This window comes from Rhyacophila brunnea, unplaced genomic scaffold (genome assembly GCF_057557595.1).
Source record: "Rhyacophila brunnea isolate RB1 unplaced genomic scaffold, BYU_Rbru_1.0 scaffold_18, whole genome shotgun sequence".
In the NCBI taxonomy this organism is placed as follows: Eukaryota; Metazoa; Arthropoda; class Insecta; order Trichoptera; family Rhyacophilidae; genus Rhyacophila; species Rhyacophila brunnea.
In genome coordinates, this window is record NW_028232837.1 from 14364207 (window position 1) to 15517639 (window position 1153433).

The following is a 1153433-nucleotide window of genomic DNA, read 5'->3' on the forward strand; positions in this document are numbered from 1 at the left end:
AAAAATATAATGCCTTGATTTTCATTCAAATAGTGTTTTGCCCACAAGTTTCATGCAAATCGTGTTTTGTCCAAATTTCAAATCAAAAAATGAACCACTTCCGCGAATTTTGGATTATACAAAATACCAGGTTTAAAATTCTTTCCTTAAACAGTTTTATAATAAAAAAACAATTTTGAGTACAATATGTTTTTCTTGATTATCTCAGCTCAACATCTGTGTGACAAATCACGTTTTGAATGTTTGCTCCTCAAATATTATTTTCGATGTCTCATAACGCAGAGATACATCACAGCATATTTATTGAAGTTATACTTCTTTAGGCGCGTTTGGAAAATCAGATCTGAGTGTATTTTTGGCATGTAACACATAATTAATTTTTTTCACACAAAAATAAACGCTCTCGATTGGATTCGAAACATCGATTGTTCGGTTATCAGCCGAACGCACTACCATTACGCCACAGAATGATACTCCAATCGTGACGATTATATAGTATAATATTATAGTTTAGAATTTTTCCGTTGCCTAGGTAGCGAATTTATTATACAGTATAATATTATAGTTTAGAATTGTTCCGTTGCGTAGGCAGCGAATTTATTATTGTCGGCCATTTGCAATTCCTTACGTAAACAAACTGTTAAGCGTCATAGTGGCAGTTGTTACTTTAAAAATAAAAACAATGGTAAATAATTATATAATTTAGTAATATAAGTTAAAGTGTATATAAATAAACCAACGGCGTTCCAATAAGCGGTCCTTTTTTTTGAGTGTGTAATTTAATAAGATAATTAAGAGCTAGTCGAAGAATCTAGGTTATCACAAGTTTTGTTTTTGTTTTGTTACGCCAAAGAAGTATAACTTCTAACGCGCATACACAAGTCGACACACCGATTTTTATTTATGATTTCAGAGTTGTGTTATGTTGGAATAGATCCGCTGTTACAATATCAGCGATACCACGTTTTTAACTATATCACTTTCGTGCTGGCAATTGCTGCAAGAAATTAGCAATCTTGCTGTGTGTTATAGTTTCTTTGGTCGGGCACTTGCTTTGGACAAAAAGTAAACCACTCTGATCCTTCTGTTCAAAGGCAACCATGGCTGCTTCGTCATAGAATCTAGAAAGCAAAACAAACATTTAACAATAATACTAAAAACATAAGCATGAAGTTCGATAGTTTTGACAGAAAATATGACAAAGTTAGGACGACGCCGAGCAAGAGAAAACGATGCATTAGACTTCACGTAACAGCAGTTGGAAATAATAACGGGAACGATAATTAAATTTACTCTATGTAATTCGTGCACAGTAGAAGAAATAGCAATTCAAATTTAAGTTGTTCGACTACAGTGTAAACAACATTGGACAATAATATTGTAATTTAAAACTTCTCTTTCAACCGACATAACAACTGCTTAATCTACAAACCGGTTAACTGCACTTTTGACCAAAAATGAGATTTTGATGGCATTTTGTTATAAAGCATGTTTTTTACGCTCACACAAAATCTCAAACTCCTAAAACCATAAATGAATGCGTTATCGTTCTTCACACAAAACAGCCAACTGCAGGTGCCAAATTTCCAATGGAAGAACTCCGTTCTTTATATAAATTATCTTTATATATAAAAGGGAAGCTAAAATAGTGTATTATTTTATAGTGCAGCTTATTTGCAAAAGTGTATTTTGGAATTGTTAATTTCCGCTCGAAAGTTAAAGTATTAAGTTTTTCTCCTTCCTGAACAATTTGCCCAAACGGAGTTAGCTGGTTTGAAGATTAAGCAGTCGATATGGGGACACTTCCAAAGGATGTCGTAGAAATTCAGCAATATGCCACATAAGTGTGAGATTCTACTAGGATGACCAAACAGAGCTTGAAAGCGAGTTTTTTTTTTTTTTTCGACCACGTCCGATCCTGATAGGATCATATGGGCCTCCACAGAGTGGAAGTTTGTATTGACAGATTTTTGTTTTTTTACGAGAAATGGATGTCAGCCACTTGCTCAACCTATTAGGTCCATACCCTGACATACACAAATTGAAAAACAATATGTGTACTTGCCAGACCGAGGATTCGAACCTGGGACCTACGGATTTATAGTCCAACGCTTAAGCCGCGCGGCCACCGTGGGTGTAAACAGTAAAAATTGGTTTCCTATATAATTTAGATATGCTATATCTATTATAAATCCTTTTAAATTTAAATGGTTGATCCTGACGAACAAAATTTTTAGGTTATCACTGTGTGTTCTTCTTCCTTCTTGTTGTGGAGGCATTTCTCAGATGATAATGTATTGAAGTATACTGTTAGGTTTATGAATACAAACGCCGCTTTAGATGTATTAAGAAAGGCTCTGTTTAGCTTAAAGCAAATATCGGTTAGAGTTGCAAGCAATATTGGTTACAATATACTAATTTATAGCTGATCTCGTTTTCTATCTCTACTGTATTGAGGCAGCTGGTTGTTCTGCAAGTAACATAAATAATAACATACTTATTGGTTATAGGTATAAAACTCCAAAACTATAAATTGATTCGAAAATTTTGTCTAACACGTTATTAATGCCTAGTAAAATAGCTTTTTAGGCTTCCAAAGTACCACAGAGCATTTTCTATTGTTGAAATCGGACTGTAACATTCAAGCTGAAACGCAGAACGACAAATATTGTCAATCCCTAATTGGCTAAAATAAAAGATCACCCGCCAATCGTGTTCTTGTAACCTTGGCCTTGGGTACTACATGTATGTCTGTACCTTAATATTCATTTTAATGATTGCCATGCATCTACTAATGGAATTTTAAATATTTCAGATGTAAATTACGGGAAATAAAAACAGGTATTACTTAAATGTACTAAAATGAAGCATGTCTGCAGAGGTTACACGTAAATTGCGGGAAAACATGAATTCCAGGCATGTAAAATCATGATTCCACTGAATGTACATCGAAAGCAAGTACAAACTGTTTTATACAATGAAAAAAAACATCAATTATAAATCTAAATAATGTGGAATCTAATATTATTTTATATTATACTATTGTGAATTGAGATTCTAATAAAGTAAATACCATCTCAATAATTAATAATAACTATTTATTCAATGATCTTAGTCAAGTATTCTTTTTTGTAAGATATCTCTTTATCACATGAAAGAATATCAATATACGTCTGTTATCTATGAAGAATACTGTCTCCAACAAAAATCATTCAAAATTCAAATCAAAACAAGTGAACATCTGGAATAAAACTACTGTCAACATATGGTCAACATTTTCCTATAAGAAAAAGTGGTCTGTCATTACTTACCCTGCTTTTACGTAATATTTAACTTTGATGTCATCACGGCACCGTGACAGATATTTCTGAGCCTGCACTCCTTGCCCGTGCTTCAGGCAGATGTCCACAAACGGTTCATAGCCGATTGGAGATTTTTTGGCCTTGGAAAATTTATCCAGCTCCTCCCAATCCTTCAACTCAGCCAGAGTCATGATGCGCAGCCACCAGAATCTAAAGAAAATCCAGTATTAGACTATCAAGTATATTTTTATGAAGAATATTTTATAAAACAGGTCATTCATATCTTGGTAATGGTGCCGCAGATGACCATTATGACCTTTTATAATTTTTATTTTAGATTAAACCAAACCTAACCTTAGTGTGTGATAATGATGGATCGAAATGTATGAAACTATCAAACTTTTAACAATATTGGACCAAAAAGCATCTCCCCTGACAGAAAATAAAAGGTATTTAATATAATTGTCTACATGGAATAAACTGTTTCCGCCAAAAAAAAAAGTTGAATGGTCATGCGGTGATCTGCGGCACTATAACCCATATCTTTGATATATAGTAAAACGATGACATTATCTATGGCAGGCATGTCCAACTTCAAATTAAGTGGACTGTGATTACTGAACTCTCCCATTAAAATTTTTCAACATGAACAAACGTAGATACATATTACATTTAGCTAAGCACAATTAAACAACATCTTCCAAGATCACAAAGAAATATTTAATTTACAATTCGTAATGAAAATAATAAGTTCAGGTCTTCTTTTTGGCACTGTCATTGCACTCATCTCCTTCTATAAAATGAGCCTACTGCACGACGGCAAAGAGAACTACGCTTTAACTTGAAGTGTGGGAATTCTCATCTTCTTTTTCTCTCTCTCCTGCGATAGGCCGTCAATGATGCAATATGAATCAAGTGATACGACGAGGTCACCCGGGCTTCCTCACTGTTAATATTAATTTCTACGTACGCTGGTTAAGAAAATGAAAATGGTTTAATTCATTATAACTGAATGTATACTCTTTTCTACATTTTCACTACTCGATTCCTATCGGCGTATGGTGCGATTAACTAAAATTTATCCCACGATCGACGCGTTGGACATGCCTGATCTATGGTACATAGTATATTGCGATGCTGCTAGAATGCCGCAGGTTTCACACTGTCAAAGGCTCCAAGTGCTGAAGAATGCTGAGAGTGATGGAGCCAAGTCGTGGAGAATGCTGTCAGACAGTCAAATCATCTGGGTCACAATTCTCAGATGAGAGAACCAGAATCATGAAAAATGGAGATAAAACTACTGAAATACAAAAGGATTGTATGATTCTCTTTTACGTATATAGTCCAAACTATTTGGTATTAATATATTTTTCCTTTTGAAAAGCAAATTATTATTTAACACAATGTGAACTTGAGAGATTTAAAATGTCTCACCTCCTTTCGGGCACTTTGTATTCAGTCTTTAGTTTCTCCGCCAATTTCAATTGTCTTTTTATCAGCAGTTTATAAATGGTGTCTTGAAGAGAGGCACCGACGAAGCCATCTCCGTGAGATTCGCTCAGTGTTGCTTGCTGTCTTGCCAGCTTGCGGGTATCTTCGCAGATTGAAATGCCTATTGAGAAGTTATTATTTATAATTTTGAATTAATAGTCTTGTCATATTAGGAGATAAAAATACCTTTCCTGAAAATTATTCCCTCAAAAGGGAGGCTTTGCATATGCATAGTGCTAGTATCTAGTAGTAACATACCAAAACTCAACACTCATACATGCTATGCTACGGCTGCCATCTTATAAAGTGGTATACAATTTTTACTTTTTTAGCTAACAGATTTAAATAAGGGGAATAAAAATACACATTTATAATCAGAAAAAACAATTTGTGTTATATGAGATATAGAGTTACTAAACCCGCTCTAGAGACTTTTTTGAGTTTTGAGTACATACATACATATTACATACGGAAAAGTATAATAAAATGTCAAATCCAATGTATAAGCCGTATTTATTCAAATAAATGCATTTTAATTATCCCACGAGCGGTCTTTGTCAGTCGCCTGACACCTGACAGAGCGGCGTTCGACTCGGAAATTTAAAAAAAAGAGCGGTGTTTGATGTACAGTGGTACATTGTCGACAGGAGATAATAGTTCAGTAGCGGTCCGTATTTATTTTAATTATGTAATATATTTTCGAATTTACTTTGTATAGAAAATATTTTGTAGCCATTCTTACTTACTGGCGGCTGTATAATTTTCGCATTGCACCTACATACTTAACTGTTATATTGGTATGTAATATTTTTTAAAAATAGTGGTATGTACTTGTCTTGAAAATAAAATGCTTTTTGCTGGTACAAAGCATTAATATTTATTTATAATAACAATAACACATTTAATAATATCAATAGCATAAATGAAAAAACCCAGCGGAATTAAGTACTGGTCTTTACCTAACTAATCGCCCAATTACGTGTGACCCAAATTCCATGAATGTAGGAAACCCACCATCACCTACCAACCTATTTATTAAATGTAAAAATAAAATGATAATATTTCTAAGCAATATTATATATTATAATCTACTTAGGTATATTAGATATTTTATAGCATTAAATTCAGAAAACCAAATCCGACAAATAAAAGTCCACTTTTTATATACAAATGGGTAATAAGTAAACGTGGGATTTCTGAAATTTATTGCAAAAACGTATTATAAAAATAACGGTATTTCCACAAGATAGCACAGCATTGTTAACTATGTATCGTTATTAAAACTAATCTACAAGTACGATATATTAATAAACATAGGTAATTGAATTAAAATTCATTATCATTCATATTAACGAATGAGACAATTTTATAACGAAAACAAGAATATCATTTTTTGTCAGGGGGGATGCAAAAATATAACCTAACGTAACATAACCTACCTACTAAATCTATCATTTGTATAGTAAAAATTATCAAACAAAAAGCATTTCCCCGACAGAAAATAGTTATCCTTTAATTATATTTTTGACACAAACCAAATAATGTTATAAACGTGTACTTGAGATTCTTATGATAGTTTATTATACCACACAGAATACTAAATTTAAATGACAACAAAAAAAAAACACGTGAAACTACAAAATAATATGAGATACCACTGGATTATTCATAACAATACAGCAAAATACAGTCAATTTTTAAATACGTTTCTTGGCGTAACATGTTACATTTCCACACAGCTGGATTTCTCAAACGCTTTCTTGATTGTCCTAGTTGAGATTCCGTCACACTAACTATGGAAACATTCATTATTAAAAATAAAAAATACTAAAATAGAGCAAAATTACGACTTTCCTCACTTAACGTTTTGACGGTTTGTATGGAGATTAAAGCATTCGTGAAGAGTCATTATTTAAATCGCGGCGTCTGATTGGCCGGTTACGCAGAGCGGGTTTTAGCAGAACAAATTTATTTTCAGAGCGGATTTAGACCGTCACCTCGATATCTATTTTGATTTTTTGAAGAAACAGAGGAATTTAAAACTCTCACCTAGAACAGAAGATAGATCTTACGAAAGAGCTCCTGCGTACATTCATAACTATTTTTTTTGAAAAATCGCCCAGAGCGGATTTGTAGCTCTACGCCTCATATCTGCAACGGTTGCCGATTTTTAGGTCATGCAACAACAGGATACAAGTTTTTTTTAAAACACAGAACTGTGTCGTAACTTAGGCCATTACAGGGACAGATGCATTGATTTATGATTATAGGGTATAGACCTTTAGTTAAATTCATTTAGATTTGACGCATACATAATTTCTGAAAGTTCGTAAAGCATTTGGGGCATTCATTGGTTGGTATATTAGTATTAGACGGTATGCAGCTAATATGGAGTGGTTTTCAGTCAATGAAGATATTATGATGCAGTTAGCCCTAACTGAAGGTGGGCAATGTACAATTTTCGGTTGTAAAGGCGTCTCCATAAACACAGTGAACAAATCAAATCAAATCTTTGGTCGAGTCGAAAACTTGTCCGGTATTAAATGGCTACTCTAAGGTCATATTTCACATCTCTCGGGAAGGATAATGCAATCGAGCGATCATGAATGCTATGTTGGATGACGCACATACAGTTCTCATTAGTACGCCGAAGCAGAGACTGATATTGGTCGTTGAAGTAGTAACTTATTTTCTACAAATAGAAACTTAGTAATGACAGATTCAAATTAGAAAAAAATTACCTAATTCCATTTTTCCCTTTTTATACGCTTCTTGGGCTGAGTTCAAGAAAGGGTCGAATGATCCAGAATCCTGTAAAAATAATAGTTATTTTACAATTAATCAACAATGTTTTAATGTAAACACTACAGTAAAACGTCGTTAGTAAGAACACCGATAATTCGAAATTCGCCAAAAAGATTCGAAAAAAAGTCCCTTGAACATTATTTTCATTTAAAACCATACCTTTAATTCAAATTGCGTAATTTGAAATGATTTCAGAGTCCTGGCATATAAAAATATTCAATAAATCGTAATAAAGTACACTATTTCATGGGCCAATCATTGAAAATTGTGACAGACTTTTCTTAAAACATCAAAAATTACTTATTTTATGAAGTTAATAAAAATAATCCTAACATTTTATGACCCATTTCGGTAGGCACATCTATGATCGGAAACAAAATTAATGAAAATCAAAATTTTATTTTTTTCAGAATTTTAATATTTTTCCCCACACATTTCGTAATTCAAAATTCGATTTTTTTTTTCGATTTTCGGTCCCATGCAATTCGTATTAACGAAGTTTTACTGTATTCACTCATGAGTCACATAAATTTGAACATTATTCATTTGTATCTCGGTCATATGAGTCACAATAATTAACAAATGCACTCACGTAAAACGCTCGGACTTGCTTCTGTCTTCAGAGTGTTCAGTAAGTACTGTCTAACTGGCTACTATCTTTAGAGTATTGGTACGGTAATACAAAATATAATTAGAAATTTGTAAAAAAAGTAGTCTCATACATATTTGCTATTTATTTAGGATTCTGTGTCGTGAATGAAAAATATCCCACTATTCACACAGAGAATTAGCACATATACAAACTATTTGTAATGGCATCTTGCCGACTTTATCATTACAATCTAGTTGACATTCACAAAACACATGTAATTTAATGCATTGATGCACATAGGGTTGACTCAACATTGTTCGTTGGAAAAAAACAGCCACCTTGTTGTTTTTTATTATAATTCATACAGGTACTGCTGCCAGTCTGGCAAAACGCATTAAATATAGAATAGTGACACGAACTAAAACACCGACCTTCAGTTGGTGTTTGAAAAAGAGTATAGTTTAACGACATAACTATACAAATCTAGCCTTGTAGTCAATTCTGCCACTAAATACTGGTACGATAACCTCACGACTAAGTAGAAATGAAATGTGTACAAGTCCCATAGTTCTTGCTGACAAGTCAAAAACAACTTCTCAGTATAAACTATGGAAGAAGAAGAATTAAAGTCGGTCAAAAGACCATGAAGAAGCAGCACATAAGGATAATCGTTTAGTAGCTATGAATAAATATTTTAATGTTAACGATATTAATAAATGTAAAGGAAAATTTTATGTAAAATTTTCAGTTCAGAAATCGAGAGATCTCATATGAAATTGTAACGCTTTGATTACAGACCTTCATACATAATATGTATTATCATACGTAATATATATCATAATAATATATATCATATTATGATTTGGGAAATTTCTTCTCGGTCATTTTGAAATGTAAATTGCTTGGTTAATGACCATTAAAATAAGAAAATAAATGTTCGCCTGAAACTTGATAAGTACATGCGTAATTAAGCTTTGTACGAGTATTGGAAATGTATAAAAATAGAATTATTAATACTTATAAATTCCCGTAAAAATAAAGAATAAAAACTTATACCTATAAAATTAGGTTAAGGTAAAGTTAAGCTACTATTATAAAAATATAAATATTGTAAACGCGTATTCATGTTAATATATGCGTACTTTTAAAATACAGATTTCAAATGTTAACTCAGAAATTCTAATAAATATTACGAAAGCAATTAGCAGAATATCTCGAGATGTTAGCTTGGATGGGTTTTTACCTACAAGTAATGATAATTCTCGATCGCACTCAGAATAAATAAATAAACAAGATAAAAAAATTCAATACAACTCGTGACCTTGAAATTTTGAATATTGAAATGTAATATTATGCTAGTGTTATGGGAGAAAAATAAATTGAAGGTCACATTTAAATTGCAATATTAAACTCAATTAAATAGGCAGATAAATTAAAGGGTGCATACAACTGTCATCCCTTTTAATTTAGGACGTATACTACTGTCTAGATAAGCAGCAGGTATATCATGATACTATCATTTTCGTGTTAATTTTCAGCTCAAGGGGCAATATTGAATGAGAAAGTTGTACCACAACAGATTACTTTTCTTAAATCTAGATAAATTTTCATTGGTTTAGAATGGCTCAGGGTGGTGGTAAGACACCATGCACAAATTTAGGTGGGGGTGACGTCTTTTGCACAGTCATTTTAGAATAATGATCGCCATCCCCTTATTTCGCATACAAATACCTACTGCGATAGCTTGTTGGAAAGGTAAAAACTTTTCCTTTCATTTAGATGTATAAAAATATACAAAATCGACTGTTTTAAATTCGTCATCCCAACTCCGTAATTACGATGTTTGTTCCGGAGGTTATCGAAATAACTCCAATAGATACACAGTTTTGTGAAAATAATGTAAAGTAAATTCGGTTCGATTATAACGGAAGTTGTTCCCATAAGAAAGGTGTCATAGATAAAAGATATATCTAAGTTTATCTTTTGTGCGAAAGGGACAGATTTGCTATCCCTTACGGACTGTTTCCTACTGGACCTCGATCCAGAGGGTATAAAAAGAGGCGTCTTTTCTGTAGAAACAACAGTCCACCAGTTCAACGATTCTTCAGATCTTCTAGCAGCAGTAGCGGGACATGGTTCCCAGTAGCATTCGCGAAACGTCGCATAGCAAGTCCTCTACCGAGAGGCGATTAGTACCGCGAAAAACGGCTTGCTGAAAAAGTTGGGCGTGCTCACGTGCGATGCAGAAACTGTGAAAGTATATTCGTCTATGGGCGAAATACTGAAATCGGACTGTCTGACCCGCAGTACTGATTAAGCTTGCAGCTGCGAGCCCCGCTCCCCGCGCACCTCTTCGTCAACTCGAGCAAATTCTATCGGAAATAGTATTGTGAAAAATCAAGTACCTACCGCGGTGAATGATAATATTATTGGACATTGGATATATCGGTGCGCGGGCGAGCTTATTACATGCTTAAATAATATTGATATTTTCATATAATATACATAAATTATTTATGTAGGATTATAATATTACATTTTTCTCAATTTCCTTGGGGGTGCTGCAGTTCTGCAGTGCATATGGACGAGCCGCCACTGGTAATAACATCTTTTTCATACACGAGGTTGAGAAATATTCTTTCAATAATCAAATTATTGAACATCGATATATATCGATGTTTTCATTCTATCGAATCAATCGTGACTGTGTGTGCAATTAGGAAAGCAATTTTGTTTTCTGAGTTTAGATTATGTTGGTTTTGCATCGAATGTCTGTGTGCAATATGCCTTGTGCTTTATGTATTACTTTGTTACTACATTAATGAAATAGTAACGGCACCTACTGAAATAAATGTAAATCAATTTGATGTCATATTATATGAAAATATTGCATTACATACGTCATAATGGCCAAAAATGTTTCCGGGAGATCAAATTCAATCTAACTATTGTATCGTTACTTGTAGTGTGCATCAACCAGTAAACAAACTAAAATTTCATTCGAATAATCTTTTAATTCAATCCATGACAGCTCCATGATCTGATTCTGCCAGCCTTTATAGAAGTATGTATCAGAAACAAATGAAATCGGTGGATAGAAAATTACTATTTTGATCACCTTTCCCTCTAAAGCATCCTTAATGTAAGTGGCTGCCTGACCATGATGGTCATCTTCTTGTTTGTAGATATTCCGCAACGCGTCTCTGCTGTGTTCACCGCAATATTTTATGTACAAGTTTAGTGCTATGGGGAAGTTATGGATTTGCATCTAGAAAAAGAAATGCACACATTAACATAGAAATCAGTGGCAATTTTCAGATACAACAACTAAACAATAGAGTAGAATGAACTGTTCGGTACAATAATCAGAGCTTGTGATTTGTCGAGACATTTTGCGATTCTCAAATTCAAGAATATTTGATTCATAGAATTCGAGATTAGTTTATTAATTTCTCGAGATCTTGAGAGTAATTATTCTCAATAAATTTTATTATAATGTATTACATACATGAGAGTTTTTTCTGAATTCCCGGCAAAAAAAATTATCCACTAAAATTAGAAATTTCACCCAGCGACCTGCGAATTTAGGGAAATTTTCTGTTCAGAATCAAAATCGAGCGATTTTTTTTACGCGTCTTCCGAAAATAAACGAAATCCGTTTGACTGAGAGACTTCTTCTTTTGGCAATGCTGCTTCTGAATATAATTTTTAATTACTCTTATTGGTGATAACTCCTGAGAAATGAGAATCTCGAAATTCTTCTGGAGAAATGAGAATCAATTTTTCTCATTATTTCTCCAGATGATAAATCTCCATCACAAAGCTCTAGGTACAGCATAACTATTATATACAATAGAACTGTTAGGTACTGGCTACAACTGAGTGGTTCAGAACGGAATTTAGCCGTAACATCTTACCCACTTCCTACAGATACCGTTCATAGAAATGACAGAATCATAGAAATCTCGTCAGTAGTGTTTTGGTCTCAGCGGTGTTTTGGTGATACTAATAATAGCATGTATTCCTCACAGCAGCAAAGATGCAATGTCTCTGGTACATATTGCTTTGCAGCGTGCGAACATATAAATCATTTCATCTCCATGCCTGATGTCTGTGATAAGGGAAGCGTTGTATGTATGCTGCATTAAAATTTTCTTATCACCTTAAGAAAAAGGCCATTGAAGCATGTGAATCTATTAGTATGACCATGCATCGGCACATTCTAAAAAGATTCGAATGTTCGGCGGCCAAAGTGGACATTTTAGAAACCTGCTTCTGAATTCAATTGTAATAAATCTTTATTGCAATGAAACATACCATAAAATTTTTAGTGCCCATTTTCTCTTTCAAATGCAGCAGGACGATGTAGATTAAATCGGTGTCTCCACTTTGGATAGCTTTTAGTAACGCCGCCGTCTGCTCGCCAAGTTTCAATAGCAACGGAACTTGCTTCGATGCCAAAGGCTCGTACTCTAGAATCTGTAAAAAATTCATCAGGTCAATTAGATAACAACTATGGTCAAAATACAATTTTATACACCTTGGCTTCATCTATATACAACAGGCGCACACTTTTGGTGGGCCCATTTTGAAAAAAATATCCATAATTTTTTTATTAATCTTTAAGGCGGCAGGAGGGGGCGGGGCGGAGTTGAGAAAATCTAGCAGATGCGATTGGATTCCACATTTACTCCGCCTAGTACTTATAGTTTCTCGTCGTTTCAACCGCAGTACCGCAATTTTCTAGATACATTCCCCATACCCAGACACCATGCACTTTGAATCTAGCGATACACACCCGGGCTGCAGATATGGCTACGAGTTTTTGTAAGCTGCCGTATCCAAAAGTAGTTATTGAATGCGCGTGGCTCAACAGTCATAATAGGACTGTGAGTGTCCATATGCCGTATCGGAATATTAATTGGGTGCCCCAGATAGTTGCACTAATTTAAGAGTGACACAGATCTTCGAGTAGGCACAGTTCTTGCATGTCGTAGAATGCCGAGAGGAGTGGGCCAGCTGTTCGTAGACTGTTTGACAGTTAAATAATCCCGGTCACGATCGTTGAATGAAAAACAAGAAGTACCGTATATTCCATTTACCTAAATATTTTGTACTTTTTTCTGTTTCTGGGAGCGGTCCAGGGCTGCTATAGAAGAAAGTTTTTTCAACATACATATGTATTTGGTAGTAACCTTTTTTAGCTTCATTTTCATAATAATATTATAATTTAGACTTACATCATTTAGAGAATTTCTTTTACTTTTTCAGTTATAACCATATATATTTATACAGAGTTGCTTTAATTTAAATATCACTAAAGATTACCTTTATAGCTAGAGGTTCCCTTCCTTTATCGGCAGCCTTCAAAGCGATATCTGTATATGACACGCCGGGCACATTTCGAAGTTTATCGGCTATTTCTCTGGCTACACTTTCATTGTCTAGGTGGGGTTGGGTTACCTGCGAAAAAAGAAAATATGTAGAATTTATCTCACCATCGTTTTTAGGGGTAAGAATGTCTAATCCTCAACCCCCGTACCTGTTATTTCTGTGCAGTAATAATGGAATTAATTGTTAAAAAATAAACAATCCATCTGTGTACGTATGTGAGAGTTTTAATATCTCAGGAGAACAAAAATAATGGGAAGAGGGTTGTCTTTTGGGTGGAGCTGTAAAAAGGTTTATTAATCCTTTCTGTGCGGCAATTAGTTAATTAGTGTAATTAACATACAATTAGGGCGTGTAAGCGAGCTTGCGGTAGTTAAACGGATAAATATTAACGTATAACTTTCAATAGTTGCGTACATAACATAATGAGTTTATCATGTAAACGAAACGTGCATTCAATATCGGTAATATTTGAAAACATTCACGCGGACTTAGTTTTTTTTTGAGTTTTATGGTTTGGTCATTAAGTTGTAAACCGAAATGGGCTTTAAAACATTGTTCCATGGCGACTGGGTTTTACATATTATCTATCTTATTAATGTGTTGTGTGTAAATAATAATCATCATCAAAATCGAACACGCAAGGCAATGGCTTCTTACATCACGGGTATTAGGATCGATTCCCGGAGAGGTCACAATACATACGACTATAAAGAAGAGAGTAAAACATATGTACCTAACATAAGACTAAGACTAATGCAAGACATTTAGAAGGTCAATACACCTGTTAACATATTTTGATCCACATTTATGGATGATATATTTGCCATCGCAAAATACAGTGGCGGTTTCTCATACCGCAGATGACGTGGTCTTTTGACTTAATGGTATGTAGAAAATTAATAACAAATATATATGTATATATAACACACCCACGGTGGCCGTGCGGCTTAGGCGTTGGACTATAATGCTGTGGGTCTCAGGTTCGAATCCTGGGTCTGACAAGTACACATATTGCTTTTCAATTTGTGTATGAGTCAGAATATGGACCTAATAGGTTGAGCAAGTGGCTGACATTCATTTCTCGCAAAAAAATCTGTCAATACAAACCTTCACTCTGTGGAGGCCCATATGATCCTATTAGGATCGGACATGGTCGAAAGAATATATATATAGCATGAAAGTACGTATGTTGAACTAATATATTTTCTTAAAACCTGACATTTTGATGCCGTGATTGATGCATTTAGTTTACCAATAATTATGGATTATACCTTAACATTGTTTATTAATTGTTCTTTATTTAATAGGTTATATTTAGTGACATTTCTCATAATATGCTAATTTTATTAAACTCTCCAACACATTACCTAGTTCCATATTTACAGGTAATGACAATTTAATGCGATAACTCAGTGAGTATTTTTTATTGTATTTACAACACTTCAAATATTCAAAAATTGTTTTTATATTTTTACTTTATTTAGTAGGTAATAATATTATGACCCTATTTTATTGTATTAAATTATTATATAAATGAGAATTAACTGTATTTCTTGTGAGTGTGCATTTACCATTAGTGGGTGCGGATAGTACCTTAAAATTCCGAAAGGCGAAACCCTGGTCGCAAATAACGACTCAAACGGAATAGTACAAAACTTAAAAAAAATTTGGGCGTTTCTGTGATGTTTCACAACTATAATAATTGTGGACTTGCAGACTATTGCAATGTTAAAAGATTTAATATAATTTTTGGCACACCAATTCTTCGCTTCCTCCAGAAACTTAAAATATTAACCGAAAAGTAAACCAATTCACACTTTATCCTTTTAACTCTCACCTTTAACCAAGTTGATATCACATTACATGGCGTTCTCTGCCATGGAAACTGGAGTAAGCGAAATATGTAATGTTTACCTTGTAGCATGCCCAATGAGCCAAGACTCTGGTGTGTCCTTCGGTAAGTCGTAGATACGTGGCGATATGTTTGGCGAGGCAGTGAAGTCTTCTCCACACGAGTCTATCCAATAGAATTCTTTCACCTAAATGCTGAACTCTGAGTTGAAGAGTTAAGGCAAATAAACATTGTTGCAGGTGAGATTACTTCATAAAAGAAAAACATTATATTATGATCTATTGTCCGGCAACTTCATCTTGGCTACGTGGCAAATCTGTGAACTACGTACAGCTAATCGAACTTCCGGTTTCAAATTAGGAACGCCCCCAAATTTTTCATTACATTTTTGACATTTCGTATTGGACGCATCTATCAATTTACGTAATTTGAAGCTTTTTATATTCAAAAGATGTCTAACACAATACGAAATGATGTTCGAATTATTATCAGTAAACTTTTCATTTATTGCGAAGAAGAAAAAGAGTCGTATTTAAAAGGCGAGCCTATACAATACTTTCAACAAGCCCATTTTACGGGTTCCTGTCATGTCAGGTATGTCAAAATTCAGTGTTGTAATACTAGAAATATTTCCCCAAATACTGGAAATTATGTTTGTATATTATAAAGTATATTATTTAATTAATAAATACCTGCAGCAATATTATCAGTTAATGTGGGTTCAATGATACATATCCTTCCAAATTCAATAATTACGCTGTAATAATTAACCTAATATAATAGTAATAATTAAGAGGTGAAATTATTTGAAAAAAAAATTCTATTGATATTTATTGAACAATAATTAGACTTATAAATTAATGTACTTATAAACTTACTGAGAATAGAATTGATATAAACTTAAAACCTAATTTCGCGGGATATGTTTTCTCAAAAAATGACAACACTGTGAAATATTCTATACGCGATAAGAGCGACTTCCTGTTGTTGCCTAAATAATGTTGTCGTACAGTACTATAATCTACTTTGTGTAAAAGTATATGCAATCCAAAAGTCAGAAATACTATGATTTATTAAAAAAAAATATTGGGTATGGTGGAGACAACTTATTTCTGCTGTCGCTGTGACGTTTGTATTAGATTACAAACAAGATCAAACTTGCACATCAGTCTAGCATCGAGTGCAAATTTTGTAGAGAAGTATTCACGGTGAACTGCGTTTGCTGTTGTGCAAAGTTGCAATGGCATATTAAAATAATATGAAAAATGTACATACACTTTATATCATCTTTGTTATAAATCTTCATATTATATCACAGCTCTACCCCCCTTATCACATATGGATGGGCTCTTATTATAGATATAACGTAGAATTTAGATTGATTTTGGCTTGACTTTTCTACCTCTTTCAGGTGGAAATAGGCAGGGCAGCTTTACCTAGCTTGTTTCCAAGATTTTGGTACAATGTGTAGGTACTTATTAACAATCAACAGACTCACCCATCCCACTAATTTTTATTGTGCCATGAAATGCAAGAATTTGAAAATAAATTGTTGCATTCTAAATGCAAATCTTATTATGTACTTGATATTTTTTTCATTATCACATCGTAAGGACTACATTATTAAATCAAAGGATACTGTAGGTATGTGAGTGGCATTGCAACTTTGGGGTCCCGCACCGCGTTCAAGACTCTCAACCAGCGGCATGTGTGCACGTAGTGGTCAGGATTGTGGTCCGGCACAAAGCCCTTTCCAAATTGGGCAGCTCTTATGAGCATCTTCTGTATTTCAGGATCAAACTCGAAAGCGGCAGCGTCTATGCACTGCTGGACGGCGGTGGCCAATTGGGTCTTGACGAGACAGATGTATTCATCGGCTCTATGGCTGCGTTTCTGAAAGGTTATGAAAATTGTAAATGTGACAATAGTCGTGTTTGAGTTTCGAAAATTTCATAGTATCTTATGAATAGCAAGTACAGGTATTGCGAGTATTGCGAATTCGTTATATCACCATTTTTATAAAACATTTTTGCTTCAAACTTGTTTTAACATGTGCCACATACCAGGAATCGTCACAATGAGTGGAATCACGTGTGTACAATCTTTCTCGCTCGCTTACATATAATACAGAAATAAATAATTTTGCATCCTATGAAGAGCCAAGTATTATTATAGCAAAAAGATACATATTGATTGAGACTTTCACGGTTCGTTCTTATTGCATTTGGTTTTAGGACTGTCTCCAATTGCATCCTTTCAACAAATTTGAGCTTGTTGCAGAGGTCACTCTCAATAGATGCATGCGACCAATCATCATAATATATAAGGTGAAGATGCGGCAATGGACTTGGCTTGGTCACATACTGCAGATGCCTTAAGAGCCTCAACCTGGTAAACCTTTTCTTTAAACAGCCTGTATTCCCACCCCCTGGAAGGCCACTGAATACCATCCAAAAGCTGCATACTGCAGGGCTAAAGGTGGTATCCAAATGCTCCACCCAACGAGCAGACATGAACAAAAAAGAAAATAAATCCTGCCAACTGAAAACAAATCAGGCCATTGAACAAAAGAAATACAAACCTGAAATTGTTTGGAAGCTTCTAGCAAGTAAGATCCTGGTTCTGTACTGTTTATTCTAAATATCTTCTGCACAACGGCAGGGACCTTCTGAATAAGCTCGTGGTTCAATCCCGATATGACTCGGACACAGTCCATCTCGGGTATCAGATGGATCGGATAGTCATAGGAGTAGCGGATACTCTTTCCCGATTTGCTAAGAATCACCAAGACATTGTCCCAATGGCCTATCACGGCTTCGGTGCCACACCTGTAAAACATACGAAAAATATATTGTTTATTATGATAATTTAATCTGGAGAAAGTATAGGAAGAGCTTTATTAATTTAATTAAATAAAATGCAAATTTTTATAGTGCTTTGTCCACTTTAATTAATTATATCTGGACCAGTTTCGTCCGCCTCAGAGGGACATTTTCAACTAATAAATAAAAGTGGAAAAAGTACTATAAAAATTTGCATTTTATTAAATTAAATTAATAATACAATGCATTTCCACCATGAATTGACAGTTAACACGATAAAAGAAATTTAGGAAGAGCTTTCTTAAAGTGGGAATTAAGGAGATTGAACTACTATAATAGAGAGAGTAATACAAACTTTTTGCTTTATAGTGATTCCAGAATTATTTTAGTATGGTTGAATTGGTTACTAAAGAAAAAAATTATATCCTCTGCATTGAGCTATTTTGATGTTTATTAATGGTCAATGTATTGCATTTGGCTGTCTATATAAAATTGATGAAGAAGTGCATTTAAATAAGTATTTTAAGTTAAATTGTGTATTCGAATGTATGTTTGATAGATCAATATGTGAGATGCATGAAATACCAAATTGAAGTCGAATTTAATTGTATACTATCTAATCCTATGAATTTAAGCCGGCTCTCACATCAACATTCGCCGTATGTCGAATTCGTCGATCTGACGTCATCGTTATCTACGAAACAAAAGTTGTCAAATGGTCAAAACCTCCGCAGATTAGTCGAATGCGACTGAACAAATGCGACAGGTCGACTATCACTGTCGGGTTGCACTGTCGCGAGCGCCGAGAATATGCCAGCCCGCGCTTGCACAAAGCGTTCGATGCGGCCATTTGTAACTAGACATCAGTGCGCACGCGCCGGTCACAGGGTGCTGGATGAGATCTGCTGCGATAAATGATGCACTGTGCATGGATGTATGCCTAATTGACGGATGAATCCAATATTTTCTACTTAAAATTCTGCGGTACTAATACATATTAATCGCTGTTTCAGCATCCGATGACATATTTGTGTAATGGCGCTGGCCAGAGTATTTATTATTTTGACATTTTGAGACACGAGTGTCGCTAGTAGATGTGCCAGTTTGTCATATACAACACTGGTTCGCCGGTCTCAGTTCCTCGGTCGCGGCGCACGAGGCGAATTCTGATGTGAGAGCCGGCTAAATATTCAAGGCTTCTTTTGGCAACATCTGTATATATAATCAAGTAGGTATGTAATTAACTGATTGGGTGAAGCTAAAGTTATAGTGGAAGTGCGAAGTTCTCTTGTCGCTTGTAGACAACTTAATCAGTAGACCAGAGGTGTGTAGAATAAAGTTTTTTCTATGTTTTTTAAACATAGAAAGAATACTAACCATACAATCTGTTTTGGATGCTTCATGTATTCTGTATCGATTTCACAATATTTTGTTCGCAGGTCTGATGATCCCATCCAAAGGAAGCCAGAGTCTGTAAACAGCGCAACATGGCGGCCATTTTGTGATGCAACTATTTTCAAAATGGCTGTGTAAGGGTTTGTTATGTCAGCTTTCTGAAAAATAAATTTATTTCATTTAAACTAGTTATTCTAAAGTGGGTGATGCCGACAAGTAAACCTCTACCTTTGGCCCTGAATTGTGATAAAAAAAAATCTCAGAATGTATATAGTCAAACAATTTTAAACTTATTATTTTGGTATGAAGCGGGACTCAAACCTGCATCCATTGGAATCTGGCCACCCCATACTGGTATTTTAAAAATCTTACATTTTTAAATTTTGTGTATATCAGTATTGAATATTAATACAGTCGGACTCGGTTATTACGATCTCGGACATAGCGAGATCTTGGATGTAACGAGGAAACATTCGATGACATTTTGGTTTATGTTTTTCTCCATAGATTTATTCACTGTTACAACGAGCAACTTATCGGATATACCGAGCTAAAATACTGTTAATGTGTCAATCGTTTAAAAACATTTTGACCCTCAGCAATAAAATCCGATTGGACAGGATGCCGCCGGGGACGGATTACGTTTATGACACTAGTTAAGTGTCAAAGTACCTATCTAATTGTTGTTTTCGCCGACAATAATAAAAAAATATCCACGCATATGGTTGAAAAATCCCAGGTTTGTGAAGTCCGAAGGTACCTACCAGCGTTCATTTACAATAAACAATTTCTTTTGTAGTTTATGAAGGCCATGTTTGTTTCGGGGATTTTTACGATGGTTTTCAGATTTTTTTTTTCGAATTTTTTTGTTATGTGACCGCTATTTAAAAATACTTATTCTCTGATATAATGAGTACCGCTTATAACGAGCAAATTCAGTCGGTGCCATCTTTCTCGTAATAACCAAGTTCGACTGTATATTTTTAATTATATAAGAAAATGGAAGGTAAATAATGTATATATATATATATTACTAAAGGTGTAGCCTGCGCCTCTCCAAGTTGACAGCGGAAAACCTCTTTGTTTCGGCAAACCAATAAGCCGCTTACTTGTGAAGTACTGCTTAAAACACACCAGCATGCAGCAGGTTTATCCGATGGCCCTGGGATAAAAAAAAAAAACAATTGACTCCTTTCACAGTGACAATATTATATTGATTCAAAATGTTGTCTAAGAAATATGGATTGCTCACTTGGTAAGTCAGGCAAAAATCTGACTTTGGGTTCTGCTACATTTTGGACCAGGAACATTCTATTGGAAGCTGTCATTATGGCTATTCCAGTGCCGTGTGGACTTGGGAAGAGCTTGGCGCTATAAACCTGTGATAAATGAATGGCTCAGTACTTATATTAGAATACAATGAATACATAATAATATATAATTATATAAGGGTACAGAGTGCAGGCCGATACTGATTCTTAACGCCTTTGCATGTTGTATCAACATGAGATTGGTAGGTAATTGTCAGGGAGGAGGCAGTTTATGACAAGACTACTAGGTGACACGACATACAATCATGGAGTTGTCCAGTGATTAAATTGGTACATTTAGTATTCAATTCAAATTGGTACCTGAAAGCGTTTCGTTCCAAACTGAATCGGTAACAGAAAGGGAAAATCCATTCTGATAAAACGTGATAACTCACTGTGTGCGGTATCCGTTGCCTGCCGCCAATGAGATCACTCTCATTTCAGGTCAATTTTGAACTTCAGAATCTGAATCGATCTGCATTTTGTCCATATGTTTACAGGTGAAAAACAAAACTAACTAGGTAACCAGGGCACACAAAAAAATGGAAGGTGGGTTTTCATCTAGGTGAATTGTAACAAGTTTTAAATCTTGAGTGTATACATTACATTACATGAATGTTATTTTCAATAGTTGCATCTGTATGATGATATGCATTAAAGTTTGACATGTAAACAAAACGTTGCATTTAATATTGGAAGACACTTTGTACGCTGTGTTTCTTGCATTTTATGGCTTGACTGTCATAAAGTTATAAGCGAAGAATTCGGCTTCAAAACATTGGTCCATGGCGACTCTTTTTCACATTTCTATATTATTAATCCGTTCTGTGCAAGTAATGATTGATGAAAATAAGAGTTTGAAATAAGGAACCATTGTAAGTGAAATTAACCTGGGTCCCAAAAAAGGCCTGGACTTGTCAAATAGGTCTTTTTTTAGATTGCTACGAATTAAAAATCATTTAAGGAACACCATCATCATCATCGGTATTCATATAATTAATGTTTTTGAAGCCCCCAGATAATATATAATACAATAATCGAGGGCTTCTTTAAATGAAGAATTTTGGAATTTTTATTTAATTTGTAAATTGATGAGGGAAAAATTAATTTTAGATTATACTTACATACTTAATAATAATAGATATTAAACACTTCAAATCAAAATTATAAATTGATTATGTTAATAATTATCATTTACCTTGGTGTCTCTGGCTTCTTGACCCATACTGAATGTGCGATCATAGACACCAAACATATCATAGACTAGAACGTCTCCACTTTCCTGGATGCACAGCAATTGCTCACCATCCGACCATCCTAGGTGAACTATAACACCACTATTCCACTGGAATAAAACAGAGAATAATCAATGGACACAATAATGGCATGTCTAACAAATTGACCATAGTCATGTATATATAAGTAATTAATAATAATTATGAAATCCACCACTGCAAAATATATCATCATCAGCCGGGGTCACGCACTACTGGATGAAGGACTCTCCTACCTCCTTCCACTCATCTTGGTCGCTAGTCTTTGCCGAGTGGCTTGTCTGGCACATTACCATTTTACCAGTTTGACAAATTCTGTCACATCGTATACTTTTAACAGCCGCCTTATTCATTCTTGTATTTCTTGGTCTTCTACATTGTGCCCAACATGCATTTAGACTAAGGGTCTGTTTCACATGCATGTGTGAACTCTGGTAACACATATTAGTAAATTAGTTGAACACTATGCTTAAGGCACAATAGAGGGTCGCATTTAAAGAGGGCGCCCAATTGCGTTTTATGCCAGTTTGGAATACTACTGATTATTTCCCATGGAATATGTTTGCATGAAAGTGTTAGAAGAATTAAAAAGTTTCATATGTAGTCAAAATATTATTACTTACGACAATATTCGACATGTGAGTCCCAGCGCAATTGTAAATATGAATCACAGGCTTAGTTTGTCCAACAACCCGTACCAACTGTTTTCGGTCTCTAATTAGGGCTATAGAGCCGCCATACGGGGCCCCACTTATAAACATACCATCTAAGCCACTTTCTATGGACCAGTTCATACTGTACAGGTCGAATTTCCTATAAAAAATCACACATATCATAAAACATCTTATTCTGAATTATGTTCCTCTTTCATCTCTTCGTGATATAAACATCATGAATACACCTACCGATAGTACGTGTCTTTGTCCAAATAAAACCAATCAGCAATTATAATAGCCGACATTTTGGGATATTATTTTATTTCGTCTTCTTTAAAATGATAATATGAAACAGAACAACAACATTTCAGTGATGTCAGAAATGACAGATAAGTTTTTGGTCCATTTCCATTCTAAAGTATATTAGTCTATGGTCCATCCAGTCGGTAAAACAGTTGTCGGCGTGGAATAGGGATACCAGAAATAATAATTTATACCTATAGATTGTATTCAAATTGTAAATTAACATTGTATTAAAAAAATGAACCATTTTTCTGTAAATATCTACTAAATGAATTAAAATGGAATGTTAGAAATATTTAATTTCATAGACAAAAGGCACTAATTTAATACTGCCATCTGTGTTAATTATTATTAATTTAAATTGTAATAACATAATAGTATTATTATATTACTTTTCGGTTAGGGCGCGAGAGTTCCGGGTTCAAATCCATGAGATGTTGGTATTTTTTTTAGTTTGACGTAGTTGAATAAACACGACTTTTCCGCCTGGCAAGTAAACTCGGAAGGAAAATGATATGATAAAAAACATTATCAAATAGGTACGTAATGGCCGGAATACCGTAATCAGTTTTGACAACTTATTGTCATTCGCAAAAATAAGCCAGGTGACGATGGTATAACGTTTCATCGTTGTTCTACTGTGCGTTATACGCTAGAAACACGGCTTCATTTCGCCTAAAAATAGGTTCTCTCTATATAAATTATCATTACTCTGAGGTCAGATGGCATTTTTTATTTATTTTTTCATCTTTATAAATATCGAAAAAGGATGTAAGTAGTATTTTACAAGTTTTACAACTAATAGAATAGGTAGGTCATAAAATTTTAAATTAATGCAGGTAAAAAATTTAGTCGCCATTTTGTAAGTAGATAACATTTTAGAAACAGTAATCTAATCTCAAACTAGATGGCCAATAAATCAACACGACATAATATTGTTAACCAAAGTATTACCCACCCTAATAATCACAATACATTGATGATAAGATTGTTGAAATATACAGAGCGTTGGAGCGGAGTGCGGAACAGGTGCACGGAGCAGTGGAGCAATGGTGTTTTACCCGGAGCAGGAGCGGAGCCGAAGCACCGGATACTTGTAGTGCTCCCCCCCACTGCTCCGGATGTAGTTTCATTCACGAAATTGTTGAACTTTCGTCCTAAAATCCAATGAAAATATCATATTTGACACTTTGCATCGCTAGAATTATTTGAAATGTGGTACATGTACCCCTGATGGTAGTATGACCCCACTGGTGTTTACCCTTCAGATACTGGACCATGGTACCACATAAAAAATATGTTCAAGGATATATTATTATATAAAAGAATTATTGCAATCAAACAGCTTCCCGATTTTGATTTCATTTTGACAAAATTGAGATATTTTTTTTTCACGTTGTGCGTTCCAATGTTTTAATAGGAGAAGCTATGCTAAAATAATACAAATAAAATATTTAAAAAAAAATGACAACGAAAGACCCCAGCAAAATGCTGACATAAAATAAATTCCGATCAGTAAATTACAAGAGGCTGTAGGTACGGTAACACAACACACACGTCATGAAGCATCTTTGTACCCATCACATGTCTTGACTTAAAAATGTCATTATTTAACCCTTTCGATGGTATTTGTTTAAAAAATAATCTGATGATATTACTAGATTAAAATTTAAAACATAGATATGTACATAATAATATTATCTCCAGTGGCGCGTTTAGTGACGTAGAGACCAGATGCACTGACTAATTTGGAGGCCCCATACAATAAAAAATAACAATATATTCTAAATTTTCCAAATAATAAATGCAAGAATTTTATTATGCTATTACACTCGATTTGTGAGAAATGCGCATCTTTGTGACTGGTTTTAACACTCGGAGGACGCCCCCGTTTAAATTTTCTGATGAATCAGTTGTGTCATTTGCGTCAAAGAAACGCACCGCTGCAGATTTCATGAAACAAAAGATACAGTTAAAGCTAGTGGTTACAGTCTACTACTATGAATTATATATTAATAATTGATAATCATTTGAAATTTAAGTAAGTATATCTAGAAAAGAAAATGTAATATAACAAACCAACCAATACAAATTATTACTTACCTAGGTATCTATTCACTTTCAATATTATAAAAATGAAATAGGCAAGTGAGAAGAATCGGATTTTGGGACGGAGAGGCCCGACGCACCGACTGATTTTGTGACCACCCATGATAAAAAAAAACAGTAAAAAACCCAGTACAAATATAGCTAAAAATAATCATTATTGAAGATCACAGTTATGCCATAATATAACAAAATGAGTGGTATTTTTTATGTGCAAGTACCTACGTAGAGGTGAATTTAATATTTAAGACGGTCAATAACACCAACATAATATTTGTTATCCGATATTTGCTTTATATGGCTACCCATTGGCCGATATAAATAGTCAGTATTATCAGTTATTTTAATTAAATTTTATTGTATATAATTTTTTAGTTTAAACTATTATTTTTGAGAACAAAAAGCTACACAAAACCGTCTTTATGTCTACACAAAATTTGTACTGAGTCTACCACATTTTGTAGTTATTTTAGGGGGGCTCTTTAATGTTAGTCGCAGGGATTTTGTTAAACGTTAGGTAATATTAATTGATACTCACTTTGTGGTAAATACGCATACTCAGGGCTCGAAATGGATCGGAGCGCATCGGAGCGCTCGGGATCGCGATCGTTCCGGTTCGTTCGTTCGCATCGGATCGTTCCGGTTCATAAAATCCCCAAAATTATTGCTCCGCCTCGTGGAGATATTAATTTAAGCGCCTACGATAGAAATAATGTCATATAATAAAAAAAAATAACACGCTTATTTTTATAAAGTACTCATACAGTTAGATAATAATATTGAGCGCTCCGGTTAGTAAAATTTTCCATTTCGAGCGCTGCCGGCTCTAGATTTTGCTCTAATTTAAAAATTATTGTATGACGGTTTTATGTGTTTCGAAGCCCCCTTTAAAATATTCCTACGAATCAAATGGAAATATGTAGTCTTATAATATTATGTAAAATAAACTTTACTATAAATTAAATTACCTATCACGGAATGGAGATTACAATAATATATCCGAGATAACGAAGTGGACCATGTACTGTACGAAAACATCTTTTTGGCTACGTGTTAATACTGTGAACTAACATGCTTCGGCCATTTTTAACCGCATCTCCATTATAAACTAACAAGCTCCTCCCATTTAGTAAACAACAGCGCCTGGAAGCCAGTGACATCCCGTGGGGGTAGGCAGATTGAGCGTCGCTTGGGGGCGGCAGTTAATCGAAGGGCGTCAAATCGAAATTTGGTATACCTACTTATAGAAATAGCTAAAGATATTTTGTTTACATGTTGTACCTACCTACAATAATAGCTTTGTGGTGGTGTGGAAATAACAAATCTGTGTATTGATAAATGGTACAAACCAAATAATAACCAAATAGGACATCAGACTTTGATGATTTGTGTCTAACTTAATTATATTTATTCGCTTTTTATATCTAAATTAAATTTTGTATACTTTATTGGTGTATATTTTGTTAGTAATGTATCAATACAACACATTTCTTAGATACTGGAGTCATGAAAGGGTGATAAAAATACTGAATAAAAAATGGGGCGGCTTTTTGGCGCTGCCTAGGGGCGGAATTTTGCCTAGGGACGTCACTGCTGGAAGCATAGCCAAGAAGATGTTTTCGTACAGTAGGTACGCTTTCGACATATCGAATGTGAAGAATCGACGTTGGATTTGGTTAGACTACAGTATGTAGTATACAGTTGAGAGCAGTAACTGCTCTCAACTGGGCCAGAATTTTTCTCGTATTCCAGCATCCTGGAAGTCTACGAAATACCATTCACTCTACAAGTGTACACGATTGAGGTACAGGAAGTTAGAATAACCTGGAAAGATTAAAGAAGACTGGCCATGTTCTTGGAGGCACACAGTGGTTTCCATATACTTTTACTGATGAGCTGACATGAAAGAAGAAGGAAGAGACTACCACATACCTAGTATAAAAAAAGATTCGCCATATTGTGGTATGAGGTATCTTCTTCTTATTGTGCCATCCCCTAGCGGAGGTCGGCTACCATCAAGGCGATCTTATCTTTGTCGCCTGCGTCCCGGAACAGTTCGGTGGAGCTGCACTCGTCCCAATCACGGAAGTTCTTAAGCCACGAAATGCGGCGCCGTCCTCTGCTACGCTTCCCATTGATTTTTCCTTGAATGACGTGTTGGGAATGCTGCATTTTTGTCCTCTCATAACGTGGCCGAGGTATTGTAGTTTCCTGGTTTTGATACTACGTAGAATTTCTCGGTCCTTCTCCATTCGATTGAGAGCTTCAACATTTGTCACCCGGTCAGCCCAAGGAATTTCGAGGATGCGTCTATACAGCCACATCTCGAAAGCTTCAAGTCTCCGTGACATCTCTTGGTTTAGCGTCCATACTTCCATACCATAGAAAAGAATTGAGAGCACATAACAACGTACCATACGCAGTCTCAGACCTAGGTTAAGATCTCGATTGCTAAGGAGGCGTCTCATTTTGAGAAAGGCGCTCCTTGCGATCTCAATTATAATTTTTATTTCCTGAGACTGGTCCCATTTGTCATTGACCCATGTACCTAAATATTTATAATGTGTCACACGTTCGATTGGTATGAGGTATGAGGTATAAGGTAGATAATTCCAGAAAGAAAAAAATAAAATTAAGTATGCAGTGTTCTTGTTGTCAAGGCTGTAACATTTTGATGATATTATTAATACATGACCAGGGCTCGAAATGGACCGGAGCGCCGTTCCTGTTCATGAAATCGGTAAAATTATCGCTCCGTCTCGTGGAAAAAATAATTTGACCGTCTGAGCTAGATAGGCCATATAATAGAAAATCTAACACACTTATTTTTATGAAATTCACATAAAATTTAACACAAAAAAAAAACACTATGTCTTCTAACTATGATAACTATGTATTGTTCTTCAGAAAACTGTCGAGCGCTCGGGTTCGTAAGTTTTTCTATTTCGAACGCTGTACATGACTGGTCGATATTATAAACGTTATAGATATAGATAATCTAACAAGATTCTAACTTTTATAGTCATAGCTGGATTCTGATATGATTTATGATAATAAAATTACTATGGTGTTTTCGAGATGGAAAGTTTTAAAACAATGAAGGTATGTTTGTTAATTTTACATTTTTTAAATGTTTAACTAATTATTATCAAATTAGTTTTTATTTACGATTAGTTTGCGACTTTGTCCACATGAAATAATGAAATCAAATACCTCACATGATGTAACAATGAATAATTAATATAACTACCTTACTCATTTTTTTTTATTCAATGATAAATACAATGATTGGATCTAAGCAGGCGCCCGTTTACCCGACCGCTCAATTTATATGAAAATTCAATAGGTAAGTGGCTTTAGACATGTAGGCACGTCAATATCATAGGTATACGATAAAGAGCTTCACCTGAGCCCACGCAATCGAGAACGGTTGGATGTACCTCACCTCACCACTCCACTTCTGCTATCCGATTATTTACATATTCGTGATGAATTGTAGTTGGTGTGTTATTTTCGATAGGTGTTATCTTGTAATTTATAACGGAACAAACAAAAATTAAGAAAAGGCTATATTTTGTGCTTACAATATAATATCATGGAAATAGTCAAAAGGCAAATATTTTGAATTCACAGATAGACGTTTTAATTTTATTATAAGTACGTATTGATGAATTACCTGACAAAGAAATTAAAACTTAATATAGGTATAAAAAGGAGGTGTTTTTATATGACGTCACTGAATTTAAAAATTCTTTAATTTAAAAAAGTTTAAATTATGTTTAGAGTTAGGTTTTATCATTACTATTAGTAAGTAGCCTGGAAGAAGACATAATGTAAATATTAATTAACCCGTCATATTTTGTCTCTTGTCCTATAAATACCTTATGCGGGGGTTATTCAACTGTTCAAACATTCTATCGCCAGGTAAAGTGTTAAGCAGGTATTCAGTCATGAGAAGAAACACAGCACCTCAGTCCGTTACTAACAGGTCTGAGGGAAGGTATGCTTATGGCCGGTCGCCGCTTTGTTTATTAAATATGAATATTTAGTTATTTCGCTTAGAAATTAAAACAAAATGTTAAGAACTATATAAATATAACAACAGCTAATATTTACAGTGTTTTACGTTGTAAATCGGTGTGTTTTTAATATATAAATCACTGGTTTATTATTGAACTTTTTACAGTCTTTTTATAAAGTTACTGTCAGTGACCTAAGAACCCGCATTGTTTTCTTGAATGTCACATAAGTGTATGTGCTGTGAGAGTGTTTTGTAATATTATAATATATTTTTGAAAAAAGAATATTATCATGTTTTGAATAAAGAATCCATTTGGTGGTTTATTACATTCTGGTGGGAAATTGGTTTGTTTTATTAAAAGTGCACTGTGAAGTGTGAAAATATTGTGGGAACGAGTGGAATTTCTTGAATAAACATCAACGCGCAAGGTAAGACACAAACCTTTTCGAAGAAAGCATTTTATAATAAAATTATATTCAATACATTTTATTATTTATTACGTTTTAGAAAACAAACATATATAATTAATGAGTAAAAATTAAAAAAAGATTAGATTTAGACACATCTTATTAAAAAAAACCAATACTTACCTTACTTACTTTTTAAATCGAAAGATTAAAATAAATATATAATAACGTAGGTACATACTAAAGCTACAAAATAAATTTTATAACATAAGTAGGTATTATTATTTATCAAAATTTATTGTTCTCATTTCAAGATATATTCTAGTAAGTAGGTTCTAACTGATAATAATATAGGTAGGTACATTTTGCAATTTTATTAATTTCTTATCAAAAATTATGTGGCCAGAATATTTTTTCATCCGAAGCACATGAGATTTTTGAATTTAGAACTTGGTTTGATCATAGATAATAATTTGTTAAGTAAGTATATTCGATTAATTAAATGAACAGATGAATATCGGTTTTTAAATTTGGAATTTCCCCTGTAGCGATTGAGCTGCTATACCATATAATTGGACGTGTAATAATATTTTAAATATAATATTCTCTGCATTGGCAGCATTTTTTGTTAACAACAAATATATAACTGCGACATATTGTGTTGACGTTTTACTCAGATTACTTACTTACGTAGGTATTGTTTACGATTTTATGTATTTGTCCATTTCAAATATAAATAATGATGGAGAATTCGATAAAAAATGAAATACTTTTATGCTTATAACAAGTCGAATGTGAAGCTTGCTCTGAAATGTGAAATGAGTTTCAGGTTATTTAATGATGATAGTTTTACTTCTACATAATATTTGGACTCCAGATATATAGAATAAGGTTTTATTTTTTAATATCTTTGCTCTGTATACAATCAGTAATCACAAATAATTTTGTTCGATTATCTTATGAATGTGTCCGACGACTCCGTAATGGGTAGGTATCTAATAATCGCGTGGGGTTTTATCGATCTGTGAGTCATCACATAATGTCAACTTTACCATAATTTCTGGCAACCTTCAGATATCGATTTCAATAAGTATAGGTAAACAATCCATTATAATCTTTCGCTCGTAAAATTAAAATATCTAAAATTATTACGTTTTTATCATTGTTTCCGTTATGGGCATGTCTTTAAATGGATCTTTAACTGTCAGGCATGACAATAAAATTTAAAATATTATGAAGTACATACGAACCTAACATCAGTGAACCTAACATACATAATATTCATTACGTTTCTAAATGACATATTGCTATATCAGTTACAAAAAGAAAGCATTTGATACTTTTATTACTACGTATTAATGAAGTCAGAATCCTATTATATTCATATTTCCAGTAGGTAATCACTACAATGTAAAGCATTAATATTATTTTTGTTCATGGTTGCTGTTTAATGGACAATTATAAAAGTTTCAACAACTCTAATGTATTTTAATAATGATGTATTAATTATTACAATACTTAAACTTAAAGGATGCATTTCAGCTTTGTTATAGTGTGACGTTGATTGTTGAACGACTCTTAGATCTGATAGGTAATTGCGGAAGTTAGGTAGGTAATAATTATTATTATGACTGTCGAAGATTTGTCTATGATTACCGGAGACTGGAAAAAAAGTCAGCGCCATATCATGATAAAATTTGAAGTGAAAAAGCGTACCCACAGGAAACATTACCACGTAAGGCAAGATGAATACACGACATAATACTAATACTTGTTTGTGATTGACGTGAGAGGATGCTGGATTTTTAAGAGTATTAAAAAATAGGTGTTTAATTGCTATGTTTGACTTGTTTTCAATGATATTATATATTTGAACCGACGTGTTAAATTACTATAGGTTTCATAAAGCAGAAACAAAAAACTAAAGTTGAAAGCGATAACCGTGTACTTATATATATTTTTTACATATTTTCATTAAAAATAGTAATTTAAAAATGGTAAATACTTATTAAGTTTACCGATTTTGGTGGTAACTATTACATTATTTATGTAATATGCTAATGCTATATAATAATTTGACAGATTTGGGGTAACGTGTCATATTTTGTAGGTACGTAAAACCATTTTCTAAACCTCGACGAATTGGCTCTTATTTTCAAAACAATTAATGACTGAATACCGCAATAGAATGTTAGCATTTAGAACTAAGTTGTATCATAGACATATCCGAAAAACTAAATATATAGATTAAGTTAACTTTTTAAACTAAGTTTAACCATAGCTGATACTTCCGAAATAAATTTTATAATGATTTTTTAAAAAATGCTGAAGCAGACACTACACGGTCAGTTTAACTGACAGTAATACCGCATCAGTAATAATTGTGACAGTATTCATAAAAAGTGGCATTCATATTTGATCGATTTTACACGATCAGTATTAGGATTATATAACTATCATTATTTACTATTTAAAAAATATCACTTTTAACACGTTTTTACTGAATTAAAATTCTGAGATCGTAACCAATATACATTACATTAAAAAAATGATATTTTGTTTTAATAATGATAGCAATGATAGCACTATTAATAAAATATAGATATAAATATTCGTTATTATATGTTAAAATATATTATACATATTTTAAATAGCCTAGTTTATTGTAGAAATTGGATAAAAAACCAGATAAAAAACGATAAAAGATAATATTACTCTTAACAATTATGATATTAAGTATAAATGAATTCAATTTATGTGATATTATCTATGGTACTGACAATATTGATGGTCAACTATCAAAATATTCGAATATTCGTCCATCCATCCCTCACACCAGTGGCGAAGGGTGGAGTTAGGCTGTTAAGATCCGACATAAATAATGCATACTAAGCTTTGTCAGTAAAACGTAGCACTACCATGTGTAGAAAGTATTGATGTGAAGGTATTGTTTGTTAGTTTTTAAAATTCAATTAAGCCCAATCTAATCCAAACCATATTAGATAATAGTCAAAAAATATGCGTTTATCTATAAAATATCTTGTTGATCGGGCCAACCTTCTACCAACACCAAGTACACTCCAAAACCTCGAAACAGTCGACGAGTTTGTATATCTTGGATCGACCATCAGTGGAAAGGGCGGATGCGAAGCGGAAATAAGAAGGCGCACACAAATTGCAAAAAGTGCGATGACACGCCTTACCACTATATGGGAGGATCGGGGAATTTCGATTGCCACAAAAATGATGCTTGTGCAAACATTAGTGTTCTCGATATTCCTATACGGAGTCGAGTCGTGGATCCTGAAGGCAAGAGAACGGAAGGCAATTGATGCCTTTGAGATGTGGTGTTGGCGCAGAATGCTTCGCATTTATTGGACGGAGCACAGGACGAACCAGTCAATCACCCAGGGACTGAAGATAAAGGAACGGCTCTCGACGATATGTCTGAGAAGAATTCTGCAGTTTTTTGGACATATTGTCAGGCGCGGACCGGACAACCTGGAGAGACTGGTAGTTTTGGGTAGCCTCCAGGGAAGGCGAAGCAGAGGAAGAGCGTCTGCGCGATGGAGCGACCAAGTGAAAGAGCTGACTGGGGGCACCATCCATTCTGCCCTGAGAGAAACGGAAGATCGAGAAGGATGGAAAGTCTTGGTCGCTCAAAGGATGGCGAAATTTAAATGTGGTCACGTTCCTCAGCCATGAGTGCACGACCAAGAATGAGTACCTAGATATTTTAGAGATATAAGAATATATATATTTTATCAATTATGGTTTGGGATAGGCAGGTCTAAATGAATTTGAAAAAAACTAACTAGCACCATCTACAAATTGTATTCTTCAATGAAAACAAAATACGTTTTACTGACAAAGTTTAGTGTGCACTATTCATGTTAAATCTTAAGAGCCTACCTCCACCCTTCGCCACTGCCTTACGCGATCTATTAGGTACTGTCAATATTCTATGGTATTGATCACAGAATAGATAATAAATAGAATACCGATAGGTCATGTTCTATATAGGCTATGTTCAATACACCACAAGTTGATGCAGGGTTTTGAATGTGAGTGTCCTACGAAATTGAAACACGCATTATGCACGTGCAATAGTGTGTGTAATACACCAATATTAAATGAGCGTAAATGCATAAACCGAGAGCAGTTGTCAGTATTCGACGTATGACGTATTATTGACACGTGTTTAAATTTAACCCGTATTCTACCTTACTCGAGATCGGTTGCCTGCTTCTCCTTACCCATTTATTATTTCAGTTCCCATTATTTCTGAGTTCCCTGGTATTGATGTAATACCGACGGTGTAGGGTAGCTTAACAATGAAAAACTTTCCACTATTTCGCATAGTATGTAGGTATCTTCATTAATTATTATATTTTAAATAGTGACCTACGTTGGTTTTCTTCATTATTCTCTTTCGATTATAATCAATAAACGTCAATCAATATTGAGTTTAATGACATCAACTCAAAGAAAAGTTTCACCGGAAATGATGATAGGCCTAAGCATTATTAAATCTATTAATATTCTTCATATCATGGCTAATAGGTTGATTACGGTCAAATTTATTCTAGGAAGGTTATTAATCACCGTTCACATTATTTATTATTAGTCGTTAGGTAATAACAATTGAGTTCTCGCAGGATATTATAAATAATTAATATTAATAAGACACTAAACTTTATTATATTGTCATATTAAAATATAAATTATAATACATAATATCATAATAGAACAAAATGTAACTTTTGGTGAAGGTACATTACATGCTTACAAGACACTTGAAAAGCCAGTGCTCACCTACGCATCGGAAACCTGGACATTAACTCTGCGAAATGAAAGAGCCCTGAACATCTTTGAAAGAAAAATTCTCCGCCGTATATATGGACCCATCAGGGATGGCACCAATTGGAGGAGAAGATACAATGCTGAGCTCTACGGGCTGTACGAAGATTGCAGCGCAGTTCAATCAATTAAGATTGGGCGATGGCTAGGTCATGTGCACCGTATGAATGACAATGAACCGGCAAAGAGAGTGATGTCCAGCAATCCAATAGGACGTAGAAGAAGAGGGAGGCCAAAGATTCGCTGGTTAGATGGAGCTGTCAGTGACTGCCGTATTCTGAGGGTACCAAATTGGAAAGCGGCCACACTGGATAGGGACAGGTGGAGGGAGCTGTTGGAGGAGGCCAGGACCCACACCGGGTTGTCGCGCCCCTGATGATGATGATGACATTACATGCAGTGACGTCCCTAGATAAAATGCCGCCCCTAGGCAGCGCCAAATGTCGCCTTTTTATATCCATTATTTTTATCATCCTTTCATGAGTCCAATATCTAAGAAATGTATTACTATCAAAATATCAGACTAATTATTCGCAAACCTGCACGTGTCGTTTCTGGTCACCAAGGACGTCGAAGGGCAACGAAAGTAAACTAGATATCGCAAACCCGACAAAACCAGTCAGCTGAATTTTTTAATGGAAAGATATTTTCGTTATTACTAAGTTCATGTAGCTATTTCTATATATTCCAAATGACTTTCCTCGATTTGCCGCCCTTCGAGTAACTGCCGCCCCCAAGCGACGCTAAATCTGCCTACCCCCACGTGACGTCACTGATTACATGATGATCATTTTATTAACATTAGATGGTGAAAAGACTAATAAAAAAGAAAAATTATAGATCTACATATTGCATATTGTTGCCAACTGTCATTCACAAAAATATGCCAGACAGGGTAAGAAAATAAGTTAGATGACTAAATAAAATGGTAGATTTTTTTCAAAATTGATAAAAATGTCTAGAAATTAGCAGATACATATTTCCAAAAAATGTGTCACAATTATTAATTAACATTGTTTTTCAAGTTCAAAGATCGAAAAATAATTTAGTACCTTACAACTCTACTTGAAATGAAATGAAAAATTAATGCGGATAAGAAATCAATTTGTATGTAACATTTTATTAGTATAATATTAATAATTTAAAGATATAATAATATAATGTATAATATTATATGCCCGAAACTTAGCTCAGCACAGCAAACACACATCGCACACTCACTCTATATTTGTCGGCACATTGAACACATTGAGCGCATAGAAAAGAATGTTGGCAGGTGACACTGCCACCCGGTATTTTTTCACGGTACGATATATGGTACAAAAGACCAGCATGTTGATTTTCAAGCAAATTTGATATAATCATCATAATCATCAGCCTGAATCTATCCACTGCTGGATGAAGGCCTCTTCAAGCTGCTTCCACTTCTCTCGGTCCTGTGCATTGCGTTGCCACGTACTTCGGAAGAACTTTATCATTTCATCGATCCAGCGGCCTCTAGGTCTACCTTGCGGACGTTTTGTACTTCTTGGATACCACTGGATGACTAGATTTGTCCAACGATTGTCTCTTTTTCGAACTATGTGTCCAGCCCGTCTCCATTTAAGGCTTTTAATAAACTCTATTACATCGCAAACCCTTGTCTGCTTCCTTATCCACTCATTCCTTTTTTGTCCTTTCGAGTTATGCCCATCATGCACCTCTCCATACCACGTTGTGCTGATTGCTGACGTTTGTGTTGATTTGATTGGTTTGATATAATATTCTAGCTTTAATATGAGAAGTTTCTGTTTGCGGTGTCAAAAAATACTAGATTTAATACAATACGCCAGATGCGATTTTTGCAAGCTTGATACCTATTCAAAAATACTAGGTATGGCAAGAAAAACGCTAAGCTGACAACGCTGGTCACAATCCGTTTTGATCGCTTGGGTGGATATTTACAAAAGGAAATAAAAATAGAATTATCAAAAAACTTGAGTATGTAAGCATTTTAATTATTTAAAATTATGTTAATCCAAAAGAATCAAGAATGCGCCGTGCCGCAGATGATATATTTGTTGTTGTATATAAATATTATAAGTAAATTGAATGTGTTCGAAAGAAATTATGTTTGATTTTTCGGTAGTTTAATTTTCCCATAGTGCTCAAAAAAATCTAAATAATATGCAATTATAATAAAATCGTTAGAGGTTTTTTTTCTCGGTGACAAAAGCTTCTAAAAACAAACGAATGTAGCATTTTACGTCGTTCGCGGGTTCAGAGACTTGGAGGCTCTGACTAGTTTTGAGGCCATCCAAGATTACCATATATTAAAACTATCAAAGTACCTACCTAATAAAAATATCTAAAATCGTTTCTAAAACACAACTTGTAATCAACCTTTTTTTTTATTTTCAAAGATTATAGATATGACGCATAATAACATGGGTGGCTTATTTTTTGTCAAGTATGTACCTGTTAGTTATACCCCACCTTTTTAATTTAGGGTAGGTATTTTGTTGTTTTCGATAATATTTTATAATCATTTTGTAAGAAATGCGTATATTTTAAAAATGTGGTGTAATTTAATACATACTTGTACGACTGAATTTAACTGTTTCGAGGCCCCATTTTAAATATTTTGATAAATCAACCTACGTCAAAGAAAATTTTATTATATTATTACATCCATACTACTTGGATGTTTTTTGCAAAATTAAATAAGCTACCGCAACTTGCAAAAAAGATCCAAGCTATTTGGATCTATATAGCAAAATTAATTAAAGCCGAATAGTCCTATACACTAATATGCGAAAAAGATCCAAGCTATTTGGATCTATATTGCAAAATTAATTAAATTCAATTTTGGTCATTCTGTGGGTTGGGTCTTGTTTGCAGAAATACGTCCATATAATACTATAACAATAATATTTCAGTTTTGTATAATAGTAAATTTATACACCGCATAATATTTGGTAAAATAGGGAGCAGTATTGGGTAGTTGGTACTTTATGAAAACGTTACCATAGGTTCTAATTTATGCACTTTTGTCAAGGGAGCCTTCAAAGAGCTCGATGGCTACCAGGCGGTCTGCGAGCTATCGGTTTGGTATCAGTTTATTTCAGTTTCCCAAACAAGTTGTTTGATCTACAAATCTATGCCGTAGTTCAATTCAAATCCTCATCAACTATTTTTTTTGAAGTTTTTTTAAGTCCACCATTGTTATGATAGTAATGCTCAGTGGACAAACATTTTTTACAACGCTCAATTAAAATGTCAATTCTATTCAGACGTCCAATTTGAAAACATAATGTATGTTTCATAATAGCATCTAATAACTATGCTAATTCACGTTTAATCACGACCCGCCGTTTATTTGCTACTCTGTAACAGTCACGACTTTCAAAAGTCCACGATTCGGCTGTTGCCTGGTACTTATTGATAATATTTATTTTAACTTCCTGAATGGACACCAGGAGACCTTGGAACTCAAAGCGGGTATTTCAAGTAGGTACCCACTAAGTAAGAATATGATGGCATCCTCGAAACCAAGAAGTCAGATTCAGCCTAAAAATACTTTTTACAATTGAAGACAGGGACGCCGCATGCATATTTTAATATTAAAATAATTCAGCAATGCATACGGCCCACGCGGCAGCCTTTTGAAGTTGTCTCTCTCATTGATATATTATCTGCATACAGCATCTGAACAGAATAATGGTTAGGTACTCTTTTCAGAAAAAGTTATAGACATCTGATAAAAATCTGTAAGAATCACCCATATTGTAATGTAGGTAGAGTTAAGTTTTGAATAAATAACATTAATTATATTGTATTCGTAAGATACGGAATAGTATAGAATAATATATAGGTAATACTAGAATGCGTTAGGATACGAAAAAATACTAGGCGCGACAGGTTATATGAAAGTATGGTGAAGCAGGCAAGTATGGTGAAAAAGTATAGTGAAACAGGCTGGTAATCAATTTGCGGCAAAATTTCCACGTTAACATTATATTATATGGGTACGTTATAATGACCAAAGTAAATCCTCCGTGATGCCCTGCATTTTTTGTTATCGCATCGCCATTTCTCGTGAGTTATCGGCTGTTGTCGGCATGCTTCATTCAGTTGTATGAGGAAGCCAAATCGTTGCCTATCTTTACTTTTAATACATCTATGGAAAAATACAATGATGGCGCCTATTAAATAACACACTTTGGAAATTGACCCTAATTAGAATGAATATATAGTTAGTTTTAATCGGTGACCCCATATTTTGTCATTTTGAGATAATCGAAAAAAACAGTTAAGCATACTTATGACTGTATAGACAGTATAGAGAATATTCTCTTTTTGTAAACATATTGGTAAACATTAATTAGAAAAAAGCGAACAGGAAAACAAAGTGTCCTTAACGTGATAAAAATGATTAAAAAATGCTGTTTAAAGTAAGTAAAAAAAAAAAAAAATGGCGGCTGATTTTTCAAACAACCTCAGCTCTGGTTGAATTCTATTTAACTAACATATCGAACGGGATTTGATATTTTATGAATATACTTCGGAAAAGTACTTACGGCGATACATCAGTGAAACGGCAAATAATTTTCAACTATAGGCGCGACGAAATTTTGGACTCGCTGCCATTCGGAGAGAGAAGGTCGAGCTGGAAACACGTCAATTTGTTTCGTGATGGCGACGGAGGTATTAATTCCTAAATCGTGTAAAGATGACTAAACACGTTACCCATTTACTTTAAAACGAAAATATGTCAATGAATATATTATTATTGTTACTGATAGAACATTACGTTAAAGTGCCCACCACCACCCGTCATATATGCACAACCGTGGATATGCACGGCCGCTTTCTATGACGCTTTAAACGTGTCTGAAAGAAGTGATTTTAAGTGCTCATTCCGTCCCGAGACGGAGCCGCACGGGACTGATGCTGCAACCATGCACCGTAGTGCTTAAAGAAGAAAGTTAAGAAAGGAAATGTTTGTTTTTGGACTGGCTCTGCTGTCCGCTGACGTTAAGCGCTTTGTGTACCCGCATACTGAGTGTCACGAATTGAAATGGATGAGTCTACGGAAGAGTCGGGACTATCCCGCTCCCCATATGACGCTGCAAATTTCTCAAATGCCGCAAAGTTGGCCTCGGTTGCTACCAGATCTCCATGACCAATTGGGCCCGTGTGAGGACGGACCCTGGCAAACAGCTCCGCTCGTTCGAATTCCATAAGCGGGCAATCCCAGAGGATGTGTTCAACATCTTGGTGGTCATGCCCGCAGGTACAACCCGGCCCATCTACTATCAAGCCAAACTCGTGGAGTCTGGCGGCGAAGTTGCCATGGCCGGTGAGGAACTGGCTAATCCAGTGCGAAGGTTGGAGGCTTCTAGTTTGGTGACTGCAGAATACGTCTGGAAAAAAACGGTAAGTGTGCCGCCCCTTGGGGGAGGCGGTCCACCTCGCCTGCCATGCCGCAAATGCGGTCTTGTACACAATGTCACTTACAGTCTTCCTGTAAGGAACGTCCTCGGATCTCTGCGGTGGTGTCAGATGGACACCGGCGAGTGTTGTGCTGATCCCCCTCAAGAGGAGGGTGATCGATCCTCTGACTTGGACGTGCAGATCGAGGGGTAGCACCCCCGCGAGTACGGCAAGCGCGTCAGTAGAAGTTGTGCGGTAGGCTTTGGTAAGCGAGATCAGCGCAATTCGCTGCCCGCTTAATAGTGCGCGTCTCACGAGAGTTAAAGAGTTTACTCGGGAATGCCAAATGCTGGAGGCGTAACCGGCAATTCCCATGAAAATTGCGCCGTATGCAACCTTAAGGGCTCTAGGCTTAAGTCCCCAATTGCTGCCCGCCATTCGGGCCATTCTCTGATAGGCCAAATTGGCCTTAGAGACGGCCGTCTTGGCGTGGTGAACGAAAGACAGCTTGTCATCAAGAATTACTCCCAGATACCTAACCCTTTCGGAGAAACGCACTGAGGTCTGGCCAAAACGAACCGTGGGCGGCCGTCGAGTTATGTTGACCCGAGAACTACCCCTGAGGAGGACAGCTTCCGTCTTGCTCGGGGCAAAGGTCAGCTTGTTCAGCAACCCCCAATTAAGGATTCTGCCCAAAGCGTCCGTGGCTGCACGCTCAAGTATAAACAGAACATTAAATGGACGCAAGTTGGATTTATATGACAAATTATATTTCGTTTGGTATGCGTCATTTGCACCCGCGACCCGCAATCCGCGCATCGCCTAGCCACGATCTTTTTAGACCGTGCCTCAACTGAGGTATAGCCTTAACAGAATCAGAATCAATAAAATACATATAGAGGTTACTGATTTTGGAAACTAATAACCTAACTTCGCTCCGCATCTATAGCATATTATTATGGACAACACGTCACTGGTGAATAAATATCTATCGACACGAACGACATGGTGTTAGTTTTTGTATTCCTTGTGTACTCCGGAAGATTTTTGGTGAATAACAATGTTCGTTTTGGTAAGTACTAACCACTGCAACCTAACTTAACATAACCTAGCAACAATTATATTTGTCATCACGTCATCTAGATTCCACGGGATAGTTTTCTGAAATTAATGGAAATATATTCAAATAAAAGAATGTTCTAAGTATGTAGGCAGGTACCTACTCATAGTAATTAAGCCCACAACTAACCTATTAACCCATATCTAAATTCACGTATGTAGGTACCTGTGCTTAAGCTGTTGGTAGATACTCATTTCATTTTCCATTGTCGTTTGTATTGCAGTATATTTCCAAACAAAATTTGTCAGGCATAAAATTATTCAGGTCCCATAGCGGAAAATTGCAAGATTTTCCCACACAATGAGACATAATTATGATGGTCAGTAATTAATTGTAACAAAATATAATAGTAGATGCCCTAATATTCACGGTAAAATAAATTTCAAAGCCTAAAAGGCCATCCATGGACTGAAACCGTATGCGGTTTAGATCCATGTGCCATACTAAACTTATAATTTTTGTTCATGAAAATATTATATTTTCACTAAATTTGTAAGTGGAAGTGTATGGTATAAACGGATACGATCAGATGCTTATAATATACTTTGTGAAAATATATTTCCATGAACAGAAAAGATAAGCTAAGTATGGCACCACGGTTCGAAACCGCATACAGTTTCAGTCCATGGATGGCCTATAAGTTAAATTATTAACATAATGGTTTTTTTGTACTTAGCGAAACAAAACAAAACAGAATTACATTATTTAAGTAATTACGTACAAACCATTTTAGAAATAATGTTTTTATGTAAAATATCTAGTGTAAAATAATCATAGCTACCTATATATTATTTTGTTCTTTAAATACTTAAAACATCTACCGTACCGTCGTTTGCTGTAAATATTTGGAGGGACGCGCCAAGCGGGGGTATTGGGCAGTGGCGAAAGGTGGAGGTAGGCTGTTAAGATCCGTCATAAAAAGTGCACGCTAAAATTTGTCAGTCACACGTATTTGTTTTCATTGAACTAAGACTACAATGTGTAGATAGATTTTGTAAGTTTTATAAAATTCAATTAAGCCCTATCTAATACAAGCCATAGTAGATATTAGCCAAAGAATATTTTGTTTATCTATAAAAATATCTAAAATTATGCCATTAAAGCAAACATCATTAGAAATATTTTATAGATAGAAGAATATTTTTTATCGATTATGGTTTGGTTCCGGACAGAAAATTACTTTACATTATGGTTACAATACAATCTTCTATAATCCTTTATTTATCATATACTACTCGGAAAAAATCGGTAGAGCTGCACTCATACAGATAACGGAGATTATTAAACCTCGTAAAGCGGCGTCGTCCGTTGCAACGCTTGTCATTGATCTTTCCTTGGTTGATAAGTTGGGGAATGCTGTACCTTTTTCCTCTCATAATGTGACCAAGATACTGTAGGTTTTCTGATTTTTAAATGAACAATCACTCTCAAATAATCGTACATAACCAAAGCAAAACGTAGACTTTTTTTATTTATACCCAGAAACTATTATTATTACATTATTCTATAGGTACATTAAATTTGAATTTAGGATACTTGCACTCGCTGTCAAATGCTGTAATAAATACAACATGATCATACGGTTCCTCTAAGTTTATTAAAAAATATTAATAAAAAATAAAACTTTACAATACAGAAGTCAGTATCTATCTCCTTAGAATGCATTGGTTGTTTTTTCATGTGGTTAAATTCTGAGATTAGCCGTAAAAACAAGGTTAACTATATATCCTAATATCAGTACCAAATATGTAGATAATAAGTATATTATTTTTTAAATATGTTATTACTGAAATAACATTTATATAGAATAAACCAATTTTGAATATTATGTAGTGTTAACATCTAAATTTAATATTGACAATAGTCAAAGTAAATTACATTTACATAAAATAATTTTGATATTAATAGCTTTAATAACCTGTTAATAATTTGCTACATACGTAGCTACTAATAGGTACATAGCTACTAATAGTGCTTACTTTCGATAATGCTAATAAAAGCTTTCAAACAGAGTCGGCTTAAGTTAACTATTTTAGGGATTTTTATGGGTGCGATCCATGTTTAGTATTTTGATATTCAATAACTGTGTTTATAAGGAATCATTTTCCATACCAATCTAAGAACTTAATAGGTAGTTTTACCTTCGCAATAATACTTTGGCGACACGTGTGAACCAATCTATTATTATTACTATAATTTTTAATTGTAATTTGCAAGGTTGATTTTTGTTTAAAATAAGTGCATTTTTAGGAAGACATGCTGCTCACCCGCGAAAGCGGTAACATAATAAATGCCTCTCTAAATCTTATAAGTACCCAATAAGAGGTCAGTAAAATAAAATTGTCCTTTGTCCATGCTATACCTATAACACGAACAAGTATTCCATTACAAACGTAACTTCCCCAGGCTTGTATTTTTCTTGGGCGAGAGATAGTGATGTAATCTCGAGCCCCTTTTAATAATAATTGTCATATACATATTATGCTTTATGTAAATTAGAACTGAAATTATCTCTTATTAGACCATAAATGAAGTACCTACCTGTTATCAATCACTCACCCTTCGAGACAAAATCAAGTCGAGTTTTCTTCAAATCACAGTAAGTATGTATATAAGTCAATACCTATAATATAAATCCGAGCGATATTAAAAGCAAAAAAATAACTGGAATTATATACTTATGTACTAGTTTTTTTTGTTTTATTATATATAGCATTTAATTATAATATATTACCTACATCGTACAAAGGTACATTGCCTTTTCAATTTATAGATAATATTTCACGTACTCAATTCACAGCTAGGGGGCATGCAATACACCAACTGTGACAAAGTTAGTATTAATTTTCCAAATCGCCGCATCTCAATATGTAATTGTCGTCCTCTATCTCGCTCTTTAGCAAATAGCGCGGCCGTCCGGAACCGCGGTAAAAACTGTTACGCTTGACAGTTGGTATCCCGAGATAATTAACTGTCGGAATACGACACATTTTTTTTTATCAATTTTAGAGTTAATTAGTATGTTAGAATAGACCTGGTGGAATATGTAATCCAAAATAGAGACACATACTATTATATAATGTCCACTAACCACCTCGTACTACACAAAAGTTAGAGTTTAAATCTATTTTTATTATTACCACGTTTTTCTTAGCTCGTATTCTTATTTGTCCAGTGGTTGTTTATCCAGTACAAATCTTGCAATCGATTTTTAACTAACTTTCCGACTAGCTAGACATTTGAAACTTTTAGAATATATCAGAACACGATGCCAATGCATTCTTTTAATACTTTTAGCAATCTTTAAGCAGAATTGAATTCATTTTCAGTTAATTCTGTTTTGTATGAAAAGTTATTTCGACACCATTGTTGGTTGCTAAGGGTCTGGGGCCTAGCAACTAAATTATTAATATATACGTGCGTTACTATGGAAATCAAAATGACATTTCAGTATTCTATATTTGTTTGTTTGTTGCAAAATAGAAAAAAAATGATTTGTTCGTTATTTGTCCTAAATTATTAATACATAGAATTGTCAAGTTTATATGATTCAATAGAAAATTAAAGAACGTGGTATATAAAAAGTTCTTTTTATCTAGTAATTATCTTTAATACATTCCTAAATAGCCACGAAGGAAACAAGTATGTCTCAGTGATTCGTCTCTGATCAGTAAACACCTAAATTTGATTCTGTCCTTAAGGTGGACCGGCTGCAAAATGTCACGCGACATGTTTATATTGACGAAGTGTCACTTGATTTAAAGTAGCATTACTTAAATTGGCGCAATCGACCACGCATATTCGTAGTGGTCCATACATAATAATAGCGTTAATATGCGACATACCATTCTCTCAAGGCCGTAGCGAAAAGTTGAAACAGTATTTACCACATATATAGTATGCAAACCTGATTACATAAAATTACTTTAACGGCGTCGGTTTTCAAAAATGGTTACTTCGTAAGGGATACTTTCGTAGTCGTTATCCTCACTGCTGACGATCATAATCTCCAAGTGCCGAAGGGTGGACGTAGGCTGTAGAGATTCGACATAAATAGTACACACTAAAGTTTGTCACTCATATTAATTATTTGTATCCAGTGTACTAAGATTATGAAAATTGTAAATGGTATTGATTAGTTTTCAAAATTCAATTAAATATTGTCTAGACCAAATCATAATTACTAGTAGAGAGCTGTGGAGATCCGACTCAAATAATGCACACTTCTCAGTCATATTTATTTGTTTTTATTGAATTAAGAATATATTATATTGGAGATGGTTTTTAAAATTGCATTAGACCCCGCCTAAAACAAACCATAATAGGTAAAAAATATTATTACATCCATATGGTTTGGTATGGTTTCAAATATTATTATACTGTATGGTTTAATGGAATAATTTTAGATATTTTATAGATATAAGAATATTTGGTACTGTTCGGTTATCAGGAATACAGCGGAAAACACATTTTCAAAATACCCGATATACTGGATTATTTGTTAGTTTGGGTTAGTTTAGGTTAGGTTGGGTTAGGTTGGGTTAGGTTAGGTTAGGTTAGGTTTGGTTAGGTTAACCTAACGAATAATCCAGTTTATCGGCTATTTTCAAAATGTGTTTTCCGCTGTATTCCTGATAACCGAACAGTACCGAATATTTATATCTACTGTCTATTATGATTTGCTTTATGCAGGTTTTAATTGAATTTTAAAAACTTACCAATACCATCTGTGATTTGTATTATCAGTTCAATGAAAACAAATTAGTATGACAGATAAAATTTAGTTATATTTTTTATGTACTTGAAAAATAATGTTTTTTTTAAATATATCAAATAGCTGGTTTTGAAACTTGATGTAATTTTCGTCGAATGCATTTTTTCAGTATGACCAATTCAAGTACTCCACTCTCTGATACATGAATAACTGAATATCGATGAATTTTTAATTCCAGTTAAGTAAGTAGGAACGTGAGTTGGTTGTTTTCGTTCTTATTAACATAGTCAACACCTCTGTAAATATTTCGATTCAGACTAGATTGAAAAAGATGCTAATTTCATTACGCCTTTTTTTGCTATTTACCGCATTCGAACGTGAGAAATTGGATTTTTACGCTCTTGGCTCTAGAGTCTAGACATATTTTTCATTTTGTAAATTTAATATCTTTTCTGTCAGTAAATACAATGAACATCTCAAATATCACTTTTATAAAAAGTAGGGTTCAATTTCCGACAAGGTCACGGCATACATGTGCGATTTTTTCTAACTTGGGTGTTTCTGTGATTGCTTCACAGTACCAAAACGCGCCTTATTGCCTTAGGATGTATATGTATAAAAACGTTTTTAACCTTTAACAACCCATTCTGGATAATCCCTTCTGTAACCATGATGTAGACTGAGCTGATTTTTGGTTGGTCGGACGAAATTGATGGGAACTGGCTAACTCTGCCGGGTGTGATAGCAATTTCGAAGCAGGGGTTGACATATTATTTTAGAGATTTTTTTTACCATAAAACAGAGAAACTCAAAGCGTGCCGACTGTCTCCAAACATTGAATGCGCGTTATCTTTAACTCTATCTCAAAATTTGTACCCTGTTATACCATACAAGGTAGGGTAAGCCAGTTCCCATTAATATTGTGTTCCCTGCATGACCTATAACATTGCTATTTTTGACCATTATACCAAGTATTGATGGCCGGGCGGTAACGTGTCGATTTATAAAATCATAGGTCTTTTTCACATATAATTTATTTCTATTTTATGTTATCGCTGTCTTGTGGGGCTTTACTATATTATAAGTTATATATGGAAACTTTGTGGTTTGCAACATCTTGTCACTAATCTTTTTTTATACATATTTATAGTCAATGTAACTATTCTTAGTTCCTGTTCCTAAAAAATCAAGACGTCGGTGGTTTGATGGCATCCAGGAATACTTACAGATGTTGTGGTTGATAACTGCAGAAAAAAAACAGAAAGTTAAAGACAATAGTAAAATCCCCTTGAGGCGGCTAATGTTCATCATGAACTGCCTGTAACACCACCAATAAAGATGATTGTGTGATATTTTATCAAAAATTATGTGTGATTTTAACTTTTTCTTTACGATACTGATAAATTCCGTCCGTTCCAGTGATGTCATCTTGGGTTACCGTACGAGATTGACAATATTACAAATTGGTAAAAGGGAAATTCGCAATGTAAATAAGTCTAATACGGTTTCATCATTATTTACCAATCTATAAAATTATCAAAAAAACATCAATACTTAATTAAAATCATACGAGTTTCTCTATTATTCTCTCAGTTTACAAGTCATAATACATTTTTCAATGTGCATTATTTATAATGTATGATAGGTAAATGTAATCTTACTGGTATTGATTTTCAATTTCAATTTTCAATTTCAATTTATTTATTTTTACATATTGTGGACATTACAAATTATAAGTTTAAGACGCTCACAACATGACATAAAAAAGAGATAGATAATATGTTATTAAACAAATATGTACATACAAAAATATTAATTATATAGGTACATGGAAATACACCGGATGAGTTAAGCAGACCCTATTTTAAAAAATTATAAAATAACGTCCACCTATACTCATCCTCACGTAGGCGGAATATATCAACACCCGAAGCAATTTCGTTGAACATAGTTATCGCCCTCCCAATTGGCATTACCAGTGGCAGGTTGGTTCTGCACCTTGGGAGAATAAACAACTGATGTTCTCTATTTCTAAGATAGTTATCAGGGACACACAGGTCAACACTGCCCAGAATGGCAGAGTTCTCATTTATACCTCGTATAAGTCGAAAAAAATACATAGCTAAATAAAGATTTCTTCTAAATTGCAAACTGCAGTATGTAAGCATGCCTAAGAGAAAGTCAGTTGGATAAAGCCACGGATAGTATCCGTACAACCTCAAATAAAGGAGTCTCAAGAATTTCTTTTGAACCCTCTCCACCATAAGGCCATACTTCAACTGATGCGGTGCCCAAACAATAGACCCACTCTCAAGTCTGCTTCGAACTAAAGAATTAAATAAAAGTTTTAATACCGTAACATCCGAAAAGACCCGGGAAGTACGCATGACGAAGCCCAACATTTTAAGCGCCTTGTTACAAATGGTAACTATATGGCTAATAAATGTCAGTTTACTCTCAAACGTAATGCCAAGATCCCTTACAGATGATATTCGTGACAGAACTCTGCCATGCATCGAGTATTGGAAAAACAACACTTTTGAGGCTCTGGTAAACGACAAAAGATTGCATTTATCAATATTGAATTCTAGTTTGTTACGCCTGCCCCAATCTAATATATTATCTATATCAAGTTGGAGCTGACGACAATCGTCCAAGGTGACAACTTCCAAAAAGAGTTTCAAGTCATCAGCGAACAACAAAAATATAGCATTTTTTATTACCAATGCTATGTCATTTATAAAAATCGTGAACAGCAACGGCCCTAAGTTTGAGCCCTGAGGGACACCAGAAAATGTGTTAAAGGTCTGTGACTGATAAAGGCCGTACGATACGTATTGTTGACGGTTCCTAAAATAACTCCCGAATAGCTTCAAAAATCGATCAGACAATCCAATAAGTTGGAGTTTTTCCATCAGGACATCATGATCGACTTTGTCAAATGCTTTCGAGAAGTCATTGTAAGAACAGTCAACCTGGTGACCTCTATCCAGGGCCGATGACACATAATTGGTAAATACCATCAGGTTAGTTTCCGTTGATCGGCCTGCTCTAAATCCATGCTGTTCATTTATTATAAATGACTCAATTTTTGGAGAAATCATGTTGTGCATGATCATCTCAAGAACTTTTGCTGGTGCAGAGAGAACAGCTACCGGCCTGTAATTTTCCACTGATGACTCTGTACCACTCTTATGGATTGGAGTAACCTTCGACATCTTCCACGTTTCCGGAAAGATACCTGTCTCCATTGTAAGATTATAAATATATGCAAGTGGGCCTTTGACAAAATCAACACACCCCTTTAAAAAAAATGTAGGGACGTTATCAGGTCCCAAAGAGTGAGTATTTTTTAGTTTTTTAATAAATTTTAACACATCACTCTCATCAACTGGAAAAATATCAATGGACTGGGCACCGCATGATGGCTGTCTTGACGCAGAGGCAACATCCAAATAAGGAATACTACTTGCGTAGACAGACCTGAAGTGACCAGCAAATGCTTCTGCCACTCCATGTCCGGTCACCTTTTCGCCTTTCCAACTCATCGAATCGGCATACCCGCCATCCCTTCTTAATGATTTAATATAATCCCAAAACGATTTGGGATTTTCACGAATGCAATCTTCTACCGATTCCATATATGTTCGATAGGCCACTCGAACAGCTTGCCTCACTCTCAAGCGATAAAGGCTAAACATTTCATAGTCGCGTTGACCATGCTCAGCCTTCCAAGCTTTGTGATAGCAATGCTTGATCTGAATGTCCCCAATAATCTCTCGAGAAAACCACCTCGGGTATCGCCTTCCACCACGACATGGCGACTTCCTTGAAAAACATTCATCAAACACATTATATACAGTATTATAAAAGAATTGTACCGCCTCATTTACATCACAAATCCCGAGCAACTCACTCCAATCTACTTCACTCATTAATGAGTAAAGTAGCTCGAAGTTTCCACCTTCAAACTTCCATCCCCTGCACCGATCGGTTTCATGTGAGGGTATGTCAGTTCGCAGCGGGCGAATCGACCGAAACCTGAGCACAAAAACCAAAGTAGGATGATAGTCATCCTCCCGTACAAGAGGGGACATGCATCGGGAAACTGACAAATTGATGTTGCTGAATACCCTATCCAGAAGCCCATTACTAGAGTTAGAAATATCATTGTACTGAGAAAATCCAAAAACAGCGCACATAAATTCCAGGTCACTATTGACCCTTTCACCGTTGCGCGCTGAAGTTAAATTAAAGTCTCCCAACACAATAATACTTCTGTCTCCAATCAAGTTGACACTAGATAGCATATTCTCAACAAAACATTTATACACCTCCACGTCACTGGCTGGAGGAAAATATACAACACAAACGTAAATAGTGACTCCATCACAGGTTAGTTTCACCCAAAGGTCCTCATTTGGAGTCTCTAAAGCATGGACACGTTCGGCCTTCAACCCCTCCATGCTTCCTCCACCCTGCCTGTGGCCTGCGCCGGAATATAACTATATATATATATAAAATAATAACATTTTAATTATATGTTATGACGCTATGATTAATTATATATTATATAAAGATGACGAAGTGGATATTAACTGAAATATGTGCTGTATAATGGACTGGGTAACCTAAGGTAACATTACAGTAACGGGAGGGTTAGTAAAGAGAAGAAATATTGGTACAGTTCGGTTATGAGGAAAACAGCGGAAAACACATTTTGAAAATACCCGATATACTGGATTATTTGTTAGTTTGGGTTAGTTTAGGTTGGGTTAGGTTAGGTTAAGTTTGGTTAGGTTAACCTAACAAATAATCCAGTATATCGGCTATTTTCAAAATGTGTTTTCCGCTGTATTCCTCATAACCGAACTGTACCGAGTATTGTGTTTTAAAAACTACAAGGCAGTAACAATTTTCACCGGTCAATTTTAATCATGTGCCCTTTATCATTATCGTGGTGGTTGTCGGTAGAGTTTATTATAATATAAAGTTGATGTTACCTACTGAAAGTGAGAAACTATGGTCACGAACATCGAACTATATACGCTAAAATAATACATACATTTTAAATGGGTAAAAGTATTTCAAATATATTTATCTTCATAATATTTTTTTTACAACGATTTATGTTTTAATGAGTGGTATTCAATACAGTGTAGATGTGTAGGTATTGCTAAGATATTTTTTGTTAAAATGTTATCTCAAATTTCATGCATTTGTAATGTACCTACTTACACAATAACATCTTACAATATGTGGCAATAATGACGTACTCAATAAAATGCAATTCTAATGTTTATAAGAAAATAAGAAAAGAGTTATTTAAGACACTAACATTCATACAGGTGAGTTTAATGTCTTTTCACGATGGCAACATTGACTTACAGAATGCAGCTATTGAGTAGGTATACTTGAACCTATTAGATGTATTTCGAAATCGTTCGCCAAAACTAATTCGAAATTACAGAATAATGTCATTACCGACGTAATCAATTTTGCATGGAAACGCTCAATTAATATTGCATTACGAAAAACCATACTGAATTTTGTTTATAAACTTTAAATTGTCTTTTTTACTTTTGACAACTTGTGTTTACATTGAACGGTGGATTTGTTTTAGTTGTTTTATCTCTAAAGCTCTCTACAGATGCTCTGATTTGATCCGTCACAACATACATCTATCATGAAAACATATATCATGGGTCTCATTTTATTGAAACGTAAAGTATAATATTTCAGATAGCGCTGTCAGCGGTGTGAGGGTAAGTTAGGTAAATGAACGATTCACACCAAACCATTAAGTTTACAATCTGTAAAAATCTAAAACTCTAAAATGACGCCGCCAGCTGACATAATAATTTTCAAAGATACACCTACATAGGACCAGACCGCTTTGCAAAATCAGATTATCTGTAGGGGGCTTAATAATTATGACGTCAAATAAAGCCGTACATCGTCAGTGACGTAGGTAGATAAAACTTATTTCAGAGAGGATTTGTTAATATAAAAATCTATCAAAGATTTTACTTTGATATTATAATATGCTTTCCGTGGAACAGGGAATGTTGCGTTTTACTTCTAATTGGTAGACCACGAGTCCGAATTCGTTTGATTGTATTACTTTTCAATAAACACGTGTGTTTGAATTCAAGATAAACTAGCCAACGTCATATAAAAACATTAATCATGAATAATAGTTAAAATGTTGATACAATTGCTAAGTGATTTAAAATTTAATGCAATGGATCCGCAATAAGATAAGTTTAATGAATATTAATTATATCAGCATGACTTCGAAAAGAGACCCATAGATGGCGCGGCCCATTGACCGAACACCGTAAGCGCTATGTATACAGATTAGGATTTAACTCTATGTTTATCGGCGTGACTTCGAAAAGAGACCCATAGATTGCGCGGCCTATTGACTGGACGCCGCAAACACTATTTAGACGGACTGGGATTTAACTCTATGTTGACTCCGTAAGTCCGTAATTGATATCTCTCGCAGATCTCTCACAGTATTACAACCAGTCAGTTTAGTCTGATTAGCTTTGAACCTTTTGATCATACAGATCCTCTACTTTGAGACTAAGCACCGTACACTATCGAGATTCGTTTCTAGTGATAAGTGCGTTATCTAGTTTTCAAATATGACACACCTACCTGAACTGAACTAATCATTTGGCAAGTTCATTTGATTATTTGGTCGAGCGAGTCATCTTATCTTGTTAATCTGTTTTAGTTTACCGTTTAAAATATTCTTTGTTATTGTTGATTAATATCTGTGAACTCGGAATAGATTCTAAAACCGGAAGTGTTTCTATTTTATAAATAACTAATAACATACTATAACTGGCCACCACCGTGAGCCCAAAGTGTTTCTATGTTATAAATAAATAAAAACCACCCTATTATGTTTAAATATTTTTAAAATCAAAAAGGCAATATTGATTATTTTGATTTAGGTTAAGTACACATCTGCCTATTATTCGATTACTATAATGCATAATAAAATATTTTAGTAGAAGTTATTCAACATGACCCTGACATTTCATCGTAATCACAAGAACCGGCGAAAGCATTCTACGGTTGCCGAGCCCACATCATAACCAAGAATTACGCATTGAAACACATTTCAATAATATTCTTTGACCGTATTTTATAAAAACGATTTATTATTTTATAGCAGTAATAAACTCATAGCGCACAAAATTAGTACGAAGATGGAGTGACTAATAAGTATTTTTTTTGGGATTAAATTAGTACAAGTGGTATATAATTAAAAAGTGAGTTATACACATATGTTCTTTAGAGCAAAACTTCACTTTTTGAGGAGACCACTAAATTTGGCATACATCGTTACCACGCCCATTGTGGATTTTATACATTTAGCTACGTACTTTAACGACTTATACCGGGTGAAAACATTGATTGTTTTTTTGCCACGGTGCAAAACTAACCTTCCTTTGGCAATTCCAATTAGGTGAGCAATAACTGTGCCCAACCAATCACTTCAGATATTGATATATTCCACATACATTAGGATAAATTGAATCTAGGACGATTCGGCGCCGCGACAACTGGACGCCACGCAATCGAATAAAATTCCAAAATAAATAGACGTTCGTGAATTATAGGTACCTACTTTTAAAATATATATTTGATAATATTATTTAATTATTATTTAATACTCGGTGAGAATTGAAATATGTACACATAAATAATAATTTAATTGAGCATAATATGTTTAATTTACAACGAGAATAGAGTTCTTTTATTTTACCACGTTTTTATTAGCTCGTATTCTTGTTTGTCCAGTATAATTTTTTTCTTGTTTGTCCAAGATTTGTATTGGACGATTGAAGATTTTTAACTAACTTTTCGACTAGCTAGACATTTGAAACTTTTAGAATATATCAGAACATGATTAAAATGCATTCTTTTAATACTTTTAGCCATCTTTAAGCAGAATTGAATTCATTTTCAGTTAATTCTGTTTTGTATGGAAAGCTATTTTTTCGGAAAAAAAATCGTAAAAAGTAAAACACTAAGGGGGTCCTAGCAACTGAATAATTAATATATACGTGCGTTACTATGGAAATTAATATGAAATGTCAAAATGATATTTCAGTATTCTATATTTATTCAGTATTTCTATCAAGTACAAAAAAAGTATTTTTTAATACATACTCGTAGAATTGTCAAGTTTATATGATTCAACAGAAACTTTAAAAACGTGGTATATAAAAAAGTTCTTTTTATCTTGTAATTATTTATATAAAGCCTCAGGCATGATAATTTTCAAGCCGCAATAAAAACATTATGTTAAAAGCAAAATGAATTAAAACTTCTAAGTAATAGATAGAAACTGATTAAAATTCCTTGTCTACTTTCTGTATAAAATCGTAACGAACGTCTATTTATTTCGTTCGACAGTGCAGCGCCCAATTGTCCCATTCCCGATAAATTTTGGTAGACGTTGCTTTATAAATTCTTTAAATAGGGTCTACGAGTACTTAGCTCATTCGATGTACATAGGTAGGAATTTTAATTTACTTAATATTTGTTTACCTCCACCCTTCGCCACTGAATTGTATATTGTATAAACAATAAAAATATTGTTACGAAGTAGGCAATAGGTAGGTACGTAAGTAGAGATTTACCCCACTTACCCACTGACTAAAAGAATATTTTAGTAGGTAACTACTAAATTATTTTGCTATACCCGTACTTTGGCACATCATTATTTCATAGATAATCCGCTACTGTTAATCGCATCTGAACTTGGATGTTCTATATACATATATTTATGTTGTTATTATTCTACACTTACTTATGCCGAAACAATCCACTCTTGGAGCAACAATAGAGTAAAATATTTCACTGCCGACTATTATCGTGTGCTATGGATCGTGAGAATTAATCTAAGTGTGCCTTAATTCGGCCACCCAACTACGCGGTGTTTCGAGAATGTTTATACGACTATAAAATAATAAACAAAAACGTTAATGGAACTTGGGTTGCCTACTGGGCGAGACTATAACAAAGTTTATATCTCAAGTGTAGAGAAATATGGGATAAAATTAAACATATATTATTTTAAAGAATATATTATTTTCGCTAGTTACGTATGTATCTTAACACAATGCTTTCGGGCCCTTTTAATTAATTTTGTAATTAACGTGTTAATTTGCATTTGAAAAGTAATTAGCAAAAACACAATTTTGTGCGGCCCGTAAGCTATGGGTTTCAGTTTGTTACGTAAACGAAACTCGCGTTCATCGCGCAATATATGAGGACAGTTTTTGCTTAGCCGTCATACAATAATAAACTGAAACAGGCTTCAAAACTTTGATCCACGGCGACTGTTTCTCACGGTACTGTTCGGTTATCAGGAATACAGCGGAAAACACATTTTGAAAATAGCCGATAAACTGGATTATTTGTTAGGTTAACCTAACCAAACCTTACTTAACCTAACCTAACCTAAACTAACCCAAACTAACAAATAATCCAGTATATCGGGTATTTTCAAAATGTGTTTTCCGCTGTATTCCTCATAACCGAACAGTACCTTTCTCACATTTCTATTTTATTAATGTTTTCTGCGATCAGAACTTGGGCATTTTATGCAATCATATACAAAATATGTGACCTAACATTTTCACCCTTTGTTGAGTAGTGGCGAATCCAATAATCATTATCAACAACCTGGGTGGAGAGCTGCTTATTTTTTTTTTGAAATTAAGGCAATGTTAGTACAGTTTACAAAATTAATTCTATAAAAAGGGGTCGAGCTACTAACCAAAAATAATTAATAATTAATTAATAATAATAACAACAAATAATGATGATACTATTGAATCACCGCCCCCCTCCTGGTCCCAAGAAAAATAGTATCTTTCTCAGAAATGGCTCATAGGCAGAACATTTAGTCGGTAAAGGTATGTAAAAATCTTACAACTAATCAAATTTGTACACACAAAAAGTACAATTCAATACTATTACTATTACATCTTAAATTTAAACTAACTAATTATTAGATCGACATTAGTCAAATCCGGCCTAAGCCCCGAAGTGAAGTCAATATGATAGATACCAGAGGCTAACAGAGCCTGTCGAAATGATGGTTAACTGATGAGTAATCAAGAATTTTGCATTTTTGTACAGTCGTATTTACGGAACTTCGATACATTTTGTTTCATCTGCAGCATTTTTCTAAAAAAGAAAATTAAATTGGCAACGCTAATGGTGTATATCGATTAGATTATAATATAGAAGACAGCATTCACAATTAAGGAATCCAATCCCGGGATCCCGAGCTATTTTCGATACCTATGAATCCCGGGATTGATAAACATAATCCCGGGATTTCGGGATTGATTTTTTTATCAATTTTTATGGAAAATATAACAGAAAAAATACTTTTAATACAAAATAACTAATTAGAAATAAACTGAGTTTGAATGAAGTTTGATGTGTAGGTTGCCGATTCATTTTAATTTTTCACATAGATTATTAAAAATGAGAAAGATTGGTAAAAAAACAATGCTTCGCACTTTTAACAAAGTAATTCCACCATGATATCATACGTTTTACGGCAGTTTCATATTTGGCTGACTAATAAGATTTATGAAGCGGAAAGGCCATAAGTACGCCATGATTATTTGCTTTACTATTTTAAATCTCGCTGATCTATTCATTATGTCTTTACTATCAGAAATAGCAATCTCATATTAAATTCACATTATTATTTATATTACAATATTATTTACTCCATTAAACTTGTGTATTTCCAAGATTTAACGTATACAATATTAACAATAAATGTCTTAAATAGTATAAATTATACTAGATTTATTTTTGACCGATTTTATCAATGTTATTTGTAAATATAAAAATTTTATATTAACAATGGAAAAAAATCCCAATCCCGGGACCAGTCCCGGGATCCCGGGATTGTCAAATTGTAATCCCGAAATCCCGGGATCAGAATTTTGGCTCGGGATTGGATTCCCTATTCACAATGTATTCAATTATTCAGATAAGTTATATCCAGTGACATTAATATGGACGAAGCATCTGGATAAAAAATGACACTCACTTTTTTGTCGGTCTGCCGAATGCCATAATCTGTTCTAACGCCATTTTACAATAAAGGTGATATTGCTATAAATTCCCAATGCTTTTTGTTGGGTCTACCGAATGGCATAATTCATATTTTAATATCAATATCGCTCAGTCAAATGAACATCGACACTAGAAACACTGTTCTTACGCCATTACCATAAAGGTGATATTGCTATAAATTCCCGATGCGTGGTATCGTATAATGGAAATAGCGAAAATTTGTCACGTGACGTCTACCTATACATGTGCAAATGTCGCTATGCGCGAATTTACTTGCTAGCTACTATACTGAGTGCGTTGTCCATTAATAATGTCATTGGCCGAATGGCATAATCTGTTCTAACGCCATTACAATAAAGGTGACATTGCTATAAATTCCCAATGCTTTTTGTCGGATCTGCCGAATGGCATAATTCATATTTTAATATCAATATCGCTCGGTCAAATGAACATTGACACTAGAAACACTGTTATTAGGCCATTACAATAAAGGTGATATTGCTATAAATTCCAGATGCGTGGTATCGTATATTGGAAATTGCGAAATTTTGTCACGTGACGTCTACCTATACATGTGTGAATTTACTTGCTAGCTACTATACTGAGTGCGTTGTCCATTAATAATGTCATTGGTTATATCTATTATAATTACCTAATTATAGTTTTACTACTATTTTTTGAAAAGTAATAATAACAAATCACTTTCGGAATGCCCTGTAAAACAGAGGTATCTGATAAATAATTGTTGAGCGTAAGTTTCTTAATTCGATTGTGACTGAAAACGTTTGATAGAAACTTCTACTAGTGTTAATTATTTTAAATGTCGCTTAAATCTCATTTCGCTTCTTACCCATGGGTTCATAATATAGTTAATAAGTATTTTAATATGAAGCCGTTGCCTAGGTACGCATTAAACTTTTAAAGTAAAGTTATGTGATCATTACTGAATTGCAGATTGATTTAATTTTGGGTTTTAAAATGGCAAGTGTTTACAAGATTGTCAATTGAGCAATTATTGTCAAGCTACTACGATATATAGTAATCAAATATTATTTTAAAAAACCAGAGTGATATTATTTGCATCTCTTTTATCCTTGCTATCTTTGATAGAAACGATGTTATTTTCAATTTATTTATTTTTAACATATTGTGGACGTTACAAATTATAAGTTTAAGACGTTCACAACATGACATTTAGAAACAAAGAAATATAAAACAGTATTACATAAAAAAGAGATAGACAGTATGTTATTAAACAGTAGAAATGTGTAAATACAAAAAATATAAATTATTATCATAATGCCTAAATCCCCCGTCAAAAATCCTCCAATCGACAGAGTTGGGAATATAATGATATTATTGTAATTGTAAATGAGTCAATGCTAGATCATGATGCACAACGAAACAAAGAAAAAGAAAGTTACCGTTATCTGTTTCTGGGCGGATGGAGGGTCGACAGTAGATACAGTGAGTCGGCTACCTACCCTTGTTGAGCCCTTACGTCGCCTCGAAATACGATTCGCTACCTTTATCGCGCCAAAGCGCGCGTTTACAAATGTTGTTAGTAATTAATTGTTACTTGCCAAGCGAAATATACTTAATGTCCCTGAATCGGTGTTTTTAATAAGTGGAAAAGTGTAAATCAACACCCTCCGTAAACCCATACCTATCAATAGGTACAAGAAAGTACACCGGATAAGTTAAGCAGACCCAATTTTAAGAATTTATAAAACAACGTCCACCTATATATACCCATACTCACGTAGATAGAATATATCAACACCCGAAGCAATTCCGTTGAACATAGTTATCGCCCTCCCAATTGGCATTACCAGTGGCAGGTTGGTTCTGCACCTTGGGAGAATAAAAAACTGATGGTTTCTATTTCTAAGATAATTATCAGGGACACACAGGTCAATACTGCCCAGAATGGCAGAGTTCTCATTTATACTTCGTATAAGTCGAAATGTCTCGTTGATCGTTGTTATTATAAATCGTTATGTCTCTTACTGTCTCATAGAATTTTTTATAAACTACTAACCAACATTGTACGCGGGTAAATTTACTACATAATATTATAATGTATTATTCGATACCACAGTTCAATAGGGGGACAACTCAAAATTTAAAGGTTTTGAGTTAAGAATGCCATTCGATGTAGAAAGGTCTTCTCTTCATAATTCAGCATAAAAAATAGTCAAAAATTTCTTCAATGTGTCATAAAATCGAATAAACCTTTATTGAGATATTTCAGTAAGATTATTCAGTAATTCCGTTATATAATCAAATTCATTGGCTAATTCCTTATTCCAATGTATAATTTCATTGTGCATTGATGAATTCGACTAAATTAAATATAAAAAAAAAATATACACTTTCATCGAAATGAAGGCTTTAAAATTAAAATGAGAATTACTGCAAAAAAATTCAAACGCCATTATCTTGGAACAAGGTTTTATGAGTTGTTCACCTATTGAACTAGGGCAGTGGTCGGCAAACTCATTAGTCAAGAGAGCCAAATATCAACAGTACAACGATTGCGATTTCTTTGAAAAGCCAAATTTCTTCAACTTAAACTATAGATGAAGGTACACTGATTATTAACTTAATAAACTTTAATTAAAGTTTTAAGTCTTAATTAAACTATTGGCGGCTGCTCCCTTAGGTCAATTGGTCATTGACCCTTCAAAAATAAATATCTTACAATCTATGTAGGTTATAATCTAAGATGTAGGTACAATGTCTAATAATTATCAGCTAACTCGTCAACTCAGGACGCACGCTAACCGTGTGTATAAAATTTAAACATAAGGAATCACGATCGGTTGCTGTATAGTGTATACCTTGGGTCATTTCAGAATCTGCCGGGATAAAATATTTATAAATATTTCTCTTTCTCTCTCATTTTTCCTATGTCAGACGAAGAGAAGAACAAAACCTTTTTCTTTTTCTTCATATTATTTTGTCGCCGTATTAGGCGTCACTTAGGTCATTGCCAGAAATGAAAGAGATGTTAATTTTCAATGTGTTAAAATGAAACAGGTATAAAATGAGCGAGCGTGTTTTGTTTTGGTAAACCTTTTTATACTTATTTGTTATCGCTTCCTATTGTTTGAAATTTTCATATGCAATTTCAATGTTTGTATGCAGTTAAAGGGAAAAAAAATAATTTTGTTACCGTAGCATTAAGAGGTTTTTTTTAACAAAGACTAACGTCGCTTTGCTGTTTCTAAATTCCTGGAACCTGTTGAGGAAAGCTTCCCTCATATTTAAAATTGTTGTTTTGAAATAGCAAATGTCAAAATCAGAATTATTTTCGTAGCGATGTTTCAGCAGGCTTTGAATGAATCAAAGATTCTCTTTCTAAATCTTAAGCAAACAGGGATATTTTGTTTTCTAATGAAATAACTTCTTCTGACATTGAAAAAGTGTGTTTCCTCCCCCCTGCAGTTTACGATTAAGCTAATTTAGATGAGACGTAACGTCTCCCATGAAATAGAATTTTTGGATCAACTGATTGTCCGTTACCATATTTCTGGATAGTGAACAAACACCCTTCTCAAGGAGAAACGTTTTAAAACATTTTTCTCTTGATAACCAACGTACCCTGTTATGCACCAGAAGATCTGTGTACTAAACTAACTAAAAAAAATGGCGATAATTAAGAGCTAACTTTGCAAATTTCTTTTGGAAATGTCTGCCCACAAAGCGCTTTTTGACGAATGACGCAATATGCTTATTTTTTTCTTTCAAATAGTAACAGACCCTTTTTCTACACCGGTCATACTTTTCACCCTATCTGTTGAAATTGACACAATTTTATCGAGTGGAATATGACGTTTTTCCATGCACTCAATTACAGCATTTGCAATATCCTCTCCACGTGTTTGACATTTGAGGCAATAGTCCTAAAAGTTCTTCTTTATTACCTGTAGATGAAATAAATCGTACCAATTTGTCCGGTATCATTAATGTCGCAAAACTCGTTAACTACTATTAATAAAGTTGAAACCAATTTAAGATCTTCGATATGCTGATTGGTTATAATCGATGACATTTTGACTGATTTATCTTTCACTGTTTTAGTCCATACGTGGTCATTTGTGGTAGAGCCACACTCAAGGGGCCAAAGAGCCACGTGTGGCTCGCGAGCCGCGCTTTGCCGACCACTGAACTAGGGTATCGTATTGTACAAAATGGATTTATATATTTTGTTAAATACACAGTTAGTTGTTTAATACGTATATTATAACCTACATTTATTCGATGGCCGCGCGGATTAAGCGTCGGCCTATAACGTCGTAGCTTCCAGGTTCGAATCCTGGGTCTGGCAAGTACACATATTGTTTTTAAATTTGTGTATGAATCAGAGTAGGTATGGACCTAATAGGTTGAGCAAGTGGCTGACACCCATTTTTTGTAAAAATAAAATCTGTTAATACAAACTTCCACGCTGTGGCGGCCCATATGACCCTATTAAGATCGGATATGGTTGAAAGAAAAAAAAAGAATTATTTAAAAAAATTATATGTGTCCAATTTCTATTCTTCCAACATATTTACCATAGCGATCACCTATGACTTTGTATGTATGAAACACGAAAAGAAATATTGAAAATACAAAATGTAATTTATCCACCTATGACAACGTTTGGATCTAAGAATCGAGCATCCTCAACCCGATTGTTTTATTTGTATTAATATACAATATTAGTATCTTTATATATGTTACGCCGAATGTGCGAAATTGACTATTACATGAAATGGGCTAAATTTTGCCTAAATCATGAAAAATGCAAGCCCGTTGCCTTATTCATGAATTAGACAAAATATCTGGTGAGTGCATGAATTCGGCAGTAATTTTTCTGCCTTGTTCATGCATTGGACAAATTAGACAGTAGCGCTACTGTGGCATTTTTTGCAACTAAACTAAATGTGTGAAATGCTCGTGGATTGGTCAAAATGTACGTATATTATCTATGGTCAAAATAGGTGGTCGCGCTCCGGTGGTGTTTTTTGCAACTAATCAAACTAACCAAATGTGTCAAATTTCATTGATTATAATATAAAAATATACCAATCAATAACTACAATGACGTTCATATCCATTTACTATGCGCAAAAAAACTAGAACTATAATACGATAACGGATGAATTTTATTAAAAGGAATTTTCGCGATTTGATTCGTGCTTGGGCAATGGTGCTTGGGTATCGATCGTGCAATGGTCGGTTGTATGTTTTTGATAGTTTGTTGACACTTGTTAGCTAACCTCAAAATGGACATTCAGTTGAATAATTAAGAATTTCAAAACCTTACCTAACCTAACCTAACCTAATAATATTATATTATGTCCAATTATAACTAATAAAACCATCCGTATTAAAATTACTTTTTCTATTGTCATGTTGACAGTTTAAGAATTCCATGCCCTGGTGAATGCATGTACTCGGCAGACAATTTATCTAATTCAAGAATAAGGCAACAGGCTTGACTATTACATGAATTAGCCAAAATTTAGCCCATTTCATGTAATAGTCAATTTCGCACATTTGGCGTAACATATACACGTACGTCAGTATCACACTATTAAATCCACACGATTGACAACGGTTGGACGTAGGTGCCCGCTTCTAAGCTATCAGCTCATCTCACCACCTCACTATTAATTACTATCTTATAACTTTACCACGTCGTAATGAAATATTGCAAGTGGCTAGTTTATAAGAATTTTTGTTTTGTAACTTAGAAACCTTTAATCAAATCAAACATCAACTAAATTGAAAACAATAATAATATATTCTATAAGCTAAGTATCAATTTTATTACAGTAGTTTTTGAGTTATATGGAGCAAATATACATACAGTTCAATATTTTGTGGTTAGGTATCATATAATACACAAAGCGCCGATTGATCAAAAGAAAAATATCTCCAAATTGCAGACAGACACTTTTATTACTAGTATAGATGTAATAGATAAACCTTGCTGAATCAATATGCAATAGAGTGATTTTTGTCTGCAAATGTCTGACAAATAAATGTTAATTTAAATTGTAGGTATTATCAAGCTACGGCTTTAATATATATATATTTAATATTTGCTAACATGACCATGACAAATAATATCACTACCTGCTAATCTAAGTTAATATCATTTAACTATATAAATAATTTGAAATTTTATCCATTAATTATATATACATGTCGACATTTTTTAAGTTTGTAAAAGTTGTTTAAGTTGTGGTAAATGATTTTAATTATTTATATAATTATTAATTTAATTGCGTTATTTGTTATTTCTATCCTTTAAGGTTCTACAAATTTTCATATATATTTACTCTGAAGACTTTATTGTTTGATGTATAATATAAGAATGACATAGTGGAACCTGCTAAAGTGATTTTGATAGGGAAACTTTAGAAGGATTCATCTGGAAGAGAATGCCAATCACAGACCACATTAATACGATAGAGATGCAAATGCCAGTCGCCACAGATCAATACCTTGACTTAATGACGGTTGTTTCATAAAACATAGGAAATACTAGCTTGTTCGGTATATTCAACTGCATATCGAAATACAATCATTTAGTGACACCGCCTGTCCTTGACAGGTAGCTGGCTTCGTTACAAATATACTATGTTTCATGTCCGAAATGATCGATATAATAAAATATAGTACTTAATTTATAAAGCAGTAATATCCATTCATAACACATTACAGTTTACTCGGCAATATCTGTATATTTAATAATTATTAATGGTAGGTATTGACTGATGTCAAATGTGTTAAAATTGTTGCAGTTTTTATAAAAGATCAATAAAAAACAGTTTGGATTCAGTACCTAGACAATTTTTATAAAAAAAATACAACACTATAGAGCCCTGTGATGAGTGAGACTACCAAGTTTTGAGAAAATCGTGTAGTATATTATGTATTGTAACCTCAACGGGAATCGAACCCAGTACATACAGATCGGCTGTTCAAATTTAAATAACATTCTTTATACGTGTTTAAGTTTATCGTATATTTTTAAGAATTATACCTTCTTACGGCCACACGCAGAAGGTAATCTTTTATTGTTGTGTTGCCTTATGTCAATAGATTGATAATTAATATAAAATAGGATCACATGTGACCATTTGTGTTAGATAATCGGCCCTTTATGGTTTACTTCGGGAGATATGTCTGAATCATCTATCTTTGGTGAGCAATAACATTATTAACTATCAAATAGGTTTTCCATCGTAACCGATATCGTCTTTCTATTTCCATGGTATATTTTAAAGAAATGTAGCAAAATGAGAAACCCGTAGATAACAGAGAAAAGTTAATATAATATTCGTGATCAGAACACCCAAATTACTAAAAATTATATGAGATATATAAAACAACAGAGACCGTGACGACGTGTGTTAGCATTTATATGTCTTGGCAATGAAAACAAAATAAACAAAAACAATAATGATGTCAGTTATCACGATATTTTATTATACTTATACAATGTTTAATGTCAATCGTATATACCTGAAAGATGTAGAAATCTTTATTCTATAGATATATATGAAAATGAGACAAAAAAGACATCTGGTACTTCTAATTTTCATACAAACTATGCAATTTAAAATTATTCAAATTTTATTTTACATAATTAATGAACATGAAATAAAGGTAGGTACCTACCTACATAGAAGCACACCGAGTGAACTAGGTTGATGGAGCCTCTCTAAGATTTCAAAAACTTATAAAACAGCGTCCACCAAATATCCAAAGCGATTTGATTGAGCATAGTTATTGCCCTCCCAAATGGCATTACTAATAGCAGGCTAGTTCTGCATCTAAGTAGATCAAACAACGGATGTACCTGATTTCCAAGATAATTTATGAGAGACACACAATTCAATACTATCAAGCAGTGACGTCCCTAGATAAAATGCCGCCCCTAGGCAGCGCCAAAAGGCCGCCCCATTTTTTAACAATCCTTTCATGACTCCAATATCTTACTTTTAATCATAAATAGGTACACTATTTTAATAGTCTCAACACTCAACCATTCCTGGCCCTTTTTGTTGCACAGTCAGTAAATATGTCATTCAAATCTAATGTAACTGTCATCTTTGCTTCAATAGACAATATTCACGGTTTCAGATATATTTAAAAATACACCTGATAACTTTCAAAACTCACAAGTGATTGGCAAAAATATTTGGATACATTTTATATTAGTTAAGTACGTTCCTAGGTACCTATAATTCAAATATAATTCACAAATTTGTACGTGTCATTTTTGGTCACCAAGGACTTGACGTCGAAGGTAAACGGAAGTAAACTAGACATCGTGAACCCAACAAAAAATACAGTACTGTTAAACCTTTTATGTTAATTTATACATTTTGTTTCCAACCAGTGAGCTGTTTTTTTAATGGAAAGATATTTCCGTTATTACTAAGTTTAGGTAGCCATTTATATACATACCTAATGATTCTCCTCGATTTTCCACCCTTCGAGTAACAGCCGCCCCCAAACGACGCTCAATCTGCCTACCCCACGGAACGTCACTGTAATCAAGAATGATAGAATTTCCATTTACGCCACGTATAAGTCGAAAAAAATATGTAGCTAAATAAAGATCCTTTCTAAACTTTTAGTTACAGTTCGTAAGCATACCTAAGAGATAGTCAGTCAGATAGAGCTACGGATAATATTCATACAGCCGAAAGTAAAAGAGTCTCACAAATTTCTTACGGCCGTACTTCAACTGATGCTGGGCCCAGACAATGGACCCACTCAACTGATGAGATGAACGCAATGAGAGAGTTCTTTTATAATGTTTCTTATAGGAATTAATCTTCATCCATCTTGATGTATATTCGATATCTAAAAATTCTATGTTACTTACATAGTCACTTTCACTGTATTACTCTGTTATATTGTTCAATATTTATAAATATTAGTTATTACGTACTTTTGGACCGTCTCACGAAAAGGTTTCGTAAAAGATTTTTGTTTTATATGATATATTAGCCACTTGCTCAACATGTTAGGTTCACGTTCTGGGTTCAAATACACGTTGAGAAAAACAACATGTGATTTTGCAAGGCCTGGTATTCGAACCCAAGACTCACAACTTTAGAAGCCAACACGTTACCGCTTCTTTTATTTACTATTCATAATTATGGCGCATTTAGGTACCAATCGTTTTTATGTCATAATACTGTTTTTTGTGAATTTATAAATAAATAATTATTTGAAATAAGTATTTAACTACATATTTAATTATTACTAAGTGTTATTTTTATTATTACAAAAATCGTGTTAATAATCCAGGTGGACAGACTGAATCCGCATACATAATTAGAAGCGTCACATTTTGTTATTAGATGCCCATATTGGATTCATAATGAGTTATAACATTAAAGTACCAAGTTACGGAGGTGAGGAGTAAGAGCTATGACCATTTCCTGGCCTGCTGCTATAACTATGCGTGTATACCTACTATTGACTCGAGATGAATCACAAAAAAAAATTACAAGATAAAAAGAACTTTTTATATACCACGTTTTTAAATTTTCTGTTGAATCATATAAACTTGACAATTCTATGTATTAATAATTAAGGACAAATAAGGCAAATCATTTTTTTGCTATTTTGCAACAAACAAATAAATATAGAATACTGAAATGTCATTTTGATTTCCATAGTAATGCACGTAAATATTAATAATTTAGTTGCTAGGACAACCCCCTTAGCAACCAATAATAGTGGATTGGATTACGGATTTCTTCCGAAATAACTTTTCATACAAAACAGAATTAACCGAAAATGAATTCAATTCTACTTAAAGATGGCTAAAAGTATTAAAAAAATGCATTGGCATCGTGTTATGATATATTATAAATCAGATGTCTAGCTAGTCGGGAAGTTAGTTAAAAATCGATTGAAAGATTTGTACTGGATAAACAACCACCGGACAAACAAGAATACGAGCCTAAAAAAACGTGGTAATAAAGTGCGTCTCTCTAATTATGTATACGAAATCGATCCCAGCGCCCGGTCTATAAAAATCCGTGGCAATTTTGTGAAATAAGTACCTTACTAAATTATCACCCATTGCAATGTAATTATTTTTTAAGACATGTACTTAAGATCATCTTAAAAACACAATATTGCAAATGGAGTAATTCTGCGTGTTTAAAGGAAAACGAAAACAATGAATACGCCTACTTTGAAAAACATAACACGGTGTTTCATTCAGAAAAGCTCGTCCGAAATACGTAAAAAGTTAACAAGGTAATTTTAAAGTTGTAATAAGCTTTATTTTCTTGTTTCCCAACAAAAGCGCAGTCCAATTAAAAAAGTTTACCCGCTCACATTTACGAGAAGCCGCGCGGAATTTGTAAATGTAACATTCACTATTTTGTTTTTCTTTAGAAATACTAGATAAAAATTTAAAAATATAGATGCTTTTCATTCCTCACCCGTATCTACACCCACACACGAAAATTAACCTTCAAATAATTTACTACTTTGAAGAACTAGACATTGGCTTTTCTTTTGGACGGGAAAATAATGTAGGTATATGAAAAAACAAAGAAATATAAGCAGTAGGTATTAATAAACAGTACCTAGTACAAAAGTATAAACAATTAAAACAACAACATATTAAAAAGTATATGGAAGTACGCTGAATGAGCAAAGAAGACTATATTTGAGGAATTTATAAAACATCGTCAATATTATCCTCAAGTAAGTGGAATATATCAATATCTGAAACGATTTGGTTGAACACAGGTATTGCTTGTCCAATTGGCATTACCAATGGCAGGTTAGTTGTGCACCTTGGGAAAACAAATATATGATGTCTCCGATATCTAAGATAAACATCAGGGACACGCAGGTCTACTTTACCAAGTATTGCAGGGTTCGTATCTACATCCCGTATAATTCGAAAAAAATATTTAGACAAATATAGATCATCACTTCTGCAATATTTCGAATTCGTCGATGTGAGGTAATCGTTTTTCACAAAACACACGTTACCAAATGGAGCTCCGTACACTGGTGGAATGCGATTTTTTAGTTTGAAAAACACATCAGTGCTGTTAGTAACAAATCGCATGCATCTCGGGCTGCGAGTCGAAGCCGCCAGAATGGATACTCACACCTACGAATTGGTCATTTCTATGCTGGCTTGCCTGTCGCCGCATCCCAACAAATTCACGTTTCGAGAGGTTACGGGCAACTGTCAATAGGTCCCTATGTGCGCGGTCTTCATATACAACACGTTCCTAGAAGGTTTGATTCATGGCTGTGCGGCAAACGGGTGAGTTTAGATGTGCGAACCGGCTTATACTACTCATTAAAGTATGAAAAAAACATAAAAATAGTCCTAAAATACCGATATTATAGGACAAAGAAACCAATTGCAAACCCTAGTCAATAAGTAAATGAGTTACGAAAGTTTTCTATTAGATATATACCTTTGGATCTATTATAATATTAGACTATTAGAGAATTATACCGCCGTAATTGGCCGCAGTATCCCATTATAATCGAATACGGAAGTTATTTTATGGTAGTCGCTGCCTTTCGACGAAATTGTGCCAATCTTGTTTCATGAAATGTTCACAAATCAAGGCCTAAGGCGAAACAGCAAGGCGATATTTCGTCGCAGTGATGTCCTTAGCGAGAGAAAATGGGAAACCATGATAATGTCATTACCGAATCTTCCAACAATACGATATTATCACTCGTCTCAAAATCGTAAATTTTTAGTTATTCAAACATGAAAACATGTACTAAGAGTATCTATAAGTCAACATAACGGTTTTTTTAAATTTGATAATTTTTGGAATATTAAGGAAATAATATTCTGCAATCTTTATATGTGGTTAACGGCCCACATGCTTAGCGTAGGTCAAAATGGAGATTTTATGCTATTTTCAGAGCATAACCCTGGACATTCCTTAAACGTTGTAGATAATCTATTTATATAATTTTGAAGCCATATAATCCTTTATATTTATTTTTAAAAGTTTATGACACTATTTTACTATAATAATGTCGACATAAATTTTACTATTTTTTTATAAATGCTTTTAAAAATTAATAAATATAAAAAATCTTAACACCACTGCACATGGATGTACTGAAATATGACTATATTCTAAAACATTAGAGCGAGAGGTCTAAAAGAATACTATTTTATGTAATAAAAATACTTTATGCAGTCATCAAATGTTTAAAATAAATATAAAGTATAATAAGGCTTCAAAATTATATAAATAGATTATCTACAACGTTTAAGGAATGTCCGGGATCATGCTTTGAAAATAGCATAAAATCTCAATTTTGACCTACGCGTCGCACGTCCCCCCACTATTTCCATTGTATTTTATTATAAAAATAATTACAAGATAAAAAGAACTTTTTGTATACAACGTTTTTAAATTTTCTGTTGAATCATATGAACTTGACAATTCTATGTATTAGTAATTTAGGACAAATAAGGCAATTGTCAACAAATCATTTTTTTGCTATTTTGCAACAAACAAACAAATATAGAATACTGAAATGTCATTTTGGTTTCCATAGTAACGCACGTATATATTAATAATTTAGTTGCTAGGATCTCAGACCTCTAGCAACCAATAACGGTGTCGAAATAACTTTTCATACAAAACAGAATTAACTGAAAATGAATTTAATTCTACTTAAAGATGGCTAAAAGTATTAAAAAAATACATTGACATCGTGTTATGATATATTCTAAAAGTTTCAAATGTCTAGCTAGTCGGGAAGTTGGTTAAAAATTGATTGCAAGATTTGTACTGGATAAACAACCACCGGACAAACAAGAATACGAGCTAAGAAAAACGTGGTAAGATAACAATAATCTCTCGTTTTCCCCAGTTTATACAGAATGCGTTTAGTGACATAATATGAAAACTGCAATTTAATATAATAATATGTACATAATTATTATACTATAATTTACAGTAAAAATAATCAATATAGGTACATAATAATATAGGTATCTAAAAACATTAAAAAGTACATATATATTAGTTCAAAAATAAACTTAATAATAATAAAAAATGTAATTTGTCAGTAAAATGTAATATATTGCAGTTTTTGTATTTTATCGCTAGGGATATTACGTTTATTTTTAAGTAGATAGTAATTCTGTAGTTCTTGGGTAAAAGTTGTTATGTCACGTTTGAAAAAATTGGGATTTTAATTCCAGTGTGTGTAAAGAATGATGCTTTTGTGTGTATCTCAGATTTTATCACAATATGTTAAGAAACAAAAGATATTATAACTGGAAAAATCACTTCACTTGAAAACAACATTTAAAATTTCGAGTAAAATTATTTAAGTGTAATGTATTTATAATGATCCGAAAATGAGAGGAGAGAGGTTATGTCAGTTTGGTTACAGTTTTAAAAATGCTGTAACTTTGTTCATTCAAAAGTTCATTTATATTTTTTTAATTTCTTTTATATTCATTTTAAAGTGATTAAGTTAATTGGATTAGATTAAATAATTTTTACCAGTTATATGTTGCAGTGTTGTCGTTTTGTATTTTTAGAGCTTACCATTGGCAATCATTGATTTAATTTTTGGAAGTAAGTGGGTGATGGTGTGATGAGGAGATGAGTGAAGAACTGAAGTATGATTGTTGAGAGCGGTTGCGTGTTTATTTAACAGATTGACACAAAACAGTGATACAATGATAAAATATACCACCGAGATAGATATTTATACCCGAGGCATGATAATAGTCCTCTACCAAGATAAAATACGGAGTGAGATATTCATTCAATCGTGATAGCCTATTTATGAAACTCCGCATGATTGAATATTGCTAACACTGACTGTCCCATGCCTTCGATGGGAAAATTTAATTTAATATAAGAAATATTAATAAATACTACTGAAATAAAAATTATTATTTGCAATTGGTAATTAGATGTGTGGAATTTGTATGTACTAAACAATCTTATTTTTTTCCGTCAGCGTTTCTCATTGAGTAAACACTAACCAATATTGCTGACGGTTTGTGGAAAATGTATATAAAAATAATTAAATAATATTTCCGCGATCGATTCGTATGTCACGGATTTTGCTGACAATGCTTGTTCTCACAGGACTCGTTGATCGCCACAAATGCAAAAAAATAAAAATATATTTTCTGATTAGTTGAAAACACAAAAAGCACGTTCTGGTCGACTTTACGTACAATCGAACTTTTAAAAGATCTACATATAACATAGTCCGTATAACGAAGCTTTTATTAAAACGTATTTATACTATAGAATCCCAAATATTTAGGTATAAGGTATAATTTTGATTGTATTTTATATCATCGAACCTATTTGTAAATTGACGACGAATTTAGTTCTTATAATTAAAATATAAAAATACGTACGTCAATTATTATGATTTTGATTTATAAAAAAATATACGGGCTACACAAAATACAAAATAAAAACATAATTGAATCCAAACATACTTGATAAAAAAATCTTCAGCGAAGTTGTACATAATTTTTTTTTTAAATGTATCTAGCATAGTTTAAGTTTTTACCCGTATACTGATAATGCACCAGCACTTCAATGCATTCAGTAATGCATTCAAACCCGAACAATGTGCATCAATCAGAGTGTCCCCGGATCCGAGATGCAGCGCGAGTAATTGCATCCTAGACGTCGGATGCAAGGTACGAGTACCTCGATCCACTGAAATAGAAGTTCAAAGCCTAGGACACATGTAAATGATAATCTATTCAACATGTTTAATTTTAAAATAGTGACATAACACGATGAGAGATTCTCTAGGTCATGAGTTCGAGGAAAACTGGCCAGACTTCTAGCCTCAGTGAGATTTTTTTTGATTCATTAGGAATCCGAGTTTTTTTTCCTTCCAAATACGGCGTGGCTTGTTCATTCTTTTCCGACAGATTCAACACGCCGTTCTTATCTGATAATTAATAACCAAAATCTACATAATATAACATAGTTGATATAATCAAATGAAGTAGAATGCTTAATAAAAACCTGTTTTAGCCTTTTACATACATAATAATATATTTTTAAAATTATTAATGAATACCACACTGTTACGTAAGTACTTAGGTCCCTATATTTTTTCCAAAGTTTACAATCGTTATTATATTAAATTTTCATATAGGAATCCTAAAGCTAAAATTACATTGGTAGATTCTTATCTCAAACATTTGGCCCGACCGCTTGCCACGATCGCCCCCGATCGTGAACAGTCACTTTCGAGTCGTTCCCTGGAGTCTACTGGACCGAGTTGGAACAGTTTCTATTTTTTCTGGTACAATCGTGTCGTAGATTACCGAGAACGTACGACAATATCAAAATTAACCTCGGGCTTCGAAGAGTGGCCGCACGTTACACATTACAACACAGATTTGACGTTTACATAATGAAATGAAGGGTGTCTGACTTTATTCATAGTTTTAACATACAATAATAATATCTTAGTAAATACAATCAGGAAATGGTTACTTATCTTCAATTAATATATAAAATAGCAACATAATGAGAGAAGAATGTTTAGTGTTGCTACCAAACAGACTAATAGATTTTGTTTTTTTAACTTATTAACCAGTCAAATCTAACATCAACACGATCTAGTTGGTAACTGAATCGTTCCGTGTAATTGTTATTTAAAGTCGACGATTGCTCACGACGATCGTTGAATCTGGTTGGATTTGCGAGTCTGCTGGTGTAATACAGCATTAATAGAGGATGCTCGGGATTTCTTCATTATCGATTTTGAGTTGAGGGATGCCTGCAAAACATACAAAATTAATATGTTTATTTTTCAGTATAATAAAGAAAACACATGACTTGGTGATACATATTTATACAGAGCTGTCAAATAACTATGTTATACAGCTAGTATACACTTAAGAGATTATTACCAGGGCTGTAAGCCAACAGGGTAGTGACAACTCGATTTGTTTACCCGTCTGGCAATTTAAATCACTGTAATCGTTGGTTCACAGTATTATACGTTATTTATTGATTATTATTAGTACCCAGTTATTACAGTAATATAATAAACAATAACATATAATTAAAATAGCAATTTTAGGGGTTTGGGTCAAAATCCCGAACGCTGGAATCCCGAAGGCCGAAATCCCGAATGCTGAAATCCCGAATGCCCGAAATCCCGAAAGCCTAAATCCCGAATGGCCGAAATCCCGAAAGCCTAAATCCCGAAAGCCGAAATCCCGAAGGCCGAAATCCCGAATACCAAAATCTCGAACGCTAAAATCACGAATGGCCGGAATCCCGAAATCCCGAAAAATAAAAAATACGAACAGTAATAATTGCGCAATCTTTACACGTATCTTGAATTGCGCGAATTTTACAAGAGAGACCAAAAACATTTTTTTGTGGAAATGGGTTTTTTCTCTCTTGTAAAATTTGCGCAATTCAAGATACGTGTTAAGATTGCGCAATTATTACCGTTTGTATTTATTTTTTTATTTTTCGGGATTTTGGCCTTCGGGATTCCGGCCATTCGGGATTTCAGCATTCGGGATTTCGGCCTTCGGGATTCCGGCCTTCGGGGTTTTGTCCGACACCCCAATTTTAGGTGTGTTTGAGAAGCTATTCGGTGTTAGGTACTACTTATCTTAATGTATGTAAAATAGTAAATTACTATTCTCTCTCCAAAAATGAACATATTATAGGCTTCTACATACCTAGTGAGAATGTTAACATATTTTAAACAGATAAATGACGGATCGCCCAGCCCAACCCAAAAATATCATACTATTACACTTTTGGTCCAGCCGCGGATTGAACCCACGACCCACGGCTTCATATGCGGTTGATCTATAATAGCAGGCTTCACTCTTCATGTATACTAGAAGTTTCTTCTACTGTCTTCTACAATCGAGAGATATAAATTTGCGTCTAGGACGATTTGGCACCGGGACAACTGGACGCCACGCAATTCAAAAATAAATAAACGTTAGATACTTATACGTACTTTAAAAAAAATATTTAATATTATTATTTATATTTAAATTATTATGTTATGAATTAATAGTTGGTGTAAATTTCAATATGCACACGTAAATAATGATTTAATCGTGCATATGTTTAAGTTCCAACGAAAACAAGTTTTTTATTCCGCAATAAAAAAACATTATGTTAAGAGTAAAATGAATTAAAACGTATTATTAAACGAATTAAAAGTAGTAGATAGAAACTGATTAAAATCCATCGTCTACGTTCTGTTTACGTGTCTACGACAGTGCGGCGTCCAATTGTCCTGGCATCCAGTTGTCCCATTCCCATAAATTTTGGGTCTGCGTATTAAGGAGGAATCTTTAAAGCGGTTGGATGGTTTTCATCCTTGATCCACCCAACAGACTCGTTTCACGTTATGTATAACGATAAAAGCATTACGTACTATATGAATATAATAAATTATACATTATTATTACAGTTCTTACCCAAGTTTCAAAGCCGTGTTGAATATCGTCCTTTCAAAATTTCCCAATGGCCTCTCATCCAATTTTTTGTAAGGTCGAGCACTATAACCTATAGATCAAGATGAGAGTTTTATTTTCCAATCATCTGCGAATTAAATGAATAAAAAAATAAAATGAACATACCATTACATATTACAGTAAAGTACGCCGTGTCCGGAAATTTGTACGTATGCAGCTCGCCGTATCACACTTTACCGTGAAATATTGTATCGGAAATTTATATGGTCGTATATTAAAAACCGTCCAACCTCTTTGGGTCGTCTGTGATAAAATTCATATCCAAATAAAACACGGTTCTTGTCGGTTTGCAAGAAGCCAGCGGCAATTTTTTTTTGAAAATAGCCAATATACTAGATTATTTGTTAGGTTAGGTTAGGTTTTCATTCTTGAATTCATGAATATTACCAAAATCAGCCATGAAAATTGAATTAATGTTCATATTGAATCTAATAAAATTGGAGACCGTATAATACGTGTTACGGTGAAATATTTTACCAAAGTACCCTGGTATAGTAATGCGTAAAGCATTAGCTTATCCAACGCTCGAAACGGAACCGAACGTACTGAGGCGCAGCTCCGGTTCGTGAAATCCTCGGCAATACCGTTCCGTCTCGTGGAAAAAATAGAAATAGCGCTCCTGTTACGAAATTATTATGAAAATCATTACATTAATTCACATTTCTAATAAAGTTTAATGAGAAACACACATATACGTACACACATATTTCTAAAAATAGTGGGAAACTTAAAATCAATATACTTCGAGACAACGTGTCATAATAATTAAAATCATGATAATAAAATATGGTTGTTACTGATTGCACTCAAAGGTTCGTAAACAACTGACTGCCATGTTGTTGTAATCGCTGTCAGTGATTGGTCTAAATGGACATGGCTGAGTATGCTATAATTAGTTAAGTAGATGTGGGTGAATTTGAAAAAACCGTTCAACTTTGGATTTGATTTACTTGTTATATGTACAGACGGATTTGAATGGTTTCGATAATGTAAAAATGTTAGAAAGCATTAGTTCTTCAGCGATTCACAAAAAAGTCAAAAATACCTGAAGATGGACTTAGTTGATTTTGAAATCTAGCGACACTAATTAAATAATTTTAAATTGTTTGTAGCACCAAATGCATATTGTGGTTAATAAAATAAATCATTTCGTCTTTGATACTGATCATAGTCGAATATAAGATTCAATAATGTGATTATTGGCAGCAAAATTTATCACATAATGATGATAATTGTACAACGCTATGACTCAAGCCATTGTTAATAGATTAATCGTTTAAAATTGACCATAGAGTCAATGGTTTATTGATTGATTTAGTTCCCATTACACGAGACTGATTGTTCGTTTGATTGTCAGGCATGTCACGAATTCGAGCGTACAATGTCCTCGCTGGACCAGTTGTGATATAACCAGTTTTTTGGTCTTTACGTCATATCATTCTTTGTATCATAACCGTTACGATAAACTGCGAATCGTTTAAATCTAACAGTGTTTGCTATAAATAAACTGTAATCTTATATAACAAGTCGATAGAATTTCAATATTAGTTTTCTTTAAATGAAATCCTTTTTATTTATTTTTTTACAAACTCCGTATATTACAGATTCTCAAAATTGTATATACCTACCCTTATGAAAATGTAAACATAACAATGACATGCCTTCATTCTGTCATTCATACTCTCTATTTATTATAACAACGTTTTTCTGAGGTCATATTCTTATTTGTCCGGTGGTTGTTTATCCAGTACAAATCTTGCAATCGATTTTTAACTAACTTCCGGACTAGCTAGACATTTGAAACTTTTAGATTATATCAGAACACGATGCCAATACATTCTTTTAATACTTTTAGCCATCTTAAAGTAGAATTGAATTCATTTTCAGTTAATTCTGTTTTGTATGAAAAGTTATTTTGAAAGAAATCCGTAATCCAATCCACTATTATTGGTTGCTAATGGGGTGGTCCTAGCCTCTAGCTATCTAGTGTATATACGTGCGTTACTATGGAAATCAAAATGACATTTCAGTATTCTATATTTGTTTGTTTGTTGCAAAATAGCAAAAAATTGCCTTATTTGTTCTAAATTATTAATACATAGAATTGTTAAGTTTATATGATTCAACAGAAAATTTAAAAACGTGGTATATAAAAAGTTCTTTTTATCTTGTAATTATTATTTATTTTTTTACAAACTCCATATATTACAGATTCTCAAACTTTTATATACCTACCTACCCTTAGGCAAATGTGAACATAATAATGACATGCCTTCATTCTGTCTGTTTATTATTCTCTATTTATTCAGTAGAAGTATCTTGCTGATCTGTATCTGAGTAGGTTATATGGATTCATGGTATATTTATCCAAAAACCTTCTAGTCTTCAACGGTAAACGATTCTGACATAATTTTCAAATGTATCACAAGTTCCTTAACTATTTCACCATGTTAGATCCTAACAGGAATATATGGGCCTCTACAGAGCAGAAGCTATGTTAATAGATTTTTTACGATAAATGAAAGTTAGCCACTGCTCAACCTGTTAGGTCCATACTCTGGTTCCAAACATACGTTGAAAAACAACATGTAAATTTGCAGAACCGGGACCATCATGGGTGTAACTCAAACACAATATGACTTATGAATACGGAATTATCAATCATCTCTTCAAATTAAGGAAATTTGAGAGATTGTCTCTTTCAACCTATAATGCGTATGTTTATCTATTTTTATTTAATATTTGAGTATAATAACAAGCATGAGTAGTAAGAAAGGAATTGAATTAAAGTTTATCCACGTTACAAATAGCCGATAAAGTAATTGAACCCCCTGGGGGTGAGAGCATCCCTGCCTTACAATATAAGTAATATGGTGCTTACTGGATGCTTTGAATAATTGTAAATATTGATGCAATTCATATACGTATTACATCAAGGAATTGTAGTGTATCAATTAATTTGATATCAAAATGCTTGCTAGAGTTATACCTCATACCCTTGATCAAAAATAAAAAAACCTATGTCAATATTTGAAAGAAAGTTTAAACTATCTTCATCATAACATACATTGTCATAATTCTGAAAGCCAATAGAAAAATTATTTTTCGAAAAAAGTATGACATCCGGCTGGAAACGAACCAGCGTCTCTTGGGTTTCGCGCCCTGTGCATTACCACTATGCTACGACTGCCATGCTCAATTGCGAACAATTGGAGAGATCCGAGACGTCGATTATTAATTAAAGTAGGTAATAAGTACTTTAATTTAGAATACAAAAATCGATCGCCTACCGTGACTCAATTTGGAAAGCACTAATGAGCAGGTATTAATAAAAAGCCAATAGTTAAAGTTTGTCGCAATTAAGAATGGCAGTCGAAGCATAGTGGTAATGCACAGGATGCGAAACCCAAGAGACGCTGGTTCGATTCCAGCTGGGTGTCTTACTTTTTTCGAAAAAAGATTTTTTCCATTGACTATATAATTTTCTCATGAGTGTTTTCAGAATTATATATGTTAAATAGTTAGAATGGTACATTCTTAAATCATGTGAATTATTCGTTGAATAAAAGAAATAGCTTATTTTCATCATAACAATTGACTTTAATGATTATAATTGCCGGCAGGAAATCGTCTTTGATATATTTCGTTTCATAATTTAAAAAACAGTTAAAGCTGAAAATAGCCTAAAATCTGGAGTAGGTATTGAATTTGTCAAAATTTAGTATGCTTCTGCTGCAGAAAACCCCATTCTTCCACTATTCTGCACTCAGGTTGCAAACTCCGCTCCAAGTTTTGTTGCATGTGTGTTCTGGTAACTATCTAAGAAAATTCTGGAGCATCAGTTTTTGGTTCTCCCAGAGTGCAGAACTAACTTACGTAATCTAAATATCATGTTGTAAACATCTTGAATTAATAAGTAATTCACAAATCTTTTATATGATGAAAGCATTTGATAATAACTTAAAATTCAAACATATTGAAATGGAAATATTAAAGTCAAATATATTTTCTAAACATAAATTATAAATATACTAATTGGCAGTACCCGTAATCAGTAACGTCTCGTGGGGGTGGGTAGATTGAGCGTCGATTGGGGCCGGCAGTTACTCGAAAGGCGGCAAATCGAAGAAAATTATTTGGAATATATAGAAATAGCTACCTTAATTTAGTAATAACGAAAATATTTTTTCATTAAAAAAATCAGTTCACTGGTTTTGGCGGGTTCGCGATATCTAGTTTATTTCCGCTGCCTTTCGACGTCCTACATGACCAACAACGACACGTGCAGATTTGCGAATAATTAGTCTGATGTATTGTAAGTAATGTATCTAAACAACATATTTATTTGATATTGGACTCATGAAAGGATGATAAAAATAATGTATAAAAAATGAGGCGGCATTATGGAGCTGCCTAGGGCGGCATTTTATCTATGGACGTCATTGTCTGTAGGCAATGAAAATATCATGCATAATGATTTATTTCATAGTTTCTTGGTCAATGTATTGTATTTTACTTACATTATTGTATTGTCCATGACGTGTCAGAATTGTATGTACAAATCTTGCTAATAAAGACGCATACCGCATAAAGACCAAACAGGATATTGCAAATGTAAATGGTCATAAGTACTATTGTCTTAATGTTGACCTTAGTATAATATAGAATGTCAAAATCACAATGTGTGTCCTCGATTAATTTCGTGTATTATTAAATTTTGCCACTTCAAAATTTACTTATCCATTGAAACATATAACATACTCGTTTGTAGGTATAAACTTTTCGGACAATATCATTATTGCCAGAACTATATAGGTACACACGTTTGGTTAAATAAAATATAAATGTTTCAAATTTGGAATGCCAATATGTTATTATAAAAGTTCAGCGGTACGTCATAACTAGGCTTAGGATTTTTAGGTGCGAAAAAATGAATAAGAGGTACCTAAAATATGTAGATATAATTGGAAAATAATATATTATTAAAATTTCATGATTATGTGCTAAAAACCAAAAATAGGTGCTAAAAATTTAAGGAAGTATTATAATAAATCATATATAGGTATTTCAACAGTTTAATTTATTATTTATTCAAAAACAGACAACGCTTTATCACAATAAATAATAAAAGAATGCTTCAAATTTTGACAAATATGAAAAATTTAAACAAAACGTAAATTATTGAGAATTTGATTTTTTTTTAAAATATTGAAAAACTTCTTTCCACTTCTACAGATTTTATTATTGCGTATGTAAATGAAACTATTTCTGAAGTAGAAAAATTTAAACATCTGAGGCATCTAATAGATTTTCCAAAACAGCTTTAGTGTTCTGCAGCGTTTGAAGTATTTTTAATTAAAGCACTATTTAATTGTGTACTTACTTTTTCCAGAAACATTTTTTATTTTAGCAGCAGTATTGTTTTATTGTTTAAAATATTAATTTGATCCACTAGTGACTTTGTAGATGATTATAATATTTAAATTGTGTTTACCAGATGACCATAGTTTGAAGTGATGAATGCCAATTCATTTTTTATGGAACGGTTACCCATTATTTTTTTTGCAATAGAAATAGAGTTGGAATCTTCCTTATCAAGCGTATCCATAATTTATTGTAATTTTTCCAAATTCGCAGTATAGTAATTTACTGCACTAAGCCAAGTTACCCACTTAGTTATCACGGGTTGAGGGGGTAGTGATTGATGTTGAAATTTTGTTGTAAAAATATGTGCCTAAACATAGAATATGTAAAAATATGTAATTACCAAAAAATATTAAAAAATATGTGCTAACAAATAGAAAATTTAAATACCTAAGAATCCGAAGCCTAGTCATAACTAAATAATGCGATGAATGACGATAAGACTGCCATAGGTATTATTTTAATTTCTTTTTTTTCATAATATGCTATACGTAATATTGCCATGTGAAAAACAATCTATGTTAAATTACGAACATAGAAGAGATTGTCATTTTATGAAATAGAAAAAGTAAATAAACACTCTTAAATAATATTTATGTATGCAAATATTTAAGGTGTAACAGAGATTTTTTACGCTGACTCACTTAATAATTGCGCACCTCTCTACAATAATCAAAGATGGCAGGCCCCAAAAACCAGTTTGGCTTCTACTTGTCTTGTTTTTTTATTTGTCTTCTTCGTAATAATTGCATCTGGCTATGATGCATCCTGTTTGGCTACGTTTAGAATGTTTATCAATAAACCTACCGCATTTCTATTTTTTAAGCAATCTTTATAATATAAAACTAAAAAAATCTATAGTTTGTTTTAAAAACACATTATTATTGATCTTAGAACAGATAAAACCGATGTTGGTATTTGTGTGATAATTTAAATGGGCTGTAATGCTGTGTGGGTTGTTCAGAGGGATAGGGTGGACTTGGAAACTCCGGGCACTAACCTTGTTGATGGTGAGCAGAGGAAGTCCCGTACTCTTTACTCCCAAGTCACTCACTCACATATTATCACGGTTGTATCACTTGTGGCTTTGGAGTGCACGATTTTCATTGGCGCAGGCGGTCACCTTGTATTTTTAGTGTTTATTGGATATAATGAAATTGTGATTTTACGTTGAATTTTTAATAGTTGTAATGTAAACGGTATTAAATTATATGTGCCCAGGAGATACATGGATGGGTAAGACTTCGGATTGTTTGGAAGGGGTTTTAAAAGAAATTGGCTCAAACAGTGTTTACAAAATTATGTGGGTTATTAAAAGAAAAGATCTTTTTAATGTTATTTGTATAATGCAGTATTTTTATTACAAATTTAATAATAAACTTGTTTATATCTACATAAGTAGGTACATGGCCAGTAGCGGAAAAATCATATGTGAGATAGAAATATGAAGGGGCACAAAGACTACCAAAAATACGATATAATGTCTTATCCATCGCTTGAAATGATACATTTTACAAACCAGGGCGCTTGATAATTGTTAGAAACTATTAACATGTTTTATCTATTTATATGGAAGTAAACTTTCTCTTTAAACTTGTGACATGTGAAGTTATAGATGTTTTTTTAGCATGGCTCCGACAAGTTTTGTATTAAACTTATTATACAAATTGAATTTAATTGATTTTTAATAATTCACGACTCGGATTTCAATATTTAGTTTTTCCATGAGAGATTGATAGTATCGACAATTTCACGGACTGGAGCTACGGTCTGGTGCGTTCATTACAACGACATGAAGTGATCGAGGAATCTCAATTAACACAAAAATCAAGCCTGTCAAGAGTTTAGTGTTTTGCATATTGCTGTGCAGTGCTGAGTTGTAGACCCTGGGGGCAAAAAAGCGTGAGGTAATTATTAATATGGTGATGGTGCTGATTTTTCGAATTATTTGGACATACGAAAGAACAAACGATCAGTCATCCGGTTATGTACCTACTTTAAATAAAAGAATGGCCGTCAACAATATCTTTAAGGTGCATACCTACTACATTGTTTGGTAATTATCGCACGTCGTGAACAGGAGACCATGGATGGTGGTTAAGGGTAGCTTCCAGGGAACGGGAAGCAGTAGTCAACAATATAAATTATCACTACTATTCCAAGATAATTCGAGATTTGTTTATGGTCGCCACAAAGGTCGATTATCTTGCATTTAAAAAAATTGCGGCGTCTTATTCCGGGCGTGAAGATCTCTTCATATAATTTTTGCGGTCCATATAATTAGCTTCGTTTTTTTGTTATATTGATTAAATTTTTTTCATTTTTGTTAATTTCCTTGCGCCTTTTCTCTCCCTGGCACTTTGCAATATGTAGAGTAAAATCAGTAAACTTAGTCAAAGCTCACTTGAGAGCGTCGCGACCTCAGTCTCGGTTAACTTCTCCTGGCCAGGCGTAAACAATTGTACAGATGCTTCACATCACACGTAGTGCCTCGTGATACGCTCAATTAAGACCGAGTGCGGTGCGGGGTGGGCTTGGTTAGAATTGCGTGTTTGTGTTGTTGAATAAATTAATACATTTTATCCATACACTGAATCCATACAATCATAAGTGTCAACGCTATGATGTAAAATAAAATAGTTAGGAATAGTATGCATAGAATGATGAAAGTGGAATGACATTATCATAGCAAAACAGAGACTACGATGACAAAGTCACTTCCTGTTACCAGAAGTGTAGCCATACACAATCACTGCTGACCTGTTAATTAAATTTTAATTACCACATTTAAATATCACGTTAATTATATCTAAAGGCCAGGCAACGCAAACACGCCAGTCGCGGTGTCAGCACTAAATGAGTTAAAATTACGATTTTTCATTAAATTTATTATTAAAATATGTTTTAATTGCCATTCAATGGTTAAAGTAGTAAATAGTAAATTAATAGTATTGATAGATAGGTATGTATCAACTTTGATAATTTAAAAGCTGTTTTTATCTATGGTTAAAATATTCCTAGCAAATTTAAATGGTAAGTAATATAATTTACAAATCTTTCCACCCAACAATTCGTGAAATTTACAAAGTTTGTAATCCTCGAAAATGATTGTAAATTATTAATTACATTTTAATTACAGTTTGCGTAGATAATCGGTACTCAATACAATATTGATTCGTTTGAAATTACATAATAATATTCACCCGTTTGCTGTATATTTATTATTTGACAGCATGTCACTTTAGTTTCAATTTCGCCGATAGAGGCGCTACCTTTTTATGGTTGTGCGCTATTTTTTTATTATTAAAACTTTACTACGGATTAACCTAACAATAATTATTGATTTTTGATATTTTACTTAGCACTTGGATTTGATCGTTCTACCCACGTATAAAGAAGCCGTATAGTCTAAATAAATTTATTGATATTGTTGTGTATCCATGACATCCCTCTCTATCATATATTTCCAATGACAATAAATTGTATTTTGTTTAATTCATCGACACCTTAAGTTACTAATTATGTAACATTGTTAAGAATATGTGATCGGTATAATTTCGACTGTTGCAATATTATTGAATAAATAACTGAAGTAGACTGTTTCAAAAAACTCTCCTTTAAAATATTTTAAATGTGAGTTAGAATAGTTCTGCATTCAGCTGACGATGTGTAAATTGTAGTCTAAGTTCAATAAAAACGAAATACGAATGACTGACAAAGTTTAATGTGGACTATTTAGGTCGGATCTTAACAGCCTACCTCCACCCTTCACTACTGCTATCTGGCTGTGCTACTACACACATATATATACCCTCGTACATGAACTAAGCGTTACTAATATTACTTACTATTTCATATTATTTATACCATTGTAAATGAGTCTAATATTATTCAACTCAGACCATTTCAATTGTTCTTAACTCACCTCTACTCTCCGATTTGTTTCATTGTGGATAGAACTCTCCTGAGTTCGTTCCCTTTTATTTACAACATGTAACTGTACTTTGAGACCATGACGAATAAACATCACTGAAGATTGACATCCATCTGAGTATTATTACTGACATACACCTTCCACTAGACCACGTGAAAGATCGGGGCTCGTTGGTAAGGATTTCCGTTGCCGAAAACATAACAATATTATGACACATTAAATTTTACATACATTTTGAAATTATTGTGAACTATAATTATTGACATACACCTTCCACTAGACCACGTGAAAGATCGGGGCTCGTTGGTAAGGATTTCCGTTGCCGAAAACATAAAAATATTATGACACATTAAATTTTACATATATTTTGAAATTATTGTGAACTATAATTATTGACAAAACGGTTTATTATAAAAATAGTCCAATGAAAAAATACTTCAAGCGGATACCTGCGAATCTTTACTCCGCCCTTTCACTAGCTTTGTTCTCACGTATTTCCTCCATTTACCGTGATATAGCGATACAAAAGGAATCGGTGCTCTATCAAAATGTTTCTCTATTCAGGTCAAAGAATCAGACAAGTCACTTCTTTTCTAGCTATTTGATGGTATTTGAGCAGAATTTTTAACAAATCGCCTACAGACATGTAATATGAATTCTTGTTGACATAATATCATGGATAATGTATCACTATACTTAACATAATTTTTTCCTAACAAAAAAATTTAATTATTTATTTAATTAAAAAATACAAAATTTAAATTGACTATCAGTAAATAAATGTACATATTTTTTTAATATTTTAGATTCGAATTACTGAAAACTAGATATCTCAAATAAATTAATAATATTATGTCAAAGACAATACAAAAATTTTCAACAAACTCATTTTTACACTGTCTGACTGAATACAGTGTCATATGTATAGGTACTGTATACGGATGCCCTATTAGATCTAGACCAGACTAGAACATTATAAACCAGGAAATAATGACATATCATCCGTTCGGGATCCATCGTCAAACTGGGACAATCCCTGCCCAATCGAGACGTATGAATGGTAAACCTATGTATTACGGAAATACCGACTATGAAATGTAATAAAATACCAATTATGAATACTAGACCCACAGTCTGGCATTCGTATACTATTACCGGTGGTAAATTGGCTCGGCAGGACATTGGGAGAAATTCCGGTATTTTTGTTAAATATTTTTTAATTTAATTCGTGATGAGATTATATTACGTAATAATTTATTCCTGTATGTATCAATAATTCCCTCAATATTCGATAATTTGATTAATTTATGTCACTTTTGTTATATTTTAATTTTCTATGGTAAGTAAATGAAAGATTTCCCACACCAGTCTCAGGTCACATGTGAAAAAAGTAAATTAATAAAAATAAAAGTAAATTGTTCTGCTTTGATGTTTTAAGCTAAATAAATCTACATTGAAAACACTAATTAATAGACAAACTATAAGGTCAAATAAATTATTACAATGAAAATAGAGAATCTTTCTTATAAACACTACCTACTGATATCAAATAATAACGCAATGAATGCCTAGACCCCCTCCATCAATCATCCTATAATCGACAGAGTTAGGAAGAAAATAATACATAATACCTACTATTAAAATATTATTGTAACTTCAAATGAGATAATAGAGGAATGCTAGACCGGGATGCACAATAATACAAAGAATTACACGAATCATGGCGCAGTGAAGATAGAGTACCTTGCTTGACTCTGCGTGGCTGGAAGGATAAGGGTAGCCGGTCGGTATAAAGCCTTGAAAACGCCTAACCTAAATCACAACCTTTTATTTTGCACCGAAGTAAACGCACATACTTAATAATAATAACATATTGTAATTCAAACGTTTAGTTAGGTACTTCAATCAATATTTATGATTTGTCTTATTTATCTCATGTGAAAAATAAAGTAGTGCGTACTTACTTATAATTTTGTAATATTAATAATTATTATAGTTTGTTCAAGAAAATAATTTGTACAAGTCTGTTTACTGGAAGCCAAGTGGAAACAGCGGCAATTTTCATGTTCGATTTCGGCAAAATTCATTAATTCAAAAATAATCCAGTAGGTATATCGGTTATTTTCAAAATTTGTTTGCCGCTGACTTCCACTAAATAGACAAGAACCAACTAATGGTACCTATAAATAATACTTACTTATACTAATTTATAATAATGATGCCACTTATTTATAGTCTTAAATTGGTAAAAAGAAATATATCAATGTACGATAAGTATTAGATTATTCCAATAAATTTCCCGTTACATTTTACAACAATGCACCAGTCTGTTGAATCGTTCCATTACCATTTCGATTTGTATGTAATAATAATGACAAAGCTAATGATCTAAATTCAATAAAATGTTGCCTGCAGCAATATTTTGTGCAGTTAAATTGCCGCCGAATAGACCAACACGGAAACAAGATAATAGTCTAAAATTTATATCTAAGTTTATTATTCCGCATATTTATGTTATTAAAACTTCAATGAATGAATATAATAATATGTACATATTGTGTATGTATAAATGCAGTTGTCCTTGATGGCATAACAATTTTATAATACGAAGTTTCATTATTTTTAGAATTTATGCAACCAACTTTAAAATATTCAATGTTATTGTATTATTATAATTGAAACAATTAATTATTCTAAACATGTTTTGCGTCATGGCAGATGCATCGGATGTCCAATAATAAATAATACATTTGGGAAAACGCAATAAAGACAAATAGGGTTCTGTTATAAAAATAAGTAGGTACTCGAAATATGAATTGGTTCTGAAAAATAATTGATAAATTAGATAGAAAATCTGTACGTACTTCGGCAAAATCGGATTTAGGTAACACTGACTGTGAGGTACAGTTTTAATGAAGTGAAATAAATACGTGTACCAATCAGATATATAGTATAAAAGGAAGGAAGAAGAGTACTCACCACCAAAAAAATCATGAATTGTGCTGATATTGATATTGGGTACCTATTTGAATGGAGGTATTGAACATGTTGATGAACGAACTATTTTGTTCGTTATAATTTATATTATTATAAAAACGATAATCGTTCATGGGAAATTGACATTCTGTCTTTAAAATAAGATTTTTTTTATTAGATGAATAAATATCTGTTCGCACAATGCAACTTTTTGTTTATGCGATAGGTCGCAGGCTAAGTTGTCATTACACATACTGTCTGGATATAAGAATTGAATGCAAAGAAATGCGGAGGTCTTACTATGGAAGCAACGGGGCGCAGTAAGGTAATGCTCGAGGTAAAAACTGCGTTCATGCGCGGTACTCCAAATTAGCAAGTCTATTTTCACAATACCACAGCTAGCTGCTGAAGTACCACTAGTGCCTCGTTGTTTCCGCAGTGCGATACTTGTTATCATTCATCATGTCAAGACACTCCATATAATGAATGTGATGCAATCTGCCGAATCCATAAGTGGTAGCCGTCTGTGAGCAACGTAAAACGATAATATAAAAATTGACCGGTGGAGAGTTGTTAACATTTGACATTCGTGTAAAGAGATTGAGTGGTAAAATGGTGAAAGAAACTTTGCAACTTTTGAGATGAAGTAATAAAACAACTCGACGATGGTTCTGAATAAAAAGACAGTCACATAAGTGAGAAAAGTTTGACATCTACTGTGAAAGAAAGATTTAGCTGCTTATAAAATGAAGAAGCATGCAACTAGCACAGATGCTTCAACTTTTCTAAAAAAAAAATGCATTTTCTTATTTCTGTTAATAAATGGTCAACATACTTATGTATAATATGTTATTATAGAATATTTGTTTTACTTCTGGATAAAAAGCATATCTACCATTTTATTACAACGTTTTTATTAGGTCGTATTCTTATTTGTCCGGTACAAATATTGCAATCGATTTTTAATTAACTTCCCGACTAGCTTGACATTTGAAACTTTTAGAATATATCAGAACACGATGCCAATACATTTTTTTAATACTTTTAGCCATCTTTAAGTAGAATTATATTAATTTTCAGTTAATTCTGTTTTGTATGAAAAGTTATTTTGGAAGAAATCCGTAATCCAATCCACTATTATTGGTTGCTAGGAAATTATTAATATATACGTGCGTTACTATGGAAATCAATATGAGTGTCAACATGACATTTCAGTATTATTTCTATCAAATACATTTTTTTGTGATCGTTGAAGCTAGTCAAGTCAAGTTTATATGATTCAACAGAAAATTTAAAAACGTTGTATATAAAAAGTTCTTTTTATCTTGTAATTATTTATTTGTAGTACACAGAAAAAAATGATTTTATTCAAATTAGTATTCCCAACTCAAAAATAATGAATATTTTTAAAATATACCAGGTAGTTATTCCTCATATCCGTTGCATCATTACTGAGGATGGTGATCATTCAAATTACAGGCGTTGCCAATAATCTCTTTCCATCTGTAGTGATCATGTACTGACCTTGTTGATGTAGTTATTGTATTATTGAAAGCGCACGCTCTAGCAACCTCCTCTATTCAACGCCATCAGATATCACTTTTCTCTCGGATCCCTTATTACCACGTGATCGAATAATATGGCTGTCTATATATTATTATAAAAGTCAAAATATTATGTTCGCTTGATTTCCTCTTCCTATGTGGCCTCAACTGACGTTTACCTATAAAAAATACAACGTTTGTTTGTTCAAATAAATTACCTTTCCTGCAAATTCCAATTTTGAATTTTCACGACAGATATTTTAGATTCTTTTGTTTGACTTGGCTGTCAGAATTATTTTAATTTGAACATGTTGTATGCCTAAATATAAATATTTTAATATTGAAGAATAAAATTATTATTGAACATATATAATTTGAAAATTATGTAATCACTAAAAAAATAATTTTGAAAAAAATACGACACCCAGCAGGATACAAACCTGTGCCCCCCGGAATTCATGCCTATGTGTACTGACTACTAAGCTATATATGTCCTATCTAATTGCGACAGAGTTAATTAGTGACTTTTACAATACTTTTTGAGTGCAACATTTTTTTCTAGTGGTTATAATATTATATTTCTCAGAAGTGTTTTCAAATTATGTATGATCAATTGAAGAATGTTACATTCCTAATTCTTGTGAATTATTTGTTGAATAAAAAATTGTATTTTTCAAGTAAGATAAATGTATATCGATCAACGAAGCGACTTCGTGCGAAGCCGGGTACTTTGGCTAGTTATTATTAGGTATTAATGAAAATTTATTATAAAACATGTATATGATTAAATCAGGCGTACGCTCAAGTTGTTCTTTATTATTTTGTCATTAACGTCAAAAATAGCGTCGCAGGCGAAAAAAAAGAAGACCACGGCTACGCAGATCGATGGAGTCAAGTGACATGCAGGATTGGAAACCGAGAAGAATTAGTACTATTGGATGAGAAAGAATAACGCAATTTAGGCTTATGAATGCTATAATTATTATAAAGTGTTTAGTCAAAAATGTATTAAATTATAAGGGTAGTAGTAAAGTTGTTATTCGTGTAGTCAACTACCCCCGTTATTACATTATATTCAGACGGTTGCTTTTGTATCTGATATGTGATGTTGTATGGGCAGTGTTGAAGGAAAACACGCGTTGGTATTTTATATCGTTTATATGGGATAAATACATAAGTAACATTACACGACAGATAGCATGGAATTATATTAAACTATGTTTTTGAGTGTAAAGGTTTATCCTGGTTCTTTTACCTTGATAATTTGAAAAAAGGGCGGAGTGTCCTTGTAACCTCTTACACATATTGAAGGTTTCTAGAGAACTGTGATTTCCTAGTCGCCATGGTCTATGCTCTAAACATGATCATAGATAATAACGTGTCAGTAGTAGATTTGGGTAAAACTTCTACAAAGAGTGTTTTTTTCAAAGAGGAAGAATGTCATTTACGGCGTTTTCAATTTTTCTATGTTCCGGACTTGTATTTGACTGAGATCTTGTCCAAAATAAGAATGAAGGACTCGCTTAGAAGAAAAACTGTGACAAATAACATAATGATATAATAACAGAGTAGTAGTATGGCAACGGTCCGTCGCAGTGGTTTCTTAACGCGTCGTTGTAACGACGCTCTTCCGGCGCTGTCAATTGTTCACGTCAGAAGAAACCCCCCATTTCCCGGAAGGGGACAATTTATAACGAATCATTATGACGAAACTTTTTCACTGCGTTTGAAGCAGACTTATCCAGCGATCGATCACCGATCTGTCAACCGCCATATACCAAAAGGAAACAGATAGCATCGCCGTAATAACTCACACGCATTTTCTTGCACCAGACTGACAGGGAAAATGTCAATCGCAACTATTCTATTTTATTATGTCGATTTGACGCAGTGTTGCCATCATTTTAGCAAATCGGAATTTTTACCATGTGAAATTTAAAAAAAATCGGGACTTAAGAGCAAAAAGTGGGACAACTCAAAAACGCATAGTTCAATTAATTATTTCTGATGTATATTAAGGTGATGCCTTTACTGAGCCTTTTTTAAAGAGGCACCTAGCGGAAAAATATTAAGCTTGCAATTTGAGACATTTTTTTGATAATTTACAATTTCAACTGTATTAATTAATAAATATGTATCTGAAAACATTAAAAAGAAAAATATTTTTTTTATTTTAAGTCAAAGATAAACCTACAATTTACGAAAAATGTTATAAAATGTGAATTTGGTGTAGGGTCTTTATTATTACATATTATTTATAGTCATATTTATTATTAAATTTAGTTTATTAAGTTTTCTATTTTTAAGAGTAGAGATTTTTGACTAATTCATAGTTTTAATATTTTTTATTTTCATTGTAAAAAACATCGATTTTTATAAAAATATAAATGTGTATAACTTGACATCATTTTTATAAGCTAGGTGCCTCTTTAAAAAAGGCTCAGTAAAGGTTTCACCTTAATATATAATAAATTTCCGACCATGCCCGATCCTAATAAGATCATATTATGGGCCTCCATATAATGGAGGTTTGTATTAACAGATTTTGTTTTTACGAGAAATGGATGTCAGCTACTTGCTCAACCTATTAGGTCCATATTCTGACTCATCTCACTCAGATCACGTAAAATTCATCACATGCGTATAAATCGTGTTGCATTGAACAAGTAATTCCGATTTTATCAACTCAATAGAAAATAACGTTTTGTTTTTTCCATAGTAAGAAATGATGTAAAATGTTTTAGCCACTGGGAAAAAGACAGTGTTGTTGTAGTGATATCTTACATTTTTGTCTATAGATTACTAAAAATAATCTAAAAAAGTTAAATAAAAATGTAATTTGCATTAAGTATTTTTGCTTTATATATTTGTGTTATAAAAATAAACAAAAATAATTTAAATTCTAATGGATTCAAGCTCTGTACTATTCCATTTAAGTCGTTTTTTGTGACCCGGGTTTCGCCTTTCGGCATCTTCAGGCGCCGTGTAACGAATACTTTTTACTCTAGCTTATATAATAAATCAATACAATAAAGTAGGTAAAAACTCCATTACCTACCTATCAAGTCAAAGGTCACAAAAATACAACAAACAAATTATGAATAGTTGAAGTGTCAGTAAAAAACCTAGTTAGTAAAAACCCTATCTTATTAATAACAATACAATTGATAGCATATTATAATAAATCGTCAAAACCTAATAATGATCATTATTCTTTATAAACAATAAACATACTACACTGAAGAGGTGTAAATCGTCAATTCTAAGAAAAAATATTAATGGGGTTTACTAATGAGATATTAGTCTTAAATAATACTCTTACATGGTACTCGTACCTACTTTTTTATAACACTATGTAAAAAAATACAGATAAGCTCGCCTAGTATAATATATATAAACTCAGCTAATATACACCTATACATTCCTAAATCCTCATCCATACATACATATATAAATATTGTATCAATAACATTGGCCATAATATAGTCTCATATGTAAAACATTATATAGGATATAACAAAGGGCTATTAGGAAAGCTAAATTGATCATTCAATATAGGTAAGCTCTGTAACTGTGCTCTATTTATTTCTAATATTTCTTGGTAGAATAATTTATATTAAAAATGATTTTCTAATGCTTAAAAATGTTTTTTTCATTTTCCCAACATTTGCTAAAATCGATTTACAGTGTTGTTGCAGAGGAAGTCTCATAATTTGTTTCTTGCATCTGCACATTTTAAATTCACATGAGAAAATACCCGTTGGTATAGCAATTAGATATTAGTATGCTTACATTAAATTAAATTAGTGCGTAAACACGTGTGCGTGCATCCATCGCGTTCTTTTGTCTTAACCTAAACGTCTTATTTATATTTATCGTGCATTTAACTGTTTCGCGTGAGACAATCTGTAGATGCTGGCGACGCTGATTTTTTGACGAGTCATTGCATTGTCTAGTTCCATAGTTCATTGAATTCGTAAATTGTGTCTGACACTCAAACAAAAGTTGCAGGAAATATTCGCCAAGATGTATATTTCAGGGACAGTTTGAACACAGGATATTACGTAGGGGGGTGCGGAGATGTCAAACGATTAAGAGCATACTTCAGTGAAACGGAAAATAATTTTCAACTATAGGTGCGTCGAAATTTTGGACTCATGGCAATCGGAGAGCGAAAGTCGAGCTGTGAACACGTCAATTTGTTTCGTGATGGCGACGAGGGTATTAATTCTTAAATCGTGTACAGATGACTAACAAACGTTACCCATTTACTTGAAAAAGAAAACATGTCAATGAATATAAATTATTATTGTTACTAATAGAACAATAAATAGAACGTTAAATGGACGCAAGTTGAATTTTTATGACAAATTATATTTCGTTCGGCACGCGTCATTTACACAATCCGCGCATCGCCTAGTCACGATCTTTTTAGACCGTTTCCCAGCTGAAGTATAGGCTTAAAAGGACTGCGACTGTACGGTGTTGATTGTTAGGTGTGCGATACCTCCGCATTCTCACGCGTATTATTCCTATATCCGAACCATCCCAGAAATATTTACCTAGACTGCTGATTTACAGTTAAAGTCATGTAACTTGGGTAACTGGTTCTGTAACATTCCCAGTCATAAAAAATTCTGTTGCTTTACAGCTTTACACCCAAACGTAGGGTCCTGCGATACGTTCGATTAAGACTGGGTGTGGTGTGGTGTGGTGCGGGTGTGGTATGGTAGCTCCATTATCTACATGCTACTATCTAAATCTGTGATTTGTGTTTGAGTCTAGCCATCGTAATGTACGACTAGTCTAAGATTATAGACTTTTAAGATTTGTTAAAAATCTTCTTGAATGAAAACGTGCTATATATTCGTAGTTAAATATATGAAAGTAAAGCTAAATAAAACACCTACTACAATTAATATTTATACTAGCCGAAAATCGTTTTGTATTACAGATTAATTTGCCCGGAAAATGATAATTGTGTTGTGAAAAAAATGTAACTCGTAATTACCTACACAAATGTACATAGTATTGGTTGAACGCACAGAACAGATAATAAATAGAATACCGATAGGCAATATTCAATACGCCGCATGGTAAAGCAGGATTTTGAATGTGTGAGTGTCCTACGAAAATGAAGCACGCATTATGCATGTGCAATAGTGTGTGTAATACACCAACATTAAATGAGCGTAAATGCATAAACCGAGGCAGTTTTTAGTATTCGACGTAAACCGTATTCTTAACACGTGTGTAAGTTTAACCCGGATTCTTCCTTACTCGAGTCGGTTACCTGCTATCGCCTTACCCGTTGTGTATTTCAGTTCCCATTATTTCTGAGTTCCCTGGTTGAACGAATGATATTTTCTACAGTGTTTTGCAACTTTTAAAAATATTAAATCGTAAACAGCTGTGAAAACTAAAAATATCAAATATTTATATAAAAACATAATAATATACATTACATTAAATTCGACAGATCGTTTTTTTTAAGTCGACAGCTGTTTCGGTTTTAACACCATTATCAAGACTACACAAATAAACAACTCGGTAATACAACTCATAGAGTTAGACGGCACGATCTCTCTGTCTCACCTTAGGACCTTTCAAAAATAATTCCTACTCTTACTCTTGCTACTAATCTTGATAATGGTGTTATGAACGGAATAGCTATCGACTTAACATAAAGTATATGAATTTAATATAATTTATATTATCATTTTGTTAAAAAAAACTTCTTGTGGCGTGCCTTATCGGAGGTCGGACGCCATCATGTTGATTTACTCATTGTCGTCTGATACTAAGAACACGTATTTCTTTACTATGTACAATAGGTACTGTTGACCTTTCCTTCAATGATAATATGCTGAGGAAAGCTGTACTTTTTACAACGTTTTTATTAGCTCGTATTCTTGTTTGTCCGGTAATTGTTTGTCCAGTACAAATATTGCAAATGATTTTTAACTAACTTCCCGACTAGCTAGACATTTGAAACTTTTAGAATATATCAGAACACGATGCCAATGCATTTTTTTAATACTTTTAGCCATCTTTAAGCAGAATTGAATTAATTTTCAGTTAATTCTGTTTTGTATGGAAAGTTATTTCAGAGAAATCCCTAAAAAGTAAAAGACTATTATTGATTGCTAAGGGGGTGGTCCTAGTAACTCAGTGGCGAAGGGTGGAGGTAGGCTGTTAAGATTCGCTATAAATAGTGCACACTAAACTTTGTTAGTCATATGTATTTGTTTTTATTGAACTAAGACTACAATTTACAGATGGTATTAGTTAGTTTTTAAAAATCAATTAAGCCCTGCCTAAACGAAACCATAATAGATGTGGTCTAATTTGGGCAATACGACAAAATTGTGTACAATTTTTCATTCATAGTTATTTGTTTTCGTTGGATTAAAACTACATATTACACATATTTTTGGTTCATTTTTTTGATTCATTAAGCCCTGCGTAAACCAAACTATAATAAATAAAAAATATTATTCTATCTATAAAATACTCAAAGTTATGTATGATTTAATTGCATAATTTTAGATATTTTATAGATAGACATGTATTTTTTCACTAATATCTATTATGGCTTGGTTTCTCAGGGTTTAATTGAATTTTAAAATCTAATCTACACTATCTGTAAATTGTAGTCTTATTTCAATGAAAACAAATATGTATGTCTGAAAAAGTTCAATGTGCACTATTTATGGCGGATCTTAACAGCCTACCTCCACCCTTCGCCACTGTTAAGTAACTAAATTATTAATATATACGTGCGTTACTGTGGAAATCAAAATGAAATGTCAAAATGACATTTCAGTATTCTATATTTGTTTGTTTGTTTGTTTGTTTTTTATTTACTTCATATCAAGTACAAGTTTGAGCATATTGAGTATAATAATTCAACATAAAATTTAAAAACGTTGTATATAAAAAAATCTTTTTATTTTGTAATTATTTCGACTTATATTGTGACCAGATACCTACTACAGTAAAATAATTCATGTTTTAAAAACGAGTGTATAATATTTAGTATTTAGTGAAACATAATTAAATTTAAATGTTAATTAGGTAGGTAAGTATATTGAGTAATACGGAAAGTTTTTCTCTATTTATTGCAAAATAAATAGATTGTTCTTTTTTTAAATTAAAATTCATAAAACGGTAGTATCACATTGAGGTGTCGAGTTGCAAAGCTGCGGTCGGACTTAATCGTTTTTACAACTCTTGTTGCGAAATAATGCCATGTAATATAGCAAATCCGTACGAGTCTTGTACCGCAAAAGTGATGCAATAAAGAAGATTTTCTCTGCGCAGGCGCAACTTAGCGGCTCTTACGTCACCGGTGCCAATAGTAGCATTCTCATAACGGTACCCACCAACGTCTCCGCAATACCTGTTGTAGCTAAATAAAATTCTTGCCGATTTTTTCTACGCTACGAATGTGAATTCGATAATGTTATGGCATTGGTGCGAATGCCGCGGGCGTATTGCTAAATTTTCATGTAAAATGCGTCTATCGCCTTCGTAGGAGAGCAACATTGATTCATACAATCGTCGGTAAATCATGATTTTAATATATTGTAAACCTGAAACCACACTGTAGTGCCTATATAAAAAAATCATGAGATAATAATCGAATTCAAAAAATTTTACTTCACTAAACCAAATCACTAAATAAGGAATACAGCATTTGATATAGGTATAGATAATTTTTGGTAAAATAAAGAACCCTGCAGGGCTATTCTAACATATTATCACTTAACTCCAAATTCAATAAAATATGTGATATATATATATATATAATTAATTATGCCGGGAAGTAATCTGTCAGGCATGCTATTTTTTAATACGGCCAAACATAACCTCGTTAACCACTGTCAAATTAATGTCGTTGAGTAACACAGCAATTGAATATTCTAATGGGATGCATTTTGAATTAAATAGGACGTGTTAACTGTGCTAAAAATTATTGTAGATGACCTTCCTGTTTATAGAATTGCTCCGAGTGACATCCGTGCTATTTTTGGAGCAATACAGTTAACACGGAGACATGTTTCGTGTTAAGTATTTAGAATGGCCCTGCAATGATTACACTGAAAGAACTGGTACATATCTGATAAAACAGTGAAGATGTAGCAAATTAAAAGTAGTTAATATTTTAATACAGTCTACTCTAGTGTAATTTAATTGGAAGTAAGACTGTATTTTTATGAATATCTACAGATACTGCAGTTTGACTGTTGGACTTTTCATTGTTTATTTTTTTCTATAATATTTTTTCTACTTTAATTTGATAAATGCCTCAATACATTGAGCTTCTTTATGAGCTGTTTATTGGCGAATTTAAAAGCGGGCGATTCAGCTACTGCGATTTGATGATTACGCACAAAACTTTCCATTCGCTGAGAAGCCACAAGCCAGTAACTATTTTGACGGAACGTAGTTCGTTTTTTTACCGGGATGTTGGTACTGCGCTCTACTGCGCAGACGCAGTAGGCCCATACGCCGGCGTGTAGCGTGTAAAGTTGACCGGCTTTCAACTTTTCTCGGTAGAGTGTTTACAACCTGCTTATTAGCTTATTCGATGATTACACTGGGCGACTTTACAGGCAGATTGTAAATTCGCCAATAAACAGCTCGTAAAGAAGCTCAATGTAATTGAGGCTTTAAACGTTCTATTTATTCAAAATTTCATTATAAATATTATTTCGTATATCCTTGGATGGGCTGTTCACCTAGAATTTTCGGTACAAGTTGGTTATGGGGAAGCCAGCGGCAAACACTTTTAAAAAATAGCCGATATACTGGATTATTTGTTAGGTTTGGTTAATTTATGTTAGGTTAAGTTAGGTTAGGTTACGTTTTCATTATTGAATCCATGAATTTTGCCAAAATCGGCTATGCCAATTAGCGCGGTTCCCGTCTGGCGTCCCCATAACCGACTTGTACCGAATTTTCATATAGTAACAATTATTATTTATTCTTGTTCTAATGACTTAATCCCTACAATATAGGTATCAGTCAGGCAGAGATTTCCCGAGATTTTACTAACGACTTCAAGCGTTGCTACAAAGAAAAAAAGTTGAAAATCGCCAGTCCAAGAGATATAATGTTGAATGGTCCAATAGCGGTATGTACCCACTGTGTAGGTTTAAAAAATCTCCGTTATTATTAAGGTAGGTATGTAGCATAACACATCGCGTGTACGGTCCTCCGAGAGCCGGTCCACGAGGAATGCCGACGTAATTGCTTTACACGAATCCGATAGAATGATGTTCCTCCGACATTCAAGAAAGTTACCGCCTATCATACAAAAATGTCGGTTGCTCGGGCATAGTAATTCTTTACAATTATTTTGACAGTAGGTACACATTATGACGTATGTGCAAAATCAATGGAAATTTCATCGAATACGTTCACAAAAATTAGTTTAAAAATCCTTTTTATGAAGATGGTTTTTTTTAATATAACATATAAAAGAGAAGTTGATAAGGGTATTTTACAACGTTTTTATTAGTTCGTATTCTTATTTGTCCGGTACAAATCTTGCAATTGATTTTTAACTAACTTCCCGACTAGCTATACATTTGAAACTTTTAGAATATATCAGAACACGATGCCAATGCATTTTTTTATTACTTTTAGCCATCTTTAAGTAGAATTGAATTCATTTTCAGTTAAAACTGTTTTGTATGAAAAGTTATTTCGGAAGAAATCCGTAATCCAATCCACTATTATTAGTTGCTAGAAGGGTCTGGGGTCCTAGCAACTAAATTATTAATATATACGTGCGTTACTATGGAAATCAACATGAATGTCAAAATGACATTTCAGTATTATTTCTATCAAGTACAAATTTTTTTGATCGTTTAAGCTAGTCAAGTCAAGTTTATTTGATTCAACAAAAAATTTAAAAAGTTGTATATGAAAAGTTCCTTTTATATTGTAATTATTTTAAGCTACGTTTTATCCTAAGAAGATAATATGGGCTACCACAGAGTGGAGGTTGTACAGATTTTTACGAGAAATCGATTTCAACTTATTATACTCTGGGTCCACATAACAGATAATAAATATAATTCCGATATGCTATATTCAATACGCTACATTTGATGCAAGGTTTTGAATGTGTGAGTGTTCTACGAAAATGAAACACACATTATGCGAGTGCAATAGTGTGTGTAATACATCAATATTAAATGAGCGTCAATGCATAAGCCGAGAGCAGTTTTCGACGTATGACGTATTCTTGACACGTATTTTTGTTTATCTCGGATTCTTAATTGCTACTTACTCCTTACCCGTTAGGTATTTCAGTTCCCTGTCTGGGTCACACAACATTATAGGCTAACACCGCTCGGGTACCGTGGGCGTAAAAAGGTTACTAAGGGTAATACATACATTAATCGCACTCGTAAGTCATTTCGCATTGCAGATTTATTTATGGTCTGACTAATTTTTTTATACCCCGAGATTTATTTTCGAGGGCGGCACTGTGATAAAAAATGCCTTCAACTGGTTTTAAAACTTAAAATATGTTTATTATAAAATGATCCACCATTATTAAGATGAACAAACACGTTCAATCGTAATTAACAGTACGTCAGTATTATATTATTTTTCATTATATTATTTTACATACAACCAACGCAGCATCGTCTGCAACTCCGGTCGCAAAAAAATACTCAAATGGAGTAGTACAAAACTCAAATCCATTAGAATATAATATGTAATGTTTGTTAAATCTCAGTTTTTTATGTATATATAAATATATTTTAATTTATGTTTACTTGGAAGTTAAGGAGATATAAAAGTGAAAATAAAACTTATTCAAAATGTAATGCGTTTGAAAATTTTAAAGAAATTCACTGTTTTATTTTTATTAATTTTAGCATTATTTTGATCTATTTAAACATTTCATCTACAAAATTTATAATGCTAAATAATATTTATTATAATTTACACTTTACATAATTAGTTATCAACCGTTAATTGAATCTGTCTTGTATTAAGCATAAACATATGCCAATATTTTACAAGTGAACACCGTTATTACTTATTACTGAGGGTAATATATTATGATGATTTTGAGTTGTTTTAATCAGCGGACAATGGATAAATGCTGTATAGGTACACCATAAAGACTTTCTAATGATGCACGTATATAATTTATACGGAATAGAATGTTGAATACGAAGCGAGATGGCTTGACGCTAGCCAGAAACGCTAAAGCTCGCAGCCTTTCAAGCCCTTTATATTTATAATGTAAATGTTTAAAAACAAATATTTATTGCTTTTAAATAATATTGATATATCCTCAAGTAGAATATTAAGTAAAACCCTAGACGTATCTACAAGCTTTGCCAAGCTTAAAATATGTTATTTCTAAATGAACCGCAAATTTCACGTAAAACGACAAGTCGACAAGTTTTCTATTTCGACTTTTAAAGAGGGAAAGAAAGAGGTTGAATGAAGTACATATTTTATTTTTTGGCCCCTGTAAAGTATACCTTCCTTTGTACACTTGTGCTTTTGATAGCCTATTGACTTTTACAAATTATAAATTTAAAAGGTTTACATATGACATTTAAAAATCAAGAAAAGTATAGAAATATATTCAATGTTAGAGGTTTCTAAAAAGTATTTTTTTCGTTCACAACACTTCAATCTCAGTTAATCTCAGCTGTTTTTTAAGTATGTTTTGGTCACTACTCTAGTGATAGTCGAAGTAGGCGAGAACGAGAAGCACTCTCAAAAAACGTAAGTAATGCAAATTCTAATACCGCTAAGAGCTTGTCCAGATGACGCGTCGATGCAGCGTGAGTACCTACATGTGAACAGTTCAATGAAGTCACCTGTACCTCGACCGCACGCAAGAAATGACTCGCAGCGATTACATGTGGACGGCTCAATGAGGTCACATGTGCCTGGAATGCGCTCGAGTTTTTCATGCGATAGTCAAATTGCGCTATTTTACGTTTTACGTCAGAATAAATTGCCAACTGGGGTGCTTGATGGGAATATCATGCAACAAGAACTTCAATACCTTATAATAAAAATACTCGTAGTATTTTGTTTTTCCGCAGTGTCGGGGCTGTTATGTGCGCGTAGGGAGATATTTTGGATCTGTAGCCCCCCTGAGTGAGTATCACACCCTTTCATCTGTGTATTATAAATTACAAATGTCTTTGTGTTTACACGAGCACGATATTGAATAGTGGCCACTGCTCCCATAAGGACGAAATTTATTTCTTTAATATGGTAGAAGAACAGAAAAGACGCTAAATAATGATCCGGGGAAAAGTATAACCTTGGAAAAGTTTTTCTTCAACAAACCTTGAGTAGGGATGTCATACCAAAAGAAAAAGTAACGAAAGAATTAATCTGCGGTAACTTATTATTTTTTTGGTTCAAAACATTGGCATATTCTGTTGACGCAGTGTGTACATATTGAATTATTAGTTTGCTAGAATCCACACATACATTTTTAATTCTTCTGTAGGTGTCACCACTGTGGTGTTCGTTGTGTGGGTTGTTGTGTTGAGGATGATGATGAAGAAGTCGAAGATGTATGCAGGAGCGAGTTTTATTTGCAGCGTAACGATCGGTACAATAGTATAAATACAATGACAGTACATATTATCTACTGAGATAGTTACGAGCCAGGTACTTAGATTCGAGTGACATTTTAATAAATCATTCTTCGTTATTTATACAGTCAAAAGTAATACATAAACCTTATATTCCCGTACATAATTATATTGAATGAGTCAGCGGTTTAAATACGAGTAGCTTGTGAATTTTTTTTTATTATTACAGTCATAATATAATATGATACTATGGGAAAGGATTATTCGACTAATTTTCCATTGCGATACCATATTTCATATCGCCAATCAATCTGATGATCCAGCTAAACAGTAAATTTTTTTACCGTTATATGAGTCGCTGAGAAATTATTATTGCGGTCGAATAATTTGATACATTAAAAAATAGATATTTGATTACTAATATACTGACAGCTACGCTTCTTTAAACATAGATATATAGTCCTATATAGAATGTTACCATCGTGATAGTACCGCTTAATTACATAATTGGTTGATGTAAGCAGACCAAATCAAATTAAATTAATTCAAAATTCCCGCTCTTTCAGGACATAAATCAGTCAAAATATACGAGTAGAGGCGTCAGCCGTCCGGTCACTAGATTGCTAGTAAGGGCTTTTTGAAAAACAGTAGTTGGAGTAAAGCCGGATGTATACGGATTTACATATATTTGCCAAATACTAAATTAGTAGGTAGGTATGCCTAATACAGTATGCATGTATTGTGATTTTCAAAAAGGCGCGAATTTTTTTTAATAAACCATGCCTGGTTTGGTTTATACAAAAATTAAATAATACATCGTTTAAATGTACAGATTTATCTGGAAGATTAAAATTTGATTGTAGACAGTCTCAAAATCAGTCAGTCCGGCGGGCTATGTATGTCAATAAACGCTCCACAGCATATAGATTCAAGAGCTAATTTAAAGCTCGCTGAATCGACGAACTTATCGAGTTTTCTGGACGAGTGGCAGCGAAGATGTAGGGATTGAGAATAGTGGTAGAAGCTATGGTATGCCTATCTTCAGCGGTGGATTGACCCCAGCCTCCTCAAATCTACGTCAAGAGGTTAGTTTTGCAAAACGTAACATAAGTATCAATACTTGGTATCAAAAGTGTCGTAGAGTATTGATACTTTGTAAGACAACACTAGGCTTCAGGTCGAGACTATAGGAGACCTGCCCAACTGGCTTAGCAACATACAACAACATAACAATGGTTGAGAAAATGTGGTTCGTGAGATTATTCTTATTTAAAGCCGTCTTCCGACAATGATGATGACGATATTTTCAGCCCTGAATTATTAAAATTAAAAAATATATTTGCTAATTGAAAGGATTAATAACTGTCTATCTCCCGAAGATGACATTTATATAAACATTATGGCGGCGCTTTTTAGTGGACTGTAATTTGGGTAGTGGATTCCAGATCTGGGGAGGGAGGTTAAACGGGAATTAATTCAGGCACTAACCTTGGTGTTGTTCGGCTGTATTTCTGGAGCAGGTTCCGGGTCATGCACTCACACACTAGTATGCAAATGGTTCTGTTTATCACTCGCACGGTACACTGGAGTATGGGGTTAATGATGATACTCGGAAGGATACTCATTTTATGAGTAACCCCGTATGCGTTTACGGTTGTTAAATCACAACTGTCACACTGTATCAAGTTGACCCGGTCGTAGTCTACGAATAACTAACTTTATCAATTACGGCCGACTGATGATCCATGATTGCGTTGAGCGCCTGGACTAATTTGGATTAGAGGTAGGAGGAAAATATTGGTATGAGGACGACGATAAGTGGCCGAACCATATTACATTTTATTGCACCCCTATGATGCGACTGAGTAACGGCGCGAGCATCAATTTTTCAAACGGTGCGATCACTCAATCAAAATGCAATGTGATATAATATAAGGATGTCTCTTACCAAGCTTGTTTGGCTTTTTGTATTGGTCCTATCGATCTAAAACTGTCTCTAATCGATTATTCGTAGTCTAAAAATATCATAGATTTTTTTTCCGAGAAAATGAATTGAAAAATTGTACTACTGGGTTACTATCTCTTTTTGGGCAGTATTTGCTTTTTGTAAGTGTAGAGAAATCGTAAATGCCACACCTCCCTATGACGTGCATGAATCAACGAGTTGTACCTAAGTTGGAAGGAATTGATTGTTTATTCAGTTCGATTTCAAATTAATTTATTCAAAAGAAAGAATATTACAAATAGCAAGTCCATAATATGATTTGGAATATATTAAAAAAAACCGTGACAATGGAAACGCTGACATAAAAGGTAGGTTAGGTACATACATATAAATAAACAAATACGAGGATGTACACTATTTTAAAGGTTTACCACTTAAACCTAGCATCACGCAAGTGGAATATATCCATATCAGCCGCATTTGATTCATTACAGTTATTGCCTTTCCAATTGGCATAACTAATAGAAGGTTAGTTATATACAGGGCTCGAAATTGATAGAAGTGCATCTGAGCGGCGTTCCAGTTCATGAAATCGGCAAAATTATCGCTACATCTCGTGGAAAATTAATTTATCCGAACTAACGAAATCTAACACATTCATTTTTAGAAAATATACTTAAAATTAGATAACTATGTTAATATTTTTGGAAAATTATCGAGCGCTCCGTTAGCAAATTTTTTTATTTCGAGCACTGGTTATAGGTACATCATAAGCGAAAAAAATACCTCAAAAGGTGATCTTCATTGTCCAATGAGTAAGGAATTGAATACTCATACCGGGCTGGGGTCTTGCTGGGGTGAGATGAATCTGGGATTTTTGGAATAAAATAAATATTAAAGAAATCATGTTGATCAATAAAGTGCGGATAGTCACCTTAGTAGCTATTGGTGATTTTGCCTGCAAGTCTGGTTAGTTTAGCTTAAGGGCCCACAATATGCTCAGCGTAGGTCAAAATGGAGCATTTATGGTATTTTCAGAGCATAACCCTGGACATTCCTTAAACGTTGTAGATAATCTATTTCCTCCTATGTCCTTTCTCGTCTAAGATTGACTGCAATACGTTATATCAGAATAGGAATTCAGCACAAGTGCACGCTAACCAATATCTTGGGATGTTACTTCTGAGACACCCTCAGCACAAATTTGAAGAATGCCTAATGTTCTTTACGCCAGCATAACGGAAGTGGATATATGATAGGTCGATGAGAGAAAAATAAAGGTTGCCTTAGTTGTAATACTAAATTTAAAAGTTCCTACGACTCACTTATAGTTCAAACCCTTGGGTGTAAAAATCTTTTCGGAACCACTGCTCGACAGGTTCATAAACTTGTCAATGTTATTGCCCAAGTCTAACGCTGGAATTGCACGCGAGGGGACTTAGAGTCGCTTTCGTGTGGTCAAAGCCTTATTGTATAGGAAAAAAATGACTAAGAAAATGGATTACAATGGAAAATTCAATAAAAATTACCTGTGCGTAGAGATTTTCTGCGTAGACTATTTTCAGATTTCTTTGCCTCTGCAAGTAGCAGTTTTCCTACTAAAAAATACATGCCGAATGAATAGTACATTTACTTATATAAAACATCTCTCTGTATTGGATTATTTGTTTGCTTTTTTCTTCTGTTTCATAAGAGTGTGTCCTTGATATAACGAATATTATCCTACCCTCAAAGGGTCTTTTTAAATGGATGACCCACATTTAGTGGTTTTTACTAACCCTATATTAACTTCATTTGAAGCATTTATTTTCATAAAACCGACTCTACGTTTGATACAAATCTAATCAAAAAATACGTTTAAATATTATGTATTTACACAATATAATAATATTATGATTTTCAACCTTATGCCAAAACACGTCAGTAGTATACTAAAAATATAGGTAAATCTGTTTTGCCAAGGGTTCAAAAACAACCGCTGTACCAATTAGGGTACTTCTTTTAAATTAATGTCTGTAAGTTGAATACTTTGGACGCTGAAGACGCACCTGGCGCGTAATGACCAGGCGGCCGATCGATGTAATTAACGTGCATTTTAAAGGTGGTAATTAAAAAAATCATTATCTAGTCAGCAGTGAATGAGTAATTAAGTTAAAATCATTATCTAGTCAACAGTGAATGAGCAAATTGGTGTATTTTAAGTTAAATAAAAATACATTAAATATATGAATAATTCAAATATCTATCCAAAATATTTGAAATAAATTATCTAAGTGATTTCAGTGATACAAATAGTCATAAAAAATTGAATGATAAGAAGATAAACGCGTTTAATGAACAATGCATAAAATGTACAAATTAAATAAAAAAATTAATGTTATTCGATACATACCATACCAATTTTCGTTATGTACTACGCTCCCCTCTAATTGTACAATGATGCCTCTACTTATATATATTGTCTAGCCGAATTATCGAATAACTCACTTGCAACCATCATGAGTAGGTAAAGTAGTCGATTGCAGTGGTGGAATGGAGATGTGGGGTGAGGTGCTAGTAGAAGGGCATGCGCCTCATAGTCCGCTGGCCTTTCATCTGAGGACCCCACCCCGACTTAGATTCTCGGTGAGATCACAAAATATTTATGTGAGTTTCTCAAAGTTGTTTGTGATTGTTTATTTTACAACGTCTTTATTGGCTCGTATTCTTATTTGTCCGGGGGTTGTTTATCCAGTAAAAATCTTGCAATCGATTTTTAACTAACTTCCCGACTAGCTATACATTTGAAACTTTTAGAATATATCAGAACACGATGCCAATGCATTCTTTTAATACTTTTCGCCATCTTTAAGTAGAATTGAATTCATTTTCAGTTAATTCTGTTTTGTATCAAAAGTTATTTCGGAAGAAATCCGTAATCCAATCCACTATTATTGGTTGCTAAGTGGGTGGTACTAGCAAATGAATTATTAATATAAATACGTGCTTTACTATGGAAATCAAAATGACATTTCAGTGTTCTATATTTGTTTGTTTGTTTGTTTTTTATTTACTTCATATCAAGTACAAGTTTGAGCATATTTAGCATAATAATTGAACAGAAAATTTAAAAACGTTGTGTATAAAAAGTTCTTTTTATCTTGTAATTTATATTTTTAAATACACTTCTGTTTCACTAAACTACTGTCATTGGACATGGGTCGTAGTGTTAATAAAAAAAGGAGAAAAAAATAACTACGAGTAGGTAAAGTGTTTAGCTAGCAGTGGTGAAATGGGGTGGTGAGGTTAGGTGAGGTATGGGAAGAGGGGCACACGCCTAGATTTGACTCTTGTCCATCACATGGATTAACCAATTGTTTTCATTTGAAGCTGACTATGATTTTCATTAAAAATAAAACATGTTTCACTTTTAGTAGCATAAACTTTTTGAATGTTTTATTTTCCCTAAAAATCCGATGAGTATGTTACCTACAATACAGGTCTGTCTACCTACACGTTATTTAACGCGAAGTTAACTGTTTGTTACCTGCGTACAGAATGAGAAAGAATGTATGTACACCGTATAAGGCAAAGGTGAACTGGTAAGAACATAAATAAAGGGATTGATAGTCTTCATGTTTCAAATTTACTGAGGAAGCCTTGTATAATTATGCACGATACGATGACTATACTTAGATATATCTATACCAGCGTCTTCCAATTAAATTTAGTTATGGAACCCTTTTATATTTTGTAAAATATAAGGACACTCATTAAAACGTAGTACAGACCTACATAGAAAGTGTAATAATTGTATCAAGGTTAAATAACTTTAAAATAGAATATGACCTTTCCAGGAGAAAGGGAATTACACTTTTATCTTTTATCATGTCCTATGATTAAATGCGGTTGTCCTGTACACATAGTACTTGTCAGGAGTTATGATACAAATATGGAGTTAATCGTAAAAATGAAAATTATTTAAAGTGAATACTCTACCGACTAGAGGCACATAGTGGAAAAATACGAAGCTTGCATTTTAAGATATTAACATTTTAAAGTGTGATAGTGTAAGTGTAAAGAGACATATTTTTTATTCAAAATCAAAGATAAGACGTTCAATTAAAAACACGTTATAAAATGCGGATTAGTTATAGGGTCCCAACTTTTTATTACATAATAATATTTAATAGTCATGTTTATTAATACAATTTAGTTTAAGTTTTCCGTAATGTATAGTAAAAGATTTTTGATTAATTCATAGTTTTAATGTTTTTTATATTTATTTTATAACTGGTAGGTGGAGTATTCATCTGAAGAAGTAGGTAGTAATTAATTTTTAACCAATTTTATAAATGATCAGTAAACTCAAACCTCATTAAGTATATAAAATTTAAAGGTTGTATAATACATCATTAATTTTTTACTAAGTGGATAATTGAAATGCATTGAGACTAGTACCCTTTTATAATAACCTTTTTAACACGTAATTTATATTTGAATCCCAGGATTCAACGTAATTTCCCTTTGGGAAAGATTTAATAAAAATACTATATTATGAAATAGCTTGAGCAGCCTAATTTTATAATAATTTTATTGTTTTTGTGGATTTTATTTGTTTTTTAATAATTCATTATGTTAAAATTCGGTAAAATTCTAGTTTACAAAATGAGAATAAGTATATTTTTTATTAAATTCTACAGGTTGGTATATAAGTCGATAGTTATTTTGTTTATCACACATTTATCAAGACGATACTTAGTAGTCTGAAATATCTATCGACTAATAAGCCAATCTATTTAATTTAATATAATTTTTATGATCATTTTGTTACTTATTTTTCTTTATGATAAGTAAACATATTAATCTTACAATTTGTAATACTCACGCATATTACAAATAAACGGGTACATGAATTGAATCTATCATTCTCTCTGTTATTGAATCTGCGGTTTTAGATTGTTTTCTGTGTTTTGTAAAATAACAAGATAGCGTAAAATATAATATAATATCTAAATGAACTCTAGAATTTGATAAATTTAACCAATACCACATAACTCACTCTTGTCCGCCCAGTCTAACTAAACCACCGTAGACACTAGCAATTTTGACAATTTCCCCATTTTGACTAATGGCCCTGATGTGGTTTCCAAATTAGGGATGTCTGGTTGTCTGTCGCGGAGGACCACACGATTTACAGCTACCCTGCTTAAAATTAGATAGTCGGGCTTTCCGCCAGATTGAAATTTATTACTTTAGATATAGAAAACGTAGAATTAATATCACTGTAGCATGTGTAGTATTTGAAATATTGTAAATTTTTAGGTATGTATGGATAAAATTATGTTATAAAATATTTAATAAAAGATGTTTTGTTCAGTCAGAAGAAAATCCTCTTGGTTAAGTCTAACCGTTAGATCATTAATTCTAACTTTTTTTGTTTGACGGAACTCTTTGTTGAATTTAAAAAAGTGGCTGTAGAGTTTCATGTATAAGAAAATTCTGTATGCGAAAGGAAAAAACAATTAAAAATTAGTTGAATATTCCAAGTGAACCACAATATACATGTATGCATTTTTAAAATGAACTTTAACCCATGAAGGCTGAAGTGCCGCATTTAGATAAAAATAATTGGAATTTAGGATATCTTTGTTAGAGAGTATTAGTATGTTTTATATCTTTTCACTCAAGAGATCAATATTTCACTTCATATAAAATAAATTAATATCTTAAAATGGTTTTATTATAAATGTCATCGTTTTAAATTGACAATAAAGCCATATTTTGAGTACATAAGAAATCGTTCATCGTAATAGTACATTTTAAAATGAATATAATAATATCAATACATACATTTTATCTTTAAATATATTTAATAAATAATATTAGACTTTAAAATTATTGACTCTTGAGTTTTGGAGAAATTTTAACATTTTGTCATGATATATTATTATGTATTTTATGATGATATTGGAATGGCTGAAAATGGATCTACGGATTTTGAAGACACTTGATGGGGAAGTATTTTTTTTTGATTTTACCGAGGCTTTGCTTTGACTGCGATTTATCTTCTAGAAAGAGATCCGTTGCTCAGATCCTCACACATATTCTGCTAAAGAATTTTCCAATTTCATTCTTTTTTTTTGCTTCATACTTCTGGCATTCCGTTGCACAATCCTAATTTGATTTTTATTATCCATTTTATTGCAGAACCTGCCCTAGAATCTCTCCTAAATGTCCTTCTTTGAAGTGTTTGTATACCCAATCCATTTATTAGTTGCTTTATGATCTGCTTGGGCTGGGCTTCAATAGATAGACAAATATATGAATTAGGATCAAACAATACTCATCGAATTAATAGGTGCGATGATCAGTGTATTGAATACACATTAATATACATTTTAAATAAACACCAATAATTAACACCATGTAATTACACCATCGTCATAGATGAGAGTGTTTAGGCAATTTTACTACATTTGGAGTTAATCTATTTACTAAAATTGACACCCTTGTAGACGACTTAAATAATTATGGAAATATTATTTTATTAATAACGAAAATTGTCTCTAAAAGTATATCGATGACACCAATATTTTTAGATTTATATCTGGAATCTTTATGATCGATAATATCATACGCATTTACATAGATACTACTTATTAATAGCAGCGAGAAATATGACATGTTTGCAGCTTTTATCATAGGTATATTCCATTAACCTAGACTGTACCGAATCCGAGTGACTATCCTGTGCGCGCTTGTTTGTATACAACAGCATGAAAAATACAAATGCAACCTGAAAGGTTCTTTTTTAATTAACTGTAGAAAGAGACACATCATGAAACTAAGGCAATGGAGAGAGAAACGACCGAAAGAGAGAAGTGAAAACGTTTTCTGGATGACCATATCTACACGCCAATTGCGAAAGGTGAAAATCTGACATAAATTGTAAACATTAAACTTTGTCAGTCATACGCATTTGTTTTCATTGAACTAAGACTATTAATTATTTCAGATAGTGTTTCTTAGTTTTTAAAATTTAATTAAATCCCGCCTCAACAAAGTCTTAGTTATAGATAATAGTTAAAAAATATTCGTCTATCTATAAACTATCTAAGATTATGCCAATAAATTAAATATAATCTTAGATATTTTATATACTATAAATATAATATTTTTTATCTTTTATGTTTTGGTCATGCATGGCTTAATCAAATCAAAAAAGAACGTCTGCAATTTGTTTTGTTAGTTTAATTATAGTTCATTCTAGGAGCGGGTTTAAATGAATTTTAAATAATTACAAGATAAAAATAACTTTTTATATACAACGTTTTTAAATTCTGTTGAACCATATAAACTTGAATTGACTAGCTTAAACGATCAAAATGAAATTGCACTTGACATGTCATATTGATTTCCATAGTAACGCACGTATATATTAATAAATATTAATAATTTAGTTGCTAGGACCCCAACTAATAATGGTGTCGAAATAACTTTTTATACAAAACAGAATTAACTGAAAATGAATTCAATTCTACTTAAAGATGGCTAAAAGTATTAAAAAAATGTATTGGCATCGTGTTATGATATATTCTAAATGTCTAACTAGTCGGGAAGTTAGTTAAAATACGATTGCAAGATTTGTACCGGACAAATAAGAATACGAGCTAAGAAAAACGTTGTAAAATTAACAAATAAAATCCACAATTTGTATTCTTAGTTCAGTGAAAAAATAAGTAAGACTGACAAAATTTAGTGTGCATTATTTATGTCGAATCTCCACGCTTTAGATTCACCCTTCGCCACTGCTATATACGATTATAATGCCGATAATGATTATAATTTATATCTAAAATTTCAATCACAAATAATATTTTGACAGTATCCTATCTAAATGTAAAATATTGTAATCCTTTTAATTCGAATTACTGGTATGAAGTTATTTCGTATATCCTCATAATCGTATCATATAACGTAACTGCCCATTTCTTAATGAGAATATTATTATTATATATTATATTATAGTAATTAATTAAATCGATTGTTGTCGTTTGAAATGAACAGTTTAATAATAAATAATGCAGCTATTTCTATGCGCTGCACAAACCTGCATTTGATTGGTGATTACTGCACTAAAATTGGCCTATTTCCAGTTATGGTTATTATAAAGGCTTTAAATAGTAATGCATTCTATTATTAGCTAACATATTAAACCTTATTTATGCAATAATATATTTTATCAGCTTTGGTATTATTATTAATTTGCATGGAAAGAAAGTGTCGTCAATGATATTGTATCGGAAGACAGGTATCGATATATTTTGCGAAGTTCAGATTACATTGGGAGATTCTCACGACAATCACGACGCCACTGACCATGAATTGACAATTTGAATCGTTCCCCGGAGTCGTGAACAAAATTAAATAAGGGGTAAGTATTTCAATATTTCCAAACGCGTGAAAGTACGCTTGGGGTACAGCGTTGAAAAACGCCCGGCGGCCGACATCAGCTGTGACTGTTACATTCTGAATAAATGCGTACTGTACGCTGTCTGTATTCTTGATCATCAAATAAATATCGTTCTCCGTTCTGTAATTTCGTCAGAAAACATCAAAATCTTAGAAATGTGCATATAAATAATCAAAGCATTAAACATGCTATCCCTGTACTCTACACTCAGTGGTGTTTAAAAATTTCGTAATATGGACTTCAAAATATTCAGTATGCCAAGGGGGCCTCCAAACTTGCTAGAGATTTGTAGTGGCGACTAGATGACTTTTTAGTTGGTGGGGTTTAGTAATTAATTATTAAATATACACACCTACCCACTTGATCATGTAATACATTATGTGTCAAGCTACTTTTAATAATATGAGTTTATTAATGGGAAATGAGTATTTTTGCAGAATAAATAATATGATTGTCTGAGTCGTTAACTAATCACATCTAAAAACGTGTTTAGAAAAATTAACTTAATTACTTAATAATAATAATTAATATAGATTTACCATTATCGGTTTTGAAGAACGACATACAGTGAATTTTTTTTTTACTCACCTAGGGGTTATTTGAATCGCTCCCCAGTATGCATATACTTACGGCGTTTGCATCCTTTGTGGAAAGAGATTTGTACGGCGGCGATGGGATGGGATCGAGTCACCCCCGGTCAGCGAAAAATAGACGCCATAGGTTTCTTAATTTGTATATATGTATCAGTGAAATAGAGTGTATTTATTGTAATTAATTATTTTAATACCGCGTAATCATCATTATGTTATTACATAATTTACAATTATTGTTTTATTTATTTGTATAATAATAATAAAAATCTCTATAAAATAGCGACGAGTTTAGGACAGGATTAGGACAGGGAATAGGATGGATAAAATAAATATATAAAATCATGTAATGAAGTATGTATATTATGTCCAATAATAAAAATATCTGGCGTGTATTTTTGACATGATATGTATATGGGGATGATCTCTATGAATCCTTAAGGTAGAACCACCCCTGGAGATTTGGCTCTCCACGTGTCTTAGACCGCCACTGTTCTGCGTAATAAATTATTGATTATTGGACCCGTCCGCGTCATTATATCTATTTGTAATTTATGTATATTTACTAATAGAGCCACCTGCGTCCTACTAAATTACGACGAAATTAACTATTAGTCATACAAATGAAGCGCTTTTTAAGGTAACTCAATAGGTAAAGCACATTGACCGCAATCCGATGGATGGCGTCGTGTGTTTTTCAAAGAGTTTTCTAGTAAGATTCAAATCCCGGATCTGGCTAAATTAAAATGTTGCTTTTCAATTTGTGTTTGGACCCAATAGGTTGAGCAAGTGACTAACAGATATTTATCGTAAAAACAAATAGGTACAACCATGGCCCCCATCAAGGGGACCCCGCATGGCGGGTAGACCAAATAACTGAGATAAACATAGGTACATCACAAATTTGCTCTAATAGTAAAAAAAGTCGCCGACGGAGCTACTTTACTTCTTGACCATTAATTTTTTTTTTTTTTTAAATAACGTGACGGTGCGATATAATTTTTGATTATTGTGTATTGATCCTTGACAACTCCACAATTTAAGATGATGCATTAAAAATACAAAAATCGCTAATAATACACTGAATACCCTTAAGTTTAACTTAAACACCATTTAGAAAATACCACTGTAGAGCGTCGCACTGACTTGAACCATAGCGATAGGTAGGGGAAGATAGGGGGCCCACTAAAGAACCTAGCTTGAGGGCCTGCTTCAGGATATGAGGGCCATGGGTATAACCTCTCCTATATGTAGGCCCATATAAATCTCTTAATATCGGACATGAGGTGTTTCAAATTATGTTTGTACAATGAAGAATGTTACACTTTCAAATATTGTGACTTATTCGTTAAATTAAAAAAGGTTATAATTAATTAATTATATTATGTATGTATACTTAAAGTTATAACATTTTAAAAAAAAATTGTTATTTTCACCTTTCATTGTCAGCCGAATGCCATTATACTCGTATATACAGTTTCCAACGTTGTGGTTGAGTTGTTTATTTATTAAATGGCATAGTTTTTTTCGACTAGGCCACAGTTCCAAGTGGCTATTAATTATCGGTTGCATAGAAAACTGTGTATGGGAAAACGCAGTGCAATTAAATATAACCGAGAGGCGTGTGTCTTCACTATTGTTAACAAGACGGAGAAATTTTAGAATGCTGTCGTCGGTAAATAACTATTAATCAAGTCACTGCAGAACACAGGTATATTTAGTAATTGTCACTTGAATTTGAAGTCAACCGAGTAACTTATTAATTATTTACATGGCATGTGAATAATTTACATTTTAATGTATTCTTCATTGTATTATTAAGTTTACCTTTATGAATGAGGTCAGTTTTGTATCACTTACATGCAGTTGTAGTTTCAGTAGCGAATAAAGATTTTCGGATATAGATAGGCAGATTATGGAGATCATAGTGAATAGATAGCTACTTTTCAGTCATATTACTAATGCGCTGTTGTCAGGACCACCTTGGAATTTCAACGGACGTGCTCCCTGTCTTAGCTGGGGTTCTCTCTCTCGATCTGAATATACAGGTACGTGGCGCATCCACGATGCTCCTCAAAGGCGAGGAACGGATATCAGCGACTTTTGTCTTACGCTGCCTCCCCGCCTTGATAGTGAAAAACTATTTTGATGAAGCGGACTATCCGTCTAATGACGCTGGATGCGGCGTTAAAGACCTGGTAGAAAAATTGGGATGGGAGGCAGGCACACATATATAATGTTTTTTTTCCTAATATCAAATGGCGAGTGGAGATAACCGCTTTGACTCCAGATCATTACACCAGTCGATTCTTGACTGGACATGGTGGCTGGCAGCCTATTTAAGCTTGGTCTTGTTACTCGTTTAACGTGTCCATGTAGCGGAGAAATACAGGATGAAAACTACATCTTCTGGGAATATCCTAAAATATGTATGGAAAATGAGGAGCTGCTCAGTCGGTTCAACCAGCTGTTGAGCCCATCTGACCGTCCACCTTGATCGGCAGTTTTGTGTTAAATTTTGTTTCTTACTAAAATTTTTAATATTGCCTCTACGTGCTCATCTCTCCCATGGGCAATATTAAGTTAAACTCATGTAAATTCAGTCAAAGCAAATTGGACTGCATGTCAACCTTAGTCTTGGGTAACTACTCCTGTGACTTACCCACTCATTAAAAAATGATTCTTCACAACCAGACGTAGGGTTCTGGATGTGGGTTTGGTGGGGCTATTGACTTATATTGTACTACTTAACTCATGTCAACACATGAACGCAGAATAAAGAACATTATAATAGTTCAGGTGGGGAGACCGAATTCGTATACATAACAAGACAGACTCGCTTTCTTTTGAGATTCGTCTACTTGAGATGATAATATACACGACAAGTGGTACCAGGTCCTAGAAGTGATCGTGGATCCCATTTTCACTCTCCTAACTCACTTTCATAAGCTAACTATTCGACATTAATTAGGTACATATTGTTTGATAATATTATTATTTGTGTTCTTCTTCATCGAGTTCTCATGACTGGCGGTGATTATTTTACAGTAAGGTAACATACTTATCTGTGACTTGGTTCTACCCTTCTGACTTACCACCACATTTGGAACCTGTCAGTGGAAAACCAATATGACACTCTTGATTTGATTTATCCACAATATGGCTATTTCTTGCCAAGCCGGGAAGCGGTCATGACTCCCGCTTCTCACGTACTTGATACTTATTGAGAAATTACTTCTACATTTTTGATTTAATTAATATTCATATTTCAATCAATCTGGAAGAAAACTCAACATATTTGAATGTAATATTATATGATTATAATTTACAAATAAGTAGATGAAATATGCACAATAAGGAATGGGTGAATTGGGCACCAGGACAATTGGGCTCCGCACTGTCGAATGAAATAGATAGACGTTCGTTACAATGTTATACAGAAATTAGACGAGGAATTTTCATCAGTTTATATCTACTACTTAGTAGTTTTAATTCATTTTGCTCTTAACATAATGTTTTACATTGTGGATTGACAATTGTAATGTTTGAGGCTTTATATAAAAAATAAAAGAACTCTCTTCTCGTTTGAACTTAAACATATTATATAATATAATTAAATCATTTACGTGTGCATATTTAAATTCTCACCAAGTATTAAATAATATAATAATATATATTTTAAAAGTACCTATAATTTACGAACGTCTATTTATTTTCGAATTTCATTCGATTGCGTGTCGCCCAATTGTCCTGGCGCCGAATCGTTCTGGACCTGGCACCATACTAATTTAATATTTTATAAAGATGATATCCTTCAAGAAAAAGAGGAAGTAAAGTTTATTAATTGTTGGCCTGCAGGTATGTAAATAAAATCATCACATAATAAATTGTTTAATTATAAATAACAATTTATAATTGTTTAAGTATGTTTAAAATATTACTGGACATGCACACAAGATGTCTGCAGGCTATTTTCGAAAGAATGCTGTCTGCCGTGGTAGAAGAGTAAGTAAATAATAACATTTGTGTATGTATATATTATATAAAAAAAACAAGTGAAAATGTTCGCTTGCGAGATGTAAGTTTTAACTCCGAGTGTCCTCGACATTTTCAACTTAAAATACATGTATGGGATCAAGGTAGAATACCGGCATTAACCACTTAATAATAAAAATTATTAAACAAGATAAGGTTATTAAAATTGATCATAACTTCATAAGATAATCATCATGCACACAAACTTTATACCATCATTATATTCAGTAGGTAGGTAGAATATTTTTCGATTGTAAAATAGTAGTAACTGCAACTGAAATATTTATGGTATGACTTTTATTTTACACTCAAAATACTACAGGTAAGTTGATCGCGGGGGATATGTTTTGGGGATGGTCGCACATTTTGAAATCAATGTAGGATTTGAAAAATAAAACATTTAAAAATATATTGAAAACACTTTATTAATAAACTATTACTATATACCCATCTTCATCTGTCATGCTGCCGCGCTATTTTTTATACAGCAGGTCCTCACTTGATTAACATTCAAGGTCCACACTGAGGAGACAAAGATTAGACATATAATCACGATTCTAAACATTCACCCAGCTCACCACTCCACCGCTGCTATCTGACTACTTTACCTATTCGTACCTAATCAATTATTTTCGAGAAGGTTTGAGTAATCTTTTGAGATACCTATCTAAATGGAAATCTATGTAACAATTTAATGGTATTTACTATCACTATAGTCTACAAGCTGACGAGCGATTACCACGTCGGCGCATTTGGGTTCCAATCCCGCGTCTGGAAAATTCACATGTTGTTGCAAGTGGCTTGTATACATTTCTTGTAAAAAGAAACATAATTTGTTGTTACAACCTCCACTATGTGGAGGCCATGGAGCCCAGAGGTAATGGGAACTGAAAAACATAACGGGTGTGGAGTAACAGGCAACCGATCTCGAGTGTGTAATAATACTTATGGGATTAACTTAAATCAACTGCTCTCGGCTTATGCACTGACGCTCATTCAATATTGGTGAATTTGAATGTTGCAACACACACTTTTGCGCGTCTATAATGGGTGGTTCATTTTCGTAAGACACTCATACATTTAAAACCCTGCGTCAAAATATATTGTATTGGGTTATAGCCTTTCGGAATTATATGTATTAATCTGTTCTGTGGTGGAGGCCCATCGTATATATGACAACATAATAAAAAATGGCCATGTTGCCGGTATACGTTTCGTAAATATTGATACTATAGTTTTTGAGTTATAAATAAATAAGACGACTATCTTTGTACTTAGATATTAGAAAAATAACTAAAACTTTAATTAAATGGAAATTAATTAGAAATCACCGATATATATTTCCAAGTTGTTATTAGGATATTTTTAATTCATAAATTAATGCAATTACCAATATTTCATACATAAATTAGTAAATTTCACAGAGCTGTACTTACAGCCGTACATTATTGAAAACTGAGCAGTATTATAATAATTTAAAAAAAATATAGTTAATATTTGAATATTCAATTTGTAATAACATTTATAGGAATATCGTCAAAGTTTAATCCATTTTAGTGGTATCGCTCAGGCGAGACGTGAAAACAAAAAGTCTTATGAGATCGCTCCAGCGGAGTTGACAAGGCTTTCCACTTAGCATCGTCGCCGCTTCTCTGCATACAGTTTGAGGTCGTGATGATGGAAACGAGATAAATCGATTCCTGATACAGGATTATCGGCAATTAGCGTAGCAAAGCGTCGTGGGAAAGCGTCACGTGCTGTGAATCATAATCTCGGCTTAATGAACCACTTCATTAACGCCAGAAAGTGAAAAACGAAGAGGGGTTTGAAGTTTTCATTAAAAAAAAATACAGTTCAACATATTATTATCAATAAAACATCTGGGTTTGTATGCATAGTAGTATAATAAAATATTTAAACAAATCAACTCATGCACTTGTCACCTGATTTCTAATGTAGGCTACGAGTAGCTCCCCTGGCGGCATAATTAAAATTAAATGGACACCTGCCCAATGACGTCCCGTGGGGGTAAGCACGTCATGCGTTGCACAAAGATGGCGAATAAAGGCACGAATACAAATATTTTAAAATTTTCAGAGCATTTGGAATCAAGCAAGACCTGCGTAGACACGCCTTTAGCCGGCTCTCACATTTAAACTCGTCTCGTCTTCCGTACAGCCATAAATCAAACCTTCCAAGAACGTCGATCCAGTGTTGCATATGAAGACAGCGCACATCAACCTAGCGACAGTCGCACGTAACTTTGACGATATTTTGATGCGGCGATCGGCGAGCCGGTGTAGGAATAATCAATTCGTAGGTATTCGTATGCGTCCTAGCGTCTTCAACTCGCAGTCCGAAAAGCATGCAACTTGTCGATTGCAACAGTAGATGTTTTTTTCAAACTAAAAAGTCGCATTCGACGAATCTGCAGAGCTCCCTTTGGCAACGTATGTTTTGTGATTAACGATGACGTTACATCGACGTATTCTAAATGTTGCAGACGAGACGAGTTTTGAAGTGAGACTGGCTTAGGCTGCAAACACACGGCATTGCAGTAGACATGCGTCGACGCAGCGTCTTATTTTATTTCAATTGCATCCGATTAGAATCACCAATTGAATTTGTTTTATACAATTGGTGATTTTACGGAATTTGAATCAAAAGAGACTCTGCATCGGCGCACGTCCACTGCAATGCCGTGTATCTGCAGCCTAAGTGAACCTGCCAATGAAAGCACTCGCTCTATTACATACACCATTAATACATCATGGTATTAAGACATTATGTTAAGGTGTGGATGCAGCAAAAGATTGTGATTGGTAGGTTGCTATACATATTTCAGACAAAATGATTTGAATCATTTTTCATCCGATGAAACGATGTCACGGACGATACTATTATAAACATACTACATAAGAGTGAAGTTCGATAGTTTTTACTGAAAATATGCCGTAGATGAAGAGACGCTTCATGTAAGAGCAGCCGGAAATAATAACACTAACAATGATTAGACTTATTTGTGCGCAGTAGAAGAAATCGAAATCCGCGAAATTTCAAGGTTAAGTTCTTCCGATAAATATAGTTACTCTACCCAGGGTTAAATCTCTGGAAATAATAAACAAAAACACGAAATATTTATTTTTATTCGGATTTTACTAACATTCATCTTCATTTTAAGAAAAATATCCTATAGTGTCAAGTACAGAAAGGACTTTTTTTCCAGGAATATATTGTATATTACTATCTAGAAAAAACGCACCTTAATATAAACAGTTTTAAGAAAATCTTTATAAAATACTGCTGTTGGCTGTTTTCACCTCAACAAATACTCACAAAAAATGTTTTTTCTGTCTTCCTAGAATTTTTATGGACCGGTTATATTATATTATATTATATTTAAAAATTAGTCGTCAGCCGAAAAAGGTAACTAACAATTTAAAGTCGAATAGTTTTCTGTACTTAACCATTTTTTTAATTTATATTATAATAATTATAAATACATGGCATTACAGTTTAAGCCAAGGCGACGTATTCTATAATATTAAAATACATAATATAGGTACTACAGTGGAGAAGACTTCATACTAAGCGATTATTTAAAGCCCACCTTCTTATGATAACAATTGAATATTGACGTACTATGTAAATAATCACTTATATTCTATAAAATAATTTAATTTACGAACGTCATAATAATATGTCGTATATGTGAGAATATAATTTTATAAATATATACAGATTACAGAACTATCTATCAAAGTTTTAAAAAAATATGTCACAGCGCACCATTTATCTTTAATGTATTTATCGGAATATTTGCCGAAGATTGCTTATGTTTTTTTTTGTATGTACGTTATGTCGCGTGACCTTAGTAATATGTCTATCGCATTGTATGGAATGCGGTAGGTTCCGTTGGCTACGACTAAAATATTTGCTCATAATATTATTGTCTATGACTACAGCTTTGTTCAAAATAATTTCAGTAGAAACAATCACGGCTACCATTTGTCCATTACGAATAGAAAAGTTTCGCTTTTATAAGTTAAGTAAGTAACTGAAGTTTGTTAATATTTTTAATTTACCTTTTACAACAATTTAGTAGAGTTTTTTTTAATGTATGGCATTATTTTGGGCCCCCCTATGCTCCTGTAGCGCCTAGGTGTCCTGGGCGATCGCCCTATTTGCCAGCCTCTAGATACGGCCCTGATTTAGATTTGATATGGATTGATGGTGAATCAGTATTTACTATTTAGATGAAAAGTTAAGTATATTATCTTGTTTATTACCGTAACTTTTTAATGTGCTAACGTGCAGAAAATTATTTATTCTATGTCTATCAATTAAAACACACTAACACTTTTGAAATCGTTAGTATTGTAATAGCAAATAATAAATGAAGTTTGCACGAATCTCTAGATATTAATATAATAAAAGTTTATTTGTAATTTATTAGTACCATTTTGATTGAAATGAGTTATTTATGGGATTCAATCATTTAGAATGTTATCATCAGTGTCTTATAGTGACGAAAGATGTTTTGCTAAGGTTTTAGTTAAAAATTTAATGTGAAACTGATTAAAACTCGCTCTCTTGTAAATAAATAAATTATAACTTTCGCCCTTTTGACTAAAACTTGAAAATTCGTTAGAGTCCAAATTTTTAAATTAAGAAGCATTTAATAAATATCGAATAGTTTTCTCTAGTAGGTGTTAATTAACAATTTTACAGCGAACCAAAGTTTTTATTTCTAATTAAGTTTGTACTAAAATATTTCATATTAACACACTTCTAGGCTACTTAAGAAGATTTTTTTTTTATTTAAAATTCGGAATTCCCCGCCGTTGAAATATTTCTAGCCCGGAGCGCTCTTTAATATTTCATACTTATCCTCAAAAAAAGGCGGGATGTAGGTCAAATGGGATTGAAGTTTTTATGTATCTAATGAGAGAATTGAAACAAACGACTCGAAAAGGTTAGCCAATCTTGCCTACCAAGACTTTTAAATTTACTTATGTTTCGTATTTTTTTCCTTTTGCTGAAATACTTATACATTTTTTCTTTTTTTTTTCAGTTGATTCGGCCACTTTCAACGCGTGCGAAAAATTCAAGGTACATATGAAGAAAAAGCATTTCCTGTATTACTACAGCTTAAGATTTAAGATTATATGTTATAGGTATCGTTTATCAACTCTTATAATATAAAAAGTTTTGTGGTACCTAATACACAATTTAAATCCAACAATATTATTGTCAGTGTTGTCATTATTGACGGAGAAAAACCCCTATTGATAAAACCTAGTTTTTACTAATAATATTTTTATTATGACCTATTTAGTTGCAAGAAATTACTTACAAGATAATATATAATTAATAATAGTCACCAGAATATTAATAACTCTCAGATAGTCATTATAAATAATACAATCAGGAGTTTACTTTGCGATGTAAAAGACAATAATAAAATAATATATCATTGATTAAATTGATAATTTTTTTATTCAAAGAATAATTTACAAGATTTAAGAATGTACCTACCATTCTTTTTATTGAATATACATAATTTTGAAAACACTTCTGAGAGAATACATAACCAGTAGAAGAAAATCTATTTTATTTAGAAAATAGTAACTCAGTTTGGAAAGCGCTTCAGAGAGTATTGTAATAGCATTTAGTTAAAAATTGTCGCGATTAGATAGGATACCTATAGCATTTTAGTCGATGTGCATGAGAACGACACCCGAGAGACGCAGGTTTAATTCTCGCTGGGTGCCTGTATGTATCTAGAGTGTCTGGGGCGGATGTATGTTCAATATCATTAATTTAATTATTGTGTTTTCTCGAAAGTGTTCTTTTTGGATTTAAAATACACTCTCAAGTACAGAATTTTTTTACCACTATTTTTAATGATATTATCGTCACTGTTCTGGCAGAAGACACTAATTCGAAAAAATGACATATTGAGTTAGTTATACCAAAATGTTCCTTATTTCAAACTTTACCGTCTGGAAACCTTCTTAATAAATACACAGTCTTTATTTTAAAGTCATCCTTTTTACGATTACTTAATAAACTCACATGATAGACCATTTCACACATTTTAACAACTTCAAAGTCAAATTACTCGAAACTAGTATTCTCCAGTTAATGTGTTCTGCCAGAACAGAGACGTTATGGTATTTATAATATCTGCTTGGGTTGTTCATAAACAAATAAATTTACTGGAGTCTACGTATTTTGCTTATATAAGGTTACCACAGTAGCACTATAGATTTTTAAAACGTCATAGGGCCATTTTTTATAATTCTCACCAAAATTGACATTCGTATTCAGCATTGTTTCAATCATCATGGGAAGATACACAGTCGTATAGTGTATACAATTTGTTATAATTGATTACACCAATAATGAATCTATTCAAGCTAGTTTTCGTAAGATATGTGAAATTTGTGGTCAAAATAATCGACCTACAGAGCTTACTTACTATTCATAATTTATTTGAAAAGTTTGAGTCAGTTGGTAATGTTGGTGATGTTAAAAATCCAAGCCGTCAAAAACGAAAACGTAGCTACTGCTGAAAATATCGATTTTGTGAATGCAGAACAATCAGTTACACGTCGTTCTTAAGAACTTGGAATTTTTTATGGCATTACATGGATTATTCTTAATAAAGATTCACATTTGAATGCGTACATAATCCAGTTAACACAAAGACTTAACTCGGACGACCATTTGGTGTGTCGAAATTTTGCTGATTGGACTTTAGAGCAACTTGAAACAGTCCCATTATTTTAAGAAAAAACCATCTTCAGCAATGAAGCTCATTTTTTTGTGTTTAAGTGTCGCATCTTAAGTACTGAAAACGTACATTATATTCTTGAAACCCCTTAAAATTAAAAGTTTATGGTCTGAAGGTGTAATTGTGTTGTACTTTTTTGAAAACGAAAATTGCAATGCAGTTATTGTCAATGGCGAACATTACAGAAATATGTTTACCTACTGATTTTTTCGTGCATGAATTGGATAATTTTGATCTGGATGATATATGATTCCAAGAAGATGATGCAACATGCCATACAGTTTGTGACACAATAAACTTATTGAGAGAAAAGTTCAGTATATATATAATATTATAAATCTCTTATTTGATAACCCTATATATAAAAAAAACTCCGGTACTAAGATATAATTCCTATGGAATCTAAAATACATGCAAATGAAGGGTGGGTTACAAAAACAACATTTTATATTGTCAGAACTGAACAATTTTGCAGGAGAGCAAAAAAACGTAATAGAATGTCTTTCATTGTCATTGTGAATTATATATTTTTTCTTTCGATGTGACACTACACGATATGTGCTTATTTTTCAATGAGAAATAATAATCATTGGAATTTTTGAACTATATATCAGAAAAATATGTAATATACAGATGTCATTTGACTTAATTGTCACGTATTTGTAGAAACTCTTTTGTCAAATGATTTATTTTGCTGAATTAAAAAAAAAAAACATGAACACCTTTTAAGACGGTACTTCAGTGAAACGGCAAATAATTTTCAACTATAGGTGCGACAAAATTTTGGACTCGCTGGCAATCGGAGAGCAAACATCGAGCTGTGAACACGTAAATTTGTTTCGTGATGGCGACGGGGGTATTTTTTCTTAAATCGTATAAAGATGACTAAAAAATGTTATCCATTTACTTGAAAAAGAAAATATGTCAATGAATATATTATTATTGTTACTAATAGGACAATAAACAGAACATTAAAAGGACGCATGTTGGATTTATGTGACAAATTATATTTCGTTTGGCACGCGTCATTTGCACAATCCGCGCATCGCCAAACGATCTTTTTAGACCATGCCTCAACTGAGGTATAGCCTTAACTCGTGTTATGTGCTGTTTTTGAAAGAACGGTAAATGGGAGCATATAGACAACATTAAAAATAAAACAAAAATCTCAAATATGAAAAAAACTGACATACTATTTACTATTTAACCTGGAGAAACTAAAATAATTGTACAATCGGCGGCACCCTAATGTATTCATTTAATAGTACTTTAGCTGCATATAACAAATATTATTGAAATGCTTTATGATAGAATAGAATAACCACTTCCCCATCTCTATAAAATATTATCTTGGGAATTGAATGCCCTCTCGCATCATGCCAGACGACTCCACGTCTCGCTGCTTCATGCTGTACCGCGCCACTCAGAGTTATGGGAGGCTGTGGTTGGAGAGATGAAAATTGTACCTAAATTACTATTTGTGCAGTAAACCATGAGTAATAGAAAACGAATAATTTGCATACATATTAAAAATGTGTTTATATGCAGAAAACATCGTGAGAAAGCAACTTTAGTATTAATTAATGTTCTTTGCTGTAAGTAAAATAATGCATTTTGTGTAGTTGCAATGTTATGCAAGAATTGTATGCAGATCAGCAGGGCTATTTTAAATACTTGATAATATGGTAACACGTTTCCGTTATTTTTATTGCTCGAAAATTAGGGTTGTCAATACTGGATGTAGGTACCAATGTTCCCTGCAAGGTGTGCGCTCGTCAAATAAGTGTCCGCACACATGTTTTCATCCCTCGCACAGTCCTCACATAAAAATATTGTAAAAGAAAGTTTCCTTTGCCAGATTTTAGTTTTTCTCGAATGTACGAAACCATCACATGCACAATTCTTCGACTTGTCAAGTGCGACTAACGCGAGCACGCAAGTAAAATTTTACGTCGAGTGGGATCACTGCATTATTAAAATATAATGTTTTAATGAAAAATTGTATGTGTATGTTGTTTGTGGGGGGGGGGGGGGTATAAGTTTACCGCACCGGGTGACGGCCCGTCACTGACGGGTGATACCAACCCTAGTTACGCCACTGCTCAAATGCGTTGATGATCCGCACACACAATATTAATAATAGAGGGAACGTTGATAGGTACTTACTACATTAATTTACCTGTCAGGTAAAAAGTATTATTTTCGTACCTACGACAAAAATGAGATTTAATTTTATAAATAATGTCATATTGTAGATAAATTACAATAATTGCATTGGTAAAAAGAATTATTGTCTTTTGGCACTAAGTTGATGATAATTTTCTTATAATTGCGTGTAAATGACCTTTAAACTAGTCGTTGATGTTGAAGACAATGGACCGTTTTTTCAATACACTCATTATATTTCATGCATTTTAGAATTTATTAATATTAAAAAATGCAACATAATATTCCTGCTATAATGCAAACTCAACAATAGTTGTACTACTGACGCGTGTGATGCAGTGACTGTCAAACTGTGAGCCGCTTCACACTTTAGTGTGCTATCAGAGTTTCTGGGTGTGTCACGAAACAAATTTAAAATGTTGTCAAAAATGCAGAATTTAGTAGAAAACCTTTCTGTATAATTTTGTAAGTATTTGCTATCACTCGTTTATTAAATGTACGAGTGGATCGTCAATCCTTTCGTAAGATATGACCGTTCACATCTAACATTAAGATTTGAAAAATGATCCGCACACAGCCTCATTTTCTAAGCTGGAGCTAGAGTTATCACCATTTTATAATTTTGGTTTAGATTTAGAGTCAATATTCTCGATTATATACTAGTTACAGCTATTAATAAACCTTTATTGCCGTTTAGGTTGACGTTTTTTTTTGAATCAAGTTTCTCAGCCCTCATGGAAATTTAAAAAAAATGGTAACTATTACAACGGATGGTAGATGTGGAGTCGTGTTTGCTTATCTAATTTAGAGCTGCATTTTAACTTAATTGTTTCTAGAAATCAATTGCATCAATTTTATTTATAAAATTATAATTTATATTATCTTTATAACATAACATTGTATATTACACATAACACTATTTTATTGTTAGGTACACCAATTCTTTATTTTTTTATTCTTATAATATTAATAAATTATATTTACTAAAATAAAAAAGAAAGCATATTATTTGGACGGTAGTATGTAACAAGGAACCAACCAACATTCATCTATGGACTGTTTCAATTTTGCAACAAAGAACCAATCAACAATATTTGTTAAAAAATGCATTAATTTCCACAGATAATGCAAAAGCATTAGGTAGTCAGTAGGAAGGGAATTAAAATATCTATTAACAATACATAGTACCTATACATAGAAATAAATTATTACTGTCCTGTTACTATTGCGGTATTGTAAAAAAATTAAACGCTTTGATAGAAATAAAATTAACAGCGCATAGTAGGCGGTGATAATTATTAATGGTATCCCTTGATTTTTAAATTAAACTTTAAAATATGTACCTATTTTATTGTTTAAAAATTGATGCAGTTAAACCCCCATTTCCTCTATTACCAAATAAGTTTCAATTTGCAGCTTTAGCGAATTCTCGGTCGGCTCGCGGAACTTTAGTTGGGGATCACTGAGGTCGAGCATACTACGTAGGTGTAAAATAGAATAATAATAAATACAGCCCAATCAAAACTATGTATTACTTACAAATTAGCACGTACAGTCCATATACCTTGAGATAATTTCATCGGTGAAAATATTACGAAGCTACCTTGACAGTTCCTTTCAAATGCAGATTATTATATTAACATTAATTGCACGTCACGTGTCGCGTTTGAAGATGAGCAATCAGTATTAATATTCAAATAGATTAAATAATATATTCCATATATGTATATACATAGTTTACATATTCGGTACACCGCTCATTTCAAAATGCCGTTACATGCAACGGGATTGGCTTTGAGTGCAAATTGAAGGGTGTGTGGAGCGTCGTGGCGCTCCGTGGCCTCGCAAAGGCGTCGCAGGCAAACGTGACGCCGCCAGAGCCTTCACAGCCTCGCCTGACGCAATTCCTGCACTGCATAGCTCGCTTGAATTAGGCCGAACTTGCTAAAGCGTTCTTATCATGCGGCAAATTTACATCCGTTACACCATAACTTGGAAAGCTCTCTGTGTAAGACGTATTGAAATAAGCTCATATGAACATCCATGGTCTTATTGTATGTGTGTATCATAACGATATTTTATTACTTGGATTAACTTTTAGACAAATAAATAACTCTTTTAGGGACTGCAAGGTGAGTCATTTTTTTTCTTCAAAATCCTTTAATAAAGTTATGTTTTCAATGGCGTAAAAGTTTTTAACAGACATCATTTAAAAAAATAATCAATCTAGTCCGAAAAAAATAATAAAATGATTTGTTGCACAATCTTGATAATAAAAAAATGAAAATAAATTAAATAAGACGTTGAAATATTTTGGCCACCATCTTGGTATTTTATGAACTTCCAATTGAAAAATGTCATGTTTAAGTTTGAAATAGTATTTTTAACTTCAAAAAATACTCGACCAACCTAAAAATCAGTGAAATTACAATAATATGGTGTTATAGAAAATGTTTTTTTTTTGCTCGGTAAATCGGCTCAATTTCTTAAAAACAACTTTAAGTTTGAGAATATTATGCTTATTTATCATATCATATTATCAATATTCAGGCTTTTACATAAAACTGGACAATTAATTGAATTTTCCGACCTACGTCGCCAGAATACAGACTGTGCAACAATGTAGTGTAACATTAGGTCACAATCTATATGAGGCAGGGCTCACGTCGGTACTTCATCTCGAGAGGTGGTCTAGTAATTGGTAAGCAATATACGGTTAGGATCACACTAAACACATTTAATTTTATACTGATAGGTATACATATTTTATAAATCACATGGTTATACAGTTGATGTTTAAAACATCGAAATGGAAAAATAAGTATAATATGTGCTGCCCAAAAAGATTCACGCGTCTTTCGCTTAGACGTCATCTACAGGGTCTTGCACACTTTCAAATTGGCGATGAGAATGGCACGAACTGAAGAATTTATAAAAATAAAACAAACCTTTACATTTTCAATAATCTTTTTCATAATAATGTATTGACCTCACCAATGTATTATTACGATGGTCGCAAATATTTAAGTAGAATTGTGGACGAAGAATGTTCATAGACACAATAAATAATTATGTTGTTCTGGTAGTTCGTCACACTTCTTTCGATTGGATGCCATCTACATGGTCTTGCACACTTTTAAATTGATGATGAGAATGGCGCGAACTTTAGAATTTATAAAAATAAAACAAATCTTTTTATATCAACTAATCCTTTTCATAATAATGCATTGACCTCACCAATATATCATTATGATTATGGTGATTATATATATTTAGGTGGAATTGTGGACGAATAATGTTAATATACACAACATTATGTTATGTCTGGCAGTTCGTCTACCCCAGTATAAGTACACTTAAGATTTGTATACAAATACTTCATTTAAACTTAGTTCAGAGAGCAAATATGATGTTATTGATATCAACCAATTCATTAACTATAACATATATGTATAAACAACCAAATATACTTAATCACTTTGATGATGTAAGCTGCCAATTATTCTGTTTATTCCTTTATGTGAACAGTCTTTGCACAAGTACTTAGTTTGGTTTCCTTCGATCTATGGTTTTGTCATTTCAATATGTGGGCGTGGAATATAATATATTATACTCTACTAGATATTATTTGAATGGCACACACTGCTAAATAGAATTCTAAACAGTGGTATTTGCAATTAATAATATAGGGTAAACATCATAGCGTCATTAATTATAGTACAAATCTGACAATGTGCAACTTTATAGACATGTATCTAGTTTCTATACATAATCTAGATTATTTTTTTAAGGAAAACTTCTTTGGTGGCATTCGTGTAAAAGTGCATTTAGAAAAGGATCTAATCTCCAAATTGGTTACACAGTCTTGATGTTTGAATGACAGTGTTTTGAATACAATCGACATTTTTTTAAACAGAAATCCACATTTAGACTATATATAGGTATATGGTTGCGCTTTTTATAGTGGACTGTAAATTGTGACGGAATGATACGGATGTGGGGGGGAGAGGTTGTGTTAAGGATGCCAGGCATTGATATTTTATGATGTTGAGGCTGGCTCCGTGGTCTGGTTACCACTCCTGGTCGCACTATCACTCTCGTGCGGTATTCAATCATAATGAATTATATTATGTGATTGTAAGAAGTATAATATGTAGATGGTAGTATCGTAAGATGACAATTTTTGGTGATAGTCATATTTGAACCCGACAAAAATTTATATTTAATAGCGATGAGATGTCAGTTTTTACGTTTTTGTGGGTTCGACAAGTCTGGTTCTGATCCACACACATATATATATATATGATTGCGCTTTTTTAGTGTACTGTAAATTATGACGGAATGATTCGGATGCTGGAGAGGGGGGTTATGTTAAGGATGCCAGGCACTGACCTTTTATGCTGTTGAGGCTGGCTCTATGGTCAGGGAGTCACTCCTGGTCGCACTATCAATCTCGCGCGGTATTGTTTTTTGGGTCAACCGGTGCGCGTTACTTGAGAGTCAAAAATGGTTTAGGTTATAAGTGTTTATAAGCGCACGTTTAATGAATGCTTGACAGTTGATTGTCGGCCTGGCAAGGATCAGGATGTCAGGTGGCTAGGACTTTTTTTTGTAACCCTACAAATTTACGTACATATTTAAATTGAAGTTGAGTTTAAATTGAAGTGTTTCATACCAACACAAGTTTTAAAAAAAATCTTAAAATTTATCATATACTTACTATAAAAGTTGTAGCAGTTTTATTAAATTCTTGTAAAATTTAATAAAAAATTTAATCTGGTTGTTGCTTCACTTTTTTCTCCTTTTCTGACTGTCTACAATGGGTTAAACGTGGAAGTAAATAAACCCAGTGTGAAATTTTAATGTTTGTCAATAAACCAGTAAAGAGAAAAAGAATTTATTGATTGATAATTCGGCTTAAAAAATCAGCAAAAGAAAATGACGTGATGATTCCACTGATGACTTATAATACATGTCAAATTTAACTTACTAATTACTTTTGATGTATTTTTGGTTGAAAATTACTTTTTATGCTAATGTGGCGTGGGGTCATAGGTTACATGACAATTATAAAAAGACGGTTGCGACGCAAAGGTTGAGAGCCCGTGTTATAAAGGAAATATACAGTAATTAGAATGATATTGAACAAATAGTAATCATCGCTCATTGTATCATTAGGTACAATAATTATGCTCACAAAATAATATCCAATCGTAAATATGTCATCGCATATTATATGTGGGGTATTTTTGCGAATTGCGTCAGTGCTAAATTAATATTATTTATGAGGCTAGGAATTTTTCAAAAATGGTTTATAAATTACAATTCAGTAAGTAGGGTGAGATTTTTTAATATAAAAACTGTGAGACGTAATTAGGGTTGAAAGGGTTAGGCTTTTTTTATCTATTGATGCCACTATATCTATAAATGCACATCTATATAATATAAAGAACAAATTATTAGAAACAGATGCTACATGAAAATAAAAGCTCAGGGGCGGCTGATTTAAAAAAAAAAAACATTTAAAAAATATTTACGATAAAATTTATGAGACATTTTTAGAGAAAGTGGAAAAAAGACATAACTAACATTACTAATTTGAAACTGCAGTAACATCTTTTTTCCACGACTATCTCGTATTATCAACACGTTTATCAGGCCGAGTGACATTCAAAAGTCACGAGGAAGTTTTAAATGCATCATAATAGCGGACGATAGATATCCGCTAATCGCGATAATGATAGTTAATGCGGCATAGGAATTTCGAAAAGTAACCCATATCATCAGCAGCATCTACCGTGACATGGTAGATATTATCTCGTGTTGTGTCAGTCATGATTCTGTCACAGATGACGGGAACCTGTTTGGCGTAGAACGAAGGTCGTTCACATTAACTTGCGATTAGGGATGTCAAAATCTATCGATTCCTACTCTGAAGTATCGGTACCTTTTTAGTTGACTCTATTTTTTTTTAATTAAAAGGTCCCTGAGCTCGAGCAATTATTTTCTTTTTCTATAGGACTGGGGATGATAGGTTGATTTACAGTAGTATAACATAGTTTATAAAACAATAAAAAAACAACATTTTTTTTTATAAAATAATTACAATAAATTATCGAAAAACCTCTTTCTAAGATGCTTTCAGTCATAACCAGTACTATAATGGAGCTGAGCGTACCATGACGGTGCTCTGGCACATTTTCTAACAGTTTTCATCAATATTATATTACACACAATAATTTGTAAAGAAAATAATTTTGTTGTTATTTTTAACTTAGAGCAATTAGTCAGTCCATTTTCTAAGTAATTATGAGAAAATATGACAACATTTTACCGATTTTTTGGTAAGCAAATTAAACTTGAAATATTAAAGAAACTGATTTTGGGTTGAGGGTGGAGAAGGGGGGGGGTTGATTAGAATATTAATAACCAAGAAAACTGGCACTATTTTATCTGGCAATACAACAGTGCTCATAATACGTTTAAACTTTTCATATATAACGATGAACGATAGAATATTATATTACTTGCGTATCAATTGACATCTAGAAACAGCATAATACGAGAAATGGTTTAGAGAAATTTCGAGTATGTATAAATATTGGATAAACTTAAACATGTGTCAAAGAATATGTAATTGTCAATTGTTACATCTGTATCATAACAAGTTTATCGCGTTAACGATACGTGCATTAAATAAATTTCAAAATATTTAGGGACACTTTCTATTTCTTGTGTTTTAACGCCTGGCCGTCATCAAGTAATAAAACGAAACAGGCATCAAAGCCTTTCTTTCGCATTTCTATTTTATATATTATCTTTTCTGTGAGTAGGTATTTCAGATTGACGTGAAAAAAACTGGTAAGTGATACGCTCGCTGACAAATTCTTTTCTATTGCATGTACATAATAATAATATTTATAGCATCTGTTGATACTTCGATATTTAAATATCAATGATTTTCTATCGAAGTGGATTAGAATATTATCCTTCAATACAAATTGATACACTATAAAATAATAACATCGGATTGCTACGATACCTTTTTTCGTTAAGATATCAATTAGTACCTATCTATAGATTTTCATGTGATATGACATCCCTACTTGCGACGTTGTAACGCGCGTGCGCAGACACTGTACCCGATTAATAACATATAATATAATGCACTTGCTTACTAAATTATTGATAACATTACATCAGACGCTAGTGGAGTATGATTTGGAAATTCTCTGTAAACTCGTGTAGGCAATTTCTATATAAAAAAGCTTATCTCGCTCCGTCTACCTAAAAAATAAATAAATTATTTACTATAGATACCGTTTATTTCTCTATTCGTTCATTCACTTATTATTAACAATATTAAAATGTAGGTATCCATAGGTAAAACTAACTATCTCAGAGTTACTACATGTTAAAGCTAAATTAAAAAAATCATATCAGATTGTCATCGTCTACTGTGAAATAGAAATTAGTGAGCTGTGCTCAATGTCACAGTCACGTGTCGGTCACGGGTCGGTAAGTCACGGGTTCTAATCTCAATGTCGATTAAATTCACACGCTGTTTCTTTAACAGATATTTGTATTTTTTACCCAGGAAATAAACCAAATCGACTTAAATAAATGTTCCGGTTATTTTATCGAATTAGCCGGATTAGAATACGTGATTCACAAATTGATAAGTGCATATAGCAGTGGTGAAGGGTGGAGGTAGGCAGTTAAGATCCGCTAAACATAGTGCACAATAAACTTTGTCAGTCATACCTATTTGTTGTAATTGAAATAAGTCTACAATTTACAGATGGTGTTGGTTAGTTCTTTGGTACAAGTCGGTTATGTGGAATAAAGCGGCAAACACATTTTGAAAATACCCGATATACTGGATTATTTGGTAGTTTGGGTTAGTTTAGGTTATGTTAGGTTAGGTTTGGTTAGGTTAACCTAAAAAATAATCCAGTATATCGGCTATTTTCCAAATGTATTTGCCGCTGTATTCCACATCACCGACTTATACCAGTTCTTTTTTAAAATTCAATTAAACACTGCGAAAACTATGCCATAATACATAATTGTCTATGAAATATCTAAAATTAAGTCATTAAACCATACATGATTTTGGATATTTTATAGATAGAATAATATTTTCATCTACTATGGTTTGGTTTCGGCAGGTCTTAATGAATTAAAAAAAACTAACCAACAACATATTGTGTAGTATTATGTATTCTTAATTCAACGAAAAAAATAATTATGAATGAAAAAGTGTGCACTATTTTGACGAATCGTCCATAACATACCAAAACTCTTATGGTTTGGTTTAGGCAAGATTTAATTGATTTTTAAAAATAACTAACACCATCTGTAAATTATCGTCTTAGTCAAATAAAAGCAAATATAAATGACTGACAATGTTTAATATGTACTATTTATGTCGGATCTTAACAGCCTACCTCCACTCTTCGACACTGGCATATAGAGTACAACATATCTTTAAAAGTATCGAAATAGTGCAACATTGATTATAGGTATATACAGTGTATCAGTGCGCAATAAAATCAAACGTATGACGAACGTCCCGCTTTTTTCCGTTTTAATTTCATTTGTGAAACAAAGCTCGAGTTGATTGAATCCGTTTTCTAATTTTCTTCGTCGATCTGGATGACGTATGTACGTTCGTTCGAACTTGCATCAATGTTGTATCAGCTACAATCAGCTGTATAGCGGATGATAAACAGATCACGCCGGTAGAATATTGTGACGTATTGTTTGTGTGTACCAAAGTACAGAATCGCACCCAGGACTTATAAAGCCAATTTAAAATATTTGATAATTAGTAAATAGCATTTATTAGAATAATATTTAAGAGGGTTGCTTTCATTTCTTTACATTCCAATGATTATAACAAATTTATTACCATTACTTACTTATTTTTATATACCTAGTTATTTTATTACAACGTTTTTCTTAGCTCGTATTCTTATTTGTCCGGTACAAATTTTGCAATCGATTTTTAACTAACTTCCCGACTAGCTAGACATTTGAAACTTTTAGAAATATATCAGAACACGATTCCAATGCATTTTTTAATACTTTTAGCCATCTTTAAGAAGAAGAATTAAGAAAAGTAAAACTATTATTGGTTGCTAAGTGGGTCCTAGCAACTAAATTATTAATATTAATATATACGTACGTTACTATGGAAATCAATATGACATTTCAGTATTATTTCTATCAAGTACATTTTTTTTTGATCGTTTAAGCTAGTCAAGTCAAGTTTATATGATTCAACAGAAAATTTAAAAACGTTGTACCTGTATAAAAAGTTCTTTTTATCTTGTAATTATTTACTATTAACAATGTGTCACTAATCTGACGTTTTCAATAAATATACACTTATAATTATTAGTTTATAATATTTTGCAATAGAAATTTATTTAAGCATAGCAAAATAGTAGTTGTTTTTTTAAATTTATTTTCCAGTGCCAAACTGAGATAAAGTTTACATTATTGTTTAATTTCTAATAAATATTATACAGTGAACCACCATTATTTAGAATATTTGAATGAGCAATCATATTATAAAATCGAAAGTAATAGTACAGAAATACGTAATTAAAGTAATAAAACGTCAAGCTGCAGGTTGTCATTTTCTTTTTTAAACCCTATGACCAATAAAGCAATCAACTTTCCCAATGTGTTGTATATTAATTTTTCTATGGTTATCAATATTCAACCTTTTTACCATATTTCTGACATCGCTATCAAGTTGTAATACAAAAAGTAGCAAGATTCTTTTGTTATGTACGTATTCTATAAGCAGAACTTATTGCAAATTTATTTTCAGTATACTAAACACGGTTCTAATTGACCCTTTGTTGATTATTGTTACTGAATTATGAAAAAATATTATTTATTATTAAGGCATTTCGTGAATCAATTTCTGAATTCGACACTGTATAATTCCGTATGACATTTCAATAGGTACGTTTCCATTATTTTCGATTCCGTGGATATGAATCAAAGTTATAATTATTAGAAAATCGGTTCGACAAACAAGCGCTTTGACAGCATAACAGCATATGAGTTGCATTGCCATATTGATCATTCAAACAGTTTACCCACTACTATCCACATAGCGTATAGATTTGTTTTTGGTATGTACCTAATCCAGGGGCAGCGAACCATTTTATGCTTATGTATTTTGAAGTTTGAAGGCAATTTGTATTTGAATTTTGAATTATCTCCCATTTACTTGCAAAAAAATATTTTGGTATATTAAATTCATTTACAAGTGCGCCAAAATTACGAATAATAGTTTTGCTATGGCTATCAATTCAATTTGAAAAAAAACGTTTAACTAAATATTACATAAAATTTATTTTAAAAGCATTCTTTTTATAAAAACATTATACCTATTACACTAGATACCTATTATACCGGTACAAACGGTCGTGTAAATTCCCCATTAACAAAGGTGTCCGGCAAGGTGATACCATTTCAAAAGGTGTTCCAATTAACGGAGAGCACCTCAGTCACCTGCGCTTTGCAGATGATATTGTTATACTCTCACAAGACCCGAGAGACCTCCAAGGTAGAATGCAAGAACTCGCGGATGTCAGTCAAACGGTCGGTCTAAAGATAAATGTCTCAAAGAAAAAAGTGATGAGGAACTGTTTTTCGGACCCTGCGATTATCTGTATTTCTGGCACCCAACTCGAGCAAGTCAGCAGCTACATCTATCTCGGACAGCAGGTGTCCATAGACGGAAGCATGCACGATGAAATTGCTCGAAGAACAAAGCTGGGATGGAGTGCTTTCGGACGTCTGAATAGTATCTTCAAGAGTGACCTACCATTATGTCTTAAGTGTAGGGTGTTCAACCAATGTGTGATACCCGTGCTCACGTATGGCTGCGAGACGTGGACCCTCAACACGAGAGATGTCCAAAGGCTAAGAGTCACACAGCGAGGCATGGAGAGGTGCATGTTGGGCATCACGCGAAAGGACCGTAAGAGAAACGAATTGGTTAGGAAGCAGACAAAAGTACGCGATGTAATAGACGTTGCCAAACAGCTGAAATGGAGATGGGCGGGGCACATTGCTCGCCGAAAGGACGGCCGCTGGACAAATGCCGTCATCCAATGGTACCCAAGGGGTACGAAACGGCCACAGGGTCGCCCTAAAAGCTGCTGGATTGACGAACTGATAAAGTTCGGCGGAAATACGTGGCAGCGAACGACACAGGACCGGGAGAGTTGGAGAAAGCTTGGGGAGGCCTTCATCCAGCAGTGGATTGACCCCGGCTGATGATGATGATGACACTAGGTACCTACGTAACATAATTTTATTTTATCAAAGTTAAATATGTACCTACTTCTATTTTATGTTGGCTTGTACGTTGATGTTTGTAGTTTTTTTATTTCAATTTTTGCAATCTGGGTGGCGATTATAATATTATATTAATTTGTGTTCTACAATTAATTAAAGATTTTGTTGGTTAATTTATTGCTGTCTTCCGTTTCTGAGAGTTAGAGCTGTAATGCGTTTCTATATTTACTGGAATTTCAATTGATCTATGTGGTGAAATTTTATATTGTATTAAAGGTCACATTTATGTATTTTTTTAAAGGTATTAGCGAGATTCTACTATTTTTTTTATATTTTTTTTTGTAAATATTATGCCGAATTTTGAAAATGTGATCTAGCAACACTACAAAATACTCCTTAACTTTGATAAAAGGTAATGTTGTGCTATTAATTTTTACAGAAGATATATTTTAATATTGATATTTTGTGAAAGATATTTGATTATCTAATACCTACCGACCTAAATACTACCCTTTCAAGGAAGAAGGCAGTAACTGACTCTCACACACTTCCATGTGTGTTTTTTTTTTAAATTTTATTACTGTGAATTAATAAAAAACGGTGATATTTTTTATAAGTAAGATGTTAAAATACAAACAAAGTAATAATAAACAAGCAGTAACTGAAATAAATAGGTTAAATTACTACCTTTTTGCCAAGAAATTTGTCTTATTTACCATATTATGTCCAATTTTTCACTAAGGATTTTAACGGTATTTTAAAGTGAAAAGAATAAAGTAGTTTTCAAAATTACCTAACGGATGGCATTCATAACTCAATTTCACAAATTTTGTGAGTTACTGCTTTCTTCCTTGGAAGGGCAGAATACTATACTTAAGGCTATACCTCAGTTGAGGCACGGTCTAAAACAATCGTGGCTTGGCGATGCGCGGATTACGGGTATTCATCTTTACACGATTTAAGGATTAATACACCCGCCGCCATCACGAAACAAATTGACGTGTTCCCAGCTTGACGTTCTCTCTCCGAATGCCAGCGAGTCCAAAATTTCGTCGCGCCTATAGTTGAAAATTATTTGCCGTTTCACTGATGTATCGTCTTAATATGAATCCTATTAGTTTTGCACAAGATTGAGTATCACTGTTTTACGTCAATCATTATTTATTTTTTCGGTTATTGTGATATCGATTCTCAGCAGCGAAATTCGTAGAACAGTTTTGAAACGAAAGCAATCACGGCCGCGGATAAATTGACCGCACCCAAATGTTTATAATGTTATACCTTATAATAATATGTGGGAAACTAGATTTTGAATACGCAGATCGATAGTCGATAGCGGTAAATATATTAAATTACTATTGCTTCGGAATGCCGCCCGTAAAATGTCTATAAATCGTTTAAAAAGAACCGCAGAAGAATGAATCAACAAACCAGATTTGGCTTTACGATGCTGTGTGTTTATAGCGTTAAATGTAATTCGACGTACAGATTAGGTTTTAATAATAAAATGAGACTTTAAAATATAATTTAATTTTAAACAGCCATGTTTAGATTTTAATGAGCTGTTATGGATCTGTAACTCCCCTCTGTATAATATCTCCCCAATGACAATAAATTGTCTTTTATTTAATTCACCGACACCCTAAGTTACTAATAATGTACTATTGTTCAAAATATTCGATCGGTGTGATTTCGACTATTACAATGTACCTACTCAATATTATATTATTGATCAACCCTAATTTATCCACCCTATCTAGCTGTGTTACTACACACATATAAACCCTTGTATATGAACTAAGCGTCACTAATATTACCTACTTACTATTTATTTTCATATTACTACTATTGTAAATGATCCTTGGATTCATTCAACTCGGACCATTCAACTTGTTCAAACATAATTCAGCTCTGCTCAACGAGTTGTTTCACTGTGGATCGAACTCTATTGAGTTCTTTCCCTTTTATTTATACACCATGTAATTGTAAATTGAGTATTGACGAATAAACATCTCTGAAGATTAACATCCATCGATCTTATTACTGACATAAGCCTTCCACTGGATCACGTGAAGGATCGGGGCCCGTTGGTAAGGATTTCCGTTGCCGAAAACATAACAGAGCAATGCATACTTCATATCACCACGTAGGTAAATATTATTGCGTTCAGACGTGTATCAGACATTTTTAAAATATTTTTTACCCGATCCTAGTAAAATCATATGGGCCTCCAGAGGGTGGAGATTAGTATTAAAAGACTTTTGTTTTTACAAGAAATGGATGTAATCCACTTTCTCAATCTATTATGTCCATACGCTCAACACAAATTGAGAAGCAATATGTTTATTTGCCAGACCCAGGATGCGTAAGCCTTTCCGCCATCATTGGCATCATTTTTATGATATAAGCAGTTTATTCCCAATAATGAATTATTTTCCATGTTCAGGCGCGCAAACTGAAAAATATATATAATAATTTATTATTTATTTCTAAGGCAAGGGAGAGGGTGCAGTTAACAAAATCTAGCATGTGCCATTAACTTCCACATTTACCCCGTCTACTACTTATGGCTTTTCGTTGTTTCAACCACGGACTCCAACACTTTTACGGGTAAATTCTCCATATTCAGATTGTTATTGAATGCGCGTGGCCTAGTGGTCATAATTATTAGAATCATTGGTATCCGTTTGTATCTTCTGCACTGTTTTGTATTTTAGACATGCCGTATAGCAATATTGAAGCAAACATTGGATGTACCCATTATTCATCAGTGTCATGGGTCTTCCAGTGGTCAGAGGCCTTGCGTGTTGTAGAATGCCAAGAAGTATGTTGCCAAACCGATTGAAAACCAAATCATCCAGCTCACGATCCTCAGTCGTGATGTCTGACAAAGAAGAAGAAGAAGTAATATTTCTGAATTTAATTATTTTCACAAATAGTTAGTCTCCAAATTTTGCAGAAATCATTCTCGATATGAAGTTTTTTTCTGAAAAAAAAAATGGTAAATCTTCTTATTGGTCGTTCCTTGATGGCTGAGGATAGTGACCACCTTGGAATGTTAACATCTTTTGAGTGACAGAGACTTTCCAACCGTCACGATCATCAACTGCTTCTCACAGAGCAGAGTGAAGGCTACCCCCAGTGAGCTCCTTCGCACAAATTTGACAGAGCAAACTAAAAACTAACTAAATCCAACAGCAAATTCTTTGATATTTATAAGTTACTTTTATTATACCTACTGTTATAGTTATGGTTACATGTAAATTGTACGTATGCAGTTAATCGTGGGACACTTATTCGTGAGCCACAGTACGTGAAACATGAGTTCGTATAACATTTTATCATATGACGAGTTCTTCGTTGAATATTTCACCGTGGAATACATTTGTACATATCTTACAAAATGCGGCGACAGTTTGCAAATAGTACTGTTCCAATTAGATTAACCCTAATCTAACCTAACCTATTAAATACGTCTCCACATGTTGTAACATACGTACAAATATACTCCACGGTGAAATTTTCAACGAAGAACTCGTCATTTCATTAAATGTTACACGAACTCATGTTTCACGTACTGCGGCGCACGAATAAGTGTCCTGCGGTGAACTGTTTACGTACAAATTTCCGGATACGTTTAGTTACTACATATTATTAAGATTATTATATGATTAAAAAATGATTCCGTTATGTTATGGGTAAATATTTGTGAATTACATCATGGTGAAGAGCTGCTAATTAAATCTTCACATTATAAACCGGTAAATGTTTGATCTTGATAATGGCATTAATTAAAAAATATAAATTCGTCCAGTTTTTGACGGTCGCAAAATAGTTCAACGTATTTCGATGTGTGTGATGATTCTTTATCAGAGATCGCAAATAAACACGTTTGGGATTTAGCGGTAAATAATATTACATCAACGATGTTTTTATTACTTACTTCACTCAGTTATGCTCCAGCATCGGAGCATATGACAAGGTCAAGGTTGCGACATTTCTTCTTGGCCCAGTGGCACCTCTGTGGACCGTCGGACTTTGTCAGATGGTTGATACCTATTTCTACGGAGACGAAAAAATGGTCGGGTACACTCCTCATTCACTGTATGTCCTTCCTCTGTTTGTTTGGTGGCGGAGAAATACAGGTTGCAAATCACATCCTCTGTGAATATCCTGAAGAGATGCTGAAGTCGGTCCAAACAGCTGTTGGGATCATCGTGCCGTCCGATCTGATCGCCACAAAGGCCCAATTTTACTGAATTAAAAAAAATGCAAAAACATAAAAATCACCAGTTATGAATTACCTCTGTTTTGAATATTATGTATAATTTTTATTTTTGTTAGTACTTAATCCGTGCGCCTCTCTCCCATGTAGTCTATAGTATTTTTAAACTCAGTCCAATGTACACTTGAGTGCGTAGCGATATCAGTCTTGGGTTACTGCTCCTGATACATTCCCAGGCATAAAAAAAAAACATTACTTCACACCCAAACATAGGGCTTTGTGATACCTTCGATTAAAATGGTGCAAGGCGGTTTGGTTTGGTATGTATGCGATATTCGGACACCTAAATCATCCCTGTATTAAAAATTACACCTACCACTTGTGGTAATGTATATTACCACCCTAATATCTGGACAACCGTAGCCTTATGATTGTGTTACTACTATTACAACTATACTACTATGATTGGACTTCATGGGCTATTGCAGTGCTAAAAAGAATATATACATGTCTATATATTATAACGTTTTTGTTAGCTCATATTCTTGTTTGTCCGGTGGTTTTTTATCCAATACAAATCTTGCAATCATGTTTTAACTAACTTCCCGACTAGCTTAACATTTGAAACTTTTATAATACATCAGAACACGATGCCAATGCATTCTTTTAATACGTTTAGCCATCTTTAAGTAGAATTGAATTCATTTTCAGTTAATTCTGTTTTGTATGAAAAGTTATTTCGAAAGAAATCCGTAACCACTATTATTGGTTGCTAAGGGGGTGGTCCTAGCAACTAAATTACTATATATACGTGCGTTACTATGGAAATCAAAATGACATTTCAGTATTCTAAATTTTATTTGTTTTTTATTTACTTCAAGTCAAGTACAAGTTTGAGCATATTGAGCATAATAATTGAACAGAAAATGTTATATAAAAAAAGTACTTTTTATCTTGTAATTAATTTTTTTATTAATTTCCAATTTATAATTCTATTATTGACAAAGGTTCTTTTTTTAAACATTGACAAGCCTCTGGAGTCTGGACGATTGATTGGTTCTGTACTTTATCTAAGGAATTTGAACTGATAGGTTATGGGTGTTATTTTATCCCTACTTCACAGTGTATCGATGATTACATATTATGAGAGTTGGTTACATTGTTATGATATTTGATACAACAATCAAAAGATAATATAAAATACCAAAAAAAAAATAATAAATTACTTACTGTATCCGAATTTCCCATTTACTTTTCAATAACACATTCAAGTAGGCGTTTTATATTACATACATTTTTTTATAACGTATTCTATGTAACACATTGTCATAAAACGAATTTCCGAGAGATGGTATGGTACGGACAGGTAATTGAATGGTTTATTTCCATTATTACATATATCTCTACACAGCCACCGATGTAATATATATTTTAAGTGGTCTTTTGTACGCGAAATGGCAAACCGTAAGTTTAACGTGGCAGCACCTGCCATTTGAATTTTAATATTTTAATGCTAGCAGTGCCATATTGTTGTGTCCAATTAATTGCGTAATATTGTTTCATTGTTCGGAAAATGTACAGTGTGTGTGACCCCAGCTATATATTTCTCTCTATTTCGAATCTCGGTCGCTCAGATGTGAAACTAGCTACAGTCAGGCATGTAGTACAACACGTCGACCGGCCAATCGAGGGATAGATTTTATTCGATCACAGTAATTGAATTGTGGAAATGTAATAAATGTACACATTCAATTTTAGTATAATATATTTCATTGAGACTTTGAAGAGGAAGCATTAACCATTCTTATTTATACTTCCTTCTTGCTGTTATCAACTTCATATAAACAGCTTTTATATTTAAACTAGCTTTATTAGAATGTAATATATATAATTGATTATGGTATGGGCGATATCTTGTAAACAGTCTGATTTGATACAGCGATTGAATGCATTCCTTCTCATTTAGTGCTAACACCGCGACTGGCGCGTTTGGAGTCGTTGGCCATTAGATATAATTAACGTGTTATTTAAATGTGGTAATTAAAAGATAATTAAAAGGTTAGCAGTGAGTTAATACTAAAAGGTACTTTGATTCTATATAAAACAAACTTTATTAATATTACGCATGGCATTCTCAGACGTTTAATTTGATAAGAAAAGTGGATATAAAACAATAATCCGTTTGAATGAAGGTTTGAAACAATGAGCAATAAAGATGCATTGCATTCCAGACGTTTATATTGCTAAGAAATTATGTGTGATTAAGCAAATCTTTATCAAATGCATTGCAAGACATTCATTATGGAGCTTGATAAGAATTGGCGAGGCTCTAATAAAGTGAGGAAATAAAACGGAGAGTCATAACAGTGAGCTGGTGCTACTTTGGTTTACAATATACGCTAAAGTATAATAGATAGCATCATGTCACTAAGGCCGATGAACATGCGCTAGATCAATTCAAGAGGAAGATGTTGATTTGGAAATATGGGCCAATACTAGACGGAGAAAAATGATGTATTGGGACTTAGTAACATCTTCGAAGAAGAATGTATGTATTTCCACATTCGTTAAATTTGTTAGACTCTGATAGGCGGGCTATGGAGAAAGAACGGACAGTGCTCAACAGACGAGGGGAACCTGGATACCAAACCGGAAGGACGGAGGTCGATTGTCAGACGCCTGGAGGACACTGGCTCAGAATAGCAGAATAGGGGGAGATAAACAAAATTCTTCGAGGAAGCTAGGACCTACCCTGAGTTGTTGGGCCAGTTATTATGATGATAATTTTTATTTCCTTACCAACTTACGCCAAAGTTGTTTTTAAATATTTAATTGCTTTTACAGTTTTATTATAATATGTATTATAGAGAATTATTATGTAATTATTAACTTGAGCTTTTTTAATATAATAAGAAAATTAGTTTCAAAGTTGAACGATGCATTCTCCGATCAGCTTGAACTTTAGCTGAGCACTTCGACACATCGGTGCTCCGTAAGTCGAACTTTTACTTTATGACGAAATCGTTCTATTTTACTTCTCAGTATTGCTTAGTATTGTTCAATAATATTACATCAAACGACTGGTGTTGACCACTGGTTAAACTTCTATAAAAATCATCAATATTTCTCATATTTCATTACTAAGTAGATACTACTTATAATTGCTCGACTCTTGTCAATTTTGGAGTTAGTTAAAATAGTTAGAATTCGGGAATAAACGAACATAATATTAGGTATATATTTGATTTTCGAGAATGTAAGTTAGTTTTATGGTTTATCGATATCATCGAGAATAATTTTTGTTGAGTTAGTAATCAAAAATGAGTAGGTAATAGTTTTTGAAGATTTTTAGCGATATATTATGGTAAATTAACATCTGTATCTATAGCAGCATGTTATTCCAACCATAAGTAATGCAATTTTATTGGAAAAAACTAACGACACCAATAAATATTATGAAATTATTTAATCGGTAGTCATAATTATTATTCGTACAAAAATATCAGAAATATCGATTTTCTTACAAAAATAATATTTAAAATAAACTGAAAATAATCAGTTTATTCGGATGTCATAATAATGTCATAATATATATAGGAATATATATATTATGACATTCATGACAGAAAAAAACATGATAAAACAGAACATGAAAAAACAAAACAGCGTTAAATAGAACTATGACCTTTCAGGAAAAATATTAAATTTAATATTCAAATTGTCATGTCTCTATTATGTTGATAGATTTTTAATAGCAAACATTTTCAATATGCCGTAAAAAATCAAATTATATAATTTTTGCATTCCTAATGCCTGGAAAGTCTCAATTAAACGAGATTCAACTCGGTGTTGCCGGCAAGCTTAGGTATATTTCGTCTTAATCAATCTAATATAATCATGATTGGGTGACTAGTTAAAACGAAATAATTAGTTTATTAATTCTGTAGAGATAAAAATGGAAATTTAGCTATTTGAATATTGTAATCTATCTATTAGCATCATATTAATACTATTTATTTATTTGGCCAACGGTAGCCTTTTTTCATCACTCTTGAATACCTACGGTTGAATTGAACGTTCACATATAAAAAAGGATGGATAATTTAATCATAATAAGGTTTTGCGTTAAATATGGACAAAAAAGATAATTGTCGACAATTATACATAGTTTGTAGATACAAATTATTTAGTCCGTTGCATAACTTGTATTTTCCCAAATTGAATCATTTAAGTGGTTTTACTGTAAATGGTGATAACCTACGGTAAATCCAGCAGCTGCGTAATTGCCAAAATGTCGTTTTTGTAAAAAAAAATGTATAATATATACATAATAAACAGTTGACGATTTCACTTAAAAATTGAAAAATATTAAATATTTATATGGGTATAGTTTGTTTACAAACTTAAGTTTTACAAGTATTTAATTAATAAATAGATACGACAAAAATGAATGTTTTATTTTTCCCCTGGTTGTTCTGTTTTGTCACTGTTCTGTTTTGTTCGGTTACCATATTATTATATATTACACGCCTCGTATTTATTACAACATAACACAATATTAATTATTGTCTATATGTGTATTGATATTCTTTTCTTATAATCGTTTACCTCCATCCAACATGTGATCTTCGCCACTGGTAGGTATAACAAATATTATATTTATGCCTCTGGCTTGTTATATGTTATAACTTATAACACTTATCTTATAACATTGCAAATATTATCAAGTTATGATGAAAGTTCAATGAACTTGTATAATAAACGTGTTCTAACTTACATACTTCTAACGATGTTTAATTTTTTTCACTCAAACACCTATATAATAATAATATTATGTACTCTACACTTAGAACACCCGAGGAGATTTTTTCTCATGTAGTAAACAAGCAATTTTATGTGATTACAATTTGCTTTGCCAATAGCTAATGAGTCACATTTGATTACAGTGCACTTCATTACTTTCAAATTGGTTACAGATTCGAATACAAATTAAATTTCCTTTTATAACTGAGAAATAATACAATTTGAAACCAACTATATTTGTATGGTTTTATGATAAAACTCAACTAAACGTCAAGTTTGCATTTACCGTGACAGCATGGTTGGTAAATCTCCGAAACTAACATACTATTATAGCGTGCCAAGGGTCTTGAGTTCGATTCCCGACTGGATAATATAAAATTTTAAATATATTTTAGAGATATTATTAAATTCATATCTGAATTAGTTGTAATACTCTCTGATCTTGTCTCCATCTTTCCATTTCTAATTTATCTTCGAAAGATAAATTTTATTTATCCATAATAATATTTCGCCATTATACAAGATTTGTCAATTCTTGATAGGGAAATCCATTACGTTAAATTTTAAGTAGGTACTGTACCTATGGGCAAAAATGGTGCCCCCCCCTATTGACAGAAAGATGAGAACAAATTGGACATCTGGAAGAAAGATACACACTGAAAATGGTATATCAAGCCAATTGGAGATGGCGATGAAAGGTAAAAATATTCACGAAAGCGTAATGGCACGTGAATGTGAGGTTTCTCTGTTGGGCAGGCGATGACTATTAGATGGAAGACATCCAACCACTTAAGATTCTTTTTTTCAATATTATATCAGAGGAAACAGGTTGGTTGGTAGTTAACAATAAGTTTGAAAGAAACAGAGCATCTCTGAAGCGAAGGCAGTGGAGGGAGAAGGGTGCAGACAGATAGGAGTCAAGAAATTTCTATGAGATGGCTAAAGCCGCAATTTGACTAAGCGAGCGAATGTTTGTTCTTTCCCCACTCCAGCGAAATTCAGAGTTTTTGTTGAAGAATTTCGCTGGAGTGGGGGTAGAACAAATATTCGCTCGCTTGGTCAAAATGCGGTCTAAGACACCTACATTGGTTGTAGTATTGATAATGCTTAAAGCATGATACATTATTATAATATATTATATGTATAAACAAATATACATTTAAAAACTTCTGGAAAGATCGCGATAGTTATTAATACATTTAGGAAGAGATACAGCATCTGTTAGGCAAAAGCAGTGAAGGAAGCTTACGGCAGACATGACTGGCAGGCAGACTGAAGGGAATGGAAATACTTCTTGGAGACGGCCAAGACATTGGGCTGTAGTATGGATAATACCCAGTGCAAATCAAGATTCAAGATATATATAAATATGTATGAACAAATAATTAATATTGTTTAAAAACTGTTTACTCATTGAAAACGTTTTCATACAAATGTCCATAGTTATCGAAAAAAATACATGCGAAATATCAAAGACCGTGACACATACCCGTATCTGGCAGTAACTTCAAGCAAATATACAATACATGTATGTACCAAAACATCCTATATTTTCCGCGCGTTTTTCCTCGAAACAAAACGCCACCTCGCCATAACAAAGTAGTACCGTCGGTTAAACTTTGTATGGCAATTTAAATTTGTTGTGTGTCTCTGGTATCATACGGGGCGAGATTGAGCCAGTACATAATCAAACAGGGGAGCAGTATCACTAGTGTCTATGTATGGCAAGTGTTTCCCGGATTACATACCTACTTAGGTGGAGGCTGTTAAACTGCGCGCCTAGACGCTGGGGGCGCCACTATAGCGAACGTATTATTATTATTCCCGCGCTTTGCGACACAGGAAATGCAGTGTTGTCACAGTAAGGGTTCGCGGGAACTGTCTCTAGCTAGATCCTAACGTATTCATTTTTTTCATTCATGAATATTATCCTTCGTGTGAAACCAGCGACTAAAAGTTTTCCGGCTATATCTCACCATGGTTCTAGGTTAATTACCCTCTGTAACGAAACCCCCCGTATAAAAATATAAACTCTCTGAATATATTTCTATAGATAGAACAAAATATATATATATTTTTTAAATGATTTGGCACAGCTAAATATGTTTATAAATTTATAATTATATTAAAATCTAATATGCACATTTTAGAGTTAGAATTAAATTAAAATATTGAAATCTTAAAATGTACATACTTAGTTTAATATTAGTAAATTATACTAAGTCAAAAAAATATTTATGAAGCAAGACTCAAAATTTCACCAGCGCCACAAAAACGCGTAGCTGAATTTTACGGACATCCAAAATTTTATTTGATTATTAATTATTTTCAAGACATAATGAGTTGATGAAATATACTGTAAAGTATATTATTGCAAACGCTGCTCTAAGTGCACCAAAAGAGATCTAATAAGTCGAAAGTAAACGTTGCTCAGCGTGCTGTGTCAGTTATGACGACCGGAGATTCCAGATCGCATATTGGATTTTTCCGAAAGTGCCGGAAGCTATGACGTTTTTAACCGTAGCCCATCGTCACTATTAATATTGTCAGGGTTCCTATGGATTTTATAAGCCTCCTTTACCAATTCGAAATGAAACGAGCATGAAACGTCGAGGAAAGAAGGAGGAAAAATACACCATGGAAGTCCTAAAATCTATCACAAGTATTATTATATTAACGAGGGAGTAGTTAGTCACCTGGCGTTTTATATATGGAAGATTACTATTAGGGGAGCTATTTAGTATTTACATGGGGGAATATTATTGTCCAGGGGGTAATTGTCATGTTACGCCTACCATGTCTTATTGTTCCATACTGTCATGTATTGCTTTTTAAATTTTAAGGGCCACCAAGGCTACGTTCTTACCTCCTTCATGTGCTGAGTGATGAAGCTTGTAAGATAAATATATACCTATGCATATTGAAATATAAACTATCATTTTCTTCATTGTCCAGATTCAGACTAAACTGTAACAAACGGGTTTGGTTTTAGATCTTTGATTGCCACAAGCAGAACAATACAATACGCTCATGGATTATTTTATCTATTTTACATTGTGCCTTTTTACGTGTGGTTTATGGTATTGTATTATCTCCAAATAAAAGATTTAAACCCAAACTACTTCATTAATGTTATGTCATATCATTGATAATGTGCTTCTCACAAGATTTCTTCATAGTCATCCGTAACAGCTACATCTCGAAAGCATCCAGTTCAGAGCCATCTCAATCATACTCCGTCTTCTTATAAAGTCTCATTAAGACTTTTTCATATATTATATTATATACAGTAAATACTACACAAAAATACTTAAGGTCGTATATTCAGATATTTTCGCATATTTACAACTTATTATAGTGAACATTAGCTCATGTTGTTCTAGGTATCTTCGAAAAAATGGAATTACGGTGATCATCTGAATTCGTTGTAGGAAAGATCTTCGCCATTTTATATTTAAATCATGAACTTTGTTATCTTATCTGAAATAGGTAGCCACTTTACATAGTGAGTGACATATTGAAAGGCGCAAACGCTTTAAAAGTTCTAGAACCCCTTCAGATAGCACGCTATGGCGTTACGGATTTGCGTCGAGTTTATAATGGGATTACGGTGATACGCTTTCGACGGATCTTCTCCGACTGGTGCGGTACAGCCTCGTTGCATCATCACAGTCTGATGCACCTGCGAACATTCCTGCAAGTTTCTGATAATAATGGCGCGCGAAGAAATGAAATCTGATAACGCAGTACCCATGATGGGTCTCGTGGCGTGTTTGCAGCTTTTGATTTTATTATACCTGCACGCAAGGTGAGATTGAATTTATTGTAGATACTTATCACACAGGTGGTATTTTTTAAAATCAGTATTTTAAATGAAAATAATATCATTCTTCTTCTTCTAATAACCATGCTCTTGCTTTTTCGTACAAGGTCGTTGAGAGAATTAATTAAATTGTGTCATTTACATGTGATATTGAAAAAAATTCTTGACCACAATTTTTAGGTGGAGTGCACACTTAATATTCCTAATTTTTATATCCATAATATTCTTTATGGCCAGCATTAAATGTTTTGTGTAGTGCTTTTGTGTTCTTTATTATTTCGTGAGGTGTTTGGAGGTACGTGATTATGTTATGTACAAAGAGCTCTGAGAGCCCATCGCTCTTTTTCTAATATTGGGCAGTTGTTGATGACTTGCCACACAGTTTGAGATATGCAGTCGTCACATGATATTATGGACAGCAGTCATCGTTCCCGAATTCAAATATTTTTATAAAGACTCTCAATGGTCCTTGGCCTGTTAGTATATGTGTGAGTACGTGTGATATTTTTATGTTTCTGGCAAGCTTGATGATAGAGATTATGTTTGAATAATTGAATAATAATTTCATATTGAAAACTCTCAGAGATATACAATATGTTTTAAAATATCCTGAAAAAAAATTCAGAATTGAACATAAATAATTCACTTGCCAGCTGAGTTATCTCTTCTACTTCGGGATTTTATGACACGGGATTGCAATACAGATGATTTAGCCATCTGACAGCTTTCTTCTCTCTGTTTCATCTTTCTTGGCATTCAGCGATACGCAACACCTCGGTCAATGTCAAATCTATAGCACCCTTGATTTGGTCTGTCCAATTACAGAATTTTTTTTCTCGCCCTCTGTAACCTTCTACTTGACCCGAAATTACGAGTTTTTTCTTCTCTGAGGGCTATATGTAGTTGGGTTAGTAACTTAATTTATTAATTTGAATACTATCCAGGAATCTCTATCTCGACCTCTCTTTCTTCAGTCGGTCACACAGCCTATTTGCGTATCTCTTGAAGTTATGCGCCCAACTCCTCTTAGGGCAGCCCAGGGGTTCCTTATAAACTTCATGAAGAGCTCTAGATGTATCGCATCCAACAAAGTGACCGACCCATCCGAGTCTTCCGGCCTATATTGTGCATACTATAATATATTAGGCATATTATAATAATATATCGTCTTCAAATCCTATCCTATCCTTCAAAAACTCCAATATTTTTATGGATTTCTTGGATTTAATCATAAAAACAATGTATTTATTTAGAAAATATGGCATTACAGCGATTGGCCAATGCGACATAATACATAATAAATACGAATAATAAAAATAATTTAATTACAAATAACAACCAATATAACAAGAAAGTATGTGTTAATTGTAGATATTATAGTAAATTGATAAATACAATTATAAATATTACCTATTTAACACGTCCACAAACATTATATAGTTAATAAAAAATAAATCCACCTTTATGGTTCCATCAAATAAGTTAATCGCACGATACACAGCATCATGAAACAACACATCCGTCCTGCGACGGGGTATCATGAAGACGGTAGAGTTACGAGTGATATTGGTGGGAACATGAAAATTAATATTTGCCAGTATATACGGATTGTAAATGAACCCACGAAGAAGTAAAAAGAAATGCTTTAAAATAGCAATACTCTTCGGGTGGACAAGGGTTGCATTGATAACATGCCCAGAAGAAAACTAGTCGGAAAATTCATTTTATTATCATTATCATAATTACCGTATAATAGAATTAAATTGACGATTTTACCTGTGAAAGAAAACACCTTTGCTATAGACAAGTTTCAAATTACGTAAGCTACCTAGACACTGGAATCAAGTACCTAATATTTGTATGTTGGTATTTTCCATTTCTGCATCTGAAGTTTCTGTTATTTTTAGTATGTACTTTCGAAGAAATAGGAAAAAGTAAACATTTCTTCATATTGGGAAGCAATTTTGTTTTCTACCGAATGTTACTGCAACTCGAAGGCATCGTCTCGAGTAAAACTAAGCGAGAATTCTTTGATACATACCGTTGCTAAATATTTTATTTAAATATCTATTTACATAGTTAAGACTGTAATATCTACCAAACTTACTTATAAATTATTTTGTGGCGTCAAGTTGTTATATTATAATGTATTTTAAATTACTTTTTTGTGTTATGTTAACAGTTAGGGTATTTGGTTATAAATTTCCTATTAACGGTTCATTATGAAAAACTATTATTCAAATTTATAAATTACCTAAATGTGGTTGTAATAATATTGTCTGATAAGTGATAAGCTAGTTAAATGTATTTTGTGAATATGTTTTGTCACTCTTTATCTTTGCCAGTTCCTTCTGAGGCGGAAAAATTGATCCTGTTATATTTAAGTCAAATTGGTACGATAAAATGGGAAATGGAAAACTGGGCGCCGGGACAATTGGGCACCGCACTGTCAAATGAAATAAATAAATGTTCGTTACGATCTTACTCAGAAAGAAGGCGAGGAGTTTTAATCAGTTTCTATCTACTACTCAGTAGTTTTAATTCATTATGCTCTTAACATAGTGTTTTTTTTTTATTGTGGATTGAGAATTATCATGCCTGAGACTTTGTATAAAAATAAAAGAATTCTTTTTTCGTTGGAAGTTGAACATATACATAATTTAATCATTATTTCCATGTGCACGTTTAAATTGCCACGAATTTAATATAAATACAAATAATAATATTGAATATATGTTTTAAAGTACCTACTTATAATTCATAAACGTTTATTTATTGTCGAATTTTATTTGATTGCGTGACGCCCAACTGTACCGGCGCCAAATCGTCAGAGACCCTTGAGAAATTGTTTTTCTCTTGTGTTTAATGTCTAGACATTAGCTATTGAGGATGATTTTGTTATGCTTCGGGTAATATATTATACTTAATTTGTGAACATTTTATATTATAATTTGAATTAACTGGTGTAGACTGTTTCGAGACCACATTTTAAATTTTCTGATAAACAAATCGCGTTGTATGTGTCATAGAAAATTATATCTGCGCATCAAGGTATGACGTACCGAGTTGTTATTATCTAGGCAACAAATTGAATCGAATGTTGAACTGATAAAAGTAGAAATAACTTTTATTTTGTTCAATTAAACTTTCTAGTTGATCAAATTTGTTGAAATATGGTTTCCATTTACCAATAATTGACGTTCAACTATAATACAACACGCTGCTGAACGACAAAAGTTGTCTTATTAGAATGCCGCATATTAGACAATATAAGAAGTAATTGAAATGCTTTATAAAGCCCTTCGTTGTTATGGAAACCAAAACAACGCACCGAATATTAAAACGATACACAAGTCAATGTACTGTGAATTAAATTCATTCATAGTTTAATATTCAAACTTCATCCACCCCGTAATGACTTTCAGTTACCTTTTCAAGTCGAAATTTCACTCACACAGCGTTGTTACATCCGTAATCGAAAATGAAATTTGAACATGCGCGCGTATGCTTCCATAGTCATATCGCATAGTTGATAATGATATGATTCAAATATTAAACTAAGTTTTGAGAAGTATGACTTATTATTATAGTCAGGAAGACTGTGAAACAATGAGACACTTTTCGTTTCAGTGCGTATTTAGGTTGAATTAAACGCGAACTGAATATGAAATTTGTTAATGGTAATATTCTATTGTGACGCCTGACATGCAGAGAAGGTAATAATTACTATGGAACGACTCTTAAGAAAACATTTTTTCCATTGTAATAATAATAATATATTATGACGCCCACAATGGCCGAGCGGTAACGTGTTAGCTTATAATGCCATGGGTCTCGGGTGCGAATCCTCGGACTGGGAGATTTACATGATGTTTTTTCAATGTGTGTTTGGACTCAGAGTATGGACCTAATAGGTTGGGCAAGTGGCTTACATCAATTTCTCGTAAAAACAAAAATCTTTTAATACAACATCTTCTTAAGCGCCGGCTAGATGCTCATGCTTTACAACAAGCTTGCTGGCGCAAACCGGTTAGTATCGGGAAGCCCGTATGTATGGACGGTCAAACTGTAGCTCGCGCAAACCGAAAAACGCTGTAAAAGTAGTTTGCACAAACTATACCACGCAGGCAAGTCGCTGCCGTCTAGCCGGCGCATTGGGATCGAACATGGTGATGAAATAATGTAATACATTATATTATAAATGAACAAATTGACAAAAAAATAAGTATATATTATAAATATGACTAACACGCGCGGAAAAAAAAATTCAAGAAAGATTGTTTTGCCTCCATTATTGCATAATACCTATATGATTTTTGGAGAAAATTGATAGTAAAACTGTCTTCTTCTCTTGTAATATCCTCTCGGAAATCAGCGACCATCAGAGTTATCTTTGATATTGATAGTCTGCTATTCTGAACAGTTCAGTGTAGCCGCAATCGTACTGAATTCGGATATTCTTAACTCACGAGTGCAGTAAAATCTTTAAAAATCTTAAAATTGTGAAACACACCGTGGGAATAAATAGAAAAGAAACTTAGGTAGTTTGACCTAAGGATAATATATCCTATCATGGAATGTAATGTTTTGGAATAACATAATTGAATAGTGAGATTTCTTCATGAGATGAGATCAATGATAATCAAACCTCGATATGAGGTTTGATTATCATTCAAAAAACGTTAATATATCATAACAATTTACAGCAGTTGTCTACCAACTGTTAAACTACATTTTTTTTTTGAATTAAAACACAGCTCTGTGGTCAAATGAAATCTGATAAATTAATTAAATTTTAATGTGTCTCAGTGATGCACCGTCTACTCAGTAAACAATTTCTTCTCGACTGCAGTTTGATTTCAAATCATTTTTCGAACGTAGTTATGAAAGAAAGTAGACTTCCATGCGAGCGAACACTTCCATAAAGTATAATTAAAAACATTTGTACGTGAAATTATTATGTACATCCACTGACTTCATTAAAATAGCGCCGGATAATTCAAAAGAGAAGTGAAATTTACATTCCTGAGTGGAGATTTTATTTTATGAATCTGTTAATGGCCTGTGCACATTACAATATGGATGTTTCACTAAGCGTGTTAAACGTTTTCATGCTAGAATGGTTTTAATTGATTTCCAATGTAAGCCACTTTGTAGTAATTACAGATTTGTATAGTTTATAGTCTGCGGCATAGTAGGGGCAGATTGGGAGATCGTTCACCTCTTAAACCGTTGATGCCGGATTTAAATACCGCATCTGGCAATTTTGCATTCATGTCATTTTTGGTGTAGATATCCGGACCAGGCACGTAATTGGTTTAGCGAGCTCATGAGTAACGTCAAATGATTTTTTTAAACAAGTTTTTTATAATAATAGAAAAAATAGAAAGAACGTTGACCAGTCTCCCTTTCTCCGGTATAACGTCATATATATGGATAGCCCAAACCACTTTATAGCGAATACAATTAATACATGAGTTGCCTAAAGTCTTAACTCACGTATTTCAAAAATCGGGTTTTGAGATAATCGCAAAAAAACCACGAGTGCACTGTATTTTATGATTAGAAGAAAACTATTGACTCCCTTTATATTAATGGGTGAGTGAGTCGATTTACATTATATAAAACAAAAAAATAAGACACAGCACACTATAAGAAATATAGCTTCCTAATTAGTTAGAAAGGCATGGTGACAGAACTCACATTATTCATTTAAAAATGAGTCGTATAGTATCAAAAGTAGAACTGTCGAAAATATATCGAAATTTAACTAAGTATGCCAAATTATTCTTCTGACCATAATGTACGACTAGCAATATAATATTCGAATCAAAATCATATCTGTGTGGTATAAAATTGTGATGGAAAATAGGGCTTGGTATCAGAATTAGAACTGTTCAATACTTTGGAAACAAAAGTAAAACTGTTGATTTTGAATTGAATTTATAATTTTTAAATGTAGAAACCTATTTCATACTGTTATTACACTAAAAAACCCAACAACACGTTTTTCATTTTTTCAAAATGATGAATAACGCACAGATCTACTTTTGATACTATACGACTCAAGTGTGAGTTATGACACCAAAAGTCAACTTTGTCAACGATTGTCACATGATTTAAAGTGACCTTTAATGGTCAACTATTTTTCTTTATATATATATATTAATGCCTTTAGAATAACTTGGTATATTTAACTCAAAAATAACAAAAATGTAAAATATGAGTTATGAGCCTTGGCGACTCAAATACTCAATGACAAATAAAGAAGAAAAAAAAATAGATGCAAAATTAGAAAGTAAGTGGCGTTAAAGAGGTTCTGACAGGACAGCCTTATAGAATGGAAGATAGATATTGCATTTTGTTTTTGGGCTATCACCGTGTATTCCTTCTTCACATTATTTTGTAATGAGAACGAATAATGGTATACCATGGCAATCTGAGAACAACAAGAGAATCATGTCTGCGAATAAATGCTACTTTGGCCTGTTAAGACATTTTAAGTGCCGCGTACTATCTCGCCGAACTAAAAGCACTCTTTACAAGACACTTGTAAAGCCAGTGCTCACCTACGCATCGGAAACCTGGACATTAACTCTGCGAAATGAACGAGCCCTGAATATCTTTAAAAGAAAAATTCTCCGCCGTATATATAGACCGATCAGGGATGGCACCAATTGGAGAAGAAGATATAATGCTGAGCTCTACGGGCTGCACGAAGATTGCAGCGCAGTTCAATCAATTAAGATTGGGAGACTGCGATAGCTAGGTTATATACACCGTATGAATGACAATGAACCGGCAAAGAGAGTGATGTCCAGCAATCCAATAGGACGTAGAAGAAGAGGGAGGCCAAAGATTCGCTGGTTGGATGGAGCTGCCAGTGACTGCCGTATTCTGGGGGTACCAAATTGGAAAGCGGCCACACTGGATAGGGACAGGTGGAGGGAGCTGTTGGAGGAGGCCAGGACCCACACCGGGTTGTTGCGCCCCTGATGATGATGATGATGGCAATCTGAGCGTTAATTGAATTGTATTCTTGATTGTTTAAAAGATGTGGATTGAATCGTTCAGTTGCAACACAGTAATGCGGTCCAAGTGGATGCAATATTTGAAAGAAAACGTACGAATAATATTATTTTTTTCTACTTCAATAAATATATTTTTTTTAAATTTCACCAATAATGCAATTAAAAATGCCTGGGTTTAAATTAAAAAATACATACAATTTATTTATACTATAAATACAGTTAAAGTTTATTTGCATTCTAAATCAAATAGTAGATGGTGCTGATCGTCTGAAATAGTTATCCATCTACTACAATAATAAAGTTAAAGAGTGACATGTCAATATTCCTAGTAACTATCTAATTGTCATTTATGTAGATTATTTACCAAAGACGTTGAAAAAACCTAAAAAAATAATTGAATGTTAGCTACATGTATAATAATACATGTGCAAAGATACTCTTTTGTCAATTTTATGTCGGCAGCCAAAAGTAATACAGTATTAAAAATAATAAAAAAAAAAGAAAAAATCATATGGAACAACATACGTCAAACTAAGACGCAAGAGGCAAGGCATTTTAAGGACTGCCAATAGAAGAATGTAAAGAACTTGTTACCAAACAAACAAACTGCACATACAAGCATTCGATTTAAGGGGGGACATGCTCAGCGTAGGTCAACATGGAGCTTTTGTTCTATTTTCAAAGCATGGTCCTGGGCATACCTTAAACGTTGTAGATAACCTATTTATATAATTTTGAAGCCTTATTATCCTATATATTTATTTTAAACATTTGATGACTGCATAAAGTATTTTTATTACATAAAATAGTATTCTTTTAAACCTCTCGCTCTAATGTTTTAGAATATAGTCATATTTCAGTACATAAATGTGCAGTGGGCAAGAGCCAAAAAATGGGCAAGATTAACACATTTGAAGATAATTCTAAAGATACTCATTATAAGGTATGTCTTTGACCATTCAAGTGTGATAAAAATCATACGAATAATGATTGCTATATAATAATTATTGACCTAAGAATAAGGTAGTGTTTTTTTGAAATACGCCTTTTCTTTTGGCATTCCCCAGTGGTTAAGCTACAACATACGGCCGTAGCCATAAATTGGCAAACTATAATTGAAGTAGGGAATAAAATGATGTTAACGCGCGTGTTTGAACATGTACCGTATTCAAAATTTCTATTACGGAATAATATAAGAATCCTTCTATTTAGAGTCGAAATTCTTTGATATTATCTAAATTACATTAAAATTACCATGAGTTGGGGGCTGTCCGGTACCATGAGTGCGCGCCTGCACAGCAGTGCAAAGATGATAATCAAATTACATGACTGTCTTAGTTAAGTAATTAAGCAGAGATTTTACTAATTGATAGTCTCGCTTTTTGAACGCATGAAACTTTCCAATTAATGGACGATTATGAACACAGGTGATATCTGTACCGTCTTACTTACTTGCACCTATATAATATTGTAATGTTTACATAACATCATTGTGGCTACTTTCGTTAATTATGTATATCTTAATTAAAGGGGCTTAGCATATGATTACTTGAAACTTTCATTGGAAATAAATTAAGCATATTTTTGTAATTTTAATGGATTTAAGTTTTGTACTATTCTATTCCATAAACAAATGGAATAGTACAAATCTTAAATCCATTAAAATTTAAATTCAAATTCCATCAAGTCCTTCGGTCGATCGTATTAATAATATTTGGTTATTATTATTCAAAATTAAAAATTATTTAACAAAATATTTGTATCTATCTTAAATCATCATCAGCCAGGGTCAATCCACTATTGGATGAAGGTTTCTGTTAGATATAACTAATACAAAATATGTAAGTAGATTTTTAATTGTGTCTTAAAAAGAACAGGTTAGATATTGTACCAACATAATGTTATTATAGAATATTTATATGAACAATCGCATAATATGTCATAAATGTACCAATATAATGCTTAAGTAGCACAACAGCTATCAAAGATGGCGGTTATAAGCAATTGAATGCTACAGGTGAAGAACATGTTATGTCACATTTTTGATCTTTTAAAACTAAAAATGTAGTCTCGTAGATCAAACCGAGTACTACAAGAAGGTATTTTAATTTCGGCATTGACAGTATTAGTCAAAGCATTATAGAGCATTGAAAATTATCATACAGGCTAAAAACAAGAAATGTGCATGGTCTACATTTAAGTCAAGTAAAGACTGGACACTCTTGATTAGCATAGGAATCATAAACCAAAGCCCCCTGTGAAACGCCGGACGAACGGATGAATGCTATAAATAAACAATGCACGACAAAACCGACGCCTTTTAGAGTCATTGACTTTAAAGTTTTTAATCAACGATATCTCAGTTTGGCATATTATGTGTGACTAGAGTTTGGTATTTCCCGAGAAAATCTCAATCTCGAGATTCGGGATTTCCAGAAAAGAATTTTCGAGAATTCTCGAGATATCGGGAAATTAAAAAAACATGTAAAAATCGTAAAATTAGTGTAAAAACAGACGAATTCCAAAAAAATATGATTTTTTTTTATTTATGTAAGACAAACAAAATAGAAGTAGGAAAACAAAAATAGTTCAAAACTTCAGTTATTAAAATGGAATTTCAAAAAACAAGGACAATCGCGTAGGTACGCTTTTGAGACACAAAATTCCCTGATTGAAATTGCGCTCATTTTGAGTCGACGTTGAGTTAAATGCCCCGATCAGTCTTTGAACGTTTTGTGTTTTCTGTCCATTTTTTTCATATAGAAAATTGTTTTTTCAATTATTATTTGATAATAAAAAAAATCCTGAATCCCGAGAAACGATTCTCGAGATCCGGGATTTCCCGAAATGTTAACAATTTCAATTCTCGATATTCGGGATTGAAAATCTCGAAAATTTCTCGAGAATACCCGAAGCCCAACTCTATGTGTGACATAACACGTTCTTCTCCTGTGCCCTTCAATTGTTAATAGCCGACATGTTTCAATGCGCAAATGTAGTAAACCATTATTGCTTACCGATTCGACTCCACTCTCTGAAGTGTCGTTATTAGTGTTGCCACCTTTTTGATGTTTATTATACGAAGGTATAAACATTATAGATCACATATCTATTGAAAAAATCTATAGTATACGAAATATTTTACGTTTTAAATCCTTCAAAATTTTCGTGGAATCAAAATAATTATGGTAGGTATTATACTATAATTCGAGGTCTTAGTGTCAAACAACACTATCTACAAAAGTGCAACTTTACAGGAGAGCCAAAAATCGTTATTTTAGATTCTTGTAACTCAACAAGGGAAATGTTTATTTAAAACCTAATGTTAATATTTTATAATTTATTATGTATTGTACATTTATCTTGCTTATGATGATGTTAAAATTTATAGGGATAGTTTAAAAAAATATGAAACAAGGGTAACTTACGTAGTTAGCGTTAAACTTTACTGACGATTTAATAAGACATTAGAAAAGATTGACATAACGTTGTTTGACTATCATGTAGCCGTAAATGTAAAATAACGTTATCTAAAAAAAAAAAAAAAACTTTTTTGTAGATAACGTTGTCTGACTTTAAGCACTCGAATTATCGTTCCATTTTTGAAATTCACAACAGCCACTCTCTGAAATCTTCAGATTATACTAAATAATAAAGTTACTTTTAATAATATCATCAATGGTTTAAGTAGCTCAGTAGGTAGACTCTATTAATAGTATCTATATAGAACTTTTAATGTACATAAAAGCTTCTCAGAACTTTTTCATTATTTATATGCGCATTATATTACAGTGTAGGTATGTATAATATGTGCTTGAGAGAAGCCTTTTACTTTTAACCTACCTACTCAATTATAGTACGGTTGGAAATAGGTTCTGGTTGTATTATTAAAAAATAATAAGACGCTGTATAACATTGTAAGTCGAGATTTAACTTAATTTAAGTAGTGTTGCTTGAAATAATAATGAAATAATTACTTAAAAATTAAATAAAACATTGTCAATGTCAAACATCATTTTTCATTTGAGATTTAAATATTAAAACAAATAATTGGATTAAAAATGTATGAAGATTAAAATGTATGTGTTAAATAATATTAAAAAATCAATTTAATACCAGTTATGTAAATACTTGAATAACATTTATTAATTAATTTAAAACGTGCATTATAATATAGAGCTTTGACCTCATCTTAGGTTAACATAAAGTATTACTGACAGCATACACATACGAATATTATATAAAAATAACTATTTATTACTGAGTAATTTTTAATTAATGTCGGTATTGGTACTAACAGCTCGCAGATACACTCAGCGGAACTGGGGAAACAGAATGATCCGCTGCGTTTCCGCTGTGTTATAAACAACCCATACCTATTACTTCATCAACTATTTACCAACATAACGGCAAAATCAATAAAAACAGTGATAAAATGCTATGACGTATTCCAAAAGTTAACTATCTCGAGGTATGGAACTGTTAAATTTGTGATAAACATGTTAAAGTGGCATAATATAGTAAGGTACAAGACAGCAGTTTGAATTTGAGTCGTACCTCTAATTATTATAAATGGCAGTGAATCGTTGCACTGTGTACAATATACAATTAAATACATTCAAAGCTAACGTGACATTACTTTTATAAATGAGGTATTATGATGCAATAATATTAATGATACAATATTATAACGTATACAGGTATTTTTTTTAGGTTATTCAAATGTATGTGAAGACTGTAGAAAGGAAAATAGTGTTGACTCTCAGTTTTTTTTTAAATAGATTTTTATTGAATAATTGCATTAAACACGACTAAATACACGCTGTGTCCAAAAGATGTAAGTTGGAAATGGCTAATTATTATCTTAAAAAATGTGATAGAGACATTTCGTGTTATATTCATGCGACTATTTTGCTACATGGGGTAGCTAGTGAGTAGCGCGAAAATGCTTCGTTCTAACTGACGGGACTTATGCGTTTCTGTCCTTCCAGTAATTACGATAATCCACAGCTTTTCTGTAATGTAAAGATCGGCGGTCTACATAATAATATGCACTAAAAAGAGGTTAGATGTACGTAGTCATTGTAATAATAATATTATAATAGTGTGGATAGTAATTCGTGGAAGCGGGAAAGACATTGTGACTAGAGTTGGGTATTTCCCGAGAAAATCTCGAAAATTTCTCGAGAATTCCCGAAACCCAACTCTAATTGTGACTAAATTCTGAGACGCATATAATAATAATACCTTTAATTTTACCATAAGTTTGGTAAAAGCAGGACAATAATTTGTGCGGTGGATTAATAATTTCAATTGTCACCTATTTAGGTATTAACCGTATGGTTTTCTACAAGCAATGATACATCCTGTCTAAGGCGTAAAACCCACTTAACGCAGCAAGTGGGGCTCTCGCGCAAAATTTCACAAGTGGCGCGTAAATCATCGAAAATACAACGTAAACAAATACGCCAGCACACACTGGATTTGACGACGCATTGTGCCCGCCTGCCCCATGAGTCATCGTTTTTTGGCTTCTCAGCGATACGAATTAACAAAAATACAACGTAGTCCATTCATTGAACACGGCTAGCAAAATCACGCTCCTGGCAGCGTCGTCGATAGACGGGGGAAGCCAATAGTTAATAACAGTGAACTCTTTGTTTAGTTATTGCGTGTCCGATATTTCGATGGTATAATAATGTCATCGTGAATATTAATTACAAGCCCCGAGAAATTTAATAATATTTTTATTGCTTTGTTATGAGAGACGCTGATAATAATAATAATTTTTTGCTCCTTGAGCCCCTTTTTACATAGGTGAAGGGTAATGCGCGAGTGGGAGGGGGCCTACTTCATATAGAACGCACCGAGCGCCGCGTTGGTGGGCTTTATGCCAAACACTTGATAAATAATAATAATAATTCACCCGTCTCTCTTATACGAATCGTAGATTGGAAAAGTAGATACTTATATTAAATTATAAGCTCGAAATTGAATACACTATAATGTTCATAGTTCCATATAATTTTTTCGAGTGTCATCAAGTGGAGTAACAAAACATGTCCGGAAATAACCATAAATATAGACAAAACATACTCGCTACGTGTTATGTCACTTCATAAAATAATTTATAGCAGTTTTTATATGCTATTCGAATTATGTAATTCTTCATAAACCCTGCAATTTATCACGTGCAATCAAGCATTATAGTGTGTATAGGTATTCAATTTATATTTTTACTAGATTGTGTACCTATTTTCTAGAGTTTTACTCTTCTATAATATTATCCTCTTTGTCCAATATTACGATTTTTTGACGTGGTACAATGGGAATACCGAATTCCATTACAAGTTTTCTTGTCACGCAGAGAATGTTATCGGAGAATTTATCAATACTGGTCCTTGGTTATAGGTAATTTATTATCATCAGTAAATTCCATATTTAAAAAAAATATCCAAATGTATTCAGACAATTTTTAATGTTTAGGTACTTACCAATGTACATAATAAAAATAATAATTAAATACATTCAGGTATACGTCGGTTTACAGGAAGCCAGTCGGGAATAGTGCCAATTTTCATTGCCGTTTTTGGAAAAAATCATGAATTTAAGAATGAAAACCTAATATAACCTAACCTTATTTAAACTAAAATTACCTAACTTAACTTAACCCAACCTAACTTAACAAATCGAGGGCTTAGTGTTAAACAACACTATCTACAAAAGTGCAACTTTAGAGGAGAGCCAAAAATCGTTATTTTAGATTCTTGTAACTCAACAAGGGAAATGTTTATTTAAAACCTAATGTTAATATTTTATAATTTATTGTGTATTGTACATTTATATTGCTTATGATGATATTAAAATTTATAGGAATAGTTTTAAAAAAATATGAAAACAAGGGTAACTTATGTAGTTAGCGTTAAACTTTACTGACGATTTAATAAGAAATTAAAAAAGATTGACATAACGTTGTTTGACTATCATGTAGCCGTAAATGTAAAATAACGTTATCTAAAAAAAACACTTTTTTGTAAATAACGTTGTCTGACTTTAAGCACTCGAAATAATCCAGTATATCGGCTATTTTCAAAATTTGTTTGCCGCTGGCTTCATGTAAGCCGACAAGAACCTAAATTCAAAATTTCTATTTGAATTAAATTTAATTGTTATTTTTATTGTATTAAAATGATAAACATATTGTAAATTGAAATCTTCATACTTTATAAACAAAACTACATCATGTCCTTAAAATTATTGCGTTGATTTAAAATTTTCCAAATATTTTCAACTTGAATTCAAATCGCTCGAGTCTGATGAAGATCAGAATATTGTAAACACAACTAAGATATAATAGTTTATCAATCTCCGCTTTCTAGGAATGCAACATGCATTGTATAAGTATAAATTATCAAATACATCAGAAATATGTTTATATTTTATGTATACATACTTTAATGAATTAAAACTCTCAAAACATTCGTCAATGTATTACAAATATGAGGAAATACATTATACTACAATAATGTTTGATGGTTTTCAAAGTATAGCTAGAGGGTAATTGAGAAGATTTCAAATTCATTTTTTTCTCATTAACATTTTCACCGATGAGTTAACACACACGTGTTAACTGTTCAAGTTAATTTCTATAATCTCTCTATAAAAAATCCGTAATCTCTCCAACGTTATGTACGAAGACTCAATGTTTATAAATACAAAAAAAATATTCATCAAATATGTTAAAATTGGCCAATATGTTCTGCTTAAAATTGAATATGGTAATTTAAAAAAAAATAATGAAATTAATTTAACTATCAATCAAGAGTAATTGATTTAAATTTAATTTATAATCAAAACTTGTGTTACCCTCTATCCAGTGCCCCAATGGCTTGATTGCAAAAGATTTTTTTTTCAAGAGTGATTTTTGCAATCAAATCCTGATCATGATCTCATGGTTAGAGCTCCAGTCTTCATGTAGCCAATAACCGAGGAATTTTATATACTCTATCTTCGTCATATAATAATAATCATCAAAATAATTTAGTTCTATTCCATTTTATTTTATTTTATTCCAGTTAATATTTTTCAAACAGTTATGTATTTACACATGCGCATAACAATCTAAACTGGTTGAAATCGGTTTCAGATAATTTGCATTTAGGAACAAACTTAGCGTGTACCTAATACTATGTTTTCAAATTCTAAACGTAGACCACCCTCCGAGAAGTAATTTAGTAATGGATACCAAATAATAACTCATTATATTAATGTCGTATTATATAGGAAATAATATATTGTAAAATATTTACAGCAATTATAAAGATATTTATTAATCAATTTACTAAGCGAAAGAAGTGAAAAAGATAATTCCGTTGCTCATTTCATAATGTAGATAAAAAGCAACTGCTGCTATAATTATAATAAGAATTTTTAATGCTTGATATGTGGAAGTTTTTTCTCGCGATATATACATATTTTTTGTTAACGGATTAGACAGCGTTTCTTAGAAAATAACAATTAATGATAACCCAAAGAGCTCACCTGTTAACTAAAAATTTCAAATAAGGAACGTTCAAAGTATTAATATAATTTTAGATATTTATTTTATCATAAGGGGGGACATGCTCGTCGAAGGTCAAAATTGAGTTTTTATTGTATATTCAAACCATGATCCTGGACACTCCTTAAACGTTGTAGATGATCTATTTATATACTTTTGAAGCCTTATTATCCTTTATAGTTATTTTAAACATTTGATGACTGCATGAAGTATTTTTGTTACATAAAATAGTATTCTCTTAAACCTCTCGCTCTAATGTTTTAGAATATAGTCATATTTCGGTACATAACTGTGCAGTGGTGTTATGATTTTTTACATTTATTAATTTTTAAACGCATTTATAAAACCATTAGCATAATTTATTACGAGATAATTTTTGTAAAATATTCACGATAAAAAATTATATTGATAATCTCTGTGATCCCAAATTTGACAAGAATTAGGCATTTTATTATTCAAAAAATCGGCAAGATTAACACATTTTAAGATAATTCTAAAGATATTTATTATAAGCTATGTCTTTGACCATTCAAGTGTGATAAACATCTTATGAATAATGATTGCTTTATAATAATTATTGACCTAAGAATAAGGTAGTGTTTTTTTGAAATACGCCATTTCTTTTGTCATTCCCCAGTGGTTAAGCTACAACATACGGCCGTAGCCATAAATTGACAAACTATAATTGAAGTAAAGAGTAAAATGATATTAACGCGCGTGTTTGAACATGTACCGTTTTAAAAAAAATAAAAATAAATTCGGTTAGGTACATGTTCAAACACGCGCGTTAACATAATTTTACTCCCTACTTTAATTATAGTTTGTCATTTTATGGCTACGGCCGTATGTTGTAGCTTAATTACTAGGGAATGACAAAAGAAATGGCGTATTTCAAAAAAACACTACCTTATTCTTAGGTCAATAATTATTATAAAGCAATCATTATTCATAAGATTTTTATCACACTTGAATGGTGAAAGACATAGTTTATAATAAATATCTTTAGAATCATCTTCAAATGTGTTAATCTTGCCGATTTTTTGAATAATAAAATGCCTAATTCTTGTCAAATTTGGGATCACAGAGATTATCAAAATAATTTTTTATCGTGAATATTTTACAAAAATTATCTCAAAATAAATTATACTAATGGTTTTATAAATGCGTTTAAAAATTAATAAATGTAAAAAATCTTAACACCACTGCACAATTCTGTACCGAAATATGACTATATTCTAAAACATTAGAGCGAGAGGTTTAAAAGAATACTATTTTATGTAACAAAAATACTTCATGCAGTCATCAAATGTTTAAAATAACTATAAAGGATAATAAGGCTTCAAAATTATATAAATAGATTATCTACAACGTTTAAGGAGTGTCCAGGATCATGGTTTGAAAATACAATAAAAACTCAATTTTGACCTTCGACGAGCATGTCCCCCCATTTATCGGTAATGGTAACCTGAAAATAATATAAAGAAATTGTCAGTGCGTATGTAGATTTGACATTTTCGGGCTTTGTGCATAAAGCAATTAAGCAACACTGGGATAAGTCAAAATACTAGTTTCGACTTACTTGTTTCATACAAATCAATTAACTATAATATGTTAATTTTGTTTTTTATGCGTCTTATAATAATTATTAATAGATGACATTGGTAAGCTTTTTTTGTATATAAGTTTATTAACAGTGGATGATCTCAGTTATGCCACTGTTGCTTTGAAGTTACAGGACATTTTTAATAAATGCATACTTGGCATTGTTCTTTTAATTGGGTAGGTATTACATTTTCATTATGTAGCTACTGTTTTCACTTTATCTCACTAGTGCTATCCGATAGCGATATAGTGAATAACACATTAAATATTTTTTCGGTATATATAACTATTGTTATCAATTATCATTGTAATAATTTATCGATAGTAGAATAGGAATTAACTCACTGTGTTCGTTATCAAGCGATTTATCAAAGCAGTATCAGATTGATTTTATTTGAAATTGCCGCATTTCATGAATACGCGCGCTCCTTGTGACCAGTTGTAACATATTATTTTCTTGATTTAGTTGAAAAAACTTTGTTGTCAAAAAAACACCGTCAAAATCTGTGTAACGGTAAATTAATAAAAAAAACTATCTTAACGTTTTTTATAGGCTGATGAGTAAATCAACAAATCTCTCGTAAGTGCGTGCAAAGCTAACTTAAGAAAATTAACGCAGGAATTCCTAATATCTCGAAACCAAAGAATGTATTCTTCAAGTGTATCTACAAGCCTACTTACTATCAGAGCTGTAAACAGAACCGGAACTGAACCCTACTGTTTTGATAATCCCATAGTTATTCTGGAACTGGAACCTCTCAAAAATGTCAAAATTATTTTTGGTGTTCGTTTACTCATTCTAGAACTTAGTTAATTCACTGTAAAAAATGTATTACACATTACAATGTAGGTAATGTGTTACAAAAGTTTGGTTTCTGATATGATTGAATGTCTAAAAGTTGAGAATTGTCGATATGCTCTACATGGTATAGTTACGGTCTTTAAAATAAATTTAAATATTCATTATATACCTACAACTCGCTAAGTGTGTAGGTAAGTATTTATATTGGTTCATAAAAGATTATCGGAACCAGGGTTATAATTTTTAGATTGATGGAACCAAACCCCGGAATCCAATTACATTTTATTTTTTCACTAAAACCAAACCTAGATCCAAGGCCTGAACAAAAACGAATCATAAGTGTGGCATGCTCATATCGTTAGAGTATGCGTTAGAGTAAGATAGCATTTTTACGGCTGAATTAAATATTTTTGTACACCTCGCCGGTAAATATTGATTTGGATTACTGGTCATTTGAAAACTGCAAGCACGTGTTGCTGAAATTTATTATTTTTGTGCTACATATAAAGTTAGTGGTAATTATTTTTTTTATTATTTTTGTAGAAAACATGACAAACTATGTTGTGTTTAAATTTTGGTAGCCGTACTGAGAAGCAACATGATGGTATAACGATCCATAGCTAAGTTAATAATAACAGAATTTAGGTTATACTGTGCGTTATATGCAAGAAACACGGCTTCATTTTGCCGAACAATATCCACTCTATATTATTAGTATTATTACTAAGTTCCAAGACCAAGACATATTTAGAAAATGAGTGTTCTGCAGCTCTGCTTACTACCAGTTAAAACTAATAGGCAGATATACCTACTGTTTTATTATAACTAATTACTACTGTAAACTACTGTATCAAAATATACCCAAGGCACGTATGTATAATGATAATATTATATTAATCGGAGATGCTTACTTAGAAAACGTTAGGCGGTGAATCGACGCAACCTCAACTTAATCTGAGCTCGGAAAAGCCAACGTAATTGCTTTACACATTTCGAACACAGATGCGATAGGCACATTCCATAAATTTAAAACGTCAATATCGACAACACCATAAAACATACAAGAAGGCTAAATATTGTAACCTATAGATTTCCGTATCTGGAAATTTGTACGTATGCAGCACAATTCACCATAAAATTGTGTGTTGTGTTATGGATCCGTAACTCCTCTCTCTATGATTCCTACCCAATGAAAATAAATAAAATTGTCTTTTGTTTAATTCATCGATACCATAAGTTACTAATAATGTACTATTGTTAAGAATATTCGATCGGTGTGATTTCGACTATTACAATGTACCTACTCAATATTATATTATTGATCAACCCCAATTTATCCACACTATATAGCTGTGTTACTACACACATATAAACTCTTGTACATGAACTAAGTGTCACTAATGTCACTTACTTACTATTTTCATATTAATACTATTGTAAATGATCCTTGGATTCATTCAACTCGGACCATTCAACTTGTTCAAACATAATTCAGCTCTGCTCACCGAGTTGTTTCACTGCGGATCGAACTCTATTGAGTTCTTTCCCTTTTATTTATACACCATGTAATTGTAAATTGAGTGTTGACGAATAAACATCTCTGAAGATTAACATCCATCGAATCTTATTACTGGCATAAACCTTCCACTGGACCACGTGAAGGATCGGGGCCCGTTGGTAAGGATTTCCGTTGCCGAAAACATAACAGTTGGAAACAAATGGCTTTACGTCATTGAGATCAAAAATTCATTAAAAAAATAACTGAAAATAACGAATAAAAACCACCGGTATATAAGCGAAAGACAGAATAAATTAGGTAGGTAAGTAAATTATAAGTAAAATCATATCGCATAATTTATAATGACAATCTGGTATGTGCTTTTAAGTAGAGTTGGGTATTTCCCGAGAAAATCTCAATCTCGAGATTCGGGATTTCCCGAAATGATGAAATTTTGAATTGAAAAAAAACCTGTAAAAATCCTAAAATCAATGTAAAAACAGACAAATTCCAAAAAAATATGTTTTTTTTATTTATGTAAGAAGACAAAACAAATAGAAGTAGGAAAACAAAAATAATTCAAAATATTACTTATTAAAATAGAATTTCAAAAAACATACTGTTAATAGCTGCGTCTGACAATCGCGTACAGATCCAGATCGAGATCCAGGATTTCCCGAAATGTTAAAAATTTCAATTCTCGAGATTCGGGAACCCGAAATTCCGAAACCCAACTCTACTTGTAAGCATCAAGCAGTGGCGATGGTTGGAGATAGGCAGTTAAGATCAGCCACAAATAGTGCATACTAAGCTTTGTCAGTCATACGTATTTGTTATCATTTAAATAAGACTACAATTATTTACAGACGTTGTTGGTTAGTTTTAAAAATTCAATTAAACGCTGCAAAACCATGCCATAATAAATAGTAGTTAATATAATATGGTTTAAGCAGGGAATAATGAATTTGAGACAATGAACCAACAATATTGTGTAATGTGTAGTCTTAATCCAACGAAAACAAATACATATGAATGAAAAAGTGAGCACAAATCTGTCGTATCGTCCAAAGTATACCAAAACTGTTAAGGTTTGGTTTAGGCAGGGTTTATTTGATTTTTTAAAACTAACCAACACCATCTGTAAATTGTAGCATTAATTAAATTAAAACAAAATACCTTTGTATGACTAACAAAGTGTAATTTGCACTATTTATTGCGGATCTTAACAGCTTACTTCCACCCTTCGCTACTGGCATCAGGTCATACCTATCTGATAATAATGACAGCTTTATACCAACCAATGTCAAATCTAATAAAATTGGAACATTGCTGTCTTTTTTCTCAATGCTATACAGTCATCTCTTTCCGGTAAGAAAGCTCACGATGAATTACTGTACTACGGTGAAATGTAATTCTACAATTCATAATATGTAATCATAGTGTTGACTTAATTATATTATGTGCGTTAGTTGAAGTGTTACGGTTGCGATGAGTTTGATTTGAGTGTCTGATTATGAATATTTGTGATCATAACTATAAGGAACTTGATCGTTTTTCTGGTTCCATAACCTCTGGATTTAAAAATTATCAATTTGAATATCTATGAAAGAAGAGTGAAGAAGTAGGGCGATGGTTATAGGGATATTGTCGGATACCTTTGGGATTTAAAAAAGGTTAGAATCAAATCCAAATCGAATTGAATAAACACAAATTTACGACGATAGTTAGTTTCTATATTAGTATCGGTTTGATTGTAAAGGGAAATCTCCAAAGGGATTTATAATATGCAAATTAATACATGTTTTGTATTAGGATTTAGAATACAGCAATCAGTTACGATGAGTAGATAAGAAGCTAATACTACACTTCAGCAAGCATTGTTATTTAGTTGAAACATTATTATTTAATCATAATTATCAGCAGGCATTATTATTTAGTCATAGAAAAAAGTTTGACCAAGAGAACAAGGGTGTGGAAGTAACTGGCAACCGATCTCGAGTGTGGAAGAATATGAGATAAACTTAAACAAGTGTCAAGAATACATCATTGTAAGCTTGTTCTTCTTTCTGAGAACTGCTCTCGGTTTTTGCACTGACGCCTATTCAATATTGGTGTATTTAAAGATTGCAACATACTATTGCACGTCTATAATATTTATTTCATTTTTGTAGGACACCCACACATTCAAAATCCTGCTTTAAAATTGTATTGGAGTATAGCCTTTCTGAATTCTATTTATTAATCTGTTTTGTGATTCGATCCCATATTTTTCAGTGTCCGAGTGAATGCTCTTATCATTTGAATTATCGACCCGTCGATGATTCATGTAAATTATCACTAATAATTACGCTTATGTTATAAGGTGGGTAGGTACTTCAATTTCCGCCAGATGAAAAGCGACCAGCGGATATATTCTGTACCTGCCTGCTTTCGGTCCACTGCGGCAGCTAAATAGGGTAGGAAAGTATCGAATTATTAACACTTATTTTAACAATTACAATAAGTTAACCGTCTGAACTAAGTCTAAAATTCATAATAGTTCAATGGGTCTATTCTATACTTATCGAACACTAAATTGATAAATAGTATCAAACTTAGGGTAGGTTTGTATCAAAATATTAGCACTTATTGTAACAATTATACGAAGCTGGTTTTTATTGTTGCAATAAGTGCGATATTTTAACAGCAGCAAGATAGGTGCTGTTAAAATATAGCACTTATTGCAACAATAAAAACCAACATCGTGTAATTGTTACAATAAGTGCTAATATTTTGATACAAACCTACCCTAAGTTTGATAATATTTATCGCTTTATCACTTTAGCGGTCGATAAGCATAGAATAGACCCACAAGAGAGGTGTTGTTAAAACACAGCACTTATTGTAACAATTATAACTAAATTATTGTAATTGTTACAATAAGTGTTAACAATTCGATACTTCCCTACCCTATTTAGCTGTCATAGTGGACTGAAAGCAGCCTTGTGTATAGAATAGACCCACTGTAGTCCCAATTTCAGAGTTTGATAAATAAAAATATGTATTTTTAACAATATATAACAAATCAAACATTCCTTCCTGTGTAGGTACATTTTGTATTGAATAAAAAATAAATTGCATATAATTAATTTATTGTATTGATAGTTAATTGTTTGTTTGAATTATATAGTTTACAACAAACATAAACGAAATAATATACATGACGTATGTTTGTATAATAATGTTGTATAGAAAATCTGAACATTGTTTCAAGAGACTTCGGCATGCAGTATACATTAATATACAGCTCCAAACGGGCTAATAGAAACTATTGTTGATCTTGGAGCTTTTAGTAGTTGTATTGTAAACGTTGAGTTGGTTGCAATTTCCCTTTACCGCATTGCAGCATGTAAAAGCGATGATAGTAGTAAAGTTTTTATAAACATGCAGAGCTGTTTTCGAAATGGCATTACATAATTTATTACAACTACAATATTATGAAGCGTTGACTTTCAAAAATAATTAAAAATAAGAAAAGTCCAATTGGTGATTCAAATCGAATGCATTTGGAATCAAGTAAGATGAAGTGCCGTGACCATAGCCCCCACATTCTAAAGCGGGCTCCCAGGCCAGAATCTTTGGCACCCACCCTCCTACTTATCGCTAAGACAGTGACGCTCTAAAGTAGCGTTTTCCAAATGGGTAATTCAGTGTATTTTTAGCCACTTTAATTATGGAGTTGTAGATTATTTAATTTCAATAATAAAAAATTGCATCCCACATATTCATGAAATAACATAGCGCCGCAGGTAACTTTATTAGTATTAGAGCAAAATTTGGATATGTGTTTATCTCACATATCTGGTCGACCCACCACACCGGGCCTCCCTCTTAACCCAGGCCTCCTGTCACCCCCTTTTATGGGAGTCATGGCCGTGACAGTTATCTTAGATACCGCTTTGTTTATGAAATCGTTCCGACTGATATCCGTATTGTTATGTGAATAAACCAGCAATTGAAAATGACTTACAGATTACAAAATCATTAGCATTAGTAACATTTTTACAACTTCACTACCTACTATAATCTGAAATCCTATTAATATAAAAATTTCATTTGTAAAAGTTCGTAAAAGAGAGTTTTATTCAACATATTTGTAGTGTTCATAAAGTCAAAGAAAACTAGCAGTCATGTTATTACATTTTTATTAAAAGGTACCTTCATAAGTTATAAATTATACCTGTAATTTTAAGAAAAGCCACCTGCCCTCCAGGGGCAAATTGGTGGACCTGATACAGGGATGAAAATTTTCAATTGAATTGCTCCAAAATTAAAATGAACATAGTATGTCGGTACGTACTGTTACCAATACAATACAATAAAATGCGTGTGGGGCAATATAGTATTGTATTCAGAAAGTATTTTACTAAAATGGCTCGATTGATTTTTCATTTCATATTGCCGCTGTTGTGAGACAAGCAAGGTTCGACAAAATAACTAATATACACATTCCCGATCGCTAAGTGGCGAAAGAATTTTTATTCGACATTAAATTTAATGACCGCGGGTCATATGTACCTGCATTTGTGATCGCTAGTTAAAACTAAAATATACTCATAGATAGATATATTTTGATACTGAATAGTTATCTAAAACTACAACTTTTGATCCCATTCTGTAATTAAGTTCCTGATTAATGGCGGACATGCTCAGCGTTGGTCAAAAATGAACCGTTAAAAAAAATCGGTTAGGTACATGTTCAAAGACGCGCGTTAACATGATCTTACTCCCTACTTCAGTTTTAGTTTGTCAATTTATGGCTACGGCCGTATATTGTAGCTTAACCACTGAGGAATGCCAAAAGAAATGGCGTATTTAAAAAAAATACTACCTTATTCTTAGGTCAATAATTATTATAAAGCAATCATTATTCGTAGGATGTTAATCACACTTGAATGGTCAAAGACATAGCTTATAATTAGTATCTTTAGAATTATCTTCAAATGTGTTAATTTTGCCCATTTTTTGAATAATAAAATGCCTAATTCTTGTCAAATTTGGGATCACAGACATTATCAATATATTTTTTTATCGTAAATATTTCACTATAATAATGTCGACATAAATTATACTAATGGTTTTATAAATGCGTTTAAAAATTAATAAATGTAAAAAATCCTAACACCACTGCACAATATGTATGTACTGAAATATGACTATATTCTAAAACATTAGAGCGAGAGGTTTAAAAGAATACTATTTTATGTAATAAAAATATTTTATGCAGCGATCAAATGTTTAAAATAAATATAAAGGATAATAAGACTTCAAAATTATATAAATAGATTATCTACAACGTTTAAGGAATGTCCAGGATTATGCTTTTAAAATGCAATAAAAGCTCCATTTTGACCTACGCTGGGCATATTCTCCCTTAATGTAAAAAACTTCGAAATGAAACAAATACTTACGTTGAACATACATAACTTGAAAACACCTCAGATACATACCCACTAGAAAAAATCACATTTGAAAAAAAAATACGATGCTTGACGGGATTTGAACTCGTATATCCATCAGTATCGCACCAATATGCTTTAACTAGTAGGTCCTACATGAAATGTTTATTAAATTGCGTTATTATTGACAATCGGTTTTTGTGTTTTAAATAGAGGAATATTGAACGGATCGTAGGGTTATACAATGTAATAAAGAATACAATAAGGCACCGGAAATTATTGCGTACCATCTTATTCAACAATATCTAATTTATGTAATTGCAATAATAATGTCTATCGGGATTATTTACGTAGTCCCGCTGGGCCAATCCGCTTCTGTTGCTTTGTATGTAAGTTCTCTGCGATATTGTTTGTATGGAGCTAAAGTAATGGCCAAATATGCTCAATCATTTTATGGGAAGAATCCCCAAAGTACATTCTTGCTGCGATACTGGCCGTTACAAAATGTAAGGTAATGTTGATACGAGACGCTGAAAATTTCTAAACTGTTTATAGTGTCTGTTACGCCTTTACCTGCCCAGTATTATGGGAAGACCAAGTTTTCTAAAAAACAAAATAAGAGCGGAATGCAGAAACATTTGTCATAACTAAAATTTCCTTAGCAGAAAACACTATGCAGAAACATTGTCCTTAGTTAAGATCATTTCTATTGAAAATAAAACCATATTTAAAAATTTTCTTTCCTATAGTTTAGGTAAATTATTTTATAATTGTTAAACGATGACAAAAATATGACAACTGCATTTTATAAATGCAATAACTATAAATACATATTAATATTTAATTATAATACTCTTATGTTTCCGTTATAAGTCATTATACGTGATTCCACGGGCACCGCAAGATATTTTTTTAACATGGTAAAACTAGCGTCAAGTGTCATTCTTCACCTGGCATTTTGTATTTCTGCGGGCTGGCGTATAAAAGTAAAATAATATTCTGCAAGTACATGCCAAACGAATTAACACCATCAATATCCATATTGAGATACATCGTAAAATGAATTTGAGTGTATGGACTGTTTTATAGACATGCGAATTTATTTTGACAGCAGCTGTCAGTGGTAAATGGTAATACGGAAAGGGGCGTGTTCATAACAAAGGTAGTCTCTGGTTAAGAATTCCTTAACTCTATACTCAGGATTGTCTATGGTTAAGTCATACTTTTCGGCGACTTATCCTTAGGATCGAAATCTTAGATTGTGCATTCCGCTCTAAGATATGTACTTTAAAAATATGCTGTTTCTTTCTCTAACCCACGGAGAACGTTTCTATTTGTATTAATTTTAGAGTCAACAGTTTAAAATATAAATGTTGTGTTCCATCTGAATGAGTTTCCAATTTAACGTTATTTTCCAGATTATACCAGACAATTAATGTATCTGACATATGGCATTCAATCTAGCGTTTTTGACATCGCAAGTAGCTTAAAACTTCCCATAAAAGCGCTCGAATCTCACATCATATTTATTTGAAAATCATTATGCTGACGTTTTTATCCACTACGTCTTATTACTACTTATCGCCTAGATATTTTTTAATATGTCGCATTCTAGACTTTTTTCAAAAAGTAACAAAGAATTAAATTAAAAGTCGCATCTGTTTGATTTAAAATAAATGTAGATATTTACGACGTTAAGACGTAGCTTTAAATATTGGTGTCCACTTAAGGTCTACCGCAGACACGACGATTTGTTTCTGCCACTTTCCAAATCTTCAGGTCAGGTGTTCACCTCTAGTGCCACATCTACGAGTGTTTGGTCGTAGTGGGTATGTATATTGTCGTTACATACAGAAAATTTATAAAATGCAACTACAACCACTTTTGACTGATCCTGGTATTTAATATGCCACATATTTTTTCTCTTACATAACTGGCCCTCAAAAACCATTTTCTATAGGATCCCCAGAGCTAATTCTCAGGAATATGTTAAGAAAAATCCAGAAGAGAAGTCCAGCATTCTGATACAATGAACACGTTGGATAGGTACATAGAAACTGTTGTCAAGGTCGATCCGAAAAATTATTTAGTTGTAACAAAAAATCAGAGGGGGTAGGAGCGGAACCTATTTTGAGTTGCTTCGCTCCGGGACCTAATACTTGCTCTAGGTATTATATCTATACAAAATATGTTAAAAAATAAGTAGTTGTGAAATAAAGTTTATTATTCGTCCTTTTTATGACTTATTTATTAAAAATTAAGAGAACGAATCGTCTTTCATTATCTGTCTCTTCTGTTAAAAAAGTGGAGTTATTTATCACTCGGCAGTGTCAAATAATTTCAAAGTGTAAATATAATATTTTGATTGGATTTTATGACGAAAATTTAATAATAAAAAAACATCTGGAGCAATGAATGCTGCACTACAAATTTTAGGTGCTCCGGGTAAAACCTCATTGCTCTACTGTTCCATGCTCCTGCTTCGAGCTCCGCCGCAACACTGTGCAAAAAATAGCTTTTCAATTTTAAAATCATTGCCACCAATGATAAGGCTGCTATTATCATAATATATTAATTAACTGTGGAGAACTGGCATGTCTTTTTTATTTTCGATTTTTTGGTCCCATGTTTACAGCAGATTTTAGGGACCGACAAATGATATTAATATCTACATTATTTTTGGAATATTATCCATTGGTTTCACAATATGGTATAATCACCATATAAAATATATCAAAAGAAAATCTATAATTATGTAATCAGATAGATAAATACGTGGTATATATTATAATGTGTGTCTCAAATGTGTATCTAAGAATAAACGTTCTACAAATAATATATATGTAGCTTTGATAATAAAAGAACCTTGAAAAGATATCTCCCGCAAGATCAAACTTTACCAAATTTGATGGAAACGTCAAGTCGCATCAGTATAGAGAGGGATGAAATTCTTTTTCTGACTCGAAATAAACGATATTATGATACTTATATAAAAAGCCAAGAAATAGAGCAAAATATAATACATCGATGTGAGAAAGACCGTCACAATATCAAACTTTCAACAACTTTCCGAACAGAAAATGACAAAAATCAAATATGTCTCTATGTTTCTAAGTGTATAATTTCGACCAAAATGAAATGTCTTCATCTAAAAATACAGCTGTCACAATATAATAAAAAAGTCCTAAGAAAGAAATCTTTTAAAATAAAAAACAAAGTTGAAAAAGAATTTTATGAGACGCCACATTGTATGAGAAGATAAAAAAAACTCAAAAACGTTTGTCTGGTTTTCAACAAATGATATAAAAGAAATGTCTAAAAATATGACAATAAAATAGCCTTGAATACAATATTACTACAATATTAAACTTTTTTGAAGGATATAGTGGAAACGCCACGCACTCTGTATCAGAAGATGGCAAACTCGTGTCGCAAGTTACAAGTTTTATAATATATTCCCCGGGCTTTTGATACGAATCAAACTTTGCCCATTTGAGCGAATAAACTTTAGTCACCCAATCCGACACGCTGTTCGTTGGCTGTTTTAGGTTTTCCCGCCTTTATTGTCTCGAAATGGTAGCGACGCCGTTATTCGTTTATTACACACACGTCGGGAGCTTCGGAGTCGTTCGCCAGATGGCATTGGCGTGTATGGGGCCGCGGAAATGCGCGCGAGGAAAGCTCGTCGCCGCCGGAGCTTACCGCGACCGTCAAATTTAATTATGACAATCTTCCTAGATGGCGCCACAAACTGTGCCTACGCTCTACCCTACCGAACTGTTTTAATAAAGTCGTATCTTTTGACCTAACTCTCCCCCTTTTATTGCAACTACCATACTTCCAAAATGAGATGCGGATATTGTAAAAGATTCAAATTCAAATTTATTTATATTATATTATTATATTAATACTATCGACCGAAGGTACTTGATGGAATTTGAATTTAAATTCTAATGGAAAATAAGTCTAATCTAATCTAAATTAAATTAAGTTTTGTACTGTCAGTATTTATTTGCCTTTTGGCGAGTGTACACCGTGTCTGAAGATGCCGCAAGGTGAAACCTGGATCGCAAAAAACGACTCAAATAGAATAGTACAAAACTGAAATCCATTAGAATTCAAATTTATTTATTTACACATAGTGAACTTTACAAATTACAAATTCAAGAAATGGTATTGAAACAGTACCCATTAATAAATAAATAGAAGCAATATTATCTAGTAAAAGAGTAAATACAAAAATTAAAAAGTACCTACATGGAAGTACGCTGAATTAACTAAGTATCAAATTCAATTATTAAATGATTTAATTTAAAAAAAATTATCATCGCATTGAATGACTGTCACCTCTACTATTTTTAACATGTACTCGGAAGCTATTTTCACTGAATTACAAAGTGAATTCGCATTGGGTATTGAAGTAATAGGAAACCTTTTAACAATATACTGTATGCCGATCATACAGTGCTGTTTGCTGAGTTTCCTCAGTCTCAATATATCAAAATTATTAATAGCATAAAACATAGTGACACCAAACACAACTTTTGTTATAACGGGGAACCAATTGAACATGTGACCCACTATGAATATTTAGGAAAAAGGGTCAATGAGAAATGGGGACAGTTTCAGGCAAGTAATAAAAACCAGAATTATTGAGATCGCAAGGAGTGCCTTTCTCAAAATGAATAGCCTCCTTAACAATTTAGATCTTAGACTACGTATGGTTCGTTCTATCAATCCTTTCACATGGTATGGAAATATGAATGCTTAACCAAGAGATGTCATGGAGAGTTGAGGATTTTGAGTTGTGGCTCTACCTATTAGACGCATTCTCAAAATGTCTTGGACTGACATTGACGTTCTCAGTCGAATGGGAAAGGACCTTGACAAAAGTGAGGAGTTGACAAAACTACAACATTCCCCAAATTGTCACCCAAGGAAAGATCAACGGCAAGAATAGCAGAAAATGACGCCACATTTAGTGGTTTTAAAGCCTACGTGATTGGTACGAGAGTAGCAGTAGCGAGCGGTGGAGGTATTAGTGTACTGGCGTACTTTGTTAGTTATACGTATTTGTTTTTATTGAACTAAGACTACAATTTACAGATGGTGTTGGGTAGTTTTTAAAAATCGATTCAACCCTGCCTAACCGAACCATAAAAGCTTTGGTATACTTTGGGCAATATGACAAAATTGTGCTCACTTTTTCATTAATATTTATTTGTTTTCGTTGGGTTAAGAATACATATTATACATATTGTTGGTTCATTTTTTTTAAATTCATTAAGCCCTGCCTACACCAAACTACAACAGATAAAAATATGATTATATCTATAAAATATCCAAAGTTATGTATGATTTAATTGCATAATTTTAGATATTTTATAGATAGACGAGATTTTTTTTTACTATTATTTATTATGGGTTGGTTTTCATATGGTTTAATTGAATTTTAAAACCAAACCAATACCATCTGCAAATTGCAGTCTTATTTCAATGAAAACAAATACGTATGACTTACAAAGTTTAGTGTGCACTATTTATACCGTATCTTAACAGTCTACCTCCACACTTTGTTACTGGAGGGTAGCTCTACCGAATTATTTCAGGTAGCAGATGATAAAACATAGATCGTCCTGATGGTGGCCAACGATTCGGGGATGACACGACAAGTCGAAGAATTAAATTTTAAATAATAATATATGGGTACGAATTGTGTTGGTAGATTATGTAGAAATCGCTTCAAAGATAATACGGCTGTGTACACATTTTTGCAGGTGCTTTAAGAAAAGTGGCGCTACTTCCCAATGGCTTATCTTATTATCCTCATAAAACGTCCCACGGGATACATTCCCGCAGTATATTCTTTTTTGTATCGGGAGTTTTAGCGACCACGCCCTCAAAACTCTTTTATTTTTCTTAATTTTCTGAATTTTCCTTGAGATTCCGATAAACAAAGGGTAGGGTTTTATTCCACCCTTGGGATACGCTGTAGAATTTTTGAGAATCTACAGGGTGTCTGCAAGCTTGAATACATTTAATTAAACGTACTAAATTCTAATTGATTCAAGTTTTATTCTATTCCATTTAAGTCGTTTTTTGCGGTTACATGTAAATAATAGCTTTCTTATTGGAAAAATATGGCCGTATACTATACGGTCTTCAATTTTATAAGATTCAATATGAATTCAGTTTTCAAAGCTGATTTTGGCAAAATTCATGAATTCAAGAATGAAAACCTAACCTTACCTAACTTAACCTAACAAATAGTCCAGTATATCGGCTATTTTAAAAATTTGTTTACTGCATGCTTCCTGTTAAGTGTAAACCGACAAGAATCGTGTTTTATTGAGACATGAATTTTATGTCAGTACTATACGACCCAAGGAGGTTGGACGGATTTTAATATACGGCCATATAATATTTCCATTACAACATTTCACGGTGAAGTGTGATACGGCGAACTGTATACGTACAAGTTTCCGGACACGGTACTTAGTAAAGGGTCAATTATAAAAACATATTTAGAAAATTTGAAGTGAAAAATCCATTAGATACTAAACGTATTTATCATTAAGGTGACGCATCAGTGAAACGCCAAATAATGTTCAACTGTACGCGCGACGAAAATTTGTACTTGCTTCGCATTCATTGAGAGAACGTGGAGTCGGACGCACGTCACTTTGCTGCGTGATGGCGACGGGCCAATTAATTCTAAAATCGTGTAAAGATGACTAAAAACTTTACCCATTTACTTTAAAAAGAAAACATGTCAATGAATATATTATTATTGATACTAATAGAATAATAAACAGAACATAAAATGGACGTATGTTGGATTTATATGAGAAATAATATTTCGTTTGACAGGCGTCATTTTCACCCGCGACCCGCAATCCGCACATCGCCTAGCAACGATCTTTTTAGACCGTGCCTCAACTAATGCATGGCCTTAATAGATTCAGTTAGAGAATTACGTTGTGATCACTTGTAAACAATGGAATTGGGAAATGTGTTAGGAATTTAAATATACCTACCTACCTAGTTAACAAGAACTAAAAACAAATAACTCCATAATCGGTAAACTAAGTGTATTAATGGCAGCATCAATATATTATTATTTATTATTTTTAAATCATGACCATATCTAATATCCGTCAATTTAAACTTACTTGTTATTCTATTAAACTATTCAGAAGATATTTATGAGGTTATAAAACTTTTTTCCTTTCGATCTAATCTGCTTTTTCGCGTATTCCGTCCTAAATCAATGCCTTGAGAGCTTTTAGATTTCCTGAAAAACAAAATCCGTTCGAATTCATTTTAAATTATATTTTTGTGAACGTTATAATATCCGCTTTAAAATAGAATTTTTGGTAAGATGAAGAAACACCAGTAAAAACAGATATTTGAATTAATGGTTGATTTTTTTTTTTGAATTTAGAATTAATTCATATTTGTTATTTTTGGAAGACTGCGTTGACTATAGGCTTATTTGATTATTATTGTTAGGAAAACTACTAATATAAAAATATTTTGTCTGGTAAAATTCTTTCATTGTTTTAATCCATAAGACGTTGTAAATCATGCTGACTAACGGATTCCCGATTGAACTCGGAAGAAAAACATGTTTTCAAAACATTAATCTTATAAAATATAAAGTGTCTAAAACGTCAGAAAATTCGAAGATGTTGAACTAGAAAGTACACTTTGCCCAATAAATCAATTGATTCGATTATTTTGCATTTAAAACATAAATGCATTGTAACTACGGCATCGTCATAGATGTCAACTTTCGTTTGCGAATTGCATTAGTATCGAATTAACTCATTTAATGCTTTTAATTTAATGCATTTAACACCGCGACTGGCGCGTTTGGAGTCGTTATCCATTAGATATAATCAACGTGTTATTTAAATGTGGCAATTAAAAGTTAATTAAAAGGTTAGCAGTGATTGTGTTAATTATAATGAGGCTGTCCCATATTTTTTTTTAGAATTAATCAAAAATTGTCACACGATATTATAATCTTGTGTAAAGATTTAATGATAGTGTCATAAAATAAGGTTTTATTTTAAAGAAAATTGGGGAGCCATGTTTGAAGCACCGGACCGCCCGCAAATTTGAATACAATATAATATTTCCGGATGTATTATGGGAAAAAAAGTCACTGACAGTTTAAATGAAGCAGCGCTCGAAATGGAAAATTTTACGAACCGGAGCGCTCGATACGTTTACGAAAATATTAGCATAGTTAGCCAATTTTATGTGTATTTTATAAAAATAAGTGTGAAATATTTTACGAGACGGAGCAATAATTTTGGGGATTGTATGAACCGGAATGGCGCTCCGGTCCATTTCGAGCCCTGCAATGAAGAAATTATAATATAACCTCGAATAATAATTGTACCCACAATGTACAGTGCGCAGTATACAATGAGAAAAAAATACAGAGCTATTTACTGTCAGAATTTTCAGATTTGCTATTGTTAGATTAGTTTTAGGATTTATATAATCCGTGTCTTAAAATTTTTGCAAGTAATATAAGTAAATTGTGATAAATGAATCAGAAAGTGTCAGTACATTACCTACAATCAAAAAATAAATATAAATCAGAAAGTTGTCTCACAGAATTTTGTGTATCATGCTGTTATCATGATTCATGACGCTTTAGTACAAAAATAGCTCTCCGCGGAATCCGAATGAATATAAATTATTTTCGCATTACATCTTTGATAAAGAATTTAATATATAATATTCTTATCATTTTATTAGAATTTAATTTTAATAGACTTAAGTGTAACAGAACGTACTTAATATTATTATATAATTTATAAGAAAGCTATAATTATTACAGGAAATATGTCTTGAATTTTTAATGTCATATTGTATTGTGTTTTCCACAAAAGCAGCACTGCTAAGCAAGATTGATTCCGCTTTTCCATAGCACTAAAATAATTCTGAATTTTTCAGCCGCTACGTCGTCGGCCCATTAGCTCAGTTGGTTAGAGCGTCGTGCTAATAACGCGAAGGTCGCGGGTTCGATCCCCTCATGGGCCATATTTTTTAAATCAATTTTCGAAAAAAAAATACACAGAATTATTAGTTTATAGTGCTGTAAAACTATTATTATAATATATTTTCAATTTTTTACTACGAATGACAGCTTATTTTAAATTTATTAAAACGGCCGCCACCATCAATTCCTCGGTAGTATAGTGGTAAGTATCCCCGCCTGTCACGCGGGAGACCGGGGTTCGATTCCCCGCCGGGGAGAATTTTTTTATTACTCAATCGTGACTATTGTAATAAGAAAATGTTGGTTTTTCCGGGCAGAAGGAAAATATTTCATTTTTATAGAATCAACGAGACTTAACTTGGCGTTTCATCTCTTTCTATAAAATGCCTGTTACGATAACAATTTAGGCCCAAGGGATTCACAGTTTTCAGAAATATTCAATGGGGGACTTTAGCCTATCTATATGGATTCTTTAAATCTATTTTGTCATTTTATATTGGTAAATAAATGCAGTTAAGAAAGGGTTGTACATACGCATTATTTTTTATCTTGTTTTTAGTAGATTTACAAACACAAAATAAGTATGAACAATAAAAATTCATGTGCAGCTTTCTTGATGTACTGTGAAATATTACTTAGTGTGTGATAGTTTTCAATGATTATTATTAATTCCACTGTCCTCGAAGAAAACTTGCACCAATTTTCTAAAAATATAGTACAAGTTACAGTAAAATACAGTAAAAAGATTATTAATGTAGTTGCTGTTGTGGAAAATAATATATACATGCTGACTAAACTGTAAAAAATATACAGTTAATGTTTTTAGCTTTTGGTTTGTGTATGATAATCAGTATTGCACTAAAACCAAACATACTATATCAATATAATAGCAGTAAGTAATTAATTTTAATGTTTGTCGAACTCAACATGACCTTGCGATACAACACGCTCATATAAAATTATAATGCAATGCTGAATTTACAGATGATTTAGAAATACCTATACGTTTTTTTTATAAATGAAAATACACAATTTTGAAAAACTTCATAGACAAACTAATTGAGTGCAATTCGGACTCACCCAAGAATAATAAATTATTAATAGTATGTAAACGTAAAAGAAATTACATATAATATTTAAGTAACATACAACTTGTATGTGTTAATATGGTGTAAATACTGTAAATTATCTTTTTATCAAAATTATTTGTCAAATTTACTTCCACCAAAAAGACAAATAAAACCTATATGTAATTAATTAATTACGGATATCTGATTCCTATTTCTTTTGGCTTGTAGAAGTTCATGGAGAATTAAGAGAATCAATCAATCCATGGAGTCTTAGTTCCAGACATATCGGGAAACTTCCTCACTTAAATAATAGTTAGTTTCCTATTACATTTATACGAGATAGAATGCTCCATTTGATGTTAATGTAAAAGGTATTTAATTAATTACATTGCTAAGTGATTTCTTTTCCATATTAAGTGAGATGTACCTGATGAGAAGATGTACCTAATATCCCAAATGCGAATAGCATTTGGAACAATGACATTATTAATGGACAACTCACTCAATACAGTTGTTGGCAAATAAATTCACGCATAGCGACATTCGCACATGCATAGGTAGACGTCACGCAATTTCCATTATGCGACATCTCGCATCGGGAATTTATAGCAATATCACCTTTATTGTAATGGCATTAGAACAGTGTTTCTAGTGACAATCATCATTTGAGCGAACACGTTCGAACCGAACCATTCGGCAGACCCGACACAAAGCATCGGGAATTTATAGCAATATCACATTTATTGTAATGGCGTTAGAACAGATTATGCCATTCGGCAGACCCGACAAAAAAGTCAGTGTCATTTTTCTTTCCAGATGCGTCGTCCATATTAATGTCATTGATTTGGAAGCATATAATTTGATGAACTTTATAGGCATTTGGTTACCAGAGGAGAACTTTTTAACTTAATAATTGAAATAATCATTCAAAAGATTTGAGAGTGTAGCATTGCTTTATTGAACATAAATAATTTGAAAACACGTCTGAGAAAATAGTTAATTGAATTATTAGTAAGTGCAAGTACGTTATAACAAAAATTTGGAGTGATTCTGATGCCGGTTAGTATTTAGGATAATTGTAATACTTTGATATAAATACAAAAGCAATAATAATAAGTAACGCAATTTAGAAAGCGCTTCAGAGAATATTGAAAAAAAAACATTAGTTAACTTCATCGCAATCAGATAGGATATGTACCTATTGCTTAATAGTCAGTAAACATAGACGCGAATTCTGCTTGGCGTTCTATTTTTGGTGTTTTCAAATTATGTAGGTATTAAGTTTGTGATTTTTTTTCGATTTTTTCCCCGCTGATTATGTATTTCAAAATGAAATAAAATTTACGTGGTTATGGAAAACCATAGATTAAAAAATAATGGCACTGAAATATGTGTCGCTACTTTGGCGGAATTGCTCTGACTGTGTAATTACACCACCATTTCTTCAAATGAGAAAATATTGCGGTCATATTTTAATAATAATATCTTAACCATTTAAATTTTATTACAATCATTTGATATTACTTTAAAAAAAATCACTGAACATAACCGAAAAATCGAAAAAAAAAATATTTAACCTCTATTCACAGAAATATTATAATATACCCAATTATATTTTCTGAAATGATTCGTAGTTTGATTTATTCATTAGTAATTTACTATCCTTATAAGTATTTCGAAACACTGCGTTGACACTTAATATAAATTTTATAAATACAAAGTGAAAAATAAATATTATCATTTTGTCCCTAACCGATTATTTACTAACTAAACTATATTCATTTGTGTTATACTAATTGTACATTCAAACATACAAAAATATTCACCACATTGTTTTAAATTTTATATATTTTTTTGTAAATAATAATAAAAATGGATGCCCCACATAGCAACGACGTGCTTTCGATGTTTTCAATTAAACCCCAAATCATTTACACAGTAACATTATTATTTCATTGCTGTGGTTTGACAATTTAAATTTTAATTAATTTTCATGATATTTCACCGTAATTTGACATTCATTATTTCTGAGATAAAATCTTGACACGCGTAGATGCTATCTATCACCGAAATGTATGTTTTTGACACATTTAAAATTATTATCGTTTTATAAGATTTTTATTTATAAAAATTATTCATTTTTTAAATTTAGATACAAATCAATTACTCACTTTAATATTGCAGTACAAAATACATTGTAAGTATAACGAAATAATATATTGCGTTTTTTCATTTATTATAAAACATTCTTTTGATCCGATGGTTTTAGAGTCAAGTTTTTTTTATTGATTATAAATTTAAAATTGTTGATGCTGACAGCAGTTTTGGACGAGACTCTTTTTTATACAATCAATCATTCATTTCTGTCAGTGTCAACTATTTTGGTAGGTATTTCTAACTATTTAGCATTTCTTATTTGTATAGAGTTTTTATTATATTAATCGAAATATTTGTCACCAAACAATGTTTTGACTATTATAAATGATACCATTAGAAAGTGTTGTCTGCCCGACATTCTATTGTATACCTACTCTTATTTTATTTATTATTTTATTACTTATTGTATTATTAACTCACACTTCTCTGTATTTTTATTTTTAAAAATTATTAACACTTATTTTATGTCATGTCGTGAACGCTTTGAATTTATAATTTGTTATGTTCATTATATTTAAAATAAATAAATTTGATTTGATTTGATTTAAAAGATATCGATAAAACATCTCGAAAATAACGCACTCGATTACTTGAAGGTAATGTGGTTAGATAGCAGCGATGAAGTGTAGAGGTGAGGTGCGTCGATCACCCGGGCTCACACGAGTTCACAGTCGAGTTTGATACTGATGTACGTATTTAAATGCACTGGCTTGATATTACAGAAGTGTAATGACTGGGTAGAAAGACGCGTGCCTAGATCCAACTGTTGTACATATCATTGATTAAATCAGTCTAACTCTTCACGCTGTATATTACTTTTCATTTCTGTACTTTACGTGAACTATCACTTGTAATGTTTGCAAACTAGCGCCGCATGTTATAACATACGTACAAATATACTATACGGTGAAATGTTCAACGAAGAACAATCGGGCGTGTCGCTGAGTTTCAAAACCCACTTTTTCATTATGTTGAGAAAATCAACAAAAACTTTTTGAACTATAAAGGTTTTTGAATGTTTCAGTAGTGTTATAGCGGGATTTGATAGACACATTGATTTTGTCTCATAAATGACAGTTAATCGTAGCGGATTTTGAAAGAGGCGATAAAATTTTCATGTAGATGTTTTAATAACGAATCCAACGATATATTATATATCTTAATTATTTAAAAAAAGTGTTATGGCGGGTTTTGAAACTCAGCGACACCTTGTCATTTGATTAAATGTTATACGAACACATGTTTCACGTACTGCGGCTCACGAAGAATTATCCTGCTGGACTTTATACGTACAAATTTCCGGACACGTTACTATGGAAGAAGATTTGTTCAACTTCGTTGGGTTCACTGCATTTATTTAGTGTGTCATAATATATTATGCGCCTTCAAAATTTATCTCCAAAAGACTCGCGTTGTAGACTTCACGTCTTATACGAAACCCGATTTCTCGCCCTTCCGCGAAACGTCAAGAATATGAAGCAACCTATTTCCATAAAATGCTGAGTAGGGTAAACCGGAGTAAAGTGGCGGCAGACAACACGACCGTAGCGATGTGAAAAAATGGAACTGTCAGATGAAAATAATATTATTGCTCATATAACAGACACATTAAACACGTAGAAGTTTATGTTGTCTATTCTGTGACACTTTATTGGCATGTCTTATTTGTTTTTGTAATGTGCATGCGAAATGAGATTTTTTATTATACGTTTTAGTGTCAATGGCAGATGAGCGAATCGTGGCATTATTATTTTAATGGTATTAACTGTCAATTGTCTGAGGAAAGACAATGTATCAATTAAAATAAAACACTATATTATACGCAATACTTATTCCAAATAATTTAAGGATACGTCATGTCCTGTAAAGGCCGGAAATTAATAATTTGGGTATCTTTGGATATTATTCTGAACAATCTGTAGACTTTGTCTCGGAAAGATATGTCATTATTATTTGTCATAACCCTTCAAACTCTTGCGCTGAATTCCGAATTACGATGGTAGTGCTAGTTATTGATTATCTTCGTATGAGTTTGAATACAATGCGGTAACCCGTTCGTAAATAACCGAAGATTTTCGATTGTATATTTCGTTCAAATTATTACCACTTATTCAAGTTATACTTCTGTTTGGGCGTTTGGTAGAGAGTGAAATTGAGAGCTGCGCGCGCACACCGTTACGAAAGTGCGCGACAGTATGAAGTTAGCTGCGAATCAGTCAGCAAGTTTGATAGTAGAATTGTTCCATTACGTAGGCAACGAATTTATTATTGTCGGCCATTTGCAATTCCTTACGTAAACAAATGATTAAACGTCAGAGTGACAGTTGTTACTTTAAAAATAAAAACAACGAGAAATAATTATATAATTTAGTAATATAAGTTAAAGTGTATAGAAATGAACCAACGGCGTTCCAATAAGCGGCCCTTTTTCTTTAGTGTGTAATTTAACTACACAATTAAGAACTAGTCAAAGAATCTAGGTTATCACAAGTATTGTTTTTGTTTTGTTACGCCAAAGAAGTATAACTTCTAACGCGCGTACATAAGTACACGCACTTTTTTTTTTCAATATGCAACAATCATAATTTATTACAAACAGTGTACTATTTTGCAAGAAAAGTTTATAGTTCCGTGTCATGGCCCCTGACTATAGTGGGTTTTGCTTCAAACAATGGCGTAGTTATCTTATCGCAAGAGTAATTGAAGGGACTCTAAATCATAGCTTGATAGTTGCTAATGATTTTTTATTTTATATTATTATACCCACCGTTCACAAAAATATGGATTAAAAATAAATCGCATGAGATCTGATAAGATGTTTTTAAGGAATATTCAAAAATGCCCTTAACATTAATTTTTGACAGAAAAAAAAAATAATACAAGCCGACTAGATCAAAGAAAAATTTGGAAGAAATAGTTGAAAAAGCCACGATTTGGGCTATTTTTTTAAACGCTGTATATTTTTTGCAAAAGTATCCAATATATCCAGCTTTCACTAATAAATAAAACTAATAATATTAAAGAAAACATTTTAAAATAGCACCTGATTTACAGATTTTTTACCTATTTATAACAGTCCCACGATGGCCGCCCGTCTTAAACATCCGCTCATAGCGTCGTGGGTCCCATGTTCGAATCCTGGCGCTGGCAAGTACACGTCATATTGTTTTTCAATTTGTGTATGAGTAAGGAAAAGTGGCTGGCATCTATTTCTCGTAAAACCAAAATCTATCCACAAACCTCTACTCTGAGGAGACCCATATGATCTTATTAGGATCGAACATGGTCGGAAAAATTTAGAATTTACAAATATAATAATTATGCATTGAACTTGGAAGTTGAATTACTTAAATAAGTTATATATGAACTTCGACCTTTGTAATCAATAGCTAGATATTTCAACATAATGGATCGAAATTTAAATTAAAACACATGTGACGTACCTAATACTCCATTTGACATGTTATTTAACACGTTATCATTTTTGATAAATTAATACCAAATTTCAAATCACAACTATCCAACCCAAACATAATGGCTACACTGTACCCACACAAATTCCGCGCATAGCGCGAGACAAAATTTTGCGGTAGGCCACACTGCATTCGCATACCTGTGGAACACGACCAGAGTCTTTGTTCGGATCAAACATTGTTGTTTACGGGCCAAACTATGTCCTTGGGCCGTGGTTTAACTGCACTGCATGTACACGGTTCATGGCTCTTGGGTTGAAAGTTTATATCAAAGTTTATGGACTTAACTTCCCTGTCAAAGATTGAGTAGGCATGGCTGGAATAACAATGTTCGTCTATTTATACTCTATACACTCACCCTTAAATACAGGTGTATAATATGCAATAATGGTAATCATTATACAGTATATTATAATTAGCAATGAAAGATTTATTGAAATATATGGCGTAGGTAGTTTGCGAAATGTTAATCCATTTTTTAAATATTACTGTGAAAACAATTCTTATAGGTATATTTACTAACTTTGACCCATGTGGGTCTATTCTATACTTATTGACCGCTAAAGTGATAAAGTGATACATATAATCAAACTTAGGGTAGGTTTGTATCAAAATATTAGCACTTATTGTAACAATTACAATAAGTTGGTTTTTATTGGTGCAATAAGTGCTATGTTTTAACAGCAGCAAGATAGGTGCTGTTAAAATATAGTCATTATTGCAACAATAAAAACAAACTTATTGTAATTGTCACAATAAGTGCTAATAATTTGATACAAACCTACCCTAAGTTTGATACTATTTATCACTTTAGCGGTCGATAAGTGTAGAATAGACCCACTGGTCACCTTCAGTTCTCTATAATGATCCACAGAGTTCCTGTTATCCTTTTGCTACATGGCCAAAATGACGTTACGTACGTGACGTATGGAACTGACGTTTCAGTTCCATTATATCGAAAATACTTCGAATGCAGAATGGTAAACTGTTTGTAGAACATGATTGTTGCGTATTGACATAAATGGTAAAATTGTGTTAACACAATCACTGCTAACCTTTTAATTACCTTTTAATTACCACATTTAAATAACACGTTAATTATATCTAGTGGCCAAGTACTCCAAACGGGCCAGTTGCGGTGTTAGCACTAAATGAGTTATTAAACGAAATATGCAATCTAAAATTGTCATCGATTGTGAACAAATTAGTTGAATAACTTAATCACCTGCGTTTTGCAGACGACGTTGTTATCTTTGCCAACGACACAGAAGACCTTAAGGGCAGGATGCAGGAGTTTGAATGAAAGCCGCAAACTACGCATAAAGATAAGCGTTTTGAAGGCAAAAGTAATGATAAATTACTGCTTTGCTGAACCAAAAGCGACCTTTATCAATAGTACGCAAATCGAGTGGGTCAATAACTACGTCTATCTTGGACAACACAATATTTCAGTTCATGGTGGTATGTATGACAAGATTGCACGTATAACCAAACTGGCATTGAGTGTATTTTGGTGCTAGTATTATTCGTCTGGAAAAATGCCGATATACAGTGGTACCCAATGGACACTTAACGATAAGGGACGCCCTAAAACCCGCTGGATAGTCGAACTCATAAAGATCGATAGATGTATATAGCAGTGAATAACTAGGGACCGAGAAGAGCGAATGAAACTAGTGGTGGCCTTTATCCAGCAGTGGATTGATGCCAGCTAATAATGATGATGATGGTATTGAACATGTCAATACACGAACTATTAGAAAGAGAATAAATGGTCCATATTGAAGATATAATATGTGAGGCAGTCAAATATTAAATTAGTATACCTATATCAAAACTTCTTTCTTTCTTTTCTTCACGGCCCCAATACAGTACGATTGATAATTGACCCCGAACCAATTCCGTGCAGTGTTAAAATCAGTGTCTTACAATCAGTCAACGAGAAAGATACTAATGTCTAATTAGTGGGAAATTTGGATCGCCCACAAAACTTCAACATCGAGATTAGTAGAGATCACACACTACCACATTTGCTATCCACCCATCCATACAGTCCACTTAAATTGTAACCAAATAATTAATATTAATAATTATTACGATCGTCATCGCATATGACCATCTGTGGTTTTAATAAATGCACAATTTAAGTAAAATGTAAATTTAAAATTAAGAAATTTGGGGGTAAATAAAGAATTATTATTTTTAATCTACGCTGAGCCTTATATTGTTCAGATCATGACGTCTAGACGTCGTTAGAGTGTTCAGGCCTCGTAGAAATTACGAAACATATTCAAATTTGTATGTCAACACAAAGAAAAACTTAACAAAACAAAAATTATACAAGATAATAAAGGAATGAAAGGCCAGCACGCTATATTATACTTAACAAAAATAAGCTATCGTAACAAGAGGCAAAATTAGAGACTATAAAAATCTTTAAAAAAAAAATTACACAATTTTACAAAGATCAAAGTATTTCTATTAGCAGAAATTAAGTTTATTTTATTCTAAATTGATTAAAGTTCCATTTCATTCGAGTATATTTTGAGACCCATGATGACCGAACGGCTACCGTGTCGGCTTACACTGTCGTGGGTCTCGTGTTACAAATCCGGGTCTGGCAAATTCCCCCCCCTTTTTTTTAGTTTGTGTTTGGATCACAGTATGAATCTAAATTGGTTAACATCTATTTCTCGTAAAAAAAACAAAAATCTGTTTAACATACATAACTTGAAGACACCTCAGATAATATTTTATAGCTACCAAAAAAATCTTTTTTGAAATCTCTTCTGACGGGATTTGAACCTGTATTACCACTGGTATCTTTTCTGATAGGTATATTATCTGTGTTTTCAAGTCACGTCAAGTCATGTGAAGTCAAGTTTCATGTTCTATCTTAATCGTAATCTTGTGATTTTTTTCTTTTGAATAAAAGAAATGGTTTATAAAAAATCTGTTAGTACAGTCTGTATTCTGTGGAGGTTCATAATACATGATATTTTTAGGATCGGACAAAGTTTAAAAACGTGTTAAAACGATACATCCACCTCGTTCGAACCGTAGTAATTTCAGTTAATTAAAGTTTGTAATGCGTGATGAAGATGTATGCCGCTTACGCCGATACTGTAAATGTGACAAATAGAGAGATTGCAACGTGATGTTCTCACCGTGGTAATCCTCTCGATTTCAATAATAATTTACGGTGCATTTTGATTTGCATTAAACGAACTTACACCCTTGGCTAAAATAGTTTCACTGCAAAAATGCACGATACAGTCAAAAGAAAAGTTAGTATATTACAAAGCTATTATTCGTAAATAGAAATTTATTTTTGGATGTATTCTACTTATAGGCTTAATATCGATATATTTATCCATTTGCCGTTATATTATGTTCTTTGTCAAGCAACGTCATTATAGATTTTGTTCTGTTTATCGTGACAATGTACAGGTTGTCTCTTCAAATGCCTGGTCAATACTGAAAGCATGCCTACTATACGGATAACACTCTTAAAGGGTGTTGCAAATGTTTTTCTTTTAAAATCACCACCGTACTCACACGCCATTTTTCAAAAATTTTGAGAGAATTTTAAATGACTAGATAATTTTCATTTTTTTTTGTGACATACCACAAACAAGCCTGTTAATTTCTTTTTGTGAAAGACATTTGAACCGGATGATAGTTGAATCCTAATGTCCACTTTATATTAAGGCCGCGGCAAGAAACTTTGAGTTTCAATCATAGTGATAGCTTATGTTATGCTTCAAATGCAATATTTTAAATTATTTATAGAAAATGATTACTTCATATTGTAAAAAAATGTGCTACCAGTGAGCTAAATTTTTTAATGAAGAGATATTTCCGTTATTACTAAGTTTCGGTAGCTATTTCTAGCCTAATGATTCTCATCGATTTGCTGCTCTTCGAGAAACTGCCGCCACCAAGCGACACTCAATCTGCCTACCCCCACGGGACGTCACTGAAAGATAATAGTGATATAATCAGACCAGCAATTATAAGAACAGCCAATTGAATAGTCGACAAACAAATAATAAAGATTGATATTAAAAACAATACACAGCCGCCGGTAATATAGTAAAATATTGCATCGGCGCATACGCTGATGCTGTTTTTCGCGGTCAGTCATTCGTTTCAGCCAATGACATATTAAATGGACGACTCACTTCATACCCGGTGCGCACGAGAAATTGTGCATGAAAGTCATTCACAGATGTATAGGTAGATGTCACGTGACCATTGACGTATTCGTTTCCATTATGCGATACAAGCTTCGAGAATTTATAGTAATATAACCTTTATTGTAATGGCGTATTAGTGTCATGACTCATTGCGTTAGAAACAGATTCTCGGTTACTTACGACTTCTCGGAGATTAGACGCCAGTGAGTTCAGCGAATCACAGGCGACTGACTGTCCAATGGTTCCTGTCATTCAATTGCATTGAATAAACATTCATCAATATCTTAAAATGGCATTTTATAAATAATAAATAATACTAACACATGCAAAGTGATATCCCATCTTTATTGGAGTGCTTAGTAGATTTTTTTACAATTTTTAACTAGGCACATTGGCATTTTGTAACACAATAATAACGGTGGAGTCGAAACCTGACAGTCAGAAATTTTGTATGGGCAGACCCAGCGGTGTCGCCAGACCGCTTGCAAGCACAATGTTCATTTGAGCGTAGGATACCGATATTAAAATATGAATTTCGCCATCCGGTAGACCCGACACAAAGTGAGTGTCATTTTATTTTCTAGATGCTTCGTCCATATTAATGTCATTGGTTTCAGCTAACTGTGTGACATCACTTTTCTAGTACGCCCTCCTCGTATGCGCGGAAAAGAGTTGCAACAAATCCGACCGTTTTGATTTATGACTATATTGCAGTAGAGACAATTTTGTACGTACTACTAGTATATCCGCCCTTAACCCTTATTAACTTGCAAAGTTTGGTATGTATAACATACTTTGAAACTTGGGACGTCATATGACAGTATGTACACATGTTAGTAAAATATTAAAATTGACAATTTAAATTCGTCAAAGTGATCAAAATACGTTGCAGATAATAAGTGTGTGGTCTGTAAAAGAGGGTAGATATGTTAATTAATCGCTCATTATGCGAAACTTGTTTCATTTAATGTGATGGACATTATCAAAATGCACCCACTGTATATTGAAATGCAACACCATTTCGTTTTACTAAATAGCCCCCAGGTATCATATTCTATGGACGTTTTGCACAATATGCATAGCTTTCAACCGTTTCAATAGAGGAATGAAATTTAGCACACACGGTTCGTCCGATACATTATTTTACCTGCATGCCAAATTGTTCAAATATTCGCTTTTTGTTTGGATATCCGATACGTGGTTAAACTATATCTGATGGTTTCACAAGCTTTTTTATACTAGTGGATATTGCAGACTTATTTATGATAAGTTTAAGACCTTATCAAAGTGACATGGAAAAATAAATTATTAATATTATGTAAATAACTATAGGTAAGTAAGTACCTAATATCGAGACAAGTATTTATAATTTTGATATCCATAGGTTTTATAACATTATTTTTTTAAGAATTATTAATAACCATGTCCTTGCTTTTTCGTAAAAAGTGGTTGTTAGTAATTTTTAACGATCACAAACACCCAGGCTTTGAGAAAAATACATAAATATTGTCTTATCACCGGGAATCGAACGCAGAACTCTTGGGTGAAAGGCCAGCGCCTTACGCACTGTACCATGAGAGCCGCCTATTATGACATATTAAAATATAAGTGTCTGGAAACCTCACAATATGTTAGAAGACCCTATTAAGTTTGTAGTAAGCTATAAAATCATTTCATTCAAGAAACTTCAAATTGTATAATGTTTTAATTTAAAAAAATATGATAAAATATATCTTACCTATATGTAATATACATAATCTTATATACTATTCTTTCTAACACTACAATATACCTTGATGCCCAATGACAGTTGTGTATTGAAACAATAGTGTAGAAATATAAGTGTGCCGATCACATAAAGACGCCGTTGGGTAAACTATATACATGTATTGTGACCTGACCGAGATCGAATCCGGAGCCCCCAATTGAGAGCCCTGTACCTTGAATACCTACAGGATCACGAGGCCATTATTATATGTCTACCAAGCAACGTTTGATTCATTCGAATGGTCTCACTTGATGCCTTACAAAACCGCAGTTTTCTGACCCCTGACATAATATATACATGCAAAAGTTAATTTATTATGATGAATGAACTATAGTTTTTCGTTATTTGTTTGAGTTTGGATTATACCTAGATGGGTTTATATTCAATTCAATTCAATTCATTTATTTTTTAACATATTGTGGACATTACAAATTATAAGTTTAAGACGTTCACAACATGACATTTAGAAACAAAGATATATAAATATAACAGTATTACATAAAAAAAGAGATATATCAGTAGATGAATTAGATAGGTACAAGGAAGTACACCGGATGAGCTAAGCAGACCCTATTTTAAGATTTTATAAAACAACATCCACCTAAACTCATTCTCACGTAGGTGGAATATATCAACACCCGAAGCAATTTCGTTGAACATAGTTATCACTCTCCCAATTGGCATTACCAGTGGCAGGTTGGTTCTGCACCTTGGGAGAATAAACAACTGGTGGTCTCTATTTTGAGTCTTATTGAATTGCTAGCCGTAAAAAAATATTCGACAATTAAAACATCGCGGTATATTTTGACATTTTGTTATACCGTACCTATGTTTTTTTGGGAAATTTCGTGATTCTGGATAATAATAAATAATAAAATTATTTATTCTATAAAAATCATACTTACAATAATAATTCAATTTTTTTATATCTAAGTACAGTGTGAGCTTTCTATAAATTTTTTTATATCTAAGTACAGTGTGAGCTTTCTATAAATTAAATACTCATAATAATTTATGTTTCCATTAGACTTAGAATCCATTTTATAGATTCAGTTTTATTAAATAATATTTAAGCTTCCTCCTCATTGAAGATTGTTTTTATATGCCTTTGGTGATTTTTTTGTTAATGTTATTGGTTTTCCCCAGTAAATGCATTTGTCATCATAATAAATTGACATTGTTTATTGGTTATAAATTTGGTTTATATTAGTACAAGAAACTGGTACTAGTTGAGGAATAACTTACGTGAATCCAGTTTTATGATCATTCATTATGATACACACAAATTTTTGTAATACAGTGAAAAATAATCATGTCGGGTTGTTCATGAGTTTTCGTTAATACCATCATGGTCGAAACTGCGCATTAATAGGATAATATACCTGTAGTATATACCTACATATTATATATTTTTATTAGCTACACGAGATATACACCTAAATTTGATTTTAGAGTTTGACGTAAAAAAGCTTTGTGCTTTTTAAAAGTAACTTTTATTAAAGAACAATTTGACGTTTATGCTGATGGATTGTATGCCAATTTAGCCACGCCTATTGCCCGTATTATGAACTTTTATGCAAAACCGTGGATAACGCATATATTGTTTTGATTTTAAGGACATTACAGTTATAAAATGTCTTTGATTTTTACACTAAACAATTGGATAAAGTATTCATATTTTTAATTTAATGATTATAAAAATGTACAATTTACAGCCTTCAAATCTTTATTTAAGTACCTACTAGCTTTAAATGACTAGGTGACAGTGTAACACTGTAACATCATCAACATCCTTGTCGTTGCACTCAATAATACGTTTTTTAGATCATAAGAAAAGCTATATACAGTAATAATATCCATAGCTAAGAACGCGTCGATTTTAATACCAATGCGTTTATGTGAATAAGCGATTAAGTGCAGCGCACATAAAAGGGATGCAACGTGGGTTGCAATGCAATGTTTCATTTATGCGATCGCGTGACAAAGACGCAATAAACAAACAGATAGATAAATCAAGACAGCACGTCTTACCACTATATGGATAGATTGGTGAATTTACCCGAAAATGAAGATTGTGCACATATTAGTGTTCTCCTTATTTTTATACGGTATCGAGACATGAACCCTGAGGAAAAGGAAGCAATTAATGTCTTCAAAATGTGACATTGGCGTCAAGTGCTTCGTATTTCTTGGACAGAGCACAGGTCGAACCAGCTAATCATCCAGAGACTACAGATACAGAAACGGCTCCCCACAATATGTTTGAGATATATTCTGAGGTTTTTTGGCATATTTTTCACCGCGGACCAGATAACCTGGAGAGATTGATGGTTTTGGATAGCCTCCAAGGAGGGTGAAGCAGAGGATGAGCGATAACTTTCGAGAGGGGTGGAAAGTCTTGGTCACTCAGAAAATGACGGAATTTGAAGGTGGTCACGATCCTCAGTCATGAAGAAACGACTGAGAAAAGATAGATCTCTTCTAAACTTTAAACATACTTAAAAGAAAGTCAGTAGGATAGAGCCATAGATAGTATCAGTCTCAAAAAAAAAAATTGTGAACTCTTCACCATAAGGTCGTACTTTAACTGATGCGGGGCCCAGACACTAGACATACTATCAATTGTATTATGTCTAAAACATTTCCCTATTAAAATAATTATTTTAAAAGTCAATATATTAAGTTATAGTTGGGAATGTTATCTAATCGTTTGCAAAGTCTTCATTTTAGGTGTCCCACGTAATCTCGTGTATATTAAATTGTATGTAGAAATAAAACATATTATATTATATTTCTCATTTAAATTAACTATACGCCCGACTGTAGTTTCTTTCTGAATAAAAAATAATATAGAAAAAGAGTCAATTATCTTAACAGTTTTTCGAGAGACTAACGGAATGTCTAAGTAAGCATTGCTTTAATGGACTTGAGGTAGACTAACCAGTTCTGAATATTACTTAACTGTATTTTTTCTTCTAACTTAAGTTCAAGGTTTTGATCGGAACTCATGTATTAGCGGATTGTTTTTGCTACCATTAACTTATTATCGCAGATGTAGAATGGCTTTGTGGCTTAGTGATAAACGTTTTTCTTTATCACACGTTGGTATAGGGTTACCAAATAAGATACGAGTATACATATTATATACTCATACTGAATTTTTCTCTCAATAAGTTGATTCTTGTTGTAATTATATATCGTCCAGATCAAAATCATCTAAATTCACATTTCTGTAGCATTCTCCAGTAACTGCATTGCCGTTTAGTTTTCAAAAAATATGGTCAAATTATACCTTTTTTTTGTGGATATACTTAAAGGTGTTTCAAGAATAGTAGTCGTATGTTGTAGATTTTCATTACTCCAAATGCGACAGTTGTGCTTATTTACGAACCCATTTAACCAAAAATGAGCGTCATCGTTACAGATGATTAATTTGCCGTTAAACAGCAAATTGAAACAAATTGAAATAAATAAAAAAGATTTCAAGTTATACCCATTTATATATACTTATATATATTTTTTTAAATCGATGCATTATAACATAAATATAAAAAAATATTAAAACTCCGAATTGGTCGAAAATCTCTTCATTACAATATAGAAAACTTAATAAACTAAATTATAATATTAAATATGACCATGAAATAATATGTAATAATAAGTAATAACCCTTTAACATAAAATTTAACCATAAAATAATATGTAATAACCCTTTAACAAATTCACATTTTTTAACATTTTTTTTAGTTGTACGTTTATCTTTGACTTCAAATAAAAATTGTAAAATGTTTCTTTTTCATGTTTTAAGAGACATATTTACTAACTCATTCACTGCGGACCTGTTAATTACTAATTAATTACCACATTCAAATAACATGCTAATTATCTCTAATGAACATCTAATGGGCAACGCAATGAATGAGTTAATAAAGTTGAAATTGTAAATTATCAGTCTCAAATTGCGAGCTTCGTATTTTTCCGCTCGGTGCCTCTGGTAGGTAAAAACTTCGCCTTATTATAATTAGCAAAAAATATATTATGAAAAAGTCGATATTGAATATCAAAACCTATGTCTTACCTACGTATTGATTCGTTTGCTGGGAGCTACTGAACGTTGACAGGTAGTACCTACCTACTATATTCAATTTTCAATTCATTTCGCTTTTTATACGGGTTCAATCCGTCAAATAAAAGTAAATAATGCTTTATGACCTTTTCATCTTTGATTGATGTAAAAATTGGAAAATATAACGAGATGTATTATTCTTGGTATTCCATGCGTGAATACCGAATTCATTCAATATAATATCATGCATACATTTCGTATTTAGATGTACGAATTGAATGAAAATTGATATGAAACAGTGCGTTAAATTCTTTATTAATATTGGAAATTTTCCATTTTTAAAGTTTTGCAAGTAAAATAATAAATAACTTTTATATTGGTGAAAGCTTTGTTAATTTATTAGGGTATTATAATATTATATTCGCACAATTAGGTAGACTGTTTTTACAGCGTGTCGACAACATTTTAAAAGACGAAATTCACATTAGAAATGGATGGTTTCAGAAATAATTCACAATAACTTTACTGTCAAATGGTAGATTTTTAGTATGGAAAGAAATAGTGTTCTCACTTGTCAATAAATTATTGTAACATTAAAAAATGAATAGGTGTATCGACAGAAAATATATTTTGCTTTTCTTTGCGATTCAATAATTAATTAAAGGAATATTTTAACATGAGTTAACGTCATTATACCTACATATTATTTATTTATTTATTTCAGAAAACAAAACATTGTGAAAATAACAAAATCTATATTCAAGACGTACACAACATGAGATTTACATTATAACAAATATTACCCTCACAAGAGAGAAGAGAATATAGATAATAATAATAATACTACTAATAATAATACTAATAATATAATAATAATAACAAAAAAAAATCAAAACATACGTAAGTACAATATATAGAAAAATAAAATTTTGAAAACAAAAAACATACCTACACTTTTATATAAAAAAAAAAGTTTCAAAAACAAAATGCAAAGTACCTACATCATTGAAAATGTCTATGCTTTTGTTCCGTCTATGTCCCGTCTCGCTCTCAAAATTTACCAAAGATAAAAGAGGTGCTGTTAAAACATAGGACTTATTGTAACAATTACAACTAACTTATTGTAATAATACTTCGATACAAACCTACCCTAGATAGCTGCCATAGCGGCCGAAAGCAGTCTTGTGTGTAGAATAGATGCGCAGATATAGGTAGTAGGTAGTATAATACTTATAAGCTATTAACAAACTCATTAAAAAAAAAGGTTATAATTATAATTAATAGTTTTATAATTTATAAGGTTTGTATTTAAGACTCGTTATTATAGAACAGGTAATAATATATGGTTTGTTTTCTTGATGACATAATTAAATGCAATACGATAACGTCAGTGTCGTCCTGTGGGGGTAGGCAGATTGAGCGTCGCTTGGGGGCGGCTGTTACTCGAAGGGCGGCAAATTAAGGAAAATCATTTGGAATATATAGAAATAGCTACCTAAACTTAGTAATAACGAAAATATCTTTCCATTAAAAAAATCAGCTCATTGGTTTTGTCGGGTTTGCTATATCTAGTTTACTTCCGTTGACCTTCGACGTCCTTATTAGTCTGATATTTTGTTGGTAATGTATCCATACAACACGTTTCTTAGATATTGGATGGATGGAAGGATGATAAAAATAATGTATAAAAAAATGAGCCGGCATTTCGGCGCTGCTTAGGGGCGGCATTTTATCCAGGGACGTCACTGGATAACGTCGATATCTCTTATCACGCTATTTGCTTCACTCTTATTAGAATGTTCGAATATCTAATCGTAAGATGAAATAACTGTTTACGACACGTGATGACTTAAGATAATTCAATAGCTTAACAATGTACAATTTACATAGCAAGTCCGAAATCGTTTATAATTCTCACGGTGGTAAATCTCCGTTTTCAACAGCACGAAATCAATTGCCCTTTTACGGCCGCCATGATTGATTGCAATTTAAAATGGATGACATTTCACCATTTCAAAATGGCCGCTACTTTACCGCATTGTACATACATACTGACCGAACAAAAGATAATATTATATTTACCGTTAGTCCTTTTTAGAGCATTGTTAGTTATTACGCTTAGAATGTTGAGATAATAATATGTTATAAAAGTGAGATCAGAAGTAAAATTTACACTATACTGTTAGATATATTAAATTTATGTAAGTATACATATTTCTCGCGCGTGAGATATAAGATGATAGACTGATTTGCAGCCATTTTGATTGCGACAATCATATTATTGCAGCAATTTTAAATGGATTAGCAGAAACAATAAGTTACGTATCCAAGTAAAATAATTTAAAACTCATTTATAAATAAGGGAAAATATTATACATTATAAAACGTTTAAGACTTTCACAACGTGGCATAAAAAATATGTACCTACCTACCCACAAAGAAATATAAATATGAACAAGAATTTATTTATTTATATGTCGAGTGTGATAAATATACAATAGAATCTTGATTTTATAAAACAATGTTCAACAAAACGTCCTAAACTCACCTTAGCCGGCTTTCACGTCTAAACTCGCCTCGTCTGCCGCACAGCTATAAATCAAACCTTCCAAGAACGTCGATCTGGTGTTGTATATGAAAACCACGCGTATCTACCTAGCAACAGTCGAAACGTATAGATATTTGGATGTGGCGATCGGCGAACCGGTATAGGAATGACCGATTTGTAGATGTTTTACGCGTCCTGGCGTTTTCGACTCGCAGGCCAAAAGGCATGCAACTTGTCGATTGTAATATTAGATATTTTTTTCAAACTAAAAAGTCTCATTCGATCAATCTGCGGAGCTCCATTTGGCAACAGGTGTTTTGTGGATAAAAATGACGTCACATCGACGTACTCGACACGTTTCAGGCGAGACTAGTTTTGATGTGAGAGCCGGCTTAATCTACATTCTCACGTGGAAATTGTTGTCTTTCATGTGTATGATCAGTGACTTCCTTAGACAAAGTGCCACCTTTAAGCAGACTTAGAGTTTATTCCTCTTTTAGTTTAAGTTTCAAATTGTTTGAAAATATTTTAGATACTTACTTACCTATTATATTATTTAATTCCGGCTATCTTAAACAGACAAATAGGTACACCAAAAACCTTACATTGACAGATATACCATATACTGAAAGTTATAACATTTCTTCGAAACCTACTCTCAAACAGTGGTGGTGATAGGTACGTAGAGGTACATAGGTTGCCGTTTATATTTCGGGAATTTGCAACACTGGTGTTGCTAGGTGAAATTTGACTTCTGTATTTAACTGCAAAAGTACTCTGAACGTTTTAACAAACGGACGCTTTTTGTTTTTTTTTTTAAATTCATTTGAAAAATTTATCTCGGCCAAAAAATGGAATTAACTCGTGAAAATTTTCTTGCGATTATTTTTAACAACTTTCGACGTGGATTAATACGGGAACAGTGCATCGCTGAACTTAATGCTTTATATGGAAATAAAGCACTATTAAAAACTACGGTATATCGCTGATTTAGCGAATTTTATCGTGGCTATCGTTCACTCACAGACGAGCCGCGTGAAGGTCGTCCAAAATCAGTTGTTTCTCTAGAAAACATCGATGCTGTGCGTGAACTGATAATGCAATATCCTCATGTGACATACCGTGAGAATGAAGCATCTTTGGGCATTAGTAACATTAGCGTGTATATGATCTTGCATGAATATTTAGACGTAAGGAAGCTATGTTCGCGTTGGATCCCGCATAATTTGACAATCGCACAAAAAGAGGCGCGTGTCGATTGGTGCAATGAAATGCTCAAAAAATACGATAGAGGTGTTTCAAAAATCGTTAATAAGATTGTTACAGGTGACGAATCTTAGATCTATGCGTATGAGTCCGAAAGTAAACAGCAGTCGACCGTATGGGTCTTCCAAAATGAGTTTAAACCAACAAAAGTTGCTCGCGCTCGAAGCACTTCGAAGCAAATGGTCGCTTATTTATTCAGAAAAACGGGCCATGTCGCAACTGTACCTTTAGAAAATCATAGAACAGTCAATTCTAAATGGAACACAACCATTTGATTTCCAGAAGTTTTTGGTGAAATGAGGAAATGCAACTATCGGCGTCAAATCATCCTTTATCAAGACAATGCGAGCTCTCACACATCAGCTCAAACAAGCGCCTATTTGAGCACTCAAAACATCAAATTGATGAGTCATCCACCGTACAGACCCGACTTGGCACCAAATGATTTCTTTTTATTCCCGACAACCAAAGATAAATTGCGTGGTCAACGATTTTCTACACCAGAAGAGGTGGTTGATGCATTCAAAAACCATGTTTTGGAGTTACCTTCTACAAAGTGGCAAAAATGCTTTCCAGATTGGTTCAAACGCATGGAAAAGTGTATAAATTGTCGTGGAGAATATTTTGAAAAACAATAAAACTGTTTTTATTGTAAAAAAATTCGTTTTTGTTTGTTATTCCCGAAATATAAACGGCTACCCTCGTATGTAGCTCTCACATATTGAGAGGTTTTTTTTTCATAAAAATGATGTGAACAATCATTATCACAACTGGTATTACAATACAACAATACTATTTAGGTTGTCGCTATTTTTAAATTAAGATGTCAATATTTTTAAATGAATCGCATCGTCTGTATCATTGAAAACCGTCAAAAGTTGTAATATTTGTGTTTGTTCCTTCATTTGCTGCCCTTTGTAATATGACACGCCTATGTAACGCATGTCCTGCCTACCGCCACGGGACGCCACTGTGTATATCGAATGTCTTTTGAAAGTTGAGGTCCTTTGTACTTCTTTGTCAATTTAACAGTGAATAACCATCCGAGTCAACTGCTAGCTTATAAAGTTTTGTAGAGTTTGCATTTCAACACATTATCTCTTGAGAATGGCTTCTGCAACGAGCCCGAAAAATCAACAAACAACCGCGAAAGTCTCAAATGTATTTTATTCTCCATGTGGCCTGCTAGGTATAAAAGATCTACAGAATGCAGTCACAACGATTATCAACGTGCGTGTTTCAATTACCTGCTTATATTGTGTTAAAAACATGGCAACCTCTGAGCTCTGCTGACAATATTTATAGTGTTACTATCAATTTACAGTCATAATGTCTTATTCGTTGTTTTAATATTTTAATACGTCCTTACCTAATCTTGTTAATGCATTACTAGATCCAATATAAACGTAACATACTTTATTACTTATTAAACTCTTTTCACAATTGGACCAATATCAAAAGAAAGAAACTACTAATAGGTACGTCATGTTTCTTCTCTCTTGTCGATTTGTGGTTTTTGTTTCACTCTCATTAGGTAGACTAGCGCTTCATTTTCATCTTTTATTTCTTATCTTAACATTACCTAAGTAAAATAACATGACTGTAGTGCTTGAAATGTATATTTTTTATGAACCGGAATGCTCGACCGTTTAATTTTTTTGTTATTATTATATACTTACTTATATTTACTTTTGACGGACAAATTAATGCTATAACAATATTTCAACTTCTGACATGCAAATATATTGAATATAACGGTAGATAACATTTGTTAGAAAACATCTGATTTACTCACACGAAACACACTTATAAATTTTGTATTATAACTGTTTTTTTAACAACATAACTACAATATTTTCATAGATTCTGAAGATAAAACCGGGATGTTAAGTTCAAATTCGATGGAATCATACAAAACTCTCATAAATTAAAATGTATATTTTTAATTACCTGTAAAATTTACTATTAACGTGCATTCATCTTCATTTATATCATATTAATTGAACTGGCATTTATGTAATAGGTAAAAAAAGGTTAAATACCATGTCCGATCCTAATAAGATCATATGGGCCTACCCACGACGTTATAGGCCGACGCTTAAGCAGCGCGGCCATAGTGGGGTTACTAATAGAACTCCATTAGGTATAATGGTTTCGAAACAAAGTTAGTTTTCTTGATTCCATAACTAATAGGTACATATAGTATACTGTCCTAAAGATGTGTTTATAGTCCGAAACAGCTATCAACGTAAAAGGGTCGATTAAATTAAAATGAACAAAAATAGATTTGTTTCAAAACCATTAAATTTATATAGGAAAATAATAATTAATATTATTATGGCAGGTAATGGTAAAGTGTTTCAATTTTTAATAACTATGTACTTTTATTATTTCCCAATTTTGTATTACCGTAAATAAATTTAATTACGTTTTTAATGATTGAAACTGATGAATGATAATGTTTAATTTTTGTACGTATCTAACCAATAGTCTCGAGAATTCCATTAACTGGAGCTACGTTCCGATCCGATACATTTAATTTCGAGCCCTGCATTATAGTTTTGTTAAGTCATCCACATTAGGGAATCCAATACCGAGCCAAAATTCTGATCCCGGGATCTCGGGATTACAATTTGACAATCCCGGGATCCCGGGACTGGTCCCGGGATTGGCATTTTTAAATTTTCATATTTACAAATAATATTGATAAAATCGGTCAAAAATAAATCTAGTATAATTTATACTATTTAAAACATTAAATTTATTGTTAATATTGTATACGTTCAATCTTGGAAATACACAAGTTTAACGGAGTAAATAATATTGTAATTAAAATAATAATGTGAATTTAATAGGAGATTGCTGTTTCTGATAGTAAAGACATAATGAATGGATTAGCGACATACAATATAGTAAAGCAAATAATCATGGCGTACTTATGGCCTTTCCGCTTCATAAATCTAATTAGTCAGCCAAATATGAAACTGCCGTAAAACGTATGATATCATGGTGGAATTACTTTGTTAAAAGTGCGAAGCATTGTTTTTTCCAATCTTTCTCATTTTTATTGATTTATGTGAAAAAATAAAATGAATCGGCAACTTACATATGGGTATAAATCAATCTTCATTCAAACTCAGTTTATTTCTAATGTAGTTATTATTAAAAATATTATTATTAATTTTATTAAAAGTATGTTTTCTGTTATATTTTCGCTTTTATTTTATTTTCCATAAAGATTGATAAAAATCAATCCCGAAATCCCGGGATTATGTTTATCAATCCCGGGATTCATAGGTATCGAAAATAGCCCGGGATTGGAATCCCTAATCCACATATTACGATAACTGATAACACGAATATATTATTATCCTATCTCTAAACGAACCTATGTATAATAATTGAGTAATTCTCCATAATTATAGCTCACCAAGAGTCATCATAAGACACATATTAAATACGTGTTCTTTGTTATTATTTTTCTTTGATTTAATTGGTTGGCAAAGAGCGGTTATTATGATGATTGTATGGATAAGTAAATGATTACTCTATTGTATATCTATGAATGATATTTTTTTTAAAATATAAGATGTTCTGATATCAGTGATATATGAATGCAATTCAGTCACATCACGATTTTAGTCTATACAAAGAGAGAGAGAGAGTTAGAGCGGAATGCAGAAACATTTGTCATAACTAAAATTTTCTTAGCAGAAAACACTATGCAGAAACATTGTCCTTAGTTAAGATCATTTCTATTGAAAATAATACCATATTTAAAAATTCTCTTTCCTATAGTTTAGGTAAATTATTTTATAATTGTTAAACGATGACAAAAATATGACAACTGCATTTTATAAATGCAATAACTATAAATACATATTAATATTTAATTATAATACTCTTATGTTTCCATTATAAGTCATTATACGTGATTCCACAGGCACCGCAAGATATTTTTTTAACACGGTAACAATAGCGTTAAGTGTCATTCTATCACCTGGCATCTTGTATTTCTGCGGGCTGGCGTATAAAGTAAAATAATATTCTGCAAATACATGCCAAACGAATTAACACTATCAATATCCATATTGAGATACATTGTTAAATGAATTTGAGTGTATGGACTGTTTTATAGACATGCGAATTTATTTTGACAGCAGCTGTCAACGGTAAATGGTAATACGGAAGGGGGCATGTTCATAAAAAAGTAGTCTATGGTTAAGGATTCCTTAACTCTATACTCAGGATTGTCTATAGTTAAGTCATACTTTTCGGCGACTCATCCTTGGGATCAAAATTTTAGATTATGCATGCCGCTCTTATATTATATTATTTGTATTTTAATGCACGGATGTTGGATAGAAAAATGAGTTATTAGCGAAATATAATTATATTAGTTCACACACACCTGGTTGACTTTCAAATCTAGACATTTCTAACGTAAGTGCCATTCATAATGAGACATCTATTTCAGACTGAAATTCAGCCCATGACCTGAGCATATTACTGCCACTAGATGATTTATATCAAACATTTTTTTAATCCACCATTGCGGGCAAATAGAAGTACAGAAGAGTTCATTATAATACTTTTTTCATGATAAGGCTTGTGTATAGTGTAGTTGTTACTCACTTTACGTCGGAATCACCATTAATTATTGTAGTTATTTAGTATGATTTTCAAATACTAAGTTTAATTATATATGGATACATATTTGACCAATGTTTTATGGTTGTTTTACTGTATGCATTTGTACACTGTAGACATTACATTTTGAAGATGTATAAGTGTATATATATATATTTTTTTTGACCATGTCCAATCCTAATAGGATCATATGGGCCTCAACAGAGTAGAGGTTTGTATTAACAGATTTCGTTTTTTACGAGAAATGGATGTCAGCCACTTGCTCAACCTATTAGGTCCATACCCTGACTCACACAGAAATTGAAAAACAATATGTGTAAGTACTTGCCAGACCCAGGATTCGAAACTGAGACCCACAGCGTGATAGTCCAACGCTTATGCCGCGCGGCCACCGTGGGTGTCAGGTCATAAGTATATTAGGATCATATTAATTTAGTTACCTATGTGAATTTAGTATTTAATGGTTTTACGTCATTTTCAAACACTCACAGTATGCGAGGAACGATTATTTATTTGAGAAATTATTTCTAACCACTTGATTGAAAGGTTTGATATCGACTATTTAATATGATAAGTTCGAGTGACGAGTACTTAGTTAACGTATGAGATCGTTAGTTATAGTTTATGTTGATAGATGTTACTATAATAGTAAAACGATTTTCTAATTAATATCAATTTCTTTTTTTTCAGGACTAAAAATGTGGCGCTATCTAGCGGCCATATTGTGCGTCCTGATCCTCCAGCCATGCTTTGCTTCAGACTGGATGCCCTGCTCCGAGCTGGACCGCTCCCTTCGATACCCTTGCCTCTGCCGCAGTGAAGACGATGGTGATAGTTCGGGTGAAGACGCTGGAGTACCAACTGCAGTCAGCGTCGACTGCGATAGGGTAGTGTTTGCTGGAGACTTTCCTCCACTGCCGCTTGGAGCTCCAGTAGTGTCCTTCAGGCAGCGGTGGGCTGGACACCAGGCTCTGCCAACGCAGGTTAGTACATATATTTCTTTAAGCAACGATTGTATCTGTACACCCAATTGTATAGTTTATCACACTCCACTCTTGAGAATGGTCTCGAGACCGAAACGTTGATGGAAAAATAAAGAAATACTACACGGATTGAAACTATGTTAAAAGGGTACAATTTATTAATAATAGGAGTAAATTTGATGAGTAACAGCAACCGTCTGGCCCGAACGAGAAATGGTAATATTCCGTGCGGAGAAATATGGGATAAACTTAAACAAGCGTTAATGAATAAGTTATTTTTAATAGTACTACAAAAGACAATGCCATGATGACGTTGAATAATGATCCTATAGAGAACCATGTTATATCTGATGCATTTGCTAAGCATTTTGAATCACTTTATAGCTCAATAGAACCGCTACTTGACCCCGATTCTGCTGGTCCTTCGTCTGCAACGCAAGATATTCAAATCTCAGCTTTTGACGAGAAAGATATGGAATATGGGTTTTCAAATTTGTCTCCCAAAAGTTCATTTGGTCCAGATGGCTTGCCACCTTATGTGGTTAAGGGCTGTTACGAACATATATCCTTTCCGCTTAAACATATATTTAATTTAATCATAGCATCCAGCACTTTTCCTGATGCATGGAAAATAACCCGCCTAAGGCCGCTTCATAAAAAGGGATCTAGATCAGAGATCTCTAACTATAGGCCAATAGCAGTTCTTTCGGCTCCATGTAAATTATTTGAATCGATATTACATATAAACATCAACCGTCAAATAGACTCTCGCCTCTCCGATTCGCAGCATGGTTTTCGACTTAGGCGATCCACAGTAACAAATCTTATAGTGTATAATAATTTTATTTCAAATTCTATGGATAAGTCAATTCAAGTTGATTCTGTGTACACAGATATTTCCAAGGCATTTGATCGTGTTGATCACGATATTTTATTACAAAAGCTTTGTACATTTGGCGCGTCATATAATATAATATGTTTTTTTGCTTCTTATTTGAAAAATCGCCGTCAATTTGTTGATTACCATGGGAATGAATCGCGGATTTTTAGAACAAACTCTGGTGTTCCTCAAGGTTCAAATCTTGGCCCAATTTTGTTTTTAATATTTTTTGATGATATTGTCAAAGTTATAACCAATTCTTCTTGTTTGCTATTCGCAGATGATCTTAAACTTTTTCGAACTATTGAAACCCCATTATGCTGTGCGATGTTGCAGTCTGACCTAGATGCTATCTCGCAATGGTCTATCTTAAATAAACTTGAATTCGCTACCTCCAAATGTAATATTATTTCATTCAATCGTTCAAGGCACACCTTATTGTTCCCATACACATTGTCTGGTATAATATTGAGTAGGGTAACGGAGATAAAAGATTTGGGAGTATTGTATGATACAAAGTTCAATTTCAATCAGCATATTCTTAACATCAGTACTAGATCTAGCAAAATGCTTGGTTTTGTTATGAGGGTTTCAAAATCATTCGAAAACGTCCGAGTGCTACGTACATTATACGTATCATTTGTGTTGAGTATTCTTGAATATGCCAGCATTATTTGGAGTCCTAATAGGTTCATGCACACAATTAAGCTGGATCGAGTCCACAATAGATTTCTTAGATTTCTCTACTTAAGAACATACGGGTTCTTTCCTTATGATAATGACAATAAAATGAATTTCCCGACTCGTTTTCTTCTGGGTATGCTATCAATGCAATCCCTGTCTACCCGAAGAGTGATTGTTCTTTTAAAGCATTTCTTTTTACTTCTTCGTGGGTTCATTTACAATCCGCATATACTGGCAAATATTAATTTTCATGTTCCCACCAATATCACTCGCAGCTCCACGGTCTTCAAGATACCTCGTCGCAGGACAGATGTTATGTTTCATGATGCTGTGTATCGTGCAATTAGCTTATTTGATGGCACCATAAAGGTTGATTTGTTTTTTATTAATTATATAATGTTTGTAGACGTTTTAAATAGGATAAATTTATAATTGTATATATTATCATATTTCTTTAATATTTACACATGCTGTCTTTTCCACTTTCTTGTCATATTAGTTGTTATTTGTAATTAAGATATTTTTATATATTTGTATGTATTATGTATTATGGCGCATTGGCCAAAAGCTGTAATGCCGTAATACTCTTTTTTATAAATAAATAAATAAATAAATAAATATTAAATAGTGACGGCTGTATCATATACCTACTTAAACATTTTTTTCCCACTATGTACGATTCTAGCAAGGTCATATGGGCCTCCACAGAGTGGAGGTTTGTATTAACAGATTTTGTTTTTACGAGAAATTGATGTCAGCTACTTACTCAACCTATTAGGTCCATACTCTGAGTCATACATAAAATGAAAAACAATATGACGTGTACTAGCCAGACCCAGAATTCGAAACGTGGTAAAAGTTAATCATCATCATCAGCCTGAATCTATCCACTGCTGGATGAAGGCCTCTTCAAGCTGCTTCTACTTTTCTCGGTCCTGTGCACTGCGTTGCCACGTACTTCCGCAGAACTTTATCATTTCATCGATCCAGCGGCCTCTAGGTCTACCTTGCGGACGTTTTGTACTTCTTGGATACCACTGGATGACTAGATTTGTCCAACGATTGTCTCTTCTTTGAACTATGTGTCAGGCCAATCTTCATTTAAGGCTTTTAATAAACTCTATTACATCGCAAACCCTTGCCTGCTTCCTTATCCACTCATTCCTCTTTTTGTCCTTTCGCGTTATGCCCAGCATGCACCTCTCCATACCACATTGTGTTACTCTAAGTTTATGGATCTCTCTTTTACTTAGGGTCCATGTTTCACACGCATATATGTGATCACGGGAAGCACACACTGGTTGAACACTTTGCGCTTTAGGCACAGTGGAAGGTCACTTTTTAAGAAATTATTCAGGCGGCCAAAAGGATCATTTACACATGTAATAAATTGCTGTTAATGCCAAAAGAATATTTTTTACCTGAATTCTATGTGGTTTGCGTTAGGCAGGGCTTAATTGATTTTTAAAAATAGCCAATAGGTACCATCTGCAATTTGTATTCTTAATGAAAACAAATACGTATGACTGACAGAGTTTAGTGTAAATGATTTATGTCGGTTTTATACCGTCTCATTTGTCACTGTTGTAGATATTCTTAGTAAATACTCATAATTAAATTTATTATTTAATTATAGGTATTATATTATGTTATATCCGAAAACCCATAATAGTATGTATTTACATTTATAATTAAATGCCCCATATGTACATGATATTAAATAAAATAATATACTGAGAAGTGAATGATCGTCATAATACGAGGGTGGGTCAATAATTCCTTAGAAAAAAGCATTAAAACAGTTTTTATTTTTGTATTTTTTTTTTATTTCTCAACATAATCTCCTTGGAGCTCAATACACTTGGTTAGACGTTTCTCAATTTTTTTTAAACCGTCAGAAAAATAAGTTTTCGGAAGGTCCTCAAATAAGCATTTGTCCGATCGATGACTTCTTCATTTGCAAAAAAACCTTGTCCACTTAGCCATTTTTTTAAGTTTGGGAAAAGGAAAAAGTCACTGGGGGCTAAATCTGGCGAATACGGTGGGTGGTCGACCAATTCGAACTTCAATTTTTCAATTTTAGCCATTGATCGTAAACATGTGTGAACACGGGCATTGTCCTGATGAAAGAGGATTTTTTTCCTGTTTAAATGAGGCCATTTTTCTTCAATTTCGTTTTTTAGCTGGTCCAATAAAGATGCATAATAATCCCCTGTTATTGTTTTTCCTTTTTCCAAATAGTCAACGAAAATAATTTCACGTGCATCCCAAAATACAGTAGCTATAACCTTACCAGCTGATTTTACGGTTTTCGCCTTCTTTGGACATGGTTTGTCTTCGCAATCCACTGCTTTGACTGTTCTTTCGTCTCGGGAGTATAGTGGTGTATCCATGTTTTATCTACAGTCACAAAGCGACGAAAAAATTCATCCGGATTGCGTTGCATGAGCGACAACAGGGCTTTAGAGGCCACCACCCTATTGCGTTTATTGTCGACTATGAGCAAACGCGGCACCCATCTTGCAGAAATATTTTTCATGCCCAATTTGTCATGTAAAATAGAAATGACGCTACCTTTTGAGATCCCTGTAACCTCAATTATCTCACTCAACTTTAATCTTCGGTCACTTAACACCATATCGTGGATTTTATTGATCATTTCTGGTGTAGTCACCTCTACAGGACGTCCTGAGCGTGGTTCATCCTTTGTTGATGTACGACCACGTTTAAATTCATTTAACCAGTTATAAATAGTTGCAAGTGAAGGAGCAGATATGCCGTGAACTAAATCCAACTCATTTTTTATTTCCTTTGCTGTTAACCCTTTTATATTAAAATGTTTAATAACAGCTCTAAACTCAATTTTCTCCATTTTCCATTTTTCCATTTTCCACAAGCAATTTTTTTTTTTAAATGTACGAAAAACACACAACAACCCGACCAATCTGATTGAAACTTCGCAGCATACTGAATCGGTAGTGCCGCTGCATGAAAACAAACCGCTTACAGTACTAGTCGCGCCACTTGTCGGCTTTTCTAAGGACTTATTGACCCACCCTCGTATTTCGGCTGTAAAATTAACTTGTGCGTAAAATAAAGCATTATTTTAATACTTTCACTTAGAGAGCTTGCGAATTAGGGAAAATTAAAGTTTAAAAAAAACAATATTACAATGGAAGCATTAATTAAAAATGGGCATGCGTTTTTATTCTTAAAAAGACAAATTAATTGATTTAACCTAGAAAATGAAACAATAGACAAGACACGGGATTGCTGTCTGATTAATCTCTTTTTACCTCTTTAGCTTCAATTTGCCGGAAGAAAAACAATATTATTAACTGTTAAAAAATAACCTATTGTTATTATGACCATGAATTTTGTCTTTTGTTTAATATTAATACCTTTTAAATTACAAAAGAGGGATAACAGGAAAGGGTATCCGTTCTTTAAACGTATTTAATTTACAATTTGTATAATGTTATTTTCAGGTTACTTATACACTTTTTTACTCTTCATAAAAATCAATGTTTAATTATTATAATAAATATCTGTTTCCAAAAGGTAAGCCAAGGTAAATTCAAATTTAGTAAAAATTAGTTATTACCATGTTAAATTGTCGTCCTTTATAGATACAATAAAAAATACAGTAATTTATTATAGTGCCTATAAAGAAAAAAAATGAAATTTATTCAGATGTTATCTTAAAAAACCCATATGCATTAAAAAACTAAAATGACAAAATAACAGAAAACAGACAATATATTTAAAAGAATGTAGGTACTTTAAATCGTATCACTAAAATACCATATGTTTAACGCACGAAAAATCATTATTAATAAATTAATTGATATTTTGACGTAAACTTTTCATGTTTTGTTTGCGTTGAGTTAAAAATAACGTCGGAAAATTGGATAAATATATTATATCTTTTGAAATAATACGGGCCCTTTTAATTAATTTTGTAATTAACGTGTTTATTTGCATTTGAAAAGTAATTAGCAAAAACACAATTTTGTGCGGCCCGTAAACATTGAGTTAAAAACAAGTTCGCTATGAAAACAAATGTATTAAAAAGAGTACATTTTTTTTGTTTCACTCATGTAGAATCAGTACACTCTTAAACACAGTTATTGACTTTCGAATATTTTGCACTACCAATGGTAAGTTGCTTATAATAAGAAAAAAAAACGTATCATTGTGCTTTTGATTTTTGGATAATTATTAGGAACCAACATTTACTACAAATAATAGTTCTCATTTAAAGTTTTAAACCGTATTAAAGAAAAATACATGTAGCTAAAAAATCTCTGAATATGTCACAACAATCTCACCATTTAACCTTCTAATTGTTTATTTATTTTTCATTTGCAGATATTCTCCGACCTCTCTCTCCCATTGCGAAGCCTTGACTTCTCAGGTAACTCCGTTAGGAGACTGACAGAGAGATTAGTCACAGGCCTTCAGTCAACCTTAACTGACCTTATCCTCGCCGATAATCTCCTGGGAGACAACCTTAATCCGATCTTCTCTACGTCGGAGTTCCACGGCCTGACACACCTGTCACTGCTAGACCTCAGTGGAAACTCGATCAGAGGAATCGAGGAAGGCATACTGAAGGGTTGTGATAATTTGATTGTGAGTATTACTGTTGATTTTTTTTTGTTTAATATTAAATTGTATTATCATTAGCAGCCGGATGAATGAACGGTGGATGAAGGCCTCACCTAACCTAACTCCCTTCACTCTTCTCAGTCCTTCTTTTTTCGCTGCCATATACATCCATCGAACTTTATAAGTTCGTACATTCACCGGGTTTTATGGTGATCCTGTGGACGTTTAGTGCATCTTGGGTATCACTATAAGACAGCATTTCTCCAGCGGTTATCCACTCACCGAGTGACATGTCCAGCCCATTGGCATTTCATATGGTTAGCGACCTCTATGATCTCTATGACCCAGCGACCTCCATGACCTCTGTGATCTTTGTTATGGCCTTGACTTGTTACTAGTAATTTTTGAATTTGTCTTATATTACGAGTCCATGTTTTATACGCATACGTGAGCATTAGTATCACACATTAGTTGAACACTTGCGTTTTGAAGATATTATTCAGGCGATCAAATGCACCCCATGCTAGTTTGGTTCTGCAAGTAATCTTGCAAGTACCATGGTCAATTGACCATTATGGCAAAGATAGACGAAGTTGCTGACATTCTCGATTTGAGTGCCATTGAACCATTTTTGGTGAAGAAAAGAAGTTTATCATTACTTCTAAATCTACTTTAGGGCTTTCATTTGCAAGCTTTTGCAGCCTATTCCGAAAGTCTTCTGGGTCGTTTGCAAAGACAACGATGTCATCTGCAAAGTGCAGGTAAAACATATATAAAAAAAAGAATAAGGCCCGTTTCAGACGGGACACCTGTGTCACGCTCGATATAATATAGGAGGCCTTTGTATTCGAATAAATGGGCTTTTGTATTATGTTTATGAATGCCCCAGAGAATAATCAGTCAAGGCATAATTACACGTTATAAATTAGAACATAAAACTTGCTGCGGTAATAAAAACTAGTGTATCGGCGGCTTGAGAAAAGTGTACCGGACACGCATTGACTCATTAGCTCTGGGGCATTCATAAACATAATACAAAGGCCTCCTTATTATATACGAGCACGACACCGGTGTCCCGTCTGAAACGGGCCTAACATACATACTTAATTGAATTTTGTATATTTTAATTAACTAAGAGTATTATTAAATTGTTACGAAGATTTTCTACGTGATTCCATTAATATCAAAATATTATAGCGGGAAGTTAATCTCAAACTACAAAGAGAGTTTGCCTCCATGTTTTTTTTAACATTTGTGTATTTTCTTTACGAATTCTCCATTATTCAGGAATGGCCGTAAAGAAAAAAATCACAGCTTGTAACTCATTTAATTGGCTGCCAGTATGGTGGACGATGGTGGATCGTAGATACTAATTATTATTTTACAATGTCATCTTATTTATAAAAAAAATACTATCACAGTAAATAGTTGACAGTTTATTTAATATGTCTATTAATTTTTATATCCATGCAATCTCCATAGGGAATTGTCCGAATGTGCATTGAGTTATTACCCCTACGAATTTGGCTTAGATGGTTATTGTATAAGGTTTCATGTAAGTTGTACGTATGCAATTCATTGTGGGACACTTATTCGTGCCCCGCAGTACGTGAAACATGAGTTCGTATAACATTTTATCAAATGACGAGTTCTTCGTTGATCATTTCACCGTGGAATACATTTGTACGTATCTTACAAAATGTGACAATAGTTTGCAAATAGTACTGTTCCATTTAGAATAACCCTAATCTAACCTAACCTAGTAAAGACATCTCACAAAATTAACCACATATTGTAGCATACCTACAAATATATTCCACGGTGAAATGTTCAACGAAGAACTCATCATTTGATTAAATGTTACACGAACTCATGTTTCACGTAATGCGGTGCACGAATAAGTATCATGCGGTAAACTGTTTACGTACAGATTTCCGGATACGATTGTATAAATCGTATAATATTCCAGGAGAGAAGACTATGCAATTGAAGTAACGCTAAGCTAGACCAGTTCTTTTAATACATTATTTGCGTCTATCAATACAATTGTATACATCTTTTATATGTCATGAAATCCGTACTAGTTATGCAATGGGATACAATATGCTGCAGCTGATGATGGTGCAAATCAAAGCAGATAATATAAGTGGGTACTTAGGGCACGTTTAAGTTTTAAATTGGCACTTAGAAAACCGTTTTACTCGACTAATAAGAATAAGTCTTATGCGACCGCGGGTTTTAGATAAAATACTCTTAAGGTCGTTTATAGTCAATTTAATTTAGTTTTATGGCAACTCGACATTATGTATTTTCTAAGCGAGCACTCTAGAAATTACACGGCGGTGTTTTTCAAATATTTTTCTTTCATTCGCCGCCAAACTTTGCATTATCCATCGGGTTTAGGACGATTTTGGCGCCGGGACAACTGGACGTCACGCAATTCGAAAATAAATAGACGTTAGGTACTTATTGGTACTTAAAAAAAATAATATTGTTATTTATATTTAAATTATTATATTATGATTTAATAGTTGGTGAGAATTTAAATATGCACACGTAAATAATGATTTAATCATGCATTTGTTTAAGTTCCAACAAAAAAAGAGTTTTTTTATTTTTATATAAAGCCTTAGGTATGGTAATTCTCAATCCGCAATAAAAAATATTATGTTAAGAGTTAAGAGTAAAATAAATTAAAAATACTAAGTAGTAGATTGAAAAATTCCTCGTCTACGTTCTGTTTACGTGTATACGACAGTGCGGCGTCCAATTGTCCTGGCGTCCAGTTGTCCCATTCCTTATAAATCAACATATATAAGTAGATACTATTTTATTAATGCAACCAAACAGTTACATATTATTATATTGTATTACGAATTATATAAAGAAACAATAATAATAAAATAGTAAAACGAAATAAATGACAAAAGGTGTAAAATTTAACAATATACGTACATACTAAATATATATAAACCAAATAAACTACTTATTATAAAACTATTAATATATAAAATAGTTCCTTCAGTCCCCTGGATACCTCTAGAATACCTAAAACAGCGACTGCATTACCTCGTGGATTTTTATGGTTATTCGTTGTCTGGCAGTTGAATGGCACTCATCTGTTTTATCAGTCAAGCGACGACCAATCTCACCCACCGTCTTCAAAAGATAAGGTCCCGTGTATCAACAACAGTGGCATCCCAAAACATACGTTTCCCTTCCCTCCATGAAATTATTGTGATACTATCAGGTCGCTTGACATCTTGTCGACAGACACCAAGTCTTGCATTGATGGAACTCCCGACGAAGCCAAAGATTGACAGATCACGTCATTGATAGAAAACTGACGACTATGTCTCCCGGCACTCTTCTAGCAGCTCAATATATATCGACCCATACGGTCAACTGGTCTTTCGCAATTACATAACTGAATATGATTCAAATTCATATCTTTCATTGTCCAGATGAGTGCTCTTATCCTTTTAGCTACCGATACGTCTAGACGTCGATATTTTTCAGCCGCTAATGAGATATGGCAAAAAATAAAGCAAAAATCGTTTGCCATTTTCCAAAATGGCGACTCAAAGGATATTTCGTTCAAATTTACTGATATTTCCACTTTAATAACATTATAATTTTGTATTTAGAACGCATCATTGTGGAACAAAATATGTATAGCGAATCCAAGTATATATATATATATTTTAAAATTGTATCTACAATATAATATGTATAAAATCTGGATCCCCAAATAAAAAGGTTTCGTAACAGATTTTCCTATTATATTATAGGAAGTGATTTTATTCATTTACTTATTGACAATCAATTGTAAGGAAAACTTTTTATTTAGCTTAAAAATGTAAGAGTAACATGGGTGCCGTAGTTGTTTAAGAAGCACTGCTATAAGACATATTGCTATCCACTTATCAGGGTTGTCATACCCACTCGAATACCCTTATAATAAAATTAGAATGGAAACTTTTAAAGTTAATTTTGACAATTAAGATTCATGAATTTTCACCATTAACGATGGTTACGAAATTATTAAGAATTAATTTATGAGCTAGAAGTGTTTTATTAACTGGAGAAGTTTGAAAGGTGAAAAATCAATAACTTAATTGGTATTCTTTACAAAGTGTTCTATTGAATTGGAAAGTAGTAGTTTAATTTTATTATTCTATTGGCTTAATCAAATTAATACAAATATTAACAATCTAATCTAATATTTTTCTTTTAGACATCTTAATCGATTTTAGTATACATGAAAAGTACTTATTTTTTCATCAAATATCTTTAGTTAGATGATACTATTATTTTTTTTTGGTACAGTTCGGTTATGAGGAATAACAACGAAAAACACATTTTGAAAATAGCCGATATACTGAATTATTTGTTAGGTTAACCTAACTTAACCTAACCTAACCTAAGCTAACCCAAATTATCAAATAATCCAGTATATCGGGTATTTTCAAAATGTGTTTTCCGCTGTATTCATTATAACCGAACTGTACCATTTTTTTCTCTTTGTAGACGTCCATTTCTAGACATATTATGTTTATCCCATTTATCTCCGTTGGATCCTTAATCTTGTATTTTTTTTGATAGCATCTTCCATCTAGTTTCAGGTCTTTCAATACTTCAACGTGTTTTTTGAGGCCTCCGTTCTGAAACCTTTCATCCCTACTGTTATAATACTTCAGAGTACCGATGTAATTGGCCTAAGGACAACATATTAATAAAATGTGATTGTATTCCTAAATTTATCCGCGTCTGAAACTACCATTACTGTATAGTGTACACCCTCCTGAAGCAGGCCCCCAGTCTACGATATTTGGAGGGCCCCAAACATATCGCTAATGTTAAGAGCAGTGTAATGTTCTATAGTAGTTTTTCCTAAATGGTATTCCACGGAACTCTAAGGTTTCGTCTAAAATAAAGGGTATTCCGTCTATTTTTAGCAATTTTTGGTATTTTTAAATACATCCACTTGACTTACAAATAACATGCGACCCTCGCCGTATTGGATAAATAGTCATTTTTATTAGTCAGGAAATACACTAAAAATAATTATAAAATAAAATTCTGCTCGCGAAATAGCGCCGTAGCTTTTTTTTACTATTAGACCAAATTTGCGGTGTATTTATCTTACTTGACTTGTCGACCCACCACGCCAGACACCCGTAAGCCCTGGCTCCCAGGCTAAAGTTCTGTCAGTCCTCTTCTTGTGGGAGCCATGGTGTACATGCACAAACCGACTTCTCTGACTCGTTTGCTAGTTTTGTATAAACGTAATATGTAAATTATTCGATTAAATCTTTAAGGGATGATATTACTGCCAATTTCAGAAGTTGAACCAGGATATATATATATATATATATATATATATATATATATATATATATATATATATATATAATGTAATTAAGAGTTACTCACTATTATTATTTATTGACTTCTTTCAGGAATTCCGATTGGACAGAAATAATTTGGTGTCAGTTCCAAGTGCATCTTTGAATGGACCACGGGCTTTGAGAATATTTTCTTTAAAAGAAAACAGAATAAGTGAGTAACTATATTTTATTAATCGGTAGTAAAACTCTATTGTAATGTTTAACTCTATTAATTAAGTTTATTTGAGATGTCTGGAAAAATAAATGGTAGTTTTCATTCCCGTAAAATGTTAATTTATAATAAACAAAATCTAAAAATAGTTAAAATATTATTTTTTATTAGTTTACATACAGCATTTTACAATACTTTGTTTAGAATTTAAAAGATATACCTATACATAATATGAAAGAAATAAATTATTATATATTTTTGTTTACAAAATTTGACGAAAATAGAAACTGCCATTTTTGTTTCCAAAAACCTCAGTTGATTGATTGAGCCCTCATTTACATATTTATTTCTTCATTTATTTATTTTGTTGATAGGCTTATGATATGAAAATGCCATTGAATTTCTTAAAGTGAAGAGATTGTTCATAATAATAATATAATGTAACATCTTAAATTGAGATAGATAGTATGCATACATACCTCTATGATTAGTTTTCTTTTTTACAATAAATTAAATCACCTGTATTGAGAATGAAATTTTAATAAAGTTAACTAAATTAACTGATTTTTATATGAACATCGATCATTCTATCATTTGAAATTTTAGTGTGTAGCAATAAATAGAATTAATTAAGACGGTAATTCAGTGAAACGGCAAATAATTTTCAACTATAGGTGCGACGAAATTTTGGACTTGCTGGGAATCGGAGAGCGAACGTAGAGCTGTGAGCGCGTCAATTTTTTTCATCATGGCGACGGGGGTATTAATTCTTAAGTCGTCCAAAGATGACATTTACTTGAAAAAGAAAACATGTCAATGAATATATTATTATTGTTACTAATAGAGCAATAAACAGAACATTAAATGGACGCATATTGGATTTATATGAAAAATTATATTTCGTTCGGCACGCATCATTTGCACAATCCGCGCATCGCCTACCCACGACCATTTTAGACCATGCCTTAACTGAGGCATATATAGCCTTAATGTTATTTATCTTTGTTTATTATCATTAATTTCAGCCAAAATCCGTCAAGGCGCCTTCCTCTCACAGCGCTCATTAGAACACTTGGACCTTCAAGGAAATATGCTGTCAAACATAGACGGATCAGCGTTTGCTGGCCTCCAACGTCTCAGGTCGTTAGGACTAGGAAGAAACCGTCTGGCCAAGCTGAACAGTGACGTCTTCCAGGGAGCAGAAAGACTCGACAGGCTGGATTTATCAGAGAACTTCATCGCCGAGTTTCCGAGCGTCGCTCTGAAGACCTTCGCGGCTCTTAAGCATTTGAACCTTTCGACTAATATGCTAACGGTAAGAGAAATATTTAAACATTCTAAAAAATTTAAAGTACATCACCTCTTTTGCTTCTAGATAGGGAACATTTTATATAGATACTTCTACTTACCTCGGAATCTTTATATAACTTATAGCAAAGAAATTGTTTGTCCATCGACATGTTCAATACCTCCATTCAGGTAATCAAATAGTACAGTTGATTGTTTTTTGGTGCTGAGTACTCAGCTTATCCTGTGCTTGTTTACAATAATTATATCCAATTACAATATCTAATAATCACATTTCATTATATATCTGTACCTCAAATTCAATATATCTTACGTCAAATAGACAACATGTAATTCTTTTGCCAGACCCAGTATTCAAACCAGGAACCCAGGACATTACAGGTCGACACGTTATCGCTCGGCCATCGTGTGCGTATAAAATATAGTCGCTAATATTAACGGAATTTGACATAACACATCGGAGGCATAGTTTTAATTTTTTTTACGTGATTTGTATTGTACCGTTTATACAGTACATTTCCCGAAATACGACGATTATGGGTTTAAGTCGCATCGTGTGTATTTTACAACGTTTTTATTAGCTCGTATTCTTATTTGTCCGGTGGTTGTTTATCCAATACAAATCTTGCAATCGATTTTTAACTAACTTCCCGACAAGCTAGACATTTGAAACTTTTAGAATATATCAGAACACGATGCTAATGCATTCTTTTAATACTTTTAGTCATATTTAAGTAGAATTCAATTCATTTTCAGTTAATTCTATTTTGTATGAAAAGTTATTTCGGAGGAAATCCGTTATCCAATCCACTATTATTGGTTACTAAGTGGGTGGTCCTAGCAAAAAAATATTAAATTATTAATATATAGTGCGTTACTATGGAAATCAAAATGACATTTCAGTATTCTATATTTGTTTGTTTTTTATTTTCTTCATATCAAGTACAAGTTTGAGCATATTGAGCATAATAATTCAACAGAAAATTTAAAAACGTTATATATAAAAAGATATTGTTATCTTGTAATTATTTTGTTTGAGAATATTATGAAATAAACAGATATGTATTAACGGTAAATATTAAAAAAAAACCTTTTCCAAGAATAATAATATTTATAAATGTTCTTTTCCAGCATTTGGACAACGGTCACCTAGGCTCAATGGTTTCCCTGCAAGCGCTAGACCTCAGCAGAAACAATATTGCCAATTTAGCTCCAGGAACATTTCTGGGCTTAAAACAGCTGCGATATCTTGACATCGGAGTAAATGCCCTTAGAACCGTAAGTAAAATAATGATTGTATTTTAAACTATTAATAACAGACTTATTTAAATATATATTTGTAGTCTAGTGGTAATATAAATATTTATTGATACGACACAATCTACTAATATACATTTAAAGGTGTATAAATTATTCAATACGTACTACTTGCTTATCTAAAACATTAAAAATAAATATTTTTTTTTTCAATTATTATATTAAATTTGTATGTAAAAAATATGGTTTCGGTATTAAGAATAATATAAAAAAACTCGATATAATTTAACTCAATAGAACTTCAAGTTAAACACATTAATTGTATTTGCTAAATAAATAAAAAATACTGTGGATTTGAAACAAAGTTTTTTTAAGATAATTCTACAATATGTATCTGATTTATTTATATTAACACCTATTTGAATGGTTATTGAAAGTATTAGTTTACATTGTAAATAAGTCCAGAGATGACCTTATTTTTATAAATTATCTGTTTTTAAAGTCCTCTCTTTAAACTGTTTTAATAATCAAAAAGTATAAATACACAAAAATAGAATTGATCACTTTGTGAATGATAAGAGAAGCATATACTATGTACACTCTTCCTTTTTTATGACTGTCCAAAATTGGAAGACTGTTGTCTGAATCTCCAGTATCAATTTGTTCCAAATATGGGTTCATATCCCGTAACAGCTGTCAAAATAAATAACTCAGATATCACGGAATGAACAAAAAATATAGTTCTACTACGTAAATGCAAGTTCGTTTAATAAAACATATCGTCGTTAAAAGTATGAATTATTATTCAATTTATATACATTTTTCGAACTATTTTTTAATTATGACAATTATCAAAAAAAAAAAAATATAATTGTTTTTAATAAATTTGACAATAGGTATATGTATTAAATTTGAAATGAATTAAAAATATGTGTAGGAACTGTTCTTTTTAATGATTTGTATGTGATTAATTAAAATAGTTTTAAAAATTCATGGCAAATTGAATAAATAATATTCTTTGTTTCGTAATTCTGTCATTAAAAATGTTCATAGTAGCATCAAATACCCTTTTCAGTTCTCATTATCATCGGTATGTACAGTAGTATTGTGTACGTCATTCCTTATATTTTGAGAGCCTCAAAACTTATTTTCAATTATTAGAAAATACAACAAAGAAAGGTAAAAGTCCGGAACTATAAATATATTACCTACTGAAATGTTTTTTATTTATAGCTATAACCGCTGATATAATATTAATATGAATACATACGTCATACATACTACCTCTACATATGTGTTTGTATTTATATCCATTATGATTGTTTTCCAAAAAATGATTTGATTAAAGCCATACAGTTTTTATTGGAAAACTTTGGAAACGAAAATATTATATTTATCATAACTAAAATTAGAAATTTATTAATATTTTTATTCTTACATTTAACAGGTGGAAGACGATGCATTCGAGGGTTTAGACAATCTGGAGACACTTCTGTTACGCGACAACAATATTCTTCTAATCCCTGCATCAGCTCTTGGAAGATTACCACGTCTTTCATCCATCCACCTCGGCTACAACCGAGTGACTGCTGTATCCAGTGACATTCTCCGCTCAATGGCCGAACACGTCTCATCATTAGTTTTAGCCAGAAATGTTATCAGAGAACTCCCCGCAGCTGCCTTCCAACACTTTAAATTCCTGACTCATTTAGACTTGAATGGAAATTTATTGAATATTTTAAACGCTGATATCTTCCTTGGATTAGAAAATTCGTTAGAATATTTATCAGCGTCTCAAAATCGTATTTTAAATCTAGCTGGACCTCCTTTACAGTTTTTGAGATTATGGTATTTAGATTTGTCTGGGAATCAATTGAGCGAACTTTCTAGAAACGCTTTTACAATGATTCCGAATCTGTCATTTTTAAATATTAGTAGAAATCTTCATTTGAATAGTATACCACACACTGTTTTACACCATACGCCAGAGCTTGTGACTATTGATTTAAGCCATAACGGTTTAAAATCATTGCCAGCAGATTTATTTACCAATGCACCTAATTTGGAAAATATTTATTTGAGTGATAATGCCATACAAGAAATACCTGAAGGCGTGTTTGTTAATATGCGTAATTTGACGTTAGTTGATTTAAGTAATAATCACATAACAAATATCAGACAAGCAGCTTTTGTAAACGTTATGTCAATACAGCAGCTCTTACTACGTGGAAATCAACTTAACGCTTTCAAAGGTGAATTCTTTAATACCGGAACTAGTCTTGAAATTCTTGATCTTTCTGATAATCAACTAAGTTATCTATTCCCGTCATCGTTCAGAATTCATCCAAGACTAAAGAAGATAATGGCTTCAAATAATAAATTCAACTTCTTCCCTGCTGAGCTGATTGCTAGTTTACAATATCTAGAGCACGTTGATTTATCCAAAAACGGACTGAAGAGTATTGAAGAACTTGATTTTGCTAGACTTCCAAGGCTAAAATCTCTTCTTGTTGCAAATAATCAGATAGAATCTATAAGTGAAATGGCTTTCCATAATTCGACTCAATTACAAATATTAGATCTTAGTTTCAATAATTTGGACCGTCTCGGAGAACGCACTTTTGAAGGTTTAGCCAGATTAGAAATGCTGAATCTAGAACATAACCTTCTGACAGAATTACCAGATGCCTTGTTTGATAGATCTCGACTTCAAATGCTGGAAAATATTAATCTTGCTCACAATTTGTTTGAAGTTCCTCCACTAAAAGCATTGCAAAAACAATACTTCTTTATTTCTTCAGTTGATCTTTCTCATAATAAACTAGTTGATTTACCAGCTGATGACAGTATAATGGTGAATATCAAAGAGTTAGATCTTTCATTCAATCCACTCTCAAAAGAATCCATCAAAAATGTTCTTGGGGAACCGAAAACTGTACGAAATTTGAATCTGGCAGGAACTGGAATTACTGAAGTATCTCAACTTGAAACTCCTTTCTTGCATCATTTGAATTTATCACACAACAATATTACAAATCTAAATGAAAAAGTTTTTGAAAGAACGACTTTGTTAGAATCTTTGGACTTATCATATAATCAAATCTCAGATATGAGCACATCGATCCCAAAAATCTGGCCTGTTTTGAAAAGTATTCAATTTTTAAATCTATCAAATAATCCTATTACTACAATATCTCAAGGAGACTTAGACGGATTAGAATCTTTGAGATTACTAAGTATAGAAAATCTTGAAGAATGTTCAAAAATGGAGAGAAACGCATTCAAGCCTCTTATCAATTTGGCAGAACTAAAAGCTTACAATTATCCGAGGCTAGGTTATTTAGACGTACAAGGTATTCTTCAAAGTCTTCCTGTTTTGCAAAGGTTAGATATTGAAATCAAAGATGTATCTGTAGGAAGCGATCAACTTCAGTCAGCACTTCATCCTAGATTGCAAGAACTGGGAATTCGAGGACCAAGATTGAAGAGTATTTCTTCTGGAGCTCTCGCTGGACTCAAAAGCCAAACAATTGCGATAAGACTAAGAAATACTTCATTGACCACTCTTCCGCCAGCTTTATTGTTCCCATTGCCAAGATCATCTCGTGTTACTTTAGATGTCACTGGAAGTAAATTGACTTCTCTTCAGCCTCAACTTTTAGTTGCTCTTGATGACAGAAAAGCAGATTTATCTATGTTAGGGTTAGACACAAATCCAATACATTGCGATTGTGCTGCAAGAGCATTAAGAAGATGGCTCCCAAGTTCTCACATGTCAAACATAAAATGTTCAACTCCTGACTATTTATCAGGACAACTTTTGGTTGAAATTGGTGATGATGAACTGTCATGTGATCCAAGAAGGCCAACTACTCTTACAACACCGCCGTCTACGCTATCAACGAAACCTTCAAGAATAGTGCAAAAGACTACTATAGAGCCTGAAATAATTTGGTCAGTTGCACCATCATTAGAAGAAAAAACTAAACCAAAGAACACGAACATTAAAGGTGCTCCAATAACCAGCCAATCAGCTGTTAATAATGATGATACATTAATCATAGGAATTGTAGGAGGTGTTGTAGCATTTATTGCTATTTTAGTGATAATTATTTGTATTGTTAGATTGAGGATGACTTCTACGCAATATAGAGGAGGACCATTAGCAGGTGGTGGCCCAATGGGTCCTATGTCAGCGTTACCTCCGTTATATGCTGTACCTCCTTATGGAAATGCATATGCCGCAACGCTTCCTCCGAATGCTTCCATGAGTAATTCTACTCTTCCTCACAAGATGCATTCGGCTCCAGCCTCTGTGAGGCCAGCTTACGCCACAATGGGGAGGGTTCCTTATTACAGCCAAAATCCTCCAACGCCTCAACCGTACTTCGTGAGTTTGCCGCCGCACGATGAAAAAATATACCGATAGTGTTATCTTAGAATAGCTCTGTTTATTTAATGCCACCGTTAACCCTCGTTAAACCGCTCGAGTTTGTTCAGAGTAAACCGTTTTATAAAATTCACTGTGGGGTAGGATAATTATTTGGATTTTTAATAAATTAAAATGGTTTCAGCATAAATAAATATTTGTGTGATTTTTTTTAATTTGGTCAGAAAACAATGGTGGCGGTATAGATAAGAGGAGTTTAACAAGGGTTGACAGTATTAATTTATTTAAACGTACTAGGTTAATTATTAACACGTTAGCTAGGTATATTATTTTCATTTAAAATTAATTAGAAAATAAAAACATTCCCAAAATGTCTCGGATAATAAAAAATGATCATTAATAATTAATAATACACAAAAGTTTAATTGGTGAAAATGTTTATGAAGAAGATTTTAAACAATTTAAAATGTATTTTTTAAATATATAATTACGTACTTATAATATACTGTACTAATTTTATTGTGTTTAGAATTTGACATTTAAATACAGTTTGACTGATTATAATTTATACCATTTTTTTGTTTATTTTATAGTGATATGTATTTATAATTTATTTTTTACAATTTAGGTATGCATGTTTTAATTTTGAAGGTCATATTTTTATCAAATTTTTAATACAAATAATTTTAATACAATTTGATAATTGAATTATAAATATTAATTTTTCAGTATTTCTTAATATTACGATGAAAGTGGAAAATATAAAATTAATATTGTTTGTTGTTCGAATGCTGAATGTTTGGATGTGTGAAAATAAATTTAAAAATATCATTTTTTTAGTTTAAATGTTGTCTTAAATGCATGACCCGATCCTACAAATAAAAGTATTATAAAGGTACAGCGTCACCAGAGAAGTTTCATAATTTGCTACAGGAATCAAGAAAAAGTGGAAGGGTACCAAGATGAGACAAAGCGATACAAGAGGCGCTATATTAACAGAGATTATATTAATATCAACCATATACAAAAATACATTACCAAAATACAATACTTAATAAAAACATCGGAATACAAGGGAAACAAAGATGGAAATAGGTTGTTAAGGGTCCACATGCTCAGTGTAGGCCAAAATGGAGCTTTTGTGGTATTTTCAGAGCATAACCCTAGACATTCCTTAAACGCGCGTATTTGAACATGTACCGTTTTTAAAAAAATATTTTTTTTCAGTTAGGTACAAAATCTTAACACCACTGCACATGGGTGTCTTGAAATATGACTATATTCTAAAACATTAGAGCGAAAAGTTTAAAAGAATACTATTTTATGTAATAAAAATACTTTATGCAGTCATCAACTATTTAAAATAAATATAAAGGATAATAAGGCTTCAAATAGATTATCTACAACGTTTAAGGAATGTCCAGGGTTATGCTCTGAAAATTCCTTAAAAGCTCCATTTTGACCTACGCTGAGCATGTGGTCCGTTAAGTAAATTAAATCATCTTGAATATATTTACATAAAATTCTGAATGCTTCAAACGTCGGTTAGTAAGTAGGTGCTTGTAAGTATCAAGTCGGCACCTATCAATATCAAAGTAATATTCTTATTAAATAACATTATAACATTACTATCTACAATGATACACGAAGAACGCGTTATTTTTTTATTTCAATGCTATACGGCCACCTCTTTCCGGTACGACAGCTCACGGTGAGCTGTGATACCACAAAATTTAATACATACCAGTGGCGAAGGGTGACTTTTTAAAAGAGGTAGGCTGTGGGAGTAACCATGCTTGTCAGATATATTTGCGGGAAATAAGAAGATAACCCAATATTACTACTGATGAATAGGTACGCTAAAACGAAGAAATTTCCAAAGCTTAATTGGTTTGTTATAATTAGTTCATAAAAATAAGCAATTAGTTTGAATTACTTGTATGTATGTATTTTCCTAAACATTTATAAACGTAACATACGCTCAAAATATATTACCTATCATCTATGAAAATATCCGTTGTTGTATATGTATTATGTTCCATAACAATTTATAATTTAACCCGTAAAACTAGACATTTTAAAATACGTCTATATTTAAAACACAGACTTAGGTAGGTACAATATCAGATATTTAAATTGTCTTATGAGTGAACTAATAAATAAATAAAAATCATGAGATAAATTATTTTATATTTTTAACAACAATCAATACATATTTATGTGATTGAATCCCACAGAAATTATTTTTTAAATTATCTTCTTATTAATTATTTTGAATAAATGTGCTCTTGCGACGTAAGTGATAACGAAACAGCTTGTACATTTGTATGCGTGACGCCAGACATTTTGAAATAATGAGAAAAAACTTCATATTGAAAAACCCGTCGATTCACGCGAAAATAATCCTATACAATATGTGAAGCGAAACGCGATGTATTCTATTTTTTTAAACTTTCGAGAGATGCCATAGATAGTGGTTATTGAAATATGGGAAAAGATCGTAAAATTATGACAATTATACGATAGATGTCTTTGGGCATATTGAATATATTATTATTTGTGATTATATAAATACGTCAACATGAAAATAAAAATTATTTTTCTTAAGAAGGTAGGCTTTAAATAATCGCCTAGTATGGAGTCTTCGCCACTGATACATACGTATAATTTACATGTGATCGTCACAACTAACAAATTTCTCTCAGAATACATTCAAATTATCATCATAAACTTGGATTCATCCACTAGCATAAAAGCATAGTTATATTGACAAGTTCGTTCCATTTCACATAATTCTCCAAAACTTTAAAATTACAACGATGCAACGGTGTCTAGGTCCACCTTTAAGATGTGTTTCTTCTTGGGTAAAGGACGGAGGTGGGATGTTAAGATCCGACATAAATAGTGCACATTAAATTTTGTCAGTCAAACTTATTTGTTTTCATTATGAATAAGAATGAACATTGCAGATGATGTTGTTAGTTTTATTCAATTAAACTCTGCCTTTACCACAAACCATAATAGTTTAAGTATGCTATGGGCGGTCCAAAAAAAATAGGGCACACTTTTCAGTCATACCTATTTGATTTCGTTGAATAAAGAATACATATCACAGATGTTATTGGTTAGTTTTTTTTAAATTCATTAAACAATGCCTAAAACCAAACCATAATTATTGATAAAAAATATTATTCTCTCTATAAAATATCTAAAATTTTAGATATTTTAATGGTAAATTCAAGATATTTTTTAGATAGACGATTAATATTTTTTGATTATTATCAAAGTTTATTGTGCACATTTATGTTGGATCGTAACAGCCTACCTCCACCCTTCGCCATTGCCTCACATCCCTCGCTGCACCTAGCATCGGTGCTACAAAAGCGATCTACGCGCTGCTGTTTCACGTGAAGCGAACGACGTGATGATGCACCAAGGAAAGTGGCGTGACATTCTGTTTCTCCTATGCCCCAAAATTAGGGCGTGACAGGCTGACGTAAGTAAGTAGGTATGTATTTGATTAAGTGGTTATATTATATGCCACTGTAATGGTAGTTGCCGGGATTTTATTATGCTTTGGATAATATTTTATTTTAACACCCACGGTGGCCGCGCGGCTTAAGCGTTATACTATAATGCCGTGGGTCCCTGGTTCGAATCCTGGGTCTGGCAAGTACACATATTGTTTTCAATTTGTGTATGAGTCAAGGTATGGACCTAATAGGTTGAGCATGTGGCTGACATCCATTTCTCGTAAAAAACAAAATCTGTTCATACAAACCTCCACCCCGTGGAGGCCCATATGATCATTTATTAGGATCGGACATGGTCGGAAAAAAAATTATACTTAATTTTTCAGACGTTGATAAAATTGTATGACCTGTTTCAAGGCCCCTTTTAAATCTTCTTGCATATCCTCTGCCATAATATACTTGGCGAGCTATAGTTTTCCGACATGGTAGTTTAATAGTGGAAAACGCCTTAACGCAACTTATTACTAAAAGCTTTACATACAATGATACGCCTTTGTTTTGATTGAAAAACTTTTAATTTCATTTTAATTAAATGTCATATTGGGGTAACGAAACCCCAAAACACTCTGCCCCAATATGTTAATTTGGCACCTGTTATAACGGTGTTAACACATAGGTGTACTCGACGGCAAAAGTTGGATTCGCATCGAGGTAAAAACGGCGAAAAAAAACCTTGCTGTATTTTTGCTCACCTGGAGGGAGGCATTTCGCCTTTCAGCAAAAATATTTTAATGCTATGCGTACAAGTTTGTAATGATAATAAAAGCAAAATGGAAATAAACAAAAATGATAAAAGTTTTGCGAGTCTCGCTTTTGTCTTCGCAATCTTTCGCCGAAGTGAAATATTTGTTGGACTCATACAAATAATTATTGTTGTAATGGGGGAGATTTATTCAACACTTTGCTTATCTAAAAAAGTCGTTTTGTGCCGTTTTGTTTATGAAATGAAGGTTTTTAAAACTACACATAAACAACTTTTAAAATTATACACATTAATTTTATGCATAGTAAAATTATAACAGTTTTTTTTACATTACTTTACTTCCGCTTCCGAAAGACTAAAAAATAAAATGGTAATGGGACAACTGGGCGCCAGGACAATTAATTGGACGCCGCATTATTTGTCTAATGAAATAAATAGACTTCTAATGGATTTAAGTTTTGTATTATTCCATTTGAGTCGTTTTTTGCGACCCGGGTTTTGCCTTACTGCATCTTCAGGCCCTGCGTACACTCACCAAAAGATAAACACAAACTGACACCGAACACTATTAACTCTAACTTATATAATAAATCAATACAATAAAGTAGGTAAAAACTTCAGCTACGCAATCAGGGTCGCAAAAAACGACTCAAATAGAACATATATCAAAACTTAAATCCATTAGAATTTAAATTCAAATTCCATCAAGTACCTTCGGTTGATAGTATTAATATTACAAATAAATATACGTTCGTTACGATTTTATACAGAAAGTAGACGAAGGATTTTAATTAGTTTTTATCTACTACTACTTAGTAGTTTTTATTCATCTTGTTCTCAACATAATGTTCTTTTTGCGGATTGAGAATTATCATGCTTGAGGCTTTATAAAAAAATAAAATAACTCTCTTCTCATTGGGACTTAAACAATATAATATTATACATAATAATTTAAATATAAATAATATTAAATATATATTTGTGGAGGGTCATCACTGTAGGAGGCATGGATGGTGGATGATTAAGTCGAGGTTTAGTCCGATGGATGGAAGAGCGAGTTTCATTTGCAGCGTAAACAGTCAGTAAAATAGTATGTTACAATTCTTATGATACTGTTTCGAAGTCCGAATCTCGGTATAATGAGATATTGTGCGGAGCGATATAGAGACTGAGATACTAACAGGCCGGGAACTTATATTCGTGTGACACGTCCAATGAATTATGATCCGCTATTTATTGATATACTCACAATCAAAATAATATCTTGAAAAAAATATTTAGGAAATAATTATTATAATTGAGTCAGCTACTATATGGAGTTTGCGTCATCGGATAAAGCTGACTATGTGGGAAAATGTATATCGCGGAAACAATCATTGCAATCAGCTAACTACTGAGTTTGCCATAATTCGATACTACGGGGAAATGGATATTAGGAATTATTTGTAATTTAGGTCGGTTATTTAATATCAACGATCAATATGCTGACACGGATTGAGTTGTTTATCCCCATATATTTTTGAAGTACCTATTCACGAACGTTTATTTATTTTGGAATTTCATTCGATTGCGTGGCGCCCAGTTGTTTTGGCACCGAATCGTACTAGACCCAACAAAATAGGGTTATCAAATGAGAGATAATATATATTTGAATATCATTACGTTGATTCTGTCACGAGCTTTGTGGTATGTTGTACCATTTTGTTAGAACCACATATCGTCTAGGCTAGATCAAAATCATCAAATTTATGACAGGAAAAATCTGTTTCTGTAGCATTCTCCAGTGACAGTACTGCATGGGAATGGAACAACTGGACTCCGGACAATTGGAAGTCGCACTGTCGTAGACACGTATACAGAACCTAGACGAGGTATTTTAATCAGTTTCTATCTACTACTTAGTAGTTTTAATTCATTTTAATAGAATTACCATGCCTAAGGCTTTATATAAAATAAAAAACTCTTTTTTCATTAATTCATTTTTTTCAACATTATTTACGTCTGCATATTTATTTACATTCTCACCAACTATTAAATCATAATATTATAATCATTTAAATATAAATAATAATACGAAATATTATATATATATACGAAGTATTTAACGTCAATTTACGAGTATTTTCGAATTCCATGGCGTCCAGTTGTTCCGGCGTCAAATCGTCCTAGACCCTACTGCATTGTCATTTTCGTTTTCAAAAAAATACGGATACCAAACTGTTAATGTGTTTGTGTAAATGTGTTTCAAGAATAGCATGTGGGTTTTAACTACTTTAAATGTGACAATTTGTGGTTATTTGCGAAGCCATTTAACCAAAAATGTGCTTAATCGCTGAAAATGATTTTTTTTTCATAAAATAATGGGTCTATTTCAAATTACTGTAAAGCCCAATCAGCGAAATGTCTACTCACCAAATGGTTATTGCGTTGAAGTACTTGTATTAACTGTATTTTATTCGCCTAAATCTTTATGAAGAATATTCCCGTATCCGGAAATTTATACGTAAACAGTTCACCACAGGACACTAATGAATACGTGTATTAATTAAGGCGATAAGTACCAAAATAATAAAAACTGACATTTTTATAAAAAAATGTTCTACATACCAACACCTGCCTCAAGCAAGTCAAAAAAACACAGCAAAATAATTAAACCTGTCGACGTTGTAAGTCCGTTGGCGTGTTTTATTTATAATGGTGGAAGTAGCACTGCAGTGGTCAACGGCATTCAATATAAAATAGCTGACGATGGTGTGTTGACACTTGCGAGTTCTTAATACCTAAAATTATAGAAGCTGCCGTGATTGCTTCACACTGTAAAACTACATTTCTGCTTCATGAAATTTTACTGCAATGACTCAGTATTTTGTAACTACAGGCAATACTACTTTTTGGTACTAAGAGCTTTATTTAATACACGTATTCTTATTCGTGCGCCGTAGTACGTGAAACATGAGTTCGTGTAACATTTAATCAAATGACGAGTTCTTCGTTGAATATTTCACCGTGGAGTATATTTGTACGTATGCTACAAAATATGGAGATGTTTTTACTAGATTAGGTTAGGTTAGGTTAGGGTTAATCTAATTGGAACAGTACTATTTGCAAACTATCGCCGCATTTTGTAAGATACGTACAAATGTATTTCACGGTGAAATGTTCAACGAAGAATTCTTCATTTGATAAAATGTTATACCACAGAACAGATAATAAATAGAATACCGATCGACTATATTCAATACGCCGCACGTTGAAGCAGGGTTTTTGAGTGTGTGAGTGTCCTACAAAAATGAAGCACGCATTACGCACGTGCAATAGTGTGTGTAATACACCAACATTAAATGAGCGTAAATGCATAAACCGAGAGCAGTTTTCAGTATTAGACGTACAACGTATTTTTGACACGTGTGTAAGTTTAACACGGATTCTTTCTTACTCGAGACGGTTACCTGCTATCGCCTTACCCGTTGGGTATTTCAGTTTCCATTGTTTCTGAGTTCCCTGTGTTATACAAACTCATGTTTCACGTACTGAGGCGCACGGATAAGTGTTCCACGATGAACTGCATACGTACAACTTACATGGAACCGAATATTCCATGTAGTACAGTAGTTCAAGTTCTTGAGAATATTCTGGATTCTGGATTTTCATCCACACTTTGATTCACAACATCGATATTGTACGTTAGCAGTACGTTTACGTTTTTGAAAGATTGGATTCTTAATATCACAAACATTGCCATTTAACTCGAATTTTATAATTAAATTACTAATATTAAGCTCTGTAGGGCAAATATTTTGACCTTAAATTGCACGCAATTCCCGAAACGTAGTTCGACTAGTTGTTGAAATAATTTTTAAGCATTTGTATACACTTAACAACTGTGTATGTTTGCAGGATGATTTTCCAAACAATACTGAATACAATTGTCAATTTTGGTGGGAATCAGAAAAAAATGACGTTTTAAAAATATATATAACTAATTTGATAACCCTCTATATTGTTACCTCACCGAGAATCGAAAGTAGATGGAAAGCTAGTGATTTACGTACTGAATGTTATGTATCTATGGATCACGGATTCAATGCCTGTGTAGAAAATTATGGAGATTATATTCATTCTGCTAAATATACTAGAGGAAGCAAAGTCCCGCGCCGACTACTAGATATACATACTGATAGAAAGATAATTTTAGCATTGTCAAAAAGTTAATTTACCATTCTTCACCATAGGTGTGCAGAGCAGTTTATTTATTGAGGTTTCTCTCGACGAATAATGAGATTAGGACAATACCATTTATTAAGCTTATACCACAGACACGTAAGTAATCGTATCATCCAATATAATACGCCATTAACGTAAGTGGCGCTAGGCTGGCTACAATCTAAGATAAAATAAAGATGATTTCAAAAAGCTCACATCCCATTATTGTATACAGTATGTTCGCCAAGAAATAGAACCATCTGTGGACAAAAACAAAAAGTTAATAAATGATACTATAATGATATTTTAATTATTTTGATGTACCTAATTTACAAAATAAATGGTTGGGTATATTATTACTTTTAATAAGAACTACAATTTAATTACGAGAATTAATTGTCAAACACATAATCTCTATATATATAAAAATCTCGTGTCACGATGTTTGTGGTCGAACTCCTCCGAAACCGCTAGACCAATTTTTATGAATTTTTTTATGTATAATTGTTAGGTATGAGAATAGGTCAACAAGTATATTTCATACCGCTAGGTGATTTGGGTATCTCTATCCAGAAAAAAAATTCTTTAAAGCTCGACCGATTTTTATGATTTTTTTTATGTATATTTTTTAGCTATAAGAATAGATCATCAGGTATATTTCATACCGCTAGGTGATTTGGGTATCTCTATCCAGAAAAAAATTTCTTTTATTTTTTTGACAATTTTTTTTTTGTATTTTTTTTTTATTTGGCATCAAAAAATACTTATAACCCAAAATTGTCACCCTCCTACTTTTACCCTCCCATTTTTTAATCGCGATTTTAGTATTTTTGTATGAACAAATGAACCGTCGTTCGTATTTCAAACAGAACGAAATTATTTATGTTGTTGAATGACAGATGGCGCTACGTCCGAGAAGAATTCACGAGAAGCGTCGCGTTATTTTGACATTTCATTCGGCATATCACAAGGCAGTGTGTGCAAAATGTTGTACGATTTATTTTAATTTATCTATTTGTATGTGTGTGTGTATTGTGTTACAGTGTATAATGCCAGCAAGACGCAAGGGGGCCTATTTAAGCCGTCAAACGAATAAAGCAACAAACATGCGAAACATTAGAGCAGAAATCACAGACGAACAAATCCAACAAGATAACGAAAATGTTTGTGTGAGCATGTCGCGATTGCGTGAATCTCAATCACAAGAGGCACAAGCTGAACGAAATCAACAACAACAATTGGAACGGAGACAAGCGCGCCGGTTTGCAGTTAACACACGCAGAGCAAATGACCGACAACGTCAACAAGTACATCGAGCATTATCCGCTTCGTTCCTTCGTCTTGCATTCGAATACGAGCCAAATATTGAATATTCCGCTCATCCGAAAGTGCTGATTGGTGCTATGGACAAAGAATGTCCCCATTGTCATGCGCTAAAATTCAAACATGAGTCAGCCGGGATGTGTTGCGCATCAGGAAAAGTGCAACTACCAGAAATTGAGACACCACCAGAACCATTGAACGGCTTGCTCATCGGCACGGATCCAGATTCAAATCTGTTCCTGAAATCCATTCGCACATTCAATTCATGCTTCCAAATGACTTCGTTTGGAGCTACAGAAATAGTTCACAATACTGCGGCAAATGGTCAACAATTCCATTCAACGTTCAAAATCAAAGGCCAAGCGTACCACAAAGTAGGCTCATTGCTGCCAATGCCAAACGAACCACATAAATTTTTACAAATTTACTTCATGGGCGGTGAGGACATCAATCGCGTGGATGCACGTTGCAGCTATAATAACCTCAATTCGCCTAATGCTAGGCGCATCGTCGGCGAACTGGACACCCTATTGAATGAGCACAACGAATTATTGAAATTCTTCAAATCATATATGCACGATTTGCAAAGTGACAACCACGCTATTGTCATCAATCCTGATAAAACACCAGCTGGAGAGCACTTGCGTCGATTCAATGCGCCTGTTGTTGACGACGTTGATGGAATCATGGTTGGCGACCGCACATCGCCGCGAGAAATCGTGATTCGAAGAAGAAACAATAATTTGGAGTTCATCGCTGACACACACCGTTCATACGACGCTCTCCAATATCCGCTAATTTTCTGGAAGGGACAAGACGGATATTGCATTAACATTAAACAACGAGATCCCGCCACAGGTAATTCATTCATTATAAACATCATTATTAATTTTGAATTAATATTTATGAATGAATTAATATTTTTGAATATGTTGTTACAGGAGCCGAAACAAACAAGAAAGTGAGCTCGATGGATTTTTATGCGTATCGTATGATGATTCGACGTGGTCAGGACAACGTCATTCTGCGATGTCGTGAGCTGTGCCAACAATTCATGGTCGACATGTACGCGAAGGTAGAGAGCGAACGACTGCAATTCCTACGACACAATCAACAGAAGTTGCGTGCGGAAGAATACATTCACTTGCGAGACGCTATCATGAGCGACGCCAACACCACCGAAATTGGTAACTCTATCATTCTACCATCATCCTACGTAGGCAGTCCACGTCATATCCAAGAATACATACAGGATGCTAAGACTTTCGTGCGCGAGTACGGACGACCGTGTTTATTTATAACGTTTACATGTAATCCAAAGTGGCAGGAGATTACATCTTTGCTATTGCCAGGCCAAAATGCAATACATCGTCATGATATTACAGCACGTGTGTTCAAACAAAAATTGAAGTCTTTAATGAGCTTCATTACAAAATTACACGTATTCGGTCCCACACGTTGCTGGATGTATTCGGTAGAATGGCAAAAGCGAGGATTACCTCATGCACACATTTTGATTTGGTTAGTCGACAAAATACGCCCTGAAGAAATCGATAGTGTAATTTCCGCGGAAATTATAGATCCGTCTACTGACCAACTACTGTTCGATATTGTTACCACAAACATGATTCATGGCCCATGCGGTGATCTGAATCGTTTATCGCCTTGCATGGCAGATGGAAAACGTACAAAGCGTTTTCCTAAACATTTCACCAACGACACGATCACAAATGTCGACGGATATCCAATATATCGTCGAAGAAATACTGATAATGGCGGACAATCATTTACGCTAAATATCAACAACGCAGACATTGACATTGACAATCGTTGGGTGGTACCATATTCGCCTCTGCTGAGCAAAACATTCAATGCTCATATTAATGTTGAGTTCTGCAGTTCGGTGAAGAGCATCAAATACATTTGCAAGTATGTGAATAAAGGCAGCGATATGGCTGTATTTCAAATTCAAAATACCGATGTGAATGCTCCTCGATTGAATGACAACGACGAAATAATGCGCTACCAAATTGGCCGGTACATCAGCTCCAATGAAGCTGTCTGGCGTATCTTTGGTCCAGCTAAAAATAAACATGCGCGTGCAAATGCTACAAGATCCATCTACTGACACATTCTCGGACCAATTGTTAAATATCGGCGATGGAAAAGTTGCTGTCTATGAAAATACTGGATGCATAAAATTGCCCACTAATTTCTGCAGAATCGTTGATTCGCAAAATGCTCTCATTGACCGCATATTTCCCGATGTACGCACACAATACATAAATCATGCGTGGCTAGCAGAAAGAGCCATTTTGGCAGCAAAAAATGTGGACGTTGACGATTTAAACTTCAAGATACAGCAGTCGTTGCCAAGCGATTTGGTATCATACAAATCGATCGATACAGTTTGCGATGTCAACGAAGCTGTAAATTATCCAACAGAGTTTTTACCAGGCATGTCAACACACCTTCTACGACTGAAAGTTGGATCTCCGGTTATTTTACTTCGGAATTTGAACCCACCACGGCTGTGCAATGGCACGCGATTGGTCATTAAAAAATTGATGAAAAACATTATCAAAGCCACCATTTTGAATGGCAAATTCCGAGCCGAAAATGTTTTGCTGCCACGAATTCCAATGTTTCTTACAGACGTGCCAATTGAATTCAAACGCGTTTAATTTCCTATTAGATTGGCATTTACAATGACAATCAATAAGTCGCAAGGCCAAACGATGTCTGTTTGCGGCTTAGATCTGGGCACACCATGTTTTTCACACGGACAATTGTACGTGGCATGTTCTCGCGTGGGCAAACCATCGAGCTTATTCGTGTTGGCTAAAGACGGACTGACAAAAAATATTGTACACTCAATTGCTCTTCAAAATTAATATTGATTTTCTTTATTTCATTTTCCTACTTTAGGATAAAAAAAATATATTTTTTTTTCACTTTACATTTCACTTTTAAGAGATCAAACAATGAATATGTTATCGGCGGTCATCGTCTACAGTGCTCCATTCCTCTTTCTGTCATAGATCTCATCCCCACACACTCACAATACATTCGTTATTTTTTATTTAACAACCAAAATATTTACTAGAAATAATTTAGATGGCAGAACAACGTTTGCCGGGTCAGCTAGTAATATTATATTACTTATATACCTAATAGTACAATGTTATATTGTTGATTGTTACTTCCAATTGATTGTGTATGTAAATAATTATAAAAAGTTCATAAATTCTAACTTTAACATATGACAACATTTCATTTAGTAGCGTGCGGTGATTTTTGGTTGTAGGGATTATGTTAAAAAAATATATATATTTGTGTTAGGTATAATAATATAGTAAGTTTGGCGCATTGAACTAATTTTTCAATTTTTAAAACTTATTGCTCTTTTACTTTCGCAGACAAAATTATTCAACTGCTACTAAAAATTCAATCTTGGCTGATGAAGGCTTCACCTCACCCCCTCCACTCTTATCGATCCTTATTTCTTTGCTGTCACGACGTATTTATAGATATCCAAAAAACTTTATGAGTCCATCTATCCCGCGTGCTTTAGGGTATCCCTGTGTTCGTTTGATGCCGATTGGGTACCACTATATAACGGCATTGTCTACTCGCCGACTGACATGTGTAGCCCGTTGCCACTCCATCTATTTATTGACCTCTATCACATCGCGTAGTCTTATCTGATTCCTTATATATTGATTTATTTTATTATCTTTCTACGTTATGCCCGACGTGCACCTTTACGCCACTCATTTTTTTGATTTGTACATTATAATTCGATATTTCACACGCATACGTAAGCACTTGTAGCTATAAATACTATTCATGAGCCAAAATGCACTCCGTGTCAGTTTGATTTTGCGTGCAATCTCGTTATACATACCAATGTCCACTGACATTTATTGTCCGAAATAGACGTATTTGTTGACTCGTTTTATTTGACTGTCATTGATAAGGATCAATTTTGGTTCAACAAATCAGTTTTTAATAACCGTTGTCTTCGAGATATTTATCTTTAAACCCACTTTGAAATTGTATGTTGTGTCTGAGATACCTATTATTTTTTTTACGTTATATATACAATAAATACATAAATATGTGTTGTTGTTCCATAGTTACCTTTTCTGGATGTGCTTCATGTCATGTAATGTATAGACTGCACGCCACTGAACTCATCCCATTTTGGAAAAATATTAGAGGCATTCAAGAATTATTGCTCACTGTTATATATTTTATAACTTTAGTTATTTTTGGATTGTTATGAAGATGGGTCTATAAGTGTATATGAGTGGATGTAATTGATGAAATTGTTCGCAGAGTAAAGCTGGGTTGGAGTGCTTTTGGCCACCTGAATAATGTCTTCAAAAGTGACATCAAACTATGCCTAAAGCGCAAAGTGTTCAACTAGTGTGTGCTTCTCGTAATCACATATGCGTGTGAAACATGGACCATAAGTAAAAGAGAGATCCAGAAACTTAGAGTAGCACAGCTTGATATGAAGAGGCGCATGCTGGGCATAACGCAAAAGGACAAAAACAGGAATGAGTGATAATTGAACAGACAAGAGTTTGCGATGTAATAGAGTTCGTTAAGAGCCTAAAGTGGAAATGGCCCTGGCATATAGATCAAAGAAGGGACAATCGTTGGACAAATCGAGTTATCTAGTGGTACTCAAGAGGTACAAAACGTCCGCAAAGTAAACCTAGACGCCGCTGGATTGATGAAATGATTAAGTTCTGCGGAAGTACGTGGCAACGCAACGCACAGGACCGAGAGCAGTAGATTCAGTTTGGAAGGGCCTTCATCCAGCAGTTGATAGACTCAGGCTGATGATGATGAAGACGGATTTATAGCATGAAAGATCTGTGCATATCTTAGACTACACAGAACCATCTTTTCTACTTAATTAACTGAAAATATTTACCACTGACTTTATGTTTAACACAAAAAAATATCAATTTTAGCAACACGCGCTCGCAGGTTATCGACGCTTAGTTAAGCAAAAAACTAAGATTTGGCGGCTACGCTGACAACAAAATCTTCTAGACATCTGTAAACCTTACTTACTCTAGCGTGTGTCGTTGAGATTATTATTATTTTTGCTCGCACTTATGCATCGTTTTTGTTCAGGCCTTGGTGCACATACATTATTCAACAATAATTGTGGAAGTAATAACTTGGTTTCAAAATGATCCGTCAAATACTGAATTGTAATGAATGTGACACTTGGCAGATTACCTGCTTACTGACTAGACTTTTTTATAAAACTAAAAGTTTTCAGTCACCTTGTACTTTCAACGAATATCACTCGTTTTCTGCGCTCCGTTTAAAATACGCATTTCAGCTCTGTGGAAAAAAATCTTGAAGAAATTATAAGGTCATTTTTTTCTTATTCCAGATTTTTCCCCCTTTACAGGGATTGATAACACATTTTTTTATACGGAGCCACAAGGTAATTGCTTTATGTAACATTACGTTTGACCCGGTTACTACTGACTTTAATTGCCCATTAAAATTCTCACAATGGATTTAAGAAATTAGATAAGTGTACTTATACTAAAAGTAAGAGGTCGTCAGTGTAAAAGTATAAGTGGATATGATACTATTACATATTATATTATTATATCGTTATTACTGCCAAAAGTTGGTAAGTCTCATCCTCATCAGTCAGAGATATCGGTAAGTAAAATCAGTCCATAGCCTAAGCGTGAAGAATTTTAGGATTTTTAAAAATAGATTCAGTAAATGCCATATGAAATAACACAATCTAAGAATTGTATACGAAACGTTATTTAATAAGAAACTGACATACTTAACAACTTTTGGCAGGCAACATTTTATATAAAAGAATAGTTTATTATGCATTGTTATTGGAATCAAGGAAGGAAAGTTTTTAGTCATCTATTACAGTTAATTTTATTGATTTTCTTCTTTCATTGAAATAACAATAATTACTTTTTGTTTTATAAAAACGTCATCCTTATGCTACTTTTAATTTTGTGCTAGATTATAAATCAGAATATCTAATACTTATTCAAAAAAGTACCTATTCAGAGCACTAATGGTTATGGGTACAACATTATACAGTAAACATGACTTAATAAGCCTATACTGGCATTCAAAAACAAGTTTTATAATAAATATTTAACATGAAAATAATGAAAAAAAATATGAATAACTTTAAATCTATTACACAAATAATATAAAAAAATAAGAAATCACAATAAAATTATACCTTATATTAATAATTATTGATGGTAAACGATTAAGTTGGCGTGGAGGACTTTCGACGATTTCACGACTATTGCATGGCTTTAAAGAAAATAAATAGACAAATGTAATTTTATTAAGGCTATACCTCAGTTGAGGCATGGTCTAAAATGATCGTGGCTAAGCGATGCGCGAATTGTACAAATGACGCGTGCCGAACGAAATATAATTTGTCATATAAATCCAACATGCGTTTATTTAATGTTCTGTTTATTGTTCTATTAGTAACAATAATAATATATTCATTGACAAGTTTTCTTTTTCAAGTAAATGGGTAACGTTTTTAGTCATTTTTACATGATTTAAGAATTAATACCCGCGTCGCCATCACGAAACAAATTGACGTGTTCACAGCTCTACGTTCGCTGTCCGATTGCCAGCGAGTCCAAAATTTCTTCGCACCTATAGTTGAAAATTATTTGCCGTTTCACTGAAGTACCGTCTTAAAAACCCACAATGTTCATAAAAATATTATAGGCTATTTCCTACTTAGGATATTATCGATAATATTGCCGTGTGTCCCGGATAATTTTAATATTATTGATTATTGTTATATTTTTCCCCTGTTTTGAATTGTCATTGTTATGTTTATCACTGTTCTGTTTCTTCGTATTTTGTTTATATGAATATTTTTGTTTATATGAATTTCATCGCACCTATAGTTGAAAATTATTTGCCGTTTCACTGAAGTACCGTCTTAAAAACCCACAATGTTTATTAAAATATTTAAGGCTATTTCCTACTTAGGATATTATCAATAATATTGCCGTGTGTCCCGGATAATTTTAATATTATTGATTAATGTTATATTTTTCCCCTGTTTTAAATTGTCATTGTTATGTTTATCGCTGTTCTGTTTCTTCGTATTTTGTTTATTCATGCCCTATTATATCATGTTCTATTTTGTCCGGTTACTAATCTTAGCATTTAATATGAAGAGTACAGGAAAAGAACATATTATTATGTTACACTAATGTCAAACTGAGATATCGTTGATTGAAGACAAGTCAATGACTCTAAACGGCATCGGTTTTTCCCAAAATCTCGAAGGCCGAAATCCCGAATACTGAAATCCCGAATGGCCGTAATCCCGAAAGCCTAAATCCCGAAAGCCGAAATCTCGAAGGCCAAAATCCCGAATGCCGAAATCCCGAATGCTGAAATCCCGAATGGCTGAAATCCCGAATGGCTGGAATCCCGAAGGTCGAAATCCCGAAAAATAAAAATATACAAACATCAATAATTGCGCAATCTTAACACTTATGTTGAATTGCGTAAATTTTACAAGAGAGACAAAAAACCATTTTTTGTGGAAAAGTGGATTTTTGTCTCTTGTAAAATTTGCGCAATTCAAGATAAGTGTTAAGATAGCGCAAATTTTTACAGGAGAGTCAAAAACCCATCGGTATTCGGGATTTCGGCTTTCGGGATTTAGGCTTTCGGGATTTCGGCCATTTGGGATTTCAGCATTCGGGATTTCGGCCTTCGGGATTTCGACCCAAACCCGCTGATAGGACTCATCCGTTCGCGCGGCGTTTCACAGGGAAGATTTTTGGTTTATGATTCCAATGCACTATCAAAAGTGTAAAGTCTGACATGAATGTAGACCATAGATAGATGGGCATTTCTTGTTTTTAGCCTGTATGATAATTTTAAATACTCTATAATAATTTGACCATCACTGGTAATGCCACAATAAAATACCATCTAGTAGTAGGTAGTCGGTTCAATCTACGAGACTGCATTAGCAGTTTAAAAAATATGACATAATATGTTCTTCACCTGCAACCTTCAATTATGATAAGAAAAATCTTTTAACTGGTGCCGAGAAGTAAGAGTAAATAAAATAAATAATAATTATTTGTCATCGTTGGAGCTTTAATATTTCCTTTGTGAACTTCGAATCTAGTGTAAAGTTTTCAAATGTGATACGATTAATCATTTAAGAGTACCAGATTTAACTGAAAAAGAAAAGACGTTGGTTATGAAATGGAAGGCAAAGACTTAGTAATAGAAAAAAAATCGTGCATGAGATTTGTCTCGCGGGAGAAATATTGAGATTTCCATGAAAAAAAACCGCTTTTTTAAATTAACACACGTCGGCCTATATATACTTATACGTAATACGTAAACTGCGTAGATTTATTCATAATGATTTATTACTTATCGTAAATATTGTTTAGCATGTATTTTTTTTATAAATTGTTACTATTTTTAAAACTTGTGTATCTCTATATAGATTGCAATTTCATCTTTCAATCTTATAATTTGAATGACTACATACTAATACCAATTATCGTAACAAATATCTAAACCTCTCATCGAAAATTCCCTAAATGACATAATTAATGGAATAACTATTCAAATCATAATAATAATTCAGGAACGTGGTCGAAAAACTGGATAACCCACAAAGGTGTATTTTTGATATAATTAGTATCAAAGTATAAAACAATTATTTTCAATATACCTACTGAGTAAAAATTTTCTATAAATAAAGTACTATGGGGTTTTCATATAACACACATTTTGAAATTCACAAAAGCCACTTTTTGAAATGTTCAAAAATAATTTTAGTGGCTTAGTATACTATATTAATAATTTAATCTAATACAACTTATAACTCGGAATTGCAATTCCAGTATTTAAGAACCGGGATTCAGGTATTTTTCGATACTGAAATAAAGGTTTAAGAAGAAGATACTTTTATTTTTTTGTTATGTCTTCATTACTTAGTATTTTATTGCCTAGTAAATTGACTAAACGCTGCTCTGTGCTTTTTATTTAAAGAGTCAATCAATCAAAATTAGGGAATCCAATCCCGAGCCAAAATTCTGATCCCGGGATTTCGGGATTACAATTTGACAATCCCGGGATCCCGGGACTGGTCCCGGGATTGACATTTTTTTCCATTGTTAATATAAAATTTTTATATTTACAAATAACATTGATAAAATCGGTCAAAAATAAATCTAGTATAATTTATACCATTTAAGGACATTTATTGTTGATATTGTATACGTTCAATCTCGGACGTACATAAGTTTAATGGAGTAAATAATATTGTAATATAAATAATAATGTGAATTTAATATGAGATTGCTGTTTCTGATAGTAAAGACATAATGAATGGATTAGCGAGATTTAAAATAGTAAAGCAAATAATCATGGCGTACTTATGGCCTTTCCGCTTCATAAATCTAATTAGTCAGCCAAATATGAAACTGCCGTAAAACGTATGATATCATGGTGGAATTACTTTGTTGAAAGTGCGAAGCATTGTTTGGTTCAAATCTTTCTCATTATTAATAATTTATGTGAAAAAAATCAAATGAATCGGCAACCTACACATGGGTATAAATCAAACTTCATTCAAACTCAGTTTATTTCTAATGTAGTTATTTTTTATTAAAAGTATTTTTTCTGTTATATTTTCGCTTTTATTTTATTTTCCATAAAAATTGATAAAAAAATCAATCCCGAAATCCCGGGATTAGGTTTATCAATCCCAGGATTCATAGGTATCGAAAATAGCTCGGGATCCCTAATCAAAATACACCACTTTTCAACGCTGGTGGCACAGCTGTTGTGCCCTCATTAGTTGGTCATTCGATATAATTAGCATGTTAATTGAATGTGGTAATTAAATAGTAATTAAATGCTCCGCGGTGAAAGGGTATTTTAAAAATTAAAGTTTAGAGAGGTGGATTGATATTTTCAGATGTCTTTTAATACTTAAAAATACATACAGACTTCTACGTACTTTTAAAAATATTTAATCCGAATACTAAATCAAATTCAATGTATTTGCAAAAATCTGCGACTATCATATTAGTATACATACATATTTTTAAAGGTCAATAGAATTTTATGTAGTTACTTTTTATATAGATATTTTTGATATAAATATGATTGTTTTAAAAAGATTCGTATAGCGATATTAATTTTTCCGTTTTTCCTATATGTTTCAACGAATACTACCGGTAATAATATCGGTATTCAAAAAAATACTTAAATACCGGTATTGATATTTTTATTCGGTTTTATAATCCTTTCTTATAATGTACCTAAAAACCTCTCAGAACTATGTCATTATTGATAATATTATGAACATATCTCAAAGTGTACGTAAGTGATGGAAATAACTCCTTTTGATTTTAACCTTATTCAGTTATCACAATTATTCAGGTTTTGTTTTTGAGATATCGTGATGAAGTTCGACTAAATTGGTACCGACAATATACAATTCTCATCAATAGAGGCATAGTAGTTTTTGAATTAAAATAAAAGAGAAAAAAAACAAAGACGAAAAAATGCTGTTATTATAGAAATGCTTAGTCAAGACGCTGATAAACATAAAATATTTTTAAATCACAGACACTTAACCATTTTAGGTACAAATCGGTTATGGTGAATACAGCGGCAAACACATTTTGAATATAGCCCATATACTGGATTATTTGTTAGGTTAGGTTAGGTTAGGTTAGGTTAGGTTAAACTAATAAATAATCCAGTATATCGGCTATTTTCAAAATTTGTTTGTCGCTGTTTTCCCCATAACTGACTTGTACCCTATTTTATTATTAGTAGGTACGATTAATTCTTGAAATGTACTTCACTTCACTTACCTACAATAATTTAAATTTAAATTTAATTTAATTTCTGTCAAAAGCTGCATATAGAAATTGTGTAAAGCTTTGGCAATTTCGACATGACAATAACTTTTTTAATACTCCTATCAGAAAAACTTTTATCAGTAATGAAAACGTGAATGTTTTATTGATTTAACAAAATAATTTATTTGGCCGAAAGTTAGCCTAAAAAGCCTCGTAATGGCTGCCGCGCTGGTCCGCAATCCAGCGTAGGTCACAAATTTCCATAATGTCATTTGGAAACAAATACAAAACAAAGCTTTCAAATAATATTCTGTTTAGTGTAAATAATATATGTGTGAAACGGTCAGATAGGGATTCGCGATAAGGGGAATCGCGTCATATTTGTTTACATTACGCGGCCCAACAAAACAGCTCTATAAATTAACAGAGCAGGGTAAATTGGCACAAGACGAGGGTTCGCCGGTTCGACGTATCAAAAATGCTCGCATCATTTTCTTGGGGGAGGGTTTTCCAATGAAAAATTTTGGATGCAAAAAAGAAATGGAAAATTCGCGCTTGATTTTCCCCAGGCCTTTTTTTTCGCGCAATGTTTATACAACCAACTATTTTATGACTTCGATTTATTTATCGTCAATATATTTGAGAGTTTTGAAATTCTAGTTTTCTCTCGCCTATTTTGCTTGTAAATAATGTATAATATGTCATATATTGAAGTTAAAAAAACATTTATTACACTTTTATGATTATTTCATGTATTCAAAATTTACAGCAATTTGCAAATTGAATTATCAAATGTTGTATATAGTCATGTATGAGTGTAGCAATCACTCTAGAATACTACCGAATTCTGGAGAAACTTTCTTCTTCTTTTACTCTCCTTTATAATTATTATTTTTTTTAGCGATTTTTTTTTGGCGCAGATAATGCAATCAATTAGGCAAAAAGCGGTCTCAAAACAGCTTAAACCGGATTTAAAAGACCTAAAAACTATCCGTATTTATTAAAAATGTAGTATGAAATATTACCGTAATCACATCCCTAAAATAGCATACGTACTTGTATCTATGATCGACAATACTATATATATATACATAGCATACTATATACGTGTATTATTGATTAATCTAATAAAACACAATTATTTACTTTAGGTACTTATTCCACTATTATTATTTAATAAATCTGGACCGGTTTCGTCCACCTCAGAGGGACATTTTCAACTTCAAGGGTACTGTTCGGTTATACGGAATACAGCGGAAAACACATTTTGAAAATAGCCGATAAACTGGATTATTTGTTAGGTTAACCTAACTAAATCTAACCTAACCTAACCCAACCTAACCTAAACTAACCCAAACTAACAAATAATCCAGTATATCGGGTATTTTCAAAATGTGTTTTCCGCTGTATTCCGTATAACCGAACAGTACCAAAAAAAATAGCGGATGAATGTGACTTATGGTTTTTATTATTGTTTTATGTATTATCAGTCGATGTGTCGGGCCGCCATGTCTCTAAAACCACCACTTCACTTGACAGATGGCAAAATTAGAAGTACTTTAGATAATTAGCATGAATTACATACGGATCGATAGCTCAAAAACTAGAGCACTCACGGGAATGTGAAAGATATGATTTCGAGTGACAATATGTCTTAATTTATTTTCTATGATTGGTAGGTACGTTTCTGAGATTTTGCATTTTCTTTAAAAACATTTGAATTAAAACTGACTGAAAAAATCTCTATTAGTTATAATAATGACCAAAAACACAAAGACCAGCTTGTGCAATTTAAAAAAATCTGAAATCGCAAAAATCGGAGGCGTAATTTTATTAACAAAAAAAAGAAAGAGATTTATAAAAAAAACAAAAAGCGGCTCGACTTATTATGTCTCAATATTTTTTTAATATTGTGACACTAACACAGAAAGCGGCCTACCGCAATAAATGCGCGCTTAAAAAACAAACAAAACCTTTTGCCTCCCTTTTCTCTGATACACATTTTTTTCATTTTATTCCCTGCCTTTTTTGACAACCTTATTCCGAATGGACCAATAGAAAGCTACGACATTGCCTCGCGTTAAAAAAAGCTGCAGTATGAATATGAACGGGAGATTTTTGTTTTTGTATTTTATCATTGCGGGCTGAAAATTCTTATAAGTTATAAATGACAGCTGGTAAATAGCAAAAATAAAACTTTGAAGATATTTTGATGAATACCTTACATTTAAATAACTTATTTCAATTAATATTATTAACCCCGCCGAAAACATTACTATCATTTTGACGGAAACTTGAGTATCACTGGATGATTAAATTAATTTTGACGCCTCTCCACGAGCGATTTTCTCTGACGCAAATGAGGCAGTAGATTCATTAGAAAATTAAAAAAAAACTAATCATTGAGTTAAGTTTTACCAAAATCTAAAAAAAGATACGTATTTCTCACAAATTGAGTGTAATATATTATTGCTAACGTTGGGGTCAAAACTCCGGTAGTTGGAAGGTCTCAATAAATAGGGACACTGACCTAGGATAAAGGAGAGATGGAAAAAGTTCTAAGCATAAGCTAGGATCTATAAATAATATATAAAGAAGCCTACATTAAAAATATTATATACAGATAACGGAAAAATTGCTGTTTTTTGCAATATTTTCAAAGAGCAGCACATTGGTTCAACAACGTAGTTAGCGACAGTTATTTTGACAGATTTAAAGTAAACCAAAAGTGCTCGACTGTTAAGCCGTGGTTCGATTATTCGAATTTCGAATAAGTGATTGGCTTCAGACATACCAATGGCGGGCTGTCTATGGATGCTGTGAACGCAGAGCATGCTCAAAAATATTCGATAAAATAATATATTATATTTTTTGTGCAATTAGGTAAGAAAGTATGAAACTTGAACCTTGTTTGAAAATTGAATTTTACAAAACTCTAAGTGACCCAAGTAGATGATAATAATCGACTGTAAAAAGGAAAAGAGGCGTAACCCTCAGATATTTCTAAAATGGTTGAATTGCATAAAAACGTTTTACACGAGTAAACATACGTTGTGTCCAAAGGATATAAGCTAAAAATGCCAATTTATTATCTAAATTTACCTAGAAATTAAAGAAAAGAAAATGGCGTAGGAAAAACGACTTAACCATCATTTTCGTTGTTTTTTAATTAACTCAATGATTAATATCACATACAAGATATGAAAACTAAATTAATAATTATCATGCATCTCAATGTTATGTGTATTTTGTATTTTAACTTTGACCGAAACCATAACAAAAACGTTTTTGTGCCTCTTGTAAAATTTGATTTGTGTGGATTATGCCCTTTTTCCTATCCACCGTCGAACAGTCGGTAATGTACGTACATATATGTATATTATGTTATAATAAAATTTTAAATAAACTAATTTAAATTGTTGGTTCTAATAATATGTGCCAGCATTCATGTTATGCATCTTTAATGATTTTCAAAAATTATTTTGCAGCATCCATGGCAAAAGGTTGCCGACTTGTACCATGAAGTGTTTTCCGTAAGAGCATTATATAATATTATAAGTGATTAATCAATTTTCTGAGAGCACATTAAATTTGGCTGGAAACTTATGTGGGTTGTCTGCAGATATGTAGCCTGTGTTTTGTCAGAAAAACATGTTTAAATAAGAACATTAATCAAAAACAAAACTCTTTCTGAAGTAACAATACATATTCTTAATTTGAAAAAAAATATTGTATTTTTTCACTTTTATAATCATGTCAGTAGAGTTTGTCGGATATACAGTTACTGATTAAATAGCAATAGATTGTACATGTCGTTTGGCAAGTAGATGACCGCTGAATAAATACAGTCATACAATGGTACCAAAAGACCAAACGTACAGTGGTACCAAACGATCGAAAAACTCATCAAGCTCGGCAGATATGCATGGTAGCGAAGAATGAGAGACCGAAAACAGTGGAAGGAGCTAGGGTAGGCCATAATTCAGCAGTACATTCACCCCGGCTGACGATGAAGCAGTTATATAGTATTATTTTAACAAAGTTACTAAAAACATCTGTTAAGATAGTCACCATCTTTGGAGACCCTTTATAATATTTTAATTCATCCTTGTGCGGAAATATTAAATGATATTTTTATAAAGGGTTGAAAGACTTGGAACGTGAAGTAAAAAAAGACGATGCATTTTGTAATGTGGTATTCAATCCGCGTGCTAAGGATTTCATGGACAGCATAGAAAGAATAATTCCATTCTGAAATACTTTGTCTAAAACTATATATTAAGAGTATATAATATGTATATAAATGTATATAAAGAGTTCTGAAGTTATTCGGCTATATTATAGCCAGAAAAAAAATGAAACGCTCATTGTCAGCGAATACATATCAATATCGAAGAGGAATAATATAATGTATCTACTTGTAACTAGGGATTCCAATCCCGGGATTCCGGAATCCCAAGCTATTTTTGATACCTATGAATCCCGGGATTGATAAACATAATCCCGAAACTTTAGGGATTGACTATTTCATCAATTTTTAAGGAAAATAAAATAAAAACGAAAATATAACAGAAAAAATACTTTTAATAACAAATCACTACATTAAAAATAAACTGAGTTTGAATGAAGGTTGATTCGTACACATATTGTGTAAGTTGCTGATTAATTTAATTTTTTCACATAAATGAATAAAAATGAGAGAGATTGGAAAAAAACAATGCTTCGCACTTTTAACAAAGTAATTCCACCATGATCTCATACGTTTTACGGCAGTTTCATATTTGGCTGACTAATTGATTTATGAAGCGGAAAGGCCATAAGTACACCATGATTATTTGCTTTACTATTTTAAATCTCGCTGATCCATTCATTAAGTCTTTACTATCAGAAACAGCAACCTTATATTAAATTCACATTATTATTTATATTACAATATTATTTACTCCATTAAACTTATGTATTTCCAAGATTGAACGTAGATATACAATATTATCAATAAATGTCTTAAATAGTATTAATCATGCTAGATTTATTTTTGACCGATTTTATCAATGTTATTTGTAAATATAAAAAAAATATATTAACAATGGAAAAAATGCCAATCCCGAGATTGTCAAATTGTAATCCCAAAATCCCGGGATCAGAATTTTGGCTCGGGATTGGATTCTCTACTTGTAACTATATATCTCTTCTCGGTCGTGTCCTTATGGTTGAGGAATTTGACCACTGGAAAATTTTGAAATCTTGAAATGCAGTTTTATTCTCAGCGATCAAGAATCTCTAACCCTTATGGTTCTTTAATTCTCTCTGGGAAGACTGGACGTTACCACCAATAAACTCCTTCACATGATCGTTCCAACACGCCGATGCTCTTCTATATTTTGCCATCCCCGGGTGCTACCCATAATCACTAGTATCTTTAAGTTATCTGGTCTGCGCCGAAAATTGCATATTGTCGAGAGCTGTAGCTTGTGCAAGAAATACAAAGCATTTACCGTCAACACTACTAGTACATCTCGACGGCTTCAATAATTGTCTTCCGCTGTTATGTTCACAGGGTCTGTGACTCGACATCGCACAATAAAAGGAGAACACTAATATTTTCACAATTCATAATTTTTTTAGACAATTAATATTTCTCGACCCTTCTATAATATTACTTATAGTGGCTTAAGACGTGTCATCGCATTTTCAGCTATTCTTATTTCTGCTTCACATCCGATTTTTCCACTAATCGTCGATCTCAGATATACAAACTCGTCCAATGTTTTTAGATTTCTGAATATGCTTACTGTACCTATAAAAAAGTTAATTGGATCTTGGGAAATTACATTAATTAAAATAATGTAATATCTACAACCTCATGAATGTGCAGCGAATGGTTTTAATGTTCACCCTTTCAGCTTTCAATGAAAGTAACAGGCACAAAGCACCGTGGGAAAGTGGAAACAAGAGGTAAGAATCCCTGTGAGAGGATACAGAGCGATTCAATTGCCCCGGTTCGAATCCCGCGAGTGAAATTAAAACGGAACGTTTTAACGCGCTTTCCGCTGGAGAATAAGTTGTATACGGGAATATGAAAAGCTACGCGAGGAATTTTCTTTCAAACAAGTTTTAATACAATGGAAGGTACTCAAGTTTTTGTTAAAATATGTACCAAGATTTTTGCTGTTTAGCTACATGGTACGGATATATTGTATGTACGTAATATTGTATTTTAATATAAATAGGCACTTTAAAAAAATGGGCATTTTTACCACGTTTTTCTTAGCTCGTATTCTTGTTTGTCCGGTGGTTGTTAATCCAGTAAAAATCTTGTAATCGATTTTTAACTAACTTTCCAACTAGATAGACATTTGAAACTTTTAGAATATATCAGAACACGGTGCCAATGCATTCTTTTAATACTTTTAACCATCTTTAAGTGGAATTGAATTCATTTTCAGTTAATTCGGTTTTGTATGAAAAGTTATTTCGGAAAAAATCCGTAATCCAATCCACTATGATTGGTTGCTAAGGAGATGGTCCTAGCAACTAAATTATAATATATACGTACGTTACTATGGAAATCAAAATGACATTTCAGTTTTCTATATTTGTTTGTTTGTTGCAAAATAGCAAAAAAATGATTTGTTGACTATTGCCTTATTTGTCATAAATTATTAATACATAGAATTGTCAAGTTAATATGATTCAACAGAAAATTTAAAAACGTGGTAAGTATATAAAAAGTTTTTTTATCTTGTAATTATTTGTGATGAATTTCAAATATTTTTATTTTGCTGCATACAAGTATTATACTACCACAATATCGCTATTTTAATGAATAAGAAATTAGCCATCTATAAGGTTACATTATTTGAAGCAGTGTCTGCCAAACTATGTGCCGCGTAGCTTGTACATAAAGCCTTTACTCAGATTATCCTATTCATATTAAGTAGTATAGGGGGGTATTTAATTTTTAGGCGATTTTGATTTAGAACGAAATAAATTTACCTAAACGTGTATCGCCAGTTAAAAAAATGGGATAAATTGATTTGGAATACAGCCTTCCGATTATTTTGAATAGTTATCATCGAAGATTTTATTTTCATGTGTCCAGTTAAGACAGGTACACAGAGATAATAAAATGTTTAATAGAGTCTGGCAGACTACAAATGTACCTACATACAATTTATCAATAAAACCCATGAAACACAAAAATAAGGTGGGGCTGTAAAAGGGTACGATTATCGAGTGTGGTCGAAATATTAAGTTATTTTAAATATTTACCTTTGTATTATAATAATATGCATTAAAGTTTGTCACGTAAGCGACACGCGCATTCAATTTTATTAATATTTGAGGATACTTAGCAAATTTCTATATGACGTATTATTATGTATGGATACTGTAGGCGACGCAATCTACGTTGTCAATATTGGCCTCTTAAAGTTAGGCGCGTATCTTAAGCTTATCTTAAGCTTCACGTAAAAACTACTAGTCAAAATCGCCTTAATTAAGTAGGATGCCCGTAGTTTAATTGGGAAAGTACACTGGCGCGAATCCAGCTATTATAGGTTCAAGTCACGTTTGGTGTAGTATTTTTTTCTAATTTTTTTTTCTAGATGTTTTCAGATTTTATAAGTAAAATATAAAACTTCTAAAAGACGCAAAACCCATTACGGCGATAAGTAAAACCACCTTTTGAACAAATTGAAATACGCTTTTGAATATTATTTTTTAAATTTTTATTTATAGTCGTCTTGAGAAATGTAACCTTTAACACTGTACTGTCTCAACACTGACAGATTTTACTTCACTCAACTGATTGAAACCGGAATACTTTGTAGATACATTCTGAGAAAAAAAAAACTATATAAGAATCATAATATATATTTTTTAATTTACTTTGAGAATTGAAAAAAATGAGTCCAGTATTTTGATACGCCCACTTATCGAAAGAAAATCTACTAAAATATTATTGTAAAGTAACAATATTACAAAAAAATATAGCCCAAAATGTCGAGTTATATTAAATTGAAACAACGTCAGAATATTTTATAACATTGTCTCAATGGTAAAAGCATGGCCCCCACATCCTGAAGCAGGCCCCCATACCTATCGAAAAGGTTATGGCCAGTTTGATGCTGTTTAGTAGAGTTCTCCAAAATGGTATTCGTCGGAACCCCATGGTTCTGCGAGGCATAATTAAGGGTGTTCCATGTACTTTTAGTGACAGACTATTTTGATTTATGACTATGTCCCAGTCGAGATGAATAACGGAGAGCGAGAGAACGAGTATGAAAAAAGGACAATTGATAATGTTTCCAAGTTGAGTTATTTCCAATATTGAATGGAGGGAGTGGAAATTTTTAATTTAAAAATCGAGAGAAGAGGAAGAAATTGGGGTTAAAAATGTTAATAATTAACTGTTACTATGTTCAGCTGTTTATATTTTATCTCAGTTAATATCATAATATTATAGTTGCTTACCGAATAACAACAAGTCGAAATATTATTGAAGTATTTATTTACTTACAACATATCGTACCTTTCCACGATCTGTCAATAGATTAATTTAGTTTATATACAGTAAGTAGGTAACATTAATCTTCATCAGTTGTATTATAGCCATAGGTAAATGTAAACAGTGCCTGAAGGTGCCGACAGCTGAAACCCGGATCACTAAAAAATGATTCAAATGATAAGGTATAAAATTTAAATCAATTAGAGTCAAAATTTAAAATTCATTCCAGTTGTACCTTCAGTCAACAGTATTATCTTAAAAATAAATATAGAGGTAATTATTTTTAAATAAATAAAATCTAAATATAATATGTGTTCGCGATTCAACAAGTTAAATGCAAACGTCTTCTTTACATGCCAGTGGAAGTCTATGTTCTCTGGGCTGCAATATATTTCTCTTTCACCGAGAAGTTTAAGTATTTCATTGCAAGCTTTCTATGGGCAGCTTTAAATTATAAAGAATGCTTTGTGAATACTTTTCGGTGTACTGCAATATATTTCGAAGTATAGATAATCTATAGAAATGTAAGAGCTTTTTTATATGAACGTGCAAATAATATAATCTTACATAATTTTTCTGGGGTTGATTAATGTTTTTTTAATCTTCTTCACTGCCTCTATAACCTTTGAAAAATCATGGCTACCTCAAGCAGACTCCACACTCCACTCCACACCAAACTCCTTTTTCAGATCACTCATAGCGCTGGCAAATCTATTTGTAAGCGGACAAGCCATCTAAGTCGTGATCTTTCAGCAGTCCGTAAACCATTAGACGTGAGATGTTTTGTTAGTGCTTGTTGTCTAATACTTATTGTCATGTGGTTAGCTCATCACAAGCGTTGACTGGTGATGAATCTAACGATGTCACGCATGTGTAATAGTTTGTAGAGCTCATGATTATAAGGTATACATAGTTGCTATTGGGTCAAAGATTTTGTGCGCAAACACCTATAACTCTTGGAAATTACTGACGTTAGCCTAATGTCTACGTATCTGAATCGTAGCTAAAAATTGGCCTCAACAGTGTTTAAATAGTATGGATGGCTTATAGTAGTTATGAAGACCATAATAAAGTAGGCAGGATGAAGCCCAATATTTGTAGCGCTATTTTATAAATGATAAATATATGACGACTAAACGCCAGTTAGCTTTACTGTCAAACGTAATGCCAAGATCTTCCGCAAATGGTATTCGTGAAAGAACTCTGCCACGCAGGTGTGAGCCCTGTTCGATATAAAATATATATTTTTAAATATGTCATAAGTATTTTATGTATATTTGACAAAAATGAAATCATAAATTTAGTTATTTAAAACACATCGATACAATTTTTCAACAAAGAGTTATTTTAAAAAATATAAAAAATTTAATTTATTAAATTATTAGCAAGTGTAAGTACGTTATAACTAAAATTTGGAGTGATCCGAGCGTCAATTAATTATTTTGGCATACATTTGATTTCTTGATTTAAAACACAAAAATCTATAGCCAAACATAACGCAATTTTATAATAATTTCATGTAGACCTACTAGTTAATTTTATAGTAATTAGATATGATACCCGTAGCTTAATAATTGGTAAAACACATTGGTTAAAATCCAGTTACAGGTTCAAACCCATCGAAAATCGTATTTTTAAAAAAGATTTTTTCTAGTGCGTACATATTTGAGGTTTTTTGTAATTATGAATGTTTTATTACGATTCAATGAAATTACAGAAAAGAAATAAAAACGGTTTCCTATTACTTAATATTTAGACATAATTTTATATTACGAATGATTATTTAATTGAAGAAACCCTTACTTAAATTTATTTAAAAGCATGCAATGATACACTGAATTTCAAATAAATTATAAAGTTCCAAAATATTTTGTTTTTTATAGCTAACTAATATTTTTGGCAATAATAAAACATATTTTTCTTGTAGTGAGTATATTTCTGAGAGGTTTTTATATTATGTATGTTCAATAAATATTTTATTACATTTTCAAATCCTGTAAATTATTTGTTATTTAAAAGAAATTTGTATAAATGCAAACACTCTTTGGAAATAATCGTTATTATGTCTCTCCGTGCAATAATTTAAATCGCCTTTAATAAGGACGTGGCACTAAACCTCTGCGTGTATCTTCATTCGGCTTACTTTCCATTAAATAAAACGTGAAAAAAACAACAGCAGAATAACAATGAAAAACAAAAATCCACAATAGCCCCATTTTCCGGCGAATTTAGATTTCCATAATCCCGTCCTGGATCGCGAGCCATTTAAATCTCGCAGTGGGGCCTATTAAAACCAGTCATTGAAAGCACGAACTCGACAACTCGAGAACCCAAAGCACGAAACCGGCCCCTCGTCACTCTAAGCGCAGTGTACCAAAACCAGTTTTTTTTTTAATTTTCAAAATAATTAGTAATAATAATTAGTACCTGAAAATGAATAGTAAACTTTATTTTAATTTTATTAAAAGCTTTATTCTCTTTTTGTTAGCTGCACACAGTATGTATGCAACAGTGATAAAGTCTAATGTTTGTATATTACAACTTGTTTATTGTAGAAGGCCCCAGGTGCTGAATTATTACAAGCCCCCTCCTCCAAAATGTAAATTAAATTAACCCACTTTTATTAATAAACTAGACATTAAAAATATGTTACTTTATTAACAAAGTTAATGTTATCTCCTTTCGATATCTTCAGGCACTATGTACACTCACCAAAAAAGGCAAACACACACTGACAAAGAACACTATTAAATCTAATTAATATAACAAATCAATACAAAAAAGTAGGTAAAAACTTATCACCCATCTATTAAGTCAAAGGATCCAATAAAAAAATATAACAAACAAATTATGTTAGTTAACTCGATTAATTCCCAATACGTTACCATTGTTCCCAGAATGGACGATTTTACACCTCTTGAGGGTAGTATTTTTATTGTTTATTAATGATCTATTATTAGATTTCAACGATTTAATATACACTTATCGAGTGTATTATTATTGATAAGGTATGGGATTTTTTACAAACACTAGAGTAGTACAAAACTTAAATCCATTAGAATTTAAAAAAAAATAGTTGAAAGGTTATCCGCAGCTTCTCTAAACTCTCCCCTATATTCCTCGTCCTCATTATAGAGTAAGGCTCACTTCCCTAATTGGATTCTTGGCCCATTGTGTATTCTCACACTCGCGCCCCGAAATCAATTCCGATCGGATTGTTTTCCAACCCGAGTAATCCCTTATATTGTCTCCCACTGACGTGCGCCCGTTTCTATGCCCTGTATGCTACTGATTTTACGATCATATTTTGGGAATGCATTTCCGATATTGTTTTCAACGATTTTAAACAAAGATATAATTATGTGAAACAAAACTTCGATATTGTGAGATAAACTTTCATTATACTAAAGCCATCTAAATGAAAATTTAGTATTACATCACTCGGTAGCATTTCTAGAATATTCCATGCGTGGTGGAAGTGCTAGCAAAAGACAATAAATTGGTATATTGAAACATTATCGATGGGTAGTGCATTTGCTACTTTAAATTTGGAAAAAGAAGCATAACAGTTTCGTTATATATTTTTTTAAATGATGGTTTTGAAATTTACCTTAAAGTTTTCAATTAAATGAACAAAAAAATTGCCACGTCATATTACAATTTGTCATATTACCACGATAGCCGCGCGGCTTCAGCGTCGAACTATAGTGTGATGGGTCCCAGGTACGAATCCTGGGTCTGGCAAGTACACATATTTTTTTCAAATTGTGTACGGACCTTTGGTTGAGCAAGTGGCTGACATCCATTTCTCGTAAAAACAAAATCTATTAGTATAAACCTCTACTCTGTGGAGGCTCATTATGATCTTATTAGGATCGGACACGGTCTAAAAAAATATTATTCAATTAAAAATTTCACAGCGATTCAATTTCTAAATTATTCAAATTAGTCAAATAAATACTTAAATATACTAAAAAAGTATTATATTAAATTCTACATGTTATTTTTTTGTCGATAGCTATTTCGGTTGTATCACAAGTATGCAACTAAACGACTAGTCTACGCTTACAGCTTAAGAATAAAACTCAAAGAATTAGACGAATTATTTCTATTTGCCACCTTAGAAATATTCAAGAATAAGACCTACTTACTTGGAAACCGTATTATTTTAAAAGAATAAAGTAATTTTCAAGAGGTTATTTTTATACTATTTCTATGAATACGTACCTTTCCATGCATTTAGGTATTTCGATTATAAGTGATTCAATTAAATCTGTATTTAGTATATTTTTTGAGAGTCTGTCAAAAAACTTTTGATTACTAAATGAAGAATATTGTAAAACAAGTAAGGTTTTATTCACAGAAATATATTTATCTTTCAAAAGATTCATATTAGGTATTTTGTTTTATTCCTGTCTCGAAAGTCGGATAATTTTCACCAATATTTTCACTTAAGTTTGGCAAAAATAAAGAAAAACTAATTATAATAATATAAAGCATTTTCACTATTCGTGACACGTTTTTCAATAACGTTTTTCTTTTTTATTGTACACAGCAAAAAAAAAAGAAACACTACAGATACAGTTGAAATTGACTTTCTTTACAAAAAAAAATCTTATAAAAAACTAAACGAGAATTCTTAGTTGACAATAAAATTCAGTCGCTAAGTGAGAGGACTGATCGACAAAAGATATCCTCAAAGAACTATCTGCCAGTAGATAGAAAATAAACATTGACAGGATTTTATTGTTTGCCAACATTCAATCTTCTATTAGCTCTTAGCAATCGTGATGTTTTATCAGATTTTAATTGAAATGTTCGCTCAAGTGACACAAAGCAGTCGAGGTATCCACTAGTATTTGTAAATAAAAAAGAAATAAAACGATTCTAACAAATACTTAAAGGAAAAAAATAATGGACAAATAAAGTTTATTAATGTTTTATTCAGTAAAATTATTTTAAATACATTATGGGTAGAAATGTCGTTGAAAGCTCAAAATTAAGTATTTGAAGTTTATTAATATCAAAATCTGAGCAATCGTTAACTTTTTTTTTCGTATAAGACGGTTGTTAGTAATTTTGCACAATCACAAACACCCAGGCTTTGAGAAAATCACATACATATATTGTATCCATACCGGAATCGAACCCGGAGTTCCCGGATAGAGGGCCAGCGCCTTACGCACTGCACCACGAGAGCCGCCAATCTGTAAAAATGGTAGGAAACATATTTATGTAATTATATTCTTTTATGATGTTTATTAATTATTAGTGTAAATGCATTATATTAATGAAAATAAAACAAAATACGTAGTGCAAGTTTCATTTATTGTAATAGTCAGGACCGGTTTCATCTGCTTCAAAGGAACATTGTCAACTGTAAATAATAGACAATAAAACAGATATTTGCTGAAGACAAAGAATTTATTAAAGATAAAAATGATAATTAAATCAAATTCTAAGAAAGTTTCTGTTCAAAAATAAATCAATTAAAAATATACCTAGCTTTTCAGAAAATATATTGAGTACTAATTTATGTCATTATGTAGCTCTATCTTTTCTCACGAATGAGCCAATGATTTTATTTGAACACTTTATGGTATATCATCAAAAGGTTGTTTAAGAGAGTTTTAATTTCTATTAGAGTATTGGTAAGTTATTTTTTAAGGATTTTTGGAATACAACTTAAAGACTGTGAATGGAATATTTTTCAAAATTTAATAAGTTTTGACTTTACACGAAAATTATCTGTTCATTATCGAAGGATTAATTTTAATGTATAAAAAAACTCTCATGATCTTCTCGACAAGAGAAACAAAATGAAAGGCCGTTGGTGCTGTTGTGGATCGATCTACTGATAGCGCTATTCCGGTCATTGAGTAAAGGTAAATTTATATCTACATGATTTTCCTTAAACAATTAAATAAAAAGTAAATTTATTATAGTCACAGCCTAATAAATTATCGATTTTTCTAGTCTGAGATGGTATTAACAGATGGCGTTTTTAGGAAAATTATTTAGGAAAAAGCGCCGCCTACCAGAATCTTATTTTGGAAAAATTTAAAGCTTGCCATTTGACAAGTGTGAAGATATTTGAATTAATAAATACGTACCCATATAAAACATTAAAAATATATCATTTATGGTACCTTGGCGGGTCTCGACCTCTTTCATCCTAGATGATCCAGCGCCAACACTTTTCAGTTGCTTTGACCGAGCATTCTTAAATCTCCTATGGCGCATCTCAATTTCGGCCGACCAGATCTTTTCTTGCCCTCAGGGGTTGTTTACATGGGGCGGCACACTTACCGTTTTTTTCCAGACGTATTCTACAGGCACCAAACTAGAAGACTCCAACCTTCGCACTGGATTAGCCAGTTCCTCACCGGCCATGGCAACTTCGCCGCCAGACTCCACGAGTTTGGCTTGATAGTAGATGGGCCGGGTTGTACCTGCGGGCATGGCCACCAAGATGTTGAACACATCCTCTGGGATTTCCCGCTTATGGAACTTGAACGAGCGGAGCTGTTTGTCAGGGTCCATCCTCACACGGGCCCAATTGGACATAGAGATCTAGTAGCAACCGAGGCGAACTTTGCGGCATTCGAGAAATTCGCAGCGTCGTATGGGGAGCGGGATAGTCCGACTCCTCTGTAGACTCATCCATTTCAGTTCGTGACACTCAGTATGCGGGTACACAGGGCGCTTAACGTCAGCGGACAGCAGCGCCAGTCTAAAAACAAAAAAAGATCTTTCTGAACTTTCTTCTTTAAGCACTACGGTGCATGGTTGCAGCATCAGTCTCGTGCGGCTCCGTCTCGGGACAGAATGAGCACTTAAAATTATTTTTTTCAGGCACGTTTAAAGCGTCATGGAAAGCGGCCGTGCATATCCACGGCTGTGTATATATGACGGGTGGTGGTGGGAACTTTAACGTAGCCCGCCTTGCTAGTATATCCACAGGCATTTTACACACGTGCCCGATTCAGCGCAGTGTCTGCATTTTCATATGTCACGTGATCTTTTTGCCCCTATAAGTGTACATTGAACTCAAAATTCCACTTTCTTGAACAGCCCCAAAGATTCTTCTGAAAACTCTTCTCTCAAAGATATCCATATTTCTCTCATCCTGTTTTTCGAGTTTCCAGCACTAAAAATGTATATAACTTGAAATCCTACATGAAAAATCTAATTTATAATAACTGCTATTATTAATGGTCTATATGTCCGCGTATTTCACTACAAATACTTATATCTCTCATTCATTTTCATGTTAGTATGACATGCTTAAAACACCAAATAAATCAATTCAAAATTTATAAATACCTAATATAAAATTGTTTGGATGAAATATTGTGTTTACTCGTTTTACGTTTCCGCGTCTGTAAGTGTTTTTTCTATATTATTTTCATAATTCAGAAATAAATCGCATCTCAGACCTCAAACAAATTCTAGATTACGTATTCTGCGGTGAGCTCAGTAAATTATGAATGTCGAATATAAATTTGATTCGTCGACAGCGGATAAACAGTTTTAGCTGACTCTGTTTACACAATATTGACAGGGGCGAACTCTGGGTGCATCATTTGGGAAGTCACATTGTTTTATAATAATTACAGTAAGATTACTTAAATTTTAACAATGTTGGAAAATTGAATTTAAATCTATTACCAAGTGATACTTTTCAATCCTAGCACTGCTAAAGAAGATGAGAGAAAACGTAGTGGCAGTTGGAAAAAATTTTGTGATCACGAGTTATTATAGAGTAAAAACAGGATATTTGGCAGCATTGTCTTAGTTTATTGAGTCACTTGGTATAATAAAAGAAACAATTATTATTTTTCGTGGACTCAAAATGCGGTTTAAGTCCGAACTGGTCTGCAGAGGAAGAAATTTTGAAACATTTGTAAAAAATAAGTCAGATTCTTCAATATTATATAAAGAAGGCTGCGGATTCGTGAAGGGACGAAGATGAATAGAGGGAGAAAGCGTGTCAACAAGTACCTACGCATCGTTTTATAAACAACAAGTTACCACTGGTACATTGAAATACATTAAAATGTTCACTGTTTAAATTGGTAAAATTAAAATTGTACTGTTGCGACATCCTGATGTCTTTATCTGGTGATACTTATAGGTATAATGCGAAAACCAAGGCCAGATGCAGATACATGGCAATATAACCAGCGAGGATAACTAATTAGATAAAACCGACCTCGTCACATATTTGAGCTTCATCGTCACTGCTAATATAGCATAGTTAGAGATTGGTTGATTGATTTCTTGAGATCTGGAGAATTCTTGATAACAAAGTCTAGATCTGATGGTACTAAGTAAAAATACATTACAAAGGCTCATATAAACTGTATAATGAGCTTCGAGAATAAATTATTGGGGTGAAATGGTTTTAATAGTTAGTAACGAGAGGTTAATAGTAATTGGATGTGAAAAACGACGAGATCCTAACTGGGAGAGAACTAAAAGAGTTGCAACCTGCCCGGCCTTTTCTTCAACTCAATTGTATTTCGGCATCTTGGAAGGTTGCTAAATACTACCCTGAGGCGTACAAGAGGAGGATGCTGATATAACATAGGAAGACGCAAAAAGAGTGGGTGCTAAAAGCGCCACATGATGTCCATATGCTAGGTATAACTAAGTAGCATACCTTTATGGACTATGAATAAAAAGTTGAATAAATATAATATATTGAGTCCCTCACTGTTGTTGTCTGTTTACACTACTCCAGTTTATTTCATGGCAGCGGCTTTGAAGTAAATACAACTTGTTATAGCGTATTCCGCATCCGGTTATTTCAGCGCCGCGCAGTAAAATTTATTGACAAATCGTCTCGCGTATAAGAGACCCTTGTTCAAATATCTGCACTTTATTATTATTTAAAGTGTTTGAAATGTTTGCGCAAATGTCTGCGCAAACATTTAAAAAACATTCATCACAACGCAGAGCGAATATTGTAGGTATACAATTGTTTTACTGCCTTAATTAATGAAATTTTAGCGATAGCGTTTTTGATTCTCATCTACACTCGACGGAAGTAGTATTATTAGAATCAAAAATAGGAATTATGTGTATTTTACAGCACGCCTTATTGAAATGAAGAAAGAGATCATTTTTGAACACATTTGTGATTGTACTAGAAAAAAATATTAAAAACTAAATGTAACGCCCGTGGGACTTGTATCCAGTGATTTTGCGCAAATATAAACTTTACCAAGCTATCTATTTAAAATGAAATTCACTAGTATATACTAATTTTATGTCCAGTTTTCTACGACACAGCGCTGTGTGTGCTGACGCAATTGCAAAACGACGTGATTTTTGCACGCCGATAATATTACGTCACTTTTTGCATGTTGCGAGGAATTAAAAGATTTTTTTCTGTTTCTCTTCAAAATACTTATATATTTTGAAATAATGTTCTTCGTCTGATTCCGCAAAGGTTTATGAATTTTAATGCTAATAAAAATCTATCCGATATCGAACACACACTAAATTACGAGAGCGGGGAATGTATTTGTGGTGAAAGTAAATGCGGGGGAGGGTTTTAGTTCCAGAAACTACCGTGGTAACGTAGAAGACTCGATAGTATGAAAGTCGCAGTGTAGTATTTACATCTTGAAGCGCTAATAAATTGCGTTAACTTAAGTAAATGAAGGTATCAATGATACAATTGGTAATTACTTTAATTACTAGTCGACGTTGGGAGTTCCCAAAATATTATTTAAGTATAACTTACTTCTATTTGATAATAATTTCTAAAATTATTTTTATTAATTCAACAAATAGTTTACAAGATTTGATAATCTAACATTCTTTTTTGAACACACGTAAATAGAAAACACCTCTTATATTCAAATAATTAAGAATTTCACAAAATATTTTAACAGATTATTAGTACTGTGGGTACCAATGTTCTAACTAAAATTTGTCCATTAGTAAGTAATTTTATCTGTACAATAAGTATCATTACTTTAAAAGGCAATATCTACTAAATAAGCAAGTGATTTTCAAAGTGTTGAACATTTTCACACCTCCATTACTTTTGCAAGGGATTGTTAATGCAGTCCACGAGTTCGGTGATCCTCATTTTTGTTTCAGAGGCGTCTGTGAAATTTCAATTATTTTCAGAAGGCACTGGCCATTGTCTGCGTTACTATGCAAAGATTTTACGTGTAGCGTACTGGGTATTATTTTATTCAAAGGGGATACAGAGATATATATAAAAGGTTATCTAATTAGTGCAATATATTTTTTAAATTCCCACCAAAATTGACATTTATGTTTAATATTGTTTTTAAAATCATCATGAAAAGATACACAGTTATTATACAGCGTATACAAATTGTTAAAATGTATTACAATAACATACATCGTAATTTAATTGAAAAATTCTAGTTAAATGATAATGTTTGTGATATTAAGAATCCAATCCAAAAGTACCTTTTTTAGGAGATGAAATAGGGAACAGGAGGGTAGGTTTGTTTGACTCCAATAATAAGAAGAGTGATGCGTGAATGAAATGAACCCTGGTTTTATTATCTCCTTCCAAATAAATGTCAATTTAATTATTACAGGTAAGTTTACAGATTTATAATTTAGCTAAGTGGAAGCGCGTGTATGCGTTATAAGAAATTGCGAAGTCGATCGGGCGGAGCGGAACTATAACCTTATGGTTAAATCTTTGATAACTGACTGACCATATTGATTTCATGTAATTGAGTGTTTTATACAGATTCGATACAATAGAAAATGCTGATCACTATTTGGATATTTTGATAATCATGCTTTGCTGTGTAATGCATAGCTTGTTTGTAAATTATAAATAATTGATTTTAATTTTTAGACAATTAAGCACTTTTTAATTATTAGGCACGATTGATTTTCATAGAAACAATTTTGTGCATATCATGATGTTTTGTAAATTATAAATAATTGATTAATATAATTATTTTGCTAAATTAGCTTTTTGTTAAAAATTGATTGATTCACATAAATCGCTTGTTCTACTATTTTAACATTGCTATGTTGCAAGGTACATTGTAATTATAAATTAAATCATGCAGATGGTAGGGTATTGACCCCTACAGTACTGCTAAGAATATTGATGTTCTGAACCAAAGTGTGAATAAAAATCCAGAAAAAATAATTACATTTTGTTCTCAAGAACTTGGATTTTTTTGGAACTACATGGAATAGGCTTCATAAAGATTTGCATTTGAAGGCGTATAAAATACAGTTAACACAAGAACTGAAACGGATAACCATTTGTTGGGTCGAATTTTTGCTGATTGAGTAAATTGAAATAGACCCATTGTTTCACGATAAAATCATCTTCAGCGATGGGCCACATTTTTGTTTAAATGGCTTCGTAAATAAGCATAGTTGTCACACTTAAAGTAATAAAAACACACATACTATTTTTGAAACACTTTACATTAAAAAAAAAAAGTTAACAGATTGGTGTGGTTTATGATCTGGAGGTGTAATTGAACCGTATTTTTTTGAAAACGAAAATGAGAATGCAGTTATTTTCAATGGAAAATGCTAAAGAAACATGAATACTATTTTTTTTCTGGCATTAATTATATGATTTTGATCTGGAAGATATGTGGTTCCAACAAGATGGTGTAGCATGTCACACAGCTCGTGATAGTGATACAATCAGCTTATTGAGATAAGAGTTCAGTATATCTCTTATTTGATAACCCTTAACATTATTTGCAATAAAAAATAGGAAAATGCGGCATGTCTGCTGTAATGTATAATAAATATAATACTATAATATAAATTTAATACTTCTTAATTGTTCATTAAATGGCAGTGTCACATATTAAATATTTCATTATAATAAGAAGAAAAGTTATGTGACATAATATCTATGCCCTAACCAGATGTTGTATGATATTATCATAATATTGTCTTTTCCGCAGTCATTTGGTGTGCATCAGTAGTTTAGAGAGATTTTATGTAGTTGACTGAGTAATACACAAATTATAAAAAAATCTAGAAACAAAGGTAGACCATATCGTAGTAGATTTTTGGGTTTCCACTGTGTGTCCTTCTTCCTTCTTTACTCGACGTTTCGGGATCGTTGCAGAGACTATTATCAAGAGATGATATGTTTTATGGTAAAAATGTAGTGTAGGTATATGAATGTAAACGTTGCTCTAAGAATGTCAAAAGGAATCCGATTAGCTAAGAGCAAATGTTGCTTAGAGTAATGTGTCAATCGTTACGACCAGAGATACCGGCTCGAATATTGGATTTTGCTGATAGTGCCGGAAGCCATGACGTTTTTAACCGTAATTCATCATCCCTATTAATATTTTTAGGGTTTCTACGGATGTCAATGGCCTCCTTTACTAATCGTGGGAAATATCCTTGATTCCGACCCAATATCTTGGTTTCAAAGTCAAATTTGTGTCCTGTCTCCGTCGAGTACTCGGTAATTGCTGACATCGTGTATTGTTTAAGTCGGTATGCCCTCTCGTGTTCACTCACACGGTTCTTTACTTTTCTAGAAGTTTGGCCTATATACTTTTTTGGGCATCCGCAACAGCTTAACTGATATACACCTGCCGAGTCCAAAGGTTGCGAGTCCTTTACTGGTCTTAACATATTTCGGACCTTTGTCGATGTTGAAAATATTTTTTCGATTTCATGTTTCCGAAGTATCCTGGAAATGATAAAAAACAACCGTGAAAGCCTCAAGCATTATATAAAGATAGACAAAATGGAACTTATACCTCACAAACCTTTACTGTATCGGTGAGTGCTGTTGCCATTTCAGCTATTTATCTACTGATAACTCATGCAAATTATTTCTCATGCTAAATTTACACATTTAGAAGTATAACATTTCCAAAGTAAAGCGACCAGTTTAATGATTAAATTGAGATAAATGGTATTAGTAACACGACTTATAATTGTCAAATTTATTTATGATGTTCTTATATTCCTAAACAATTATTATGACGCAAAACGTGTAGATACATACTTTTTCACTCACTCGTTTGGACATCGCACACAGCACCGCTCAGGCGGATATTATTCACCCTTTCAGCTATATAAAGCACTGCTTGTGCTCAGTTATCAATGAGTTCAGTTCAGTTTAGTATCTAGCTTGCCTAGTTTACTACATAATAGGCGAATGCTCTCAAATATGATAGTATTGCAAATACTTCTGATTATTTGAATAGAGCACATTATCAATTACCAGACACTTGAAATAAAATAACGGTTATCGACAGTATCACTACGATACATTCAGATTTTTTAAAAACATATTGTTAGACTTAGGGTGGAAACTTTGGATAGACTAGCAGTTGTAAGTAGATTTTATAGAAGAACATGAGAATGCTGAATTCTTAAGTCTCTTGGGTGTAATTCCTAATTTGTGGATAAATTTGAACACACATTTCTCAGCTATGAAGTAATGTTCACAAAAGAATGAGGTGTGTCTATATTTTGCAGAAAGATATAACTCTTCAATAAGCATTTGATTCGGGAATAACATAACGTTTATTCTACATTTATGTTTTTTTAGTGAATGGGTAATGAATACGAACGCCACTGGTAATTCGGCGCCAAATCTAGCGGAGCGTTCTGAATTTTGAAAAGTTTACATTCAGCGTCGCGAGAGTGACACGATAGTGACATCAATATTAATATCATATTCCAAACTTTTCAAACTACAATGATAAATTGGAAATTTGTAATTTTTGGAATATTTAAGTCGGCTAAGTTTCTAAGCCGATATGTACCTTTTGAAGTTTTAGTATTAATGGCTTCGGGACTTATGTTGAGAGGATTTTTAACCACACAAAGGAATTAGTTGAAACACTTAATCTGTCATCGGCAGTCTTGCAGTGGATTACAAAGGATTACAATATTATAACATTTTATACACAATTACATACGCCAAAGAACAAAATAATAAAATTAACCATATTAAGTTTATTTATTTATTCAACAAAAAAAACATATATGGCATGCCACCATATTATAATGTAGTGACATTTGAGTACTAAATATGTTAATTTAAAGTAATATTTGAAATAACATAATACATGTAGATACACAATAATTAGTGATAATATAACTAATAATGAAAATTAGGATGGCGAAAGAATTTAAAGATGTCTTTTTAGTTAAAGCTTCAATTAAGAACATCAAAGTACATTTTATTTTTTTTTATTAAAAAACTATAGGTACTTAGTGAAAACTAGGTAAACTACAATTTTTGTTTTTTCCCCTGGTATTGGCCTCCTCCAAAGCTCTTTTTCACCAGTTTAGGATGCCCAAGATTTAAAAAGCCAATTCGACACTCTCCCTCTATATTATACCAGTTTGCCTCACAGCTCCGCTCTCTGCATGACTTGCCTATCATGTATACATGGCTCAGCCATCTAAGACGGTATATTTTGATAGACTGTACAATATGCAGCCCCCCGTACAAAGCGTACTTTTATTAGTATACTTATTGTATTTATTTGCGAATAACTAACTGGTCGATGAAAATTCCATTCACATTGAAACGGTCCATCATGAAAATTTTCCATCGAAAAATTGGTATTGTATTTAATAGTTTATTATAGCTAGATATGATATTTAAATAATAATGTGTACGAGAGCAATGCATTGTTTCTCTCACTTGCACAGTTTATTAAAAGAATGCATTAGCATGATATTACGAAAATGCTTCATTAAACTTTTAAATAGTTGGAAAATATTCTAGTAATATTATCGGATAGTTAGAGATCGATAAAAGTTTTAGCGTTGAGAGCAATTTGCATAATTTGCGTTCAGTGTTGAGGCCAACATTCAAAGTCAGATGTCGCCAATGATGCAATTGCGAGCGATTCCTGTTTATTATTTTCACGTAAAATTCAGCTTGTCATTGAGTGTTTTCAATTACAATTTCAGTTATATTGATGTGCTTCATGGCTCCCACAATTGAGGAGCTGATAGGGTCTAGCCTGGGGGCCAGGGCATAGAGGAGGGCCCGGTATGGCAGAATGACTAGTTATGTAAGATAGACACACACCAGAATTTTTCTCTGTTAGTAAAAAAGTCGTCTGCGACGCTATTTTACTTGAAGATGTTAACATTTGCATACATGTGGCTATGTGATGCAATTCGATGTGATATTGTGATTGATATAATTAAAAGATATTTCACATGTAGAAATTTATTTTAATTATTTTTAGTGTGTTTCCTTAAAAGGTTATTTATCAAATATATTGAAGGGTCTCATGTTACCTGACTACCACAAAATATGGTCGCGATGCATCATAATTGAATGCCGAGTGCACTGACAACTCAATAATTCAATTGGGTTTATATAAAAGTACGAAAAATCGCTAAAAAAAACACTGAACGACCTTTATTTTACTCTGGGGAACACTGGCATTCTATTAAGGATACAATTTAGGGAACACTTAAGTGTAGGTAGAGCTTCACACTGCCCTTATCCTTAACGATATGTATGGGGCCCCGCTTCAAGATGTGGGGCCATGATGTGCTTATATATTAACAAAACACTGAAAAATTTCAAATGTGTATCGTTTGAATCCTCACAGGTCCGTCCACATAATATTGATCCAGTCCACAATAGATTTCTTTAATGTTTATACTTAAGGCCCACGGATTCATTCTTTATGATAATAACAATCAAAAGAAAATTCCGACTCGTTTTCTTTTGAATATTCTACGAATATTAATGCAATCTATGTCCACTCGAAGCGTGATTGCTCTTTAAAGGCATTTTTTACTGCTTTGTGGGTTCATTTACAATCCATCTATATTGGCAAATATTGATATTCATGTTCTCGCAATATCACTAAGTAACCTTGTGGTATTCATAATATACACCAGCGTAGGACAGATGCAATGTTTTATGATGCTGTGTATCATGCGATTAACCTATTTGATAGCACCATACATATTGATTTTTACCACGTTTTTCTTAGCTCGTATTCTTGTTTGCCCGGTGGTTGTTTATCCAGTACAAATCTTGCAATCAATTTTAACTAACTTTCCGACTAGCTAGACATTTGAAACTTTTAGAATATATCAGAACACGATCCCAATGCATTTTTTTAAAATACTTTTAGCCATCTTTAAGTAAAATTAAATTCATTTGGAGTTAATTCTGTTTTGTATGAATAGTTATGTCAGAAGAAATTCGTAATCCAATCCACTATTATTGGTTGCTAAGGGGGTGGTCCTAGCAACTAAATTATTAATATATACGTGCGTTACTATGGAAATCAAAATGACATTTCAGTATTCTATATTTGTTTGTTTGTTGCGAAATAGCAAAAAAATGATTTCTTGACAATTGCCTTATTTGTCCTTAATTATTAATACATAGAATTGTCAAGTTTATATGATTCACAGAAAATTTAAATTATAAAAAGTTATTTTTATCTTGGAATTATTTGACCGTATAATGTTTGTGGTCATGTTAAATATGCCAATAATTTTATCGTTAAAAGTGTTTTTACATTATGTATTGTCATGTATTGAGCAATGAATCTAATGCCATAATACGCTTTTCTAAATAAATAAATAAATCCTAGAAAACATTCTAGAAACTAGTCTAGTTTGGCGAAAAGATTACAGTTCCTCGATTTAAATTCACAGCCGGCCACTTCATCGTTGATAGGATTATAATACCTTTAAGCAAGCCAGTAGTTCAGGATATGGAGCAGTCACCTGAATGGTCAAAGGATACGATCATGTCCCCCATATCCTGAAGCGGGCCCCCAGGCCAGGATCTTTGGCAGGCCTCCTACCTATCACTAAGATTAAAGGCAGTATGGTGCTCTACAGTAATGTTTTCCAAAATTGTAATATTATTATACAAATATACAAAAGTATTATAAAGTAGTATATATTATACTATAGTATACAAAATTAAGAGTATTTAGTGCATTTTTTTTAGCGATTTTTAGTATTTTTTAATACATCCAATTGAATTATTTTTTAATATTGCAGTCGATTTGTGAAGTGTGTTTATATCACTTATCTGGACGACCCGCCACGCCGGGCTCGTCTTGAACCTTGGCCTATGGGAAAGAGCCCTGTCAGCCCCCATCTTGTGGGGGTCATAGGTACGATTCCCCCTTGACCTACCCTTTTTTATGATTTTTTCAAATAAGTATGCTTTCTGATAATATATTCAAAATTATAATTTTCGAATATTTTTTTCTAACTATTAAGAATATAACACAATTTGGCCACAAATTATATCAAATTATTGATAGCAGCGAAGAGTGGTAGTAGGCTATGGTTTCCCGACATAAATAGTATACACCAAACTTCTTGAGTTTTAAAAACTAACTGACATCATCTGCAATTTGTATTCTTAGTTAAATAAAAACGAATAAGTATGTCTGACTAAATATAGTATGCACTATTTATATCAGATCTCTACAACCCACCTTCATCTTTCGCCTTTCTTTCTTTTTATGACAACATGTCATAATGTATATCGTTATTGTTATGTCACCTATATAAGGCAAGATTTAAATCGTATCGATACTTTCCTTTCTTTTTTCAAATCTTTTTTATTTATATCAAATCTTATTTAGATATGGTCACAATTAATAATGAAGGTCGATTTGATATAAATAAAAATAATTTCAAGTTAGATTATACACATTTAAATTTTTATATATTTTTTTTAATAAATATAAAAATATTAAAACTAGAAAATTAATCAAAAATATCTTCACCATATAAGTAAAAACTTAATTAAATAAAATTTAATAATAAATATAACCAAAAAAAAAAAGTAAGAGTAAGATGGGATCCTTTAACAAATTCAAATTTTAGAACATTTTTTTTTTTAATTGTAAGTTTATCTTTGACTTCAAATAAAAAATATTCTTCTTCGTAATGTTTTCACATACATATTTATTAATTAATTGTAAATTATAAAAAAAATGTCTCAAATCGCAAGCTTCGTATTTTTCTGCTAGGTGCCTCTGGTAGGTAGCAGTAGCGAAGGGTGGAAGTAGGCTGTTAAGATCCACCATAAGTAGTGCACACTACACTTTGTTAGTCATACGTATTTGTTTTTATTGAACTAAGACTAAAATTTGTAGATGGCATTGGTTAGTTTTTAAAAATAAATTAAACCCTGCCTAGACCATACCATAATAGTTTTAGTATATTTTGGGCGATGCAACAAAATTATGCACATTTTTTCATTCATATTTATTTGTTATCGTTGGATTAAGAATACATAATATTACACATATTGTTGGTTCATTTTTTTTTAAAATTATTTAGCCCTACCTAACCCAAACTATAATAGATAAAAAATATTATTCTATCTATAAAATATTTAAAGTTTTGTATGATTTAATTGTATAATTTTGGATATTTTATAGATAGACGAGTATATTTTGACTATTATCTATTATGGCTTGGTTTTCACAGGGATTAATTGAATTTTAAAAACTACCCAGCACCATCAGCTGTAAATAATTATTGTCTTATACGCTTGACTGACAAAATTTAGTGGACACCATTTATAGTGAATCTTAACAGGCTAACTCCAACCTTTGCCACTGGTAGGTAGAGGTATCGCCTTAATAGAGATTTGACATATGAAAAGAAGAGATAAAATAATTTCAAAATATATATTAAAATATCGATGGTTCTCTCTCTCTTTCCATACCCATAGAAGTGAAACGTTCGTTCACGATAGCACCGTTCTAAACTTTGAAGCGGCACGATAAAGTTTGTTGTAAGTGTAACTTTGGCTGCCTTCGAATAATAATTTGTTTCGTACATATTGCAATTAAAACCATACCATCTTTACGAGGATTCTTTGTAAACTCGCTCAAATTATTAATTGGCTGGTTTTAGATAATTAAATGCTACGATACGGTTAAAAGCTATTTGCTATACATCTCATAAATAATAAATTACTTGAATTATTTAAAATTATTACTAACAGGAATATGAAGTACCTATGTAATATTACCTATAACCTATAAATACAGGGGTGTCAACTATTTTACAACATTTTTCTTAGCTCGTATTCTTATTAAATAAGAATACGAGCTAAGAAAAACTTCCCGACTAGATAGACATTTGCAACTTTTAGAATATATCAGAACACGATGCCAATGCATTTTTTAATACTTTTAGCCATCTTTAAGTAAAATTGAATTCATTTTCAGTTAATTCTGTTTTGTATGAAAAGTTATTTCGGAAGAAATCCGTAATCCAATCTACTATCATTGGTTGCTAGGGTTCTGGGGTCCTAGCAACTAAATTAATAATATATACGAGCGTTACTATGGAAATCAATATGAATGTCAAAATTACATTTCAGTATTATTTCTATCAAGTACAAATTTCTTTGATCGTCAAGTCAAGTTTATACGATTCAACAGAAAATTTAAAAACATTGTATATAAAAAGTTCTTTTTATCTTGTAATTTTTTACATAAGATCTAATTTGGAGAAGAAAAATCCTCCACGATCTAATTAATAGATATATTTTTAAACAAAATAGTATATTACAAATAAAATTAATTAATGCGTTGTACAAAAAAAATTTTATTGACATAACTGCAGTTATTTTATTTTGAATACATAAATTTTATTTTGATCTTCCGGATGCTACATAGCTTGAATTACTTATGCTACATTGTAAATTCTCTGCAATTTTTATATAATTTTGGTGGCATTACTGCCATCTATTTTAAAGTGTTAGAATGGGATAATACAAAATTTCGATAATAGAAATATGTATCTTCTAATATATAAAAATCAATATTTGTTTGTTTGTTTGTTCGTATTTTATGCGCTGCCATACCGTTCATCCGATTGTAATAAAACTTTGTCAACTTATTGCTTAAACTTGCGCAAAGAGTATAGGCTATATCTTATATATAAAAATGAATGTCTGTCTGTCTGTCTGTCCCGTATGCGTTCCTATACCATTCATCCGATTGCGATGAAATTTTGGTAAGCGGTTGTATGCACACCCGCAAAGGTTTCTGAATTAGAAAAACCATCTTCTTTTTCGTCTTCATTATATCTTCTTTTATTCGTATGGTTTCTATACCATTCATCCGATTGCGATGAAACCTTCGTCAGTTGTTGTGGTAACACCCGCAAAGGTTTCTGAATTAGTACAACCATCTTCTTTTTCTATTCTGTATTCTTCTATTCGTATGCGTTCTTATTCCATTCATCCGATTGCAATACAATTTTGATCAATAGTGTTGTGCTCACGCCCGCAAAGGTTTCTGAATTGATACAACTATTTTCGTCTTCTTTTTCTTCTATTCGTATGCATTCTTATACCATTCATCGGATTGCGATGAAATTTTGACTAGTTATTGTGCGCATGCCCGCAAAGGTTTCTGAATTAGTATAACCATCTTCTTCTTCTTTTATTCGTATGCGTTCCTATATCATTCATCCGATTGCAATGAAATTTTAATGAGTTGTCTTGCGCATGCCCACGAAGATTTCTAAATTAGAAAATCATCTTCTTCTTCTATTCGTATGCGTTCCTATACCATCCATCCAATTGCAATGAAACTTTGGTGAGTTGTCGTGCGCACGCATGCGAAGGTTTCTGAATTAGTGTAACTATCTTCATCTTCTTCTATTCGTATGCGTTCCTATACCATTCATCCGATTGCGATAAAACTTTTGTCAGTTGTTGTGCATACACCTGCGAAGGTTTCTAAATTAGTATTATATAAAATACAAAGTTTGTTGTTTGTTTGTTCCATCCAATTTTGATTTTTTTTTACTACATATTAATAACATTAATAACGTTTTCATATTTTGGATTCGATTTTAATTTAGTGTTCTTTTGTTTGACCTTTACTCTTATTAGAATTATTTTCATATTGCCATATTGTATTACACAGGTATTTTAATATTAAAAAAATAATAACCTCTTATTATTTTTTAAATATATAAGATAAATATAACCACGAAGCGACCCTGTGCGAAGCCGGGAACTTCAGCTAGTAATAAATAAAATCCCATTATACTTCCAAATTATGAATAAATAAATTAAATATTTTTGGCTTTTGTCCAAAAATCATTTCGTAATCGACGTTATTGACACCCCCGCTATGCGTTAAAATGCTAATATTATCATAAACAATTTAAAAAACCTCATATTTATATATAACTACTAGAAAACATCTTTGTGAAAAAATACGACGCCTAGTGGGACTCGAACCGGTGATTCACGGCAATGTGCTCTACCAACTAAACACAATGTGCGTCCTATTTAATTATGACAGAGTTTGCTAGTTGTAAATTTTAACTAACTAATGGAATTAACCAGCACATTTTTAAAGGGCTTCACAGATTGCATTAATTTTGGCAGTCAGTATAATCAATTACCTTAATAACTAAGCGGCCTTGCAATTAATTTGTGACAGATTGACAGAAATGTATAAAGAAGTATGGTATTAAATAGGAAACACGATTTTGAAAATGATATACACCTGAAAATTAAAAAATATTAAGAATGCGTTCGATTTAAATCGAAGAGATTTCTGGAATGGATAAATCAAAGTGGACGTATTAAAAATCAACAAAGCGGCGTTTAGATAGGAAATGAGTATTATCTAATAAGCAATCAATCAAAAAATAGAGAAAAATATGGATGAGGAAGAACCACAGGCTAAGCCTTGCCGTAAATTGAATGAGTTCTAGCCACATCCAAAAATGTTGACAAGGGGCATCAATTGATATGTTAATGAATGATAATATGGATATCAACAGACCCTATTTTTAAATGTATTTGCTTCCTCCACATAAATCTATTCACGATATAGAAAAGAGATTTATATTCGTTTATTAAAATACTTGACAGCAAAGAATTCAAATAGCAGTAAATAAACAAAGCCAGTTAACTAGGCTTACTTTTCTATAAACTGGGTCATGGTTATAGACCCATCCGAGAAAGTTTAATAAAATATGATTCAATTTTGGTTATGCTTTGTGCAAGTGAATATACTCAACCGCCATGTTGTGTTACCGGAAACCCACACAGAAAAGTAAATCAGGGCAATTTTCACAAACGGAACCGCAATAAATTCGCACTGGAAAATTGAAAAAAAAATCCGAAGCGTAGACCGTAATTCATTAGGGCGTACAGGGTAGCCCTACGGATCCGTAGACGTGCTACGGTGCGATACATTCGTAGACGACAAGATAAGCTCTGTACAGTACGATTGGTATGGCTTGTTAGATGATTTAAAAATATTAATAAATTTTCCACCACTGTTTTTGAAATGAAACTTGTTGAAAACTATGAAAAACCGTCGTAGTCGATTATAAAATCGATGAATAACACCAAATAGCAGTCGATAAATTTAATATTAGTCGGCATTGACAGTCCTTTTGGTAGATGGGCAAGCGAGCTGCCAAGATTTTAATTTGATTTCAAATCGGCCGTCCAACCACGTAAATCGCTCGACTCTCTACATTTAATTTTCAACAATGTTGAAATAGAAATCGCTGATTGCTACTTAAACTTAAAGACATGTCATCAGCGATGCTTTTATTTCACGCGGATAACGCAAACAACCCGTCAGAAGATTTAAATGGGGCCTCGAAACAGTTAACACCAGTCATGCGGATTATGAAATAACACTGTAATTTAAAAAAATGCATATTTTCCACAATCAAACGGAGTAAAAATCTATTATTAAGTTTTCTTTAGTGTTTTATGTTAATATTAGCTTAAATAGTTGTAATTTTTTACCTTTCGCTATTGGGTACCTTACCTTGTAGGATTAGTAATAGTTATCGATACTTGGGTTTTTGGATTCAGCCTGTTGCCGACATCAGCTCGGTCGCTATCACTTGCCCACTTAAAATCTGCATACACTTTTTAGACGAAGCAGTCTCTCATTGCAATATACGTAAAGAGCGACGATGGAATTGGCTCGGCCACGTACTGCGGATGCCTTAAAATAATTTTATTTATCCATTCTTACCTATTATTCAAGCCAATTGGATTCCGGCATCTTGGAAGGCTATTAAATACCATTCATAGAGTGTCTTTGCTGGAGATATGGAATACTGGCGTGACCTGGGAAGATGTACCTAACAAGACTGACGAGCAACAGGGATTCTTGGAAGCGTCATATGGTGTCCATATACTCCAAATAAGTAAGGGGATATTACAGTCGAACATAAAGAAAATATTTTAACTGTAACATATTATAATTATCCAGAGCTGACAATAAAAACTATTTTTCTCCAAAACTTTATTTTATTGGGCTTTATTTAAACAATTATGGTTTGTAAAAAGTTCAATACAATTACTTTCTTTCTGTAATCTACTTATGTATAATGATTTTCTGCTAATTTAACGTTTTTAAGTTAAAATTTTTATGGTATTGGTAATTTGCTTAATTTAAATGTAACTACAGAAGTTATTTAGCAACATTTCAACATTTTATCATAAAGTACAAAATATAATTATACAACTGTTACTAGAAACATAATATCATAACTATTGTACCTATTTACTTAAATCAACTAGCACGATATAGCGGTCGACTTACAAATGACAAAATAAGCTCATTAGTCGTAGCGTTAGGCCCTAGAAAATATTCGGGTTTGGTCCCCAGCCCACGTGACCGACGCAACGCGACGTTTAAGCCTTAGACAGATTGGTGCCGGCCCGTTGGCGATGTGCCCTTTTACAAACCATTGACCTACTGTTTATTGACAGCATAAATCTTGGAAGAACTCAAGCTACCAATACACGATTGAATGTATATTGTATATATTTTAAAATGTTTTATAAAGTAAAATATTAAAATTGTTATAAAATATATATAAAAGTATAATTTTACATTCAAAATAGCTGCTTCACACAGTTGAAACTCTTAACAGATGGTTTTTTAAGAGATATCGTATGCTCTGAATTAAGATTCACATAATTATTTGTATGTCAGGAAAATAATAAGACTTAGTAAATAACCATGATAGCGGTTAGTTTGGTCAAAACATGACCAGACCTTATAATATTTTGATCACTGGTAGGTAATATTATTTTCCTAATTAGTGGAATAATTGAAAATCTAATTTATTTATATTGTATTCTCAATGTAAGACAAAAAGTTATCCGAAATTTATGGAGCCAAGTTAAAGTTTATAATTTATGTCTCCAGTAGATTCAACAAACTGCAGTTAATAGGATATTCCCAAACAATATAGAAGTATATCATAGCGATTTTACCAAATTGTTAAGTGAATTACATACCCCAATATACAGTTTTATTAAAGATATTTTACAGAGTAAAAAGTTTTGCCAAGTGCACAGTCACGGTAATGTACTTAAATCTTAAGGCAATACTTATGACTTAGTAATCCGCATCTTAGTGGAATTAAGAAAATATCAATGTATTATAATTATTGCTAGAATTTATTTCGAAGGCTAACTTAACTTTACTTAATTTTGCATTATACAAGATGTGAATAAGTTAAATTTAAGGACCTTAAATATTCAAGCAGTTATAAATAGAATACTCATATAGAGTTATAGCACCAGGAATATGATGAAGAAGAAGGTTTATTGGCAAGCATTTAGCTAAAATAATATTTATTTTGGCTACGGCTTAACAAAATGCTGAACGAACGTATAAGTTAATATATTTTTATCTAAACAATAAGTACATTTAGGTACCTCATACGATACTGACAAGAACTACGCTAAATTGTAGAACCAATAATAATAAACACTTACCAAAATAATTTATTCAAAGATTTTATTTACTATGTGAACACGTTAACAATGTGTTTCGCTTATTTATTTTGTAGTAAGACACGAGCTTTATATGGATAGATTTTACTTGGAATATCACCGACGGGTGAGTTAATTTGTTTATCGACTGAGAGAAAATTTTACCATGCCTAAATTACCTTCTCACCGAAGGTTAGGTACTGTTAAATTGGATTTGGTTGTATTGATTGATTAAATTAAGGTGTCTGTGTTGATATTTGCTTAGGGATATTTGATTTTCTGATTTAACTATCGAGTTATTCTACGAAAATATATAAAAAGGTATTCTAAAAAATATCTTTAGTATGTAATACTGATAATGGAGTTATTTTTATTTAAAACGAAAACTGAATAAATGAGCTAAATTATTTTTTGGTAAATAATCATTACGTATTCTCTTTCTCAATATTTTACCGCTGTTGCAGAGGTCATTCTCCAAAGAATAAAAGCACCGTCTTTTTTAATCATGATAAGATTCACATATTTACTGGGCTACATAAAAAATATCATGGGTTCCGGCTCTTTTAGTAAAATCCAATATCTGACCTGGTTTCTATGTTAGCAACTAACATAACAAATAACACCCATTACCAGTTAGAATATTCAATTTTTAGGTTATTTTCCAGCACAACTATAATACTATAATATGTAAAGAGAGCCACTAGATGACGACATAATTTTTTTTAATTCGTGTATTATATTATAATTCGATACCTCAGTTCCAAAGTATAACACGTCAAAATTTTTCAGTTTTGGGGTATGAGAAAATTCTTACGAATATCGATATCCACCAGCTAGAAAATGTAACAATTATTGATAATCTGTGATTATTTTAGAACGACAATGATTATTATTCTTTATAATTATACGTTTATCCTGCGGAGACCTCTGAAAACTTATGAATATTAAAAAAAAAACATAAAATTATCTTTATAATAATATTATATATATTATGTTTCAGATAATCATAGAATTTTAACTGCCCTAAATCCTGTTCCCTAATTATCTCAAAACGATGCTTTTGAGTCGAAACAGTTTGGAACTGAGGTATCGAATTTATATTATATATACTACATTAGCGAGGCCCAACGACAGTCGTGTGGTGAAACAGTAGTGTACTTAGTAATAGAGGTTATGCATTAGCGTATTCATTTATAATAAAATTTACCACGTGGTTAAGCTCTAAAGCACAAAATATTTTCCAGTTCGATAGTAACATTCTTTTTCCGAAAATGTGTTATGTACCTATAGATTTTTCACTTACGTCTTTTTACAACAGAAACCCGAAATTTTGAAAATAACAAGAGCATATAATTTCTTAAATTGCTTCTTGCCGAAAGAGTTTTTTTTAACATGAGGTGGTCTAGCTCTCGGGTAGAGATATTATTGACAGCATTAATTTAAAGAATTTAATTTTACACATCAAAAAACAGTATATACACGTTTGAATCATATTTTGTTAAATAGTGATCGGCAGAGCGACTTGCTTGGACAGAAGAAAACAGGGAAGAACAACACCGTTTATCTACAAAAAACTACTGTTTTGGATTTTTATCAGTTTTATAGAGTCGTCATTAATAAAAATCAATAACCAGATCAATCAATAATTAATGTTACGAAATATAAACTGAATTCCTCTGATTATAATAATATAATTGGTTCGATCCTTTAATACATATTATGTGTGTAAGTATGTTAGTGAAACTATTGTATACATCGTTAATATTTCCTTAAGCGTCGATGACATTCAGTTACTTTACAAGCTACAAACCAGCGAATTTAAAATCTTCTTGTAATCTCGCCCAGTGTCATCATCGAACTAGCTAACAAGGAAATCGTAACACAATCTACCGAGAGAATTTGAAAGCCGGGCTACTTTACTCGCTACTCGCTGGCATGTGGGCCGATCTGCGTCTACGCAGTAGAGCGATAGCGGTGAACCTGCCGGTAAAAAAAACGAACTACTCAATACGTCCTGTCAAATAGTACCAAAAATTATGGTTTCAACTTGTTGGCTTCTGAGCGAGTGGTAAGTTTTGTGTGTTATCATCACAGTCGCACTAGCTGACTCAATCGCTTTTAAACTCGCCGACTAGCAGCTTGTAAAGTAGCTCAATATCATCGACGCTCTAGAGCAGGGTTGGTGAACCTTTTTACGTACACGTACCAAAATATTCCAAATACCTATTATTTTTCAACTGTCTTAAATGCCGAGCAGTTTTTCATGGGTAAAAAATGATTTTTAAGAATACCATTAACAATGATAATGTTCTAGATACCACTCACAAAGAGCATAGCACAAATATAGTTTTATCACTTTTTTCAATTACGCCATACATTTCGGTCCACCAATTTTGAAACTGTCTGCCAGAATTACAGCTCCACCAAGTTTTTGTTTCTTATTTGGTACAGCCATTTTTGGGTATAAATGAAATTTTCTATTACTTTATTACATACTTAGTTTGGTTCTTTATGCACAAATTGACACCAGAATTGCTCCGATCTGATGAGGCATTCTTTCGCTACAGTGGTTTCAAGCATTGTAAATCGATCACAACCAGAGGTCCATGGTGCGGTTTCCCCCCACCGCCTGATGAGGTTAGTGCGATAATATTATATGTGACGCATAAAGCCTAAAGACCAACCGATGCAATTATATATTTACATCAAACGTAATGCTTGTTCTTGATGAGTATTTGCCTGCTATTTTTTATACATTGCGATCTGCCATTTATTATTATTATAGGTATTTTTTCTATTCAAACGCATGCAATGCCAAATCATCTCGCGTGCCATAAGTTCGCCACCACTGCTCTAGAGAATCTTGCCTTGCTAGCAATAGTATTACATACAATTATTCCGTAAAAGTACTTGGGTAAAAGAAATCTCACATTTTAATCGCTTCAAACGGCTTCATTCAGAAAAGGATTAATAAAAACTATGCCCGGGAGCAAAATAATCTACCAGTATTTCATGCTAACTAGATTTTGAATATGATAATTTAATATTATTACCCTACCTCCAATCGTGTATATGAATATAGTTATTAATTATTCTTTGTGTGTAGTAGACGTCCCGAATAAAGCTTTTGTAAGTGAGCTTCAACCAGTACAATAAACACTTTGCAAACCATTTTCTCCATTTAATGATACGGCGCTTACAAGATTCAAGTTGATTCGACCAACTGAATTCAGTGTATTATTGTCTGGTAATTGGCATGTTATAAATGGATTATTTCAATTGTTTTTATAACACATTGCTGTCATCTAAAAAAATATTTATTTAATATAATAGTAGCTCAATTTGGAAAGCGCTTCAGTGAATATTAAAGGCCATTAGTTAAAATTTGTCTCATTGAAGTATGATATCTTTAGTATAGTGTCCTATGTGCATGGGCGCAATACCCAAGAGATGCAGGTTTGATTGCTTTTTGAAAAATATTTTTTCTATTGGTTAAAATATATTTTCTCATAAGTGTTTTCAAAGACTAACGTTTCCATGACCTCGAGTGTGCTTTGACAGAATTTACATGACTTTAAGTTCAAAGTACCCATGGAAGAGAGGAGTAAATAGAGGTATAGTTAACAAAACTGTGATAAATTTAATAATAAAAGCTTATACAAAACTGCCGAACAATCTAAATAAAGAGGTCTTCACGTTGACAGTATGGCGACGAAAATGTTCTATATGGAAAAAAAAATGGCCTTTATGACTACCAAGTCAGATGGTCTGGTGGACCCAACAACTGTTGAAATCGTTTGAATGATTTGTATCCTGCATTTCTCCGCCACATAGAAATGTAGACCCAGTAACAAGACTAAACTCATAGAGCATGCCAGTGAAACCATCATAGATACTAGATAGTCAAATATTGAATGTTGTAATAGTCTGAAGTCAAAACGTTTATCCCCATTCTCCATTTGAAATTTAGAAGAAAAAAATATAGATGTGTGCCAAACATGATGATGAAAAATAATTTTCAGACCATAGTTCTTTGTGGTCACGTAAATTTTCTGACCTTGATGATTTCACTAATCCATAGATTTAGAGCAGTCGTTTTGTGCCTCTTAAGTACCAATATAAGACTGCATTTTTAAGCAGTTGTCTACTTGACAAGTGATATGTCGCGCTCATTTTATCAATTTGACGATCTGTATAACAATGCATACCTACTCATATCTACCTCATTATATATTAGTTTATCTTGTTGTCTTTCCACGTTACACCAAAAATGGAACTTTACATGCTGTCGAATTTGTCTTACATGAAGGGTCCAAGTCGAATACTTTGAAGTTGAATTTTAACGATAGATACTACATAGATGCCCAAATGCACTCCATACCAGTTTGACTCTACGAAAAATCACTTCATATCATTTCAAAAAAAAAAAACTAGGAATATCAATTAAATTATATACTTAAAGAGATCTCAATGAATATAATATAAGTTCTCGTAAAACTGAGGTTTATATTTCCTGGGATTTTTTTCCAGGAATTGTCCTGCAAACCATCGGTGATAAGTTAGAATCGTTGTTATATTGTAAATTAACTTATAATACTTCAAAACGTTTATTTCATCAAGTGAAGTTACTATACATTATTATATTATGTGAGTGTGTAAACTGTTCTCTATTGCTGTTTCTATGATTCTTTTACTATTAATACTTTAATTACTGTTTTACTAATTATTATATATGTATTAATTTTTGTATATTATAGTACTGTTATCAGACTCATGACTTGTTGTAGTTTACAAATGAAAAAAAAATATTTTGAATTCTATTTTTCACAAATAAAATCGGCTTATAATAATTAGGTTGGATCACTGGCGACCGGTGAGTTATTTTACTGGGAGTTCACTTTTTTTTAAAGTACCTCTGTTATTGTTCATGTGTATGAGAAATCCATTCTTCTGTTTTTCGTCGACAAAAATTTTTCAATCACACGTTTGTTCAAGTCAGGAATGTCTTGTATCATTCTTTTTCGGATACTGAGCATATATAATGCGTTTAATCTTGGTTGCGTGATGGTGTTTCTGCTAAAGCACTTGATCCGTTTGAGTGTGGAAAAATATCTTTCACTTTCCACTAATGTCATCGGAATAGTGCAAATTAACTTTAATAGAAAAACCGTTTTCGTAAATGTGTCAATAAGATTTTTTTCTTTTAAAATGTTTAATAATGCTGAGGCAACATCAGCACTATAAGGCAAATATCTAGGCTATAAATATCAGACAATTAATACGAATCCGCGTTCGGGAGGTTTGAACGGCGCTCCAAGAATTATTGCTATTTCACGCTACCAGCTACAGACGAACATTATCGCTGTCGCACTCATTCTCTTATTTTTATTTATTTATTTTTATCTACTACTAAAAAAATCTTTTCGCATAAATTGGGTGGGTGTTCAGCGCTCTAGCGCTCTCAAGGGCGTATCGCCACTGGGTTGGATTAATTTATATTTGATAATTGGTATAATAATGCATAAGTTGACAAAAAAATCAGATAACGCTATAAAAAGGGACATCAGTAAAGTTGATTTACCATACTATGGTTTTATTATCTATTTCAAATAACCACGTTTACGATAATTCCCTTTTATAGATTCAATATTATTATTATGGAATATTGATTTTTAAAATGAGAATATGAAGATATGTCATACCGACCATGTCCGCCCCTTAATTGGAGCAGGGAACACACGGCACCTCCGAGCAATCCTATCGCCTCCAGTTTTCTACCTCTCCTCAGGTCATGACAGCATCCACTTTATACACTTTGCGTAAATTAGTTAGCGGCCTTCCAGGACGCTTGAAGAACCGGCCAGCCAGATTAAAACTCTTTTGATGCACCCACAGCATATGGCCGAGCCATGTCCAATGTTGTCTTTAATTTCACTATCAATGTGCTAAGAGGCTGTTTGGTTGACTCTATTATATCCTCGTTACTCCTAAAGTTATTCCAGAGTACACTCAGTATTCGCAGCAAACATTGGTTCTCGAAGCTCAGTATAAGGTAGCTTTAAGCTTTCGTATGATGCCATAAAAACGATATACCTACATATTATTATTTTCAACAATACCAAAACATTGTTGAGATATAAATCCCGATTATTTAAGTTTTCACTACACAAAAAGCATTATCTATAACATCTTAGATAATAGCAGATTAGTTTATATATTATTTATTCCCACCTACTCAGTTGTAGTAGAATCTAAGTTGTTCGAGCAGCTTTCGATACAAAGCTTAAACGTAACTTGAAAGTATTCCGTATATTATTTTATAATAATTCCAGACTCTGAAGCTCCGGGCTATACTTTGTTGAAATTAAGCATTGAAACTTCAATCAATGTCTGGAACGTATTATACACACTGTCCTATTTAATATTCATCAAAAATAATATCGAAAATTTCTATAAAACAAACAAGTTTCTAACTTTTTTCATCATTTAGACCACATAATAATATCAATCATATATAAAAAAAATATAATGGTGAAAAACTGACTTATGAAGGGTGTATAAAGGAAAAAGATTTTCTGAAAGAGTTTTTTTTTATATGTATTCCAAAGGCTGACAGGTATCACTCCAAAGAGCACAACGCATTCTCAATGATACATTTAAAACATTTATAAACAGTTAAAGAAATATTGTTATAAAATTATCTAATCGACCTGTGTTTGGCACTATTGCAGATTATTGACAGAAAGAATTTTAACTATGACTAAAAGGTACAATACATTTTTTGTGTTACAACACTTGATATCGATTCAATATCCTTTTGAGAGTTGTTGATTTGGTAGCTATAATTATATATATGAAGGTTAACTTATTGAAAGCGTGCGGATAAAGACCGTTTTGAAAAAATAATTTCATACTTACTGTTTGCTGCATTGTTTAAATTTAACTGATATTTTATATACTGATGGTTTAAAGCGGAACGCAGAAACATTTGTCATAACTAAAATTTCCTTAGCAGAAAACACTATGCAGAAACATTGTCCTTAGTTAAGGGGGGACATGCTCAGCGTAGGTCAAAATGGAGCTTTTGTTCTATTTTCAAAGCATGATCCTGGACATACCTTAAAGGTTGTAGATAATCTATTTATATAATTTTGAAGCCTTGTTATCGTTTATATTTATTTTATACATTTGATGACTGCAAAAAGTATTTTTATTACATAAAATAGTGTTCTTTTAAACCTCTCGCTCTAATGTTTTAGAATATAGTCATATTTCGGTACATAACTGTGCAGTGGTGTTAAGATTTTTTACATTTATTAATTTTTAAACGCATTTATAAAACCATTAGTATAATTTATAACGAGATAATTTTAGTAAAATATTTACGATAAAAAATTATAGTGCTAATCTCTGTGATCCCAAATTTGACAAGAATTAGGCATTTTATTATTTAAAAAAATGAGCAAGATTTACACATTTGAAGATAATTCTAAAGATACTCATTATAAGCTATGTCTTTGACCATTCAAGTGTGATAAACATCCTACGAATAATGATTGCTTTATAATAATCACCTGGCATCTTGTATTTCTGCGAGCTGGCGTATAAAAGTAAAATAATATTCTGCAAGTACATGCCAAACGAATTAACACTATCAATATCCATATTGAGATACATTGTTTAATGAATTTGAGTGTATGGACTGTTTTATAGACATGCAAATTTATTTTGACATCAACTGTACAACAATACAGAAGGGGACGTGTTCATAACAAAAATAGTCTATGGTTAAGGATTCCTTAACTCTATACTCAGGATTGTCTATAGTTAAGTCATGCTTTTCGGCGACTTATCCTTAGGATCGAAATCTTAGATTGTACATTCCGCTCATAGTTATTAGTGCATGAGTTTCTAATACGTGTGCAATGTGTTTTTATCTCAGTGGATCTCTTGTGGATCCCTCAGTGGATCTCCTTTATCTTCCTGGCAAATAAATCTTGCGTTATATTTTCGTTGATTAAGGTTAATCTTTGACATGTAAGTCACTGTGAACAGGTTTGCCTTATTGGTGACTAGGTTTAAATACATAGTATGTGTCTCAGTTACTAACGATAGTAGTTTATTCAGTGAACTTAGAATCCACATGATCAAGGGTGAGGTCTGAATTCAGAAGACTAAATGCCGTTTGTTTAACGCATGCGTGTTACCTGCGCTTCTGTATGACTTACCTTTTGAACTTTGAGAATCGATGTTATGAGGGTTTCAAGATCATTTGAAAACATCCGAGTGCCACGTACATTATACGTATCATTTGTGTTGAGTATTCTTGAATATGCCAACATTATTTGGAGTCCTAATAGTTTCGTCCACATAATTAAGTTGAATCCAGTCCACAATAGATTTCTTAGATTTCTCTACTTAAAGTCATACCGATTCTTTCCTTATGATAATGATAATAAAATGAATTTTTTGACTTGTTTTCTTCTGGGTATGCTATCAATGCAATTCTTGTCCACCCGAAAAGTGATTGCTCTTTTAAAGCATTTTTTTCACTTCTTCGTGGGTTCATTTACAATTCGTATATACTGGCAAATATTAATTTTCATGTTCCCACCAATATTACTCGTAACTCTACCGTCTTCATCATACCTCGTAGCAGGAAGGATGTGATGTTTCATGATGAGATGTATCGTGCGATTAACTTAATAGATGGCATCATAAAGGTTGATTAATTTTTTATTAACTATATCATGTTTGTGGACGTGTTAAATAGGTTAAATTTATAATTGTATTTATTATTTTACTTTCATATCTACATAAGCACGTCATACTTTTTGTTATATTGGTTGTTATTTGTAGTTAAATTAAGTAATTTTTGTAATTTTTATTTATTATGTATTATGGCGCATTGGCCAATCTCGCTGTAATGCCATAATACTGTTTTCAAAATAAATAAATAAATAAATAATGTTTTTTGAGGTATACTCGTACAGCCGTGTTACAGATATTCAAGCTCATGAATAATTGTCACGTAGGTCCTCCATGATTGACATAATCACGTGATTGGTCGTGTCTTATAGATGCTGCTGGAGATTGCGATACTCAACACCCTTGTAGCATGGCCGACTCTCTTTCAGTCTGCATTGGTGCTAAAAAAGTAATCTTTGTACTTCAGGTATGGAAAAAGTTGGAAGACGAGACGACTGGTCCAGGGAAGGATCGCAAACGCGTGGTTACCATAAGTTTTGCTGCAGGAGCGTATCGTAGTACAGTAATATTTGCCTTATCTAAAATTTTCATGTCTTTTCTACTACCACGTATCTCAAAAAAACAGAACTTTTCAGGAGAGGAAAAAAACAGCTTTATTCTCTCAGTTTTTAGTTCAGATATAAATTTTCTTCTATGAAATATCCATTTAGTATAGTTTAACATATTTTCATGAAAAAAATGTTATGATGTATCTTCTATCTATCGCACTACACTTTCGAGCGATCAGTCATATTGTCGAAGATACGAGAATACGTTACAACTTTACTGTGAATTATTCCACAATATTACTGCAGTAAACACGTATCTTAACTTGCGACTTAACTATAATCATTGGTCGGAGTTCAGTATTCTGTTTACTTACAAACACGTATCTTAAGATACGAGTTTATAATATTTATAAAAGTCTTTTATTGTGATACGGTTTGTTTGTCATTGCTTAAATCTATTATGTTACAAAGTATATTTTGAGATACTGCTTGTTAGTGGAATATATGCGTATTCAAATTCTGAATTTATTACAACAAATAACTCAAAACTGACAAATTGAGATACGTGTTTTTAGTAAATTAATGACGGAATGGCCTATCTATAAACGCTATGTTTTAAATAAATAAATATATTTTACTTCTTCATTCTACTTATATCATCACCTGAATAAAACCGCATTTGCTATACATATTCCTAACGTAAATAACGTTAAATGGAATGATCTTCCATAAATCTGTAAAATTATAAAAAAGATATTGGTATAATATTTGACGTAAAATAGAAGAATAAAAAATGGTCTGATATTAGATTCTATTTTGGTTTGATTGTTCCAGATTTATTTTGACAACGTTTACCAAAGGATAAGAAATAATAAATTCAAATTTGACAGCGCATTGCCAACTTTAGATATTATGAAACACGAAATTTAAATATGCAAAATATTCCCACCGAGTAAAAAAAAAAAACGACGTGCATCGGCAGCGTCGCGGCGCTGGCTGTTAAGACGACGCCGACGCTCGAAAAGGCAATATTAAGCGTCTAACAGCGAAATTCTTTTTATGCTCGCGGTAAACTGGAAAATGTGGAACTTCTATAATGTTGTTCTTCAAAATGCCGGGCATGGCAAATGAAAGAAAGAAGGAATGAGATTATGAGACATTCTGCCAGAAAACTGTGTGCTCTTAAGATTTATTTTATTACAGTAACTGCGTTTTATTAATATGGAAGAATAAAACTATGCGAAAAATTTCATTATGAAATAGTTTAGTATATAAAATAAATTATACTTGCGATAGTTATCCCTTTAAGAGTTATTTATTTTAAACTAGCGAGTACCCGGCATGCGTTACAATACCACTAAAAGAAAGCGTTTGTGTTTTAATTCTGTTTATTGAAGTGCTTTCAGATACAAAATATGTTTTGTTTTTCCGTCTGGTGCATACACGAATTAATCATAAAGTTTTCCAACGCGTGAGCAGGCCACATCATACACCTGTCCTGTGAGAAGTATGGATTTTCAAAATTTGGTATAGGAAAGCATACGAATAGAAGATACGAGTAGAATAGAAGAAGATGGTTGTACTAATTCAGAAACCTTTGCGGGCGTGCGCACAACAACTTACCATAGATTCATTGCAATCGGATGAATGGTATAGGAACGCATACGGGACAGACAGACAAAAGAACAAACAAACATCCATTTAAATATATAGATATAATCTTCTTCTTATTGTAACATCAACTAATGGAGGTCAGCCACAATCAAGGAGATTTTTTTCATAATACGCAGTTGATCCTTTAGAATTCAACTGACAGCGTCAATATTTGTCACTTGGTCAGTCCAAAGAATTTTGAGGATGCGTCTATATCGTCACATTTCTAAAGTCTTAACTTTCTGTTACAACTCCGCTCTATAAAAAGATTGATCGAATATAACAACAAACCATTTAATAATATAGAGCCTCTCTCGCAGATGTATATTAAGGTCTTGATTTATAAAGAGACATCTTATTTTGAGAAAGGCACTCTTTGCTATTTCAATTCTTGTTTTATTTCCTTAAACTGGTCCTATTTTTCATTGACCCATGTTCTTAAATATGTATGGCAGGTCACACGTTCAATTCGCTATAATAAGAAAACTTGTGTTGGTGTTCGGCATCGTTATTTTTGATACTATCAATAATTTGGTTTTCTTGAGATTTTAATTGTTGTTCTCATTAACCATTTCTTTTATTTGATGTAAATCTTTTAAGCTATCAGAAATTAAAACTGTATCATCATCAACAGCATACAGTATATTGTTAATAGGTTTCCCATTAACTATAATATTTGCCAATTAATTATGCAAGTCTTTTTTAACACTTCTGTTACTCTAACGTCACCTTAGGTTACTCAGCACATTACACTGTAAATATTTCTGTTAATATGTACTTCATAATCCTTTTCTATTATACCTATTCTTAGAATCATCGATCATCTAATTAAAATGATTTAATTGTCTAAATCGATACCATTATCCAGTAAATACATGTAGCAATCATACCTCTCAGTATTAAATTAATGACACACTTTACTGTATGTTTTGTTGTCAGAACAAAACAATAGAGCATTAATAATAATTGTCAGCATTTTCTCAATCGTAACTAGATTAGTAGGGTTTATTATGACTTGTTAATTGCGACAATATCTCTTGTAATATATGTACTGTATTTGTATAAATTGGAAGGGCAATGCATGAATCCTCACTCACTTATCGAGTCTGTCACGAGACGCACTACTATCGTCACGAGTCCTTCACTCGACGTAGTTAATCATCACTCCACTCAAATTAAGTCTCTCATTTCATTAATATAATCAATCTATTGATCACATCAATCTTACCAGTACATCCGTATTTGCGATTATAATCTCACGTCGTCACCTCTATTAAAGTAATATTGTATTCTTGTATCGATCAGTAAACTCTCATACAAACATCCACGCAAAAACGACCTTATATATCCTCCATATCATATACGCCAAATACATAAATTATAATTGACAAATATCTGTCAGATTTTGTTTACATGTCGTTAATTATAAATGCAAATTGCAAACAGAGCGTCGCATTCCATTACAAACAAATGAGATAGAACTAAAAGTATATGCGACAAAGAGAAACATAATCAATTAAGAGAAAGAGATATGAAAGAAAGCGGTACGATCAAGGCAGTATTATGACATACAGTATTCACGCCGTGAGGCCCATTTCAGACGGAACACCAATGTTGCGCTCGATATAATACAGAAGGCTTTTGTATTCGAATAAATGGGCCTCTGTATTATGTTTATGAACGCCTCAGAGCTAATGAGTCAACGCGTTGTAAATTTGAACATAAAACTGGCTGCGGTAATAAAAACAAGTGTATCGGCAGCTTGAGAATGTAGCGGCCGCCGAAAAAGTGTACTGGACACGCGTTGACTGATTAGCTCTGAGGCGTTCATAAATATAATACAAAGGCCCTTTTATTCAAATACAAAGGCCTTCTATATTATATCGAGCGCGACACCGGTGTCCCGTCAGAAACGGACCTAAGAATGGATAGAAATACTCGTATTGTTGTGTACACTAATAGGACATCACACCTATTTAATTTACAATGCTATTTGATTATAGCATCATATAAACTTAAAGTTTTTAAAGTAAACAATATAATATAATATAAACATTTATGCACCCATTTAACTGTGTCAACTTAAGAAATGTTCAAAGGGACCTCACAGCATTCAGGTCACCATCTAAAAGCAGTAAATTAACTAAAATAACGTCTTTAACCGGATGCACACCTGTAGAAATAAATAAGATGATATATGCATCTTTTTATACAAATAGCACTTTACCCTCTTTTAAAATACTGACACGAGTTAAGAAATACATTTAAGTGATAATTATTAATATTATTTACGAGCTCAGGCAATCTGTTCTCACCCTTTTGGAGTGAACAGCTGTATTCACCCCTACTTTAACTATGTTGATTTAAAACAAGTACATCATTATGAAATTGCTCCCACGCTTTTGCGTGTTATAGAAATAAACCAGAAAAAGCACTTAACTGGTAAACATCAATATTATTTACGAGCTTATGTTCAATACTTGAAGTAAAACAATTTGTTATCTACATTAATTGCACAAATGTGCATCTTTTTGGATTAGTTTAGACACTTATGAATACCTGCATAGTCAAATAATGTTATAAATGTTATTCATTGTTAATGTAAATCATATATCATAACGGACACGTGCAGTCTGTTCAAGTCAAAAACCCATTAAAGAGAATAGTATAAAACCTCAGGAAATGTCACTCCTGTTGTCTTTCGTTTCCAACCATTGTACAGTACGTAACCTATGTCTGTCAAACACTTTGTACTTAAATTATTACTGAAATAAATATTAATGTTTTACTTACCGTAAAACACTATTGCTCTCGCCGTGTTCACAATCAATTACAAACGCCCACCGCTCAAGCATCCTAGAAGGTAAATCCCCTGACAAATTACCTTCAAAGACAAACAGTCTATAAATGTACAAGAAAACTGTGAAGAATTACATCAAGGAGATTCACAGAGTGTCCCAATTCTGGTAAGAAACTTAAGGAAGGTTAATATCATCAAACCATACAGGACCTGCCAACCCAGATCTCCTACTTCCTTAAGCTACTCATCACTAGGACATAACAGTATAATTATAATTTCGGTGGCTTTTTGCTTATTTTATAGATAAAACAAATATTAAATGATTTTAATGAAATTATTAGACATCTATGTTACCAAAATAGGTATCCTCTTTGTAAAATATTTATCCTTCATAACTTTTCACTTTTGACTACCTACACCAATGGCATTATTAATGGACGACGCACTCAGTACAGTAGCTATCAAGTAAATTCACTCCTAGCGACATTCGCACGTGCATAGGTAGACGTCACGCAATATCCATTATACGATATCACGCATCGGGAATTTATAGTAATATCACCCTTATTGTAATGGCGTTACAACAGTGTTTCTAGTATCAATGTTCGTTTGAGCGAACCCGTTCGAAGCGAACCATTCGGCAGACCCAACAAAAAGCATCGGGAATTTATAGCAATATCACCCTTATTGTAATGGCGTTAGAACAGATTATGCCATTCGGCAGACCCGACAAAAAAGTGAGTGTCATTTTTTTTCCAGATGTTTCGTCCATATTAATGTCATTGACCTACACAGATATGTCTCTTTGTCTGATTACCTCGCAAAAAATTAGATCAAATTTAATGATATTCACTTGTATTAATAAATAAATACATAGATAATATATTATGTTATATTATGTTATTGGCTTAAGCGTTGGACTATAACGCCGTGGGTCCCAGGTTCTAATCCTGGGTCTGGCAAGTACACATATTGTTTTTCAATTTGTTTAAATTAAACAATTAATAGTTATTAATTAAATTGTAGGTGCAAATTATATATTGTGGAGGTCCATAAAATATTAGGGAACATTTTGCAAAGCATGAATGAAATTTATTGGCAGGTCATAGAGGACATTCTGGCTGTTTAGATGGCTTAATTAATTATTAATTGTAGAAATAAAACTTTTAAATGTGCAAGAAATTTTGATTTGGTACTAAAATTATAGGCAGATTTAAGACAATATTTTTTTGTTATTTTACAGTGGAAAAAATACCAGGTGGCAGTTCCACCTGTCATCTTTTTTGTCGATACACTCAATGCGTTCAATATGTTCAATGAACGGACAGAGAAGGAGTATATGATTGTGTGCTCTGTTATGTTGCGCTGCGTTACAGACAGATGAATTAAGACAAATAATTATATAAAGTAATGAATGTGTTCTTAAATTATAGCATAAAGTTTCTAATAATTAATGAGAATTTAGATATTATCTCGTACTTCCTTGGATGGATTTTATAGTATGTAATAATTTAATAAAGTCAAATGATAGATTGTTTTTATTAGTTTCCTCCCGTCGTCAAAATATAAGAGTTCCCTTCTATATTATTACAAAAAAGGTAGAGGGAAGAAGAGCGAAAAAGTATGACCGTACAATTTTTCTCTCCAACGACCGAATCTTTTATATTTACGACTTTCATTTGTCATTTTTTAGAAAGTGACAATTCAAATTATATGCCCCAATGACAACTGAGCCATACGTCACGGATGGAAAAAATATCTTTCATTCCGTGACATATCGCTTTATTTTGATATTATGGCCGTAAAATAGGTATATATCTCTAAACGTATTCTGTGCAATCGTGATAACTTAACATGGAACGCTTTTACTTCACTGAATACTCAAGTTTTCGTAAAATAGTTTTTGAATTCTACAATATGGAGGATTTAATAGTTCGTTCAAAAACTTTCCAACCGCGAATCCACAATTATTTTCGGCGTAAAGTTAAACCTTACTGATGTAATAAATCTCGGTTTTTAGTTTTACAATATTCATTATTAATTTTCTTAAACTTTATTCTTCATACGCGCGCGGTGGCCGAGCAGTAACGTGTCGGCATGGAACGTCATGGGTCTCCGATTCAAATCCAAAATCTGTTTAATATTGAAATATTATACTGTCTATCGACATCCTCTGGGAATGTCTTAGAATGTGCTCCGAACGGGAGGAGATGCTTAGGTCGGTCCAACCAGCTGTTGGGCCCATCGGGCCGTCCGACTTGGTTGCTACTAAAGCCAATTATCTTGTATTTAAAAAAAATTGCGGCGTCTTACTGCGGGCGTGAAGATCTCTTCACATAATTTTTGATGTCCGTATGATTAGCTTCATTATTTTGTTTTATATACACTAGAATCATTTTTATTTTCATATTTTCCCTGTATTCTTCTCTCCCCGGCACTTTGCATTACAAAGTAACTTTAAACTCAGTCAGAGCTCACTTTGAGCATAGCAACCTTAGTCCTGGGTATCTCCTCCTAGGGTATTCTCGGCCTAAAACTTAACTAGATGCTTCACATCGCCAATGTAGAGCCACGTGATACGCTCGATTAAGACTGGGTGTGGTGCGTGGCGGGTTTGGGTTTGGAGGGATTGACTTCAATATGTTTATCGACATTCAATTTCAGTACTCGGTTAAAACTAAATGCCGCCTTTTTTACACTTGCATTCTGTCGGTGCTGCTTTACGGTAGCGAATCTTGATCCCTTACGAAGGATCAACCATATGCTGAGCTTCGAGAAAAGATGTTTACGATGGATAGTGGGTGTGCGGTGGAATAACTTTAGGAGTAACGAGGAGATACGAGAACGCACTGAGCAGCGTCTCATCACGTCGAGAGTGAAGAGGCGGCGTTGGGCCTGGCTCGGCCACATGGTGCGGATGACAGAAGAGAATCTCAACCTAGCTTGCCTGTTCTTCAACTTAATAGGATTCCGGCATCCTGGAAGGCTGCAACATACAATCTATATAATGTATATGATTTGGAACGATGCAAGAAGACTGACTAGTGACAAAAATTTTCTGAGGCGCTTTGTAGTATCCATATGCTCCAGCTAAGGTGCGGATATGGCCGAAGAAGATTTTTTAATGTGTATTTGCACCTAGACTATATACTTGGTAGGTTAAGCAAAAATTTAACACACATTTCTTGTTTAAATATAAATCTATCAATTCAAACTCCGCTCTGTATATGCTTATAATATTATGCTCCGTTTATGACAGAAAATCATAATTTACTTTTCGTATTCAAGCCAAAATTGACTATCTTCGTTTAATTTATTCCTTAATAATTATGGTGTCACTAACTCTGGGCTTCCGATCAGTTGTATTACAATACTTAGATCGTAAAGCCACGCCGGTCTATCGTTTTAACCGGTTTATAATTTTTATAGTACATAATTTCTGATCCACTATATTATAGAGTATAATATTATTTGATAATTATTTAGCCAAGCTCAGTAAAGTTAGAGTCTTCCCAAACATTTTCATACCACGCCCCCCAAATCTGAAAATAATAATCCTCCACCCCCCTCCGCTAAATTCCTCCTGCATTCCACAATCATATCAGTTGAAAATAATAATAATAATTATTCGCATGCGTATTACCATGATCTTTTCGGTCAATATAAATATTTAAATAAAAATAATAATATAATGACGTGATGTATCATCTAACATATTTAAATGTATACATGCCTATATAGTTGTAAAAAATCTTCATACATAATTATTTATAGTTCTACTAAAACATTCAGCAGCCCCCTGCAGAAGCCTTACGGCCTCCCAGTGGGTCGCGACCCATAAGTTTTGAAAGCACTGATTTAGACATTTTATAAATGACGTCACAACATTCCACAAAAATGATATGTATTTTGTCATTGTTATGTCAGTCATCACCAGACAGTGCAAAAACAGATACAGTGTGCAATTTTTTATAATTTAATAGTCGAAAAGGGTTGAGAAGCACTGTTCAAAATAGTGCATTATCCACCTGCCTATATGGGATGCCGCTATATACGTAGACATTATAACATATACTCACCTGGTTTTATTTATCTATATCACGTAAAACGTAGTGTTGAAAAATTGGTCTTTATAAATAATGGAAGGATGTCTCCATAAAATATGACAAAGTATTATTTCTGAGTGATTTCATTGAATTGAATGTCATCAAAATAGATGTTTACTTGGAACACTTTCAATCGTTGCTAGTCGATTATCTATGTGATTTATTATTCTTATTTTTCAGAGTAAGTAGTTTTTGGAATTACTTGTCACCTGTATTTTAATAAAATGTACTATTTGTTATGTAGGTATACATGTTTCATTAGCTAGCCCCACGAGAGGTAAAGTTTTTAACATTAACGTCAAATGTGTGGGAACCCAGTATAAGGTACCGGTTTACTCATAACGGTGGTCACCATATAGGATTTTTATTTATTTATTTATTTATGTAGGTCATCCAACAGGATCAATCACAGAAGAATACAATATGACATAAAATGATAGAGTAATAAAAAGCATAAATAAATCAAAAAATACAATACAGTTCTGAGAAATACATCAGACAGAGTTATTAGAAATGATTAAAATAGAAAAAAACATACTAGTAGTAATTATAAAAGAATGAAAAATAAAATATATAATCATAAAACATAAAAAGTATATTATATTATTAATACACGTAAGACCTACATAATTACACACACGATGGCCGGCCGGTTTAATGGTCGGCGTATAGCATCGTGGATCGCAGGTTCGAATCTTGGGTCTGGTAAGTACACGTTTTTTAAATTTGTGTATGAGTATGGACCCAATAGGTTGAGCATATGGCTGACATCGTTTTTCGTAAAAACAACCTCGACTCTGTGAAGGCCCATATGATCTTAATAGAATCGGGCATGGTCGACAATACCCTACACACCTAAGATAAAACACAGTGAGTGATAAATTTTGGAGGAACTCAATTTAAAAGATGAAGAGGAACAACAGTTCTACTAGATCACTGTGATGATCCTTAGTTCTGCAGAGTCGAGCCACCGGACAATAGTAACCTAGATTGGTTATATATGTTTGAATGACGTGTAGAAGTGAAAATGTGTGAGGATGAATATTTACTCTGGATGTTAAACTTAATGTTTGACAGATTATGGGCAATCTGCCTGTTTACGGGAGATGAAGTTATTAAATCAAGATACTGCCAATAAGTAAAAAATTTAGTTAGGTTCTATAAATTAATTGGAGGCAAACATTTATAATAAGAGGTAAGTAAAAGTATTGAAAATAGGAACGAGATGTGAATAATTGCTAGTATTGACCGAGAACTGTAAAGAAAACGATGCATTCTGGCATAAGCAATCGGCGCGAGCTCTTTCATAGTTGTCATATTATGTAAAAGTGATCGTGCGAATAATGACGATTTCAAACCTATGACATAAGCATAATATCAAATAATGACAACGATATATGCATAAATCAATCAATTATACTCATCTTATTAAAGTCCAATTTTCTCTAATACAGAGCACTGGTAATCATCAAAAGGCCATGACTCCCTGTAGTGCTTATATGGATGTTAAATTATAGAGGGTAGTTTTTTTTCAAAACGTTTCTAAAGTACAAGATGAATGTTCTATGTTATATCTTATATAATACTAAAATTATAATCTAATTAATTTAACGACCTATTGCATAAAATGTCCCGTTTTTAGTACATCGTGAGGTTAATGCCAAAATTTTGTAAATCTTTTCAATATTTAAATTCGTTAACACGCATTTTTTTATTAATAAAGTAGGCTTTAAATAATTGTATGAAATCTTTGCACAGCTACTACCTGTTATTTAGTGGTTTTTTTTAATCTTTATTGTAAAATTATAATATTGTTACATAAGAGGTTTATATTACAATGACGATATTAAATATCCAGAAAGAATTCAGAGCATGCCAGAATAAAATGATTCTTTTAATTAAAAAGCTAATTATTTTTTTATTTATTAGAGAGACTTGAGCTGATTATATAAAATTGAACCGTGTTTGTTATAAATATTATAAATGACACTTGGAATTTGAAAACATTCTTTATTAATATTTTGTAAAATATTTCACAAGTGGTAAGAAGTTTCTCGAGTGAGTTAGTTACTTTCACGTCGACTTGATCACGTATGAGACATTAGGGCGATCAATCAAGTAAAACCGCTGCTCTACAGAAGCGGAATTTTTGCGGCAATTAAAGCGAACTGTTTAAGCTTTCGGTATCAGAAGTTGTTGGAATTGCCCTAACTACAAAACATGAGTTAAATACTCGCAACAGAATAAGACGGATTATAATTTGGAATGTGTCAACTGTTGTCTTGTAAGATTGTAAAATATTCAACCGATAGTAATTAACACACATAATTTAGAAACACTTTAGAAATCGTCACTGTTCTGGCAGAAGACACTGATTCGATAAAATGACATATTGAGTTAGTTATACCAAAATGTTCCTTATTTCAAATTTTACCGTCTGGAAACCTTCTTAAGGGGGGACATGCTCGTCGAAGGTCAAAATTGAGTTTTTATTGTATTTTCAAACCATGATCCTGGACACTCCTTAAACGTTGTAGATAATCTATTTATATAATTTTGAAGCCTTATTATCTTTTATAGTTATTTTAAACATTTGATGACTGCATGAAGTATTTTTGTTACATAAAATAGTATTCTTTTAAGCCTCTCGCTCTAATGTTTTAGAATATAGTCATATTTCGGTACATAACTGTGCAGTGGTGTTAAGATTTTTTACATTTATTAATTTTTAAACGCATTTAGAAAACCATTAGTATAATTTATTACGAGATAATTTTTGTAAAATATTCACGATAAAAAATTATTTTGATAATCTCTGTGATCCCAAATTTGACAAGAATTAGGCATTTTATTATTCAAAAAATCGGCAAGATTAACGCATTTGAAGTTGATTCTAAAGATATTTATTATAAGCTATGTTTTTGACCATTCAAGTGTGATAAAAATCTTATGAATAATGATTGCTTTATAATAATTATTGACCTAAGAATAAGGTAGTGTTTTTTTGAAATACGCCATTTCTTTTGTCATTCCCTAGTAGTTAAGCTATAACATACGGCCGTAGCCATAAAATGGCAAACTATAATTAAAGTAGGGAGTAAAATTATGTTAACGCGCGTGTTTGAACATGTACCTAACAGAATTTTTTTTTATTTTTTTTTAAACGGTACATGTTCAAACACGCGCGTCAATATCATTTTACTCCCTACTTCAATTATAGTTTGTCAATTTATGGCTACGGCCGTATGTTGTAGCTTAACCACTGGGGAATGACAAAAGAAATGGCGTATTTCAAAAAAACACTACCTTATTCTTAGGTCAATAATGATTATAAAGCAATCATTATTCATAAGATGTTTATCACACTTGAATGGTCAAAGACATAGCTTATAATAAATATCTTTAGAGTCATCTTCAAATGTGTTAATCTTGCCGATTTTTTGAATAATAAAATGCCTAATTCTTGTCAAATTTGGGATCACAGAGATTATCAATATAATTTTTTATCGTGAATATTTTACAAAAATTATCTCGTAATAAATTATGCTAATGGTTTTATAAATGCGTTTAAAAATTAATAAATGTAAAAAATCTTAACATCACTGCACAGTTATGTACCGAAATATGACTATATTCTAAAACATTAGAGCGAGAGGTTTAAAAGAATACTATTTTATGTAACAAAAATACTTCATGCAGTCATCAAATGTTTAAAATAACTATAAAGGATAATAAGGCTTCAAAATTATATAAATAGATCATCTACAACGTTTAAGAAGTGTCCAAGATCATGGTTTGAAAATACAATAAAAACTCAATTTTGACCTTCGACGAGCATGTCCCCCCTTAATAAATAAACAGTCTTTATTTTAAAGTCATCCTTTTTACGATTACTTAATAAACTCACATGATAGATCATTTCAAACATTTTAACAATTTCAAAGTCAAATTACTCAAAACTAGTATTCTCCAGTTAGTGTGTTCTGCCAGAACAGAGACGAAATATGCCTACTAGAAAAAGCACTGGACAAGACTAAAACCTACATCCATAGGATTCAGGAGAATGTAGTATAACTAACTAATATCTAAATTAACTAATATTCCTTGCAACTTCAATACTACCGTTAAAATTGGCTACGAGCATTTGTGATTTGAATATTAAATATATGGATACTTATCTTGATTACCAGCCAGCACCAGGATTTCTCCAAATTTTAATTATAGCGTAATTTGCACTTCATAATTTTAACAATTTTTTAATCAACGAATATAATTTATAAGACTTGTAACATTTTTTTTATTAAACATACATACATCAAAAACACCCTAGATTTTTTGGCAGGACTCAAACCCGCATCCACTGGATTTGCGTCAATGTGCTTTATCATTTGATTCACGTACGTCATATCGAATTACAATGTGATTCTGAGAATTACGTGAAAATTTTGCAATCGGATTTTTAAAATTTTTCCAAAGTTAAATTATAACTTAGTTTTTATTTTTTTATTCTACGAATAATTCACAAGATTTGAGAATATAACATTATTTTATTGAACATGCGTAATTTCGTTAATAGAATTGGTTTGGCTACAATTTTGTGTATTCTGTCATAAAAACGATAGACTATAACGAAGATGGGTTTATAGCCCAAAAGACCTATCAACGCAAGTAATTAATCAAAGCAGAATTAACAAATATAACTTTATTTCAACATCATTATAATAGAGTTCTATCACATAAACGCCAGTTCAATTAAATAATTAACGTACTTTAATTTTTTTCACGTCCATTTTCTTCTTATTGTGCCATTCCCTAGCGGAGATCGGCCACCATCAAGGCGATCTTATCTTTGTCGTCTGCTACCCGGAACAGTTTGGTAGAGCTACACTCGTACCAATCACGGAGGTTCTTAAGCCACGAAATGCGGCGCCGTCATCTGCCACGCTTTCCATTGTTCTTTCCTTGAATGACGAGTTGGGGAATGCTGTATTTTTGTCCTCTCATAATGTGGCCGAGGTATTGTAGTTTCCTGGTTTTGATACTACGTAGAACTTCTCGGTTCACGTCCATGCCCGAACCTAATAACATCATATATGGGCCTCTACAGAGTGGAGGTTTGTATTAAAATATTTTTGTTTTTACGAGAAATTATTGATGTCAGCCACTTGCTCAACCTATTAGGCCCATACTCTGACTCATACATAAATTGAAATAAAATATGTGTACTTGCTAAACCCAGTTCTATAAAATTTCAAAAGAATATTAAAATACGTCATCGTTTCTCAAATAAAACGATAACCTAAGTAATAAACAAATTAAGACATTTGCCATATTACATTCACATAAATAATAATATCTAAATAAAATTTTCTTGCCTATCGCACAAAAAAAATAAATATACAACTTTATTACATAATTTTGGTTAATACGCCCACAAATACGATTCACAGCTCTTTTCATGTGAGTTTCTCTAATATTTTTTTGTGGTTTTGACTTTCAAAATATCAAAAGGTCACTTTCTTTTCAAAATAGTTTCGAAAATAGTGATTTTACATTTTGCAGTTGAAAGGAATTTCATCCTACCTAAGTAGTATTATTTTCATTTAATATGCATCGTTCGATTTTCTTCACAATATAGTCTATTACGGCTACAGAAAAAAGAAGATATATTTTTTATCACTTGAAAGTTAACATCTACAAATAGCTGTACAAAAAAATAAATTCAAGACTTTTTTTTTTTAATCTTTTAGTGTTCATTTAGTCAGGGTCGGCGCTAGGGGTACATTGTTTGCGATTGGAAATTCCATCGTAAATAATTAAAAATAGTCTACTAATAAAAAAATCTTACTTAAGAATTTATAAGCTATCTATGCGAGTTTAACACTCCCATTACTATAACGCAGTGACAAAAGGTGGAAGTAGACTGTTAAGAATTCTACATAAAATATGCACACTAAAATTCGTTAGTCGAACGTATAATATGTTTTTATTGAACGAATCATTCACAAGATATGAGAATGTAAGGAACATACATAACTTGAAAACATCTCAGATATATAAGTATTAATTACCCACTAAAAAAATCACATTTAAAAAAATATGAAAAGAAATGGTTTTATTAAAAAATGTTAGCAAGTTCAAGTAGACGTTATAACTAAATATTTGGCGAGAGCCAGGCGTCGGCAATAATTAACGATTCCTTGATTTAAAAAACAAAAACTAACAGTCAAAAATAACGCAATTTTGTAAGCATTTCATGTGAGACCTACTAGATTAAATCATCGTTATTAAGTAGGAAGCCCGTAGCTTAATTGGTTAAAGCATACGTGTGTGATACCAGTGGATATACGGGTTCAAATCCCGTCAGACATCGTTTTTTTTTTCTTTTCAAATGTGATTTTTTCTAGTCGGTAGGTATATATCTGAGGTGTTTTCAAGGTAAAGTAAGATCAATATTTTTTTTCAGATATAAGTAATCAACGCCATAATTTATACCACTACAACTCTTGAAGGGTCCTGACCTACCCTTTTTTTCCCCCTCGTTTTCCAGTTGTTTTAGTTGAGCGTCCTAAAATCCTATTCGGATTCCCAGATTTTATTTATCCCTCAGGGGTGCGTATATAGTCCGCATTACTGGCACTATTTGCACATGGCTAACTCGGTTTAGTATCTGTAAATATAAAGTATGTTATAATAATTATAAAAAGAGATACAATTATATGAACAAATGGGGTGTCATCTAAGTGTCGCTAAAAGTACTGCTTTTAATTCTAAGAGTGTTCATGATTACAAGATTTTTTTTTATTGTATTGCTTAAACCAGTTTTTCAATATTTTTAGAAAAGCGGCAGGATTAACTATTTATCAAATTTCCTATTCCCTATCATATCAACCATCAATATGATACTAATTAAAAAAAACACTTATTATAATGAATGAATTGCATCTAACGATAATTATAATGGTTTCGTCCGGCACATTTATTTTATTCCGAAATTTGGATCTCATTATTAAAATCAAATCAAGTTTATTTATTTGACATATTATAATGAACATAACAAATTATAAATTCAAAGCGTTCGAGACATGACATAAAATAAGTGTTACAGTTAAGTCACAGAGAAATGTGACTTAATAATACAATAAGTAATAAAATAAACAACAAAATAAGAAAATAAATAAAATAAAGCAACAAAGATAAAAGTAGATGGAAGCACACAGAGTGAACTATCGATAGATCTTATCTTAAAAACTTATAAAATAACGTCCACCTAAATTCACACTCACGTAAGTAGAATATATCAATATCTGAAGCGATTTCATTAAACATGGTTATTGCCCTCCCGATTAGCATCACTAATGGCAGGTAAGTTCTGCACCTTGGGAGAATAAACAACGGATCCCCTCGATTCCTAAGGTAATTATCAGAGACACACAAGCCAACACCATCAAGAAGTGCAGAGTTCACATTTACGCCGCGTATAAGTCGGAAAAAATATGTCGCTAAATAAAGATCCCTTCTAAATTTTAAGCTACGGTATGTAAGCATACCTAAGAGAACCTCAGTCAGATAGAGCCACGTATAATATCCATACAGCCGAAAGTAAAAAAAAAATTTGAACTTTCTCCACCATAAGGCCTTACTTCAACTGATGCGGGGCCCCAACGATAGAACCACTCTCAAGTCTGCTTCTAACTAAGGAGTTATAGAGAATTTTTAGTGCGCTTAGTTGCATATTTACCAATCGTTGCCATTATGGGTTGCAATACTGAATGAAAATACAAAAGGCTGGGCGCTTGATATTTAGGTGTGCGGTTACCAGGTGAAGGACTACGGTCATCCTATTCGCGTCCGAGTAACATTTTCTCAATCATCCATTCCAATCTGTCCACTCGGTCTTCAACAGATCTGCCTGTAATCTCTGGCTTGTGGTACTCTGCCTGCTGCCGTACTGCGCAAACTTCCGTCTGGCTGAGGATTTAACGTACTCAATCGGATAAGGTAGCCATCTTCTCGAAGGGTTCACCGTCTGTCGGAAACTTTTACATCTACAAACTTCGTATGGCCCGACTTTCCTGGTCCTCGCCTGCGATAGTATACTACGTAAAAGTTCAGATGGGTTTTGGTCACCCAACTCTACCTGTATGATCTTCCGTAATTGGGACTGCTCCAATTCAGTGAAATGGGCGGTCAACCACCTCGTAAGTTCGTGCATCGCATTGTGAAATCACTGCATAGAATTTCGTGGTCTCATCCGTGACCCGCACGATTTTAAATTGCGCTTCAATGCTCGCGAACCAATTTTTGCATGATTGGGGCAGAAAGGTGGAATTTTTAGTGATACTGTGCTCACTTTTGGCATGATAGGATTGGCCATTTTACTTTTCTTTTACTAACCGTTAGTCGTTCGGTAATCTTCGTATTCAGTATACTACGTTCAGTCTGTACCTCGTTTCATATTACTTTACTCACGTTGGGTTCACCACTTTAAAATAATCGTTATATTGCTCAATATATTTTTATTTCATTGTAAATAATATTAATAACATTAATAATTCGTTTTTTGTTCGTTGCGATCGGTCTTGTATATGGTTGTTGATTTTGGTTGCTATGGTTTTCTACTCTTATATTATTTTCTTCCTGTCGCCGGTGTTGCCGTATTTGCTGCCTCAACATTAATCGACTATTAAACTTACTGTTATCCTATTGAGACTCCTTATAAACAAAATATAAAAATAATTACAAGACAAAAAGATTTTTTTATATACAAAGTTTTTAAATTTTCTGTTAAATTACTATGCTCAATATGCTTCAAACTTGTACTTGATATGAAGTAAATAAAAAACAAACAAATATAGAATACTGAAATGTCATTTTGATTTCCATAGTAACGCACGTATATAATATTAATAATTTAGTTGCTAGGACCACCCACTTAGCAACCAAAATTAGTGCATTGGATTACGTATTTCTTCCGAAATAACTTTTCATATAAAACAGAATTAACTGAAAATGACTTCAATTCTACTTAAAGATGGCTAAAAGTATTAAAAAATGCATTGGCATCGTGTTCTGATATATTCTAAAAGTTTCAAATGTCTAGCTAGTCGGGAAGTTAGTTAAAAATCGATTTGTACCGAATATACAACCACCGGACAAATAAGAATACGAGCTAATAAAAATGTTGTAAAATGAGCCGGCCGTTTATTCATTTAATATAGCAATTATAGAGTCTAAGTGAAGTGAATTATGATATCAACTCAAATATAATATGTCAAATTCTATTTTCCAATAGTGTCTCTAGTGCAATTCAACTTGTAAACCCCGTTGCTAGATATCGTTGTTTTTCACTTCCGCAACATGTATTAGTTAGTACAAGGGCAGAACACAGGTAGCGCCACCTGACAGAATTCGCCATAAATCGTGCCTGCAAGTTTAATCCCCAGCGACCACACGGCTGAATACGCTATAGTGGGATTACGACTGTACGACGAATCTATATATTGTTATGCTATCGTAAATGCATTTAAGTGGGTATAGAGATAATATTGAACGTAAAGAAGTGATCATAGATAATGATCTTTTTCATTTTGAACACTTCTTAAACAATATTAAATGCAAGATTTTAATTCAGAGAGAAGGTTTTTGTAATGCAATTGTAGTTTTACTGAAATAAATATATTTATAACCCCCGAGAGAACTTATCAACCTAAATTTCAACGAAAACATAATCATGTTTTAATAAAAGCTTTCTTGATTTTAAAAACACTCTAAACTGTCAAGAACTATTTTAATGGTTAAATTGTCTAATATTGCATCTTTCGTATTCTGTTAAAAGATTCTCCTAGTAGTACTACACTCTTGGAGAAGAAAAACAAAGTATATTCAGAAGCAATTTTATTGAATACATGAAATAAAATGGGCACTAAGTACCAAAAACACTCAATCTGAGATATATGGGTTTTAATGAATAATAAATTCGTTTATTTTTCATAAAAGCACTGTTTATTAGCTTCTCAATAGATTGAACATATAATTTTAATGTCTCTAGAAGAAAAAAATATGATTTATAATTAAACATTGTAAAAAAAACGTTTGAACAACGATATTTTAGAAAAACACTATGTTGCAATACTAATTTCTTAAAAAAAGCCACAAGTGCCGCGTTTCATGACCTTTGTGTCTATTTTAAAAATAATCACGCTGGTTTTACACAAAAAGACATCATTGAATATCCATAGACGCTCTAATATGTATTTTATAGGACTTGATGTCGTGTATTTAGGATATTGGCGAAAGCACATTTTTTCACAAAGCACAAAAATTTCTGCATACTCACTTTTTTTCAATTTTCGGACACTTAGCGCTTATTTTATTTCATATATTTAATATTAATTGCAAATTCATTTGATAAATTTTACGCATAGCAAGCTTAGGACGTTCACAATATGAAATAAAAAAATAGGTGCAAAGAAATATAAGTGGGAGTTCTTCTTCTTCTTCGGCCATATCCGCCCCTTAGTTGGAGCATATGGACACCACGAGGCGCCTCCAAGGATCCCTGTCACTCGCCAGTCTTCTTGCATTGTTCAATGTCAAACCGGCATCCCGTAGCTCCGTATACACTCTATAGATAGTATTTAGCGGCCTTCCAAGACGCCGGAATCCGATTAGCTTGTAGAACAGGCAAGCCAGGTTAAAATTATTTTCTGGCATCTGCAGCACTTGGCATAGCCAATTTCAACGTCGCCCCTTCACTCTCAGCATGATGAAAGGCTGCTTGGTGCGCTCTCTTATCTCCTCATTGCTCCTAAAGTTATACCACCGCACACTCAGTATACGTCGCAAACATCTGTTTTTGAAGCTCAGTAAACGATTGCTCTGAGCCTTCGTAAGGTGCCATGATTCACTACCGTAAAGCAGCATCGTAAGAATGCGAGCGTCGAATAGGCGCGTATTAGCATGAACAAGTTGGTAGTTAATAATATAAAGTACTAGTTGAAGTACCTGGCACATTTATCTTACTTAACAAATCAATCATAATTACATTATTCAATTTTAAAATATCATTATTATTTTAGACTCCATAGTATGTCAAATTGAAATAATTTTGACACCTAAATCAAATAAAAGAATATCAAATTTGAATTCAAAATAATGCAAACTTTACCTTGATCTCTCGTGAAAATTCAAAATTAGAATTTTCAGGAAAGGTTATTTATATTTTGAACACACAATTTTAATACGGAAAGGAAAACAAAAATAATATTTTTACTTTATATTGGCCAATGGGTACTAATAGGTATACAATATAAATATATAAATTAAAAAAAAGTTTTACAAAAAACAAACAATGATGTTTTATAAGTATGGTAAGTACACATCAATGCGAAATATTTGTGATTTATGGCTGTACGCAGTTTAAATCAAATGCCGCATATTTTAACGATACTGCTTAACGGCAACGAGTCTTGGTACTGGCTCGAGCATATTATGATACGGGTGCTGTCCTTGCTTCGTGAAAGAACGCTGAATAACATTCATAGGATGTATAATTTACGAAAAAAATCTCCTTACTCTCTCCACCACAAGACCGTCCTTCAACTGATACTTGACCTACTTTTAAATACACTTTGAAATAATGAATTTAATTAAGAGGGAAATGGTTAGGACAATGCTTAAATAAGAGGAAAAGGATGGAAAAATCTAGTCATTTAGTAAGTTGTACTTACCTAAAAGTTTGTAAAAGTAGGCCTAGTAGCAGACAAATCGAAGTATTTGTTAAGTTCTTTGAAAGAAATTATGATCACAATGCATAACATCGACATTAGTTGAATCAGTTTTAAGAGACTTTTTTAATGGTGATAGCAACAATAAGCTATGTAAATTTTTATGAGATGTGTATTTGTAGCAATCATAATACTCAGCATTAAATGAATGACACACTTTAATATGTACATTTTGAAGTTAAAATACAACATTAGAGCAATAATAATTGTCAGCGTTTCCTCCATCATAATCAAATTATTACTGTTTATTTTGATTGGTAATTACAACAATATCTATTATAATATATTATGTACTGCATTCATATAAATAAGGACAATCTATGAATCCTCACTCAACTCATCGAGTCTTTCACTCGACATAGTAATCTCTTGATCATATCGATCTCACTAGTACATCTCACGTTATTATTCTAATTGTTGTATTCAGTGTTTTCTTGTATCAACCAATAAACTCTCATCTTAACCAAGCAACATCGACCTTCTATCACCCACCTTCATCAATATCAAAATATTAATTAATATGACCGATATTTAAAAAAAACATTTTTTATCAGTAATAAATAAATATTTTAAATGTGTCTAACTAAATAACAATATATACCTGAAATAAAGCAATGGTTTTAATTAAAACACAGAAACGTTGCTATCGTAAATAATGAAGTATTCCTTATACACATGAAAATGTTTTCAGACAAAAGATTATTTTTAGTTCTGTACAATTACCAAGTAATTCAATGTAAGCGCGTGTGTGATTCTTAAATTCCAAAAACCTTGGATTCGAGGTTGTTTAAAACGCCGTCAGTTTCCGGGAAAATTTGTCGGTACTACACGGTTTTTCCAGCCATCCGGATTAAATCTATTTTATATATGTATCTACCTTCCTACACATACATCTAGTGCGGTGTTTTCATCAATTTGGAAAGTTCGGAACACACGAAAACTTCTGCAATTAAGGTACGTATTACATTGAAACTGAATTTATTTTTAATTGACGGCGGATTACAATGATAATATGTATAGACAAAACCACGAACACGTGCTTGGTTATGCCAAATTACAAATTTAAAAGTTTCGGTTTAATATAATATGTGATACCTTTCATATTTATACTAATATTACAATTTAAAGCATACCTATGTATGTAATTTAAAAAACTTGCTATATGGTTAGCGATTTAACTATTTCCATGATACTGTTTTGTTCTCTTGCCTCTTTTAAATTAAATTTCTACAAAATTTACCATTCATTGTAACTAGACGACTGCATTTTTTTTCATTCTCTTATGTGTTTTTATTCTTTTAATCATTTTTAATAGATCTCTCAAATGTATTTCTCATAACTGTATGTATTGATTTAATTTTGGTTTCAATGTACACCTTTTATTTAGATCATCACTAATTATCCTTTTATTTTATATCTGTGATTGATCCTGTTCGTGGTCCTAAACAAATTTAAAAAAATGCGAAAATAACAAACACACAGTTTTTTAAACATTTTGTCTGTCTGTCTGTCTTATATTATGTGATGTCAGTGGTGTAACGGACACAACTGTTACTGGACGGCACCGCGGATCGATGAACATTCGACATCTTTATATCCTTCTGTCCGAACCGTCAATGAAATGTTCACCTTTTTGGTTGCATTTAGCCGTTGAATTGGACTCTACGTAATATATTCTATTCTGAATATTGCGTCACCCTATTATTTTATATTACAGTATTTAAAATTGATGTACCGGTTTTGGAAACTTTTACGGTTACAACGTGAATTGTCTTACCGAAAAGAGATGGCTGTATAGTATCGAGATAAAAAAATACGCGCTGTTCATGGATCATGACAGACAGTAATGTTCCAATTTTATTAGATTCAATAAGCAGATTATTTTAGTATTGATTGATAACGAATATCTGATAATAACTATATCATTATTACTATGTATTTTATTGGTAAGACTTGATATTTACGAGCACTTACCAGAATTTCTATCGTTCACTTTTGTATTTTGGTGGGTTTTATGATGTAATTTAAGTGTTATATTTTGATATTAATTTGATCTAAATACCATACCCGCCATATATTTCCGATATCACAATACAATATCTCACAATGAACTACGAGTACAATACGGCCAACTGCATACGTACAAATTTCCGAATACGACGTTTTACAGATCTATCTCCGTCATTATTTTCACACGAAGTGCATAATAATTGTATTATATAATATTGTTTACCAATTTATATAACTTGATTTAATATCACAGAACGAGCAAGACTATTTATTATTCCACGGTTGGATTATGAAGAAACGTATTGATTTAAAATTATGATAATAATATAATATATGGGGTACCGGAATAGTATCTTCAAAGGTTATTTCCCATTCTATCTAATTAAAATTTATATTTTTTAAGCCATGTCTGATCCTAATAGGATCATATTATGGGCCTCCACAGAGTAGAGGTTTGTATTAACGGATTTTGTTTTTTACGAGAAATGGCTGTCAGCCACTTGCTCAACCTATTAGGTCCATACCGTGACTCACACACAAATTGAAAAACAATATGTGTACTTGCCAGACCCAGGATTCGAATGGCCACCGGGTATAAGGGAAATCCAAAAATTATGAGTAGCGCAGCGTCGCATGAAAAGGTGCATGTTGGACATAACGTAGAAAGATTACAAAATTAACCAATATATAAGAAAGCAAACAAAAGTAGGCGGTGTGATAGAAATCGCCTAGTGGATGGTATGGCCAATGTTCTGGACAAATGCCGTCATAAAGTGGTACCGAAGAGGCACTAAACACTCAAATATACGACCGCTGGATAGATGAATTCAGTGGCAGCGAATAACTACTGACTGAACAGAGTGGAGCGAGCTAAGGGAGGTCTTCGTCCAGCAGCGGATTGACTCCGGCTGATGGTAATGATGAAATAAATATTGTTTAACTAAGTACGTGATGAATACCACTAAATATTGGATATGAAAAATAAAATATACAATGTTAAAGAACATATTATTATGCATGTATTTAAGGTGGGATAGGATGGGTTTTCTATCAAGTTTTGAGATATCCAATTTTATCAAGACTGTATATTTCTGAGTATGTGAAAATGCAATGGGTACTAACTCTATCCACGACTATATATCTTTTTTTATTAGGGATCCTGAATTTCAGAAGTAGACAACATTCTTGCAATGGAAAGTGTATCATGATTTATAGTAGATTAGCAATCAAGAAGATAAGGTATTATATTCTATAAAACTGTAAGACTAGTAGGTATATTTTTCTTTCAATTTACGAGTTATATATTTTTATTCACAGGTACCATACCTCTTCGTGTAATTTTATCCTTTCATTTTAACTGTCATCTAAATTGTACATATTTATAATGTTATGTTATTTATAATTAACTATTTCTTTTATTCAAACGAATAATTCACAAGATTTAAGAATATATCATTCTGATTATTGAGCATTATATAATTTAGAAAAAAACTTTCTGAGAGAGTATATTATAACCAATATAAAATTTTTTTTTTTGAAAAAAGTAAGCCACTCGGCCGGGAATCGAACCCTGCATCGCCACGGGTAAACGCCCCAATAGTCGCATTTATCCAATATGCTACGGTGTGACATACTAATAGTGACAAATTTTAGCTATTGGTCATTTTAATACCTACTCATCGGCGCTCTTCGAAATCAAGCTACGTTGGCAATCGATTTTTGTTTATTAAATCAAAGAAGGTAACTATTTACTTTTGATTACTAACCGACGTCGTGGAATTATTAGCAAGTGCAAGTACCTAGTTACTTCTAAAAAATATTGGACAAAGTTATTAATGTGCTTATATTTATGTAGGTATATTAAAAAGTGGTTGTCGTTATTGACCGATTCGTAGTTATTAGTAAGTTAATATTTGTGATTAATACTTGAGTCTATAGCCTAATTAGTGAACCAGTTTTCCGGTATGTAATTGAATTTAACACGATAGCAGATTTTTGTATGTTTAATAGGCTTTTGTAAGTTATGTATATAACAAAAAAAACATATGCAAATAATATTCTATAAAATCAGGATTTAAATAGTTGAAAAAATATATAACTTACAAAAAGTAAGTGTGAGTGATGGAACAATACTCATATACGACGATGAAAAAAATAGTGATAAAGCATGATTTTAAATTGTATATCCTAACTGCGTAAAAAAAGCTATATTTTATTATTAAAAATATTAAAATACAGTTTATTAAATTATTAGCAAGTGCAAGTACGTTATTACAAAAATTTGGAGTGACCCTGAAACCGGTTAGTAATTGAGGTAATTATAATTTAAAATACAAAAGCCGACTGCCAAATAATAACGAAATTTAGAAAGCGCTTCAGTGAGAATTATTGTAAAAACGCTTGTTAAATTCAACGCAATTATATAAGACGCGCATAGCTTAGTGGCTAAAATTGCGCAGGGTGTTGTATATGTTTTGAAAAGATTTTTTCTAGTGGTTATATATTTCTCCGAGGTGTTTTTAAATTATATATATATATTTTTTGTTTAACATAATCACTTTTTGCAATCAATGATTATTTATGTGAAATATAAAATATACCTAGTATGTAAGCATTTTTGTGTATCTCTGATACAGACAACCTTAAAATAAGAAAACAAGAAAATGAACCTTTTAATCTAAAAATTCAATTTCCCAACGGAACACCTGGTCGAAGATATCTCGAAAATATCTCATCGGAGAAAAATTTACTGCGATATAAGAAAGAAAATCACAAGGGTCTTGAAGTGAGTGGCAAACAAACCAGTTTTACAAAGAACACTTTATGAGCTAAGTGTTTTCTGCTATTTTTTTTATATTTTACCATTTATAATTTAAAAACGACTTAAAGCTTTCTTTTGAGTTTTTTAGATTTATCACATTTACGCAAAATTGACAAGACACAATATAGGCAGTAGTGGGTTTAGGAACTTGGAAGCCTAAAACACTGACAAATTTTGAGGTACCCCACGATCAGTAGCATGAGGTGCTTTGATACTGTGGATACAGGGGCGGCTCTACCTTAAAGGTTCATAGGGACCATCCCCACATCGTTATCATGTCGAAAATGTGTAAAAAACGTCCGATATTTTTATCATTGTCATAATATACCTACTTAATTAAATGAATTATTTAATTTATTTCATCTATCTAAATCTGTTGCAATTTTAGAGAGATATTTATTATTATTATACAAATAAAAAAAGCTATAATTGTAAATAACGTGATAAAATAATGATGATTACGCGGTATTAAAATAACTTATTAAATTAAATACGCCCTATTTCACGGTTACACCACACTTATGTTAAGAAAGCTATGGCGTCTATTTTTTGCTGATCGGGTTCATTCAGTCCCATCCCGTCGCTGCGATACAAATTTCTTTGTAAAAAGTAAATGAATGCATTAGCGTTACTATACGCATACTAGGGACCGAATCAAATGACCCCATAGGTTAGTAAAAATGCTCGTTGTATGTTGTTGTTCAAAACTGTTAATGTTAAATCTATAATAATTATTATTAATTAAGTTAATATTTTTAAGCACGATTTTTTAAGGTCATTAAGTAACGACTCACATATTCATAATATATATTCTGAAAAATTACTCATTTCCTCATTAATACAATCATTGTATTATAAGTTAGTGTATAATAATATGAGAATGTAGGTAGGTATTTATATTGATAATAATTAATGGCTAAACCCCACCACCTAGAAAGTCGTCGAGCCGCCACTGTGTGGATGCATGCATCAATTATTCCAACATATTTATAATATGAAGTTTTAGTAATTGCTTGGCACTTGGGTCTATCCACATGAGCCCAATTACACCACGCAGACTTGATATTAACCGAGACCCACTTTGAGACATTTGAGAAATTTGCAGCGTCGTATGGAGAGCATGATAATTGGGTTGGTCTCGATTCCTCCGTAGAGTCATCATCAAATTGAAATTATGACATTTAGTAAGCATACTCAGGACCCTTTCACAGATACTAACTGAGCCCGTCCAATACTTTTTTTTACTCTCTAAATTTTTTCTTTAAGCACCACGGTGCATCGTTGTTACATCAGTCCCATGCGGCTCCGTATCGGGACAACAGAGTGAGCACGGGAAATCTTTTCTTTTACACACGTTTTAAGCGTCATGGAAGGCGACTCAGCATATCCACGGCTGTACATACATGACAAGTGGAGATGAGGAACCTAAAATCATGCTCACTATGGGATAAAATGTGGTGAGGTATAGAACTTTGTTATTTGCTAAATTTTTTCCATCATTCCACATTATTTTAAGTCAGCATCGTGCGCGTATAATTTAATTAGAAACTAGTGACAATATTTTACTACATTTCTTTATTTTGGAAATTGAGTAAGTATTTAGTAACAATAATGTATTTAAAAACAATCCATTTAACGACAATGTTATAATATTTCAAAATACCCCTTTATAAGAATATGTTTTTGAGGACCACGCCATATCTCAAAGTATACCGCACACCATTGCCACTAGGGAATTCAATCCCGAGCCAAAATTCTGATCCCGGGATTGGCATTTTTTCCATTGTTAATATAAAATTTTTATATTTACAAATAACATTGATAAAATCGGTCAAAAAAATTTTTTGTATAATTTATACTATGCTAAGACATTTATTGTTAATATTGATACGTTCAATCTTGGAAATACACAAGTTTAACGGAGTAAATAATATTGTAATTTAAATAATAATGTGAATTTAATAGGAGATTGCTGGTTCTGATACTAAAGACTTAATGAATGGATTAGCGAGATTTAAAATAGTAAAGCAAATAATCATGGCGTACTTATGGCCTTTCCGCTTCATAAATCTAATTAATCAGACAAATATGAAACTGCCGTAAAACGTATGACATCATGGTGGAATTACTTTGTTAAAAGTGCGAAGCATTGTTTTTTTCCAAACTTTCCATTTTTAATAATTTATGTGAAAAAATAAAATGAATCGGCAACCTACACATGGGTATAAATCAAACTTAATTCAAACTCAGTTTATTTCTAATGTAGTTATTTTTTATTAAAAGTATTTTTTATATTTTCGCTTTTATTTTATTTTCCATAAAAATTGATAAAAAAAAGCAATCCCGGGATTCATAGGTATCGAAAATAGCTCGGGATCCCTAATTGCCACTGATAAACAATAAAACTCTAAATACCAACATATCTTATAAAAATAATACGGTTCCTTTCTCTTATACAACATTATTATTGAAGATGATAGAGATGGTTCATTTAAATAATAAGGATTTTTTTTTTTGGTTTTGATGAATTCAATTGTTGGTTATCGTTGATTTTGCTATTGATACAGCACTAAATTAAATATTTCCAATAGATACGTAGATGCGAATGATGTGTGATTGTTTGGAGGTGAAATTTTTTTTTTAATCAAAATTGAATATACCTACAGAAAATCTATATTACACCTACATACCTATAAAATTCAAACTGACATCTTTCACTATCCGGGTGGGCGTTTTTATCCATTATGCTATGGATATATTTATAATGGATTAATTTATAATAATTGTTGTTTTAATTTAATAAAACGCAATTTTTTTGTAGTACTTGTTCCACTTTTAATCAATAGATTAGGACCGGTTTCGTCCGCCTCAGAGGGACATTTTCAACTTGAGTTGGACATTGGACAGACAACTTGGACACTGAGTTGAAAATGTTCCTCTGAGGCAGACGAAACCGGTCCTAATCTATTGATTAAAAGTGGAATAAGTACCTACTACAAAAAAATGCGTTTTATTAAATTAAAACAACAATACAATGCAGTTCCACCATGAAATTGACAGTTAACAAAATAAAAGAAATTTATAATAATGCTAATATCTATTATCTATTTGAGATGTTTTGAATTCAAAAGTTACAAAAAGTTTTTTTTAATATTAAAGTAATACTTGGCAGACAAAATATAGCTATATGATAATTATATAAAATATATCTTAATATTTTACGCATACATATACCCCTATTTTATTAAACATTTAACCCTAATTAAGATTATCTTCTGGTCCTCCTTTTAATTGCTTTTCATGTTAACAAAATTGTTAATAATTAAAATAAGATTGCAGGCATTACAAAGATTATGTATCCCTTCTACATCCAAAATTAGTTTTACGGCTCGATTTTATTATTAAGTTGGTTTGTAATTGTTATACAAATAAAATTACATGGGTACCTACCAGCAGAATTGTTTCAATATAATTCAACTAGTTAAGTACAGAAAATTTGTAATGTAAATATCAAATTTAATTCTCTTCTTTTTTTGGTGCCGACTATGATCGAAGATCGACGATCAGGTTAAAGTGGCTATAGAATAATGCGCACATAGAAAATGACTCCCATTTAAATTACTCTAATTTACTGTGTCTAAAAAAGGTTTTAAAAAGAATATGAATTGTAAATATTATAATATTAATATTGTTTATTGTATTTTATTTACATTTTATTCTATTCAAATAAATTAAAAATATTTTTTACTGTATAATAAAGAAAAACAAATTGTTAAAATTACTGTGGCTAAATGTTATTTATATGATAAGTCTTTATTAATAATTGTAAACAATCCAGCTTCAAGCATCAAACCGAAACTGAACTGAAAAATCGTTTTTTTTTCGGTTTGGTACATGTTCAAACACGCGCGTTAACAATTAACTTACTCCCACTTCAGTTGACGTTCATCTGTCGTATGTGCAACACCTTTTTCATCTTGGGTCTTGACTCTTGGACTCTTAGCCTCTTGGGTCACTCATTATCACCCACTTGGAGATAAACCAAAAACCGGAAAAACCGTTATTTTTTCGGAATGGAACCGATATATTTTTGTATATTTGAACCGGAATGAAAACCGAAACGAAAAAAATAATGGTTCGAAGCCCTGATTAAAACGAAAAAATACAAGACAATATTAGATTATTTTTCTTTTTCAGCAACGTTAAACCTTTAAAAAATTACTGTATTAAAAACGACCAAAAATTATTTTTAATTACTTAAAAATTGATACCCTCGAATATTTATTTTCAAAATTCAAAACGAATTAATCAGGTCAGGACAAAACTGTTGGATAAGTGGTTGATTAGCTAAACATCACACTTTGTAGACATGTGTAGGTACTGTCGTGTTGTCCTGAAGTTCAATAAGCTACATGTAAGCTTTCCAAGAATTTTCCCATTTGATAAAGCCCCTAAAAAGCAGCCATTCTATTAGCGTAAGTTCCTCCAATTATAGTTGTTATGTGTTGGCATGAACTCCACGAGCAAACTTTCTTACATATATATATAATATATGCTATAATCTTGATTTGAACAGATTTTTCTACATTTAAAATGTTAGAGTGTTGTGGAAGTTAGGAAGGGAGTTTTAATTGAATATACTGAATACAGTTTTCCTGTTACCAAACGATATTTTAAAAAAAACGGTGTATGTACTTATGTACGCGCGTTAGAAGTTATACTTCTTTGACGTAACAAAATAAAATAATCGCACACCGCGTTAGTCAAAATTCACATCAACCAAAAATATTCAAACAGTTAAAAAATAGTTATCACATAAACTAAATATGTAATACCACACAAAAGTAACGTACCTATCACACGTATTAGGCTTAGTTTTGACAGCTAATCACATATAAAAAAGAGTAGGTACAATTCACAAAGCGAAAGAATATTTTTCACCAAGCAAAATAATCCATACTCCTTATTCTATGGTCACTATGGTCGGCTATGATCACATCATTGCGCGAGAAGTCGTGTTTCAGATCTGTCAAATAATAAAGTATGATATAAGATAGAATTGACGTTTTAATAGCCCCATATCAATAAAAACTAGAATACAGGAGGGCCGCTTATTGGAATGCCGCTGGTTTATTTCTAGACACTTTAACTTATATCACAAAATTTTCGTTGTTATTTTATTTTGGTCAACAATAATAAATTCGTTTCCTAGGCAACGGAACAATTCTTCGTATATATAATAATAAATTCGCTGCCTAGGTAACGGAACAATTTTAAGCTATAATATTATACTGTATAATCGCCACGATTGCATTATCATACTGTGGCGCAAAGGCGGTGCGTTCGGCTGATAACCGAACAATCGTTGTTCGAATCCAATCGAGTGCGATTTTTTACGTGTGAAAAAATGAATTACGTGTTACATGTCATATGCCAAAAATACACTCTGATCTGATTTCCCAAACGCGCCAAAACGTATTATTATACAAAAGTATAACCTCAAAATAACGTTCCTACCCAAGTACCCCATTCCATCCTATCCGTCCTAACCCAAATTACAGTCCACTAAATTATCACCATAACATAGTATTAAAAAACATTACTATCAACATTTTTCAACGATAAAAGAATTGAATATATATTATATACCTACATACTAATATATAATTAAATTAGAATTAATGGTTATTTTTACTGTGCATTACGTAGACCCTCTTGTAAGTGGTAGCCGAACAAGCAAAGTGGGAAAGTTTTACGGGTTACCAGATTGATTTTATAATGGAGTTTTCCCGGGAAAGCTTGAACAGAATTATTAATTATAAAAGCATAGACAAAGTCAAGGTCGATTAAAGAGATAGATTGAAAAAAAACTTTTTCCATTTTGAGTAAAAAAAAAACTCTTTGAAAAAATAAGTGTTCTCAAAGAAAAATTCTCAAAAAACCAAATTTCATTTAGTTAGAAACTAAGTGGTTTTGATTGTAATAAAAACTTTTTTTACATCTACCTACGATAACTATCCGCTTATTATTTTTGATGTTACTAAGTACCACAGATATATATATATTCAAATATTATATGTATAAAAAATTAATATGAGAGAAATATAGACGTATACGTTGTTAATAATATGTTGTTGATATGGAGCCAATTTATCGTTAGCTACAAAGTGCTTATGTCGAGTAGACACTATATGGTAGATAATGGTAATAACATTATTAACGCAAAACCCAGACAATTTACAACGTTAATTTTAAGTACTATTACCGTATATGAAAACAATTGAAGTGTTATACATACAATAATTAGAACCCGTACTCTATACCAGCGCTTACCAAAGTATGATACGCGTACCCTTGGCGGTACATAAAAGATATGAAGGCATTTAAGTTTTGAGAGACTTTTAGAGTAACTTCCACCATACATATTAAATATTTAATATTCAATTCGTGAAACCTACAGAATATACAATCGAGAAAAAAAAGCTTTGAACTTTAATTTTCAACAGAAATTATTTTTCTTTCAGAAAACTGCTAAGACGGAAAAAATGTAAGATAAAAAAATTGAATGTTTTCTTAATTTTTTAGAATTTTAATTCTCAAACATCGGGAGTATAGAAGCTTTATATAGTAATTATGAAGTCAAACTGTTTTTCGTTGACATATTATTCAAATAACGACACTTCATACACCATATATATAGCATATAATCCAATGATACGAATAAAATGGATATAGGCGGCTCTCGTGGTGCAGTGGGTAAGTCGCTGGCCTTCCGCCTGAGAGTTCTGGGTTCGATCCTGGTGAGGACACAATATTTATGTGTTTTTCTCAAAGCCTGGGTGTTTATGATTGTTCAAAATTACTAACAATCCCATTGTACGAAAAAGCAAGGACATGGTTATTAATAATTCTAAGAAAAAAAAAACCTTTCACAATAATCAATTAGGAACATGTACGATTTTTTTTAGAATTATTAATAACCATGTCCTTGCTTTTTCGTACAAGGTAGTTGTTAGTAACTTTGGATAATCACAAGCACCCAGGCTTTGAGAAAAACATATAATTATTGTGTCCTCTCCGGGAATCGAACCCAGATCTCATGGGCGGAAGGCCAGTACATATATGATTGAATAATATTCATTAATAAAGTATGTAAAAATGGCTTCTTTTTATAAAGTCTCTGCTGAGGCTTATTTAGCTGTACATTAAATTAATACACTGTTGTAACATTTATATAAGATAAATGATTATAAAAACAAACAAAAAACCAGTGGCGTGCAGTCCATACATGCTGTGAATGCGGCGCATGTCTTAATTATTTGAAAATATTGATATTATAATACTCGTAGTATACACAATAAATAAATTTAATAATATACAAAATAATCGTTTTAAAAAAAAAAAAAAAAATAATCATTACTGCTCCCTATATGAGCAAATATGGTATGGGGTGGGACTTGCTATTTGATAGAATCTCTTTCGCGTTTTACGAACATCCCATTACCCTATTCGCTGCGTCCAACGCAACTCAATCGAGGTGCCCATTAGATATGATTAGCATTTTATTTAAATGTGGTAATTATATATTAATTAAAAGGTTCGTAAGATAGTCAACGTCAATGTTTAGTTTATTTAGACGCCAATAACAGCAAAACCAAAATCATTTATTTTTTGTACAATCTTTCAGTGAATATTCAGTATATATAATGTATTTCAGAAGTGTTACGTCTGAAAATACTCTTTATGATTTTAATATATGATTAAAAAGAGCATGCTTAATCTCAAAAGATTACACCATTAATAGGCAGTAGTTACATAATTCTACATGCTACTCGTAGTTTCAACTGTCTGATATTATAATTTATACTTGCAGGTTACATTCTCTCAGAAACATCTGTATACACAAAAAAGTTTTGATAATTGTCTAAGCTATAAACATCTGAAGATTAATCATTTAGTGCTAGCACCGCTACTGGCGCGTTTGGAGTCGGTGGCCATTAGATATAATTAACGTGTTATTTAAATGTGGTAATTAAAAGGTTATTAAAAGGTAAGCATGGTAATTGATAATTTTGATTTCTTAATGAGCCTTCGTCTTTGACTAGCACAGAGCAGACATTGCTGCAACGTGATTTATATCTTTATTGTTGTTCTCGAATTATATATTATATAACTATAGGTATGTAATATTTGTTTTTTTAGGATTCTAACTCGTTGTATAATTATATATAATATATTACTTTGGCCTGTTTAACACTCAGTAGTTAACTTTGTAAATGCTTTAACGAGAAAATTGTATAGTACGTATTTGTTTGAGTTTAACGATATAATATATTTAATTATTAATATAAACACAAATATCATTCATGTTATTAATTTCAACTTGAAAATGTATTGTTATATTTCTTGATACTTTGTAAATTACTGTCAGAACTCAAACGGACCACAAGAGGGAGTCAGTTAGTTGGAGTATATACCCTCGTTTGCCGTCGAATTTTCTCAGTAAACCTCCGGCCTCCGAACGGGAAGCACGTGCTCGAGCGTTCGCGGATCCGCACAGAGAAAACGAACTCGCAATGAGAGCCTGTATAAAAATTTCTCGTACGGTTTTTTGACGTTAATCCAATTTCTAAAATTTCAAAGCCTGGATCTTTTCCCGTTGAATTGTGTTTTCCGCGCAGGTTTTCCTACTGCCACGTTTCAATTTCGCTTTCCTATTTGGTGAGACTTTTCTTTTTTTCCAAAGACGTTATGTTGATATACGTATGACTCTGTTGTAGCTCTGTAAATATCTGAGCAATTTATTTACAAGTGAGTTTTTTTTTATTTCTTCTTTACTTCGTGTGGTGGATTTTTTGATTCAAATTCATTGTATGTGAGACATTTCAGGTGAGTTGACTCATATCTTATGTAAACATAATATAATGACGTTATCATATTATATTGAATCATTCATCTTTTATCAATAATACATTATATAAATTTACCAATAAAATATTATACACATATATTATAGAGACATCAAATAATAGCAATATTTTTCAGTACTTTTGTCCATTTTTTGTATATTTTTATAACTGTGTTCTTTTATCAAATAAAAGAAAATTGCAAGTGTCATAAACTATAAATTAAAAAAAACAATCTAAGATTATTATTAATTATATTCATTTAATTTAAATTATGTAGAAACTTAATAAAACATTTCTATGTAATTTAAACAATGTTATTAAATTAATATGAATAAAATAATAATTGTACGTAAATCTATCAATATGTATAGCTATTTTAAGCAAACCCACATTATGTAAATAATTGATAGTATATTTTTTTCATTTGTCATTTTAATTTAAAAAATGCGAATTTCACTGTAAAAAGATTGATTTCAATTTACTGAGCACGTACGAATAAATATTGTAGAATTTGTGTATTTATTTAGATTCGCCGTTTACCTGTTTAAAAATATGCATAAATCAAAGATAAGTAGGTATATGACTTTAATAAATATTTTATAGAATTATTTCTACTTGTTTTATGAAGAAAATGTTCGGTCAATCTTTTTTTTGATTTTTTATACGTATACATGAATTATTTTTAAAATAATTGTAGGTACATTTTCTAGACCAATACAACTATATTTAATTAGAATAATGATATTCATGGAATGTGAATAAAAACATATTTTTATAATTTGGCTCTATAATTCTATGTGAATATTTGTCACATCTCAAAGATGTCTATTAACATATCGTCACTGTTCTGGCAGAAGACACTCATTCGAAAAAATGACATATTAAGCTAGTTATACCAAAATGTTCCTTATTTTAAACTTTACCGTCTGGAAACCTTCTTAATAAATAAACAGTCTTTATTTTAAAGTCATCCTTTTTATGATTACTTAATAAACTCACATGATAGACCATTTCAAACATTTTAATAACTTCAAAGTCAAATTACTCGAAACTAGTATTCTCCAGTTAGTGTATTTTGCCAGAACAGAGACGATATTTTGTGGTAATCATTGTCATTAATTATTCGCTTTACCGATTAGTTCCCATAAAAAAATAATTCTTATGTAATTTTTTTGGATGCAAAATAAAATTTATACCTGCAATTGAATATTTTTCTATTAATACATCTATCGTAGACGCATAGAGGGAAACGATGTTATTATGGTTTAAAAATAATGAAGATTAATCTGAAGAAAAATAAAATTTGAGCAAAGAAAAAAAAGCTTATCTTTATTGATAGCGTATTTTAGATTTATTAATAGTGACATATTACTCTATGTTTCACCGAAAATATTATGATCGTAATTATACGCATTAATTCAATGAGTAGTCAATTTTCGATTAAAATATTTTTTGCGCATGAACATAGAAATTTACAAAAAAATGAGCAAAACTCAAGTCTCTTGACTGTCTTGGAATGTGGTAATCTTTGATATATTTTTTATTTCACAGAATTCTACAGAATAATAATTATTATATATACAGCATTAAATAATTCACATTTTATTTTTCTATGTGTATTTGGAGTTAATAGGTTGAGCAAGTGGTTAAAATCAATTTATCGTAAAAACAAAAATCTGTAACAGAATCTCTACTTTATGGAGGTCCAATTATAAACCTTTTAAGATGGTGATGTAAGTGTGTATCTATGTACGAGTATTATTTACATAATAAACTTAAAACATTTTATTATTCGGAACATTATTTCAACTATCTATATTATAAGACTTTGACAAAAAGTCTATGTTCTAGGGATGGTTAACTTATGACAACATGCATATCACTGACTATTGTTGTGTGATAAGTAAGTATGCAAAGTTTTAATTTTGTATGCAACATTTTTACAGATATTTATACTGTATTTGTCTAAAATCTACTGATTTTAAAAATAATACAATATCTGCCATCACTGACTTATTTTATTGACATTTTAACAGATTATGCTATACTTTGAAATATATTTTTATCGATATATCCTTAGCAATAATATTATTATATTATGTCTTTAAAATAATAATAATAAAAAAAATTGCAGAACGTTAATTTGACTTCATTACCGGGTAAATTTAAATCAATGATAAAATTAGCAAACCACTATTTTCTAAGACCCCACGATGGCCGCGCGACTTCAGCGTCAGCCTATAACGTCGTGGGTCTTAGGTTCGAATCGTGGGTCTGGCAATTACACATATTGTTTTTAGGTTGAGCAAGTGGCTGGCATCCATTTCACGTTAAAACTAAATCCGTTAATACAAACCTGCACTCTGTGGAGGCCCATATTATGATCCTTTAAATCGGACATGACCAAAAAAAAATTATAAGCTCTGGGTTAATGGCTATAAATAACTATTTTCTTCAATAAATTATTTATAATTCAAAGTGAAATATTGCATTCGTAATCATTTTACTGAACCATTCGTAGAATTTTCTTATAGATCGCAAATAAATAAAAGTACGTAAGCTTAAAAAATATTGTGTTTATTATTTTTTTAAGCTGATACGTAATTATTTATTCAATGTGTTTGGGTAAAATTTGATACTATTGTAGAAGAAGGTTTACAATATTTGATTTAATATTATATCATAATTAATTTCATTAATTATTAACATCGTTTAAAATCGTAAAATCATAATTTATTCTACTATAATTATCTTATAAAGTGTTTTGAGAAAATAATACATGGGTGAATATGTTTTCATGAAAATACTTGTATGCTTTTACCGTCTCACCTTCAGAAGAGATAATAAGTGAGCACTTAAGAACCGATTCTCTGTACAAATAAATGGTAATTATGAAGTTAAAATACTAAAACTTAAATTGGGGAAGGTTAAAAAAATATTTTCAAAGAAATTATTATAAATTAGATATAAAATACTTTTTTTTAATTTTTTACAGTAAGTATTTTGAAAATATCGTCATCCACAATGGCATTGTTGATAGAGCGACCGTAATGATTGTATACATACGCAACGGTTTGAATCTTCGTAGGGTTTAAAAAAATTCAAACTGTTATTTATTTTTAATATACATCTTTATGTCTCGTTAGTGCGTGGTATTCTTGAATATGGGTCTATTATCTGCACATTTATTCTATACACAAGGCTTCTATCAGCGGTTATCTGCGGCTATCGAGGGTAGTTTATCATATTTATACACTGAGGTATTATAATTGTTGCAATAAGTCAGCCGTCTTAACTGTCAAAACTGTCTATCTCACTCTAAAAGTTAATACAGTCAAGAGAGGTGCTGTAGCTGTGCTACATAGCACTTTTTGACAGTTCAGACGATTAATTTATTGTAAAAATTAATATCCTCAATCCATAAATATGATAAAATACGCCGATAGCGTCCTTATGAAGTTTTATACAAGCTTATTTTAAAGCGCGTCCAGAAAAAAATCTTCGATGTCTTTATTTTTTAAGACGTCATTAATATTATTTTCCTTTCGTAAATTCATCAAACGATTATTTTCCGACTGGTTTTCTACAAGGTATGTTTGCTTTTCACTTTCTTGACTCTCGTAGGTCACTTCTACTCTTGAGAAATTTTTGCTTGTTATCACGAGGGATGGTTTCTAATCCTAGTGTCCTAAAGAATTTGAATTTATATGCAGATGTCGATTACCTACATGCTCGCAGATATGACTTATTCTGAGTCAGAACTGTTTCTTAGTATCAAGCCTAACATGCACCATTAACGAAGGGTGCAAGACTAGTCAATGCGCTCCCCAAACACATATACATCTTGATGTGCTATGTATTTTTTTATGAAATTGTATTTTATTGTATAACATTGTTTATGTTTTTATATTTTTTTTCTTCTCTCTTGTGAGGGTAATAATATTTGTCATAAATATTAAACAAGTAAAGTTTTTAAATAAATAAATGTATATAATCTACTGCAAGGCTATAAAGAGTTGATGAATGATACAAAAATAATATTATTCCTTGAAAAAATATGTATGATATTATACATCCAATCTGTGGAGGCTATATGCTTTGCTAATGAGTGGATATGGTAATTTACAAGTGGAAACATAGATCGGTTGAAAACGAAGAAACTTTTAGTATGATAATATTTACACATACTGACAGGGTTGTGTGACTAAGTTGTTCATTATGAATTCACCATGACGTGGATCATTTACGAGTCTCAGAATATAATATTATTATTCCTATATAGAAACATTATATATATTTACTAGCTGACCCGTCAAACGTTGTTCTGCCATATAAATTATTTCTAGTGAATATTTTGGTTGTTAAATAAAAAATAACGAATGTATCGTTAGTGTGTGGGGATGGGATCTATGACAGAAAGAGGAATAGAGCGCTGTAGAGGATGACTGTCGATAATAACAAAAAAACATCAACCATTCATTTTCTCAATTCAAAATGAGTAATGATGTTCATAATGAATGAATTATCTGTGACAGGATCTCGTTGTTTAATGTTTATGCAATATCCGTCTTGTCCCTTCCAGAAAATTAGCGGATATTGGAGAGCGTCCTATGAACGGTGTGTGTCAGCGATGAACTCCAGATTATTGTTTCTTCTTCGAATCACGATTTCTCGCGTCGATGTGCGGTCGCCAACCATGATTCCAGCAATGTCGTCAACAACAGTCGCATTGAATCGACGCACGTGCTCTCCAGCTGGTGTTTTATCAGGATTGATGACAATAGCGTGATTGTCACTTTGCAATTCGTGCATGTGTGCTTTGAAGAATTTCAATAATTCATTGTGCTCATTCAACAGGGCGTCTAGTTCGCCGACGATGCGCCTGGCATTAGGCGAATTGAGGCTATTGTAGCCGCAACGTGCATCCACATGATTGATGTCTTCACCATGAAGTAGATTTGTAAAAATGTATGTGGTTCGTTTGGCATTGGCAGCAATGAGCCAACTTTGTGGTATACTTGGCATTTGATTTTGAACGTAGAATGGAATTGTTGGCCATTTGCCGCAGTATTGTGAGCTATTTCTGTTGCTCCGGACGGAGTCATTTGAAAGCATGAATTGAATGTGCGAATAGATCTCAGGAACAGGTTTGAATCTGGAACCGTGCCGATGGGCAAGCCGTTCAATGGTTCTGGTGGTATCTCAATTTCTGGTAGTTGCACTTTTCCTGATGCGCAACACATCCCGGCTGACTCATGTTTGAATTTGAGCGCGTGACAATGGGGATATTCTTTGTCCATAGCACCAATCAGCACTTTCGGATGAGCGAAATATTCAATATCTGGCTCGTACTCGAATGCAAGACGAAGGAACGAAGTGGATTTAAATGTTCAATGTACTTGTTGGCGTTGTCGGTCTTTTGCTCTGCGTGTGTTAACTACGAACCGGCGCGCTTGGCTCCGTTACAATTGTCGTTGTTGATTTCGTTCAGCTCGTGCCTCTTGTGATTGAGATGCATGCAATTGCGACATGCTTACACGCACGTTTTCGTTATCTCTTTGGATTTGTTCTTCTGTTCTTTCTGCTCTACTATTTTGCATGTTTGTTGCTTTATTCGTTCGACGGCCCAAATGCCCCCCTTGCGTCTTGCTGGCATTGTGCACTATAATACACGCACATAAAAATAGATAAATTAAAATAAATCGTACAAAATTTTGCACGCACTGCGTTGTGATATGCCGAATGAAATGTCAAAATGACGCGACGCTTCTCTTGAATTCTTCTCGGACGTAGCGCCATCTGCCATTCAACAACATAAATAATTTCGTTCTGTTTGAAATACGAACGACGGTTAAATTTGTTCATACAAAAATAATAAAATCGCGATTAAAAAATGGGAGGGTGGGGGTAGGAGGGTAAAAATTTGGGGTAATAGGTATTTTTTATGCCAAATAATAAAAAAAATACAAAAAAAAAATTGTCAAAAAAATAAAAGAAAATTTTTCTGGATAGAGATACCCTAATCACCTAGCGGTATGAAATATACTTGTTGACCTATTCTCATACCTAAAAAATTTACATAAAAAAAATCATAAAAATCGGTCGAGCCATTTCGGAGGAGTTCGACCACAAACATCGTGACACGAGATTTTTATATATATAGAGATTAAACTCAATTTGAGTTTTTTTTATATAATATCTAAGGTATCTTTAATAAGTAGGATAAACATTTTTTCAACACCAACATAACATCAACACCATTATTTTTACAACGTTTTTCTTAGCTCGTATTCTTATTTGTCCCGTAGTTCTTTGTCCGGTAAAAATCTTGCAATCGATTTTTAACTAACGTCCCGACTAGCTAGACATTTGAAACTTTTAGAATATATCAGAACACGATGCCAATACATTTTTTAGCCATCTTTAAATAGAATTGAATTCATTTTCACTTAATTCTGTTTTAATTTAATTAATATGAAAAGTTATTTCGAAACCATTTCTGGTTTGTAGGGGTCTAGGGTCCTAGCAACTAAATTATTAATATATGCGTGCGTTCCTATGGAAATCAATATGACATGTCAAGTACAAATTTTTTTGATCGTTTAAGTTAGTCAAGTCAAGTTTATATGGTTCAACAGATAATTTAAAAACGTTGTATATAACAAGTTTTTTTTATCTTGTAATTAGTTGTTTATTCTACTCTTCGTTAAAAGGTCCAGTACCGACGTTTCCCTATATATTATAATAATTATAAAAAGATGTACGAATATTAAAAAAAAAAAATGATGACACCCTAAGTGTCCCTGAAAAGCATTAGTAGCATAAATTACAACTCATTTTGACGGTACTCAGATAACTTCAGCTTAGTACTGTTTTAAATTCTAAGAGTGTTACAAGATATATTTTTTTATTGTATTGCTTAAACCAGTTTTTTCAACCTTTTTAAAATAGCGGCAGGATTTACTAATTGTCAAATTCCTCCGCCATCTCAACCATCAATATGATACTAATTAAACAAAACACTTCTTATAATGAATGAACTGCACCTAACGATAATTATAATGGTTTCGTCCAGCACATTTATTATATTCAGAGATTTGGATCTCCTTATTGCGCTTAGTTTCATATTTACCAATCGTTGTCATTATGGATTGCAATACCGAATTAAAATATTTGTGAAAAAATACGTAAAAAAAAAACACTACCTATCTCCCAATATATAGTGGTTACTAATGACTATACAAATGAATGGTACTTTACTATAATTTCAGATACCTACTCTTATCTAAAAATACACCTGACAACTTCTAAAACCCGCATCGCATAAGCTGTCAAATAATTATACTCCTGTTAAATATTTATGTTAATTAATACATTGTCAACTTTCAATATGTACCGAATATATCGAATGTATTATCTTAATTTTAATACCGGTATTTAAAAATATTTTGATTTTAAAATACCGGTATTGCAATCGGATCTCCGACGATAGCCGCGTGGCTTAAGTACCGTTCTATAGTGTCGAGGGTCCCAGGTTCAAATCCTGGGTCTGGCAAGTACAGATATTGTTTTTCAATTTGTGTATGAGTCAGAGTATGGACCTAATAGGTTGAGCAAGTGGCTGACATCCATTTCTCGTAAAAATAAAATCTGTTAATACATACCTCCACTCTGTGGTGGCCCATATGACCATATTAGGGTCGGACATGGTAGAAAGAAAAGAAAAGAATTGCAATCTATAGTTGATATGGGTGTAAATTGTTAGGTTTAATGTTAGATTCAGTTATGATTGTAGTTATATGTGGGGATATGAATCTCGACTGTGTAAACATATGGGATAAAGTTTTCTTAAACATGTGTTCAATATTTATATATATATATTAAATTTTGTCACAAACGTAATGCACATTAAATATTGGTAATATTTGAAGGCATACAGGCGGCTTGGTATTTCTTGCGTTTAATAGATTGTCCTTTATTAAGTCATATACCATAACTGCAATCTAAATCTTGGTTTATGTGAAAATGGCGTTTGTATTTATATCGAATCAATCTGTTCTGTAGTGTAGATTAAATGGTAAACAAATAACCCTTAAAAATAAATCTCCGTAATATTATATATCTTCTAGTATATTGAATAAATGTGCTTCCTAGGACTGGATTTAAAAAAAGTATTACAAAGACATGTATTATTTATATTATGCATGATACAAACTTGGAAAGGTTAACGTGGGGGTTTTTGTTTTCCGAACAGCGGTGGGTAAGGTCCTAATTGGGTAAAAGTATTATGCGTTTACTTCCCTAACACCTCAATCCAAGTGAAAACAGTGGCGGACATGGATACCCTCAAATAAAAATATTTGCATATAGGTATATAACATACATAAGAAAGATACAATATAATATTGGGAGTACGGTGCATCTATAGGTACTATAATGAATTTAAGCCGAGTTTTAGTAAGCTATTTTTTAATTTTCGAGACTTTTACGGTTGCTTGATATCGTAATAGATTGTTGGGTAGTCACTGCGTATTATTACAACGTTTTTATTAGGTCATATTATTATTTTTCCGGTGGTTGTTTGTCCGGTATAAATCTTGCAATCGATTTTTAACTAACTTCCCGACTAGCTAGACATTTGAAACTTGAAGCCATTTTTAAGTAGAATTCATTTCATTATCAGTTAATTCTCTTTTGTATAAAAAGTTATTTCGGAAGAAATCCGTAAAAAGTAAAACTATTATTGGTTGCTAAGTCGGTCCTAGCAACTAAATTATTAATATACGTTACTATGGAAATCAATATAAAATTTCAGTAATATTTTTATCAAGTACAAATTTTTTTGATCGTTTAAGCTAGTCAAGTTTATATGTTTCAACAGAAAATTTAAAAACGTTGTATATAAAAAGGTCTTTTATCTTGTAATTATTCTTTCTTCATTCATCAACAATTAGATCTCGTTGCTCAAGAGGCAATTATTATTATATTGAAGTTTACTGAACATAATACATTTAAAAACACTTCTGAGAAAATATATAATAACCAATTTTAGTTTTGAAAAAAGTAAGACACCCAGCAGGAATCGAACCTGTAAACCTTAAAATTTTGTCGCAATTAAGTATGACGCCTATATCATAGAAATCTATGTGCATAGGCATGAAACCGAGAGATGCAGATTTGATTCCTGCTAGGTATCTTACTTAAAAAAAAGATTTTTTCTATTGGCTATAAATATTTTCTCAGAAGTATTTTCAAAATTATGTATGTTCAATAATTAGAATGTTACGTTCTTAAATCTTGTGAATTATTCGTTGAATAAAAAAAATAGTTATTTAAAGTTTACTGTACATGATCTATTTTTTTGTCAATAAATAATTCACAATATTTATGAATGTAACATTCTTTATTGAACACACATAATTTGATAAACATAACTGTCAGGTTTTTTTTTGAAAAATAAGTATAGGTACTCGTACCTTGTAGTACTCCAGGCAGCATACATCGGATTCACCAAAAGCAACAATGTGTACAATACTAATAACGATAAAATTTTCTAAGAACAAAGCATCCGAGGAGTTTTTGTGAGCTACAATATTATGTAGGTATTCATTTTTTCAATTTCGTTGTTCATGCAGACTTGGTCACTCAATTAACCATAAAATGTCCTGACATGTACTTTATCACGGTCATCAGTCTGTTAAGAACTTTCCGAGACTAGCTCCATGGATACATGGTCTGCTAGTCTTAACCATTATACGAGATACTAGGAGATTAGATTAGATTTTTACGTTGACAGTCACGTCGGGGTCACTATTTTGAAATGTTGGTTGTGAATCTGTGGAGATTCTGCACCGCCACATTTAATTTATTAATTGGGATATGACAAGTATTAATCGTGATTGGTTACATACATTTATGGGAAAGTATATAACTGGTTAGTTGTAGTATTGAGAAATATTATAATTAAAGTTGATTCTGAAATAACTGATTAATTAAATTCTATGTTATTTCTTTCGACCATGTCCGATCCTAGTAGGATCATATGGGCCTCCACAGAGTAGATGTTTGTATTGACAGATTCTGTTTTTTACGAGATATGGATGTCAGCCACTTGCTCAACCTATTAGGTCCATACCCTGACACACACAAATTGAAAAACAATATGTGTACTTGGCAGACCCAGGATTCAAACCTGGGACCCATGGCGTTATAGTCCAACGCTTAAGCCGCACGGCCACCGTTATTTTATTACAATGTTGTAAATGTAAATATGACATTTGACACATGTCATGTTGTCGAAGCAAACGTTTGTACTTAGAGAAAGATAATATTTACTAGTTGTATGTTAATTATTATACTTATATTATATTATATTGTACGCTCTATGAATGATTCTGTATACCAGATCTTTACAGGTATTCAGTCAAAGGTTTAATTTTTGCCATAAAGCAGGCATATCGGTCGATAGTTTTGGCCTTTGAATTTTGATCAATTGCACCATGGGTTAATACGAATTGAGTCATTAAAATGTTAAAAGCGTCTAAATTCAGTTGTAATATAATACGATTTCTTTAACATTTTGATAAAGATGTATTAACTATGTTTATGTAAAAGTAATTTTAAAATTAATGATGATTACTTGACTTGTATTGCATCACTCACTACTTACCAAATAAGTGACGTGTAAGGCCCGTTTCAGACGGGACACCGGTGTCGCGCTCGATATAATATAGAAGGCTTTTGTATTTGAATAAACGGGCCTTTGTATTATGTCCATGAACGCCCCAGAGCTAATGAGTCAACGCATAATTTCGCGTTATAAATTAGAACATAAAACTGGCTGCGGTAATAAAAACAAGTGTACCAGCGGCTTGATAATGTAGCGGCCGACGGAAAAGAGTACCGGACAAGCTTTGACTCATTAGCTCTGGGGCTTAGACGTTCATAAACATAATACAAAGGCCCATTTATTCGAATACAAAGGCCTCCTTATTATATACGAGCGCAACACCGGTGTCCCGTCTGAAACGGGCCTAAGATATGTAAATCCCTGTGCTTCACACTGATGCAGAGTTATTCTCTTACCGTCCCACAATAGGCTCTTTTAACAGTTGGAAAATAGTTTGACGATGAGTCTTATCCAAAATAAAAAATTGAGTATTTCTTTGTCCTCGTGAAATACTGTGTTATAAAATTTGTAGAATACCTCAGTGTCTTTATCCAAATATAATACCGATTATAGCTTACTTGAAGTTGGATATGCCTGCCGTAAAGTGCCTAATGGATGTGAGCATTATGTTTCTATTTATGATGAACATTGCTGGCATTCATTTATAATCTTAATGTTAATTACTAAGTGCGCCCTTTAATTCTGCATGTTACACAAGGTTGTTGTTTTTACGCACGAACAACGGAAATGAAAGCCTTAATAATTAAAAATTCAAAGTATTAGGAACAAAGAGTATAAACCACACCATTACAATATATACGTAAAACAGACGAAAATGGTAATTTCAGTACATTTTGTTTGTTGGTTTGGGATATAAGTGTAATTAATAATTTAGAACCAAGGGTTGTTGTATAATTGGTTTGACATTTATTTCATTAAATTATTCAAGATTATTGGTATAATATAATACTGAAATGCAAATAATATATTATATTACCTACTACTGCCAAATTTTCTTATTGAAACAGGTTACATATTATCAAAGCCATATTGACTAGGTACATATTTATTTAATTACTATGTATAAACCCAATTATTCAAGGATATGCTATTATAGTCATCCAAATGGCCAAAATAAATTGTACAATTCTTCTATAAATATTTTTCATGGTTTGCAAATTATTTCTTATTATTATTCCTACCACCAAAATATAATAAGGTACTAACGAACAATTTAATAAATATCTATGATCGAATATGACACTTTTCCATCTGTCACCGATTTCAAAATAATATTTTAAAAATTGGAACTGCACATTCGAATTTCTGGAATAATTTTTGGAAAAAATACATTACGGTGAATCTTAAATTAAATATTTTTTTCGAAGCTAATGATTTATTGACTGAAGTATTAAATCATTCATACGTTCACTTGTATGGCGGCAAGGTGTATGCGACAGAATTGAGATATTCGCTGAAATAATACCACAAGCATTAAATTAAGTCTTGAATAATTAAAAATTGAATAACGATTTGGATTACTTATAATTTCGATTTTAAATAAAAAGCTGATTGCTATTTCTTGACGGAATTTAAACGTAGTTTAATTATCATAAATTATCTGAAAGATGATTTGGATTTGTAAACTTATTGGTTAATAACCATGACCATTTCCGATCCTAATAGGATCATATGGGCCTCCACAGAGTAAAGGTTTATATTAACAGATTTTGTTTTTTTACGAGAAATGGGTATCAGCCACTTCTTCAACCTATTAGGTCCATACCCTGACTTACACACAAATTGAAAAAATAATATGTCTACTTGCCAGACCCAGGATTCGAACCTGGGACCCGCGGCAACACTCAGATATAAATGTTTAGATTTTTTTTCTAATTTTATTATTGGTATATATTTGAGGCTTTTAAAATTTGTATATAAAATTAATCACACCTTAAATATGGAATATAATATTAAATGGTTTTGTAACATACATATAACTTATTTCACGGTGAAATGCTTCACAAACAACGCGTCATTTTTTAATCTCAATGCTATATGGTCACATGTTTCCAACAGCTCACGATGAGCTGTGATACGGCGAATAGCATACGTAAAATTTTGCAATTTTATTTTGCAATAATATTTAACAATTGTCACAGGTTATTTTTGAAAGTTAAATTTGTCTCCACAGTGATATTATTTAAATTTAAATCATATTTCACCAAATCCATAATGTACATATCAATAAATAGAAAATAATTTGACCCAAATTTTTACACAAAAGGGATAATAAAATTAAAATCTATATGTATCGTTTGGAATTAGAAATTCTAAATTTGAAAATCGAAAACAAAAGCTTGTCAAAACATTGTCTGTCGAATTGTTCAAAAAGCATTCAATAAACATACATAACAAAGATATTCGCCAAAAACAAATCAAACGAAATAGTATTACTAATGCGGCTGCGTGTACGGTATTAAATTTCGAAATGCTTTTTAGCATGTCTCATGACAAAAGGGTTTAGAGGGTTACAGTAAGTTTTGGCAATCAGTTTTTTGTTAGAGGAGTTTGGGTGTGCAAAAAACTAACTTATTGCACTGAAATTTATAATAATTCGCTGAGAATGATTCTTTGAAAGAAGTTTTTGGTCTAAAAAGTCACAATAAATTTCAACTTGGAGATAAAAAACGGTAAAAATTATTAATGTTGCTTTTTTAAATACCTACGGCGTTATTTGTAAAAACTATGTATAAAATGAACTATTTTTAATTCAAGTACTTATATATTAGGTTATTTAAAAAAGTTTTTAATGCGGAGTGCATGCGTCTTTTCTGCTTGGTCGTTTCTTCATGGCTGAGGATCGGGACTACCCTTAAATTCTGTTACTTTTTGAGAGTGATCACTTTCCACCCTTCCAGTAAGCACTTTCACTTGATCGCTTCTGCATGCCGAAGCTGTTCTTTTGCTTTGCTCTCATTTGCTTGCATTCCACAGAATATACACAATATTATATTCCATAGAATTACACATAATACACGGACACAATGTCAAAACCTGCGGCTATTGGTATAACGTCTGATATGTTTACAATATACATTCATTATTTTTTTCACGGTGGACTTGGTGCGATACGATCCCTTCGATAAAATGCTGAACTACCAAAACAGTAAAATTTTCTAGCCCGAGTTTGAATCGCGGTTGAGCATTACTTTTTTAGTGCCTTTTTTTTTCGTGAAATAATCACTATAATAATTAGTTATTATATCGACCGTGGAAAGGAAAAAAGGCGTAATCCACACAAATAAAATTTTACAGGAGACTCAAAAAGTTTTTGGTCAAAGTGAAAATACAAAATAGACATAACCTGAAAGTGCATATTAATTAATAATTAATTTTTTATATCTTTAATATATAAATTATGGAGTTAACTCAAAAAACCCAAGAAGAATGATGGTTAAGTCGTTTTTTCCCACGTCATTTCATTATTTATTTTTATAATTTCTAACTAACTTTAGATAATAATTCGGCATTTTCAGCTTACGTCCTTTGTACACAACTTTTATTTAGTTGTGTTCAACGTTATTATGTAATAAAACCTATTTTGAAAAAATTGAGGGTTACGCCCTTTTTCCTTTATACTGTCGAATAATATTTTTTGTTCAAACACTGAGATAAAATTTAAGTCCTGTAAATATGGCTGTCCTACTATAGTCTATCTACATTCAACAGGCACGCTTCCTCACTATTATCAAATGTCACATCCATACTCCAATGAGCTAATTATTTGATGGCCACAAAGTTATACCACTTTCATACGTCAATACTAATTGAAGAAAAAAACCTTTGAAGGCAGTATGTAAGAAGGATAATTGGTAGCACATTATGAATATTCACAAAAGATACCGATCCGATCTCTTCGTAAACAAAGTACTGCCACGTAACACAACGTCTTAACCGCAGCGCAGAAACTTGCGAGTGAATATGTCGTTCCATGTTTTCCCCGAGGCCTTTCTTGGCTTTCACGGCTTCCCATCCATTAAGTACCCCCAAGCATCTCTCGGAGGGGGCATTAGGCTGACGTAGCTATCATTTCCAACACGCAAAACGCGCGAATCGCATCTAGATGCTCTTCAAACGACTCTGACATGTTGAAAGAGTTTTTAGATGACGTCGTTATTCTTTATGTGAATTCAAATTGTTTTAAAATTATCATCGAGGGGTTATAAAAATCAAAGAACCGATAAAATACACATGCCTGGCAGCAAAATCATCGTATTATTGCAATCAGGAATATATTAATAAGTGTGGTATCATCGATTTTGGTAGGCTTCCTTTATTAAACTGAAGGTTATATCGTCAAATGTGAGAGCTATTTCTAAATTATTGAAACTCACCCTGTTAAAGACCATATATGTAAATATATTTTCTTATTTTTTAATACTACAAGAGGTCAGCACTGTTAGTAATAGTATAAACCGTCACTGTTCTGGCAGAAGACACTAATTCGAAAAAATAACATATTGAGTTAGTTATAGCAAAATGTTCCTTATTTCAAACTTTACCGTCTGGAAACCTTCTTAATAAATAAACAGCATTTATTTTAAAGTCATCCTTTTTACGATTACTTGATAAACTCACATGATAGACCATTTCAAACATTTTAACAACTTCAAAGTTAAATTTCTCAATACTAGTATTCTCAAGTTAGTGTGTTCTGCCAGAACAGAGACGATATTTTTAATTATCAAATAAACTTAGTCTCTATATTTTATGTAATAATATATCATCACCAGTGACGTTCCTAGATAAAATGCCGCGCGTAAGCAGTGCCAAAATGCCGCCTCATTTTTTTATACATTACTTTTATCACCTTTCATGAGTCCAATATCTAAGAAATGGGTTGTATGGATACATTACTAACAAAATACCAGACTAATTATTCACAAATCTGCACGTGTCATTTCTGGTCACCAAGGACGTCGAAAGGCAACGGAAGTAAACTAGATATCGCGAACCCGACAAAACCAGTGAACTGATTTTTTTAATCGAAAGATATTTTCGTTATTATTAAATTTAGGTACCTAGCTATTTTTATATATACCAAATGATTTTCTTCGATTTGCCACCCTTTGAGTAACTGCCGCCCCCAAGCGATGATCAATCTGCCTACCCCTGCGGGACGTCACTGATCATCACCTTTAAAATCAATCAATCTACTACTGATTGAATTTTTTTCTAAAACTAATCCATTATTTTCAGTAAAAAAATAATAAGAACAATATTATTATATACCTAACATTAATTATTGTGACAGTAGTTATGATTGATTATTCTATTCAATATTTGAAGTGTTCGCCATCTTGGTTTGAAGAAATCATACATGCCATCTGACATGATTTCCTACCCAGAGAGCCATAATGATAATTTTTAAGGTAGCGGTTCAATTTCTTCATTCAAAATCCTTGCATGAGCCCCAAGAAGTAACTTAAAAGCAAGTTTTTCAATGTATAGGCGTTAAATATAAGTTTAATTTTAGGATGTAATATTGTATCTCTTGGTTATCACTGAATAGTTACATTTTGTCCAACTATTTTAGGAACTAAATCCTACCCATTTTCATTCAAGATTTGTAGCAAACTCCATCAAAATATATAATCCTTGTTTTTATATTATCTAATGATTTCATTAATTGTTTAGTTATTACGCGTCTAGCATACACCTTTCCACCTTCTCTTGTGCTAAGTTTCTGTATCTCTCTTTTTACTAAGGATCCATGTTACGAGTACTTATACATAATTACGAAAAGTACACACTAAGGTCATTTCTGAATAGATTATTTAAGCGGTTTAAAGCACACGATGCCTTTAATAAGAATCTATTTTGATGACAGCAAAGACGTTCAAGAAGTGCATTTAAACTAAACGTTTTTAAGCTGATAAATAATCTATTTTTAGTACACTTATACATTGGAGTTTGTTCAACGCATGTGTGCTACCTGTATTATGAAATATGGCATCTTACTAAGTTTTAAAGGTCTCAACATTTGTGGCTTGAAAATCGATGTCTCCACCGAACCTAAACGGCAGCGCTTCACGTGGTTGGGACACGTGTTCCGAATAACGTCAGGGAGTGCAATACTATGTACCTTTATGGCACAACCTCGAGGGTTCTGTCACCGTGGCCGACCCTCACTCACCTGCAGCTGTGATACAAAAGCGATCTACGTACTGCGTACTCCGTATGCCTGAACACTGGGGCGACGGGGTGAAGTATTAGTAGTAATGTGCATTGAAGTTAATGGCCCCACCGGACCACATCCGCTTTGTACCACTGACGGTATTAATTGGATGTATCACGGGACCCTACGTTTGGTGTGAAGCATCATTTTTTTAAAACTCTAAATGTCTCACGAGCAGTTACTACACTTATTTAGATACCCTTACAGTGTAGGGCTATAGATGTATGATCTTGAGTTGTTGATTGTAGGATCCAACATCTATTAATTGTTTGTAGAAGGTTGCGTTGTGTGTGATATTGTTCGGGCACAATAGAAATAAGACACAGTGATGTATTTTCTTGGGCTTAAATTGTGGCACTACATTTTAGATTGCGCACGGAATTAACGGAAACTGTCACATTGATATTGAAGGTTTTGTTACGTAAGATTTACATTATGATTTTATTGGCTTGGATATTCACGGAGTCGCGCGTGAATATTTGACTGTACAGATCAAGGCCGAATATGCGACTGATTTGTTGACTGTCATTTCCGCTTAGTATTATTGTCTATGTTATACAAATGAACATAGACAATAATACTTTGGTTGTAGAGTTGGGTAAACCTCTACAGGGCAAGTCTCCCCATAAAAAAGGCGTCATAAGCAATTTTAAGCGCACTTATTTTTAGACTTCATCCAACGCCAGTCAAATGACCGATTCTTTGGAAGACCGTCTCAGTTTTGTGGACCGCGGTTTTTACTTGATGATCGAATTTTTCAAATAGTTCGACGCCGAGATACCCAACATGCACAAATAATTTAAATTCCTTACACAGGTATGTATATAATAGATATCAAATTCTATCAAAATGTAAGTTTGTTAGGTACTTCAAACACGAGTCACCATACATTGTTCTTCCAAAAAACTAACTGTTTAGTTTTGTTAGTAGTAACTAAAAAATATACATTACTTTGTAAGAATTTAAATACAAAATACTTTAAAATTAATGCTTTATGTAATAATAATTGTGACTACATGAATATAATATATCAAGAAGGTATTAACTGCTAGCCCAACTTTCGGCATATATGAATAAATACGCGTGATATTAAAATATGCTAACCGTGTACATTTTATCTCCAGATACCACACTATTAATAATAGTGTAGCTTTAGACTTATATACATAATATATTGCTATCTAAAGTATTAACTGTACATTGTGAAAGCTTTACTTGGATGGATCGCTAAAAGTAAGAAAGCAAAAATTTAGGTTTATGTCATTTAAAATACTTTTAATGTTGTTTATTGTCACCGCGTGTTCTTCTTACTGCTTTTCTAAACATTTAAAGCTCATTCAAAGGCCATTCTCAAAAGATAATGTGTTGAAGTATATTGTAACTGTAAGTAAGTATAGATCCACCAGTACAAGTTGTCTGCTAAGTGACGGTGTTACATGCCAACATTTGACATATCATTCAATACTTTTTATATTGTGATGAGCTTAGTTCTAAATTCAAACACCAGACAATTTATGATGGTATTTTTATAAGTGTACGTATCGATACCTCTGTTAGTCTATTACTGATAATTATTACTATAGCAGACGCTATAGACCATTCAAATCCAAGGCCAACAGCGCAACTGTCTTTTAGGTACGAGGGTGGGTCAATAAGTCCTTAGAAAAGCCGACAGGTGGCGCGACTAGTACTGTAAGTGGTTTGTTTTCATGCAGCGGCACTACCGATTCAGTATGCTGCGAAGTTTCAATCAGATTGGTCGGGTTGTTGTTTTTTATTTTCGTACATTTAAAAAAAAATTTGCTTGTTTACGAAAATGGAGAAAATTGAGTTTAGAGCTGTTATTAAACATTTTAATATAAAAGGGTTAACAGCAAAGGAAATAAAAAATGAGTTGGATTTAGTTCACGGTATATCTGCTCCTTCACTTGCAACTATTTATAACTGGTTAAATGAATTTAAACGTGGTCGTACATCAACAAAGGATGAACCACGCTCAGGACGTCCTGTAGAGGTGACTACACCAGAAATGATCAATAAAATCCACGATATGGTGTTAAGTGACCGAAGATTAAAGTTGAGTGAGATAATTGAGGTTACAGGGATCTCAAAAGGTAGCGTCATTTCTATTTTACATGACAAATTGGGCATGAAAAAAGTTTCTGCAAGATGGGTGCCGCGTTTGCTCACAGTCGACAATAAACGCAATAGGGTGGTGGCCTCTAAAGCCCTGTTGTCGCTCATGCAACGCAATCCGGATGAATTTTTTCGTTGCTTTGTGAATGTAGATGAAACATGGATACACCACTATACTCCCGAGACGAAAGAACAGTCAAAGCAGTGGATTGCGAAAGGCGAACCATGTCCAAAGAAGGCGAAAACCGTAAAATCAGCTGGTAAGGTTATGGCTACTGTATTTTGGGATGCACGTAGAATTACTTTCGTTGACTATTTGGAAAAAGGAAAAACAATAACAGGGGATTATTATGCATCTTTATTGGATCAGCTAAAAAACGAAATTGAAGAAAAACGGCCTCATTTAAACAGGAAAAAAATCCTCTTTCATCAGGACAATGCCCGTGTTCACACATGTTTACGATCAATAGCTAAAATTGAAGAATTGAAGTTCGAATTGGTCGACCACCCACCGTATTCGTCAGATTTAGCCAGTGACTTTTTCCTTTTCCCAAACTTAAAAAAATGGCTAAGTGGACAACGTTTTTTTTCAAATGAAGAAGTCATCGATCGGACAAATGCTTATTTTGAGGACCTTCCGAAAACTTATTTTTCTGACGGCTTAAAAAAAATTGAGAAACGTCTAACCAAGTGTATTGAGCTCCAAGGAGATTATGTTGAGAAATAAAAAAAAAATACAAAAATAAAAACTGTTTTAATGCTTTTTTCTAAGGAATTATTGACCCATCCTCGTATCTCTACCCCAAGCTTTCTCTCTCCGGTTAGTTACACGTCCTTCTTTACGTTATTCACCCATCTCCTCTATGACCGGCCCCGCAGCTGAGTGTCTACTGGGGTTCCTTCATTTACTTTGTAGAAAGCTCTAGATTCAACGCATCTAACAACGTGATTGGCCTTTCCGAGTCTTTGCGCCTTCAATACATTGATTATATTAGGCTCATGTTGGAATAATACAATGTTATGCTAGTTTAACGTAGATACTAAAAAAAAGTCTAGAAAGGAGTCTTCACCACCAAAATAAATATAAAATATTATAATTATTATATACTTATACAAAAATCCATCACCTCCAAAGAAATACATCCTAATAAATTAGTAAATAAATGGTATTAAATTAGTACAATAGATATTTAAAACGTCATAGCAGACTCTCACTAAAATTGACATTTGTGTTCATTCTTGTTTGTTAAACCATTATTGAAAGATACACATTATACACAGTGTAGGTATACAAATTGTTAAAATGTACTACAACAATAATGAATCTATTCGAGCTACGTTTCAACCATTACGATAAATTTATGGTTAAAATATTAAACTTACAAAGCTTACTATTCGTGATTTGATTAGAAAATTCGAATAAAATAGTGATGTTAAGAATCTAATCGAACTGCTGAAAATATTGATGTTGTGAATCAATGTGGATGAAAATCCATTATACGTCATTCTCAAGAACTTGGATTTTATTATGGCACTACATGGAATATTCTTCATAAATATTTGCATTTGAAGGCGTATAAAATACAGTTAAACAGGAACATAAACTGAATGACATTTGGTGCACTATTTTATGAAAACGTCATCTTCAGTGATGAAGCTAATTTTTGGTAAAATGGCTTCGTTAATAAGCATGATTTCGATTTGGAGTAATGAAAACCCATACACTACTCTTGAAACACTTTTACATTTAAAAAAATTTAACAGTTTAGTGTGGTTTAATGGTCTGGAAGTGTAACTGGATAGTATTTTTTTGAAAACGAAAATAGCATGCAGTTACTGTCAATAGAGAAAGAACACTACAGAAACACGATTACTGATTTTTTCTGGCAAGAATTAGATGATATGTAGTTCAAACAATACGGTGCAAAACAGCGGTGAAGGGTGTAGGTAGGCTATTCAGATCCTCCATAAATAGTTAATACTAAACTTTGTCAGTCATACGTATTTGTTTTCGTTGAATTAGAAATCGCCTAAAATATATTAAAACTATTATAGTTCGATTTAGGTAGGGTTTAATTGATTTTTTTTAAACTAACTAACATCATCTACAAATTTTAAATAAAAACAAATATGTACAACTAACTCTTCGCCACTGTTGCAAAATGCCATGACACAATCAATTTATTGATCTTCTTCTTATTGTGCCATCCCCTAGCGGAGGTCGGCCACCATCAAGGCGATCTTATCTTTGTCACCTGCAACCCGGAACAGTTCGGTGGAGCTGCACTCGTACCAATCGCGGAGGTTTTTAAGCCACGAAATGCGGCGCCGTCCTCTAATTCAAAATTCAAATTAAAAATATATATTTCTTATTTGATAAACCTATATTTTGTATTCAAAGAATTATTGATATATTATTGTGTAGCTACGTAAAAGTCTATGTAATAATATTATTACGTTTTTCCTGTTTTTCTATCGCATCGTAAGTCAGTATGAGTTATGTGAACCGTCAACTCTAGACTAGCTTTAAAACCAATGTCTTGAAATATCTCGAAAGTACTCCACTTTATAGCTTTTAAAGATTGTTTAGTAAACTGAAGGCATTCGAGAACAAATGACTCATGATATATCGAGCCAATATCCCTGGAGACGATGTATCACTTTGTCTTAACATCCTGTCATTCTACCTAAAGGATAATGCGTCCTGCGGGAAGATAACATTATGAATTTCCCATAAGCGCGAGGAATTTAGAAGAGCCACTGCGACTGGGGAGACCTGAAATTTCGCGATAAAATTTCCTTCATAAAAGCGATATTAGGCGTAAATCTCCCGGAAAAACTTGAGTTTACAGAAAATGACTGCGTGAGACTTCGCTTTTGAGAATTTAAGATGGAGGAAATTTAGTTGAAAAGTCGTCAACAAAATCAATTTGCCGTACAAATAAGTTAGATACGTAATGGCAATGAATAATATATTATCCACGAGCATGTAGGACGGAAGATGTTTAACAAATAAATTTTGTATAGGTCATAATCATTATTATTATCAACAATTACCTTACATCATATATAATTCATGGGGTCGCTGCCAAAAGTCGATAATTTAGGTATTTAGAATTAATAAAGATCTTCCGATATAAATTATAGAACATGCACATAAACACAAATAAATTAGCATTATGCCTGATTTCAGAGAGCATGTCAAACTACAAATTTCAATTACTCCATAACATGATTTCGACCCTTAATAACTTTTGGTAGTAACAACACTATAATTGTCTTGATTTATCTGTAATTCATAAAAGAAAATATATTTAGATGTGTAGGAGAGAGCAAAACAGAGAAAAGACGTATTAAAAGAGAAACCACAAAATATGTTAACGCAAACTCTACATTTAAAAACAAATTATTAACACGAAAATAAATTTATTTTAATTGAGTCGTGAAAAAAAACAAATGATATAATACTCTCATAATAGTTTGACAGATACTTACAATGCATTACTAGCATATCGAGTATAGTAAGGTAAGGCAGTAAGTCTAAATGTTATTTTAATCAAAATTATTTATGTTGCAAAACTAAACCACATACAAGAACGTTGACAGGTGACACTGCCACGCATAATTTTGCAAACATCGAACATATGTTAATTAGAGAAAAAATCTGGAAAAAGTTGGTTGGGTTGTATTCGAACTCACATCATTTACTATTTGAATATTATATATAAAGTTATTAGTATTAAATGATCGATTTCAATGATAAAAACTTCAAAAAAATACAATGTGAATATGCCAGATCCCGAAACTGCCAAAACATTAAAAGCCAACACGTTACCATGAAGATGCCAAAATATGAAACCCCGATCGCAAAAAGATACACGTAATGAAAACGTACAACACCTACGTCAATATGAATTTAATAGTAAAATCGTTCTGGAATTACTGTCAAATAGTTTTTTTTATACTTATATATAAAAAAAGTTTAGTAGATACTCAGGAAAAACACACATAATGGAAAGTGTGTTTTTTATAGATGATGCTGTAACAACTTTAATTCTATAGTATGGAAAAATATGAGATGAACTTAAACATGCATTAAAGAAGGTTACATGACTAAACAGAACTATACTATGCTATGAGATTTCAGGAAATATATGCCATTTAATATTGAAATTGTCGTAAAACTTTATGTTGTATAGAATTTTGATAACACATGTTTTTAATACACAATATTAATCAAATTATAATAATATAATGTTTGCATTTCTAATCGCTGGAATTATCTTCTTAATCAATTTAATATATCCAAAATGCTTAAGTGACTAGGTAGAATGAAATCATGATAATCATGCAAATACATTGAAGTTTTTACGCCGAATTGCCAACATTCAGAGATTATAATATATTATTATGAAATATTTATGGTACTGTTCGGTTATACGGAATACAGCGGAAAACGCATTTTGAAAATACCCGATATACTGGATTATTTGTTAGTTTGGGTTAGTTTAGGTTAGGTTAGGTTGGGTTAGGTTAGGTCAGGTTAGGTTAACCTAACAAATAATCCAGTTTATCGGCTATTTTCAAAATGTATTTTCCGCTGTATTCCATATAACCGAACAGTACCATATTTATATATATTTATTTTATAAACTTAAGTTTTATTAGTACATATTCAATTAATAAATAGATACGATAAAAATGAACGTTTTATTTTCCCCCTGGCTGTTCTGTTTTATAACTGTTCTGTTTTGTTCAGTTACCGTAAAGAATATGATATATTCAATTTTTGTGTCTGTATCATAATATATATGTATTAAAGATTGTCATATAAATAAAAACCACATTCAATATTGGTGATATTTGACAACATTCCGGAGGCATTGTATTTTTGGATTTATAGCCTAACCGTTAGAAAGCACATTTGCTTCTAGTTCTTGGGCTAAAGTGACTTTCTTTACATTTAAATTTATTTGTTCTGTATATAATATGCTCCTTCGTTATATTATTTTCATAGCTATGAGTATTTTATATTACGTAGTCGAGTCTCTTTACATTCTACACATTTAATTTAATTAAAATATTCAAAATTAAATGACAAAAATCTTTATAATAATAGGTATGTCGGAGGTATTTATTTAATATTTTAAATTACCTTTTTTTCTAAAGGTTATTATTTTGGCGCATTATACAGGTCGTAAATAATTCACATTTCCTTTTCAAATAATTCTTTTCGAAGAATATTGAAGACGCGACGAGGGTGCAAATTAAAAACACCCTCAGATTTTGAGTACGTTTTCTTTTGCTAGAAACTCATTATATACATTTGAATAACACGCTATGTACATTTCACCTTTTTACAGGCCGCAATATTAAAAAAAAACGTCGCATAAAAAAGTTTTATTTCAAAGATTTACCTAGCTACGTATTTATATTATACATAATATTATTTTTTATCGTTTTATCTACGAGTATTTGCTTTCAATAACTCGTCAAAATATTTTCTAAAATATTTACCACAATTTTTATAGTTGACATAATATATTTTTTCTCTCAATTTCCACAGGCGTATAATTATATATTTATTTATAAAAAAATTATTACTTCGAACGGAATACAGAACTAAACATAAAAGCGTACGTAGAAAAGATATGCGTCTAACTTGTGATATTAAAATCAGCGACCACGTTAGTCAAAGAAAAATATAATATATAACTAGAAAAAAAAATGTCCACAATGGCCGAGCGGCTTAAGTGTTGGCTTATAATGTGGTGAGTCCCAGCTCGAAACCTGAGTCTGGTAAATACACATACAGTATAACCTCGTTTTTACGTGCCCGGAATTCACGTTTTCTCGGCAATTGCGTGTATTTTTTTCAGTCCCGATGTATTTCAGTACATTTAATACCCGCATTTACGTTTTTCTTTCCCGCGATTTACGTCGGAAATATTCAAAATATGCGAGTTACGCGCACTTGACAATGATTAAGTCGTGACATTCGAACGATTTTTCAATAAAAACTTTAATTGAATGTTGTTTTTTAATAAAACGTTCTTTTTTTACATTTTCCCTCCAATTAGGTTTTTTTTCTTCAGTCCCTTAAAAAACGTAAAATAGAGGTTATACTGTATTATTTTTTTTCAATTTGTGTTTGGAGTCAGAGTACTGACCTACTATGTTGAGCGAGTGGCTAACACACATTATTTATTGTAAAAGCAAAATCTAAAAGTAGAAAAAAATATAAGGATACAGTGCTCCAAATTTAATTTTATTACTATCGTTAATTTTTCCTTACCCTGCAGCGATGTATGTACTTACTCATACTACCATATTATGCATATATACTACACGCTAGTTTAGAGTCTGTAGCTACCGTCTAAACTCTAAAGTAGGAAGTTTAAAGTCAGCAAGGGTTTAATACTCAAACTACGTACTCATAGAAACCGTTTTAAGAGACGTTTTAAGGGTGGTAAAACTTATATACTCCACAGTTATCTACGTAGTTAATGAATGACTGTGGGTGCAAGTTCTATCATTCGTTTTACAAAAATAAATCTATTTTGAAACATCTGTTTGACTCAGAGCAAGAAGACATTCAATGGGTTGAGTGCAAGCGGGCGCATATATGATGTGGGGAGGGATCCATTTACAAAAATAACCATAATAATTTGCGAGCGAGAGAGAGTAGGGATCATTACAAAATAAAATTGATCTTACTGAGTAATACTTATTGTCGCTTCAATCATGGACACCTGGAGGGCGATTTCCAAATGAAGCACTGCAAAACACGTCACTGAACCGCTCGACTGAAGCACGTAAAGTTTTTAGTTTTACAGGAGATATTGTATGTATAGAGCTTCAAATGGAATGGATAAACGAACCATAAGTGCGAGTGAGTAAGCATTCGGCACGCTTATACCTCATGTCCATGCGTTAGAGTAAGATTGAAAGTAAACATGTCATGACGGAACTCTGCCAATTTCATGGAAATTAAATAACATTTTTATCCATTTTGGTAATGACTTCATATTTAATCAGTACTTACCCGTTAACGTTGCATTATTAAACCATTCATTGTTGAAGTATGGAGCCAATTAATTTTTAAATAAGTTAGTTACGTCTCCAATATAACAATATTAAAACACGGAATTTCCGTTGTATTTTGCAAACAAACATGTGTGTTTCTGTATTACAAACTCACAATAAATACTTAAATGAGGATTTAAACACAAAATAACACTTTCAACGGTAATAGTTATGTAAACGACAAAACACAATAGATGTACATACAACTTTCTATAATATTACGTTGATATTAGATCTGACGTTTACGCATGTAGCTCAATCTCACCCGCAGTTGACAGTGGCGGTTGACTTTTAGTATGCTACAGTGAAGTAGGTTTGCGTAATGTTTGTGCAACTGGTCACTTATGCTTCGTAGTGCTTTATTCAGAAATTGGGGTCCTGCACTTTTTCCGGCGCATTTTCTATACGTAGATACTCCCAAATTTATATACATCTAACCTGTAGCTATAATTATAGGCTACTGCAACATGTAGCATCCACGTATGGTTTTGAAATTCGCGTGGCTTAACGGTCATAATTTTTATCATCAATAGTCTTAGGTTCGTGTCATCCTTGCTGTCGTTTGTTTTAGAAATGACGTTTCAGAATCTTTAAGAAAACATTTGATGCCTCAGGTAGTTGCATTAGTTTATAAGTTCAACTGATACAGGCCTTGCATGTCGACTGCCAAATTATCCGAGTCACGATAATGAGGTCTTGATGAAAAAAAGAAAAAGTAATATATTAATATTAATAAACCGACACGATCTCACCTGAATTGTTCACAGCACTCTGGAAGATCTATTCAGGTGACTTGACAGGGAATCGTCATTAGCGGCGAATACCTCAGTCACATATGTTTTGTAGACGATATTGTTATCTTTATAAACGACCCAGAAGACCCCTGGAACAGGATGCAGTAGCAAAGTACGTTTAAAGATATATATCTCACCACCAACCAAAATCAATCCTCATCAAAGAAACTTAAATCGAGAAAGTCAATAACTACGTCTATCTTGGATAACACATATCAATTGACAGTAGTATGTATGACGAGATTGCTTGTAGAAACAAACTGACATGGAGTACATTTGGGCTCCTGAATAGTATCTTAAAAAGTAACCTTCCATTGTGTCTTAAGCATCAAGTGTTCAACCAATGTGTGTTACCAACGCTCACGTATGTATGTAAGCGAAATATGCACTCTTAATATAAAAGAAATAAAAATATTACGATTAGCGCAATGTGGCATGGAAAGATGCATGTTTGGCATAAAGTATAAAGATCACAAAAGAAACGAATGGATAAGGAAGCAGAAGCAGTACGCGATGTGATAGAAGTCGCTAAGCAGATGAAATGGCAATGGGCTATACATGTCGTTTGGCGCTTAAACAACCGTCATACAGTGATACGCAAGGGGCACTCAATGTCCACAGGGACGCCCTAAAACCCGTTGGATAGACGCGCTCACACAGTTCGGTGGATGTACATGGCACCAAAAAAAAAACTAGGGTTTGAGGAGAGCGGTTAAAGTTAGGGGAGGCCTTCATCCACCAGTGTATCGACCTCAGCTTAATGATGATGATGATATTAATAATCTCATATTTTGCTGTTCATAAAATCTTATGTAATTTGGGTTATAATTAACCTAGATCTCAATATTTTTACGATTTTATTAAGACATACAATTTTCTTTCAGATGAACTCATCTGCCATTTCCCTATAAAGATAATTTAAAAAGTTGAAATTTCATGTAAGTGCCAATTTTGTGTGAAAAAAATGTGGGGTAATTCTTGATTTTCATATGTTTAGCCTATATTTTACAACTTTTTTATTAGCTCGTATTCTTATTTGTCCGGTGGTTGTTTATCCAGTACAATCTTGCAATCGATTTTCAACTAACTTCCCGACTAGCTAGACATTAAAAACTTTTAGAATATATCAGAAGACGATGCCAATGCATTCTTTTAATACTTTTAGCCTTCTTTAAGTAGAATTGAATTCATTTTCAGTTAATTCTGTTTTGTATGAAAAGTTATTTCGAAACCATTATTGGTTGATAGAGGGGTCTGGGGTCCTAGCAACTTCATTATTAATATATACGTGCGTTACTATAAAAATCAAAACGACATGTCAAAATGACATTTGAGTATTATTTCTATCAAGTACAATTTTTTTTTGATCGTTTAAGCTAGTCAAAGTTTATATGATTCAACAGAAAATTTAAAAACGTTGTATATAAAAAGCTCTTTTTATCTTGTAATTATTTATATATATTGTTCAATTATTTCTCATTTTAGCACCTCATATTCGTAGAGTGAATACAATGAATCATCATTAATTATAGGAATTAGATTTAAAAAAAATACGTAAAATCGCATAATAGGTAATTAAATAAGTAGGTCACCAGAAAATATGTATCATTTATTTTCTGCGAACGTTGCATTTATAGCAAAACAGGTAAGTAATTTAATTTGTTGATACTTACCAATTCAATTATATTATAAACGTTACGGAATTGTAACGAATTGCTATAACAAAAAGAAATTCGTAATATTCTATTTATAGAAGCAATTCAATCTCTTTTGGATCGATCCATTTGTACGTATTGCAAGATAATCGTCTGTTAGCAAGGAGCCTGGAAGAATCGGTTGTAGAGCACGCGTATCTGAAAGCGCCCGAGGCTAGCTTTTGCCAGCGCTGGCAGCTTACGAGAAAGCTTTTACGCCACCTTATTATTTAGGCTGCGCGAAAAGGGCACACCTAACCTTTCGATGAAAGCTTGACACATTTAAACTAATCTCATGAATTTGACAGTGATTTGTTTTTCCTTGTTTAATACGAACGAATATGTCTGTGGTAGAGATATACATAGAAAATGTTATGTAATCGTCCGTCCATAAATTAATTATGTCACACGATTTTTGTTATTTTAATCGCCCCCTTCCCTCCCCCCAATTCGTTAAAAATTATCCATTCGGTAAGTACAATCTTCTCACGGTTGCAGAAAAGGTTACTATACAGTGATGTCTCTAGACAAAATGCCGCTCCTAGGCAGCACCAAAATGCCCCCCCATACAGTATTTTTTTTATCATCCTTTCATGACTAAAATATCTAAAAAATGTGTTGTATAGTTACTAATAAAATATATACCACTAAATCTAATTTAATATTTAAATGCCAAATACACCTGACAACTTCCAAGACTCGCGTTTGACTGGCAAAAATGTTTGATTAAATTTTAAAATAGGTAAGTATATTATGTTCCTACCTACCTATAATTCGAAAATTTGCACATGTCATTGCTGGTCATCAAGGACGCGACCTCCAAAGAAAACGGAAATAAACTAGAAATCGCGAATCCAACAAAAAATAAAGTCCTGTTAACCTTAAAGTGTTAATTAATATGTAGGTACATTTTGTTTCCAACCAGTGAGCTGATTTTTTTAATGGAAAGATCTTTCCGTTATTACTAATTTTAGGTAGCTATTTCTATGTAGATATTCCAAATGATTCTCCTCGATTGGCCGCCCTTCGAGTAACTGCCGCAACTGTTACTATATAGTATATTATAATACAGTCGAACTTGGTTATTACGAGGAAGATGGGACCGACTGAATTTGTTCGTTATAAGCATTACTCGTTAGATTGTTTTTTAAAATTTTTGGCGCTACGTTCTATTTAAGCATAGAACATAAAAAAATCTGAAAACCATCGTAAAAATACCCGAAAAAAGCATGGCATTCGTAAACTACAAAAGAAGTTGTTTATTGTAATGAAATGCTGAGCCGCCGGCGCTCGTAGGTATCTACCTACTGATTTCACAAAGCTTGGATTTTTTACATGCAATTTCAACCATATGCGTAGATACTTTTTCAATGTTGTCGGCAAAAATACCAATTAGGTACTTAGACATTTAACTAGTTTCATAAACGTAATCCGATCCCGGCGGCATCGGTCTAGTTAACTTCCTGATCGGATTTTATTGCTTAGGGTCGAAAATGTTATTTTTAAACGATCGACAAATTGACAGTTTTGCTCGGTATACCCGAGAAGTAGCTCGTTATGTATTGAGGAAATCATAAACTAAAATGTTAACGAATGTTTCCTCATTACATTCGAGGTCTCGCTATTTCCGTAATCGTAATAACCTAGTTCGACTGTATATTATGTGGTTGTCATTAGATTCCTGTAACCCAGATCTCAATCATAATGTTATTTATTAAATATTCATTTTTTACATACTCAGTGTCGTAATGTTATGAGATAGCGGATCTGCAATTTCATAACATTACGAATTAATATTATCTCATAATAATTTCAACATATTATTTCATAGTGCGCCGGTCAATAAATAGCGGGTCAGAATCGATTATACATCTCACTCAATTTTAAGTTTCCGTTAAAGACACATCGCACCGTATTACCGTTATATTTATTATATTGTATCGATTGTACCCTTGGAGTTATTTGAAGCAGTTAATAAATTTTCGCCTTCTCCATCATCACGAACAACTACTACCATCTTTCATCTACAATACGTTCGGTGGAGGACACCGAACCAGAATACTACATAATATTGTTGAAAAATAATAAGTACCAGCATTGCATATATACATTTTCTTGATTTTATAACGTCATATTTTGTACAACACCCCGATCTCCTTCATATTAAATCATCACATTATAGTAGACTCTTATATATACGAATCCTATGAGCAAAATCTTTTGTACCCTGTCAGTTAAAAATATCGACTTACTACATTGACGTTCATGTCTTTTTTTCAGCAAAAATTAGTATGAATTATTTTGATTTTATAACGTCACAATTTATACAACCCCTCTATACCCTTCATTAAAAATCATCACGTTATAGCGGACGTCTAAATATACAACTCCTATTAGTACTTATTTTACTTGCCGTCTCATCCAATATTGCAGGATGACCACTATCGGAGCTATCTTTGCCCTATCGTGTACTACTAGAAACAATTCATTCTAATCACGGAGTTTCTTGATCTACAAAATGCTGCATCTTCGATAAAGAATTGAAAAATGCTGTACCTTTTTCCTATCCAAATGTAACCGAGGTACTATAGTTTTATGGCTTTAATAGTACGTAGAATTTATTGATCCGTTCCCATTTATTTGAAAACTACGACATTAATTTGTTTCCCTTTCAGTCCAAAGAATTTTTTATATGTGTCTATACAGCCACAGCTCAAACATTACGTAATTATGGAAACATAATTATGAGAAAGACTTTTACTTAGTAGTGAACGTCTGGAGATTGTAAAAAAGAAGATTATTTCAATAGTTAATAATTAATATATACAATTTGACTAGCAAAAATAAAAAAATACTTTAACTTTTTTTTAAATACTTCTGTGTTTACTTTAATGCTGTTTATTATTCAGGAATTTAGGAGTAACTAACTCAATTAAATGTAAATAAGGCTTATTCAAATTTCTTAAAGAAGGCTACTTTAAAAAATGTTAATTTAACTTACGTTATAATATGAAGGGCTATATGCTTTGCTCATAAGCAAACATCGTAATTAACTTTCACATAACATTACAAATTCATTGTAATAAAGTTTTAATTAATCTGTATTAAATTTGATAACTGAATGCGATCCAAGAACCGTGCAGAAAGGAGAAGTTGGTCCAGCACAGCAAAAAAAAGAAAAGGTCAAACTGATCTCAATAATTATAAAAACGTCTTCCCCTAGATGAAATAGCACGCAGTATAGTTTGCATGGTTACCTCCTAAATCTGTTGATATGATTATATTATTTAATCTTACTATCTTAGAAATAGAGAGCATCAGTCGGTTATTTTGCCAAGGTGCAGCACCAATCTGCCACTGATGATGTCAATTGGGAGGGCGATAAATATGTTTAACCAGATTGTGTGTTGATATATTCCACTTGCGTGAGGGTGGGTTCAGGTGGACACATTTTATAAATTCTTAAAATAGGTTCTTCTGAGCAAACTCGGTGTACTTCTTTGAACTTCTATAGATGTATATTTGTATGTTCACTGCTTTTGTATTTTAAAATTATGTTCTCTTTTATATTTTCATTTTTATCGCTTTTATTACCTTTTCTTCTTTATAATATGGTTTCATGTCATGTTGTGAACGTCTTAAACTTATAATCTGTAATGTCACCAATATGTTAAAAAAATTTATTGAATTGAATATTCTAATTCAGATCAAAAATAGTGCATAAACCGAATTATTTCATTGATATACTTATATAGGTACTTGGATAAATATTTAGCTCAATTAACATAGATTTAATACATAGGTAGACATTTTTTGACAGTTCAAAAAGCATTCGAAGTCATTCATTGGTCTGTGTATTGGTATTAAATGGTATTTCAATCAATGAAATTTTATGTTGGGTTTGCCCAAACTGATGGTGGGCAATGTACGATTCTCGTTTGTAAGAATTCATTACAATGCATAAGGCCGATGTTAAAACATAAGTTCAATGTATCAATTTCAAATAAAAAGCTATCATACTGAGGTTTCTAAATTTAAAACTCTTTTTGCGTCATTCTAAAATATTACTACTTAGTATGTTTTACAGTAGTAATTGAAATTTAGTGGATATCATACTTATAATTTAAATTATTCTATCTCCGTTTCACCTAAATCCTTAAAAATTATGTATATTCATAAATTCTATTCAATATATTTATTAGACGTCTCCTTTCATTTTCTTTTACTGATTGAAAATTAATTCAGTTCGAACTGAGTGAAAAAAAAAACGTAAAAGATTTTTATATTAGTTTAAAAAGTCCTGTTAAGTCGGTCCCTTGTTATTCGTTTTACATATTTTAATTTTGAAAGATAATAGCTACTTCAAAATTAAGACGCCCTTTTCTCATCTATTTCACCCCCACCACCCACCCTTCAATTTCGCACCCCACTGCGAATAAATTAATTAACTAATTGAGCCAGGTCTGTTTTACATCTGCTCGATGAAGAAAAAAAAAATGAATTTGTCTACTCGTTTTGGATGAAACCTTTAACAAAATCTAGTTTCTATTTTTTTCCGTATATAAATTTATTATTTTTGAGCATCCACCTAATTTATTTTAATATTACTTACCATTTCGTTCACTTACATATTTACGAACGTAATACTAGTAAGAGACTTTGTATGCACGCATATTGACTTTTGATAAAGTCATAAACACATTTTATTTACATTAAGTGAACTTTACATATAGTGAAGTTACTGCCAAAAGTTAGTAAGTCTTGAAATTATGTTATGGAGTATTATTTCAATATGAAGTTTGATATGCCCTCTAAAATCAGGCATAATGCTAATTTATTTATGCTTTATATATCGGATGACCTTGATTTTTTCTAGTGTATATATTATTTACATAATATGTAGGTATATATAATATTATTATATACACAATATTAATATCAGATGCGACAGATGCGAAAATATATCGTCTCTGTTCTGGCAGAACACACTAACTGGAGAATACAAGTTTTGAGTAATATGACTTTGAAGTTGTTAAAATGTTTGAAATGGTCTATCATGTGAGTTTATTAGGTAATCGTAAAAAGGATGACTTTAAAATAAAGACTGTTTAGAGGGTTTCCAGACGGTAAAGTTTGAAATAATGAACATTTTGGTATAACTAACTCAATATGTCATTTTTTCGAATTAGTGTCTTCTGCCAGAATAGTGACGATATTATAGCAACACCAACGTTGAGAAAAAAGAAGTATTTTTAATATAAAATTAGTCGATATTAAACCTTTTAATTAAGCAGTTTACAAATAATCTGTCAATTATACACTTTTTCTTGGCATACTGTTTGTCCGCAATAGATTTAAAATATTTAAATATACAGCTATGTTATCATGTAATAATAAACTAGACATGAATCAATAAAAACATCTTATAGTGTTTTAATATCAATATTCTTGTCATAATCGCTATGAAGATGAACAACCATACAATTTAATAACGACTTAGACTCAATTTTGAAAAAAATCTAAATAAAACAAACAAAAATAATACCAAGTAGTTAAGTACAAGAAGGAAAATAACAAGCTGGTCTTGATTTTTTATTACGTTGATAGAAAACGTTCTCGGAAAATAGACATCATTATTTTAATTGTAGATTCGTGTGTCTCATTATTATAACTAATCCGTCTAGACTATAAATGTCGTGCCTAGTTAACCATTTTCTTTTATTTTAATAAAATATTACATGGTAAAAGGAGATAATCATAATACAATGATAAGTATTAAATAATAGACAGTTCACTACGCATTGAGCACGTATTATTATAATAATTTATATCAATTTGCTGGCGGCTACATCTACGCACTGGAGTAAAGACTATCGTGTATTTTTCTCAACTGGTCCGTTTCCTAAATAATTGTAGTTTGTTGCTATTTTTTGCTTTATATAGCGTCCTTTTCCTACCCTAAATCCTACGTACAGGACGATTTTGAAGAATCAAGCGCTGGGTAAAATATATTGTGTTAATACTTAATTTATCATGATATTACTAAAACCAAATTGTTTATTCGATCAAACATTAATTATTAAATGCTACCCATATTAATTTCTACAGTAATAGAGTATATTATTTTTATAACTTTGCATTTTGTTTGTACTTTTTACTACACTGATACGCCTCTTTGCCTGATTTTCCCCCCCGATCATATTCGATCAAGGCCTGAACATGAGTGCGAGTGAGAAAGTATTCGGCACCCTTACAATCTCTGCGACACGCGCTAGAGTAAGATAAAAGGTCTACATTTAGTTTGAGCTAGTTTCCAAAAGTATCGCCATCAAATTGGGGCGAAACGCTTCACATAGCGTCGATAACTTGCGAGCTCGTGTTGCTAAAATTGATATTTTTTGTGTTAAACATAAAGTCAGTGGTAAATATTTTTAGTTAACTAAGTAGAAAAGATGGTTCTGTGTGTTGTCTTAAAATGTGGTAGCCGTACTGATAAGCAAGAAGATGGTATTACGTTTCATAGGTAAGTTGATACATGTACGTGATAATTTATTTGTATATTATTATATTTTTTAATATCAGTGACCTAGTGTTTCTTTAAAATAACTTAAATTATGGATATCTTTATCTAATGGTTGCATTTTGACCGCTTAAAAATACTATATAACGTAAAAAAATAATAAATTATATTTTAAATCTGAGCGTCTAGTGCAAGCACTTTGGGCGAGCACTAGCGAAATGGTCTATGGTCGCGAACATTTGTAGACGATTGCGTTCACTCGCCCACAAACCAAATGCAAGGCACGCGGCTTCATTTAGCAATGAAACGGGTGGCGTCTAGATGTATCTATAGTCTAAGTATTCGATCCTAATAAGATCATATGGGCCTTCACAAAATAGAGGTTTGTATTAATAGATTTTGTTTTTACTAGAAATGAATGTCAGCCACTTGCTCAACCAATTAGGTCCACACTCTGACTCATACACAAATTGAAAAACTATATATTGTGTACTTGCCAGACCCAAGATTCGAACCTGAAACCCACGACGCTTAAACCGCGCAGCCTTTGTGGGTGTTTTTGCCTGATTACCTCGCATAAGATTAGATCAACATGATAATCACTTGTATTAATATAATATGTAGTCATAATTAAATAAATAGATAAAATATATAAAATGGGTTTTTTAGAATATATTACATAATTTTCATCCTAGAGCCGGCGAGCAAGGTTTTGAAGCATATACTTTATCCTGACTTACGCTACCCCAACTTACGTGAACTTATAGTTACGCGGTTATTTATCCGACACTTCAGACGCATTTCCACCGGAAAAGCACATGACAATTTCAAGCTTGACAGAAGGTCTCAGATCAATTAGAAAACATAGACTCCAACGAAAAACGTGTTTTAGCTAGGGTAAGAGGTACAATGATGGGCCAGTTAAGCAAATGGCTTGCTTTGATCGGTCAGAACCAGCTTATTAATGGGGTTTTATTGAATTGCAATTTTTTTCGTGTTTACAAAGCATGTTTATTGATATTTATGTGTACATATTTTATAATACCAAACATGGTTATTACAAAAAATATAAAAGACAAAAAATCGCAAAAAGTACAGTGATCGCATTGAGTTTTTATACGAATTTGTTAGATTTTATGTAGCCATCGACATTGAAATAACTTATTTACGTAACCCATTTTTTAAAAAAATATTTTGTACATATGTACAAAGAACTGCAATTTTATTTAAAAAAAACTCTTCTAAACTAGTGTTTTGTTTGTCCTTGGTCCCAATTAAATAAAATTTATATTATCTACTTATTTATATCCAAAGTTTTACCCTGACTTACGCGAATTCGACTAAAGTAATTTTCGTCGTTTCCAGCTATCGTGTAACTTTGCGGAATGAGTAACATGTAAGGAACCTCTACACTGGTGTCTCCTAGAAACTTTGGAAATCATTAGCGTCCCTGCAGTTGCAAGTGCACCTCCCACGATATTTACATGCGCCCGCAAGAAAATATTGAAAATGATCTTCAAAAATTTTATAAACGGTGCGTAGGACATGGCCTCACAATGGGGGGAGGAGGGGCTGACAAGGTTCTAGCCTGAGAGTCCGGACTCAGGAGGGACCTGGCGAGGCGAGTCAACCAGACAAGTGAGAGAAACACACATCACAAATTTGCTTAAATAGTTAAAAAAAAGTCACCTGAGCGCTATTTTCCTTCAATAATATTTTTATTTCAAATTATGGGCGTATATGATAGATACAATTTTTAATTATGCATCAATACTTGACAACTCCATAAAATAAATGGATGTAAAAAAGCACTAAAAATACGCATTAATTTTACCGAGTATACCATTTGGAAAACGCTACTGTAGAGCGTCATACTGACTTTATCTTTAGCCTGCGGGCCTGCTTCAGGATGTGGGGGCCATGGCATAGGTACTCTAAAATATATTTATTTTCAGCTTTTACATGTAAGAAAAATATTCACCAATATCCCGTATAAATTAGGTCAAAAACGTTCTTTAGTCGAAGATATTTAATAACAGTTTTAAAGACATGAATATTCTTAAAAGATAACAATACTTCTAACCGTTGAAATTGTGCACTTATTTAATTCGAGTAGTTAAGTACATACCTACTATAACCTAGCGACTTCAGGTTATCTTTTAAGGGGTATATTTATTTTGAAAATCGAATTTACCACGTCATCGCAATGTTTTTATTCAATCAATGAATTTAAATTTTACATCAAACACAACGGTTATAATCTTAAACATATTAACATGAAATATCACAATGAAATGGGTGGTAGATTGGCTAGCGTTAGGCCTTACCACCCGTCACAAAAATTGTCTTAATTACATTTTTTAATGTTACGGACAAATTATATTGCAAGCGCGTTGTTTGCCCTCCATTCTCGACTGGCGACCCTAAACGATCTTTTCAGGTAGGTACCCAAAAAAACAACGTCGCTCCGTGCAACTGGTAAGGCTTTTATTAATTTATTTTTTAATCATGCCTGTCCCAAAAGCGCGGGAATTTTAAATGTATATAAAATTTAACTTGGTCTGTTTACCGTCACCGTCAAATTAATTTGTTATATTTCGTGTTCGGCACTCTACTCACATGTTGAAAATTGTCACTTAGGTTCTAAATCCTGCGTATCCTTAATAAAACAAGGAAAGATTCTCTTTCGGAGAAAAGGTTATAGCCATTAAGAAAACTTTCCACGCCTCGCAAGAACCGCATTTTTTTTCTCTAGCCTTCGTAAATTATTTTTTATTTTGTGATGCCTGTTTACTTTTTTATGAGTAATATTTGCCAAAATGAGATATCGTGTTTTTCATCATTGCGGACATGTTGGGATAAGTTTTCCGAGAACTATTAAAAACGCCTCAAAACTGAAAACTTTCTTATTATGAAAAAAGAAATTATTAATATCCAGCGAAAGTTTCGGCTAAATATATTAGTATATAGTATAACCACATAAAGCATACATTTTGTTATTACGCAATTCAAGTGAAATTTATGTAATACTAATTGAGGTACCAATAAAGCATGATTGGTATTATAATTAATAAATTAGTTAGGTGCAGTTTTCACATAATAGTATACAGGTACCCTATATACCTAGTCTAGTCATTTTAGGGTTTTACCTGGAGATAATTCCTTCAAATATGAAACTGCATATTATTAAATAAAAGTGGAATAAAATTAAAAAAATCAATAAACTAAAATAAGAATTATTTTTATAACATCTACAACGGTGACCGTGGGTAGAAATAAATGTAATAATTACAAGATAAAAATAACTTTTTATATACAAGGTTTTTAAATTCTGTTGAACCAAATAAACTTGACTTGACTAGCTTAAACGATCAAAAAAAATTGTACTTGACATGTCATATTATTGATTTCCATAGTAACGCACGTATATATTAATAATTTTGTTGCTAGGACCCCAGACCCCTAGCAACCAATAATGGTGTCGAAATAACTTTTCCTACAAAATAGAATTAAATTCTACTTAAAGATGGCTAAAAGTATTAAAAAATGCATTGGCATCGTGTTCTGATATATTCTAAAAGTTTCAAATGTCTATCTAGTCGGAAAGTTAGTTAAAAATCGATTGCAAGATTTGTACTGGACAAAGAACCTCCGGACAAATAAGAATACGAGCTAAGAAAAACGTTGTAAAAAACAGATGTTGAATTTATTTACGTGACGATTATATTAATAAACTTAAAAAAAAAGTATTCACCTCATTCACCGTGACCGAAAAATTGTACGTTAGCAGTTGTCCGTATCACGGTTCATCCAGAGCCATCAGAATACGAAGAAAAGACAGTAAAAATTGGTAGATAAATAAATTAAAAATGCAATCATATTGTGTACATTTATATAAAACTATGGTAGGTGCTCGTAAGTAGGGATTCTAATCCCGGGATCCCGAGCTATTTTCGATACCTATGAATTCCGGGATTGATAAACATAATCCCGAAACTCTCGGGATTGTTTTTACTAGATTTATTTTTGACCGATTTTATCAATGTTATTTATTAATATAAAAATTTTATATTAACAATGGAAAAAATGCCAATCCCGGGATCAGAATTTTAATTTGTACCCACCAAATATCTGATAATAATGATAGCGTAATTATTAGAGATAAACCAATCAATATCAAACTAATGTTCTTATTGAATCTAATAAAATTGCTGTCTGCAATGCTCCACAAATAACGCGTTATTTTTTTATCTCAATGTTTTACTGCCTTCTTTTTCCAGTAAAATAGCTCACGGTGATCACTACTTACAGCGAAATTTATAAAAAAAATCTGAATTCAAAGGAATACTGCCTCAAGCAAACAATAGTAGTAAACATTATTATTCTATCTATTAAAATATCCAAAATGATGTATGATTTAATGGCATAATTTTAAATATTTTATAGACAGATGCGTATTATGGCTTGGTTTCTCAGGGTTTTATTTAATTTTAAAAACTAACCAACACCATCTGTAAATTGTAGTCTTAGTTCAATGTAAACAAATACGTAGAACTGACAAAGTTTAGTTTGTACTATCTATGGTGGATCCACCCTATCTCCACTCCATCATCACTGCAGGATAGTCTAATTTTTCATACATTTAGATTATTGCGTTATAAAACGTTTTATTTATTCAACGGGGGAAGATCCCATTAGATTGAAAAAAATGTAAAAACTATTTACTAAAAAAAGTCTTTTAAGATACTCGTAATTACCACCCTGAAGGGGTGTGTCCATATGCTTTCCTTAGGAGCAAAAGTGGTATTTTACTTAATAGGATTACTATACAAAATTTGTTTTTCCTGAGAGTTGGCGGTATTCCAGGTAAATTTAAATATATAGTTTTATATTAATTTATAACAAATGTTTTATAATAATTATTATGGTTAGTAATAATAAGTACGTAAAAACCTAAAAAAATATACCAAAAGAATAATAACCAAAAAAAAAATCATTGCTGGTAAGATATTGTCATCTTGAAATGTTCTTTTATTCTAGATGAGTGGGTAATTCTGTTAGATAAGGATAGATTAGATTCTTTCATCTGGTGTTCGCGTGAGGAAAGTACCTTAGTGGGTGGGGGTGTATTTTTGTAAATCTCGCTACTGGAGCACGATGTGGCGCCAGTCGAGTTGACAGGCAAGTGGCAGCGCACAGACGTGTGTGTATTGATGGCATATTGCTAATACCACGCTCCATAGAGCAGCGGCCATCAAGACTTCTACTCTGCGCGTCGCCGTTATTTTATACTATTCGCCAGAGATTCTTAAACGTTCCATCAAGATTTTTCATAAGTTTCTGTCTTTAATGCAAATTTTGTAGGTAATGGTAAAATAAAGATTCAATAAAAAAACACAAATCTAAAAAATCCGAAATTTAGCACATAAACTGTCTCAATATTCAGTCAAAACAATGGCTTTTTTAATTTTTTTTTAAATTTAAATTTTGACTATTTAATCTGCAAGCCAGCTAACTCTGTTTGGGCTAATTGTTTAGGAAGGAGAAAAAAACATAATAATTTAACTATAAAAGTTGCACTATGCATTAATACACTATACACCCGTTAGTAAATTGCAATTCAATTTCAATTTATTTAAATTTATTTATTTTTTAAGATATTGTGGACAAATTATAAGTTTAAGACGTTAACAACATGACATTTAGAAACAAAGAAATATAAAACAGTATTACATAAAAAAGAGGTAGATCAGTATAGAGATAGATAGTATGTTATTAAACAGTCGAAATGTGTAAATACAAAAATATAAATTAGATAAGTACAAGAAAGTACACCGGATGAGTTAAGCAGACCCTATTTTAAAAATTTATAAAACAACATCCACCTTAACTCATCCTCACGTAGGTGGAATATATCAACACCCGAAGCAATTTCGTTGAACATAGTTATCGCCCTCCCAATTGGCATTACCAGTGGCAGGTTGGTACTGCACCTTGGGAGAATAAACAACTGATGGTCTCTATTTCTAAGATAGTAATCTATCTATATTTTCTATTTTCTACTAATCGATTTATATTTTCTTTATAAATAACGGAGTTTTTTTCATTTACGATATTGGAAATATGACACCTGCAATTGGCTGTTTTATTTGAAAAATGATAATACATTTAGGTTTAGGAGTTTGAAATTTTGTGTGAGCATAGAAGACATGCTTTATAGCAAAATGCTACTAAAATCTAGCTAGCGCTTGCACAAGGGTGTGGTTCAGGTCCGGACTTCTCCCTGAAATGAAAAAAAAAATATGAATAGAACATTATTTTTTCTTTTTTTTTTTGTCAAAACCTGATGACTGAGGATTGTGACAGGGATTATTTGACTAATGAACAACATTCTCAATAGGTTGACCGACAACGACAACCTCAACGACACTAATAATTATGACCGTTAACCAGTAAGTCGTATATGAGTTAGTACCCGTAGTTATATCAAGGGATTCCAATCCCGGGATCCCGAGCTATTTTTGATACCGGGATTGATAACATAATCCCGAAACCTTCGGGATTGATTTTTTTATCAATTTTTATGTAAAATAAAATAAAAACGAAAATATAACAAAAAAATATATATACTTTTAATAACAAATAACTACATTAGAAATAAACTGAGTATGAATAAAGTTTGATTTATATCCATGTGTTAATTACCGATTCATTTAATTTTTTTCATATAAATTAATAAAAATGAGAAAGATTGGAAAAAAACAATGCTTCGCACTTTTAACAAAGTAATTCCACCATGATCTCATACGTTTTAAGGCAGTGTCATATTAGGCTGACTAATTAGATTTATGAAGCGGAAAGGCCATAAGTACACCATGATTATTTGCTTTACTATTTAAAATCTCGTTAATCCATTCATTAAGTCTTTACTATCAGAAACAGCAATCTCATATTAAATTCACATTATTATTTATATTGCAATATTATTTACTCCATTAAACTAATGTATTTCAATATTAACAATAAATGTCTTAAATAGTATAAATTATACCTACTAGATTTATTTTTTGACCGATGGAAAAAAATGCCAATCCCGGGATTGTCAAATTGTAATCCCGAAATCCCGGGATCAAAATTTTGGCTCGGGATTGGATTCCCTAGTTATATCTGCACGCCTGGTTATTATCATTAGACTCAAAGTGTGGAGTATCTGGGTTTGGCGAATACACCCGGAAAATTTCGAGAAACCGCTGTTGAAGAGACTAGAAATTATAATTAGTAAACGGGGTAAATTTGGAAATCAATAGAATCATAATATTATTTAAACTACTCCTCTCTCCTCCCACTACATTCAAATCAATAACAAATTATAATGGTTATTTTTTCAAAATGAACCCCTTACATATCATATTTCTGTATGTATGCCTGATAGGTAGGTATATATTTAAAAAAAATATAAGCAAGAATATTTCTTTTAAAACGTGCCACTCCGTAAGCTCTAGTGGAAAATATTGAGAAGCATTTGTATCAGGAAACGTAATTTATTTTTCGATAGACAAAAAAAAATCATAGAAATTTCTCATACGTGTATGGGAAATCCGGTTAAGGGGAGAGATTTCTTTTGATGGGCATTCCGTAATATTTATTTATGATACCCATTCACGGAAATCGAACGCCATATCCGTTTTAATCGTTCACGTTTGTTTACAAATTTCCTTGTATTGTCAATGTATTTAATATTAGAGAGGTAAAAAGGACAATATCGAATTGTGATCCTTTTTACCTTATAAAAACGAACGCGTTTAGTACATTATTGCGTTGTTTGTGAATTTTCTCAAGAAATATATTAATCTCTTTTCCTTTAAATTCAGTCAACTTCTAAATACCGATTTGCCTTCTCTAGAGGCTGCCAAAAACCACTAAGATTTCCAGGTTATCCGGTCAGCACCGAATAATATGTCCAAAAATGCGTTTCAGACAATATGTTGACGTTCCTTTATCAAGGATTAACTACTTCGTATTGTACTCTTCAAGAAATGCAAAGCATTCGGTGAAATGTCACATTTAAAAGACATAAATTTCTTTCCGTTCCCTTGCCCGCAGTGTCCATGACTCCGTACAACAGTATGTAAAACACTAATGTTGTTTTCATGAATGACTTCTTATCTCTGCTTCACATCCACATTTTCCGCTAATGGTCGATCCCTTATAGATTTTGGAGTGTACTTGCTACATGTAGAAGCTTAGTCCGTTCGATATATATATTACATAATCGTTAGTATTAGATTTTAACATTGTTTGATATATCTTTAAATTGCTTCCAAGAAGACCATTGAAAGTCATTGAACACAATCTCTAATCAAAACCATTGGACTGCATTAATCGAATATACATAAATTTTAGAAGGCTCAAAAACATCCATAGAAAAATCAGAAACTTAGTGATATTTTAATATTCTTTTGAATTATTTAAAATAAAACACAATAGGTACGGTAAATTTCACTCAGTTTAATAATAAACAGGACCAGTTGTGTCCACTTCAAAGGGTCGTTTTAAGCTGGTACACAATGTTAATATACAAGAATACAGATTAAAAAACCGGCTAACATAATGCATGTTGCCTTAGAAGCACTAAACAAAATACGCCTGAAAGAAAATTGCTGATTTGATCTCAAAAGACGTATCACAGTTAGTAAAGCCAGCCGACCCAGTTGCCTATTGTCCCGGTGTTCCCAGCTGTACTTGATTTACTCTGGCACAATTCATAATAAAATACTACACGCTAAGAGACCGTAAAAGCTATTATTTGTTTCTTATAACAGAAAAAGTGCTAAAAGTACTAAGCTTTGAGTAGATTTAAGGGGGTGCCGAGAAGTTTTAATCTCCCGGCGTGAGATCCTCGTTAAACTTTTACCTTTCAGCGAGGAGTATTTAAGAAAAGCTTTCAGGTATTCTTTTTTCAATTGTGAATCGGTAATAAGTACTTGTTCGCATTTTCTTTTCTAGTTTATGGGTGTAAAGAAAAGCGGCGAAAAACAATATTTATTAAGTCGAAGGGGACCCTAACAAAGTTACGGTTGTCTTCCTTTATGAAGAAAATTCGTTTTGTTTTGGACCATTAATTACATTATTTTATTATCATGTTTTCGAATTTACATTAATTAATTTTAACTGATTTTACAAAATACATGAATTTTCTTTTGACAGACGTATTATGATTCAGAAAATATTATGAATGACAGTGTATATATAATTATTTGAATATAATGACAAAAAAAAATGAAAACACAGTCAAAACTTATTGGAAAACTTGTGGATGACGAATTTTTTTCCAACAACATATTCAAACGTTTGCTTTTTAATATTAAAATAGTGAATACGAGGCTTAATAATAGAAATAGTAGTGTATTTATAATAGTATTAGTGAAACAATCAAAAACTCACAGACTTAACCAAAAAAATTATTGTGACATCACCGGGCATCGAACCCAGAGCCCCCCCGATGAAAGGCTAACGCCATACATACTGCACTACAAGGACCAGTTGCATTAAGTGACAGTGTGCATTTGCAAAAATTTAAAACGCCATTTTCTTGGAACAGGGTTTTTTGATTTGTTTTCCTATTGGATTATGGTATCAATATGTAAAATTATTATAACTTTCTTAAAAAAAGGCTTTATTAACTCATAAACATTGACAAAGACGTATTTTTCCACACATATTGAATTATAGATTTACCGGTTTTTTGAAAATAGATGGCGTGCCGAAACGCGAAATCCGAAATACCAAAAACGACTTAAACGGAATTGTGCAAAATTTAAATCAATTATAATTTAAATTTAAATTCAATCAACTACTCTCAGTCGATAGTATGCATATTATATTATATATTCAACCAGTGTATTTTATACAAGATATTAAGAATATATATTTTTTTAATTGACTTCATAATCCAATGTGATCTTGGTCGCCTAGTGAAGAGTTTTTTTTAACAATCCCTCAATGAATTTTAGCAAAATTTTTACTATGTTTTTCTTAGCTCGTATTCTTGTTTTTCCGGTGGTTGTTTACCAGTATAAATCTTGCAATCGATTTTTAGCTAACTTTCTGACTAGCTAGACATTTCAAACTTTTAGAATATATCAGAACACGATGTCAATGCATTTTTTTAATTTTTTTAGCCATATTTAAGCAGAATTGAATTCATTTTCAGTTAATTCTGTTTTATATGTAAAGTTATTTCAGAAAAATCCGTAAAAAGTAAAAGAATATAATTGGTTACTAAGGGGGTGGTCCTAGAAACTAAATTATTAATATATACGTGCGTTACTATGGAAATCAAAATGAAATTTCAGTATTCTATATTTATTTTGTTTGTTTGTTATTATTATTCAGTTAATTTATTCACTGGGTTTAAGCGTAATGTGAAATTGCCACGACTTTATAAGCAGAGACGTTACTACTCGTCAATTTTGGGCTCTTTATTTAATGCACTCAAATAAAATAGTATATACCTAATATATATAAAGAAGCCGAATATAGCCTGATCTGTTGATATATTAGGATAAATATATTGTTCTTTACACTATGTTAAAATTAAATATTAGATGTAGGCAGTAATCAATAATATACTCTTATTTAAAACCTACCTGGATGCCAAAATGTAATATACAATTGCGTTCGTGTTAGATATTGTTCTAGTGAATTAAATACACATGAAATTGAATACTTTAGTAGGCTGAAAGGTTCAATGAAATTTTATCCTTTACCCTTTTCCGCTAATATAACCTAACGTATCCATCTTTTACAGAAAACAAAGCCACAAATTTGTACATACAGCTTTCTGTCCGGCAACAGTTAGCTACTATAAATAAACGGTAGCCAAACTTTCAAAATACTTATGTTAGCTGCAGAAAAGTTGTCCGTAGAAGCTTCAGCTAGCAAAGCTGCTGGAAATACTGCAGCCAGGGTAAGAGTTGTAACATAATCCCGAAACACTGTTACAAAACTACTTACTTAACACCATATAATGACACGCCTAGGAATCAGTTGAAGGAAATACTTTTTTACACCTCGTTCAAGAGTGAACCTCGCTGATAGATGACGAAAAACCGTCATTAATTACTCTATAAAATAAAATCAAAATGAAAAGCAATAATTAATTGATCCACAGACTTTTGGCTTACAAACCGCGTACGCTGCCAGTTGTGCTATCCTGGGCTTTGGATAAGCGACAGTTTTTTGAAATCTAATATAAGACAACTGTTATTATAAAAGCAAACCAATAAATTACCATTTTCATTGATTTTATTAGTTTGTGTTAGTACTTACAGATAGCAAAATAAAATTGTTATTATTTATTCAAAAATTATCTTTCATGAATAAAAAAAAAGTGGACTGCATACTGGGCTTTTGAAAAATAATACAAAAAATGAGGTACCCTCTTTATTTTGAAAAAAAACTGCCAATTATATTTTTAAATATCTTTTTTAATTTGCAGAGGATCTTAGCAGCCTCACTAAAAGCTTTCTTAACAGATTTTTGTTTTATGAGGAATTCATGTTAACCATTTTAAGTCCATGCTCTGTTTTGATTGAAAAAAAAACAGCATATTATTATAAGTTGATTCGAAGCTGATATAAATGATTTTTTAAGTCGATACGTTATTGCTAGTATATATAGCTGGTACTTATGTATCCGAGAATATACAGAAAAACAAAAAGTTTCACTTCTGTTACATGCATTCTTTATTGTTATTGAAACTAAAGTAGTACATATTATATGTTACTGTTTCCAAAACATGTCATCAAAGATTGCACCCTTTTGGTTTTAACAGGTCCTGGTCGTTGCATTTGACCTTGGTTTATGAGGATATACTTGATTATAACTAGCGTCTTGCACCTAACAATACCCACATGATGATAATTAATTGAAATATTAGTGAATAGAGTTATCTTCTTAATAAGTGTAGGCAACCAGAGCCCACCCCACGTTGTTGCAGCACGAATAATGATGCGATGTATAATCAATAACTATCTGGAACTTCAGTATTTCACAACCCTGCCCACCCCTATCTGGAGAGTTAGAAAACGCATTACACAGATAGTCAAACTTTCTAGCGGGCACTGCGACCGAGTGAAGCGCGCTCCTAATCACTTTTGTGGATTTAGAGTAAGTAATAGGTATCGCCCGCCGTGAAGCAACGTCAGTTTTATTTTGTTAACAATGTCGCGAATCGAGTTTGAGAACTTCCGTTGTCAGTTAGTTTTGTTTCGTACGTAAAGTTTTACTAACCAAAAAGTGCAACAGAAAGATGTTTTTCATTTTTCTTTTTGCTAAAAAAATAAAAGCTTTTTGAATTGTATTTAAGTTTATGCTGCAATATTAAATTTCATAACGATGTCCGAATACTAAATTCTTTTAATTATTGCGCAAAAGTATTGGAGATTTACCTCTAAAAACATAGCCTAAATAATAAAGTGTAATAAAATGGATTAGAAAGCCCATTAAAATAAATGTATGATAATTATGTTTTTATTTATAACAAACATCACATAAATATTTCATCATAACTTAAGATTCACTCCAATAGTCGATTCTATAAATGTATTAATTTTGTCGAGCTGTTAAAACCTACAATGTAACAAAATTAAAATTTTACGATAGAGACAAAAAAACTTTGTAAGCACAAACATGAAGGTAGAATTTCCATTGCTCAGCAACTCGATTAATCTGAATAGCAATTAGTGAGGGCTCATATTGTCATCGAGAGTTTATAGGAGAGAGTTGCCATGATAAAACCACTTTTTCAAGATTAAATAAAGTATACTGACTAAAAAAATTATTTATTTGTTTACGTTATAAAATTTATAATGAGGGGTCTCCATGGATTGTAATCAAAGATTTGAATTCATTTTCAGACATATATACATATAATATAGTGTGTTGTTGTATTCCTCGATACGACAATAATTTATTGTAGTTGTTTAATAATATAATATGTTTAATAATAATAATATCATTATTAGTAAAATTGTCTAGTTTGATTACATATACTTTATTGAATCCATAATTCTCTGCATCAAGAAAATAATGTTAAAGCGAATGATACGCTTTACCAAAAATATCTAGGAAAAAGTTGAAGCTTGCAATTTGAGACAAATTATTGATAGATACTTATTTCAAATTTTTTTTTTTTAATTAAAAGATAAACTTACAATAAAAAAACATGTTTGAGGCTTTCACGGTTGTTTTTTATCGTAGTAGATTTTTGGGTTTCCACCGTGTCTCCTTCTTCCTTCCTTACTCGACGTTTCGGGCTCGTTGCAGATGCCATTATCAAGAGATGATAACATAATCTTATCATCTCTTGATAATGGCCTCTGCAACGAGCCCGAAACGTCGAGTAAAGAAGGAAGAAGGAGACACGGTGGAAACCCAAAAATCTACTACAATAAAAAACATTACAAAATGTGTTTTTGTTTCAAATAATTTCATATTATTATTACATATTATTTTATAATAATGTTTATCATAAAAATTTGTTTACTAAGTTTTTTTTTAATAATTCATAATGTTAATATATTTTATGTGTACATGAAATCCCATTTATAACAAATCGAGTTTCAACACTGTGATTATACCAAAATTTAATACTAAAGTCAATTTTTTAAATTATTTTACTTACCACTCTAGGTGTTTCTGGTAAAGTGGAGCAATCACATTAATAAAATAAATAAAATTTACCGAAAAAGGTAATGTTTAAAAAGTTTTTTATTTTACTTAAATATATTGCGGTATATACCGTACGAAGACTGCACAGTTTGCTTGGAATATTTTTATTGGACTTTTTCAGTGCTCGAGCTGGCGATGCCGGAACGTCGTCTCCGCCATCTGTCTCTAAGTAATTTAAATGCAAATTGCATGCATGCAACGTTTGCTGCGCCACTCCGTTGGAATCCCGCGACGCTGTCCCGCCTCGCATGTTGAGACGCGCTGGCGTATAAGATTTGTGCATATATGCAATAAATATATAAATCGATAAATTCACCGCTTTCAAAATAGGTACATTATAATGAGATTATCTCGTCTATAAAACAGTATAATCAAATTTGTTTACTTTAATCTTAAAAACACTTAAAAAATAATTACAAAATCAAGGTAAATAATTACTATTAACGGTCCAAATACATTTTTTGTAAATTATTTTTAGAATTGTGTAGAAAGAATTACAACTTGTAAATATTTTTAATTTAATTATTTTTTAACAAAGACTTACTTAAATAATATTACAATATTATATTTAACAATGTAGCTTATTTTTATTGAAATAACATTAATAAGAATATTTCAATTTGTCTGTGAAGTTAAATAATAATGTAATTAACTTATTTTTGAAATAAGAATTTCTGAGAGACATCTTCATATTATGTTTAATAATTAAACGTCTTCAATAAATAGCCCTTTCTTTAAATTTGTTAGTAAATATAATATTATTTACATATATGTATGATTGTGTAGTTTGTGTCTATTGAGAATCTCTCATTGAGCGGGTAAAATAAGTCCTGATGATTAATAAAGTATGTGGATTTGTATTTTATTTTGATTAATTTTATAGAAAATGGTACATAAGTAAGTATTCAGCAGTGGCGAAAACTCCTTATAGGGCTTTAAGAGTTAAACAATTATAGGAGACGAAAACAATAACAATAAATGGTCAGATGGCAACGGTGTAGTAGTCAGGTGGTTTCCAGGTATGAATGCAAGCACCTATATCCAACTGTTGTCTATCCCGTGGGTTTACTCGAACTCTCAAATCTGATACTGACCGTTTATAGATATTCATACATAAATGGTACAGTTAGGTAAAGAGAGGTGCACCTTGGTCCGACCATTGTGAAAAAATTCAAATATAATCATTCAACTCTTCAATTTTATATAGTTGTATACTTTTTATTTCCGTATTTTACGTGGATGTAATCGCGACTTGTGGCTAGTTGATTACAAGCGTAAATCGATTGATTTATTAATAATATAATATTGAGAGGCCAGAGGCTCACAGGTTTATAAATCTACACGTCGCTACCGCTTGGCATTCAATCATCAATAATGTAATACCAATTTCAATTCGATTACAATAACGTTACAAGTATTTACTTAGAATGTATTAAACAAAGAGAGTAATAGCTTTTATGTGCGCTTTGCAAATACGTGTTCAAATTAATATTGTTCTGTATAATAATATGATGTAAATGCTTTGTGTTACGATTGTTAGTTACGACGTGTTTCAGCGGATTCGTGATTGATTGACATGTGCCGCAATGAAAATATCTCATTCCCACCGACATAGCGTGGTAAAAGGGTGTATCTGTCGGTATAAAACATCGCTTGAGCGAGATAAAAACATCACATTTACTGAAATAATAAACACTCAACGCACTTTTCCGCCGGCCAATGAAATAAAAGGGAAAAGATTTGAAACAAAAAAACCGTTGAATAATAAAATTATTTGTCTCTCGCTAAATAGAGTCGGTATTTTTCGAGAGGTTACAAACGTTATTGAAACATGTTATAAATTTAAATGAATAATAATATTTTAATGTATGAAATAAATTCAGACTCTTTTTTACAAGAGATAGTAGTTAACTATTCGTCATAACAACACAGACACGTGATAAGACACATTATTTTTTTTTTTAAATTTAATTTTAATTAAAGTAATAAACATTTATATTTTTGAAATTATACTTCTTTTGGCGCGTTTTGGAAATCAGATCAGAGTGTATTTTGGGCGTGTGACATGTAAGACATAATTTATTTTTTCACACGAAAAAAAACGCACTCAATTGGATTCGAACCACCGATTGTTCGGTTATCAGCTGAACGCACTACCTTTACGCCACAGTATGATACTGCAATTGTGACGATTATACAGTATAATATTATATTTTAGAATTGTTCCGTTGCCTAGGCAGCGAATTTATTATTGTCGGCCATTTGCAATTCCTTACGTTAACAAACGATTAAACGTCAGACTGACAGTTGGTACTCTAAAAATAAAAACAACGAAAAACCATTATATAATTTAGTAATATAAGTTAAAGTGTATAGAAATAAGCCAACGGCGTTCTAATAAGCGATCCTTTTTCTTGAGTGTGTAATTTAACAAGATAATTAAGAGCTAGTCAAAGAATCTAGTTTATCACAAGTTTTGTTTTTGTTTTGTTACGCCAAAGAAGTATAACTTCTATCGTGCGTACATAAGTACACACATCGATTTTTATTATACAATCGATGTTTTTTTTTAAATTGAATATAAAAAATATTAAAACCATGAATTATTCAAAAATCTCTTAAATATAGCATAGTAAATTTAATAAACAAAATTTTAATAATAAATATGACCATGGAATATATGTAATATTATTAAGATGGAATCCTTTGACAAATTCATATTTAATAACATTTTTTTACAATAAAATTGTAAATATATCTTTGACTTAAAATAAAATATATATTTTTTTAATGTTTTCAGATACATATTAATTATTAATTATTACAGTTGAAATTGTAAATTATCAAAAACATGAGTGAAATTGCAAGCTCTCTGGTAGGTAAAGAAATCGCTTTAAACATCGCAATTTGCCTACATTTATGGGTAACGACATTTTGCAATAACATCTCGATCTTAAACTCCTCTTTCTCGTACATTGTTTGCGAAATTCAATATCGCATTGCTAAATAATTGCAATCCTAGAAAATAATCTCGCTTCAAAACAATAACGTTATAAAGATAAAACGAGCTAAAAAGCAAACAACGTCAGAAACGCGATACGTCTGTACTAAATATATAAATAACCTTTGACGTGGGAGCGTAGTAGGCTATATTTTTATGCAGCCTTATACAATATCGGAACAGGACTTACGAGGAAAAACACACAGAACATTGATACAATAAAAACGCAATAACTCTCTGTTGGAAAACGATGAAAATTCAATTTATTATTTATTTTTCCGCATACCTCGATCTCTTTTCCTATCCGGCCATGTTTTTTTTGGGAACTACAGTATGAGCGGAATGCAGAATTCAATATTTCGATATTAAGGATAAGTTGCATAAAAGGATGACTTAACTATAGACTATACCTGACTATAGAGTTAAGGAATCCTTAACCATAGACTACTTTTGTTATGAACACGCCCCCTTCTGTATTACCATTTACCACTGACAGCTGCTGTCAAAATTAATTCGCGTGTCTATAAAATAGTCCATACTCTCAAATTCATTCAACAATTTATCTCAATATGGATATTGATAGTGTTAATTCGTTTGGCATGTACTTGCAGAATATTATTTTACTTTTTATACGCCAGCCCGCAGAAATACAAGATGCCAGACAGAATGACACTTGACGCTAGTGTTACCATGTTAAAAAAAATATCTTACGGTGCCTGTGGAATCACGTATACTGACTGATAACGGAAACATAAGAGTAATATAATTAAATATTAATATGTATTTATAGTTATTGCATTTATAAAGTCATATTATTGTCATCGTTTAACAATTATAAAATAATTTACCTAAACTAAAGGAAAGAGAATTTTTAAATATGGTATTATTTTCAATAGCAAAAACGAACGAAGCTTTAAGACGAGGTGAACCATAGACAACATGATCCTAACTAAGGACAATGTTTCTGCATAGTGTTTTTTGCTAAGGAAATTTTAGTTATGACAAATTTTTCTGCATTCCGCTGTATGTTTATAATAAAACAATGACGTGTGAAAAATAATATAACAATAAAATTTTTGTCTGATCTTAAATATAGTCTGCCAGAACCATCCCACATTACCTACCAATTATTATATTATTTTTGTTTTTACGACAAATGGATGTTAACCCCTTGCTTAAAACCCAGCTTAAAACTCTAAACATAAACTGAAAAATAATATGTGTATTTTGTCAGACCCAGGAACCGAACATGAGACCCACGATATTTTAAGCTGACGCTATGTATAATACTGACGGAAAAATAAATTCTATCTGCATTGTAATGAAGATCGATTTCCAAACTGCGTTTATTTGTTTTTTCTCTCCAATGCCAATATAACGCCAGCTATTCATCTTATAAAAATATATTGCATGTATTAAAATTTAACTATATCTGCATTGCAATAAGGTTGCAATATTTTTCTAAAAAAAGTACCCATAGTCTGTTTAAATATTGTATGAAATGGTGTATATTATAGATATATTATGTTATTATAATAAAACTACTAAACCCTTGATAATAAATCAACCAAATATTTAAATTAAAAAAAAAACAAGTTTAGACCAATAGTCTAAATTCCCCCCTGATCAGCACTGGATATAACGTTTATAGTGTTTAAATAAATCACAAAGAAATAAGCATTATGCCTGATTTTAGAGAACAATAATATGTCAAACTTCAAATCTCAATTACTCCAAAACTTAATACTTACTAACTTTTGGCAGTAGCCCCACGATATATCGGATATCCTTATTTTTTTTTCTAGCATACATAATATTTATTTGTAGACACATAATCCGCTGTTAACTTTAAATACGTAAATTATCGACTTGACTTTTGACTCGAACAAAATCAAAAATATTAATTATATTTTACGTGTATTAATAAATGGAATTGAAGGTTCTGCGATCAGTGATTCTTAATGGATTTATAAAGCATTTTTTATGAATGATAAATTCATGCGGAACGTATAAAATGTTAAACGCGATATCTCATTTTTATTCAAATTGTAGACTGGCTGCTTTCTCTACAACTACACTCAATTTTATTCATGATTTAAATAAAAATTTAATTAGCACTACGAATACCCTGTAGTTATATTATTAGGTATCTGTTACAAAGCATGTTTTTTCAAAAGGTGTTTATACTCTCCGAAACGATTGCCTGTCCAATGATAAAAACTCAGCCCGCCTGTTAAATCATAAAACAACATTACCCTCCACGCCTTATCCGCCGCAGTGAAAAGTGAGGGTTTCATAACAACGCGTGAACATCCCAACTAGCTGGGGTGCAAGTATGAGTAACTGCCTACATCCTATAAACATCTACAATACATATTATTATCATCTATATTATACTGCATTAATACTTTGGAAGCTGAAGACGTACCTGGTGCGTAATGACCAGGCGGCCGATCGATGTAATTAACGTGCATTTAAAGGTGGTTATTAAAAAAATCATTATCTAGTCAGCAGCGAATGAGTTTGATAACCAAACTTTATTTAATGGTGTTTTTCTCTCCTACAGTGTTCACGTTTTGATTTTTGCATAAGTACACGCAATATTCCCCAAATTATTACAAAATACTTCAATGGTTCCAGCTACCAATAATGATCGTGAATCTCTCATATTGATTTTAAAAATTAAATGAAAGATTAATCTTTATAGTTGATCAACATCTTCGGTTGTAAATAAATATTATATAAGTACTAATAATATGGCTACGCATCCCGCTCGATCAACAAAGCCTTCACCTTACCCATCGCTATATACACAAACCACAACACGCGCATCTTAATTTCCAATATCTCAAAAAGTATATCGACAACATCCATGTTTTACATTTATATCTAGAAACCGTCCATGATGAATACAATAGATTACTTTCAGTATAGAGACTCCGTATTTGGAGAACCGGACCGCTCCTATTTTTTTTATTCATAAACTTCGTAAAATAACTTAGTGATTATTCCAATAAGACAGCGTTTATAATTATTTGAAAACACTTAAAACACAGAAAAATAATATAACTACTAGAAAAAAAAATTTGATGAAAAAATACGACACCCAGCAGGATTCGAACTTACGCCCGTGTTCCCTGACCGCAAAACTATACGTGTCCTATCCATCGATGTTCTAATTGCGACGAAATTAACTAGTAATTTTAACAATACTCTCTGAATCGTTTTGTAAATTGTGTGACTTTTTCGCAATCGGCTTTTGTATTTAAACTCAAAGTATTAATATCATCTCAATTACTAACTGGTGTCAGGATCTCTCCAAATGTTAGTTATAACGTACTTGTACTTAATATTGAATATCATCTGTAAGGGATCTTGGCATTACGTTTGAGAGTAAACTGACATGTATTAGCCACATAGTTACCATTTTTAACAAGGCGCTTAAAATGTTCGGGGTCTTTTCGGATTTTAATTCTTTAGTTCGAAGCAGACTTGAGAGTGGGTCTATTATTTGGAGACCGCATCAGTTGAAATATGACCTTATGGTGGAGAGGGTTCAGAAGAAATTCTTGAGACTCCTTTACTTGAGGTTGTATGGATACTATCCGTGGCTTTATCCAAATGACTTTCTCTTAGGATTGCTTACATACTGCAGTCTGCAATTTAGAAGAAATCTTTATTTAGCTACGTATTTTTTTCGACTTATACGAGGTATACATGAGAACTCTGATTAGTATTGACCTGTGTGTCCCTGATAACTATCTTAGAAACAGAGAACATCAGTTGTTTATTCTCCCAAAGTGCAGAACCAACCTGCCACTGGTAATGCCAATTGGGAGGGCGATAACTATGCTCAACGAAATTGCTTCGGGTGTTGATATATTCCACCTACGTGAGAATTAGTTTAGGTGGACGTTGTTTAAATTCTTAAAATAGGGTCTGCTTAATTCATCTGGTGTACTTCCTTGTACCTATCTAATTTATCTACTGATCTATCTCTTTTTTTTATGTAATACTGTTTTATATTTCTTTGTTTCTAAATGTCACGTTTTGAACGTCTTAAACTTATAATTTGTAATGTCCACAATATGTTGACAGATAAATACATTGAAAATTTGAAATAAAATTGAACATAATAATTTAATAAACTCATTGAATAACAAAAATAGTTTATTAATACACCACTAGTTCAAAATTATAATACAAATATTAAAAATCTATCATTATTATTAATAATAGTAGTAATAATATTATTTAGATAATATTCGTAACCTACAAGTTTTTTTTTTTCATTTCTTTCTAATGGGGATCTAATATCTATCTATGTGTGTCTGAGATAATCCAAATTATGAAATTTTATAAATTCAATTTTTTTTTATAGATGGCACCTCTAGATACATTAAATAACAATTTTAAATAAGTTTTACGTATATGATGATATTACCCTAATATCTACTCCATGCTATAAGATTAACTAATATTATATTATGCCATACATAATTTATGTCTACTCTTCATATATACAGAGACTTTAAATTGGGTACACATGTCCTAATGCTGAGACAATACAATACAACACTATTAAAAATTGGCAATGGTTCGGAACTACAAATATGAAATCGACAAACAATGTTATAATCTGAAGCTAGTCTAATATATTATTATTCCTTATTGACTGTTTCTAGATATACATATTAACACATGGGTGTTATCGATCAAGTGATCTAATGATACAAAATCCTACTGGTAAAATATAAACTTGTATAATATAATATTATATAGCTTATTTTATATACACAACTGAGTTTATGTATATATTGTGTATTATGTAACTCATATTTCACACACATTATTATAGCAAAGTTATACACAAATATTATGACAATATAACAATAAGTTACCTATGTTACTTACCTTACTATTATGTATACAGTCTTACCGTTTATATATTATTTATACGACTTACCCCACGACTCGACTATCGTAAAGCATCTTTACCCCTCCATTTTGAAAGTAAACTTTCCGCCCCTAGAGAAGGTTCACCTTTATTAGCTGCAAGCTATTTATTATAGCAAACAGATAAGATATCCAAAGTCTTGTAACAAAATGTAAGAAGAAAATATCTACCAAAGGCGTATCTAAGTCAGTGACGTATAACCTTTTTGACAATAGGGTCGTTCATACATTTTCTTATTTTTCACGAGTCACACAGAGTACAAGTGTCGGTTACATGTAAGTTGTACGTATTCAGTTCATCGTGGGATACTTATTCGTGCGCCGCAGTACGTGAAACATGAGTTCGTATAACATTTTATCAAATGACGAGTTCTTCGTTGAACATTTCACCGTGGAATATATTTGTACGTATCTTACAAAATGCAGCGATAGTTTGCAAATAGTACTGTTAACCATAACCTAACCTAACCTAACCTAGTAAAGACATCTCCACATGTTGTAGCATACGTACAAATATACTCCACGGTGAAATATTCAACGAAGAACTCGTCATTTGATTAAATGTTACACGAACTCATGTTTCACGCACTGCGGCGCACGAATAAAAGTGTTTTGCGGTGAATTGTATACGTACAAATTTCCGGATACGACAAGACAGTGTCTCGGTTAATGACATATTATATTTTTTCTAAGTGTAGCATTATTAATTTCATGGAATTTTTATTATTTACTTTTTTTTTGTGATTTTACCGAGGCTTTGACTGCGACTCGCTGTCATATCGCCTCTTCTCTTCTAGAAGGGGATCCGTCGATCAGGTCCTCACTCCTATTCTGTTAAATAACTTTACAATTTTGCCTAGCTCTTCCGTCTTACCCACCGCCAGGACACCCTTCAATTCGTCGACATTCTCATAGATATCCGCAATTCGCAGCTGTACTTTCATATTTGGGGCATTGCAGTGCTATATGTACAATGTCCTCTAAAACATGACATTCATCGCAGAGCTGCGATTTGCTTCTTCCCACGAGGACATCAAATCTTTTGCCCATGGTGTGCCCTGTTCTTAGCCTCAGTATTAACTTAAGCTCATTCCTCGTCTAATATTTACTTTACAATCTATTTCTATACTCGATAATCGTTCCTTCTTACACTCACACCCAAACTGACTTCTATTATTTTTGCTTTCCCAGTTTTCCCTGTTGAACAATCTTTGTATAAGTCAATTTTTGACGCTGTTTTGTATATAATATCTTGGTTTATCTGGTATACAAGATTACAGTAAAGTTCTTTCAGTTTCCAAGCTGCGATTATTATCATTATTATTAATATTGCCAAGAACTGCCTCTAACATTACTTTCCACAATATTTTCTTCCTTTCTTTGTAGGTAATTTTTTACTCTGTACTACCACCGGCATCGTTGTTCCAGCATTGTCAAAGTTAAATCCTCCAACACTGACGCATTTATACTTCATAATATACGTGTCTCATCTAGCAGCGTTTTTATTTATTCCACAATATATTATAGATTATTCCAGGCACTGTACAGTTAATGCTTTTTTTCCAACCATGTCCGATCTTAATATGATCATATGGGCCTGCACAGAGTAGAAGTTTGTATTAACAGATTTTATTTTTACGAGAAATGAATTTCAGCCACTTGCTCAACCTATTAGGTCCATACCCTGACTCACGCACAAATTGAATAGGTTTAATCTTTTTTCAAACCCGCGTTTGAGGAATATCTGTTTTTAACAATCCATTGAGCACATACTCTATGCCCATATGAGAGCGTCGGTCTCGGGTCTACGACGATTCGGCGCCGTGACAACTGGGCGCCACACAATACAATTAAATTAAAAAATAAATAGACGTTCATGAATTATAGGTAGTACTTTAAATACATATTAAATATCAATATTTATATTTACATTATTACATTAGTATTCTGGTGAGAATTTAAATAATATGCACACGTAAATAATGACTTAATTGTGCATATGTTTAATTTCCAACGAGAAAAGAGTTCTTTTATTTTTATATAAAGCCACATACACAATAATTCTCAATCCGCAATAAAAAAACATTATGTTAAGAGTGAAATGAATTAAAACTATCTAAATTTCTGTATAAACTCGTAACGGTCGTAACTTGCTAATAATTCAAAATATTAGTTATAATGTATTTTCTCAGAAGTGTTTTTCAAAATAATGTGTGTTCAATAATTAGAATGGTACATTCTTAAATCTTATGAATTATTCGTTTAATAAAAGAAATAGTCAATTATAAATTTTTAGCAAGTTCAAGTAAGTTACATCATAAAAATATCGGAAAAATCCGTGACGTCGGTTAGTAATTGAAGTAGCAGGTATCTACTTTGATTTAATAAACAAAAACCGATTGCCAAAGTAGCTAGATTTGTAGATTTGCTGATGAATAGGTATTAAAAAGGCCAATAGTTAAAATTTGTCGCAATTAGTAGGTCACTTTGTAGCATACAGGATATTTTTCTATTGGTTATGATATATTTTCTCAGAAATTATTTATGTTCAATAATTAGAATGATACATTCTTAAATCTTGTGAATTATTTGTTGAATAAAAGAAATAGTTAATTATAATAAATATATTATAAAACTTTTGTTATACTGTTATATTATGTATAAATGAATCAAATTGTTTTGTATTTATTACCTACAGTTTCTTTTCATCTTTTGAAAATACTAATTAACGTACTTATAAATATTTAAATAAAGATATTCACGAATAGAATATAGCTACCGGGTGACGCAAATCTCATTCCTGTATTTGAAAATAATATTTTTTTGTTGTTTCAACAGAACGATGTCATATTATTACACAAATTCAGACAAAAAATAGAGATTTTAGAAATATAACACGAAAATATTTTGTAAATATCACAGAAATACCACTTGGCAATACTACACGGCATAATACTTTATCTACCGCCCACCAAATCAATAAGTATATATTTTTTCTACAACATCACTACAAGTAAAAGTTACCGCACGCAATTATTTGTATTATGCTAATAAATATCTTTCAGAGAATATAGGTGAAAAATTCTTTAATTCTTACATTTCTAAAAACTACATAAAAACTCAAGTATGGCTGCGAGACGTGGACCCTCAACACTAGAGATGTCCAAAGGCTACGAGTCTCACAGCGAGGCATGGAGAGGTGTATGTTGGGCATCACGCGAAAGGACCGTAAGAGAAATGAATGGGCTAGGAAGCAGACAGGAGTACGCGATGAAATAGACGTTGCCAAACAGCTGAAATGGAGATGGGTGGGGCACATTGCTCGCCGGAAGGACGGCCGCTGGACAAATGCCGTCATCCAGTGGTACCCAAGGGGCACGAAAGGGTCGCTCTAAAAGCCGCTGGATTGACGAACTGGTAAAGTTTAGCGGAAATACGTGGCAGCAAACGATACAGGGCCGAGAGAGTTGGAAGAAGCTTGGAGACGCTTTTGTCCAGCAAAGGATTGACCCCGGCTGATAATGATGATGACATAAAAAAAGGTTTTGCGGAGATTATTTTTCAATTATATAATTTCCCTGTGATCTTCCATATGCGAGATACTTTCTTTTGGATGTTCTTAAAAATAATCATACTTTTAATCAAATTCAGAGCTTTCGGATAGAAGAAGAATTTTTCAAAAGTTTTTGTATCCAATCAACTTGTGTATTTACTTTTTGTGTTGACAGGGGATGTACCTAGCTCTTTGATAAAAAGAAGTAATAACATGATAATAAATTTACCGTACAAGAATACACTCAAGTTGGTAACCTTAAAAATAAGTAGGTATTAAGAATATTTTATAAAGCATCGACTATTGTACAATCTACATCTATGAATATATTTGAAATAATTTAATCGTAAATAAATTATTAGTTAATGGTTATTAAATTGTAAAATAAATAATACAAGTATCTACTTACAATAAATTTACTTTGTAAACTTTTATATTACAAAATAAACATTTGGTTTGTAAACAGCTACTTTCATTATTTACAATACACCTGAGAAATTCACAAAAATACATAGTACTTAATTATATTTTCTCTTGTAATAAAACACACTTTTACCACGGAGGTAAGCATTGTACCACCCACACTAGGATTTGAAAACATGATTCAATTTGTTTAAAATTCTATTTCATCTTTTAAAATTAATTCCCCTCCTTCTCAGACCGTATTCTTTGTACACCGCGGCACGCTACCCTGTGGAACACTAAACCTTTTTATTAGTCCGTGTTTAGATAAATCTTCCTTTTTTTTATTCTTTACGTAAATTATTTATGTTCCTCTGTAGCGCGCGTCTCTTTTTAAAACCGATAAATTTTCCAGTTTTTCAATAGGGATTTTTTCTGACATAGGCCACCGTTTACAGGTATTGTATAATATGTGTAATTCGATTAAATATTAAAAAAAAAAAATTCCTGTCTTTTCTACTTCCTGGTACGTTCATAATAATTTATCGGGAACCACAGTAGTTCTATGCCAGAGACTAAGACTTAAACGTTTACGAGATGACATGATATTACTGATTCAATTGAAATATCTATCTGTGAACTTATTCCGCTTAATTGGGACATTTTGGCTCAATTAAGCGGCTGCCCATTTTACATAAAATCAAACAATTTTATTACATAATTGAAAAACACAGTAGATACACCTACACTACTAGAAAAAATATGACGAACTTCAAATTCAATTTTTTTTTTTTATTTTACATATGAAATTATAAATTCAAGGCATTCATGATATAACATAACGTAAGTTTAGTGTTAACAATGTTAAAATAAAATAAAATAATAACAATAAAAGCAAATGGAAGCACACAGAGTAAACTATGTTGATAAAGGTACCTTATCTTAAAAATTTATAAAACAGCGTCCACCTAAACTCGCCCTAACATAAGTGGAATATATCAATATCGGAAGCAATTTGATTAAACATAGTTATTACCCTCCCAATTGGCATTACTAACGCCACTTGAACCTGTAACCACTGGATCCTCGCCAATGTAATGCTCAAATTAATTATAAAATTAATGTTATTTTGTTTATTTATAACTTAGAAATGCTTTGGGCCCATGTTGGTTGCCAGTTATAGTATGTTATAGTTATAATATAGAAACACTTCTGGCTTTAATATTTATTTAGAGTTTACAGAGATTAAATAACAATAACAGAGGATACTTCATACGGTACACGGAAATAGATTAACAAGATAAGATGACTCGCTCGACCAAATAACCAGATGAACTTGCCAAAGGATTAGTTTAGTTTGGGAAATCTCGATAGTGTAAGGTGCTTAGTTTCAAAATAAAGGCACCATATGATTAAAAGGCTCAGAGCTAATAAGACTAAGCTGACTGGCTGTAAGACTGTGAGAGATCTGTGAGAGATATCAATTATGGAGTCAACATAGAGTTAAATCTTCTTAATCTGTATACATCGTGCTTGCGGTGTCCAGTCAATGGGTAGCGCCATCTATGGGTTTCTTTTCGAAGTCACGCCGCTATATCTAGAGTTAAATCCTAATCTGTCTACATAGCGCTTGCGGCGTCCAGTCAATGGGCCGCGCCATCTATGGGTCTTTTTTCGAAGTCACGCCGCTATAATGTTACATTCTCAAATTTAATCTTGCGGATCGCATGGGCTCACTCCCACTCCCGTTTCAGAGATATTCCCAGACGTAAACAAATGCACATTACATTTTTCGCCTCTGAATACGCCAGATTAAAAGCGTGTTAAGTATGGGTATTAAATTTAATAATAATAGTATTTTCATTGACTTAAGGATCGATCCACTATAATAAGGGTTGTATTTTGAATACTAGATAAGTGACTCGTAACTATGTAATGTTACTAATAAAAATTGGTATACATGTAATTTACCGCACATATTGAATTGTAGTTTTATCTGTTTTTGAAAATAGATTGCGCGTAGAATATAAATATAATATAATTTATATTATACATCTTTTCTAATATTATTTTATTTATTGCTGCTCATCTCTTAATTACAAAATATGTAGTACTCGAATGTTGTTCATTTTAAGAGGGCAGTATCATTATGTATTATCTTTGTAACGTAGCATCGCTCTACGTTTTTGTCTTTTTTCTCAAGGTCTACGTTTCTACGTAGCACACAAAAAATAGCTCCACTAGTATTCGCCACCTACAGTAAATTTCGTTCCTTTAAAAACAACAAAGTGTTGCGGAGTTTACATCTTTCATTACACTACCTAAACAATCTCCTGCGAAATAAATTGTATCTCTTAACAAACATATCTTGAAGCTTCAATGCTAATTTTAAACAAAGGGTCTGGGCTTCCAGATTTATTAATTCTGACTCGTGGAAGAAGGCGAAACTTTCACCAGCGTGTGATTTACGGCAGTATCAGTGGCGTGTTTGCAAACTATCTCCAAGAGGCTAACAACAATAAAATGTTTTACGCTTTAAAGGCAGAATCCTACGACTGGTATATTCTTGACAAATTTCACAATAATAGAATTATACATTCGTTGAGTTAGTAAATTTATTGTTTCTACGATTCTGTCTAATGTTGCTAAATACCAATCATTTGTAAACGACATTATACTTATCATCGTCAGTCAGGATCGATCCACAGTTGGATAAAGGAAGCCGCTATTATATCCTTCAACTGTTATCAGTACTAAATTCTTCACTGTCCTGTATTGTTGATGGTGCCACGTGCTGTATGACATCATACATTCTTAATACTGCAGGCGAACTACCCTTAATAACAGCTCTCGTGGTGCAGTGCGTAAGGTGCTGGCCTTTCATCTGAGAGTTTCGGGTTCGATTCCCGGTGACGTCACAATATAGTTATGCGATTTTCTCAAAGCCTGGGTGTTTGTGATTGTTTTCACTACTGGTTCACTACACTACGTTTATCGGGCCTATAGACCTGTTGTAGTGTTATAAAGAATATTTTTTAATTTCTGGAGATTTTTACATTTTTTTGTTTAGTTCGTGGATGCTTCATTTTTCTGGAAGAGATTAAAAGAAAAATCAACTGGTAGTATCGACTTATATCGACTGTCTATTTTATCAAGCTTGCATTTTTCGATAATTTATTGATAAATTACATTTTTAATTATTTTCGTTCATCAATAAATATCTAAAATATATGTTTTATTTAAATATTTGAAGAAAATATATTAAATATGAAGTCTTTAATGGGATCCCATCTTAATATGTTATGTATTAATTTTTCTTAAATGCAGAGAAAATGTTTTTAAATATTTCATCGTTCTATTATATTTTTTGTTAAAAAAAAACATCGATATTTATGGAAAAAAAAATGTGTATTTTGAACTTGAAATCCTTTGATTATTGCAAGTCCTTGTGATTATTTAGTACTCTGCCATTACTAACTTATACAATTCGTTCAATATGAAAGCGCAACTTTGCATCGTGCGATAATATTATCTGCGTATGAACCGAGGGTAACTCTTTAAAATATACAACCGAGTCATCAGTAACAGTATTAGTTATGAACAGGAAACACAGGAGTTAAAGTCGACCGTTCTGAAGATAGGTTTATAGCCCGAAACTGCATAATCAACGTAAATAACTCAGTTAAAGTAGAAAAACAAAAGTTCAATGTTCAAAACTATCAACAAAAGTAGGTTACAATAATTATAGTAAGTTTAAAAAATTTGAAATACTGTCTTTGTCATAGAATGAATAAAAAATTGTCACGCAAACACAACATGCATTCAATATTTGTAATATTTGATAAAACATTAAAAGGGCTCTGTATTTATTACGTTGAATGTTTTCTACTTGATTAAGTCATTAACCAAAACTTCAGTCGAATTCTTAATCTAAGGCTCAATTTCGTAATTCTATTTTATTAAGTGCTGTCTCTAAAACAAAAAGACTTCGGTACTACCCTATAATTATTTGTGTTTTTTTCGTTCTCAATAAACATGGAAAATATTATGGGAAAGATCATTAATCTTTCATTTATTATCAATTAAATTATAATACTCTAGAGCAGTGGTCTCCAACCTTTATGTTACTACGCCTCCCTTTAAAAAAAATCTAATCTTGGCGCCTCCCCCCCTTTATTTCATTAAATAATACAGACACTTTTTTAACACACAAGTTTTTACTACTTACTTATATCAAATTCATTTTTTAATTAATTTTTTTTTCATGCGACGAATGAGCTTGTTTATTACCACAATCAATTTTAAAAGAAGTCAACCAAATTCATCATCGTTCATTGACAAAAATTAATGGATTCTATCATGAGCTCCACATAGTGAATAGGGCCTACAGGCCAGGATCTTTCACCCATATATTAAAAATATTTAATAGTCCTGAAACAAAGCAGCGCCGCAGGCAACTTTTTTTACTATTAATAAAATTATATGAAAAATGCATTAGCAAACTAACCAAGAACTCAGGAAATAGATTTTTGTTTGCTTCAATATATCTGGCGTAGAAATCATTTAAAAGTGGAGACATGTATTATTGTTATATTATATTAAAGATATCACGTCAAAAACAATTTAAAAAAAAAATATCACACCCTGCCTACACGCTTCAGTTGACACTTTAGCTACGAGTGACATTTAAATTTGAGGTTATTGTTTTCATGCAACCAGCGGTCGTTTTGTGCATTACCGAAACAGAGCGTTTGCAAAAGCGCCATTTTTAAATTTCTCCGCTCCAAAATTTTTTTAATAGGATTTAAATATATGTATTATATATTAAAATAAACATTCATGCACTGAATTTTTACTGTTACGTTAAGATATGAACTTTTATTTATTTGTAGATATTATGGTATAAAAAATAATTTATTCAAAATTTTTGGCGCCTCCCCTGGCAATAGATCGCGCCTCCCCTGGGAGGCGCGCCTCCCAGGTTGGAAACCGCTGCAGTCTAGAGTCTAGATGACAGCTGTTAATATATGTTACGCCGAATGTGCGAAATTGAATATTACATGAAATGGGCAAAATTTTTCCTAAATCATGAAAAATGCAAGCCAGTTGCCTTATTCATGAATTAGACAAAATATCTGAAGAGTGCGTGAATTCGGCAGTAATTTTTCTGCCTAGTTCATGTATTGGACAAATTAGATAGTAGCGCTACGGTGGTATTTTTTGCAACTAAACTAAATGTATCAAATGCACATGCATTGGTCAAAATGTACATATATTATCTATGGTCAAAATAGATGATCGCGCTCCGGTGGCGTTTTTTGCAACTAATCAAACTAAACAAATTTGTCAAATGTCATTGATTATAATATAAAAATATACCAATCAATAACTACAATGACATTCATATCCATTTACTATGCGCAAAAAAAAACTAGAACTATAATATTATGATAACGGAAGAAATTTATTGAAAAGTATTTTCGCGATTTGATTCGTGCTTGGGTATCAAACGTGCAATGGTCGATTGAATGTTTGTGATAGTTTGTTGACACTTGATAGCTAACCTCAAAATGGACATTTTCAGTTGAATATTTTAATTCAGAATTACAAAACCTAACCTAACCTAACCTAATAATAATAATATTATATTATGTCCAATTATAACTAATAAAACAATCCGTATTAAATTTACTTTTTCTTCTGTCATGTTGACAGTTCAAGAATTTCATACCCTGGCGAATTCATGTACTCAGCAGAAAATTTACCTACTTCATGAATAAGGCAACAGGCTTGACTATTACATGAATTAGCCAAAATTTTGCCCATTTCATGTAATAGTCAATTTCGCACATTCGATGTAACATATATATATATACGATTTAATTTTAACAGTTCAAAAATGGGGATGAATAATACAACTTATGTTAGGCCACCCCAAGTATGGATGTCATGTCACTGCACTTGTTGTTCCTCTACAGTTAATTTTGAGGCACTCTTTCGTAAATTAGTAGAGAGATTGCACCATTAAGATAGTCAACTACAAAATAACAAATAAACAACGGCCGCTATAGGGCAACACTAGTCTGTGCTTGATTAAAACGAAATTTCCAAATTGCCTCTTTTATATGTAGATTTTATCGCCACGCAAAACTGGTTCAGTTAATATAAGCATCACGCAATTTATTAAAAGTGTAAATAAAATTAAATTCATTCGCTCAGAACTAATTTTAATTTTAAAATCCATATTATACTTGTGATTTTTCAAAGAGGATGCTGTTACTCGGCAATAATTCATTATTTATACAACCGAGAAACAGGGGCGTATAAGTGTCCCGGGCAATAACTAAAATATTGCACCCAGCATTCTCAACCTTTTTTTCTTACCAGATCCAGCATTTTTAAATATGGATCTAGCATACAAAATTCGCATGTGATGTAAGTCGTTAAATCTAGCGTTTTTCTATACCGCTAACTACAATAACAGCTTAAAACTTCTCTTAATAAAACTAAAATATTATACAAGATTTCCTTGAAAATTAATAAATAATACGTACAAAAATATGAGTTTTTTTAACCTGCAATAATTTCATGACTTTAGTTGAAATTATTTTTCAATATTTGGTTCATGTAAAAACAATGTTCATGATATATATTTATTTTGAAATGCTAGTTCTTAGACTTTTTTGAATTTTGAGAAAATCTAGCATTTTTTGTTCCAATTAGCATATTTTCCAACGCTATCTGGCACATTATTGATAATGACAGTTGGCAAAACTGAACGCGCCATTACGTAATACAGTTGTTATACCTGTGAAAAGAGTTGGGTTTCGGGTATTTCCCGACGGGAATTCTCGAGAAATTTTCGACATTTCCCATCCCGATTCTCGAGAACTGAAATTTTTAACATTTCGTGAAATCCCGGATCTCGAGAATCTTTTCTCGGGATTCGGAATTTCTTTATTATCAAATATTAATTGAAAAGAGTTTTCTATATGAAAAAAGTAGATATAAAACACGAAACGTTCAAAGATTGATCGGGGCATTTAATTCAATTTTTACAACATCACGGAATTCTGTCTTTCAAAGCGTAGGTACGCGATTGTCAGATGCAGCGATTGATAGTCTGTGTTTTTTGAAATACTATTTTAATAAGTAATGTTTTTAATTATTATTGTTTTCCTACTTCTATTCTGTTTGTCTTCTTACATAAATGAAAAAAAAATAATTTTGGAATTTGTCTGTTTTTGCACTGATTTTAGGATTTTTACAGGTTTTTTTTAAATTTCCCGATATCTCGAAAATTCTCGAGAATTCTTTTCTGGAAATCCCGAATCTCGAGATTGAGATTTTCTCGGGAAATACCCAACTCTACTTGTGAACACTAAAAAAAACCGTCTATATATATAGTCATTAGTCAGACCACAGCTCCAAATGGCATTTTCCAATGACAGTGCTAGTTTTTGCGTAACTTCGAATGTAATGCGGTTACCTGTTTGCAGTAAATGAAGATTTTTGATTGCATCTTAATTTTGTTTGTATTAATAACTATTTCCAACAAATAATTTATCATACCTATTTCTTACGAAGCAATAACTAGAACTGCGATCAAAATTCACAGCCTCGTATGCACACGAACACCTATAATTTCGACCATGTCCGATCCTAATAGGATCAAAATATGGGCCTCCACAGAGTGGAGGTTTGTATTGACAGATTTTTGTTTTTACGAGAAATGGATGTCAGCCACTTGCTCAACCTATTAGGTCTATACTCTGACTCATACACAAATTGAAAAAACAATATGTGTACTTATCAGATCCAGGATTCGAACCTGGGACCCACGCCACAATAGGCCAACGCATAAGCCCCGCGGCTATATTACTTATGTATATTTAATTAACTCGTATATTTAATTAACTCGTGTTGAGTTACCATTAACAAATTTAATTAATTACAGACAAATGTGCTACATAACCAATCAATAAATTTTATAATTTACTTACCTACTAATTTTCTTCTATCATTCCCTTGTATTCCGGTGGTTGTTATTCCGTTTATTTAAGTCTTTTATTTAGACATGAATTTCATCTCAATACTATACCGACATCTATTTTAGTTACAGTATCTCACTGTGAACGGTCAAGTGCATACGTCCAAATTTTCAGGCACGCATAATAGCATCTCGTAAATACATCAAATACAACTTGTAAGTAGAAGTTAGCTTAAATTTCATGACGAAATATTTCGTAGCATTTCTGTATATAGATAGTACCTACATCTGTTTATTTAACTTAATCTTAACTCACATCACTGTGTGTATGTGTTTCATCCTGTGATTTGAATTATTACAAAAATACATTTTGCATGGCATAGAAAATGTTGTAAATCACTGATCTAAGCTATATTGTATCTTGTCATCAAAAAGTAAATTTAACTATTTGCAATAAACTATTTCTTTTATTCAACGAATGATTCACAAGATTTTTATAATGTTACATTCCATATATCGAACATACATAACTTGAAAACACTTCAGATATAATAATATACCCACTAGAAAAAAATATCCCGGAAAAAGGGATTCGGTCGAGATTCGTATTTTTTTCAAATATATTTTTTTCTAGTAGATATATATCTATATATATGTGTTTTCAAGTTATGTATGTTAACTATTTGCGTTGGATAGGTGTTAAAAATAGTTTCAGTATTCCAAATAAAAGTTTTAAGTATATTTGTTTTCAAACCGGATTCATAGATGTATCTTTTTTGCTTATATTTAAAATGAATCCAAGAAGGTTGTAGTATCACGCAAAAGCGTTGTTTATTTTGGGAATGTCTATTCATAGAAACGCTTTGAAACTTTTTTTTATACTTTGCGAGTACAAAAAAGCAGTCGAGGTCGTGGGTCGACAGATTACACTGTACATGGATGGATGGTCATTAAAATACGTAGGTGCTTATATTTTAGTAGTTAGGTACAACGTTTTTACAATTCTATATACTTTTTAAAAAACGTAACAAGTACGTGAGCAAGAGAAACGTGATAAGAGTGTTTTTTGGAAAGAAAGGGACAAAGATGGAAAACTCAGCTGAGCTGTGCATTAATATTAAAATGGACTGTGAAAAATATAAGGCATTACTCAACTCTGGGTCCCGTGTCAAGAAGGAGAGGGAAAATTGTAATGAAAATGTATTCACTGAAAAGCTTCCAGACTTTTGAAGATTACTCTGAGGTTTTCCGATTTAAATAAAGTACCTTATCGGAAAACTGGTTAGGATCGAATGAATGTCGAATAAAAGCTCGGTTTAATTTTTCACGCGGCCTCGATGTGGACACAATTAATATCTGTATTAAGCCTTCATTGTTATCTCGTACATAAAATACCTTGTATTATTATATCAAACTGGTACATAGTTTTAATGTCAGCTTCCAATTTGATTTTATATTAATATCAACATTTAAAATCTTCAGTAACATATTATTATTTTCAGAAATTCTTATCTGAAATATTGTTTTGATAGTAGGTTATAAATTTATCCCCAAATATACACCCACGGTGGCCGCGCGGCTTAAGCGTTGGACTATCACGCCGTGGGTCTCAGGTTCGAATCCTGGGTCTGGCAAGTACACATATTGTTTTTCAATTTGTGTCTGTGAGGTATGGATCTAATAGGTTGAGCAAGTGGCTGACATCCATTTCTCGTAAAAAACAAAATCTGTTAATACAAACCTTTACCCTGTGGAAGCTCATATGATCCTATTAGGATCGGACATGGTAGAAAAAAAAATATAGGGCGTGATACAGAAACATCTGGATTAAATCTGGTGACACTTGGCAATAAACACCCTGTAGAGTTGCTAATTTAGTTAAACTTGGTGAGTCTTGTCTAAACAATGTGACTAAATGATTTCGTTCTATACCACTGCCGATTTCCATAGATTAACTACATGTAAAATAACATGTGTATGGGTACTGTAGATGATGCCATTAAAGTTACCAATAGTGGCCTCTTAAAGATAGGTGCATATCTTAGGGACTCTTTTTAGTATGACTCTGGACGACCTTTACAAATACTATGACCACAATGTTGGTTTATATGTAAATTAGGAATGATTTAACATACTTAGTAACATCCCCTAAATTTACCCCTTCATTTGCTTCCACAATGTGGAGGTTTGTATTAACAAATTTTTGTTTTTTTATGAGAAATGCGCGTTAGCCACTTGCTCAACCTATTAGGTCTATACACTGATTCCAAACACATATTTAAAAACAATATATTATGTATTTGCCTGGCCCACGACATTATAAACCGTCGCGTAAACCGCTCGGCTATTGTGAGCGTTATAACTAGGAGTTGAGATTCCGCTAATATTAATATAATTGTATTGCTCATACGTATATACATACACATTGGGCCATACTACCCAATCCAGTGGTATCGGATAATGGGATAGATTCCTAGGCGATTAGATCTGGCCTTAGGCCGGAGACATCATAATAACGTTAATGCTTTTCTAATTAAATTATAGTTTTCTGATTAGTCAATAAGATTTTGTTCAATTTTTAATTTTCTATTCCTGATCTAAAAAAATATACTATTAAATAGATACATAAACATAAAAATAAAAGTTAATAATTTAAAATTTTTCAAATTAATAATATATTAACCGATTTGGCTTTTATCGAGCTATAATTATTCTGTCAAGTGTCTAAATATTATCTGAATTAAATATAGTAATACAAATATTATATGAAATTAAGGTTGTAAAACCTACAATGGTATTAAAACTGTTATCACTCAACTATCTTTAATAAATGATTTATATTTAAACAAATGATTAAAATATTATTATGTACCTACATTATTAACCAAAGGGTGGAGTGACTAGTTGGGGAAGCATCGACTTTCTTCCTATCGTACCACCCCCTAAGGGAGGTCGACCAACATCAGGGCGATTATTTCTCAATCATCTATGATATGAAACAGTTCGGTGGGGCTGCACTCGTACCAATCACTGAAGTTCTAAAGCCACAAAATACGACATCGTCCTTATATTACTGCTACGTCTGCTACTTTAACCATTTATCTTTCTTTGGATAACAGGTTAGAAAGACTGTCTTGCCAATATGTGGCCAAGTCTTTTGATTTTGATAATACGCAGAATTTTTCAGTCCTTTCCCATTCATTCAAGAACATTGATGTTAGTTACTTGGTAATTCGAGAGAATTTTGAGGATGTGTATAAATAGCAGTGATGAATTGTAGGCCGTTAAGATTCGACATAAATAGTGCACATTAAACTTTGTAAATCATAAATATTTGTTTTTATTCAGCTAAGACATGTCGTGTTGATTAGTTATTAAAAATCAAAGAAACCCTGCATAAACCAAACCAAAAAAATGTTGGTACGCTTTGGGCGAAATTGTGCACACTTATTCGTTGAATTATGAATACATAATAATATTATGTATTCATAATTCAACGAATAAGTGTGCATATAACAACATATTATGTTGTTGGTTAGGTTTTTAAAACTAAAAGCCCTGCCTAAACTAAACCATAATAGATACAAATATTACTCTATCTATCAAATATCTAAACATATGTATGATTTAATGGCAGTATTTTTAGGGATTTCTATTAAGGGTTGGTTTAACAGGGTTAAATCGAATTCTAAACACTAACCAACACCATCTTAAATAATTATTGTAGTCTTAGTTCAATGAAGAAAACAAACACACACGACTGACAAAGTATAGTGTGCATTATTTATTCCGAAACTTAATAGCCTACCTCCACCATTCGCTACTGATAGACAGCCACATCTTCAGAAAGCATCAATTCTCTATGATATCTGCTGGTTTAGTGTCCATACTTTCATTCCATAGAAAAGGATTAAGAGAGCTAAGGAAGCGTCTTATTTAAAATCAAAAAAAAGGTAATAGGTACTTAGCGTATATCTGTGTGGGTTCAAACCCCATATCTGGTAGAAATAACAAGTGTATTTAGTTAACAATTTCCCATAAAATATGTTATTACGCACTATTCAATTTCAATTTCAATTTCAATTTATTTTTTTAAACATATTGTGGACATTACAAATTATAAGTTTAGGACGTTCACAACATGACATATAGAAACAAAGAAGTATACTTAAAACAGTAAGTGTTACATAAAAAAGAGATATATAGTATGTTATTAAACCGTAGAAATATGTACATACAAAAATATTAATTAGATAGGTACAAGGGAGTACACCGGATGGGTTAAGCAAACCCTATTTTAAGAATTTATAAAACAACGTCCACCTATACTCATCCTCACGTAGGTGGAATATATCAACACCCGAAGCAATTTCGTTGAACATAGTTATCGCCCTCCCAATTGGCATCACCAGTGGCAGGTTGGTTCTGCACCTTGGGAGAATAAACAACTGATGTTCTGTATTTCTAAGATAGTTATCAGGGACACACAGGTCAACACTGCCCAGAATGGCAGAGTTCTCATTTATACCTCGTATAAGTCGAAAAAAATACGTAGCCAAATAAAGATTTCTTCTAAATTGCAAACTGCAGTATGTAAGCATGCCTAAGAGAAAGTCAGTTGAAGGCCCTGGGCTTAAAAGCGAAAATGGTGATTTACTTTTTTTATATTAATAAATCCGATGTTACTCACTGATGTTTTCCAGAATATGTTTAGTAAAACATTTTAGATAATAATGGATCAAACATCTGTTTTTCGAAATCCTTACTAAACAAACAATTTTTTTACTCACCCCGTTACAGGTTTAATATTTACTATACAATCTGCTGCCTACCAAATATTTATTGTTATTTATTTACAATATTTTTCCGGGTAGGTAATGTTTACATAATAATATAATACAACACTTAAAATATTTTCGGTACGTATATTTATTATGTAGAAAACATTATTGAATATTTAAAATATATTAAACATAAACCAATATAAATATATATTATTGAATTGTTTATGTAGGAGTATGTTTGTTATTGTTTACGACAGGCATGTACAACTTCAAGTAGGTTGTAACCAATAATCCAGTATCAAAACTGGCAGTAATCTTCTTTTAAAACTACTACAGATCATGAGGCCCAATGACAGTAGTGTAGAGAAACAATGATGTAATTAGTAAAAAAGTGGGATAAAATCTTAAATATATTGTTACTTCACCGGGTCGAACCCGGAGCTCTCTGAAAAAGGTCAGCTCCTTACTTACTTAGACTATGAGAGCCGACTTCTATTATAATTCCTAAACTTGAATAAACGTATTGTATTTGAACGAAGACACGTAGTTATTATAAATTACACTATGTCTTTATCTTTCACCAAAACTTATGCAAAGAGCCTACTACTCGACAGTGAAAGTAAAATACACGTTTAAAGTAAGAAAATTTACATGTTCTCTTTTTGTCACTCGTGAGGCAAGCCGTGAATGATGTAATACGAATCAAGTGATATGACGAGAACTCGCTGGCTTTTTCATAGTTAATCTGAAAATGTCTTTCACGTAAGCTGATCAAGGAAAAAACAATAGGTATGGGTAATGCTTTCACAAGATCCATTTTGATCATATTTTACAACGTGTCATTTTGTGGATGTCTTGAATTTATACTTATATAATTTTGTATCAGATTAACATTTAATCTTAAGCGTCAATTACATTGAGTTACTTTACGAGCTATTTGTTGGCGAATTTACAATCTGCCTGTAAAGTCGCCCAGTGTAATCATTGAACAAGCTAACAAGCAGATTGTAAACACTCTACCGAGAAAAGTTGAAAGCCGGTCAACTTTACACGCTACACGCCGGCGTGTGGGCCTACTGCGTCTGCGCAGTAGAGCGTAGTAGCAACCTCCCGGTAAAAAAACTAACTACGTTCTGTCAAAATAGTCGCTGGCTTGTGGCTTCTCAGCGAATGGAAAGTTTTGTGTGTCATCATCATAATCGCAGTAGCTGAATCGCCCGCTATTCAATTCTCCAACAAACAGGTCATAAAGTAGCTCAAAGTAATTGACGCTTTAGTGATATGCTAATGAAGAATTCAACAACTTTTCTCTAAAACAGCTTCACATCAGAGCGCCGCAATTTTACGTACCTTGGTACTTAGTCACCTTGTCTAATTTGTAATTTTGCCTCCTGCTTGAGCAATGGCAATAGTATTAGAAGACGGGGGGATATAATATTGCAAGCAATTCATTTTCACCTGGAATTGTTAAGAACCACTTTTACTGTAAACCACAATGTCACTTTTCGATAATTAATTTTAATGTATCTTGGTTTTCGGCGACAGGCATTGAAATTTATGTAACCGACCTCCATTTTGTTCGACGTAAAACATTTTCATCGTTTAGACAATAATTATTCATTACCCTTTTGAAGTTTCATATTTCGTAGTACAATTTGTTTTTGAAAATTTAGAGTAAAATGCCAGTGGCGTGGGGCCAGAGCAGGTCAGTAATATTTTCAATACTGAAACGTGATCTGGCGCCACTATTACCCTTCAAATATAATTACTACAACGTTCACCAATTACGCACTAAACTAATACAAAGTATCAGATTCAAATGTGAACGATATTATTATTGTATCATATTTAATAATAAACTACTGCGCGTGTAACAATTGTTTGCATAGGACCCATTGTCTCCCACGTACAGCATCAATTTTGATACTAATATTTTACATGGTTATTTTATTAATAGCTTTGCAACATTTTTTCTTTATCTACTTAGTTCACCCTGTCACTCTTCAACATTGAAGCATAATTCAAGCACATAGTTGCGCCACTTCCCACGACCTATCGCCAAGTCTCATGCCTCCCGCTATGTGAGATCTAGATCGCTTTTGTAGCACCACTGCAGGGATAGGGAGGGTCGGTTATGGCAACTATGGAATCCAATTACGAGCCAAAATCTTGATCCCGAGATTTCGGGATTATAATTTGACGATCCCGGGATCCCGGTATATCTAGTATAATTTATACTATTTGAGACATTTATTGTTAATATTGTGTAAGTTTAATCTATGTGTACATACTTGCCAGACCCAGGATTCGAACCTGGGACCCACGGCGTTATAAATAGTCCAAGTGGTTGACATCCATTTCTCGTAAAAAACAAAATCTGTCAATACAAACCTATACTCTGTGGAGGCCCATATGATCCAATTAGGATTGGACATGGTCGAAAGAAGAAAATAAGTTCAATCTATGAAATACATAGGTTTAATATAAACAATATTGTTATATACATAGGTTTAATGGAGTAGATAATATTTTTATATAAATAATAATGTGAAATTAAAACAGTTTTATTTATTTATGAAAAGATAATATAATAAGATTATTTCTAATGTATTTATATGCTATTAAAAATATTTTTACTGTTATATTTTCGTTTTTATTTTATTTTCCATAAAAATTGATAAAAAAAATCAACCCCAAAAGTTTCGAGATTATGTTTACCAATCCCGGGATTCATAGGTATCGAAAATAGTTCGGGATATTGGGATTGGAATCGTTAATGGCAACGGAACCCCTGAGGTTTTGTTATAAGGATATGGAGAGTTTTAGGGGTACATTGGTGATTGAAGTAATCACGCAATGACACAAGTAATAAAACCTCTTTGACGTATAATTAACATATCGATTAGAAGTCAATACTCGCGTAGGTTATAGATATATAGATATATTGGCTGTATATTTTGCCGTAATAATATTATACTTGCAATATATTAATAGGAGAATTTCTTATTTGGAAGCTATGAGAGCGGGTTTGACTTAATTTACATTTATTCCGGTATTTTGAAGGCCGAGAAAATCACCCGCAGTCTGAGATGACATTCCCTTCCCCCGTGAGTTAGTAAATTATTTTTTTACTTTTTTTAAAATTGATTTAAGTATTTCTGAAAAAGTTATTTTCTAGATAATATTATTATTCTATCTCATTACTTTTAAAAATCTACATGTTTTATATAATCTTAATATCAACTTATTGTCTATCACGATATTGTCTTTTTTTGCTTCGTAGTCAACCCTGCTTATATTTCTATGAGTCATCTCAAGAACGATTCCGATCTCTTTAGGGTTCTGGAGTAGATTTACCTAAGGGATGACACTTTTGGTGGTGTTAATATATAAAATTTTCCGGACACGCATAACAGCATTATAATTATTGTAGAGTTTTCCATTTATATTAGATTTAACATCAATTGTAAAGTATTTTTAAAATTTCTCTATTTAAAATTATTGACTGTGCTCCACTGACAAAAAGTCCTACAAGTATTTTTGAATTCGCGCCGCGTCATTATAGAATGACAGCGTTTCCGTAAAATGCTCATAATTTATTTGTTGGTACTGAAATTCTCGCTTTTAAATTTGAGAGAGCTTGCGAATCACGTTTCCGTCAAACTTTTAAACGCTAAAGCTTGCGTTGTTCATAGCGTTATGACGACAATACAAAATGGCTAACGGTATTACAGATTTTCATCAAAGTCCATGGAATATAACGGGAAAGGGTTATCATAGATTTTTAAAACATCATTGCAGCCATTTTTTCTGATTCCCACAAAAATTAACATTTGTGTTCAGTATTGTTTGGCAAATCATCATAGAAAGATACACAGTTGTACAGCGTATACAAATTGTTAAAAATTATTACAACAACAATGAATCTATTCGAGCTACGTTTTGGGCATAACATGAAATTTATGCTCAAAATAATCGATCGACAGAGCTTACTATTCGTAATTTAATCAAATAATTCAAGTCAGATAGTAATTATTCTGATGTTAATAATCTAACCCGTTACAAACGTAAACTTACAGCTAAAAATATCAATGTTATGAATCAAATTGTTGATAAAAATCCAGAACAATCAATAATTATTTATTACTCGTCGTTCTCAATAACTAGGAATTTCTTATTACACTACAAGAATTATTATTCATATAGATTTGCATTCAAATGCATATAAAATACATTTAATATAAGATTGTAAACGAATCTGGTGCGTCAAAATTTTGTTGATTGGGCTTTTTTGGAACAAACCTATTATTTCATGAAAAAATCATCTTTAGCGATGTAGCTCATTATTAGTTAAATAGCTTTGTAAATAAGCACAATCATTGCATTTAGAGTAAGCAATGAAAACCCACATGCAGGGAACTCAGAAATATTGAGAGCTGAAATACATAATGGGTAAGGCGATGGCAGGTAACCGACTCGAGTAAGGAAGAATCCGTGTTAAACTTACACACGTGTCAAGAATACGTTTTACGTCGAATATTGAAAACTGCTCTCGGTTTATGCATTTACACTCATTTAATATTGGTGTATTACACACACTATTACACGTGCATAATGCGTGCTTCATTTTCGTAGGACACTCACACATTCAAAACCCTGCACCAAGATGCGGTGTATTGAATATAGCCTATCGGTATTCTATGTATTATCTGTTCTGTACCCACATGCTATTTAAACACTTTTACATTCACGAAAATTAACAATTTGGTGTAGTGATGGTCTTAGAGTGTAATTGGACCGTATTTTTTTGAAAACGAAAATGACAATGCAGTTACTATCAATAGAGAATCTACAGAATCATGATTACTGATTTTTTCTGGTATGAATTGGATGATCTGGACGATATGTGGTTTTAACAAGATAGTAAAACATATCACACAGCTTGTGATATAATCAACTAATTCAGAATTAAATTAAAAATATATATCTCTTATTTGATAATCCTTCAGATCTAAAATTATTCCACTAGAAATATTACTTTCTCATGTGAACTATTAACTTAACTGATAGAATATCTTTTTCAAACATTTCATTAGTATTGAGTGAACAAATACATAGTGGAATTCTGTTTTACAAATATTACCTTTATTAAAATAAACAGATTTATTAATTAAAGTAAAACACAATAGGACTAGCTCCGTTAAATTTATTATAATCAGGACTAGCTTCGTCGGCTTCAAAGGGATATTTTCTATTATTGGTAAAGAATATACAAGATTATAAAGTAAAGTATTTATTAAAGGTATGAATAATAATTAAATCAAAATCTCTGTTCAAAAATAAATCAAATTTACTTAGTTTATCAGAAAACATTATTATAAATGCATTAATGGTACCTACTTAATCTTTGTAAAGCTGAGTGAATATTATTATTTAATCAATGAAAAGTGACTACGAATACCTACAATAAATCATGAAGAATTCGGAGGCAATTAACGGTTATCAACAACAGAAACTCTTGATTGTTGACAAAAATTAAATTAATAAATTAAAATGAAGCTACTTTCCAATATGCCAATATAATAACAATACAGCTATTTATATTACTTAATTGAGTTGATTACTGAAACGGCAAATAATTTTCAACTATAGGTGCAATGAAATTTTGGACTCGCTGCCAATCGGAGAGCTGTCAACATGTCAATTTGTTTTGTGATAGCATCGGGGGAATTAATTCTTAAATCGTGTAAAGATGACTAAAAAACGTTACCAATTTACTTGAAAAAGAAATCATGGCAATGAATATATTATTATTATTACTAATAGAACAATAAACATAACATTAAATGGACGCAAGTTGAATTTTTATTATAGTATAGCCTTAATAAATTTGAAAAATAAAATAATTATTACAGATAATATGGAGAATAATAAATACTTAGATGTAATATTGGATATTATGTTGTATTAGTTTACAATGGTCATATTGTATCTTAAATTATGTGGAATAAGTACTACGTACCAATGGCAAAGGGTGGAGGCAGGCTACTAAGATCCGACATAAATAGTGCATAGTAAATATTGTCAGTCAAATCTATTTGTTTTCATTGGACTAATACTACAGTGTGTAGATAGTGTTTGTTAGTTTTTAAAATTCATTAAACCCTGCCTAATCCAAGCCATAATATATATTATTTAAAAAATTATCGTTTATCTACAAAATATCTAAAAGTATGCCATTAAATCATACATAATTTTAGATAATTTATAGATAAAACAATATTTTTTTATTGATTATGATTAGGCTTAGGCAGGGATTAATGATTAAAAAAAAAACTAACCAACACCATCTGTAATATGTATTTAGAATTAAATGAAAACAAATAAGTATGACTGAAAAAGTGTGTATTATTTTGTAAGATTGCCCATAGCATACATAAACTATTATGGTTTGGTTTAAGCAGGGTTTATTTGAATTTTAAAAACTAACAAGCACCATCTTCAAATTGTATTCTTAGTTCAATGAAAACCAATAAATTTTGACAAAGTTTAATGTACACCATTTATGTCGAATCTTAACAGCCTACCTCCACCCCACCCCACTGCTGAATACTTACGTATTTATTTTATTTAATTTCTTTTAAACAAAAATAACGTAATGACGCACGGACATGTCTGTTTGATAAAAGTTTAAAATGCGTAAAAAGTCATGTGAATGTTGAAGTTTGTACATCAACGAATTCATTTGTAAGCTTATAGCCGGTCAGTGAAGTTCGTAAAATTAGATATTTAGTTGGTAGCTTATGCTCCTTGCGTCAGTGGTTGTCATTTATTTACTGTCAAACAAAAATGATATGGGTCATCCGAACGTCCGCCGCCTTATCATACTAGTGTGGCGGTAGCCAACCGTTTAAATGGGAGCCAAGATTAACAATATAAATTCAATATAAACATTTAATTGTTAAATAATATAATATTTTACTTGTATAAACTGTTGCAGATCTATCCAAGTTACATAACATACACTAACATGATTTCGTTATGTTTCCGGGATATGCGATAACTGTTATGTGTTACAAAAATATTCTGTATTTAAAACGGTTATCTGTGGGTATCTAAAAAGCAGTTGGTACCAGTATTTCCAACTTAGCGTTTTTTTCCAGATCTAGTCTTTTTTAATAGGCTTGAAGAATTGTCATCTGGCGTATGGCGTTAAATCTAGCGTTTTTCGACACCGCGAACAGCTTAAAACTTATCATAGTAAAACTAGAATATTATACAATATTTTTGCTTTAAAATGGACACTGCTCTTTTCTACTTTATAACTTTATAAGTAAGTAAAAGAAATAATACAAAATATTGCCTATTTTAACCTGGATTAGTTTTTAAATGTATTACCTATTTCATGGTTTATATAATAATACGATATACGTAAAAACAGTGTTTATAATTATGACATATTTTATCGAAATGTTAGTTTTTAGACACTTGAAAAATCTTTATTTTTTCTGCCATTTAGCTTTTTTCGTACTCTATCTGACATATTTTTGTGAATAACAATTAATAATATTGGTTGGTACGCGTGTTTTGCTTAAAATTTAAAATCGTTGTACTTTGAGAAAGGTCATACTTACTCAGTGCGATGCCAAACTTGTACTAAAACAGATGCTCTAGCGATTAACTATATACTTAACATATCTAACTATCGTTAAATGTGTTCTTTCAAACTAAATGCACAGAATATATCAGAGCATTTTCACCATAATTTTGCATTGTGTTATGTTGACATACACTCATATTTAAGTAGTGAAAGAAAGATGCTACTCAAATTATTAGTACTACTGAATGTCTTTGTATACTTTACTAAATATAAATGTATGCTAATAATACTAGGGTCTATAAAATATCTTCTTGGGCCATTTCCAGGACAAATTTGAAAACTGCCTCTCTTTCCTCATGCCACAGCATTCGTCCCAGAATGTGTGCACATATTATAGTTTATAATTGATGAAAAAAACGAGAAAATGACATGAAAAAATCTGCATCTGACCGGACAATTATTGAACTCCCCAAAGACGTTCACCAAAAAATTTCATAGATATTTTCAGATAAAGCTTTTATGTAATATGAATGTAAGGTTAAAACGAATGTTCCTAAGGTTACTAACATTTTATGATACTAATTGTTACTAGCTATTTCACATTATAGATTCATTTGTCGTAAGTTCCAAACATCATTTATAAGATATTGCATATTTTTACACGCATAGTCAGAAAAAAACGTCTTGTAGTAGTATTGCAAATCTAAGATAAGCTTTTTCATAGAGTTAAACGTCACTTTTTAAATAAAAATTCTAAAGCACTACACAATATTTCTTTATAATATGACTTCAGAAATAGTGTACCTATCTTAGTTTAAAAAACGCATTCGGAAAATGTCACATAAGATTTTTCATGTATTTAATAAAAGAGTACTTAATGCTTTATGGTATAAATAACTTTATGTTCCTATTAAGAATGGACTTAAAAATACAATAATCTAGGTACGAAATCAATATATAAATAATAATTATTACTTAAGCAATTTTCAACAATATCTGATTTAAAGCACATTGAACGAATAGCTATTTTTAATTTATTGTTGTTACCTATACATTTAAATATCTAACATAAATAATTAAGTCTAATTATTTAACGTCAGAGATATACCTATTTTAAAAATCTTGAAATTAATATGGTGCTGAGCGGGACTCCAACCCGAGTGTATCGAATTCCGGCCAATGTTCTCTATCAATTTTTCCATCTGACCTAAACTAATTAGGTACGACAAAATTGTCATGATTCTGAATTATGTATATTCAATAAAAAATATTTAATTTTTTCAAGATTTATCTTGTGAATTATTCATTAAATAAAAAAACTAGTTATAAAAATGTCGAATAAAAAGTTCTATAATTAATTTATTATCTCATTTCTCCTTTTTAAAAAGGTTTCTTACCTGTTCGCCGTGTGGAACGTAATTTTATTCGATTGTCGGGTCCGGCAAAGTCTGCAAACACTCCAGGCTTTAGATGTCAACTAAATAATAAGGTTCTCCGAGAAGGTTGGATTGTCTGCCCAGTTGTTATGTCACAAATCATCTCCAAACTTTGAAGGGTTTTTGACCATCAATTGTGTTTCTGCGTACCGTACCCTTGTTTCATAATTTACAGTTTACGGTATCCATCGACTGTTTATTAATTTTGTATCGTAATTTTCCATTTGAGCGAATTTGGGCCATTTTAACCTTTCCCCTTGTGTCATGTCAAGTTACGTTACACAGCTTCTTAAATATTTTCTATTTCACTTAATATGCACTCCAGTCATTTTATATTTAAACTATTTATATATACATAACAAATATTTATAAATCTATATAATATTATGTTGACACATTTATACTTACGTTAAATTACTACCTTATAGAAAAACTAGTTTGCGAATACTAACTAAGTGATGGCACAAGACATAATAGAATTTATTAGTGTATTTGAATATACTATGCTCGTAAGTATCCAAGTGCATAAGGTAATTACTCACTAATGTCTTCGTCAAAGAAGATGCTCCATGCTTTGCATTTCACCGCACTCACAGGTTTTGGTCATCGGAGACTCCCCAATTCACCATGTAGTTTCGAGTGCGCCCTACCATGGTTCTCAGTCGGTTTAGGGCTTTTCATGTACGGTTCCCGAGATTGGCTCCAGGTGGGAGATGCTCTGCTGGCTTTACCCAATCTTCGAGACCTTCAGAGGCTAGGCTCACCTCCCATGTGGATAGTCTATCTTCTTCGGGTGGGACGGTCAGAGGTATGGTGAAGGGGGGTGTAAAGAACCTCCACGCTGGCGCTGGTGCTCCCTGGAAACAGTGACAATTACTACCACCGGCCAATATATACTATACGGGAACTTAAAAAACTCACTATTGTATTTGGTACATATTCGTGCTCAAGTCATGAAATATATATTTGCATATTCATAATTAATGCATTCATAAAATATTCTCTTTTGACACAATATTACTGATGCAGTAGCAATAATAATTGAGTCTGAAACACCTGAACAAAGATAGTAAGATAAAACATAGACGTAAATGTATAAGAGAGAGGGAGACAGGAAGATTATGTATGCAATTTTTGACAGGTGGCACTGCTTTCTGTTTATATTTGTTAGTATTATAAATGCTGACTAGTAAATAAATGCTGAATCTTCGACCCGGGCAATACAGTGTACTAGTGAATAGACAAAAAGATTATAAATTCTTATTTAAGTGCATAGTGTCGTGAGTAGGTACTACGTACCTGTTATAATATTACGAAAGGTTCTTTGAATGCTATGCTTACATAAAAATGAAAAGCTATATTTAGATGGCGTGGCAAATTACACAAAAGATTAAGTGGCGTGGAGGAAAAGCTTAAAAACGAAAGTACTAACTTTAAGCTGTCATTTTTAAATTTATAAATAAAATAGTTTTTAATACGGGGTCACAATGGCTGTTATGACAAAAATAATCTTAGAATTTGATTTTAAGATACTAAAATGAGCTTGAAGAGAATTATTTTCAGCGTATTAATTTACTATTTTCGTTTGTGAATTAATATAGTTTTGGTAATTTTTATTTTTTGTAGTAAAAATTGCCGGTAGACCGAACCCCGTGATCTTTAAGAAAGAACCGTCGTTGATAATAAATAAAATCAAAAGCAATTAATTAGTCGATTCATATTTTATCGAATAGCGTACACTTCCGATTGTGCTATTCCTGGCCATCGGATTACTGACAATCATTACCTATATGATTTTCTTTGTTATTAATAATATTTTAATCTCACGCAAAAATTCTGACGTATCATAACATTAAATATTACATAATATGACTATACAATAATTTATAAGACCATTACATTATATGTTTTATTGTTAATCTTAAAATTAGATAACTTATTATACTATTTGCAAATAAGTATTATAGTCCAACGACATAGCTAAAGACACAATTTACTTATGCATAAAAACATGAACTTTGGTCTGATGAATAGATTTTTTTTAAATATTTACCAGCTACAAAATTTACCCAACCCTTAAATTCAAAAATGGTAGAGAACAATATTTTTTTTATAAATTATACCTAGTATCACTTCCCTCCATTTTCGAAAGTGAATAGCAAGCTGTCACTTTTATTTTTAGAATGGTTTTTCGTCTGGATTGTAGGACTTGAAGGTGGATAATTAACACACCGGAATTATGATGGAAACGACGAGTTTTATTTAAGTTAATTATTTATAATAGTTACATTTTGAATAATTTATTTTACGGAGGACGAAATGTGCGTGTTCACTGTTTGGCTGTTTACAGCGTATTATCCGCCATCTTGTGTTTCGCTTTCAACGAGAGCGTTGTCGAAAAACGGTGACGTTGCAAATATTTTTCAACGATCATAATCTACGGCATTGCCGGCTCTATTATTATTATTTATTTTCGTAATCAGCGCTCACTATTTGTTGGATTTGATACCGACTCGGGCCTCTCCAGATACATAGAGACATCCCCAAATGGGGACCATACGGGGGTGTAACACTGGTCCAATTCTATTGTTTTTTAATTTATACATTATGTATTTTATGGTGCTGAATACAATGTTGAAGTGAACTTTAATATTTGCAGTTAAATACCCAAATGGTGATAATATTATCATGTAATCACCATTATTATGATTTAACTGATTTTTAGTGTAATTTTTTTCATAGTTTTGAATAAGTACCTATTAATTTAAAGTTGATATTTTATTAACGAAAGCCTATAAAATACCAAGATGGCGGAAATTATATTAGGTAAACTCTTATGCACTCACCAATGATAAATGCACATTCGTGAGTGCGCATAATGTCTGGAGATGCCGAAAGGCGATAATCAGATGGAATAGTACAAAACTTAAATCCATTAGAATTTAAAAATAAATTTCATTAAGTCAGAGCCCTTGGTCGACAGTATTCATATTATATATTAGACAATAATATATAACATTAGAAGCTACGTCTATTTGTTTTAAATTAAATCGGAATAATGTTTTTGAAATTAGAATATCCGGTGTGGCGGAAGCGGTTACATATATCTGAAAATACCCTTTATGATGGGTCTAAGACGATTCGGCGCCATATTTAATATTATTATTTATATTTAAATTATTATATCATTATGTAATACTTGATGGGAATTTAATTATGCACACGGAAATAATAATTTAATTGTACATATGCTTAAGTTCCAACGAGGAGATAGTTCTTTTATATTTATATAAAACCTCAGGCATAATAATTCTCAATACGCAATAAAAAAACATTATTTAAAGACCAAAATGCAATAAAACTACTAAGTAGTAGATACATTCCTCGTCTACTTTCTGTATAAAATCGTAACGAACGTCTATTTATTTCATTTGACAGAGCGGCACTCAATTGTCTTGGCGCCCAGTTGTCCCATTCCCCTCATGATTACAATATATACATTTATTTATGATAAACCATTATTTAATTTAAATATATATCGTCTTCTTGCCAAATCAGTATAAAGTAGGTACAGAAGAGGTTAATTACTTTTACAAAATTTTCTGTCGTATTATTATGTAAAATTAAATTTGTGCCTATTTATTTAAAAAAGATTATTTTCAAACTTTGTCTCTTTTCTTCCGTCAGGATTAATATTTAATGTAATCAAAAACATTGTTTTGTTAATAAAAGATACATATTTAGGTATTTAAAATACTATTTTGTTTTATTCAAAATAAACTTCAAATATAACCGGAAGTGTCATATTTAAAATTCGACTTAAGTCAAAGCTCCCAAAAGTTTTATTTAAGTAACTAACGCCGTAATACGAGGCGTAAGTAACTCTGCATAACTGCGAAAAGTTTCCATCTTATTTACCCACTTCAGCCTTATTTATGGCATAATTATATAACCATCCGAGTAGTAATTATATCTGGCATATAATTTGAGGTAATAAAAAATTATTACTCTCATAAAAGCTCCCGTTTCAAAAGCTACGAGTAATCAAAACAAATCACCAATTCTTACAAATTGAGGGTACATTTTGTAAAATATGAAATGTGCTTAGCTGCAAATTAAATTGCCCGAAACAAATTTTGTTATTAGTATTATACTGTCTTTATTTCCGTCTCATGTTGACGTATCATGATTTGTTTTGACAGTAAATAAAGAAAATTCAGAGAATTTTCATATCTCAAAGATATTATCAACATTTGACAGCACTTTCCTTTTGCCTTATTAAACTTATATTATTAGTATAATATCTTTTGAAATGAAAAACCACAAACACGCAATGTTGTTTTCTTTGTGTTTATATCAAAACTTTCGTTATGATATTGAATAATTAAGGTGCTCTAAGAATTAAACGATTACAAGTGATATAATATTTAAAATTAGTAAAGGAAGAGCAGTTTTAACATTGCTATATACCTATATTATATTTCTGCGTAAGACAGGATTGAAATATATAACTCCATTATATTATGAAAAGTTATAGGTAGGTACTTAAATATTTTAGCCTTATAATTATTGGATCTGACGTCTGTACCTACATATATAAAATTAAATTATTATTTTAATGGTTACGTATACAATTTAAATGTTTTGACTTTTTTCCTTATCCTTCAAATACTAAAATATTAATATCATAGAACTAGTAAAAGCACATCAGTGGATTTATTCTATACACAAGGCGGCTGGATTTATTCTATACATCATATTTATGTATTTATGGGGTTAATTATTACAATTAGTTAACCGTATAAACTCTAAACAGTCTAAAGTGCTATGTTTTAACAGCCCCTCTCTTAACTGTGTTAACTTTTAGAGCGAGATAGACAGTTTTAACAGCTTAAATCAGGTTTAAAACAGGTTTTAATCTAAAATAAATTTTCTTATATACAAACAAATGGATTATTTTTTACAACCCCTGTAGACTCATATGAAGCATAAATTATTACTGTACAATGAAAAGAAGAATATTTATATCTGTTAAGGGGATAATTATATAGATTGCAAAATACGTTAATTGTGAAAACAGTACATTACAATATGGTAAAACGTTTACGACTTGTAACACAGTTAAATGCAACAACTGCTATGATTGTGTTTGATTTGCGAAATCGTTTATTGTCAGTAATAATACTATATTCGGTGCAACACAACTGACTAACAGAGTAAAGGACGCATGCGAGAATGGAGGTAGGTAGCGAACGTGCCGAGCGACTGTAAAAACAACAAAGTTGATACTGCATAACGCGGAAGAGTATCTCTTAGCACTGAATAATACCACGGTACTGGGTGTCTAAATATTAAATATTTACATCCTTTTAATTTTATTGTTAAAGATAAAACAATTTTAGACGCGTAGAACCATCCGAAAAAAATCATTTAAGACCAATAAATCCTCACAAACTATCGTAAAGTATCCGAGCAACATGGAACGCGAGGAGGTAATCGATTCAATTCAAATAAAGTATACATTTAAAATAATATAAGACATTCGAAACAAATGAAATGAATTTTCCTGTCAGATTATTAAATTGACTATATTACACTTCTCAACCAATTTCATCACCAATATTAGTTATTGGTTTCCGTGTCTATGTTAAATTAAACTTGTTAACACTCACTTGCTATTCTACTATGGCAATAACAATATTTATTGACAATAGACATTTTTACAATCTTCATCATAGCTAGATTCAATAGAGTTAAATCTGACAAGATCAGAGCCGCAGACTAGACAACTCAAACCAATCATCACGAGCAACCCTCAATATTAAATGACAATTACACGTTCTGATTCAGTTACTAATTTGTTCGTCTCAACTTTTATTGCGATCAGTTCATATCATACGTTGCATTTCCAGTATAATATATTAAAATTTATAATTAAACCAAAACAATATCTACCTAACCAAAACACAACCTTCATCATACTTTCTTTATTTTAATGTCACTACCAACTATTGGAGATTTAAAAAAATAAAATATTGAATAATGTATAAAATTCGGTGACTATGATTGTAAAAGCAAACGATACATTACATTATTGATAGACATAAAATGTTTATATTTTTCTCACAACTAAAGCTTAAGAGCTTGTTTACACCGGGTTAGTACTAACCATTAGTACGTGCTACTTGCATTAATACCGACAAGTTTTAACATGCCGAATACTATTAAGCAAACGCATCCTATTTACTAATCGTTAGTATGCACCTTCACCATAACACCACTTGCACTGGCAACTTCTCGCAACGTATAAACATAAGAATACAAACATAAGTTAACATTTATTATAACCATTATAGTGCTATTAATACACTTCTCGTACTTGCAAAATCTTCTCGGTGTTTGAAGTAACTTGGTGGCTCTCAACTAGCAAGCACTAATAATTAAAACTAAGCCCGTGTAAACAAGCCTTAAAGGTGTGTAAAAATTTCAGTGATGACTCTCGATAAAAGTCATCGAATCGGTGAATTTTTCTATGTAATTTGGGCATGCTAATTGGCAAACATGGTTATGTAATTTGAATATTAGAGTGCTTGGTATTAACCCTGTTTTTCACCGGAAATATGGTGTGCGCACCCAGAAACGCTGATGCCTTGTTAATTTGCCATCGCAGTTGATACGTTTTCATGTTATTTCTGCGACTGTGCATTAACATTACATTTTATCGTCCGCTTTAAAACAAACTCCTCCTGTACAGCACAGTGCCACTGTTTTAAATAAACGTTCACTTGCAGCTATTAAAATAATAAATGGAATATTTTCAAACGAGCCATGAAACAAAGAAACGGAACGTGTACTAGATACACAAAACTGAGAGAAACATTGTGATAATAATATTATCCAAAACTGAAGCTCGAAGTAAAATAGTTAGTCACAATTTTTAATTTAGACATAGATGTTACATCAGTGTTACCAACTGTTGTTTTACAAAAATATGACAGAAAAGGTATGATAATAATATACGTTGGTGTTTTGTAAAAAGGGCGAATCAACCATTTTGACGAAATCGATATTTTAATGAAAATACAATATGTGCCCCACTAGCTTTGTTGTGTAAAAACGGTGAATTTGTATCTCTACAGGAAAGTACCTAAAAACGATAATCGACTAAAATTAAATTAATTAAAATTACGAATAAAAAGCGAATGTGAGATATTAGGCCTTTTAAAATATTATATAATAATGCCTATTATAATGTCAGTATTCTTTCTAAGCTTTATTATAAACTTGCTAGATATTTATAATCATCCACAGGTCATAAACAAATAAATGTCAACAGTTAAAAATCCTCCTCCTGTAAAATAGCATTTTGGTTAATTCGCCCTTTTTACAAAACACCGACGATAAGGTCTAGTCTAAAAATTAGCATTTCAAAAAAAAAAATATAATAATAAAGTTATAAAAATCGTTTTTACAATAACAAAGATCGAAAAAGAGTTTAAGAAGTATTTTACTGCTAATTTGTTAATTTGAAATTTATTCATTATTTTGTATTTAACATGTACCTAGTGTATTATTTATTATAAGATGTAGCTGCAACGCAGCGCAAGGCACACACAGACGCACATACAATATATTATTCTGTCTGTCTACGCATTGAACATACTGAACGCATTGAGCGCATAGATAAGAATGTTGACAGGACGTGGCACTGCCACTTTGTATTTTTCCTAGTAAGATATAGAGTACGTAAAACCAGCATGTTGATTTTCAATCACATCTGGTATAATCTAGCTTTATTATGAAGAGTTTTAAGCTGTTTGCGATGTCGAAAAACGCTAGATGCCATACGCCAGATGTAAATTTTGCAAGCTATATGCCTATACAAAGTGTTAGATCTGACAAGAAAAACGCTAAGTTGGCAACGCTGGTTAGAAATGAAAGTTAAATTCGAAAATAAAGAGTCATGGAGTAGATTATATATATACCTATACAATGTAATGAAATAATAAAATATTAATGTTTTCAGATACATAATTACATACATACATACTACATTTTAAATTGTAAATTATCAAAAAAATGTCTCAAATTGCAAGCTTCGTGTTTTTCCGCTAGGTGCCTCTGATATGTAGTGGCATAGCCCCCACAAATAGGTGGCTCACAGGGCTTTAGCCTGAAGACCCGGGCTCAGGAAGGAGCCGGCGCGACGAGTCGACCAGATAAGTGATATATACACACATCACAAATAAAATTCTCTCTAATAGTAAAAAAAATTCGCCTGCGAGGCTATTTTTCTTCAATAATGTTATTATTTAAAATTACCTGGTTCTACGATGCAATTTTTAATTGTGTTTCATTACTCGACAACTCTATAATTCAAATAGATTTATTAAAATTTACAAAAAAAAACACTAAATATAGGCACGTATTAACTTTACCGCGTACACGATTTGGAAAACGCTACTCTAGAGCGTCACACTGCCTTTATCTAGGGGGGCCGCTAAAGATCTTAGCCTGGGGCCCCGTTTCAGGATGTGGGGCGCATGAGTAAAGGTATCGCCTTAACGTTAAATTGAAAATGAATTTATAGTTTAAATATCTAAAATATCCTAAAATAAATTTAAATACTTATATTATTAATTGAACATACTTAATTTTGAAAAACACTTTCTGAGAAAATATATTATAACCAATAGAAAAAATCTTTTTGAAAAAAGTAAGGCACCCCGGCAGGGAATCGAACCCTTTTTATTCAAAAAGATTTTTTCTATTGGTTATAATATATTTTCTCAGAAAGTGTTTTTCAAAATGATGTAGGATGTTCAATAATCAGAACGGTACATACTTAAATCTTGTGAATTATTCGTTGAATAAAAGAAAAAGTTAATTATAAATTATTAGCAAGTTCAAGTAAGTTACATCATAAAAAATATTGGAGAAATCCACGACGTCGGTTAGTAATTGAAGTAATAGGTATCTACTTTGATTTAATAAAACAAAAACCGATTGCCAAAAAAGCTTGATTTAGAAGAACGCTGATGAGTAGGTATTAAAAAGGCCAATAGTTAAAATTTGTAGCAACTAGTATGTCACTGCGTAGCATAGAGGTAAATGCGACGGACGGAGCGTAAACCCAGGAGATGCAGGGTTCAATAATCAGAATGGTACATTCTTAAATCTTGTGAATTATTCGTTGAATAAAAAAATAGTTAATTATAAATTATTAATTGAATATTAATTACGAAATACCAGTATTTTAACATGAAATACGTTTTATATTGCTTTTTAAATCGGTGAAATAAACTCTTGTCGAGATATATTTCTAAAGTATTATTACAAAGTTAAATAAAAATACAATATCTCGTCCTCGTCATCGTGAAAAGGCGCGTAAAACTCGGAACAGGCAAAAGCGCGGTCGAAAAATTACAGCCGCTTTTAAAATGAAATGAAACTATTAACTATGGAGTGGTTAAGAATGTTAGAGGACAAAGAGATGCGGCACTGAGTTGATTACGCGTGTCACTTCACATTTTTGGAGCAGGGTTTTCTAAATTAAATTTAGTCACAGCATCCTCCTATATTTTGTACAAAATATTGGAAAAAATATCTTATTTCAAGTATAAATATTTATATACTACCAAATAATACCACCTGTCAACATTATCATTTGACTGTGGAAAGGGAAAAGAGCGTTATTCACACAAATCAACTTTTACAGGAGGCACAAAAACGTTTTTATTATGGTTTTCGGTCAAAGTTAAAATACAAAATAGACATCACCTTAAAATGCATGATAATTAATAATTTCGTTTTTATATTCCGAATCAGATATTAATTATTGAGTTACTTATAAAACAACAACAAAAATGAAGGCTTAGTAGTTTTTCCCATGTCACTTCCTTATTTTTTTGTCTTCTTCTTTTTAAATTGTTAGCTAAACTAACATAATAAATCGGCATTTGCAGTTTATATCCTTTGTATACAACTTGTATATTTAGTCGTCTAACAATGTTATTATGTTGTTGTTTTTATTTAATAAAACGCATTTTTTTGTAGTACTTATTCCACTTTTAATCAATAAATTAGGACCGGTATCGTCCGCCTCAGTGGGACATTTTCAACTGAATACATTTTTTTTTAAAACAATATTTATCAAATCAAATATCAAATATTTATCAAAGAATGGACGCTAAACCAAGAGATGTCACGGAGACTTAAAGCTTTCGAGATGGGGCTGTATAGACGCATCGTCAAAATTTTTTGGACTGACCGGGTGACAAATGTTGAAGTCCTCAATCGAATGGGGAAGGACCGAGAAGTTCTACGTAGTATCAAAACCAGGAAACTACAATACCTCGGCCGCATTATGAGAGGACAAAAATACAGCATTCCTCAACTTGTCATTCAAGAAAAGATCAATAGGAAGCGTAGCAGAGGACGGCGCCGCATTTCGTGGCTTAAGAACCTCCGTGATTGGTACGAGTGCAGCTCTACCGAACTGTTCCGCGTAGCAGATGACAAAGATAAGATCGCCTTGATGGTAGCCGACCTCCGCTAGGGGATGGCACAATAAGAAGAAGATCAAACAAAATCCAAAGCGATAGAAATAATATAACAATAGGTACATAAATAATTATCCGTCCAATAATACCTTCCCAATACTAGATTAATTTAAAACTAATGAGGTTGGACATTAATATTTCATACTACGTCAGGGGCATTAAACAAATTATTTTAAATATTAATAACAATAAAACGCCACCAACTACAAAGTTTGCACATCGTTTTGGGTAGCTAGGCTATGGGGTAAATGCAACCTGACTCAAATATTGTATTTTTCGCTATGTCCGATAATACCCATAATATATTATAAACTATTATCGTGTATTTTTTCAGAATCCTAATTTGACCCTGCAGAACCCAACTATTGTAGATCTATCAAAAGATTTCTTCAAATCTAGAGACGTTTTAAATTCCTATTTGAGTGGTGAAACTACGAATACTAATAAAACATTCATTTTTTAACACCATAACAGTCCAACGACAGTAGTGTAGTGAAAAGTGTGGTGAGAATCACAGCATTAGAAGTGAAACAATCACATAAACACACAGCATTGAGAACATTACATAAATTTATTGTGACGTCACCGTGAATCGAACCCGGAGCCCCGGGAAGAAAATGACTACGAGGGTTTTGACCGGTATACCGTAACACACTAGTACGCAGCAAGAGATTAGCACGAGTCACCATTAAAAAATCATGAACAGTTTTTTCACAATATAATATCACGAGTAGTTCTAACAAGCATCGAGATATAAAAAAAAACATATTCTTTCTTATCAGACCAAACTTTTTTGATCATCACCAATTCTATAAATAATTTATACTTTACATATTAATTTCTTTAAATAATAATTATATATGTACATATATATTAATACTATCGACCGAAGGTACTTGATGGAATTTGAATTTAAATTTTAATAGATGTATGTTTTGTATTATTCCATTTGATTCGTTTTTTGCGACCCAAGTTTCGCCTTTCGGTATCTTCAGGCGCTGTGTACACTCACCAAAGGCAAACGCACACTGACAACGAATACTCTTAACTCGAAGATGCCGAAAGGCGAAACCCGTGTCGCAAAAAACGACTCAAGTGAAATAGTACAAATCTTAAATCCATTATAATATGTACATATATTTTATATATTTATTATGTATATTTGATATTATTAAGTATTATCTTTAAATAAACTTTATGTGAGTGTCCACTAAGCCCTTAGGTCTTACTCCGAACCAATTTTATCATGATGCTGCGAAGGATTTTTGAGTTTATAAACCTCAAGCATTTCGCCGTATCCCCCACTTAACAAAACCGACAAAATAATACATACACTCCAAGAAGGGAAGAGCATTGCTGAAATTCTCTCCACGTGAAATAACGAATAGGCTTTTGTGGGTCTATGGGAATGTTTTATGTCGAACATAAAACGAACAACAGATGTCAGAAACTGGGGATAGGGGGGCTACAGCCCCCGGAACACTTGCAAAACCGCTTCGTACGGCATTTTTCAAATGACTGCCAACGTAAAATGTTGGGACGCGCTTATTGTGGGTTCGTGTATTCATTCCTTAGGAGCTTTGCGCTCCACGTAAGTGGATGCCAAAGTTTCTGCACGTAGGGGGATGCGTCGTTATTTCTTTCGCGTTATTTGAAAATCCCCGTTAAGTTTCTTGGTTTATTCGATAGGGAAACTTGGATTCCCTGCTTGGCTACCTTGCGTATCACTTAGAGAGCAGAAGTCGAAAAAATATATTTAAAAAAAAAAAACACTAAATCTTCTTCCAAAGCCGATGCAGCTTTAATACTCCACCATCCCTTTACTCTATCTGCAGTAGACTAATCCTACACTCCAAGAAGCTTCTGTCAAGTCGTGATTAAACGCAACTGGTGCGTTGCCCACCAGGTGGCCATTAGATATAATTAGCATGTCATTTAAATGTAGTAATTAAATATTAACTAAAAGGTCCGCAGGGAATGGGTTGTAAGGATTATCTTTGCAAGTCTTAATTCTATTGTACCCCCCTCGAGTAGAATGTACCGCACCTCAATTATTGAGTTGTTATTACCTGATACATACCCGTAAATTTGTACAAATGAAGTTACCTATGAGTTGTTGTATCGGAAATAATTAGCTGTATAGTATTGAGATCAAATTCGTGTTTAAATAAAATACATAATAAAATCAAAACTTATCATTTCTAAGTGATCATAAAAAGTAATTTTGTTTTGTATTTTGTTACATAAGTTAAATATAATACGTTTGCTTTGGCTGAAAAATAATCAGTGGCTTCCCATCGGGGTAGGCAGGTCATGCGTTGCTTATGAGCGTCACATTAAAAAACGATTACAATCATTTCAAAATTTGAAAATTTTCAAACAGCGAACGTACTGAAACCTTTATTTTTTTTAAAAGAAATCACAAGTAGGCCTTCAAACCTTTAGTGTCTGAAACCTCAACATACATAAAACCACCGCTGTCTGAGTGGAGTTTTCGTAGAAATGCTCTTAGTATACATGGTATGTACGTATTTTTTTTTTAATTGTTGTATTTGTTTTTTAAGATAATAAAATGGAAAGTTTTGCACCTAACAGTATTGCTTACAATTTAAGAGTTAAAGGTAAAGAAGATGGCATTTTAAGTTTGCATAGCGGCAGCACTTTGTCTTGGACTGTCACTGACAATAATAATGCGAAAGTATGGTAGATCATTGCTAGTTTTGATAGGGGATATTAGATCACAGCCAACTTAAAGTTGGACACGCCTACTATTAGTTATGAGACAACCATAATAAGCATAAAAATGATCCAATTGGTTTCAGGATCGATTTGTGTAGGTACTTGCAGTAGCAATCATACCACTCAGCATTAAGAAACAAAACAATAGAGCGATAATATTTGTCAGCATTTCCTCAATCATAACTAGATCAGTGGTGTCTGTTTTCATTAGTCAAGCAACAATATCTCTTGTAATATATGTCCGGGATCTGTATAAATTGGAAGCACAATGCATGAATCCTTACTAAACTCATTGAATCAAAAACGAGTTTTTCACTCAACATAGTTAACCATCATTCCACTCGAATCAAGTCTCTCAGTTCATTATTATAATCAATCCCTTGATTACACCAATCTCACCAGTACACAATTGCCCGCGATTATAATCTCACGTTATCATCCGTACTATTGTATTCAGTGTATTCTTGTAACGACCAATAAACACAATTTCAAGCAAGATAAGCTTTATCTCGACTTCATAATCCACTTCCAAAGTGGTGACCCCGACGTGATTATGGCGTGAAACGGCGACGAAAAGCCAAATAATTAATCTGTATGTACATACATAATTTTGAAAGACACTTTCTGAGAAAATATATTAAAACCAAAAGAAAAAACCTTTTAAAAAAAGAAACCCACCCCTGCAGGGAATCGAACCCTGCATCTCCTGTGTTTACGCTCCGTCCATTGCATTTACCTCTATGCTACGAGGCAACGTATTAATTGCGACAAATTTTAACTATTGGCCTTTTTAATACCTACTCATCAGCGTTCTTCTAAATCAAAAGGCCAATAGTTAAAATTTGTCGCAATTAGTACGTCGCCTTGTAGCATAGAGGTAAATGCAACGGATGGGGCGTAAACCCAGGAGATGCAGGGCTCGATTTCCTGCCGGGGTGGCTTACTTTTTTCAAAAAGATTTTTTCTATTGGTTATAATATATTTTCTCAGAAAGTGTTTTTTTAAATTATGTATGTTCAATAATCAGAATGGTGCAGTCTTAAATCTTGTGAGTTATTCGTTGAATAAAAGAAATAGTTAATTATAAATTATTAGCAAGTTCATCATAAAAAATATTGCAGAAATCCACGAAGTTGGTTAGTAATTGAAGTAATAGGTATCTACTTTGATTTAATAAAACAAAAACCGATTGCCAAAGTAGCTTGATTTAGAAGAACGCTGATGAGCAGGTATTAAAAAGGCCAATAGTTAAAATTTGTCACAATTAGTACGTTGCCTTATAGCATAGAGGTAAATGCAACGGACGGGGCGTAAGCCCAGGAGATGCAGGGTTCGATCCCTGCCGGGGTGGCTTACTTTTTTCAAAAAGATTTTTTCTATTGGTTATAATATATTTTCTCAGAAAGTGTTTTTCAAAATTATGTATGTTCAATAATCGGAATGGTACATTCTTAAATCTTGTGAATTATTCGTTGAATAAAAGAAATAGTTAATTATAATCTGTATGTATTTATCGAATCTACTAGACTTCGTGTAATCAAGTATTAAAACGGCACTTATGGCGTTCGTTATAGACAGGGTGTAACAATTTAGAACCGTTGATCGTAATGATGCTAATCATATGGGCTTGGCATCCAAGATCAAATCACATAATATATTTTTGATTGCTTCGATTTTATAGCTGCCAGCCTACTGTGAGCAATATACCTCGGACAGGCTTTGAAATACGTTTTATGACAATCCAAGATATTATCTCGAGTTTTCGTTTATAGCGGGGCTATGCCTCTCTTTGAAAACCTCATATTAAAGATTTTATGCGTGCTTGTCAAAATTATACGACTTTTTAATAACACTAGAAAACCATTCACATTTTCTTGGACATGAAATAAGATAGCATATCGCAGACATTCTGGCAATATGTCCAGGGGCGGATTTACCAATGTTCTGAATACGCGTTAGTGTAAGCTCTTGTGTCGTCAAGAGCCCCCAAATAAAAAACTAGAAAAAATCTTTTAAAAATACGAAAAACTATTACAATATTATAGTACTCTTTATTTCAAAGAATAAACGCAGTATAAAATCATTGGGTACTGTTCGGTTATGAGGAATACAGCGAAAAACACATTTTTAAAATAGCCGATATACTGGATTATTTGTTAGGTTAACTTAACCAAACCTAACCTAAGCTAACCCAAACTAACAAATAATCCAGTATATCGGGTATTTTCAAAATGTGTTATTCGCTGTATTCCTCATAACCGAACAGTACCAATCATTGTTTTCAGGAAATGGTTATGTATTAATGCAGTTAGAATTAGCTTCTTCTCCCAAAACATTTTGTTAATGAAAATGGTTTTTCCAAGTATTAAAAAAAATGCACTGTATTTAGACTAAGAGGGATGATTATACCAACAGAGGCACCTAGCGGAAAAATACGAAGCTTAGAATTTGTGATTTTTTTTTGATAATTCACAATTTCAACTTACTGTATTAATTAATAAATATGTATCTGAAAACATTAAAAAGATTTTTTTTTTAAGTTAAAGATGAACTTACAATTGTAAAAAAATCTGAATTTGTTATATATTTATGTCAACAGTTACGTTATGGTCATATTTATTATTAAAATTTAGTTTATTAAGATTTCAATTTTTCCTCGTACAGATTTTTGACTAATTCATAGTTTTAATATTTTTTATATTTATTTAAAAAAACATCGATTTTTATAAAAATATAAATATGTATAACTTGAAATCCTTTTTATTTATATCAAATCGAGCTTCAATATTGGGACCATTCCTAAATAAGATTTATTTGTCTTTATCATTTATTTTTATTTATCTTGCATTTTAATGAGATATATCTTTTTGCCATATCAACTTTTTTCACATTTGGTCAGATGCAGATATCTTTTAACGTTACTTTGTGACCAATTAAATTACAGCTGTATTATTTTACTACATCAAAGAATGAACAATTAAATTAAAAAAAACTGCAGTTATAACCGTCTGCCATCTCAGTGCCTACCGACCTATCCATCGTGCAACTGATTTTTTTTAATAGCAAAATTAAAGTAATGTTAACAACCACTTCTTGAAAAAAAAGTGTCAATATAACCCCTACTCTGTGGTAGATCATGTAGAATAAATGATGTTTCTGCATCGCCGATTAAACTCTAGGATAACTGGTTGACGGAAATGACTGTGACCTAACCTTACCTAACCTAACCTTACCGTAAATGTCGTACGTAAATATAATAATACGATACATTTAACAAGGAAAACTGCCAACGTTAATTATTATTATTTGTATAATAGTATAATAATATGATTAATTAATTGAAGGTAATTTAGTTACAAATAATTGAATAAATAAGTTTTAGTTAAAAGGAAAATGATAAATTTTCCTTTAAAACTTGGGAAATTTCGCAACTCTGGTACCGAACATAGATAAATTCTTTTATTTCTTACTTGTCATAAGAGATCTCTGAAACTATTGATAAGAATTAAGTTCTCCTCTTTGTTTCTTCACTTGCTTTTCATCTGCTTCCGCAACGCAAAGGTTTAGATATTTAAATATTAATAAAACTCCACGCGATATCGAACACACACTGAATATCGGGTACGGGAAATGTAAAAGATGTAGAAATAAATGCGGGAGGCGGATTTTAGTTCCAGAAACGGCCGTGGTGACGTAGAGATTTTTTGGTTTAAACGAATATGTAAGTCATTTTTACTTCCGAGAATAATGTTACTAAAGTATGTGTTTTTTTTTTAAGAATTATTAATAACCATGTCCTTGATTTTTCGTACTAGGTAGTTGTAAGTAATTTTGAACAATCACAAATACCCAGGCTTTGAGAAAAACACATAAATGTTTTTGTCATGACCGGGAATCGAACCCAGAACTCTCGGGTGGAAGGCCAGCGCCTTACCCACTGCACCACGAGAGCCGCCTACTAAAGTATGGTTACATTATTCAGTCATGAGAGCCATCCCCTTCCCTAAACTGTCTTATGATAGAAATAAAAATTAAGGGATAACCTACGTGAACTAGACATTTTACATGTTCATGAATACATTATTAAAAAATCATAAGCATTTTTGATATTAAGAGTTGATCTTTAAATGCCACCACGTAAAATATGTAATGGGCTTGCAATAGGAGATAGGTAAGCATCGCCATTTTCCTGCGAATGAAAAAAAACAGTGAGTCAGAAGAAAATATTCAATTCAAGAGTATTTTAGTATGAACTGGTTACTCTTTTCCATGAATTGGACCGCCATAGAAAATAGACTCGTTTGTATGGTTATTTGATATTTTATTGAACGATATATAACTATAATATATTATATAATATTGTGGTAGCATTGGCCAATAAAATGGTAAGCTTTGATATTATTCTGAATAAATAAATAAAAGCAAAATAAAGCAAAGAATATTTTTCAATAGGGCAGTCGCTCATGCAGTAGAGCATAAATGAAAGAAATCACATAACAAAAATAGAGATGTTATTATTTGACCATCTTTTTCTTTGCCTCGTGTCGGTTTTATGATCCGGTACTAATGCTACACAGTCACTTATTTCTTCCGCCGTACATTTTATCATTCCGCTGTTCAATACGGAAGAAAAGTTATTGGAAATATAATAAATAATTCATTTTGAATTATCTGAATTATTCAACGTCGGCAGTCTGCGGCATGTCACTTTATTATAGCTACACAGACTTACAGTCCATACGGTTATATGCGACTTGTGATTTTCTTCGATATACAGGGTGGTGAATATGTCATCGCTTTGTTGGAAGTTACCGCAATGTCGATTTTAAACATCGTATTTACTACATTAATTAATCTACCGCTGCAGAAACAGTGGATGAGTTTGTATATCTGGAATCGATCAATAGTGGAAAAAGTGAATGTGAAGCAGGAATAAAAAGACAGATTGTCTAAAATGGAATAACATGGTTTCAATTTCAATTGTCACGAAAATTATGCTTGTGTAACCATTAGAAATATAGGATGAAAATAAACCATATCCTCTGGGAATATTCTTAAATGAGTACGGAAAGAAAATAGCTCCTGAAGTTATTTCAACTACATCTTAGGCGCCAGCTAGACGCTCATGCTTTACCACAAGTTTACATGCGCAAACCGGTTTGTATCGGGAAGTCCGAGTGTATGGACGGGAAAACTGTAGCTCGCGCAAACCGAAAAGCGCTGTAAGTGTTCCGTATTTTTTGCACAAACTATACCACGCGGGCAAGTCGCTGGCACTTTAGGCACATCAGACCGTCAGTACTGGTTGCCACAAAAATACCAATTTTATTGCATTTATTAAATTTGTGGCTTCATCTTTTTACTTAGACTGTTCGGCAGTTTTTTATTGCTTTTGATATTTATAATTTTCAATTTCGCTTCTATGTGATCCTCTTTTCTATGACAATTTTAACTTCACGTCATATAAATTCAGTCAAAGTATACTTAACTACATGTTGACCCCAGTCTTAGATGATTGCTTATCATGATTAGATGATTATCAGGCAATAATGCTTCGATTAACGAACCAGTTAATCATCCAGAGAAGATTCTATCTGAAGAGAGAGTTTATCCAGAGGGATATATCTAAGGCATAAAGCCCACCAAAAAAGCGCTCGATGCGCTCACTACTGAGTAAGCCCCCTCCCACCCGCGCATTATCCTTCACCTATGTAATAAGGGGCCCAAGAAGCACAAAATAATTATTATTATCAGCGTCTCTCATAACAAAGCAATAAAAATATTATATTATTTCGGGGCTTGTAATTAATATTCACGATGACATTATTCTACCAGCGAAATATTGGACACGCAATAAAATTAAACAATGAGTTCTCTAAATAATGGCTTCTCGCCAGTCAATCGACGACGCTTCCAGAGCGTGATTTTGCTCGCCGCGTTCAATGAATGGACTACGTTGTATTTTCGTTCATTCGTATCGCCGAGAAGCCAAAAAACGATGACTCATGGGGCGGGCGCGCATAATGCGTCGTCAAATCCAGTGTGCGCTGGCGTATTTGATTACGCTGTATTTTCGATGATTAATGCGCCACTTGTGAAATTTTGCGCGAGAGCCCCACTTGCTGCGTTAAGTGGGCTTTTCGCCTAAGACGCATTCTGCAGTGCTTTGGCCATAGTATTTAGCGCAAACCAGATAGCCTGGAGAGATCGGTGGTTTTGGATAGCATACAAGAAAATTGAAGAGGAAAAGCGTCTGCGCACTGGAGGAATCACTAAGTGAAGATGCTTACTGGGGCAGCCTCAACTCAAAAAGCCCTAACTCTGAAGTATAGAGAGTCATAGTCGCTCAGAAGACGACTGCATTTTTAAAAATCTAATTAATACTTAGATAGGTTTTTCTTATTTCTCCGTTAGACTCTTCTTTTCACACACATACATAACTATTGGCTTTACGGTCACGTTATAGGTACATTTGTTAATTGGTAACGGAAGTGGAAAATGGTGTTTAAAATATAATCTTTTTTTTATTATTTGAAGAGTAAAGTTATGAAGCACAGTAGTGTAAAATTTATTATCATAATATCGTGCGGAAATTTTCACAATTTTAATTCAAATGAATTCATATAGTGAGGAAAGAAGCAATAAAATAACATTCATTAATTTATTTATTCAAAAAACCACACATTGAGCACATAATAAAGTCTTAATTTAAGACGGTCACAATATGACATTTAGAATAAAAGGTACAGGTAAATAAACTTAGTAGAGAAAAAACAAAGCAAAACATAATATTATAGCAAAAGAAACAAAATTAAAAAAAAAAAAAACAACAATAGTTCAAGAAAAATACAAATTGAACTGTAGTGTTGGATGTGTGGATTATCACTTTGGGAGTCGTCGATGTGTCGTAGGTTATGGTGTTGAGGATGATGATGATGGAGAAGTCGAAGATGTAAGCAGGACCGAGTTTTATTAGGCGTAACGGTTAGCGCAATAGTATGTTATAGCAGTTATGTTACAATACTAAACTTATGATAGGTACGGATCCAAGGTCCGCATCTCGGTACAATCAGATGTTGGGCGAAGCGATATAGAGACTGCGATGGTAACAGACTAGAAACGTATATTCGAGTGACATTTTGATAAATCATTGTTCGTAATTTATACAGTCGAAAGTAATATCTAAACATTATATTCTAGTATATAATTATATTGAACGAGTCAGCGGTTTAAATACGAGTAGCTGTGAATTTTATTTATTATTACAGTCATAATATAATATGATACTATGGGAATGGATATTAGACTAATTTTCCACTGCGATACCGTATTTAATATCGCCAATCAATCTGCTGACACAAGTAAATAGTTGTTTACCGAAATATAAGTTGCTGGAAATTTATTATTGCAGTCGAATAATTTGATACATTAGAAATAGACATTTGATCAATAATATACTGACAGCTACAAAACTATTAAATAGAATTTTAAAAACAAAGCACATATTGTATCGCTAAAAATGTCTACATCTCTATGGAGTGTATTGACTAGCCGCACAGCCCTCGCTTGGTGCCTGGTGAGCCTGACATGAGGAAAAAGTTTTCACCCCAAATAGGTCATGCTGTGACCACACATGTAATTGGCGGGTGCATAAAAATTCAAATTTTTCCAGAATATCTGGATTGAAAACTATACCACGTGAGAGCAGGGAAAAATTCTTTAAGAGTATAAGTGATACGAGCTTCAAGAGAATGAAAGGTGGCATGCCCTGAAGAAAGTTAGTCAGAAAATACTTTTGTTTGAGAGACTGCCAAAATAAAAAAAATCTACATACATTAAAATAAAGATGTCGAAGTAATTTCTTCTGAACACGCTCTAAAAAAAGCTTACAGAAAACCACATAAGTATGTAATGGGTATGTCATTAAGCAAACACCTAATATTTAGATATTGAAAATCCAAGAAGAAAAATTCATGAGACACAGTTACATCCCACATTTGCACCACCCTATATATACTCTGCACTCTGGTCTTACTTTATGACACTTTTATTATATTACTTATGTTATTATACTCTTGAAAATTGTTATGAGTACTTTCAAAATGTTTTAGGTATAAAATAAAACAAAAGAAACATAAAGACACGCATTTGGAGCTGTATTACACTTCGATGTATGCTTTTTTAGATTCTACTACGTCTGGGTACGAAGAAACATAGTATTCCCTTATCTAAGTGATTGATATTCACACAACGTGTTTGTGACGGTATAATATGCCACCATCATTTTTTCTCAGGTTGTCTTTGACTCCTTCTACGTATCAGATTATTATTATCGACTGTCTTTTAAGTCTAAAAATATTCACGAATATTATGAGTAGGGATTGCAATACCGGTATATTCATATAGGAAAACCTGATAACTGGAGAAGTGTGGCGAGAGACCGGAGTGAGTGCAGAGCGGTTATGGAGGAGGCCAAATTCCACCCCGGGATGTAGCGCCGTGAAAGATTGCAATACCGGTATCCCAGTATTTTTCGACACAATACCGATTTTAAAAATCAGATGATGCTGTTATATTCCGTATTGAAAGTGGACATACAATGTATTAATTAACGTAAAATGTTAACCACGACGGTTTTTTTGTCGGGTTACGCGATGTCTGGTTTACTTCCGTTACCCTTCAATACCCTTGGAGACTAGCAATGGTACGTGCTATAAAATATTAATATGTTAAAAAGATTTATATATATATTGAACATACATAATTTTGAAAACACTTCTGAGAAAATGTATTATAACCAATAGAAAAACTTTTTGAAAAAATTAAGACACTTCGCAAGAATCGAACCTACATCTCTTGGGTTTCGCGCCCGTGCATATTGTACACAATACTAAATGCGCCGTACCTAATTGCAACAATTTTTAGCTAATTGCTCTTATAATACTCTCTAAAGCGATTTCTAATACTTCTGTTTTTTCCATATATTTCACGAATACCGGTATTCAATATTATAAAATACCTAAATACCGGTATTAGTATTTTTATTCGGTATTCAATTCCCTAATTATAAGTGAGAGACTTGCTCAGCTCATACCACTCTAAGTATTGTCAAGACGTGTTTCTGCTAAATATAAAAATAACTGTTGACATAAAGATTGCTATAGGGCTATTCTAACATATTTTAAAAATTCATACGAGTATTGTGGAGATAATTTTCAAAAGAGATTAACTCAAACAGAACTCGCCAAATTAAACATCATAATATCGTTTTAAAAAAACTCTAAATGTGGAACTAATTTTCGATAGCAGACAAATCCAGCCGGCTTATTATCAAACACTATCAACTCCATTTCAGTCAACTCACAGTATTGCAAATTGAAATTCTATCTTACTAAATATCAACGTTTTAGGAAGGAGGAACGAAAATATCTCATTTTCTCACTTTGCCAAAAAGGGGAATTGACCAAATTTAAAAATTTCCTCTTGATATAATATGCTATGACATATTCTGAGAGTTAATTATGCCGGAATATATCAGGTACGACGTTCTTTAATGCGTTTCCGGATGACCATGCTACCTGCATACAGAAATTTTGGAAATAATACTAATATTATGACACCAGCTGTACCACACAGTGCATCAAACCAGAGTTGGCATATTAAATGCCCACTACTTGTAAAATGTCACTGATTACTGAAAATATTTTTTTTGCAAAGGCAATGCATTTTTGTGCAATGTAAAATATGGTAAAAAGTAATATACGAGTATTATAAGCGCCATATATAATACAACAACAAAACTAATCGATATAAATAATGTATACATAATTTTATTCTTGTTCTTTTTTAAGGGGGGACATGCTCGTCGAAGGTCAAAATTGAGTTTTTATTGTATATTCAAACCATGATCCTGGACACTCCTTAAACGTTGTAGATGATCTATTTATATAATTTTGAAGCCTTATTATCATTTATAGTTATTTTAAACATTTGATGACTGCATGAAGTTTGTCATTTTATGGCTACGGCCGTATGTTGTAGCTTAACCACTAGGGAATGACAAAAGAAATGGCGTATTTCAAAAAAACACTACCTTATTCTTAGGTCAATAATTCTTATAAAGCAATCATTATTCATAAGATTTTTATCACACTTGAATGGTCAAAGACATAGTTTATAATAAATATCTTTAGAATCATCTTCAAATGTGTTAATCTTGCCGATTTTTTGAATAATAAAATGCCTAATTCTTGTCAAATTTGGGATCACAGAGATTATCAAAATAATTTTTTATCGTGAATATTTTACAAAAATTATCTCGTAATAAATTATACTAATGGTTTTATAAATGCGTTTAAAAATTAATAAATGTAAAAAATCTTAACACCACTGCACAGTTTTGTACCGAAATATGACTATATTCTAAAACATTAGAGCGAGAGGTTTAAAAGAATACTATTTTATGTAACAAAAATACTTTATGCAGTCATCAAATGTTTAAAATAACTATAAAGGATAATAAGGCTTCAAAATTATATAAATAGATTATCTACAACGTTTAAGGAGTGTCCAGGATCATGGTTTGAAAATACAATAAAAACTCAATTTTGACCTTCGACGAGCATGTCCCCCCAAACGTCAAATTGACGTCATCATATTAAAATAAATAATTACAAAATAAAAAGAACTTTTTAAATACAACGTTTTTAAATTTTCTGTTGAATTATTATGCTCAATATGCTCAAACTTGTACTTGATATGAAATAAATAAAAAAACAAACAAACAAAATAATATAGAATAGTAGAATACTGAAATGTCATTTTGATATTTGATTTTGATTTCCACAGTAACGCACGTATATATTAATAATTTAGTTGCGAGGACCATCCCCTTAGCAACCAATAATAGTATTTTACTTTTTACGGATTTCTTCCGAAATAACTTTTCATACAAAACAGAATTAATTGAAAATGAATTCAATTCTACTTAAAGATGGCTAAAAGTATTAAAAGAATGCATTGGCATCGTGTTCTGATATATTCTAAAAGTTTAAAATGTCTAGCTAGTCGGAAAGTTAGTTAAAAATCGATTGCAAGATTTGTACTAGATAAACAACCACCGGACAAACAAGAATACGAGCTAAGAAATACGTGGTAAAATACCCGTGGCAAGCTTTAAATATAGAATTGACCCAAGCAATATCCATGTTATTTTGGATCAAGAAACGTGTTGTTAGTTGTAATTTTTGCCCTGCTGGATAAGTACGTATCAACAAAAAGCTCAGCACTGAGAGGAATAGAATTACCTTACAATGGCCTTAATACAGCAGTGAATATAGTTTAGTATAGTTTATGAAAATGAGTATGATAATTATTAATTCACAACTTTTATTATACTTTACATATTAATTTTTCTAAAACAGTTAATACACTACAATCAATTACAATTCATAACAAGAATTTCTTACGGTAATGAGTTCACCGTTTAGAGTTCATTGAAAATAACGCGATAAAGGCACTCATTAAACATTTTCACTCTGATGGATTTTCAAAGACCGCATATTATCAGAGCGGCAAGCCGAGGAAAATCAATTATTGATTATTCAAAACGAGCCAAAAATGCCACGTCGAAAGCGAAGAATTCGAGGAATTTTCGGGAGTTACGCCTGGACAATATGTAGACTTAGTAGATATTATTATTATGTACATGTCCTTGTCTTTTGTATTCTGGCAAATCCATATAATATTTTAATGTCCATATCAAAATATATTCAGTTACCTACCACATACTTGTATCTGGAAATTTGTACGTAAACAGTTCACCGCAGGACACTTATTCGTGCGCCGCAGTACGTGAAACATAAGTTCGTGTAACATTTAATCAAATAACGAGTTATTCGTTGAACATTTCACCATGTAGTATATTTGATGTTCATGAGATGTTCAACGAAGAACTCGTCATTTGATAAAATGTTATATGAACTCATGTTTCACGTACTGTGGCGCACGAATAAGTGTCCCACGATGAACTGCATACATACAACTTACATGTAACCGAGGCCTTATGGAGGCCATGGCCAAAGTATACAGCCTTCCAGCGCGTGATAGTATCTATACATTATTTTTCGGCGGCTACATAATATAGTATATGAAGATGCTGCAATTCTTCGCTTAAGAATCCCTGTGGTTAGTTCACTGTATTATTCCGGGTAGCAAACGACAAAGTAAAAATATCCTTGATAGTGACGAATTTCCATTTAAGAATGGGACAAAAAGTTTAATAATAAATCTGCTAATATTAATTACCAAAATCAGTTTAAAACAAATGTTTGACATATTAAACCATAGCATTTTATAAGAAATAATGCTTATTTAAAAAGGGGTAAATTTATCCGACATGCAATTCGTGAATAATAAACATATCACGATGCGTGCCAATTAAACTTTTGTTTATCTTTATATCAATATGAAGTGTTGGTTAACATGACTGTTTCTAAAATATTTAATTCCTACTCTTTAAAATCATTTGTACGTGTCATGTAATGTAATATAATATTATTATGAACATATAATTCAGTAGCTACCCTTAGCGAACTCAAAAACTTTTACACAAAGAGGCCTCCTTGCCTCAAGGACGACTACTAATCTCATGCTTCTTCAACTGTGAAAATGTATGAAATATAAAAAAAAGAAAAGTTTTTGGTTGGCGTAACACGTTTTCATTGAGAATGACCGAAACCTTCAAAACCACATGGGACGTGAAATATTTACTACGCCTAGTAATATTATTTTAGAATATTTAATTGACTTTTTTTATAAGTACAGCAGCTATCAATAATATATAATCCTTTAAACTACCCAGCATGTTTATTAATTTTGATAAGTGAACATACATAATTTTGAAAAACAATTCTGAAAAAATATATTTATACCAAGGCCTGAACAAAAACGATGCATGAGTGCGAGTGAGAAAGTATTCGACACCCTTACCATCTCTGCGACACGCGCTAGAGTAAGATAAAAGGTCTACATATCTGTGAGCTAGTTTCTAAAAGTATCGCCATCAAATCGGGGCGAAACGCTTCACATAGCGTCGATAACTTGCGAGCTCGAGTTGCTAAAATTGATATTTTTTGTGTTAAACATAAAATCAATGGTAAATATTTTTAATTAATTAAGTAGAAAAGATGGTTCTGTGTGTTGTCTTAAAATATGGTAGCCGTACTGATAAGCAAGAAGATAGTATTACGTTTCATAGGTAAGTTGATACATGTTCGTGATAATTTATTTGTATTTTATTATATATTTTAATATCAGTGACCTAGTGTTTCTTTAAAATAACTTAAATTATGGATATCTTTACCTAATGGTTGCATTTTGACCGCTTAAAAATACTATATAACGTAAAAAAATAGAAAATTGTATTTTAATTCTGAGCGTCTAGTGCGAGCACTTTGGGCGAGCCCACAAACCAAACGCAATGACGCGGCTTCATTTAGCAATGCAACGGGTGGCGTCTAGATGTATCTATAGTCTAAGATTATAACCAATAGAAAAAATCTTTTTGGAAAAAGTAAGACACCCGGCAGAAATCGAACCTGCATCTCTTCGTCCGCGCATTATCCACTATGCTACGAGGTGACATACTAATTGCGACAAACTTTCTATAATACATAATTTTTAAACTTTCACGACCCGATTAAAATAAACGATTTTTCATATTTACGTTTATACATTTAGGTTTAATACGTCTCCTCCGTACACAGCCAGTATATCGCTCTCTTTTACACATTGTTTTTCATATGTTACAGATAATTCAAGCAAAATATTTATAAAGGTCATATATATTAATATACATACATAAAAATTTACACAAAGATGGGAACAGTTTCAGTGTGTCAACGTATAATATCGTAGTGTTACTGCTAAAAGTTGATAAGTCGGTAATTTAGGTATTTAGAGTTAACGACAGATTATGTGTCTATATATTTTAAATATGTATGTTAGAAAAAATATTAAAAGTCATCCGATATATTATAGAACATACACATAAAGCACGAAGAGGTTTGAATTACGCCCACTTTTAGAAGGCATGTCAAACATCAAACTCCAATTACTCCATAACATAATTTCGAGACCTACCAACTTTTGGCAATATATATATATATATATATATTTATGACTACCAATTCAACTTTAGTAAAAATTGTGTAGAATTTTCCAATTTCGGATTTTTTTGATTGGATATATTTTTACAAAATTGCTAAACTTGTTTAGATACTAATATAAAATAACAAAATAAACCCTTTGGTGTTGAAATTCGCAATCGAGTTTAGCAGGGGTGGTTTCACCCGTATGAGAAATAATTTTCCGGTTGAAAGGATATCTAATTTATTTACATTTCACTAGAGTGAAGTCGCCCCACAAAACGTCTTTGTTTTGAAACGACATCACGTGGGCATCCAGAAGGCCTGGCATGGCTTTTAACTAACCATGATAGCATGAAAATAATATGCAGACGAGAATATGGCAAGGCATGGTAGACCGTAATATCATATCGAATTATTTACTTATTTAAACATCCTCTAGAAGAATTAATAAGAAACAAATTCAAATAAAAGCATTTTTTCGAAACAACATCTTTATAAACGATCAAAACGTCACAAAATATAATTAATACATATAATCTTCAAAAGTGACCTCCCACTGTTCTTTAAGTGTAAATTGTGAAATGTATCGCTGAGTTTCAAAACCCGCTCATACAGTGGTACACAAGTTGAATTAAACGACCACAAGGATTCCCTAAATCCCGTTAGATAGTCCGATTAAGTTATGTCGATATACGTAGCAGTGAAGAACAAGGGACCGAAAAAAATCAAAAGAGCTAAAGGAGGCCTTCATTCAGTTGTAAATCTACCCCAACTGATGCCGCTTATTTATCTTATGTTGCAATTTTATTGTCAAATTTAAAAAGAAAATGCGGACTAACTAACATCGTAAGAATTTTTGTTGTAGTATCCATATTAAATAATTAAAATCATGAATATTGGCTCTACGTCTAATTGAAGATATGACATAAAAGAGTAAATGTTACCGTACATAAGTTATCATCCTATTAAAATACTGGTAAAAGGTGTGAATCTTTTAAAGTTAATTGACTAATTTAGACCCAGTTCCATTTTTGTTTGACATCCGCGCTTTTTAACATAATGCCCATCTTTCCATTGAAATCAGCCAATATAGGTACTTCACATTTGTATACGTACCAGAAAAAAGATCGTTCAGCATTCGAAATGTAACTTCTGAGGCAAGAGAACGTGTTATAATCTCGACCATCTTTCAATAAGCTAAACACCAATTCAATAACTGTATATAGTTATTATTATATAAAAAATGTGCTTTATCGAATGTATTGATTAGTATCAAAATAAATATTAATGGTTATAAATATTAAAAAATGAAAAACATTATATTATTGTGACTAATTATTTCATCCTAACCGTAAACTACAACAACCTAACATGTGACACAATGTTACCTATTTAAAAAAATGTAGATTACACGTAAAGAGCTTTAAGTTTAATTCAGATATGAACTCATATCTCGTTTTTCTTCCATGCTGTTCATCTTTAAACAGATTAACAATTCTAAATGAACTAAGTTAACCCTACGCTACCGTTATTGTTCTCCAAATAAGGTCCATTATATAATTTTGTATGAAACAGTATTCTCAATTCGCAGCTTGCCCAAATAAGTTTGCTGTTGTGTGTTTATAATATTTATTCGCAAAATTCCTGAAACAATACGTTATTATTTAAGATTATTCAAGAAGCGTACGCAGTTCAGTTTACATAACCACCTAGTTATTTTGGCCTTGTATTTTTAAGGAATTGTTTTCGTTTATCATTTTCTATACTGACTTACATTGTTTTGCTTCTTATATTGTAATAAAAGCTTATTTCATTAACAAGCTGTTGTTCCAGTTATAAAATTTCTTTTAATAAGCAGTAAAATATTATATTTAACTATCGTTAGCACCCAAGTTTTTTTAGGGGTTTTCCTATTTGTTTGTGTATTTTTAACGTTCTATATTACTTCACAACAAAAAAGTGACTTTATAGGTTCTGGTTGTTGCGTTTGTTTTAGTAGATTACATTTTTCTCAAAGATAATCTCTCGGTTTTTAATACCGATAATCTTGTATGAAAAATAAGTCAGCATGTAAAATCAAAAAATCATTTAACTATCGATTGCTTCATTTAGCATTAGCGTTTTTATTACAGGCAATGACAAAGCAATCGGCTTTTTCATGCTTGCTCATCAAAACACCTCGTAGTCGTTAGACACTGGGGTCAGCTGGTTTCTCAATCATAACCTAGTCAACAGTGACTAGTATTATTTATTAACCTACCTATATAAACGGTGACTCGTGTAAGGTATTGATTGTTTTTTTTTTATATAAATAGTGAAGTACGATTGGTAAGAGCCAGTCATCCTCACTTTATCGTAACCGTCATCGTAACTTAGTAGTTGTAACTTTCTGTACTCTCCACCAAGACAATAAACATCTACATCCGTCTCTACTATTGCTGTCTTTTTCACTTCATTAAAAGTGACCATGCAGTGAGCATTCATTACGTGAGTTTTTTTTTTGTCGCACTGTACATTAGTATGTGTTATTATGGTGAAGGCAAGACAAATCGATAATTGAAGCCTCTTGAATCTTTATGTCTATTTTTTACCTGACAGCAAACTACTTTACATTTTCGAAATTTTAAAGACTGAAAAGTGCACGGCCCTTTTGACCAGTTCTAATTTCAAAAAACACTATTTTTAAGTCAAATGATGATTTAGCAGGTGAACAAAATAAATGAAAATAGCATTACTGTCATTAATACTACGCACTGAAAAAATAGTTAGAATTCAAATTATGCCTGCATATTATTATGCTGCTGTGGTTACTAAAAACAATGGGGAAGGAACATTTGGTAAAACATGTCAAAAATTTATTTGAATGTTATTGGATGATTTTTTTTATTAATTGTAGCAAAATTCTTAACCTTCGCAACATAATTTCCGTGATAATGGTAAACAAATAACGAAGGGATTACGTAGAGGCATGTTCCTAAGTTATAGATGCTGGCATAAAATTCCTAATAATCAACATGAATTTCAATATACATCATTTGAAAACTCTCAGAGAAATATAATATAAACACTAGAAAAAATCTTTTTGAAAAAAAGACGACGCTTAGCTGGATTCGTACCCGCGCCTATGGGATTCGCGTCAATGTACTCAACTAAGCTATGTGCGTCCTATCTACTTGTGATGATATTAAATAGTAATTTTTACAATACTCTCAGAAGCGCTTTTTACATTGCGTATTTTTAAGTACTTATTAATATTACCCTAATAAAATTACTAAACGGTGTCGGGATCTCTTCAAATTTTAGTTATAACGTACTCGCACTTGCTAATAATTTAATAAACTATTCTTTTATACAACGAATAATAATTCAGGTGTTCGATGCAGGTTTAGTTTGTAGATGAGTCGGGGGGGTTCTGCATTCGCGACATTTCAATGAAAAAGTTGTGATTGCTACTCTTATATAATACATGTAACCATATTTAACCAACAAAATATTGAATGATGTACATTAGGAAAATTTTGAAAAAGGTGGGGGGGATAAGAGGAAGTATTCGAAAAATAGCGACCCGGCACTATTTTATTTAACACTACATTACTGTTTATCGTGTGGACATATCTGTAAAGACTCAGTAATAGCAAATTCGTGAATACTTAACACACAATAATTATACGTATATCGCTTATAACTACGTAATTCTCGGATATTTAGAACGAGTTGGAAACCCTCATAACAAAACACAGCATTTTGTTGCCCTGATACTGGTTTCGAGAATAATATGGCAAAAATAAACTTTGTATCATACTACACTCCCAAATCTTTGGCCTGAGTAACTTTGTCAAAAGCAACTATACGATACGTAACAATGGGGACATTAGCGTTATTATATTCCATCCATACAATGGCGAAAGTTTGACCGTATCCTTTGAATCCATTTTGAAGACTGAATTGAGATCAAATTTAGATTTGGGTTATCAAATAAGACCACAGCGACCGGAAGAGAGACCATCATCACGCTGACGATGGAAGACCAGCCAGATTTCGCAAGCTTAACTACAGTACAACATGAACTTAAAGATTTCACACACACAATCATACACACGTTTTTATACACGCACACTCTAATCTCAGAACATGTCACACATCATGTCGGGGTCACCATTTTGGAGATAATATGAAATAATACTTTAATAAAGATGTGAACGCGAAGATAAATATCGCGAGGTAATTATGTATAGATAAAATTGTTATGATCAAAAGAATTATTGTGATAACGGATGTACTATGTCGAGTGACGAACTTGTGGCAGCACGTCTCGTGACGGACTCGATGAGTTGAATGAAGATTCATTGATTGTTCTTCCTATTTATATTTATGCAGTGCATATATTATCATATATATTGTCGTAATTATCTATCAAAACCTACACTACTATTCTAGTTATTTTTGAGGAAACGATGATAATTATTTTTGCTGTTTTTTTTTTAATAACAAAACCTACATTTTAAAGTGTGTCACTAATTTAACGCATATTAGCATATCGCTATATATATATATATATATATATATATATATTTTCCAAGTTGCTCTAAAGCTAATTAATGGCCATTCAGTTTAAGTTCTTGTGTTAACTGTATTTTATATGCTTTCAAATGTAAACTTTTATGAAGGATAGTCCATGTAGTGCCAACAATGACGTGTAATTGATTGTTCTGGATTTTCACGTACACTTTGGATTCGCAACATCGATATTTTCAGCAGTTTGTTTACTTTTATGACGAGTCAGATGCTTAACATCACAAAAATTTAAACTCTGTAGGTCGATTATTTTGATCATAATTTTCATATAATGCCCGAAACGTAATTCGAATAGATTCATTATTGTTTTCATATTTTTAAACAAATTGTATACCCTGCTCAACTGTGTATCTTTTCATAATAATTTATCAAACAATACTGAACAGAATTGACAATTTTGGTGGGAATCATAAAAAAGGCTGCTATGATGTTTTAAAAATCTATTGTACTAATTTTATAACCGTATACCTATATAATTTTCTTAACTCTCAGAAATATCTCCTACTTGGCCCGTGTTTGCTCATATGTTAATGCATATAGACATCACGCGGTATTTGAAAGTCTTCTTCTGTCCTCGCAAGCTTCCATGACTTACCAGCATTCCGTAGCTCCGTCATATATACCATGTGGATGGTATTTAGCGACCTTACAGAACGCCGTAATCTTGAAAGAAAGATAGCTCACGTAATCCGTTATTAACTCAAAATATTTAAATTATCGACTTATTAACTTTTGGCAGTAACCTCATGAGTTTGTGGTAGTATTAACAGATTCTGTCAATACTTACACAAACTAATACTAAACAAAATGATTCTTATGGTATGCGTCGATAATAATAGTTAGAGACATTGATACAATAAAATGTATAATTTATAGTATTATGTGATGATTATTGCGTCAGATATTATTAGAATTAAACTTGTACGATAATCATATATATGTAATACAAATTTCAATAACAAAATGGCCAGAATAGCGTTATCGACAGCGTATGCACTTGGTAATCGGAATGTATATGACCTTGATTGATTTCGACAACTGCATTTGATTTTTAATTCGTCTGTCGAGTAAATCAAGACAACTGGCAATCTTTTGTCACATATAAACAGGATTCAGTATCACAGAATTTTTTTAGTACTGCGTATGATTTTTTTTACTTCAAACTCAAAATGAAAATTCGATATTGATAGTTTAATGGATTAGAGTTATTAATTTTAAAGTAGAATATGCTAATTCAAATAAAACTCGGTCCAATTTATTTTTAAAGATTTTCTCATATTTTTTAATTACCATTATATTTTATATTAAAAATGAGTCTTAATATGCTTTTTCTCTTTATTTCAGAATCGAAAAGTTGCAGTGGCAGAGTAATTTTAAAATATAAAACTATAAAAACTTATTTGAAAAATAAAATGATTCTTCTATCTTGGTTTTAGTGTAAAGATGATTTTGTTACTATAACAAGAGAAAGTAATTATATACAAATGTGAAAGACAATGATAGAAATTAGAGATAAAGTCATTAAGTGCCGCAGAATATACTGTGGCCCTCTGGGAAGTCATAGAATGAAGAGTAGCAGTGCAGTGCTTTTGTGCATCATGGTGTTGGTGGTCCTGGTGAGCCATCCATCAGGAGTCCAAGGTTGGGACTGTGTCTGCAATCCTCGAGAGTGCGAGGCTCTGGAACCGAGCGGCTGTCCAGGGATGGGAGTCATAGTCTGGGATCCATGCAGGTAATGTTAAAATTATATTTAATTTAGATTTTTTTATATTGTCTACAATCGCGAAAAATTAATTATCTTTGCCACAGACCACAATTTTGACGGCAATTTTTTATGCAAAAACACAAAGTCCTCAGAATGTTTTCAATTATTATTACAAAGATTGATACTGATGTAAATATAGATTATAACAAAATATTTAACATTTTTACCACGTTTTTATTAGCTCGTATTCTTGTTTGTCCGGTACAGATGTGTACTTGTGTGTCCAGTACAAATGTTTTCTTGTTTGTCCAAGATTTGTATTGGACGATTGAAGATTTTTAACTAACTTCCCGACTAGCTAGACATTTAAAACTTTTAGAATATATCAGAACACGACGACAATGCATTGTTTTATTACTTTTGGCCATATTTAAGCAGAATTGAATTCATTTTCAGGTAATTCTGTGTTGTATGTTTCGGAAAAAATTCGTTGAAAGTAATATTTACTACTTACTATTATTGGTTGCTAAGGAGGTCCTAGCAACTAAATTATTAATATATACCTACGTGCGTCACTATGGAAATCAATATGAAATGTCAAAATGACATTTCAGTATTCTATAATATTTATTCAGTATTTCTATCAAGTACAAAAAAAAGTATTTAATAATAAATAGAATTGTCGAGTTTATATGATTCAACAGAAAATTTAAAAACGTTGTAATATAAAAAGATCTTTTTATCTTGTAATTATTTCGTTTATGCAGTGTTTTTCAGTGATTTCTAATAAAACCATTTTAATAAATGTATATGACAGATACATGGTATATGGTAAGAGGGGCACTTTTAAACAATTTTCTAACTTTATTCCATAGTTTGTTTTTTTTTCAAAATATTATTCTACTTCGTTTTGTAAGATAAATAGTATAAAATATAATTATTTAGAAAGATTTCTGTTATTATTTACCTTTCACACTATTTTGATTACGAACCGAAATTCTCGGCAAATAAAACGCTATAGAATCGCTATTACTACGCTGGATTGCTGCTCGCTTTTGAACACGTTCATAAGTCGCCACAGTGATTACAGCGGCGACATGTGATATTCGCACAGGCCGCGAATAGTTAGATTTTCTGTAGAAAGAAGGCTTTATTTGACAATTTCTTATATATATTCCTAAAAATAAAAATATTACATTTTGATCATGAGCATTTTATACACGTATAACCTTTATAGATGGCGGAACCTGAGGTGAGATTATAATATCAGATTGCTTTAAGATATTTTTAGAAGAGATTTCTTTGAAAAATAAAATCTTTGACAATCGCAAAGTAAACAGTCCGTGACTGAAATTTTACAAAAGCTTACATTTTTTTTATTTTACAATGTTATGCTCAAGCATCGAAGTATAAATTGATCACAAATTCGCGTCACTTCCTTCAATCTAGCTCAACGTCCCACGCTTCTTGCTATTCCAATATAACACTTAACTCCAAAATCATGTCAACTGTAATAAAAATGCTATGATATTATATTGTATGTATTTATTATGAATTGACACTTCAACGGGTATGTTAATTGGATAACCTGCTTAAGTTGTCATGGTGACATTAGCGATAGCGTGCATGCTCAGTGCACAAGTACGACCTCACCCAAAGCAAAACGAGTTTGAACTTTGGATAAAACATGGGGTACCACTACCTTTTAGATAATTGAAGATAACCATTGTGCACACATATTAATTCATCCATAAAAGCACTTTACGGTTATCTCGAATTTCAGATATACATATAACGAAATGATGTTATTGTATGCTATGAAGCAATGTGTCCGCACACATATTTTTATCCCCCGCACAGTCCTCACACAAAAATATTGTAAAAGAAAGTTTCCTTTGCCAGATTTTAGTTTTCCTCGAATTCACGAAACCATCACATGCACAATAATTATTTGACTAATTTATCGGAAGGCGAACGTCAAGTGCGACTAACGCGAGCACGCAAGTGAAATTTTACGTCGAGCGGGATCACTATATCCGTCCCATTTTATCGCATGTCAAAGTATACGAAAAGAAGATATGTATTTTACTGTTTATCAATGACCACCTAATAAATGTCCTATAAATACACCTCCAAGAGAAGAGATGTGAAAAACATATTATCATTAAATAGCAGCGATATAAATAATTTAACCACGATTTTACCGTTTAGTATTTAACATATTTTATCAACGAATACTTTTTTTTTCTATATTTACTATTTTTTTTTTCACTATACATAATAAAATACAATTAAATTACTGAAATTATTAATTCCTTAAAAATGTTAGTTTTAATGAAAAATTGTATATGTGTTTATGGGGGGGGGGGGGGTATAAATTTACCGCACCGGGTCACTTCGCTACTGCTCAGATGCGTTGCTGATCCGCACAATATATAAATATTTTATTATTAACTACTAACTACAATATAAAAATTAGTGTGAACGTTGCTATGAAGTTATGTAGTTGGAATAGATTTGCTGCAACGCGTAGATAGGTTTTAGGACGAAAGAATCCGTGAAGCAATCACAATAATTATGCAGAATGTCGTACTTTCTAGTAGCATTTGGATCTTAAACCTTAAAATTCAAAAAATATTGATTGGTTACTGAAACACACATATTGAAAAAATCTAGAAAAAAATCGGCAGAATGGGAAAGGCGACTAAGTGCTGTGCTGTTATTGATTCTTCTAAGACTTATACACAATATTTGTAATAACAATACCACATAACTTAATGTGTTACATAATTATTTATTCTACCAATTATTTAAAAGCCTAGGAATATCTTACAGTTTTATACTTTGAGTCAATGTATTGGTATAATTAACATGATTTATACATGGTATCAGGAGTTATCCAAATAAGTAATAAAAAAGTTTGATTTTTAGAATAAGTGAATCGAAGAAATATTTGAAAGGAAGTTGCTTAGTTATGGACACGGAAATTTTTTATTTTAAAATTCTATACAATATAATACATAATTTCAAATATTGTTAAATAATAATTTTTAATTATATTATACTATTAGGCATTTCTTAGAAAGAATAGTCCGCCAAAGGTTAAAAAAATATTGAAAGACAACTTCGTATTTTTTTAAGCTAAAAATAGCATTTTGGGTTTTAATTCAAATTTTATAACGTCTCATAATTAATGAGAAATAGATCAGTAAAACTTTCTTCAAATAAAACTTGAAAAATAATTTAAAAGTTTGCATTATGCTTAGAATAATATAGTGATTCAAAAAACTTTTAGAAGTTTATGATATTGTTAAGTCTGAAAATAGCGGTCAAAACAAAGATGTCGAAATAAATCTTCTCTATAGAGTATACCTGAGTAAAGTTTTACTAATATTAATGATTAAATGTACTGCAAGTCATTTATCATTGCAGATTTATTTGTAGTAAACTTGATATTATTATCGCAAACATCAGTTTATTCTGTAGATTATTTGATGTAGAAATTGAATTTATGATAGGTAATGTTGTTTTAATAATATTGCATTACACAATAGTTTCGATCATTTATACCAAGAAACGTCTTTGACTTGTACCAAAACCAAATCATTTACGCCATATTCAATATTATAGTAGCCAAATACTTCGAAGTCCAAACCATCATTCGGAATTCATACAAATAATTACGAAAATTGCAAATGTCATAGTATTAATGTACATACAATATGATAATCAAAAAATGTATGACTGTTGTCTGTATAAACTAGGGAAAACAGAGTAAATAGAAAACGCATTACCTTCAAATTTAATGAAGTGTAACAATTGTTAGGCTTTTTGCGGTTTCTGTTACCTTAAATTACTCCATTGTGTCATTGTGCTGAAGCCAAATCTGCCAAGAGATTAAAAAATAAAAAAAAATAACTATTTGAATTTCATTACACCAGCTCAGGGATTCAAACTTGTTTCATATAGGACAAGAAGCGAGCGTTCCTGCTTAAGAGCATACTTCAGTGAAACGGCAAATAATTTTCAACTATAGGTGCGACGAAATTTTGGACTCACTGGCAATCGGAAAGCGAACGTCGAGCTGTGAACATGTCAATTTGTTTCGTGATGGCGATGGGGGTATTAATTCTTAAATCGTGTAAAGATGACTAAAAAACGTTACCCATTTACTTGAAAAAGAAAACATGTCAATGAATATATTATTATTGTTACTGATAGAACAATAAACAGGACATTAAATGGACGCATGTTGGATTTATATGACAAATTATATTTCGTTCGGCACGCGTCATTTCCACAATCCGCGCATCGCCTAGCCACGATCTTTTTAGACCATGACCAAGAATATTCATAGTAACATATTATTTCGCCAACAACTGAACGCTCGCAGTTGATAATGCAGCACTCCATAGAAAAGTTTTACTTAGATCGCATTTTAATTGAGTCGCGTCACAGAAGTCAATCAGTAAATTTAATATAAATTAAAAACAGATCTGACTTTTAATTAATTCTGATATAACATTTCAAAAACGTAAACTTATAACAAAACAGTTACAAATTGGTGAAATTTACGGAATCCAATCCCGAGCCAAAATTCTGATCCCGGGATTGGCATTTTTTTCCATTGTTAATATGAAATTTTTATATTCACAAATAACATTGATAAAATTGCTCAAAAATAAATCTAGTATAATTTATACTATTTAAGACATTTATTGTTAATATTGTGGACGTACAATTTTAATTTATTCGTAATATAAATAATAATGTGAATTTAATATGAGATTGCTGTTTCTGATAGTAAAGACTTAATGAATGGGTTAGCGAGATTTAAAGTAGTAAAGCAAATCATGGTGTATGGCCTTTCCGCTTCATAAATCTAATTAGTCATAATTGAAAAAAATCAATCCCGAAAGTTTCGGAATTATGTTTATCAATCCCGGGATTCATAAGTATCGAAAATAGCTCGGAATCCCTAGTGACATTGGAGTCTTCATATATAACAAATTTTATATAAGTAATATTTATTCACAAAAGAAAAATCGATTTTGGTATTAAAACTACAGACTTACTCTTCCCTGTATCTAATTAATTATTCTCCAAATAACCATTCCCGAAAATAACACCGGACAGGTAAAGCGGGTGTCTATTTTTAATTATAATTCATAAAAAAAATACTAAGACGCTTTGAAGTTTTAATTAGATTTTTATCTTGTTATTCCGGAGTACTTACGTTCATAATTTGATTACAAATTTTGGAAACAACATTTTTTCTATATAGATTCTCCCTTTTATAGAATAAGTTCGTGAATTCGTTGTACTTTTAATATTATGTACTTGTAACATCGAAAAAGCATTTCCGAACACGCTTATGTTGGGGAAATAATCTCATATTTACCTAAAGTGAAACCATATTACATTTTTTTGGATATGCAAACATTTTCACTCGGAATTTCGGCGTATTTCCGAAACAAAAGTAAGTATTAACGTAAGCCAAACATGATATATTCAGATGAAAATGTTTAATTTGAGTTATTTGACATTTTGAATAGAAAGCAGATTTTATTTATATATTTTACGTACAAAAATATTATATTATGCGATCATCACATTGTTGTATTGGGTGCAAATCATAATCCTTACTATGAATATATAGAATTTAAAATTCGACGCCTGAAAATTTCAACAAAAAATATTTTTAATAGCGTTCTAAATCTAAATAAAAAAATACGAGATAAAAAAAGCTTTTTATATACAACGTTTTTATTTTCTGTTGCATTATTATGCTCAAACTTGTACTTGATATGAAGTAAATAAAAAACTAACAAACAAACAAATAATATAGAATACCTACTGAAATGCCATTTTGACTTTTCATTTTCATTTCCATAGTAACGCATCTATATATTAATAATTTAGTTGCTAAGACCATCCACTTAGCAACCAATAATAGTCTATTAGTTTTTACGGATTTTTCTGAAATAACTTTCCATACAAAACAGAATTCACTGAAAATGAATTCAATTATGCTTAAAGATAGCTAAAAGTATTAAAAGAATGCATTGGCATCTTGTTCTGATTTATTTTAAAAGTTTCAAATGTCTAGCTAGTTGGGAAGTTAGATACAAATCGATTGCAAGATTTGTAGTGGACGTTTGTCCACCATTTTTTTTTAGCTCGTATTCTTGTTTATCCGGTAGTTGTTTAACCACCGGACGAACAAAAATACGAGCTAATAAAATCGTTGTAAAAAAGTAATACTTAATTGAATTATCCATTAATATTACTTTGTATAGTTTTAAATTATTCGATTGTTATTTATGGTCGATATTTACTTTAAGATTAGCATCAAGATTGAGATAGCAAAAAAAAATTTTGAAAAAATTAAACATCTCTTCTGTAAACAAGACATAGCTCTAAGGAATCTATGGAGGGCGAGCAGGTGATTCATCATAAGTCGCAGTTTAGACTTTAAAGGAACACACAACACAAACACAGACCCCTCCAAAGGAACCCGCCTTGCACCATACTTATCATATCTTAATTGAGCATATCACGAGGCCCTACGTTTTGATGTGAGGCATCAGCAGTTTTTTACACCTGGGAATGTCTCAGGATTACATGCCCACGACTGAGATCCCCACGCTCTCAAGTAAACTTTGACTGAGTTTACTGAAAAACGTTATTAAATTATAAAAAGTGCCATGGGAGAAGAAAATGTCAATACTGATAATACACAAGATTTTAAAACGATGAGATTTATACTATTGAAAATACGTTAAAAAATATACCGTTAAAAATCATAGTAAAGGGGAATATCGATTAAAACTATTATATTACATCTTCTACTATCCGAGTGAATACTTTTAGAAGTTATACTTCTTTTGGCGCCTTTGGGAAAACAGATCAGAGTGTATTTTTGGCGTGTGATGAAGATGCGCGCGCCGATATAACACGTTTGGCGTGTGACGGAAGTTGCACGCGCCGATGGAACACAATTTATTATTATGATTATATTCATTTCGGTCTCGGGGGTACATGCGCATAGTGTCATTTAGTTATTCGTTCAATAAAACCAAGTAAACAGCACGTGTCATAAACATAACTAATATTATGTCATAATTAATATAGGTATATGTTTATAAACAAATTTCTGGAGACTAACATTCTACGCTATTAATTTAAATTGATAAAACATTATTTATATTAGAGTTTATATTTATTTTTCATTGTAAAGATTGTGTATCAAGATTTGAGGCAATATTAAATTTATATAAGTATTATTTATGAGTAAAATTATATATCAATAAATAAATTTTGTGAATGTTGAGTTGGTAAATAATTCAAAAAATATATTAAAGTTTGATTTTTGATTAATTCATCATGGGCACTTCTGAATCGATTATAACCACTGTATGGAAAAGATGAGTGTTGGTACAATACAATAATTACATTACAATTATCATGTGCTATATGAGACACAGATGAATCGCGTACGTTTTCATCAACCTAATCCACCGTAATATGAATATACTTATTTTGTTACGCCAAAGAAGTATAATTTCTAATGCGCGTACATAAGTACGCACACTGATTTTTTTTATTATTCAATTAAAAATAGGTAGAATCGTGTGAAAACAACTGGTGGAATGTACCAGTTTACAGTAGTGTTTAGAGTTAAGGTGTCATTTTTAGCATCCCAAAAATATGTCAATCTGTTATTCCATGAAGAAGTTACAAATAATATTTTTGGTAGTATAAATAAAAGTGAAAATATATTTAAAAATTATCACTTACACTCTTATGGCTTAGCAATATACATATAATACAAATATTTTTGATTCCAAGAACCTCTTGAACTATGTTTTCTTACATTTTCAAATCGTAAATACTCTCAATAGTTCGAGTCTAAATTTACGAATTGGATTCGTAATGATAATAATATTATGGTTTATTTTTGTAGCACTCTACTCTGGGGTCAATATATTTCAAGTAGGCTTCTGACTCGATCGGATATTTGAGCCCCGAATAAGCAAAAGTACAGGCTTATTTATACCGAAGAGGGTTCAGAGGAAAATTTTAAGACTCCATTTAGATAGGTGCTTATACAACTGCCTACTTATAAAAGAATTTTTACGATAATACACTGTAGTTTGAAGGCAATAATATTTTACGTTAAGAAAATTCAGTCTATATTCATAAAAAGTAAAAATAATTTAATATAGAACATAACGTCTCTGTTCTGACAGAACACACTAACTGGAGAATACTAGCTTTGAGTAATTTGACTTTGAAGTTGTTAAAATGTTTGAAATAATGGTATATCATGTGAGTTTGTTAAGTAATCGTAAAAAGGATGACTTTAAAATAAAGACTGTTTATTTATTAAGAAGGTTTCCAGACGGTAAAGTTTGAAATAAGGAACATTTTGGTACAAACTCAATATGTCATTTTTTTCGAATTAGTGTCTTCTGCCAGAACAGTGACGATAATTTCGTCTCTGTTATGGCAGAACACACTAACTGGAGAATACTGGTTTTGAGTAATTTGACTTTGAAGTTGTTAAAATGTTTGAAATGGTCTATCATGTGAGTTTATTAAGTAATCGTAAAAAGGATGACTATAAAATAAAGACTGTTTATTTATTAAGAATGTTTTCAGACGGTAAAGTTTTAAATAAGGAACATTTTTGTATAAATAACTCAATATGACGTCATTTTTTCGAATTAGTGTCTTCTGCCAAAACAGTGACGATTTGTAAATCTTCTTTTAGTGTAGTCATTTATCAGACTTTAAATTGACGGAGCCTTGTACGTGGTGGAGTGCGTAAGGCGCTGGCGTTTCATCCGTGAGCTTAGACTTTGATTCCTGATGAGGAAACAATATATATATGTGATTTTTTCAAAGCCTGGGGCTTATGATTATTTCATTTATATTAAATCTATTTTAGTGTTAAAAAGAATTAGGAAAAGTATATTTAACCTTAATTTTGCAGCAGTGTATGCTCGTTCAGTCCCATGCTACATTAAATTTATTTTTCAACGGGAAAACTACAAAAAAATCGGCTATAAATAAATGCAGTTCTTATTTCCCAATGAATATGATAAAGTATTCATCAGAATCACCACTATCTTGCACTAAAGAAATTTCCAGGGTTATTGTATTGGTTTTATAGGCCTTGGCCGAATTCAAATTAGCAATACCCGATGTGGGTTGACGAATTGTATTTAATTAGGCATTTTTCTTAGCTGGCACAAATTCCTTATGTTTTAGCAACAAATAGAGTAGTTTGCTTGCCAAGATAAAGCAAGCCGGTTATATGAATTCGGCGAGTATTTTTGCTCTATTGGCCGTGATCGAAAGGCCGCACATACAAATTTCGTGAGTTATCTTGTCCGACTTTAAGCTCAAATTACTAGCCACTGTCGATTGATTTGCATCTGTTTGACACAGTGATATCTGTTTGAATAATTATTATGAAATACTAAGCCTCAAATTATTTAAATCACAGCAATTTTAGTAAGAGCTTCGCTCTACATTTAACGTGTGCCGTTAAAAATCTGCAGCCTGTCAGATACTGCCATATTAATATCGTATATATATATTAATAATTCACATCTTTGAATTGGGCACTTAACCAGTATGGATCGTTAGAGTTCAGATAATTTAAGTAAGTAATTATTGCCAATTACGATTGAAGGGGTTGAAAATAGCTATTTTATATGAGAAATGGATAGCTGTTTCCAAATTATAATTAAGTAAAGGAGTAGGAAATTAATAATAGGAAAATCGTAAGGAGTGGGTAGCAAGTATAACATAAAACGTTATTAATTAAGGTATTTACTTATTTCTAGGAATTATAAATATCACACTATATATTTTTAAGCTTACTCTAGTGCTATTACAAGTGATCTTAATTTTTTTTGAGTGTGTAGCACCAATATTCGCTTGGATCGCAACAATAATATGGATTCGAGGTAGAAGGGAAATATTAGGACGAGGGCGACCATAATTGGCCCAACCATATGTAATAGTTATATTTGAAATAGAAAGTGTTATTTGGTAATATTCTTCGTTAATTATAATATACATTATAATATCACCAACACGAACTATTTTACAACGTTTTTATAAGCTCGTGTTCTTATTTGTCCGGTGGTTGTTTATCCAGTACAAATCTTGCAATCGATTTTTAACTAACTTCCCGACTAGCTAGACATTTAAAACTTTTAGAATATATCATAACACGATGCCAATGCATTTTTTTAATACTTTTAGCCATCTGTAAGTAGAATTGAATTCATTTTCAGTTAATTCTGTTTTGTATGAAAAGTTATTTCGGAAGAAATCCGTAATCCAATCCACTATTATTGGTTGCTAAGTCGGTGGTCCTAGCAACTAAATTATTAATATATACGTGCGTTACTATGGAAATCAAAATGACATTTCAGTATTCTATATTTGTTTTTATTTACTTCATATCAAGTACAAGTTTGAGCAAATTGAGCATATTGAGCATAATAATTTAACAGAAAATTTAAAACCGTTGTATATAAAAAGTTCTATTTATCTTGTAATTATTTTAATGCATAACAAAATGAATACCTATGATACATGAAATGGGGTGAGATTAGACTAATACTATTTTCAAAAAATATTGTACAAAATTTATACCAGCTTATTCCTATATTATATTTAGTGACAGAATTTTTGATATTTTTTGATTTCATTGAAGTTAAAATTTCATTAATATAATAATATCGTTGTCTTGGTCGACTTTGACCCACTCAGCGTTTGGGCCCGAGATTCAATATTTGTACAAGGCCTACCCAAATAGATGATTATTTTTGCGGAAAATTTTGAAAGAACCTTTATTAGGCTTCAGTCGTCCACTGCGAAAAAGAAAGCATTTCTCCGTATTCGTTTTAAATAATAATTGTCATTTACAAGTTGTGTTGTTTTAAATCTACGCTTTTAAACGGTATTAAGTATTTTGTACAAGTTATTATAATATATTAACTTTATTACTCGTATTTAATACTAACTTTATATTCAGGGAACTTATATTGTAGGGATTAAGGAATAAGAAATCATAAATAAATTACAAAATAAAAAGAACTTTTTTGAGTTTTTAAAAAGAATGTTTTAAAATTTTCTGTTGAATTATTATGCTCAATATGCTCAAACTTTTACTTGAAATGAAGTAAATAAAAAACAAACAAACAAACAAATATAGAATACTGAAATGTCATTTTGACATTTCATTTTGATTTCCATAGTAACGCACGTATATATTAATAATTTAGTTGCTAGGACCACCCCCTTAGCAACCAATAATAGTATTTTACTTTTTACGGATTTTTCTGAAATAACTTTCCATACAAAACATAAATAACTGAGAATGAATTCAAATTCTGCTTAAAGATGGCTAAAAGTATTAAAAGAATGCATTGGCATCGTGTTCTGATATATTCTAAAAGTTTCAAATAGCTAGCTAATTGGGAAGTTAGTTAAAAATCGATTGCAAGATTTGTACTGGACAAACAAGCACTGGACAAACAAGAATAAGAGCTAATAAAAACGTCGTAAAATCATATCATCGCCGCTAACAACTGGTAATAAAATGGTTTCAAACGTAAGTAAAACAAATTATCATTTTCGAACTTATATGAAGGGTATAAATCCTAAGAGATTTTATTCCTACATGGTTTTTAGTCATTTGCCCAATCGATTGGGTCTTTGCCCTGAATAATAAAATAATTGAAGGCGTGGGTTCAATCTCTGGTCATGTTGTTTTTTTGTGGTGAAAATACGTCTTTGTGTGTCCCTTGGATGGAAATTGAAACTGAGAGGATTGTTATGGTTACAATTATGCACATAATGATTTATACTCCAAGTATTAACCAATCGAGAGAATCCATGATCAATGATTTTTTTTAATATAGATTACGTTGATCTGGACGAGATGTGGTTTCAACAGGATGGTGCTAAATCAAAGTTTGGTTTCGAGAAGTTGCTTTCGAGAAATGGACCTGTCAATAATTTTCCTCTAAGGTGATGCGATTTCATACCTCTGGATTATTTCCTGCGGGGGGTTAAATAAAGTTTTATAAACAATTTTATTGACGCCTTCTAAAACAACATTGTTTATGTTATTTGTGATGGACGGCCAGTGGTGCTCGAAAAAGTGGTTCAAAATTAATAACCTTTGTCATATGTCCTAAATAATTTTTAAATGCTAATGCATCGAATAAATTTTTACACCCTTAATTTATAACAATTATAATCGTTAAATACATGTCATATTTTAGTTATCATAAACCGATAACTTCATTTTTAAATTCTTATCAAATGGATACTTCGTAAAAAAATATTTTATTTTCAATTATTCTTCAGTATTTTAACCACGATTATATATGATGTGTGGCAATCAACGAACGAAAAAACAACAAAAAACGAATCAAGCAAAATCCCGACAATATGAATAGTTCTCAATTATTTAGTTGATATTATTTATTTAATTATTATTTATACATTATCCACAGACCGTCGGTAGTTTAAAATAATGCTGACTATGCCAAAAATAACATTGTTAATTATGTTAAACATGCAATTTGACTGGGATACTCAGTGTAAGCATTTTCAATCGTGATAGGTTTCAATAAAAAGGTAATCACTATTAAACGACTATCCTAGTCCGCATTTTATGTTAATAAACAACTGTATAAGTACCTCAGGTAATAATATCCACCTCGCTGTTATCTTTTATGATTGCATCTATATAAACTGCACCTACACTGTCTCTGCCAACAAATACAAGACTTCATACTTCAGTTCTTTATTCTCCACTCATCATCTCCACTGACATTCAAATATTTTTCGTTATATTCTCCCATTTATTTTCCACGTACCATCGATAATTCGTGGTACTTAAACAGGTAGTTTTTGATATAAAGTTTGAATACAACTATACTAGAATAAAAGTAGTATAGCCAGTGATCGTTGTTCTAAATACAAACTTTGGCGCGGTATTAATTCATGTAAAGCCAAAATCATGTTAATAAAATAATATTTGAAGCAAGTAGTATCTCTTACTGATGGATATTGTACGAGTATTAATCACAAATATTATTACCATGGTTACGGATTATTGACATTTTTATTAATAATATCACGTCAAAGTACACGCAGATTATGCTTCTTGTTTCAATATAAACGAGGTCGCATGTTTAGTGTTTGTCTGGCAATATGAAATTTTGAGAATTTTCGCATGATGAGAACTCGTAATGGATGGAAAAATAGACTAGATTTTTTTGTACCAAGGACGCCTCTTTTTTACATAGTTACATCGTAAAAAAGTTTCGAAAAGATCAGTCATCGAATCAAATTTGGATACAAACGTAGATTTATTCTTTAAACCGGGTTTACCTTTTTTCAAAGTACCTATTTAGATTTGTATTATTCAAGCGTATTTTATATATATTATGTTACTAACGATTGTAAAATAAATAATTAGGTGCTTATCAAAGACATTGCGTGGTTGGCCGACTGACTGAAAATCAAATAAATCAATATTACACAACTTGTCCATATTATCTCCGTTCTCAGTCAAATATAATACTTTCGCTTAAGTTAAATAATGAAAATGGGAGAATATTATAATAGATACCAATTGGGGGGGGGCAATAACTCTTAAATTCTTCAAATTCTTAAAATTGGGTCTAATTACATATTACTCTTTACACTATTTCTCTAAAACTAATTGTAATAATTTTCTATATTTTTTCATGCCATGTTGCGAACGCAGTTAATTTGTAAAGGCTTTTATACTGGATAGTAGACCATAGCTTACTTGAAGTTTGATGTCTGAACTACAGGATTTGTTTTTAACTCTGCATTATTAATTATATCGATTTTTTAATGTTCGTATCAATATACATAATATTACTCTGTACACTATTTCTCTAAAACTAATTGTAATAAATATCTTTATATTTTCATGCCATATTGTGAACGTATTGAATTTGTGAAGTTTAATGTATGTAAATAAATAAATTTTAATTTGAATCACTGACTGCAGGCTTTGATGCTGGATAGTAGAACATATCTTACTTGAAGTTTGATGTCTGACCTACAGAATTTGTTTTAACTCTGCATTATTAATTATATCTTCAACTTGTATTATATTAGTTATAAAAAGCAAAGCCAATGAAAAATAATGACACCTTACTGTATTTAGAATACAAATAGGTAGGTACACAATTGCAATGCTAATATAAAAATAACTATGTACCTATAATGTAAATTTCCATCAATTCCTACTGTCATCCAATCACTGTTTCGCTTAATAAATAATAATATATAAACCCTGTTGGATATACAGCCGAGCTTAGCGGGTCGTTTCAAATTTCGAACAAAACTGACAGTTCGACACAACTGGGATTTACGTTTGGTATAAAACTTTGAGATTAAAATGACCACAAAAGCGGCCCATTGAAAAGGGATCGATGCTTCTGACATGCGTATTATTGTGTTCAAATTCAAATTAAATATTTTAAAATTTACATTGAACATTGCACAGTACAAATTTAATTCATTTACAATTAAACATATAACAATACAACATAAAAACATAGAAAAATATTAAATATGCACCTATCTAACTTTTTTAATATGACTTAAATAAAAAATAGCGTAATAGCAAATACGTACTTACAAAATCGTTAGAAGTACATCTTATTTTTTTAAATAACTTATCGTAAACTTGGTATTGGAATAAATATATTAATACATTATGAAGCAATTTGTTTGAAGACAGTAGTCGCCGCCCTACCAATTGGCTTTATCAATAACAACTATTGATATGATCAACAACTATCATTAATTATTATTGGTTTCTTTTATTTTGTTAACTGTCAATTCATGGTGGAACTGCATTGTATTGTTATTTAATTTAATAAAACGCATTTTTTTGTAACATTGACATTTTTTCAATTCGCCCATTTTGCCCAATTCTAATTTGTTAAATGATCAATTACATTTTGTTTCTTCTCCGTTTTTATACCCTATTTAATATTTGGGATTGTTATAACATAACTTTATATAATATTGTGCATTTTTTTTTTTATTTATTTAATTTTGACTCATATATTGGTTGTATTTCTTTTTGTATTCGATCTTACTTCAATCGATAATATTGTTTATTTTATTTTTTATATATTTTGTATTTGTATTGTATATTTTGACTAATCATAAATATTTGTTGATATTAATGTTATTGTAAGCGTTGATTGTTTCATATTTTGTGTTTTGTTAATATTTTTAAATAATTTCTTTAGTGCCCCTAATTAAGTATGAAATATTAAGGTCCAACCTCATTAATTTTAAATTAATTTGCTACAGGGAAGGTATTATCGGACGGATAATTTATGTACCTATTGTTATATTATTTATGTCGCTTTGGATTTCGTTTGATAAATATTGTTTTTAAAAAAAATGTATTCAGTTGAAAATGTTTCTCTGAGGCGCACAAAACAGCTCCTAATTTATTGATTAAAAATGGAATACGTACTACAAAAAAAATCGTTTTATTAAATTAAACAACAATTATTATTGGCCCTAGACCTTGTCCAGATGACGCGTGTCTCACCGGGAGTGCATGTGGACGGCTCAATGAGGTCACGTGTATTTAAAATGCGTGCGAGTCAAATCGCGCCATCTGGGCAAGGCTATAAGACTCCTGCAAACGACTCAAAAATACATTTCTCGATATGAGGTAATCGGGGCAGACGATCGTCATCGGATCTGACTGCATCTGCGAGTCTGCAGTGTAATTTATACTTAAAATACTTAGTTATTAGTATCATAATATCAAGGATAGAAAGTTTCTTGTCTAAATGGCAGAGTGTTAGTGACGTTTTACGAGGATATATTCCTAGAACTGGTTATCAGGAATCCTCAAACATACTCATACTAGAAAAACTCCTCAGCTTCCTATTGCAGATACTATATTATGATTGATTACTTAGTCCAGGAATAACTGGATGAGAATTGTGTAAAATAGATACTACTTACAAAAATCATAATTCTCAGTGAATAGTAATTAAAAAATTAGGCCAGGCTCTCAAAATCAAATTTGTAAATTATCATGACTCCGAAACTTAAGGGTACTTAATTGAAAAAAATATTAATAGCAAAATAAAACTTATGTAATTATTATAATACACACTTAAAATTAATATACTTGAGGTTATATTAATAATTCCACGAAAACCTTACAACATAATAATTGGCTCATATATAAAATTCAAACGAAAATTCTATCGTTTATGAAGTTTATTTATTTTTAATACAACAATCAAATTCTTAAATGGAATTAATTCTATTGGGATTCTGGGCATATAAGCTTCAGAAAACCCTTATATATTATTATTACTTAGTTTGGTATTGCGAGAAGCCAATATTGTCTTTTCGTCCCTTAGCTTTTAAAAGGCTCAACCCCCAGGGGCTTTCTTGGCCATAATACATTTGTCATCATATCCATGCTGCTGTATAAGTTTTAGAAAATATAATAAAATATTAAGTAAAGTGGGTTGTTTTTTTTACTGGACTATAAAAATAATCCAAAAGTTTATTAAGGGGGGACATGCTCGTCGAAGGTCAAAATTGAGTTTTTATTGTATTTTCAAACCATGATTCGGGACACTCCTTAAACGTTGTAGATAATCTTTTTATATAATTTTGAAGCCTTATTATCCTTTATAGTTATTTTAAACATTTGATGACTGCATAAAGTATTTTTGTTGCATAAAATAGTATTCTTTTAAACCTCTCGCTCTAATGTTTTAGAATATAGTCATATTTCGGTACATAACTGTGCAGTGGTGTTAAGATTTTTTACATTTATTAATTTTTAAACGCATTTATAAAACCGTTAGCATAATTTATTACGAGATAATTTTTGTAAAATATTCACGATAAAAAATTATATTGATAATCTCTGTGATCCCAAATTTGACAAGAATTAGGCATTTTATTATTCAAAAAATCGGCAATATTAACACATTTGAAGATAATTCTAAAGATACTTATTATAAGCTATGTTTTTGACCATGTAAGTGTGATAAATATCTTATGAATAATGATTGCTTTATAATAATTATTGACCTAAGAATAAGGTAGTGTTTTTTTGAAATACGCCATTTCTTTTGTCATTCCCTAGTGGTTAAGCTACAACATACGGCCGTAGCCATAAATTGACAAACTATAATTAAAGTAGGGAGTAAAATTATGTTAACGCGCGTGTTTGAACATGTACTTAACCGATTTTTTTTTAATTTTTTTTTAAACGGTACATGTTCAAACACGCGCGTCAATATCATTTTACTCCCTATTTCAATTATAGTTTGTCAATTTATAGCTACGGCCGTATGTTGTAGCTTAACCACTGGGGAATGACAAAAGAAATGGCGTATTTCAAAAAAACACTACCTTATTCTTAGGTCAGTAATTATTATAAAGCAATCATTATTCATAAGATGTATATCACACTTGAATGGTTAAAGACATAGCTTATAATAAATATCTTTAGAATAATCTTCAAATGTGTTAATTTTTCCGATTTTTTGAATAATAAAATGCCTAATTCTTGTCAAATTCGGGATCACAGAGATTATCAATATAATTTTTTATCGTGAATATTTTACAAAAATTATCTCATAATAAATTATGCTATTGGTTTTATAAATGCGTTTAAAAATTAATAAATGTAAAAAATTTTAACACCACTGCACAGTTATGTACCGAAATATGGCTATATTCTAAAACATTAGAGCGAGAGGTTTAAAAGAATACTATTTTATGTAACAAAAATACTTTATGCAGTCATCAAATGTTTAAAATAACTATAAAGAATAATAAGGCTTCAAAATTATATAAATAGATTATCTACAACGTTTAAGGAGTGTCCAGGATCATGGTTTGAAAATACAATAAAAACTCAATTTTGACCTTCGACGAGCATGTCCCCCCTTAAGTCTGTATTATTTTATTTTTTTATATATAATGTACAAAATATCTTGAATAATACATTAGAGTATGTAATAATAACAATTTAATTCGAGACTATGAAATATTTTTTTTATCGATATATGAATAAAAAATGCCGATGGCATATAATTTTATTTTATTTCATAATATAAAAATGATAAAAGCTGGGATAACTCGGGTTCTTTGTTAGATAATACATATAAATAAGTTTAACAATAAAAATTAAGTATTTATATCCACTGTTGACAACTAAGACTTGTCTTGGTAAATGAAATGAACATTATTTTTATCCGCTAAGCTTTGAAAGAATATACGTGAAATTTTATTGTTTAGATTTAGGGATAGGGGAATATTTGAAAACGTCATAGCAGCCATTTTTTTATGATTGCCACCAAAATTGACATTTATCTTGAGTATTCTTTGGCAAATTATCATGGAAAGATACACACTTGTACAGCGTATATAAATTGTTAAAATTTATTACAACAATAATTAATCTATTCGAGTTACGTTTCGGGCATTAGATGAAATGTATGGTCAAAATAATCGAGCTATAGCGATTACTGTTCGTAATTGAGTAAAATAGTAATGTTTGTGATGTTAAAAACCCAAACCATCAAAATGTAAACGTACTGCTGAAAATATCGATTTGTAAATCAAAATTTTGATTAAAATCCATAATAATAAATTATACGTTGTTCTCGAGAGCTTGGAATTTCTCGTGGCACTACATGGAATATTCTTAATAGAGATTTACATTTTGAAGGCGTATAAAATACAGTTAATATAAAAACTTAATCCGAATGACCATTTGGTGAGTCGAAATTTTGGTGATTAGTCTTTAAAATTATATATAAAATCCTATTTGATAACCCTGGTATAACATGTAAAATATAATATTATATTATTTGGATCGTATAATTTAAAAGGGTGTTGACTCATTTTTTGGCCTCAATGGAGCTAGTAATGCCAGTTTGTACAACTTTCAAAGCTATACAAGTAGGCAACAGCCTAAAAAATTAAAAAAATATGATTGAAATTTCTTGATAAAATGGCATGTCATTTTAAAACATTGTTCACCCTATCTCCAAGTTTAAAACAAAAGTTGTTAACTCTAATTGTGATGTCAAGAAAAGACATTATCTATCACGTGACTTAATTTTCTTTAGTACATTCATATTTTTCATTCCAATAATTAGTTTCAAAGTATATCATAACGATTTAAAAACAGCCACTTTATTTTTTTAATTTATTGTAAATGACATTTTCGTATTTAAAATTAACTACCTTTCAATTATAACATTAAATTTATTGTTTTATTGGTTATACCACATCAATGATGAGGCGTGGAGGTAGGTTGTTAAGATTCATCATACATAGCCCACATTAAAGTCAGTCATACTTTTTTGTTTTCGTTAAACTAATAATACATTTTGCCGATGGTGACGGTTAGATTATAAAATGCAATTAAATCCTAATAAAGCCATCTAGAGTCTGTCTTCTATAAGCTGGCGTGCGGTTTCGCCCCCCCCCCCCCTCATTATCTATCTCATTCCCTCCCATTGAAAACTTGCAACAGTTGAACGCGATGGCACAATATTTTCCGTGTGACGTGTTGTACGCCAGTCTATACAATACAGACTCTAGTTTAGGTATGCTATGGATAATCCGACTAAAATAGTGTATATTTTTTTGGTCATACTTATTTGTTTACATCAAAATACTCTTCTGACTATAAAATACCTAAAAGTATGTATGGTTTAATGGCATACGTTTAGATATTTTATAGATAAACGAATATGTCTTTACTATTAGGTATCTACCATGACTTGGATTATGCAGGGCTAAATTGAATTTTAAAAACTAACAAACACCTATATAGGTATACGTTGTAGTATTAGCTCAATTAAAACAAACACGTTTGACCGACAAAGCTTAGTGTGCACTATTTATGTCGGATCTTAATAGTCTACCTCCACCCTTCGATACTGCACCACATAGTTTGTGCCCATACTGTTTTTATTATATATGACCAATTTTATTTTCCAATTACATAACAATCTTGGGTTCATTTGGTCAATTAAAGGTAAACTTGGACACATGTTTGGCATATTTGGACAACAAATTAAACGCTTAACTCGTTATAATTTTTCATTTACGAATTACTAAAAATATAACATAACCTACCATTTGTCATGTAAAGCCTACAGTACGACTGTAATAGTAATTATAAGAATATCACTGTATTGAAAAATGTTAAAATTTTGTAGCAATACAGTTCTAACTTAGTTTTTGCAATTATTATTCTACATTGCCTTTGCTAGACCAGTTTAATTGCCAAAAAATCTCGACTCTTCATTTCTCGGAGGCAAATTTTTTATTGGAGTACCATAAAATGAAAAAAGTTACAATTTCCGGGAATCGTACCGGATTTTTCGTTCTTTTCGAATGGACGCGAATTAATAAAATTTAACGGTTATTCTCTATTCCGCCATCAGAGCTTAATGACTTGGCTCTTTGTTTCAACTCAAAACAGACCAATTGTATCTTTCCTTGTTTTTATACTGCGCGCTATTTTCATAATAATATATACAGTATATCAGCATCCCTCAAATATTATAATATGTAGGTTATATTGTAAAGTATTATATTAAAATTTATCTATTTGACAGAAGTATTTTAATATATTCTTTTAGATAGATTCGTAAATGTACATTTACTTACAACTATATTCTACATCATTATCAGTTGGGGTCGATCTACTACTGGATGAAGTCCTCCCCAAGCTTCCTCCACTCTTCTCGGTCCTTAGTTCTTTGCTGCCACGTACATCCAGCGAACTTTATGAGTTCGTCCATCCAGCGGGTTTCAGAGTATCCCTACATAGTATATTAATATAACAAAATACGATAAAACGATATTGTAGGTAAATTAATATGGAATAGACATTAAAAATCAATCGGTGATAATTTATTTTGCATAATGTATTACTAAACTAGGTTTTATGTTTATAGAGGCAAATTAAATTAATGTTTATTTATTTATTGTGGACAAAACAAATCTAAATTCAAGACGTACACAACAAGAGATTTACATTATAACAAATATTACCCTCACAAGAAAGAAGAAGAGAATATAGTAAATAATAATAATAATAATAAAAAAAACAGTACAATTTAAAGTAAAAAAAATAAAGTTTCAATACTGTTTTAATAATGTTTACCACAATATCTGATGTGAGTGACCTACTTAAGAAAAAATATTATTTTAACCTTTCCTTTACGTTGCTAATAAATTCCGTCCATTCCGGTGATATCACCTTAGGTTACCGTATGATATTGGCAATATTAAATTAGGTAGAGAGTAAATGCCTATTTTGGTAACATAGATATATCTAACAATGTTTTATAGTCATTATTTGCTATTAATGTCATCGATATAATGATCAAGATATTATTTACCAAAATTTAATTTAATTTTTTTTAAATTTAAACTAGTATTTCTACACATTCTTACAGTCTACAAGTCATATTACGATATTGATGTCACCCATTACTTTCATATCTTTTTTCTCACAATTGAGTATGTCTAACTTTGTCCCATATACTTTTAGACCCATCTCTATTGTTCGTAATGGAATGCAATGCTCTGTTTGTAATGTACATTTATAATTTATGTCGAGTAAATGAAATCTGACGGATATTTATCAATTATATATATTTACTGTTTTAATTAGATGTCATATGGATGATTGTGGAAATAGCCGAAATATTAAGATGACGAAGTGCATACTGAAATCTGTTAATGTACAACCTCCACTATATGGAGGCCCATTATGATCATTTTAGGATAGGACACGATAAAAAAAAATTGCAGTTTATTGGGCTGGGTAACCTAAGGTAGCATTACCGTTAGTAACTGAAGTGTTATTTTATCATACAGATAATTTTATTGTCATATTATAAGTATTTTTAGGAGTCACTTTTGACAATCACTGGGATTTTTAAAATTTGCCAAAATAACAAAAGGCATCAAAATTTTGCCCCAGGCACCTGTAGTTAAAATATTCGACTGACAAATTTAATGAAAAGCTTTTTAATTTAAACAAAAAAAAACTTCTGTTGTTCCTAAATGTCCATTGTGCGTCGGCTTTTGTGAACAAAATCACGTAAACGTTTTTAATTTAAGCAAGGGTGGCTATTAACAAAATATTTTTAAAATGTTTGTTTTTAGAGTCATGTTTTTTAATGATATTAAAATATAATCAAATATAAAAACAATATCTACAAACTATCTTTGAATTTGCACCAATAATTAGTCACAATGTACCTACGAAATTATTATTTTTAAATTTTGATACAAATCCATTGGAGGATTGAGAATCCTACACAGTATGCTTATGTGGTCAATTGCAGAACTCTCTAGCTTTTAACACAGTGTCAATAATCAGGATTGCGAGGGTGTAAAATACCCGGGCGGCAAAACTCCAAAAGAAATATTTTTAACGATATTTAAATTAAGAATTACATCAAATTAATTTAATAATGAAAAAAGTTACCTGCGGCCCAATTTTCTTCCGCATCATTAAAAGTTATTTTTATAAATTGTGATAGATAGATTATGTACTTACTAAATTCAAAATTTGATAATATCACATGCTTTTCTCAGATTTTCTGCAATTACCTACATAATCTAGAAACTTTTGAAAAACATACACATTTAAAAAAAAAATATGGTGCCGGACAAGACTCACACCCGCATTGGATTTCGCGCATTTATTTAACCAATTTAGCCACCTATGTCCTACTTAATTACGACGAAATTAACTAATAGTGATGCATTTGAAGCGCTTTACAAATTTCGCCAATATTCTATATAATATTTTGTATAACTGCTATGATAGTTTCGACTCTGTTCTGGCAGAACACACGAACTGGAGAATATTAGTTTTGAGTAATTTGACTTTGAAGTTGTTAAAATGTTTGAAATTGTATATTATCATGTGAGTTTATTAAGTAATCGTAAAAAGGATGACTTTAAAATAAAGACTGTTTATTTATTAAGAAGGTTTCCATACGGTAAATTTTGAAATAAGGAACATTTTGGTATAGCTAACTCAATATGTCATTTTTTCGAATTAGTGTCTTCTGCCAGAACAGTGACGGTTTATACTATGACTAACAGTGCTGACCTCTTGTAGTATTAAAAAATAAGAAAATATATTTACATATAATATGGTTTTTGACAGGGTGAGTTTCCCTTATCAATAATTTAGAAATAGCTCTCACATTTAACATAATTATGTATAATAATGTTTGTTTCATAAAATCTTTAAAAAAATTCAATAAATTATTGAAATGCCTAGCCAAATCTTTTATACAGGGCTGAAAAAACGTAAAGCATAAACCAATAATGCAAATTTTAAATATTTACCAGATTTTTCCGATTTTCTATTTACTTAACGTTTATGCAACTGACCGCATTTTTATTATTCAAATTTAAATAATTTATCTCGTGTATACATTATTTATTTAAAAACAATAACCCGTTGCCATTAAGTAAACAAAAAAATGATTATCGAGTTTCATCACTTGATTAAAAATTTATGCAAATAGAATTATATGAAAAAACATGCCTTTTAAAATAAATACAAAAAAACCTACTGTTGTTTGGTTTTTGAAAACAATAAACACTGCGATAATCCTCTGGATTAAAATTTTAATCAAGCCTCATTGTTTTGTTATAATATTTTCATAAAAAATTACATTTCAAATTTGAATCCCATTATAAAGAAAATAGGTACTCTGTAAATTAAAACATAACAAGAAGAAAAAAATTATATTTCGAGCGCATAAAATATTTTCGATGAAAATAAATAATAGGCAGTTACAATAATATTTTCCCAGTTTTCCATTTTTATAAACAATATAAAATAATGGTTATTGTTATTTTCTTAACGTCTATTGTCAGATCATTATAATTATGAAAATAAACAAATATAATACAATTGATAGACACGAAAACTAAAATTATTTGAAATTAAAAATAAATACATTATCATCAAAGTTATATAAACATTATAACCAGAGATTTCTAATTTTTTTGTCATTAAATAAAGTGAGCAATAAAAAATACTTGAAGTTTAAATATAGTATTATTGGGACAAAACTATAAAGGTATTTTGTTTTCAAAATGAAAAATTAAATATTATTTGATAATATGTTTACTCCACCTTTGACTGTATTTTGTTTATTCTTATGTAGAGTATACGTTTTACAACTTGCGACTTGCATTAAAATAGATGAAATGATATTTAATGTGTAGTATCTAATTAGAAATAAATAGATAATAATATGTAAAAAATGCGGATGTCAATCAAACGTTCGGCCTAAAGATAAATGTCTCAAAGACAAAAGTGATAAGGAACTGTTTTTCGGACCCTACGATTATCTGTATTAATAGCACCCAACTCAAGCAAGTCAGCAGCTACGTCTATCTCGAACAGCAGGTGTCCATAGACGGAAGCATGCACGATGAAATTGCTCGAAGAAAAAAGCTGGGATGGAGTGCTTTCGGACGTCTGAATAGTATCTTCAAGAGTGACCTACCATTGTATCTTAAGCGTAGGGTGTTCGACCAATGTGTTCTACCCGTGCTCACGTATGGCTGCGAGACGTGGACCCTCAACACGAGAGATTTCCAAAGGCTAAGAGTCGCAAAGCGAGGCATAGTGAGGTGTATGTTGGGCATCACGCGAAAGGACCGTAAGAGAAACGAATGGGTTAGGAAGCAGACAGGAGTACGCGATGTAATAAACGTTGCCAAACAGTTGAAATGAAGATGGGCGGGGCACATTGCTCGCCGAAAGGACGGCCGCTGGACAAATGCCGTCATCCAGTGGTACCCAAGGGGCACAAAACGGCCACAGGGTCGCCCTGGAAACGCTGCTGGATTGACGAACTGGTAAAGTTCGGCGGAAATACGTGGCAGCAAACAACACAGGATCAAGAGAGTTGGACGAAGCTTGGGGAGGCCTTCATTCTGCAGTGGATTGACCCCGGCTGATGATGATGTAAAAAATATATTTATAGAATGTAATATATCATTTTCATCCCAGAGCCAGAGTGCAATGTTATGAAGTGGCAACTCTGTGCAATTAAAAAATAACCTAAATTTATATAAAAGTTCAAACAAAACACAATACCAAATATTCCCTAAATCCATCACGATACACCTGACAGATTGTAGTAGCTAATTTTTCATCACCGTTCATTTGAATTAATTTTATTCGTTTATGAAAGAATGAAATTTGAAAATATATACATCATTTTGAAAAAGTTTGGAAACAAAATCTTAAAAAAGTACACTGAATGAAATTCTAACACATATCTTAATTTTGCAATAATTATTGTAATCAAATATACTTAAATTCTCTATATTTATTCAGGACTTATTCAAAAAAATAATAGTAATAAAATTTATTCAAGTATGTATAGGAACATGTAGGAAAAGAAAACACTACTTATATGTTGATAGGCAGGATTTTTTTTATATTTTCACATGGTTAACTATTTTTGAAAAAATAACATTAAGTAAATTACGAGTACCTACACAACAATATTAAACATGTCATTTACCCACTATCTGATTGAAAGCTCATTTTACTAGGCAAAGCTTTACAAAAAAAGCTGCTAGAGTTTATTGTATGGCGTACCACCAGATTATAGGCACACGGAATTGTATTGAAACTTTTTGAATGGTTCGATCCAAATCCAAATGACCACATCAACAATGGACATCCGGTGACTAGGTTCCTTTCTACGCCGCCGCACAATCAGGGTCGATCCAATAAAGCTTTCTCAATACCCCACTGCGAGAGTGAACTGAGGGAAAATGGCACTTCAACGAAAATTACTAGTTATATTTTCTCCGGAAAGGAATACCCACCGAGATTATAGGACAGTTTAAATTTTATTACTAATATAAAGCTTACAAATTTTTGAATCTCTTTGTCAGTACCGGATTATGCTACATACTAAGAGTGTAAGTAAAAATCGTAAAAATCGTCATTTTTGGAATATTTGGGACATAATATTCTAATGGGATTAAGATAAGGCAGAATAGTCAGCATTGTATCTAATATATAAACATCAATATTTGTTTGTTCGTATTCGTATTTTATGCGCTGCCATACCGTTCATCCGATTGCAATAAAAGTCAACTTATTGCTTGTACTTGCGCAAAGAGTATAGACTATATTTTTTATATAAAAATGAATGTCTGTCTGTCTGTCCCGTATGTGTTCCTATACCATTCATCAGATTGCGATGAAATTTTGGTAAGTGGTTTTATGTACAACTGCAAAGGTTTCTGAATTAGAAAAATTATCATCTTCTTCTTTTTCTATTTTCTTTTATTCGTATGATTCCTATACCATTCATCCGATTGCGACGAAACTTTCGTCAGTTATTGTACGCACACCCGCATAGGTTTCTAAATTAGTATAACCATCTCCTTCTTCTTCTTCTATTCTATATTCTTTCCTTCTTCTATTCTATTATATGCGTTCCTATTTCATTCATCCGATTGCAATAAAAATTTCGTCAGTAATTGTGCCAACACCCGCAAAGGTTTCTGAATTAGTACAACCATCTTCTTCGTCTTATTCTTCTATTCTATCTTCTTCTATTCGTATGCGTTCTTATACCATTCATCCGATTGCAATGACATTTTGATCAAGTGTTGTGCTCACGCCCGCATATATAAAATACAAAGTTTGTTGTTTGTTTGTTCCATTCAATTTTGATTTTTTTTTACCACATATTATTAATAAAATTAATAACGTTTTCATATTTTGGATTCGATTTTAATTTAGTGATCTTTTGTTTGACCTTTACTCATATTAGAATTGTTTTCATATTGCCATATGTATTACACAGATATTTTAATATTAAAAAAATAATTACCTCTTATTATTTTTTAAATATCTAAGATAAATATAACCACGAAGCGACCCTGTGCGAAGCCGGGTACTTCAGCTAGTTTATTATAAAACACATTCGAGCTTGACTATCCTTAATTTCTTGGTTTAAGCCGAGATGCATAGTATGTTACTAATCACTAAACAGTATGTATCCGTTTTTTTCAGGTGATAAGCGGTTATCGGTAAAATATACATGCGTACACATATGTGCGCACGCGACAGTAACCAGCAAAATTGACTATAACTGTCATATTTTAACCAGAAATTTAATTTAAATAGTTTTTAATGTGGTTAGTTTGTTCCCGATATAGGATTCTTTTTAGTATCGATTATAAACGCAAATACGAAAAGTAGTAATAAATACCACTTTTTAAATTATTATTAACACCATTGACACATTATGCTCGTACTTTCGTGAATTGACACCATTTTGGTATGATATACGACTTTCTTGCCATTTTAATGAATCGAAATTTATATACACGATACTGTAGGTATACTTTATCATATATTAAACGTATTCAAATACTTTAATAAAGTAAATATTTAAATATTTAAGTTTTATATGATAACTTTACTATTTTTTTATAAATAAAAATAATCATCGAGCAATCGAAATTTAAAAAAAAGCAACAATTCTGGTTGCAGAGTGCAACATTGCCTCGTTAAAATACTTATTTTGCAGCTGTTATTCAATTTTGATTTATGTATGACATATTGTCGTTAGTTGAGTTTAACGTAACTCTAGAATCTCGGCCGCCTAAATAATGTCCCTGCCTAATATTTATAAACCTACAATATTTCAACTTCAAGCTGACTACTCCACTCTGTCAGGTCTTCCTCTCCACTTCTCCAATCCACCGCCTCTAGCGCTGTCACGTGACCAGTCATTTGCAGGTGTTTGGTTTTGATAAACCAGTCTCATTAAATAGGTTATGATAATAGCAATTCTGCCACAAGCTATCCTTGTGTCTGAAGCGAAAGAACTTTTGCGTGATTCTATTTTCAAACACCTGTGGCTTTTGGGAAAACTGACGTCTCTGTAACGTATTATAACACTGGTCCTAATAATATGTAGTAGAGCTTTAAAAAAATATTACAGTACTTTTTAATACTTACGACACTTCTTTTAATCACGTCTGTTTAATCTCCTCAACATTCCCCATTAAACTCATTAAGAGCCCAGTTTATGATATAAATTTATGGTCTCGGGAATTCTCGCGAATTTAATAAGAAAAATTAAAAAATGTTTCCTGAAACGAGAAACTATTTTTCAAAAATTTCAAAATTTCTCATTTCTCGAGAATTCGATAAATTATTTACTCGATTTTTAACAAATCAAAAATTTGAGAAAAAATGGCTGGCATCCTTCTCGACTAACAAAAAAAGGTCTCGACGTTAAAAACTCGGCGATAAATAAATTGGAAAACCATCGATATTTCTCGAGAAATCAATAAACTAATCTCGAATTCTCGATTGTTTTTTCGTTGAAATTAAGAATTCTCGAATCTGTAGAAAAAAAGAAGAGAAATTACAAGCTTTACTCTCGATACATTCGTTGTTGTTTAGTGTGATGCGGTTTTATAGTGGAGGTTATATTTTGGTTTATTGCATAATATGAATGCAAAGCAACATTTTTTTATCTCAAAAAAGTTTCACTAGACAATAACTCAATTTTAAGACTCATTTAAAAATCACTATATTGATATACATAACGATATAGTGTTATTTTGCATTTCTCACGATTTTCTTTTAGTATCTTTCTATGTTTGGCCTAGTTTTTTGTGACCATCTTCGATGCTAATAAGATCTAAATATGGGCCTATACAAAGCAGAGTAGATTTTTGCTTTTACCAGAAATAGATGTTAGCCACTTGCTCAACCTATTAGGTTTATACTCTAACTCCAAACACAAATAAAAAAAACAATATGAATATTAAATTTGCCAAATTTAGGTATCGAACCTAGGACCCATGACAGTATAAACCGACGCGTAAACCGCTCGGCCATCATGGGACCGTATTAGCCTAGTATTAGTATAACTAGTACTAAAGTAAAATTCACTTCTCGCGTAAAAATAATCACTGCTACGCCATCTATTTCGTCACCATCTTCAGGCAAGAAATCCAATAAAAACAGATGTTGCAAGAGGCCATGACTCTCGTTGGGTTGTCAATTGAAATATTAAGTATCCATATTCAATTTTAAGTGACCATAAAGATATTTATGGGTTCGTATTCTCTCAGTTTACTTATCGGGTCATGTCGCTATGTTTATGGTTCATATATTTTCCGGCTCACCGGGCCGACCTTTTATGGGAATCAATTTCACGGAGCATATTAACTAAGCCAGTTAACTCTGAAATTCAAATTAATTATTTGGCCCCGAGTTTTCAGATCAACAGGGAAAATACAAAAAAAAATCAATTAACGAGAACGGTTTTAATTCCAGCACTCAATTAAGAATGATACTTTATTTAAATATCTCCTTCTATCTGCAATCTACGGCATTTATTAAGGATTCGAAATGAAAGCCTTGTTTAACTTCAATGGAGAGAAATGTTATTTGAAATAAAAAGGGGATATAAAATAACGTTTATATCAGACTAAAATTTCTAATAAAGGTTACATCACAATTAGACATAATATCCAATTGAGTTACTGTAATATTAGACATGTCCATTTGTCATTAAAATCAATAGAGCAATAGTTTTGGATACACACGCTATTTTATTACTACGTTTTTCTTAGCTCGTATTCTTGTTTCTCCGGTGGTTGTTTATCCATTTAAAATCTTGCAATCGATTTTTAACTAACTTTCTGACTATGTAGACATTTGAACCTTTTAGAATATATCAGAGCACGATGCCAATGTATTCTTTTAATACTTTTAGCCATCTTTAAGTAGAATTGAATTCATTTCAGTTAATTCTGTTTTGTATGAAAAGTTATTTCGGAAGAAATCCGTAATCCAATCCAGTATTATTGGTTGCTAAGGGAGTGGTCCTAGCAACTGAATTAATAATACATACGTGCGTTACTATGGAAATCAAAATGATATTTCAGTATTATATATTTGTTTGTTGCAAAATAGCAAAAAAATGATTTGTTGACAATTGCCTTATTTGTCCTAAAGTATTAATGCATATACTTGTCAAGTTTATATGATTCAACAGAAAATTTAAAAACGTGGTATATAAAAAATTGTTTTTATCTTGTAATTATTTAAATTAAATTATTGCTACCTAACATAAAATTCAGACAAATTCGTATACCTACTAATAGTAAAAACAAAAGCTTGCTCAATTCGGGTGGATTCAATAATACCATATTCGGCTAAAAATATTTATAAATTTTGACTCATATAACTCCAATTGAGTTACTTAAAACTTATACATGGCTTTATGTCATTAAAACAATGAATTAATGCTTTTTTTGACACTTGTATCAAAATTCTTAATCAGAACAATGGACATGTCTGGTTTAATTAGAATATACTTATTTCACGTCGTATTATGATAAGTTATATTTATAATTTTCATTTATTATATTATTTATTAATAACATTACAATTGATATATCTTCGTAGTCATTCCCTCATAGCTGAAGATCCTGACCACCTTGAAAATCTTTTGAGCGACCATGACTTTCCACCCCTCTCGATTCTTTGCTTTTCTCAGGGCAGTAATCCTAATTAATGAGATTTAAATTACACTAGTCAACAACTACGTTTATTTATTAATTTAGTCAGTATTTTTTCGTCATAATCCATTATACAAAATGATATTATAAATTATTATATAATATTCTACCGAATGGTTTATTAGTATACATCTATTTCAGATAATATTATATTATATGTATGATCAGATTTCTCACAGAACCAATCTGGTGTGGAAGACATTTGAACACCTGGTGTGACCTCCTACTACTCACGCTTCCATATAACTAAATACTATAAGTAACGCAACGTAATATGGAAAGGTGCATATTGGACATAACACAAATATACAACAAAACAACCTGATGGAAAAGACGATATAATTAATTGTCAAGTTGATGAAATTTCAATAGGCGAAAAACGTCAAGAAGAAAGGTGACAACAGCTGGACAAATATGATTAAACATTTTATAATATCTTCACGGTATAGGCCAATTCATTGGCATAACCCTCATTTTTTACTGAAGTGACATTTTGATGGCAGTGGACTTATTGTATACTCTTACACGAACTGACCAAGGATCTTAAATCCCAAAAATTATTTCATTTCTAAATAATTCAAAACTAATTTTTAAGCTATTGGTAACTTGGCAAAAAATATTCCAGCTAAATGCCCAAACCCTCTAAACGTAAGCCACTGGTGTGTCAATAAAAGAAAATTTTCAATTAATAATAAAATAATATTTCAAATATAATTGTCAATGTTCATAATGAGTTGATTTTTTGCACGTGCAAAAGTGCTCCCAGCTAAGTAGCGTAACCTTATTTTTTATGAAAAACATTAATAGTGAAACATCTACTCATTGTATCATTTAAACAATTTGCTATTTGAAGGTTACGACAATTGGCTTGGACAGTGACGATATTATAAATGAATATATGCACTGGAATGAATAAAACAAAACTATTTCGTAATCACACTTTTTCACTGCAAGTTTTCAAATCTAATTGTATTCACATAATATATAGTTAATAAATATTATGGTTTTATTAAATTGCATATTTCAATGGTTTTAATAATCTATGTAAGATTATATAAGCATTTCTTTTTAATCATGTATGAATAATAAAGCTGTCAAAAGTAAATAATAACTTATTGAAAATTGTAATTGAATTTTCGCGTATAGTGACGAAATATAAACAATATGGGTTATTGTATGTGCGTATTCGAGTATGAAAGCTCAAATATGTTTGAAAAGTTTTAGAAAATTCCACAACACATTTTCTGTTTTTAAGTGATGAAAATTGCCGACGTAAGAGCTTTCCACCGTTTTTCCCAAACTCGAGAATAATTACGGTACGGAAAATTGCCGCCGTAATAGAAATGCTTTTGAAATATTGCCTTTTTTTAATGAATGAAAACAGTTTCCTGTTTTGGAAAAAAAACCGGAAAAATAGAATGATTGTTTTTGTTTTTCTACGTTGTTTAACATGCAATCGTTTTTTTAAACTTGTTGCAGTTTTTATTACAAGAAATATTTATTATAAACGAAAAAATCAATAAAAGCATTATACTAAGATGTTTAAGATATACATGAGTTCATGGTAACCTCATATTATAGGCAAATCCATGGGTCTCAATTGTTTAAGTATAAATTGTACATACTCGTATCTATAAATTAATATTTCACTTTGTTACCACCTGTCTCAGGTACCACTTCAAGATGGGAAGAGTAATAACATATCTTTACTTTTTACTCATAAAATAGACTTATTGGATTGATATTAGAAATATACAAATTATTAGTAATAAAAAATACAGAAAGTGACTTCGCTGACCACATTAAATTTATTCGAATATAATATCAGTTTATTTTTTAAAAATACAATATGCCAATTCCCAGGCAATGTGTCTAAATTGGGTTAAGGGACTAACAGGTTACTGTCATTCTGTTTACATATATTTTTACATCTCTGTATCAATTCACATACGTAACTAATAATATTGCCACTTCCAGAGTAAAGCAAAGTATACGATCAAAATGACGACATGGAAACTTCACTTTACAAACTATGTGAATAAAATTTACATCCATTGTTGTTTTTATTTAATAAAACGCAATTTTTTTATAGTACTTATTCCACTTTAATTAATACATTAGGACCGGTTTCGTCCGCCTCAGTGGGACATTTTCAACTGAATACATTTTTTTAAAACAATATTTATCAAACAAAATTCAAAGCGATATAAATAATATAACAATAGGTACATAATAATTATCCGTCCAATAATACCTTCCCAATAACAGACTAATTTAAAACTAATGAGGTTGGACATTAATATTTCATACTACGTCAGGGGCATTAAACAAATTATTTAAAATATTAACAAACCACAAAATATGAAACAATCTACACTTACAATAAGATTAATATCAACAAATAATTATGATTAGTCAAAATTTACAATAAAAATTTTATAAAAAATAAAATAAAACAATATTATCAATTGAAGTGAGATCGAATAAAAACAAATACAGCCAAAATATGAGTCAAAATTAAATAAAAATTAAAATAATAAATAATGTACAGTATATAAAGTTACGTTATGACAATCCCAAATATTAAATAGGGTATAATAATGGAGAAGACACAAAATATAATTGATCATTTAACAAATTAGAATTGGGCAAAAATTTATACCTATTAATTTCTAGGATTTCCTGTTTATCCAATTTTATAGATTTCTCATTCAAATGCAGGATTTTAAAATGGTCTTAAAATGTCCCACTGAGGTGGACGAAGCCGGTCCTAATATATTAATTAAAGTGGAATAAGTACTATAAAAAAATTGCGTTTTATAAAATAAAAACAACAATACAATGCAGTTCCACCATGAATTGACAGTTAACAAAATAAAAGAAATTTTCATCCATTAAGATTTAAGTATTAGAGTATTATTGACCATTGTGTTCAGATTACTATAATAATCTTATCTTCAATAACATTTCTAACACATTACAATTTCTGCAAAAAAATAATTTGAGATCATAGCTTTATATTATAATACAATTGATAAATAATTAAAAATCACATGCTTATTTAATATAATATCATGTATTTCTTGTAAAATTCTTTTGAAATTTAATGAATTTTCTGTCTCATATAAAATATGACTGCCATGGTAGCAGTTATCAATGTAAATTCGTATATGCAATTTGCAGAAACGATGGCGAACGACAGACATAATACTACGTACCTAAATACTCTTACGAAAGTCATGAAGAGATTATTCAAATCAAATCAAATTTATTTATTTTACATATAATGAACATAACAAATTACGAATTCAAAACGATTATTAAAACCCACAATGGAGTGGCTGGTCGACACTTTGAATCTCACATTTAGCAAATTTGTATAATATAATGTTTGGTTCAGTATAAGCACTCGTTATGTAGAGTAAATGGGTAAAAATCATTATTCGTAAAAAAAAAACGAGCTAAATATCATGTCCTATATGGCCTGGATGCACATAATGTATGTTCAGCCTAAATAGGCCATACATTGGTTATATTTCAGGAAAAGAGTAGGTACCTATATTATAATAATAATATGACGTTCAGAATACAGATGAATGTTAGTTGGTATTACGAAAAGGTTTGGATAACATGCAGTGATGTACCTAGCATAGTGCCACCCTTAAGTACACTTATAATGCCACCCCTTTTAATTGCTAGTTTCGAATTGTTTGCAAATTTGTTAGGTACCTACCTACTTAGATGTTGTGCTATTATCATTTTCATAAACAGACAACTAAACCAAAAATCTTTATATTGACATAAGCACAGCCTAATGAGAATTAGAGCATTTCCACGAAACATACTATTAAACAGTGGTGGTTTTAGGTATACGGAGGTGTGTGGCGCTGACAAGTTTTGAGGCACACATGTGAACCATGGCACCCACTATATTATCTCTTATATTAATTATATAAAATTATTGAATTGTTTTGATATAATCTTTAAATATACACAGTCTATTTAGAGATTATGTGAAAACAATCGAATACTTTTACATAATTAATATAAGAGAAAATGTAGCTTAAAACTTGGGTTCTCATTTCAGAAAAAAAAACAAAAACACTCTCTTTTTACTTAGCAGGGCAGCATAAGATTTTTATCTTAATACAAATGTCATCTGAAAATTTATGCCTTGAATAAATACATCAACTGTCAAGTTGATATTATATTTACCTGGTGGATTTATTGGTGTCATTGTGGAATATAACTGGAGATGACAAAGATTAAAATAGAGATTTGCATATGATCTTACAAAAGATATGAAAACAATGTGTTAAAAATTAAATTTAAAAAAAAGCATGTCCTTTAATTTGTATAATATTAACCTTGTGCGCCGTTTTTAGTGCGTGGCGTATCATCAAACAAGGAAATAATTGCGTACCTTTTGGGCGAGTAAAAAGAACTCTGACAAAAAGTGGACGCACAGTGGACCATTAAGACGATAATAACGGATGAATTATTTGCGTGTTGACAAAAGGCCGAAAGCAGATAACAGGCTAGGGATGTAATACGCCATGTCATTGTGGCTTATCAGATGTATTGACGCATGACTTGAGAGGGATGTCCCATTGTAAAATCCATAACTGTGGGGTCCTTGGTCTGTGCGCCCCTTTGTAGTTAATTTGTAAGGCCATAGAGATGTACAAACACGTGCCTATCTATTCTATTCAACTGCGAAAAGGCAATGCTATTTTAGGATTCATTTCTCAACCGCAAGATTACGTTTGGGCTCATTTTCGTTGAGATAAGCTTTCTATAGAGTCAAAGTAAGGCTTAGTAATTTTGAACTATTACATTAAAACTTCCATTTATCATTCTGTATGAGTCACGTGACGTTTGCAGAGTTGTTATCATTCTATTGAAAACGAAGGCTAATATCAAAAACACATTCTGTATATAAAACAAAAAAATGTGACCTAATCTATTTTTTTTACTTAATAAATTGTAATTAAATGCATAAATATGAATGCACTTTATTAGTGTCATTCCGTGGAGGTAAGTAAGTCAGGCGTTACATGGAGGCGGCACATTATAAAGGGCGGCGAATGAAGGAAGGCATACAAATATTATACTTTTTGGCTGTTTTCCATGAAGCAGACGATACGGTCGCTTCATTAAAAAGTAATAATGGAAGCATGAAGAAATCTGACAACATATTGTTGTATTGTAATCTATGGGCGGCAGGTTATATGAAAGTATGGTGAAGCAGGAATGTTCTTATAAAAGTATGGTGAGGCAGGCTGGAAATCAAGTTAACTTAAACTTCCACGTATATGGGTACGTTATAATGACGGCCAAAAGGCCAAAGTAAATCCTCTGTAATGCCCTGCATTTTTTTTATCGCGTCGCTATTTCTCGTAAGTTATCGACTATTGTTGGCCAGCTCCATTCAGTTGTATGAGAAAGCCGATTCCTTTCCCCTCTTTTTATTTAATACCTCTATGAGTGTAATACATATTGCAATTTCGGTTTAACGCTCAAACTAAATTTTTACATGGGTGCCTCAAAACTTTTCAGCGCCACACACCTCCATGTACCCAAAACAACAACTGTCCGATTAATCTGATGTAGCGAAGAATGAATTAACAAGAATATATTTATAAATCAACTGAAGAAAATAATGCGGTTGATGATACTTATGTTTAAATCGAGCTCACGTCATGAGATTGATGGAAATATAAACGCAACTTTGCAAAGTTCATTTTCAGCAGGGACGCAAACCCGTGTCGGTCTAAGCGCTCGGAGGTTCGCGTCCAGGATATTGGAAAAATTGATGGATGACGAACGTGTGACTTTATCGGAGACATGTTGATGTATGGGGCGTATACATTGCGTATGAAAAATAATAGCCATTTGCGATTTTATTTTTTACCAATAGGTAAACTTACAAAAAATATTTTATCTTGCTTTTATAAATTATTAATATGTTTCTTTTATAATACCTACTCATAATAAAAAAAAATATAATTTATTATTTTAATATGTAAATGACACGTCAATCTGAATTCCGATAGTATTAATGATTCAACTTTTTCGTTTCTGTGATGTGGCCCAGGCTCTTTAGAGTCCTCGTGCTGTATTTATACATATTATCGAAAATGTATAATTTGGAGAATATTAATAATTGTTGGGAAGTAACCTTTAATAATCTATAGACTTTATAACATCAAAATGAGACATCTAATTACAAAAGCCGATATATCCACAATTCAACATCAATGATAAATCGAGATGGATTTTTAGCGTATTGATTTTTACAACGTTTTTCTTAGCTCGTATTTTTATTTGTCCGGTACAAATCTTGCAATCGATTTTAACTAACTTCCCGACTAGTTGGACATTTGAAACTTTAGGAATATATCAGAACACGAACCCAATGTATTCTTTTAATACTTTTAGCCATCTTTCAGTAGAATTGAATTCATTTTCAGTTAATTCTGTTTTGTATGAAAAGTTATTTCGGAAGAAATCCGTAATCCAATCCACTATTATTGGTTGCTAGGGATCTGGGGTCCTAGCAACTAAATTATTAATATATACGTGCGTTACTATGGAAATCAATATGAAATAAAATGACATTTCAGTATTATTTCTATCAAGTACGAATTTTTTGATCGTTTAAGCTAGTCAAGTCAAGTTTATATAATTCAACAGAAAATTTAAAAACGTTGTATATAAAAAGTTCTTTTTATCTTGTAATTATTTATATATATTGTTCAATTATTTCTCATTTTAGCACCTTATATTCGTAGAGTGAATACAATGTAAATATTTAAAATTAGAATAATTGTGTTCATTAGCATTATTTTTTTTAATAAATATATAATTTGGTTTCTACTTTTAAGCACTTTTTCGTATGATTTTGGCGCGTTTTAAATGTTATATTAATCATTAAATATTGCGTGAATTTGCACGTCGATTTTTTTTTAAACTTTGATCATAATAATAATATGTGATGTATCAGTGATTAATGGTAATAAGTCATATTTTGATACATGAGATGATCGTGATCGTAGTGATTTTTCAAATTATTATTTATATTTATTTTAATATAACATAAAAAAATTCTATAAACTTTCCATTGTAGTTTTAAATTTGCTCGTAATTTTAAAGAAATTTCTATGTTTTCCAGTTACCTACATACTTTTCTTATATAAAACACTGCAATAGTTATGAAGCACAATGATAGTAATGTAGTGAAATAGAAATGAAGTACTTAGTAATAAAAGTAAAACAGTCACAAATACACAGGCTTTGAAAAAATCACATGAATGTATTTTGACCTCATCGAGCCCAGAGCCCCCGTATGAAATGCCAGTGCCTTACGTACTACGAGGGCTTGTAGTATATAAGTAGTCTATTGTATTATTGATTATTTATTGAGATTATCGCAGATTATCTAAAGTTAATGTATTCTACGTCGGGAGGTCACTCATGTGGTACATAAGCTTAAATGGAAGCTAGGTAGAATAGTATCACTTATGTTTCAAGACGTGTTATTGATAAAATAAATTGGTTAATAGTTGTCAGTTCATTTTAATCATGGTTGGAATATGTATGATTTTGATAGTAAATAAATAATCCTTTAATAATAATGTTACGTATTATTTCAGTTAATATGAACTAAACATTTGTAATAGCACATTGTGTAATAGCACCTGTCCTGATCCAGATTTCCCTCTGATTAGCGACGGACAAAACATCGAGAGCGTCGACAGCTTCAAGTACCTGGGGGTACACATCACGGGAGATGGCATTTTGCAGAAAGAGCTCGCTATCCGAATGGGAATGACTGGAGCAACATTCAACTCAATGCGGAATGTCTGGGAATACCAAATGCCGCCTATTCGACGCTTGCATTCTGACGGTGCTGCTTTACGGTAGCGAATCATGGCATCTTACGAAGGCTCAAAGCAACCGTATACTGAGTTTCGAAAACAGATGTTAGCGACGAATACTGGGTGTGCGGTGGTATGTCTTTAGGAGCAACGAGGAGATAAGAGAACGCACCAAGCAGCCTCTCATCACGCTGAAAGTGAAGAGGCGACGTTGAACCTGGCTCGGCTACGTGCTGCGGATGCCAGAAGAGAACTTTAACCTGGCTTGCCTGTTCTTCAAGCCGACCGGATTCAGGCGTCCTGGAAGGCCGCTAAATACAATCTACAGAGTGTATACGGCGGAGCTACAGGATGCTGGTTTGATCTGGAACGAAGCAAGAAGACTGGCGAGCGACAGGGATTCTTGGAGGCGCCGCGTGGTGTCCATATGCTCCAGTTAAGGGGCGGATATGGCAAAAGAAAGAAGAAGAAATATTTAATAATATATTCCTAAAGTAGTCAGAATTACTCATAACTAAAATTCTATAACTTTTAAAATCAGTATTCGTAAAATAACATATACCTACAATAATGCTAATCATACTATTTATTATGTACGTCCCGAGCAAAGGGTAACATTCCTGCATTAACAATTTAATGATAATGATATATTTAAAGAAATTTTTCGTAACGTGCCATCCCACAGCAGACCAATCACGGATGTTCTTAAGCCACAAAATGCGACGTCGTCCTGTACAAAACTTACCGTTGATCTTTCCTTATATGATAAGTTGGGGAATGCTATACATTTGTCATCTCATAATGTGGCCGAGGTACTGTAGTTTTCTGGTGTTGATACTACATAGCAATGACATTAATATGGACGAAGCATCTAGAAAATAAAATAACACTCACTTTGTGTCGGGTCTGCCGGATGGCGAAATTCATATTTTAATACCGGTATCCTACGCTCAAATGAACATTCTGCTTGCAAACGGTCTGGCGACACCGCTGGGTCTGCCCATACAAAATTTATGACTGTCAGGTTTCGACTCCACCGTTATTATTCTGTTACAAAATGCCAATGTGTCTAGTTAAAAATTGTAAAAAAAATCTACTAAACACTCCAAGAAAGATGGGATATCACTTTTCATGTGTTAGTATTATTTATGATTTATAAAATGCCATTTTAAGATAATGTTTATTCAATGCAATTGAATGACAGAAACCATTGGACAGTCGCCTGTGATGTGCTGGGCTCACTTGCGTCTAATCTCCGAGAAGTCATAAGTAACCGAGAATCTGTTTCTAACGCAATGAGTCATGACACTAATACGCCATTACAATAAAGGTTATATTACTATAAATTCTCGAAGCTTGTATCGCATAATGGAAATGGATACGTCATATGGTCACGTGACATCTACTTATACATCTGTGAATGACTTTCATGCACAATTTCTCGTGCGCGCCGGTATGAAGTGAGTTGTCCATTTAATAATGTCATTGCTACACAGAACTTCTCGGTCCTTTTCCATTCGGCTGAGAACTCCAATATTTGTCACGCGGTGAGTCAAAGGAATTTTGAGGACGCACCTATACAGCTTCAACTCTCCGTGACATCTCCTCCTCCTGACTTCCATACCATAGAAAAGAACTGAGATAATATGATAACAATAAACAATAAATAGTCTCTGACTTAGGGTTACTGTCTCTATTGCTATGGAACCATCTCATTTTGAGAAAAGCACTCCTTGGGATCTCAATTTTAAAAACAAATTAAGGTTCTCTAAATAGTTATATCAGATTAGTAAGGCGTCTTTATTTGAAGAGAATATTTAGGGTTACATGTAAGTTGTACGTATGCAGTTCATCGTGGGACACTTATTCGTGCGCCGCAGTACGTAAAACATGAGTTCGTATAACATTTTATCAAATGACGAGTTCTCCGTTGAACATTTCATCGTGGAATACATGTGTACATATCTTACAAAATGCGGCGATAATTTGCAAATAGTACTGTTCCAATTAGATTAACCCTTACTTAACCTAGTAAAGATATCTCATAAAATTTGCCACATGTTGTAGCATACGTACAAATATACTCCACGGTGAAATGTTCAACGAAGAACTCGTCATTTGATTAAATTTAATGTTACACGAACTCATGTTTCACGTACTGCGGCGCATGAATAAGTGTCCTGCGGTGAACTGTTTACGTATAAATTTCCGGATACGAATATTTAGACGTGCGTTTCAAAACAAGGGTCCAATATATTGAATGAATGATGATAGCAATCATTAATCTTTAAAATAATCCACCCCTGCTTAAGATAATATTATTCACTTTGTGGAGGCTCATATTGCTCCCTTAAAATTATAAATGATAATTTAATTTATTATGTATAATATTGCTTTAATTATCATATATTATAAATCATCAAAATATCTATGAATTTAAATACGTTATTATTAGACATAAATCTATTTCTACAGTTAAATTGTTATTTTTGAAAAGCTTTATTTAACATGGTTACAATACCAAAGCTCTATTCGATATAAATAAAAAATATATGGAGATATACGTTTCTAGAGATTTTCATATTTACATTTAAGTATGAATTATTCAAAAATCCTATTGATATATTTGAGAGTACTTATTAAAATATTTATATTTTAATGATAAAAATTATATGTGTATGTATACTCATTACTTGCTAATATACGAAACTCTTCAACAAATTCTGTAGGTATGTAGGTATAATTATAACTTACTGCGCGCATTCAATATATTAATATCCAAGTCATGGTGCCGTATGCGATGACAGTATTAGAGTTGCCACTTCATAACTTTACACTCCGGCTCTAGGATGAAAATGATGTAATATATTCTAAAAGTATTTTTTTTTTCATATATTATCTATTTATTTTCTTATTATAGGTAAATCGTTTTACATTGACACCATGGGTACGGCAAATGCGGCTTGCAGTTGTAGTGGTATTGTTTGCTAGCATTGAATCAGGCATTGCCGCAAGCAATTCAATACACGCGCGAATCGTCTATGGTGCCACTGTAGAATGATTTATCTATACTACATATTATATTCACACAAGTGGATACCATTATTTGATCTAATTTTATGCGAGGTAATCAGGCAAAGAGGCGGATCAGCACCTTTTTTACAGCATATTTTTGCATGCTGGCGATATTGCAACGGTTTTAGTTCTAGAAACGACCGCGGTGACGTGTATGTCTCGATATAGAAGCCGCAGTCTACTTACTTTCCTAGTACTGAGTCGCGACATGGTGAATGTCACGACTCAGTATTGGGACATAGGGCAAGAAAAGGTCACGCCATTTCCCTCGGTCCGTCGCCACGTCTCGCGCCTCCCGCCACGTGAGACCTGCATCGCGTAGGTCGTTTTTGTAGCACCGCTTCAGAGTAAGGTAGAGTCGGCCACGGCAACGGAACCCTCGAGTTTGTGCCACAACGGTGCGAAGCGTCTCTCTGACGGCATGCGGAACACATGTCCCAGCCACGTGAAGCGTCTTTTTGTAATTACTTTAGTCACCGAGGGCTACCGTGTCCACTCACAAACTTAAGTCTTTATGACGCAGTCCTATTAATGTATCCCTAAGATTCGCGAATACATCAATTAATTCGCTTATATATTACAATGTAAGTATAGTTTGACTTAAAATATTAAAAATACTTTTTTAAATCTTATCTACCTCTGATAACATATTTTATTTATTTATTAATTTGTCATATTTTTTTTTTAAATTACTTGGTATAAATAAAATTTTCCTTTGTTCTAATCCTAAAATAGGTAGGTACACATTCTATTATAATAATAATACTTTTAATCAAAAAATAATCCATTCCTTATCAACGAATTTAAAAAAGTGAAAACAGTAAAATTCCTACATGCGACACTGGCTTCCGGCATAGCAAAGAAAATCAGGTTTTGGAATTATTTTAAAGCATTATGTTATCAAAATTATTTTAGAGAAGTTATTAGTATTATTAATAATATCGAATATTATAATCCCACCATCATAAAGTTGGTATAAGGCAAAATTATAAACTAGCTACCCCTATCCAATTCCACTATACGTAGTTTCCGTTTTTAAATGTTAATTCTGTAGGCAAAGTGTTTGCATTCTGCATCCCGCATTCTGGAGAGTATGGTTGAGTATATTTGGTTGCTCGTCAAAAGTAGTACTGCGAAATAAATGCATTAGTAACACTAATTGAAGATATTTTATAATTATATAGTATAAGAAAAATCGAAAAAAAAATTGTCAGCATATTCCAGGCAGATAGAACCTGTACAGGAGAATCTGCGCCAACACCTTCCCGGGAACGCTGAGGAGAGTGATTCCTCTGTAATTATTATAGTCTTGTGGGTTACCCTTTTTTGTGCAGAGTAACAACGGTAACATCCCTCCAATATAAATCCCTTAAATGAATAAACCACCATATTATATGTTTAGATGAGAAGATAGAATCAGGTGATGTATGTTGATCGAAAACAGCGGTAATGTAGATAGATGTAGAGTTTATTATCTGGATACAGACTAACAATTATTTTAGGAGTAAAGGAGCAAAGATAACAGTACAGAGTAATCGCGGTGAGCTATGCTCAGACCTAGCCGCGATCCGGTTGTAACGACTACAGAACTATTGTTAATAATAATATTGAGAGCGAACGATTTAGTGACGGTGTTCGAGTGACTGTGAGCAAGTAGTATAGAAGTCAATATTTAATACATTATAAGAGCCATTGTTTATCTAAGTTGCAATTTAATAAATGATAATAGTCATTGTTGATCTAGGTTATGATTAAGAAATCTGCTGATAAATGCCTATCGCAACTTCGATTTGTTTTGATAACATAACACGAACACCAAAGTGTGTCACACCTGTTAAATGCTGACATGGTATAACTGCTACATATGTAGTTCCTTTCAAGCTCTTATCTATAATCTGGAATAGGTAAAATCTATGCTAAAAGTATTTATGTAGTTTCTTGAATTTAATCAATAATAGCTATCACTAAATAATGACTGATATCAAAAATATTATTATTCAAAAAATTATTAAATATAAATTATTAAAATAATATGTATGATGACGAAGTGAGCGACAACTTACTGTATTGCTAGTGTCGTAAATAAGTATTAACTTAGAAAATCGCCGCATCTCAATTGACAATGTGTAATTGTCGTATTCTATCTTGCTCTAAACCAACGCGGTCATAATAAATCACGCCTGGCAATTCTGATTCCGGGATAATTTACTGTTGGAATACGATATATTATTATAATTACTTTTTTATTTGGGAGTTAAGTGATATGTTAGAATAGCCTGACATATATTTCTCTCTCTCTCTCTCTCCAGCTGGTCACAGTCAGTATCTTTGAGTTCTATTTATCTACTAGAGTTCAATCATAAGCAATGTGAATATTGCGGATAAAATAATATTATAACGAATACTAGGTAACCATACAAAACCTTAATAACAAGTAGGTAGGTATTCTAAAAGAAAAAACTCCGCGAAAAATAAAAATAAATGTTGCGTAATTAAATAAATAACGTGACAACTTGCCCAAATCACGTGGTTTGTATTTTATCTTCTCTCTTAATTGTATGTTTCACGTTGTGTTTACCATACTCTATAAGCAGTCCTTAAAGAGTATAGGGTTGTTAAAAAAATTAAAAAATAAATTGAGGAACATAACAACGACACCATACTAACTAGACTCAAAAAAAAATCCAATGTAATAACAGAACCATTTTGTACGAAACAGAATGAGCTTAGTTCATAATACATAAATTAAATATGTGGGAGTCATGGTGTGGTGAAGAAGTCGAGATTTGGTGGTTGCTCCGATGGATGGAGGAGTGAGTTTTATTTGCAGCGTAAACAGTCGATACAAGAGTATGTTACAAACAGTAGTTATGTTACAATACTAATGATACCGTTCCGGGGTCCGAGTCTCGGTAGAATGACATTTTGTGCGGAGCAATACAGAGACTGAGATACTAACAGACCGGTAATTTATATTCAAGTGACATGTCCAATGAATTATGATCCGCTATTTATTGACGTACTCACAATCAAAATAATATTTAGGAAATAATCATTATAATTGAGTCAGCTACTCTATATGGAGTTTACGTCATTGGATATGGCTGACTATATGGAAAAACGTTAATTGCGGAAAATATAATTGCAGTAAGCTGTTTACTGAGTTTGTCATAATTGGACACCGCGGGAAATGGATTTTAAGGAATTTATAATTGCGGTCAGTTATTTAATATCGCCGATCAATATGCTGACACAGGTAGAGTTGGTTATCCCCATAAATATGTATGGTAGTAAATGACACAAAGCAAAAGGTTTTTTCATTAAAATACTTATATTATCCTCCACTTATTTTAATATTACTAAGAATGTTTCATTACTTTGTTTTCCAATCACATCCCAAGTTTTCCAAGCCACAGAAGCGTTTCATTGGTCTGGACTTTGAAGATAGCATTTCCGTTTCGTTCCTTTCAGCTCGCTTGTCTTTACGATAATGCATCAGGCATTACGTAATACGCGGAAAAGCGATTTCCCCATTTTCTTTCACACCCCTCTCATGGCCGGAAGCGTATGACCAGTTTCGTATTTAGTATGTCTCGAACGTATTTATTCCATGCTAACAAGGGATTGGATAGAACAATTTTTGTATATTTTTAAATTTTTATTATTGATTGCCAGGGAAACCTCGTAGTGTTTTCTCTGCCTTTTATATTTCCGGTAATACCAGCGTCTCTAGATTATTAGCTGTTCTGCTAATTATATTAAAAGACCCCAAAAATATATCTTACGCATAAAGCGTCGATGACATTGAGCTACTTTACAAGCTGCTAGTCGGCGAGTTTAAAAGCGGGCAAGTTGGCTAGTACAATTGTGATGATCACACACAAAACTTTCCACTCGCTCAGAAGCCAACAAGCTAGCGAGTTGAAACCGTCATTTTTTATACTATTTGACAAGACGAATTGAGTAGTTAGTTTTTTACCGGCAGGTTTGCCACTATCGCTTTACTCCGCAGACGCAGATCGACCCACACGCCAGTGAGTAGCGAGTAAAGTAGCCTGGTTTTCAACTATTCTCGGTAGATTGTTAGTTAGTTTAGCTAGTTCGATGATGACACTGGGTGAGTTTACAAGCAGATTGTAAATTCTCCGGTTTGTAGCTTGTAGAGTAGCTCAATGTCATCGAGCCTTAACGAAGATAGCCTATTCGGGATGTGTAATTTCTTTAAGATTCAGACATTCATGAGCCTGGCTGTCCATATAAATACTGAACCATCTTTCCCCAACACCACAAATTTACATTAAAATCATTGTTTTACCATATTCGTGGATGGTAGTCATGACATAGCTTCTACCACTTTTAATTTTGGTGTATTATAACTGAATACTAGCACTAAACTTCCTGCATATTTTAGGGAAATATTCCCAGATACTAGTTAGTATATCACAGCAACTATTTAATGATGTTAAAAATTAACGTGTATCTTGATAATATTTTTTTAGCCTTAAATAATTACCCTTCAAGGGAGGCTTTATATAATATTATGCATGTCACTGGTTTCCAGTAACTGCTATTATCTCCATCTTGGAAAATAGTGACCGAATTTAAATATTCAGCATTTAAAAAAAAATAAGGAGGTAAGTACATGATATTGCATAGAGAATTAGAAAGTGTCTTACTAAAATTTATCACCACAATAAATCCAGACAGAAACTCTTTTTATTACATTTTTTACCTATCCTACAGCTCGGTAAAATTGCAAAAACAATAAAAGTTGTTCTTATTTAAATATTTTTTGTTTTCAGTTTTTATTTTATACATTTTTCAATATGCTAATAAACTGAAAATCGTATACAATTTTCCAAGATGGCGACCGTAGCATAGAATGTACGAGTGTTTGATTTTTATCACGTTATTATTTAGCACTATGCAGATAAGGATATTTCTATTTTATTTGTCTGGACTACCATTCCAATAAATATCTAAAATATCACTATCCATGAATAACTGTGTTTTATATTTCCACCAATAAGTAACGGTTAACACTATTAAAAAGATTCCAATATATGCAACATTTTAAAATAAATACCTATATAATATATAATATTATGTATATCGCGTTACTCCATGGATGAGTAAAGTTAGTCAAATATTAGAATCTTTTAACAAAAAATACTTTAATATTTTTTTTAGTTTTAATATAAAGGAAATTCTTTGAAAGCTTTTTTTATATTAAATTTCTTAGAAAGAGTAAAATTTTTGGTATATTAAGTATAGGAAAAACGTCGAGCATAAAGTAATGGAATTTTTAAAAAAAATATACCGAACCAGTTTTAGCATTTATAATATTATGTAAACATTCAAAATAAAATTTTATGTAAAATAATGTCGTTGCTTAATATCATGGCCTAAAAAATTTGAATAACAGAATTGCTACATGCGGCCCTGCTTTGAGTAGCATACACAGCCTTGGAAAGCTTTCAAAAAATATGTTTTTCACACTTGAAAAATTCCGATTTCCCTCTTAGGAAGGGAAAAAATAAGGGCCTAATCAAAATAGAAACGTTCAAAATAAGTAAAGAACGCTCTTAGGGTCCCGCGCATGGAAATATCAAATATTTTACACACTTTGTAACCTAGTGTTGTGGTCAAAGTAAAGCGACGCGACATAAGAAAGCGTTTTGCGTGGCTCAATCGTTATTTTAAGATATTAAATTATTTAAATTTAATAATAAAAAAAAAAATGTTTTTCAGTAATCTTTACTGTAAATATATTATTTAAAAAAGAAAGCTTAAATTTTTTTGAGGAGTATGTGAATATAAAAGTAAAAATAAATAACACTTGTTGTATATAAGATTTTACAGGCTACGAGGTCCGAATCGGTGCTCGAAATGAAAAAGTTTACAAACCGGAGCGCACGACAGTTTTCTGAAGAACAATACATAGTTAGCATAGTTAGAAGACATAGTTATCAATTTTTTTGTGTATTTCATAAAAATAAGTATGTTAGATTTTCTATTATATAGCCTATCTAGCTCAGACGGTCAAATTATTTTTTCCACGAGACGGGAGCCCTAATTTTACCGATTTCATGAACAAGAACGGCGCTCCGGTGCGCTCGGGTCCATTTCGAGCTCTGGTCCAAATGCAGTAGTGTTAAATAAAAACGAATTAAAAAAAACTATCCTAAACGAATACTCAGTAACAAATCAAAAACAAAATACTATAACAAACGTCTATGAATATTTTCAAACATAATAATAATATAATATAAAGTATGCAGTGCCACCAACACAGATTATACAAAATATTCTATTGAGCTATCTAAATTTAAGTCTAATTTCACAATTCTCAAATTTGTGGTAAATGACATTTTTATTTTGTGACATGAATAATTCATTGGTTCTAAAGTTTGTTTATTTATATTCAAATCGGAACAATATACCCACCCATTTATTATGTTATGAATTTTGTTTTGCAATATAATATAATATAAGAAAAATAAAATTGGACATGACGTCAATAAGTTTTTTTAGCGCATTTTAGAAGTTATAGATTGTGTGAAATATGCATGTTCGTATTTTTATTAGATTTTAACCATGTGTGCAATTAATCTATATTTGAAATTAAATGCCTTTATTCTGACGATGTTCAAGCGTGAAGCCTAATTTTTATTTATCCAATTTTTTTGTTCTGTAGACACAGTTTATAATCAATATACCGACTACATATGATTCATACAATTGCTTTTCTTTACTGTGTCGCTTCACTTTGGTGGGTACGTAAATGTATTATGCATATAATATGGGAACGAGATTGAATTAAAAGATGAGGAAGGTGAAGCAAAATTCGCGATCAAAGACAGGCTATAAGAGAGTGTTTGTTGAATAATAAGTAAAGCAAAATATAAAGCAAATAAAGCCTGCCGCAATTTAATACGTAGCGTATCAAAATTCAAATATAAATTGTAGCTACTAACTAAGGAAAATTAAAGACATACACATCAATACATTATACATAGATACGTAGATGTACTTAAATGAGGCTATGATATATAAATTCCTCATGGTATTAGAAATTACAGAAGTTTCCCGCATATTAATATCTACATGCATGAGATTTATTTTTAAAAATATCACAGAATCGAATTTCGATAATCGATACCTACCTCAAAGTATTGGTACGTTTTTGACGGCCCTCGTTGTAAGTACTATAGCTTTTTAATTTTAAAATAAATCAAAAACAAAATTGCTAATTAATAGTTTAATTATATTATTAGGCTATACCTCGTAGAACGTCCTGTGGGACTGTCCATTTATGGGCCCCGAACGAGCGGAGTTGTTTGCCCGGGTCCGACCTCGTTTGGGCACAATAGGACACGCGGACATGGTGGCAACCGAGGCCAATTTTGCGGCCTTTTCTAAATTCGCCAGAGCGTACGGGGAGCGGGACACTCTCGACTCACCTTGAGACTCTTCAAATTAAAGTCACTTTGATAGTTGCCATATAAATTAACATCATGCATTCGCACTTCGGTGCAAGGTTGCATCGCCAGTCCCGTGTGGCTCTGCTCGGGACAAAATGATTGCTTAAATTTTTTGATCTGTCACATGGAAGGGTTATGTTAGGTGGCCGCGCATCGATGTGGCTGCATATACATAACGGGTGTGGAGGTAGAAGTTTTACACACTATGTATACCTCGCAGTTATGAAAAATTACACATTTACTGCTTTGATAACTTCAAAAACATACATATTAGAAAAATAACCGAGAAAAGAAGTTGGATACAGTGAAACTTGAACACATTTTTTAAATTTACAAATGAGTGCTTTTGTCTTTAGGAAATCGATCCATCTATGAATATTGCGAATTATTTATAATAACTACATTTTATTTAAGGTACTTCAAATAAATACCACCAATTATTGAACACGTCGGCTTTAAAAGTAATTAACTTAAATGACATTACAAACTTATTTGTAAGCATCGCCCGGTCATAGCCATGTTTATTATTAATACATAATAATTGAAAATGTTACATTATTATTTTTATTTAAAATACATAATTACAGTTTAGAAACACATTAAAAAATATTAGAAAAATAGTTGTACTAAATGGGACTCGAACTCACATCTTTCACTTTCTAGTGAGTGCTCTAGTCTTTATGATATAGATCTCTCTATGATTCATGCGAATTATTTTTAATTAAATTATAGTTATTAAAACATTCTTATATCTTGTCTGTGTTGAGTATTGAATAAATAAAAAAATAAATCAATACAAAATTATTATATTAATAATTATAATTATAATAAGTAAACTTTGAACTACTTAAAAAGCTGATTAATATTAATTCATCTTTGATTGAGATAACTAGCAAAGTTAAGTTTATTTGTTAAGTTGATTTAAATCTTAAACCAAAAAGTCCAATAAAATTCCGAGATTATTCCTTTGAATTAAAAAAAAGTGTACGATAGCACGAAAGATCCTGCAAAAATATCGGAAAATTCTCCACTTTTTCTATCGATAATCCCCAAAAACTTGTGAGGATTTCGTAATCTCCATTATTATGGATTTATAATCGACTCACGTATACAACTGAGTGGGGTCAACAAGCAGTGACGTACCGGCTTTAAATTATGGGGGGATAGCGAACCGAATTCTTCCTACGTCATTGAAAATACACAAGGTTATATTTTTGATACTCGGTGCAAAATTGCGTCACGTACTATGTTTTGTAAAATTGCCATTGATGTGAAACGCAGTTGACATTAATCTAATAATGTCATTCAGTTTAAATTTAATAAAATTCGGAGTTATTTTATTAAATATACGGAAGACCTTTTTGAAGTTATACTTCTTTTGGCGCGTTTAGGAAATCAGATCACAGTGTATTTTTGGCGTGTGACATGTAACACATAATTAATTTTTTCACGCAAAAATAAACGCACTCGATTGGATTCCACCCACCGATTGTTCGGTTATCAGCCGAACACACTACCATAACGCCACAGTATGATACTCCAATCGTAACGATTATACAGTATAATATTATAGTTTAGAATTGTTCCGTTGCCTAGGCAGCGAATTTATTATTGTCGGCCATTTGCAATTCCTTACGTAAACAAACTATTAAACGTCATAGTGGCAGTTGTTAAAAAATAAAAACAACGATAAATAATTATATAATTTAGTAATATAAGTTAACGTGTATAGAAATAAACCAACGGCGTTTCAATAAGCGGTCCTTATTCTTGAGTGTGTAATTTAACAACATAATTAAGAGCTAGTCGAAGAATCTAGGTTATCACATGTTTTGTTTTTGTTTTGTTACGCCAAAGAAGTATAACTTCTAACGCGCGTACACAAGTACACACACCGATTTTTTTTTTGAAACTGAATAAAGTAAAAACTAGGTATTGTATTTTATATTATAATTCGATTTATTTGCATTTATTATTATTATTCGAACATTAAACAACCAAATTTCAATAATTCTTTGCAATTAAAATTGGACAAATAAGGTTGTTGCGCTTTTTATAGTGGACTGTAATTGATGTTGATGTAATGATTGTAATGCTGGATGTGAATTCTGGGGGGACGGTTACACGAGAAGTAGTCCAGGCACTAACCTTATTGATGTTCAGCTGTTTGGCTGAAACTGGTCTCTGATGCATACCCTCACGTCCTAGTAGGCACTCGCACGTTATACTTAGGTTTATGGTAAATGAGGATACACCAGAACATACAGAATGGCAGAGTTCTCATTTATACCTCGTATAAGTCGAAAAAAATACGTAGCTAAATAAAGATTTCTTCTAAATTGTAGACTGCAGTATGTAAGCATGCCTAAGAGAAAGTCAGTTGGATAAAGTCACGGATAGTATCCATACAACCTCAAGTAAAGGAGTCTCAAGAATTTCTGCTGAATGGTGCCAGTCAGAGAACACAGAATTAATCGGAACTGAAATACCTAACGGATGTGGAGTAACAGGCAACCGATCTCGAGTGTGGAAGAATATGGGATAAACTTAAACACGTGTCAACTTTGTTCTGACAACTACTCTCGATTTATACACTGACACTCATTTAATATTGGTGTATAATTTTAAGGTTGAAACACACACTATTACACGTATATAATGTGTCGTTCATTTTCGTCACACTAGAGTTAAAATATTTGAGTCAATATTCACTAAACTGGACATTAACATGACAACCATTGGAAGTAAACTTACTAAATAATTAGTATATTAAAGACGTTTTCAGTGAAAAAAACGTTTATTGAGTCATGCGGTTACCGATGTAGCACGGTACGCGTGAGTTTGAGTGATTTTGGCAGATTTTGGTAACTGGAAATGTTCAAAATGTGCTACGGGATGGGAGCATCAGTCTGATAACATTTTAAATACATAGAAAAATGACATTACACACTTTTTCCAGTAGTGGCAGCTTACTGTGATAGCACGTGACAGCACATAACTTGATGATAATGTATTTAAACCATAACTCATAATTGAATTACTTTTTCGATAATACTAGGGCAGTAAAACTAGTGCAAGTCTTGACACTTTGATGGTCTGAAGATAACTTTACTGCCTGTCATTTATTTATTAATGTGCCTGGTACTACAGTGGCTGAATAATGACAATAATAATTATGAGACGTCGGTAGGAAATTTGTATGTGATTAGCGCTACTTTAATTGGCCCAAACACATAATATTACATTTACTTATATAAATAAAATAGGTATCATCGCCATCCGATAATATTATTATACGCGGTTTGATGGCAGTACGAGAGTGCCCCGCTATAGAAAAAGAAGGTACCCAGGTACAGATAGGTAATAATTATAATAAATATTATATCAAAATAAAAAAAAATAAGGATTACTATAGCGCAGCGGTCGGCAAACTCATTAGTCAAAAGAGCCAAATATCAACAGTACAACGATCGCGATTTCTTTTGAGAGCCAAATTTCTTAAACTGAAATTATATAAAATGTTTATTAACTTAATAAACTTTCGTTAAAGATTTAAGTCTTAATTAAACTATAAGTGCACTGAATACAACTTGATATAATACTTAATAATGATCTTATTTATTGATAAAAATTAAATTGTAAGTAAGGTATCCATAGAATTAAATCATGACAATGACTGACAAACACTCAATGTGAATAATGGCATTGCCTCTTCTTGGAAAGTTTGGGTAAATCAGGTTTGTATGTTGATGTTTTTAATTTTAAGCACGATTCTAGGTTCCCATCAATAAGACAATTTCTCAATGTACTCTTGATTTCCTCTCTCAGAAATCTCTTTACTAACCACAAAACATGCAATATTAACATTGTTGGAAGATTGTATTCAGTAGTTAAATAGAGAACTTGATTTTTCTTGACTCTTCTAAAGTTCCTCAACTGCTTTCTTCCTTGCATCACCGACAGGATATTTAGTGCTAAATGACGCGTGTTTAGTTGTAAAGTGTCCCTCCAAATTTGACTTCGTGTTGTGCGCCAATTTTACCCGACAAATAATACAGGTTGGTGCATTTAAGTTTTGAATAAACGCGAAAGCCTCAGTCCATTAATCTTTAAATTCACGGTTTTCGTCATCCATTTTTCTTTGCTTCTTCTTTGCAGCTATGTCAAATAGGGCAGAGGTTATTTGTGGCAGACCCGCACTCAAGGGGGCAAAGAACCGCATATGGCTCGTGAGCCGCGGTTTGCCGACCACTGCTATAGCGGATTGATATGGTATAATGAGGCAGTTATATGAATAAAAAGCTTTATAGGCACAAGATAATTTCAATATATTATATTATTTCAGTTGGTGACAAAGATAACTCGTATTATACAAGTCACGATTTTCTGTGATCACTTCTCGATAAAGAATAAAACATACTATTTACGAATGAGTATTCCTATTCATTACAATTTGAACTTTATAAGTGTGCATATAATTATAGATATTGTCAGTAGATAAGTTTAAAACAGCGATTGTAATTAATTATTATGGACGTTCAAAAAAAAAATTAATACCAAGGTGTACCTCGACCTTTTGATGTTCAGTACTTACGTATTTTATTCTGTATCGCAAAATCGAGACAAATTATGAATAAAAGATTTCCAGACGTATATTTTAAGGAAATTGTAAATTTCCCAATCATTTATACGCGGGAGTGGGGGCAAATTTGAAATCCAGTTTTCATTTCAGATTATATTTTTCGCCAACCTTAATTTTTTATGTATATTTTAGCATTTTCCATTTCCTGTATTGATTGACCATTTTGAAAAAAAACCAAGTAAAAGCAAGATGTAGAAGCATTTCATTTAATTTGGATTTGAATAATAATCCTGAATATTAATGAAATTCCAGTAAACTGACTTAAATTTTAAATACTTTGTCATCACCATATTTGGCTTCACAACCCAAGTTTCCGATCTCCTCAAGCAGTACACTCCACTAAGCACCAATCCCGAAATCTGATGTATGATCACCAGTGCTAATACCACCAGCCCATCAAATCTTATTCCGTCTAACTCATCGTCACTTAAAGTATTATCTTATTTGGTTACTCAAAATAGATCATAATTAATAGCATTCAAATCGACTGGGCCAACAAATACTTTTTTAGGACACTTAGGCACATGAATATTGAATAGTAACTTCAAAATATACTTCTTATATTTCCTAAAAGTGTTTAAACAATATGTGCTACCAGTTCTCAAGTATATGTGTGTAAAATGGACTACACCGGGCCATGAGGCCTAAAAACAGTAGTGTAGTATCAGAAGTGAAACAATCACAAACACCCAGGCTTTGATAAAATCACACAAATCTATTGTGACCTCATCGTGAATTGAATTCGGTGTTCCCAGATAAAATACTAGCACCTTACGCAGTAGACTATGAGCCTGGCCTTATGTTTAATTATCATCATCAGCCGGGATCGATCCACTGCTGGATGAAGGCCTTCTGTATACGCCTCCACTCGGTGCTCATTCTTCTTCTTCAAACTTTATGAGTTCATCTATCCAGCGGGATAGCCATCCTTATAGATATTTAGTACCCTTTGGGTACTACTGTATGACGGAATTTGAACAGCGGTTATCCATTCATCGAGCGACACATTCACCTCATTGTCATTTCATATGCTAAGCGAACTCTATAACATCGCGTACTCTTGTCTGCTACCTTAGCCATTAATTTATATTGTGGTATTTTTGCGTTATACCCAACATGCACCTTTCCATACTAATATGACAATAATACTGACAATATTGTAAAATATAAAATATAAATATATATATATTATACAAAACAACATAGATATAAAAGATGAATATTTGTATTCAAATGTATTTTACATATTGCTTTTAAACTACGTATACTAAGGTTGAAGTGCTTTAATCTAGGTCGGGTCTAGCGTATAACATATTGATATATACAATTCTTGTTTTATATGTCAATGTATTTTACTTTACGTGGGATTAACTGAATTCGATTTTATTATACAACAAATTCCAATCTCAGACCTTATAATATAAACATTCAATAAAATGATTGATATACTCACCAGTGACCACAAAAGTTTTCTTAGGCTTCATGAATAATTGAAAAGCTCCGAGCAGACAGTTTATCGACACATCAAAAGCTCGACCGCCACACGTGTCACTCGCCACTTTTAGACATCATCCACTTCTACTAACACATAGACATAAATAAGCTTTCCTGCTGTCCTCGTAATATGATCATACATGGAATATATCCATAAAAGCTTCGGCACCAAGCTTATTAAGAATAACTCCGAGGCTCAGAAATAAATCCCATTTTGGGATGATTTAAAATTAGATCGTGTTTTAATAATTCAATGATTTTCGTGTTACTTTGAATATAAGCTCCACATACATAATCAGCAAGACTTTCGTCTTAACAGCCCATCGGTGCCGGGTTGAAACTCTAAATAACTACTGTTAATATCTAGCTAAATGTTCCTCGTAAAAAAAAACTCCATGATAAAATTTTGGGAGTAGGTGTGGTGGAATAAATAATAGTCGTAGATGCTTGGATGTTGTGAGGGGAGAGTTTATTTATCGTTATAAGAATAAATAAATACAATAATAAAAATGACAGCGTGAGGTTATAATCTCGGGTATAGATGTACTGGTGAAATTGATGTGATCAAGAGATTGATTATGTTAATGAACTGAGAGACTGGACTCGAGTGGAATGACGGTTGACTATGTCAAGTAACCGGACTCAATGAGTGAGTGCGAATTTAAGGATCGTCCTTCTTATTTATACAAATGTAGCCCATATATTACAAGAGATATTGTCGCAATTTTTAACAAATCATAATAAACCCTAGTGATGTAGTTATGATTGAGGAAATGCTGACACTTGTTTTTGCTCTATTGTTTTGTTTTGACTACAAAGCATACCTACGTATTAAAGTGTGTTTCCTATGTAATGCTGAGTGGTATGATTGTTACAACATTATACTTCGTTAAGCGTCAAATAATGAATAATACTATTATTTTAAAACTCTACTAGGATATACTCAAGGCTATACTTCAGCTGAGGCATGGTCTAAAACGATCGTGACTACGCGACGCGCAAATTGTGCAAACGACGCGTGACGAACAAAACATAATTTGTCATAAAAATTCAACGTGCGTCCATTTAATGTTATTTAAGTGATAATAATAATATATTCATTGACATGTTTTGTTTTTCGTGTAAATACCTACGTAACATTTTTTAGTCATCTTTACACGATTTAAGAATTAATTCATCCGACGCCATTACAAAACAAATTGAGGTGCAAACAGGTCAACTATCGCTCTCCGACTGGCAACGCATGCAAAATTACGTCCCACCTATTGCTGAAAATTATTTGCCGTTTCACTGAAGTATGCTCTTAAATTTTCTGGAGGTACTTTATGTATTATAAAAATAAATACTATCGACTGAGGGTATATAATGAAATATTTACTAAGATTCGTATAATTCCATTTGGATTTATCTTATCTTCAGTCACTATGAGTTTTCTTCTCACTAATGACAAGTAGTGGTTTATGTTAACACTGGGTAATATTTACTTAGTAATAATGTTTTAACGTGTTTAATTCATTGTATTCTGATTCAGTGTGCATTTGCTATTGGTGAGTGCACATAATGCTCGAAAATGCCGAAAAGCAAAACACTTCAATCTCTTAGATCCAACAAAGTACCTTAAAAGTAAAATTGTTAAAAAATAATTTATAAAAACATGAATAATTATGTAATTAGCCAGTATTTAATTCATATCTTCTCACCTGCATGTATATACATATTGTATATAATTATTAGTTAAGGGAAAAACCATATTTCCGCCAAATTAGTAGTATTTTAGCTGTCATTTCCAAGGATTTGTTTACATTTCTTGGAATGCAAATTGAACGCAGTTCTGCTAAACCCAATATTTTGGTTCACGGAAAATTGATTGCTATGCATTGTACACTTGACGGCTTTATAAACAAAAACAGAAGTTTCCATTTATTTTTTTAAATATAGGTATATGATTTTTTTTTATTCTTATTATAAGTAAAATTCTAAATTTATTAGCATTTGTACAAACAATATTTAAAAATACTAATTTTAAATAGGTACCTACTTATTATAACTATATGTAAGATATGAGTTATTTTTAACGACTTTTTAATGGCAGATGAAAAATTACTGTCATTTTATAATTCTGATTTCAGTATCAATTTTGTTTACTTTATGATTTCTGCATTATTCAGAATTGGATAAAAATAATAATTTATTATTATATATCATTAAATTATCTAAAAACATGAATGGTTCTGAATTCACTTCGATCCGCTTATTGAACGTTATTTGTGAGGAAAAGGATTGATCAATATACAATTTTTATTTTGTTATTTTGTTCTTATATTGATGAAGTAAATGCTTATCGCGATCAATAATTGTTTGAGTATTCTTTATTTTATACTTTAAATGCATGCATATTTATTATTATATATTTGCATATTTAATTTTATTATGCTATATAGAGGTATGACGGATTCTTCTTGCATTGTAAGATGAAATTAACGTAATGATAATAATATGAAAGTAACGATACCAACACGTAAAAGAGTCTCTTTCACTGCCATAAAAATCTGACACCATTCTATTAAAAGTATAACGTCAATAACACTAACTTTACATGAGAGCGATTTCAAATTTATATACTGTTTATTTTTATTTTTTGAAGTAAGTTTTTAATGTTTTGAAATTGAAGCGCTTAGTTTCAAATGCCACTAAAACGGTTTTTTTGTTTTTTTGAGTTAGATATGTAGTTAGATAAATATTTTTGTGACCTATATGATGGTTTTAAGATTGAACTTTAAAAAACGCCAAAAAACGACGTATGATCAAAAATTAGGGTAATTTTTAAAACCCGCTAAAATGGTTGGGTTTGCTTTTCAAATACCGCTAAAATGGAAAACCAAAATACTCGTTAGAATGTAACGAATTAAAAAATAAATACATAAAGTTCACAGATTTAATAAATATGATTTTGTCTCATTTTTCTCAAAACTACCTAAATTCGTTTGTCTCATTTTTCTCAGAACTACCTAGAATCGTTTTAGAGGCTTTTGAAACTAGGCGCTTCAATGACAAAATTTATTATTAAAGGCTGTCATCTGATTTTTTTTTTTGATAACAATACTGAATACTATTCTCTAACTCTCACTAACTCTAATAATATACTATGACGATTATTACATTTTCTGTGACATAAAATTTACCTCTGAAATATTCTATAAATTCATAATAAAATATATAGCACACAAGTACTATAATATGCAAAGCATGGAATACATATATATTTTTTAACAAAATCCTGCAATTGGTAACTCATATAAGGACACTCTGTAATTATTAAAAATCCGAGGCAAAGACGAAAAATTTAACTCTAATGTATGATTATGATGATGCATTAGCGCCCGTTAATTTATAGTATGTTTGATAATTTCTGATATCAGAAAAATCTAAAAATTATGATGGTTCAACATAATACCGAAAGATCTTAAAATAAACCAATAATTAATAATGAGTCAGTTAAAATTACAAGATGTGATAGATATTGCCAAGATGATGAAAGAACAATAAGCCAGACGTACCGGTTAGTGAGTAGAAAACTACGCATAAAATGGTTCCCAATGGGTACTAAGTGATGACAGGGCTCCCTGAGTCGTCGACGCTATCAAGTTTGACAGAAATACGTGGTAGCAAAAATATTTTTTTTAGTAATGCATCAACCCCGGTAGTTGATTATGATGATAACTCTGTTTTACGTGTGCCAATGTCGTGGGGTATCTTTTGAGATCTGGCATGCATTTTCAAAGAATATTTTTGTCAAGCCAATTGCATTATTTCTACTGAATACTGGATATCAGATTTTAAAAATAACTGAATACAGTGTTGTAACAACGTTGCGCACCATTCAAAATTTGCTCTCATGAGGAACAGTACCTGGTAACAATGTCAATAAATTTCATTTATTATTTTTATGGATACTAATCACTATCATTATGTATATATTGGAATAATAAAGGGATGCGCTACATCCACAGCATGTACACACCGCACGCCACTAATTGGTAAAGATATACATTTTAGTATTTACCAATTATGCTACGAGCCTCCTATCTAATTACGACAATTTAAACTAGTAGGTCATACATAAAATGCTTATCAAATTGCGTTATTATTGTCTATCGGTTTTTGTATATTAAATCAAGGAGTATTAATTAACTTAAGAGCGTACTTCGGTGAAACGGCAAATAATTGTCAACAGTAGGTGCGATGAAATTTCTCACTAGTCGCCAATTGGAGACTGACCGTCGAGGTATCCGCACGTTGATTTGTTTTATCATGGCGTCGGATGAAAATATTTTTAAATCGTGTAAAGATGACTAAAAAACTTTACGTATGTACTTCAAAGAAAACATTTCAATGAATATACTATTATTATTAGTAATATAACATCAAATGAACGCATGTTGGATTTTTATGAGAAATTATGTTTCGTTCGGAATGCGTCATTTGCACAATCCGCGCATCGCCTAGCCAAGATTTTTTAGACCATGCTTCAACTGAAGTATAGCCTTAATTACCAACCGACGCCAGGCTCTCGCCAAATATTTTAGTTATAACGTATATTTGAACTTACTTACAATTTTTATAAAACCATTTCTTTTATTTAATAAAACCGATTCCTTGATTTAATTCAAAAAACCGATAGTCAATAATAACACAATTTGATAAACATATCATGTATGACCTACTAGTTTAAATGGTCGCAATTACTATATTTTTTCTTTTTTTATAATTTCAAGATGTATGATAATCGTATTATTTCAAATAGCGAAAATCTCTTCGAGATTATTTTTATATTCCTACATTTTCTGACAACTAAGTCTATTTATCAAGCTTATTTTTAAAGACTTCATCATGACGTATATATATTTTATTAAACCTGTTGACGAACTTTCACGGTATGTACACACACGAGCAAGTAAAGCTTGCCTAAGTCATACGAGATTAAGTTAAATTCCATTGGCGTCGGCTAAGTGCCATCTTCATATAGTGTCACGAAGCCTGCTAGATCCCTCCTACGCTCACCGCCGACGAAGTTGACAAACGGTGATATGCCTTTGCGTGATTCAATTACCGGGCTCATATACTGGATCAGGGGATAATATTGAGGCGGTGCTTATAAAAAGATAAATACATATATATATATATATATATATATATATAAATCCAGCTATCATTGTTGCGTCCTTTTACGGAACCCACAGTATAGCGTCCATCTGAAAGACTTGATTTTTCGTAAATTTGAACAAAGTATATTCTTTTTGTCATTCATCTGACGACCGTGAGGTATTTAAATTTTTGAAAAACGTTTATATAAAAATATACAAAAATAAAAAAATACCTTTCAATGACCCGCTTATCGGAACTCCTTTCATATTAATACATTGGGGGGTCCTTCATATATTTTTTCATAGTGGGTAGCATGTCGTGCGTCCCACTTGTATATTTGGTTTGATTGTCCCAACAATCGGACGTCTTGCGATGTTGCCACTATTTCTCTACGTTTTTGTTTAATAGATTTAATGGGTATGTAGATAGGTTGTTATTGAATGTTAAAGCGTTCTAGGAAGAGTGCTATGATCATGGCGCGTTATTATGAGTTTTCGGAGACTATTATTTAGAATAGAAAAATTGGAATGGTACTCTTTATTATGGTTAGTGATATGAGATATATTATGACGTATTGTTATGTAGGTACTTTCCAACCTTCAGTTTATTCTCCCGCCTCAATTTTCATCTGTCTTTGCTGAAATACTTATTTTTAGGTCTCGTAGATCTTGATATTTTCTATATAGTATGTGGCAGTATCGAAGGATGGAGGTAGGCTATAAGATTCGACATAAATTGTGTGCACTAAGCTTTGTCAGTCATACGTATTTGTTTTCATTGAAATAAGACTAGAGATCGGTTGGTTTGTTTTTAAAATTCAATTAAACCATGCGAAAACCAATCCATAATAGATAATAGTCAATAAATACTATTAAGTATATCTATAAAATATCTAAAATTATGCAATCAAGTCATACATAACTTTTGACATTTTATAGATATAATAATATTTTTTTATCTATTATAATTTGGTTTAGGAAGGGCTTCATTAATTTTAACTAACATTAATTTTAACAATTAACCAACAGTATGTGTAATATGTATTCTGAATTCTGACACAATTTTTTCGTATCGTCCAAAATATACCAAAACTATTTTGGTTTGGTTTAGGCAGGGTTTAATTAATTTTTTAAACTTACTAACACCATCTGTAAATTGTAGTTTTGGTTCAATAAAAACAAATACGTGTGACTAACAAAGTTTAATGTGGATTATTTATGGCAGGTCTTAACAGCCTACCTCCACACTTCGCTGCTGGAAGGTGGTAATTAAGTTTCATAATTCTCTGATTCCCTTTACTGTGATAAGTAAAACTATACTTTGCGGATCCATAAAATTGTATAAGCAAAGAGAAAGGGGCATAATTTAATATAAAATTGATAGCATAACATTCTTATAAGTACATCTGAATAAACACAAAAAAGCTAGATATTTATTTATTTTATATAATGTCATTGTCCAGGATCTATTCGATGCTGGGTGAAAGAAAAATAGTCATAAACAACAAAATTATTTTTAATAAATTCATATTATAATAACTGTTATAGTATTATAGTTACTACTTTAAATAATAACTATACCTAAATGAAGTAAGGTTAGTAGTTAGTAGAAACATTAGTTGATACAAATAATAGGCACCCAATATGTTCTTCAAATAGTTACACAATTTAATAATTAAAAAAAACAAGAACAATGTCTAAATAAAGTTAGGTTTTTGGTAGAAACACAATTATGACATTGTATGAGAAAAAAGTAACCCTATATATAATGGAAAAAAAGGTTAACAAAAATAAAAAACAAGAATTACCTATAAGTAACAAAATAAAGTTAAGATGGTTGATAAAAACATACGAGAATCAATAAAATAGCTGGTAATAAACTTTTGATAAAAATTGCTAAACTCAATAAAGCATCTTTCCTTACCAACAATAAAAATAAAGATATTATATAATACTGTACAAAAACCTAATACTAAGTAGGTAGGTAGGTTACCAAAATTCCAAAACAGTAAGTATCCGAAACAATAACGAGAATGCGATAAAATAATAATACTTACCTACCTAATTTACCATACATAGCGTCTGTGCCGAAGGTCACATCATAGGAATGAGTAGGTAATAAATAAAAAATAATAATTATTGTTATTGCATCACCGTGCTGACATAAAAAGCTGGAATACAGCGTTGCCAACCGTAGGACGTATGACACGCGACACATTGTAAACAAAATATTCAGGCACAAATATACACTCATCGCTAGTAGCGCCGTCAGCGACAAATCTGCAAACTACAAATACATATTTTGTTCCTATGAGGTAACAAAACTGCGTCTGGGCTATTTTCGGTTTTAGACTCTATGAGCGGTTGGGAGATGAGAAAACGTAAAATTACATGAATTCAATTCTGCGTCCGTATACCGGACGCCGTATTACAGTTGGACGCAAGATTGAATGAAAGTGTCCTATTAGATGACGCAGTAATGATAGCGGGATGTATATATATATATATATATATATATATATATATACGAGACACATTTTTCTACATTACGAAGCCACGGTATAAAATACCACTTGCAAGTAATGAATACTGTCATATTTACTGGATAGGGTTTTTGTTTAATAACCAGTAATATTTATTTGAACGATCGTTCCGTAAATTCATAATCTCCCGAGATATTATATGCTATGCAGAGTTCTCTTGTTGAAATCATATATTTGCCTGATCTAATTGAAGCCAAAATTAATTCAAGACTATTGAACGCTATTAGCTGTCATTGACTTTCGCCTTGCTCCACTCTAAATATTGATGTTGAAAGGTATCACGGAGAAAACCGACTATAAGTTAAATAAAAATATAATTATTACAAGATAAAAAGAACTTTTTATATACAACGTTTTTAAATTTTCTGTTGAATTATTATACTTAATACGCTCAAATTTGTACTTGATATGAAGTAAATAAAAAACAAACAAACAAATATAGAATACTGAAATGTCATTTTGATATTTCATTTTGATTTCCATAGTAACGCACGTATATGTTAATAATTTAGTTGATAGGACCACCTCCTTAGCAACCAATAATAGTTTTTTACTTTTTACGGATTTTTCTGTAATATTTTTTTATACAAAACTGAATTAACTGAAAATGAATTCAATTCTACTTAAAGTTGGCTAAAAGTATTAAAAGAATGCATTGGCATCGTGTTCTGATATATTCTAAAAGTTTCAAATGTCTATCTAGTTAGCAAGTTAGTTAAAAATCGATTGCAAAATTTGTACTGGATAAACAACCACCGGAAAAATAAGAATACCAGCTAATAAAAACGTTGTAAAAATGGAATACTTCTACGAAGGGTAGGCACAATAATTATTCTTAATGTGAAATTGCGATTGGAGATAATCACTTTGACTTCTGACCAATACTTTGCTGCCAAGCTATACGCGTTTGAACTTGTCACCCGACTATCATGTCCACGTGGCGGGGAACTAAAGGATGCAAACCACATCCTCTGGGAATGTCCGGCAATATGTACGGAAAGGGAAAATATGCTCAAGTCGGTCTAACCAGTTGTTGGCCCTATCTCTTCACATAGTTTTGTCTGTCTGTATTATTTTAACTTTTTTTTTAATAATAACATATTATATTTAATAATTAAAATCATTTATTTTTTGTTAGTGTCCAATCGGCACTTCTTGTTAGAATGTGTGACAGTAAAATTAGTCAAAGTACACTTTTTTTAGTGCGTAAAAAAACTACTTTCAAATTCAGACGTAGAGTTTGAAAGAGTCTATGTTTGTGTTGTCACCGCCAATGCAGCACTAGTCTTATATTGAAATAAATACGAGCGAACGATACCAGTAGACCAAAGTCCGTACCACTTTTTCAGAATGTAATGGACGCACAGCAGGTGGATGATCCTTTACAGACTCATTCTCTACCGATAGATTTATTTATTTAGTTATCAGTGTGTGCCAAACTGTGTATCGCGTGAAGATCCGGGTGTGCTGCAAAATAAGTCAGTGAAAACGGTAGAACATCTTTTTGTATAGTTTTCTAAGTTTTTTCATTGCTTGATTATCAAGATATAGCATATCTGATATAAGTAACAATACAATAAATAATAATAGACTTTAAAAACGATCTTGCTCACAAAGATTCTTTTTCTAAGCTAGAGTTGTTAGCATTTTGGATTCCCGTTAGTCTTCGAATTGCGCTACTGTAGTCATTAATTTTAATCTCTCTTGCCATCTGGATCGATTTACCTCTGCGGATAAAGTTTTTTAGCACTCATAAAAATGAAATAAAAAAGGGAACAATAATTATTACAGGTGTTATATTTATGAGGAGTTGCGTATTTGTTTATCTAATCTAGAGCATATATATGACATAATTATTTCTCAAAATCAATTGCATCATTCTCACTAATAAAAATAATATACCGTGGCTGTTCTGGCAGAACACACTAACTGGAGAATACTAGTTTTGAGTAATTTGACTTTGAAGTTTTTAAAATGTTTGAAATGTGAGTTTATTAAGTAATCGTAAAAAGGATGACTTTAAAATAAAGACTGTTTATTTATTAAGAAGTTTTCTAGACGGTAAAGTGTGAAATGAGGAACATTTTGGTATAACTAACTCAATATGTCATTTTTTCGAATTAGCGTCTTCTGCCAGAACAGTGACGATATATTGTATAATATATTACCTGTGCACCTACATTGATATTTATACGAACATATTTGTTTTCTATTCATATTAATAAAGTAGCTAATTATATTTTATTTTTTTGGGTGATTTTTATTTGGTATGCATTGAAACAAATTTTTCTTCCGCGGTGTGACATACGGGGGAATAATTTAGCAGAATCTTTAAGTAGTCCCCAACCTTTGCACACTTGCGGACCCGTTAACGAAGAAAAAACTATTATTAAATATTATTTTGTTTAATAGTTTTTCAATCTAACATGATAAAATTCATTACAGACATAACAGTCTGATTGCGAATACAACGAATATAATATTTTATTATTTAAAATAATAAGAAACTGATTATTAAAAAAAATCCTGTGATTCTTTCAAAGAAACGAAGCATCATTCAATCAGTTTCTCTGTTTTCATTTTTATTGCTGATCTGACTGAAAAAGTCTTGATGAAATATGAACATACATAATTATAGAAGGGAGTCAAAAATCTGGAAGATACTCGTATTATAATAGCTTTATAACCAAAAATATTTGTATTTTATATCTTTTATACCAACGTGGCATCAAAAGACAACTTGGTTAATTTTTCCTTATTTTCAACTATAAAATTACGCATCAATTGACGTCTTCCATGAATGGATTACTTTTTTGATTAAGCTTGGAATTTTTGGAATATTCTTTTTTAAATGGGTGACAACTATTAGCGAACCAGCGGTTGGGAAACACTGAACTACGCGATGATAATAATTAGATGATACAACGTGACAGTGAATGAATAAAAAGTAATTTAATTCAAATCACTTCATTCATTCAATGCAAATAAGTGAGTCAAAATATATTTCATTTATTAATTTCACTATCATCCAATTTAAACGAGTTGAGAAATTCAAACTGATTTTCACACTGTTTCTCTTGAAACTAATAAATTTGGTAGTTTATCACACCATTCTGTAGCAATAGCGTACATACTATATAAAAAGACTACATAGAGACGACGTTGGCTGGCATAATTCAATTATGTGTCTCCCAGACCGGATCGGCGGATATCTTTCGCCAACCTTCAGACAGGATAAGCTTTTTGCGCGTCCTTAATAGAGGGAGAATTGTCTTAAACGTCTACAAGATAATATTATTGTTTTTCAACAGATGCTTGCATTATCTTATTGTTGTTTTTAAGTACAGATAAAACATTATTTAGCTACATAATATTAATTATATTTTAAAGTCGAAAGTATTTTATTTCTTTGTAAATAAACAACTTTGATTTGATATTATTTTATATTTAGGTGCCGTCGTTTTAGAATTTAAACACGGCTCATCCAGAAAGTTGTACGTATGAAGTTGTTCGTATCAGAGTAATTCACCGTGAGCTATTATTATCTGAAACCCTTCGCCGTATATTATTGAGATCAAATTCATGTATAAATAAAACCTGTGGAATACAAGGGAAAGACAGAAGAAAATAGTTCGTGCTCCTCTTTCCCATGGACGCTTTTTATTAAATTAAGTCTCAGTAAACGGCACCCGGATGGCCAAGCGGCTTACACGTCGGCTTGTGGGTTCCAGGTTCGAATCTTGTATTTGGAGTCAGAATATGAATCTAATTAGGTTGAGAAAGTGGCTCATATCCATTATTCATAAAAACAAATCTGTTTACTTTGTGGAGAATCATACGATTTTATTATGATCGGATATACTCTAATGAATGAAACTCAGTCAAAGCACAATTGGGTACATGGTGACTTTGGTTTTTGGCACCTGCTCCTGAGACATTCCCATGCATAAACAACTGCTGATAATTCACACCAAACGTAGGGCATCGTAATACGCTTTCATTAAGACCGACTGTGGTACGGGGCGGATAGGTTTGGAAACTATGTATAACTTGAAATACAATCATATCACACACATATATATATATAGAATTCAGAACAATTTAAAAGTAGGTTAGCAAGTAGGTACTCTTTATCCATAGCTATAAAATATCTGATAATAATGTATATATGATAATAATAGTCAATATCAAATTAATGTTCTTACTTTATCTAATAAAAGTAGACATTATTACTATCTACAAATAAACATTGCGACGACCCCAGGAAAAACCATTGTAAGTCTGAAAATAGCGTTTCCGGTTTTATTAGCTTTTTATAATATTTAATTTTTTATGCATGTCCTGTAAAAAAATCAGGTCTCTAGCATAAAAATTGACGAAGTTAGGTTTTTGACAATGGTGCTCTATATCTACATATCGCATCGACCAAATTTGTGTTCACAGAAATATCCGAGGAGTATAGTCATACCTCGATAACAAAAGTGCACTGCGCTTTATTTTACAAATAAGAAGGTTGTTATACTTGTTATAACATTCTTTTACGGAGATCTAAAGAAACAGCATGATTTATATTGACGTATTACAATAATTTAAAAAAACATATTGGTTTATCTCCGAAAAATATTGGTATTTGCAGTGAGTATTTGCATTATTAGTTTAAAAGTTAGTCAATATTATTGTGTCAGAAAGTTAAGTTATTATATTATTTAATAGAAAACAAATACCGAAAAGAAACGGAATTAATTTTCACTTGCATAGCTACTTTAAAAAACTTCTCAGTTATTAATATTATCTTAAAATTTGAAGTAATTATATTAATTTTGATTCGCTTATTTAAATTAATTCACTGCATGATAAAGACCTCTTCAATCTCTCTCTTACTCTTTTCGGTTGATTACTCTCCCATATAGATACTCAACAAAACAATGAAGTAAAGTTTAAATTTGAAAATGTTATATTATTTAATAGAAAAATAATATCATAAGTATATAAAACGTTATTTATATATAATTATATTTAATTACTTTGCAGTTACCTACTTAACTTAAAATGAGTTTGTAATATTCTAATATATAAATTTAATTTACATAAATACCCAGTAGAAAAATACATATTTTAATTAAATATTACTATCACTATAAAATCAAATATTTTGGACCTAAAAAGGTAACTACCTAAAATATTATGTTTTAACTTCAAAATGTTATTTTATCATTAGTAGAAAATGACATTACATATTATTTTGGTTGAATTAATCTTGCACAAAGATAATAAAAAATCACTATTATCATGGTTCAGTTTGAAAACATTACTAATTGCTGACTATTTTTTTATGATCCAACCAAGTTAAATAATCCTTTTCATTGCATTTTGAAATGGAATTATTTATGAATGGCTTGCTTTGGAAATAGTATAATAGTAATGAACTTCGTCTAAATATTAATAACACGTGCGTCAGTTCTTAGTATTTTTGAAAATATAAAAGGGTACACATTAAGTAAATTATGCATAATTTTGTATTTTGAATATTCCTCAAAGATAGAAATTACCCAAAGGATTATATTATTTTATTACATGCCATTCGCCGAAAGGGATTAAGCGGCTGGGATTTTTGAAAACGTGTTTTGACGTGACATTGTTTACAATACAATTTGAAAGTAACAATAAAATTTTAATGGTCAATAATTGTTAAAGCATTTTATGCTTATCTAAGTAGATATATTTTGGAAAAAGGATGAAGTAAAGTAAACAAAATGATGTGTAGGTATTCTGAAAACAAGCCCATCGCTGGTGATTGGGAATTTTTAATATTACCTACTAATTAAAGACATATAATATTATAATCTTAGCATTGGTGAGTGGTGACATAATTTTCGATGTTAGTTAAATTTGTTCAAAATAAATATACAGTGTTGCTTTTAACAAACAATAACATTTCTATAATATTTTCATCACAATTCGACATAGCTTATTTGACTTTTAACACTATAGATAATTACATAAATATTATGTATCTATAGTTTGTGAAAAACTCAAATAAACCATGTCAAATGGTGATATCGTACACGGTATCTCGTAGATTTTAATTAAAATATCAATTGGATTTGAAAAGTCTGTAATGGTAAGTATGTACTTAAATTCATATACCTCCTCCTATTCACCTATTGACTATGATTTTTATAAATTATGAAAACCTTTTTAAATAGTAACTACCTAATTATTATTTCATCCAATTTAAATCGGTCTGAATTATACATTTTGTAAAACTATCAAAATAAATAGTTATGAATGAACAAATGATATAGTAAACTGTGTTTCTTTGAGAAAATTTGTATTAAAACTCTACGCAATCGATTAAATAACAATATAACATTTCAAGAACATACTAATTACTTGAATGCAAATTTTTTTTTTCAGTTTATAAAAAAAATTCAAATCCACACCAACAAAATAAATTTGATTATTTAAATTTGAGAGTATTAGTACACATTTATTTCAACCTTTTAAATAAATAATAAAAATCATAAAACATCGTATTAATTAACGTAACAGAGCTCAATTAAGAAATATACTTACTGAAGTTTATGTTGACAATATAATATAATCAATCTATATTTAATTATAATTGGCAATAACATTCATATTAACGATTGAGATTAAAAAATACAAACGATAATTAATATGGTCATAATTTATATGAAATTTTATAATCTTAATTATAGAAAGGTATTATAAAATTATATGCACAAATAAGGATACTCTTAAAAAAATAGAAGGTAGGTACTGACAAAGCAATTTCTCTTGTTTATACAGATACTGTATGAATATCATTTTAGATAGGTACATAATCATACTTATCGAATGGACTTGTAATACAAGCCTAATAATTATATTAAGTATATATTTTTATATAAAGATTTCTGATGATGCACAGTTGACTGCGGTCTCATCTGAGAACGAAAGTAATAAACCTCTCTTTCATTAATAATTGTTAGGTAAACATAACATTAGTTATTTTGTTAATACGTAGTTATAATTTTCAAACTAGAAAATCTATATTTTTGCAAATAGTATGATGTTTAGATAGGTATATCTGTGCCAAATGTTCAAGAATATATTTCAGTAGTTGTTTACTACCTACATTTTTATGTTCAAATAAGCAAAGCGGTTAGTAATTTATATTATTGTATTAAACCGTACATATGTTTTTTCTAAAATGGTAATTACTTATTTAAATAAAATTCATTCCCTCAGAAATACAATGATGCAGTTAATAAAGTATATAAGTAATTATTTCCCTAGTTTTCATAATTAAGTCAACTACTATTAATAAATTAAAATTGGCTTAGTGATTTACATGGCGATTGACATTATGTTTTTTCAACAGTTTTAATGAAAATTGTGTTGTAAAGAATAAAAAAACATTTCTTTTAGCTATTTTTTAAATCTAATAGTTACCAATGTTATGTACTAATTTCTTATACAACTTCTTTATTATTCCATTATTAACATTTTTCCTGAATGTTTATTGTTTCGTAATGTACATATTCTCATTATTTATAAAAATATCAATAATAATTTACAAAAAAATTAAAAAAATCATACTTACATACTTTTAAATTATAAAAACTCCGTATAAAAATATATATATGTCAATATATCCTCATACTCTTTGTTAAAACTTTATAGACACGCTGTATTATTTCGAGTTAAACATTGCGCAATGATGGTTCTTCCGTAAAAGAGCATTATAAATATAGGTGTACTAAATAAAATCGTATAGAGATAGAAAAACCTGACGTAAAACAAGGTTACATCTCAGAGTATGAGTCTGTTACGCGGAGTCTGTAATCTATTTCGTCCGCGCAAAAGCATGTTGAATCAAGTCAAAGCACCAAGCGCGTAATATTATTCCAAATAAAAACGATTTTTTGACATTATCTCAGCTGTTTATTAATTAATCAACATTAAATTTTGATAGGAATATAGACCATAAATTGGTTTATCTGATTTACTTAAATAAGATAAGAAAAAACTATCTCATTTTATATGATGAATTTAATAGCGTAAATATTTTAGTTTTTTCGCTCTCCTGAACATTTGTGATTTTAGACTTACACCGGTTTTTCCTGGGGCCGTCGTTGTATACAATTAATTTAACAACTTTATGTATTAAAATAATTGTTTTCTTCTTTCTAGGTAAGCAGATAAAGTCATTTTGCATATCTGGATGGAACTCCTCACACAGCGTATTAGGTAATTTATAAGACTTTAAAAATATGTTATATTTCTAAAAAAAGAGTAGATCAAAATGCCTAAACAAAATCTATATAAATTTATTAGTGAACATAAAATTTATAAATAACGTTGGAGTGAATGTTTAATCTTCTTCTTCTTCAACCATGTCTGCTACTTAACAGGAGCATATGGACAATACACAGCGCCTCCAATAATCCCTGTCGCTTTACAGTCTTCTTGCGTCATTCCATGTCATACCCGCATCCCGCAATACCGCCGTCAATACTCTGTATACACCATATGATTTAGGTTCTCTTCTGGCATAACCAGCATGTAGCCGAGCCAGGCATAACGTCACCTCTTAATTCTCGGCGTGATGAGAGGCTGTTTTGTTCGTTCTCATATCGTCTCGTTACTTTTAAAGCCATACGCACCCCCGTATCTATCGCCAACATCTGTATTCGAAGCTCAGTATACGGTTGCTTTGAGCCTTTGTAAAGTGCCATGGTCCTTTACCGTAAACCAGCACCTTCAAAATGCAAGCGTCTATTCAACATGTTTAATATTTTAAACATACACGGTTCTGAAAACACTCATGAGAAAATATAGCCAATAGAAAAAATCAAAAAACACCCGCAGGAATCGATTCTGCGTCTCTTGGGTTGCATACCCTGTGAATTACCACTATTCTACAATTGCCATGCTAATTTGCGACAAACTTGAACTATTGGCCTAATGAATACCTGCTCATAAGCGCTCTCTAAATTGAGTTACGGTAGGCAATCGATTGTTGTATTCTTGACGTCACGTATCACTCCAATATTTATTTAGAGAGCGCATATGAGCAGGTATTAATAAGGCCAATAGTTAAAGTTTGTCACAATTAAGCAAGACTGTCGTAGCATAGTGGTAATGCACATGGCGCGAAACCCAAGAGACGCAAGTCTATTTGTTAATTTTGTGTCAAGTTATTTTTTTTGAAAAAGATTTTTTCTATTGCCTATATTTTCTCATGAGTGTTTTCAGAATTATGTTTGTTAATTAATTAGCATTCCGACCATGTCCTATTCTAATAGGATCATATGGGACTCCACATAGTAAAGGTTTGTATTAACAGATTTTGATTTTACGAGAAATGGATGTCAGCCACTTGCTCAACCTATTAGGTCCATACCCTGACTCACACACAAATTGAAAAACAATATGTGTACTTGCCAGACCCAGGATTCGAACCTGAGGTCCACGGCGTGATAGTCCAACGCTTAAGCCACGCGGCCACCGTCGGTGTCAATTAATTGGCATAGTACATCATTATTTTCAAGTAAACATCGGATCTTAAATAAATGTTTTTTTGTTATTTCCTATAAATTAGCAATTTATCAAATTGTTAATCGATGAATATTTCATTCGGGTTCAACGTTTTTTCTACCATTTGGGAATCAGCATGATAGTTTCAGCATTTTTTTTCATTCGAGTGTTATGTAATATACATACCTAGTAATCTCACAATCTCTAATTATACAAACACGATACTCTCTCTTTCAATCTAATCGCAAAATATTAAGGATGTAATAAAAAAGAATAATATGCTTCTTTCCAGCAATGGTCAATTAGTCTGGTAATTTCTGAATATGATTCTGAAATTATGTCTCTTTACTAATCCTACGTGAAATGTTGGTACGGAATTATTCCATCGCAAAAATTTAATATTGTTTGTGACGAATTGTGGCAAGGCAAGCTTTCGGTAGACCGCGATAGCTGAAGGCAGAGGGATGCTTTTGGCATCTGTTATCATGTTGGATGATAATTTTTACGAATGACTCCATTTGGTGGGTGGAGCATTTATATGGGGGAATCAAATTTTGAAGTTTTATTTCATACAACCATACACTTTAGGATGTCAATATTATATTATTCGCAATACTTATATACTTTATAAATAATCATTAATAGAAGCTATAATTCAGTATAAATAACAGTGGCGTGCGGTTTATGGATGCTGTATTTAATAAGCATCCATAAAAAATATTCAATAAATTACTATATTACAACGGTATCTAGATAATATTATGTATTGCTCAATTATTTGGTAACTTTTACAAAACTGAATTATACATCACTCACACATCTTTAAAACGGCATTGCGTGCGAGCAAGCTTCTAGGATTTGTCATGAGACAAGCCAAACCATTCAAAAATCCAAATGTTTTACGTACAAACACTCTTTGTGTCGTTAGTTAGTGCGAAGTAGGTTAGTATGGAGTATTCTTGAGTATGGGTCCATTATCTGGAGTTCTTATGTGGTTTCCTATAAACTTGTTTTAGAACGTGTTCAGAAGTTTATTTTAATGTATACAGTTATTTTCCTTTTGACAGTTTCTCAAACGAGTATTTTCCGACTAACTTTGTTCAAGGCATGCTCGCCTTTCATTCTCTTGAAGCTCATGTGGTATAGTTTCCAATCCCGATGTTTAGGAAAATTTCAATTTGTATGCACCCGTCAATTACATGCGTGGTCGACCTATTTTCGGTGAAAGCTGTTTCCTCTTGTCAGGTTCGTCAGGCACCAATAGCGAGGGCTATGCGGTTGGTCAATACACTCGTTAGAGATGTAGACATTATTCTAAATGTCATGTTGTGAACGTCTTGAATTAATAATTTGTTATGCGCTCAATGTGTCTTTTTAAATAAATAAATTTTGTAATACAAAATACACCCATTTTATCATAATTATATCTGTATGAATATTAGATTAAAAAATCTCTCTAGCATAACAGTAAATAGGCACCTACTAATACCTTTAGTGAACTCACGTGGGTATGTGGAGTCCTTCATTCGGGCATTTTTGATGTTTGGAGAGTGAGGGACATTATAACGCTTACAATTAGTATAACACAGAAGTTTATTTTATAATTCCGCGCAGAACTATGTTTTATTGCAGTTAGGTATGGACAAGCATTGGTCTTATTACATTGGTTTCATTTAAATGGATCCTAGATTAGGCACGACACTGATGTTATTTTAGGGATTGATCTCACGGTAGGTATTCAATTTTATGAAGGTACCGTCGTTCTTTGAAATTCGCCTTTCGCAAGATCGTTTGTGAAATGTTATTTTAGTTATAATATTATTAAGTATTTACAGAGGTTTCGAACATTTGCAGGGCAGGTCATTTTATGGGACGATATGCGTTATTTTATGTGAGGTTCCCGATATGGGATCGGCGACGTCTCTTCGCGAGGGGTTGTATTTGGTATCACTACTTAATTCTCTTTTTTTACTATAAATCAAATATTAAATTAAGATAAAATTAGTTTTCTTATGATAACATGTTATAATTATTATATAAATGAGTAATTTAGATTGAATTATTTCGTAAATTTCTTATGGAAACAAATGAACAAATAATATTACAACAAAAATGTGTTTTTTAAGCGTGATTACGTTTTATTTGCACTAATTTTTAAGTAAAGTTACTCCACTATCATAACGAAATCTGTTTACAATAAATTGTGATACCCATATTATAATTGACTAAAATATAAATACTTTGCTATGTTTATGGACAATTGTTTTGGTTTTCTTCAATAGGCTTTTTGATTGATTTTACCAAATTTACACGGATTTTCATTACCGTGGTTGATTTTTAAAATATATTAAATATAATATTTTGGTGTATATTTACTACACCCCTATTGTCCGCAGGGGGGTATTTGGCATAGAGAGATGAGTAAAATTAATTATTCAAGTTAACTGGACACCGTCAGATGAAATGACGGCGGCGCAGCGTGTCGGATTTTTGACAGTCGGCGAACAACTAAACGGTATTTAAAGTTGGCACAGATATATACCCTTCAAAGTTTAACGCGTCGAGAGTATTATATTAAATTTTGCAAACGTACAGTTTCATGAATTTTCATATACCTACATACATGAGTTACGAATAACTTTGGCTAAAATTTAAAGCCGTTTATTAAAATTTTGAAAGTTATATAGGTATCAGGATGTAATCTCTTTGTAATAATAATACGCATGGACGTATTTAACACGTCTTAATATATAATACGGGTATTATATTAAAATTACATGTATAAAATATAGAAAAGTATGCCTTTATATTTAGTTTTTAAGTCGGAACGTATGAAACTCTACTAAGTTGCTACAATTAATGTGTCTAGATCTCTGTAGGTTTTAATAATAATAGTCTAGTAGGTTTTGGCTTAAAACGGAAGGAAGTAGAACGGTAAGACAAATAGACACTTTAATTCTATTAAGTAGTAGCTAAGTAACTAAAACTAAAAACAATATAAATATGTGGGAATACTTTGGTGATCCTTCAAACTGCGAATGTGGCACCAAGGAAACTGCGGAACATACGATTTCCGTTCGTTGCATATAGCTGCACCATCGAAGATGTGCTTAACGGCCATCACGGTGGCTGAGCATCTCTCGCATGGATACGAAAGAAGAAGAGGAAGATGTAGATTATTTAGGTATATATACTTAATTTTGTTAATATGTTTCATTAAATTCATTTATTTCTGTTAAGTCTCCATGCCTTTCTCTCCCGTGGTACTTTTTATTAAATTACGTCATTCAGTAAACTCAGTCAAATGTCACTTGAGAGCGCGGCTATCTAAGTCTTGGTATCTGCTCCTGAGACATTCACAGGCGTAAACAACTGCTGATGCTTTACAAACGTAGAGCCTTGTAATATGGGGCGAATTGGTTTGGAGGGACCACGGTTGTGTTGTTAATATTAAAGTTTATAGTTGTCATACTATAAACATATTGATCTCGTGCTCATGTACGTATGGCATTGGGCTCTCACCCTGGAGCTCCAGGTCCATTTCCCGGTGAGGTTACAATATATTTTTGTGGTTTTATTAAAGATTGGGTATTTATGTAATCGTTTAGTTTCAATTACTACGCTAAGCATAAAGTTTCATAGCTTGTTGTAGTGTTAAAAAGGATAAACTTTTAATTTGTTTTTAACAGTAAGTTAATAAATAAATTAATTTAATTGAATCAATAATTTAATGTCCTGAAGTATCTGTTTAAAAAAAAGAATCTTTTGTTTTACTTATTATTTCTCGTTTCTGATATTATGATGATATCACTGACATAAACATAAAATATTATTTTTGCCACAATAAAATAATATTGTGGAGTGTAGTATTTCGAATAATATTCATTTTTAATATTCACTATCATAAAAAAACTGTAGCAATTCTAAAACAAAGGCAATTTACTAAATAGTTTTCAACAGCTTGACGTATTTAGAACAAAACGCATCTAGAGAGAATAATGCCGTGTCATAGAGGCGTTCATTTCGAGCCAAAAAGAGAGAGAGACTTTCCCTGTCATAAAGTGACGTGTAAAATTTCAGACTCTAAAATAAATTTCAAAGAGTAAAATAAATTCACGCTAAATTTTTCCGGGGCTAGTAGACTTGTAATATGGATCAACGTGGCCTTTTCATTTTTATTAATATGACGTCAACAAGGGTAAATTGCCGTGTTCGGATTTCAGCCGAGAGCGAAAATTTTAATAAATGATTTTTTAGTGGACACTGCACCAAAATTGTAACGTGTACCTTGGTCATAACATAGAGCCTTCATATTCTTTACTTACTATCATCATCATTATTAGTAGGTACTACAATCAAAAAATTTAGGTCTTGGCTGCCTATATAATATAATTATCGCAGTGGCAAAGGGTGGACGTAGGCTGTTAAGATCCGGCATAAATAGTGCATATTAAACTTTATCAATTTACAGATGATGTTGGTTGGTTAGTTTTTAAAAATCAATTAAACCTTGCCTAAATTAAACCTTAATAGTTTTGGTATATAGTGGATGTTTCAACAAAATAGGGCATATTTTTTAATCCATACTTACTTGTTTATGTCGAGTTAAGAACACAATATATTACCTACACGTCTTGTCGTCGGTTAGTTTTTTTTTTAAATTCGTTACTAAACCAACCAATTCCATCTGCAAATTTTAGACTAAGTTCAATGAAAACAAATACGTATGACTGACAAAAGGCGGACGTGCTCAGCGTGGGTCAAAATTGACCTTTTTTCTATTTTCAAAGCATGATCCTGGACATACCTTAAACGTTGTAGATAATCTATGTATATAATTTTGAAGCCTTATTATCTTTTATATTTATTTTAAACATTTGATGACTGCATAAAGTATTTTTATTACATAAAATATTATTCTTTTAAACCTCTTGCTCTAATGTTTTAGAATATAGTCATATTTCAGTACATAAATGTGCAGTGGTGTTAAGATTTTTTACATTTATTAATTTTTAAACGCATTTATCAAACCATCAGTATAATTTATATTGACATTATTATAGTGAAATATTTACGATAAAAAATTACATTGATAATCTCTGTGATCCCTAATTTGACAAGAATTGGGAATTTTGTTATTCAAAAAATGGGCAAGATTAACAGATTTGAAGATAATTCTAAAGATACTCATTATAAGCTATGTCTTTGACCATTCAAGTGTGTTAAACATCCTACGAACAATGATTGCTTTATAATAATTATTCACCTAAGAATAAGGTGGTGTTTTTTTGAAATACGCCATTTCTTTTGGCATTCCCCAGTGGTTAAGCTACAACATACGGCCGTAGCCATAAGTTGACAAACTATAATTGAAGTTTGGAGTAGAATGATGTTAACGCGCGTGTTTGAACATGTATTGTTTAAAAAAAATCGGTTAGGCAAGAAAATAGAACAAAGGCTCCATTTTGACCTACGCTGAGCATGTCCCCCCTTAATGTGCATTATTTATGTCGATTTTAACAGCCTACTTTCATCTTTATCACTGAATATCGCTACATGAAAGCAACAGTGGAATAAGTCAAAAATGCTAGTTTCGAGATAATTGAACTTTAATGTTTGTGCCAAACAAGTGAAATATTTTACCATATATTTTTTTCTGCGGTTTTTATTAGATGATATTGGTGTTTTTTTTGAATTTTTTAGTATTAATATTGGGATATCTGAGATATATCACTGCTTTGAAGCTACAAGATAATTTTAATAAATACAACAGTGCATTTTTCCTGATTAAATAGTGTATTACATTTTTTTGATGTCAGTGAATCATAATGCAGGTATAGATTTCAGCAATCGATTAGAATACCTACTTTTCTCAATATTGCTACCTGAGTAGCGATATATACACATTCAAATTCAAATTTATTTACATAATGTAAACTTGACAAACTAAAAATTCAAAACGTTTACAATATATGACATGAAAAAACAAAGTAATAGAAACAAACAATATGAAAAGACTAACGAATATACTACCCTTTATCTGACATAAGCTCCCTCCACTGATTTAGTCTCAAATATTTTCACATGCATAACACAAACATAGACCCCTACAAATCGGATACTCAAGTATTAAAATTGCCATGCACTCAAGTGTGCTTTAACTGATCTTACTGTGACCCATTCTACCAAAACGCTACCATGGGAGGGAGAAATAATTAACAAAAAATAAATAACGTCTTTTTTAATGGATTTACAATCCGATGTAAATTTTGGCCATCTTACAAAAAATGGATATGATCAATTAATTGATTAATCAATTTGCTCCATTCTCCTGGGTTCAAGGTCATATTAAAAAAAAAACATGTGAATTTTCCGGACCCAGGATTCGAACCCGAAATTACCAAGCAAGCAGATTCAATTTCATTTTTTTTTTTTAACATATTGTGGACATTACAAATTATAAGTTCAAGACGTTCACAACATGACATTTAGAAACAAAGATATATAAATATAACAGTATTACATAAAAAAAGAGATAAATCAGGAATTAAATTAGATAGGTACAAGAAAGTACACCGGATGAGCTAAGCAGACCCTATTTTAAGAATTTATAAAACAAAATCCACTTAAACTCATTCTCACGTAGGTGAAATATATCAACACCCGAAGCAATTTCATTGAACATAGTTATCGCTCTCCCAATTGGCATTACCAGTGGCAGGTTGGTTCTGCACCTTGGGAGAATAAACAACTGATGGTCTCTATTTCTAAGATAGTTATCAGGGACACACAGTTCAACACTGCCCAGAATGGTAGAGTTCTCATTTATACCTCGTATAAGTCGAAAAAAATACGTAGCTAAATAAAGATATGTTACCACGTGGAAATTTCAATTTATAGTAAGTAATATATTCGGAATAAACTTTCTATTTGAGACTTCAATTGACTCATAATTTGGTAGTACCGTTTTCAACTTATATTTTGTATGTTTATTTAATTTATCTGTTTTTTTATATTTGTTTACATTTAATCGTAGGTATTTTCTTTGAAGATTCCTCAAAACTGCCACGAACATACGCAAAGTGACAGAAGAGAATATAAAAAAACGTAATATATTCTCCATTTCAGTCACAGGAGGTCACTGCTCTCAGCAAAAAGGAAGTTAAACCCCAGAAAATAGCTTACAACGTCGAACGAAATAATAAATTATGATGTAACTTTTCCGAGAGGCTCAGACACGAGTTGCTTTCAATGAAATGGAAATCATTCGTGGCCATGTTTTGTTAAGTTTTTCTTCCTCTCCACTTTCCTTAATTGACTTAGCAAGTCAGATGGACGTTTTCTTTTTCTCTGTACAGCGCGTCGCTGAATAATTCGGCTCAGTATACACGTAACTATAAGCACGGACAAGGTATAAATTATGTCCTCCGGGACCGTGAAAAATCAATACCTGACATATTTCGTGTGAGACGAATAAAGTATAGTTTTCGGTTTATTTTCTACCTTTTTCTTATACAACATGAAAGTTTATGAATGCAATTTTCGTTTGCCAATTAAACTTACAATTACAAAATATATATATAATTATATTACGTTTAATTCTTACTTTCGTTTTATTAATATACTCACAAAACTAAACTTTCTATTGCAGCAAGGTAATTATTTTTTAAATTATTTAAATTATCAATTCCAGGATTTAAGTTGATCGCATCATTGTGAATTGAATGACTAAAATGTAATAATTACAAGATAAAAAGAACTTTTTATATACAACTTTTTTAAATTTTCTGTTGAATTATTATGCTCAATATGCTCAAACTTGTACTTGATAATATGAAGTAAATAAAAAACAATCAAACAAACAAATATAGAATACTAAAATGTCATTTTGATTTCCATAGTAACACACGTATATATTAATAATTTAGTTGATAGAACCACCTCCTTAGCAACCAATAATAGTCTTTTACTTTTTACGGATTTTTCTGAAATAATTTTTTATACAAAACTAAATAAACTGAAAATGAATTCAATTCTGCTTAAAGTTGGCTAAAAGTAATAAAAGAATGCATTGGCATCGTGTTCTGATATATTCTAAAAGTTTCAAATGTCTAGCTAGTTGGGAAGTTAGTTAAAAATCGATTGCAAAATTTGTACTGGATAAACAACCACCGGACAAAAAAGAATATGAGCTAATAAAAACGTTGTAAAAAGCGTGCATGCTCAGTTATAATATTATACTGATACCAAAAAACTCAATCCCCCATCAATAGTCATGTAATCAACAGAGTTAGTAAATTACTATTACATACAAGCCAAGGGGGAGTACTGTAAAACACTGTAAGTTTTGATACTGGATAGTATATTATACACCACTTAAAGTTGGATAGCAATGTACCAAAAAATTAACCGAGGCGTACCTGTGGTGTTCTTAATGTCTCAACTTACGAAGGTAAGAAGTGCGAGCCAACAAACTATTCGTCTATAATAGTATCCCAGGTAAATGAATTATAAAAGAAATTACGTCCAGTGTTGCCAATAAAGCGTTTTCTTACTAGATCCAGCATCTAGCGTGTAAAAAACGTATCTGGCTTGTGGCGTTTTTATTACCATTTTTTGATGCCTCCAACAGCTTTAAATGTGCTGAAAATACGCTAGATATTTAGTTTATTTATTTTCATGCACATCAAATATCTGACTATTTATCAAATACCTACTTAATGCAGGTAGGTCGGTACCTACTTAATTAGCGTGAGAAATAAAACAACGTAATATAACACGTTGAAATAATAGGAGCATTAATGGCTTTATATTGAAATGATATCATATAATTTAATGAGTACTTAAGTATGTGACATCAGTATGACGATTATCGGAATTACACGAAACGAAACTTGAACGCCATTGCCACAATAAAGGAATTTTTGTCAATATTTAAATAATATTTGTGTTACAATGTGTGGGTTTTACGCGTATAGAGATTTTTTCGTGTTTTTCACTTTTTTTCGACACGCAAGTAGAATAAGTTAATTTACTTGCAATTTTATTTTCACAAAATCTAGCGTTTTTTCCTGCCAAATAGTTTGTTTTCTTACCTCTTCTGGCATATTTTTGGCAACAACAGTTGGTATACTTGACGTAATGTACCACTTCTTTTTCTTCTTCTTTGACCATATCCGATCTAATAAGATCATGTGGGCCTCCACACGGTGGAGGTTTGAATTTAAAAAAATAGTTTTTTACGAGAAATGGATGTCAGCCACTTGTTCAACATATTAGGTCCATACTCTGACTCATACACAAATTTAAAAACAATATATGAACTTGCCAGACCCAGGATTCGAACCTAGGATCCACGATGCTATAGGCCGGCGCTTAAATCGTGGGTGTTCGTACCACTCTGTATATTTAATATAAACGTAATAAATTATTAATAACCTAAATCAATTCAAGACTAACCAAGAATAAATTATGATGAATAAGAAAACGCCTTATAAACCGAAACTTATTTTCATATAACAAATTACTATTATGTAACGTTTTCCTAGATTAGACATGACCCTAAAGGTTGGAGTAATGCCAGAAATATTCAATAAGTAATTACTCTCGTCACTCCGGAAAATGAACAACGTTAAAACCTCAAAAACTCATTAAGTACCTACTATGTAGATCTAATTACAGTATGAATAAATAAGGAATGCTAAGCATGCATTGTAAAGCAGGGTCTCGGAACCTGTGGTCCACGAATCCCAGGAGAGTTTCTAAAATAGGTCAGGGGGCTTATTGTTGAGAATAAACATTCATATTGAATAACCTAAGTAAATATTACAAAACTTGAAGCGTAATATTTCAAATAATAAGCCTGATATTTACCCAAAGTATACTTAATTAGGAAACTTTGTTGTTTTATTTATTTTGTTAAATTACTTACTATATTATGCAAGTACTTTTGACGTGTTTATAATAAATTGACTACGGCGTGGAATAAAACACTAAGTCAATAATGTTAACTTTTTAGGAGAATGACAAAAGTTTAATAAATGTGTAGCAATAATCGTTTAATATAAACGAAATAATATTAATATTTTTAAGAAATACAGCATTTTTTTGGTAATATTTCATCATATTTGATAAAAATGACATAGTTATTTACTGATGCTATAATATTATTATATTGTATATCAGTGGTATCCAATGAGATTTACTCATAACCATAATGTTGGAAAAATTCATAAAGGTTCACTCATTTCTACCATTAAGTATCCGAACTATAGAATTTTTTCTTTGGTAAATAAAACTATGTTCAGTTACGTCATTTGGTAGACAAAAGTTATAATTAACATTTTTCTCACACGGTAGTAAACGACACATCCAAATTTTACATTACCTAATTATGCATATAATGGCGTTAGATAAATACAGTTAGAATTTAACTATATTTTTCTAACGCCATTATTTATACAATATACCATTACACATAGTAAATACACGATATTATTGCATAATATTATGTTGTCGAGTATTTCTGGGCATGCTCTGCATCAATTGCATCAATGAAATGTATTATGTGGACTTATATAACATTTGGTTATCATTTGATAATACCAAGTTGGCATTATTCACTACAATAATATATTATAAAGATTATTGTAAGACACATTTTTTGTTTATAAAGTGAAATTTATCAAGTATCATTAAATAAACCTATATTTACTCAACTTTATTTAAAGTAAATAAAATTTCAAATATATTTATCCAATTTATATGCCATTTTCAAAATATTACATTTAGATTTGGTAAGCTATTATAATCATATCATATTAGCGTCAAGTCCAGTAGATTTGACTAAAATGAAGTCAGAGCGGTGCCAGGCATGAGAAAGTGATGCAATATAATTGCTGTACAGTTGGGAATAGAAATCTTAACAATACTTAAATTCACCGTTAGTAATTAATGCGTATTTAAGGTTAAATTGTTCCACTGAGCTTTTAAAAATGACATTGACCACGTTATCTATACAATATAACAAACCTACTGTTTTTAAAAAAATATATATAATGTACTTAATGTACCTACTTAATGTGATGTTAGTGTTTTTTCTACAATACGTATATTATAACATACCAAATCAACAAAGGATTATATTATTCACTGTCGAATAGAAACATAACTTTCCACCATGAAGTATGACATGCAATTTTGATTTTTAGTTGTTTTTTGATGAATGTTATTTTTTTATGAAACATTTGTTAAAAAAAAACCTAATAAAACTATCTTGACTGTGATATGAGAATATTTAAAATAAAATTACCGAGATTATATAGCCCTACGCGAGATGGATTGCTTTGGTTTCAATTCAGCCTGCGAACCGCGTAAATCGCTCGGTCTTCTTGAAAATGTTAGTACATTTTTTTTTCTTCATAAAAATGGAGAGTAAAACACTTTGGTCGCATATACTCTATTTTTGTTTGGATGCCACGCAGAGCTTTTTACTACTTTCCCATTGTAGCTTATATAATTTTTTTCATTTAAAGGTCAGTTTACTTAGTAAATACATTTCTGAAAGGTAGTTGCTATTACTTTTGCATCAGCTGACGATAAATAATTAAAAATTTTGAAGAATTTTTCGGTATATTTTTGGGAAAGCTTTACGTTTTCTGGAAAGTATGTCTGTAATAGGCCCCCTTACCGCGAATCTCTTGGAAAACAATTCGTAATTAACTTTCTCGAAATTTCTGGGGTAATCATGATCACGGGGTTCTCAGGTAATAGACTAATTTGTAAGTTAAACAAAGGCAGGGGATCAAGATGTGCGCAAACATTAGTCTGAGTGTATTGAACTTTTAATATTAATTTGTTTGCATGCAAAATAGGTTACTTGTATAACCGATCTTAAGATTGGTTCAGATTACGCTAGTATTTAGTCGAGACGTGTCGAGACATTTTGTGACTTAACATATATGAAGAGACAAATTTAGTCGAGTTAATCTAATAGCGCTTGAACGCGTGCATGAAATTACTATTGGCAATAGTGCTTATTTCAAACTATTATGACAATAACTGCTTACACATAAAAGTGCTGATTGTCTCTCCAATCTCATTCTTCAGGAGTAAGCGAGATGCGATGTTGTCATTTTGGTACTATTTGACAAGACGTATTGAAAATCGGTTAACGTCAAAATGAGTAATTCGTTTTTTTACCGGCAGGTTCGCCATTATTGTTTTACTGCGCAGGTAATCGCTATGTTCTTTCTCCATTTATTCTAATATAGCTTTAGGAATTGATGAAGTGTGTGGAAATAAAGTCGTAATTGCTTGGATGTTTCGAGTGAGATTTTATTTATCGATACAAGAATAAATAAATACAATGATAAATATGACAGAGTAATGTTATTGTCGCGGATACGGATGTACTAATAAAATTAACTATATTATTGAGTTGACCGCAGGCTGGCGATGTACCGAGATGGTAATATAACCGAGAGACTGGACTCAAATGGAATGACGATTGACTATGTCGAGTGACTGGACTTGAGATGAGTAGTGAGCCGAGTCATGGACTCGTGGTGAGTACCGAGTTATGGGTTGTCCTTACTATTTATATATTATATAAATGCAGTCCGTATATTCTAAGAGACAGCAATTAAACAAATCTAGGTTATGATTGAGGAAATGCTGACCATTACTTCAGTCTTATTTTGTTTTGACAAAACAACATACATAAGTGTGTCACCCTTGTAATGCTGAGTGGTATGATTGCTACATAGCTATTGCAAATAATTAATGAATTAATGTATTGATTTTTACTTTATGTTGTACTCTGTTTATCTTGACTGCCGCTCACTAATGTACATTTTTCAGTTACTAAACTATTTAGTGGTAAATAAATTAAATTAAAGAACACAGAACAGATTAATAAGATAGAAATGTGAAATTACCCAAGGGTTTCAAGGCTGTGAAACTCGAGGAACATAAAACCGACTGCCTTTAAATATTGAATACGCAATTAGTTGAAATGACGAACTTTAATGCATATTACGATATAGATGTAACTATTGAAAATAACATATTTTTACCTGTATTTATCCCATATTTTGCCACACTCGCCACACCTCCCACGAATAACCACGAAAAAAGCGTTTCAATTCTCTTGAATATCTTAGCTTTTTACATCAATTTATTTCAATTATCCCCCTTTCAACACAAAATTGTTTTCAATTTTCGATTGAAACGATGCCAAACAAAATTAAACCCTATTTATTTGGCCAAAACTTTGGCCAACTTAAGACCCTTAATAATAAATACCTTCTTTTTGTTTTAAAAGCTGACTTTTAAAGTAGAAATAAGCCTAATTTTGAATAATACAAGAGAAGGCTCCGAAAGATTACAAACAGCCAATTTAATATAAAGCCAGTCTATTTTATATTTAACCTTAAATTGACAATACAGAGAGACTCAAATATTGTGCACCAGAATTATTTATAAGAACTCAATTTCATTTATAATAAAGTAATAAATTCATTTTTTTAAAAGTGTATTTATAATTAGGCAGTGCAACCTCACGACTTTGGGGCTACTTTCCATGGATGGCAGAAAGCTCTAATTTGGAATTTCCTTATATATTTAACGGTGAGAATGATATTAATTGATTCATTTTCAGTCGAGATCGAACAAAATGTATTATTTTACAAGTTAATTACACTCATTAAAAAAGTGTGCTCGGGGTCTAAATGAATAATTTACCTCGCCAAGCATGACACAATTGCGTTTATTAATTCTTCTTCTTATTGTGCCAACCCCTAGCGGAGGTCGGCCATCATCAAGGAGATCTTAGATTTGTCGTCTGCTACCCGGGTACCAATCACGGAGGTTCTTAAGCCACGAAATGCGGCGCCGTCCTCTGCTACGCTTTCCATTTATCTTTCCTTGAATGACAAGTTGGGAATGCTGTACTTTTGTCCTCTCACAATGTGGCCGAGGTACTGTTGTAGTTTCCTGGTTTTGATACTGCGTAGAACTTTTCGGTTCTTCCCCATTTTTTAAACAATATATTATGATGACAATAGTAATAGGGGACGGCACTAGGCTAACTATTTTAAGGTAGCTAGCGAAAAGGTTCGCCTGTAGTTTGCTTGGACGTAATATCTCAGAGTTTTTGCGTATTACTCCACTTGGCGAAAGTCGCAGAAAATTATAAATTTATAAAATTAACCGTGCAAGGTCCAAGCTGAGTAATTATGTATGTTTATTAATATGTAGAATGTCACATCTTGTAAATTATTATTAGAATAAAATAAATGGTTTATTAAAAATTGTTCAAGTAGACGTTATCACTAAATATTTGGAGAGAGCCGGGCGTCGATATAGTAATTCATTGATTTAAAACACAAAAACCGATAGTCAAAAATAACGCAAAGTATTTCATGTAGGACCTACTTGTTTAAATCATAGTAATTAAGTAGAATACCCGTAGCTTAATTGATTAATGCATATTGGCGCGATACTAAATTTTAAATGTAATTTTTCTAGTGGGTATAATATGTCTGAGGTGTTTTCATGTTATTTATGTTCAATTGGGAATATTGTTTATTCAAACTCTAATTTTGAAAAGACCTGAATAATTTCCCTAATGTATTTTCAGCATTCTTCGGCAGCACGTTATTTTTGGTTTGGTACTCGATCTTTAAAACATATGTTAACCTGACGGTTGAAGTATGCACTTCAAATGGCGGTTTAATGTTATCGAATCCTGAAACGTAGCAAAGCTGACACAAAATACGAAGAACAAATCGACATCATAATATTATCTCTTATATTTTATTTTTGCTGTTAATAGACGATTCCATCTGTAAAATGAAGCTTTGCTCATCATATACTACATAAATACGTTGGTAGTAGAGTTAGACCCAGACGTCTGTTACAGTTAAGTTAGTGATGTCGTTTACCTTCATTGATCGATTTGACGCTTCATATAAAAATAAAATAACTCTCTTCTCGTTGGAACCTAAACATATGCACAATTAAATCATTGTTTTCGTGTGGAAATTTAAATTCTCACTTAGTATTAAATAATTTATAAGTATTAAATATAACGCGAAAGAACAAAAAGAGGAATGAGTGGATAAGGAAACAGACAAGGGTTTGCGATGTAATAGAGTTCACTAAAGGCCTCAAATGGAAATGCGCTGGAACATAGCTCAAAGAAGGGACAATCTTTTGACAAATTTAGTCATCCAGTGGTACCCAAGAGGTACAAAACGTCCGCGTAGACCTAGAGACCGCTGGATCAATGACAATATGATAAAATTCTGCTGATGCAACGCAACGCACAGGACCGAGAGAAGTGGAATCAGCTTGGATAGGCCTTCATCCAGCAGTGGATAGATTTAGGGTGACGGTAATGATGAAATATATATTTTAATAGTACCCACAATTCACGAACGTCTATTTATTTTCAAATTTCATTCGATTGCGTAGTGCCCAGTTGTCCCGGCGCCGAATCGTTCTAGATTCGGTGCAGGTGATGGGTTTGGAGGGTCTATATTTGTGTTGCCCGAACAGTGTATTATAGTTACATATATTTTTTTTTAGTTTTTAAATTATAAATACTTAAAAACTAACATCGCCAGCATTTTTTATTAATTTTCTTTTCCACTCTGTATTTCATCAGCCATAATTCCACTACAGTAGCCACCTTAAGCCTTTCAGAAAACTTTTTAGCGGTCTCTTATTTGACAAAGTTATACGTTTTGTATGAAAACTAGTTTAAAAGGTAATATAAATGCTTTATATCACCTCACGCTGCTGTACTATGTCTGGAATTTCATATAAGACAATAACTTTGAAAGCTAGCAAGTACCTACCTAGTTGTCACATATAATATTATTGTTTTGTCTCTCGCAAGTATGGGGATTTTTTAATGAGATAGAATTTATAACCATTATCATAATTTAAAGCAGTTGTTGTCTATAAAACAATACAATAAAGTTTCACATACATACTCTCGAAATATACGTAATATATTATGTACATCAAAAAGAGTATAATATAATAATATTAATTATAATGTACCTTTCAGTTTTGCCAACTTTAATAAAAAAAATATTACAGACATAGCGGTTTGGTAAACGATAATAAACGATTTTACAAGGTCAGATTCCTGACAAACATAAAATTATTACATACTTAATTACATACTGAGGTTAGCAAGATGGTTAAATATTCTCACTAGCCCCCAAACAAACAAAATAGTGTAGAAAACATTATCAAAGAAGTCTACATTCTAGCTTAGTTACGGGCAAACACAAAACAGATTATTAATATAGACATGGGAAAGTTAGTCACAGTGGACGAAAGCTTTGAAACTAATATCGGTTTATGATTAAATAACGGCCAAGGCATAAAACGCAAATAGAAAATCAAAATTTAATGATATTAATACTATCGACCGAAGGCTGAATTTAAATTCTAATGGATTTAAGTTTGTGAGTCGTTTTTTTCGACCGGGGTTTCGCCTTTCGGCATCTTCAGGCACTATGTGCACTCACCAAAAGGTGAATACAGACTGACAATAAATACAATTAATTCTCACGTATATAACAAATAAATACAATAAAGTATGTAAAAAATTATCACTAACCTAAGTCAAGGATCACAATAAAAATATTATAACAATCAAATTATGAATAGTCGAAATGTTGTAAAAAACCCCTATCACTAATTTATAATACAATCAATAGTTGTATAGTATATAAAAATATATTCGGAAAATAAGTTAAAATCATCTGATTTTCCATTCTCTTTCACAATATTCTATTCGGAGCCTTCCCATATTCTGTTGTATTATACCGTAATGAATATTCTATCGGGTAATAATCAGAGAAGCATTATTCGTTTAGCGAACGATTAGCGAATACCACAGTAGTGTAATAATAATAATCGTTACTTGTAATCGTAACATTAATTATTATAATAATGCTTATAGAACTGCTCTAATAGAATTAGTGCTCTACCGAAAGTGGAGGTAATTTTTTATTTTTAATTCCTTAGTAGGATAATCCCAACATGCATTTATTTCTCAATGCCTCACCAGGCTATTTTTAGTTTATATCCCTCTAATTTATGTTTCTACACCCTGGTAAGGCGAAGTTCCTTGTATAAATAGGAAATCGTGACTTAAGTGTTTGAACCTGTAGTTTATCAAAAAATGGATGTTGCTTTTTCAATGTGCATTTTAACCTTAGAGTCAGAGATACGTATCTCATTTTCATTACTTTTCATGGAAGCTCAAACTATGTTTGTTTTCGTGATTTTTTATGTCTCTTTCTCACTTAAAGTAATCTGTTGTTTTATATTGAGTACCAAAAAATTAAGATAGATAATCCTAAGAAGCAATTTTATCGAGTGCAAGGACACAATATATTGAGAAAATGACTTACAACTATTACTCTCAAAAAGTCTACTAATATATCCAGCACTCTATGAATGTGTATATGGTCCACTTTAGAGCAAATGTGGGAATTTTCATTTTTAGTATTACTGAAGGTACACATTTCGCACGAATATGTGACACACTTAACGTTTTAGACTGAATGGGACATTATTTTTCCATCCAAAAGTAATCTAGCCCAAGTTAATTATGCAAACAATTTCATTATACAGTAGTTTAATTCATTTTTTCATTCATTCAATTCATTTATTTTTTTAACATATTGTGGACATTACAAATTATAAGTTTAAGACGTTCACAACATGACATTTAGAAACAAAGATATATACATATAACAGTATTACATAAAGAAAGAGATATATCAGTAGATGAATTAGATAGGTACAAGGAAGTACACCGGATGAGTTAAGCAGACCCTATTTTAAGAATTTATAAAACAACATCCACCTAAACTCATTCTCACGTAGGTGGAATATATCAACACCCGAAGCAATTTCGTTGAACATAGTTATCACTCTCCCAATTGGTATTACCAGTGGCAGGTTGGTTCTGCACCTTGGGAGAATAAACAACTGATGGTCTCTATTTCTAAGATAGTTATCAGGGACACACAGATCAAGACTGCCCAGAATGGCAGAGTTCTCATTTATACCTTGTATAAGTCGAAAAAAATACGTAGCTAAATAAAGATTTCTTCTAAATTGCAGACTGCAGTATGTAAGCATGTCTAAGAGAAAGTCAGTTGGATAAAGCCACGGATAGTATCCATACAACCTCAAGTAAAGGAGTCTCAAGAATTTCTTCTGTACCCTCTCCACCATAAGGCCATACTTCAACTGGTGCGGTCCCCAAACAATAGACCCACTCTCAAGTCTGCTTCGAACTAAAGAATTAAATAAAAGTTTTAATACCGTAACATCTGAAAAGACCCGGGAAGTACGCATGACGAAGCCCAACATTTTAAGCGCTTTGTTACATATGGTAACTATATGGCTAATAAATGTCAGTTTACTCTCAAACGTAATGCCAAGATCCCTTACAGATGATATTCGTGACAGAACTCTGCCATGCATCGAGTATTGGAAAAATCTATCTATTCACACGTATTTCGATTGACCCCGACTGATGATGATGATGGCAATAATCATTTTAGATGTACAAACATGAATAAACTTATAAAACTTGGTACGTTGGAGCTAAAAACTAGGGTAGTAGTGCAAATTTAAGACAAGTGTATAACGTCTGGAACATGGTAAAATTCTAGTGATACTGTAGTGGTCAAGTACGCAAAGTACTAGACTCTCGGGGTTCGATATCCGGTGAGGTCACAGAATATTTATGTGGTTTTCTCAAAGCCTGGGTATTTATGTGATCATTTCAATTTGACCACTATTTTATTACACTACTGTCATTGAAACTCACGGCCTATTGTAGTGTTAAAAGAAGAATATCATAAAACATATTATTAAACCTTAACCATTGGTACGTATAACGTCTTGGTCAACTTAGTACGTTTATATTGGCAGATCTAAAGGCAATACAAAATTGACGACTAATTGACAATAGAATTTCTTAAATTTCAGACTAAAATATTTTGTGAGAAGAAGTTAAAAAAGCTCTTGATACTGATTCTGAATGGAATATTGTTAACTCTTGACCTAATTTAAAATCCTGTTGCTATGGACTAAAAAGCGTGGAATTAGCTAGGAAAGGCCTTCGCCCAGCAATGAATCGACCCTGGCTATTAATTATGATACATAAACAATCACATTGATTGAGCAAAAAGAAATACATCAACATTACAATCAGTTTAATAAACGAAAGACAAGGTAAGCACTCAGCATAAAAAGATGATAAATCGTACTACCTATTTGTGTGCCTGAATGGACCTGTCAATAAATGAGTCATTTGAACGTGAATGAATTCTCGACGTTGACAAATGTGTTGAAAGTTTGATTTATAAAAATCACCGTGAAATGATTCGTGTCGATCTTATTTCGCTGTGTTAAAAATATGCTTCCATTATATCATTAATGCCAGCTACATTATACCCCAATCAAATCCTACTTAATGATCCACACATGATCCAGTCATCACACCGCTACTAAATCAACTCGCCTAATATCACCGAAATGGAGTTAGCCTCCACAATTAATGGCTTTCGAGCTTATAAACCTGACGAAATGTGCCGGATATAAAGTACTAAATGACATTGACGTGCATAGATATGAGTGATGGGTCGGGATGAGTGCCTAATCTATGCATGCGGGTTGTCAATATGATAATGATTTAAGTATTATGATTATATTGAAATCATTATTTGAATAATTATTTGAGTTATTTTTACGTAAAACAACGTCTTTCTATTCGGTAAAGTAGATCTCGAAAGGGTCTTTTTTAATCGGGATACTAAAGGATAGGTAACTAAAATAACTATATATAAAACTGTTATGTGCCTAGTATTAACGTATGAAACAAAACGCTGAGCACTCAGTAAACCCGGTGCAGTTTCACATCTGGATTCTTTATTATTATATACAATTACCATTATAATTGATATGGAAACAGAAATCAGAAGACAAATACGGAGAGCCAACAAGTGTTGTTTATTTGGAGTCTGTAAATATCTGCAACATTGTTATCACCAGTTCTCTCATATGGATTAGAATGTTAGATCAACAGCAACAAGTCTGAAAGCGGTCTTCTGATATTCGAACGAAAGATCTTGAAAGTGATATTTGAGGCATATAATGAAGATATATTATGGCGCATACGTGATGTCGTGAATACGTGAAAATGTGGTGATCATTTTCAACAAATGCACCTGGGCTGACCAGTCTTTGATGCAAAGTCTACTGGACGAAATAGTATTGGGAAACCCGAATTTCAATGTTTAAATGGCGTGTATCAGGATGCAGGAATATAATTCAGCATTGAAGGAGAATTGCCAAGGATAAATTGGACTCTTGAAGACAAATTGAGCGCTTCAAATGATGAAGATATTATGGTAGAGGAGATTTAGTCTTAATTCTTTAATTATTGATTTTGGATAGTGAAGAAATGAATATTTTGAATAATAATGTTCCACACTAATTTATTTTGAATTTAAAAATTGCTTTATAAATATTATAATCTACATTATTACCTACCGATATGCATGTATATATACCGTCTATTTAAAGATTATGTCAAAACAATCCAATAATTTTACATAATATAAGAAAAAGTGTAGTTTAAAACTTGGGTTCTCACTTCACTAAAACCAAAAACACTGTCTTTTTACTGAGCAGGTCAGTATAGTGGATAAGTGAAAATAATTATTTTACCCCATTCTTTAAAGTTTCAAAGACTCCACTGACAAACAAGCAACAGTGGTGACATCTATCACATGTGGCAAGCAATAAAGGAGTGATTAAGGACCGTCGCATTAATTGAGTGTAGAATACTACATCTAGTATAAAACCAGTTAATCCTATCATTAGTTACTACTTGTCTCATCCCCTTGGCGCTTTTCGATATATTTTTTTACATTACGTCGGTTTATATAGTATCGTATTAGGTAACTATAATGATGAAAACTACCTGTTGTGTGAAGGTTAACGTTTAAGAACCCAGAGGTGCTGTATGCAAATTGAAAACCAGGATGAATAACCTGGTAATATTTTAGGAAAGACGTATTATATCATTATGCCACCCATGGCTCCCACATCCGGAAGCGGGCCCACAGACCAGAATGTTTGGAGGGCCCCCTACCTATCGCTAAGGTGAAAGGCCGTGTGATTGTTTACATTAGTGTTCTCCAAATGGTATTCCGCGGAGCCCCAGGGTTTTTTGAGGTCAAATGAAGGGTTTTCGTGTATGTTTTAGCGATTATTGTATTTTAAATAAATTCATTTGATTTATTGAGTTGTCGCCACTCAGCATCATATTATGAAGCATTAATCGCGACCCACTTTGTGGTGGTCAAGTGACATGCAAACCTTTGACATATTGGATAAATAGCCATTTTTATAGTGAGGAAAGATACTAAAATTAATTATAAAATAAAATTCTACAAATGAATTATCATTTAACTAAGTACCTAAGTATATCAATCTTCGGCGACTTTTTTACAATTAAAGCAAATTTTTACCTAACCGATTTTTTTTAAACAGTACATGTTCAAACACGCGCGTTAACATAATTTTACTACCTACTTCAATTATAGTTTTTCAATTTATGGCTACAGCCGTATGTTGTAGCTTAACCACTGGGGAATGCCAAAAGAAATGGCGTATTTCAAAAAAACACTACCTTATTCTTAGGTCAATAATTATTATAAAGCAATTATTATTCGTAGGATGTTTATCACATTTGAATGGTCGAAGATATAGCTTATAATAAATATCTTTAGAATTATCTTGAAATGTGTTAATCTTGCCCATTTTTTTAAACACTTGATGACTGCAGAAAGTATTTTTATTACATAAAATAGTGTTCTTTTAAACCTCTCGCTCTAATGTTTTAGAATATAGTCATATTTCAGTACATTAATGTGCAGCGGTGTTAAAATTTTTTAAATTTATTAATTTTTAAACGCATTTATAAAACCATTATTATAATTTATGATGAGATTATTTTTGTAAAATATTTACGATAAAAAATTATATTGATAATCTCTGTGATCCCAAATTTGACAAGAATTGGGCATTTTATTATTCAAAAAATGGCCAAAATTAACACATTTGAAGATAATTCTAAAGAAACTAATTATAAGCTATGTCTTTGACCATTCAAGTGTGATAAACATACTACGAATAATGATAATGAATAATGTACCTAACCGATTTTTTTTTATTTTTTTTAAACAGTAAATGCGTTTAAAAATGAATAAATTTAAAAAATCTTAACACCGCTGCACATTCATGTACTGAAATATGACTATATTTTAAAACATTAGAGCGATAGGTTTAAAAGAACACTATTTTATGTAATAAAAATACTTTTTGCAGTCATCAAATGTTTAAAATAAATATAAAGGATAACAAGGCTTCAAAATTATATAAATAGATTATCATGGTTTGAAAATGCAATAAAAGTTTTATTTTGACCTATGCTGAGCATGTCCCCTCTTAATATTTTCAGGGTTTCTATGGATTTCAATGATTCTTAGAGCAACGTTTACATTCACATACCCACACCACATTTTCATCATAAAACATGTCATCTGTTGATAATGGCCTCTGCAACGAGCCCGAAATGTGGAGTAAAGAAGAAAGAAGGACACACGGTAGAAACCCAAAAATGTACTACGATAAAAAACAACCGTAAAAGCTTCAAACGTGTATAATGTACATCTAAATAAGCCTCAGCTGAGACTTTGTAGCTTAATAATAAAAAATCGTTAGATCAAATTTGTTATATACACAATGTTTTGTTTTTAAATAAATTCATAAAGTGCTCTACGTATCCGTTAGCATTGTAAGCAAGCCGCTAATATAATATATACAGCTCGTATTCGCAATGTACTTTAAACTCGGGTAACTAGCCAATGTTGAGTGTTTTAGACGATCTAAAATATAAATATATACATATGGCATAAGCGTAAATTTCAATAGTTTTGACAGAAAATATGACGTAGTTAGAGCAATGCCGAGCGAGATAAAACGATGAAATAGGCTTCATGTTAAGAGCAGTCGGAAATAATAACGATAACAATAATTATTTTACTCTATGCAATTTATGTGCAGTAGAAGAAATCGTAATCTGCGCACTTGTATGATTAAGTTATTCCACTATTATAACACACAGAGACATTTATTTAAGATAATAAAATACTTAGTAATGGCAGCATGGCCCCACATGCTGAACCGGGCCCCCAGGCTAGGATCTTTGGCGCCCCCTCTGCCTATCGCTAAGGATAAAGGCAGTGTGATGCTCTACAGTAGCGTTTTCCAAAATGGTATACGCGGTAAAATTAATGTGTATATTTAGTATTTTTTTGCATATACACAATTAATTTTTTTTATATTTATTTATCGTACAACCACATTATTTTAAATAATAACATTGAAGTATGCGACTTTTTTTACAATTAAAGCAAATTTGTGATGTGTGTTTATCACACTTATCTGGTGGACTCGCCTCGCCGGGCCCCTCCTGAGCCCGGGATCCCAGGCTAGAGCCCTGTCAGACCCCCCCTTGTGGGGGCCACGAATGGCAGATTAGGTACGAAAATTATTGTCATTTGGCGATTTAAATAAAAGCTTCGTTAGATATTCACAAAAACGGCCTACCGGACACCAAACTGGTACGGATTGCAATACCAAACAAAAACACAAATACCGGTATTTCCTATTGTATACCGGTATGTATACTGGTATTCGTGAAATATATTATAGACAAACAGAAATATCTACCAATAATTATATGATAATATATACGTTTACTTTTATAAATCTCTAATACATCTAAAAATACACCTGGCACCTTCTAAAACCTGCAAACGACTGGCGAAAACATTTGGACAAATTTAAAATTGGGGAAATACCTAATTATAATGCAATGGTGTATTTAAAAAAATAGTAAATGTCATTTCTGGTCACCAAGAATGTCGAAAGGCAATGGAATTAAACCAGACATCATGTGACCCGACAAATAATATACAGTCCTATTAAACCTTTTACATCCACCATGGCCGCGCGGCTTAAGCGTCGGCCTATAATGTCGTGGGTCCCAAGTTCGAACCCTGGGTCTGGCAAGTACACATATTGTTTTTCAATATGTGTATGAGTCAGAGTATGGACCTAATAGGTTGATCAAGTGGCTGACATCCATTTCTCGTAAAAAAAAATCTGTTAATACTAACATCCACTCTGTGGAGGTACATATTATGTTATTACGATTGGACATGGTCGGAAAAAATTAAACCTTTTATGTCAATTAATACAATCTGTTTCCATCTACAATACCAAATATATCGGTATTATTTGATTTTATAAACAGTATTTTAGTATCGAAAAATACTGGAATACCGGTTTTGAAATACCGGCATCGCTAACCCTACACACTGGTTATACCTGTGGAATAGACATTTAAAAAAAATGTCTTTACAGTACGTTGTCTGGTTGCCGCATGAAAAGATATTGTAACTTCTTTATGTTTGTTTATCTTTTTAGTATTTGATAAAGAATAAATCAGACCAGAACATTCCAACTATAATATAATGAGATTATTATCAAAAATAATAACGAAATGTACACTTAAGGGGTAGAGGCATGCCAGCAGAGAACCTACCGGAAAAATACGAAGCTTACGATTTGAGATTTTTTTTTGATAATTTACAATTTCAACTGTATTAATTAATAAATATGTATCTGAAAACATTAAATAGATTTTTAATTTTTTTTTTTTTAAATTTAAAGGTTAACTTACAATTGTAAAAAAACTGTAATAAAATGTGAATTCGTTGCAGGGTCACATCTTATTATTTCATTTTATTTTATGGTCATATTTATTATTATAATTTAGTTTATTAAGTTTTCCATTTTTTGTCGTTTAGATTTTTGACTAATTCATCATTTTAATATTTTTTATATTTATTTTAAAAAACATCGATTTTTATAAAAATATAAATATGTATAACTTGAAATCCTTTTTATTTATATCAAATCGAGTTTCAATATTGGGACCATACCTAAAATAAACCATAAAACATAATGTAATAATAAGATGTGACCCTGCAACGAATTCACATTTTATTACAATTGTTAGTTTATCTTTAAATTAAAAAAATAAATAAAAATCTATTTAATGTTTTCAGATACATATTTATTAATTAATACAGTTGAAATTGTAAATTATCAAAAAAAATCTCAAATTGCAAGCTTCGTATTTTTCTGCTAGGTTCTCTGCTGGCGTGCCTCTCCACCTTAATGATATACTATGTAATGTAATCCAATGTTATGAAAAAATGCTTATAAATTTTCAGATAAAGCAGCAAAATGTTTAAATCCTCTTTTACGCATAAATAATAATATATATGTGGTGCTGTGATTTGTACTTTTTGAACCTCAGCATCTCGGTTATTCCCGAGTCACTTTTTCCCACCAAACGGACTACGTCGCCTAATGATGACCATTTATTCTTCGCCACAGAGTACAGCAACCGAAGCTATTTCCAAATCCCTCGAAATGAATAGAATTTCGGCAACAATACCTCTTTAAATTCTTGCCGACCGAAGAAAATTTCTATGGAAAAGGCTCAGTAAGAAAATTCTCAATGGAAAATTTATTCAAATAATAATTAATTAGGTCTTCGGGGAAGTTTTGAGTAAATCTACATTAATTATCTTCGTAAATTCTTTTCCGAGTGTTTCAATATTTTACCGAGAAAATGTTTTAAGGCTCAATGGGTACGTGGTATATTGTGTAAACCTTTTGTAACAATATGTACCAACGGAAGGTATTAATTTTGTAAAATATTATTCTACCCTTGTAAATTTTTACCATAATATTAATAGTAAGATTTTGTTCTTTGTAGTGAAATTTTATAGAGTACACATTTTATAAGGTTACATGAAAAATTATACATACACAATTCGACGAATACATTATAGCCGTAAGCTATTGTACCGATAAAATAATTTTGAGAATGAAATAGTAAGACGTTCTTCATGTAGTATTTGATCGAGCTGTCATTTTGTACGCACGTCTTATTTAGGTCTTCCGATCTTCTTATTCACTTCTGTTTTAATCAAGAACCTCTTGAGTAGTTGCGTGTTTTCCTTCATTGAGAAATGGCCTGCCCAACGGAGTCACTTCACTTTAAAACTTGAGACGACAGGAGATTATCGTACAACACGTATAGTTTGTGGTTGCACCTTCCTCAAAACGTGTCATCTTTTTCTCCAATGGCTTCAAAATCTTTCGCATCATCATCATTTGAAAGATATCCATTTATTCTTATCTTTTTTTAAGAAGGCTTAGCATTCTGATGCATACCTCCATTAATAGTATTTTTAAAGTAGAAATAATTGACTATCGACCGGGGGCACTTGATGGAATTTGAATTTTATTTGATTTGAGGCTTGTGCCATTTCTTTGAGTCATTTTTTACGACCCGAGTTTCGCCTTTTGGCATCTTCAGTTACTATACGCACTAATCAATGGCATATACACACTGACGACGAACACTTTTTTTAATACCCATAGTAATTTAATGCAATACAAAAAGTTAAAAACCTTATTACATAAGTATAAGATAAGAGATGAGGTATAAGAACAATTTTTAAATATGTTTAATATCACATAACAAGAATCGCTAGGCTCTGCAATTGTGCTCTATTTATTTCTACTATTACTTGATAATATAACTTATATTCACCAGTATTACTATGCAGTAATATGGAATTTTTTCAATGTCAGATGTTTGATTTTTTATATAATAAATGGTTCGCGAAAGTTTAATTCAACGTGCTTGTCTACTGAATGTATTAATAGTACTTATATAAGGTATTTACTACGAGTTTTTGAGATTTTACAAACACTTTGGATAATGTTCAAAATATTAATAAATTGTTTTTATAGTTGTTTCTCTATGTGAATAATGAGGTTTTTACTTTATTTTATTGTAATAAACGGCGGGACAACTTGGCGCTACGCAATACAATGAAATTCGAAAATAAATAGACGTTCGTGAATTATAGGTACCTAGGTACTTTTAAAAACTATATATATATTAAAATTATTATATTCATACTTAATCTTTGGTGAAAAATTAAATATTTATACGTAAATAATGATTTAATTGCGCATATGTTTAAGTTTCAGCGAGAAAAAAGCTCTTTATTTTTATATGAAGTATCAGGCATAATAATTCTTAATCCGCAACAATCAAAAAATTATTTTAAGAGCAAAATTAATTAAAATTACTAAGTAGTACATAAATCCCTCGTCTAATTTCTGTATAAAATCGTAATTTGTCTATTTATTTCATTCGTCAGTGAGGCGTCCAATTTTCCTGGCGTCCAAATTGTCCAAGTCCCACTAAATTGCTATAAGTATATTTTTTATATATATATTTTTTTTTATTTGTTGTCAATGTGTATTTGCAGTATGGACCTTATATATTATGCAATTGGTTAACACATATTTTTGGTAAAAACAAAAATCTCTACTCTGTGAAGACCCATATGATCCTCTCAGGATCGAATATTATGGTGAAGTAAGTAAGAATGCACAGTGTCCAAAGATGCCGAAAGGCGGAACCCGGGTGGCGAAAAATGACTTAAATGGAACAGTACAAACCTCAAATTAATTATAAGTAGTTTAATAGACAATTAATTTATCTAATTTAATGAAATTAAAAAAAAAGTTAAGTAGGTACATTAGAATTAAGCACCCGGTATTTGATTTTCACACAATACAGCGAGAATCAACGCCCACACAAGTTAGTGACACGTAGATCGAAATATGCATATACTGGTTGTAAGTTCATTTGAAAAAATTATTATTTAAAGAGTCTTAACCTTTTGGTGAACACTAAATTATTTATATTCAAAATTTACAATCAAGATTAATCGCATTCTATTAATATAATATGTTATGGATGTATATCAAAGAATTTAGACTATAAAAATAAGCAATCTTTAACGTTAATTCTGTTATTATGACATTTAAAATTATTTTGCAAGCGTATGAAGCATGGTCATGTTAGCACAAATATAAATACCGCTTAGTTGGTCATTCTGATTTTATTACTCATACAATGGGGACCATTTTTATGTTCGTTTTTGATTACTTGCTCGAGTGCAGTTATAAACGGTTTCACACAATTTTTATAGGATTATTGAAATAAATAATAATGCCGAAGTATAGTATTATTGGCAGCCTATCTACTCAGCGTGGCGGAATTGTCTTTTATATGTCTCTAAAATTATAAAATAAATTTCATTGCAGTAGTGTAAAGTTTTCTGTAGATGCGAAGTCACTTGTAGCTAAGTGGTCTTATTTTTGAACACATTTAGGCTCCATTTCTAGAAGTGGTGGTAGATTGATAGGATCCAACATAAATAGTAGACGTTAAACTGTGTCAATTGTATTGTACGTATTTGTTTTCTTTGAACTAAGACTAAGTAATGTTCAATGTCAAATAAATCCTGTGTAAACCAAGCCATCATAAATAATAGTCACAAAATAATCGTCTATCTAAAATTATGCCATTAAATCATACATGATTATTTTATCTATTATAATTTTAATTTAGATAGGGTTTAATGAGTTAAAAAAAACTAGCCATCCTTATGTATTCTTAATTCAACGAAAATAAAATAAATGATTATGAGTAAAAATGAGTACACTATTTTTATCAGCTCGACCAGAGTATGATACCTAAACTATTATGGTTTGGTTTCTTCTTTTATTCTTCTTTTGACCATGCCCGATCCTAATAGGATCATATGGGCCACCGCAGAGTAGAGGTTTGTATTAATAGATTTTAGTTTTTACGAGAAATGGATGTTAGCCACTTACTCAATCTATTAAGTCAATTCTCTAATTCCAAAACAAATTGAAAAATAATGTCTGTATTTTCCAGACCCAGCATTCGAACCTGGAACCCACGATATTATAACCCAACGCTTAAGCCGCTCAGCCATCGTGGACGTTTGGCTTAGGCTAGGTTTAATTGATTTTTAACAACTAACCAGCACCATCTGCAATTTGTATTCTTAATTCAATGAACACCAAAGAAGTATGACTGAAACAGCTTAGAGTGCACTATTTATATCGGATCTTAACAGCCTACTTCCACCCTCACCACTGATCTGTATTATAAAAGAAAGTTTTTTCAATATTTTTGATTTATAATAAGTAGGTTTAATATTTTTTTTACCTTTTCGATTGCAAATAATATACGAGTATGTATAATATTGAAGTATATATATTTATTATATATATAATGCTAATTATATAAAGTTGATAAACATATAAATGGCAAGATACGTCATATGAATACTTCATGATCCACTGAATTAATAAATTAGGTCAAATTAACACAAATTTTCTCCTTAAGTGGCCTTCACACGTAGACGGAAAGTTACTGTTGACTGTATTATTACCGCACTAGAGAATTTTCCAAACTTGAGCGCTTGAGAGGGTACCGAGTAAATCATAAAACTTTCCAAGTTTTCAACACATTTGTTTTCATAACAAATACTGTATGATTAAACCAATGTTTATTATAATTCATTCGATACAGCATATACAATTTGTTAAAATTTATTACAACAATAATGAATCTATTCGAGCTACGATTCTGGCATTACGTGAAATGTATGCTCAAAATAATCGATCTACAGAGCTTAACTATTCTTAATTTAATTGGAAAATTCGAGTAAAACGGTAATGTTTGTGATGTTAAAATTTCAACACATCAAAAACGTAAAACACGACGGCCGTCTTTGTATAAATTGAAAACTGTAGGTTCCAACGCCCGCGGTTGGTCAAAAGATGGATGTTGTTTTTTTTTTCAATATCTATTTGATTCAATGCGAGTACTTAATGGGTTAACGAATGGCGAACAACTATTCACTACAAAAAAGTATATACAACCTCTACTCTGTAAATGCCCATAATAATTATGTTATACTAAGTGCTCGGCCGTAGTGATTTGGCGGGCGCGGCGCGGCGGCGCCTTGCGAAACTCAAACGTATAACCGTTATAACCGGTTATTTAAACGGGAGGTTTTTGTCGATTTAAAAATACCACCTTTAGAAAGTGTTCAACTGGCACTCTTATATTTCTTAATAGTTGTTAATCATAATAGTTTCATGATTTAGTACCGATGATAAAAAATTACCTGAATATTTTTTTATTATTATATGCAAATGCAAAAAATATCAAGCACAGACAAAACAATAAACAAATCGATACATTATAATATTGAGTGATATTAGAATAGAGTCTTGTAAAGTATGATCGTTTAGTGTAATATAGTCACTATTACAACAGGAGTTGGTTAAGGGCTGTTTAGCAGCAGTACAACTTATAACATTAACTGACGTCTATTAATTTATTGGGGCCAAATTGAGACCAAATTCCTAACAATAATTTACAATGCAGTCTTAAGAACTTGGCTAATTCTAAAAGTTTACCATTGTTAAGTATACCTTTGGGAGAAATTGTAATCTAATAACTCTTCTCAGTTGTGTGTACTGTGTACTACTGATTGTTGTTTTGGGGTTGATAACTATCACAGATGATTGATTACTTACGTATTATAAGTATTTAAAAATGTAAAATACAAATTTCACTGTGTGGAGACTAGGGATTCCAATCCCGGGATCCCGAACCATTTTTGATACATTTAAATCCCGGGATTGGTAAACATAATCCCATAACTTTCGGGATTGATTTTTTTTATCAATTTTTATGGAAAATAAAATAAAAACAAAAATATAACAGAACAAAACAAAATACTTTTGATAACATATAACTACTTTAGAAATAAACTGAGTTTGAATAAAGTTTGATTTAATACCCATGTGTTGCCAATTCATTCAATCAAGAAACATTTAGTTAGACGTTTCAGCCATTTACACCTAAGCTGTCTTCTTTTTATTGAAAGTAAACCATTTCGCACTACCAGAAAATGCTATCACAGGGGGATCACCGGGTAATAGATAACCATTTTTGCTACCTTACGCAATTGTAACAAAAAAAATAATGAATCCGTTTATTTAAATGAATTTAGAGGGGGAAAGTAGAGCTAGTAAGAGAGTAGAGAGTAAAAAATAGAGCTAGCTAGAGTAAATTATAGGTACTAGATTTATTTTTGACCGATTTTTTCAATGTTATTTGTATATATCAAAATTTTATGTTAACTATCGAAAAAAATGCCAATCCCGGGATCGTCAAATTGTAATCCCAAAATCCTGGGATCAAAATTTTGGCTCGGGATTGGATTCGCTAGTGGAGACCAATATTATGATATAGGATCAAACATGGTAAATAATGGACTTTTTTCTGTTACCTACTACAGTCAATCTTCCTCCATCTTGCCAGTAACATAATATATAATATGTTATATTATTTATGTATAAGAAAAAAAAATTAGAAAAAAGTTGGAGTGAGTCGTATTCGAACTCACGTCTTTCTTTTTCCTACATTTCCTACACAATTACCTACAAACTATCGATATGTATATATGATTCATGCTAATTAGTTTGTATAACTTTGATTTAACTGAGCCACTTCAAATTACACCGATCAGGAACAATCTACTTTGTGAACAAGTTAAATGACATTACTGACTTAATCGTGACATACGTCTGATGCTCACCATTTTTTTATAATTGACGTTCTTTTACTGTACATACATAATGTAAATAATGATAATATTATTTAATATACTTTAGGTTTAAGAATTTTATAGTCTTTATTAAAGAAAAAAACATAATTGAAGGGTTGAAAGTCTATAGGTTCTAAGTGCCAAAAATTTTAAACTGAGATATAACAAAAAAAAAAAACCATACATATATGAAAACTTACATTTTAATTTATACAAAGTTGCAGAAGAACATCAGTATAATATGATAAGTTTACATAATTCTAAAGATAAAATAAACAATGGAAGAATACAATATTTGAACATGGACAATATTGAATCGTTCTGTGTAGAGGGGTATGTAGGAGCATGTCATAGACTTCGCCAATATTTCAATGTATTTGTGTGACAAAAATGGTAGATATTAGTAGAGGAACTTAGACCTTCAGAATAACATTAGACTTGCCATATACCTAGATCATATTGAAGTAAAAAAAACTTGTTATAGAATTTTTTGGCACTTAGACCCTATAGACTTTCAACCCTTCAATTTTGAAAGACGTCAGAAAACTTTAGAGAAACCTAGTTATAAGAAATACATATACTTGACATAATATCTAGAGAAATGAATCTGTCATTTATATGACAGATACTATATACTCAGTATTGTATCAGTGAGAGTATAATTTAAAAATCGCGTTCTCTGTCGTGATATACCTACGTCGTTTTATTTCAAAAAATATTCCTTTAAAAATGACTAACTTTTCTGGCATTATAGAAACCAGATGTTGCAAAATATCTCTGCTACGATTGCAATATTTGGCAATATTTATTGCTGAAATATGACTGGAACGTTTTAAAATCATTTCTGTATGGAATATTCTCTGGAGAGACTTTTAACATTTACTGTAGGTATTTCGAAGCTTTCGTATTTAAAACTTTAAAACTTATAATATGATATTGAAGTCTCGTATATTTTAGGGGAAAAAATACTTTTGTGTAATATACAACAAGATCCAAATAAATTAGTAATCATAGAAACACTCAACTTTGAGAAAATCTGACAGCAGTGGCGAGGGATGGAGGTAGGCTGTTAAGATTCGACATAAATAGTACACACTAAGCTTTCTTAGTCATGGTTATTTGTTTTCATTTAACTAAGCATACAATTTGCTGATGGTGCTGGTTAGTTTTTAAAATTCAATTAAACCTTGCCTAAACGAAACTATACTAGTTTAGGTATGCTAAAGACGGTCCAACAAAAATAGTGCACACTTTTTCAGTCATACCTGCCAAGCAGATACATACCTCAATACATACCTCCCAAGTTTCAGAGTATTTATACCTACCAAACGTTGGAAGTTAGTATGAGTTAATAAACAACAGCCATGTAATATGATGCAATAACTACAGAATTATTTAAGCTTGATAAACACACGTGTGGGCCAGCAGACAGTCATAGTACTATGGACCCAAGCTCGGATATCATACACAAAAAGTCAACAAGCTAATTAATATGATATAATATTGTATACAATGTATAAAAAAGGCCACGCACCTCGCGCCTTCGTCTATTCTTTTAAATTCTTTGTAACGCGTATATCTTGTCCGCTGTATGTGTACTTGTATTTCCGTTAAATAAACTTTCTTTTAACTTTCGTGAAACCTTTATTGTTTCCCGACCATCTTCTCGCCATCTAGTCTAAACATATCCCTGAAGGTAAATCACCTGACAATTACCTTCAAGAGGACGGTTTTTAAACTTAACAACTGGGAATTATACTACTCAGGAGTTGTCCAGTCTTTGGTAAGGAGACAAAGAAAGAAGAATACCATCATTTTCCCTTTCAACACAGGTTACCTGATTTCTTTAAATTCTTCCTTGAGGGATATAACAGCTCTATCAAATAAGTTATTTACCACTGATCTGGACGTACTTAGGGATTGCAATACCGAATGAAAATATCAATACCAGTTGTTCGGTATTTCTTATTGAATACCGGTATTCGTTAAAACATAAGTACTGTTACACTCCCGAATGGTCCCCATTTGGCGATGTCTCTGTGTATCTGGAGAGGCCCGAGTCGGTATCAAACAAACAAATAGTAAGGGTTGATTGCGAAAATAATTAAATAATGTTAAATATCTGACCGACAACATTGTTTGAATGCCGTTACAAAAAAAATACGAACGGCAACGCCGCATTTGTACCGCTCGTGTGCGGCCGTTTGTTTTAGCGCGAGGAAAGCATTTTTGAAAGCAACGCAGTAAGCAGTGTTAACCTCGCTATCCGCCAAAATTAAATTGAAAAGAATTTGTATAAAAAATGTAACCATTAGATAATATTAAACGTAAATACATCTCGCCGTTTCTAACACAATTCCGGTGTGTTATTTGTCCACTTCCAAGTCCTGAATCCAGACAAAAATCCATACCAAGAAACAAAGTGACAGCATGCTTCCCACTTTTGAAAATGGAGGGAGATGACAGTACCTACTTATCAGTAAATATACCTACCTATTATAATCCCTTTAAAATTTATAGAAAAAATATACCTACCTACATTTATTATGGTGACATTTAAAATTATGTATTAATCACAATATTGCAGAACTGGTGATTTTTACAAATAATTTGAATATATTTATAATTTCAACTAAAGCCCTCAAAAAGGTTAATTCATTAAGTGTAAATAAGCGCGGCAGCAGGAAAAGCTTCTTCAATTTAACACTTGCACAATCATCAATAATGTTATTATAGTATAATTGAACATTTGTCACGGATGTTCTTTATTTTGAAATAATATCAGTATGTTAATTTATCGAGACAATTTTATAAATTCGTATATTTAATGAATTGTGTGAAAATGTGTGAAATTGTTCTAATGAATATGAACACATAACTTATACACTCAATTGAATAGGAAATACAGTACAAACTAATGAAGAAATAACATTAAATTCATTGTCAAAAACGTAAACGAGTGTGGTTTCTTAATACCGAAATTTCGGCAGTTTTAAAACCGGTATTTCGGTATTGATAAATACTGGAATACCGGTTTTGAAATACCAGTATTGTAATTCCTACGCACTGTTCATCATGATATCATTTCTTTTTTTCAACATCATATTACGTAGGTACTTATACATTGTCAACGTACAGTAAAAGTACAAAATTAATTTTTCAAACAATATTTTAAGTTAAGTAGTAAACCTAGCAAACAAATTTATTATCTACATTTTATTTAAATTTACTCAAATTTTATTATGACATCACTAGGTACTTTATATAATTTAACTCACATATTACGAGAGCAATAAACTCATGATTACTGGCAATTATTTTAAGGTTCATGTTCTCATTTGAACACTTTAATGGATAAGGTATTTGTTTACTTTTCCTAAATTTTCCGAAACATCCATAGACAAAATTCTTACAGCCGAGTGATTTTTTCAGTTTATTTTCAAGTCTTTTCAACGATATCATATTATTTATTTAACCAAAATCATCAACATCATTAGGATTCTTCCACTATATTTGGTCCCTAGTTCTCCACTGTTATGTATGTATGCCGAACTTGAGTCCGTGAACCTGGCGAGTTTTTGGGGAATGTGATTGTTTAATAACCTCCGGGTGTGACTAAAAGACAACATTAAATGCAACACATTTTGTTCAGTGAATTCTACTAATTAAGCGACACAATTTGACCATTTATATTCCATACGATTGGCAACATCTATCACTTGTCTTTCTTCTTTTGTGATAAATTCATGTTATGTCAAACATTCACATGTACATGCCACGTTACGTTATTCTTATTTTTTTGTAAATTTCCTTACTTATTTTTGAGTGCTGGAAAAAGTCAATTAATTTTTGCGCGTCCGGAAACTTTATACGTATGCAGTTCGCCGTATCACACTTTACCGTGAAATGTTGTATGTTGTATCAGAAATATATGGCCGTATATTAAAGACCGCCCAACCTCTTTGGGTCATATAGTAATGATTTAAAATTCATGTCTAAATAAAACACCGTTTTTGTTGGTTTACAATTCACAGGAAGCTAGCAGCAAACAAATTTTGAAAAAAACTGATATGCTGGATTATTTGTTAAGTTAGGTTTTCATTGTTGAATTCTTGAATTTCTGCCAAAATCAGCTATAAAAATTGAATTAATGTTCATATTGAATCTAATAAAATTGAAGACAATATAGTATATGGTCATCTCTTTCCGATAAGAAAACTCACGGCGAACTGTAGAAATGTTTTACGCACAATTTACATGTAACCCATTTTTTGACCTCAACTAACTGAAGTAACTTCAACTGCTACGAATATGGAACGCCAAATAAATGAAAGTAAAATTAAAATAATATATTTCAGTTCTCTGTAATGATTCAATAAATAATAATATAAGGCTTATCGTTGGCGGTGATGCATCTAGATATTATGTGGAGTCATTTGTTTATCTCGCTTTATTTGTTACAGTCACTACATATTCGACGAAATTGCCGGGTAAACCTTGCCAACGCTGATTTTGCCTCCAAAAGTTTTAAAAGAAAAGGGTCCACTCAAAAAAAAGGAAAACAGCTCTCTATAAAACTCTTTTGCATATACCATCCTATTATTAACGTATTGATCAAACAGTTTTGGCAAAAATGGTGAATATGAGATATATATCTCCGAGAGGAGAATTCTCTGAATAATTTTTGGGGCCGTTTGACTGTTAAAAACTAAGTGTACTACCTGAGTGGACAGCGTTTGGTAGGGCGTGAGTGCAACTCAAACGTATAACGAAAAAAAGACATTGTTTACGAACATTTCACACACGGTTATAAGTTTGAGTTGTCCACTCAGGCCGTACACGTAAGATGACTGGACTACACCATGGGTGATTTAAGAACATTCGATGAAAGCAACTGAAATGGTTGGAGTTTTTGGTTTTTTCGAAAACGTTTTTGGAAAACACCAACACACCCGCCAGGGGGTGTAGCTCCGTAAATAATAGCAATAAGAACTATATAGTGTCAATTACACATTGACAGCCGTTTTTGGATGTAGGTATAATTAAGTTAGCATTTTTTACCTTTTGGTGAAACTGTATAATATCAAACACTGTCTGGGCCAAATTATGAGTGGTTAAAAAACAATCTCGAAAGCAAACGTTGAAATAGTAAAGTTGGCAATAAAATTAGTAGAATATATTGTAGCAAAGTACTACTATTATAAAATCAGAGATTTAAAACTTTTGGGTAAGCGTCCATGAGGCAAGACATACCTAACATATATTATTTCGTTTCTACGTTACTTCAAATGATCATTCGTTTTGTAGAAAGCTTATACACAGACATTGCTATTTGTTTTGTAATACGTATGTATATAATATTATTATAAGGTAACAATTATCATGAAAAGTTCAATACTTACATATTATATATATATATATATCATCATCATCCTGAATCTATCTACTGCTGGACGAAAGCCTCTCCAAACTGCTTCCACTTCTCTCGGTCCTGTGCATTGCGTTTCCACGTACTTCTGCAGAACTTTATCATTTCATCGATATAGCGGCCTCTAGGTCTACCTTGCGGACGTTTTGTACTTCTTGGATACCATTGGATGACTAGATTTGTCCAACGATTGTCTTTTTTTCAATCTATATGTCCAGCCCATCTCCATTTAAGGCTTTTAATAAACTCTATTACATCGCAGACCCTAGAACGCTAAACAGTAAACCCCGCTAAACCCTATCTATCTAGGACAACAAGTGTCTATAGATGGATGTATATTTGATGAAATTGTTCGCAGAGTAAAGCTAGGCTGGAGTGCTTTGGCCGCCTGAATAATGTCTTCAAAAGTGAACTTCCACTGTGCCTAAAGCGCAAAGTGTTCAACCAGTGTGTGCTTCCCGTGATCACATATGCGTGTGAAACATGGACCCTAAGTAAAAGAGAGATCCAGAAACTTCAGAGTAGCACAAGGTGGTATGGAGAGGTGCATGCTGGGCATAACGCGAAAAGACAAAAAGAGAAATGAGTGGATAAAGAAACATACAATATAGATATAAATATATATATGTAAATATTATATAATTATTATTACCAGACAGGCCCTGCTTCTATGGGGTAGTCTTGAAATATATAATTACGTCAAAGTACGTTATTACGTATATTACAATACAACATGAAGAAACATGCATTGAGGTAAACACGAACGAGCCGTTTGAGGTAATGCAGTTGTTTCTTATACAATATTGTTCTAAAATATCACCATATTATATCAGTGAAACCGTTACTTCAAAAACTACGTTCAGGTCTTCTTAATGACGTTGGAAAAAACGGACCTGCTTAATGTCTCATTACATTTACCTTAAATCTTAAACCTTCTAATTATGATAAAAAGGTCACGATTTCTCACATTTTTTTTGTATTACCTACAGTAAAAAATTCGTCTGCGACACAATTTTATATAATAAGCGTATTCTTTGAAAAAAGAATGCTCACTTGACACTACAGACTAGGGAATCCAATCCCGAGCCAAAATTCTGAGGGGTTGTCCCGGGATTGGCATTTTTTTCCATTGTTAATATAAAATTTTTATATTTACAAATAACATTAAGAAAATTGGTCAAAAATAAATCTAGTATAATTGATACTATTTAAGACATTTGTTTTTAATATTGTTATATAAATAATAATGTGAATTTAATATGAGATTGCTGTTTCTGATAGTAAAGACATAATGAATGGATTAGAGAGATCTAAAATAATAAAGCAAATAATCATGTCGTACTTATGGCCTTTCCGCTTCATAAATCTAATTAGTCAGCCAAATATGAAACTGCCGTAAAACGTATGATATCATGGCGGAATTACTTTGTTAAAAGTGCGAAGCATTGTTTTTTTCCAATCTTTCTCATTTTTAATAATTCATGTGAAAAAATAAAATGAATCGGCGACCTACACAAGGGTATAAATCAAACTTCATTCAAACTCAGTTTATTTATAATGTAGTTATTCTTTATTAAAAGTATTTTTTTTGTTATATTTTCGTTTTTATTTTATTTTCCATAAAAATTGATAAAACAAATCAGTCCCGAAATCCCGGGATTATGTTTATCAATCCCGGGATTCATAGGTATCGAAAATAGCTCGGGATCCCGGGATACCGGGATTTGGGATCACGGGATTGGAATACCTACTACAGACCTACTTTAAGCTTTTAAGCTACAAGGCGGCCAAAAAAAACAATTTATAAAATAAAACTTAATTTATTTACTTTAATTGTGTTAACTGACAATTCATGTTGGAAATGCATGTTAATAATAATTGTATTAAAACAATTTTACCGAAAAACATTTTTTTTTTTAAATATAGATAGATTATCTACAACGTTTAAGGAATGTATAGGCTAATGCTTATAAAATACCATAAAATCTCCATTTTGACCTTTGTTGGGCATGTGGGTCCTTAAACACGTTTTATTTAAGGGGGGGACATGCTCAGCTCAGCTCAGCTTTCGGTAAAATTGTTTTATTACAATTATTGATATAATGCATTTCCAACATGAATTGACAGTTGTACATAATCTATTTACATAATTTTAAAGCCTTATTATCCTTTATATTTATTTTAAACATTTGATGACTGCATAAAGTATTTTTATTACATAAAATAGTATTCTTTTAAACATCTCGTCCTAATATTTTAGAATATACGAATATAGTCATATTTCAGTACGTCCATGTGAAGTGGTTTAGGATTTTTTTATATTTATTAATTAAAAGCATTTATAAAACCATTAGTAAAATTTATGTCGACAATATTATAGTGAAATATTTACAATAGAAAATTATATTGATAATCTCTGTGATCCCAAATTTGACAAGAATTAAGCATTTTTTTATTTAAAAAATGAGCAAGATTTACATATTTAAAGATACTTTTAAAGATACTGATTATAAGCTATGTTTTTGATCATTCAAATGTGATTAACATTCTACGAATAATGTTTGCTTTATAATAATTATTGACTTAAGAATAAGGTAGTATTTTTTTGAAATACGCCATTTCTATTGGCATTTCCCTGAAGCTAAGCTACAACATAGCCGTAGCCATAAATTGACAAATGATAAATGAAGTAGAGAGTATGATCATGGTAACGCGCGTGTTTGAAAATGTACCTTTTAAAAAAAATCGGTTAGGTACATGTTCAAACACGCGCGTTACCATGATCTTACTCCCTACTTCATTTATCGTTGATTTGTTATGATGATATTCGATGTTACAAAAAATAATTTTATTAACATCTTCAAAGCCTTGGCGTAGAACCATTTTTTCTATTGGACTTTTTATACTGATATAATTTTCCTGCTCTTCTGAATATATTACTGGTAATCATTTTTGATCTTGCGTTAATTTACCTCATCACAAACAATCTTAAACTTTCATACCTACTTTGAAAGCTCAGCGTATATGTGTCCTTTGTATTTCATATAATAATATTTAACTAGTTACATTGCTTCTTCTAATAAACGATTTAATGGAGAAATATAATAAAAAACGATATGCCTACGGGATGTGATGAGTCAATATTGTTTTACTAAGTAAATAAATTTGGTATTTATTTTACGAAATCCAATCATATAAAAATTGGGCTTAATCGAATAAACAAACAAAAAATACTCACCTATTGGATTTTTCTTTATAAACTTTTATAAATCCGATTTTTCTAATCATTTTCTGTAGAAATCTAAACGTAAAGCTTTTAATACATGACGACTTTGTTTAATATGTTCGACTAACGAGACAAGTTAACAAGACTGTTTTGATCCCCCATATCAATAGATATGATATAAAAATAATTTAAATCAAGAAGGTTTACATATGTTTTTATATATACATTAATTTATAGTTGTTGAACATAACCAATTGCCCTTTTCAAAGTGGACTGTAATTTTGAGTCAGAATGATTGTGATAGTTGATGTGGATGCTGGGGAGCGGTCACACTTAGGATGCCAGACACTTACCTTTTTATGATGTTCTGCTGCCTGGCTACAGCTGGTCTCTGAGGCATGCCCTCACATCCTAGTTGGCACTCGTACGGTACACTTTTGATGAATGATATGATAAATGAGAAGACATCCTGTACCGCTAACACGGACACAGGTTGTTTGATTGACGGAGTTTGCACGGAGACTCGCATAGAGTTATGGTTTCTACGACGATTGCACTGTACACGGCCTAGTGATCTATCTGCACTTAACTTTTACAATCAGTCTGTACACTTGGAATTACTCGTTAAACGACGCTCTAGCTTTAACAAGCCTAGGCGCGCCCGCTGTCTTGAGATAACTGCATGTTATTCAATCACGGTCACGGTCCACCACCAGTTTCGAGTCATCACGGTATCGTCACATCGTAACTGGTAACCTGGACTTGCGACAATAACTAAGGATTTGAAGTAGGAGAGATGAAAACAACCATAATTAGCCCAACCATTAACGAATACCCAGAATGTATATTGTATATGTAACAGTGTACGTTTTCACTAAAATTTCGGAAAATTTTGGCACCGTTTAGTGATTAAGGCAATTGATAGTTTGAAATAAAATAGAAAAGTCGACTACCAAAATTAATACAATTTTATGAAACGTTTCGTACCAATTAATTTCATCGTAATCAGATAGGATACACATGGCTCAATTGGTAAAATACATTGGCGTGAATCCAGTGGATGCATGTTTGAGTCTTTCTTCTTCTTTTAGCACTATCACGCCCCAAGCACTAGGACATGGGACAATCACAATTTCGCGCCACTTCCCTCGGTCAATCGCCAACTTTCGCATCTGACGATGGAATCCTTGAGGCTGTACCAGAAGGGTATGAAGTGTCGCATTCTCCACGCACAGCCACGTGAAACCTCTCTATCGATATCTCCGGAGAATCTTAAGGGTAAATTGTTGGTATGAACACGTTACAAACACTTGTTCGTCAGCGGACACGATCCTCGGTGATTAAGGTAATCACAAAGAGACGCTTGTACTACTAGACGTTGTATTTTTTTTTCAAAAGATTTTTTCATGTAGTTGTAAATTCCATCTGAGGTATTTTAAAATTATGTATGCAATAAATTATAAAGATTCGACTTTAACGACATAAATAAAACGATTTTAATCGCACATCCCTAATCTAACTAAACTTTTAGTTTTAGAATTCGATATACTTACAATAGAAATGATTGTTTACTGGTGAGACTGATTTACAGTCTTTCTTTATATCTATTAATACATTTTATTACTAACTAAATGTTATTGATTGATTTGGGCGCGCTACTGTGAGCAGGGTTGAGAATTCTAAGATAAACCAACCCTTGTTAGGTTGATTTATAAATATGCATGAAAGGGTTTCTTCTATCCCCCAGGGAGCATTGTAATGATCATTTAGGTATGAATGAAATATTCCAATTGAGCGATCATAATGGTTTCTTTACAATTTATCTCCCCCGGCTTTTGGATAAATCGACTTATTTTCTGTCGATTCCGCAAAATCTTGTGTGCATCTTTGATATCGACGACGTAGCATGAATATTATCAGACATCTTGTGATTTTAAACGTGTTTTTTTATGATGTAAATCTTCGCTGTTATTGTACAATCAAAATCTGTTAAGACAATTATATTTAATACACTCTTATTAAATATAAATATAATATAGTCTTATTAATAAATCATGACGTTAGTATTCATTTTCTTGAAATACATAAATAGATGGTATTTACCATTGCCGATTTGAGTAGAAAGCCGATACATTCACAAGACTGGTCCTACTTTTTCTGCCCATCCCGCTGCTGTCTGACTGGCGTATGCATATAACAGCAAACTGCATTCAAGCTATTTAATGCAAATTTGCATGCATAAACCTAAGTAGAGTCCGTTGAATAATGACGTCACGTCGCTGACGTAATACGCGTCATGCCGTGACTAATGTTACCAACTTTTAAATTTTGATTCCCCGATAATTAATTTAAAATTTTGAAATTGTGAATAGGTGTAAAAATGTGCAAACAGTACCATATAAATTTAATAATTATCATGTAAGTACTTTAAATAATTTATTTGTTATAATATCATATTTATTTTATACTTATTAATGCACAAAAGGATAAAGTATACCCAGTAAAAATTTTCATAATATGGCAATACAGCTTCGCGGGCTCATTGACAATATTGATATTTCCATCGATCCTCGATATCTGTATACATTTTTACCATCATGAATCCATATACAGCCCAACGACGATGGGCAGTTAACTTCAATCAAGACGAACTAAACCTACTAAACGCTTGTTGTGATGAACTCATTTTAGACGTATATTAAAGTGACACTGGCAGATCGCGCAGATCGCCGCCATTTTAAGTTTGGTGCGCATTTCTGTACGCATCTTCGTGACGTATGCATTTTTTATAGTTTTCTTATTCGGCCGATAAACCACTAACTGCGTTCAGTGCGGTTCGAGACTGTATGAATACGGCTGTATGAATGGATAACCTGTCATTGTTCTATAGAGTCGTCATACTGACGCATCTGTCGTGTTCAAACAGGGAAGACACGCGCAAGACTACGAGGACCGGTTTAGTGCGGTGTCTTGTAAAATGTAGAAATTTAATCAATATTGATTCAGTAGTTTTTAGTTTTAACAAAATAGACAGACAAGTAAATACGTTACCCAAACAATTCTGTGTAGCATATTTCGGGTTTTATTGACTTAATTTTGCAAGACTGATGTGGGTACGTTAAATTACGTACATGTCAGTGAAATCTGAAAAAATATATATTATAATATTGTTAATAACAATAATAAAAAAGACAATAGTATTGAATAGTATTTTTTTCCGTAAATAAACAGTTTTTTTTAGTTTCTGTAAGGTCACCAAAATTTACCATACAGCGTTGTTCGGGTAACGTCTTCAATAATATTAAAAAAAAAAACTATATTTTTGCTTAAGTATCATTTAAATAATAAAGATATCTAAATTATACTTAAATATACTTAAATTTTATTATTAGTACATATCGCGTAAGATCATAATGTGGACCCTGGCCACCTCCAACTCTGCTTTTAACTCTGGAATGTCAATTGGATACACTGGAAGTTTGAAAGACCTTTCTTACTCCGTTTAGCTGTCAGAACCGTATATATTTTATTAAACCCTATCCGATTCTAATAAGATCATATGGGCGACCACAGTGTGGAACAGATTTTTGTTTTTACGAGAAATCGATTTTAGCCATCTGTTTATCCTATTAGGTCCATACTCTGACTCCAATCTCACATTGAAAATCAATATTTGTATTTTTCACCCAGGATTCAAACCTGGGACCCAAGATATTATAAGACTACGCGTGAGGCGTTCGGGCATCGTGGGCATAATTTATATAGTATATTATTATTACTATATAAAAATAGAAGTTAAAGACTTTGAAATTCAATTATTTTTCATATAAAATTTCTATAGATACTTAAAATTGTTAAGATTTTATTTCTGGTAAGTACTTAAATTTAATTATGTACAGAAAATTTATTTAATATAAAAATCTTTTATAAATAAGCCTCAGTCAATTCTCTAAATAATATTCCTCCTCAATTTGATATTAAACTCCCAAAAGATCTCCCTCAAAATGAACATTATTGCATTTGCGATTCAAAGGAAGAGAATCTGAACGAAACGGCAATATTCGTCACGAAATAAAATCACAATCGGAATAAGCACTTACACACCCGACACCATGTTCGAATATGTTACGAAATTCCTGCGAGATATCGCGAACATACCTTTTATTTGGTTAATCCCGAATCCAATTGAAAATGTAATAAACTTCTGGGAATCTCATATAATAATATTAACGTACACTAGTGAAATGCCTACGTAGAATGGAGTGCTTTGTGTACTTAATAATTTCAACGAAATTCGTAAATCCTACATAATATATTATAATATTATTCATTTAGAAATAAAACTGTTTAAAATTATTATATTTAGGCATTTATGTATTGTTTTAAACAGTAATTATAAATTCTATACTCCAGAACAGTTTCTATAGTACACTGAACTAAAAAAAACGTTTAAAAAAGGTATAGAAATAATTACAAGACAAAAAAAACTTTTTATAAACAACGTTTTTAAATTTTCTGTTGAATTATTATGCTCAATATCCTCAAACTTGTACTTGATGTGAAGTAAATAAAAAATTAACAAACAAATATAGAATACTGATATGTCATTTTGATTTCCATAGTAACACACGTGTATATTTATGTACCTCAGAGGCAGACGGATGCAAGTGCCAAATACCCAATTGTTCAGGAGAGCCAAAAAACAATTTTTATTTTAAACAAATACTTACTCATAACTTTTAAGAAAATAGAATGATCATTATTTTTTTTATTCTAATTCCATTAAAGTACTTCTGGAATATGTAAGAAAGGAATAAATATAATACAATTTTATATCTAAAAAAATAAAATAAAAAACGTAGTGTGGATTTGCATCCTTCTACCTCTAAAGATATTTTGTTAATGTGGATTTGTATCTTATTTACCTAGCCAAAATAAAACAATTTATAATTTAAAAAAATTTATAGGTATAAATATAACAAAGCGAAACACATTTTTTTTTAAATTTTATTATGCCATCATCATCATCACCAGCCTGAATCTATTAACTGCTGGATGAAAGCCTCGCTAATCTCCAAGCTGATTCCACTTCTCTCATTCCTGTGCGTTGCGTTGCCAAGTTTTTCCGCAGAACTTTATCATTTCATCGATCCAGCGGCCTCTAGGTCTACCTTGCGGATGTTTTGTACCTCTTGGATACCACTGGATGACTAAATTTGTCCAACGATTGTCCTTTCTTCGAGCTATGTGTTCAGCCAATTTCCATTTGAGGTTTTAAGCAAACTCTATCACATCATTAATCCTTGTCTGTTCCCTTATCCACTCATTCCTTTTTTTGTTCTTTTGCGTTATGCCCAGCATGCACCTTTCCATACCACGTTGTGCTACTCTAAGTTTCTGGATCTCTCTTTTACTTAGGGTCAATGTTTCACACGCATGTGATTACGGAAAATACACACTGGTTGAACACTTTAGGCACAGTGGGAGGTCATTTTTGAAGAAATTATTCAGGTGGCCAAAAGCACTCCAGCCTAGCTTTACTCTGCGAACAATTTCATCAAATATACATTCATATATAGACACTTGTTATGCCAGATAGATGTAGTTTTTCACCTGTTCGAGCTGAATCATTGATGAGGATCTCTTTTTGGCCCGCAAAGCAGTTGAACATGACTTTCTTCTTTGATACATGTATTTTCAAGCCTAATTTGTTGCTTACTCCAGCGAGTTCCTGCATTCTGCTTTGGAGGTCTTCTGAGTCTTGAAAACTACTATTTATTGTCATCGGCAAAGCGCAGATGACTCACGTATTCTTCATTTATGGGGACCCGTGTCATTCCAGTCAAGTTGCCTAAATAAGTCTTCAAGTTTAGCTGTAAATAGTTTAGGTGAGATTGTATCACCTTGTCGGACTCCTTTTCTGATAGGAAGTGCGCAATGGTTTATGGAGATGTTGTTATATATTATTATTATTGAAAATATTTATAAAGCACCCGGGGATTCCTTGATTTCTGAGTGCATCGAGTATTGAAAATTTCTTTATGGAATCGAACGCTTTCTCATAATCTATAAAACCAATGGATAGCGGCAGCTTGTATTCCTGTTACCGCTCTGATTTCTCTGATGACTTGGATATGGTCCATAGTGCTGTATCCTCCTCTAAAGCTCGTTCTTCTGGTTGGTTCTCGTCTAGTACATATTGCAGACGGTTTGAGAGATTTTTATCTTAGTGGATTATTGGATTTGCATCCTTATGCTTCTAAGGTAGGTATGGCATTTGCATCTTTATGCTATGCATATCTTGGACTAAGACTTCCATCTCTCTGCCTGTAATAAATAAAGCCTTTAGCATGACGATTCTTAAAAAAAACTCATTTTCCCCAAAAATGGAGTTGCATCAATCTGCCTCTGAGGTACAGATATTATAAATTTAGTTGCTAGGACCACCCACTTAGCAACCAATAATAGTGGTTTGGATTACGGATGTCTTCCGAAATAACTTTTCATACAAAACAGAATTAACTGAAAATGAATTCAATTTTACAGATGGCTAAAAGTATTAAAAGAATGCATTGGCACCGTGTACTGGTATATTCTAAAACTTTCAAATGTCTAGCTACTCGATCGATTGCAAGATTTATACTGGATAAACAACCACCAGACAAACAAGAATACGAGCTAAGAAAAACGTGGTAAAAAATCAAAGGTAACAAAAATTATTCACTATGTTTTAACACATTCTAGCCAATTTGGTCTCTAACATGCATTCAGAGTTGATGGCTTTGCACCGTGTTATTTCGAAATCGTGTAAAAAGAGAGTTCGGTGTATTTTTTTTAAATAAAAAATTAATACTCTTTTGGCACATAATTACACAGACTGTTCGTCATCACATAAAGTCAATCTTATGCTAGATGAAGGCTCCTTAGCCATTGGTAACCTCAACAGAAAAGATTAATAAACATAATTCAGATAGGCTACTTATACCCCAGCACTACATTTTGAAGAAGGGTTATGAATGACAATAATTGTATGAGTGTCCTACGAAAATGAAACACATATTATAGACGTGCAATAGTGTGTGTTGCAACCTTAAAATACACCAATATTGAATAAGCGTTAGTGCATAAACCAAGAACAGTTGTCATAAAAGCTTAGAATGACATACTCTTGATACGTGTTTAAGTTTATCCCATATTCTTTCACACTTGAGACAGGTTACCTGTAACTATACACCCGTTAGGTATATCAATTTCAGTCAATTATGTGCCAAATATAAATATGGTCTAGTATTTAAGATATTATAGTATTCAAGCATACCTAAGTGGAAGACAGTTAGATAAAACCATGGATAGACCATACAACCTCAAGTAAAGGAGTCTCAAAAATTTCTTTTGAACTCGCTTCAACATAAGGTCGTGGTACTGCCACCTGATAATATTTTCTAGTTATCTAGTTTATTAAAAAAAATCTTATTTTTAAATAGCCTACCGGCAGATTGCCATGTAATATACCCCTTTGCCGTAGCAGCTCGAAATGAAAATCCCCTTTCCATAATCTCATTACTTCTTGTTGCAATAATTGAAAATTTGACGTACCTACGTATTTACGAAATGCATACTTGAAACTCGGCAGACCAGCATAATTACGAGTATGGTTGAGATTATGGTTGAGGATCTCCGTCCCACCCCACCGCGAGTGAAATTGAAAAACCCGCCCGTCTAACAGACGAGCGCCTTAATTCACCCTGACGAAATAAAATGTAACCTATAACGGCGTCTGTAAATCGGCGTCGCGGCGCCTAACGGAAATATTACATCGAGAGACACAACTAAACTAATGCTGAGCCAAAAACGCGTCAGCTTTGATTAATAACATGTCTTACTATTTAATCGTATTAAGTTTGCAGTAAAATCAATTGAAAACTCAGTAATTTTTATCATGTTATAGGCACGGTTATAAGACGGTATATTTAAAAGAATTGTAGATCGTCTACAATTTGTCCAGTATTGTTGATTGTTGTAATCTGTGTACCTAAACTTTCTAGAAAAGTGTTTTGTGATATTTCTGTAATATTTAACTTAATCTGAGGTTCCTATTAATTACGTGAAAAGGAAGAGTTTTCAACCAAGGGTTAAACTGGCCGGTCATTACCACTTGGTTTTAATGAGGGATAATTTTATTTATATTATTCATAATTGATTTTAATGTGGGAATATTTATATGATTTTTAAAGCATCAATTTCTCATAATATCTTAACTCATTTAGTGCTAAAACCGCAACCGGCGCGTTTGGAGTACTTGGCTTTTATATATAATTAACGTGTTATTTAAATGTGGTAATTAAAAGGTAATTAAAATGTTAGCAGTGATTGTGTTAAGAAACCTCTTCGCGAGGCGATCAAAATCCAAATCGTGATTTAGACACAATGGAAAAATAAACTTTAAAATTATAACTTCTCTTCTTCGATCATGTCCGCCACTTGGTTGGAACATTTTGATACCATGCAACCAAGAATCCTTACCGCTCGCCAGTCTTTTTGAATCTTCCCAGGTCGTGCCAGAGCCCGTAGCCTCGCCATGTACACTCTGGTGGTAGGCCAGAATTCAATTAGAGTTGAAGAATAGCCAATTCAGCTTGCAAGATTTGCATGATACTGTGGTATAACTTTAGGAATAATAATGAATCAAGAGAGTGTTCATAAAGCCTCTCATCTGTACAATTTATCACTTTCCGTCCGGATCACCATTTGTAATTGTTCAGTATTTTAATTTGGGATGATATCTAATACTTAGTTTAATTTTATATGGATATATATTTGATTAATAAACACGGAACAGATATTTTTAAGGTTGTTTATCGTTTCATTTCTATTTAATTAATATTACATGATACTTGGGCTTTTAAATGATTATTGTGGACAAACACAGTTTTCGAGTGATGATTATTTAATTGAGATATAATTTGTGAACAGCTTGATTGAAAGGTTTGATATCGACTAATAATTATATCTAATAGAAAGTAATATGATAAGTTCGAATGACGAGTACTTAATTATCGTTTAAGATCGTTAGTTCTATTTTATGTTGATATATGTTACTATACAAGAAGAAGCAACGTTTTATCTAGCTTGAACACATGCTACGGATACCTCAAGATTCATTTCTTGGTTATGATAGTCCCTAAATGTAGATATGATGAAAAATTTTGATCTGATCTTACGGTGTAATATTGACCTGAGCGGATAACTGCTGGTTAAATGGCCGGGCTGTGTTGTGTAACGGGCCCGTTAAAGCCTTCCTCCGCTCACCTGGGACCGCCCAGGGCAGGACGGGGTCTTAAGTTAATTGGACGCCCGCCCCATGTGGCCGCCAGGTGCGCCATTATAATGCGGAAGCGATTCCGTGTCGTGGAAAATTATTCAGAGCGAGAAAACATAATTGAATAGTGTATTTATCTTATTGTGTACCAACTTGTTTGAAAATAACAAGTAGAAAGAGTCAAATACACCTGTTAAAAAAAACATTAAGAAAATCTCTACATTTCATCAACTTTTAACATTACCCATTATTTTTTATCCAATACTTCATTTAATTAACTATTTTTTTTTATTCAACGAATAATTTACAAGATTTAAGAATGTAACATTCTAATTATTAAACATACATAATTTTAAAAACACCTCTGAGAAAATATAATAAACCCGATCGCCAATAGTAACTCAATTTGGAAAGCGCTTCAGTGGGTATATCCTATACTATTATCGAACGCTAAAGTGATAAAGGTGATCAATATTATCAAACTTGGGGTAGGTTTGTATCAAAGTATTAGCACTTATTATAGCAATCACAATAAGTTGGTTGTAATTGTTGCAATAAGTGCTATATTTTAATAGTACCTCTCTTGACTGTGATAAAATTTAGAGCGAGATAGACAGTTTTGACTGTTTAGACGGCTAACTTATTGTAACAATTATAATACCTCAATAGAAATATGTAAAAAACATTATCACTTTATCACTTTAGCGGTCGATAGTCGCCTTGTTTATAAAATAGACCCGCAGAGAGTGTTAAGAGCCATTAGGTAAAATTTGTCGCAATTAAGTATGCTGCTTATTAATAGCATAGTGGTCTTTATGCATGGACGCGAAACTCAAGAGATTTTTTCTATTGGTTATAATATATTTTCTCAGAAGTGTTTTCAAAATTATGTATGTTCAATAATGTATTATTGAAAATAGTTATATTGAAAAACCTCATCAGCATAGGTACCTACTTATTCTTAAAAAAATCCAAGATTTTGATCTAGACCGAGTGGGATTCGAACCTCACATCTTTTCATTATCCGCGTGACGTCTCTCCCAATTGACCAATCGATCTCATATCTCATGTGAACTAAATTAAATATTATCATCATATAAATTTACAGAACTTATGATTGAATCGAAGTCTAGTTAGTAAGGTCGATTTTATTCAGACCGTGGCCATGGTCCCCACATCCTGAAGCAGGTCCCCAGACTAGGGTCTTTGGCGGGCCCCCTTGCCTATCATTAAGGATAAAGGCAGTGTGGCGCTCTACAGTAGCTTTGTCCAAATATGAATGAGGTAAAAGTGATGTGTATTTTTAGCGATTTTTAATACATCCATTGGAATTATGGAGTTGTCGACTATCAACACACAATTAAAAATTGCGTCGTACAACCACATATCTAAACATATTAACATTATTGAATTAAAATAGTCCGCAGTCAACTTTTTTTTTTTTTTTTTTTTTTTAAATATTAATGCAAATTTGTGATGTGTATTTATCTCACTTATCTGGTCGACTTGGCATGCAGGGCCCCTCTTAAGCCAGGGCCCCCAGGCTAGAGCCCTGTTAGACCCCCCCTTTGTGGGGGCCATGACTGTGGCACTGAATTACGAATTACGGTAGTATTAGTTATTGATTGTCTACGAAAGCAATGCGGTAACCTGTTGGCCATAAATAAATATTTTCCATGTAAATATTACGTTAACATTATTATCATTTATTTTAATATGCAACAATCATCATTTTCTACAAAAAGTTTACCATATTGGATTCGAAATATTACTATCATCAAAGTTTACAGTTTCGTCTCATGGCCCAACCATAAATAGTGGGCCTTGGCTACTAACACAAATCATATGACGAAAGCCAACGGCTGTCAAATTTAATTATGACGTTTCTTACGACGCATTTATTTTTATTAATTATCTAGGCATACAACATAATATCAAAATGAAAATATTTCTGACAGCCAATGAATCCAAAATAATAAAACTTTACCCATCGTGAAAATTCTAAATTGGAATTTGCAGTAAAAGTAATTTGAACATTCTTAACAGACTTTGTGTTTTATGTAAACGTCAGGCCAAGTACTAACTTACTGCACAGCCATCCTCCAGATATCTCTATCCCGAGTTTTCTCTCTCCAGTCGGTCACACTCACCCTCTTTGTGTCCCTCTTGGCGTTATCCGCCCATCTCATCCATGTTTAAGGGGCAGGGGCCGAGTGCCTACAGGGGTTCCTTCATAAACTTTATGAAGCCCTCTAGACCCATGACATCTAACAACGTGACCTGCCCATCTGAATTTTTTCGCCCTCAAAACGTTGACTATATTGGACTTCAATTATTATTACCCTAGCTCATCAATCGTATGAATGCGGTACTTTTAACTTTAACCGGTCCAAGTTTTCTTCAGAGAATTCTGTTTTCGAATACTTCAATAGCCTTCTCTGGTTTCTCCTAAAGGCTTTAGGTTTCACACATATACAAACGATTGGTTTCACGATCACATTGATGCCAGATCTTAAGTACTTAAGATCTTTAATATACCTATATCAGTTAGATAGATTGAAAGTACTGGAAAATTCTTAGCAGGGTTTTCTTTCTTTCGACAATCTCCGATCTTAATAGGATCATATGGGCCTCTACAGAGTAGAGGTTTGAATTAACAGATTTTGTTTTTTACGAGAAATGGATGTCAGCCACTTGCTCAACCTATTAGATCCATACCCTGACAGACACAAATTGAAAAACAATAATATGTGTACTTGCTAAATCCAGGATTCTAACCTGGGACCCACGGCATTATAGTCCAACGTTTAAGCCGCACGGCCACGTGGGTGTTATTAATTATATTAATTTTATTTTATTTATTAATTAATAATTATAATCCACACATTTTTATACTTATTTTATTTAATTTTCACGACAAAATAATATAAATTTTGTAGATTGTAGATACAATAATATTAAGAATATAATGTATATTAGATATAATATAATAATAAATCCCTAAGCGACGGCAATGTATCGGATAAATCCCGTAGATATTTAATTTCTTCCCGGCATATCAACATAAGAAGGTTGTCGAGAAAAATTAAAGGGATATACCTGAATCTCCATTTCACAGGTTAATATAGAATTAAATATTTTCCATATTAGTCGCACTTGTTTGAATACGAGTTTTCGGTTCAAGAACTCTTTGTTTTATATAATTTTATTTGACATTTATTCGCTTATAATTATAAAATAAATAGCTGACGCTGGCATAATTAGAGAGTGCGTAAACCTTTAATGATACACCTACGTCAAACAATCCTTTTTGTTAATAATTAGTTAACCTCATTTTGATAATTACAATGTTAATAATACGGTATTTTGTAAACTTTATCATATACAAATTAACTTCCATCATAAAAACAAAATTATTTCGTTGAGCCTAACATACCAACCGATAATTCGTATTGAAATTTCGATGATACGATGAAATTCACATGTTATTCAATCAATACGTGATACTTGTCTTAAGGCTATACTTCAGCTGAGGCACAGTCTAAAACTATTGTGACTACGCGACGCGCAGATTGTGCATACGACGCGTGACGAACAAAACATAATTGAGCGTAGTTATGCACAAAGCAGCCAAGCCACAATTTTGAAAAAAAAAGAGTTATTGTGATTTCCATAATCTCACACGTTTGTTTTACGTTCTGCACAAATCAGCCAAGCTGCTGTCATACAAACATCTCATATAACTGCGTTTTAAAGATTTCGCAAATCACAGAATATGACATTTTCGATTTGCATAAAGCAACTAAGCTGCTGTCATACAAAAATGTCATATAAATGCGTTCTAAAAATATGCAATATTCGTTCTGCAAAAAGCAGCCAAATGATTATATTATGTACTTAAGTAAATTTTTAAAATCGTGACTGTAAGGTGTGTTTTTCTAAATTCAATTAATAAACATTATTTTCTCAATTACATTATGTTTTTCATTTTATTATATATAATATAATATACAGACTTTTCATATAAAAAATAGTGCCAGGCAGCTAAATATTGATGTATAATTTACAAGTTTTTCGAATTATTTTCAGAATTTTGAAATTCCCATAATAATTTAGTAACTAAGAAGGCTATTTCTAAAGAAAATAATCAAAAATAAAGACTTTTCTTACAAAAATAAGAGATGGCTGCATTCTGCAGAATGCATATTCTAAAAAAATCATTTTACTCAAAACACCTGGACTGCTAAAACACCAAAATTTCATAGATTATATGCTTTTATCTCTTCAAAAGTTATACAAAATCATATATATATATATATATATATATATATATATAATATCTATCATTCAAAAAGTATACACAGTATACAGAGACTTTGCTGATTTAAAAAAACACAATTTACATAAAAGTGCTTCTATCTCTGTTTGAGGTTTGTGTGGCTCGGCTGCTTTGTGCATAACTACGCTCAATTTATCATAAAAATTCAACATGCGTCCATTTAATGTTATGTTTATTGTTATTTAAGTAATAATAATAATATATGCATTGACATGTTTTGTTTTTCGCGTAAATACGTAACATTTTTTAGCCATCTTTACACGATTTAAGAATTAATTCCTCCAACGCCATCACAAAACAAATTGACATGTGAACGGGTCGACTATCGCTCTCCGACTGGCAACGCATGCAAAATTACGTCCCACATATTGGTGAAAATTATTTGCCGTTACACTGAAGTATGCTCTTAAAACAGATCAGCATATTGGCGTACGGCCCATAGATATTGTAAATGCGAAACGTGTCCAGATACAATCGATAAAGTACGTTGTAATAAAATTAATTATTAATCACGTAACTGGAGATATTTTTAAAACTATAGTATTTCAATCGGTTCTATATTAGTATTTTTAATAATAATAATAATAACAGCCCGTTATACGTACATAATATTATTATGTTTACTGCTGACAGTACGTATTATCGCGGCTATAACAATAAAATGCACGTATAAACACGTTTTATCGTGCAAGTTGCATGATTGCATACATTAATCAAAAAAGTCCAGTGGCTTAGAATTATAGTGGTGAACCTGCCGGAAAAATTACGAACTTCACCGCGCAGAGCATTTTGACGATTACCAATTTCCATAGCCTATCAAATAGCACCATACAATCACATCCACGCGTCTCGCTTACGCTTGAAGAGTGAGATTGGCGAGACAGCACTTTTACGTGTAAACAGTTATTTTTCACGATAGTTTAATAAATATTTACACACCAATGGTGCCAGTAAATCCATGCACGTATTTAGACTGCTTCATAATTGTTATCGCAGATATATTATCACTCCACAATAATACAGTACACACCATACTATTCCATCGTCCATGATTCAATTAGTTAAAAAAAGCTTTAGTTTATAATTATTATTATTAAACTGGCGCTAGGGGCCGTTCAGGTCCATGGCCGACTGCACAACGTTTCTCCAGGCATCTCTGTCCAGCGCTCTCTCTTCCCAGTTGACTATCCCCAGCCTTTCCGCATCCCTTTGAATGTTGTCCGCCCATCTCCGTCGAGGGCGGCCAAGAGGTCGAGTGCCAGCTGGTGTGCCTTTGTAAATCCTATAGAGAGTTCTAGATCTTTCAGATCGTACAACGTGGCCCGCCCATCTGAGCCTTTCGTTAGTGATTCTAGGTTGGTATCGGTCGAAGAGCTCAGCGTTTGTGCGGATGCGCCACCGGTGGTTCTCATTGACGGGTCCAAGTATTCTCCGGAGGATTCTGTTTTCAAACACTTGGAGCGCCTTTTCTTGTTTTTCTGTTAAACCCCACGTTTCACATCCATACATGACGATTGGCTTGATGACCACGTTATACACCCGGAATTTTGTTTTGATGGACAGCATTTTGGACCTGAACAGACGACTCAGCGCGAAGTACGCTGCATTTCCACTTCTCAGTCGGTCAGAGAGCTCTAGGGACATTTCATTTTTAGAGGTAATGTTGGAGCCCAAGTACTTGAAGAGAGAGGTTCTCTCGAACAAGGAGTTTCTTATTCCAATGTTTCCAGAGGGTTCAATGCCTCTTGTCATTTTCAAATACTTGGTCTTTCCCACATTTACTCGTAGGTTCAACCTTTTCGCTGTGTCCTCCAAAGGAGTGAAAATATCTCTGACTTCTTCTTCAGATTCTCCGAGCACCACCAAATCATCTGCGTAGCCCAATATTTTATGGGACCCATTCAGGGTAACTCCACCTTCTGCTTTCAGAGCTTCTCTAACGGCTTTCTCTAAAGCTAAGTTGAACAGCATTGGTGATAGGGAGTCGCCTTGTTTTAGTCCTGCTGTCACCTCAAAAGATTCTGATATACAACCCTGCATATGAATTCTACTTCTGGATCCGTCCATGCATACTTTTATTATATTTATAAGTTTTGACGGTATTTCAAGTTCTTTCAATATATTCCAGAGAGCTTCTCTATCAATAGAGTCATATGCGGTTTTAAAATCTACAAAGAGACAATGTACATCTTGGGCGTATTCCCATTTCTTTTCAAAGATTTGGCGCGGTGTAAAGATTTGATCGGTAGTACTGCGGTTTCGTCTAAAGCCGCATTGGTAGTCACCAAGAATGTTTTCGGCATATGGTAGAATTCTTTCGAGAATAATGTTCAACAGAACTTTGTATGCAGTAGGAAGAAGAGAGATACCACGGTAGTTTGCACAGTTGAGTTTGTCCCCTTTCTTGAAGATAGGACAGACTAGTGATTCTTTCCATTCTTCAGGGATCTTTTCTTTCTCCCATATTTGTTGCAGTAGCTCAAGCATGGCACTAAGAAAGGTTTCTCCTCCATGCTTGAGAAGCTGCGATGGAATATTATCGTTTCCTGCCGATTTGTTATTCTTTAAATAACTCAGTGCTCCCATCAACTCTGCCTTATTTGGTGGCGGTATAAGAGGTTCTGCTGTCGCGATTTCTGGCGATTCCAAAGGTTCATCTGGTACAGAGCGTTGAAGTAAGTTTTCAAAATGGGACTTCCATATGTTTAGCACTTGCTCTTTGTTTGCCACTATCCGACCCTGTTGATCTTTGATTTGTAGCGTGCTAGGTTGAAAGCCTCTTTTTTCAAAGCTCACTTTCGAGAAGAATGATCGAGTTTTATTTCGTTTTGCTTCTTCTTCCATCTGCTCAAAATTACTTTTGATGAAGCTTTGTTTGCACTTTCTCAGATGCTTTCGGACATTTTTGCACTTCTCGCTATATCGTTTCTGTGCTTCTTCGCTCTGCGTATTTTGCAGATAGAGCGCTCTTTCTACTCTTCTCTCCTCCACCATTTGTCGGCAAGTGTCGTCGTACCAAGGGCACTTTACTTTCTTGGGTGCCAGTCCTATCGAGACTTCCGCAGCTTTTACCATTCCTTCTTTTAGTCTCTTCCACCTCTCATCGATACTCCAGGCTTCTCCTTCGGTGAGTTTTACGACTTGGTTTTTAACTCTTTTCTGTAGCTATCTCTTCCGTTTGGAGTTGTCAGTTTTTCTATATGGTACTTCACTCTCGTCTTCGCATTTGCGTGGGCTGTCTTTTTAAGTTTTTCCCTAAAGGTTGCTATTGATAAGTTGTGGTCCGTATCACAGTCAGCGCCTCTGTAGCTTCGAATGTTTTCAATAGCTTTATGGTGTCGTCTATCAATTAGAAAATGGTCAATCTGGTTAAAGGTCTTCCTGTCCCTTGAATTCCAAGTCACTTTATGTATATTTTTACGAGAGAAAGTGGTACTTCGGGCGATTAAGTTTTTGGCGCTGTATAAGAGAGCCACTTTTTTACCATTTTCGTTAGAATGATCATGTAGGCTCTCTTTTCCAATAAAGGGTCTGAATACAGCTTCCTTCCCTATTTTCGCATTGAAGTCTCCTAGCACACATTTGATATCATGTCCCGGTAGCCTGTCAAAAGTCGCTTCAAGGAGATCATAGAAATTATCCTTTTCGGCCTCTTCTGAAGTCTCTGTCGGGGCATGTACATTCACAAGTGATATATTAAACCATCTTCCTTTGGTTCTGAGCACACATATGCGCTCGTTTACGGGTTCAAAAGAAAGTATAGCATCTGCTACTTCTCTGGCGACCACAAAACCTGTTCCGAAAACATGTTTCCTCTCTGTGTTTCCGCTATAGTAGATAACATGCTGTCCGACTATAAGTTCTCCGCTATCCGGCCAACGGGTTTCCTGGATGGCGGTAATTTAGACCTTATATTTTGACAGTTCTTCCACTAGGTTTTAGCTGCGCCAGCTCGGTATAGGCTGAGTACGTTCCAAAATCCTATTCGTAGTCCATTTTTCGGTCCGGGTTGTCTAGAAGCGGTTGCCATATGTCCGAGGCATTGTGTAGTATTAGTAACCTTTGGTGATTTCACGGGAGAGAGTGGTTAACCCTCTGCCCAACCCCCAACCTGGAGGGCCAGGTCTGTTGGTCCGCGGGAGATATTTTATTTTTCTCCTACCCTTGATTAGGGCATTCTCCTATCCGCCACCTGGAGACGCGCTCTCTAGGGGTTACAGACTCCCCCGAGTTTATAATACATAGCAAAATAGAATTTAAATAATAAGTATATGTTTTTTTCAACAGCATCACTATATGTAAAAGTCACCGCATTTTATTGTATGGCATCGTCTATATCTGTCATATTTTTATCAGTAATAATAAAATTAACATCGCTTTTTGAATGATTTTTATTATACTTCCGTATTGGATACTAAAATCTACAGTAATGATAATATTGGAGTAGCTGTCTGTGTGCCCGTTTTTTAGATTTTAACTCAAAAAATCCTGGACCGGTCTTAATAAAACTTATGCAAATGATAGACTACATTATTGTTACCAACACGGGTAACCAATGGACTTTCATCTCGACTATCAAGATTCGACATCGACAGCTGGATGACAGAACTACTGAGCACCTGGGCGCCCAGGTAAATGAAATACGCATAGCAATCAAATAAACTATTAAGTGAATAAAGTTGTAAATTAATAAATATAAAGGTACTTAGTAAAAAAAATCGAAGCCTATATACGGCAGAAAAGGTACCGAAATAGACATATCTACTTATTTACCTTCTAGTATGTACATCGAATATACACCTTTGTAAGTATTCTTATAAAATAATACTAAATTATTCGATACGAATTATTATTTTATAGTGTCTTTAAGATACCAAAATATTAAATTCTCCTACCTACATATTATTAAAATATTACATTTTAAGTAATTTTGTAATAATATTATGAATGATAAAACCTCCTGATTTTAGGCTTCCACGCAAATATAGCATATGTCTGAAGCAAATCCGGTGTGGGCATTTTAGATCTGCTATACCTACATACATTTAAACTTTAATGTAGCTGACAAATAGCTAAAATAATATAAGTTTCTCATTCAATTCAAATATTCATTGGAAATATGAATATAAACCACGCAAATAATGATTTAGTTGGGCGTTTATTTCAATTCCAACAAGAAAATAGTGGTCATAATAATAGCGTAAAATGTATTAAAAACTACTAGACAGACAGATTTTTCTTTTTGCTATTCCAAGTTGTTACGTTTGTCCATTTCTTTATACATGATGTTAATCTGTACAACGACCAGATGTCCATCACCCATTTGTCCTGACACCCCTCTTAAACTTAAAAAATATAACGCACATACAACAAAATGAGATGGAACGCGAGTGGAAAAGATTTATATCATATTGCGAGACCACTAAAGTTCGTGAATTGATTTTCGTTTATTATTTTAGTATGCCATTGAAGCTATCAACATATTACCGTCACGTGAGCTCGTATGCTGAATCATTAGAACATAATTTAATAATAATAATAAAAAAACTGACAACCTACAAAAACATTGGATAAATTATCTGTGATTTGTAACTCCCTCCCGAACCACTAAAATCAACGATACATAAGGTCACGTGACTCGAAAATGTGTGAATTTTCATAAAATACAATACAAACGTTCTATCACGCGTGAGCTTGGTGGTTTGTCCAATATATTATTACAATCTTCTACATATTTCAATTCAGTCGATGTTATAACAACTGTAATGAAAAAGTTTCACAGAACTGTCGGCGTTGCAATGAAAAGTAGTGACATCTGTTGTAATGCAAACGAAATAATAAAAGTTTTCACGAGTTCGGTGCAATGTTCAAGATTTGTATGTGCGACATCTCTAAGCAAAACAAAATCTAAATTTATCTTGCCTCTATACATCAATATGCTTTTATCGAAAACTTTGTCAATAAGAATAAATCTAAGTTTTCCTTTGTTTTAGAACGTAATGTCGCTTTGTCTCTGCACGGAAAGATGTTACGTTTACTGCACAGAAGAAATATGTCTCGAATTGTGCAGAACAGTGCTATGCAAACTGTAGTTTAAGTTCCATTCGTATTGCATCAGTTGCAATTTTTTGCATATACTATACATTACTTTTAAAGATTTTGAAAAATGTTCTAAAAATAAATAGTGACATTACACAGTTTAATTGGAAATTCTGATTGGATGCATTTGAAATTCAGTAAGACATTTCCATTGCAATGTAATACTAAATGCGCTAGTGTTGCAATGTTGGTAAAATCTCTCAGTTCTCAAGTAGTACTCTCCGTACTATAACTCGCTCTTTTTTATATAATATAGGTACATAAAAATAGGTAGATTTTCTTTTATCCTGACACGCTCCAGCATTGGGGCATAGGGCAAGCATAAGTTTCCGCCACTTCCCTCGGCCCATCGCTATCTCTCGCGGCGGCGCGTAGATAACTTTTGTAGCACCGCTGCAGGGTGAGGGAGGGCCGGCCACGGCGACGGAACCCTTGAGGCCGTGCCACAAGGGTACGAAGTGTGTCAGATAAATAAAATGTTGATATTATAAAATAAATATATATCGTTCCGGTTCATAAAATTTTTCATTTCGAGCGCTGCTTAGTGCATAAGTAGTCTTCCTCTCATCCGATTCTATATCGGTTCTTGAACACAATCAATACGACCATTGCAGTTCGGTAGAGATGCACTAGTACCAATCACAGAGGTTCGTATTACATGAAACGCCTTTTTCTGTTACATCTACCAGATTTTCTATTCATATAATGAGTTGGCATTTTAATTTTTTCCCATTTGTTAAAGAGCATCATTATTTGACACCATGTCAGTCCAAGAAATTTTAAGGAAACGTCTATATAGCGACCTCTTGAAGGCCTCAACTTTCCGTGATATTTTATGGTTTAGCGTCCATACCTACACCCAATTGAAAAATATATAATAACGAACCGATGTCGTATATTTTTCTGACATAGACGCGGTGAAAATGAGAACTCTGCCATTCTTGGTAGTATTGACCTGTGTGTCTCTGATAACTATCTTAGAAATCGGGAGCATCAGTTGTTTGTTCTCAGTTCGCAGAACTAACCTGCCATTGGTAATGCCAATTGGGAGGGCAATAACTCTGTTCAACCAAATCACTTCGGATATTGACATATTCACCTGCATGAGGATCAGTATAGGTGGGCATTGTTTTATAAATTCTTAAAATAGGGTCTACTTAGCTTATTCGGTGTATTTTACTAATTTATACTAATTTACATATATTTTTTGGTATTTACATTTTTCTACTGTTTAATAACTTTTATATAATACTGTTCTAATAATATTTCTTTGATTCTAAATGTCATATTGTTAGCGTATTTAATTATTATTTGTAATGTTCACTTTATGTAAAAAAAAAATAATTTGAATTTGAAATTTTTATTTAACATTTCCTCATTTTTTTTGACAAAATATATTGACGTCCGAAACGAATATGTTTTTTTTAATACACTATCCGCATTTGCAATTCTAATTTTTAATTAATAATATATATAATTAATAATAATATAAATAAATAATAATTTAATTAAATATAAATTTAATGAAAATGAAGGAAAAACTCCTGTTCATTTTCAATTCACAAAGGACACTATCTCATATTACTGCGAGGGAAAACTAGCAATAATTAACCAGGCGTACTTAGCCGCTTTTTCCATTTCCAAAAGCAGTTCGCTAAAGAGAGACAAATGCAATGCAAAATGGCCAATCAAGTCCTGGCTCTTAATTAGGCTGCAGACCGAACTAACTAAGGGCGGATTCTTCCGGTCATGTTAAAAGCTCTTCGCCAGAAATAAATCCACTGACCCCTGTTGAATATTTCCGCGGATTAACATTTCAAGTAGAGCCAAGCAGGGAAGGTTTTCTCTTATAAATTTACCTATGTAGGAATGTATTTTTAGCACAGTGACATATGATAATAATACATATATCTATTTATATAAATCTATTTGAATTATACAAATGAAACTGTGCTTAATTTGCAATATATATAGAAAATATAAGCTGGATTTGGACTAATAAGATCATATGGGCCTCCACAGAGTGGATGTTTCTATTAACAGATTTAGTTTTTGCAATAAATGTATGTCAGCCAGTTGCTCAACCTATTAGGTCTATACTTTGACTCATACACAAATTGAAAAACAATATGTGTACTTGTCAGACCCACAATTCGAACCTGGGACCCACGACGCTATGGGCCGATTATAGCCGGCCTATAGGCCGACCCGGACGTTTAAGCCACACGGCTATTGTGGATAAGGTCTTAAAGTAAGTCTTATCTAGTTAGAATGACTTACTTACAGTCCAAAGTATTTATACGTTACTCGTAAAATTTTAATTTATTCTCTCCAATTATAAGTCTATGCCACTAGTAGACGAAGGGCGTGACCGCGTGGTCGCTATGTATATAGTTTTTTGACGTCATAATAACTAGTTCAAATTTTAATTTCAAAATCGATCAATTTTTTTTTTTTTTTTTTACATACGGTGAATATTACAAATTATAAATTTAAGACGTTCACAACATAAGATTTAAAAACAAAGAAATAATATTAAAACCTTCTAAAGAAGAAATAAATATCGCAGTATAACAAAAACAGTATAAAAAGTAAATGGGTGCAAAATTATAAAAAATATAAAGCATGGAAGCACACCGAATGACCTAAGTGGACCCTATTTTAAGAATTTATAAAACAATGCCCAACTACACTCATCCTCGCGTAGGTGGAATATATCAGTTCATTGACATCTTCATTTAGATCATGTATGCCCAACCGCGGCCCAAATGAAGATTTTTTGCGGCCCAAGACCTAATTGAAGTTTCTAGCTTTCTATATTTTGCATTTTGCTATTCGTACAAAACAAAAAAATCTCGTAAATTTACCACATACACCGGCTCCACACACTCCGTACTTAAGAGTGGCCGTAAATATTTTTTTAAATATTCTAATGAAGTCACAAAGTTAATTAAAGAATTCTATACCAGATTCGCATTTATGTAAGAGTATGAAAAAATGTTCAAAAAATTCTTAACTCCATTTAACGTGGAGGTAGAATCAGCGCCTTCACATTTACAAATGGAGCTAATAGAACTGCAATCAAGCATAGAATTAAAGTGAATGTTCGAACGAAATAAGCTTGAGTTTTATAAGAAATATATCCTCTAAGATAAAATTAAAATTATCACTATAAACATATCGCTGCGATTCGTTATTTTCAAAATTAAATGTAGCAGCAGGTTCTTCGATGAAAACACAACCAATCAACAGCGACGCGCGTTGGCTAAATTACCCGTCAATATGAAAAAGATATCAAACATTATACAAAAACAAGTGTCATATTAATTATAAGGAAATAAAATATTTTGAATTAGTTCTTTGTTTAACTTTTTTATATGTGTGGCCCACCTAAGCTCAGTAATATTTTTTTTTGCCCACCAAACGATTTGGGTTGAGCACCCTTGATTTAGATAACTATTATTGTATGATATTCGGGCACGGGTAGTCTTAACCTACGACAATATGTTGGTCTACACGTTTTGTGTGTCTTGTTTTATCAGTTAGTAGGCTTCCGTAAGTATTGTATTATAGAAACTCTTATCAATTTGTAAAGTTTTGTAGGCATTATATTATGATCTTTGATAGTTATAATATTATATTCTATAACTTGGGAGGTCATATGACATTGCGAACAAAAAAAATACCTGAATGTAGACAGGGGTTTTTAAATCTTCTAACGAATCGGTTGGGTCATTTCCACTGAGCCTTCGGCCCTTGTTTCTACTAAGTAATCGATTAAAATCATATTATTTATCGTTGATTATTTCCTATTGCTGACGACAGATTGCACTGGCGTCGAAGTTTTATCGAAAAATTATCTCCGTAATATTGGCAGAGATTGCATCGAAGGCTACACAGTGCGCGATTTCTATTATTTGTCTTGATTACGATTGTAAAGATATAGACTATACTTGAACCAATTCATAGTTACTGAAAGTCATACATACTGCGTTATACTTGTATAATAATGGTAAATTAATGTCTCAATAGGAGTGAATGCAAGAAGAGTGATTCATAAGTGGTATTATTATTTAATAGAAATTAGTAGAATTATTACTGACAAGTAGTTTATATTATTTAAATATACTTACGGTTATTAATGGGTTCATGTCATTTATATTTGCTTTATTGAAAGAGTATTCGTAACCAGTTGATTTTTTAATAGTCCGTTTACACATGCGTAAATTTACTGCTGGCAGTGCGTATTGTCGCGACCATTATAACACTGGATCAAAAAAGTTGTAACTGTATTGACAAGTGCGAATGCGCAGTAGAACGATCGCAGCGACTTTTGGACTGAATTTTATCGTGAATTACACAAAAAATGTACGCAACAACAAAAAACTCGTTTTGCTTTTACTTACAAAATTGAAATTGGCGTGACAATCAACATTTTTGAGTATAAACATATTTTATTCTCGCGTTAGTTAATTTACAAGAATTGCTGGCAGTAAAAATCCAGACACGTGTACCTACAGATGCTATAAGGCTTATTATATACATCACCATGGTTGATCCAAATATAAAACATATGGGCCTTCATAAAGTGAAAGTTAATTTTTTTAAAGTTTTTTTACGAGAAATGGATGTTACTTAATTAACCTATCAGGTCCGAACAAACATTGAAAAACGACATGTAAATTTTCCAGACTAGGAATTTGAATCCGTGACCCACTATATTATAAGATGACACATTACCGCTCGGGCATCGTAGGCGTATTTATTCTCTTGTATTTGAATTTATATTTCGTTATGTTATTAGCTTAAGAGCATACTTCAGTGAAACGGCAAATAATTGTCAACTATAGGTGCGACGAAATTTTGGACTCGCTGGCAATCGGAGAACAAAAGTCGAGCTGTGAACACGTCAATTTATTTCGTGATGACAGCGGGGGTATTAATTCCTAAATCGTGTAAAGATGACTAAAAAACGTTACCCATATACTTGAAAAAGAAACATGTCAATGAATATATTATTATTATTTGTAATTTAACAATAAACATAACAATAAATGGACGCATGTTGGATTTTTATGACAAATTATATTTCGTTCGGCACGCGTCATTTGCACAATCCGCGCATCGCCTAGCCACGATCTTTTTTGACGATGCCTCAACTGAAGTATAGCCTTAAGCCCAATATAGTTAATGTCTTGAGGGTGAGAAGACGCAGATGGGCCGATCACGTTGTTAGATAGAGCTTTCCATAATGTTTATGAAGGAACCTCTCCAGGTGTTTCAATCCCGAGCTCTCTCTCCCTCTGCAGTCAATCACACCGGGATTCTTTGCATCTCTCTTGGTAATATCCGTCCGCCTCCTCAGGGGATGATGCAAGAGCCGAGCGAGTAGTAACATGGAAAAGAGAATTTAAAAAAGGAATTATAAATACAAAATGTGGCTATTTTTATTACCTTCATAACCCTTCTAAGTAATTAGCTACTTTTTTTTAGATTCGGTTATATGTTATATCTATTTTTATAGCTTTCCTAACATTTAACTTTATAATCTTAATTATTTTTCGGACGATATTCGAAAGGTAAAGGAGAATAAATCAGTATCATATTAGCAAAGATGTTATGTTAGTAAATTTACTTTACCTATATCAACAAACTGCTGAAGTAAAATGCCTTCCAAGAATCCAAAATATTCTTTCGAGTCTTATTAGTGTATTTGACAATAGAAATTGGTAAAAGAAATTTGAACAGTAGTTATTTAAACTTTATATAAAGTTTATTTTATATAAGTATAAAAAAGATTCCGTAATATGCATTTGAAAAATAAACCCGCATATTTAAAAGACCCAGATATTTTTAAATAGCTATATCTTAGTGTATGGAAAGAATATAGCATGCAGTACCGGTATACCAATAAATGTCCTTACCAAATTATCGATAAATACATTATTATCTATTTAACGGTATTTCGGAAAATTCTAATAAATATCGGTTCTTTTTAAACTTTTTCAATTAAATCTTTAATATCTCTCCGATCTTCCTAGGTCTTATATATTCTTTGTATAATACTGCAACAGGTCAAGTGGCCTAATGACAGTAGCATATTTGGTAATATAAGTGAAACAGTCGAACCCGGAGCTCCCGGATGAAAGGCCAGCGCCTTACGCACTGCACCACGAGAGACGCCACCAAGCGAATAAGCTACTGTTTCATCTGTCATTATTTCATTCATCATTATTGAGGTGATCCTCGTTATATAATGCGCAAGGTACTGGCTTATAATTTAAGGGCTCCGGGTTTGATTCCCGGTGACACAATACATTTATGTGATTTTGTCAAAGCCTAGATATTTGGGATTGTCTCACTTATATTACTACACTACTTAACTGTGATTAGGCCTCATGCTCTGGTGTGCTAAAAGTAATAATACATATCTATATATACTTACTTATAATATATCGTTTTCATATATATAAGTATATATTTTTTATATTATACTTGCGACTAATTGGTAACAAATACGATATGAGAATTCTGCCAAGAAATGGCTACCAACTTTGTACTTAATTTAAATTTAGATACTTACAAGATTTGTTGATTATACGAAAAGTAATTATAACTTGCTTTTTTTCAATTCTGAATGATTTTTTTGAGATTTAAAGATATTTTTATTCAATAATTTGTACCGTTTATAGATTAAAATGTGATTCGCTTAACATTCATTATCCATTGCATAATATTGTTTTTCTTTTGTTACAGGTAAACACAATATGCTTATACAATATGATGGCCACCATTATTCTGTCGATATGCACTGAATTGTGAACGTAAGTAATAACTAAAAATATGTACATATTTATACATTCTATTAAATTCGAAAAAAACATTCATATCTATTTAAAAGTTATGCAGATCGGTCTTTACAATAAAAAGAAAATACTATTTACACAATATTTGTATTATTTAGACATCTCACATTGCCCGAAAATGTGTTATATATAATAATATATGTATACGCCCTTATAATATATAATATTGTGTGTATTAAAAGATATGATTTATTTAAAGGTAATGTTTTTTACAGCAATCGTTCATCGTTGTCAATTATTTGCACCCAAGTAATAATTTATTGACAAAAAATACGAAATTCGATTTGAAAACGGAAAAAGCAAAATACCCAGTGAAACAAATGACAATCTAACAAACAAATGAAACGGTTTAATAAAAGAATAATATCATTTCCTACTTTTCCACAATTTCAAAATGTAACAAAAGAGACTGCAGAATGGAATAACTAGACTAAAGTCAAAACAATGAATGCCTTGCATATTAATAATATTTACGGCATTGAGAAATGTAAGTATTAGTATAAAATCTAGGACTGCTGGGGGGACATGCTCGTCGAAGGCCAAAATTGAGTTTTTATTGTATTTTCAAACCATGATCCTGGACACTTCTTAAACGTTGTAGATAATCTATTTATATAATTTTGAAGCCTTATTATTTTTATAGTTATTTTAAACATTTGATGACTGCATAAAGTATTTTTGTTACATAAAACAGTATTCTTTTAAACCTCTCGCTCTAATGTTTTAGAATATAGTCATATTTCGGTACATAACTGTGCAGTGGTGTTAAGATTTTTTACATTTATTAATTTTTAAACGCATTTATAAAACCATTAGTATAATTTAATACGAGATAATTTTTGTAAAATATTCACGATAAAAAATTATATTGATAATCTCTGTGATCCCAAATTTGACAAGATTTAGGCATTTTATTATTCAAAAAATCGGCAAGATTAACACATTTTAAGATGATTCTAAAGATACTTATTATAAGCTATGTTTTTTACCATTCAAGTGTGATAAACATTTTATGAATAATGATTGCTTTATAATAATTATTGACCTAAGAATAAGGTAGTGTTTTTTTGAAATACGCCATTTCTTTTGTCATTCCCCAGTGGTTAAGCTACAACATACGGCCGTAGCTATAAATTGACAAACTGTTATTAAAGTAGGGAGTGAAATTATGTTAACGCGCGTGTTTGAACATGTACCTAACCGAATTTATTTTTATTTTTTTTAAACGGTACATGTTCAAACACGCGCGTCAATATCATTTTACTCCCTACTTTAATTATAGTTTTTCAATTTATGGCTACGGCCGTATGTTGTAGCTTAACCACTGGGGACTGACAAAAGAAATGGCGTATTTCAAAAACACACTACCTTATTCTTAGGTCAATAATTATTATAAAGCAATCATTATTCATAAGATGTTTATCACACTTGAATGGTAAAAACATAACTTATAATAAATATCTTTAGAATCATCTTCAAATGTGTTAATCTTGCCGATTTTTTGAATAATAAAATGCCTAAATCTTGTCAAATTTGGGATCACAGAGATTATCAATATAATTTTTTATCGTGAATATTTTACAAAAATTATCTCGTATTAAATTATACTAATGGTTTTATAAATGCGTTTAAAAATTAGTAAATGTAAAAAATCTTAACACCACTGCACAGTTATGTACCGAAATATGACTATATTCTAAAACATTAGAGCGAGAGGTTTAAAAGAATACTGTTTTATGTAACAAAAATACTTTATGCAGTCATCAAATGTTTAAAATAACTATAAAGGATAAAAAGGTTTCAAAATTATACAAATAGATTATCTACAATGTTTAAGGAGTGTCCAGGATCATGGTTTGAAAATACAATAAAAACTCAATTTTGACCTACGACGTGCACGTTGGCCGTTAACGTTCATACTATTCTACCAAGATGTTTTGAAGAATGCATGTATGTCAAGCGAAAACACCACTTTGTTGATTATTTAATACTATCATTTCGATTTATTTAGGTAAACCTCGGGTTATGCTGTTACAAGAAACAAATACCTACTCAGAAAAATGCATTTTAAAATCGGGTTTTCTACTCAACTAGATTTCCACGACAAATAATATCTTTCTGTCAATAAATCATATTCAAGATGCTTATGACGTTATGATATTGTATATTTAAAATTATTATGTAGCAAACAATAACTATTCGTCTCATTAAAATGAGTAGTTACTTAGCGAGGCGTCTGATGAATCTGAAAGATTGGACGAACGTCGTGCGGAGTAATATTTTTATTGTAAATAGTCCCGGCATCATCATCATCAGCCGGGGTTAATCCACTGCTGGATGAAGGCCTCTCCAAGCTTCTTCCAACTCTCTTGGTCCTGTGTCGTTCGCTGCCACGTATTTCCGTCCTGTGGCAGTTTCGTGACCCTTGAGTACCACTGGATGAAGGCGTTTGTTCAGCGGCCGTCCTTTCGGCGAGCAATGTGCCTCGCCCATCTCTATTTCAGTTGTTTAGCAACGTTTATTACATCGCGTACTCCTGTCTGCTTCCTAACCCATTCGTTTCTCTTACGGACCTTTCGCGTGATGCCCAACATACAACTCTCCATGCCTCGCTGTGCGACTCTTATCCTTTGGACATCTCTCGTGTTGAGGGTCCACGTCTTGCAGCCATACGTGAGCATGGGTAGCACACATTGGTATCCCGCATATTGGGTAATAATTTATATTTATTTATTAGAAAAGAATATTATGCGCCATAATAAAATACAATACAAACTAATAAACAGAGTGAAATTATGAAAAAAGTCATGAATGAACAATGAATAATTAATATAAAACACGAAAGGAGACGAGAAAAATAGTTCTTACATAAATATTAAAATAAAATAATAAAAACGATTATAAATTTAATCTATTTAGCACGTTCACAAACAACAAAGCAACCCAAGTGATGCAGGTTCGATGTCTTACTTTTTTCAAAAAGATTTTTTCTTTTGGTTATAATACATTTTATCAGAAGTGTTTTAAAAATTATGTTTGTTCAATACTTAGAATATTACATTCTTGAATCTTGTGAATTATTCGTTGAATAATAAAAATAGTTAAATAAAAATATATATTATTTACATAGTATGTGATGTTTTTATTATTAAAAATTGACTTGAAAACTAATAAATTTGCATGTTTCAAATACCCTCGTAATTATAAATGTGGTTTATTACAAACCCACATTTCTTATGTGTGTAGATATATCATGCATAATAATATGAAAATAAACAAGTACAGTTGCATAATAAAACCAACTAACATTGTATTAATTAAAATGATCAAAGGTAGTGCGGCTGGCCAAAGGCATTCGCTAGAAAATAAACCTTGGAAGGATGCTAATTAGGACGAGAATGAGGCAGGAATTTCCCATTGACAAGTACAGCCTGTGTTTGCCAGTACAATGAAGGAGAAAAGAGAAAAACCCTCCATTCCGAAACGAAAGACTCGATTGTATTGTTCTCAGTGAAGTGGAAATAGTATGGAACAAAATAATATAAATAATGTAATTTTTACATGTCATGTTTTTTATGTTATTTTGATAGTTATTAAATACTGCACGAATTATTAATACCTTAACGTATTGCTTACAGTGCTTACATTGTCCTTTTTTCTAACATTAATTTAAGGTTAAGCTAATGTTTTTTTTAAATATCTACCTATATGTCAATATTTATTAATACATTGGACTCTAAAGACGCGCCCAACGCGTAACGATTAAGGTGTTCATTCGATATAATTAGCATGCTATTTATATATGGTAATTAAAAAGTAATTATCTAGTCAGCAGTCAATGTATAAAAGGAAGGTAGGCTGTGGTAGGTACCACAAAAGTCATTTTTGTACCATGTTCGATCCTAAGTAAGCTGCACTTTCTATCCGCTAAGTCGTCTAGGCTTGTATGGTATGCATAACATAGACAAAGATAGGTTTTACCATATGAGCTTCGTCTATTTCATATAATTATTGAAGCAGATAATGAGTCAAGTCTCAAGGACAAATACCATCAAAGTTTAAAAGAAAAAAAACTTTGTGTTATAGAAATCTTCTCTTTGCATGTATTAATACAGTGGATACACTATATATCTATGTGTATATGAATCCTATTAGAGACGGATACTTTAGCTGTATGAGCTAAGGAGAGGTAGGGGCCTAAATTCTAGACCAAATTGAGTACATGAGTCTCAAAGTGGGACATAAGCCATTTACGAAAAATTACATATTAATATAATATAATATACTAATTTGAACTCAAAAATCTATATGAAAACAACCGTTTTTGATACATGTGGTGGATCTTTTGAAAAGAGCATTACTTTCACTTACCATAATCAATTCAAACATAAATTTAGTGGAAGGTAAGGTTTATCCGACTTTGATACCAAGCTAGAGTATACGTTTTATAACTTTTCACTTGATTTGCACTTTTTACTAAACTGATACGACTCTTTGTTGATTACCTCGCATAAAATTAAATTAGATTAAATGATATACACTTGTTTTAATATATGTAGTAATAAGAAAATAAATAGATAATATATGTAAAAAAACATTTTTAGAATATATTACATCATTTTCATCCTAGAGCCGGAGTGCAAAGTTATGAAGCATATACTCTACTCCTAAATGTCATCATCTAAAATGAGTGTGAACCCAATAATATGCACGCCCTTCTCTCGGATACGTGAGTGCTTCAGCTGCAAACGAACTGCGCACGATTTTTGTAGTCACGGGAAAAAACGCAATTTCCGGTTTCGCCGCTTGGCGGAGGTAGCGCTACGTGCGGCCGGCGACACAACTATTCTAGATCGTAGAGTACCTACTACCTGTCTACTTTATTCTGCTCCCGTACCTGCAGTTTTTTGTTTTTATTTTGTTCGTGTTCGTCGGAATGCGTTTTTTAATTTGACTTCAATTTTAATAAAAGGAAGACATGCATTCTTATCATAAAGTAGAAAATTTATCAACTTTGCTACACTGCTTTCTTTTCATCAAGATTTAACCATAATGATAAGTCACAGTTGATTTTAAATGGACGGTTAAATAAAGCGCCTAGTTTCAAAAGCCCCTAAAACGATTTTAAGTAGTTCTGAGAAAAATGAGAAAAACGATTTCAGGTAGTTTTTAAAAAAATGAGAAAAAATCATATCTATTAAATCTGTGAACTTTATGTATTTTTTTTAATTTGTTGTATTCTAAAAAGTATTTTGGCTTACCATTTTAGAGGTATTTGAAAACTACACCCTACCATTTTAGCGGGTTTTGAAATTTACCATTATTTATGATCATACGTATTGACGGTTTTTGGCGTTTTTTAAAGATTAATTTTTGGCCATCATATAGCTAACAAAAATATCTATCTAAATACATATCTAACTCAAAAATTTTCAAAAACCATTTTAGGGGCTTTTGAAACTAGGCGCTTCAAATGTAATAATGTTAATTTGTTTATTTCTATAGGACTAATGTTGATCAGCAGGTAACATGACACTGAGCCAATACATATTCTAAAAAACTACCGTATTATTTTGCCGTTATGACCGCCTGTTATCTCTTGTCTCAATGCATGAACCAGGGAACTCACAAATAATGGAAACTGAAATACCTAATGGGTAAGGAGTAGCAGTTAACCGATTTCGAGTGAGAAATAATCTGGGATAAACTTAAACACGTATCAAGAATACGTGATACCTCGAAAACTGACAACTGCTCTCGGTTTATGCATTGACGCTAATTTAATATTGGTGTATTACACACTATTGCACGTGCATAATGCGTGTTTTATTTTTGTAGGACACTCACACATTTAAAACCCTGCATCAAAATGTAGTGTTTTGAATATTGCCTATCGGAATTCTATTTATTATCTGTTCTGTTGCATGAACAATCTCTACAAAAAGAATTAAAATAAAATATGAATCACGCATCCTCTTTATACATTGACATTCTAATCTGTCTTAGAAGATTGCTTCCGAGAAACTAACGTTCGTTACCATCAACAAAAACCAGAGATTATTTTAAAATAATATTTTAATTCTATGTTTTTTTTACCAAATTTTAATTTTAATTTACGGTTTCTGCATCATTTGGAAATTAATTGAAAGAGAAATCCACTCATTTAAATTACTATGACCATTAAAATCACAAGATACATATCCAGAATTCTAAATGAGATCCTATAATATTTATTACTATTATTATTATTTTCTTTTTTCTCTTCTTCTCTCTTGTGAGGGTAATATTTGTTATAATGTAAATCTCATGTTGTGTACGTCTTGAATTTAGATTTGTCATGTCCACAATGTTTTGTTTTCTTAAATGAATAAATTACTTACTAATACCCTGTTACGTTCCAGCATCGATGTATACGGCAAGCGCACGGTCACGCCACTACTTCGCTCTATCCATCGCCATGTCTCATTTAAATCATTTTTAGTCACCCAGTATTTACCTTTTGTTATCATCACTATGCACATTTACCTGTAATAAGTACTTATAGAATTCTGATTATAATAATATTAATAATACACTAAATTAACATAATAAACCTTGAAAAGATACTATTGAATTAACTGCCATTAGAGAATGTGAAGTGTTTGTTAGCCATTAAAAAATCGAGTCAATGTCTTGTTTTCTATTTTCTGTTACGATTATATCACAATGGTTAGGTTTCCTGAAATAACTTTTGAATTTATCGGCGTATACAAATTACTTGCGGCATCCAATTGTTCGGATACTAAGACTTAGTATCCGAACAATTGGTATGATACGTGGCATTTGGTGGAGGATAACACCGTTAAAGTGGTTTTTTATATACACAAGACTGACCTAATATATACATCATAGTAATTGCAAATATGTTTTTTTTTTTCTTACGGCGTAATCATCCGTCAAAGATTAGCTATAGGTAATTTTAGGTCTTTTAGCTATATTAACATTACCGTTTTAACTCTTTAATTCATGTGGAAGTCGTATTGACTTTCTAACATTGTTAACCCAACTAAAAAATAAAAAAATCCATCAAAAAAAATCTCACAAGATACGTTTTATAAAATCATATTTCTTATTGTATACAATGTACCTATTCTCAGTATAGTATGCAGGAAAGCTTTTACCTAATGATGGCTATCAGTTATTGTAGCTTATATATTACCGAAGTTCTTCTTAAGAAATTTTTTAAAAGATGATCTTACCGAATAACGTATAAAACATGGCTTTACGTCTTCGTATACCTATATTAACATTCAACATGGTATGTTTATAGAAGATATTACATAGATAATCTAAGATTTTTTTTTAATTTTCAAGCTTTGAGGCTATTGAAATTTTTCAGGTTATTTTTTTGAAAATGTTATATTTCGCGCTGTTTCTAACGACAAATGAACAAAGTTAATGGCCCCACCTGGTTTTAATTGAGCGTACCACGGTCCACGGGACCCTATGTTTGGTGTAAAGCATCAGTACTTTCTATGACTAGGAGCAATTGATGTGAGATTATTTTTGTATTTACCTGGAATTAGTTGACTGACGCCCATCACCAATAGAGTATTACCAAAACATATTCCTTTATGATGACCCGCACTATTTTTTGTTTGTGTTGTAAGCTGGAAAGAATATATTATTATGACCATAGTTTAATACTCTCATCTATAAGTTAATGCTAAAATCTGGATATTGACGGCACCCTTCCCGAAATGAAATCTGAATGTATAGCTCTCTGGTATCTATTAGAAGGTAATCAATAATCACAAGTGCATACGATGATAAAACCATTCCCATGAACTACCTAACACGATATTCAATATAGGACAATGCAAAAATCAATACTTATAAGTTAAGAAATGTGTAATTGATGGAATTTTAATTTGAATATATCGTCTCTCTTCTGGCAGAACACACTAACTGGAGAATACTAATTTTGAGTAGTTTGACTTTGAAGTTATTAAAAAGTTTGAAATAATGGTCTACCATGTGAGTTTATTAAGTAATCGTAAAAAGGATGACTTTAAAATAAAGACTGTTTATTTATTAAGAAGGTTTCCAGACGGTAAAGTTTGAAATAATGAACATGTTGGTACTAACTCAATATGTCATTTTTTCGAATTAGTGTCTTCTGCCAGAACAGTGACGATATTTAAGTCTACTATTTAAAAAACTTAAACACGTCCTACACTTTAGAGTAGTAGTTTCTTTTTTACTCTTTACTTTAATCTATTTTAATGTATCTCTGTGTCAGTGTACATTTTCTCATAGTGTCTGAAGATGTCAAAACACCAAAAAAGTAAATAGCACAAAACTTTAATATGAAATACAATTAATATTCTTTTCGTATTTTTTTGTAAGTGAAATAAATGTGTACAGAAATAATGGAATTAATTTTAACGGTATTTTTTCTATGACTGCAATAATTTTAGTGAAAATAGCTGTTTTATTTTAGTCTCTTTGTAGGCCGTCTTGCAGCGCCACAAAGCATGAGCGAACGATTAAAAATGCAATTTCCTTATTTGAAATGGTTTCAAACAGCAAAGAGCGATATCTCTTCGTATAAAAAATAGTGCTTTTTACTCAACCTCGCTTTTCCAGTAATAGGTACGCAAAACGCTTCACCTGGGAGAAATTCCACTATATTTATTTTTGTATTTGCATATTGCATGTTCTGTCTGGGTAAAGCTTCTTATTATAGTACTTAACTTATGTAATTTATATTAATATAATATACATAACGTCAGTAATATATACTAAAGTATAGTAATGTTATTCGGAGGTCGATGTACAATGACTTTCTCTACACTTTATATGGGGACGAAAAGGTCACGTGGCATATGACAATGTAGAGACTGCACTAGACCGGCCACGTGTATAGACTATTGTAAGACACACTAAGGGGCGACTTCCATCTGGGTGTCAGCCCAAAATAATTACCTTCCCCACTTTAAAAAAAACTATATTCGATCCTAAAAAGATCATATGGACCTCCATAGAGTGGAGATCATGATATAACCTCCACTCTATAATATGACAGTTTTTTTTGTGGAAACATATTTATTGTATAATTTAAGTATTAGCTGGCAATATCATTCCCAACGAATGAAACCGTATTATATAGAAAGTGTTATAATGTAATATGAAATTATTTTTAATTAACTTACAACTAGGTATATGATCTCAAATCAAATAATAAGTTTAAAAATAACCATATAAAGAAGCAAAAGCGTCACATAATACATTATACACATACTACATTATATATTTATCTTGATTTTTCTGTCTGTCTGTAACGCATAAGCTGTCTCTCTTTCTCTCTGACATACATTAATTTGCATGCGAAATAGTTTGCGTCTTTGTTGCGCGATCCCATAAATAGAACACCCACGTTGCATCACTCTCATCTGTAATCACCTAGTCACCTATATGCACTTCGCTCACACGCTTCTTAACCCATTCATGAAATACACGTAAAATATACCGGCTTTATCAAAATACATAACTACCAATCAATATTGATGTTCAAATCGACGTGTTATTTAGCTGTATTATTATTGTTAGCTAAATAGAATTACTAGGCGCATCGACAAGTCTAGTATGTCAGTAAGTAGCGCTGCCACCTGGTATTTTTGGTGTACCTGTTGTTTAATAACGATAGAGTTACATTTAAAATGATAACTCACCATAAATACGTCATTAACATAGAGTCAGTATATGGTATAGTTAATATGGTATTCTGATACCAAATAATTACAAGATAAAAAGAACTTTTTATATACCACGTTTTAAAATTTTCTGTTGAATCATATAAACTTGACAATTCTATGTATTAATAAAAACTTTTTATTGTACTTGATAGAAATATAAAATACTGAAATGTCATTTTGACATTTCATATTGATTTCCATAGTAACGCACGTATATATTAATAATAATGTTGCTAGGACCCCCTTAGCAACCAACAATAATAACTTTCCATACAAAAGAGAATTAACTGAAAATGAATTCAATTCTGCTTAAAAATGGCTAAAAGTATTAAAAGAATGCATTGTCATCGTGTTCTGATATATTTTAAAAGTTTCAAATGTCTAGTTAGTAGGGAAGTTAGTTAAAAATTTTCAATCGTCCATTAAAAATCTTGGACAAACATGAAAAAAAATGTACGGGACACACAAGAAAAAATTAGTACTGGATAAACAAGAATACGAGCTAATAAAAAAGTGGTAAAAAATAATGATATTCTTACTTAAAAATAATAATATCGATGCAAAGTCATTTACTGATCATAATTATTGTGAAAAAGTCACAACGGGTTATCAACAAATTTAATTTATTTAGCTTAATGGGTTAATAATAGTATACAGTTAGTAGATGTATGAAAGTATTGAATAGTGGAAATATTATTAAAATTAAGTTGTTAATATCCAATCAAAGGTTGGAGACGTTAAAGTCTTCGTTATTGTCCAATATTTTCTCTTTCTTTCTAGTTACTTTGAAACTGTCTGCAGACCATAGCGTAAATCTAAAATACAATCTCAGTAAATTGTCTTTGGACATAACAGAAACTGCTTTTCTAAACCAGAATTCATGAATCAGTTAGCCTCCGCGCCGGATCAACCTTATTGTAACCTATGGACATGGATTTAAGAGAAACAATCCCCACTGTATACCTAATGTCATTCGGGTACAATACAATAGCATGCTTAGGTTCGTATGTACATACATGAAAACTATTGGTTGGCTTGAAATCGGCTTGCATTGCAATAAAGTCAACCAATATGATTGTCATTTGTTTTCATTTGTTTTCATTCATTATAAAACATCTGAAAAAAATAACTAATCATGAATTATATTCCACAAATACTACACACCTAATACTTATACAGTTATTTTTTTAAGTTATACTTCTTTTGACGCGTTTGGGATATCAGATCAGAGTGTATTTTTGGCGTGTGACATGTAACACAAAATTTATTTTTTCACACGAAAAAAAATGCACTCGATTGGATTCGAATCACCGATTGTACGGTTATCAGCCGAACGCGCTACCTTTACGCCACAGTATGATACTGCAATCGTGACGATTATACAGTATAATATTATAGTTTTGAATTGTTCCGTTGCCTAGGAAGCGAATTTATTATTGTCGGCCAGTTGCAATTCCTTACGTTAACAAACGATTAAACGTCAGATTGAAAGTTGGTACTTTAAAAATAAAAACAACGAGAAACCATTGTATAATTTAGTAATATAAGTTAAAGTGTATAGAAATATACCAATGGCGTTCCAATACGCGGTCATTTTTCTTGAGTGTGTAATTTAACAAGATAATTAAGAGCTACTCAAAGAATCTAGTTTATCACAAGTCTTGTTTTTGTTTTGCTACGCCAAAGAATTATAACTTCTAACGCGCGTACATAAGTACCTACACACACCGATTTCTTTTTAAAAATAAATTAACGTATAACGTATTCAAGTATAACACAAATGTCTGAATTGCTTGATATGTCACGGAGTTATACGCTTAAGATGGCCGTCGGAACGCAGTTATCGAAGTCAATTTTTCTCCACCCGTCTTACAGACCTTGTAGCTCTAATCAATATTAGCTCGATACCCCCAAGAGACTCTTTTTTACCTTTCCAATTAAAATTACATCATTTTACGGCAAAATGTAAAATATTTTGAACAATACAATAATAAAAATTGAATACACACATTTGAAAACATCTCATGCATATACCCACTAGAAAAAAATCCATTGTAACCGCTTGGATTTGTGCCAGTGTGCTGTTCCAATTAAGCTACTGCCTGACAATTTTAAGTAGTAGATCTTACATGAAACGCCATTATCAAACTGCGTTACCAATTATGTATGTTCAATAATATATTATAGAATGTTACTTTCACAGATGCTGTGTATTATTCGTTGAATAATAAAAATAGTTTATTAAATAATAAAAATGTTTGACTAAATTTAAAACTAAAATTGACGTCGTATCGCTCCGTTTTTGACTTGGTGGCTAAATAAAACTACAAGTCAAAAGTTAACATTTCCATTTCAATTCTACACAAACGAAACGGCAAAAATGATAAACGAAAAGTTTTCCTACAAAAAAATTAATACCCTCATACGAACGTTCGCAAAAAAACGGCAAAAGGAAACCGCGAAAGCGCCATCTAGCGGTGAAATTTTAAAGTGCATAGCAAATAACCAACCACATTAGAATACCTCGTATCTGACAGTCGGAATAATGCCTAATATTTATTTGATAATTTTAATTTACTTTGATAATTGATTTTAATTAGTAATTTATTATTATTCAATTGTTTTTTAACCTAAATATTATTATATTTTTTGGTTTGAATATTTTGAATTATTAATTTTTTAATGATTTGTGAAAAGTTTGACGTTTACACATACGAGGTATTTAATATTAATGGAATTTTATACGCCTGCTATCACTATTTACGCAATATGGCATACACAATCTACTCTAATAAAAGAGAAAAAAATTCAAGTGGAAAGAAAACATAACCTAATTTTGTTACAAAACTTTTTTTTTTGTTTACTAATTAGGTTTTTTACTGACACTTCAACTATTCATAATGTGTTCATTGTATTTTTTGTGACCTTTGACTTGATAGGTAGGTAATGTATTTATTGTATTGATTTATTATTATAAGTTAGAGTTAAGAGTGTTCGTTGTCAGTGTGTGTTTACCTTTGGTGAGTGTACACGGCGCCTGAAGACGTCGAAAGGCGAAACCCGGGTCGCAAAAAACGACTCAAATGGAATAGTACAGAGCTTGAATCTATGAGAATTTAAATTCAAATTCCATCAAGTACCTTCAGTCGATAGTATTAATATTAATTAAATAATATATTAATATTTTTATTCTTCTAATGCTAACCTGGTATTCAAACATAACATTAAGTTTTGGGTATCATTAAATTACTTAAACTTTTGACTGAATTTTCTATTACAGTCATATTTGTGTCTACAGACGACTTATTCGGCCATGTCATTAATAAAAACTAAATATGGAAACCGAATGGATGTCAATGCAGCGCTTCGTCTCTCCGAAACCACTCTCAGAAGCAAAAATTGGAAAAATACAAAGCTTGCAATTTATAACATTTTTTTAATAATTTAAAATTTAAATTGTATTAATTAATAAATATGTATCTGAAAAGATTAAAAAAAAAATATTTTTTATTTTAAGTCAAAGATAAACTTACAATTTCAAATAAAAATCTTTATTTGTTAAAGGATCCCATCTTATTAATACATATTATTATATGGTCATATTTATTATTAAAATTTATTTTTAAATTTTCTATAATATTATACCTAAAATATTGTTGACTAATTCATAGTTTTAATATTTTTATATTTATTTAAAAAAACACCGATTTTTATAAATAGTTAAAAATGTGTAACTTGAATTCCTTTTTATAGCTCTTTTATGTTTTAGGTTTTTATCAATTTTAAAAGGTAATATTAAAAAAACTATTGCACACAATTTGGTCACTTTCACATTGTCCAAACCTAATGGGATTACAAAAAATCAATAAGACGTGCCTACATAAATGATTTGCTGCACGTACCTACCTGTAACCTGTAAATTTAAAACCTTTGACAAAATTAAAATAAGCTGTGCGTAGTACGCGGTGACGTTCAATACTGATAAGCATGGCCCCACAAGGGGAGGGCTTACAGGGCTCTAGCCTGGGACCCAGGCTCAGGTGGGGCCCGGCGTAGCGAGTTAACCAGATAAGTGAGATAAACACATATCATAAATTTGCTCTAATAGTAAAAAAAGTCGCCTGCGGCGCTATTGTCTTTTAATCAAAATTTTACACAGTTTTTGTACAATGTTTAATTGTGTATGGATACCCGACAACTCCATAATAATTAAAATGGATGTAAGTATTAAAATATACAAAAAAAAACACTAAATATACACATTCATTTTACTGCGTACACCATTTGGAAAATGCTAGGTACTGTAGAGAGTCACACTGCCTATATCCTTAGAGATAGGTAGAGGGGCCTGCCAAATATCCTAGCCTGAGAGCCCATTTCAAGATGTGGGGGCCATGCTGATAATTGATACTTTTTTTTATTCCTTCGTTTCTTATTGCTACAAAAATGACCATCCCAGGGAAGACTTTTAGCGTCATGAAAGGAAACTTATAGCGGTCATGCACAAATCGTGGCTGCATATTCATGGCGGATGGAGATGAAGTAACTCAAATCTCGCTACTTCAATAATTATGGGACAACATTAAATTTAACCCATAATTCCCAAATTCTGAATGTTTTATTTCAGACTAAGCCACGTTAAACTATGTATTTGCCTTAATACCAAGAAGGTTTCAAGTTTTACCGACATAATATTTTCTAAAAAAAATACGAATCCTCTTGGAATCCCTGGCACAGATCCTGGAGCGTCAGGGTTCTGCGGATCCCTTGTTGGGAATCACTAATCACTGCTAGCAGATTCTGGTAACTAATATAAATACCAACCTTACTATAGACTAGACTATAGTATAGATACTATTGTTTCACATTCATACTTACACAACTAATCTCGGCTAAATCAATCAGAATTTAAATTCAAATTCCAGTATTCTATTTCACGATGATTCACGAACAAATTTGTTTCCTTTGTATTACGTATTTATCTTTTTCCTCGTTCTAGTAAGTCATGCCTTGCAGGAATTCGAACACATTTTGTTCACTGACCTACGACGACATTTATAAGTTGAGAAACATATTTTATAAAAGTCTGCCATAAAACTACATTATCATAATTCTGTATATCAGAGGTCAACAATCGACGCCCACAAGTCAATTAAATATTTAGAATAAATTGTCTTCTCGACTGACTGATGAAGATCTACATGCTTTAATTCGAATTTACATCTCAGAGTTTTAAGTGGTGAATACATTGTATACCAGTAGTTTCCAAACTTTATGTAACTACGCCTTCCCTTTATTACATTCATTTTTTTAATTAATTTGTTTTTCATGCGATGCATGTGCTTGTTTCTTAGCACAAAGTGCTCTTTTTCTACTAAACGGGGTCAATATTTGGATTTCATTGCAGAAAAATATGATGTTACGAATGGTATAGCAGTACCAACTTAACTTACAACTTGCATTGCTTTTCTTGACAAAGTATTATATTATTTCTTCACTTCGATCAAAGTTGAACTAGGGTTTTTGTTTCAATGAATTATTGCATAATAATTCTATCAATTTTATATATTATATATCAAATTATAGGTATCACATCAAAATTACAATTCACAAGTACATAATTAAAATATCTAATAGCCTTGAAACAAAGTAACGCCGCAGGCGACTTTTTTTAAATTACTAGATTAAATGTGTGATGTCTGTTATGCCCCGGCCCCAGGCTCTTTATAAACTATGCATTTGCAAACTGAAAACCTGTGGCCACATTTGTGTTAAACTTTTCGCGCCTCGCTTTGCAACACTCCGCGCCTCCCAGTTTGGAAATCCTTAATGTAGACAATGTGTCTCAGGGAAAACAGTCAAAAACATCATATAAGTAGATAAACAAAAAAATGGTAAACTGAAATTTGTTTCTAATCAATTATTTTGATTTTTCTTAAAACATTTTTCTTTTCGTTCGGATGTTGATTGTATAAATCATATTTCTTTAATTAAAATATGTATTAAATTATATTTAATACATATTTTAAACATTTCTGTTTTTTTTTTAATATTGAATTAGGTATACATGTTAACTTACTTTCTTCACACCGGCACGTCTCAGTGTTAGGGCTGACGGCAAGGACAAGGTCGCACCACATCCCTCAGTAGTAAGTAATTTTTGTAGTAGAAAAAATGACGTATGAAAAAATGAATGCATTGTTGCAAGCTAGATGGGTATCGAAAAACGCTTGATCAATAAAAAAAAAACGCTTGGCGAGTTGGCCAACGCTCTTCGAGGCTTCTAATAAATCGAATTTTCTTGAGAGATCCGTTGTTTTTTTTTTAATTTTGTTTATGGTTAATTGAATTTATCAAATTCTCGAGATTCTTATTGACAATTGCTTGAGAAATGAGAATCTTTGAAATTTCGGAATAATAATTTCTCTAGATTTTGAGATTGGCCTTTTTTGATTATTTCTCAAGAATTCTCCAGACAAGATTTCTTAATCACAACGTCTACTAACTCTTTACGCTTCTAGTTTTATTATTACAACTAAAAATTAAATATACCCTACAAGCATATTATAAAGGTTGCCGAACCTGATCAATATAATATAATTTTTTTTTCGTCGACATAAAAATAATTGATTATCTTTAATTAGATTTTACAATGCAATTAGTACATATCGTTATTAATTTTTATCAATAACTGATAATATATATTTTTTTAGATTAAATTAAAGATTATCCTTGTACCATATTATCATGCATGGAAAACCCAGCATGTTTACAGAGAAAAACATGATAAATAATATGTGTTAATTATGAACAATTTATTATTGTTGACCTCTATGCCGTGTCAGGTATCAGGCGAGAATTCTCATAAAATTGCTACAACATAAGAAACAGTTTTACAAAAAATACAGTACACATTGAAATAAATAAAATGTTAAGATAATTCGTACATTCCAAAATTTGCATCCTTAAACCGATTTCACAGGGAAGATTCATGTATCCGATGCATATATAAATGATACAGCGTTTATATTAACACATAATATGGAGCCTTTCACCGTGTACCGAAAATTTTACTTATTTAGTTGGCCATGAGCGTTTTATCGTTAATCAATTTCATTTCTAAATAAAATACTTAAAATTACGTAATAAAACCACCGGAATACAGGCAAAAGATAGAGGAAATTGGTAGATACGTAAATAAAAAATTTAATCATATTGTAGGTATGTATATATTTATATAGAATTCTAAATGATTCAAAAGTATTATGTTTTTTAACCATATCCGGTCCTATTGTATGGGCTTTCATAGAGTGAAAGTTTGTATTAACAGTGTTTTTTTCTTTTTACGAGAAATTTATGTTAGCCACTTGCTCAACATATTACTATACACTGATTTTAAACAGACATTAAAAATAATGTGTATTTTCCAGACCCAGAATTCAAACCTGGGACCCACAACAATATAAACCGACGGATAAGCAGCTCGGTCATCGTGGGCGTAATAATAACAGCGTTATTTTCATTTTGACGGTGTGTTTGATCCAAAGCAAGAACTTAATTTCTGTCGACTAAGTCTGTTTAGTTTTAATTTTAGATGACCAAGCGGTTACGCGTCACGTTCATAACGTCGTGGGTCCCGCGTTCGAAACCCCGGCCTCGCAAATTTAAATATTGTTTTTCAATATGTGTTTTGATGCAAAGTATGTAGGGTTAAAACAACAATTTCTCAGAGGCAATATTCAAATTGATTCGTCAGTGGATGCTGTACGACTAAATTATACGTACCTACTATCACTTCCCTCCATTTTGCTAAGTGAAAACAAACTGTCACTTTTATTTTGTTGTCTGGGTTTACGTCTGTATTCGAGATGTGGAAGTGAACAATAACACACCGGAATTGTTTTGGAAACGGCAAGGTATATTTACGTTAATATTATATAATAGTTACATTTTTAGTAATTTAATTTTACGGATGACGAAATGTACGTGTTTGCGATTTAGCTGCTTGCAGCGTTCTCCGCGCCATCTTGTGTTTTTTTCGACGAAAGCCGTCGTCGAAAAAAAGCGACGTTGCAAATCTTCAACGGTTATAATTTTACGGCATTGCCGGCTCGGCTCTGTTATTTTTATTTATTTTTGTAATCAGCGCTTTACTATTTTTTGGGTTTGATACCGATTCGGGCCTCTCCAGATACACAGAGACATCCCCAAATGAGGTCCATTAGGGGGTGCCATACTACCTATCTACTTTTTGGCATAAAAAAAAATCCTCATTGCTTAAGTTGAGGTAAACATATCTTGCATTTTTATTAAATAAAAAAATATCACAGGTAAAACCGAGTGTAACAGTATAGTCACATTAAGCTTGTGGATATTCAATTTGATACTGAAAAATCACCAAATCTCTATACTTGTTTATCACATGAGTTTATCAATGTTATTAAAATGACACCCAAACGCGGAGATCAATGTTTCCAAACTAATACTAAGACATTCGTACTTGTAGGGTTAATCAGATAATGTATCATTTTATAAGGAAGTAAGTACCTACATATAATAATAACAATAACACAGCTGTGAGAGTTAAAACATTTATCAAGTGGATATAATAAGTTGAGATGTCATATCCACAGAAAAATTATCGATATTTGTGTCGGTATTGTAACGAAAGAAAGTATCAACAAAAATTGTTGGCGGCGCTTTTCGGTGGAATGTATGATGGGGACGATTTGGATGCTGGAGGGGGTTATACAGGGATTCAATCCAGGCACTAACTTTTAATGTTGATATGGCGAGCTTGCTAGGCTGGCTTCATGTTCCGCTCTCACACAATTGGTAAAGTTCTCACTTCATAACTTTGCACTCGAGCTCTAGGATGACAATGATGTACTCTATTGTAAAAGTGTTTTTACATTATATATTATCTATTTATTTATTACTACATATTAATGGTTCATAACGATTGTAAAGTCATTCGTTAATTGATTAAAAGATTAAAATACCTGAATGACAATAATGAGTATAGTATGTAGGTTGGAACAATGAATTGGGATTTACGTCACGATAATTAATACCAACAATATAATCGTCACTGTTCTGGAAATTCCAATTCCAAAGTTCCAATTCAAAAAAACGACATATTGAGTTAGTACCAAAATGTTCCTTATTTCAAACTTTACCGTCTGGAAACCTTCTTAATAAATAAACAGTCTTTATTTTAGAGTCATCTTTTTTACGATTACTTAATAAACTTACATGATAGACCATTATTTCAAACATTTTAACAACTTCAAAGTCAAATTACTCAAAACTAGTATTCTCCAGTTAGTGTGTTCTGCCAGAACAGAGACGAATATATATGTATAATTACCGGGTTTCAAAAGTATCTATATGAAATATGATTAAGTTAAAGACAAATAAGTTATAATACATACAAAATAAATTATTTCAAAATCGTAGTGATGTACAATATTTTATATTATGCAACTATCCATAAATTGCAATTAAAATATATAAAAACTGTCGCATTTTATTAAAAATATTTACGTACGTATGTCGAAGAATTATGGGAAGCAAGAAGTCTGGGAAAAGATGACCCTTATTAATTATTATTCTCCTCTTTCAAATATATGCATAGAAAAAATATTTTTCATTTTTTTTCTTAAATAAAGATAAGCAGCTTCCTTTTAATTCAAATAATATAAAGTCGAAAAAATATTGCATATATTTACATCGTATGTATGGTAATAATCGATTACTGTTAATTTAAAAAATGTTTCTAATCCAAATAAACATCTGTGTCGTATTAAATTAAAAGTATTGATGTATCGGTCAAAAAGTAACGATACTTCAAAGTAACAATATTTCTTGGCATCCTTAATAACAAGTGAATCTTTTTTAGTCTTCAATTGCAATCGTCAAGGTGCACTGTATGTGATTGCTCTCAGCGTATTTGTAATCACATCTGATTTAAAAATACGTATAATATTAATTAATTAGTGTTTACTTTAAAGTAATTGTTTGTATCAGTTTTACATATATTCAGTAACGTTTCGAAATGGGTTCTATCGTAGATTTCGTGTACTATCATTTGAGCCGATTATTCAAAATCGATCAAATAATGCTGAAAGCAAGAAATAGTGTCAAAAAAGAAGATTCACCGCGTGTTAAGGAAGCTTATAATTGGGAAATGTTTAAAGTTCACCAAGTTTACCTTTGTCTGTCTGGCTTGCCTTATATGGAGTACTCTCACTGTTGACGACCATGATTGGAAAATGTGAAATAAATACTCAAGAAATTTCAGATAATCTGAAAATAATAATTTGTAATAATATGTCTCTTACGACTGACACTATAGCTGACAGATTGGCTGATTACGAATTAAGTCGTAAAAATGTAAATAAAGCATTAAACATTCTTATTTTGATTTATTTAACGAGTGTGAAAGTAGTTTTCAAATTAACCATGAAAAATCTTTCATTTTCATCGTTTACTTGATTCGAATTGTATCACATACAGCCTTATACAGGAGTGCGAATAAAAGAGAATGTGAATCCGCGCGCTTTAAACTGAGGCGTAGTTTCTCTTACCGTCACGCAGTAGGCTCGTCGCTCATAAAATTTTGACGACGAGTGCAATGAGTGCCCAATAATGACCAAAACTAATAATATTCACGACAAATGGTTTCTATGTGATGGTGAAAGATAAGTTTTATTGTTTTATTTATAACACATCAGTGACACGAGTTTAAGAATGACAATGGTAGAGTGTGGTAGATCACTGCGAGTTTTGATACTGGATAGTTAATCACGGGCTACTTGAAGTTTGATATGTTTGCACTACTAATTACTGTAGAATTACTGTGTGTGTAGAAGCAAAGAAATGAATTGAAAAATATTGTGCAGTCCATAATAGTTATAAAAATTTGAATATAATTGAATTTCTGAAGATTGAATTTTGACAATGTTGAGTAAATTAACGTCAAATTTAAACACATACTATGCAATTGTAAATTCTAAATAATTGTAGGTATGTATTATTATTTAAATTAGGTCATATTCTCATATCCTTCAATGATCAATACTTATTCTCCCTGCTAAGTAAAAAGACAGTGTTTTCGTTTTTAGTGAAATGAAAACCCAAATTTTAAACTACCCTTTCTCTTATAGTATGTCAATTATTCTGACAGAATCTCTAAATAGATTTCAGAATGAAAAAATGTGTACTGTATATCTAAAGATTATGTCAAAACAATCCAATAATTTTAGATAATATAAGAGAAAATATAGATTAAAACTTGTGTTTTCATTTCAATAAAACCAAAAAACACTGTCTTTTTATTTAGCAGGGCAGTATTAATTAAAAAAATATTTGTTTTATTTTCAATATTTTAAGGAAAACAAGTCAGATCAACAAATTCAAATTGTATATGCTGTTAATATTGTTGTTTTTATTTAATAAAACGCATTTTTTTGTAGTACTTATTCCACTTTTAATCAATAGATTAGGACCGGTTTTGTCCGCCTCAGACGGACATTTTCAACTCAAATGTTGTTAATATGCTCAACTCAAACGCTGTTAATATGAAAATATTTATATTTTATTCATGGAATATAATCAAATATAATAAAATCATTAAAATAAAATATATAATGTGTTTTATTTCTGTTTGACAATATAATGAATATGTAAGTATGTGGTGATGTATAAAACTGCTCTCAACTATTTTTTTTAAATATTATGATGTCACTTATACTCTTTTAATACTTGCATGCTCAATTCTAATACCTAATCTCTATATATATATATAAATCTCGTGTCACGGTGTTTGTGGTCGCACTCCTCCGAAACGGCTCGAGCGATTTTTATAATTTTTTTATGTATATTTGTTAGGTATGAGAATACGTCATAAAGTGTATTTCATACCGCTAGGTGATTATGGTATCTCTATCCAGAAAATTTATTTTTTTATTTTTTTGACATTTTTTTTTGTATTTTTTTGTATTTGGCATCAAAAAATACCTATAACCCCAAATTTTCAAACTCTTACCCCCACCCTCCCATTTTTTAATCGCGATTTTTGTATGAACAAATTTAACCGTCGTTCGTATTTCAAACAGAACGAAATTATTTATGTTGTTGAATGACAGATGGCGCTATATCCGATAAGAATGCAAGAGAAACGCGCGTCATTTTGACATTACATTCGGCATATCACAACGCAGTACGTGCAAAACTTTGTACGATTTATTTTAATGTATCTATTTGTGTGCGTGTATTACAGTAAACAATGCCAGCAAGACGCAAGGGAGCCCATTTGGGCCGTCAAACGAATAAAGCAACAAACATGCGAAATAGTAGAGCAGAAAGAACAGACGAACAAATCTAACGAGATAACGAAAATGTGCGTATGAGCATGTCGCAATTGCGTGCATCTCAATCACAAAAGGCACTAGCTGAACGAAATCAACAACGATAATTGGAACGGAGCCAAGCGCGCCGGTTCGTAGTTGACACACGCGGAGCAAATGACCGACAACGCCAACAAGTAGATCGAGCATTTACATCTGCTTCGTTCCTTCGTCTCGCATTCGAGTACGAGCCAGATATTGAATATTCCGCTCATCCGAAAGTGCTGATTGGTGCTATGGACAAAGAATGACCCCATTGTTATGCGCTCAAATTCAAACATGAGTCAGCCGGGATGTGTTGCGCATCAGGAAAAGTACAACTACCATAAATTGAGATACCACCAGAACCATTGAACGGCTTGCTCATCGGTACGGTTCCAGATTAAAACCTGTCCCTGAAGTCCATTCGCACATTCAATTTATGCTTCCAAATGACTTCGTTCGGAGCAACAGAAATAGTTCACAATACTGCGGCAATGGTCAACAATTCTATTCAACGTTCAAAATCAAAGGCCAAGTGTACCACAAAGTAGGCTCATTGCTGCCAATGCCAAACGAACCACATAAATTTGTACAAATCTACTTCATGGGCGGTGAGGACATCAATCGTTTGGGTGCACGTTGCGGCTACAATAAACTAAATTCGCCTAATGCCAGGCGCATCGTCGGCGAACTGGACGCCCTATTGAATAAGCACAATGAATTATTGAAATTCTTCAAATCACACATGCACAAAGTGCAAAGTGACAATCACGCTATTGTCATCAATCCTGATAAAACACCAGCTGGAGAGCACGTGCGTCGATTCGATGCGCCTGTTGTTGGCGACGTTGCTGGAATCATGGTTGGTGACCGTACGTCGACGCGAGAAATCGTGATTCGAAGAAGAAAAATAATCTGGAGTTCATCGCTGACACACACCGTTTATACGACGCTCTCCAATATCCGCTAATTTTCTGGAAGGGATAAGACAGATATTGCATAAACATTAAACAACGAGATCCCGCCACAGGTACTTCATTCATTATGAACATCATTACTCATTTTGAATTGATAAAATGAATGGTTGGTGTTTTTTTGTTTTTATCGGTGGTCATCGTCTACAGCGCTCCATTCCTTTTTCTGTCATAGATCCCATCCCCACACACTTACAATACATTCGTTATTTTTTTATTTAACAACCAAAATATTCACTAGAAATAATTTATATGGCAAAACAACGTTTGCTGGGTCAGCTAGTAATAATATAATAAAATTATGTTTGATGTAAGAAAGAGACATCAATTTTATATATGCCAATTCTGCAGTCCCATGCTAATAATATCTCCAGTTGTATGCCATAACGAATCGAATTGAAGGCCAAGGTCATATATTATATTTATCGTTACATACATTAGAACTGCACGCGGTGCAGTATTAAACATGTATGTAAGTTCCGATTTATTTAAATTTAAATTTATGGTATAATAAAGTTTATTAAAGAGAGATATCGAAAGAATTAACACGTTTGTCATTTTGATATGCTTATCATCGAAATTTATTATCGCAGTACGAAAATAAATAAATAAATGATAATAATTGTCAATATTTTTTTTTATTAATAACATATTTTTTAATATAAACATACTTCAAAGTATTCCATTGACATAATTCGCCGACAGTTTGAGATAATATTGTTTATATTTTATCTCCGCTTATTATGAACTCAGCGTAATATTTAAACAATATTTTGTTTTATTTTCTCATACCTTATAAACTAAGAGTATACATCATCAAATTAATAAAACGTCCGTATCTAAATATTAAAACTTTTTTATAACATACGATCGTATATAATTTATCATGGCATAGATATATAATTATATCATGTCATATAATATAATATATCATATCGCGTTCCCTTGTCGATCTCCTTATTCATATATTGGTTTATTTTGTAGTATTTCTGTCCAATCTGTATATGCTACATTTTATTTATTATTTATTATTACCGCAAACATAAATCACCGAACGCAGAATTCGACCCCCCGCTCGCTTGTCGACCCTTCCACCATAGGCAATGTGGAATCTGTTCAGCGAGGTATGTCTGCACGGGATACAGAGGGGGGCATACATACATAAAAACACAACGGCCCGACGTTCTTGTGGACACGCGCTGTAAGTATTATTCAAGACCAATTATCAGTCATTCAATCAAAATCGTTAATAAGCGACCGTGGGATTGAGTATCTACTTATCTTATATCACGTTTATATGACAATCAATAATAATTATTAATTATTCATCAAATTTATATCTAATAATATTTTATATCTAATCAAGGAAAACCGCAAACTGTCAATAATATGGATGAAACTTTGCTACACGTGATAAAAGTCTAACCACGTAGGTATTTACTGTGACCTTGAGACACCCACTTTCGATTGATTAATATTGGACAGAGGATCAAGTGAGATATTTTTATTATAGGAGTTTTGTATATTTAAAAAAAAACAGCTTTTATATTATTACTAACCAAAAATATGTTTTATACGGTTATACTACGAGTATATGTTATGAATGAGAGGCTAGATGTATTAAATGTAATACTTTGGAGCAAACTTATTATGAATGGGGCAAGAGAAATTGTTCCACGATTATTTATAGTTATGCATAATAGGTCCGGTCCACCATACTATACCTAGTAGATAGTCGAGATTTTTTTATATGTACATAGTGAAAATTTGAGGTCGAATATTTTCAATATGTATGTTAAATTTTATTTTTACCGTAATTTTATTGTGGATATCGGAAACCATACCATAAATAAAGTAAGTATGTACATTTTAATTCTATTTATAACAATTAATTACTATTTTATGTTGCATCTAACTATCTGGATTATTCATTCGTTTACATCCACACATAAGAACGCTCAGAGTCGCGCCTAGGATAGTTGCCGCCCGGGTACTTCCACCCGCCCCAATAAAAAAATAAGTTTTAATGAAAATAATATTTTAAAAAATCTAAATTACGCATATTATCTAAGTACGCATATTGTTACGTAACGTGGTAAAGTGATTTTCAATTATCGATCGACACAAAGGCGGACGTGCTCAGCGTCGGTCAAAATGGAGCTTTTTTCTACATTCAAAGCATGATCCTGGACACACCTTAAACGTTATAGATAATTTATTTATGTAATTTTGAAGCCTTATTATCCTTTACATTTATTTTAAACATTTGATGACTGCATAAAGTATTTTTATTACATAAAATTGTATTCTTTTAAATCTCTCAAGTCTCTAATGTTTTAGAATATAGTCATATTTCAGTACATAAATGTGCAGTGGTGTTAAGATTTTTTACATTTATTCATTTTTAAACGCATTTATAAAACCATCAGTATAATTTATATCGACATTATTATAGTGAAATATTTACGATAAAAATTATATTGATAATCTCTGTGATCCCAAATTTGACAAGAATTAGGCATTTTATTATTCAAAAAAAAATGGGCAAGATTAACACATTTGAAGATAATTCTAAAGATACTCATTATAAGCTATGTTTTTGACCATTCAAGTATGATAAACATTCTACGAATAATGATTGCTTTATAATAATTATTGACCTAATAATAAGATTGTATTTTTTTGAAATACGCCATTTCTTTTGGCATTCCCCAGTAGTTAAGCTACAACATACGGCCATAGTCATAAATTGATAAACTATAATTGAAGTAGGGAGTAAAATGATGTTAACGCTCGTGTTTTAACATGTAGCTTAACCACTGGGGAATGTCAAAAGAAATGGCGTATTTCAAAAAAACACTACCTTATTCTTAGGTCAATAATTATTATAAAGCAATTATTATTCGTAGGATGTTTACCACACCTGAGGTGGCCAAGATCGATATTACATTCTAAGGCCAATTATATATAAAAATAATAAACATAAATTTTTCCGGTCTTTTGCGCCACCATAATCATGCCGCCTAGTTTCTGTGCATCCCCAACACCTTTAATTTATGCGCTCCTGGTACCGTACGTTGTTCAATAATTAAATATCACTTGCTCCTGCGCCCTCAAGTTAAATTAATTCGCAGAACATTAACTATGCCAACTGTAATGGGAATACTCACTATGCTTCGACATTTATTGTGCAAGTGTCACAGGACTAAAAGGTCAAAGGGCATTCCAATTTAAGAAAGAATCATTAATTTAATCTAATAAAGTTACACAATTGAACTAACATCACACATGTTTTGAATAATTGCATATTATGTATCAAATTTTTAAATCTACAGCTAAATTGTAACGCTATGTATTTAGCTAATACGTAAAACCAGAACTGAGAGCTGAGTTCCAGAATTTTGAATACTACTAATTAGTAACCAAGTGGCACAAAATATCCGTATATAACCTGCGGATTTACAATTTGGTTAAATGTTCGGAAGAATTAGATGACCGTAAAAAGGTCTATAACGTCGTAGGTCCCAGGTTCGATTCCTGGGTCTGGAAAGTATACATATTGTTTTTCAATTTGTGCATGGGTCACAATATAAATCTAATAGGTTCAGCAGTGGCTAACATCCATTTATCGTAAAAACAAAACCTATACTCTGTCGAGGCCCATAATATGATCTTATTAGGATCGGATATAGTAAAAAAATTATAGTCGAATGAGTGAAAAAAACTACATTTTATCTTTATTTGGAAATAAATTCGCGTTGTTCAATTATGACGACAAGTAAATTAATACATTTGTTGTGTTAATTGAGTATTATTGATATTATGTGCAATTACTATATAAATCACTGATACATTAAATCTTTTAATAAAATTGCCTCTCCAAACGCGCCATCTCCTGTGCCGGATGAAATCGTAAATAGAGAAATCTCAATAAAATAAAATTTGATGTATCCACTGTATATAAAGGTAAAATACATTTAATTATAATGTCAAATTGGGTGGATAATTTTGAAATACTTTTGAAAATAAAGGTCTAATTAATATTAATTCACATTTCTTTAAAAAAAAACATTGTAGCTAGCTACTTAAAAAATAATGATCACTGAACTAGTGTAATCGAACGAAGTATGAATTATTATCATGGCTACTTCAAATTCTATGAGTATATATTATATATAACTACCTACTTCTGATCACTATTTCAGACTTCATAGAGCTATATACTGATGGTAATTAAACAATAATAATTGAGATACTTTATTAAAAAAGAATTTTCTGATATTAAATTATCAATAGACTAAGAAAATCAAGAGAAGACGTAAAAAAATACTTATTTGTTTTAACAGAGCAAGACAAAAGGAAAATTTTGAATAGCGTACAGATAATGAAATTGTTTTTCCCCAAATATTTTCTAATAAACCGATATCGTATTGAAACTAAAATACGTTAATAAAAACAAATATTTCCACGTACCGATGCAGACAAAACAATCTTTGTGAGAATGTCTTACAGGCACCATGATTGTAGTTGCCTACGATCACATCATATATAAATACAAAATTCTTCTTATTTTTTAAATTATATCTTCTTTATAATATAAATTGTCAATCATCAAAGAAGTTTACACGTTTGGTCCCGATAACCGGAATAATGAGATTATACTCTTATGAAATCTTTTCCTCAAAATATGCAGCCAGCATATTCGATTGTGCCTGGAACTCTTTTTCTAATAACAATTCTCCCATGTAAATCTTCTATAATATTAAAAATTAATATATCTTTTCTGTGGCTGGTGGTGTACTGCTTTAACTGCTTCTTTATTATCTCATGCCGTTTCCACCTTTCAACGCTATTTCCTTCATATAACGGTTTTTTTGTTTCTTTAGTGACGTTAACTGTTAATTCTTTGTAGAAATGCATTATCTTATATATAAAAATCAATATTTGTTTGTTTGTTTGTTCGTATTTTATGCGCTGCCATACCGTTCATCCGATTGCGATAATACTGTGTCAACTTATTGCTTGCACTTTCGCGAAGAGTATTTGCTATATTATCTTATATATAAAATGAATGTCTGCCCGTCTGTTTGTCTGTCTGTCCCGTATGCGTTCCTATACCATTCATCCGATTGCGATAAAATTTTGGTAAGTGGTTGTATGCACACCTGCAAAGGTTTCTTAATTAGAAAAATCACCATCTTCTTTTTCTTCTGCTTCATTATATTTTCTTTTATTCGTATGGTTCCTATACCATTCATCCAATTGCCACAAAGCTTTTGTCCGTTGTTGTATGCACACCTGCAAAGGTTTTTGAATTAGAAAAATCATCATCTTCTTCTTCTTCATTATATCTTATTTTATTCGTATGGTTCCTATACCATTCATCCGATTGCAATGAAACACTCGTCAGTTGTTGTGGTAACACCCGCAAATGTTTCTGAATTAGTACAGCCATCTTCTTCTTCTTCTTCTTCGTTCTATCTTCTTTTATTCGTATGGTTCCTATACCATTCATCCAATTACGATGAAACCTTCGTCAGTTGTTGTAGTAATACCCGCAAACGTTTATGAATTAGTACAACCATCTTTTTCTTCTTCTTCTTCTATTCTATATTCATTTATCTGACTGCAATAAAACTTTCGTCAGTAATTTTTCATGGTTTGTATGGTCCTTATACCATTCATCCGATTACGATGAAACCTTCGTCAGTTATTGTGGTAACACCCGCAAAGATTTCTGAATTAGTACAACCATCTTCTTCTTCTTATTATTCATTATATCTTCTTTTATTTGTATGGTCCCAATACCATTTATCCGATTGCAATGAAACTTTCGTCAGTGATTATGCCAACATCCGCAAAGGTTTCTGAATTAGTACAACCATCTTCTTCTTCTTCTTCTTCATTATATCTTCTTTTATTCGTATGGTTCCTATACCATTCATGGTGAAACCTTCGTCAGTTGTTGTAGTAATACCCGCAAAGGTTTATGAATTAGTACAACCATCTTTTTCTTCTTCTTCTTCTATTCTATATTCATTCATCTGACTGCAATAAAACTTTCGTCAGTAATTTTGCCAACACCCGCGAAGGTTTCTGAATTACTACAACCATCTCCTTCTTCCATTCGTATGCGTTCCTATACCATTCATCCGATTGCAATGAAATTTTGATCAAGTGTTGTGCTTACGCCCGTAAAAGTTTCTGAATTGATACAACTATTTTCTTCTTCTTTTTATTCTATTCTATCTTTCATATCTATTCGTATGCGTTCTTATGCTATTCATCCGATTGCCATGAAATTTTGACCAGTTGTTGTGCGCACGCCCACAAAGGCTTCTGAATCAGTACAACCATCTTCTTCTACTTCTATTCGTATACGTTTCTATACCATTCATCCGATTGCAATGAAACTTTTGTCAGTTGTTGTGCGCATACCTGCAAAGGTGTCTAAATTAGTATTATATAAAATACAAAGTTTGTTGTTTGTTTGTTTGTTCCATCTAATTTTGATTTTTTTTACTACATATTAATAACATTAATTACGTTTGCATATTTTTGATTCGATTTTAATTTAGTATTCTTTTGTTTGACCTTTACTCCTATTAGAATTATTTTCATATTGCCATATTGTATTACACTGATATTTTAATATTAAAAAATGAATTACTTCTTATTATTTTTTAAATATCTAAGATAAATATAACCACGAAGCGACCCTGTGCGAAGCCGGGTACTTCAGCTAGTATTAAATAAAAACAAACATAGTATATAGTACTTATTGCATATATCAATTAATCCGTTTCTACCAATGACATTATTAATGGACAACGCACTCAGTACAGTAGCTAGCAAGTAAATTCGTGCATAGCGACATTTGCACATGCATAGGTAGACGCACGTCACAAAATTTCGTAATTTCCACTATGCGAAATCACGCATCGGGAATTTATAACAATATCACCTTTATTGCAATGGCGTTAGAACAGTGTTTCTAGTTTCAATGTTCATTTGAGCGAACTATATTGATATTCAAATATGAATTATGCCATTCGGCAGATCCAACAAAAAGCATCGAGAATTTATAGCAATATCACCTTTATTGTAATGGCGTTAGAACAGATTATGCCATTCGGCAGACCGAACAAAAAAGTGAGTGTCATTTTTTTTCCAGATACTTCGTCATTGGTTTCTGAAAACTTGAATGTCTATAAGTAATTAAAATTACTAGCTGTTATGATTTATATAATAACATAAACAAGACAGCAAAGTTACATTTCGACCAGTGCATCTTTCATGGTAACATCTTTGAAAAGTCGTCATTCTTTATCTGACCAGTATTTAATACTCGACGTATAAGAAAATTTTTCTTTTGAAAATTATCAATATGTTTGTTGACTCGCCAAACCTACTCAAAAGGGTGGATTTTCATTGCCCATCAAAATTTACGCGTAACCAAGATTTATACCATGTCAGTCATAGTGATTGTAATTTTACATGAAACTCCTTTAAATTCGGCGCTCTTGCTTAAATTATGATATTTATATCTCCACTGTTGATCGATTCAATAATTCACCTGCTTCATTTAAACGCGCCGTCTCCAAAATTTTCTTTAATTGGTAGTAATCGAATTTCAAATGTACCTATATTTTTTTTTTCTTATTATTCTGTTTTTCTGTTCTTTCTTAGATAACACACATAAATTAATTATGTCGTATTCTTATTTGTCTGGTACAAATCTTGCAATTGATTTTTAACTAACTTCCCGACTAGCTAGACATTTGAAACTTTTAGAATATATCACGATGCCAATGCATTTTTTTATTACTTTTAGCCATTTTTAAGTAGAATGAAATTCATTTTCAGTTAATTCTGTTTTGTATGAAAAGTTATTTCGGAAGAAATCCGTAATCCAATCCACTATTATTGGTTGCTAGGGTCCTAACAACAAAATTATTAATATACACGTGCGTTACCATGGAAATCAACATGAGTGTCAAAATGACATTTCAGCATTATTTCTATCAAATACATTTTTTTTGATCGTTTAAGTTAGTCAAGTTTATAAATTATGATTCAACAAAAAATTTAAAAACGTTGTATATAAAAAGTTCTTTTTATCCTGTAATTATTATATTGTTAGTCTACTATACCTACATATTATAATAAATGAAACTGTTTTTAAAATTAAAATATATATTATATAATGATAGAACCTTAATATAATATAATAATAGTGGCATTATAATGTAACACTGGCATCAACGGTAACATAATATCTTCATTATTTTTTAGTGTAGGTAATTAATAATAGTCTCATCATAACATAATATTAATTAATATAATAGACTTAGAATTAATAAAGTGTATAGTCAGTTTTTTTTATTAATATTAAATACTTAATATTACTCTCATAGTTTATTACGAAACATGTTTTCTAGTCATTAAAAATATTACGTAAAAAGTATATTATTTGATATAGGTATTACCTAACGTAAAATGGTATATTTTTATCTGATAAAAATATTAAATATTCTCTCACTGATATGTCGATGTCACTAATAATATTATTATTTGGATTATAGGACGTCGAGATCTTCATTATATTATATATTTGTGATATTAACTTCAAGTACATACTTATTTTTCATGTACTTCACATGAACATAGTCCATACTTTTTTAATCATGTTTAAGATTACATAAGTACCAATTTTTATGTCATTCACAATCATTGTAGGTATCATTTTTATAATCTTGAATATTGTGATAATAATATTTTTATCGATACAATAATAAATAATTGTTTTAAATTCATTATAGTATTGGTACCAAATTCTCACGTTCGATATTATGTATATCATAGAGTGACTTTTGTTAACTGCAGATGTTGCAGTGGCGAAGGGTGGACGTAGGCTTTTAAGATCCGACATAAATACTGCACACATTTTTTGTCAGTCATACGTATTTGTTTTCATTGAACTAAGACTACAATTATTTTCAAATGGTATTAGTTTTATTGAAATTTAAATTAAACCTTGCAAAACCAAGCCATAATAGATAAAAGTCAAATAATATTCTTCTATCTAAAATATGCCATAAAATTATACATTATATTGGATATATATTTTATAGATAAAATAATATTTCTTTATTTATTATGATTTGGTTCAGGCAGGGGAGGGGTTATTGAATTTAAAAAAAAACTAACCAACACCTTGTGTAATATATATTTTAATTAAACGAAAACAAATAAGTATGAATTAAAAAGTGTGCACTATTTTGTTGGTTCGTCCGTAGCATACCAAAACTATTATGGTTTGATTTTTTTTTATAAACTAACCACACCATCTGTAAAATTATAGTCTTAGTTTAATAAAAAAAAACAAATAAGTACGTATAACTGACAAAGTTTAGTGTGCACTATTTATGTCAGATCTTAACAGCCTACCTCCACTCTTCGCCACTGGGATGTTGTTGAATAAATACGTACCTTCATAATATTTAAATTTTAAATTTAAAATATTGTATTATTAAAGTATATAATATCTTAATATACTCTGTCAAACACCACGACAGGCTATGATACCCAATGTCGCGCCCGGAGCCCCCGACTGGAAAGACAGTGTCTTATGCACTGGACCACGAATGCCTTATATTATAATATACTATTCGCCATCCATGTCGTCATTTATTTTGTGGTCTTTATAATGGTATTACAACCGAAATAACTATAGACTTAAAAACGAGTTGTAGACTTTAATATAATATAAAATACGTCAACTTTTTTGTTTAAATACCACTTTGTTGATTATTAAAGGAATTCACTTCAATTTTTGGAGTCCCGAATCTACTTCCATTTGAATTGGGCACAATCTGATAAAACTCGACACAATCACAGATAATATCATTTTTAAATCGCGTTTTATATCTGTCACCATACATTTTCGCATCTTGCCTTTCGTCTACCGCAAATCGATTATAATGTCGCTTAATTTTTTCTATATAATCGAAAATTCAGAAATCTAAATTAATATTCCACAAAATTATTCAAATCTGTAAGCAGCACATTGGCGTACTAAGAAATTTAACAAGAATTAAATGCATATTTCCTCACTAATTATTACGAAAATATAATCCAAAACCACTTCACTGCCACTTATCTGTCAAACTGAAATAATAGATGATCGATTTTCAATTGTTTTCTTTTGTGATATAAACAAGTTCATTTGACGTGTCAGAATTCAAATTTAGAATTTGCAGGAATACCTAATCGAAAAAATGTGACATTTCTATTAACATTCATTGTTTACGTTAATTACATAATGCATATAATATGTTTAATGTCTCTATAGACGAGCATAAAAACAATAGTCAATTACTTTCAGAAATACGTTTCCTATAGATATATTTTTGTCCATATTTAATTCGAAAAATCCTGCCTGTCACAAATCACACAATGTATTAATAGGTACGGCATTGCTTTGCCTCTTTACAATATTCGATGAGTTTATTTAAATCTAATAATAATGCCACATTTCAACGAGTATCATGGTGATCAAAGATTAAAACTACATATAAAACTACGATGATTAATCAAATTATCCTAAAAAAATATTGACGGAGCATCATTTTCGGTATGCAATTGCATCATAGATAAGATACTTTCATTTTGAACCATAGACAAAATACTTTTATTTTAGCTGTCATATTCAAAGACAACATAGGTAGGTAAATTAAAAATGACGTTTACTATAGGTAATTAATACACAACGTTTTTATTATTTTATTAATAGATAGTAGTTATATAATGTTGAATTAAATGTTTTATTACACAATATAAGAAAAATGCATGCTTTATAGACAACTAAAAAAGTCAATTATGATCATTTCATCCCATAATCGCACTATGAAGTACCTACGTCATATTATTATCCACTATTTGCATCCATGTGGTTACTATATAGAAGAATTCATATGTGACACTATGCTTATTAGGATTCTACTGCTGGATGAATGTTATTCCAAAGAAAAATCCATGTTTTATAGACAACTAAAAAAGTCAATTATGATTATTTCATCCCAAAATCACACTACGAAGTACCTACATCATATTATCCATTATTTGCATTCATGTGATTACTATAATATAGAAGAATTAATATATGTCACTATGCTTATTAAGATTCAATGCTGGGTGAAGGTTATTCCAATAATCCTCTTGGTCATATGAATTGCTATATCTATCAAAAATGATGTACCTACCCATTTATATCCTCATTATCATCATGAACCAGGATCAATCCACTACTCGATGAAGCCGTCTCAGAACTAATTCTATTCCTCTTTCATAAATACATTGCTGCATTTATCAAACATTTTTATACAATAATAATACATTCATTTCATCGTTATCATAATTAGAACGGATTAATACACTGCTGGATGAAGGCCTCTCTAAGCTGATTCCACAATTTTTTGTTCTATGAATTGAACTGAACCGAATTTGTGAAATTGCGTATTATATGAAATCGGCAAAATTTTGTCAAATTTATGAAAAATGCAAGCCCGTTGCCTTATTCATGAATTAGGCAAATTATCTGCCGAGTGAGTGAATTCGGCAGGGTATAGAATACTGTCAACATGACAGTAGAAAAAGTAAATTTAATACGGATGGTTTTATTAGTTATAATTGGACATAATATTATATTATTATTATTAAGTTAGGTTAGGTTAGGTTTTGTAATTCTGAATTTAACTGAATGTCCATTTTAATCCATACCTAACAACTGTCAACAAACTATCAAATTTAATCATTCTATCACAAACAAACAATCGACCATTGCCTGATACCCAAGCACAAATCAAATCGCGAAAATACCTTTTAATAAAATTCTCCCGTTATCATATTATAGTTCTAGATTTTTTTGGGCATAGTAATTGGAAATGAACGTCATTGTAGTTATTGATTGCTATATTTTTATATAATCAATGACATTTGACATCTGGTTAGTTTGATTAATTGCAAAAAACACCACCGGAGCGCCACTATCTATATTGACCAATGCATGAGCATTTGACATATTTGATTTAGTTGGAAAAAACACCAATATCTTATTTGCCCTATGCATGAACTAGGCAGAAAAATTACTGCCGAATTCACGCACTCGACAGATATTTTGCCTATTTCATGAATAAGGCAACGGGTTTGCATTTTTCATGACATAAGCAAAATTTTGCCGATTTCATGTAGGTAATACGCAATTTCACACATTAGGCGTAACATATACATACACATATCTACCTACATATTTATAATGCCATTATAATAATCAGTTTGGATCAATACATGTATAGACGAAGTCCTTTCTAACCCAATTCCTTCCTCTCAGATCTGAGTTTCTTCTTTTATCAACATTTGTTTCGATATGAACGTCCCGCACCGGGAAACATTATATAAAATGTTAATTCAAAATTTGATTTTTTAAAAATTATCCTATAGCTGCAAGCATTTTTTTTAGATAATGAAACAAAATAATTTAATAGTTAAAATTTATTTTTTATATGGTTAATCTTCTTCTATTACCTCAAGGGGATACGCGTGAGATTAATATTAACGTTATATTATTGAATCGCAATCAAATTACCTGCTATTCTGCTAGGTCTAGCAGCATGGGATGGTGAATTTAGAATAGACTCTGCATATGACGCCAAATTTATATCGAAAGTAACGACTTGCAAATTGTAAAAGTGAAAAATCAGCGAAATGTCAAACGGCGCCGTCTCTGCATACTTCACAATTTTATTAAAATCCAATACCATACATTAGGACGCTAAGCTGTCTGCAAGACCTAGCGAGACAGACTGGCGAAAGCCAGCTGGCTCAGCTAGTGAATAATTTATTGACCAAGTAGAGCTAGTTTAATTTTTGTTTGAAATCCGCGCCATTTTCCAAAGCGCGCTACTCTCCAGTGACAGCGGTAATATTATAGAAACCTTCAAATTCGTATAAGTACCTGATAATGGATCATTTTATCAGTTGTCATTCCACAATAGTAACACGAACAATCATCTTATTCAAAGTGTAAATTCCTCAAACCATTTTTTTCGGGACAAAAAAGCGTGTTGTAATCTCGAGCCCCTTTTAATAAGATAAGTAGAAATCAATTGTATAAACGTGTATAATTAATATAATTATCATATAAAAGGTGTTTTGTCAAACGTGTAAATAAAGTACCTATTATCAATTACCCACCCCTCGAATCGAAATTATGTCGAGTTTTCTACCGTGCACCATAAAGAACGATACGCTTTAGTGTGACACTATAGAGTATAGTTTACTATTATATTAAAATTTGTGCTGTCTGCCATAAATATAAGGAAACGTGGCAAAATTCCAAGTTATATTTTTTTTACAACGGAATCTACATACAAATCCTCAGAATGGGGGTGAGCCGAGTGGATTCCGCCGTTGGTTACTAGCAGAATAAATGAGGTTGTATAACACGTGGGAAATATTTGACCAGCTATGTAGCCTCGATAAATATCGCCCGGGGTAACGCCAGTCCAAGCTTTTGAGAATAAAGCTTCGGGCGTCATAAACTGTGGCATATTTTAAGCCCAAGACTGAAATTTCTTTACCTTATAACTTACTTGTGAGCTTAGCGAAGTTTGTATACAATACACTAATAAACCGAATACGTGGGCCGGATAAGATTGGATAGTTTATATTTTCATTTGATTTTTATTTAAGGAAAATGTTTTTATTACATATAAATTTTTATCGCAGTTGAGTCGTTAATATAACGACTATATTATATGAATTCGCAATTTGCGGGCTAGAATCTGACAGCTAGGTCAAATCTTGTTTTTATTTTGTATAAAAAGTAACACTATGTTAATTAAATGACATTCTTTGTGTCTTTTTAGAGTTCCGTTTTATCATAGTATCTATCACTTGTTTGGATTCGCGTCGCGACAGGTGTTGAGATGAAGAGACTGATTGGAGATGCTCTGATGAATGGTGGAGAGAGTTTATTGCTTTATAAACAGTATACAGATGACACAAGAGTAAATAACGCAGGAGAGATGTTAGCGGTCCGAGGCTCGGTGGAAGGAATGCTTGAGTCCCAGGCACGGTAAAATAATGCGTCTGGGCGAGAGAGTACGCTGGTCCAAGGCTTGGTGGAAATATGTACAATGTAATGCCAGTCTTGGTAGTAATATTCCAACAATAATTTTATAATGACTCACTTATTTCTTCTTCTTTTTCTACGGCGCTACATCCCGTGGTGGTATTTGGCCTCCTCCACAACCACTCTCCACTCACTCTGATCTCTCGCCACACTTCTTCAGTTACCAGGTCTTCCTATATGAAGCCAATCCTCTTCTACGGTGTCAGCCCATCTCCTTCTCAGTCGTCCTCTGGGTCTCTTCCGTTGTGGTAGCCAATTCGACATGATCCTTGGCGCTCTTACTTCAGGCATTCTCTCCACATATCTCGCCCATCGTAGTCTTTGAGACTTACCGTATCTTATGATTGTTTGTTGTTCAATCAGCTCCTCCAACTCGTGGTTCATTTTTCTTCTGTAGTTCCCATTTTCCAACGTGGGTCCAAAGATTTTTCGGAGTATTTTGCGCTCGAATACAGCTAATTTATTTTTCTCGTTATGTAGTTTATCATTGGCAATATACTGATCGACGCACTATTGCAACTTTACGGCGTATTGCTAACCAGGCTTTGTTGTTAACCCTCATCTAAGTAAGTAGGCGACTCTCGTGGTGCAGTGCGTAAGGCGCTGGCCTTCCACCCAATCGTTCTGATGCCAATTGATTGGGTTCGATACCCGGTGAGGATACAAAATTGATGTGTTTTTTTCAAAGCTTGGGTGTTTGTGATTGTTCAAAATTACTAACAACCACCTTGTACGAAAAAGCAAAGACATGGTTATTAATAAATCTAAAAAAAAATCTCATCTAAGTATGTCACACTTGCAGAAAGTGTTGACCGTAGATGAGGCAATTGTGCGATACTTGTGTGGTTTGCTCATTTACACGGAATTAAAACTTTATATTAGGTACTTGAAAAAAATATTTAAAAAAACGTACAAAGTAATAAGAAGAAATAATTTATGTGTTTAAAAATTATTGTCAATTTTTTTATTGGGATAAAAATTTGATAAAAATAGTTAGATATTAAAATATTATATACACTTACATATATTATAAATAAAAATGTTAGATCGTAAGATATAGTCAATCTCTTTGTTATGATAACATTTTCGGAAAATTGAGAATTATTCCTAATAATATGACTCCCTAGCCTTCCCTTTATGTAAATATTTATTTTGATTTTGTTTGTATGATTTCTCATATTCTGTTAAATGTAAATTTCACGTGGGCTAAATATACACAGACATATGCGAGTATCTATAGTTTATGTTGAATTTATTATGTTAACAAACTGATACTTTTTAATTTAACTGTTGATTTTGAGCTTTTAATCTCTCATAATTAACCAAGAAAAAAAACTGCCGTAGTCAATTTTATTAAATTAATTAATATTATTATCACGTATATATTCGGATTGACTATATAAACGAGCAAACAAAACTAACTAAAACTGTATACTTACTTATCACTGATTATTCAATTGATTCAAAACCACACATTTTACTACGTTTTTCTTAGCTCGTATTCTTGTTTGTCCGCAGTACAAATCTTGCAATCGATTCTTATCTAACTTCCCGACTAGCTAGACATTTGAAACTTTTAGAATATTTATCAGAACACGATGCCAATGCATTATTTTAATACTTTTAGCCATCTTTAAGCAGAATTGAATTCATTTTCAGTTAATTCCATTTCGCATGGAAAGTTATTTCGGAAGAAATCCGTAATCCAATCCACTATTATTGGTTGCTAAGGGGGTGGTCATAGCAACTTAATTATTAATATATACGTGCGTTACTATGGAAATCAAAATGACATTTCAGTATTCAATATTTGTTTGTTTGTTGCAAAATAGCAAAAAAATGATTTGTTGACAATTGCCTTATTTGTCCTAAATTATTAATACATAGAATTGTCAAGGTTATATGATTCAACAGAAAATTTAAAAACGTGGTATATAAAAAGTTCTTTTTATATTGTAATTATTTTATTAATTTCCAATGGCTTTTTCAATTATCATGACGTATCAAAAGATAAGTACATACTTATTTATCAATTAATTATTGAATATACACGCTACAACCCGATATTTAATTGACAAAAATGCAATAGGTAAATCATAGTTATCATTATTGATAACCACAGGGTATTTACTATGGACTTAGTACATTTAAAATTTATTTCTGACTTGGTTAAACTTGTTCCGAAGCCGTAATCGTACCCATACATTCATCGAGTAAAGGTTTCGCTTAGCTTAGAAACTATTAACTTTGCAATGTCTTACTCTCCTTAACAAGTTAATTTGAAACTTGTATTTAGATATTTTAACGTATAATACGTTTATTGGCAACATTTATCACAAAAAATCTTAACTCAGCGGTGTCATGTAGAGATTTTTTTCATTGTTCTCTGGAGGGTTGTTACCGAAATTATATTTTATTATTTGATACTAAATACGCACAAGATTTAAGAATATTAAATTCATAATTCACATATATAATTTGAAAACACCTCAGTTATTAAATACCTACTAGAAAAATCACATTTGAAAAATGGGCACCAATATGCTTTACCCAAATAATTAAGGATATTAATGATTCCTTAAATTAAAACACAAAAACCGATAGTCAAGAATAACGCAATTTGATAAGCATTTCATGTAGGACCTCCTAGTAAAAATTATTGTAATTAAGTAGGAGGCCCGTAGCTTAATTGGTTAAAGCATATTGGCGCAATACCAGTGGATATGCGTTTTCAAATCCCGTCGGGCGTCGTGTTTTTACATAGGTATATATCTGAGGTTTTTTCAGGTTATGTATGTTCAATATTATATGAAATATTACATGTTTAAATCTTGTGAATTATTCGTTTAATAAAAGAAATGGTTTATTCATCAAAATTAAATTTGCTTAAGACGGCACTTCAGTGAAAAGGCAAATAATTTTCAACTATAGGTGCGACGAAATTTCGGACTGGCTGGCAATCGAAGAGCGAAAGTCGAGCTGTGAACACGTCAATTCGTTTTGTGATGGCGACAAGGGAATTAATTCTTAAATCATGTGAAGATGACTAAAAAACGTTTCCCATTTACTTGAAAAAGAAAACATATGGTACTGTTCGGTTATACGGATTACAACGGAAAACACATTTTGAAAATACCCGATATACTGGATTATTTGTTAGTTTGGGTTAGTTTAGGTTAGGTTGGGTTAGGTTAGGTTAGGTGAGGTTTGGTTAGGTTAACCTAACAAATAATCCAGTTTATCGGGTATTTTACAAAATGTGTTTTCCGCTGTATTCCGTATAACCGAACAGTACCAAACATATCAATGAATATATTATTATTATTGGTAATAGAACAATAAACATAACATTAAATGGACGCATGTTGACTTTTTATGACAAATTATATTTTGTTCTTCACCCGTCATTTGCACAATCTTCGCGTCTCGTAGTCACGATCGTTTTAGATCGTGCCCCAGCTGATGTATAGCCTTAATGTGGTGGTGTCATAAATATGAGTAATGTTAATAATAGCATTACCTTGATTTAATCTTTGGCAAAGTTTTGGAATACCTCTGATACAAATATTAGATTTATTTCACATGACTCATAAGTTAGCATATAGCTCAATTGCAATAGCAGTCAGTCGCACAGTAAAAGAGGTATTTCAAAATATGTAGTATTACATTCTTAATTATTAATATTATGCATAATCAGTAGATATCGATTAAAATCTAATAATAGTAAAGATTTTAGGGAATTTGTCCATACATTATTTATGGGAAGATTCAGTAAGGGCGCCAATTTGACAAAGGACATTACTAGAGTTCCCATAACAAAATTTTCCAAATTTAATATTTTATTGAATCTCCTGAAAAGCCGTGAGAGTTATCTTCCTTTTTATGCCTGTTTATGGTTATGTGTATACTGTCTTTATAAAATACATGATGTAATTATTTAAAATTAAAAAAACCATTCAAATATAATAATTTACTCTTTCAGTGAAAGGGAAAATCTTCTACTTACAAACACTTAAAAATATTAAGCCGTCAGGAGGAAGAAAAAAAAATTCAAAACGTTTTCACACCGACCGCTTTGGCTCGAGTGTTGCCCTTCAAGGAACAAATTTTAAGTGAGGGTGAAAGAAAAAAATACAAAATACTCAAATTTAAGTAAAAAATATCTTCTTGGCGCGATGCCGGAAATTGAAATGTTATTCCGGTGAAATGTTGTTTTTTTTTTTTGAATAGGTTTCTTTGTATTTTATTGTGTATATTATTACAATATACGATAAGTATCACTGGCTGTCTATGTTTTTTTATATTGCCTCAAAACTTTCAGACTTTTATTCTAAATAATAATGAAGATCTACAAGATGGAAAGTAATTTAACAGACTTTTTCAACCTTTTTTAGCTATTCAAGTGTTCGCTTAACCCAGTGGTCGGCAAACCGCGGCTCGCAAGCCACATGTGGCTCCTTGGGTGTGGCTCTGCCACAAATGATCACAAACGGGCTAAAACAGTGAAAGATATAACAGTCAAATGTCTTCGAATATAACCAACTAGCAAGTCGAAGATCTCAAATTGGTTTCAGCTTTATCAGCAGTTAACAATTATTGTGACATAAATGATACAGCACAAGTTTCACGTGTTGTACGATTTATTTCATCTATCTACAGGTCGTAAAGAAGAAGTTGTAGGATTATTGCCACTCAAATGTCAAACACGTAGAGAGGATTTTGCAATTGCTGTAATTTAATATATGGGAAAACATAATAATATTCCACTCGATAAAATTGTGTCAATTTCAACAGACGTTACTTACAATTAAATTTTTATCAATAAATAAGATTATTATTAAGAATGATATCACACCAACAGTGTACTTACCTATACAGTAAGTTTAAGAAATTTGGCTCTCAAAAGAAATCTCAATCGTTGTAATGCTGATATTTGGCTCTGTTGACTAATGAGTTTGCCGACCACTGGCCTAACCTTTTATTCCTTTTTTCGTCCATGCGAGCTATGCCTAGTAACGTAAGAGAATGGTTTTTATCTGGAGGCTCCAAGTATGATTCTCGGTCAGGCAATAATACAACTCTATTGCTATTTTCTCAGATTCTGCGCGTTTTTGTTTTGTTTCACTATAATCAAATAAACATAATAATACAACACATATACTTTGTTTATCATGATTTAAAAAAATATTATTATTAATAACCTTGGATGGACATCTTTATCTTTATCTTGATATTTGAAATGGAAATATCCACCAATCAATCAAATATAATTTATTGCATTCATTTATAGTCACGTACGCTGTTATTTTTTCAAATTCAAATACACAAAAGGACATCAAATAATATTTCGTATACTTTTTTGTAAGCACGTATTATCATTTGAATAAAAAATAAGTCAGTATTTTTTACATAAGACCACTTAGTTGGAATACCAAATTACGAGTTTCTCTAGAAAAAGAAAAAGAAACTTTCATTATATACACAAAAAAACACAAAAAAAAATATTTCAATTTTTCACCTGTGCCGAAGTGAGATTTTTTCCCATTGTTATTTTTTGCATGCATAATAAAAACTTATTCAAAAAAAGAAAGAATTCCCGACAGACATTCATAATTCAATGTATTTTTTTTAATATTTTGAGTAAAAAATGTGTTGGCAAATCAACTTAAGCACGTCTCATACGCGTGCTTGTAGATTACACGTATGCTCGTAGCATCACTTTTGTGGACGTGTCTCTTAACTTTGCAATTCACATAAACGAGCTTCAAATTTTATCAAGGTATTATTATTTGTATTATCTTGGTATGACTAAGTATATAATTACACTGTTACTTTCAATAGTTCAACCTTAATACACTTAACATGTAGCGTAGGATATGCACAAGATCGTGCCATTCCCTCACTGTACAGCAAAATTGTGGCAGACGTAGTCCAGACCGTAAGACTCTAGCGGATAAAAATCCGGAGCCCCGAATTCGATTCTTGGTAAGGTCACATTATTTTTATATGATTTTCTCAAAGCCCAAGTGCTTGCGTGTATTTCTCTTCTATTGCTAAATACAATATACTGTTTCGCTACACTACAGTCGTTGAGCCTTATGGCCTAAAGTAGTGTTAAAAATATATATATTTCAAATTCTAAATGAGCAGGCGTCATAATAATATTAAATTCTACAGTTTTAGTAGATATTTATTATCCATACAGCCTTAGATTACGACGTAGGTAGTCTCCATTTCTTTTAAATCCTCTCTACCGTACAGCAATAATTCAAGCTCCTATATAATTAATTATTATACAGTTGTTTTAATTCTGTGTATCCGAAAACATCCGAGAAGTAGTACGCAATATAAACGCTAAGATCTGATCGTGGTATAAATATAGTAGACACAATTTCAGCTTACTTTTAAAGATAATACGTCTAAAATATGAAAAAGAAAGTCTATATATATCGTTTTTTTTTAGAAAATAACAATAGTTTTAAGATTCTGGTGAACGACCAAAGTATGTACTTAACACATTTATCAATATTGATATGATATTTATCACATCCGAATCAATTAAATACGTTATCATTATCAATTTAGAGTTGACGACAATCTAATATTTTTATATCATTCTTTATTATCTATGTATTATATTATAATATTGATATGTTTCTTTGCGCAACTGAGGTGAAATGTAGAGAATCAAAAAAAGTGATGAAGTCTACTTGATGCATTTAGTATATAGTTTAGACTGGTATAATGGTAGAAATGGAAGAATATGTAGCATATATAAACTTAATAATGATCATTTACTATGTGTTATAGGTATTCCTAAAAAAAACTTACAAATACGTATTGCATTGCTTTATGAAACTTTTTGAAAAATACTGTGTGTTTTTAGACTCTTATACCAAAGAAAGGAATATAAATAATAAATATGGTCATTTGTGTTATAATCATTTTTTTACTCAAGAAAGAAAACATAATAATATGTTAATATATAGAAGAAAGCGAAAGAGGTAAAACACGTGTTAAAAATTGAGAAAAAACATACATACTACCAAAATTCTATTTTTAAATGGTACGCTAAAATATATAGTCATTGTTTATTTTAATCGGGTTGTAAAAGAAAACAGATTATAATATAATACTATTCAATTTTTATCTGACAGATGCTTGCAAGTGTTTTTTAGTACTAACATCCAAAAATGTTGACATGTGGAACTCTGGCAGAAGTATTGTGTTAGATATGAAACACAATTTTAAAAATGATATATCTCGGAAAATATTATATTTATTTAATAATATGTTCAATTTAAATTTTAGATATTTAGAGAGTGCATAATAAAATATCGAAGTAAAAGTGTTAAAAAATCAATAAAGTGGTGTTTAGATAAGAAATTAGTATGCTATCCAATACACAATCAATAAAAAAAAATGAAACAGTTTGTATGAGGAAGAGCCGTTAGCTAAGCATCACCGCTTTATAAATGAACAAAAATGAGTCACAATAATATCAAGGTGTAGTATTACACGGTATTTTTTCTAGTTAGTCTATATTTTCCAAGATTTGTCGCATTCAAATTCAACATAATATTATTATTGCGTCGTCCAGGATTTTTTACGATTTCATTCTTAAGGATATTTTATGTTGGGATTGCAATACCGAATGAAAATAATAATACCGGTATTTTTGTATTTCCTATTGACTACCGGTATTAATACTGGTATTCGTAAAATAATGAGAAAAACAGAGGTATCTACCTATAAATATAATATATGTAAAAATCTCTTTGAAATATTAATATTTTATAGTATGTGTCATTGTTGGTCACCGAGAACGATTAAAGGTCCCAGATGTAAACTAGACATCGCGTAACACGAAAAAAATATTAAAATCCCGTTAATCCTTTTATTATAATTAATACATTATGATTCCACTTTCAATACCGAATATATCGATATTGTCAGATTTTTTAAATCAGTTTTTCGGTATCGTAAAATACAAGGAGACCAGTTTTAAAATATCGATATTGCAATCTTTAATTGTATGCTATCGCGAGTAAAGAAGTTTTTTTTCGATAATAAAGTAAAAAGCTCCTTGTTACGTATTTAGGATGTTTTAAATTAGTGTTAAAAAGCACGTAAAGGTATTTAATATAATTTTTTATTACACCGTGCTATAAATTAAAGCGTTAAGTATGTATACTCAAATTGAAAAACACCGCACCGTTGATTTTAAAGCCAAGTTCCGAGGGGAATAAAATTAATTTTCTCACCGAATGTTTTTGGGGGTAGAATTTTTATGGATTATATGGCCGTGCCTTAAATTCCAATGGAAAAAGAAAGGAAATTCTCGAGAAAAACGTGCCTCAATGCTCTCGTCTGCTTACATCATATAACATCGGTGGATAAATATTTGCAGGCGAGGGTGTGCGAAATCTATTGGCCAAACATTGTGCTTTACATAATATAACCTTGTATTTTGTACATATATCTTTTGCGCGAACAGTGGCAGTAGTCTGTTTTGAATATTTATGTGACGCACATGTTCAAAAAATCAGTTCACTTCAAAATATGCTTTAAAATGCATTTACTATTACTACAATATAAACAATACGTATTATCGAGATACAATGCTTCCCCTGTTGTCTCATGCCTATTTCAAATTTAGAAACATGATAATATTTACATGAATAAGTATATAAATATTGTATAACATTATTTGAAAGTTTTATTTATAACGTTATTATTTTCTAATAAGTTACGAAATCTCAGCTGAGGCTTATTTTGCTATACATTTATACGCTGTTAATACATTTGTATTATTAATAATGATTATAGAAACAAATAAAAATACATAGTATTCAAAATGGTTAGGTAAATAATATCACATTTGGCTTCGACTATGTGCTTTTTCAATTAATTCTTCTTCTTCTTTCGACCAATCCCGATTCTAATAGGATCATCACAGAGTGGAGGTTTGTATTAACAGATTTTTTTGTTTTTTTACGAGAAATGGATGTCAGCCACTTGCTCAACCTATTAGGTCTTAGTAGGATTCGAACCTAGGACCCACGACGCTATAAGCCGACGCTTAGGCTGCGCGGGCTTCGTGGGCTTTAATACTTGCTGGTTATATTATCTCAGAAATATTTGGATATACAAAACGCTTTGATGTCTGGTTGATCTATAAATATCTCAAAATGAAGTGGTAATTTATCATTTTAACTTCTAAAATTTTCAAGAAGCTTTCATCTTTGGTCATGATAAAGCTGATATTGACAAACAACGTGATTTTTTATTATACCTAAGCAAGCTTGGGATGCTACAAGATGGTTTAATATATCTGTGTTCTTGTATTCCACCACGGATATAAAGCACAATCTAAAATACTGAAAATGAATGAGGTCATGTTTTTAGGATTTTATAGTGTTTCATTGGAAGCAACGACGTGAATCAGTGAAACGCGCAATTTTTTACGATGTAGACTTCCAAACTAGGTATAATTTGAGAGCTAGGTTTCCAGATATTGAAGAGAGTCTCAAAACTTTTAATCAAAATATTGTGCATGGTCATTTATGTAGAGACATTTGTATGCTGTGTTTTCCTACATAATAATATGTATTTATAATCTGCACAAGATATCACACGTGAAAGTTGAATAAGTCTATTGGGAAAGTATATATTTAATACATTTAACCGGCCAAGAAAGCCTTGGTCAATATTCCAGAAGGAAAAGAAGGTTTGGTAGACATATGCTGCAGTGGTTAGTATCGGTAGAAACAAGCGCAGAATCCCTATGGTAACGACAGTCAAGTATACTTGCAGTGGACAGATGGGAAAAGAGATGTTAATTTGAAGCAGCCAAGACACGATCAGATTTTAGATAAGATAATAAATGAATTTCCTTTTATGACAATATCAAAAACAACTTATACAATAATTACCATTGAAAATACTGATTATAACAAAATTGTTGAATAAATCTCCTTTTAATCTGTTGAGGGAAGCCTTTTGAATATAAGAGCCTTCATAGAGTAAAAAGCTATGTTTGTGAGGAAAGGTTGTTTTTTATTTGCCAAAAATCATTGGCTCTGAATTAAACACAGTGTAAAATACACCGTGTTAGTTTACCAGAAGCGATAGCTAAACCTGTGATACATGACTTAGAAACAAGTGTACACACTATTATTAATAATATTTTTTCAATGATTAAGTAGTAGTTTTCACGCATTTTATTAAAAACAATAATATGGATCATATTGAATGAATAAATACTTATAAATGTGAGATGGTCTTGGAATTTCAACTCGTAATCTTTGACAGTAAATTCTGAGCTTCTGCTCTAAAGTGATATACTTTTGCCATGACATGGCCTAAGGTCTGAACGATTCAAATACCCCTGTACCCCGTCGTTAGAAGAAGCACGCAGTAGCCCCTAATAAGCAAGCCCGTGCAAATTTATTGTGAGCGTGTTTGCACACAAAACGGCAGTTACAGGAAAATTTATAAGACATGAACTAGCCAACATTAAAATAATATATTATTATGATGTTGTTTAACAATTAAAAAATAAGCGTACTACAGTTTTAATTGTTCCAATACGTTTACATTACAAAATACAAAATCACTTAGTATTAACATAATTAAATTCTCATTTTTATTTTTCATGAGCGGTAATTTAGTCGAAGAAAAATTGTCCGAAATTATAACTCCGATTCACAAATGGCCGAAAAATATTGAACCCGAATTCATTGTTTTTATCAGCGCTTTGCCGATGCAGTAGTTTGAACTATTAAAAAAATAATTACAAAATAAAAATAACTTTTTATATACAACGTTTTTAAATTTTCTGTTGAATCATATAAACTTGACTTGACTAGCTTAAACGATCAAAATAATTTGTACTGATAGAAATACTGAATAATGAAATGTCATTTCATATTGATTTCCATAGTAACGCACGTATATATTATTATTTAATAATTTAGTTGCTAGGACCCTCTAGCAACCAATAATGGTATCGAAATAATTTTTCATACAAAACAGAATTAACTGAAAATTAATTCAATTCTACTTAAAGATGGCTAAAAGTATTAGAAATCACATTGGCATCGTGTTCTGATATATTCTAAAAGTTTCAAATGTCTATCTAGTCGGGAAGTTAGTTCAAAATCGATCGCAAGATTTGTACCGGACAAATAAGAATACGACCTAATAAAAACGTTGTAATAAGTAGCATTTATTTAACACACACAAGTATTTTACAATATATTATATGAGATTGACTGAATGGTCGGTAAGTAAGTACTTCCTAAAATTATATCATATATTTATTTCGCATTAATCTCCAATTCTCTATTTCAATCTAAGTAGAACATCGCTACTTTCAAATAAATGTCGTTTCTCGAATTAATACTACAAAAAAAATCAGATAAGTTACCGCTTTGGGAAAGAGATGGTCGATAAAGATTCCGTTTGGATTTATTACTTGTTTGTCATTCGTGAATCGGTTTGATGGTTTAGGTAAAATTTTCTTCCTACAATTATGTTCGTCCTAATGACATGTACATAATATTATTATATAAAATATCAGATAGAATGTTTCAGACTTTCTCAGTTGCTTTTTATCGTAATAGATTCATGGGTTTCCACCGCGTATACTTTTTCCTTTTTTCCTCGATTTTCGGGCTCGTTGCAGAGGCCATTATCAAATCATATGTGCTATGATGAAGTGTAGTGTAGGTAAATGAATGCAAACGTTGCTCTAATAATGCTAAAATGAATCCTATTAGCTAAGAGCAAACGTTGCTCAGAGTAATATTGGATTTTTCTGACAGTGCCGGAAGCCATAACGTTTTTCGCCGTAACTCCTCATCCATATTAATATTTTTGGGGTTTTGAATGACGGTTGGCAGCAGAATGTATTTAAAAACACATATTATGTCGCATAAAAGCTCCCCTAGAAAGATGTTATTATTGACTTTGTACCGTAATATCGTAGATATAACGTACCCCCAGACCTATACTGACGTAAGTCTGAATTTTGCTGTTTTCAGTTATGAATGCAGTTCAATTACATTTATTTTTATTTATCTCAGGAGAACACTGGCGTATCTTTAAAAAAATATTTAACGAGATATACCCTTAACTCCAGTGTTATTTTAAATAAATTGAGTCAAATATCAAAAAGAACACTCCAGTAACTCTGATACTCTTAAATGAATGCCACCAGAAAGATATATTTTTCCAATTCTACAAAAAAAAAAGATTGTAAAGCTATTAGACATTAAATCAAGTGCCATAAACGTTCAAAAAGTTTGTTTCGGCTCTCCTGCAAAATGGCTGATTTTGACTTACGTCAGTGTAGGTCTGGGGGTGCGATAATATTACCAGAGTTTTAATTTTAAAAGAAGAGAATATACTTAGTTACGTTATCTTATAAAACTACTGATAAGTAGTAGTATTTAAATGCATCATACTAATTTATCGAAATGATATTAATAGGAGTAAGGTTAAATAGCTCAATGTTCACAATTTTCCGAACATGTTTCTACAAAAACAGGAAAACGTGTGAGTTTCCCGGTCTTTGCTTACGAAGCTCTAATGAGACAATTATTGTCAACATATTTCCCTTCCAGTACAAATTACTAAAGGGGAAGATGATTAAATATTATGGAACCTTGCAGATTTTAAAGACAACAATTTTTGAAAGGCATAATTGAATTAGCTGATGTATACGTTGAACATACGTTATCATACTTTGCGTTTACTATATTTGGACCATATTTATATAATATGTATAAATATATATTGATATCCTTTTAATTGACCTTCGTTTGAGGATTACAATGAAACCGCCTTCTGACAGTCTGATAACTAAGGTTAGACTCACTTTGTTTAAAATATTATTAATGTGCTCTTTTATATAAAAAATAGATTGTAATAAACATTTGCATACCTGAGTGTTTGGTGGGTGACCGGGTCTGCATTCTTAAAACATCATGATCGTAAAATAAATATCGTTCTCCGCAACAAATTATTAATGTTTAGACCCTTCGCAACAGACGCGGGTGAGTAGAGTCCGGTACCAAAATTACAGCAATACCTAATGATATGCATATCTTTCAAGCTTCCTTTTCACTTACTTGCTCAAATTTTTTTAAATCTATTCAAATATGCTTGTTTGATCCCTATATAACGTTTCTTGTTATTTCTTATACCAATATAAATCTCGTTTTGACAAATATATGTAAATTGAATATGAAACTCACGAATAAAGAAGAGACATCGTCAATGACGTATTATCTATATCTACTGGTTCCTTTATCTTTTCCAATCAAATGCTGCCGATGTAACGCTTAAGGTGACGCATCAGTGAAACGCCAAATAACTTTCAACTGTACGCGCGACGAAATTTTGTACTTGCTTCGCATTCTTTGAGAGAACGTGAAGTCAGACACACGTCACTTTGCTGCGTGATGGCGACGGGCCAATTAATTCTAAAATCATGTAAAGATGACTAAAAACTTTACCCATTTACTTTAAAAAGAAAACATGTCAATGAATATATTATTATTGTTACTAATAGAATAATAAACAGAACATAAAATGGACGTATGTTGGATTTATATGAGAAATCATATTTCGTTTGACAGGCGTCATTTTCACCCGCGACCCGCAATCCGCACATCGCCTAGCAACGATCTTTTTAGACCGTGCCTCAACTAATGCATGGCCTTAATATATAGCTAATAATATAATATAGCTAATCATGGAAACTTACAAAGACTCAGAGCAAACAGCTGTTTTAGACAGATACTGAATGTGTGATACCCATGACCCCCACAAAGGGGGGGCTGACAGGGCTCTAGCCTGGGGGCCTGGGCATAGGAAGGGCCCGACGTGGCAGGTCAGCCAGTTAAGTGAGATAGACACACCGTAAATTTATAAGCTCTAATAGTAAAAAAAAGTCGCCTGCGGCGCTATGAGACGAGAAGACTTTTATATTATAATTACTTTTAGTGTGTTTCCTGACTAATAAAAACGACTTTTTATCCAACATGGTGAAGGGTTACATGTAACTTGGCTATCACAAAAGAGGGTCGCGATCAGCACTTCATAATGTGATGCTGAGTGCCAACAATTCAAGCTTTTTTATTTAAAACACAACAAATTGCTATTTTAATTTTCACATTAAGAAATACACAGAGTTCCGCGGAGTATCATTTGGGAAACACTACTATAGAAAATTTCACTGCCCTTAACCTTAGCTCGTCAGATATCGTGGCTTGGGGGTCCGGGGCCCGCTTAAGGGTGTGGGGCCATGGTGGTACCTATTGAGAACGATATCATCTATAAATAAAACACTTAAAAATGCGTAATAATAATCACCGGAATACAAGAGAAAGAGAGATGAGAATAGGTAGGTAAGTAAATTAGAAAAATAATCATGTCGTATAATTTATGTAACATCGTAGTAGGAACTCGTATCAAGTCGTATATGTCAATTATCTGATTTTTTTATTGAATCTTATAAAATTAGAACATTACTGTCTGCATTGCCCCACATTACAACGCGATTTTTTTAAATTAATTTTAGATATAATTATGTCAGTATTAATTAGGCGCTAGCTTTAAGTCTCCCTTTCGAGAAAATTATATCCATGTAAAACCCTAATTTGTCTGGAGTATGATATAATATTCTTTTATCGTTTATCAAAAATATTTAAAAGTATAATATACCTAATATATGTGAATGTTACATATTACATATAAAATGCTTTTAAATTTGTATCTTGTGATGCGACATTATACATTACATTCCTTTATAATGTAACGACAGTCATAAAAGCAAGGAGTTTATATAATATTCAATTTCCTTAGTACACATTTTCCAATAATTCTGCTCGTTCGTATTATTGAAATTGGAAATATTTTGTGATATCAAACATCATTCCGTTTGAAATCAAATCTCACGTAAAACCTATTGAACATTTCAATATCTCGAAACGTCTTTTAGCAAAATATTGATACTGTTCTAACTGATCTCAGTCAATTATATCATTTTTATGATTTGCTTCATTTAATTAAATTTAAAAATTAAATTCATAGTTCTGTATTTCAACTAAAATAAACAAAACTAGACCCATGCGTTTCATAACAAGAACGTAATAACTATATTTACCAACGATTGATACCCTCCGACTTTTCCCGGATACAATACAAAAAAGAATGAAGAAATAGACTTAATCGCTTTTAATATTTTTTATAAACTCATATAGACAGCGGTTGGATCTAGACTAGCGAGCATCAGCCCGCACGTCACCTCACCGCTCCACCGCTGCTATTTGATCACTTTACTTAAGTATGTTAAAACTAAGCCCGCTTAATCGACATCGGTTGGATGTAAGGCCGCGTCCATTTTCTCACACCTTTCCTCACCACTTCGCCGTTGCTATCTGACCACTTGACGAATTCGTGATAAATTGTTGCATGTGTACCTATTATCTCCGATTCAAGTTAAGTAAAACAAAAAAAAATCTTAGCTGGTGCTTATATTTTAGAATAATATTATCTGTGCTAGTTTTACCAATATTAGTCGAGTAGTTTTTTTGTTGTACGAACGGTAACATGTCGGTTAATAATGTCATGGATCTCGGTTTCAAATCGCGGGTTTGGATAATTTACGTGTTATTTTTTAATGTGTGTTTGAATTGAGTATGGACCTGATAGGCTAAGGAAGTGACTAACATCCATTTTTCGAAAAATAAATATATGTTATTATCACTTCTACTCTGAGGAGGCCCACATTATCCTCTTATTATCAAGTATGGTAATGTGTAATAATTAATCAAATTGAAACACAATGTGGTAGAGGTCGTTAAATCGATTACATGGCAATGGGCTGGATATGTTGCTGGACATACAGTGGTACTCAATGGGCACTAAATGACCACATTTAGGTACGCCTGAAAACCGGTTGAATCGATGAACTCATTAAGTCAGGTAGATGTACGTGGAAAACAACTCACACTCCGAGGAGGCTCATAATATGATCCTCGTATGAACAAAATGGGGATGTAATATAGTAATCTAAGTGTTTAGTTATAACAGATATTTTCGTCTAATTGTATTGATTAATGAAGATGATTAGTATATAAGTATGATTAGTATATTATCAGAGACATATAATTCAATGGTAATTTTAATCACAACAAACTTATATATATCATCTGTAAGAGATCTTGGAATTACGTTTGACGGTAAACTGACGTTTAGTGGTCATATAGATACCATTAAAATTGTAAAACGGCGCTAAAGATGTTGGGCTTTATCTTGCGCACTTCCGGGTCTTTTGGGATGTTACGGTACTAAAAATTCTCTATAACTCCTTAATTAGAAGCAGACTTGAGAGTGGGTCTATCGTTTGGGGCCCGCATCAGTTGAAGTACGGCCTTATGGTGGAGAGATTTCAAAAGAAATTTTTAGAACTCCTTTACTTTCGGCTGTATGGATATTATCCGTGGCTCTATCCGACTGATTTTCTCTTAGGGATGCTTACATACTGTAGCTTAAAATTTAGAAGGGATCTTTATTTAGCTACATATTTTTTCAGACATACGCGGCGTAAATGTGAATTCTGCCATTCTTGGTGGTGTTGGCTTGTGTGTCTCTGATAATTACCTTAGGAATCGAGGGCATCCGTTGTTTGTTCTCCCACGGTGCAGGACTAACCTGCCATTAGTAATGTCAATTGGGAGGGCAGTAACCATGTTTAATGAAATCGCTTCGGATATTGATATATTGCACTTACGTGAGAGTGAATTTAGGTGGACGTTGTTTTATAAGATAGGGTCTATCAAAGTTCACTCTGTGTGCTTCCATCTACTTTTATTTTGTCACTTATTTTATTTCTTATTTTATTACTTATTCTCTGTATTTTTATTTTTTAATTTATTAACACTTATTTTATGTCATGTCGTGAACGCTTTGAATTTATAATTTGTTATGTTCATTATATGTAAAATAAATAAAATTGATTTGATAAATTTGATTTGATTTATATATAGTAATAACGCAAAGTTACGCGATAGACGACGAAATTTGCAATAGATTTTATTTGGGACCAAGGACTAAAAAACACTAGTTTATAAAAAATATTTATCAAAATTACAGTTCTTTGTACATATTAATATGAACAGAATATTTAAAAAAAAATTGAGTTAGGAAAAAAGTTATTAGGTATGTTAGCGCTGCCTGAAAAAATCGACATTGCATTACATTATAAATACAGGATTCAAATCTGGAAATTGTTAACTAATCTATCAACGTATAGGTTTTTAAAAACATACTTTAAACTGAGTTTTAATACTGCCTGTAACACCACATGCCAGATATTATAATAGAAATGACTAGTGAACAATTTTATATCTAGCAAGAAAAATGTAAAGCCGCCAACACTATCCCTAATTTTCGGTTTAATATAAATAAAATACATACTTTGAAAACGCCTCAGATAAATATATGACCAGTGGGATTTGCGCCCATGTACTCTAACTACTAAGGTATACGTGTTTTATCTAATTGCGTTGAAGTTAACTAGTTCTTTTACAATTTTATTCTCGCTGAAGCACTTTCTAAATTTCAATTTCAATATTTTAAATCAAAGTATTATTATTATCGTAATTATTACCCGTTGTCAAGATCTCTTTAAAATTTTGTTAAAAGAATGTTACATTCTTAAATCTTTTAAATTATTTGTTGAATAAAAAAAATAGTTTATTAATATAAATAAGATAGAGAATTGCATGAAAATAATTTAGTACCTACGTATAAACGTGAAAATTGATATAGATAATTAATTAAAAAAAAAAATAGCGATCGCGTACTTTTATAATACATATCGCTTTTTATTATAAACACAGTTAATATTGCATAAATGAACCATTCCTCAGTTGCAAGATGCAATATCCGTTTACAAGAAAAATCTCTAGTACATATTGAACGAATTTCTTAGGAAACGGTTGATTATTATTCTTTTGAAGCATCCTTCGTATATTTTGAAGTCTAAGAGAACGAGTGAAGACTCTGCCTTATTAGATTATGTATCCTTTAAACAGATGCTTTTCATTGAAAATTTCAATTGAATCAAAAGGAAAATCCCTTGCAATATAGAAGGTTATTTCATTAGAGAGTAGGGATTTCATATAATCATTTACTTAATGGAATGTTATTGAAATCTGTTACATTTTTACATTAAACGCGCTTAATATATTATTTTTTACCTCAGAGCCAGCGAACCTCAAATCAGATTCTGCCAGAAATAAAAAAATTTGATACCTACTTAAATTATCAATTATAAGCCAATTCACCTTTTGCGTATATTTATAACAGTAACACCATCCTTCCATTATGACGTCCGATTTTGCTGAACATTGACAGATTTTACACCTACTAGATAGAGTAGTACTATTGAATTTAAAAATAAAAGGAAACCCACAGAAATAGCAAAAGAAGAAGAAAATGATACATTTTATACAAATGTAAACAAACCTATTAACCAAGCACATAAAACTTTTATAATAATGGGCGACCTAAATGCAAAAATAGGCCAACTCAGACAAGACGAATACTTAGATACGAAATCAAACGGGTAGGGAGAAAGAAACCAGAGAGACCAGAGATATACACTTTGGAGGAGGCCTTCACCCAAAGAGGGGTTCTTACAAATCAAACAAACTAATTAAATACCATTGTTCAATTTATAAACATTATCTATTAGTATTATATACAAAAATAAAAAAATCTTAATCTTCTTCCACGGCGCTACATCCCGGGGTGGGATTTGGCCTCCTCCACAACCGCTCTCCACTCACTCCGGTCTCTCTCCACACTTCTCCAGTTACCGGGTCTTCTTATATTAAAAATCTTAACATATATAAATATGTATTATACAAAAAAAATATAAAAAAGGTGTGTATTACCAGAATTTATTTTTTACGAGAAATGGATGTTAGCAACTTGCTCAACCTATTAGGTCCATACTCAAAAACAAATTGGAAAAAAAATATTTGTATTTTTCAGACCCAAGATTCGAACCTGGGAACCACGACATTACAAGCCGACGCTTAAGCCGTTCGACTATCGTGAGCGTAGTAGGGTTGAGTATATATATAACATAATCTTGAAGGTTTCAAAACCACAATGCTATAAGTCCATTTTGTATAAGTCTATGAAAAATCCTAAAATACGTTTCCTCGATAAGGTTTTATTACTGAGGAAATTCGAATATTAATCCCATCATTAAATCATTCTACGGAGATGATAAGATTTTAGTCTGCGACTATGTATCTATAACAGCATTATAAGCATTAGATTCCCATGTATTTACGTAAGGACCATTCAACACGGACAGGTAAATCGTCGCGATTCACCTGCTACCGACCGCGTCCAAGTTTTCACAAACCACACGTGACCGGTCAAAATACGATGACAATTAACTTTTCAGTGTGAAACATTTTTTTACAGAGCACAACACTATCATTGCGACTTATCATGAATGACGCCATATTATATGCTACCGGTATGGTGGGACTATAGTAGCTTCATTTAGTTTAGTTTGCCTTTTTCCCGGTAGCGATAATGACGCGAAGCTTTCTGACTGCCACCCGCCTTCCAAACGCTTCATTTGTGTTATACAAACCAATACCTTATAAACCGATAGGTTTGTTTGGTAGCGCTGTAGTTTGCAGATTAACCGTGCTATATAACGCTATGTACTGCTCTGGGTCCCCTTAGATTTTACTAAGTATACAGTATATTAAGGTTTCGTCAAGTATCCAATGTGAGAAATTTTCTGATCTAGTAGTTTAATGGTACCAAACAGTTACCATTTCTTGAAAATTTCTTACTATACTTTTTTTATAGAGCTAACGCTTCCTTTGGGTGGCTAAGTAATTCATAATATGGTCCAGCGATATGTACAAACAGACACCTTGAAATATTATAATATAAAATTTAGAAAAATGATTTTACAAACTGGGAGGGACTTGGCACTACATCCATCACATTTGGAGTGAGCTTTTTTAATTAAGCTACCGATACAATTGCACGGCTATTTTCTTACAAATTATAATACATCGTCACTGTACTGGCCAATAATTATTGTCGTAACCCTCACTTTTCACCAAAGTGACATTTTGATGGCAATGGACTTATTGCATACTTTTACACGAACTGGCCAAGAATGATAAATCCCAAAAAAATATTTCATATCAAAATAATTTAAAACTATTTTTTAAGCTATTTGTATTTTGACACAAAATATTCCAGCCAAATGCTGTAACCCTCTAAACCATGGGTGGCCAACCCGTGGCCCACTGGGTGTCAACTTGTGGCCCGTGGAGCAGTGAGAAAATAAAAATGATATCAAATGCTGCCGCTAGATGTGCTAATTTTGCAAATTGAGATTCGATATTGGCTCAAGATTTTAAAAAGCACCGTGTGCTTTTTGCTGCATTTCCAACGCCATTTTTCGTAAACGTGAATTTATTATCGGGAAATTTACAAATGGAACATTGTAAAAAATATTTCAATGAACAGTTGAAGGAGAAATTCCATCAGGTTAGTTTGGAAGAGTTTTACAAAATATATTTGGACAAGGAGAAATATACTTCATCCTTCATAAACATGCTCTAATGATGACAGCTATTTGGAAACACCTACACGTGTGAACAGCTTTTTAGACAAATGAAGCATATCAAATCCCGAGTGAGAACACGAATCACTTATGTGCATTTGGAAAACTGTTTGCGTGTAGGAACAACCTCACTCGATATCGATATTGATGCACTTAGTTCTGCCACACAAAATCAAACTTCTCACTAAAGTATATTATTTTGTTTATTTTTTATTATTTAAAAAAAGTCTAATCTAATAAATATTTTGGATTCTCATTTTTGTTTTATTTTATTAATATATAATATATATTTCTTTTTTGTTTTGTATAATAAAAAAATGGTTGTGCGGCCCGGTAAAAAGTCTTTTGGAACTATTTCAAATTATTTATGTTCAATTAACAATGTTGTTTTCTCTAGCCTTCTGTATTATTCATTGAGTAACAAATCATCAAAAAAAAACCTTTGTTTGATTGCAGGTGCTGTAAAGTGTGCGCCCGCACGCTAGGCGAAATGTGCGGTGGATTCAGCGGGACATGCGAGCCGGGCTTGAAGTGCACCAAAGGCACCTGCTCGGCACCCCCCTTGTAATATATTCACTCCGGGTCACCCGGTACTCTGTGAGCTGGATCAATCATCAACGCTGCAGTCTTCTGACCGACGCGACCGAAAACACCGGGTGGTTCCCAACTCACCGTACGTGTGCTTCCTTTTTTTAATTAAAAAAAATGAAATAATAAAATTCATGATAATAATTGTAATATATAATGTTATAACATATCAAATTGATGGATTTGGGAAGCTCTTACTATAACATCAGTACTTCATTATGTAAATAATCATTTTAAAATATTATATTAAATGTAATTAATATTTATTAACATAAACTTGGACTGAAGTATTATCATAAAAAAACATGTGTGACATTAATAAATAATAATATTTAATATTTCTTATTAACACTGCAGCTAGGTAAATTAATGATTTCTCATTATATAAAAAAAAAAAAAAAAAATTTAATAACTGAAAGTGGTTCTTAATTTCACACGATTCATTTAAATGGAGTGTTTACGTTTCATCTGAAGTCTTTGCGCTAAAATAAATATTATTTTTAATTTTGTGAGGTTATTTAAACATTACATAAATATCAAACAAATACTCTTGTAAAAAAAAATACGTACAAAATTTGACGCTCTAATTTTTTTCGGAATCTAAAATATGTATTTTTTTTATTAAATTAAAAAAAAACTTGATTACTTTCAAGATTCCATAACAGTACGTCGTGATGCTCTCAGGAAGATACCGTATTTTTAATAATCAGAATACTTGATGTTTATGATGCTTTTTTTTATAATTTTAAAAATATTTTAAATAATAAATTAAATAGTTTATTAAGTTGGATCATAATTATTATAAAAATATGTGTTAAAATCGTGTTATCTGTGTAAAATGAAGTGAAATTTTAAACTTTTGAGAAAACAGAAATGAGAGAAAATTTAACAATCATAATATAAATTTGAAACTATATATTTGTACAGGATATCGATTGGAGTGTAGCAAATAGTGAATTGAATCCAAAGACAATATACGTCGGTTTTCCGATATCCAGCTGGGCTCGCCGCGAGGCTTTGTACGAGGATGTCTGCAGCTGACAGGGCGGGACACCTCCTGACTATGCTTTACCACTCATCATCTTGGCAACCAGGTAAGCCTTGTCATTTTCAGGCATTATTCTGCCATTGTTGTCGGTAATGAGAACGCCTTGCAGTCGTGTTTACTGTCGAACATTCGGTGGCTTTGTATTAATTTTGAACAATGACCCTGTGTACGTTGTAGCTTATTTAATTTACTCCTAACAATTATTAAAATAATATTATATACATAGTATATATAACTATTATTAATTGCAATTTAGCTGTAAATAACAATACCTTTATTGACATCAGGCAATCATTATAAAAACATAACATTGCCACAATAGGTATAGGAAAACAATCCAAAAAAAACTTGTTTTTATGGTATTAAATTTGATTTTTTTGCACAAATTCTTATTTCACGCAAACCACAATGAATTTTTTTAGTTTTGAAAAAAAACCAAGACATTCTCGTATATAATTAAAATAATTATTATTAATCCGAGAATAAAATATTGGATTTTACTGATTGAAAAAAATAGTTATTTTTGCTGAATTGTGAAGAAAAGATTCTTCTATGGCATTATTTTCACAAAAATTTTAAATTTTGAGTTGTTAAGCTTAAACTTTTTTAAGCCATGTTCGATTCTGAGAAGAGTATACGAGTCTCCAAAGAGTGGAGGTTTCCATTAACAGATTTTTGTTTTTATGAGAAATGGATGTTAACCACTTGCTCAACCTATGAGGTCCATACTCTGGCTCCAAACACTTAATAAAAAACAATGTATGTATTTGTCACACCAGGGCTTAAGCGACATTATCAATATGCTAATGCGTTAGTCACTTGGCTATCGTGCACAGGCTATAGAATTAGGATATGGGTAATCTAATCAATAAACTGGATTAATGATTTTAATAAAATTGAATTATTTTTATTGAAAAACAAAAACCTCAGAACAATAATGAATGATGGCTATAATCAAATAACTGGGTGCCAATGTCATTTTAAATTTTAAATTCATTACAAAACAAACTGGAGGTTGTGCGAGCGAGCAAGGTTATGATAGTACCTATGGATTGGGGCTATTAACCCAACAAGTCACTAATTATAATTATATACAATTTTGTATTTTGTAAAATTACTGTGAAATTATGTAGGCGTTTGATGGGTTGAATGAATGATTTGTGTCTCAATATAAGTGCAAAAAATTTTAGATTAAAAAAAACACATTGCAGGATTAGTGATCGAGGAAGACGAAGATATTACTTAGGTATAAATTAAGGTTAATGTCCTAACATGGCGATAGTATATTATATTGTATGCATAACTGTTTGCAACTTTCAATGCAGTTATATTTAAAAAAGAAATAAATTACTAACCAATATGGACCTTCATAGAACGGATAATATAGTACTTATATTTATTTTAATTATCAGACAAGAATTTTAAAACTCGGGATTCCAGAGTCAGACATAACTATGCGAAATTTTTACTAAAAATATCTTTTTTTCGTGAAAGTAATATTAATTTATGTTCATGATAAAAAGTGTAGCTACATAATTATACATTCGTATTTAATGGATCTTTTTATATAACATAGTATCTAATAAGTTTCCAATTTTATATTTTTCTTTTCCGTTGATAATGTAATAATGTTGATAATTATTAACTGTCATCAACAAAAATCATTCGTACTAAAATGAAATTCCAGTATAATTCATTAAAAACATAGTTTTCGTAAAGCATTATATCATAATGCAATAAATTTACTATAAATATTTATTTGTTTAATTCTTTCTTTATAATAAATTATAAATTTCTTAATTTTATCTCTACTATGCTAATAAATTCCGTCTGTTCCGGTAATATCACATTGGATTACCGTACAAGATTGACAATATTACAGTATGTAAAAGGAAAATGCCAAAAAGGTTTCATCATCATTATTTTATATTTATTTTTAATTTAATTTTGAAATAAAATTATCAGTATTTGAAAAATAAAAGATTTAAATATTTCAGTAAAAATGCACGAATTTAACTTTCCCATTACTATACTGATAAAGTTCGTCCATTCCTGTGATGTCACTTTGAGTTATCGTACGAGATTGTCAATATTAGAATACTTAGGTAATAGGGAAAAGCCTATTTTGGCAACATAAATAATTTTAATAAGGTTACATCATCATTATTTGCAATTGTCAAAAATACATCAAAAATTAATTACACAATGAGAATACTTAATACAACTATTTCTATACATTCCTACAGTCTACAAATCAGAATACTATCTTGATCTTACCAATTACTTTCATATCTTAATTGAGTATATTGGCTCTATATGTCGCATTTACTTTTAGATATATTATCTCTTTTGTCCGTAATGGAATGCGACACTCCGTTTGCAATGTGCATTTATAATAATTAATAATGTATGAGAGGTAAATGAAATCTGATGAAAATATATCAAGTAGTTGTATTTACTGGAAAATTCTATCGATTTTTAAAATAATAACATTTGAATTAGATGCAATATTGATTCTAGAAATAGTCGAAATATTAAGATGACGGAGTATATATTTACTGAAATATTTTCATACATAACTTGAAAACATTTCAGATACATACCTTTATGCATTTCATACATTTATTTATTTGAATAAAAGAAATAATTTATTAGAAATATTTTCAGTTTAATAGGCCGGGTAAGCTAAGGTGACAATACGTGAGAGTAACGGGAATATAAAAAATAATTTAGATCTTTTTACGTTTATTTACCGTATGGCTAGACAAAATATGTCAGATTACGAGGAACATAATGCACAGTTCCTAAAATAGTTATCTATATATAAAATGGGGTTTAAGTATCTAGATACAAAGCAAATACTATTTTTTTAATGTCATACATTTATGTTTTTAAATCTACTATTATTATATATTTACAAAATATTATTACTAGCTTAACGTGATTATAAATACAACATTTTTCTTGATAAAAACAATATTTCTTTGGAATTTTCTTAGATATTAAGTAGATAATAATGGTGTGAACAAATATTATTATTATTCTTATCATATTATGACCGAGATTTAAATGTAAATAATATTTACATAATATGTAGTGTACATTTAGCTATCTCTGCAAGTAAGTGAGACTGTTAGTAACGTTAGGTAACCTCCATATTTTGCCATTTTGAAATAATCGTAAAAAATATTTAGGATATTTTGCTAACATAATATTGTAAAAGGAAAATAGCGAAATAATAATTCATTAACGTCAATAAAATTAAAAAAAAAAAAATGTGTATCGTTAGTTGTAAAATATAAAAAATGGCGGCTGATGAAGATAAATGACTGCAATCAATCTCTTTTTTAATTTTATGTACCTAACTAATACACGGAGCTGGATTAAACATTTTATGAATAATTATTATGAAAAGAAAAACAAAAAAACAAAAATGGAGTTTACCGACTTTGAAACTAATAGCTTCAATTAATAATAATATTATGTACATGGAATTTATAATAATTCTATTTATTTCGTCTTGATGAAAGCCTCCTTTAGCTCCAACCGCTCTTCTCGGTCCCTAGTACTTTAAAAATTAATAAATCTAAAAAATCTTAACACCACTCCACATGGATGGACTGAAATATGATTACATTCTAAAACATTAAATTTGATCGAGAGGTTTAAAAGAATACTATTTTTTTATGTAATAAAAATACTTGTAAGTCATCAAATATTTAAAATAAATTAAAACTATATAAATAGATTATCTACAACGTTTAAGGAATTTCCAGGATTATGCTCTGAAAATACCATAAAACCTCCATTTTGACTTACATGGGGCATGTGGGCCCTTAATAATAAACAACTTTTAAATTGATTGTTCTTATTTCAAAATATATTAATATAGATTAATTTTCGTTATATGGACGTTAAAATGTGCTTTATATTATTAATGTATGCTTATATCTCTTAATAAATGTTTACATTATACTCTTTTTTCTACTCGCATACAAGCAGATATTCTCATATAAATAAATAGTACCATTTTAAAATTAAATATTTTTCATACAATAGAAGAGATCATAACATTAACAAACTTGTTATTATATCTTAAAGTAAAGTCTATGATACATTTATAAAACGTATGATAAGGGTAATCTACAGATTTCAAAGTAATACTAAATAATTCTTTTGTCTGGTTTAATAATAAATATATAGACAAAAAATCAGATAGATAATTTTTTATCTTAAAAATATATAGAAATCCAGATAACAATTACGAACATTTATACATTTTTAAGTAGTTATTTATCTTTCTTTATTGTAAGTAAACACTAATACTTATAATATATTAGATAAACTTCAAGTACCTATATGTAATATGTTACAAAATACATAGAAATAGTATATTATTTCTAAGAAATAAAATGAAAAATAAAGCATATAAAAAGACGTCATACAATATTATTATTATGTTGCTAATTACTATTTCTTTATTGGAATACAGGGTGTATCGGCTAATTATATTATATATTTGTCTTGATTAATCTGTCTGTAACGAAGCACAACAGAACGCACACACACACATTTCTCCTTCATCTGCTCGTTGAATATATATATATATATATATATATATATCCTTAGAAAACAAACAGTTACACTGATTACAAATATATTGTATAACAATGGATAAAAGAAAAAATATTGCAACCATCAAATTTTTCATATATCAATTATAATATAGTTAAAGCCTAACAAGATAAAAAAGTAAGAAAGTAAGAAGAACATAAAATATAAAGAAATTTTAAATTTTTTAAATTTAAAGAAAAATGAGAAAGAATGTTGAATAATTAAACAAAAATTTTTGTATAATAATATGAGTAATCTAAGATATAATAGAAAAAGAGAATAATAAAAAGGGAAAAAACATACATTTAAAAATCGATTAATGTGAATTAAACAAAATTTTGGAGATTTAGCGTGCGATGAGCGCGTTTAAATGAAACAGGTGAATTATTGTATAATATAATATAATATGTAACGCAAACAGCAATAATGTTGACAAGTTGCACTGCCACTTGGTATTTTTCTAGTCTTATATAATATACATAATACAATATAAAGACACCAACGTTAAAGCCAATCACTTTAAACTCAAAAACGTGATTTACCACAAATATTGACATGCGGACATATCGGTGTTTGAAAATAGATGTCTCATAATATTATTAAACAATGTAGTTACAAGTACAAACAAGCGTAATAACCATATTCGTTGCTATACTAATAGAGATATAAATAGTTGTGATATTTTGAATACCGTAAAGTTCCTCTTTAAACAATGCCAAAACTGTGGGACGTACATAGCTGAATAGATATTCGGGAACGCACAAAATCATAAAACACACATTCCACCTGTTTCAGTTGACACAATTAATTACGGAAACCGGCAATGTTTACCGTTCACCACGCAAAACAGAGGTGCTCCAGTCCGCTAACTGTCTGCGAAACATATGGCGCTATCCCGGCCGGATAATATCCAATGAATTGTAACAAATGCCCTAATTAATATCGTACTGCGGCCAATTAGTTGTTTCAGTGGAAGCGCCACGCTCAATTACATTGTAGGGATGGATTCACGCACCACAGTTTGTCAATCCGGGGATTATGCATAGTATTCAATTATTGTACAATTTTATTAATCCATGAACACGTATCTTATACCATTATCATCATGTATTTAATCTTTTTAACCAACGAGACACATGTACAAACAAAGTCGACAGTCTCCACTAAATCGTTAAAATAATAATATATCATATAATGTTTGAAGCTTTCACGATTGTTTTGTATCGTAGTAGATTTTTGGGTTTCCACCGTGTGTCCGAGGAAGAAGGACACACGGTGAAAACCCAAAAATCTACTACGATATATCCAATATACGGATTACGTTCAATACTATATAGCTAATTGTAATTCATACATTTTGTTTGAATTATGAAGTATTGTCCGATGATTTACTTAATTAAAAATTAAGGATAATATTAATTTTCAAGTTATGTAAATACTAATTATTCCTTATTTAAAATTTTATCTTCATATAGTATTGAAATAAATGATCATGCTACAACAATGTCATAATTGTTTCTAAACGATTTATTCATTTTGTGTAAAGCATTTGATATAAAAAATGAATGTGAAGTAAAGTTTAGTATTTAAGATATTTAGTTGGTGTATTTTAATTTATATAGTATCATATTATTAAGAAAAACAGACTATTATTGCCAATAATAGTTCCGTGGTTTCTGGTTAAAAGTGCATAAGTCAGTTTGGTTGCAACTGACATAATCGGTTTAATTTATTTTACATTGCTGTATAATAATTAAGTTTTTGATATTGTGTTATATTCTATTTTTTAAATAAGTAATTTTACTCACACCCACGGTGGCCGCGCGGCTTAAGCGTTGGACTATCACGCCGTGGGTGTCTCAGGTTCGAATCCTGGGTCTGGCAAGTACACATATTGTTTTTCAATTTGTGTGTGAGTCAGGGTATGGACCTAATATGCTGAGCAAGTGGCTGACATCCATTTCTCGTAAAAAAAAAAACAAAAATCTGTTAATCAAACCTCTAATCTGTGGATGCCCATATGATCCTATTAGGATCGGACATGGTCGAAAAAAAAATTACTAAGAATTAAAAACAATTTTCCCAATCTTAGCTATTTCTGCAAATTAAAATATTTAAGTATTTATTTTGCTTACATGTGATAAAATCTATTATACACAAAAAAGAGCACAATTATTTACACACATTGGCATAAAATTCTTAATTTCGTAAAAACGCGACTTAGGAACGTTTACCCTGCAACCATGGTATGGCATTATCGAACTCTTAGGTCGTTATCGATAAGTACTGCCACTCCCTCAAAATGTTTTTATATATATATAGGTAGAATACAAACAGTTACATCTCTAATTGAAATGCCACCTTCTTCCAGTCTGATGTAAATTGATTACCTATCATATTTTATTATTTACTTTTGGATATTATAATTTATGGGAAAATGTAATGTCATTACAGCAAATTATGGCAAATGCAGTAATAATTGGCATCTAGAATTCACACAACTGTCCAAACGTCGCAGTCAAAAAAATCCCATTTTTATTAATTATTCGCATTATTCTTCGAAGTATTCGTCTAGATATTCTCACTCCTTCTTCTTCGTTACAAGTTACAACCCTATATTTTATAGTTTCTTCTAACATGTGTCTCTATTCAGGTCTGTCTAAAACTGTCCTTCCAGACTAAATCACCCGATCTATATAAATCCAATTGGATATTAATCTCTTCATCCTGCTCAAGGTCAGTTGCATCTTCGCTTTCTATGAGATATTATAATTATGCAAGAAATACTCTTAAGACTGATAATTCTCAATACGTACGTGATATTAAAGCGTTTTCTTTTAGCCGTTTAGGATTTTAGAATACGCAGGTGATCAACCCATAACACTCGAATTCAGTGATGAAGCTACCACATTAAGACCCATAAGCATGCTCTGTTTTTTTTTTCTTTCCATAGACAGACTTTGCCAGTTTTAAGCGCTGGTGAATCGTCTTGTACACCTCTCTATCTGCTATAGTATGTTGCATTGCCAAAGGACCCTCGCGGAAAGATTGGACATATTGTAAGAAGCATACTTGATCTGACATCAAGTGTACTCCACTGAAGTTCTACCAAACTTTGGCACCTGTGACTCCTCATTATTATTATTACTTAAAATCAAATGCCGCATGTCCAACATTTGGATTCTGTTAGTGCTTGATGACAGCAACTTCATGACACTTTACGAACATTCGGATGCTAAACTTGTTGCTATCGTCACAACTAATATGACGATATTTAAAACTACTGAAAAGGTTCCAACCTAAAATACATATTCCTTAATTCAACTGCATTCTATCGTAACCTACGAAATATCAACCATAGAGTGTATATGGTGAAATATATTAGAGAACTGATGAGGAATATAATATATTCTAAAAGGCACCGCGTGGTTTCTATATGGCCTACCTGAAAAGAGGACATAAACAACGAAGAAGAATAAGTAACGTACGATACTAAATGTATAATTAAATCATAGATTAACAATCTTTTAAAGGGATAAGCGCTGTTTTAGAATCCCCGTTATACGGATTTTCGCAAATATAATATGAGACAAAGAACTATTCATAGCGTTTTGCAGGCTGTTCCACAAAATTAATTGGAGGTTTTCATAAGAGAAATACAATTTTATTAATTCTATAAAATCTGCTTTGTGTAATTTCGTGGAAGATATTTGAAGCTAGTATCATTATAACCATTGAGTTATGTACGCCATTTTATTAAATAGGAAAATATATATTTTATAATATGAGTAAGTATGACGCTTCGACACTTTGACATTGCTATTTTTCTTTCAATATGACGGTCCTAGATACAAAGTAAAAAGCTTCTCCCTATTACTTAAAAGCAGAACAGTCACTCTTTGAAATATTTAAATTATACCAAATTACTTTAATATTTTTATTTTAAACAACGGCAAAAGTAGCTCAGAACAGTATGTTAACATTATATAAAAAAAAACTTATAATGTACATACCATATAAAATTTTAGGTTAATTTCTAGTTTGAATTTATGGCGTTGAAAGGTTTTGAGATATCATAAAGTATTCGAATGTTACATTCTCAATCCTTGTGAATTATTCGTTGAATTAAAAAATAGTTTATTAAATTATTATCGAGTGCAAGTACATTATAACTAAAATTTTGGGAGATCCTGACACCGGTTAGTAACAAAGGTAATTTTATTTATACACAAAAGTCGACTGACAAAAATTAGCGCAATTTGATCTATAAACTACGAGCTAACTTCCGTCATAATTAGATAGGACACACATGGCACAATTAGTATAGCACATCGACGCGAATCCAGTGGATGCGGGTTTGAGTCTCGCTGGGCAATCCTTATCTGAGGTGTTTTCGAATTATGTGGGTTCAATAAAATAATGTTACATTCTCAAATTTTGTAAATTATTCGTTGATATAAAACTAGTTAAATTAATATTATCCACATATTATATATATCCTTAAAATATAATACAGTGTACAAGTGAATGCAATAAAATAATAATAAAAAAGCAGTTCTGTCAATTAATTTTATTATATGGGCACAGTTTAAATAGTAACTCCTTAAATCAATAAACAACTACACATTATTTTCAAAGTCGGTAACCTCCATTTTTAGTTTGATAGTTATTTTTATTAATTTTGACTACTTCTATCTACTTTTGAATTATATTTAAATTTAAACCAAAGGTTGATTGCAAAGTCATTTATCAGTCGTCATTTTTTTTATCTTACAACTGACTTTCTTCTTATTGGTCATTCACCCGTGGCTTATGATAGTAACCACTCTGAATTCAGTCATCTGATAAGCAATAAATACCTCATTCGACCCTCTGCTTCTCTCAAAGCTGAGTAAAGGCTGCCCCCAGTGAGCTTCACTTGATCGTTCCAGCATGCTGACGCTTTTCCTCTCTTCTTCTTTTTCTCTAAAGGCTACCCAAAACTACCAGCTTATTTGGTCTGCACCACACAATATGTCCAAAAAAACTGCAAAATGCATCACACACATTTTGTCGAGAGTCGTTCATTTATTTGAAATCTTTGAATAACTAACTGACTATTCCTGTTTTAAATCTACTGAATTTGAACCATTTGGCGCCACCACCACATTTAAAAGGCATGAATTGTTTTCCGCTCTTTTGCCTTTAGGGTTTATAACTCGACAACCAACAAAAATATATAAAACACTAATAATTGCTCAAGCATCATTTACGTGCAAACTAAAATTCTTTAATCTTTCCATATTATAATGGTAAGACGTGTCATCACAATATATGTGCACCTGCTTATTTCTGCTTCACATCCGCCTATTCCACTAATAGTCAATTCCAGATATACAAACTCGTCCATCGTTTTTATAAACATGATTTTTTATTAATTTTCATGAGGTTGAGGACATTTTATTTTTTCTATATTTTGGTGTTTTGCGATTATCTGAAAATATCGAAAAATGGAGGTTATCAACTTTGAAACTAACATTCGTCATTATTTATAGCTAGTTTACTTTTCTTTTTTTATGTACTTAAGTATTAAAATATTTAGTCTCAAATAAAAAAAAATTAAATACGCATGAAAAAAAATATTTTTATAATTAAAAAAACTTTAACTATTCAATGCGTGCTTAAAAAATTATACCCTGGCTATTAAAATTAATTACTTATTAAATCCGTTATGCCTTTTTAAAGCGAGTTTATAGTTCCGGGGCCGCTTGTTAGCCGGTTTTAAAAGCAGGTTTTTAGGGAAAATCCGGTGATTTACGACAGTTTTTATTGCCCTCTGCGGGACAGGCCCTGCCACGAATTTTCATTTGGGGCAATCCTGAAATGGGACTCTTTGATAAGGAGATACGATAATAATAATATCATTCCGGAAGTTTTTCTTCGAAAGATCAATAAAATTAAATGGTGACCTATGCGTTGAAGCCATTGACGTTTTAAAAAAAACTGTCAGCCCAATATAATTTTTAATACCTCAGTAACAAAAAAGAAAATATCCATTGACACTGAAATATATATAAGTAAACTTTTCTACAGTGAATAATTATGTAACTGTCAGTATATTATTGATCAAATATCTATTTTTAATGTATCAAATTATTCGACCGCAATAATAAATTCCCAGGGACTCATATACCGGTAAACAACTGTTTACCTGTGTCAACAAATTGATTGGCGATATTAAATACGGTATCGCAATGGAAAATTAGTCTAATATCCATTCCCATAGTATCATATTATATTTTGACTGTAATAATAAATAAGATTCACAGCTACTCGTATTTAAACCGCTGACTCATTCAATATAATTATGTAATAGAATATAATGTTTAGGTATTACTTTTGACTGTATAAATTACGAATAATGATTTATCAAAATGTCACTCGACGATACGTTTCCAGTCTGTTACCATCGCAGTCTCTATATCGCTTCGCCCAATATCTGATTGTACCGAGATGCGGACCTCGGATCCATACCTATCATAAGTTTAGTATCGTAACATAACTGCTGTAACATAGTACTATTGTACCAACCGTTACGCCTAATAAAATTCGCTCCTGCTTACATCTTCGACTTCCTTATCATCATCCTCAACACCATAACCTACGACACATCGACGACTCCCAAAGTGATAAGCCACAAATCGAACACCACAATTATAACTCTCTTTAATCACGGATTGAAGAAAAAAACATTTAAGCATCGGTAGTATCTAACGCAATATAATATATAGCCCAATGCAGGTCGTATTAGACTAATAAGTTTCCATAACAAACATCTTACGAATAAAACAAAATGTGATTCTTTCGAAAGTTCGAAGGGTATCCAAGTCTTTATTTTTTACTTATCCAATCTTCAGAGGATTTTTTATAAGCCCTACCGCAAACTAAATATCAAAAGTTTTACGTGGAAATATCAAATAAAAACAAGAATCATCAGTTTTTTTATATCTGTTACATTTTCTATATTATTATATCTCTTTTATGGTTTTGGCTGTCAATTCTTGATGGAAATGCATTATATTAATTAATATTAAACACAATAATATGTAGTACTAGTTATACTTTTTATTCAGAACTGGTTTCGTTCATTTCAGATGAACATTGTCAGCTGGTAAAAAATATACAATAATAAAGATATTTATTTATACTAAAAAATATATAAAGCAAAATTATTTTATTGCAATAATAATAATAATAATAAATATAATTCTAAGAATTCTTTACCAGTTGATAATATCACTTTAAAGCGGACATAACCGTTCCTAAAAGAAGTTGTACACACTAGTACTACATATTGTGTTTTATTTTAATTAATACATAATATTATTAGGCTGTGGCCTGTGGAAATAGTTATTACGTTTTTTTATTCACTTAATTCACGTAATTTGATCGATAAACTATTGCAATATTCTGAGACTATTTGCTCTTGGGTTTACAATTTTAATAGGTACCCCTACCGTTTTGTTTTGCGGAGCATTACGTTGGATTTTAACTGCAGTATTTTTTTATGAGTTTGATTGCAGTTCTAATATTAAATAACAAAAACATTACTTTAAAACTATATTATGGTTGCACTCTATAAATAAAGATTACTATCTGTCTTAGAATGAACATTACATGTCGTCATACAGTGGTACCCAAGGGGGTATTAAACATCCACAGGGACTCCCTAAAATCCAGTAGATGAACAAAATTTAAAGTTTGATTGATGTACGTGGCAGCGAAGAACTAAGGACCGAGAAGAGTGAAAGGAGCTAGTCGATGCCTTCATCTATCAGTGGATGATGATTATGACTAGTATATTGTGCATTTTACAGCCATAGGTTTTAGTTACCAGTGCATTACGGATCATTTCGCAAGCTTTAAACTATAATTTATAACTTTAATTTAAGAACACATGCTCTCATTAACATTATTGTGGAAAGAAAATTTTATGTTTTAATGTTAAGGACCTACAAGGAAAACTATAATTCCGTAAATAATTTATACAGTTTATAGTAAATTCATACTTGTAGAATGTAGATTAATTTTCCACAATTTTATCGAGGTTTACCAAACGCTTAGAGAACTTATTTTTTTAAGAGTCTAATATTTCCATTTGGTAGAAAAGACAGCCAGTCGGTCGTTTTCTTACAAAGGCCGCTTCTCTGGTAAGCAGAACGTGAGAAACGTTCAACTAGCAGAGAGATCTTTCAAAGGTAATGTTGAATTACGTCGCTGTGATGCCAAGATATTCGACTGAGGAGAAAGAAAAGTGGGTGGTTGCCAGACAAGGAAAACAGGGAAGTCCTGGAAAACTATTACAGAGAGAAAATTCTACCAATAAAGAGACGAATATTCTTACGTTTAACTTGTATTATATTTATATCTTTTAACGCTATTATTACATAATATTATATATTTAAGATATTATCACCATAATGCAACAATTATTATTGAAGCCTTCCCTTTAATAATGATATATGTTACATTTTGGCAGTTTTGAACTAAATATTTAACAATGATCTACATTAAATTATGTACCTTTATTTTGGCATATTATTTTTTTTTAGTCTAGCAACATTAAGTTTTGATCCGTTATATTGCCCGCCATATAATAATGATCTACGGTTTTGTCAAAATTGAGGATGACACGAGAGTTTTTATTAACCCTGTAGATGCAAAAAGACTTCACAGAGAAAAATTTACATGAACAATTGGAAGAATATAAAAAAGTGATTACGGAACGAAGTCAGGAGAGGGCTTGTATTTATAAATAACTTCTTCTCAACAAAATAGTTTTCTTTGATTATCTCAAAATGCCAAATGTAACATAAATCATTATTGAGAGGGAGGCTTCAATTATCAATACACGCTATCAATACAATAAAGTGACCTAACCGTTTATAATATAATTACATACAAGCTTTTAATAACATATGGCAGTACCACTTGTCAACATTACCATACGTCTTCTCCTTGGCTCTACCTTTTATACGTTGACGTGTATTTTCTGTTATACTATCTTTATTTTGGTGTTTCATACCAAATTATTTGTCTGTGACCTGTTGCATCAGCCTGTTTCATAACTTTGTCGACTACGCCATCGCTTATCTATTTAATTTGTCAAACAGCGATGCTTACCTCATTGTTCTTCCTCAACCATAATGTTTCTATTTTTTATTGATAGTATATGTTGCCTTACGTTACAGTAGGTTATAGCACTATATCTCTTATAATCACCTTTAAATATCTTGGATAACACACTAATTTCTTATGTAGATGCCACTTTGTTGATTTCATTTTGATTTATACACTCCAAAAATCTCTTCAGTTTGAATCGAGCATATCATCTGACCATATTTGATTATATCATATATCATAATTATGGGCCTCTACATGGTGGTGGTTTGTATTAACATATTTTGTTTTTACGAGAAATGGATGTCAGCCACTTGTTCAACCTATAAGGTCCAACGTCGGCCTATCGCATTGTGGGTCCAACATTCGACACTGGTATTTACTATTTACAATAACAAAGGCCAAATAAAATGTTATTTATTGTTTCACAACTAATAAATACGCCATTGGTACAACTAACAAAATATTGCAGCTACTAAATTTAGTTATCACTAAAAAAATACTATAGTATGTTGCATTTATTTTATTATTGGTGAAATATAAGGAATAATAAACAGCATATAAATTTTCAAGCTGTTTGAGGAATCAAATAATATTAGATTTTTTGGTGGTTGCTCTGATGGATGGAGGAGCGAGTCTCGTTTACAGCGTAAACAGTTGGTACAAGAGTATGTTACAGTAGCTATGTTCAATACTTATGATACTGTTCCGAGGTCCGAGTTTCGGTAGACTGAGATGTTGTGTGGAGTTATACAGATACTGAGATACTAACAGACCAGGAACTTATATTCGAGTGACATGTCCAATGAATTATGATCCACTATTTATTGACCTACTCATAAATAAAATAATATCTTGAAAAGAATACTTAGAAAATAATAATTATAATTTAGTCAGCTACTATAATATATGGAGTTTGCGTCTTCGAATATGGCTGACTATGTAGAAAAATGGATATCGTAGAAATTATAAATGCAGTAAGCTATTTACTGAGTTTGTCATAATTAGACACTACGGAAAATGGACGTTAAAAATTTTGTAATTGCGGTAATGTACTTAATATCGCCGATCAATATGCTGACACGAATTGAGTTGTTTATCCCCATACTATAATATGCTGAATGTATTTTTATACTAAAACTTTAATTAGCAACGCCGATTATTATTTTATTATGACTTTGGCAATACCGTTAGATAAAGACTTGACGTATTACTTGAAACGTGCGAGTGAGTATGGAACGCCAATGATGCGAATACATACTATGTGGAGGAAAGATTTAAAGCTCTGAATTAAATAATAGGTGCGCCACGAAAAGGAAATTCCGTAAACGTTGGCATGCTTTATAAGAAGATTAATTCGACCAGGCTTTGTGAATAGTAAATAAACTCTAAGAGGTTACGATGTTTTTCTTCTGTCACCATTCATGAAACTACTAAACTGAGATATTCACGTAACATTGTGAGATCAGAAAAACGAGTATCTAGTAATAACTATACACTTACAGATCTTATGAAATTTAGTATTCAAACACTTCTGAATTTTTTTTCTTAGATTTGGTATTTATTAATTTGAAATATAAAGATGAATTTATATCCTCAATCTCTGTTTCAACACAAACTGTTCAAACACCCACAGTGGCCGCGCAGCTTTAAGCATTGGACTATAATGCCGTGGGTTCCAGGCTCGAATCCTGGCTCTGGATATTGTTTTTCAATTTGTGTCTGTCAGGGTATGGACTTAATAGGTTGAGCAAGTGGCTGACATCCATTTCTCGTAAAAAATAAAATCTGTTAATACAAACCTCTACTCTGTGGAGGCCCATATGATCCTATTAGGATCGGACATGATCAATATTATAATCTCTGTTTCACATTCGATTTATAAATTAAATACCTACTTACGTATTTCACATTATTGTAATAATAGTTTTGATCAATTTAACGATAGTAAATATCAATAAGTATTCTCCGTAGAAAGAGAAAATATTCATTTATAAAACTTATTCCACATAATTTTAACATCGGAATTGGTTTCGTGTTCTTAATTCAAATACTTCACTTGTCAGAGATACATAATTGAATGAAATTTCTAAATCCAAAAATATTTCATTTAAATTTTCCTAGTTTCTTTAAAGCCATGTACCATTGAATTATATTAGTTGTCATGTATTTATTTTCATTGTTTTCTTTAGATTATTAGTATTGACGACGTTATATATCAAACCCGTCTATAAGGAATCGATTGACGAAGAAAGCATCACTAACCACGAGTTATTTTTTTTTGGAAAAACGTTGTATGGATGCCCCATTGACCCCATATTGGAGAATTGAACCTTGACCATGTTTTAATGTTTTATCACTTCTGTTGCAAAACTGTTTGCGGTATCAAAAAACGCTAGATTTAATGCCATATTCAAAATATAATTTTTGTGTGCTTGTTCCTTCGGTCTGGCAAATAAAACGCTGTTTTGGCATCTCTGTATAGTGTATATACTACAGTTAAAGAACCAAGTAAACCACGTTGAAAAATAATGTTCTTTCATAATAAAATTATATAGAAATTTTATTTTAATATTGTGAAAATACAATAATTAACGTATTATTTCAACAAATACAAATAATCACAGATAATATGTAGGTGGTTAGTATATCCAAATAATTGAGGAAACTCCTTTTCTTTTTTATTCTTTACCACAGTGGTGACAAGATAGTTAAAATTCCTCGCAAAAAAACACTTGCACAAAGCAAGTATCTCGCATAACACTCACTACTATTGTTCGTGCGGCTTTGTGAAAAAATTTCAAGTCATTCTCGAAAGTAAGGCAGAATTTTCTCTGCCTAGGTGTATTTTTAGACTTGGTTTACATGTCGAAGTAGCTCGGTCGATGCGTTCAAAAAAAACCCCACTGTAGCACCCCAAGGCAAGTAAACGTATACTAAGCTTCGAGAACAGATGCTTGGGGTGGATACTGTATATTTAATGGTATGAATTTAAAAGTAATAAGGAAATAAAACTTCGGACCGTGCAGCCTCTTATATCAGATTACAAATAAATGAAGAAGCAATTTTGGACCTGATTCTATTTTAAAAGAAGTTGAAAATAATATGGTTCCAAACGTAACTTAAACCTGTATCCATCGGATTTCAACGAATATGCTTTACGATTTGGACCATACCAAATTACGTCAAAATTATACATTATGTAATTGAAGCGTTTCTCAAATGTTGCTTATATTAGCGACTGAGTTTTGTAGTTTAAATCAAGTTAGCAAAAATAAGTACGTATCCAGATTCCTAACTGGCGTCAGGATCTTTTTAAATTTTAATCTTAACGTACTTACACTAAACCTGCTAATAATTTAGTAAACTAAGTAGGTATAGTATTTATTTAACGAATAATTTAGAAAATTTTTGAATCGATAAAGCATAAAACATAAATAAAATTGTTTTAGTATTATTCAATATACTTATCTGTCTGTCTGTAACGCATATGAGAAAACATATGTAAATGTGTAGGAGAGAGTAAGACAGACGAAAGATGTATTAAATAAGGTGAGGTGAAAAAAAGGATACACGTAAACACAAATGGTAAATTTGAAAAATAAACTCACACATGAATAAAGATATCTTTTACTTTCATCGGGTCGTGAAAGAAAACAAGTGATATGATACTAGGATACTCTCATAGGATTTTTACATGTATGTACTTACAATGCAGTACTAGTATATCGAGTGTATAAAAAGTATAAAACGACATTACAATTATTTTGTGACTGCCAGGTCGACGGAAAAGTATAAAAAAGGTATGGTGTCGGATAAGAAACAAGATTTTTAAAAGTGATACATCTCTGAAAATTTCAATTTCTATAAGAATAATTATGCTCGATTCAAATTGAAGAAATTGAAAATAATTTATGATGCAGAACTAAGCCACATCCAACAATATTGACAGGTGAAACTACCAACTGGAAATTTTTCTAATTCATTTTATATTTACGTTATATTATATTATTATTATACTTCATTAACTGCCACAAATCTCTTGTATAACTGAGTATTATACATTGAAAAACAATTATTATTAAGAATGTTTATGAAACTGAATACTTCTAAACTACTATTAACTTTAAAATAAAACGTAGAATTAATGATATTAGCTTTTCCGGACTCACTTGTTCAACAAATTAAAAAGAAGGCGAGTCGCATTGTCTTAAACTATTAATCCTCATAAAATAAAAAGTATCTAGGTTATAAATCCATATTGCATGCAGAATGAATGGTAAAAAACAAAGTTTATTCAGGTAAAAAGAGTAGAGAGATACTGCGCAGTGTAATTGTGACCCCAAAGCTGCAATAGCGCTGTCAAGTATTCCCCACTTGTATAAACCGCTGGCTTTCCCTGCATGCAAATGACTACCGAGGCAAGCAGTAGAGCTTTTTTGCGGCGCAAATTCGGCGGAGCTTCGCCGGTCGCCTTGCGTGCGAAAAGCTCATGAATTTTTACGTCGCTTGCAATGGTCGAGTCTCAGATATTATTGCGATACTTTGAATAAGTGTATGCAGAAGATTTTTCATTGTATTCTTTGCGAAAGAATGGAATAATAATATGCATGGTATTATTTTGTTTAATGTTACAAATGCTTGTTTCGTAAGTTTACAAAAAACAACGGTATTATTTTGTGAATTTTTAAAAGTAAAACTTCTTCAAAAAGACTATGTAGTGTAAATTACATTGAATAAAAAGGATGAGACCAAAATTTATCACTACATACCTACATCAAAAGTATCAAAGTAACATGATGTACACCAAGCTGTTCGATTTAATTCAAATGAGGAGATAATTGAACATAAATAAAAATAATTATATATTTTAAACAGAAAATATTCGAAACAGATGAAAGTTTTCATTTTTAATTATTAAATACATGGCTAGGCCCACACTAGATGGAAATTCCGTCGCGGTAAATCCGTTACTAAACATTGCAGCCACATTCCATATTCCGTGGCAAATTATCAGTCGACTGCCAACGCTTATTTACTTGCGCACGCGACGCCGACTATCCGCGTTGTATTAATTAACGTGCAATGCGCCGTTGCCGACCTGACGCTGACGGAAAATCGGTTGGCGGAGGACGGAGCACACGCCGATGTTGAGCGGTCCGCTGACGGACAACCGATCTCCCGCGTAATGTGCCCGATGACGATAAATTATATGTAATAAAATGTATTGACGTTCCGTCACGCATCCCTTGCGACTTCAGTAGTGTAGCGCTGGCCTATAGGAGAAAATTGCAGTATATATATTTTGTATATCAGTAAAATACTACACAATAATAATATGATGTATATAGTTATTTATTTTTTAATTGTATAGTAAATTTCTTTAACTATACTATGTTTTATATTATATTTTATATTAATACAACGTAAATTTCAACGTTTTTTAGATGACATTGTTATCTTTGCAAATGACCCAGAAGACATTCATAACATAATGCCGGAGTTTGTTAATTAAAGCTGCAAATTTGGTTAAAAGATAAATGTCTCAAAGACAAAAGTAATAATAAACTGCTTTCTGAACCAAAAACAATCCTCATCAATGGCACTCAAATCAAATGGGTGAACAACTACGCTTATTTTGCACAACAAATTTCAATTGACGGTGGTGGTATGTATGACAAATTTTGGGCGCCTGAACAGTATCTACAAAAGTGACCTCCTACTGTGTCTTAAACGTAAAGTATTCAAGCAGTGTGTGCTACCAACGCTCACGTATGCATGTAAAACATGTTCGATAAAAAAGTTCGATAGATGTACGTGGCAGCAAAAAACTAGGGACCGAGAAAGGTGGGGTAAGTTAGGGTAGGCTTTCATCCAGCAGTGGATCAACCCACTGATGATGATCACGTAAATATTTTAGAATACATTATCAGAGATACATGAGTGGTGTCTGCCGCCCGCCGGGACTCAATTAGTTAAAGACCATCTAATACATATTATAAATCTATTATCTTCCACATATTATATCAACAAAAATTACATACTTACCTGCTCTAAACCAATATAAACATCAACTATTAAATCGATTATATTTTTATATTCCTATGCGTCTAAGAAATTTTTTTCTTATATCCCCTAGCAATAGAAAAAAATTCATGTATATAACCGGCAAATATCACAAAGCTCTTTTATTTACTATACATAATTTATAGATTTAACCAATGCTAAAATAATCGAATTGTCATTCTCATTTTTTATGACCCATAAATATCTTTACCATGATTAATCTCAAATTCAGATAAATATATCATTATAAAAGTTATATAAATAATCGCGAAGAAAGTAAAAATACTCAAGAATCAAATTCACGCACTCTATTATTTATTAGAGATTTTAAAATATGTAAATTTCACCAAATAAAATTAAATATGAACCCAATCCTTCCGGATTTATACAGACTATCGTTACCAACTAAACACTGGTTTCAATAATTATAGTGAAATTAAAAATCGATTAATGAAAAGCAATATTATTTACGATTCTGATTTAACACCATTATAGCGTATTTCAAATATTTTATGCAGCTTTCTGACGTCAAACACCCGCCATCATTAAAACCTGAATACCTGATAACCGAAAATTTCTATAGCCATTTGCATTGGCATGCTCCCCACTACATCAAATATCTTATTACCGTAATTGATTCCCCAATCGCTTCGCGTTCGTTAAAAATTCCCAACATGCGAAACGATCATTAGTATGCTCAATTTATTCATGGTTTTGACTCAACGGACGAGAAAGTATGATTTACATTTCGGATGCTATTGAAAACTAAAAAGAGATTAATCCCTAACGATGTTGGTTATTTTAATTGGAATGATATCTTTATACGTATATTTAGTATTTTTTATGTATTCAAAAAACAGTATATGATAAAATTGACCAATGCGCCACTATACATTGTATATAATATATTTTTTAAATAAAGTAAAGAACAAATAACCAATTAATATCTAAAAATTAAGCATTAGCGACGAATCACACTACGAATGGCTATGCGATGCGCACGTAGCGTGAGAGTCATAAAAAGCAAATGCCGATTAGGCCCCCTGCTCCATGTACGCATCGCACGGCTTCTTGCAGTGCAAGTGTAAGTGCAGTGCAAGTGTAAATTCGCACATATTACACAATATTTCAATTTAGAACACAATAATAGCAAAAACTATAAATGACAGATTTACATAGCAAATGACTTTAGGAGTGCTGTCGGCACATTCACAGTTTATTACGAACTGAAAAAAGTGTTACAAAAATATATTACAAAGCGAAAGTCATCTACTTGCGTTTTGATCCCAATTTATGTATTGTAGTTCATCATATATTATACTTACTATTGTCTTACCCACGATGGCCGACCGGTAACCTCTCGGCTTATAATGTCGTGGGTCTTTTTCAATGTGTGCTTGGATCAAAGTATAGATTTTATAGGTGGAGAAAGTGACTAACATCCATTCACGTAAAAATAATCAAAAATGTTTTAATACCCCCTTCACTCTGTAGATGGCCATGTGACTCTCTTAGGATCAAATATATAGTGATGTAATGCAATTTATTAACATGCATGCTATTAGCTTTCCACGCTATTTTAGATCATTATCTAAGCCTCTCACCAAACATCAGTGCAGTGTTCCCAGAATATTTAATTTTAGGAAAAACAGGGGAAGCCAAAAATCATTCAACCAAATTAAGGAAAAATATTCTGTAAATAATAATGGCATCTTTTTTAATTAATGTAACTTTTCTTTCATACTTATTAGGTACATAACATAACGCAAGTCTATTTATTTTAATCTTTGACATTTAAAAAAATTGCGCTGACGCACACATATTTTTTTTAATCGAATCATTATTTATTGATAGATAATATTTACTTTATACGTAACTTTATAAAGTTTTAAATTATTTTTCAATAGAAAAATGCTTATTAGGTATACTTAATAATTGATTGAAAATAAAGTAAGTTTCTCATTAAAAAATAAAAATATTCCGGCAGACTTTTTTACACAATTAGAGGCCGTAAAGCTTAGTACTATTATAATATAATAGTATTAAGCTGTAAGCTGCAAAGGTATATTTTTTTTCATCATACAATAAAATCCTTTCAGAAAACAATCCGTTAGTTTAAATAAAAAAATACACCCATATGAATATAACTAAGTAGTGTTTTAATAGAATAGAAACCGCCAATTTGAGTTATAGAAGAAAAATACCGGCAAGGAAATGCAATCAAAGTTTTCCGCCATTTTCACAGCTTGTTACTTTATAGATGCAAATGAGTGCATATTTATTTTCCGGGATTCAAAAAGTTTTCCACACGGATGCGGAATTGTCCCGCTGAAAATGGCGGTAATCGAATTTCGCTACTGGCTTTCGGTGCATTTTCGAACACACTCTGCGGAGTATAGTTCGTTTATTCAGTACCGACTTCACAAAAACTTTCATAATATTTGATTTCAAAATATTAAAGTTTTTATCTTACGTTGGCACTGGTCCCCATTTTACTAACTATTTGTTAATATCTCCACTCGGGTTCTATAGATCTGAGACTGTGTATGGTAAGTTGTTATGGAAATATGAATACTAAACCAAGATATGTCATGGGGAGTTGAGGCTTTCGAGATTTCTGTATACACGCATCCTCAAAATTCCTTGGACTGATCGGGTAACAAATTTTGAAGTACTCAATCGAATGATAAAGGACCGAGAAGTTATGCATTGTATCAAAACCAGATAACTACAGTACCTCAGCTACATTATGAAACGACAAAAGAACAACATTACACAACTTTATCATCTAAGAAAAGATCAACGGTAAGCATACCAGATGACGACATCGCATTTTGTGGCTTAATAAACTACGTGATTGGTACGATTGCAGCTCCAATGAACCGTTCCGGGTAGCATATGATAAAGCAAAGATCGCTCTGATGATGGCATATCTGCATATACGATTTATTAATACCTGTATTTAATCTGTCAATGGCCTTTTCGCCTATTTCCCGTTTACTCATAAACTTAAAAATCCGCGTACATATGAAAATTCAGGGATAATCAAGGCCTTCACAAAATTAAACCATAAGTGCGAGTGAGATAGCATTCAACACGCTTATATCTCCGCAATATGCGTTAGAGTAAGATAGAATTTCTACGGCTCAATTGAATATTTTTTGTACTCGTCGCCGGTAAATATTGATTTGAATGACTACATTCATTTAAAAACTGCGAGCACGTGTATTGTTTTTGTGTTAAATATAAAGTTAGTCGTAATTATTTTTCGTTAATTTAGTAGAAAATATGGTTAACTATGTTGCCTTTAAATTTGGTAGCCGTACTGATAAGCAACGTGATCGTATAACGTTTCATAGTTAAGTTAATAATAGGTAATAAAATTGAGGTTATATTATGCGTTATACGCAAGAAACACAGCTTCATTTTGCCGAACAATATCCACTCTCTTTATATTATTACTCTGAGTTGACTTTTTAAATTTAGGAGAAGCATAGTGATACACAAAAAGGTTATAATGTCCTAGCAATAAAAATAACCTTTACGATAAATAGCATATTCACGGTTTTCAAATAGGTGAGTGCGCATAGTGCATGAATATGTCAAAAGGCTAAACCCGGGTCACAAAAATAACTATTAAATCAATTAGAATTTAAATTGAAGTTCCATCACGACATCAAGACCCTTAGTCTATTATAGTATTAATTTTCGGGGTATATTTTATTTTATTTCATTATGAATAATCTGTGCATAACTATTATGTAATTATTAAAGGACTAGCAGAATAGCCTACAGACACAATTTTTCGCTATCTCTACTAATTAAGGCTAATAATATACCTACCCGTTCCTACGCTTTTTTAAAAAGACATTTCGATCAAGGCGTTAGAAAGTATTTTGGTATTTTAAACGTAATTTATTCACTGGAAAGGTTTAAAAAAAATAATACAGGAAATAAAAGGAAAAAATATTTTTCTTAAAAACTTTTTTTGTATCGAAATTTTAGTTGAGACCTAATTAAAAATGAAAAATATTTTTTTTCGCTATTATAAAAGTTGAAGGTAAACCTGAAATAAGGTTCAAGGTGAAATGTGATTTTGAATTGATGAAAACTTACGTAAAAAAAGTACTAGTTAAGTAATGATACAATAATAATTATTCATGAAAAGGTTGCTGTATTTTATTTTATTAATTATGAATTTTGTTTTTTTTAGATACCTACCTACTAAATTAATATTTATTTAGTTCCTGATATTTCGTTTTTCTTCTTCTTTTACGAAGATAAAAGTTTTTATTCGCAATGAATAATATTTCTCTTGAAATTATTATTTTAAACCATCATCCAGTGGCAAGGACTCTATACTAGGTGAATATATTTATAAACTTGATCTTAATAAGAAATAATTACAAGATAAAAAGAACTTTTTATATACTTACAACGTTTTTTAAATTCTGTTGAACAATATAAACTTGACTAGCTTAAACGATAAAAAAAATTGTATAATACTGAATATAATACTGAAATGTCATACTGATTTCCATAGTAACGCACGTATATATTAATAAGTTAGTTGTAAGGACCCCAGACGCCTATACATTTACACCAATAATGGTGTAAAAATAACTTTTCATACAAAACAGAATTAACTGAAAATGAATTCAATTCTACTTAAAGATGGCTAAAAGTATTAAAAAATGCATTGGCATCGTGTTCTGATATATTCTAAAAGTTTCAAATTTCTAGTTAGTCGGGAAGTTAGTTAAAAATCGATTGCAAGATTTGTACCGGACCAAGAACCACTGGACAAATAAGAATACGAGCTAAGAAAAACGTTGAACAAAAATATTTTTTAACTAACTATTGACGTATATATTTCATTTATAACATTACTTTCATTTTATACTATTGAGATTAATTATTTTTCTTATTTAGACTATCAGACTACAGTCATCTATTGGTAAAATTTGACTCATCAAAGATGGCTGTATAAACGACCGTCATCACATATAGTAATTCACGCGTACAAAACATACATACATTTTATAAACAACGTTAGAATAATGTCACGTTATCGATTAAAGGTATGCTGTTTGTTATCACGCCTATGAGTCTACCGGAAATATGAAACAGTGTATGTGAAGTGAAATTTATAAAAATTGTGGTTTTTTTTAGTAAAATATCTATTATAGAAAAGTGAAATATAATATTAACATGTTCAGTAAAATACCGAAGATGAAATAAAATATGAATTTAAGTCCCGTAAATATTGCCGTTTAGCACTTTTTCTGTTACTCATTGACTACTATCTTTCAGCAGGTAGTCTTCGCCATCATCAGGAGCGCGACAGCCTGTTATTTACTTCGTTCAACAACTCTCTTCATTTATCAATACTACAACAACTTTACTATAGTGATCACTTTCCAGTTTAAAATCCAGTTTATTGATAGCATCATCTATACAGTGAATCTTTGGACCCATATTCTGTATTCTATTGGATTGCGTGATAATACTCTCTGCCAGTTAATTGTCGTTCATACACTGAACAATGACTTGGCCAGCGCAGTTTTTCTCAGGAGATTTTTCCTGCAATTGTTCTCATTTTTAGTATTTAAGATAATAACGAAATCATTAACTATAATTAAAAACCACATAAATTATTAGTTTTCAGTGTGTTTGTTCTGGCCTCAATCCCAAATCAAAGAAAATGTGAATTATATAAATGTGTGTTTACTGTCTTTTCTCGTGTAAAAAAATAATATTGTCTTGTAAACATCAGAACATGGATACACATAATATATGTTGTATTCCTATATTATGTGTAAACTGTTTCGAGTTATAGCTAATCAGATTTTAGGTTTTATTTTTGATTTTTTATCACGCCGAAAAATCTTATTTAAATTTGGAACGTTTCTACAAAACTCGTTCTATTTTCAAAAAAAAACTTTTTTGAATATGTCACTAGGAACGAGATTGCAACTTAACGTGTGACGAGGTGTCAGAAGTAAATAAGATATCTGCAAACAGATGTCTCTGACAGCCGTCAAATATTTGACGTAACTTATTTGTATTGTAAATATCCACGCACTGTGAAAATGTCTCAGGCCCCGACCGCTCAGGGACGGCTATGTAAATAACTCAAAAATTTTAATCATAAAGTCTAATGCCGTACAGCGATTCCCAAAGGGCGCATTACAAAAATAAATTCTAAGACATTAAAGTTTGACAAGACTACGCAGAACTTGTAGATGAGGAGGTAAATAACACAAAGAAAGTTTTCTGTGTAGATAGGTACCTAACAAGATTAACAAATCCCCGGTGAACGATACATTTTTTTAAAACTTACATAGCTCTTTGTTTAATATCCAATTATTTTAATCTCATAAAATACCGAGATGGAACGGCTTCTTCTTCTTCACAATAACTTTTCGCTGCTTCCTGTTCTTCAAAACTAACAACCAATGTTACAAGCTTATGTCTTATTTGGCCTTCTTCTGTCGTGTGCGTGCTAGAAGTACGCCTTTTATTCCACATCTCGGATACTGCTACGTAGGCATATCATATTTTTTTCTAACCGGAACAAAATAAGGAACAAATATAAATTATTTATTGAATGATAAATTCGCACCGTGAGTGTAAAACCAAGGCATCTGCAAATTTTTCAATTTCGAGATTAAATGCAAAACAACTGCAACAGTCGTGAGCTTGATAATGTAAAAGTGAATTAACTGAAAGAACATGTAATATAATGTAGATATAAACCAAATATTATGGTTTTTTTTTAAAAACTATATTTCTCCTAACAAAACGGAGACTTCAAACCCTAATATATCCAAAATATGTCTTTTTCAGATATAGATGCATTGGTTTTACACTCATAGTGCGAATTGATCATTAATAGGGCCCGGATTTATATGCTAGTGCATGTTTTGTTAGGGTGTATGCAGAGCTATGAGAGTTGCACAGAAATCCGTTTTGAAAGACGCAGAATCCAAAAATAAATTTTTATTGTGCATATAAATGCATATTTGAGACGTAAGAGCATATTTGAGACATTAGTGCATATTTCATAAATAAATGCATATTTTAGAGCTTTTGAATGTATAATTTTAGTTTTTTAAAAATATTTTATCGAAATATAACTAGTTAGGAAGGAAGATAGTTTAGATGCACTTGCATTTTTAATACCATCTCCGAGCTGTGGATTTATCAGTGGAAAAGTGAAGTCAACTCGGGCACTATTATTTAAAGTTTGCCCAAGTGGAGGTTGAGGGGTAGTTTCCGCATATAAACAAAATACTGACAGGTACCTATGCGGAAAAATTTAATGCCAGAGCATAATATTGAAAAAAATAATGTATTTTTTTCGGGCAAAAAACAGAAAATAGTATTTAAGAATGTCGTTTTTGTTTTTTAAGTTATGTATGGTTTACATTGCATTTAATATTCAATTATTTGTAGGTACTGGTGAAAAAACTATTTTGAAAATTGTAATTTATTAACTTTATATTCTTTTTTTGTGTTTTTTGTTCTGATATCGTATTATGTTGAAAAATTATTAACTAGTTATTCGATTTTTTGTCAGTAATATTGGGTAAAGTGGGTATTTACAATTTTTTCCCACAAAAAATGACAATTTTTAACTGCATATTTCTTCGGTTTTAGTGCATATTTAATTGATTTTAAGTGCATACGTGCATGCATATAACGATGTTTTTGTTGCATACAAATCCGGGCCCTAATCATTAATCATTTGCTTTTGACGATTCATTAAATTGAAAAACTTCGATTTTATATTATAATTGCAATTATAAGATAATATCAAAGATAAAACATAAGATTTCAAACTATATGATGTGACGCTATTTAATAAATAATTACTCTATAAATATAGCTTTTTTATTAATACATACCTACAAGTATGGCATTTTAAGTTTCAAATTATCTATCTCTTTCGTATGAATCAGAAAGTACAGCCAGAACTTTAAGACCCATCGTCAATCCTGGTAAAATCGAGATGCATGGTTAGCTTGCTGTTGTGAGATTTGGTTTTCAAAATAACGTCGATGATTTACCTTGATGCAGCAAGTAGACACCATCACGACCGTTTCTCATAGTCTTAATCGTATTTTTGGGATCATCACCGTGTGTTATTATTTTTGGTTTTGGTTTTTCTGTTTCTTCAGTTCCTTCATTGTTAAAGATAGTGACTCCTTTAAAATATCATAGTTATGTCTCTATAACAAACCCATCATTCTGTTGTTTAGATAGCCAAATATATTGAGAAAGGCGTAGCGTCCTTTACATAGTCGAACCACCGTCTAGCAGTGTTCTTCAACCTTTTAACATCTGCGCTTTAACTGAGTTTTAATTATCTGAGTTTTAACAAAAAATAAATGCATATTTCCTCACTAATTACTACAAAATTATAATCTAAGAACACGACAACAGAAATCATATCAGCTGTCAAACTCCGAGTCTGATTGTCATTTGTTTTCTTTCGCTTATTAGTTGACGTGTCAGTATATTTTCAAATTTAGAATTTGTGAAAATCCAAGAAAATATCGAACAGTAATGTGACATTTCAAATAGCATAGACATTTATTGCAATATTATAATGTGTATAATCATTGCTAATAATAATAATGGAGAATTTTAACACTACTATCAATGAATAATTTCAGATAACTATTCATACCTACCCAATATAGGATATTAAAATAATAATATGTATTACGTACTACCATATAAAATATAAGGTTATCTTGATATACTATGTGATAGTAGATATTATTTTTACATTTAGGTAGGTAAGTAAATGAAATCCATGTGACGTTTATTACAAATAATTAATTCGTGACGTTATTAATAATAATTAAATTGCAATAATGTTTGTTCTTATTAATATTGTAAAAAATGACATTACGTACCTATCATTTATTCTTTATCACCTGTAATATCGTTTATTGAAAAATAATATTAAAATAGTAAATAATTACTATTTTACGCCATAATTAGGTAGGTACTATAATTAAGTAGTAACTACTTTTCCATTTTTGTACGTGATAAAAATAACATCATTTTTATTTCCTCATCCAGATAATTTTGTTAAATAATAAATTAACCATGTTCGAATTTATTCAGTAGTATTATTAAGAACCTACTAATATTAAAATAAAATACCATTTTGCTAGTAGCTAATCATAATATGGACACACCCCTTCAGAGTGGTAATTATGAGTATCTTAAAAGACTTATTACGAGAGATAGTTTTTACATTTTTTCAATCTAATGGGATCTTCCCCCATTGAATAAATAAAACGTATTGTAATGCAATAATCTAAATGTATAAAAAATTAAACTACCCTGCTGTGGCGAAGGATGGAGGTAGGGTGGATCCACCATAGATAGTACAGACTAAGCTTTTTCAGTTATGCGTATTTGTTTACATTGAAATAAGACTATAATTTGCAGCTGATGGTGTTGGTTAGTTTTTAAAATTCAATTAAACCCTGGGATAACTAAGCGATAATTCGCATGATGATGACATATTGTTTGGTCTAGGCATGGTTTAATAAATTATAAAAAACTAACCAACAACATGTGTAATATGTACTCTTAGTTCAACGAAAACAATGAATGAAAGTATGAATGAAACAATGCAATATATAAACATATTATATTCTATTAAAGTGTCAGTGGTAGCAATTGGCGATTGCCAGGTGTTCTGTTAAGTCTATCAGCCTGAGGTGGTGTCAGACGATATTATCAAGGCCAGACTCCAGAATAGACTACTCATATGATCCCAAATTTATATTGGCAGTGGCGACATGCAAATCGGCGAAATGTCAAACTGTCTGAGGTGAATGAAAATCCATCCCGAAGGGAAAACTATGGAACTATGCTTACTTCACAATTATATTAATATCCAACACTACCAAGCCGTCTGCAAGACCTAGCGAGACAGACTGGCGACCGCCAGCTGGCTCTGCTAGTATCAAATAAATATAGTTCAATTAATTTGTAGTGCTTTTATAATAAAATATTAATAAATTAAAATAAAAAAAACCTACATTTTATTATCGTCATATGCTTATATATATATATATATATATATTTTAATACTGACAATATCAGAATAAGATATCTACCCCAGGTGTTCACACTAATACATATTGGACTACGGTCACTATTTTATATGGCACGTACCGTAACAGTTCCGGTTTACCGGAATCTTTGATAATTTATCAAAGCTTCGGCTAATATTATGGACATTCAATGATTTCATAAATCTTATGACACGAAAACGTTTCGATAAAAATGATGGTTCATTAATCAAAATTTCCAGTAAGACATCGGTATTTCAGGATATATTATTATTCAGGTAGGTATAAAATATTATATTACAGCAAACTTTTCTAAGGACTTTAGACTATACTCTGCCTACCTGTCCAAGTGAATTAATTGTTATGGAATAAAATTCTTTATTCCATCCATGTTATTAACCACCATTTTTTGTTATAAAGCTATTTTTGTGGAACTGGCGCTGTGGTTCACTCAAAATTAGTTGTGTCTTTATTTCCAATCGATTACACTTAGCCTCTCTCTCTTGGTATTCTTTGCCCAGCTCCTCTATATTCTGGAGTTAATATATTGATCTTTTCTTTAGTATCTAGATTCATTAGACTCATCATAACTCTATTGTTTTCATGATACCCCGTCACAGGTTAGATAATAAGATGTTTCATGATGCTGTGTTTAATTTAAAACTTACATAAAAAAACACTATCTGTTGATTGTTTGGTGTTTATATTGGTTATTATTAGTAATAAGGTCTTTTTATGCATTTCATAACTATTTATATTTTTTTATTGTATTTTATTACGTATTATGACGCATTGGCAAATAACTATAATGCCATAATACTATTTTCAAACAAATAAATTACATTTAACAACGTAATCTAGCAGTTTTATTATTATCATTATGTTAAATAAAAGTAATCTTAACCTCTATTTAATCCGATCACACTTCTGACAATACATACCGACTAACTTTCTTCAAGGCATGCTCGCCTTTTATTCTCTTTAAACTCGTAGATCACTTCTGCTTTTAAAGCGTTTTTCCCTGCTCTCACGTTGTATAGTTTTCAATTCTAATATTCTGAAAATTTTTGTCGCCTATTACCTATTTTGGGTGAAAACTGTTTCCCCATGTCAGGCTTACCAGTGGGTATATTCTTCACAATTATCACGTTAACACGTTTCCGTTATTTTCGTTGGTCCAAATTAAGATAACAAGCATTCCCTCTACAAATCAGTCATCGGCGTCTATCTCCAATTCGTAATACGGCAAAAATTTAGGTTGGTAGACATGTCGGTCAAATTCGGGTATGTTCGTGCTGCCAGTTATGGCGGATAAGACCGAACACAAGAGGATAAAGCCGAACACAAGAATTTTGTATTGACACGTCAGACATATCAACATAACCTACAATTTTATTAGACAGTCATGTTATTGCGATTGCAGCGCGAATGTAAATTGCAGAAAAATAAATATTATATAATTACTAGATGCTACTAGTCACATGATATTTGACAACTGACGGCGGCCGTGACGTAATCATATTTTAAAACAGTCAGATCTTGTATCTCAATTATCAATATGCAAAATTGACGTACTCTGTCTCGTTCTCAAAGTTAACACGGCCAGAAGAGGTGCTGTTAAAAGATAGCTTTTTTGTTAGTTCAAACGGTTAACTTATTTACGTAATTAACCGCCAGAATACGTAAAGTGATAAATGTGATATATTTATCGCAATAAGCTCTTTTTGGATGTTAAGTGATATGTTTTTAAAATTCTATTTTATTGTTTAATTTGTTTATTAATATATTAATTTGATTTACTTGTACTTTTTATTCTTAATGTCACGTGAACGTCTTGAATTAATAATTTGTTATGTGCTTAATGTCTTTTTTTTAATAAATAAAATATTTGATTTTCTCAAGTATTTTTAAACCACTAGTTTCTACTGGAGTTTTTCTCAACTCCATAGACAAGGATACTACTATATTTTCTGTTTTCTTCTCTCTCTCTATTAAAATAAATACCTCTAGTTATCAGCCTATTGGATCGTGAGCCCGGTGTTACCAGATGCCATTAATTATTGTAGGTGCCAGCTTAGTAGGGCGATATTTTGTTTGCGTCAAATCAGTTTACGTGAACGTTAATTTCCTCTGACTTCACTAAAAGATACCTGTTTCCCACAACAAACAATATCGGATCGCTCTAATACGAGTTTTGTAATAAAGCTTATGTAAAATTTTGACTTGAAAGAAAATAACAACACGATTTAAATTATTTTAGTTGAATGTTTTACTTTTTAGTCTTGGGTAGTATTAATTAGGGATTCCGAATCCCGGGATCTCGAGCTATTTTTGATACCTATGAATCCCGGGATTGGTAAACATAATCCCGAAGATTTCGGGATTGATTTTACTATCAATTTTATGGAAAATATAACAGAAAAAATACTTTTAAATAAAAACAAATAACTGAATTAGAAATAAACTGAGTTTGAATAAAGTTTGATTTATACCCATATGTTAGTTGACGGCAGTTTCATATTTAGCTGGCTAATTAGATTTATTAATCGAAAAGGCCATACACCACGATTTGCTTTACTATTTTAAATCTCGCTAACCCATTCATTAAGTATTTACTATCAGAAACAGCAATCTCATATTAATTTCGCAATATTATTTATATTCCAATATTATTTACTCCATTAAACTTATGTTTTTTCAAGATTGAACGTACACAATATTAACAATAAAAATTTCTAAATAGTATAAATTATTCTAGATTTATTTTTGACCAATTTTATCAATGTTATTTGTAAATATAGAAAAAATATATTAACTATGGAAAAAATGCCAATCCGGGACCAGTCCCGGGATCCCGGGATTATCAAATTGTAATCCCGAAATCCCGGGATCAGAATTTTGGCTCGGGATTGGATTCCCTAGTATTAATAAAATGGTTTAGTATTAATAAGACTGTGGCTGAGATACATATAATGCCAAGTTATGTTAAATCTAAATAATATCAAAATATTATAAAATGACAGCTGCGATCGTTTTAATTAGTGACACAATATCACGTTCCACAATAAAAAATGTTGCCGTTTTTATAAACTCCGATTGGCCAAATAATATTAAATTTTTTTTTCACTGACATACAATCATAAAAATCTGAAAATTTTTAAATAGTTATTTAAATTTTTATTGACTACACTTCGGATACATGATTTATAGCAGTGATCGCCAAACGGTCGCTCGCGAGCTACCGGTAGCTTGAAACTTTTAGAATATATCAGAACACGATGAAAATGCATTTTTTTAATACTTTTAGCCATCTTTAAGTAGGATTGAATTCATTTTCAGTTAATTCTGTTTTGTATCAAAAGTTATTTCGACACCATTATTGGTTGCTAGGGGTCTAGGGTCCTAGCAACTAAATTATTAATATATACGTGCGTTACTATGGAAATCAATATGACATTTCAGTATTATTTCTATCAAGTACAAATTTTTTTGATCGTTTAAGCTAGTCAAGGTTTATATGATTCAACAAAAAAATTAAAAACGTTGTATATAAAAAGTTCTTTTTATCTTGTAATTATTTTTACTTTTACTCACACTTATTTCAAGATATTTTTCAATTATTATTTTGTTTATAAATAAATAATTAAGGTACCTATTTTATGTTTTATTGGAAGTCCGATGGCCTAATTCATTTTAAGTAATATAATAATATTATGTATAGTACGATAAAAGATGATGATAAAAAATTATAAAGAAGAAATATGTATAAGTAGCTCACAAGACAATTTCAATTTCTGAAACACACTCACACTTTCACATTCTTATTGAGTTTGGAGACCACTGATTTATAGGATAATAATTATTCCACATTTTCCAAAACTAATAAAATTACACAAAAAGCATATCAATATTTTGGTATACCTGCAATGCTAACGTGAAAATTTTAAAAGCTTTGATAGAAATAAAATGAGTTATGCATTGCAGGTGGTCACAATTCAATAATAAAAACTGATATCACGTTATTTGTGTACGTTCCTTTGTTGCTACAAAAATATCCCTCCCGTCTCACTCTTTCAATAATAACTATGGCAAAATATCTAGCCTAAAATTTCAACATACCGTTATGTTTTAAAGTAGACCATGTTAAACCTTGTGATTTATTATCAAAATGGTTTCAAGTTGTACTTTTTTCGCAAGATTTTACGAATTCTCACTGAGCCCCAGGATTCCGCGGAATCCAATTGGGGATCACTGATTTAAATTATGTACTGAACATACATAACTAGAAAATACCTACCAGAAAAAATCACACGATCATCACGATCCCGTCAGGCGTCGTTTATTTTTTTTAATATAATTTTTTCTAGTAGCTATATATCTGAGGTGTTTTCATGTTATGTATGTTCAATATATGGAATTTTACATTCTCAAAAAATATTGTGAATTGTTCGTTGAATAAAAGAAATTTTTTACTACAAATTAGGTAGGTACGTATATTTATTGATTTTAGTTTTAAAAACAATTGAATTATCTTTTACAAATGTGTAAAAGTAGAAAAATAACCTATCTTATACTTGTAATAATAATTATTTAAACAGAAAATTAATTCCATGAAAACATGTTGCAAGATTAATAAAAGTAAAACATTTATTCTTCAGAGAAACGTTGTGAAAAATTTGTTTTTGCTCTGAAGAAAAATACAGAAAAACAATTAGTTAAGTATATTCATTGTGCATTTTATCATCTGCAGTAATAATTTTACTTTTACTTTGTAATTAATTTGCGAATTCCGTGCAATTTTTCTATAGAAATGCATTTTTTATGGCGTGAAATTTACCATATACAATGAACAATGGACTGCTTTTGAATCAGTGGCGGCACTAGCACTTTTCAGATTATGGAGTAAAATATTATGAACTAGTATTCCATACCACCAATATATCCTTTATATACAGAGATTTTTTTGTGCTTTTGCTCTGTACTTTTTTTGATAAAAGGTGCTGGAACACACTTCTTGTCAAGCTTTTTATTAAAAAAATATATTCAAATATCATTCAAATAAAATTTTAAGAAGCTTTTACGACGCGCATAAAACGAAGCGCATAAAACATTATATATTTTTAAGAGATGTCCAATTGGTCGTCTGAAAAATCATCTCAATACCTTTTCTTAGTGTTAGTATCTATGGCCGAATGTCTTCTTCTGAGTAACCACCGATGAACGTATTTTGAAGGATCAAAAAGTGTCAAAGGTGGTCCTACGAGTTTGATGAACAAAAGTGCCGAAACTGATTTGAAATTCTTATCGGGGTAATAATTAAATTCATTTGTGAATGCTCGCTGTTATCAGTCGTTGACCATGAGTGACCAATGGTGCAATGAGTCCATTTTTTTTCAAAAATATCTACCATGCTGTCAATTATGACATTGCACACAATACATTCAAACATGTATGCTGCAGATTCGTATGTGAGGAAGGGACGGCTGGCAAAATCACCGTCGAAGGCCGCTGATTGTATTAGTCTCGTAACGATTAGGTGGATATTCGATATAATTAGCATGCTATTTAAATGTGCTAATTAAAAAGTAATATATCATATAAACAAAAAAGTAATAGGGTTGGGAAAACGAAATACTAAAACATATTATTCAAGAATAAAATGAATTGAAGATTTAAACATCGACAAAAACTGAAGTGTATTTAGGTAGATACTTACATATTAAATTCATTTTTATGGTAGGTATATTGATTTTCTTTAATATAATAAATATGTCGTATGGTTAGAAGAACCCGCTGATGTCTATGACACAAATAATGCTTTACTTTCATTATTTTCATTAATTTATTAATTGTTGTAACCGGGTATCATCCCGTTGAGCCCCTAAGGTAGAGCCGCCACTGCTTTAACAAATAGCTCTTTCATAGTGAAGCAATTAAATTAACTATCTACATAAAAATGTATAATGTTATTCAGTATTTATAGTCGGACAGCATAATTCGGAAAAAATTAACAAATTGTGCACTTTTATATAAAAGCAAAAACTTCATCGTGTTGAATAGGTATAAATTCTAAGCCGTTATTTTACCACGTTTTTATTAGCTCGTATTCTTGTTTGTCCGGTACAGATTTTTTCTTGTGCAGTACAAATTTTTTCTTGTTTTCCAATTTTTTTAACTAACTTCCCGACTAGCTAGACATTTGAAACTTTTAGAATATATCATAACATGACGACAATGCATGCTTTTAATACTTTTTGCCATCTTTCAGCAGAATTGAATTCATTTTCAGTTAATTCTGTTTTATATGTTTCGGAAAAAAATCGTTAAAAGTAATATTTACTACTCACTATTATTGGTTGCTAAGTAGGTCCTAGCAACTAAATTATTAATATATACGTGGGTTACTATGGAAATCAATATGAAATGTCAAAATGACATTTCTGTATTCTATAATATTTATTCAGTATTTTTATCAAGTACAATAAAAAGTTTTTATTAATACATAGAGTTGTCAAGTTTACATGATTCAACAGAAAATTTAAAAAACGTGGTATATAAAAAGTTCTTTTTATCTTGTAATTATTTAAGATCTTGTGTCGCTTAAAAATTCACCCAATAGGGCGCTATAATCAAACAAAATATTGCTTCTAAATTCAATAAAAAAGTGAATAATATGCTATGATATGTATTCACTATTCAGACAGTTAATTATCTCGGGTTGTGAACTGTCACGCATGATATTTGTTAACATGTCCGGTTATGACCGCGTTAACTATTTTAGAGCGAGATAGAATACGACGATTACGTATTAAGATTTGAGATGCAGCGATTTTTAAAATGTTCATACTAATATTGTGACACTAGCGCCTCTGGTGTCATTAAGTAGTACTGCAACATATTTTTTTTTAAATATTATGTAATACTGCAGTAGTAATTTCATACTATTATAGTGTCCAAATGGACAATTTTACAAATTATTGTACCAATGCAAAATTTTCCCCGAATGATATTCGTGTTTAGATCAATAAAAATAACGAACATGTGTTAACTAGTAAGAATAGTCCTGCAGGAGTCCCTAAATTCCAAAAAAGTGGAGAAAAAAATATTTTTCTATGATTATCGTCTAGTGCCGTGCTTTATTTTCAATCTTGAATGGCTATGTATTTTATTCATCGATGGGTAGCTCAAAAAAGTATAACAAACATCTTGAGTCTTATTCTAAAAAAAATGTTTCAATTTGCAACTCAGAAAAGCTTTAATAAATCAAAAGAATGTAAAAGAAAATGTTTCATATTTATTATTTAATTTTTAGAGCGACCTGACAAAAAAAGGTTGACAACAATTGGAAGATATTTTCAAATATATAATAGGTATATTAATTTTACATTATTATACAGTTATGGAGAATGCATCAATATAATTTACGTCAGTCGCTGACGTCATTAAGCAATAATTCCATCCACTTCACAACCCCTAACAATGACTGCAAGATTTTAAATTCTGAGCGAAGGTCGTCGACTTATCTTTGAACAAAACGTTAAAGTCACGTAACAAAATAAACTTTATTTATTGACTTTTTAATTTACTCAAAAGAAACACTTAAGAGAAATTCCACTGTAAACAATTCCAAGAATATTTCTTTATTCTTCTGCCTCATTCGTTTTAAGTTTCTCGGTGATTAATTAAATTTCAAATTAACTTCACTGACAACGGCTAAATAGGCATTTAAAACATTTATAGCCCAGTATATTCATTCATTACTCTCTTTGAATGAAGTAATTTATTGTTTATTCCACCTATTATTATCATCGTGAAAGAAAGTTTCTTTTAACGTAACTGGCGGCGCTATTCAGTGGACTGTAATTGGGGTAGATTCTGGATGCTCGTGGGGTGGTTTAACGGAGATTCAACCCAGGCAATAACCTTTGATGTTGATATGGCGGGCACACTGGGCTGGTTCCGACTAGTACGATCACTCTCATGGTTACACTGTACTTGTGACAGATGGGTGGATAATGAGTTTATAAATTACGGTGATCGATGCGCCATTGGATGAACCATAACATTGAATTACTTCTTTGATGACGCTAGGGTGGTAACACTACTGATACTCTTAACGCTTTGGCGGTTTAAAGATAACTGCCTGTCATTTATGTATTAATGTGCCTGGTATTACAGTGCCTGGATAACAAAAATAATCATGAGACTATGTAGGGAGTTTGTATGTTATTAGTGCTACCATAATTGGCCCAAACCGTAACTATTTTTAGTAAAACGTTGTTATATATTTAAATATAAAAATACATTTTATAGTGCTGCGTTTATATATTAGATACTATAAATATATATTTTGGAACAGAAGCAGTATTTTTTAAAAATAAAATTGTTGCTTAATATAATATTTAAAAAGGGCAATTTTGAATGCTGTGTATAATATATTAATAATAATATTATATAACATTGCATCATAGTTTTTTTTTAATTAGGCCTATAAAAGAGAAAATAAGATATTTTAAGTGATTTGCCAATATTTTTCAAAAATGGAAACTGCCGTTTTTTGTTTCTATGACGCTCGTGTATTTATTTATTTAAAACAAAAACATTGTTTACCTACATAACAAGTAATAATTCAGAACTTTCACAATAATTTGACATTTAAATTAAAAAACAACTCGTTATAACAATGCAAATTAATTAAACATATTATAGGAATCATTGTCCTTAACATTATACTACCGCATTCAGAGTCATGGCTGACCACGTAAGATAATTGACAGGTGTATATATAAATTAAATTTTTTCAAGACGTCAGAATTGAATATCATCCTTAGTGAGAGCAGATAAAGTGACCTAAGGGCTTGTGAAAGTGAAAAAGTGAGCATGCCTTGAAGAAAAACAGTCAAAAAATAATTGGTTTGAAGAATTATCGAAAGGAAAATGCTTACATTGTATTTATTTAATACTTACATTGTATAGGAAAATACATGTAGACATTTTTTCTAAACGTACTCCAAAATAAGATTATAGGAAACTACGTGAGGGCTCCAGATAATTGACGCATATTCTCTACCTAACAAGACCTAAAATGGACATAGGTCAGTTGTCAATATTATCAATAAGTAAATATTCGCTTTAGTTTAAATGAACATTTTTTGTGAAGACGTATTTTGTTTTCATACATTGTAAACCAGATTGTCAATTTTATGTTTCTTCAAAAAAAAGGTTTTTATTATTCCAAAACAAAATCTCGTACCAACTTTCAGAAGAATACAATATACTTCATTGCATATTTTTTTTTCATTTTCGATCGGGACTTAATGCAAAAAACGTAGCTTTAAAAAAATAGACTATCTACACTCTATAGGGAGATTTTGAATGTCAAAAATTAGTATCAACGAAACTCAAAAAAAAATGTCATTTTTTATTTTTACTTAGGGATCTGATTGTGTTAAAATCACCGTATAAATCGTATCACAGATTTATCGTCCACTCAAGGTAACACTTAATCAATAGTTCAGAGATTTCTTCATAACATTGGGGTACGTCATACTGCAACATGATAATGCCAAACACTTGCAACAAAAACAATCAAAATAATATTAATAAACCAGCTTGACTGGGAAGTCTTATCATATCCGCCAGTTTCTTTTTCTCAGCTCTCTGTCACGCGCCAGCATTAGAACAATTTATTAAATCAACAAATTGGAACCAACAAGAGCACAGGTCCTTACAGAATACAGCCTTGACTTCCATGCGACTCCAAGTTGACTGAATGCAGACCCTCCACACCCATGCGGATTCACTTGAAATACCACCATCGTTGGCATCTAAGTATTTGAACCTGGTTGAAGAGTGTCGGTGTCAATGCATGCAGTACTGCACATTATCTGTTTGATTTACAAACTACCTATCTACATTTTAGCAAAATGTTCAGTGATGTTTGGTGATAAGCAATATCTTCTAATGAAATCTACACATGTTATATAAATAACAATATTTATTGATTTGACATTCAAAATTAACAATAATTTTAACCGTACCACAAAAAAGTTGTGATATGAATAATTATTCTCCTTCACCTGCCAACATACAGTTTGCGAGTTGAGCCAAGGATATGGATTTGGTCTTCGTCATTAAATTATCATTTATTTAGGTCTACAGAACATTTCCTAAAAATAAATTTAATAAACATTCAATTTCACATATTATAAGCACATTTTTCTACGCCTAAATATTTTATTTTCTTTGTCCATGTCCGACCCTAAGAAGATCATAATAATATGGGCTTCCATAAAATAGAGATTTATATTAATAATTGACGTTTGTTTTTACAAGAAATATGTGTAAGCCACTTGCTCAACCTATTATGTCCATACTCTGACTCACATTGAAAAATAATATGTTTATTTTCCAGACCCAGTATTAGAATCTGGGACCCAAGACATACGCCAACGCATTAATTAGCTGCTCGACCATTGTAAACATTATATAAACACAATTTGAATTATTGAAGTAATTTTGTTAATAGTAATTGCTAATTTACGATTATTATTTATTTATGTATCGAGTGTACTCATTAATATAATTAACCGATTAAGCTGACGTTGTATTTCAGACATTGTATTGCGACTGAAATTTCAGACTGTCTACATAACTGGTATGTATTAAAGAATGTCTCTAATTAATGATTAAACGTTTGGCAAATTAACTACAGCTTTTCGTTCGGTCGTCTACATAGGTCGTAGACATGCCGTAATAAAGTGAGCTTTAAGCTTTAATATGTACCTAATAAATAATGCATAAGATATTCTTATTATTCGACTATTTGAGGCTACATGTTTTTTATTTCCAATTTAAACTTTTCAAATCTGATAAATATCTTCATTTGACTATTTTCTCTACAATCCAAAATATTCCGGGTAAATAATACAACATAATATTCTGACCTATTCTAATTATAATTATATTATTTCGTTAATAATTAAGCCAGCTAAAACAGGTGCAGTAGTCAATGTAATTAATAATAAAAATACTATTGAAATCAAGTACTATATTAATTACTGGTAAATATTTAACAGCCTTTAATTAAAAATCTGTTTTTTAATTAAAATAATATTGAATAACAAAAAAAAAACAAAGTATCAACGGCTGGTAATGAAGTTTACACTTTTTAAAAACTGACTTCATTGACAAATTAATAATAACTCTATTAAAGATAATTAATTTGCAGGCTCCATGTTTACAATTTGATTTATTAATATTATAATAATTATTTCACTATAAAACAAAGTTGATTCGCGAAATGTCTTTCGAAACTTGTTAATTTCAATTAGGAGAAAATAATTAATTTTCTCAATCTGGGAATCGCCTATCAAAATAACTTAATTTAAATTAAGTAAGTTATTTGTTTGTTGATTAATTACAAAACGGTTTTCCAGTGGAATTATTACAATTAGTATTTGGTGACAGTTGTAATTAATTATGTCTTTTGATTGCATTTTAGTTTTCAAACTTTTCAATTTATCTGTTCTCTATACACTGATATATTTTAACAATACTATAAATAAGTGAAATAAATTATAGGCCATGATATTCAAAAATTCTCTATTGTTGAATAAAATAAATAAAAAAAAATCTCTTACGCGAAGAAAATAGGCATCCATAGAGATGAAGTTATATTTAGGTCAAGTTAAGAAATTTAGTACGGTAGCGTATATCTTTGGTATTATTATGATACTTTATAAAATATAAGTAAAATATAGCTCAATATAAAATAAAGATTTATATATAAAGTTTATCACACGTTTATAATATTAATACTATCGACCAAAGATACTTGATAGAATTTGAATTTAAATTCTAATGGATTTAAGTTTGAAGTGTAGTATTTTTATTGTTTATAATTACTAATGATACAGTATTATTAGGTTTGACAATTTATTACATATACGTTTATCGAGTGTATTATTATGCTAGATCCCGAAAGGCGAAAACCGGGTTGCAAAAAATGACTCAAATGGAATAGTACAAAACTTATATCCATTATAATTTATCACATGTTTGTATTTAATAATCAAACTGTTTTTTTTATTCAATGCATAATTTACAAGATTTAATTGAAAACACCTCAGATATTATATACATACCAGAAAAACTAACAAAAACAGAGGTTAACAGTTGTATTTAGCTATTTCATTTCATTTAATTAAATTTTTCCATTTTTTAAATACATTATTTCAATTTCATACTATATAAAATAATTGAAACAGCGGAGAATTTTTAATATTTTTTTTGTTGCAGAATTTGTGCCTTACATATTGCATTGCGTTAATCAAAGAGAACCATAGAAATTATTTTTAAATAATAGATTAAAATAAATTTCATTGAATGCCAATTATTCTGCAAAAAAATAAAACAAATTAAACAATGGTTTAATTAGTTTTTTTTTTTAGAAAGTTTGTAACCGCACCCTAATATAAACATCAGAATTATTTTGCTGTCAAATGCGAATACAACTACTGTGCGAAAATATCTTCTTGGCTACGCTTCTAGGCGCTGTTGTTTACTAAATGGGAGGAGCTTGTTAGCTTATAATGGAAGTGCGGTTAAAATGGGCGGAGCATGTTAGTTCACAGTTTTAACACGTAGCCAAGAAGTTGTTTTCACACTATATATAAGAACACTGTGTTTGTATAAAACATGGTGAATGCAAAAACTATGCAACCGTCACGATACGATCAAATTCATATATTTTAAATTACAATGTTCACAAAATTATATTTAATACTCTTTTAATCATTCAGAAGCTTATTACGCTATAAATAAGCCACCTGCGCACAGTTTTGAAAATAGCATGCCCTTAATGTTTAATATGAACATATATTACGAGCGCAGATGTTGTATTTGGCGTTAGCTTTAATGAGAATGCATATGAGAAGCTTTCTTTCGAAATAAGGTGGCAATATTGCAGAAAGCTTTCCAAAATGAATTTAACTTGAAACTGTAGAAAATTTTCTGAGAACACTTAAGATTTCATACATATTAACAATATAATTTTATAATGATTATGAGAAAGCTCCATGTTATATTAATGTTTAACGTTATTTTTATTTGTTCGTTCAGTGTATTATCATCACCGTCATCAGGAAATGATACCATTCTGTGCCACCAACTGGTATCTGGAAATCAGTGACAGTAAGATAATGAACACTTCTCGGAAACGTAGCCCAATACTGTTCACAATAATGACTTATAATGGCAGAGTTTTGTAGATTTTGATAATCTAGATGGTTTAATGTGCTTATACACATAGAAGCCATTACATTATTATCACCTACTAATGCTTACAATTATTCTTTGAATTCACAAATTAATAATAATAATTATTTTCCAGACCTGAGATTCGAACCCGCGACCCACAATATTATAAGCTGGAAATATTGCCTCTTTACTAGGTGTATATTTATAGCTTTTAATACACTTAAGCCTCAATTACATTCAGCTTCTTTACGAGCTGTTTATTGGCGAATTTACAATCTGCCTGTAAAGTCGCCCAGTGTAGTCATCGAATAAGCTAATAAGCAGGTTGTAAACACTCTACCGAGAAATGTTGAAAGCCGGTCAACTTTACATGCTACACGCCGGCGTGTGGGCCTACTGCGCCTGCGCGGTAGAGCGCAGTACCAACCTCCCGGTAAAAAAACGAACTACGTTCTGTCAAAATAGTCACTGGCTTGTGGCTTCTCAGCGAATGGAAAGTTTTGTGTGTAATCATCAAATCGCAGTAGCTGAATCGCCCGCTTTTAAATTCGCCAATAAACAGCTCGTAAAGAAGCTCAATGTAATTGAGGCTTAACGATATATATCTAATGCAATGTAATACTTGTCGCAATATAATATAAATATACTTAACAATACACTTCGTTGTATATTTATGCGTTCAAATACTGTAATAATCCGTACGTAAATTTATCATGTTGTATTTATATAAATTCAGAAACCAGCAAATTTTCCTAATAAATTAGCAAATGTTTGAAGTTTGGAAGCTTTTCATTATTTACCTTGAATCAAATAATTAAAAATTAGATTATTTAATAATATTTGTTTAAATGCCGTTAAATCATACTTAATTAGATATATTTTATCGCTTGTCTTTTTTTTGTTTATTATTATTATTATTAATTTTAAACTATTTAACACAATCTATTTTCTCAAATCTATGTGTCTACATATTCATCAGTCTGTGTTAATCATCATTATCAGCCGAGGTCGATCTACTGCAGGATGAACGCCGCCCCTAGTTCGCGCCACGCTTGTTCTTTGCTGACACGTACATCCACGGAACTTTATGATTTCGTCTATCCAGCGGGTTTTAGGACGTCCCTGTGGGCGTTTAGCGCGCCTTAGGTACCACTGTATGACGGCATTTTGTCCAGCGATTGTCCACTCCCCGAGCGACATGTAGTACTATCATATTATTATTATTTTCTTCCCGTAAGTATGAATAATATAATATGATCCCAATAGCATACCTACTTCTAAAAGTTACTCTTCACCACTGGTACCTATTGTCGTGTGGTCAGAGATAGCCGAACCCATCAATTGCCTCGATTCATTCATTGAGACAGGATGTATGTACTGATCTTTTTGATTGATATCATATAAAATTTCATATTAAAAATATTGGCGGCTCTCGTGGTGCAGTTCATAAGGTGCTTGCCTTTTACCTGAGAGTTCCTGGGTTCGATTCCCGGTCAGGACACACAATATTTATGTATTTTTCTCAAAGCCTGGGTGTTTTGGGATTGTTCAAAATTACTAACAACCACCTTCTATGAAAAAGCAAGGACATGGTTATTAATATTTCAAAAACAATATTATAAATATTATTCGGCGATCACTAGCTGTAAGTCAAGTCTGTAAATTCACCTGCATTATGGTCATAATTGTCATTTAACCGTTTGAATTAATATTCCGCATGTATTGGGCATGTTCTGTTGAATTTAATTAATAATACCTGAAACTGTGCCAACGAATAAAGTTAGACTGTTTATTACAGAGAGGGCACTATTTGTTTTCGATTGGACGCTGGACGAGCACATCGATTGCATGTTTAATAGCTTTTGCATAATAGGTATTAGATCCATTTACATATTATACGAACATTTCCTATGAGAAGTTTGGAAGCTTTCCAAACAATATATATATATATATTATTAAATTTGACATAAAATTGGCTGGAGTAAAAGGATAAATGCAAAGATTTCGTCATTAAATTAACTTAACTATCGTTATGGCTCGTCTTAACCAAATAACCAAGTAACCTATAACCAAAAAAAGACTTTGTCTACGAACATTCTCTCACACGGTTATACGTTTGAGTTGCGCGCGCCGCTCAACGCTTCGCCGACTTCGCCCACGTAAGACGCCCAGTTAGACTTATTTGTCATCTGTCATAATAGTAAATTACTTCGCACACATATATCAAAAAATATGGTATTGTATTTTTTGCATATATATACGTAAAATAAATAAGTATATTACTAGTATATTACCTATAAATGTCATTTTGACATTTCATATTAATTTCCATAGTAACGCACGTTAATAATTTCGTTGCTAGGAAATAGGACAAGAAAAAATGTGTACTGGACAAACAAGAATACGAGCTAATAAAAACGTGGTAAAATAGCTACGTGACGTCTCAAAATATAAGTTTAATAACACTGTCGTTTAATTTTAGTTTATAAATGTAATATTTATCTCGATTTAACGTAACTTAACATTCTATGCATTTATAACTTTTAAATCTACTTGGATTCAGGGAATTGAAGCTCTATTAGCTCTATTAACTCTATGTAGATATTAATGCTATTTATTTATTAATTCTCGTACAAAATATAACCCGTGACTGAATTTCGTCAAAACCATATCCAATAGACAACTTTACGTGTCAGTGAAACGTACCTGTATCATTAAAATTATTAGAATTTATATGCCATATTTGGAAGGAATTATAACGTATGAGAAAACACAAGTAAACATATAGATAATTCGATTACCCGATTAGTTCAGTGTGGTTTAGTGAACTAATAACATTAGAATTCACCAATACTTAACGAGCGTATTCGATCAATTTTCTCAATTATTACGATTCGGTCGTATAGCCAATTTACTACACTCCAACAGTTTTTATTCACAATACCGCAAATAAAAATATGATCGATATAAATTATTATGATTGAATGAATGCAAGGATCCTCAAAATATTTTTAATAGCAATAATAAATATATATTAACTATTTCATTCATTCAACAAATAATTCACAAGATTTAAGAATATACCATTCTGATTATTGAACACTTTCTGAGAGAGTATATTATAACCAATAGAAAAAATTAATTGCCAAAGTAGCTTGATTTGGAAGAACGCTGATGAGTAGGTATTAAAATTGACCAATAGTTAAAATTTGTCGCTATTAGTATGGCACGCCGTAGCATATTGGTTAAATGCGATGGATGAGGCGTAAACTCGGGAGATACAAGGTTCGATTCCCCGTCGGGGTGACTTACTTTTTTTCAAAAAATATTTTTTCTATTGGTTATAATATACTCTCTCAGAAAGTGTTTTTCAAAATTTTATATGTTCGATAAATATATTTAATTGTTAATAACTATGTCCTTACTTTTTCGTACATGGTGGTTGTTAGTAATATTGTACAATGACAAATACTCGGGCTTTGAGAAAAGCACTACAATATAATATTATTACATCCCAGAGCTCCCGGACGGAAGGCCAGCGCCTGCACTGCACTACGATCACACCTACGTAAACATAAAATTAAAAAATAAATGTTGACATAATACGAGTATTATCAATACGTGTACATAATATTATGTATATTGGCCGTATAACTCGGCATGGATCTTGGCAGCCATTTTTTTAATAGAATTGACAGTTGATTAGTGAGTACTTATATAATGTTTAGTAGGACATTTACACCATTATGGCAGGCATTATACATCTAATTTGGATCGCGATCGTGGATTGAACTGGCTCGATCACAATCCAGATTGAACGTCTAAACTAATGCCTGTATATGACATGAAAAATGGAATCACAGTATTTATAACACCTTGTTGAATAAACGGTATTAAATCAATTTTTAATAATTACAAGATAAAAAGAACTTTTTATATACCATGTTTCTAAATTTTCTGTTGAATCATAATATAAACTTGATAATTCTATGTATTAATAATTTGGGACAAATAAGGCAAATTGTCAACAAATTATTTTTTTGCTATTTTGCAACAAACAAATATAGAATATTGAAATATCATTTTGATTTCCATAGTAACGCACGTATATATAAATAATTAAGTTGCTAGGACCACCCCTTTAGCAACCAATATTAGTGGATTGGATTACGCATTTCTTCCGAAATAACTTTTCATACAAAACAGAATTAACTGAAAATGAATTCAATTCTACCTAAAGATGGCTAAAAGTATTAAAAGAATACATTGGCATCGTGTTCTAATATATTCTAAAAGTTTCAAATGTCTAGCTAGTCGAGAAGTTAGTTAAAAATCGATTCCAAGTTTTGTACTGGATAATCAACCACCGGACAAACAAGAATACGAGCTTAGAAAAACGTGGTAAAAATAGGGTCTGCTTAAGTCATTAAGTGTTTTTTCACATATATTTGTGAAGGTGGTTACTTGATATTTGTATTACTATTCTTTTTTTTTGTTGTTGTTTGACTACTGTTATATTTTTTTTCTTTATATATTCTTTTGAACTCGTAAACAGAACATGCGTGCAATGACAGTAGTCTAGTGAAACAGTAGTGTAATCACTAATATACGCGAAAAAAATATAAACATACAGACTCTGAGAAAATCTCATAAATCCTGGGATCGAATCAGAAGCCCACGGATATTACATCCGTGGGCTTCTGATTCGATCCCAGCGCCATACATACTATTATAATGTTACATAATTTCATATTGTGATCGTTTTCAATTTATAATTTGTCATATTCACTAAAATAAGTAAAACAACAAAAATTGTATTTAAATTTCATAACACACCTAAAAACTGACGATGACACATCACTGTGTCATGACACAGCACAGTTTGAGAATGACTGGTGTAAGTGATGAAACATATTTACGACGGTGATCTGACAATAGTATCTATCTGACATTTATAGTCAATTTTTCAGGGGGTACAAAAAACTGTTTTTGTCGGTATCAGTATTATTTTTATTTTTGAAGTGAAATGATTTAATATTAGTACTAAAATAGTGATTTAAAGATGTATGGTAATTGTAATGTCATAATAAAATAAACCAAGCAGATAGATAATATTTCTTTTTAGTTTATTGACACTTCGATGCAGATAGACACCATTTTACACATCAAAATTTGAGAACATTAGAATTGTTTTTCGTAGAACAATAATATTTCCATTCGATCCGTCACCAAATTTAGTATAAAATACACCAATAAGCCAGAATTTGCAGATCAACGTCGAAATTATTAAATTAGTCCTGCTTTTGACCTAATAATATTAGAAAATATTGCAAGCAAAATATATACTTATTTTCTGCATTCTATTATATATTCATGATCATTCATATAATAAAAAAATATATATTGTTTTGTGATAATTCGAGGTATTTACACTATGTCTGGAAAGCTTTCTGACACTAAAATTTAATTCCTTATAATTGATTTCGTATCCCTTGCTGTTGACTATCGTGAAACCTTTTCAATGCTTTCATTATGTTTCTCCAGCTATCCTTGTATTCCATCGTTCGCACAACTGAACGAATTTAAAGACCGATACCGTTCATCAATTATATACATTCCGGTTATTCATAAAATCTATAATTCATACCGAAATGCAAAACTAAATAAAAATGTTAAAAAAAATAACTACAAAATATGTACACCATTGTAAACCATGATTAATTATCGAATTCTGTATTGACTGCATTCAATATTTTTATTATTGAATCATCAATCAGAATTGCCCTAAAAATATTATTATAACGTTATAAAACTATGATCAGTCAATTTAAAATCATATTTCGTAAATATTTGGGTTGCGATCGCAGAATATTTTTTTTTTCATTTCTATCTTACTACGAGGAAAATATTGCTGAATTCAGATCGAGAATATCAATAAAAAAAGTGTTTTTTTAATTCAGTAAAAAAATATCTGGTAGGTAGGTATAGGGTTGTAGATAGTATACTCCGACGATGTTTCTGACATACCATCAAAGTTTTGTTTAGTTATCCAGATCACTAAATGCCGTTGAATTTTATCCATGTTACTCATAGCAAAAATGCCATGTTAACAAATTCAAAGAGCCGTCAAAAGTTAACAAAAACTCTGAGTGATGTTAGATGTTTTCAGTAACAATAAAAATGTTATGTAAAAACAAGGCTGCGAAATTTTCAGCTTGCCTCTGTACATAGATAATATGAGGCGTCTAATTTCAAAAAGCGATAAATCCACATTTGGTCAAAATTGAGAAAAAAAATACGCACGTATTCTTTGTATAATTTTACAAAATATGTATTGATCTATAAATTCCAAAACGCGACATAACCCTAAGAAAAAAAATATGTTAAGTCTCGATTTATTACAAAAAGCGCCATGTTCGTATTTCATATTATTTAAAGCTTGGTTGATTTCGCGCGTGTTAAGTTAGCCAATAAGGGAACGTTCAATATTGGGAATGGCGTCTCCCATGCTGTAGCATTCGGTAAATTCATGACAGTGCTACGGAAATATGTGCCTTATGCGGAATAAATTAAAAAGTGAGGTACAAGTAGCGCTACGTCTAATTTTATTTGGCCTATATTTATTACATTTAAGAGTTTATCTGCTGAAACAAACTGGCATTTGGTTCTAATTTCGACATAGAATACAACGGAAAAAACAAATAATTGAAGCTTGAAACATAAAAACGTTGTTTCCTAAAAATTTCGAATTGTGGACTTGTCGCTTTTTGTAATTAGACACCTCATATATAATATTCCTCTTCAGTCCGATCATTATAATTTTTTTTTTTTAAATAATTAATTTTTACCTTGGAGACAATGTGTCTCAATTTTGATGTTGCTAAAAATGAGTTAAGTCACGCTCCCTTAGCTGATTCTACCTTTCTTGGTCGTGTGCGTTGAGTTGCCACGTACTTCCGCAGACCACCTTCATAATTATTTCGTGAGTTTTATACTATTATGCGAATGCGCAAAGTGCCTGAAGATACCTAAAAGCAAAACTCGAGTCACAAAAACGATTGAAATGAAATAGTATATAACATAAATTTGGCAGTATGGATGAGGTGGTGGTAGTTAGATGGTCGTTGTTGCTTAGTTGTTGAGATGAGAGTTTATTGAACAAGAATACACTGAATACAATAATAAAGATGATGACGTGAGATTATAATCGCGAGAAGACTGAGAGACTTGATTTGAAAGGAATAACGGATGTACTATTCGAGTGTATAACTTGTGACTAGGGAATCCAATCCCGAGCCAAAATTCTGATCCCGGGATTTCGGGATTACAAGTTGACAATTCCGGGATCCCGGGAGTAGTCCCGGGATTGGCATTTTTTTCCATTGTTAATATAAAATTTTTTTTTTTTTTTTTTAAAACATTTATTTTTAATATTGTATACGTTCAATCTTGGAAATACACAAGTTTAATGGAGTAAATAATATTGTTATATAAATAATAATGTGAATTTAATATGAGATTGCTGTTTCTGATAGTAAAGACATAATGAATGGATTAGAGAGATTTAAAATAATAAAGCAAATAATCATGGTGTACTTATGGCTTTTCCGCTTCATAAATCTAATTAGTCAGCCAAATATGAAACTGCCGTAAAACGTATGATATCATGGCGGAATTACTTTGTTAAAAGTGCGAAGCATTGTTTTTTTCCAATCTTTCTCATTTTTAATAATTTATGTGAAAAAATAAAATGAATCGGCAACATACACATGGGTAAAAATCAAACTTCATTCAAACTCAGTTTATTTATAATGTAGTTATTCTTTATTAAAAGTATTTTTTTTTTGTTATATTTTAGTTTTTATTTTATTTTCCAAAAAAATTGATAAAACAAATCAATCCCGAAATCCCGGGATTATGTTTATCAATCCCGGGATTCATAGGTATCAAAAATAGCTTGGGATCCCAGGATACCGGGATTCGGGATCCCGGGATTGGAATCCCTACTTGTGACAATAGCAGCACGTCTCGTTACGGACTCGATAAGTTGAGTGAGTATTCATTGATTGTCCTTTTTATTTATAATAATGCAAAACATATCACAATAAATATTATCGCAATTCCCAATCGAAACAGACACAACTAGTTATGATTGAGAAAACGCTGACAATTATTATTGTTCTGATGTCACTAATTTAATGCTAAGTATGATTGCTACATAAATCAATAAGAATTTAAATCCAAATTTCATCAAGTACCTTCGTTCCATAGTAGTGGTGGCGAACTTATGGAGATGATTTTGTATGGCACGCGTTAGATAAGAAAAAAATACCTATAAGTAATAATAAGAAATGACAGATCGCATTATATAAAAAATTGCAGGTAAATATTCTTCAAGAATAAGTATTACGTTTAATGTATATGTTACGCCGAATGTGCAAAATTGACTATTTTGCCTAAGTCATGAAAAATGCAAGCCCGTTGCCTTCTTCATGAATTAGGCAAAATATCTGCCGAGTGCGTGAATTTGGCAGTAATTTTTCTGCCTAGTTCATGCATTGGGCAAATTAGATAGTAGCGCTACGGTGGTGTTTCTTGCAACTAAACCAAATGTGTCAAATGCTCATTCATTGGTCAAAATAGATGATCGCGCTCCGGTGGTGTTTTTTGCAACTAATCAAACTAAGCAAATGTGTCAAATGTCATTGATTATATAAAAAATACCAATTAATAACTACAATAACGTTCATATCCATTTACTATGCCCAAAAAAAATCTAGAACTATAATTTATGATAACGGAAGAATTTCATTAAAAGGTATTTTCGCGATTTGATTCGTGCTTGGGTATCAATCGTACAATGGTCGATTGTTTGTTTGTGATAGAATGATTTGATAGTCTTTTGACACTTGTTAGCTAACCTCAAAATGGACATTCAGTTGAATTCATAATTACAAAACCTAACCTAACCTAACCTAATAATAATAATATTATATTATGTCCAATTATAACTAATAAAACCATCAGTATTAAATTTACTTTTTCTACTACCATGTTGACAGTTTATGAATTCCATACCCTGGCGAATTCACGCACTCGGCAGATAATTTACCTAATTCATGAATAAGGCAACGGGCTTGACTATTACATGAATTAGGCAAATTTTTACCCATTTCATGTAATAGTCAATTTCGCACATCTGATCGGAGCAATTCCAATGTCAATTTGTGCGTAAAGAACCAAAATAATGTATAATATATTAACAAGCATTTTTTACCAAAAAAATGGCTGCATCATATAAGATACAAAAACATAGTGGAACTAGTAGTAATTCTGGGAGACAGACAACATTGTTGAACCGAAATGTATGGCGTAATTGAAAAAAGCGCTAGTGTGCTATGTTCTATTCGTGTTCTATAGTTCTTAGAAAGTATTTTTTCTCCATGAAAAACTACTCGGCACGTCAGACAATTATTGAAAAATAGTAAATAGTAGAAATTTTGGCACACGTACCTACCTAAAAAGGTTCATCAACCCTGGTCTATAGTATTAATTTAAAAAATATTTTTAAAAAATGTCTACCAAAATGTTTAAGTTTCCTGGAACGTTTAGTGGCATACAGTTTAAGTAACAGTGATTTACCGAAGAATTAATGTTTCTGTAATATATCCAAAACCAACTATATTGAATATGCTCCCTTTATCGTCGAATAAAATTTGTTAGTGTTCCAACATCGATCATTGCCAGGGGGATCTCGTTTTCTCATTTGTTATAATAGACCCAGTTTTATAGGTTCATTTTTCGCTTGCCTAAAAAGGGTTCTGGGCGGTAGCTTTATAGATAACACACTGATTAAATATATTTATCATCTTTCTAAAAAGGCGGATGTTTTTTTCTTCTTCTTCTTCTTCGCCTTTTTCAAATATATTTGATGCATTACATACATGTATGTTCGCTCAATTTATCGAGTAAGTATATTTCAAACTTTATGATGTGAATAAAGAGGCGGGAAATATTCGATGGATCATTTTATTATATCCTGAATAGTATGAATAATTTTATTCACTATAGTAAATTTATTAAAAATAATTACAAGATAAAAAAAACTTTTTAAATACAACGTTTTTAAATTTTCTGTTGAATTATTATGCTCAATATGCTCAAACTTGTACCTAATATGAAGTAAATAAAAAACAAATAAATATAGAACATTGAAATGTCATTTTTACATTTGCCACAACAATGTCATAATTGTTTCTAAACGATTTATTCATTTTGTGTGAAGCATTTGATATAAAATAATTTCAAGATAAAAAGAACTTTTTATATACCAAGTTTTTTAATTTTTCTGTTGAATCATATAAACTTGACAATTCTATGTATAAATAATTTAGGACAAATAAGGCAATTGTCAACAAACCATTTTTTTATATTTTGCAACAAACAAACAAAATAAATATAGAATACTGAAATGTCATTTTGATTTCCATAGTAACGCACGTATATATTGATAATTTAGTTGCTAGGACCCACTTAGCAACCAATAATAGTCTTTTACTTTTTAGGGATTTTTCTGAAATAACTTTCCATACAAAACAGAATTAACTGAAAATTAATTCAATTCTGCTTAAAGATGGCTAAAAGTATTAAAAGAATGCATTGGTATCGTGTTCTGATATATTCTAAAAGTTTCAAATGTCTAGCTAGTTCGGAAGTTATTTAAAAATCGATTGCAAGATTTGTACTGGACAAACAACCACCGGACAAACAAGAATACGAGCTAATAAAAACGTTGTAAAATACATGATGTATTCGTCTTGGTTTACTGTCTGTAATGCAGTCTGCAGTATAACACATCACAACACACGCATACTCTTTCTATCTGCTAAAGATATTCACAATAATCTTAATATATTAATATACTTAATATATATTTACTTAATTAATATACTTAATATATTAATATACTTAATAATATAATAATCATTATTAATTATTCAAATTATTATGTAATGTTTTTATTTTTTTTTAGGATTTTTGGTTTTATATACCTGTGGCTGTCATCGGATCTGTGTGAACCAAGTTCTCAAATTAATATCATATAGTTGATTATCCAATACTCGATGCATGGCAGAGTCCTGTCACGAATATCATCTGTAAGGGATCTTGGCATTACGTTTGAGAGTAAACTGACATTTATTAGCCATATAGTTACCATTTGTAACAAGGCGCTTAAAATGTTGGGCTTCGTCATGCGTACTTCCCGGGTCTTTTCGGATGTTACGGTATTAAAACTTTCATTTAATTCTTTAGTTCGAAGCAGACTTGAGAGTGGGTCTATTGTTTGGGCACCGCATCAGTTGAAGTATGGCCTTATGGTGAAGACGGTTCAGAAGAAATTCTTGAGACTCCTTTATTTGAGGTTGTACGGATACTATCCGTGGCTTTATCCAACTGACTTTCTCTTAGGCATGCTTATATACTGCAGTTTGCAATTTAGAAGAAATCTCTTTTTAGCTACGTATTTTTTTCGACTTATACGAGGTATAAATGAGAACTCTGCCATTCTGGGCAGTGTTGACCTGTGTGTCCCTGATAACTATCTTAGAAATAGAGAACATCAGTTGTTTATTCTCCCAAGGTGCAGTACCAACCTGCCACTGGTAATGCCAATTGGGAGGGCGATAACTATGTTCAACGAAATTGCTTCGGGTGTCGATATATTCCACCTACGTGAGGATGAGTATAGGTGGACGTTATTTTATAAGTAAATTTTTAAAATAGGGTCTGCTTAACTCAACCGGTGTATTTCCATGTACCTATATAATTAATATTTTTGTATGTACATATTTCTACTGTTTAATAACATACTATCTATTTCTTTTTTATGTCATGTTGTGATCGTCTTAAACTTATAATTTGTAATGTCCACAATATGTTAAAATAAATAAATTGAAATTGAAATTGAAATTTTAATTTATTAACTTATGGATTCACAGGCCATCAGCAGTTTTTAATAACGCTGACTCGGTGAGAAAGGAAAAAATAAGATATATTCGTTTGCATAAAAAAATCACACAGTCAAATTACTTCTAGAAAGGCAGTATTTTTTAACCTCAGTAACATTATATTTAAATATTGTTCTCACAAACAGCCTGGGATACTCGTGATTTTATTTAACCGTGTTGGGTTAATTAAAAAGACTGGAACAATCAAACAAATATCTCACTCGATCTTGTCACTTCATAAATTCACTCCACATGTATCTTGCTAGAGAACTTAGTGTACCCCTCTTTTATATTGTACTACTGTATTACTATACTTCTGTCAAAACTCGCAATCTATATCATTCTGAGACTTCAGTTCTTCACTCCTTTATCGTCAACATCCAGTATCTCCTACATCCAAACTGATAAACTCCATCCCCCATTATCACATACGACCCCAAATTCTTATTAATGATTCATTAAGGAAACATTACTATTCAATTTATTTATTTTCAATGAAAGGCATCTGTTTTATCTGTGAATGTTTTTATCTCTTTTCAAATTGATTAGCATACAATATATTTGTTGTATTTTATTTTACTAGTCGACAATTTTCCTCTGAGGTGAAGTTAGTTAGTATTTATAACTCAGTTAGTATTTTAGTTAGTATAACTCAGTTAGTATTTTTAATAAACGTAGAATTTGAACTATAAAATTGCATTTTATTTGATCAATATTACGATAATTATTCATTTTATTTTTCATCTGTTAATTTAAAACCGAATTCTTATGTAAATAAGTACTTGCGCCCGGATATGGAAGAGAGGTTAAGTATTTGCTTATGAAGTCACGGGTCTCAAATAACATCCATTCCCCGTAAAAGAAAAATCTGTTAAGAATTATCTTGTATACTTTTCCAGGATCTATATCAGATTGTAGAATCTATAAAATAATCACTGGCAATAATAAATTACAAATAATATTATTTTTTTCCGTGCAATATTATACAATAATTCTAAAAATCGAAATAGAGTGCAGATAAAAATAGCATGTATATTTTCCAAAAGAATTCCTTCAAATTTACATTCGCCCTTCTAAACATAATCTGAAGCCTCCGAGATCCTTTATAAAATTTTAAGAATTCCAAATTTTGCACGTGTGGGATGGTTCTTCTTTTCTTGATTTCCAAAAAAAAAGGGATTTTTTTTGTAAAAATATTCCTCCATAACTTGCATATTTTTGGCCCGGTTGCTCACTTCTTGTATACATTTTTTCTTTTAATGTTTGAATAGATTGCACGGTTCATTAAATACACAGAAATTCTTTGTTATTTTTTCTATAGGAATGCAAATTGAAATATTACTATATTTTTTTACAATGTCTGTTTGGAAATCTCGTTTTTTTATAAAAAGTCATACGGTCATATTTTTTGTGAGTGCTACAACATACTTACATTAATGTACTAATAAACGCACTAAGAATAAAAAAGGTTTCAGCAAATGACACATAGACATCAGGGTTTGCTGATACAAATTTTATATTTTCATAAACACATAAATACAGTTTTTATTTTATTGTGTTGTCAATACATGGTGGAACTGCATTGTATTATTGATTAATTTAATAAAACGCAAAATTTTTAGTACTTGTTCCACTTTTATTATTTAATAAATTTGGACCGAATTCTTCCGCCTCAAAGGGACATTTTCAACTCTATCGAACTCGAACCGACGAAATCGGTCCAAATTTATTAAATAATAAAAGTGGAATAAATACTAAAAATTTTGCGTTTTATTAAACACAATCACTGCTAACCTTTTAATTACCACATTTAAATAACACGTTAATTATATCCAATGGTCAACGACTCCAAACGCGCCAGTCGCGGTGTAGCACTAAATGAGTTAATCAATACATTAATACAGATGAATCTGGTTAGAATATAAACGCAAATTTACTCATTCATGTATTTTACAACGTTTTTATTAGATCGTATTCTTGTTTGTCTGGTGGTTGTTTGTCCAGTACAAATCTTGCAATCGATTTTAACTAACTTCCTGACTAGCTAGACATTTGAAACTTTTATAATATATGAGAACAACATGCCAATGCATTCTTTTAATACTTTTAGCCATCTTTAAGTAGAATTGAATTAATTTTCAGTTAATTCTGTTTTGTATGGAAAGTTATTTCAGAAAAACCGTCAAAAGTAAAAGACTATTATTGGTTGCTAAGGGGGTGGTCCTAGCAACCAAATTATTAATATATACGTGCGTTACTATGGAAATCAAAATGAAATGTCAAAATGACATTTCAGTATTCTAAATTTGTTTGTTTGTTTTTTATTTACTTCATATCAAGTACAAGTTTGAGCATATTTAACATAATAATTGAACCTAAAATTTAAAAACGTTGTAAATAAAAAGTTCTTTTTATCTTGTAATTATTCATTATTATTTTCATACTATAAGCTATTATGTATGCATGTGACGATTTACAATTACTTAGTATGTAGTTGATAAATTGATAAATTACCTTTATATACATTTCAATAAGAATGACGTACTCGTATACTATAAACTCACGCTTTTTTTTGATCCCACAGTGGGATTTGGTTATAGATAGGTGACCAGCGTTACACGAAGACACTATTTCAATCTGCGTTTATTTTAGATAATTGTATAAAGATGTTAATTTTGACTTGTGTGCGTGATTGTGTAATATGCGTGCGCTCTGTCCCGAGGCCCATCACGGACTGAGTTGAGCTCGACGCAATATATTTTTATCATTTTATGCTAACATATTCACTTTCATGTATCTTACATCGTGTAATATTATCTCTATGTAGCTGACAAACCGCAAATAAACACGCAATCTACTTCATCCTCAGACGTCAGTCCTTCACTTTTCCTTACCTCATCCACCTCACCTACTGCCAAAGTAGTGACTTAAACTCCATCGTCAAACATCAGATTAGGTAAAAATATACATTGATGACGAAATAGAAAAAAAAATCGGTGTGTGTGTAATTATGTACTCGGGTTAGAAGTTATACTTCTTTAGGGTAAGAAAACAAAAACAAACCTTGTGATAAACTAGATTCTTTGACTAGCTCTTAATTATCTTGTTAAATTACATATTCAAAAAAAGAGCCGCTCATTGGAACGCCGTTAGTTTATTTATATACACTTTAACTTAGATTACTAAATTATATAATGGTTTCTCGTTGTTTTTATTTTTAAAGTACCAACTTGCACTCTGACGTCTAATCGTTTGTTTACGTAAGAAATTACAAATGGCCGACAATAATAAATTTGCTGCCTAGGCAACGAAACAATTCCAAACTATAATATTATAAAGGTAGTGCGTTCAGCTGATAACCGAACAATCGGTGGTTCGAATCCAATCGAGTGCGTTCGTGTGAAAAAATAAATTATATGTTACATGTCACACGCCAAAAATACACTCTGATCTGATTTCCCAAACGCGCCAAAAGAAGTATAACTTCAATAATTCAGTTTATATAGGTACTTAATACCATAGGTTATTACATTTTAAGTGGCAGAAAGATCGAATTCAGCAGAGCTTTGTAATACCACCACATGTAGACAATTGAAATCATATTTTTTTCGTTTCATATCTCTCGAAAGTGGGAGATTTAGAAAAGGATCACAGATTTAAATCCATTTCAGTTCATTTACCTCTTCCTATAACACGAGGCGTAACAAAGGGATTTCCCTGCTTTCATTTTCACCGCGAATTATACTCAGACCGAAAAAAGGGGAATCCGCGTATCATTGTTATCGTCCTTTACTGCGGTTGTACTAAAGGTGAGTTTAAACTGAGACAGTGACTTGAGCACGCCTTTTTAAAATAAATAGTTAATTAACCTACCGATAATATTTTTTCTTTCAATTTATTTTAGCACATTGTGAACATTGCAAATTATAATTCCAATGGGTTTACAATAGAGAAAGCTACCAAGTAAGTTACCTCTGATATTCGCCTGTTTTAAGTATAATATAGTTCTCCCAATTAGCATTATCAATGATAAGTTAGTCCTACATCTTGGAAGAACAATCAATTTGTAAAATAATTATCAGGGACACAAAAACTAATAGGACAGTAGAGCAATAAGTAGGAAAAAATACTTAGTTAAATAAAATTCTTTTAAACCGCTGTTGTGATGTATGTAAATGTACAAAACTCCAATTAAAGTAATGTTTCCGTGGCGACATCATACACTATTTTCAATATCAATAAATCAAGTATTTTTTTACATATAACAACATAATATATATAACAACATATTCATAGATAATATATTAGATTGGGACAGGCATAACAAACTGGACTTCAATATTGATAAATGCAATGTTTTATCGTTTACTAAAGCCTCACGAGTATTGTTTTTCCATTATTCGATGCATGGCAGATTTCTCTCCCGAAAATCATCTGTAAGAGATCTTGGAATTACGTTTGATAGTAAACTGACGTTTAGTGGTCATATAGATACCATTTGTAAAAAGGCGCTAAAGATATTGGGCTTTGACTTGCGAACTTCCCGGGTCTTTTCGGATGTTACGGTACTAAAAATTCTCTATAATTCCTTAGTTAGAAGCAGACTTGAGAGTGGATCTATCGTTTGGGCCCCGCATCAGTTGAAGTACGGCCTTATGGTGTAGAGTCCAAAAGATTTTTTTGAGACTCCTTTACTTTCGGCTGTATGGATATTATCCGTGGCTCTATCCGACTGATTTTCTCTTAGGGATGCTTACATACTGTAGCTTAAAATTTAGAAGGAATCTTTATTTAGCTACAAATTTTTCAGACTTATACGCGGCGTAAATGTGAACTCTGCCATTCTTGGTGGTGTTGGCTTGTGTATCTCTGATAATTATCTTAGGAATCGAGGGCATCCGTTGTTTGTTCTCCCACGGTGCAGAACTAACCTGCCATTAGTAATGCCAATTGAGAGGGCAATAACCATGTTTAACGAAATCGCTTCGGATATTGATATATTCCACTTACGTGAGGGTGAATTTAGGTGAACGTTGTTTTATAAGTTTTTAAGATAGGGTCTATCAAAGTTCACTCTGTGTGCTTCCATCTTCTTTTATTTTATTATTTTGTTATTTTTCTTGTTTTATTTTATTTCTTATTTTATTACTTATTGTATTATTATCTCACACTTATCTGTACCTATTTTTATTTTTAAAAATTATCAACACTTATGTTATGTCATGTCGTGAACGCTTTGAATTTATAATTTGTTATGTTCATCATATGACATAAAATAAATAAATTTGATTTGATTTGAACATGCATTTTTGCGTCCCTGGTTTTGCATTTTGACATCGGTGAATACATACTGACAATGAATACGGTATTTTTTATCGTTTATTTTAACAAATTAATACCGATTCCGAAAAACGAAACCCAGGTTTCAAAAAATAACTCAACTTAAATAGTATTAAATAATATTAAATCAATTACATATTATAAATTAAATTCATATTCCATCAAGTACCCTCGGTCGATAGTATTATGTGTTTATATATTTTGTTTAATGGTAAACAATTTCTTATGAGATTATCACAATAAGGCTTTGAAACTCACAACTACATAATATATGAAATATAGTAACCCCTCAAAATAAATAAAACCCAACTCGGTTAGAGTCTGACCAACACACTACGCATTATATCGTTGGTTCTTCGTTGTAAATTAAATCTCTTCTATTTTAAATTATAAATGTAATTTCATCCATTATCACGTAATCAAGAGTGTAATTAAACTATGAAAAAAATAAAAACGATATATTATTATAACTAAAAGCGTTTTTAAACGTATAATTATGTATCCGCGATAGAAAGGCAGTCGGATAGTACCTACTTATACAGCGTCAAGTAAAGAAAATTCGAAAATATCTTCTAAACCTTTATCATTATAAGGCTTTACTTACTGGATCAAAAAAATCGACAGCTTTTAACATTTGACAAAATTTACAATTTTTTTTATGTACAAATTATAGACACATACTTTCCATTGATACTAATCGTCTAAGTTACTATTTAACCACATGCAGGGCTATTTCAACTAGTTAACACGATAACATCTTTTCGTTGCTTTTCTTGAACCGAGATAGCACCAATAACTCCCGGATCAATTATATACACAAGATGCGTATCTAAATTGCAAGTTAACACTAAACTTTAACATCTACAGTGTTTGTGCCATACCACTGTAATTTTTGTATTAGTACACCACCTTCACATACAGTTAAAGAAAAAAAAGAACTGGAGTTATGTATGTGCTATATCTCGTTAGGTAATTATTTTTATATTATAAATTTCGTTCATAATATAAATATTACATTGTATATTCTACATCGTATAAAGATACAGTCATTCTTTTGTAAATTGTTGAATACAACAACAGTGTCACTATTTGAGTATTAACCCATAGCTTACGGGCCGCACAAAATTGTGTTTTTGCTAATTACTTTTCAAATGCAAATTAACACGTTAATTACAAAATTAATTAAAAGGGCCAGTAAGCATTGTGTTAATATTCCAAATCAATGCATGTCAATATAATATAATTATTATTATCTTCTATCTCGCTCGATCCAGTAAGAACAACTTTACTGTCTGGTCCTACATTAAAAAATGTTACATCTGACAGTTATACCTCGATATAATTAACTCTTGGAATACGACAATGCATATTATTAATTAATACTGCTTTTTATTGATTTTTGAGTTCAGTATTGTGATATAATAGACCTGCTGGTCCAGTTACTATCTCTTGATAGACTTAGCGGTTATGCTAATATCTATGCGCGAGTGTCTCTGCAACAACATCAGCTAACTCATAACAAGACAAAAACCCAACAATATGCAAATCCTCGTTTCGCTGGCTGGCGGATGGAGGGGGGAGGACTTAAGAGATTTCCTTCCACATTGTTTACGTTTTCCCAGGAGCGACGTAATGAAATACTTGCCAGTGGCGGTTACTATACTCAGCTCAAAATAAGAATATAGCCCTTGTTGTGAGATTTTTAGTTATTGAAATGAAATATATTTTACACGTGGATCCGGCCAATGATAATCCGTCAAGGCTAATTTGAAAATTTTTAAATAAAAAAAACTTGCACCAGCAACCTTTTGATTCACTGCCAAGCACCGTACCGATTGCACTATTGATTCTATTAGTAAAAATTTTAGATAACATTTACTACACACACTTACTGCTACGTAATGTAGACAGTCGCTTTTGTGGATATTAATATTTCAATAATAACAAAACAGAATTTCCGGTTAATACTTAAATATAGTATTAATTCATCATAAATTTGGCATTCGTTAAACTTGGTAGACTTTGATAAGCTGTCGATGTTGTATGAATGTACAGTACCCAACCGCCAAGGGGCATCCTGGATACAAAACCGAATAGTCGGAGGTCGGAGGCTCAGATTCCGATGATTGGATGATGTCAAAAACTATAGTGTAACAGCCGAGGCAGATGCTTGGAGGAAACTGATCCAAAATAGGGTAAATAAGAGAAGATTTTGGAGAAGACTAGGACCCACTTTGGCTTGTTAAGTCACTGATGATGATATTGATTAGAGATTTAAAGTTGGTTATGTGCGATATATAAATATGTATACTAGAAAAAGCTCATCTGATATATAGAATATGTACATAAATCAAAAAGAAATTAACATTATGCCTGATTTTAGAGGGCATGTTAAATTTTTTTTCAAACTGCAGTTACTCCATAACATGATTTTTAGAGTAACCAAATTTAGACGGTTACTCCCAATATATTATTATTATCTGCTTTAGCTATTTTCTTTTTTATCTTGTACGTAGGTATATAATAATAATTTGTCACGAAGACTATAATATGTAACCATAACTGATGAGTGACTTTGTGAGTATGTAAAGAACTGTAGAGGAAATAAATTTGGGGATAAATCACAGTATTGATGAAAATTCTGTGCACAGTTGCCATACATTAACAACGAAGATTATAAAGATTAGAAAAAAAACAAAATGATTCTTTTATGTCGAGTGTACTCGCTAAACATATCGGTACCTACACTTTTTACTTTGTTAGTAATTTAATACTTTATCAAAAATATCGATACACATATAAAAGGTTTTTTTTTAATTTATCAAGTGATATCCAATACCGAGTTCACTTCAGTGTACGAATGTTAACTTCACTGTCAATTGTGTTGGGAAGACGTTATATATATGAAATAAAATATTTTTAAATGCTTACACAATTCCAATACTTTTTCCATCGGGACCAATTTTTTTATTAACTGAAACAAACATACATAATCATTTTATAAAATTTATAATCATGTTATTCCCCACGTAATATATAAATTAATTATTACAATTCGTATTTCTTCCACACACATGTCCTATAAGTACTAGAATGTATAATAATTAAATAAATTATATAAATATTGACAATGTTATAAAGAAATGGGGTGAGGGGGATAAAAAAGTTTAATATGAGAACACCTAGTAAATTTACAGATTACAAATTATTTTACAATTTAATAAAAAAAATGGCAGTTAAAATGAGAAAACTGTGAGCAATTAAAATTTCAATTTTTTTAATTAATGATGTTTAAATATTTATTTAATTCAAACTATACTTTAAAGGCAATGACATTATTTATGGACGCCGCACCCAATACAGTAGCTAGCAAGTAAATTCGCATGTATAGGTAGACGTCACGCAATTTCCATTATGCGATATCACGCATCGGGAATTTATAGCAATATGACCTTTATTGTAATGGCGTTAGAGCAGTGTTTTTTATGTCAATGTTCATTTGAGTGAACCCGTTCAAACCAAACCATTCGGCAGACCCAACAAAAAGCATCAGGAATTTATAGCAATATCACCTTTATTGTAATGGCGTTAGAGCAGATTATGGCATTCGGCAGACCCGACGATAAAGCGAGTGTCATTTTCTTTTCCAGATGATTCGTCCATATTAATGTCATTGTTTTAAGGCGAATAAATATTCGCGTGATAGAGAATTTTTAAATTACTATAATAAATTAATTTACTCTTGAGTTAGCTATTTATGTAAATTTATAAATAGTCGTGAACAATAAGTAATTTTCCTCAAATACAGTCTGAAAACAAAACTAAGAATCATTAGAATCGTACTTAATTTATGATTATCCATTGTCCACGCATCATTGCAATAAATAATGAGACGATTTGGCCTCGCCATCTGGACGCTACAACGATTGCCATCATGGTGGCAATAATATTAATGAAATGATTAAACACGTACGTTACGACACGAAACAGTAAGTAACCAAAATAAGTATAATATGGAGTGTCTACCCTAAAATAGGAGATATTGGTGAGTTTTCATGTATTCGCGCTACGACTTTTGATTAACACAAGATACTATACAAATGACTAAATTGATATCCAAACTACCATTAATATCATATACCATTCATAATCAACGATGTTGTGAAAACAAACTAAATTATTATACAACTTTACTTTAAACTTATTATTTCATTGAAATTTTGCAGGTCCAAATTTTCCATCGTAATGAGTATCAAAATATAAGGTTTTTTTTTTTATATTGAAGAAAAATCATCTCAGAAAATAAAAACACCCAAGTTTTTTTATTATATAGATATTGAGCCCGATCCAGAATTAATTGATAACTGCAATTTTTACAGTGATATTTATGAACTAAAATATTCCAAATAATATGGTTATAGATACCACCTATCAGACTTACAAATATAAAACATATTTATTGGATAATAATACTGTGATATTTTTCTTTATGTACGCCTCTGGGCCAGATGTAAAACTTTGCAGAATTACATCGATGTTGGCAGAAAATCTGTGTTGTTTTTGGAGACTTCGAATTTAGTAGCGTGTATTGGCGAATTTTTATAATGGCTTCTTGGTTACTTTATGCGGCAAAACAGACAGGAAACTTTTTTAATACGCATTTTATATCTCCTTTTCATCTTTTTACCTGGTGCACACAGCTTTATAATGTACAACAGTTCACCTAAAAACCATTCGAGACACTTGTGATGTATAATACTAATTTTCTATGATCACATTATGAATTTATCTTAATGTATTGTGCTTTATATTAATATTCTGCCCTGATAAGTAAAACGACAGTGTATTTGGTTTTAGTGAAATAAGAACCCAAGTTTTAAAATACTTTTTCTCTCATAGGTGTGTAAAATTATTGGATTTTTTTGGCATGCTTTCTAAATAGATAGTGTATATTTAGAGTTTATATCAAAACAATTCAATAATTTCACATAATATAAGGTGGCAAATATAGCAAAAGATGGTTCTATCGTCAGAAATTGGGAACACTTGTTAAGCCGAGTTGAAGAGTTCTACAGCGATCTCTACAGTGATGACACTGACAATACGACTATAGACTTAGATCTTCAGAGAAATGGAAATTCGGAAGACCATACTCCCGAAATTACATCCTGGGAAGTAACCCATGCTTTAAATTACGTGAAAAGTGGGAAAGCCCCCGGGGAAGACGGTTTAACGATAGATATCCTCAAAAAAGCAGGAAAGGATGCAAATGAAGTACATGCACAATTGTTCACAGCCTGCATATGCAAAGAGGATGTCCCAGAGGTATGGAAAAATGCCAGCATTGTCATTCTTTACAAAAAAGGTGACAGAGAAGACCTAGCAAATTATCGTCCAATAAGTCTACTCCCTATTCTCTACAAGACGTTCACAAAAATTCTCTCAAACCGTCTGCAAAATGTACTAGACGAGAACCAACCGAGAGAACAAGCTGGATTTAGAGGAGGATACAGCACTATGGACCATATCCAAGTCGTTAGAGAAATCATAGAGCGGTACCAGGAATACAAACTGCCACTATGCATGGGTTTTATAGACTATGAGAAGGCGTTTGATTCGATAAAGAAATGTTCAATACTCGACGCACTCAGAAAACAAGGAATCCCTGGACGCTATATAAATATTTTCAATAATATATACAGTAGCGCAACAGCATCTGTAAATCTCCATAAACCATCGCGCAGATTTCCTATCAGCAAAGGAGTCCGACAAGGTGATACAATCTCACCTAAACTATTTACAGCTACCCTTGAATTTCAATTTCAATTTCAATTTTCAATTTCAATTTTAATTTATTTTACATATTGTGGACATTACAAATTATAAGTTTAAGACGTTCACAACATGACATTTAGAAACAAATAAATATTATTAAAAAAGTATTATGTAATATTGTAATTATGCAATATTAAGTTATTCTATAGTATAAATGTGTAAATACAAAAAATATGAAGTATATAGGTACAAGGAAGTACACCGGATGAGTTAAGCAGAACCTATTTTAAGAATTTATAAAATAACGTCCACCTATACTCATTCTCACGTAGATGGAATATATCAACATCCGAAGCAATTTGGTTGAACAGAGTTATTGCTCTACCAATTGGCATCACCAATGGCAGGTTAGTTCTGCTCCTCGGGAGAACAAACAACTGATGCTCCCGATTTCTAAGATAGTTATCAGGGACACACAAGTCAATATTACCAAGAATGGCAGAGTTCTCATTCACACCACGTATTAGTCGAAAAAAATACGTGGCCAAATATTGATATCTTCTAGCACTTAAACTACAGTATGTTAACATACTTAAGAGAAAGTCAGTTGGATAAAGCCTCGGATAGTATCCATATAACCTCAAATAAAGGAGTCTCAAAAATTTCTTTTGAACTCGCTCCACCATAAGGTCATATTTCAACTGATGCGGGGCCCAAACAATCGACTCACTCTCAAGCCGGCTTCTCACTAAGGAATTATAAAGAATTTTTAATACAGTAACATCCGAAAAGACCCGGGAAGTACGCAAGACGAAGCCCAACATTTGTAGCGCCTTTTTACAAATGATAGCTATATGACTACTAAATGACAGCTTACTGTCAAACGTAATGCCAAGATCCCTTACAGATGGTATTCGCGAAAGAACTCTGCCATTCATCGAATATTGGAAAAATAATACTCGCGAGGCTCTGGTAAATGATAAAATATTGCATTTTTCAATATTGAAGTCCAGTTTGTTACGCCTGCCCCAATCTAATATATTGTCTATATCAAGTTAGAGTTGACGACAATCGTCCAAGGTGACAACTTCCATGAAGAGTTTCAGGTCATCAGCGAACAACAAAAACATAGCATTTTTAATGACCATTGCTATGTCATTTATAAAAATCGTAAACAGCAATGGCCCCAAGCTTAAGCCCTGAGGGACACCAGAAAATGTATTGAACATCTGTGACTGATAGACGCCATACGATACGTATTGTTGACGATTCCTAAAATAGCTCCCGAATAACTTCAGAAAACGATCGGACAATCCAATTAGTTGGCGTTTTTCCAACAGGATGTCGTGATCGACTCTGTCAAATGCTTTTGAGAAGTCATTGTAGGAACAGTCAAGCTGATGGCCTCTATCTAGTGCTGACGACACATAATCTACAAATACCATCAGGTTAGTTTCCGTTGATCGGCCAACTCTAAATCCATGCTGCTCATTCATTATAAATGACTCAATTTTTGGATAAATCATGTTATGCATGATCATCTCAAGAACTTTTGCGGGTGCCGAGAGAACAGCCACCGGCCTGTAGTTCTCCACTGATGACTCAGCACCACTCTTATGGATTGGAGTAACCTTTGACATCTTCCACAATTCGGGAAAGATACCCGTCTCCATCACAAGATTAAATATATATGAAAGCGGGCCTTTGACAAAGTCAATACACCCCTTTAAAAAAAATGTTGGGAGATTATCCGGCCCTAAAGATCGTGTGTTCTTTAGCTTTTTAATGAACCTAAATACAATAGCAACATCAATCGGAAGGATATCAATAGATTGGGCACCGCGTGATGGTTTTCTTGACGTTGAGGCAACATCCAGATTCGGACTACTACTTGCGTAGACAGACCTAAAGTGACCGGCAAATGCCTCTGCCACTCCAGATCCGGTCACCTCTTTGCCTTTCCAACTCATTGAATTGGCAAACCCACCATCCCTTCTTAAAGATTTAACATAGTCCCAAAACGATTTAGAATTTTCGCGGATGTAATTTTCTACCGTTTCTATATGCGCTCGATAGGCCAGTCGAACAGCTTGCCGCACTCTTGAGCGATAAAGACTAAACATTTCATAGTCTTGCTGAATATGCTTAGTCTTCCAAGTTCTATGGTAATAATGTTTGACCCTAATGTCCCCGACAATTTCCCGAGAAAACCACCTCGGGTATCGCCTTCCACCACGACATGGCGACTTCCTTGTAAAACACTGGTCAAAAATATTATAAATAATGTTGTAAAAGTGCTGTACCGCGTCATTTACGTCACAAATTTCATACAACTCACTCCAATCTACCTCACTCATTAATGAGTAAAGTAAATCGAAGTTTCCCCCTTCAAACTTCCACCCCCTCTGCAGATTTATTCTGTGTGAGGGAATGTTAGTCCTCTGAATGAGAGTTGGACGAAAATCGTGTAAAAAAGATAAAGTAGGGTGATACGCATCTTCTCGTACGATCGGTGATATACATCGCGAAATCGATATTTTAACGTTGCTAAAAATCCTGTCTAGAAACCCATTATCAGAGTTAGGAACATCATTGTACTGGGAAAATCCAAAAACAGCACACAGAAATTCGAGTTCGCTCTTGACCCTTTCACTGCTGCGCGCTGAATTCAGGTTAAAATCTCCCATTACAATAATCCTTCTATCCCTAAGTAAGATGTCGCTAGACAACATTTTCCCAACAAATAGTTTAAACATCTCCAATTCACTCGCTGGAGGAAAATACACGACACAAACATACGTGGTCACTCCGTTGCAGGTTAGTTTTACCCAAAGGTCCTCATTAAGAGTCTCCAAAACATGAAAACGTTCGGCCCGTAACCCTTCCATATTTCTAACTCCCAAAAGACAGCCTCCACCCTGCCGGTGGCCTGTTCCGGAGTCTCGATCCCTTCTGAAGACCGTATACTCACTACCAAAATATTCATGACTGAAAACACTGTTATTGAGCCACGTTTCTGTTAATGCTATGACATCATAATCATCAACCAAAACGCCACTCGAAAACTCCACAGTTTTAGTTCTCAAGCCACGGACATTTTGGTAGTAGAAAAACAGCTCATTAGAGCGGTCACTATTCCGAAGTCAGCTACTTGGTAACCTCGGGGTTTCCACATTTGCCACCCATTCCTTTATAAATGAGTGACGTGGCCAATTTTCAGCCTTCAGAACAGTATCAGTAACGTCAGAAGGGATACCCACCTTGAATGATGCGTAGTCCCCTCTTGATTTAATCCGTACTACTGTAAATTCAGCGGTACATAACTTTTTTAAATATGTCAGGAGATCATTGCTAGTAGTGTCTCGGTGAAACGGGTGAAAATGATAGTGTTTCATCACTGGCTTAACCCGTCCTTCGAGACTTCCACGTACGGCGACTCGGCGTTTCCGTGAAATGGTAGCCCATCCGTCGTCTGTTTTTGTTTTTGCTGCTGAGGTCTTATCTGAGGCCTTATCACACGGTTTTTTTTTTAGAGGTTGTGAAGATGTTTCTACATTATTTGGCACGGTACTGGACCCTGGTTTAATATATGATCCTTCACATAGTATTTTTGTTTTAATTTTCGATTGCGACCGTGTCGTCCTTGCATAGGTTGGTGGCGGTGTTGTTCGCGGTGCCGGCACAGGAGGCGAGAGCGAGAAGCAAACAGAGTCTTTCGCTAGTGCACGCGCTGCCGGTGTAGGCGATGTCACTGGCAATGGTGCGTCAACTACAATTGCACTGGGCTTAATTACACTGGGCTTAATTGCAGTTTTTATTGACACTGATTTATTTTTATTATAAATTTGGTGATCGGTTAGAATTTTTTCGATTGATTCTACCTTTTTTAACAAAATGGCAATCATTTCTGACTGCTTTCTTATAATACACAACAAATCCACATTTTCCACGGTATTGACGATGTTTTTAGACATTGTAATGCAGTTTTATAAGTGAATTATTGAATTTAAACTTAGAGCGCAGACTTGCACGTCTTGTCAGAATAGCGGGGAATAACTTGACTGGAATGACAAAGGGATCCCCATAAATGGAGAATACCTGAGTCATCTGCGCTTTTCCGTTGACATAGTAATTTTCTCGCAAGACTCAGAAGACCTCCAAAGCAGAATGCAGGAACTCGCTGAAGTAAGCAACCTAGTAGGTTTGAAAATAAATGTAACAAAGACGAAAGTCATGTTCAACTGCTTTGCAGGCCAAAAAGAGATCCTCATCAATGGCACTCAGCTCGAACAGGTGAAAAGCTACATCTATCTGGGACAACAAGTATCTATAGATGGATGTATATTTGATGAAATTGTTCGCAGAGTAAAGCTAGGCTGGAGTGCTTTTGGCCGCCTGAATAATGTCTTCAAAAGTGACCTTCCACTGCGCCTAAAGCGCAAAGTGTTCAACCAGTGTGTGCTTCCCGTGATGACATATGCGTGTGAAACATGGACCCTAAGTAAAAGAGAGATCCAGAAACTTAGGGTAGCACAACGTGGTATGGAGAAGTGCATGCTGGGCATAACGCGAAAGGACAAAAAGAGGAATGAGTGGATAAGGAAGCAGACAAGGGTTTGCGATGTAATAGAGTTTATTAAAAGCCTTAAATGGAGATGGGCTGGACACATAGCTCGAAGAAGAGACAATCGTTGGACAAATCTAGTCATCCAGTGGTATCCAAGAAGTACAAAACGTCCACAAGGTAGACCTAGAGGCCGCTGGATCGATGAAATGATAAAGTTCTGCGGAAGTACGTGGCAACGCAATGCACAGGACCGAGAGAAGTGGAAGCAACTTGAAGAGGCCTTCATCCAGCAGTGGATAGATTCAGGCTGATGATGATGATGATGAATATAAGAAAAATGTGATTTAAAACTTGGGTTCTCATTTCACTAAAACCAAAAACACTGTATTTTTACTTAGCAGGGCAGAATTGCAAGCGATAAGTCCGTGTGTTCCCATATTATGATAAAATAGTTTCTTATGCTGAAGATATGGATATTTAAAAATACGTTTTTATTTAAAAATGGAAAGATACTATATTAGAATGATCATAATTAAGAATTTATATCTAATCAAATATATTTTTCTTAGGTTAGCATTTCAGACAACTTTTCCTTCATTTGATTTGTTGTCTCAGAGTCATATAATATTATGGTTAGAGGCCAATTTAACTATTCGAAGGGCCTACTTGCAGCAATCAATTGAGCCCCCCAAAAATACATATTATTCATAAATTTCAAATAAAGCTTAACTGGTCACGTAAACATAGCGAGCAACCCCGTATTTGTTGTAAGTGTACATTTATTAAATCAACGCAATATCTCTCATTTATTATCACCTCATTTGCATAAATTTACAAAATTTCTGAGCTAATCATTGCTACCATTTAATTGTAATTTCCCGTTACTACAATATAATATATTATAGTATATAGTAAGAACAGCATTCTCTTGTGTTTTGACATTTTGTTGTCAAGGATTTGGCTATTTTTTTAAAATATATTTTGGAATTATGGGGACACGGGGTGCCCTTTTCAACACGGGACCGGGATTACGGCACACACTGAAAGTACCTATAAATCCACCCCCGATTATGGTTTGTTGTCTCAAGATTTTTTAATATAATTTTTTTACTTTGGATTTACAGCCACCAATAAAAATAGCAGATTGGCCTTTTCACAGATTTCTCGTGTCTCCATAACGGAAATGTTATACTCAATGCAAAAACCCTTCTTCGTTGCAACTGTGATTGATAATCTGGAACTTTTTTCTTCCATTTTTTTATTTGAATAATTGGGACTTTATGTAAGCTTTTATTTAGTGATTTATACATATGATCATCACTTTAATAATGCTCGAACTATACAATTGTATGTATATAAAATGACAACTGGTTGTCATTTTATCTTTATTTCATATATTTAAAATTGGGACAGCTATTTAATATATAAGATTGTGTAATGAAAATATTCTTTATGTAATTATCATATATTACACAACTTTCAATCATTTTATTTTGATTCTCACATAATACTTTCTAAATAAAATTATCATACTATGTTTAATTCACGTATGTAAGTAAATTTTATGAAAATAAAAATGTTTCAAATGAGTACGATTAACGATTTCAGAATAATACTTATCTTACATTAACTTTAGACGAATTGTTTATAATCTCATAATCATTTTGTTATCTATAGCTCTGTATATCTGGAAAAGTTTAAAACATCACCATAAGCTTTTGCACAGAAAGCTTAGCTATTGTTTTGTGAACGCTGTGCAGATATAATCTAAAATATATTTTTATTACTGTTAAAACTTGATAAAAAAAACACAGTGCTATATATAACAAACACTTATATAGTTAGTTATATTTTATATATCGTGTTTGTTTCAACAATTATTATTGTAATATAAACAAGATCGGTTTCTAGTTCGCATTATTTTACTACTTAACTGTTACACAATTTTTATCTGCGGCGTGCAATGAATTTTTCTTATAGGGGTTCTCCTAATATATATATATATAGCTACCTATGTAATATATATATGCTATACATATATTATTACTTAGGATTTAGTAACTAATTCAATTTTAGCGAATGAAGTAGTACGGCATGCAGTGCTGCAGCCTGGTAATTTTGATGTATTTTAAACTAACTACCTACTTAATATTATAAGTAACATTGAATATTTCGAATGGCAAATGTATTATACCATTGGACAGTATAATATATCTAGATAATATTATGGCATAATACTATAACGATCACATTGACTTGGGGTGCGGAGCGTCTACAGATCTTATGGATGGCATGTCACAAATGTTTATGATAATATTTTCATTAATTTAGTTAACCATTATTAATGTTTTACATGTTCTTATAAAGTTTTAATTGACTATTAAATTCTTAATTGTTGTCAGTCGTGTTTATTGTATGACGTTGTTATTTGAATATATTATTAATTTACGGCTTATTAATTAATTTAGAAACTTATTATTTATCAATAATTAGCAATGGCGAAGACTGTTCCAAATGATTATTTAAAATATATCTTATTAAGAAAATTAAATAGTCTAAAGACATTTAAAAATACAAAAATACCAACGGCCCTGTTTTTAAGTATTTAATCTATGATTCACTCATTATACACAAGCCTATCGAACACTGATACATGCAAATAAAGGTTTGGGATAATCCAAAGTTTTTATTGTATGTAGTTTGATACAGTTTGTCCTTGAGATCTTAGCCTTAGCCCTGTCTGCTTCGGAATATGAATAAGAAGGCTAACTACTGTAGCCGGAGATTTTTTAGTGCAAGTTCGATTTCCGGCTGGGTATCACTTTTTTGGAAAATATATATTTTAGGGCATGTTGTATTTTTTAGTGAACCATCTATTATAAAAATATATTATATCTTATATTTAGTCAATTTTAACAGTAAAATCTTTTAAATTAAATATGGATGTCTACCACAGCCTACCTTTCTTCGACAAGTACCCTTCGCCATTTACGATTAGTGTATTATTTAAAGTTGAATGTGTCAACATATTATGTATTATAATTATTTTGTTAATATAGGTACTGTTTGAAGTTGAGTTTGTGTTTGAGTTTCATTGTCTTTTTGGAATTTACATATATGGCGTTCATACCTGGACTCCTAAAGAATCCAATAAGATTCGAGATGTGGTCTTGATAGAGGATCAACCGCATTACATGGAATGATAGAATAGTAGTTTGAAACACTAATGAAATAAACCTAAATTCATAATAATTGAGGGGTGTATTTTCAAAGTGAACTTATTCCACTTCAACAAATTTTTGGTAAAAACCAAAAAACTGTTTACGGGGTTGATGTTACATATGTTTTTTTTGTTTTTGAATAAGTTACTTTTGTAACTTAAACCGATTTGAGGCTAATTTTTCTACTAGATTGAATGGTATTAGGTTATTCTATACAAAAAAAACACTTGTTCAAAATTGTATCCTTTAATTCAAGTAGTAGAATAAGTTCACTTTGAAAATACACTTTCAATTATAAAAAAGTAAAGACTATTTTTTTTATTTACGTCATCATTTAGAATAGGTTTGTAAATAGTTTTTCATAATTTAAGAAAACAAACATTATATTATAGTATATAGTTTTTAACTAAATCAAAGCTAAAAATGTTGAAGGGAAAAATTATAAATATATCTGAAGCATTATTCTCTAAATGAAAAAAAATGTGAAGTATAATTAAAACAGACAAACATTCAGTTTCGACCTTATTTAAATTTTCGCGAAATTTTTGTTCTTTGAATAACACCAGAAGATTTTTACATTATTTGTCAGGAGTTATTTTAGATTTTTTAGGGTAGAATTTTTTTAATACAAATAACGAAGTAAATAATTCACTCCATCAAAAAATACTTATTTATTACACGTACTTAAGAACTGTCTATTGGAGAAACAGAAGAATATCTTTACTTTTATTTCTTTACACCTACCAATTTATTATTCATTTTATCGTATTTTATATGGCGTTATTTGCCATATATTTATAATTATCCAGAAATACCACGTTCATAAATTCATTTAAGTTTTGTTCAATTCCATTTAAGGCGTTTTTTGTAACCCAGGTTGCGTCTTGCCAAACCCTACTAAACCAAATCAGAGGCGATTTTTGCATCCACACTACATCAATATACCTTTTGGCGATTGCGTTTCTACATCACACATGCAGACTATACCTTCAAACCTTGCTTATTGGAGATCAGAACATCAGAGTAAACTTTAGCTTTTTAAAAAGTTTTCATTAGTAAGAATAATACTCTAATTATCTTAATATGTTTTGATTATTAAATACACCGAAGTAGGTCCCATCTATAGCATATTATAATAATGTATTATAATATTTATGTTTTTACTCATTCGATAGGCCTAGTTATATTATTTATTTATTATAGATGCATGATTTTACAACTGTTGGTTAATGATGCTATCAATTCAAACGTACACTGATAAAATCAGTACAACTTCTTTAGATTTTCATCTTGATATCTCAAAAGTTATCAGAAAAAAAACTCTGCAGAAAATAACGCACTAGATAATGACGTGATAGCCATGATAAGAGTGTTTTTGTCAGGTGCAAAGAGAGTGGCGCTCGTATATTCCCAACCGATGATGAAAAAAGCACTTCTTGCAACAATTCGAGAGCTGAATGCAGAACTATTACAACACACATTTCGAAATATTTTAGAACGGGGTTCTTCGAAACAACCTACTTAAATTATTTATTATTTCTATAGATAAATGTATTCATCAGATTTTAGTTAAACTATTTATGAAAAAAAGTGTGAATAAATGTGTTTATATAAAAAAAATACTCGTAATATAAAAAGGATGTTTCAAAGAAAACTTCGGTAAAATATTTCAAATATGAGTTAGAATAGTTGGAGCTTTTAAAATGGAGCTTTTATACTATTTTCAAAGCATGATCCTGGACATTCCTTAAACGTTGTAGATAATCTATTTATATAATTTTGAAGCCTTATTATCCGTTATATTTATTTTAAACATTTGATGACTGCGTAAAGTATTTTTATTACATAAAATAGTATTCTTTTAAACCTCTCGCTCTAATGTTTTAGAATATAGTCATATTTCAGTACATAAATGTGCAGTGGTTTTAAGATTTTTTACATTTATTAATTTTTAAACGCATTTATAAAACCATCATTATAATTTATGTTGACATTATTATAGTGAAATATGTACGATAAAAAATTATATTGATAATCTCTGTGATCCCAAATTTGACAAGAATTAGGCATTTTATTATTCAAAAAATGGGCAAGATTAACACATTTGAAGATAATTCTAAAGATACTAATTATAAGTTATGTCTTTGACCATTTAAGTGTGATTAACATTCTACAATTAATGATTGCGTTATAATAATTATCGACCTAAGCAAAAGGTAGTGTTTTTTTGAAATATGCCATTTCTTTTGGAATTCCCCAGTGGTTAAGCTACAACGTACGGCCGTAGCCATAAATTGACAAACTAAAACTGAAATAAGGAGTAAGAACATGGGAGTGTTTGAACATGTACCTAACCGGAAAAAAAAATCTTTTTTTTTTAATTTTGACCTACGCTGAGCATGTCCCCCCTTAATCACGAGTAGGTAAAGTGATCAGATAGCAATAGTGGAATAAATGAGGTAAAGTGTTTATAATAATTGTTATTTATCTCATGATTTAAAAGAAAAATCGAAACATGGGAACAAGGAGTAAGAAAACGCGCGTGTTTGAACATGTACCTAACCGGGAAAAAAAATCTTTTTTTTTTAATTTTGACCTACGCTGAGCATGTCCCCCCTTAATCACGAGTAGGTAAAGTGATCAGGTAGCAATAGTGAAATAAATGAGGTAAAGTGTTTATAATAATTGTTATTTATCTCATGATTTAAAAGAAAAATCAAATCAAGTTAGTCTACCTTTTCATTCTCTATAATATCAGTATGTATTTCACGCAATTACATATTACGTAAGTATTTTATAAGTAGATACACAAGTCAATGACTTTATACTTCGCAATAAATTTTGTTAATCGACAACTAACTATGTATGGAGCCGACATGAGGCAATATAACTTGTCATTTGATTTATCGTTAAAGTCAAGTTAAAGTAAATATTTTATGATCGTAGAAAATTCGAACTAAAATATTTATATTAAACTGTTTGGTCTGGAATATACAGATAGCCAGACGCACCACACAAGTTATTATTTATGTGATATTTGAGAGATTTTATTAATGTTGTAATTATTTTTTTTTGTTGATCTATTACTATGATTAATCATTATCATTAGCCGGGGTCAATCCACTGCTGGATGAAGGTTTCCCCAAGCTTCTTCCAACTCTCTTGGTCTTGTGTCATTCGCTGCCACGTATTTCCGCCGAACTTTACCAGTTCGTCAATCCAGTGGCTTTTAGGGCGACACTGTGGCCGTTTCGTGCCCCTTGGGTACCACTGGATGACGGCATTTGTCCAGCGACCTTTCTTTCGGTGAGCAATGTGCCCCGCCCATCTCCATTTCAACTGTTTGGCAACGTCTATTACATCGCGTACTTCTGTCTGCTTCCTAACCCATTCGTTTCTCTTACGGTCCTTTCGCGTGATGCCCAACATACACCTCTCCATGTCTCGCTGTACGACGCTTAGCCTTCGGACATCTCTCGTATTGAGCGTCCATGTCTTGCAGCCATACGTGAGCACGGGTAGCACACATTGGTTGAATTGGCTGAACACTGTTATTAATAATGGCAAACATTATAATATATTTGCACAATTATTTAATTAACAAAGTGCTGACAACATTAAAAAAAATAGAAATTCCCATCGGAAATGGATGGTTTCACAAAATTATCGACAACTTCACTGTCAAATGGTAGATTTTTACTATAGAAAGAAATGTTCTTATGTGTTAATAGATTATTGTAACACTCAAAAATGAATATTTGTATCGACTAGAAATATATTTTGCTCTTCTTTTCAGTTAAATGAATAAAAAGAATATTACGCCCACGATATCCGAGCGGCTTAAGCGACAACTTATAAACGCGTAGTTCTGGAAAATACATATATTGTTTTTCAATTTGTGTTTGGAGTCAGAGTAAGGACCTAATAGGTTGAGCAAGTGGCTAACATCCATTTCTCGTGAAAATAAAATCTGTTAATACAACCGCCACATTGTGGAGGCCTATAATATGATCCTCTAATGATCGAACATGGTGACGCAGTAGTAGTAATATACATATTATATTCATATATTATAGTATATAAGTCTATGAACAAACTCATTTTAAAAGAAACGATCAATACGATGAAAGGTTATAATTATTATATAGATAGAGCAGTATTTTGTATGTCTATAAAATATATTATTATTGTCTATCTATACTCTCCTATGTTTTATTTTATTGATATGGGGCGGTACAGTTCGGTTATGAGGAATACAGCGAAAAACACAATTTGAAAATAGCCGATATACTGGATTATTTGTTAGGTTAACCTAACCAAACCTAACCTAACCCAACCTAAGCTCACCTAAACTAACCCAAACTAACAAATAATCCAGTATATCGGGTATTTTCAAAATGTGTTTTCCGCTGCATTCCTCATAACCGAACTGTACCTTAAAATCTATTTAAAACACTATTATATAGCAACCAAAAGTACCTACTTACATTTATTAATAATGATGATCTTTGTAAATTTGTATATATCATAATATTTTAAAACTGCCAATTTTAACAAATGCTATAAGTCCGGGTACAGAAAAATCTCTTTGAAGATCAACGTTTGTTGATTGTACTATCAACGTTGGATCAATGGTTATATAATAATTGGAAATATTTGCAATTAATGTTTTCTTTTTCGAAATATGTTAATTCATCGCGACAATTATTCTATAAGTATATTTCAGGGATTTGATTTAGTTTTTATTGATTTCAGTTCATATATTTGCATTTTGGCACCATAAAACTTATAAACTAAATTTAATAATACATTTTTTTTAAAACATAATACTACATTTATGCTTTCTTAATACTGAAAATACCAGCAATTTGGATTTTTCTAACCGGTATTTTGGTATCAATAAATAATTTAATACCGGTTTTTAAATACCGGTATTGCAATCCCTAATTCTGGCAAAGCTTCTAGTGGGTCGAGATTTTAAAAAATGCGCTTAGTATTCCGCCAACCATAAAAGGTTTAAAATCACTGAAGTAGAAGTAGTCCATACTCTATGACATTAGCCGTGTATATTATAGTTACGTACTCTTAACAAACATTTGAAATACAACATTTTCCTCACTTTATTTATAGTTCCAAATAAAAGAACATTAACCACTGGTAATAAAAAGTCGTCGGTACTAAGTTGGCACTTTTTCTATCCGCAGTTATACAATTTCCAAGTATTTATTATCTTTTGGACACTTTTCTGTCTCTTTGTTGATGATAAACATTGTTTTTCGTCTCATTTCTCCAACACCTTTTCCATTTATAAAAACAAACCTTCATCCGTTTGACTCTGGGGAGACTGGAGTAAAATGTGAGGTGACCATGATAATTGAAAAATGAGGAAACAGGACACAGACGTGACGAGAATATCAGGGAGTCAAACCCTCTATTAAATTATCTAACACACTCACCCTCTGGTTACACAATTTAATTTCACACCTAAATGTTAAGGAAATAATGTTAAATTTAGTCACGTTGTTATGTGAGATGTTATTCAATAGATACACGCCTAATATTAATCTTCCCAAAAGGTGTTATGACTTGTTTATTCCGTGTCTTATAAAATAACCTATTATTTAAGTATGATTAAAACAAAGTAATGATGATTTTTATTTAAACCCTTGAAGATATAATATATAGGTAAGGAAAGTGAAAGTGCATTATTACTCGTATATTCATAATATTAATGTAGATACGTACACAGAGACAATATTTGTCCTCACATCTCTTCGCTTCTATATATTCATACGTATAAAACGAAACTAAGTTACCATTGTCTGGTGGCTTGGCTATGTAGAATCAGAAATCTTAACAGTGATCAAGTGAAACTGTTTTGTCCTCTTGCCTCTTTCAAATTAAGTTGCTACATAATCTACGACTAATTGTATCTGAGCTACTACTTTTTTTGATTTTTTTTTTCTTTTCTTATACTGCCTGTTTTCTCTTCATATACTTATTTATGATGTTCAGTATATCCCTACACTGCATAGTGATGCCATTTGGCATCATGATATTTTAATGCAAATATTACTAACCCCATCTACGAATTCGTTTTTGAAATGTTTTACTATGTTTCGTTAGTAAATATTCTAACTAATTAATAGTACAGTTAATTAGCAGATATCTCCAAATTATAACAAAACTTCAAATAAACTCTGACGGAAGTGAAAGCGGTTGCACCTGAAATTCACCTGTTTTAAATATGCTTTTTAGCTAAAGAAAGTCCATTCAAGAACATGAAAAAAATATTTCGTAATAAATTCAGGTATGTACTTTATGATTCTATTATCATTTTAATGCTGAATATCAAATATATAGAAATAATTCGAAAAATGTTTGTGATGCCATTTGGCATCACCATGCATTGACGTACTGCTTTTTGCGTATACTTCAGTAATGATTTGGTTCACAATTTCTAATTTCTTTTCCAGAATGAATTTCAGAAAACTAGCATTGAATGACAAGGAGAGGACAAAATAAAAGCTGTTTGAAAATTTTTCATATCTTTAAAAAATAAAAAATGCTCTTCACCTTATTGCATGCAGATGCCATTTGGCATCATATTGTTTATTTGAATAAAAAATACAAAAAGTTAATATTTTTTTTATATTTTTCCCATGGTTTTTATCATAAATCACAACACATATTTTTTTCGTTCAAAAAGAAAATGTCATACAGTGTAGGGATATTTTCTTCATTTTTGATGATTACTACTTATGTATTTTTACTTTTTTAATCATTTTCAATACATCACTCTACAATATATTCTTTATAACTGTATTTAATATTATTTGATTTAATTTGGTTTATTATGATTTTTCTGTTATCGGCACCATCACGTCATATTCTTTTATTCTATTCTATGTGATTGATCATATCGATTGACCTCAATAAATAAAATAAATATATATTGATGATAATAGGGATGATAAGATAGCTGTTAAAGTAAATAATTCAAATAACATGAAATTAATTATACCTTTCTATAAAAAATATCAAAATATAGAGAATAAATATTTTTCAGTGTTACCATGGGCGATTACCAGGTGTATTGGCATTATTTGCTACAATGCTTTCAAAAATATCACTAAAACTGCAATCTTAAAATTAAAACTATAGTAAACATTTGAGAAATTATTACATATTATATTACCTACATTATATCTAGGTAGAGAGAGAGTTTAGTTTTCTATCTGTCAGGTACTTTGTATCATTGTTATTAATTATATAGTATAACAAAAAAAAGGCAGGGCTATCCGTGCGGGCTATGATGTTTCGCCACCTCGCTCTATTAGCGGTTTTTTTTTTACTGAAGGTTATTTTAAATAATATTCCACACCTCATAGGAAATATTCTAGCTTTATCTCCTATTGTTCCATCCAACTCGATGCAAAGTGTCTGGGATTCACGATTGTACTCGGTGAAAACCAAATGCCGCCTATTTGACGCTTACATTCTGACAGTGCTGATGTACGGTAGCAAATTGTAGCACCTTATGAAGGCTCATAGCAAACGTATACTGAGCTTCGAAAACAGATGTTTGCGATGGATACTGGGTTTGCGATGGTATAACTCTAGGAGTAACGAGGAGATAAGAGGACGCACCAAGCAGCCTCTTATCACGCTGAGAGTTCAATCTGGCTTGCCTGTTCTTCAAGCCAACCGGATTCAGGCGTCCTGGAAGGTCGCTAAATATTATCTATAGAGTGTATATGGTAGAGCTACGGGAAGCTGGTTTGACCTGAAACGATGCAAAAAGACTGGTGAGTGTGCTTAGAGGTGCCGCGTGGTATTCATATGCTCCAACTAAGTGGCGGATATGGTTGAGGAAAAAGAAGAGTTCCATTGAGTTTTTTGTAGGTTTATTCGGTGCATTCTATGGTCGCTCGGTTTCTCTAATTTATTTGGTAAACAAAGTTAAAGTGACATTTTTTTAGACACATGGTGTATAACACTTAACTACCTACCAGGTGATATTATACACTTTTGTAGAGTCAGAATAAATTATAATATTGTTTGTATATGTATTACCTATCAGGTTATGATTATGATAAAAAAATTCATGCATTCATTTTAGTTTGTAGATTTGGTATCAATACTTTATTTAAATATTATTTTATTTAGAAACCACGTTTCTCAGAAATGTCATTAAAATAACTAATGTATTTCAATAAAGCTCTCAATATCCTCTTACGTCTATCTCAAAGTATCCCAGTAAAGGAAACTAAAAATATGTTCTTATTATTTCTGACGCAATGCTGGTTATCCTTCGTAAAGTGACATCTGTTGTGGGTGTTTAAGACATGGAGAAGTATTTAAGTCTTCTTCCGACGCAATATTGTTCAACTCTTCTTAGTAAATTAATCTTTCGTATAAAACTTCACTGTGGGTTACGTAAGAAATATAGCCATACTGACTAGAGAAATAGATATAACATCTTCTATGTACATTGTACAGTCTAGAAGTGTTTATCGATCTGGTCTATATACAGAAATTTTAGCTTTTACAGAATACAGAGTTGATACTGTGATAACATCTTATAAAGATACTATAAGATTATATTTTGTAATAGTATTATTAAATTTTTGTCAGATGTTTCATAAATGATTATATTTTATGTTCAATAACAAATATTACTTCTGTATTATCAATTATTGATCCTACATAATTTTGAAAAACACTTTCTGAGAGAATATATTATAACCAATAGAAAAAATCTTTTTTGAAAAAAAGTAAGCCAACCCGACGAGGAATCGAACCCCGTATCTCCCAGGTTTACGCCTTGATTCGTGCATTATCACTATGCTACGAGGTGACATACTAATTGCGACAAATTTTAACTATTGGTCAATTTTAATACCTACTCATCAGTGCTCTTCCAAATCAAGCTACTTTGTCAATCAATTTTTGTTTCTTAAATCAAAGTAGGTAACTATTTACTATTACTTTGATTACTAACCGACGTCGTGGAATTTCTCCAATATTTTTTAGATGTAACTACTTGCACTTGCTAATAATTTATAATTAACTATTTTCAAAATTATATATGTTCAATAATAAGAATACATATTCTTAAATCTTGTGAATTATTCGTTGAATAAAAGAAATAGTTAATTATAAATTATTGTTCCAACAAAAACTTATAATAAATTACGTTTAAAATATTTAGCTGCATATTCTCAATACTTTCATAATGAAATCTAGATTGTCTTTTCTTTGAGAAACTTAAAATTATCATGTTCACAGCAATAAACTGGCTTAATATTTAAACGAATAAATACGAATTATCCCTAAAACAGTCATAATAGATTTAATCATTTCGTAATTAACCGATTATCTTATGTCTTTATGCACGCCATTTTAATTGCTAACTACTCAATTTATGCGAGCAAACTTTCATTCTTAATGGAAATGTGAAAAATCCTTAATACTATCTATGGTAATTATTACACAGGTTGAACATTTATATTCCTCCCAAAGACTTTATTATTACTTCAACTTTCCAGTCTGTAATTCAATTATCATTTTAAAATACTTATATTCAGGTTTAAGTACTAACATTTAGTTAATACGTATGATTAAAATAGTCTGACTGGTCTGTAATATTAGAGTAAGTCTACTTAAATTATTTTTCCATGCCAAATGGATTTACCTAATTAATATACCTAGCAGTTAATTTTTAATTTAATCTTAGACGATATCGTAAAGTAAAATTAATCCTATCAAAAATATTAACTTTTAATGCATAGAGTAACGTTTTCAACCTGCGATTTGATAGACACCTTTTACTTAGGTATAACTTTTATTTCAAATAATCAATATGTATCAAGTACCTACATAAAAATATTTTTATGTATTTTTTTTAGTTAAAAAACAAATTTTAAAATTAACAAAAAAAACTATGTAGGTAGTTATGCATTCTTTAGAAGCAATTTTTTTATTTGTACATCGCTTTAATGTAGAATTTAGAGAGAACAAAAAAAATCAAGATTTAACGTAAGATACCTACCGAAGCTTAAATTTATAAAAAATAAAAATGCTAATAACTTAATTTTTATATGGAATTCAATTTTGATACGTTCACAGTACCAAAGTTTCAAGCGATATATTAAAATGATTTCAAGTTATAGTCATTTATGTTTCTAGAAACAAAAAATTCTAAAATCGATTTGACACTTAAATAACTTTAAGTTTTTTGAGAATTTTAAGAGAATTTGAATGATAAAAATATTTACAAAATTCTATGTAACTAATAAAAATCTGGCTTCTAAAGAATGCACGATTTATACAGTTTTTTTCTGAATTGTTAGCCTCTTTTTTAATTAAAATGTAATCTTTCTTTTTAAAATAAAAATCATCAATAAATTGTATGTGATTAACGTTTTTAAAAAATCAGTAGCGGAGGCTTTGTGATCAGATCACCCTTAATATGACTTTTCCTTTAATGTTTATTATTTTGAAAATTTCTTGCCTCTTTCTTCGTATCTACAGTCATTTTCCAGGTATCAACGTTTAAAATGAATTTTGGTGTACCATATCAAATAAAAGATTACTTTATTATCTAGTTTGTTTGTGTACCTACGACCTGAAAGTTTTTCTAAAGAAGTTACTTTAGGTATTCAATTTTAATGTAAATACTTCAAAGCAATTAATAGCTGTAGGAAGTGAGTCAGAATGTAAGCACGTCGATCAAAGATAGAAATAAAGCATTAAAAACAGCAATTATGTCAAACATCATTTTGATACTATAGGTTGACATTGTAGGTAAACTTTTTAACACACATACAATCGAGCGAGATTTCTTGGAGAAATTGAGTTTGATGTATTTAAACCCTGCATTTAGCAGATGGAAAAACTTTTATTCTTCAAGGGAAGTAAGTTACATTTCGGTATAAAGTATTACAAATAATTCATACGGTTACAAATTATATCGCTATTAAATGGGCAACTCGTACATCGCCGCCTGGTTTTAAATATTATTCGATTTCATGTTTTTTGAACATGAGTTTCTATTATGGGTTGGTACTAAATAATAACAAGATTAAAAGAACTTTTTATGTACCACGTTTTTAAATTTTCTGTTGAATCATATAAACTTAACAATTCTGTGTATTAATAATTTAGGACAAATAAGGCAATTGTCAACAAATCATTTTTTTGCTATTTATCAACAAACAAACAAAGTATAGAATAATGTAATGTCATTTTGATTTCCATAGTAACGCACGTATATATTAATAATTTAGTTGCTAGGAACACCCCCTTAGCAACCAATAATAGTGGATTGGATTACGGATTTCTTCCGAAATAACTTTTCATACAAAACAGAATGAGTTCAATCTACTTAAAGATGGCTAAAAGTATTAAAAGAATGCATTGGCATCGTGTTTTGATATATTATAAAAGTTTAAAATGTCTAACTAGTCGTAAAGTTAGTTAAAAATTGATTGCAAGATTTGTACCGGACTAAGAACCACCGGACAAATAAGAATACGAGCTAAGAAAAACGTGGTAAAATGTCGTAATCACTCGCCCGGCCTTTGTCAACTGCCGTTTTTCAAAAGTCATTCTTGCAGATACTTTGAACTAGCAATCTAGTGGCCGGGTGGCCTCTATTTGTATATTTTTAAATTATTTCCCGAAAGGATGCCAATTTTGAATAAATGGAATTAAATTTAGTCTTATATAATTTGAAAACACTTCTGAGAATACAATATGTAGATAACCAATAGAGAAAAAATACGACACCCAGCAGGAATCGAACCTGCGTCTCTAAGGATTTGCGCCCATGCACATCGACTACAATGCTATAGGCATCCAATCTAATTGCGACAAATATTAATTAATGGCTCTTACAATACTCTCTGAAGCGCTTTCTGTCTTTGGTTATTATCAGTGTTTTCAAAAGTATGCATGTTGAATAAAAAGAATGTTACATTCTTAAAATTTTGTGAATTATATTATGGTGCATCTCGTCTACTATCACTTGACGTCACAGTAAGCTTCCGCTACGGGAAAAAGTGTGTAATGTTGTTTTTCTTGGTGTTTAAAATATTATCAGACTGATGCTCCCATCCCGTAGCACATTTAAACGTTTAATCGAACATTGTCAGTTAGCAAAATCTGTCGAAATTACCAAAACAACAATGAGGTCACCTTACGTTGAACTGAACTACATCGACACCGGCATGACTCAATGAACATTTTTATCATCTTCTATATGCCTACCTACACTTTTCGACTGTCATATCAAAATCATTTTTTTTTTGTTTTTAGCGGTTGGCACTATGTATTTTTTATAAGAATGTTGTCTATTATCTATGGTCTGCAGGTTGGGTTCTGCTTAAAATATTATTATGGATGTCATATAGCAAGAAATTTTAACGTATGCACACGTAGAAACTGTTAACATTTATTGAAATTAGCATGAATAATTATTAATAATAATTCAAATTACTAATATATTACAGTTGACACCCATCATCAGTGTCATTCTTCAGTGAATTTACCGAGATGATGATCGTTCAAAATATTATGAAAAATGACGAAACCATTGACTAAATTTGTCACCGCGACAGCGTGACAGTAGGCGACATGTAGGCGACATGCACCTCAATTTAATCACAACTTTATTCGTTGAATAAATAAAGTAGTTAATAAAATCTTTTCTATTTAGGTCAACCAATTATTTAGTTAGGCCTTAATATCATAATTGTAATAATACATAGACGCGTGACCGATGTTGCCGTTATTGCGGTGTTGTCAGTGAAATGTGACAAAAAATCCCGACTCGCTACATGCTCTCTCGTCACTTTTCACTACTTTTCTCCTGAGATATTTTTGGTACCCCTATCACTGTCGTGCGATGAACCTGCCCAAGATAGAGTTTCAAAATTTACCACATGCGGTACCTACAACTTTTCATTAGGTACACCTGACTCTCAACACCCAACCCTCATCCCTATCGGTCCGTTTATTCGCCGCATAATCTTCCTCTCACATAGTTATTACTATATATATATTTGCATGAGATATATATCTTTTAACGTAAAGGTCAAAGAGTAGATACAGAATAAATACTCGACTTTTATAAAACTAAAAATACGTATAATGTTTAAGGCTTTCACGGTTGTTTTTTTTATCTTAGTAGATTTTTGGGTTTCCACCGTGTGTCCTTCTTCTTTCTTTACTCGACGTTTTGGGCTCGTTCCAGAGGCCATTATCAAAAGATGATATGTTTTCTGTTTTTTGAAATCCATAGAAACCCTAAAAATATTAATAGGTATGATGGATTACGGTTAAAAAATCATGGCTTCCGGCACTATCGTTTGCTCTTAGCTAATCGGATTCCTTTTGACATTCTTAGAGCAACGTTTACATTCACATACGTACACTACATTTTCATTATAAAGCATATCATCTCTTGATAATGGCCTCTGAGACGAGCCCGAAACGTCGAGTAAAGAAGGAAGAAGGACACATGGTGGAAACCCAAAAATCTACTACGATAAAAATACGTATTTTGTTTTAGGAGATCATTATTTCCGTATTCTTTTAGGAGTTTACTGTACTAAAACTTATATCATATTTTGAAGCAGTGAGGGTTTTAAAAGTAAGTTTATTGTATACGCTCCACCAGTGGCGAAGGGTGGAGATAGGCTGTTAAAATCCGATACAATTAGTACACACTAAGTTTTGTCAGTTAAACGTTCATTTAACTAATATATACAATGTGTAGATAGTGTTTGTTATATGAATATTCATAATATATGTACATAAATAGCGACTCATAATAATTGATGGGTTACCTCAGGCAGATCTTAGGCCCGTTTCAAACGGGACACCGATTTCGCCCTCTATATAATATAGTAGGAATTGTATTCGAATAAAGGGGCCTTTGTATCATGTTTATGAACGCCTCAGAGCTAATGAGTCAACGTATAATTTCGCGTTATAAATTATAACATAAAACTGGCTGCGGTAATAAAAACAGGTGTATCGGTGGCTTGAAAATGTAGCGGCCGACGGAAAAGTGTACCGGACACTCGTTGAGTTATTAGCTCTGGGGCGTTTATAAACATAATACAAAGGCCCTTTTCTTCGAATACAAAGGCCTTCTATATTATATCGAGCGCGACACCGGTGTCCCGTCTGAAACGGGCTTTAGTGTTAATCAGATCCCAGTCTCAGTATCATGCCGCACAGGACCAACTTCCACCGAGCCTTGTTCCGCTGACGTAACTCCTGTATCATTTAATCTTGTACCAACTGTATACTGTTTACTCAATAATAAACTTTTACTTTCACATTCATCTAAGCAACCCCCAATCCGACTTTCACCTCTACACCGGTCACCCCATAAAGTGATCTCGTTCCTCTATAACGAACCCGGTAAACTTTTAAATGCTTTTCATGTTTGCTGGTCACTCATATTCTTTTATATAAATTGACTGGAAATTAAAAGCTTGTTTAATTATTAAAAATAATGCATTAGCATTCACTAGAAATATATCAACTAATTAACTTGTTAAATTATAAAATAATGTTCTTTATGGAAATATTATTATTCATGAATTGAGTATGTAAAATGAAATTGAATATTATAAAAGTGTTTTTGTCAGAATTGTTATTTACATCCGTCTATCAGCATGGTTTCGCCAAAATTGATTGATGTTTTCAAGTAAACTACTTATATTACATATTATCAAACAGCTTATTTTATTATGTGTTAAAATTTCGAAAGATCTAATTATAACCTTTATAATAATTGCTCATTATCGTTTTCCTACAGCTGACGTGTATTACGAATGGGTTTATAAATACTAATTAAATCCCATTGAAATGCTATCATTAATATTATTATCAAATATTTAATACAATATAATTGAATTTTGGTAAGGTATTATCACAAAAAAATATTTTATTAATAATGAGCTTAAATATCATATTAAATAACATCATAAGAGGTATTTGGAGTTACTCTATAATACCCCGTTTACACGTGCGTGGATTTAATGCTGACAATACGTATTATCGCGGCCATAAAAATAATATGCACGTGTATTATCGTGTACAAAAAACATGTATTATCGTGCAATTTGCAAGATTGCATGCATGGATCTATGGGGATAAACAACTCAATCCTTGTCAGCATATTGATCAGCGATATTAAACAACTGACTGCAATTATAAATTCCGTGTCCAATTATGGCAAATTCAGTAAATAGCTTACTACAATTATAATTTCCGCAATATCTATTTTTCCACATAGTCAGCCATATCCAATGACGTAAACTCCATATAGAATAGCGACTCAATTATAATAATTATTTCCTAAATATTATTTTCAAGATATTATTTTGATTGTGAGTACGTCAATAAATAGCTGATCATAATTCATTGGACATGTCACTCGAATATAAGTTCCCAGCCTGTTAGTATCTCAGTCTCTGTATCGCTCTGCATAACATCTCATTCTCGGACTCGGACCTCGGAACAGTATCATAAGCATGGGTCCCACATTCTGAAGCGGGCCCTCAGACTAGGATCTTTGGCGGGCCCCCCTGCCTATCGCTAAGGATAAAGGAAGTGTGACGCTCTACAGTAGTGTTTTGCAAATGGTGTACGCGGTAAAATTAATGTGTATATTCTGCGTATTTTGTCTATTTTAATACATCCATTTGAATTATGGAGTTGTCGAGTATCGATACACAATTAAAAATTATATCGTGCAACTACAAATAATAATATTGTCAAAGGATAATAGCGCCCTTTTTTACTATTAAAGCACATCTGTGATGTGTGTTTATCTCACTTATCTGGTCGAGTCGCCACGCCGGGCCCCTCCTTAGCTCGGGCCCCCAGGCTAGAGCCCTGTCAGCCCCCTCCCCCTTGTGGGGGCTATGATCATAAGTATTATAACATAACTACTGTAACATACGCTTGTACCGACTGTTAACGCTGCAAATAAAACTCGCTCCTCCATCCATCGGAGCAACCACCAAACCTCGACCTCTTCATCCAGAACACCATGACCCCAACAGATCAGAAAAGTTCAGAAGCTTCTGAATTTTCACGCATAATTGGTACTTGCATGCCGGATAGTGGTGACCCTGCTGGAAGAAATACGAACTACACCACACAAAACATTTTGACGTCGACCTATTATCTAGAAACCTGTCAAATAGCACCGATGACAATGACAACATCACGTCACGCTCACCCTTGAAGAATGAGATTGGCGAGACAGTTAGTACTTTTACGTGTAAACAATTTTATTATTATCGCGATAGTTTAAAATACACACTATTGGTGCCAGTAAATCTATTATGTTACCTTTTACAGTTAGTATTTACCTACTGTAAAGTTCTAAAGAGAGAGTGTACATATATTATTATCATGCTATATGAAGCGTTTTAATTGCATATCGCACACAGTAAAACCTCGATTGTATTATTGTTAACTTACCTATGAAACGTTATATAGTTATATAGTTAACCATATTTTTTACTAAATTAACTAAAAATAATTACAAGATAAAAAGAACTTTTTATATACAACGTTTTTAAATTTTCTGTTAATAATCTGAATCACATAAACTTGACTTGACTAGCTTTACGATCAAAAAAATTTGTATTTGATATATATAATACTGAAATGTCATTTTGACACTCATATTGATTTCCATAGTAACGCACGTATATATTAATAATTTAGTTTATAGGACCACCCCCTTAGCATCCAATAATAGTCTTTTACTTTTTACGGATTTTTCTGAAATAACTTTCCATACAAAACAGAATTAACTGAAAATGAATTCAATTCTGCTTAAAGATAGCTAAAAAAGAATGCATTGGCATCGTGTTATGATATATTCTAAAAGTTTCAAATATCTAACTAGTCGGGAAGTTAGTTAAAAATCGATTGCAAGATTTGTACCGGACAAACAACCACCAGACAAATAAGAATACAACCTAATAAAAACGTTGTAACAATAAAAATATACAAAATGCTTATTATATAACTAATCATTTATTTATTTACATTGCATTATTAAGAATTACATTCATTATTTATACCTAGGAAATATTATAACATTCATACATAATAATAAATGTTAAAAGTTTTTCTGTATGAGTAAAAAAAAATATTTTAATTTTAAAGAGCTGCATATTTCTAGACACAACTCTGAATAAACAAATAATATTCTCGTATTACGGTTGCTGTTTTGATAACTAAAACAATGCCAAAACTTCCGCCAAGCTTTCAGGCTTTCATATAAGTGCTTAGCTTTCTTTCCACGAAATAGTAAATTCAACAATTTAATGAAAATACAGGCTGCTTACATACATATTAAATTTGATAATATTAAATAGTTATGATAGCTTTGTTATATTGCCACATACCATAAGTGTCGTGTGTTAACAATTATTGTATAATTTTTAACACACGACACTACATCTTACTTGATTCTAAATGCATCCGATTGGAATCTCAAATTGGATTTTTAAAAAATCTTTTTTAATCGGATGCATTTGGAATCAAGTTGGACGTGTTAACTGTACTACTGAATGACATTTGATAGGTCAGCCGTGTTAAAAATATCACGTCTAAAAGTTAACTTTCCAGTATAATGAACTGCCTGAATATAACATAAAAGTATCATATTTATCACTTTTTCTGTTGATTTTGACTATAAAAAGACTGTTACATTCTCAAATCTAGTTAATAATTATTCGTCGAATAAAAAAATATTAATTACAAACACAATTTATAAATTGAAAATTATTGCACATCCACACCTTGTGTCTAGGGATTGCAATACCGGTATTTCAAAACTGGTATCCCAGTATTTTTGATACCAAAATACCGGTTTTAAAAATCAGATAATACCAATATATTCGGTATTGGTGGAAGTGGAAACAAAATGTATTAATTCACACACAAGGCTTAACAGGACTGTATTTTTTGTCGGGTTACGCGATGTCTAGTTTACTTCCATTGCCCTTCATCTTATTGGTGGCTAATGATGACACATACTATAAAATATTAATAAAAAAAAATTATATATATTATATTTCTCGGTAGATACGGTATTCAATAGAAAATACTGAAATACCGATATTGATATTTTCATTCAATATTACAATCCCTACCAATGTTTAATGAAAAAAATGTATGGATTTAACTGGTTTAAGCAATAACCACCCTATTCATTAGCTTATCGTTAAAATAGTGCTTTACTATTGTAGACGGCATCATAAGTAAAGTTATATAGAAAATCTCTTGAAGACAACTAAAATCCAACATGTCTCGTGTGAGCACTGTATTTTCCATCACAGTAATGGCTCAAATTCCGTATCGCCTTCATGTTTATTTAACATTTCGTACATTTTTCCTTTCGGTCCAATGGCGTAAATGAGATTTGATCTTTTTCTAGAGACAACCAGTGATTCCCCAAAGTAAGCAGATCTTTCCCTGCGGTGTCGCTTATCTGCAGTCGGGATCTCCCCTCTCTTACGTTTTTTCCCACACTCTCTATTTCTCAGTTTCTAACTCACACTTTCAGATTTTACCACCTACATTCATTTCAGAAACATTAAATCTTTTCAATTATATTAAATATTTAAAATATTTATTTAGTAGAACTGTATTATAATGCTTTTTAAACGGTGTTTAATTATTAATTTTATGACAATCGATTTCTTCAAGATGATAACTGTTTCGGGCTACGAAACCATTTTCAAAACGGTGGACCGTAACTGATGTTAGACCGGTCGCACATAGAAACACGTTTCGACTCGTCGAATTTGTCGCCGATAAGATTTTGTTGTCATTCACAAATGTAACGTAATGTACTGCCGCACGTATTTTTGGAATGAATATCTGCTTATCGCGTGTAACAAATTTTACTCGATGTAGGCCGTAGTTAGAAGAGTTAAATGTCGCATCGTTGCATGTGCACAAGCTGTTTTTTCAATCGTTTAAGCTAGCCATGACGTCATTGTCCCAGTATAGTTGCCTGTATGCGCGGAAGGGAGTTACAATATTGCATTATTGCAAGTAATTGCATTTTGAAGTTTGCCAAGCCCTGTAAAACCAGGCAAAATGCTAATTTATTTATAATTACTTTATGCGCATGTACTATACATTGGAGGACCTTGATTTTTTTTCGAGCATACATATTTATATAATTATAATTATACATAATTCGTTATTAACTTTAAATACCTTAATTATCGACTTACCATCTTTTGACAGCAACCACCCCACGATTATAACCATCACCTAGTCGAGACGATTTTCTATGTGCGACCAAACTTAGAGATTCATATAACACGTGTTCAAGCCTTAACCGTATAAATTACAAGAACAGTAGCATAATTTTCACTCAAGTAGGTATTCATAAAATTTGTTTTAATATATTATTACTGACATAAATATCATTTTAATACCGTTTAAAGAGAAGACTACTAAAAAGTGAACATCTAAATTAAATAAGTCAACTTTGGACTTTTTTTACTAAATATTTATATTCACTAACGAGCTCTATAAGGTTAAATCGATGACTCTTGTTACATAGATGTATAGGAATGAAAACATCAGTTAGATCTAAACTGTGGTTATTCTTAATATTATTGTGGATCAGTTTTCTATAAATATACACGTTTCTTTAACGAGTATTGAATGTTACTAATTCGATAACCTCACACGAATTGATTGAAATAATATGCCATTTCAAGTATTTTATTAATTGCTAGGGATGTAAAAATTTTATTAATTAAACCAATTGACTGGGTTTTGTGTAGTTTGAAATCTGGGTGGGATTAATTTCTAATACAAAATATAACTTTTGGGTAATACCCAAAAAACGTTATTCAACTCTTGCAGATGGACAAAAAATGGAAAGATCTAGAAACTGGGAAAGGTTAATGGGGGAAAATATTTAGTAAAAGACACTGTAAAGAAAATAAAATCCTATTGTGAGATATATTGGTGAGATAGAAGAATTCTCATTTTAAAAAAACACGTAACGTGCTTGCTAATTACTTCACTACTGAAAAACATACTAAATTGTAATATTATATTAAAGATTTTAAAGTAAATCAAAGCCACTGGCTTAAATACATACTTGAAAGTTTGTTAGGAGTGCAGTACTCAACTAAATACTATTTTCTTACTGCTTACTCGCAAATTGAGAACTCTTGGTTTTTCTATTTTAGCTTCGAATGGTTGTGTGTTATCTATACAAACAAGAATTGCTACGTCTTTTTCTTTGAACAACACTTTTTTGGCCCCTCTGGGTACTATATGTGTATGATAAGTTATTTTACTGCGTATTATTTTGCCGTATCAGTAAAACAAAGATTTTACTGCTTTAGGATTTGATATTACCGAATGTATCCAAATAAAAACCAATAACATATTATTATTACATAGTGGTGTAGCCTTCAAGATATCTATACTCTAAGTCCCACATGAATTTTATTAGATTTATTGTACCTATGATATATTTCGGTAGGTACATAATATTACCTTATATATATATATATATATTTATCTTGAGTTATCTATAAATAACGCATGAGAGAAAATAATATATGAAAATGTTTAAGCGATTAAATTTGAAGAATGTATTAATACCGTCGTGAAAGAAAACAAATTATTCTTTTACAATAGTTTGACAGACACTCACAGTATAGTAATAGCATGTCAAATGATTAGATTATCTAAAATTACTGGGTTATCCAGAAGATTTATGTATAATTATAACAGGTATACTGTACTGTAATCTGCTGTAACCTTAGACAACAGCGGCTCTCGTGGTGCAGTGCATATGGCGTTGGCCTTCCACCCGAGAATTCTGGGTTCGATTCCCGGCGAGGACACAATATGTATGTATTTTTTCTCAAAGCCTGGGTGTTAGTGATCGTTCAAAATTACTAACAATTACCTTGTACAAAAAAGCAAGGACATGGTTATTAATAATTAAAAAAAAAGACTTTAGACAACATAGCCAATTAATCGAAAAATATAATTAATATGAGAGAGAAAGACGCATCAACTAAGCATCGACGCTTGAAAAATTAACGAGAACAGGGGTGGAGTCAGTGACGTCTCTAGACAAAATACCGCCCCTAGGCAGCACCAAAATGCCGCCCCATTTTTATACCGTATTTTTGAAGTTATACTCCTTTTGGCGCGTTTTCGAAAACAGATCAGAGTGTATTTTTTATCATCCTTTCATGGCTACAATAATATATAAGAAATGTGTATGGTTAAATTACTAACAAAATATATACCACTAAATCTAATTTAAATGCCATCTCTCCAATAGACAATATTCCGAGTCCACGGTTTTAGATACATTTAACAATACACCTGCCACTTTAAAAACTCGCGATAGAATGGCACAAATATTTGGATAAATTAATTATGTAAGTATGTACCCACCTATAATTCACAAATCTGTACGTGTCATTGCTGGTCATCAAGGACAACGGAAGTAAACTAGATATCGCGAACCCGACAAAAAAAATTGCAGTCCTATTAAACCTTTTATGTTAATTAATAAATTTTGTTTCCAACCAGGGAGCTGATTTTTAATGGAAAGATATTTCAGTTATTACAAAGTTTAGGTAGCTATTTCTATATATACTTAATGATTTTCCTCAATTTGCCGCCCTTCGAGTAACTGCCACCCCCAAGCGACGCTCAATCTGCCTACCCTCACGGAACGTCACTGGGTGGATTGCTTGGCAAAGACATGAGACTCTACAAAGACTCCGCCAGGCTAATGCAGCAGCTCACAGATGTATAATATATAAAAGAGTCAGAAATACCGACAGATAAAGACAGTAAGACAGATTATACAAGTAAACTGGCTACTGAATAGCCGTCTTAACGGGTTGACCCCTTTACTCTTGACATTCTACGAGACACAAAACCTGTGTCAGTGGATTAGTGCGACCATCTGAGGTATTAAATCTTTGCGTTAATAATCAGATGCCTGAATCCTGAAATCCTGAAACATAAGCCTGTGCGGACGACATAAACGGACACGAATGACTCTTATACTAATGACTGTTGAGCTATTTGCATTCGATGAAACAGGTTGTAATAACTAGTATGTAGTTATAACGGCAACTCAGGTGTCCACCGCGAATATACCTGGCAAGTGTAGGGGTCCGCCAGTTAAAGCGACGAGAAATTATAGGTAGTATATACGCAAACCGCATCCCCTCCCATGTCGCCTTAAAAAACTATTTTTGGAATTGGTTCAAATAGGCAATACAATATTGACTGCTTAATCTACAAACCAGCCAACTGCACTTTTGATCAAAAATGAGATTTTGATGACATTTTGTTCTAAAGCATGTTTTCTATGCTCACACAAAATTTCAATCTCCTAAACTTATAAATACATGCATTATCGTTCTTCACACAAAACACCCAACTGCAGGTGCCAAATTTCCAATATCGTAAATGGAACAACTCCGCTCTTTATATAAATTTTCTTTATATATAAAAAGTGAATCTAAAATAGTGCAGCGTACCTATTTAAAAAAAATCCAAGTGAATTTTTGGAATTGTTAAATTCCGCTCGATAGTGAAATTATTATGTTGTTCTCCTTCCTGAACAATTTGCCCAAATGAAGTTAGCCGGGTGGACGTCATTTTACTCCCTACTTCAATTATAGTTTGTCAATTTATGGCTACGGCCTTATGTTGTAGCTTAACCACTGGGGAATGCCAAAAGAAATGGCGTATTTCAAAAAAACACAACCTTAATCTTAGGTCAATAATTATTATTATAAAGCAATTATTATTCGTAGGCTGTTTATCACACTTGAATGGTCAAAGACATAGCTTATAATAAGTATCTTAAGAATTATCTTCAAATGTGTTAATCTTGCCCATTTTTTGAATAATAAAATGCCTAATTCTTGTCAAATTTAAGATCGCAGAGATTATCAATATATTTTTTTATCGTAAATATTTCACTAGAATAATGTCAACATAAATTATACTAATTGTTTTATAAATGCGTTTAAAAATTAATAAATGTAAAAAATCTTAACACCACTGCACATGCATGTACTGAAATATGACTATATTCTAAAACATTAGAGCGAGAGGTTTAAAAGAATACTATTTTATGTAATAAAAATACTTTATGCAGTCATCATATGTTTAAAATAAATATAAACGATAATAGGGCTTCAAAATTATATAAATAGATTATCTACAACGTTTAAGGAATGTCCAGGATCATGCTTTGAAAATGCAATAAAAGCTCCATTTTGACCTACGCTGAGCATGTCCCCTTAAGCAGTACATATTATGTAGAATATCAACTGGATGTATGTTTGATGTCTGCTTCGAGCCAATATTGAATATCACCTTTGCTAGGAGATTTAAATAAATGTAGTCAAATTTAGTTAGTCAATTTCTATATAACTGAATATAAGAGTAATTTGTAAGGAAAACACACAAGACTGTTTAATATGCGATGTTAAAATTTAGACGTCATTTTTTTTAGGTCGCATTTTATTTTGAAAATAAAATAAATTCACTTATTTCTGTGATGTCTTTAAAATTACTGTAAGTGCAAAATGGTTTCTTTGCTTGTAATTAGGTTATTGGATATTCTATATACTGTTTTATTAGTAGTGAAAATCGCTGGTCAGTTTTTTATTGTAATTTTGATTTTATATTAAAATTTCTAATTAATAACAGTTTTTGATTAGATTTTTTTTGTCATAAATCTTACCAAACCTTAGAGTTGCCACTTCATAATGAATTCTATAAATATGTTTATTACATATACTATATATTTATTTATTTATTCCTACATATTATATTAATACAAGTGAATATCATTTCATCTAATTTTATGCGGGTAATCAGGCAAAGGGGCATATCACTGTAATAAAAGTGCAAAAAAAGTGCATAGTTATAAAGCTGGTATTTTTACAATATCCATTTTACGAAATCTGCAATACTTTAACAATAATTAATAATAAGAGAGATTCATTTTAAAATATATGCAATAGTAATGTAATATGTATCATAAAATGTTCTTCACCTAATTGTTTAATGAAAATATTTACTTGCACTTACCAAGTACAGAAAATTCATTCCAATGAATTTATTTTCCGGGTCGCCGTAGCGAAATCAGAACTCTCAAAGTCATACCAGATTACGCTGGACCGAAACCAAAAAGTCAACAAGACACCCCAACCCCTTGCTCTCCTTTCACATTTGTGGGACGGTGATTATTGGTCGACAACTAAGAATCTGAGTGCACAATTATATTTTATATTTTGTAATAGTTTAATTCTATTAAATCGATTGGTACGACCTCGTTACAGTGTTTGTGAGTGGTGATTGAAGTAAACACGAAGAGATACTTCACGTGGTTGAAACGTCTCTCTGTGATTGCAAAATACCTGTCTGTCTATATTATGTATATCTGTTTGTTCTATCATAACTCATAACCTGCAAAACAAATATTTGTTAAACTAACCCAGCTTATACTGCCCTGCTTAGTAAAAATACAGTGTTTTTAGTAATAGTGAAATGAGAACACTACTTTTAAACTACATTTTCTCTCATATTATGTAAAATTATTGAATTGTTTTGAAATAATCTCTTAATAGTGTATATTTTTTCATTTTACTGAAACCAAAACAACTGTGTTTTTACTTAGCAGGGCAGTATAATAGCTGATTGAAGTAATTACGAAGTGACGGTTTACGTAGTTGGGACACTTGTTTCGGATGCCGCCAGAGAGTGCGACACTTCGTACTCTTGTGGCACAGCCTCAAGAGTTACGTCACCATGGCAGGCCCTCCTTCACCTTGCAGCAGTGGTACAGAAGCAATCAACGCGCTATAGATCCGGCATAGCGTAAATTAGCGATGGACCGAGAGAAATGGCTTAAATTTGTACTTGCTCAATGCCCCAATGCCGGGGTGTGACAGGATGAATGAAAAAGATAGTGATGTCCATATATTGTCTAAATCTATCAAAAAATATGTACATAATACGTATATATGGAATTTCACATTATTTATGTTGATCTATTATTTCTAAAACCCGCCAAAAGCGTACATAATAAATATTGTAAAGCAATGTTTACAAACTTTGTAGGTACCTTACAGAAATATATAAATTAAATAGAGAGAAACGATAGTTTTTTTTATGTATGGTAAATAAATGTGGCTGGTCTTTTATTTTCTTGCGCTCATCCTGGTTAACAGATTTGTTTTTACTCTTACTGGCTTAATGGATTGTCTTGTTAGAATATCCGTCTGCTTGGAGAGCTTTTGAAACGTGAGACAATTCGACTTTTAAATGTGATGATTCGCGGTGCCACGTCATCAAACTTTTAAGCAGAATGATTACAAGATAATGTGAGTAGGTAATGATTGGTATAATTTAGTTTTCGGTAGACTCTGTCGTAAAATAATATTCGACTTTTCAATAACTTCTACGTCAAGAAATTATCTGATATTTATTTGATAATTATGTAGGTACCTGTATTTTAAGTAAGGAATTATTTATATAATTCTCTTTTTGAAAATCTAATGTTTTCTATTACTTACGTCCCTACATTGCAAATACCCACCCTCGTTGTCTCCTTTTCGAATCTTTCCAGCATACAGACTCCAATACCCAAAGCTTTCCGTCCCTCTTTTTCTTTGTCCGCGGCATTTCCGGTCATGCAGTTTTCACTGGTCACTGGTAGAAGGTGCAGTGGTGTAAATAAAAAGGAAAATTGAATCGTTATAAGAATATAATATCACAACTAATATCAGTATGATTCCTTTCATTTCGCTTTTGATTCCATTCTTTATCACTACTACATAAAATAATTATCTTTTACTCATAAAAAGGCGTTTTCTATAGTATTACGTTTAACTTAATATATTAAGAATAAACTCTTTATAACTGACTAATTATATTATATTGTTGAACAATAATATATTAAAGAATTTAAATTTTATATTTTGAAAATCAGTGTCAATAAAATTTTGGCGATAAAACTAACACCCCCTTATATGTAAAAAATGTTATTTTGATAAAGACTCATTTAAAGTTTTAAATCTTTCAAATATTCTCTGTAAATACATCAAAATTCTGCATATTATATAAATCAGTATAAATATTACTTTAAAAAAATGATTTCTTTTCGGCTAAAATTTTCATTTTTCTTTTAAACACAATGAAAATGGGGGTAGGGGGGTATTTTAATTTTATGGCAGTTTTTTATTATGATATTTAAAATTGATTTATTTGTTTATATAGCTTTTGATATCGTCACTTATATAAGTACATAATATGGAGAATAGTGCATGCTATTCATGCGGTATAAGTCACCATTACACCTGATTCTCCATTTCATATTTGAAATTAATAAATGTATGATCAAATTATGGTATTAATTTCTTGTTGCAATTTACATGCTGACAACTTTCTTCATATCGGAGACAACCGGTCCTGATTGGTTCATTACAATGCAGTTCCACCATGAACTGACAGTTAACAAAATAAAAGATATTAATATGTACTTGATAAAAATACATGATTACACAAATAACAAACATTTGAAATGGTGCTAACTTGTGCTTGCCCTATGCCCCAAGGCTGGGCCGTGACAGGTCGAAAGAAGTAGTTATAATATTTTATTTAGTACCTATACCGGTTTCTGCGGTATATGTCGTAATTCTTATAGATTTGGATTGATGTTGTAGAGGGACGAGAACCTCTTTGGAGTGAAGGTGTAGAATGATAAAGAAGACTTGTTGTAATAGTATATAAGCAGAAAACCACAACTTTATTGACGGGTTAATAAGTATAATAACAAGAGTGGAGTTAACAGTGCAGGTAACATACGGTGAGAAATGCTTCGTCGGAGATGTTACAATCGAGTGTCGCTCGGTGAGATTGACTCAGTTTGAGGTACAATGAGTGTACCGCTACTGATATACTGAGACTGAATTTGACATTCCATCAATCGTTCTTTGATTGTTATTAAAATGCATATTCAATAAATGCTACCAGTCATCGTTGCTGTAGGTCACCATTGAATAACCTGCTGCCATTGCACTACTGCGAGGTGTTTCGCTGATAAAACCTGAGGTAGTCGACCGTCATTGAAGTATGCCACACCTGTAAAATGTGCTGCCATATAGATAAATAGTTAACGAATAAAAATTTATTCAATCTTGGTGGTTCAACAAAAACTGTCAATGATAGTCTTTATAGAGTATTTTTGTAGTCATTTGAAACATCAAGTACTGTGACAAACAAAATGAATACTGATGACAATAAAAACGATCAATTCACGTGTAATGATTTTACTGGCATTTAATAAATTGAACATAATATATTCTCACTCGTATCATAATAATATGTATCGAACGCAACTGCCCCTCTGTATAGAAAAGATGAGAGAAGCGATTCACAATTGAATGCGTCCCTCATCCCCACAAACCACCCCCTATTTTCGTCTCCGAGTGCGATTTTCAAAGCCGATTTGTCTCTCGGTTTACTGGTGAGAAGAAAAGCGACGAGTCCTGTGGAAAACCTCCACCATTTTCGATTGCAACGTTTTCCCGTACTAAAGAGCATGTCCAAGATGTCATACTTATTTTCACAAAGCATTTTAAATAATACTTGCTCTCAGCAATTTGTGACATGTATTTTGTCCATTAGTATAAACACTGTATACCATTATTTTAAACATTGAATATGAAGATGCACGATTTTTTATTCAGGTAACTTTCATTAAATAAAACTTTAATAAAAATAATCTGAAAATCAATAGATAATTTGGTACTGTTCGGTTATCAGGAATACAGCGGAAAACACATTTTTAAAATAGCCGATAAACTGGATTATTTGTTAGGTTAACCTAACCAAACCTAACCTAACCTAACCTAACCTTACCCAACCTAACCTAACCCAAACTAACAAATAATCCAGTATATCGGGTATTTTCAAAATGTGTGTTCCGCTGTATTCCTGTAGGTCTATTCTATGCTTATCGACCGCTAAAGTGATAAAGTGAAAAATATTATCAAACTTAGGGTAGGTTTGTATCAAAATATTAGCACTTATTGTAACAATTACACGAAGCCGGTTTTTATTGTTGCAATAAGTGCTATATTTTAACAGCACCTATCTTGCTGCTGTTAAAATATCGCACTTATTGCAACAATAAAAACCGGCTTCGTGTAATTGTTACAATAAGTGCTAATATTTTGATACAAACCTACCCTAAGTTTGATACTATTTATCAATTTAGTGTTCGATAAGTATAGAATAGACCCACTGATAACCGAACAGTACCGATAATTTTTATAAAAGTTTTTGTACGTTAACTAAACATAAATTTAATTTAATATATTCAACGAATAATTTACCAGATTTGACAATGTATCATTATTTATTGAACACACATCATTTCAAAAGCAAACTCAAATATATATCCACCAGAAAACATTTTTGAAATAATATTAAATTTAATCAATTAGAATTTAAATTCATTTTCCACCGAGTACCCTTGGTCAATAATATAAACTTTCTAAATGAGCTTAAATCAAATAATAAAAGTAGTACAATGTTTGATAGATATAAATATTAATTATCATGCCATTATAGCGCAAATGTGGTTTTTCGTTTATTTTATATTACTTTAACATTTATTGTTTTTTAACTGATGTCAGAATTCCATTAAAATAAATCTAAAATAAAGTATTTACTAATTCTACCATAGATTTACAATAAAGACGCACACACAATCAATAAAATCGTAAATATATTTTGATCATCAGAAAGTGAAAATGATTTTTTTAATAAATATACGAGTTTGACAAACAGCAATATCACCCACCAAGCAAAACACATGTGTTCCGTGAGTTTATGGATTGCAATAGTGAATAAAAACATCAATTTAATTTAACAAAAAACAATAATTTATAAATAAATATAGCTATAAATACCTTTTAAAATATTGATATTTCATGGCAAAAGTATCTAAGTATACTGATTCATAATATTCTGTTGATATTGAAAAATATGTATATATTATTATGTTCCTATGCTAGAACTGCTGATTTTTATAAATACTTTGAATTTCATGATCGGATTTTTTTTTTAATATTCGTGTATTTTTTTAGCTGCGCAAGTATTGTAAGACATCTGATATGTCAGTCCGCATAGTTTGTTTCCTTTTTTTTTAATTAACTGATTATTGATAATATATTTAAAAAAAAAATGAAAATACAAAGTAGCGTCTGAACTAAAAATATTTGCGTCTCAGCAGCACAGAGATTTTACGCTCAACTATATAGGTTTAAAGTAATGAAACATTGAAAAATTAAACGCGTCTGCTTTCTTAATACTGAAAAGACCGTTTTTTTAAATCGGTATTTCGATATTGTCGAAACTTAAATTCCGGTTTTAAAATACCGGTATTTCAATCCCTAAGTGAGCCAAAGGCTTTTTTATAAATATATACAACAAAAGTATGCTAGACACCGGGTGACTGTCGGCCACATCGGACACCACAGATTGCATAGTGAACGAAGGATTTTATGGTGAACAATATATATGATAAAAATAATCCACAACGTTTCGAGTCGAAATTCTCATCAGACGGTTTCGAGCACCAACGACATCTGTCACGACCTGACCCATTTCACAATATATTACTGAGGTTTTTTTCAAAGTTATGTATCTCTCTATAACTTTTATTTTTATTATTCATCCGAATCACTTAGGAACGTCTCGTCAATAAAATATCCGATCGAGTTTTTTTTTCCACAAATTCCAATTCATTTTACAAACACGTGTGCGTGAAATTTAATATTAACGACATACGTAGTCAAGAGTAAAGAGAGAAAAATGTCATATTTTTTATCACCACATATTTTATGAGATTTTTCGTCGTACTTGACACTTTTACGAACTTTCCGCAAACTATTCAACTCACTCGTGGAAAGTTTTTCCGTTGAATTTTCCCTGTGAGTAATTACTTGAGAATATTTTCCTAGTAGAGCGCGTTTTTATAAATTGCCACAAGTTCTTAGTTGAGAGAGAATAGATTTTTCAATGACCACATAAAGTTGGCTACATTCTGCATTATTAATGTGTCGTGCACACATTATGCTACGGAAGAATAAATAATTTATATATCGACATAATGAAGTCTTTAATCAACTAAAAGTGTTGCTAGGATATCGGATAGTGTTATAATTAAGGTACCGAAGATTTATCTGAGAATCTGTGATGGCAATTTTAGTTTATATCTATATGACGGCATGTTGAAAGGATTTGACAAGCGGCTTTTGAGCGAGGATACTCAAAACTTCCAGTTTCGGCAGGATTATTACGAGAAATACCTTCTGAATTCTAAACTACGGTATATTATCTTTGTTCATAATACCAGCCAGAAATGCAAACGGCAATCATTGTTGACACCATACTAGTGCTTAAAGTTTGAAGATTGAAGATGATTTATTTATTGAAAATTAAAATTACTATAAAAGTAAAAATCAATACTTATATGTATCTATATTGTGTTAAAACTTTTAATTTACATTCAAACGATACAAATAATAATGTGAACTTAATGGGCTATTCAAAGATCTAGCAGCAAAAGTGGGAAGCCTCACGAAGGCAATTTTTTGTGTTAAAAAATTTTTCGCGTCTTATTGAGGACGTAAATATCTCTCCACATAGTTTTTTATGTCCGTATAGTTTAACTTTTTACTATATATTTATTAATTATAATCATTTACATTTCATTACACCTACAATGGACGCGCGGCTTAAGCGTCGGCCCAGGTTTGAATCCTGGTTCTGGCAAGTACACATACTGTTTTTCAATTTGTGTATAGACCTAATAGGTTGATCAAGTTTCTAACATCCATTTCTCGTGAAAACAAAATCTGTTAATAAAAATCTTCACTCTGTGGAGGCCCATATGATCTTAAAAATCGGACATGGTCAAAAAATATTTTATTTTTATTAATTCACCGTGTTTCTCTCTCCCATAGACATTTTCTATTAGAAAGTCTCTATAAATAGTGTTGAAGCACACTTGAGTGCGTGGTGATCTCAGTCCTGGGTATCTGCTCCTAGACGTCAAAAACTCATAGAACGAGTATAGTGCTGGGTCTTTTTATTATCTGTTCCCTTAACATCCAGACTTTAACTTCGTAGTTCAGTGCGGGGCGGGGTTGACGTAGCACCCGATCGCCCTCCGTGGATATAAAGCACACTTGAGTGCGTGGTGATCTCAGTCTTGGGTATCTGCTCCTAGACGTCAAAAACTCATAGAACGAGTATAATAGTGCTAAGTCTTTTTATTATCTGTTCCCTTAACATCCAGACTTTAACTTCGTAGATCAGTGCGGGGCGGGGTTGACGTAGCACCCGATCGCCCTCCATGGGTATCCATAACTATATTTGGAATGCAGAATAGATTTTTCAATAATTCAAAAGTACTGTTTGATCTTAATCTTATGGTCTGGACCCCAATCTTAATAATACAATAGCATTTGTTAATTTTTTAATGTGAATTTTCGGTTATCTAAATTTCATTTTGCGTTATTATACAGAATGCATAATACATCTTGACCCTTTCTAAAGTTTCCAGTGTGCAAATAATTGGTAGCAATATTACATTTACCACCAATGGATGCGTATGGCGTTTTTTTTGCATCCGATTTATTTTTAATCTCGTCTTATCTGTCGTCGACGTACCCTTGTGCGGACAACGCAAGGGTGTCGACTCGTTTCGACAAGTTCGCTGAACAACAAAATCTCGGGTTCAAAAGATTTATCTAAATTTTCTGTCTTTACGTGACTATAAATAAATTGCTTTGTCCCTTAAAACGTTGATAAGTTCTGCGAGTCACCGCAAAATCCAAAATAGAAAGGTCGAGCCACAATCAATTATTTATTTCGCTAAGCCGAGAAGCATGATACAAACAGATCTTTGTAAAATATTGTCGTTGTAGATTTTTGTTAAATTATTATTTATGCCCTCTGGCATTGTTCTATTGTTTTGAATGAGTAATAAATTTCATTACAGTCTGTTTTATTTAACAATATGAAAATAATTTAATTAAATATTTTTACTTAGGCACTTATTTCGTTTTCCCAAATCTCTTTTGCATATTGAATTGACCTGAGCTTTTGATACTATAGTAGATGTTGTAATCCAAATGTAAACTTTAAATTTCACATAATAACATGGTATCAATCAAATGTTTTTTTTTGTATTCGTTATAATTTAAATAATATTTTATATAATGTATACCGCCATTCTGCGCACACAAAATTTTCACTGTTTAGTTTTAATAATGTTTTTCGCATTAATGATAACGCTATTCAATTTGACTAAATTTATTTATCGTGAATACGATATGATAGCCATTTGAACATACTATCATTACGTCAAATTTCTTTTTTGGGTTACGATCTCAAATAGAATATTACTCACTTACTTTTATGAAATTCACTTTCGTTTTTAATAAAATTGTGAATTTTAGTAAAATTTAAGTAAAAGTGTACCTAATTTTATTAAAACTTATAATATATCATACATATAACTTTAAAAATCTTAAGAAATTTAGATTAAGAAAAATTAAAAAAATCATAGAAAATATCGTGGAATAATTATTAGATTAAGGTGACTCAAATAAACAAAAATTTAAGTGGAAAACGATTTATATTTTACGGTTACATGTTACATGTAAGTTGTACGTATGCAGTTCATCGTGGGACACTTATTTGTGCGCCGCAGTACGTGAAACATGAGTTCGTATAACATTTTATCAAATGACGAGTTCTTCGTTGAACATTTCACCATGGAATACATTTGTATTTATCTTAGAAAATGCGGCAATAACTTGCAAATAGTACTGTTTCAATTAGATTAACCCTAACCTAACCTAACCTAACCTAGTAAAGACAGCTCCACATGTTGTAGCATACGTATAAATATACTCCACGGTGAAATGTTCAATGAAGAACTCGTCATTTGATGAAATGTTACACGAACTCATGTTTCACGTACTGCGGCGCACGAATAAGTGTCCTGCGGTGAACTGTTGACGTACAAATTTCCGGATACGATATTTTAGAGATAGCGTACAGTTTGCAATATTCAATAATGTAGATTAATTTAAGTATCCAAGCATTAATGTTAGACGTCTCCAGTGGAATGTTAGATCCAACTGCCCTTTACCCGTGACCTCAGGCGGACGGCAAGTGACGATATCCTATCGACACTTGCTCTCACATATTGATAGATTTCTTCTTTATCGAAAGCCGTTGTGGCGGATGTGTTCCTTTCTCAGAAATGGCTCACTGGTAGAACATTTTTAAAAGCGAATCAAACATGTACAGACTAAATAAAATAAATAACATTAATCTTAGCTTAATTGCTGCTAGTTCTGGTTATAAGACCATCAGAAGCCAGTTCTATCTCATCTCTGAAGAGAGGGATAATTTAATGAATGTTGACATAAACCTCCAGTGGAGTGGGCGAGATTGTAGATCATCAATTATTATTGACAATACCTACCCTGCCCTGCTAAGTAAAAAGACAGTGTTTTTGATTTTAGTGAAATGAGATTTTGATAGTGAATTATTAAATTATTTTGACATTAGCTCTAAATAAACAGTGTATATTTAAAGATTTTATCAAAAGAATCCAATAATTTTGTATAATATTAGAGAAAGAGTAATTTAAAACTTGGGTTCCCATTTCCCTAAAACCAAAAACACTGTATTTTTCTTTTGAAGGACAGTTCTCATCTCATTGGATGAAACCGTTATTGATTATTTAATCATGTGGATTAAATATTATATTGTATGATGTGTTATTCTTATTAATAATTGTATTATTTTGTATGTTTTCAGGTACTACTCATTAACCCGTTAATGTCGATCACGAACACCCGCTTATCACCACTGATATCAGGTATCTAATTACAAGTATTTCTAATATTAAATTAATTTCACTTGTAGTAGTCCCAGAAGTACCCGACCTAACAAATAAAACACAAAACATTTGGGATAAAATATTTTTATTTCTCTACGTAATCTTCTTTAAGGTTGATTTTTCCCAGCGATGTTCAATAGCTTTGATATCCTGTTTATAGTGAGAATCGTCGAGCTCCTCAAAATAGCCATCAACTGCAGACTCCACCTCTTCATTGTTGGCAAATCTTTTACCACCGAGCCATTTTTTCAAGTTTGGAAACAGAAAATAATCCGAGGGGGCTAAATCTAGCAAATAGGGTGCGTAAGGAAGCAATTCGAACTTAAACTCATTGATTTTGGCCATCGCGATAACGTATGTGTGAGCTGATGAATTGTCATGATGAAATTAAACTTTCTTTTTCGCCAAATGCGGTTGTTTTTTCTTGATTTCATCACTCAAATGCTGCAATAAGTTTGCATAATACACGCTGTTGATTGATTTTCTTTTTTGAACATAATTAATAAAAATTACCCCACGCGCATCCAAAAAAACTGACGCCATGACCTTGCCTGCAGATGAAATTGTCTTCGCCTTCTTTGGAGCCGATTCTCCCATTTCAGTCGATTGTTTTGACTGTTCCTTCGTCTCAGGTGTAAATTGATGGACCCATGTTTTATCTATGGTTATGAATAGATGCAAAAACTCTGCTTTATTGCTGTGAAACTTCGCCAAACACTCGATTGAAACATCCTCACGATGCTGTTTTTGTTCCATTGTGAGTAATCGCGGCACCCACCTTGCGCACAGCTTTTTCATGTCCAAATTTTCAGTCAATATGTAATGTACAGCACTTTTTCAAATGCCTACCATGTCTGCTAGCTCGCGCAATTTCAGTTGACGTTTATCCAATACCATTTTGTGGATTTTCGTCACCATTTCTGGCGTGGTCACCTCATTTGGTCGACCACTGCGATGTTCGTCTTAGCAGCTCGTCCGAGCTCGTTTTAACTCAGCCACCCAATATTTTACTATTGTAAACAAAGGAGCAGATACCCCCAAAGTAGAATCTAGCACCGCTTTGATATTGGTTGGACTGAAGCTTTTCAAATGAAAGTATTGTATCACATAACTATGACCATTTTTTCCATGTTTATAAATTCACTGAGAGCGTTCACTGTTGATGGCTGACAAATAATTACTGAACAACGTAGCGTCATCAAACTTCAAACTTAGACTTTATAATGTTGGTACTTTCTATCATGGTCATTATTTTTAAACAACAACTGCTATCTATAATTCAGGTCGGGTACTTCTGGGACTACCCAGTAGATACTATACCTATGTTATACCTACTATACATATATTGTTATTTAATTTAACCACGGTTTTTAGCCAATTTTCCGCATAGCCAGATAATTAAAATTTGGTGTACTTAACTATATTTGCTAATGCAGCTACATTATGTTTTATTAAAATTTCAACTCAGCTTAATGCAGTAAACGTACCTACTACCCATGCAACATTCTTCTAAAAATAAATCATTTTTGGTAATGAAGCTATCAATCTGACATCATCACAAACCAATACATTCTGAATTTAATATGCCTACTGATACGGTTTGGAATGAAGTCTGAACCGATCTCGTGCTTTGATCAGGAGGCTTGAGTAGGGCGAGTTCCAATAATCAATAAGTTGTTGACAAGGATGTTAGCGTGATATAGTTTATCGTTGAAATAAAATTGATTAGGTATTGACAGGTTTAAAATTTATTTATTTATGTACATGTAGTGAACTTTTCAAATTATAAATTGAACACAATCACAATATAACATGAAAAACAAAATCAATATTTGTACAAAAGTACTTTAAAATAAGCCGAATGTGCTAAGTAGACCCTATTTTAAGAATTTATAAAACAACGTCTACCCAAACTTATCTCACGTATGTGGAATATATGAATATCGTGGTATTAGATCGACCATTGAGTGATGTTGTGTTTTTAGAATGTATTCGCCAACGTTAATATAAATACTAGAGCAGGTAAACAATATCCGCTTTGTCGGAAATCAGCAGTCTCGCTCTAGACAGGCTCTTTATACGATTCTCAAAGCATACAACTTACATACAAAAATATTTCCGATTATTTGATTGCCCAATGCTGACTCTAGCTCGTTTTCGGGGATCATCAAAAAGACATGATATGAATTGTATGTATTTTATGTGTATTTTAATCTTAATTGAACTTATTCTGATGTCGTTATCTTTTACATCGATTCAAAAAGCAAAACTTTTACTTAAACTTTTAATTTGATTTTGATATAACCAGTATTTTAAAAACTTGTTTTATATATTTTTTTAAACTAACTCATTTTCAGAACAAATAAAACTCGTTACAAAAAGTCTGTAAATAACATTCAGATAAAATTTATCTTTTAATAAATTTAAAAAATATTCACTACTGTAATACGATATTACAATTTAAAACAAAACTAAATCAAATTCTACATGCTTTTTCCCATGCCGAGATCTTCATTTTGACTAAAGTGACTTCTTTATGATAAAGTGAAGCCCAAAAAATATGCCACAGCTGTTACATAAATAAGATTTGGGTAGTCGTATTTATTTTTTTTAATTTGTATTATTGCCAGACACGAATAATAATATGAAAATGGGAAAAACTAATTTTCCCACGATAAAAGACGAAGCCTCTATAAAACACATCTCGCAATGATATTTTACTAAGCATACTTTTCATTTTCACAGAGGTCGCGCGACTTTTTTTTCGATTTCACGTTTTTTTTGTTTTTGTAGAAAAGAATGGAGAAGGAGATTCAAAATGTAGCATTTAGATAGCACATCAGACACGGAATAAGCGAAGAGACGTTCAGATAAGGCTAGTTTGCAACCAAAAAAGTTACTCGAACCAGTCGATGCTTCCAGTTCTTTTAAGGGTTTTAAGTCATTAAATTATTTAATAAAGCATTGCTTTAATTTTTTACGTTAATTTTTAACTCGCGTAAAAATAAGGGTTACATTAAAAAATAATTTAAACTATGTTATTCTCATATTTTATATTTACACTTACTTTTAAAAATGGAGTTTAGTAACCCTTCGGATATTAATTCCCCCGTATTAAAATAAAAATACATTTTTCTTGACACGACAAACAGTAGATACAAAAATTATTTTAAATAACTTAATTTTCTGTCGGAGATTTTAATATTTTTAATAGTACCTAATTAATTTTTCTCCATTTATCTATCTCTAAAATCTCTAAATCTATTTTTCTGTGGCAAATATTTTTAAAAGTTTTTATTTTGTCAATTTCATTTTATAACATTTATTTCTTCAAATATTTTTCGAATCCATTGTTTTTGTGTTTCGAAGAAATGATGATTTTTTTATCGGTAAAATAGGTTTTTTACGCGAGTGGTAATTGTCCTGGGGGATTTTATACAGAGGGTTATTTTAAAGGGGGTAATTGTCCTAGGCCCGAATTTAACACATATTCAATCTGACTTTTTCAATACCAGTCCTTTGTTTATATTATTTGTCAGCAGATTTCTTTTACATTGGTTTCCATTCCGACATCTCGTAAAAAATAAAAATATCAATACATATTGGATATCGTCACATACCATTTTTATCTGGTGATTTTCTGCTGTTTTTATTATATGTCTTTGTGTCATAGCTATGAATCGATGACATCCAGCTTACATGAGGAACTATCATTAAATTTGGTGAATAGTGAACATGGTTGAAAAATATATCGTGAGCCTCAACTACATATTACGCTGTATACCCACATATCTACGTGATGTATAAATAATTGTGTTTGTTTTGTGTGAATATGGAGAAAATAAAACCACTGACTATATCATTAAGGCCCGTTTCAGACAGGACACCGGTGTCGCGCTCGATATAATATAGAAGGCCTTTGTTTTCGAATAAACGGGCATTTGTATTATGTTTATGAATGCCCCAGAGCTAATGAATCAACGCATAATTTTGCGTTATAAATTAGAACATAGAAATAAAAAAGAGTGTATCGGCGGCTTGAGAATGTAGCGGCCAACGAAAAAGTGTACCGGACACGTGTTGACTCATTAGCTTTGGGGCGTTCATAAACATAATACAATGGACCCTTTATTCGAATACAAAGGCCTCCTTATTATATACGAGTGCGACACCGGTGTCCCGTCTGAAACGGGCCTAAGATACGTGGCATGCAATGACTCAATGGACTGATCATTCGCTCAGCCCGTCGAGTCATTACTCTAGTTAAATTAAACACAAATTGCACGAAACTTAATCCTTTGACTTAAAGAAGCAAACTTTATGCCACTATTATACAAGTGAACCAAGTATTTTATGATTGACTGTGAAACATTTTTATCTGAGCGATAAACTTTACTTGATTCAGATTACTTCCAAATTTGAATGTAGTTTATACAGTTCTCTTGCTTTAGGAGGAGTAGGATCAAATCCATTGGCGTGCATAGTAATCGCAGATTTACCCTCAGATCTTTCGGTTTTAAAATAAATTCCAAATATAAATGTAATAATAATATTATCCAATTCTTGAACAACAGTGTTGTTCGGTTACAATATTGTAGTAGGCGTAGTCTGAAATTACTCGAATTTCATAACGACACGGGGTCATAAATAATAATACACATTTTGTTATTTTTGGCATTTATGATACGTAAATATTATGTAATATTGTTGAACTATTCTCATCATTGAATATCAGTTATAGAAATGTAGATTTGTTGTCGTGATAACACAGCGTAAAAGAAATTAATTATTTGAAAATCATGTTATTTTTTTTACTCTGGAGAAAAATCAATTGTTTATTTTTAGTTCGATCCTAATAAGATGGTTCTATTATCAGATTTTGGTTTTTACGATAAATATGTTTTGACCACTTGCACAACTTATAAGGCTCATACTTGGGTTCAAACACATATTGAAAAACAACATGGGATTTTTTCCAGACCCGGAATTCAAACCCGGGATCCACGACACCAGATTTACTTACGTAATTATTATCGTTATTTATGGGTAAATTGAATTAATCTATTAATTGACCTAAAATACTGGTAAATAAATGAAATACAAATTACTATGCATAATGAAAAAGGGGAAAAAAATATAATGAACATTTAAAATTGTAAATTATAAGTTAAATACTGAAAAATCACATGAATAGTATAATTTATGAGAGCTTGAATGGAAGTATTGAACATGATAATATATGATATTTTTTATAATAGCTTAATATCAAAGAATCCACTTTAATTTAATTAAATATAGAAATGTTCAGCGTGGTCAATACTTTCTCAGTAAGTAACTGTTTAATTATTTCGCATAACCTTTTTAAAAATTCACATGTGGCTTTTCTTTTTAATCAATATGTACATTTGAAATTACACCATGGTTCCAATGGGTAGAGCGAATTGTTAATAACTAATTCTCATAAAATATTGTGAAGGTGTGTGTATCCACGGTATATAGAGGTTCATGTTATATTCCATCTTGGAACAAAAATGGTGATTTACCTTTTTTATTAGATGCTGTAGCGCTCAAAGTGTTACACCTTTTACTTAAAGTGGTATATCAATATCTTACTAGTCTTATTACAGGCTACTTATAAATTATTAAATACTAATTTCACCCGACGCCCTTGAATACGGAACTCAGTACGAACCACAAAGGTTTGCCATTTCCCAGCCATTAGAGCGGGACGCAGCATAACCGAAACTCTCACTTCGCGAAAGAAAGCCAGGTCTGAATTATCTAATGAGCATTTTACGTTTGATAACTAAATTGATGCGATTCCACTTCTTTGTTTGAGAAGTTTCGCAAACGTGAATCATTTTAGCCTAACGAGGGAGACAGAGAATGAGTATGCTCACAAAGCTAATGGTTGAGGGCGGATTTATTCCAGTATAACTTTTAGACGTTTTCGATAGACCGCTTTTGTGAGAGGGAACAGTTTTTTTTTGAAAATGACTCTTTGAATCGGTCTTTTTGAGAATTCTCTTTATTTGAATATTATGTTACTTATATTAATGTTTCTATGTCTACCTTTTGTTTTATATCAAAAACTATGTCTTATCAAAACATAGGTACTTACTATTAATTAAAATAAAATACATTATACCAAAATGAAAAAATTATCTGTTATAATATCAGAATATATACATTATTATAAGGACTCCATGCATATAATGTTATGAAACAGATTATGAAAATAGTAATTAACATGGCAACTCAGCTTTCAACGATTAGACATATTGTCGTTTTTGAAATTATGTTTAATTAAATTATTAATTTCTTTTTTATTGCTTTTGCTTAGAGAATTGGTAGATCGAACAATGTAATCTTCAAATTGTTAAAAACCAGTATTTTTTCAATGTTTTGTCGTCAGAATAATAAACGTGATATTAAATTTGCTTCATTGAGTGATGTCATTACAACCCACATTTTGATATATTTAATAATTCGTCAATCAGCCCTCGTAGTGTTATGTAGGGATCTTCGGGTTCGATTCCTAGTGAGGTTGCACTACGTTTATGTGATTGTATCAAAACCTGGATATTTCTGTGTCTATTTCAGTATTACTGCACAATTAATTGTCATTTGGCATCGTGACCTTATAATATTGTACTTAAATGTATATTATATAATATGCAACCCAATTATTTAAATGGATTCTATGAATCCAAATTGAGTTACTATTGAACATGGAATATTGATATTATTACTATCATCAGTCAATGTCGACCAACCCTCGTGGTACAGTGTGTAAGATGCTAGACTCCAGTGGCGAAGGGTGGAGGTAGGCTGTTAAGATCCGCCATAAACAGTGCACATTAAACTTTTTCACACATACATATTTGTTTTCATTGAAATAAGACTACAATTTACAGATAGTGTTGGTTAGTTTTTAAAATTCAATTAAACCATTAGAAACCAAGCCATAATAGATAATAGTCAAAAAATACATGTCTATTTCTAAAATATCTAAAAGTATGCAATTAAATCATACATAACTTTGAATATTTTGTAAATAGAATAATATTTTTTATTTATTATAGTTTGGTTTAGTCAGGGCTTAATGAATTAAAAAAATTAACCAACAATATGTGTAATATGTATATTTAATCCAACGAAAACGAATAACTATGAATGAAAAAGTGTGCACAATTTTGTCGCATTGCCCAAATTAGACCAAATCTATTATGGTTTCGTTTAGGCATGGTTTAATTGATTTTTAAAAACTAACTAACACCATCTGTAAATTGTAGTCTTAGTTCAATAAAAACAAATACATATGACTAAAAAAGTTTAGTGTGCACTATTTATAGCGAATCTTAACAGCCTACCTCCACCCTTCGCCACTGCTAGACTCTCAGCTAAGTTCGCCGGGTTTGATTCCCGGTGATATATTTATGTGATCGTTTTACTTCTAATATGTCAATTCTAATGTTACACTACATAACTGTCGTTGAGCTTCATAATCTGTTATAGAGTTAAAATTAATATGAATGTATATATATAGCTTCTTTCACTCTCTTTTTAGTTACTAATTATTTGTTGCCACATTATATTAACATCGATGCAGCGAGTTTAGGGCGGCTCTGTTGTCGTTTTATGACTCTTGGTTAGCAAAATATGACAGTATTATTTTGTTCACTGATTGTCCATTCATCGAGCTGTTGTGTACACTGATAAGGCATCACACCTATCAAATTTACAATACCATTTGATTATTGCATCATACAAACTTTAAGCTTTTGAAGTAAACAATATAATATAAATATGTATCTACCTACTTGACTGTGTCAATCTAAGAAATGTTCAGAAAACACACAACATTTGGTTCCTTATCTAAAAACAGTAAATTAACGAGATAACGTTTTAAACCAAAGCACACGTGCAGTAATGAAATATGAAATATGTGTTTATATAACAACATCTTATAGTCAAGTAATATCTTATCTATATTGATTTAAACACGTGCATATTCTTATATCGACTTCCACCTTCTTTTAAACTTTGACCTCAGCCAAGAAATGCACTTAAATGTTCATTATCAATATTATTTACAAGCGCATGCAATGTGTTATCTACATTGATTGCACTCGTAAGCACCTTTTTGGGTTAGATATTATCTGCATTCTACACCCTGTTTAGACTTTGGATCGAGCCAAAGACTCATAAATCAGTTATCACTGTTATTTCTCGTTGATGTAAACAGACGTCATAATGAACACCTGCAGATGAAATGGACTTTGTTCAAGTCAAAAAACGCATTAAAGTGAATCGTATATAATCCTAGGAAATCTTATTCCTGTTGTCTTTTGTTTCCAACCATTGTACAGTACGTAACCTCTGTCTTCCAAACATTTTTGTACTGAAATTACGCCTGAATTATATAGTAACGTTTTACTTTACGTAAAACCCTATTACTTTTCCGTGTTCACAATCAATTATAAACCTCCACCGCTCAAGCATCCTAGAAGATAAATCTCCTGACAAAATACCTTCGAAGACGTACCGTCTATAACGTACAACTGTGAAGAATTACATCAAGGATTTTCACAGAGTATCCCAATTCTGGTAAGAAACTTAAGGAACGTTAACACCACCAAACCATACAGGATACCTGCCAGCCCAGATCACCTGCTTCCTTAAAGTACTCATCACTAGAACATTACAGAGCGATACATTTAACTCATTACCATAATTTCACCAGAGTCACTCACTCAACGTATCAAGTTCATGCTCTGGACCAATCCACATATTTGAAAAAACAAAATATAAATTTTCCAGATAAGGTTCGAACCCGTGATCCACAACTTCAGGAATAATATACTCTACCACTCGTTAAGTCCTAACAAAAAAATGACTCGTTAAATAATTCAAAAAAACATGCAAAAGCCTACTAATGATTATTAATCTTTATAAAGTCGGGATTTCACTTAAACATTTATTAATTTCTAAAGCTATAAAGCTGATTTAGATAAATAAAGCTTGTTTTATTACTTGGTAAAGCTCAATACAAAGAATAACAAATTTTCTAAGCCAAACTATAAAAGAGATGAGAAAAAAAATATATTTGAGATGCTGTGTGTTAAACGAATACAAGTACACCAATAACCAAAATGAGTCAATCGACATCAAAATAGAAAACTGTATATTCTATATTTGAAATAATCCATTATTAGTTTTCTGAGAACTAATTAATATTGACATATTTTCGTTTTTTTTAGTGTTTGAAGTCAGGCAAATACATTCAAATTATAATATAATATGTTGCTATAATAATAATAACCACATTTTATGTACAGAGTTCCATGAATTAATGTAACCTAATCTTACGAATAAATATTGTTTTTCGTAGAAGCCACTACATTTTTTAAATCCTGTTTTACGTTGTGATGTAAAAATTGCTGCTAATTTAATTTTTAACGTAGAATACCTTTATTGTAGCCACCTTAAAGAATAGTAGCACAGTAGTAGTACGAGGTGTCATAACTGTCATACAATACCTAGGTTACAAACGATATACAATTTGAACATACATAACTTGAAAACACCTCAGATATATCCATACCCACTAGAAAAAAATATTTTTGAAAAAAATACGATGCTCGACGGGATGCATTATCATTTTTTTTTTCAAATATAATTTTTTCTAGTGGGTATAATATCTCAGGTGTTTTCAAGTTGTGTATGTTCAATATATCGATGGTGCAGATCACAAACCATCTATGTCAATTTTTTTGATTTTGACTTTATGGTATCAAAAAATCAACAAAAATTTAACGGATCTGTTGAACTTTACCTCCTATGTCAAAGAGAAATATAGCCCAGTTTATTGATCTTTTAATTAAAACTCCTATGTCATGTTCATCGCATTATGCTGCACAAACCTCCTACACGACGTGAGTTAGGAGTTTTGTGAATACATGTTACCACAGCGATGTGAAGTTGCTGCACATTGCTTCTATATCAGTTCATTGTATGAAGCTATCAGTGAAGTTTTACAAGCAAAACTGTATACAAAAAGATTTATTAGAGATAAATAGGTTTTAGGTCTACGTTTTTCATAATATAAACACAAATAATGAGTTCCTGAAGTAGAAAGATCATGCGATTAGCATTGTAAGCAAATAAAAATCAAGAATTTTCGGTATGTATAAACTTATACTTTCAGATTCTGTTCAAGATATTGAAAATATTCTATCAAGTGAGATAATAGGAAGGCATATCAATGATGTAAAGAGAAACAAAAGCAAAGTGCATGGAAACGAAATATATCTGCAAATAATAGAGTGAAAGAACAGAAATATCCGGACCGAGTTAAAGACAATATCAGTAAAAAAAAAACATACTGTAAAATTAAAAACAAACGAAAGCTTGATCCACGTTGCATCTCACAAGCATGTGTTTCAAGAAACCCGGGAATTTCGACCACTTTTGGTTGGATATGTCATGGCTACAGAGAAAATCATACGTTTCTTTACTAATAGATTGTATAGACCCCAATCAGAAGCTATGTAAAAACTCTGGAGGTAGGTAGAAGGGAGTACATAATTATATCTATCACTATGCCGATAAATGTTCTGTAATACTTTCGCCATACTAGTTTAGAGTGCTAGAAATTGGGCTAAGAATGCCATTCACGGGATACCAAAACCAGCAATGCAAGGACAATGAGCGAAATGTTGATAATAAGAAAAGATATGCTGCAGAATTTATCGATTCACTACCAAGAATGAAGCCATATTACTGCCGCAGGGATCCATTAAGACTCTTTCTTGAACCAATGTTTCGTTAGAAAATGGGTCTTTATCGAGTTTACAAAGATAGATGTAATGAAACATCAAATACATAAGGCATTGTCACAGTGTACATTTGATGAAGTTCACTTATAAGAAGTTAGAAGCTCCGACATTTAGATCTCTTGATTAATCACCTAACGAACCTCATATTAAATTAGAAACCAGTCCATTTAAATATTGAGCGATGGGTGTGCGTATCGAAATAATAACAATATTCTTGCAAAGTTAATGCACTCCTCGAATTGGCAGTAAAATATCAATTCGAGATTACCTACTCAAAAATACTTGGAGGTTGGGCACACGTAAATGGAAGGAGATTCTTTACATGCTGCAATCGAAAGAAAATTGAAGAACAGGGAAATTTATCTGCCATCTAATTATGCAGTGGTTACATGAAAAGCCATAAATATGTCATTTCCTTATTGAGCGCACTATGTAACTCATGATGTTTTACTTAACTATAATGTTGCATTGATTCAATACAATTCATTATAATAAATTCAATACAATGCAGTTCCACCATGAATTATTGACAGTTAATAATAAAAAAAAGGAACTATAATGTACTAGTGACTTCGGTACACGTTGGTAAGACCCAGAAACAAAAAAGGGGATCCAATTGTTAACGTTGTGTGTCACTTGGCTTACCTTCCAAATGGGAAAATCCAGTACACAATTAATTTTAGTCATGATCTTAAAGAGCTACCGAGACGACCGAAGATCAGAACAGTTCCAATTGTTTATCCAAGATTGCATGGTTCAAGTAAAAATATCGGCCAACAAGTTCCAGCACCTTTAGGAACTAAAATGTGTTATTCCAAAGGACTGTCACAGTTTTTATGACTCTTTACCACATTTATAATTTAAATATGTTAGAATTTAAAAAAAAGCTTCATACATGACTATGTTGGGTTTGATTCTGTTTTGTTTATGTTTGGTTATTTATAAACATGTACATTAGTTAAATATACATTATTTTAATTATTCAGCCATTCACTTTTTAACTCCTATGTCACGCAAACTGTTTCATTAGTTTTTAAATAAAACTATTTTACTTTTCTCATAAAATGTAATGTAAAGGAAAACCTCCTTTGTCAAATATTTCAACAAATCTGAGTGCACATTACTTCTATGTCATGATAAATGTAATACGGTTTATATTAGTTATAAATAAAGTTATACAATCATTAAAAAACACAAAAACATTAGACTTTGGATATTTTTTTTTTAATAAAAGTCTTACATTATCAAATAAATCAGTTTAAACCTTCCCCTGTAAAATCCCATTTTTTGACTAAGAAGGTTTGTGATCTGCACCATCGATATGGCATGTTATATTCTCAAAATCTTGTGAATTTTTCGTTGAATAAAAGAAATGATTTATTAACGATACATATATGTACAATTTCTTTTTGATGATGTCTGGGTACTGCGAAAAAAAATATTTATACTAGCAAAAATATTTGTAAGTAATAATAAATATTTTTATGAAAACGATTTATATTTTACCACGTTTTTCTTCGCGCGTATTCTTGTTTGTCCGGTGGTTGTTTATTCAGTACAAATTTTGCAATCGATTTTTAACTAACTTCCCGACTAGCTAGATATTTGAAACTTTTAGAATATATCGGAACACGATCCCAATGCATCTTTTAAATACTTTTAGTCATCTTTAAGTAGAATTGAATTAATTTTCAGTTAATTCTGTTTTATATGAAAAGTTATTTCGGAAGAAATCCGTAAAAAGTAAATCATTATTATTGGTTGCTAAGGGGGTGGTTCTAGCAACTAAATTAGTCGGGAGTATATATACGTGCGTTACTATGGAAATCAAAATGACATTTCAGTATTCTAAATTTGTTTATTTGTATGTTGCAAAATAGCAATAAAATGATTTGTTGACAATTGCCTTAAATTTACAATTCAAAAAAAAGTATTTATTAATACATAGAATTGTCAAGCTTATATGATTCAACATAATTTAACGTGGTATATAAAAAGTTCTTTTTATCTTGTAATTTTTATTATTTTTTATCACTTGTATTATTTTATTGCTCTACCTCTAAATTATTTAAATTTACTTAATAACAGCTTATTTTTCTCAAAACACTTACCCACCTCCTTTTGACGCTTTTAAGAAAATCTTAATTTCGAAAGTTTATCTCTGCTAATCACCGCACCTCGCTACGAGACGAGCCTAATGATCTCTGTGTAAGCTTTGAATTTTTTTTATTTTTTTTCGTATTGTGAAAATAATATTTTCCTTGGCAAGAAAGCAGCGGCGTGTGCCCGTGACATCACTGAGTGATTACTTCTTTTGATGATAGAGCTGCTTCCCTAATGAATCTTAATTAATTCAACGATAAAATCGTGAAATATAACTTTAAAACTTTACCGGGGCGTACTATTATAGTAAAAACGAATAATAAAATGGTAGCCATATACCCAACTTAACCCGAGCGTATGTATATTTATTTATATATGTAGCGAGTCGGGAGTATATTTTGTATTTTACTGACATACCCAGTGTACCACACCGATGACAATCCCGGTCTCACGTCTGCAAATCACTATATAGCTGTTTTTATGCGTCACTGTAAAGCTCAAATCCCGACTCGCTTCATTCGTAATTTTCTTTATACTTTTTATGAATTATTCTTTGACAATATCCTCCCTAATTTGGAGCATATGGACATCATTGAATGCCTTCAAGAATTTCAGAACAGTTTTCTTCTGTTTCTTCCCATCATGCCAGAATCTCGTAGTTCTATAGTATACAACTAAACTTATGGATATTACTTACCGACCTAAGATGGCAGACGGTAGGTGGATGGATAGTAGTACTGCCAAGTGCTGTTTTCAGAAATGGCTCACTGGCAGAACATTTTTTTCTCAACGAGTAGTCTGTTATATTTCAAAATTCTTAAAGCTATTTAAATGTATACATACGGATAAAATAATATCATTGTTTGCAATTGTAGCCAACTCCTTCTTATTAGACAGTTATAACCCATTTATGGCGTAATCCACAAAAATTGATCAATTTAAAGAGTGTTAGTGTGCACGTGTATTCCAAAATTGACGGAATAGAAAAGAGTATATAAATATGTCAAAAAGTCCCATAAAAGCTACATACTTTTGAAGTTTATGAAAAATAACCTTTTAAAATTTCCATATCATATATGAAAAGCACTTTGTTCGACAGTATGACATCACCGTATCCCTATAAACCAATTCATGTGTGTGTTGTTTCATTTTTACAATATTGTAAAGGCCCATGTCCGGTCTAAGCCCTTCTCAACAGAAAAATAATAGGTATACAGCAGAGGTGTTAAACGTTTGGTTAAATTATATCAGTAATTTTTTAGTAGGTAAGGTTCATTTCATCAGGTAAGTAAAAATTCTCCATTTTGATTATATTATATCTCCCAATTTAAAATAAATACCTACACAAGATTAAGAATGATCCTCTTCAGAATGGTTTATTCATCTCTGGGATAGTTTATTCATACTTCATATATTATACTATACAGTATCACCGGCAAGGCTTTTAAACTGATATTATTATAATCAAGACTAGCAGTATCACCCGGCACTGCCCGGGAGTGGAATGGTTTAATACTTGAAAATAAAAATTCTAAATTTAATACGCAAAGGATTGAATATTAAAAACGTAAAAAAAATTATTAGAGATTTTTATTTTTAGCATAATTTAGTATATTTTTGTACATTTATTGCATTTAAATATCTTAAAAATTAGTTCATATTCAATTTATTATTGTAAAACTGTCCCAGAGTGCAATGGGTTAAATCTGAAATTCGAGACCCTACCACGCACTCCGGCTCGTCGGTTTCCGTCTACTCTCCAAATTTTGTTGAAATCCGACTGCGCGTGTGGATTTTTATAAAGAAATACCGAAGGACGGTACAAACATACATCCAAATATACTCTTCAAATTATAGTATAGATGTAACTTGGTCCAAACATTCCAGGTTAATTTTATAAATTAGTAATTTCCTGTTAGTCCGAATGAAAAGTACACTTAGAGGCATGCAAACAAATTTCCACAAATATTTTTCTCAGCTACCTGAGATCGAGGTCGTCTGAGTATAGTATTTAAAGAAAGGCTCTCTCTAGTATGGTTTATTCATATATAATACGAGTATCACCGGCAATCTTATAAGCTGAAGTTAATTTTTTTTAATTTTATAAATTAGTAATATCTTGCCATTCTCACAGACTGAATTACAATTAAGCAGGGATACCGAGAGGCGGCCAAACAAATGGCGTGAAAATCATCTACTTATCTACCTGGAATTCGGTTCACTGTGAGCCGTCCTTTGTAACTTATATAGTTTGAACATATTACACATTTAAAAAAAGGTCCCATATTGGGGTCTAGGATGATTTGGCGCCACGGAATTCTAAAATAAATAGACGTTAGGTACTTATAGGTACTTTAAAAAAATATTCAATATTATTATGTATACTTCAATGATTATGTTATGATTTAATAGTTGGTAAAAATGTAAATATGCAGACGTAAACAATGATTTTCGTGCAGATGTTTAAGTTCCAAAGAAAAAAGAGTTTTTTATTTAATATAAAGACTTAGGCATGGTAATTCTCAATCCGTGATAAAGAATACGTTATGTTAAGAGTAAAATGAATTCAAACTACTAAGTAGTAGATAAAAACTGATTAAAATACCTCGTCTACACGTGTCTACGACAGTGCGGCGTCCAATTGTCCGGAGGCCAGTCGTCCCATTATGCCCTTATATTGTTGTGCAGTACAAGGGGAATAATGATTCAGTTAAGCCCTGCGGGTAATTAAGTTTAATAAGCATTTAATTTGTATTGTATTCTTACTCACTGTAAACATAATATTTGTAAAATGATTCATATTTGGAGAGATCTCACCTGTACATAAATCATTTATTAAGAATTACCACTCATACATTTGTGAAAAAATTCTCTCCAAACTCTGTCGGCGATTTGAATGTGACCGTAAGGGCCGTTACAGACGGGACAAGGGTGTCGCGCTTGTAGATAATAAGGAGGCATTTGTATTTGAATAAAGGGGCCTTTGAACCGTCTATAGCAGGGGTTCTTAAAACCGCGTGCCCGCGTGCCCACGGGCGCACATGCTGAGCCATTTTCTTGTGCCCCCGGCATAGTATTAAATAACGAAAAACAAAATAACCATATTTTTGTTATTTTACGACTAAGTTTTAATTCCACTGTCAGTGAGTTAAATGTTTAACATACCTATGCTAAATTGAAAGAAAAAATTTTAGATATTCAACATGACATTATATTAAAATCGTACGGACTGAGTGAAAACATTTGGAATTTTGCTACTATAAAAACTATAAAAAGTACCCTCTTTTGAAAAAAGGAGCTTACAAAATTAAATCCTGTTTATTTGTGCGAATCTTTATTTTCCACCATGAACATAATAAAGTCAAAAGCAAGATCTCGACTTACTAATACCAACCTTGATAATTATTTACGATTGGGATTATCATCTTACACTCCTGACTTTGAAAAGTTAGTAAGTGAAATGCAATGTCATTTTGAATATTTTTTTTACTCTTTATTGTATGGGTGTTTTATGCTTTCCTCACAGGTGTTTAAATGTTAATAAATATATAATCTACCGATATAATAAATGTAACACATAATACTTTAATCCTGTTGTTTTTTTTAAATCCGATGTGCGCCCGCCACTATTATCCCAAATCTCGAATGCGCCCGCGACCGCAAGACCGGTAAGGACCCCTGGTCTATAGGATTTGAATTCCTCTATCATTTACATTACATCGATCTAAAGCTGTCTTAAATGAAGGAGAAGAAAAAATAATAATAAATTGGTTGGGTTAAAGTACCTAACTGATTGTATTCACTCCATTATCGATTCGTATTATTCTGTTCAAATAATAAATAATTTAAAGCGACAATAAAATATAAACAGAATATTAGTTTAGCCTGGCACGAATATCAACTATTGTATTTCATTTCAGACTGTCCAAATGTGTGTAAAGAATGATTTTATGACGCACACGATCGGGCCAGATAGTCGGTTATTTCCTCGTTTCGGGTATCTTACATAATTTGAGCATAATTATTGCTTATTTATTTATTTCTTACTGTACGTACTTAAGAACTTAATTGACAATAATTGAATACTCCTCTCCAAAATGATCGCTGTTTCATTTACGTGTCTGGAAAAAATGTATGTTATTTTATCAATCAGTTTATGATTAGTAAACTATTTTTGTACTCAACGAACAATTCACTAGATTTGAGAATATTCACACATTTTGTGAAGCGCTTCAGAAATATAAAAAAACGGTACTGTTCGGTTATACGGAATACAGCGAAAAACGCATTTTGAAAAAAGCCGATAAACGTTTTCCGCTGTATTCCGTATAACCGAACAGTACCAAAAAAACTGCTGGTTTATTTCGTCGCAGTTCGATAGGACGAACAAAAAATACTTGGTGGCTCATTCGCTGCTGACTAGATAATGATTTTTTAATTACCACCTTTAAAATGCACGTTAATTACATCGATCGGCCGTCTGGTCATTACGCGCCAGGTGCGTCTTCAGCGTCCAAAGTATTAACGTGGGTTTGAGTCTCGCTGTCCGTCGTATTGTTTTCAAAAAGTTTATTTCTAGTAATTATATATATTTTCTCTAAAGTGTTTTCAAATTATGTTTATGATTAGTTAAAAGGATCCAACGGCTAGATAAAGGGCTACTAAACATTTCCTATAAAAAATTATGTTAATATTACTTCCAATTTATGAACAACTATATGCAACTATATGTTGGGCATCACGCAAAAGGACCGTAAGAGAAACGAATGGGTTAGGAAGCAGACAGTAGTACGCGATGTAACTCGCCGAAATGACGGCCGCTGGACAAATGCCGTCATCCAGTGGTACCCAAAGGGCACGAAACGGCCACAGGGTCGCCCTAAAAGCCGCTGGATTGGCGAACTGGTAAATTTCGGCGGAAATACGTGGCAGCGAACGAAACAAGACCGAGAGAGTTGGAAGAAGCTTGGGGAGGCCTTCATCCAGCAGTGGATTGACCCCGGCTGATGATGATATGTCCCGCTTTGAAGAGATAATGGAGTGGTTGATTATATTATATACGATTTTAACAAATTATAATTTCTATACCTCGTATGTACAATAATGCTGTAAATGGTTTATATACAGTTTATGATTAGTAAACTATTTTTGTACTCAACGAACAATTCACTAGATTTGAGAATATTCACACATTTTGTGAAGCGCTTCAGAAATATAAAAAAACGGTACTGTTCGGTTATACGGAATACAGCGAAAAACGCATTTTGAAAATAGCCGATAAACGTTTTCCGCTGTATTCCGTATAACCGAACAGTACCAAAAAAACTGCTGGTTTATTTCGTCGCAGTTCGATAGGACGAACAAAAAATACTTGGTGGCTCATTCGCTGCTGACTAGATAATGATTTTTTAATTACCACCTTTAAAATGCACGTTAATTACATCGATCGGCCGTCTGGTCATTACGCGCCAGGTGCGTCTTCAGCGTCCAAAGTATTAACGTGGGTTTGAGTCTCGCTGTCCGTCGTATCGTTTTCAAAAAGTTTATTTCTAGTAATTATATATATTTTCTCTAAAGTGTTTTGAAATTATCTTTATGATTAGTTAAAAGGATCCAACGGCTAGATAAAGGGCTACTAAACATTTCCTATAAAAAATTATGTTAATATTACTTCCAATTTATGAACAACTATATGCAACTATATGTTGGGCATCACGCAAAAGGACCGTAAGAGAAACGAATGGGTTAGGAAGCAGACAGTAGTACGCGATGTAACTCGCCAAAATGACGGCCGCTGGACAAATGCCGTCATCCAGTGGTACCCAAAGGGCACGAAACGGCCACAGGGTCGCCCTAAAAGCCGCTGGATTGGCGAACTGGTAAATTTCGGCGGAAATACGTGGCAGCGAACGAAACAAGACCGAGAGAGTTGGAAGAAGCTTGGGGAGGCCTTCATCCAGCAGTGGATTGACCCCGGCTGATGATGATATGTCCCGCTTTGAAGAGATAATGGAGTGGTTGATTATATTATATACGATTTTAACAAATTATAATTTCTATACCTCGTATGTACAATAATGCTGTAAATAGTTTATATACAGATTTGGTAGGCACATCATATCTTTCAAAGCTAATCCACCTTTTTAGTATATCCACAATAGAAAATTCTTGAAACCAAAAAACATAAATTACGTAGACATCGTTTACTGGAAAATCTTAAATTAAATTTTCCTAATAAAAGTGTTCTTTTTGGACATGTGATACACAAAATGTTAGGATAGATTTAATTTAATAATTAAGTATTTAAATATTTGATGATTTGTAAACGAATATGCGAATTATGTAATGTATATTGTATTCTTTAATATTACGGTTTCGAAGCCCTATCATAGAGGCAGCCGCTCCGTTATCAAATGTAATTTTCCTTTAGACGACCAAAGCTAGCCTCAGACGGGTTATTTTGTTTGTAGTTTGTATCGCGGGAAGGCTCGCCGGGGAAAATTAGATTTATGAAACCTTTGAAGGGAAAAAAATGTGTCCTTTAAGCAGTCTCAAAAATAAATCAACTCTGAAAAAATGTAAAAAATATGAAACAGTCAACGAGAGAAAAATGCATATTATTAACTATTTTTTCGGTTGGTCAATCATATAAAAAACAACAAAAAAACGGCAGATTGATTGAAATAATATTTCTGCACTCGATTAAATTTACAGCATTGGTGATGCTTTTATGAGAACTGTATTTGGGGTTAGATTCAGGATGCTGGGGGAGAGCGGTTTAAATGGAATTCAGTCTAGGCACTAACCCAAATGTTGATCGGTTGTATTTCTGGAGCAGATCATGGGTACACGCACTCACGCACTAGTATGCTGACTGTTCGATCATCACTCCCACGGTTACACTTTGGTCTTGGGATAAAGATGATGAGTTTATTATACATGGTAGACGCGACCATGTTCTTGCTTTTTCGTACAAGGTGGATACCAGAAAACCTGGATTGGAATGAGGCCACAAAGAAAATGTGCCAAAGCATGTGTATAGATTTTCACCATAGGGTATCCATAGAAAAGGGGAAATGGAGTAAGTCTATTCTACCATCCCCACGGTTAGTGCCCTGGTTTGTAGAGTCTCATTAGAAGAGAAATTAGCTTAAGCTAATACTGAGGCTAATAACAGGTCATACAATGTGTAAATAATGTGATGTACTCATGGGAAGAAGCAATTTGCAGCTCTACGATGAATGAGATGTTTTTGAGGATATTGTACATACAGCAGTACAATGCCGTAAATACTGATGACACAGTTGCGAATTGCGGATATCTTTGAGAATATCGACGAATTGAAAGGTGCCCTGGCGGTGGGTAAGCCGGAATAGCTTGGCAAAATTATAAAGCGACATAAATAGACAGCGAGTCGCAGTCAAAGCCTTGATAAAATCAATTATATATATATATATATTGTGTCCTAACTGGGTCGAACCCAGAGCTCCCGGATGGAAGGCCAGCACCTTACGCACTGTACGACGAGAGCCGCCTAAGGTGATAATAAAAATAATTAGATGAGGTTATAATACTCATAATAGAATAGACAAAAAGCCATGTTAAAGAATATCCAAAAACCTAATATAATCCGATCAAATTCGCATGTAGATAAATGTTGTTATTAATAATAACGAAATTAACATGACCTACTTTGTTCATTTAAAGCCTACGACTACATTTAGATGCTATAAATATAATATTTGTGAACAATATATTAACATCTAATAATTACGACATAAACATGTCCATGTTACATCAACCTGAGATATTTATGACATGAATCCAATACGAAGATATAATATTTAATACATCAAAAGTCGAGAAATGGATGATTCACAAAGGTTATAATCCGAGTGATTTAGTATCTTGGTTTTGATAGGTGAAGGCTACGTAAACACAATACCCAAGAATATCTTAATAACGGTGTGTGATTTTTTCGCTTTATTCATTATTTGTACAGCTATTAGCTTCCTGTGAAACGATTTTCTGGAAATATAGGATTACATTATTACGAGGCGATATTGTGAGAAAATTATTTCTCAGATTAAACTTGTAATGCGTATAATAATATAAATTTGAGTTCATGGACAATAATACTTCCTATACTTAAGCCCCCGGTTAATAAACCCCATACTTGAAAAATACACCACGACAAAAAACCCCCTCATAAAAAGAAAATTTCTTTGACACAACAACCAATGGGCACAATTATTTTGTTGACAAAATGAATGTTTTATAGACAATTTGATAAAATATATTTTTTTTAATATATAGGTACCTACACAATATAATATTGAAATCTCTCACACAGTACCTATGTAGTTTAATAGTATTATATAAAATTATATTAAAATATAATTTAAACATTTTAAAGCTAAATGTGAGAAAAAATAGTCTCTTTAAAATATGAAAATCTGTTAAATATTATTTTTTCAGATTTGTTTTAAAATATTATTTCTTTTTTAAATAAATTATGGTCATCATTATTTGCGGTATCAACGAAATTTTTATTTAAAAAAAATATTTTTATATTGGGGTTTTTGTCTTTATAAATTTTAATTAAAACACTCACTTACACGGATTCAAATTACGCAACTATAAAAACGTCACACCTTTTTATTAATCAAAATATTCACTCGGTTCCCAAGAATCGGTTCACAGAATGGCTGACCTAAAATAACAATAATTATAAGATAAAAAGAACTCTTTATATACAACGTTTTTAAATTTTCTGTTGAATTATTATGCTCAATATGCTCAAACTTGTACTTGATACGAAGTAAATAAAAAACAAACAAATATAGAAATACTGAATACTAAAATATCATTTTATTTCCATAGTAACGCACGTATATATTAATAATTTAGTAGCTAGGACCACCCACTAAGCAACCAATAATAGTAGATTGGATTACGGATTTATTCCGAAATAACTTTTCATACAAAACAGAATTAACTGGAAATGAATTAATTTCTACTTAAATATGGCTAAAAGTATTAAAAGAATGTATTGGCATCGTGTCCTAATATATTCTAAAAGTTTCAAAGGTTTAACTAGTCGGGAAGTTAGTTAAAAATCGATTGCAAGATTTGTACCGGATAAACAACCATCGGACAAATAAGAATACGAGCTAATAAAAAACGTTGTAACATATTATTATACTGCTTGAGATATAAATTGGAATGAATAAAAATAGAAGCAATGGGAAGGAAGCAGGGAATCTAGCAGTCGATTGAACTCGGTTAATAATGATAAGGATCACTCATAACACAAACAAGATGCATATTTTATTTTTGCGGATCCGAATCACCATTGGAAAAAAGAACCAATGAATTGTCTGGAGTCGAATCTGGAGAAAAATAAAATGGAAGAAATGCCTAATTGATTGATGCCTAGGAAAATATCAATAATGTCTCTCACCGGAATTTTATAATAATAGTCCAGGCACGCACACAGAAAAATGGTTTGAATAGGGGTCCATTTTGAAAAGATAACGATATTTTTTATTATCGATTTTTAAAGCGGCAGCAGGGGGCGTGGTTAATAAATGCTAGTATGTGACACTGGCTTCCATATTTACTCCGCTTTACTTATAGCTTCTCGTCGCTTCAACAGTGAAATACAGCACTTTTGCAGATACATTCCCCATACCCTGACACTTACACTAAATATAAAACTGGCTTGCAAGTATATCTAAGCGAGTTCACATATGAGTTACTGTGAGCTGCCGCATCTACAAGTGGTTATAGAATACGCGTACATAATGCCGGGTCCACACTGGCAACATGTCGCGCGACAACCTCGTTAAATTTTACGATAATTATCATACTCATCGTAAAATTTAACGAGGTTATCGCGCGACATGTTGCCAGTGTGGACCCGGCATAACGGTCATATTTTTTTAGGATCGTTAGTGTTCATTTGTGTCGTCTGTCGCGCTGTTTTTTCTTTTAGACATGCCACATCAGAACTTTAAAGCAAACATTGGATGCCCCAGACAATTGCATAAATTTATGAGGGCCAGTCATCTTCCAGTGGAAGTGAGGCCAACTCATTCAAATACTATTCGACATCCAAGTCATAATTCTCAGTCTCAGGTCATGACGATAAATAAGAACAAGTAATACTTAATTTTCCTAAATAATTTGTAGATATTTTATTCGTTTCTGGGACAGTCTGGACCCAAAAACCCCCTCCTTCTGTGTGCGCCTGTAAGAAACAAAATCCTCTCTGAACATTTTGCAAAAGCAGCTTTGGAAAATTTTAACTTCCCTATATTATAACTTACATGACTTACGAATTCAGGTGTATGTCATCACCATTTTATGTCGGTAAATAAAATGACGTAAAATATTTTTAGACCGGGTCTGGGCAAACTACGGCCCGCGGGCTGCATTACAGTATTACAGGAATTGCACCGTCGAGAATAAATCTGTAAATATTAATCTGTAGGTAGGTATATCACTTTTAATTCGGACAAATTCAAACAACTTAAAGATTCTGCTCGAAAAAAAAATTTTTTTTTGTATCAACCTAGATGGTGAACAAACATTTTCAATTATGGATTTCGATAAAAACTCGTTTAGTTACAAGCAGTTTTAAGAATGTCAACTACAAAATTAATACCTGAAAAAAAAGTGTTAAAATATTAATACAGTTTCATTCTTCGCATTAAATTGTTGGCTATTAGAGAATCATTTATTTTTACCACGTTTTTCTTAGCTCGTATTTTTGTTTGTCCGGTGGTTGTTTATCCAGTACAAATCTTGCAATCGATTTTTAACTAACTTCCCGACTAGCTAGATATTTTAAACTTTTAGAATATTTCAGAACACGATGCCAATGCATTCTTTTAATACTTTTAGCCATATTTAAGTAGAATTGAATTCATTTTCAGTTAATTTTGTTTTGTATAAAAAGTTATTTCGGAAGAAATCCGTAATCCAATCCACTGTTATTGATTGCTAAGAGGGTGTTCCTAGCAACTAAATTATTAATATATACGTGCGTTACTATGGAAATCAAAATGACATTTCAGTAGTATTCTATATTAATTGTTTGTTGCAAAATAGCAAAAAAATGATTTGTTGACAATTGCCTTATTTGTCCTAAATTATTAATACATAGAATTGTCAAGCTTATATGATTCAACAGAAAATTTAAAAACGTGGTATATCAAAAGTTCTTTTTATCTTGTAATTATTTATGTTGAAATTCCTTTTTTATGATAATAAAATATGTATGTCTAAAAATAGTATTTTACTTGCGGCCCACCATTCATTTTATATTCTTAATGTGGCCCTTCATCCAAAAAGCTTGCCCAGACCTGTTCTAGGCCAATGTAGTCATTTCAATATAGGATAAGTTTTAATCATATTTTACCAAAATTATACAAACTATAATTAATTATTGACTTATAATATAGGGAGTTAGTTAAAAAACTCTTACACGTGCCTGACTAATTGTATGAACAAATAATACATAATTATATATGGTATAATTATAATCAAAGTTTAATGAAACACCTGAGTTTAAATATTGTTGAAATAGTTTGTGTTAATTGAATATAAAATATTAAATTTAACATGTAGCTAAAACCTAACTTTAGTTTAAATATTTACAGGCAATTATACGACCAATTAAAGTGCTTCTTTAACGAAACTTACTTGCCAAATTGTATTAACTATAATATTTTATTATAAATTTGGTTATTTTTTAAATTATTATTTATATTTAATTAAGTAGTTATAAATCCTTGGTGCCTTTGGTAAATGTCATTTGTTTACCGATATTTAATTAAATAATTGATACGCTAAGGATTAAACGAATACAAATAAGATATAATTGAAACTGATGTCTAAATAGGCACTGTATATTTAGAGATAATGTCAAAACAATCCAATAATTTTACATACTATATAAGAAAGGGTAGTTTAAAACTTGGGCTTTCATTTCACTAAAACCAAAAATACTGTTTTTGAACTTAGCAAGACAGTATATTTCTTTTATTTTGTTAACTGTCAATTCATTGTGGAACTGCATTGTATTGTTGTTTTAATTTAATAAAACGCATTTTTTTTGTAGTACTTATTCCACTTTTAATAATATTAATTGTGGAATTAAAAGTGGAATAAATACTACAAAAAAAATGCGTTTTATTAAATTAAAACAACAATAAGGCAGTATATGTCATGATGTGTTGCGAAGATAGAGAAAATGGAGAGGACATTAAAATATAATCTTAATAAGGACATCAAAATATCATAATAAAAGATAAGAAACAATCTTCCTTACCCTTTTTTCAAAGCCGTTATCGTAACACTTTTAAATAAAATATATTTTACTTTACTCCCCGTCCTTCTGTTTGACATTTTCGTCAATTTAGTTTATACGCTGATAAAGTGAATTTTCCTGAAAACGGCCGATATCTTTCCGTCCAGGCCCGTTTGTCTGACGATGGAGGACTCAGTACAAGTGAACGTTTCTTATACGTACTCGTAAAAACTTTTATTTTCGAGCACTTACAATAACACTGTCAATCCGTGAAGAGTGTCACTGCCACATCTGGTCAGATACATTGAAGATTTTTTCAGAGGTTACTTAATAACGAATATAATATTTTGATATTTTACTTAGGTTTGTAAATACTTCACCCGAACAAAAACTGGCGAGTACACATGGGAGTTATTTTCATTATGTTGTTAAAGAAAATATAATATGACATATTTGTATATCCCACGTTATCCAGTGTTTTAAAATAGGACTTAAATGATTACTTTTTTAATTGATAAATAAGTATTATTTATAACTTATTGTTTCTGTACTCACATAGGTATGAGGTATTTACATATTATAATATCATCATTATTACTCACCGCATACCTAATACCACTACCAACATAAATAATTAGAACTAACCATCTCAGACGATAATTATTAAGTATTTGTCTCTCAAAATTATTATAATGTCAGTCGATAACAAACCTTTCAGTCAAGCAGTTCAAAAATTAGTCTCTCAATTAACACATCCTTCCTCGCATATTATAATAATATATTTCCGAGAATGACTAACTACTATTAAATACTCAATTTACATAGATTACTCAATTAGTATTATCTATATATATATATATCCTCAAAATGTAATACATTGTACAAGTGCATACAATAAAAGAACCATAAAAACAGTTATGCTTATTAATCAAACAAATCAAAAATTAACCTTAGTAGTTGAACAACTACAAATCTCGCCCCCTTAAATAAATAAACAACTACAAAGGCCTCCCTTAGATCCCACTCATCTCGGTTCCTAGTTCTTTGATACTACATACATTTACTGAAATTGATGAGTCTTTCTATCCACTGTATGACGGCATTTTTTTAGCAGTTTTCCACTCACCAATCAACATAATGCCACTGTTCTGGCAGAAGACACTAATTCGAAAAAATGACATATTGAGTTAGTACCAAAATGTTCCGTATTTCAAACTTTACCGTCTGGAAACCTTCTTAAGGCCATACCTTAGTTGAGACACGGTCTAAAAAGATCGTCGCTAGGCGATGCGCGGATAGCGGGTCTCGGGTGCAAATGAGGCATGTCAAACCAAATCTAATTTGTCTTATAAATCCAACATGTGTCCATTTAATGTTCTGTTTATTGTTTTATCAGTAACAATAATAATATATTCATTGACATGTTTTCTTTTTAAAGTAAATCATCTTTACACGATTTAAGAATTATTACGGCCGTCACATCACGAAGCAAAATGACGTGTTTCCAGCTCTACATTCTCTCTCCGAATGGGAGCGAGTGCAAAATTTCGTCGCGCCTATGGTTGAAAATTATTTGCCGTTTCACCGATGAATCACCTTAATAAATAAACAGTCTTTATTTTAAAGTTATCTTTTTTACGATTACTTAATAAACTCACATGATAGACCATTATTTCAAACTTTTTAACAACTTCAAAGTCAAATTACTCAAAACTAGTATTCTCCAGTTAGTGTGTTCTGCCAGAACAGAGACGATTATTATCTAGTGTATTACCACTGCGTGCTCTTGTCTTCCTCCTTATTCATTGATTTCGCCATTTTTGGATTTCTCGTTATTTTTTTAACACTACGTGTAAGACACAATGTGAGGTCACATTTTGAAGATAGATACTATTCAGGCGCTCAAATGCGCTCCATGCCAGTTTGGTTTTGCAAGAAATTGTATAAATACCTATTACATAAACGTTATTACGTAATGAACTTTTTCTCACCCGGGAGCTCCGATTTCAATTTCCGGTAAGGTTACACATTTACATAAATCCTAGATACTTCTGTGATTGTTTCGCTGTTTATACTATGCTAACCACATACTAAACTTATTAAATCCAATGTAAACTTTCCTAATCTGAGATTTGAACTCGGGACCCATGACAACATACAATAAATAAATTACAACAAGTTTTGAAATCAAAATTTGTGTTTTAATAATCATAAATAGGTGGCTCTCATGGTGCAATGCGTAAGGCGCTGGCCTTCCACCAGATAGTTCTGGGTTCGATTTCCGGTGAGGACACAATATTTATGTTTTTTTTCAAAGCCTGTGTGTTTGTTATTGTTCAATATTACTAACAACCGCCTTGTACCAAAAAGCAAGGACATGGTTATTAAGGGGGGACATGCTCAGCGTACGTCAAAATGGAGCTTTCATGCTATCTTCAAAGCATGATCCTGGACATTTCTTAAACGTTGTAGATAATTTATTTACATAATTTTGAAGCTTTATTATCTTTTATATTTATTTTAAACATTTGATGACTATATAAAGTATTTTTACTACATAAAATAGTATTCTTTTAAACCTCTCGCTCTAATGTTTTAGAATATAGTCATATTTCTGTACGTCCATGTGAAGTGGTGTTAAGATTTTTTATGTTTATTAATTTTTAAAAGCATTTATAAAACCATTAGTAAAATTTACGTTGACATTATTATAGTGAAATATTTACAATAAAAATTATATTGGTAATCTCTGTGATCCCAAATTTGACAAGAATTAAGTATTTTATTATTCAAAAAATGGGCAAAATTTAAACATTTAAAATTACTTTTAAAGATACTGATTATAAGCTATGTCTTTGACCATTCAAATGTGATAAACATTCTACGAATAATGTTTGCTTTATAATAATTTTTAAGGAATGTCCAGGATCATGCTTTGAAAATAGCCTAAAAGCTCCATTTTGACGTACGCTGAGCATGCGGGCCGCCGTTAATAATAAAATTTAAAAAAAAATGTTAAAACCAAGTATATTTCCATAATATTAAATGACATAATATATATTTTTTTAAATAACGTTGGTCGCTTTTCTAATATAGTGCACCTGTCGTAAGTCGCCGGTTGAATCGCCTCTAATACCCTAGGGAAGTTTGTCCACACAAACCATACGTTTTGAAGGCAACCCAGTAACAAAATCAGCTAGAAGTACCTATACTCGTACGTAATATCAATCTATCGACCCTTTTTAAAGTAGATCTTTGTAAAAAGCCTATTTTCCGAAACATTCTGTAATATAAGCCGTGCTGAAAATTGCTTTTACTATCTGTCAAGTAATTTATTCGGTTTGGAAAACCACTCAAAAGAATTAAATAAAAATACATTCACTCTATAATTAATTGATTTTTTGCATCGTGTTAATTGGGCAATATATTATGGTAATTACAAGTAGATCACCACAAATGTAGATGTATTAAATTAATATTATCAGTACGTAATCAAAACGTATAATATATTCGCCCGCATATTAGGGTAGGCCTGTAAAGAGGGTGGAGAATGTACTCGTACAATATCTTGTTTACAGTATATCTATCTATACGAATACTGGAGCCCAGACTATAAAATTAAGGTCAGGATTGAAATAGCAAGAAGCACATGTGAAAAATAAAACATATTTTCTGCATTCGCCAGTTTTGAAGAATTAAGTGCCTGTCAAAGACTCCATACCTACTAGGCTAATATTTAATGGCTAGTTTTGTAAGATACCTACATATTTTTCAATCGTCTATTAACATATATATAAATAATAACTTCATTATTCTATATTCTACAATGATACTTTTCTAACGACACCTATCTGTAGGTGTGTATTATGAATTGATAGACCGACACGTACATGGCACTAATATACTAATACAATCAAAAAAAGGCTGCAAGTAATTTCTAAAATTTTACGCATAAAACACATACATATAAATACACATATATTACAAGAAACATATACACATACAATGTCAAAACTAGTGTCATACTATCACATGACCCGAGGTTGTATGTATTGTCACCAGACGAAAAAACCCCTGGTCCGCAGTTTCAAATCACACATCCACAACCTAATCAAACGCCTTCGAATTAGGGTTCACCACCCCTGATTTACGAAATAACATCGTCACGGCACATTTCAACAGCGGCAAAAAGGGCGAGTACCTAAGCCCAGCTACTAGGAAATGGTAACTTGCCAAGAGACAAACAAAAATTTACCGTAATTTTGTTTCATCCCTTTGCCCCTCCCTCCTGTCTCATCACCCATAGATCCGTCGTAGATAATTGCCGGCAGTACAAATTCTCCCGGGAGAGTAGTAGGTGTCTAGGACCACGCGCTCAGCGTGGTCTGGCCGCCCCCCCCTCAACGCGAAGTGCAAAGCCACGCTTGCCCCAATATGATAAATTAGTGAATCTCTTTCCCCGTTATTGTGTTAATAATAATCCCTATAACCACCTCAAAACCACGCGTCGCGTCCTCGATAAAACGTTCGCGCCAGTTTGGCTAATGTGTTCAAACACGTGTTCCCATATAATGACTGCGTGATAGCTAAATCTAAGACTCCTGTGCAAGTGTAATTAATGATGTAATCCAACCAATGTCTGAAAAGTTAATGTAATTAAACGTCCCTGCGCAGGGAAATTGTCAAATCAAAGACGTGTTTTATCTTGAATTATATGTCCTGGTGTCCACACAACCCTCAATCAAGGTGATACTCGTGAAGAATGCTGCCAGCGTACATGTGAGTTCTCCACCCCATTCTTCTCGTATCATTCTGGCTTCCGAACGTGGGGCGACAGGAATCGATGGGTTCCGCGAACCTACCCCCTGAGAAACCCAAGTGTGTGACATCAAACCCATAGTTTTGTGAATTTTATAAATAAAAATAAATTCTCTGGCGCCCTATTAAAAAAAACCCTAAACAAAAATATATTTCGCCCACGCTACCGTTAAAACAAAGTGAAAATTACGAGACAAACCCAGTAACAACAAATTCGCGCGTAAACCAAACAAGATAAAAATCAAAACCAGGGGCGTTAAACCTAATACACAGTGTTTTAAAAAAAAAAATATTGCGAGCCGCCAAAAATTAAAACGACGTTAATGTCCATGATGAGAAATCAGTGCAACGAAACCCGAAAATGCCACGAACGTGGGTTCTCACAGAACGGACGTTCCTACGACGCTGCAGCCACCCCCCCCCGTCCACTGGCAGCTGCCGGGGACCACCGACACCGGAGGTCCTGGAAAAGTACAGGGTATAACCTGCCTGTCAAGGTCGCCCCCCTCTGCCCGACGACCCCTAGCACGAGAACTCAGCCCTGTCTTCGCATCCCCGCGTCAATCTTGCGACGGCGTCGCCGGACTCGAGCACACGTCCAAATTGCACCTCCCGCCAAACGACACCTGATCTCCGCCACCCTCCGCCTACCCCTGTAAAGGCGACCCAGCCCCAACCACTGCAGCAGTCCGAAGAAGCCGATCATGTGACGACACCCTACCGAAACCGGCTACCCCTCCAGAACCGTTGGCACTTACTGAGGGTATCTCGCAAGACGAACTAGAAACCTCGACGACATCACCCCATAACCACAAAACGTGCCCCATGAAAACCCTATCAATGTGTTACCGACGTGAACCATTCAAAACCCCCGCGACTTATTAGTGAAATTTTCTTTGTTTTATCAATACACGCTCCATTCACATAACGTGGTTGCCGATATGAGATTTGAAACAAAAGACGGCAGGGTGGTTTTGTCACCAGACGAAAAAACCCCTGGTCCGCAGTTTCAAATCACACATCCACAACCTAATCAAACGCCTTCGAATTAGGGTTCACCACCCCTGATTTACGAAATAACATCGTCACGGCACATTTCAACAGCGGCAAAAAGGGCGAGTACCTAAGCCCAGCTACTAGGAAATGGTAACTTGCCGAGAGACAAACAAAAATTTACCGTAATTTTGTTTCATTCCTTTGCCCCTCCCTCCTGTCTCATCACCCATAGATCCATCGTAGATAATTGCCGGCAGTACAAATTCTCCCGGGAGAGTAGTAGGTGTCTAGGACCACGCGCTCAGCGTGGTCTGGCCGCCCCCCCCTCAACGCGAAGTGCAAAGCCACGCTTGCCCCAATATGATAAATTAGTGAATCTCTTTCCCCGTTATTGTGTTAATAATAATCCCTATAACCACCTCAAAACCACGCGTCGCGTCCTCGATAAAACGTTCGCGCCAGTTTGGCTAATGTGTTCAAACACGTGTTCCCATACAATGACTGAGTGATAGCTAAATCTAAGACTCCTGTGCAAGTGTAATTAATGATGTAATCCAACCAATGTCTGAAAAGTTAATGTAATTAAACGTCCCTGCGCAGGGAAATTGTCAAATCAAAGACGTGTTTTATCTTGAATTATATGTCCTGGTGTCCACACAACCCTCAATCAAGGTGATACTCGTAAAGAATGCTGCCAGCGTACATGTGAGTTCTCCACCCCATTCTTCTCGTATCAGTATTTAAGCCTAACGGATCCGCCGGTGCTACAGCGATGTAATTTTTGTAAATATATACTTTTTAGTGTGAGTGAGTGCTGGACTCGATGCTAAATGGTCTCGCCGTGACAGTAGAATTTTCTAGCCCGAGTTGGAATCGTGGTTGGGCTGATTTTTTTAAAATATAAATTTTAGTATGTACCTATTGTCTTTTTTTATATAATAACTATTTTCAAATATAAGTCCTTTAAATAATATGGTTGGCTTAAGACTTTTTTTTCATTTACAGCCTACCTTCCATTAGCAGCCATTCTTCCCCACTGTTAGGTATTAAAATATCATTTATTTTACACGTACCAAGCTAAGTAGTTTTATTTACTTCAAAGGTGTTAGCTTTTAATTCTTTGTGGAAAGCTTTTATATAAACAAAATATAAAGTACTTAAGAATATATGATTAAGAAATTATTACAAGATGTGAGAATATAACATTATATATAATTTGAAAATTGAATTTTATGAATTGAAATGAGAATTTTAACTAGTAGTTTTTACATGAAATGGTTATCAAATGAGTATAATGCATGAGATGTTTTCAAATTATGAATGTTCAATAATAATTCTTCTTCTTCTTCTTTGCCCATATCCGCCCCTTAACTGGAGCATATGGACACCACGCGGCGCCTCCAAGAATCCCTGTCGCTCGCCAGTCTTCTTGCTTCGTTCCAGGTCAAACCAGCATCCCGTAGCTCCACCGTATACACTCTGTAGATTGTATTTAGCGGCCTTCCAGGACGCCGGAATCCGGTCGGCTTGAAGAACAGGCAAGCCAGGTTAAAGTTCTCTTCTGGCATCCGCAGCACGTGGCCGAGCCAGGTCCAACGTCGCCTCTTCACTTTCAGCGTGATGAGAGGCTGCTTGGTACGTTCTCTTATCTCCTCGTTGCTCCTAAAGTCATACCACCGCACACCCAGTATTCGTCGCAAACATCTGTTTTCGAAGCTCAGTATACGGTTGCTCTGAGCCTTCGTTAGGTGCCATGATTCGCTACCGTAAAGCAGCACCGTCAGAATGCAAGCGTCGAATAGGCGGCATTTGGTTTTGACCGAGTACAATCGTGAGTCCCAGACATTTCGCATCGAGTTGAATGTTGCTCCAGCCATTCCCATTCGGATAGCGAGCTCTTTCTGCAAAATGCCATCTCCCGTGATGTGTACCCCCAGGTACTTGAAGCTGTCGACGCTCTCGATGCTCTGTCCATCGCTAATCAGAGGGAAATCTGGATCAGGACAGGTGCTATTGCACAAGACGTTGGTTTTCTTCGCGTTGATTTTCAAACCAACGCGAGAGGAGTTGTTATGCAACCTGTCGATTGTCTCTTGAATGCCCTCGATTGAGTTGTCGAATAGGACAGCATCATCGGCGTATTCTAGGTCGCATAGCTTCACCGTGGGGGTGACAGGTATGCCTCGGTCGGGTGGTATTGACTTCCGTAGTATGAAGTCAAAGAGAATGATAAAGAGAAACGGTGCAAGGACACAACCCTGTCTGACTCCAGTCGTGACCCCGAACCATTCCGTGACAGTGTCTCCAATTCTGACACAGCATTCGCTATTCTCGTGCAGGCTTTTGATTATGGCAATGATCTTGGGAGGGATCCCGTATGCTCCCAGTATCATCCAGAGGGAGGGGCGGTGCGGACTGTCGAAAGCCTTCTCATAATCCACAAAACAGCAGGCCATCGGACTGTTCAACTCATGGCTCTGCTGGAGAAGACATCGAAGGTTGTGGATTTGGTCTGCACACGCTCGACCAGGTAGAAACCCGGCTTGGTTTTTCCTGAGGACGTGCATTATTGGGTCCCTTATTCTCATCAAAATGATGTTTGCCAAAATCTTTCCCGGAACACTGAGTAGCGTAATGCCTCGGTAATTGTCGCAGCTTAGAGGGTCACCTTTTTTAAGAAGTGTGATGATTTCACCGTTCACCCAGTCCCTTGGGCAGCGCTCTTCTTCCCACACCTTTGTCATCAGATGAAACATAGGGTGCAGGATTGCGCTCAAGCTGTACTTGAGGAATTCAGGATGAATCCCGTCTCCCCCCGGTGCCTTTCCGTTCTTGAGCCTTTTCACAGCCGATTTTATCTCGGTGTGCGTGGGCGGGCAATCGGAAATGTCGGTCGCTCGGGGAATGTCCAAAAGTAAAGCTTCCGCAGATATGTCAAAGGGATCCAAGGGGGGTGGGCGGTTCAGCACTCCGCAGAAATGATTCTTCCAAATCTTCTTGACGCATTCTGCGTCAGACTCTATTGCTCCACTGGGACCACGAATGGCTCCGGGAGTCGGTGGTCGCCTGCCGCAGACTTCACGGGTGATTCGGAAGAGTTTCCTGGTGTCATTTCTGCTTGCTGCCTCCTCTGCCGCTTCAATTTGCCGGTTCATAAAATTGCGCTTGTCCAACCGCACGGATCGTTTTACTACCCTGTCTTGGGTCTGGTAGTCAGTCCGGCGGTCCTCGGTTCGGTCGGGGTCTCTCTCCTCGTCTCTCAGGGCTTTCAGCCTGGCTCGTTCACCAATTTCAACCCACGTTTCGTCAGACATCCACTTTGGCTGCTCACTCCTTCTGGTACCAAGGACGGTACGAGCCGACGACACAATCGCACTCTTTATGAGGCTCCAGTCCGCCTCAATGAGGTCGGATTCAGATTTGTGCCGCTCGTAGATACGATCTACACTATCTCGTATAGCAGTTTCGAAGTCGGTCCGAATTCTTCGGCGTCGGAGCTTCTCAACGTCAATTCGTTCGCACTTTGGAGGCCTCGCCTGGCGACTGAGTTTTACTCGGATGTTTCCAATAAGTAACTCATGATCGCTATGGATATCGGCGCCTCTGTAAGTACGCACGTCGAGAAGTTCCTTTCGGTGCTTCAAGCTGTATAAGAAGTGGTCAATCTGCGTCCTCGTGCGTCCATCAGGAGACGTCCACGTATATTTGTGAATGTCTTTGTGGGGAAAAACAGTGCCTCCGATTGCAAGCTCGTTCAGAGTGGCGAATTCTACGGATAATTAAAAGACCTTTTTTTTCGTTTAAGTAATATTTTGAACCAAAACATTACAATTCGTATAGGTAATACGATAATTGAGTCAATCTTATAAATGAATAACCACTACATTACTTTATTTGACTACATTATTTTATTTAAATATGGAAATGTGTATTCATGTTGTATACTCAGCTTTCATATTACTTTTACAAATAAATATACCACTATAAAATACGTCAAATGTATTTCATACTAAGATTCAGGCGAAGGTATAATATCAAATAACATCGCTTTGTGTTTAATGTTAAGAAGATGAATATTTAGGGATATGTACTAAATTTTCAAGGTTTGCGGATAACTTATAACTAAGATGATCAAAGGAAGCCGTGATATACATATAAAAAAAATGAAACACACCTACAAGTTTTTGATACAGTGCTCTTATTCCGTGATTTAGTAGTTTCCAACTTCACGACATCTCCGACAAAACTACAAAAAAACCTCTCAATAAGAAATCCTGATAAACCAGAATTGAGAGGAATATCAACAATATACCGCCGTAAAAGCATTAATTTCATCTCAAACAGCGAGCGTTTTTTTTTTGTTGGAACGGACAGAGGAAAAACATCTTGACTGGAGACTTTTACAGGAAGATTTACGATTTTTCTTGAGAGTCGATGTTAGTCAGAACTCAAATGTGTATTAGGTACAGAGTGCTTATAGGACAATGCCGTTCGATATAAAAATTCGTTTTATCTCTTTTATGTCCTGAGATTAGGCGCCTTGTTGTGCTCGCTGTATTGTGTTTCAAAAGAATTCTGTTGGATGTTTATTTGTGTCTGACAGGTTGGCAATTTCAAAGGTGTTATATACTTGAGATCACGTTTTAATCATTTAACTTTTGTACTATTTAGGCCAATCAACTGTCAAGATATTCTATCACAAACAGATTTTAAATATGTACTAGCTGAGCCAGCTGGCTCTCGCCAGTCTGTCTCGCTAGGTCTTGCAGAAAGCTTTTCGTCATAGTGACTTGGTGTTGGATTTTAATATAATAATTGTAAAGTGTGTATAGACGGCGCCATAGTTTTCCCTTCGGGATAGATTTTCATTCACGTCAGACAATTGAAAATTTATCTGATTTGTCAGTTTAACGATCTGCATGTCGTCACTGCCAACAAATTTGGAGTCATGTGCGTAGTCTATTCTGGAGTCTGGCCTTCTCAATTTCATCTGACACCATTTCTGGCTGCTAAGCCTAGCAGAACAGCTGGCAATCACCGATTGCTACCACTATCATTTTAATTTTAATTTAATAAATGTGTATGTATGTGCATTTAAATATTATAAATAATTATACATCTCAATCGTGATTATCATAAATAGCGATCCAATATAACGCAAATTTTAATCTATTTCGGGTCCCATTTACATAATAGAAAAAGGTTAGCAGCATAAAAAATAAATTTAAACATTATTTTGTTTCATTGTCTTTAAAAAATAAATGTTTGGAGCCATAGAATAATATTTTAAAAATCATATTTTGTTTTAAAAATTAACCTTAAACAATATAGTTTCCCGGTGCGGGACATTCATATCAAGACAAATGTTGATAAATAATGAAGCAATACATATTATATATGAAAAGAATAGGAATTTATAACACCTAAAGATGATGAATCAGCTTAAAGAGGCCTTCATCCAGCAGTGGATTGATACAGGTTGATGACGATAATGACGATATAAATGGGTAGGTATATAAAATCACAAATTTTAAAAAAATATTGCAGTTTATATGACCAAGAAGAGTAGAATTAGGTTGGGATAACTTTCATCCAGCAGTGGATTAATCTTGGTTGATGATGATAATGACGATATTATGAATAGGTAAATATAATATCAGCAATTTTGATAAATATAGCAATTCATATGACCGACAGAAATTCAAACAACTTAGAGAAGCCTTCATCCACCGGTGGCAATTGATTCAGGCTCATAATGATATTGGAAATATAAATAGATATAATATAATATCACCGATGTTGATAAATACAGCAATTCAAATGACAGAAAGGAGTAGAATCAGGCATGGGAGGCCTTTATCCAGCAGTAGATGGGTTCAGCTCAATTATGATAAGGACGATAGAAATAGGTATAATACAGTAGTAGAATCAGGTTTCGGAACTCTTCATCCAGCAGTGAATTGATCCTGGTTGATGATGATGACGATATGAATATGTAGATAAATGTAATATCACCGATTTTGATAAATACAGAAATTCATATCACAGAAAGGAGTAGAATCAGGCTAGCGAGGTCTTTAAGTAGTGGATTGGTTCAGGTTGATGATGATGATAATGATGATATGAATATGTAGATAAATATAATATCACCGATTTTGATAAATACAGCAATTCATATGACAGAAAGGAGTAGAATCAGGCTAAGGAGGTATTTAAGTAGTGGATTGGTTCAGGTTGATGATGATGATGATGACGATATGAATATGTAAATTAATATAATATCACCGATTTTGATAAATACAGCAATACATATGACAGAAAGGAGTAGAATCAGGCTAAGGAGGTTTTTAAGTAGTGGATTGGTTCAGGTTGATGATGATGATGATGATGACGATATGAATATGTAAATAAATATAATATCACCGATTTTGATAAATACAGAAATTCATATTACAGAAAGGAGTAGAATCAGGCTAGGGAGGTCTTTATTAAGCAGTGGATTGGTTTAGGTCGATGATGATGATAATGATAATGACGATATAAATATGTAGATAAATATAATATCACCGATTTTGATAAATACAGCAATTCATATGACAGAAAGGAGTAGAATCAGGCTAAGGAGGTATTTAAGTAGTGGATTGGTTCAGGTTGATGATGATGATGACGATATGAATATGTAGATCAATACAGTATCACCGATTTTGATAAATACAGCAATTCATATGACAGAAAGAAGTAGAATCAGGGTAGGGAGGTCTTTATTAAGCAGTGAATTGGTTCAGGTCAATGATGATGATAATGATAATGACGATATGAATATGTAGATAAATATAATATCACCGATTTTGATAAATACAGAAATTCATATGACAGAAAGGAGTAAAATCAGGCTAGGGAGGTCTTTATTAAGCAGTGTATTGGTTCAGGTCGATGTGATGATGATGATGATGATGACGATATGAATATGTAGATAAATATAATATAACCGATTTTGATAAATACAGAAATTCATATGACAAAAAGGAGTAGAATCAGTCTATGGAGGTCTTTATTAAGCAGAGGATTGATCCTGGTTGATGATGATGATGATGACATTATGAATATGTAGATAAATATAGTATCACCGATTTTGATAAATACAGCAATTCATATGACAGAAAGGAGTAGATTCGGGCTAGGGACGCCATTATCCAACAGTGGATTGGTTCAAGTCGATGATGATAAGATGGATTGAAATATGTATAATATCACAAATTCGTTGAACTAATGGTAGTAGAATCAGGTTGCGGAATCTTCATCCAGAAGTGGATTGATCCTGGTTGATGATGATTATGATTATGATGACGATATGATATGTAGATAAATAACATTAGAAATTCAATACTGTCAAGAATACAATCAACGTAGAGAGGCCTTCATCCAGCAGTGGATTTATTGAGGCTCGTGATAATAATGGCATTATATATAGATAGGTAGATAATAATATAATATCACTGATTTTGATAAATATAACAATTCATGTGTAAGTAAGGAGTCGAATAAGTCTGAGGAGGCCTTCATCCAGCAGTGGATAGGTCAAGATTGATGATGATAGGGACGATAAAAATAGGTAGATATTATACAATATGACTCATTTTGATAACTATAACAATTCGTATTAATTTCTTTCATTGTTTGCAATGGCAACTATATTGTGATCTATGGAAATTAGTAGCCTAGGTAATTATTCAATATAAAAAAATAGTTCGTGAACAGCCACAAAGAAGTATTTAAAAAATCAAATTTGGAATATCACGTTATCTATGATATGACGGACAGTGGCGGACACATCTGTCAGATTTTTATTTACGTAGTGAATTGTACCAATATTATGGTTTTTTCACCGGAAAAAGTGCGCCAATGCCTACATTACGATATTTGAATAAAAATAATCGAATTCGTTTGTCAAATAAAGGATTAGAAGGTCTTAAGCGACGAAGACGTCATTTTGCTGTACATTAAAAGAAGTATGGCGCATTGTATACGCTATATGAGAAAATATCGGTTATAAGCGTCACGTTTCTGGCAAATCATCGGATATTTCTCAAATTCGGTCAATTCAATCGGTAGATAATTCGGTAGCGCACATTTCGAAGTGAAGATGTAAAAATAACAATAAAATGTCGCTTAAATGAGCTGTTGGTGTATTTTCCAAAATCTCTTAGGATAATAATATATAGGAGATACTTAATTAGGTAAGAACGTTTTCAAATTTTTCATTATTATCTCTATATATATAAAAATCTCGTGTCACGATGTTTGTGGTCGAACTCCTCCGAAATGGCTCGACTGATTTTTATGAATTTTTTTATGTATATTTGTTAGGTATGAGAATAGGTCAACAAGTATATTTCATATCGCTAGGTGATTAGGGTATCTCTATCCAGAAAAATTTTCTTTTATTTTTTTCATAATTTTTTTTTGTATTTTTTTTATTATTTGGCATAAAAAAATACCTATAACCCCAAATTTTCACCCTCCTACCCTCACCTTCCTATTTTTTAATCGCGATTTTATTATGTTTGTATGAACAAATTTAACCGTCGTTCGTATTTCAAACCGAATGAAATTATTTATGTTGTTGAATGACAGATGGCGCTACGTCCAAGAAGAATTCAAGAGAAGCATCGCGTCATTTTGACATTTCATTCGGCATATCACAACGCAGTGCGTGCAAAATTTTGTACGATTTATTTTAATTTATCTATTTTTATGTGCGTGTATTACAGTGCACAATGCCAGCAAGACGCAAAAGGGGCCATTTGGGCCATCGAACGAATAAAGAAACAAACATGCGAAATAGTAGAGCAGAAAGAACAGACGAACAAATCCAACAAGATAACGAAAACGTGCGTGTAAGCATGTCGCAATTGCGTGCATCTCAATCACAAGAGGCACGAGCTGAACGAAATCAACAACCACAATTGGAACGGAGCCAAGCACGCCGGTTCGTAGTTAACACACGCAGAGCAAATGACCGACAACGCCAACAAGCACATCGAACATTTACATCCGCTTCGTTCTTTCGTCTCGCATTCGAGTACGAGCCAGATATTGAATATTCCGCTCATCCGAAAGTGCTGATTGGTGCTATGGACAAAGAATGTCCCCATTGGCGCTCAAATTCAAACATGAGTCAGCCGGGATGTGTTTCGCATCAGGAAAAGTGCAACTACCAGAAATTGAGATACCACCAGAACCATTGAACGGCTTGCTCATCGGCACGGTTCCAGATTCAAACCTGTTCCTGAAGTCCATTCGCACATTCAATTCATGTTTCCAAATGACTTCGTTTGGAGCAACAGAAATAGTTCACAATACTGCGGCAAGTGGTCAACAATTTCATTCTACGTTCAAAATCAAAGGCCAAGTATACCACAAAGTAGGCTCATTGCTGCCAATGCCAAACGAACCACATACATTTTTACAAATCTACTTCATGGGCACGGCGGTGAGGACATCAATCATGTGGATGCACGTTGCGGCTACAATAGCCTCAATTCGCCTAATGCCAGGCGCATCGTCGGCGAACTGGACGCCCTATTGAATGAGCATAATGAATTATTGAAATTCTTCAAAGCACACATGCATGAATTGCAAAGTGACAATCACACTATTGTCATCAATCCTGATAAAACACCAGCTGGAGAGCACGTACGTCGATTCAATGAGACTGTTGTTGACGACATTGCTGGAATCATGGTTAGCGACCGCACATCGACGCGAGAAATCGTGATTCGAAGAAAAAACAATAATCTGGAGTTCATCGCCGACACACACTATTCATAGGACGCTCTTCAATATCCGCAAATTTTCTGGAAGGGACAAGACGGATATTGCATAAACATTAAACAACGAGATCATGTCACAGGTAATTCATTCATTATGAACGTCATTACTCATTTTGAATTGAGAAAATGAATGGTTGATGTTTTTTTGTTTTTCTCGGCGGTCATCGTCTACAGCGCTCTATTCCTTTTTCTGTCATAGATCCCATCCCCACACACTTACGAAACATTCGTTATTTTTTATTTAACAACCAAAATATTCACTAGAAATAATTTATATGGCAGAACAACGTTTGCCGGTTCAGCTAGTATAATATAAAATTTGAAATATCAATGATTAAAGACGCTTATAATGAAAGATGTGATACTATATTTAACGAAGTCTTCTGAACAATATTATGAGTAACAAACACAGTACTTGATGACAATAATTCTCAAACGTTTAAAATGTGATTTAATTAGCTACACGGATAAACAATCTATATATATATATATATATATATAAATGAATGTTTGTTTGTTTGTCTGTCTGTCCCGTATGCGTTCCTATACCATTCATCCGATTGCGATGAAACTTTGGTGAGTTATTATGCGTACACCCGCAAAGGTTTCTGAATTAGTACAACCAACTTCTTCGTCTATTCGTATGCGTTCCTATACCAAATATGGAAAATCCATGCCTTTCATATGGACAGCTGTATGTGGCCTGCGATGGAATTCGTGTACGCACCAGGCAAAAAATCAAAAAACATTGTCTATCCAAAAGCAATTCAATAAACAGAATTAAAACACAAACAATTTCTTTCTTTGAGTGGCATTGCAATGCATGCCGGGTACTCGCTAGTAGTTTTATAAATTGTCACATTAAAATATTATGGTGGTATTGTTCTAATAAACTATTTTTTTTATTCAACGAATAAGGCACAAGATTTCAGAATGCAACAATCTATATACTGAATATACATAATTTGAAAACATCTCATGCATATACAATCTAGAAAAAATCATTTTGTAGAAAAAATACCACACCCGACGGGACTTGAATCTTTTATGTAAAGAATTTTCAAGACGACAAGGAACTTTCAAGCGAGTGAAAAGCGAGCATCCATTGAATAAAACTACTCACAAAATACTTAGTATCGAAAGGAAAATAGTTGTACAATAATATGTTTAAATAAAAACACCGGAGTTTTCGACGTAGGTACGTCAAAAGATCCGATTTTACATTTGTTTATTAATATTTTCTAAAATATAATATGCCAGTCGCCACAATAGTTGACGCAGTAATTCCGTCCTTTCAAGTGCAGTTTTAAACTACAATAAATTTGTATTATTATGTAAATATTTTAGTTTCAGTACAAGTCAAAGATATTTCATAATAAAAATTACCAAGATTTTCAATTATTAAAAACAACCTAACCTAATCAAATGTAATCTAACCTAACATAGTTTAGCAAAATGTAAGTTTAAAAAATGATCTTAACAAATATGAGAGAATTATTTATGGAACGGTTTTTTTATGATATTCTAATTTATATTGAAATGTTTTTTATGTCCACAAATTAAAGCAGCTGGAAATAATGTAAAATTGACTCCAGTATAATTAACTTGAAATATCTTACTTTTCTCTTTGTTTTAGCTATAACACTACACTAACTATAATAGAAATTGTAAGTCTGTGCGTAAGGTTAGAGTTAGAGTGGTTAGACCATCAATCATTGTTTATTGTATTGTATAGTGCCATCTGTCAATTCTTGATGGAAAGACATTGTATTAAATAAAGTAAAACAAAAAATTATATAGTACTCAATAACACATACTTTAATAATAATCAGGACCGGTTTCGTCCGCTTTAATGGGACACGGTTAACTGATACAAAGTATACAATACACAGATACAGACACAGACAGCTATTCATGCTGATAAATTTTAGAGACAATATGATTTATTAAAGATTTGGCCAATAATCAAATAAAATTATGAAGCCAACGAAAACGGTCCTGATCATTATTAAATTATGTCGAATAAATACTGTATAATATTATATTTTTTATTATTTATTATTTATTTTATATACTTTCTACCTGTATATGCAGTCCATGACCCCACATTCTGAAGTGGGCCCCCAGGCTAGGATCTTTGGCGGGCCCCCCTACCTATCGCTAAGGGTAAAGGCACTGTGACACTCAACAGTAGTGTTATCCAAATGGTGTACGCGGTAAAATTAATGTGTATTTTTTAGTGTTTTTTTTTATATTTTTAATGGATCCATATTATGCATCTATTAGAAATCTCGAGTTTAGAGTAGTCGAGTATCGACACACAATTAAAAATTGTATTCCATAATCACTTAATTTAAAATAATAATATTATTGTAGGAACATAGCGCCGCAGGCGACTTTTTTACTATTAGGGTAAATTTGTGATGTGTGTGTATCTCACTTATCTAGTCGACTCGCCACGCCGGGCCTCTCCTGAGCCCGGGCCCCCAGACTAGAGCCCTGTCAGCCCCCCCTTTGTAGGGGCCATGATGCTAAATATGATGTCATATATGTGGGGTTTAGCATGGAATCTCACCATATTATATAAATTATCATAATATATTTAAGTACCAAATAATGTATTTTACTATGTAAGAAAGGCGTGTTTTATGATTCACACAATCTGGTTGACGGCGCAAGCCACAGGTCAATCAACCAACGAGCAATTTGCCAGCTATCAAATTTCATAATAACACATTGCTTTCTTGATAAAATGTAATTATTCATAAGAATTACTTAGCAATATTGTAACGAAGAATGCGTAATTAAGCATTGCATTGCCATATAAAGCAATCCGGAAATGTGCTGAACTATCAGATTTTCTTGTACCTAGGCAACTCACACAGTAAACAAGTGACATGTGGTCACCGGTCATTGCTCCTGACCCCTAATGAACTCTCTTTGTTATGAATTTGTATAAAAGCTCAGAGCGGAACAAATCTGATATCACACGTCGTAAAATCCTGTTAACCTACAGTCAAATCTCTGCTCGTCAATTCAGTTAACTTTTCTGATAGAAACACGCCAGCGTAACTTAACTTTGTCAAATTAATATTATTCAAATATATCGTCTGTAATAATTGTATCAAGCATTGTTGAGGGGATTAAACTGTTAATTACTCAAACACGCATCCACCTTCGATTCATTGAAGTCCATCTACCTACCTCATCATCCTCATCTCCCCTTACCAAAATATATGCTAAATAGTCAAGAAGCACAAAAAAAATCGCAAATGGCTTTACATAATAACAAAACGTCAAAACAACAATGGGTGCTATAAACTAAACTTGATAACTGCTGTTTTTCAATTACCCAATGCACAGAATATTAATATATAGATATCTACCAAATTGCCATCGAGTGTAATTAATAATACAAAAACACTATTGATATTATATTACAAACTATTTGTCTTGAATCAAAACTATTTTCCTAAAATATACCAAGCATAGTGATCATAAGTATGCTACATTAATTATTCTCGTAACCCTATTATGATTTCTTTTTAAATTTAAAATTCGATTATGCATGATAATATTAGTCATACGTAGAAGAGAAACGTGCACCAAATTACGAAAGGGTTGCTTATTTTCAACACAGCTTCGATTTAGGCGACGAGCTTAGAATGTATTATAGAGAAATCATCATGCCAAGGGTCACTGTCTGAAGGTCGAGTTGTCCATTTTAGAATATAATAAATTAGGAGTATAAATTTCGCATAATAAATTGGGATTTATGTTCATGCTATCAATTTATTAGTCGCGGCAACTTTATCCGATGTTGCCAATAATATATTTATATTTATAGCCGGTTCTCGAACCCTCTTTTGTGCGCTTACAATGCCATCTGATGTCGAATATTTGCACAACTCTATAAATAAATTATTATAACCCCGCAATAAATGTTTCCAGAATGGAGGAATTTATATTGCGCTCGAGTGTTTTGGCAATGTAGACTTATATAATGCACCAGTTGCAATGACGTGCAGATTCAGGACATATTTTATTCCGTTTCCAAAATTTTACAAAGCGCTACAAATGGAGTATTCGTATAGTATATTATTTTAGTCAAGTATACCTCACCTTGCGATTTATAATTCCATAGGTCCCCGGGCTCGAACCCCGAGCCTGGCAAATTCACATACTGTTTTTGAATGTGTGTTTAGACCTTCGAGTATATACCTACCAGGTTTATCAAGTGGCTAACATACATTTCTCTTAAAAATAGGAATCTGTTAATCCAACCTCCATTTTGTGGAAGCCCATATTGAACATGATCAGAAAGTGTGCAAAAAACCGTTCGGACAACTTCGGAAGTAATTCAGAATCAGAAGCGCCATAGCATTAATATGCCTAAAGGTCAGATTACATTGCATGGCCCGATCGTCTGCCACGACTATCAAACTTTATTCTCTATGGTTTTCAAGGATCGTGAGCGATCGGGACAAAAGTGGAAAATTTTCTATTCTTCCGTCGTGCGATTATTAGCAAGCGAAGATTGCCGAAAGCGTACGAAAATAGCCGAATACGCGCCCGCTTGCAAGCCACGCAAATGGTCGTTCATTCTACTGCTCGATTTCAACAACTACAAGATGACGAAATCTCAAAAAAATGTATGGACTAGCTCTAAGGACACAGTTCTTGTCGAAAAATGTCAAACGGCCGCGCGAATTTCAACAAATGCTCGCTAGGTTTGACAGCTCAGTTTTTTTGACGCATAATTGCGCGGAAATACGTTCAGTGTAGCCATCAATAGTTTTCTAGGTTTCGGTCTACCTATATTTTTAATAATAGCAACTCTATGTTTATTTTAAACAAATTAAAAGCAAGGACCAACGCGATTGAATCGTTGCGTGTAATTGCAAATAGTGTTAAAACGTTGGCCACGACAGTTATTGGATCGTGTTGGGTCTGCGCGTCTGCCAATGTAATTAAGTCTTAAGGCTGTTTATAGTCAGAGTGCGGTATAAAATAGCGATATCCGATTGCAGTGCTAATTTTTGCTTGACTTCGAATGCAACGTGTAGCATGTCTTAAATGAAAGTTACATTAACAATATGTTTCAATTTGAAATAATCATCATTTAAAAAATACTGTACTGAGAGGACGTAGTGATGTATTTATTTTTACTTTGTGTTTCTATATATACCTTATACTTCATGAACAATTTACTAAGTTCTTCCTACACTTTATAAAATACACTTAACAATATTATATTTTTTATAATATTGTCTACGTCACTGGTTGAGTGCAACGTGAGGATAAGACATGCTGGCTGAACTATGTATAACATATCGGGATATAAGGAACTGCAAACTTATTATTATTTATTCCGCGCGGTTGTAAACATACAACTGCTGGTTGGTTCCTTAAACTCGACTCTAATACTTCATACTCTATGACGAGACTCTAGCATAAACATATAAATATATATATGACATGAAGTATATTCAAAGAGAAAGGCAGTTGCGAGAAATAAAATTCATAACTTTGTAGCGTCTTTGTAGTTTTAAAAATAGCGTCGGTATTTTCGGAATCAAATTATAGTTACCTTACCAACGAACATAGTGTATATAAGTCAATTGTATAATAATAACAAGATAAAAAGAACTTTTATATACAACGTTTTTAAATTTTCTGTTGAATCATATAAACTTGACTTGATTAGCTTAAACGATCAAAAAAAATTGTACTTGATAGAAATAATACTGAATTGTCATTTTGACGGGTTTGGGTCGAAATCCCGAAGGCCGGAATCCCGAAGGCCGGAATCCCGAATGCTGAAATCCCGAATGGCCGGAATCCCGAAGGCCGAAATCCCGAAAAATAAAAAATACAAACATCAATAATTGCGCAATCTTGATTTTTTGTGGAAAATGGGGTTTTGTCTCTCTTGTAAAAATTGCGCAACCCAAGATAAGTGTTAGGATTGCGCAATTTTTCAGGAGACAAAACCCCATTTGTTCTACAAAAAATGGTTTTTGTATCTCTTGATCAAATTGCGCAATTCAAGATTGCGCAATTTTTCGGGATTTAGGCCTTCGGGATTTCGTCCGGCACCCCATTTTGACATGTCATATTGATTTTCATAGTAACGCACGTATATATTAATAATTTAGTTGCTACGAGTTAAAAGTTTTAAATGTCTATCTAGTCGGGAAGTTAGTTAAAAATCGATTGCAAGATATGTACCGGACCAAAAACCACCGGACAAATAAGAATACGAGCTAGGAAAAACGTTGTAAAAAATACGTGTGTGTGGTTAACATGCATGCATATTGGACATAATTTTCAAACCAAAAAATAAACGAATAAATGGTTAAGACAGCAATCAAATGAGTTGGATATAATGCCCGATGAAACGTCCTTGCTCAATAATCTCAGAGATTGGTTTAATCTCAACACTCTATCCGTATTTAGAGCAGCTGACATCGAAAAACGGATATGACACGAAAAGATGAAGTGTTATGACAACCAAAACATAGATTTGAAAAATTAACAAACACTATCTCACATTGTAGTCTTGGTACAATGAAAATAAATACGTTTGATTGACAAAGTTTAGTGTACACTATTTATGTCGGATCATAACAGCCTATCTCTACCCTTCGTCACTGCCTTTCAGTCTGCCCTTATGGGGGGCCATGCAGTTAGGTTAGGTTAGAATTACAAATATTTTGGAAATGAATTTAATAGTCATAATTAATTATAATGCTGTTGGAAACTTTTAAAGGATTATAATTTAAAATTATCATATAAAAATATCCATTAAATTTGAGTGATACTATAAAGAAAATTTTTCCCGTTTATTATGTAAATAAGGTTTAGTTTCAATCAAAAGACAATTTTGTATTCATTAAAAACGCGACAAAAACTCAAAGGGCCTTGCGGAAAATTCGCAGGAATATTCATAAGCAATATTCTGCCCGGCGGTTCATTTTTCGTTCACGTTACAAAAAAAAACCCCAAGTATCTTATTTTTCCGTAAAAGCAAACAAGTTCATAATTGCACAATGCCTTTGTTGGTTTATTTTTTGTCATAATTTAATATGTTTATGCATATCAGACCATATGGATGCAATATACGTAGATTTTATAAAAGATATTTTATAATGAAGTTAAAAACTGCGACATATCTCCAATTATTCCAATATATTATTATATCTTCACTTCGACGGCCCCAGGAAAAACCATGATAAGTCTAAAATCATAAATGTTCAGGAGAGCGAAAAAACTAAAATATTTACGCTATTAAATTCATCATATAAAATGAGTAAGTTTTTTGTTATTTTATTTAAGTAAATCAGATAGACCATTTTATGGTCTATATTCCTATCAAAATTTAATGGTGATTAATTAATTAACAGCTGAGATAATGTCCAAAAATCGTTTTTATTTGGAATAATATTACGCACTTTATATTTCGACTCGATTCAACATGCTTTTGCGCGGACGAAATAGATTACTGACTCCGCATAACACATTCATATTCTGAGATAGAAACCTTATTTTACGTCGCATTTTTCTTTCTCTATACGATTTTATTAATTACAACTATAGTTATAACGCTCTTTCACGGAAAAATTGACATTGCGCAATATTTAACTCGAAATAGTACAGCGTGTCTATAAAATCTTAACAAGGGATATAGGGACATATTGATATATATATATTTTTATACGGAGTTTTTATAATTTAAATGTATTTAAGTATGACTTTTTATGATTTTTTGCAAATTATTATTGATATTTTTATAAATAATCAGAATATGTACATAACGAAATAATAAACATTCAGGAAAAATGTTTATAATGGAATAATAAAGAAGTTATGAGAAAATTAGTACATAACACTACTTACTACACCATCAATAAAATATCTATTTTTTATATCTACTTCGTAACAAATTTTTCATTAAAAATATAGAATAGATAGAAAAAAACAATGTAATGTTAATGGTCATGTATATCGCTAGAGCAATTTTAATTTAATTAATATTCAGTACAATTATCGAAACCAGAGAGATAATATATTTCATTAAATAAATCATTATGAGTTCGTTAATAGTTTACATAAAGGATATACTGAGTGAATTAAATTAGTAATTATCACTTTAGAACACACATAATTATTTTTGTTCAATACAAAAACACAAAAATATTAAATAACTAGTGGAATATAATATTATACATAACAATTTGGCACAAATGTACCTACCAAAGCATCGAAATATTAGAAAAAATATATTTAAGTAGGTTTATTAGTTTCAAAATTTTAATACTAATAAACCTAAGGAAAGTGTTATTTATAACCTAATAATTATTATTTAAAAACAGCTGAATTCACTTTCGTTATCAAATGATATCGCATTATTAAAATGTTCATCAGCAGAGTTAAATTCATATAAAATTTATACTAGGCTTGTATTACATACACATTCTATAATCACGATTAGGTAATTACCTATCTAAAATAACATTGATACAACATTATGTAGTTCTGATGTAGCAAGAGTGATAACCTTTTCAGTACCTACCTTCTATTCTCTTTTTTCAATTCAATTTTTGCAACATAATATCTTTCTGTAATTGATCTTGTAAAATTATAATTAAAAGCTTATAAATACTGATACAGTGATCATATTAACTTTCGTTTTGTTTTTCTAATGTTTATTGTTGATATGAGTTTAATTATCGATTAGTAAACATAGTTGAATTATATTTAATTGTCAACATAAATCATGAAACATCAGTATAAGTACGTCTTAATTGAACTCAGTTATGTTAATTAATAGGAGGTGTCATGATTGCAATAATTTATTTGGAAAGATAAAATAAATATGTACCTCCCCAACATTGTAATATTTAGTTTAAAATTTAAATAATCGTGGTACGAATCTGCATTTTTCTAAACGGTTGGCTTTTAAGTATTTTCTTTAAATGATACATTATATTGTTATCTAATCTAATCAATTACGTAGAGTTTTATTAAATACTTTCTCAAAAAAACATAGTTTAATATCAATTATCATTCATAGCACTTTATTTAACTTACTATTTTGATCGATCTATATAACTCCGACCGATTTAACTTAGATAAAATAGTAATTACTATTTATGCTAGTTTTCATATTTTAAAACAATCATATTCAATAAATTAATACAAGGTATGTATATATGAGAGTAGGTACTAGATTTTTCAAAACCAATTGATATTTTGTTCGATATTATACCTACCGGGGATACCACAATATGTTAATCCCATCTCATACATATTATTTACCTAGATTCTAGACAACAATAAATAATTCATAAAATGACTATTATTATACACGTTTTTCGGTAAAATTCTATTGAAAATAATAGATAAAATAAGTTTTCAAAAAACCCGGCTAATTTTTTCTTTTAGGTGACCGACATGTAATAATAATTTATAATCCACAGAGCTCGTTTTCGAAAAACATTCAATGTACAAAGTAATAATAATATATACCCTTTTATATTATTGCAAACATAAAATTAACACGTCGGACGTATTTAAGTTTTACAATGAGCTTAAGTTGGTCCCAATGTGTACAAATCAATTAGTAAGCCTTTCGGAAATTCTCACCATTTGAAAGAGTAATAAAAATAATTTTTTTCACTTTCTTAAGTCATAAATATTATTCCGTAATTAGTAAGAATTTTACTAAGAGAATAATAAAATAAACTCTCTTGTATTTGCTAGCTAGATAAGTCCTTCCTTTTAAATAATAAAATATTTTGTAATTTAAACATGAAAATACTGCCTAGTTGTTATTATCGATGTACAAGACTAATTTAATCAAAATGTGTCATACTGTACCGAAAATAATATAATGTTTTGAAGTTAAAACATAATATTATAGGTATAAGCATCGGCCTATAACATCGTAGGTTCCGAGTTTGAATCATGGGTCTGAAAAATAGATACAAATTGTTTTTCATTTTGTGGTCGGAGTCAGAGTACGTACCTAATAGGTTGAGCAAGTGGCTGACATCCATTTCTCGTAGAAACAAAACCTGTTCTCCAATCTGTGGGGGGCCTCATTAGGATCGGACATGATCGGATATTTTAGGTGGGTACATTTTTAATTGCAAAACAATTTGTTTTCTAGTAATAGGTAATAATATTTAATTAAAATATGTCTTTTTCTGCTGGGTATTTATTTAAATTAAGTTTATTTATAATTACATACTTTTTTTACTCATCTAAATAATTGAAACAGTGAATTATTATAATGATATATCCATATCGTTTTCTATTAGATATTTGTTTAATATCAAATAATATAACAATTTTAAACTTAAACATTACCTACAACATTGTTTTTTGGGTATCTAAGTAGAAGAGTAATTAACCGAAAATAGTCGAAGAAAGCTTGTGGAGGTCTTTATTTTGCGGTGGATTTAAATTGGCTGATGAATCAAAATTTATATTTAAACATTATTACTGTGTCCTAGTATAGTAAAAGCACCTACCTATAGTAGTACAAAATAATTCTTTTCTATTTTGTTTGTTTTATATTCAATAATATAATATTTTGATAATAAAACACTAGTACTAGTGACTAGTGAGTAGCTTTTTAACTAAAACTGCATTTACCTACTGCAAATTCCAATATTTTCCGAAGATAAACCAATATATTTTTCGAAACTAATGTGATACGTCAATATAAACCATGCCGTATATTAGGATCTCCGTTAAAGACTGTTATAGCAAGTAAAACAACCTTCTTACTCGTAAAATAAAACGCAGTACACTTTTTTTATTGATATATGACTATACTCCACGGATATTTATGTGAACACAAATTTGGTCGATGCAATATGTAGATATAGAGCACCATTGTCAAAAACCTAACTTTGTCAATTTTTATGCTAGAGACCTGAAATTTTTACAGGACATGCACAAAAAATATGATATTATAAAAAGCTAATAAAACTTAAAACGCTATTTTCAGACTTATCATGGTTTTTCCTGGGGCCGTCGACTTTAAGATTAATTATAATTGAGTTATTCGAAAAAAATCATTAATACTTTGGACGCTAAAGACACACCTGGAGCGTAATGACCAGGTAGCCGATCGATTTAATTAACGTGGATTATAAATGTGGTAATTAAAAAAATCATTATCTAGGCAGCAGCGAATGAGTTACTTTCTAACATAGAGAAATTAAAGTGTTGTGCAGTTTACAAGAGTTTCAATATGTATACGATAACAGTGCTTTCGTGACAATTACACAGTCTTACTGTCCTTACATACTTATTTATTTTTCCTGTCAAGATCCTGTATGCCATACTTATAAGATGTAGATCTTTCTTGTAGCAACGTATTATGGTAACATAGAATTAACTACAATACATGGATTCATTTGGCTGTACCAAAACAGCGCGAAATCAATTGAAAGGCAGCCACAGTATATGTCCCAGCTACCTGAATTGAAAATAATAATTCATTACATACCCTCGGTCAGTAATAATAGTAATAAATTTGATTTTTATTGATACACTATGCACTGTGTAGTATTATCAAATAGTGTGTAATATCTTTGCATCCATGAAACGTTTAATCATGGCAAACATCAATAAAAAAAAACTGGTATACTGTGTCCATATAATGGAAAAATTAGCCAACCTTCAAGGGGGGAACATGCTCAGCGAGGGTCAAAATGAAGCTTTTATTCTATTTTCAAAGCATGATCCTGGACATTCCTTAAACGTTGTAGATAATCTATTTATATAATTTTGAAGCCTCATTATATAATTTTTTATCGTAAATATTTCACCATAATAATGTAGACATAAATTATACTAATGGTTTTATAAATGCGTTTAAAAATTAATAAATGTAAAAAATCTTAACACCACTGCACATGCATGTACTGGAATATGACTATATTCTAAAACATTAGAGCGAGAGGTTTAAAAAATACTATTTTATGTAATAAAAATACTTTATGCAGTCATCAAATGTTTAAAATATATATAAAGGATAACGATTGTTTTTGCTTTATAGTGTAATATGTAATGACAATATATTTATAAAATTCCGATGTTGCCAATTAAATTATGAAAGAGCTTTTTTTTTTAAATATAATACTGTAATATGAACGAATACGTGTTCGGTGACTTGTTTGAAGACACTTTATGAAGGTAAATTGGTCAACATCGGCCAATTTACAAAATACAAAACACATTCAAACCCCATTCGGCTTGAATCATAACGTCATTCCTTTTGTGATTCGGCTTGCGTATGTCTCTGCCTGTGTCTGCCAATTTACCACCATACAAGGGTTTTGTACAAGCTACCTCGAATCATACAAATATTATTACAGTGAAACAACGACCTTGAAATTACTCAGATTACGATTTTTTTTAACTGCGCACGAATTACATAAGGTAAGTAAATTATTGTGACTGCTCTTACATGAAACCTATTGCATTGTTTTCTCTTACTGTGCGTCACTCTTACTACATCATATTTTCTGTTAAAACTATTGAACTTCACGCTTATGTGGTATGTTTATAATAGACTTGGTTAATACTTTGGACGCGGAAGACGCCCACGGTGCGTAATGACCAGGCGGCCGATCGATGTAATTAACGTGCATTTTAAAGGGGGCGATTAAAATCTCATTATCTATTCAGCAGCGAAAGCGTTAATAGTGACTTTATCCGCGTGGAAATACGGAAAAGTTGAGGCATGGTCTAAAAAGATCGTGGCTAGGCGATGCGCGGATTGTGCAAATGACGTGTGCCGAACGAAATATAATTTGTCTTAAAAATCCAACATGCGTTCACTTAATGTTATGTTTATTGTTAACCTAACTTAACTTAATGTTAAGTTTTTTAGTCATCTTTACACGATTAAAGAATATTTTCATCCAACGCCATGACAAAACAAATCGACGTGGAGACACCTCGACTGTCGGTCTCCGATTGGTGAATAGTGTGAAATTTCGTCGCACCTACTGTTGAAAATTATTTGCCGTATCATTGAAATACGCTCTTGAAAAAATAGAAATAAAAGCTTATAAAAAATGAATATTTTATATTTAATTTATGGTTGCGATTTTAATTTTTTGAAATCATTGAAATTTATAATGATTCGGTCTAGTGTAGACCTCTACCCAACTATTCCATTTCTAATAATATCCAGACAATGCTTTTAGACGCGTATTTCAGTATCATACTAGATTTAGAGGTCACATGAGACCGCAAAATTAAAAACGGATGGCTTTAGGCGCACACCTCTCCACCTCTACCTCACCTCACCATTCTACCGCTGCTATTTACCTGAAAGATTTTATTTATTTTATATAATATGCTTTCACAAGTTTTGCGTCTTTTCTAAAATTTTTAGTTTGTATGTTCGAAACTTTTTGTGATATCGAGATGACACTACTGATTGCGCCCATGGAGATGCCCTAACTAATGTAAATCTACGTTCAGTTTGGACTCACCTGCATCATGGCGATATAAAATCTCATTAGCTGAAAATCATTGCATATCTACTAATCAGGCGACACCTAATTGTCTACATACCACTGAATACCAATAGACAAACCAGTGAACGGCCCCAATTACCTTACGAACTGTCAGAACTCTCGCTCGCATCAAAATAATATAAATTTATCAAAAAGTCTATATTTTATAATGTTACCTGCAATGTTTCCTCTAATTTTTCTATTGTGTGTGCGGATCATCAACGCATCTGAGCATCTGGCATAGTGTCTCGATACGGTAAATTCACACCCCCTCTCTTCCACAAACACACACATACAAGTTTTCATTAAAACTTAAGTATGTATATTTTTAAAGTATTTATTAAATTGATTAAAACTAAAATACATATCTTCTTTTCATATACTTTGGCATGCAATAGAACGGAACGGATATAATGATCCCACTCGACGTAAAATTTTACTTGCGTGCTCGCATTAGTCGCACTTGACCTTCGCCTTCTGAGAAATGAGTCGTAGAATTGTGCATGTGATGGTTTCGTACATTCGAGCAAAACGCTAAAATCTGGCAAAGGAAACTTTATTTTACAATATTAGGACTGTGCGGGGGATTAAAACATGTATGCGGACACATTTTGGTAGGTGTGCACACCTTACAGGGAACATTGGTTACCAGCAATATACTCTATAAGCTCGGTTACTTACTTACCTCACCCTGTCATGCCCCAGTGTTGGGGCATAGGGCAATCACAACGTTGGACCACTTCCCTCGGTCTATCACCACATCCCGCGCCACGCGAGACCTGCAGCACGTAGATTGCTTTTACAGTAAGTACCGTTGCATGGTAAAGGAGGGTCAGCCACGGCGACGGAACCTTTGAAGTTGCGCCACAAGGAAAATATGGTTGCACTCTCTTGCAGCATACGAAACACATTTCTCAACTACGTAAACCATCTCTTTGTGATTACTTCAATTAACTAAACTGCCCTGCTAAGTAAAAAGAGAGTTTTTGGTTTCAGTGAAATGAGAATATTTAGAGATTATGTCAAAACAATACAATAATTTTACATAATATAAGAAAAAGTGTAGTTTGAAACTTCTCGTTTCATTAGAACTAAAAACACTTTATTTTTATTAAGCAAGGCAGTATAAACAGGGTTAGTTTAACAAATATTTGTTTGGCAATTTATGACCCATGATAGAACAAACAAAAATATGTACATAACATAGACAAGTATTTCGAAATCATAGACAGAAGTTTCAATTACGTTTACTGATAAAATGACGATTGCAAAAAGTATTTATTCACGACCGATATTAATAAAATGTTTTTCTAGGACTGCAAATTATGGCGACCATGCAATATTGCGTGTGTGTATCTTTGTAGTCGTAACTTCATTAAATAATATGCTCACGTATAGTTTGTCTGCGCGGGATTTAATTAAAATCTGCCAGCTAAGCCTAATGAATATGGCAACACCGTTTAAATAATGCATTAATGTTGCCTGTTTAATATACATTATAATTACAATTTTCTTCTTTATATAATAATCTCAGCTGTCGCCACATAATCAAACAATCTATTTAATCTAAAAATAGGTAGAATGCAAAGTTCACCCTGAAAACATTTAATTAGCTAAATTAGGGTAAGCTTTATATACATGCATGCACCCCACATCCTGAACCGGGCCCCTATGCCAGGGTCTTTGGCGGGCCCCTCTACCTATCTCTAAGTATAAAGGCAGTGTGATACTCTACAGTAGCGTTTCTCAAATGGTCTACGCCAGTGGTCTCCAACCTTTATGTTACTACGCCTCCCTTTAAAAAAAATCTAATCTTGGCGCCTCCTCCCCTTTATTTCATTAAATAATACAGACACTTTTTTAACACACAAGTTTTTACTACTTACTTATATTAAATTCATTTTTTAATTAATTTTTTTTTCATGCGACGAATGAGCTTGTTTATTACCACAATCAATTTTAATAGAAGTCAACCAAATTCATCATCGTTCATTGACAAAAATTAATGGATTCTATCATGGGCTCCACATACTGAATAGGGCCCACAGGCCAGGATCTTTCACCCATATATTTAAAATATTTAATAGCCCTGAAACAAAGCAGCGCAGCAGGCGACTTTTTTACTATTAATAAAATAATATGAAAAATGCATTAGCAAACTAACCAAGAACTCAGGAAATAGATTTTTGTTTGCTTCAATATATCTGGCGTAGAAATCATTTAAAAGTGAAGACATGTATTATTGTTATATTATATTAAAGAAATCACGTCAAAAACAATTTAAAAAAACAATATCACACCCTGCCTACACGCTTCAGTTGACACTTTAGCTACGAGTGACATTTAAATTTGAGGTTATTGTTTTCATGCAACCAGCGGTCGTTTTGTGCATTACCGAAACAGAGCGTTTGCAAAAGCGCCATTTTTTAATTTCTCCGCTCCAAATATTTTATTTGTAGATATTATGGTATACAAATTAATTTATTAAAAAATTTTGGCGCCTCCCCTGGCAATAGATCGCAACTCCCCTGGGAGGCGCGCCTCCCAGGTTGGAAACCGCTGGTCTACGCGGTAAAATTGATGTGTTTATTTAGTGTTTTTAAATTTAATTAAGGAGTTGTCGAGTGTCAATACACAATTAAAAAATTTATCGTACAACGATATAATTTTAAGTAATAACATTACTGAAGGAAAATAGCGCCAGGCTAGGCACAGGCGACTTTTTTTTTTACTGTTAAAGCAAATTTGTCTTGTGTGTTTATTTCACTTATCCTGGTCAACTGGCCTCGCCGGGCCCCCAGGCTAGAGCCTTGTCAGCCCCCCCTTGTGGAGGTCATGTATACGTGACATTAATAATACTGATATTCTAGCTCTAGACATACGGAAACAAGTCAAAATACGAATGTTTTGAAGTTATACTTCTTTAAGTGCGTTTGGGAAAACAGATCAGAGCGTATTTTTGGCGTGGGACGAAGTTGCGCGCGCAAATGTAACGCATCAATTTGGCGTGGGGCGGAAATTTTGCCCGGCCGATGCAACATAATTTGTTTAGCGCGGCGACGTTCGAGTGTTCTAAATGCTGGAGGTTTGTAATTTTTAGCTGTTATATTGAGGACTGTGGCTTGGGCCGGTTGGGTAAAGACTGAATGTTGCAACTTTTATTTATGAGTAAAATTATAAATCAATAAATAAATAAATTTTGTGAATGTTGAGTTGGTAAATAATTCAAACAATGGTATGTTGTAAATTTACAATATTTACACAAAAATACATATTTTTACAGTTTAGAATAATATTTGTCGTATATTCCATGTAAATTTATTTATTAGCGGCTTATCAATTGAAGACAATAATAATTATTGTGTTACATCACACAAACCAATATCATGTTTCAGTTAAACCATTAAATAGGCTATGTTTTACTTATGATTTGTAATAAATTAGTATTGTAACGAAAATAGTTGTACAGTCATCTGTTTAGGCAAAGATGGTCGAAATAGCGGTTTGCTACATTTTTCAAACACAGGCTTAGAGATTTTTTTCTTGCAAAATATGTACATTATTCAATAATATTTTGTTTTGTTATTTTAAATTAAAAAACAAATTCAAGTCAAAAATATATTAAATGTGTCATGAAATCGAATAAACCTTTCTGGAATTAACCAATTATTCAATTCAATATGGAAATTACATCAATTTATTGATTATATGTAGAATTATTACATTTAAATGTGAACTGTAAATTTAATTGGACTAGTGTCCTAACGCGACAATTTATATTATATAATACTTTCCATCTGTCGATATTGACATCTCGTATCGACAGTATTACCAAACGAAAACATTATGATGTCACCGACAGTATAATTATATTTTAGCCAGCCTAAATATCTAGTATATTGTGTATTCTTTAAATTCTTTTATTTTGAACTGTCAATAATTCATGATGGAGCTGCATTAATAAAACCCAATTTTCTTTGTAGTGCTTATTCCACTTTTAATCAATAAATTAGGATCGGTTTTGTCCGCCTCATAGGGATTGAAAATGTCCCTCTGAGGCGGACGAAACCGGTCCTAATTTATTGATTAAAAGTGGAATAAGTGCTACAAAAAAGAAATGTGTTTTATTAAATCAAACAACAATATTATGTATTCTACAAAACAACTGATACCAGCTGCTGACACGCTTTCTCCTCCATTGTATCGCTCCATTTTTGTCCGTCCAATAAGTCTGCGACCTTTGTTCCTTCAACGTTTGTTTTCGTCTTTTACTCCATGTATCGGTCTGACAATATGGGGATCCTCGGGGATAAATAATTTGTCTTATGTTATTAACGTCAATTGACTAAATAAATCCCGACGACGCCGCCAATTATTGTGTTTTCATTTTATAATAACCCGTGTTCTCAAAATGTTTGCTATCTACTTTATCAATGAGGTACCGTACCGCCACTATCCCCTATCCCGTTATATTTAGGAGTTCCAAGAGATAAGAGGTATCAATAGGCCAATCGATGTCACACAATAATTATTGCTAGAAGAATATACTCAAAAACTTGATGTAGGTATCTCATATTATGGAAAACTTATTCGTTCTAACAGATTTAAATAATTCTGATGAGGATTAAGGTTTATAGACAATAAAAATATATAAACTCAATACAATTTATAAAAATCACCTTTTTTAGCGCTCCTATTACATTTTTTAATATTTAGATCAGGTATAGTATTACCATATTTTCTGTGAAATCTCATTATATTCATTATATTCGCTGTGAAAGATTATCCACCTACCCATACGGATAATCTGTGAGTAGATAACCTTATTAAATTATTCAATTATTAATTCCAATTTGTCAGGTTGTACGGTTCAGGTAAGCTTTTAGGATTTCAAAACCTTCTTTTGAAAAAGATGCGGTAGATCCATGTCTCTTAACGTGGTCCCCAGAGCGATACCTTCCTCCAACAAAGAACCTAGTTTTTACGTGAATAAAATTATTTTTTGTACGTACGTACACTCTCGAATGATATGTTAATTCAATTCGGAGTTTAATCATAAAATAAACATACCTGATGCTCGTACAGTTAGTAATAATATTATAGTAAAATTTACTCAGAGGCGTAGACTGTTTCCAAATGCTCAAAAGTAAATAAAAACAACTAAACTTTGGTCTCAAGAACCAACAGTGTGAATAAAACTTCACGAGTCTTTGTTTTATTAATTTATATGTTCTGTCTTATAATTATTTCTTTCATAAATTTATAACCTTTTGTTGTTTTAGTTACAACATATATTTGTATTATTTTCGCGATGGATAAAATAATATAACTCAAAGAAACAATATAAAATAGAAGTTTAACTGAGATTAACCATTGCTCATTGAATTATATTTATATGAATATGGGGATACGAGATTACGTTTCAGGTGGTATAACAATGAAGGAAAAAATTTGTTGAAGAAATATTTTAGATTTTCATATTGTAATTATATTATATTTGTGCATACTTTAATAAATTTGTATATTTTATAACAAATAAATTTAAAAATTGGAATAAAAAATGGAAACTTCTTATTAGCTGTACTTTTAAACTTTTTGGCTGGATGTCACGGATTAAAAAAAGTCTAATGGAATGCTTGGCGGATGAAAGAAAAGCTTAATAATTACAATATAAAAAAGACTTTTTATATACCACGTTTTTAAATTTTCTGTTGAATCATATAAACTTGATAGAAATACTGAATATATATAGAATACTGAAATGTCATTTTGACATTTCATATTGATTTCCATAGTAACGCACGTATATAGTAATAATTTAGTTGCTAGGAGCCCCTTAGCAATCGACAATAATAACTTTCCATACAAAACAGAATTAACTGAAAATGAATTCAATATTGCTTAATGATGGCAAAAAGTATTAAAAGAATGCATTGTCTTCGTGTTCTGATATATTCTAAGAGTTTCAAATGTCTAGCTAGTCGGGAAGTAAGTTAAAAATCTTCAATCGTTCAATACAAATCTTGGACAAACCAGAAAAAAATTGTACTGGACAAACAAGAATACAAGCTAATAAAAACGCGGTAAAAAGTGTTTAAAAAACTTTTGCTTTTATTATGTTAATACGGTGTGCGATGATTGATAGAATATTTTTTAGGGGTGCAAGGGATTAAAAATGTCAATAACTCCTAAATTAATAGATCCAATTGGAGATTGCAATATCGGTATTTCAAAACCGGTATTCCGGAATTATATATTATACCGGAATTTTCGTTATTAAGAAATCACAATCGTTTACGTTTTTGAAAACGAATTATAAGTTATGTGCTGCTAAAATGCAAATATATTGACTGAATCTAACAGGGGTGAAAAAATAATAAAACAAAATTCATCAAAAAAAATCAATGAATTAATCATAATATTATTTTGAAATAGAAAATTCGTGACAAATGTTCAATTATTCCATAATTATTTATGACTGTACAAGCGTTGAATTTAAAAAGGTTTTCCTGCAGCCGCACTTAAACCGCACGTTAAAATTATCAATATATTCAAAATTATTTGCAAAAATCACCAGTTCTGCAATATTATGATCAATACATATTTTTAATTGTCAACATAATGTAGGTTGATGCTATTAAATAATATTTTAAAGAGATTTTAACATAACATTTACTGATGAGTACTAATGTTTAAAGAATACCGAAAAACCGGTATTGACATTTTCATTCGGTATCGCAATCCCTAGGTCCAACGTCATCAGCTAATAATTTAATAAAAAATATGATAAATTTTATAATCAAATTATATTTATTTATTTTACATTTATAACGAACAAAACAAATTAAAATTCAAAACGTTCATGACCTGACATAAAATAAGTGTTAACAATTTTTAAAATAAAAATACAGAGAGATGTGACTTAATAATACAGTAAGTAGTAAAACAAGAAAAGAAATAAAATAAAGCAGATGGTAAGTAAGTAGATGGAAGCACACAGGGTGAACTATCGATAGACCCTATCTTAAAAACTTATAAAACAACGTCCACCTGAATTCACCCTCACCTAAATGGAATATATCAATATCCGAAGCGATTTCATTAAACATGGCTATTGCCCTCCTAATTGTATATTGATCCATCGACCAATTAATTATAACCATTGATTTATTTTCATTTTTCAAAATCTCCGTTGATCACAAAACGTTGCTTATCGCGATCGTATTCAAAACGTATCCTCCGTAATCGTTGCTTGAAGTATAGTTTATATAAAAAAAATCCAAAGTAGACTTAAAACTTTTAACTAGATTTAAACTATTTTCGATATTTTAATGCCATTAGCATTTTTTTATATTTGGTAGTTTATTATTATTATCATTGCTACCTACTTATTTATTTATTAACCATGTATCAAATTTTAATACAATATACTAAGACCACTTACGTATCATATTATTTCAAGTCTCTCAATAAAATGTAATCCACCGAAAAGCCATAGGAGAAACCATAGACAGTTCTTTGTAGAATATTCCTTCGAAAATACGCTGCAATAACTGATACATTTGCCGTTGTTTGATATGACGTAACTCATGCTTTATACAAATGTATTTTTTTTTAAATTCCAGTGTATATTAAGAAAGTCGTCGTCCGAGTTTCCACTTGCCTCACAAGGGTTGATAAGTGTGAATGCTCTACCTTCAAATCAAAACTAATTTATAACTTTTATATCAGTTAATGTATAAAGTTTTTTTTCAAAATACAACTTCCAAATAAAATTAAATGTTATGCTTTGTCAAAATACAGCGTAAAACGCGTTCACACTTAGCACCTTTTACCTTACATGAAATCCATTGTTATAAAAGTCTGAAATAAGTACAAAATATTTTCATAATAATATAATAGCAAAAAATATCTACCTACTTTAATGATCTAAAAATAATAGGGGCGGGCTTAAACCTCTACTTAACTACTACAGCACTAACTAAGATCCCCATAAAAAATATAAATAATTAACAACTGCACGAGAAAACTATTAACCTTCTTAAATGGACGCAAGCAATATTTTTCGAATAGGTTCTCATTTATTTTCAATACTTCCTTATTTCTTCGTTTTTAGATGTAAAATACAATAATTCCACAGACAACAATATATAACAGATCAAAGCTTTGTATAAGTAGAGGACTTTGTTTTTCAAAGACTGTATTTATTATTTCAATAAGTATCATTAAGCATATTGTGTTCGAATTTACTTTGTAATTTGAACTTTTGAATCGTAATCCAAATTATCAGTTATAAACTATGACAAAAACAGTGCATATTTCTCAATATTCTAAAAATCCTTTCATTTGTGACAATCCTACATATTTTGAGAGAATTTCATAATTTTACATCCATTAATTGGTTCATCCATGATCATTTTTTGAATGTATAAATTTACATACTGCATTAATTTGTCACTACTGTGTCATTGTTTGTAAGTGGATTATCAGTGAAACACGTGTGGAAACTTTGATGTTTATTTATTGAAGTGATTTTAATTTGTTAATTTAGTAACGCGGGATGACTTGTAACACTGTATTTGTTGACAGTCCCGAAGTCTATCATGAACTGAGTTCATTCTGGTTGAAAGCTACAGTTAATTTTTTTAATAAAAATATCCATAATACTCGTATTAGTATTAAGTATAGTAAACAGGATTTTTATAATTCACAAACAGCAAATGGCTATTTTGGCTTAATATTAATAATTGAAATTTTATTTTATTTAAGACCCCTTGTTTAGTAGATCTCCCTACTTTTGCACGCACTCAGAATACCAGTAAATCCGCTCCTGATAAATTATTCTATTAGCAATCTGAACATCTAGATCTTTATTAAATAATAAAACTCAGTGCTGTACTTTTATCTCTCCATGAGTGGGAATTATTTTTTGACGCATTAAATTAATCTCCACTCCTTTACATTAAATATTATGTTGAGAAAAACTTTCATCTTCAAGAGATTTTATTAGAGATACGGCAGAAAACTATTTTATGATGGCACTATAATATAATTATTCCAAAAAATAGAGTTCATATTTTACTTAAGTTTCTTAAAAAAATAAACATCTCCTCATGTGATAATAAGAGTAAGTAATGAGTTTTTAGATGAATTATTTATAAAAATAACTTTTATGATAAAAATTCTCCTAAAGAATAGTAATATAATATTATATATATGATCATCTTATTCTTATTAATGTATTATTAAAGACTCCACTATATATGTATCTTTAAAAAATGGCACGTACACTTTAGAATAAAATAGTATAACCTTTATTTTGTGTCAATGACAATGGCATAATACATAATGATAATTATATAAACATAGTCTGAAATATTTCAGAAACTATAATATTATAATATACCAAACAAAAATCCGGCTAATGTGATTTATTAATTAATCGGTTTATTCTATTATATACTAATTACTAATTACGTTTTTTTTGTTTTTATATTTTGGTAAGAAAACTCCTGGCTTTTTGGATTACGTTATCTTTCGCCTAATTTACTTATCGCAGATACTTGAGTCATTGAGGCTTGCATCAAGGTATATTTAAAATCGCTTAATTTTTTTCCAAAGTGTGAAAAAAATCTTCTTTTATATAAGTTATATTTATAGACACTCATGGTGGTTGCGCGGCTTAAGCGTTAGACTATCACGCCATGGGTTTCAGGTTTGAATCCTATATCTGGCAAGTAGGTACACATATTGTTTTTCAATTTGTGTGTGAGTCAGGTTATGGACCTAATAGGTTGAGCAAGTAAGTGGCTGACATCCATTTCTCGTAAAAAAAACAAAATCTGTTAATACAAACCTCTACTCTGTGGAGGCCCATATGATCATATTAGGATTGGACATGGTCGAAAAAAAAAAAAAGTTTTATATAATCGAGAGTGGTAGCTTTCAGAATAAAATCGATCCAATCCAGCATATTTTCCATTTCATCAGTGATACTTTTTCATCACCAAGACTTAGGCGGGAAAAATTCAAAGCTACCAACAACGTCCTCTAATATTTACATAAAGTTAAGTTATGTTTTACAATTTCGCAGCTAATTCCATTTATTTGGCTGCCAAACGTGGGCTTTAGCTATGTTTTCCGAGGGTACCCATAATATTGGCATGAGTAGGTACTCACTCATTCAATATTTACTTCACTGAATAGGCAAATACTATGTTACGTAAGAAAAAACATACAATAAAATCAATAACCATATTTTATTTCTCACAGTAAATTAAGAACTTACTTACATCATATTTCAAATTAAGCTTGAAGTAAAATTAGAGAGGTATCTAGAGAGGAAATAATATTATTTTTTTTTCTAAATTACCATTGACGTAGGAAAATTTCTTCATTTCACGGCCTGATGAACCGAAAAAGAACTATGAATAAATCAATTTAATACCGAAATCAGATTATATGCAAATAAATCGCACGCGCCATGTCGGTAAGTGAGTAATCTACCTTATCAGTTCTACGTATATTTACCTTTGCGAGAGCCTGAAGGCCTGCATAGCATCCAATTCTTTATTTTTCTCACGCCCTTCTGATTCGCTGATTGACGTGTTGATGGGAAACTGTAGAATTTTCTTTTCCTCTCCATTTTTATGCGCAAAAAACATTTTCCCGGATGGCGACGTGACTCTAACTAGGAATTTTACAAACAGATGGAGCAAACGTGCTCATCGGCGCGTAATGATTTATATAAAACACATTCGGGAATAAAATAAAATCATTGCTTTGAATGTGTGACCCCTCTTTTTTATTGTCTACCGGTTTTATAGTCATTTTTTGTATGAAAATATTGTCACCCCACTCTATAATAATATTATACTATGATTCGTCGAACGAATATTTTTTTTAACTTCATTCAAACGTACATGATATGCTATTCCTATTATTTGTATTATAATACTAAAACTTTCTAAAATATATTTCTAAATATTTATTTGGACACATAGCCAGAAGGGAAAAAAATATTCGAAAAGGCATAATTCATATCAGCTAAAATATTGAGAAAACGATGGTCCGTCGAAGGAATCTAAATACATTTCTTTTAATAACTTCAACCAGTTTGCGGTCGACTGAATGCAAGGATCGCTGGAGTAATATGAGTTTTTCTTGTTATTTGATTCGCTCTACAATCCGATCCTGGTAGCCGCATGATGGGGTTTCTTAATAGACTTTCTCAACTTATAAGGTTTATTTCTACTCTTAGTCAATATATATGTAAAGTTCGTTTAACACGTTATTCGAATCCGATTGAGATAAATAACACATTTAAAATAAGAACAGAATCGCGTCGTTCTCTTGGGTGGTATGTATAGAACATTATTTTATTCCAGCTGTATGACACATATTTTTTTTAAATTATTAATAACCATGTCAGGCTTTGAGAAAATCACACATCAAACCCAGAGCTCCCGGATGGTAGGCCAGCGCCTTATGCACTGCAATACGAGAGCCGTCTTTATCCATCTTTTTTCTTCAACCGTACCACGTTTTCATAATTATATCTGATACAAATTTTAGAATTTATCAACACAACCTTCATTAAAAATGGTTTTTACTAAACATGTTGAAGAATACCATCTTCGAAGCATAAACAAGCCTAATTATATAAAAGTGAAGCTGAAAAGGTTTCTTATAGAAAGCATAACTTCATGACCTGCAAGTCATTTCGTGTTTTAGATTCGATTATACTAAACATTATACTCATGTTTACCAATTTTGCTTTCGAGAGTAAGCACCCCAAATGCATAAAAAAGTTATTAATTATATTCAAATATCGATATCCTTACATTGACATTATTGTCGTTGTAACTGACTAATATTTTTGACTTGGTGGAGTTCAAATGTTTTAAAAAACCCAGAAAATCAAATTAAATGCTAACTTTAATTTATAAAAATTTTTAATTTATTAAAATTATGACGCTTAATGCGTTTAAAATAATTGTTTATTTCTAAGTGAAAGTGTGGTCTTCTTTATAGTTAATTTTTATCAATTTTTATAACGTTTTAAAATATTATGAAAATGTTAGACTGTCGATATACTTTATCTTTCAAAAAAATCTATGTTTTATAAATATTTCAAAATTCAGTATTTTACGTAAAGTGAACACTAAGTATAAATTATAAATTTAAGAGGTTAACAACGTAACATGAGAAAAGAAATAAATTAGGAAATAGTTTGTGTTAACAATATTTAAACAAAAAATACAAAATACAAAAAAACTACATAACAGTATACAGAGATAATTATTATACCACATTTTTAGAAATTATAAACCAACATCCACCTAAACAGATCGTCACACAAATGGAATATATTAAAGTTATTGATCTCTCAATTGGCAACCTTATTAAGCTATTGTTATATTTAATTTACTTAAACTCGGCGCTTTCATCGGCCAGTAATGTTGAGCGGCCGTCTCTATATAAAAATACAAAGCCAAATACAGCTTTGAAGAGGCGGCTAGTCAAAAAATACGTGATGTTTTTCAGTGTGTATTTAATCCAGTGAAAAACCGAATAACTATTTCTCCTATAGAAGTCCATTAACATAAACTTTACCTGTAAAAGTTCATATGCTTTGCTTATGAATGAACGTGATAATTATATTTACTTATATACTTAATACTTAAAATTATCTCACACCTAACATGAATTCTAGTACATTCTCTTGTATTTATAAAAATAATATATTACATTATTATCTTTCAGTTTGAAATACATCTATCAGAAATATTGAATCAAAAAGTCATTGAATTTATTTTTTGCGAAGATTTTCAATAGTAATTACTCTAATGGATTTATTTCATCAGATATCCACAGTGATACGCTGAAAATATTTCAGTTTACATGGTAATTTAGTTTCTATTCATCGTTTCAGAATTCCGTTAATACAGATTTGTCTGATATAATTTCATTGATCTCGTCCCAGCATCCATCCGGGAAATCCCTCATTTTGAAATAGCGCGGGAAACTTTCCGTTCCTGAGCTTTTGTCAATTAATTCTCCGTATAATCTGGCACCAATCCAGTGCACACACCTGAATAGTTTTGATTGGTTTACCTGGATTTCATCGGTATAAACATTTTGTATTCAGTGATCATTTCAATTAAACTATTTTAAGATCGACCTATTACTAATAATAGAAAATATGGTTAGTATATTATTAATTATCCTTAGTATATATACTCATCTATACTCATCACCCATATATTACAATAATTATTATAATTGTTTCGAAATATTTGTCATCATTTACTTTTTAAAAGATCAAAATAATATATATATAACGGCTCAAAGTTTTTACAAGGGACGGAAATCAGTCTTTACTTAATCAGCTAGTTTTGGTTATCCATGTTTCGAAGAAAAAATACTAAGGTTAATTTTTAAGTAACTTATTTAATACTACAATAGGTCATGAAGCTCAATAAGAGTAGTGTAGTAAATTTGTAATGTAATTAGTAATTGAAGTGACACAATCACATAAATACATTATGACCTCACCGAGATCAAACCCGGAGCCCCGGGATGAAAGACCAATGCCTTACACACTGAACTATTACAGCCACCTCATGATAAACTTTAAATTTCTATAAACGCGAAATATCCAAAGATTATGATAAATATTTCTTTTATATAGAGATGGAGTCTAAATATATGAAATTGAAGCAAAAAAATACATCTCGTCAGCTGAATGCAGAACTATTCTAACTCACATTTGAAATATTTTGCAGAAGAGTTTTTTGAAACAGCCTACTTCAGTTATTTATTATTTATATGGACAGGTGTATGCACCATTTTTTTCATCAATAATCTTACTAAAATAATATGATGCATCCATTTATCCATAAAGATTATAAATAATTTCAGTAAGTTGTTTAAAAAAAACTCATCTTCAAAAATTTTAAATGTAAGTTAGAATAGTTCATCATTCAGCTGATGATCTGGTCCACTGATTAAGTTAAACAAGTGATTTCACATTGCAGGTGCATTTGAAAAGAAATTATTCCACTATACTTTCAGATTCATCCAATTGGTTTATAATTACATACGCATATAATTATGTGTGCAGATATTGAATACAAAGAATATATTTTGTTACGTTAATTTCTTATAATGTTATTTATTTAGTAGCTTTAATTTTTGATTGACTTGTTTAGAGTTATATTGAGGACTTCACTGTCATTTTATTTAACCACTCAGCGCATTTAGTAGGTACGTTTTGACTATGACACGATTATTGACTTTTTCATTTCTCACGGTGTGGGTGTTTGCGAAAAGAGCTTTACAGGTTAAATACCTCGATACCTTTCAAAGCAAATTAGTAAAGCCGGAACACCTGAAATGCAATTTCGATGTTCCGTTAAAAGTTTTTTTTTTGCGTTATTTTGGACGTCATTTCGCGAGTTAATTTGAGCGATGGCTTTTAGGACACACGCCCACGTCTAAAAGCTATTATTTTGCGAAATGTATTTCAGAGATATTGACCGGATTTTTACCTTCACATAAAACTTTTTTTTATACTAACATTATGTAACGCTCATTAAGGGTATATACCTATATAGTAATAAGGCTTGAAACGAGACATGCCTATGCATGCCTTGATCAAGAGGGGAAAGGTTTCTAATAATCAATATTTTATTGCGAAGAACGGTATTTATTAAAGAATTTAGACGATTATTTATAGTGAGGTACAATTTATAGTTTCAATTAAATCAGTGTTCAATCAATTTATGTTATTTGTACTCACATATAAAATGTGAAAAATGGATCCTTAATGTAAGATAAATCTAAAAAAAATACAAGATAAAAATATTTTTTTATATACCACGTTTTTAAATTCTGTTGAATCATATAAACTTGACAATGTATTGATAAATACTTTTTTTAAATTTTTTGATGAATTATCCTTCAACTTGAAAGAAAATGGTCAAATGCGTAATTTAATTATAAGAAATTTTCAAACATTTATTAATTGAATAACATATGTAAGATTTTTAAAACTTGTACTTGATATGAAGTAAAAAACAAACAAACAAACAAACAAAAAACAAGAAAGCGAGTTAATTCTTTTTTCAAAATCGTCGAACGCCGTTACTCAAAAGTGCAAGCATTAAATTCGATCGAAGCGCCACCTTGCGGATTTTTTCCAAACTAACTTTCCATACAAAACAGAATTAACTGAAAATGAATTTTATTCTGCTTAAAGATGGCTAAAAGTAATAAAAGAAAACATTGTCATCGTGTTCTGATATATTTTAAAAGTTTCAAATGTTTAGCTAGTCGGGAAGTTAGTTAAAAGTCGATTGCAAGATTTGTACTGGACAAACAAGAAAACGAGCTAATAAAAACGTGGTAATTACGAGTAACATGAAAGGATGCATGTTGGGCATAACATTTATAAATAAGGTGGCAGACGATAATATTATAAGCGATGCGATAGAGGTCACCGAGTATATTAAATGGCAATAGGCTGGAAATGTCAAAAAAAATGCCGTGAAACAGTGGTACCTACCTAGGGGCACTATGTCATAATCACAAGGATGCTCTAAACTAAAAGATACTAAATCAACAAACTCATAAGTTTTGATAGATCTATAGAAATAATGACAGATAATAGAGGATGGAGCAGTGGAAATACCCCAGCCGATAATGAAAACAATATTTTCATTTCCTATATTTTTAAAGTTTTAGAAAGCTTCTGCATTAATCTAAAAAACTTATATCACTAATAGTGACCCAATTGAAAATATTATAGTGTAAACTATTTTTCTATAGGGTGTATTTCTCAGTCACAAAGCAACTGACCTACATAACTACTTCTCTATTTCGTACGGTTATCAGAAACTCTATCACTCTTCATTCACTAGGATCTTTCATATTATTATATATAACTATATTCTGTAAAATACATCGTGGAATCGTTTTCTATTAGATCCTCGCACAGTAAAATTAATAATGACTTATAAACAGTTAGGAATCTTTCAAATATGTTTTGCTATCTCAAATTATAGTAAATGCTATATTCATTTGATTTTAAAAAATCTTGACGAAAATGCATAAATTGGAATTTGGTGTGATAAAAATTATGCCATCTTATATATTTGGGGGTTGACAAGCCCAGGCCTTATCAGCCAACGCTTTGGAATCGCAGCAAAGCAACAGTCATCCTTGTACCTTGTACATGTAATTTCATCTACAGCACATTCTTCAATAATATCTTGCCGCAATGTATTGAATATTTATTTTCAGTATTATTCAATTGCAAATACTTCAATAAATAGCTAATTGGAATTGAGTAAAAATGCAGTCTCTTTCATCGCGGCTCTGACTGGACTATCTCTGGCACATCCTGAAGCGGGCCCCCAGGCTAGGATGTTTGGCGTGCCCCCCTACCTATCACTAAGGGTAAAGGCAGTGTGACGCGCTACATTAGCGTTTTCCATGGTGTATGCGGTAAAATTAAGATGTTTTTTAGCGATTTTTTGTATTTTCCCATCCATTTACATCCATTTAAATTATGGAGTTGTCGAGTATCGCCACATAATTAAAAATTGCATCGTACAATCAAATATTTTAATTTTTAATAATTTTTGAAGCAAAATAGCGCCGCATGCGACTTTTTTTACTATTGGAGCAAATTTATGGTCTGTGTTTATCTCACTAATCTGGTCGACTCGTCACGCCGGGCCCCTAAGCTAGAGCCCTGCCAGCCCCCCGTTGTGGTGGCCATGATCGCACCTGTCATTATACTTATTGATTTCGTAATCCACACTCAATCCATTCAACCACCACCAGTTTTTCATTCTCAACACCATCACTCCATATATAGTAGACTATATCCCTTACAATTTAAATTATATATATGATTCCTCAAAGACTATCTCCTAAGTTTGCTATTACATTTAGCTGGAGTTTTCGCATATTATTTCCTCTTTTACTTATAACGATCTTACAAAATTCGTTAGCAGTCTTCATACTGAAATGTCAAGGAGAGTTTCAATATTATTTTAATTACAAAATATGCCTACCTAGCATGTCATAACCAGAGTTGATACAATATTAAAGCTATATAACAAGTATCAGAATGTCAAAGCACCCAGCTCTTTCCGGTTCACTACATTGTCGCTTACATCCGGTAAGCGAACAGAGTCACATCTACCGGGCGAAAAACGCATCTATCAAAATGATAAAGTGTTCTGTTCTAGTAAATTAACTCATTTTTACCGCCCTTTCTCATACAGTTAACCGAAAAACGGTTCCTAATTCAATATCGCGCGCCTTTTCTCCGGCATAGCGGCCATAAGACAAATGGATGCGGAGGCGAGTGTATAAAAAAATCAATCTTTATTATGGTGAAGGCACCATATGAAAAACTCAGGTAAACTGTGAAAGAACATCACTCTGGAAGCTATGTAATATAACTCTACATGGTTTGACGTAATATATTATTATTTTCATTGTCATGGCAATCTGATAAGGATCTTGGCTGTCTCACGAAGACGTTTTTGCGAGAAATATATATAAAACACTTGCTCAATATAATATTATTATATGCATGCTCTGAGCCTTAAAAAATAACGTGTGCATTTTCTAAACCAGTGAATCAAACCCGAGACCAACGATTTCATAAGCGAATATGTAACCTCTCTCCATCGCCATTACATAATAAATATAATAATAAATAATACCATCTTATTTTTCAATTTTATTTTGACGTAACCAAAGTCATAAAATATTCGAGTGTCATCTGGACCAATACCAATTATTTTTTTTCCGCCATCTTGGTATTTTATCGGCTACCAGTTGTCAAGTTTAACTTTGAAATAATATCCGTCACCATAAAATAAGTAGGTACATGTCTCAAATTAAAAGACAATCAAATCACAAATAAATTATAAAACATTAAAAAATTTGCCGCCGTATTGATTAGTTTTTCATCGAGTTTTAAAGTTAAAATTGAATTTCAGCACAAAACCTGTTGCACATTCATTGCAAAGTAGTTCTCGGGTTTATATCGAATTCTGGAATAATCACGTCGTGTTGTTTTTTTTACTATAATTATTATGTTTAGAACGGTCCTTATCAGGAGGAAAAAATGGCTGTCAGCTACCTCCACGAAACTAGGGATTGCAATACCGAATGAATATATCAATACCGGTATTTCAGTATTTCTTATTGAATATCGGTATTAATACCGGTATTCGTAAAACAATATTATATAAAAAAAGAAGTACCTATCAATAAATATAACTCTTAAAATCTATTTGAAATACTATTTTTTGCAATCTACCTACATTTATTATGTTGACCTTTATAAATATGTATAGATGATAATATTTTAGAACTGTTAATTTTTACAAAATACTGGTCTGGGTACAGAAAAATCTCTCTGAAATACAACGTTTGTTAGATGTACCTACTATCTACGTTGGATCAATAGTTATAGAATAATTGGAGACATTTGCCACGAATGTCTTTTTTTCGAAATATGTTAATTCATCGCGATAATTCTATAAGTTGAGATTAAGATTGAGGGATTTTGTTTTAATATTATGTAACTTTTGTTGGTTTCAGTCAATATATTTACATTTTGCCAGCATAAAGTTTATACACTACATATTTATACAACATAGTATCTAGTAAATATTGAAAAAATAACATTAATTCATTTTAGAAAACATAAACGTGTATGCTTTCTTAATACCAAAAATACTGGTATTTCGGTATCGATAAATAATTTAATACCGGTTTTGAAATACCGGTATTGCAATCCTTACACGAAACGTTTTCACGTACGATACTTTGGTCCCACATTTCTTTTCTTCGTGCTATTTCACTGTGTCAAAAGAATTTCTACTTAAAAAAAACGTCATGACTATTGAATGTGAGAAATGTATGACAACAATCATAATTATAAACACACGTATCATGTCATTAATAACGGATATTAAATAATTCGCCCTAAAAGTATAAATGTCGTCATAAATCTATCTCAAAAGACTCGCATGTGGTACTTAAACGATCTCGTTGTTTCAAACATCACCATTGTCAAAAGAATAAGTTTGGCACTAGAAAGGACCTTTCAAACTTTTGTTTCCTTCGCACTTTCCTCTTACACTAAACAGTCTTTAATAAATAATACACTCGCTAGATGGCAATACATCACGCTTGGGCTGACAGCGCCACACACTTGAAAAGCGGCCAATTGACTAACAACACTGGAACTTCCATCGTTTTCTTTTGTTTATTATTAATGACCCATTATATTCCATCAAGTTTTCAACTTGCTATTAATATAAAATTTTCACAAAAAAACACACTGATGTATTATGTGAAAATAAATATAATAAAAGTTATATTTGGATATTTTTTTATTTTTATATTATACCTAATGAATAAAAAATAAGTTTTTATTGCCTTTTGATCAGCGTTTTGACTATTTTCTTGGTTTTTTGTTCTATTGTTTACTAGTAATACATTTTACTATCACTCAAAAACCATTTATTAAACATGGAAATTTTACACAGTACCTACCTACTTGGCTTAATTTCAATATCTCAATAGGTTCCAAAGTTACAATACTTTTCAAAAATTATACACAAACCAAAGTGGTCAAATAGCAGCGGCAGAGTAGTAAAGTGAGGTAGATACTGGTAGATAGGCTTGCGCCTATATTCAACCGTTGTCAATTGTGTGAGCTTATTTTAGTACGTACGTAGAGTAGGCAAGTCAAATAGCAGCGATGGAATGGTGAGGTAGAGTGCAGGTAGAGAAGCACACGCTCAGATCAAACCGAGGTTTATCGGCATATTCAGGCACCATGCGTATTGACCAATGGCAAATTCACACTGACAAAGAATACAGTTAATTGTCGTGTATATGTTAAACTTATACAATAAAAGAAGGTCCCGTCAATGTGTTAACAGAATGTATTAGTAGTAAATATATTTTTATTTTTGATCCTTTACTTAATAAATAAAAAGTAGTTCACCATCTTTTTTTCTATAAATTTATAATAGCAAGAATTATTATCAGTATTCATTATCAGTGTGAATTTGCTATTAGTGGGTATGCATGGTGTCTGAATATGCCAAAAGGCGAAACCCGGGTCGCAAAAAATAACTACTCAAATTAAATAATACACAATTTAAATCAGGGAGGCAAACTTTTCGGATGAAGGGCCAAAATTCAGGAATTCAAAATCAGCGGCGGGCCGCAAATAAAATATCATTTTATACGTACACTGTATAATCATGAAAAAAAAATATTACAAAGAAAAACAATCTAATGAGTGGAATGGAACTGTTTTACGTCTTTTAACATTTATTTAAATTCAGGTGTTAGTTTTGTAGTTGAGAAAGGCGTCAAAAGATAAAAACGTGAATCTTTTTCAAAAATATAATATTGCTCGCTGGCCGCGGTTTGCCCGTGCCTGACTTAAATTAATATTATAAAATAATAGTTTATGTTGAGTTAACTGAAAATAAAACGGAATTCAATTGTATGTCACGTAAAACTATATTTAAGCCTAGGACTGTTTTTAGTTACCTACTACAACCTCCTTTCCTTTTTATAGTACTCTTCGGTACCGAGGTAGATCTCTATATATATAAAAATCTCGTGTCACGATGTTTGTGGTCACACTCCTCCGAAATGGCTCCACAGATTTTTATGAATTTTTTTATGTATATTTTTTAGGTATGAGAATAGGTCAACAAGTATATTTCATACCGCTACGTGATCAGGGTATCTCTATCCAGAAAAAAATTGCTTATATTTTTTTGACAATTTTTTTTTGTATTTTTTTTATTATTTGGAATCAAAAAATACCTATAATCCCAAATTTTCACCCTCTTACCCCTACCCTCTCATTTTCCTTCGCGATTTTATTATTTTTGTATGAAAAAATTTAACCGTCGTTCGTATTTCAAACAGAACGAAATTATTTATGTTGTTGAATGACAGATGGCGCTACGTCCGAGAAGAATTCAAGAAAAGCGTCGCTCATTTTCACATTTTGACAATTCATTCGGCATATCACAACGCAGTGCGTGCAAAATGTTGTACGATTTATTTTACTTTATCTATGTTTGTGTGCGTGTATTACAGTGCAAAATGCCAGCAAGACGCAAAGAGGGCCATTTGGGCCGTCGAACGAATAAAGCAACAAACATGCGAAATAGTAGATCAGAAAGAACAGACGAACAAATCTAACAAGATAACTAAATCAAACGTGCGTGTGAGCATGTCGCAATTGCGTGCATCTCAATCACAAGAGGCACGAGCTGAACGAAATCAACAACGACAATTGGAACGAAGCCAAGCGCGCCGGTTCGTAGTTAACAGACGCAAAGCAAATGACCGACAACGCCAACAAGTACATCGAGCATTTACATCCGCTTCGTTCCTTCGCCTCGCATTTGAGTACGAGCCAGATATTGAATATTCCGCTCATCCGAAAGTGCTGATTGGTGCTATGGACAAAGAATGTCCCCATTGTCATGCACTCAAATTCAAAAATGAGTCAGCCGGGATATGTGCGCATCAGGAAAAGTGCAACTACCAGACATTGAGATATCACCAGAACCATTGAACGGCCTGCTCATCGGCACGATTCCAGATTCAAACTTGTATATTATAATATTATTTTTTCATGTAATAAATTCAATATACCTAATAAGATTCCAACCTAATTTAACTTCAACCATATCAATTTATTATTATCAATGAGATTGCGTATTTTTGAGTAAGTCTTTGATGTCGTATAAAGAAAAGGGAAATTAGGAGAAAATTATATACTGCTTTGATCTATAGTCTAAATAATATAAGTATAGATATAAATTTACTTTAGCTAATAGGATACCGGTTGAATAACGTATGAAAAATTATTTGATTAGTTGTCTAAGGAATATGAGTATTTCAATGTCCTTAAATATCATTACTATCAATTATTGAATTGTATAGCATTATTTTATTCATTTCACGCAGGGATTGCAACACCAGTATTCCAGTATTTTTCGATAACAATTTCGATAATAAATAATTTTCAGAATCAGACAATACCGATATATTCGGTATTAAAAGTCGAAATAAAATGTAATGATTAACATGAAAGGTTTAAGAGGACTGTATTTTTTTGTCTGATTTTGTCTTTTGTTTATAATATAATAATTCATGACCTCATGATATTTATCTACTAAAAAGTAGCTTATACAATAATGAAGAAATATAAATTTGTTGATACAGTGAGCAACATTGTGTTTGGTTTTACTTCTTACGGGATAAAAGCAAAGTAAAGTGCAAGAATTACCAGTGGGGCATATACACATCTAAGAACAACTTTATCTATCACAGTTTATCAAAAACCTTGATCAAAGAAAGACAATGAAAAACATTTTAATTTCCTGACCCATCCATCGCATGTTTCAGACGTTTTCATCAAACAAGGCAATAAACTTAACATCATTAAATTAATATTTTAATTGCCCGACACCTTAATTGCAATTTCAAGCCTAAACGGCGTTTGTCAAAAGCAGGCTGACAACTCACGGTAATGCATAATTTCTCTCTGAAGATTCCCAATTAAATGGTTGACAATGGAAAATAATTTCGCTGGTAGTTCAAGTGTTCGTTGCTCATCTAATAACGCTAAAGCACAGTTAGTCAAACCGTCAAAAGAAAGCGACGCATTTTCTTTTATTAAATTACTATTACATAATAATTAATTGTATTTTGTAAGTACATTATAAAAAAACAAACAATATTTTATATATTCAATGAATAAATCACAAGATTTAAGAATTTAACATTCTTTTATTTATTTACGAAAATCTTGGAGTGGTCCATGACGACGGTCAGTAATAATTAAGGTTGATTGATTGACTTTGATTTAAAATACTAAAGCTGATTTCCAATAGTAACGCAATTTAGAAAGCGCTTCAGAGAGTATTGTAAGAACCATTAGTTAAAATTCATCGCAATTTGATAAGATACATAATAAAGCATATTGGTCAATGCACGTAGGCGCGATCCCTGAGAGACACAGGTTCGTATGCTGTCTATGTCGACTTATTATCGTATATGTCGATTTTATTTTCTGTACTTTTCCACAATTTTAATACTGATTTCTCCCTAACTTATATTTTCAATATAAATCAATATAAGTCAGAATATAAAAAAATATGTTAGCCAAAATATTTATATTTATAAAATATATATATATTTTTTGTAACTACGTCGTCTTTCGATCGATATTTTTTTAATTGCATAATTGTGTAAATCTTTATCCACCTACATCTCATTCGACCCCCCCCCCCCCTAGTGATGCCCTTGATGAGAGTATACAAAGTCAACGTGATCATCAACCCCAAATGACAATATAATTTGGTGACAGGCAGTCAAACTTAAATAAATGGTTTTCAATTAACAAAAATATTGAATCACTCAATTGAAATTTCCCTAAACGATTCCATCGCTATCATTCATCGCTTCGGTATATTGTGTTCTTGCATAAGAATTCATTTTCATCCACCATTGTTGTCCGAACTGGAAAAGCTTCCAGGCTAATTATTTATACTCTTCAAAAGCTATCCAGAATAAGGCTGTTGTATGGGGAGCATTTTCTGCGGATTACACATTTTAGTAGTTATATTCTTAACAATATATATATAGTATATATTTTTTAAAGTAAACGTTAGATATTATACGATTAAATACTAAAATAAACATTATGATTAGTTATATTTGAAATTTTTTATTAAAGTTTTATTTCCTTATACATTAAATTCATCAATTAATTGAGTAGGTTAAAAGCAAATGGGCTTCTCTATATTTTTCAAATTCACAACAGTCATTATTTAAAGTGTTCAAATAATTAGACCAAATAACTTTAATATGTCGCTCGTCAAATATTTTTGAAACCGTCATTTGCTGATTGTATTGAATCTAGGTACCCATATTAAGTAATTATAATCTCTCAACACTATACAACAACGTGAATCTGTGTTGATTACAATGTTACCTAGAACAGCATTTTTGTATTTTTTTAAATTTATTTAGGTCAACCAACAGTATCGATCACAGAGGATAAATATAATATAGAAAACATATGTGATGGTCTCAATAACAGGCAGACACAAAAAGTATAATAAATCAAATTAAACTAGATGGAATATTATGTACAGCTGTAATGAATATAATTGGAGAGTTATTGAAAATCGTTAAAGAAAAAAACGGAAAAATATAAAAAAGTTTGTACATAGATAAGAAAGGCAATACAAAAAAAGAAAAATACAATTTAAAATAATGTAAAATTACAAGATAAAAAGATTTTTTTATTTACAACGTTTTTAAATATTCTGTTCTGTTAAATTATTCAATATGTCATAAAATCGAAAAACCCTTCCTGAGATTATTCATTAATTCAGTTATATACTGGAATTTCTGTGTTAATTAATCATTAAATTGTAAGATGTCATTATTCATTGCTGAATTCCACTAAACTAAATATAAATAATTACAAGATAAAAAGAACTTATTATATAAAACGTTTTTAAATTTTCTGTTGAATCATAATATAAACTTGACTTGACTAGCTTAAACGATCAAAAAAAAGGTGTACTCGATAGAAATAATACTGAAATGTCATTTTTGCATGTCATATTGATTTACATAGTAGCGCACGTATATATTAATAATTTAGTTGCTAGGATCCCAGACCCCTAGCAACCAATAATGGTGTCTAAATAACTTTTCATACAAAACAGAATTAACTGAAAATGTATTCAATTCTTCATAAAGATGGCTAAAAGTATTTAAAAAAAAATGCATTGTCATCGTGTTCTGATATATTCTAAAAAAATCAGATGTCTAGCTAGTCGGAAAGTTAGTTAAAAATCGATTGCAAGATTTGTACCGGACAAAGAACCACCGGACAAATATAATAATACGAGCTAAGTTACGTTGTAAAATAAATCGGTACAATAAAAATAAGCAGTCGTCCAGATACAATTATTTCAATTAGTCGTGGATTTTTGAGCGAGTTAATTTGAAAGAGGCAAGAGAACAAAACAAATCCACTCGATCACTGCGAAAATTCAAGGATCTGCAGAGTCAGAGTATTCGGACAGGATGTCGAAATTAAAGCGATTGGACTTTCAAAGTCAGCGAGACGAGTCATAAAAAACAGTCTTCAATAACTCTGTATTCCGGTAGTCATTTTATATACATATCTCCGTACGATTTAAACCAATTCGAACATTTATATTGTACCTATTTTGTAAACCATTCATTCATTAAAAAAAACACTGCTTTCGCCAATTTCACCCATAAAATCAACAGCTTTGCATTTGACTCTAAGCCACACAATTAATTTATTTGCAATGCCCTTCCACCAAGGATTAACAGTGAAGAAAATTAATTAACTGCCGGTTAATGATTTATTTGGGAGTAAATAAATATTTCCTTGAGTTAGATTACATTTTCGTAATAGATGTTTTTAAGTGTAAAACAGTCATAAAGAGGACGTCTAATAAGGTCGGCGCACCTAATGATTAACGACTCAGAAATAATAATTTTAATGTTTAAGTCAAATTTTCTTCGAGTTTATTACAAGCTGGTAGCAATTATTAATTTTCTTGACGTGTCACATGTTTTATCATTTAACGCCATAAATAAATATTATACTTAAACAATTTTAGGTTGTACTCCAGTCTTAGGAAGAAATAATTAAATCCAATATAATAATATCTTATGAAATTCGTACCAGATTGTTCGACGCGTCAATCTAGATAAATATATATAATACTCGTATATTATTAAACTGAAACTCTTCACACAAAAATCTTTATTTATGTTTTCCCCGATTTTTAAGTTTAAAAATAATTTAATAAAAATCATTTTAAAACTTGATACCTACGTATTTTCATATCATCATCATCATCAGCCTGAATCTATCCACTGCTAGATGAAGACCTCTTAAAGCTGCTTCCACTTCTCTCGGTCCTGTGCATTGCGTTTCCACGTACTTCCGCATAACTTTATCATTTCATCGATCCAGCGGCCTCTAGGTCTACCTTGCGGACGTTTTGTACTTCTTGGATACCACTGGATGACTAGATATGTCCAACGATTGTCTTTTCTTTAAGCTATGTGTCCAGCCCATCGGCTTTTAATAAACTCTATTACATCGCAAACCCTCGTCTGCTTCCTTATCTACTCATTTCTCTTTTTGTCCTTTCGCGTCATGCCCAGCATGCACCTCTCCATACCACGTTGTGCTACTCTAAGTTTCTGGATCTTTCTTTTACTTAGGGTCCATGTTTCACACGCACATGTGATCACGGGAAGCACACATTGGTTGAACACAGTGGAAAGTCACTTTTGAAGACATTATTCAGGCGGCCAAAATCACTCCGGCGTAGCTTTACTCTGCGAAAAATTTCATCAAATATACATCCATCTATAGACACTTGTTGTCCCAGATAGATGTAGCTTTTCACCTGTTCGACCTGAGTGCCATTGATGAGGATCTCTTTTTGGCCCGCAAAGCAGTTGAACATGACTTTGGTCTTTGTTACATTTATTTTTAAACCTACTTTATTGCTTACTTCAGCGAGTTCCTGCATTCTGCTTTGGAGGTCTTCTGAGTCTTGCGAGCAAATTACTATATCATCGCGAAAGCGCAGATGACTCAGGTTGTCTCCATTTATGGGGATCATTTTGTCATTCCAGTCAAGTTGCCTGAATAAGTCTTCAAGGGTAGCTGTAAATAGTTTAGGTGAGATTGTATCACCTTGTCGGACTCCTTTCCTGATAGAAAATCTGCGCGATGGTTTATGGAGATTGACAGATGCTGTTGCGCTTCTGTATATATACAGATAAATATATGTAATATATAAAACTGACACTCTTCACACAAAAATCTTTATTTTTTTCCCCGATTTTTAATATAAATTTAATTATTATTATCAAAATACTTATTTTTCAGCTTAAGTTTAAAAATAATTTAATAACAATCGTTTTAAATCTTAATTCCTACCTATTTTCATATATATGTATATATATATTCGTCATCATCAGCATCATCCGTGGTCAATCCAATACTGAATGAAGGCCTCGCCGTAGCTCCCTCCACTCTCCACTCGTCACGAGATTATCTTTTTTTTACCTGCCCTATCCAATTATTATAACTATTTTATTTCCAAGGCCGACTACATTCAGGTATTGGCACTGAATTGTGCATTACGATGTTAGTGCTAGTGATTGATTAACTTTGAATCCAATACAGTAACCTGTTCGCAATAAATGAAGGTTTTCTAATGCATATTTCTAATGCGTTCAAATTATCACAGTTTATTTCAATCATTATTTTCTACAAACAGTTTAGAATTATGAGCAATAACTAACACTATCTTCGAAGCTGACAGTTTTCTAATACGGCTTGACTAATAATATTGGGCCTGGTGCTTTATTCTACCATTACAACACGAACACAGTATTTACAATAAGTATAGCATTACATAAACTCAATCATAAATGTTGCCACTCATACCTGATAAAGCTCACTATCTGAACGGAATACGTGTCATATAATAATATGGTGAATAGCAAAGTATAAATAAAGCTTTTATAAATCATCATGAATTCTCTGACAAAATACATATACCAATTAATTCTTTTAATTATATGTTTCTTTAAATACTTCGCCGCCAAAACTAATCATAGAGCAATCTAAATCATCATTATTATATAGCATAGGTATAGATAGCTCAGCAAAGTATTTAAATAGTAAAGACTTATTCAGGAAACTTGATTGGGAGGAAAAAGGTGTCCCAATTAATGGGGAACACCTCAGTCACCTGCGCTTTGCAGATGATATTGTTATACTCTCACAAGACCCGAAAGACCTCTAAGGTAGAATGCAAGAACTCGCGGATGTCAGTCAAACGGTTGGCCTAAAGATAAATTTCTCAAAGACAAAAGTGATGAGGAACTGTTTTTCGGACCCTGCAATTATCTGTATTAATGGCACCCAACTCGAGAAAGTCAGCAGCTACGTCTATCTCGGATACCAGGTGCCCATAGACGGAAGCATGACCGATGAAATTGCTCGAAGAACAAAGCTGGGATGGAGTGCTTTCGGACGTCTGAATAGTATCTAAAAAGAGTGACCTACCATTATGTCTTAAGCGTAGGGTGTTCAAACAATGTGTGCTACCCATGCTCACGTATGGCTGGAAGACGTGGACCTTCAACACGAGAGATGTCCAAAGGCTAAGAGTCGCATAGCAAGGCATGGAGAGGTGTATGTTGGGCATCACGCGAAAGGACCGTAAGAGAAACGAATGGGTTAGGGAAGGACAGGAGTACGCGATGTAATAGACGTTGCCAAACAGCTGAAATGGAGATGGGCGGGGCACATTGCTTGCCGAAAGGAGGGCCGCTGGACAAATGCCGTCATCCAGTGGTACCCAAGGGGCACGAAACGGCCACAGGGTCGCCCTAAAAGCCGCTGGATTGACGAACTGGTAAAGTTCGGCGGAAATACGTGGCAGCAAAAGACACAGGACCGAAAGAGTTGAAAGAATCTTGGGGAGGCCTTCATCCAGCAGTGGATTGACCCCGGCTGATGATGATATATCATATTATATTTTGTATAAAATTATTTAATATTTCAATATTAATTTTGTACATAGGATTTTTCCCCTTTTACAACTTTAATAACCATATTTAATGTGATTTGAAAAATTAGAATTTCTCATTTGAAGTGGGTATTATAAAATCATAAAGTTCTCGTATACAACGTTGCGTGTTTCATTTTCGCATTATAAAAATCACTACCCAAAATTATGAGAAATTCATTAATACAATATATATATATATTATAATATGGTACACTAATATAACATATCAAAGGCTACATATAACTGGCTTGACATTGATGGATTGAGACAATCAGTCATAAAATGCAGGTAAAATGTGTAAACGATAAATCATTCGCACGCTTTGCAGTAAGAAATTTTCGAAGTGATCATTTATTACAATAAAATGTATGTGCCTTAAAAATATATCAGAAGTATTGAAAATATATTTCTCTACTTACGTACCGTGTCTAAGTTTACATTAATGGTCGCGCTTTTTTGTGGACTGTATTGTCTGTATGATTGCGATGGTAGATGTGGATACTGAGGGGGCGGTTACATGGGAGTTACTCCAGGTACTCACCTTTTTGATGTTCAGCTGTCTAGTTAAAGCTGGTCTCTGATACATGCTATCACATCTTAATAGGCACTCACATGGTTTTTACTGATTTACTGAATTTACACGGAGACTTCTTCTACGACGGTTACACTGTACACGCTCGTGGTCTGTACTTATTTTTTTTTAGTCACTCTGTATGCGCTTTGGATTACTCGTTAACGATGTTCAAATAGTAATATGCCTAGACGCGCTCGTTGTCTTTATATAACTGAAGTTTATTTATTAATAATGGTCGACTAATGACTCGTTACTGAGTTGTGCCTGGACTTGCGACAATAATTTGGATTATAAGTAGGAGGAAAATATTTGGATGTGGACGAACATAATCTCTCTAATAACTGTAACACTTCTATCTTAGTGACTATATCAGCTAACCATACAAATTTAATTTGATAACCTCAAATATTGTCACTTATCACGATGTAAAGATCACTCATCACACATCAAGTAACGGACATGACTCTAAAAACAATATCCAAAAGAGTTATTGTTATGACATTTTATTGTTGCCTATTTTCATTTATTATACATATAAGTAAAGGCCTGTTTACACGGGCTTAATACTAATCACTAGTACTCGCAAGTCGTACTAGCCAGTAGGCTACTTAAAACACTGAGTAGAGTTTACGCGAATTGACAAGTAAAAATGTATTAGTAGCACTATAATAACAATATTCTCTTGCTCGTATTCTTCTTTGTCATTAAAGTTTTGGACGGTTTACACATTGCTAAAAGTTGCAAGTGCAAGTGGAGTTATGGTGGCGTTGCGTATAGAGTAGGTTTCTATACACTCGCGCTAACATTTTTATAATAATGCTGTATTCAACCTGTTTACACGTAACGTTATTAGTACTAATAATTAGTACTACGCCCGTGTAAACCAGCATTAAGATAAACTTATCAGCGTAGGAAAGGAAAAATATATATATAGTTTCTTGTGAAAGCTTTTAAAAATTTATTATCAAAACACAATCCGACGGCGTAATATACGTTCTCCGTTTATTCGGCCAACTTTAAACACATAAATTGGGTGAAAACATCCGAAACAAAAACAATATGACCGAATGCATTTAGCTGGTATTCCTCGAGAATTATTGGAACAGATCCCTCCTCCCATCCTCAAGATAAGTTGGAAGCTGAAGGAGGAAGTGCAGATAAAAGTAAATATCGTAAGTTTAAGAATAAATCAAAACTAACCGCAGAGAGCACGGTTTATGTGAGACAAAGGAGCTATGTGGCCTTCGTGTGCCTTGCACATACCAACTGTGTTTCAGAATCTCTCAAGTAAACGTGTTTCATTTCTTCTTTGTTTTAATTAATTGTATTTCTGGTTTCTACATCTTATATATAATTTTAAATTTTACAATAAATGAAACCTTAAGTTCACGGGTCTTCAATGCAGTTCAAATTTTAAAAGCATTATTTTAAACCCAATGATATATAAAAAAACAATATAAAATGGCGTTGTTATCATTCGTATTGCGCACTGAAAAAATAAATGCTAATTAAATTATACGTACCTACATAATATATTATATTGTGAGCAACCAAGCAAGAAAAATATTTCTTAAAAGGTTTTAGAATATATTCTGCCCGTTTGTATGACTCAATGGCGAGGGGTGGAGGTAGGCTATTAATATTCGACATAAATAGAGCACAGTAAACTTTGTCGGTCATGGTTATTTATTTCTATTTACCTGAGAATAGAATTTGAAGATGGTGATGAAGATGAGATTCGAATATTGGGGGTGTTATGTCAAGGATGCCAGGCATTTACCTGTTTTTCTGTTTAGGCTGAATCTATGGTCTAGTTGTCTAGAGGTGTTACTCCTGGTCGTACTATCACTCTCGCGCGGTATTGTTTATTGAATCACCCAGTGCGCGGCACTTGACCGTCAAAAATGGTTCAAGTTATAAGCGTTTATAAGCGCACTGTTTATAAATGACTGACTTTTATATTATATTAGTTCCGTCATAATTGGCCTAACAAGTATAGATTCGATAGCATCATTAACAAACAAGTTAGCTTTTTCATGGAAACTACAAGTTTTGAGTACCGGACCGCCCCCAATTTTTAAAAGAATATATTTTTACCGCGTGTTACCGCGTGTAAACCATTGTAAAGCAGAATAGCCTTCCATTCAGAGAAGAGCTCAATTGCTTCCAAATGTACTGAATTAAAAATCTCTGGGTAAACGGAAAATTAGCGAAAATTCATCATCAAACTTAACACAATGCTTACGGGCCCTTTTAATTAATTTTGTAATTAACGTGTTAATTTGCATTTGAAAAGTAATTAGCAAAAACACAATTTTGTGCGGCTCGTAAGCTATGGGTTAACATAAATACATAACGTTTCGGCTTATTTTTTTATATTATTAGAGTACCTACATTGTATTTCAAAAATATTTGAGAATCTATTAAAATATGGCTCACATTTACAGCTAGCTTTTATCATGAGTATCAGTGTATGATTTATATTTATTACCTTATTTTGGAATTGTTTTCTGTACATTGAATTCCACAAAATATCGACTGTGAAGAAATACTCCACGGATTTTAGTAGAGATATACCGCATTCTTTGTTAACCCATTTTTATAGTGGGAAGAAATGAAATCAATACTGTACTTTTGCGTATTCAAAAAAAATTCTACGTATTAAATACGATATTCTTTACTTTATCAATATTTTATTTCGACAATATTAAGTAACTCAAAGGAATGAAAGTGTGAAACTAAATAAAAACAAGTTTTCAAAAAGAGCCCTTAAAAACTAAGAAAATATTAAAGTGTTGTTGAGACAAGAAAAATCTTTCTTTATTAAATTAATATTTTACGAGTATGATTTTATCTTAAACTAAATCAAGCTTAAAATATATTTTAGAAGGTAAACACCAGAGCCAAACAGCTTTTCATCCAATTTTTCTATTGTGTATACGGGTCATAAAATTTTCTAAGCAGTAAATTTTGTACAAAGAAAATATGTGCGCGACTACGCTATAACTAGTTATCACTAGAGTGTATATTTAGATATTATGTGAAAACAATCACTAGTATGCATTCTAAAAGTGATTATATGTAAATAATAGATATTACATTTCACCGAAACACATTACAGAGTGAGATCTCTTACCGTAAATATAATATGGCCGTCTAGCATTAATTAGTGCTAACAACGCGACTGGCACGTTTGCATTAGTTGGTCATTAGATATAATTAACATGATATTTAAATGTGGTTATTAACTAGTAATTAGTAGGTCAGTACTGAATCGGTTATAATAAAAAAAACAAAACATTATTCGATAGATGATTGCAGACAGTAATGTTCTATTTTTATTATATTCAATAATAACATTAATTTAATATTAATTGAAATCCAATATCTGATAAGAACGCAGTCATTATTATCAGATGTTTTTATAGATACGAGTTCACACTTACAAGAACCAACCATAGACGTATATAAATTAAACGATATGGTTATATTATTTATAATTTACACACCGAATTATTTTCTTCTATCTTTCCTATGTATTCGGGTTCGGGGTTATTAAGACATGAATTTGATCTCAATACTTTCGGCCATCTATTTCCGAACCAGACATCTCACGGTGAACTGTAATACGGTCAACTACATACGTATAATTTTCTGGCCCTGTAGTTACAATTATATTTATTTGGTTTTCTCAAAACTAACAATAAGTTCTAAGTGTGATGGCGATTTTCTTTACCTCTATAAATACTTCTCAGAACATCTTCGTCACCTACCAGATTGTATGTCACAAACTTAGCACCCACTATTAGGGATTCCAATCCCGGGATCCCGAACTATTTTCGAAACCTATGAATCCCGGGATTGGTACACATAATCCCGAAACTTTCAGGATTCATTTTTTTTATCAATTTTCATGGAAAATCAAATAAAAACGAAAATGTAACAGAAAAAATACTTTAATAACATATAACTACATTAGAAACTAACTGAGTGTGAATGAAGTTTGACTAATTAGCCATATATGTGTTGCCAATTCATTTTATTTTTTCACATAAATTAATAAAAATGAAAAAGATTGGAAAAAACAATGCTTCGCACTTTTACCAAAGTGATTCCACCATGATCTCATACGCTTTACGGCAGTTTCATATTTGGCTGACTTATTAGATTTATGAAGCAAAAGCATTAAACCTATGTATTTCCAAGGTTGAACGTACACAATACTAAGAATAAATGTCTTCAATAGTATAAATTATACTAGATTTATTTTTGACCGATTTTATCAACGTTATTTGTATATATAAAAATTCAATATTAACTATTGAAAAAATGCCTATCCCGGGATCAAGATTTTGGCTAGGGATTAGATTCTCCACCCACTCTATATAAAATAATTAAAAAAATATTTTTTGTGATAATAATATATAATTTTCTTTTTTTTTTCAGATGCCGATAATCTTCTTCTGATATTCAACAGAGTGGCCGAGGGTTTTAATTTATTTTTAAATACTCAAACAAATAAAACACTTTTTCATTGAGGGTAAATATTTTTCGATTTGAACACAGCATGCATTTAAAAATAAAACATAAATCATTCCTTTTAATTACACTCAAATAATGTTGTATCAATTCCAATATATCTTCGAAATGGAGCGGTCCAACGTTTACCATATATCAAAAAAAAATGTAAATTATTGTTCGTATCTAAAAAAAAAAATAATGAAATAATTGTATCATTACGTAAACCTAAGGGTAGTCTTTGTATAAAACTTGCTTTTGTATAAACGGTAAAATGAAGAATTATTATAATTATTACACCTATGTACTGAATTTGTGCTGGGTTCAGCTATTTTTTAAAAATGTGTGTAAGTAATTTGATGTTGTGCTGTTACGTACCCCAATGTAAATAATTAAGAAAATTTATTTTATTTTTAAGTTAAGTTTTATATTTTTAAATTTTATTTCTGTACCTTTGAGTCGAATTTTCTATAAGTGAGTTAAGTTAAAATCTAAATTATCATACCTTTCATTCACGTCTTCTGAGTTTATTCATAACAGAAACTATAAAGTAGAAAATTCATCAATATTAAGCGCGCGAAAAATCTTAAAATTTATAATGATGTAAATGTTCTTTTTGCACTTAAGAAGCACTGGCTCTCAAGTACAGATTTTATAATAACCAGTAAAATAATTGCATCAAAATATAATAATACTAATGACATACAAAAAAACATTTTCTGTGGTATTGTACTTAATAATTCCGCAAAACACTCAGTATTGTTCTATAAAATGCTAAAATCTATTGACAACTGAACAATATTATTCAATGCGATTATTTTACTTTTATTTTTTGATATACTTTTTCATTTTATTTATAATGTTCAAACTACAGTCATTTATCTAAAAATTTAATGTGTCCAAATAAAATAAAAACTACATTATACAAAAATCTTAAGAGAATTGAATTTAGATTTTAAAAACTATCTTTTAATCAATAAAATGAGTTTACTTACTATATTCAAGAAAAAACATATTATTATTATAACAATTAATAATTAAAATGTATTTTATTTTTGTATAACAGCTGATTTAGTTTACTTATTTTGAGCCGTGTTGTATTTTATTGATATATCGTTTAGATTGATGGTGTATTTTACAATAAATTTATTTTTTATTTCAAAGTAAACTTAATATGTAAATATCTCTAAGTGTTAAATATAATCAAGTTTTAATAAACTAAGCTTTCTTATAACATGTTTGAAACTTGTTAACTGTGCACTGTGACATATAAATAATAATAAACATAATATAAAAAATAGTTATTTCTTTTTTTTATATTTTATCTGTTGCTAAAAGTATATTTTCCTTAATAAAAACAAAGTAATGAGTATCAGGAACGGTCATATATGTCTACACAAGGTAAGTAGTGTATGAGATCGAAGTTAGTGTTCAACCAAATCTCACCTGCTCTGCACCACACTCAATCATAATGGGGCATATCACAGGACCCTACGTTTAAATGTGAAGTGTTAACAAAAACATTAAGTAAGTATTACATAGAAGTAAGGATGATCAGTATGCTACGAGTATATAAAAAAATATATGAATTCTTGTACCGAAATTGTTCGTAATTTTATCATTCAAATTGTGTTAAGTTATCTGTTTCTTAACTTTTAACTAACTGACATATTTAACTATTTTCATTTCGATAATTCGTCAAACGATTATTTTTCGACTGCCTTTTATGCTTCATTTCATTTATGTTCGCTTTTCACTGTCTTGAATCTCGTGAGTCACTTCTGCTCTTAATTTTGTCTACTATCACGAGGGATGGTTTCCAATCATGGCGTCCTAATTTATTATTAAATTAATATGCACCTGTCAATTATTACTTACGTGATCGTAGCCATGACTTGTTCTGGGTGAGAACCGTTTCTTCCTGTCAAGATTATCAGGCAACTTTAGCGAGGAGTTCAATACTTACTAGTCAATGTGCTCCCCAAACAAAGAAATTTTCAGTGATATGCTATGTATTGTGTTTTTTTTGTTACTGTATAACAGTGTTGATGTTTTTTTTAAATTTTTCTCTCTTCTCTTTTGTGAGAGCATTAGACATATTTTTTTTATTTATCTTGTTTGATCTCATGCTGTGAACGTCCTAAATTCTAATTGATTATGTCCATAGTGTTTTTTTAATAAGTAAATAAATGTAAAGGCAATAGTTCTAACTATGTGACAGAAAATCTTTTGCTGATCCGATATCAAGACGTTGAAGATAACCATTGCTTAATTACTCAGATTCATCTTATTGTCTCTTACATCATTTTGGCCTAGCTACCTTCATATGCTCTATCTCAAAGCGGAATGAACTATCAATCAACCCCAACAATTTATACAATACAACATACAAAAAAATAATACATGTAAATAATAAAAAGAGTAAGTATTCATACATTATTTCACAAAGAGAGTTCCAGTTGCATTCCTGGCTACGCCGTAGCGAGTCGCAGAGCTTCGTAGCATCGTAGATCCCTGCCACGTTTTCAATTCTAAAGATTATGGTATGTATATATGTGTAGACTATAGCATTTTACCAGTATGCGAGCTAAAGATCAAACGATCCGGATTAATGTATCTAATATAAATTGGAACATAACAAATACAAATTTAATTGTCTTATATTTAAAAATGGTACCTTATAATATTGTTATAATAAGACGATATTTAAAACAATAATGAATAATTTTGGTTGATTTTTATTTAATATGTGAATTTCTTTATATTTTAACACGTTTCAAATAGCTAATTGTAACTTTAATTGATATATAGGAGATGCTACACATTTTTATAGTATGTTCGTAATATATTATGCTGTGAAAATAACACAAATAAAATTCTATCTACTGAAATCTTTTCATATCCTTCGCGAAGAAAATGTATCAAATCATCTCTTTGCGCGCAATGTGGAGTTAATTTAATTTTTTATCCTTATTGGGTCATTTCATTGTTGTATTGTAAACTGAATCCCAAGGATGGCTGGTGGCAGAGCAAGAGAGTTGCGTGATTTCCCTTGAGACCCTCCTGATATCTCTCATTCCGTCCTCTTCTATCCTTTCCTTTGTTGACGCTTTCCCGGTCGAGTTTTTCTCAAAGGCTCAAATGCATTTCCCGCGCAAAGAATATTATAGTCCGATAAATTATATCATATCGCAATTCACTGAGGAAAACATCGCGCTACATATTTTATATATATACTCACTATAAGATACTTCAATTCAGTTTATTAATACATTAATAAAATAGATTAAAGATAAAGGTATTCACGAAAACTTTGTTGAATGAAGGTGGAGACTAGACGTATGAACTACCACTAATTTTATCACAAATTTTCATACAAACTCTGAAAAGGAATGTAATTTTTATAAGGCAATCATAGGAGTCAATCAGGAAAAAGTTTCAACATATTTTATTGAAGTTTTTTCTCTAATCATAATATAGTAGTTTATAAAGTTTATTTATCATTTGAGTAAGTCAAAAGCAAAAAGGGTTCTCTCCATTACTTACACATTGAAATATGTGCATAAAATAATGGCACAATTTAAAAATTCATTTTACATTTTATAATATAATAAAGTGTTTCCCAAACGTTTCCTGCAATGGAACACTTTGCAAATCCTGAAATTTTAACGGAACCCTTGTATATTTTGTAAAGTATGTAAATTATACATAATCAATAAAATCTAAAAAATATTAGAAAAGGCAATAATTATTTATTATTTAGTAATTAATTTTAAATCATACTTAGTTCTTAACGGCGCACATGCCCAACGTAGGTCAAAATGGAGATTTTATGGTATTTTCAAAGCATTAGCCTGAACATTCTTTAAACGTTGTAGATAATCTATTTATATAATTTTGAAGCCTTTTTATCCTTTATATTTATTTTAAACATTTTACGACTGCATAAAGTATTTTTATTACATAAAATAGTATTCTTTCAAACCTCTCGATCTAATTTTTTAGAATATAGTCATATTTCAGTACATCCATGTGCAGTGGTGTTAAGATTTTTTAGATTTATTAATTTTTAAACGCATTTATACAACCATTAGTAAAATTTATTTGAACATTATTATAGTGAAATATTTACGATAAAAAATTATATTTTATAATCTCTGTGATCCTAAATTTTACAAGAATTAGGCATTTTATTATTCAAAAAAATCGCCAAAATTACCACATTTTAAGATTATTCTAAAGATAATGATTATAAGCTATGTCTTTGACAATTCAAATGTGATAAAATATCCTACAAATAATGATTGTTTTATAATAATTATTGACCTAAGAATAAGGTAGTATTTTTTTTAAATACGCCATTATATTGGCGTTTCCCAGTGGTAAGGCTACAACATATGGCCGTAGCCATAAATTGACAAATTATAACTGAGGTAGGGAGTAAGATCACGTTAACGCGCGTGTTTGAACATGTACCAAACGAAAACGATAAACAATTTCAATATACGCAAAACATCGACTGCTTAATCTGCAAACCGGTTAACTCCATTTGAGCTAATTGTCCAGGAAGGAGAAAAAACACAACGATTTAACTATCGAATTTAACAATTTCAAAAATATACTTAAAAAAATATTTAAAAAATAAGCTGCACTTAGAATTAATACACTATTTTAGATTCTCTTTTATATATAAAGAAAATTTACGTTAAAAGCGGAGTTGTTCCAATTACAATATTAAAAATTTGTCACCTGCAGTTGGCTGTTTTATTTGAAGTACGATAAAGCATTTATTTATAGGTTTAGGAGTTTTAAATTACTATAAGCACACCCACGATGGCCGCTTGGCTTAAGCGTTGAACTATCACGCCGTGGTAGTTTCTCAGGTTTGATTCCTGGGCTTGGCAAGTACACATATTGTTTAGGGTATGGACCTAATAGGTTGAGCGAGTGGCTGACATCCATTTCTCGTAAAAAACAAAATCTGTTAATACAAACTTCTACTCTGTGGAGGCCCATATTAGAATCCGATTAGATGAAAAAAAATAATAAGCATAGAAAACATGATTTATAACAAAATTCCATCAAAATCTCATTTTTGGTAAAAAGTGCAGTTGGCTAGTTTGCAGATTAAACAGTCGATATGTAAAACAGGCTGTCAAAATTTCTTCACAAAATATAAAAGACGTCACTATTTTTCTTCGTAGCTGATGATCGTGACGTAGATGATGATGATGATGATGATTGACCGTCCGATAATCTTCTTTATGACACTTGGCTGCATTTATTTTGACATTCAACAGTATTACAACGTGCATTTATCAGTATGAAACCTGTGGCATTCTTGATTTCATCTTTCCATCTATAGAAAACTCTTTCTAACCCCCTCCGACCCTCATGACTCAATATCACCAGATTTTTATCTTCTTTGTGAGCTATATGATTAAAATATTTAAGAGTCCATACGATGGCAAGACGGTAAAACAAACAACGAATAAAGATGATCATAAATTAATAGAGACGACACGATTTTCTTTCACCTGAAGTATTTTATTTTATCTATAACTCAAGTTTATTATATTACAGATAATAATTGAAACCTTTTTAGATACTTCAAAGAAGCCAACTTCATCATAAATTCTTCGAAACGACACCGAATCCTTACATTTACTTTCGTAGAATAATCAAAGAGGTTTTGCAACATACTGTACCTATTTAAATAAATAACACTGAATGTTGTTACAACAAAACTTGATGAGAATTTTTAGTATGGCCAAGTTAGGCAATATAATATTCATTATTAATATTGATTAATTGTTCAAACAAAACTTCTTTTTGGCTTATAACACTAAGCTTGTGACTAAGATAAACCATTGTATCTCAATGCAGTCCTGCCTAATAGATTCCAAAGAAAAAGCGTGTATTATTTAATATATTTTATTTAATTGACACAGTCAAGAATATTATGTGAGTATAGGCCACCTGATGAAGAAGAAGGTTTATTAAGGGCCGGAATGCTATTAAATATATACACCAATGCATATAGGGAACGCAAAATTACGAGTCGATTACAAACTCCATTGAATAATTTACCGAACAAATTTGATGAAAATTGAAGATATTATAATGCGTGTGTTGACAAAATAATAATTTGAAAAAGGGCTATAAACACGGACATCTGATGTACAAAATATATCTTTATTTTTAATTTTAATACAATGACGTTTATAACAATACATTTTTTAATATTAATACTATCGGCCGAGGGTACTTAATGGAATTTGAACTAATGGATTTAAGTTTTGTACTATTCCATTTGAATTGTTTTTTGCGACCCGTGTTTTGCCTTTCGACATCTTCAGGCACTATGTGCACTCACCAAAAGGCAAATACACATTTTCAACGAATACAGTTAACGCTAATATAACAAATTAATACAATAAAGTGGGTAAAAACTTTATCACCTACCTAATAAGTCAAGAATCACAATACAAACTACAACAAACAAATTACGAATAGTTAAAGTGTTTGTGAAAAATCCCTACCTTAATAATAATACACTCGGTAAGCATATAAATCGTAAACATAGTGCCTGAAGATGCTGAAAGGCGAAACTCAGGTCGTAAAAAACGACTCAAATGGAATAATACAAAACTTAAATCCATTATAAAATAAGTACTTTTTTTATAATATTAATGTTTTACGTTAGTAAATGTTAATTTCTAAGAAAGATGAGAAAAGACAAGATGTTTTTCTACAAAGTCTATGAATTATCTACTCTCGGTTAATTCCTAATTTATTATAATACCCCATTCATTTTTTCCTTCAGACAGCACTTTAGCATTGAGAAATGGATATTAATCACTTCCTCACCATGTTAGGCCCATACTCTGAGTCTAAAGACATTTTGAAAAACAACATGCGAATTTTTCCAGACTCAGGATTTGAAGTCGGGACCCACGGCATTATAAGACTGACGCATAGCCGCTCAGTCATCGTGGGTAGAGTTGGGTATTTCCCGAGAAAATCTCAATCTCGAGATTCGGGATTTCACGAAATGATGTAATTTTGAATTCCCGAGATTCGGGATTTCCAGAAAAGAATTCTCGAGATATCGGTAAATTTAAAAAAAACCTGTAAAAATCCTAAAATCAATGTAAAAACAGACAAATCCGAAAAAAAATGTTTTTTTTATTTGTGGAAGAAGACAAACAAAATAGATGTAGAAAAACAAAAATCAAAACATTACTTTATTAAAATAATTTATAATTAATTATTAAAATAGAATTTCAAAACACACTCAATCGTCTGACAGTCGCGTACGCTTTTGAGACACAAAATTCCCTGATGTTGCAAACATTACGCTCATTTTGAGTCGACGTTGGCTTAATTGTGTTAAATGCCCCGATCAGTCTTTGAACGTTTTGTGTTTTTTGTCCACTTTTTTCATATAGAAAATCGTTTTTTCAATTAATATTTGATAATAAAGAAATCCCGAATTCCGAGAAAAGATTCTCGAGATCCGGGATTTCCCGAAATGTTAAAAATTTCAATTCTCGGAATTCGGGATGGAAAATCTTGAAAATTTCTCGAAAATCCTCGTCGGGAAATTCCCGAAACCCAACTCTAATCATGGGCTTAGGTATATTTAATATGTAATGTGAAATTATTTGCAATAGCAATTTAGTAAACATTTAGTTTTCAGCGTCGCAATCATAATAAAAACTGGCAATAGATCGCGGCTTCGTCCACGTGAAATACTGCCATATAAAGTAGACAGATGTACACATTGAAGTAATATACCGAATCAATGCGATGTTTTTCAAAAATATGAGATAGACATCGTTTGAATCTTAGCACGCGACTTTGACCCAGCCATTTCTATGAATATCCTGCTTTTAGACACGTACATCAATATCACGCTCATCTGAGTGCTATAGTGAGCTAGCACGAATGACAATAGTTAGATGGAGACACGCATTTTTGTACGTACACCTAACCTAACCTAACGGTGATGCAAATCGTTGAGATTTATTTTCAAGAAATTTTATATTTTGATATACGTAAAAAAACTTTTCTCTAAGTTATTCTATATTGATCGAGTAGTTATGAGTTATAACGGAATAAACATGAAGACAGGCAAACGGACATAAAATTAAAAACTATTTTGTACTTTCATAACACTGATGAAATAAAAATATTTTGAAATATCAAACAGACAGACACTAAATATTTGAGTATCATTTTTTTAAATATTCTTCTTCCGAGTTTTAATTTTAAATAAAAGAGTATTTTACAACGTTTTTATTGCCTCGTTTTCTTATTTGTCCAGTACAAATCTTGCAATCGATTTTTAACTAATTTCCCGACTAGCTAGATATTTGAAACTTTTAGAATATATCAGAACACGATCACAATGCATTCTTTTAATATTTTTAACCATCTTTAAGCAGAATTGAATTCATTTTCAGTTAATTCTGTTTTGTATAGAAAGCTAGTTCGGAAAAAATCCGCAAGGTGCGGCTTCGATCGAATTCAATGCTTGCACTTTTGCGTAACGGCGTTCGACGATTTTGAAAAAAGAATTAACTCGCTTTCTTGTTTTTTACTTCATATCAAATACACGTTTTAAAAATATCATATATGTTATTCAATCAAAAATTTCTTATAATTGCTCTCTTTATTATGCATTTGATCAGTTGATGGGATAATTCATCAAAAAAATTTTTAAAAAATAAGTATTTATTAATACATAGAATTGTCAAGTGTATACGATTCAATAGAATTTAAAAACGTGGTATATAAAAAGTTTCTTTATCTTGTAATTATTTGTATTGAGTTTCCTATAAAAGAATTTTCATGTGTCTGATATATTTTATACGATTAAGTCACATACTTACGAAAAATTTAGTGTTGAAAGCTTAAGTCTACCACCAAAATGTTATTGACAAATTTAAATAAGTTTTCGAGCAATCCCAAATTTGACAAAATTGTTTTCGCAACTTTGACTCCCAAACTCTTAATGAATTGAAGTCAACAAGGAACCAAAGAGGGTTGGTTACTTTAATATTTTTTTTTGGTTTAACCAAAGTTATTTTTTCCCAATCTTACGTTATTAAGTTTTTTTTCTCTGCGAACGCCATGTTTTCGCTAATCTCTATTGACTTTCTTCGACTCACGGAAAAAGAAATCGGCTTTATTTATGTAACACGATTGAAGTATTAAAAAAGCACTCATCTTGGTAGCACGCAAGAGCGTGATCCCGACGGGGTGGTATAACGGAAATTTCAAATAATTGGTCGAAAGCGCACACACGAGTTATAATATTATAATTGAGCCAGTATAAAACAATTTACATAACACGTCAGCCAAAATAAAATAGTATATGCTGAACATGCACGAATTTAAACTTCTTTAACCGGTTAAGTGCCCAGAGCGTCTTTGGACGCCTTAATTACACAGATTCTTATGTTAATTACTATCAATTAACTAATTGCGGCATAGAAAGGATTAAAATGGGCGATAATAAAACGAATATTTAAGGGCGTGAACCATAGAGGTATTAAATAATAATTACAAAATAAAAATAACTTTTTATATACAACGTTTTTAAATTTTCTGTTGAATCATATAAACTTGACTTGACTAGCTTAAACGATCAAAAAAATTTGTACTTGATAGAAATACTACTGAAATGTCATTTTGACATATCATATTGATTTCCATAGAAACACACATATATATTAATAATTTAGTTACTAGGACCCCAAACCCCTAGCAAAGAATAATGGTGTCGAAATAACTTTTCATATAAAACAGAATTAACTGAAAATGAATTTAATTCTACTTAAAGATGGCTAAAAGTAATAAAAATACATTGGCATCGTGTTCTGATATATCCTAAAAGTTTCAAATATCCAGCTAGTCGGGAAGTGAGTTAAAAATCGATTGCAAGTTTTGTACCGGACAAATAAAAATACGAACTAAGAAAAACATTGTAAAAAGAGCGGCAATGAATCGGCTCCTCAACTGAATGAAGCAGACCAACAACAACTTACGAGAAATAGCCACACGATAATAAAATACTGGGCATCACAGAGGATTTACTTTGGCCTTTTGACCGTCATTATAACGTACCCATATTACGTGGAAGTTTTGCCGCAACTTGATTACCAGCCTGCCTCACCATACTTTCATATAACCTGCCGCCCCTAGGCGTAAAATCATAAATGTTAGAACTATCAAAATATTCAATAATAAAAACTAACAACCTACAAAAACATTATATCAATTACCTGTAATATTGTACTTGCATTAAAAAATCCGGCGTCTTTTTGCGGACGTGAAGATCTCTACACAGAGTTTTTGTATGTCCGTATTGGTTGAGTTGTATTATATAACATTAAATTCATATCATCATCATCAGCAGGGGTCAATCCACTGCTGGATGAAGGCCTCCCCAAGCTTTCTCCAACTGCTCCCACGTATTTCCGCCGAACTTTACTAGTTCGTCAATCCAGCGGCTTTTAGGGCGACCCCCCTGTGGCCGTTTCGTACTCCTTGGGTACCATTGGATGACGGCATTTGTCCAGCGGCCGTCCTTTCGACGAGCAATGTGCCCCGCCCATCTCCATTTCAGCTGTTTGGCAACGTCTATTACATCGCGTACTCTTGTCTGCTTCTCAACCCATTCGTTTCTCTTTCGGTCCTTTCGCGTGATGCCCAACATGCACCTCTCCATGCCTCGCTGTGTGACTCTTAGCCTTTGGACATCTCTCGTGTTGAGGGTCTACGTCTCGCAGCCATACGTGAGCACGGGTAGCACACATTGGTTGAACACCCTACGCTTAAGACATAATGGTAGGTCAGGTAGTCTATAAAACCGAGATATAATGACAGTTTGTATTCCTGGTAGCGCTCTATGATTTCCCTGATGACCTGTATAATATGATCCATAGTACTGTAGCCTCTTCAGAATCCGGCTTGCTCTCTTGGTTGGTTCTCATCTAAAACTGTTTCGAGACGGTTTGAGAGTATTTTCGTGAAAATCTTATACAGAATTGGCAGTAGACTAATTGGTCGATAATTTTTCAGATCTTCAGTGTCTCCTTTCTTATGGAGAATAATAATGGATTCATATATTTTATGTTAATTCTCCATATTTTTCTCTACAGTGGCACTTTTTATTAAATTATGTCAATCAGTAAACTCATTTAAAGCTCATTTGATAGCATGGTGACTCCAGTTTTGAATATCTGCTTAAAACTGATAATGCTTTACATACAAAAGCAGGGCTACGTGATACGCTCGATTAAGAGCAAGTATAGTGCGAGGTGGGTTGGTTTGGAGGGTTTCATTGTTTGTGTTGTACCCTAGATCAAATTACTAAAAACGTGAGATCGTGTGACTCTAAAATATGTAAACTTGTAGAAAATAATTTTAAAAAAATGCAAGTTTAGTGACATTTAAATACTTAGCAAAATGAAATTGCAGACTTTTTGCCTACGTCGCCGACTTAATGGGTACCAATCTGCTTCTACCTTTAAAGTCGGTGTTGAAAAATATAAGACAAACCTTAATGAGGGATAATTTTATCTATAGAGGGTTTCTTATAATTATGAGTGACGACAATTACATGCTGGTCTATGGGGTCGTAATATGCAATCAAGAAAACTATTCTACCACGCGAGATTTCGATGGTGCTTTGTGATACTAGTGTATTAACTTCAGTGTGGTTTTGATACACAGTGACATACCTAGATAAAATTCCGCCCTTAGGCAGACTTAGAATACCGTCCCCTTTCATTTTCAAGTCAGTTTCAGTCTTAAATTGTATGGAAAGTTCTTAGCTTTGTATCTGCCTGAATGATAAAATTACGTATGTCGAGAATAAAAAACCAAATAAAATATTCAGGGAAGTAAAAACTATTAAATTGGTATATTTTTGCTACATCATGAGGCATCATATAATAAGAGATATCTGGATCTTACCATTCAAGTGAAAGTCTCTGGTAACCGCGGAGCTGGGAAAAGAAGTACATCCTGAAATAACAATTTCAGAAACTGGTTCGAGCTCAATACTCCACCCCAAAGTCAAATAAAAATAACCAAAATCATCGCTAACGTCCGGTAACAGATAAAGCATAAAAACTATAAAAAAATACTTTAATTATAGGATGGTTTTATTTATAACTTAGAAATACTTTGTGCCCACGTTGGACGCCAGTTATAGTAATATGTTATTTATAGTTATAAAATTGAAACACTTCCGGTTTTAGTATTTATCCCGAGATAACGAAGGTGTAATCAATAATAACAGAGAATACTTGAAACGGTACACGAAAATAGATTAACAAGATAATATGATTCGCTCGACCAAATAACCACATGAACTTGCCAAAGGATTAGTTCAGTTCAGGTAGGTATCACATTTCACAACTAGATACCACACTTATCACTAGAAACGAATCTCGATAGTTGAAGGTAGGTAAGAAATAAAGGACATGTATGATCAAAAGGGTCAGACCTAATCAGACTATGCTTACTGGCTTTAAAACTGTGAGTGATCTGTGAGAGATATCAATTACGGAGTTAACATAGAGTTAAATCCTAATCCGCCTATATAGTGCTTGACATCCAGTAAATGGGTAGCGCCATCTATGGGTCTCTTTTCGAAGTCACGCCACTATAAATAGAGTTAAATCTTAATCTGTCTACATAGCGCTTCCGATGTCCAGTCAATGGGTCGCGCCATCTATGGGTCTCTTTTTGAAGTCATGCCGCTATAATATTAAAATAATTTTATTGGTCGCAATATAGTGGGCAATAGACATAAAATAATTATTAAATATTTTAAATTGTATTAAAAATGCGGAGACGAATTTCTCTGAGACATCTTTAATACATAATATTTTTTGTTTGCGCAAACCAACCTTAACACCTCGGGCATTTTATTTTTCATAGCGATAGAGTTTTTTCTTGTATGCCAGTTGGTCATACAAAGATCTTCATAAATAAGTCCAAAGTAATGTTGATAAGTTCGAAGTTTTACAATCCAAATTACTTAACAACCACTAATAAATTCTATGATATTGATTTACGAATGCTACTCATGAAATTATTATTTTGAGAGTAAATAATTATACGAGTATTACAGTTTGAAAACATAATAATATATTTCGTTAAAATCATTAGACGTTTTCAAAGTATACATCTTAACGTCCGTCGCAACATTCCCTCTAAATTTTATTTAGTGTGTGCTGATCATAAACTTATCTGAGCCATATATTGTGTACAAAAAAAGTATGTGTGAAGTTATTTTCACTTGTTTGCGTAGATAAATGAACTTGTCAAATTATTATACCGCGAAATACGGTACCTAATGATAACTCCTCCCGGCTGAATGGTGCGTAGTGATCGGGAGTCTATCATCTTTGGGTCAGAGTAGAGAAAGGGGCACGGGTGAATTAAACATTGTATTCATGCAATAGTATAACATAATATTAAAACACAGCGACTGAGGTGAATTATGTCGATAAATTTCAAAATCAGCCCATAATAGATGAATAGGAGAAAAACAGCTTTTTGTTTTCTCAAGTACACAGTCACAAGGGTGAAAGTTTATAATATTTCGCGTATAAAATATTTAAAATTAATAAGTTCAATATTTCAATAATCCAGAAATGTTAGAAAGCAGTTGTTTTTCAGGAATTCACAAAAAAGTAAAAAATACCTAAAGGTGGACTTGGCTGATTTTGAAATCTAGCGACATAATTATAGTAGTCCACATAGATTTGTTTATTCATTAAAACTTAAACAGTTAAACAGGTGAGATAAACTCTGGTTATTGTAGTTAAATTTTGATTACAGTGGTGAAAATGCCTCGGAAAACATTATATTGTCGCTAGAAACACAATGTCACAGAGGGAGGTTGATTAGTCTTATATCAATTATTAGGTTTGCACTGTTCACTTTTTCATTATTTATTATAGCGTGTAAGGGCTTGTTTAATTATTTATTATGTATAACGTATTGTATTATTAGAACTTGCGGCAATCGACGCAAAGGCACGCTCTTAATTCGGGGTATTATTTTTGTACTGCCTCATATTTAAAAAAAAAACGTAATATTATGTCTTGTATGGGATGAAGGGGTAGATAGATATCTTGCATCGTCTTCATCTCGGTAGACGTTATCAATTGTCCTTTTCCGGCGTCAAGGTCCATCAAAGGTCAAGAATCTTACTTTATAAACGCGCGGAGATGAACGGGATTAGTAACCTACCTGAGGGTGATAGGCGATTTACGTTTACATTGTTTAATAGATATTTTGAGATTATTTAGATTTTAGATTGAGAATTAGGTCATTAATCTATGGATTATACATAGTGTAGGGTTGGTTTGTCATTAATACCTAATAATTACAAAATAAAAAGAACTTTTTATATACAACGTTTTTAAATTTTCTGTTGAATTATTATGCTCAATATGCTCAAACTTGTACTTGATAATGAATTAAATAAAAAACAAACAAATATAGAATACTAAAATGTCATTTTGACATTTCATTTTGATTTTTATAGTAACGCACGTATATATTAATAATTTAGTTGCTTGAACTACCTCCTTAGCAACCAATAATTAATAGTATTTTACTTTTTACGGATTTCTTCCGAAATAACTTTTCATACAAAACAGAATTAACTAAATGAATTCAATTCTACTTAAAGATGGCTAAAAGTATTAAAAGAATGCATTGGCATCTGATATATTCTAAAAGTTTCAAATGTCTACCTAGTCGGGAAGTTAGTTAAAAATCGTTTGCAAGATTTGTACTGGACAAACAACCACCGGACAAACAAGAATATGAGCTAATAAAAACGTTATAAAAAGTAACTGTGTTAATTATGTTAATTGCATGTAATTCGTTTCCAATTGTATAAGTAATTCCAATAGATTAGATTTATAACCGAAGGGTAAATGAACATATAATAATAAATTAATTACGCAATGATTTGAATGAAATAAAACAATAGTTTATTAAATACCCTATTTTTTAGATTCACATATTTTTACAGCATATTAGTATGATGCAGAATGGCGTTTTGTGTAACCAAACGTGTAAAAAAACCCTCATTCCAAAGAGATAGAGCCCAAATGTATAAAATTCAAACAAAAGAGGATGCTCTGATCCACTAATTATTTTACATACTTACAAGATTGCATGTTCATTTGAAGATAATTTAATACTTATAATATGAGATTCCGTTATTATTTCAAATTCACAAAAATATTTAATTATGTATATAACTAAGTAAGTACATGATTTTTTGTACAGGTATTTTGATATTTCATGCACATGTCATATTTTTGTAGGTACTTATAAATATCCGAGGAAGGATACTCCGTCACAAATTTTATGTAGGTGTCCAAAAAACCCATTAACGATCATTTTAATATGAATAAGTAAAACAAGTAGATATACGTTATATAAAGAGAGCAATAGACGAAACCAAAATATGAGCTGCCATTTTGTTTTCGGAGATACCAATGTAATAAAAAATATAATGAAATTTTTAGCAATATAACCGCATTCTAAAATCGAATTGCCTTTAACACTCTGAATTCGGAATGCGTATAAGCTCTTCTTGGAAGTTGTCACCTTGGATGATTGTCGTCAATTCCAACGTAAAATAGATAATAATACATAAGATTGGGGCAGGCGTAATTACTGAAATAAAACCCCACCAGTATTGTTTTTCCAGTACTCGATGCATTTTCAATAAAATCGCTTTGTTCATATCCAGAGCGTTGGAGCGGAGCTTATTTTGAGTTGCTCCGCTCCGGGACCTAATACTTGCTCCGGCTCCACTCCGAGTAAAAAGTTTTATATGTATAAATAATAACAAAAAAATAAGTAATTTTCAAATAATCATCATTTTCGTAATTAATTTTATTAAACAAAATTCCGACAGCAAATTGTTTCTCATTATTTGCCTCTTCTGTCAAAAAAATGATGTTATTTATCACTCGGTAGTGTTGCCATATTTAAAATGATTGCAGTGTTACAAAGTGTCAAAATATACTATGTTCATTGGATTTTAGGACGAAAATTTAATAAAAAAAAAAAACATCCGGAGCAGTGGAGAACTACAAATTTTCGGTGCTCCGTCTCCGCTTCTGCTCCGGGTAAAATTCCATTGCTCTTGTGCTTCGTGCTCCTGCTCCGGGCTCCGCTCCAACGCTCTATTCATATCGGCAATCGTTCAATAAAGTTTTTAAGATACGTTTATCAACCTAGTACAATCTGTGTGATATTACCCTGTATTTTTATTTCAACAGTGTTAACACCACAAAACAGATTAATAAATAGAATTCCGAATTCCAAATTCCGGATTTTGAATGTGTGAGTGTCCTACTAAAATGAACCACAAATTATAGACATGCAATAGTGTGTGTTGTCACCTTCAAATACACCAATATTTAATATTAATTCACCGAGAGCAGTTTTCAGAACGAAGGACAAACGTATTCTCGACACGTGTTTAAGTTTATCACATATTCTTCCACACTCGAGATCAGTTGCCTGTTACTTCACACTCGTTAGGTATTTCAGTTCCCTTTATTTTCCTTGGTTCACACTTATTTTTTATGTCATGCCGTGAACGCTTTGACTTTATAATTTTTCATGTTCAGTATATGTAAAATAAATACATTTTAACTTGAATTTTTTGTAAAAAAAAAAAAAATACTTTGACGTACATATAATATTTGTGCAGAATCTGACGAACGCAACGATTTTTAGAGTCCTTTTATCATAAGGTTTCTATAACATCTTTGTAAGCTAGCTTTTTTCATTATATTAAAAAAATGCGGCCTTAATAAATAACTACCCGTATACTACTCAGAAATCGCCCTTTGTGAAATAGCATAATTCGTAATAAAACTATATGTACAATCTCTCCAATATAACATTCCTCTATCTTCAATCGATAGCACTAACGATTGTAGCAATCTTCCATTCCAGAAATTCTTTCAGTGTCTATACCTACTTTGTATCAAAAATATATATGTATATATATTATTGTATTATATAAGATAAAACGCTTTTTTATATATAAGGCTGCGTCATAATATTAGGGTAAAATACCCCCAGAAACCCTACGATCTCGATTACCAACGGAATACGAGTAACATGACAAAAAGTTATATTGCCAAATAGGTTACATTTTACCCTCTAACTTTACTATACAAATTCATGTTGACTGTGATCTACTATCCAGTGATCTCTACATTCTTTCATTGTGTAAATAACGTAGGTATTGTGTTTGACTGAAGACAATTAAACAATAACATACCATAATTTGAAAATACTTCTGCGAAGCTATTCTATACACAAGGCGGCTATCTGCGGCTATTGACTGTTGTTTATCATATTTATCTATTGAGGTGCTTAATTGTTACAATAAGTTAACCGTCTAAACTGTCAAAAAGTTTTGACAGCCTCTCTCTTGGCTGTGTTAACTTTTAGAGCGAGATAGACAGTTTTGACAGTTTTATTGTAACAAGTAAGCGCGTCAATACATAAATATATGATAAAGTGATAATATATATCGCTGTAGCCGTCGATAGCCACCTTAGATTCACTGAAAAATCTATAACCATTAGGGAAAAAACTAATATACCCACCAGGATTCGAACATGCGCTCCCGGGATTTGCGTCCATGTGCACCGACCAATAAGCTATACATACGTAATGTATTCAAGTAGAATATAATATCGATATTTAATAACTTTACTTTACTACACGATAAATATAGGATATTGTATTGTACCTATTGCTTGTAGTAGTGCCTAAAGATTCCGAAAGACGAAACCCAGGACACAAAAAAATGACTCAAATAGAATAGTACAAAACTTAAAGAATTAATTATAATAATTAATTAACTATGTTTTTATTCAACGAATAATTCATAAGATGTTAATGTAATATTCTAATTATTGAACATACATAATTTTGAAAACACTTCTGAGATAATAAATTATAACCAAAAGAAAAAATCGCAGGAAGCGTGTTTGCGTCTTACTTTTGTCAAAAAGATTTTTTCTATTGGATATTTATAAAGTAATATATTTTCTCAGAAGTTGTTTCAAAAGTATGTATGTTCAATAAGTATAAAAATATATATATAATAATAATGACATACAATATTATGTTCACAAAATAATGATTTGATAAAATGCCATATCCACGGACACGGACGGAAGTCAGAAATTTTGCTTTATTCTTAAATTTTCCATGACATTTAGGTACAATAATATTGTGTTAATATATTAGTTTGTATGGTTATTAAATATTAATTATTTTATAAGATAAAACGTGCGAACCATTATAAATATTTATGCACATGGGTCAATAAAAAATGGGTCCAGTCTAAAGAAATAAAAACTATAATTGAGATCGCAAGGAGTGCCTTTCTCAAAATGAAATGCCTCCATAGCAATCTAAAACTTAACCTAAGTCTGAGATTGTATTGTTCTTTGTTATGTTCTCTCAATTCCAGTCTATGGTATGGAAGAGATGTTCCCTGGATTGACCGGGTGACAAATGTTTAAGTTCTCAATCGAACGGGAAAGGACTGATAATTATTTCTGCGTAGTATCAAAACCAAGAAACTACAGTACCTCGTGCATATTATGAGAGCCTTCCCCAACTTGTCATTCAAGAACAGATCAATATTAAGCGTATCAGAGGACGACGCCGCATTTCGTGGCTTAAGAACCTCCGTGATTGAATACAGCTCCACTGAACTGTTTCAGGTATCAGATGACAAAGCTAAGATCGCGTTGGTCTCCGCTAGGAGATGGCACAATAAGAATAAGGTAAGATAAAAAAAATACTAGATATCATAATGACATATTCGTCTTTTCTACAAAGTTAACAGATTATTTATGGAATGATATCCCAACTATACATAATTATTATTTATATTTTTTTATTATATTTATTATATTTTTAATATATTTATAAATATACGTAATTACCGAAATTACACCCACGATGACCGCGTGGCTTAAACGCCGGCCTATAGAGTCGAGGGTCCCAGGTTCGAATCCTGGGTCTAGTAAGTACACATATTGTTTTTCAATTTGTGTATGAGTCAGAGTATGGACCTAATAGGTTGAGGAAGTGGCTGACATCCATTTCTTGTGAAAATAAAATCTGTTAATACAAACCTCCACTCTGTGGAGGTCCATATGATCCTATTAGGATCGGACATAGTCGAAAGAAAAGGAAGCCTTTTGGCTTCTTAATATGATTTAACTAAAATAAATTAATAAATGTACAAATATCTCAGCAGCGAAGGGTAGAGGTAGGCTGTTAAGATCCGCCATAAATAGTGCACATTAAACATTTTTAGTCATACGTATTTGTTTTAATTGAACTAAGACTACAATTTACAGATGGATGTAATTAGTTTTTAAAAATCAATTAAACCCTGCCTAAACCAAACCATAATAGTTTTGATACATTTTGGGCGATACGACAAAATTATGCACACTTTTTCATGCATACTTATTCGTTTTCGTTAGATTAAGAAAACATATTACACATACTGTTGATTATTTTTTTTAATTCATTAAGCCCTGCCTATACCAAAATATTAATAGATAAAAAATATTCCAAATTTATCTATGATTTAATTTCATAATTTCTGATATTTTATAGAGAGAAGGATATTTTTTGCCTATTATCTATTAATTATGGCTTGGTTTTCGCAGACTCATTGAATTTTAAAAACTAACAAACACCATCTGTAAATTGCAGTCTTATTTCAATGAAAACAAATACCTACGTATGACTGACAAAGTTTAGTGTCCACTATTTATGGCGGATTTTAACAGCCTACCTCCACCCTTTGCTATCCTAATAAATATTGGGACCGTATTATGTGTAAATACTGCTATAATTCTCAAAGTTTTTTTTTTCTTTGTCACTGGCTAATACCACTGTTGATTAAACGAAAAAAGAGTATTAAGTATCTCATTTCGTGTGCTAAAAAAAATGTAAAGTCTGATTGTAATTTGCAAATTCCCCCAAAGTTCGCGGTTGCGTTGGCAAAAGTTTTGTGAAGGGGGCAAATTGTTATATAATCCTGACAGATTCGTTGACTTTCACGCAAGTTCAAGTTTGTTCGTTTTTCAAGGTCTAGTCGTGATCATATTATTTAGTGGCTGGGATCGTCCTCGAAATTTTCAAATTCACGACGTCTGGCATTTGATAAATAGCTATCTTATTGCAGCGTAATTGCTCATACAATCTGAGTGTAAAAGCGGACTAGGACTCTTTGAATTTTTGATACCCAATTAACTTTTTAAAGCGTTCGTAATTTTTGTATAATTCTTCTTCTTATTGTGCCATACCCTAGCGGAGGTCGGCCACCATTAAGGCGATCTTAGATTTTGTCGTCTGCTACCCGGAACAGTTCAGTGGAGTTGTACTCGTACCAATCACGGAGGTTCTTAAGCCACGTAATTCGGCGCCATCCATTGATCTTTCCTTGAATGACAAGTTGGGGAATGCTGTACCTTTGTCTTCTTATAATGTGGCTGAGGTACTGTTAGTTTCCTGGCTGTGATACTACGTAGAACTTCTCAGTCCTTCCCCATTCGATTGAGAACTCCAACATTTCATCTCAAAAGCTTCAAGTCTCCGTGACATCTCTTGGTTTAGCGTCCATACTTCCATGCCTTAGGAAAGAATTGAGAGAACATAACAACGTACCATACGCAGTCATACGTCAGACATAAGTATTGTTACCATCGCGATATTATCGCCTAAGTTGACCTAAATAGCCTAAATTTAATTTTATTTATTCAAAATTCTCGGTCTTTGAGGACATAATTTCAAAATATACCAATAGAGGTGTTAGCCGCCCGGTCACTAGATTGATAGTACAAAGTACCTGCAGTAGTGACTTATGAAAAACGGCAGTTGTGAAAAGACCGTCATTTTTCTTAACAACCCATATCATAAACTCATGTTCAAACAACATGTAATCGAATAATATATTTGTAGCCGAGCGGCGATGTCCTCGTCACCCATTCAATAGCGACATTAAAACCCATTCACTGCTGACCTTTTAAATAATATTTAATTACCAAATTTAAATAAAATGCTAATTATATCTAATGGTCAACGCACAACGCACCAGTTGCGTTGGACGCAGTGTTAATGTAGCCATGTTTAATATTCATACCAAAATGTAACTTACTTGCCTTGAAGAATAAAAGTGTCTCTACGTGCTAAATGGAGTGTATAAATACATCAAACCCACACTCTCCAAGAAATCTCGCTTGATCACATGCTGCAATAAGTTGACCGAATATCTTTTTACAATATATAAAAAACTTTTTTATTTTTTCATTCAAAAAATAATTTATAACAATTACATAATGCGCATCTTAAAACTCATTCAGTGCTGACAACACGGCTGGCGTGTCTGCATTAGATGGCCACTAGATATAATTAGCATGTTATTTAAATATGGTAATTAAAAGGTAATTAACTGGTCCGCAGTGATTGTGTTAACATATATAAATATCAGAATAAAATGAAAAAAAATATATGGCACTGAACAGGACTCGAATTTGTATCCATCAGAATCCGACCTGTATACTTTATTAATTTTAACTTGTAGTTACGCAATTGAAGCACTTCTCAAATGTCATTAATATTGTTGACCAGCTTTTGTAGTTTAAATCAATTTATATATAAAATGGTAGTTAGGAAGGTTTATTAAATTATAACCAAGTGCAAGTACAATAACCTCAGTCTTGGGTAACTGCTCCTGTAGTGATGCTTCACAACCAAATCGGTCGTGGTGCGGTCGGTTTATTTTGGATGGATATTATTATGTCTGTGTTGTCAAATATAACAGAAAATATTCGTATTTCTGTTTTTTCGACAATTACTTTCACTCGGGTCCTGATAACAGTGTCTGTTATCTCTCTGAATGAGTCGATAACAACAAATCCCTTTAGTGTCCCAATTTTGTTTTCCTCTTCATCCAAAACTCTACTGTTTTATATTTTATAATCATATTATTTCGACAGCCGTCGTAATCCAATGCTTGCAATTTTGCACTAATAGTAAAATGTTGTCTGACATACTGACATTTAAAATTATGTGGTTGGACGATGCAATTTTTGATTAGAGTTTGTCGATATTCAACAACTCCATAATTCAGTGGATGTATTGAAAATTACAAAAAATCTCTACAATATCCCTTAATTATTTTACCTCTAACACCATTTGGAATACGTAACTGTAGATCATCACACTACCTTTAATCTTAGCTTGTCAATTTATGGCTACAGCCATATTTTGTAGTTTAACCACTGGGGAATGCCAAAAGAAATGGCGTATTTCAAAAAAACACTACCTTATTCTTATTTCAATAATTATTAGAAAACAATCATTATTCGTAGGATGTTTGTCACACTTAAATGGTCATAGACATAGCTTATAATTAGTATCTTTAGAATTATCTTCAAATGTGTTAATCTTGCCCATTTTTTGAATTATAAAATGCCTAATTTTTGACAAATTTGGGATCACAGAGATTATCAATATAATTTTTATCGTAAATATTTCACTATAATAATGTCGATATAAATTATACTGATGGTTTTATAAATTAATAAATGTAAAAAATATTAACACCACTGCACATTAATTATGTACTGAAATATGACTATATTCTAAGACATTAGAGCGAGAGGTTTAAAAGAATACTATTTTATGTAATAAAAATACTTTATGCAGTCATCAAATATTTAAAATAAATATAAAGGATAATAAGGCTTCAAAATTATATAAATAGATTATCTACAACGTTTAAGGTATGTCCAGGATCATGCTTTGAAAATAGAAAAAAGTTCCATTTTGACCCACGCTGAGCACGTCCGCCCTTAATATGCATTAACCTAATATTTCTCTGGCATATTTTATAATTATGTATGTTCAATAAAGAATGTAACATTGTTAAATCTTGTGAATTACTCGTTGAATAAAATAAATAGTTTTTATAAGTAGGTAGTTCGGATTATAAAATATATTTAGATATTCCACGTTCGTATATTTTTTATGGATGTAATAATTCTATTTCTGGGCGGAGTAGGTACCCATTTATTCAACATTCACGTCCCCTGAAACATTTTTGTTTCAGGTCTAAGGTATGCATGTTAATATTTTGGGCAATTTTCTCTCTCGCATTATGTATTCCTCGTGTTCCTTTTCATTATTTTTCACTGACGTTCGTATTACTCAAAAAATGCTTAGAGTAGAAAAAAAAACTAAATCACGTACAGTATCTTGTCTTTTACATGGTACGATGTTCCGCCTTGTAAAAATATTCAAATAAAAAAAAAACTGTTTTCACACTAGATTTTTGTGTGCATGATCATTTTTGTTCAATAATATTTTTTTTTTTGTTTATACGACTCCGTGAGGTTTAAAAAAAGTTCACAAAATATAACGTGATAAATAAAAATAGTCATTTTTCAAGATTTTTTAAAAAACATTTTATTCAATCGTAATAGATTCTTGGGTTTCTACCGCGTATACTTTTTCCTTTTTTCCTCAAAGTTTTGGCCTCGTTACAGAAGGTATCATCAAAAAATATGTGTTATGATCAAGTGTAGTATAGAAATTTGATGTATGAATGCAAACGTCGCTCTAATGATGCCAAAAGGAATCCTATTAGCTAAGAGAAAAGGTTGCTCAGTGTAATGACAGTGTCAATCTTTACGACCTGAGATACCGGATTGAATATTAGATTTTGCTGGCAGTACCGGAAGCCATGACGTTTTTAACCATAACCCATCATCCCTATTAATATTTTCACGGTTTTTATGGATTGACACATTACTCTGGGCAGCGTTTGCTCTTAGCTAATCGGATTCCTTTTGGAAATCTTAGAGCGACCTTTGCATTCATACACTTACACAACACTTCATCATAACACATATCTTTTGATAATGGCCTCTGCAGCGAGCCCGAAACGTCGATGAAAGAAGAAAGAAGTAAGTATATGCGGTGGAAAGCCAAAAATCTATTACGATGAAAAAATAACCGTGAATGTCTCAAACATTATATTTTATTCAATTATTAACAATACGAAGAGGTACCTAAAGACGTAAAACCTTTCAATAGAAGAATTATAGATTTTTGTTTTATTTTTAATAAATGCTACTGCCTCCTGCTAAACCTCTAAACCTCCTTTTCTGGTATTTGTTAGTCGAGGAAATGCTTCAGACGTCTACTGATTATGCTGAGAAAAAACTTGTTCGACGCGGTCTAGTCAGGATTTCTGTCATAACATGCTCGGGTGATGTAAACATACATACCGGCCGTTAGAATACCGTCTTCTATTATCTACAAGCATAAATTACAATTAGGGATTGCAATACCGAATGAATATATCAATATCGGTATTTCTTATTGAATACCGGTATTCGTCAAAACATTTATAGAAAAAAGAAGTACCTATAAATAAATATATCTAATAAAATCTATTATACACTATTTTATGACAACCTAAAGTACCTACATTTATTATATTTATTATTAGAACCGATAATTTTTACAAAAATACTATATCCGGGTACAGAAAAATCTCTCTCAAATTCAACGTTTGTTGAATGTACATACTACTCGTACCAACGTTGGATCAATAGTTAAATTTATAGATTAATTAGAAATGTTTGCCACGAATATTTCCTTTTTCGAAATATGATAATTTATCGCGACAGTATATTTGAGGGATTTTGTTTCAATTTTATTCAACTTTTGTTAGTTTAAGTCAAAATATTTTCGTTTCGGCAGCATACAAATTATACAATAAATGTAATGTACAATCTCTATATATATAAAAATCTCGTGTCACGATGTTTGTGGTCGAACTCCTCCGAAATAGCTCGACCGATTTTTATGATTTTTTTATGTATATTTGTTAGGTATGAGAATAGGTCAACAACTATATTTCATGCCGCTAGGTGATTAGGGTATCTCTATCCAGAAAAATTTTCTTTCATTTTTTTGACAATTTTTTTTTGTATTTTTTTTATTATTTGGCATAAAAAAATACCCATAACCCCAAATTTTAGCTCTCCTACCCCTACCCTCCCATTTTTAATCGCGATTTTATTATTTTGGTATGAACAAATTTAACCGTCGTTCGTATTTCAAACAGAACGAAATTATTTATGTTGTTGAATGACAGATGGCGCTACGTCCGAGAAGAATTCAAGAGAAGCGTCGTGTCATTTTGACATTTCATTCAGCATATCACAACGCAGTGCGTGCAAAATTTTGTACGATTTATTTTAATTTATCTATTTTTATGTGCGTGTATTACAGTGCACAATGCCAGCAAGACGCAAGGGGGGCCATTTAGGCCGTCGAACGAATAAAGCAACAAACATGCAAAATAGTAGAGCAGAAAGAACAGACGAACAAATCCAACAAGAGAACAAAAACGTGCGTGTAAGCATGTCACAATTGCGTGCATCTCAATTATAAGAGGCACGAGCTGAACGAAATCAACAACGACAATTGGAACGGAGCCAAGCGCGCCGGTTCGTAGTTAACACACGCAGAGCAAATGACCGACAACGTCAACAAGTACATCGAACATTTACATCCGCTTCGTTCCTTCGTCTCGCATTCGAGTACGAGCCAGATATTGAATATTCCGCTTATCCGAAAGTGCTGATTGGTGCTATGGACAAAGAATGTCCCCATTGTCATGCGCTCAAATTCAAACATGAGTCAGCCGGGATGTGTTGCGCATCAGGAAAAGTGCAACTACCAGAAATTGAGATACCACCAGAACCATTGAACGGCTTGCTCATCGGCACGGTTCCAGATTCAAACCTGTTCCTGAAGTCCATTCGCACATTCAATTCATGCTTCCAAATGACTTCGTTCGGAGCAACAGAAATAGTTCACAATACTGCGGCAAATGGTCAACAATTCCATTCTACGTTCAAAATCAAAGGCCAAGTATACCACAAAGTAGGCTCATTGCTGCCAATGCCAAAAGAACCACATAAATTTTTACAAATCTACTTCATGGGCGGTGAGGACATCAATCATGTAGATGCACGTTGCGGCTACAATGGCCTCAATTCGCCTATTTCCAGGCGCATCGTCGGCAAACTGGACGCCCTGTTGAATGAGCACAATGAATTATTGAAATTCTTCAAAGCACACATGCACGAATTGCAAAGTGACAATCACGCTATTGTCATCAATCCTGATAAAAACACCAGCTGGAGAGCACGTGCGTCGATTCAATGCACCTTTTGTTGACGACATTGCTGGAATCATGGTTGGCGACCGCACGTCGACGCGAGAAATCGTGATTCGAAGAAGAAACAATAATCTGGAGTTCATCGCTGACACACACCGTTCATACGACGCTCTCCAATATCCGCTTATTTTCTGGAAGGGACAAGACGGATATTGCTTAAACATTAAACAACGAGATCCTGTCACAGGTAATTCATTCATTATGAACATCATTAGTCATTTTGAATTGAGAAAATGAATGGTTGATGTTTTTTTGTTTTTATCGGCGGTCATCGTCTACAGCGCTCTATTCCTCTTTCTGTCATAGATCCCATCCCCACACACTTACGATACATTCGTTATTTTTTATTTAACAACCAAAATATTCACTAGAAATAATTTATATGGCAGAACAACGTTTGCCGGGTCAGCTAGTAATATATAGTAATGAAAAATAACAATAAATTCATTTTCGAAAAACATAAACGTATATGCTTTTTTAATACTGAAAATACCGGTACTTTGGATTTTTGAAACCGGTATTTCGGTATCGATAAATAATTGAATACCGGTTTTGAAATACCGGTATTGCAATCCCTAATTGCAATGTAACAAAAGGAAACAATAAAGCACATCCAAGAAAGTTTAAAAACGTTAATTATTTTTCAACTTTCATAGCTTTAAGCATCTTTTGCATTCCATAAATTAAAGTCGCGAAAAACAAAGAAACATTTATTCATAAGCTTCCCTTTTATGGACATAATGTTTTGAAGTGAGTTAATATTAGTAGGCACTTTTAGCGTAAATTATGCACAAGACGTTGCAATCTTTCAACGATGATCCTCCTTTCTTCAGGCATTAAAGGATTTTCCCGCCAACTTGCTGTAAGTCCACGTTTAGCATTTTATTATTTTTGGTAAAGTCTTTCAAGTTTATTTAGATTTTCGTTTACATTATTAGTTTCCGAGTATTTTACCGCGAGATGAATTTGAATATAATATACAAAGCTTCTTATACTTTTTACTTCAAATGAAAACACTAACACACTCTGATAAAACGGAAAAATATAAAAAAAATGCTTAAGCAAAATAATAACATTATCCGAACACTCTTAACAACTAAGAAAATTTACGCAAATGGTTTTCTGATAAAAAAAAATATTAAAAAATTCTGCCATCTAGGTATCAAAAAAGTAACGCATTTCTTCACTGTTTAATACAAAATAATATTAAATATACCATTTCTTTTATTCAACGAATAATTCACAAGATTTTGAGAATGTAATATTCCAAATAATATTTAATATACATAACTTGAAAACACCCCAGATATATATATATATATACCCACTAGAAAAAATCACATTTGAAAAAATGCGATGCTCAACGATATTTGAACCCGTATAACCACTGGTATCGCGCTAACTATACTCCATCCATATTTAAAGTTGAGACAGACAAAGAAAAAGATAACCAGTCGTCGTCAACGTCCTATAACGGATATGACTCAGAAATAAGAAGAATATTATGTTACTACAAACCTTTAATAATGAGTTCTATATCAGTGATTTATTTGAAGAATATTAAAGTTTTAAATATAATATATAAATATTTTTGAAGTTATACTTCTTTTGGGGCGTTTGGCAGAGAGTGAAATTGAGAGCTGCGCGCGCACACCATTACAAAAGTGCGCGACAGTATGAAGTTAACTAAGTGATCGGGGTATACCCAACGCGCATGTGCGCACAGTCAGCTGCATACAAACGAAAGTTTGATAGTCGAATTGTTCCGTTGGCTAGGTAACGAATTTATAATTGTTGGCGAAAATAAAATCAAAACAACGAGAAATAATTATATAATTTATTTAGTGATATAAGTTAAAGTGTATAGAAATAAACCAGCGATAACCAGAAAATAGATTTACGTATTGATAAATGAAAAAAATGAGAAACCAATAAATATGAATATAAAATTCTTCATACTATAGAGATTAAGACGTGTTTTGAAGAGAATAATAAATATTACGAGTGGTTCACAGTTATTTTTTACGTTTATACCTATTAGTACGAATCAAGTTACAGTTAATACATTATATCTACAGTTATTTTTTAAAAGCCTGTCCATACGTCTGTAAAGTACCACATCTACCCATGTCGTGACGGTCATTAGGCCCCATTTGCCGGACGCCTCCGCCGTAAGTAAGTAGTAGTTTTAGTTTTACCGGCGACATAACTTCGACGTCTTTTGCGAAGCGTTCGTCCAAACGACGTCGCGACGACATCTGCGGAGCTTTTATTAGGTAGGAAACTTACAATGAAAAACTCTTTGTGGTAATTAAGTTTGTATGCATATTTTTTCGTATCATTCACAGCTGATATTACAACATATAATATATTATACATAACTTGTAACAGCTCGGAAATATACACGTTAGAAAAAATATAATATAGAAAATCTAGTTAAAATAAACAACTTTCACAACAATATAATATTTTAACACAGGCATGTTAACCCTTATTTCACACTACACGGTTTTAACCGTACGGAAAAAATGAATGCACGGTTTTTTTCCGTCACAAGCTCAGTTTGTAGATGAGTATTGTACTGTGCTGTATGATTTAAAGCCGTCTAAAGTGAAAGCGTGCTCTTCCTTTCACACTATACGGTTTTGACCGTACGGCAAAAAATCTAACGGCGATATTCTTTTAGTGGCGTGAAGAAGAACATGGCCCTTTTCACATTACACGGCGATGGTTAAAAACCAAAACGGCGCCGTATAGCAGCCGACCAATTCCACTGTATTCACGGTGCCCGGATGGCCACCGTTGACTCAGTGGTACACGTGACCTAAACACCTCGATCGCGTCGACCGATTTTGATCAATCAAAGTCGGTCGAAGCAATAACCATTGTTGTTTTTTAAAACGTTTTTCTTAGCTCGTATTCTTATTTGTCCGGTACAAATCTTGTAATCAATTTTTAACTAACTTCCCGACTAGCTAGACATTTGAAACTTTTAGAATATATCAGAACACGATGCCAATGCATTTTTTTACCATCTTTATCCATCTTTAAGTAGAATTGAATTCATTTTCAGTTAATTCTGTGTTGTATGAAAAATTATTTCGACACCATTATTGGTTGCTAGGAGTCAGGGGTCCTAGCAACTAAATTATTAATATATACGTGCGTTACCATGGAAATCAATATGACATGTCAAGTACATTTTTTTGGATCGTTTAAGCTAGTCAAGTCAAGTTTATATGATTCAACAGAAAATTTAAAAACGTTGTATATAAAAAGTTCTTTTTATCTTGTAATTATATTTCATTAACCAGCTTATGTGGAAATTGTTTTTAAATTAATCATGAAAGAGCTCACGTGACCTCATCGTAGTACTTAATTCATATTGCACCACTCATAGTCTACGACAGGAGTGAGAGAAATAAGGTCTAAATCTTTGCGAGTTCTTCATAACAACAATTTTATGAAGTTATAGGGATTTCAATCTTGATATAAGTAATATAATATTATTATGTACATCGTCATTTGGTCCTATTTGCTACATCTTACCTTTATTGACGAGTTCATATTTCAAAATTCATTATTTTAAGGACACTATTTAAAATGTTAATCAAAAAAACATTGAAATCAACACACATTGCACTAGACCTGTATGATAATAAAAGAACTTTTATTTCATACTTTTTGCTACCAAACGTTTCAAATGATTTTCATAAAAAAATGTTTCATTTTGAGTTATTCTCCTTTTACCCTGCCGGCGAATCTTCCTCTTAAAGATATTTTCACGGTACTACGTCATGTCGTTGATTCTGCATTATACGCATCTTTTGGCAGTTTTGAGTTATGCGCATCGCCAGAGAGGCTATTTTTTCTCACTATGCGTTTATAATTCTGCTATATTAATGGAATCGCCAAAGTATTTTTCAAAAATATATTAACAAAATTTACCGTGTATCAGCAATGTTTGAAATTGCATATATATTATGCTGGTATATGTATATATTATATATGTATATAATATAACATTTGTACAACAACTTACTGTACTGTTTTATTTTTACCTTGAACGAATACGGCTTTGTATACAATAATATATTACAGAATCAATGACGTTATAATATAACAAATCACAATCACAAGATGTTTTCCAGACAAAGCTTTCTACGGTTTTCCAGGTTTACCTACAAAAATCTATGGAGTAAATTCTAGTTTGACGTTTATATATAAATAAAATATTAACTTACACTCTCATTTCAAAGTAAGTATAAAGTTTATAAAACTCAGAGTTGCTTTTTTCACCTCATTTTATTATTACAACGTTTTCATTAGGTCGTATTCCTATTTGTCCGGTACAAATCTTGCAATCGATTTTTAACTAACTTCCCGACTAGCTAGACATTTGAAACTTTTAGAATATATCAGAACACGATTCCAATGCATTCTTTAATACTTTTAGCCATCTTTAAGTAGAATTGATTTCATTTTCAGTTAATTCGGTTTTGTATGAAAAGTTATTTCGGAAGAAATCCGTAAAAAGTAAAACTATTATTGGTTGCTAAGTGGGTCCTAGCAACTAAATTATTAATATTAATATATACGTGCGTTACTATGGAAATCAATATGACGTTTCAGTATTATTTCTATAAAGTACAAATTTTTTTGATCGTTTAAGCTAGTCAAGTCAAGTTTATATGATTCAACAGAAAACTTAAAAACGTTGTATATAAAAAGTTCTTTTTATCTTGTAGTTATTCATATTATGTTTAGACTACATCTTTATAGAAGAAGGTCAATTGTAATTTAATTATACCGATCTTTGTTACGGCATATAGCAGTATATAAATATATTTAATAAACACACAAAATCAGCTTTAAAAAAACACTTTGTGATTTCGCCAAATTCTTAATCGAATTATTAGGCCTATTAATGAGTAAATGTGTATATTTATGCTATATTTTTTTTTGCCGCCAAACCTTTCAAATGAGTATTATATGTACCTAGTGGCATGTTATAATCACAGACATCGTCGTCCAAAAATAAATGTATATGAATAATTATTATCACTAGCAAATTGACTTTCTCATAAAACTAAGAGAATAGTTTCTGTCGTGTGTTTCTCCCAAATTGAAAAAAATCTCTAATTATGAATAGCAATATAAACTGCAATATTAACTAACAGATAAATTAAAGTTATTTTGCTTGGTTAAAAAAACCAAAATATATCTATTCAATCATCATACAACAAAGTATCTAATACCTTAGAGCAGTGGTCCTCAACCCCAGTCCGTGGATCAAATGGTACCGGGCCGCCCAAGGAACATTAAATTATATCCATTTTATTGTGGTGGTGTGGTGTATTTTTCTCGGGTTTGTGCGACTTTCCATGAACGAGAGGTTAACTGGAGATTGCCACCATAGCACTTAAATCCCTATTACCATTTCCGACATCCTATCCCTGTGTAGCGGGGTTTCTGCAATGACAGCAACCAAAACAGAACAACGGAATAAACTGGACATAAGCAACACACTTCGGGTGTCATTGTCTCATATTACCACCAGATGGAACCGTCTCGTTGCAAAAAAACAAACTCAAGGTTCTCATTGATTTAGCGTTCTAGTGAGTTAAAATGCTAAATCACATTATATTTATTTTTTGGTGTACTAACTGTATTTTATTTTGAAGGCATGTTTAAATACAATTAAATTAAAATTATTCAATCAAAACAATCCAAAATATAAACAATCAACGTCCCCCCGTCAACGGGCCGCGGTAAAATTATCAAACGTTGACCGGACCGCGGCGATAAAAAGGTTGGGGACTACTGCCTTAGAGCAATAATGCTAAAGAGAGAAGGTATTTTCCGGCTATATGGAGCCGTTTTCTTTATGTATAACGCACAATTGTATTATTATTAACTCACCAATGAAATGTTACACATTTTTTTTTCGCTTTTCGTATACCAAGTTGAAGCATAATCATATTTTCCACAAAATTAACTAAAAATTTTGGCCAGAAACTTTATATTTCGCATAAATAAAACTATATATTTCAACACCACATACTCCCGGTTATAGTACCTACATAAATCAAACCAATATTTACCAGCTACACTAATTCTAGCTTTAAAAAGTTGATTAGTCTTCTAACTTACTCTAACGCATATTGCGGAGATTATACGCCTGCCGAATGCTTTCTCACTCACACTCATGGTTAGTTTTTATTCAAGCCTTGTCTAATACTAACCAAGTAAAGGTTTTGCGCTTTAACTAAAAAATCGTGATTTTTTAGTTAAACTCTCGCTGCTAACGGGATGTAGGTAACTCAATGACATTATTAATGGACAACTCACTCAATACAGTAGCTAGCAAGTAAATTCGCGTATAGTGACATTCGCATGTAGGTATAGGTAGACGTCACGCAATTATTTCCATAATGCGATATCACGCATCGGGGATTTATAGCAATTTGACCTTTATTGTAATGGCGTTAGAACAGTATTCCTAGTGTCAATATTCATTTGAGCGAACCCGTACCATTTGGCAGACCCGACAAAGAGCATCGGGAATTTATAGCAATATCACCTTTATTGTAATGGCATTAGAACAGATTATGCCATTCGGCAGACCCGACAAAAAGTGAGTGTCATTTTTTTCCCAAATGTTTCGTCTGTATTAATGTCATTGAGGTAACTACTAAAAAGACGATAGAAATGAACAAAAATATAAATATTATATTTTCATAAAAATTAAAAATACTACAAGAATAATTGCAAAGTTATCGCTGTGTTAACACACTTATTCACAATGATACAGTGTGTTTCCTTAGTTTTTGACATTTATCTGAAAAATATCTTTGCCGTATACAAAACAAAGTTTGCGTCACCGTCTTAGTTTTATGAGCAAAGTTTCCTTTAACACAGGTTTGCTTATACAGATTCTCCTTTTTCAGGCGTAAACACAACTAACTTTGCCAACTTTTTACATTTGAATATATTATTACGAGGTGCAATCGCATACTCATGACTAGAGCATTAAACTCTACTATGAATATTTTACAATATTATTGATGCATTATCTGAATAAAAAAATTAGGAGTGAGTCAATTGTTTGGGCCCCACATCAGTTAAAATACGACCTTATGGTGGATTGAATTCAAAATATTTTTTTTAAACTCAAAGGACTAACTAAAAAGGAAGGAAAAGGGCCATATATATTTTCCGACTTATACACGGTGTAAATGAAAACTATGTCATTCTTGGTAGTGATGATATGATGTGTGTCCTTGATAACCATGTTCAAAATCGGGAACATCAGTTTTTTTTTCTCCCAATGTGCAGAACTAACCTGCCATTGCAATTTCAATTGGATGGGCAATAACTATGTTCAACCAAATTGCTTCAGATACTAATATTTATATTTCATCCACGTGAGGATGAGTTTAAGAAGACGTTCATTTGTAAATTCTCAAAATAGGGTTTGTATTTACTCTTTATACTTACTCTTTTTGTAATGTTTGTCTAATACTGCTTCCATGGCTTTGTTTTTTAATACGTTTTCCTTATTTTTGATGACATTTTGTGAACGTTAATTTGTAATTTGTAAAGTTTACAATATATAAAAAAATAATCTGTATTTGAATATTCATTCTAGAGAAATTAACCACTAACAATAATTGAATTTGATCTCTCTTTGACAACCTAGCTATATTTTAATCAGACAAGAGATCATATTATACTAGACGTATTTTAAAAAGTTTGGTAATATTTTTAGTCTTCCAAATTAGTTGCAATTTTGTCATGGCATTTTTTCCCCACTTTTGATATCAGTCTTCCGACCACCTGTTTTAGATGTACTCCCGAGATAAATATATTTCTATCTATATCTATCAGCAACTGACAGGGTTGAGATGTAGTATTTATATGATCTATAACCATCAATTTCATCTTCTTTTTCAACTCAGTAGAGCAAGTTGCCCATCTCTTTAGATGATTTCGCAGTAAGCAATGTGTCGTCCGCATATCTCAATTTGGAAAGCTTTTTATCGTCGCGGTTTACCCAATTATCAAGAGCTTACCTTATTATATTGTTGCCAGTAAGATTTAAGAGATCTGGGAAAAGAATATATCTCTGGCTAACTCCCTTTTTCACTCGGATTTTTTCGAATTTTAAAGCATTTACCTTAGGCAAAGTTATGGTTTAGATGTGTACCATAACTCACATCTCTAGGAGGATTTCCTATATCATCTGCCATCGCACAAAAGTCAAAAGCTTTAATACAATCAATGAAGAACATTATCCATTACTTATTAAATTCCCTGCAATCTCTATTAACTAGCATATATGTTCAGAATTTTCTCACGTATACATTTCCCGGGTACATGACTAATATAAAACAAACCACTCAGATGCCACTTACATTAATCGAAAAACCACTCAGATATATTATACAATATAATAGAAAAATCTTTTTAAAAAATACATATATACAATACTAGACCCTATCTATATCTACTGGATTCACGTAAATGTGCTTTAAAAATTAAGCCATGTTCATCCTGTCGTATTAGCTTTTAACAAATTACTTTATTTTTTAGCATTAATTGACTTTTGTGTTTTTAAATCAAGGTAACAATAACCTTAATTACTAATCGGCCGCAGCGTCAGGATCTCTCAAAATTTTAGATATAATGTACTTGCACGTTTGAACAACATTTAAGGGCGGACGTGCTCAGCGTGGGTCAAAATGGGGCTTTTTTCTATTTTCAAATCATGATCCTGGACATACCTTAAACGTTGTAGATAATCTATTTATATAATATTGAAACCTTATTATCCTTTCTATTTATTTTAAACATTTGATGACTGCATAAAGTATTTTTATTACATAAAATAGTATTCTTTTAAACCTCTCGCTCTAATGTTTTAGAATAAAGTCATATTTCAGTACATAAATGTGCAGTGGTATTAAGATTTTTTACATTTATTAATTTTTAAACGCATTTATAAAACTATCAGTATAATTTATGTCGACACTATTATAGTGAAATATTTACGATAAAAAATTATATTGAGATTTTCAATTTGTGGCTACGGCCGTATGTTGTAGCTTAACTACTGGGGAATGCCAAAAGAAATGGCGTATTTCAAAAAAACACTACCTTATTCTTAAGTCAATAATTGCAATCATTATTCGTCGGATGTTTATCACACTTGAATGGTCAAAGACATAGCTTATAATTAGTATCTTTAGAATTATCTTCAAATGTGTTAATCTTGCCCATTTTTTTATAATAAAATGCCTAATTCTTGTCAAATTTGGGATCACAGAGATTATCAATATAATTTTTTATCGTAAATATTTCACTATAATAATGTCAATGTAAATTATACTGATGGTTTTATAAATGCGTTTAACAATTAATAAATGTAAAAAATCTTAACACCACTGCACATTTATGTACTGAAATATGACTATATTCTAAAACATTAGAGCGAGAGGCTTAAAAGAATACTATTTTATGTAATAAAAATACTTTACGCAGTCATCAAATGTTTAAAATAAATATAAAAGATAATACGGCTTCAAAATTATATAAATAGATTATCTACAACGTTTAAGGTATGTCCAGGATCATGCTTTGAAAATAGAACAAAAGCTCCATTTTGACCTACGCTGAGCATGTCCCCCCTTAAAACTTCACAAGGTTTGAAAATGTTATATTATATTCTGGAATCATGTGAAATTATTCTTTCAATAAATAATGTATTTATTCATAGATTATTATAAACTACTTAACTGTATTCAACAGTATTATAATATTATACCCATTAATAAACAAAATATTCCATTTCAAAAATGTATCACACCTTTGAAACTTCAAGGACACTTGACAGCGAAGGTGAAAGTTCAATTGAGTTCAACAATTCCATTAAAATTCCTAACTTATATAAAATCGACTCGAATATCCTTGAACGAGATCGTTCTAATTCCAAAGCTTCGTGTGAACACTTCAAGCCGATTTACCATTTCTATAAAATTCTAATAAGTGTATTCTTAAAATTTGTATTTTTCGCTATTTGAATTTATATTATAAACGTATGGAATAAACATGATATAATACTCGTATTTATAAATTAATGCTTGTTTTAATAGTATGTCAAACATAGTAGCCATACACAATTAATGTACATATTGTAATGTCATTACTATTACCCCAATCTACCTTTACAAAGCCTCACCAAATGAAGATGATGCGATGTTGACGTTGAATTATCTCAAAAAGTAGATCGACGACATACACACATGTTTACGTTTACATCTAGAAACCGTCCATAGAGAATCGATTGGTGTAGAAATTAACACTATCCATCTAAAACCTACACTGTAGGTTTTAGATCGATAGTGTTATTTTTTAAGAAGGGACGTGCGCCGCGTAGGTCAAAATGGAGCTTTTATGCTATTTTCAAAGAATGATCCTGTACATTCCTTAAACGTTGTAGATAATCTATTTACATAATTTTGAAGCCTCATTATCCTTTATATTTATTTTAAACATTTGATGACTGTTTAACCTCTCGATCTAATGTTTTAGAATATAGTCATATTTCAGTACATTCATGTGCAGTGGTGTTAGGATTTTTTGGATTTATTAATTTTTAAAAGCATTAGTAAAATTAATTTTAACATTATATAGTGACATATTTACGATAAAAAATTATATTTCATAATCTTTGTGATCCCAAATTTGACAAGAATTAGGCATTTTATTATTCAAAAAATGGGCAGGATTAACACGTTTGACCTGGGTAGCTGGAGGTACCTGGGTCTCTTCGTATACAGAAAATAGGCGAAAAGGGTTATTGAGCGGGACAAAAAAGATTTTAATTTAGTCATCACTGATGCCATATGCTCTCTCACGATGGCCGCGCGGCTTAAGCATCGGCCTATAGTGTCATGGGTCGCAGGTTCGAACCCTGGTTCTGACAAGTACACATATTGTTTTTCAATTTGTATATGAGTCAGAGTATGGACCTAATACGTTGAGCAAGTGGCTGACATCTATTTCTCGTAAAAATAAAATCTGTTAAATCAAACCTTCACTATGTTGAGGCCCATATTATGATCTTATTAGGATTGGACATGGCCGAAGATGCCATGTGCAAAGAAAAGTTATCATCTATAACGATGACGTTTGTGGGTACGGTGTCTTCATTAAAAATCAAAACCGTAATAATTACGGACAGGCAAAAATATCTTAAATTATTGATCTGCATGAAGGAACTTAAATATAATGGAAATTCGGTTACCTTCTGAGGCTGTAACAAGGTTTTATTCTCGAGTGTGGAGAAATATGGGATTTTAAGCACGTAAAGACTATGTTATTTTCCGTATCCGGAATATTATACGTATCCAGTTCACGCGAGTTGCTATAACAAAAACAGGTGGCCTTATAGCATTATGATCAAATGTATATCTAAATGGAACAAGTAAAATATGTAGTAAAACGGAATACAAGGGATATACAAAATAAATTAGCAAGTACTAGGTGCACGGAAGTATCAAGTGATACCTAGAAAATATCTGATAATAATGACAGCGTTATTAATAGATATTTGATAACAATCAATATCAAATTAAAGTTCTTATTGAATCGTACAACTTATTTCATCGTGAAATTCTCCAAGAATATCTCGTTATTGTTTGATATCAATGCTATACGCCCATCTTTTTCCGATACAACGGATCACGTACTGCATACGTACAATTAACATGTAATCGTTATTTTCAATAATTATATCTGCATCATAACTTGCAGTTACATTTGTCACGTAAACGCGCATTCAATATTGGTAATATTTGAGGACACTCGACGCGTTTTATGAACTGAATCCGACTTCGAAACTTTGATCCTTGGCGACACACATAATATATTATCTTATTAATCTGTTCTGTGGTTTCCATATCGTCACTACTACAACTAGATTGATTTGGCCATTGTTGAGAAAATGAATTTTAAGCTTTACTTGATTAACATAAATCTGGGCTATAAATATTATTTAAAATAAAAATGGAAAACTGTGCTTGTCTAATTGGGCTCACTCACGATGGCCGCGTGGCTTAAGCGTTGGCCTATTTCGTCTTGAGTCCCAGGCTTGAATCCTGGGTCTAGCAAGTACACATATTGTTTTTCAATTTGTGTGGAGTCAGAGTATGGACCTAATAGGCTGAGCAAGTGGCTGACATCCATTTGTCGTAAAAACAAAAATCTGTCAATATAAACCTCCACTCTGTGGAGGCCCATATGATCCTATTAGGATCGGACGTGGTCAAAAGAAAAAAGAAGATAATAATGTTCAATTGTATGAAAATATATTATAGATGTACCTATTATGGTTTTAAAATTATCTAATATTTTCAAATACAAAATTAATACAGTTCCCATTAACTTACTTACTGACTTACTTAGTCGTATCATTTAGTAGAGAAGGAAATGTAGAATCATATTATTCAATAGCTATTTCAAAAACAGTGAAAATCAAGTTATCTATTTGTAGTATAAATTGAGGTAACGATAAATATAGACAAAATAAATTGTTTTTATGACTTGTTTGAATTATTGTGCGACCAGATATTTATATTTACTGGTCTTACTGTAGAAACATATATATATATTCCAAGGGAAATTCCCGTAGCTACAAAATGCAAATGCAGTAGAATATATTTTTTTGCTAGTTAATACCGGGTAAAAAAATGGTTTCACTTTATGCTAAAGGGGCTATTCGACTATCTTCTTTAATAGACGCTTGGCTTGTCAGCAGGGATATGAACTTATCCGATATTGTTATCTGGAAGTGTCGGAATGTGGAACAAATTGCATACAGTACGAGTATAGTGTCCTCGTTTATTTTCACCTCCAGTAACAATTTAAATGAAAGCGGTGGCGTTAGCTTCAGTCGCCATTTTGTCGGAGCGACAATGCAATTGCAGCACGCTCATTGACCATTACGGAAATCCGAAGCAAACGAAACGAAAGCTTTAGAAAAAGATTTCAATTGTGTCAATCGCCGGATATTAGTTTAATGGCGCTGTATTGTGTGTTTTGTGTTTTGTAAATACTAGTGGCGAGGGGTGGAGGTAGGCTGTTAAGATCCGACATAAATAGTGCGCACTAAATTTTGCCAGTCAAACGTATTCGTTTTCATAAATAATTATTTTTTTTATTCAACGACAAATTCACAAGATTTAAGAATCTAACATTGACATTCATTGATTTAAAATACAAAAACCGATCGCCAATAGTAACTTATTTTGAAAAGAGTTTAAAGAGTAAAGTAAGAGCCATTAGTTAAAAAAAATAATTAGACATGATACCTATTTCATTGTGGACAATGTGCGTGGGCACGAAACCTGAGGACGCAGGTTCGATTTCTGCTGGGTATCGTATGTTAAAAAAATCTATTGATTATATTGTCACTGTTCTGGCAGAAGACACTAATTTGAAAAAATTACATATTGAGTTAGTTATACCAAAATGTTCATTATTTCAAACTTTACCGTCTGGAAACCTTTTTAATAAATAAACAGTCTTTATTTTAAAGTCATCCGTTTTACGATTACTTAATAAACTCACATAATAGACTATTTTAAACATTTTAACAACTTCAAAGTCAAATTACTCAAAACTATTATTCTCCAGTTAGTGTGTTCTGCCAGAACAGAGACGAATTATATTTTAATTATGTAATTATAATTATGTAAGTATGTATTTATTTTCAATTAACTAAGATTACAAGGTGTAGATAGTTTTTAAATTCAATTAATGTGACTGAAAAAGTGTGCACTATTTTTGTCGGATCGCCCATCATACCATAGCAAAACTATTATGATATTGATTTAAGCAGGGTCTACAAGGAAGAATACCCATATTAAAATAATTATGAATCATTTCAAACTCGTTTGTGATCTTTTAAAAAACTTATTTATTTTAATACTAAAAATATTCTTGAAATCCGATGTATGACGTATCTTATAAACTCACATAATATGATTACTCTTTGATATGCGATCCTTTAACTCTTTCCAGATCAACAAACATCTAACAATTTACTTTAATAGGATATAAAGTTGTCGGAACCATTCTAGTAGCAAATAATGCATTTGCAGATATCGCTAATGCAAGGCGAAGCTTTCAAAGTTCTTTGATACGTCAGCGCCAGGTGAAATGATGCAACAAGTTACAGAGAGTATATACGTCTTACTACACGATAGTTAAATATAGTATTATCAAAGTTTAAGTATTTCCTCAAACTAAAGCTTTATCAAATAATGCATACTGATATAATATTATACTCAAACATAATATTGAATACCCTTTGGCTCTCAGTATATTTCTACGGTGTCGAGTCATGGGTTGCAATATTATCAATACCGGTTTTTCGGTATTATATTTTAAATACCGGTATTCATTAAAAAACATTCTAAGATAAATCTTTCATGGCAGTATAATCCTTTTTTAAATGGCGTGAATTTTCCGCAAACGACAATTTTTATTAGCTCTAGCCAATAATTCCATCCAAAATCAAATTCGAGAGTTTTTCAGCTCAAAATAAATATCTTGTAGACTTTTTGGTGATTAATTAACTTTTATCGTATGATTCAATCATTTACGATAATATTATACATAGTATTTTTAATATCTTTTCTTTCTTAATACCGAAAATACTAGTACTTTAGATTTTTAAAACCGGTATTTTGCTATCAATGAATAACGGGATCCCGGTTTTTTAAATACCGGTATTTTGATCTTTAACCCCAAGGGCAAGAAAGTGAAAGACAATATAATTGATAACTTCCAAATGTAGTATTGGCACATAATGCTACGTATTTCTTGGATAGAGCACAGAACAAAACAGTCATTGAAGTTAATGGTCCTACCAAACCATAACCGCCTCGCACCCTTGGTCTTAATCGGCATCCTTTTTTCATGACTGGGAATTTCTCAGAAACAGTTATGACTTATATCACCAGGCACTTTATACAAATTAAGGGTCCACATGCTCAGCGTAGGTCAAAATGGAGCTTTTATGGTATTTTCAGAGCATAACCCTGGACATTCCTTAAACGTTGTAGATAATCAGAATGGCGTATTTCAAAAAAATACTACCTAATTCTTAGGTCAATAATTATTATAAAGCAATTATTATTCGTAGGATGTTTATCACATTTGAATGGTCAAAGACATTGCTTATAATCAGTATCTTTAAAATTATCTTCAAATGTGTTATCGTGTCCATTTTTTGAATAATAAAATGCCTAATTCTTGTCAAATTTGGGATCAAAAAGATTATAAAATATATTTTTTTATCGTAAATATGTCACTATATAATGTTAACATTACTTTTACTAATGGTTTTTTTAATGCATTTAAAAATTAATAAATCTAAACAAATTTAACACTACTGCGCATGGACGTACTGAAATATGACTATACTCATTAGAGCGAGAGGTTTAAAAGAATACTATTTTATGTAATAAAAATACTTTATGCAGTCATCAAATGTTTATAATAAATATAAAGAATAATAAGGCTTCAAAATTATATAAATAGATTATCTACAACGTTTAAGGAATGTCCAGGGTTATGCTCTAAAAATACCATAAAAACTCCATTTTGACCTACGCTGAGCATGTGGGCCGTTAAGAGGGCCCATAGGAGAGAGGAAAACATTAAATTACATTTTTAAATAATCAATACGTATCTGCATTTACTGGACACTTTCTTCATAATTATTATTACAACTTCTCTCGGATTTTATAATGTTGAGAGTTTTTGTTAATAAACAATTTTAATATTGTTTTTTTAATATCTATATATACTTGATGATTTTTCAATATATTCAATTTCAACTTTAAAATATTAAATGTAGCAGATCTACAATACCACTGTAAAAACTGTATTTTTTTATGATTATATTCATTTTGGTCTCAAGGGTACATGCGCATGACTATAGTCATTTAGTTAGTCGTTCAATACAACCAAGTAAGAGCACGTGTTGTAAACATAGCCAATATTGTGTCATAATAAATATATATGTTTATAAACAAATTTCTGAAGACTAACATTCTACACTGTTATTTTATATTCATAAAACTTTATTTATATTGGAGTGTATATTTATTTTTCATTGTAAAGATTGTGTATCAAGATTTGAGGCTATATTTATGTAAGTATTCTTTATGAGTAAAATTATATATCAATAAATAAATAAATTTTGTGAATGTTGAGTTGGTAAATAATTTAATTCATCATGGGCACTTCTGAATCGATTATAACCGCTGTATGACAAAGATGGATTTTGGTCCAATACAATAATTAAATTACAATACTTATGTGTCACTGCTAAAAGCTCTGTAAAAGCATCAACTCAATTCACTGAATCGTGAAAGGCTTCGACTTTCCTTCATCTAGTGGTGAATCAATCAGCTGATGATGATATTAATACATCAACTTCTCGAGTGTCTATATACTATACTTGGCGAAGCTTTGGTAGGTTAACACATTATTAAATTTGTCATTCATGACGTACATCCAGTTCCAATTTTCTATCAGACTGACTAATGAAAACGTAATAACTTTGCGACGGTAGATATATATATGAAACTCGGTATCTACTGAATATATATTTACTTACAAGCTAGATTTGGCACATCGTATACCTTCGTATCTCTTAAGTTGCGACTCTTATCACAGTAGTGATGACTAACTTTGATTGACTTTATAATTCTTGCCTCGAGAGGGGCGAGATTTAGAGAGGAAACGTGGTTTAATTGGATAGCTAAAGATAACAAAATTTATCAACGCCGCCTAATCTAGTCGTTTCATACTTAAGTTAGCAATATTTACTAACTAAAAATTAAATTCGTAATCTTTTTCAGAACAATAATACTTGGTGTACGTTTGACTTAGAAATATTAAATATACGTAATCCCATTTTTATGGCATAGAATTTTAAGAAAAAAATCTAATTAAAAGTTCAAAACTATTTGAGTCGCTTAGAGTCATAACTCACATATTGCAATTTCGTCGTTTTTAGTTAAATATGCCAAGTGATTCTAAATGAATTAATCTATATACAGAAAAATAGTTGAGTATCAAAAGTCAATTTAAACCATATAAAAATCGTTGACAAAGTTCATTGTTGGTGTAATAATTAGCATATTTCAAAGAATAGAGTTTTGTCACCAACGCCCTCCTTACCAATCGGGGACCTCTATTTCTCATAGTATGCTGTATGTCTGCAACGCTATGAGTATTAGGTATATATATTTTTTAAAAAATAAGTTATTCGACTCTCTCACTCATTATTATTCAAGAGAGTTCAATACTTTTCTTCTAATTACAAAAAATAGTGCTCTGTTGGTTTTTTGCGATTATCTCAAAACTTGATTTTTGAAATATGTGAGTTATGACTCTAAGCGACTCATTTATCGAATTCTGTTAAGTTCAATCTGTGTTTTCATTGCCGTATTTAAAGCAAGTTATTAAAATGTATTCAATATACCTTTAATGTACGGAAAAGCTCAGTAATAACCCTCTAATTTTCTTTTCTACACTCTATAATTCTGAGTAAAGATTGTGGTCGAGTATTCTTGAGTAATAATGAAAAATTGTATTCCTCGTTTCTCGTTTTTTTTTGATAAGATAAAATATTAGATATACCTTCTTTCACCAAATATCTATATTGAATATTCAATGTATGTGATTTATAAATTAGGAAGCTCATCAAAAAGATTTATTGTTGTTTTCAGTTTCAGTCAATAATATTAAAATATATACTTATATAACCAAGCGAATATATTATGGAAATATAAGCCACATCTACCGATATTTACCGGCGGCAATATGGCAATCTACCAAATGGCTTAGAATCACCAGGTTGACGGAGCCAATATGGTATAAAATCATAATAACGCTTTTTTCTAGGTGCTTATAGATTTTGTAGTGAAATTTTTCTTTGAAAAAATGGTTTTAAATTCCAAAACCGCTGTAAGTAATTGTTTTCTTTATAGATTAATTATTGAAAAAATGCTGCTCAAAGTACGCGCAATTTCAATACTTGCTATTTATTTTGTCAGTTTTATGACTATTTCATTTCAACCAATAGAGTATTAACTTGAAAAAAATATAATTTATTTCGATAAACACTATTTTTTTTTGTTTTTTATTAGTCGTTGACATGAAAATTTTTACGAAAGAAATATTTTCGAATAATATTATTATGCGTTATATTTTCCGAAAATTCTGTAACTACTAAAAGAAAAAGAAATATGGTTTTCAAACTGACTTGTTTTTGTAAAAAAAATCCCTAGCCATATTGCTTTTGATTTATTTAGAATGCTGTAGAAACATTTGAAAACAAAATAAAATTATGACATTTTTGCTATAGAGTAGTAGGTAGTCGATGGAATGGGATATTTTCGGTACTGTATTTTCTGTAAACTTTTTTAACTAGACCTATTTTAATATTTTAATAATAATTTATGTATTTCTGTATCTATATACTTTCTTAATTATTTGTTGAATAATGTAGAACTTCACTGGGCTTAACGGTAAACTAGTGAATACACAAAAATATCGCAGTACATATTTCAATAAAGCTTTATCTAATGACTTTAATATACTTGTGCACTCAGCTTTGCAGGTAAGTACAGGTTGGTAGTTTTACAAAATATAAAAAAATGGCGAAAAATTTGACACCGTGTGCTTTACTAATTTAGCCTCAAGTATATAAATTTGTACAATTTTTTTTTTTGTATTATATTATATTAATTGATTAGAATCATTTATTGTTGTTAACTCATCGTGCTTCTCTTACCTATGGGCACTTTTAACTAGAAAGTCTTCGTAAACTCAGTCAACCCACATTTGAGTGCGTGGTGACCTCAGTCTTGGGTATCTACTCCTAAGATATTTCCAGGCATAAAAAGAACTGCTAATGCTTCATAACCAAACGTACGACCTCGTGATACGCTTAATTAAGACCGAATTTGGTGCGGGGTGGGTTGGTTTGGTGGGTTTTTGTTTGTATTGTACCTATTTAATTTGATCTATCTCTCTTAATGTGACAATCGATTTAAAAAGCTTTGCTTATTTTTAAACAGAAATCTATTTATTTACAACAAAGTAAGTTTTTTCAACCAAATAATTAATAATTTTACAATTAATATCAAGAGAAAGTAGCATATCAAAAATAATATTCATGAACTTTTTTTAATTATAGCATCATTGCTATATTTACAATTTTATTTGCAGATAGATAGGCATGCATTTTATATGGAGGTAAGTAATACAAATATTCTGACAAAAAAACAGATCTAGGACGATTCGGCGCCGGGACTATTGATCGCCACGTATTCGAATGAAATGGAAAAATAAATAGACATTCGTGAATTACATATACTATATATTAAAATAAATATTGAATATAAATATTTTTATTTACATTTAAATTATTATATTATTATTTAATAGTGAGAATTTATATATGCACACGTAAATAATGATTTAATTGTGCAAAGTTCCAATGGGAAGAGAATTCTTTAACTTTTATATAAAGCGTCAGGCATGATAATTCTCAATCCGCAATAAAAATGTTAGAGCAAAATGAATTAAAACTACTAAGTGGTAGATAAAAAACTAATTAAAATTCCTCTTCTACTTTCTGTATAAAATTGTTACGAACATTTATTTATTTAATTTGACAGTACGGCGCCCAATTGTCTCGGCATCCAGCTGTCCCATTCCCAAAAAACATACAAAATATCATAATGTAATTACTGAAATTTTAAAATGTGCATGAATTACAATATTATCTCATCCACTATCATACAAATGTATCAGCAATTTTATATATTTATCTAGATTGTCTATGAAATCTGAGGTAGCAAAATCTAAATTTAAAAAAATAAAAAAACATCAATTAAAACAAATTATAGACATACTCGCATAACTATGACAGATAGTTACGTTTCAGTGTTATCTGATTATATTATTTTTCTTTTAATCAAACATTCTGAATACTACTGAATCTGTAATAAACATATTGTCTTATATTTTTTTAAATCTTATGGAACGATTTTCACTTGTGACATATCAAACGGATCCTATGTTTTTTTTTTTCCTAGATGCCTTTATGGATACCTCGCATTTACTATCGAGGTTTCTTTAGGACTTTGGCACGCAAACTACTCTACTTGATGCTAGTCAAATGAAAATTGTGCCGGCTGAGAGAATATGCCTTATTGAAAACTGTTCTTCTACCCGCATCGGGTATTGCTAATTTGAATTCGGCCAGGGCCTATGAAACCGCCTTGCAAAAACCCTGGAAAATTCTTAGTAGCGCAAGGCGGAGGTGATTCTGATGAATATTTTGTCGAATTCATTGGGAACTGAGGACTGCGATTTGTAGTCGAGTTTTTTCCCGTGATAAAAGAAATGTCGCATAGGACTGATTTTCTAAGTATATACTTATCCTATCTTATATGATTGCAGTCACTGGATCTGAAAGGCATGAATCATCTTTACATGTCACTATTTATTATTTTCATTCTTTTTAACGGATCCTATGTAACCAGAGTGTAATTTTGACGGGGTTCATAAAATATTGCAGAATCTATTAAATTCCATAGAAAAGTCAATATTTAACATGAGGTATATTTTTAAGTACCAAATTTCTTAATAATATACTTGATTTAAACTGTGATATTACGTGTATGTATACATTGACGTGAAAATCTAACAAAAATAGTGTCGTTTACGATAATAAAATTTTAAATGAAGACTTTGGTTTTAGTATTTTTTACTCATTTTACGATATTCGATCAAAATTAGAATCCGTTGACCGAATGACCGCTTTAAATATAATATGGTAAAATACATGAATATAAATAACATGGTTCACCATAATCTAGTCCCAATTCGATTTATCAGCTAGTTTGCATAGTATTTGGTCACTTAGCGAGCCGGTTTGAATGGTTACTCAGGTGGTAAATGGATGTGTCAACATAGGTCGACAGGTATCTGATTGCACCTGGGGTTAGTTATGTTCAACTCTGTGTAATTGCTATTACATTGTTCAAATAATAATAATATTATGTTAATATTCCACTATTATCTTTAGCTAAATTTATCTGTAATATAATTTGACTGCAGTTGAATAAAAACTAATATATTATAATTATTTGACTTGAGTGTTATTAATGTTGCATCGCATTATTACATTATATTTTCTGAATATTTTTATCATTAAAATGTAGTTTAATAAGTTCTTAAAAGGTTACTAGACGATTTATTATTTTTATTGAAAATATCGATTTTTTTATAAAATTTAAAGGTTGTGAGTTAATTATGTCATTCAATGTAGAAAGGCCTTCTCTTTACAATTTAGTAAGAAAAAGAGTCAAAAAATTTCACTTCACGTGTCATAAAATCGAAAAACCCTATCTGAGATTAAATACTGGAATTTCTGTGTTAATTAATTAATTGTAAAATTTCATTGTTCATTGCTAAACTAAATATAAAAAAACATACATGTTACTCTAAATCAAGGCTTTAAAATTAAAATGATAATTTCTGCAAAAAATTCAAACGCCATTATCTTGGAACAAGTTTTTTTGATTTGTTTTCATATTGAAATGGTATCGATTAATATCAGTGTATTCGGTCATAAAACGAAACCGTATCGATATAAATAAAAAGGATTTCAACATTAATATTCATGTATATTACATAATATAAATCATTGTTCTTTTAAATTAATATGGTAAAACTATGAAGTTTTCCAAAAACGTTTAGCGAGCTTTAAACATTTTATCAAACTACATTTTAATGATAAAAAAGACGCTATTATAATACTACGTACATAGTGATTAAATTATGTATTTTTAAAAATTACGTTTTATATTATAGTGTATTTTTTAATTTAAAGAATGTATTTTTCATGATCTTAGGTAGTACGTATTGATTACTTAAAATGAAAATTATCAATAAAATATATTGAATTAAAATTTCAAATTCACTCACAGAGATAATGTGATCACGTGAATCAACAATCAATTGAGAATAACAACATTTTATTGGTATAAACTCTTACTAAATAGTTCTTATTCAATAAATAGTTGAATAAAATATTTATGAGCATTTGCAGGTATGCAATCCTTCATACATAAAAAATATCAAGATATTAAAAAGTTTACGTGCTAACCAAAAGCGCTCGACGTAATTCATGAACACGTCACGTAGATTGTAAACGAAATGACGTTCTTTCACGGTCGACAAAAAACCGGGGAATTCCTGGAAAAAATATTCGACGTAATCTTATGAAAAATGCCTGCTTCGGTATGATTCATTCGATTCGGGCGCCTTTCATTGAAAATATTTGGCGTCGCCAGACCATCCTTTCCGACGCCTGAGAATCCGTCACCTGGGTTGGAGGCTTTTGAGGATTTGTGACCCGCGGCGCACTTCGCAATACTCGCAAGCTTGCGAAAGGCTACGGATAAAAGGCGGCGAATCGGGAAATGCCCGTTTAAAGTATTTTTAAAGTGGCATTGGAAGTGAATTTAAAGTGGAAAACAAATGGTCAAAAGAAAGCTTTTAATGACATTATCATTCATAAAATTTAATTAGATATAATATTAGTATAATTTCACTGATTTTACAAAATAATTAAACCCAAATTATATGTTAATTCAAATTTAATTACCTATTGAAAAATGTATATAATTCAAATAATTCGACAACGTTGTCAATTTTGACCAACTTAGGCCCGTTTCAGACGGGACACCGGTGTCGCGCTCGTATATAATATAGGAGGCCTTTATATTATGTTTATGAACGCCCCGGAGCTAATGAGTCGATTATTTACTAAGTTTAATTACAAATTAGAGTAGTCACAGATATCGAGTCTTTTTAAGCACCTACCCATATTGTTCTAGGTTATCATAACAAGTATGTTTTTCAAGTTAGTCTTATAAATCAACTCATGGCTAGCTATTATATATTTGGAAGGGTCCAAAATAAAATATACATAATATATTGCAAGTTTTACTAACCACTATTAATTTGGAAGATGCATTCAAATAAATAACGTCTGCGTATTCTAATATCGAATCGCACGAAAACAAGGAGGCTTCTGATTACACAGTAAATAGTTCTTTAAACGCGATAGTTTTAAAGCAATTTCTTGTTCATTTTATTAGGAAAAATGGGTGCCACATGGCATAATTCTCCTCACTCAGTAGTCTTCTTGTATGTTCTCAAGTCATTTTGGTAACAGCATATACTCCGCGGGTGGCATTTAGTGGTCGTAGTAATAATGTCGACTTAAAGAACAAGCAAACCAGGTTGAAATTCTCTTGGGGTATCGGTACTAGGTGGCTGAAAGGTCGCATAGTCCATTCTCTTTTCCTATTTACTTTTTACTTTTTTTACTATTTAAAGTTATACCACTGCATACCAAGTGTTCTCGAAACTATTAGGTTTTATAACAAGAACTTACGTAGGTACTAGATATGTTTTTTCATTGGTTATTCAATCCAATAAGTATCACAAATGTGTACTTGGTTGTATCACAAATGGGTTACGAATGGGAATTCTTTAAATATTTTGTACACTTGCTTAAACTAATGTAATGCAAGTGAATACACTAAGAAAAATTACAAAATGTAATTTTTTTTGATGCGGGATTCAAACCCGAGACCCATAATTTCATAAACAGATACGTTGCTACTTGCAGAAGATTTTTTATTAATACTTTTCTATGTAAGTCATGGCCCCCACAAGGGGAGAGCTGACAGGGCACTAGCCTAGAGGCCCGGGCTCAGGAGGGGGAGGAGGCGAGTCGACCAGATAAGTGAGATAAACACACATCACAAATTTGCTTCACTGGTAAAAAATAGTATTTTCCTTCACTACTATTATCATTTAAAATTATGTGGTTGTACGTTACAATTTCTAATAGTGTATCAATACTCCACAACTCCATAATTCAGATGGATGTATTAAAATATACAAAAAACACTAAATATTTATATGTATATGTGTATATATACATTAATTTTACCGCGTACACCATTTGGAACACGCTACCGTAGAGCGTCACACTGCTTTCATCCTTAGCGATAGGTAGGGAGGCCCGCTTAAGATCTCAGCCTAGGGGCCCGCTTCAGGATGTGGGGGAAATTATGTAAGGACATGTAAATCAGTGGCGTTGGGTCCATAAAGCGGTAAATGCTCCGCATTCCCATATTTATTCAATATAGTATTATGCAGATATGTATTATTAAATCGTATGGACATTTATGATAAAAATGAAATATGTAGATAATATCGTCTCTGTTCTAGCAGAACACACTAACTGGAGAATAATAGTAATTTGACTTTGAAGTTTTTAAAATGTTTGAAATGGTCTATCATGTGAGTTTATTAAGTAATCGTAAAAATGATGACTTTAAAATAAAGACTGTTTATTTATTAAGAAGGTTTCCAGACGGTAAAGTTTGAAATAAGGAACATTTTGGTATAACTAACTCAGATAGACAGATTTTTAAAAAACTAACCAACACTATTTGTAAATTGTAATCTTAGTTCAATAAAAACAAATACATATGACTAACAAAGTTTATTGTGTACTATTTATGGTGGATCTTAACAGCCTACCTCCACCCATCGCTACTGCTATATATATTATAGTTTCATTTATGATTCCGGGTCGCTAAAAATGATTTAAGTAGGTCATTTATATCGATTAAAATTCAAATTACATCAAGTTACCCTCAGTCGATTAATTTTTTGAAAAAATAAATGTTACGAAACCTCGAATAACAGTTTCTTGAGGGCATCAATAATCCAGTGGCGTCTCTCCGAGAGACTCGTGTAAGTAATTAAGATATTAAACATTAAGATTGGTTGTTATAACGACTCTATCAAATCTTAATTTCGGTTTACGGTCGTAGTAAAGGCGATAAAAACTTAGGACCCACCGATATTCCAGCCACTGCGAGCGACGCGACTCGACGCGATTCCAAACTTTATGCGATTATAATCAAATCTCTCAAAACTTTCTGCGATTATTATTCCCCCGGAGATCATTAAACTTGATGTTTCTCGTGAAAAATTATGACTTTTAGTTTATTTAATTCAGCCGGCAAACGCGTTTAAAATAATACTTTATTTTAATCCAGTATGCCTCCTACTACCGTGGTCCAGTTGACAGCGTTGCGGCCTTCAGATCCGGAAGACTCTGGTTCAAATCCCGCCAACAGGGCGATTCAGACTTTCACTTTTTCTTTTCCATCCATATTCCTCTAATATGATCTACTATCCAGTATGAAAACTGGCAGTAAACTAGTACATTCTCCCATTCTTCAACTTGGACAATAATGTATTCATTACATTTAGCTAAGTACACTGAGGTGTTACAAATTGAACAAGAATACGTCTTGTCTTAGGATTGCTATACTGAATAAAAATACCAATACATACCAGTATTTCAGTATTTTCTATTGAACACCGGTATTCGTAAAATAATTGGGGAAAAAAACAGACGTATCTACCAACAAATATAATATATTATCAAAAATATCTTTAAAATATCAATATTTAATGGAATATGTCATTACTAGTCACTAAAACCAGGAAACTACAGTACCTCGGCCTCATTATGAGAGGACAAAAATACAGCATTCCCCAACTTGTCATTCAAGGAAAGATCAATGGTAAACGTAGCAGAGGACGACGCCGCATTTCGTGGCTTAAGAACTTCCGTGTTTGGTACGAGTGCAGCTCCACTTAACTGTTTCGGGTAGCAGACGACAGAGATAAGACCGCCTTGATGGTGTCCGACCTCCGCTAGGGGATGGCACAATAAGAAGAAGAAGTCACTAAAAACAATGAAGGGCAAAGTAAACTATTCCTGTAAAGACTTTTATGTTAATTAATACATTTTGTTTCCACAGTCAATACCAAATATATCGGTATTGTCTGTTTTTTAAAACCGGTATTTCGGTATCACAAAAAAAATACTGGTTTTGAAATACCAGTTTTGCAATCCCTAGTCTTGTCTTTCACTATTACTAATATAGATATTTCCATTCATCGTGAAAATAATAAGTCATTGTCAAACTATTATCCTACTGTCTAAAGGGAAGAATAAACTACGCCTTAGTTTAAGGAGCGAGAGTTCACATCTTCTTTTTCTTTTACTCTCGTGGTAGACCATGAGTGGCGCAATATAAATTAAGTGATACGACGTGGTAATACGGGTTTCCTCCAGATTATTTTAAAAAGGGCTTTCACGTAAACGGCTTAAAGAAATAAAGAAAATTATGCGAATTCGTCTTATAATCATTTTTTTTTATTATTTAATATAAACGAAGAAACCAGGTATGTCCAATGCATCGATTACGATCAACCGGTCTACTGCTGGATGGATTTTGGTAGATCACGGAATATCGAAATATCATAATTGCATAGTTCTAAAAGAACAGAAAACAAATTAAAAAAAGGTATCTTTAATTATTAACTAGTAATTTTCTTCGTATATTAGCAAGACGTTTTAACTGCGACACATGGGGGCAACGCACATTTTTCTACTAATTTTTAAGTTTGAATAACCTATTAATGTGTGAATTTACTTTGAAAAGATATAACATTCAGGCTTTCTCAATATGTTGATAAAGATATAAATCGTACGGCGCCGTTAAATGTGCTATTATGCGGATAAGAATTGCCATTTAAAGTTTAACAATCCGGCTGTACAACTTTTTATGGCTCGACTTTGAACGCCGGGAATTTATCAATAAATTATTCGTGGTGACTTTAAACTTTCACAGAAAGAAATCGGTGATAGAAAAGAAATATTCTTTTGATTGCCGGATAATCCATGCCCAATGTTAACCTCCTCCCAGGCATTCATTAAAAAGAAGGGAGCATTGATGACAGTAACGTTTTGGCAAGATGTGAATGAATCATAAAGACACATTAAAAAATATATATTAGTATATATACGAATTATTATTTTCGTGCGTATCCGGAAATTTGTACGTAACCAGTTGACCGCAAGACACTTATTCGTGCGCCGCAGTACGTTAAACATGAGTTCGTGTAACATTTAATCAAATGACGAATTCTTCGTTAAACATTTCACCGTGGAGTATATTTGTACGTATGATATAACATGTGGCAAATTTTATGAGACGTCTTTACTAGGTTAGGTTAGGTTAAGTTAGGGTTAATCTAATTAGAACAGTACTATTTGCAAACTATCGCCGCATTTTGTAAGATACGTACAAATGTATTCCACGGTGAAATGTTCAACGAAGAACTCGTCATTTGATAAAATGTTATACGAACTCATGTTTCACGTACTGCGGCGCACGAATAAGTGTCCCTCGATGAACTGCATACGTACAACTTACATGTAAGCATTTTTGTGACGATATGATATTCAAATTATATTGATAGCATTCGATTAGCATCCCGCCTTAGTAAAAAAGTGACCAGAGTGATCTCAAAATCAAAACTAATGAAAAACGAGAAAGATTGCAAGATTTTTTGGAAAATTACTAATTTCTGCAATAAAACCTTGATACAAAGACGACAAAGCTGCACTCATTGCAATTTCGGCCATGATAGAATTTGTACACATATGTGTGACTTATTAATTGTGACTTACCATCTCATTTTATGAATCTCTTAAGTTTGTCTTCTTTTTTGACCATATCCGCTCATCAGTTAGATCATTCTGTAACATGCGGCGGGGTAAAACTCTCTATGTGATGAGAGGCTACATGGTCAACTCTAAAGAGGTTTGAAATAGGCCCTCTCTCTTATACCCTTGTTACTAGGGATTCCAATCCCGGGATCCCGAGCTATTTTCGATACCTTGGAATCCCGGGATTGATAAACATAGTCCCGGGATTTCAGGATTGATTTTTTTTATCAATTTTTATGGAAAATAAAATAAAAACGAAAATAAAACAGAAAAAATACTTTTAATAAAAAATAACTACATTAGAAAGAAACTGAGTTTGAATGAAGTTTGATTTATACCCATGTGTAGGTTGCCGATTCATTTTATTTTTTCACATGAATTATTAAAAATGAGAAAGGTTGGGAAAAAACAATGCTTCGCACTTTTAACAAAGTAATTATTTTACCATGATATCATACGTTTTACGGCAGTTTCATATTTGGCTGATTAATTAGATTTATGATGCGGAAAGGCCATAAGTACGCCATGATTATTTGATTTACTATTTGAAATCTCGCTAATCCATTCATTATGTCTTTACTATCAGAAACAGCAATCTCATATTACATTCACATTATTATTTATATTACAATATTATTTACTCCATTTCCAAGATTGAACGTATACAATATTAACAATAAATGTCTTAAATAGTGTAAATTATACGAGATTTATTTTGACCGATTTTATCAATGTTATTTGTAAATATAAAAATTTCATATTAACAATGGAAAAATGCCAATCCCGGGATTGTCAAATTGTAATCCCGAAATCCCGGGATCAGAATTTTGGCTCGGGATTGGATTCCCTACTTGATACTCCTAAATTGATTCCACTACACACCCAATATGTACTGTAAACATATGTTCTCTAAGCTGTAGAGGTTTTGTATAACTCTATAAACTGTCATGTTGTTGTCTGTGGCCATTGATATGCCACAGATAACAATGCAACGATAATTAAACAGTTGCCTTCCGGCCATCCTACAATGTAGTCGATACGCCCCGCTCGTCCGCGTATCCTTTTAAATTCAAAATGCAATCTTCTTCAATCAACTAATATAACAATGTGACAGTCATTTACTAAGTGCTGTTAGTTTATATTAAAATTATTCTACAATATAAAACCATGAAAATATCATCTCTGTGCGTTATGCATCACGTCCCGAAACACTCCAAGTCACGCAAATATCCGCAATCTTCAGAACAGATATTTATAATATTGGGGACTACCAAGCAACTTCCAATTACCCCCGATAAATGGTGACCCCGACGTCGAGTTTTTAAACGAGTACATTCAGTCACTGATATTTCGCATCGATTGGAATGTTGTTACGGCTATTGCCATTCAGGTGGCTAATTTTCTTTGCAAAGCGCCGTCTACTCTAATGTGCATTAATAGTGATTTAAAGCTGTCGATTTGCTCAATGTTTTTTTGAAATCTAGATAAAAACGCTGCTATTGCACAAAACGTTGGTTTTCCTTGCGTTGATGTTCGAACCAACGCGAGACAAATTGTTATCTGGCCTAACGATTGCCACTTGAATTCCCTTAATTGACTTTTTAAATAGAACAACGTCATTGGCATATTCCAGGTCGCAGAGCTTTAATGTGAGGGTGACAGCTATGCTTCCGTCAGACGGCATTGACTTTTGTAGTAAAAAGTGATAAAAAACACACCAAAAACACAACCCTGTCTGACTTCAGTCGTAACTCCAGACTATTCCGTTGCCAGTTGAGTGTCAAAAATTCTGACTAAACATTTGCTATGGTCATACAAGGTTGATCTGTCGAAAACTATCTCTTAATCCAAAAGCAGTAAAGTAATATTGTTTTCAACTCATAGTTTTATTGGATAAGTCATCAAAGGTTGTAAATTTAGTACATATATGCTCGTCCGGATAGGAATAAGTTTATTATATTTAATTATTGTTTTATGTTCAAACACTTCTAAAATATTTATGTTCAAATATTATAATGTCGTGTAAATCAATTCGTGTGAGCGATGTTTTACAAAACTCCGTTTGAAAAGCGCTTTGTAACGTGACGTTACTTTGTAAGTTTTGATGTGTTAGTACTACGTCTCACGATACAATATTTCGTGCAGCGCGTATTCGAAGCTACAGTGTTAACCAACTCATATACGTAACACGAATTTTAGATGGAATTACTTTGATCATCGTCAAACCAAAAACATCTGATTTCACATTATTAAATAAGATCTTTACATAATTTTAAGGATGACTTTGAGTTTTTTTTTAATAATTATGGGTGTACAAAATTGATAAACAACGTTAATGTTAAACATTATTAGACGAGCGGTGTTTCTATATTCTTATATTGTGTATATAAATTCCTTATATCCTAGTTTTTTATGGATAAAATAATGAATAAATTATAATAACAGTCGAATAGGAAGCACATAACTCCTCTCTCACACACAACCCTTCGACACAAAAAGACTTTTTACTATAAAAAAACAGTTTTTTTGGGAAATTCACAATACTTCTAAAATCTTTATTTTTTTAACTTTTACATTTTTACTTCAATTTTTTTTTATTATTAAAATAATTGTTTATTAAAAAAAGTATAAAAACTTAGATGTATCCAATATATTATTTTAAGTAATTCTTCGCCTACAATTTTTCACCCGCAATTCTTCGCCGATAATTTTTTGCTCACAATTCTTTCCGCCAACAATATTTTTCCCAAAATATTCGTCATTAAGGGGGGACATGCTCGTCGAAGGTCAAAATTGAGTTTTTATTGTATTTTCAAACCATGATCCTGGACACTCCTTAAACGTTGTAGATGATCTATTTATAGAATTTTGAAGCCTTATTATCCTTTATAGTTATTTTAAACATTTGATGACTGCATGAAGTATTTTTGTTACATAAAATAGTATTCTTTTAAACCTCTCGCTCTAATATTTTAGAATATAGTCATATTTCGGTACATAACTGTGCAGTGGTGTTAAGATTTTTTACATTTATTAATTTTTCAACGCATTTATTAAACCATTAGCATAATTTATTACGAGATAATTTTTGTAAAATATTCACGATAAAAAATTATATTGCTAATCTCTGTGATCCCAAATTTGACAAGAATTAGGCATTTTATTATTCAAAAAATCGGCAAGATTAACACATTTGAAGATGATTCTAAAGATATATATTATAAGCTATGTTTTTGACCATTCAAGTGTGATAAAAATCTTATGAATAATGATTGCTTTATAATAATTATTGACCTAAGAATAAGGTAGTGTTTTTTTGAAATACGCCATTTATTTTGTCATTCCCCAGTGGTTAAGCTACAACATACGGCCGTAGCCATAAATTGACAAACTATAATTGAAGTAGGGAGTAAATTGATATTGACGCGCGTGTTTGAACATGTACCGTTTAAAAAAAAATAAAAAAAATTCGGTTAGGTACATGTTCAAACACGCGCGTTAACATAATTTTATTTCCTACTTTAATTATAGTTTGTCATTTTATGGCTATGGCCGTATGTTGTAGCTTAACCACTGGGGAATGACAAAAGAAATGGCGTATTTCAAAAAAACACTACCTTATTCTTAGGTCAATAATTATTATAAAGCAATCATTATTCATAAGATTTTTATCACACTTGAATGGTCAAAAACAAAGCTTATAATAAGTTTCTTTAGAATTATCTTCAAATGTGTCCATCTTGCCGATTTTTTGAATAATAAAATGCCTAATTCTTGTCAAATTTGGGATCACAGAGATTATCAAAATAATTTTTTATCGTGAATATTTTACAAAAATTATCTCGTAATAAATTATACTAATGATTTTATAAATGCGTTTAAAAATTAATAAACGTAAAAAATTTTAACACCACTGCACAGTTATGTACTGAAATATGACTATATTCTAAAACATTAGAGCGAGAGGTTTAAAAGAATACTATTTTATGTAACAAAAATGCTTCATGCAGTCATCAAATGTTTAAAATAACTATAAAGGATAATAAGGCTTCAAAATTATATAAATAGATTATCTACAACGTTTAAGGAGTGTCCAGGATCATGGTTTGAAAATACAATAAAAACTCAATTTTGACGTTCGACGAGCATGTCCCCCCTTAATTTCGAATCAAAATTGACTGTTTTCATTTGGCAAGGCATTTTTATAGATCGTTTTAAATTTTTACAGCTATTTCGTATACAACATGTATATGTAATTAGTTATTTTTAAATGATATTCAAAATCTGAGCTGGAGTTCTTATGACCGCCTGAGTCTTATCATCAAAAGTGACCTCCACTGTGCCCAAAACACAAAATGTTTAACGTAAAATTACAATATATCTATTTGAAACATATTGTATACATAAACGAGGATCGAGAATCTTAAAGTACAACAGTATGGTATCGGTAGATGCATGTTGGGCATAGTCTACAAGGATCTAAAAAATGTCTAAGGGTTCGTAAGAGATGTTAGAGAAATTTCAAAACTTTAGATCAATGAGATAATTAAATTTAATTACAGAATTACATGTCAGCTAAATACTAAGTACCATGAAGAATGAAAACAATAAGAAGCGGAAAGCCATCATTCAGGAGTGAATTGAGAGTAAATTAATCAGTTAGTGGAAGAATACGAAAAAGACTTTTTTGATGATACAAAATCAATCGTGTTCTCCTGCCCTTTTCCGAGTGAACAACGATGTTATACTTAGTAACGGCCGGATACGTTTAAGCCCTGGCAATGATTGATCGTTAACCGTAGATATAGAAAACGTTTCACGCGGCTATTTCACTTTAACACTTTTTGCTTCCGGCCAAAAGGCAAAACGTGACTTCTGCCGGGAAAAAATCTAACCGGGATTCGATGGGTCAAGAGGTACAGATGCGCCAGATAGAAGTCACAAATCTGAACGGAAATATTATTCATGAAATAGGCGTTTACTCGATTTTGGTGATGTCTGGTCGGTGATTTTAGTTGCAAAAGTTAAGACGGTACTTCAGTGAAACGGCAAATAATTTGTGCGAGGAAATTTTGGAGTCGGAGAGCAAACGTCGAGCTGTGAACACGTCAATTTGTTTCGTGATGGCGACGGGGGTATTAATTCTTAAATCGTGTGAAGATGACTAAAAAATGTTACCCATTTACTTGAAAAAGAAAACTTGTCAATGAATATATTATTATTGTTACTAATTGAACAATAAACAGATCATTAAATGGACGAATTTATATGACAAATTATATTTCGTTCGGCACGCGTCATTTTCATAATTTTTTTATACCATGCCTCAACTGAGGTATAGCCGTAAAGCCTGGACGTTGAAAGAAAATAAGTACCTACAATCAAAAGACTGGCATTTTAAAGAATAAAAAGGATATTAGCCGGCTCGCACATCACAACTCGCCTCGTGTGCCTGACCGCCATAAATCAAAACTTCCGAGAACGGGCAGCCGGTGTTCCATGATACAACCTCGCACATCTGCCTAGCGATATCGACATTCGCCGCATCGCGGCTGCTCCAAACGCGGCGACAGTCTGGAGAGAAATGACCCATTGTGCGGCTGTGCGCATGCGCGGAGTCGATATTGGCCGATGTCGACATGCAGGCTCTAGCTAACACAATTCAACGCATGCGGCAGCATCGCAGCGTCACAGTTGCATCGGAAAATCTGCGAAGCTCCATTTGATAACGTTTGTTTCTTGGTTTACGATGACGTCACATCAACGAATTCGTCGTAAGACGCATGCGGCGAGTTCTGGTGTGCGAACCCTCTTAAACTCTTACCAAATAATGTCACTAACGAAAATTAGTCTAAAAAGTACTCTCAATAGTATGTCCTTGACAGTTCATTCAACATGAAGATATGAATGAAATTTTAATAACCATTTTTTTTATTATAAGTAATTTTTATTATCTGACTGATTCCAGTAAACACAACGGGATTGGCTTACTATAGTTTAAAAGAGATAATAATGCATTACTGAGGTTTTTCTAATCAATTTATTATGATGTTCCATACTTAAATCGTGTTATGTTCGACGACCATAACCAATTTTTTTCTGTTAGCCAGTAAGTGTCTTTACTATTTTATTACAACGTTTTTATTAGGTCGTATTCTTGTTTGTCCGGTGGTTGTTTATCCAGTACAAATCTTGCATTTTATTTTTAACTAACTTCCCGACTAGATAGATATTTAAATCTTTTAGAATATATCAAAACACGATGCTAATGCATTCTTTTAATACTTTTAGCAATATTTAAGTAGAATTGAATTCATTTTCAGTTAATTCTGTTTTGTATGAAAAGCTATTTCTGAAGAAATCTGTAAAAAGTAAAGCACTATAGGTCTGGAGTCCTATCAACTAAATTATTAATATATACGTACGTTACTATGGAAATCAATATGAAATGTTAAAATAACATTTCAGTATTCTATGTTTATTCAGTATTTCTAATCCGTTTAAGCTAGTCAAGTCAAGTTTATATGATTCATCAGAAAAATTAAAAACGTTGTATATAAAAAGTTCTTTTTATCTTGTAATTATTTGCACTATGGTCGGCAGAAGAACATCGCGGGGTGGAAGGGAATTGCGATTTAAATTTTTAGCGCGAATGGAGGAGTGGAGTTTTTTAAAGTGTCTTAATTTTGACCCCTAGACGAAGACGAGCGTGTCTTCGGGCACCGTGAGGCGTGGAGCCATAGGTACATTCAATTCTTTTCCGCAAGTTATGTCGTCCAATTTATTGTCTTAGTGGTCCACTGGACTCTTGTAGAAGCTTCATGTTACTTTCTATTGTAGCTTCGTTATAATTTCATACTTTTCTATGCTCTCCGTTTGTATCTCGTGTTAACTTTTATCTAAATTTGTTCGTTTTGAGTCTGTTTGACAGTGGTTTTTGTATACACAATTGTTTAAATATACTTGATCGTCTTTTAATTTCTTTAATTACTCACATGTTAATATTTTTCTGTCCTTATGATTGAGTGGCACCCTGATTGATTTAATCCTTACTCTTTCATTGATCTTTCTCTTGATTTAGATTACTACGAGCTGTCAGCCATGCAATAATCGATCTTTGTAACTTCTTGCGCAAATGTTACATTTTAACTATACGTCGTCAGTCCCGCATAACTTCAATGATGATGACGGAGTGTATTGAAACCAATAATTCTACGCCTTATTAATCCATCCACCTATTCCCTCTAATCCTTCCATCCTTTAACCTAAACCATAGACCTCATCATTATCAAATTTAAGAGAATATCGAATACTGTATAAGTGTACACCTACGGTGGCCGCGCGGCATAAGCGTTGGACTATCACGCCGTGGGTCTTAGGTTCGAATCCTGGGTCTGGCAAGTACATATATTATTTTTCAATTTGTGTGTGAGTCAGGGTATGGACCTAATAGGTTGAGCAAGTGGCTGACATCCATTTCTCGTAAATAACAAAATCTGTTAATACAAACCTCTACTCTGTGGAGGCCCATAATATGATCCTATTAGGATCGGACATGGTCGTATAAGAATAATTAGTGATACTGTCACAGAATAATTCAGGGTCGCGATCGGAGTCCGATAGGGTTGTGTCCTTTCTCCGATTCTTTTCATCATCTTCTTTGACTTCATACTACAATAATCAATACCATCTGACTGAGGTATACCTGTGGGAGCTAGGATACGTTGATTGCGCTGTCCTATTAAATAACTCAATCGAGGTTATTCAAGAGACGATCGCCAGGTAGTATAATAATTCGTTGACATTGTCTTGAAAATCAACGCATGGAAAACCAACGTTTGGTGTAATAGTACATGTTATGATTGGCAACAAAACAAAGCTGTTGACAGTTTTGAATACCTGTGTGTGCACTTCACGGGAGATGACAATGTGCAAAGATGGCTCGCTGTCCAAATAGGAATATTTGGAGCAAAATTAAACTCGATATAAAATGTCTGGGAATCATGACTGTACTAGGTTCAAACCAAATTCTGCATATTCGAAGCTTGCATTTTGATGGTGCTGCTTAACGGTAATAAGTCATGGAACCTTGCAAACGCTCAGAGCAACTATATACTAAACTTCGACTAAGGCGACATTGGACCTGGCTTAGTCACCAGCTGCGGGTGCCTTAAGAGAATTTTAACATATTTTAACTCTTCTTCAACATTTATTTATTGGAGATAATCGGCGCCAATTTGACGCCGCTGTTGACCAAATGATTCTAGACAATCGGCGTCAATTTGGCCTAAAATGTTTTATTTTCTATTTTTAGATATTTTTCAAAAACACAACATAGTTAACAATATGTTCTACTAGAATAACTAAACACAATTACCACTAACTTTATATTTAACATAAAAACAATAAATTTCAGCAACACGTGCTCGCAGTTTTTAAATAAATGTAATCAGTTAAATCCATTTTTAACCGGTGAAGCTTACAAAAAATATTTAATTCAGCCGTAGAAATTCTATCTTACTCTAACGCATAGTGCGGAGATATAAGTGCCGAATGCTTACTCACTCGCACTTATGGTTCGTTTTTGTTCAGGCCTTGTTTGGAACCATATTTTTTTAGTTAAATTAAACGTAATTGAGGTATTTTCTGCATTTTGTTGATTCAAAAGTTAATCATTATATTTAGAGACATTTGGTTGCCTAGCAGGTTGCCTAGAGTAACCAAGGTAATAAAAACTCGCATCGGTATGTCAAATTTGTTTGTTTCACTTGACGTTATCTTGATAACGACAATCGATTTAACTTAAATCGATACGTGGAAACATTCCTTTCGGTTTCCTGTTCAACATTTAACTGGAATTAAAAACGCAGCATTACAATTAGACGCTAAATATAAATACCCAAATGTATTTTTGTATGGTATTTCGTAACAAAGTTTTCCACATCAGACATTTTTCTTTCATCACATTTTCCTTCCAGCAAAAATGCCAAACGTGTCTTCTGCCAGAAAAAAATACTATCCGGATCCAATGGTTTAACAGGCATAAGAAAATCGGAAAGCTGAACTGATTGATGTATTATTATTATTAGTATACAAGATGTCTGGTAAGTATCGATTCATACAATAAAACCAAATTTTATTGATACATATAGCCATAACCATAAACTATGGTTCACGTTGAAAAAAAGCTTGGCGTTTATGTAATAATACTAGATAACCTTTTTCATATAATATACATATTACAAATAACGTCATAAAAACAAATCTAGTGAATGAGTAGAAAGCTTCATACATCTCTATATTTGGCTAAGTACTTTTGCTTTTAACTTACTTATACATGGTGTTCTCCCGATGTGCGTAACTGCCATTGGTAATGCCAGTTGGGTTTGCAATAACTATATTCAACCAAATCGCTTCCAATATTGATGTATTCCACCTACATGAAAATGAGTTTCGGTTTTTTTTTTTTTTAAACCATGTCCGATCCAAATCCTATCGAAATAGGGTTTACTCGGCTCATTTGGCGTAGGTACTTCCATGTACTTTATATTTATTTTTACAACGTTTTTCTTAACTCGTATTCTTATTCTTCCGGTGGTTCTTTGTGCGGTACAAATCTTGCAATCGATTTTTAATTAACTTCTCGACTAGCTAGACATTTGAAACTTTTAGAATATATCAGAACACGATGCCAATGCATTTTATAATAATTTAGCCATCTTTAAGTAGAATTGAATTCATTTTCAGTTAATTCTGTTTTGTATGAAAAGTTATTTCGACATCATTATTGGTTGATAAGGGTCTGGGGTCCTAGCAACTAAATTACTAATATATACGTGCGTTACTATGGAAATCAATATGAAATTTCAGTATTATTTCTATCAAGTACATTTTTTTTGATCGTTTAAGCTAGTCAAGTCAAGTTTATATGATTCAACAAAAAAATTAAAAACGTTGTAAGTATATAAAAAGTTCTTTTTATCTTGTTATTTTATTATAATTTAATTTTAGTAATATTAAATTGTATTTTCGTTGTTATTACTTTTTCAAGCTAAAACTTATTGTGCGTGCATATCCTCTCACGTGATTTAAATGTCTATTCGGAGTCATCTGTAAATATAGCATATAAGAACGTTGTAAGTGACGTTGTGACTATTTTTTGACACATCGATAGAAACTTTGTGAATCGCATAGATTTGTATAGAAAACTCGATTTTGAACGTTATATAATATATATTTCAAGCGTAAATTTTCTATCAATCAAAGTTAAATTGTTAAAATCAACAAAGTGGCGTTTAAATAACAAATTAGTGTATTATACAAAATCTTACAATATTTTACTACGTTTTTCTTAGCTTGCATTCTTATTTGTCCGGTAAAAATCTTGCAATCGATTTTCAACTAACTTCCCAACTAGCTAGAATTTGAAACTTTTAGAATATATCAAAACACGATGCCAATGCATTTTTTAATACGTTTAGCCATCTTTAAGTAGAATTGAATTCATTTTCAGTTAATTCTGTTTTGTATGAAAAATTATTTCGACACCATCATTGGTTGCTAAGCGGATGGTCCTAGAAACTAAATTATTAATATATACGTGCGTTACTATGGAAATCACTGTGAATGTCAAAATGACATTTCAGTATTATTTCTATCAAGTACAAATTTTTTGATCGTTTAAGCTAGTCAAGTCAAGTTTATATGATTCAACAGAAAATTTAAAAACGTTGTATATAAAAAGTTCTTTTTATCTTGTAATTATTTGTATTGTCTTTATAATCGTTTGGATCTTGACTACATCAAGAAGATGTTTTGTAACATTTTTTTTTACAAGAAACAGGTATTAACCACTACTTGGATACATGCCCTCTGTCAAAACACACATTGAAAAACAGCATGTAAAAAAGTTAACAGACCCGAGACTCAAGGCCGAAAGCCTTTATTTACTGAGCGGACTTTGTTATTACTCAGCCATCGCGGACTTAATGGGGCTGTAATTGAACATGCATAATTTTGAAAACACTTCTGAGAAAATATATTATAACCAATAGAAAAAATCTTTTTAAAAAAAATACGACACCCAGCAGAAATCGAACCTGCATCTCTTGGGTTTCACACCTATGTACATATACCACTATGTTATTGGCATAATTGCGACAAATTTTAACTAATGGCTCTTAATACTCTCTGAAGCACTTTCCAAATTGAGATCTGTAATTATTTAATGATGTGTACAAATCTGCACCATTATTTTCGATTATTCAACGTTTACCTCCCAACAATAGAACTTTTTGCCATCGCTAAAAAATTATATACTAGTTTATATCATCTTTATAGCTTCATTTGCTGGACTACGAAAAAAGAACGTCACTTTACCGACTGCGTGTCCATAAATACGACTTAATTGGTATCCCACCCTTTCTATTAAGACCATTTACACGGGGCATGGTATATTTATTCTTAATTGCATAGTAAATCGCCCATATCAAATGGCCATTGCACTATAATCAATGTGACGTGGTTCATGAAATATAAATCAAAGCGTTATCAGCCAAAATCGGTTAACTAAATATTTTTTTATTATAACATTTTCCTTGTTCGATAGCGAGAGAGAATTTTCGCAGTCGCTTTTTGTGGTGTTATTTTTTGTAATTAAGAGAGAACGGCTAAATTCTTACATTTTGCTTTTTCATTTGTGTTTCAACTTTTTTTGGGTAATTAATTTTGGGTTAATAAAATTAATATGTTTAAAAAAAATAACGAATACCTTCCAAACAAAAACAAAATATATTTTTGAAGTAAAGGGTTTTTAGACTCATTAGCGTAGGATCGCGCAAAGGAAAGGATTATGAAGCTAAAAGAGCATGGCATGCGAAGAGTTGTTTGATTCTTAGGTAAACAAACCTAAAAATAAGAACAACATTTTAAAAATAGTTATGATATTCGAAACAATTGAAAAGAATTTTCCTGTCAAAACAGACATACAAATCTTTAATACCCTGTTTACACGTGCATGGATTTACTGTGCACAGTTAGAAAATTTATGTGGAAACATATATTATCCTGCGCATATTCATGCATGAATCAAACAAGTTTGGAAGCTTCTGAAGTGTGCTAATTTTTTTATGCGCAAGTAAAATCTGCGCCTGCGCAGCAGAAAGATGATGGCGAACCTACCGGTAAAAAAATTAACTACTCATTTTTACGTTAACCGATTTTCAATACGTCCTGTCAAACAGTAATATAAAATGATAACATCGCGTCTCGCTTACTCTTGAAGAATGAGATTGGAGATACAGTCAGCACTTTTACGTTTAAACAGTTATTGACACGATAGTTTAAAATAAGCACTATTAATTGCCCACAGTAATTCCATGCACGTGTACAGGCGCTATTAGTATATAATAATATATTAGTTAGGTATGTAAATTTTTCTCTGATTTTAGACGAAGACAATTACCAGGTACCTATTTACCTTCCTAATATCCTTAAATTTAATAGATTATATTAGTACATACCTACCAATAAGTTGTAATTTTCTACGTATTGAAATATTTTCAAATGGTTATTTTGCATGTAAACGATTATTGTTTAGTTTTCTTAGGAATACCGAGCGCCGGGAGACTGTATTTGCAACATCATCACAGTGCACATTATTTATTATTATCTGCTGTGGCTTAATTAAGATGAATCGCTTGCAATTTACGATTTTGACAACCTGTTTCAGGCTATAAAGTCGTTCTTTGAAATATTTATCGCACATCTTTCAAAAATTTATTTCCAGTTCAGTAAATATTTTTTTTTTGGAAAGCAGCATGATAAATCTATAAAAATTAGATTAGGCTATATTAATAAAATCATTTTTACTAACAATGATCGCCAAATTGCTCAACCATGTTCTAGACCAGTCTTTCTCAAAGTGGGCGATAACGCCCCCTTGTGGGCGCTCGAGGCTTTTAGGGGGCAGTAGAAGGCTCAATGAAAATTAGGGGGCATTAAGGAAATCTAGAGGGATGATGGCAGAAAAATTCTATCTATAAAAATCCGACGGAATCTAGACACGATACCTCTTGAGATGCGATTTACTACTCGAATGCTTGGAGTCCCGTATATACGGTTAAATTAGAGTCACTTACGCATGTAATAATGTTGATGCAGCTTTATATTTCATGTACATAGTCCATGGTTTTTCATTCAAGAATTTTCGGTCGATCACGGCAATCCCATCCCTATCCGAAGATTCATCCTTCACATTAGATAAGTTTTAAATGCAAAGCCTTCTTTTAATGTTAATAAAAATATTTCTAAATATCACTAAGTATGAGTTTTATTAATTCCTCTCATTGAAACATTATTTGATCTCAGAGATAGGATATGGCATTATCCTATCCATATAATAATGCATGTTTAAAAATTATATTTGCAATTACTGTTTTTAAGATACGAAACAGATGGTAATGTATAAAGGTAAGTTAAAAAATATGGGGACACTAGATTTTTTTTAAATCTCAAGGTGCAATAGGTTTGAGAACCTATGTTCTAGACCAAACACACTATTATTTATTATTGAAAAAAATATTACCTATCTGATTTTTAACATTTTACCACGAGAGCTATGCGATGAGCTCTATGCATCTATTCCAGTGGTCACTAAACCTTCATTTGCAAGCTACCGGTAACTAGCAACAGCATTTTTGATAACAAGACTTATCGCAGTATTTTTACTGATTATTAGCTGTAGTTTTTCATCATTTTCCTTCGGGATCACCATTAAATGGTTTTGTAATCGTTATTTTAATTGGGTATGTCGTCCAACTACTAAGTTCACTTTTTTATGTGAATACATAATTGATTAACAATCACATAACAATTTGTATGGCTTTATTATTTTGATAGTTTAATGTAGATTGCGGACAAAAAAAGTATGCGAGGAACAATTATTAAATTAAGAGATTATTTGTGAACTTCATGATTGAAATGTTTGATATCGACTACTACTTACAACTAATACAGTCACTTATCAAATACTATATTAGATAAGTTCGAGTGATGTGTACTGCATTATCGACTGCTGTCATTGGTTCTATATATCCTCAAGCAATCATAAACTAGGAAGATCAAAAGCTCCAAATTATGTTCGTTCACTTTTACCAAAATCGTATACCCCTCCAATAAGAAAATCGTCTGCAGCGCATTTTTCTTTGGTTTCGATTAACATAGTAAGGCTGTAAAAAAATATTCGAAGTAGCTCTTACAAACAAAAATATTGTATATTTATTGGAAATTTTGACGCACCATTGACATTTTATTTAACCTTCCAACGGCGGTTCTAAGAAATTCCTCCCGCTTCGGTACAGTAAGTTAAGAGCGTACATAAGTGAAACGGCAAATAATTTTCAACAGTGTGTGGAACGAAATTTCGCGCGATCATCGCCAATCGTAGACTAGCAGTCGAGGTGTGAGCACGTCAATTTGTTTTGTGATGGCGTCGGAGGAATATATTCTTAAATCGTGTAAAGATGACTAAAAAATGTTCCGCATGTACTTAAAAAAGAAAACATGTCAATGAATATACTATTATTATTACGAATATAATAATAAACATAACATTAAAAGGAAGCATGTTGAATTTTTATGACAAATTATATTTCGTTCGGCACGCGTCAATTTCACAATCCGCGCATCGCCTAGTCACGATCTTTTTAGACCATGTCTCAGCTGAAGTATAGCCTTAAAAGAACTTTGGCAACATAAATAAATCAGTTTTTACTATTTGTTTTATCTACAAAATCATAAAAATATAATTATAATTGTACGAATATTTTTATACATTCTAATAGCCTACAAGTTTAGTCATAATAATATATGTATTTCACCCCATATGCACATATCGTCGTCAATCTGACAAAGATGCGTAAGTTAAAATTTGGCTGTTTTGAGTTAATAATGAAGAAATAGTAGCTTATGTGATACTTGTATATGTGTCAAAACGGCATATCTGAATTCAATCAAATCAATTCTATCTCTTTCCCACAATAGAGTAGGTATGTCTCTATTTTTCACTCATTTACTTTTAGATCTATATATTTTGTTTGTAATAAAATGAGATGCTCTGTTTGCAATGTGCATTTATAATATATTTATGACATAGCTGAAATATAAAGATGACAAAGTGTATATTAACTGAAATATTTGCAGTGTAATGGGATGGGTAACGCAAAGTGACATTACAGTAACGGAAGTGTTAAAATCATATTATATATTTTTATGCTAATACGTATTCTTCCTTTAACCTGCACAGGGCATGTAAATATGCCCATATGAATCGAGTATATGTTTCAATGGGTATTTAAACTTATCCATAACTAATATAAGCTAAATTTTGCCGCAGTTCATTAAGGGGGTACATGCTCGTCGAAGGTCAAAATTGAGTTTTTATTGTATATTCAAACCATGATCCTGGAAACTCCTTAAACGTTGTAGATGATCTATTTATATAATTTTGAAGCCTTATTATCCTTTATAGTTATTTTAAACATTTGATGACTGCATGAAGTATTTTTGTTACATAAAATAGTATTCTTTTAAACCTCTCGCTCTAATGTTTTAGAATATAGTCATATTTCGGTACATAACTGTGCAGTGGTGTTAAGATTTTTTACATTTATTAATTTTTAAACGTATTTATAAAACCATTAGTATAATTTATTACGAGATAATTTTTGTAAAATATTCACGATAAAAAATTATATTGATAATCTCTGTGATCCCAAATTTGACAAGAATTAGGCATTTTATTATTCAAAAAATCGGCAAGATTAACACATTTCAAGATGATTCTAAAGATACTTATTATAAGCTATGTCTTTGACCATTCAAGTGTGATAAACATTTTATGAATAATGATTGCTTTATAATAATTATTGACCTAAGAATAAGGTAGTGTTTTTTTGAAATACGCCATTTCTTTTGTCAATCCCCAGTGGTTAAGCTACAACATACGGTACATGTTCAAACACGCGCGTTAACATAATTTTACTCCCTACTTTAATTATAGTTTGTCATTTTATGGCTACGGCCGTATGTTGTAGCTTAACCACTAGGGAATGACAAAAGAAATGGCGTATTTCAAAAAAACACTACCTTATTCTTAGGTCAATAATTATTATAAAGCAATCATTATTCATAAGATTTTTATCACACTTGAATGATCAAAAACATAGCTTATAATAAATATCTTTAGAATCATCTCCAAATTTGTTAATCTTGCCGATTTTTTGAATAATAAAATGCCTAATTCTTGTCAAATTTGGGATCACAGAGATTATCAAAATAATTTTTTATCGTGAATATTTTACTAAAATTATCTCGTAATAAATTATACTAATGGTTTTATAAATGCGTTTAAAAATTAATAAATGTAAAAAAATTTAACACCATTGCACAGTTCTGTACCGAAATATGACTATATTCTAAAACATTAGAGCGAGAGGTTTAAAAGAATACTATTTTATGTAACAAAAATACTTCATGCAGTCATCAAATGTTTAAAATAACTATAAAGGATAATAAGGCTTCAAAATTATATAAATAGATTATCTACAACGTTTAAGGAGTGTCCAGGATCATGGTTTGAAAATACAATAAAAACTCAATTTTGACCTTCGACGAGCATGTCCCCCCTTAATATATTATAACATAATTGACGCGCATAAAAAAGATTTATTATCTGTTAATTCTTAATTGAAATTAAATACAATATTTCTTATTGAGTACTTATTCCATCAAATTTACTAATGCTCTAAAAATATTGCATTCGTTTCAATAGGAAATTTTCTACTCATGGCTGTATAATTTTTATTACGTTTTCAAACTGAACTAGTCAATTTAAATTTAAAATTTACCTTGCATACTTATTGACTTTGGAGACCACTGCTCTAGTTCACCGTATTTATTCCAACTGGAAATAAATGTACGTTATTTGAATTTATACACTTGAACATATTATATAGTATATACATGTTATAAAGCACCCACAAACGATCACATAAATTATTAAAACAACTGCATTACATACCCATTGACCCAAAAATAAAATATAACTGAAATTTGGTGAAAATGGTTGAAGCAGAATTGAAAAATTTAGAGCTTTTCACAGTGCATTAACGATGCATGGACTTTATTAGTGTAGCTGTACTCATACTCTCATTGGAGAGCGTACTCTAAAAAGTGAAGCTATTTAGACGAAACTTCAGCCATCAAAATTTTTCAAAAACTCTTCAAAAATTGACTGCTCTTCGCTTCGTACAGTTTTTGCATATTTTAATTATTTGAAGTACGCAGGTGTCACAGATTTTACTTAACGAATTCAGTGAATATTGTGAACGTTTTATACTTAAATAAATATACTTATAGGTACTCAGAGCTTTCAGAAAACGAATAATCATGTTAAAATAATACATATAATATTCATAGATCGCTTGGAAACTATTTCATTTTAAAGTGCTTTCACAAAAATAATAATAAATAGGTTTTAAGATAATAGATAAGTTAATCATTTCAAATTCACCATATTATATAAAAACAATTTAATTTGTAACTCAATTAATTAATTACCATAAAATAAACATTGAATCTCTTGAAACAATATACATCCCGCGATCGCCCGTCAGGTTTATAATGTCGTGGGTCCGCGGTTCGATTCCCGGGTCTACCAAATTCACATGTTATTTTGTAATGTATGTATAGACTTAATAGATTGAGGATGTGGTAAATATCCAATTCTGGTTTTAAAACAATCTGTTAACATCACCTCAAATCTGTGGAGGTCCATATGATCGTCTTAGGAATATTTATTGTAAGACTAATGCAATGATTTGTTATCACATTGCTGCCCTAACAAATAAATCTCAGCGTAAAATTTGCTGCAAATAAATCTGCACTTCGAAATGACTTGCAGCTAATTTAATCATCACTCGTAGTAACCTAATATATAATTTAGACCTAATAGGTTAAGCAAGTGTCTGACATCCATTTCTCGTAAAAACAAAAATCTGTTAATTCAAACCTCCCGTGAAGACCCATAATATGATCTTATTAGGATCGGACATGATTGAAAAAGCTCAGGAAAATAAATTCAGCATGAAATTTGCTACAAATATATCTCCAATTAGAAATGACGTACAGGTAACTTAATCATTAGCCGTACTAACCCTTTTCTTGACTTCGTTTTCATGTATTTAAGATATCAATATTTTGGTTGATATGTGAACTTAACACAGCTCCCTTAGAGTACGTAAGGCGCTGGCCTTGCATCCCATGGGTCCAGGTTCGATTCCTTATGAGGTCACAATATATGTATGTGATTTTGTCAAAGCATGGATTTTTGTGATTGTTTCACCTCTGTTGCTGATTACACTACTGTTTCACTATACTGTCATTGGGCTTCATGACTGTGTTTTTAAAAAATCTGCCCCCCACATACTTTTCTTGGCCTACCACGTAGGGGTTTGTATTAATACACGGGTTTGAATCCGCGACAGTTCAAAAAATGCACGTGGTTCTTTCAATGTGCAGTTGAACAACTAACTATTCCTAGTAAAAAATCTAATAATATAATCTCAACTCAATGAAGTCCTATATTATGTTCTGCTTAGGATCAAATATGGTATTTTTTTAACCTCGCCTAATAAATATTAATATTAACACTACATAACATTGTGATATACAAATATATGTACATGCGAGTTAGTATATCGTATGTTCAAAAAGAACACTTTTGTGAAAAATTTTCAGGAAAATCTGAAGCAATCGATCGAAGAAAAAATGCCAATCTTGTCCAAGAGATGAGATAAGTATCATTTTCCACCACAATTTTCCTCATATTGGCACAAAACACAGTGCAAACAGTAAGACAGATTAAATAACAAGTCATGTAATGTCTATCATATTCTACTGAGCTGGTACCATCAGATTATCATTTTCTCCAGTTGCATGTAAATTACATGTATTATATTTTGCCGTGTGATATCGAAAAGAGATGACCATATAGTATTGACATCGGGAAATGGCGGGTTGTTCGTGGACCATTGCAAACAGGAATTATCCAATTTTATTGAATTCAATAAGAACATTAATTTAACACCGATTAGTATTAAATATCTGATAATAACTTGCTAATCTCCTTTAGAATTATTCAGAATTCAATATATTAGGTATATAAATATATACGATACGATTGTATTTCTAATTCACTTACCCACCTATTTTCTGCTGTCTTTCCTCGTGTTGGAAAATTTGTGTGTATGCAGTTCACCGTATCACACCGTGAAATGTTGTATCAAAAATATATGGTCGTATATTAAAGACCGTCCAACCTTTTTGGGTAGTATATATATAGTACTGACATAAAATTCATGTCTGAATAAAACACGGTTCTTGTCTGTTTACAGGAAGGCAGCAGCAAATAAATTTTGAAAATAACAATTTAGAAAACAACGTGTAATTTCTTCATCTCGGTGCTATAGTATACGATCATCTACTTCCGATAAGAAGGCTTACGGCGAACTGTGCGACGGTGAAAATTTAATACGTACAATTTACGTGTAACCGTCTTTCCCTTGTATTCCGGTGGTTTTTATTCGGTGGTTTTTATTACGTATGTTTTATTTAGACATGAATTTGCTCTCAATGCTATACGGCCAACTTTATACCTACATTTTTCCTGATACGATGTTTTCCACAAAATCATGTTAATGGAAAGTGGTTTAGTGCGAATATTTATAAAGGATTATGCTATCCAAATGCTTGATTTATTCATCGGCTCAAAACCGAGAGAATTATATCGCCAGGTAGTTGAAAGTTTATGGGTAAGAATCTTAAATATGCTTTAATAATAAGCTTTTTTCCATTCTTAGTAAGTACCTTAGAGTTGAAAGTGCGGAAGTCACATTTTTATCATTTTTGGGTTACGTATGCAGATTTAAATGTATATTCTCTTAATGCTGAAAATTTTGGAGTCCAATTTCAAATGGTTTTCAAAATACTTACTTCTAAAATGACGGTAGTCCAATTATTATTCTTTAGAGTTGAAAGAGTGGATGTCCAATTTAAGTGGTGTTGTCTTTAAGCTATAGCAAAAAGATTAATTGCAAAACTGCGGAAGTCCAACATACTAAGTTTTAGCCCAATTTAATTAGATTAGATTAACTATGTTAAAACAGCTCTGCTGCAAAATATTTAATATGTGATTTCCAGACTTTCAGCTCTTAGGTACAGAAATACAACATTATCTATGGAATGACTTAATACTCATTTTCACACAATTCAATTCAATACCTGCACAGATAACATTTACTAGTAGTAACTACATGGCCTCCACATCCTAAAGCGAGTCCTCCTACCTGTCGCTAAGTTTAATGGCATGTGTGACACGCAATGGAAGAGTTTTCATAATTGTGTAAGTGGTAAACGTAAGAGCCTTCAGTTTATTGTCAGCGATAATTTTTGTAATAATAATACATCTACTTGAATTATGGAGTTGTCGAGTATCAACACAAAACAATCAAAAACTGCATCTTACAACATCCTTTTTAAAATGATAATACCCCCGTGAAATAGAGCAAACTTGTGATGTGTGTTTATCTCGCATAGCTGATCGACCCGCCATGCCGGGGCCCCTGAGCCTAGGCCCTTAGGCTAGAGCCCTGTCACCCACCCCCCTTTTATGGGGGTCGTGACTCACTCCATTTAAAAATTAATAAAAGATCTCATTTCCCTAAAGTTATGATTACATCCGTTCCGAGAACTTTCAAATAATATCTTTTCTGAAACTGAATTGTTTTCCATTGAATATCGTTTACCGTTTATTATTAAAAACAAATCCGTTGTTTTCGGAAAACTAATAGAATCAAATAAGAGTCCTTGATTTAGTCAATCGAAAATAAATTTTGATTCAGTACTCTGGACGACGATTAAATTTTATGAATTTCCACTCGAGTATTCAATTCACAAAGACATCAATATTATCAAGGCTTTTTCAGTAAATACAGTCATTATTTTGTGACCTTTTCGTTAATTTAAGCGATATCTTTATTTATTTTAAGTGTATAACAAGATGATTGAATGTAATTAGTATACAATATAATTTATTGTCTCAATTGACGATATCCTACTTAATGTACAACCTAATTGTCAATTAATTCTCAAGGTGTATTAATTATCAAAGGAAGTTGGCAGTGTTATTAATAAAGTAATAATACGTGACCTGGGTGTTATAATGGATAATAAAATGAATTTTAACGCTCATATCAATGAAACCATCAATAAAGCATTAAAATTACTAGGTTTTATCCTTCGGATCTCTAAACCATTCAGATCACCTGATGTTCTGAAGGTTCTTTACTTCTCTTATGTTAGATCCTTAGTTGAGTATGCCTCTGTCGTGTGGAATCCACAGTACGTTACTTATATAAATCGGCTCGAAGCGGTGCAAAAGCGATTTCGCAAGCACGTTAATTTTAAAGCCTACTGTTATGATTTATCTAATTCTACTTCGACCGCTGCAACTTTTATGGTACCATCTTTGGAAAGTCGACGTTCTATATCTGATCAATATTTTCTTTTTAAAATTATCAATGGTTTTGTTGACTCGCCAAACCTACTCGAAAGGGTGGGTTTCCATTGTCCATCAAGATTTACACGAAACCAAACTTTGTACCATATCAGTCGTAGCGGTTCTAATTATGCACAAAACTCCTTTATTCGGCGCTCTTGTTTAAATTATAATATGTATTTCTCCACCGTTGACCCTTTTAATAATTCACCTGTTTCATTTAAACATGCTATCTCAAAAAATTTGTATAAATAGATATATAATGTATTTACTTATACATATATATTAATTCTTTTATTTCTTATGTTACTTTTTAATTTTTCTTTTTTATCTTTTGTATATTATTTAATTATTCATTATTCTTCCTCATTTTTCTCATTTGTTCTCATGTAATCTTCTTATGTAATTTCTTTATATTTATGTTATTTTACTCTCTATCTTGTTAGGCTTAACTATATTATAATGTATATATGGAAACTTTGCTGGTTGCATTAACTTTTTATTATTATATTATAAATTTCTGTAATCAATATGTAACTGTTTGTTTTCCTTAATAAATAAAATAAAATAAAAAAATATATATATAAGTCCTTCAATATAATGTCAAAAAGCTCATTAAAGCATCAATCTGAGACTTAAGATCTTGGCATATTTTTTGACTATTCATTATTTTTTCACTCGCAACTTCACTTAAAATAATTTTCTAGATTGTATCGTGCTGTCATAATATGATCTCCCAAGTTTCAGAATATGTTAAACCTACCAAACTTTGCAATTTAATAAGGTTTAATAAGCAATCGCACATTTAATATGATGCAATACATACAGAATTATTCTAACTTTATAAACACAAGTGTGGGCCAGCAGTCGGTTATAGTACTTTGAACCCACGCCTGGATATCATACACAAGAAGTTAATAAACTAATTAATATGATATCACTAAAATATATTAAAAAAAGGGCTACGCATCTCGCGGCCTTGTCTTTTGTTTTAAATTCCTTGTAACGCGTATATCTTGTCCGCTTATGTACTTACATTTTCGTAGAATCAACTTCAATGTTTCAACTTTCGCGAAAGTTTTATTGTTTACCGATTATCTTCTCGTCATCTATTCTAAACACATCCCTGAATGTAAATCACTTGACAATTATTACCTTTAAGACGACGGTTTTTAAACGTAACAGTTGTGCATACTACTCAGGAGCCACACAGAAACATAGTCTTCGGTAAGGAGACAAAGGAAGGAGAACACCATCATTCTACCTCAGGTTCTTTTTAACACAAGTCATCTAATTCCTTTACCTTCTTCCCTAAGAGACATAACAGCGCAATAGGCTAAGACATTCAAGAATCCAAATATTCCACGTACACTACGCACACATTGTCAATTATCTGGAGCCCTTTTGAAGTTTCTTACAAGCTTATTTTTGAGAGCGCCCTGAGAATTTTCTTCGGTGTCTTTATTTTAATTCATCCAACTTTTAATTTGTCAAACGATTATTTATTACGATTGCCTTTTTCAAAGCATTCTCACTCTACACTCCCTTGAAGGTCCATATGTGACTTCTGAACTGAAGACGTCATTTCATTCTGCTCTCACGAGGGATGTTTTCCAATCCTGATGTAAATTATCAATGTGCTCGCAGCCATGACATAATATTCGATCCGTTTCGTCATGCCAGGTTCATCAGACAGTATTAGCGAAGGGTGTAAGACTGATGAATGTGCTCAGTGCGATATTTAATTATCAATTTAAGCTCAATATAGTCAATGTCTTGAAGGCGTGAAGACCAGGTGGGCAGATCACGTTGTTAGATACGATGGATCAAGAGATCATCATAAAGTTTATAATGAAAGCCCTGTAGGAATTCGTCTCCCGGAGTAGATTAACGGATAACGTCAAGAGGGACGCAGAAAGACTGAGTGTAACCGGCTGGAGAGAGAGATCGTGGGATAGAGATACCCGGATGATAGTTTTGCAGTCGGCCATGAACTTGAATGGTCTGTAGCGTCAGGTTAAGTATATAAGTTATTTTTAACGAACTCATAAAATCGTTTATTTACGTTTCCGTTTTTAGGCGTCTGATACTGTCTATAATAAACACGTACATACTTTAAATGAATAAATTGTATTATTTATCATTTATAGACTTTTAGATGTAAGTGTAAAGGTATTCCAGTGAAATAATTAAATGCGAAACCACACCATTGACATCATTTCTTCCTTGACCATATCAGTTAGAGCTCATGAACACCAAACGGTTCCTCCAAGGATCCCTGTGGCTCACCAGTCTTCTTGCATCATCCCAGGTCATTCCAGCATCCCATAGCTATGCCATTATATACTCGGTTTGTAGTATTTAGCGGCGTTTCAGAACTCTGGTTGACTTGAAGAACAGGCAAGCCATGTTGAAATTTTTTTGTAGTATACACAGCACGTGTTTCAACCAGGTCCAACGTCGCCTTTTACTCTCTGTGCATTAAAGACTGCTTGGTCCATTCTCTTATCTCCTCGTTACTCCTGAGTTCTTTTAGCTTAGGCCTTGTCTAAATGGCGCGTATCTTACCGCACTTTACGCTCAAATACTAAATGTATCCTGTGTCCATATAACGCGTTTCATTTAGCAGTGAACAAGCTATGTGATGTAATTCATTTTTGAATGGGCACAAAAATATGGCGTTGTCAAGATTTTGGCGAATGCTCACGTTTGTCGCACGACAGATGACACATGGTGAGTGCATGCGGACAGCTCAATGAGTTCACATCTACCTGTGATGCGCGCTAGTGAAATTGGCATGGACAAGGCCTTAGTATACAGTTGCTCTCAGCCTTCATAAGGTGATACCTATTATCTCCGACAACAAGAAATCAGCGAAAACAGGAAGTTGCTGAAGTCGCATATAGAAGGCTTCTCAATGACGAACCTATCATGGCGGCAACGCGTGATAGAAGCGTGTTTAAATAATGTATCGGCTCTAATTTTTGGTGCGACTCTTTTTCAATAATTCAATAAACCAAAAATTTACTAATAATAATTCTAACATAAATATTTATAACTAAAATATTTTTAATATAAAAAGCTTCAAAATACGTCAATTAATAGATCCGTATACCACGGGAGCGTAAAATGAAATGATAAATTTGTGGACTTTCTTCATATGCGATTAGCTGCACTGGAGGGAATTGTTTGTTCACAGTTTTAACATGTGGACAAGAAGTTCTTGTTCGACAATAAGTACTATTTTTTTTTTTCATTTTTTTCATTTCATTCATTTTTACGGCACCGAGATGTCTATTGTTCAGTCGGTTTCATCCAGTTGGTAGCATCCAATCAGTGGCACCGAAACGTCCCATGCATAACTTTTATATATTAAAATAAATTCTTATATCTTAGAAGTAAATTTAATACATACTTACCATTATCATTTCTAAGACAAATATTCAATAAATAAACGTGATAAATATTATTTATAATTTTAAAATGTATACGTCATGTTAGCAAGTCATTAGTTTTCTCTAATATAATTAATACTTTGAGTGAGGATCTCTTATAGTTAATTGACAAGTAATTCCGCAGTGCAATTTCCACATATGATTAACTTAACTGCTGTCTGCCGAAGTTAAACTTTTGATGAGTCTTAAGTCTTTTGTGGTTGAACATAATATACCATTACATACGTATTTTCTAAAGATGATTGGAAAATTTCAAGTTAGTAATTAGTAGGAAGGAGAACTTAAACCGCATTTCAAAACGAAAATACAAACAACAGTCGACAAACAAACAATAATTTACCTGTGCATGAAATACGTAAATAAAAAATAGACAGATAGGTATAAAAAATGAAGAAATATAGAGATGGATTTAGGCGCGCGGCACACTCAGTGTTTTTAGACACTGTTAGAAACATACTAGATAGCCCACGATGGCCAAGCGGTTACCGCATCGACTTATAGTATTGTGGGTTGATGTGTGAAATAGGTTGAGTAAGAGGCGCGAAAGGTTTAACACAATTAATGAAGCCACAGGTTTACAGTTTGCAAATGCATAGTTTATAAAACGCCCGCTAGTTATAAACTACACAAAAACAGTCCTATAAAAGGTTGTTTGCAAAGCTGTCTGCAAATATGAAGACTAATTTTATAATACCTACCTTCGATAAATCTATACTATTGTGAAGCGCGCTGGCTATTAAAAGGGTCAAATTAATCATAATGTTGAAATTTGAGGCAAATTTGTTTAGGAACGATAATTTTGTTGTTAAACTTGTCCATTTGGTTGAAATTTAAAAAAAAAAAATGAGTGAATATATCAAAGCAAGAACCACTAATTTAAAAAGACAAAGTGGAGGTATTCATAAAAATTGGAGCTTTGGAAATCAAAATTACAAAAAAAATAAGTTCGCCATGTCTCCACTTTTAAATGATTTCTACGCCATATATTATATTGAAGCAAACAAAAATCTATTTGTTGAGTTTTTGGTTAGTTTGCTAATGCACTTTTCACATTATTTTATTAATAGTTAAAAAAAGGTCTTTGCTTTGCTTCGGGGCTATTAAATATTTTACATATGTGGTTGAAAGATCCTGGCCTGGGGGCACGCTTCAGGATGTGGGGCCCATGATAGAATCCATTTGTCAATGAACGATGATGAATTTGGATTGACTACTATTGAAATTGATTGTGCTAATAAACAAGCACATTCGTCGCATGAAAAACAAATTAATTAAAAAATGTATATACTCGTAGTATACCGAAGTGGTAAAACCTTGTTTATTTTTATATATTTTTTCATTTTTGTATTAGTAGGTACATTGTTGACTATTTAAAAAGGTGTCTGTTTTATTTAATTAAATAAGGGGGGAGGCGCCAAGATTAGATTTTTTTAAAGGGAGGCGTAGTAATATAAAGTTTGGAAACCACTGCTCTACAGTGACGTTTTCCAAAAGGTGTTCGAGGTTAAATAAAATTCAGTGTATTTTTAGCGATTTTTTAATATAACGAATTATGGAGTTGTCGAGTACATATCAACAAACAAAAATAGCATCACACAACCATACATTTTAAAATAGTGATAACCCCGAAATAAAATAGCACTTTTTTTACTATTAGAGCAAATTTAAGATGTGTGTTTATCTCATTTTTCTGGTCGACCCGCTACGCCGGGCCCCTCTTGAGCCCGAGCCCCTTGGCTAGAGCCCTGTCAGCCCCCCCCCCCCCCCCCCCCCCCCCCCAATTTCTGGGAGCCATGCTGAGGAAGTTCATATTATAACCTATTTAGATTCAGACATAGTTAAAAAATAATATTAGACTGATAACTCAAATCGATCACGCATGGCACACGCCATGCATCCATACCTCACCTCACCACTCCAACGCCGCTATCAGAATTCTTTACCTATCGATATCAAGCTCTGCTAAACCGGTAACAAGCAAGATTCATCAGTAGTTTTTGAGTCATAACAAAAAAAAATACAGAAATTAAAAAAAAAAACTATATTTTTGTGCTTAGCTATCATGTAATTAGTTAAAATGAAAATATTTTGAAATCACAGAAAGACGCTTCGTACGCAATTATGCAATTTTGAGTGCTGTGTATATTTTATATTTGTTATAATCGTTTACCTCCGTCCAACATGTAGTATTCGCCACAGTTCGACGATGTTATAGTATCATAATACAATAAAGTATAATATTATCATAATACATAATAATGTTTCTCAGCGTTTTTACACCTACGGACCACTGAAAATAGGTGAAACGTTTTGCAGAAATAAATTATTTACATTATGGTAGCGAATAATCACATATTATGATCATTGTTGATTTCGCTACGTAAAACCATTAATTTATTTTAAGAACAAAAACACAATGCACAAGCAGGTGCACGGGTTTTGAAAATTTTATTTTGAAAGTTAAGTTTTAGTATATTCATTTGGACACTAAAAATTCGCGGACCACCAGAAAAATTCTGCGGACCACCGGTTGATAAACACTTCTTTAGATAACGAAATAATAATCCAAAAATAAGATACTAATCTCTCTTACACGCGTATCTGACTGTAGCAATCTCATACGCTGGTCACTGGCTAACCGTAATTAATTGAACTAGGTCAAATCTCGCACAAAACGCTGACGTGTTAAAGAAGTCGGATGTCCTGAAGAATAGCGCCAATAGTTTCATCTAGGCCCGTTTCCGCCGGAAGCTTGTAATGGTGTCTAATCCACGCGATCCGTTACAAATGGCGACGATTTTTCCCGCGCAATACTCGCCAACCGGACTGCCCCGGCCTTTTCCCGCCTAATCTCAAAGGACAATCAAATGACAAATTGACGCCCGCACGGCCAGCATTTCGCTCTGCTGAATGGAGAATATAAATATCTTTAGTCTGATCTAGGAATAGAATGACAATTCTAAGATTCGCATTCCGTCATTAGACATAAAGACTCGATTATTTTGATTATAATCTTGATAATTCTCGAGATATTATACCTATAGCTTCTTACTATTTTCTAATACGAATATAAACGTAACTAGCTGAGAGACAAATACTTAATCATTTCAAGATTTTGTTATAGTGTTTCCTTTTTTTTATTTTTAATAATCTTACCGAGACTTAAACAGTATATTTTAATAATTAATGTGCATGTTACGAAATTATCGTCACTGTGCAGGCCAATTGTCATAACTAGGGCCCGGATTTATATGCCAGTGCATGTTTTGTTAGGGTGTATGCACAGCTATGAGAGTTGCACAGAAATCTGTTTTGAAAGACACAAAATCCAAAAATAAAATTTTATTGTGCATATAAATGCATATTTGAGACATTAGAGCATATTTGAGACATTAGTGCATATTTCATAAATAAATGCATATTTTAGAGCTTTTGAATGTATAATTTTAGTTTTTTTTAAATTATTTTATCGAAATATAACTAAGTTAGGAAGGAAGAAAGTTTAGATGCACTTGCATTTTTAACGCCATCTCCGAGCTGTGGATTTATCAGTGGAAAAAGTGAAGTCAACTCGGGCACTATTATTTAAAGTTTGCCCAAGTGGACGTTAAGAGGTAGTTTTCCGCATATAAACAAAATACTGACAGATACCTATGCGGAAAAATTTAATGCCAGAGCATTATATTGAAAAAAATAATGTAATTTTTTTTCGGGCGAAAAACAGAAAATAGTATTTAGGAATAGTTAAGTGTGTCGTTTTTGTTTTTTAAGTTATGTTTGGTATACATTGCATTTATTATTCAATTATTTGTAGGTACTTGAAAATTGTAATTGATTAACTTTATATTCTTTGTTTGTGTTTTTTGTTCTGATATCGTATTATGTTGAAAAATTATTAACTGTTTATTCGATTTTTTGTCAGTAATATTGGGTAAAGTGGGTATTTACAATTTTTTCCCACAAAAATGTCAATTTTTAACTGCATATTTCTTCGGTTTTAGTGCATATTTTATTGATTTTAAGTGCATATGTGCATGCATATAACCATGTTTTTTGTTGCATACAAATCCTGGCCCTAGTCATAACCCTCAAATATCAAATTGTTAAGGAAGTGAAAAAAAACTGTGGGCATTGGAGTTACTTATTATTTTATATTTCTTTTCTTCTTCTTTCGACCATGTCCGATCTTAATAGGATCATATGTGCCTCCACAGAGTGGAGGTTTGTAATAGCAGATTTTGTTTTTACGACAAATGGATGTCAGCCACTTTCTCAACCTATTAGGTCCATACTCTAACTCATACACAAATTGAAAAACAATATGCATACATGCCAGACCCAGGATTTGAATCTGGGACCCACGACGCTATAGGCCGACGCTTAAGCTGTAATATACGTACTATTTATTTATTATTTCACATATATTATTTTATTACAAATTGACAATTTTCTTTTATAAACACACCAGTGGCTTCCGTTTATCGTATCCGGAAATTTGTACGTAAACAGTTCACCGCAGGACACTTATTTGTGCGCCGCAGTACGTGAAACATGAGTTCGTGTAACATTTAATCAAATGACGAGTTGTGGAGATGTCTTTACTAGGTTAGGTTAGGTTAGGTTAAGGTTAATCTAATTGGAACAGTACAGGTTTCATGCGGCGCAATTCATGGGAATTGCCGGTTACGCCTCCAGCATTTGGCATTCCCGAGTAAACACCTTAACTCTCGTGAGACGCGCACTACTAAGCGGGCAGCGACTTGCGCTGATCTCGCTTACCAAAGCCTACCGCACAACTTCTACTGACGCGCTTGCCGTACTCGCGGGGGTGCTACCCCTCGATCTGCACGTCCAAGTCAGAGGATCGATCACCCTCCTTTTGAGGGGGATCAGCACAACACTTGCCGGTATCTATCTGACACCACCGCAGAGATTTGAGGACGTTCCTTACAGGAAGACTGTAAGTGACATTGTGTACAAGACCGCATTTGCGGCATGCCAGGCGAGGTAGACCGCCTCCCCCAAGGGGCGGCACACTTACTGTTTTTTTCCAGACGTATTCTGCAGGCACCAAACTAGAAGACTCCAACCTTCGCACTGGACTAACCAGTTCCTCACCGGCCATGGGAACTTCGCCACCAGACTCCACGAGTTTGGCTTGATAGTAGATGGGCCGGGTTGTACTTGCGGGCATGACCACCAAGATGTTGAACACATCCTCTGGGATTGGCCGCTTATGGAATTCGAACAAGCGGAGCTGTTTGCCAGGGTCCGTCCTCACACGGGCCCAATTGGTCATGGAGATCTGATAGCAACCGAGGCTAACTTTGCGGCATTCGAGAAATTTGCAGCGTCGTATGGGGAGCGGGATAGTCCCGATTCTTCTGTAGACTCATCCATTTCAATTCGTGAAACTCAGTATTCGGGTATACAAAGCGCTTAACGTCAGAGGATAGCAGAGCCAGTCCAAACAAAAAGTACTATTTGCAAACTATCGCCGCATTTTGTAAGATACGTACACATGTATTCTTGAAATTTTCAACGAAGAACTCGTCATTTGATAAAATGTTATAGGAACTCATGTTTCACGTAGTGCGGCGCACGAATAAGTGTCCTACGATGAACTGCATATGTACAACGTACATGTAACCTCCGTTTATAAGGTTACAGCTTGGCTGGAATATTTTTTGTCAAGTTACAAATGGCTTAAAAAATAATTTTGAATTATTTTGATATGAAATATTTTTTTGGGATTTATGATACTTGGCCAGTTCGTGTAAGAGTATGCAAAACGTCCATTGCCATCAAAATGTCACTTAGTAAAAGTGAGGGTTAAGACAATTGGCCTGTACAGTATGTACCTAGAATCAAATCGACTTATTGAATCAGTAATCAAATGAAAAGTAAAATTCCGTAACTTATGTAATTTTACATTTTCTTTCAAAGTAATTTCCATCATTACAGTCTATTGCGTTTCTTTCCCGTTTGGAGACCGCAGAAAGCAATGGTGGTTGGGGAAATTACATGTCACGGGTATCGCTTTGGCAAACGGTACGACTAATATATATTATTAATAACTAATAGTGCAGTGCACACTCAGCCACGTGATGTTTGCCAAAAACTCTTTTGATATCTCTTTTGAAATCTCTTTTGAAATTACCGATCTGAAATTTTCATCAATCAATAATTCTTCGTAGTTAGATTGTAAATATAAAAATAAATATTGCTCCAATCTAATTTACGAGATAAGTAATTAAACATTTTAATTCTGTGAAAAAAAAATCACAAAATAACTCATATTACTACAGTATCTTTACTTAACTAGGGTGGTCTCTATGTGTGTCCGTTGAGTATCCCACTTAGCCCCTCTAGAGTCAACCAAATGTCACGACGGCGCTTTCTGTGAGATTTCTGACTTAGCCACTTCAGGGAAATATTTCCATTCACCTTTTCTGCAACCTATTGATCTGTCTTTGACCCATGGATGTCATATACCCCACTATAATAAGAAGAATTTGCCAGGATCAAGTCAACCCCCCTCCAGGAACGGAAAACAATACAATAGGTGAATGCAATAATACTTTTTTTGACTGTCGAACAACGGGTTAGCTTCATTCATCCCTGCATTCTACGAGCTACTGACAGATATGTAGCACTAATGAATTGGTGCCATTTGAGGCATCCAATTATTGCTTATTTTGATGCGGCATATCTAAAAGTTAAAACAGCACGGACGACACAAACGAATACTAACGACCCACGTATATACACGTATTCAATAACCCCACAGCTCGAAATAACTCGTGGATAAGCATCTTTAGTTATACCTAGGGGCCAGGTGTTTCTCACTAGACTCAAAGTTTGAAATGTCTGGGTATGGAGAACCTGTAAATTTGCAACGGTTGAGTAGCAATAAGTATTAGGTAATGTAAATGATGTAGTCATTGGTACCTAGGTACTAGATATCGTAAACCCTACGCATTCCCACCGCCTTAAAAATCAATAATAAATAATAAATAGTAATAACAGCTATTTTTTCGTAATGGATCCCTTCCTTAACCATTTTTCTGTGTGCCCCAAAACCATTAATTGTAATAAACGTTTATAAAATAATGCCTAGTCTATTCTTTATAATATAACGGTCACTCCAACATAAATTGTATTGATTTACAATTAAAACTCTGTTATATTCATTTACAATCAAATCACGTTTCACCTTCTGCAGATAATGTCCGAAACAATCATTACGAAATGTATAATAAAATACTAATATATATCGAAAACTCGCAACAACGCTAAAAACAATGCCATATAAAGACATCGCAGTAAAAAAAGTCCCGTTATTACCAACATAACGAGAAAATAAAAAAATGCCGATACCGTGCCGACGAATGGATGGATGCTTATAAAAAAATATCGCGTGTCCACCGACGGATTTGGCATCGAATTTTTTACTGCGGGTTCAAAACAATTCGCCGTTTGAATGCAAATCAGGCTAACTTTTTGTTTACATCCAAATTAATATTTTGAATTGGCTAGCTAGACGATTATGTTTTATGTCATCGATCACGTCGCACCGTGATTTATTACAGTGGTCACTCCAACCGAGAGATTCATCATCATCATCATGGGTTGGAGTCCATCTCATGCCCCCCACAAAAAGGGGGCTGACAGGGCTCTAGTCTGGGGGCCCGGACTCAGGAAGGGCCCGGCGTGGCGAGTCGACCAGAAAAGTGATATAGATACACATCACAAATTCTCTCTAATAGTAAAAAAGTCGCCTGCGGAGCTATTTTCGTTCAATAATGTTATTATTTAATGTGTTTTTAAGATACAATTTTTATTTGTGTATCGATACTCGACAATTCCATATTTCAAATGAATGTATTAAATATTAAAAAAACACTAAAAATATACACATTAATTTTACCGCGTACACCATTTGGAAAACGCTACTGTGGAGCATCACACTGCCTTTATCCTTAGCGATAGGTAGGGGGGTCCGCCAAAGAACCTATTCTGGGGGCCTGCTTCAGGATGTGGGGGCCATTGTCCAGCTACTACTGGAGATAAGGCTATTTTAATCTCTTTTCTTCCACTAAAATTAAAAGAATTTCAAGTTAGATATACACTTATATTTTTTCTGGAAAATTCTATGTTTTTTAAATTAGAAACAAGATATTATATACCTACATTAAAACTATGAATTTTTGAAAAATCGTTTGGACACCTCGTAAGAAACTTTTATAAAATACGATGTACTAATAAAAATCTACCTTTTTCAGATTTGTAAGTTTAAGCTGAGGCAATACGATCACAATTAAAAATATTCGACTAAAACAGTGATGGCGAACCTATGGCATCTTTTATGTTCAAGAAAAAAAATAGATACTTATAATAGTAATTAAAAAAAAAAAAAACGAAAAAGTTTTACAAATAAATATTTATAACATATAATATTAAAAAATAATGACAACATAGCCATGCGTGTTTTCTTCAGTTTTTAATCATATTTTTACCAATCGACGCGCAAGCGGAAACGACGAAATTCGTGCAAAAATGACATTATTATCACATTGTATAAAAAATAACAGACAGATACTCTTCAAGAATAAGCATTATGATTAATTTATATTGCATATATCGGTCCTTAAATTTAATGCGTCATACATAATATTATCGCACTGACTTCATCAGGCCTCGAGGAAAGCCGCGCCTCGAACCTCTGATTTTGATCGATTTACAATCATTTTACAATGCTTGAGACCACTGTAGCGAAATAATGCCTTATCTTATCGGAACAATTCTGGCGTTAATTTGTGCGCAAAGAATCAAACTAAGTAATACCGTAGGTAATATTGAAGAACTCTATTATAATTTTAGAACTTTTTTTATAAGATTCTATTGTTTCCCTATGAAAAACTACTCGGCACTCGACAGTCAAAAACTAATAATTGGGAAATTTTGGCACGCGTACGTGAAAAGGTTCGCGAACCCTGTACTAAAATATGCCTTAGCTTTATAGCACAAACATTTTTATTTATGTACATATTATATCTAAAAATAATGTTTTTGCAGACAGTGCCCACCCTGTAATCTGAAGCCTTGATATATTTTATTTTAGGGACTGTATCAATTACATTATCTAAGTAGATAGATTTTCCCCATTGACTAAATACTAAATGGCAGTCCAAATTAATACGATCGACTGATTTACAATAAATTTCCATTTAGATGGCAACAAAACCTCTCCTGTGGAAAAGTATGTTTGACCCAACGTAACTTTCAATTAGCACAAGTTAAAATTGATACAACTAGTTCATGCGAGAATATAACCACATAACCAATCTCACGTTCATGGTGTTAACATTTCATCTATTCAAATTGAAATGCGGAGTAAAATTTTCTTTTTTCCCTTTAACTCAATTCGTCAATTCAGCGTAGTTTAGAACCAAAGTCAATTAGTGCATATGAAGTACTAATGTATTATTTGTGTAATTGCAATACTTTTCAGCCTGTAGATGTCCTCTAGATGCTGGAGATATTTCTCCTCAGCTTCCATCCATTGCATGGTCGAGTGCTTTCTGCATCTAATTCAGTCTGGCGTTACCTCGTAATCCCAATTATTATTAATCGCAAAACATCGAGACCGTCGACAGCTTCAAATACCCGGGCACTTTGCAGAGAGAGCTCGTTATCCGAATGTAAATGAATGAAGCAACATTCAAATCGATGCGGTATGTCTGGGACTCACGATTTTACTCGGTCAAAACCAAATGCCGCCTATTCGACGCTTGCATTCTGACGGTGCTGCTATACGGTAGCGAATCATGCCACATTATGAAGAATCCGTATACTGAGTTTCAAAAACAGATGTTTGGAATGTACTGGGTGTACGGTATGACTGTGTGTACGAGTAATGAGGAGATAAAAGAACGCTACGAGTGAAGAGACGACGTTGGATTTGGCTCGGCCACGTGCTGCGGATGCAAGAAAAGAATCTCAACCTGGCTTACCTGTTCTTTAAGCCAACTGGATTCCGGCGTCCTGCAAGTCCACTAAATACTATTTATCGAGAAGACGCGAACGGGGGACCACTTTATAACCCGTTAAGTAGATAAACGCATCGAGATACTGTAAAGAGAGGTTGAAGAAGCTAGTGGAGGACTTCACCCAGATGTGGATTAATCTAGTTTTATTATGATAATATGCAGGGTGGCTATATAGTTTGTTATATCTTATCTTTATACGTAGACGAACGCAGTTAGTGCAATTTCTCCCGCAAAACTTCCTTTATTCCCAACCCCAACACGCAAGGGGCGAAAGGGTTTAAGCCAGTTGTGCGGATGCGAGGCATCACCAACCCACGGCGACGTGCCACAGAGCCTTATGAATACATAATTTTTTTCACCCCCCGGACAGGAACGATTGAGCGCCTTATTTACGGCACTGTTACGCTCCAAGACACGGCCTGCGGCGCTGATTTTACGGCCGATGTCGGCAATAAAACATTTATTAGATGTGCTTTATGATTTTATAAAACTTATCAAGGATTCCTCGCACGTATGACAATTGCTGGCCATACGTAGGATTTTTTTCCCATATAATCTTCCAGAACTTTTGTATCAATAATAAAAATTCAATCTGGCAATTTTTTTTCGATGCCAAACACTATGTTTTTTTTATAGAAGTGTCTACAACAATCGCTAGTACTTATTTTTTTTAGTTAAATAATATAATGTAATTTCTTGTTACAGACTATTCAAGACAAAATATAATAGAGTAATTTGTCTATAATTTTGCATTTAATTTAAAATATATATATATATATACCCGTAATAGTGTATATTTTAGTGTATCAGTTCATACTATTCCAGTATATTAGAAAACTGATCATCATTACACTATAGGGAATAAGTACTTAAATATTGTGTTAAATTATAATAAAAGGGGCCAATTCATAAATGAATGAAAATCAGATAGGTATATTACAAATATTATTAGCTAGATGGTATATATTTTAGTGTATCAGTTCACACTATTCCTGTACATCAGAAAAAATAGGATCTGATTATCATTACACTATAGGGAATAAGTACTAAATAATAATATTGTGTTATATTTTAATAAATGGGGCCAATTCCAAAATCAATAAAAATCGGATATATTATAAATATTATTACCTAGGTACGAATTTATATGTTTTAATTTTCTATCCATAAATTAAATAATGTCGCACATAACTGATATATAATGTAGGATTGTTAAAAGTAACCGAATCCAAAGTGTAATAATATGAATCTCAGTTAAATCGGTCCTCAATAAATAAAACCTTCCAGTTAACTAAAGGTTATTATTAATCCCACAGTTAATAGAATATGATATTATAGTTTGTATCAACATACCGACACAACTATACAATATACTATAATATACTTCTGACCGCCAACAGATAAGGGAATTTCCCGGAAGCAAAACTTCCCACAGTATTAAACATACTGCTTAAACAAAAATAGAATACCGCATTATATTATTATGTTATTATCTACACTAGGCTCATCAAAAGTTGGCCGCCATGGACGATCGTAGACAAAAAACTGAGTAATATTTAAATTCTTGAATATGTAATGGTGTTAACTGTCAATACATGATGGATATGCATTGCATTAATAATTAAACAAAACACAATTTTTAGTACTTGATTGATTCCACTTTTTACAACGTTTTTATTAGCTCGTATTCTTGTTTGTCCGGTGGTTGTTTGTCCAGTACAAATCTTGCAATCGATTTTTAACTAACTTCCCGACCAGCTAGTGCTTTAAACTTTTAGATTATATCAGAACACGATGCCAATGCATTTTTTTAATACTTTCTAATCATCTTTAAGCAGAATTGAATTCATTTTCAGTTAATTCTGTTTTGTATGGAAAGTTATTTCAGAAAAATCCGTAAAAAGTAAAAGACTATTATTAGTTGCTAAGGGGTGGTCCTAGCAACTAAATTATTAATATATACGTGCGTTACTATGGAAATCAAAATGAAATGTCTAAATGACATTTCAGTATTCTATATTTGTTTGTTTGTTTGTTTTTTATTTACTTCTTATCAAGTACAAGTTTGAGCATATTGAGCATAATAAGTCAACAGAAAATTTAAAAACGTTGTATATAAAAAATTAGGCATTATCAGCCAGTAACAATATCCCTTTGAAACGGATGAAACTGGTCTATAAAAGTGGTAAAGTTGAATCATATAAACTTGACTTGACTAGCTTAAACGATCAAAAAAAATGTACTTGATAGAAATAATACTGAAATGTCATTTTGACATGTCATTATGATTTCCATAGTAACGCACGCATATATTAATAATATAGTTGCTAGGACCCCAGACCCCTAGCAACCAATAATGGTGTCGAAATAACTTTTAAACTCTAAAACTCTAACAGAATTAAGTGAAAATGAATTCAATTCTATTTGAAGATGGCTAAAAGTATTTAAAAAAAAAATGCATTGGCATCGTGTTCTGATGTATTTTAAAAGTTTCAAATGTGTAGCTAGTCGGGAAGTTAGTTAAAAATCGATTGCAAGGTTTGTACCGTACAAATAAGAATACGAGCTAAGAAAAACGTTGTAAAATTGGAATTAGTTACTAAACATTGCGTTTTATTTAATGGATGATAATTAAAAAGAAAAATCCACTGGCATTAACAGTTAACTCGAATTATTTCAATCTTTAATGAAAGCACTAAATTCCGTATTATTTCACGTTATTTATAGTGAAACAAATACATAGTTAGAATTTTTTTATATCATAAATGTTCTCCAGCGTAGCAGTGAGTAGATACGTCATCGTTTTTAAATTATGCTTATGAATATACGCCTACACTATACACTATACATATTACATAAACGCTTTCTCTTTCCAAGTATTTATCTCTACCCCAGTTATTTACATACCTAAGTTAAATTAATATTCATAAGGTCCATCTTTATTTATTTTTTAAATATTATTTATTAGGACTGAATTATGAAATCTAAATCAACGACTCATTCTTCGAGTGCATCGATAATTTTGTGTACCTTGGCTCACTGATGAATAACAAGAATATTATATTAAGTGAAAAAATAAAATAGAGAGTCATATCAGTGAAGGTTACATGTGAGTTGTACGTATGCAGTTCATCGTGAGACACTTATTCGTGCACCGCAGTACGTGAAACATGAGTTTGTATAACATCTTATCAAATGACGAGTTTTTCGTTGAACATTTCACCGTGGAATACATTTGTACGTATCTTACAAAATGCGGTGATAGTTTGCGAATAGTACTGTTCCAATTAGATTAACCCTAACCTAACCTAGTAAAGACATCTCCACATGTTGTAGCATACGTACAAATATACTCGACGGTGAAATGTTCAACGAAGAACTCGTCATTTGATTAAATGTTACACGAACTCATGTTTCACGTATTGCGGCGCACGAATAAGTGTCCTGCGGTGAACTGTACGTACAAATTTCCGGATACGATCAGTAAACGGGTGCCACTTTGGTCTACAAAATCAGCTAAAGTCTCGCATTTTCTCTCGTCGTACAGAAATTCTGATTTGGAAGATGCTAATCTGATTAATACTGACTTACGGGTTGGAGTGCTCGACTCTCACCAAGGCCGATGAGCTTGCGCTCGACGTTTACGAGAGGAAGGTGCTGCGTATGATTTAAATGGACCAATACTAGAAGGAGAAGAATGTCATATTTGGCACAACCTCTTTCTTAAGCTTGCTAGTCGATGCGCGGGTCATATAGCAATAATGAACAGATCTCAACCGCCGTGGAGAATTATTCTGGATACTAGATTGGACGGTCGAAGGTTGACTGACAGGCCCAGACTCCTCGGATGTTAGAGCGGCTGGCGCAGAAGAACCTGAAGAATACCGGTTCAGAATAGTGATAAAGAATGGAAGAAGTTCTTAGAGAAAGCTACGACCCGCCCCTGAGTTGTTTTACCACTTATGATGAGATAATAATCAAGTAGGTACATGATATTATTTATGTTTAAAATGCATAATTTTTTTTTTAAATTGCTACCAATTTTGTCTCTAAAGGTGTGTAGACATTGGAGTTGGCTACAATATAAGAACAGAAATTTGAATAGAGTAAAGCATTAAATCTAGGAATAAAGCAATAATAATGAGATTTATGTTAGCTAAACAATTTCATAACAAGATTTAATGTTGTCGACATTTTTCTATGCGCACGCGTCAAATGTTTAATACAATTTTCCAGATTAAAAAAACAGTTGGGAAACACAACTCATTCATATTCCAAAATTCCTATCCAAAAATGTGTGTTATCAAATCTCACAAAAATGAAAATAGCATATTATCACTAACGCATAACTTATAATAAATAACTTTCATGCATCGAAATCAATTCGAAGAATTTGACAATACAAACAAAATGTACATCGTATTAATAAAATTTTAACCCCCGTCGCGGAATCCATGTAATTTATAGGGAAAGTTTTTTTGCGTGGGCTGGATTTAATTAAAATATCCACACAACGAATTTATTAATTGTTGGAATATTTGATTAGTTTTTTGTCAATATTTGAAACTGCTATAAATGGAAAAAGTATTTAATCAAATAAACATTCTGTGATATCTAAATACCTGAAATAAATAAAACGCTAGTGCTAAATGTAAATTTTTATAGAATGAAATCGCAAGTTATTTGGCTGCTATAAAAAAGTCTAATAGATATCCCTCTTTAGTGTAGTTCCTCGGTATTTTCACTGACGATGAGTATGTCTGAATTATTATTTTTCCTTCTGGCGATGCGACTAAAGAACTACAAAATATATCTTTTGAAGACATGTTTTTTTTTCTTACTATTGATCAACACACTTTAGACTTTTTTTATTTTACCGAGGCTTTGACTGCTACTCGCTGTCATATCGCCTCTTCTCTTCTAAAAGGGGATCCGCCGATCAGGTCCTCACTTATATTCTGTTAAAGAACTTTACAATTTTGCCAAGCTCTTCCGTCTTATCCACCGCCAGGACACCTTTCAATTCTTCGACATTCTCATAAATATCCGCAATTTGCAGCTGTACTCAGCGACGTTCATATTAAGGGCATTGTACTGCTATATGTATAATGTCATCTAAAACATCACATTCGTCGCAGAGCTGCAAATCGCTTCTTCCCATGGACAGGACCATGGCCCCCACATGGGAGGGAGCTGACAGAGCTCCAGCCTAGGGGCCCGGGCACAGTAAGGGCCCGACGTAACGAGTCGACCGATAAGTGAGATAAACACACACCACAAATTTGCTCTAATAGTAAAAAAGTCGCCTGTGGTGCTATTTTATTTTAGTTATTATTAATAATAAAAATATTTGATTGTACGATGCAATTTTTAACTGTGTCCAGTGACTCGACAACTCCATAATTCAAATAGATGTACATGTTAAAAATACAAAAATCGCTAAAAAAATACACCATAATTTTACCGCGTACACCATGGAAAACGCTACTGTAACGCGTCACACTGCCTTTACCCTTAGCTATAGGTAGAGAGGCCTGCCAAACATCCTAGCCTGGAGGCCCGCTGGAGACCATGGATAGGACATCAAATCTTTTACCCATTGTGTGCCCAATTCTTAGCCTCAGTATTAGCTTAATCTCGTTCCTCTTCAAAAGAGACTCTACACCTCGACTCGGCACCAACCATGGTGATGGTAGAATAGACTTACTCCATTTCCCCTTTTCTAATGATGATAGACTAATGATAGATAATGATAATGGACTTAGATCTGATGTATTTATATTTTCTTTTTCTTAGCCAACGAGAAGTTTTGTGTCACATTTCTTCATTTAGTAGAAACATAGTTTTTATATTTTTTATTTTTTGACACTTAACGCCTTATTTATAACAGGTATTCGTCGGTTTAATATTGAATAATTTGATTGTAAAATTAATGAAACATTTTACATGATTTATTCAGTATTTAGGAATAGTTTCAATATCATTGTGAAACCTTTTTAAAAAATAAAAATTAATTACTCTTTTACAAATACCTCCCGCTTTCAAAGCGATTAGATTATTTATGTACATAATTTAATAGTTTCATAGTTTAATAGACGCAGTTTTTCGATTTTTTTTATAATACAATTTATTATTGATTCCAGAATTCCACTCAATTAATAACATTATAGAATAATTACAAGATAAAAAGAACTTTTTTTATACAACGTTTTTAAATTTTTTGTTGAAACATATAAACTTGACTTGACTAGCTTAAACGATCAAAAAAATTTGTACTTGATAGAAATAATACTGAAATGTCATTTTGAGATTTCATATTGATTTCCATAGTAACGCACGTATATATAAATAATTTAGTTGCTAGGACCCCAGACCCCTAGCAACCAATAATAATGGATTGGATTACGGATTTCTTCCGAAATAACTTTTCATACAAAACAGAATTAACTGAAAATTAATTCAATGCTACTTAAAGATGGCTAAAAGTATTAAAAAAATGCATTGGCATCGTGTTCTGATATATTTTAAAAGTTTCCAATGTCTAGCTAGTCGGGAAGTTAGTTAAAAATCGATCGCAAGATTTGTACCTGATAAACAACCACCGGTCAAATAAGAATACGACCTAATAAAAACGTTGTAAAAATATATTCTTTGTATTAGCAGCATTCAATTGTTTGAGTAATGGTCATTTTTTGTTATTTTAATTTGGTTAGTTAGTTACGTAATATTAAGTATAATTTTTCTTATTGTTCACCTTCGTTAACTAATTTATGATAGTTCACTATATAAGAAGACTATTTTAAACTTATTATCACAGTGTGATCCTGGCAATTTTATTGATTTGATATCTGTTTGCCCAATTTTATGAACTATACGGTGTGTGAACTTGTAAATAAAACCTTTCAAAAAAGCACATTTTATAATATTTTGTGTTTTTTTCTGAATTGTGAGTGTATTTTTAATTTATGAAAAAAAATCCGTAGCGGGCAAAAACCTCGGGCTTTGTTAGCAATAATAATCAGCGAGTCGTTTAACTATCGCACAATTGTCGAATCTACAGACAGTATATTCTACATGCGTGACATACTTCGATGGGGTTCGATTACCTCGAGCTTGGACATGGAAACGCCTCGAAGTTGCAAAAATGCGGCGGCCAGAAGATTTGTATCTTTCTATTCTTTGAACAATGACTCTCGCAATCTACCGAATATTCATATACATGTATCACGCCGCACAGAACTCTCTTCCACCGAGCCTCAGACCAACGCACTCTTTCGTCACATTTTGCTTTGAAGCATTCTTGTAGCATGCTTGGGACTATAGCATCACTTCCACCGAGCCTCAGACCCCTAACATTTCTCCTGTATCATGTACTCTTGTACCAACCCTGTACCGTTACGTAGCAATAAACACTCGCTCCTCCGTTCGTCTGAGCAACCTCCGATCCGACTTTCATCTCTACACCTGTCACCACTAAAATGGTCTTATCCCTCTACAATAGACCCACCAATTATCTATTCAATGTTATAAGATATGTATTGATTATTTAAAATCAAAATTATTAATGAAATATATTAATTAAATTCACTCGTTGAGGCATTAAAATAATGAAACAATTTATTACTCGAATAAAATATGCTATATTTTCCGAGATTCATAGCAACAAAATTTTTATTTACGATATCTCAAAACTTTATTTTTTGTAGTATGATCCAAAGCTCTCGATATATTTTATGTTAAGAATTGTATCAATTATATTATCTAAGTAGACATATTGCTCTCCTTTGGCAAAATAATAATAATCTAAATCTCAATCCAAAAAACATTCCACTGATTTACAATAAATTTCTATTTGCGTAGCAACGAAACCTCTTCTGTACAAAAGTAAGTTTGACCCAACGTAACTTTGAATTACCACAAGTTAAAATTAACACAACTAATTCGCGCGAGCGTATCACCTATTCAGTTGCCTCAATTCGGGCTATCCGACCTATCTCACTTTCACTGTTTTAACACTTCATCTACTCAATTCCGATTGGGATTTGGGTAAAAGTTGGAGGGAGCTTTTGCGATCGCGTCGTCAACTCTCCACCACTTGTTGCCCGCGGCTTGCCTGCTTGCGTGATGACATTCTGTGTATACTCACAGACAAAATAACATGTCGTGTATTGCTCTGTAATGACACAAGAAGTGGCATAAGAAGAGTAAACATCTTACAATACATTTAATTGGTTACATTAACGTCAAATATCATTTTTAATAAAAAGAACAGATTAATCATATTAACCACTTTATAACTAAATTTAAAGTGTATAATGATATTTTAAAAAATAATGGTTTTAAAAAAGTTATTTTTGTTTATTCTACTTCAATTGAGCCATTTACGTTGACAGATATTTCGGGATATAAACCCATCTTCAGAACGATCGACTATAACTGAAGTTAAAGATTCGGATAAACTATTGCCACTCTCTGGCTGTTGTAATAGAGCAAAAGGGTATATTATTATGTCGATATCTATCTCTTTCACCTCTCTTCACATTCACGACAGTGGCGTAGCATTTTTTATCTTATTTAAGTATTAAAATATATATTTTTTTATCATGTTTTAATTTATTATTATTTATTTATCAGTTTTATAGACAAGGGTTTGCGATGTAATAGAGTTTATTAAAAGCCTCAAATGGAGAAGAGACAATCGACAAATTTAGTCATTAAGTGGTATCCAAGAGATACAAAACGTCCGCAAGGTAGACCCAGAGGCCGCTGGATCGATGAAATGATAAATTTCTGCGGAAGTACGTGGCAACGCAATGCACAGAACCGAGAAAATTGGGAGCAGCTTGAAGAGGCCTTCATCCAGCAGTGGATATATCATATCATCATATATCATGATGATGATAATTTGTGTTATTATGTACACAGAAGGACAAATCCACACGCATACACACATGCATAGACACGTGCATGCATACATACACATACATATTTTACAAACATACATAAGCATTATATATTTCTGGAAGGGGGGACATGCTGGTCGAAGGTTAAAATTGAGTTTTTATTGTATTTTCAAACCATGATCCTAGACACTCCTTAAACGTTGTAGATAATCTATTTATATAATTTTGAAGCCTTATTATCCTTTATAATTATTTTTAACATTTGATGACTGCGTTAAGTATTTTTGTTACATAAAATAGTATTCTTTTAAACCTCTCGCTCTAATGTTTTAGAATATAGTCATATTTCGGTACATAACTTAACTGTGCAGTGGTGTTAAGATTTTTTACATTTATTAATTTTTAAACGCATTTATAAAACCATTAGCATAATTTATTATGAGATAATTTTTGTAAAATATTCACGATAAAAAATTATATTGATAATCTCTGTGATCCCAAATTTGACAAGAATTAGACATTTTATTATTCAAAAAATGGACAAGATTAACACATTTGAAGATGATTCTAAAGATATTTATTATAAGCTATGTATTTGACCATTCAAGTGTGATAACCATCTTATGAATAATAATTGATTTATAATAATTATTGACCTAAGAATAAGGTAGTGTTTTTTTGAAATACGCCATTTCTTTTGTCATTCCCCAGTGATTAAGCTACAACATACGGCCGTAGCCATAAATTGACAAACTATAATTGAAGTAGGGAGTAAAATGATATTAACGCGCGTGTGCGCGTATGTTGTAGCTTAACTACTGGGGAATGACAAAAGGAATGGCGTATTTCAAAAAAACACTACCTTATTCTTAGGTCAATAATTATTATAAAGCAATCATTATTCATAAGATTTTTATCACACTTGAATGGTCAAAGACATAGCTTATAATAAATATCTTTAGAATCATCTTCAAATTTGTTAATCTTGCCGATTTTTTGAATAATAAAATGCCTAATTCTTGTCAAATTTGGGATCACAGAGATTATCAATATAATTTTTTATCGTGAATATTTTACAAAAATTATCTCATAATAAATTATGCTAATGGTTTTATAAATGCGTTTAAAAATTAATAAATGTAAAAAATCTTAACACCACTGCACAGTTATGTACCGAAATATGACTATATTCTAAAACATTAGAGCGAGAGGTTTAAAAGAATACTATTTTATGTAACAAAAATACTTTATGCAGTCATCAAATGTTTAAAATAATTATAAAGGATAATTAGGCTTCAAAATTATATAAATAGATTATCTACAACGTTTAAGAAGTGTCCAGGATCATGGTTTGAAAATACAATAAAAACTCAATTTTGACCTTCGACGAGCATGTCCCCCCTTAGCGGACTATTATATAGGTTAACATCTTCATTGATAACGTCATCTCTGGAGCTTTTTATGTATTTGTTTATCTTTACATACTCCATAAGATTGAATCGATGACCCTTATCACATAGATGTACAGATATAGAGCCTTTGTAAGAATCGATTTCGTTGCTGTATTTTAAGTACCCATTTAAGTAAATAGAGGCATACGACATCTTTCATAACAATGGAGTTTTTTTACTACCGATTGATTGTTATTTTGTATTTATTGGAAAATCGACACAGTGCAGAATGCATGATTGTATTTTTGCTACTAGCATAAATGTATGTTTTCAAGATTTTCTGGTAGTTGTATTACTTAGAAAAGATCCACTCATATATTCACAATAGAAGAATTAAAATTCATCATAATCTATTAAAATATAGTACGTTTTCTAATAATCAGTTAACCTGCAGAAAAATAACCTTTTTCGAGGTCAAGCTGATACTGAGGCTAAAAACAAGACATACAATGAGTAAAAGATTTGATGTCCTCATGGGAAGAAGCAATTCGCAGCTCATGAATATGATATTCTGGAGGATATTTTACATATAGCAGTACAATGCCCTAAATATGAATGATACAGAGTACAGCTGCAAATTGCGGATATTTTTGAGAATGAAGACGTATTGAAAGGTGCCCTCGCGGTGGGTAAGACGTAAGATCTTGACAAAGTTCTTTAACAGAATTAGAGTGAGGACCTGATCAGTAGATCTTCTTCTAAGTGAGAAGACGCAATATGACAGCGAGTAGCAGTCAAAACCTCTGTAAAATCATAAAAAAAAATTTACGTTAATCATTAGTTTAAACAATATTTTTTATTCCAATGCATATTTCATTATGTGATACCTACTTTAATACTCTAATTCATATATCTATATAATATATAATCTAAATACTTGCATCGAGCAGGTACTTACCTACTTTGTACTTGAAAAGATTATGGCATACAAAACTACTATGTTAAACGTAAAATATCTTTAACAAACCATACATTGCTTCAGAGTATAGCCGTTTATAACGCAATATACACCGGCTAAGCGCTTCTCGGACGAAGCTTTAAGCTTCTAATTTACCCGGCAAAGGTATTCAATTACTTAAAAGCATAAAGCTTTCCTCTCGAAAAGGTTCTAGTACAAGAAAACTTCCTTAATATAAGCAATTTTCTCGCTTCTTTAACTTTTATGCTTTCTTATAGAGGCCAAAGGAGCTTTTGACATTCAAAGAATTTCGGGAAATATAAATGCGATCGCGAATATTATTCTGAATTTAATACTTCTGCGACTACGAACTTTCGCAGTAAGTATAACAATGAATTTATTTTTCTTTGTGAAAACGCTACAACGCTTAGGTACTTATTGTTTTCGTATCTGAATGGTATAACTCCATAAGAACGTTGAGAAATAAATAATAATTTATTGTAACTAATGTATTTTTTTTAAAGAGTTTTAAACGTCGTATTTTTTATCAAATAATTATCGAAACCTATTCATAATAATAGCAGTATAATAATGACGAAGATTCTTTACTAAATGATTGCTTTAGTTGAATAGAAGTTGATGAATAAAATAAGAGGACTGTATGGATTTGGGGTGGCGGGAATAAGGGACCACGAACACTGACAAGGTGAAATTGTAGCAGCCCAGCTTTCTCACTTTGAGCATTGACTTTATATCTTGAACACTGTTGATGGTTGACTAGATTCACACACACGATTTAGAAAATTTCGTGTAGTTTACGATTTCATTTTTTGTTTCACATTTTAGATCCAATATAACCCAATCGGGGTATCGCAAAACCCTGGGGCTACGCAAAAATTCGTATAAACTTTTTGGCAAAACAGGGTTTAACACGACCTATCTGATTGAATTCGGTGTGGTTCTGATATATTCATATACCAAGTAAAGCGATCTTGCATACATGTTGACGCGAGCCTACCTTGATATCACAAGTTCCTACGCTACATGATAATAATGTATTTCTAGCTTTAGAGTAGGTATCCAACTCTCACGGTGGTTTTCGTTTTCTAGATCTAGAGTAGAGGTAAAGGCTATCTACCATTATTATATTCATTCACTTGCACCCTTCATCGTGCCAACACTCTTTATCTGCTTAGTTTTCCATGAAGCTGCCGGAAACCACTAATCTTTCCAGATTCTTTAATCCACTACCCGATAAATTACAGATTAACTACAACTTTCATTGACAATCGTTCAATTATTTTGAGTCTCTGGATGATTGAGTGGTTCGTTATGTGCTTTTTTTCAAGGACTTCTAAGCATTCGGTGACGATATAAAATTACAACGAAATCCACTGCATCGCGTTGTCTTACCTTTATGGTCCACAGTACAAAAATATGAAGAACACAGATGCCTCTTTTTTTAAAGGTTTGTTCTGGTAGACATGTTTTTAGAGTGTTTTCAAATTATGTGTAACCAAAAATGTTACATGATTAAAATTTGGAGAAATCTTGACATCAGCTATGAATCACGGTAAGTACAAATGATGGTATGAGTCTCCTTGAAAACATACGTCATAGTATACATATACACACTACTTACTACCTAGTGTCTAAGTACTTATGTTTATTGTTGTTTTAATTTAATAAAACGCATTTTTTTGTAGTACTTATTCCACTTTTAATCAATAGACTTCGTCCGCCTCAGAGAGACATTTTCAACTGAATACATTTTTTAAACAATATTTATCAAACAAAATCTAAAGCGACAGAAATAATATAACAATAGGTACATAAATTATCCGTCCAATAATACCTTCCTAATAACAAATTCATTCAAAATTAATGAGGTTGGACATAAATATTTCATACTACATCACGGGCATTAAGCAAATTATTTTAAAATATTAACAAACCACAAAATATGAAACAATCAACACTTACAATAACATTAATATCAATAAATATTTATGATTAGTCAAAATTTACAATAAAAAATATATACAAAATAAAAAATAAACAATATTATCAATTGAAATAAGATCGAATACAAAAACAAATACAACCAAAATATGAGTCAAAATTAAATAAAAATTTTAAAAAAAATGTACAATATATTGAGTTATGTTATAAAAATCCCAAATATTAAATAGGGTATAATAACGGAGAAGACACAAAATATAATTGATCATTTAACAAATTAGAATTGGGCAAAAATTTATACCTATTGATTTCAAGGATTTCCTGTTTATCTAATTTTATAGATTTCTCATTCAAATGCAGGATTTTTAAATCTTTACTGATATTAAACGAGTGATTATTTAAACATAAATGATTTCCAAAAGATGAAGATTCATTACCATTTTTGGCACAGGCTAATGTTCCTTTGATCCTAGTGTTAAAAGATCGTCTCGTTTGTCCATTATCTAATCTATCTTAGTATTCACCAGTATTGAATTCAAATTTTGTGTGTTGTAAAATGTTAGGTACATTGAAAACATTTGTATCTATTTTAATTGAAATATTCTCAGACACTCTTCCTAGGAAACATAATTTACTTATGTTTAGGTTAGGTTTATAACTAATTAGATCTTTGTGAGCGGTCAATAAAGTAGTATGGTTTGTCGTAGTCCTGCAATATTGTAAACATATTTATAACACATAGTAAGAAAAATGATAATCTACCGTGAAACTCTCGACCAATATAGAGCCTTTAAAAAATATAATTTAAATTTACTAGACAACTTTATTGCATAATGAATACATAATATAATAATATATCAATTTACCAAATATGTCTGAAGATGCTACGCGTCTACCGTATCTATGGACCGCACACCACTGGTAGCCGTCATTGATACCTTGATTCAAACCACAAAAACCGATTGCCAATATTAATGCAATTTGAGAAGCAGGTCTATCCAGTTGTATGACTAGTAGTTAATTAAATTAATTAAAATAGTTACGTATGGGATTCTCGGAGGCGCCGCGTGGTGTCCATATGCTCCAACTAAGGGGCGGATTTGTCCAAAGAAGATGTTTATGAGGTGCTTTCAAATTATGCAATATGTTGTTAATCATAATATATTATTATTTATCTTAATGTTAGAATAATATTATTAACGCTTTCGCTGCTGAATAGATAATGAGATTTTAATTGCCCCCTTTAAAATGCACGTTAATTACATCGATCGGCCGCCTGGTCATTACGCACCGTGTGCGTCTTCCGCGTCCAAAGTATTAATCAGGACCGGTTTCGTCCGCTTCAAAGGGACATTGTCAAATCGGTCCTGATTATTATTTTAAACTAAGTGAAATCAGTACTACATATTTTGCTTTATTTTAATTAGTACAATGTATTTCCACCAAGAATTGACAGATAACACCTTAAAATAAATTAATGGTATATCTTGATATCTGAAAAAAATGTGGCAGAAATAAACGCGCTGTGCTCTGATCGATGAAGCTGAGGATGGAATAGCATTATTTTAGTAACATTTTTAATATTGTGTTTTTCGCTCAAAATATGTATTATGATATAATATAATGAATTGTTATAAAATTATACTATAAGATACTTTCACTTTACACAGATTGATGTGCGCACGCCGACATGGGGAGGAAATATTTGTTTATTTTTACTAAAAACATTTTAATTTTAAACAAATATTTCGTGAAAATAAACAAAGTCTTTTGAAAATACAGCACGAAGTAAAATACCGCCCATATCTTTTACATTACCTTGTTAGAAAATAATTTAGTTTCATAAACCTGTCTTGTTTCCTTGAACTAGTTTGTTTACTGTTTCCAGCCATATTCAACACGCGTAGAATCCTTGTCAAAAGAATTTTTGTAACTTCATTACAATTTTCACGGCGTTGGCAGCTATTGTCACTGCAACCGGGTTGCTTTGTCATTTTTTCCTCTAATTACAGCAAGTTAAAACGTCCTTCGTTTAAAAAAAAAAACTGTGAATTTTAAAACACGTTTCCCGCCGCAAATTTCCAGCACTACATTTAAAATTTCAAGTGGCAGGCAGTCAGATCAAAAACACTTAAATCCACTCTTATATAATGAAAAACATTAATCCTTTGGTCAGATGGTATTAAAAGCTATTTTATCATGCCAAAATAACGGCTTTAATGCCGGATAGTTTCGCCTTCGTAATGAAAACGTGGCGTCCTAAACGAGCTACGACTTAAAGCAGTAGAATTAAACAAGCTTAATATATACGGAAATAAGAGAGGTTTTTATCTGTTCTGGTGAAGGGGCTTTGGTCGTTTCGTTGCTGGGATAGTATCTCCGTACATGTTCCGTCGTTTTTGAAAGGGTTTCGTACTTGCTACTGACCAGTACGTAGAATAGAGGACGTCATTTGCAATCTAAAAGTATTTACGTCAAGTTGCCGTACCGTACTTTGAGCAATTTGGGAACATATCTGTTGCATTTATTTAAAATTTATTAACCCCGTACAGCATCTGCCAATGACATTAAACGTAAATACTCCTCAGTTATTAGTGGGCGCCTATCTCCGAAGGGAAGCTTTATTATCGCACTCAAATCCCCATTTAATAACGTTACTTGATGTTTAATACAGCTATTTAATTTACTCATTCGACATCATATTAAACCATTTGACTGATACATTATTTTGTAAGCTATGTTACGTTTATCATTCTAAAACAACTAACAAAAATATTAAACATTTTATACAACTAATATTGAACATACATAATTTTGAAAAACACTTCTGAGAAAACATATTATAACCAATAGAAAAAATCTTTTTGTAAAAAGTAAGCCGGCAGGAATCGAAACTGCATCTCTTGGGTTTACGCCCCGCCCCGTCAGCGCATTATCCTCTATGAGTTTATTATTGTTGTTTTAATTTAATAATACGCATTTTTTTGTAGTACTTATTCCACTTTTAATCAATAAATTAGGACCGGTTTCGTTTAGTTGAAAATTTCCCTCTGAGGCGGACGAAACCGGTTCTAATTTATTGATTAAAAGTGGAATAAGTACTACAAAAAATAAATTGCGTTTTATAAAATTAAAACAGCAATACAATGCAGTTCCACCATGAATTGACAGATAACAAAATAAAAGAGTTTATTATTATTATTATTTGAGTTACGTGTGCGTGGAAATGATAATTGCTGATGATGATGATTAGAGTATGAAGACTTGTAGTTTCTGGTGGAGATGTCAAAATTTATTTTCAAATTGATATGTGCAGTTTACATAGGTATACTAAAGACAATAATATAAGATATAAAAACTAGTGAGATTTGTAGCCCGAGGCTTAGCGATACTGAGTGACTGTTACACGATCAAAATAAAAGCGGAGTGAGATATTCATTGAATCATGATAGCCTATTTATTAAACCGTTCACGATTGAAAAATGCTAATACTGAGTATCCCATGCCTTCGGTGAGAAATGTATTTTAACATAACAAACATTAATAAATATTGCTGAGGTTTGCAATTGGTAATCTGAAATATGTATGCTAAAACGTATCTATTAAAGACTTTTATTTTCGCCATCAGCGTTTCTCATTGAGTAAGCACTAACCGATACCGCTGACGGCATGTAAAAAAATGTATCTAAAATAATCGAATATTATTTTCGCAATCGATTCGTATGTCGCGGATTTTGCTGACAATGCTCGTTCTCACAGGACTCGTTGATCGCCACAATATTTACTTTTGTGACTGCCCATTACTATACCACCGAATACCAATAACCTAACCATTAATCGGTCACAATTTCTTTACAAAATTCTTATATGGTAAAACAATGATTTACGCATTATACATTACCAAGTCATTCTTGGTAAATCAACTGATTGGTTTTGACCCAACTGGAAAGCAAACTATTTCTAATATTAATACTATCAACCGAAGGTACTTGATAGAATTCAAATTATTTCTATTAAATTATTTTTTTATTACATCATCATCATCATCAGCCTGAATCTATCCACTGCTGGATGAAGGCCTCTTCAAGCTGTTACCACTTCTCTCGGTTCTGTGCATTGCGTTGCCACGTACTTCTGCAGAACTTTATCATTTCATCGATCCAGCAGCCTCTATGTATACCACTGGATTTGTCCAACGATTGTCTCTTCTTCGAGGTATGTGTCCAGCCTATCTCCATTTAAGGCTTTTAATAAACTCTATTACATCGCTAGCCCTTGCCTGCTTCCTTATCCGCTCATTCATCTTTTTGTCCTTTCGCGTTATGCCCAGCATGCACCTCTCCATACCACGTTTGCTACTCTAAGTTTCTGGATCTCTCTTTTACTTAGAGTTCATGTTTCACACGCATATGTGATCACGGGAAGCACACAATGGTTGAACACTTTGCGCTTTAGGCACAGTGGATTATATAATACTGAATAATTTTATTACTTAATACTGAATAATTATATACAACATTAAATACTTTTAAAATTCTTGTTATCAAAATTCCACTTGGTCTACATACCATTTTTTCTAAAACTTTTTACGTATTTTTCTGGGGTATTTCAAAATTACGTATATTTAATAAAAGTTATTTCTACGTTTTCCTGGTATTTTGTCAAGCTACTTTTGTGCGTATATTTTAATATTGTGACATTTAAAAATATTTTCACAAAAGAATATCTCTTTAGTACCTACCGACTTATTTGTTTTCTTTTCCTTGATTAACTCAAGTCAGGCGAACAAAAAGGAGCATTTTGTTTGGACTATGATTAATTACACTAATAATTCATTTATTCCTATACGATTGTTACCGAGATCAACATGGCGGGGTACTTTTCAAAAATTGCTCGGATCGTTACAAAGGATTGGGTTAGTCACGTCGCCGCCAGATGTTGCCTGGATCGGGACTCTGCGAATGCTGAACCCCTCAAATGGCGGGCGCCGTACCCCTCGAGTAATGGCGACAGCGACCCTAACGGCCGGCGCTGACCTCTTGGTGCTTGGACCATGCAGCTTAATTTTAATATCCTCGAGCTTTCGAATAATTACAAAGTCGAAAGCTCGTTTTGGTGAGAGTCGAATATTCGATCGATAATCACAGCTTTTGTTTTTTCGTAATCCTGCGAAAGTATAGTTATACAATATCGTATATTAATAATAGAGACCTCTTTATATTTCCTCTTAAGATATTTACCATTTCCTTGTTTAAATGAATATAAAATAATAGTTATACAACTTTTATTCAAACATTAATGAATGGGATAATAAATATAATATATACCTTCAGCTATATGTATGACGCAATGCATGTAAAAAGTATCAGGATTTTCAACAACACAAACACGCCCTCCAACCAAATCCGCCCCGCATCACACTCGGTCTTAATCGAGCGTATCACGAGCCACTACGTTTGATGTGAAGCATCTGTACAGTTGTTTATGCCTGGTAATATCCCAGGAGTAGTTACCCGAGACTGAGGTCGCCACGCTCTCAAGTTATACTCTAATCATGCAAAGTGCTGGGGAGAGAAAAGGCACAAAGGAATTAACAAAAAAGAAACGAATTTAATAAAAATAAAAAGAAACTAATCATACGGACAGCAAAAATTATGTGAATAGATCTGCCCGCAGTAAGACACCGCATTTTTTTAAAACGCAAGATAATTGGCCTTTGTGGCGACCAGGTCGGACGGCCCAATGGCCCCAACAGCAGGTTGGATCGACTCGAGTAACTCTTTCCTATCGGAGCACATTCTCGGATATTCCCAAAGGATGTGGTTTGCATCCTGTTTTTCTCCGCCACATGGACATTTCGGTCCGGTAACAAGTCTAAGCTCAAAGGGCTTTGCAGCGAACCTACCGTGGCCAACAGTGAATGACGTCTCAACGAAATTGGATGTATATGATAGACATTTTCTTTATACTATTATATTCTATTCAATTAGTGATAGAGGTCGGCTGGACAAATCGTACGGTAAGTAGACAGCCGTTGGACTAATACCCAAGGCCTACTAAACGACCATAAAGATGTTAATGGAAGTCGTCATACAGCAGTGGATCGAACCAGGCGTATGCAGTGCTCAAAATCATCCGGAACGCACCAGAGCGCAGTTCATGTTCGTGAAATCCTCGAGATTAAGTTCAGTTTCATGGAAAATTAAATATTGCTTTCCGGTTCGTGAATTATTAAAAACTAATAAAATTAATGTATGTGTATATAATTTTTAATTTATGACAAGAAGTAAATCTCTAATCTTGCATACCACAAATTTAAAAAAAAACTGCTATTCCATTTGAATGTCTGAGTTTGGTAGGTATATACCAAACAAATCTAATACACTTATTTGTATATATTACCTAATATATTTACATAAATAAGTTCATATTTTTGGAAAATTTCCGTGCGCTACGGTTCGTAAAATTTTCCATTTCGAGCACTAAGCGGATGGTGATAATATTGTCTCAGTTGACAATAATATCTTACTTAATGTACCTACAAACTGATCATTGATAATAATTATACCTATATCATAATATGCAATACATAAAACGTATCTGTACTATTAATTATAAAACACATAGTTTGTTGTGAATTTAACAGCATCAACATGGCACGCTCTAGGGTGGTCAAATTTTTACTGAAGATTTCTTGGCTAAAATTTGGATCAACGCATATATTTTTAGATGTTTTTTAAACCATGCCCAATCCTAAGAAGATCATAATTAATGGGATAAATGAATGTTAGCCACTTGCTCAACCTAATAGGATAGGTCAATAGCCTGACTCCAAACACACGTTGTGATTTATTTTTTTGCCAGACTCCGGGACTTGAACCCACGATAATCCGCTTGACTATCAAAGGGAGGTGTAGTGATAATGAATATTACCTAATATTTAATGATTTAATGTGAACAAATTTCTATCAGTCATAATGAGTAATGATGTTCCGTTGTTTCGTGGTAATTAATACATCGCTGTAGCATCACAGGGCTTTTACCGATTCAATACATAATGACGGCTCAGTGTGTAATTTGCAATTCTCGGGCGTTATATGTAATTAAACAAGTAAATTAGCATCTTGCAGACGTTAACAGCATCCTAGATACCAGGCGTAGCAGTATCATTACGGAATAATGCATGCCTTTACACGTTTACATAATTACACATTCTGAGACCGGCTTTAGGGTGCTGGTTCTGTAATACATAAACATACATCGCGCACCAACTATTCGTCCCTATTGCCAAATAGTTTGGCGCTTGTTAACGTTTTCGACAGCCGGAGTCCTTTCGATTCTCAAAATGTGAACACCCAGCGAATACAAAATCAATATAAAATACGTTACGTTAACGTACGATTCTCAAGTGCCTCCAAATATAATATGTATTAAATTTTCTGCTTATTACATATTATATTATAACAAGCTCAAGTTGTTAAATAAAATTAAGGTTCCGTGTTAATTTATTCTCATGTAAGTATATAAATATTACGACACTTATGTAATAAACCAACTTTAGCAGTAAAATTACATGTACAGTCGAAATAATTTATTGCCTGATTACGACAATATTCTCACATTCAATTTTATTAATTCTTTGAAAATTTTCGACATTACAGTATCAAGAATCGGCAAGATAGACCCATACTCAGTGTTAATGTATTTTAAAGTGGTACACGTTAAGGTGGAGTGTAATACATTGTTATATATTATATTAAAAACATTTATTGAGGGAAATACGAAAGATCCAATATAATACTGAATAGTTACCTTTTACATAACATATCTCTGGTCGTACCTAACGATTGACACATTACTCTGAGCAACGTTTGCTCTTAGCTAATCAGCTAATAGAAATACGTCTTCGATTTTAACAAAATTGTGAAAAAAATCTAATCATCATGAAACCCATTGACTTGAAACTGACACTAATTACTTTATTCAGTAAGTAATTTGGATAGTCATAGTTTATTTATTAAAATGGATTGATTTTTGCTCAATTTGACGTGATTCAATTGACAGGATAGTTTTATTTTTCGTACATTTAGATTATTGCAGTACAAATAATACATTTTGTTTATTCAATTGAGGAAGATCCCATTAGAATGAAAAAATACTAAAAACTATTTTTCGTAAAAGGTTTTTTAAGATACCTTACTACCACTCTAAAGCGGTGGCTCCGTATGCTTTGCTTAGGAGCAAGAATGATATTTTATTTTAAAATTAGTAAGTATTTAATATACTACTGAATTAATTGCATCATGCTTAATTTATTATGTAACACGTTATCTGAATCAGGAAATAAAAATTCGTTTACAGAATTGGTGTTTCATGTTTTCAAATGTGCTTTTCCTTCTCAATTATAACCTTATTCTTATGGTCTTAGTTCCGATCTAGACGGCAACCAAGGTATTATTCTACATATGCCAGGTTCTTTATATGCCTCCCTAAAATAATAATATGAATTTCTCTATAAAATATCGATCAAGATCAGTGGCAGCCGATGAAGTATTATTAATTAAGTACTCTATTTTTTATAAATAATATAATTAATTTGAAACTAACTTATTAAAAGAAAAGAACTAAATAGTTAAAAATGCCTTCATCCAGCAGTATATAATCAAGTATTAGAATATATTCATATATTCTAATTTTATTACATTTACTAAAAATATAATTTAATCTTATCATCAAGAATTAACAAAAAACAGGTCCGCACTCGGGAATTAATTTATTCCGAAGCATTTAACAATTATCCGAAATAATAATTCCATGGGCATGTGTCTTCGCGCAACACATGTATTCTTAATTATGATCTATCGCAGGCCGCTTGTGACATGGGTCTATACTTCTTATGACGATAGGGTTGCCACACAAAGTTTTCGTTTTTCTCCAGGGCCTCTAACTCGGGCCTATTTGATTACGTACGCGCTGTTTTGCCCTGCGCACTCAGCGAATATATTCTGGTGTGATAAAAAATGGACCGGTCGCTGAATAATTATGTTATTCCGGTATTAATCAAAACTTTAGGCGATGATGCTTTGTTTTTTGCGTCCATATTGCGAAGGTACCGTAAAATGGTAAATCGCCGATTATATTATTTTGTTGAATATGCACGTACTAAATAATCGCAGTGTTTACTTTCCCTAGTCACATATTATGTGGACGAGCAGTGACAATTTTTGTTGACGCAAATGACACAATTAATTCTGTGGGATAATACTGTGGGTGTCATGGTGTGGTGAGTGATGAAGTCGAGATTTGGTGGTTGCTCCGATGGATGAAGGAGCGAGTTTTATTTGCAGCGCAAACAGTCAGTACAAGAGAGTATGTTACAATACTTGATACTGTTCCGAGGTCCGAGTCTCGGTAGAATGAGATGTTGTGCGGAGCGATACAGAGACTGAGATTCTAACAGACCGAAAACTTATATTCGAGTGACATGTCCAATTATGATCTGCTATTTATTGACGTACTCATAATCAAAATAATATCCTGAAAGAATATTTAGGAAATAATTATTATAATTGAGTATGCGACTATATGGAGTTTGCGTCATCGGATATAGCTGACTATGTGAAAAAATAGATATCGCAGAAATAATCATTGCAGTCAACTATTTACTGAGTTTGCCATAATTGGACACTACTGTAAATGGATATTTAATATCGCCGATCAATGTGCTGACACGGATTGAGTTGTTTATCCCCATATTCATTATAAGATTTAAAAGGGGCCTCAATTTTTTTTAATCAGTTATATAATTATTAAATTCCACATTTAAAAAAAGAGATGCGTATTTCTCATACGTTGAGTATAGAATACAATACTCCTTACAACTAACATCAAATCGGCAAAAAAACATCACTCCAGCAGCGATGGCCTAATGTCAATTTCCCATAAGTGACGTTTTACAAATTATGCAGGAAGCTATCCCGTATCTGACTATTTATAGTTCACACATGTTGTAACTACATATCAAGCCAATAACATGTAACATAAAAACTTGTAAAGCAAAGTACATTACGACTAATATAATGTAACATCTAATAAAATGTGACATATTTCATCCAAATTCGTTATATTATTTACTGTTTTACCTTTTAAATAATTCGAAAGTGACATTTTGAAGCTGAATTCAACACACGTCATGCAACACTCTTGACAGCTTAGAGGAAAGATACGGGCGATTACAGGTTTATTTCTGCAATTTTCAGATACGGTAAATTACTAAAATGGCTATATCATTTTTGTTAAAATAACTACAGATATGGGAATTTCGCAGTCGATGGGCAATATTTTTTTTGTTTTTGGTACATCAAAAAGTCATTTTCGTCATATAGGTCAGATACTGGGTATTGGCATTAGAACACCGAGATACTACTTGTATTCAAAAAATTCTTTTTCTTCATCTTCAGCCATATCCGCCCCTTATTTGGAGCATATGGCCATCACGCGGCGCCTCCAAGAATCCCTGGCGCTCACCAGTATTCTTACATCGTTCCAAGTAATACCAGTATCTTGTAGCTCCACCGTATACACTATATAGATAGTGATCAGCGCCGAGACGCCAGAATCCAATTGGCTTGAAGAGCAGGCAAGTCAGATTGAGGTTCTCTTCTGGCATTCGCGGCACGTGGCCGAACCAGGTCCAACGTCGCCTATTCATAATAATTACCAGGGAACTCAGAAATAATGGCAACTGAAATACACAACGGGTAAGGCGATAGCAGGTAACCGACTCGAGTAAGGATGAATCCGGGTTAAACTTACACACGTGTCTAGAATACGTTTAACGTCGACTACTTAAAACTGCTCTCGGTTTATGCATTTACGCTCCTTTAATGATGGTGTATTACACACACTATTGCACGTGCATAATGCGTGCTTCATTTTCGTAGGACACTCACACATTCAAAAGCCTGCTTCACCATGCGGCGTATTGAATATAGCCTATTGGTATTCTATTTATTATCTGTTCTGTGATAATTAGGTACTAATATTAAATATGTGTCATCAGTGATATCTTCAATAATTATTATTTTTAGTTACCCCAATTTTTAGACCCCCCTTCATTTTACAGTGGTGCTACAAAAGAGATGCGAGACGTGGCGATAGACCAAGAAAAGTGGCGTAACCCTGTGCTTGCCTTATACCACCAATACTGGATGAAGTAAGTAACTTATTAAAAAAATGGTAATATTTTTCTGTGTTTCCTGTGAAATTGATCAAAAGTAGATAAGTAGGTACATAAGATTATTATTTACATTATTTCGGGAAAATGGGTATAACCATATTATTTACTGATTCCTTATTATACTTAATATTATTATCATGTATGTATATTAAATTAAGATAATAAACCATCCGAAAAAATTATATGTCGTCTTTTATGAAAGAGTCTTTTGAATATGTATATTTTACGTGGAAAACTTGGACAAGACTGCAAGATAAAACAAAAACCTTTTAATATATGGACAGCCCTGAGCATCTTTCATTCCAGATACAAACAGTTCATAATTAAACATTATTATTTGCGCGGAAACATTTTATGGTAACAAACGAAAATGTTTTTTGTCTCCATTTTGTTCCATTCAGCTTCTTAAGTTAGATTACTCGCTAACTTTTGTGAATAAAGATTGCTTCATTGTTCCCGCGCTCGGTATCTCTCCCTCACTGTCTCAGAATATTGCTTGAAATTCAAATTATGTCATGTGCCAAGTAAGAGACTATTATATGAAAGATTTTAAGACCGCAAGATTTCATCCAATTTATGCATGCAGCGCAAAACAGGGTTACCAATCAAGTTATGCCCCTTGTTTAATGAAACAACGTACACCACCGAAGGGGACGCAAACTTGTGTTGAATAATATCACATTTCGGTTAAACTTGGTATACTATAGTACAGTTATATCAATATCATATTATTATTTAAACGAATTAAATGTTTATTATGTAAGAGAGATGTCACGGAGAGCTTTCGAGATGTGACTGTATAGACGCATCCTCAAAATTCCTTGGACTGACCAGGTGACAAATGTTGAAGTTCTCAATCGAAAGGGAAGGACTGAGAAGTTCTACGTAGTGTCAAAACCAGTACCTCGGCCACATTATGAGAGGACAAAAATACAGCATTCCCCAACTTGTCATTCAAGGAGAGATCAATGGGAAGCGTAGAAGAGGACTGCGCCGCATTTCGTGGCTTAAAAGTCTCCGTGATTGGTACGAGTGCAGCTCAAATGAACTGTTCCGGGTAGCAGGCGACAAAAATAAGATCGCCTTGATGGTGGCTGACCTCCGCTAGGGGATGGCACAATAAGAAGAAGATGTGAGAGAGAAATATAGCTTTAAGTGATCATCATCATTATATTCTGTCAGGCCGGTATTACTAGTGGCGAAGGGTGGAGGTAGGCTGTTAATATCTGCCATAAATAGTGCATACTAAACTTTGTCAGTCATACGTATTGAACCAAAACTACAATTTACAGATGGTGTTGGTTAATTTTTAAAATTCAATTAAACCCTGCGAAAACCAAATCATAATAGATAATAATCGAAAATCTCGTCTATTTATTTAATATCTAAAATTATGTCATTAAATCGTACATAATTTTGGTTATTTTATACATAGAATAATATTTTTTATCAATTATAGTTTAGCTTTAAAAATAACCAACAATATGACGTGTATTATGTATTCTTAATCCAACGAAGACAAATTAATTAAAAGTATGAATGAAAAAGTGTGCACAATTTTGTCGTTTCGCCCAAAATACACCAAAATTATAATGGCTTGGTTTAGGCAGAGTTTAATTGATTTTTAAAAACTAACTAATACCATCGGTAAATTGTAGTCTTAGTTCAATTAAAACAAATATTTATGACCAACAAAGTTTAATTTGCACTATTTATGGTAGATCTTAACAGCCTATCTGCACCCTTTTGTCAAAGATCTAATATTTAGTCTAATACCGTATTAGACTACATAGATCTTTGACAAATATGTTTTGATTGCTTCACCCTGTCAAACCTCAGTGTTGGGGGCATATGGAAAGCGCATGTCTCCCTCCACGCTGCAAAATTAGAAGGGTTTGGCTACGGTGACGTAACCTTTAAAGTAGTACCACAAGGGTACGAAGTGTCGCGCTCTTTGGCGGTACCCGGAACACATATCACAACCACTTGAAGTGACTCCTTGTGAGTATTTCAATCACCGAGGGCTGTCTTGTCCGCTGACAAACTCGAGCTTTTGTAACGCGGTCATACCAAGGTACGCTTAAGATTTGGCGGAGACATCAATTCTCAAAGCAAAGCTTTTGAAGCTTGAAAAAACCTTATTTTATTAATATGGAGGCTAAATGTATGTAATTGAAGCAAAAAAAGTACCACTAGTAGACTGATTAAGTTAGCTATAACTGACTTCCAGTGCCATTTGTAAAGAACTATGACTACTCTGCTACTATGACATTTATTTACCAATTTGTATGGTGTATAATAAAGACAATCTGCCAAGATGAAAAGATAACCAGCCTATAATACTTCACTTAGGCATTATTATTTAGTTTTAAAATCTTGTATAAATTGTGTGTAACCATTTATAACTGCAATCGAGTAAGTAATCACAATGAACATAAAAATGGCCGGAAATAAAATCTTCGCGCACAAGGAATATTTTTATTAATTTACACGCAAGTATCGATACATTTTGGCGGATATTCCGATACTTTAGTAGGAGTCCCGACGAAACCGCCCGGACATTACCGCCCAGACATTGCCTCCAAAACAATTAAGAAATGAGACAAATTTTATTTTTATATAAGTATTAATATTATATTTTAGATTACGCAAATAAAAAAACATACGAATAAAGATATATAAAAATAAAGATATAACAAAATAGTAGATATTCCAGGTATTCCATTAGGGAACTCAGTTATAACGTAGGGAATCCAATCCCGAGTCAAAATCTTGATCCCGGGATTTCGGGATTACGATTAGACGATCCCGGGATTCCGGGACTGGTTCCGGGATTGGCTTTTTTTCAATAGTTAATATAAAAAAATTATATATACGAATAAAGTTGATAAAATTGGTCAAAAATAAATCTAGTATAATGTATACTGTTTACGATATTTATTGTACACATTTTGTAAGTTCAATCTTGGAAATACATAGGTGATAATAATAATAATGTATAATAATAATATATAATAATAATAATGTGAAAGTAAAACAGTTTTATTTATTTATGAAAAGATGACAAATACAAATACACGTTCAATTAAAATAAAAAATGACAAATGCATTAAAAAAACACGGTGGAATCACTTTCTTAAAAGTGCGAAGCATTGTTTTTCCAATCTTTCTTATTTTTATTAAGTTATGTGAAAAAATAAAATGAATTGGCAAGACATGGGTAATAAATCAAATTTCATTCAAACTCAGTTTATTTCTAATGTAGTTGCATGTTATTAAAAGTATTTTTTCTGTCATATTTTCGTTTCTATTTTATTTCTCATAAAAATTGATAAAAAAACTCAATCCCGGGTTATGTTTACCAATTTCGGGATTCATAGGTATCGAACATAGTTCGCGATCCTGGGATTGAAATCCCTAGTTGTAAGCTATGCAGCTGCATCTGATTAAACACGTACTATCGGCATTTTTTGTTGTTTTTAGTACTAAGTGATGATGATTTTAAGTTATTACTCTACTACAGCTGCAACAGATTAAATCTCAAAATACACTAAGTATGTAAATTTCTATCGATACGCAATTCAAAAAACCAAAAAGCACTTGTTTTGTATATTTTTGTATTTCTTGCAGGCGGTTTTGTCTAACTAGGCGGATTTGTCCGGGCGGTATTGACGAGCACTGGTACGGGCGTATTTGGTTTGGCGGCAATGTCTGGGCGGTTTTGTCGTGTGCCACTTTGATAACAATATTTTATTTCAATCTTTTGTTGAGTTTACCAACTAAGCTATGCTTCACGCGCTTGTAAAATAATTTCAAATGTCATAACAGAAATAACGTATAAGACCAGTTCTAATTGTAGTTCAAATTCTTTTCGTTAACGCGTGGCATCATGACTCGGCCTCTTTATCTATAGTCAATAACCACGAAGTAAAGATTAATATTTTAATTTTAAAATACTGCTATTGCGGTTGGTATCATGAATCGAAAATTAACCCTAATTTTTGCGACGCGCTCGTATTACAGATAAAACAAAACAAAAAGCTCCGGTAAGCACGCGAATGACGTCATTAACCCCCATCACTTCATTATTATTTGGAGATAAATTTTAATAATAAATCAAACGCTAAATTATTTATGCTTTCCTTGTCAATGTGTCATTTTATCGAACGTTTCCGAACCGAACGTGAAAAGCGTCAGATAATTTATTGACGTCATTTTCGATCAAATATTCCTCACCGTGTGAATGAATTTTGCCAGCTATATTTATAAATAAATCGCTTTTTATTAATTCAGGAATATTATTTTTAGCGGTGGCGAAGGGCGGAAATAGGCTATTAAGATCCGACATAAATAAATCACATTAAACTTTGTCAGTCAAACGTATTTGTTTTCATTGAACTAAGACTACAATGTGTAGATAGTGTTTGTTAGTTTTTAAAATTGAATTAAACCCTGTTTAATCCAAGTCATAAATAGATAATAGTCAAATAATCTTTTACAGACAGAACAATATTAATTATTGTCATCTCTTATATATAGTTTGGTTAGGCAGAGCTTAAGACATCAGTGAAACGGCAAATAATTTTCAACTATAGGCGCGACGAAATTTTGGACTCGATGACATTCGGAGAGAGAACGTCGAGTTGGGAATACGTCAATCTGTGTCGTGATGGCGACGGTAGTATTAATTCTTAAATCGTGTAAAGATGACTAAAAACGTTACCCATTTACTTGAAAAAGAAAACATGTCAAGGAAAATATTATTATTGTTACTAATAGAACAATAAACAGAACATTAAATGGACGCATTATATGACAAATTATATTTCGTTCGGCATGCGTCATTTGCACCCGCGACCCGCAATCTGCGCATCGCCTAGCCACATCTTTTTAGACCGTGCCTCAACTGAGGTATAGCCTTAACGAATTAAAAGAAAACTAACTAACACCATCTGTAATATGTATTCTGAATTCAACACAAACACATAAGCGTGACTGAAAAGGTGTGCACTATTTTTGTCGGATAACACTTTATGTTGGATCTTAACAGCCTACCTCCATCCCTCGCCACTGATTTTTAGTGGATAGAGGAGCACGGAGAATTAACCAAAATAAATGATTCTAATTAATTTACATAATGGAATTTATGGAATCCGCCGAACAAGCAGTGCTATTTGCCAGGGTCCGTCCTCACACGGGTCAAATTGGCCACGCAAACCTTAGTGCAACAGAGGTCAATTTTGCGGCATTTGAAAAATTTGCAGCGTCGTATGGGGAGCGGGATAATCCCGATTCCTCCGTAGAATCAGATTAAAATCTTGAGCATCAGTACGCGGGTACACAGGGCGCATCACGCCGGCAACCAGCAGAGCTGGACCTCACTTATTCAGTTTCTTTCTAGAGCCAGTCTTAAGGTCGGTTGGTCAGCATGGTTGCAAATCATTGGTCCCGTGCGGCTCCGTTCTGGACGAAATGTGAGCAATTAAATATTCATTATGTCGCAATACAGCGCTGTGGAAGGCGGCCGTGCATAATCCACGGCTGTACAGACCCTATGGGTGGTGGAGGGTGTATTAATCGAGGAGAAGGATTCTCTTGGCTACGCAATTTCTGTAAGTGGCTTAAGGGGGGACGTGCTCAGCGTAGGTCAAAATAGAGCTTTTATGGTATTTTCAAAGCATGATCCTGGACATTCCTTAAACGTTGTAGATAATCTATTTACATAATTTTGAAGCCTTATTATCCTTTATATTTATTATAAACATTTGATGACTGTATAAAGTATTTGTATAACATAAAATAGTATTCTCTTAAACCTCTCGATTAATGTTTTAGAATATAGTCATATTTCAGTACATCTATGTGCAGTGGTGTTAAGATTTTTTACATGTATTCATTTTTAAACGCATTTATAAAACCATTAGTAAAATGTATGTTGACATTATTATAGTAAAATATTTACGATAAAAAATTATATTGATAATCTCTGTGATCCCAAATTTGACAAGAATTAGACATTTTATTATTCAAAAAATGGACAAGACTAACACATGTGAAGATAATTCTAAAGAAACTGATTATAAGCTATATCTTTGACCATTCAAGTGTGATAAACATCCGACAAATAATGATTGTTTTATAATAATTATTAAACTTAGAATAAGGTAGTATTTTTTTGAAATACGCCATTTTTTTGGCATTTCCCAGTAGTTAAGCTACAACATACGGCCGTAACCATAAATTGACAAAATATAACTATCACTGAAGTAAAGAGTAAAATTATGTTAACGCGCGTGTTTGAACATGTACCTAACCGAAAAAAATCTTTTTTTTAAACGGTTAATCTCTAAGTGTTCTGCAGGTTGGTTAACAGCATTAAAATAAGAAGTAATTAATATTAATTAAATTCTTAAACCATCCGATAATTTATAACTTTCTATTCAGCTAGTGTAACTTGTTTCAATGTATACAACATTCTAATCAGGTATACACATTCCCGATGCGTTTTTTGTATCCATTTGCGTTTTACGGAAATCCTTTGGTCACCTTGATTAAAACACGGTTTGTACGTGATTAAAAAAAAACACCGAGTTTTATGTGGGACCTAGTTAACTTCGGCGTTACCTCGTTTTATTGGTTAGCAATCAGATGCGCTATTTTTGTTTACACTACAACATTTGATAGACTTTCAAATGCACAAAGTAACTGTACCATTAATCAACGATCAAAGTCAAACCAACTTGGAAAAGTTAATGTGCTGGATACAGTGGAAACTAAAAAAATACGTTATATTATCTGTATTAGCGATGGTAAACCTATAACGTGCGTGCTTCCAGTGGCACTCGCCAAAGTTATGTTGGCACGCGGAAGAATTGTATATAACATCAATTTCAAACTTAGTCATACAAAATAATGTTAATATTCCTTAATCACATTTGTAATACTAGAATCCTATCATCATGATAAGTGAACATCTGCTTAAAATAGTTTTTCACCAGTAAAATAATGATTTTGGGAGGTCACGCCTTCTACTTGTAAATGCATTTATGCTTATAGGTAAACGTGTGTTTTTTAAGTGAATAATCTGCATATTGCTATATGCAAGATTACTAAGGTATACGGAGAGTATCTTAGGAGAATACCAGTGCGGATTCCGCCCCAATCGATCCACCATTGATCATATTCACCTGATGCGGCAAACTATGGAAAAGGCGTATGAGTATAATAAGATTTTGTATCATATCTTCATCGACTTCAAACAAGCTTTTGACAGTATCAACAGAGAAAAAATGTTGCATGCACTAAAATTACTAGGAATCCCCTCAAAGCTTGGAAGACTGATACATGTCTCCCTAACTGAGTCAAAGGCCGTCATAAACATACAAAATGAGCTAACGGACCATATTGTGATTGAGTCTGGTGTAAGGCAGGGTGACGCACTCTCCACCATAGCCCGTAAGGTCGACATAAGGGGTTGTGTTAACTCTAAGACATCCCAGATGTGCGCCTATGCTGACGACATAGTGATAACTAGCCGTACCAAACAAAGACTGATCGACCATGCCACAACATTGAAAAGGGAAGCGGAAAAGCTTGGATTAGAAATAAATGCCTGCAAAACAAAATACATGGTATCCACGCGAGAGCAGGGTCCACCTCGAAATATCTGTGTGGAGCAGCAGGTATGGGAAGAGGTTCAAAGCTTCACGTACCTGGGCTCTAACCTAAACACACTCAATAAAACAACAGAAGAGGTGAACATACGACTCATAGCTGCTAATAAGTGCTTCTACGCTTGTAAGGGTCTACTGAGTTCGAAAATCCTAAGCAAGAATAGCAAACTGCTTATCTACAAAACAGTTATTCGACCAGTAGCTACCTATGGCTGTGAGACATGGTACCTCATTCAAAGGGAAGAACATAAACTGGCCTCTGGAAAAAATAAGAAAGATCCTCAGGAGAATTTTTGGGCCCACATTGGAAAATGGAAGTTATAGGATAAAAATGAACCACGAGTTAGAAGAGTTAATAAAACATGAAACGGTGGTGAAATTCTGTCGATCCCAAAGACTAAGGTGGGTTGGACACGTTGAGAGAATGCCTGAGCACAGGACGCCAAAAATCATGACCAAGTGGATCCCACAGTGGAAATGGTCTAGAGGCAGACCAAAGAAGAGGTGGGCTGACTGTATCGAAAAGGACTGGAGAAAGATGGGGAGGGCTGGAGACTGGAGACTGGAGAGGAGTAGCCAGAAAAAGGAGCGTGTGGAGGACAATTGTAGAGGAGGCCAAATCCCGCCCCGGGATGTAGTGCTGAGAAAGAAGAAGAAGAATCTGCATATTGCAATATGAACATTTATTATGTTTCAATGAAACCATTTTAACTAGTTAAATATTTTGATTGTATTAGCAAAACATTTCATTTAGATATGTTTTTATTATAACAATTGTATGTTCTGTATCACTTATCGGGGGGGGGGGATATACACGCATGTATATGATGTATCTCCTTAATAATTTTCACCCATTATTAAAAATATTTTTCAAGATTTTTGACACGGTCGCGTAAAAAGGTTTGCCACCGCTGATCTATAACAAGTATGTCTAAAGCATCGATCGTACCATATGCCCATAGAAATTGAGTCGTTAAAATCTAAAAACCGTATATATACATTCAGTAATTATTATATAATATGATTTCATTGAGTTTTTTTTAAGACGGTACTTCAGTGAAACGGCAAATAATTTTCAATTATAGGTGCGATGAAATTTCGGACTGGCTGGCAATCGGGGAGCGAAAGTCGAGCTGTGAACACGTCAATTTGTTTTGTGATGGCGACGGGGGAATTGATTCTTAAATCGTATAAAGATGACTAAAAAACTTTAACCATTTACTTGAAAAAGAAAACATGTCAATGAATATAATATTATTATTAGTAATAGAACAATAAACATAACATTAAATGGACGCATGTCAACTTTTTATGACAAATTGTGTTTTGTTTTGCACGCGTCATTTGCACAATATTCGCGTCGCGTAGTCACGATCGTTTTAGACCGTGACCCAGCTGAAGTATAGCCTTAAGAGAAAGCTGTACCTATTCCCTTTTATGTCTTTAACCATATTACGTTAAAGTTGTTATGGCCACGAGGAAGTACACGTGACCTTGTATTACTCGATTCGTATGAAATCACTGGAACGTATGGAATGAGAGAAAGAGAATAATATGAGAAGCTGTGCACTTTAAAATGAGGCATAGTTTTCTTTTACCATCGCGCAGTAAGATTTTTACACAGTATGACAGTTGTTGAATGATGAAGACAATGAATGCACAAAACCTGACCAAAAGTATTTTCACAACGAATGGAAGATTGAGTACTTCTTTGTGAGGATAAAAGACTATTGATGTTGTTAATTATCCTCAGCCAAATATAATACATTTGTTCAAATAATGTAAATAGGAAAGCATGGTATACCACTGCCAATTTTGATACTGGATAGTAGATTGCAGCCTACTTAAAGTTGGACATGCCGGATCTATAACATTTATTAGATATTTAGGTATATCAGTAGCTATTTAGAATTTTCCAATCATCAGCACCATCTGCGAGGATGGCACCTGGTGATCTCTATAAGGTTTTCAGTGAGTCTGAATAAATTATATTACATATATTCACAATTAATAATTCCTCTAATAAGTCGTGTACAATATTACTATGATTTCTGCATTTTGAAAGATATGCCCAATATTGTTTATGAATATTTTTAGCGTAAATGCTGCAAAATAATACACCGTTGAGAACATTTCAACGGTCCCTACGTAAACTCGGACATCTACAAAAACGCAATTTACAGGTGAGCTATTTGAAGTAAGAATTCTTAGAACTTCCAAGTTTTTATTACCAGGCACTTGAAATTCAATACGTATTATAAATACTACTCACGGTTTATTTATACAGTATTACCAGAATGCAAGAACTCGCGAATGTCAGTCAAACGGTCGGTCTAAAGATAAATGTCTCAAAGACAAAAGTGATGAGGAACTGTTTTTCGGACCCTGCGATTATCTGTATTTCTGGCACCCAAGTCGAGCAAGTCAGCAGCTACGTCTATCTCGGACAGCAGGTGTCCATAGACGGAAGCATGCACGATGAAATTGCTCGAAGAACAAAGCTGGGATGGAGTGCTTTCAGACGTCTGAATATTATCTTCAAGAGTGACCTACCATTATGTCTTAAGCGTAGGGTGTTCAACCAATGTGTGCTACCCGTGCTCACGTATGGCTGCGAGACGTGGACCCTCAACACGAGAGATGTCCAAAGGCTAAGAGTCACACAGCGAGGCATGGAGAGGTGCATGTTGGGCATCACGCGAAAGGACCGTAAGAGGAACGTATGGGTTAGGAAGCAGACAAGAGTACGCGATGTAATAGACGTTGCCAAACAGCTGAAATGGAGATGGGCGGGGCACATTGCTCGCCGAAAGGACGGCCGCTGGACAAATGCCGTCATCCAGTGGTACCCAAGGGGTACGAAACGGCCACAGGGTCGCCCTAAAAGCCGCTGGATTGACGAACTGGTAAAGTTCGGCGGAAATACGTGGCAGCGAACGACACATGACCGAGAGAGTAAAGCTTGGGGAGGCCGTCATCCAGCAGTGGATTGACCCTGGCTGATGATGATGATGACATTCTTTCTAATTTATATACTTTTGGCAGAATTGTAGTTGTCCGACTTTACGTCACCTTTCAAACATTCGTTAATAAAAACAACTACCACATGTCTCACTTTACGTGGGAATAAGTCATATAACTTTAATTATTACTGTTGAAATCATCATATTTCGAACTGTTTAGAGGAATATCATTTTCCAAAATAATACACTAATTGTTTGTGTTTCTAACGTTCGTTAACGGATACCTACACGTAGTACATAAAGACAACTGGCAGTTATTCGTTTATGCAACTGGCTGGTGTACAAAGTAAAGATGGATAATATATTAACATATCCGCATTTACGCGGTTCATTTAATAAAGTTATTTTTCCGTTTTTACGTACATTTTTTTCCGAAATTAAGTAAGATTTATTTATTCTTTAATTTTATATCTAGGAGGAAGTATTTTAATTGTTACGATGTCCGAGTTTACTAGCGACCGTATTTGATCTAGCATTGTGGCAGAAAACGTATAGCATTTTAAATAAAATTAAAGTTATTTTTCTTTTTATCTTAGAACACAGTAGTTAGATTTTTATAGCTCATTTTTAAACCCATCTAATTTAAATGTCTAGACTGCAGCCATATTAGTTTACAGTTATCGTTCCAACACGAAAAAGTTTCCTATAAGTACCTGATTGGGCATTTCAAACGATAATTTCTGTACGAATTACTACTATGTAGCTTATACGCATCGCCTAATAGGCGTATAGCAAGTGGGTAAAATGTACAATTTTTATTTACACAAAAAAATGTGTGCTTTTATTTTTGAAAAAACCGCGCATTTCAGCTATTCACTAAATTGATGAACGGGTATCAATTGATTTATACGGCGGTATAGAAAAACAAAAAAAAACGTTTTTTCAGAATTTCTATTTTTTTCTTTATTATTTGGCTTTGGGCATTCGATTTTTCAATAAAGAAATAGAGGGAATTTTTTAAAAAATTTCATTGTTACATTTATTATTTTTGGAACTCTTATTAAAGATAAAATTATATTAGGTAGAACACAAATGCATATTTTTTTATAAATATTCGACATAAGTACTTAAATCATATGACAATGTAGTGCTAAAGGGACATCTATTGAAAGAATTACATGCAATTTACTACAAATATTATTGAAAATTTACCATTAAAAAAAAAAATTGTGTGGTATAAAACAAATATTCGTTAATTGGTTCCAATCAAGGCTGACTATATTCAGGCCGTGGCACTGAATTGATAATTACAATGGTAGTCTTATTATAGATGATGAAGGTATATTCAAATGATATTCATTAACCTGTTCGCAATAAACGAAAATGTTGGATTGCATATTTCGTTCAAATTATTACCATTTATTTATTTATGCAAAAATCATAATTTTCTACAAACAGTTTATTTATCATGATATGAGTTTCAATATATTATAATCATGTATCTGGATTATTCAATGTTTTAATGTATTTTATAACGCTTTTCTTAGCTCGTATTCTTATTTGTCCGGTGGTTCTTTGTCCGGTACAAAACTTGCAATCGATTTTTAACTAACTTCCCGACTAGCTAGACATTTCAAACTTTTATAATATATCAGAACACGATGCCAATGCATTTTTTTAATACTTTTAGCCATCTTTAAGTAGAATTGAATTCATTTTCAGTTAATTCTGTTTCGTATGAAAAGTTATTTCGACACCATTATTGGTTGCTAGGGGTCTGGGGTCCTAGTAACTAAATTATAAATATATACGTGCGTTACTATGGAAATCAATATGACATGTCAAAATGACATTTCAGTATTATTTCTATCAAGAACAATTTTTTTTGATCGTTTAAGCTAGTCAAGTCAAGTTTATATGATTCAACAGAAAATTTAAAAACGTTGTATATAAAAAGTTCTCTTTATCTTGTAATTATTTATTTTATTTTCGAAACGTCAATTTTTACTGAAAGTAAAAATGTATTTGACTTGACATCTTTCTTAATTGTATATTTCGTAACACTACTGGATTTTTGGTAATACCTACTTTGTTTTAAATAGCTGGCAATATTTGACAATTTTTGAAATAAGAACGAACAGATTTTGTTTCCAATGATATCAGGTCTCCAACAACTATGCGACAAATCGCCATAGTAACACGCGTAGTTGTCGGAGAGGTTTTCTTCGAAAAGATAAAATGCTTGAAAATTCTCCCCTACCGGCTACCACTCCAGACCGGGGACGGTTAAAAAGCAATGTTGCCATTATCCGGGTCTATCATTATTAACTCAATGAGTTTCAGCAAACATTCCGGGTTGTATTTTCCAAAAGCAATTTTCTCAAGATTTCTTCCAAACGGCTTTGAGGGCCTGCGACGCCATATCAAGGCTTTCGACAGCCCGATTAGTAGTTTTTTTTTTGTAAATTCATTTTTATAATTTAATAAAATATAATATAATCACCATTATTAGTCCACTACTGGATGAAGACTTCCTGTAGTTCTTTCTATTCATCTCGGTTTCTAGTTCTTCACTATCACGTAGGTATATTCGTAGAACATAATAGTTTCGTCGAGCCAACGGGTTTGTAGTCTTTTAGACATAGAGTCACTATTGTGTTGCGGTTGTCCACTTTACACTCAGTTAAAATTTATAAGACGGTTTTGTGTAGCTTTTTGTGCTCAAAAATAATATTTTAAACTAAAAGTTTATATACAATAAAATTCAATTAAAATAACTGATAATACTGACTATTTATATCGGCCAATGGGTAGCCATATAAAGCAAATTCTATCAGATTACAAATATTATGTTGGTGTTATTGACCGTCTTAAATATTAAATTCACCTCTACTAATCAACATATCCAACTCATTGCCATGTCATCAAATTGGCAAGTAGGATGCCCGTAGCTTAATTGAAAAAGCACACTGGCGTGACTTCAGCGGTTAGACATTCAAATCTCGTAGAATGTTGTATTTTTTTCTATATTGTTTTTTTCTAGTGGGTAGTAAGTATATCTAAAAAAGATCAACAAGGTTGCGCAATATTGTTAATAGATGTTGTCTTTTTATAAATGTCGATTATTATGCAATATTATTGATTTTCTGGCACAAAGTTAAAAGTTTCTTGAAATAAAATGCGCAATTTACGAAATTTTGATTGGTTGTTACGTTCGTTGCACAACACCACTGTGTTACAGCAGAAGCACATCATCAACAAGGGGTTTTGCAACTTGCTGGTTTAAAGCGTAACGTACGCGTTCATTCGTTTATGTAGCACCCAGATGCCCATCGTCTAGTTGTCCGTACGTCCAGTCAACTACATCAAATTATCATATTTCCATGTTAACATGTTCTTCCATTAAAAAAACATCATTAACACTACTTTCCAGTTCAAAAAATAACCTACATATATTTTTTTTCATCTGTTGTTACATCGTCCAGTTATCCAGGTGCACAGTAGGAGGAGACGACGCCGAATTGTGTCATTCCTTCTGTGAATCAAATTATGCCTTCCCTATTAACAATGTCTTACACTGACTATGGCAGATCAATTAAAATAGCTGTCACACAAACAGCGGTGCCTATTAAAACTTTATTTGAACTATTGACATCATGAAGTGTCTTGGGTTTAGCGCCTGGAGGCAGTCGCATCTTATTCGCCGTGACCTGAATGCGCTCCTGAAACTTTCAGATTGTGGAATGAGAAATTGTCTGAGATTGATTTTGCTATACCTTGGATATTAGGCAACTCGAGCTTACTCTATCGGTCGCTGTGGCTGACACACAAATCTATCTTAAAAATGTGATAATTGGATGATAATATTTCATTGGATCCAGTTCAGCTAGACATGACTTTATATTTAAAAAGGCAAGTCCATCTACGTTAACGTACTTATCCCTTTTGAACGAAATATTAAAATATTGAAATTTCAAAAATATTTAATAAAAGGTAGGACTTTTCTTATTTTGGATTACAAAAACATTGAAGCAAAACACTGCTATTGGTTATATGGAATTCTAGTAACAAAATTGTTATTCACGTGCGTTGCTATAGAAATCAATATGAAATGTCAAAATGACAAGTTTTTCGATTAAAATTTATTTTTAACATGTTTTAAATTTTAACGTAATATTTAAATACTGTTTTATTTTAAATTAAGAAGGTTTATCTACCTACTTCCGCAAATAAAAAAGGCATTAAATTGTATGATACTATTAATAAGATTGGTTTCAGTGACCCAGAGTTTGACTTTCGTCATATTAAGGACATAGATAGGTATAAAACTCCAAGGTGCCGAAAAACGAGACTCAGTTCAATAAAAGCATTGTTATGAAAAACACTTGTTCATAAATTTAATTTCCATCAAGCTTTAAGATTTTTATATATCACTGGGTTGTTATTTCTGAGATACAAATTATAAATAATTCTATTTTTAAAGATTTAAGTACATTATATTTTGCTATTTATTAAACAAATTCATTATAATAATACTTTTTGTCATATTATAGGGCTAGTCACTGGGTATAATTACTAGTCACTAGTTTACTAGCTTGGATAGGTATAATTACATCTTTCCAAAATATTTTATGCCTATTATGATAGGAAACTGAACTATTCTATGAAGACTTCAATAGAATACTTTTCAGTATATTTTTAACGCATATCATTAGGGATATAATAATATCGGAGATCTTCAGCTCATAAAATGGATTATTATCATGTGCCTATGTTTATATATCTCTCTCGTAGTGCAGTGCGTAAGGCGATCCTGAAGGAGCTCGGGGTACGATCCCCGGCCAGGACACAATATATTTATGAGATTTTCACAAAGCCTGGGTGACTGTGATTGTTCCAGTGGCGCACCCAGGGGGGGAGCAAGGGGCCCTGGCACCCCACAAACATGAAAATTATCGGAATGATTTTAAACATTGAAATTGAAAGCCAATAAACTATACCTTTGGGCGTAGACAAACACGGCAAAAAAATGATTTGTAATAATTCGCCAGTACTCTTTTTAGAAAATTCTCTTAGATTTTAACTTCTAACACAAAAATTTCAAAACACTAATGTCAGGTTGTTTTAGAAACCCAATCCCTAATGGGACTGTCAAGAAATTCTCAGTGTCCACCCGAATTCCGGAGTGGTGTAGGTTATGGCTGGGGAGGGCTGACAGGGCTCTAGCCTGGGGGCCCGGGCTGTGGGGGGCCCGGCGTGCGACGTGTAGTTTCACTACACTATTGTCATTGGGCATCTAGGCCTGTTGTTGTATTAGAAAATAAGTATAAAATATAATTAGGTACTTCATATACATCAACATTTTGCCTTTCAGAATCTTCAGGCACTGTGTACATTCACCAAAAGGTAAATAAACACTGACAGTGTTTATTTGCAAAAAACGACTCAAATGGAATAGTACAAACTTAAATCCATTAGAATTTAAATTCAAATTCCATCAAATACCTTCGGTCGATAGTATTAATATTAAAATATTATTGTTTTAATAACTAACATTAGGTATTATAACATGTATTTTCTTTACATTTTGCCACCCCCTGAATCCTGTCACCAGGGTATTTTGTACCCCCAATACCCCTGCTTGGCGTGTCCCTTCTTATTGAGGCCTGCTTTAACTTTTATTGTCATTATTGTATTGTAATAAGATCATAATTATTGTGAGCATTGGATTCTTTTGCCTAATCCGAAAAAAAAGAGTGAATCTATTTTGTCAATATGCAGGGGGTATTCGGTGGTTGATGTTTTGTGGTCTCAGGGTTGGCCCTTTCACCTGTTTATTATTACCGACCTTAACGGTTCAGTGCAAATCATCGGCATTGGTATGCAAAGCGCATGGCCAGAGAGTGTAATCTCACTCGAATACAAATTGTGTGAAGTATCGTTTACCTTGCCGCTGTCACATCGCGGAAAGTTTTCTCGTTTCGGATAACGAGACCGAGTCATTGGCATACAACAACGATTCTTTATAATATATTTATAATTAAACTAGTTCTATATGTGAGACGTAAACTACGGTAAGTTTACAGCTACGGCTACAGTAAGGGTTAAATTCGTTTTTCAAATAGAAGACACATACTTTTTTGTTTTGTGTTCTTTCCAGATTTTTTTTTAATTTAGTTTTTATTATCATTAAAGATATTGTTGAGAATAATGGATCGTTTAGAGGATGTTAAATTATCATCCTAGTTTTATATATATGATTAACTTTATTATTATCAACTTCATGAATAATAATATACAGAGTAATAGATTACATTTTGTTATGCGACCGTTACAATAGACCTTCGAGTACACACTGTTGTCACGCCGGACACCCAAGTGAACATAGAACTGTAATTAGTATTAATTAGTATTTAGCATTGGCGGACAGCCAGTGCCATAGTTAAACGTATTAATAATATTCTTAAATTATTACTTATAATATTTAGTTATGTTATTATATTAGACGGCTATATATCAACAGATATTTATCATGTTATAGACGACAACAAATCCAATTTTAACATGGTAATAACTCATTATCACCAAATTTGGACTAACCATTATTTATCTTTCGCATACGAATTTGCTATTCAATTTATTTATATACAAGGTTTAAGAATGTTGCCAGGGAACACAGAATTAATGGAAACTGTAATACCTGACGGGTGTCGAGTAGCAGGCAACATATCTCGAGTGTGGAATAATATGGGATAAACTTAAACACGTGTCATAAATACGCTTACCCTACGTTCTCACAACTGTTCTCGGTTTATGCAATGACACTCATTGAATATTGGTGTATTTGAAAGATACATGCTGGGACGACTGGCCTCCGGACAATTGGACGCCGCACTATCGTAGACACGTATACAGAACGTAGACGAGGTATTTTAATCAGTTTCTATCTACTACTTAGTAGTTTGAATTCATTTTACTCTTAACATAACTTATTCTTCATAGTGGATTGAGAATTACCATGCCTAAAGCTTTATATAAAATAAAATAAAATAAAACTCTTTTTTCGTTGGAACTTAAACATATGCACGATTAAATCATTGTTTACGTTTGCATATTTACATTCTCACCAACTATTAAATCATAATATAATCATTTAAATACAAATAATAACATTGAATATTTTTTTAAAGTACCTATAAGTACCTAACGTCTATTTATTTTCGAATTCCGTGGCGTCCAGTTGTCCGATGCCAAATCGTCCTAGACCCGCTATTGCACGTCTATAATATGTGTTTCATCTTCGTAGGACACTTACACATTCAAAACCCTGCTTCAAAATGTAGTGTATTAGGGTATAGCATATCTGAATTATATTTATTAAACTGTTCCGTTAGTGTAGCATATCTTTGGTGAACGTTCATTATTTGGAAAAAAAATACTTCAAACTAAAATTTGTAGAAACCGTGACACTGTATATGCATCAAGGCCTATATATTATATCGTTAATACAGTAGTTAAAAATCAAAATTCGACATATCCAATATATACTTAAAATTAGTTATTAGCGTATTATAATTTTATGGCTACACACATGTCATCTGGTTGACTTTCAATAATAGAAAAAAAACATCAATTTTATATTGGAAAGAGGCTTTCAAAAATTGGATGGCTTTCAAATCGGAACATATCCAACGATAGCAGTGTTGCCAACCGTACTATAATAATTATAGTACAATACTGTAATTTTGAATCCGCGAAAAATGTAAAATACTATAATTTTAGGTAAATATACAAAAAATACTATAATTTTGAAGGATTCGAGACGAAAAATTTTCCTGTACTTTTCTTTTTTCAGAAATACTATAATTTTTACCATTTAGTACTATAATCAACATATAAAAAGATGGCAACACTGAAAGATAGTGACATTCTCAATGGCGTATAGCCACTGTATGTATGTATATATTTTAAAAATGCTATATGATATAAATGTGTCGCTACATTTCAAAATCAGCCAAGTCCACCTTTAGGTATTTTTGACTTTTTGTGAATTGCTGAAGAACTAATGCTTTCTAACATTTCTGCATTATCAAAATGTGGAATTTATTAATTTTAAATATTCTATACTCGAAATAATATAAACTTTCACCTTAGTGACTGTGTATTTGAGAAAACAAAAAGCTGTTTTTCTCCTATTCATCTATTATGGACTAGGCTGATTTTGAAATCTAGCGACACATATATACAATTATAATGTTTTAGAAAAAACATACAGATTTTTACGAGACATATTTAACAGGAACCAATCCTTGAAAATATCCCTTCTATTATGACACGAAACGCAAAGAGTAAAGAGGTATTACTGTAAACTGTCGTGCATTGTGTAAACTGCAAGTAACTGGGGAACTGAGTTACTTCCCACCAGCATACAAAATACTTGCTCCTGCAAAGTCAAATTATTACTGCGACTTGTCAAGTATGTCAATCTGGCTAGTGAGCTCATAAGCTCGAAATGCCATATAAACTTTAAGTTGTTTAACAAGACCTCTGTGTTTTGAAATTGTAAATGGACTACCTATATTGTATCGAATACAAAATATTACCATTCCTGGAAGCTTTTTCAATCTAATACACGCGTTCCCAATTCGGAGTGTTTTCTAGGGGGTCGCAATTACATAATGGTAAACTAAAAAACATACGACGACAATATTCAATATCACAATTCATTTTTGATATGGAACTTCTTCGGTCAGAATTTAATATTTACATCTATTTATTAAGGCTATATACTTCAGCTGGGGCAAATGGGAGCTGGGGTGGTCTAAAACGATCGTGACTACGCGACGCAAAGATTGTGCAATTGACGCCTGCATAAAAAAACATAATTTGTCATAAAAAGTCAACATGCGTCCATTTAATGTTATGTTTATTGTTCTATTACTAATAATAATAATATATCCATTGACATGTTTTCTTTCTGAAGTAAATGGGTAACGTTTTTTAGTCATCTTTACACGATTTAAGAATTAATTCCCCCGTCGCCCTCACAAAACAAATTGACGTGTTCACAGCTCGCTTTCGCTCTCCGATTGCCAGCCAGTCCGAAATTTCGTCACACCTATAGTTGAAAAGTATCTTCCGTTTCACTGAAGTACGCTCTTAAGTCATTGGACGCTGAAGACGCACCTGGCGCGTAACGATCAGGCGGCCGATCGATGTAATTAGCATGCATTTTAAATGTGATAATTAAAAGTAATTATCTACTCAGCAGTTAAGAAAAGTAAAAATAAAAACAACAATCTAAGTAAAAATATAATATGTTTTCTTGTAATCTACGGCTCCCAAAAAACCGTCATTAGTCTGAAATCACAAATTTTCAGGAGAGCAGAAAAATAAAATATTTACAGTTATAAATTCATCCTGTAAAATGAGTATGTTTGTTCCTATATTATTTGAGTAAATCGGATAGATAATTTTATGGTCTATAATCATATTAAAACTATATGGTGAATTATTAAATAATAGAAGAGACAATACACTCAAATGATGTTATTTAGAATAATTAAAAGCGCTTGATATTTCGACTTGATTTAACACGCTTTTGGATGGACGAAATATATTACTCACGCCGCATAACAGACTCACAATCTAAGATAGCTAAAAATGCTAAAATGGATCTTTTATACGTGGCTATTGTTTTACTCCATACGATTTTATTAAATGCGACTAGAGTTATAACGTTCCTTTACGCAAGAACCATTACAACGCATTATTCAACTCTAAATAATACAACGTGTCATATATATATGTGACTATATATAATTATATATAGTCATAAAAAATCATAACAAAGAGTAAGAAATAAGGCGGCATATAAACATTTGTATTCTGAGTTTTAATTATAAAAATGTATTTACTTATGAATATTTTTAAAAAATGTGATTTTTTTTTGATATTTATATAAATAATAATAATAAATAATAAATTAAAAAACATAAGTTTATCTTAAAAATAGTAATAATAAAATAATAAAGAAGTTGTACAAGATTTTTTTTTATAAAACACAATTTATATTAAAAATATAGAAAAAAAAAACATTAGTTATTCTGCTGAACCAATAATACTTTGCCCACTCTGCATGTAGTTTTTTTAGATAAGCAATAATATTTTTTTAGATTTAACTCAAAAAAAATTGAATGAAATTTATCATTTAAAATATCTCAAATCCGCCAAATTGTTCCGATCTATTTTTAAATTCGTAAGTGACAGAATAAGGGATAAGTATTCATTTGTTTTTTTTTATAAAAAATGTATATAAAAAAAATGGATACTGACAGTATTTGCGACCATCTTTTGTCGTTTGTTAAATCTTGTATAAAATGAGTAGATATCAAAATAATGCGTCTTGAATTTGGAATGGCTACATAGAAAAGATATTAACATATATCGGAAAATACTTTTACAAATTCAACATATATGTTACCGTTCCACCACAGTAAATTTAATATGCGTTAGAATATTGTTTCACAGTTAAGTATATATGTATTGTGTTAAGACTACGAAAACAAACGTATCTATTCTGCACAAAAACAGATAAGATAAGTTGCGTTCGCCTTTTAATAAAACTTTCGCATTTTTTACATGCCCACGTACAATATTGGGTTGTAAAACCACGCACAAGAAAAGCAAAATTTCTTTTGTAAAATAAAAGTCGTTAAATTATCAATGGCGGTGCTTTGCATAAGTGCTCGAGTTACGATACGGGCGGTGTTATTAAGTCGACGCGTTCGAACAAAAATTTAAGCCTTCAGTCAAACAGTCGATCGTAAAAAAAATACACAACGGGAAACTTTTCCGTAGCTTAAAGCTCGAACAAAAATGATTTTCGGAGCTTTTGAAAACGAAAGTATACAACACAATACAATCGTGACCGAATTTTATCTCGAAGAATCAAATAAAAGCTTTGTGCTTTGTGTTTGTGACACGACTCGTTTTAATAAGGTCAAACGGTAATTTGTGTGATATTTATCGCGGTCTGCTAAATTTTCAATTCATATTATTTTCTTTCATTTTATTCTCTAATATACTGACTTATTTCTCAGTTTTTCTGTTATAAATACACAAATATAAAATTTAATAAACTTATTTTCAATCAACGTATAATTTACAAGATCTGAGAATATATAATTCCTTATTAAATGAAAAACAAACAGTTATTGACATGGTCAAAAGTGAAGTCTAATTTCTCAAAAACTTGAGTCCGATTGGTCCGATACCGGTGACATCACAATATAGTATTTATGTGGTTTTTTTTTCAATTCCGTGTGTTAATGTGATTGGTTTACTTCTACTATTACTGTTTCGCTACAATACTGTCATTGAGCCTCGTGATCTGTTGTAGTATTACAAAGAATATACATAATCGTGGGGTTACTGCCGAAAATTTGTAAGTCTCAAATACATGTTATGCAGTTTTATCCATTTTAAAGTTTGACATCTTCTATAAAACCAGTGTGTATAAATTATATTAATATCTTCTATAAATCTAATTATTTTTTCCAGATTGGAGTATATTCTTTTATATTTGCTAAATAATTTAGAGTAGGTGTATTCTATTACGCTTGTTAGTCGGCTTATAATGTTGTATAAATTTAGCAAATTCACATGTTGTTTTTCAATTTATTTGAAAACAGGGTTTAGGCCTAATAGATTGAACAAATGGGTAACATCCATTTATCGAAGAATTGACTACAGTGGTACTGAATTTTAAGCCTCTGGATAAATGGCAAGTAGTCGAAAATTGATATTGATACTATAAATAATTTATAGAAGAACGTTATATAAAAACCGTTTAGATTTAACTAAGCATTCTATCTAAAATAAATTGATTAAATTTTAGTATAAATACATATTAATTTCGTATCAGCTGTATTTCAATCTATTTAGATTATTTAAATTAATATAGGTAATGTTAAAATCTTTTGTGATAAGTATGCCGTAAAAACAAACTCTATCACATTATCTTGACGGGATATTAACGTTATTATTAATAACTTTTTTATAAAGAGTAAAGTTAGATGACAGCGACTTATTTTTATGTAGTTTTCGTTACAAACGAAAAAGGCTAGCCGAACAATATTTAGCACATCAAGTGGCTCTTATCCGCGTTGCAGAACTTGTGTTAATTACAACCTACGACTCTCTGGCGTAGCATCAAGTGTTATCGCAACACTTTACCCGCACTGATGATCGCCGCCATCTTGGATCGAGACCACATCCGGTGTAGAATGCGCGGGAAGCGGAAGTTTGTCCAAAGTTAAGATGGTGTAGTTGCCGAGCGGCTCCTTTCGGCGGCTTTTGATACTCGCCTATCGTCTTCCGAAGTTTACTAATTGCCGACATCGATCACAGTTATAATAAGATTAAACGAAATATCTACTTACACTCTCTATCAAATTACTGCTAATGTAAATAAATACTTGTAAACCTAAAACAAGTATTACTTAGGAAATGCAAGTACACAAGATTGATGATAATTATATCCAAAAGGGTTCAATCAAATGTATTTAATTAATATTAATTATATTTTTTTCTGTTAAATAAATGTTAAATTAACAAACTTTTTATAAATTATAGTTGTTAACCATTCGCTCAATCTATTAAGTCCATGCTCCATTAGAAGGTACCAAAATGTAAAACGTTTTACATTAAAATATAAGCACTACCTAAACTTCAGTTTATATTATATTTAACAAACTTTATTTAATAGAAAAGTACAGTGGCGTACAGACCATAGATGTTGTAGACGTAAAGCATAATATACAGAAGCAATCGATGCATTACTATATAATTAAAGTATGTATTTATAGCCTAATTTAAAGGTACATTTAGTAAGTTCAGTTCTAGAGGTTCTATATTATTAATATCACGTAAATATTTTTAGAATATTGCAAAGCTAGCTACCATTTAATACACTATTTCATTTTCCACCAGTCAAGATTCATTTAGTTACAAAACCCTAAATAGATAATAAAAAAATAGTAGTTATCAGTATATATTATATAGGAAAGCTCTTGAATATATAGTTGATTCCGCTTAATTAGGACACATCAGGACTAGGAAATTTTGGTCCGTTTAAGTGTCTGTTCCGATTAATCGAATTTTACCTAGATACAATTAAACAATGAATATTTTCCTATCAAAAGTTGCAAAATGATTTAATTCTATTGAAATGTCAGGAGAATAATATATTCTGAAATAAAATAATAAGTGGGTAAATAAATACAATATAATTCTGCAAATCTTCATAAAGTGTATGTATTCACACAAATTTAAATCTATTGTCGAAAATTATTGACAATAAACAATAGGAACTTGTAAAATGTCATCTGCATAAAAGTTCTCCAAAAAAGTAGGAATTTTCGTATTATTTTACAGTTGAGCGCGTTTACTATCCTAATTAAGCTATGTTAATTACTGTTGATTCCTTGGTTTTGTATTCGTTATTTAATATATGGCCCAAATACGTGGCTGCTTTAATATGCAAGTGAACCAATTATGCGAAATCATCAGCTGAATGTATAGAAAATACCTACAAGTAAAATTTACCGTACACCACTGGAATATGTTTAACTTACCAGTAGTGTCAATATTGTAATAATATATATAGAGTTGAAAACATAATATATTAAGAGAACTTTATAATTTCCGATTAAACGTTAATTAGGTTATCTAATGAATAATTATAATTTCCGTAAATTACAATTTTTATTGGCATTTTATAGTCGAATTGGGAATTATCGCTTACAACATTTATTCATTTGAACAAGGTAATAAACCAAAATAATGTCGTTTTTATAGCTCATTAAAGTAAGTTTTACTTGTAATAATATCCAATGATAATTAATATTTTATACGATACAGATTTTATGACACATCTTAAAAGTTGCAACGATGTCCTTAGCATTGAATTAGGGTTGTATTTTACCCTCGTAAGCACAAGGGGTATCGACAATTTAGCACCCAAAAATTGTATTGTTGGCAGATTCTCACGATGGTCGCCTGCTTCGACCGTCTGCCACGATTGCGACCGATCGTGAAAAATGTCACTTTCGATCAGTTTTTGAAGTCATAGCCAAAATGGAATAATCACGTGATTAGTGCTCAATTTACTCACCGATCAATGACAGTTACAGACGAAGATTACCGAAAACCTACGAAAATATCTGAATTATCAACTTTAAAAATTTCGAATATGACCACATGCGGCGTGTTCTGCCGTGCTTTTAACATAACGTAAATTTGACAATTGGCGCTGGCCTTCTAGCCAAGGGGTCTGAGCTCGATTTCCGGTGGCGTCACAATACATTTTATGAGATTCTCTCAAAGCTTGAGCGTTTGTGATTACTTATAATACTTCTAATAAACTATTTCTTTTATTCAACGAATAATTCACAAGATTTAGAATGTAAAAAATAAACATACATAATTTGAAAACATCTCACCCACCATAAAAAATCTTTTTTGAAAAAAAAAATACGACACCCGACGGGACTTGTAATGTGTAACCACAGGATTTGCGCCAATCTAGTTTTCCGATTAAGCTACGGGCATCCTACTCAATTACGACGATTTTAACTAGTAGTCCTTAAATTAAATGCTTATCAAATTTCGTTAAGAATGTTGGCTATCGGTTTTCGTATATTATTAAATCAAGGTAACTATCAATTAAATGCCTTAATTACTAACCGACGTCTGGGTCACTCCAAAATTTTAGTCATAACGTACTTGCACTTGCTAATACTTTTACTTTTATTCAACGAATAATTCACAATATTTGAGAATGTTACATCTATAATATTGAACATAAATAATTTGAAAACCTCTCATATATACAAAGTTACTATAAAAGATCTATAAAGGAAAAAATACGACACTTGACCGGTACTTGAACCAGCGGGTCTATTCTATACAAAAGGCTGCTTTCGTCCGCTAAAACCGCCAACTAGGGTATGTTTGTATCAAATTATTAACACGTATTGTTACAATTATAATTAGCCGGTATTAATTGTTGCAATAAATGATATATTTTAACGGCATGCCCCCTGCCTGTGCTAAAATTTAGAGCATGGGCGATAGAGAGAGAGCGAGAGAGAGACAGTTTCGACTGATTAACTGATTACAATACAATTACAATTATAATATTTCAATATAAAATGTATGTAACAAATACTAACACATTATCACGTTAGCACGTTAGCGGTCGATAGTCGCCTTTTGTATAGAATAGACCCGCTGTAACCATTGTCCTTTTCAAAAAAGATTTTTCTAGTGAGTATGAGATATTTTTTTAATTTTGCATGTTCAATATAATACCTCTGTTACACTACACTACTGTCATTGGACCTCATAGCCTACTGTAGAGTTCAAAATAATATTTGTATAAATATATAACTCATTCCATTCTTTTTTTAATTTCTAGTCATTTGTTGCCACATACATTAACGTCGATGCAGCGAGTTTAGGGCGGCCCTGTAGTCGTTTCATGACTATTGGTTAGCACAGAATTACAGTATTTGTTCAGTAGTTGTCCACTCGCCGAGCGATACATCCAACTCATTACCATTTCATCGGTTTGGCTGGGTTTTTACATCTCTAAATAATAATATCGTATATTGATAAATGAAATACGTATTTTTGAGCCCCGGATTGCCAATGAGAGGATGGTAAATCTTGGTCTACCGTTGAATTTGTATCTCGGCACTGGTAGCCCCTTTATTCAGTGGTTTTCATACATATTCTTAATCTTAAATTATTAAACTATAGCGTTCTTGATTTTGTTAAACTGCCCTTGCTGTAATATATATAATAAAATTATATTTGACGTCAGTCTGAATATAAACAAAATTTGACATTGTCTCTCCGCACCGGTAGCCTCTTTATTCAGTGGTCTTCATACATATAAATCTTAAATTATTAAACTATAGCGTTCTTGATTTTGTTAAAGTACCCTTGCTGTGATATATATAATAAAATTATATTTGACGTCAGTCTGAATATAAACAAAATTCGACGTTATCTCCCTGCACCGGTAGCCTCTTTATTCAGTCGTCTTCATATATATAAATCTTAAATTATTAAACTATTATAGTGTTCCTATTTTTTTAAACTATCCGTAATGTGATAATATATTAATGTTACTATGTTTGACGTCAGTCTGAATATAAACAAAATTCGAATATTTATATTGGTTTTGCTGTTAAACGCTTAATTAAATATTCGAAAAAGTGTGGAGGTATTCATATATAAAATTTCTTTAGAAATAACTAGTCGGTTATCCTGGATACAGCGGCAAACACATAAAATAGCCGATATACTGGATTATTTTTTAGGATAACCTAACCTAACATAACCTAACCTAACCTAACTTATCTAACCTAGCCTAACCTAACCTAACTTAACCTAACCTAAACTAATCCAAACTAACAAATAATCGGCTATTTTCAAAATGTGTCAAAATGTATCCAGGATAAACTTATAGAACCGAAATATGTATCAACCAAAAGATCTCGCGGATGTAAATAAATCGAAATGAGAAAAGTGTCAGACAATCAGCAAAGATTGTGTTTACGTAATAAATTCGTGCGTGAAATATTAGCGATTATGTTGAAATAGACTGTGTTATTTAATAAACTATATTGAAATACAAGCCCATCATATTATAATTACTCTTGAAACTGATTAATATAGCTTTACATGTCTGAATATATTATATCAAAAATGGAAACCCAATATTCCTCATATTTGTACCCCTGATTTCATTATTGTATATTGGGTGAAGTAATATCGAAATGATCTGCGTCGTATCTAAAGATACCCGCCCCATTCGGATTTCTCAATACAATGTCTGTATTCATAGTTGGCGTAATTTGAAGGATACGGCATCTGAAATGTCACTAACTCAACAAAGCGGATGGTAAGATGGTGAAAACTGACTTCCGTTCGTGGCCACCCTTCACCGACCCACATCCGGTTTAGAAACTGATGCGGTATTTATATCAGTGGCGTAAGCCGTAGAGACTACATCTACAGCGTAGATGTAGACAATGAAATGCCTGCAATACTTTGGACATCATTTTTTATTTATTCATTTATTTATTTAAGAAAACAAAACATTGTGGATATAATAAATCTAAATTCAAGACGTTGACAACATGAAATTCACATCAAGTATAACAAATATTAGCCTCACAAGAGAGAAGAAGAGAATATTATATTATATATGTAATAAAAATAATAAAAAAGTACAATTTTATACATAAAAATTAATTTTCGGATACAAAATACATAGCAGTTCACTGAAAATGTCTATTTATTTGGGGAGCGCATTGACTAGTCTTGCACCCCTCGCTAATTGTGCCTGATAGGCTTGACACGAGGAAACGGTTTCGATCACATAGGTAACAAATTCTTTAGGATACCAGGATTAGAAACCATCCCTCGCGATAACAGGCAAAAATGTTTCAAGTAAAAAGGTAGTCGAAAAATAATAAACTATGAAAACTGTTTTATCAACCATTCCAGCGTATTTATTATATATACAAAGCTGCTATCGGACGCTATCAAGGGTAGTTAATCTTTTTTACATATAGAGGCGGTTAATTATTGTTACAATAAGTTAATCGCCTGAATTGTCCTGTTCACACTGTTAACAGCACCTCTCTTGGCTCACTTGGCTGTGTTAACTTTTAGAACGAGATAGGCACGTTTGACAGTTTAGACGGCTAACATATTGTAAAAATGAATACATAAATATGACTAACTACCCTCGATAGCTTCCGATAGCCGACGATAGCAGCTTTGTGTATAGAATAAATGGGCAGGAGGAAAGAAAGAAAACCTATTTTTGTTTATATTATAATTTTCTTCTTCTTTTCGTGACGTTTTTTATCGAAGGTTGGCGCCCATTTATATGTAGGTATAGCATAATGAAACTAGATCAAAGCATTGGTACGCCTTTGGTCCGAAAGGCAAAATCCAAACGTCATGTTGTCGCAGCAAATATTCGCGATATCAGTAAACCCGAGAGTAATGACTATAAACATAACTGTTTAGCATAAGACACATATCACACTGTATAACTATCGTATCTCACAAACGGCAATACTGACGTCACCGTTAAGATAACGGAATTACTTGTATCAATTACAGAACGGAGTGACTTAGGGTATAAGCATTCGTCTATGTAAATATGCAAACATGCATAGGTGATCAATTAACTTGCCTATTAGTGAGTGGCGGAGACATAGTGTCTGTTGGAATCAATTAGGCTGTGTACTTAAACGGCTTTTAGAACGAATTCATCACGTGCATCATATTATTGAATACAATTCCACTTTCCAACCAATTAAACAATAAATGAAGATGTCTACATTTAAAGTAAGTAAGTATACGATGCCAACTTTTTTGCAATGGCAGAACTAAGTAGGGTAGTTATTTTCAAACTTTTTCGTTTCACAGTGCTCTTCATGTATAATAATTTGATTACTCGTTGATGGGATGCAAGCCTGTTTCATCATGTAGTTTCACAAATCCCGAAATAAGTTACCGAAATGATATACATAACCAAAGTGCCGCATTTAAATAGTCCCAAAATACCACCCTACATACTACGTTATTAAAATTGTATGTAAAGTCTAAAATTTGTCAACAACGAAATTTACTTTCAAAATTTGTATTATAGGCACCAATTTCTTAATTGTTAATCCCCAAGCAACGCATGACCTTATCCTGATAATTGCCTGTATTGCATGCCAGTATGCATTCGCTATTAGTGAGTATGCATGGTTACTAAAGATGCCGAATGGCGAAATGCGGTTCGCAAAAAATGACGCAAATAGTATAGTACAAAACTTAAATCAATTAGAACTTAATTTCAAATTATTACACCCTTAATAGGAAGGTCACTCTCGTGGTCCAGTGCTTAAGGCACTGATCTCTTTTCCGGGGGCTCTGGGTTTGATTCCAGTGACGTCACAATATAGTTATGTGGTTTTCTAAAATGATCGTTTTGCTTCTAATACTGTTTCAGTACGCTACTGACATTGGACCTCGTGGTCGGTTATAGTGTTCAAAAGATATTATTCAAATCTGTCAATAAACCTCTTAGTTAACCGGACCATATCTACCTAGGAATGTAGGGCCAATTAAAAATAAAAAATAAATAAAAAGTTGATGGAATAATCTATAATACAAGGGTGTCAACTAATTTTTACATAAGATCTACTTTGGAGAAGAAAAATCCTGCGCGATCTACTTTTTCTGAAATTAAGGACATATAATATATAAGTATAGTAAATACCTATATAATAGATGTATTTTTAAACCAAAATAGAAAAATTTTATATACAGAACTGTAGTTATTTTATATTGAATAGGTGCATATATTTTATTTTGAGATTACGGATGCTACAGAGTTTGAATTACTTTTCCTACGTTGTAAGGTGTCTACAATTTTTGTATAATTGGGGGTGTAATTACTCATTATAATTAACCATTTCATTCCAAAACTTTTAAATTTTGATAATAGAAATAAATATACATGTATAAACAAAATCCCATTATACTTCCAAATTATGAACAAATAAATTAAATATTTTTGGCGATCGACCTTATTGACACCCCTGGTATAATATATTATATTATACCATATCCAAGTGATGTTATTATAAGGTTAGTAAAAATAGCATCACTCAAATTGATCCCTTGAGACCCTTACATATTATATTTTCAGGCGTCTACGCCGACCGCCTCTTACTCGATTCTGCGCCATAAATACTTAGTAATTTATTTATAGCGTAACTCGGTGACACTTTGTCTTCTGGCAAACATCTCCTCTCCAATTTGCGGAAATCGCGTTACATTAACTGGATACACAAACTCTATTATTGTTGCCCTCCGTTTTGGTGCACCGTCCCGCGAGATACAAAATAGACCCCCCCCCCCCCAACCCAAACCTACCGGTCCAAGGACTCCGCTCCAGACTCCCCTCTCGCAGTGGAGGAATCTCAGAAATACTTGAAAACAGGAAAACAAGCCTCGCCAATTATCCAATTATTGCTTTCCTGGTGTATCCTCGCAAACTGGGTAGAGGGCGGAAGGGGAAGGAGTCGTTTAACTGGACAGTGGTGTTTATAATATTTTTAATATCATAATCGTATTTTTGAACGTTTGAAAAATTCATGAAAAATATTTAACTTTCCATAATCATAAAAAACGCATGTGTTTAAACTACGACTGATCCGTATTTTTTAAGTAAAACTTCAAGCCGACAAGTTGATTATTGTTAACATTTTTGTTGTGGCTTTCTCGCTTTTGTGTGTTCGTTAGTATAGGCATCAGTAACCTGCAAAGTAAAATTTATAACTCTATTATCAGGCTTTGTTTAATATTAAAGTATTACGTTTTAGATGGAGTGAAAATTGTAAGTAATTTTGACATGGCCGTTTTTACAATATTTCAATGATTATTAGCATGTAGACGTTATATTCATTACCTTTCAAACTATGTATCGTACACTACTCCAGTCGAAATCTTATTGCGTTATTATTGACTATCGATTTTTGTGTATTAAATCAAGGAATATTAATTACCTTAATTACTAACCGACGCCAGACTCTCGCCAAATATTTTTAGTTATAACGTTTACTTGAACTTGCTAACAATTTTTAATAAACCATTAAAAATTCCTTTATTCAAATGAATAATTCACAAGATTTTGAGAATGTCACATTCTATATATTGAACATACATAACTTAAAAACACGTCAGATATATTACCCACTAGAAAATTTACCCTACTCGTTTAAATTGTCGTCATTAGATAGGAGAATATGGTTATACGGATTCAAATCCCGTCGAGTTTCGTATTTTTTTTCAAATATATTTTTTTCTAGTGAGTAAATATCTGAGGTGTTTTCAAGTTATGTATGTTCAATATATATGATCATTTGTATTACTAAACTAATATAACTTAAAACCTTGGTTATAACAAAGACAATGCAAATATACCAATAAGTAATAAATGTTCGATTCATTTTCATATACAATACTTATTATTATAAATCGTTTCATATTATGATTATTCTAGCAATTGTGTATTTGCTTCGTATAGAGCCAGAATATCCTTTATATTTCAGAGAAGACTAATTTTGCTTGAAATTCTAGTGATTTAAGCGTCTTTTAAATATAATATATAATAATATTGTCGTGTTTTCGACCTTCAGCAACAAATCCGAAGGGCAATTTGTAAACTTTGGAAATATGTCAAACCGAATTAGCCAAATTATTAAATGATAGGTAACTATGTTTTCAGTGGTAAGTCAGATTAAAACATAATTTTCAAATTGGAATTCTCAAAACTTTCTAAATACCTACTCATTGACTTTAAACAAAGTCAAAATATCAAATAATATCAAACATTAATCGGTAAACGATAATTTAAATTTGGAATACACTTTAAAGTCCTTCAAGATTGTTTTGTTTCAACAATACAAATTTAATACACATCAGAAGATAAATTAAAATTTGGAGCACATTTAAAAATTATTTAGAATAGGTAATTCAAGTAAAGAGAGATTTTTTAAATTTAGAACACTGATAGAGATACGTCACTGCTAGTGGACATCCGGGGGAAAAACCTCGGGTTTGGGACTACAGCCCCCAGGCGTGTCATCTCGTAAACGATCTTCTTCTTTCTCTTATAACTCGTGGCTCGTGACATATTTTGGTAGGCGACTTTTTGCGCGGCATTTGTTATTTTGGTCAGTTGGGGATTTGAGGGGTTTTTTTATCGTTTAAAAATTAACCCGTGTTTTATTTTTTTTCAAGCGACATTATATGTCACCCGTAATTAATTGGATCTAATTATGTACAACGAAAACCATTCATAATTTTAAGAATGAGTTGGCACGTGTTTCTTTGGTTGAAATTACCAAAAAATAATAATTTAATTTAGAAAACGCAGTGTTTATTTTATTCTATATAATTTAATTCTTTTAATTTTGAATTAGTCTTTTCTACTGACTGCTAATATAAATAAATAAATCGTTATTTGATTTTTTTTATTATATACATTATTTTTAAAACCTATATTGCAGTAGTTTTCAAACTTTTGTCTCACAACACTCTTTGTGTCTAAATATTTTAGAACTGCGCCCTTAAAATATAAATTAGTGGGGTATTTAAACCTGCAATTAATTCTTTATGTATCTACTCTATAAAATCTCGAAATTAGTTCACCTTTGAGTAGGCTCAAAATGCCGCCCCGTAACAATTTAGTCTCAAATTGTATATAGAATCATTTTTAATTTTTTTCAAATATTTATATTGATTCGAAGGGAACTGGGCTAAAAAGGGTACCAATGACTTCCACATTTACTCTGCTTTCTACTCATAGCTTCTCGTCACTTCAGCCGTGGAATACCATCCACCAGGAATACCAGCATTGTATTTCTATACAAATTTTAATCATATTTATCATTAGCGCATTGGCAATATTGTCCAGATATCCTAGCTTCCGTGCAATGGTGGAGCCACGTGATTTCATTCTCACGGAACAGATGGGTTTTCATATAGTAGAAGTTTTGACAGATTTTTATGAGGAATGGTTATTTTCCATTAGCCCAAATCAACGAGACCTCTGGTTAAAACAATATGTAATTTTTGCTAGACATTGGATTCAGAAACGGGTGCGGGGATATTTTACGTATTCCTATAAAAATAATACTTGCAATAAATACATAGGCATATTTGAAACTAATAAAACTATCAAAGGATATATTGTGGTTTTCATATATTTTCTTTTATCGTAAAAAAATAGGACTGATCCCTTTTATTAATTTCATTTCATTTTCTAACATCAATAGTTTTATTAAGCAAGTGGTTTTAAAAATGTGCGCCACATTAATCTCAGCAATCCTTTTTCAATGCCAGATACACGATCAAATTAATAGATTCGCCTACTTCGTTGGTGGTTGTCTTTAAGCGATTAATTTAAACTGCGCTTTCCTTATCGTAGATATTATGCAATGAATCGAAGCCAGATATAATTCCACTTCTAAAATGCTGTGGAATATTAATTTGTAATTGTAACAGCCTTATGGTGACAACTATACCTCTGACCGTCCCATCCGAAGAAGATAGACTATCCGCATGGAAGGCGAACCTAGCCTCTAAGGGTTGGGTAAAGCCAGCGAAGCATCTTCCAGCCGGAGCCAGTCTCGGGTACCGTACATGGAAAGCTCTAAACAGACTGAGAACCATGGAGTGCGAGTGCGGTGAAATGCAAAGCATGGAGCATCTATTTTCATGTAAGGCTTGCCCAGTAAGCTGCAACTTCGACGAGATCCTACAAGCCGAGGAAAATAGTGTTGCCTTCGCTAACTCCCGGAGCGACACATAGTAGCTATTGAAGACCCGACACGACGAAGATAGCATGGTCAGTAGTGGGTGAACTGCTGCGTTTTATTTGCTAATGTAGTCTTTCGGATATGTGAAGTAATCGGTATGTACGAAAGGCTCAGTCAAGTTTGAAAACCACTATATTAATCCACCATAAACTAAAATCCAATCAAACTTGATGGTTTACTATAGCCATAATAATATGCCGTCATAAGTTTCGAATAAAACGTTCAATATAAGTTAAAGTGAATGCAGTAAAAATGTTAATATCCAACATCGCAATTATAATAATTTGCCCGCGGTCGTAAATCCGAAACTCTATTCATAATACCTATACGCTAGGGTAATAAAACTCCACTTTTAATGCTATTAGATTCGTTATAAAAGTTTTATAGCGAATATAATATATAGGTATTATACCCCCTTGCTTGTATTGTTAAGGACAGATGTTGTAAGTTTAGCTATTATTTAAAGACTTTTATACCTAATTCTTCGCTGCGTGTCCTTCATTATTGAGGAACGTGACTCATTTTAAATGTCCTATTTATACTCTACAGAAATGTTATAAAATTTGGGGTAGAGTGGATACTTATGTAATTCTAAATCTGTTATATATTTGTATAATTATAAAAATAGCTTTCTTATTTATTAATGAAATTAAAAAAATCTAGAAGGAATGTTTCTGAGATTACGACGCGCTGTAATGCTGCAATAGTTAAGTTATATTATCTCGAAAAGTAAATCGATGACATCCATTTTTTTATATTTTTCTCTCTATAAACGATGTTTGATAAAATATCATATAATCAATATATAAAGCGTCGCATTAACGATGGAGTTGGCGGGGGGCGGACGTGATGCAGTGTTAAGATGCGGAAACGGGGAGAATTTAGGAATTTAGTTCCACTAGTTCATAAAAGAACCGTAATGACGTGTACGTCAGCTTATAGAAATCAGTCTCTAGTGAGAGTTTCCAATGTAAGTGTTGAATGTAATGGACAAATTGGAACAGTTGACAAATATTTTTTTCGTCTCCCAAATTGATTTGTGGTTCCGATAGAGAAGTATTTCAGATCTATGTCGTCATTAATAAAAAAACGGTTTTTTTAATTATATTGTATGGAGATCTATGTTTGGAGTACTGGGCCGCCCCCAAAAAATAATATGGTGTATTAACATCGCAATGTCACCTGTATATCGAATTTCAAGTCTGGATATATGGAAAGTAGGAACGCTGCGCGTGACAGAAGAATATTGCATATTTCAGCAAATCTTTTTTATATTATATACCAGAGGTTGCAAACCTTTTTATGCTTAGGCTCAAAAAAAACCAGATAATATTTTTTTATAATAGATGCCGTGCCAAATATGTTTTTCTAGGAATTTGCAAAAACTCATGTGAACAAAAAATTGCAATCAATAGTTTTGTTGGTTAATTTCTTGCCGTCTTCCATTTTAACCAATCAGTGTTGCCATGTTTACTGAAATTTCAGTAAATCTACTGATATATTTTAATATTGGATTAATAATCACATGAACGTGTTTTTTAAAGATACTTCATGAGATTTATTGTTATAATAATATGCTTAGAATGACACTACTTTCACTTACATGAAGTAAAGTCGTCGATTTTTATACATTTTGACAATCTATTGAATAAAAAAAATATTTGACAACTCTGCAAATCACTATCTAATCTTTAATAAAAAGTCATGTTATGCTATTACATTTTATTTTATTTTATAAAATGTAGACTTTTACATCGTAAAAGATTTTTTAATTTTTTTTTCATAAAAGATATTTGTCAAAGTTCTTTTACAGTCTAAAACTCTCCCCATATATTGCTGAATACTGCAGATACTGAATAGTGTAAAGTGTTCAATTATATGTTTCAGATAATAATTATTGTTGTCAGTAGATACATTATTATTCCAAATTCAAATGTTTCAGTATATCGAACAAAAGACATACACTTTGACGTCAAAGCACTCTGCATGTCTGTTGGCTTCCATTGATTTGAAAAGTTTTTTTTCATGAATATAAGTTGAGAAGCAATGAATGCATAGGCGTAAGAAAGTATTTGCCTATTTACTAATGTGTCTTCTAAAAGCTTCCGTAAGCTCACGGCTTTTTGGCCGTATATTAAGCTCACTTTGATGGCTTTTGGATAATAATATTCGGGCACTTAGGAGTTTTTTTTCTATTGATGATGAAAATAGATTTAGTACTACAAAGTAGGTCGCCACATGCATAGCTTTATTTAAACTATTCATAACCCTCTGAAAAAAATAATACGTGGATCCTCACGACGCTCATTCGATTTATTTGGCAATATTTTAAAGTAAGAGTACCAATAATTTTGTTTGCCCAGTAGTCATCGGTCAAGTTAAATTACGAAGCTATGGTTATGAAAGGATCCTAGCTAGCTGGAGTGACACAACGAATTTCTTTTTACCAATAGCGCTCACTGGAGAGTCTAGAAAAGAAATATAAAAGATCGTCGAGGATAACAGAACTTTTCCAGTCAATAAAAATTGCGACACTCAACAGCAGTGGCGCACCCGGGGGGGGGGGGGGGGGCAAGGGGCCCTGGCACCTCCCAAAAAAACAATAAAAACACGCCAAAAAAATGATTTGTAATAATTTTCCAGCACCCTTTTTAGAAAAATTTCTTAGATTTTAATTTCCAACACAAAAATTTCGAAATATTAATGTCAGGTTTTTTTAGAAACCCAATCCCTAATGGAACTGTCAAAAAATTCTCGGTGTCCACCCGAATTCCGGAGTGGTGTAGATCATGGTTGGGGAGGGCTGACAGGGCTCTAGCCTGGGGGCCCGGGCTGTGGGGGGCCAGGCGTGTCGGGTTGACCAGATTAGTGAGATAAACACACATCATAAATTAGCTTTAATAGTAAAAAGCTATTATGCTTCATGGCCATGAACGTTTTCAATTACTTATATAATTGTGCAATATATTTTTTGATTATTATGTGTCGATACTCGACAGCTCCATTATTAAAGTAGATGTATTAAAAATCACCAATAATTCACCGTTTAAGTACCCTTAATTTGAACTAAAACACAATTTTAAAAACGTTTATGTAGTGTTTCACACTGCCTTTAATCTTAGCGGTAGGTAGGGGGCCCGCCAAATATCCTAGCCTGAGGGCCCGTTTCAGGATGTGGGGACCATGGTGTAGGTACACCGAGTGCAATAGACAAAAGACCGATAAACGAGAAATTAGGCTGTGAAGAAGAAAAAGAGCCTATAGGACTAATTTACATTCTCCTCCTTGGGCCCACCCCCCCTAATATTAAATCCTGGGTGCGCCACTGCTCAACAGTAATGAATAACAATTAGAAAGAATAACAATAATGTTCTTGAATGGCCATCAAATATTGTTCTACAATTTTATTTATATTATGTATCTATCTCGCAGTATGTAAAGCAGAGGTAGAAAACGATAATCATAATATACAAAGCTGTGTGGAAGAGAGAGAAAACGTATAGTAATATAGTGGTAATGTAAGACAGAACATATACCTAAACATATGAGAGAGAGGGAGACAGAGATAAGACGCAATAAAAGTGGTAAGATGAGAGAAAATATATGTAAATTTTTATGAAAGAGGGATAAAGAAAGAATTTATTAATATTGATAAATCACCGTTGTATTTGTTTGACCAATATGTAAATATATTGATACCAAATTTCCTTTAAGTATTGAAATAAGAAACAATCCTTTTGCCATCTATAAACCAATATTTATCATGTTTTTTTTACCTTACAAAGATCGTAGACGCTTGTGTCAGATTTTGAAAACAGATAATATTACATTGTACTAAATTCGTCATGAGGCTGGGTTGTCTTTGACCTATATCTCGTAGTTAAATTACCCGCCCGGCAAGCAAAAGATGTGTATTTGAATCGCAATTAATAATAGCTTTAGCATAAACATATTGTACAAGAAAATAATTTTTGCATACAGAATAATATTTTAGCTACAACTGAGTTCGAGTACTTTGTATGCAAAACGTAATCAAATAAATACAAGCCATCGATAATTTTGTAGCAGAGCCGGCTTATTTACAACCCTTTAACGGGGTGTGCTCTAATCTAACTCCGCCATTCAAATTATTTATATTTAATGCCATATAAATTTAGTTACATTGCTTTCGGTCAACCTTTTTACTTCGTTGAAATCGTTCACTTCATGATAAGAACTGAGCTTTCAGTTTATATTAACGGTCATACTCATCAAATTGTTTTTCAAGTAGCCTTAATAGTCCAGAAAAGTTTTACAAAAATGTAAGGGCGTGGTGATCATCTAGGGTAGTGAGCTGAAATTTAGCAATAATTTAGCCTTCAATCTAGCCTTCCTGAGAAGAATAATTAGTGTGTAAGCTAAATCCTGGATAAGGACTGGACTAAAATATAGTAACTTCAATATTATTATAATATAGGTGCTTAAACTTTATCACAATATTTTGTTTAAGTACATCTCTGAGAAAATTAGTTTTTTTTAAATTCTTATAATTCAACGTCCATTTTAAATTATATTTGTTTGTGTAAATTGATAGAAAATTCTATGTTATAGTGCAATTACTTAATTTTGAAATTGCGCAGATTGCGATTTTTTCTACTTACGAATTACAAAAGGTAAATTTAATTATTGTTACCGCTATTATTTCCGGCTACCCTTACACGACATATCCGGAAATTTCTACGTAAACAGTTCACCGCAGGATACTTATTTGTGCGCCGCAGTACGTGAAACATGAGTTCGTGTAACATTTAATCAAATGACGAGTTTTTCGTTGAACATTTCACCGCGGAGTACATTTGTATGTATGCTACAATATGTGGAGATGTCTTTACTAGGTTAGGTTAGGTTAGGTGAGGGAATTATTTGGAACTAATTGGAACAGTACTATTTGCAAACTATCGCCGCATTTTGATCGCACGGTGAAATGTTCAACGAAGAACTCGTCATTTTTTGATAAAATGTTATACGAACTCATGTTTCACGTACTGCGCCGCACGAATAAGTGTCTCACAACCAATGAATATGTCATTGCTCACAATGAACTGCATACGTAAAACTTACATGTAACCCTTACACGAAGCGTATTGCATCATTTTCTCTGGCTCCGTGTCGCCCGAACTACGTCATAATATTATGTTCTGTCAAATCTATCAAATTTTTCGCTTATGTGGTATGTTTTTTATCGTATAATGCTCATATTGATCCTGAGGCCATCTATGAATCAAATTAAATAATTCATTTATAAATTAATAATATGGTACTTAGTCATTTGTAATTGAATTTTAAATACATACTAGTGGGTAAAGTACTCGCTCGACAAGCAAAAGATACGTTGGCGGCATCGTCTGTAGAAAAGGGATGATTTGGATACTGGAGGGGGTTAAACAGACCTTTTATGTTCCCGCACTAACACAACTAGTACGATCAATCTCGCGGTTATACAGTACGTGTGAAAGATGGGTTGGTAATAAGTTTATGATTGTTTATGAATTACGATGATTGACACGGCATTGGGGGAATTGTAACTCAGTTTAATTACTTCTTTGATGACGCTATGGGCGGTTAAACTAGTGCAAGTCTTGACGCTTTGGTGGTTTGAAGATAACAAAATTGTTTATAACATACTTGAACGCACAACAATGATTGTGGGAGGTATGTAAGGATTTTTTATGGGATTAGCGCTTCCATAATTGGCCCAAACATGCGTTATTAAACTGAAATGGATTTTATGTCAAAGTAGGTTTTTAAATTCATCCAAATATGTATTTGAGTCATAATTTACTATGTATATTTACATCTATGGTAGCTGAGTCGGTAGAGCGGTCGTTTGTGAAACCTTGTATCGCGGGTGTGATCCTGCGGTTGGGCAAAGAAGTGATAATGTAGTTGTTTGTGGAAGTGAACAATATATTGAAATGTAAAATTATATTAGTATCACAAAGAAAACGATTACGTTGTATATTAACAGTAGTATATTAAAAAGAGTCCAGCGCACATTTAGAGCACGGGCCATTTATTCCGGCGCCCCATAGATGGCGCCACTCGGAACAGCTAAAATAAAAAGACTATTTTTTTATATATATAAACACTGAGCAATAATATAAATTTTGTTTAGTAGGCATTTGACATTAGAGCCGTTGGGCAGCCATTAATTCACGCAGGCCGCTCGCAAATTCTCGGTTTGTTTGCTTCTTGCGGAAAAAAATGTGAACAGCCTCACATACACTGGGGTGCAGTTTAGTCACAGTTTTTAAAATGTGGTCTTAGGGTCAGATGCTTAGTTGTACTTAACTGCCGCTTAACGTTAGGTGGCCGTTCGAAAATTGGCTGTTTAGTAAGTCATCATCAGCCGCGGTCAACCCACTACTGGATCCGGGTGCACGGTGGATATTGAATATGAAAAAGATCAAAGAAATAATCATAGAATTAAAAACAAGAGAGTAAGTATACTTTGGCTATATCATGGAGTATTCCGAGAGATATCAATGTCTGAATGTTATCAAACAAGCGAAACATTTATAGAAGAAGAACGACCTGAAGACTACAGATAGAGACCTCGTAAAGAACCTCAGACACTAGTTTGAGCTCCATGCTTCATACCTATTATTTAGAACAGCGATGAACAAGGACAAAATGGCCGAACTTATCACCGATATACAATAACGAATATGAAAAAAAATAAGTGCAGTTTTTACAATTATTCATATCAACGATCGGTAAAAACTTTAACAAAAATTGATCATAAATCACATCATTAGCAAGAAAGGTCTTGCATATTATATAGAAGTATCTAAATTTTATAATAAACAATTATCCAAATGACCAGTCATCATTTATGGCACTATAACCATTGTCACGTCTTAGCCTCCTTGAAAAACTTCTTCCATCCTGGACAATCCAGCTCCGACACTCTCCAGGATACACTTTGACCGAGCATTATTAAATCTCGTGTGGTGTAGTCCAGTCATCTCAATTTCTCAAGAGGTCTTCTCTTGTTCTCAAGGGATTTATGTAGTGAATCGCTTAACGGTTTCAGGTTCCAAGTGGCCAGTATGTCTGCTGAAATTCTCACACAAATCTTCATCTTGCATGGCAATAATTATAATATGTACGTATTATTCAATTGACAACTACGTTTTCAGTTCGCACTGCGATTGATAGCAAATGCTACATACATTAATTAATTTGAATAATGTACGACTACCTATATCAAAATTTTAATATCTGGCGTAATATTATTAGATTAGTTAAATACCTCATACAATTTTTAACGTTATTATCTTAGTATTATTGACAGCTTTGAGTTTTCAACTGCCAGAAGTTAGTAGAGACGTATTCTATAGGATTCTGGGCCGTATATTGACTTATAATGCCGAACATTTGGCGGTAGATAAGACGGAGGAGATAGAAGGTTGTTGTTGCTTCGTTATTTGGAGGAGAGTTTATTGCTCGATAGAAGAATATAATAAATACAATAACACTTTAATAAAGATGACAGTGTGAGATTATAATCGAGGGTAATGATTTACTGGTGAGATCGATGTGATTAAGAGATTGATTATATTAATAACTGAGAGACTTGGAGTGATGGTTAAATACCTTGACTCCTTCATACATTTTCCTTCCAATTTACAAAATTTACAAATGCGCAGTACATATTATAATATATTACAAGAGATATTGTCGCAATCAACAAATCATTACAGACCCTACTGATCTAGTTATGATTTAGGAAATGCTGACATATATATTATCGCTCTATTGTTTTTTTTTGACAACAAAACATACATATCGACCTTAGAAATGAAAAAGGGCGTAACCCTCTAAGTTTTTTTCAAAATAAGTTTTATTGCATAATAACGTTGTACACGACAAAATACACTTTATGTCAAAAGAATGTACGCTGCAAATGCCGATTTATTATCTTAATTTAGCCAACAAATAAAAAAAGGAAGTGACGTGGAGAAACGATTTCACCATCATTTTTGTTGCTTTTTTTAATTAACTTTTAATAATTAATATCAGATAAGGGATATAAAAACCAAATTATTAATTATCATGCACTTCGAGGTTATGACTATTTTGTATTTCAACTTTGACCGAAAACCATAACAAAAACGTTTTTGTGCCGCCTGTAAAATTTGATTTTTGTGGATTACGCCCTTTTCCTTTCCACAGTCGATATTAAAGTGTGTCACTCATTTAATGTTAAGTGGTATAATTGCCACAAAAATAATATATAATCATAAATATTATTTGACTCCACCCCTCAAAACCATATCTTCTTTTATCATCCATGCTCCACCAATGGTAGTACCCTTGAGTTCTTTCATCCGTTTTATACGCAGGCCTGTTAAGCGCACATACGAGTTGGGAGAGCGTTAGGGTTGTATGAAAAGGTTTCAGAATTAATTGTATTTCCATGGCTATCAAGCGCGTTCGTTGTTCATACGCGTGTTTTCAATATCCTGCGGCGCAAACCGGTGCTTCTAGCGCAACTCTATGCTTTCATATGAAATTAGTTAACCCTTCAAAGCACCATCACGCTATACTTATGTCATAATACACTATAAAAATATGTCATGATTAAATGTTTATGAAGGAGCAGGCCACAAAGTTATATAATATAAGACAGGTTCATAAATAAAAGCCTATATTGTCGTAAGACCAAAATGGAAAAAAACTTTTTGAGTTGCCTAGAGTCATAACTCACATCAGTACTTAAAAAATGGAGTTTTGAGATAATCACAAAAAACTACCAGAGTACCTACTGTATTTTGCAATTAGAAGAAAAGTATTGAACTCCCTTGAATATTAATGAGTGAGTGAGTCGATTTACATTATTTTTTAGATATATATAATACTTCTACGGCTGCAGACACACAGCATATTATGAGAAATAGATCTCAGTAATTATTTAGAATGGCCTTCATGACAGACCTCAGATTATTCATTGAACTTATGATACCAACAGTCAAGTTTATCAACTATTTTCACATGGTTTAAAGTGACTTTTGATAGCCAACTACTCTATGCCTTTAGGATCACTTGATATTATATTTGACTCAAAAATTACAAAATAGCAAAATGTGAGTTAATAGGCTACTCTAGACGTCTCTTTTATGTTATCATCTTTTTTACACTATAAATTTTGCCAATGCGCTAAATCACAGTTCCTTCAAAAATACTGCAATTGTTTCTACTAAAGTTATATAGGTACCTACCTGTAATATTACTATATCCATAATCTTCTTCTTCTTTTAATGTTACTATATCTCGGTTCGAGCCTATGCCTCCTCCACCGCCTTTTTCCAGACGACGACATCCTCCGCGGAACCTCTTCAGTCTTCGACATTGAGAATGGCATAATGCATAATAATAAAGTTTTTTTCGCGTTTAACGCGTTTGGTCCATAAAGAATAAAGTGTGGGCATTCTTTATACTGTTACACTTTTAGTTAAGCTGCGCTGCACTCCTCAATTTTAAAAGTAGATACATAAAAATATTTTCCTTTCAATGTACCTATGCCCATAATTTATATAAACATCGTCAGATGAAGGGTTAAGTACAAACTGTCCAGCAAACGAGTGTCCGAAAAGTTTTCACTCTCATAATCCGTAAGTGGCTATATTGTGGACGCACCTTTACAAATTAACATTCACAACTCGCATTGGAAAATGTGCACATTACCGGTCCCACGCCAGTATTTGTAGCTTGTAGTTGTAGTTGCTAGACTACTAACACATCTAACAGTCATTAATGTAACTACAAATTGATATTGCGAAGCTGGGACATGGAAAGGTGACTATGACACGATCTGATGTAATTGGATAACAACGCAATTGTAATTCAACACGACATTAAGAAACAATCGTGTTTTGCAGTTGGAATTGTAAACACTTTCAACTAATGTACTAATGAAATATAAGGAAAGTTTGCTACAATGTTCATCTAAGTTTTTAAAAGTATATTACTATTTTCACTCCTCACTAGGACATAATATTAATAAACCATCGTATAGTAGAGGTTATTATCCTTCTTCGTCAATATATTCGGCCATCGGACGACCTTGTTGACGTGTCCGGAAATGTGTACGTATGCAGCTCGCCGTATCACAATCCACCGTTAAATGTTTTATCGGAAAAATATGGTCGTATATAAAAGACCGTCCAACCTCTTTGGGACGTATAGTACTAAGATAAAATTCATGTCAAAATAAAACACGGATCTTGTCGGTTTACAGGAAGCCAGCGGTATACAAATTTTGAAAATAGCCGATATACTGGATTATTGGTTAGGTTAGGCTAGATTTTCTTCTTAAATTCATGAATTTTGCCGAAATTAGATATGACAATTGATTTAATGTTCATATTGAATCTAATAAAAATGGAGACCGTATAGTAAACGGTCATCTCTATCCGATAAGAAAGCTCACGGTGAACTGTGCCATGGTGAAATGTTTTACGTACAATTTACATGTAACCATCGTCACACACTCAATTATGCTTTGACAGAGTTTACATGATTTTAAATTCGGCATAATTTATTTACATTTAACATAATTGCCTTTCTGTTGTCTATCGATGTTCAATGAATGGACAAATTTTCGAATTTATATTCGAGAATACTACTAAGTCAAAAATGTAAAATACTCCAAATTATCACAAATCATTTCGAAGAAATTTTAATGAAAATTATGGAAAATTGAAAAACCTTTATAATTTTCTCTAATATTTTATGCAAATTTATTATAAGGTAAAAAGGTATACATTATTTATCATAATAACGGTTTCACCGGGATTGTCGTGGTTTGATACTCCGTTCTGTTGTACCTGTGGTTTGACATTTTGTCCCAGTTTAAAATTTAGCACGCATCTAAATTTAAAAATTAAATCAAAAAAATCGACTTTTAATTTGGAAAAAAAATCTTGGGAGAAAATCCATTCTTATTGTTAAAAAAAAGTAAATGGATAACCATAATATGTATGTTATAATATTTTGTTATTTTCTGTATCTACTACAAAATGATTGTTGAGACCAATATTCTAATATACTCGTATTTCAGATACATTCAAATAAAATATTAATTATTTACTGTGAGTATTTTAAAGTATTTGAGTGTAGAGTCTTGCGAGAGATGATTGGTCCCATCTGAGAGAATGGCGTCTGGTGACTTTTTTTTCAATTAATAATAACCATGTCCTTGCTTTTTCGTACAAGGTGGTTGTCAGTAATTTTGAACAATCACAAACACCCAGGTTTTGAGAAAAACACATTAATATTGTGTCCTCACCGGGAATCGAACCCAGAATTCTCGAGTGAAAGGCAAGCGCCTTACGCACTGCACCACGAGAGCCGCTCGTCTAGTGACGTTCCTACAATAATGAACTATTTCATTTTTTAGGAGTCTGACGTAGACAAATTTATCAATACCCAAGATCTTGACAGGTGAAAACACAATTTCAGAGGTACGATGACCTAAAAATACTTTTACTGGATAAGGAAAACGGAAGACTGGACAGAATGGTGGAATCTACTTGAAGCGATCAAGTTCTATCATGAGTTATAGTGCTATAAAATAAGAAAAAGACCAACAAAAATATCTCCATAACTAGTAAAACTACTTAACAAGATTTAAATAATATGTAACATTCTTTATATTGAAAATACATAACTTGAAAACGCTTCAGATATATACCTACTATAAAAAATCTTTTTAAAAAAATACGATGCCCGAAGAGACTGGATTCGCGCTAGTGTGCTTTACCAATTAATGTAATTTGATAAACATTTCAATATGCAACAACTACCAGTTAATTTCGTCCTAAGTATATAGGAATGCACGTATCTCAATTGGTTAAGCACATTGACGCAAATCTAGTGGATGCTGGATCACTTCACATCGGGTTTCGTATTTTTTTTAAAGATCTTTTATAGTAGGTATATATCTGAAGTGTTTTCAAATTATATATGTTTATTAAAACTACATTAATTATAATTATAAAAAATCACCATGCAATTACTAATCTGCCACTTGTTTTCTTATAGTCACTTACATTTATCTTAATCCTTTTTTAAGTTGGCAATAAAAAAAATACTCTTTTTTTCTCTGGAAATCCCCACGTTTCTGGTGGAGAATGGTTTGTTAGCCCCTTTCGCTTATGTTACTTAATCTCAAATTACATAAAACTGAGTGCAAATTTTTTCAAGTTTGTAATTAGAACAGTCGAGTGTACTTTCAAGATTTAATGACGTCATTTCTGTCGTCTCGTAGTGCTTCTAAAGGAAGATTTACAAAAGGAGAGCAATTTCATGTTCTCTTGTGTGTAGATAAGTTCTAAGAGAAAAATACACAGCTTAAAACATAAGTAGGTAGGTAATATTTACAGCACCGGCAAAGAACCAATATATTCAACACAAATATCGAAACATCAATCAATTTATGTATTAAGATATTGACGTATAAGATTATTTGATCAATATATAATATATTATAATCATCATCATCTCATAAAAAGTGTATGCCTATTAAGCTCAAAATAATCAGATTCGCTGGATCTTACACCGATCGTCTGCCCCGATCGTAAAATGTATTTTTTTGCTCACGACTCTGTCGACAATCGGCGATAGTTTAGATCGGCGGTACCCAGAATGTTATTTATGTAATTTTTGTATTAAAAACAACAAAAAACGTCATATTATTTTTACTGAATTTAAGCTAATTCCTTGTTATAAGACTGCTAGAAGCCGGTCCTGGCCTGAAATCTAGCTGCATCGTAATAAGGGTCATATACCAACAACGTTAATTTGTATACGTCGATTTTATCGTTAATTTAATTTAAAAGAAAATAAATTATCTGTTTTTATGGGATATTTTGGTACTAGTCGGTTATCCTGGATACAATGGCAAATACATTTTGAAAATAGCCGATATACTGGATTATTTGTTAGGATAACCTAACCTAACCTAAGCTAACTTAGCCCAATCTAAACTAACCCGAACTAACAAATAATCCAGTATATCGGCTATTTTCAAAATGTGTTTGCCGCTGTATCCAGGATAAACATATAGTACCGATATTTTTATAAACAATTGTTATAAATACATATTTTATGTACCTATATGGCAATAAGAGTAATTCTTACAGATTTTTGTCAGATATCTATAGCCTTTTCTGAAAAAGTATATATGTTTGTTCAAAATAATGCAGGTATCCTGTAAAGGGTTGTAGATATATTATTATCAATGTGTAATATAGATAATTAAATGCATGAATACATTTTTATAATTCAATCATAGCTAATAAAGCGTCCTACATTGAAAACCTATTCTGTTAAGGATCATAAAAAATATTACAAAATGTCGCCGCAAACCAACTCACCTGTGGACAGGCGACATTAATTATGATATAACCTGTCGTCGCAAAGTTTAGCTGTACACTGAGAGGGCTGACTGCTACAACACTTTGCAGATTTCACCTAAGCTCCCGCAAATCCTTTGGACGGAAACTTTCGCAAAACTCCACGATTTAACAACAATAACATTATAAAATATCGCCCTGGAAGAAAGCACGGTGACTCATTATATGATATAACTTGTCTGTAGTACTTTATGTGACTTATTACAGCCTCGAAAACTTTCAACAGAATACTTTTTCATGAATAAATGGTACTTACAATCCACCTGTGTAACTTTAACATTCATTTATATACTTATCATTATTTAACACCGCGTTCCCACGTGTCAATTTTTGTCGTTCAATTATCTGCTAAATGAAAGTTACAACTAAATTAATTGATAAATTTGAAACGTTTCAGCAAAAATGAACTGAATAAGGTTGATTCCTTTTCTACCTTCAACCGATTCAACTGTAAATCACCATTCGAATCGACAATAGGTTGGCAAATTTTGATCAATTGGCCGTGTGTCATATAGTACATTTTTTTTGTTTTTGAATTAACTATGGCGTCTTCATTCGAAAAGCTCTGAAACAAAATTGTGTAAACAAACTAACTAACCCACTTGACGCCTTCTTGACTACGTATATCGATTCAACTTAAATTGATATGTGGGAACATTCATATCAATTTATTTTTTAATATTTGATATCCAAAAGAAAATTGAAACAAAATCGATAAGTGGGTACCTCATTTCAAAAGCTGATCAACTTGTAACTTAAATTAAGTCAAATTAAGGTCCTATCTACATTATTTAGACATAAATAGTGCACACTTAACTTTTTAGTCATGCGTACCTACTCATATCTGATTTCATTAAATTAAGACTGTAAATTTCAGATTGTGTTGGTTAGTTTTTATAATGTAATTAAACTACGCGTAAACCAAACCATAATAGAGGATGCATTATTTATTATGGTTTGGTTTAGGAGAGCTTAATACATTTTAATAAACTAACGAATACCATCTGTAATAATATGTATTCTTTACTCTAAAGGTGGACTTCTGGATAGGATTTTCAGTAACGCTATTTTATCAATTTCGCGATGTACATTAACTTCGATACGAGAGGATGTGTACCACCCTACATTGGTTTTTTTACACGTATTTCATGCGATTCGCCCGCTGCAAACAGAAATTCCCTCACACGAAGCTAATTGGTGTGGGGGATGGAAGTTTGATGGTGGAAATTTCAAGTTGCTTTACTCTTTAATGAGTGAAGTAGATTGGAGTGAGTTGCGTGAGATTTTTGATGTGAATGAGGAGGTACAATACTTTTATAATATTGTATATAATCTGTTTAATAAATGTTTTTCAAGGAAGTCACTATGTCGAGGTGGAAGACGATATCCGAAGTGGTTTTCTCGGGAGATTATTAGAGATATTAGAGTCAAACACTACTATCATACAGCCTGGAAGGCTAAGCATGGTCAGCATGACTATAAAATGTTTGGCCTTTATCGAATGAGAGTGAGACTAGCTGTTTGGCTGGCCTATCGAGCATATATGGAATCGGTAAAGGATTGCATTCGCGAAAATCCTAAATCGTTTTGGGATTATATAAAATCATTAAGAAAGGATGGTGGATTTGCCAATTCGATGACTTGGAAGGGCGAAGAGGTGACTGGATATAGAATGGCAGAAGCATTTTCTGGTCATTTCAGGTCCGTCTACGCAAGTAGTACTCCGAATCTGGATGTCGCCTCAACGTCAAGAAAACGATCGTGCGGTGCCCAATCCGTTGACATCTTCCCAATTGATGAAGGTGACGTGTTTAGATTTATTAAAAAAACTTAAGAATACGCGCTCTTTGGGACCGGATAACGTCCCTACATTTTTTTTAAAGGGGTGTGTTGATTTTGTCAAAGGCCCACTTGCATATATATATAATCTTACAATGGAGACAGGTATCTTTCCGGAAATATGGAAGATGTCGAAGGTGACTACAATTTATAAGAGTGGTACAGAGTCGTCAGCAGAAAACTACAGGCCGGTAGCTGTTCTTTCTACACCAGCAAAAGTTCTGGAGATGATCATGCACAGCATGATTTCTCCAAAAATTGAGTCATTTATAATGAATGAACAGCATGGATTTAGAGCAGGCCGATCAACGGAAACCAACCTAATGGTGTTCACTGATTATGTGTCGTCAGTACTAGATAGAGGCAGCCAGGTTGACTGTTCTTACAATGATTTCTCGAAGGCATTTGACAGAGTCGATCACGATATTCTAATGGAAAAACTCCAACTTATTGGATTGTCGGATCGATTTTTGAAGCTATTCGGGAGTTATTTTAGGAACCGTCAACAATACGTTTCATACGGCCTTTATCAGTCACAGACATTTTACACATTTTCTAGTGTCCCCCAGGGCTCAAACTTAGGGCCATTGCTGTTCACGATTTTTATAAATGACATAGCATTGGTAATTAAAAATGCTATGTTTTTGTTGTTTGCTGACGACTTGAAACTCTTCATGGAAGTTGTCACCTTGGACGATTGTCGTCAACTCCAACTTGATATAGATAATATATTAGATTGGGGCAGGCGTAAAAAACTGGACTTCAATATTGATAAATGCAATGTTTTATGGTTTACTAAAGCCTCACGAGTATTGTTTTTCCAGTACTCGATGCATGGCAGAGTTCTCTAGCGAATATCATCTGTAAGAGATCTTGGAATTACGTTTGACAATAAACTGACGTTTAGTGGTCATATAGATACCATTTGTAAAAAGGCGCTAAAGATGTTGGGCTTTGTCTTACGTACTTCCCGGGTCTTTTCGGATGTTACGGTACTAAAAATTCTCTATAACTCCTTAGTTAGAAGCAGACTTGAGAGTGGGTCTATCGTTTGGGCCCCGCATCAGTTGAAGTACGGCCTTATGGTGGAGAGAGTCCAAAAGAAATTTTTCCTTTACTTTCGGCTGTATGGATATTATCCGTGGCTCTATCCGACTGATTTTCTCTTAGGGATGCTTACATACTGTAGCTTAAAATTTAGAAGGGATCTTTATTTAGCTACATATTTTTTTCAGACTTATACGCGGCGTAAATGTGAACTCTGCCATTCTTGGTGGTGTTGGCTTGTGTGTCTCTGATAATTACCTTAGGAATCGAGGGCATCCGTTGTTTGTTCTCCCACGGTGCAGAACTAACCTGCCATTACTAATGCCAATTGGGACGGCAGTAACCATGTTTAATGAAATCGCTTCGGATATTGATATATTCCACTTTCGTGAGAGTGAATTTAGGTGGACGTTGTTTTATAAGTTTTTAAGATAGGGTCTATCAAAGTACACTCTGTGTGCTTCCATCTACTTTTATTTTGTTACTAATTTTATTTCTTATTTTATTACTTATTCTCTGTATTTTTATTTGTAAATTTATTAACAATTATTTTATGTCATGTCGTGAACGCTTTGAATTTATAATTTGTTATGTTCATTATATGTAAAATAAATAAATTTGATTTGATTTAATTCAACGAAAACAAATAAGCACGACTGAAAAAGTGTGCACTATTTTGTCAGATCGCTCATATCATACATAAACTATTATTGTTTGGTTAGGCAGGGCTTAATAATTTTTTTTTTAATTAACTAGCACCATCTGTAATTTGTATTATTAGCTCAATGAAAATAAATAAGTATGTATAATATAATTAATGTCCGACCATATCAGTCTACCTACACCCCTCACCAATGATATATAGTTGATGTAACTGTTACTACAACCCTCACCAATGATACATAGTTGAACAAATGTTGAAGTTCTCAATCGAATGGGGAAGGACCAAGAAGTTCTACGTAGTATCAAAACCAGGAAACTACAATACCTCGGCCACCACTCCACCACAACACAAGCTCCACCGAACTGTTCCGGGTAGCAGACGACAAAGATAAGATCGCCTTGATGGTGGCCGACCTCCGCTAGGGGATGGCACAATAAGAAGAACTGTAAATCATCATAAAATGTTAATTTCCATGATGAGAAACGACAGGGTATTATAATGACATATCCGTAGTTCCCACAAATGATACAGATTATCTAGACTAAGCTCGCAAAGATACTCTACTTTTTTAACTTCACACACCACTCTGGCATTTAAAGTGTCAATTACTAAATAAATCTGTTCAACTCAACCGGATATAGAAATGAGATTGTAAACAAAAGTGGCGTTTAGGCGCGATGTTTGTACGCACTTCAAAATCTCTTAGCGTAATAATTGTATGTACGTGTATGATTCTTTAAGACTCGTGACAATTTGTACTTTCAAATCAAAGTAAAGCTGGTAAGAGTAGTTGAAACTAGCATCGTGATCAGTGCGGGTCTAAAACATACGACTCTGTCTTCCATCTCAGTTTCCTGCCTTCGTTCGTGAAAACCGTAACTTTCTAAGAGCTCTTCAAATCTTCATGCAATTCGTCGACAATAAACTTTTCCTCGAATACAAAATATAGAGCCTAAATCTCACAGATTAATATTCAAGAAAATTTAACCAAAAAATATTTAATGCTAATTTAATTGAATTTATATATTATATTCTATAAGTAGATTCATTATTTCATTGTAGATAATCCATGAATTGGTCAAACTGGTATTGAGGGACTAAAACACGAAAGGTTATCAACAGACCATCTTAGTGAAATAATTGTACCTATCATGTATCATAGTAACATAATAATAATATTATATGACTTAAGAAAATCTAGAGCTCTCTCCATAGACTATAGATACATCTAGACGCCACCCGTTGCATTGCTAAATGAAGCCGCGTGCCGTGCGTTTGGTTTGTGGGCGAGCGAACGCATTCGTCTACAAATGTTCGAAACCATAGACCATTTCGCTAGTGCTCGCACTAAACGCTCAGAATTAAAATATAATTTTCTATTTTTATACGTTATATAGTGTTTTTAAGCGGTCAAAATGCAACCATTAGGTAAAGATATCCATAATTTAAGTTATTTCAAAGAAACACTAGGTCACTGATATTAAAATGTACAATAATATACAAATAAATTATCACGAACATGTATCAACTTACCTATGAAACATAATACCATCTACTTGCTTATCAGTACGGCTACCATATTTTAATACAACACACATAACCATCTTTTCTACTTAATTAACTAAAAATATTTACCACTGACTTTATGTTTAACACAAAAAATAGCAATTTTAGCAACACGGTTATCGATGCTTAGTTATGCAATAAGCGAAAATTTACCGGCTACACCGTAGCAAAACATCTCCCAGATCTGTAAACCTTTTATCTTACTCTAGCGCGTGTCGCAGAGATTATAAGGGTACCAAATACTTTCTCACTCGCACTTATGCATCGTTTTTGTTCAGGCCTTGGCTCTCTCCATAAAGCTTATTAAGAAACCCTATAGGCACTTGATCTTTTTAGGTGCCATATATCTGTATCTAAATCTAGTGGAAGCATACAAGTGCGTCGATAGACGTAGTTTTATACGCCTTGGGTTACCAGATGGAGATGTCACAGAGAGTTTACGCTTTCGATATGTAAATGTATAGTGGTAATCTCTAAATTCCTGGAACTGATGGGAAGATACACAGTATCTCGGCCAAATAAAGGACAACACAAACATAGAACCCTTCCAAACCAACCGCCCCGCACCACACTCGGCCTTAATTGTGATAGTAATTGGATGTAAATCATCAGCAGTTTTTTACGCCTGAGAATGTCTCAGGAGCAGATACCTCAGACTGAAACCACCACGCATTTAACTGAGCTTTGACTGAGTTTCCAGAGACTTAATCTCATAATAATTACAAGATAAAAAGAACTTTTGGTACTGTTCGGTTAAAGCGGATACAGCGGAAAACGCATTTTGAAAATAGCCGATAAACTGGATTATTTGTTAGGTTAACCTAACCAAACCTAACCTAACCTAACCTAATCTAACCTAACCCAACCTAACCTAACCTAAACTAACCCAAACTGACAAATAATCCAGTTTATCGGCTATTTTCAAAATGCGTTTTCCGCTGTATCCGCTTCAACCGAACAGTACCGAACTTTTTATATACAACGTTTTTAAATTTTCTGTTGAATCATATTAACTTGACTTGACTAGCTTAAACAAACAAAAATTGTACTTGATAGAAATACTGAATAATGAAATGTCACTTCATATTGATTTCCATAGTAACGCACGTATATATTATTTATTTATTATAATAATTTAGTTGTTAGGACCCCCTAGCAACCAATAATGGTATCGAAATAACTTTTCATACAAAACAGAATTATCTAAAAATGAATTCAATTCTACTTAAAGATGGCTAAAAGTATTTAAAAAATGCATTGGCATCGTGTTCTAATCTATTCTAAAAGTTTAAAATGTATATCTAGTTGGGAAGTTAGTTAAAAATCGATTTCAAGATTTGTACCGGACAAACAACCACCGGACAAATAAGAATACGACCTAAGAAAAACGTTGTAATAATAATAAAAATGGAGATAGGAGAGAGGAGCACAGTGAACTAACAAACACAAATGATTCTAATTAATAAATATAAACTACAGAAAACAAACCTAAAACAATACGGATATACAAAAATATGTGAAGAGATCTTCATGTCCGTAATAAGACGCCGCAAGTGTTTTAAACGCAATAAAATTGGCCTTTGTTGCGACCAAGTTAGACGGCCCGATAGGCTTAACAGCTGGTTAGACCAATCGGAGCATATTTCCAGAGAATGTGGTTTAAATCCTGTAGTACTTCGCCAAATAGACATATTGGTCGGGTGACAAGTCCATGCTCAAAGATATTGGCAGCGAATGCCCCGAAGCCAGTAAAAATTGTCTGGTGTAGTGATCAGGAGTCAAACCGGTTATCTCCAATCGCCATTGAACCGAAAAAAGAGCAGCATTTTCAAACACTTTATCTAAGAAAAGATCACCTATAAGAGTAGCACACAATAGACGAAAGATCGCCATGATGGTGGCTGACTTCCGACTAACGGATGGAATTTGCATTATATAAACAATTTCTTTTATTACTTTTCATATCAAATCTGCATAAACATATCTAAGTAATTTACCCTACAATTGTATTTTTTCATCTCTAGATACGCCTTTATGAAGCTATCAACATAAAGCATTTTCCATCGAATGCTATCAAAAGTAAGAACGTTTTTTGTTAAATTTACGTTTGATTATATACACGTATGACATTTTATTCATTGTATCAAAATAAAATCTTTTATTTATCCTAAAAATCGCGCAGTGAGACACCCAAAATTGAGGGATCGTCGTTTTATGAGCAGTCAACTAGAATTGGATTCGCAGTATTATTGCAAATACAAAGCGGTCATAACTGAGACAAAACAACGGCTTCTGACGCACAGATAATAAAACAGAACACAGGATTAACAACGGGGCTTTCCTTCTACGATCGCCGTGGCCACATAATGTACGAATAAAACGAGGTGATATGACTACTCACCCTATCCGGTGTTAATAAAACATATTCTCTTCAAAGTTCAAACATGCATGTGATAGCATTGGTAAAGTTAGATGATAACTGTTCTATTCCAACTACGTAACACCATTTCATAGCAATATTTTGTTTTAGACGTATTCTACGACGTAGGTACAAGAATAACTGGTAGCACGTTGTTAGGTGAATTAATGTAGTCTGTGAAGAAACAGACAGTGTTTATTATTATACTTAGAAAAATAGTCAAGTACACAGCTCTATAAATATGTACATATTTAGAATATTTAGATTAATAATAATAGAAATTTTTATACGTATAGTACTGAATCGTCGCCGACCAGAGATTAAAAAAATGGTGCAAATAATACTTGCTAGTATAAATGGATTAAAAGTGACCACAATAAAAAATGGTTATTAAGAATGGCTCTCTGCTTTGAAGGGATAGTGACTACGTATTTATTCTTATTTAACTATAAAATTCATCGTAAGGTGCAAAGCCCATAGTAGGCATTGTGTTGAAGGGTGTTAATTTTTCGAGCGATGTGACACCAACCAAAATAACAGAAGGCGTTGTGAAAAAGAGCGTCAGTTTTACGAACGGAAGACTACAGTCAAAGCAAGTTAATAAAAGAACACACTAAAAGAAGAAGCAGACTTTGTAATCCCGTACGGAAGGCACTGGCCTGTCATCCGGGGTTTCCGGACTCGATTCCCGCTTGGTGAGGTCACAATATATTTATGTGATTTTCTAAAAGCCACGTGGTTGCTACACTTTTATTACTCTATCATTGGGTTTCATGGCCTCTTGCAGCATTAAAAAACAATTATATTCTAATTATCTAATTAAAAAGAAGAGGTTTAACAAAATTACATTAAAAAACAGCCAGATTTCATTCATTTCTATTCCACAATTCTGAACCTTCACTTCCGATATTGGCAACATTGTACTGATACTGTATGCTAGACATATTTATATGCAATTTTGCGAAATATAAACGATCAAAATAGCAATGTTCGCATTGTTTTCTCGGTGGACAATAACGACGCCTTGCAAACGGCGTTCGTTAAAGCAGCGTCGTTATATATAGCTTACGGAAGTGGAGCGCTATGTAGCGTGGTTCGCAAGCTTTTAGATGCACTTGATGACCTCACGTCGATTAAAATGCAAATGGTACTGCAGCGAGGCATTGCACCGAGAGGTGGCAGCTTCTCACTTGGGAACGAGCTTTTGAAAGTTTTATTTTACCATTCACCCTTAGTAGCAACTTTCTTCACACACTGCATGTTATCTTGTCTTTGAATCGTCGTCATCATCATCATCACTGTTTGATTAAAGCTTTTTCTTTCTCATTCCACTTTTATCGGTCCTTAAATATGTATAACTGCCGAGTTTTATTAGTTCGTCGATCCAGTGGGTTCAAGGCATCTTTTTGGTTGTTCAGTAGCCCTTGGATACCTTTTATTACTGCATTTGTCCAGCGATTCACGACACTAAACTTGTTGAGAGTTATAGATTTTAAAGAATTTAATATAGTGCCTTATCAAAAAATTGGCATATTCACTCATAATCGGATCATGTAAGAATATATTATATCGAATGTTATCTACCTTAATTAACTTTTATGAGAAACAAGTCATTGCCCTGATTTGAATCGCCAAATTCGAGATTCAAACCCGAACCCACCGCTTACAACCGCTTAAGTGCTAAAGAGACTGTACAACATTACACAACATACATTACAAATTGTAAATTCAAGATGTTTACAACATGACATGTGAAAAAAACAAATAATTTTGTAATAGCATTAATAATATTTATACAAAAAAAAACTGAATTATAATAGTGAACATAAATATTATAAAATGTACACCGAATAAGCTAAGTATGAGTAGATTCTATTTTCATAATTGTTAAAACAACTTCCACCTAACTTATCTTCACGCAATCGGAATATACCAATATCTTAAGCGATTTGGTTAACCAGAGTTACTGGCTTCCCAATTGGCATTATCAATGACATATTAGTTCTGTACATTGGAAAAACAAATAACTGTTACTCTCGATTTCTAAAATCAGGAACACTCAACTACAAAAAAGTTGGAAAAAATACGTAGCCAGATATAAATCTTTTCCAACTTTTACACCACAATATATAAGCATACCTAGTCGGATAAAGCCACTTATAGTATACATACAGCCTTATCAAGAAATCTTAAATAAATATATTGAACCCTCTCTGCCATAAGGCCGTACTTCAATGGATGCCGGGCCCAAACAATAGACCCACTCTCCAGCTTGCTTCAAACTAACCTTTTTACCAACTACTTCACCGTGAAGCACCACTTTAAAAGACCTATCAGTTATTATATTATTGTAAATCAGTCAAGCGTACTTTGAGAGGCTTATAAAGTCGTCACCTCAATATTACAACTAGATAACTCTGATTTGGTCATTGTTGTAAAATGAAATTTAAACTTTACTTGATTAACATAAATCTAAGCTATAATTATTATTTAAAATAAAAATGGAAAATTGTGTTTATTTTAATGTAAATAATGTTCAATTGTATGAAAAAATATTTTAGATATATTGTTTTCTTTTTTTATTGTTTTAAAGTTATCTAATATTTTCAAACAAAAAAAAATACAGCCCATCAACTTATGACTTACATCGTGTCTCACCTCAGATTGTCACCAACTGCGAGATGTCTCCTCTGGGGGTCTAGAGAGGCCGGAACCATTTTCGAGTTGACTCATAGTTAATGGCAACGCTGTTTGTCAGAATGAAATGATAAAAATGTAATAAATAGTAAAAATGCAAGTAAAATAAAAATCGCCGTTTTCGACCATTCCGAGGTGTTTACTTTACCAAAAACAGACGATGACCAGCAACCATCATTTTGAGCGAAGAAAGATAATGCAACTTCGCTCTCGCACTTGACGGTTGATGACACTAGTTTTATCATTTTTTAGAGAAGGATATGTAGAATCATCTTCAATAGCTATCTTAAAAACATTGAAAATCAAGTTATCTAGTTGTAATATTGAGGTGACGATATATTGAAATACGTAAATAGTAAAATAACATTTTCACATGAATAAAAATGAACGTATTATATACGCGGCACGAAACCAATTTTGAGCAGTGGCGAATGGAATAATACTGAAGTAGCTTCGAATCGTTACTCTAAAGTCCAACGTTACTTTTTGCAGTAGGACTTGTTACAAAGAGCAGCCAATCCAGCGGAACGTTTAGCAAGAAAAACTCCGCATAAAGGGAAAGGTCGACGTCATTTTTATCGGCTATATTTCTCAGAGTCTAGCGTCGAGCGCGTTCAATGAACGGTATTAAGTGAAAGCAATTGTTCATAAAAGTTTTTCGCAAAGTGTTCTTGTCTTCATGAAAATTGCTCAGTGTTTTTTAATGTCAGATGCTGCCTTTATTGAGACGTAAGCTTTGATAAATTTTACTACACTTTATTCAGCGTCAGATGCTATTATAGATATAGCTAATAGTGCATATTGCATTAAGTAGACATCATAAGAAAATATCATTTTTGAGAGAGAAAATCGTTTTAAAAGCTAAATAGCAAGTAGTAGACAATGACCTTATGTGAGTCTACTAGGGTAGTGACTAGTGATCCTGACCTTTTTAACAACAATGCCTGTTCAATAAAACAATATTTCATTCTCAAAAATTGTAAATTATCTGTTGAACAAAAAAATAGTTTAATCAATTATCAACAAGTGCAAGTGCGTTATAACTAAAGCCGAGAGACCCTGACGTCGGTTAGTAATTAAAATAATTGATACAATAACTTATTTTAAAAATTTCGATTGCCAAAAATTAACGCATTTTAATTAACTATTTTTTTTTATTCATCAATTAAGACACAAGATTTCAGAATGTAACATTCTATATATTGAATATACATTATTTGAAAACATTTCATGCATATACATACTAGAAAAAATCATTTTGTAAAAAAAACTAACGACACCTGACGAGACTTGAACCTGTATCTGCTGGACTCGTCAACATTATAACGCAATTCGATAAGCATTTCATGTAACAACTACTAGTTAAAATCGTCGTAATTAACTAAGATGCCCGTAGCTTAATTGTAAAAGCACACCGGCGCGAATCCAGCAGATACAGGTTCAAATCCCGTCGGGTGTCTTATTTTTTCTACAAAATATTTTTTTCTAGTGTGTACATGCATGAGATGTTTTCAAATTATGTAGATTAACGCTATCTGTTAAAGTACTTTTAGTTAATTTCATCGTATTTAGATATAATGCACATGGCTCACTTGGTAAACCATATTTTCGCGAATCCAGTGGATTCATGGGTGACGTATTTTAAAACTAATTAAAAGTCATTTACCATTGATGCCATTGATGCATGTGAAACCAGTTCTGATTATTATTAAACTAAGTAGAATAAGTATTATATATTATTTTGTTTTATTATAATTAAGGATAGATGAAAGTTAAATTTTAGCCAAAGGTGTTTTCAATAGCGAAAAAAATGGATGAAAAATGGAAAGTTTATTATTATTCAACTATGTCAAATCCTAATAAGATCATGTAGGCATCGGCAAGGTAGAGGATTGTATTAACAGATTTTGTTTTTACAAGAAATAGATGTCAGCCACTTGTTCATTCTATTAGGTCCAAGTTTAGCCTTGTTTTAATTATGAAAGTTCATTGTCAATACAGATGAAATTGAAGAATACTTGAGATGCGTATTTATTAAAAAAATATCAATATGATACGCATCCGAATTGTGATGAAAGTGTATTTAAGACCCATTCAGGTCCAACTTTTTTCAAGTACATACGTATGTTTCTGACGCTGTTCCAAATTATTTATAAAATAAATAAAAAACATTTTCCATCCAAAAAGTAAAAACATTGTAACATTTTTCGGAATTTCCATAACAGCCTCATTTTTCTTTGTACACACGACAAACAGACGTTAAGTTTTTCTTTTTAATTAAAAAAAACCATGAATAATAATTTACGACGCCCTTAATTAAGAAACACTACTGGCTTTCAATTAAATAAAATAAAGCCAAACGAGGGAGTTTCAAATTAAGGGCGAAGATTTACACTCGAAACTCGAAACCGAGAGCATTTTACCGAAAGCCGACGCGCAATAAATAACGGGGGGAATAATTGACATCCCCGATATTCAATTATATTGTTTTATAATTACGCTCCGACGCTAACGGAAATTAAATTTACCCTCCCACTAAGTGTAGGCATATACTTGGACAACATAATAATAATAATAATAATACATCGACGAATACAATAAGGGGGGACGTGCGCCGCGTAGGTCAAAATGGAGATTTTTATTTATTTTCAAAACATGATCCTGGACATTCCTTAAACGTTGTAGATAATCTATTTATATAATTTTGAAGCCTTATTATCCTTTATATTTATTTTAAACATTTGATGACTGCATAAAGCATAAAAAAACATAAATACGCGCATTAACATCATTTTACTCCCTACTTCAATTATAGTTTGTCAATTTATGGCTTCGGCTGTATGTTGTAGCTTAACCACTGGGGAATGCCAAAAGAAATGGCGTATTTCAAAAAAACACTACCTTATTCTTAGGTCAATAATTATTATAAATCAATCATTGTTCGTAGGATGTTTATCATACTTGAATGGTCAAAGATATAGCTTATAATGAGTATCTTTAGAATTATCTTCAAATGTGTTAATCCTACCCATTTTTTGAATAATAAAATTCCTAATTCTTGTCAAATTTGGGATCACAGAGATTATCAATATAATTTTTATCGTAAATATTTCACTATAATAATGTCAATATAAATTATACTGATAGTTTTATAAATGCGTTTAAAAATTAATAAATGTAAAAAATCTTAACACCACTGCACATTTATGTACTGAACTATGACTATATTCTAAAACATTAGAGCAAGAGGTATAAAAAAATACTATTTTATATAATAAAAATACTTTATGCAGTCATCAAATGTTTAAAATAAATATAAAGGATAATAAAGCTTCAAAATTATATAAATAGATTATCTACAACGTTTAAGGTATGTCCAGGATCATGCTTTGAAAATAGAAAAAAAGCTCCATTTTGACCCACGCTGAGCACGTCCGCACTTAAATTACCATAATTCATGTTTTGTGCTCCACATCCTGCTATGTCTCCATATTATAGTTTTGAGCATACACCGTGGCATAACGCACGATAAATACGTTTCAGAGTTGTTCTGGGACTCTGGTGGTGACAAGCATCTTACATACGTAGAAATCGCATGTACTATATTATTTATTATACAGAGAACATGTATACATAGAGTGCTAGAGTCTTAGCCCAAATAGAAGACATATGTAATAATATTTAAATAGTCATTAACCGGTAGACTAGAACCCCATTCGCGGATCGCCAGTGTTCTGTTTTCCTTATTTGACACAGTGAGTACTATTCAATTACTTACTATAATTCTAATATTAAATATAACAATATATATAGGTAGGTATATATATATTTATAGCTTAAAGTGGAAGTTGATAATAATTATTTGTATTTTGCATCGTATTTGTTCGATGATAACAATGCATTAACTAGGTGGCGTGAATACAGAAAATAACCTAGTTCCTTTTAGTAAACAATATACCAATTTGCATGAAATTATACCCATTTAATTTAGGTTAGTTAGGTTAAAATTATACTCCACATATCATATTACGCTAATGGAATATCATGCAGTTATCCAATGACATGATGAGGATGACCTAAATACATACCTACACTGTAAATTAAATTCAACATATTGTTACCATGAATATTAGAAAGTATTAATTCAAAATATTAAATTTAAACTGTGACATTCGGATAAAAAAAAAAAAAACATCATGTCATTCAGAGCTAATTAAGCTAGATAATTTTACTAAAATATTTAAGTGTGCGCATTTTTTTTGTTATTTACCAACTATAGACGGGCATATTTAATATCAGTTTTTAACTTTCTCATTACTGTTATGTTACCTTAGGTTACCCAGCCCATTAAGCTGCAAATATTTCAGTTAATATGCAATTTGTCATCTTCATAATTCGGCTATTTCTAAAATTATCAATATTACGTTAAATTAAAATTTTATTAATTTCAAAATCTATAGCATTATTTGTTAAATACATATAATTGATAGATATCCATCAAATTTCATTTACTTGTTATAAATTATAAATTCACATTGTAAACAGAGCATCGCACTCCATTATGAACAAAAGATATAGATCCAAAAGTATATACGACATGCTCAATTGTGAGAAAAGATATGAAAAAAGGATGATATCATGATATTTGTATTACTTGTAGGCTGTAATGAGTTTTTAAAATATGATATATATAGAATATAATATAATATATAAAAATGGGTTTTTGTCTCTCTTGTAAAATTTGCGCAATTCAAGATAATTGGTTTCGTTTTTCGGCAGTTTCGGCAATTCGTGATTTCAGCATTCGGGATTTCGTCCGTCACCCTAAGTTTCGATACGTTTTTGATCATTTTATAGATAAAATAATTAGTAAATGATGGTGATGAAACTTATTAGATTTATTTATGTTGCATCTTTGCCTACTGTAATATTTTCAATCTCGTATGGTAATGCAGTGTTACACCACAGAAACGGACATAATTTATTAGCATCGTAAATGGAAAGTTAATGAAGGTTTGGTTTATCAACGTTTTTGAACGCCGCATAAGAAAAACTCAGTTCTATTAAATATACTGTCAATTATTATCCATTATCTGCCACGTAGATGAAACTAAATTCAAATTTAAGTCCTGTTACAAATATGGCTGTCTTAAGTACGTCATTTCACCAATCATGTGTAGAGTTCGATTTTATTATTAGTACATACCTATAACTGATTTGCTTATTTAACAAAACAAAAAGTAATTTTTCCCGTACAACTTACGAAAATAAAAATAGACACAGTTGCATTTGCAACTATTACTCTCAGTTTAATATAAAACAGCTTGAAGAGAAACTGTAATCTAAAATTAATATGCATAATCTTTTATTACGTGCACAGATATATCTAAACTTGTAATACGTTTTTCTAGCAAAGCATTTCTTTTCAAGATTCAACTCTGCCATGATGCTTTCAGATAACATTAATAGTGCTTTAATTAAAAAAGTTAAATTGCAAATAGCAAGATTAAAAAAGGCAATGCACTGTAGTGGCGGCGAATGTTGGATGCTTCGCTGGAAGCAGTTGTTGTCTTCCCAGCATCTTGCTACTTTCAAATAATTGTAGTGCTTGCTTGTTCTCATTTCAAGACTAACTTGTTGACCTTATATCTGTCTTATCTTCAAACGACTTTATACAAAGAGGTAGGTATTATAATTCGAGATATTGCAACAAGAACACATACGAATGGAATTGGGAGGTATATTTCGAAAAATTATCGATAATGATTTATTATTGATTTTTAAGAGAGGGAAGTTAACAAAATCTAGTCTAAATTTACCACTGACTTTCGCACGTTTCTGGATACATACTCCTCACCATGAGTCTAGCAACGATAACTTGATCTGTGTCAGTAACTACGGGTGCTCACATTTGAGTGGTTATTGAATTCAATTAAATCCTGTATAAACCAAAACAATAATAATGGAAGTAAGCTGTGAAGATCCGGCAAAAATAATGGATACTTTGTCAGATAGGTACTTATTTGTTTTCATTGAACTAAGAATACAAATTGCAGATGGTGTTGGTTAGTTTTTAAAGTTCAATTAAATCCTGCCTCAGCCAAACACACTCCCACTTCCACCCTTTGCTACTAAGATGCATGTCCCTTCTACGCTATTAATATTCACTCAGTGCCTTTAGATACGTACGTCAGTATAACACTCGACGGAGATCTAAAGTGAGCCCACGCGATCGAAAACGATTGGATATATGCGCGCGGCCCTTGACCTTCACCTGACCTCACCTCACCACTCCACCGTTACTATCTGACCACTACCGCTGAATTGTTGCAAGTGTGTTATGTTCGAGAAGTTTCAACTTAGGAACATAGGGAGTTTTTAAGAAACTTCAAATATTAAATTGGTAACAACAATGTAGTTGATAAAGTATGCAAGTTTTCTAGTCGAGTGGAAAAAAATCGTGCTTCAGATGATAATAATACGTATATGATGAATTACTAGTTGATTACTAGTTGATTACAAACTACAATTGACTAATTTACCGAACATATTTGACAATAATTTGCTAAATTTTACGACAATAATTATTACCTATATTGCATGTGTATTTTCAAATTTGACATGAGGACGATTACAACAATACTTTTTTATGGTATTAATACATTTCATGTAGTCATAGTTTTTTTAAGAGAATATTTTTTAAGGTCTACATAATTTAGGCTAAGCTCACAAAGATACCCCCAAATCCTAATTTTCGAACTTCACACAGCACTCAAGTCCATAATATTTTTGTTCACTTGTTTTTTAGTAATTACGGATCAAACATTTTTTTTAAACCTACGTTTTTTTGCTTACGTGTAAATAGTCAAAACGCATATATTTTAAAATCACAGAAAGATACATAAATTTTGACGTTTTTGTTCAAGATTTACATTTACTTATTTTATTATCTGTAACCATATTATCTGGAGCTCAAACATTTAATTATACGTTGGTTAAATACGCACGAACCAGGGTACAATCCATGATATGACATTCTTTAAATGAAACATTTCATTTAAGAAAGCTTCCCGGATAAAACTATTTCATAATGAAAGCGTTTAACTCAACATTCTGGCCAGGGAAGTATTCAAGCGTGAGTAGAGGGAGGTTTCTTTAGTCAAAGGAAGAATTTGAGACGACCGACCGATGCAAATACTCGGAAATGTTATTTCCCCTTTGGCTAACAGTTGCCATACCTGCCACAAGAAGTTAATAATGCACGTGCCACATTCTTAACTTGTTCAATCCACGGTTGAGACCGTTAAGCATTCTATCCACTCAAACATTTAAGATTATTTGTGTTTTATAATATAAACGTCAGAAGCGAAGGGTAGGGGTAGGTTATTAAGATCCATCATAAATAGTGCACATTAAACTTTGTTAGCCATACGTATTTGTTTTTATTGAACTAATACTGCAATTTATAGATAGTGTTAGTAAGTTCTTAAAAATCAATTGAACCCTGCCTAAACCAAACCATAATAATTTTGGTATACTTTGGGCGATGCGACAAAATTGTGCATACTTTTTCATTCATACTTATTTGTTTTCGTTGGATTAAAAATATATATAAGGTACACATATTGTTGGTTCATTTTTTTTAATTCATTAAGCCCTGCCTAAACCAAACTATAATATATATATATATATATATATAAAATATCCAAAATTATGTATTATTTAATTGCATAATTTTAGATATTTTATGACTATTATCTTATAGTAGTATTGTAGTGTTTTGTGACTATTATCTATTATGGCTTGGTTTTGCAGGGTTTAATTGAATTTAGAAAAACTAACCAACACCATTTGTAAATTATTGTAGTCTTATTTCAATGAAAGCAAATACGTATTACTGACAAAGTTTAGTGTGCACTAATTATGGCGGATCTTAACAGCCTACATCCACCCTTCGCTACTGATAAATGTTCACTTATCATAGAAAAAAACACGATTTTTTAATAACTTCATAGACATACTTATCACAAATAAGTAGTTTTTTTATTTTGTTAACTATCAATTCATGGTGGAACTGCATTGTATTGTTGTTTTTATTTAATAAAATGCAATTTTTTATAGTACTTATTCCACTTTTAATAAATAATAAATTATTAAAAGTGGAAAAGTACTACAAAAAATTGCGTTTTATTAAATAAAAACAACAATACAAATAAGTAGAACTGAGTGGGAATCGAACTCACGTCTTTTACTTTGCAGGTGAGTACATTAGTCTATCGATCCGACTATAATTTTTCTGTAATTTTTTACTTAACGTTTTGTATTTTGGTTCTGCGGAGTTTAGGTATTTTTTTTTTAATTATTAATAACCATGTCCTTGTTTTTTCGTACAAGGTGGTTGTTAGTAATTTTGAACAATCACAAACACCCAGGCTTTGAGAAAAACACATAAATGTTTTTGTCATGACCGGGAATCGAACCCAGAACTCTCGGGTGGAAGGCCAGCACCTTACCCACTGCACCACGAGAGCCGCCTTGGAGGATAGGTATTGCAGATGACAGACAGTAGCAGTTGTTCGTGATGATGGAGGAGGCGAGAATTTGTTTATTGTTTCAAATAACTATAAGGGTACAATCGATACAATATAATAAATATAACGGCAATTCGGTGCGATGTGTCTTAACGGAAACTTGTAATCGTATGACATGTCCAATCGATTCTGACCTTCTATTTACTATGGAGTAATATTATGTTGAAATGATTATGAAATAATATTAATTCGTAATGTTATGAAATTGCGGATTCGCTATCTCATAACATCACGAAATCATATTGTACATAGGTACTGACTGATTTGACATTAAAAATGATTATATTATATAAATAATATTATAATTGAGATCTGGGTCACAGGAATCTGATGACAGCCACAACACTAATCAGGAGCCAATCTGCTTTGTGGTCAATTAAGATATACAGTATAAGCATAATTGTAACAAATGTCTGGCGCTAGCCACATTAGATTATTGATATTCTTGTAGGTACTAATAAATAATGAAATATGCATTAAATTAATATTAATATTTTAAGAATACTTGTTTGTAAAAGCGAAGAACACAATCAACCATAACGAATTTGATGACAATTAATCCCCATTAACAAAAAATCATCGTTTCAATTAATACGTACTCTAATCATACTTCATAGTATTGTGATATTGATATTTAATTCATATATGTATTTCCACCAAAAATTGACCAATAACATCATTAAAGAAACACCACAGAGTCAGTAGTTATTTATTTATTTGAAAAAGACACGTTGAGTACACAACAAATTATTAATTCAGGACGTTCACAACATGACATTTAGAATAAAAATTACAAGTAATCAGTTAGAGAAAAAACAAGGTAGAAAAAAAAACAAAGCAAAAAATAGTTTTACACAAAAGAAATAAAATAAAAAAACAACAATAATTAAAAAAAAAAAAATACAAACAATAGTGGACAATGTAACCAACATGATAATGCATTAATGTTATAAGGAATCTATCAAAGTTATTAAAAAATAATCCATTATATTCATATATTAATACTATCAACCGAGGATACTTGAAAGAATTTGAATTTAAATTCTAATGAATTTAAGTTGTGTATTATTCCAGTTCACCCACGGTGGCCGCGCGGCTTAAGTGTTGGACTATCATGCCGTGGGTCCCAGGTTTGAATCCTGGGTCTGGCAAGTATACTTATTTTGTTTTTCAATTTGTATGTGAGTCAAGGGATGGACCTAATAGGTTGAGCAAGTGGCTGACATCCATTTCTCGTAAAAAACAAATCTGTTAATACAAACCTCTACTGTGTGGAGGCCCATATGATCCTATTAGGATCGGACATGGTTGGAAAAAAAATTTATTCCATTTGTGTTTTTGGGTTTCGCACTATGGCACTATGACATTTTCTTACTTAAACACTATATGCACTCACCAATGGTAAATAACACACTATCAACGAACACAGTTAATTCATCGCTTATATAATAAATTAATATAATAAAGTAGTTAAACACCTTATTATGTACTTACCTACTACGTAAATGATCAAGTATAAAAAATAAAAATCAAAACAAACAAATTATCGCATATAGTTATATTGTGAACCAAGAAGAGTGGTATTTATTAAGAAGAATGGTATCCCGGGTGGTGATATTTTTTTTTATATTATCAGTGATTTTATATTAATATAAAAATATTTAGGTACATGGGTCAATGAGAAATGGGACCAGTCTCAGGAAATAAAAACTAGAATTGAGATCGCAAGGAGCGCCTTTCTCAAAATGAGACGCCTCCTTAGCAATCGAGATCATAACCTAGGTCTGAGACTGCGTATGGTACGTTGTTATGTGCTCTCAATTCTTTTCTATGGTATGGAAGTATGGACGCTAAACCAAGAGATGTCACGGACACTTGAAGCTTTCGAGATGTGGCTGTATAGACGCATCCTCAAAATTCCTTGGACTGACCGGGTGACAAATGTTGAAGCTCTCAATCTAATGGGGAAGGACCGAAGAGTTCTACGAAGTATCAAAACCAGGAAACTACAATACCTCGGCCACATTATGAGAGGACAAAAATACAGCATTCCCCAACTTGTCATTCAAGAAAAGATCAATTGGAAGCGTAGCAGAGGACGGCTCCACATTTCGTGGCTTAAGAACCTCCGTGATTGTTACGAGTGCAGCTCCACCAAACTGTTCCGGGTAGCTGACGACAAAGATAAGATCGCCTTGATGGTGGCCGACCTCCCCTAGGGGATGACACAATAAGAAGAAGAAGTGATTTTTCAGTTATTCATATTTTTTTAATTAACTTGACTGATAATAAATAACTTAACAACGTAAAATAATTCAACATGATAATACCGACGATATTTAAGAAAAAAACATTTCCAGGTCATACCAGAATGTAATACTACACTGAAATATAAGCCACACATCCGGTGATTGGTAGAACTTTTGTGTGTCAGTGGCGCCTCTCGAGGGATATTTTTGAACTGGATTCATTATAACTTCCGTTTCCGGTTTCCCAGTATTATCACTGCGCTCCGTTGTTTAAGCGGAGACAACATTTTCCAACCCTTTCAAGTGTTTGCCGAGGCTTTTGGGCGTGAAAAATTAATTACTCGCCAGCAACCGGAGGCCATTTTGTACTTTTGATAATTTTTATTTGAGTTTGCTAATATTATGAAACGAAGTAATTGGAAAATGGGGAGTCCCTATTGTAATGCTAAACAACTGTTGATATTACATTGGTTTAAAATAGATTACATTATACTCGTATAAATATAAATTCTGAACGTACTTCCTGTTATTCTTATTATTTCTTGTTGGCATAAATACTTTTTTAATAAACCATTTTTTATTCAACAAACAATAACATTTTATTACAAATAATAAATATCTATATTTGTCTTGACTTATCCGTAACACATGTAAGAAAATATAACATTGTAATGTGTACGAGATAGGGAGAAAACGTTATAAAAATTTTTGATGAGAGGAAACATACACATAAACGAAAATTGTAAATTTTAAAAATAAACTAATACGCAAATAAATAATTCGTTTATTTTAAACGAGTCGTAAAATAAAACAATAGGATTCTCTCATATTAGTTTGACAGGTGCTAACAGTATGACGCTAGCATATCGAGTATATGGAAAGTATTAAACGATATTACTTTTAATTTCTGACAGATTGACTTAAAGGTAAAAATAAGTATGGTGTCGAATAGAAGCACGATTTTATAATTGATGTATCTCTGAAAATGTAAACTTTCTATAAGAACATCCTTGATTCAAATTGAAAAGATTTCGGGAGTGGATAAATCGAAAAGAAAGTGTTAAAAATTCAACAAAGTGGCATTTAGATAAGAAATTAGTGTATTATCCAATACACAATCAATCAAAAATAGAAACAATATTAATACTATCGACCTAAGGTACTTGATGGAATTTGAATTTAAATTCTAATTGATTTACGCTCTGTACTATTCTATTTGAATCGTTTTTTGCGACCCGGGTTCCGCTTTTCGCTTTTACATACTTTATTGTAGTGATTTGTTATATAAATTAGAGTTATTCGTTATCAGTGTGTATTTGATTTTTGTGAGTGTAGATAGTGCCTGAAGATGCCGAAAGGCGAAACCCGGGTCGCAAAAAACGACTCAAATAGAACAGTACAAAACTTCAATCCATTAGAATTAACAAATAGAAACGTTATGGATAAGTAAGAATTATCAGCTTGGCGTCGCTGCTTGATAGAAAACTCCGCGAAGTTGATGCAGCAGCTCAAAGGCAAAGAATTTAGTCTGATGCGTGAAACCCACTCACGCAAAATTTCACAAGTGGCGCGGTGAATCATCGAAAATACAGCGTGATCAAATACGGCAGAGTACACTGGTTGTGACGAAGCGCTGCGCCCGCCTGCCCCATAATTCAAAGCACATTTGGCTTCTTAGCGGGACGAATTAACGAAAATACTACATATTCAAATATGTCAAAGCCCATTCAATGTGGCAAGCACAAGGGGCGGGCGCTTTTTATTTATCCGCTTCTGAACGCCTTGTCGATAGACGGGCGCCTTGGCATTCTTTTAATAACAATAAAGTCATTGTTTAGTTGCTCGGTGTGCGATATATTGCTGGTAGAATTATGTCATCGTGAATATGAATTACAAGCCGCCGAGAAATAAAATAATATTTTTATTGCTTTGTTATGAGAGGTGCTGATAATAATAGTTATTTTGTACTTCTCGCGCTCCTTATTACATAGGTGAAGAGTAATGCGCGGATGGAAGGAGTGTCATTTCGGTTGTATTCACGCTTCACGGGCCTACTACCTAGTGAGCGCCCCGATCCGACGCGTTCGGTGGGCTTTGTCCCTTAAACATCAGAAGAAAAGAGATAAGGTGAGAGAAAACATACACGTAAACGTATGAGAGACAAGGACAGGGAGAAGATATTAACCACGACCAAGAATTAACAGGTAATCCTGCCATCTGGTAATTGTCAGTTACGCTACAAATCGTAATTCCGTATTTACATATCAAATAAATATGATATTTTCATTTCTAAATTTAATAACTGAATTTATTTTTACTATTTGCCCTCGGTATATTTTGGATTTCGGTTTTTAATAAAAATAAATTCCCCGATATATTTCTCCGAAATATTACACAAAGCTCGGCTTTCACATTATGCCGCGGCTTTGAAATTCTCAATAAAGTAAAGTGCACATCTATCGAATTTCCTCCCACTTCTCGGTCGAGGCCCAAAAAGCCAAAAAGGACTTATTGTGAATTTGTCAACGTGCACAACACTCGTGGTTCTTTTGGAGTCCTAACCCTTTTTGGACACACCCGTCAACCAGTGGCTCTATCTTCATACAAGGTGGGAGGGTTAAATTGTATAAACGTTTTTCGTATTAATAAATTATATCTTTTGTATCGCTTGACTAAAATTTATGAAATATAATATTAGTGACTTATTTTTTACTACACAACATTATGTAGACCAGTGGTTCCCAAAGTTGACTGGGCTCCGACCCATCTAACAAAAATTTCCAATCTTGGGACCCACCTCTTAGCTGTCTTAGAGAAAAGAGGGCATACATATTAGTAATGCTCAGATTCCTTAGTGGCGAGTCGTGGAACTACTTAATGCTGTTTTATTTGTTCTAATTGAAATAAAAAAAATATTACTTAAATACCTACACCTGCAAGGCTTTTTTACAAAGTTATTTCAATGGGAAGGATGTATTTGTTTCTTATTTTTCTTCATTACAGTTTTAGCATCAACTTCAACTTTAGTTACTTTTAATCGCAGTGAGTTTGATATATCCAATTTATTTCGGTATTTAGTTTTAATGTTAACCATAGCCGAAAATCCGACCTCACATAGATATGAGGTAGTAAAGAGGAGGAGGACTTTCATAGCTTCATCGAACAGGCAAGGATAATTATCAGCAACTGAGAGCCAGAATTTCGTTAACTGTTTACGATTGAAACTATTTTTCAGTGACGTATCTTCTGATAAATCAATGAGTTCTTCACTTGCTTTTGTTGACATACTAGTTGGTAAGTCGTCTTGAAATGGGTTACAAATCCAACGTAACGAATCAAACTTTTTCATCTTTTCATTTCAGTCTACATTGTAGACTACACATCACTGTAAATATAAAATTAAACGTAGGTTGTAACATATATATGAGAAAATAAAATCAAAATAGTTACTCTCTTTTTTTGAATTTCCAAAAGTGACTGAAATATTCAAATTTGGCCAAATAAATTTGTTATTTTTAATATAAGCAATAGTACAAATGTTTGAATATACTCTATTAAAATAATATAATTTACCTAAAAACCTTTCAAAGCTATGTCATTATACGGCAAACTCAATGATTAAAATATATGTGGGGATTGAAAGGGAGCAAGTGAGGAGGTGGTAAAGGCCGCGGCGGTGTAGATATATGTAGATGTTTATTGTCTTGATGCAGAGAGCAGAGAGTTGCAATGGTCGAAGTAAGATAACGGTCTGGAGTGATCGCGGTGAGCTCGTGCTCAGACCGAGCCGTGATCTGGTAGCGACGACTACCGATATACTGTTAAGCATATGACTGTCGAGTGACGAGTCAAGAGTGAATGTGTCGAGTGACGGACTCGAGTGGAGTAGTTACGATATATGGATCGTCCTTCCTATTTATACTGATTAAATCAATACATTACAACAGTCATTGTCACAATTAAATAAATGACAACGTACACTGTTGATCAAGGTCAGGAGTCGGCAGAAGCGGCTCTTCAAACATAACCTCCAATTTCACCTAATCTCAAGCAGCCTTATAAAGTATTAATAAAAATGAAGAACAGTTTTGGTGAACGTTTTCACCAGTTCAGAGCAAATAAGACTACATTAGCTTTTATCGTACGTGCTCTCAAAATAAATGTCAATGAACTTAACTTGACACCGTTCGACCAGATACTGGTTCACTCCAGATGCAGTTAATAGATTTAAAAGCAAGGAACTGTGGAGCAACAAGTTCACAGATCTGACCAGCCGCTTGAAAGAACTCGAAAGAGATAAATCCTTTATTTATCAGCACAAGTGGACAGCTATAAAACAACTGCCTAAAATAGAAACTATAATATATTATAATACATGGAATAGTTTGCTTGAAACATATGACGCGTTAAAAAAAACTATCTTTTGGTATTCTCACAATCTTTGGTTCTATATATATATGCGAACAAACATTCTCATCTATGAATCAAATAAAAAATAAACTTAGAAGCAGAATAACGGATGAAAATTTACAATCATCTATTCAACTAAAAATAAGTAGCTATTTGCCAGATACAGTAAAGCTATCAAAAGCGATGCATGGACACCAGTCCAATTATTTTTTTTTAATAAAAAATCTTGAAAACTCCCCCCCCCCCCCCTAAAAATCCATATACATATGTATATTATAAGCGGCTCGCTGGTAGCTTTGTCATCCTGTTTCCTTGACAATTTGGCTATTCTCTCTCGACAAACTGCCGACCCCTGATCTAGGTTATGATTGATGAAATGGTGATAATCGCTTCCACCATTCTGATTCTTTTTGACAAGAAGACATAAATATCGAAGTGTGTGACCCTTGTAGTGCTGAGTGGTATGATTGCTACATGTATTCATTATTTAATATCTTTCTTGTCATTAATATTATAAAAATATATTGTTCTATGACAACTCGAGGTATTTACACTATGTCTAGAAAGCTCCCTGAGATTATTCCTTTTAGTTAATTCCTAATACTTGATTTCGCATCCCTCGCTGTTGACTATCGTGAAACCTTTCAAATGCTTTAGATATGTTTCTCCAACTATCCTTGTATTCGACCGTCCGCACAACTGAACGAATTTAAAAACCCGTACCCTTCATCAATTATATACATTTTGCTTGTTCATAAAATTTGTAAATATCGAAATACAAAACTACTTATATAAAAATGTGAAAATTAAATTATTTTGATTGCAACCAATGATATAACTTCAAAATATGTACACCATTTAATGCAAAATCTCAAGAGAAAATTGGTACTTTTTCCAGGAAAGATTATAGACATCTGGAAAAATCTCTTAGAATCACCCTTATGCAATGTATGTAGAATTAAAATTAAATACCACAATATTCATTTATAAAAATTCTTTTTTTTTAATCCCATAAAATGATATTAATTCATATTATTTTAAATTATAAATAACATTAAAATTGATGGACTTACAGAAATTAACACATATTTTTTAATTGGCCCTTATTACAATACATGTAAAGCTCATTTTTCCACACATAAACAATGCTCAAAAAACTTGTTTTTTTTAGATATATATAGTATATACGCATGACGCGTATGAAATAGAAGAAAAAACTTACGAATGTCCTCATATCGATGAAGAAAAATATTGAAGAGTTATTTGATTAAATCAAGTCTACAAAGTTAGAATACGTTGGCCTGGTAGAATAAGAACTTCTTAGCTCAATAAGCTCAGAGACGGCTTAGAGATCAGCACTCAGTGACAGACGCTATTCAAAAATAAGTATATTAAGGAAATGTAATGTTAGATTTACGGTTAGTTTTATTTGATGTAAATGAATATATTAACTAATATATTGTTGGACTTCAATGCTTAAATACAAATATCAGTCGGTACGTAATTACAGGGTAATGTTTGTTTTCAACAAAATACGAGAGACCAAAGCAAGTACTGTCACCCTGACGGTCAAGTATGCCCGTACTTCCCTCGAGTATTACCGGAGTATATTATGCAGATGTCTAATCTTTTGGGGTCCTTACTTTGGACCCATTTTAATCTGTCTACCGTACGCCAGTGCCTGGGCCGCCATCCAGTGCCGTTTTTGTTAAGCAGTAATGGCTGCAGGGTCGTAGAGCCGGCGTAGAACTGGCGAAGACACAGGACCGTCGCGCCTTTGTGGGTAATGCATGCCACTCAAATAGACGCTCAAACTAGAGGGTGGCTACAGAAGCTACCACAGTAATATAAAATCTATCATACATTTATTAATAAGCTAAAACTGCGAACTCTCTTTGTCAACAAAACTGTTAATTATCGTATAAATAAATTGGTGCTAATTTCGTGTTGAGCATTTTAAAATAAGATTTATAATAACAATAATTGGTTTGAAATAGCGTTTAATGTAGATATGGATTTGTTTAATTTAGTTTTATGTTTTTGTTAGATGTACTTGCAAGTTGTTTAAATTTTAATAGTACTTTCTTTTTCTCGACTAGTTTTTTATTGGAACCATACATAATTCTTAGAGCGACGTTTGCATTCAAAAACCTACATCACGCTTCATCATAACACATATCTTTTGATAATAGCCTCTGCAACGAGCCCGAAACGTCGAGGAAAGAAGGACGAAGTACACGCGGTGGAAACCCAAAAATCTATTACGATATGAATATATAATAATTATACTCGTTAATTGAACTCGGTCTATAACTTCGTTATATTTGTCATAATGCAAAGTTTATTATTAAGTAATCCTACATGTTTTGAATGTTATATTGCATCTTAAAGCTTACTACCAAATCAGATTACATTTTATTGTATATGTTATGTATTCATCTAACGCAGTAGGCCAAAGAACTTTAATATGATAAATACAGAGACTTTAATATAATATGTGCCGCTTGCTTGAATTTCACTAGCAACGAAAAAATAACATGTTTCCCAAACAATTTGATATGCAGTTGGATCCAATGCGGTAATCAATTGCTTAAAACTATTCTCTAATGATTTTTAATAAACTATTTCTTTTATTCAACGAATAATTCAAAAGATTTGAGAATGTGAAATTCTATATACTTTGATGTAAAATGCAAAAACTGGTAGCCAACATTGACTAAATTTCATAAGCATTCAATGTACTTAAAAATTACCAGTTAAATTCGTCGTAATTAAGTAGGATGTCCGTCGCTTAATTTGTAAAGCACATTTGCGCGAATTTAGTGGTTTCAATATAGTTGTTATATATCTGAGGTGTTTTCGAATTATATATATTCGATGATGGTTTTTATTTAATACTAAATATATTCAAAATCTAATAATGTGGCATATCTCATTAAAATAACATAAATTCTAAAAGTCTCAGATATATTATTATATTTATGTATTTGAAAAATCATAAAACAAGTCCAAATGGGCTTCAAGCACAAATAGTTATTGGAAAATTTCCATAAGAATAGTATCAAAATCAGTAGAATAATTATTTTAAAAAGATCGCCTGGTAAGCAAAACACATGATAAATATGCTCTAATCTAATCAGTCAAATCCCGCTCGGTCAAGGCATTCCTACGATTTTTCTAACATTAATATTTTCGAAGTATCCAATTGTACAGATGTATTATAATAATTGTTGTTATATGCATTACTTATTTGCACCCACACGGTTTAAATATTCCTTAGTATGACCCTGCGTAGACCGTTCGTAGCCCCATCGTAGGACCAGCGTAGCCCGCGTCGCATTTCATTCAAAGCCCCACGCCATTTTACACGCTTAGCTGCTATATTAATGTCTCGCTTTTTGTGATTCCTGTTGCTCTGGCGGCAGTTCTTTGAACTATTGTGTTTTAATGTATTTCAGGTATCACAAATTGAATCACATGAATAAATACTATTAACATAATATAGTAGCTGTGACACCATATAATTATAATCGAAGATTTTTTTTTTGGGGATATGCGTATTGTTCTTATAATTTTACAGAGGTTTTTACTGCTGTCCGATGTCATATATTATCACCCAGTGGCAAAGAGTGCATTATTTTACTGAATAAAAATTATTTTAGTTCACTTCTTTATAATAGATATTACACGAAAAAAGACAACAGATACTAAAAAATATATTTAAATCCAACGGTGATTAGAATTCGCCCTAGAAATTTGTACAGCCACAAATATGTTGGGTGTTTTGACCCCATCGAGTCCGACGCGCCTAAATAAATATACATAAATTACTTCTCTGTAAGCACCGGAAGGCTTGGTAGGCATAAATACCTATAGCCTCAGGTCACATGATAATTTGACATTGGTTTTGTTATTGTGTATGTGTTTATTTTACAATACAATTGTGCAATCGTTTGTATGTGTTGTATGTGTTGTATGCGTGAAATTTTCTAAATAACTTGGAACCATTTTTATTGTATTTGTATATTAGTGCCATAGCTGATTACGTAATAATGCTATATACTTGTCGGTTCGGTTATACAAGCGGGTTATCAATTTATATTACATACCCACAGAAAGATTTCATTGACAAGGGGGGACATGCTCGTCGACGGTCAAAATTGAGTTTTTATTGTATATTCAAACCATGATCCTGGACACTCCTTAAACGTTGTAGATGATCTATTTATATAATTTTGAAGCCTTATTATCCTTTATAGTTATTTTAAACATTTGATGACTGCATGAAGTATTTTTGTTACATAAAATAGTATTCTTTTAAACCTCTCGCTCTAATGTTTTAGAATATAGTCATATTTCGGTACATAACTGTGCAGTGGTGTTAAGATTTTTTACATTTATTAATTTTTAAACGCATTTATAAAACCATTAGCATAATTTATTACGAGATAATTTTTGTAAAATATTCACGATAAAAAATTATATTGATAATCTCTGTGATCCCAAATTTGACAAGAATTAGGCATTTTATTATTCAAAAAATCGGCAAGATTAACACATTTCAAGATGATTATAAAGATATTTATTATAAGCTATGTCTTTGACCATTCAAGTGTGATAAACATTTTATGAATAATGATTGCTTTATAATAATTATTGACCTAAGAATAAGGTAGTGTTTTTTTGAAATACGCCATTTCTTTTGTCATTCCCCAGTGGTTAAACTACAACATACGGCCGTAGCCATAAATTGACAAACTATAATTGAAGTAAGGAGTAAAATGATATTGACGCGCATGTTTGAACATGTACCGTTTGAAAAAAAAATTAAAAAAAAACGGTTAGGTACATGTTCAAACACGCGCGTTAACATAATTTTACTCCCTACTTTAATTATAGTTTGTCATTTTATGGCTACGGCCGTATGTTGTAGCTTAACTACTAGGGAATGACAAAAGAAATGGCGTATTTCAAAAAAACACTACCTTATTCTTAGGCCAATAATTATTATAAAGCAATCATTATTCATAAGATTTTTATCACACTTGAATGGTCAAAGACATAGCTTATAATAAATATCTTTAGATTCATCTTCAAATGTGTTAATCTTGCCGATTTTTTGAATAATAAAATGCCTAATTCTTGTCAAATTTGGGATCACAGAGATTATCAATATAATTTTTTATCGTGAATATTTTACAAAAATTATCTCGTAATAAATTATGCTAATAGTTTTATAAATGCATTTAAAAATTAATAAATGTAAAAAATCTTAACACCACTGCACAGTTATGTACCGAAATATGACTATATTCTAAAACATTAGAGCGAGAGGTTTAAAAGAATACTATTTTATGTAACAAAAATACTTCATGCAGTCATCAAATGTTTAAAATAACTATAAAGGATAATAAGGCTTCAAAATTATATAAATAGATTATCTACAACGTTTAAGGAGTGTCCAGGATCATGGTTTGAATATACAATAAAAACTCAATTTTGACCTTCGACGAGCATGTCCCCCCTTGTCAATGATATCTTTCTGTGGGTATGTAATATAAATTGATAACCCGCTTGTATAACCGAACCGACAAGTATATAGCATTATTACGTAATCAGCTATGGCACTAATATACAAATACAATAAAAATGGTTCCAAGTTATTTAGAAAATTTCACGCATACAACACATAAAAGAAAAGAATGAAGAAGACAAAAGAAATGGCGTATTTCAAAAAAACACTACCTTATTCTTAGGTCAATAATTATTATAAAGCAATCATTATTCATAAGATTTTTATCACACTTGAATGGTCAAAGACATAGCTTATAATAAGTATCTTTAGATTCATCTTCAAATGTGTTAATCTTGCCGATTTTTTGAATAATAAAATGCCTAATTCTTGTCAAATTTGGGATCACAGAGATTATCAAAATAATTTTTTATCGTGAATATTTTACAAAAATTATCTCATAATAAATTATACTAATGGTTTTATAAATGCGTTTAAAAATTAATAAATGTAAAAAATCTTAACACCACTGCACAGTTCTGTACCTAAATATGACTATATTCTAAAACATTAGAGCGAGAGGTTTAAAAGAATACTATTTTATACTATCAAATGTTTAAAATAACTATAAAGGATAATAAGGCTTCAAAATTATATAAATAGATTATCTACAACGTTTAAGGAGTGTCCAGGATCATGGTTTGAAAATACAATAAAAACTCAATTTTGACCTTCGACGAGCATGTCCCCCCTTGTTAATATTTAAATACATTAATAGGCATTAAAAAAAATATTTTTTCTTGATATAGTAGGCTTTAAATAATCGCTTAGTATGGAGTTTTTGCGGCTAATATTACCTCTTCTCTTCTTATTTATATCCTAGTTATATTTTTCAGGCCCTCTTTTCTAAATGAATGTGGAGATTGCAGAAACAAAATACAATATTCCATCAAACGCATGAAATTCGATGAGAGAAAAGATAATGCTCATACTTGAGAACAGGCTACTAACTCCATACTAAATTTTATTAAAATTGTGTACTGGGACTTATAAGACATATCGATACCATGACTAATATAGATTTAAAAGATAGTGTTATTACTAGAGCCGCATACTATCTCGCCGAACTAAAACCACTCTTTACAAGACACTTGTAAAGCCAGTGCTCACCTACGCATCGGAAACCTGGACATTAACTTTGCGAAATAAACGAGCCCTGAACATCTTTGAAATAAAAATTCTCCGCCGTATATATGGACCGATCAGGGACGGCACCAATTGGAGGAGAAGATATAATGCTGAGCTCTACGGGCTGTACGAAGATTGCAGCGCAGTTCAATCAATTAAGATTGGGAGATTGCGATGGCTAGGTCATGTGCATCGTATGAATGACAATGAACCGGCAAAGAGAGTGATGTCCAGCAATCTAATAGGGCGTAGAAGAAAAGGCAGGCCAAAGATTCGCTGGTTGCATGGAGCTGCCAGTGACTGCCGTATTCTGAGGGTACCGAATTGGAAAGCGGCCACACTGGATAGGGACAGGTGGAGGGAGCTGTTGGAGGAGACCAGGGCCCACACCGGGTTGTCACGTCCCTGATGATGATGATTTTATTACTAGAGACCGGATTATATGCATTTGCATATCTGCAAATGCAATTGCATAGTTAGCCTATTCTCACCGCTTATTGCATATTTTACCTAAAATCTAGTGATGATGCATATTTTCACTATATTTTAGACTGAATCTATTCATTTGATGAATAAAATCCACCAAGTGAACTCCGCATATCCAGATATATTCCCGCCTAAACTTAGAGAAAAGTTTGAAAACATTCTGATACAGGCTTGGAACCTTTGTGTCAAATTGATAGTTTTATTAATGGGACGGGTGAACTTTTGCCAGAAACAATGGAATGGGAATTTGAGTGCTAACATAGCACCCAAATTCAAATACTGCCCAGATACCTCAGTGGATGTGGAACGGTCCTTTTCCACTTATAAAAATATTTTGAGTGGTCAAAGACACAATCTTACTACCGAAGATTTGGAACAGTACCCGATTGTTAAGAGCGTACTTCAGTGAAACTGCAAATAATTTTCAACAGTAGTGGCGACGAAATTTCTCACTAGTCGCCAATCAGAGACAGATAGTCGAGGTGTCCGCACGTCGATTTGTTTTGTCATAGCGTCGTATGCAAATATTCTTAAATCGTGTAAAGATTTACAAAATATAAAACATTACGTATGTACTTAAAAAAGAAAACAAGTCAATGAATATACTCTTATTATTAGTAATATAACAATAAACATAACATTAAATGGATGCATGTTGGATTTTTAGGACAAATTATATTTCGTTCGGCACGCGTCATTTGCACAATCTGCGCATCGCCATCCACGATCTTTTTAGACCATGCCTCAACTGAAGAGCCTTAACGTTTGCAAGAGTAACAAATTGTTAAATAATTGTTAATTAATAATTATCATCGATACTTACTAATTGTATGCTGATTTTACTTAAAAATTACTCTTTTTTAATATTTAATGTTGCATATTTTAAGCATTTTCATGCATATTTCAAGCTTTTTATGTTGCATATAATCCGATCTCTAGTAATTACATTATGAAGAGTATAAAAGGGAACAAGTGGTGGTGGAGATAGTGCCACATGAATCGATCTGTTATGTCCTAGTGATGAGTGCTTTAAGGAAACAGGTGATTTGGGCTGGCAGGTATCCTGTATGGTTTGATGGTATTAACCTTCCTTAAGTTTCTTATCAGAATTGGGACACTCTGTGAAACTCCTTGATGTAATTCTTCACAGTTGTACGTTTATAGACCGTGTGTCTTCGAAGATAGTTTTGTCAGGAGAGTTACTTACTGAGATGCTGGAGCGGTGGGATAATTGATTATTAACACGGGTAAGTAATAGAGTTTTACGTAAAGCAAAACGTTACTATTTATTTCAGTCGCAATTTTAGTACAAAATATTTAACAGACAGAGCTTACGTACTGCACAATGGTTTGGAGACAAAAGACACGGGGAGCAACATTACTTGGTATTTTATACCATTTACTTTAATGGGTTCTTTGACTATGGTCAAAGTCCATTTCATCTGCATGTGTTAATTATGGCGTCTGCTTACATCAACGATAAATAACATTAATATAAATAACAAGTTTAAAAGAGGATGCGGATGCACGTGTACATATCAATATTGAGAGAGATTGTTTTACTTTCCGTATAAGATGTTGTTCATATAAACAAAACACGTATTTCATCTTTTATTACTGGAGACGTGTGCATTGGTTTAAAACGTTATCTCGATTAATTTATCATTTTTAGATAAAGAACTAAATGTTGTGAAACTTTTTGAATATTTCTAATTTGATACAGTCAAGTAGGTGTGTGAGTAGTTTATATTATATTATATATTGTTTATTTAAAAGCTTAAAGTTTGTATGATTCAATAATCAAATGTTATTGTAAATCTGATAGGTGTGATGCCTTATTAGTGTACACAACAGATCGTCCAAAATGTTCTGCAGTCCCAATATTATCAAATATCAAATATTTTTTTCTGTCGCTGAGGTTGAAGATTTTGCTGCACGTGCACATTATTGCACCCATTTACACGCTGTAGGCAAAAAAAACACCTCTAATAGACGGAGATGCAGTATCAATCCACAAAAAAAAATAACAACCGATGAGGGAGGGACGCCAGATATTTCTTTTCTAACATCGGCATAGAAATATTTTATACAAATTATTTAATTATTACATTTTTGGCTTGCTCCTAATTTTCGTCTGAAGTTTATATACATATAAGGATTTTTTGTTTGACACAAATTGCTAAAGACTGATAAATAAAAATGATATTAATTATTTCATCTAATGCATTATGTTGATGATTGCTTTAAGGCATATAACTAATAATTTAATATTTTTTATTGACTTTAAAATCACGGCTTTCTTTCATGCTGATTGATTTTAAGATTGAATTAACAATTTAATTTGTAATGATTCTAGCTTTTATTAGGTTTGCTTCTAGAATTAAAGTATAAAAAAATAAAGGAATTTATAATATATATTAATGCCTAAACAATTCTAATCCTTCCGATAAGGATTCCGGCCTCTTTAGGGTTCCGGAGGATTTTCCCCTAAATGATGACACTTTTGGGGGTTGTCATTAGTTAACGCACCGTTACAATTACTACATGAAAATTAATTACCATTGTGACACTTTTTTATAACCTTTCACGGGTATATTTCAGGCCCTCGCTCAAATAGCCGACTATTTTAGACTAATGTAAAAAGATTGTGGTAAGAAGAATTCAAAGAAACCTGATATTGCCTGCGGCCCACCAGTTCGTGGCGACTTATGGTGGCTTTAGCCTTTATAGGCGCGGCAGCCGGAAAGTGAGCGCGGGGCTTAAATTTGATGTTTTTATCAAAATTGAATTTTCAACAGAGCGCAATTAGTTTTCCGGCCAAATGTAAAATGAACATTCTGAACGAAAATCTTTACGGGCCATCGTAAAGTATTCATATGAATGTTAAAACTCTAGCCACTTCGTGTGGCGACGATACTTCGTAACTCAATAAAAACCATATAAAATTACACTATTATATTATGAGGATGCTTATCTTAAAGTCGGTAACATTCATTATCAACTATTTTGATATAATCGCAAAAAGTCGTCAGGCACATTTATGAACATCATCATCATCAACAGCCTGAATTTATCCACTGCTGGATGAAGACCTCTGCAAGCTGATTCCACTTCTCTCGGTTTTGTGCGTTGCATTGCCACGTACTTCCGCAGAATCGATCCAGCGGCATCTAGGTCTACCTTGCGGACGTTTTTTACCTCTTGGATACCACTGGATGACTAAATTTGTCCAACGAGTGTCCTTTCTTCGAGCTATGCTCCAGCCCATTCCATTTGAGGTTTTTAGCAAACTCTATTACATCACAAACCCTTGTCTGTTCTCTTATCCACTCATTCCTCTTTTTTCCTTTTGCGTTATGCCCAGCAAAATAACCTCTCCAAACTACGTTGTGTTACTCTAAGTTTCTGGATCTCTCTTTTACTTAGGCTCCATGTTTCATTTCATGTTATTACGGGAAGCACACACTGATGGAACACTTTGCGCTTTAGGCACGGTGGTAGTGAACATATTACTTAACATTTATAAAAATCAAATAGAGAAATAAAATGTCCTTAACGTCACTAAAATTGATAAAAAAAAATGTCTAAAGTTTATCGTAAAATATAAAATAATGGTGGCTGATGAATATAGACGATTTTGCTTGTAACTTCTAGTTTAATCATATTTAACTAACAAACATAGCTAGATTTGATATTTTATGAATATACACATACGATGAAAAAGTACTTACAGAATTTGAATCAATAAAAATATCAAAATATTTAACATGAAGGTTACCGACTTTGAAATTAATAGACTCATTTAAATCAATGACGGAACTACATTGTCCAAGATCCATGCAGAGTGGGGATTTCTCGAGATTATCTATTTTAAAATACAAATTCATACTCACCATATTTTTTGTAGTAATAAGTAAGTAATTTCTTGGGTAGGGTACATATCCTTCCTATCATAAGATGTTGAAGTGAATCTAACTTCCGTTCATGTTGAAAAATGAGTAAGCCTGCAAAATGTATCCAGCCAGTAATTAAGAAAAATTGATAATATAAATCATATTAAATTCTATAAGTTATTTTTATCATAAGTTGATAGTTATTTCGGTTGCCAGACCATTTTCAAGATAATAAAAATATCTTTAAAAGGGTGTTTTTATTATCGGTTATCAGTGAATACATATAGAACGATAGGTAAGATACGAGCTATTTGTGTGTGGGGTCGACATTCAACATGCGTTCGAAATGGCAATTTTGCTCGGCATTTAGTAAGTCGTTTTGTATTTTAGAGTGACGCTTTGTTTATGTATTCTGAATACATGTGTCGTTTATTTTTTATATTTTACATATTGAAATGTTTATATGGGTGGCAATTTCAAATAATTTTATAAAAATATAAATGCCCACATTCAAACGTATTGAGTTCAATAAGGAATCAATCCTACATTTTTAAATCGTATGTATTCAATGAATAAAAAATAGAATATAAACAAGTGCAAGTATGAACCCTTAAATATGATGACAACCCTTTAAAATGTAGGTACATAATACGATTGAAAGTGAATAAAAACTATTTTGTCAGCATATTTAGAAGTTTTTAAATAAAATTTCGTTCACACAAAAAATACAAATAATAGTAGAATTTATTAGTGAAATGCAATACCGTACAACTAAGGGGTAAATATAAACATTTGAAATCCTGTTATTAAGTTTAGTACCTACCAATAATTAATTGTCAATACTTTAATTTGAAATATCCAAAAGATGGTCGCCAATAAATTAAATTATAATGAAACAATATGAAATAACACATCAGTTACATCATCGTTATCATCATCAGTTGGGTTTGATCCACTGCTGAATGAAGGCCTCGTCTAGCTCTTTCCACTTTTATCGGTCCCTTGTTCTTCGCTGCCATGTCCATCTACCGACCTTTATATAATGTTATCCTTTTAAGACTACAACATACCATTAGACCCACTGATAGTAGTGTAGTGAAACATTATTATAGTGGTAGATGTGAAACGACCAAATAAATACGTAGACTTTAATAAAATCATATACCTAAGTATATCGTAGCCTCATCGGGAATCGAATTCGGAGCCCCTGATGATAAGCCAGCTCCTTACGTACTGGACTATGAGTTCGTCTATTCATCAGGTTTTAGGGTGCCTTGGGTCACTTTATGACGTAAAGCGGTTGTCCACTCGCCGAGTGACATTTTCAACCCTTTGCAATTTCATAATATGTTTAGCGACCTCTATCATGTCGCGTACTTACTAGAAAATTTTGACGTCTGTAAAATATAGCACCCGGATTTCGATGATTCCTATTCAATATAAAATATTTTTATTTATTTTTCTTACACGCTTGTTTCTGAGGTGTTGTAAATCGTATATTATGTTATGTTGCCTGCCATTTCGAGTAAGAAAGTAGGAGAGTTGGGCAGGTTATTTTTCAAAAACGGAACCCATAAAATCATCTAAGAAGCTCATTTTTAATAGGACAGTAGGAAATATTAAGATCGGGTAACCTCGGCTGCAGAGGCAAGACTATATATTATGAATAAACATAGCATTCCTGAAGCTAAGACAGTGCAGCCAACTTGAGGTCAGCAAAAGGAAGTGGAGATATTTCCTGTATCTTTTATTGAATCGATAATGATGATGATAATTTGTATTGTCTATGTCCACATCTAATAATAGTGCGCATTCAAACTATATACAATAATATATTAAAGATCTTACATTGTTATCCAAACATTTAAAAGGCATGCATTAATTCCAAATATTATCTCATTCAACTTATAATCGGTTAAGACAATATAAATTCGAGGAAAACGAGAGAAAACTCTCGCATATAACTCTCAGATATACCACACAGATATAACTTTTAGACACTTCTCAGAGATATATCTTTCCGAAAATATGTCAAATATCTTCTTGATTGTATATATAATAAGATTGGTTTCCCGTTTTATGTAATGTTATGGCTGCAAAATGCTTGTATTATAATATATGTTATGATTGTCATGTTAAATATACTTCACAGATATGGTGAAGTTGTATCGTGTCAAGTGCGGAAATAAAGCTGCTATCAATGTCATTATGATATTTTACTCTCTGGTACGATGTCAACTTGAATATTGTATTACAGTATAGAAACGTCATTACGTCGCTAAGATCAAAAGATTAAACGAGTACACAAACGTTTTCCGAATCATCTCTCGTTCATTAAAAACTTCACACTTTACTAATGCCGAATTATTCTTTCCAAATACAATCATTGGCAAACCAGCGAACTATTTCTGACGTTAGTGTTAGAACATAACATATAAAAACATTTTGAGCGATAAACTATGAGGTAAATAATTGTATAATGGACTTACTCTAACGTTATGTGGACGTACAATATTTTTAGATTTTTTTCTCTGTTATTAAAGACATGTTGTGTTATTTATAAATACTATAAGTTCAATTTCAACAAATTTGGACATATTATTGTAGTTTTTCGTAGATTTCGCATTCAAATTCACCATCAGTAAAATATGAAAGGTACATATAATAATTGATCAATGAAAATATAATAATGTATTATTAGATATTTTCTTCTTTCAATCCGAGCTCTTTCACTTCTATACTAAGTACACATTATAATATCACTATATATTGTTACTAGTAAGGTTCGCTATCCTGGCCGCCTTCGACCCCCACGAGACCTTCCCTTTTTCACAAAACCAAAATCACGACGAGTGCTAATGCAATGTTTCAGTTATATTGTCTCAAAAAGTAGATCGACGACACCCATTTTTTTATTAGTTTCTATCATAAAACTGTCGACGAAGAATCTGTCAGTGAAGATTTCAGATCGTCTGCATTATTAACAACAACAAAAATAAGAAACCGTATGAATATGTCTGAGTACGGGACCGCCCCTAAAATTTAGTTAAAAATATTGCTTCTTCATTAGCATATTATGTGAATACGGTAATTAGAAGAAAAGCGAGACAGAACAACGTAAAAGAAAACATTATCTTTTATTCAATGCGTATTATCCATAAAGTTTAAGAGGATGTTAGATTCTTTATTATATAAAACAATATAATTTTGAAAACCCTCAGGTACATACCATTTAGAAAAAATATATATATATAAAATAAAGAATCTGACGTTATTAATCATTTTGCATATTCAATATAGATGAGAAAATAACAATTGTATTATTCATAATTACAAGAATGTCAATAAAAAAACGCAATTTGATAAACACTTCAATATATAAAATTTTCATAGCTAGATAGAACGCCTGTGGCTTAATTGTTAAAACACATTAGCGCGAATCCAGTAGATACACAATTCAAGTCCCGCCGGGCATAAAAAAATATAGTAGGTACATATTATTATGTCTGGTATTTTCAGCTTATGTATTTTCAATATAAAGAATGTTACATTCCTAAATCTTGTGAAATATTCGTTAACTAAAAAAATAGTTAGCGAAAGACGTATGTTCAAATTGAGTTAGTAATGTGATGTACCTTAATCGATTACAAGCCAATTAAGCCTCCTGATTGAAGTACATCAGTTAATAAATAAATAAAATGAATCATGAATTGTTTAAAGGTGAAAGCACTGACACAGAGAGTGAAAGAAGTGAGTTTAAATCGATTTTTTTCTAATAGAATGTGGCTTTTTTTTTCAAATTAAGTGTCTATGTTATTGAGTAGATACTACTAGATTATAACGGCTTATGAGATAGTTACATAGCACATGTAATAAATCAGCCAATTATAATATTACTTCGTCAAAGCAGGGCGGTCAATAGTGTTTTAAAATAGATCCCATCGATTTACCCATATCACTGACACTGGCCATCAAACTCAATCAAAGCACTAATCCATCACGAGCTTTGCAAACACACAAGATAAGCTTTTACTACTCGGAACCGTCTACACTTCGTTATAGACAGCAGTAATCAACTTATCCATCCATGTATAGGTACTATACTGTCCTATCGACACTATGAAGAACAAATAATATAAAGGACATATTTACAGATACGTAACGTTTTTTTTTCTTTTACGTACTTCCTTAATTACTTCTTGGTCAAATATCACATGGTTCAATAAGAATATTCAAGAATGAATAATATATTTTTTTTACTTTGAAAAGTTTAAGACGTTCACAACATGACATGAAACAGTATTATAAAGAAGAAAGAAAAATAAAAGTAATATAAGGGATAAAAAAGAGAACATAATATAAACATTATAAATATCATCCCATAATATGTGTATAGCAGTGGCGAAGTGTGGAGGTAGGCTGTTCCGATGAAAACAAATAGACATGGCTGACAAAGCTTAGTGTACACTATTTATGTCGGATCTTAACAGCTTACCTCCACCCTTCGCAACTGGCGTACAGTAAGCATAGCCCTTCACATCATGAAGCGGGCTCTCTTCCTATTGCTAAGATTTAGGGCAGTGTGATGTTCATCAGTAGTGTTCCCCAATTGCGATCAATCCGCGAGGTAAAATTAAGGCCACTTGAATTATTGAGTTGTTGGCACTCTGCATCCATATTATGAGGTTTTGCTCGTGAGCCCCTTTTGGGGTAGGTAAGTAACATGCTACCCTTAGTCATATTGGATAGATAACCATTTTATTTAATCAGGAAACGCATCAAACATAATTATGAAACAAATGTATACACGCGAATTATCATTGAATTATGTCAATCGTCATAGTTCATTAAATTGTCTCGCACAGACACATATTTTAAAATGACCATTTTCACTATTAGAGAAAAATTGTGGTGTGTTTATCTCAATTTACTGATCGGTCCGCCATAAAAGGCCCCCAGGCTAGTGTCCTGTCAGCCCCGTGGGGGCATGACAGTAGGCATATCCAACTTCAAATTAATGTGCTGTGATCTACAATTCAGGATCAAAACTGGCAGTGATCTAACTCACTCTTCCATTATCATTGTTCAAGTTGAACAAACATATTATTATATTTGATTGATTGCTATTAATTAAACAATAACACTTATCCTTCACCCTCACAAAGAAATACTAAATTTCCCATTAATTGTAAAACATATTATGGTCTTCTTTTAGGCATTGATTGCACTCATCTTCAAATTATTTAATGAGCTTCTTCTTCTTCTTCTTTCACCCTGTCACGTCCCAACATTGGGGCATAGGGCAAGCACAAGTTGGCGTCACTTCCCTCGGTCCATCGCCAACTCCTGTGCCTCCCGCCATGTCAGACCTGCAGCACGAAGGTCGCTTTTGTAGCATCGCTGCAGGGTGAGGGAGGGCCGGCCACGGCGACGGAACCCTTGAGGCTGTGTCACAAGGGTACGAAGTGCCGCACTCTTTGGCGGCATCCGGAATACATGTCCCAGCCACGTGAATCGTCTCTTCGTGATAACTTCAATCACCGAAGGCTGTTGTGTCTGCTCACGAACTCGGATGTTTGTAACGCGGTCGTACCAATGTACCCCTAAGATTCTGCGGAGACATCGATTCTCAAAGCTCAAAAGCCGAGACTCTTGAAGCTTAGTAAGATGCCATGTCTCACAGCCATACAGGAGCACAAGTAGCACGCACGCGTTAAACAAACGACATTTGGTCCTCACAGAATACAGCCTTGACCTCCATGCGACTCCAAGTTGGTTGAACGAAGAGCCCGCCACACCCATGCGGATTCCAAGCTCACTAGAAATACCACCATCATCGGCAACCGTGGCACCCAAGTACCTGAATCTGGACACCAGCTCGACGGGCAGACCAGAAACCCGCAGAGGAGTGTCGGCGTCGATGCAAGCAGCACTGCACATGGATTTGGTCTTAGCGGCATTCAGATGAAGACCCACACGCATTGAGTTCGCGGCTAGCCTGTTCACGGTCACCTCCAACCTCTCGATCGTCGAGTCAAACACGACTGCGTCGTCTGCATACTCCAAGTCGCACAGTCTTTCTTCGCATAGATCGTTTGTGTCATCATGATGTAGGCGTATCCCACTGTCGGGGCAAACCGTCTTACGCATTATGAAATCCATCATGATGATAAAAAGAAAGGGCGCAAGTACACATCCTTGCTTGACTCCTGACGTGATTTCAAAGAGGTCAGAGGATGTTCCGGCTGCTCTCACGCGACACTCTGTGAAGCTTACTGTAAGAAGAAAAAAAACATCTCAATTTAAAAAACGATAATACACGTAATATTTTCACACTCCTGCGGTAGGCCGTGAGTGGTACAATGCGGCAAGATCACGCGGCTTACTTACGGTTAATTTGACAACTACTTACATGTGAGCTAGTTAAAGAAACAAAAATAGAAAAGTTTAATGCTTTCCATTCAAAATCTTAATGAAATCATTTTGTAGTTGGCGTAATTATATTTGGCTGAGAACACTTTGGCATTATAAATGAAGCAACATTACTTTCAACAAGTCTTTCACGATCACTGAGAAAGGTCCCATTTTCCATTCTTCGTAAAAATTATGAGTTTTCCTCTTCTTTCGGACAGTCTTTCCACTAATCGTCAACTTTTTATCCTATTGTACAAAAAGTGTACTGAACGACGGTGATGGGAACTATGCCTCAGTTAAAAGCGTGCGGATTCACATATTCTCTTTCTCTCACTCCTGCGGCAGGCTATGAGTGATTTAATACGAAGTTATACTACGAGTTTACGCAGGCTTACTCGTAGTTTATTTGAAAGTCAATATAACAAAATAGAAACGGTTGATGTTTACACTTTAAAATTGCATTGAAATGATATTATATGACAACTGAATGAATGAATGTGCCTATAGTGCGATCTGAGTGCGATTGACCAAAATCCATCCCGCGATCTACGCGTTGGACATATGTACTTATTGTAGGTATGGAATACCACAAACAAATGTTAAAAGCAAAATGATATACAGTTAATTTAATCGTTAGCTTTAGTAAACTATCATTTAGCTTTATATTCAAATTTGTTTACTTACTCCAATTTTATTGCACACATGGTAGCCTTGTTGGTTTAGCGACCGTCTCTGATTCCGTGGGTCGCATGTTTGATCCTGCAACTAAGCATCTAAATTCAACTCGTCGGGAAAATGTTGAATAATCATTATTCATAAAAATAAGTTTGTTAATATAACCTTCACTATTAAGAGACTCATAATATGCTTCGATATAACATGACTGATTTTCTTATTATTCAGAAACGCCATCTATCTAACACATATTTTTTACATGAACGCCAAAACAACTGGGCAATTGTTATATTGACGCTGTAAAAGATTTTTTTTCAAATTGTAACGGATGTATATTTTTCGGTTATTTCATTCATATTTACCGGCGCTAAAATGGCAATCGTCCAACTTTCTCTGCATCCAAGTGGTGACACCAAATTGTTACATTCCGATAATTTTCTTCATTAACACATTTGTATGTAATGTCCTTATGATATTAGATTTTCTTTACGATAAGCTGCGTGGGGTTAGATTCATCGTTACGATGAGGCAAGATAATAGACACCCTTTGTAAGCAAGCGCAGCTTTGCAATTTGCTGCACCATAATCTGGTTTATATCTCGACTAATTAGAATAAACGGGATCGCTTAATATTACGGGCAAAGTTGGCACTTTGAAGATTGGTTGCCGCAGGCAAAATTGCCCTTGTGCCAAAGTGCCCCTTTGCACGGACCGACCGGCGGACACTGCTATTTTATCATGGGGTTTACTTACCTAATTTGCTTATCAAAATGTATTCATTATCATTTCTTTTTAAATATAAATTGTATAATTATTAATTTGACAATATTGACTTCAATTTCAATTTCAATTTAAATTTTCAATTTCAATTTATTTATTTATGTTACATATTGTGATATTGTCTATTACGTGTCCATCCAGACAGAAGATAATTATTGACCATGAAATAATATCACATTTGAAATAAAACTGAAACACACGGCTATTTTAATACTTTATTGATACAGTCAACGTCATCTGTGTAAATTGATTAATATCACCTTTTTCAATAAGTAGAATACTGTTTTACCATTAACATCCTACTTTATCGACGGCGTTTGGATCTTTTAACGAAATTGTGACAGAAATTAACAAAAGTCAGATACAGTTTATTGCAATGATAATAAAATTGACATTATGAATAACAACATAAATTTATTTGGACATAATTATGTAGGTTTTAAAGATAATCGTAACGCACTCCCACTATTAGTGGTAATTATTTTTCAGCACTTCCTGTCAGTTTGATGCCTTCATTAATTTCCGATATGTAGCCTGAAGATTGGGTTATAAATTCTCATCACTTGCTGTTATTCTGCGCAGCCAAAAACTCAACGATCGGCACCATAGTTTCTGAAACAATAATTTTTAAATGTAATATCAAAAAATTTAAATGACAATGGTCGCCATTTCCACTTTTGTAAGAATGAACGCAAATATAATATATACATTTATATTTATAGGTTATTTACTAAAACGTAAACTTCTTTATATATTTATCTTTGCGTTGGTAGATTTTCAAACGTGAAAATTACAATAGGTACTATCATTATTTCGATACCACGACTGCAAAGAATTTTCAAGGGACATACAAGCGTATATAAACATAATAATATAATAATAAAAGGAGACTTACCCATTAGTTTATTTTATCAGCTATCGAATTGCAAAACCTTTTTATCAATATGGCTTAAAAATGCCGAACATTATTCATTATTCGGACACCTATTACATAATATTATATTTAATTTTATTTACGCCAATATCAACTCGAAAAATATGGAACGATTACTTTTGTTTTGAAAATATCATTTTGTAGAATTGTCATGAAATTTAAAAATCGAGAAAAGGATTGAGTGTTGATTGGATGGGCCATGGCTGAGCTCTGATTGGTAATTGAACTGGCCTTGTATCAGTGTGACCATACTGTCATATATTCATATTCATTCCAATTTATGGCCATTTTGCGTGAATGTTCAGCTTTGCAACATTTAGAAGAAAATGGTTTCGGATATATCTGGATGATGGCAGATGCTAGAAGAGCTGCTTAAGACCCACAGTGACAGGAAGAATAAAAAGAATACTTTATAGGAAATTAAAAGTTTATTTTCACTTATTCACAATACAAAATAAAATCTGACATTATTTGTCCAAAATTTTGGTCAAAATGAGAGCCGAAAGCTTTTTTTAGCTTTTCCAGGCAAAAATTTCTGTGATATTTAAAGAATTACTTCCATATTGAAAGTCGAGAGCTATTTTTAGCTTTTCCAGCCAAAATATTGTTCACATACTAAAAGTTTTACACAATGAACAATCATTATTTGGGTGAACAATCTCGCATTATTTTCAATTTGTGCAAATAAATAAGTAACCAGAAGAGGCCATTAAACATTCCTGTAATTTATTTTTCTATTTACATCAATGACATATGGACGAAGCATCTGGAAAAAAATGACACTCATTTTTTCGTCGGGTCTGCCGAATGGCATAATCTGTTCTAACGCCATTACAATAAAGGTGATATTGCTATAAATATCCGATGCTTTTTGTCGGGTCTGCCGAATGGTTTGGTTCGAACGGGTTCGCTCAAATGAACATTGACACTAGAAACACTGTTCTAACGCCATTACAATAAAAGTCATATTGCTATAAATTCCCGATCCGTGATATCGCATAATGGAAATTGCGTGACGTCTAACTACACATGTGCGAATGTCACTATGCGCGAATTTACTTGCTAGCTACTGTATTGAGTGCGTTTTCCATTAATAATATCATTGATTTACATAGAAAACTGATATAGCAAAAAATATTATTTTTTAAGTTTCCAACAATACTCAAATCATTCATCTAATATTGTATTATGTAATGCAACAATTCATTTGATTTCGTCTAGGTACAGTCCAAAAGTTTTCTTGTATACACATAGAATTGTCGATAGCCGATACAATACAATCATATTATCTAGTCATAAGGGGTAGACTGGGTTTTCCTGAAAGGGTAAAATTTTCATTCGGGGGTTTTAATCACAGTTGCACATTATGCTATCATAATTCACAAAGCGCTGATTTGATATTCTAATACCAGTTGAAAAGTAAAGTATTTTTAGAAAATGTGGAATCGCATAAATCAACGTTTTCAGTAGCATTTAATGTTAAAAACTCGATTTTATTTGTATTATATCACTGGTTACTTATGTGCCTATAATATCATTATGTTTAGGGTTACGAGCATGCGTCACTTGACATCAAATATGTACATTATTATTTATTAATAATAATATTCTAAAGGTCATTCCTTAACTACACAATGTCGTACCGCAATATTTGTCGTATTTCAATGAGATGGCTAAATTTATTACACCGTATGAAACATTTCACTCGTGACTGCTTCTCGGTCAATACAAAGTTTTGCTAGGATGACAGCCAAATTAAAGGGCACTTGCCCCGAGTAAACATTTGACAATGGGGCGGGTCCCGCTAAATTTAGTTGGCCTCTTCTCCCTGCCATCGCGAGGCATGACAGAGTCCTCAAGATATACTGCTGCCGTACCACTTCTGATCTACTTCCTTCTGAAGTAGACCTAGAACGCAGTGACGCACTTGATTTAGGAAAGAGTACATAAATGTGTTATTTCAAATAATAAAATTGCAAAAATACCTAATGCACATTTCAGGTAAAAATGACTCGATTTAAATACATCACACGAAAAAAAACTATTCAAAAATAAATCTTACACATGGCAATGAGTAATTAATTAAACACAGAAGGATTAATTACAAAAAACCCATACGATTCTACAACGATATACAATTGGACCTTTGGGGCAAATATATGTTCCGAGGTTTTTAAAAATTCTGGCATTTTAATGTGCTTTTATATGGTAAAAGTTTCTTCGTGGTTTGCCATTTTCAATACAAATAGAGTATAGGTTCAAATAAAATATTAAAATCGGATTTAAATAAAACCACCGCCACAACATTATATTTTAGGTAGTAAATTAAAATAAAATTATATTATTGTACTTCATACCGATAAGTACAGATTCATCCATTATATGACCATGCAATACATGTATTTTTACAACGTTTTATCAGGTCGTATTCTTGTTTGTCCGGTGGTTGTTTGTCCAGTACAAATCTTGCAATCGATTTTTAACTAACTTCTCGACTAGCTAAACATTTTAAACTTTTAGAATATATCAGAACACGATGCCAATGCATGCTTTTAATACTTTTAGCCATCTTTAAGCAGAATTGAATTAATTTTCAATTATTTATGTTTTGTATGGAAAGTTATTTCAGAAAAATCCGTAAAAAGTAAAAGACTATTATTGGTTGCTAAGGGGGTGGTCCTAGTAACTAAATTATTAATATATACGTGCGTTACTATGGAAATCAAAATGAAATGTCAAAATGACATTTCAATATTCTATATTTTGTTTGTTTGCTTGTTTTTTATTTACTTCTTATCGAGTACAAGTTTGAGCATATTGAGCACAATAATTCAACAGAAATTTTATAAACGTTTTATATAAAAAGTTGGTACTGTTCGGTTAAAGCGGATACAGCGGAAAACGCATTTTGAAAATAGCCGATAAACTGGATTATTTGTTAGTTAGGGTTAGTTTAGGTTAGGTTAGGTTGGGTTAGGTTAGGTTAGGTTAGGTTAGGTTGGGTTAGGTTAGGTTAGGTTAGGTTAGGTTTGGTTAGGTTAACTTAACAAATAATCGAGTTTATCGGCTATTTTCAAAATGCGTTTTCCGCTGTATCCGCTTTAACCGAACAGTACCAAAAAGTTCTTTTTATCTTGTAATCATTATTACTACACATTAAAATCAATATTGGTTAGTATTTTCCGGTAGCTGAACTCTGCACAACTATGAATTATCTAAGTAATAATACAGTCGGACTCAAAAGAAGAGCCTCCAAAGTTACATACTCACCACCCATAATAACTGTATTATTTTCTTACGTTATTTGTCATTTTTTTATGATGGCCGACTGGCAACGTAATCGGTCAGTAAGAATTCGAATCCCGGGTCTGGAAAAATTCACATGTTATTTTTCCCAGATGATAGACCTAACACCTTGATCAATTGGCTAACATCCATTTCTCGTTTAAAAAAAATCTCTTACAAAATCTCTTCATGTGGCGACCAAGATCCACATCGGATTGTATAAGACCTGCTTACTTAAATGTTCATATCAACTGTTTTTGTGTACTCATTTTAATCTCTTCCTATACTGTATGCGATTTGTGCAACTGTTTGATTTAATATTTTTTTCTGTGTCGCCTGTTATTAGGACATATTCATTTATTTTTTATCTTACATTCATATATTATATAATAGGTATTTACTATTGCAATTGATCCTGATTTTTGACCTTTATATTAACACAAGTCATATATATATATGTAGTAGTAGGAGGACTGTAGTTTAATTTCTTAAAGCATATTGGCGCGATTCCAGTGGATATACGGGTTCAAATCCCGTCAGGCGTCGTATTTTTTTCTAATGTGATTTTTTTCTAGTAGGTATATATTGGAAGTGTTTTCAAGTTATGTAATTATATTCATATACTTATGTATTATTTAAAAAAAATTATTTTGTATAATATTAAGTCATTTATATTATTAAAAATTAATTAAATATGAACCCATAAATTTGAATCACTTATCTAATAAATATTCGATCTTCATCCGACAGAATGCTTGCACGAAGAACTTCTGTAAAATAAAATAATAATTTAAATTCTTCTCAGTGATTGCCTTATTACTGAATATCGTGGCTCTGCAAGCAGTTCATATTCTGCAGACGCGTCTCCGACAGTTTCCCTAATCTCAGCTGAATGGATTCCCGAACACCATTGAAGATCTGTTCACATTTCCTGATTTGTTCGATCCAGCGTAGCAGTGTACTTCCTTTTTTACTATTGTCGCTATCAATCAAGATAATTTTTCAAAACTAATCGGATGTGACAATATTTACTTATTTTCTATTGGTGCTATAGATTTAGTCGGACTTTCATTTTCCTGTAGGTACAATCTACAATTTTCTCAATCACACAAATCTCTCTTTTCATTTTTAGTTGAAGATTTTTGTTACCTATATTTCAACTATATCATGTAAGTAAAGTGAACAATTCTTCAACCAAATTCACACACATATCTTACTATACATTGGTGATAAACTTTTCGTCAGAAGGATTAACTATCCGTTTTATAATTGATATTAAATGAAATTCCATAAATAAAAACTACTGTTGAAGCCAGTATTCACACATCGATCAGTAATGGTTCAAGATGAAGGAGTCTAAAGGCGATCTCTTGATATTCAATAGGGTCTACGTGATTTTTGATACCAAATACTTCAGTAAGTTTCCTCTCTGCATTACGTAAATAAAATTTACTAGATATTATAATATTTTAGTGGCAGCGTTAGTAACATCACTGGCACCAAGTCCGCTGCAATATTTGTGATTGCTACTCTCAATATTTAACTGAGGTTTTATATAATTGTCAAGCTATTTTGTATTAATAAGGCCAGCTTGATTACGTTTTTCTTGACATGTTGTAATCGTGATAAAACAGAGGATAAAATAGAGGAGAGAAATATGTGAATAAATAGAGATTAAAGAAATTGATAGAGCATGATTAAGATGTAAGAGTAAAATAAGATAATTAAATAGTTCAGGGCATGTGATCGCGCTGACAAATGTATGTGACTATCAGTGAACTTATATATATGGAATATACTAAAAAAATAATTTAATTAGAGACCAAGAAAAATGTGTATAAACATGACTTGTAAGTGTATGATAAAAATTGATTAATGATTGGGGCGCCAAATGCTTTCTAAGTGTGTACATAACGAAATACCATATAAATAAAGAAAACACTATATTTAGAGATGACAATAATCGTTTATTATAGGCTAGAAAACATTGAATTTATTTAGACAAGTGATAATATAGAGACATGAAATTAAGGAGACTCGTGATCTTTGCTATGCGAAAATATACAATTTTACAAGAACATTATAATACAAATAATATGGGTACTCATCTGCTAGTTCACTTGAAGTTGTAGACACTGATTTTACAAATTAATGTTAACGAAAGTTCAAATGAAGCGAAAAAAATCAGCAATACTGATATTTAATGTGACCGGCGTCCGTACCGGCCGTCAACAAAATAAGTTGAGTGGAGAGCACCTTCCAGTTGAAACGTCAGGGTTAAAGTGATAGAAATCGATAGAGGCCCATCCCTCATGGCGCCGAGGTACAAAGTAGGGTCTCGTCCTGCCGCAGGGTGAGGGTTGATGTGAAGGACACAACCAATCTTGCATCTTCTTCTCTTGGTCAGCATTTACCTACTTTGAATTTAGGTATAAGTAGGTATCCACAACGTGACAATGTGTAGCATTTTAATTAGATATCTTACTTTCATGCGCGTATGGCATAATATTTGTCGCTAAATCTAACATTTTCCGTGACCCCAAATTACTAATTACTTATTAACTAAATTACTAATTAAACTTCTCATAAAAAAACCAGAATTTAATAACAGGTCTGCAGACTTTTTGCATCGTATATCTAAATAATAAATAAAATTCAACAACAACAACAACAAAAAACATTGTATACATAACATACATAATTTGAAATTATCTCATGCATATACCTACTAGAAAAAATCCATTTTATAAAAAATATGACACCGAACAGGAAGTAACCTTAACTTATTAGCAAGTGCAATAACAATAGTTTAAAAACTAAATACTTTGAGTAATCCGTGACGTCGATTAGTAATTGAACCATTTAATTATCTACCTTCATAATCTACCTCAATATACAAAAACATATAGCCAACATTATTAACGCAATTTTATAAGCATTTCATGTCAGAACTATTGGTTAAAATTATCTTAATTAAGTGGTATGCCCTTAGTTTCATTGGAAAAGCGCACTGACCTAATCCAGCGGGCATAAATGTGCAAGACCCGCCGGGTGTCCTATTTTGTTCTAAAACAGATTTTTTTCTAGTAGGTATATGTATGCATGAGATGTTTTCAAATGATGTATGCTCAATATAATATAGAATGTTACATTTTCAAATCTTGTGAAGTATTCGTTGAATAAAAGAAGTGTTATACATAACAGCTTACGAATTTGGGACTCTGACAACATGACATTTAAATTTTAAAGGAACCGTTTAATATTATAGCAAGTTCAATAAAAATATGAAATATAAAACAAAGAATAATCTCAAAAGAGAAAAAAAATCGACTGGTAATATTAATAGTTAATATCATGAAATAATTCTGGTTTGTGCACCACTGCCGTACACACGAGATTTAAAACACTACTGACTCCTCTCCAACAACTGTTAGGTACTTACACTACCGAGCAAATAAAAAAATGGATTTTTAAAAGCTCTTGAATAAAAAGAAAAGATCAATTTTTCAATGTCAGCCCCTCCCAGTCGGCACGCCAGTGGCGGAGAGTGAGACTAACGGTCGACCCATATCAGACCTTTAAAACATCTCACTAACTTATATCCGCGCAGCCCTCTGCCAGAAGTGGTTTTCACGAATATTAATGACTCCCCTAATGAGAAAACAGTCAATTTTCTTTGCGTTTGATCTTTTGCTTATCAAAATGATTCCAGCATAAAGGATTTTGGGTTCCATATTATATACAATACTTAGAATCCTCTACTATTTGAAAAGCTCCGTCTATCATTTTTTTCAATTTAAGTAGGTACTCAGAGCAATAATACTGGAGAGAGGGTATGGTCCGGCTATATGAAGCCGTTTTCTTTGCGTACCTATGACGCACAGTAGAAACTCAATTTATCTTATATAATATGAAACGTTATACCATCATCTTGCTTCTTAGAATGGCTATCACATTTAAATACAACACAGTTAAATAAAAATATTTACGACTTATTTAATATTTCTCGTAAAAAAACTATATATTTTAGCAACACGTACATAAGTACAACCAATATTCACCAGCTTCACTTCTAACTTTAATTTTTAGATTATACACGTACTAATTGCTTTCTCACTCGCACTAATGGATAGTTATTATTCAAGTTTTTATAGAAGTTCAATTTTATTATTATTAACTTAACTATGAAACGTTATACTATGATATTGCTTGTTAGAACGGCTACCAAATTTAAAAATCTTTTTTACTTTTATCAGAAAATATTTACCACTTACTTCATAATTTCCATAAAAACTATATTTCAGCGAACCGTATGTACCCATAGTGTTTTTCCTTAGGACATCCGTCAAACTAATATTCACTGGATTCACGACCTAAAACTTAATTCATTTATTCATATATCTTCTATATTACTCTAATTTATATCGTATAGATTATACGCCTGGCGAAAGCTTTTTCACTCCTACTTATTATGGTTAGTTTTTTATCAGGCTTTGAGTATGTATCAATTTAAGTAATATATATTATGTTTGTTCGTTTATAGTTGTAAAATAATACTGAACCAACGTATACACTACATTCTTGGTTTGGTAATAACTTAGTAGTAAGTAAACTTTTAATAGACTTTCATTGCTATTTTCGATATCCCAACTTATCGAAAGTAAGGCGCAATATGCAACCATATTAGGTGAGTTACCAGGTGAGAAGCGCACACCTACAATTAATCTAACAATTAATAATACAAATCAGTCTTCTTCTTCAATTATATGTCTACTTTTTCTTTTCGTATTTCACTCGGACGAAGTCGTAGGTAATCGTCAGTAGGTATAATAATATTTAAATATTGCACTTATGAAATTAGCACATTATGTAAACTACAAATTATTAGTTTAAGTCACGTCAAGTCAAGACAATACTTTTAAACCAATAAGCAAATCTAAAATTAGATTTTTAATTAATATTCAATCAAGTAGGTACCCTTTGTCGATAGTTTTAATTAACAAGTTTGACTTGATGTGCGACAGCTTGGTATATTAAAATCCCCTCTCGTGTTTCCCTATTCATTTCCATTATTATGAGTGCATCTACAAAAATGTTGACAGGTAGGACTGGCACTTGGTATTTTTTCCTAGTTTATTAGAAAAGCTTTAAATATATAATGAAATATATTAAAATTTATTAAGCCATCATAATATTGTGATTGTGCACACATACCCTTTATAAAATTGACCGCTAAATTCACTATAATTATTGTCAAGTGGTTATGGCTTGATAATTTTTATTATGCCAAAATATGTGGTTTCCATTTTAATTTACTCCCAAATTTCGATAAATTTCAGTGGCTAAATTAAACCCGCGAAAAATTCTAGAGTTGTTCAATTTCGTGTCTGGAATTATTCGTATGCAGTTGGCCGTAACACAGATCACGGTGAGATGCTGTATCAAAAACCGATGGCCGTATAGTATTGAGATGAGTTTCATATATAATTAAAATATTTATACGTATATAAAATCCACTAAAATACAAGGAAACACAGAAACAAATAGGTAGGTATGTAAATTAGAAATACAATTATATAAAATTCTGAATGTTTCAAAAGTTGGTTAGCACATAGATGCTTGTAAGTATGAAGTCGTGTTTATCACATATCTGATATTAATGCCAGTGTTTATTATCAAATATGTTATACAAGTCAATATCATATTAATGTTCTTATTTAATCTAATAAAATCGGAACATTACTGCCTGCAATGCTGCATGAACAACGCTTCATGTTTTGATCTCAATGTTGTTCGGCCATCTATTTCCGGTACTGTGATACAGCGAATATAATAGTGCAATTTACATATTGTAAGCATTCAATTTAATTTATCAGAATAATAACGTGGGGTACTGCCAAAAGTTGGTAAGTCTCGAAATCGTCTCGTCGGGAGGGCCCAATTCAAGAATTCAAAATGAGCGGCGGGCCGCAAGTAAAATACCATTTTTAGATATACACTATTTATTATCACGAAAAATTAATGAGAAGAATGAAACTTGTACATTTTTTAACATTTTGTTAAATTCAGGTGTTAATTTTGTAGTTGATATTCTCAAAACTGCTTGTAAATGGGCATCGGAGATATTTGATCGTAAAGAATTTTTATTGAGGTTCATGATCGAAAATGTTTGTTCACATGTATAGGTTGATCCAAAAATAACGAACATTTTTCTTGCATAATCTTTAAGTTGGTCGAATTTGTCTGAATTAAGGGCATTGTAAAATTTGGAGATTTCTTCACGACTATGCAATTCTCTTAAATCAGTGTCACACTGCAGATAATAACCTCAAGTTGTAGCTCTGTCGGAACACTATCAATATCTATTGAAAATGGATCGCGTACTATTGCTAAACTTGTCTCAATTTTTCACCAAATCTTTGTGAAAAATCGTCATTCAGAGCTTTAATAATTTTACCATATTCTTCAAATTTATATTCTGATATTCAAGCTTTTTACCATATCATGGGCATATATTTTTTTCCTTGCAACGCGGAGTTAAAAGTATTGTAATGTGTCACGATGTTCAACGTAAAAAATAGTGGTTACATAGTGTGAGATGAGACGCGAGGAAGACGTACTAAGATAATACATTTACGAAACAACAAATTCTTCAAATTTCAATCTATTGTCAATATTTTTTAAAAATTATAAAAAAAGTTATTCGTAATCATAATGATGGTGGGCCGCAAAAAATACCCGGCGGGCCGCAGTCTGCCCCCCACTGATATAGACACATAATCCGTTGTTAATTCCAAATACCTAAATTATCGACTTACCAACTTTTTTCAGCAATACTACGAATAATATGGATATAAATAGTCAACAATTTCCCACGTTCTTGTGGAGCGATGAATTTTTTACTTCTCTGTTACATACAACTGTCATCAAAACAATACCAAATAACGTCCAATAAAAAAATCGCTATCTGTCAATAGGATGATGACATTTGCGCAAGTCGTATTTTTTATTGTATTATATTGTAAGCAAAAACAATTTCTCGAATAAAACAGATACATCATAATGTAATTTATTTAATAAGTACACAATTCAAAGTAAATACCTTTCATTCGAGAATGCAAAACTACTGTAACGCATTTCTAAAGATAGAAATGTTGTCGGCTCAACCCTCGGTCAGTGCCTGGATATCAAGGATTTAATGATAAAATACACCAAAGAAGCATTTAGGCCTTTGTACAATTAACCCAAATCAATCTCAATACAAATCATTGTTGCCAGCGTTGGTTGGGAAGTTTGTTTGCAAATATATTACGCGTGTGTTGAAGCCTAAAAATATCGACGTCTGACCGTATCGACCGCTATGGTGAGCATTGTTTGGGAGTTGACCATTCAAACTTGAAACTGAATAGTCATTTTATTGTTAAACTTAACATTTTTTTATTCTAATCAATTTATATTATTATTATAGGAGTTTCAGGAGGGCGATTTTTGAATCAAGCAATATCTAAGCCACTCAAGCAGCCTGCTTCGATTTTGTATGAGATATTTTATTTCTGCTTCAACTTTTACAACCTCGTCTAAAAGTTGCGGAGGTTTCTTAGCACAGAACAGATAATAAATAGAATACCGATAGGCTATATTCAATACGCCGCATGTTGATGCAGGCTTTTGAATGTGTGAGTGTTCTACGAAAATGAAGCACGCATTATGCACGTGCAATAGTATGTGTAATACACCAACATTAAATGAGCGTAAATGCATAAACAGAGAGCAGTTTTCAGTATTCGACGTAAAACGTATTCTTGACACGTGTGTAAGTTTAACACAGATTCTTCCTTACTCGAGTCGGTCACCTGCTATCGCCTTACTCGTTATGTATTTCAGTTCCCATTATTTCTGAGTTTCACATGCTTCTTCGGTAGAGGCGCTAGTTTGTCACTGGCGGTCGTCTATTTTAATTTTGACAGATCGAAAACAGATTAAATGTCGTAACGCAACGTTGTAAGGCTCTGCTTATTTATTGTTTTTTCGCTTTTAAATATTATCGTTGAAGTGTTATTTTATATTTAAATTCTTATTAAAATATTTATTGTTATTTTTTTATATAGGTACATACATATTATTTTATTAATACTAGGTTTGTAAAATACATAGGGAGTTCTGTTTACAATTTACATTCAAAATACACAAATTACAAAATATTCCTGATTTACCACAGAAAACCTACCTCACAAAGAGCTGCCCTCAGAATTTATGTTTTTAGACTTAACATATTCATGCCATACACGAAAATTAACTACGTACTTTAAAAATAAATCGTATTATTAATTCTACTATAACGGTTACTAATAAAATATGATAATATCATTACAATATTTTAGGTTATTTTTTATTTACATGTTAACTTTAACTGTCATTGGTTGTCATGGATATTATCGGAGACCGTTCGAAGCTACATGCTTACTTTTGAAGCTATTTTGCGCTTTCAAGCAAGCAGGTTTTCATATTTCATAATATACTACTTGATTCAAAAATAGGCCTGGTTACCAGCGTAACATTGACAATAATTGACTGCAGCTTCATTAGTACAGCTACAACATTGGATATATTTGAAAGGAAAGTTTTTTGGAAGACCTTTAGACCCACGAAAGAAGAAAGAATATGGAGAATAAGATACAATCAGTGCTCGGAATGGACCGGAGCGCGATTTCGAGACTAGCGTTCCGTCACGTGGAAAAAGTAAACATTGCAAACCGACTCGTGAAGTATCAAGAAAATAATTAAAATTCATTTACTTTACATTTTTTTTCTTAATACCAAACATGTGGGATACATAGTAAAAAAATAATACGTCTAACATGTAATAAATCGATTATGTAGCTGTAGAGATTTTTACGAGAAATGGGTGTTACTCATTTACGCAATCTATTGCGTCCACACTCTGTGTCCAAATACACATGAAAAAATAATATGTAAATTTTTCAGACCCGGATTCAAACCCGGGACCCACGAAATTTTAAGCAGTTACGTTACCGCTCGGCCATTTTAAACATTCAAAGATTTTAGGCGAATTCAATTTCTATTGAATTTAAGTCTTCAGTGAACCGATTATTGGATGTTCTTAATAAAAACATAAATTCTTACATCAACGCACGCTAACCAAGGCATTAGGTACTTACCATATTAATAATAATTACTTTTTAATATAAATATATATAAACGCACGTTATAAATAATATAAATTCTAATTAATGAGATTTTTTTCCTATTCAATAGGAGTTTATAATAACGAGTTTCACCTTCAAATGTATATTAATATGTTGTTACTATATTATACGATCGTAAATTATTGTATATGTACAAAGCATTGGTACCTATTCCATAGAACTAGGCAGACCATGCACTGCTTATATGGGACAACTACTGACAGTTCTTATGTACCCAAATCTTTAGTAGATATAAATGTTAGAAGTTTCAAAACTTTTATTGCATTTGTCCGTCCAAGGTAAAAATCGAACACACCTATTTTGGAAAAGTATCGAGCGCTCTAGTTTCTGACATTTCTATTTCGAGCACTGGATAAAACGAAGAACTGTACAACATGTACTCGTGCTCTCCATGCATAATAAACTGTTGTGGCCTCAGTATGTGAGGCGTGTCCACTGTATGCCAAACACGCGGATTCCAAAAATAATCCTCATCGAACACCGATCGATGTAGTAAGGGGTTATGTTGGACCTATTTAGTATGCATGAAGGTATTAGAAGAGAAAATTGAAGAGATGAAGCTGGGCTATAGTGCAATTGGAAGGAAAGATGAAATTAAAATTCAAATCGATTTAAGTTTTGTGATACTTAGTTTCAGTCACTTTTGCGACCCTGATTTTACCTGTCGTCATTTTCAGATACTATACCCACTAATCAATGGCAAATTCACACTGACCTTTGATTTCATGAGACGGTTAAAACCAAAGACCAATAAGTCCACATTTTGTCAAAATCTAAAAAAAATAACAAAGTTACGTATATAATAATTATACTGTAACTTTACTCATTTCATATAACCATATGAAATGATAATATAACTCGCAAAACTCGACAAAAGCATACGATTTTTAAAACTCTTAATGCAAGCATTAAGCGAAAAATTTAATTGTTAAGGCAAATGGCGATATATCTAATTTTCTTTCGCTTATATTTATTGAAATTATCGGTTGACTGACTAATAAATAATTATAAGATAAAAAGAACTTTGTATATACAGCGCTTTTAAATTTTATATGAATTATTATGCTCAATATGCTCAAACTTGTACTTGATATGAAGTAAATAAAAAACATTTTGATTTCCATAGTAACACACGTATATATTAATAATTTAGTTGCTAGGACCACCTTAGCAACCAATAATAGTCTTTTACTTTTTTATTGATTTTTCTGAAATAACTTTCCATACAAAACAGAATTAATTATTATTATTAATTAGATGGCTAAAAGTATTAAAAGAATGCATTGGCATCGTGTTCTGATATATTCTAAATGTTTCAAATGTATTCTAAATTATTCTTAATTGAAAATACAATGCATGATTTAAGCGTGAAACACAAAAACTTCGTTTACTACTAATATTGAAAAGTAGACAGATCGGTTTTTGCTTTTAGATGCCTCATATATTAATGTATTCATCTTAAAAAAATAAAAACTTATTTTTATTTACTAGACCTATTTTAGGCATCATTTTTTTTGGGCTTTTTAGTGGCTTTCAGATCAGCACACCTATTCTTAACAGCTAACTTTAGCATCTTTCCATTATTTTTATTGGTCTAAATTAACATGAAAGTAATTCCATACACAATGCGGTTATCATGGGTTATCTACAATAATTGGAAATTCGTAATACGGCGAAAACTTTAGTTGGTAGACACGTCGTGTGAAATACGTCTCTTATTTTCGGACCTCGGTCAAATTCGGGTATGTTCGTGCTGTATATATGATTTTTCCACCCGAACCTCGTAATGCTCAAAATTTTATATTGAAACGTCAAACAAGAATTGAAGATCACATCTTTTGTTATTACGATTATGAAAAACACAAAAGTTGTTTTCGTAACGATATCAAAACTATTAAATAGTTATTAGTACAATATCGTGTTTTAAATAATGGTTCTGATATGTTGAGCGAATGGTTAAAAACCAATTCTCGTAAATAGATGTTGAGAAACATACTGGTGGAACGGTAAGATCGTTAATAGATTGTAGAGCTAATAATTGAGAATCATGACTTTTTTACAATTCACAACAAAGCTTCTCAACTAAATTTCAAAAAAAAAAAAAAAATCGATTGCACTTAGTTAAGGAAGGTTCTAAATTATAACATCATTCAGAATGCTTTCAAGTCTTCCAAAATATGTATCCGTCTTGTAAATTAAACTCTTTCACTTCGTCCAAATTGAAATTTAAACTGTTTAAAATGTTTTTAAAAGACGGAGGCGTATAAAAACCTCTCATTAAGCGCTACCCGAGAAATATTATTTTTATAATGGGGGACCGAGCTTTTGTATTTAATCTCCCCGGAATGGCCGCAGATGGCGTCATTTATTTCTTAATCTCGAATTTAATAAGAAAGTCGACCCCCGCGGTAGGAAGATCCTATCCGCTTTGCTTTACAGCAATGGCGTCCATTAAATTGAAACTAATTTTTGCCACTGTCTCCTGTTCACACATAACTTGTATCACATTGATAATTTAATGAAATAATAATACTCATTATCGTATATAACAAAAGTATTAATGACGTCGAATGTTGTTTTTCGCTTCCACTAAGGCGTTAAAATATGAATAATATATTATGTTTTTTCTCTCTCAAACTAAGTCGCCGATTTCGGCATCGTAAGTTAGACGTCTATCGCTTCTAAGTATTGTTATGTATTTTGATCTTAGTTAATTAAATGATTTGTCAATGAAGTTTTTGACCTAACTAAACCACATCGCCTCGCACCACGCTCAGTTTTAATCCAGCGTTTTACGCGACCCTACGTTTAGTGCAAAGTATAATTATCTTATAATAGTTATGGTCACCATGCACTCAAGTGTGCTTTGACTGAATTTATATGACTTAAATTTTACTTGACTTAAAAATTAAATTAAATCCTAACCCTTGGAAGACAGGAAAATTATAATAAGTAACAAAAGCTTACCTATACAAAACTACCAACAAATCTAAGTGATCGAAATGCAACCAAATTGGCCAAGCAAAAACTATGTATTATGTCAATATTATAAAAAAATAGAGTAACATGGTCGAATGGTTCAATCAAAACGTCAACGTCCATAATAAGTGTTCAAAACACATAATAAGTCCGTGCATCAGTGACTCCAATCCATTACTCCACACTCGCTCTCCTCCCCTTTTTCTCGTAGTTACAATTTCACCCATTCCATACAGTCTACTTTCTCCTTCTTAAATAAGTGTGACAAGATATATTAACCATGAGCTTAATTAATTCTGCGCATTTTCAATTGACGTACTGCACTGATTTAAAAGTTCGCACGCAAAAGTTTAGGCGGTTTTCTGATTATGGTTTTATGATACTTCCCGTAAAGTTTTGTGGGACGCGATGGGGAAATTATTCCAGGTGTCAAGTCATGACGTCACGCCACTCACGCTGCGACGTGTTCCAAACGTGATAAATCATCCCCGGCGCTATTTATAATCCGCCACCACCATTTTTCTTAAGCAGTTTTAAGTGAAAATCTCAGAGTTTTCTTTCATTACCGTAAGTAGGGTTATTTTCCATTCAACTGTTACTAAATTTACAATATCTACTTTAACCAATGACCTTGAAAAAACTTTTCTCTAGCTAGAGCATTGCTTCCCAACCTTTATCGGACTATTTAAATATTATATTTTGTGCGGAACAATATAATATAATACTTTTTATCACTGACACCAGCACAGGTTGTGCACCGCTTCCTATGCCAATACTGACATCTGCATCTCTTGAAGAATTGGCCTATATAATATGTATTATTTCACACTGTAGCGGCGTGACTTCGAAAAGAGATACATAGATGGCGCTGCCCAATGACTGGACGCCGCAAGAACAATAGGAACATTTTTAATTTATTTTATATATTTCAATAATTTGATGACTGGTTTGAAGTGTTTCAAGCCTCCTTTTAAAATCTAATGATGAATCGACTACGTCATTGACGTCAAAGAAAATAGCCTCTGCACTAGCTTTATTTGTCAATTTTTTCATTCATCTTCAAGCCGCGGAAACGCTTCTAGACTCTTTTTAAAACCCTGATTTTTCACGTACTTCTCTTATATTAATATTAATTCGTAACACAATCGTGAAATCCTTAAACCAAGACCGCGATGCAGAACCATACTCATTCGCGTAAGACCCTAAGACGGCCTTTCTTTAAGAAGCCAATATCGGCAACTGAGATGGCGTTGCCTACAGTATCTATGTGTAATAAAACGTCATATATTAGGTATTACATCTAAGGTAAAAAAGGCAGTGGAAAGAAAGAAACGATTTAAATTAGGTCAAGATACTCCTAGATAAGTTGGGCTAAATTAGAAACTCTGGATGGTGTTTACTGCCAATTTGATTTGACGACACAAAAACCGATTGCCAAACCTAACGAAAATTGATAAACATTTCATGTAAAAACTACCAGTTAATTTCGTCGTAATTAGATAGAATGCCTGTAGCTTAATCGATAAAGCACATTGGCGCGAATCCAGTGGTTACAGGTTGAAGTCCCATCGGGCGTCGTATTTAATTTTTGAAAGATTTTTTCTAGTAGGTACAATTATATTTATCTGAGGTGTCAATTATGTATGTTAAATAGCTCCCACAGTATCAATATAAGCAATTTACAGTAAGCATTTACAGTAAAAATACAGTAAGCATATTATATATATATATATATGCGACTGCTATCTACGGCGACTTTGTTTTTCACTTTAAAAAAATATAATTATAACAATGTTGTAAACATTTCATCGTAATCCATAAATAAAGCCAGCCCATGTAGTACAATGCCGTATATCAGGGTTGGCGAATCTTTTTACGTACGCAAGCCAAACTTTCCCAAATATTATATTTCGACTGTCTGAAGTGCTGAGCTGTTTTTCTTTGGGAAAAAAAATTTTTGAAGCATCCTTAAGAACGTTCAAAAATTACCATTGAGTTCTTGAGATTCTATCTTTCGCCGTGTTTCTAACCGAATACATATCTTTTATTCTTTGAATAATATTTTCCGTTTTTTTTCATTTTCAAAGAGATCGTAGAAGCATTTCAACCACGCTTCTTTCATATATTCTTCTTTTCTTTATACTTGAATAACTGCCGATAAATTTCTTCAGGTTTGTTGATTGAATATTTTTAGAATAATTATTGTAGATCGATCCAAATCAGCGGTTCGTGGCGCGGTTTCTTCTTCGTCAGTGCGATAATATATATTACTTATGGGTGACGTATAAAGCCGACCAGGCCAAAAGGTCCGACCTATACAATTATATATTTACATTATTTTTACAAATGTTATGCTTATTCTTGAAGAGTATTTGCCTGCCATTTTTTTATACAATGCGATCTGTCATTATAGTAAATAATATTAAAAACCGAAGAAAATACACATGGCTATGTCGTCATCATTTTGTAATATTATATAATACTATATCTAGGGCCCGGATTTGTATGCACCAAAAAACATGAATATATGCATGCACATATGCGCTTAAAATCATTAAAATATGCACTACAAACTAAAAAATATGCACTTAAAAATTGTCAGTTTTTTATGGAAAAAATTTTAGATATCTTCTATCTATACCCCATATTACTGATAAAATCGAATAACAAATTAATAATTTTATAATAATAATAGATATACAATAACAAAAAAAGGACACAAATAATCAATATAAAGTTACATACAATTTTATTTTCAAAATATTTTTTTTACAAGTACCTACCTACAATTGAATAAGAAATGCAATATAAACTAAATACAATTTTTAAAAAAAAACAGAAACGACACACTTAACTAATTCTTAAATACTATTTATTGCTGTTTTTGTCCACAACAATACGTTATAATATTTTTTTCAATGTGTTCTGGTGTAAAACTATTCCGCATATCTGTCAGTATTTGTTTATATGCAGAAAATGACCTCTCAACATCCACAGAGGTGATTGGGCAAAATTTAAATAAAGGTACGTGTGTTGACTTGACGTTTTCTGGTAAATCCAGGCCTTTTCCATTAATATAAGCATCAATTTTGTATAGATTCTCTAAATCAGGATTTTTCGATAAAATATTTGCGAATATTTCGTTTATGTCTCCCATCTCACTTGGGATAGAAGACAATCGTCTTTTAACATCTACCACCATTTCCAGTGACTCTGTTAAAAGTTGTCCTCGTGTCTCCAGTTTAGTGTTTAGTGTTTTTTATTGCTTCAAAATTCTTTGAATAAAAATGAGCTGCGTTCAGCCACGTTTCCCACCTAGTCAGCACAGGTTCTGCGGGGAGTGGTAGATTAGGCTGATTCTCTTTATAAACTTGGACTCGAAGTGGTGCCTTAATAAACACTTTCGTAACACTTTTCAACTTCCACCAATTCAACTTCCAAGAAAAGCCCTAAAATATGCATTTATTAATGAAATATGCACTTATCTCCGAAATATGCTCTAATGTCTTAAATATGCATTTATATGCACAATAAAATTTTATTTTTGGATTATGTGTGTTTCAAAATGGATTTCTGTGCAACTCTCATAGCTGTGCATACACCCTAACAAAACATGCACTATCATATAAATCCGGGCCCTAACTATATCTACATTTATAATATATAAATGTAACAAAGACGAAAGTCATGTTCAACTGCTTTGCGGGCCAAAAAGAGATCATCATCAATGGCACTCAGCTCGAACAGGTGAAAAGTTACATCTATCTGGGACAACAAGTGTCTATAGATTGATGTATATTTGATGAAATTGTTCGCAGAGTAAAGCTAGGCTGGAGTGCTTTTGGCCACCTGAACAATGTCTTCAAAAGTGACTTTCCACTGTGCCTAAAGCGCAAAGTGTTCAACCAGTGTGTGCTTCCCGCGATCACATATGCGTGTGAAACATGGACCCTAAGTAAAAGAGAGATCCAGAAACTTAGAGTAGCACAACGTGATATAGAGAGGTGCATGCTGGGTATAACGCGAAAGGACAAAAAGAGGAATGAGTGGATAAGGAAGCAGACAAGGGTTTGCGATGTAGGTAATAGAGTTTATTACAAGCCTTAAATGGAGATGGGCTGGACACATAGCTCGAAGAAGGGACAATCGTTGGACAAATCTAGTCATCTAGTGGTATCCAAGAAGTACAAAACGTCCCCAAGGTAGACCTAGAGGCCGCTGGATTGATGAAATGATAAAGTTCTGTGGACGTACGTGGCAACGCAATGCACATGACCGAGAAAAATGGAAGCAGCTTGAAGAGGCCTTCATCCACCAATGGATAGATTCAGGCTGATTATGATGATATCTATATTTATTTGTAAAACTTTTTTCTATTTTTTTTTTAATTATTAATATTTACTTATTTAAAAATTATTTTTTTCTCTCTTCAAAATAAAACATTCGCGTGCCATGTAAAATCATCTCGCGTGCCATATTATGTTTTGCTCGAACAGTTAGAACCCGGCGTGGATTGAATGCCGGGTATTATTGGAACAAGTTTGCACTGCGGGATTGTATTATTCCACATAAAGGTATTAATCACTCGATCAATAAATTAACAAACAAACGATGTCAAACAATTAAATGTACTCATTGCTGACAGGCACGAGATTAAGTTTGTGTTACTACTGTGCTGATAACAATATTGTTTAATTTGTCGCAATATGTGTACTATGAATATAAACAGTCGTACACATTTTGACATCCTGGGGACTTATGTTGTAACTTGCGAGTTGAAGTCGCCCGGTCGACATGACATCATATGACATCATTGTCACGTACTACCGGAGTGATAATAGCATTCGAGATATTAACGCTACTCAAATACTGGCGTTATTCATTGTCCTCATACACAAATAGGTGTTTCAGCATAATAATATCTATGGTGAGCCGTGTGCTTGGGCGGCTCGCCTCGATGCGTGTATTGAGGTTACGTCACAATTACGTCATGTCGTCGGGTGACTTAATTTCTCAAGTTATAACATAAGGCCCCTGCACCTATGTACATAATGACTTATATAATCTATGTGTTGAATAATAAAAAAAAATGTTTTTCGCTCTTTTCAATTTTTTTATTATGAGTACGGCATTCCGAAAAATACCCGGCTATAGGTTGTTACGAATATTGAACTGGTTTAAACCGTCAGAATTTAACAAAATATTTTGGGTGTAGGTGGGATTTTAGGAAATTCCATTTGTATTCCGAAAAAAGTTCGATTAGTGGTCACTATACTAGACTAATTCTCAGCACTTGGGATTATCAGTTAATTTTAGAATAGTATTAGTACGAATTGCGCAGTTGTTGATGTGTCTTATTAAATGCTAATTATTTCTGTGTTTGATCATAAAAATACTTACTAAGAATTCGGTCGGTTAACCGTGTAAAATTACCCGGTTCTAGATTAGTTTAGAAACGTACGGTTACTCAGTTAACCGGTTTGGATGCTCTAATGAAGTGGCCTAATCAGTCGATATTCTTTCAACTGGTTGTGTATTTAAGATTAAACCCTAAATAATGCTAATTTGTTTTATAAAAGATATTTCACCAAAAGAAGGCAACATGCAATAAAATAGATATTTTACAAAAAAAAAAGTTATGCCCAACCGGGAATCGAACTTGCACCATAAATTTTAGGAATGTTTTAGTCGACCTTTTTATCCAGTAGGCAGTTGAAAACTCCGATCATTGTGTGTAAAATAACAGCCTTTACATTATATGTGCAAAGGTGGGTAGACTTTGTCGTTGGAAGCATGGGTCATTTTTGATATAATGAACTAGGCAGCTCTGAGAGTTCAGGGACAAATCGGTTCAAATTACATACAAAAACTTTTGATTATCCCAAGCCTTTTTTGCATGTGTTAGTAGAATATTCGATACTTGATTACTTCGAATACTTGAATTTCCATAATATATTATTATATGTGTGTGATAATTCTAAAATACAACAATTAAAGACAGATAACTCTTTTGTTATTTTTTACATTTGGAATGTATTTAGGTTATTTATTTTAAATTTGTTTGTTTTCAGCAGTTCTATTCTATACACAAGGTGACTATCTAGTATCTACCGCTAAAGTGATAAAGTGATAGTATTTATTAAATATTTGTATTGAGGTATTATAGTTATCACAGGTGCTGTTAAAATATAGCACTTATTGCAACAATTACAACTAACTTATTGTAATTATTACAATAAGCGCTAATACTTTGATATAAACCTACCCTAGTTAGCCGTCGTAGCGTGTTAAAATTTAAATAATCGCCTAGAAATGAAGTCTTCGCCACTGCCCGCTGCGAGGGACGTCTGTCTACTCAAATTAAACTGCTTGCTCAAAATAATGACCATTAACTATTACTATAAATCTTCTTAATTTTATACATGCATTCTTTAAAAAAAAATGGATGATCAAACGGTACATGCAGGCTTGCCATGTTATCATTTCGAAAGTCAATAGAAGTTCCACCTCGTTTCAATGCGCTGACTATTTTCTTTCGTATCAAGTTCAATACATTAATGAAAGTCCTACATTTCTTTGATTACCTCGTTTTGTATAAAACGTTTTACCACTAATTAAATGATTATTCTCTAGAAAACCTAGGTATTCTGTGTATTGTACGACCGTATATACATTGCAAATTATTTATTTTGTGATTTATTCGTCGCTATATAAGTTTACTCAGGTCTGGGAAACATAAGGTTTTTTTTATTTTTGTTTAAGTATTTGTTTTAAATTGTTACGACACAATACCATTCAGGTTTCAATTTTCAAGGTAAATAATGTCATTTGAATGTTTAATTTAATTTCTCTGGGGAGGCAGCCATAGTAATACGACTAATACATCACCCGTGGAACGATATTCTGACGTCTCGTCGTTAAATAGTCTGCAAAGATAGACAATATTTATTAGACGTGGTTCAAAGTGGCAGTTCAGTTTTCTCGTACTTCGAGATGTTATTAGGAGAACATTTCCTTTGACGCGAAGACAAAAGGCACAAATTGCGCCGTTTACTTAAGTGTTTCAATATTTCACAGATGTCATTGGGTGAAATAAAAACTGTTTGCCAAACCAATTCATCGAAATCGATGTCAGACAATCTGACTTGACAGAATATTATACAAAATTATAATATAGTATTGTCTTTCACTGCTTTTTGATGTGGTTATAAACATACCACATAAGCGTGATGTTCAATAGTTTTTACTGAAAATACGACGCCGAGCGAAAGACAATGATACATGTGGCTTCATATAATAGCAGTTGGAAATAATAAAGGTAAAAATAATTAGATTTATCCTACGTAATTCGTGCGCAGTTGCACGTCTGCGCGATTTCAAGGTTAAGTTGTTTCACTATACGAGCTGTTCGGAACGTCTACATTTTGAAAACTCTAATTGACAACTGTGTCATTTTCGTTGGGTTATCGTCTATGCTCTATAAATGAGCATAGACGTTAACATGTCAGTAGTAGAGTTGTATAAAACCTCTACATGTGCATGTTCTATATATCGGATGCCCTTGAATTTTTTTTTAGCATACATATTTTTATATATAGACATATGAGTCGCTTAGAATCATAACTCACATATTGCAATTTTGTCGTTTTTTAGTTAAATATGCCAAGTGATTCTAAATGAATTAATCTATATACCGAAAAATAGTTGAGTATTAAAAGTCAATTTAAACCATGTGAAAATCGTTGACAAAGTTCATTGTTGGTGTAATATGTCGTATATTTCAAAGAATAAAGTTTCGTCACCAACGCCTTCCTAACCAATCGGGGAGCTCTATTTCTCATAGTATGCTGTATGTCTGCAACGTTAGGAGTATTAGGTATATATATTTTTAAAAAAAAAGTTATTCGACTCTCTCACTCAATAATATTCTAGGGAGTTCAATACTGTTCTTCTAATTACAAAAAATAGTGCTCTGTTGGTTTTTAGCGATTATCTCAAAACTTGATTTTTGGAATATGTGAGTTATGATTCTAAGCGACTCATATCATCATCAGCCAGGGTCAATCCACTGCTGAATGAAGGCCTCCATAAGCTTTCTCCAACTCTCTCGGTCCTGTGTCGTTCGCTGCCACGTATTTCCGCCGAACTTTACCAGTTCGTCAATCCAGCGGCTTTTAGGGCGACCCTGTGGCCGTTTCGTACCCCTCGGGTACCATTGGATGAAGGCATTTGTCCAGCGGCCGTCCTTTTGGCGAACAATGTGCCCCGCCCATCTCCATTTCAGCTGTTTGGCAACGTCTATTACATCGCGTACTCTTGTCTGCTTCCTAACCCATTCGTTTCTCTTATATATATATATATATAGAAGATATAAAAGATATATAGACATATAATCCGTTGTTAACTTTAAATACCTAAATAATCGACTTGCCAACTTTTAGCAGCAACCCCACGATGTATTGTTTGATTTAATTATCTTTTCTGTGGCTGCCTATTATTGGTAACATCACTATATACTACTTTTACTGTATATCTCATAATATCGTCTCTGTTCTGGCAGAACACACTAACTGGAGAATACTAGTTTTAAGTAATTTGACTTTGAAGTTGTTAAACTGTTTGAAATGTGAGTTTATTAAATAATCGTAAAAAGGATGACTTTAAAAAAGTAAAGACAGTTTATTTATCAAGAAGGTTTCCAGACGGTAAAGTTTGAAATAAGGAACATTTTGGTTTAACTAACTCAATATGTCATTTTTTCGAATTAGTGTCTTCTGCCAGAACAGTGACGATATATGGTACGGTACTTATTCGTCTGTATTTGATCCTGTTGGTTGACCTAAAAATCGGTGTGTGTACTTATGTACGCGCGTTAGAAGTTATACTTCTTTGGGGTAACAAAACAAAAACAAAACTTGTGATAAACTAGATTCTTCGACTAGTTCTTAATTATCTTGTTAAATTACACACTCAAGAAAAAGGACCGCTTATTGGCACGCCGTTGGTTTATTTCTATACATTTTCACTTGTATTACTAAATTATATAATTTTTTATCTTTGTTTTTATTTTTAAAGTAACTGCCACTATGGCGTTTAATTATTTGTTTACCTAAGGAATTGCAAATAACCGACAATAATAAATTCGCTGCCTAGCAACGGAACAATTCTAAATTATAATATGATACTGTATAATCATCACGATTGCAGTATCATTCTGTGGCGTAATGGTTGTGCGTTTGGCTGATAACCGAACAATTGTTGGTTCGAGTCCAATCGAGTGTGTTTTTTTTTGTGTGAAAAAATAAATTATGTGTTACATGTCACACGCCAAAAATACACTCTGATCTGATTTTCCAAACGCGCCTAAAGAAGTATAACTTCAAAATATATATATTGCGCTATAGGTACTTAATTTACCAACAGTCATTCAGCTTTCGTCAAAAACCAGAACTAACAAGATAATAATATAGACCGGTACTTAAAATCTACAAATCCATCTCTTGTTTTAAAGCCAGGCATAAATTTAAAGAAACAAATTGAATTGATCCCGCTTAAATTCGGTGAAAGAAGCCTCGCGATGTAAAAAAGTACGTACAAAATGTTTACATTTTCATAATAATATATTATTACAACGCGAATGTTTTTTTCGTATAGGCCAGTATACGGCGTCTGAGCAAACTGGGAGATAGGCTGTTAAATGTTTACGATCGCATGGGGACCGGCGCTCCGCCGTTTTATTGAGTCATCCATCCTTTTTTACCAGTACTAAATGTTTTTTTTAAGATTTATGCCGCTAAAGTATAAAGAATTTACTTCATGCACATTTTCCCATAATTTTTCTGCGTAACTATACAACTATGTGATTTACAGGACCGTCCCCGTCCATGCGTGCAAAATGTGCATTGTATAAGAGCGGCCAAACTGTCAATCAACTAAAACTATAATAAAATCTTCTTAATGCCGTCTTCTATCAAAGTTTTGGCGTCCAAATTGTAGTATACCTTTGGCGAGTCTAGTTGTTGAGGGATGAGACCGCTGTGATTGGGGATGACCAGGAGGTGTAGATGGAGAGTCGTCAGGAGAAGAGATGAGAAGTCGAGATTTGGTGGTTGCTCCGAAGGATGGAGGAGCGAGTTTTATTTGCAGCGTAAACAGTCGGTACAAGAGTATGTTACAGCGTTATGTTACAATACTGATACTGTTCCGAGGTCTGAGCTCGGTGGAATAGAATGCTGTGCGGAGCGACTTACACGAAGCTTACTAATCGGACTGAGATTAAGATTAATACTAATAGATATTTAGAGTGACTAACTTATCAACTATGGCCCGCTAATTATATCCATGAATATTCGGTAAATTGCGAGTCATTGCTGATGAAGTTTGCAATTGATAAATCTGTTGGCCTCAGCATTATTGCACTTCGAACGTTTCTATCCCATCGAAGAATGTCACGTGTATAGAATATGCTGATTGTAGGTGCGATACTTGTGCAATAGTTTAAATGACTTGCTAATTCTTACACTGTCGAAATAATGCTGACAAGGCTCGAAGTTATTGTGTTGCGTAATCATAGAATCTTGTTTTACTGCCCGTTGCCTTGAACTTGAGCTGCGAATGAGTGAGGATAAATCATACTCCTTTTTGGGTAAAATATGGTCTAAATATACAGCTTTTTTGTGCTTGATCTTAAAATCTCTTCTTAATAAAAATACAACAGATGTAAAATATGTTTCTACGTATTTCCGTACCACTTCACAATTTTGTCAACCCAACTTTCCGTTTATCTCTTTGTTTTCATTAGTTGACTAGACTGTTCACAAATTTTCTTATATTCGGAATATATGTTATCATCATATTTATAAATATCCAAAGACTTCGCTGGGTGGACACATAGAAAGGATGGACCATATTATATCAGCATGAAAGCTCTTAAAATCAACATAGAGATCACAACGAGACAGGTGTCAACTAACTCCGGTGGGTGAACGAATTAGGAACGGATTTAATTTCTAGATTTTGGGCTTGTCCAACACTTGACAGAGAGAGAGAGAAGAGATAATGAAGAGCAATATTGGAGCCCCACACCCGGTCATAGCGTCTTTAATATAATTATAATAACTTGCCCTGCCTATTACAATTTTAAGTTCATAGCAGACTTGTTTGGTTAGTGAATTTGTAGTAAGAACTATTTCTATTCCATATTGTAAGTAAAAGAGTCTTTATATTTTAAGTAACCTTAGATTTGTATATCGACTCAGTTAATCCATGCCACCCACATAACAACTAATATACATATTTTAAAACTACATTTTATATACCAGTGGTTTTCAAACTATTCGTTTCTCGTTGCCCTTGATTACTCGTATTTCACTATACCCTATATATAAAGTTTTTAGCATTTTAAATATCCTTTCAAAACGCTTTTTCTATCAATTTAGATTTAGAATCGATAGCTCTTCTTTACAACAAATGTTTTCAGTGTCATTAAATTTTCCGACCAAAATAAAAACTCCGACCAGAATCGAAGTCGAGGGCATTTTCTTTAGTTTTCTCTGATTTTTTTTCTGTATTGCACAGTTTTAATACCACTGAAATTGACATGTTTTTAAATCGATTGGGAGATGCGGTGATTTTACCACGTTTTTATTAGCTCGTATTCTTGTTTGTCCAGTACAAATTTTTTCTTGTTTGTCCAAGATTTGTATTGGATGATTAAAGATTTTTAACTAACTTCCCGTCTAGCTAGACATTTGAAACTTATATCAGAACACGACGACAATGCATTATTTTAATACTTTTAGCCATATTTAAGCAGAACTGAATTCATTTTCAGTCAATTCTGTTTTGTATGGAAAGTTCTTTCGGAAAAAAATCCTAAAAATTAAAACACTATTATTGGTTGCTAAGGGGGTAATAGCAACTAAATTATTAATTTATACGTGCGTTACTAAAGAAATCAATATGAAATGTCAAAATTACATTTCAGTATTCTATATTTATTCAGTATTTCTATCAAGTACAAAAAAAGTATTTAGTAATACATAGAATTGTCAAGTTTATATGATTCAACAGAAAATTTTAAAATGTGGTATATAAAAAGTTCTTTTTGTCTTGTAATTATTTCTGTATTTCACATGGGGGCGGCTAAGTCCCTTTGAGTGGGCCTGGCTACATAGCACATGCTAACTATAGCCCAAAAAAATATAAGCACCATAAATATTAGACTACAATATCCAGCTCTCTTAAAATATAAAACCATAACTACATATTAGGTGATTACGAGATAATACCTATAATGTTTTAAACATCGAAATGCCTATATTTCTACACACATATACAATAATAAATTAATGGAGTAAGATGTGTTTAAATTGTATACAAATTAAAATGAAACATAATATTATATTATATAGTTCCTAATAAAATTAGCAAAATTGAATAATGATTAGGACCTCTTTCGTTTTGCTTAGTACAACATAGTAAATAGCTAGTTAATATTATATTTTAACTTTACAGTATATTTACATGTTTATAAATATTTGAGTTAGCTTGTTAGTTTGAGTTAACATAATAAATAATAAAGGGATTTGTTTTATTACTTTGTTGTATTACAATGACGATCAATGGCGATTCCAAATCGATTATAGTAAAAGTTAATTAGTTACCACAGAAAAATTAATATGCTGGGAAAATTTCATGTGTCTGTTTTCACGTTTTGCTTTAGTTGCTTACTTACGTTTGTTATTTCCATTTTTTATGATTGTTCATACAAATAATCTAAATAATATTAATTGCATTAAAAACGTTTTTACGCTATTTTATCTCAGTAGACTGTCGAGGGTGTGAAGAGTGTGAATATTTCAATAAACGAATCTGTTATTTATTAAAGATTATGACTATAGTGAGTAAAATACAATCATCAGCTTTTTTAATCTTTTTTTTTCATTCGCAGTTTTGTATTTTAGGCGACATTAACATCTGAGAGAAGAATTTTATGTATTTGAAAGCGACGATGAAAAATATTAAATATTTCTATGTGAAAAATGTTACAAAGTCATTTCATAATTAAAATTCATAATTTATTTTTAGCAAAGCCAAGAACCTATGGAAAGAAGTCGTAGGGGCGTGTCGGCAGAATGCGTATTATTTTCAATTACGCTTTTTTATATTTTAAACTCTTCCTTTAAGCACCAAAGTGCATTGTTGGTACATCAGTCCCATGCAGCTTCGTTTCGGGACAAGGAAGTTTAGCACTAAAATCTTTTCATTCCTATACGTTTATAGCGTCATGAAAGGCGGCCGTGAATATAATATGACGGGTGGAAATGGGGGCAACTCAAATCAGTACTTTTCGTGTTTTGTTTTGTGATAATACCCAGTGCCCGTTTTAGGTACGCGAGGCACTGACAGGTTTGGAGGCCCCCTAATAAAAAATGTCAATTTAATAAATCGCGACCGAGTGTCCAGTTCATTTTTACACTTTTGATTTCTGGTTTTAGAATTTTAAAAACTAAGCAATGCCGTCTATAGGTAATTTGGCAAAGCTGACACTACAAAAACACGATTAAATTTTACTTTTTACCTGATTTTTTTTAAACTAACATCAGTAAACCCATATAAATTACAAGCATATAGAAGTAGAAACCACTTCTGTCGCAGAAAGATCGACAGATTGACGACTATAATCAATAATGGACTATTTTTATTGTTTGACCATGTCCGATCCTAATAAGATCATATGGACCTCCACAGAGTGGCTGTTTGTATAAACAGATTTTTGTTTTTTTTCCGAGAAATGAATGTTAACCACTTGCTCAACCTAGGTCCATAGTCTGACTCAAATAAATTGAAAAAGAATGTGTGTATTTGCCAGACCCACGATTCGAACCTGGTACCCACGACGTTATAGGCCGTTGGTTAAACCGCTCGGCCATCGTGGGTTACTAAAAACTATTATTATAATGTGTAAATTAAAATAACATTTATTATTACATATTATAAAAATAGTCATACATACATTCCAAAAAAGGATTTTTATGGGCCGTAAAGCAAAAATTATATCGAAATGCTCGATTTGTCTAATGGAGGAGCCAGGGACTGTATATTCAGCCTTTCTAGTCTATAATTTTCAGTACAAGAGTCCTCGCCACTAGTAATCGCAGATATAAAATTCTGTTTGGCCTTTTCAAAGAGACTCGGAGACTGAGGGGATCATCACCACAGGGCATAAATAATTAACAATATTATGTTAATCCACCTTTCCTTCCGTAAAGCAGTAATAAGCGAGTGCCGCTTCTCAAAACAAAAGATTAAAATATCAGTAGCGTTGTGTGTTTGGGCTAAATTAATCCCCGGGCGACACGCGAGACGTGGACAACCCGTGATTCGGGATACTGTCACCAACGTATTATTTCCAAGAACTTAGGGTAATATCGTGCTCATGTACGTTGCTCAAAAGAATTGGAGAAGGAGAGCAGAAGACAGACGAAACTAAGCTTCATACTAGATAATTTAAACTCTATAAATTTAAGTCGAAACACAGAATTTCTATTAACTACAGTCGAACTTGGTTATTACGAGGTAGATGGGAAAGGTATTGGATGATTTGGCGCCGGGACAACTGGACGCCACGCAATTCTAAAATAAATAGACGTTAGGTACTATCATTTCCGTCCATTTTGGTAAGTGAAAAACCAACTGTCACTTTTATTTTTAGTATCTGGTTTATCGTCTGCGTTTTAGGATTTGGAGGTAGATAATTAAAAAACCGGAATTGTGATCAGAAACGGCGAGTTTATTTAACGTTAATATTATAATCGTTACATTTTTTTATAATTTAATTTTGCGGAGGACGAAATCGGCGTGTTGGCGATTTAGCTGTTTGTAGCGTTCTGCGCGCCATCTTGTGTCAACGAAAGCCGTCGTCGAAAAAAAAGCGACGTTGCAAATCTCCAACGGTTATAATCTACTCTACGGCATTGCCGGTTCGGCTCTGTTATTATTATTTAATTATTTTCGCAATCAGCCGTTATTATTTGTTGGCTTCGATAACGATTCGGGCCTCTTCAGATACACAAAGACACCCCCAAATGGGGACCATACGGGGGTGTCACAGTACTTATAGGTAACTTATAGTAAAAATATACTTAATATTATTATTTATATTTAAATTATTATATTATGATTTAATAGTTGGTGAGAATTTAAATATGCACACGTCAATAATGTTTTAATCATTGCATATGTTTAAGTTCCAACGAAAAAAGGGTTTTTTTATTTTGTATATAGCCTTAGGCATGGTAAATTTCAAACCGCAATAAAAAAAACATTATGTTAAGAGTAAAATGAATTAAAACTACTAAGTAGTAGATAGAAACCGATTAAAATTCCTCGTCTACGTTCTGTACACGTGTCTACGACAGTGCGGCGTCCAATTGTCCTGGCGTCCAGTTGTCCCGTTCCCGATGGGACCGACTGAATTTGCTCGTTATAAGCATTACTCTTTATAACGTTATATAACATTTTTTGCCCCACGTTCTATTTAAGCGTAGAACATAAAAAAACTGAAAACCATCGTAAAAATCCCCGAAACAAGCATGGCATTCTAAACTACAAAAGAAGTTATTTATTGTAATCAAGTGCTGAGCCGCCGGTGCTGGTAGCAGTTGATTAGTTACTCATTCTTTCTACGATGAAGAATAACAACATTAAAATATTCCAAAACCGTAGATTTTTGCCAACGTTAGATTAATTATTTCCCTATATAATTATACCCTTTTTTAATTATTTCAATACCATGACTTTAGAAACATTTTAAACATCCGGTAATTACCCCACATTCATAATTACCTACAAATAAATGCCTTCCCCTAATTTTCGCAAAGGTTGCATATGTCTGAGATATATGTATTATAGAAACGCGGTGACTAGCCAGGCCGCAATCATGACGTGTGATATAACAAAACCTCCCCAATGTTTACTTTGGGGTGCGCCACTGAAGGCAGAGGGGGGGGGCTGATTCCGGGAAATACCCTTGCAGCCTCTGCGGAAAGAACAAAGCGATATCTGAACCAATCGTAAGACGATTCGTCACCGATTAAATGAGGAGATAACAGTTAAATGGCGAATTAACAGCTAAACTATTAGGAAATGTGTCATAGAGAACACTACAGTAATTATCAATGCTCTTTATTTAATAAAATACAATCAAGCATAATTATGGTGTGCAACATAAGTATATAGATGAGGGTGTTTTCTTCACTCAGTGCATCACTATTGACTATAATATAAAGTTATAGTTATATTTCATGAATTTAAAATGAAATATTAATGCCAAAGCTTTATATTATAATTGAAAATGATGCAATGAGCAAATTAACGTCCTTATCAATGACGATGACGTATTTAAGAATTGTTCTATGTTTATAATTATTCGTATTCTTTGTGTAACTTATTCTGTGAACATAATCCGATTCAATTAGTAAATATATTTTATATTTTATATTATTAAATAATTTTAACTGTTAATTCTTGGTGGAATGACATGTTAATAACAAATATTTTTTTTAAAATGAGTTAATTCATAATTATTTCAAAATTATTATAATACACACAAGATCGGTTTCGTCGAAACGGGCATTATCAATAATTGGTTACCAAAATATGCAGAATAACGTATTTATTGAACTATTAGAATACTTATAGAAATACATATACAATTATATCAACAAATACAAAAACATAAACCAAGACTAACCAATCGCATCAAAACAGTGACATCCCATAGGGGTAGACAGTTCATGCATTACTTATGCGCGGTACATTATAAAACGAAGAAACGAATACGATCATTACAATCTTTAAAAGCAGTGGTGGTTTTCCATCGTCATGATGCCGCTTAGTTAGAAAGTAGATACCGATATATTAGTTTTAAATTTACAAGGGGGCCTCCAAACTTGTCAACGCCTCAAACCTTACGGTTATTTCAATTATTATATATTCATTTTGATTTTTTTGTCATTACATGTTTATTGTATTCTTTAAATTGTTGTTTTTATTTTATATTCAATATTAATTTATACAACATGTGAGAATGTGAGATTATTTTTATTAAAAATTCATAATTTTGAAAAATCTTTGCGTGATTTATGCGTCAATTACATTGAGCTACTCTACGAGCTGTTTGTTGGCGAATTTAAAAGCGGGCGATTCAGCTACTGCGATTGTGATGATGACACACAAAACTTTCCATTCGCCGAGAAGCCAACAAGCTAGCGACTATTTTGACAGAACGTAGTTCGTTTTTTACCGGGAGGTCGCTACTACGCTCTACTGCGCAGACGCAGTAGGCCTACACGCCGGCGTGTAGCGTGTAAAGTTGACCGGCTTTCAACTTTTCTCGGTAGATTGTTCACAATCTGCTTGTTAGCTTGTTAGATTATGACACTGGGCGACTTTACAGGCAGATTGTAAATTCGCCAACAAGCAGCTCGTAAAGTAGCTCAATGTCATTGATACATTATGAATATCTAGATTCTAGAGTTTAAAGCTCAATGCTCAAATTGTCTAGATATGGTTATCAAAAAAGTTGTATCCCAGCAGCTATTCGGTTGTTCAGTTAGCGAGGTTTTTCGCGCACCTTGCTGAATGAAGATTAATATAGTCTTGCGGGGATTCCCGGCCGGACATAATAAAGTGTCAGTCAAAAGGCGCGAACCTTAATAACGTCAGTTTTAATAATGCTTATGTGGACTTAGGCTATGCCAGCCATGGCCTCATTTGTTGTCTTCATATATCTTCTATCTCATATAATTAAATTGTCAGAGTAAAGTAATAATTATATATACAGATGTATGTAAAATATATCCCTTTATTTCATTTGATATATATATTGTGCTGAAGAAATCTAAGCTTAGTGAAGTATATTATGTACTTTCATTTCACCTTTCCTTACTTTCAGTAAATATATTAGTATTAGTACAAATAATTTTTAAATAATTACAAGATAAAAAGAACTTTTTATATACAACGTTTTTAAATTTTCTGTTGAATCATAATATGATTCAACATTATTTATATTATAAACTTGACTTCACTAGCTTAAACGATCAAAAAAAATGTACTTGATAGAAATAATACTGAAATGTCATTTTGACATTCATATTGATTTCCATAGTAATACACGTATATATTAATAAGTTAGTTGCTAGGACCCCAGACCCCTAGCAACCAATAATAGTGGATTGGATTACGGATTTCTGCCGAAATAACTTTTCATACAAAACAGAATTAACTGAAAATGAATTCAATTCTACTTAAAGATGGCTAAGTATTTAAAAAATGCATTGGCATCGTGTTCTGGTATATTCTAAAAGTTTCAAATGTCTAGCTAGTCGGGAACTTAGTTAAAAATCGATTGTAAGATTTGTACCGGATAAACAACCACCGGACAAATAAGAATACGACCTAATAAAAACGTTGTAAAAATGTGCTTGACAAGTACACGTCATAACAGTTCTAAAAGTATTGTTGGAGGGGATTCATTTCTTAAAAAAGTATTGTTGACTTTTTAAGGCGGTGGGATGGGGAGTGATCGACAGAATCTAACAAGTGCCACTGACTTTTCACGCATTTACCCCAAGGACTTCCGTACTTTTTTAGGTAGGTACATACCCCATAACCAGACACTCCGCATTTTAAGTCTATCGACGAATACTTGGCCTGCGGATATAAGTAAGGGTGCTCATTTACGAGTACACGCTCTTTACATTTTCACGACTCAATTCAAATAGGTGTATAGTGCGATCGACCAAAATCTATAACAATATTTTAAGGGTGTTATTGTAACAATGTCCATACAAATCATCAGTATAATATTTTTGTACTGAAAACTGCTTTATTATAAGGGTGTGTTGATTGGTGAGATAAAAATCGAATTTATCGTGAGAATATTATTATCCATCCCATAATAGTAAACTGGGCTTTTTCAATAAAAAAAAACATAACAATTGCTATACATATACAATTTACGATAAAAATCAAAATATATATTGGTTTGTAATAAAATGGGCACTTGATTTTATTGGCGTTTCAAATAAACTCGATCAATATGTACAAAGAATAGGCAATTCTCTTTTATCGTATCACATTTGACTGTGTTGTTTTGGGAATTCTGAGAAGGATTTGGTACGAAATAAAATAAAACAATTGAATGTGCGACTTTTAATGGAACCATTTCCGCAGTTTATCGCTATTCGGATTTCGGCTTCAGGTAAACGGGAAATATCTTCGTCAGTAATAATATGAGCCAGTATTGAAAAACAATTTCGTTTCAGACAGAACATTGTTTGAAAAGGCTTATTTGATACCGTTAGATATATACCCATTACCTGTGATTACTAAGACTCCGAATTACAATATATAAATCGTTTTATATAAATGCTGTGTTTATTAATAATTTATCTAATGAGCATAGTCGAATTGCTTTGGAAATTGATATATAACGTGTGAGTTTATATGGAAGTTTTTTAAATTCTCTCTACTGACGGTTCATTCGGTACTTCCGTGGACATTTTTACTAATAGGTATAACCATATTATTACCTATTCTTCTGTATTTATGTCCAGTTATCACATAGTGGTTTATAAATTTCTATTATTGATATAAGTGCAGCTCAGTCGAAGTGTTACTGATAGTAGATACTAAAATTAAGATTACACAAAATAATAATTATTCGTAAGAGAAGGTAACATAATAAGAGTTAATAATTTCTAAAAGAGTCAATAAATAACATACTTCCTCCCAAGTAGGGATTGCAATACCAACCAAAAATACCAATACTAGTCACGGAATGGCAACGGAAGTAAACCAGACATCGTGTAACCCGAAATGTTCATTCCAATTAAACCTTATAATATGTTAATAAATACATTTTCCTTCCATTTTCAATACCAAATATATCGGTATTGTCTTTTTAAAGCCGATATTTCGGTTTCGAAAAATAATTCTGGGATACCGGTATTACAAACCTACTCTCAAGTTCTTAAAATCAGTATATTATTATGAAAACTATGCAAAGTTTTCCGTGAAGAATATAGAAAAATCTCGTTGCTGTAAGAAAACTCGCGATGATTTCCCGGAAAGCGAGAAAATCACTTCCGAACTAAAACAGACAAATAGTCAACTGTAGGGGATCTATTTGCTATTTTGTGCTTACGGAGCTTTCGCGCTCGCAGCTTTTCGCTACACAGCCAAAGCTCGGTCGCTTTTTATTCAACTTTACGGATTTTTGGCCATTATTTGGGATTTCGCTTAATGCGTACGCCCGAATGTTGGAGAAATGAAATTTTTCTTTTATTTTATTGCCTCATTTTTAGACGCGTCGCTAATACAGCCCACGCAAAATTGAGTGGCCAATTTATCTAATTGCAAAATTTAAGAAATAAACCCTTAATTATGACTACGTTGTGTATTTGTATCATCATCATTTCATCCAATCTCCATAAACTGCTGGATGAGGGTTACTTGCTGTCTCTTATTCATTAAGTATTCAGTCATTTACTGTTTATTATATCTAGAAATATATAACGGTTATAAACTTATAAAAACACTCGCGCATATAGAAGCATCAATTCAAATTCAAATTCAAAATTTAAAAAAAAATCTTTAATCGACCTTACCTTAATAGTCAACAATTATTTATAATTGGTAGAGTACATTGGCGCAAATCCAGTAAACGTGGGTTCCGAGTTTTTTCAAAAATATTTTTTCTAGTCATATATTTCTCTGGAATATTTTCAAAATATGTTTGTTCGATTTCTTTTTCTTACTTGGCCTTAACTGACAACTACATATAAGAAAATACGAAGTTTCCTGTAAATTCCAATTTCGAATTTCTACGATAGGTAAAGTTTGCATATTTTGGATTCGATTTTAATTTCTTTTGTTTGACTTGGCTATTAGAATTATTTCCGTTTTGTATGCCTGTCTATAGATATTTTAATAATATAGAAGAATGTAATTATTATTGTTTTGTAAGATAAAATATGTATATCGAACAATAAAGCGACCTCCTGCGAAGCCGGACATTTCAACTAGTCTGATATAACTTTACTACAAAACACATTCACATTACATTCTTAAATCTCGGTGATTGAAAATAACAATTTAATTAATAAAATATTCGTAAGTGGACAATTGGTATTAATAAATTTTTTTAGCACTGGACGCCAACTATAGTCATGTTAGTAATATCATTACCTACCTTAATTAATTACAAACCTGGATGTTCTTTCTTTGGTGAAATTTGAAATCTGTCGATTTGCAAGAAATTTGAAATAAAAAGAATAAATCTAAGTTTACACTACCTAATGAATTATAATATGTCATATTTATTTTACACAAGTCTCCGCGGCGCAGTAATGCCTGAATCTATGAAGCAGTGGGTGCGAATTTGCTTCCTGGGTGTAGCCAAAAAACATGCTATTATGATCTAAACTTTTTTGACTCACCATTTTTTTTTTGTGATTTTACCGAGGCTTTGACTGCGACTCGCTGTCATATCGCCTCTTCTCTTCTAGAAGAGGATCCGTCGATCAAGTCCTCACTCCTGTTCTGTTATATAACTTTACAATTTTGCCTAGCTTTTCCGTCTTAGCCACTGCCAGGACACCTTTCAATTCGTCGACATTCTCATAGATATCCGCAATTCGCAGATGTACTCTGTGAAGTTAATATTTAAGGCATTGTAGTGCTACATATACAATGTCCTCTAAAACATGACATTCATCGCGATTTGCTTCTTCCCATGAGGACATCAAATTTTTCGCCCATTGTGTGCCCTGTTCTTAGCCTCAGTATTAACTTAAGCTCATTCCTCGTCAAAGGAGACTCTACCAACCAGGGCACCTCCCGACTCACCATTTTCAAATATATATTTTTCACCGCAATGCCCCTTCTCCCTTCCTTCCTTCCATAAAATCTTTGCTCATTTTGGGAAACAACAAGTTTTAACAGAGACACAATAAGTTGAATGGCTAATAACCATTCCGCATAAAAAGAAGTTTTTTAATACCTTATAGACGCTGATATTTTTATGATACCTACGCTTAAAATAAAATCTGCTAATTTACGAATATTTTTTACTATTTGACATAATATTATAATACATTTCCATATCATTAGATTATAATATTATATATTATCATTTACTGTAGCAGATACACATTATCATGCATTTTACTACAATACAATCCTAAGAAAGCGCAGACAGTATATCTGAGTGCTTTGTGATGTCGCAAACGGATTTGAACCTAAAAAGAACGGTTAAAAGTGCACAAGATTTTGCTCTAATGCGAAAAGTTTAGAACTATTTTAAATCCTCATGCATTTCTCCTGTCTTGCTTTTGACATTCTGAGCTTTTTGTCTGACTTGTATCACCAAAAGTTTTATATCATAATTTAAATATAAAACTAATTAACATCACGTATGATTTTTTTGTTGTATTTTATTGATTCTTGGTTGAAATCCATTAAAGAAAATATAACAATATATATATATCGCCGTTCAGCTTTTCAAATCTATGATGTAACAATTTTGTCAAAACGCGATTTTATTTCTTCTATTCAGTTAGTTTAGCAAACCTCTCAATATTCTATATAAAAATTAAAATGAATAGTAAGGTTTATTTATAACATAGAAATACTTCCGGTTTTAATATTTATTGAGAGATTAACAAGATAAGATGACTCGCTCGACCCAATAACCAGCTGAACTTGTCAAAGAATTAGTTCAGTACCGGCAGGTATCACATTTGACAGCTAGATAACTACACTTAACACCAGAAATAAACCTCGATAGTGTAAGGTGCTTAGTTTCAAAATAGAGAACCCGTATGATCAAAAGCGCCATCTGTGGGTCTCTTTTCGAAGTCATGCTACTTCAAATGTTATTATTATTAGTTCTGCTGAAACAGAGAGATTATTACTATCTTTGGTTCCATTTTAGCGGAAACTTGAGTATCACCAGATGATTATATTAATTCAGACGCTGCTCATAGTGTCTAGAAATAGTGTCTAGACACCGTCGCGCCGTACAACAATACCTTTTATACGTCACACTAAACACTACGTAATTATGTCCATTACTTATACGATGTATCGAATACTCAAGACCTGTGTCATCAGTCATCACTGTCATCCATGCCTTCCCCGGAGGACTCACTATCACCCACTAATCAGATGTTGAGTCTACCGATACCGTGTTATTGTCTTGAGAATGGGATTTTGTGTTACTGTGATTGTACTTTGATTTGAATATCTCTATGCTGTCGCTGACTCCCTGATACCATAAAATTGAATGAATAAAAATATGATTACCTACCTAATTATAAAATCATTCGATTTGATATGATTCATTTTATTACAATCATATTTCATTCAATGTAAGTATTTATCAGATAATATGAGCTTTTACAAATATTCCATGATGGCGTTTTTCCCAGTACCTCCCTGCTCTTTAGATAAATCAAATTATTCAGACTTATAAATCAGAATTGAAAGTCTACTCTCATTTATGTGCTTATAAAGCTGTCCCGGAAAAAAATATCACATCAGAGGCTTTGACAGCTTAATGACGATATTATGTAGTATATAATCCTACCAGACTTAATAATAATCTAAACTGATTGCAGCCACTTTGAGGGATATTGCTAGCTTTCTAAAGTAAAGTCAGCTCAGTTACTTAAGACGTAGTTTCGCGCTACTGGGTAAATCTTGTGGTGAAATTACGAAACATCCAATTAAATAGAATTTACTGAAATATTACAAATGCAACTCCATGCTACTGTTTCTCGTAATAGACTATAATATAAATATCGATATTATGGTACCAGGTTGCAGATAAATGTTACAGGAAAAATAAGACTGAATTTTCACTGTTAAAATTTAACATAACATATTAAAAATAAATATACTTAAATGTATCTAAAATATTAATTTAATCGAAAAGTATACGTTTATCGTATTAACCACGGTGGCGCGTTGGACTATCACGCCGTGGGTCTCAGGTTCGAATCCTGGGTCGGGCAAGTACACATATTGTTTTTTTAATTTGTGTGTGAGTCAGGGTATGGACCTAATAGGTTGAGCAAGTGGCTGACATCCATTTCTCGTAAAAAACAAAATCTGTTAATTCAAACCTCTACTCTGTGGAGGCCCATATGATTATATTAGGATCGGACATTGTCAAAAAAAAAATTATTTAACATATTATATTCTCTGTCCCCCGAGTTTCGAGACATTTGGACAATGGAGACCGTCTGCTTATGTTATTTATGTAGTTTTATTATTATATTACTTAGTATTATTATGTTTCACTCTTTTATAATAATTATTAATGTTCCTCTATCTTTATCATTTCTTAATTCTGTATATAATTCTCAGTGTAATATAATATGTAACTGTTTTTTGCAATAATAAAATATTATCTAATAAAAAGATTAAGAAAACAAGACACTGTAGACATAATAAATCAAAATTCAGAACGTTCACAACATGTGAGATATATATTATAAGAACAGCTATAACCCGCAACAAGAGAGAAGTAAAAAAAATAAAAACATAAACATATACAGTAAAATAAAATTTATAAACAAAATCAAAATGCACAGCACACCATTGAAAATGTCCATGTCTTTAGGGAGTGCATTGGCTAGTATACAAAACGAGTGTCCGTTGAATGGTTTTAGATTATTATTAATTATTTTTTTATGAAAAAAATAATTTTATCATTACTGCTACTATTGCTAATTACTAATTTTCCCTGGGATGTTGGCAAGATTCTTTAATAATTATAATTTTATTTAAAATCGTACAAACATGTTAAATCTCTTTCCAAATCAAGCATGCCGTCGATTTCCTATCAAAATCACTGAAACAAGTTCAAGTGAGTCATAAATGTCATTTTTATATGCAACAAAAATTGAGTTACTTTATAGAGTTTGTATGCTTCTTTTATAACCATTTTTTTATTATGTTTAGTCACCAATATCTATGAAAAAGATTTTCTTTAACATCTTTCAAAGCAAAAGATCTTAATTTTCATTAATATTAGAAAGGTAATTAGAAATAATATAGTCTTAGTCATCTTTTACATAATGAATAATAATATTTTCAAAGAACCTGACTTTAATGAAATTCATAAAATTAATACGTATCATTAAAAATGTCACAGAAGTTTTACATTTCAAAGAAATTTAATATGGGACGGCACTAAAGTACCGAGAACCGTTGTACAAAGGGAAAATTACTTTGAAGAGGTATCGACTCATTTTCTAGATATTCTACGGAAAAATTTCGTTATAACCGATAATAATAATATATTGTTATATTTGACTAGGTGGTTTATTGGGAAACTTACTTGATAATATTGGATAGTGTGAAACTTTCACGGTCGTGTGTCATCGTATTTAGGTTATCACGTGTGTTCTTCCTGCTTATTTTCTCGACGTTTTAGGCTCATTGCAAACACAATTCTCAAGTGTGATAATAAAATATATAAAATCGAACGCTGCTATAAAAATATCGAAAAGGGTTGTGTTTATCTGACAGCGAACGTTTCTCTACGTAAAAAAGGGTGTGATCAAAGATGTTCTAATTTAATGTATTGCATTTTTATATGCAGAATAATATAAGTACTTTTTTATTTTAAGAGTTTTTATGCAAATTAATGATCCCAGTGTCTTTTTGACCCATTTTCATAAAATTCGCTCCATCCTTATATAATATTTTCATAATTATTTTGAGTATGATAGTTTAATATGACCGTACGTATATATATATACGATCAGCAATACCTGAACGGATATTAGATTTTGCTAAAGAAGCCGGAGCCCATGACTTTTTTAATACAGCCAATCGCCCCTATTAAAATGGTCAAAGTTCAGGTAAGTATATTTTTATGGCTTCCCTAAGTGCGAAAAATATTCTATATTTCGTCTTATCATCTTGGTTTCAAAGTGAAATTTTTAGCTTTATTCACCTTGGAAAACTTTTATATACCTCTAATCCGATAAATATAAGATTTAATTTGCATCACTCTTGGGCGGGTCGATAGCTCAAGGGACAACAGTACTCACAAATACCACTAATTAAGTACCAAGTGCACATTTTTTTATATTTTTTTATGTATAATTATGTTTTCAGGTGTAGGTAGGCATTTCAAAATTATGTATTTTCAATTTGAAAAATTTATAATTCTTAAAGTTTCTGTATATTGAATACCGAATATTTCCTCACGTATTCTTTCATATGTGCATGCGCCGTTTATAAATAAATAAATTAAATTATGCAAGTTCACGGATTCGGCTAAATATGTGGAAATATTACCAAGATATTTAAAGAATATTTAGATAAACAATGACAAATATATCAAACACGTTTAAAATTCGTCATCTTTCATCGAAAGATGATTTCATGACTGAGGATCTTGACCACATTTGAATTTCGCAATCCTTCTCGATCTTCCGCTTCTCTCAGGGCAGAATGGATGGAGCCCTCTTTCACTTGGTCGCTCCAGCGCGCAGACGCTCTTCCCTTGCTTCGCCTTCCCTGGAGGCCACCCAAAACTACCAGTCTCTCCAGCTTGTCCGGTCCGCGCCATAATCATAATAAATCACATATGGCGGCTATAAACAAGCAACCGTGTCACAATTTAATCCGCCAACTTACAAAATATTATTTTTGTTTTGACCACATTTCTTTTAATGCTAAAATTTTACCAGGCATATCTGGCAAATTTCTTGACAAAATCTTAACCAATTCTGTGTCTTATAAGTTAAGGAATTTATTTAGTCTATTCTGACAACTAATCGAATGAACCTCTCAATCTATTCTACGGTAATAGATTATAGTGAGATTATGCGATTATTCCTTTATCTCACTATGTGTTACGTTGATTATCTAGGTCAGTATTCCTCAACATTTTCCGCGTCATGACACACTATTCACATTATCTAAATTTTGCGCACACTGAAGAATACTTACGTAAGTACATATCACTTTTAAATTAACATAATATAATGCCACCACAATTAATTTACAACTTAGATACATTTTATTTTACTTTATATGAGTTTGTTGTTAAAGAGTCAAATTGATGACATCCAAAAAGGATCGTTATGTGGATGACACAGTGCTACTGCCGAATAATGACAGCGATTTTCTATGTTTACTGACTAAAGTAAACACCATCAGTAAGATAATTGGCTGCGCTTTTCATAGTGTATGCGCTTTGAATTACTCATTAAACGACGGTCTAGCTGTAACAAGCCTAGATGCGCCCATTGGCTTGAGGTATCTAAATGTTATTCAATCACGGTTGACTGATGTTCTGTTACTGAGTAGCACCTGGACTTGCGACAATAACGAAGCTTTGAGGTAGGAGGGAAATATAGGGATGAGGGCGACCATAATTGGCCTAACCACATATTATACACAATATGAATCTTCAGTAAACACAAAGTTGAAGGTGTCTACCTTTACATATGAAGGACAGTTTGTATATAGAGTGGATCATGTAAAATATCTCAGTTGCCGTCATGGCCCCCACATCTTGAAGCGAGCCTCTAGGCCAGGATCATTGTCTACCCCCCCCCCTACCTATCGCTAGGCTCTTCATACACGTTTGTCAAATGATATTCCAGGTAAAATTACTGGTATTCAGTGTATCTTTAACGATTTTTTGTATTTTTCAATAAATTCATTTTTGTTATGAAGTTTTTGAATATCGACACACAGTATTCAAAATTTGCATCACACAATCACATATTTTAAAATGGTAATACTTTTAAAGCAAAACAGGCGACTTTTTTACCATTAGAGCAAATTTGTGATGTATGTTTATCTCACTTGTAATGTAGAAGCGCCACGCGCCCCCCCCATAACCTGGGCCCCCAGGCTAGAGCCCAGTCAACCCCCCCTTGTGGGGGCCATGGTTGCCATATACGTGCAGATTGGAGGCTACACTAGAATTGAGACAGCAAGAAGCTTTTTTGAAAAGACTTTCGACATGTAGCTGTATCGGATTACCGACACACCAGTTGGAAAACTCTGATCTGCGTAATACCTCGTTTCTATACGGCTTACTACTAGAGTCGTTTAATGAATCTTTCTGAGATGAACTGACAGCAATCAATCAATAAGTCGTGGTGAATTTTATCCAGCGCGGCGTAGCAATTTCGTGACCGATATGTACATAGCAAAGATTTCTAATCGGTTCTACAAAAACACTGTATTTAATTAAAAGGCTGGATGTATCTATAGAAGAGATGATACATCTTTGGCACACGGGATATAAAGGTAAATATAAGTCAATTCCCGAAAGGCCATAGTAAATTTGCTGCCAAACAATATACTGTGGTTACTCCAAACAATATACTGTGGGAACTTTTTGTAAGTAATATTTATTTGATTTAATTTAATCTATTTTAAAGATTGAATCCAAATATATGCAATGTTAGTACTATACTTAGACGACTTCTACCGACGCGTTGCCTGTCCTTGCTGGAGTGCTTCCGTTAGACCTGCACATTCAAATCCGTGGTGCCACGACCGCCTTGCTCGGGGGTCTGGGGGCGGAGGTTGGCGGTATCTTTATATCGCCGCCTTTAGGACTTGGATCCATGAGCCGGTGCAATAGCACTCTAGAAAATCACGCTACTCAGACAGCGGCGCTATTCATTGTCACCATACACATATAGGTGTTTAATCGTAATAATTATCTACGGTGAGCACTGCGCGCGGGCGACATGCCTCGAGCGTGGATTGGCTGACGTCACAATTACGTCATGTCGTCTGGTGCCACACGAGTCGATAGTTAGGAAATCGGGGTCCTGGTATATGACACGGCGCTGCGTGCGTGGCAGGGGCGATGGACCACTTCTTCCAAGGGCAGACAAACGCATTTATTTTTTCCTAATATAAAATGGCGCATGGAGATAACCAGATTGACCCCAGACCATTAGATATCTCAGTTCTTAACCGGATACGGTGGCTTTGCCTCCAAGCTCTGTCAGCTTGGCCTAATAGAATCTCCGACTTGCTTATGTGGCGAATTGCAGGATGCCGATCACATCCTCTGGGAGTGTCCCCATATGTCGGTTGAAAGGGAAGAGCTTCTCAAGTCGGTCCGACCCTCAGTTGGACCGGTCGGCCATTGCGACTTGTTATCTACGAGGGAATATTTCTCAGCTTTTAAAAAGTTTGCGGCATTATACGGCGAGCGAGAAGGTCTTTTCTCGTCGAGAATTGACCGTAATACATTATATGGAAGTAGGGATCACGCACACTCTAGTGCACGCCAACCAAGGTCTTGGGAAGTTGCTCCTGGGACACTTTCGGCACAAATTTGAACAGCGCCTATCGTTCGTTACGCCACGGTATACGCCTGCATAACGGGTGTGGAGACGTGGCGGGTGGTGGAGGGAAAAGCAAGTATATACTATAGTATACAAAATTTTAGGATAAATAACAAAACTATTTTTACACAATTGTCAACGTCTCATTTTTAGCAATAATATTATTTTATGAGTTTGCGCCAAAGTATTTTTTCTTTAGGGCTAGTGCACATGTTTTAAACGAATAGTATCCCGACATAAGCGTTTTCAGAAACGCTGGAATACGCGTGAGCCCTGAAAACTGGCGCCACTTTTTTTGTAAGTATGTAAACATCACATCTAAATTTATGTAAATAGAAAACCGGCGCATTTGGCGGGCATTAATTTTATTGTGGCGCTTCTAAAAAACGCGATTGTATAAGACTATGAAGATGACTGCACTAAACTCAAAAATTCAAAAATATCAGCCTCTATTTGCCGAGGGTTGTCGCATGTGTCACTGTTTCACTGTGTCACTCCTCTCCCATTCTCATGCATTTCCTCACTCAATAATATATTGATTCTAATAATTTATATTATTTTATAAAAATATTGTATCATTAGATAAAAAACAAAATTTAATTAATTTGTAATGAACATAAAGCAAAATAATAACCAAAGATGGTTTTTTTAATTGCCTTTTTAAGTTTTTCTAATAATGATGTTTTATTTAGCGACGCCACTATTTTAAAGGCGTGATGTATTTTTTTTATTAATTCATAATACATTTTTTTATTTACTGCATTTAATAATCCAAAGCTGCTGTAGTACACGTATAAGTTAGATATATTATATAAAATATGTGCGTAAAATCCAGCTGGGATTTTTTTAGGATCGTGTAGTTAATTTATAAAGGTACTTAAAAACCCTGTGACTATCTTTTATGTCTGTAAAACCTTATGGAGTCCGCCACCTCTGACATACCCTACCCTATCCTAACCAGGGGTCCGCATAGTGATTTAGTTCTCGATCGACCCTCGAAGCCTCTTTGAGCGCCGGCCAAATTGTTTTCTTTACATGCGTACTTTTCCACCGAAGCCTACCGGAAATTGATTGATCCTGAAGGCTTTATAGGGCGTGGGCAACCTTCGCAAACTGTCAAAGGCGTTCGACTGTTCAACTAATTGAAACTCGAGCACTTTGCACTGGTAATGCTGTCGTACTGAAATCGTTTTGTACCGCTCCGGTTTATAAATAATTTACACAACCTATTTAGAGATTAATAAAAAATTGTCGTTCTCTCGCATTTATCTTCCTATTTTGAACATTGGTATACAGTGGACTGTTAAACCAAACAAATCATTTATATTGATAAAATTTCTTTATTTTCCTTTCTACTTAAGTTTATACACCTGTCATCTAATATCGGAATACATATATTCGTATTCTGATTAAAACAATGTGGATTTTTTTATACGCCTTATATCTTCATATTGAAATCAAGTGGTATTATTTTCACTAATACCCAGGGCCTGAACAATAACGAACCATAAGCGCGAGTGAGAGAGCATTCGACACGCTTATATTTCCGCAATATGCGTTAAAGTAAGATAGAATTTCTACTGCTGTATTAAATATTTTTGTACACGTCACCGGTAAATATTGATTTGGATGACTACAGTCATTTAAAAACTGCAAGCATATGTTACTGAAATTTATTATTTTCGTATTAAATATAAAGGTAGTGGTAATGATTTTTAGTTATTTTGTATAAAATATTATGGTTAACTATGGTGTGTTTAAATTTGGTAGCTCTACTGAGAAGCAGCGTGATGCTATAACGTTTCATAGTTAAGTTAATAATAATAAAATTTAGGTTCTACCTTGCGTTATACGCAAGAAATACAGCTTTATTTTTCCAAACAATACCCACTCTCTTTATATTATTAGTATGAGCTAATACCAGTTCTAAGATACCTACGTAATTTTTAAGTTTCAATCAAATTTGTTCACTGAAATGGAAAAAAAATACAGGATACATCATTTGTTTTTGAAAATACTTCTGTGGATTTTATGGATCTTATGGATTTGACATCATATAATTTTCACAGTAAATAATAATAAAAAAAAAAACCGAACAATATTTTACGGGAAACATTTTGGCATAACAATATTTAAATCATGGATATAGTGCGCTATAATTTCGTGACAGTCGAGTGATAACGTGTCGACTTATAAAGTTGTGGAAATCAGGTTCGAATCCTGGGTCTGGAAAATTCGCATGTAGCAACGACCTACTTTGGAGACGCGGATGTTATTTCTCAAAAGATAGCAGCGCTGGTGTGTAGACTTCCCTCTCCAGAACGAGTGGTAAGCCAGCTCGGTAGCTTCTTCTGTGTGACCTTGGCGTTCGTTTGAGATGGACGCTCCACTGTCGAATCCTGTCGCCTGCGAGGTGCGTTTAATAATTCAGTTTCTCAACCGGGAGGGAATCCACCCTGTTGAAATCCATCGTTGTCTCACATCCAATTATGGTACAAACTAGAAGACTCCAACCTTCGCACTGGATTAGCCAGTTCCTCACCGGCCGCCACGGCTCACCAAGTGCATCGATCGCAACGGGGACTACGTCAAAAATAGTGGGGATATCTACCTAAAATTTCGTATGCTTCTTGTAAAAATAAAATTTTCCTGATTTTTTTAAATAATAAAGGTCTTTAATTCTTGGATAACCCTCGTATGTTTCTACCCAGACCATGGAATAAATAGATTGTTCAAGTGATTAATATCCATTTCTCGTAAAAACAAAAATCTGTTAATACAAACCTCTACTCTATGGAGTTGAGCTTATTTGGATCGAACATGGTCATAATATTATATTATATAGCATTATTATAAATGTTATATTGTACGCAGTATTCACCCTGGATGGCCGAGTTATAACGTATCCACTAAGGATCTCTGGTTCAAATCTTGGAGTGGGTCTGAAAAATTTACATATTGTATATCTATATGTTTTTGAACCCAGAGTATGGACCTAATAGGTAGATCAAGTGGTTTACATAAATTTTACGTTAAAAAATCACCAATTATTCTATCAAATATACCCACTCATATTATACTGAATAAGTAAGTCCAACCAAGAAAAATAATCTTACATAATCGTTAATCACTAAAATTAATATTGACTACTAAAATAAGCTTAAATTATAAATACGGTTATTTTCTCAAGTCTAATACACTGCATTAAAAATGGAATAGATACCTTCTAAATTTATTTATAAACACTCCATATTTACTTTGTCTTCGTATATAGAACACATATGATTTCAACAGTCTCTTCTTATTACGAAAATATGTTCTGAATTTAAATTTTAAAAACTTCCGGCCGCCGATTTCTCATACAGTTCATAACTTCTCGACACTTTACAAATGATTATACTTGTTTCGCGAAAATTCACTTAACAGCATTTAAAAGCATGACGCACCCTATTAATTAATAACACTTCTTTCAAAGACATAGTGTTAATCCGAAGTCTTCTCGACTAGGGCCCAGGCATATCCAATTTGAAGTACGCTGTTTTCTACTATCCAATATAAAAGACTGGCAATGATTTACCCAGTGACGTCCCGTGGGGCTAGGCAGATTGAGCGTCGCTTGGGGGCGGCAGTTACTCGAAGGGCGGCAAAGCGAGGAGAATCATTTGGAATATATAGAAATAGCTACCTAAACTTAGTAATAATGAAAATATCTTTCCATTAAAAAAATCTGCTCACTAGTTTTATCGGTTTCGCGATATCTCGTTTACTTCCGTTGCCCTTCGATGTCTTTGGTGACCAGAAACGACATGTGCAGATTTGCGAATAATTAGTCTGATTTTTTGTTAGTAATGTATCCATACAACACATTTCTTAGATATTGGACTCAGGAAAGGATGATAAAAATACTGCATAAAAAAATGAGGCGGCATTTTGGCGCTGGCTAGGGGCGGCATTTTATCTAGGGACGTCACTGGATTTACCCCATTGTTATTCTACAACTAGAACAAAACGTTGCGAATTAAACGAAAACATTAAATTTGGCTTTCACAATTACTAAAAAAAACTCCACTTTCCACATATCGTAAAAATAATAGGTTTTGGTTTTTTTGTATAATATACTTATTGTGCAAAGAGCCTAATACGCGACGGTAAGAGAAAACTACGTCTCACTTTAAATCACGGGAATTCACATATTCTCTTTTTCTCATTTCTGCGGCAGGCGATGATGCAATATGATACGACGAAGTCACGTGGGGTTCGTAATTCTTAATTTGAAAACGAGTTTTACGCAAGTTCCAAGAGTTCCAATGGGCATATGGGATATAGTTTAAAATAATGTCAACGTTTTGTCCGTTCAAATGTCCGTTTCGGTGCTAAGAGGTATATTGTATACCAAAAATATGCGACTATATTATTATGTTAACCAAAACCAATGAAAATGCGCCGCAGGGTGATTTTTTCACATTCATTAAAATTAATTTAATGAAAATAACTTGTTGTTCTACTAGAAACTTTACAAATTTGACCAACTCAGGTGTAGATACCAATCACATAATAAAGTAGGTAAACTATCAAAAATTTTGTCGCAGCTCACGAGTGACGGTTCGGCGACCACTGGTTTAACATAAAATTTGGCATTTAATATATCATATATAGTTTTCCTAATTCATATTTCTCCATTGCAATATCGATACCATAATACCGGTTTTTAAATAATAATACTTACCGTTTTTTCGGTATTAAAAAATTAGAGAAATATAATAAAAATTACCTAAAATGACTCAATAATCTGACAATAAATCTATTTTGAAATTATTTATTTTTTTGCAAGAAGCTCTGGTTTTTTGTATTTTGTACGGTACTAATTAAAAATATCGGTATTGCAACCCCTGCGAATACCTATTCAATTCAATCGAATTCTCGATAATAATTCCTACCAATATCTTCAATATCATTTTAAATCTAATAATACTCAAAAATAAAAACGAATAACTGTTTTGTAGCTGCGTAGATAAATTTCTTTCGAATCAAGTCTGATCTAAACTTTTTTTTAAAGTGACCTTGTGTTACCTCCACGACCTTTCGCAAGCTTCGCTTGAAAACTTAATAATAAAAGACTTCAAACAGTCTGTACGGCAAATGTAATAATTCTCTTTACAACTTCTTGTTTTCCGTACATCATAAAATAATTTGCGAACTTTTTACAGGAGGATTCCAGAAACTTTTTATTACTGTTTTTATAACTTAGAATTACACATGAAATATTTCTTGAATCTGTAATAACAATGCAAAAAGAAATACCACTTGACATCAGAGGAAAATGAAGGCGTTCGAGTGTGTATATTTTGTTAATTTGATTATGAAAATATTACATGCATAATTTATTTCATTGTGTCAATTGTATTATTGATTAATTTAATAAGACGCATTTTTTTAGTACTAATTCCACTTTTATTATTTAATCAATCTGGCCCGGTTTCGTCCGCCTCAGAGGGACATTTGAGTTTGAAAATGTCGCGGATCCAGATGTATTAAATAATAAAAGTGGAATAAATACTAAAAAAATGCGTTTTATTAAATTAATCAATAATTATTACATGCTTATTTCAATGAAAACAAATAATAATTATGACTGACAATGTTTAGTGTACACTATTTATGTAGAATCTTAACAGCCTTCCTTCACCCTTCGCCACTGGTACCTACTGCAAGTTGGTCGCCAACTTTTTTTCAAACCATGCGAAACTGTGAAAGAACCAATTTTTTCTTAATACTTTTCGATTGGTGTATAATAAATCAGGATCAACCGCAAATATTTCTCATACTAGTACCAGCCTAAATCAATACTACGTATGACCATTACTATTTGTAGAAATGCGTATGAATCATAATAATTATTACAGAGAACAAAAACAGCGTAACTTTTTTTCACGCCAGTTTAATAATATGTTTTATATCTCCTGAATATTTATAAAAATGGTTCACTTACAACGCCAATATCATACTCAAAGATGATAAATAAAACAATGGATAAACGGTAAAAATATTAAACTCAAGCATTAAATTGTAGATTCATTTGACGCATGTGTCACAATTATTGTGCTGTAAAATATATTGCACAAAGCCTGACTGAGCTAGAAACTCGTTTAATTAGTATTATAAGTCTATTTTTTTATATAATTAACGATCATTTTTAAGATGAACAATTGTTTTAAAATAAAATAACAACAATTTAACCAAATAAAAATGTCATAAAAGGCCACCATTTTTTTTTACTTACTAGAAATCCTGTTAACCCAGAGAATAATATTTTTCTTTATTTAACAATTCAATTATACCTACTGTCAATTCCCTCCATTTTCGAAAGTGAACACGCTGTCACTTTGCTTCGTTGTATGGATTTTCGTCTGGATTCAGGACTTGGAGGTGGACATATAACACACCGGAATTGTGGTGGAAACGGCAAGGTATATTTACGTTAAATATAATATACTAATGGTTACATTTTTTCACAGTTACAATTTCTCTTATTTTAATTTTGGCGGATAGTGGGGTTAACACTGCTTACCGCGTTGCTGTTAAAAATGCTTCTCCCGCTAAAACAAACGGCCGCTTACGAGCGGTACAAAAGCGGCGTTGCCGTTCGTATTTTTTTTTAACTGCATTCAGACAATGTTGCCGGTCAGATATTTAACATTATTTAATTATTTTAGCAATCAACCCTTACTATTTGTTGATTTCATACCGATTAGGGCCTCTCCAGATTCACAGAGACATCCCCAAATGGGGGTCACTTGGGAATGTAACACTACTTAGTTAAAATTTCTATAAATGTTACTGTAATTTGATGTGGTATGATTTCATCTAGTACCTATAGTTATAACTTTGAATATACTTACTTTTATATAATTATCATCAATTCTATAAATTAGCTTAACATGATACAGTGTCTTTTCTTCCTAATAATAACAAAGGTTACCTTAATAATATACCCACACTAAATCATGATATTTGGTCAAGTCGAAGTGTTTAAGAATGCCACGTGTTTTCCACTGACGTCCTGGTTAAGGCCATGCATTAGTTGAGGCACGGTCTAAAAAGATCGTTGCTAGGCGATGCGCGGACTGCGGGTCGCGGGTGCAAATGACACCTGTCAAACGAAATATTATTTTTCATATAAATCCAACATACGTTCTTTTTAAAGTAAATGGGTAACGTTTTTAGTCATCTTTACACGATTTTAGAATTAATTGACCCGTCGCCATCACGCAGCAAAGTGACGTGCTTCTGGCTCGAGATTCTCTCAGTGAATGGCAGCGAGTCCAAAATTTCGTCGCGCCTACAGTTGGAAATTATTTGGCGTTTCACTGATGCGTCACCTTAACGCTAAATGCCAAGAGATGTGGAACCAAGTCATAAAAAACGCTGTCAGACGATAAAATTATTTGCTACATAATCATCAGTTAATAGGTTTCAACGAAGAAGAACTAGCTATCCATATTGGTTGCTTTGAATCAAAACGCGTAATCAAGATTCACATAACTTTGACTGATTAAAGGGACGGTTGAACTGATAGTCGTAACCAAGATGGCCGCAAGTGAAACAAACAAGTTTGACGTCCCGATGCAAGTTGTTTTCACGTTGGTTAAACTAGGGAACTTACTAGGCAACCAGTTGACAGCGTTGATAAAAGTAGAAAGGACCTCAACTTTGTTCGATTCAACTTGATCAACTTTAATAAACTATTTTTTTTTTATTCAACGAATAATTCACAAGATTTAAGAATGTAATATTCTAAGCATTGAACATACATAATTCTGAAAACACTTCTGAAAAAATGTATTATAACCAATAGAAAAAATCTTTTTGAAAAAAGACAACCCGCAGGAGTTGAACCTGCATCTCTCCAGGTATCGCGCCCGCCGCGCATATACAATTATGCTAAAGCTGTCATATTAATTACGACAAATGTTAACTATTAGCTCATATAATACTCTCTGAAGCGCTTCCCAAATTGTAAAATCGACGGGCGCGATACCTGGAGACATTCCTCTTACATTTTTCAAAAAGATTTTTTCTATTGGTTATAATTAGGGCCCGGATTTATATGCTAGTGCATGTTTTGTTAGGGTGTATGCACAGCTATGGGAGTCGCACAGAAATCCGTTTTGAAAGACGCAGAATCCAAAAATAAAATTTTATTGTGCATATAAATGCATATTTGAAACGTTAGAGCATATTTGAGATATTAGTGCATATTTCATTAAAAGATGCATATTTTAGGGCTTTTGCATTTATAATTTTATCGAAACATATTAACTAAATCAGGTAGATGCACTTGCATTTTCATTAATTAATCAGAAAAAGTGAAGTCAACTCGGGCACCTTTATTTAAATTTTGCGCTATCACATCTGTGGACGTTGAAAGATCATTTTCCGCACATAAAAAAATACCAACAGATATGCGGAAAATTTAATGCAAGAGAATATCGAAAAAAAATTTGTAACTTATTTTTTCGGACAGAAAAACAGCAAATAGTATTTAGATTTAGGAATAGTTAAGTGTGTCGTTTTTGTTTTTTTAAGTTGCATTTAGTTTCCATAGTTTACATTTACATTTTGCATTTCTTGTTCAATTATTTGACCTACCTACTTGTAAACAAACTATTTTGAAAATTGTAATTGATTAACTTTATATTGATTATTTGTGTTTTTATGTTACTGTATTATATTGCTTAAGATTATTAATTTGTTATTCGATTTTTTATCGGTAATATTGGGTGAAGTGGGTATTTACAATAGTTTTCCATAAAAATGACAATTTTAACTGCATATTTCTTTGGTTTTAGTGAATATTTCAATGATTTTAAGTGCATATATGCATGCATATAATCATGTTTTTTGTTGCATATAAATCCGCTCCCTAGTTATAATACATTTTTTCAGAAGTGTTTTCTGAATTATGTATGTAACTTTGTTGAAATAATATGGTTTCTATTTATCAATAATTGACTTTCAATTGTCATTAAACATACTCTTCTTCTTGGTCGTGCACTCATGGCTGAGGATCGTGACCACATTTTAATTTTGCCATCCTTTGAGCGACCAAGACTTTCCATCCTTCTCGATCTTCCGCTTCTCTCAGGGCAGAATGGATGGTGCCCCCGGTCAGCTCTTTCACTTGGTCGCTCCGGCGCGCAGACGCTCTTCCTCTGCTTCGCATTCCTTGAAGGCCACCCAAAATTACCAGTCTCTCCAGGTTGTCCGGTCCGCGCCTGACAATATGTCCAAAAATCTGCAGAATTCTTCTCAGACATATTGTCGTACTGTATTAAACATACAGTTGAATAACAAAAATCGCCATTTGAAAATTTTTATTTCGATTTTCCCTTCTTTCTTTTTGAACTTAATACAGTCTAGCTCTCGGGTAGGTATATGAATTATTATGTACTGGCCTTTCATTATTTTGAGTTTGAAAACTTCTTAAAAACTTTAAACTTTATTTAAGTTTAATGAGGCGATAGTAAATTCAAAATAAAATCTCCGTAGCATTTTACAACTTCTCCAATAATTCTTAATTTCTTTTATATGTTTAGGTAGATCGATTTCATTGATATAAAATTAAATTAAATGAAAAGAAATATCCAAAATACTAACCGGAGTATCTAAATGTCTAATGTAGGTACATAAATTCATACTCAATATATTTTTTATGTTTAGATATTTTCGGTGTTTTTATTTAAATGTTGCTGACACTGTTATGTTTTATTATTTTTGTCCATTGTCATGCTATAAATGTTTTCAATTTTAAATTTCCAAAGTTCACTATATTCTTATAAAATAGATATTATTTTCAAAAAAATATTAAAAAAATAATGTAGATTAAAACTGAATAAATAATAATAATAAATATTGTTATAAGCTAGAAAAACTGTAAATTATAATTTAGATCCACCAGTATAAGTTATCCGTCGAGTGACGGCGCCACATGCTAACATTTGACATATCATTCAATACTTTTTATACAGTGATTAAGGTAATTTTATTCCAACTTACTACCTTACTTTCATTGATTCAAGAAAACCTGCAACCAATCACCCCTATTGCTATGTGGATAGAGGTTATTTTTATGTACATACGTACCATAAATATAAATACTGTATTTTACATTACAAACAGATGTGTTATAATTACCTCTATTGCAGCATAGGTAAACTTTATATGTTTACGTCAGAATGAAAATTGTGTAAGTGGACTCTGTTAGACGCGGATTCTTCTGGGGTGGGGTGGGGTATCCCATAAAAATGGTCGCCATAATAAGTGCTTTCTACAGTTTATACACACATTCAATACAACATGCAAACAGTCAAAACCTTTTCCGATCTCTTTCAAGTCACATCACGAGTCAGGCAAGGCAACGTACTTACGAACAATTTTATAACTCGCAAATTCTGACAGTAAAGTACGGATTGTGCGATTTAAAGTACCTACTCATTCGCTAGAAGTACAAATGGATTGGTAGCTTAATGGATAAGAGCCATCACTTGAAAAGTGATAGATGTAATTTAAGTTGGAATTTTATGTTTCTGATCCTTATGTAGATACCCTTAAAATATTCAAAATTATTGATTTTCAATAACAATTCCGTTGCTCATAAAGTAAAATTAAACTACGCCACTTTTGTGTGTAATAAAGAACATAGATTAACATAACACTTTTTAGTGTCATAAATTGAACATTGCAAACAATAAATTTTAGTTTTTGAAAATTAGTCAATATTTTCTATCATATTGTCGTTATGAAGATGTGTAAATAACACAAAACAGCTGTCAATATAAATGTCGTAGAATTTTTTTTTTAACTTTGTTTCATAACTCGTATTATGCAGTTATACCACGTAAACCTACCTATTTTATTTTACGTGAACTTCAAAACCATATTTAATACAATGTTTGCTATCACAACATTACCAATATTCTTGATTATTGTATTATTTCGTGAAAATTACATTATCCAGTTTGCACATTAATCTCTCTGCTCAGAATAGAAAGCTTATGAGGTTTATATCAATAACATAACCTCTAATCAAAAGTTATAATTGTGTTAAAGATTTGTATAGACTAGACATATAGCAGAGAGCTCGGTGGTAGCCGATCCCTGGTTAAGCGCTGCCCGAAAGGTTTCTATCGAGGTGTTTTAGATGTATGAGGTTTCTGGCAAATTTAAACTTGATAGTACAAGTATATTTACATATACTATTACAGGAGCTCATCATCTTTTTTTGAACTATTGCAAATAATTTATTTCATTGGAATCAAATAATACAACGAGTCAAATATTTATAGATGTACATAACCTTTTTTAACAAAATATTGAAATATTTTTGTTGCGCATTTTTTACAATAAATAATAGTTGAAAAAATCTTTATCTATATAAATGGAGTTTAAATATATGAAAATAAAGATAAAAAATGATTACTAAGACTAACAATAATAACAATACTTTGAAGTCATATTGCATTACAGATTCATGTTGTGGTAAATTTCACACTGTCAAAAAAGCATTCATTGACTCACTGAAAGAACACGTACATATTATATTATCGACACTTGTTATTGTAATACATATTTATTAATGAACACTTGCTTTTTTAGTGCAAACATAGAGTTTTTTAAATCACGTTTTTGTAATTTCATTTACAAGCAGCCCAACTGTGAAAATTGTGCCCTCTTTCCCTTTGTCGCAATAATGAACCTAACAAAATGAAAAATACTTGTTTATATTTAATTTCTGTCAGTAAGTTGTAATCATACACGCTTTGCGTTACGGAAGCTGTTGATGCCGAAAGGCGAAAGTTTGGTCGTAAAGGATAATCTCTATGGTTAAAATTGTTTGAAAATCAATAAATTGTGTAGACACAGTATACATTAAAGTTCATTATGTACATAGGCAAAAAGACTAACAATGTTTTTTTTATCTGTAATACATCCATATATTGATTATCCTCACGCTCCTTTTTAGGAAAAGAACCGGTATATTACGTTATATTTCATCACTTGTAAGCGTCAATTGCTTTTTACCAACTTGTCACCCTTCTCTAATAAGTTTATAATGTTAAAAAGTTTCTTTAATTGGCATTACAGATCTATATAGATATGGTCTCTCTTAGGTAGGCATGTCTATAAATTTGTATAAATCGTCTTAAAGCATTGCTATCCCGAATTCTACACTGTCACATATTTTTAATTCAATATTAAATTTGAACTTGAGTTGATGATTCATAGATAAATAATTACATAATGAAATATCACGTTTTTCAATGGTTATTCTTTTAAGATACCTTATCAAATATCAATATAGCCGTAATGCGCTTAATTACAAAAGGTTGACATCCCTTGGTTAGGCTAAGGCGGCTAGGCTATGCTAGAATATAATACATTTTCCACAGTCCCAGCACCATCAAAGTTAAAATTCATCATGCGAATAGGGCTGGGAGCTTTTATGAGCTTAAATTAATTTCCAAACCAAATAAACCCATATCTGTGTATACACACCAGCTACACTTAATAAATATGATCATTGAACCTCTATAATTGTTAACTATGCGCCGTATTCATTTAATATTATGGACACTAATAGTTTAATCAAATGGATATCTTGTATACTTCAATATTGGTTGATTCATGCGATGTGAGTTTTAAATTTAAGAATCTGCAGATGCTGTTTCTAAAGTAATCATCGTCATCATCAGCCAGGCTCAATCCAGTACTGCATGAAGGCCGCTTTTAGCCTTCTCCACTCTTTTTAGTCGGCCGGGTTGTACCTGCGGGCATGACCACCAAGATGTTGAACACATCCTCTGGGATTGCCCGCTTATGGAACTCGAACGAGCGGAGCTGTTTCCCAGGGTCCGTCATCAGACGGGCCCGATTAGACATGGATATCTGATAGCAACCGAGGCCAACTTTGCGGCATTCGAGAAATTTGCAGCGTCGTATGGGGAGCGAGATAGTCCCAACTCCTCTGTAGACTCATCCATTTCAATTCGTAACACTCAGTATGCGGGTACACAGGGCGCTTAACGTCAGCGGACAGCAGAGCCAGTTCAAAAACAAAAAAAAATCTTTCTTAACTTTCTTCTTTAAGCACTACGGTGCATGGTTGCAGCATTAGTCCCGTGCGGCTCCGTCTCGGGACGGAATGAGTACTTAAAATCACTTCTTTCAGACACTTTTAAAGCGTCATGGAAAGCGGCCGAGCACATCCACGGCTATGCATATATGACGGGTGGAGGTGTGAACTTTAACGTAGTCCATAGCTTTCCGCTGCAACGTACATCCAACGAAATATATGAGTTCATCTATCCAGCGGGTTTTAGTCCTTCTTGGGTACCACAGTATGGCATTTTTTGTCCAGCAGTTGTCCATTCGTCGACTTTATCGATTATCGATTTTATCTACTTAGTGACCTCGTTATCCTTTGCACTTTTGCATACCACGCGATTTCTCTTTCATTAATTTTCAATCCATGTTTCACACAAATACATCAGCACTGGTAGTACACATTGGTTGAACACTTTACGCTTAAGACTCAATGGGAAGTCACTTTTGATACAATATTAAAACCCCAAATCCACTCCATGCAAGTTTGGTTCTGAGAGCAATACTTCCAAAATATACGAGTAAAACAAAAAATACCTAGTTATTATTAACAAACCGACATAATCTATAATTATCTAATATTATTAAACAACATTTTCACTCTTAATTCGACTATATGGAGAAGGCAGGAGAGACTTATATTAATAGGTTTTTTTCACGAGGACTGGTTATTCCTTACACTTGAGCAACACATATTGAAAAACAAAATGCGTTTTTGTCGTGCACTGGATTTAACCCACGAGTCACGGCTTTAGAGACGGCTTTTCTACTAACTAAACCTCCGTGGCTGTAATTATACTATTTTTTTTTTACTTCATTTTAATACGTGATTGTTTTGTTTTGCTATTTTAGATCACTGAAAATTCACTTTAAAACCACTGTAATTACGTATTAATTAAAATAAAACACAATAATATCTGATTCATGTTTTATTTCGTCATTCATGATTTATGTTTTATGATGTCATGATCATGTCATCAGTTGACATTGGCCGATTGAAGCCGACGAAACCGGTCCTGATGATTATTAAGATATGTGGGATAATTACTAGGTACATATCGAGTGTTATATTAACTAATAAGTACAATCTATAATGTCTTTGCACCATGAATTGACAGTGACCACTATTTAAGAAACAGGTATAGAAGTTTTAGCTTATACTTAAGGGGGGACATGCTCAGCGTACGTCAAAATGGAGCTTTTATGCTATTTTCAAAGCATGATCTTGGACATTCTTTAAACGTTGTAGATAATATATTTACATAATTTTGAAGCCTTATTATCCTTTATATTTATTTTAAACATTTGATGACTGCATAAAGTATTTTTATTACATAAAATAGTATTCTTTTAAACCTCTCGCACTAATGTTTTAGACTATAGTCATATTTCAGTACATAAATGTGCAGTGGTGTTAAGATTTTTTACATTTAATAATTTTTAAACGCATTTATAAAACCATCAGTATAATTTATAACGACATTATAATAGTGAAATATTTACGATAAAATATTATATTGATAATCTCTCTGATCCCAAATTTGACAAGAATTAGGCATTATATTATTCAAAAAAAATCAAAGATTAACACATTTGAAGATAATTCTAAAGATATTAATTATAAGCTATGTCTTTGACCATTCAAATGTGATAAACATTCAATGAATAATGTTTGCTTTATAATAATTATTAACCTAAGAATAAGGTAGTATTTTTTTGAAATACGTCATTTCTATTGGCATTTCCCAGTGGTTAAGGTACAACATACGGCCGTAGCCATAAATTGACAAACGATAAATGGAGTAGGGAGTAAGATCATAGTAACGCGCGTGTTTGAACATGTACCGTTTAAAAAAAATCGACATGTTCAAACACGCGCGTTAGCATGATCTTACTCCCTAATATAAAACATCTTAACACCACTTCACATGGACGTACTGAAATATGACTATATTCTAAAACATTAGTGCGAGAGGTTTAAAAGAATACTATTTTATGTAATAAAAATACTTTATGCAGTCATCAAATGTTTAAAATAAATATAAAGGATAATAAGGCTTCAAAATTATATATATATAGATTATCTACAACGTTTAAGGAATGTCGAGGGTTATACTCTGAAAAAACCATAAAACCACCATTTTGACCTACGCCGAGCATGTGGGCCCTTAAACATTTGTATTTCTGTTCATATCTACATACCTAACTAATATATTATAATATACTAATAGCGCCTGTACACGTGCATGGAATTACTGTCGGCAATAGTGCTCATTTTAAACTATCGTGACAATAACTGTTTACACGTAAAAGTGCTGACTGTCTCTCCAATCTCATTCTTCAAGAGTAAGCGAGACGCGATGTTGTCATTTTATATTACTACTAGCTGAAATACCCGGCTTCGCACAGGGTCGCTTCGTGGTTATATTTATCTTAGATATTTGAAAAATAATAAGAGGTAATTATTTTTTTAATATTAAAATATCTGTGTAATACAATATGGCAATATGAAAATAATTCTAATAGGAGTAAAGGTCAAACATAAGAACACTTAATTAAAATCGAATCCAAAATATGAAAACGTTATTAATGTTATTAATATGTAGTAAAAAAAAATCAAAATTGGATGGAACAAACAAACAACAAACTTTGTATTTTATATAATAATAATTAAGAAACCTTCACAGGTGTGCGCGCACAACAACTGACAAAAGTTTCATCGCAATCGGATGAATGGTATAGGAACGCATACGAATAGTAGAAGAAGATGATTTTCTAAATCAGAAATCTTCGTGGGCATGCGCATGACAACTGACCATACGAATAAAAGAAGATAGAATGAAGAAGAAGAAGAAGAAGAAGAAGATGGTTGTACTAATTCAGAAACCTTCGCGGGTGTTGGCACAGTTATTGACGAAAATTTTATTGCAATCGGATGAACGGTATAGGAACCATACGAATAAAAGAAGATAGAATGAAGAAGAAGAAGAAGATGATGATTTTTTTTTTCAGAAACCTTCATGGGTGTGCATACAACCACTTACCAAAATTTCATTGCAATCGGATGAATGGTATAGGAACGCATACGGGACAGACACACAGACAGACAGACATACAGACAGACAGACATTAATTTATATATATTAGTATAGCCTATACTCTTTCCGCAAGTGCAAGCGATAAGTTTACAAAGTTTTATTGCAATCGGATGAACGGTATGGCTGCGCATTAAATACGAACAAACAAACACACAAATATTAATTTGTATATATTAGATTTGACAGGACGTATTGAAAATCGGTTAACGTCAAAATGAGTAGTTCGTTTTTTACCGGCAGGTTCACCATCATCGTACTACTGGGCAGATGCAGATTTTCCTTGCGCATAAAACATCAGCACAATTCAGAAACTTCCAAACTTGTTTGATTCATGAATGAAATCTTGCTAACCGCACCGACTATATTCTAAGAGCGAGAGGTTTAAAAGAATACTATTTTATGTAATAAAACTACTTTATGCAGTCATCAAATGTTTAAAATAAATATAAAGGATAATAAGGCTTCAAAATTATCTAAATAGATTATCTACAACGTTTAAGGAATGTCCAGGATCATGATTTGAAAATAGCATTAAAGCTCCATTTTGACGTAGGTACGCTGAGCATGTGGGCCGTTAAAGCACAAAAATATCGACAGGTAAAACCAGTGTCGTAAATATTGATCTATATTATATGTGCGCAGGTACAGATTTTATATTTAAAATAAATTTCCATCAAGCACTTCCAACTGACAGTACCAATGTAAACACACATTTTTGATTAATATGCCGTCCAGTTAGTAGTCACATTGCACGAACTCGACTTTTTCACACACAGCGTGGACACTGCTTTATTTCAGTTTAATCAACTCCCGGTAGACGTTGAAAAAATCTCCACTCGCTTCGAAAAAATGTGGAATTCTGCGACCACATTTCGCAGATTTTTTGCAAGAAAAACGTGTTCAACATGTTCATTTGTGAGCGGGTTAAAAAAAATGCGCATTGCCAGTGTAATAAAGGGGCTATTTGAATAGTATTTGTTCTCATTTCTCTAATTGAAAACCTTGCATTCAATAGCTTGTTCTGTACGTTTTTTTTTTTGGCTAAAAATATACATTACCATTTTTGTGTTAAGCCACGGTTATGTTATATATAATGCAGGCCCGGTCTCAGGGTAGTTGGGCCAATCGGGTCTCCGTAAGTGAATCACAATAAAAAAAAATGAAACGATAGGTCTTTTTTAATTTTAATCAATGAATTTGATCAGAACAAGATGTAACCTTGCAACCTTGCAAATGAAAGCAACAAAGTAGGTTTAAAGATAATTCTCTCGAAGACAAAGGTAATGAATAACTGCTTTACGGAACTAAAAACGATACTCATCAATGGCACTTAAATCAAGAGAGTCAACAACTACGTCTATCTTGGATAACATACCAATTGACAGTTATATGTATGACGAGATTGCTCACAGAACTAAACTGGCATGGAGTGCAATTGGGCGTTTAACTAGTGTCTTTAAAGGAGACCTCCTAAAAAATGTCTTAAGCATAAAGTGTTCAACCAATGTGTGTTATCAATTCTGACTAATGAAAGCCTCATAGTAGGTTTAAGAGCAAACGAATCAAAAAGTAATGATAAACTGCTTTACTTAACCAAAGGTACTCAAATCAAGAGAGTTAATAACTACGCCTATCTTGGATAACAATTGTAAATTGACAGTAATATATTACCCGAAGACGAGTGCATTTGAGCTTATGTGTATATGATAAATCGATTCGTAATGTAAGAGAAATCCAAAAATTATGGTTAGGTTAGGTTAGGTTACGTCACATGGAAATGTGCATGTTGAGCATAACGCGGAAAGACCACAAAATAAATCAATGCATAAAGAAGCAGAAGAATACGCGATGTTATAGAGGTCTCTAAGCAGATGAAATGGTAATGGGCTGGATATATTACTCGGCAAGTAGACAACCGCCGGACAAATACCACCATACAGTGGTATACGAGGGGCATTAAGCAACTGCAGTGTCGTCGTAAAACCCGCTGGATAGACGCGTGGCAGTGACGAACAAAGGACCGAGAATAGTGAAGTGAGCTAGGGCAGGCCTTCGTCCAGCAGTGGAGTGGCCTAGGACCCTAGTGCAGAAAATTAGAAAGCAATCCAGGACCATTATTTAAAAATACACACAAAATTAGCTCATTGGCATCATATAGATGCAATACATAACATTTAAAATTATTTGACGAATAGAAGTGTCCAATATTTTAATGTTTTACAATTTTATCTGTGCAGTAATAATTATTATGTATTGTTAAACTAATCAGGCCTCACATTTTCTTGTACCGACCCTGTGTAGATGTATGAAAAATCAACGCTGTGCATAATTTGTATATGTATAGGTACATTTTTTGTAATATAGTTATATGTTTGTTTTAAAATAGTTTTTATTAATCTAGTGAATCAGGATTTCCCTGCAATATTATTTGAATGCTTCACAAATAAATGTTGATAAATAAAAGAAATGAATATTTTTTTAATAAATATCCAAATTTTGTATTTTTTAACAAATTTATATGGTATATAGAACTGAATTTCGGTGAACTTGGAACCTGCATGGGTGTGGCGGGCTGTATTCAGCCAACTATAACTTCAGATAACTATGTTCAACGAAATTGCTTCGGGTGTTGATATATTCCACCTACGTGAGGATGAATATAGGTGGACGTTGTTTTATAAATTCTTAAAATAGCGTCCGGTTAACTAATCCGGTGTACTTCCTTGAACCTATCTAATTAATACTTTTTGTATGTACATATTTCTACTGTTTAATAACATACTATCTATCTCTTTTTTTATGTAATACTGTTTTATATTTCCTTGTTTCTAAATGTCATGTTGTGAACGTCTTAAACTTATAATTTGTAATGTCCACAATATGTTAAAAATAAATAAGTTGAAATTGAAATTGAACTTAGAGTCTGAAACTGGTGTAGAGTATACGTTTTAAAACTTTACACTTTTTACTACACTGATTCGCCTCTTTGATTAATTACCTCGCGTAAAATTAGATTAAATGATACTCACTTGTAATACATGTAGTAATAAGAAAATAAATAGATAATATTAAATGTAAAAAAATATTTTTGAAATATATTACATCATTACACCATAGAGCCAGGAGTGCAAAGTTATGAAGAAACAACTCTACCTATGCTCTTGTATGACTGTAAGATACGAGTATGACATCGTAACAAAGGTCACCACTCTTGAGCTTTGAGAATCGAAGTCTCCGCCGAATCTTATGGGTGCCTACATTGATACGACCACGTTACAAATACTTAATTTGTGAGCGGACATGATAACCCTGGTAATTGAACAAATCACAAAGAGACACTTCACGTGGTTGGTACATATGTTCCAGATGCCCCCAGAGAATACGACACTCTGTACCATTGTAGTACAACTTCAAAGGCAAAAACTATGACATGTTCTCTTGCGGGAATCATATGTTTAGAAGAATATTATATATTATATACACTATCTAGATATATTTTATTACCTAACGACTTGCCTGTTTATCGAATTCCCCTCGTAGCTTTCATCTACGCTTCTACGCCACGTAGATTTATTCACGTCGTAGAGCTCGCGGTCCGCCTTCGCCCATCACCGTTCATCGCCATAACGAGATTACCCACGTACACGTACTCCTTCTTCTCCCCCCCCAAGCGTAGAGGAACTTCTCTCTCCCCCAGTAGCAGAGGTAGTCCTCATTCCTCCAGCTGTAGAGGTGCTACGATCGGTACAGCTGTTGCCTATCGTAGGCACGCCTTCCAAATGGCCCCCAGCTATCTATCAAAGGTCGTGATTCAAATCTTAAGCCTTAAGTTACCCTATAGATTGGTTGGTCTGGCACTGTTGTATCATTTTATTGATTGCTGAACGTGATTGCCAAATTAATTTTTAATTGACTTAGTATTTACATCTAAACATAGTTATACAGATATTTCGTTATTTCTACATACCAAATGACTGAATATCCAATCATTTGGTAGTTACATAAAATAAAATATTAATAGAAAATAAGATTTTTTTCTTATTTTATAAATTATTTTTGGGGTTTTATACGGCCAATATCATAACATCTTTAAAGAATCTATAAAGACGTTATGATATTGGCCGTTCCCAACGTTTTTTATCATGAGTACATTTTAATCAAGAAATCAGTGTTTTCACCATAAAACTTCCAGAATTTTAGAGATTGGAAACGATATTATGGTTTTAATACTTTTGTCAAGATAACACAGTTTTTTGTTATTGTTAATCAGACAAGAAAAATTGCGCCGCAGACCATTTTTTTATTACATAAAACAGGCACTATTACTTTTTATCAGAATTTATAAATTTCAAGAGGGAAATATGATGACACTATAGAGAGGTTTTTTCCGCATCTTGGTTAGCTTCCATCCCAGTAGTTCATTTGAGTAATTTTTGTGAACGGGGTTTTTCTTTCGGCATCTTCAGGCAGTATGCACACTAACTAATAGTAAACACCACATTAACATAATAAATGACCGTGATAACATTATTATTAAGTGTTGAATACGCTTGCCAAATGTATTAGCAGTCGGTATCTAACAGTGGCGAAGAGTAGAGGTAAGTTGTCGAGATCCGACAAAAATAGTGCACACTAAACTCTGTCAGTCATACTTGTTTGTCTGCATTGAACTAATAATACAAATTGCAGATGGTGTTGGTTAGTTCTTAAAAAAACAATTAAACCACTCTTAAACCAAACGATAATAGATTTCTTCTGTCTACAAATTATCTAAAATTATAAATGGCATAATTTTAGATACTTTATAGAAATAATAATATTTTATCATTATGGTTTACTTTAGGTAGGATTTAATTGAATTTTAAAAACTAATTAACACCATCTGTAATTTGTATTCTTAGTTCAATGAAAACAAATAAGGATAACTGACAGAGTTTAAAGTGCAATACGTTTGTCAGATCTCCACAGCCTAACTCCACCCTTCGCCTTTTGTATCTAATATACTATTGTATTTTCAAACACTTTAGATTTCATATTTACTTCTTTGGTTGATAATAATGTCGAAAAGTCGCAAAAAAGCACTCAAATGAAATAGTACAAAACTTAATTCAATTAAAACATAGAATTAAATGTATAAGTATTATTAGTGTACCTATACAACTTAAACTGAGAAGAAATGATTTTTAAATGTATATTTTAAATATGTTTTGTATCACTGTATACTAGCATCAAATGGTCGAGTTATTCCCGTCATAAGAATGCACCCGGCACGTTTTAGCAGACTCGTCACTATTGCAGAGTGTGACTTTGCCTCCAAATCTCTTCATTAGCTGTACGATTTTATCGCACACGTGTGAACCCTCTTTTACCAGAACAAAATGTGCTTTGCTCTCATAAAATCTTGTACGGTACATAAGGATATGTTTATTGTTTATTCCGAGGGTTTACCGATACGTTTGGTCATATTATAAAGGGTGTTTTTAAGCCGAATAGAGCTTGAAATTGTAAAAAAATGACACAAAAAAATTATTTTTAATATTTCTTTATTATTCAAAATATCAATACTTGGCATTAAAAGTGATGCTTCTACCTACCAGAGGTAACTAGCGGAAACATAGGAAGCTTGCAATTTTAGATTTTTTTTTTGATAATTTACAATTTCAACTGTATTAACTAATAAATATGTATCTGAAAACATTTTAAAAAAATGTTTTAAGTCATAGATAAACTTACAATAATTGAAAAAAAAAATTATAAATGTGAATATATCACAGGACCGCATCTTATTATTACAAAACCTATTTATTGTATGGTAATATTTATTATTATAATTTAGTTTATTACGTTTTCAATTTTTCCTCGTAAAGATTTTTGACTAATTCATAGTTTTAATATGCTTTATATTTATTTTTAAAAACATCGATGTTTATAAAAATATACATAAAAAATATTAAAACTATAATTAGTCAAAAATCTTCACGAGCATAAATTGAAAATTTAATAAACTAAATTTTAATAATAAATATGACCATAAAATATAATGCAATAATAAAACGCGGTCCTGTGACAAATTCACATTTTATAAGATTTTATTACAATTTTAAGTTTATCTTTGACTCTAAAAAAAAATCTTTTTGATGTTTTCAGATACATATTTATTAATTAATATAGTATGTTATGGTTAAAAAATTAGCGCTAAAAAATCGCTAAATATGCTCCATTTGGAAGTTAAAAATTTGTCTGGATTCGAATTCTGGACGTTTTTTTCTTTGAGAATCAAAACTCTGGATATTAATACCAAATTATTGTATACTTGTCACGGAACTGTCTCGAAAATTTTTGGCAACCCTAGTCACTATGTCTACTCGGTCTATTGACTAAAACAGCTATAATTATAGCATAAAGGACTTGAATTATATTCCTCATTAATGAATGGTTTACCATACTCATTTGTGATAATTCTAATTTTAGACGAAGTTAATTTATAAGTAATCTCTAATTCAGTTGATTGCGCAATGTGCCGCTTCATTCACCTCTGCTCTAAATAAGCCCGGTGCAATAATATCAATTGTTCGAATAAGTTTCCAAGCAGCGTCGCGACGCCCACCGCCATCTTGTCTTACCGAACAGAAACAATCAACTCGATTTTCATGGACCGGTGCACAGTTGCCTCTGAGAAATGAAATTATGCATACTGCGTCTAACGGTAGTTACGGATGTATACAAGAACCGAACTATAAATTCAAAACTAGATAGGTACTTAATATTCATTTAATTAATTGTATGAGTGTAGGTTTATGAATTCATCAACTTACGACCACACGATCAGGAAACATGATTTGCAATAACTCCCGCGTTTCAAGAGATTTATGTCAGGACGTGGTCCATCCTGCTAAACCGTATCCAGATTCATTCCGTCCAACCTCACAACTCCACTGCTGCCACCTGACCACTTTATCTAAATATGATTCAGTTTTATTATTATCTCCGACTAAGCCCATGCAATTCTACAACGGTCGGATGTATGCACGCGAACCTCATCTCACCTCATCACTCCACCGATTTCTAACCACTCTTTATCTCACATTCGGATCCATCGTACAACACAGTGTAGTCTATAATTTTCATCAATATTGGTCCAATAGTGCTTGAGCTGTAACGGAACAAAAATGAAAATGGTAAATGTGCCTCAGAGGTAGCCACGAGATTTTACAACTTTCTTTTTAGACCAAACCTAACCTAACCTAACCTAACCTAATCTAATCTACCCCAACCTAATATTACCTCATATAATCTTATTTAGAGATAATTTTGCATCAAACATCGAAAAGCCGATGCACCGACAGAAGAAGGTATTTATTATAATTGTCTACATGGAATAAACTGTTTTCATAAAAAAATATATATATAAGTAGGTACATGGCCACGCCACCTCTGCGGCACAATTACCATGAAAATATATACTGAATATACATCATTTAAAAACACCTCAGATATTATATACCTAACTACCTATTAGAAAAAATCTTTTTTGAAAAAATACGACGGGACTTGAACCTGTAACTATTGGATTCGCGACAATATACACTCAAATGTTGTGAAGTATTCGTTGAATAAAAGAAATATTGTTTATTAAAATAGATACCTATATATTGTGTTGATATCATGAAAATAGTCAAAACTTAGGCCAAAAGACAAATATTTAGAAACCATAAACCGACACTTTACTGTATTACTTATTAATGTACTAAAGTTTTTCTATTCAAAGGAGTTTATAATAAATATATATATACACATATAATATAAAATGCTCCACCTGTAGCGGATATATTGAAAAAAAATGAATGAATACCCCTACCTGCTAAAAGTTACAACATGATTACTTTCGTCTCCACGTGAAAGCCTCAAAGATCCGATTTTTCGCGCGGGAAAGTGTTTCGAAAGCGCGTACTGTTAATGCTAGGATAATCCACGATTAGGAGAAGACGAACGCAGCCCGAAGCCTTGGAGAGGCTTTGCTCTAACACAACAGATGCGGTGGGGGCAGGTACGACCTCGGAGACAGGCTCGAACTGGAGGTCAATGCGGTCTTGAATAATATAAAGCACGATACTCACTGTTCTCTGTTGATTTGAAAACTGCTAAATGTTCTTACCAATATTCAATATTAATTAACAGATACGTACAGAGGACTTATACGGGTCTATTTTATACACAAGGCGACTATCGACCGCTAAAGTGATAAAGTGATAATATTTATTACATACGGTGGCGCGCGGCTTAAGCGTTCGACTATAGCGTCGTGGGTCCCAGGTTAGAATCCTGGGTCTGGCAAGCACACATATTGTTTTTAATTTGTGTGTGAGTCAGGGTATGGACCTAATAGGTTGAGCAAGTGGTTGACAACCATTTATCGTAAAAAAAAAAAAAAAAATCAGTTGATACAAATCTCTACTCTGTAGAAGCCCATATGATCCTATTAGGATTGGACATGGTCGGAATATTATAATTGTTACAATAAGTTATCCGTCTGAACAGTCAAAACTGTCAATCTTGCTCAAAATTTTATCACGGCACAGAGAAGTGCTGTTAAAATATAGCACTTATTGCATCAATTACAACCAACTTATTGGAATTGTTACAATAAGTGCTAATACTTTGATATAAACCTACCCTAGTTGGCAGTCGTATTTATCACGTTATCACTTTAGCGGTCGATTAGTATAGAATAGACCCACTGGTTGATTATTTTTGTAAAATTTACACGATAAAGTGAAATCAATATTATTATAAGACACGATATAAATTAATTTCTTAAAATATTAGTGTTGCAATAATATAATAATTCAAGTGATTCAGGTGATTACGGGCAATGATTAAATAACTAAAAATGACGAACGATAACTGAATAAATCAACACCTAAAGCAGTACATTGATAATTCATAAAACTTGATTCTGAAGTGAACATTAACTGTCGTAGTCCAGTGCGAAAGGCACTGGCCTTTCATTCGGGCTCCGGTTTCAATTCCCGGTGAGGTCACAAAATATGTATGTGATTTTCACAAAGCCTGGGTATCTGTGATTGTTTCACTTCAATTACTACCATTAGGCCCCATGGCCATTAAAATTTAATTCAAGGATCAGGCCATAATCAGCGTCCGTTTGTCTTATAACTATGAGTAGCTTAAAATTTGTAATACTAATTAATATAATGATTTAGATGTATTCAATGTTTTTATACAAATTTGATAACCCTAAAAATTTGTACATTATAACCAAATGCGTGATCAGTTGAATTTTAGCATACCGAATTTCTGGGAAGGTTACACAAGATTTATTTTATGATTATATTTTCAATCATATACATTTGCTTAATTTAAAAATCTAAATAGAAAACACTTAAATTCTTATTATTTATATATGTTTCCTCGTATAGACCAAGATGCCTTCAAATATATAAATAAACTGTACCTGCGCATCTATTCTATTCACAAGACTGCTTTTGGCCGTTACAGCAGCTATCTAGGGTAGGTTTTTATTGAAGTATTAGTACTTATTGTAACAATTACAGAAAGTTTGCCATCTAAATAGTCAAAATTGTCTATCTCGCTCTAAAATTTAGCATAGCCAAGAAAGGTGCCGTTAAAACATACCACTTATTGTAACAATAATTACAACTATCTTATTGTAATTCTAACAATAAGTGCTAATACTTCGATACAAACCTACCCTAGATAGCTGCCGTAGCTGCCGTATAAGATAGATGCGCTGATCATATAACACACACAGTTACAATTCCATCCGCTATAATTCTTCACCTGCGATAGTCCAGCGGGTTACATGTAAGTTGTGCGTATGCAGTTCATGGTGGGACATTTATTCGTGCACCGCAGTACGTGAAACATGAGTTCGTAAAACATTTTATCAAATGACGAGTTTTTCGTTGAACATTTCACCGTGGAATACATTTGTACGTATCTTACAAAATGCGGCGATAGTTTGCAAATAGTACTGTTCCAATTAGATTTTAGGGTTAATCTAATTGGAACCTAACCTAACCTAGTAAAGACATCTCCACATGTTGTAGCATACGTAAAAATATACTCCACGGTGAAATGTTCAACGAAGAACTCGTCATTTGATTAAATGTTACACGAACTCATGTTTCACGTACTGCGGCGCACGAATAAGCGTCCTGCGGTGAACCGTTTACATACAAATTTCCGGATACGAGTCCAGTAGTGTATTCTAGGCGTAGACCAATTTTTAAGGCGCTGGACTTTCATCTGGGGACCCCCAATTCGATCCTCGATAAGGATACAAAATATTTATGTGATTTTTTCAATGCCAGGGTATTTGTGATTGTTTCTCTTACTAATTAATAAATACTCTACCATGTCACCACACTATTATTATTGGGCTTCATGGCCTGTTGTAGTGTTAAAATGAATATATATTTATTTATGTATATATCATTGGAACCCACTCTACGCTAGCCTCCTGAATAGGGCATGCCGTGGAACAGGGTTCCATTCTAAGCTTTATCAGAGCTTTAGATTAAGGTTCAATAGATTTATTACAATCCTGGCATTGTAAGTATTTTTTTCTGTTTATAATAATATGATCTGTAAACCATGCTATGTAAATTCTGAATCCCACACTGGGTGTTTAAATAAGGGTTAAAAGCCTTTTCGAATTAAACCGACCCCGCAAGGGAAATATTGCCGCAGTAAAAGAGCGTTGGCAAAGTGCAGGTGGAAAGTAAACTTTTCCAAATCTATATTTAAGCGGCGCCTCCATTTTAGAATCAAATCCTTAATGTCTCGTGAATGGCATGTGGTAGGAAAATTAATGGCCCTGCCTGGTTGTACATCTCGACATTTTCTTATCTCTTTTTTATCAGCGACGTTTATTCAATGCTTTGCGGGACTATTTCATATCGCGTGTGTCGATTTGTCAGACATTTCCCAATGCGGAGGAGTGAATAATGATAGATTACTAGAGACATCTAGTAACAACATAACGAAATATGCATGAAGTTACTGGAAAATTTAATTTTAAGATGTTTTAATTAATGAATTTAATTCACAAATATTTTTGCTTGTAATTCAATAAAATCTGTTTTAAAAATCATTAATATACTTTTTTATAATCAATTTTATCAATGAAATTTATTTTATAAGGTGTCTCAAAAATATTTTTTTTTAATAATTAATTAATAAGTGGGTACATAATTAACGTATTTTTTATTTTTTTAAGAAGGGAGAGGATTCTAAAAAAATATGAGTATAATAAAATTAAAACAACAATCTCAGATTTACCCTGCATCGGTTCTACAAAAGCGATCTACGCGGTGCATGTCGGTGGAGTCGCAAGAGTTGGCATTGGATCGCGAGAAGTGGTGCGAACTTGTGCTTGCCCTATGACCCAATGCTGGGGCGTGACAGGGTGAAAGAAGAAGAAGAAGAAAGACTACGACGCGACCCCGCATCAATTGGATTCCAGCTAATGTGCTTTACCAATTATTGACATCAGCTATAAATCAAGGTAAATGCCTAATTATTATTGGTACTTCGATTCAAACTATATAAACAGATTGTGATTAATTCGTAATTAATGTCATATCCGGGCTAAGTCTGAAATATTCTACTCGAGACTCTGCTTTCAATGATATCCATATTTCTTTCACCCTGTTTGACGAGTTGACCCAGCATTTTTAACCTTATGTTAATTAATACTGGGCTCATGAGAGTTTCAAATAAAATTGTTTTGGTTATTTTAAAATATTGAGTGCCTTGATTTTCAGAAGCTTTTGAAGACCAAAATTGCACCTGTTGGCAAGGTTGATCCGACGATTTGTTTCGTCGCTTATGTTATTTGTGTTTGTGACAAGGGATCCGAGGCTGCTATTATTATTTATTGATGCACAGTGCTGACATGTATTTTGTTTTACTTTCGGATTTACGTCTCCGCAACACCTTACATTCCTTAAATAAATGTCATTATAGACATTAATTATTAACATATTATAATCCTTCCTCGTATTGTACAAAAGCAAAATAAAATAGTTTTTATAAAGTACTAGCTGAAGTACCCGGCTTCGCCGCGGTCGCTTCGTGGTTATATTTATCTTAGATATTTAAAAAATAATGAGAGGAAATTATTTTTTTTTGATATTAAAATATGTGTATAATACGATATGGCAATATTAAAATAATTCTAATAGGAGTAAAGGTCAAATAAAAGAACACTAAATTAAAATCGAAACCAAAATATTCAAACGTTATTAATGTTATTAATATGTAGTAAAAAAAAAATCAAAATTGGATGGAACAAACAAACAACAAACTTTGTATTTTAGATAATACCAATTTATAAACCTAAGCAGATGTGCGCACAACAACTGACAAAAGTTTCATCGCAATCGGAAAATGGTATAGGAATGCATACGAATAGAAGAAGATGATGATGGTTCTACTTATTCAGAAACCTTCGCGGGCGTGCGCACAACAACTGGTCAAACTTTCATCGCAATCGGATGAATGGTATAAAAACGCATACGGACACACAGACAAACAGACGGACAGACAGAGATCATTTTTATATATAAGATATAGCCTTTACTCTTTGCAAAAGTACAAGCAATAAGTTCACAAAGTTTTATCGCAATCGAATGAACGGTATGGCAGCGCATAAAATACGAACAAACAAACAAACAAATATTGATTTTTATATACAAGATTCTGACTGTTTTTTTTTTCGAAATGGACTCCCGCTTGTTTGTACGCCTAATGGGCAGTATACTAAGAAATGAAACAAAAGAATAAACACAGAGCACATAATATTATAATAGTTGGTAGTAATAAAGAACATAGATAGTTTAGCGGAAGCGGAAGAGGCTCGCTTCTTGGGCTTAATTAAACCGCGCTTGCAAGTTTTAACTTCGAATTTATGAGATTGTTCTTTACTGCTCTCTACGCTATGGGAGAATAGGAATGCGAGAAGTCAACATGCACAGGCATGTATAATCTAATTTTGACCAAGGATGAAAATCTTTAAAATAATATATTAATCACTTCTAAAGACTAAGTGCACTCTTCGCGATGTAAACAATACTAAACGGCCAAACTGACGCAATTCTATGTCATATTTATTCAAACACTCTGCTAACAGTACGCTTCAATCGGAATGTCTATTGGAGAGTTATTTTGTATTGTTACAAATGCTTATTGATGATTAAACCAGTAGGTACAAGTAATAATACGTATATAATTTTTTTTTTTAAAAGAGTTTGGAGCAGTTTTCTCATTTCACCGAATAGAGATTTGTGTGTGAGATAGTATTTAGGGAAATGTACTACTTATTACTTATTTTTCTTCTTCCCCATAGCTTCATGACAGAATCGTGGACCTGGATTATTTGACTGTCGAACAGCTTTCTCAACGAGGTGTCCATACTCCTCTCAGCAGTATATGACGAGCAAGACCTGTACCTACACTGAGCTTCGAGTACTCGGTGTCAAGAAGCCTCTCATCATGCTGAAGAGGCTACGTCGGACCTGGCTCGGCCACGTACTGCGAATGCCAGAAGATAATATCAACCTCGCTTGCGTGTTCTTCAAGCCAGCCGAGTTCCGGCTTTCTGAAAGACCATTAAATACTATCTAATATTTCTCTATAGATTGTCAACCAATGTGTGCTATCAACTTTCATGTAGCCATGTAAAACATGGTCTTCTTATCTAAGAGAAATTCAAAAATTACTAGTAGCGCAACGTGGCATGGAAAGGTGCATGTTGGGGATAACGCGTAAACATTACAAAAGAATCCAATTGATAAGTAAGCAGACAAGAGTACGCAATGTAGTAGAGGTTACCAAGCAGATGAAATGGAAATGGGCCTGACATGATGCACGGCGAGTAGACAACCGCTGGACAAATCTTGTCATAGAGTGCTATCCAAGGGGCACTAAATGCCTACGGGGACGCCCTAAAACCCGCTGGATAGACGAGCTCATAAAGTTTGCTGGATGTACGTGGCAGCAAAGAACTAAGTACGATGAAGAGTGGAGAGAGCTATGGGGAGGCCTTGGTCTAGCATTGGATCAACTCTGGCTGATAATAATGATAATCTATAGTGTATATAGCGGTCATTCTGGTATAACCTGGAACGACGTAAGAAGACTGGCGAGCGACCAGGATTCTTGAAGGCGCCGTGTGGTGTCCATATGCCCCAGTTAAGGGGCACGCGTGGCCGAAGATGAAGAAGATTGTAGCGATATGGACACGCCGGGATAACGATAGAAATCCCGGGAAGCCGACCGTAAAACCGCCCTAAGGTACCCTGGATTGACGAAATATAACATTACATTCAGAATTGGATTAAAACAGACTGATGATGGTTGATATACTACGTATATATTTATATACTAAAGTAAGTATCTACCAAATTAGCCAATGTCCGTTTAAATAAAATGACAAAACATTGCGGTGAAAAATACGTGCTGGTTACAAGAAAACAGAGCTTACCACGCGAAAACTCAACCCTGTCCGTGTTATTTGCGATGTATTTAGTAAAGTGAAATGGGAGGGTGGTGGAGGTTGAACCAAATACGAACAAACTGAGAGCCACCGTGGAGCTCGCTTTGTTTGGAACTGCATTTGTGAATGCAACTAATTGCATATAAGAAGCAATAATTGCCAGTATTACGAAAGTAACTCTAATTTAAAAGCCTCTTGAAAGATCTTAAGATGCTTGTGCATAAGATGTACAATTTATGAAAATGAAACAAATTTAATAAATAAAGTACATTTTGTTTGTTGTTGCAGTGTTTTTTTAGACAGATGTTTGCTAGACATCTAACAGTAGGGTAAAAGGTATAAAAATGGTCCCAATCTTATAAAGAGAAAATTTATCTTGTCAAACTTTTTTTGACGAATAGTGCTTTCTATATACAAATGCACATTGAACAAAAAACATGTTTTTTTGATCAAACCGCAGGATTCGAGTGCGAAACGCACAGCTTCAGAGTAGAGGTCGACCACTAGTAGACCACAGATCACGTGCAATGCACGCGTACATTTTTTGCGGCCCATAAATAATTTCCCATATTAAGATTACATTTAGCACATGCGTTTGAATTATTTGAATACCTTATACATAAAGAACTAACCTGCCATTGGTGATGCCAATTGGGAGGGTAATAACTCTGTTCAACCAAATCGCTTCGGATGTTGATATATTCCACATACGTGAGTGAGTATAGGTGGGCGCTGTTTTATAAATTCTTAAAGTCGGGTCCACTTAGCTCATTCCGTGTGCTTCCATGCTTTATAATTTTTGTACATTTTACTATACTTTTCATACTGTTTTTGTGATAATGTACCTATATAATTATTTCTTTGTTTTTAAATGTCATGTCGTGAACGTCTTAAATATATAATGTGTAATGTTCACAATATATATTAAACTAGAAAAAATTTATCGGTGGCAGTGCCACCTGGTAACATTATTGTCGATGCACTCAATAATACTATTTAGCTAACGAAAATACATTTTTATATCGCAGAACAATAGAATAGGGTTACGATATTTATAGCTAAAGAACGGCTAAAATTGAGTAAGTACCTATTTCGATAAAACCAGTATATTGTACATGAGTTTCATTTGTATTAAAATAGTTTTTTTTTATTATTTATACAAATAACGAAAGTACAATTCTTGTGAATGGTTAACAAGTGCGAGCAAAATGCATATAGGTACACGTGACTAAGCAATCCAACGTGGGTGTTCTATTTATGCGATCGCGCAACAAAAACTCTTTCACATGAAAATGTACGTGTGTCAGAGAGATACAGCTTATGCGTTACAGATAGACAGATAAATCAAGTCAAATATATATAATGTAATAAATAACAGTAGTGAGATATGTTTACGAGCTTTAAAAAAAGAATGGCGATTACGTAATGTCGAAACTGCAACAAATTTTGAATAGGAAGAACCTTAGTAAAGCATCTAACATTCGTCTAGTAAGAGACTATTAGAGAAAACTTCTTAAGAAAAAATAATTTTAATTAACAAGGAACCTATTCATTTATAATTATAATATCAATTACATTAGTAACATAATAGCAAAGCAATATATATGTATTATAATTTTATAGTAGTTGGAATACGTCTACACGGAGATGGCAGCACCAATACTGATACGGTCAAAGGCTACTGTAATGTCATGTTTGTTTATTGTTGTCTAGTATAGTCTAGTATAAGTATAGAATAATAATTGGACGTCAATCATTTGCCGTCAAATTGCATGACATGAAGTAGGCTTTGTTGCGTCAGCCTCAGTCAAAAATAATCAAAATATTAAAAATGAATAGAACGTTTTTATACGCCTTTAAATTATACAAAATTGTAGATTTTTTCCATTTTCATCTCTTATGAATTTGCTGGGAATAATTTAATTTTAAAAACTAACAAGCACCATACTTATGTTTTCGTAACTTTACAATAAACGAAAATAATATGCATTTCGTAATGTGAATGTCAGTTATTTACTGGGTTTACGCGAGATAAATGTCCAATTGTGATTATTGTCTAAAATTTACCATTTATATACAGTGCACGACTGTACGAGTACAAAAACTCTTTTAATTACATCATATAATTATTCAAAAATGTCTAATTTTATGATTGAAAATGTGAATTTTTATTTAATAGACCACATTTTGAAGTCCCGATAACCAAGCATATTTACAAAATTTGCTGATCTTTCATCCGGGGACTCTGGGCTCGATTCCGGTGAGGTCACAATATTTCTCAACGTCTGGGTATTTGTGATTTTTTCACTTCTATTACTAATTAGAATACTGTTTCACTACTGTTATTGGGCCTCATGGTCTATTGTACCGTTATGTATGTTGATAGACCACATTTCGAAGTCCCCATAACCTGCCTACTTCCAAAATTCGCTGACCTTTCATCCGGGACCTCCAGGTTTGATTTCATCCGATGAAGTCACAATATTTATGTGATTTTCTCAACGCCTCGGTGTTTGTGATTGTTTCACTTCTATTACTAATTAGACTAGATACTGTTTCACTACACTACTGTCATTGGGCACCATGACCTGTTACAGTGTTAAAAAGAATATTGCATTTTAAAAAAATTGCGGACGTGAAGATAATATCTTCACATAATTTTGTTTATCCATATTGTTTTTATTGTTCCCGTGGCATGTTTATTCAATTACGTCTTTCATTAAACTCAGTTCATCAAGCTCACTTGAAAACGTGGAGACGTCAGTCTTGGACATCTTCTCCTGAGACATGCCCAGCCGTAAACAACTGCTGATGCTTCACACCAAACATAGGACCTCGTGCTACGCTCGATTAAAATCGATTGTGGTGCGGGACGGGTTGATTTGGAGGGTCCATGTTAGTGTTATTTAAAAGAATATATATGTATAATATCATAATCAAAATTCAAATGTACCTAATTTTTTTATCTTTCCTTATTATTTTCTTCTCTGTTATCTCTTGTTAAATGTCAATAATACCTATCACCGATATATTTATATTATTATAAAAATGTTACCATTTTCTATATATTTATTCAATATTCTTTTTCTCTTTTCCTTCTCTAATTTCTAACTACTTTATTTTATCTCTATCCTGCTAGTCTCTACTATATCAGATATAATTAATTTGTGTATTGAAACTTTACTGGTTACGATAACTTATCTTTACTCTACGTTTATACATATTTACAATCAATGTAATGTTATCTCTTAATAAAATAAAACTCAGACGCATTTTAAAAGCTGTACCGGAAGCGGATGTTGAGACCAGTAAATAGCTAAGCGGACAAACAAGTCCATCTTCAACGAGCTTGACATTTCAGACAGACCTCCACGGCTTGCCTGCATCATCTTGCTTCCATCTTTTTAACCGTTTTACGTTTCATGTAAATCAACATTAAAATATTACTATTATTATTGTATCACAAATAAGAAAATGGTGTTATACGAGATCCCTCTTTATTTTCTTGGCGAATAATTTGAACATTCGCAACAGTTCGTTTGGAAGACTTCGCTCCATAATCAGTTTGTTCAATAAATAAAAACTTATTTTCTCAGTAGTTTATTGTTTTTTTTTCATGTGTAACTGTAGTGATACCGGAAATATTTCAAATTTACTTATTTTTACTTATTGTGAACATTACAAATTAAAAATTTAAGACGTTCACAACATGACATTTAAATACAAAGAAATAGTATTAAAATAGTGTAAAGAATAAATATAATATACGTAGTATCACAAAACACAGTATAAAAGTAAAGTAAAAGGTACAAAAATTATAAATTACTAGCTGACCCGGCAAACGTTGTTCTGCCATATAAATTATTTCTAGTCAGGGCTCGAAATGAACCGGAACGCACCGGAGCGCCGTTCCTATTCGTGAAATCGGTAAAATTTTCGCTCCGTCTCGTGGAATAGATAATTTGACCATCTGAGCTGGATAGGCCATATAATAGAAAATCTAACACTCATTTTTATGAAAAAATCACATAAACTTTGATAACTTTACTTTGTAAAAATCTTCAGAAAACTGTCGAGCGCTCCGGTTCGTCAATTTTTCCATTTCGAGCGCTGTTTCTAGTGAATATTTTGGTTGTTAAATAAAAAATAACGAATGTATCGTAAGTGTGTGGAGATGGGATCTATGACAGAAAGAGGAATAGAGCGCTGTATACCATGACCGCCGATAAAAACAAAAAAACATCAACCATTCATTTTCTCAATTCAAAATGAGTAATGATGTTCATAATGAATGAATTACCTGTGACAGGATCTCGTTGTTTAATCTTTATGCAATATCCGTCTTGTTCCTTCCAGAAAATTAGCGGATATTGGAGAGCGTCGTATGAACGGTGTATGTCAGCGATGAACTCCAGATTATTGTTTTTTCTTCGAATCACGATTTCTCGCGTCGATGTGCGGTCGCCAACCATGATTCCAGCAATGTCGTCAACAACAGTCGCATTGAATCGACGTACGTGCTCTCCAGCTGGTGTTTTATCAGGATTGATGACAATAGCGTGATTGTCACTTTGCAATTCGTGCATGTGTGCTTTGAAGAATTTCAATAATTCATTGTGCTCATTCAACAGGGCGTCCAGTTTGCCGACGATGCGCCTGGCATTAGGCGAATTGAGGCTATTGTAGCCGCAACGTGCATCCACATGATTGATGTCCTCACCGCCGCCGCGCCCATGAAGTAGATTTGTAAAAATGTATGTGGTTCGTTTGGCATTGGCAGCAATGAGCCTACTTTGTGGTATACTTGGCCTTTGATTTTGAATGTAGAATGGAATTGTTGACCATTTGCCGCAGTATTGTGAACTATTTCTGTTGCTCCGGACGAAGTCATTTGGAAGCATGAATTGAATGTGCGAATGGACTTCAGGAACAGGTTTGAATCTGGAACCGTGCCGATGAGCAAGCCATTCAATGGTTCTGGTGGTATCTCAATTTCTGGTAGTTGCACTTTTCCTGATGCGCAACACATCCCGGCTGACTCATCTTTGAATTTGAGCGCATGACAATGGGGACATTCTTTGTCCATAGCACCAATCAGCACTTTTCGATGAGCGGAATATTCAATATCTGGCTTGTACTCGAATGCGAGACGAAGGAACGAAGCGGATGTAAATGTTCGATGTACTTGTTGGCGTTGTCGGTCATTTTCTCTGCGTGTGTTAACTGCAAACCAGCGTGCTTGGCTCCGTTCCAATTGTCGTTGTTGATTTCGTTCAGCTCGTGCCTCTTGTGATTGAGATGCACGCAATTGCGACATGCTTAAACGCACGTTTTTGTTATCTTGTTGGATTTGTTCGTCTGTTCTTTCTGCTCTACTATTTTGCATGTTTGTTGCTTTATTCGTTCGACGGCCCAAATGGCCCCCCTTGCGTCTTGCTGGCAAATCAAAGAAAATTTTTCTGGATAGAGATACCCTAATCACCTAGCGGTATAAAATATACTTGTTGACCTATTCTCATACCTAAAAAATATACATAAAAAATTTCATAAAAATTGGTCGAGCCATTTCGGAGGAGTTCGACCACAAACATCGTGACACGAGATTTATATATATAGAGAGATAAAGCATGGAAGCATACCGAATGAGCTAAGTGGACCGTATTTTATTAATTTATAAAACAACGCCCACCTATACTCATTCTCAAGTATGTGGAACATATTATCTACATTCGAAACGATTTGGTTGAACAGAGTTATTGCCCTCCCAATTGGCATCACCAATGGTAGGTTAGTTGTACACATTGGGAGAACAAACAACTGATGCTGTATATATTACTTAGATAAAACTGAAATTTTATAATAGATAAACATCCGTTAATAGTGTTTTAAATAAACAATACACGTCCAAAAACAATTTTTTTTTAATTTACAATTTTAAATAAACTATTAAAATGGTGAAGGCAAATTAAATCAACGTTGACAGAAGTCCCGATTTTATCAGGACGTCCCGCGTTTTAACCATTGTAGAGATAGATAATAGATTGTCCCGCACGACAACTGAATTCACGATTATTCAACAAATACAAATAATACGTTTAGGTTACTTGTTCAATTCAACATGATATACTGATGTGCTGAATTTTACCAATACATTAGGCAGCAGAAAGAAACTCTTCAGGAAATAAAATCCTCATCCAAGTACAAATAGGCGAGTGTGAAATATTGTTAAATAATATCATTAGTTTGATGGTATTATACTCGTACTTTAAAGAATTTTGTAGTTTGTGTTGTCATTTATGATGATTGACATTATAGAAATAAATATTAGAAATACTGAACTGTGCGTTTTTTAGATTGTTCCGCTAATTGCTGCTAAATCCTGATGATTTTTTTTATTTCACATGGTAATATTCTCGATTTGGTAAAATAATTATCTGGCAACGCATGAATTAAATACCAAAAAAATGTGGAGACGCATTTTCACATAACTATACCAACCAACTATTTTACAAACTATTTTCTCTTCGACTAATGACCATTAAAAACAAAACCTTAATAGGCCGCAGGACCTAACCGATTTTTTTAAACGGTACATGTTCAAACACGCGCGTTAGCATCATTTTACTCCCTACTTCAATTATAGTTTGTCAATTTATGGCTACGGCCGTATGTCGTAGCTTAACCACTGGGGAATGCCAAAAGAAATGGCGTATTTCAAAAAAACACTACCTTATTCTTAGGTCAATAATTATTATAAAGCAATCATTATTCGTAGGATGTTTATCAAACTTGCATTATCAAAGACATAGCTTATAAAGAGTATCTTTAGAATTATCTTCAAATGTGTTAATCTTGCCCATTTTTTGAATAAAAAAATGCCTAATTCTTGTCAAAATTGGGATCACAGAGATTATGAATATAATTTTTTATCGTTAATATTTCACTATAATAATGTCAACATAAATTATACTGATGGTTTTATAAATGCGTTTAAAAATTAATAAATGTAAAAATTCTTAACATCACTGCACATTTATGTACTGAAATATGACTATATTCTAAAACATTAGAGCGAGAGGTTAAAAAGAATACTATTTTATGTAATAAAAATACTTTATGCAGTCACCAAATGTTTAAAATAAATATAAAGGCTAATAAGGCTTCAAAATTATAAAAATAGATTATCTACAACGTTTAAGGTATGTCCAGGATCATGCTTTGAAAATAGAAAAAAATTTCCATTTTCACCCACGCTGAGCATGTCCGCCCTTAAACTAAATTAATTTAAAGAGGATGGGGCAAATATTTGTTATGAACTATGAATAAATATAGAAGCTATCGCATGGATTGATGAATTTGTCAACTCCATTGTAACTTGTTATGTGACTATCTCTGTGATTTTGTTTTTACCCAACATTTTGCCTTGCTATCGTCATTGAATTACACTGTATAGGTACTACAGATTTTTTAGGCCGACCTGCTTCACAAATTATTAAGCAATCTGTACAAAACTATTCATGTCTAAATTTACTAACACCCAACCCATGTATCCGAGGTATTATCTCAAATTCCGTTACTATTCTCGATTCGGTTGGATGTTTTTATAATAAATTTCGGCGTGATTACAGAATTATACAGAATATTTCCAAAAATACTTTTTTCTTTGTATGTATTTTTCTGAGGTGTATCAAATTAAACACATTCAATAACGAATGTTGTAAGTATGTATTCTTAAATCTTATGTAGGTATAATTCATTAAATAAAAATAGTTTAATTATTATTAATATATTATGTGTTTGTATATAGAACATACAAGAACTGTCACGCGGAATATTGCAGAAGTAAAACTTTATTTCCCATCTGCCGTCTTATTTGCAAAACTTGTCCTGCTCCTGGGCCGCTGGGTTTCGCATTTGTTTATTGTCGGAAAGGAAATGAACAAGCTGCAAATATTATTTTATCTCCCAGCCATCTTTACTTTGAAATAAGTAGATACATTTAAATCATGGGGCTGACTTCGGAATCTACTGCCGGCAAAAGCATACTTTAATGATCTGTGAAATGGAGATCGGAAATTACGTATTTAGTAATCGATGTATTCATTCTATCACTATCACACTATTATAGTTTTGTGTAACTACAATACATAGACCCGTTCAAACCAATCCAACTCGCAAAATACCCGATCTTAATTAGGCATATCACGAAGCCCTACGGTTTGGATGTGAAGAATCAGTAATTTATTGTTTAAACCTGGCAATGTCTCAGGAGCAGTTACTCAAGACTAAGATCGCCACGATTTCAAATATGTTTTGACTAAGTTGACATGACTTTAAGTTAACCATACCCATAACATTTAATTTTAACCATAGTATATATAATACATAGTATTATATAATTCGATGTAACAGACGTTGCCAAACAGCTGATATGGAGATGGGCGGGGCACATTGCTCGCCAAAAGGACAGCCGCTGGACAAATGCCGTCATCCAGTGGTACCCAAGGGGCACGAAACGGCCACAGAGTCGCCCTAAAAGCCGCTGGATTGACAAACTGGTAAAGTTCGGCGGAAATACGTGGTAGCGAACGACACAGGATCAAGAGAGTTGGAAGAAGCTTGGGAACGCCTTCATCCAGCAGTGGATTGACTGCGGCTGATGATGATGATATATAATACGAGGGTGGGTCAATAAGTCCTTAGAAAAGCCGACAGGTGGCGCGACTAGTACTGTAAGCGGTTTGTTTTCATGCAGCGGCACTACCGATTCAGTATGCTGCGAAGTTTCAATCAGATTGGTCGGGTTGTTGTGTGTTTCTCGTACATTTAAAAAAAAAATTGCTTGTGGAAAATGGAAAAATGGAGAAAATTGAGGTTAGAACTGTTATTAAACATTTTAATATAAAAGGGTTAACAGCAAAGGAAATAAAAAATGAGTTGGATTTAGTTCACGGCATATCTGCTCCTTCACTTGCAACTATTTATAACTGGTTAAATGAATTTAAACGTGGTCGTACATCAACAAAGGATGAACCACGCTCAGGACGTCCTGTAGAGGTGAGTACACCAGAAATGATCAATAAAATCCACGATATGGTGTTAAGTGACCGAAGATTAAAGTTGAGTGAGATAATTGAGGTTACAGGGATCTCAAAAGGTAGCGTCATTTCTATTTTACATGACAAATTGGGCATGAAAAATATTTCTGCAAGATGGGTGCCGCGTTTGCTCACAGTCGACAATAAACGCAATAGGGTGGTGGCCTCTAAAGCCCTGTTGTCGCTCATGCAACGCAATCCGGATGAATTTTTTCGTCGCTTTGTGACTGTAGATGAAACATGGATACACCACTATACTCCCGAGACGAAAGAACAGTCAAAGCAGTGGATTGCGAAGGCAAACCATGTCCAAAGAAGGCGAAAACCGTAAAATCAGCTGGTAAGGTTATGGCTACTGTATTTTGGGATGCACGTGAAATTATTTTCGTTGACTATTTGGAAAAAGGAAAAACAATAACAGGGGATTATTATGCATCTTTATTGGACCAGCTAAAAAACAAAATTGAAGAAAAACGGCCTCATTTAAACAGGAAAAAAATCCTCTTTCATCAGGACAATGCCCGTGTTCACACATGTTTACGATCAATGGCTAAAATTGAAGAATTGAAGTTCGAATTGGTCGACCACCCACCGTATTCGCCAGATTTAGCCCCCAGTGACTTTTTCCTTTTCCCAAACTTAAAAAAATGGCTAAGTGGACAACGTTTTTTTTTCAAATGAAGAAGTCATCGATCGGACAAATGCTTATTTTGAGGACCTTCCGAAAACTTATTTTTCTGACGGTTTAAAAAATATTGAGAAACGTCTAACCAAGTGTATTGAGCTCCAAGGAGATTATGTTGAGAAATAAAAAAAAATACAAAAATAAAAACTGTTTAATGCTTTTTTCTAAGGAATTATTGACCCACCCTCGTAATTATATATATATACATAACCATAACATTTAATATAACCATAGTACCCATGGGAGAGTGAATGAATAACCGACAAAAGTTAATAATAAAATATAAATAATACGTTAATTTAAAATTGCAAAATTGCAAAAACATTGATTTAAGCGAGATCGTTACGTATGCAGTAAGATACCGTAAATTTAAATCTCGAATGGTTGCTCCTGAGTAGGGAATCCAATCCCGAGCCAAAATCCTGATCCCGGGATTTCGGGATTACAATTTGACAATCCCGGGATTGACATTTTTTTTCCATTGTTAATATAAAATTTTTATATTTACAAAGAACATTGATAAAATCGGTCAAAAATAAATCTAGTATAATTTATACTATTTAAGACATTTATTGTTAATATTGTATACGTTCAATCTTGGACGTACATAAGATTAATGGAGTAAATAATATTGTAATATAAATATTAATGTGAATTTAATATGAGATTGCTGTTTCTGATAGTAAAGACATAATGAATGGATTAGAGAGATTTAAAATAGTAAAGCAAATAATCGTGGCGTACTTATCCGGCCTTATGGCCTTTCCGCTTCATAAATCTAATTAGTCAGGAAAATATGAAACTGCCGTAAAACGTGTGATTTCATTGTGGAATTACTTTGTTAAAAGTACGAAGCATTGTTTTGTTCCAATCTTTCTCATTATTAATAATTTATGTGAAAAAAATAAAATGAATCGGCAACCTACACATAGGTATATATTAAACTTCATTCAAACTCAGTTTATTTCTAATGTAGTTATTTTTTATTAAAAGTATTTTTTCTGTTATATTTTCGCTTTTATTTTATTTTCCATAAAAATTGATAAAAAAAATCAATCCCGAAATCCTGGGATTAGGTTTATCAATCCCGGGATTCATATGTATCTAAAATAGCTCGGGATCCCGGGATTGGAATCCCTACTCCTGAGACATGCAACCTGTATTATTTTATTACTTTACAATTTGGTTAGGTAGGTAGTAGTCATTATTTAAATGTGAAATTAGTCATATCGTCACCTCGACATTGTATCCAACACTCTGTCTAAAAAGCGGTGACGTCCCGTGGGTGTAGGCAGATTGAGCATCGCTTGGGGGCGGCAGTTACTCAAAGGGCGGCAAATCGAGATAAATCATTAGGTATATATAAAAATAGCTACCTAAACTTAGTAATAACGGAAATATCTTTCCATTAAAAAAATCAGCTCACTGGTTTGAAACAAAATATATTAATTACTATAAAAGCTTTAACAGGACTTTATTTTTTTGTCGGGTTCGCGATGTCTACTTCATTATAGATTGGTACATACTTTACTTACCTAATTTAAAATTTATCCAAATATGTTTGCCAGTCACTCGCGAGTTTTGGAAGTTGTCAGGTGTATTTTTAAATGTATATACTTACCTATGTGAAACAGTAGACTCGTAATATTGTCTATTTAAGCAGAGGTGGTATTTAAATTAGATTAATTGGTGTATATCTTGTTATTAAAATAACCATATAACACATTTCTTAGATATTGAATTAATGAAAGGATGATAAAAATACGGTTTTAAAAAAATGTGGCGGCATTTTGGCACTACCTAGGAGCGGCATTTACCGGACGTCACTGCTATAAAGCTACTTAATCAGATATAAAAACAACAAAAAGTTCATTATTACACCATCTGCTATTGTGATTAAATGTCTACTCAGCAGTTATCTCCCGAATTATAACCCGTGTCACAAGGGTTTAATTTAATTTAAACTTAGGTTTTTGAGTAGGTATTTAAAAATGACGTAGGTGTTTTTAATCAAAGCAATTTGACATCGTTAAATACTATGGGTATTCATTTTAATTTATAATTTAGTTAAAATGTAGTTTTGTTGAATTTTAATCATGGATGGTTTTGATAATATTTAAAAACCTCATACATTCAATTTCCTATTTAATTTAATATATTGGTAGCAGTCTGCACCGACTGTAATATTTTCTATGGATCAACACTGAAAAGAAAGCATTTTTTTTCATCAACCATTTTCAATTCTTCATCCGAGAATCCCGCTGAGAAATGAAATTAACCAAATGAATTGCTTTTATTCGATTCGAATCCGGTCGGAAGTTCCCTGCGTAAATGGTTATGTTCCTATACTGCGTGTTTAGAAAGTAATCGATTATTTTACAATTGATATAGTATTTATAAATAACTTCTTGTATATACTATTAATACACAATATACACCTACACATTTTTCTGGTATTCATTTTATTTAGTTTGGCTTTCGTAGTTTTATAATGTTCTCGATGTCTCTTGTTTGACTTTTGTACAAATCAATAGAAACAAATAATATACTATTTTTTCAAATTAAGAGTTATTATTGTAAAGTCATAATTGGTGTATAAGTTAATATTATAAAGTAATGCGTAGTTATCTAAATGTAATTTAAGTATTTGTAATACATTACTAAACCGTGAGAGATCGAGTAGCTCATAAATTGATTGTAACAATGCTTTTATTTAATTAAAACACTTAAACATTGTTAATTATTATTTAATTACACACTATAATTGTGGATTTATTTTTCCTACATACTTATTATATTTTGTATATTATAGTTTTTAAATAAAGTCAAAAAATGTAAGTTAGTTAACTATTTAATCAGATACCACTTAGCATATCCAAAGTGCAGAGGATTAGAGCTCATGATCGATATTTCTCGTCTCAAGAATTCTCGATAAATGATGAAAAGGTTGATTGCCGTGTCTCGAGATCTTTACCAAAAATTTAGAAATTCCGTGATATTATGGGAATCTCAAGAATTCGGACAATTATTAGCAGGATTATATAAAAATAATATTTTTATATATTTTACTTTGATTCTGAATGGTATTCGTCAAATTCCTAGTCAATCAAAAAAATATTCACCAGAAGAGCTTCTCGAGATTGGTTCAAGACGTAATTTCAAAATTACACTAATTGCTGGTAAAAATATTTACATAATACCTAAGTACATTCAATAAAAAATTATCGACATCTCAAGAGATCAATAAACGAATCTCGAATTCTCAAATCAATCTCTAAAAAAAATGTAAAATCACAAGTTCTACCGAACTACAGTTTTCACACCACCACATATGTGTGAAATCAAATATGCAATTTCCATTTATAAAAAGTTATAGTCCTATTATTAGAGTATTACCTATCGATATAATAAATAAAATGTTGTTATTAGTTTTTTGGAATAGTAATAAGTAATAATACTTAATATAAGCATCAATTTTATTTATACCGATTCTTGATTCGATATAAATTAAAAGAATTTCAAATCAAGACAAGACAAGGAAAAGTCAATGTTTTTAAATTCATAGATAAAAAATATGTAATATTCGAAATCTCTCACACGCACTCGTCGGAACTTATTAAATAATATACATTTGAATCGACACTATCTAGATGTTATATCGGCCAATGCAAACGCCTGAAGGACGCTTGCCCGGGGGGTTACATGTAAATTGTACGTAAAACATTTCACCGTGGCACAGTTCGTATCAGTATACTATACGGTATTCAATTTTATTAGATGCAATATGAATATTAATTCAATTTTCATAGCTGATTTTGGCAAAATTCATGAATTCAAAAATGAAAACCTAACCTAACCTAACAAATAATCCAGTACATCACCTATTTTCAAAATTTGTTAACTGCTGGCTTCCTATAAAGTGTAAACCGATAAGAACTGTGTTTTATTTAGACATGAATTTTATGTCAGTACTATACGACCCAAAGAGATTGAACGATCTTTAAAATACGGCAATAATATATTTCCGATACAACATTTCACGGTGAAATGTGATACGGCGAACTGCATGCGTACAAGTTTCCGGACACGGGCCCGGTATAGGCGGAGATTGAGGAAGACAAATACCGGCCCTGGTGTGTTAAGCCACTGATTTATTCAATTTCATCTTTCTTATTCAGTCGCTAGATGTCCTTAGTAACATTACACTCCCTTCGATGTGCGTATAGATAGAAGATGAAAAATAAAAATAAAATGGAAACGTCATTATCGTTAGGCAATTTTGATACCCGGCTATACCGTTCCACATATTATTTGTCCATGAATTCTGAAATAGCTCCACCAAATCCCCATTTAAAATCTCATTCTTCCGGTCCACGGCCTAATATACTTTATATTCCTCATATCGCGCGCCGAAAAAACATATTGTGGTATATTTATTCAAATCGAACCCTTCTCAATGGGTCCTGAATATTTTGACAATCCTTAAACCTACGTTCGGCCCTGTTTTTATGGCCAGTGCCAAAGTGGGCACTCCACTGCGAAACAAGTATATCGAACGATTCGGAATAATATATTGGTATTTTATAGATATGAAGACAAAAAAAAATGTAGGTTATTTTATGATTAAAACATACAATTTCACCTAACTCAGAATTACTAACTCGTATCATTTTTTTTTTCGTAAACCAGCACCTATATGTTTAATATACTTATGAAGAAACACATAATAAATAAAATATGATTTCTTTAAAGCAGAGCTTCCCAACGCGTGCTGCGAGGTATTGGCAAGTGTACCGCAAACTCGTACTGGGATTCTCGGCAAAAAAAAATATTAGAGGGGAAAACGGTTCGGACGTTTAAAAGTGGATCTGTTAGTATAATACGTCAAGAACAGTAAATAATTATCCTTATCGCAAATTTTACAGTACTTATTAGCAACGCGCCGCTTGATTATGTATGTAGAAATAAAATAATCCGTTTGGATAATTATGCGAAAAAAATGAAGTATATAAATGTGACCTGCAAAGAGTTTACCAAAGGTATTTAATTTGGCTATTGAGGACACGAAAATGGATCATGCTCAAATAGTCCGAGCCAGTTGAAGATTGAATGATTGGAGTGTTAAACATAACCAAAAGATCAGCTGTCACCTCGATTTTAGTTAAATTACAGTAGAAAATGGTTTATATAGAATGTTACATTCTCAAATCTTGTGAATTATTCGTTGAATAAAATAAATGGTTTATTAAACTATTTACAAGTGCAAGTACGTTATAACTTATATCTACAATTTGGAATGATCCTGACGTCGGTTAGTAATTAGGGCATTTAATCTTGATTTAAAACACATTTCATGTAAGAACTACTAATCGTCGTAATTAATTAGGATGTCCGTAGCTTAATTGGAAATGCACATTGGCGCATTTAGTTGCCTACACCTGACACTGGTGCGTCTGTGAAAATGCCATAGCCTTTGAAACACAAACCGCCAAAATCAAAAAACTTCGAACGCCTGATTTTTACTGAAAACACGAATGCACAGAGAAAGAATATTGCTCTTCTACGTGCATTCATGCAATAAATTATCTTTTGTTGTCGTTGAATTGTAAATAGTGGTGTAGTTTAACGTTAGATCCCCGCTCGCCTGTCGACCCTTCCGCCGCAGGAAACGTTGAATCCAGTCGCCGCAGTATGCTTGCGCGGGATATAAATCGAAAATATATGCATAAAAAACGCAACCACAGACGGCGTTAGTGGGCACAAAGTTTTATTTACGCAGTAGATTACAACACTACATTACTTTTAATGCTAATTACACTGACTAAATTATATAAATTGGTTTTTTAACTACTTTGAGTTCCGGTTTAGGCAATATATTTAGTCAATAAAATCTCAAAACATTTTAATAGCATTAAATTAGGTATAAGTAAAAAAACTATTGTCGAGTTGTCTAATAAAATTATCAAAATATTATGCATATTAACTTATTTTTTTATTTAATATTGAGTATTTCATTAACTAATTTATATGTAAGTTTTCTCTCAATAAATAATGTTTCAATCATTTTATTCTTCTTCTTCTTCCCGTTTCGTCTTCTATCAAAAGTTGGCGACTGGATAACAGTAGATTTATAATATACATTCCTCTTCTAGGTCAGTCAAATCAGATCACCAACGCCTTGTACACTGAGCCACTTACGGAGGTTGTGTAGCTAACACCGTCTCTTTCTACTTTCTCTTCACTACGCACGCCTCTGCTGCACTCTACATCTCCCTAAACTGTGATCCTGGAGTAAATTATAGTTATTATTACGGAAAATATGACTGAAAAATGCGAACTTTCTACTCATTATGATGCCAATAAATTATTTAGGTTTATTTTATTGGCTTGTGTTAAAACTTCTTAATTGGTAATGTGATCAGCCTAAGAAATTCTCATTCTACGATGATATAGCCACATTTCTAAAGCCTCCAGACTTCTTATTGTCTATTCCCTTAACCTCCAGGTTTTGACTTTACTAGAGATGTAACTGCCTAACCGCTCTCCAGCGAGAGCTTCATTTTTGTTAGCCTACAGATACAATGTCGATCCATTACCAGAGTGGGCTACCCGACCTAAGACTAACTCTGCCGAAACGCAAATATATTGACTGAAACCAACAAAAGTTAATTAATAATACAACAAAATCCCTCAAATATACTCATAGAATTGTCGATTGCGATATATATTATTACCATATTTCGAAAAAGAAAGCATCCGTGGCAAATATTTCCAATTATTCTATAACTATTGATCAACGTTGGTAGTACATCCAAAAAACGTTCAATTTGAAAAATATTTTACAGTACTTGGACTTCAATGAATAAATTATGATCTATACGTCATATTAATAAAGGTCAACATAATAAATGTAGGTAGGTTCTTAAGGTTACTATAAAATTCTCTTTTTATCAATTATTTGCGTCGAGGAAAACTAATCTGGTGTTAATTTCAGTTTATATCAAGGCCTGAACAAAAACGATGCATAAGTGCGAGTAAGAAAGTATTCGGCATCCTTATAATCTCTGCGACACGCGCTAGAGTAAGATAAAAGGTTTACAGATGTGTGAGATGATTTGCTGTGGTATCGCCGCCAAATCTTAGTTTGTTGCTTAACTAAGCGTCGAAGCTTAACCTGCAAACGCGTGTTGCTAAAATTGATATTTTTTATGTTAAACATAAAGTCAGTGTTAAATATTTTTAGTTAATTAAGTAGAAAGGATGGTTATGTGTGTTGTATTAAAATGTGGTAGCCGTACTGATAAGCAAGAAGATGGTATTACGTTGATACATGTTTTACAATTTATTAGTATATTATTATATATTTTAATATCAGTGACCTAATGTTTCTTTAAAATAACTTAAATTATAGATATCTTTACCTAATGACCGCAGCTTCATTTAGCAATGCAATGGGTGGCGTCTAGATGTATCTATAGTCTAAGGTTTATATTCTTTCAGCTTTGTTCATACCGTCAGGGGGAAAAGAAAAGCTATTGATGTACAATAGTTTCACATTCCGTCTCTTGAATTATGCCAAAACCTCAAATAAATGCACATGGCAGTGTTCTTCGTATTTCGCTAAAAGATGTCCAGCAATTATCAAAACGACGGATGATAAAATTGACACTGTCGTAAATGTTGCTCACAACCACGCACCACCTAATTATGTTGTAATTAACAATAGAAATTACATAAAAGTTTAATTGTATAATCTATGCCCCACCTCACAGTGGCGAATAATCGGTAAACTTGGGTTTATTTAAATTCTCGACCAAACAGTATTATGGAATATTTCGACTGTAATTTAAAATATGTTTAAAATGTTATAATAAACTTAATGTATAAGTAAATACCATTAATACTACCCCAGAAATGTTGTTGACTAGCTCAGTCAAATTATATGGCGTAATATCAAAATTAAAATGTCTATTCCTTTTGCAGGATGTGTGCAGTCGATCAGGCAATTATTAAAAGAAACACGTATATTGACTGGTATTTAGTTTTATATTTTTTCACCTCATAATTATTTACAAGCAAGACTTATACACTAATTTATATGAAATTTACTTAGTTTAACTTATTGTTTATTAACTTAATCTTAGATGCGGAAACTTTTTACGCGAACCACAGGCGCGGAGTAGGTTCTTATTACATTATAGGAGGACGCTGACTAACTATTTTCGGCCTACATCCTTTCACGATTTTTAACTTTTGTCATCGTTTCAGCCAATGACATTAATATGGACGAAGCATCTAGAAAATAAAATGACACTCACTTTGTGTCGGGTCTGCCGGATGGCGAAATTCATATTTTAATATCGGTATCCTACGCTCAAATGAACATTCTGCTTGCAAGCGGTCTGGCGACACCGCTGGGTCTGCCCATACAAAATTTCTGACTGTCAGGTTTCGACTCCACCGTTATTATTGTGTTACAAAATGCCAATGTGCCTAGTTAAAAATTGTAAAAAAATATACTAAACACTCCAAGAGAGATGGGATATCACTTTGCATGTGTTAGTATTATTTATTATTTATAAAATGCCATTTTAAGATATTGATGAATGTTTATTCAATGCAATTGAATGACAGGAACCATTGGACAGTCAGTCGCCTGTGATTCGCTGAGCTCACTGGCGTCTAATCTCCGAGAAGTCGTAAGTAACCGAGAATCTGTTTCTAACGCAATGAGTCATTACACTAATACGCCATTACAATAAAAGTTATATTACTATAAATTCTCGAAGCTTGTATCGCATAATGGAAACGGATACGTCAATGGTTACGTGACATCTACCTATACATCTGTGAATGACTTTCATGCACAATTTCTCGTGCGCGCCGGGTATGAAGTGAGTCGTCTATTTAATATGTCATTGGTTTCAGCCAAGAGAGGCCATTTTAAACAAGCAACTTTTTGTTTCCTAAATCGCGGTCACCGAAGTCAGTAGTGACACAAACAAATTTTTGAGACACAGTAAGCCATTTGAAACGACGCATTTTATAAAGCGTATTTGCGTGTCCGCATAATATGGATTTATATAAAATGATTTTACTTACTTAATAATAAAATTTACATGATAGGTTCATACAACATTATCATTTTTGAAACATAATTATACAATTTAAATATTTCTTAATCTATTGAATGTCTAGACTCCATTCGTCACCTCACATACTTATTTTTACCAATTTCTTCCCGCCTATTGTACACCAGTGCATACACAGGGCGAAGGCTTAAACTGAAATAGAAAGAAAGTTTGTCGATAGTCCAAGGGATTTTAGTTACGAGTTTTATAAAGCCGGCGGGGTAAAGATTAGGTGACAATGTTTGGGCCATCAAATATATATATATACTATCATAGGTATTTAACCTGTAGTTTATGTTGGTGTTACCATTATAGCACCAAAGCATATTTTACCATACGTATCGAGAAAAGATGGCCGTTTACTATTGAAATTAAAAAATAACCCGTTGTTCGTGAAGCATTGCAGAGAATAATAGTCCAATTTTATTAGATTCTATAATAACATTAATTTGATATAGATTGGTATCAAATATCTGATAATATCTAACGCTGCCATTATTATAAGGTACGGCTTGATACGAGCACCTACCAGAATGTTATATAAATTATAAAGCATTGTGTATTGTATTTCTACTTCACTTACCTACCTATTTTATTCTTTGTTTCTCTTGTATTTCGGTGAATCTCATTACGTATTTTTAAGTGTTTTATGTACGTATACTTCAATGAATTTGATCTCAATACTATACGGATATCTATTTTCGATACAACAGCTCACGGTTTAAATGTGATACGGTCAATTAATATACTCAGATAGCATTGCGCGAGCTAGATTTAAATAGTGCATGCTGTGCTTGCACAGAACATATTATCTATATATATAAAACAAAGTCGGGTTAGTTACACCATTTATAACTCAAGAACGGCTGGACAGATTTTTATAATCTTTGTTTTGTTGGATTTGTCTCCGCCCGGAATAGCAGAATAACTATTAAAACATCGGATAAATCACGGAAAAAATAAATTATGAAGAAAATTAATTTTCTCATACATTTTGACATTTTGAACAATGAACGCGCAATCAAAAATAAAAGAAAATCACAAAAAAATTAAATCCATATACAACGATACATGACAGAAAGAATGAACAAGAAACAAACAAACAAATGAAAGGCGTTGTGTATTATCTATCCTTTGACAGTTGATTCAGTTCAGCATCAGATAATCCCGAAAGACTTTGTTGTATACTCCGGCGAATTTTGGAGGAAGTTGTCCTGCCTGAATCTTTTTTACTTCTTCGACAGCGTCCAAAAATAAAATTACATGATCTCATTGCTGGTATTGCTCATTATTTACATACCAATTTCAAAAACCATCATTTGAACTTCATTCGACAATCGATCTACGTGAATAATCGAGCCGATTACCAGCTAGGTGCGCAAATAGCTATTTCGATCGTGATTTTCAAACGGTAAGTTGCCTTCGAAGATGTTCACTTTGTGAGGTTATCAAATTCGTGATTGTGTGTGCATCGATAACTGCTTCACTATGTAATTTTGAATTGTGTGATTAATTTTCCAGTGCTTATCATTTGATGATTCGTCAAAAATGCTGACAACTATTTGCTGCGATTTCGTCGATTGCTTAAAATCGAGACGGAGCGCCTCACTTTCATTCGGTTGAACCAAGCCAAACTGCGATCGGAGGAGTATATTCATTTACGCGATGCAATCAGCACCGTAGGAGATGCAGCTAATGTTGGTATATTGACTATTCTATCGGCGATGTACATTGGCAGCCCACGTCATATGCATGAATATGCGCAAGATGCAATGACATATTTTTGTCATTACGGTCGTCCAGATCTATTCATCACCTTTACATGAAATCTGAAATGAATAGAAATTATTCAACTGCTACTCCCCGGACAAACATCAAATGAACGGCACGACATCACCGCACGTGTGTTTAAACAAAAAATCCTGTCGCTGATGAACTACATTGTTAATCATCGCGTCTTTGGGGATACTCGATGCTGGATGTATTCGATTGAATGACAAAAACGAAGCTTGCCACATGCACACATTCATATTTAGTGAATCGAAAGAATTCGACCAGAGCAAAAAGATGACATCATATGTGCCGAGATTCCTGATCCTGAAACCAATCCAGACCTGCATGATGTTGTAATTACTTACATGATTCATGGACAGTGTGGCGCCATCAACCCCCAATCACCGTGCATGGTCGACGGCAAGTGTTCCAAGCGTTATCCATGAAGTTTAACAGCGGAGACTATCACTGCCAATGATGGTTATCCACTGTATCGGCGTCGATCACCCAATGATAACGGTAGAACTATCACAACGAAAATGAAGTGAAACGATATCGTGGTCGACAACACTTAGATTGTTCCGTATTTGCCACTTTTTTCCAAAACATTCAAGGCGCATTGCAACGTGGAGTTTTTCAATTCAGTGAAGTCCATCAAATACATCTGCAAATATGTCACCAAAGGCAGCGATATTGTAGTTTTTGGCATTCAAACTCCCAATACCAACGATGAAATCACGCACTATCAAGTTGGTCGATATGTGAGCTGCAATGAAGCAATTTGGCGTATTCTCTCATTCCCCATTGAGAACGTCATCCCACTGCTGTACATTTGGCGGTGCATCTGGAGAATGATCAACAAGTTTATTTCAACGCATCGAATGTTGCTCAACGTGCTGAAATATCTCCAGCGCCAACACTGACCAGTTTCTTTTCGATTTGCCAAAGCGATCTGTTTTCACGAACGTTGTTCTACTCTAAGATGCCACGTTATTAAACTTGGAACGCTTCATCGAAGAAATTTCAACGTCGGAAGCTAGGCGACGCGGTTCCTGATCATCCGGATGTGCATTCTACTGATGCTCTTGGTCGCATTTACACAGTTCATCCGAAGAATGGCGAATGATTCTACTTGCGGTTGTTGCTGGTAAATGTTCGTGGGCCGACATCATTTGAATCACTTCGAACTGTCAATGGTGTAGTGTGCCCAACATTTTGTGCTGCATTTCAAAAGCTCAATGTGCTTGAAAATGATACTCATTGGGACATGACAATCGCTAAAGCATTTGTTTCTGCATCTCCAAGTCAGATATGCACATTATTTGCTATCATTATTTCGACATGCTTTCCATCAAATCCACCTGAGCTGTGGAACAAGGATGACATGTCAGAAGACATTTTACATCGAATTCGTGTCAGTTCAGAGAATCTCGATCTCGAAGTGAATGAGGAAATACATAACCAGCCTTTGCTTTTGATCGAAGACATGTGTTATCTCATGTGCGGCAGTTTGTTAGTCAAGTTAGGAATGCCAACGCCTGATCGTGGAATGAATGACGCTTTCAATCGAGAATTGGAACGTGAACATGAATATGATTGAGATGCATTGAACCAATCAGTTCAAACGAATGTACCACTGTTCAACAACCAACAGAAGGAAGTATACGATACGTTAATGAAGGCAATTGATGATGAAAATGGTGGCTTATTTTTCCTCGATGCGCCCGGTAGAACTGAGAAGACATTCCTCATGTTCATGATTTCGCCACTGTTCGTGCGAGATCCGAAATTAATGTAGCAGTTGTTTCTTCCGGGATAGCGGCCACGTTGCTAGGAGGATGCTGAACGGCTCATTCAGCGTTGAAATTGCCGATAAACTTTCAAACGACTCAAAAACCGAAATGCAACATTGCAAAATACTCAACAATGACCAAAGGTTTGGAAGCAAGTAAAATCATCACCTGGTATGAGTGCACAATGGCGCACAAACGCGCATTGGAAGCACTCAATCGAACTATGAAAGATCTGCGATCAAGATGTTTTGGAGTCGCAATGATTCTACTATCTGGTGATTTCCGCCAAACACTACCAGTCATTCCAAGATCGACCGCTGCCGATGAAATAAACCCTTGCCTCAAATCATCGACTCTGTGGCGCTATGTGAAGAAACTTCAGCTGTCGACAAACATGCATCTGCCGAAGATTTCTCCAAGCAATTGCTGACTATCGGTAACGGCCGTGTTCCTGTCGACGAATCGAATGGATAGATTTCGTTTCCGCTGAATTTTTGCAATTTCGTCTCAACGAAGGACGACCTCATCAACAAAGTATTCCCGAACATCATTGCTAACCACGATCAACAAATCACAAGGCCAATCCTTGAGTGTTTGTGGCCTGAATCTAGAAAATGAATGTTTCTCTCACGGTCAATTGTACGTAGCATGATCACGTGTCGGCAAACCATCCACTTTGTTCGTTCTCGCACTTGACAACAAAACGAAAAATGTCTTATAGCACAAGTTACTTCAATGAAGGGAATCGACCCGAGTGTAACCCATCCACCAAATAGTTTAACAGAAAGTAGTGCAACAATGCTACGCGAATCATATCTATTCACTTCAATAAAGCAAATGCCTTGCTGCCACGTGAATTACATTAATTTCAATGTTATTAAAATACTTTTCATTTTGATTTGATTTTTGCACATTTATTGATCTTAATTAATTTTGAGTATTCATAAAAACTGAATTAAATTCAGCTAATAAGTTAACACAAGATTTCTTGATTCAGAGGCGGTACGAAGTTTGCCGGGTCAGCTAGTAATTAATAAATTTAATTCAGATAGGCTTTTTAATAAGGTTTTTATCCTTTTTGCAGTAGCGGGCGCATTTGAGATTTGGGATAATAGTGGCGGGCGCACATCGGATTTCTAAACAAACAAGATTTAAGTATTATGTGTTATATTTATTATATCGGTAGATTATACTTACATTTATTAACATTTATCTGATCGGCTATACACTACATTTTGAAGCAGTGTTTTGAATGTGTGAGTTTTTTATGGAAATGAAACACATTATAGAATGCAATGATATGTTTTTCAACCTTCAAATACACCAATATTGAATGAGCATCCGTGCATAAACCGAGAGCAGTTGTCACAATGAAGAACAAGCTTCGAATGACGTATTCTTGATACGTGTTTCAGTTTATCCCATATTCTTCCACACTCGAGATCGGTTACCTGTTAGGTACCTACTCCATACCCCTTGTGTGCTTGTCTAAAATAAGACAAGTCTATCTGCCTTATGTACATTATAAATATATTATTATTATGTGTATCTACTGGATAATTTTCTCAGTTATCTAATATGTAAGTATCTAACTGCTGGAGTAGGTTACATACCTATATAATATGAAGATTTTTATAAATAGTGGTAATTATAAACTTATAAGGATTGTCAAAATATATTTTTTTAGAAAGGATTATTTGTGTTTATTGTTTGAATTCAACAATTCACGCAAATTAATCATACATTATCATGTGAAAGTTGCAACAGTATTATTGTATTTGAGGTTAAAACGCTTACAAAGGCGAAACAAAATGAAAAATCCAAGCTGAATATATTCGCCGCCAAAATTTTCAGTTTGCGGTTTGTTATGTGCTTTAGAAAATTCTTCAGATATGAAAGGCTCACTGCATCTGTAAAAATCAAACAAAAAAATCACAATCTGTTTTATTTTTATTAATAACGTAATATCTATTTACCCGAAGACATGAATGTCTTTAAAATGAAGTAGTGTCTTCGGAGATTCAAATTTATTTTCATTCCGACAAAATTCAGTACTTACCACCTACCTGGAGAAAAATAGTTTTAGAAACATTAAATGTACCCGTATAAAAACTTTTGCCATATTTGGTCTGATTGACCAGTTTCAATATTTTGTCAATTTCAGTTGCCATGGTCTTTTTATCTGAGTTCGTTTCGCAGATTTAATTCAAAAATATCTTTCGTATTGATAATGACTACTGTCTGCAACGCCGTGTCCGGAAACTTGTACGTATGCAGTTCGCCGTATCACACTTCACTGTGAAATGTTGTGTTGGAAATATTATATTCTTCTTTTTTTGACCATGTCCGATCCTAATAGGATCATATGGGCCTCCCCAGAGTGGAGGTTTGTATTAACAGATTTAATTCTTACGAGAAATGGATGTCAGCCACTTGCTCAACCTATTAGGTCCATACTCTGACTCATACACAAATTGAAAAACAATATGTGTACTTGCCAGACCCAGGATTCGAACCTGGGACCCTCGACACTATAGGCGGGCGCTTAAGCCACGCGGCCATCGAGGGTATATTATATGGGAAATATTATATGGCCGTATATTAAAACCGTCCAACCTCTTTGGGTCGTATAGTACAAACATACAATAAAACACGGTTGTTGTCGGTTTACACTTTACAAGAAGCCAGCAGCAAACAAATTTTGAAAATAGTCGATGTAATGGATTATTTGTTAGGTTACGTTAGGATAGGTTTTCATTCTTGAATTCATGAATTTTGCCAAAATTAGCTATGAAAATTGAATTAATGTTCATATTGAATCTAATAAAATTGGAGACCGTATCATCTGTTTCCGATAGGAAAGCTCATGGTGAACTGTGCCACGGTGAAATGTTTTACGTACAATTTACATGTAACTATGCAACGTTCCAAACCATTTTTCTAGCTCTTAACTAGTAATCTAGCTTGCAATAATTTCATCTGGCATTTTTAAATGTATCATTTTTTTTCATATCTGAATAGCACAAAAAATTATAGATAAACTCAGCAGCCAAAGGTTTTATGTAGTTAAAGTAAATTTTAAAAGTAGAATGTGCCTATATGTAGTATTTCTTTACTTGACCCCGATGGACGGCTGCAATATTTTTGTCATGAAATCTGGCACTTTCTTTTGCCGAACAGCTTATTATCTCACCCCGTCTGGAATACTTTTGTAGGCAATATTATTTTACTCACCCACATCTTTATTGATTACCAGTTTACTGACGATTGTTTTTGTCGTCTTTGAGACGATGTTCAATGTTTCTCCAACGATAAACAATACGAATAAAAATATGAAATCGAAAACAGACCATAGGATTGTTTTAGATATATCAACAGTTCCCTGAAATCAAAATTAGTAATTTTAGCATAGCATATTGAATGGAAATTAATGAACATTAAGGTAAAATAATACATTACAATATCATAAATTATCATATATATATATCATGTCAAATACAGATTCTGAAATTTCGAGTCAATTTGAAACGTGAATGGAAAGTTTGCCGAATATATTTAACTAACTATTTAATCACAGAACAGACTAATAAACAGAATTCAGATACGCTATATCACAATGGAAATTAAACACACATTATAGACATGCAATAGTGTGTGTTGCAACCTTCAAATACATTAATATTGAATGAGCGTCAGTACACAAACCGAGAGTAGTTGTCAGAACGAAGGACAAGCGTAGAATGACATATTTTTGACACGTGCTTAAGTTTATCCCGTATTCTTCAACACTCGAGATTGGTTGCCTGTTACTCCACACCCGTTAGGTATTTCATTTACCATTAATGCTGTGTTCCCCGAGTATCTGAGGTGTTTCTAATTTATATATATTATGTATAATGCGCGTGTTGACAAAAGAATAATTTGAAAAAATGCTTTTGTATGCAAAAAAACGTTCTTTATCTGCAGGGTTTGTATGAAAAATATTTGCCAATTTGTTATATTTTTTGCCATCTCTCACATAAAGATATATAAATATGTAGGTACTCACGAATACATTGCGTTTTTCATGTGCAATATAGTTTATATAAGATATGGTTGTAGAAATTGCCAAAACTGATGAAAGCGGTGTCAAAAGTAACTGAAATACATATAAAATTATACATATATATTATACACCCAACTAAAATACCTATACCTACGCAAATATATTTCATAAATACTATCTATGTATACTCGATATTTTCCGTGCGACATTAATAATATTACCTACTAATACTATTTTTTTATTTTCAATGACTTCACATTACTTTTTATCACTGTCACTATTATAGCAATGGGCAAACCCAGGCCATCTCCAACATCACTCTCCAGTATCTCGATATTCTTAGATCGCCAATTGGACAAACGGAGAGTCAGCAGGAATCAAACGCCGTGTAGGGATGAAAATATTTTCAATTGACATCCCGAAAACTTAGAGGAGGTATCCCGAACACATGGACCAAGTGAATCTATTATTGCCGTCTAATCGTATGCAGGAACCATACCCTCGCATATTCATTCGGCGAGACTTTCCCTTATACTATTTTGTAAGCGAGGGGGGGCGAGTGCGTCTACTACACTTTCGCGCTCAGCCTCACTTGGGTAGTGTCGGCGAGAGTGTAGTAGGCGCTCTATGCTAGAACTTTACGTAGGAAAATATGTCAAGAACGGCGATCTTTTCGCATATCTGTCGCGACCTATCTCTCATAATATTGACTAAATAAACATCGATACATCTTGTCGAAATTCTAAATATTGTTAGTATAAGAAGCTGATAATCTCCTCACTAATATGGGCGACATTTTCGCTTTGAGAAAAACTAATCTGGTGTTAATTACGTTTATGTTCTTTCAGCGTTATTCATACCGTCAGACGAAAAGGGAAAGCTTCTGATGCACAATGGGTTCACGTTTCGTCTCGTAAATTATGCGAAAACCTCTAAGAAATTCACATGGCAGTGTTCATCATACTTGGCCAAAAAATGTCCAGCAATTATCAAAACGATGGATGATAAAATTAACACTCTTGTAAATGTTGCTCATAACCACCCACCACCTAATTATCTAATAACTAATACTGGAGATTACATCAAAGTTTAATCGTATAATGTGTATCTCGGTCAGTGTTGACGACTGTTATTTACAAAAATATGGCAGATAAGTTAAGAATATAAGCTAGATGGCAGAAAAAAATGTTATAAATATGTGATAGATACCTACATTGTTTTTAGAAGAATATATTGTTTTAAAATTAATAAAAGATTTTCACCATAGAGCATCATTAGAAAAGGGGAAATGAAGTAAGTCTATTCTACCATCACCACGAGAGGTGCCCTGGTTTGTAGAGTCTCCTTTGACGAGGAATGAGCTTAAATTAATACTGAGGCTAAGAACATGGCACACAATGGGCAAAAGATTTGATGTCCTCATGGGAAGAAGCGAATCGCAACTCTGCGATGAATGTCATGTTTTAGAGGACATTGTACATATAGCACTACAATGCCCTAAATATGAACTTCACAGAGTACAGCTGCGAATTGCGGATATCTATGAGAATGTCGATGAATTTAAGGGTGTCCTGGCGGTGGGTAAGACGGAAGAGCTATGCAAAATTGTAAAGTTATTTAACAGAATAGGAGTGAGGACCTGATCGACGGATCCCCTTCTAGAAGAGAAGAGGCGATATGACAACGAGTCGCAGTCAAAGCCTCGGTAAAATCACAAGAAAAAAAATAAAAATAAATAAGTAATACCTAAAATTAACGGAGATAAGAATTAAGTCATTCTGTACGTTGCATGTATTTTATTTATAAGATAAAGTATGGAAAATTTATAAGGTACAAAATATCAGCATGTTGATTTTCAAGCAAATCTGGTTAAATATTCTAGAATCTAGATTACCATGAGATATTTTAAGCTGTTTGCGGTGTCGAAAAACGCTAGATATACGAATTTTGCAAGCTAGGCCTGTTCGATAATTAATTCTATATCTGGCAAGAAAACGTTAATTTTGCAACGCTAAACCCAGTGGCGAATCGATAGTAAGCGATTAATTAATGCCTACATTCAACATTATTGGATAAGACATACGGAGCGCTGTGATCTGTTGTAACTTTCAATGTGCAGTCAGCGGCAACTGAAGCGCCATGTGTCGAAGCCGGCTGTCACATCAAAACTCGTCTCATCTGCAACGTGTCAAATACGTCGAAGTGACGTCATCGTTATCCACAAAACACAGGTTGCCAAATGGAGCTCCGCAATGATGGAATGCGACTTTTCAGTTTAAAAAAAATCTACTGTTGCTATCGACAAGTTGCATGCTTCTCGGGCTGCGAGTCGAAGACGCCAGGATGCATACAAACACCTACGAATTGGTCATTCCTATACCGGCTCGCCGATCGCCGCATCCAAAAATCTATACGTTTCGAAGGTTACGTGCGACTGTCACTAGGTAGATGTGCGCTGTCATCATATGCAACACCGGATCGACGTTCTTGGAAGGTTTGATTTATGGCTGTGCGGCAGACGAAGCGAGTTTAGATGTGAGAGCCGGCTTAGTCCTAAGTGCTGTAAATAATGTGCATCGATTCATTTGTATTTAATTTAACTTATAGAACATTTTAAGTGTAATTTACGCAATTAAAATATAATAAACGATAATAAACCGGTAATCGCTGCACTAAGGTGGATGACATTTTTAGTAACTACAAAGTAAGAAAGCAAATTACGTAATCAAGTCATTTTTTAGTTACCTGTATGCAGTATATTGAATTCAAAGAGTCCAGATTGCTTGATATCCTTTCGTGGATGTTAAACAATTCATTAAACATGTCAGCCATCTCATTTCTTGGAATTGTGATATCTCTTTCTTTTAGCAGAAAATTTATACTCCATAACGAACTATCGAATTGAGGACTCCAGTAATGTTCACTTAGTTTTATATTCAGCTGATGAAACTGGCATACCGTTATAAGTGCTCTCATAGTGAATTGAATGATAAATAAAATGTTTGTGTACGCCAAAAACAGTGTGACACAATGACTTATTCTGTTATGATATAATAATAGATAAATTAAAATAAATGTAGCAAGCGTTTCCAAAGTAATATGAAGATACTTAATAAAAAAATATCTTTTGAACATTAATTTAACACGTATATAATGACTTTTTTGCAACAAATTGAAGCATTTTTTCGAATTAAATTTCAAATTCATTATCATAGTGAACGATTCGTTTATAGAGCGTACAAAATATACTAATACGTAAGTTACAATCATACTTTGAGTTAACCATTTGCTAATTGTAACTAATAGTGTATAAATATTGAAGGCACAGCCTGAAATTGATAGTAAAATCAAAAATATACGATATATATTTAACAATCTACACTTTCTCTTTGAAAATTTTCTACCAGATTTTGTATATGTTAAAAAACCTAACAACTGTAGAATTATTTTGAACATGACGCGTACGTAATGTATCCTCTATTATATGTCTAATTAAACTGATTACGTAGGTACGGGAATCAATATTAGTTGATGTTTATTTAGTAAAAATGTTTACTTTCCTAACTTAGCAACCATCATTGAAAATTGTTTGTCTTTCGTTAATAAATACTTCATAGGAATTTAAGGAAAATGTGACAATTTAAAACACTGTTTTCCATCAATTACATTAGTGTTAAGATATTACATATCGATTGGCATTATATTAATCTAATCCAGTAATTTGTCACCAACTTACTATATATATATATAGATACATACCATCATAAATCGTCCGGTGTTCAAATTTAGAACTAAGCTCATCCCAGTATAAAAAGTATTGAATGATATGATAGCATTTGACGCCCTCAGCGGACAACTTATAATGGTGGATACATAACAGTTATCACTTATCACACTTACTATATGACATTAATATATATAATTAATTATTAAGATCCTTTTTAAATTACCAACTAAAATATTTTTCAAATACTTTGCGTATTACGTCCCAACGCACTGACAATATATTTTATTAAAATATGAGGGCGGTTCTGTGCCTTTTATATAACATTCGTTCGAATGCCAAAATAGTATAGAGTAATGTAGTGTGAACTGTTCTATTCTATTTCTATTTCTTCTATTCATAAATATTTAAGGTTGGTTCAAATTCAGATTAATACAAATGTATTATGCCAGTATACAAATTATTCTATATATTTCCTTGTGATAGTTGCAATAATATTATTGTATTTCGTGTAAGTACTCCTGCAAATGCGTAACAAAAAGAAAAATCTAAATTAAATATAGTAAATGCTCTTATTTCAACTTTATGGCGTGTAATATGTTTTAGAAATCCCTTCAAAGTCAGTCGACTTTCCGCATCTGTCGAAAAACAACACACAATATTAATTGATCATCCCATTGAAATGCAATGTCAATTTTATTGGTTCATAATTATTATATTATAATGCTACAAGATTTAAAATAATATATATGAAGTAATTTACAAAATATCTTACAGAATATATACATACCTATTTCTTGGTTGATTATCAATTTGGTGATGATTATACTCGTAGTTCTTGTGACAACGTTCAAAAGTTCTCCAATAATAAATAAAATGGCCGTATAGACGAAATCGAAAATAGCCCATATAGTTGCAGCTGCGACGTCAGGGCGTTGCTAAAATAAATTTTATTTATTACACTTTGCTTTTACTTTATTTCAATACTATTCAAATAATTAATATTAGAGTATTTTATAATTTGTTTAGGAATAATTAGTCATTCTTTTGAAGCTTAGATTCTTGTTTTTCTACATTCGTTGAGAGAAAATATAGTCTAAAACTGTCATTTTTTAAAATATTTAGATACATATAGATACTCACAAGGTTCACACCATGTCCAACCGTCAAATAGTAGTAAATATAATTAATTGTAGTGGTTAACGCCAAAATTGTGGATAGTGGTGTCAAAAGTAACTAAAAATGGGTAAAATAAATTAATCTGAACAGTGAATTCATTACAATCAAATAATATTTTATTAAATAATATAACAATATAATAAACATGATATAATATAACATAATAAACGCCCACGGTGGCCGCGCGGCTTAAGCGTTGGACTATCACGCCGTGGGTCCCAGGTTCGAATCCTGGGTCTGGCAAGTACACATATTGTTTTTCAATTTGTGTGTGAGTCAGGGTATGGACCTAATAGGTTGAGCAAGTGGCTGACATCCATATCTCGTAAAAAATAAAATCTGTTATTACAAACCTCTACTCTGTGGAGGCCCATTTATGATCATATTAAGATCGGACATGGTCGGAAAATAATAAACATGAACGAGTGCCTACTATGAAAAACTATTAATGACTATACTACAATACATCGGCTATCTGAATTTAAAACATGGCAAGGCACATTTTTCAAAAACGCGTTTTATTGTATTTTTAAACATCGTAATAAGTACACGTGTCTTTCTTTATTTTTTTAAATTTTATAATCTCTTACAGGGTTTTGAATTTTGACAGCCGATATGGTATGGATATGGTAATACGATTTTATGTTTTCAGACCAATTTCCGAAGCAATTCAAGATAAGTCACTGGGTCAACATTGCATACATGCATAATATGAACCATGCATTTAGATACATATTATTATTATATTGATTGACACAAATCTTCAGCCTCCTCAGTTCACGGGGTTTGATCCCTGCATCTACGTCGCAATTCGATAATTAATAAATCTACGATAAATTGAAAGTACTTACATATCAAATTTATATGATATAATTAACTATTTCTTTTATTCAACGAATAATTCACAAGATTTAAGAATGTACCATTCTAATTATTGAACATACATAATTTTGAAAAAGACTTGTGAGAAAATATATTATAACCAATAGAAAACATCTTTTTGAAAAAAGTAAGACACCCGGCAGGAATCGAACCTGCATCTCTTGGGCTGTGTATTTAAAATTTGTATAATAGGTAGATATTACGCTGTAGTTATTATTGAAGTAATAAGGGTTTTATTGGGAAGGACATTTTTGTAGTAACAATGAATGAAAAATGAGGTATTGGTTGTCATTATTGAAGGTCACCACCTACTACGCACTACTTATTTCGTTTCTATCAAAGTTTTGTATGCTGACGTTTTTGGTACAGCAAAGCACTGATGTACCTACTTATTGTTTTTAATTATTTTTGTTAATCGTGTTAGTTTTGGACAATTCGGAATATGTTAATTGATTTCATGTATCCGAAATGTAGGCAATACTTAGATAAATGAATACGAAGAAATGCGACTTATAACTTTTTGGAGTAGATTCCGTATTGTAGAAATTTTTTTCGCCTGTTGTGCCATATGCATATTGGTTAATTATTTTATATACCTACTACTATTTGATTCAAATTTGTAATTTTCCCTTCTGGAATAGCTTGATAGGGGTTCTGCGAAATTCGCTAGTTAATATTAACTAATTCTACTAGTACCGATTGTAGTTTTCAGTAGCGATATTTCCCATCTGTACGCGATAATCATATCATTAATTAATTGAAAATATTATCATACCTTTATGCGATATATAGAATTCACGATGTCAACGTTGTTGGATATCTTTTCGTGAATGCTTATCAACCTTCTATAATATTCTGCATTTGTTGAATTATTAGTTTTTCTTGACTCTTTGATAATTTTTTCCTTCAAAAGTATATTCAGACTCCAGTGAGAATGACCAAATTCTGACACCCAGTAAAATTCACTTAGCTTTATATTAAATTTGTGAATTTGGTGAATTGTTATCAAAGTTCTTGACGTAAGTTGAATAATATGTAATATGTTTGTATACGACAGAAGTAGAGTGCAGAAATGGTTTAATTTTTGGTAGTATCCTACCAAATATATTACTGAAATAGTCGCAATTAACTCTAAAGATATATGAATTAACTTAATATCAGTATTTTTCTTCAGCATTAATTCAACTCTTATCAAATGTAAGTTTTCCAATAGTTTCATACATAGCTTTGAGTTTTTTCGCCCGTTTTGTATTAAAGTCAATGCGACGGCCAGTGTCCGTAAAATATAAATCAATAAATATGTCACTGTCATACTTCGTGTTAATACTTTTATATTCATAACAATTAGATTGTGAGAGTTATATATACATCCAATAACTGACATTAAGATTAAAAACACTCTGTATAATTTTAATAATTTGTTTATATTTTTATTAATGAAACCAT

General features: G+C 32.4%; 3 protein-coding genes and 2 non-coding genes across 8 annotated transcripts; 4 read left to right on the plus strand and 1 right to left on the minus strand.

Annotated features, from left to right (window-relative positions):
- Positions 1-384: 384 nt before the first annotated feature.
- Positions 385-23308, minus strand: Vps16A (vacuolar protein sorting 16). Its single transcript, XM_085945660.1, has 16 exons — positions 23143-23308; positions 22861-23050; positions 22162-22308; positions 20906-21032; positions 20688-20815; positions 19636-19811; positions 18018-18264; positions 17076-17329; positions 15499-15637; positions 13519-13653; positions 12508-12669; positions 11309-11458; positions 7535-7604; positions 4737-4914; positions 3312-3512; positions 385-1121 (listed from the first exon to the last, which is right to left on the minus strand). The coding sequence occupies exons 1-16, from the start codon at positions 23196-23198 to the stop codon at positions 977-979; spliced, it is 2505 nt and encodes an 834-aa protein (XP_085801786.1). The 5' UTR covers positions 23199-23308; the 3' UTR covers positions 385-976.
- A 5966-nt stretch (positions 23309-29274) lies between these two features.
- Positions 29275-228591, plus strand: LOC147073241 (uncharacterized). 2 transcript variants are annotated; one of them, XM_085945186.1, is made up of 8 exons: positions 29275-29751; positions 121109-121146; positions 209016-209308; positions 215244-215507; positions 220946-221045; positions 222071-222360; positions 223485-223631; positions 225058-228591. In XM_085945186.1, exons 3-8 carry the CDS (start codon positions 209024-209026, stop codon positions 228037-228039), a joined length of 4068 nt encoding a protein of 1355 aa, XP_085801312.1. In that variant the 5' UTR covers positions 29275-29751; positions 121109-121146; positions 209016-209023; the 3' UTR covers positions 228040-228591. The 2 variants fall into 2 exon arrangements, with proteins under 2 accessions (XP_085801312.1, XP_085801314.1); XM_085945188.1 differs by lacking the exon at positions 121109-121146 and having other exon boundaries at positions 29291-29751.
- On the plus strand, positions 183096-183169 carry TRNAI-AAU (transfer RNA isoleucine (anticodon AAU)). The gene has a single exon. It is a non-coding gene; the product is annotated as a tRNA-Ile (tRNA).
- Positions 183314-183385, plus strand: TRNAD-GUC (transfer RNA aspartic acid (anticodon GUC)). Its single transcript has one exon. It is a non-coding gene; the product is annotated as a tRNA-Asp (tRNA).
- Positions 228592-324920: 96329 nt separating the features above from the next.
- Positions 324921-838395, plus strand: cmpy (crimpy). Of its 3 annotated transcripts, XM_085945190.1 has the most exons (5): positions 324921-325284; positions 441271-441658; positions 639672-640897; positions 748955-749015; positions 837250-838395. In XM_085945190.1, the coding sequence occupies exons 2-3, from the start codon at positions 441423-441425 to the stop codon at positions 639781-639783; spliced, it is 348 nt and encodes a 115-aa protein (XP_085801316.1). In that variant the 5' UTR covers positions 324921-325284; positions 441271-441422; the 3' UTR covers positions 639784-640897; positions 748955-749015; positions 837250-838395. The 3 variants fall into 3 exon arrangements, with proteins under 3 accessions (XP_085801316.1, XP_085801315.1, XP_085801317.1); XM_085945189.1 differs by lacking the exon at positions 748955-749015; XM_085945191.1 differs by lacking the exon at positions 748955-749015 and having other exon boundaries at positions 324921-325206.
- The last annotated feature ends 315038 nt before the right edge of the window (positions 838396-1153433 follow it).

Bases quoted from the DNA above. Each gene is read 5' to 3' on its own strand.
- Vps16A (XM_085945660.1), bottom strand. From the start codon at position 23,198: ATGTCGGCTATTATAATTGCTGATTGGTTTTATTTGGACAAAGACACG. The intron at 18,265-19,635 runs GTTAGTATTCTT...TATGTTTTACAG, and splicing joins CATCCAAAACAGATTGTATG to GTGTGGCACCGAAGCCGTGA. The intron at 15,638-17,075 runs GTATCCTTTGAT...TCTTCAACTCAG, and splicing joins ATGCCACTCACATACCTACA to AGTTCAGCATTTAGGTGAAA.
- LOC147073241 (XM_085945186.1), top strand. From the start codon at position 209,024: ATGTGGCGCTATCTAGCGGCCATATTGTGCGTCCTGATCCTCCAGCCA. The intron at 209,309-215,243 runs GTTAGTACATAT...TTTCATTTGCAG, and splicing joins ACCAGGCTCTGCCAACGCAG to ATATTCTCCGACCTCTCTCT. The intron at 222,361-223,484 runs GTAAGAGAAATA...GTTCTTTTCCAG, and splicing joins TTTCGACTAATATGCTAACG to CATTTGGACAACGGTCACCT.
- cmpy (XM_085945190.1), top strand. From the start codon at position 441,423: ATGATAGAAATTAGAGATAAAGTCATTAAGTGCCGCAGAATATACTGT. The intron at 441,659-639,671 runs GTAATGTTAAAA...GTTTGATTGCAG, and splicing joins ATAGTCTGGGATCCATGCAG to GTGCTGTAAAGTGTGCGCCC.